Genomic DNA, 1,135,235 nt, shown 5'->3' with positions numbered 1-1,135,235 from the left:
CTGGCATTGCCTGTCTGCTACCATCAATATGTCACACACACAACCCTTGGAGGCTGAAAAGAAAATTAACAGATATTCAGCACTCACACACACACACACACACACACACACACATGAAATAAAATTGCCCCTGGCATAGATGAACATTTGTGCAGGTCCAACAGGCCTCTTCTTCTGTCCATTCTGCATTTCACTACTTTGTTGCCTGTAGATTTTCCCTGAACATCTTTTTGCCCTAGATTAATGGACTTCTGTAAGTCTGTTCCTTTGGCACGGCTACATGGCGGGAGGGTGGAGCGAGCCATTCCTGTTGCTGGCATGGGAAGGATTGGAAGGGATCCATTAGCAGAAGACAGCAAGCATCAGGGAAGGGGCGGAGAGAGTTCTAAAGCTGTCAGCTTCCCCAAGATGCCACTTGGCCTCATTTGAATCAGATTCCCAGGAAGCTGAAAAAGAGAGATGCTCCAAGCAGATGGAAAATTTAATAAGCAGAACGCTTTGTCCTCCTCCTCACTGGGAAGCCTTCCTAACCTCTACAGCAACTTAGAAGTATGGAACAAAGAGCAGATACAATATATACGAATCCTGCAGCCAAACTGTCAATATAACAACAACGTCCTTTGCTGAAATACAGAACATCAGAATACCCTGAGCAGGTCAGGCCCCAGGCCAATCTAGACTGACGTTCTGGGCCGTAGGGATTCCAGAAGTATTGCTATCCCTTTCTCTTTGGGATAATGAATTGAGGAAATCAAAGAACTGTACTCTACAACTCCTAGTGATTCATTGTTTTCCCCCCTCCCCCCCCTTTTCTTCCTTCAGCACTCATATCTGATGCAATTAAGATGTTGTTAGTGAACAAGGAGGCTGGAATGAAGATGTATCCTTGAGAACAACATTTGTGCCACCAGCCCCATCTCTTTATTTTTAGAAGCCTAATCAAGGGAGAGTTCTGCATCTTCTCTCCCCTTCCCATTCTTTGCCACATTGCATCCTGCAGTCTAGGAATAAAGGCTAGGCCATTTCAGCCAGGAGAGGCAGCTCCAAAGAATCAGGAATCAGATTGTCGAGGCCTGGAAGCCTTGCTTCTTTCTCAAAGGCAAGGCCAAGTGTGGACTGGGGCCAGAATTACCAGGCCCCATGGGGGCTTTTCTCTGCATGCAAGCAAATGCAGCCTTTAGACATAGGAGGTGAGGGGAAGGTTGATGCAGCAACGCATGTACATTTTTCTAACACCACCATAAAACCCCATTGGAATGGAAGCTGTGTATGTTGTACAAAGCATGGACTGTTTGACAGTGCCTGGAAGGTTGTCATTATTACAAGCAAATTCCTCCCCTGTTGAGAAAGGTGCTTTCACTGAGAAGGGGTCATATTCTTCTCCGTGATGAAACAGTATTTGTAATCATGCTTAGCCTTTTGAGATTGACTCAGTACTGCCAACTGCGGTGACTGGGGTCTTCTTGAGCTGAATTCAGTTCCTTGTGATTACAAGGACATGTTCATGTCACTTTCTTGGCAACAAGGTGGAAGTAGCTTGTCTGTTCTCTTCTGGAAGATTTTTCAGTTTACTGACTGGTATCTCATGGTGGTCTTTCATCCAAATACCAATCAACTCCAACTTTTTTTTTCCTGCAGTGTTAATTGAATTAAACTTATATCAGGTTTGATTTTTACCATGGACACACCCATTTCTTTGTCCAGGAGTACCTACTTTCTGGAGTGTACCCCATTCTCCATCTAATATCCAAAGGCTAAATATATAACTTAACACAGATCCAATTTGGGGGGGGGGGTGTCATGTGTACCCATCCTACCACGCCACAAGGCATTGCACCGTAATGTGACTGGAAAAAAAATCAAGTGGACTGCAATAGCCAATAGATGTAAACAAACATCACTGTAGTGATTTGGGCCAGTCAGGAAGCAGAACACATAAGCTGTTCTTAGCAGATCGTACATTCCATCAAATCTAGAATTGTCGCTCTCCATCCTCTAAAATCCACATGTGTACCTTTTATATGCTGGCTTTGGTACAGTGCAAATGAATTCTCATTCTTATAAAGAAGTTTTCAAGCCCGGCTCCCCCACAGAACACTCACGTATTTATAGTTTATCTTGAAATCTAGCATCATGATATTCAGAAGAGCAGAATGCTTTAAGGACTTCAAACAGAGTCCCACTAGCCAACAGGATCAATCAGTTGGATCAGATGTTTCCTTAGATGATCTAGGAGTTAGAAGTTTCAGTAGATTCGCTCAGAAGGATTTCAAATGATATGATTAAGACTCCAGATCAAGCTGCATTGGGTTTGTGGAGTTCTCCAAAGAAAGAGGGGAAATGATCAGAGGCATTCAAGGAAGTTGCTGGATTGTAGTAGAAATTATAGGTATGCAACAGAAACAGCCACGGCTGTGTGCATAGAGTGATTATGAGTTGAATGCATGTCCTCATTTGGTGAGATAGCATCAAACAGTGGTGGATGGGGGTGGATATATTATTCTTTTCAGATTAATTACTGATTAGGGACACTTTCATCCAACTAGTCTTCCATTGCTCAAGTTTTGTGATTCCATAACTGAAAGGAAGCAGGCTGTTCTGACAATTTTAGTTAGTGATCTTAGGCCAAAAATCAGGTTGTTTTTTTCAGTGGTGGCTTCTCATCTCTGGAATTCTCTCCTCAGAAAATCTTTTGAGAGCAAGGCTCGTGTTCAGGGATTTGTTCCAACAAGCTGTTAAAGGAGAGAAGATGGTTTTCATCTAAGCTGGAAGTATTTCATCTGTACCAGATTCTGTTTTAAAGTAATTTGGAATTTTGATTTTAAAGGGTAATGATAATGATTTCAATTAGTTAAAAAAAAAATCACAGTGCTTTAATTTTTGTATTGTTGTTTTATGGTACTGTTTGTTTTCCTGAGAGGTGCCCCAAGGGGGTCCTCCTGGATCATGCTGTTGAGATAGAAATCCAATAGATAAATGAATAAATAAAAACTCAGATATACCAGCACAGATGGAGCTTGCATATTGCCTCTCAGGCAGCATTTTCCAATGGACTTGTTTCACATATGCAGCTGTCAGTCATTTCATGTAGAGAAAAATCTATCACATGGGTGAACCAGCCCGGGATGTCCTAAAAGAAGAAGAGAAGGAATTGTGTCACTGTCAAATTCCCATCAAGAAAGAGATTGAAGAGTTGGATTTATATGCTTTGACTGCAGAATAATGTTGCAGAGAACAATCTCCAGGTAGCTGTGGCTGAGAATGGAAACACCAGACCAGTTTAAATGGGCCTTTGCCCTATTCCTATTCCCTCACTCACCATGTTCTCAAATGTGTACTACGACCAAGCGGGGAGGAGCCAAGATGGCGACATGCTAGCGGCTCCTGAACTCCTGACCTGTGACTGGCCTCACCCCTTCTGACTTAGCCCTACAACCCAAAAATGCCATCCAGAGGCAAGAAAAGAACCTGGACCAGCCCCAGTAATGATACTACAACCAAGAGGAGGGACTGAACATCTGTGGCTCAGACTGAAACGTCACATGCTTGTGTCCTGCAGTAAAATAAGTCCTTTTCCCTGTAACATCTTCCAGTTTGTAAATTGTGGGAGATTTTTTGCCCTCAAAGTGATTCTTGAAGAGCAGTCTATGTTATATGTTTACAGAATAATGTATTGATTTCAAATACAACCTTTCAGGATCAGAATCTTTCAAGGCAGAAAGTGGAGAAAGAAATCAGACCTAAAGCTAAAATCAGGATGGTACCATAGTTATGGGAAGCAGACAAGGAGGGGGTGAGAGATGATGGAGCAACCCAAAGAAACAGAGGGCTGAAATAATGTTTGGGGCTTTTTAGTTTAGAAAAAGTAAAATGGAACATGACAGAAGTGTATAATATGTAGCAGTTTCTCTCTCTCTAGCTATCCCTGGAACAAAAGTCATCCAATGAAATGATTTGGAAAGAGATTTAGAGCCTGTGGATAGTAAATATAAAATGATTGACGGTGTAGTGCTGGATGATGGGCCCCTTGGGTTGGATGGCACTCAACATGCTACTGAGAAAGAGCTGAGGATCTTTCGGAGTCCTAATGGTGTTTATGATGTGGCTAGATTAAAGCCTTTGGGACATCTAGTTGCTGATGTTGCTGTACAGAAAAGAAAACCCGAAGCTGCAAAGACAGAATTGCAGTAGGAATGTAGAATGTAAGAAGCATGAACACGGGAAAACTCAACACAGTGATAGATGAAATGACTACAAACTGACATCTTTGGCATCAGTGAATTGAGATGGGCTGGGATTGGACCCTTTCAGTCAGAAGATCATACTGTTTATTACTTAGGACATGTAATGAGCAGTCAGGACATGAAAAACAAAGAAGGAACGGTGTTGCCTTTAAAGCTATCTATGTGGTTGCAACACATAGTCAACAACAACTTGATGGCATGTAACCATCGTCGTCATCATTAGAATACCAATGTGCTTCTTCACAAAGTGCGTCATTAACCTGTGGAATTCAGCTCCCTAGGACATGCTGATGGCCACTAGCCTGGATGACTTTAAAAGGGGGTTGTATGAATTCATGAAGGATAGGTTTAACAGGACTTGAAGATTTAGCGTTACTGAAGGTTCAGTCTGAAGGATTGAAGACAGCCAGCCTCTGAAAACCAGTTGCAGTGGAACCACCGCAGGAGATGGAGATGTGTGAATACCCCAGAAGCATCTGGCTGGATCGCAGAAGATCCTGGTCCAGCAGAGCTATTCTTGTGTGCTTCTGGCTCACGCTGTTGCTATATGAATGGAGCAAATTAAAGTGGAATTTTTGCCCATACTTAATCATGTGGCCTAGACAATTATTTTAAGCATACAGTGAGACTGGATTTCTCTGGGTTCCATTTCTGTAAAAAGAGTGCTATCATAAGCCAGATGCATCACCAAATGGGAAGATGGTTCTAGACTTTCTTCTGTTGCCACCAATTCCCCAAGCATCACTTATTTTTGAAACTCAAGTTCTCCTTTCAACACCACCAAAATAGCTTCGGCTTCAAACTTTAAATGAGGCACACAACAGCTGGAGAGATTAACGATGCGGGAAACCCGAATCTCTTCATCTTCCTGATTTGAGAACACAAGTCAAACCTTAATTTAGAATATTATCCAACTTTAAATTATATTTCTTTTGATTGAAACACATTTGCTATGGAACGAGGCACATGTATTTTGCACATCACGTCATGACCAGTGTTGGTGATTCATTTACCTTAGTGATATATGCTTGCTTTGTTCTATTTAGTTCTCCTCCCCCCCCCCCACCCTTCCATCTAATGCTTATAGCCCTTTCTGTTATTATGTTACTATTTTGGGAAGTGCGTTGTTTTCAAATGGATTGTTTGCTTTTAAAGAAAAAGTTGTCACTGGAAAATGTATCATTAATTGCAAAAGCATTCTCTCGAATCTGAGTTTGCTGCTGTCTGATGTATGAATGATCTCAAAATTAACATTGCGAACTTGAAGTCAATGTATTTCAAAAGACATCATCTTTCAGGCTGGGTTAAAAGTATAAATTCTCTTCATTTCCACTTCAAATGTCAATGACCACCTGAGCAAAAAGCCAGCCTCGTGGAGAATACTTCAATGACTACTTCTCATAATCGAGTAGAAGAAGGCGGAGTGCTCCAATTTGATGTGCTTGCCCACAAGATATGTTCTTCGTTGAGAGATCCATTCTATTCAAGGTCCCTGCCAGCCAGAAAACTATGGCTCTTTTCAGAATGTACTGTTCCAGTCTCCTTTTCCAAAGGTTAGCATCCCACAGTCACTGAATACTCCAACTGAGCTGTCTTCATGGTTCTCCTTAAGTTCCTTCAAATTACCTTTTTTTTTTATGCTTTTGCAAGCCACTCAGACTTTCCTCTTGAGTGACAATGGGGACAATGTGAGTTTGGTAGAAAAGAGTTCACACCTAGAGAATGACTCTAATAACAGTATAGATTATGACCTTGCAGAAATTCTGTGTTTAGAGGTTGTATGCAATGTAATAGTGGTTGCTAGATAAGCAACAGAGAGCATCTTTGGTGTAATGGTTAAAGGCACCAGGCTAGAAACCTAGAGACTGTGACTTCTAGTTCTGCCTTAAACATGAAACTAGCTGAGTGACCTTGGACCAGTCACTCACTCTTAGCCCTTGGAAGCAGGCAATGGCAAACCACTTCTGAAAAATCTTGCCAAGAAAACTGCAGGGGCTTGTCCCTGTAGTCACCAGGAGTCAAGACTGACTTGAAGGCACACACACACACACAGATAAGCAACAATCAAGGCAGTTATTGTCTTCAGACCTTGATTTTGGACATCTTAGGGACTTCTCTTGACCACTAAAGGAAGAAGATGTTGCATTCAGTAGCCTTTAGCCTGACACCAATATCTTCTCTTCTCTCAGTATCCTTCCTTGTTCTGTGACTTTTCTTCTTCAAGCAAGTTGACTAAACAACATTCTCTCCCTCAAAACATACATGCATGCACACACACACACACACACACTCATACACACGTAAGAGAGGCATTAAGTTAATGAGATGATTGCTGATTGGGAATCCCACATGCAGAAAATACAGCGTAATATAGAACTTTAGACTGCAGTTCATGTCTTGCACAAGGAAGACCAAGGCTGGCAAGCTGATTGTCACTCTAATGTGGGCACAGCAGTTATGAGAGTGAAAGAGCACACACACACACACACACACACACAGCAGATGTACACATCTTAAAAATAAACAAACAAGTACTACTTTCATCTCCAACTATGGAAGATGGCATGAAGCCCAAAAGAAGAATGCAGAGATAACTGAGGGGGAGGTGGAACTGCGTCAAGAAGCGTAACGGCATAATAGTGGCATCCTTTTGGGACGGTGAGCGTAGCGCTGGCCATGGTGCTGAAACATAAAATCAGTCCCCGCACCAGTGCTGTAAGCAAGGATCTGTTCAAGTCAGCTCCTAGAACTTGCCTGAAAAACCAAGGCCTATTGCTGGGCTGTATTAAGGGTGGTTCTGCCCCACAGAATGTTTAATTGGGACAAGGGGTATTAAAATGTTGGAACACCAAAAAGGGGTTAATGGACAGAGGCAGTTAAATTTAACCCCGAATAGACCTAGTCTTACGAAGGGTAAAAATAACTCCACACAGCTGTATTGTGGGAACATCTGGTCCTCCCCAAAAAGGAATCAGAGAGGGAGTTCCTGAATAAGCAAGTCTTCTTGTTACCAAATGTCTTTCAAGGTCTGACAGCACAGGACGTATTTGCCATGCACTGATTGGCTGTAGCAACCGAACCACACCTATTGTATTTGTGTGACTAATAAGGAAGGGAGTAGTGATGTCATGAAACCTGTACAACACTGAGAGATGCTGGGAGTTGAGGTTCAGCAACATCTGGAGGGCTCCAGGTTGACCACAGCTGCCCATCTATAGCAACTTATTTTTATTGTTTGTTTGTTCGTTTAATGATAATCTGTGAAATTAAATGGAATGGAACAATATGTGAGAACACACAGCAGGACAGAAATGCAATTTCCAATGATGCACACAGGGGGTGTGAGTTTCCAAACAAGCAGGCCACCTATTTGTTCTTTTCTCTTCTTCACTACAGTTCAGTAATCTGGATTCTGGTAGTAGGTGAGAGATGGTGATCATGTCAGTCCAACTTCCAGTGAGATTATGACTTAGCAAGGACCTCTTCAATCCAAAGCATAGAATACCTATCATCCTTTGGACTATTACCACTGAATTGCTAAGAGGTGCTGAAGAGTGAAAGTCTACTTTCCTGAGATAGATTTAATTCTTCTCATCTCAGCTTCCCATGTTTATCCTTGGATCAGAGTAATTCACACAACACCACTCTCAATAATTCTAGCCATGTAGTGGGGAGGAGAAGGTGGCAAAGGTAATTCTATTTTCGTTGTTAACAGGCTCTCGCACTCATGCAGCTGCTCAGGAAGAAAGGATCATTGGAAATGCACTGTGCAGCTTCCATTTCTTTCAAACTTTATTACAGGGCTCTCTAGGGTTCACCTAAGCAGCATAATAAAATGTCAATAAGTTCATTGGTGTTTTGAGGGACTTTTTGGTTTCCTTCTGTGATCTTGTTTGCTGTGATTGCCAAAGAGGCAATTTCAAGTACAGCTAGGAAAACAAATTGGAGTGTTATCTAGAAAGAAAGCCTGTTGTGCTTCTGGGATGCGATGCTAAATGGTGGTTCGCTTTGGCATCAATTCATTGAATGTCAATAATTGGACCAGATCCTTGGAGACAAAGGGCATGAGTGGGCTGTACTTGTGCAACATACTTAACCAAGTCAAGGGTGAAGTTGGCTGCCACACGAACAGTTTGATGCTGTAAGCATTTGGGTTAGAGAAAGCTAGTGTTCATTCAAAATATCCCTGTGTTTATTTAGAATTAAGCAAACTTCTCTTGGACAGCGTTGTTATGTGAAGACAGAAGGCAAAAGGTATGAAGCTGGTGAGACAGAAATAAGCAGTACACAGACTAAGGAAAGCATAGGAAGGTGCTTCCAGAAACCGTAAAGGGAACAGCCATGTGTCCACTGATTCAGAAAGGCAAGAGAAAAAACCTAGAATTTAAATCCTGTTGCACAGACCTATATAAAACCTCTGATTTTGGGTAATGCAGCAGGCATGTCTTTTGTGTGTTTATAGCTTAATTCATATCTGCAGTAAAGAGACTAACCTCGCCAAGTTGTGTCCATGAGAAGACTTCTTGAGGACCCCCCCTTCTCCTTGCCCTTGCTGCAGTGAAATAGCTTGCAACAGAGGCAGAAAGAGATGGAGTGGGATAGATGTGCTTCCCCATCTTTGTCCAGTGTGTGTGTTTGTGTTTTTTCTCAAAGAGAAAAAAAAAAGGCAGGAAGTCACAGCTTTCTGGCTACTTTCCTATTGGTTGGGCTTCCCATAAAGGTGGTTGACCAAGATATTTCTGGTCATTTGACTCCAGCACATGGGCATGGGTATTTAGCTCCAGGTAGTAGCAGATTTACTTAGCTGTGTCCTGGGTAATGCAGCTGTTAAATCAGAATTAGTTCATTCTCATGGCTTCTGTGCTACCCACCCACTGCAAGATGCTCATTTTGAGTCCCTAGAGCAGTGTTTCTGAACCTTGGCAATTTTCAGATGTATGAACTTCAACTCCCAGAATTCCCCAGCTAGCATGGCTAGCTGGGGAATTCTGGGAGTTGAAGTCCACTCATCTGAAAGTTGCCAAGGTTGAGAAACACTGCTATAGAGATATGGTGTGTTTCTTTTCCCTGGATATGTTCAAATGGCAGCTGTATAGCCATCTGTCAAGGGTGCTTTAAACTGGATTCTTGAACTAAAGAGTGCATCAGGCTTGATGGCCTCAACGGCCTCTTCTAATTTATGATTCTATGACAGCTGCAACAACATAGGAGAGTTCAGAAACGTCAGCATCTGTGACATTCTGTATAGTGACTAATCCTGGGTAGCAGTGAAGGGGTGCGGTTAATTAATTTCAGACCCTGAACTGACTTGTTTTATAGGGAGGGTCTTCAGAAGCGTGTGGAGAACGCCTGGTCCTCCAGGATACGGTGAGGCATATCTTTACATGTGCATTGTTCAATATGGCTGACAGTGTGCACATTGAATGCAACATGTAAACAATTCTAAAAATCTGGAACCTAACAATTGCTACCTTTAGAGCAGAACTTCTGTTTCTGAAAACCCAGACTTGAGAGACCCATAGTTTCTGTAGTGTGTGTGTCTGTGTGTGTGTGTGTGTGAGAGAGAGAGAGAGAGAGAAGTGGGAGCATATTCAACATTTTACTTTCCTCTTTCTTTCATTTGGATGCAGAATTGGCTTCATTTCCCCAAGGAGCCTACTGTATGATCAGCACTAGCTCCTGAAAATCCATGGCAGAATGGATTATAAAGCTAAAAAGTCTGGAAGAGAACTTGAAAATCCCTGGTATATCTCAGGGAAATCTGAGAAAGGTAGTTCATCTCAAATGCAGCTTCTTTTGAATGTAGTACTTTTTCAGCCCATTCAGAAGTCCTCAGATGCACTTGCCTTTAAATCAGCCCTTCCTTTTTTCCTCCCTTCCCTTCCCTTCCTTTCTATACCACTATCAGTCTAAGAACTCACATCCTTGACTTCTTGACATGATCTTGCAGAGACATTTGTGAAGGAAACCTATTTCTAAATTCCTCGGCAGTGCCTGCTTCCTAGTTACCATGGCTGAGAAGGTAAGCACAGGCAATGATCAATGAAATCTGAAAAACCAGAAGCCATAAATCAGCAATGACTACAGAGCTTAATGTATGGTCCTGAGCACCTCCTTGCCTCTCATTATTGTTAGCACCGGCAGGATAAATTATGTAAATATGCAAATATTTTTTTTAATACATAATGGATGTCACTTGGGTAACAGCTTCTTTTTCAGCACAATATTTTCAGTCCCTTGAAACTGTAATCTTTTTTACAGAGCAACATTGATACAGCGCTGCTTGTAGGCGTTTCTGCTGTAAGTTCTCCTAGAGTTTGTCTACTGTCATCTTCATGCTCAGAGTCTCCTTTTGGCCGAGGCTGAGATTTAGGAATCCAGATTTTGTTCAGAAAAGCCTGCATGGAAAGAAAGGCAGAAGGTTCAGAGTTCTACATGAATAGGTGCCAAAGTCTAGAGTAGCATTTCTCAACCTTGACCACTTGAAGAGGTGTGGACTTCAACTCCCAGAATTCTTTGCTGGCTGGGTATTCTGGGAGTTGAAATTCATACCTCTTCAAGTGGCCAAGGTTGAGAAACACTGGTCTAGAGGATGTCTGAAAATGCTGCTACTGAAAACAGAGTAACTCTGTTTCTTGGGTGTAAGAGTCCAACACAGCCATCCCTCCAGAAAAGGAGCATGATAATCATTCAAGTGGCAAAAATCTCCATACATTGATGCAATTCCCCCACTCAAGCCTAGCTTGGCTTCCTGTCTCCTTTTCCTGCCTCTCGTCTTATCCAATTCTACATGTCCTCATCTGCTAGGTGAATAGGAGAACCCCAAGGAGCTGCCCTCAGATACTGCAAATCCAGGCTCCACCTCCACTTCCCAACAAAGGCTCAGTCCTTATTCTTGAAGCCAACTTAGTGGCCTGCTAGAACCACTGAAATGGAGCAGAGCTTGTAACACAGCTGAGAAGCTGGGACAGAAAAAGGAAATTATCTTAGATAGCTTCAATGCGCATGCCAGAGAAACACAGGTTATTGCTCTTACACATTCAGCCCTCCCAAGCATAAAGAATCACACGCTTAGACACATTAGGTTAAGAAGTAAAAAGAAGCTTACTGACTGTATTCTTTGTTGCTTCTGCTACATCCATCTTGGTGGAAAAGATGAAGTTCCTTTGTTCTTCTTTTCTTTCTAAATTCTTAGTGTTGCCCTGAACTCCCAGCCCTACAGCTGCCAAGAGCTGTGTGGAAGGAAGGAGAAATCCAGGCCCACCGCATGGTGCCCAGAATGGAGGAAAGCAGCACACATCCTGTGCTTGCTTCTGGTGGAGAAGAAGGAAGAGAGGGAAAGGAAGTGGGAGTGGCAACCAACAGCTTCCTCAGAGTTGCATTGTGGGACAACTTAATTTACATGTTAATTCACATGCAAATGAGGCATGCTGGATTTGCCAGAACCCCCAACAGTTCTGAACAACCCATTAGCAGCATGTCAGCCAGCCTGTAGATAAACCACGATTGCCCTAGACAATCTGACAGGCAGCCCCAGAATGTTCCTTGGGTTAGAGAATTAGTCACATTAGCTTTCAGATCACTCTCCCCGTCTTCTGCTGGTCCAGTGTCAGTGCCAGCCACATCCTCCCTCCTCTGGATGGACGTTAACTCAAAGTGACATCCCTGAGTACATCACACAGTACAGCCAAGGCCAGCTCGACTATAATTTGCTCTAATTGTCTATATTTGTATGTACATATGTGTGTATGCATGTCTTTGAAAGGTTTTTGTTCCCTCCTGCCCCTTGCCTAGGTATCTAACATTAAGCAAAGAAAAAGTCATCTAAAGCAGAAGCATTTAGATTGTGCAGGTTAGGAAGTGGGGAAAAAAAGAGAATCTGCCCATCCTAGTCTGATGCCAGTCTAACAAAGGCTCTTGATAAAATCCAGAGTAAGGCAAGTGCAAATCCTGAACAATCCTGTTTGCTTCACTGTTGGTGTCAGTAAAGCAGTATTACAATCCAGCAGTTCTTTATGTGGATTATAAAAAAAGGTGAAAATTAAGTAACTGTTTGCTTTCACTATGTTGCTTAATATATGATGGCATTGTAAAATCTTCTCCTAATTTGCATAACTATTAATGTACATTGCCCGAGAACCATTTCTTCATGCAAATCATATTGCTTTCATTCTTTGACACATAAATTTTCCTGACACTGGTTTTTAAAATGCAAATTCCTACAATGTAAGCTCTTTTTTAAAGAAATACAACTACCCTGTTTGTAGTTAACCTTCAGTAGGGCATCTTCTTTCAAGTGCTGCTTCTTGTATATATCAGATTTCATCTGATGCTAGTATTTACACCACTGAGTAGTCCAATGGAAACAGAAGGCTCAGATCTCCTGCCAAATGAATTTGCGACAAAATTTTGTTATAACCCTCGTAAGAACAGGGATGAGATGAATGTTGTTCCATGTTTTGATTTTTTTTTCATAAAGTACTTGAGGTTTGAAATTGAATGTGGGAGAGAGAAATGGATGGGTTTATTCATCTATGCCAAGAGGATTTTGAGTGCTTCATATTTTAAAGTTTATTTTTTTAGGTTTGTATTCATGCCATGTTTTTATTCAGCCACGTAGCTCCAGCCGAATTAGACCTGGGACCTTGTTGATCCCTCTACCTCTTGAACAGCAGCAAGGACAAGGAGGAACAATGGGGTCATGTCAAGGCAAAGGATTGTGTTGAATTTAGATATTGGTATAAACTATACACACGTATGTGAACTTCACAAACAAGTATCAACATTTGTTCCCAAGTGTCTTCATGAACCGGAAAGAAATAGGTTAGGATATTTGTTAAAAAAAAAACAGAATGTGGAAAATAAACTCTAAAAGATCCAAGTTCAGAATATGTGTATTGAGGGGATCCAAGGGTTGGGAAGGGTTTAAAAAAAAGTGAAGCTGGTGGCTACACCCAAGTGATCAAATCTGATCACCATCATCTTCTTCATCTTTTCTGCACAGCAACCAGATGTTTAGGTTGGATTTGGCATTTTTGTCCACCTATCGAGTCCTTCCCAAGGACCTGGGACAGGCAGATGTTGTTGTTTAATATTGGTAAAGGTATTGTCGCAGGACTTGAGCTGTTCCAAGCAAGGCTGCCTTTTGCAACTGACGGATGGTGATTTTGTCAATGGCGTTGGTGTTCAGGGGGTGCTCCAGCTGTTTTGGGATTGCACCCAGGGGGCCTGTTACTATCGGTACCGCCTTTGCTTTCTTTTGCCACAGTCGCTCTCCTTCTCTTTGCAGGTCTTTGTATTTTGTGATTTTCTCCAATTCTTTCTCTTCTCTTCTGCCCTCTCCAGGTTTTGCAATGTCCACTCTGCAGACTTTTTTGTCTTTCTTATCAACGATTGTTAAGCCTGGGGAGTTGTGTGGCAGGCGCTTGTCTGTCTGAATTCTAAAGTCCCAGAGCACTTTGGCTCATTTTCTACTACTTCGTCTATTTTGTGGTCCAACCAGTTCTTGCTTGTAGGCCAATGGTATTTCTTGCAGATATTTATTTATTTATTCGATTTCCATAGCCACCCATCTCTGCAAGTGACTCTGGGTGGATATTCCAATGCACCAATGCTGCTACTTCCTCATGCCATTGTTTGTGTTATTATATTATTGCTATTATTTTATTATATATATATGTATATGTATATATATATGTATATGTATATGTATACTGTACATATATACAGTATGTGTGTACACACATACTGTGTATATGTACAGTACACACACACACACACACACCTAATAGTCCTGCCTCCTATTTTCCCCATAACAGCAACCCTGTGAGCTGGGTTGGGCTGAGAGAAAGGAATAAAACAAAAGCAGAGCAAAACCTGAATGTCTGGAACAACATTACTCCAAGGGTGACACCCATGTGGAAAAAACTTCAAAAAAACTGGACTGTTTCATCCTCAAAAGAGCTTTGTTTGTGGCCAGAATAAAGGCCCTGAGATGTTGCAAGCTTTGTTCTGACAGAAGATTCCAGTGAAATGCTGCCTTCTTCTGAACTCAAATCAACATGTTTTGGGCATATGTTCTTCCCTCAAAGCCCTAGAATTAAGGTCATGAAGTCAATGGGAGAATAATACTGTGGCAATTGCCCATAATTTATTTGTTTGGTGGAAACTGAAGGAAATCGTTGTAGGATACAGGAAGATCCAAGTCCCCACAAAATGTATTTATTCTTACTAGCAAAATGATGATTAAATGATTAGAATGTTCCGGGAGAAAACATTGGCAGAAACTCAGCTCCTTGTTCTGCTGCCCGTTTGAGCTTCATTGTTGTTAGCCGCCCAGAGTCACTGGTTTGAGATGGGCGGCTATATAAATTGAATAAATAAATAAATAAATGAAATGGACGGGGATGAAGATGGGATGTACATCTGAGCAGCTGAAAACAGTAATAATCTATCATAGCATTCCAAAAACGAAGTGACATTTGGAAAGCTTCCCTTGGAATAAAAGGTTGCACGCTCTCAAACACAGCTTAAATTGTTTTCTCTTCCTCCAACTCTTCAGTCTCCCATTTGGGCCAGAAAAACAGTTCAAGAGAAGCAGGCAGGCAGAAACAGAGAAGGGAACGATACCATCATGCATGTATTTATAAATAACCATAACCGTGGCCATTCAATTATGTGACTAATAGAAAATTCAGAAGCAGAGATAACAATATAGAAGAAGAACACACTGTGAGGCTTACAAAACTATCTTTTGAGACCTGCCAGACATGAAAAGGAAGCATCTGAATTAATTCTTCAAATTCAGAAAGCAAAGCTCTCTTTTGCCAGTGCCATGGTTCTCTCATCAGGGTACATCTCGCCAAATTTCTGAGGAATTAAGTGCCACATCTGTCAGGCACATTATCCTCTCCCACCCCATCCTATTTTTCAAGGAAAAGAAGAGAAAGGCACACCTCCCAACTGCTCCCGAGAGTGTCATAAGAGGTATCACAGGTTCCTGGGGATGAGCGTACATGAGTGTATAAATGTCTTCCATCAAATGTTGAGCAACTGAGCCCAGGATCTCGACAAGCATTCTGGCAGATTTGTTCTGAGATGCAAACCGATCGGCATGGGCAAAGTATGCAAGGGGCAGGCGCACAGCAAGTAGAGCAGGTGCGTTTGCGCTCACTGACAACTGATGGAGCCCATGATTAGCATGTCTGCCTGTTAATTGCGTGTCACTTCCCCTGCACTTTTCATTTGTCCTCCTCATCTCCTCATCTGATCCAAAAACAAATCTAATTGTGAAGAGCGAAACAAATTCCTCTATTAAATAAACGGTGCTTGCACATTTATGCACTGTGTGTAATTCTGCATAGAAAATGCTGGTAGTAAAGGGAGGAAAATGCAGGGAGGAGGGACTGCAAGAATCAATGGGCTAGAGCAGAGTGGAGGCAGATAAGACCAAAGGATTACACAGAGGGCATGCACCCACATGCATGTGGGACTGAAGCACATGCATATGTGAATCAATCCCTTGTTGACTCTCAGGATCAGCTGAATGAGGGCACTCCATCCGAGTTCTCTGCCGTGATGAAAATGAAGCCAATTAGAAGCTTGCAAGGCTAAGCATTCTTGCTAGAGAATGGACCTCACCGAGGATAATAGCCTATAGCAGCCTTTCTCAACCGTTTGACCCTGGAGGAACCCTTGAAATATTTCTCAGGCCTCGGGGAACCCCTGCACATTCAGGCTCAAATGTAGGCCAGAAGTTCCAAAATGATTATATTCCTTTCATGGGTAGGCCTGTATGTATGCATTCACAGTGTTCTTAAACTAAAAATAAAGGATGAAACTTACCTCTTTAATGTGAAGTGGCCCGAATTTGAAATATTTTTTTAAATAAATTGTGATCTCCCAGGGAACCCCTAGAGACCCCTCACAGAACCCGAGGGTGCCACAGAACCCTGGTTGAGAAACCCTGGCCTATAGTAAGTGTCATTGTATAACAGAAGGACAGCCACCTTTGCCATTGGTCAGGAAGCCTGGCAATCTCTGGGATGCTGCACCCCCCACCTCCCAGGAGAAAGACATCCTGGCAAAGAGAAGACCAACCAGGCTCCATACAGAAGATGGGTTTCCCCCCCAACAGAAAGCACACTTGTTAAAGGACTCTCTGGCTAAGGATTGATGGCTGGGTGGCTTCCTCACCACCCCCTTTTTTTTTAACCTTCCCAATCCCTTTCCTTTTATGTTACATTGTGAAGATTAAAAAAGGTAGGATTTTGTAAGCCACTCTGGGAGACTTCACAACTAAGGAGTGAGATAAAGGCCCTTTAAAGCATAAAGGCTATTGAAGACTCATGCATAGGATAGTGCAATCCGTTGTAGGCTGTGTACTGCGATACCCAGCAAGAAGGCAATTAACAAATGGCTCATCAGAAGCCAAAACATTGATCTTACCAGGAATAGCCCACTACGTGTAAGTCTCTGTTCTAGCTACAGCTCTGGCTGCAGTAATTGGTCCTAGCGGGGACTTAGAGCGGAATTGCCTTCTTGTTAAATGAGTGAAGATCCCTTCTCATTGGAGGCTTCCTGTGGTCTCAGCGTGCCTCTGGCTTTTTCCCAAACAGGCTCTGCTAATTCTGCCCTAATTCTCCAGGAAAGAGTGATTGGCCCATTCAGTGATTTCCAAAACTGAATGACAGCAGAATGACTGGTCCTCAAAGAGGTTCTCTGCTTCGTCCTTGCCGGAATTACTGTTCCTGTCCTGCCTTCCCCAAATCAGTACGGTCAGAAAATGTGGTGCACCACAGGGGACTTAGATCATTCATTCTCCTGTAATTTATTTGTTAGTTACTTATTACTTCAATTCTGAGGCCATCCCGCCCCATGGCGACTCCAGGCAGCTTACAGGTAAACATTAAAAGAAAATGAAGTATATCAAGGGGAAAAGAAAATGAAAAAAGGAAAACAGAAGACAAATCCCTGCTCCAAAAAAAAATCAAACAGAAAACCAACCACTATCCTAGCCAGGGCATGGAAGAACAACCAGGTCATGAGTCGTCTGCAGAAGTCCAAAGGATGGGAGCCATGTGAATCTCATGCAGGGATGAGGCTGAAGCATCAATTCCCAGAAGCTTTATGGATCGCTGCAAGTACTTTCTTGTCCTGGACACCTATTTCCATAAGAATTCAAGTAGCACTTCCTTCTTTGAAGGTGGGCAGTTCTAGTGGTTACATGCTCAAAACACTCGCACTTTCTATTTTGGAAAAGCTCAGCTGTTAGGAGTTTGAGATTGGCTGGCCTAAGGAAGGAAGAAAACACTTGCTTTGATAATCCCACTCCGGTGTGCAAGGCCAGACCATCCAAAGTGCGTGCTTCATGCAAGGTCATTTCTGACACTTATTCCAGGGGTTATTATTAGACACCAAAGAAGAAAATCACCCCACTTGGGATGCATCTGAGGAGGCCAAAGGTTGAAGTTTATCTCTCCAGCTTTCCTTGGCAACCTCCATTACTCATTCTCAGTGAGTCTCCTTGCATTTGAATATCAGTTTGCCAATCATCTTGGAAATCAAGCTTCCCTGCACTGATGGGAAGGGAATGGTGCTACATCTTCCCTGACAGTCTACCCATCTCTTTGCTTGGTGCTGCCAAGGAAGGAAATGAAGAATGAGGTAGTGGGAAGAGAGAGAGATGAAAGCCTGGGTCTTAGAAATCTGGGTTCAACCAGAATCTCTACCTCTTGGCTGCCTCCATCTGTAGGATCTGTTTCTTTCTCCAGGTGTGTAAGGAATCCATCACAAATGGGCCACAAAACTTTTAGTTTTCAAATCTTTAGTAAAAGGCAAAAGATTTCTATGATCTGAAAAGAAACCAGATGTAAATCTTTGAAATGCCTGACCAGACACAAATTCCTATTGCATATAGAAAAGTATTTAACAGTCCATAAGCCTCAACACCATAGACCAGTTTTTACCAGAGCACAATTTGAACACTTTGAATCTGTGGTAAAGTTGGGAAGGTTTCATAGAGTTCCTTATCAGGAAAGATTGTGCATATATAGCACAAATGCCATTGAAGATATTGCTCATATGTTACTTGAATTATATGCTGTAGAAAGGGCTGATCAATCAGAATCCCACCTAAAATGTAAGAACTTTGGGGTGACTAAGGTTAAAGAGTCCCACTTACTTACTTCAGGAAACCAGCTTGTTGGTTATTAGAAGGACCAACTCTTTCATATATAAAATAATGCAGAAAAGAAAAGATCACCTAGCACAAATTGGAGCTGATTGTAAGGGTGATGAATGATTTGAGCTACACTGATTCTGGGTACAGTTTTAATTGTATTTCCTTTCTTTGTTGGTATTTTATTATCAAATTATCAAAATAATGGCTGATGCTGTGGTTGAAAGATTAATCAATTCAAGACATTCCATTCCCTGTCTCTGTTTTTCTTCTCATCACCACCAGACAACTAGATTCCATGCCCACCTACCATACTCTGGCATTCTGAGTAGACTTTGATTGGAAAAACATGTACCTCAAGATTATATTTTTCTCTCAAAAAGTTTCTTCTTCTGTAAATTCAGGATTCTCCATAGCCTGCTTGTGTTGTTTATGAAGAGAGATGGCTTGTCAGTAAGTTAGGCTACATGGACAATCGATGGTAGTAACCATGTGAAACAACGTATCTCGGTCTGGTGTCCTCCACATTTGTGACCAGCTCCCATAATCCCCAGCCATTTCTCTGGGTATGTTGGGGGGGGGGCACAAAAGCAGAGAATGGAAAAGGAGAACTGGACCATTGAGATCAAGAGTAATTTTCATTCTTTTTCATCCCACTATTTGTGGTTTGTGGTGCAATTTCTTTAAAGAAGAGGGAGATGAAGGGAAAAAGAGAGATTGCCATCCTTTATGCTTAACTCCTGTGAATTTAGGCATGGGATATCTGAGAGGTTTTTCCCCATTAATGAAGAGGAAAGTCTCTAATCTTTAAGAGATTTTACTATCATTCTCAAAGTTACCTTCTGAAGGATCTGGCATTTCAGCAACAGTTTCTCTGAACCTTCTCCCAATGGACTCTATAGTTATACTGTCTCACCACCACCACTGCTGCATTTATCTTCCAGCTGCAATTTGCACCTTGGTAGAACATGGTCTGACATTCTGCTGAGAATATGTGATATTAAAATATTCACTCTGATCATCTGGGTTGTGTGTAGCAGCAGAAAGGATTTGGTGGTGGTGGTGGTGGTGGGGTGTTTCCAACCCAAAAGCATGGGGAACAAAGGTTTCAGACCCAACATCTGTCACAAATAGTATTCTAAAATGTTTCCAGGGACTCACAAGCCCTCCTTTTGAAGATATGCTACTTCTCTATGGGGAATTCCTACTGGCCCATCAGCTGATTAACTGCTGCTGATAGAATTTTCCTCCTTGAATTTGTCTAACCATTTTTAAAGCCATCATCCCTCAAGGATGCAAAAGCATTTCCAGACTTAGTGACCAAGATTGATGCCTGTATACAGAAAGACAGAAACTGGTTTAAAAAAAGGTGCTGTCAATTACGGTGCTTTTTTCATGTGGCTTTGGAGAATATGTATGTATGTATGTGTGTTTTGTTTATTTCTCAAAGCTGCTCTACCACGTTGCTGTTGTCTAGATCCCTGAGTCTCCAGTGCCCGAGTCTCCAGCACCATTAAGATAAGCTTAACGTAAAAAGACACCTTCCCCCACACTTTGTTATAAATATTGTATGTCAGCCTAACCATGTCTGACACCCCCTTGGAGGCATCTACTCCTGCTTTCTGGGTTTACTCATGCATTCTGGCAAGATCCAAGTATGTGTAACTCTAGGCCAACACAACTCCCCTTCTTGAGAATTGCACATGACTGATGGAGACAAACATGAAGCAGTGAGAATGGGGGAAGACACTCTGAACTTGGAAGAAGATCTACACAAGATGGGGAGGCTGGATGAAAAGACTCTTATGAAGCCACCCAAACAACAAAGTGGGGACAACCTCCACCCCTCGCTTCTTTCCTCTCAGAGAAAGAAGCTGGTGATGGTCAATCGAGTTCCCCTTTTCCTGCTGACTCAACCATCCTCTGCAGAGGTCATGCACAGTCCCTGCCTTGGGGGTCTTTCTTCCAGAGGGGACTCCATGTTGAGATGTGGCTCAGTGCCACAAGCCACATTTTCTTCCTGTTTGTCCTCCAGATCCTGGTCCTTTCAGCTAACATTCAAGTTTTCTGTTCTTCCCTACCAGCCCCCTCTTTTCTTCTGACCCCTTTTTCCACACAGATAAACACTTGCTTCTCCTTGTCTCATCCAGGGGGAGGCATCAGGACTCACTTGGCTAATGATTTCGAGTGACATCAATCATGGTGACAAGAGCCCTCCGTAGGCCTTTTGCCATTTATCACAAGCTCACCCCCTGTTGTTTTGCTCCTGGTAGAAGATACTGATGCTCTATAGGCCCCTCACTGCCAGAAAATGGGAAGGAGGGAGGCGGGACTCTCTCTGTCTTACACATACACACACACACACACACACACAGGCACAAAGGAAAGGGACACATGTCAAACTCAGTGCCATCCAGTTCCTAGCTTCCAGAAAAAGAAGGCTGAATCTGCTGCAATAGAAAAGCATCCCAGTCCTTTCACCTGCATCACATCATGAAGACATTTGCTGTGAAAGAAGGAGAGGGCTTTTATAAATAAATATATAAATGTGAGTCCCAGCTGGGAGAGGAGGTTGTAATGGGAAAAACATAAAGCCTTTCTCAGGCTCATTCATCCATCCTTGATACAGTTCTTCTCCTCCTGTTGGTTGGAAAAAGTTGGGTGCATCACAGGAGCAGGGGGAGTCAGATTCGGTATGGGAAACTCTTCGGAAATGGGCCAAAACAAGGCCTGTCTACCACACTTCAGACCCCATATAATTATGTCTCTAAGAGGAAGCACAGCTCTGGCTACCCCAACAGTTTTGCACATCACTGAATGATTATAATTACAAACAGTTAAGTGGGCTTCATAAGACAACGGGAATGCACGTTCAAGGCAAGCATCTACCAGAATATGAACATCTATATCAGATTGGATGGTGTGTGGGGACACCCTCGGAATACATTTGATGGGGGGAAGAAAGACCTGTGGGATGTTTTTGAGGCAGAATATCCAGGAATGGACATTTACCCTCCCACCTCCTGCATCGTGATAAATGCGTGAAATATGGAGAGAACTATTTGGACCTAGTGATTCTGGTGAACACTGATTATTCTACAGAAATACCCCACACAGGCATCTGTGTCACAGTGTTTCCAAATAAAATCCAGAGGTGGAAATGACAAAAGGATTTCAATGCTTTTTATATGGCATACAATCAGTTCCTCTCTGGGTCACCAGAAAGTTCTGCTGATCATTCATGTGTGTGTGTGTGTGTGTGTGTGTGTGTTTGTGTATTCTCTTTGAAAATTCTATAGATCAGCCTACAAATTCTGAACCTCCAGACTGACCTCAAATTTTGATCAGAGAGAGTATCTTTCCCAATTGGGTGCCTTCTAGCTCTCTTGGATCACAGCATCCATTATGTCAGACTGCCTAGGGATGGTGACAGCTGTAATCTAACACATCTGGGGCATCTGAAGCAAAACATGCCAGATTAGACTAACATGGAGTTGGGCAGTTGGCAGTTTAGCATGTTGAAGCAACTCAGCAATTGGTTTAACAAGCTGAGTGAACCAAGTCATTGCATGAAACTGCAATATGGATTATTTGTTCAGGCATAGCATGTTTTGTGTGCTTTGTTAATCTTCATTCAGGGCATAGCATACTCTATGAATCCAGACCTTGAGATCTAAGGAGATCCCCTTCGTAGATTTCTAGTCCAGGATCTAAAATAGTGTTTCTCAATCTTGGCAATTTTAAGAGGTGTGGATTTCAACTCCCAGCTTTTTGGCTGGGGAATTCTGGGAATTGAAGCCCACACATTTTAAAGTTGCCAAGGTTGAGAAACACTGATCTGAAGCCTACATCACTGTTACGTTGAAGGTAGCAGTTGTACTTCAGCATTGTTCTGATTGGAGACTGAGACCAGAGTTCTTCATTCAAATTGGTTTTGGGAAAAGATTATAGTCTTGGCCCCCTTCCTCTTCAGCTATCTATTCCTCTGATATCAGATGTTCCTTGCTTTTTGTATTCTTTTTAAAACCAACTCACAAAAGTTCGTATTATTCCTCCTTGCCATCCAGAAAGCTGGTAATTAAGCAGCACTATCCACAGCAGGGTTTCCCTCCTGACAGGCAGCTCAATTCAGTCCACGCTGCTTTTGTGGTGAGCCAGCAAGAGATGAGGGGAGGATCATCTGTTTACAGTCTGCCAGCACTTTGCCTTCATAAATCTCAATATGTCTGGATTCTGAAATTCTGAGAAGAAACATGAGGGGACTTGGATCAGGGTGAAAGGCTGCAGAAGCTGCCAAGACCAGGAAAGTACTTGGACATCAGCTTCGAAAGCAATGTCCAATCCTGACACCACATATTGAGAAGAACTTTGCCCAGCTGAAGCAGGTCAGGTAAAGGAAACTATGAGGAATATTTGGAAGAGACAGGTAAATTTAGCCTCTTAAAGAGGGAAATAAAAAGAGATGTTTTTAAAAAAAACAAAACAAAACAAAAACCTAGCAGCTTTCTCATCTGCAAGAAAACCTTTCTTAGAATGTGGTATAGAATTGTTCTCTGATGCTCCCAAGGGCAGAAGGCACATGTTGGGAGGAGAAAGTTTTACTGATTATTGAGAGGTGCTACCTAAGAATAAAAATAATGTGGCTGTGGAATAAACTCAGGAGGTGATGATGGGTTCTCCTTTGGAGAACCACGAGTCAGGGATGGGCAGCCATCTTTAACAGAAGCTGTAGTGTCACTCTGATCTGCAGAGAGGAGAATCAGATGCATGAGGTGACCTCCAAACTCTCTTTTCTAAAACACTTTGATTCTGAAATAAAAGCTATGTAGCATGTTTGGGATGCATAAGGTTGATGAATGCATCCCACAAGTATGGCTTCTTCCAAAATGATCAATCCCATTTCTCACTGAAGAGAGAACCAGAGGTTTCTTCCAAAAATCAGTTGCTCAAGGATCGGGCTGGGGGGAGGAAAAACATTCTTCTTTGCGTGTTTGGGGGTCACATTCCAATATGGAACTCATATCCACAGGATTTACACAGTCCCTCTTGCACATTGGAAAAAGAGAAGATGTCTTGGTAATAAAGCAACATCTGAAAATCCATTGAAATGTACTCATACATTAACCTAACTAAGTCTTCAAGATAATTATGAGTGGTGTGCGGGTCAGGCCAAATACCTTCAAATCATACATACAGTATTTGTTTGTTTGTTTGTTTATCAGGCTTATAACCTGCTGCAATCACAGAACTCTCGGCAGCTCACAAAATAAAAATGTATATTAGAGTATAAAACATAAACACAGAACAAATTATACCCCAACACAGTTCATGTCATGAGTCCCCCAAAGCCCTCCAGAAAAGCTTTTTCCAGAAGATGGATGGTGCCAGATACCCAAAAATCTCCAATGGGAGGCCATTCCAGCAGGCCAGCCCCATCACTGAAAAGTAGTGCTCCCAGTCTCCACTGCCCCCCTTCCTGACCTCCCTGAAATGGGGGACAACCAGCTGCTTCTCCCAGCATGATCAAAGGGATCGGGCCAACTTTAGTGGAGAGATGCGGCTTATGGTTTTGCAATAAGGTTTGATTCAGATTTCCGAATGAGTTTGGAAAAAGGGTGGTTGCTGCTCGTGCACAGAATTCATCCAATGGTCCAGTTCAATTCAGACTGAGCTGCTTCACTTTGGTGGTCCAAATCAGCTTGCCAATTCAGCTCTGAGATTTGATGGAATGGCTACGAAGTCTTCAAATTATAATCAACCACTCTTTGGCTGGGTAAGCAAAAACAAAAACAGCTGAATTGAAATGTAACAGTTCGGTGATACATGCCCACTGGGAAACCATCCGATTGTTCATGCTTCTCCATTCTCCAGCATAATGGAGAGACATCTATAACTAAGGGACCGCCTTCTCCCAATTGTTTCTGCCCATCCAATCTGATCTAGTAGGTTGGGTGTGCTGCAGGTCCCGTCAGCCAGGGAGTGTCAGTTGGCGGGAACTAGAAGGCGTGCCTTCTCTTCCGTAGCGCCTGCCCTCTGGAACATCCTCCCTCCAGAAATTAGGATGTCCCCAACCCTGTTGGCCTTTTGTAAGGCAGTGAAGACCTGGCTTTGTGCCCAGGCCTAGGGCCTCGAGCATGTGGATGGTCCCGTCTCTTGGCTGTATTAACATTCATGCATTGCTCACTTGGCAGCCATGTATATTTATTTTGTATTTATTTTATATTTTAACTGTTTTAATTGTAATTGTTTTAACTGTTTTATAGTTTTATTGTTGTAAGCCACCCAGAGTCACTTGCTGAGATGGGCGGCTACAGAAATCAAATAAATAAATAAATAAATAAAATAACAACCCAAAGTGGCATTCATAACCTGCCATTTCCAGAAAGCAAGTTAAGTTCTCTGCATGCAGAGTAAACTTCCTCAAATGCCATGATGTTTTGAAGGTACTCATCTTTCTACCCAGTGACCCACCCAGCAGCTGCAAGAACTTTCTAACATTGGAAGCTGAAACCAATAGGATGATGGTTTATGACTGTTCACTGCCCAGAGTCACTGGTCTGAGATGGGTGGCTATACAAATTGAATGAATGAATAAAAAATTCAGTTAACTACAGAATTCTATCCCAGCATATATCACCCCCAGATCAGTCTTTTCAAATAGCAGGAGAGTTGAGACAAGCTAAGCAAGATGGAGGTTTCTGAGAAGATCAACATTTTTTTTCCCCTTCAGACTTTGCCATCAGGTTGAAAAACAGAGGCAATATTATCAAGGAGATGATGTAATGGTTGTAGGAATGACCTTGGGAGACAGCAGGAAGATATGCTGCCTAGGCCAGGGTTCCTCAACCTTGGCAACTCCAAGCTGTGTGGACTTCAACTCCCACAATTCCCCAGCCAGCTGGCTGGGGAATTGTGGAAATTGAAGTCCACACAGCTTGGAGTTGCCAAGGTTGAGGAACCCTGGCCTAGGGAATGATCAGATAAAAGGTGGAGGAGCCCACAACTGCATAATGGGTACAGAAAGAAACTTAGAAAGGATCTGCCCTAACTGATCAGGCTGTAAAAAGAGACAGTGGGAGATTTGTACTTTCAGACCTGCAAGATTCTTTAATGTAGCCTTACAATAAAGTAGAATTAGCTCATCTTATCGTGTTTCCTGCCTGGTCTACCTGGGAAGGCTGACAGATGGTTAGATGGAAGATTTGAGGTTACGGTTTTTCTGAGGAATAAGACCAGCGAGAGGAAGAGGGGGCAAAGGAGTGTACATATGGCCTTAGGTGCTGGACGCTGGAAACCACAATGATCATGCACTGAAAGCTTTTGGAAGCTCTTGAAAGTCACCTTTGAATACCTTCCCATTCTGTTATATCAAGGAATCTGGATCACTTTTCAAAAGCCTCTTTTTCTCTAGCGTTCTTTGATTCTCTTTTGAAATGGGCATCTGTTCCTAATTATCTGAAAACGTTTAATGCTGCCTAAGTCAATTGAAACACTTGTTCACAGACGATAAATCCTTCATCTCCTCAGCTTTCAACTCGCTCTTTCTTGACGGGTCTCAAGATCCAGTGAGAGTCTCAGCATGACATTGCTGACATTGATACTGAGGGACTCAACTTAGATAGGAGAGGATGGGCAAAATCAGCCATTCGGGAATGAAGGGTTGGAAGACCAACCCAAGATGGAAGGTTGGGCTGCCATAAGGGACATTTCCTTCCTTAATAGGAGATGTGGAATCAAGAGAATTTGTGGGACGTGGGTTTTCTTTGAAGATTGCTATGGTTAATAAACTATATCATATATCATATTCAGGTAGTCCTCAACTTACAACCATTCATTTAGCAACTGCCTGAAGTTACAACGCCACTGAAAAAAGTGATTTATGACTGGTCCTCACACTTGCGACCTTTGCAGAGTCCCCATGGCTACGTGATCAAAATTTGGGCACTTTGCAACTAGCATGTATTTATGATGATTGCAGCATCCCAAGGTCACATGATTTTTAATTTTTAATTTTTTAATTATTTAAATTTATATCACCACCCATCTCCCCCAGTGGGGGACTCTGGGCGGTTTACAATATTGTATTGTACAAAATGATTGCCATTTGCAACCCTCCCAGCCAGCTTCTGACAAGCAAAATCAATGGGGAAACCTGGATTTGCTTAACAACCACATGATTCACTTAATGACCACATGATTCACTTAATGCTCACAGCAAAAAAGGTCATAAGGGTGCAGTCGTGATGCCTCAGTTAGTGACCACATCACTTAGCGACTGAAGTTCTGGTCCCAATTGTGGTCATAATTCAAGGACTACCTTTATAATCATAGGCATAGACACACTGAGATTTTTTTTAAAACTTGCACTGTTTGAACATTGTAGAAGTGGTTATCAGGAAAACTATGAGTTAGCCCTTCCAGGCAAACCAAGTCAGGAAACAGACACCACAAGAAAAACTAGAACTTTACTTTATTGATCTAAGTCAGTGTTTTTCAAACTGAGCGACATTAAGATGTGTGGATTTCAACTCCCAGAATTCCCCAGACGGCATGGGTGAATTCTGGGAGTTGAAGTCCACACATCTTAAAGTTGCTAAGTTTGAAAAACACTGATCTTGGTTATAATAACAGAATCTTGAAAACCTGATAATGTTTCTCCTTCCCTCCCTCTTATGCTAAAAAGAGTCAAGGTGGGGTAATCTTCAGTATCTTCCTCACCCTTTCCTGTTTTCCTGGGCTAAGTTCATGTTTTCCTAACGGTTTGCTGCATGTCTTCTTCAAGGCTGTCTCCATTCTCCTCTACATTATCCATGGGTGGGAGGAAAGGCAAAGCAAGTGAAAAACAGGGATGCTGCAGCAATTTCCCCCAGTTGATTTTATTTTTAAAGCTACCTTTATTAAACTGAACTGAAGCTCCTGCCATGTGCCTCACTTACTTCCTCCCACAATCGGTTGGATCATATACAAGGTCTTCCTAAGGTCCTCTTAGAAGACCAAGAAGCAAATTATTTGTTTCAAGGGCTCAAGATAAAGGGTCTCTTGGTAGCCCCAAATGTACCCTGCCTTGGCCAACTTCTGCTTCCCTGCCATTCATTTCTTTCCGCATCCTGGCTCCAGACTTCAAGCACAACAATAATTACCAGCAGCCAGGTTGCCCACCAGCTTCTGCCATCAAATGCATTAGCAGCTCTTTGCCATCTCCCACTCGCTGCCTGAACTCCCCATCTTTCTTCCTTTGTTATCTTCAAATGAAAGTGATTTGAATCATTGAATCAGATGCCTCTGGATCAGTCTGGGTGATTTCTCTCCCTTCTCCATGGCACAGGAATGGCTTTTCTCCTAACTGATTGAGAAATCTGGATCGAATCAACCAATTTGTTTACTGGATTCAGACATTCACATTCCACTGGGTGGAGTTCCTGAAGGGATTCCACCTAGAAGAGGGCTGACCTAACAATGGACTGTTCGAACCTCTATTTTGTAGACCTCTGCTTTTGCCAGTTAGCAATTGTTCTCTGCTTCTGTTTGGCATTCGAAAGTACAAATGTCTGTGTTCTCTCTTGCACACATGCACACCTCTTTCCTTAGGTGTTTATACCACTTCCTCTAAACACCAAGAGGCATCTTCTTCAAAATTGTCCTTCAAGGGAAATAATGTGCGCTCAGGTAACATCCCTTAATCTATTAGTCAGCTATCAACCGAACACCTTGGGTTATTAGCTAGTTTTCTGCCTGGCATTAGAATGTTTGGCCATACCATGTATATGGAATACATATATATGAGCTGGAGGAATCTACAACATGGACCTCAAGGGGAAATTTTACAGCTGAGATAAAAGCAATTTTGAAAGCAGTATGTTAAAGAAGAAGATTTGGGTAGTGGCCCAGGAGCAGATGGTAGGAAGAAAGAGAAAGAGAGATGCAATTATAAAATGGCACATTTTAAGATATATACTATAGAGCCAGATCTTCGTAAAGGAAGTGTTTCAAAAGCTACTTTGCAAATGCCTTGTATATCAGAATTCTGCACCTGTGTGCACCCACTTAGAAGTATGTTCCATTATATTCCCTTGGGATTATTCTCAACTAAATGGGCAGCCGATTTACCTCATTTGTACGCACAGAACAGAAAACAGGAAGAAAAAAAGCCAATGTAGAAGAATATAGGAGCTTGTGCCGATTAGCTATCAATGTGAATTTGGGTTTAGATTATATAATTATCAAAACTCATTTTCACTGGGGCACATTATCCTCTGCTGTGCCATTTCTGCACCCCACTGCACTAAGGATGAGAATTCTTCCTCCTCCTCCTTGTTCCTGTCTCACCAAGGACTAGGATGGCATCAGGAAGCTACATCAGAGATGGCAACGTTACAGGATATTAGTCAATAAAAACCCACAAGCCAGAAATGATGAGAACGTTACAGCATTACTGACAGTGAAGGAGGGGAATGACAGCAAAGGGAACCGAAGTTGTTCAAATCAATCACTGAGATTTCTGCAAAAGACTGCTACAATTTTGTTCTCTCTGTTCCCACGCTTTGTCAGCATTATATTCTGTCCTTTTGTCAGTTTTTTCTTTGAAAATGAATGCGGAAGAGAATGGGTCCATGGGAAGCTATGGAATATTTTTATTAATACGTTATTCTGTAGCCTACAAGTGATTTATATACCTTTAGCTATAAATAAATCTGAGTAGAGGAGAGCAGCAGAGTTGAGCTATTTAAAGGAATATTGCTATGGTGTCCACTTTATTGAAGGTTGAATAATTCTATCGTAAGGAGTTATGAAATCCTGAGTTGAAAGTTTGCATGAAATTCTTCCAGACAAAAACAGTGGGAAGAATTGGAATGTACTGTATTTTCTACTGGAAGGAAACAAAACCTGATGGAAAACAAATTTTCAGAATTATATTGTGTCTTTTAAGTAAACATGAGAGCATCTTAAAAGACACCTACTTTAAAAGTAATCTTACTTTTTTAAATAGATACATTCCTAAAAGCCTTTGTGATGTCATCGTATGTTAAATTTCTCCCCAATAACATAAACTATTCTCACTTTCCATTGTGCATCACTTCCCACAAGTCACTTCATCACTTAGAATTGATTCTTGTATTGGCAGAAAAGTCCCCTGCCATTAACAAGTTCATTTTCCTAAGCTTAGCTGCAAATGGATACCTAGAAGAACCAAGGAGGCCAGGCCCAGGGAGATCTTACTTAAACAAATTTCATTCCATTTGAACACAACAGGTAGAGGCTGCGTGGAGCCAGAATCCAGCAGAGATGTAAGTAGTAGTGGCTCCAGTTTTCCAAATCAGGTCACCCTAGGCTTGAAGGAATGTCAGCAAATGTGCTTTGACTCAAACTTGTTGGTAAGATCCAAGAAATCTTAGTAGTCCAGAGAATGTTCACACCTAGGAGTAGCACAGGTGGGGCTCAGAAGTCATCCAGATGGGCACAGGATCACTGAAATTTCAATTAAGTTTTTAAAACTTATCCTAAGTTATAGCTATCATAATTATATGTTTGGAAACATACATGTCTTGGTTTTTTGGGAAAAAGTGTTTTTGTTTTCTGTTCTGTTTCTAATATGGGGGGATCAAACCGCTGAGCTCGCCGATCGGAAGGTCGGCGGTTCGAATCCGCGTGGCGGGGTGAGCTCCCGTTGCTAGTCCCAGCTCCTGCCAACCTAGCAGTTCGAAAACATGCAAATGTGAGTAGATTAATAGGTACCGCTTCGGCGGGCAGGTAACGGCGTTCTGTTTAGTCATGCCAGCCACATGACCACGGAGGAAGTGTCCACGGACAAATGCCGGCTCTTCGGCTTTGAAACGGAGATGAGCACCGCCCCCTAGAGTCAGACACGGCTGGACTCAATGTCAAGGGAAACCTTTACCTTTACCTAGGTGCTTTGTTAAAGTAACTGGTGGAACTTAAGATCCAAAAGATTGGGAATCACTGATTCACCATGCCTTTAGAGCACCAACTATAACTATTCCTGGTCTAGTAACACTTGTTCCTATTATGGAACCTGGCATGGATAACTGCAATATGCTGTACATGAGACTACCCTGCAGCTAGTACAGAATACGGCAGGTAGATTGCTCTCAATTTTTGAGATAAACCAAGACCAGACTTCTTTTCCAGTGGGAGGGATGGAAGGGCCAGCTGTTTACTGAGAGAGGTTCCTTATGCTGCTGAGGGACCAAGTTCAAACTGTGAACGCTCTCTGGCCCAATTTACTAGTTATCTCATGCAGTTTTTTTCAGTTCATCTGCTGGCCATCTGTTGAAAGAAATTTTGGCCAAAGAAACCAGTGATGGACAGGACCAGGTAAGAGCAGTTACCTTTCCTTGGAGTATCAATATAGCATAAGAGTCCCTCCTTTGAGGGGGAGATGGGCGGTGATAAAATTTGATAAATAAATAAAAATAAATAAATAAGAAAAAATTGGTGCTGGAGAAGAAGGGGAAGGGGAAGGAAAGACTAGAGGACAAAGTTCATCACATCCTGAGGACAACGGGCTAGGACCGGGTATTCTTCTCAATGGGACTATGTTTCAGTTACTCGATAATGCAAATGTAGAAGGGACATTGGCTGGCACGTACATGCAGTTTGCATCCCACTTTGGGCCCTGCATGAAGTGAGTACAAAATCTCACTGCCTGCACAAGGAGAAACTTCTAGAAATCTCTTTTGGCTTATGGAGCTCAGGTCTGTAACGTCATTGTGCTGGAAAGTAGGCCACCCCGCTCCACACTGTTGTGCCTCCTTGACACTCCTAGAATGCACTTTTGTGAAAGTGATAGGATGCCACAGCCGCTCTGGAGAGAGCGGAGCTCACAGAGCCCACCCTCTGTTTACGGCTCTCAGCGACTCCATTTGTTTCTCATTTCTTATTTTATGCCACTCTTAAGGACAGCGATGAATCTGATCTGCTGCTTCTCGTGGAGCCCAGAGGGCTGCGACATATGGGCCGTTGCGACTGCAATCTGTCTGCAGCTTAGTTACGTAAAATGGATCTTGCATTCCCACCACCCCCGGGTTAAGTGGCCTGCTAACACTGCTTCCTCTGCATGTAGTCTTCTGCCCCTCTCTGTGCCTTTAATGCCATCCTGACACACAAAAAGGAAACCAGAATTCTCCTTCAGCCCTAATAATCATTGCCTCTTTTGCAGGGAAAGGCATCATCTGCTCCATTTTGAAATATTTGCCTAGGTTTCTTTTTCTTCCTTACTTTCACACTCTTTAAAGCAGGGGATAGGCAACCTGTGACCTCCACGGGTTAAAAATGTCACCTTTTCCTGCTTTAAAGGCAGAGGAGACCTACAAACAAAATACTAACACTAAAACTAAAAGCTTTATTTTTCCTGCTGCTGATCTGTCACAAAGAGCACCACTGAATGTGCACAGAAATCACTGTCTCAGTGATTTACTGGCATTTCAAATGCACCCACATGCACGCCGCTTGTGCCTTTCCATTTGCTGTTCAATTAAATGAGTTCTCATGGAGGTCGATTGGAAGACGTCCCATATTTTCTTTTCCCCCAAAGGTCAATTATTTAAGCAGCTTTTGGAAAATGAGCAAAATATAGCCATGGAATGAAAAAGGTGGATGTCCAGAGAATAAGATTACTGGCTCTTGACACCTCAAAATTCTCTATCTGTCTAGAGCAGTGTTTCCCAACCTTGGCAACTTTATGATGTGTGGACTTCAACTCCCAGAATTCCCCAGCCAGCCATGGGGAATTCTGGGAGTTGAAGTCCACATTTCTTAAATTTGCTAAGGTTGAGAAACACTGTCTAGAATCTAGGAGCACACTGTTGCAGTTAGTGGTGACTTAGGGTGCTAAATCCACTGTTATTTTTGGCCAGGCGCAGCTTGGATCCCAGTCTGTAAGTCTTCAATTGTCATGAAGTGTACAGCTCAAATGAAATGAGGTGAGAGGTGGGGAATCACATTATTTGGGGGGAGATCAGCCTAAGCAGGGTGCACAATTTGTTTGAACCGATGGCCTCAACTTGGTCTTAGAATGGAGGGTTGGAATTTGCATTCCAAAAAGTGGGTAGAGCCACATTTAATTTCCTTCAATTTACAGTTAAATGTTCTTAAATTTTAATTAAGTACAATTAACATGATGACTTTCTTCCATTTCATAATGTTCTCATTCTGTCGTATTAATAACTGCACTTTGGAGACATCTTTTGGGGTTCTCCAGGCATTGGGGAGCTGGAGAAGGCCAGGGTGGTACATCTATCCTTGGGGTAAAAGAACAGAATCTTTCCTTCCTTTTTGTTTATTAATCAACAAATCCACCACTGCAGGGAGAAACTTTGCTGTTTCTGCAATCAGCGGATTAGGCAAGCATGGAATTTCATGCCGGTGGAAGATGTTTGTTGACCATCAATTTCAGCAGCCAACAGAGAAGTGTGTTCCTTCCCTAAGCAGCTTATTTTCAGTATTTTGATGTATTTCTTTCTATTGACACTTTGCTTCTCTCTGACATCCATCAAGCACAAGAATAACAACTACTTTGAATTGATCAGAATAAGAACGAATGCTCTTCCACAGCCAGTTCAGGAGGGCTGTGGAAATTCTTCCATGGGTCATGTTTTCTTCCCCCAAACTGACTGGCATGGGTGTACAGGTCTCTTTCTCCTCTATTATCTAGTGATACTTCTTCAGCGTGGTTCCTGATGATCTTGCAGAGAATTGGCATCCTTCAGCAACCAAGTGCACGCACTGCATTGAAGCTCTCAGATTCAATTATTGGCATCTCTGCTTGAAAGGACTAGATAGGAAGGGGGAAACCTTCTTGACTGTGGCCTTTCCCAAGCAATCACATCTCAAGACTTCTGGGAAGGAAAAAACAGGACTCTCCACTTTCTATGTTACCACCAAACAAACAAAGGTATACCACACCTTTGGCATACAGATTGGAGAGTAAAACTATGCAGTGCTTCTCTGCTGGCTGGCCGGCCAAGAGGAGAAAAGCACCCCGTTCCTCGCAGCCAGATGGCTAACAAAGAGAAGCAGGATTTCAGAGGAGAGCCTTTAGAAGCCAGACAGCTTCCAAGGGATGTCTCTGGGTTGTGAGCTGGAGATTCCTTGGCTGCGAGAGAGAATATATGAAGGAGGACCACTACTTAAGCCCCTGAAGATCCCCTGTCCATCAAACAGGACACTACTAGGCTGCATGGATGAACAGATTGGCCTAGTCTAAAGTCATTCCTTCTGTTCCTAAATTCATGGCCATTGCTGTGACTTTTCCTATAGCAGAGCTTGCCTGCATGCAGATTGCCAAATCTGCACCACAGTCTAGGCTAGGCGAAAATGGAGTTCAGTCATTTGTTGGCTCAATGTGCCCAGCCAATGTTTTAGTAAGCTGTGAAAACAAGGCCATGGCTTTTAGCCAAAACATGGCTTATTTGATTGGATAGGCTTATGATAGGGACACAACTGCCTTTTGCTAGCCTGAGTTGAGAGTTTAGTGTGGTGTGAGGTTCCAGCCAATCACCTGTTTCCACCGGAAGAAAAGCTCTCACTTCTAGCCCATGTCCACCAATCACCATGTTCATGAGCCTCTTCTTTGAATGAGAAGGGTCTCCTGATTTTGCTCTTGGGCAAGATAATGTTGATGCTAATGATGGCTGATTTACAAAAACTTTTCTCCGAAGATATGCAGATGCAACAATATTTATCTGCGTCTCAACCAAGCTTAAAAACCAACTAGCCAGATCATCATTTTTGGTCATCTTCCAAGCTGCTTTGTTCTGTCACTTCCTCTGCTGTGTCATTAAACACACAAAGCTGTCTGCACTTCTGAAGATGTTTGGGCCATGTGTGCTGAGGTCAAGGAGAGGAGCTGGAGGGCCTACATGATGATGGGGTGGAGCTAATCCCACTTACCCACAGGTAACATATTTTCAAGCATGCCAGCGTTAGAGAACAGTCCTCTTTAGCTCTCTTCTGCTCCTATATCTTTGGGTCTTACCCTCTGAATCATCCTTTGGCTATGGGTCCTTCTCCACTGCTAAGCTGAAACCCTCTCCACCCTGGGTTGGCTGAAATTTCTACCAGCTTTACATGTTGTGTTGCTAACCCTCTAGTGCAGTGTTTCTCAACCTTGGCAATTGCGGGCTATGCTGGCTGGGGAATTCTGGGAGTTGAAGTCCACACATCTTAAAATTGCCAAGGTTGAGAAACACTGCTCTAGTGTCTTTGTTTTCCCGCTTTCTCTTTCCACCCAACCTTGCACCAATTTTGTTAGTTCTGCAGCCTCTTATTCCCAGTCAGCCCCAGCTGTTTCCCCCGCTGTAACCTCAGTTTGCCTTCCTGCCCTATGATTCACCTTGTTGCCTTTAAATCATGCATGTTTATCCAACCACTTCGCTCAAAAAGAAGAGAAGCTGGAAACTCCTCTGCTCTCTCTTGCCTGCTGCTGGAAACTCTGAACCAGGCTGATACCTTCTGCATCCATGGCTGCAGCTCTGCCATAAAAGCTGGAGGAGATCGCCATTGAAAGGGTTGCCTCCTCCTGCTTCTTCATCTCAAGCTGATGCTTAAAAGGCACAAGGGCCATTTTGTCAACAAGTGCTGCTGTTACAGTCAGGGGTGGACTGGGACTGCGCATAAGGGCTTCATCCCTGAGATAGGTTGACTACAAATCCTGCCCCCACAACCTACTAGTGATGTCTCATTATGAGTTGGAAAGGATCTTTTGGGTGGGTTGATCATTTGAGATTGTCCATTTCTTGCATCTTCAATCTACCTTGTGCAAAACCTAGCACCACAGAGAAAGGAAAGGCAATAACGGGGAGTGATTTTACAGGTGGGAGGAAAAGCTTATGGAATGATCGATTGGCTCTAGAGTTTACTGTTAAAGAAAATAAAGGATGGGGGAATTAGATAAGTATCATTAATCTTCATGACAATCGAAGTCTACCTCCAGCAACAGAGGAACTATCTTTTCGATTTTTTGGACTACAATTCTTATAATACCATTGGTAATACTATCCGGGGATTATGGATTCAGATATTAAGCATTACTAGGAAGGTATTCAAATACAGTATTCTATTCACCAGTTCAGGCAGATCTGATGTTCACCAAAAATTTTATCATGGGCCTGCTGAGCAGAGTTTCCATTATGGGGATCTGTACCCCCATCTTCTGGCTACAAAGTTAGAGTTCAAGTGGTGCTTACATTGCCTTGCTATTTCTCTTACTTTCATGGAAAAGGAGAGCCACTGGTCCCTTAAGTCAGGGGTGGGGAACCTTTGGCTCATCCCCTGAAGTTTTGGTCTCCATGCAAATTGCAGAGACAAAAATAAGTACATTTTAATGAGCAAATAAATAAAGCAGGACAGGAGGGGCTTATGATGGAATACATTTAAAACCGACATGGACAGGAAATAGACTTGTCAGTGCTGGCTGAGCGGAGAAAATAGAAAACCCAGAAAATCACACTAATGTTTTAGTAAAGCATTCCTGAAAAGGGCAAACAAAAAACAAAAAAACCCACACAGACACCCACCCCCACCAAAAACCATAGCAGAACCATTTACTAGGGACACAAGCAGCAAACTGAGGATTATTGCTGTTAAATGAAAACTGTCGGCATTCATGCCACAACATGTTATTCTAGAAACCGGAGGCTTCAATTGCAGCCTCGGATGGTGACCAGTGACCAACATCTGATTCTTGCCAAGACAAGGAGCAGTGACAAATGCAGCCAAGAAGGATGAGTTTGTGGCAATGTCTGTCCACAGGAAACTACATCTCTCACCACTCAGAATAATAGGATGGTTTTCTGGGCAACATGAAGGAGTCAAGCCTTGTCTTAGACTTTATGCCTCTCCAGGTGTTGAAGTAATTCCCTAAAAGTCATTCAGACAGTTTAATCCTTCTTCCTTTTTGGCTAGAACATCAGAATTGTCTCATCCTCTCCTAGAATGCAAAGCTTCTGTAAGCCTGAGATGTATGATGTCATATTAGATATGGATGTTGTTTTTTAAGACTATGCACTTGTGACCACCGCAGGGTGAGTAATCATTCTTCTTTCCAACCCAACAGAAGATTAAGTAAAAGGGGCAGGGAATTACTCCATCCATCCACCAGCAGGAGAACTCTCCAAAAACAGAACAGAATAGGCCCAAATTTGATGTTAAGGGAGAAGCCAGCAAAAGGAAGGTCAAAATCCCAGATCAGTGTTTCTCAACCTCAGCAACTTTAAGATGTGTGGACTTCAACTCCTAGAATTCCTCAGCCAGCATATGCTGGCTGGGGAATTCTGGGAGTTGAAGTCCACACATCTTAAAGTTGCTAAGGTTGAGAAACACTGTCCCAGAGGAAACAAAGGGCTTCAGAGAAAAAAAAAAATCCTGAAAAATCCCCCCAGTGTATCCCTATGGGAGAGGTGGCTGGGCACTGGCTCTGAATATTGGCGACTTCTCCATTGCAAGCCCCTCTCCCTCCTAGTCATGTGACCTGAAACAGAATACATGCAGCCCACTCTGTGTTCTCCATTCACACATGGACACAAACCTACGGTCATTGCTGGTAAAGGGGTTGGAAAGAATTCCAGAAATCATGTTCTGCATGTTTTTCCTACCTTGTTTTATTTTCAGGTTCAGAAGAGTCCTTACTTGATTAATAGCCGGCAACCATAGAAGTATTCTTGCAGATCAAAGCCACCTGGTACTCACCAAAAGTGGATTTCTAAGGATTCAGGCAGGCATCAAATGTAAAATGTTCTGTGCAGTTAATTTTTTTTTTAATCTGTTCAATCATGTCCGATTCTCAGAGACTGCCTGGACAAGTCCCTGCAGTTTTCTTGGCAAGGTTTTTTGGAAGTGGTTTGCCATTGCCTGCTTTCTAGGGCTGAGAGAGAGTGACCGGCCCAAGGTCACCCAGCTGGCTTTGTGCTCAAGGTGGGACTAGAACTTACAGTCTCCTGCTTTCTAGCCTGGTGCCTTCACCACCACACCAGACTGGTTCTGATATTATCCGTTAGGTAATCTGTTAGATAATGCAGTTAGATAATCAAACATTAATGAAATGGCTTCTTTTAACTCTGGTTTGTTGGATAAACCCCACTGGCTAGAAGAGACACACACCATGCTAAACCATTTTAATGCTGACTTGTTAAATAGACTCAATTGTGGATTGATTCTCACATAGCACAAAGCTATAAACTATGACTGACAAGCCAGTATGGCTGGGATTGCATAACCCTAAACCAAAGCCAAATGAATCACATTATGGGTTTGTGTGTGTGTGTGTGTGTGTGTTTATTTATCTATCAAATTTGTCACCACCCATCTCCTCCCACTGGATACACTTGTAGTTCAACAACTGTGCCTTCTTTTAAGAGGCGGGGTGCAAAGGGACAGCTGTCTGTCTTCCTGTTCCAGACCATTTATTTGGGTTTAGGGGACCCTGACAGCTCAAACTGATCTCTCACATTTGCCTATAATCAAGCCCCAAATGCACCATTCTGTTTCTGCACCAGATTGCAGATATACTCTTTTGAAGTCTGCGTGAAAATGCATACACCTATTTACACTTTTTTGGCTGTCACAATTTGTATACAGTTTTTTGTATTTTTCTTTAATACGTTTGGAGCAAATAAAATGTTGGAGCATAATGGAAAACAGGTGAATAGATAGAAAGGGAGAGAGAGAGAGAGAAACAGAGGTTTTGCTGTGTATTTATAAGGAATTAAGGTGAATTAAGGTAAGGGACTCAAACAACAGGATTATAAATTGCTTTTCCAACTATATTCTTGAGTATTATGTATCTTCAGTAAGAGCTGTGCCAGTTGGACAAGTTTATACAGCCCAGGCCAGCGCCAGCTACGTGGAATGAAAACAGCCCTTCAGATGTTGCTTTTCAAACACTAGGTGGCACTTGCAAGTTGTGTTATATAACTCCTGTCTTCTATCTTACAAAGATGGGGAAGAAGGGAACACAAGACATCGATTTTCATAAAATCTTGCCTTTCTTTTAGAAAGATTTGCATGAACATTTATCACGCTGGCATCCACATTTTTATTTTCTTCTTCATGGGCATGCTTGCGGAACATACTGCTGAAACAGAAAATGTGGTTTAACGTTCTCCACCCTATGTGTCAATAGGAAAAACAGGGTGAAGCGGTGGGTAACTCTTTCATTGAATGTGTCCAGCTGGAAGGGAAATTCTACCATTTCCTAGGTGGGTATGGTGTCCAGAATTAGTAGTCACAATTGAACTGCTTTCTTTCTCCTCACTGGTGTGTGGGTATAGGCACGGATCTTCACAGCTAGACCAAATTTGGTCATGTTCCACTGGGCTCAGAACCTAGCCCTGATCCAAGATATTAGCTAGGTTCCTATATTACTCTCTGCTAGGATTTAGTTTGGTTGGATTGGCTGGTATGTTGGGTAAACCCAACCTTGTGATTTATCCCCCACCATTCATGGTGCAACTTATTGCATGACCCCTTGCAGCTTATTCAGCCAAGGATAGGAAAAGAAGAAACAATGTCTTAGCACAATGCATGATGTATGAACCAAGCCATTGCACGTGGGGTAGGAGAAAGAAAGAGATTAAAATGAAAGCTCTCATGAAAAGGAGAACATGCTACTTGGCAGGAAGAAAAAAAACCAAGAATGTTAAAAAAGCATAAAACCCAGGCACAGATAAGGGACACGGCGGCGCTGCGGGTTAAACCGCTGAGCTGCCGATCGGAAGGTCGGCGGTTCGAAACCGCGCGGCGGGGTGAGCTCCCGTGGCTAGTCCCAGCTCCTGCTCACCTAGCAGTTCGAAAACATGCAAATGTGAGTAGATCAATAGGTACCACTTCGGCGGGAAGGTAACGGCGTTCCGTGTCGTCATGCCGGCCACATGACCACGGACGGGTCCTTGCGGACAACGCCGGCTCCAAGGCTTAGAAACGGAGATGAGCACCACCCCCTAGAGTTGGACACGACTGGACTTTACGTCGAGGGAAACCTTTACCTTTACTACAGGCACAGATAAAATGGCCCTGATTCTGGTCTTATCAACCTTCAGCCCAGCCTTTTATTCTAAGCAAAAGGCTCCGATTCCATGTTAGATTATAAAATAATATTTATTCCCTGATGTCTGTATGCAAAGGATATTCCCCTAGCCAGAATTGCCAGTCGGTTTCCATCACCCATGGTTACAGTCAGGAAACCATGTTTATCCATTGTCCCGTTATCTCAGCCCTCATGGCCGTTTGCAGAACACCCTGAGCAAAGAGGTAGGTCCTCGGCCCTTTGGAGCTTAACGTTTGAGTTTCAGTGGATGAGAAAGCCGATAGCACAGGGACAGACAGCAAGAGAGATGGGAAGAAAGCTAATGAGGGGGAAATATGGGCAGTGGCATTATATGCACTTAATTATAGCACAATTCAGAGCCCATTTCCTCAGGCATAAGTTCTCTTAGCTCAATGGGGCTTAGCCCCCATGTAAGTGGGCATAGCAAAGCACCCTGAATTTTCATAGACAATGAGTGTTTCCAAGGAACTTATCCAGGAGAAGGTCAAGGAGTGTGCTTGTGGGAGGCCGGCACAATTGCTATCATTAGATTTTTGATGCTGTTGCACTAGAATTTTGCTCAAAGCTACTGTGCAAAGAGATGTGCAATTGAAGATGACTGCTGAAACTCCTCGTCTAATGACAAAGAAGCCTTGAGGGGGGCAGTGACGCTTGGTGCCAAAGACCTGCCCTTAGGAGCTGGATGGGAGGATATTTACCTGCCCTTGACATCCCCCATCCCTACTGGAAATCAACCATAACCGAAGTCAGCCAGATCTGACAAGGGTGACTCGTGCTTCAGGTGCATCCTGGCTCAATTACAGCAACATCTTCTCTGTGGACCTGCTCTCGTAGGATGTCCAGAAGCTTCAACCGCTACAAAAAACAACAGCCACAGGATGATACTGTATGCATCCTCTACATGATGGTTCTCAACCTTGGCAGCTTGAAGATGGGTGGACTTCAACTCCCAGAACTCCCCAGCTGGCAGGTTGAAGTCCACCCACCTTCAAGCTGCCAAGGCTGAGAAACACTGGTCTAGTGCCTGACCCCAGGACTATATTATCTTTGTACTGAAAGATGCCCTTGATACCAGATGCATGTCTTCCATACATGGTTCTTTTCAGATACCTGCTATTTGTTTCTATCCCTCCTTTCTCTCCACTGGCTTTAAAGCAGGAGGCAAGCTGCCTCTGTGTTTTTATCCTTACAACAACCTTGTGAAGGAGGTTAGGCTTAAGTGAGCAGAAGTGGGGGATTGTACTCCCCTCCCCAGGCCTGGTCCAGCCCCCTGATTTAACCAGGCCAGAGGCAGCTGAACTCATTCCGTATTCACTCAATCATGGAGGCATTAGAAGCATTTACAGGCAATGGAGCAAAAATAATGCCGACGCGGGCGTTCGGATGCTGTTTGACACCGTGCTCTGCACAAATTTCAAATGTTTATAAACACCAAAAGGTAATATAATCAAGTGCAGCAAGAAGTACCCAGCAGGCTTTTTGCAGTGACAAGTGTCAACAATTTTCTCCCAGTTGAGTGACAGGGTTGCTCTTGGAGCAAATAGGACCCCAGGCTGAAGAGGAGGAGGGCTTCCAAGGGAAATGCCTTTCCTGTGATGATCATGATCATGATGATGATGATGACGATGACAACGATAAAGATGACCACGTCATCCATTTCCACAGAACCTCTTTTTATCACTCCAATATGCTGCCATAATGTAATACCAGCACAAACCCAACATCAACAAGACCCAAAAACACCAATAAAGGCAATTTCTACCCCAGAATTCTGGGGGTTGATTTTTTTACCACTGTGCCCATCACTGAACTCCAATCCCCCTCTTTTCCATGGTCTCTCACTTTCTCTCCCTTTTCCCTGATCCCCATTCCATAGGGATGCCTCCGGGCCAGATCCAGGAGTGCTGGGAAATGTATTTCTCCCATACCTGACAACATTAACAAGGAAGTGAATGGAAGGAAGGAAGGAAGGAAGGAAGGAAGGAAGGAAGGAAGGAAGGAAGGAAGGAAGGAAGGAAGGAAGGAAGGAAGGAAGGAAAAATGCTTTGTAGGAGCCACACAGGCTCTCAAAAACAATTGCCTCCTCTGAAACATTTATTTTAAGGAGTCACAAAGGGAGGCAACGCAGATGCCAAGCAAATTAAAGGTTGTTCATCATAGCAGAGACAGGTTGTCTTGATTCACACAATGGAGCACAATCACTTAATTGGGTCAAGAGGCAAGAAGGAGGTTTGTGTGAACGCTGAAACCCAGGGAGTAATGGGTTTAGAGGGCATTACTTCTAGCCCAGAATGGACAGTTAGCCCTCTTGTCCTGTGACAACACAGAGGCAAAATCCTAGAGTGCCTCTAGGACAGTGTTTCTCAACCCTGGCAAGTTTAAGATGGCTGGGGAATTCTGGGAGTTAAAGTCCACACATCTTAAACTTGCCAAGGTTGAGAAACACTGCTCTAGGAATTATATATTTGCCTGGTTTACTCTTCACTCCTTCCTTGTGGCTCCAAGAACAGGGGTTGAACAGGTTGGAAGTAGAGATAGATAAGGCCCCAACTCTGTCCATGTGGCTCAACCCTGATCAGGCCAATATACATTTTAAAAATAATTTTGCAAACCTTAAAAAATGGCAAGAAGGAACAGCGGTAGCTTTCAAAGATGTTTGCCTCCCTGTTTGACTAGGGCATTTGTGATGGTGTGCATCCAGTTCCTTGGTGGTTAATGTTTCCCCCTGGGACATGTTCACGCACGCAAGCATAGCCGTGTTCTCTAAGAATGACTAAAGAATCGGCATGCATGAGTTTTAATGGAAACCGATAATCCCATTTCCTTTGGAAAGCAGCGGGATTGAGCAATATGTACAAATCTGGCTACTAGGTTGTACAGCCTACACAGTTGCAGAAAATGTGAATTCACTCATTATTAACCTTCGCTCAGGTTAGAAGGCTATTAGAATAAAGTGAGTGGAAATGAGGGGCATCTGTAGAGTGGGTCAAAGAAGACCATGTGATAAAAGCAGACTGGATCATAGTTTAAAAGATCAGGACTGTGTAATAAAAGCCCCCACCCTTTTTTACATGTATCAGCCATCTTTCCTGCAGCTGCCCTGGTTGAAGTCAGGGCCCTTCATGCATTTGAGAGCTATGAACCTCTCAGTGTTGACTCCTAGATTAATGCTAAGTTTTCAGTTGAATCACAAGCAATAACTTGTGTGCCAACAAAATGGGAGGTGACCATTTTCAAAGAAAACCAAAATGTACAAGTCACATTTTTTTGCCTTGCAAATAAAGGAAGGAGAAAAAAATCCTCCCCTTTTTTTTCCTTTTATGGAGTTTTGGACTTTACCCCTACAAAGAAATCTGGGTGGACCATTGCAATGATGTGAATTTCCTGGTCTTGTGAGATGCAGACAAAGACTGAGAGGCTGCTGTCCTGTTTCAATGCATTGTATATTGTTGCCCAGGTAAAGCTGGCATTTTTTTTTTCCTCCTCAGTCCAAATGTTGCTTCACGCTTTAATTGCAATTTCAAGAGCTTTATAAGCATGACCATACTTGTAAGAGCTGGCCAATTTACTTATACTATGTCATGGCTGGAATTCAAGCCTGAGATGAATTTTATAGTGAAGTTTAAGATGGATTTCTTTTTTCTGGTTGCTATGGAACAGGAAGCATTGGATATCCTCTGCTTCATATCTTAGTTGGTGTACAGAATTGTCAACCTCTAAATATTTCCATCAGTTTCTTGTAAAAGATCAAGAGTTGACCTGCCTTCTCTACTGATAAGATCTCTTTCGTAAGTGTGGACTGATGTTACACTTGTTTGGCACCAATACTGTTTTTAAAGCCACAAATACAAACAGTTATATTGATTGCATTAGACTAGAGCCCACTGGAGTTGGGCGGCCAATAAATTTAAATTAGTAGTAATAGTAATAGTAATAGTAGACAAGAAAGGCCCAACCAAACTTGATTGAAGTAAATGTGAATGTTGGACTAAGCCTGAGGGGCCTGAGATTCAAACTCCCCATTCAGCCATGAAGCTATCTGGGTAGACTTGGGCCTGGTTAGAATCTCTCAGCCAAGTCTTCCTCAGAGGATTTTGTGACAGATCTTGGATGGGGGAAAGGGACCAGTTTAGACCAGCCTGTGATCTCTAGATGATGAAAAAGACACAAGAAGAAATATCAAAAATAATTCATTCAGCCTTCAGTAAAGCTGCTTCATTTCTGTGCCAGCCCAGGACTGCTCACAGACCCTGAATTGTTTTCTTGGCATTCCCCTGGTCCCATCAGCTACAATCACCCCAAAATAAGCCTACCACAATGGCACATTTCCCCATCATTTGAGGTGAGAAACATATTTATCTATCTATTTATTTTTCAAAATTCTATTGCCGCCCATCTCTCCCAAAAAGGGGACTCTGGGCGGTTTACAATAAAATCAAAATTAAAGCATATAAATTACATATAAGAGACCAATAAATAAAGATGAAATAGATATAAAATCCAAGAGGTGAAGATCTTATTCACTGGGGAGGGATCTATGGTGCTAGCCACCCCCAAGATGAACTGGTGCCCCTCCCACCCCAAGCGAGGTGGCAGAACCAGGTTTTCAGGTTCTTCCGGAAGGCCAGGAGTGAAGGGGCCTGCCTCACCTCCGGGGGCAGAATGTTCCAGAGGGCGGGTGTCACTGCAGAGAAGGCCCGCCTCCTGGACCCCGCCAGGTGGAATTCTCTTGCAGACGGGGTCTGCAGCATGCCCCCTCTACCTGAGCAGGTGGGACGGGTTGATGTTCAGGGGATGAGGCAGTCCCTCAGGTAGCCTGGCCCCATGCCATGTAGGGCTTTAAAGGTCATAACCAACACCTTGAATAGGACCCAGAAGCAAAGTGGCACCCAGTGCAGCTCACACAGCAGTGGTGTCATATGTGCCGATCTTCGGGCACCAATAACTGCCCACGCGGCCACATTCTGGACCAGCTGAAGCTTCCGGATACTCTTCAGGGGTAGCCCCATGTATAGCACGTTGCAATTGTCTATGTGGTAGATGATAATGTAAGTTCTGGAATGATAAGAATATTATCTATAAAACCAAACATCTTTGACCAAGGAAAAACAGAAAATTCTGACTCTGTATATATGACACCCTCTTCCCTAGGGGCCATTTTTACCGTACAGGGAGTGATGGAATGACCCACTTATGTGATGCGGAGAGATTTAATCCCATTCTCATCATGAGTTTATAGGAAGGAGCAAATCCCAGGCCAGGTACTCATCTAGAGGTAGGATGAAGGGCCTCCTTGGTGCAGTGGCCCCTTCACAGAAGTTCTTTATTATCTCATTTTTAAACAAAGTTGGACAATCATTTGTCTGGGATGGCTGGAGGATTCCAGCCCTGAGCAGAGGCTAGCAACTTTTTGCTGGTAACTCTCTCCTTAAGACCTTTAGGATACAACATCTCATCTGCTGATACCTTGATCCATCTTCTTTACTGGTTCTTCATCACCACACCTTGCCATATACAGACCATTCTGATGTTCTTCCTTGGCCCTCTTCTTCCGCTTGCAGACACAGAAGACTGCAACCGGTTGTCTGTCTTTCTGTCTTTTCAGTTTTGCATCTTTCCTTGGCAGACAGTTAATGGTGGACTACAATTTCCTGTCCGACACTGCTTTTGAGTTTAATATCATCTTTATCTTTCATTGTCTGGGGTTAGCTATCAACTTCTTATAGTGCATTATTTCTCCTGCAACATCTAAAGGTGGTATGAAGGGGGTGGGGGAGGACGAAGATAGGAAAGAGTTTTGCTCCCTAAAAATGATGCAAAAGTCAAACAGTGGTTTAAGATGGAGGCTGTCAGCACAAACAAGTCCCTTGGTTTATTTAATTATTTAGGTGCACAATAAGAATCCTCCAGGCACCTTGGTATTTGGACTCATGCTTGTCAATGGTCACTGCCCAGCAATCAATCAAATAATTAAAACAATGGTAACCCTACAGGGCACTAAAGGACATTGAAAGGTCCTTGATTTACATGGGCAGCTTTTCCTAAAATATCCTGGAATAAGGCACCCCTTATGAGTCCTGTCCCAACTATATTATATTATTCTTCTGCTTAAATGTGTAAATTCCTAATTGTGCTTTGACCTTCCCCGCCTTAGGATAGCATTCAGACAGCTCTGAATGTAACCCCATTGTCAGTTTCTCCTACTTCTTGGGAATAAACAGTCTTAACCAAACTTTAGATGTGTAAGACTTTACGTAACAAGCCATCCTCTTGTTAACAATGACAATTCAAGCAAGTAAGTTTATTGTTGTAACCACAGGTCATAACATAGGAATGCAATAAAATACAAATAATAACAATAAAGGACAATTCCATCCTTGGCTGGGATAATTCTTGGTTAGCTAGAAGAGTGGCAGCAGGGAGTGACATATCTCAATCTGCAGGTTAAGATCCGTAACCCATTGCATTAAGCTTATAAACAAATCCTTTTCTGCAAATAGAAAACTAGCAGCACAGCAAGGTGTGGGCTGGGCAGCAATCCCTGATGGGCTACCTTTCTACCAGGAAGGGAATTCAGATACTTGAAAATGCCACCTCCTATTATGACCTGAGGATTTTATTACTTTTCTGCTGCCCGAATAAAAATAACTGGCATAATGTTTCCAACTTCAGCAAAGGATCGTTACCTTGTCGTGGTGCTGGAGCTTGAGCACCTCAATGATGCCATGAGCTAAATCGTGAAGGGCCACCCAAGACGGGAAGGTCGTGACAGAGAGGTCAGACTAAATGCGATCCCTGGGGAAGGTAATGGCAACCCACCCCAGTATTCTTGCCGTGAAAACTAAATGGATCAGTACAACCAGAGATATGTCGGTATACCATCGGAAGACGAGACCCCCAGGTCGGAAGATGGTCAAAATGCTACTGGGGAGGAACAGAGGATGAGTTCAGCTAGCCCCAGACGTGATGACGCAGCTAGCTCAAAGCCGAAAGGACGGCTAGCGGCCGACGGTGCTGGTGGTGAACGGCGAATCCGATGTTATAAGGATCAACACTCCATTGGAACCTGGAATGTAAGATCTATGAGCCAGGGCAAATTGGATGTGGTTATCAGTGAGATGTCAAGATTAAAGATAGACATTTTGGGCATCAGTGAACTGAAATGGACTGGAATGGGCCACTTCACATCAAACGACCACCAGATCTACTACTGTGGACAAGAGGGCCACAGAAGAAATGGAGTAGCCTTCATAATTAATAGTAAAGTGGCTAAAGCAGTGCTTGGATACAACCCAAAAAACGACAGAATGATCTCAACTCGAATTCAGGGCAAGCCATCTAACATCACAGTGATCCAAATATACGCCCCAACCACAAATGCTGAAGAAGCTGAAGTAGAGCAGTTCTATGAGGATCTGCAGCATCTACTGGACAACACGCCTAAAAGAGATGTTATTTTCATCACAGGAGACTGGAATGCTAAGGTGGGCAGTCAAATGACACCTCGAATTACAGGTAAGTATGGCCTGGGAGAACAAAACGAAGCAGGACATAGGCTGATAGAATTTTGCCAAGACAATTCACTCTGCATAACAAACACTCTCTTCCAACAACCTAAGAGATGGCTTTATACATGGACTTCACCAGATGGACAACACCGAAATCAGATTGACTACATCCTTTGCAGCCAAAGGTGGCGGACATCTGTACAGTTGGTAAAAACAAGGCCTGGAGCTGACTGTAGTTCAGATCACGAACTTCTTCTTGCACAATTTAGGATCAGACTAAAGAGATTAGGGAAGACCCACAGATCAGCTAGATATGAGCTCACTAATATTCCTAAGGAATATGCAGTGGAGGTGAAGAACAGGTTTAAGGGACTGGACTTAGTAGATAGGGTCCTGGAAGAACTATGGACAGAAGTTCGCCACATTGTTCAGGAGGTGGCAACAAAATACATCCCAAAGAAAGAGAAAACCAAGAAGGCAAAATGGCTGTCTGCTGAGACACTAGAAGTAGCCCAAGAAAGAAGGAAAGCAAAAGGCAACAGCGATAGGGGGAGATATATGCCCAATTAAATGCAAAATTCCAGAGGTTAGCCAGAAGAGATAAGGAATTATTTTTAAACAAACAATGCGCAGAAGTGGAAGAAGACAATAGAATAGGAAGGACAAGAGACCTCTTCCGGAAAATTAGAAACATTGGAGGTAAATTCCAGGCCAAAATGGGTATGATCAAAAACAAAGATGGCAAGGACCTAACAGAAGAAGTAGAGATCAAGAAAAGGTGGCAAGAATATACAGAAGACCTGTATAGGAAGGATAACAATATCGGGGATAGCTTTGACGGTGTGGTCAGGGAGCTAGAGCCAGACATCCTGAAGAGTGAGGTTGAATGGGCCTTAAGAAGCATTGCCAATAACAAGGCAGCAGGAGACGACGGCATCCCAGCTGAACTGTTCAAAATCTTGCAAGATGATGCTGTCAAGGTAATGCATGCTATATGCCAGCAAATTTGGAAAACACAAGAATGGCCATCAGACTGGAAAAAATCAACTTATATCCCCATACCAAAAAAGGGAAACACTAAAGAATGTTCAAACTATCAAACAGTGGCACTCATTTCACATGCCAGTAAGGTAATGCTCAAGATCCTGCAAGGTAGACTTCAGCAGTTCATGGAGCGAGAATTGCCAGATGTACAAGCTGGGTTTAGAAAAGGCAGAGGAACTAGGGACCAAATTGCCAATATCCGCTGGATCATGGAAAAAGCCAGGGAGTTTCAGAAAAACATCTATTTCTGTTTTATCGACTATTCTAAAGCCTTTGACTGTGTGGACCATAACAAATTGTGGCAAGTTCTTAGCGGTATGGGGATACCAAATCATCTTGTCTGCCTCCTGAAGAATCTGTATAATGACCAAGTAGCAACAGTAAGAACAGACCACGGAACAACAGACTGCTTTAAGATTGGGAAAGGAGTACGGCAGGGCTGTATACTCTCACCCTACCTATTCAACTTGTACGCAGAACACATCATGCAACATGCTGGGCTTGAGGAATCCAAGGCTGGAGTTAAAATCTCTGGAAGAAACATTAACAATCTCAGATATGCAGATGATACCACTTTGATGGCTGAAAGCGAAGAGGAACTGAGGAGCCTTATGATGAAGGTGAAAGAAGAAAGTGCAAAAACTGGCTTGCAGCTAAACCTCAAAAAAAAAACCAAGATTATGGCAACCAGCTTGATTGATAACTGGCAAATAGAGGGAGAAAATGTCGAAGCAGTGAAAGACTTTGTATTCCTAGGTGCAAAGATTACTGCAGATGCTGACTGCAGTCAGGAAATCAGAAGACGCTTAATCCTTGGGAGAAGAGCAATGACCAATCTCGATAAGATAGTTAAGAGCAGAGACATCACACTGACAACAAAGGTCCGCATAGTCAAAGCAGTGGTGTTCCCCATAGTAACATATGGCTGCGAGAGCTGGACCATAAGGAAGGCTGAGAGAAGGAAGATCGATGCTTTTGAACTGTGGTGTTGGAGGAAAATTCTGAGAGTGCCTTGGACTGCAAGAAGATCCAACCAGTCCATCCTCCAGGAAATAAAGCCAGACTGCTTACTTGAGGGACTGATATTAAAGGCAAAACTGAAATACTTTGGCCACATAATGAGAAGACAGGACACCCTGGAGAAGATGCTGATGCTGGGGAGAGTGGAGGGCAAAAGGAAGAGGGGCCGACCAAGGGCAAGATGGATGGATGATATTCTAGAGGTGATGGACTCATCCCTGGGGGAGCTGGGATTGTTGACGACCGACAGGAAGCTCTGGCGTGGGCTGGTCCATGAAGTCACGAAGAGTCGGAAGCGACTGAACAAATAAACAAGAAAATGTTTCCAACTGCAAGCTTCCTCTGTGCCTGTGGAAATGAACCACTGATGCAATAGACCAAGTGAAGGCTTGCAAGGACACGAAAAGACATCTTTTTATAGTTTTTCCTTCCTGCCCCCTCCATCCATTTCTCTTTGCATATGCCATCCTCCCCTTCCGATTCCTTCTCTTTCTTCTTTCTTGCCAGCCATTGATTTCTTCCTGGGATGCCTCTAACGGTGCTTCAGATCAACCACTTCTCCAGCTGGCGCAGGGCACCTCAGCAAAGGGGGGGATGGGGAAAAAAGGTCCCCCCACCCTCAAAGTAGAAACTCCTGGAAATGTGTGGCTTTTCCCAGTGGGGAACTTGCTTGTTCTGAAAGGGTGGGGAGAATGGTTCAGGAGTCAGGGCCACCGATTGCAAGGCAGCACCCAGGTCCGGGGCCGGTCAGCAGCAGGAAGCTCAGCCCAGCGGGACACTTCCAGGAATGGCCCCAAGACCAGGGAGTGCTGCAACAAGGACTGATGCTCGGGCAAAGACCGAAGGCCGGAGAGCCTAGCGGTGCCTGAATTATTCCGCACAGCAACAGGTGAGGGTGGCAGTAGCGGCAGGAGCAAACCAACCTGGTTTAACACCTTAGCCAACAAATAGGCATCCCACTTCATCCCAAAACTGTTATGGCTTACTGGAGCATTGTGTTCTGGTCTGTTCTGTTTGAGAATTACTCTATTTTATTCTGAGATCTGTTCTGTTGTTTTGTTCTGAGATCTATCCTGTTCTGTTCCATTCCGTTCTTTTTTTTTCCGTTCAATCGTGCCCAATTCAAGTCCCTGCAGTTTTACTGACAAGGTTTTTCGGAAGTGGTTTGCCATTGCCTCCTTCCTAGGGCTGAGAGGGAGTGACTGGCCCAAGGTCACCCAGCTGGCTTTGTCCCTCAGGCAGGACTAGAACTCATGATCTCCTGGTTTCTAGCCTGGTGCCTTCACCACTACACCAAACTGGATCTCCATTCCATTCCATTGAGATCTACTATATTATGTTGCATTATATTGTATTCCGAGATCTATTCTACTCTTTTCTAACCAGGGGGGTCCACAGAGTATGATCAAAATGTCAATTTGGTGACCACGAGTGTGTGATTGACACTCTACTCATTCTTTACTCTCCACAGTGAGTGAAGCAGCAGGAATAGTGCTGGGAGTGGGATTGTGGTCTTGTTGAGGATCCCCCCATTCCAGGCTAAATGAGTAGCAGGCGGCCTATTGCACCACTGGCCTGGAGCAGGGTGGGGGTGGCTGGGGGGCAGTCCTGAGCTCGCCCGTCCTTTGCTGCCCGAGGAGATGCTCCAAACTGCAGCTCCTTCGAGCCAGGGTTTCTTGGATTGGGCCCAAGTAGCTGCTGACCATCTCAGTCTGGAGGACAGCTGACTCTGCTGGAGGAAACAGTGCATGCTGTCCCCATGTGTGACGAGGCGTCCTCCAGAAGGCCGCGAGGGCTCGCTCTCCACTGTCCCTGAGGGGAAAATAACCTCTAATGCACTTGGCTTAGAGGCAGGTAGATTTCATTGGTGAATTAAAAGGAGCATCTGAAGAGCAGGCTGACAGAGTAAGGCTCACTGCTTGAGCAAACATGTAGGCTACTCCAAACCAGGGTTGGGCAGATTGTGGTTCAGGGTGTTGTGAGAATCCCAGCCCTGGTCTCACCAAGTTGCATACAGTAAGCAAATCGTCAGGTTCAGCCAGAAAAAAATGGGCAGAGCATGTTGGATGAACCCAACCGTTGTATTTGCCAATCCGGGGTGGGGACTCAGGATATCGTCTGAACGCCCTCATTGTAGTCAGCAGGTCTCTTTGACCTAAGAGTGTGCAGAGGATTGCTGCTGGCTTAAGTAGGAGCTTAAACCTGGAACGCCCTTGATTCCTGATTACGATTCCTTGAGCAGGATCGTAAATCCGGCTCAAAATCCGGGCGGTTTAAAGGGGCTGGGAAGAGAACCTGGGAACGTGGGAAGAGGACGTCTCCGTCCACACACTGTTGCGGGGTGAGGGTGGGCTAAAAAACTCAGCGGGATGACAGAGGGCCAAGAACACGGGGAAAAAGTCTTGGAAGGAAGGAACCGAGAAATGTGGACCGCGCGGGGAGGGAGGAAATCAGCCAAATCTCGCCACCCCGCTCCCGAGACGCGCGCGAGCCGAGCACTGCGCACGCGCCCCGAGCCGCGGAAAGGGTTAAGGCGCAGGCCCCGCCCGGAGCGTTACATGCCCTGACGTCACGGCCGGGCGGGGCGGGGCGGGGCCGGGCCGGGGCTCCGAAGCTGGGACCGCGAGCGGCGGGGTGGGTGCTGCTTTCGCTGCGCGTGCCCGGGCGCCCGCGCGAGGCGGCCAGAAGTGCGGACACGCCGCGGGGCGCGCTCCCGCTCGCCTGCTCTCCGCCCGGCCGCACGCGGCTCCGCTCAGAGGCAGCCGGTGCGGATGGTGCAGCGCGGAGCCGCTGCTCCCCCGAGTGCTGCGCGCCGCTGCCCCAGCCGCCGCCGAGCCGCCCCGCCGCCGGCCCGGACCCGCGGCTGCCGCCTGCCGCTCCCGCCCGCCGAAGGCTCGCGCCGAGACATGGAGCGGGGGCTCCCCGAGGCCCTCTGAGCGCCGGGCAGAGGCCGCCGCGGAAGCTCAGCGCCGAGCGCTCCGGGGGCTCCCCTCGCTCTCCCTTGGCACCGCCGGCCCCGGGGCGCCGGGATCGGGGCGAAGGCAGGAAGGCAGGAAAGAAGGGGGGAAAAAGGGCCGCTTCCCTCCGCGCTCGCCTCTCCCCCGGGAGCGCCAAAGAACTCCCGCTCCGCGATCTCTCCGCCTCCGGGCTGTCCGGCGCGCAGCTCTCGCCGCGGGCGATGATTCGGCGCCAGGATCCGGTGTGAGACGCTCCCAGCCGGCGGAGGATCGAGCGAGCCCCTCGTCTCTGTCCGGAGGAAGGCGGGCTGGCCTGAGGCGGGCGAGCCGATCGGAGCAGCGAGTGGGCAACGGGAGGCTCGCCAAGGACCGCCCCGCCGCCGCCGCCTCCCCCGCGACTCGCCCGCTGTCCTCCCCCGCCGGGAGAAGGGGACCGGCGGCGCTGCGCTGCCCTGCGCGAGGAGGGGGCGTGTCTGGTCGGCGCTCCCCTCCCCCCGCCCTCGCCCCCTCTGCCCCTCGGCGAGAGGGGGGCCCTTTGGCGCGGATCCGATTGATGCCCGGTCCCCGGGGGAGCTGTCCTGCTCGGCGCCCCGCGCGCTCCGCCTCGCTTCGGCTCGGGCCGAACTGACCTCCCGCAGCCCGACGACCCCGGGAGCTCTCCGATGGCCGGGAAACCGCAGCTGGGCTGGCTCGGAGGCTGGTGGACTACCGGCGTGTGCTTGGCGGCGCTGTCCTGCCCAGGTGAGCCACCCCTCGGCCCGGGCGCCGCTGGGGCTTTTCTCTTGCGCGCCGCTGGGCAGCGGGCGGGGGGCGGGAGGAGGGGCGAGCTGGGGGGGTTGCCCGAGCGGGCGAGGGAGGGGGGGAAACGCTGGGGAAATTGGAAGAAAGGGGTTGGGGGTTCCTGCCAGTGCTAGGACTGACGATCGTTATTCTTGTTGTCCGTTTTGGCTGCGGGCACCTACCCATGCCCGTTGGGAGGGGTGGCAGGAGGCTGGCAACCTGGGCTCACACTCTTCTGCCAGGGGAGGGTGCACCATCAGTGGGTGAGGAAGGAGGCTTGGTCCACCCTAGACATTCTGTCTTGATTGACAGGGGGGCCAAAAGAAAATTCAAGGGGTGGGTGAATTGCAGACTCGCTCATCCTGGTTGAAAAACATCTTCGCTGCTGGATAGACCAGCGGTCCCTCACCCAATGGTGGATGGGAGCTATCGTCCAAGATATCCCTGCTGCTTCTCCCCATCCTCTTTGGGAGACCGGGAGCAGCTCTGAGTTATTCCCATATCCAGGGGGAAAGGGTGCTTCTCTTCTTTGGGACAGTTGGGGGTTGTTGCAAAGATTTGCCTTCCTGCGCTGCTTGTGCCGATAACTCACCCAGCTTTCCGACTCTTTCTAAGCAAAACCTTTTCTGTGTTCCTTGGGATAATTTGGACGGGGGTGGGGTGGGGGGCTGTTGGTTGCTTCTAGCAGGAGCCAAGGGTGCACCGGAGGAGAGAAGCCAACTGAAGAACCTGGCAAGCGTATTGTGTGGGCAGTGTTCCCAGGAAATGTATGAGAAGCCAATCCAAGTGGGCATTTGATGGACTGAACAGTTGTGGGACCTGCGTGTTGGGTGTGTGGGGAGGACGCGTCCATGCAGATGGTGCTCCTCTCCCCTGGATGTCCATGCCAACTTGTCTTGCGGTGGGTCTTTGGGGCAAGAGCAGTTTCCTGGCAGAGACACTCCGCAGTCAGCAAAATCTGTGTTTGGGTAGCTTGGAGTTCCAGCGGTGGCCAAGAGCTGGGGCTGCCGACGTTGGGTGCCTACACAGACTTGCCCTGTCAAATTCTCTTGTTCGGGGTGGGGTGGGGGCTCTTGACCTGACAGCTGGGCCAGGTTGATGTTGGTTGCCTTTTGTGTCTTGTCTTTGCCTGCTTTTTTTTTTTGGATGCCCCTCGCTGCTGGAGGGACAGCTTGCCAAAAAGATGGTTTGGCTTGGCTCGGCTTGATTTCCGGAATGGTGCTGCTTCTGCTGCTGGTCCAGCAGGGGGCAGACTAAGCCGAGGAGGCTCGGCAGATGGAGCGGGAGGCAAGGAACCAGCCCGTCTACATGGAAAGCTGTGTCGGGGTTCAGACTTCGGGGAAGAGGAGGAGACGGTTGCAAAAAAGGGGAGAAGGAGAAAGAAGCATGCCAAGATGGGAGGATGGCTCTTTATGTTCTCTCCCTTTGGAACCAGGGGACGGTGGCAGGCTTAGCAGCAGCTCATGCTGGAGGCACGAACCAGGGAAGCCGGGACGTCCTCCAGCGAATTTGGTGCGATGGTTCTCGGGGGTCCTGAGTGGTCCAGATTATGTTGAGAAAAGGCCTATCCCAAAATGGCTGTTTTGCATGGCTCCACAGCACGGATGTTGGTGCTTGGACTCCAGTTTCCATCATCCTTGCCCATGGAGTTGCTAGCTGGGACCGATGGTGGTTGGAATCTAGTCACATCCAAAAGACCATTGGTTTCCTTGACTCAGTAGCTTAGTACTTTGACTCCAAACAACACCACCGAGATCTTTCCCCTTTCAGTATTACGCAAGCCTGCTTTCACAAAGATCGTGCCTTCTGATGCAGGGAAAATGTGAGAATTTTGTATTGCCAAAGCTCTCCCCCCCCCTCCATTTCAGTAGCTGAAAATTGGACACAGATTTTGAGAATTAGCCTACCCACTGCCTGGCCAGTTACTGGATTGTTTGGAACTGGGGATGCTGGGCTCAAATGGAAATGCCTGTCTTGGAGCCTGTTGAAGCCGAGGGTTCCCCATGCAAAGGGGCATTGGGACAGTTAGATCGAAGCAAAGCTATAGAGCGCAGCCCGGGGCTTGTTTAGATCTCCCATGCATTTTTAAAATGGTCACTTCTCCTTCCATCTCATTTTGACACCCTGTGTGAAACTTTTAATTTAATTTAATTTAATTTAATTTATTTATGTATGTATTTATTTATTTTTCAAATTTTTATCACCGCCCATCTCCCCCCAAAAGGGTGCCTCGGGGAGTTTATTTATTTTTTATTTATTTTCTATCCCACCTTTATTATTTTTATAAATAACTCAAGGCAGTGAACGTAGCTGACCGTCTAAATCAGTGTTTCTCAACCTTGGCAGCTTGAAGATGGGTGGACTTCAACTCCCAGAATTCCCCAGCCAGCATATGCTGGCTGGGGAATTCTGGGAGTTGAAGTCCACCCATCTTCAAGCTGCCAAGGTTGAGAAACACTGGTCTAAGTGCTGATAATGGGGGAGGAATCAGAGAGAGAAAGCAATGGGAATGAAGCGTCGGCACAGTGGTGTCTTCCTTTATGGATCAGGATTTAGGATCAAACCATGACAGGTTTTCCTCTCTGCTTCACCCTTGCATGAGTCTGCTTTATAACCGAGCTGAGCGTACTTTCAGCTTCTGAATCAGAGGGATATTTACTAAGTGGTAAACCCTGGGTGAGTTATGGCCTTTGGGAGTTCAGCTCAGATCAGGAATAAAGACCATCTTTGTTTACCGAGCAAGATAAATTCCCTGCCCTGCCTCGTTCCTTCATTCAAAAACATATTTCTAGGACTGGCCGTTTGCGTTCCAAATGTGGGCGCTGCACCCCTGGTCAATTCTTACACGCACAGACCTCAAAAAGACATGGAAATCAAGAGGCATTTGTGGCAGTTTTGGTAAAAATGGTCTTTGTTTCAGCAACACCATGCAGCTGAGAGTCCCATCAATTACAGGAAAAGCGTGTATGTCTGTATGAGGGTATGCAGGGAGCATATTTGGTGGTGTCTGTTGCTGTGCTTGTATGAGCCTACCCGTTCCTGGGGTGTGGGAATCTGGCTTATCAGGAGGCGAAAAAGAAGGAATATTTAAATTAAAATGTATTTATTCATTTGTCCCCAGGTGAAGCACAGAAAAGGAGAGGAAATAAACTCAGGTGAAGAAATAGAGAGGTGGGGAGGTGCTAGATTAGAAGATTCTTCTTCTTTATTCTTATATTATATTATAAATAGATTATTATTATAAAATAAAACAGAAGATAATTGGCAGGATTTGGGCTGGTCCCTCCTTCCCTCCAGCCCAAGAGCCAATCAGGTGTAGTGGGGAAGAGGCTGGACTAGACCAGGGAGACCAGGTGTTGCCCGACCCACCCACCCACAGAAGCCTCCTGGGGGACTTTGGGCCAGCCCCTCCCTCTCAAGCTACCCCACAGCGTTGTGATGGGGAAAAACAGAGGCAGAAGTGTTACCTAAGCAGCCTTCAAGTGCAGTGGGTCAGTCACTTGTTTGAGATGGGCAGCCATATAAACTGAATAAATGAAAGAATGGATGGATGGATGAATAAATAAACAAATAAATAAATAAATGCTTGTGGTGTGCTATACTCCAAGAAACAAATCCTAATCCGGTTTAACCTGATGGGCCTGGTTCACCTGAAAGTTCCCACCAATTGCCCAGCCCCATTTTCAGGGAGACCAGTCAAACACGCTTTGGCGAGGTTTCCCCGCTTCCTTCTGTCTTCCCCAACCTCCTCAATGGGAGAGCAGAGTCATGTTGCAATCTATGCAACAGGTGTTTATTTCAGGATAATGCTTTCCCTGCGTTCCAGGTTAATGTTCATCACTTCTGTGCGGGTAGATACATTTTTATGACATTGTCTGCTTCTCCGCTGCGCCTGCCTCTGCTGATTACAGTGTTTGCTTTTCCATATGCACAAATAAAAGAGATATATTGCCATAAAAGCGAAAACGGATCACCTGCCGAGGGCGGGTGGGGGGAGGCTCTGCAAATTTGCCTTCAGCAACGGATTGCGGATCTGCATCCTGCAATTGGTGGTGCAACGGTTCTTTGTTTCTTTGCAGAGTTTACAGACGTCGGCTGGGGTGGCTTGAGATGCAAAACTGGCAGTTGTGGTGTAAAAGCCTCTGAGGGACACGAGAGAGAGCTGAGATATGTTGTCAAATGGGGACTCAGTTGCCTTGAAAAAGAAGCAGTTCTGTTATTTACCTATCAGGGAAATGGGTTCAGCGGAGCAAGGATAATGGATATCTCCAGCAGCCGTTCTGGGGCCAGTTAAAGTGTACAGGGTAGCCCCCAAATCATTAAAGCATCTTGGCTTTCAAATGGGATGAACAGAGGAGGAATGATCTACATGCACCCTGCAAACGCTTCCCCCCCCCCAGGTATTTGTGGATGCGTTACACGTTAAGCAGTGACCTGGCGTGCATCGATGGTGCAAATCCAAACCTCAGCTTTGCTGCTCTATTAAATAAATAATAAGTGTCACACATTTCTACGGGTTTTTTGAAGCCTCTTCCCCTTTTGGGACCGCATCGCTGACAGGTGCAACAAAGTAATATGTAAAAGCTGACAGGGAAATAATAGATTATGTTTAGGAAAAATTTCCACTGCTAAGGTTCTCTTCCCCCCCACCCCCCACCCTCCACCCCCGCCTTCATTAGCTGGATGCAGAAAATTATTCCATTCCTTTGCTCGCGGAAGTCTTCAGATCTTTGATGACAGCAAGTCATAATGACACTGAATCTGCACCTTCTCGAACCTATTTGCATGGCCAGCAAGCAGCATGGCACGAACACTGGCTCGATCTACCTGACCTGAATGCAAACTCCAGGGTGGAGGTAGGCCCACAAGAATCAGTGGTGATAACTCCTGATGTGTTTGTAACCCCAGGAGGACAGGGTGCTGTAAGGCTGTAGATGGGAGTTGAGTATATGTATTTATACAGATAGGCAGATTTTAAAAATTCCACTTAGGAGCTGGCCCTGATCTCACTCAGACAGGTCCAAATCACATTTCCAGGGAGTTTCTTTCGTGCCGCACCCCTCTTTATTGACCCCAATGTTAGCTCCCATCCAGCCTTATTAGCAAGGACTGTAAATAATTTAAAAATATAACCTACAATAAAAACTTATTGGCCAGATAACAAAACAGGAGAAAGAAAAAGCAGAAGTTATAAGGTGAAATCAGCTACATCTCGCGCCTAGGATGCATAACTAAAAAGCAGGGGGGAATGGTAGAATCAGGTTTGGGTAAAGCGTCCTGGAGGTGGCCAGTATGTAAAAGTTGCTTTGGGATGATGGGGAGGACCAGAGATGTATGGAATAAGGGACATGCGTTCCCCACACAGGTAGTCCTTGCTAAACGACCACAATTGGGACCAGAATTTAGGTTGCTAAGCAAAGCAGTCATTAAGCAAATCCAACCTGATTTTACGACCTTTTTTGTAGCGGTTGTTAAGCGAATCACGCAGTCCCCCATTGATTTTACCTGCCAGAAGCCGGCCAGGAAGGTTGAAAATGATGATCACGTGACCACGGGACGCTGCAACGGTCATAAATGCGAGCTGGTTGCCAAGCACCCAAATCGTGATCACGTGACCGTGGGGACGCTGCGATGATTATAAGTGTGAGTGCCGGTTGTAAGTTGTTTTTCCAGCACTGTCGTAAGTCTGAATCGTCACTAACCAAATGGTTGTCAAGTGAGGACAACCTGTATTGTATGCACATGACTGATTGCCCAATGGCTCAGATGCATCACTTTGGAGAGCTTTGGGAACTCACCAGGCACAAAAAGGTCTATCTCTGTCTCAGTTACCCCATTGATCAACATGAGGGTGTCCCAAGTCACTATGAGTCACTGCTGCTATAAGCAAGAGAAGGAAAATGGTCACCTCCTCTGAGCCTTAGGAAGTAGGTTGGAAAAATAAAACTAAATGTACACCATCTTTTAAGTCCTAGCATCAGTAATTAGTATAAGTGATTAATTTCCTGAGAAAGAGATGGAGAGACATGGAACTCAGCCCTGCCTGCAAGCTACAGCCCCTAATTTTCAGCACAGAGACCAGCTTCAAACACAACCTGTAATGCTCTATTACTTCTGCTTCTTTCCCAGCCTGCGACCATGGCAGAATTCAGTTCCCAGACTTCAGTTCCCAGAATTCTTAGCAACGGCCCTTCTGGCTGTGCAATTCTGAGATTTTGGCCACTCACCTGGAGGGCAATGAAGAGGCTCCAAGCCAAATTTCTCTATAATCCTATATACCTTGAGTGTTCCTGGTATTCCTCCTAAATGAGACAGGATTTTCTCTCCATGGTGAATGCCATTATGCAAGGCGATAATGCCAGAGGGGTGCCTGGAGAAAAACAAATAGAGGGCTGCCATTAGCCTGAAGAACAAATAATCACTTGTTATGCCCTGGAAGATCTTTCCTTGGCCTAGAAGCATTGGATAAGAACACTGTTGACCTTGGTGGAGTCAGGAAGTGCCAGCCAAGGCTTTGTCCCTCCATGCTAATCCAGAAGTTTGCTACATTATTTTATTTTGATGCTGCTATTCAATCAGCTTGGAAGGCTCCTGCAGGCAACTTCTTGTATCTGAGCTGAGTCAGAAGGTAAACTCGCAAAGCCAGCTCTAAATGACCTGATTTCCCAGAGCCTGTTCTAGCCAGTGGTACCTTGCCTTCCCCTGTCTGCCTCCCTCCTTCCATCTTTTCTCTACCTGTCGTGATTAACAGAGGCTGTGTAATTAGATAGATAGCAACCTCTGGGGTGTGGTGAACAAGCCTAGATAGAAAGGAGAGATAAGCCAGGAGAGTGCATGGAGGAGGCCAGCAGAGAACAGACATGGGCTGAGCTTCACTGAAAGCTGTAGCCTGGGGGAAGAAGAGACTGAGTTGAAAGATGCTGTGTCATCAAGATGTGCTGCCCTTCCCCACAAGTGGTGTGTTGCTAAGGGTAGGGAGGGCAGTGATGGGATGGAGGCAACTGGACAAGAGGAGACCTTGGAAGAAGGAAGAGAGTATGAGGAAGGAACAAAGACAATCAAAAGCTTGGAAGGAGAATCTCCAGAAACGCACTTGGCCTATTTTTGTCCCATCTCACCGTGCAAGAGGTCTTCTTTCTTTTCCAACGAGGAACTTAGCAGGACATTGAAGGAAGCCAGTTCTGTTCCAGTATGGCTTGCAAAATTTCTCCAGGGAGTTTGAGGCACATCCTTGCAAACCCTTTTTCTTGTAACTCATCACTTTAAGGGTCTAAGAAGCTCTTGAGCTTAGAATCATGTTATTTTATTTTTCTCAAACCCAGCACATTCCAACAGTTGGACAGCAATTCCAAGCACAGCTTGTCATATTGACTAGGGATGATGAGAACGGTAGTCACCTGGAAGGGGGCAGGCTGAGAAAGGGCTGGCCTGTACTCACTGGAAGGGATTTTCCAGAGTTGCAGGGAGATGATGCCAAACCCCATCTTTCCCTCCTCCTTCCAATTCTGGATGCTCAGAAGTTAAGGAATTTTGCCCCCATAGTTTGACTCAAACCACGGTGATCTGGTTGAAATTCCTGTTCAGCTGTAAAGCTGAATCTTCCCCTTGGAGTTGAGGGGGCTGAGAGACCCAGATGTATCGAGCAGGGCCCATTTCTCAGGAGCAGGATTCATTCTTCATTTGCATTTCAATTTATGCATTGCTTATCCTCCTCACTGGACCTCAAAGCAGCCTGTGATTGAGAACCACTACACCACAGCATTGGGTTTTTTTTAGGAGAAGTCTATGGTTAATCAATAACAATGTAATATTGTTTGAACCAATTTAATTTAAAAGCGAGGTGGCTGCAATTGGAGGTGGGGAGGGCATCGCTTGGGGAAAAGCCCGTCTGCCTCTTTCCTGCTGTGCTGAGCACCACCCCCTGTTATAATCACACCGTTTCCATTGAAGTTGCCGCTTCTGTGTCGTGGATTTTTGCAGGAGCCTTTTACAGAAAAGCAGCCTCTTGACTACCTTTGTGATTATTTTTCATTACTTGCCTTGCTGGGGAACTTCACACTGCAGAACAGGGCAGACCCAGGAATACAGAGTGTGAATTTCAGCAGGCAGAGAAGGGGCTGGAAGAGGAAGCAAAGGACTCAGCCCAATTACACGTTCCTAGAACCTGCTTTAGACAGAGACAGGGAGCCTGGCATTGCCATCAGATCCCCAACCACCAACGGATTTCCCACTGCTTTGTGATGGTCTCTTAGCCAACAGAATAAACCTTAATTTCTCAGGAGTAAACGTTCCATCTGAAAATCAAAGGATCTGGTTTCTAGTCCTTCTGGTGTCCAGCATCTGCTGCGTCCTCTTTGCTGGGCCAGACCCTGAGCAGTGTTGCTTTGGTGCCTGTGTGCATGCATAGATTTGTTTACATCTGTTTGCCATTCTGCACAAAGGAAAACAAGATCCATTAGAGTGAGGGGTGGGGTGCGGGTAGAGGAAGCACAGCAAGAGATATGCTCCTTGCTAATTAAATAACAGGGGAGTGAAAACTGTTCACTGACTCGACCACATTAGCTGAGATTTCAAAGCTTGGAAATTGCTCCGTTTGGTGCCACCACCCCGGCAGCAGCATTGCCAGTTTAGGATTTGCATCTGAGTGTCTCAGTTCCCCTTGATTTAAATGAGTTCCAAAGTCCAGCCAGTAGCCACAGGTCCTCTGTACAAGTTATGCTTGGTTTTTTTCCCAGCTGGAAATGTGTATGCCTAAAATATGGAAATAGGTCAGAGGGGTGCTGAAAAGCATCACAAATGTATGTGTCAAAGGGTTGGGACTGGCCAGGCCTTCCTGCTCTATCTGCATTAGATGTTGGCTATGCAACATTTTCTACTGGGCTTTAGCAAGGATGGGACTGAGGACGGGGAACATGTTGTCCTCTAGAAGATATTGCTGAACTACAGCTTCCAGCAATCTCCATCAGTATAGTCAATGGTGAAGGATGCTGGGAATTGTGGTTCAGCAACATCTGGAAGCATCATTATTCCCTACCTCCACTTGGAAAGCTTTAGTTAAAACGTCCAGGAAGGAAAGCCAATCCATGGATTCTACAACTGGTCACCCTTTTTCCAGAATAGATGGTGATATTTTGGAATACAATAGGAAGCTCATTTGGGGCGTGGAGTTCTGGCCACAGAGTGGCCATGCAGATTCACAGATTGCTTTGTCTCCCAGCCAAAGCTTCCATGCGTTTTACAGAAGATGACAAGTTTGGGTTGGCTTTTTGCTAAGACTTTCTTCTTGCCTTCATTTTGAAACCCAAGACTCCATGCCGGCCCAGTGAGTAAAATACTAAGCTTGTAACCCCTTCAGCTTTGAGAATTCCCATAGCTGAAGTTGAAGCTGAACAGAGAACAGAGGCTTCCCTCTGTGAATCCCTGGGGTCAAAACCCAACTAGATGGCATCAGAACGGAGAAGGCTGGTCTGAATTTTTCCTGACATCAAATCTTCCCCAGTCTTGGTCCCTCTGGCTGATTGTTGGCTCAGGCTGATGGGAGATGTGGCCACAAGGATGGAAAAACTCAGATTTTGGGGAAAAAACCTGCTGCACCTTCTGTTGACTAGATAGTGTCTTCTGAATCTCCTCCTCCAGCAGGATTGTTACCTTTCTGCAGTCCCAGGGAAGAGCTTTCAAAGGGTTCAGTGAGTAGCAGATTCTCTTTGGGATGAAGTGCTTGGAAAACTGTTTTGGCTTGCCGAAATGGCAGCAGAAATTCCATATTCAAGGTGGTCTTCAATTTGGGCATGCGGAGAAATAGCCATAAGCATTAGCCTTACAAAAGAAGCTGCAGAAGTAGCTGCTGGAAATAGGCAGCCCAGAGCCTCGAGACAAAGAGACGGCGAAAGGGCAGGCAAGGATCTTGTAGAAATGCTCTATTTTAGAACATTCTGTTCTTGGAATTAAAATTTTAAAACATTGTATTGGAGGAGTAGAGCTTCAGGCTGAAGCAGCTGAAATCAGTCCTCAGTGGGAAGAACCTGTCTTGCCCTTCATTTTTTCCAGCAGTTGGAAGGAGATACTGTAGATCATTGTTCCTCAACCGTGGCAACTTGAAGGCGTGTGGACTTCAACTCCCAGAATTCCTCAGCCAGCCATGCTGGCTGGGGAATTCTGGGAGTTGAAGTCCACACGCCTTCAAGTTGCCAAGGTTGAGAAACACTGCTGTAGATAGAGAGACAGAGCTGCCCTCTTTCCCCACCCCACCCCTCCCTCCCTCCCTCCCTCCCTCTTCAACTTTCCCCTGGCCCTGACTTCCTAGTAAGATATATAATCTCAGCCCTGAACCAAAACAAGCAGAGGGGATGTGCCTGAGGTGTCCTTGGGTGATGCATGCATAGCTAACCCTTTCCCCCATTTCCACAATGAAAGACTGGAAATCTGGCATCTTTTCAAAGTTCTTACTGAAGTGGTAGACATGAAAAACATCTTCTTCTCCTTGGAAGACTTTCTGGGGCTGGGTCTCTGTTGTGGTAGAGTAGAAATGTTCTGAAGAAGGCCAGGAAGCAGAAACGGTCAAGGGAGGACAACTCCTTTGTGTTATGAATGCAGGGAATGGTTGACTAGGGTTGTTTCAATGACAGCCTCTCTGCCCTTCCATGTCAGTTAGCAGCAACAGTTGCATTGAAGTCTTCTGGCTCTTTGGCCTCCAGATGTTTAGACTGCAAGTGCTGTAGACTCTAGCTATGGCTATGAGGGATGGCCAGAAGCTTTGTCACCAAAACATTGAGAGGGCACCAGTTTGCCTTTACTGGCAGTACACTATGAGCTTAGCAAATTGCCACTGCCGGGAAAGGGAATGTGGATGACCAGGATGTTTAAAGTGGTCTTAAAAGATGTGTGCATGTGTAGAGAGCCTAAACACACTGGCCTGTCACTGAATGGAATGGAAAGGAGATGGGCAACCACAAAGCCCCAAGATGAGAGTTGACATATGGGTGAAGTCAAGTTTGAATTGATAATGCCTTAACAGATGTCCAGTTTTTACATTTGAACCATTCTAGCCAGGGGTGGGATGACCTGGTTCATACATTGCTTTCACGCCTGGTTTGCTTAATTCTAGTTTATTGACTGGGTTCCCACATCACACTAAGCCATAAACAATGTCCTGGAAACTCACAGTGGCTGGGCTTCTACAACATGCCAAGCCAAAATCAAACAGACTCCATTATGAATTAATGTAGTGTGTGAATTCTGTGGATGTCTCTCATGGAGATCTTTCTCCAAGATCTTTTAGCTGGAGAGGCCAGTGATTCAACATAGACCTTATGTATGCAAAGCATGTGCAATGCCACAGAGCTATGGTGTTTCTCCTTTGAGACACGCATAACATTTTCCTTGGATTGCCAGTGTTTTTCACATACATGGCAACATTTGCCAAGGGTTGGATGTTCACCATGGTACTGCTATATACAGCCATTGCTATATAGCCCATCTCTATGGGCATATTGCTTCTGAATAAAGCATTTGGGAGAGAGGAGGAGACAAATCCAAACTAGTTTTGGTATACACATGGTGATACATTAATTGGTACATAGGTATACCCCCACAGATGCACTGGTTTGCCTTTTGGAACTGCTCCCTTCCAAATGTTTGGACTCCCGCTCCTTTCAGTTGTTTGATTTGTACCTGTAATGGTATGTGGGAATGACCTTGGGAGACAGGGGGAAGAGCCACAGCCAGTGCGATGGTCAGATAAGAGGCAGCTGAGCCTGCAGCAGGAATGGGGGTGTTGCAAAAAATCTCAGAAGGGACCCCCCCCCCTAATTTCTTGGGCTGTAAAGGTGATGTGGGAGAATTGTCCCTTCAGACTTGCCAGAGTCTGTTAATGTAGCCTTACAAAACGCCTTCATCTGGGCGTACGTCTTGTCTGGACTACCTTGCAAGGCTGATAATACCTGTTTTTTCTCTAGGAGCTCAACCATCCCTGACATGGGGATTTCCTTTCATTCTAGCCCCATACCAGCCTTGGGAGATATGTTGGGCTAAGAGAGGGACTGGCCCAAAGTCACCCAGTGCATTTCCATGGCTGAAGGTGGTCATCTCCCCACCCCAGTGGAGAACTTAGATCTCCCCAGTCCAATGCCTTAACCTCACAAAGGGTGGAAAGGATTGTCGTCTCACACACCCAAGGCACACAAAGTGAGAGAGGGCTGCATTCAGAGTTTACCTCTGAGCCAGATTCATAAGGGGAATTTTCTTGGTTAGGCACTGGGATGACTCGACCTATTCTAGCCATGTTTGTTTGCAAGCTTTCATTCCCCAGGCTCAGTTTGCTTGCTTGCTCCCATTTGGAGCGGTGTTCTGCTCTTCCCCATTTTCCACCTTCCTCTCCCCAAGTCAGGTTGGCCTTCCTTGCCTCACACAGATGTTCACTTTGCTCTCCCAAAACTGATGTGTCTTTTCCAGCCTGGGTTCAATCAGAGCTGCCCTGCTGTGGGTTATTTATAGCCCAAACTAAAAGACGCTCGTTTCTGACATCTTCATATCTTTTTAATCCCTTGTGCTGGGTGCACTGCCACCCCTCCTGACAGAGACGTGAAGGGCTGTGGATAAGGTCAGTGAGCACTGGGATGGTACATGCTTTCAGCCCTGAGAAGCATTCTGCTGTGCAGATCGATCTAGAGTTAGGAGCAGGAGGGAGAGAAGGTCCCGAAGGCAGCTGTGGTGCTTGGGGGGTGGCTCTGCAGCCGTGGCTGGCTGATGCAGTGGCTTCCAGAGACGAAGATCTAAGTCACAGGGCAGCCTTCTCTGGGTCTCTTTCCCCTTTCGGATCACAGCAATGAAGGGTGTTAAGGGGTTTCATTTTCGGGACATTGGTTCTGCATTTGGGATTCTTGAGCCCAGATTTCCCAGGGAAATGCTCCTGTGTCCACAGCTACGTCAAGTTTGATGCTGAACAGAGAGGTCTCAAACAGCAGCAGTTGGGGGTGAAAGGTGTCTGTTTTTTCTACAAAAGACCATTCCTGACACTTGCAGGATACTCTCTTCCACTAGCCACACAGACAAGCAAAGGGATGGGAGACAAGCAGATTAAAGGCTGATGGAGTCACAGAGCATGGGAAGATGTAGTCTTTAAGCCCTATTTTTCCTAGGGCTTGGGAACAGAAAGCTCCCCGGCCAGGAATTCCATGCAGAGAGCTAGCAGCAATGTACAGGTAGTCCTCGCTTAACGACCATTTGTTTAGCAACCATGCGGACTTACGGTGGAGCTAAAACCTGACTTGTGACTGTTCCTCGCACTTACAACCATCACAGTATCCCCATGCTCACATGATCACCATTTTCAACCTTCCCAGCCAGCTTCTGGCAAGCAAAATCTGGGGAACTGTGTGATTCACATAATGACCACATGGTTCACTTAATGACCACAGCAAAAATGGTAGCAAAATCAGGTCAGATTCGCTTAACAGCCGCATCACTTAACAACCAAAATTCCAGTCCCAATTGTGGCTGTTAAGCAAAGGACTACCTGTAGGCTATCCCAGGCTTCCCTGACTTGGTGCCCTTCAGAGATGTGGGACTGCCATACCCAGAATCCCCAGCCCCTTTGGCATGCAGTTGGAGATGGTAGGTTCTGAAGAGCTCTGGATGGAATCAGGTTGGGAAACGAGGGCAGCAGCCTCTCCCTCCCTTCTTTCTCTTTTGGCTGGCTGGCCCCGTAAATAATTGCAGACCCTTTTGGCAGGCCAATTAATTTAATTTAATTTTCTCCAAATCAAAGGGCATATCTAACTCCTATTTTAATGAACTTAGCCCTGTCTTTCCAGCATAATGGATGCCTTCTTTTTGACAACAGCGATATTTGTCTTGGCTCAAGCGCAGCCTAACGTCTTCCAGCTTTGATCCCACCAATCTGGGGTGGCAGAACGGACTGGGCCAAATCACACTCTGTGCATAGGATCAATCTGGAGCCAAGGGGTGGGGCTTGCTGGAGAAGGGGAGGGGCTTCTTGGCAAGGTTTGGCAATCCAGGGGCTTGCTGACAGCTAATCAGTCACAGAAATGGGTGTTTTGCTCCTTTTCCTTAAGTAAAGACATAGATCACTTCGGGAAATTTCTGCTCCTGAAGCAGTGGTACTAAGCTGTTTAATAAAAACTCTAAAAAATTATAGAATAAAATAACATTTAAAAAAATGAATAGAAAGTCCTCATTAAAATGCCTTCTGTAGAGCTAATTTCCAAAATATGAATGAAACAGAATTCTCCTTTTCAAGGTATGGAAGATGGAGATACAGTAGAGCCAAATGAAGAAGTCCCAGCAAAGAGGGTTGAAGAAGGTCCCATCCCCAGGGTCCATATATATGTTCTGGGACCGAAACATTAAGAGGTTCCCACCAATATGGCCAGCATGGAAGAATGCTGGGAGTCGTAGTTCAGCCATAAGCGAAGAGCTGAGCATCTCCTTTATGCATTCCTGTCCTCCCATCCCATTTATTTTTTCTATACTTTGTGGAGGTTTATAGTCCATGCAAATCCTTTGGGGAAAATTCATGGTATTAGCCATATCTATTTGTGCAGTGCATTTCCTGTACAGATATTTTTTCATAGATATTGTTGCAGCAGATGCTGGACCGGTGTTTCTCAGCCTAGGTGGCTTTCAGATGTGCGGACTTCAACTCGCAGAGTTCCCCAGCCAACCTTGTGGAAGTCCACACAACTTAAAGTTGCTGCGATTGAGACACGCTGTGCTAGACCAACCCTGCAGGATTGTTCTTTGTGGTTAACCTCATATTGCTGAAGGAGAGGACTTGAAGATTGGTGGTGCTCAGGGTTGAAGTGACGTTTCTAACTCCCAGCTCATTCTCTCCACGGCTGCACTCCATTGGTCCTTAGTGAAGTGGATTGGAAAGAATAGGGGAAACAGCCATTTGCGGCATCTGTTCAGAACAGTGAAGGGTGAATAAGGATTCAAATTACAGGAAGGTCCAAATGCAATTCAGTAATGGAATGCAATGCCTAGAACGGTTGGGGATTATCTTTCCATAAAGGTAGGCTACATACATTTATCTCTGCCCTTCCAGGCAGAGAATTTTTGCTAAGCACAATTATTATAAGACGTGGCTTTGATTTTTTTTTTAAATAATACCATCACTGATTACCACCCCTTCACCACAAAGGTTCATCACATCCATAAGATAAAGGAACAATTCAGAGTTTATTACCCTTTGCTTCTCTCCAGGACCAATAGGCAGAAGAACCAGCAGAAAGGCTGAGGAGGGTTCAGATCCATGAAGCAAAATTTAAGGATTAGAAGGATTAAAAAAGAAAAAGGAGGAGGAGGAGGAAATTGAGAAAGTCAGCTTGCTCTTTCCAGTGCAGACTTCGCCACCTTTTCGTTTATTGCCACCAGGATTGTGTCATAGAAAAAGATTCCCAGACTGATTTAGGAAAGGTTGCTTAACTCTTGCTTGCAGCTTGCTCTTTGCTAATGTAGGGCTACTCAATTTACACAATTGATTACTCCCTGCTCGTTGATAACCTTCTGCTTTTGGCACAATCATGAGCGAAGTGTGGAAACCAAGGCATTATGGTGGCTCCAGTGGTTCGAGGTAATACAAATTTGCATTGTCATGAATTTATGGGATTGCAACAGGCAGAGTTGCAAGAGCCAACATTGGCTAGCAAGCTCAACAACTTCTTTGCAAGCTGATTCTGGCACATAGAATCAATGCCCAGGCTTTTTGGCCGGGTACACAGCTTGCACTAAGGGGCTTGGATTAGTGGAAGGCATGAGAGTTTCTAAACCGTTGCTGATGGTTTAGTATGTTCTGTGAACCCTGGTCCTGTGGCTTGGGCAGAACAGATGCTGCTTAGCATGTTCATCTTTCCTACAGCTGAACATTTGGGGGAAAAGTGGTCATGGAAAATCACTCTCCAGAGAACCTTTCCCATCACTTCGGTCTTCATTGGAGAGCTCCTGCGAAGTGCTAGAATAAATCCATGGAACTTCCAATAGCAAAAATAAGAGGATTTGATTACCCAGAATTTTCCAAGCAAGCACCCAGGTCTCCTCCTAACCAGGTGTCAAGCTCCTCCAAAGCTATTTTTTTCAATATTGCTCTTCTGGGAAGGAGAACTAGGGAGCAGCAGCAGACTGTCCTGAGCTTTATTACTTCAGCATCCTCCTACCTGCATTGAAGAGAACCATTTGCTCAGATTTCAAATAGAGCTGATAATGGCAAAATTATATCTAGTTTTCTTCCTCCTTAATCTCTCTATTCCAGTGTTTTCTTGATCTGGAGAGCTTGAGGATAAATGATCAAAAGTTGCAGATAAAACCCACTGTCGACCATTTCAGAAGTCATGTGGCCATCCATCTCTCGCTGTCTGTTGGGTTGCCCAGAAAGAACAGAGAGGAGGTGATGTTTGGGATTGTTAAAAATTTTGTATATAGTGTGGACTAACTCAACAGGAGGAACACCGCTGGCTCTCTCTTGCCATTTTGGCTAGCGAAGATCATATCGGTGCGGCCTGAGAGACTGTTTGATTTTATTTGGAGGAATCGCTAATAAAAGAGATAGCCAGTGTGGTCTAGTGGTTAAAGTGCTGGGCTAGAAACCAGGAGACTGTGAGTTCTAGTCCTGCCTTAGGTGTGGAAGCTGGCTGGGAGACCTTGGGCCAGTCCCTCTCTCTCAGCCCAACCCACCTCACAGGGTGGTTGTTGTGGGGAAAATAGGAGGAGGAAGGAGTATTAGGTATGTTCGCAACCTTGAGTTACTTATAAAAATAATAAAGGCGGGATAAAAATAAAAAAAGAAAAATAAATTTTAAAAAACTCTAGACCATTCAGTACATACTGTATACAAGGAAACCGAGGGCTTATTATTCAAAGGGAAAGTTAAAACTCCCCACCAAGACATGGTTATGATTAGACCAAATGCTAGTTCTTGGGTAGTATCTTATGTCTTGTTTCTACCTGTAAAGTCAGTACTCATTATTTGAAACTCCATCTTTACTCCAAGGAGCAAAGCACAAGGTAAATACAATTGGTTTTGGAGTCCTAATAGAGTTGTTTCTTCCTGCCATTAGCCTTTGGTAGGGGATCTTTGTCAAGGGGACTCAGCCCTTTCTCCAAACTGCAGAATCTATGGGGAAGCTATCAGAGTTCTGAGGATCGGGCCTAAGATCACCAATGGGCTTTTTCTCTCTCCTTTTATCTAAGAAGTAAATTGGGTGTCTTTCATTCCATGTACAAGATTGCACTTCTGTTCTTTTCCCTCTTTGATAAATGCCCATTGCAGTGACTTTGAGAGGTGCAATCAGAGAGGCACCTTTCAAAGGGAATTGAAAGCAAAAGATAGGTGTGGGCTTGGGGAGTAAAACTGAGTAGGTGATAAGAACGGTGGCCAAGCAGGAAGGATGGGCAAGAAAAGGTGCTAAGAAACAGCCCAAGACATCAGCTAAAGAGCTACACAACATTCTTGACTTGATCTTCGAGGGCATGTGGGTTGGGGTGGGGTTTCTCTTATGCTTTCTTTTTTGCCGTTATATTCCACCTTTCCTCTGGGGTGATCAAGGCAGTGAACGCAAGGCTGCTGCTCGTTGGGTGATCACAACCAATACCACCTTGCAAGGAGGCTGAGGCTGAGAACAAGTGATTGGCTTGGAGTCAAGTGAGCTCCATGGTTAAGTGGGCACTTGATCTCTGTACAAGCCCTTAACAACCCCACCCCCCGGCTTTCCTCCTGTGTCATCGTTCTTTCTACTGACCAGCTTTTTTGGTGGGTCAAAGGTCAAGGAGACTTGCTGAACATCTGGTCAGAGCAGAGCAGCAACACCACTCGAAATTCCCCATGAGCCCCCGAAAAGGCACTAGGCTCCTTGAGTGGTTCCCCTGGGTATGTCATGTGAGAACCCATGTTCTCACATGATGCGCCATGTCTTCACATCCGCCGATCAGTGTTCGACTCCAGGAGGTCCACGTTAGTTTGGCTTGGCTTTCCTTGGCCTTGCATTCTCTGAGCATCTCCGTGCGTGGATTCTTTACATTCTGTTATTCTCCAAATCTAAAATAAGCAAGATAAGGGTAAAGACATCCTTGAGTCAAGGTTGGTTCCTGATGATTTCGTGGACCTGTCCATGTAGTTATCTTGGCAGCAATAAGGAAGCAGCTTAACATTGCTGCTTCGTGTCAACTGTCTGGTTCCTGTGGATGTCTTGGTCTGTAACAGTGGCATGCTGGTGGTAGAAAATGGTACACAGACTTTCAAAGTATGCTGTGAAAGAAATCTGCTCTTGATTTAAAAAGTGTTGGGGGTAAGTAAATTAAGTCGGGGGCTACGCTAGTAAGCAAAATTGCATTGGCTGAAGACAGAAGGAGCAACAATGTTCGGGAAATGTGCCAACCCATCTTTTTATTCATGTTTTTAAGGAGTTGCTGAGAAGAAGACGAAAGCCATTAGTTTTGGCTGCTTAGGTCCACTGATTTTTTGGCTGCTTGAAGCTCATAAGGTGTAGGGAAGAGTTTGGGAGAAAACGGCGGGGATCTGCCCACAGCGGCACAGAAGCTGCAGAGATGATGAAACAACAGAAGAATCTGCTTCATCATGGGGTAGGGGAGAGGCTGGCCGTGATGGATTGATCCTCAGCCAGATCCTTAGCAAGGTTGTCTGGGCCATTAGTTTCCTCCCCAGGTCATCTCTGTCCTCATGGCCCGATAAGAGATTGCAGGAGTCAGATAACCAGGGTTACGTGAAACTTAGGGGAGATTACTAGGTAGGTACCACCTCCAGAAGGGCAGGCAAGGAAGAGGGGCTGATGTAGGTCTGAGTCCCATCAAAACCAGAATGGGGTTCCAGGAGGCACCATCCAAAAACTGCTCCATGGGCACAGGCAGAGGTTGTGGCTGGCCCATCACCTTCTTCCAAAACAAGGACAGCCAACACCCCTCACTGCCACTCTCCAGCTATCTTGGGCTACAAGTCCCATTGTCTCCTGCATATTGCAGGCTAAACCACCCCAAGGGACGGCCAATAGCTGGACCATATTTAAAGCAGGAATTCAGCCTCCAAGAGGTTGCACCTGATAGCATTTGAAGGGGAGCTCAAGGGATATCCCTTAAAAATACATACTCGGGAAATCAGAACAGAGAACGATAACCTTCCTGAAAAATGAAGACGGCACAAAACCGAATCCGTTTTCCTTTGGAAGAGTCCTGCAGGATCTATCCCAAAAGGACTCCTTTTAATTTACCTTCCGTTCTGATCCTCAGTGCTGTAAGGCAGATACTCCAACTCCCCATTAACCAAGCGTACCTGCCCAGGTGGTGACAAGGAAATCAAATCCATTTCACACGTACTGTTACGCTGTAAATTTTACAGGGAAATCAGGTCTGCTTGTATTCTGCCCCTCGTACGTAAATTCCCAGGAAAGCCTGACAATTTTTATGTGAACCATCTTCTAGAATAGTGTTTTTCAACCTTAGCAACTTTAAGATGTGTGGACTTCAACTCCCAGAATTCCCCAACCAGCAAGCTTTCTTTAGTGACGGTCTGAAGTTATGATGGCCTCAGAATGGTGCTTTCTGGCCTGTAAAGCACTTCCAAGCATCGCAAAACACCACCACCACCACCCCACGGTGACATGATCGCAATTCGGGCACTTGGCAACTGGATCACATTTACAACCAGTTGCAGTGTCCCACGGTCACGTGATCGCATTTTGCAACTTTTTTGCCTTTTTCCAGCAAAGAGCATCCATTGGGAAAGCTGGATTCGCTTAAAAACCATGGTGATTTGTTTAATAAACTGTGATTCACTTAACAACCTGTGATTTGCTTAACAACCATGGTGATTTGCTTAATAACCTGTGATTCACTTAACAACCACAGTGATTTTCTTAACAGCTGCCATAAAAATGGTTGAAAATTGGATCCAGTCACATGGCGACTTGACTTATGACCACAACGACTTAAAATTCTGGTCCCAGCTGTGGTTGTAAAGTGAGGACTAGCTGTAGCTGCCCCCTTGTCAAGATGGGCAGCTCTACAAATTGAACCGATAAACACAAATCAATACATAAAATTCCATGGCTGCGGAGAATCAGAGCAAATTAGTAACAGGAACGGCCCCAGCATCATCTCTGCAGTTTGATGAGAAGCACTCTGAGTCTGCAGCACAGAAGATGGAAATGCTTCCCCTTCTCTTAGCTGGAGCTGCTGACGAGATTTGCGCATTGCTGGCTGTGCACAGGGGCGGCTGCAGACACATTCATTAGTTAATACGAGCGTCACAAAGGAAGCAAAAGGCAGCACCAGGCATGCTGGGTTTCTTTAGCTTTGCCGTTTTAGTGGAAGAGAGTTCCCCTGCTGTCCGCCAGCCCTCCCCACCTCTTCCTTTTATCCATCTACCTATCAAATATATATTTGTATTAATTAAATTTATATTGATTAAAGGAGCTACTGGAAAAGCGTAAGCCAAGATCACACACAGCCCTGGTTGAAGTGAGTCTCTGTCCCTCCCTGCTTCTAACATGCTGGCTGGGGAATTCTGGGAGTTGAAGTCCACACCTCTTAAAGCTGCCAAGGTTGAGAAACCCTGTTTAGAGCTGCCACCCCCAAACAAAGGACCTTCCTGATACCCTGGGACCCCCTTCCCAGAATTTGAACTCACAGCTCCTGCATTCCTACAGGTCCCCTGCATTGCTAGTGGTTGGTTCCCAGAGAAGACAGGAGGTCTCTGTCTCCAGAGATCTTGCAAAATGAATCCAAGCAGGCAGATGCTTCTCCTCCCTGGCTCCCCCAAACCTGCCTTCCCTTTCTCAGGTCTCTTGTTCTGAGCTTTTGGCCCAGGCAGTTCATCCTTCTTGTTCTGCCAGCTTTCTGCGCCACCTTGGAAGACCAGAAAGCAGTTTGTTGTTTTAAGGCAAAGTGAGATAAAGCCACAGGGTGCTCAACCTGTGATTAAGCAGCACGTGAGTGATTGTGTAAATGATGCAGAGATGCACGCCTGCATTTCTTTCGTGGGGGAAACTTGCAATATAGCCCTCATTCTTGACATTTTAGGCACGTGCCTTAGAGAGGCACCTCTCAGGGTCTCACCTGCCCACTCAGCACACCTTCCTGAAAACTGCATGGCCATTTTAAAATTTCAGATTCTGTTGGGGCTCTCCCATGCTGAAAACCCTAAAGATTGTTATTTTCTGATTACCTGCGAGTAAGCTAGATTTATTTATTTTTTTTACACAGTAGTACATGTTTTCAAATGTTGGCATCCTGGTTCGAAAACACCTTAAAAGAAAAGATTCCAATGACTATCCAGATGTGCCCGTATTTTCTCGGTAGCAATATGGAGTTGGTTACCCATCCAACTCTGGGGTCTCCTGTGAGTCTCCCATCCAAGTCCTAACCAGGTCTAACCCAGCTGAGCTCTTTCCAGATAGCCATGGTTAGCTAGGTGTGGCCCCTGCGGCAGCCCATGTCCCCTTGTCATTTGCATCATTCTCTCCTGCATGCACCCCATCCTGACATTTCATTGTCTCCTGATTGCTTGTCATTAAGTTCTGGAGCCTTTTTCTTGCCTTTACCCAATATGTGCCAAAACGGCCTGCACTGTCACACTGCATTACTTGGACTTGGCCGAAAGCATCATTTGCCAGGCCAGATGAGGTCACCCACCGATTGACTTGTTCCTGGGAGAAGAAAAGGTGCGTGTCACCAAGCTTGGTGGAGAAGAGCAGAAGGCAAAAAAGAAGGCTGAGGGGGAGGAAATGTGATTCTTTTTCTTCCTAGTAGAAGAAAAAACACACTTGGGAAATAATTTAGCTAAAGGAATACAAGGAAATGTGTTTGCCTAGAGCCTCTGTTGTTGAGATGTGGCAGATTTATGCAAGCCTGGGAGGAGGTGAAAATGAAAACAAGCAAAACAGAGTAATCTTCTATGTCACATCCAGATTTGCATCGATCCGTAGCCTCGTTTGCTTTGTGGATGCGAATCGGCTGCTTTTCCGTCTGCTTAATGAAGACGCTCGCGTGCAGCCCCGGAGCTTGTACACCGCACTTCTGCTGTAAGAAATGGGCCCAATAAAAGATCCCATCTCCCCATTTTGTCTCCCTGCCTGTTGCACACAACTTATTGTTCTCTGCCTATTATAATTGCAGCTTTCCATTCCTCCCCCCAGAAAGCATCCAGGCCTTCCTTTCCTGTAACCGTAAGGGCTAGAAACTTTGCTGGCTTTTAAGCAGAAAGCCAAAATCGTTCTCTTCTTCTTAGCCACGGTGGGTGGGTCTGGGCTGGAGATGGCTATGTTCCTTGTGGCTTGCTTCCATCCCCACCTTAAATTCCAGGGTTAAGGGACACCAACATTTCCTCCTGGCATATTAGAAGGCAGAGGCAAGCTTGCATCCTTGAAAAAGGAAAGCAGAAAATAATGCCCACCTTCCCTCCCTCTATTGCAGTGTTTCTCAACCTTGGCCATTTTAAGATAGGTGGACTTCAATTCCCAGAATTCCCCAACCAGCATGGCTGGCTGGGGAATTCTGGGAATTGAAGTCCACCTATCTTAAAATGGCCAAGGTTGAGAAACACTGCTCTCTTGCAACATGCTTCTGCATGAGAGGCCTTCATTTTGGACCTGTTGCAGCTAAGACCCGGAGTGCCTTTCCATTTCTTTCTTCTTGTAAATGTTGTTGTTGGTCCTTTACTGGGCGGCAGGGGTGTTACTGTGATGCAATGTCCTTTCCCACTTTGGGTAACCTATCATATTCCTCAGCAACTCACAATGGATGGGTGGACGCCTCTTTCTTTGTTGGCTAGACAAGAACAAGAACCTTTGCAATTCCCTGATTGAATGTTGAATCTTCATATTGTTAGCCTGAGCCTTTGTGTGGTTCCTGGGTCAGAGCAAGCCATGAGCTAAGCCCACTCTGTTCTCCACTGACCATGCTGGGAACCTACTTGCTTTTTCCTCACCCTTCCTCTTTTGCAGGCAAGCAAAATGAAATAAAAGCTGGGCTTTGCACAGCAGGCCCTCCAGTCGGTACGACTTATTGCATGGTGGAAGGGAAGGGAACACGTTCAAAACATTGGCTTTTTGGAGGAAAAGGCATAGATGTGTGGCCGGGCTCTGCTTCTCGTGGATGACAGCCCAGATTATTCCGCCCCTAACATTTCCAGATTTTTAATCACATAGCAAAGGATGGTTGAAGCCTTGTTTCTTCTCTCTTCCTGAGGCTGGCTCCTCATACCACATTAACCCTACCCCAGGGGAACAAAATACAATTGCATTCACATAATTCACAAAATGCAGTTGCAGTCATATTCACTAGCTGTGCCCAAACAAGTAAACAATAGGAATGCTTAACGTGATGGCCAGTTTTTGCAGCATGCTAGGACAGTTGCTGGATGCCTGTCAGCCTCTGAACTGCAGACCAGCCAACTTCATTTCAACCAAGTGGGGCAGGTTGTGGGAATCCAACTCAGTGCTACATGCAGGTTTAATAAGGGGGAAAAAATTGGATGGAATATACAGCTGCTTCCTCATGCAAAAGACATCAGCATGCCTGGAAATTCCCATTTTTTCTGTGAATCTCAATTTTCTCCTAGTTTGTACAAATACCATGCAGGAAGCAACCCACAACTGAAGCAAACTGAATGCGTTCACATCAACCGGGCCTTTCAGTAGCCAAACCATCTTTTGTTCCCTCCCTCCCCAGCTCAACTCCTTTGTGCAAAGTCCTAACCCCCAGGAGTGCTTGGTCCTTCTTTCTCCCCCCCCCCCTCTTTTCTTTTCTTTTCTTTTCTTTCCTTTTCATAATGGAATTGATTTCTGTTTTTTAACTAACTCGTCAATAAGTCCTTAAATGAAGCAAATCCCTCCATGGCCAAAACAAGAGGCGGACTTGGGCTGTGCAGTCTCTCGAAAAGCAAAGTTTGTTAATTGGCTTTTAATCTGAGAAGCTGAGCATTTGTTTGCAGTCTGTATTGAATTGTAATAGGGGATAATATCTTGTCTTTGAGTGATGAGTTATTTGATCTCTGCGTGGCAAGAAACTTGCCATCTGTGTTCATGATTCAGGTGGAGGGGCTGGGAGCTGGATCAGAGCCCAAACTGGAGCCCCCGTCTTATTCTTTTTTTGTTATTGTAATTCTCAGTCAGAACCAGAAACCAGACCAGGAACAATCAGGTTTTGCTTCTTTGCTCTGGGACGTTGAACAACACCAAAAAAACACAAACAAACAGGTGGAGTTGCCCAGGCAAAAATGTTGGCAGTTTCTGCCAAGGAATAACACAAACTCCACCCCACCCCTCCAAATCAGGAACAATCCTTTGCCTGCTGCAAGGAGCTAGTGGCCTTCAGAGAATACTGTGTCCTCTTTCACAGCAAGGTGTTCAGATTTCAAAAGCACTGGGGCGCAAGAGCTTGCTAAAAATGTAGATCGCTAAAATCTGCTTGAGTGGGATCAACCCAGGTCTTTGGGAGGGGAGAAAAGAGCCCTGTTTGTGGCAGTTTTGCAGAAGAAGGAGCTGGGGTTGTAAGTTTCCAAGCGCCCTGAATCTTTCTGGTGGAATTGGCTTGGTCCTCCTGTCCTCTCCTGCTCTCAGGTAGAGATACAACATATGCAGTGGTGCTGTACATGGGGGGTGGTCAAGGCCAATGTTGAACTTACCTAGGCTGAAATCCCTGCTGGTCTCTGCTCATTGCCATGTTGCGCTTCTCCCTGTGTTAGGGCATCTTTTTTTGCTTCGATACCTAATTCTAGCTTAATGACACCATGGAGGAAGCACAACAGAAGCTGTAGAGGAAACTTCAGTTGTGGGATGACATCACTGAGGGCGAAGCAAAAAAGGGCCCTGCTTCCTGGATGATCATGAGAATCAGCCAGGCAATGTGATTGCTGATTGGCTGGCTCTGAATTGGCTAACCCTTTTGCCGTCTTTCTTCATATACAGTGTTGCCATATTACATACGTGTGTGTGTGTGTGTGTCACTATGAAAAGTTTTTATCGAGGCCCTAATGCACCACAAGAACCACTTTAGTGTAGTGGTTAAGGCATCGGGCTAGAAACCAGGAGACGGTTAGGCACGAAACCAGCTGGGTGACCTTGGGCCAGTCACTCTCTCTCAACCCTAGGAAGGAGGCAATGGCAAACCACTTCACGGGGAAAAAAAAAACCTGCCAAGAAAACTGCAGGGACTATTCCAGGCAGCCTCTGATAATTGGACATGACTGAACAGATTAAAAAAAAAAATGCACACCAGAAGGTGTGTGTTATTGTTATTGTTATCCACTTTTATTAGGTAGGCTACTGAAGAGAGCTCACACATTCTGTTGTGGGTCTGTGCATTCAGAGTGGATGGCTGCCCCCCACCCCAACTGAAGTAACCATTTGGGGCGGTGCCATGTTCCTGGCAGCCATTCTGAAGGATGGTAGTCAGGAGGTGGGCACAAAATATTTTGCATTAGAACCACCTTGAGCATGAAACACCCTGTTTCCGGCGCAAAACGAACCGCTTTGATCGTTCGGGAAGCATTCGGCACTCCAAGCCAAATAGGCAATAACCTGAGCATGACATCCCAGCATCCTTTGCTGCACTGCAAGCAATTTGGGCTCAAATCCCTCAGATTGTGCAGTGCTGCTGATCCAGAGAACTAGATCTGTTGGGTCGTTCCCAGACATACACACCATCTTTTGTCACTCCAGGTTTGCAATCAAAACAGAATAATCAAATTAATCTGGCTTGGACAGATGTTCCAATTTGCTCACTTTGTTTTCCATCTACTTCTTGTGTACAAAATGCACACATGATTAACCCTTTGACTGCCCGAGAGCCTTGCAACCGGGTGGCAGCGTTGTAAAGAGACACAGCCGCTCCTTTGATGGCGAACTACACTTGCATCAATGAAAAATTGACTGTTTTTTTCCCCCCCCAATCTAGTCCTTGCTGAGCGGTAAATATTTTATAAGATTCCTGAAAGTGGCTCGGCTGCGTGGCTGGAATGCCTTCTTCCTCACTCCCCTCCTTTTTTCGCCTCTCTCGCTGATGATAGGACCACATCCCATGCATTCAAAGCATTTCGTATCGCCTTCCTGCACCAACATTGTTGGAGTGCTGAATAGCTGTGGGACAAAGGAAGTCGTCTAGAGCTGTGCCTTCTATTGAGTGGAACTGGGACAGTAGAAGCCTGCAGGATAGCTAGAATCCAGATTGGCCATTAGACCAGCCAAGTGACAGTCAGTTATTTTTAAACCTTACATTCTGAGGACAACAACGCTTGTCAAGTGGCTTCATGATTGGGGACAGACAGACAGACAGACAGACAGACAGACAGACAGACAGACAGAGGGCAACCAAGGGAACTCAGCAGTAGCTATTTTACAGGGATAACGTTCAATCTTTAAAAATGTGGACCAGCCGTCACCAACCAAGCCATGAGTTTGGGCTTCGGTGAGCAGTCTTGGTGCGTTCAATATAGGGGCTGAAAGAGGGTGTTGGTTTTGCTTCTGGGGTTGACCAGCATCAAGATAGTAGCATTTGCCAAGTGAGCAGAGTGTCTGTTTCTCCTTGGTCCCCTCAGTGATGTATTTTCTTTGTTGTAGCCTGGCTCTAACAACTGACCTGGGGCACTTGGATTAGGGTACATAGTGCTGGCAAGGATTTGGGGCCCAACAGGGGTGTCACCAGCAATGGTCATTGGCTTGAAGCCCCACCCTTTTTGCAGGGTGAAGGTTTGACCATCAGGTCTCACCTGCTACTTTGAAGCCAGTTACCATCGCTGAAGATGCTCCTGGCCAGTATGGTTTCAAATTAGTAGTGTGAAAAAAACTTCCTTTTAAAAGATAGATAGATAGATAGATAGATAAGATAAGATATCCAGAGCTTTTTTAGGAAAACGAACAAGGGATATGATATTACCCTGAAGCAGCGTTTCTCAACCTCAGCAACTTTAAGATGCATGGATTTCAACTCCCAAAATGCTTTTTCTTGCATCCGTCTATCTACAGTATTTATCTGTTGTGGCAAAATACAAAAAGCTGCTGAGGTTGAGAAACACTGCCCTAAAGAATGAGATTCTTAGCCAATTTTTCCTGCATGTTTAGGGATTGGCTAAATTTTCTACGAGAGCCAGTTTGGTGTCATGGTTAAGGCACCTGGCTAGAAACTGGGAGACAGTGAATTCTAGTCCTGCCTTAGGCAGGAAGTCAACTGGGTGACCTTGGGCCAGTCATTCTCTCTCAGCCCTAGGGAGGAGGCAATGGCAAACCATTTCTGAAATACCTTGCCAAGAAAACTGCAGGAACTAGTACAGGGAAGCTCTGAGAATCAGACACGATTGAACAGATATATATATATATATATTGTACAGTTGTCAAGTTCTTGTCCTAATTTCTTTCACTTCCTGCCCCAAACTAGAAGAGTGGGAATTCACAGAGCCACCAAATTTTAGGAGCAGCAAAAACGAGGGATTAGAGGGCTGAGAAGTGGGCTCATGCAGCTTGCAGGCTACAATTCCCCCTAGATCAAGGGGGTTGCTCTCTTTCTGGATGCCACTGTCAACTCAACAGCCAGACCAGAGGGCTACATTGCCCCCAAATTAGAGCGCTTTTTTTTTTTTAGTTTTCAGGTTCTTAAGGCATTGTGTTCCTTATGCCCTCAATCCACTGAAATTAAAAAAAAATGGCTTGGGTGGGCAAAGCTCTAGGAACTGTAAAAACTCATGTTGTGGGTCTTCTGTAGCTCCTAATGACAACTGAAGGCATCATAAAGGTATCTAAAGGATTCTCATTGACATTGAAAGGAGTTGATCAAAAGTTTGCCCAGGGACAACTGATGCAGCTGGGATGGAAGAGGTGCTGGGCATTTGATTCTGACCAAGATCTCTAGGTAGTAGTAGTTCCATGGGCCCCCCTCTTTCAGGCTGAATTCTGTGCTGGCATTTCCCAAAGGAGCCATGTCCTGATTTGCCCTGGAATTCCTTGGACATCTGGTCGCCCATATTCTGCCCTCCCTCCCCAGCCTTGCCACAAACTGAGCTGGAAGACTAGAGCTCCATCTGTAACTGTTGACAGTAACTCCTCCTCCTTTCTTTCTGGATGCCACAAAGACAGATGTGTTCAGAGTTTTGAAACAGCTGAGGAAGAGATGACTTTAGAGAAGAGCATGCAGTCCTAAAATTTGGTCCTCAACTATGTAACTGACCGAAAGAACAGGGCTGGGTGAAATTTGGGAGTGGCAATGTTTTGTTAAAGTGGTCCAGAATTGACTCGGTCTGTCCTTCCATCTGTCCATCAAATGCATCTGTCTATCCACCTATCAGTTGTGAAAGGCAAAAAGTTACGGCACCTTCAGGAAAAAAATAAAATTAAGAATCCGTGGATATATAGTGAAGAAAAAAAAATGTCCAGATATAGTATGGCGATTACCATAAATTTAACATGACAAGAAAAGGATGAAAAGCAAATTAATAGGAAAAAAAGAGTGGAAAGATGCATATAATAACTACTGATAGCAATATAAAATTAACTCAGCCCTTAAGCTTACCATTAAATCTAGATTATCTAGAAACGTATTGCTCCATCCACTCATTTCTAAAACACCGAGACTTTTCAAAAATAGATAACCAATTCATATCCTGGATGCATTCCTTAAATCCAGAGGATTACTTCCTTTCCATTTACTGTAATTATCCTATTTGTCATGCTGCAGGCTTGAAAGAGCCAAAGCTGTTCAGGAAATGCAGTCCAGAGCCGCCTCTCTTGCTGTGGCCTTTCCGGCCTCTTGGTGGGTCAGCGTTTTGCAGAACCAGCCATTTCTTAAACTGAATGGAACCAGAGAATTATTATTATTATTATTATTATGGTTGGTCACACAGTCAGCCAGATGTTTAGGTTGGATTTGGCATTTTTGTCCACCTATCGAGTCCTTCCCAAGGACCTGGGACAGGCAGATGTTGTTGTTTAATATTGGTAAAGGTATTGTCGCAGGACTTGAGCTGTTCCAAGCAAGGCTGCCTTTTGCAACTGACGGATGGTGATTTTGTCAATGGCGTTGGTGTTCAGGGGGTGCTCCAGCTGTTTTGGGATTGCACCCAGCTGTTACTATCGGTACCGCCTTTGCTTTCTTTTGCCACAGTCGCTCTCCTTCTCTTTGCAGGTCTTTGTATTTTGTGATTTTCTCCAATTCTTTCTCTTCTCTTCTGCCCTCTCCAGGTTTTGCAATGTCCACTCTGCAGACTTTTTTGTCTTTCTTATCAACAGTTGTTAAGCCTGGGGAGTTGTGTGGCAGGCGCTTGTCTGTCTGAATTCTAAAGTCCCAGAGCACTTTGGCTTCTTCATTTTCTATTACTTTGTCTATTTTGTGGTCCCACCACCACCACCACTATTTCCTCCTCCTCTTCCTTCTCCTCCTCCTTCTGGCCAGCTGACTCTCAATGACTCTGGGTGGCTGTCTGCAAGGGAAGAATTGTACAGTAACCCCACAGTAATGATTCTCCTCACTAGATGGATTTCCCCAGTCTGCTCCAGTACTTCCCAGATAGAGAGAGGGATGGGCTCTCCTTTTCAGTGCTATACCCCTCCTTGCCACCTTTTCCATTTAGCCCCTCCATAGAGTTAAAAATCAAGAGTTGGGTTGACCCAAAGTAATACACTTTTGTGAGATTGGGGGTAGGGAAACCTTTGTTGTCAGTTATCAGCCCTTAAAAACAAAGCCAGTTCAGTAAGTGTCCACATGTGAAATGGCGTCTTCAGGATCTGCATGTATGTGTTTTTAATGTTATATGTTGTTTTCTTAGTATCTTTGAAGATTTCTTGTACACGACCCAGCATCACATGATCTGAGTAGGATGGCCATATAAATGTTCTAAGTAAATAAATGTGCATGCAAGAAGGTGCAAATGATGGAAATCCAGATTCAGTTTCTCCTCTGTTGTAACCTGTTGTTGGTCCACAACTCCTATCATCCCTAGTCATTTGGCCAGCGACTATGGCCATTGCATTACAGAACTTCCAGGTTGGAAAAAGCTGTTCTAGACACTTTCCAAATTTCATGCCAAGTCTTGTAGAATGGGAAAGCTTGCAAACTTGCCAAATAATGGTTTGAGAGAGACAGAAACCATGGCTGCAATATGAGACTAGAGTTAGAAGTGTGCCCCTGTTCAAGGGAGCAACTGAAGCTTAGAGTAGTATGCTGACTCCCCAGAAGGCTTTTTACTAGTGCCATAGAAGTTAAGGTGTTGGACTGGGGAGACCTCAGTTCAACTCCATCCCCAGATGTGGAAGCTCACTTGGTGACTGGGGCCAGTCACTCTCAATACAACCAATCTCATAGAATGGTTGCTGGGGGAAAAAATAGGAGGTGGAAAGCAAGGTATAAGTCTAATCAATAAAACGGGGGGGGGGAATATTTTTCTGTTGGTTTTAAATAGGTCTTCTCTTTGTTCACAGGTTCTGAACTGAATCCTATGCAATGTATTTTTGCAGTATCCGATCACTGTCAAATTACGAAGCCTTATTTCATTCTGTTGATGACTGATTGAATAGTCTTCCATTATGAAAATGTTGTGTGTCTGCTTTAAAATTCCTTTCTACTCACATGTTGCTCATCTTTTGAAGAGGGAATGGGTAAAACAGTGACTCCCACAAATTGAGCTTCATTCCTGGCATTCTCATGGAACCATCCATGTTGTCTTCTTGGCCACAACATGGAAGTGGTTTCTGTGATGTCTTTTAACTTCTCAGCCTAGATATTCCTTGGTACTCTCCCATCCAAGTACTGCCCAGGTCCAACCCTGCTTAGCTTCTGAACACAGATAAGCACAGCCAGATGTTCCCACTTGTGGAGACAAGGGAGATCAGGGTGGGCCATGTGGGATTTGAACCTGGTTCCTGCTAATGCAAGTACCAATTGATGAAATACTGTATAGTTAAAAAGTATCTGCAGATACTTTGGGAATTCTGGGTGGTTCTTGGTTGTGCCTCCTCTTCTTCCCCCTTCCTCTCCTGAGAATCTTTACCAAAAGATCCTGTGTTCTCCCAATGGCTGACAATGTTGCAGACTGGAACATGAAGGAATTAGCATTGCAAAATCTCACTTTCAGACTTTATTATGCTCCTTCCACATCTTGACAGCTGTTTGATTCTTCCTCCCCATCCTTTTTCTCCCCAAAGAGATGGCAGTCAGTTGCATCTTGCTGCTGCAGAAAGAGAGAATGAAAGAAAGAGCAAGGAGATTAATAAACATAATTCCCAGGAGCAAACGTAGGCATCATCATTTGGCAACAATTAAAACATGGTGCTTTTTTTTCTTTCCTTTGAATTCTGGTATAAGTTATGCTGCTGATGCAGGCTTCCATCTGGCTGGGTTGGGTTAAAGCTACACAGGGGCCAAATTGGGTGTCCAGGGACAATTCCCAGCTGTGTGCCCAGGCCCACCAGTGTATCATGAAAGAAGGAACCTCATCTGCAGCAAGAAATAAATTAGCACAATAATTAAAGGCTCCTCCAAGTCTGAAGCCACCATTGGCAAGACTTTTCCTGCTGTGTCCCTGCACACTTCAGCTTTTGTTGGTGATGGATAATTCCACCTCGTGTCCCATTGATCCTTTAGTCCCCCCATTCCTAAAAGGGCAGCACAATGACCCGTTGCAAAGAAAGGGTGCTGGGATTCTGATTATCCTGGAAATCATCACAGAACAAAATGGATTTCGAGCACATGATTAACTTTCAGAATTCACTTTCAAACCTGACTGGAGATGGGATGGGGTTATGCTGCTCTTCTGGACCTCCTTGTGTTCAGTCTGAAGGCTGCCCTGCCCAGTGAGTCATTCTGAAATGCAGAGAGACAACCCTATTAAGAAAAGGGTATTTTTTGGCCTTTTGAAGAAGCCAGATTTGGGCTGCAGAGGAGCGGAGCAAATAGCTCCTGTTCTTAAATGTGTTCACTTGCTGCAGGTTTGAGAAAAAACACAGGGCTGAACCTTCAAGGCCTAGAAATCATCCTCACCGTTTTGAACCCCACTTGCAAACTATTTGCCATTTGCTTCACTTTGCCCTTGATCCCCAAAGCCCGGCCAGTTTCCTCATTCCCCCAAAAAAGACCTGAGAGGCATTAATCATTCCTTTGAGCAATTATGTGTGCTGGTGTTCATGATGGCATGGGATGGCGCAGTGAAAAATTAGCAAGAGACACCTCTCCAAGTGTAGGTTGCTTTGTTTGTCCATGTCCATGTCCTTCTCCTTCTCCTGAACTAAGCCTGTGTCACTGGGTGACCCCATTGGATCAACAAACATTGTCACCACCCTTCCCATCTTCTAGAGGTGTGGCTTTCAGAGATTTCTGTGGTGGGAACTTACTGGGGGGTAGTCAACCAAGAGGAGTATTATAATGAAAATGTGACTTGAAGAAAGATCAGTTTCAGCTTTTGGCCTTTGGGTGTTGGTTCTTCCTCTGGAGATGGGACAGCTGGTCAACAGTGAAAGTGCTGCTGGTCCAGGTCTTCCTTCAGCCGATATTGAAAAGAAGATGGGCAGCAGTATCCTGACAGAGAAGCATCAGTCTCTGGAAGCTGCCCTAAGGTGTATGGATCAATGAACAGGCCCTTTTTCTTCTCCCTGCAAGAAGAAGTGGGAAGTGGACTAGGAGCCCAAATCAGGTTCTTTTCATCTTTACTTCTAAAGCAGTGTTTCTCAACCCCAGCAACTTTAAGATGTGTGGACTTCAAGTCCCAGAATTCCCCAGCCAGACTTGCTGGCTGGGGAATTCTGGGAGTTGACATCCACACATCTTAAAGTTGCCATGGTTGAGAAACACTGTTCTAAGGTGTCCAAACCATTTGCCATTTGGGGTGTTTGATTCTTCTTACTAAGCCTGCCATGGATGAGTGTGGTCTTGGAGAGTCAATGAGAGACAGGGTCTACTGTGCTGTGAAGCAGGAAAGGTGAAGGCAGGTGTGAAGAAGAACTATTTATATATTCTGAGTAGTAAGAGGGAATATTCAGCATAACCCCCGCAAAGTGAGGGATGCCATCCAAGCATAGAAGGCAGAGATTATTCTGTGCTCCTTTTGGAAGGCATTGAGACATTCCTAGTTGTTATTTTTTTTTGGTCAAAAGGAGGCAAATTTTTAGCTCATGTTATAAAGGCCTTGAAATGAGATCCTTCCAGAGCAATAGCAAAATATAAAATAATGCAAGGAATTTTGCCCAGCCAGAAAAGAAATGACAGTATGAAACATATTCCATATCAAGGGACTGCCCTAGTGTTGTATTTAGGCAAAATCCTACCCATATCTTCCTGGAAGATGGTTCCATTAAGTTCAGTGGCATTTTTGTCTGAGGAGGTAAAAGGAAGATTGTGCTGCAAATTAATGCAAAATTCGACAACTCTCATGCACTATTCTCTTGGAAGTAATCCTTACTGGGTTCAGTGGCCTTTAATCCTGGATAAGTGGGCTTTAGTTCTGCAGCAAAGCTTATTTTCAAGAAAGCATGCCGAGGCTTGCGATGCTAGCTTCCAAGTTATGTGCACTTCTGCAGAATTTTAGATCCCATAGAAATCTTTTGCATATGAGTTAGGCAACATTGCTACCCCTGCTAGGGAGCTCGAGCTGAGCAGGAAAGTTCCATGCAAGACATTTCCTTTAACATTATTAGCAGCTGAAGGCAACCAAAAAACAAAGCGAAACTTTGCCAGGCTGAAAAGATTGACTTGCAGGATCCAGCTCCCGTTCTAATCAATGTCCTAGGTGGTTCTGCCACAGAACTGGTTGGTTTTCCTGGTGCTACAGATTACTCTTGTGCTCAGGTGTCCTTTGGTGGTATTTCCCAAAGAAGCGGGTTTCCTGATGCTGTGGCACATGGGAGTGCAACAGAACTAGGCTTGATGCATTTCCTTGTACTGATGTAAGGATTGGCTCACTGTCTCTTGCCGTCCCTGCTGGATTAGGGGCTAAGTACCACCTGCTTAAGTGCCACCTGGGAACTAATGGGGCTGTGGCACTGAAGCTGAGCTTGTTACAGCACAGGAGCAGATCAATTCATTTTGTTGAGCTGTGCAGACGGACAGTTTGAAGGGTCTTGCTAGTTGGCAGGTGCCTCTCGGAGAGAGCAGTGTTCTGGCAGAGAAACTACCACTTGCAATTACAGTAGCCATGAAGTTGCCAACATGTTCAGAGGAATGCCACCCGGGAGTGTCACTCAGGCCCACCTTGGTCCTCAACCCTCAAGAGAGGGCCATCCAGTTTGTTCAAGGCAGGTCCATTGGCAATTGTGGGGTGTTCAGCCAAGTGCCCCCAATGGCATTCAGTAAGGACAGCTGTTGCTTCCTCTTAAGGAAAACCCTGGGCATCAAGCATACATCTGGAGAATTCTGGAGGTTGAAGTCCTCTCATCTGTCTGGGAAGATTGCTTAAGGCTGGGCTGATGTTCTGTAGCCACAGCACTCACGTCAGTGAGATTTATTTTGTGTGTTTTAGAGAGGAGGGGTCATCTGAAATTCCCCTGCCTCCTTCAGATATTTGTTTCTATCCTTTTTAAAGGGCAGCTTTGCAGCTACTTGGGAAAAGCAGGGCATTTCTAAGAAATTAGAATGGGAGGGGGGGGGAGGGAGAGAGATGATAACCAGCAGTAATTATTGGCAGAAACCGTTGGATTTTAGTAAGCGCTCCCTTGTTTAAGTTCCAGATGTGTATATTTTTAAGCTGAGGACCCATTCTTGCTTGTATCTAAAATTAAATTGTATATTTCATTCAGAATCCAGCAGGGTGACTTACATAACTGTTCCCTTCTGGAAAGCCATGTGTGACCTGATTTTTGCATTAAGGCGGGTTGCAAGGCAGTTACCATGATGCAGTTTTATACTTGTAATGTAAACATTTCTGTTCTTTACACAACTATAAAAGTAGCATGTAGGCAATTTTTCCTAACCCCAGATGTATGTAAGTCGGGTCTTATATAACCTGAGGTGTAGTAGCTTTGGTAAGGATGGATGAATAAATGAAGGCTCCATTTTGTCTCTTGGAAATTCAGCGGCTGGTGAGAGAGCTACTGGCGTAGCTGGTTGCTCACTTCTCAAGGCTATCTTAACAGGGGCACTGAGGTTTTTCTCAGGTGAATGGGGCCATCTGAAACGTCTGTTTTCCCCTCACTTCTGTGTACATGTATCTGTATTTAGGCAGTCAGTGAGAGGAATGGCATGGGGTAAGGGATGAAGGAGAAGGGAGGACCTCGGGTGGTGGAACAAGAAAAAAGTTAGCATGATAAGGACTGCACTAGCCATGCACTTTTCTCCTTGGTTTGCAGCATGTATGTATTTATTGCACACCAACCTCGTCACACGTTGCAGCAACCTGTTGTGATGTTGTCCAGGTGACTCTCTTTTAATTCTGCCACCACCTTCTGCTTTTCTAAGCTGACTTGTGGACACCGCGACTTGTGTTGGTCAACCGCTGATGGAATTTGTTTTCTGTTTTCCTTTAAGAGGGGACTGACACAACAGCATCTCGCCCTCCTTGTTGTTGATCCCTTTGATTCTTTGAGGCACGTTTCCCCATCAGCCTGTTGGTACTTGAAAAGGATATGTGGAAAGACATTCTGGAATAAATAAACAAGGAGCATGAGCTTCTCTGACGCAGCATGCTCCTGATCTGGAGAACTCCTATGGATTTTGGGACTGCCAATAATCCAGCCTGGGTTAATATTCACATTTAATAAAGCACTTGTAGATCAACTTTTATGTAGATAGATCTTTATCTCACCTATCTTGGAAAGATGATAGGCAGTGATAAAGCTGGTGTTTTAGAAGCTCCTTACAGTATTCAGTTTGATCTCAGTGTTCCTGTAGGGTGGTATCAATCCACAGTTTCAAAAATTACCCTTAGCAGGACAGTCCTGGGCATGCTTACTCAAGTCAAGGTACAGTGGATTGCAGTAGTATTGTTGCTGTTGTTGTTGTTGTTATTATTAAGGGTTGTGTGAAGATTCTATTAGATCTCCAAATCAAATTGACGTTCTTAGTCTGATTCTCAGATCAGGTTGAATTGGTTGCCTCTGTTCAAATCTCTGACCAGAGATTGATCTCAAGTTGGTTTGCCAGTCGCCTCTGGCCTTCGTACACATGCTGAGAAAATGCCACCCCCCCACCCCCCCACACACAAATTGAATTACGTTTCTGAATCAGTTGGACTTAGTACGACAGGCTGATTTGGAAATCCAAATCGAAACAGTGCAGGAATGGCTTTGATGACACAGATCAGAGCAATCTTGGTCATTACGTCTGAACAGACCTGCGCTTGTTTATTCAACTCTTCCTAGACCAAGCTGGCGAGCAAAATAGGACGGTTAAGAAAAACAAAGAGAGATAAAACATTTACTTTCAGCACTTGAAGAGAATGGTAGCCTCTCATGCATCAGTGGAGAGTAAAATAAAAAGTCTGTAAACGAATACTCATCCCCACCAGATTTTGTGTGGGGAGTTGCCTTCTACCCAACCATTTGTATAAATCTATAACTTCCAGAAGTGCCTTCCTCCTGTTCCAAGAAGATGGAATTCTGCCACGTTCTGCTTTTTCCTGTCACTTCCCCCAGCAGAACGTTCTTTCTCATGCCTCCTTTGAAAAGCTGCTGCGATTAATATGTATTGATATGTATTGATACCATTTATATAGCCATTCATCTTGCACAAGGGCCTCTGCGCAGTTACAAGATTAAAAACAAATACCCCAACCATAAACCACCATCATCCCTGGTGCCCAGGGATAAGCTGTTAACTATTAACCATCCATAGCAGCAAAGCTAATCTCCACCCTGACCAAATGCCTGGGGGAGCAGTCAGGTCTTCACCGCCTTCTGAAAGGCTAAAAGAGTTGGGTTTTTGTGTATTTATTTATATTTCGAATTTCGCCATCACCCATCTCACTCAAGAGTGACTCTGGGCGGTTTACAATAAAACTAAAATAAATACAGGTTCAAATGCAATAAAAACAGTCTTCTTAAATAACAATATAAATATAAATATAAAATCCAAGATGGGGATGTTAAAAAGTTCTTAATTAAATTCATGTAATTCATGGGGGCGTCTTCAAGGCGCTAACTACCCCCAGGATTGATTATCCGCCTCCCGCCCCACACGAGATGGCAGAGCCAGGCCTTTAACCCTTTCCAGAAGGCCAGGAGAGAGGGGGCCTGCCTCACCTCTGGGGGAAGAGTGTTCCACAGGGTGGGGGCCACGGCAGGGAAGGCCCTCCCCCTGGGCCCCACCAATCGACAATCTCTCATGGACGGGGTCCATAACATGCGCCCTCTGCCTGACCAGGTGGGATGGGATGATGTAATGGGGATGAGGCGGTCCCTCAGGTAACCTGGACCCATGCCATGTAGGGCTTTAAAGGTGATAACCAACAACTTGGCCAGAGTGTTTGAGATCCTCCACATTTTGAAGCAATAAATATGGTTTGGCATCATCCCCTAAAATGTATGCAGTCCCTGACCTGGGGCTGAGGAAAATACCTTGTGTATCCAGCATTTGCTTCACCTTCTGTGCTGTTATTCATGGACTGGGCCTTCATCTCAACACCTGCAGAGAATCTCATGCCAAGTTCTACCCAGGGCCAAGTAGCTCCTGCGATAATTATAATAAATCACCCCGGCCTTCGTGTTCTTTTCTCTCCTTTCCTTCCCCTTTATTGCACGTGAAATTATAAAAGTGAGTTTCTTTCTGAAAACAAAAACAGCCCTCTGCATCACATATTTTATTGGTGGTTTTTCTTTATTGCTCAACAGATGAATAGAGGAAAAAGCCCTGTCTTCCTGGGTGGGACTAACTTCATCTCTTGCTGAGATTTGCTTGGCCAACTGCAAGATTGGGTCCAGGAGGGAAATGGGTTTTGAGGGCACTTGGGAAATGCTTGCAATGTATCCTGAGAGCAGAAGAGAAAGAGTTTTGCACTCCTGGCTTCAGCTACAACAGAAGTCTGGTGGAACGATTCCCATTTTGAATTTCTATGGATTTTCCTGGTTGTTTTCCCCCAGCACTTCAGGGGTTTATTTTTTAAAATTGTGTGCGAAGGAGGATCATCACTGAATGAAACGATAAATTTCCTGCACAGTGCTGCTCCTCTTTCCCTCTGCACAGTGGTGGACAACCAAAGCATGCCATGAGTCACATCAAGATTCAGACAAGGTTCCTCATTCACTACCATCCCAAAATAACTAAAGATATTCTGATGTTATCAGGAGCAGGTGGAGGATGTGCAACCATGTTTCCCATGGTATGGAGATAACTTGGGTTACCTCTTCTTGCCAGGATACCATTGTGGTGATTGGTTGAAATACTGGAAATCTAGGAGTGTTTGAACATCTGCTAGCATGTCATCCCTAAGTCAGTATTGTCTACTACTGCAATGGAATGTCCAACAGATCCTGGGAACACAGAGGAGGAAGCAGAACCGTTACAGAAAAGATTCCTGAGTCCTTGGGAGAGGAGGAAACATGAAAAAGAGACTCAGAGTAACTCCGCCTTAATTATGCTAGGTATAAGTTGATCTGGAGAACTGCTCTGGCAGGCTTTCAAGGTTCTGTTACATTAGACCAGTGTTTCTCAACTCTTGCTGGCTGGGGAATTCTGGGAGTTGAAGTCCACACATCTTCAAGTTGTCAAGGTTGAGAAACACTGCATTAGACTAATAGCTATAAAGATCATTCCAGAAATGCAAATGGTTCTTGTTTCCTGAGTTTGCCAGCCTTGAAGGACTCGAAAGCCTAGTATGGTATGGATAAGGCCATCACAGAAGTCAGAATAGCGTTTATTTGTTTCACCACTGCATGTTCTGTGGACAAAGCAATGTCTTTTGTTAATGCAGATTTAGGGTTGGATTTAGTGTATGGTGTGAATCTTGTTACTGTTTCATCATCGCTCCTAATCCCCAAAGTTCAGGGGGCAGGAGAAGTATTTCATTTCCAGTGTCATATCAGCTGCATCTGATGGATTCAGAGAGGCCAGGCCAACATGCCCTAAAACTTTATACAATTTGCTTAGAGGTGGAGCATCTTTGCATCCCAAGGTCCCTGGTCCAGTCTTAGTGGCTCTGATAATATCTTCCATGCTTGGAAAGTCACTAGTGCCTGTGGATAATGGGTGCTCTAGCATATCTGGGGGGACGCGGTGGCGCTGCGGGTTAAACCGCTGAGCTGCCGATCGGAAGGTCGGCGGTTCGAAACCGCGCGGCGGGGTGAGCTCCCGTTGCTCGTCCCAGCTCCTGCACACCAAGCAGTTCGAAAACATGCAAATGTGAGTAGATTAATTGGTACCGCTTCGGCGGGAAGGTAACGGCGTTCCGTGAGTCATGCCAGCCACATGACCACGGACGGGTCCTTAGGGACAACGCCGGCTCCAAGGCTTAGAAACGGAGATGAGCACCGCCCCCTAGAGTCGGACACGACTGGACTTTACGTCAAGGGAAACCTTTACCTTTTATAGCATATCTGGAGGATGCTAGACTGAGAAAGGTAGATGTAAACAGGCTGAGTCAGATGGTCAGAGGTCTAACTTAGTTCAAGGCAGTGTTGTTCACATGTTCACCCAACTCAGCAAATACTGGCAGCTGAAAGGCACCCAGGCTGCCTCTGTTTCTGTCAGTTGTAAATGTAGTTGACATCCTGATGCTTGGAACTCATGTCTGAAGGAGGAAAAAAATCCACCCTTCAGATATTCTTTGCCAGCTGAGGCTCTGGGAATGTAAGCATTTGCCAAAGCAGCCAGATCAACAGTTGAGGAACAAAAGACCTCCTTTAGAAATGTCAAAATGTTTTGTTTGGATCCAGAATATTGATTGGGCAATTTCATTCATTCAGTCAGTCAGTCAGTCTTTCCTTTTTTGTGTTTTGCATACTAAATCTCTTTTGGATCTCTCTCAGTGTTCTCATAAATGGAAGGAAAAAGCTGGAATTGCTTTTTCACATTCAAACATGGGGAATTAATTATGGATTTGCCACTTAATGTTAGATTCTCCACCCAGTCTCTAGAGTCTCCTTTTTCCATTGGATGTGCTTGGCACATTTGCAAATCTGAGAACATACTGTAAGCCTTCTTGAAAATGACTGTTAGATTGACTTGCCCATTTGCAAAATGGTTGCCACAATGGACAGAATCATCTATAGAGCACCCAATTACCAGAACAACTACCTTCTCCTCCTCCTGTTTTCTTCTCCCACTCTAGACTCCTTAGTAGATACAACATCCAATTTCAATTTTCTAAGAATGTTTATAGGAGACATGCTTGTGGAAATCCCTGGTGTGGGTATGTGTGAAGGATGCTGCTGAAAAGCTCTTTAGAATCTTATAAATGCACTTTTCAACACTTGAATGTGAACCTGAACTTGTTAATCAGCTAAAGTTAAAGCCTTCTGGGAGTGGTCAGAACCTTGAGAAAAGACCACATGGAGATCCATGTGCCATGCATCCATGTGTCTGAGTTCACTGGAAGAACTCCCATTAACTACCAGTGGAAATAATGATAAAGAAGTATTTGTATTAGCATTAGTGTTACTCCTTACACTTATATTCCATACATCTCCTGCACATCTTTCGTATGCATGGAAAGGTTGGCTCTTCTTAACCTTCCCAGCATCCCATTGAAGTAAGTCAGGCTGCCTTCCACAGGATCTCCCAGTAAGCTTTGCAGCCAGAGGCGGGATAGAAACATGGATCTCCCCAGTGCCAGTTCCGAAGTATAACTGATACCATATTCTAACGTGTCATTCTGCCTTACACTGGGAATTAGTCTCCAGAAAATGTATAGACTAGAAGGCAATAGGATTGCTCCAAGTTGTTATTTCAAATCATTGCACTCAGCAGTCACTCTGATTTGGCCTTTCCTTTCCATTCCTTGTGGCTGTGGTTGTTCCATAAACCTACTGACTTTGGCTCCAGAGATCTCTGGCCCACGTGGGTTCTGGCTAAGAGCTCATCTAACCCCATTGCAATCCCTTTATTTAAAAAGTACCCCTCCCTGGTCTGTGTGTGTGTGTGTGTCTCCAAGTGCATCCACTCACCATGGCTCTTAATTCCTCTCCCCCAGAGCTAGAAATGTGACTTAATTCCCCAGTTATCTCCCAGCAGATGAGTTAAAAGTGAGAGAGAGCTGGTGCTGGAAAGAGGTTGTAGAGCTTCCTTCCTTTCAAGAAGGGAAATGGGCAACATTTGCCTGCATAGTCAGAGAGGAATTGTAGCCTTAAGCCAGGCAGGAAAGTGAGAAGGGGGAAAAAAAGAGGGGGGGAGTACCAAAGGGTGGGGGCTGAGCAATTAAAGTTTCTCTTCCAACAGGCAGAGCAAGGTGAGGCTTGTCAGGGGGACTTTCAAAGGTGCTCTGAACAAAAGGGGAAAAACTCCTGGGCACTCAGAATTGAAACTGATTTGATCTTCTGTTTGGTTTTGATGGCTGTCTTAAAAACACCCCCAACGACACCAGCCTACTTTGTTTGTGTGCTGTATTTCTCTACCACCCAACTTGTATACAGCGACTCTATGTTGTGCCAGATAGATTCCACCTCCAGTTTTTTAGACAGTGTAATGCAGAGGTAAGCAACCTGCACTTCCATAGACTGTGTGTAGCTTCCGAGTCCCTGCTTTGCACACCACCCCCACCCCCAAGAAAAGCCTGGCCACGTGTGTGCAGTGGCCAACGCACTTTGTGGCCATTGCCACCAAAAAGCTGCCCGGCCCTCTTCCTTCTACAGAGCTTTGTGGAACAAGGACTTCTCTTGACTTCTGGCCACCAGATACCCTCTTTGAAGGCCCTGTCCAACTTCTTAGGGATTTTGTAAGAGTCCCAAGAACTAGGAATTTACTTTATGGGGGAAGGGAGAGAGAGAGAGAAATTAGGATCACAGAAGGCAGAAGATTAGAATCATCTATCATTCTTTTTATTCTAAAAATAGTTGCTGGATTTGGCAATGCTTACCTGTTGTTGTTGTTGATTTTTGATAAATGCAGAAAGTCCCTATATCACCTCTATGTTGATTGATTGATTCTGCTTGCATATTACCAGGACTCCCCGTGGAATACAGTAATGAGTCAATGATTTAAAAAATTATATTAAGTAGTAAACAACAACAATCCAATTAAAGCATTCATAGTAATACTGTCATTATTATTAAATAATTCTTAGGCTTCGGGATAAAGCTTGGATTGATCCTAAAATACCAACCAGTATTTGCTAAGCATCCTTCAGGAATGTAGTAAAAATTAATATTACAAAAACGTTCAAATTGTAACAATATTTTAGCATTTGGAGGGTTCACCCTCCTTCATGCAACCAACATTAACACACGATCTTCTCTTTTAATAAAACTTCCCCATCATGCTGGGATAACGCATCATCCGATGCAACATGGGCGTCATAAATCAGTCTTTTTGTTTGAAAATGGGTCCAAGAAAGTCTTGGACGTATTGTTCACAAACTCAGAGGAGTCCCTGATGAGATCTCATGTTGGTTATTATGCCTTAGCATGACCCACAATAAGGTGACAGGGGCCAAACTTTCCCACAGCTTGGCAACTCCTCTTAGGGCTCCATGCAGAAAGCCTCAGTCTTTGAGAGATTTGGGAGTCAAGCTGAAGCCCTACCAGCAAGCCAGGCATCTGTTTTGTTACTGTTTTGTCTCTTTTTCTTCTCCATCCTACTAACGTCTAGGTGTCAACTCATGAGCTTTAGCAGTGATCTCCGACGAGGGCAGGGAAAAGCACAGGACATCCCAGCACATGTTACTTGTTACATTAAACCAGTGAAATATGTCTTTCAACCAAGTTGCCCTCCAGAAGTGCTAGGCAGGGATAAGAGGTGCTGTGGTCCACCCATCTGGTAGATGCCTGGCTGGGGAAGGTTGTACCACATTACCAGTGAAAGATATGTACAGTTTGCATAATAAGACCTATTCACTGCATTCGGACTCTGCTTTTCTCTCATCATGGATCTCAAGGAGAGACACGACGTTTTGAGGTGGTCTGCTGTCCCATCCCAGCAGCGAGGTGGCTCCATTATGAGCCTTCTAATCTTGCCCTATGATCAGATTAAAGAGTGCCCACCAAATCTGGGCAAGAGTCATATCTCAGAAGAAGCCCTGGGTGAAAGCACTGGGCGATTTCTAAGGAATCTACAGGCATTTATACCAGGTGATGTCAAGGGTGAAGCAAACTCATATTTTCCTAAGTTGTCACCAAACTCTTCTCTAATGGAGATAATTTCCAGTGATGCAAACACTTGAGGAATTTGAAGGAAGTTAAGGGGACCTGATTAGACCAGGCAGAGCTGCAGCAGACCATCCCTCCGTAACCCTTGCTAATCTCTGCAGTGACTGCTGTTTTAGGAAGTTTCGCCAGAGGACTGCTGTAGTTCCCACCCACATGGCAATCACTGGCTCCTATCTTAATTTTCAGGGCAATGCATAACTGGCACATTCCTTTGCAAGCTAAGATACCCACCACCAGCACCTCGGTGCCTCTTGTACCCATCCCTTCCTTGTTTACCCAGGAGAGGGCCCAGTCCTCTACCAGAAGAGAAAGGGTTGCATTCCTTGGCTCTTTCCCTCTTGTGATGATGGCTGCCTTTGCAGCTAAGCAAGTTGGAGCAAGAAGCCCATTTTCAGGTTGGGTAAAGCTTGTTCCTGCTCTGGGGTGAGAAAGAGTGGGGGGGTTGATTTTTTTTGTGTTGTTGTGTATTGGCTGCTGGTCCTGTTGAGGGAGAAGAGGAAAGGAGGTGACTCTTCAGGCCTAGATATGACGGGATGAGTTCAGACCTGCTCACCGCCTTCCCTGACTCAAGTAAAATGTCTGGAAACCTCCCTTCGATAGAAAATGGGAGAGATAAGGACTTCCTTTTTAAGCCAAGGCTCTGGTGCTGTTGAGGACCCTACTGAATTAGCAGAATCTTCCTGAAAAGAAAAACCATGTCCTTTGAACATGTGCAAAATGTACTGTGGTCCTCTTTGCTACCACAGAACACGGTGCCTCAGCCATGTCTACACTGAATTCCAGGTCAAAGGTTGCTGTTTGCTGGCAGACCTCAGCTGTTATAGGTACACAGGCTAAATTCAGAGGGAGCTGTTAAACCAGACGTGTTGTATTTCCCTCCTGTAATTCCCAGCTGACAGAGACTAACTGAGAAGGCTTAGCACAAGGTGGGAACCCGTGCTTAGTAAACTACAGTTGGTGACTTCATAAATTGTATAAATCCAGCAAGTTGTGGCTAATTAAAAAAAAACTGGCAGCTGAAACAAACCATGTCTTGGTGGGGGTGGTGAACATCCCCAGTTAGGTTGGAGAGTCTTTTCATGTATTTATGATTCCTCCTTTGCACTGATCTCCTTGGATGCTATGTGCCATACATCAAAAGCCAGGCTGTATCTGATTTTTGTGACTCGGTTGGGGAGCATCTACAAAGGGCAGGCAGGAATTGCTGAATGACTGTTAGAATTGGAGCGACTCCAGAATTGAAGTTTGGACCTCTGCCCTTTGCTTTATCCTGTTGAAAGACAAAGCCCTAGGGAGAAGTCCTGCCTGTCTCCCCTGTCACCTTGTGTACCTGCTGACAGCTCAGCTTGTCCTGTCCTCTTCTGCAGCCAATTAAGCTGTTCTTGGGCAAGACCACCCACAATTCATGTATGTGGATGTTCAGAAAGGGGGCAGATAAGTCCATGGAGAGGCTCCCCTTACCTTAATTCCTCAGACCTCCCTGGGAGGTAAGGCAAAATCCAAACAGAAGCTTTTCAGAGGAGTAAAAAGCGGGTACATGGGGATAGGAAGATGACCCATGTTCCCAATCAGGGGCCTTCCTGAATTGCTAAGCAACCAGAGAGCTTCCAAATCCTCGGACTTCTTTCCTCGTGTCATCCTTGAAGAGCAGGGATCAGTCCAGCTGGACTGAAGCATCTCGATTCTTTCATCCTGTTCTCTGACTGGCTTTTATCTCTCTAGCTCATGTTCAAAAGCCCCCTTTTTCTCCCCAATAATATTCTGCTGGAGTTTGAAGATACCCTCCAGCTAAAGTGGAGGAGAAAGCCAGTCTAGCAAACCAACAGTGTCAGTCTTGGTGCCTCACCTTTATTCTTACCTGAATGTCTAAAACCAGATTCCTTCCCACAGCATTAGTGTCCCCGTAGTTCTGTTTTGGACTCCTCAGATTTGTTGTTTGTTCCTCCTAACCCCACATCACAGTCTTTGTGGCAGCCATAGGGTTCTTGTTGTTGGTTTTGTGCCCAGTACTAGACGGTAACCTTCCAAAATTGCATTTATGAAATATGAGAAATTGGCTTGTTAAAAATTAAAATGACACAAAAATGGCATAGCAAATGTTCTGTTGCAGCTACCCAAAATGCTTGTTTTCATTCCTCTTCTCAGAATCAAACTTATATACCTATGAAGTTCAGAAATTGTAAAAAAATGAGAAGAACAAGTGAATCTCTCAAGGGTAGGATGTTCTTTTTCCAATTTTTTTTTTCTAATAACAGGAATGCCTCTGCAGTCACCTTCCAGAGACACCTAGAAATCTCTCCATTCATCCTTCTTCTCTTTTCTGTGCCCTTCCCCTAAATTAATAATAAAGTTTTCATAGCTGTGAATCAGATTTAATCTTCATTTGGTTGTTTTATGAATTCTTTGACCTCTGAGTTTTTTTTTAAAAAACACCTTTTTTCATTATTTGTTTTCATTATAGCCCTCTTGGCACTTGTGCTTGACTTTGCAATTAGGAGTTACTGTTAGATGTCTGCACATGGCATTAAAAAAAAGGAGGTTCAAGATTTATAAACTGGTATGATTTATAGATATAAGAGGAAATATTAATTTTACTAACTATTGCAAAGATTCTTAACATTTTTCAGCCATGACTCTTGTCCTTGGAATTGTGTGAGAGAGTTGGCTAGTTCCTCACAGGTTACTCATAAAGGACGGTGTCCCTGCTTAGGGAAAATCAAATGTGACGTGTTAGGTTTCGGGGTTTTTTTCTTTAAATCTGTCAAACACGGGAGAATGTCCCACCTTTTGCAGTACACTTTCTCCTTTTGTGTCCCTTCTCACCTATTTCCTTTTAAGGAAGGTAAGTCCTTACGTCCAGTTCTTTCAGTTGGAGGTGCAGATGGAAAGAAGTCAAATACCAGTGTCTTCTGGATCCAAGTCCTCCTTCCTTCTCTCTTCCTTCTTCTTTTTGCTTCCATCAATTATTCAACAGTTTCATTCATTGTTTGGCACTTTACCCCAACCACATTCTTCTAACTGGCGGTCCCTGAATTACTGCCCATTTGGGAGGTATTGATCACGTCAAGAAGAGAGATTCCTCCAATATTTTCAGTTATGCTAATTCCTTTGTTAAAGAACTTTACCCTGCATCTTCAATCCCCAGACCAATGTTTCTTTTCCTGTTGAGAGCCAGGACAGGTAAATAGGTTTGAAACTGATTGAAAATCACAGGAAAGGTATTTCTTTACGAACAGATCAGCATGACCCATGAAGTCCATCCATTCCCCCCCGCCAGTTGCTCTGCTTTTCTGATCTGGTGAATCAGAACAGGGATTTGGAAAGGTTCAACTTGTCCAGCCTCAACAAATTCCATGGCTGTCAAATGAAAAGAGTGGATGGTGGATGAGTAGGTGATCTTACTAAAGGCTATGGCATTAGCTCATGCTGGGTTCATATTGATCCGAGGTTGAGCCAACATTCAGGAAGGGGAAATATATCTTTGAATTTAAATCTAATTGAAATCTTGCCCAGTCAGGAGCCTATGTCCATGACATGAGAGGGATTGAGAAGTAAGAACCTTTGGTTGTTCAGAACTGGGTGATGGGGAGGTCAAAGAAACCGCCATTATTCTTTGTTCTTCCGTTGCTGAAAGCTAGATGTAACCTGACCTTAAAACGCCAACTGATATTTAATGCATTTGGCCTATAATCCCCATCCTGGGACTGACTTTGAACTGCAGATCTGGTGGCTGAAACACCTGGCCCCAAACTTTCTTACTCCTTTTCCCGCCCCCCTCTTTTTGTAACATCTCTCCTGAAAAACAGGTCCACAGAGGTCAAAAGCATGCCCTTTCTTTGGGGCTATGTGAGTTGTTCCTAACAAAAGTATTTGGAAGTTGGATTTAGCAGAATGCCATTCCCACTGTTCCTCATGCATTTACCTCTCTTGATTGCAAACTGGGAGACTGTGGGGAATTCCCCCCAGCTGTACCCCCCCCCCGTCTTCAAACTTGGTGGCTCAGTTATATGAGGACAGAATTAACTCATCTGCTAAGTGATTTGTTCAAGCAGTTGGAAAAAGGAGTGTCGCTTTGGGAATACAGAAGATTAGGATTTGTCCATCTGGCTAAGCATGCTCTAATCAGAAAAAGAGGCCTCTTTCTACTCACTGGCTGCCTGAAAGCATTTTAGTTGGAACTGAGCATCCCTGCCTCCCTGTGTCCGGGTCCAAATAAAGCAAGGTTTATCCACTGCATTAAGGTCATGCAAAGCTTCAGGCTCTGCCTTGGAATATACTGTCCTGAGAGAGGAAATGGATTTCCCCTGCCTCCACCGGGGTGCCGAAGCCACACTTGGCTGTGTGGGTTTTGCAGCTGCTTTCAGTGACCTGTGCCAAATTAAAGGCATGTTCAAAGGGAAGTGGGGGGGGGGGGAGTGGCAGCAGCAGCAGCAGCTGCAGGTCCCAACAGGTACAGCAAGGGCTCGGCCAGAACTTGAAAGCCTGCAAGTTATGGCTGGAAAGGAGCAGGGTGTGGCTTCCCACAACAAGGATCTTAGTTTGGGGAGAGGAGGAGAAGGCACACGGGCGACCCCAGGTCCTCTGAGATGGAAACTGCACGTCTCCAGGTGCCTGGGGGAACCTGAGTGGTGGGGAGGAGAGGACAGGGTGGGAGAAAAACGTGGAAGCATGGAGGCCAGAAGAAGACTGAGGAAAGAGGGATCTTTTTTCAAGCTGAACAAGGAAGACCTGCCTTTGAGGTGGAACAGGGAGGAGAAAGAAAATGGGTGAAGCTTATTTATTAATCAAATTTAGCCACCACCCATCTCCCCCAAAAGATGGACTCTGGGCAGTTATGCTGTAATAGGAGGTCCTATCCAAAGGGTCAGCAACTCAGGGCCTCCAAGGTTCCAAGTCCAATTTTAACCCAACACAGGTTGGAAAAGATTAGTCTATCAGACTGTGATCCAGAAGACCTCACGGGATAATGCATGTCCTAGCCATTAACGTGCCACTTTGGGCTGCAGAAGGCTAATGTTATCCTCTGGGACACTGTTGCAGCACCATTGTCTTTTGTATTTTGCCCAAGAAAGCACAGTTGATTGAAGAAGTTCTCAGGTCCTTGTTGTGTTTGTCTAGGTGCGTGTGTGCAGCACGTGGGTATTGCAAGGGGTGTACGTGGGTCTTCTAATGAAAAGACACTGCTTGTGTGAGACCCTTGCATTTACGTCTTGGCACCAGATGGAACTTGGAAACTTAGAAAGGCGAGAAATAGCGGAGCATGACTTCGATGTTCATCAACATTTGGAGAGTCTTGAAGGGAGCTGGCAAATACCATTTACAGCTTTATTTCTCCAAAGTTCCTCAGGGAAAGCCTGGACCAATTGGAGCAATATTTCGTTGTGTCATGTCAGCCCATGAGTTATGCTAGAGGATGGATAAAGGGTCTGTTTTAGCTCTAAAAGCCATAATTGATTGGATTGATGGAGTCCTTTAATTTGTTAAATTGCTGGCTAAAGTGCTGGATTGTTTAATTAGATTAGAATTATAGCTAGCCCTCATCAAGGGGTTTTCTTTATCAGTCAGATGGAGCTAAATCTCCCCTCCATCTTTTGAGGCAGTTATCTTGACAACTGACAGCCTCACAATTATTTTTATCCTCTCAATATTTGTTCAATTAAAGGGCTTTGTAAAAAGATGTATCTACAGTAGAGCTGCAATTATCAGAATCTTAATTAAGAAGCAAGTTTTTTTCTTTCTTTCTTTTAATTAAGGACATGTAGTGGTTAAGAATGTGACCAACCTATCTCACTGGAATTTAAAACTCACACCACTGGTTGTGGTCAGCGTGTTGTACTTGGTGATATGAGAATCATGAGACTGAATTAATTTTCAGAGCCAGCGTGAAAAACATTACACTGATGAAATTCCACTTTTCATAAAAGAAAGTAGATGCAGGTAGATTTTAGCCAAAAGGGCTGAGACGCGTATTTGATATGTCTTCTGTTCATTTAAAGGACCAATACTGACTGCCACATTGCATGTTTCTTTGGCAGACCAAGTGAAGACCGTTTGGTGCCTCCCGATTTTTAGACTACATCACCCATCATTTGTTTCCATCAGTAACTAGTGGTATGCTAAAAATATGGACTTTAAATTACCCTGAGCATGAAACCCTCTGCTTCAAGCTTGCATGGTTCCATTCCAGGCTCCAAACACCTGTTCCCAACTTTCATGGAAGCATCCCAAGCATAAAATGTCCCATTTTGAGCTCAGCATGCCTGTTTGGAACTCAGAACACTTCTGGAAACTCTTAGCACTTCACATTTGATGCCCTGATCAGGCAGGTTGATAGGAGTTTTTCAGTCCAAAACTTTTAGAAGATTCCCACTTGTGTATCCCTCAGATGGTTCCTGCGGTTGGAAACCTTTCACTGTCTAAGCCAGGGTTTTCTCAATCTCAATCCCAGAATTCTGGGAGTTGAAGTCCACACGTCTTAAAGTTACCAAGGTTGGGAAACACTGGTCTAAGCAGTTGCAAGCAACAAGATCCATATTGTTGTTTCGTGTATACACACAAACACACCCATCCATTCTCCTCACTCAAGAGTGGCATTTCCAGAGTAGTGTTAAAGCACATTGTTTTCTGGTTTTTAAAAAGAAATTCCCAGGGTCTCTCTGAAAGGGAAGAAAGGGAGGGCTGGAATAAGACGGGCTCATCATTTGTAACTGAACCAAGGCCTTCCCAGAATCACAGCCTGGGTGCCACCATGAAGCTCTTGGTTAAGCAACGAGTCTTTGTTTATTAGTAATCTGTTCCATGACATCACTCAGGGAAAGATACCTTGCCTGTGATCCTCAGCACCTTCGTTACGGCCCCCAGCACCCCCACAATTTTGCTCCTTTTCTTTTTAAGGAAGTAGGTCAATCTCTCCTGGCTTGGATTTTCTTCCCACAAAATTTAATTTGTGTCTCTTCTCCTCCCTCTTCCTCCACATCCAGAAGAGAATATCCATGGGATGTGCTGGCTGGCTCCAGCTAAATTCCTTAACTTTCAAACGCTTGGACTTTTGTAAAAAGGGGATTTTTCAAAGCTGGCCTGAATATTCTGGCTTTTTCAGTCCCCCCCCCCCCTCCTTCTTCGACTGCATCTCCCATGAACAGGTTTTTGCTTGCTCTAAGCTTAGAGAGTCCGTCTCTCTCTCTCTCTCTCTCTCTCTCTCAAAGATTTTGTTAGATTAGGTCTCCCTCCCACAAGCTGGAGGTTCTTTGGCTCCCATGTCAAAATTTAATCAAACAGACAAGCCACTCTTCATGAGATACCCCACCCCCTTTGGGGGCAATGGGGCTTGCTTCATCCATGGCCTGCTTTTCCACTGATCCCAGGTAATTAAAATGGCTTAGCGGCCAGTCGTATAAGCCAGCAGCTGTTTTTGGGCAGCTCCCCTCCCTGCACCAGAGCCCCATGCTTCATGCAAAGTCGAAAGAGGAGGGGAGAGAGACAGACAGGTCCAAATTCAACTGATCTGAAGAAAACTGTGGGGGCCAAGCAGCCATTTGCCTTAAATGGACAGGAATTTGGGATCAGGGAGGGAGAGGAAAGAAGATTAAAAGGCCTTGATTTCAAAGGGAAGGGGTGGAGAGTGCAGAGGGTGAGATAAAAGGGGGAAGCAGGATTCCAGGAAAATGTTTTTAATTAAGGTACTCCACCATCCAATGGGAATGGGCAGACAGTGGCTTTTGGAATCCTTTGTACACTGGAAGTACGGTACACGTGTATTTTGGGGGTCACCATAGAATTTTTGCAAGAATTTTCCTTCCTTTAGAGGAAGACATTTCCCCTTTCTGTGTGGGTCAGTAGTAAATTCCATGAATTTGTCTGATGGCCCAAAAATGTCCATCCTACACAAGAAAAATCCATTCTTCCTGTCTCCCAAAACACCTCCCTCTTCTTTACCCCTTGCATCCCTTACTCTTAGGTCCACCTCCCATCAAGAGGCCAGGTGACACGCTAGATCACCCTGGGTCTAGCTTCCCCCTCTTTCCAGCTAACTGAGCTGACCTCTGGTTGGATAACCCTTGCTGGCTCTTGCCTTTCCATTTCACCCCTCTCTCTGTTCCAGCCTAAAGCCCACATCTATTATGAATTCACGCCAAGCATATAGGCCAGCACTTCGATTTATAGGCTTGACTAATCATGCCAGATGCTGTGCCAGGAGCAAGTGAAAATACCAGCACTGATATCTCTACAACTGATTCCCTCATCGTTTCCTCCAGCTTTTTGGAAAGCACCAGAGTGAAACCCACCTTGATCTCATCATGACTCCGAGGCTGCAGACTCGTTTGGGGAGACCAACCCCTGCCTTTGAGGGCTGGCTTTGTCTGAACACAGATCCTGGGATTGGGGAGAATTCCTAGGTGGGTGTCTCTGCTTGCCAAGAGTCTGGTTCTGTGGGGTAGAAAGAGGGCTTGCTGGCAAATGCTGAGAAACCAACTTTTCTGGATTGGTGGGTCTGATTATGGAAGACTGAATGTTGACAGTGGAAAGGCTTTCACAGGCTGGGGTAGGACCCGGTTTCCAGCCCCCACCCCATCCCACAAACCTGGTGTGGCCCAATATATATCCAGATTTCCCAGGGTTGTGATTTTCTGTAGCATTCATCAGGTTGTTTCGTAATCTCACCCAGTAATTTCTTCTTTCCCTTCAGCAACCTTGTCTTTATTTTCTCCAACTATAAAGGGGCATTCGGATCTCCCAGCTCCTCTGCAGGTATAGAACATTTGGATAGTTAAAGATCTGCCAGCCCTCGCAGGTAAACCAGGCAGGAAACATGACGAGATGAGCTAATTCTACTTTATTGTAAGGCTACATTAACAGAATCTTGCAAGTCTGAAGGTATGAATCTCCCGCCCTAATAACCGCCTGAGTAATTAGGGCGGGCCCTTCCTGAATTTCTTCCTCTGGCCGTTACTCTGTTGCAGACTCCTTTCTCTTTTATCTGACCATTCCCTAGGTGGCATCTCTCCCCCCTCTCCCCCCCCTGCTTCCAAGGTCCCCCTCACATTCCATCACAAGATCCTTAATCTGAGAAGCACACTAGAAATGAAGGAACATGTACAACGATTTGATAGCTTTGATGCCCATAATATTTGGAGGCACTTGAGAGTTGGCCTCCTCTACCCACTCCTCCACCCCCACCCCCCATCTACCAACACCCTAAAGGCTTTTCCTAATGAACTTGCTTAGGATGGGACCTGATCTTGAGCAGGACTTCCTAAGGACGTCTGTGATGGATAGGGCCAAAGGTGAACCTAATCCATCATTCTGTCCGCAGGGCTGACAAGAACACAATAGCTGTGCCTGCTTGCTTCCCCCAGTTACTGGCATTGGGAGATGGGCTGCCTTGAACTCTGGACATAGCTTATGATGACAGTTCTATCCTAGAACTCTAAACAGGATTGTGCCGTTTGCACTTACTCTAATTAAGCTACTTATAGCCTCCTTGATTAAAAAGAACCATTCAGGAGGTACTTCAGCCTTTCCCTCTTTCCCTTCTGGAAGTAAATAAGAAAAGTCCTGAGGAGTCAGGGGAAGGATGAGACCACAGACGCAGATGTGCTGGAGGATGCTCAACATGAAGGTTGAGTGGGCTTCTGCTCATCAGTAGCTCCTTGACATCCACTGCGTTGCAAATATTAGAATAAGGAACCTTGACTCATTTCCCTTTTCAAATATGTGTGACTTCCCTAAAGTGCTTCCTAATAGATCCTCTTGACAGACAAACTGGCAGGAGTCTTAGCACTTTGTGAGAACAATCCTTCTGGCAGGATGCTTGAGAATTTTGTCCACCCACATTTTGAACTGATTCACATCTCCTTGACTAATAACTTGGACTGGAATGCAGCTTCCCTTTAGATTTCTCACCTCTCTGCGTGTTGTGATACTGTTCTTGGCTCAAATGTCCCCAAATGCCATTCTAAATCAGGTAAAATGCTTCTAAAAATGCCTCTTTTAGCATGTGCCCATCTATGAGGGAAAGGGTGCTGTTGCAGTTGATGAAAATTGCAAGTTGTTGGGAAGCAAGACCAAACAGACTACTTGTGTAAAACAGACAGTATGGGAACAGAAGGGGCCTGTTGGCATCCAGTACAAACCATAATGACACAAAACTGGCGCAGCATGCATCACAACACAAAGCTTAGCCCTTCGTGCTTGAACGGCCCCACAGGAGACGCAAGCGCAGAAGTCACATGGCTTGTGTCATGATGCTGTGGTGCCCGTGTTGCCATTTGACCCTTTGTCTCCATTCTACAGATGCCCATCAGATTAAAATCCAGCTCAGAGAGGAATCCTACTTCCTGAAATGATCAACGGAATGCCTCTGGGAATTTTGTAACCAGGAAAACATTAGACTGGCCCTGCTGTTTCTCCCTCATGCTTAATGTCATATGACTTCAGAACCCATTGGTTGTCAAGGCCATAACTCATGGTTCTCCTCAACAAATCTGTCAGGTCCTCTTCCTGTCAAGCACCTGAGATCTGGATAAGCTTTTCTCTCTCACAAGAAAATCCCAGTTTAGGAACCAGCACATTTGGATGGTCCAACACTTCTGGGAGTGTATGGCCCTTTGAAAAATGTTGCCTTAGGTTAAATGACATGACTGCAGTATGTGAGCCAGCTGTTGTCACAGTGGTGCATATTCCTTATTTGCATTTTGCCATTCATCTTTTTAACTGCATCTCATTGAAAAGCTAATGGACGGTGGTCATAGGAACTTAAGACAACTATGCTGGATCAGGCCAAGGCTCATCTGAGTCCAGCATTTTACTTTTCTGATGCCTCCAGGTTGCTTGCAAGCAGTAGGTGGAGACTGTCTCCCTCTGCTGCTCCCGTGCAGCTGATAATTTGGAGGTGTGATGTCCCAGTCTAGAGTTAACATTGAGTCTTTGGGTTCAATAGCCCCATCCTTCATGAGCACATCCTATCTGTATCCAATTTAAAGTCTATCTAATTTGAAGCCATTCAAATTAGTGTCTTGAGGTAATGAATTTATTAGGTGAAGATACACTCTTTTCGTCTATGCTAAATCCTCTTTGCAGTCAGTTAATGTGACAATTCTGAATGAAGGTTTTGGAGATACGTACTAAAACTCTGCCAGGAGCTGTTCTGAATCCCAAGTAGGGGAATAAATATTGACAGAGAAATCCTTTTGGGAGTAACTAACAGCTTCAGATCAATGCCTGATACACAGAGAGAGGCATGCATATATTGGAAAGCACTTATTCTTTGATGAACTTTTTTGTCATACTTGGGCAGCATTACATATATGATTCAGGAAATGTTGGGGAGGACGTTCAGCTATACGGCTGGTCCAGGAAACCTTTGGTCTCCTTCCTATGGCTTTATGTATCAGAGATGTACATTGGAATTGGCAATTGGAGTTTGTTGCAGCTCAAACACAAAGTTAAGATAACTTGAGAACTTCAGTTCCAGTTCCTGGTTGGAAGAAGAAAAGGAACTGGTTAAGCCTACCTCTGTCAACCCGTTTCCCAAGCCTTTTAATATGTTTTCTCCCCAAGATTCATCTGTTGTCACATCCATATCTTCTAGAGCCCTTCAGATGTTCATGCAAGTCATTAAAAACAGTTCTGGAAGGAGATTGATTGATTGATTGATTGATATAGCATATTTATATAGCGATGATCAGATGATCAGATCAAATGATTCAGATGATCTGAAGCTAGCGATCCCCTAATCCACTGTGGACAAATGGCCCTTCTCAGAAATTCTGGATGTCATAATTGGAGATGGGAGGATTCAAGCGTACAACAATTGAGGTGTGGGTGGAACTTTACAAGGGGGTGGAGCCTAATGAGCTGCCTTTGCCTTCCATTTTGACCTCAGTAGTGGTAGCACCTGATCTTAGCAGTGGCACAGAGTTTAAACTGCTTAGTATTTAGATGGGAGACCCATCTGTTGAGCCACTCATTTTGGTTCTTCTTATTGATTCTCAGTTGGGCTCATTTGCAAAGAGTTACTTCTCTTTTGATCCAGTTGCAAAGATGAGTCTTGCTTTCTCTTCCTGTTTTTCCCCTCTGCCAACTCTTCTTACAAGAAAGTAGGAGAGGAGAAGAAACAGCGATAGACAACCCTCCTGGGGAAGAAAGGAAATCTCTTTCTCCAACTCATACCTACAAGAATCTCCCCTCATTTCTTGTTTGCCTGAGGAACCATTTGACATTTGAAGGGGATAAAATTTATCGTTGAAAATGCCAGCTTTCCTAAAGGAATTGTATCCAAGGTGCCACGTCTACTTAAAAGGAAGCAGTTTGATTTCTGTTAGTTTGGAAACACACACAAATGAACACAGGTTCTTTTAAATAGTCCTCCATATGTATCCACCCAAACAACACAAACAACAGCTGGTCTTGATGTGCCAGATGGATGGTGGGAGCAAAATCTTCTAGAGAGGAAGAGGCAGATGAAAGAGAAATGAGCTTCAAGCAGGAGAATAATATTTTCCAGGTAAAGCTATTTCTGCTTCCTCTGCATAGTGTTTGTTTGTTTGTTTCAAGACAGATATAAAATAATGTTTCGTTTAGTTCTGTTTTAAAGTAAGCAAGCATCTGCTGGCAAAGGGCGAAGTGACGTTCACAGCTGAAAGCAAGAGGAGGAGGAAAGAGCCCAGGTTTATTGAGACCCCAAACGCCTAGTCTGCAGCATCCTTCAGTGGTTTGGATGCTGAGCTGCACTGCTTCTGATTGCGGACACTGAATCCTTCCCAATACAAAAATCTTCTCCCTGATGATGAAGGGCGATCAGCTGACATCTAAGGCATCTCTTCTGCTGGATAGGTGGGGTGGTATATAGCAATCATAGAACATGAAAGGGGAAAGAGAGAGAGGCTGACTTTACTAGAAGGGTCAGCAATCTGTATCCCCCAGGTCCTCTTTCTGAAGCCCTTGGAGCTCCCCCTGAGCCTCAAAACTAAAACTGGCTACAGTTCATTGTTATTGTATTATTATTTCTTGAGTTGCGTTCTATCCTGCCCTTTCCCCAGGAGCTCAAGGTGGCTTGTATGGGAATTTCCTGTCCTTTTACACCCAGGGCTGAGCAAGAGGGACTGGCCCTAAGTCCCTTCTTCTATGACCAAGGGTGGACTTGAACCAGGTCCAACGCCTTCACCCCTCCACCATGCTGCCTCTCCAGATTGTGAGGAAGAAACATAGGAAAACATTGTGTAAGCCCTAAAATAAACCATCCAGCGCCACCCATGTGTTGGATGGGGCCTTTTTTACTTTGCTGCTCTTCAGAACACTTGAAGTACAGCCTTGGTTTCTAAAAGATCACCCTCTCCTGCTTTCCAACTACATAAGCAGACCAGACTCTTTACTGGAGGACTTGTAAGGAGTTTACAATGAGAAATGCAACCAAAGGAAACCTGGTGGAAGGAGTGGTAAACAAAGACAGGAGGAAACAGATAACATCTATGTACTTATTTAAATTATACCTGCCTAGGTTTAGCTACAGGAGGATGCAGGGATCAAGCAATGGCTGTAAAAGCATCATGGCAAAGGGAGGATAGGAAAGAAGAGGGAGGACAGAATGTAGTTGGGTTAAAAACAGTCCCATGGCAGGTGATATAATGGGCATAGGGTGGGACTCTTTGGCTTCTCTTCTTAGTGGCACATCTTGGGGTGGAATAAACCTCTTGCAAGTTCAACCTGATACCTGGTGACTTCATGGCCATGTGGCTTTCTTGGCACCTGACATTTCCTGGTGATCTCCCATGCAGGGTCTAATGAGGCTGAGCCTTGCTTAGGCTCTGAGCCCAGACAAGATGGGCCAGGCGCTGCCCCCTGCTGAGGCTGTGCTGTCTGCTCGGCTTCCTTTCCTGACCCAGCTACCCAAAGGCCCTGTGTGCCAGAGTAATCTCTTCCATTCCTCCCAGGTCAGCCATCTCCCTTGGGGGAGCAGATTCAAAGGCCCCAAGGAAAGGAGCCAGATTAGCAGGTGTGCAGGCCTGATGGCTCCTGCATCACAGCTGAACATCATTAGGTGGTTTTATTGCAGGGGGGAAAATAGGTGAAGGGGGATTGAGCTGGTTGGGGGACACTGAGAAGAGCCAAAGCTTGCACTGGGCAGAATCCAATTTCCCACAGTGGCCACTTTAGCCCCTCAGCAGTTTTTAAAGCTGGGAGGCCTTTCCTGCTGTTATTTCCCTGCAACTAGTTTTTAGTGGCAGAGTGTGCTTCTAAACAGGGAGGCTGTATCTAGCCCTCACGCAGTATGTATTGCAGAGAGAGCCTCCTCTTGAGTTTTCAGGCTGTGAAAACAGCCCTGGGTCCACCCCCACCCCATGCAGACAATCTTCCCAGGCTCCCAGCTCAGGCGACTAATTGTTCTGATCCCCAGGGAGACTCCTGCCAGGGACTCAATTAAAGGGCCAGAAGAAATCATGCCAGCTGAGTCAGATGGTATGAAATCACCCAAGATAAAATGGCATTTTCACAAGAATAAGATGATGATGATGATGATGATCACACACCCCTAGCAGGCTTCTTCCAGCCCGTATCCTTGTCCTCCTGTAGCCACGTAAAGAAGCAACCAGTTCTTACAGCCATGGTAGGATTCAATGCTTTGGCCCTTGATCTCAGGTGCTGCCGGTTGTCAGGGGATCACTGATGCCACATCCTTTGGAGAACCACTGGTTGCAACAGGCTGTTGCAAGTCTTCCCTGTGTGTGCTTGGCAGCCAATCCCGTCTTGCGGATTCTTGCACGCACACACACATGTTGGAGATGGGGCCTGATGCAGGTGAGAATGCTCTTGTTGAGTCATTTGGTGCAACCTGTAATTCCAGCTCCGTCTGGTCCAACCTGAGCTTGCTTTTCTCATCACTGATCTCTTGGGGCTCCAGTCTGCCTGGGAGAGCAAAGACAGCTGACTCCAGGGGAGGTGGAGGGGGATAATGGGGCACAACCAACGCTGCAGGATCATTCTGAACTCCACCCATTTTCCTCTACATTTTGCTGCTTTTCCGTTACTCGCAGCCACGAATCCCATTAGGCAAACCCCAAATTACCACCATTTACCAATTTTCCTCTCTTCCAAATGATGGATGGTGCCCTGGGCAGGAGTCTCACAAGGGGATCAGGACCAATTAGCTGCCTGGGCTGGGAGCCTGGGAAGATTGTCTGCAAATCAATGCTCAGGAGGGGGGAAAGAAAGTTTCACAGTCTCCCTCCTCCTCAGCAGTCCTGGGGCTCATGGCTAAATAAGTCCACGGATGCAGCCACGGCCTGTGCGGCATTTGGAGCAAAGAGCAAGAGTTGGACTTTTTGCATGCATTCCTCAAGGTCCTTCTCCAGTTTTACAGGAAATTCTTTCAGATCGTCTTGTCTCTGTATTATGACTCCCAGCATTCCTGGGAAGCGTGGTTTGCAAACCACAGTGGCCGGGTTAGCACAACAGACGAAGCCAAAACTAACAGACCGCATGGAACTTTAGGATGAACCCAGTTGTTGTGTCTTAGTATGAGGTTCGGTAGGGTGTCCCATAACCCCCCTGCTCTGCAGCTGCGTATCTTTAGGACAAGATGGGTGACCTTGAGCAGGCTGCCCTTGCAGCTTCTGTTTGCCAAAGGACACCCATCTCCTTCAGAGGAAACTCTGTAGAGGGGTCTGAGGCATTTGGATCTCAAAAGAGGGAATGCAGTGCTCTTTTGAGACTGAGATGCTTTGGGTAAGGTCAAAACAGCTGTTCTGAATTCAGAAGGGAGTCTTGCACCGTTGAAACATTTTGCACAGCATTAAACTCTTCAGCACAATTTGAAAGCTGCTGATCTCTGGGAGGTTCCTGTTTTGGGGTACTCATCTTCTCTTAGAAGTATCCACAGTGAAATTCATCATTGCACAACTGAGCACCCTCCATAAGAATTTTGTGGCCATCTGATTTTGAGTTTGAAAAGAGATTGGGGAGGGGGGGAGAAAGTATCCGAAGTGGGTGGGAGAATCCCTTAAAAATGCAGCTGCAGTCAGATGATACTTGCAGGTAGTGGAAAGAATAGAAAAAGGAGGAGGGGAAAATGTCTTCATTCTACTGAATTTTCTTTCGGTGGAGATCTTTGGGACAAGAAAAGCTGCTTTGTCCTGACATGTTAAGCCATGCTTTTCTTTGTTCCAAACTAAGATAGCAGAGTGCACTGCATCAGCAGCAGAACAAGGCCTAAAGTCATACAAGGATGTTGTTGTTGTTGTTTTTAATTATATTATTTACTAAGTAGCAACCTTGATTTTCATTTGGGAAAACAGATTTAGTATTTTCAGCAAAGAACAGGCAACATTCACACTACTATGCCCACAATAGTGGGAAATATCTGCAATTTTGCACATCAGAAGCAAGCATCTTAGGGGGCAGAAAAATTGGAGTGGGGGTAGAGGAAGAATATTTTTCTTTCCAGTGGTCTGTGACCAGGAAGCCCTGATTTTGCCATGATGCTCTCTGGCTGAGAGTTAGTCATATTCTTTCAACCCTTATTAGGACTACATTACATTGCAGGAATGTTAAAAGTCTACATGAGTGACAGCATGCAGGAACAAACCATGTAAGTTGCCATAATTTTTGGATGTGGGCAGAAAGATAATAGCAGAATTAAAAAAAAACAAACCTCAGTGAACTGGGGCAGTTCACTCCTGAGAAAGTTTAGATAGACTGCAGACAGACAGACAGACAGGCAAATGATAGACAGGGAAATCACAGTCTCACTCCTCCTCAGCAGCCCTGGGGCTCATGGCTAAATAGGTCCACGGAAATGGACTTATTTAGCCATTGAAATGATATGTTCAAGATGAGAGAGAGAGGGAGAGGGAGATGATAGACAGAGTTTGTAGACTTGGCTGTCCAGCTCGCAACAAAAACAAATGAAGCTTCCAGTCCTTGTGGCTTGGGAAATGCTTGAAAGATGGTGAATACACAGATGTTTGAGCAAGATTTCTGGTATTTGTTCCTCAGTCTCTGTTGACTTTTCAAGGCAACCTTCATCCTCCGAGTGACAGTACGAGCGCCCGTCTTACGGCCTGATTCTGCAGCTGCCTGAGACCTGCAGCATAAGCCAGGGAAGGAGAGATTCTGTTCCATCTCCCCTCTAGGCAACCTCGGCATTCTGGTTTCACCCCTCTGAGCACTAAGGTTCAGTCTTTATTAAATCAAGATAACAGGGGTTTTTCTCTCCTCCTCCTCCAGCCCTGGGTGGAAGAATTAGTTCGTGTTTGGGCAAAGGGGGAGATCCTCTGAAGGCACAAAGCTCTCTGTTAATATAGTGTGTTATTCTTTGGGGTGGGGCTGAAATAAGGGAAGCAGGAACAAACAGCAAGAAATCAGGCAAGGAAAGTGACTGGCTTCCCAAAATTCTGTTTTGCCCAAGATAATTAGAAGGGAAGCTGAAATGAGGAGAAGTGTCTAAATGTGGGTTTATTCAGGCCTGGATAGAAGGGAAGTAGGGAAAGAGGAGAAGATTGCTACCAGAATAATGACAATTAGCGTTTATTAGCTTCAACTAGGGAAGGTTGGCAGCCTGATTATCCTTCAGATGGATTGAGGTTACCAAAAACCCTTGCTGTAGTTGCCAAGGGTTAGGGATAATGGGAGATGTAGACCAAAATATCAAGAGAGAATGGGTTGCTCACCTCTGGCCAGTGGCTTGATGGACACAGACGTTGGAAGACCCAGATGGAGAATTCCGTTTTGGGTGAGGACTCAGCCTCGAATATGGAAGTGGCAACTAAACTGAGACCTCAAAACAATGTTTTGGCGAATCATTGGGTTGCAGCCCCATTGCTTGCCAGACAACATAGACACTGTATTGGGGAAGTTGGCTGGGGAAGGCAGAAAGGGCAGAAAAGCACATCTGGAGAATGCTTAGTTGATCTCTGTATGTGCAAAGTCCAGAGAAGGTGCCTAGAACCATTTTGCACCTTAAATTCACTATGCATTCGCTATGCATATTGTTCTGTGTGTAGTACTTGGAAATCTCGCTTGTGAGAAAACTAGAAGTGTAGCAAAAGGAAAGAGGAAGTGTGTCTCCCTAGGCCCTATCCACCATCTAGTGGTGACTTGGAACTTCCACATGGGGTTATGTCTTCCAAGGTAAACAGTCATCCAACCCCACCGGCCCTTGATCTCAGCGTCCAGGTGTCACATTTCAACCACAGAAGGTGCCAATGTTCCATTCCATGAAAGTTCAGGTTGGTAGTTTTCAACCGTTAGTCAGTTTCACTAGCCAGGTACAGTCTCAAAAAGCTGCAATGATCTATCAGTCTGGAGCTTGTATAAAAAGTATTTTTTTAAAAAGCCATTAAAAAATCTCACAGCTCAATTAAGAGGGGTCAACTTTTGGGGATGTCAAGCAAACAGAGATTGCCCACTTCCAAATAAATTGAGTATCACAGTCCTTGGCACAGGACAAGGAAGCATTCTGCCATTTTTACAGTGTGCTTCAAGAAGAACTGACTTGCTCTCAAGGTCGTTCGTCATTAATCCCAGTTGTGAAACCCAAAAGGTAACTGGTTCACGGAGAGGAGGTTGCACAACCTTGTCAGCCGATCCCTTCCTCTTGCTCAGTAGTTGACACAGTCAAGAGGAAGAGTGTTACCACATCCAAAATTGCTTTGGTTGCTTCATGAATCCATTCCACTCATAGAAAGGAAGGAAGGAAGGAAGGAAGGAAGGAAGGAAGGAAGGAAGGAAGGAAGGAAGGAAGGAAGGAAGGAAGGAAGGAAGGAAGGAAGGAAGGAAGGAAGGAAGGAAGGAAGGAAGGAAGGAAGGAAGGAAGGAAGGAAGGAAGGAAGGAAGGAAGGAAGGAAGGAAGGAAGGAAGGAAGGAAGGAAGGAAGGAAAGTTCCATCTGCTTACATCACACTGGATTAAATGGACTCTACTTGCTTCAGCCTGGCCCAGTTCTCATGGATGCTTGAGTCCATTGGGTTTTCAGAAAGCCTGGTTAAACTGTGCAGTTCATTGACATTCAGTGTTCCAGTGGCCACTAGTTGAGATGATTTTGAAAGGGACTGGACCAATTCATGAAAGATGGGGCTATCAAGCGCTGGATGGTGTAATACCTGCTGGGTCAATTCATGAAAGATGGGGCTATCAAGCGCTGGATGGTGTAATACCTGCTGGGTCAATTCATGAAAGATGGGGCTATCAAGCGCTGGATGGTGTAATACCTGCTGGGTCAAAGGGAGCATACCTGGGCACAAGAGTATAACAGGATTTTTTTCCCTATGTCCATGCTTGTGAACTTCCTGGATGCATCCAATAGACCACTGTGGAGCACAGAAGGTGTCAGGAATATAGAGCAAAGAACCATGCTGAGATCAGAAGCTTTAGCTCTAGTGTTTGTTGTTCTGCTCTACAATACAAAATCCTGCTAAACTGAGAAAGCATCAGCAATTCCTACCAGAAAAGCCCAGAAAGCTAAGGCGGATCTTTTCTGGACCTCTTGATTGGGAGGCAAAGAGATTCAGTACTGCACGTGCCCTTTTCCCCCTGGAGAGGGCCGCACCAGCAATCCCCATAACAGAAGGTTGGGGTAGAAGGGCCCTTAGCCTGACCCAGCTTTAGGATTCTTTGCCAGTCCTTATGCCTGTGTAGTTCCTTGTTTTTTCATCATGTCTTGGGAAGACAGTTGCCACTCCACACTCAGGCAGCTGCTGGGGGATTTGAACACTACTGTCAGAACTTGGAAGCTAAGTGGGTTCAGGTCTGACTAATATTTGGATGGGAGACCGCCAAGGAATCAGAGGGCTGGTGGGTGGACTGGGGAGTCAAAAAATCTCAGAAAAAGTCAATGGCAAACTATTTCCTTCAGGTTGCCAAGAACACTGTGTAGTTAGTTCCTGTGGTCAGCAGGATTAGAGCTTGCTTCAATAGGCTTCTGGTTCTCTTGTTCCTTCCACCTCTTCTTTTCTCGAAGCTAAGCAAACTCACTTTCTTCAGCATGCCTTCTGCCCTAAAGCCCTTATCATTCCAGTTTCTTTCCTCCAGCTTTTTATTCTTCCTTTGCTTCTGAAAATAGAGGGGGCATAACTGTTCTCATTAAACACTAACCAGTGTGGAAGAGTAGCGCATCCATAGCAAAGATATCAAATGCAGGGGGAGTGATCGCAGCTCAGTAGCAATACACATGCCTTGTGGGTGAAAGGGCCCATGTTGGGGAACAGGCAAGGAGAAAGGACTCTGCCTGCCATTCTTGATCTGATGGAGCAAAAGTGGGTGAACAGCAGCTTTCACTGTCGGTTGATAATAAGGGCTCAAGGAAGCAAGGAAAAGACAGGAAAAATCCCACAGTCCCTGCCTTCTTTATAGTTAGTGGTTGAGTCAGCTTGATTTCAGCTTTTCTCAGGCTTCTATTGTGTTCTGAGATGACTCAACAGCTCTACTGGCCAAGCATTTGCGAGCTCTTCATTCCAGTTCCCCCACCTCCTAAACTGCCAGCTCAGAAATTCCTACACACACACAAACACACACACACACACACACACGGATCTTCCTTTCTTTCTCCACAGACAAGCTGTGGGATAGTTTTTGAAATTCTCCATGCTGCTCACCCAACTTTAACTTACTTGATGGATGTGATTGCGAGCTGAAGTTAGGTTGGTATGGCAATGAGCAGGAAATCGGGTTAGCATAAAACTCCAACTCTAAGCAGTGGTGGCTCATCTGCTGCATGGCTAAGCCAAGAAGAGGCTCATATTTATGTACACAGAATGGAAATGAAGACTGTTTCATAATGAAACAAGAAACAAAGCCCATTGAGCCAGAATCGGGGGGCCTCTCTAGGACACTGAGATTGTTGCTGAGCTGAAAACTTAAATGTTTAGGGTGGTGAGTAAAACTAATGCTACACTGGTGAGTTGTGTTTCAGAATTGTTTCAAGGAACATAATAGTAGCTTTGACACTAAGGCACTCCTAAAGACAGAGATGGCCCTACAGATGCTCAGAAGAGAGTTAATGGAAAAATAGACATTTTGACCATCTTGTATGAGAATGAAACTGACAAAAAGCTTAAAGGCGAGCAAGATGAAAAGTGAAAAGTTAGGTTGATATTTGTGGTCAGGGAATGTGTAGCTTAGTGGCAGTGTGTGGGGGGGAAGGAAGGAAGGAAGGGGGAGGGGAAGGAAAGGAAAGGAAAGGACTTTTCCATGAAGAGCATCTGAATTTCAGTCACTGGCAATTCACATTTCAAGCATCATAGAGAAGGTGATGGAGACAACCTTTGTGAATCTCCCTGCCATTCTGAGTTCTTGCTGTATTGGGCAAGATGGAGCAGTTACCTGCTTCATGGAAGGCAGAGGTGTCTGATCATTGGGGAAAGTGCTCACTGCAGCAGAATCTGTTCCCAAGGGTGGAGCTCCAACCCTGGGAACCCAAGTTTCAGAAAGAACATTGGCCTGCCAGTGCTGAGCTTTGGGTTTTGCAGGATTACATCAAGCACACCAACCCTAATCTGCATCAGCATTTCCAGCCAAGTTCACAGCTTCCTGCTATCCAAGGCTGATTGGCAGTCTGGAGTACCTGGGGTCTCTTCTCAAGGCCCATCTTACGTTTTGAGCCCAGTGTTTTGCAGAGGGAATCTTACTGATACCGTATTTTGGAATAGGAGGTCATCAACCTGACCTGTTTGAGGGGTGGGGTGAGATGGCCACGCAATGGTGGTGTGTTGTGGAGGTATCATGAGTTTCCAGTTCCGGATTCTTGCCTTTTTCTTCTATTTCCCTTCTCTCCCATTCTGCTTTCAATAACAGAATTTCTCAAGGGATTCTGGAACTAAGACAGAGTTTGCAGCAGCTGTTTCTTTCTCATGTCTTATTTTATGTTTAAACTGTCAACCGGGCCCAAGAACATTGATAACCCAGCTCACTCACTTTACTTGGTCCACCTTTTTGTTTCATATAAAAAAATCCCAAAATAGGGACCATGGAAGATTCATGGCAGAACCCAAGTAAAGGGATTTGGAGTTCCAGAAGTTGAGGGAGAAATTTAGATGAGTAGAAATTTGGAATACAAGGGTGGCAGGGTGCTGTCTTGTCAACTTTCTCTGTTTTGTCTCCTGAAGGATGTCAGCATCTCACCCTTCGGGGTAGAAGTTTGGCTGACTCATCAGGATTCAAGCAGCATCAGAATTCAAATGGCCAACACCATTGACTCACTTAGGAGTCCAACCCTGATTAAGTCCAGGTGTGGTCTAGCTGTCATCCTTGGTACAGCTGCAGAAAACAAGGGTGACTTGGTTTCTTTTCCACCTGTGGCCAAAGGGATGGTTCTGTCTTTGTGCTGACATTTTTTCTTCCCTACCAAGGAGAGTGTTCCCCAAGAGCTTTAGCATAATTCAACTCTAGCAACACTGGATCTCAACGTTCCTCCAGTATTTTCACAAAGATTTCATTTCTTGCATCCCCCATCTGGGTGCTGTGCCATGGAACCAGGAACAGCTACGATCTTAAAAAGTCTGTCTTTGGGATAGACTTTGCATCTTCTGTGCTGCCCAGAGGAACTCTCCTAGCCTTCCACGTCCCCACCCTTAAACAATCCAGACCTCAGCCATGTTTTGTTATAGAAAATAAAAATTTCTCCATTCAGTTGACTGGAAGAAAATCTCAGGCACTGCCATCTAGGCTTGGGCCTGTGGATCTTTCCAGGCAATGGATGGGCGGTAGATTAGAGGAAGGGGGAGAACACATAATCTGCAAAGCTCACCATCATCAGATGTGATGTCCACAGGTTGATATGGCTTAAAAGATCAAGTCTCCTTCAAATCAACTTTTTCCTCATGACCCTGGATGCAGCCACATTGTTTTCTTGGTGACAATACAAAGGGATTTGCCATTAGCTTCTTCCAGGACATTTCCCTCTGGTTGGGGAAAGGCCACACTTACCTTGTACTGCAGCCCTTTGGCACTTGAGAATGTACAATGCAGCAAAGCACCATCTTTGAAGATTCCTTTGATCTTGGAAAAATGAAGAAAGAAAAAACCCAACACTTCCTCTCCCCTGAAGCAAGGATCCAAATTCTTGTCTGCATCAGGAATTAGAACACTTCCTCCCGTTGCAGGTGTGTCCATGGAGGGGAAGGAAAACATCCCAGTGTTAGTGATATCATATTGCCCTGGTGGGGGGGGGGGACATATTGCCCCCTTGCTCTTTTTACTGAAAGGTGAATCACAAGCATTGGCACTTGTTAATGTCTCTGAAGCCAAAGCCCATGACACAGGTGTGCTCTTGCCACATCTTGTAGGGTGGCGATGCCAAGGAAGTAGCAGGATCCAGAGCCAGGTTATAGGGTTGCAAGATGGGGGTGGGGGGTGGCAGCATGTTATTCGGGAACAAAATTCTAGAGAGAAAGAAAGTGATTGGCACAAATTGAGCCTGTAGGAAGTTGTGCAAAACAGTGCCAAGTCAACGTGCTTCCCCCTAACAAAGAGGCATTGATTTGATGCTTAGCTGTGGCAGCTGAGAACACGGCTCACTCCTTTGTAGTGATTGGAGATCACTAGAAACTCTTGAGCACTTAATTCCTGATAGTGAAGGGCAGAGACACCAACTCATTCAGCCTGAGGACCTGGGGAAGTTGGTGGTAGGCGTTTGCTGGAGTCGCTTCCATGTGAGTGATCTGCATGTGAGAATTATGGCAGGCTCAACACCTTGGGGAACAGGTCAGGGCACAGTGCAAAGGTCAAGCCCAGACAGGCATGCAGAATGGACTTCCAGATCATCATGATAGGTCCACGAAACAATATCCAATTGTGTAATGTGACCTACTGAAATGGACTCCCTGCTTTGCAGCCAGACTCTTAGACAGGATGCACGCAGCATGCCAGCGGTTAAAGCATCACGATCGAAGCCCCGCCATTTTCGCACATGCATGTCCACATGTGCAAAAGAGCCAGGTCTTCGATTGCAACACCGTACCCACCAATGTGCAGATTTTAAACCCTCCTTGCAGATGCCTCTGCTGTTATTCAAACATTAAAAATGGTAGCCAGGAATTTGGGGTGCTCAGCTATCACCAGTTGTATAATAAAGTGGATTTCTTTAAGATATGAGCAGAGGCTGAATGCAAGATTAGTCGGCATCCATTCAGTGGAGGAGGAGGAGTATATAAATATAATAATATTATTCAGGCTAAGCTTTGCTTCAGTAGCAAATATGGGGGTGTAGGATTTAACAAATCTCTCTTTATGAAAAGAGAAAAGAAAGCCTCCACGCTTATCCCCATGAATTATATTGCAAGGCAACAAATCCAACGATTACCCAATTTGCCCGAAAAGCTTCTGAGCTGACTCATCCATGAAAGTGGGTCTTCTCTTCCAAAGTCGGGGAATAGATATTATAGGGCTGTTGAACACCCCAATACTAGATGGTGAACGTGAGCTTCCTGGGTTAAGACTAGCAATGTCAATGCATACATGCTTGAGGAGTGGCGACCCCTTTTTCACTCTCTCTTTTCTTTCCCTTTTTGCCCTCAAGCCAAATCAAATGCATGAGATTGCAACACACGGTTGGCAGTGGCTACACCTGCATCGTATTGTAGAGCCTGGGGGTAGCTTGAGGTCTCAGACACTGGTTGGAGAAAAGGCATCAGCGAAGCACTGAAGAGACAGGGAGAATAGCTTTTCGGGAAGCCAAGCTCATAATCCTCCAGGTTCAGTCCTGGGATCCTGGGAGCACCACACTCAGACCATCTCCATCTCTCCTTGACTCAGAACTAGCCATCCATGTGGCCCAGAGTACAGGGTAGGTGCCTGAAGGAAATCCTGTGTGGATGTTCCCCCAGAAATGGGCCGATGATAACAGGGCAGCCAAAGAGATTTTGATCACAGGAAGATCAGGTGTCTGGTCTTTCCACCGAAGGCCAATGACTGCCACCACAGCCTACAACTGAGCAAGAGTAAAATAACATGCTGAATTCTTGCATGGAATCTTTGGGCCAGCCGTTAACTCAGTTCCTAGGAAGTTTCACCTTTTAAACATTTCTAGTCCTGATGAAGTGATGCTATTGATCCTAGGGAGGCAGGAAATGGAAAAATAGGATCCAGTGAGCATTTATGGGCTGGGACTACAGGATCTTGCTGGGTGAGGCATTGTTCCTGGAGCAGCTGCTCAACCTGTGTTTCAGTCTCTCCAGAGTGATCTAACCAAAATGCTAAGATCTTGTTGGAAGTTGGGCTGTTAGCAGCCAAGAGAACTTGTAAGGTAGAGGAATAGGAAGGACTGAATCCCCGGACTGGGTCCAACCGAGTAAGGAGAGCTCCTGAGAGACAAGGTTTGGGTTGGTTGTTGCTCAGGCAAAGCCCAATTCTTTCATAGAAGTGTTTTGTTTTTAAGCAGCATGCAGGTGGAGTCACCCTGGAGCCTGGGAAAGCGTCTTTCTGTGGCTCCCCAGAAGAAGCAGTAGGACATCACACACGGAAGTCGCTATTGTAGGACTGCCACTTTCTAGCCAGCCAAGCCGAAGCTTGGAATGTGACATGCATGCAAACTGAGATGCTGACTGAGATGCAGGGCCCAAGATTGTTTGGAATTTTGCCTTTACCGGAAGCATAAACACGATGTTTTGCAGCAGTATGTTAGTGTCCCACCCTCCCCCATCACCCTTCTTTACAGGGAAGTATGTGGCCTGGCGGCAGATGAGTGGCCCACGTTCTTCCAACAACATCTAAGAAAGCCACATTTGCAAGACTCAGCCAGTCTCTCCTTGGCAGAGACATGCTATGCCAACCACTTCAAATGCAAAGCCAGAGGAAGGAGGGCCAAGGTAATGACGATCTGGCACCAGTGCGTCTCCAGCACTCAGCTACTTTATGGCACTGAATGCATGGAGGGGGAGAGAGCTTAGACCATCATGCTCAGACATGTGTTCGGCTGGTTGTTGCAGAGGACGCTGCTCACAGGTTGACCCCCGAGTTGGCAAAATGGATTGAGAAGAAATGTCTGCCTGCCTTTTCTAGCCTGCAACCTTGGGCCCATGAGATCATGGTGCAGCCTCTTTCCAAGTAAACATGCATGTGATTACACTTATTGTTATTCACATCATAGGTTAACAGCACCATCCTATCCTTCTGTATCTAGAAAGAAGTCCTGCTGAGTCCCAGTCAGTCTGTTCAGGTCTGCAGTTCAAAGACACCCATTGCTGGACAGGACTGGGTGGACTTCAACTGCCAGAATCCTCCAGCCAACATGGCCATTGCTGAGAATTCTGGTTGGCGGTCTGAATGTCTGGAATGAACCCAGGCTGGAAATGTCTTCCTAAAGCAACTATAAGACGTAGAGTTCCCAGGTAGCACAACTGCCCAGGGATACACTACTTTATCTTTCTAATAGTCCTATGAAATATATTTGGGCCAGTCCCTCTCTCTCAGCCCAACTCACCTCACAGGGTTGTTGTGGGGAAAATAGGAGGAGGAAGGAGTATGAGGTATGCTTGCCGCCTTGAGTTATTTATAAAAATAATAAAGGCAGGATAGAAAATTAGACAGACAGACAGACAGAGTAACTGAATCAAGCCAGTAGGTTTCTTGGCCAACTGGGAATTAGAACCTGTGTCTTCTGCTTCTTGGTATGCCCTTCTCACGTGAAGACCCACGTGAGCCCTAAAAGAGCCTTTGTTCTTTAAAATCAAGCCCTTATTTGGCAGGGCTAGGGTCAGGATTAAGGTTAACCCTAACCCCAAAATCTTCCGTCCACCTCCCTCCCAAAATGATGTCTTCCCAATCACCAACACCTTGTTCTCTCCCTCCCATTCTACACTTGAGTGCATCTGGGGCCAGTATTCTGAGTCTGCATTAGCAGAGTGCCAACAATCTAGTTTTGCTGTTGCTGCAGTGTTTTCTGGCTTCCAAAATGCCTGCTGCAAGGATTCGTGAAATGGCGTGGTGATTTAGGTCGTGAAATGGCATGGTGATTTAGGGTCAAATTCTTTCCCAACCAGTTCTTCAGGCAGGACAGTGGCTGTCCTGCTATCTTTGGGCCTGGGGATTGGGGTTGGGGGGAGAGAGAGGAAGAGGAATGAGGCTGAGATGTCCAGGAGAGACGTTTGACTTCCAGAATGGGGGCGGCATTCTTCTCCTGACTTCTTTGCCCCACATTTGGAACTCTGGAATGTGTGGTTTGGGGACGAGGACATGCAAGCACTTGACTTAATGTGTTGTAAGCCCAGCCAGCAGGGAAGAGCTGTTCTGCAGGGGTCCTTCTCTTTTGTAAGTTGGCTTCCACATGGCCATAGTAACAACCTAGGCAGTCCATGCCTTCCCCACCCTGCTCATCCCCCACCTCCTACTAGATCTCCAAGTCTCTCTCTGAAGTTTCAGGTTTTGCTTTTTCAAAAATGTTCTTTCGATTGAGATGGAAGAGGAGAAGGCAGGGGGCTTTCAGCCAGTTTTCTGCCTGCCCGGTCTGTCCTCAAGAATTCAACCTCCTTCCCTCCCTCCATGAGTACAAAAGAATACCTGGCAGATAGTTTGGTTTCTTCATAAAACAAGGAAATGTTCCTAGCATAATTTCATTAATAAATTACTTGACTTCTTACATTTGATTTTGGCTTCATGGATAACACTGTTCTTCCTGCCATTGGTCTTCTCAGGAACAAGTGAGAAGAACTCAATAAAAGAGAAAAACCCCCCTTTTTTTTTAAACTATAGCTCTATTCATGGAAGGAAGTCCTATTCTATCCTGGTCAGTGTGTTTAGTCCTGAAGCTCAAACACATCCAAATTGGTGTTTTCCAAATGCATTTGGATTACACCCCTGGAATTTGCATCCAATGTGGACCTCCCCAAAAGATGCCTCTATGTCTTCACCAGCAACCCTGCAAGGTAGATTATACTGAGAATAACAGCTTAAGGCCAGAATGCTGTAATAGTGGATTCCTGCAAAGGGCAAGAGTTTGGATGTGATCGTCTCCGGTGTATCTTCCAAGCTTTAAATTCTAAGCTTCAGAGCACCTGATGGGCCTTTCAGGATCACCTGATGTTCAAAAGCTTTAGGCAAGTTGGCTGAGATTTTCCTTCAGTGCCCCCAAAGCCATGGATGAGGGCCCCAGTCACCCATAGCAATTACCAGTTGCACGTAGGGAAGGCTCCCCACAACAAACACATTGCTTCTTTTTAGTTGAAGGCTACTCCCAGTGAAATGAATGCTAGAATGTAAGAAAAGTCCTGCTGGATCAGAGCGACAGTATTGTTCCCCCAGGCCTGTGAACCAAGCCATCAGGTTAAGCTGCAGTAGACTCTATATAATTGAGTAGGATATTAAGCTGGGTTTTATTAACTTAGGGTTAGGATAGGGCTGTGCAAAACCTTTCAGCCCCGAGATGTTCCAAGCTCAAAACAATCACTTTGAGTGTTGCCAGCATGAAACAAAACCCGTGTGTTTTTGAGCCTTTTGTTCGGAGTGCCAAGTGAGATGTTTGTGTTTTAGAGAGTGTCTTTCTGAGCATGACACACAACTTGACTGTTTTCAGAGGCATAGCTGTGTGTTTTGAGAATTCCGTTCCAAGTGTGAAACAAAACACATTTTCTGTTTCGTGCATGCCCAGGTTAACTACCCTGGGTCTTCAGTGATTAGATGTTCCTGGAGATGCAAGGTGTATTTAAGAGCTATGGGAAGAGATTTGCTATTAGGGTGTTCTTTGAATTTAGGCTAAAGGATCCTTCAACATCCGAAGAGTCAGCCAAAGCCCACGCTTATGGTCAGGTGGAAAGATCGGTGTTAAACTATTAAAACAGCAGCAGCAGATCAGCCCGACTCAAACAAAAGGTTCACTCGGCCTGTTGCTCCAGAGTGTCAAGTAATGGTTCTGGGAAGCAAAGCCATGGTTTGTGGGGATGGGTGGCTTCAAGTTCTTTCAGGATAGGACCTTCCCTGGGTGCCTTTGCAAAGCTGGTTGAGTGGGACCGGGAACAGCCGTTCCCATTCAAGCTGAGAGCCTCTTGGCGATGCATTTCAACCAAGCAGCTGAGTCAACTTGTCTTCCCTGGCCAGATTTCAAGAAATTGGGTGGGGAAGCAGCGCAGCCGAACACTATCACCCCAAAGCCTGGGAGAGTGAGGAAGTGCTCAGTGCTGGGAGGCTGTTCCCAGGCCCAATCTTACATGACAGTTCATGTGCTCGCTGACAAGTTCCAACAGGCCAGAAAGAGCCATAAACACTTTGGAGCCAGGTGCTTGGTCTGGGAGGCCCTGGCTCACCTTCTGCAGATGCTGGTGTAAAAGCTTTGCTCCCTTGGAAAGACAAGAGAAAAGACAAAGCGACATGTTGCTAGGTAGACTGGCTGGCTTGCAGTCTGAAAGCTTCTCCTGAAAAGGCAGAGGCCAGGCAAAGAATGCGAGCGAGGTCTGTGTGCCTGATTTCCCTTCATTGACTAATCCCATCTTGGCAAGTATTTTACACTTGGTTGTTTTGCCCAGCTTGTTCTGCTTTGGTTGGCTGGTGAGGGAAGGAGTGAGAAGCCACATGGGACTCTCCATGCCACCAGGCTGTACAAGCCCCTTCAGAAAAACCTGACTCAGCAAATCCTGTCCCTTGTACCAAGCATTGCTCATTGTATTTTCTAATAAGTGTCTGGGAGTATGGAAAGAGAGTCAGTATGCAATATTTGGCAGATTTTTTTGTCTCTCAGGAATGCCCTTTGCTTGGGTTCTCAGGAAGAAGTGAGTTTCTAGCCCTTGGGAACATAAAGAGAGGCACCCATCTTCACCCTGGCTTCACCCAAGCCAGGCTTGGGTGAAGATGGCTGAATCAGATCCCCTATATAATTTGCTGAGTCTCCCTGGAACAAGCACAGCCCGAAGAAATTCTGCATAATCAGTTTTGCCTCTATGGGCCTCGTTGGTCTTCAGAATTCAGCTGCCGCTCTTTCGGTGCAGAATTTGAACTGCAGATGTGTCTTTTATTTGAAGCATCTGGGGCTTGAGGCAGTTGAAGGGTGAATGGAATCATGGAACTGGTGAGAGGTGTTTTCTTGATTTCCCTTTTCCCTTGCACTGAATATTTGACCCCCTTTCCCCCACCAGCCTCTCTTGCGGGAGAATCGTAAGTCCAAATGGCATGGAATTGTTCTAGCAAACAGGCATGATTGGGGTGGACATGCTCAGCTGCCACATCTTCCACTGTTGCTGTTTATGTCCTGGCCCAGTTCCTTAGCCCACCCATCGCTCTTCTCCCACAGTGTCCAACCTGCCTCTATACAGAGCTTGTAGACAAAAGAAAGGAAAGACACAACCAGTAGCATTGGCTGATACTCCAGCAGAATTATGGGAAATGCACAAGCAACTGATGCAAAACCTACCACTCTTGAGTTACATGGACCTTTTCTGGAGGAAACCCAAATTTAGAACGTTTTGGTGGGTGAAGGCTGCTGTTGTGTTAAGGGGTAGAATGGACACCACCCATCAGGAAAGACAGTCCCACTTTGGCTCTTTTCCAACCTAAGTTGGAGGGGAAGTGTGGCCTTCTCATAACAAGCCCAGTGCCAACCTTGAGGCAACAGAAGTTCTCATCTTTGTTGTCATGCTCTGGATGGGCTTTTCCTCTGGGGTGAGTGGCCAAAGTGTGGGATGGTGAGGAACTTGGGAAATGAAGGTTGTCCCTCTGGATACTTGGTTCAAGGCATGTACCTTTTCTTTACATGGGTTGTGTTGACTATCTGCCATCACTAGTCAAAAAGGATCCATGTCCAACTTTGCAGAAGAGCTGTTGTAATAGACCAGGTGCAGTGCAAGCCTGGGCATCATATGTACTTATGAGCACTCAACAGATTTTCTTCCATGTATATGCATTTTATGATACGTAGCCCCAAAGCCTGGTCAGAAAGATCCGCCTCTAATCTCTTTCCCAAATGACCAGAGGACCACACGGGATTCCCAATGGCTCATGAGCAAGCATTGAACCGAGGCTGATGGATTGATGATGCCATTGTTTTTATGGGGTGGTTCCTCTTCAGAGGATCTCCTTTCTTCATCTCTATCAGTGGTCTCTTGGAGCAGGGGCTTTTGCCCCCCCTTTTTTTTTTCTCAAGGGTTAGGCAGTGACCGTTGTGTTCCTTCTAAGCCAGTGAGCTTCCTAGGATGTTTTAGAAAACTTTGAGGTCCTTCAGAAACTTTTCCAGGCCTCCTTAACAGGATCAGAGAGGATGGACCAGTTTTTCTTCAACAAGGCAGCTTGCCTGCTTACTACCAGCGTTCCCTGCGGAGCTCAGCCATGGGTGTGTTTCATAAGATGTAATCGCATTTTGCATGGGGTGAAGACGAGCCAGTCTAACTGGCCTGCCTGGTGCACATCGGTGAATTCAGGATGTGCCTGAAAATGCAGGACTCCACCCCTCCAGCATCCTTTATGACAGGCAGGGTTTTTCAGCAGTTATGCAGAAGTTTCTCAGCCAACCCACTGAGGTGGAAAAGGGAGATGTCAAAAACGCCAGAAGTTTTTCCCAAGGTCCTTCATTCCCTTTTCCTTTTAAAATTTATTTTTACCTCCAACTCTCAGCTCTTCCACGTTTCCCCGGGCTTCCTATTTCTATGCAACAGGCAGGTGGGGGAAAGACGTGCTTTTCCAATACTCGGCTGTGCGTTACTAACCATCCCTTTCTCCAATCTCCCTCTTTCTGTGTATTACATAAAAATATGAGCCATATAATTACTGGTGTGTTATCTCTAAATACACAGATCAGGAATATGCAGCAGCAGCAGAAATTTGAAATGGGGAGGAGGGGCTGGATTGAAAGATGCCCACTTGGGGAGGAAACTTTGCTCCCTTTTGATAAAAGGGCCTGGGGCACATTTTGCAAGGCGAGAAGGAGGGTTCAGACGTTTTTAACACTCATCACAGAACCCCTTTTACCCTGGAAGGTACTGATAAAGTTTTCCCTCATCCCTGCCTTCCTGCCGATCCAAAACTTAACTCAGTTCCATGAACTGTAACCCTGGTTGGGTCTGCTGTGAAATCACAATTTTTTCCTATCATTCATCGTTCCTCTCTCTCATTCATGGTGCAGTCCTAAAGCACATTACCAGGGCCTCTCTCAGCCTGGCCCCCTCCAGATGAATTGAACTGCAGCCAAGCTGGCTGAGGCTGATGGGAGCTGCAACCCCAGTATCTTTGAAAGTCACCAGGTCAAAGAAGGTGGCCTGCATCAAAAATTAGCCCCACTGAATGCAGTGAAACTTCCTCCTGAGTCAGCATCCCTTAAGTTGCATTGTAATATTTATGTTCTTTCAGTGGGTGGCTGCCTGTCTGTGTTTGTGTGTGTGTGTGTCTGTCTGTGTAGGCAGGCATAGATGTAGAAGGATATCTGGCACTCTTATTAACTTTGCAAGTGAAGCAGGTTTTCAGAGTTTGCATAACTGCAGTTTTTCTGTCGGATCGTTCTGCTTTGCCACTTTTCATCCAGTGAAGTATAAAATTGTGGAGGGCACTCTCAACACCTTGGACCTTGGGCGTCCTCTTTTTGACTCAGAAAAACCAAGTAGCTTAGTCTTTCCCATGCTGGTATCCTCCAGATATGCTGGGCTGCAACTCCCATCACCCCCATATTTGGTCTTGAAGTTCTGGAGAATGTGCACAGGGAAGCTTCTGAAGAGATTCTATGAGGGTGCAGGCTCATGTTCACTTCTGCAGCCGTAAACAGGTTGATGCTGGAAGGGAGGGAGGAAGAAGGGGAAATACTGTATGTGTGAGAGAAATGTTCTTTGCTCACAGTATTCCTTGCTTTGCTAGTTTTCTGCTTTTGTTATAGGAAATAATGGGAGGGAGGGAGGAAGTTATGGAAAGGTGGCATGCCTCAATTCTAAAATACATGGGAGCATGGATAAATGCAATTCCACTCCCAGAAAAAAGTCCAGCTCGTCCCAGTTTGTATCATGAGCTCTCTTTGCTGCAGCCCTCTGACTTCCTAAAAGCTGCCCACCCTCTTACAGGGTGGTTTGGTCCAACTCTGCCCATCCCTCCTCCTGTGCACCAGATATGCTCCAGATATCGCACGCAAACTGTGCAGTGACACCTCTGCACACTAGAACAATCCTGCCCACAGGGCTGGAACTGGGTTGGTTGCTTCAGTAGTGCATGTCACTCTTGGATGCTGCAGCTGGTATTCTCCAAAGGGACATCTGTGGACTAGGCTCTAAACGCAATGAGGTGGTTCATGCCAGCGGAGTAGAATCCTGCACGACCTATATCCAGGCACGCAAATGCGTGATCTCTTCTCTTCCCTGCCCCAAACACACATCTCAGCAGGCAGACTAGCTGGACTAGTTGATTTGCAGAAGAGTCTTCCAGGTTATTTAATTACCCAGCTGATGACTGCGGGAGCCAAACGTTAAAGCGCATTGTTAAGCCTCTCTCAAGAAGAAGGCCGCCATCCGCAATAGTCTTTTGGGCTGCGTTTTTAACCACAACAGTCACATATCTGGCAGCTGTGTTTGCACATAACCCCAAGTTTACTTAGTTTTAAGCTTGGTTGTTTCCGTGTGTGTGTGTGTGTGTGTCTTTGTATGTTATGTGAACCCAGGCCACTGGGTTCCTTCATGATTCACTGCATTGTGCAAACCCAGGAAATGGGTGAATTCAGTAAGAAGATGATGAAACCTGTTGCCCAACTGTCTCCCCTTGAGCTTTTGAGCTGTATTTGGAAGGCATGCCGGAACCTGTGGCTCCAAAATTACAACCCTGGCAGATTCACAGGGCCAATGCTGGAAGCCCAGCAATAGGGCCATTTCCAGTTACATCCTAATTTTGCAATGATTACGTTACCTAGCATGGTAGTAAAACAATTGTAGTCCAAAAAACCTAGCTTGGAGAACTCTGACATCTCCTAATCCTTCTGTTCCTCTTTCTTTGTAGGCCTCTGGGCTCAGAAGGTGCTTGTCAACGAGACAGTCTCTGGCTTCATCGGGACTGATGTGGTCCTGCACTGCAACTTGGTCAAGATCAACCATACGAGGATCACACAGGTCACCTGGCAGAAGGCCAGTAATGGCTCCAAGCAAAATGTGGCCATTTACAACCCCAACATGGGTGTCTCCATCCTGCCCCCCTACGAGGAGAGAGTGGTCTTCCAGAGCCCCTCCATCACAGATGGGACCATCAAGCTGTCCAACCTCCAGCTGGACGATGAAGGGATCTACATCTGTGAGTTTGCCACCTTCCCTACTGGCAACCGGGAAAACCAGCTCAATCTCACCGTGTTGGGTAAGTTGCCAATATCATTGGCTTGCCTGTCTTTCTGCTGGGGCTGTAGCAAAGACAGTGTGCAACAGAGCAACCCATCAGTCTCCCATCCTACTTTGAGGTCATGTGGCATTACCAGTTTCTTGGTAGGAACAGAAATGAGCAGTACTTCCAGCCAGCTGAACAAGGCACCAAGGGTGGAATCAACAGGCTTGATGGTTCCTCCTCCCTTTCCGGTTTTTCCCTCCTTTGACCGTTGGGGTGATTTCAGTATCCTCCCACCATCACTGAGTGAAAGCAGAGGGGATGGGGAGCAGGACAGAAATTCAAAGATCCTGGAAAGGTCTGGATTGTGGTTAAAACTCAGAGGACTTTTCCCCTGCCCCAAAAGACATAGAAATTTAGGGTAATTTCTGGGAAATGGAAACCTTTTTTAATTGATTCAAAAACTGGAAATGCAGGAGCAGAAAGGAGAAGGGGCTTTTTCAGAGGAGATGGATGGCTTTTCAGTTTTTTTCCCTCTATAGATCTCGTGTGTAAACACTTGTCTTACCTGTCCGGGGACATTTCAGCTTCCAACTCTTTGCAAACAAAAAATAGGATTGCACCCCAGATCTCCAGGGAATATTTCTTCCTTTTCCTGTCGTTTTGTCTGGGGCTTATATTTGGTAAACATACTTCACCTCATACATACACACACCTCCGTTCTTCTTGAGGAAGCTGTGCTCTGAGTTAGAATGAGGGTAGGAAGTATTTGCCCTCGCTCCAAACTGGCTTTGTCTTGTCAGCAAATGGTCACATGTGTCATCCGACTGTCTAGGTAGCTCTGTCATGGCCTCACACTGGCTACACCAGCTCTGCCAGAGTTTTCGACTCTGTTGCAAACTTACTTTGAGACCCGGAAAGCTGGAAAAGCTGCATTGAGGTTGAGTCTAAGCAAAAGAAATTTACTCTGAACCAATGCAAATGCATATGTACAGGAGGAAGCTGTTACCCAAAATATTGCTCAACCTCCTGGTCTGGGCTCCCTGTTATTAAATATATTGATGCACACCAGTTTATGTAAATCCTGAAGCAGTTTACGGCAGTCACATACAAACAAAGCTCTGTAGGAAAAAGGATCCATGAAAAGCATCAACGTTAGTGGGAGTCAGTGGCTGGGGAAGGTCACCAGCAAAAGATGTCGTTTTGGGGAATGCTCAGAAACATGTTGGCATTGGGGGCTGGTGAAGTTCAGGAAGGAAAATGTTCCCCAGGATAAGCAGAGGAGTTTTTCCATTGTATTATAACCAAGCAATGTATTGATAGTAGTAGCAGGAGCAGGAGCAGTAGTATTACTGCCATGAGTATATTCCTGTTTTTCCTTGTAAGAATTGGTATGTCAGTGTATGGGAAAGACAGGGAAGGACGCTAATTTTGGGACCCCAGAGTAATGAAGCTTCTCTCTGGCTCCCCTTCTGGCTTTGGTATTAGGGAGGACGTATCTCTGAATTCAAGCCTTGCAATCCACACATCTCACTAAGCCATGGCCTGCTTTAACTCTTGTCTGTACAACATCCAGAGTGGCCTGGCTCACCTAAAGAGGAGCCACATTTCCAAATCAAGATGCTAATCTCGAAATGAGATAGAACAGAGTGCCTGCTGTTTCCCCTTCAACATTTTTTGGAGAATTAGAGGTGTGAAGGGAAGGTGATGCAGGCAGAGGCTACAAAAGGGCAGTGGGTTTCCAAGGCAGATGGAATGAGCACAAGAGATTTTCATAGCACTGTTTGCGATCACATCCAGATGAAGGAGGAGTTGAAACTTGTGCCATTTTTCACGAAAGGTGGCGTTCCAGTGAATTCAAACTCAGCAGCGGGTCCTCATTTGTTGATGCCATTTTTACTCTATGTATGTATGTATGTATTTATAAGATTTACATGTCTGCCCATCTTGTAAAACACAACTCTGGATGGCTCACAACAATAATGAAATCACAAACAACAAAACAAGTTGTAGGCTGGTTTCCTTTGAAAACCATGAAGCAGATTCACCGGGAACCCTGAGTCAACAACTCCACCCAGATTTTGAGTGATGTTTTTATTTATTTTTCAAATTTAGCCACCGACCATCTCACTCAAATGTTCAGATCTTGGACAAACTAATGAGGAAGACACTAGGTTGGTGTTTGCCAAACTACTTATGGTCCTTGTTGGTAATTTGATCACGACCCTTCACTTTCACTTTCTCATCCCTTGCCTTTTCTTTAGCCAAACCAGTGAACTGGATGGAGGCCACCACCCGACCACTGATTGCCAGGGCCGGCATGACGGAGAAAATCCTGGTGGCTACCTGTATATCCTCCAACGGGAAACCTCCCAGCACCGTGACCTGGGACACTAAGCTGAAAGGGGAGGCAGAATACCAGGAGATCCGCAACGAGAATGGTACCATCACAGTGATCAGCCGCTACCGTCTTTTGCCAAGCCGGGAGGCCCACCAACAGCAGTTGATGTGTGTGGTCAACTATCAGTTGGAGCGATTTACTGAGAGCATGACCCTCAACGTATTGTGTAAGTTGAAGAGGCAGTAGTGGAGCTGAGGCTTCAAAGGGACATGGCTTAAAATGGGGGATCACTCTTACCAGGTGTTTTCAATGTCAGATTTCCCTTTGGAATAAGCCTTGAATAGAGTTTCCCTCCCCAGTGGCTTATTGCAACCACCTCCATCAAGCTTGTGACTACTGCTGTTGTTGGAGTTTTACACGAGGCATGGGCTTCCGTGGGTGAGGAGGGGCAAGGAGCAAACCACGTGTGATGATGTCAGGGCACCAGAACTGCCATCATCACCATTGACATGGTGGCGTCATGTACTTGTCATTTCGGCATCCTTGTGGTTTGCTGCAGAAGCCACTGCTAGATGGTGAAGGTGGTCCACAGGCCATCCATTAATGACTGCCTCTTCTCTTGCCCCACCTACCCTCCTGTCTTCTCCTGACTCCTCTCTTGTTTCCTCTTTTTCTCCTTGCCTTTCCAATTCCTCCTTGGCCCTTATCTGTCCAACTCTTCCTTTCTTCTCCTTGCCTTATCTTTTCACCCTTGTTCCTCTCCTTCCCTCTGTGCTCCATGCCTTCCCAACCTTGCCCCTCCCATCCTTAATTTCCTCAACGTGGCCCTCATTCCTTCCCAATCTTCTCAACCCCCACTTCTTTCCTCCTTTGTGCTCTTGGCTCTTTCTTTTCTTCTTCCCTGCTTCACTCTTCCCTTACCCTCATTCCTTCTTCCTTTCTCTCTTTCTTTCACAACGTTCTTCCATTCTGTCCTCCCTGCTCCTCCTGCACAGATGAACCTGAGGTGAGGATTGAGGGTTTTGACAGCAACTGGTACCTCAACCGGAAGGATGTGAAGCTGACATGTATATGTGATGCCAATCCTCCTGCCACTGAGTACCAATGGAAGGTGTAAGTATTGGCCCACAACACATGGGTGAACTGTCATGAGTTCTTTGTAGCTCTGGATGAGTGGGGACCAAATGGGAACAATTTTGCACCCAATGCCATACAGCTGCATCAAGAGCTACCAGGTCAGATTGTCTTGCTGAAGGAAGAATGATTGATAGCTCCTTTCCTCCATTATTTACATAAATTATGCCCTGAAGACAGAAAGGTAGCATTTCTAAGCTAGGCCCAGCGCAGCCTTTCCACCTGTGCTACTGTTCTCTGTATAGACATTTTAGGTAACCCTTTTATTTATTTCAATTCTAGCCTTCTACAGTAATGTTTGCTACATGGTGTGCTTTGTGCTAACTAATGACCATAACAAAGATTGCTGATGAGATATAGAAATGCTTTCTCTTGAGTTCCCATGCCCAGCCGCCATGGAGAGAACAAGAGATGGTTTGGGGAGTTTAGGGGGATGGACTGAACCTGTTCTAAGTCCGTCCTCCAAATTTTAACAAATGTAAATAACAAATCCTTGACTCCCCCAAGGGAAATTCATCAGACTTTGCATCAGACTGGCAGTATAATTGGAATTGATTGGATCAGGATGCAGCGTGAGAGCATCCCTGACTTCCAGGTGTTTCACAAAAGCAAAAAAGGAAACACCACCATCCCACACACAGATTCAGCAATAAAAAGCATATAATTAGCATGTGAGAAGATCTGATCTGTTGCAATGCCGGTGTAGGTTCATTCTTACCTTTAACCGGATGCAGGACTGAGGTCTACATACCCTTCCATTGGATTCCAGTTGGTTTCTCTGGAGAATATTCAAAATAGAACCCCCACATCTGCTCAGGCCTGGGTGTCCCCAGATATTCCCTCCTCTGTTTTAAGGAAGTGCTCCTTCCTCTCAGTTGGCAACAGAGACATTGTTGGGGAGATCAGTTTCCACCCACGTGAGCATGCCTGGCTGGCATCTTAGAAAGGAGTGTGTGTGTGTGTGTGTGTGTGTGTGTGTGTGTGTGTGTGTGTTTTCCAGGCAGACAGATTTTGATCAGCAGCTGGTGAGTCATCAGCCAGATCACCTGCAGTGACCTGGATGGAGTCATTCAGGCGAGTGAATGGATGGCCCATTTCTCACAAACAGCCTGGGAAAAGATGGGATTCCTGCTCCCGAATGCCCCAGTTGGGACTGAAACTGGCTGCTTGTTGGAGTGCATTTAAAACAAATGCAGTGCCTCTAGAAAGCAGTCGGGTCAGGGAGAAACCTTTTCTTTTCTTTCTCTTGCTGTGTGCAGAGATTAACGGATTGATAAGGAGAAAGAATCAATCCTGGAGCCCTGGTGTTTACCCTGGACAGGTCACAATCCACACAAGACTCAAATACCTCTTCTGTTGTTGAAGAGGCCAGTGGAATAGCATTTTCCAGATGGCCACAGAGGAAGAAGCTAGCTTATTTAAAAGAGATGCAATCTACAATCCTCAAATCTCGGAACAGCAAGCCCTGTTCCATCCTGGAGTGCAGACTGGCATTACACCCTCTTTCTATGCCTTGAGTGCAAATTTGGATGGGTGATTCTGTGCCAGGAACCTACCCAAGTGCAAATTCAGCCTGGATGGAAGGCCCCAGATAACGGTCTCTTGGGGAACAGCACCCCTTTCTGTTGGAGGGTTCTTGTCAGTCTTAACAGGAAACAAGACCAGATGAGCTAATTCTACTTTATAGTAAGGCTACATTAACGGAATCTTGCAAGTCTGAAAGTACAATCCTGCCCCCTTCTCTTTCATACCCTGAGAACCTAGGGAGGGTCCCTTCTGAGCCTCTTGCCCCACCCACTATGCAGCTGCGGGCTATGCCGTCTCTTATCTGATCGTTCCCTAGGCAGTGTCTCTGGGCCCAGTCTCCCAAGGTCATTCCCACATACCATTACAGCTCTCAACCAGGGCATCCAGAAGAGAATGACGCCATTCTGTGCCAGACATGTCACACATCCACTTTGCAACACTTTGCAGACCTCTCTTGGCTTTTAGGAAAGACTAAGCCACTGAAAGCAGTGTGATAGCTGCCACAGGGCCATAGAGAAAGGGAACATTGTAGTGGCTGCAAAAATCTCAGTTGCCACAGCTTCCTTTGCCTTCCAGGTTCCTGGTTGAATTGAGGCCGTTGCTTATGGCAGGGTTCCTCAACCGTGGCAACTCTAAGCTGTGCGGACTTCAACTTAGAGTTGCCAAGGTTGAGGAACCCTGGCTTATGGCTTCTCTCCCCCCGCACCTCCGCTGACCCCCAACTGCTCTTTGAAGAAATGGTTGCAGCAGGGAAAGAAGAGAGAGAGAAAAAAGGCAGAGATTGGAAACACCAGACATGAGGAATAAAGTACTAAGATTTAGATCTGGTGAGCAGGAAGGGACAGATGGGACAGGATGAGGTACGCTCTTCCTTCGTTCCAGGTCATAAGCCCGTTTATCGATTTTAGGAGCAGAGCTGCAGAGAGATAACCAACTGTCTCATTTCTCAGAGGGGAGCAAAAGAAAAGGTGCCATATTATATGCCCCAGCTTTCCCGAAGGCAATGCTTTCCGCTGCCTTGGGACTGGAACTCCAGAGTCTGACGCTACATTGCTGCCGCCCGCAAGCTTGGAGAAGGCAAGGATGTCTACTGAATCCTGCCAGATGACCAAGGATGGGGAATCTTTTAATCTAAGCCTGATTCAAGGCCTATCACGCAATTTTCTACTTAATGTTGCACAACTCCAAGTAGATTATACTTCATTTATTCGGTTACTTACAACCTCCGCATTTGGTTCCACGAGGCAAATTCTTCTGCGCGGCTTGCAGTAAATAAACATAATACAATTGAGATGCAGACTAGAGCACCAACTCGTGAAATAAAGACCAGCGTAAAAGAGGGCAAGTGGCCGAAGATGCAGAAATCCCAGAATGAAAAGCACAGGGTTTGGAAAGCAGATGTCATGGAGGATTGAAAGGGCAAGACTTAACAGAAGTTCTCATCTGGTGCCATTTCCCATCCACTGAACCATTCCAGGAAGGCTGTCTCACACGTTGGGTGCCTTGATTGGGAAGATCCTCTTCCTGGGTCTCACTCACTCACTCTAATCCATATTTCTAAGGCCACTCAACATGTTGACAACTCTTACCTGCCTCACCTCATTTTATTCCAGTGGTTGGAGGGCTTTCTGGCTGAAACCAGGTGTGTTACATTTTCAGGAGAGATGCCAGCAGTTAGTCCCATCTTGCTTGAGGATGATACAACCCATGGTTGGTGGAAAATGGGTGGCACTCAATCAGCTTTCAGGGGCATTGCCAAAGTGGATGAAGGTCAAACGTGTCAACAGGACCTTCAGGGAGATAATGAGTGGTGCTCGTAGGAAGTTAGAGAGTTAGGAGTAAAGCATCCTTGGTCAAAAAAAGGGATGACTTCCTTCTTCTTTTCTAAGGGTATAGTAATGAGCAAGACAACTGTTCAAAACTGTACAAAAGTGTTCTCGTTTTGTTTTGTATCTTTCAGGCTCCCAGTGACTAACATAAATACAAATAAATGGGCAAGCTATACCTTTTCCTGGGAACTAGCATCTTCTAGGGGTTGATTTGCAAGACTGATGTTGGCCATTGTCCCTGCCCCACCATTTCTAATTTTTAGAATAAGATCCCAAGTCTCACTTTCCTTTCTTTTCAAATAATACACTGGTTTTATGGCTGGGAATGCTGTAGCTTGACTTAAATTATGAAGTATTGATTGTTTCTTCTCAAAGTCCTTACCAATGTAGACACTTGTTTGGGGCATGTTAACATGGACAAAACCAAGCTTCTGATTGTTTCTGCCTCTTTGGACCAAATGGCTTATGGTTGGTGGTGGTGGTGGTGGTGGTTTTAAGGAAATAGATCAGTGTTTCTCAACCTTGGCAATTTGAAGATGTGCGGACTTCAACTCCCAGAATTCCCCAGCCAGCCTTGAAGTTCACACATCTTCAAGTTGTCAAGGTTGGGAAACACGGAAATAGACTATGTTGTGAAGCTGCCTTAGAGGAACCCGGGCTGTTAGTCTATGTAGGCTGATACTTTCTGATCATTAATTGCTCTCAAGGGAAGAGAAGGGTTTCCCCCACCACCTACCACTTCTAATTGGAGCTTCTTTGGCATCGTCTGAATGCAAACAGTGTTTCTCACCCCTGGGTTGCGTGCCTCTCAATTGCTTTTGCGGAATGTAATTGCTTTCCCTTGGATTGATTAAAAATGAGTAAACTGCATAATTTTCCTCGGAGCTGTTTATGTTTGTTCTGTGATTTTTCAAAACACTTCGGAATTGATTTTTTTGCTGAGCTTCTCTCAATTTATAGTAGGGCTAACATTATGGAGCTGTGGTTCCTATCTGTACTATTTGGGAAAAAAAGAACCATTATCAGGGAAGTAGAACAGATAGCATTAGCAAATATATTGCAGAGAAGACAGGCAAACAAAATATTCTAGAGCGGAGAAATCACTTCTTAAGGGCCCTGGGTCTAACTTCATTTTGCTTTTTTTTAATCCCATCATCCTCCTGTTTAAAAAAAAAATCAGGCAGGTGTGTTTCAGAAGTTGGTAGCTTGGCACCTGTAAATCCCAGGAAATCCTCCCTCCAAAAAATTAAATTAATAACTTAAAATGTTTTTGAAACACTGAAGTAGGATAAGATAGCCACCTCTCCCAATGTGTGGTGTCTTCATGAACTCAGAGGAGATGGTGATTCTTGTGCAAAACTGGGGGCATTTTATTTGTTTGTTTGTTTATGTATTTATTTATTTATTCATCCAGTTTGTCCCCACCCATCTCCTTCCTTTGCACCCAAGCTCATATTGCTCACCCTTGGTGCCAAAGGATGTTCTGTCACTTTATTGGATCTTCACCCCAGTCCCATGCAGGAAGGGACAGCTGGCCCCAGCTCCTTCCACACAGCTGATCAGGAATCAACCTCCAGACAGGTTTAAGCCACATTAGTTAATAATTTAACAAGCAGCAAGATGCCGAACAACTAGGTTGGATTCACCATCAACGGACTGTAGAATTCTCTAGCCAGGCGAAAGCTTCCTGCTAATGGTCCAAGGGTTTTGTGTTCTTGTTTTGGACAGGCTGAATGGCTCACTGCCTGACAGTGTAGAAATTCAAAACAGCACTCTGTTCTTCAAGGGATCAGTCGCACACAGCCTGTCGGCAACATACATCTGTGAAGCCACCAACACCATCGGCACCCGGTCTGGACAGGTGGAAGTGAATGTCACAGGTAGGAGCTGAAAACCAAGGTAGCCTCTGTTGTCGAGGGGTGCAGGTTGCAAAAGAAAAACCTAGTTTAAGTCTTAGGCCTCTATATTTTTACAGGCTTGCTTTTGCTTCTCACGTCTTCTCTGCTCCTCTGGGAAAAACCAGTGGAGTCGGGTGGGATTTTATGACCCGTCCACTTATTTACAGTATGTGTTGTTTTCCATGAGGAACTCTGGTTTTTTGGTATTCCTGTTTCTTCTCCTGGTTTTCTTCTTTGGTTTGCCAGCACTTCAATTCCTCTTGCTTTTCCCTCGGTGCCCTTTCTACATCTGGTTCAAAGCCAGCTGCAGAAGGATGAAAGGCTGCAATGCAGTGCAGAAGTTAGAAGAAGGGGTGAAAAAACGAGGGGCTGTGATGTCAAAAGACGTGCTACAAGGTCATGTCCGAAAGAGTATGAAATAGTGTTGGTGTTCATTTGTTTCTTGGCTTCCAAAAGTGATGTTCATTTTTGAAAAGCTTTAGGATAAAGTTACCAGTCAGAACTGCTGTAGTTTAGCCTGCATTGCTTGGGCTTGGAGCCTGTTCTTCAGATTTAATTCTTAATTCCAAGTGTGTGTGTGTGTGTGCAAGTGCTGTTTCCTCCAGAGTTGATAAAGGCTAATGGCCAGACTAAGCCACAGACGGAGGGGTTGACTAAGAGACAAAGTGTGACATTGGCAGAATTGGTGGGCGGGAATAGGGAGAAAGAAGTGCTGCGCTGTAGTCAGAAGATAGGAAGAGATGACAGGTGGACATGCCATTTAGTGTCCTTCAACTGGGGTCTTCCCCAAGAGCCAACTCCCATAACTCCCATCCTGTTGATGCCATACTTACCTTGAGAACACCACATTGGAAGGCTCAAGGGGAAACAGTGATATCATGCTGAAAGAATGAGCCAATGGCTGCAGTGAAGGTAATTACGTCATCAGAAAGCAGCTGTGTGGTTGAGGAAGTAAGGAAAGGATCATTGGGCAGTATTTTCTCTTGCTTTTTGGTATGGAAAAGGGTAAAATCAGCCATATGCAGTTGAGCCAGGTCTACTGTGTCCAATGACTCCTCTATGAACCCAGCTCTTCTTTCCAGGTGGATCCATCTTCTGAGTCAGGAATGAAAGTCCTCCTTGTCTTAATCTCCCAAGGCTGCTTTCATTGTTCCATCATGTCTCCCCGTAGCCTTCTCTTCTCCAGGCTGAATACATCAACCGCCTCCAACTGTTGCTCAAAAATTTTTCCTTCTTGACATATCGGTTGCTGTCCTCTGGACGTACTCCAGTTAGTCAGTGTCCTTCCTAAATGTGGTGCCTTCCTAAAGTTGGGGGCAGCTAAGTGGAGAGATGGAGTGTGGACTTTTTCTCATATTCCAGCCCCACACTGATGGCCTAAGAGTTTCTCAAGCTAACAGTTAACCAAGTCCTTTGCCACCTCCATGGGCTCTCCTGGGCTCAGGCAGCTTGAAGCAGGTGCAGGAAGTGGGAAGATGAGGGCAGCTGAGGCTGCTAGGCTCGGCTGCAGGACTTCAAAGCATTTTCCCCTATTGGTGTTACGATTTCCCCTACATTGGTGTAGCTGCCAAGATGCTGATGTTACCTGTTGACCTCCGAGGTGGAAAATGCCCAAGGAAAATGTATTGTTGGGAACAGTTACAAAAAAAAAAAGGACGCCCTTCCTTCTGTGTCTTTATGATGGCTATAAAATAAGAAGGCAGCCTGATGAGATGACACGGATGGATTGCACTAGTGGGGGAAGAGGTATTTCTGTAGTTTTAATTATTTCCTTCCATAAGGAAGCTTCTTCCAAGTGCAACAATGAAACCCTATTAAATCACGGAGAGATTACAGCCCAATGTCTCTCCTAATCATAGTGCTGCAACTAGATAATTTTGGGTTCTGCACTGAATTGGTCTTATGGGCCACGTTAGAGAAGGTCACGTGGATATTCATTCATTGGAGACCACACCGTTCCCACTTCTCTTTCTTGGCTTTTCACTCTTGTGACCACATCTGCATTCCTGATGGCGAGGAAAAACTCGCACGCCAAAGGCAAGGTGCCCTCCCAGCTTTTCGACCCCTGACATTACAGCCCCACCAGGGCTGCTACGGGAATACTTATTTTATTTATCAAATTTGTCCCTGCCCATCTCCTCCCACCGGGGGGGACTCGGAATGACTTGGAGCTTGCTCCCGCTGCTCCAGAAAAACCCGCTGAGCAGAAAATAAGCTCAACTGTGGTTTGAAAGAGAAAATTTAAAAATATATAATGAATCTCCTAATCGTGTCCTCGCCCAGCCCAGATGCTGGCTGGTGGGAAGGATTTAGCAGCAAGCTGGGTCAACTCAGGCCAGCCCTGAGGCTGACGCTGGACTTATTCACCAATTCTCACATTTTCTGAAAAGTTATTTTGGATCCCCCCGGGAAGAAAAGCCCTAGATGTAGCTCTGGTCCATCCCTGGCTACATCACTCTTGTTTATCAGCCTTCCCACCAGCTGCAGCTTTCCTAAGAGGGCATTTGAGCTCCTACTAGGAATGAACTCCAGGCTCCAGTGGTAGATGCATCGCTATTTGTGTTCATCCATGTTGTGTCTTAGCTGCTGTCCGAACGCAGCCTCAGCGTCTCCTTGGTCTGTTGAAATTACAGGTGGGTTTGCAAATGGTGTTGAAAGGAAGCAGGAGAGGACCCAGTTCTCAATGGGGGCCGTCTCTTTCTCATGGCTTGGATGGCTGCTCTGGCATTGTCCGAGTCCACCTGAGCACTTCATCGGTAGCCTTGATCGGTGACGGGGCTATTTAACTCGGGGGGTCTCTGGTTTCAAAGAAAAGCCTTCTTGCCTTTTATTTTGAAAAGCCACTTCTTACAAATGCAAAAAAAAAAAAATGAAGAATGCAAAAGCGAGCGGCTGCAGTAGCCATTCCGGGGCAGCTTTGCTCCTTCCAACCATGGTGCAAAATGGTGATGTTGCAGTATTGCAATGGCGGGCGGGGGCAAATTCACCAGATGGTTCAAGGGAGGCGATAGGGCCATGAAAAGCTGCTCAGGCCGTTCTGTGCAAAATGAGGGATGGTCAGACAGCAAAGAGGCAAATGGGTATGTAAAAGGGGAAGCTCGGTCTGCAAGCTGATCCTTGCATGGTGCGGGAAAGCCGGGTGGCGGGGTGGAAAGGATGAAGCCTTTGCCAGGAGATGCCAAATTGCAGCTGGGATGCTCAGAGTAAAACCCAGTTAATCCTCATGGCCTCCACATGTGTTTATCTGGTAGTCTCCAAGGGCACATTGGGACTTGACAGGGAGGAGGTACAGCCGATCTTGCCAGGCAATCGTAGGTAGATTTGTCTGGGGCTTGGAAATAGTTTTAATCCCACTGGCAGAGATCAAAATCTCCTCCTTCCCCAGGTGTCTTCCAACAATCTCTCAAATTGCCATTCAGTGCCCCAAGAGAGAGAGGCAGGGTACCAACAGTGTGTTTTCAGACACTTGCAAGTTGACGTCTGAGATCCTGTGCTGTTTAGTTCATGCGGTTACTGTTTTGCATTTGTTCTGCTCTGGTCAGACAGCCTGTATAAATTTCTAAAACCTACACAACCTGCTTGATGGGAGTCAACAGAGGGACACTTTTAAAGACACCAATAACTTTGCAATATGGATGTGCATTATCTAGCTGGGTATCTTTATTTCCACGGTTATTTCAGATTCCCACAAACCAGTCTCATAATTTATCCCCACTTGAAGTTGGAGTTTGGGGTGGAATTTTACATCTTTGCAAAAATTAGATCACAAGTCCAGCTAAACCAGCATTCTGTTTCCAGTGTGATCTGTGGGAAACCTATGAACTGCAGAAGGGCAAAGCCACATCCTTCCGGTGACCTTTTCAAGCAGCTGAGAGTGATGATGATGAAAGCAAGGGCAATCAAAACAACAACAGCAAAATCAATTTGCAAAAAAGAAAAGATCTAGAGCATCTTAAAGAATGGTGGCACAGTATTAAAAACATTTACAACTCAGAAGCAAATGGCCATCAAGTGCAACAATTAAAGTGCTTTGCTTTTGTTTTAAAAAAGCAGCTGAACCAGATATTGCAATCCTGTTTGAATGTACATGTGACCACTTATGGCATGAGAAGGAGAGTGTTAGGCAACCCTTTGCCCCCCAAGGCACCTAAAACCTGTGTGCTACCATTAAGAAGGCCGTGCTGCTTATACGCAGCCATTTGATCTCTCATAAAGGTGGCGCAGATGATCAATCTTTCATATTATTACCATCAGTATCTTCCGCTGTTGGTTTCCCTGTGCATGAAAAACTCAGAAGGCTTTTTAGAAAGTCCACTTTAAATGAAATCCTTGGGACTCTTGATGTGTGCAAAAGAGAATGTCGGATGCCTGCAAGTTGTGCCCATTTTCTTATTTCTTTGGTTCTCCCCTTAAATCCAAGTGCCTGCTTGGGATATTTCTCACAATAGCAAAGTGCAGCTTCCACCCCAGGAGGAGAATCTCAAGAGTGTGATGCTCTTTTTTAGGCCTGTTTTGCAGCCAGAGAGGTTGAGAAGGCAAAAGTGCCTGCACTCAGCACGTGCTTCCAGGAGACCACTCATCACAGTTTTCTTCCACCCCACAGATCATTCCTCTGCCCTGGGAGGGACAGGCATCGTTGATCTAACCTCCGTGGCGATGCTTGCTGCAAGCGGAGGTTGAACGCTGCCAGTTAGAGCACATTAAAACGATGGCTCGGTGGAAATTTAATATTTTATTCTTGCAATCTGTTCACGTACTAGCTGTGCGTTGCAGGACATTTGTTAGCTGAGGTGAATCCAGGCAGCAAGATGGGTAACTTTATCATGGTTGGCTTGCACAAACTTAATAAGGAGATTCTGAGGGGAGAAGAAGTCTGGGTTTGAAGGGAACATGCTTCACCAAACATGCACATCAGCACATGCATAGAGAGGGGAGTTTCATGGACGGCTGCACCAGGCTGGAGCCAGCCAGACCTCCTCATTCAAAAGGAGCCAGGTCTGTGCTTAATTGTTCTTTGCCAGCGTACAAGGCATGATTCGCACCCACCACCCTGCTGCCTGTGGTCAGATGTTCAGCCTGGGGGCTGCAGGTTTTGTTAATGGGTCATTAGGAGAAAGCCCAGTTGAACTGAGTCAGTTTCCTCACCAGCTATGCAGCATGCGTGTGTGTGTTTGTTTGTGTGTGCGCGTGTGCGTGCAAGTCACTCCTGGCAAATACATGGACGTGGGAAGCCAATTTTCATACGGGTGGAAGGGGGGAGTTGAGGCCATCTAGTCCAGCCCCTGCTCAGTGCAAGAATCTAGATTCAAGCATCCCTGATAGATGCCTGTCTATAGCCTTTGCTGTAGCATCATCATCGTACATCGTCGTTCACGTTATTGTTGCTGTTGCGTTGATACTTTTCTTTTGAGAGTTGAAGGCAGCATAAAATGGAGTCTTCCCCCATTTTATCCCTGTCCCCATCATGCTGGGAGGACGCTGAGCTGAGATACTGAGCTGAGACCTGACTGTCTCTGCAGACGAAGGACAACTTAAACCTGGATCTCCCCTTGCCAAGTCTAGTGCCATAACTACCATGCTGTGTTGATTTTCCAGCAAAGAAGAGCCAGTTTCAACCATTTTAAATCGCACTCCCAGCTTGGCTTGAGCACTTTTCTTGGACGGAGACATCCAGGTGGTAGAGATCCAGGCCAGGAGGAGAAGCAAATCAGGCAATAGCAGATGTCCTAAAGACACCCGCCAGGTTTTGCCAAGTTAACTCATACTTTTGTTCATCATCTCTCATACTGGGTTTCAGTGATAACCGCCCTTACTCACCCACCCACCCTCCATCCATCCCTCCCTCCTTTCCTTCCTCCCTCCCTCCCTCAAGATAATGGATGGTGTGGATTCTTGGACAAAATAGGCCAGTGATCTCCCAGCCAAGGTGTCTTCTATCACTTGGCAGCCTGAAGCAGAATGTGTGCCCGGTGCTTCTTGGTGACTAATTAAACCAGAAAAAAAAGATGCTTGGAGTCCCAAGGCTGTCAGTATCTTGATCCAGGAGCAACAGCTGGGACTGCAGGGGGAGGCTTGAGCGCCCGACAAGAGATGCCATTTTTCAAAACCTGTTGGGGCTCCATTTGAAGGAAAGCAGGAAGCTTAAGCCCAGCATCCTTCATCTACTGCTCACACACACACACACACACACACACACACACATCGTCCAAGAGCAAAGCTCAGCTTCCAGAATGGATGCTGGTTTGGGGAAAGCCTCTGGGAATCCCACTGGCCAATTCCCCCAGCCTGCAGGATGGGAGAGAGGACTTCTGCCTCTACCCTGCCAGAAAGATCTTGATTGACAGGCGGTAGGTGAGATTAAGATCCAGCTGGCCCCAGTCTCCAAAGCTGCCAAAGCTTGAAACACCAGCAGCAGCTGCAGCACTGCTGGATAGACTTTCAGGGGGTCCACCCTGCAGCCTGTTTAAGCCCACCCGCTTTTCCCCTCTGCCAGAGTGCAGACCTGCTGCCCACTTTAAGGGTGGGGGTAGCTGCAGGCTTCCTACCAGCCCCAAATCCTGGCCAGGGTTTTCTGCAGACACTTCTGAATTTGTTGAGGTTCACTTGCTCCCAAAAGCTGGGATTCAAATTCAGTTGTGAAGCCAGAGGAGATTAAGAATGTCCGTTAAGGTGGGGTGGGGGTGGGGGTGGGGGTGGGGGTGGGGGGGTGGAGAAACTCTTGAGCTCTACGGCACCTCCTAAGAGTAACCTCATTCTTGCATGCAAACCAGAGAATCTCTTTCAGAAGGCCATGTAGTAGCCCTGGAATATCAATGTACGTGCCCGAGCATGTGTAAAGTGTCTTTGCAGTGCCTAGTCTTCACAGCCTATAGGCCGCAAGATAGATCTTTTTTGGTTGTGTTTCTATTATATTTTTGAAAAGGTTTTGAGAAAGGGAAAAGAAAGAAAGAAAAACAGACACACAAGAAAAGAGTGGGAAAGGGCCAGGAAAAAGGAAACATAAAGTAAATAAACAGGGGATTTACAAGCATCATCGAATTAAAGTGGACTACGTTCATTAGGCTAGAATTTTTGGTAGGTCATTAGTTTTACGTATGAATTTCTTGTATTGTTTCAAAAATGGCAGGACATTTTTGAAGCCCAAGTAATATATACATATCAGCAATAACCATCACTATAGTATAAATGCAGCTTTCTTTAGGGAATGAATGTACTGTTTAGAATTAGGGATTAGAAGCTGAATTATATCAGGTCCCAAACATAAATATGCATGCTAATTCCTCTCTGCAGTGGCTCGTATTTACAGCCAGCCCTTCCTCTTTCTTTTCAAACCTTTTCACCAAACACTAGTCTACCTGTTAACAGATACTAGTTATCAGGAAAACAGTGATGACTAGAAAATTACTTATGCTTATGGAAGGAAAAACTTCACTTTCTGCTAAGTGTAGTTGTTTTCATGGAAGTCCACACGTGTATGAAGACGAGCATGCTTTTTCCCACCTGCTCTTTGACCTAACACATGTTTGCATGTACCGAAGTCCCGCAAAGCGTACTGCTTCTCCTTGACCGGCACAGATTTGGCATGCTAGAGAGACCCAGGGATGGCATTTCCACCAATGTGGGACTTGTATATGGATGAAGCCATGCTCAAATAGCTGAGACTGATTCAGCTTCCCTGGGGTCTAGAAACTTGACAGAACGTCTCCTCGAGCTGCTGCTGTCAGCCAAAGATGATGGGATGGCTGGAGTCTGCAGAGAAACGAACACAGCCTGCTCACGTCCAGCTGCGTGGGAAGACCAACCCAGGCTTGGCTAGCGTGCCTTCTCCAGCTGTCTGTCAGCAACAGGTGGGACTCGCTCAACTCCAGCCATCCCTGGAATGGACCTGAGATCGCCTCCTCGCCTAGGAGAGGAGATTTCCAGCCCTCGTGCAGGCCCAAAGCGCATGGGCTCCTTGCTAAATAAACCCCCCATTGTCCTTTTCTGGCAGGATAAAAGGAATGCTGCAGGCTTGGCTCTGCGCCAGATGAAAGCCCAGAGAGATCCTTATATTTTCTTCTCATCCAGCTGCTGCCCCAGGAGACCGAGCTGTTGGCATGGGGACAGGGAGCTTGGCCTGAATGCAACAGCTGTTGGGGCAAAGAAGAGGAGGGGAAAATCAATGGTGGCTGTTTGGGATGTGCAAGCCCCCTCTTTTTAATGGCAGTGGGATTGGAGAGGTTCATCGAGGGGGAGGAGGGAGGAGGACCATGGTTCTCTCTAAGCCGAAGCCACTTCCCTCCCTCTGCTCTGCTCCCTCTTGGTCTTCTCTCCCAATTCCATCCAGGCACCAGGAACTCTAGCATGTCTAGGCAAGCCACCTTTTGATGCCAGAGGTAGGACCTCCAGCATCTGCACCCTGGTTCTCCCAGATGATTCACCCCACACAAAAGCACCACATAAGGAGATCTGTATTGGGGGAAGGGGATGGGGCTGAAAGGACACCTCTGACCCACCGGCGTCCTTGAAGTGGAAGAGTTTTCTCGAAGCCCTGGACAACTACGTTGGTCGCCATTCAGCATACTGGGTTGGAGGCCTCCACTGAAGACACCCCAATATTTGCAGTCATCGATTGCACAAAGAAGGTGCTCCTCCATATATATCAGCTGCCTTTTCTGGGCTGGAAACAAAAAACCAAAGGAATAAGTCTCTCCTTTCTCAGAATAAATATTTATTAGGGAAGAAGGTCAAAGTGACAACACAAGAACTCTGGCAAGTAACTTTTACTTTCAAATGAGAATTTACATATATATAATGTAAACAGGTGTAATCTCTCTGGCTTGCTTACTTTCAACACAGTGGAGAAAAAGCCTGCCTCTTCTAGGGCAGAGAACAGCTCACACCTGCAAAAAGTTTGGCAAACCGCTGGTAGGCATCTTATCACCGTAAAAACCCTCACAGGAAAAGTAAAGACCTGGGACACACAATGCTTGCAAGACTTTGGCCTTGAAGACCGCACGGGCATTTTACATGGAGCTGAATGAAAAAATGCAGGCTTGGAAAAGGAGCTTTAAAGTTTTCTCTGCTCAGATGTGCTTGAGCAAGCCCATCAGATTCATCGGCGTGTCACCAAAGGAAAATGTTCATGCCAAACATCTGGGTTCCTCCACCTGCTTCCATTCCTGGCATTCGGTGCCTGCGTCCCTACGTAATGCTTTTAGCTTTGATCATTCATCCTCTGTCCCTTGGAAAGAACCATTTGTGCCCATTTATTTCCTCCCTTTTCTCTCCATGCTGAAAAAAAAAGGGGATCTAAATCTGTACCCCACACCCTCTAACCTTATTGAGCTGGCTAGGAATTATGGGAGTTGACATTCAGCCCATCTGGAAGGCACTGATTTGGGGGAGGCCATCATATCCCACTGTCCTGAGTTGCTAACTTTCCAGATTGGACAGCCTAACCCTAAGTTGGACATTGACATATCCCAATAGAAGAGAATCTCTGTAGCTCAGGGTTGAACAGTGGCTTTCTCCTTGGTAGCTCCTTGATGAGGGTATTGTTTGTCTGGGGTTCAATGTGAATAGACACATAGAGATAAACCAATGTACACATCATTCAAAAGAGAGAATAAAAAAGCTAAGAAGGAAACAAAAAGACCAGAACACAGAACTCCTCTCCAGCAGCCACCACCCAGATAAGCAGGGATTCACACCAGACAAACAATCAAGCAGAGAACAATACCCTAATCGAGGAACTACCAGGAGAAAACCACCTCCCCATGAAAACAGGCAGGGCAAGCTACTATATATAAACAGGGAGCAAACCCCACACTCCCTCGCACTAATGATGTTACCTAGTTGGGTAATGAAACATCTGCAAGCCAACTGAGCTCAGAGGGCACCAAGGACTCCACGTTGACACATGAAAGCTGCTTTTGCTCTGCAGACTGGCACACCAGCCAGTGCATAAGACAGCTGTCACAAGTGTCAGCACCTAGCTGATTTTGGCTGATCCTGAAAAACTAAACAGGTAATTACTGTGAATGAGAATCCACCAGGACATCCCAGGGCTAAAGGGTAGACTGGGAAGTCAAAAACATCTCAGAAGGCAGCTAAGCCAAATCCCTTCCATCATCTTGCCAAGAAGACAACATGGATAAGTCTATGAAGTCCCCAGGAGCCCAAGGTTTATTTGAAAGGGACTTTCATGTATAGTCCTGATAGTCTGGTCCCCCTTCATGCAGCAGGAAATCCAGCATGACAGCATGGCTGAATTCACCAAAAGGACAAAGCGATCAAGTGGTTTGTTTGGGAAGGGGTCTGCATGATTAGAGCAAAACTTCCCTTAAAACTTTGCACAGCCCTACAAACTAAGGCTGTGTGATATCTGAGCCTAGTGTATGACTAACAGATGGGTTATTCAGCTTGAAGGCCTCCATCCTGGCAGGGAACTTTAGGAGTTGGCGTTCAGAACATCTGGAGGACACCAGGATGGGGAAGGTTACCTTGAGTTCCAAGGAGAAAGCAAAACTAGCAAAAGCATCTTTGGGGAACAGGTCAAAATCTGCAAGATGGCAGGTGCAGTGTTGGGAATGGAGCCCTGTCCCTTTTGAATGTGTGCACCCACATACAAAACGGGCAGGGCATTGATTGCAGTGCCATGCCCACTGTCTTGCAAATTCTCACACACACACACACACACACACACACACACACACACACACCCTCACTGTGGACATCCCTGCAAACTAGTTGATGCATTCATTGCTCATTAACAGTCCAGTTGCAGGCTGGTCTCGGATCAGGGTTTCTAAGCCTTCGAAGCCACATTTGGGAAAGTGGTGCAGGGAAAAACTGAACACAGTACTGTTGTTGTTGTTATCGTTGTTGTTGTTGTTTGCTGTACTTAGGAGGATCCTGGTCAGGGGAAGCAACCTTAGGCTTCAACTTCCGTTGTGTTGTGAAGGGTAAACGCACAACCGAAATCCTCAGTCTCTACCCCCACCAAGTGGCAGTGTTGAGAAGGTTCTTTTGAAGGTCCCACCCTTCTGCTCTCCCTACTGTATTTCTTTCCCTGGAAAGTCCTCCCTTGTTTCTTCCCCTCCTTTTTCTCTGCTGTAGATGGACTGGAAGGGACTCATACCGTCTCTTTGCCACAGATTTTCCAGGTATCCCTTGGTGAAGTCAGCTGCCTGTGTTCTCTTCGTCTTCTGTGTTGAGAATAGCATCCTTGGCAGTGCCCAGAATTGGGCATTAGTGGGCTTTGGGAGCCCAGGGCTGGTAAAAACATGGAAAGCATGGACTGGTGGAAGAAATAGCCTTTCTAAGAGAGAAAATAGATGCAAATGTTTGAACCTGTATTCTCGCAGGCAGCACTACGGGGGGGAAAGGATTTCTTCAAATGTCATGGCAACCAAGTGTCACCAGGACAAGCAGAAAACCATCAGAGTTGTGTGAAAAGAATCTGCTTCTTGCTCTTTTGCTACTGAATTGAAAATAAAGGTTAGGGTGGCAGGGGTGGGAGAGGAAGAGAATTTGGGCAAAGGGATTTTCTTTCCCCAGGAAGGTCTCACCTGGAAAAGCATGAGTCTAGCGCACATCACACATGTTCTTGCTGATCTCAGGGAGTTGGGAATTGGGCAGACCTCTTGGTTGAGATGTGCTTCCCTTGTCAAGGAGATTCTTCCTACTCATCATCCTTAACTGGGACTGCCAACAGGGGGAACTGGGGAAAATTACTTTCCTTTTTCATCCCTCTCTGTAGCATCTTCCTTATAGAAAAATCCATCCAGTCCTTGTTCATGCAGAACCACTGTCCTGTCCTGTCCTCTGTGTCACAGTGAAGCCTCAAAGGATGGTACGTAAGAGAGGGAAGGGTGCCTCTGAGAATACTACAGAGGACCCTTTGCCTAGAATGACAACCCCAGACCCATATCTGGGGGATTGGAGAGCATGGTTTCCAGTCATAGTGGGTCAGGCAGAAGTGACTGTCAGCATCTTTTGCCAACATTTGTTGTTATCCAGAATTTCATAAGGAGCAAGTAATTTCAAGCCTAAGATGAGGAGGAAATCACTCAATAGAGAATCAGAGAGTAATCATATTGACTGTACAGTGAAACCTTAATATAATAAATCTTTCCGGGGTGGGGTGGGGGTGTTGTTTGTTAAATCCAAATGGCCATAAGAAAACCTTGATTTAAAGGACAGATCCTAAATGTAATGACAGAATCCAAAGCAAAAAACAAAAGGTCCACTGAATCCAAAGTCTGCTAAACCAAGGTCTGTTAAACAGAGCGTATTTGGTATTTGCTTTGGTTTTGTTTAAAATGTAAATCAAATGGGATCCAACTTGGTTTTTCACCCTGGTGCATCTGCTACCCCTCCCCAGCACAACGGCTCTAGTTTATGCTTTTGTTTGCTCAAATGTTCGATGCATGTGAGTCTGAATAGAGATGATGTCTTTGCACGTGCTCCTTGGATGCCACCTTTTCTCACTTTTCCTCTTTATTTTGCTTGGAATAATTCACAGAAGGTTAAACTTTGTACCAGCATTCAAACTCCTCTAAGTCTAGAGCACCTGTGTGCCTAACCGGCCCATTCCCTTTGTGTGATGCAGATCACTTTTCCATTTTGGGAATACAAGCCTTTGTGTCCGATTTGTGTGATAAGAGCAGACAGGATTCAGTTGTTTGGGACATGTCGGACTTCACATCAGACGTGGGGATCGATCCTGGTTTTCCAGAAGCTCAGCTCCGCTTTAGTAACACAGAAATCAGGCCAGAGAGAGGAGATAAATCCCAAGGCCTTTTCCTCCTGCCTTTTCCAGTTAGCAGACACTTGGCCTTTCTTGTCCTAGCCATGAGACATCTGTTCCATGTTGACATAGCAGTCCTATCTGGCCTGGGAATTGTGTGTTCCTGCCTTTCCCACTTGAGCTTGATGTGGAGAAGAGGGAGACTTTGTGGAGGACCTTAAAGTCATGAACAGAAGGCACTAAAGGAAGAGAGGCCTTCTGTTCTTTGGGGAGTAGAATTTGGGGTCACCAAGGGAAATCATCGGCCTTGAGTCAAGGCCAGTGCCCCACATTGTGAGCATGCAAAAACTTCAGTAGGGAATAATTCACAGAGAAGGTTGATGAGGCTTGTCTTCAAGATCCCTAGCACTGAAGGTTGAATCCTGAGGTCTGCAGGAGTTTAGTAAATTTGGAAATTTACAGAGTTCGTAATGTCTGGTCACATTTACAGGCCTTCCTTTGCTGGGGGAGCTTTGCTTAGTGGTATTCCCCTGCCCAGGGCAAGAAGATAGGCGTGTTCGAAAGCAGTCTGCTAAAATCAGCACACACCGATCTATCAAAGTGGCCACCTCTCAGGAACGCTGGGGGATCAGCGGCGGGATTTGCCCGAGGGGCTCGAAACAGGCAAGATGGTGGATACAGCAGCGCAATAAGCCCTACCCTTTTGTACACATGCACGTTTGTACAAAAGGGCAGAGTTGCATTGTGACACCACACCCACCATTTTGCCTGTTTTGAGATCTTTTCTGAAGATTCCCCTGGGGATGGCATGCCTATACACCTTCAAGCTAAAGGTATTAGACACGTGGGGTGGGGTGGACATCTCAGTAGCCATTAATCATGAAAGTGACAAATGAATAATATCTCCATGACCAAACGCAGGATATCCCTTAGCGTCAGGTGTTCCAAAATAAGAAGAAAACCAATACAGTTTAGAGCACATGTATACAAGAGACTGCTTTTCTGCATTGAAAAGGGTGCCGACTGCCCAGCAACATATCCCAGCATTCTACTGGAATCTCCTTGGCCTTGTAACTGTGGTCGCACTGTCTAGGTCTGTGTTACATACATGGCATCCTCCCTCATTGTTCAATCTTGTTGGTACCTTGGGTGCCTGTCCGATCTTAACATCTCAAATACGAAGAACATGAGCCAATGAACCACACAAGATCAGATTCTCGTGAGGGATTAATGCGTATTAAGATTAAACAATCTCAGGGATTCACTGAATATTTGGCAAGCAGGTCCAGGCAGAATCTCATGTTAATATTTGCAAGAGGAAGTAGAGAGGGAATTAGTTTCAGTGTTGGTCTCCATGAGTTTCTGGAGGCCTCTCAAGGGGATGCACATTCTTGTGGACCCCAGTGTGGGGTGTGGGCTGAAACAGGGAAGAAACGTGATTTGTTGCAAGGGGATTACATGCAGTGCTGCTGGAGCACCCTGGCTGGGGGTTAGCGGCATTCCTGCAACGGGCTGCGTGAGAGGCCAAGATTTTTTCTGACCACAGAGCTGGTTTTGAAGAGCCCAGATCAGGGCTTCCATAGGTAGGCACTTCCTGCCCCCTCCCTTGGCTTTTCCCTCCCCTTTTCCTTCTCCTCATCTCCCCCAATTTTTTGAAATTATTAATTATTATTATTATTATTATTATTTTGATTCTGAAAGCATGTGTTTGCCATTCCTCACAGACTGATGCTTGTTCCCCCTTCCATCTGTCTTTTCCTACCCAGAATTCCCCTACACCCCGTCTCCACCGGGCACATCCGTGGCACAGCCGACCATCCCCACTGCCGTGATTGGGGGCGTGGTGGGCGGAGTCTCGTTGGTCGTAGTGGTGGCCGTGGTCGTCCTTATGGTGCTCCGCCACCGGCGCCATACGTTCAAGGGCGATTACAGCACCAAGAAGCACGTCTATGGCAACGGGTACAGCAAAGCGGGCATCCCTCAGCATCACCCACCCATGGCCCAGAACCTCCAGTATCCTGACGATTCAGACGACGAGAAGAAGCCCGGCCCACTGGGCAGCAACAGCTACGAGGACGAAGACGATGACGGCGCCGGGGCCGAGCGGAAACTGCGGGCCTGCCCCAACAAATACGAGGAGGATTCCAAGCGGCCTTACTTCACGGTGGACGAGGGCGAAGCCCGCTCCGAAGCCTACAATGAGCGGACACTTGGATTCCAGTACGACCCCGAGCAGCTGGACATAGCCGATAACATGGTCTCTCAGAATGACGGGTCTTTTATTTCCAAAAAAGAGTGGTACGTGTAGCTTGGTCCACCTTCTCCCCTCTCTTGCCCTCTCTTCACCTGCCACACGCTGCCTCCATGCCCCAGGGCTGGTGGCTGCTCCGCACGGCCCGTGTGCCTTGCACACACCCAGAGGGCCCCCTCCAACACACACACGCAGAGAGCGTGCATCAGCTGGGGAGTGGGGCGCAGAGTGCGGAGGCCCCACGGAAGCAAACAAGAACTTCCACTGGTTTGGGGGCATCCCAGGAGAGGCAAAGCAGGGGAGCTGGGGGGAGGGGTGTTGCTTGGCTCATTAATTCTGTTTCCTTTGGGAGTGGGAGGAATGTTTCTCCTCCCCCACTTAATTTCTCCCACAGAGTTTGGTCCCTTAAAATGTTGTTTGTACTGATCAGTGGTGGCTTTGATGTTAATACTTTAATTATTATTGCCTGTCTTTGTATTGTGTACCAATCCCACCCCATCCACACCTCCTGGTTGCATCTGAAGGTGTCTCTTTGTCCGCCTTTGGGCTCCTCTCACCCCACCCCCTTCAAAAACACTGGAATTTGTTTATTGTCTTAACTTTGGGGAGGGGAGAGGGCCAAAGGCACCCCCACGGACTTTGGAAAGCAAGGTGGGGCTGGGGGCTGCAGAAACCGAAAGCACAAAAGCAGAGTTGGGGCCAAGGGCTTTGCTCGTTTCAGACGACCTGGATCTCTGTGCCTGTATCTTCCTTTCAGCATCTTCTGTTGCCATTTCCCACAATGCACTTGTGGTGGGAAGAGAAATATTTATCAGTGACCACAAAAAGTAGATTCGACTTCATCATCAAAAGAATATTTGGGGAAAGAAACAAACAACAGAGTGCATGATATCCCAGGGAGGAGAAGTATAAGTGTGGGTCTTTTGTTGTTGTTGTTGTTTTGTTTTTACTTATGATTTAAAGAGAGAGGTACAGGGTCTGTCAGGATTTGCATACCACATTATCTCTTTTTTCCCCCAAGTTTGCTCCTGGCCCCAACATTTCTGTTGATGAGGATCATCTTAGGTTCACTTTCCCAGCTCCACTTCCTACCCATTTCCCATTCCTGGAACTATCAGTTAGTGAGCAAGATTATTGTTCTCCTTCATCAAGTCTCAGTGTTTATTGTCAGAAGTCTGGAAGGGAACTGGCAAGGCTCAACAGGCTGAACACTAGCTTTGTATGCATGCAGGAGGCTCCAAGTCCAGTCACTGGCTCTTCCAATTAAATAGCCTCAAGTGGCAAGCAAGATGCGTATGAAACTAGCAAATGTGTTTTTGTTTTGGGCTCAGATCAAAACTGCTCTGCTGGAACATTTTGAGTTGGCCTGTTATGTTTGGAACAAAACTTGAAATGGCTTGAATGTTCCATCAGAACAAAACTTGAAAAAATTGAGTGTTCTGTTGGAACAAAACTTGAAATGTTTTATATGGTTGACCATCAGAAACAAGAGGACCTACTGCTGCTCCTTGGTTTTTCATTCCAGGACCACAAGTGGGCAGGTGGCCCATGCAGAATGTTATCTACAACCTCAATTGTAGAAAAATTGGCTATGGGCATGATTTTTAAAACATCTTTGAAAGCATTAAAATAAATCCCATAGGAAATAATGGAAACAAAGCTCTGCTCTCATCAAGTGAAACAACTGTTTGGATTAGCATCGTCTATCAAAAATTCCCCTTCCCCAACTCACAGAGTGATATATATATATATCACTACATATATATCAATATATCAATATATATATATATATATATTGATATTGATATTGATATTGATATTGATATTGATATATATCACTCTGTGAGTTGGGGAAGGGGAATTTTATATATATATATATATGGAGAGAAATAATATTTAAAGTGTCTTCAATTCCTTAAAATAAATCTTTTGGATTGCTCAGCCAACAGGTCACAGGACCAACAGAACAACTTAATTCCTTAACATTCCTTTCAATTAGTATGTCTTCTGTACAGGGTTTTCTTAATGTTTTGAAATGTTAAAACATTTAATGTTAATAGAGGTTTTTTTAAAGAAATCATTACAGTGTCCAGTTTTCTGTCAGCACTGTTTTGGTTTGGGTTTTTTTCAGTCTGCTAGCCATGTACAACTCTGACAAAAGATCATCTGTCCTGATTTTTGGCTTGTGTAGGAGTAGCTGCTACTGCAAAACAAAAAAAGGAGAGACTCGTTGTGCTTCTTAATTGCATGAACAAGGGTGCACTCGGTCAAGAGAGCATGACCGAGTGCACCCATACACCCAAATTCAGCAGTTCCACCAAGCCAGCGTTGTCCTAGTAGTGTTTAAATTTACACAGACTCAGCAGCTTTAGCAGCCCTTGTGTGTGAAGCAAACTAGTCTACGTGTGCACATACCCACACATCTGCGACTTCCCCGTAGCAAGATTTATTTAAAAACAAACAGCATTATCTTGCCAGGTGGACTGGCATTTCTGCAGCTGCAAGCAAGCTCCTTCGGTGTTTCATTGCTGCTCTCCTCTCAACACTCCAGTCCAGTCCAGTCCACCTCAGTTCAGACAGTCAGACTGTCCATTCTAAAATCATAACAGCAGGGACCTGGCTGGTTCCAGATGCAGGGCTGGCTGAGTCACCACTAATCTGTAGCATGAAATAAAATGCCTGCAATAAAAAAAAAAGTTAATGGAGGAATCTGGATCAAAGTTTTGATCTGCTCAGGATCCAACATGATAGAAACATGCATGGCTATGGTCGGTTCAGTCTGCATATCTGAGACTCTCCTTCCCCAAGGCTGGCTGGGGAATTCTGGGAGTTGAAGTCCACACATCTTAAAGTTGCTAAGGTTGAGAAACACTGACCTAGACTAATTCCACTCCCTTTAGACCAGCGGTGAGTCCCCTTTCCGTCGCCAAGAAGAATTATCCTCCCTCTGATGGGCTTCCTTCCCTTACTCTGAACAGGATTTTTCAGAGGTCTTTGCTGATCAGTTTCTCTAGGGACCTGCTGAGCCCTTGAATTTTTAAGTTTCTTGACCCCGGACTTCCTTACACACCTTGGGGAGCTACACCTGGTCCTGGGGACACTACACGTGGATACTGTTAGATATCGAAGTGACCATATTTTCTGTGATCAGGTTGCATGATAATTTCAGCCTTAATACTTGTACAGGACAGGCTGGAGACAGACTCTTGGAATGACCAAATTTGTGCATGCTTTTAAGAAATCGGATTAAAGAGGCGAGGCAAGAAATATGTGTCTCTAGACTGTGACCAAATATCGCCTTTGCTTGTTTTTAGACCATTCTCTGTCTTCAGCTGTAAGAGGGGTTAAGCTATAACAGAGCAGGTTTTCATGAAAAACTGCAGGTACGTGAGGATGTAAGAACATGCCAGCTGGCTTGGTTCATAGTCCTGTCAAATGTTGCACATTGCTTCCATCAGTGGACACTGCCCAAAACTGCACATTTGTTCACTGAAGGCCACCATCCTCCCTCTGGATCGTCATCACTATTAGAGAGTCAGGTCCCAGGGTAAACAGCTTCTTGGCATGGAGGTTCTACAGGTAGTCCTCGACTTACGACCACAATGGGGACTGGAATCACTAAGCGATGATGTCATTGAGTGAGTCTTGCCCATTTTATGACCTTTCTGTCATAGCTGTCAAGTGAATAATGCAGTCGTTAAGTGAACTGCGCAGTTCCTCGTTGATTTTGCTTGTCGGAAGCTGGCTGGGAAGGTCACAAATGGGGATCACATGACCCTAGGACGCTGCAACCATTGTAAATACATGCCAGTTGTCAAGCGCCCAAATTTTGATCACATTACTATGAGGACGCTGCAATGGTTGTAAGTGCGAGGACTGGCTGTAAGTCACTTTTTTCAGCGTCGTCATGAATTCGGTCATTAAACGATTGGTTGTAAGTGAAGGACTACCTGTATTTAAGTATGAAGGCTGTTAGTCATCTCTGGATCGATCCTCCCCATGGGGTGAGGCTCTGTTCTCATGAAGGAGGGTGGACAGTGCCTCCCCCAGTCTCTGGATTAAAATAGAACCTCAGATTTCCTTCTGGATTGTAATCCAGACCCACCATTACTCATGTTTCCATTTCTTCTATTAAGTGAAGCTCTGTATTGCAGACCACATCTGGCTGGAAGAGAACATGGCAGGTGTTTTGGGGAGGGATTTATGTCTGGGCTTTACCCACCCCAATTCCCCCCAGCAATCTGATTTCCCTTATTTCATTATGAGACCAATTTCCTCTCTTCTCTTCTTTTCGAATCATTCCTTTTTCATTCCAGCAGTTTAAAAAAAAAACCAAGGGAAGACAGCTAGCGTTCTCGTTAGGAGAAAATGAAACCCACCCTAAATGTTGAGGTTGGCTGGAAATAAAGAGTCTTGTTGGAAGAGAGCTGGGGATGGGGTGGGGTTTAAAAGGAGGTCGAGTTTATTCTTTGGACAGGACAGATTTGAATGGCTGATTAATCCCAATCATCTGAGACAGAAGGGCAAGGCCGCTGAAAAAATATTTGGGGGGTGAGATTATGCACAGGGGCAGAGAAACTCTGCTTACGCTGCCAGCGAAAGTCGTTGGGAAAAATAGAGTGAGGTTTGATCCTCATTCTGGATTAATGAGCCAAAAATACAAGGTTGCAATGCAGGCAGAAACATCTTATAAGGTCTTCTCTTGAAAGCAAATGTGTACATAGCATTTTTCTAAGGTGAGATATTCAGGCAGTACAAACAAATGCCACCAGGTAATAAACTGCATTGGTCTTTTTATTTCCTGTTCCTTCCTTTCTTTTCTAAATTCCAATGTATTCCCTTCACCCCAATAAGTCTCTTTATACTTTACCTTTCTCGTGCCCATTCACTACATACGTGCTATAATAAACATTGTGGCATAAGATAAATAAAAAGGTCAATTTGGGGGGGGGGGTTGTTATCTGTGTTGTAAGTGCTTTTTGTAAAAAAAAAAAAAAAGTGGAGAAGAAAAAATATTATAGATAGTGTAATGAACTGATCTTGCTTTCATTACTGGTTTTATTTTTAATTTTCTCCATTCTTTGTAATAATTTCTTTTGTTCCTTTGTTTGATTTTTGTTTGTTTGTTTTCGGGGGAAATGGGGGGAATTTTCATTTGGAGGCAGCACTCGCTTCACCTTCTTTGACTTGTATAAAATAAAATTTTAAAAGAAAGAGAGAGAAGAATAGTGGTTCGACTGTTGAAAGAAGTGTACTTTTTTATAAATAAAGAATTTTAAAACAAGGATGCTGTGATGGCCGTCTCTTTCTCGTTTGGAAGCCTTGTAAGTTCTCGTCACCAGCTTTTGTACATCTGAGGGAGTCTACGCCTAACGTTGCACGTCCGGAGGAATACAGATGGAGGGAGAACTGGGGTTGTTCCTTTGCGATGACTTCTGTTGTCGGTGTGCTTGTAATAAACCAAACCAGGCCTGTGTTTGGCAGCCATTTTGGAAAGAAGATGTCCACCAAGCAGGATCCCTTTTCTTTCCCTGTGAACGCTCAGTTGCAAAAGCTAAGTTGTTCTCCATTGCCTTTCCATCTCTTGTCTTGTGGGGACAGTCAGAGCGTGTCTTAAGGTGTCACAGACACCTGCTGGATTTCTGCTCTTTGAAACCCTTTTGAGGTTGTATCTGAAGTGTTACACAGTCAACTGTCGCTGAGCCTCCTTGTAGCTACTCCCCTGGGGTAAACCCTGCTCTCTCCCAGGAGAAGGAGAAGAGGAAGAGGGGAAGGAGTAAGGCTGCATATGCTTCAGAGCCAACCTCTTTCCAAGGGAGAAATTCCCCACATGGCTCTAAGCACATGGTTGAGAATATCAGTAGCCACGCTGTGGTGTTGCCTTGTCCACGGTGTGCCCATAGATCCTTCTTGTGTGGATCTGTCCTACCATCTACAAACATCTGGGCATCATTTGCATGAATAGTGTTACTCTCAAATAGCCGTTTGTGATCTGTGCTTCTCCAGATGTGTTTGGGAGGGGACCACAGCTCCAATCATCTCCAATTTTCAGCGTACCTCCAGTCTAGAATGTGAAAATGATCCTGTGCTGAACTCTGCCTTGCCTAAGCCATCTTCCCCTGCAAAAGAGGTTTATGGTTTTCCACTTTATTCTCTGCGGGACTGAGAAATTCTTTGGAACATTTGGGGGTTTTGAGCTTCATTGGTGGAAGTGGCAAAAGATGGACTTTGTCTTCTAGATGAGTGGTGTTTCCTCCTGAATGGTTGTGGTTATGAGTATGAGTATGATTTAAATTTGTAAACTGCCTAACAGATTTAAAGGAAACCTGAACAGCTAGAGAGATGTAGATTCTGGGGGGAAATGATGCAAAATTGACTTCTGCATGTACCCATTGGCCAAGTCCATCTTTAAAAGTGTGCAAGGACACCCCACTCCACCCAAAATAATTTCATTTAAATTGAAAGAACTTTCAAAAGCAATTTTTCTTTCATCGGATTGAACAAGAACAGGTGGAAAGGAGAAAATACAAGATAACTTTGGCTCGGCACTAGTACAAGCAATCATTGAGAAACACTCATCCTATTAAATGCCATTTATTTCTGTGAAAATCTCCATTCACCAGTGGCCTAAGTCACTTTCTAGGGAAAAGCATTTAAAAACATATTTCTCAGCTATTTCAACCCATCCTGTCCTGAAATGCCATTCCACATTGGGAAAGCCCTCTAACTAACTGGGTCCTCCTCATCTGGCTTCTGAGACCCACCCTAAGGTTTTCCCAGAGAATTCTCTTGGGATGGTGGTAGCCTAAGTGGAGCTCCACAAACCAGCCACATTACAGTGCCCAGGGTTTTTTGAAGGAAGGCCTGAGAGCCAACATAGTCTAGAACAGTGTTTCTCAACCTCAGCAACTTTAAGATGTGTGGACTTCAACTCCCAGGATTCCCCAGCTAGCCATGCTGGCTGGGGAATTCTGGAAGCTGAAGTCCACACATCTTAAAGTTGCTGAGGTTGAGAAACACTGATCTAGAGTCCACCCAGTTTATATGGTGAACTAATCCTGCCTTTCCCCACAGGCTGGTCCAGAAATGGATCAATGGAGGACAAAGTTCTCACTATGCCACTTCTCAGAAGGTCTCCTGGCAGTGGAAGGAAGCCTTCCAGATGCCTACTGGGACATCTGAATTGTTTTTGGAGAGGATGGGAATTGCATTTTGGGGAAGAAAAACTATCCAGCTAGATAGATTTAATATCCAAGCTATGTTATAAGATCAAGTCTAGAAGGCTGCAACACCACCTCAGGACAGACATCCCATCTCTTTCTTCACCTGTGCAACTGCCCTCCCATTTCTGTTTCCACTGTTTGAAACATATCAAGGAGATTCCACCCAGGGGCTTCTGCTGCTGCTGCCCTCTTTCAGGCACAGAGCCGCCACAAAGACGGCTAAGCTGATCAGCCCTGCACATCAAATTCCCTTCCATTGCAAATGCTGCTGCCCGAGCTGGTGGACGATAGGAAAACCCAAGGGAAAGGGAGTCAGAAAGCAGAGCAGCAGGGAAGGGTGGAAAGAGGATCCACAAATCCCTGGAACGTATCAATCTAGATCCCTTGCAGCTGGCTCAGTCTGGCCGAGTTCAGCTCAGCCCAGGGAAGAGAACAAAGACACATAGATTGGACTCGGTGCTGAAAGGAGAAGAGGGAGGGAAGCAAGCCACAGCTGCGGAGGGCCTGGCATGGCTGTGGCAACCCGAGGGAATGTACGCCTTTGTGTTCCCAGGCTTCTCTCTCACTCTCCCAGCAATGGGCAAAAGCCAAAGAGGAGGTCAGAGCTGAGATTTTTTGGAGATGCAGGAAGCTGGAGCTCTTGTTCCCAGTTTCCCCCCGCCCCAGAACTAACAAGGAACAGGTGCACATCCATCAGGCCCCGGAGGAGGGCCAGTTGTTGGGAGCCTTCTCAGGTGATGCTGGCACTTCAGGGGAGCTTGGCACCACACAGAGTAAGAACGCAGTTCCCTTCCAGGGGCCACGTCCTCCCAAAGAGGGGCAGAGCTAGGCTAAAAACTAAAATCAGTCTCAGTGGATTAACCTCCAGGAGAGTTTGATCTAGTCCTGTCTCCCCCTTCTGTCTCTTTCAACATTACAATGTGGGGGTCTCTTGTGGAGGTCTGGGGCACATACCCTGGAGAGTGGGGATGCGTTTGACCATGGGTCCAAAGTTATATATCTGTGCCACGGCTGGCCACGCATGGTTCCTTCTAGTACAATTATCGGTCATATTATTATTATTATTATTATTATTATTATTATTATTTATTAAATTTATATCACCGCCCATCTCCCCCAATGGGGGACTCTGGGCAGTTTACATTATTGACAGGCAGGTGGCCACAAATGGCTTTTCTAGTTGGGGTTGGGGTAGCAGCGTGTGTTCCTGGTCTCCTGAGATCTATTCATGCTCCATTCATTCATTCATTCATTCATTCATTCATTCATTCATTCATTCATTCTTCACATTTCTATCACCTCCCATCTCTCCCAAAAAGGGGACTCTGGGCGGTTTACAATAAAATCAGAATTAAAAACATATAAATTACAATATAAATAGACCAATAAATAAGGATAAAATAGATATAAAATCCAAGAGGTGAAGATCTTATTCGTTGGGGAGAGATCTACAGTGCTAGCCACCCCCAAGAAGAACTGGTGCCCCTCCCACCCCAAACGAGTCGGCAGAACCAGGTTTTCAAGTTCTTCCAGAAGGCCAGGAGCGAAGGGGCCTGCCTCACCGCCGGGGGCAGAATGTTCCAGACGGCAGGTGCCACTGCAGAGAAGGCCCACCTCCTGGGCCCCGCCAGGTGGAATTCCCTTACTGGCGGGGTCTGCAGCATGCCCTCTCTGCATGACTGGGTGGGTGGGTTGATGTTAAGGGGATGAGACAGTCCCTCAGCCTGGCCCCATGCCATGTAGGGCTTTAAAGGTCATAACCAACACCTTGAATTGGACCTGGAAGCAAACTGGCACCCAGTGCAGTTCGCACAGCAATGGTGTCACATGTGCCGATCTTGGGGCACCCATAACTACTTGCGCGGCCATATTCTGGACCAGTTGAAGCTTCCAGGTATTCTTCAAGGGTAGCCCCATGTAGGGTGCATTTTACCCCCAAAGGATCTCTTTGGCCCAGTTCTTTCTAGGCTTCCGCATTCTTTAGCATAAAAATGCACTTCCAAGCACACAATGTCATGTACATATTTAGGGAGAAGCACGTGGCAGCAGTTTCTCCCTCCCACTCTGGTCTTCCCCCAGGGCTTCGGGGTGAATTTCCAGTTGACGTCCCTGCCCCAAGATCTCATTGCAGGTCTCTGTCCTTGATTGCAGGTGGGTTGGCTGGGATCCAACAGCAGCTGGGAGGGAGCAAAGTGTATCTATCCCCAACCTTGGATGTTGCCATCCTTAATGGCAGAACCACTCCTCTTGCTGATACGAATGTTTCCTCTTGTGTAATTCTTTTTTCCCCCCAAAAGAAAATAAATGCAATGGTTGGGGGAGATGTTGTCTTTGGTCTTGTATTTATGCTCACAGCGTTCTGGGAATATTGTATTTCTTGGCAATCTGAATGTGTGGAAGAGAAAGACAGCCTCTGTCTAGCTCTGAAGCAGGAGGAGAAAGCCCTGCGTAGATTGCAGGGACTGTACCACTTTAGGCCATAGGTGAGGAATCACATTTGCTGGATCCCTAAGTGGTACCCCTTCCTTCTCCTCGAGTAGGCAGGTGGGCCCATCACTTTAGGGTCAACAGTTGTCCTGCCCCACTTTGTGGTTGATGTGGCTGAAGGATTGTCTCCAGCTGCCCATCTTTTCTATTTCCACCCCCTTCTGCTTATCCAAGTCTCTCTCTCTCTCCTCCAGTCCTCCACCAGCCTATTCATTAGGCCATTTCTGCAGAGAAAATTGCCAACTTCACACCTATCAGCCAGAACTGATCACTCATCACCCAGAGGCTCCCTGGCCCTGAACTTTTAGGCATTCAGCTTTCTGCACCGTCTCCCAGAGGAAGGAAAACATGGGCTGCTTTCCACAAACATGAGTTGGAGCATGTAGGCTGATGGTCCTGACAGAACATGGCATGAGGCAACCTGGGCTGCTTTTCAGCATCTCAAACTGGGCAGGGCATACATGCTAACTCTTAGCTACGTCACATTTCAAACCATTTCAATAATTAATATAATCCTGTACATGGAGTATGTGTGTGCGTGTGCGTGTGTTTAATGATAGTTCTTAGAGTTCTGTTCACAAACTTTTATTGATAACTCTCCTGCCTGTTTTAATCTTCAAGGAATTTAGGATATATAAGATTTATTGCACAGAAGAGGGCAACATGCTGTTGGCTGATCTCGGAAAAGTTGCACAGGGACCAACTCAGTTAGTGCTTAGATGGGAAATGAACAGGAAAACCCCGGATTGTAGATTAAAACTGGGAAATTGAAAAAAAAAAGCATCCTGGGAGAAGGCAATGGCAACCCTTTCCTGTATTTTTGCCAAGAAACCAACACTGACCCTTGTGATCACCAGGAGTTGAGTTTGACTCAGACGTTTATTTAATCTTCAAAACAGTCCTACAAGTTAGGTTTTGCACAGGGCCACCCATATTTAAAACAGAAGATCCATGATTGGAACTCTGGATTTAAAGAAAATAGCCAAAGGGAGCTAAGGTAATAATTTAATCAAGGGATCAACACACCCAGCAGTGTCTGATGACGTTAGCATGGTGACATCAGTACACTAGTGATGCCATTGTGTTCTTGTGTACTTGTGCTCCTGTGACCGATGCAGGTATACAAACAAGTACACAGACATTTCCATGCATATTATATCACTCTCCCTCCCCACAGTGCCTGGGGACCCCCATGAACTCACCCTCTCCCAGGTACAAAACTTCTTTGCTTCCACTGGAGAAGCAGAAATCATGGCTCAATCCAGGTATATTTCATTTTGCTGTTGTGTAACTCCCATCCCCCAGCACCAAGGTGCCAATGAAAACTGGAAATCCCAAACCCCCAGTCAACTGCATCAAATATTTTTATTATTTTCAAATATTGAAAAATTCAGGAAATTCAAACATGTCTCCATTTACTCCCGCTTGGGAATGTGAGCACCCCAGGAGCATCGGCTTGGTCCCTGTGAGAAACAAAATGCTGGGTTAAGACACACTTGGCTTGTTCTGGCAGAGCACTCCTTGCATTCTGGTGACGGCTGTTCTGACGGAAAACCAGCATCCCGCAAGTGGAGAGGCTCAAACCCTACATCAGAGTAGACATCACCCCTCTAGTAGCAGAGGAGATATAAAAAGCAACAGTCTTTTTTTAGGAATTATTCCAGACAGTATAAATGAAAAGAATCACGGTTTACTGAGATGTGTGCTGATGGCAGCAAGGATTAATTTGGCACAATGTTGGAAAAGAGAATCATTTCGGATGATATGAAATTGGGAGACCAAAAGCAGAGAATAGGTGGCAATGGAGAAATTGAATGTGTATTCAGAATAGAGGTCTATCCAAATTCAAGCTGGAATGGTTCCCTTCCATACAATGTATATTACACAGCAAGGCAAGTTGGAATATGGCTTTTGAAGAAAAGAGAGGAATTAATTTTAAAAAACTGGGGAAAAAATGACTCCAGTGGATATAAGCAATAACCATAAAAGTTTAAAGCAAAGTATAAATACCTAAGTAGTAGTTAATGCTGGGGGGGGGGGGGTGATGATGAATGGAAGGAGAATAGTGTGCTAGAGAATGCTTCTTTTTACAATGTATTTTTTTATTATATTATACCTTACTTATTTACTTCTTACATCTCTACCTTTGATCTACTTCTGTACAATGCTTATGCAGTAATAAAACTAATCAAATGCAAAAAAACAAAAAAAGCACCAGTCTGGAACTGCTGCTATAGAACACACCAGGGAGTGGGGGGTGGTCAAAAAAGTCAGGATGGCAGCCACAAGCCTGTGATCAGAGCCATGGCTTTTATTGCAGACATCAAAACAGTCATTAAAAAGCAGGGGTTAGAAAGCAGGGGTTGCCATTATCCAGGCAATTTAAGTTTTTTTCCACAGCTATCCAGAAGCTTAAGCTGCTGCCAACACTGGGAGTTTTGCAATCTCATATTGTAACCCAGTTCGATGGACTAAGAGCTAACCAAAAAAGACTGGCATTTTTTAAAATTATTATTGAGAAGTGGGCCACTAATTAAATAGACATTAGTCTGCTAAACAGCCACTTCCTGGGGTTACATTGTCTTCCAATTAACTACATGCTTTTTTTTTTAAAAAAATGCACTAAGCAATGCATGTTTAATAGTGTTATTAATATATTGGAGCTGGGAAGCTTTTTTTATTAAAAAAATGTCATTTAACTAGATAGTTCTAACATAGTAATTGATGTTTTATAGCATTCTGTGACAGGCTCCCAATTATCTCCGACCTAAAATGTTTGCCAAGGACCTACTCTGAAACATTACCTGAATGAAAAAACCAGGCCCTGTTCCCTCTCCTTCTCTGTCCCTTCCCTACTCGGAATAACCCTTTGCCTCCACCCCTCTGGCATTGAATCCCTGGGCATGGGGGCTCTCCATTCTGGAGATTTTCAGATTGTTCCTTTGGCATCTTTCCAAGGGGAGCAGAGAAATTCAAAGACGTCTCAGATTAGTCCAGCAATATAGAAGCATATCCTGGGAACTTGTGGGTGTTCCGATCTGTTAAATTCAGCCACTGCTGGAATCGGGTATTAAAAATGATTTAACCATGATTACAAACTTTGCATGTGTGTGTGCTCCTTTGAGTCAGTGTTGACTCCTGGTGACTGCCTGCACAAGTCCCCGCAGTTTTCTTGGCAAGGTTTCAGGAATGGTTTGCCATTGCCTCCTTCCTAGGGCTGAGAGGGAGTGACTGGCCCAAGGTCCCCCAGCTGGCTTCGTGCTTAAGGTGGGACTAGAATTCGCAATCTCCCGGTTTCTAGCCTGGTGCCTTCACCATGACGCCGAATTGGCTACTGATTACAAACTAGCAATTCTCCTAAGACAAATTCATTGCACCCCTTCTGGTTTGCCCTCTTTGGAGCTTACCTCAACATGGTTAATATTGGAGGAGCAAAGCCAAAAATTAAATATGGCAAACGGGATTGGGCCGTGATTTACAATCAGTTTGATCCACAGCCTTTGCGTGAGACACGATGGAAGTCGGCAAAGAATTTCTCCTTTGAACAGAATAACCACTTAAAGCAGTGTGCAGTCTGAAACCTGTTTAGCACAGCCAGTGGGGTGATTTATTCGACTGTCTTACATCAGTTTCTAGGGACTGGTGGAATTAATCCACCAGGGCTTTGTCCCCACTGTGATAACTTGGTACCAAAGCTTTTTCTCTTCCTGCTGGTGCCGTATTGATCTGGAAGTTGCTTAGAGAAAATAGCCTTGAAAGGGGCAGAGAGGGTCAAACTGCATTCCACCAGAAATAATTTCCCCCCATATCCAGTGCCTGCTTAACTGCTAATAGGATTCCCTACCTCACCCCCAGGAGGAAGGGGGCCAAAAGAGACCCAGCTGTGTCCAAATAATCTCTACTTGCTTCTGGACATGTTGCAAAAATCTTGATAAGGAATTCAGGTCAGAATTTACTGATCAGCAGCACAGTGGAACATAAAGAAGCCGGCTTGCTCCATCTTCAGTTTGTGTTCACCCAACACATAAAGCCCGCATACACTTGAACTTTGGCTGGAGATGACAACCCAGCCAATTAAGGTTTGTGTAATAAAAGTGTATTGACAGGTATTTAGGTTATTTGTTTATTCTTTTCGGAGGAGCATGCAAAGTGACTTACAACAATTAAAGCGGAAGTGTAAACCAGGACATTTAAAATGAAACAATTAAAGGCAATTAAATAAATCTTGGCAAAGATGATGGGGGAGTTGCCATTTTTTAAATGCTGGGAGAGGGAGGGCAAAATACATCCCATAATCTGGGCACCATGCAGGAGAAGGCTCACTCCTGTGGGTTAGGGCAGTGTTCCTCAAACTTGATGACTTTAAGATGTGTGGACTTCAACTCCCAGAATTCCCCAGCCAGCCATGCTGGCTGGGGAATTCTTGGAGTTGAAGTCCACACATCTTGAAGTCACCAAGTTTGAGAAACACTGGGCTAGACAGTCAAGTTTTTGGCAGTGAGGGCACCTTCCAAAGGGTCTCTCCTGCCATCTAAATAACCAGGTAGGTTCACAGCAGAGAGGTCCTCCAATGCAGCTTTTTGTGGGATCATGCATCAGCTATGGAGGGCAGCAGTGTGACCCCCACCAAGAGATACACCCATTTTAAGGTGTTTGGTGCACAGCCATGAGTGTTCTCACTCACATTTTACCTTTTGAATCTCAATCTCTGCCCAACCTTCTTCTAAATCAATTACAGTCAAATTGAAATTAACATCAAATACACTTTGTGCCCTACTTCAACGTTTTTTCAAATTTGGCAACTTTAAGAGGTGTGGGCTTCAACTCCCCAAGCCAGCATGCTTTAAGATGCATCCACACATCTTAAAGTTGCCGAGTTTGAAGAACACTGCCCTGGCTGGACCACCACTCATGAAGAATCCTTAAGCCAAGGAAGTCACGTGAGGGGTTGTGGGGCGGCTGGGAGAATAATGGAAGGAATGTTGAATATAAACAGTGAAGAGATAAGAGGGGAATCTGTTGGTCACTTATCTCATGAATGGGCTCCCAGGTGACAAGGAACCTGGGAAGAAAGGATTCAAACCATTCTGAAATACTAGCCATAATAAGCTCACTAATAAATGAGGGTTGGACTGTCTCCTTGAAGGTTCAAGGGTTCGGCATTTGCTCCAATACTGGCATTAAAGCCACTTGACTGACATCAGTGCCCTTCTTGATTGTGCCCAGAGGTGTGGGGCTTGGTAGTATCCCAGGGTTGTGTTCACTCATGATATGGCTATGGTATCTGATACGGCTCCTTCCAGGGGTGTCCTGAGGTGGTCAAAAAGGTCAAGGTGGTGCATGGCACATAAAAACCAGGCAAAGCTTCAATCACACCACCACGGCCACTACCTTGACTTCTTTGACCACACCCTGCAGACAGCCTGGGGTCATTATAGGATTCCTGCCCATTGCGTTTTAGTTGAGAACCATGATTAAACCAACCATGGATGAAGATCTCCAAACAGAAAGCCTTGCAGTCTCTGGCTATAATCCAAGCATAGGTAATGCTGGGCTCCCAGATGTGTTGTGCCAGGAATTGTGGGAGACACAATCCAAAACATCTGTAAGGCAGCCACTTGCCTTGAACCAGATCACTGCCGGCCTCCTTGGAGCTCAAGACTCATCAGCAGGTGACCTTGTGCAGTTTTTCCACCCTCCCTCTGAAGAAGCATTCGTTCCACTGAAGGAATGTGCGTGAAATTTCAGATAACTTCAAACACACTGCCTTTCTCAATAGATAGGAACCATCCAGCAGCATCTGCTGTGCTTGTTGAAACAGTCACAACTTTTAAAATAGGAACAACACACACACACACACACAGAGAGAGAGAGAGAGACTCAAAAGGGCATCTTCTTTCTTCATTGGCCATCACAAAATCTTGCCATCAGCTTTCATTTTAGACATGAAGAATTCTTCCCGTTTCCTTTCACCTCCTGTGGATTCTCCCTACGTGAATAACTCTGGGGGTCTACTGTACTCCACAATGCTGCTTCCATTGCAATTTATTGGACAAGACAGTAAATCTGATCCAGATCTGTGTCACTGGAAATGGGAACATTAACCCTGCAGCTGCTTTTCTACAGAAAGAATTTAATAGCTGGCAGGCTACAGCAGAAGAAGGAGAGAAAAAATGTTCCACCCGGACGTGACAACCTATTCATTTGGATGGTTTTCGTGAAACGGCTGCAGGATCAGTTAAAGGCCCTGCAAACAACTGGGTTAGAGAAAGAATGTGCAACCCAGGAACTGCCAAAGAGAGATCGATGGGGCTTCGGAGATTGGGCCTGCCCAGGAACTCACAAGGAACACTTCAGGGTGGTGGTGATAGTGGTGTTTTTAATTGGAGCAGAAGGATTGTAACTAACAGAAGACCTGAGTTTTGCATGGTGTATAGAACCCCCTCTTATAACACCGAAGGAGATTCAGGACAAAGCAAAGAAAATACCTTTTTCACACAATGAGCTATTTGTTTAAGGAACTCATGATGTAAGGACAGCCCTGCCTTGGATGGCTCCAGAATGGCATCGGAGTTATTCCCAAGGAATATCATTTCGGTGCCTCCTGGTCATTAGGGCTGAGGGAAAGCTCTCTCATTCCTCCTGTCTCCAACAAAGGCATCCTTGGGGAAGGGGGCAAAAAAGTCAAGATGGCAGCCACGGCAGCACAGTTGAAGCCCTGCCCTGTTTATACAGTATGGGTTGCATTTTAACGCATATTAAATGCATATTAAAAAGGGGCGAGGGTTCAATTGTGCAGTTGCTGCCGGCACCTTGATATTTTGACCCTTCCTTTGGATACTCCTGATTGCTAATGTTTGGCCTGGATAGATGAGTTGTACAAAGCTGAAATGGCATCATCAACACAAAACATAGAGGAATGAAAAAGTTGAAGAACATGCCCTCTCAAGGTCGATCTGCCAGGCATCCCATGCCAATCAAATACTCTTTCATTCTTTCAGGCCTCCCAATCTCTGCTAGGTCTGTTTCTATGGGGCATTTCAAAGCAGCTCATCCCTGTCGTTTGAGGCGTTCTTCCTCTTTCTCTCCATCACTGCTGTTTTTACCTGCTGGATTAGTTGAAGCTTCAGTTTACTTTTTAAACAGCACTGATGATTTGCATTTCTGAAAATCACCCTGGGAGTTTTTAAGTGTTAATTTTAAGGTGGGGATGTGCTTCCTTCTGGGGGCCAAAGACCACCCTTTACACTGGGGGGAAGGCAGAGAACCGTAAAACAGGTGAGGCCGTGGATGGGACAAGGCAGTTGCAGAACCTTTGTGTTTTAATTGGGATGTGCCTATTTGAAAGTGTCTACCATTGTTTTCCTCCATTTCCCACCTCTGAATGCAGGGAAACAACTTCTGCAGTCATGGCTAGAAGGGATTCTAAGGGCTGCAGAAAGGAAATTAAGAAATCAACCTGGTGTCCCCTCTCTTATGGCCACACCCCTCTTGGCAATTAATAAACATCCAGGTGTGCAGACAGGCAAGAGAGAAATGAATGAATGAGTCAATCAATCAATCAGTCTTAGAGCAGAACCCCAAACATTCACTTACTGTTAAATGGTTGCAGTAACCACAAAATGCTGCATGAGCGGAAGATCGAGCAGGAGGGCATGGAGCATTGACTAGAAGCTGGGACAGAACTGGGGAGCAAAGCCTGCTGCAACATTTTGTGGTAGTTCCCATGCCATCCTATCCCCTAAGTAGCAACTGCTGGGAGAGTACCAGGCTGGGTAGCACTCTTGCATCTCTCGAGGCTTGCCAACCTTCTGCTGTAGCTCTGTCTGATGCAGAAGAGCAATCTGCCAGTTTTAGCAGTGAAGACACGTAGACTTCATCCCTCGCTGGGGAACAGCATCCTGGGCTGCTGTTGGAGAAGGAAGAGGAGAAGTCACCAGTCCAAGCAGGGCTGAAAGAAGTAAACACACATCTAAGTTTCTGTGCCAAAATTTGGCAGAGGGAAGCAGGCTTATGGGAGAGAGAAAGACACCTGAGTCCATCTCACCTGATAGGGCTCCAGGGAAGCATCCTTCCTGCTCAAATTAATTGGAACAATTAGAATTATGGAAGAGAAAATGGATTTGTCTCTCTAGTCTTGTTCACACAATCCCAATAGTTTGTTCCCTCACTGAAATTACATCCTGCTTTTGCAGCTGTCATTGCTCCCAAGCTTTCAGAAGGCTTTTGGGCAGAACATCTAAGATCAGAAAGACTGCCAACTTGTTCAGCCGGTTTTTGCAGCCACGCCCTTTAAGATGCCTTGAATTATAAATACGAGAGGTTGATCCTGTTTATCTCTCATCTCTCTACTATGAAACACATTTAGCTGGAGATATCTGTCAGCCCTTCCATGTTGGCCACTCTGCTTTATTGATGTAGGAACAGAATCTTGGAGGCCTGTGCTTTCCCTTCCTTCGCCCTTATACCAAAGAGCGTTAAGGCAGAACCAGTTTGAGTTTCTTTCTGTTTTCTTCATTGCCAGCCTTAAAACATGCTTTTTGTAACAATTGCTGCATAGTTGCTCCAAGGTCATCTCTCTGGCAACCAGCACCTGCTAAAGATACAAGAGGAAGCTGGATTGATCATTAGAATTCCTACACTGTAGTAAACCAGTGCAGTGTAGGAACTCCAATGGACCATGGTTTGGGTAATACCTACAAAGGTCTTCGTATGCCATAAACCATGATTCCCAATCTGTAATGGTTACCTACACTCATTGAACTAATCTAAAGTCAAACTAACCATCACAGGTGTCCACAAGGAGACAAGGGATGATATACGTGACATCACACAATCATGGAAATGATGTGCATGATGCACTTCACAAGTAGGTGCTTCGTGTGTTGCCATTTTGACATCATTGTGACTTGTAGTGAGGAGCTTTGGAACTGAGGACCAGTTGCAGCTTTGGGGTGCAGGTGGCCCGTCCCCGGGCCAGCCAAAATAAGTGCATTGTTTTAAAGCTGGAACCTAGCCGGGAATGGCTTCTTTTTCAGCCGTTCAACCTCTTGCATCTTCCTTTGAGCTCAGCACAGTCGCTGCACCTCTGCTGTTGGCACCATCACCCCGATTTACAGCAGAAGCTCGGCCTGATTTCCACTTGGAGCTACTCTGCTTTCCGTGCCTCGTTAGATTTATGGACTTTCCTGGAGGGAGAGGCCATCCTGCCCCTCCTTTGCTCCCAAGATGGCCAGTAGAGGCCAATCCATCCTGAAGAGACCTCTGCCTCCCAGCCAAAGTAATCTCCCACCGCAATCTTTAATGCAGTCACAAAGATCTTACCAAATCACTCTGGCTGTCTGCTTAGACCTGGCTGTTAAGTGAGCTGTCGCGGAGCAGAAATATTATTTACAGGAAGGTGTCGTTTAGGGAGAGAAAGAGTGGGCCCTGCTGGGGGAGGGGGGCAGGCAGAAGAAAGCAGAAGATCGGTCTCGTGTGCTGATAGCTTTGGGCTGCTCCCATTCATCTTGATGATACTTACTCCTACAGGGCTAAGGGAGGGCTTGCAGGCTGGGGGGCAGTCCAGAGGGACTTGGTGAGGAAGGGGCAAAAGATGGGAACAGACCCTTGTGGTAAAAAACCAAAAGGTCTGGCCCTGGAAAAGCATCCTGCCTCCTACATGTTCTTGAGACAGTAAGTGTTCCAAGAAGGGCTAAACCAATTTCTGGAAGATAGGCCATCTTGCATCTATTAGCCAGGCTAACCAAAAGGAGCCTCTGCACAGAGGAGCACTCTATTTGGACACCAGGCAAAGCTGCCAGGGAAGGCCATCTCTGTGCATCCTCATGGCCACAGTGCAGAGCGATCAGGTGGGGTGGTGTTTATGGTCATAAGCATCAACCAAACCAAGCTGCTAAATCTGATTACTGGAAAAGCTGGACAAATCCCAGTGCTATGGGCTAATTATAAATAGAATGTTATTTACAGCCCAGGAAGAAACTGACAGGGTTGCAAAAGTGCTCCCTTGGAGCTGGGATTGGACCTTGAACTCTGATTAGCGTGACCAACCCCAGAGGACTGAGGGAGCTATCGCCCCAAACATCTGGAAGGCATTAGTTACCTAATCTGGGCTAGAAGGATCAGGTGCTGCCTGTCTTCAACCATGAAAATTGGAAGGTTGCACAACTCGTTCTTTCAACTCTGCAGGAAATGTTGCCCCGCCCCTTATCGAAAGTGAGTGTAAGATGTCTGGATTGCAACCAAAATGTAGCATGAAGATCTGACTTAAGTACAAATAAAATTGATGGAGAGGAGAAGCTTGCCAATGTCATGAAGTGGCTCCTTGATTGAGATTGTTCTTCTTTGCTGCCAAGCTGCAAGATTCTGTTCCATCCAATGCAGCCTTCCTCTGCCTCTTATACATTACCAATGTTAGAAGAAAAGCAGTTGGTTTCTTGTGGGTCTTTTCTTCCCCCACCTCCTAAGATGGTCCTGGATGTTGCTCTGTAGCTAAACACCTTCCCACTCTACTCTTTGCCTTCCTGCCCCGTTATTTGCAGATGATCAGGTCATTTCACCCTCTTTCTCCCACTCCCTTACTCTGTCTTTCCATCCTCCCAATTATCATTCTCTTTCATCACCACTGGAGCTAGAAGTACAAAGTACCAATTAGCTGGTTTTCAACTTTAATTAGCTTGGAAGGTAGCACATATTAAATCCTTTTATCATGTGTTTCAAAATCCTTTCCCAGCAAACTCATTCTGGCCCCCAGCATTGTCTGATTTTACAGGGAGGGGGGCATTTTTGCAACCTAGGGCACCCCTTTCTTCTGCCAAGCTGGGAAAGGCCCATAATCAGCCCACAGATAGCAGAGGGCAAACGGTCCTTAGATCCCCCTCCTTCCTCTAGGGATTTGTGCTGCTTCTATTCCCAAGAATGAAACTATTAGCTTTTTCAAGTGCTATTATAGTATAAAACCTTAAGGACTGAGTAGGTTAAGAGAGATGCAGAAAGCTGCTCTCTGCAAAGCTGCCCCCCCTTTTTTTAAAAATCTAAACAGCAGCCAAAAGCAGTTTCTGGCCCCAAATAAAGGGGTCCCAGAAACAGAGCAGGTGCCCAGTTTCAGCTCCAAATCTTGGGGTATGATTCTGGAGCTATATTTATTTTCAACTCTACTTAGATGTATTTAGGAGGAAATATAATACCCTGTCTTTCCACCATAGCACTCTCAAGAGGGCTCACTGGAAAATGAAATGATTAAAATAATTCCATCCAATAAAAAAATACAATAACACAGCCACAGAATGTAAAGAAAGCACAGGCAGCAGGAAACAAACCAGCAGGGAACAGAGATATCAACTCACTGAAATGAAACTCTGGTTTGATATGATGTGATTATGATGTCAAATTATTTGCTTTGGAACTTGGGTCCAAAACTTGGTTTCACCACCATGCTCCTTGGGGTGATCAAGACTTTCCCAGTCTTGCCTTCCTCAGGGAGTTCTTGGGGTGTTAACTGGGGAAATGGGAGAACCACATGTGCCTTCTCAGCATCATGAAAGGAAGGGATGGTCTCAATTCATTTTGGTAACAAAAAGGTGCTATAATACAGTGAGAAAGACATGAGCCAATTCTATCCGGTGAAAGCTGAGTGGGCTGCCTGCCACTCAAACAACTAGTAGATCAGTTGCCTGGAATCCTGCAGGATCCCACTGAAATTTGATTACCACAAGTCTTCCCAACCCTAACTTAGGAGGTCCAATTCACACATGCATGCACATCACTTTATTTTGTCACAAGATGAATATTCAATAATTTAGGTTCAGCCAAAGAAATGAGCTTCTCCCATTGCATCTCCCAAATAGGTGAGTTGGAAGGAGACACATGGAACAGCTCCACCCCAACAATGCCATGCCTGCCAGCTGTCTATGCACAATATGCTGTATATCTGAAAGGTTCCACCACACCGTCAGAGAGATGCCAATGGGACCCCTTTTTCCAGTGGGGCAGGTGTGGCTCAAGGGAATGAATTCATGAGACCCCATGTAGGCTATTTTCCATCTTATGCTGCTGAAAACATAAGAGATGAACTTGGGCAGGTGGGGAGCCACAGATGGAACGGCTCCACTAAGGCATTATTCTTTTAAGCCATGCTTTGTGCAGCAAAGGCTAATGGTTGAATCCCCGTGTTGAGTCAAGTCATAAGCTACCAAAACAAACCACATAATAGCTCAGCATAATCTGTGATCCTCAAAGATTTCTTATAATGGGAGCAGAAAACTAGCAAACCCAGGGAGAGTTTCAGTAAAGAACATTTCTCTCACACATATAAGCTCCTTCCTTCCTTCCTTCCTTCCTTCCTTCCTTCCTTCCTTCCTTCCTTCCAACTGATACATGAAACAAACTAGGAAAATGCTCTGAAGCTGCCTGAGGGCTATCAGATTTGATCTGGCCTGTTAATTCATGCTCACATTACCAGGATGTAGTGTGCAACCTTGCCAACAAGCTAACAATGACCTGGGAAGCAGCTGCACCTGGGTTTTCCATCCCCCTGCACCATACCTCACCTCCTCCTGGCTGGTAGGAGAATGAGAGATGCAACTCCCAGGCACTTACTCACCCAACCTGCCTTACACCTGCTGCAGCTGAGAAGGCCATGTCATTCTATGATGGAGACCCGGATGGCCCTATCTATCACCAGGCAGGCAGCTTTATTTTGCTGGAAAGACAAAAGAGTCTTGCAGGGCCAGGAGAATAAAACAACTCTGCAAAGACAGGCAGGAGCAGCAAGGATGACAGTCTGGCAAGATGAAGATGTACAGGTGGCAGGACTGGGAAGGAAAGGATTGAGGAGCAGCATGTGATTGGTATGCAAAACTCTTGGGATCCAGAGATTTTCTGACCTGATTGGCAGTCACTGGGCAATCAGTGGGCATCACTGGGCAAGAAATGCAGGAATAGCCACTGCTGCAAAGAAGGAGGGGGAGAGAAGCCATTTGCAGAGGGCAAATCACCATTCATCCAGGATGGACAAAGATACCCAGTACTGAGCTTTTGAATTTTGAAAAGCAATCAAGCTGAAGGCTTCTTATTTCACCAGGGGAATCCAAGTGCAAAGCTGTATCGAATCAAGAAAATTTGGGTGGGGACACCTGTCTCTGACGACCTGCTTTTCCTGGCATCCTTTTCTCTCTTTCATAAGCAGCAGATGCAGAGATGGGATAGATAACTCTTCCCAGAGGTTTGGCCTGCTCTTCTGCATGGAGGTTTTCAGAATTAGATTGAGAGTCCCATGAAATTATCCTAGGGGTCTCATGCAGATCTAGATCCACAAGTTAACTATCCAAGATTATACCACCAGAATCAGCTTTTTTAGGAATTCAGAGAGATCCATCCCCTATCTGGACATGTCATGAATTTTGGCATACATATCTTCTACAATCGGAGTACAGTCTGTTCTTAAACTGCCTGTCAAAAACCAAAACTGATATGATAATAACCTCTAATGCAGGGTTGGATGAACAATATTTCTCCTTCCTTCCTTCCTTCCTTCCTTCCTTCCTTCCTTCCTTCCTTCCTTCCTTCCTTCCTTCCTCCCTCCCTCCCTCCCTCCCTCCCTCCCTCCCGGTATTGCCCTTGGCAGATTGCAACACTTACATCAGTGAAAAGTGATAGCTAGATTGTTCTACCCCTCTTAGTAGAATATTTACAAGTAGAATAAATAGTAATGAAAATACAAAGAAGTGATAAAAAGAAGTATAATTGTTACTATTAACAACAATAATCTATTTGTTCAACTTCTTCTTTGTTGTTACAGATAAGCCATTGCCCCAGGTGGGTATCGGAGGCATTTTTGGAATCCTGGGTGCTGTGATTGCTGCTGTTTTCATTATTGGTGGGGCTGTTACAGTCTTCGTCATCTACAGAAGACAAAAAAAGAATCACTCAGACACTGACAATGACCTGTGAGTACCACTCCCAAGTTACATCTGTTTGGGGATCATTCTTTAAGACTATATGAGATGATAGGTAACAGTAGCTAAGGCTACGTCTGTATGGGCCTTCCTGGGATTGAGGGACTTTGTTTGGCATTCAAGATGCACTGCGTAGAAACAATTCAGGAACTGCAACCATTCGGGAATAATTTGAAAAAGATACATTGGAACACGCAGGAGTGCCAGCATCACCCCTGAGTACAACTCTTTCCAACAACCACTGCATTTCTTTGGATTGCATGCAGCTGCCCTCTGAAATTTCAGTGTGTTCCTGGGAAAAAGATGCTGCTGTTTTAAAAAGTTGCACATAGGAGCGATGTTCAAAACCCTGTATGCTCTGAAACACTTTTTTTGGAATTAATCCAGAACATTGCAGTAGTGCTGAGTAGGCGAGAGTTGTCCATGGTGCTGAAAATCCAAGACGATGCGCACGGGCCACACTGTTTCTGCATAGAGGGGGGTGCATTGACAGTGTTGTATCTTGGTAGGGAGATGCATCTGAACTTATACCTCTACCTGACTTGGCTATTTAGAGACTTGCTAGAGAGCGGAAGATCTAAAAACCCATCCTTGCTCCTGAAATGTGTTTTTCGGTTTTTGTTAATGCATTACGCTGCCAGTGTATGTCCACTTCCACCTGAATTGTATGGGTCCGCCTGAGCCATTTGCACTATAATGTCTTTGGAAATAACCATTCATAAAAATGGGGAGCATTTTTCCCCCATTTTGAAAAAAAAATACTATGTTAGGAAAGAAAAGCCAAGCAGAGAGAAAAGCCAAATTCCAATTCCTGGCAGTGGTTCATTTCCTGCTTGCCATACATAACTGCTCGAACTACAGTTTGTGCCCTGAGTAAATGTGAAAATGCTTTTGTTCAAAATTAACTTGGGCAAAAGACATTTCGGCTTGCAGCCACAATTCCACCTGCTGTCACAGTCTGGCGGGGGGGAGGGAAATGGAGGGTGGGTGGAGAAATCTCAACCTTCTTATACAAGAGCTTGTGAGATTTTGGCAACGTAATGAGAACTTGCATGAAGCTGCTGAAATCTCACAAGATTTTACAGTCTTGTAACACTGGAAACCTTATTTAATGTAGAGTTGGCAGGAGCATCTCTTGGACATCAGAGTTAGTTGATTGGAGTAACTTGAGCCTGGTGAAAGGTGAAAGGCCCCCTGTGCGAGCACCGAGTCACATCTGACACTTTGGGGGGATGCTGCTTTCGCGACGTTTTCTTGGCAGACTGTAGAGCGGGGTGGTTTGCCATTGCCTTCCCCAGTTGTCACCTTCCCCAGCCAGCTGGGTGCTCATTTTACCGACCTCGGAAGGAAGGATGGGAGGCTGAGTCAACCTGAGCCGGCTACCTGAGAGAGAATCCAGCTTCCGCTGGGATCAAGCCCGGGTCACAGGGAGAGTTTCAGTTGCAGTACTGCTGCCTACCCCTCTGCGCCACACGAGGCTCTTGACTTGAGCCTACCAACCAGCAAATTTCTGTGTCTCCAACTGGCCATTTTCCTTCCTACAGGATCGACCTCCCCTCTTCCCACAAGCCTGCTTCTCTGCCTCCCAACCAGAAGCAAGAATTGAAAAGCCAACGGACTGCAGAGAACATCCAGGTATCTTCTCCGCTAGTAGGATGCCCCACCCATTTGTTGGTTTTACCCTACCGACCTAATATGGGGAACATTTGGATTGGGTATCCAAAAGTTTATTTCCCAGCATGCCTCCTGAACTCAGGGGCCAGTTCTAGAATGAGTCTCAACATCTGGACATCAATTAGCTGGTTTCAGATGCCTCCTAGAATAAAGGAATTGCAAGAATGAAAGGCTTCCCTCATTATTCCACAATGGTATCATCCAAGTATAGAAGAAGAGATAGGAGGAAAGTAAAATGGACATTTGAAATGAACCGTCTCCATTTTCTCCATTATTTAGTCCTCAGCTTCACCATTATTTCAGTGACTTAAGGATTTATACGGAAGCTTCCTGATGCCAAGTTGGATTATGTGTATGTTTAACACAACACTGACTTCTCTGGTCAGCTGCAGTTCTCTTTTTCGAATTGCTAAGGACTGGATTTGGGGCCTGCTGCATGCAAAGCAGGGATTCCAGCACGCAGTAATGTTTGATCCTAATTCCTCGAATAGTTTTCTCATCTTCCATAAAGATGAGTCCAGACTCAGCTTACTTGTCTCACATTGACCATCCGGTGTCCCTAAGGTTCTCAGGATTTCCTGTTAAGGATAGGTGGTAGCTAAGGTGGTAACTAAATCCCTGTTTCTCAAGGTGGGAAACATGCCTCTGTAGTGCGATGGTCTCACCATCAAATCCACTTTGGAAAATAGTTTTTCCCATGGGCATGGACTGCTGTCTTGACCTTTACCTACTGTCTCAACTACAGGTTGTGCACCTGGATAACATGAAGGAACAAGAGGAAGAGGTCCAGAAAACATCATCCCAGCCCCCCTATTATGACATGGCAGCCACTGAGTCTACTCCACACACTGACAAGTTGGTAAGGACAAGTTTAGTCTTGAAGTTCCTCCATATTAGTCTTCATTCTAGGCCATTATCTTGAAACTAGGCAGGAATCCATACCCGGGTAAGCAACTACCACAATACAAGGTGAATAAAAAGTTGGTAACATCAAGTCAGATCAAATCAGAACAGGGGAAGGGCGTGGTTTGGTTTGTGGGCCTCTAAAAGGAGCTTGGTCTGTTCCTCCAAAAAGTTTGTTTTCCATCCAGTATTCCTTAATGCATCTGAATTTCTGATATTTTTCTAGATGCTTATCATTTCCTATTACTGGTTTATTCTCTCTGAATACAGAGGCTCCACTTTGGTATCCTGGCTACTACTTGTTAACAGACCAAGCCATCTTTGTCTTTAAGCCATCTAAGTATTGGACATCAGGACCCATGTCCAGCTGGGGTGGGGAAGGATAAAGGCATGGGGACAGGGACAAAAACACCCCTCACTAAAGGTGAAGGTCCACACTGAGACCTTTCTATTCTTTTGGCCAAGACAGGAAAATGAATCATGATTTTGCAAAGAACAGCATTTAGACTATTTCCCATTCCCCTTTCTCTTTTATTGCAAGAATGCATATCTTTCTGGAGCCTGTCTGCAGTTCTCTCTCCCAAAAATGTGTGGTTTTTTTTAAATCCACATTGCTATCCTGTATTGCAGTGCAGCTGATTTAAACCTGCACCTCTAGAGTTATCTGCATTACAGCAAATGTTCAGAGTGAAAATGCTGGAAGATCATGGAAAGGCCACCACTTGGGAATGAGGAGGGGGTTGAACTACAGTGGAAGAGAGGGGGTGGGGGGGAAGAGAGGATTAAAGGAGCCTAAATTTCATGCTGTCTTGAGGGTCCCAAGGCTGGCCCACTCTGCAGACCTCTTGTTGAGATTGTTGCTTATACCTGAAGCTGTGTGAACAGTAAAAATGTCTGCTGTAAATGCTAAGGAGGAGGGCTGTTGATCTGATTCTTGAAATCATGTGACGGCAGTGCAGAGGAAGGAGGGGTGTGCTTTTATTGTCCAAGAAATCCCTTATCCAGCCTCACCTTCTTTGGGAGGGAAAGGTGGTTTACTCCAAGGATGAGTGGATGCATACCTGTTCTTGCTGATGATTGTCACGCAACTGCTAAGGTGAAGAGATGGGAAGTGGGCAGAGCATAAGAAGGGGAGGGAGAAGAAAGGCTAGTTGAGAAAAGACCCTTTTATCTCCAGCAACCAACCTTGCGTCCTTGAAAGTGGAGAACAGCCTCAGCAGGGGGGGCGGGGTCTGCCAGGTGTGGTCCAAAAAGTCAAGATGACAGCCCAATACTCTGATTCAAACCCTACCCGTGCATGTGACACACACAAAGAATGGGCAGAATGAACATCACACTGTTGTGGCCCCTCTCTTGACTTTTTTGACCAGACACCCATGCAGGGCAGACAATTCTCATGGGTATCCTTGCTTCTTTTTCTCTTTTGGCCCTTTATCTCTCTCGGTGCAGTTTTCTGGGGCTGATGTTTAGATGTGAAGGTTTCCTCTTGGCTTGCGCATTGCCAATTGCAGCATTGCACCTGGCTAGATAGGTTGCATCAAAGGGGCTGAAGAGAACCAGTACGCTAGATGTGGCTGTGGCCCACATCTCTCAGAATTAGTTCTTCCAGGAATTCTTAACAAGTTTGACAAGTTTGACAAGTCTGTAGAGGCTTGATATGACCTAGGCTGGCTTGTACCCCATCACAACAGATGACTTCAGCTTCAGGTTCCTTCATGTGTTGCTCCGTGCAGCCTCACGGCCCTTCTCAGTTACTTACATCTTTTCTTGATGAACTGCTACCCTGCCCTTGATCTAGAGAAGCACATTGGCCAAACAGGGCCCACCAGTATCATTTGGAACCAGTGCTAGATGGCTAGGTGGGAAAAAGTTTTTGTACTGCATTTCTGCCAGTCAGACATTAGGACAAAAACTGGTGACACAGTTTCAGCTGAGTCTCATGCCATTCCGCTGCTCATCAAGCAATGGAAGGAAAGCACTCAGCCTTGGCATGTAACAGGGAATCAAGCCTAGGATATGGGACTTGGAGGCAGGCAATTATTTGCCAAATCAGTCCACCTAGCAACGGGCTTCAAAGTGCTTGTTCTGAAGCCATAAAATTTCTTTGAATGGCCTCCCTGCAGCTGGTCAGTTGCTGTGAGCCATTTGAAATGAAGGGAGGGTTCTGTATTGGCGCTCCTTCAAAATAATCTCTGCAGCCAAAAGGTTTTGAAGGACCCAGGGGTTAAAAGGGAGGCAGGCAGGAGGTTTAATCAAAATGAGAAGGCACATTTTTAGAGCAGGGATATGCACTGACGTCAGTGGGACCTGTTTTCATGGGAACTCTGGAGAAAAGGAAGCTGTGTGTGTGTGCGCATGCAGGCTAAAGTTCCTTTTCCTGGTGCATCCCAAACATCTGGTCTGGTGAAGCACAACAGCTAAAAGCCTCTTTCTTCATTCATCCTGATCTCAGAAAACTCTGTCTTCGCAGCATTGTAGTCTTTGCTACTGGGTGTTTTCTGGATAGATTGGGCCTGAAATCCCCAGAGTTCCTTCTCTGATGCCATCTTTCTGTGATTTCCCCCTTGATTTTGTCACAGGTATGGACTTGATGAAGCTTTAGTGGTTCCCTCTTTGATGACCTGAATAAGCAACCCAGTTGAGAAAGCACCTGGCTGCAGAATATCATATGAATGCTTCCAGATAGACAGAGAAACAGACAAAAGCAAACACCCTAAAGATTGGAAAGCCATTTGCAGATTAGAAAGATGCCGTCTCATTAATCATGCTTCTTAGAGATTCAGATCTTCAGAACAGTGTTTCTCTTATACTTGCAATCAATTCCTCACTGTCATTCTACGTTTCCTTTTGCACTTTGGTTCCCCCACTTGACTGCCTTACTCTCCTTCCTCCCTTGCCTCCTTCTCTTGGCACGATCCCTGGTGTGTGTGGTGTGGCTATGTCTTCCCCATATCCTTCCACCTCCATGTCTCTTCCCACAACAGTTCTCCCCGAATTCCTTCCTTCTGCCCTCCTTCCGGTCAACACATCACTGCTCTTTCATCTTCAGACTGCAGATGACAGCAAGGATCCCAATGTCCAATATGCAGAGCTGGACACCTCCGTTCTGACGACATCAGCCAGTCCCAGAACTTCAATTCCTGCTGGTGGAGATCTGGTCGAGTACGCAACCATCCAGGCTAACGTATGCTAGCGCATGACACTGTAAGCCTTTCCCCCCTCAGATGCTGTCCTCAAGGTACATAGTAACAGAGCATCTTGTCCTCCTCCCTTCCTTGCAGTGCAACTTGTGGTGTTGTTCCTCTTGCATCTGAAATGTCTCCTCTGTCCTTCCCTTCATCTTCCTGCCAGGGATATGCATGGTCCTAGTGATTCGACAGTTCCCCTCCTCAGGGCCACAACTAGAGTCTGTGTCGCCCAGGGCAAACATGGATTACGCGCCCATTTTGGCACCCCCCCCAGTGCTCATTTTGGCGCCCCACCAGCACGGTGCCCAGGGCACCTGCCCCGGTTGCCCCGCTCTAGTTGCGTCCCTGTCCCTCCTTTGAATTGTCTGTACAAAGCAAGCAAGAGCGGATCCCAGATTTATTTTATGCTTTATGCATGTAGTAACTTGCCTTCCTTTGTACAATGGAGAAGAAGAGAAACAAGGAGGGCAGGAGAGTTTCTTTGGAGAGCAGAGTTAGCAGGGAAGAACTGGGTGACTCTAGAGCAGCAATGTAGATATGAAGTCTAGTAGCATCTTCAAGACTAACCAATGTTTGTGAGCTGATGCTTATGTCCTGATAAAGTTGGTTAGTCTTGAAGATGCTACCAGACTTCGTGTCTATTACGGAGATTGAGTTTTTCCTCCCTCCAAGAAAAGGTGGGATAGATCGACACTTTCAGAAGGTGCAAATGAAGCCGAGATGGAGCAACATAGCTCACCCTCCGACACAGTTCCTCTGAATGAAGATGATGGCATCTTAAGCCAAAAAGTTGAACTTCATGTCAGAGGGATTGCAAGGAAGAGTAGACCAGTGAATTTCCCCAGTCACCCCCAGCAGCATTAGCGTTGCAACAGAGCTGCTATTGTTGTTTCCACCATGGTGCAATAAAGGTCTGATTTACTTATAATAATAGGGTTCAAACATCCCATTAAAGTATGAGTGGGCAATCCTTTGGGGCCAAAGTCAACACCTAACATTGTGAAGTCCACAAGTTGATGGAGCCAGATCAGACTTACTATTATTATCATTATTATTAGATGTTTATGCTGCATTTTATATATTTTGGCCAACTCAAGGTGGCAAATATACCTAATACTCCTGCCTCCTCTTTCCCCCCAACAACAACTCTGTGAGGTGGATTGGGCTGAGGGAGAGTGACTGGCCCAAAGTCACCCAGCCGGCTTTCGTGCCTAAGGCGGGACTAGAACTCTCCTACCACACCTGATTGGCTCTTGGGCTGAGAGAGAGGGACTGGCCCAAAGTCACCAGCCGGCTTTCGTGCCTAAGGCGGGACTAGAACTCTCCTACCACACCTGATTGGCTCTTGGGCTGAGAGAGAGGGACTGGCCCAAAGTCACCAGCCGGCTTTCGTGCCTAAGGCGGGACTAGAACTCTCAGTCTCCTGGTTTCTAGCCCAGAGCCTTAACCACTACACCAAACTGGCTCTCATATGATCATGGCTGAGATTTGGGGAAAAGTTGGGAGACTTTCCTTTTTAAAAAATCAACCTCAAATACACATACAGTATTTTAGGGCGCATCCTACAGTTTGTATCAGCTTTCCGCTTTATGACTTTTAAGGTGCAGGTCACCCATCCTTGCCTGAAATCATAATGGGATTTGTTGGGTTTAGGACAACGTATTGTGAGAACCCAGCCATTGTGCTTGTGGGGCTTTGCATGGTGTGTGAACCAGACGACAGATGGATTCATACATCATGCTAATCCAAGTTATAATTAACCATTTTGAGATGCTGCAAATAATAAGAGCTTTGCCAACACCAAGAGCGCTCTGGACAATTTCTGGCTTACACTTTTGCAAAGCCGATCTTATCCTGCTGCATCTAGGCAAAGAAAATTATGCCTGGGATATTTCATCTTATCAGACCACTGCTAAAAGCACAGGAACATTGTAGGGGGTTTGCAGAGCAGGGACCAGGATGAGATTGTAATGATTGCCTTATCCCAACAAAGTTTAGTGAATAAAACTGATTTATTGAAAGGATAGTATGCAAATACGAAGAAAGCTGAGAATGAGCAAAAGCGCGCCAAATACAAACTAAAAACCCTCGCCTCCAAGCCGATCCCGCCCCCCCCACCCCACCATCGCAACCACCCCCTCCCAGGCCTGGCAAGCGTCACACATCTGCCTGGGAAAGTAACCTTGAATACATGCCATAACCCAAACACACATTCCACAGTTGCAGTAAGAAGATTACTGCCTGGCACGGCTGGAAATTTCCAACCCGCCAACACGGGTTAGAGAAGTGACATGCGAAACGTTACGATGTATACAGCACATTGAAACGATGAACATGACAGAGATACAGTCTGATAGCAGATTAATATGAACCTGTAAACATTCATCAGTGGATTGGATAAAATCATAGCTTAGGAATAGTGGTTGTGTCTTCTTGGCCATGATGGCTGAGAAGTCTGACAGCCCACCTGGAGGATACCACCGGAAAGGCTACAGGGAATTTGCAAAAACAGGATGCACACCTTTTGAAAAGAGGGTAATTATAAATACTACTATTTATTCCTAATGCTAGGAAACAAAGTCATTCAGCTGGGGGGATAAAAACATATTGTGGAGTCTGAAAGCAGTGGAACATAGGGAGTGGGGTCCCTGATCTAGTTTCTCCACCTTTCTCTCTGATCAGAAGAGATCACAAGAAAGAGCATAATGTGTTGCTTACTGGTTATTATATCCCCAACATTGCAGGTAGTCCTCACTTAACAACCAGACTTACAACGGTGTTGCAAAAAACAACTTACGACCAGTTTTCACACTTATGACCGTTGCAGCGTCCCTGCAGTCACATGATCATAATTTGGGTGCTTGGCGACCGGTTCACATTTATGACCATTGCAGCATCCCATGGTCATGTGATTGCGATTTTCAACCTTCCTGGCTGGCTTTTGGCAAGCAAAATCAATGGGGAATTGCTTAACGACCATGTGGTTCGCTTAAGGCCTGTGGTGATTCACTTAATGACTGCAGCAAAAAAGGTCATAAAATTGGGTCACATTCATTTAATGACTGCTTTGCTTAGCAACTGAAATTCTGGTCCCAGTTGTGGTCATTAAGCAAGGACTACCTGTATATGGCTCCGATCCTGGAAGGGAGCCGCTTCCCTGTTTTGACATGGCTTGGAGACATGGATGGTTCAGCTGTCCTTGGAACTTTGGCAGCTCTGCCAATGAACAGCAGGCTGTCAACCCTGGAATGAACACATCTCAAGAACTTAGCGGGGCTTTGGAGTTCTCCTGAGCAGTGAGTTTGTATAGATGAAACATTTTAAAAGTGGGGTGCTTGGCCAAATCTTGAATCTATGCTGCTTCAGTCAGGATGGTGGAGCAAGATGGCAATCCAGATGGCAATCAGTCAATCCACAGCAGCATAGTGGGAGAATATCCGAGAGAATCCAGGAAGTTATTCTGCTTATTGCAAATAGGGCTGCAGAATTTGATTGATTTTCTTGGTTAATCAGTAAAAACCTTTGAGTGGTTGAAAAGGTGCTCCTGATTAATCAGGCAGATTAATCAGGCATGCATATATATATATATATATGCATGCCTGATATATGAATGAAAGTGTGATGGTTAATAGACCATTATTTTCAAAGAGACATCCCGGTCTGGAAGAGAAATGGGGACACCGTTTCCAAAACAGATCTAAAAACAAGCTGAATAGAAGGGCTTACTTCTTTCCTCAAAATCATTACTAGCCATGTGTAAATTTGTGAAATTAATTGATTGATTAATCCTTTTTAACTGATTGACTGAAACAGTCTTCAGCAGGCCATGGTTCTTCAGACCCTTCACATACATAATTGCTTATAAGAGACAGATAGGAAATATAAGACAGTGTAGCTGATTGCAGTTTCTTTTCAGTGCAACACCATCTGGAGGACTTGGGTTACAATGCCCATGACAGACAGACAGAGAGAGGGAGGGAGGGACCATAGACAATGCTGGGATGTGGGGAGGATGCTAGTTTAGAACCATTGCATATTCTCCATTATTTGGCTGTCCCTCCCTCCATCTCTCTCTGTCTCTCTTCCCAAAACTCTTGATTGCCCCAAATGGACATCATATCTCTGGTAGTTTCAGGGTCTTTCCTTCTCCTTGATGCAGCTAGGAATCCTGGATCACATGTGCTGAATCCTCGTGCCTGGTCATTTGGAAGGATCCTTTCTGAGCCTGTTCCACTCCAGGATGGGCTCCACACCAGTTGCTAACACTCAAAATTGGAATAATAAACCACAACTGCCGAATTTGCACACCACAACTTTGGACGGTGCTCCCGCAGCACGATCCACCGCCCTCTACCCCACCCTGTTCTACTCTAGGCTAATGTGCTGTGTGAAATTATTTTGGGTGTTTCTAGGATATTGGTTGTTGGGGAAAGAGAGTTGAGTTTCACCTGCATCCATACTTGAAATTACAGATTGAGGGTGGAAGTGAGTGAAGCTGGATGGGCCTCCTTGCTTGTCTGTAGTTCCCTCTGCTTCCCTGCCATACTAAAACGCTTTGCAGATCATTGTGCAGAGTGCCACAGGGACAACAGTAAATAACAGAAGTTGCTGCCAGCAGCTAAAATAACCTATTTATTTTACAATTCACCCACGTCCTGCATTCAGGTTGAGGATCAAAATCTTCATAGACATACAAGCAAGAATGGACTGTAAGTTGCTTTCCTAGCCTTTTTCTTTCTTTTTAGTCCCCCTTGAAGACTTTTTGGATGGGCATGAGGGTAGTCTTCTCCTATCAGATGCCTTCCTGGTGTACTCTGAGTGCTGGGCAGGACGTTTGGGAGTTATGGTTCCAACACACTTGGAAACCACCAAGTTGAAGAAGATGGCACAACGCTTTTTACACTGGGACCCAGGTGGTTGGAGCACAAGAACAGCTCTTCTGAAGCAGATCAAAGCCCCACCCAGCACCGCATCCTGATTCCAACAGTGGACAGTCAGATGCATCAGAAAGAGTGCACACAGAGCAGAAGAAGCCAAAATCATCTGAGCAACCACATTTCTCCTGAGAGATAGCCTTCAGTGGTTTTCAGAGAATCACTGAAGGCTGCCATTAACTGGCATAGCCAGCTTTGGTATATTCTGTGGAAACAAATAATCTTCACTCAAACAATACCTATGTAAGGCTTGTCTTCTATGAGCATATCCAACCCCTAAGCCAGGGGCCTTCCCACCTAGTGGCAGGGAGTTCCACAAGTGAATTCTGCCTTGTGTGAAGAGATATTGCTTACTGCCTGCCCCAAACATCAGCTGTTGCTGGATGGTGTGACTCAGACAAGATTCAGAGCACCTTTCTTCTACGCCAAAAGGAAAAAGAGGAAGCTTGTTCATGTAACATGCTCGACTAGGTTACTCAATAACCCCACTTTTCTGGGTTTACACAATAAATTGAATTATAAAATATACGGCAGCGTAACTGATTGCAGTTGCTCTTCAATGCAATGCCTTCTGGAGGACTTGGATTACAATGCCCATGATTGCCAGCAGGAATGATGGAGATTGTAGTCTCCATCTCTCTCTCTCTCTCTCTCTCTCTCTCTGCTGGAAATTTGCCCTTCATGAAGCTGATAATGTCTTAATCTATCTTGGGAGGTCTTACTTTTATATTACTATTGTTGTTGATCATCATTAGAGATGGATGGTTTTTATTATCAGTGAAAGGAGAGTAATCCTGCAAAATCCACAGCTGAGAAACCTCCCAGCTTCTCTAAAATAAAGCCTGTCATATGGCACTTTGAAAATGTAATCTGGTTGCAGCAAGATTTCTTAGCAGAGACACAATTTTGCAGAAACTCTACATTTTTTCCCCTTCCCAAGAATGCCTGCCTTTCCCTTGAGGGTTTTCAGCCTTATGAATTGTAGGGTCTTGAGACACCAGAAGTGCTGCACAGAGCTCACTAGGTGTTCAGGGAAGATGAGAATGGCTGAAGAAGATACTTCTCCGACCACTGCTTTGGTATGACTTTAACTAAAATAAGCTTTAGTTGAAGAATTCCCTAAGGGTAGGATCCAGTGCTGCCCACTGCTCAACTATGGGCAAGTCAATCTAGAAAGATGACTCCATAACCCAGAATTCTCTTGGGCTAGAAATCAGGTGACCTGCCCCTGCAACCAATCTTATACCACTCTTCACTGTGTAAACTCCAAGTGCTACACTGGTAGTTCTCAATAAGGAGAGACTAGTCTCATATTATTAATGTATTCATTATGATTAAGTATTAATTAGCTTTAAAGTTTGGCATTTTTGTTGGCGGTGAAATTTCCTAGTAGGCCAACTTGCCCAATGTTCTTTCTCTTTCTTGCCTGCTTAGCAGGGTTCTTGTGTCTTTACCAAGTGGACGAAGTGCAGCAAGGTTTTCCTTCTAAGACTGTCCCTGTAGAAAGGAAGAGAACTCTGCAAAGAATTTTGGGCTCCCTTGTACCTGTCGGGAGCATAGAGTTTGTGTCAAGAGGAGAAAACATGGCAACAGAGCTTTTCAGAACCTAACCACCTGACATAACAAGACCTTTTTGGCGGAGATCGGCCAATCCGTTAAGAACACGCCTGCAACTTTTGACATCCCATTTGAAATAATAATAGAAAAGAGATAATTGAGTCTTTACATGAGAGAAAGATCACAAGGGAAGAAAATGAGGGAAAAAGGAGACATTGGTGCCAGTTAAATTTAATTAGCTCATTACCCTTAATTTAAGTTCAAACTTTGTTAGCTGGTAAATGAGACTACTGGAAATTCATGGTGGCCCTGCAAAGGGCACACCAGTTGGCAGTTATTATTAATAAATGTAGAATCATCTTTTTTTCTTCTTGCTTCTATCTCTTGGAAATGAACTGAGGTCTCCTGCAGGAGCAGGTTGGATGGGGAAAGTGGAAAAAGGCAGATGGCAGGAGATTCCAAATCCTCCCAGTCCAGTTTGGAACAGCTAGAGTGCAACCTGGAGCAGAGACCTTGAATAATCAGAATCACTTCCACCATCAGCTTTGCACTCGCCTTGTTATGGCCAATTAGTGACTGTCAACACAGAGGAGGCAGTCAAAGAGAAGGCCAGGTCTTTTGTGCTTCTCAATAAATCTCTTCCTTTTTCTTCTGCTCCTGTTTTACTTCCACAGTGTTCAGTTTCCCCAACCCAGGGCTCTGCAGAGCTATTTGATTTCAACCTGTAATCCCCAGCCAGCAGAGCCAATGGGTTGAAGAAAATAGGGTGGTTGACGTTCATCTGTTTTGGACAGCACCTGCTTGGGGGAGCCTGTAAAATAGTGGCCTGGAAGCCAACTCAGTTGCTGTTGCAGGAGATATTTATGAGTATTTATGAACTGATGGGTTTGGTTTTGTTGCAAATGGCAGGCAAGACAACCCCCCCCCCTCTGTTCTTTCTTTGAGAAACTCTCCCAGTCTGATTTAAAATTAAAAATTTAAAAAAAAAAGAATGCAGAGTGAAAAGGACTTTTCACACACCATTAGATGTAAAGCCCTCCTGTTTTATGTCAGCCTAAATAACTGATGCAGCAGATTGTAGAAGGGATAGAATAGAGTGAAATTACTTGCAGGCATGGCTGCCTTTTGGGGGTGAAATCAATACAAAACCCAGCAAAGCTGCGCATTCTGGCCCAGACTGTGCGTGCTCAGGTATTTTTCTCTTTGTAAAACAGTATTTCTTGTTTAATGTTAGGATGCATTCAAAAATTATTAACTCACCCCCTTGCAAACTCAGGGGGTACAGCTTCTACTTGCTAAGACTGTACCACTTCATTCACTACCTGTGGGGAGAAGTCTTCACAGCATCCATAGGTAGTCCCAAAGCTTGCAAGTTTTAAGTGCCCAGGTCAGGGGCAGACTAAAGGATGGGATCATCCTCATCTCTAATCATCTGTAACTTCCATGATTGATGTTCAACATGGTCTGTTGCCTTTTCCTATAATGGCACTGAATAGCAAATCCTGCCCATATGCATCACCATCCCTGGGTCTGAAGGCTTCAGTGCACATAAACCTGAGTGGTAGACATCTGCAGATGGCAAGCTCAGCATGAAAAATTAATCCTGTGCAGGACAAACAACTTACTAAACACTCCAAGGCCATGTTGGAAAGGAAAGCAAGGAGGGGGGGTGAGGCCTGTTTCCATGTTAATATGGGATCAGCGTAACAGGCACTAACCCTCCATTCATTCTTTGGCTGGCATCTAGAGGAACTGGTTCACAACCTTGGGTGATGGCATCTGAGGGCCCAGAAATAAATTTTGGAATTCTGGGAAACTGGATTCCAGCTCTTTGGCTGATGGCAATTCTAGGTCTTAACTTTCAAAATAAAACTCCTTCTTCTAAATCAAATTTTATTTTAGTTCTATTTTTTATTATTTATTAAACAAATTTATATGGCTGCCCAGCTCACACACAGTGACTTTGGGCAGCTTATTATAATTATAAATTATAAATCACATCATCTGTATGTGATTCAAGTATTACCAAGCTTTGAGAAGCAGCACAGGATGTGATATATGGTGCATTAAAAAAAAAAATCTAGCCCCTCCTGGTTGGAATCCCGTTTGTACCTCTTGCAAAAGAAATGATACCATGAGAAAATTTGTACAATTTGCATATAAATTTTCAGATGCAGCTATTCTTATTGCACTCTTTAATAGTCGGAAAGCATATAGTAACTCACAGTTGTTATGCAGAACAGCCTCCCCGCTTTCCATTTGTCTCCATTTCCCCCAAACTTTGTCTGTTACTCTATGCAAGTGAGGGGTCCAGTCTGCCCACCCCACCCCACCCCACCCCAACCTCCTTTCTTCTCTTTGCTTCTTTCACCCCCAAAAAGGCAGCCCTTTCTCTCAAAATCCCCAGCTAGTTCTTGCATTCGCTTGACTTAGCAAGACCATCAATAAATCATGAATGACATTTTGTTTCTCAGAGTGCGGAGTTTGTTTTGCATTTTTTTATCCCCTCCCCAAAGAAAATCTCACCATAAAACATTTAGTTTGGAACTGGGCAGAACATGGTTTTCTGGTGTTTGTCTATTCTTTTTCGCTGCTCCTTTCAAAAGAAAGAGAATCAAATATTTTAGTGCCAGGCAAAGCCCTTGGTAGAACTTCTAAAGCAGTGTGTCTCAACCTTGGCAGGTTGAAAATGTGTGGACTTCAACTCCCAGAATTCCCCAGCCAGCCTTGCTGGCTGGGGAATTCTGGGAGTTGAAGTCCACACATCTTCAACCTGCCAAGGTTGAGACATACTGTTCTAAAGAGTCAGAACACGGAGATAGGTGCTACGTTCAGCCAACAGAGTTAGCCAGGTCAGGTTAAGCAGCCAACTTTGCACAACATGCTAAAAATGGTCAATATTAACTTTGGATTAGGTTTTTTGTGGCTTAGTGTGCTCTGTGGGCCCAGCCCCTCATGTTACATTACAATTCAGTGTTTTGACTCTATTCTCACAACATGTTTAACTCATCCAGACACCAACCCTGTCAGATCTCTTATCCTGGTATGGTTCCAGCAACATGCAGCCACATTAACTGGGTCAAAAATTCCTATTTTGGAACATAGAGTCCCTGTCTGCTTTTCCAGGAACTTCCTATTACTAGTCCTCTATGAATCATGCAGCTTTTTTAATCTCAACCAATTTGCCTGTTGAACAATTGATAGGGTTGGTGTTCCCACAATACGGCTGACCAGGTGGAGTTAGTGTAATATCTATTCTCAGCTAAATGCCAACCCATGGTGGGAATTAGTTGAGTAGATCAATTAACCCCTGTTTGTGTTTCCACAACAGCCTAACTGAGGGTTTACATGAACGAGCATATTGTGTGAACAGGATCAACATCTTTCTGCTAATGAAGGACGAAGGGTAGCCAATGCAGAGGTCGTAGCACAAGTTGAATGGATTGTAAACCTGGTAGATATTCCAAGTCAGTTTTAGAAAGAGACTAGAAACCTTAAAACGTAGGACTTGATAGGCACATTTTTTACTTCTTTGGGGGTAAAGAGAACCTTTCAACCTCAACTTTGCTTGCAACAACTGCACCTTTACCAAGCATTCATAGAGAATGTTTCTCCTTCTCCTTCCATTGCACCTCTTGAAATCCAACCCCAATTTGTGCAGCTTTCATTTACCAGAATTGTGGAGGTTCTGTTTAAATAAGAATGGGTAGAACAGCATGTTGCTGGCCTGCATGAATGTCCACGTTCTCTTGGTCCGAATGTTCCTGGTTAAGTTCTGCTGTAGACAATGTGGTTCTGTTTGAAAGCAACCTTAACAGATGCTGTCAAATATGTTCTTTCCAAATTCTGTCTAGTACTGAGGTGACTTGTGGAATTGTCTGCTAAATGATCCCTTTCCATCCCAGCTCCCATCTTCAAATTACTTGAAAGATCTGGGAAATAATTTGAAGAGGTGGAGAGAAAGAGACTTGTTAATAAATGAGAGGTTATAAAATTATCCAGACTGAAAACGTGAAGTGTGCCCTCATTTGGGAGAGTGAAAGGTCAGTGCCACTCTTGTGCCACTGAGGGGCAATAAGACAACTAGGGATCAATGACCAGAGTAGTAGATTAAAAGAAAAAAGGTCTTGTGTTCCAGCACTGTGTGATATGAATATTTATTTAAACATGTCAGGTGGAGGTGAGTAACTTCTTTCCTATGTCTAAGAGTTGAAAAGACAGGATGATGCTCCAGGAGTGATTTTTTTAGTTCCAATTTTTATTTTAGGAGATTTTTTTTTTTAACAACAAAAAAATAGTTGCTTTCCAGAGGCTGAACACATCAATTTTATACATTAATTCAGAGAAGGGAGGGGAAGAGAATATTGTTTACTGCCAAATTTTGAACGTAAGGGAGTCTGAGACTATAAAAATGGATTCTGGAGTCAACCAAAGTCTGTAGATTGCCCACCTCTGACCTTGGTTGTTTCTTTAACCACAGATCTATCCAACTTGATTACCTTAATATAGATAAAGATCAATATATATTTCCTCCATCTGACTCTATCAATTGGATCTAACAACTGGTCTTTTAAAATTTCTGTTTTGAGATTGTTTGTCCAGTAAGAGGACTTAAACCTATGCTTACCTCTGTTCTGCTACCATATTATAGTTGTTCTCCGGTGCTGGCATGGAAAAACATTCTATTTAATTTCTTATTAGAAATCCTTTATCCTCATTTTCTCTCAAGCAAGAACTTCCAAATCCTCTTCTAATGTTGATAAAAATAAAGGAGGTAACAAACTCTAACACTGGCCAAATTTCCATTGTACTTCTAAAGAAGAAGCTTTTGTTCCAAGTCCCATAATTAATTTACAAGACTTTGCTTAATTTTTTTTAATGTATTATGCAACTTATTTTCTGCGCAGTGTTCATAAAAAAAAAAAGCACAAAATAACCGAAAACACCAAGAAACCCAAAATTAAACGTAAGCCAAAAAACCCAAGTCAGGATAAAATCAGAAGCTGGAGACCGTGAAGTGTAATAACATTTTTAAATGAAAAAGTCTATTCCTTGTGCCAAAAAGACTACAACCTAGGTTGGACTCACTCAAGAAGAATTTCTTGGGTCTGTCCTGATACTGCACATATATTGGATGACTCTTCTAACCATGAGAAAGAATATTTATTTATTTATTTATTTAATATCCCCCCTTTATTACTTTTATAAATAGCTCAAGGTGGGGAACATACCTATTACTCCTTCCTCCTCCTCTTTTCCCCACAACAACCACCCTGTGAGGTGGGTTGGGCTGAGAGAGAGGGACTGGCCCACGGTCACCCAGCTGGCTTTCGTGCCTGAGGTGGGACTAGAACTCACGGTCTCCTGGTTTCCAGCCCGTTGCCTTCACCACTAGACCAAACTGGCTCTCAATATTTTCCTCCATTTTTCTTCATTAATTCATAGGGATTCCCCCCCCCTTTTTTTTTTTTGGCTAACAGATTTGCATACATACCTGTCATGTTTTACCATGTACAGTTTCATCGGGGGGGGGGACCTCTGTCACATGTATTTCACATGAATAGTAAGGCCACTTACCATTGAAATAAGCTTACAATGATACTGTGCTCAATTTAAATCTGTGTTTTTCTTCCCCACAGAACTTTAACAAGTGTCACTTAGAGATACCAGATGCAGGTGATTACCTAACCCATCGTTCTTCACAGGATGACCAGAACCTGCCAAAAAGTACCTTCAACCTTTAGTCCCTTGTCTTATTTCCGAGAAGATGTCTGCTTGTTCAATGCTTCCTCCATGTCCTTCTGCTCTTCACCACCAGGTTCCAGTGCTCCTCTCAGTTCCCCAAAAGTGCCCTATGTGTGAAAGAACCACAGACACCATCAAGCAGAAGAGGGGAAATCTTTACATGTCTTCAACATTCACGCACCCACCCAGGCCTTTGATCCCTTCCCTAATCTTCCGCAGTTAGTCGGTGTGCATGTGTCTGTGAGTATGAGTGAACATTGTGACCTCCACCCTCCTCTCCCTCATAGCTTTTTTTCCCCATTTTTGTTCTCGTTGAAAACTATTGGTGCATTGGTACTTTTCATCGTTAGGTTAAGGCTGCAATCCTGAACATATCTGCTAGGGAGCAAACCCCATGGAACACAATGGGAATTCTTACAAGCACAGGACTGGGCCACAGAGCGTGTCACTGCCTTGTTTGCTAGTCCTTTTTGTAATCTTTTTTACAAACCCATCTTTAATTTTATCCCATTCTTAATTCCTGCGCTTTCTAACAGCTGATGCTTTTGTTCCAAACTGATGTTGTGCATCTTTGTATCTGTGCCACCACACAGCCCTAGTGGGAAACGCCAGATTTGTTCACATGTTCGTTATCTGCTTCCCAGTTACACAATTTGCACTATGGTTAAACTTCAAGTTTGCACAGCATTTGCCCACACCCCGCTTGAAACTCTGGATCTTGTTATTCCTTTCAAATGCAACAATGACCAACCTGTGATGATTTTTTTTTAGCTTAGGGGCCAGGAGGTTTCAACCATCTCATTCTTCTGTGGAAATCTGAGCCTTGTTCCACTAAATGGAACAAGACACTTCCTGCATGAACAACACTTGATACAAAAAAGTTTTCTAAGAAAGCTCCAGTGAATATCCATACTCAAAAGCTTGCTCCAGTTCTCTTTTCTTAGCCCTCTTGTGTCCCTGTGTCCCTGATTATTTTCGTTTCTGTCTAGAAATCATTCAAACCAGAGATCATGCAAAGTGAACATGGGACAGGAGGGTAGATGCATTCAGACAACTATTCCTTTAAACCAGGACCAAAAGAAGGAAGGAAGGAAGGAAGGAAGGAAGGAAGGAAGGAAGGAAGGAAGGAAGGAAGGAAGGAAGGAAGGAAGGAAGGAAGGAAGGAAGGAAGGACAAAGAGAGAGGGAGGGATTTTGTTGTTAGGCTAAAAAAGTTGATAAACTATAAATTTTGCTATGCACATTCTGCATTGAAGAGTATTTTCAGGTACCCCTTGCTCTTAACGAAGGACGAAAGCCAATGTAGATCAGGCCTTTGAAAATAATTGTTTTGACTACTCCTTTAAAGAATGTCCATACTGTTTTAGATTGCACATTTATACGGTTGCAGTGTGAGTGGGTTGAGATCATGTGTAACCTCAATTAGTTGTAGGCATGGGAATTCCTACCTCTCCTCCCCATTTTGCTTGTGTGTAATAGGATTGTATATAAAAGGGGAGGGGAGATAGAGGAATTCCTGAAAAACAGTGGGTCACATAAACTGTGATTAATCAGAGGCAATTAAGAAGGAGCAAGGAATTGATAGAGCTATGTAAGCAGATGCTTCTGTGCTAAACTTCCCTTGCTGCTGATAAGGTGAGCTATCTATGCCTTTCTGCCAATGACCCACAGAGACACTGGGATATCAGACAGTCCTTTAACCTGCCATTATGAGCCATGATTCAGGATTCTAGTTAGTGAGTAACTAACAATACGGAGAAGATCCACTGGGGAAGCTCTACAGTGGAGGCTAAGTTGATATTTATTTTTGTACATTTTGTTGGAGAAGGCTAATATTGTTTGATGTACTCTGGATCCCAGTGGGTTTTCCATGCACTTTGGATTTCACCCCAACATATGTTTCCCTCTGCCAACCCCACATGCCATCTTAAGGCTTAACTTTACCATTTCAGCATTTACACAAAAACTAAGCTATATTCACACTACCTCAAGCCATTTCCTAGAAGCTTAAGAAAAAAAAGAATATGACAAAGTACCCCAAAGCAAGATGGCAGCCCTCCCTCTCAACACATAGCTACTACCACTATTGCCAACTTCAAGTTTAGAACATGGTTGCCTCAAACTGTGACGTCACCTCTTGCCTGAGATGGGACCTGGAAGAGCTGCGAGATAAAATGCTGACATCAGGACAGATGGTGCTGTTGGTGCCTCCAGGCCCACCTCGACAGGTCCACCTGCTTCTCCAAAGCAAAGGGAGCAATGCCTAAGCCTGGTTAACATATTTACTATTGATACTGAGGTCTATGTTGGCCATGGCATGGAATGTTATGGGGGGGAGGGGTTATGAAGACATGTTAGCACTTTAAATATATGGTCCAAAATTAAACCCAGTTGTATTAAGTCATTCCAGATGTGTTGTTCAGCCTCTGTTCACTCTGGTCTCCTTTTGCCCTCCGAGATCTCAGCTCTTTCTCTGTTCAGTAAAGAGTTGAAGTGCCAGATTCAATTACTGGTTCATCTACTTGTGACCAGGAATCTTTCATACTCAGAATGGTTGAAGTAGATCCATACTGAGCAATTCTCGACTCTAGACACCATCTTCAACTTGGTACTCTCCTGAAGTGTTTAGATGATTCTCAGAATTCTTGGTCAGGATAGTAACAGTGGTGGGTAGGATATCCAGGAAATGTGAGTCAGTACATTCAGAAAGCACTGGGTTTGGAATCAAATAAGAGTCAAAGGCTTCAGAATATTACAAAGAACTTCTACATACTTTGAAACATCTAGGCTAGTCAGGGCTTCTCTCCAAGGTCATGATTATGATTAAGGTAAACCATTATTCCCAGGGCCTAGTGATCCTCAAGTTTCTAAAATGTTCAATCCTGATGAAGCCACTGAGGAATTCAGCTACATACCTTCAAGACACAAGTGTGGTTCACTTCAGGGGAAGCATCAAATCCAAATTTGGTAGCACACATTGAAGTTGCCCTTATTCCCAAGCCTAAGGCAAATTCTGTTTGGTTCCATTTGAAAGGGGGTAGGAGTTTGCATCAGATCTAAAACAGCTGTTCTCATCTGTGATTTATACAGTAAGATCAAAGCACAATCAGAATACCAGATAGTAATTTAACTCGGATACATATAAGACTGAGAGTCGCACTTCACTGGTGTCTATTAATAAACGAGGACAGGTTCATACACTTGCACTAGTGTGTCTTTATGAACAAGGCACACTTTAGAGACAGAATGTATTGATCAGAGAAAGAACTTCTTTGCTGTTGTGCATATCCTCAGTCAAGATGCTTAGCTGAGCAAACCAGCTCCCAAAAAGACAAGCGGCAGAAGACAAGTGACAGTTGCCAAGGACCAGTTCACCCAACTTTGATAGCTTTCTCCATATTCAGAACACAAAAAAGGGGCTGTAAAGTTGCTTCACTTAATGCATTATGTTGGATGGGAGGGATGACATTACTTCCCTCCCCCCAGGTAGTTATTTCTTTGGCGAGCCGTTCACACACACAAGGCATCAAGTAAAGAATAAATCAGACCCAGGTATATAATAGCCAAATGGAAAGAACAAAAATAATGTGCATGAATAGATGATTCAGGGCCACATGCTGCAACCAGATGATCTCCAGGAATGAGGAGTAAATTCAAACACATTGCCTTTACTCTTGCCTCTTCCTAGGCTACATCCGTACCCTGCAAAGAGTTAATGTACAAACATGAATGACAAAGGGAGAACGAGACAGAGTTTCCTGACATGTTAGATACTTGGATTGATGAGCATGCTGCACATGTCTTAGCTTCAAGGTGATGTTTGACAGGCCTTGTCTGGTGCTGACATGCCGCATGGAAAACATCAAGGAAGGATAAGGCTGAGCAGTGAAAGCTGCAGCTTTCTCCATCAATAGTGCAGGGAAGAGAGACAGCTCCCATTTAATTACATGCTCCACTAATACCCATGAATCACTGTGGCCGAGCACTAATTTCTCCTCACCGGTTGCACCAGCAATGATCAGACATCTCCTGGCATGGCTCTGAGCTGTGGCCAAAGTTAGTTTATGCAGAGCATTTGCAGATTGATCAAGGGTGGAGTGGGAGGATCAGCAGTATTTGTACTGCCCAGGGCAGCTCCTATGGATAGGAAAGAGGACAATCGGCATAGAGACGTTGGTGTTGATGAAGGGGAGAAAATGGGAAGCGGACAGAGGAAATAAAGCTGAAGTTTTCCAGATTCTGAACATGTGTAGGACTTGGCTTACTCTGCAGAAGACTTACAGACATAATTCAGATAGAATAGATACTTCATTGCATACTAGAATGAAGCCATGTACAACAGAAAAGCCTGCTATCGTTCACCGCTATCAAAGTGTGTGTATGTCTGTGTGTGCTCCAGGATTTAAATCTCAAGTCTTTTTCCTCCACCCTTCTGAGTCAATGGATATTTCACCGCTCCTCAAGACCACAGAGGCAGCCACAGCTCAGCTATGTGGACATAACAGCTCTCTCTAACCGGGGAATCCCTGGTCCTTGTTCCTCCAACTTCATTCCGAACACTAGGAACATTTCTAAGGAGCTACCCAAATGCTGGCCAGGGAGCCAGAGCCAGACATCCTGAAGAGTGAGGTTGAGTGTGTTAGCAGAATGCTGGGAAAGCCTTTAGCCCAGGAGAGATCAGAAAAGTCACACACACCAGGCATATCTATAAAAATAATTTATTTACAGAAAGCAAAACAAAAGCAAAACATATTTAAAGGACTTAGCTCTCATTGAGAGAGAAAAAAGAGGAAGTAAGAAACAAGTCTGGGCAGGGTCCTCCCCCCAGGCAATTTGCATGAAGCACGTGAAAGGAGACAATCAAATACAACCTCTTCACCCGGCCAAAATGATGAGGTACAATAGCAGTCTTAATCGTTAGTAGGAAAACCTCAACAGAGTGGGCCTTAAGAAGCATTGCTAATAACAAGGCAGCAGGAGACGACGGCATCCCAGCTGAACTGTTCAAAATCTTGCAAGATGATGCTGTCAAGGTAAGGCATGCTATATGCCAGCAAATTTGGAAAACACAAGAATGGCCATCAGATTGGAAAAAATCAACTTATATCCCCATACCAAAAAAGGGAAACACTAAAGAATGTTCAAACTATCGAACAGTGGCACTCATTTCACACGCCAGTAAGGTAATGCTCAAGATCCTGCAAGGTAGACTTCAGCAGTTCATGGAGCAAGAATTGCCAGATGTACAAGCTGGGTTTAGAAAAGGCAGAGGAACTAGAGGCCAAATTGCCAATATCCGCTGGATAATGGAAAAAGCCAGGAAGTTTCAGAAAAACATCTATTTCTGTTTTATTGACTATTCTAAAGCCTTTGACTGTGTGGACCATAACAAATTGTGGCAAGTTCTTAGTGGTATGGGGATACCAAGTCATCTTGTATGCCTCCTGAAGAATCTGTATAATGACCAAGTAGCAACGGTAAGAACAGACCACGGAACAACGGACTGGTTTAAGATTGGGAAAGGAGCACGGCAGGGCTGTATACTCTCACCCTACCTATTCAACTTGTATGCAGAACACATCATGCGACAAGCTGGGCTTGAGGAATCCAAGGCTGGAGTTAAAATCTCTGGAAGAAACATTAACAATCTCAGATATGCAGATGATATCACTTTGATGGCTGAAAGTGAAGAGGAACTGAGGAGCCTTATGATGAAGGTGAAAGAAGAAAGTGCAAAAGCTGGCTTGCAGCTAAACCTCAAAAAAACCAAGATTATGGCAACCAGCTTGATTGATAACTGGCAAATAGAGGGAGAAAATGTAGAAGCAGTGAAAGACTTTGTATTCCTAGGTGCAAAGATTACTGCAGATGCTGACTGCAGTCAGGAAATCAGAAGACGCTTAATCCTTGGGAGAAGAGCAATGACAAATCTCGATAAAATAGTTAAGAGCAGAGACATCACACTGACAACAAAGGCCCGCATAGTTAAAGCAATGGTGTTCCCCATAGTAACATATGGCTGCGAGAGGTGGACCATAAGGAAGGCTGAGAGAAGGAAGATAGATGCTTTTGAACTGTGGTGTTGGAGGAAAATTCTGAGAGTGCCTTGGACTGCAAGAAGATCAAACCAATCCATCCTCCAGGAAATAAAGCCAGACTGCTCACTTGAGGGAATGATATTACAGGCAAAGCTGAAATACTTTGGCCACATAATGAGAAGACAGGACACCCTGGAGAAGATGCTGATGCTAGGGAAAGTGGAGGGCAAAAGGAAGAGGGGCCGACCAAGGGCAAGATGGATGGATGATATTCTAGAGGTGACGGACTTGTCCCTGGGGGAGCTGGGGGTGTCGACGACCGACAGGAAGCTCTGGCATGGGCTGGTCCATGAAGTCACGAAGAGTCGGAAGCAACTAAATGAATAAACAACAACAACCCAAATGCTGTCACCTCAGGCTTCAAGCCCCACTCCTAAATGTAGATGAGCCTAGGATAGAGAAGTGACGGGGTTGGGAGAATAACAGTTAAAGCACTTAAAGGCACTTAATATGATTACTCCTTGAATACACTTATTTTCCCTTTCTGTCTTATTAAAAATTACTTTCAGCCATTCTCACTGCTACGGTATTTAGGGATGCAAAGCAGCAACTCAGTGCCATTGTACTAAAAGTGTTCTGAACCTCACAGGTTCATCCAAAGTCAGCATAATACAAATCACTAAGGGATTAGGCAGCTTCCTCCAAACCATCTGCTATGCTGACTGGGGATGATGGGACTGTAATCCAACATATCAGAAGGGCCTTGGATTGGGGAAAGACTGCATTAAGGCCCCAGGAGAAGAGGTGGAGAAACAGGGGAAGCTGCTTGCATTCTGTTGGGGTTTGCTATCACCATCTAGAGTAGGTTCTATTTCCAGCTTTATTTCTTGATGTAAAACATTTTAGATATTCTGTCCCTTTCTCCAAATATTTCAGGATTTGACTTTTCTACACAGGGAAAAGAAGATATAACAAGAATTGAACCACACAAGAAAATTAGGACAAACAGTGTAGCCAGTTGAAGATTGGACCACGTTAAAAGCTTCCAGCAAGACACTGGCTGTGTTTGCACCAAGGCATTGTTTGTTGGACCTTTGTGTATTGAACAAACCACGGTTGATTGGGTTCACCAAACATGTGAGCCAAACCAAATAAACCACCTCAGGTGTGAACTGCTTCTCAGCCTCAGTCTATCCCCGCTTCTGTAATACGGAGGAGAAACGTAGCCCAGAGAACTCCTAAGGGAAATTGTGCGGCCAAATCACATAAATCTTTCAATTCTTCAGGCACAAGAAACGAGGGAAGGAAATGAAAGGTTGTTATTTACACATGCATACACATTCCCTCCTGGCATATCAGCTGCTCAGGCTTCCTAGCAAGTCCCTATGAACCTGAACTTCTGTGGGGTTGACAGAAATATTGTGGAAAATGGAGAGTCCACATTTTGAGCAGATGAATCCTTCCTTGATGGCTTTGCTCATCTGGAGAAAAAATAGGCCAGGTTTAGACCACAGACACACCATGGAAGCCTCTCAGTCAGTAGCAATTGGGACCATTTGAACTCATGCTGCTAGCCCTGAGAAGGAAAAATCTTCAAGTTTTCACGTTTGTGTGTATGAAGTAGCAAGACTCAGCCATCAGTGGATTTAACAGCCACTGAGAGGCTGCCCTCCATAAATCTGTGCCCTGCTTTTTCAAAGCAATCCTAGACAAATGGTCCTTCCCATTTCTCATGACCAGGTGAACTTCTTCAGTAAATTACCTGGTCCTCGAGACCCATCAACTGTATCCACTGGAAAGAATTTGCACTCCCTGCAGCAGCCTTGGCTCTGTCTGCCTGAGAAAGCTGATTCCCCTAAGCCTCACAATTGCCCACAATTTCTTGTTTTGTTGAAACAAGAACAAAGAGGAAACTGAGAAAAGGCAAAGAAAATACTGAAATAATCCGTATATTTTTCTGCAAGAGATTGATTGCCTGAATCATAAAACCCCACCAGGAGAAAAAAAATAGGTTTCCATCAGAGCAGCTTTTAGGCTTAGTACTTTCTAGCAGCAGGGATCCCTAGGTTGAAAGCAGGTGCTAGAACAACAGGGATCAAATTTTCCTGCACATTGCATGTTTCTGTCACTCTCAGACAGCCACACAGACATATATGCAAGGACACACAAACTCATACACCATCAGAACCCAGTCAGGAGTAGGATCATGGTGTATCTACAAGATCTCCTTCTCCAGATGTCTCCTCTGCTCCCCCATCCTTGTTCTCAATGCATATGTCATGGTTCATCCCAATCTTTGCTGGGCTATCCATTTTACTGGCAATGTTGTCAAAATTGCCAACATGCTTTAGAGGAATCTTTTCATTCTAGATGAAAAAGTTAGAAGAAAGGAAGGAAAATTAAAGGAAGAATGTATGTGTATAGATGGTCCCTGAGCAGGGGGCTGTGGGATAATGCATTAACCAAAAGCCCAGGTCGTAAGTCAATACTCAGCATTATTAGTTCAAAGATCTCAGATAGGATTCAGGAAGGATTCTTCTCTGATGTTTTTGAGAACCTAGCATCTGCCAGAAAATGCAGTCCTGGAATTCTTCAAATCTTGCAATGCAGTTCCTTGCAGCTTATGACTAGGTCAGAGTAAATATTAACAGTTTGGGGGGAAAACATGCATCAAAATATTATTTAATGTTATTTAAATGCATACATACAAAACTTTTCTAAAACTTTTAAAAAATAGTTACAGATTTGTGTGAAAATATCATAGCTAACAACAAGGACAATGTGGCACAAAGGTGACCAGGTTCAAATTTCTGAACACCTATTAGAGGACTGGGTCTGTCTCCATCTCTCAGCTCAACCTATTTCATAGGGGTGATGCAAAGATACATGTGGAGAAGGAAAGAGCCGTCTCTTGGAGAAAACACTAATAAATACTAAGAGCAGCTTGTGAAAGGGACATGGAAATCTACACTTAGAGGAGTAAGTAATCTTTTGGCTGAGTCTCTGTCTTCTGTTTGTTTTCTTATCATCTGCCCAAACTGGATTTCAGAAATTGGAAAGAACATCTAAGAGCAACTTGACACCCTCCAAAAGCATCAGCTTTCCATTCACATAATTCCCAGCCAACATGACAAAAACTTAGAATATGTCAAACATATCTTTCCTTGTCATTATGAATTCAGAGAACATCATTCCAGATCCCTGCTAATTAAGAAACTTATTCCACCAGTATTTTTGGCTCATTACTCCTTGCTCCTTCGGTAGAGTGACAGGAAGAACAGATTAACTTTGCCATGGAAGTTGGCTATTAAGGATGCAGAAATCTGAATTCTGAAGTTCCTAGAAGAACTGTGACTAAGTGAAGACCTCAAGGCTAAACTTCCATCTTTACAGGAATAAAACAAATGTCTGAATTCCCAGCTGAACTTGCCAGACAGGCCTGTTTTAACCTGCTTAGGACTCCCTGTTTCTACATTCAAACCAAATTAAACACTTTAGGCACATCAGATGCCTTGGTGACAATGACAGTGACCTCCTAATGTGTTGGGTGAGGGAGATGCATCCATTTGCCACTCGCAAAGTCATCTTGGTACCACCCAGATTTTGACAGTGTTCCTAATTACAGTAATTAAGGAGTCAAACTGAACGACAGGAAACAGGAGGGTGAAAGCCTTTAGAATACCATCCAAGGCTAAGCAGATGCCAACACTGGCAGATCAACTGTCTCTGACTTGTAACAGCAGTGACCTCAGCATCCAAAGTCTCTTCAATCTGGAATGGCATCACCTCTTGGGTCTTAGGCACCTGGACCTTGTCACAACAGACATATCTGAGATATTGCTAGTCTGGAAATGAAGACAGGGATGCTGCCCATTTCCAAAGACCTCTTGACCTCTTCATCTCAGGGAGACTGATTTTTAATGAATATCTTTCCAAGCCACGTTGGAACAATGATCATATGAAAAGGGAGAGGGTAGTTAATAGTTAGCTAATAGTCTTCCTTGTTTTCAAGATTTACTACAAGGGGGATGAAGGCAGAAACCCCAGGGAGAAATTTCATTTTGCAATTCTGCTGATCTTCAATTACAAATTGCAGATATCAAGTTGGTACATCTGGTGGTGCAGTTTACGTGTTGGTGCTACTTCAAGCTAAGTTCATGCAATACAGACAAGCTTGGTCAGTAGATGACCAAGTTCTGGACAGCATCACACCTTTCCTATGGCATATTTGTTTAACTGTGTTACAGCCTTTGTCACTTCACTAATTTATTGTTTGTTTGTTTGTTTGTTTGTCTGTTTGTTTCAGCAACTTCTTTTAGTCCACTTTGGCTCTCTGAAACTTTTATACATGATTGAGAGAATAAAACAATCTAGGTGTAAAACAAATTAAGATCCATTAAAAACATACTATGGAAAACATATTAGTTAATATCTTTCATCGTAGAGCATCAGCCAAGTGAACAATACAGATCATGATCAAAATGTAAATGCCATGTAAAATAATAATTTATGTAAAGTTCACATCAAACAACAAGGAGAGGCCCAAATCATCTGTGCACAGGTTGAATGTACACAGAATTATATTCAGTACTGAAAATACTCCAAAGATTTAATTACTAGGTCTAACCTGATCCATAAAATCAGTTTGATGAATTGAATCTATCTGATCCATGTGATTGAGCTGACTTCCATGTTCCAAATGATTTGATTTCAATCATCAATTCCAATGTACCGACTGGGTTAATTTAATTTAAAAATCCATTTTCATTCGAATCAAAAGGTCTTCCACTGAGAATTGGTTTGTGTCGATTCAAACTGTTTTGTCAATTCAATAAGATACACTGAAACATCAAAACATCAACAAATTGTCACAACAAAGCTTTTCTGAGTCAGAATAATTACAGGCCTGGAAACAGAGTCTTAGTCGTTGATTCTACAGACTGGGGAGGCTCAGAGGGGGTACTGCATTTTATTTAACTGGAAGTTTTACTTTGTTGTAAGTCCTTTAGGCTTCTGCAGCAAAGCCTAGAGTAGTTAGTGTCTTTGGGCTGTGCCTAAAGGAAGAGCCGCAGACTAGACAATGGTCTAATAAGAGAAATCTGAGTCTGAAGGATGGCGGGTGGGGGTGGATACAGCATCTCAGCAGGGGCCCTCCCTAGGGGTACTTTCCGACTTGCAAGATTCTGTGACTGTAACCTTACAATAAAGGTCGTGTTAGTACTCATGGTTGGTGCTTCTTGTCTGGACTACCTTGAAGGACTAACATCCGTCTTTCAGATCTGAAAGTACCTCCCCTCCCTTACTTTTAGTCTCCCAAAAACTAGGGAGGGCCCCTTCTGAGACGTTTTCTCCACCCCCCTCCTTTGGACTCAGATTTCTCTTATCAGGGTAGGCTGCAGCTCTTCCTCCGGTCTGCCAAGGTCATTCCCACAGACCATCACATTGGGCAGGCAAAGAAGGGAGGTATGAGCATCCCCGCAGATGCCATGCAGTCATCCTGTGTTGTACCCTTATCCATGTCTCCCAAAACTTGCTTTCTCCCTCTCCTGGTCTCAATGTCTCTGATCTCCTCCTGTCAAAGAAGGAAACGCATCATGCTTTGAAAATCAGTCTTGGAAGCCTTTCAGTGAAGCAACATTAAGAGGGAAGAAGGAACAAGGAGACCACACCGGACGCCCTCTCAGGGAGTCCCAGCTACCAGATTAGCCAACAGATATTTGGGGAGTGCTTTTCTGCTGACGCCCTAGAATGTGTCCCTGTCATTTTCTTTCCCATCCCCTCCCAAATATCCTTTCTGATTTCACCTCTGGATCTGTGAAAAAGTTGCCAGCCCTGGTTAAGTCCAGGCTGTTGGTCTTTCTTTTTTCCACCCCTCAATTAATTCCTGCTTGTTGTGCCATCCTGTCAACAAGGTTCTCAAAATGATTGCTTTCTAATTTGCCTTACCTCTCAAAACCCACTGATATCGCCTGTCGCTACTCTGGCTGTTTTCCAGTTCTGGGGGTTGAACCAAGTGAAACACACACACACACACACACACACACACACGAAAGCCATTGGCTTGGCTGTTTTGTTAATGTCCAAGCTTTGCTATCCATCCTCCCTGCCAGGATTTTCAGCCACCTTAGCTCAGCCTTTTCACACCCCAAAAGTATTACAAATGGGTAAGAAGGGGGCAAACTTCCTTGCCAGAGGCCTTGGCTTCATCTTCTGATGTCTACAGTTAAGACAATCATTTGGCAGACCGTGGGAAAGACAAGGTCCTATGACCATATGCAGAGTGCCGTTGACTCCACTTCAAGTAAATCCCATCCATTCATCCACAATGGCTCTAGTATTTCTTGTTCTAGATGTTTGGAGAAGCTTGATGATCAAGAAACAGTATTAAGCTGGGATGAAAAATGGCATTCCAAATACTATGTTTATACTATGATTTTGTGGTGCTGGAATTAGCATTCAGGACAGAGTTCAACATGCCTTATATTCTGGCTTCCTTTTTCAAAATAAATACAATAAAAATAAATGTCTAGTCTTTATGGGTGTGAAGTGCAAAGGAGACAGACTGATGAAAGGTGCTTAGAAGACAGTTTTACTTTACTATCACGAATTGAGCCTTGGTATGTGGGTTGAGAATCACACTGTAAACATGGGAAGGTTTCTCCAAAGTATGTCCATCACTGCACCAGCTTTCCAGCTTCCAAAGGAAAGAACTGCAGGAACCCAGTCTGACCAAGAAGCAATCTCGGGATAGTTGTGAACTATGGTGGGTCAGGTGACACCATCTGGTATTTATCCAAGCTTCTAAATCACATCCATTCCCTTCTTGGGAGTGCTGTAGGAACTCCATGCCAACTTTTGAGTTCAGATTTCTATCTGCTATTTCTCCTTTCTGTATCAGTAGACCCACTGTCTACTGACACACTGACAACAAAGGCCCGCATAGTTAAAGCAATGGTGTTCCCCGTAGTAACATGTGGCTGCGAGAGCTGGACCATAAGGAAGGCTGAGCGAAGGAAGATCGATGCTTTTGAGCTGTGATGTTGGAGGAAAATTCTGAGAGTGCCTTGGACTGCAAGAAGATCAAACCAGTCCATCCTCCAGGAGATAAAGCCAGACTGCTCACTTGAGGGAATGATATTCAAGGCAAAACTGAAGTACTTTGGCCACATAATGAGAAGACAGGACACCCTGGAGAAGATGCTGATGCTAGGGAGAGTAGAGGGCAAAAGGAAGAGGGGCCGACCAAGGGCAAGGTGGATGGATGATATTCTGGAGGTGACGGACTCATCCCTGGGGAGCTGGGGGTGTTGACAAATGACAGGAAGCTCTGGCATGGGCTGGTCCATGAAGTCACGAAGAGTCAGAAGCGACTGAACGAATAAATGACAACAGATCCACTGTCACCTCTGATGGTCAACTGGTGAAGTAACTGATCCTCAAGGACAATGTAAGCAGTTGGCCAGTATTCTTTCCCTAATAAACTGGTATTCCTGCTGTGGAAAGAGGAAGGGGGATTGCTATGAAAACTGAACAGGTATCACTCACAGCCAGATTCTCCCATTAATTCTCCACTTACATCTTTCTGTCGATCAGTGTCCTCTGCTCCCTGCCTTACCATATACTGGTACAAACATTTAACAAACATTTTGTCTGTGCAGTGAAATGTCTCCCTGCTCTACCCTGTCCCTGTGGTTGTTTGCTCCAGTAATTATCCTTTTAACTTGCTTTTGGTTAGTTTTATAGATCTGCCCCAGTTTATTTTTATCCCCCCACATCCATAACAATGCTGAGCCCATTACTTACATCAGTACCAGGAAATGTTCCATTTTCCAATTTACAGTCACAGCTATGACATCCAGTGGGAACAAATGCAGCTGCCTTCCACCTAAAGCCGTATTTTGATCCTGATAATTAAAAAAGAGTGGAGGCCGAGTAACGTAGGGCATTGCATGCATTAGATGAATTGATGCAATGCTACCGCTGTATTAGCAGGAGGGAATCAGTGAATACAAATATCAAAAAATCTGGGAACGGCAAAAATAGAGAAATGGACTGCTTTAGCCCCTTTTGGCCTGCCCTAAAATTTGCTGTTTTTCATGCAGAACCATGGAGTTATTGTTCAGCTTCCTCTTGAATCAAACATCTATTCTACCCTCTTTCCCATTTATTTCCCCCTCTTTTTCCCACCAAATTGCTAGTTATGGTGGTGTTTGTGTGCAAACAAGAATGGGGTCTGTTGTCACTTCATATTTCAGTCTGCTGGTCTGAATAAGCAGGGACAGCTGAAACCCGGTTGATGATATTATAATCATGCCTGCAATTGTATCTTCCCAAGCTGACAACAAATTGGATCATCTCTTTCTTTCTCTGCCTTTCTCTCTCCCTTTCCCTCTTTATCTTTACACGAAAAAGCATAATGCAGTGTGGTTTTATATTAATGACACAAAAGTGTCTTTGTGGGAGCTGGCACTTGCAGGAACAATCACAGACCTTTCATGAATGCTAGGGATCATTCAATTAGCTTTAATTTGTCAGTGGAGCGACAGAAGGCTAACATTTGACTTGTTTGTCTTTGCTGCAAAGCGTCTGTTGGCAGAAGAAACCTCTCCCTGCTTTATTGTGCTTGCTGCCACAAGGTTCTTCTCTGGTTTATGAGCTGCTTTCTCACTGCCCCTTGAAGTGATGTCTTCGGAAGTTTCCATCTTTTCACAGGGGAACCAGTTAATTCAATTCACTAGTTCAGAGCTGGCTTAATGCAAAACTGCCAGTCCCAGGTTGTGGACATCTTCAGTTGATCAAGAGTGCCAAGCCAAGGGGAATTAAGCTTGAGTGTTTCTCTGTGTTGCTAACTTGACTAGATTCAGAGCCAGAGTGGAATGCAGAATTTTTATACGTATATTATTGTGTTCTCAAACTATGGAGGGTTAATAAAGTCCTATATGGTGGCTGTTAGTTATTAAATGACAGACCAGTAGCCATGTGGACACAGTCAGCCCCTGATATCATACGCACAAGCTAAACATCATGAAAGCAATGGTGAAATTTGATTGTGAGCAAAAACTCTATGCATAAAAACATAAAGGGTCTATAAATGAGCCAGGAAATGACTGATAAAAGAAATAAAGAGGAAATGTATCAGCACCAAAGACTACCAAAATTTCTGAATGACCAGATGAACTTATAGGTCATACACAGCTTTGTCTTGGGACTATCAGCCTGAAAGTGGAACAGTTTCTCAGCTGGTGAGGCAGTGGGGCTCCTTTAAAAAATCCAATTACTCTGTCTTAATTCTGCCCTCCTTGTAAGTTGTACCACATGGATATATGTAAATTCACCCTTATGATCTTGAACAAGTTCTGAAGGAAACTCAGGCCCAGATCCAACCACCTTGATGCCTTACCATGACTACTGCCACTTTTCAAGCTATCCCCAGCTTTTCCCACGAAAGATAGCCTTGGGAGTTTTGTAAGCTGTAAGAGCTGGCAGCCACTGGAGTGACATTTACCAGAACTAATTAAAAAAAAAAAAGCAGGGGAGAAGGAGACCAATTTCTTGACCAGTGAGAGTAGAGGGAGAAAGAGTCTGGGCTGCATGAAAGCAAGGTTTCAGATGCTGCCACTATTTGCTTCCCAGGCAAATATTACTCTGCTCTGGTTCCTTGTGATCTTCGTAACTGTCTTCTGTTTACCCAAAGATCTTTTCAATGCCCTATGCCCAATTCTACTGCTGCCAGCAAGACTGCAATAGACAAGCTAAGTTTCATCTCTCCACACTTTATATGGGAGATGGGATAGAAAATTCTTTGTCTTCGCAACCTGCCCTTGGTCTGTCCATCTGATTTCCCCCACCTCTCCACCTCAGTTCAGTGAATCAAGGCCAGTTGATTGGATTTTTTAAAATCAGTTTAGAAAAAAAGAGGGGATTTTATACAACAGCCCTTTTGAATTGTTGAACTGATTCAGAGGTAGCCCATTCAATCTGATGGTCAGATTCAATTTGGGAAGTCAGTTCAGTTCAAAATGGGATCAGATAGGCTTCAAATCAAATTTCCAAATCAAAGTTTCAGACAGCCGTAGAATCTAATGCTTTATCAGAGAGACAGACAGACAGAAAGACAGAGAGAGAGAGAGAGAGAGAGAGATTTATCAATTTAGATTTCTCCACCTGTTTCCACTTTGATGAAGAGCTATCTATCAGCACCAGAGCTTTCCGATTCCCCAATGGGGTGAGGGAGCTGTCCATCAGCACCACCACTTGGAGTTCCGGGGTTCCTTTCATTCAAATTCACGTTGAAGCAGAAAGAGACCATAAAGAAAACAGGAATTATGCAAATAAAATTACTAGCCCTTACTCCTGCAGACAGATTTTTAATCATATAGGCAACTTTAGGTGACAATAACTGATTTGCTTATTTACATTTTGTCTTATCCCCAATCCTTTCCTCCTCCTCCTCCTCCTCCTCTTCCTCTCTGATTTCCTATTTTGCTGCACATTTTGCCTAAAACAAACTGCCTTGGAGATGAAATATCATACATATCAAACGAATGAACCATTTGATGTAGTCATAGCCACCAATCAGCCTTCCTCAGGCTTCAGAGGTTAAACTTGATGGCTTTCTTCCCATCTCAGGCTGTTAATACTGGAGTGTTTTGAAAGGTGTGCTGGGAACTGTTTTTTTTCTCTTGCAAAATAAAATTGGTGTGGCAAATTTGAAGATTGCTTTTAAAGTCACCTATAAAGAGAAAAATTACCACATTAGTTGAATATCATACCAGATGAGGGGGAGCAAGCCAACACTAAAATAAATGAGACTGTATTGTCATTTCTCCTCCCTTTCTCTCTGTCTGCCTTTTTTACTAGCATCTTGATTTTGATAACACATCTGACCACAGATTTCCCAACACAAGGAGCAGTAATTTTCTATGCAATTCATGTTCTTCCTGATAGCAAAGCAAAGATTTTCTTTTTCTTTTTTTACTGTTCATACACATCCTTCCAGCAAAGAAGGGAAGGGATGGGAAACAATCTATTTTGAAAGGGAGTGAGAAATAAAAGCAATTGACTTCCCTGATGGGTTCTCTATCCTGATGACACCTCATTTGGGGCTGGTCAATGCAAAGCCATCATTAGTCTCTGCTGCATGAGGTCAACCAGGTTTCAAGAAAACAAAGCCACAGACGCTCTTCTCTGCCCATCATGGCTCCAAATCACCAACTATAATCGTTCCTCAACCAGAACTTGCTTCACATTATCTGCTTGGTGTTGGCTGATGATATATGAAGTAATTTCAGCTTGACAGTTGTGCTGGGCACATATCATAGTCTACCCCATGAAATCTATATACTTCCTTCCCTCCTCCCCCTTTTTACAAGGAGAGAGAGTTTTAAAGCTAAAAGGAGGTTTCAGAGAGAAGATGGCATAATTCATCTTTATGGACCCTCACAATCCATTCATTAGGTGTTGTGTTTTCTCTCTATTATGCCACCATCTGAATGCATTTATCTGCTTGCTGGGAAGGGGGGGGGGGGGGCTGGAGAAAACCAAGTTGTTTTATGTTGTCACCAGGCCAGCCTATAAAAGAGCCCAGCAATGTCCATAAACTTTTAAAACTGGAAGAAAATTACCTTCAGAGTACCATGACAAAATACACACTAGCCCTCTTATCATGATTTTCAGTAGATCAATAGAGAGTTTATTAGAGGGTGGGAAATCCGGCCAGAGGTTAATTAAATCAATCAAACTTATGAAGGTTAGATTTAGCCTAATTTAGCCTAAATTCAGTCCAGTCCAGCCTAAACTCAACTGCCCCCAGTCAGCTATATCATGGGGACTGCTGACTGTGGAGCTAATTAAAACTGACTTATTTATTTATCTATCTATCTATCTATTTTCACCCCTGCCCATCTCCCCCTGACTTATCTCAAGAGGAAGTCTTCCACTCTCCATCGTTATGGTGATTTTGATTTCAAACCTGTTGTTTTGGTTGTTTTGGTGTTTTCTTTGACTAGGAAGAGAACAGACACCAGCACTACCCCTACCAGAAACCTATCCTCAATGTTTCTGACTCAAATAGCACTTTTTCTTTTCTTTTTCTTTTTACTCTAGTTTCAGGCTGGAAGTGACAGTAGCAGGCAGGAAGATAAGAATGGCAGCCACAGTCCAGACCGAGATTTTTCCAGTCATGCTCTGATGCGCAATAGTGAGCCTAGTTATAGGGAAGAGGTTGTGGTGAGTCGTTTGTTTCTTGGAACATAGCCAATGAAAACTCCAGATAGTACCATCACATTTCTGTTCAAGGCTGGAGCTGTTGTGATCATAAGCCAATTTAACTATTTTTTGGACAATTCTTGATTGAAGATCTCCAATTTAAACTCTGAGGATGACAGTGCTCAACCTGCAGCTCACAAAAATATTGGGGAATGGTACAGGGCCTCTTTAAAATTTGTCAGAAAATTATGATCTTTAGACCAATCATCCGGGTCATCCTGATCAACTTCTCATCCAGAAGGCAAGAGAATTTCTAGAAAAATTTAAAGACACATTGGAGGAGATCCAAATGGAGGTGTCAGATGAGCCTCCACAAAAACCTTGATAGGTGCAACAGGAAACTGAAACAGATGATACTGAATTAGGTGCTACAGGTATTGACTTTTCTAAATATTTGACTTGATTATGGATTACAAATGCTTAGTATGGAATATAAATGGAACAGATGCTCCTCAAAAGAGAAAAAAAAAATCATTATTTGAAAAAATTAAAACAAGACATAATTCACCTATGAGAGATACACATTAGAAAAAAAAATTAAATTATTTGATTTATAAAAATTTGGGCAAGGAATTTATTTCATTAGGAACTAAAAAAAGAAATGGAGTTGTTTTGTATATAAGGTAAAGGTGAAGGTTTCCCTTGACATTAAGTCCAGTCGTGTCCGACTCTAGGGGGCGGTGCTCATCTCCGTTTCAAAGCCGAAGAGCCGGCGTTTGTCCACAGGCACTTCCAGGGTCATGTGGCCAGCATGACTACACGGAACGCCGTTACCTGCCCGCCGAAGCCGTACCTATTCATCTACTCACGTTTGCATATTTTCGAACTGCTAGGTTGGCAGGAGCTGGGACTGGCAACGGGAGCTCACCCCGTCACGCGGATTCGAACCGCCGACCTTCCGATCGGCAAGCTCAGCAGCTCAGTGGTTTAACCCGCAGCGCTACTGCGTCCCTTAGTTATTTTAAAATACTGTCATACAAATATACTTGCAGTTTCTTAGAGCTTCTCATAGAGCTACTCACAAAGGAAATAAACAAATATCACTCCTTTCTGTTGCATGTTTGTATTTTAAAGAGTATTTTAAGACAGTCTTAAAAATGAAGCCAAAAGGTCAAAGCCACCGTCTTGATGTTCTGTCCTCCCCCAGTCCCCATGGATGTTCCGGTAAAGCCTTGGCAACCTTCCTCACCCAAAGTAGCATTTTATTTTATTTTTTAATCTGTGGGGTTGATTTTCCACTCTCTATCTCTGGCAAATAGTCTAGCGCTGCCTTAATGCTGTGTAAATATCATGTCACACAGCAAATTTATACAAAAATTTGGAGCTAGATAGCTGGATGTAAAACAGGATTAGAAACCTATAATGTGACAAGAAGGAATTAAACATTAAGCAAGGAGATCAAAGTAAATTTAGGAAGCAAATGAAACCCTTCTGATTGGAAGTTTACTTTCAGAATGAGAACTGTCTGTCAAGATCAGACAGGGGTGGGAGCAGCACAAGACATCAAACACTGCAGAGAAGGCTGATAAATGCATTACCCTGTAATGGCTGGTTGTTTATTCAGAGTTAATAAAATGACCTGCCAGTATCTAGATACTGAAAATGTCTTTTTTTTCCCCAATGGTCAGGGAAGTTGGTGATCAACCAATTAAAGTGAGAGTGAAAAAGCTGAAAGGGGAATCTGCAGAGGCCCAGTTAAGCATCCATGGTGAGAAAATGTCTATTCCTTGCATAAATGCTGTCATGCAAGCTGGGGATGATGGGAATTGCACAGTTGGACAGCACCAGATTGGAAGAGGTTCACCTCAGTAAACTGGAGAAATGGAGGAAGAATTGATGTGGTACCTAGCAGCTGTTACTGAGATGACCATCATGCAGGTCCTGAAGATGGAGGGAGGGAGGAAGGAAGTTTGCATCATCACTCCACCCAATGAAGCCTCATGCCACCAGCCAGCAGAAAGTTGTCTAACCACAATGTAGAACAGTAAGAGAGAAATAGTATTAATGTTTCTAAAAGGTTAACTTTCACCAAAGTCCTTGAACGACTTTTACCCATAGCTCGAGAGTGAAGTCATCATTCTAATTATACTGAAAAGGGAGTCAAGATATTGCAAAGGGAAGCAGGCGGATCTGGTTTTCCCTCCACTTGCTGGGCCTTATCTGATCTAAGATGATGGATGGGACCCCTTCAGCAAGAGCATACTTAGGCCCAGAAACAAACCCCTTTGTTAAGCTTCTTAATTAGATTCATTGTCCTTATGGCCACCCTGATTCCACTGATCTATTCCACATCTGAGACAGAATCCACAGCAGATAAAGCAAGCAAGTTGAGATCAATTTTAATTTGTTCAGGGGATGATGCATTTTGTATTACCTGACATGAATTCTTTTGGAAACCATCCTTTAATGTCACCAAGAACCTGGGGACCAATTTGTATGGTCAATATTCATAAGACCTTCCTTGTGTATGGTAAACACATCCTGGACTAGTGTGACATCAGCAGTTTCAATGCGATAGAAAGTTTTCTTATCCTTCTGCCTGAGTTTCATCCTTCTGAAGGAACACAAAGTCCTTGCTTAGCTATCCATATCAAGCCTGTATTTTGAAACAAAGAACTGTTGAAGATTCATCAGCTACATACTGTCAGGGTCAGTCTCGCTTCGCAATAAGACACAGACTCACTTAATGGGTATTAAGGATTTCTGGTTTATTGGAATGATGGCTGACAGAACGAAAAACGGGAACGGGGTAGGTAGTGTGGGGGTGCCCCTTTTATACCCTCCTGTATGACCCTGGGCTCCTCCACCCTCTATTGTCCCAATCCCTCTTGATGGGACCCTTGATTGCTGCCTGGGCGTTTTCCCGGTGTCTTCTCTTGTCTTCTCGATTCTGGTGTGTCCTCCAGGGCACCAGGTGCGGCTTATCTCTGCTCGTCCGATGTCCTCCTTTTCAGCTGCATATGGGTCCATGGGTGTGGGTGCTTTGGGTGCTTGTTTTAATCCCTGGTTTAATTATCTTCTTCCTCTATTCCTTGATGATCGTGATCCACTTTGTGAGGCTCTTTGTGCCTTGCAACGAGGTCATGACATGCTGCTCCCCCAAAGATGTCTTTATGGTGCTGGTTTCTCTGGGTATGCCTCATGGAACTGTCTAGCTAGTTGTCTTGCCATGACATGTTGTGCCTGGACCCACTCTGGGTGGGGGAAATGTTTCCATCTCACGAGGTATTGCAGCTTACCTCTTTGCTTTCTTGAGTCCAGTATCTCTTGTACTTCAAAATGTTGTTGGTTGTCTATCATTACGGGTGGGGGCGGAGGTTCTTCCGTATGCCATTGTGATGTGCTTGTTGGTTTCAGTAGTGCACAGTGGAATACTGGGTGGACCCGTCTCAAGTTGTGGGGCAGTTCCAGTTTGAAAGTAACTGGGTTGATTACCTGTGTGATTTTGAAGGGTCCGATGAATTTCGGTGCCAGTTTCTTCGAGGGTTGTGAGGTTTTTATGAACTTAGTGGAGAGGTAGACCCTATCTCCCACTTTGTAGTTCGGTGCCTCTGCCCTGTGGTTGTCCGCATATTTTTTGTACGTGGTTTGTGCATCTGCTAGGGCCGTTTGGATGATTGGCCAGGTTGTTGCCAGCTGTGCCGCCCAGTCGTCTGGTGAGCAGGGCGGGGTCTCTGGTTGCAGCAGTTCTGGTATCGGTACAAAGTCCCTTCCGTAGACCACCTTAAATGGGGTGTGGCCAGTGCTCTGGTGTACCGCGTTATTATAGGCCACCTCTGCAAAAGGTAGTAGGTCTACCCAGTTGTCCTGTTGATAATTTATGAATGCCCTCAGGAACTGTTCAAGTGTTGAGTTTAGGATCTCTGTAGATCCGTCCGTGTGTGGATGCCACGCAGTGGACAGTGCTTGCTTAGTCCCGATTAGTTTTAAAAATTCCCGCCAAAACTTTGACGTGAACTGTGTGCCTCTGTCGGTCACCAACCTGCAGGGGGCGCCGTGGATCCTGTATATATGTGTTAGGAACAAGCGTGCCAGTTGTTGTGCGGAGGGGATTGTTGCACACGGGATGAAGTGTGCCTGCTTTGAGAAATAGTCTTTTACCACCCATATCACTGTTTTCCTTTGGCTGGGTGGGAGGTCCACAATAAAGTCCATGGAAATTTCTTCCCATGGGCGGGAGGGGCTGGCTACTGGCTGCAGCAGCCCTTGGGGTTTCCCCCCTTTCCGTTTGGTGGTGGCACATGTGGGGCAGTTGGCCACGTAGTCTTTCACGTCTTTTCTCAGGTTTGGCCACCAAAATTGCCTCCTCGTTAGGTGAAGGGTTTTTACGAACCCAAAATGTCCTGCAGTCTTGTCATCGTGCGATCTGTGTAAGATTTCCCACCGCAGTGATTCTGGCACGTACAGGGCTTTCTCTTTCCAGGCCATGCTGTCTTTGACAGATACATGGTGTCGGTTGTTTTGCAACCATGTATCTGTTTGTAGTGCTTGTGTGAGTCTTTGTTGCCAGTTCGGTGAAATTGAACGCCGGCTCTGATCGTTCCCTGTCGTTCGTGCTGCCGTGCGCTGATTCCTTGTCTGGCTGCGCGTGACCGCTGGGCAGCCCAGCTGTTTCTTGGTCCATACTGTCCCCACGATGTCGGAGGCTTGCGTGTCGTCCTGTGGCCATTGGGAGAGGGCATCCGCCAGGAAGTTCTTCTTGCCCGGTATGAATTTCAGGGTGAAATTGAACCGGCTGAAGAACTGAGCCCAATGTACCTGCTTCAGGCTGAGCCGTTTTGGCGTGCTGAGTGCCTCCAGGTTCTTGTGGTCTGTCCAGACCTCGAAGGGGCAGGTGGCCCCTTCCAGCAGGTGCCTCCATGTTTCCAGACCTGACTTTACTGCGAACGCCTCCTTTTCCCATACGTGCCATCTCCGCTCTGTTTCGGAGAATTTGCGGGAAAGGTAGGCGCAGGGTTTTAGGTGGTTGTCGGAGTCCTTTTGAAGCAAGATGGCTCTGATGGAAAAGTCAGAGGCATCTGCCTGCACCACAAAAGGCTTGGTGGAGTCGGGGTGTTGTAGCACTGGCTCAGCTGTAAAGAGGTTTTTTAGTCTCTCGAATGCCGTTTGACAATCAGCTGTCCAGTTTAGTAGTGCCCCCGGGTTTCTTTTTGCGCGTGTCCCCCAAGCCCTTAGTTTTAAGTAGGTTAGTTAGCAGTAAAATAATCTCTGCCAGCCTTGGGGTGAACCCCCTGTAAAAATTGGTGAATCACAGGAGGCTTTGAAGTTGTCTCCTTGTGCGTGGGCACTCCCATGCCAGTATGGCTTGGACCTTGCTTGGGTCCATTTCTATTCCTTTAGCTGAAATCCTATACCCTAGGTAGTCAATTTGTTTCTTGTGAAACTCGCACTTGGAGAGCTTGGCAAACAGCTCTGCCTTGCGGAGTTTCCTGAGCACTTCTTTTACCAAGCGTTCGTGCTCACGTTCTGTTTCCATGTAGATTAATACATCGTCGAGGTAAACCAAAACCCCCTTTAAAAGGTGGTCACGCAGGACCTCGTTAATTAACTGCATGAATACCCCCGGTGCTCCTGCCAGTCCGAATGGGAGCACCTTATATTGAAACGCCCCCAATGGGCAGTTGAAAGCAGTTTTCCACTCATCCCCCTCCCGTATCCGTATACGGTAATAGGCTTCCCTTATGTCCAGTTTGGAGAATACCTTACCCTTTGCCAGGTGGGACAAGATGTCCTTTATTAAGGGTAGGGGGTATTTATTTGAAATGCTTGCTGCATTTAATCCACGGTAGTCTGTACAGAGCTGCAATGACCCATCCTTTTTCTCATGAAAGAGGACTGGCGCTCCCACTGGAGAGTTTGCAGGCTCGATAAAACCTCTTGCCAAGTTTTTGTCCACAAAATCCCTTAATGCTGCCAGCTCCCGCTGGGTCATGGCATATATTTTGGGTTTGGGTAGGGGTACCCCGGGACCAGTTCAATGGTACAGTCCATTTTCCTGGGGGGGGGGAGTTTGTCCGCCTCTTTCTCGCCGAAGACATCGGCGAAGTCCGCGTATTTGGTTGGCAGTCCCTCTGGTAGTGCCACCTCTCTGTGCTCTGCAGTCGTCGTCGCCCCCCCCATGGCCGCTCGGGGGACCTTGTTCCCTAAAGGTGCTTGATAACACCCATCAGCAAACTTAATCTCTCTGGTTTTCCAGTTGATGACTGGGTTTTGCTGCACGAGTCATGGGATCCCTAGTATGAGTAGGGGTTGCCCCACTGGTGCCACGATGAAAGTCAATTTTTCCTCGTGGCTGCTGAGCCTTAGCGCGGTTTCTCCGGTGTATTGGGTGACCGGGCCCCCTCCCGCTGCAGATCCGTTGAGCTGCGTGAACACCAAATGGTGCTGAAGTGGATAGCAGCGGAGGTTAAGCGCGGCTGCCAGGTCTGGGTGCATTAGGCTTTTGGAGCAGCCAGAGTCAATTAGTGCCCAGACTTTTTCAGTCTTATCCCCATGGGTGAGGGTGGCACGGACATAGAGGGTGGGGCATTCCTCACTCACCCCTTTGTCGTTGCGCCTGTCACTGTTCTCTACCTGTCCTTCAGCGCCCCTTAGGCCAGGAGGCCAAGGAGCCCACCCGACGACGTTTCCCGTCAGCTCGTTGGGATTGCTTCCCTCCACCTCTGAGCTGTAGGGGAAGTGTCTGGCTCGGTACTCCCCCTTCGCTGCTGGTCGCTTTCTGGGCGCTGGGGTTGGTGCGGTTGGTGCCCTCCTCATGCTCTCTCAAGTTAGTCGACCCATTGCCCGGGTGGGGGGGTGGGACGTTCTCCATCGGGTGGGCTCCTGGAGCCAGGCTCCGCTGTTGCCGCCGCCATACGCCTGGTCGTCCCTCTGCCTCTCGTCCGGGTGCATCTCCAGTCGTCGGGTGGGCTCCTGGGATCGGGCTCCGCCGCCGCCGAGGTCGTCCCGCCGTCTCTCGTCCGGATGTGCCTCCGATCGGCGGGTGGGCTCCTGGGGTCAGGCTCCGCCGTAGTCGCCACCGTCCACTGGGTATCCACTCCGTCTCTCGTCCAGGTGTGCCTCCGGTCGTCGGGTGGGCTCCTTGGGCCGGGCTCCCCCGTCACCGCCGCCGCGCTCACCCCGCCGTCTCTCATTCGGGTGTGCCTCCGCGCTGCTGCCGCCGTGGGGTCCCTGCACTGCCGTCAGCTGTTGTAGCATCAGTCGTATCGCCTGCACCCCCTCCTCCAGCGCGTCGAGCCTCGCCGCCGTCTGCGAACTCCCGCTGGTGCGTTCGCCATTCTGCTTGCCCTCGCCGTTGGCCATCATGGAGGACGGACCTTCCCTTGGTCCCTCCGGGGTGCCAGGCGCTTCCTCGCCTCTGTGCGCCCTGGGTGGTGGTTCATCTCGCGCTTCCTCTGGGGTCGCCTGCGAGCCTGGAGAGGGTCCCCTCATCTCACCCCCGGTGGCCCGCGGGCTCCGGGGCGCCGGGGTGGTTCCCTCCCCCTCCGCTTCCCCCGGGCTGGATCCCATACTTACCGGGGCGTTACACCGCCCGGACCTCAGCCACATCCCACCCGAGGGGAGCGGGGCTTCGTTGCCAGGTGCTGAGGGGTTGCGCTGCCTCGCTCCGTGAGTTTCCATACCTAGCTGGGTCCCTCACACGCTTGGTGGATAGGTGCTAGGTAAAAAAATTTTGGGGGGTTCCCGTTTTTATGTCAGGGTCAGTCTCGCTTCACAATAAGACACAGACTCACTTAATGGGTATTAAGGATTTCTGGTTTATTGGAATGATGGCTGACAGAACGAAAAACGGGAACGGGGTGTGTGGTGTGGAGGTGCCCATTTTATACCCTCTTGTATGACCCTGGGCTCCTCCACCTTCTATTGTCCCAATCCCTCTTGATGGGACCCTTGATGGCTGCCTGGGCGTTTTCCCGGTGTCTTCTCTTGTCTTCTTGATTCTGGTGTGTCCTCCAGGGCACCAGGTGCGGCTTATCTCTGCGCATCCGATGTCCTCCTTTTCAGCTGTATATGGGTCCATGGGTGTGGGTGCTTTGGGTGCTTGTTTTAATCCCTGTTCTAATTATCTCCTTCCTCTATTCCTTGATGATCGTGATCTACGTTGTGAGGCTCTCTGTGCCTTGCAACGAGGTCATGACATGTACCCATGGTCAGTCAAAGAAAAAGCTAAATAGAGATCATGCTGAAGAATTCTGAAAGAAAACATCTTCGGGTAATGAATAGAAGGCATCGCTGAAGATCAGAGGTTCCACATTCTGTTCGTCCTGGCAGTTCTTCTCATACAGCCTTCAGTTTCAATTCACTTGAGGGAGCAGTAGAACATGCAAATTAGCTTTCTCAGCTGATCTCACTGAACAGACAACTTGTGGTCTGTGTGTATCAGCCAAAACAGGACTTGAATTATTTATTCTCTTTGGAACATAGAACCCAACTGACTTCATGATTTGAATCATTTCAGAAAATTGATTCTGGTTTTTTTTTAATTGAATTGATTGCTAGTCATGTTTCAGAGGTAGAAGAAATCTTCATAAATTGGCTGGAAAGAAAAGCTGAATTTACACATTCCTAAATTGGCTGGAAAGAGAAGCAAGAGATGGTCAAACCCCACCCCCATCCTCTTTCTGAAAACATTAAATTCGCCTGTGTCACAGGTCATCTCCTGACTTTCATGAATTTATGGATTCTCTAGTAGTAGAAAACAGAAGCTAAGTGCAAGTACACCGTTTCTATTTAAACTAAGGTACAAAGAAATATTGTTCTTGCCCATACCTCGCATTATAACATGGGGTGGTAGGGCCATTCACCCCGGAGAGCAGTTCTGAGGCAAAGATGTAAGCCAACCCCCTTATTTCATTGGCTTCCAGTGCCAGGGTTCACAGAACCCCTTAACGGAGGGATCTGACAATGACAGCGAAGGAAATTAGCAAATGACAATGAAGGAAAATGGAGTCATTTGAGTCTAGAACATCTTCATGAAGCATTCCCTAAAAATGATGAGCTGCTTTGAAGAAATTATCTGTTGCTGCAGATGTTCTTCTGCATCACGAAGACATAAAAACGAGCTGAAACACGTGTTACGCTTTCTGTTTGGGTACCCCTTCGCATTCTCCCTTTGAAAAAAACACAGTGGGTTAATTATGTTATAGATGTCTCTAATTCTTTGCAATTCATGGTCAATCTATATAAGACTTTGGATGCATACCTACAACTCAACATGTGTTAATTAACCCATTTTCTGGGTTCATACAATACACTGAACCCGAAGCTAATTGAGTAAGATAGGGTCAGGTAACACACTAAGTCACCTTAAACATGTGCTGCATAACCATAGCTTGATAATTTCTTGGGCAGTGATGTCCATGAAAAAAGAATGTTATGAATAACAAAATACTGAAACTACTGTTTTTTCATCTGTTAGTATATGTGTTCAGGTACCTTAACATGCATGACAAAAAGAAGATGGAGTCATTGGTGCTGTCTGAGCTTGGTTGTTTGCTTACATAGGTTTCATTACCCAACTAGGTAACATCATGATGATGTTACCTCATCAAGTAACGAAATGTCTGCAAGCAAACAAGCTCAGAGAGCACCAAGGATGCCACAGTTCAACCCTGAGCTGTATTTATTCTGTTGAAAAAGAAGATGGCTATCAACCCACTCTTTGAAAAGAGATGGGTGGGCCAACTTTCTGCCTTGCACAAAGTAGTCCTCAAAAGAAGAAGACTGGCTATTGATTGAGGGATATACAGTAGGCACCTGCCTAAATTCTGCACCTCAGGCAATACCTTGGTGGCATCCAGTCATCCATTTAGAAGAAGGAGCATGAACTTGAAGTGACAAGGAGATTAGGTTCCTAGGTAGAGCCAGGTTTTCTCTTCATTACATTTTGGAATTGATTTGGGGGCTGAGAAAACCTTGACTGTAATGAATAGATGACTTCATGGACAATGCTACACAGCCTTTTGTCCTGGGGAGCTGAATTGTCTTTTTATAATAATTATTTTATTAACTTTTAAGTGACAAATGTGTCCTCCTATCATGCTGGATTTCTGAATTCTTGACAGCAAGTTTCAGGTTGCAAGATGAGGTTAACAGTGGCCCAATACTCATCCCATTGTTATTTTAAGATCTCTCAATTTGGAAGTCAAATATCTATCCAAGTTTAGTCCTTGGTCTGGAAAAGTGCATGTCCAGGAAAAGCAAGCAGTGCTGGAAGTTAGGACAAGATACCAGTAAAAATGACTGATTGACTGATTGTATGGGTTCGTACAACCAAGATGATGCCAAGTAGAGAATAAGACTTTAGCTAAATCATCTTAGGTGTCCTGCCATGCAAAAATAATCCTACCAAATCCACAATGTTGTGGCCCTTTGAACTTCTTTCAGCTCGAGGAGTGAGTTCACATTTCTATTAAGCCATGAGGTGGTTTATTTGATTTTGCATTAGCCCAGTGTGGGAATCCAGCCACTGAGGATTGCAAATCATGGTGAGTAGTTCAGTGTGGTATGTTAATCACTCCCGTGTGGCTTGCTCAACAAGCCAGGGTCAAGAGATGAATGCAGGACGGGCTATTGGCCTGATCCCACAAAGCTTTCCTTCTTTTTCAAGGTTCATGTGACTAAATTTCCTGATTTATAAGGATGTTTATGGAAGCATCCATCTCTAATTTCTTCTCAAAACTTGAGATTTCTGATTCACCTGATCTTCCTTGCCAAACTATTTTGATGGATTAGCAATTCACTTCCCTCCCTTGCATTGACTGTGCAGAGTCCTGAGCAGCTGCCAATTCCAGATTTAATCTCAGGCATTTTCCATTTTTGATGGAAGGCAAGCAGACTGCAACCTTTATTGTAATAAATAAAAATGGGGCAATCCACTTAGGTAGCTTCTGTCCTCCCCTTTGTCACCTCCTTTCTTTTGAAATGAAGGCAATAAAGTCCTGGACCAAGAAGCCCCCGGTGGTCTGTGGATGTATGCAGCAGTCCTTTCACCAAAGCTTTGCATGCAAAACTTCACCACCCAAGACTTCCCAAACACACTAATTGTCATGTTTAATACCACAGCAGTGGAAAAACAGGAAATGCCTGTGATTGATGGCTTTAACTGCATTACAGGTAGTCTTTGCTTAATGACCACAACTGGGACCAGAATTTTGCTTGCTAAGCAAAGTGGTCATTAAGCGAATCTGACCCAATTTTATGACCTTTTTTTTTGCAGTGGTTGTTAAGCGAATCACCTTGGACATTAAGTGAACCACATGGCCATTAAGTGAATCACATGGTTTCCCATTGATTTTGCTTGCCAGAAGCCAGCCTGGAAGGTCAAAAATGGTGATCACAAGACCATGGGATGCTGCGACAGTCATAAATGCGAACCGGATGCCAAGCGCCCAAATTGTGCTCATGTGACCATGGGGACACTGCAATAGTTGTAAGTGTGAGGACCGGTCATAAGTTGTTTTTTTCAGCACCATCGTAAGTCTGAACCATCACTAAATGGATGGTTGTTAAGCAAGGACTACCTGTACTGGGTTTAATTTAATCTGAATGCAATTTAAACGATTTTGTTTTCAAGGTTGAAGTCATTTTTCCCCCTGGTGTTTCAAATTTGGGGACATGGTCCCAGCCTGCCTTTGCTCTTTGTTCTAGATTACGAAGCCTCTCCTTTCGTCCCTCCCCATATAAACCCTAATCTAGGTATTTGTGTGTTTTTTTTCCTGCCTTTTGCCATTCTGGCAATGCGCATCCTAATCTGCCCAATCAAAAAAAAGGGGGGGGTAATTACTTCTGGCCATTTCTTTTCCAGGCCTCCCTTGGATTTTTCCCCCTGAGTGGCTCTCAGCCTTGAAAAGCACAGTCTTGCAGAATACCTTTTCCATTCTAACCACTTTTAATTCCTGGGCGATAAAAAGCAGGTGGGGAGATAAAAGGGCCCGCAGGCAAATAGGATGAGGCAGGTCCTAAGGAGTCTAATTAGAAAGAAAGATAGGCTGGGTGGCAAAGTGGGGGATCCTAATGGCCATGTTTGTGTATTCCGCAGCTATTCCTGTACACAACCGCACAAAATACTGAAGAATGCAGCAGGGATCGCTCCCTTACCTGCAGTTTCTCGGCTCTTTTCTAGCAGCATTTACCGGGATGGCACAATCAAGTCTCAGTACATCCTCACAGATCAGTGCCAAGCCAGCTGCCTGTCCTTTTCGGTATTTTCCTCCAGACCAGGGTTTCTCAACAAGGCTTCTGTGGAACTCTGGGGTTCCATGAGAGGTCACTAGGGGTTCCCTGGGAGATCACGATTTATTAAAAAAATTATTTCAAATCCAGGCAACTTCATGTTAAAAAGGTAAGTTTTGTTCTTTATTTTTAGTTTAAGAACACTGTTAATGCATACAGTATATACAGGCCTACCCATGAAATAAATATAATAATTTTGTAGCTTCTGGCCTCTATTTGAGCCTGAACGTGCAGGGGTTCCCCGAGGCCTGGAAAATATTTCAAGGGTTCCTCCAGGGTCAAAAGGTTGAGAAAGGCTGCACCAGCTTCTTCCTTTCCTTCTCTTCTCCATCCCTCTCTTGGTGAAAGAGTCTCGCTTTCCCAGCTTCCTTTCTAATGCTGCTCGGCCATGTTGCTTTGCTCCAAAGCATGGTCAGCCTTAGAAGGCAGCCTTCCAAGCTGAGTTGTGAGTCTTTGGCTGTCCTTTCCTGAACTCTTGATCCCACCAGGTGTTCTCTGGACAAGCCAGCTGAGATGGCCCTAAAGAAGCCCCTCCCTGTCTCAGCATCTCTTTGATTGCTGCAGAATAATCAATAAGCCAGCTACCAGGAATTTCATGAGTTTCCAAGAAAAAAAAACACTAATTTTTCAAACTCTTTCCTGGCTCTGTTAGATTTATCAGGCTGAAATGTAATTATCTCTGCAGCAGTGGGTGTAAATCAGTAATATATATATATATATATCGGGATGATCTGAAGAGTTGTTTTTTGTTAGTGGAATCATATATTAAGTATATATTTTTCAGAGGTCCCCACCTGTTTAATTGCATGAAACATTTCTCTGTGCTGCCAACAGCTTGTCATGAAAACTACAGAAATAATCATCCTTGATCATTTCTCCATCTTCCCTCACTCCTGAATTAAACTTTCTGTCCCTCTTCAGAAATTGTCAGGGTGGAAGAAAATATTGCCCATAAACTTCCATTCTTCAGAGAGAGTTCACAAAAGCCAAGATCCTATTTACAGTTTCTCTTTATGGTACTTCTAATCTTAAGGCCTGGTGTTGTTCAGCAGCTGAAAGATGGGGCCACAAATCCAGAATTCCTTGATATGAATCATGAATTTGCCAGGGGCTCATAGATAACTTTATAAGAAGCTCATCTGGCCCTCCGAAGTGGAGGTTTAATCTCTCTCACTCACCCGATAGCATAGGCAGGCAATCACCAACTTCCATCCACCACATCCATCTCATTTCTTTAGATTTTTATTTGATTAGAGCATCTTTACCTCCATTGTATACCATAAAACAATTTCCAGACCAGCTGACAATATCAGAAGTGAAACAGTCCAGGCCCTCAAGGTCAAAAGCTAAAAGATAACAGCATACAAGAAAAGGGGGTGTGGAGAGAAAAGGAAAAAAGCAGATCTGGGCGCCAGTGTTCAAAATTTCAGTTCTAACAGGATGTCCTGGTGGGATAAAAGCCCATCTTGAATAATAGTCAGGGATGATGGAATCTGTAGTCCAACAGCATCTGGAGATAACACTTAATAGTCATAAGGCCACTAGTTGTTTTACGACACTGACCACAAATGAGAAGACCTGGCTTCAGTGAGCCATGCTCTCATTACCACCCACTACCGCAATGTACTCTACATGGGGATGCCTTTAAGAACCTTCTAGAAGCTTCAGCTGGTGCAAAATTCAGGAGCCCAGATGCTTCCCAGCAATTGCCATTGGGGAGCTGGGACACCTGTATTGCCGGCCCTGCATTGGTTGCCCTTGGCTTCTGGGTGCAGTTTTGAGTGCTGATGTTAATCTATAGAGCCCTTATGGCTTGGCTCCAGGCTACCTCCAGCACTATGTCTCCCCACCAAAATTGGCCCGACTTCTGCCGTCATATTGGAATAAGCAGCTGATTGTCCCCCATTTCTGAGAAGTCAAGGGAGCAATCACCCAAAGCTGTTGTTTTGTAGCTGAAGCTCTGTCCCACTGGAATGGCCTCTTGCCATCTGATTGATCTGATTATCTCCTACCTTGGCTATCTCCCAGAAGAAGCTGAAGGCAGAATGTGTCAGCCTCCTGGGGTAAACCAGATAGGAATCACAACCAGATGAGCTAATTCTACTTTATTGTAAAGCTACATTGACGGAATCTTGCAAGTCTGAAAGTACAGTCCTCCCATCACCTCCTTTACAGCCTGAGAACCTAGGGAGGGTCCCTTCTGAGCCTCTTGCCCCGCCCACTATCCAGCTGCAGGCTATGCCGTCTCTTATCTGACCGCTCCCTTGGCAGTGCCTCTTGGCCCCATCTCCCCAGGTCTTTCCCACATACCATTACATCATCCTCCCCTTCAGGCTCATCCCCCCCCCATCTCCTTTACTGCCTGAGAAATTAGGGAGGGTCCCTTCTGAGCCTCTTGCCCCGCCCACTATCCAGCTGCAGGCTATGCCGTCTCTTATCTGACCATTCCCTTGGCAGCATCTCTTCACCCAGTCTCCCAAGGTCTTTCCCACATACCATTACAGAATGGTTCCAAAGAGTGTTTGGAATGTGATACCAGGTTGCTTGGCTTGATATGTTGGGGGGGGGGGTGTTTTTGTGTTTTTTGCTTGTTTGTTTTGGTTATATTTTGTTATTCTTACTTCAATACATTGTTTGATTGATTGATTGATTGATTGATTGATTGATTGATTTGGTAAATTTATTCACCGCCCATCTCTCGGCTACGTGGGGACTCTGGGCGGCTTACAATAGATCAAATTTTAATCAAATACAAATTTTATTTGTAAGTTGCCAAGAGTCTGCTTAGATCATGGCAGGACAGAAACCTAAAAAATAAATAAATAAAATAAAAAAGACTCAAGGCAGTGTAGAGAATTAAAAGCACCTTGAGAACATAACAGTGAATAGCCTATTTACGCTTCACAGAATTGTAAAAATGCCTGAAACAGACCAGAAGTTCTGTCAGATGGGTCCAGAAAGCCTGCAGACAGAAGCCACAGAGTAAGAGCCCTCTGCCAGTGTAATTCCCAGCAAGCAGCAGTTGATATACTGCTTTTAAAGTAGTCAGTGATAAGAAAGAATACACAATAGTGCTTTACAACACGCTTTAAATCATATTACCTAGAAAATGGCTTGGGTCTAGTCCCTAACAGGAGATAATATTGATGCCTTTAATTGTTCTGTTCTGTTCTTCTGCTTATACTCTCACGTGGGCCAGAAATGAGAGAATGGTTTTCCAAAACTATAGACATTTTGTTGACTGTTTCTAGAGATATATATGAAATAGCAAACATATTTTCTTTTGGCCCTGAAACAAAACAGACTCACTTGAGAATACTTGTTCAGAAAATTCACCATTGGCTGTGTTTCCACATAACAAAAGTCGAAATAGATTGAATACCCTGTCCATAGCAAACAAGGAGAACTCAGAACAAATTGTTCCTTTTCTTGGTTTTGCACCCCATAACATTAGGTGAAGTGGCTGTCCATGCCTATGACTACTCACAACTGCTTTCAGAAAAATTGGCCAAAAGGGTCATTTTAAAACATTTTTTTAAAGCGTTTTAAAAATCCTTATAGGAAACAGTTGAAAAATTAGTTAGAATGTATCACCGGATCAGTTCATCACCACAGCACACCTTTGTTTTTCATCATAAGAGGATGCAGCAACCCAGAGATAGCTTCTGCAGCGAAATGGCATTTTGCTAGCCAAGGCGGAACCAATGGTTTTGCCCCAGTGCTAATATATCTTGGGTTTTTAAAAACTAGAAAACATTAAAACAAAAAACCCCCAAAACTTGAAAGGACTATCCTGTCATGCTTATGACTTAAAGGTATAATATATTGAGAAATGGGGGGGGGGGGAACCATCATGGTTGAACTTGTATCCTAATTCAATCCCAACTCTAGTCTAGACTCACTCCATGGCTTGAAGCCAAGACAATCCTGCCAGCTTCAGACTCCTTTTGACAAGAGTGAATGAATAAAAAAAGCTGATTAACATGTCCTGATTGCCTGGCTGTTTGTGTAGCACAAGAAAGAGCATTAACTGCTTGGTTTAAAAAAAATGCAGTAGAACATGACTGAAGATTGAACACAGGCTTTTAAGGACTAGGGACTTGAGTAACGGACCTTGCAGAAAGAATAAAAATTATCTCCTGTTGGACAATGTAATTTTAATTTTGGTTCAATCGCGGTTAGCAAAATACCATTCCGCTGTAGAAGCTATCTCAGAGTTACTGCGTCCTCTTATGATGAAAAAAAAAGGTGTGCTGTAGAGATGAACTGATCCGGTGATGCATTCTAACTAATTTTTCAATGGTTTCCTACGAGGATTTTTAAAATGATTTGTAAAATTACAAGGGATGTAGATGCATGGATACCTGCAGGACGAGAGCCAGAGAGAAAACAGATGCAGCATACACAGAATGGGAAAGAGGGCTTGCATGGCTTAATACTGCATTAATACAAAACATCTTCAGTCCATAAAGCAGGTTAGCTGTTGCCTTCAGACAGAAAGCTGAAACCTGGTCAAAGTGCAAGTTCACCTGTGTTGCAGAACATTGAGCAAGCATACTAAAAGCAGGTGTTACTCCAGCTGAATGGGAATGCAGGATTAGGAGGGTGTCCATGCTGGAAAAAAATAGAAAGCAGAGAAAGGAAGTTAGTGAGAAAATATTTCCAGACTCTGATGACAGACTGAGGGAGCAACCATCTGTGTGTGGGATGGTGCAGTCTCCAGTAAACACACCTGCAGCTTCTGGATTATTTTTGTAAAATCTCTAGTAAATCCCTCTTTTCACCAGCTCAATTCTCTGTCCCCCTGAGGCATATTTTAAAAGAGGCAGCTCTTTTTCAAGTTTCTATTTAAGAAAAAGGTAAATGGACGTCCTCCCTTTTCACTTATGGAGAAAGGTAGGAAAGCTTCAATTCAGAGACTCAGAAACCTTCTCTTGTTCCTTCTGCCAGTATTCAGCCCAATGGGTCAAGGGGTTGGGAAAGATTGACAGGCATTTGATCTTCATTTCAATGTGGTGTTAGCCTTTCAGTTAGCTTTTTAGCTGAACCATATCCATTTCTTTGCATTTAGATCACCAAGCAGAAATCCTGCACTCCCTAGCTTTTCCCAATACTGTGCAGTCTGAACATGCTGCCCTACAATTTACATAATCCCCGGTCAACTTTGTCTATGGCAGCCAGGAATGATAAATTGCATCTGAAGCCTAGAGAACACCAAGTCAGAGGAAACTGCTCTAGAAAATGAGGCATGAGGCAAGGTGCCAAAGTTGGCCACCTGGAGGACCTGCTTCAGAGGCCCCAGCTTGGAGACTGTGGTGTGGAAGGCGGTGCAAGCAATCATGTGCCAAAGGCTGGCCACGTGAGACCTTGGAGGGAAGGGACCAAGATGGAGAAGACCTCCTAAGCGTCTTTTAAGTTAATACTGTTTTTGAGGCTATAAAGAAGCTTTTGAATTTGGACCTTGGGTGAAAGCTTTGCCCTGCTGGAACTCTCCAAGATCCTGGAGCCTTATGTTAATCATCTGCCTATTGCAAGGTCACCTTCAACTGCCTGCCAGAGCAGATTAGGCTGTTGCCCTAGGCTGCTTCTACCCAGACGTTGCTCAAGACATGAGCTCTCAGCGCTGCTGGCCCAGAGCATCATCCCGCCAAGTCTTCCTAAAAGAAGATGGACTTGGGGCTGGTTCTTCCTGCATCTAATTGCCAGGTTTGGCCTTAACATCTTCAGTGAACCCCGAAATTGTGGTTTGTAAACCGTGGCTTATGGTTTAACATGCTGCGGCAGTCCACAAATCATGCTTTAACCCAACGTGCCAGTCCAATGACTGTAAATCTTTGGTCTCTGAACTCTGATAAATCAAAACAAGGGGAGCAGATCCCTGCTTACAGGTAATGAGCTGTGCAACATGTAGACCAAGCTAAAATGGGGTAGTCTGTAATTCAGCACATTGGGAGAAAACAGTTATTTCCTTTGCTGCATATTAATTGGTTAGATGAATCTATTTTAAAAGGCACCTTTGATTGATTAACACTGCATTATACACATGTACTCAAATTGGACATGGCATGTTCCAGCTCAAAAACGGCTTCCCCTTTCTTGCATACCTTCTAATATATTGCCTATTGCAACATGCATGCAAGGCAAAACCATTATTTATGTTTCTCATTTCAAAACTGTTGTTTTAATTGATCAAAGTATTTGTAGAGCACTTTTCCAGGCATAACCTGGCAACATTATGCATATTTAAATTTATGGAGTGTCTAACATTCTTATATTCAACAATTAAGATTTCTTTCATAAATTGACAGCCCTAATAATAAGGCTGTTGGCTACATAAAATTGCCATGTTAACCCATCACACTAAATCAAAACTCAGTGTTTGGCTTGTTTGGTTTTGGCATAACATAGACAGTCAAGTTAGTTTTAAACCATGGTTTGCCACAATGGTGTCTATAAATTTATCTCCTTGTAGTTAACTCAGTGAGAGCCAGTTTGGTCTAGCGGTTAAGGTTCTAAGCTAGAAACCAGGAGACTGTGAATTCTAGTCCCCCCTTAGGCACAAAACCAGCTGGGTGACCTTGGGCCAGTCACTCTCTCTCGGCCCTAGGAAGGAGGCAATGGCAAACCACTTCCAAAAATCCTTGCCAAGAAAACTGCAGGGACTTGCCCAGGCAGTTGCCAGGAGTCAACACTGATTCAAGGGCACAAAATAAAATAATAAAATAAGTTAGTTCAATAGCTCATAGGGGAAAAAGCCATGAGCAACAGTGTTCAAACCCAGCCAACAGGTTTGTGATTATGATTAACAATGATCAAACAACAGAAACAAAGGTCTATTTTTCCCAAAGAGCAGGCTAGCCTCACCAAGAGGGCAGAACTATCTGTGGTGCCCCTGCCCTCCCCCCAAATGCCCCAAAGCCTGAATTACTGAAGAAGCCAGAGGATTTTAAAGAATCGAACATTCCTGCCATGATAGAGAGAAACAAATGCAGAAAGAGATGTACTTGAACAATAACAGTCATTTATAAATAAGGAGGAGAAGGGAATCTTTTGTCGGATAAGTGAATGAAGGAACAACTGCCTAAGACATGGATTTCCTGTTAACAGAGAAGTGACTTAAAGAAGTATTGGATTATTTTGAGAAAAGGCCACCCTCCTCATGGGTAGCTATATTGTTAGGGTTGGTTTAACCTACTTATCATTATAATCCCTATAATAAAGATGTTCTTTTTTATTATTATTATTATTATTATTATTAGCACAGCACAAATGCAGCTCTGTTCAAGAGGTATCTGGCTGAAGTCCACACCATGGGACAGGCAGAGGGGAAAGCGAGCTGTGCCCCACCTGCAGGGTAGCTCACTTTCTCCTCCCACCAAAAATATTTCCTCTGCTTAGCCTCTTCCTAACAGACACACAACCTGGGGAGGCAGCGGGAGGGACATGATTTTCAAACAGCCATTGTCAGTAGCATGTCTCTTCCCTGCTGATTAGACCATTGTGCTTCAGGATGACAATAGAAGAGATATTCTCAGACATTCAGCAGTGGGAAGGAAGGAGAAGGGACAGATCAAGATCTGTTCATCTGACATGTCATCTGGCTAAGCTGCATACCAGCAGCCACAGCCATCACCACCAACACCCTGGGTCCAGGCACCGTGATGTAAGTTGTATTCCACTTTCATTCACCAAGACAGGAAAAGGTAAAGCTGTACTGGAGGTCAAGAAGGAAGAGCTCCTTCATTTGACCTGAAGAAGTGTGTCAGAACTGACTTTTGCACTTTCCCCCATCTCCCCTTCCCTCTCCATTTTTTATTTAATCTAATTTTGTGGAGGATGTAAACTTCCCTTTGTGGCAGGGAATGGCCAGGAATCAATTGGTTGCACCCATTTACTGGGGGAGATCCAGTTTTGTACATTCTGCAGGGAAAGTGGACAAAAAATCTGGATCCACACACTCATCGTGTAGTATATGTTGGGTGAATCTGCCCATTGTGGTCTGTAAGCCATAATTTATGGCTTGTGTGTGTTGTTCGTTCATCTGCTATTTATTTAGTAAACTGTAATTAAACAAATCATGATTCTCATCCACCTCTAATAAGTCCTTATGGTTTGCTTTGTTTAAGCATTCTATGAGCCTCCCCTCAACCTTCGTAACTTGCTGGATTCACAACTCTTGCACATATTCATTTTGTGTGGCAGTTGTGCCTGTTCCTGGACCAGGAGGCCCTGCTCATATTTGCTTGTGCCCTAGTCACTTCCTGGCTGGATGACTGTGGTGTGCTGTACAGGGGACTGCCCTTGAAAAGCACTCAGAAGCTTCAACTGGTCCAGAATGCAGCAACGTAGGCAGTTTTGGGTGCCCCAAGGTTCCCTTGGATTACACCACGGTTACATATGTGAACTGCAGTGGTTCCCAGGATGTTTCTGGGTGCAGTTCAAGGTTCTGGTTATCACTTTTAAAGCCTCAGATGCTATAAGCTGGACTGCCTTTCTCGGAGAATTTCTGCCTGTCCCACATCCTGGAGGATGGTGCACTCCAGGTCCTCTCTATTAGACAATGTCTTCTCCAAGGTATCATGTCTTTTCTATCGTGGCACCGGCCCTGCGGAATATCCTCCTACCTGAGATCTGGCCTTCCAAAAGTCTGTGAAGACCTGGATCTTCCCTTAGGTCTACTGGGCCAGAATTTTAGATGAGCCCAACATAGGTGTGTGGGTTTTGTAGTGCCTGGGTGATTGCACTATGACTATCTTAATTCTGTGGTCTTTGAGTGTTGAACTTTTATTTTTGTTTTTGTTTTTCATTGTTAGCCACCCAGAGTTCATAGATAAGCTGGGGGCCATATACATTTTTTTAAAATAAATAAATAAATACAATAGTTTTTAACTTTGGACTTGCCAGGGTGAGGAGACCAAGCTTAGATCTTTGCTGGCACATGAAATATTCCTTGACTTTCCTTCTCTCTAAATACCACCTTTAAACAGTCGCTTCATGCAGAAATGCTGTACGAGAATGGCCCAGGTCCCTGGTTTTGGAGTGGGGTGGTGGAACCAAGCCTGGATTATCCAAGTTAATAAAGGCTGAATGTTGCAAGAGCAAAGTGTCCTTGGAGATATTATTATTTTTAATATGATCTAAGCACAATTCGTCAGCTGTGGCAAAAAAAGCTCTTGTGGGGAGAAACATGAATTTGCCTCTGTTAAGATTTGTCCATTTCCCAGGTAGTAGCATGATACTTTCTGAATCCTCTGCTCCCTTTCTCATTTACTCCCCCTGTTTGACTACCTTATTTTTAGACACCTCAAGCAGCTTTCCAAATTTCCTCTGTCTGAAGCTTTGATTGCAGGAGATGAGGTGATAATCGAAAGTACGTTCTTACAATTGCCTTTCATATACAGTTTGGGATAATTGCCAAAGCCCTAAACTGAAGCTTGGTGATGGGCCATCTCTCTTCCTGGCTGCTTTTGATGAGGAGAAAGTACCATGATTCTCCTCTCCTCCTCATTATGTGGATTTTCCAGCCATCCCAGCTGGCTAAGCCTGACAAGCCGTGTCTCCATCGTGAAAGTCATTCAATGGGCAATTTATGATCCTTCTCACCCTTCTGGGAAGTCAGTAATCATGAATGGACCCAGCCCCAGTAAGTCTAATTTTCATCATGACCTAATTTCCATCTTTTTGCAAACGTCTCTCTAGCTGGCCAAGCCAGGACTTCAAACATACTTGAGAAAGTTCTCCTCAGCCCCGGCCTTCCCACTTTCTGAAAGTTCATTCCAGTTCAATCTGTGCCGCATCTGCAAGGGGTACAGAGTCATTCGCTCTGGCTGTGTTCACACCAAAGGGGCTCATAACTCAGACAAAGTTTTACTTGGGGAAATCTTGGGTCCATCCTCTGCCTTTCCCCTTAAGATCTGAACAAGGCACTGTCTATCTGAGCAGCTCCAGCTGGACCAAAGCTTCGTCTTCAGGTAAAGCAGTGGGTTTGTAAGTTTAAACAGCCCTCTAGGAGACCCATCACTCAGCGTATTCTCATATGATTCGATGTCCATTGTGAAAGAAGGCAACCCCTCTTGAATCCCTGCAGATAAATGTGATGGTGATTCTATGAGATAGGGGAGAGAAAATCCAAGAACCCAGCCTCCAATCCTTTGGAAATTGTCCATTTAGCCCTTCCAGAGTTGAATTCCCAGCCTCCCAAGAGATCTGCTTCATGGCATTTGCTGTAAGCCCTTCACCTTTCAATTTCCTGTCTTCACCAGCTCTCTTGCAGAAGAATTCCCAACCTTGAAAAGAGAAAAAGATAAGGAGCTTGAAGGAAATGAGTTTGAGGGCATGTCTGTGTGTGTGCATGCATAGGCATGTGTTCCTGCATTTTTGTTTTTCTTTTGAATGGGGAAACATTGCCAACAGAGACCTATTCAGTGGCCTTCTTAGAGGAAAAACTTGAATGAACTAAAGCAACATTGTTTTTAAAAATCCAGGGATTTGCAAGGATTAAAGTAGGGCCTCTTCCCTTGTTGATCAACTGGGCTTGTACCTTTAGACCTAACTCCTCCAGAGACAGCTGTAAACAGCACCAAGGCCCCTCTCTGGATTATTTGCCTCTTTGTCCTCTCCTCTCTTCCTTAGAGCAGGCAGGATTTGCTACTCAGAAAATCTCCCCATGCCCTGCTGCCTGGCCTCCTTGGTTCAGACTGTTATTCTATGGAAACAGGAAAATCAGGTGGCCCAACTATAAATGATGGGTGCTGAGCATCCCTTTTTCTCCATTGCAGAAAAGAATGCCATAAGGCCCTGGGAAATCTGGATGGATGCTTCAGGCCAGGTAGAATTCTCAGGTATCAGGTGGCTGTGCATGATTCCATAAAATCTATACCAAATGTCAGTCCAGGTGATGACTGTAATGACCTTGTCCTCTCCGAAGCAAACCACTGTGAGTCATCTCAGAAGAGATCACTTCCTCTGGAATCCCTTCGGTTTTTCTTCTCTGCTGGAATATGCATTTCACACAGTCCCAAGGTCTAGTGACTTCAATTTTGCCCATGGAGTCAAGCAGGGCTCCCCAAAGGACATAGATATGAAAGATGATGGAGGCAGATAAAACTCCTTTGGGAGATTCTGAGATGCATGGAAGATAGTCCCTGTGATAAGGCTCAGCAGCCAAGAGTGTTTCTCAAAGAAGTAATCTCACTTCTCCAACAGTGCTTTTCCTGATCTTAGCACATGCCTCGCTCTTGTGTTCCTTGCCCAAGTCCCTGAAAACTTGTTTGCATTATGAATCCAGAGAAAGAGTGTTACTCCATGATAAGATGCCTCTGATTCCAAAATCCAGTGCCAGACATGCCCTGGCATCACCTATGAACTTCTGCCTTCAGCTCCCATACCACACTTACATGTGATTGGCAAGTTTTGATAATGGCTGGGTTTCTCTCTTGGGCAGGGAAACCAAACCATCTCAGGCACCGTCATTAGTCATCGTTCCACTCAGCCACACATTGCACTAGGCTGCGCTGAGCACTTGGGTAGCTGATGGGTCAGCACACTGTGGAAAACTCAGCAGTTGCTTAGCCTGGACTGTAATTCATGCCAGATATCATAGAATAGATTTGGTTGAGCAGAACATGCCTCTATATATAAGCACAACAACCATGTTTTGATTAGGCTATTAGGAGACATGCCAGTGGACCAAACAACAGTTTGAGATTGCTTGGCACCCCAATTTGCAGAGGAAGAATATGGCAAATGAGGTTGCATCAACTCCTTCACATTTTCTATGGATCCTAGAAAGGGCTATGCACTGTTTCAGCGGTCTCCTCTGCAGATAATTTACCTGCCTCTCCTTTTTCCACGTTCTCAGATTTTTTTCAATCTAATGAGGAGTATTTAAAATCACCACAATCCTTGAAAACAGAGGCTAAGACATGGAGAAACGCTGCCCTCTCTTGAGAGCTCTTGAGAGCAAAATGTGGTGATGCCATCCGTTTTCCCCACAACCATTCCTTCGGCTGCTTTTCTTTCAAAGAACCATTATTGATCACCTCTTTTTAACCCTGTTCAGACAGTTATGGGCCAAGGGAGACTGAAAAAGAAGGACCTTGTCTCACCCGTCATTATCCCCTCAGGCAATAAGAGTAACTTGCCCCTTTTCTGTCCTTACATTCAGCTAGCTATTTGAAATGCAGATTCAAGCTCCAGAGCCATTTAACGTGGCAGTTTTTTGTTTTTTTTTAAAGGAAAAAAAATAAGTGCAGGGCAAGACCCATGCTAAATTTGAGCTATTGGGTTAGAATAAGCAGCAACTCAATCTTTCTGAGTATGTCTGAAACGGTCGTCAAGAACCCACTTGCACGGTGCTTCCAGAGCAGCTGAGCATCATGTAAGTGCATCCCTGGGATGACTAGCTGTCATACCTATCTTCCCTAGGAAAGAGAGTAGGGATTATGACCTTATGGCCAGGAATGGTAATGTCCTCACTTTTTCCATCAATAATGGATTATCCAGAGGGGTATTTGAAACAGGCAATTTCCTTGTGCATCCTTCAACCCATAGGCACATAATCCCTTTTGAGGTAGTAGTGGAAGTTTTTCTGTGCTCTTCTGCAAACATATTGATTCAGCTGAGATGGCAACAGAAGCACAAAATTGCTGGATGCCTTAAAGAATCCTGCAAGCCACCCTTTGCCACTGTCAGGGGCTCCTGCATTTTCAACATATATCCACCTGGCTGCTTCAGAGGCATCTCTATCTTCTCCCTGAAAGCACTGCTCTCTTGGGGTATATTAGTTTTACTGGAAAAGGCTGTCAAAGTCATTTCTCCTCCATGATGTCTCCAATTGGGATGCTGTGTAGTCTGCTTTTCATCTGACCCATTGAGCACTGATTAGAGGCAAAGATTTCTTCTGCTTCCCAGCCTCAGCCAGTGATGTCTTTCTGGTCACTGATTCTGGCCCCTTGTCATTATTTGTCTTTATTCCACATTTTAACCTTTGTTAGAGACTCAGCCATCATGAAAGTCCTGCTCAGTGACCTACAACACCCTAATTTATTTGGCATCCCGATCTCTGATTCTGCTGTGCTATCCAGAGAATCTGCAAACCTTCTCTCGGTTGGAAATGCTCCTTCCTCTCTACCTCAGTGGAGATGCATTCTTATGCTTATTCCTCCCCACCACCACCACCACCAAAAAAAGAAGCTTTACAACAGGGATGGGCAACATGAGGCCCCAGAGATACAGGTAGCCTTTGGCCTAATTTCAGAAGTAACAGGATGGGGGGCAGCATAAGTAGAAGAAGAGAAACAGGATGAAAGAATAAAAAAGGAGGGGACAGAGAGAGAAAAGCCCATGCAGAATGGGAGAAAAAGGAGGTGACCCTACTCACTTATGACTGTGATGCTACTGCTGGCTTTGGCCCCAACAAACCCTGATACCTGGTTTCCAAAGAACAGCTCCCAAAAAATGCATTCCTTGGTGGAGGAGAGCTCTTCATGGCTTCATCCCATCTTTTAGATACCTCTCAAAGTGAGCATTCCCTGGTTCTAATCTTTTTTGTTATTGCTGTTGCTCCTGTGATCGGTCTACCGCATCAAGATCAGATTCCTACATTATGCTAAGCCAAGGTTTAACTCCAGCTCGCCAAATAAACCACCAAAGGCTGGAGACTAAATCAAAACTAACTTTTTGTGAGATGGGCAGGGGTGAAATTTGAAATATAAACAAACAAACAAACAACTTATTGTGTCTTTGAGCATTGTTTAAACTCAGCCAGGGTGTCACTCCCTTTGTACTGAAAGCTCCAAAGTTGCCCCTGCTACTCAGCCTACACAGCTGACCATGTTTCTTCTTTTTCAGTGAGATGATATGACCCATTTCCCAACCCTGGTTATAGTAGGCCAGTGTTTCTCAACCTTAGCAACTTTAAGATGCGTGGACTTCAACTCCCAGGATTCCCCGGCCAGCATGGGAGTTGAAGCATGGAATTCTGGGAGTTGAAGTCCAAGCATGGAATTCTGGGAGTTGAAGTCCACGCATCTTAAAGTTGCCAAGGTTGAGAAACACTGTAGTAGGCAGTATCTGACCAACATTGCATTGGCTTGTTAGTACCATATATGGGAGGAGACTACCAAGAATTTCCAGTGCTGTAGTCTACACTGGGAAGTCGGTATCCCAGAAGAAAGTGATGTCAAACCTACTTTGAACCCTTGCTGTGAAAACTGCATGGAAATGTTCATGTAGTCACCAGGAATCAAGCTTATCTTGAGGATATCTTGACCTTATAAACATTAGGGAATGAAGTTTGCAGGCTGGAAGCTTAAGTTGATGGCACAGCACAAGTGTGGAGATGAACTGGCAGTTAAGGATGTAAAAGAAATCCATCACAGAATTCTTTTATGTCAAAATGCCACCATCCATCAAAATGGAGTTATTGTGGCGCAAAGAGCATCGTTGAATGGGGACCACTGTATCCGTTGTTCTCAGCTTAAAATGTGCATAACAATCAGCGTACATTCAGGGAAGTTGGACAATAATCCATACCTCTGGAAAAGTTGATCGAACAAAAACATACATTCAGGCATTTTGATCTAAATAAAGCACATGTATGAGAAATTCATCTCTGAAAGAAGTTGCATAGGAGAAAGGGTTCTATTGGGGGAGGCACACAAATTGTACAGCAGAATGCTTACGTTGCAACTATGGATTCTCCAGATGTTTTGCTTAATGGTCCACTAATTCCCACTTTAACAAAAGACAGGCAACTGTGTGGAAAAACTGGGGTTAACAAATGAAAAGGACGTCTTGGAGGACTGGGGAGAAACATCTACCGAGAAGTGATTTATCAGAGGAATGTAGAGTCGAAGTGTGATGGACACATAGAAGGAAGTGGAGAAAGCCCATTCAATGTATATATAAGATTCATGTTTGTGCTTGAAACACATACTCCTCTCGTAAGGATGCTTGGAGTCACCTCTTGTTCCAGAGGTGAGCCCTGGCTTAAATTAAGCAAACCATGCTTATCTGCCTTATCCTCCCATCCAGCAACTGATACTGGTGGCCTTACATCTGTCTTTGGAAACATGTGCCTGACTCCAGCCCCACTGATTGCTGGTGGGAGCTTAGAGGAAAGCAGCTGGAGCACAGAGGCCATGGTGGCATCTGCAGAAGCCCCACCACGAAGCTTGAAAGGGCCAAGTCAATCAGCTGGCAGCCCACCCCACTCTCCATCCTGCACTCAGAACACAAGAGAGAGATAAAGGAGCCATGAGGGAAATAAGGCCCATTTCTCCTCCTGATCTGAAACTGAAGCATCTTTCCTATATAAATAAAGCTAGGCCTATCAGATGGCTCAGGCTCAGCATCTGGCAGGGAGGAGGGGTTGACGCTGAGGTCCTTTTGTGGGCTCTGTGGGTCTATCCCTCTTGCTGACGTGGGAAGAAAAGAGGGAAATAAAATATGCCCTCACCTGTGTGGGCGCAAGGGGTGGGTGCGTGGGGAACAAAGCATGGCTTGGGGTGTACAACAGGCAGCCCAAGCATTGTTATCAAAATGGAAATGTGTCTCTGTTGATGAGCTTGTATCTCCTTGCCATTGTCTCTCTCTCGCCGCTCTGCTTTGATGGTCCTCGTGTTTGTGCATCAGCTATGAAATTGCTTCAGAAGACAAAGGGAGCTTGTGTTTATCGCTAATGAAAAAGGGAGAGACTCTGCTTCTCCTTTTCTCTCTTTAGCCCAACATGTTGCATAGGCATAATTTCCCGGGAGCAGCTGTCAAAGGCTTGCAGGGAAAATTGGAAGGCTGGGCCCAGTCTTTGCTGCTGGTGATGGACGCCAGCCCCTTCCAGGCAGATGTAGCCATCTGGCTTCATTTAATAGGCCTACTTAGCTCCAAAGAGATTGTCACTCTGGCTTTTTGCTTCCTCACCACATCATGGGCTTCCGATTAGCAGTGGAGAAGAAGAGCTTTTGCCAAGCATGAGCTACAGATTTGTGCTGCAGTTCCATTATCTTGGAAAGGGAGCTGCAGGCAAGCAAGGAGCAAAGTGGGTTGGTTATAGAAGACAACACAAGAAAGAGCTTCTCTGGAGACTACCAGATCCCACTTTTAAGGAGTCTTCTGGAGAGACCACAGAGGAGGGACTAGGTCACAGGGGACATATCAAATGTTCTACATTCTTGAAAAGCAAGTATTTGTGGAAATCAAGGAGATCATTATCTCTGGCTACCTTTCAAGAGAGATCTTCCAAATTATGGTTCAGTTGGGATGGACAGAAGGGTTCAAGCATACATCATGCCTCTAAGTGTCTTTAAACAGCCGCTGGAAAATTTCCCTTTGAGACAAGTATGGTATGGGATGAAAACATGTTTACAGACCCATTTTCCCAGCTATCATTCATGGTCCTGTGGTTTTTCAGCATCACAGGAATTATGACGACTTTTCTGGAAAGAGTTAAAATGGTGTGAGAAGTAATCCTCTTGGGTGGGCAGATAATAGGGTTTGTGTCCTAAGAATGCCAAGGAAGATTGGAAGGCAGGAAGTCAGTGGAAAGGTTATTGGTTTAGAATTCCTTAAAAACAAGGTGGGTCCATGAAGAACCATTCAATTTTTTTGACTCAGGATTTTAGAAGTGCTAGCAACCCATGGTTAGCTCACATCCTGCCTTGGAAAAACTCAGTTGGGAATATTATCCCAAGCTGTTTCAATGTAGCTTTAACGAAGTTCTTTCCATGCAATCTAACATGAATTTTGCTTTTTCACGCTGTTATCCCGTCCCATTTGGGGAGGGGGAGAGGTCAGGCCTGTTTTTCTTCTCCCCCACCCCATTTTAGCAAACAGTCATTTCTTTTCATCTATCCTTCCTGAGATGAAAGGTTTCATCATACAGCTGAGGCAGTCCCTTTATCTTTGCCAGAAATGTTTTCTTTTTTTCCCTTCCTTTTTAAAAAAATTGCCAGCAGGCAGTTGGGACTGAGATGTCAATTTCACACAGGGCCTTATCAGCGCTTGCACATGTTGTAAGCCCATCAGAAACTAGATGTGGTATCTAAATATTGAACACACAAGGTTAAAAGCTTTCTCTTCCCCTTGTAGCTACTCCTCCTCTGGCACATTCTCATTACAACCGCCAACAGATGCTTCAAAAAGAAAACCTTTTTTTCCCTGCCCAGCCTCCCCAGTTAAAATACATTAATTTATTGTCCTTGGCTTTTTACTTGATTATCGTTTCATTAAAACTGCCCAGAGCGATAGCATTTCAACTAGAACAAATCCTCAGATCCTTTTCTTAATCTACTACCAATGCAATTTGTTTCCAGGCCAAAAGAATGGGAGGGCTCCAATCGGCAGCTAATTTTTCCTCCCTCCCTGTTGGGTGGGCTGCTTTAAGGAGAATGTAAGAGGAAGCTGGAACAAAACAAAGTTTAGCGTCCCAGTACCAAATCTTGCCAACCCATAAGGAGCAGCCCCAGATCATCTGCAGGTTGGACTGGTACTCTTGGAAATGCAGGACAAGAGGATTGAAAGGTGAAGCAGAGGGATCAGGAGTCAAACCGGCCCAGTCCCAGTTGCTGGGTTCCTGGCCAGCTCTGGCCCCTTCCTCTCTTTTGGCATCCCTAGTGTTAGGTCTAGGTTAGAGTTAGAAGCAATCCATTGGTTCATATCCCCTTCACCATGGGAGCTAACCATTTAAATAATGTAATTGTAGGCCAACAAGGACCAGAGAGGCCCCATGACATCACTGGGGAAATGGGAGGTTTTGCAACCCATTTTATTGCATGTGTTGACGTTGGGTAGGATGTTAACATTTTACAGCTATGCTAGACTTCTTGGATGCTTAACAGCTCTATTTTCTTCCTTTTTGTTGCAAAAACAGAGGTCAGGGGCCAGCAGCAATCTTCTGTTTAGTGGATTATCCACCAGAGTTGCTGAGGGAAGGAGGCCCACCTGGAATCAGGTAGGGCCAGGGTTTTCTCTGTGGTGGCATCCTGGTGGACACTATACAACCAACATTCACTTGGAATTCCCTCCCCTCTGTATATGGTCTTTGCCCTCTCTGGTTACTTTTAAGCAGAATGTGGAAGATTATTTTTATACCCTGGCGTTTCCTTACTTGCCTTTTTCAGTTGATTTGTTCACTTGTTTAAAGATGTCGTTGTTCTGGAATGTTGTCATGTGCCACAGCTGGTTTTGCAAAAAGCATGAAGGGGTGGATGGACGGACAGATGGACGGACGGATAGATGATAGAGGAAGGAAGGACAGAGCGTGAAGAAAGAAGGGACAGATAAAGGAAGGGAGGAGCATATAAGCTGATTTTCACAGGCCTCTTTTGCAGTAACCACCACGCTCTGGAACTTGCATGGTCCCTACCCTTCAAATATTTCAGGAGGCTCTGAGAATCATCTTGTTTTAACAGGTTTTGGGATGTCACGTGCTTGTGGAAGACCATCTAATTATTGTTGCTGTCACTGTTGCTGCTGCCGTTGTTATGGTTCACTTTAATGTGGGTTTGGGATGATCGTGTTTTCTTTCTGTGAGCCACCAGGGTCTCCATTGATTGGGCAGTCTATAAATACTGCAAAGGAAATAAATTGTTCACCACTGATCTACTCTGAAGGAAAGGGGAATTCTCCCTACACACATGGCCTGGATCGGAGCCTGTCCGAGCCCACCCCCACCCCCGCCAAAAAAAAAGTCAGAGTTTCCAGTGACCCTGCCAGGGTCTCATTGGAAGCTGAAGCCCCAGTTCCTTGAGGCTCCAGACTCTAACACTTCATTCCTCAGGACCACAGGAAGGGGCAGAAGTGTTTTTCAGAAGGTCTGAGAAAGACTGAACTGTCCCCATTGCAGCCATCGCTTCCTTGTCCCCTCTCCTTTAGGCCATAGTCTGCCCTTTCCTCAATCAGAACCCAAGATGCTTTCTTCGCTCCCTGATGCATGGATGGGAACATTTTTACAAGGGCAATTGCTTATTATGAACTGCAGCACTTGACACAGAAAGTCAGAGGCAGCATCAAGGAGCGATTAATGATAATCGCTGACATTTTCTGCAGTGCCTTGCAGGCCAGAGCATCTCAGGACTCTTTTGCCAGACCCAGCACAGCCAAGCATTGATTGAGCCTCAATACTGCAGCCAGCATTGTTCACGGGAAGCTTGAATCTCACTCAATGGTTGGTGGCAGCGCTGCACAAGAATAGCTGGCAGGCAAGGTGGGGCAGAGCTACCTTTGAGAGCCAGCACCATCCCAGCAAGACAGCGGTTGTCCAACCCCACATTCCCCATCTTTCTCTTTTTTTTCTTCTCCCCTCCCACAAAAATTGTATAGACAGCAGCCCATAGCCTTCAAAACAGCAGCTAATTTATTCAGCTTGAAAGAATGAATTAGCCAGCAATGGAGTTCCTCAGTTTCTGTAGCAACATCACCAGAACCAGCATCTTGTACCTCTAACCAGCTATCAGGGCCAAGTATTCCAATGGGGCTTACTGGTAGCAGGGTAAACCGTGGCCCCTTTACCACCCATGGCTCTTTTGGTGGTCCCTGTTGGTACTTGTTTTTTTCTGCTTTTGGCTGTAAAGTCATTAAGTTTACTATGGTAACAGATCACTCTGGCAGGGTGAACAGGTCAAACTTAAGTATCCTTAGTTTTGAGTGTGAAAAGAATGACCAAATAAGGAAATTGCCTGGAGGGCAGCTTGCCTGGGCTTGTTACTACTTTCAGTTTCCCTTTTTCTACACAGCCTCTCTTCCCAGTCCTCTCTGAGTGCGTGTGAATGCACAGCTTGAAAATATGTTTTTGTGCTTTCTGTAAATACATTTATTTTTATAGAAATGCCTGGTGTGCGTGATTTTTCTGATCTCTCGGGCCAAACACTTTCCAGCACACTCTGACAGTCCCCATATGCTCGCTTTCTTGGTCTTCAGGTTGAACCATAAATTATTTTAAATTTCCTACAATATCCTGGAACAGACAACAGAACGTTGGCAGTGCTGGGCTAGATATGATGGCATTTATAAGAGAAGGACTGTCTTTTATGTCACAGGTGGACAATCTGGTGCAACCATTCCTTGACCATTGGCCATGCTCCTCAAATGTTTATGCAAGTCAAAGCCTGAAACCTCTAGGTTTTCTGTCTCTGAGCAAAATTATTTTCTCTACTGCAAGGTTGTGACTGGACAGACCATAGCAAAGACATATGAAGGACAAATTCATTGAAATCCTGACATTGCTGGTTCCTACTCTAATCTGGCTTCTCTATATGTACATAACCCTCCTTATTTTACCCCCCCCCAAGTTCACACTTTGTTGCACCCTATCAGGTCATCCACCAATATGTTAAACTATTCATAGAAAACTTTACAAGGAAAAGAAAAGAAAAGACTGATGCGTATGGATCCAATTAGTTGAAAAGTCATTCAGATGTCACAGAAACAAGCTTGTGGCTCTTCCCCATCTTGGTTTCTAATTTCCAATACACCGCTTCAACTCTAACCCTAACCATGAGTAAAATCACAAATTGTTCTGATATTAAAACATGATCTGATAATGATCTAAATTCAAGATATATTTGCACATAATTACCTCTTTAAATAACATTTATTAGGATCATCTTACCCTGTTCTGCACCAAATATTCTCCTATTTTGTTTTCCAGTTCAAAATGAGCTGTTTTGATGGGCAAAATTCTTCTTTCTTCTCTGCTTTTATGAATCGGACACACCGATGATGCCACTCAGTGGGGGATCATGGATTGAATAGGATGCTAGCAGAATGCTTGGGCAATCAGATAAGACTGTGAAATGGCATCACCAAGACAGCAGCTGTGTTTGCCATAGGTGCCCAAGACAAGTTTCTCTTCCAGTGTTTCTGCCCACCTGGGGAGAGTGGGCAAAGTGGGTGCGCTCCAGGTATTTTAACTTTGCCTTAAATTTCATTTTGTTTATTATCTATTAAGATAGATTTATACATGTGCACTGAGCACTCTGCTTGTACTGGTCTACGACTGTAATAAATTGAATTTACTGATTGATTGATTGATTGATTGACAGGGCCCTCTCTCCCGAGGTTCTAAAAACCCTTAAAACCTGGCTTTGTCTCCAGGCCTGGTGTTAATGTTGTTTTGGGGGAATGCTACCATATTATGTTTTATTGTGGTTGGTTTTATTCTGGACTGCTTCATTTTGTCTATGTTTTAATTGTTTTAGCTATGTATTAAAACAATGTTGGAGTAGGCAGCATGACAAAATAAATATCACGTCATGCAGAGAGGGCGTGCTGTGGACCCTGTCTGCAAGAGAATTCCATCTGGTGGGGTCTAGGAGCCCCCTCCCTCCTGGACTTCAGAAAACAGCTGAAGACCCGGTTTTGTCACCATGCCTGGAGTGGGGAGAGGAAGAACGATTCTTGGGGCTGGTTGGTTCCCTAGCCCTGCAGCAACTGGCCTTATCCCTTTATGGGCTGAATTTGATCTGCCCTTACTTGGATTTTATTGTATTTTATATTTATTGAGTACTGGTATTATTTATAATTTTATTGAATTTTAAATTGTGAACCGCCCAGGGTCCCCCGTGTAGGGGAGATGGGCGGTGATAAAAATATGATAGATAGATAAATAAATAAATAAAATAGTAAGACCTGGTGACATGCACATCATGACATCATACTGATGATGCAAATTGTATAATCTGCGTGATTTGTCCAGTGACACATGACATCACTTACCCCCTATTCCTCCCACTCCACACACATCCATAATGTATGTGCAACATGTGGAGTCAAAAACTATCCAACCACACCTCTGTAAACCCAGCCTTTGAGAGTCAGTTTATGACTCACTGTGCTATGCTAGAAAGCTGGCCAGTTGAGCAAAAACAAGGTTCTCTTAACCATGGGTAAACCTGTGATATGAGCACAGCCTAAGAAAAGCAGGCAGGTCTTCTGGGATGGATAGTGATTTTTGTTCTTTTTAGTAGTTTTAACCATTTTATATTTGATTTTGTTTTTATTGTTAGCTGCTTTAAAAGCCCTGTGGGTAGAAAGGCACATTATAAATTGAAATAATAAATGTAATAAGCCAATGGACCATGACAAGTAAGAGGAGGGAAAGGGCCCCAGAGCAAAGCAAAACGAAACAAATGTTCTGAGGCTGCAATAAATAAATATATAAGATCACGGGAAACGATGAATAGCTTCACCTCAGTTCTATTTAGCGGTGTTCCATTTTCATTTTTAAGGAGGCCACTTCCAAACTGTGTCCGGAGGAAAACTAGCATTTACCAGAAGCTTCCTTAATTAGATCAGGAATGCCAGATATACTTTCTTTAAAAAACACTTTCTCAGTTCTTCCCAGTGTTAAGTGCTATTCTACAGCACTTTTCGGTTTGAGGAGGTGACTATGAAGACTGACTGGTCTGCCAATGAAGATTCTCTGTCATCCAGGTGGAATTGACTGTAGGTTGAGTCATGGCAACTGGATTTCTTTCTTTTTGGTTGAAATGTTTTGCTGCTTGTCCAAGCAGCTTCTTCAGTCTGGGTAAAGGTTGGTGAGGGGACCCCATATATGTCTTCCAGGGTGGCTGGATTATCCCTACACCTGAATGGCTTGTTAATTGTGCCATGGAGGTTTGCCCAGACTGAAGAAGCTGCTTGGAAAGAAACATTTCAACCAAAAAGAAAGAAATCCATGACTCAACCTACATGACTGGGCTGTCCCATATGTGTACTGAGCAGGCACTAGGGCCCCACTGGCAGCACCATTTGATTGATGGATTAAGGGGCTGCCATTCATTTGATTTTTCTGAGTATTATGAACTTCTCAAGGGAACTGTAATGGCCTGTGGGAATGACCTTGGGAGATGGGAGGAAGAGCTGCAGAGTGGACAATCGGTGTGTAAAAAACATCTCAACCCACAGAAGGAGGGAGGACATGGGAAGCATTTCAGAAGGGACCCTCCCTAGTTCTCTGGAGAGTAAAAGGAAAGGAGGGGAGACATCCTTTCAGTCTTGCAAGATTCTGTTAATGTAACCTTATAATAAAGACAGAGCTAGTACTCAAAGATGTGCTTCTTGTCTGGACTACTTTGACAGGCTACTAGGAACAGTGTCCAAAGTATGATAGGTGGAACCTGGTCATCAGTGCTTTGAGTGAGAGTTCCAGCTTAGTTTATTCTATGGTCCGCTTGTTTGCACCATCCACCTCAGGTTTTTCCATGCTGGCTGGGCCTCTTGGGAGTTGTATTCCAACACAGGTGGAAAGAAAGCTGAACTTGATGGAGACAAGGTCCGATCCAAGACAGCTCATGTGATATTATTCTTTCAAAACAAAGAAACAAACACATCTTCGCTCACTCACATAGCAAAAAAATGCCTCAGGTAAGACTCTGATATAACAAAATGCTTTTTAGAATGATTCAAATGCATGAACAGAACTAGACTAAGCATCAATGCTTCAGGAAATGCACCCACTTCAAATCTCTAACTTTTATCAAATTTATCAAATGTTCAATGTTTTAAATGTTTGCATAACTCAATATTTCCCCTTTTTGGAGTTGAGAAACCTGACATTCAAAATGTCAGAATTAAATCCCTCCAGAGTCTACTGTCACTCCTGATGTCAGTGTAGTTGAACCAATGGATAAGTCTGAGAATTTCACTCTGTGCTGCCCAGTCAAACCATTTCAGTTTTGAAAACAACCACAAGTCTTGTGAGAAATACAGACCCACAGAAGGGTTCAAAGCAAAATTCTGGAATATGTTCAGGCTTAAAATGGCAAGAGAGAAAGAGCAAACAAGAAATTAACTGTATATGACAGGTTATATTTCACATAGTGGGTGAAATATACTTTATGTTACAGTGTCCAACTGGGGAATCAATTGTTAGAGTGCCAATCGGTGTAAGTGACAGACACCTGTGGCTTAGCCATAACATCACATAGGGCAAGAGTGGGCGGTTCGTGACATCACTGAAGTCACAAGACAGCAATGCTACTAATAAAGTAAAAATGTGTTGAATGAGCAACATTAAAGGAAAGAGATTTTTTTTTCCAACATGGCTGAAAAATGTAGAAAAAGCAAGAGACATTTCAGCTCCAATTTGCTCTTCACATTTTTAATAACTCCTGCTTTTGGTGGTACAGCCCTTTTCCATCAGATGCTCATTATGGTCCACAGAAGAAGCATCAGTGAAGGAAGTGACAAAAAAGACAAGTGTTTTGATAATTAATGCAACATTCCTTCTGAACAAAGTCTGCGTAGCCATGTCAAAGTCTGCCTCTTACCCTTAGAAGTAAAATATTGAAGTTTTAGTGACGCAGGATGCTTTGCCTCTGGCATTGTAACAGGACTGGAACTTTATGCATATCCATACTGTGGTATATTATGGGAAGAAGAAGTTTAATTATCCTTCCGTGAGGCAAGATGCGAGCATGGTTCACAACCATTTAATTAGCACCTCCAAAAAAATAAATAAACTGCATGATTATCTTGAAATATGCCGTAACTAACCAACAGAAGCCTCTTGCACGGGGCTCGGGAAATCAGATGCATTAATAGCCTATTAATGTAACAGGTCTGACTGCCCATCTTGTAAGTGTTTGGGAACAAGCAAAGAAGGTTTTTTTTTCCTTGCTAATGTACATTAAAACCTGGTGATTTTTCAGGTTTTAAGCCTGACGCACAGCTTAAACTGCTACTTTTGACATAAAGTCATCGCAGTTCTGTATGTTTCCATTGGAAGGAAACTTTTGATCTGCTAACCCTAGTCCATTTTCACGCAGAATTGCTCAACTTTTGCTCCTGAGTTTCCTCCTTTCCACTTTGGTCCAAGGGCATCTTGCAGGGAGGGGGGCCTGTTAAAAAAATGTTGAGATAGCAGCCAGAGCTACATGATAAAGCCCCATTCTTTTTATGGGCCATGCAGGTAAGATGCACCTAAAAGGGAGGCAGGATTTCAATCACACAATCACACCTTCCACCTTGCCTTTTTTACCCCTCCCCTGAGATGTCCTTGCTTAGCTCTCAGTCCAGAGCTGGCTTTATCACAAATCAGAAAGAAGCGATTCACCTCTGATAACAAAGCGTTATTCCGTTGTCAGTTATTTTATTCTTAGATATTTGCTATGGCCGAATGAATGAAATTCTCAGTCTTAAACACCAAAAAGTCTTGAGCTGCTTCTTCCCAACCCCCCCCCCCCCCCGCCCACCTTTCAAACAGCTGGTTTTCCAAACTGAGCTACGTTTGCTAGCGTTTTCAAAGAGAGGACTTTATTTTCTCTGAATGTCAATTAAAAGAGCTTGATTAAAACCAAACTTTTAGGAAGGAAGACTTAAGGTCATTCAAAGCTGCATGGCAAAGTCCCATCTTTGAGCTTATCTAGCAGATTCCAGTTTGCCTTATTTATCAAGGGTGGGAGAACTATTCAAATCTGTATCTGTTTTTTGTTTATTAGTTCAAATCTCTCTTTTCATACTGTTATCAGGTGCAGAAACCAGCATTTAAACACAGCTAATTTACTCCAAAGCCAGTTTGCATAGAATGTCTCAATTTATATAACTTATTTTTGAGCACAAGCCAACCATGGGTTCTTTGGCTCCATTTTTAGGTTTTTGTCACACTGAACAGAAATGCCCCTGCTGGCTTTTTCCAGCACAAAAAATCCACAGGCAATACTAATCCAAACCCATTTATTGAAGATTCATTGCCATTACAACAAGATAAGTATAAGAAACTGGCAGGCCTAGCAGGAACTAACAGCTGTATGTACAGCGTATAAATAAATAAGCAAGAATCTTTCTTTCTGTGGCTGTAAAATAAGGGTAGGCAATGAACAAGCCGTGCCTGAATGTGGGTTTTCAGCCCCCAGAAGTTCTTGCCACCAAATATCAACAGTCAAATGGCTATTTTCAGAGAAATGATTGTTAGCCTTCTGAAATGTGGGTATTTAAAGCTGAAAATGGGTCTCTTGTGGCTCTGAAAGATTTAATGCATTTATTTGGTATAAATAAGAACTATACAAACTCTCCAGAAATCAAAAAAAGGAACAGTTGCATCCCCACTTACTCCTGGGATAGAAGAGAAAATCAATAAGGAGGACCCCAGTGCCAAGGTCAGGCCCTCCAGATGCTCAATAAGCACTTCCTAGGATGTCTGGTTTCCTTCCTTCCTTCCTTCCTTCCTCCCTCCCTCCCTCCCTCCCTCCCTCCCTTCCTCCCTCCCTCCGTTCCTTCCTCTTTCCTTCCTTCCTTCCTTCCTTTCCCCAACCAGTGCAGGAGATGGTAACCCATTTTGCATAGTTCAAATTGGTTGTGGCAGATTAATCTTCAGAAAATCAGAAAAATGAGGGAAATGATTAAGAAGAAGCTGATAGTTTGGTCTTCTTTGATGGAGTCCTACTTCACACTCATGTTTTAAATGTCCACATTCCATTGTATGATTGCATTGCTAAGGAACATGTAAACATTGCACCTTATCCATGCATTTGGAAAGGAGAGTTGCTCTAACCAGCAGTATGGTCTACCTCTGAATTTAGGGAGTTTACATTCCCCCAGTACTCACAAATTTGGTATTACACCAGGTATGGGACAGAGAAGTTCATGTAAATGAGTAATCTTCCTCTTCTGCTCTTAGTCCCCAGAAATTGGCACTGAGGGCCCTTTGTCCAAAGGAAGAATCTAGAATGTTGTATGGTCATTGTTGAAAATCAGATTCATAATTGGCTTCATCCAGCAAAGGTCTCCTTCTCTTCTGGAAAATCTCACCACCACGTAATGGAAGCATATTTTGATTGGATTCCACATATTATTATTGATTCCACATATGTTGGCTTGTCAACAAAATTCCTAGGCAGATTCTTGACTAGGAATGAGAAGACAAATCAATCCATTTCTCTTTAGTTCAGTTCCTCTTTCTGCTAAGTGCAAATTTGAATCAGACTTCTTCTCTCGCTTTACAAATTTGGACCTGTCTGCTTGCAAATTCAGATATATGCTCATACTTATTTCTCCTAGCATATGCCTTTAAAAAAAAAGTTTTTCCTAGCTCACACTGTTTGCAAGCAACATGTCCCTATTACAACATTAATAGGAGCATTTTTGTATACATTTTTTCAGTTACCAAAAACATATTTTGACACTTATGCTCAGCACACACAGAGACAGCTTGTTGCATCCGCAAGATGAAAAGGTAGGAATTTAGTATATTCACATAAATATTTAACCTGAATGAACTCCAAGGGTGGTGCATCATGGGCTTCTCCCTCTACCCTTGGTCTTAGGTAAAAATCTTCAGCAATGAATTTCCGCTGTGGGTTCAAATCAGTTTCCCCACTTTGTCATGGGGGGGCACGGGAGGAAAACATGAGCAGTGACAAGACCAGACACTTCTAAAAGCTTCTCTTTTAGCACATCAGCAAATATCCCCTGCCTCCTGACTGGATGATCAAAGCAAAAGAAATTGAATTCAGCAAGGGTAGTTTGCTTAAATTTCCCCTAATTATGGAAATGTAGAAAATTACAGTGCCATTATACCCTGAATGGTGAATCAAAAGTTCCTGCCATCTGTATCGAGGGATGCACTTTTGGAGAATGAGAAAGGGGGCAGAACAACCTCAAAGGTGACGCTTGCTGTGACTTATGGGAAGGAGAGGGAGGGGGAAAGAAAGCAATTGTCTTTGATCCTATGGCTCCGTGGAAGGGAGGCAAATGGGATGAGCCTCCCTGGTTGGGGCAGATTGATAAGAAAATGAGTTGGGTTGAGGTGGTCCATCCACTTTCCCTGTGATTATGGCGTGATGCATTTGATGCCAGACTGTAAGTGATATATTTTCCAAGCTTCCTACCCCACTGGTGGCTGGCGAAAGAGAGAGAAAGGAAGGTGAAACAAAGAGGAGGAAGCAGGGTTGTCTGGTTATAAATATAAATTACGTGGAGTGTGTTGTTCTGTGGGGCTTCCAGCTACAATAATCCTTGATGGATTGACCCAGGTGCTGCAGACAGCGTCAATCTTCCCTTCAGTCTTCGACAGTGGCAGATGAGTTGACAAACCCAGGTTCTTTTCCTACGACAGGGAGGAAATATTCTCTCTCTTTAATGAAAGAGTGTGAAGATAGGATATTGGGCTAAAGATCCACTCTCAATCACTAAGAAAAGCAATATTTCAAATCTTGGGGGAAGAAGAGAAAGTTTGCTCTTCTTTATCACAGCCCCCTCCTCTTTCTTGCAGGAATTATTTCTACTAGAAACCGCAGCCAATAATCCTCAGGTAGAAACAAATACTGTATATACACATATACCCAAAGGGAGGGGGGGATTTCAACTGTGTCAATACTTGCCTTGTTAAAATTTCATTTACCACCATTGCTTCTCTAGCAGCTGTCATAGTCCCCCGCCTCCATTTCCATCTTCTGCTGATCTTCACCCTGTAACCTGGATTAGCAGATAATCAGTTATCCCACAATGAATTGGATGTGATTGCAAAATTATAGAGCCAGTTAGCAATCGCTCTATTTGCTAAATCATAGAGAGTTAGGGTTAGGCTGCTTTAAGAGTCTCATTCACTTTCATCAGTCCGCTCTCTGCTAGACTTCAGGCTGCACCTGAAATCCTGTGTCCAGTTCTGGTTGCCCCAATACAAGGAGGACACTGAGGAACTGGAAGGAATGCAGAGAAGAGCAACAAAGATGGTGAGGGGCTGTTGAGCGGGTTGAGAGTGTTGAGAGCCAGTTTGGTGTCGTGGTGAAGGCACAAGGCTAGAAACCAGGAGACTGTGAGTTCTAGTCCTGCCTTGGGCACAAGGCCAGCTGGGTGACCTTGGGCCGGTCACTCTCTCTCAGCCCTAGAAAGCAGGCAATGGCAAACCACTTCCAAAAAACCTTGCCAAGAAAACTGCAGGGCCTTGTCCAGGTGGTCTCCAAGAATCAGACACAACTGAATGAAAAAAAAATATGTTTAGCCTAAAGAAGAGAAAGTTGGAGGAGACATGATAGCAGTCTTCTAATACCTGAAGGGCTGTCACAAGGAAGAGTGTATGGATTTATTCTTCATAGCTCCTGAGTGTAGGATATGAGCCACTGGATGGAAGCTTTACAGAGAGAGGTCCAAACTCGAAATAAAGAGAAATTTCCTAACCATGAGAGCTCTTAAACAATGGATTCATAAGTACTTCTTCGTGGGACATTTTCAAGCAAACATTGGACAGCCATTGGTCTGGGATGAGCTGAGGATTCCTCAGTGCTGGACAGGGGGTTGGTCCAGAAGACCTGCAGGAGTCCTTCCAGCCCTAGGATTCTACATTCCTTAAAGCAGAAAATAGTGTGTTTTTTTAGGTTCCTGCAGAAGCCTGAGAAAGGGAGTGCCTGCTTTCATGGTTAGCACTGAGATGCTGTGCTCACATTCACATGAAATCCAAAGCACTCCTTCCAAATCATTTTCAAAGCTTGCCGAGCTCTTCTTTCTGATAGAAAGAGTTGATTGAAGAGCCAAGTGTTTAACCCTCTGATTGCCCAATCAACACCAAAAAAAAAACCAGCCAATAAATGTACAAGCAAAGGTATCTATTTTGCCATCTGTACTCCCACTGATTGTTCAAATTGGGCCCTCTTTATACAAGTGCCCTTGTCTGTCTCCAAGAACAGAGGAAAAAAAGTGTGGAAATGTTCCCTTCAGAGCTGAATTGGAAATCTCCTTTCCACTGATGGTCCAGAACAAGACACAAGGTTACCTTTCTGGGTTTTTTACTGAAGAATCAAAGTATACCCTGGCCAGAATTTGTCATATCAGCAGGTCACTGCACCACCCAGGCTTCCTGCATACAGCATTTCATGGCTCATTATTATTAATAATAAAATTTCTATGCCACGCGCCTCCCAGCAACTCTGGGCAGAAATGAAACTTATTACCTTTGTGGTTCAAAGCTATCTGACAATCCCCAAGGTCTTACCATGGTGGCAACGATCTCATGGCATCATAACACATGTCATTTGCAACAGCTCACTGAAAGCCTCAAGCCAGAGGCAACAGAGGGCATGAGAGCACAGAGAGTTGTTTCATTAAGGCATGATTGAAAAACTGAGATGTCTCCATCCTTCACCTTTCGCTTCTCACACCCGGAGGGAAACCAGGATCCATCTCATTCATGGATCTTTCTAACCACCTGGTTGGCTACTTAACTGATGTCTGCAGCACCAGAGAAATGAGGACAGCAAGGCATTCACACTCTGTACATTTCGTCAGGCAGAGGCATTTGCTGCAGGCAATTTGCATTCAAATACATTCTTGGAGGCCAAATTCACACCTTCTGCTGGTCCCATCACCAGTACGGATGATCCACCATTTCTTGAGTGCAGGACAGAGAGTATTGTCCTCCAGCCGTTCTCAGCCCACCACAAGTGCCCTTCCTCACCTTCCATTTCCAAGTACTGCTTTTCATCATGACCCATCCTAAGCCCTTCTGAGCAACTGGGCTACAGAGCTTCATTCCAATCTAGGCACATCCCCAGTTCCGCTGGGCTAGACATTGCCTTGTAGATCCATTGCATTCTGAGCTGCTTTGCTGCCATGATCTCAGTTGGTCAAAAGCTCCTCTGTTTTTTTCTTTCCAGTTGATCCATACAGATCACAGAGTCCAATAAAGTCTTCCCCATCAGCACATCTCCAGTTCACTACCTACAGCTCCCACATGCACATCCCTGGTTTCTGCCCAGGCAGGGTGAAGCATACTACTGTGATGGTTTCCATTTCTTTCCCTTTCCCTTCCCTCCACCCCTTATTTTTAACTGTTAAGCTGCACATAGGCATGTTGAAACCAAGCTGTAGAATTTCAACCAGAGCTGCCTCCCTTGCTTCTATGAATCTCAGCCACCTGTTCTTCATTGCCACATTGTTTCTAGGGAGCTTCAATGGAATCAAGGAACAACCTTTTCCCTGTAGCATCAGAGCACCAAGTGTACCATCAGGGGGGAAATGGAAAAAGAGAGTCAAAGGAGATTATGTGCAAAGGGGTCTGTGGGTGAAGGCATCCATGTGTGCAAATATCTGGGACAGTAATCAAAAGGGACTAGTGAGGAGAGAACAATCCTTAAATGGAAAAGGCAGACATTGACAAGGAGACAACCAACCAGGTTTGTCTAGCCCATAAGGATGGGAAGGGCAAGAAGCAGAAGAATGACCAATCAGGTCCTATGGGGGGCTGCAGTCTGGACTGAACACCAGCCTGACCTAGTTGCCAATCCACTACAATCCAGAGTGGAATTTCTGAAGCTGGCTTAAGTAGCATCTAGGAGCAGCACAGGAGACAAGCAGCTGAGGAATGGCATTGAGGAATTGCCATGAGAGAGGATGTTATTTAGGTTGCTCTGCCTGCTCTCCATGATGGAAGCAACCTGGCTGGATGCCGAGGTCCCTTTACATTTGTACAGAAAAAGCCAACTGCTGCAAACTCTTTGGTGCACCAACTGATGGGGACCACTGGCTTGGCTAGCTTTTAAAGAACCACTGGAGAAGTTCATAGGAAAGGAAACATTCATCAAAATCCATTTGCCACAATGGTTATATAATAACCTTGCTCCATGTGGCACCCTCTAGGAGCATTGGACAACAGCCTCCCTAATTCCCATCTTGAAAGCAAATCTTTTCACAGGAATAATCATCTCTCTGTGTGTTTATAAATGGAGCAGAAGGACAAATATTAGATTGCTAACAGAGCATGCCAATATTGATTCAGCTTCCTACGCTCCTTCCTTCCATATCCCTGATGTTGACAGTGCTTGGTTGCTCATCCTCTTCCTTAGCTGCATGATTTTTTCCCCTACTGTTTCACTTTTCTTTCTTTTTTTAAAGTATATTCTCTGCCTTTCCTTCAACCTTTCACTCTGTCTCTTTCTCTATCTCCCCCCCCCCTCACATTTTCTTAGATAATGTTCAAACTTCAAAAAGTGTTTTAAAAGAGTTTAAAGCTACAGTTCACTTCCATGGACAGATGAAGAGTGTTAGTAAGAGATATATTGTTAATCTGCAAGAATTTTGGAATAAAGACTTGGAATATCCATTTTAACAAATCAATTGGGTTGTGCTTTAATGAATGTAAAACATGATTCTTAGTGTCTTGAGACAAGACTAATTCATTCTTTTCTGTTTTCTTGGACACTACAATGGAAGTTTAAGAAGGGGTGGGCATCAACCTTTTTATACTGGGGAAGTAATACATTTAAGGAGACATTGACACATATGATTTGGGCTTCCCCTAAGCCTACCCAAACATAGGTTTAAAGATGTTAATGTGATGCTGAATTGTGTACCAAAAATCTAGGATGTATTGGTTTATGGACAATTTTGGAATTGAGGATTTTCAGAGCCATTGCACTGGTTTTTGGTCAATGGAATGTAAAGACTGAAGCAGCAATGAGCTTTTGGGCTGAATGGCTGTGATCTAGTTTTTTGTTGTCCTGACATTTTGCCAGCAGCTGTGGCTGGCATCTTCAGAGGCAGAGGAAGCTGCTTTGTGGTGTAATTCTCAGCAGCTCACAGACAACTGAAACTGAAACATCAGGGGACCAGAAAATTAGACCATGGCCATTCAGCCCAAAAACTCATCACTGCTTGATTGACATCAGCCATGAATGCCTACATCGGTATAATGAAAAGATTGATAATGTGATTCCCTGTGGGCAAAGCTTAATTCATTGGATTTTTTTAGTATGTGCATTGTAATATATATGTGTATGTTACAAAGCTGTGGTTGCTGTCTTTTTTTTTAATCACCTTTTTTTTGTCTGTTTGGAATTGAATATACAAACTCATCCATAGCTTTGTTTTCTTGCTTCTTTTCCTGTATTGTATATTATAGCTAAATGAATAAATATGTTTTTTTTTGGGGGGGGGGGTTAAGCTCTGGTATGTTTCTAAAAAAAATCCACAGCTAGTGCTCTGCCAAAAACTGTCCTCCAAGGTTGAGGTGGGATCTCAATGAAGAAATGGGGTGAGATAAACATTTCCCACCAAGGCACAGATGATTTGTGAAGAACCCATGCAGAACATCAAGGAAGAACTGTTGGTTACACAACCACACAACCCACAGCAGGACTAGCAATAAACTGAATCAGCTTCTGGATTCTATTAACCTCATGAGAATGGAGAGGTCCATAATTGATTCCAGACAGGCACAAAGAATGTCTTTGGGTGGAGTTCTTATTTGTACGAATGATGACCAAGGGTGGTGTGTATGTGGGGGTTCCTGTGCTTCTTCCTGCTGAGCACCTTCCACCACCACCCTGTCCCTGCTTCCTCAAGTGAGCTAAATCTCTTGGAAGAAGTTATCTCATGAAGTTCTCCCTGGTCTTGAATCAAAGTCAAGAAGGATGCAGATTCTTGGAGAGATGATGGTACAGAGTATAGTATGGGACCAGGAATGCATCAGAGACAACCAGCACATCCGGGAAAGGTCTAACTTCCCTACTCTTTAGCTTTCTGCTGGCAAGGAAGATAATTTGGGGTTGTCTTTAGTTTTGTTACTCTTAAAGTGATGGGATTAAAATTCACTGCATTTCTCTTGTGTGTCTCCCCCCCCCCCCCCCCACACACACACACAGAGAGACACACACACTACTAGTCTCCACATTCGGGATCCTAGGAGGATTGTAAGATATGACATTCTCAACAAGAGCTGATTTCTCTGGTTATTCTTTTGTTTATCTCGTACATTTATCCACTGTAATTTATCCGCTACCATTCTGGCAGTGCTCTTGAAGGAATTTACAATGTAAAGGTCATAATCTATTAGACAAATACAAAAGGGAAAAAGGCACAGCTAGGAGAAACACATTCAAGTACCTGGCTGTCCATTTGTGGAGAGAGTGGTAGCCCAGCAAGACTGCTGCGTTTTGCATATAAATGGTCCCAGATTCGACTGACAGCCTCTCCTAGCAGAACTAGGGAAGGGTCCAGCCTGACATCTTAGTGATTACTGCTGATTAGTGTAGCCTGAGTCTGGAATAGCCCTGCTGGATCATGCCAAGGCTCCACTTAGGACAGGGTTGGGGCCACCATCTTAGGCATGAAAGGCAGCTGGGTGACCTTGGGCCAGTCCCTCTCTCTCAGCCCAAGAGCCAATCAGGCGTGTTAGGAGAGTTCTAGTCCCGCCTTAGACCTGAAAGCCGGCTGGGTGACCTTGGGCCAGTCCCTTTCTCTCAGCCCAACTCACCTCACAGGGTTGCTGTTGTGGGGAAAATAGGAGGAAAGAATGTTAGGAATGTTCACCGCCTTGAGTTATTTGTAAAAATAATAAAGGCAGGATAGAAAATAAATAAATAAATAAATAAAATCTTGACTTTTGGGGGCCCCTTCAGATGCTCCTGTTCAGCTGTCTGCCTGAGCCACTTCACCTGTCCCACGCTCACTAACAACACTAGCAGAATCTATTTAACAAAACAATGATGGCACCTTGCTTGCTTTGCATAATGTGTGCAGGGCTCAGAGCTCAGCTTTTCTAGACAAAAGATTTTGATTATTGCCCTCTCCTCTCCTCTTTTTTCTTTTCTTTCTTTTGCTCACCCCATAAAACAATCTTGCAAATCAATCCATCCACACCAAAGGGCTCAGTTAGAAGTAGGACCCAACTGGAGAGATTTCAAGCCCCACAAGGGGTGCTGCCAATCAAGGAATGGGCAGCATAGGATTAAAATGTTCCAGCTTAGTGAGCCCGGAAGCTGCATGAGCTTTTCCATGGCAGTTCCCCCAGATCTTTTTCTCTTTCCCAGTGAAACCCTGGTCCAGCCTGTTGATTCTGGGCCACAAAAGCAGGAGACTTACTTGCACAGCTTTCTATAATGGGAAATTCTGCCTTTTGCCATCACAGCCTAATTCAAGCAGTGCAGTAAAAACTTAGTACAACTGGCCTTTTTCCCCTGTCTGCAAATGAGCCACGCAATAGCTCCTCTTCCATCCTCTGGCCAGCGAGCCAGCAGCACTCAGCACATAAGTTGCTCCCAAGAGTGGCAGTGCTCGCTTGTTCCTGAACACCCGGCTTTCTGTTTGAATTGCGGCGTCTGTGATTTCTGGTAATAACATGGGACATTAGCCCGCTTATGACTTTGCATAACAAGAGAATTGCAATTAACACAACGCTCCTGCCTTGTGTTTGAACACTTTGGCACGGGTCATGAAGCCGGTTTAACATGACGATCGGGGGTGGGGGTGGGGGGAGTGATTTACTCTCCTATAATAAGGCTGCAGTAAGGTGGGTACAAGGTCTCTGGTATACAGAGCAGGCCAGTGGTTATGCACTCATTCCTCAATTTTCAATTCCAGCTTCATGTATAAGTGTGCAAGCAAGTTGCCACTAATGTTCTCTTTGGCACAGCTCCAGGAGGAAAAGAATTCCATGTCCTCAGACATACATGGCCCTTCCTTTTCTCCACCAAATGTAAGCAGCTGCCCCTGGTTTATCTAGCAATGGTGGTAGCCCACAGCTGTTGTTGTTCTAGCTTTGACGCATCTTGGGTGCAGGCCCCACTTGGATTCGAGCATCATGCTCACCTAGTTCACCCGGTGAAGCTATCGATGCATACTGTGACAAGGGGGGCTGTTTTTCCACCAGCTTGTCATACAGCCTGACGGTGATCAGGGTTGAGGGAGAGGGACCGGTCCAAGGTCACCCCTCAGGCTTTGTCAGCCCTTCAAGGTGGTTCAGAAAGGAAACCAAAACCATGAGTACCAACATTATCTTTATTGTAAGGTTACAGCAATCTTGCAGGCCTGAAAGCCCTTCTCCCCTCCCCTGCCTTTGCTTTCCAGAGAACCAAGGAGGGTCCCTTCTGAGATGCTTTCTCCAACCCATCCCTCCTTTGAGCTCAGACCTCTCTTATCAGGCCACTGACTAGCCTGTGGCTCTTCCTCCTGTCTCCCAAGGTTCTTCCCACAGTCCATTACAGGCTTTAATGCCTACAGAAGGACTTGAACCACCCCACCCTTAGCCCAGCACACACCCTAACCCCTACTCTTAGGCTGACCATACGTCCTGTTTTGAACGGGACAGTCCCATTTTTTTAACATTTCCAGACCATCCCGTCATTTTAATATAAATGTCCATTTTGCCCTGTTTTCTTAAAAACCTTACTTGAAAATTTGAAAGTTCCTGCAAACCTGTCACAAGGCAGTCTGACTGAGTGGAAGGAGGGGAAGCTCAGCAGAAATGGTGTGAAAAAAGCCACAGAGCTCAACCCGGCAGGAAACTTAAAAAGAAAAAACAGGATCAGCTGATAGGCGGTGATCAAAGGGCGAGCGATTGGCTCATGCCTTGAAATGGTGGGAAGAAAAGAACGTAAAAGCATGGCCAGAGGAGGAACGGCTTGTCGGGGGCAACCGTTCACTAGACTCTCCAGCCCAGCCTTGCCTCTCGCAAATGAAGGAATCCGAAGATTCCCAGCCTGAGAAAACAGGAGAAGTTCCTGCCTGCTGATCCAGCCTGTCGCCCAGCCCTGCCCCGTTTTGCCATCCCAATGTCCCGTTTTTGTCTCAAGGAAATATGGTCAGCCTACCTACTCTGCACTGGCTCTCTAGGTTGTGTCCCAAAGTACTATTTGTAATATTTAACAACAGCAGCAACTAACTATCCCATGGTCCTCCCTAAGCTCCTATACGTTGCTAAGCTGGATTTTTTTAAAAAAAATCATTTTGGTTGAACAAGCTGTAAGTACCTGACCCCTTGCAGGGTTTTTAATGATGTGCCACTTTCTCTGTTGACTTTACATTTGATCACTGAAGATGTTTCAAAAGCTTCTTCTGTTACAGCATCCTCGTTGTTTAATGGGGAGCGTGTGTTTTAAGGCTGCTTTTAGGTGCATCATTCCAGGAACTTTTCAGGGAAGGAGAACAAGAAATAAAACTTTATCAGGCCACAAGGGAGCCAATGGGACTCTAAATTAGACTGACGAATAGAAGAACTTTGAGCATCTCTATAAGAAGTGACTCTGTGCGCTGTTCCATTGTTATTCCTAAATTCTCAAATCACTCTAAATTCAAAGAATGTAACATGTCCCACTTCTGCATCGGGTGCCAATGGATGTATCTAGAAATTCTGGTATCTAAGAAGGCCGAAGTCCAACCAACCATGCTGCTTCTCAGCTCTTGCTGAGCCTCCTAAATCTCTGTGTGCTTTTAAAGAGCTGTTTTAGGGCTTCCACTACTGTACAGATTTTGATGGTTTATCATCTCAACATGGTGGGAAACCATGCCACTGGTTTTGAATGATTACAATCATAAGGGGTTCTGGGAAATGACCCCCAAAGAAAAAGAGTTCAAGGCCACAGGAATGCTCAGATCTTCGGGTTACCCATCCTTTCTCTTGAACGTGCAGAAAGTTACCAGTGGCTCATAGCTGACGGAGAGAAGTCCTGAAATCAATCTGTCTTCTTACGAAGACAGCCAACAGGTCACTCTGAAGGGGATTCTTAGAGCCTTTCTGCAGGTTAGGCATAGGCTGATCATACGTCCCGTTTTGAACGGGACAGTCTCATTTTTTTAACATTTCCAGACCATCCCATCATTTTAATTTAAATGTCCATTTTGTCCCGTTTTCTTAAAAACCTTACTTAAAAACGTGAAAGTTCCTGCAAACCTGTCAGAAGGCAGTCTGACTTTGAGTGGAAGGAGGGGGAGCTCAGCAGAAATGGCAGGGAAAAAGCCACAGAGTTCAACCCAGCAGGAAACCTAAAAAGGAAAAAACAGGATCAGCTGATAGGCGGTGATCAAAGGGCGAGCCGATTGGCTCCTGCCTTGAAAGGGCAGGAAGAAAAGAACGTAAAAGCATGGCCAGAGGAGAGATACTTGTCGGGGACAACAATTCACTAGACTCTCCAGCCCAGCCTTGCCTCTCGCAAACAAAGGAATCCGAAGATTCCCAGCCCGAGAAAACCGGAGAAGTTCCTGCCTGCCAATCCAGCCCGTCGCCCAGCCCTGCCCTGTTTTGCCATCCCAATGTCCCATTTTTGTCTCAAGGAAATATGGTCAGCCTAGTTAGGCAACAAATTCCAGATTGCCTGATGAACAGGCACAGCTTAAAAATCACATTTTCTTGGTTGTGCAATCTTATTCAACCAGTGCAGTTTCAGCCAACAGCAAGCAAATAGCAGGTATTGTGACTCTGAAATTAATCAGCACTTGATAACCAATGAGAAGCCACCTGAAGCTCCCAACTCCTGGCAGAGAAGTTTGCATTGCAAGGAAGTAGGGAGAATCTAAAATCTGGGGTGGGGAGATGCTCACTCTTGAGCAGTTTCAATGCCTATTGGTCAATCTGCTGCTACTCTTAGATTGGGAGTATGTAATACACTTATCTTGGTTAGTTGTAATGCTTTTGTTGTGTCTTGGGTGGCTTAGCATTACACACTAAGCCAGCCTGTTTGGTTAATGGATGGGTCAATGTATTGAACCAATTCAGAAAATGGGTTAATTCAGGAAGCAAGTTAAATAGATAGCACAATAAGGTCAAGACCAGCAGTCTATGCAACTTGTCATTGGCTTCACATAAAATAAGCTAAGAAGGCCCCGCCCCACCCCACCCCCCCACCCCATGCTAACTAACTCACACATTTGAATGCCTCCTCTATTCCTTTGCTTTGATAACCTTCTTAGAAAAAACAACCAAAATGAGAAATTAATTGGGATTTAGTAGCCCTGTGATCTAGGCTACTGTGACTTGTTCAGCACACCAAAGTTAAAACAATTCATGGTGTAATATAATGTGCAGAACCACCACCCCAAGTCCAATCACTGTGTTGCTTGTTAAGTATCCTGTCAATGTCCTTCAAAGCTTTCAGATCAGACAAGTCTTTTGTAGATGCATCCAGAGATGTTTGACATCGAACCTTGACTCAGTTGCCTTCAAAGTATGGTTCCTATCACTGAACTATGTTCCCTTCCTTAAACAACCTCTGGATACTGTAGATAATCAAAGCCAATGGTTTTGTGGACCCAGCCATCAGCAGCCCATTAAGGACTGCAGGATTTTTGAGCCAGGGAGTGACAGAGCCCTGGCGGGACATCTTTCAAGACCCACAGCAAAGGCCCCTGAAAAGGAGGCAACTGGAAATCAAGAGGCAATGCAGGAGAGCTTTTAATGTTTAACCCAGAGAGAAACTGCTGTCTGTCAGCTGTGCCACCAATTGCCCCAAAGCTGGCAGGCAGAACATGTTAGTACAGCCGAGACAGCGGACAAACGTTATCAGGCTGACAAGCAGGACAAAGACTCAGCCTTCCTTTCTCAGCTGATTCAGCCAGCACTGCCAGATAGTACAAAGATAAAGGCTCTCCGCATTTTTAGATTCCACCTTTTTCATTTCCTCTGACCCCTAATGCTGGCTGTTCCTTTCCGATATTTTTGTACGCAGAAGCTGACCAAGAGGATGAACATACCAGTTCTCATTTGCATCCATCCCATTGCCCTGCAGGCCAGAAAATGTTTGGCTCCTCTTCCAAGGATCAGCTAATAACCATTTGCAATCATTTTCAGCATTAAGGGGTGAGAATTAGTGTGAACCTTCTATGAAATCATGGCAGCCCAGACAGTGATTTAAAGAGACAAAGGACTTCTGAGTCAGAAGTGGTAATTTTGGGATGGCTAGGGGCTACCCTTTTTTGTTCTAGCTTCTACAGTTGCTGCAAGTGGGTATCTGGGTCTGGTGCATATAAACAGGACCATTTTTCCTAGGTTTACCATTGCCATTACAGGTAGTCCTTGCTTAATGACCACAACTGAGACTGGCATTTTGGTTGCTAAGTGAAGTGGTCATTAAATGAATCTGACCCAATTTTACAACCTTTTTTGCAATAGTCATTAAGCAAATCACTGTGGTCGTTAAGTGAACCACATGGTCATTAAATGAATCATGTGGTTCCCCACTGATTTTGCTTGCCAGAAGCCAGCCAGGAAGTTCGAAAATGGTGATCATGTGACCACGGGATGCTGCGACGGTCATAAATGTGAATCAGTTGCCAAGTGCCCAAATCATGATCATGTGACTGTGGGGATGCTGTGACAGTCATAAGTGTGAACACCGGTTGTAAGTTGGTTTTTTCAGCACTGTTGTAAGTCTGAACTGTCACTAAATGAATGGTCATTAAATGAGGATTACCTGTAGTTTTACTTTAATTTTGGTTCTGTTTTATTGTTTTAGGTGTACCAAGCTATGGAAAGTATTTTTAAATTTATTATTTAATTAATTTTCTTTTCCCCCCAAAACTGGCAGAAAATCCTTCTATCAGCATTCAGTAGTTTACTTCCAACTTTCAGCCACAGGGCACTCAGTCGCCCAAAGCTGTTCTAAATTATAGAAAACTTTGGACAGGTCAAATAGGGCGGCCCAATTTTTAGTCTAATCAAAGATGTGATTACTTTTTTTTTTTAAGAAGCAGCCTGAATGTAAGCAAAAGAATCTTTACTGCCAAAAGGATTTTTTTAGTATACAAATATTTTTTTCCCCCAACATGAAAGCATCGGGCACATTCCAATTTACAGCATAAAGCAAAAATGAAATATCTAGTAAAGCTAAGGCAGAAAATCAGGCTTGCTGCTTTTTCTACCCCAAAACCTCTGAAAGAAAAAACACCCAGCCCTTTTTAATGCTGTGCGTCAGTATATATCGCCTTCCTCCCTAGCTGTGGCTGCTGCCCTCACTTGCCCTCAGCGGCCTCAGGAAAGGCAACTGGCCGCAACATGTTTCAATATTCTATTTGCTGTGTGTTCCCTGAGTGGTTGGGATCCCCTCTCTACTCGATCCAGTGCAGAAAAAGATGGAGGAGCTGCCAGGAGACCCAGGGGATCAGGACTAAGGAACAAACCAGAATCAGAGTACGGGGATATAGATATTCACACCAGGTTTGGAAGGGGGAGATGTCTATTTCAATTCCATGTCTTTTTTCTGCCCCAGAGTTTAAACCGGAGAGTGCTTAGCCTAGCACTAATTAACATTTCATTATAATGGCTGGCAGCTTCCACTCTTCTGTTGAACTCTGGTTCAAACGAGCCTTCAGAGAAGCTGAGAGATAATATCCCATTCACCTTCATACCAAGATGGGTTCTGTATTTTCATCTCCACTTCTCTGCTCGGCTAGAGACATTGCCATCTTCACATGGGTTGACAGGGAACAACATTCGTAAGAAAAAGGGGCTGACCCACATTCACGCCAGCAACCCAGGATGATTCCACCGTGCTATTGATCAGCATGACGGATGGAAACCTGGCAGAGGAAAGTGTCCAGGATCAATATGCAATCCCCAGTACATGAATCATTTTAGCTTTTCCAATTTATTCAGCGCCCGATAAAACGAACTAACAAAAGATTAATATAGAGCCATGGGGAAGCTATGCAAAATGGGAATGTTGGGGGAGGGGGGATGAGGGAAGGGCAGAGTTGTGCCTTTTTTTTTTTTTCCTGGATAATTAACTTGCCTTTATCAGCACTGTGGAACATTCAGCTGGCAAATGAACACAGATAAGAATCTTCTGAAAAAATGGAGCTAGGATCAGGAGTCTTGTAGCAACTTTCCAAACTAACTTTCACGTAGTTCATGAAAATGTATACTGAAAACATGCTCCTAGGCTCCTTCTGATTTGGGGGTTAACTGACAAACACAGCTGTCCCCCTGCAGTGGGCCTTGGAAAATTCTGGGAAAAGAAACAGGCCAAGGGTGTTCTCTGGAGAGGCTGAGGGCTTTCAAGGAGGACAAACATGTTCTGATCAAAGCATATCCGTGGTCCCAGAACACATCAAGGTCACATTCATACAACAAGGTCCACCTGGTTATGGAATTAGCCCATTATCTGGCATCATGGAATAAGCTGAACCATAAACTAAACAACGTGATTGGCTTTGCACCAGTGGGCTTAGCCCACTGCCCCCAAACAGTGCAATTCTGCAAAGGCAGCTACTAGGTCTTTAATTGACTTGAGTAAACATGTTGTAAAAAAGCCCATGTGTGTGTTTGTGTAAAGCATTTCTGAATCCCAGAATCCTGATGACCAAAAAGAGCCAAGCAGTAACACTGGAGCCTCTCTGACATGGTCACAGTTGGTCTCAAGGTTGAAACAGTATAAATAGATTGACTCATGCCTAAAAATTGGGCAACAAGCTTGATTTTATGGCTGAGCTTGCTTTCCATTTGTGGCTTTCTTAGCAGTGAAGGGGTTCCAATTCCCCCTCTCTTGACTCAGTCCTAGTGCCCAAGTTACTCCTGCATCCCCCATCCTTGTGGCTTATCAACAGATTGGTTTGACACTCTTCCCCTGTGATGCAGGGGGCCAGTGGCAGAAAAATTAATTGCAATTGCCTTGTCTCTTTGCCCCATCACATTCTGGTGATTCCATCATTAATCAAGGAGGAGGAATACATGCTGAACTCCTTTCTTTCTTTCATCCTGCTGCTTCTTCATCTCTCAACCAGAAGAATTCATTCAAGTTGGCATTTCAAGCTGTTAGACTCTCTTGGTCATGATCCACAACCTGGAGAATTCAAATTATTGGAGATTTCCTGCTGTCCAGTCTACTTCACTTAAAATGAAGCTAGGATAGCTCTGAAGTCAAATATTCTGGATTACCACATTGGGCGTATGGATTGCAATATTAGTCTTTGCTCCAAGAAGACGGACAAGGCTTGTGCATTCCCCCTTCCCCAATTAATTATGCAACATCTGGAGATGAGAGTTGGTCCTTTCCAACAACATTCATTAAGTGAGGATAGTGAATTTTGGTGGCAAGTTTCCATGCACATTGCAAAGCCAGCTTGTCTCAAAGCATTCTGGGCCAGGAATTCAACCTGCTAAATAATGGGTGCATTATTTAGCAGTTCTCTTACAAATCCACAGAATTGGCCAGGCCCATTCTAGTCTCTGGGAATCCCAGAGGTTTTCAATTCAGCCTCTCGGGTCTGGATTCTCACCAGGGGCAAGTAGAGGTGACACCGGATTTCCACCTGAAAATTTCACTTGGGCAACTAAAGCAGGGACTGGAATCCTTTGCAGAGAATTATAGGAGGGTGCTTTTACTATCCTTTCTAGCTCTGTAACTGCCCTTTTAGGATAGTTTTGACTGCCAAGCCTAAAGGCAGCCTTGTAAATGAAAAAAGAGTGTTCTTCCTTTCCACCCACCAGTTCTTCCCTGCGCCCTCCAAACCTCCCCGCTTTCACCTTCCTTGTTATTTCAGTGGATGTAAGGTTGGGCCCCCACATTCGCTGGATGAATGTTTCATTCCAAGGCGTCTCAACAGAAGAAAGAAGAAGAGAGTGGAAGCATCCAAGTCAAGTTCGAGAAGTGTTGTTTTGCTTAGTGGTGTTCTGATTCCCCCAGGCCCACATAGCTAAGAAAGTTTAATTAAAATTGCATTCATGCACTCTGGGTCTCCTGAAGCCATCTGTCTCTCTGATGGGTCCATGTGTGCAATATAGCAACACCTTCTGTTTTGTTGACGAGGAGGGGGCAGAAAAAACACATTGGGGGCTGCTCCAATTAGCAGACATGCTGTGCCCTCCCTAGTGGGAACAGGCAGCCTCATAAGGAGGCAAAAAGAAATGTAAGCAGGGAAAAGAGGACAAGCTATGGGAATGTACCTAGTCCTCTTGGCAGGCACGTAGGCAAGGAAGTCATGTTTCCAATGAAGAAGCAACACACCTGAATGGCCATGGAGAGTGGTGGAAGTGAGCAAAGAAGTGTTAGGTCTGAATAAGGGTTCCAGTGAGGGATGACTAGAAACACCCTGCCAATTTCTTTCTAGCCTTATCAAAGAAGCCATGAATTTCCTAAAATGTTATCTTTTTTTTTTTTCCCCTCCTGTATCTCTATATTACTTGGATATAACCCCCTGAGCTTCCCCCATTTGTGGTCTTCATCATTAGATATTCCACCCTTCCAAGGGGAAATTTGGAAACCCCACCTGTTAGCAAAGGAGATGAATTATTCTGGACAAACAACCCAGCAAAATGCAGAAGGGGCAGGTTATTTTTGTATCTCGGATATCACTCAGTTTCATCCAAAGAAACAACTTTGTCTCCTATTCTGAGATCTCCTCATAACAGGCAGGTTGGACATTTTAATATAAATATATAAAATTTCCCTTCCTTTCTAATTTCAGAAGCACTGTCAGGGATATGAGTTAGGAACACCGTCCTGGTAGTCAGAAATATTAGGTTAAGCCCATCAGGAAAAATAAATTGCTGTATAGATTTGTCTTCATCTACAAAAACTTGTTTATTTTGCATTCTTCCTCTCCTTCACTCACACACACACACACAAACACACACACACACGTGTGTGTGTGTGTGTGTGTGGCTTCCCCCTTTCTTGCCATTTCCACGGGGAACAGCCAGTGTTCTTTGAAGCACATCAAGCTTTACTGCTGTGGCAAGGAGTTTTAATTTCCCCCTGTGACGATGGTATCAAGGGTAGGCATTGTGCAGAAGCCACATGCCTTATCTCCTAGGCCTCCACATATGAGCAATATCAATTTTGAGATGTACAATACTCTCTGCATTGTTAAACAAGCTGTAAGCCCTGTGCTGCACAAACAAAACACATGTCATGGGCAACAGAGGCTCTCATGTAATTAGTACCCAGTGGCAAGTGTTTGGGGGTTTTCCAGGGATCCACCATTCCCCCTGGAAGAAAGGTGAAAAACCAGAATTGATGCCTAGTCCTTCCTTATTCAATAAATGTGGCTTGAAAAATATCCAGGGTATGATATCATCCATGAAGTATATTATTCATGCACCATCCAGAATACTATGTTAATGTCATTAGATATTGCTTCCCCATCTCTAGCTATATTCCAGTCCAAAACATTGGACCAAATCCTATTCAGATATGATGAACCATAAAATTTCACTGAGGAAGCTGTGGCAAATGAAATGATTACAATGACACATGAAAGCTTAGGATCTTGATTGGTCATCCATGGCAAGAAATCTGGTTCCTGACCTCAGAAGGGATGAGTTTGTTCCTCAGAAGTGTGAACCTGGGTTCGAAGGTGTAATAGCCTGCTCCTGCCAAGGAAAGGGATGAAGCTTGTTGAATGAAGAAAATTGCAATCTGGTGAGATTAAAAATGAGGAAGAAAGAGAAGGAGGAGGAAGAGAAGCATGGAGGACACACTGTTTTGTTGCTCAAACCTGGCCTAGAGTTTTTTGTATGGGCCTGTGAAAGAATGTAGATCTGGCCTTGGTGGAGGGGAAGAGACCAACAAAACATTAAGGGTGGAGAAATGGCAACTCCATCCTGAGAAAGTGAAAAGTATGAGGAAAAAACTCAAAATAACCCTGCCTTGATTTTGTTTGGCATAAGATCGGGAGGGAGGAATTCCGACAGGCTTTTGAGATTCTGCTTCTTGACGTTGCCTGCCTTGGAGGTCTGGCTGGTTATTGGTCATTGAAGCCTCTTAACTGGGTTGGCTAAGTTAAATTTAAAGCATGAGTCAACGTACCCATTATAATCCCCTGCAAACCTCAGGAAACCACCAGTCTGCCTTATGGCTTTCCTGTGTGTAATGGTTGCCTATCCTGACAGACTCAGTCTCACAAGCAGGTGCTTAAGGATAACTGATTTATTGAGAGAATAGTATGCAAATACAAAGAAAGCTGAGAATGAGCAAAAGCGCGCCAAATACAAACTAAAAACCCTCGCTTCAAACCCAGTTCCGCCCTCCCTCCTGCTTAACAACCACCCCCTCCCAGGTGTTAGCCACTGTTGCCGACATCGGCCTGAGAAAGTAACCTTGAACACATTCCATAACCCAAACATACATTCCACAGTTACAGTAAGGAGATTACAGCCTGGCATGGCTGGAAATCTCCACCCAGCAAACACGGATCAGGAAAGTGACATGCGAAACGTTACGATGTATTCAGAACATTGGAACGATGAACATGACACTGTGGCACACAGGGGAACTCAAGTGGTGCCACATCTAGGTAGAAAAAAATCTGTCAGATCAGTCAATCAAATCAAGAAGTAAATCAGGGCAGAGGCCCTCCAGCAGAGGGAGGCAGGAAGCAGGACCTGGAGAGCTTCCCCTGAAGCCTGCTGGATCTCCCCTATTAAGACCAGGAAGAGTTAACTAAGCAGCACAAACCCATAGTACCCTCAGCATCACCCTTGTTGAAATTATCTTCTTTTGGACAGAATGGAAATTCTGTCTGAAACAGCCAGAGAGAGGATTTTATATTTAAAAAAAAAAATCACCTCTCATCGCCTACCAAAGGCAAGAACATCTGTGCAATTCCTCCCCAATTCTCTTCTCCCTTTGAAAGAACCTTTAAAAAGTATCTTCTGTTCCACCAAATGAGGTAGGAACTCATGGAGGTGGACGGGTGGCTGGGAAATGGCCTTAGTATCAGGTGGCCAATGACAATTTTCAGTTTCAGGCTAAAGTCCAAATGGGATCGAAAACCTGCCTCTTTCCTTAATGTCCCTGGTGTTCTCTGCGCCTGGTTGTTTTCTTGCAGACGTTTCATTTGCAAGCAAACAACCGAGGGCCGAGAACACCAAGGACTCCACAGTGTAACCCTGAGCTACAGAGATTCTCTTCTGTTGGTCTTTCCTTAGTGCCGAAATGGTGGAGCACGTGTGTGATGGACTTCAGGAATGCTGCTGGTTCTCAAGAAGGAGGGAGGGCATTCCAAGGAGAAAACACAGTCCAGAGCTGGAACGTGGGAAGGCTATGAGGTTCAGAGTAGATCCACCCTAGAGCCTTCCCAGGTGATTTCCCCTTCGGTTAGGTAGAGTAGCTTCAGTCTGGCAAGATTCTGTCTACACGATGTGAGCAAATAAAGAACTGAAGTGCGGCTGAATTGATTCTCAGTTGTTCTTGGGCCGGGTCCGACATCATGAGAGGATCTCCTGCTCTGTCTTCCTGTGGACTCCTGCCCATCAAGCAGGGCATCATGATAGGGGGAATTGGTGCCCCCTCCTGCCCTCTCCCTGTAACTTCTCTTCCCTCTCACAGGAAAGAAGCCAGAGACGGGGCATGAGAAATCCAGAAACGCTGTGCTAAGCAAAATGCAGAAGAGGGTTATTTGTTTCACCCATGTCAGTTTGGTAATGAATTATCCGCCATGGAACTCCTGGCAGCTGGCTCGGCTGTGTTAGAGGCCAGGTACCTGCTGAGCCAGGAGGTTACAAATGAGAAGCAGGAAGAGTCGTTAAGGCATCTGTCTTTGTATTAATTAATGCTCATTTATATGGGTGACCTGTGCAGGGAGGGAAAGGAGCACCTCGGCGCTGCCTATCCATCTCGGCACAGCCTGCTGCCTTCCACCCCTCTGCCGATTCTCTCCTCTCTCTGCCTTCTCCTTCCATGATTTACCTGCATTCAAAGGCCAAGCCACATGTTTAAATCAGAAGCCCCTTGGGCCAGCCCTTTACCTGGTCTTGAAATCTCTTCCAGGCAGTTGGAAGCAGGGGAAACCAGGAAAGCCACAAAGCTTTGGAGAGGAAGGGATCATATTTATTTATACATTTATTCTATTTGTGGGATGCTTCTTCCCCAAAGCCCTGAGCAGCTCACAATCAGAAACCTCATTCAAAAAAAAAAAAAACTGCAGTAACAATAAATAAACCCAACCACGCCCAAATTTCAACAGCATCGTAAGGATTTTTAAAAATAAAGAAGCAAAGTCATATTCTTGCCACTGTATCCAAGCATTCAAAGTATGCATTCCTCCTGGGCTAGACCGAAAAGCCAGCTCTTAACTGCTCTCCTGAAACCCGGGAGAAAATGCCAAACTGGATCTCTTGAGAGACAGGGTTCCTCAGGCCAGAATTTGCAGAGGGTCACCAGGCTATATAAGGGACTTTGGGGTCACCCCTTCATGGAGAAAGTGCCTCCCTTGCCCAGCATACAGGTAGTCCTCAACTTACGTCCACAATTGGGACCAGAACTGCCATCACTAAGTAATGCGGTCATTAAGTGAGTCACACCCAATTTTATGACCTTTTTTGCCATGGACTTTAAGTGAATCACATGGTCATTAAGCGAATCCAGCTTCCCCTGCTGACTTTGCTTGTTGGAAGCCCCCTGGGAAGGTTGCAAATGGTGATCACATGACCCAGGGACGCTGCAACCTTCGTAAATACATGCCGGTTGTCAAGTGCCTGAGTTTTGGTCACGTGACCACAGGGATGCTGCGGCAGTCATAAGTGCAAGGACCAGTCGTAAGTCATTTTTTTCAGTGCCATCATAACTTCAAATGGTCATTAAAGACATGGTTGTAAGTCGAGGACTACCTGTACCAGGTCTCAGTGCTCTTAACAAGAGAGTTTGGCTTTCTCCATTCACCTCCCACCACTATTTTTCTTTCAGCAGAATCTGGCTTCAGCTTTTATTGTTTTTGTACTGTTTCCTCTTCTGAAATGTGACTCCTAACTACTTCACCAACTTTTGCAATGAGGTGCAAGTTCTGAGTCCTTTTAAACAAACAAACCATCAGGTAAAACAGAACCTGTATTTGCTTCCATCTCATCCCATCCTCAACCTTCCCGTCTTTCCAGATCCACCTCAGTGCTGCAGTTTGCATTATGCTTTCTCACCCAGCATGGGTGTCTGCTAAGGAAAAAGCATATGGCCTGGATAATAGAATCCCCTTCTCCTGTGTGTGTTCCGGGAACAGCAAGGGTATTTGCAGGACACTACAGCTCAATTCCTTCTTGAGCACCTCTGCTGTAAAAGCTTGGATGATTTGGAATCCTGACTAACAGCTGCAGATCAGTGACAGTGCTTGGTCCGTGGCTCCCAGGGAGCTGCCAGCCAGCTTTTCACATCTCATCAGAACAATGAGTAAATTTGTCTTATCCTTCAAGTGTTCAATGTTGCCGCACCCACTCCAATAAGCAACACATGGAAAAGGCAAGACTTTCTCCTTCTTACCACCGAAGAGTGAATTCTGTTCTGGAGGCCCACTGTTAATGGGTTATTGGCTTTGCAGTCTATTTTCTCGCTATTGCTTCTTCTGCTAAGTATGTGCAAATTGGAGTGTTGGGCTCAATATGCAGAGATTTTTATTTGTGGCCTTGCTTACATAGGGAGTAAAGGGGAGACTTGGTTTAAACAGACGCAGGGGAACAGTGAGTCGATAAAAGACTTGAGATCACTTTGAATTCAGTCTGGAGTTTATCTCCACATTGATTCAATATCATGCTACTATTTCATGTATTTATAGGAATTGATATAAACGCAAAGCATCCGAGAATCAATTGTAGGCAGATGCAGTAAAATGGCCCCTGCATTGTGAAAAAAGTATATTAAAATTATCTCCCAGTCATTTAGAGTCTAGGCTGAGTAGCAGTCACCTTCGAAACTTCTGAGACCAATGGAACTGAACAAACCATAAAGAGTGTAAGTGGAAGGCATCTACAACACCTTCCTCTTTGAGAATTGCCAGCTTCTATGTTACTCTGGGAGCACCATTAACCACCATTGTGAGTTAACCAGAGATCATGGGCAGCATAAAGCAGGATTTCAATTAAGAAAAAAAAAAATCAGAAAGAAAAGGTGCTGAAATTAAACCCAAGATTTTACACAGTAGAACCACAGATTGTCAGAAGCAATCACCTGTCCTATTCTGGGGTATAATAAAGATTTATTCCTAATGGTCTGTGTTGACAGCCTAGCAAGGTCCCGGCAGGTCTGAGCCTTCCAAGGAAAGTCTTCCAGCTGTCTCTCCAGGAAGGCAAGTCCAGAGCAAATCTTTAAAAATCACTTTCTCCCAAATGCCAGTAGTTAAAATCATAATTTAATAGGCTCTTTAATGTTTAAAGGTCAAGCAGGTGGCCAATAAAATGGGCCTCTTCTTTGATGGTACCTCAGTTATGAAAAGCCCTCCATGGACATGTACACCTGGTGCCTTCTTTGATTTGGTCTCGAATCCATGAGGTCACTTCTATTTCTTTGTGAATGCAACATTAAAAGCATCTAAGGTCCTTTGGTGAATATGCTCATTCATTTTTATCCCTCCATGGACTGCTCAGACTTTGCATGTTTCAACTTACCAAGTCAACCATTTTATAGCATTTCAACATTTCTAACTCTTTCTTCCAGCCATGTTTTTAATGCATCAACTAGGCTACGGTGGGCAATGTTTGGCTGGTTGAAGGGGCTCCATCACTATTCCAGGTTGCGCCTAGTGAGATGGTAATGTCGGCAGAATGGATGTGGTCAAAATATTTTGGGCATTTGGGGAAGGTTTATGGCTAGGAATTGGAGAGGCAGGCCCATCTGGAGGTAAATGGTTGGCCTTTCCATTCTTAAGACCATCCCTCCCTTCCAAACCATAGCCAAAAATTGCTGTTGAAATGCAATGATTGGTGATGAAGTTTCAGAAGGGTGCACATGGAACACTGCTTTGAACGATCAGCAGCAGCCTATCAGTCTCTGGAGTTGGCCAATATTTATCAGACCTCTATGCAACTTTCCTAACAGAGTGGTTTTTAATAGATGAGAGAGATGAGAGAGAGAGAGATTCTCTACAACTGAGAAGAATAGAGAATAGTAGACAAGGACCAGAAGACCGCAGTGGTGATAGATATAGCAGTGCCAAGTGACAGCAATAGCAGGAAGGCGGCATATGAGAAGCTGGAGAAGGCCCAGGGCCTGAAGGAGGAACTGGAGAGGATGTGGAAAGGGAAGACCAAAGGGGTCCCAGTGGTGGCAGGGGCACTTGGGTCTGTGACCCCCAAGCTGGGGTAGTGGCTCCAACAGATCCCAGGAGCAACCTCAGAGCTCTCTGTCCAGAAGAGTGCAGGGCTAGGAACAGCTGAGATCCTGCGCAGGACCCTCAAACTCCCAGGCCTCTGGCAGAGGAACTGAGGTTGAGGAAGACACATGCCACTCATAAAGGTGAGAAGGGATTTAAAAGAAGAAGAAGAAGACTGCTTGCCCAGCAACCTTACTTTTTCCCCAGCTAGTAATATGTGGGTCTCCAGTACGTGAGTCTAGCAGGAACTTCTGGAAGATTCTGAGAGACTCGGTATTCATTTGAACCTCAGCAACCCCCACTGTCTTTTCATGATAATCTTTTTCTCCACTGCTTTTTTCCACTTAAATTAATGGCAACAGGAATGAGAAATCAAGCTTAGCTTATACTTTAACTGATTGGTGTTATTGTACTTAAAAATATTGGACCATTTCACTGGTTTTAAATATTTAACCATATGTTGGATGAGGCTTCTTCCATGGGCCTTAAATGCTCCCATTAAGTTTGCCAGAAGACCAGAGAATGAGATTCTGAAGCTGAGAAAGATCCAGAAAAAATATTGCTTTGGGGCTATGTTTCTCAATTTTTTTTAATGTGATTGACCACTGTCAGCACCGTGTTTGGATTCTCATGTTAGAATGGATGAGGAGGAATAAATGTGGCAAAAAATGGGAAGACAAACATTTCTCCCCTGTTTCTGCTCCACCACTGTATGCCAAGGTCTGCCTTGTTTCCAAGATCCCAGGATCTGTTTTTTCTGACTAATTAGCACCACATACAATAAGCTGGTTTCAGAGTTTTGTGGTAGGTCAATGTCTCCACTAAGTTAATTACACATTGGTTCAGCATTTGTTGCCTGCAAAGACAAACATGAGAAGCATGTTTAGGGTTACCTGAGGAGCATGATGATGTCTCTGAAACATGGCTGACTGGGTGTAATGGTTGCCTATCCTAAATTAATCTCAGACTCACAAGCAAGAGCTTAATAAAATCTGGTTTATTTAAGAATAGTATGCAAGTACAAAGAAAGCTGAGAATGAGAAAAGCGTGCCAAATGCAAACTAAAAAACCCTCGGTACAAATGAAATCCCTCCCCCCGTAGAATCTTCCCAGGCTCACAACCCCAGGTGCTCTCAACGGCTTCTGAGGACGCGGTGGAAAAGTCCTTGAGCAGAGCACATCACCCAAACACATTCCATTGAAACGAACATAGATACAGAGCGTGGCACAAGGTCTCCCAGCAGCTCCCTCCCAACAGCAATGCATGTCAGTACCATGGCATGTGAAACGCTACGATGTGCAGGGCACATTGAAACAGTGAACATGACACTGGGGAGTTCTGGAAGTTGAAACCCACCCAACTTAAAGTTGCTGAGGTTGAGAAACCCTGGTCTAATCCAACATCCTGTTTGCAGCATTAATCAAAAATATGGAGTAATCCATGAATAACCCTGTATTCTGATAATCCAAGGGATAATCAATATAACTGATAATCCAAAGGATGCTGCTTCTGATCACAGAGAAGCCGTCTAACCATTATGGTAATAAAAGCATCACGCCCTGGTGGATCCGAGAAAATTCCTACCAAGTCCAGTTATAAGAAGGTTGAAAAGAAAATTGTGTTGTTTTTGTTTCTTATTTTAAAAGGGCATTTTTGACACTTGGCAGCTGCATGGGATGACAAGTTTGTTCTTTGTTTATGTTTAACCAAAGCATATATACTTCTGAAATGGATTTTCTCTTTTCTCACTCAGATTTAAGACACACCTTCGCTACCAAAAGTATGGAAAGAATATCTAAATATTGGAAAGAGTAGCAGATCTATCTACTCTCTCCTCTGGCTCAGACTGCATCCCAGTTAGCTCATTCTGTGAGTGAGGACAAGAAATGCCCCAGTTTCTATTCCCATTCTTCCTCCTCGTCATCAGGATTTTTATTTCTTTATTTCTTTATTTATTTTTCAAACTTCTATTACTGCCCAGCTCCCCCCAAAAAGGGGGACTCTGGGCGGTTTACAATAAAACCAGAATTAAAATCATAAAATATACATTACAATAAATACACCAATAAATAAAAATAAGATAAATGCCAAATCCAAGGGGCAACGTTCTTATTCGGTGGGAAGGATCTATGGTGCTACCCACCCCCAAGACGAGCTACTGGATAGCTTTGTTGTATGTCTTAGATGTGCTGCAGTGTGATGGAAAGCTGAATTCCCCTTTATATGCCGTCATGTGGATCTGACACTTTTTAAACTAAGGGATCTTTCCAAAGCAAGCATGACCTGATGTGGGGACAGCTCTTAAAGTCCACTCCGCACATCGCAACTGATGTTAACAGAACTGCCATGTATTGCTTGAAGGACTGAAAGTATATCTGTGTGTCTATGTGTTAAAACCGGTGTAGAACATGTTCCATACATGTCCAGGTGAACAGCTTTTCTGTCTGCAGCTGTGAGAGTAAGATGGATTGCATGGCCCAAGAGCAATTTCAGAACCCACTCAAGCTTTATGCCACACTGGGAAACCTCAATGCACTTCAGCAAGACTCAAAATTGGTTTACATTCCCCTCCATGAGTTTACAGCTTAGTAAAAACTGATTTATTCCACTCACTTGCCACGTTAGGTTATTATTGCCAAGGCATCTGTGGGATGAAAGTCTGGCTCTCATTACAAACTTGTCTAAACTGTCTTCCCATTCTCAAAGATGGTGGGAGGGCAGCTTTAGTTGGAGAGGTGCCGGGGGAAATTTCCATAGCCACTGATTAGCCCTTCACACACATGCATTGCAGTCCCAGAATTTGGTTCATCGGCTTCCAAAAGCAGCAATGACTGACCTCCATATTCTAGGTGGATGCTATATTGCTCCAATTGTGCAAGCAGGCCCTAGTAAGGTGAGTGTCAAGAAAGAACCAACCCGCAGCTAATCTCAGCTCTCTTTTTTCAGGCCAAAGACCTTGTTTGGTTTTGAGTGTGCTGCCAAGGTCCACATTTCAAAAAGTAATGGGAAAGTAGAAAGAAGTTACAACAAAAACTAAATTGGATTTCATTTTATTTACCTTTAAGTGTAATGGTCATTAAATAACACTAATATGATTGTTCAATAGGGTTTTAGTTATTGGTTTTTTCCCCCCATTCTACCACATGGAAAACTACAATTTCATAACTTATGCAGGTCTCTGTCATTGATGGGCACAAGTAGTTTAACCAATATAAACCTCAAAGTCCATTTAAGCCTAGAGGTAGACTTGAAGGATCAACAAACACAGACAAGAAGAACTCAACTTGAAAAACTCAAAGCCTTGGGACATCTTGGGCACATTTTTGTTTGCTTGTGTATTCACTAGCTATGATTTTTATGCCATTCTGTTTCTGCAAGTTCTCAGTAGCTAGCATCCATCAACAAGGATTACAAACAGTAAAACAAAATCACTCTGAGTAATGCCACAAACAATCTCTGTCACCAACTGGGGGCAAATTAGTCCTCAGTGTCTAGCCTTGAGTCCTGGAGTTGCCTGGAGGTGTCCCATCGATATACTAACCAGCCATCCCTGTTTAGTTTCCAAGCCCAGGAAAAAACAGCCTGGAGCTTAAATCTACTGTGCTTTAAATTACTGAATACTGTGTAGCTAAATAGATTCACCCTTTTCTGCCAGTAATAATCTCAGCAGATCATTTTTTGTTCACAACTCTAGAGGAAATTCTCTCTGCAAGAATAATCAGAGATTAACCAGACAACAGGCCTTAAGCTTAAACTTAATCTTAAATTAAGTTCCCAGGCACTTGTACCAGGCTTTAAGATATGCACCAACAACTATCAGAATGGATAATGATAATGATAACCATTGCTGTTCACCGTCCAAAGCTATTTCTTTGCACCCACAGATCAGATATTCACTGAACCCACTACAAATGTTGAGTTGTGCTTTCCAACTCATTTTAGGCAGCGAAAGGGGTTTATTAACATCCCTTCTCTTTCCGGTGTTCAGGTGGTGAGGACGAGTGCTTTACTGACACAATTTACACCAGTATCAATAGGCTTGGGGGGGAAGGTTACCAAAGGTGGCAGTAAGGAAAAGAGTATTTAAAAATACCACCATCAAACATGCACATGACACGCCCATGCCACAAACCCCAATCCGATGAAGGCTAAGCTTGCTCATTGGCCACAGAACGGGGCGTCACTGATTAGGGCAGGAGATGGAAAGGCACTGGAGAATTTGAAGCAGAACTAACATCTCTAATTTTCCTGCAATGTCACTTTCCCTTCTCGTTTTTAGGCACCATGATCTCCTTTTTCCTCTCACTGTTCTCAACTGTACAAGGGCAAAATCTGACACAAACATGCCTTTGTTTTGTCTTTGCTCACCATTTTCCTTACTTTTTCACTTCCAATTTTTGTTCAGGTCAGAAGACTGTGGTCCCATGCGTTCAATCTGTCTTGCAGCCCAGCCCCACTAAAACTCTTTCCCACCTGAACCTTGACCGTCTCCATTTTGTGGCTGGGGGACTTAAATAAAACACAACACAATTTGAAAACAATTTGAGAGCAATTTTGTTAGAGTCACAAGATAAGAGGCACTGCTAGAGCTGCTGTCATTAGCCCTAGGATCAAAATATCTCTTTGTCACTGAAGGGAAAGAAAGATGACTTGAGGGTGCCAACTTACTCCTGATTGAATCTGAATATGGTAAGGCAAGAGCGTTTTCCCAGAACCTTAGGTTTGGGGGTTTTTTTAATCCGTTCGATCCTGTCCAATTCTTGGAGATTCTGGAAAAATCCCTGCAGTTTTCTTGGCAAGGTTTTTCAGAAGTGGTTTTCCATTGCCTCCTTCCTAGGGCTGAGAGGGAGTGACTGGCCCAAGGTCACCCAGCTGGCTTCGTCCCTAAGGCGGGACTAGAACTCTCATACCACGCCTGATTGGCTCTTGGGCTGAGAGAGGGGGACTGGCCCAAGGTCCCCCAGCTGGCTTTGTGCCTAAGGCGGGACTAGAACTCTCATACCATGCCTGATTGGCTCTTGGGCTGAGAGAGGGGGAGTGGCCCAAGGTCCCCCAGCTGGCTTTGTGCCTAAGGTGGAACTAGAATTCACGGTCTCCTGGTTTCTAGCCTGGTGCCTTCACCGCTACACCAGACTGGCTCTTAGAACCTTAGTAGATGTTCAAAAACTTCCAGGTAGAGGGAAACCAACACCCATCTTCTTTCCAGCAGTAAGGTTCTTCTAAGGTAATTTCAGGAAGCATGAACACCTTGCCGCTGTGCGCTTCTCTTCCTCTCTATTCAGAAGCTACCACCTTTAAATCAGGGTGGGTGAGGGGAATCCTCCTTATTGTGCCTCTGGAGGGACTGCCCAGAAAAAATGAAAAAACAGTCTTATCCAGCATGGTGCTTTGGACTGCACCATTCTCTTGACCATCTCTCTTCCAGACCAAATAAAGGAAATACAACATCCAAACATAAGTCAGTGCAATCTTGTGAGTCTCAGTTTTCTGGCCCGGCTCTAGTTCCACCAAACAAAATTGTCAGGAAGATGAGAGCTCCTCCAGTCTTCCTAAGTTTCCACCAAAAAGCTGCAGCTATGGAAGAAAGATGGTGTCGCTATTAGCCTGCCCTCAATACCATTTACAGCTCTGTTTTGAAGAGTGTCCATCAGCCTGGTGAATGCCCTTAATTTCTTCCAGGCTCCAGCATGGATGTAAATAATCATGTGGCAAGATCTCTCATGCTCCCTGAGCTTCAGCCAGACAGATGATTGGGAACTTCGTCCCTTGATATGGCTTCAAGGCACAAACATTATTTATGGTCATTGATTGCTCAGAAGGCCAAGCACATCATGCACCACAAAATGAGACTTTAATACTTGCTGAAAAAATTACAGCACAGCAGTATCTGCTTCTTGCCTTCCACCAAGGGTGGCAAGGTTTTCTGTGGCTTACAAAGGGAAGAACAAAAGGATGTGGAGATTCTAAACATTGCCCTCAGATCCCTTCGTATCTCCCTTCTCCTTAAGACAGCTCAGTATCCGAAAGAACTGGCCTTCTATAATTCTGTACCGAGGTTATCGCTCATCCAGGTGCAGCTAGGATGGATGGATGGATGGATGGATGGATGGATGGATGGGGATGAGTTGGTTGTTGGATCCATTCCCATCTTCCATTCTCAGAGCTCTACTTAACCAAGAGGGAAAGTTTTGACAAAGATATAAGTGTTTTCTATCCATGTACGTTTCCTGCATGAATTCCTCCTTACGTACACCAATAGCTCAGAGAGTTATTTCATCAATCCATGCCCAACACGTGGAGGACTCTAAAAGATGGGAATGCAATGGAAGGTGAAAGCTAATGGACTCATCTCCAGTGCGATTCTAATTATAAAAGGGGAGGTTCTCAGCCAGCCTACATAGGTTAATCTATGCTGTACGTCTTCCTCACTCCTGTTCTGCACCTTTTCAGCTCCATCTGCCCTTCTGGAAGTATTGATCCAATATAGGTCATAGATTAGCCATTAGAGGAGGGTGGCAAGCAGAGCCAAGCAAGCAATGGGGAACCAGGAAGCTATTCCCAGTGCATGTCTATTTTGAATTAGGTCCCTGTGTTGCGGAGAGAAAATGAGAAGAAGCTCCACCTAAACTATCATTAACTCTCAGGGGCAGTGGGATGTCAATGCAACAGATAAATAACAGCATAAGTTAAGGACAGTTGGAGAATATATTAAGGCAAGTTGGGAGAGGAAGAGCCAGTCTGGTCTAGCGGTGAAGGCACCAGGCTAGAAACCAGGAGACGGTGAGTTCTAGTCCTGCCTTAGGCACCAAGCCAGCTGGGTGACCTTGGGCCAGTCCATCTCTCTCAGCCCTAGGAAGGAGACAATGGCAAACCACTTCTGAAAAACCTTGCCAGGAAAACAAACAGCAGGGACTTGTCCAGGCAGTCTCTGGAAATGCATTGTATATATAAATATAAATATATAAATAAAGCTAGGACACAACAAGTTGATAGAAGAACCAAGCCATCTCCACAAAACAGGTGTATACATTCTGTTCTGAATGCTTTGGACAAAAATAAAGTTAAAGAGGCAAGATGACAATCTCACAGCCTTCCTGATGGTAAGACAAAAGAAGGGCCACTCTGTTTTGTCAGTTATTCACACACAAGTTTGTTGACTGGATGGATCATTTATTTGTTTGTTTGTTGATCCAATTTTGTCACCACCCATCTCCCACAAAAGAGGGGCTCATTCCTATGCAAATGCTGCCATTGTGATGATGTTCAATCTGAGGAGGTCTGCATTCTACAACTCCACCCTTTTATTTTGGGAGGTTAGGAAATGTATGAGGGCCTTTCTTCTGCAGGCCAAGAGGAGATGGATCCATGCTGGACTGTCCTAACTCCTCCTCTCTCTCCCCTGGGATCTAATGCCCATGGTTGGAAGACTAACTTGTCTTCAAGCTCCTCAATATTCCTCTGATCAACAGATGGTGAACTGTGTGTTTTGTCTCTAGTTTTGTTCCCTTGAGTAGCACACTTCCTGCTGAGCTGCGCTTCAGAGGCAGGCACCAACTGCACTTCACTAATGAGTCATCTTCACATTCACCTTCAGCAAGCATAGGTATGTGATGCTTTGTGATTGTTGTGACAGCTGGGGCTCAACTGTTCTTCCCCAAAATACCTATTTTGGTGACTCCATTTATTTGTATCCTTTCAAGAGTTTAAAGTAAAGGTAAAGGTTCCCATTTAGGCGTGTCCGACATTAGGAGGTGGTGCTCATCTCCGTTTCATGGCCGAAGAGCCGGCGTTGTCCAAAGACACTTCCACAGTCATGTGGGCAGCATGACAGGCATGGAACGCTGGTACCTTCCTGCCGAGGTGGTACCTATTTATCTACTCGCATTTGTGTGCTTTCAAATTGCTAGGGAGCTTGCTCCGTTGTGCAGCACTCAAGTCTCAAACCGCCAAACTTGCAACCTTCCAGCCCACAATCCTGGTGTCTTAACCGCTGAGCCACATTCAGGACTGAAAACAGCTCATTCTTCAGTACCATGGAAAGTGGTTGGTTTCTGTCCATAAGAGCCCTTTCTTCAAATTCCCTGAAGGTTGTTTTCAGGGGCTCAGATGAAGTGCTTATAGGCTGAAAGCTACAACAAGGGGAGCTGGATTCAGAAAATATCATAAACTCTGGATCATACCCAACATTTTGATATGACAAGAACTATTACAATCCTGTGTATCCATGCTACCTAAAGATAGCTAGGTTTTCTATTTTTATGAGTGGCAACAAGATTGCCAGAAATATACTTGTGTCCATGCCTCCAGATCAAAAAACCTCTTGAAGAAATGTGTGACTGAGATCCCACTAGTCAAAACTGGACAAGTCAACCCCAGTCTCTTGTAGCAGCAACAGATTCAATCAGCAAAAGTCATCCCTGAATTATCTGGAAAAGGTTCGTGGAAGATACTAAACTGATTGGTGGTGACTGCTTGCACAGTCAGGGAAACAGCTAGTGTTTAATTTCTCAGCAGTGGAGAGAATTCATTTCATTGGGCTATAGGTCATAACAGAGATCATCAATTGATATAGAGTATGCTGAATGTCCAGATCTATAGTTATTGATCATTAAACAATCTACCAAAATATGTGGGAGGCAACATTTTCTGCAGATTATATCCAGATGCACTGCTATTAGTTCATAGAAGGTCAATATTTTGTTGATTTAATGCTACCAAGAGGAAGGAGTTTCAGCCACTTGTCTCTGGTCTTGTTCCAAACTGGGCAGGCCAAGGGAAATTGTTCCATCAACTCTCCAGTACATTATCTTTCCCAAGTACAAATCTTAAACAAAATGGAATGTTTTCTAAAACTCTGTGATTTTATCTCCAGAAGAACAGATTTGCGGGTCAAACACCAGTGAGTTACACTAGTCAGGAAGCACTTCAGAAATGGTGGACAAGTGTGACACTGGACAGCAGATGGGACTGAGGACAGATAAGCAGAATCAGCTGTAAGAAAGGACTAGAAAAGTCTATCATGAATTAATCATAATGGTGCACCTTTGCTCAGGCTTCTATAAAACTTAAATGTGATAATTTAGTGGAAAGAATACCTCTCTAATGAGCTTTGAAGAAACAGCAGGATTCTTAATGGGCTTCTTAATGAAGAATCATTTAGGCTTTTATTAACACTGAGGAAAAACACATGGTTTTCAGAAGCTACCTGGAGCTTGGAGAAAATGAATAATCACCTGAAACTCTAAAACAGAAACTCCCTAATGGGTTCATGGTGTTAAACAAGATCACAATTTCTTGGCCTTTGATGTGAAGGCCTAACTGGGGCTCACAAATAGAAATATCCAATGTATCATGATTCAGACAAGTGTCATCTGCAACAGGTGTTTCCTAATTCACCTAGTCCTGGAAAGACTTGAAGAACTTGCTACAGCCTTGCTTTGACATCCAGTGTGTCTTCCTTAAATTTAAGTCAAGGTAAAGATCTGTCCTTTATGACTGGCAAGCAAAGATATTATTTGGAATTTTGCTTTGATTAAGGAGGAACTCATAGATATTTTATGTTGACTTTCTACCTTCATCCCACATTAAACAAAAACCTCAGAGTTTCAAAATCTACGAAGCTGCCTTATAAGGAGTGAGTCTATGGAGTCAATGTTTTCTGTATTGTGACTAGCAAAATTTCTCTAGGGTGACAGGTGGCGTATCCTCAGTTCCACTGCTGAATCCCTTCTAGCTATAGATGCTGGGGAATGAATCTGAGACCATGGTCTGCAGGTCTACACAGGATGTATATTGCTGGAATAGGGTTGAATCCAGGGACCTGAAGATGGTGAGTGTAGATCCCTAGACCAGTCAGTCAGGTCTGGGGAAATTGGGGGTGAAAAAATAAACATTGGTGGAGTCTAGGTTGCTTCACAATTCCTGAAACTTGCACTTCAAGTTACTGTGGCTTCTAGCAATACCAGAAGGAGGTATCATCATTTTGACAGAAGCCACAGCTTAATTCAGAGATCACTGGCTTATTTGGGCTTAATACCTGGAAGAATTCATCCATTGTGGTTTATAATCCATGACTTTCAATTTAGGATAAAGAGTAGGAACCCAGTTAGTTGTGAACTACTTAAACATTTCTGGATAAGGAAACCACAGCTTGACTCATTTTATGCTGGCAGCTGACAAGGCATTTTCATTTACACTGTGTTTTCCATATTTTGAATCATTATAGATCTTCCTGAGGTGGTGAATCATTAATATGTGGTATCCAATAGCAAATGTCTTGCCTTTTTATTCCGTGAGTAGGTTCAAAAATAGGGCATTCTCTGCCCCTGCTGTTTTAGCAGAATGCATGGCCTAGAGAGCATGCTCTACGCTTTCCTGCAGTTGCGCACTGCAGGGGAAGATCATACGTTTTTGTGTTACCCTACGAAAACTCTAGATTCCCTAGATTACTATATCCAGACTGTTTTCATTCCAGATACCATTACTGGCATTATTCTGACAATTAGAAATCCGAGATAAAGATAGGACTCTGCGTCTTCTAAACAGGACGGGCTGAGAATTCCCTAGTCGACCCTTTAACCTAAAATGATAATGACTAAAGCATCTCACGAGACCACTGGATGGGAAGGGAAAAGATATACTGTGGCTGTGTGTTTGGTTCTTAATCCATCCTGGGAATTTACTTCTGGCTGAGGTGGCCAGCAATTACTGTGTGGTGACAGAATGAATGATTTAGAGTATCAATGACCACCACCCCTGATTTAAACACGATTCCTTTTTGGGGGGGGGAATTCATTTTTTATTTATTATTAATTTTTCAAGATATAATTAAGACACATAATGCAGAATCTAAGACCGACAGAATTCAGGTCTAAAAAAGAAAGAGGAAAAGCTAAAACGGGGCAGGAATAAACAAAAAAGCATGTCAGACCAGTGGCTTCTGACCTTTCCCAGCACAGGAAACGCAATTCCAAAGTCGTCTCTTAAGTACAGGATTTCTCAGGAATGGATGACACAGTATGGGAGGGAACCAAAAGCCAAAGGGAGAAAAAACTCCAAGCGTTATTATTAAAAATACAAACAGCGCTTTCCTTGTCATTTTGTGTGCATTGATATGCCAAGGGAAGTTGGCCTCTATTTTGTCCAAAGGTTCCCCACTTTCAGCCTTCCACACAGGGAGAACGGGGCAGAAGAGAAGGTCCATTGCCAAATCCAGTCGAATTACTCAATAACATTTCATTAATACACAGAAAATCTTGCAAGATGGGGCCAATAATCACCACCATTCCTGCACCAGCTAAATTTATTTCTCGGCATGTTCTGCCAGTGGTAAAATGAATGCTAATATTACGATTATAATTAATCTTTCTGCTTGAAACAGTCATTGTGAATAGGAAAGAGAAGGTGGGTCTGGGGAAGGGGATGGCCTTGTAGGCGGTAGAGATAAAAGGAAGGGGAATTATTTCTCAAGCACAGGGGGTGAATAACTTCTTGCTGACCGAGGACTAATAAGGAGGCAAGATATGGATGAAGGCATGAGGGAAATGCCTTCTGTTCCTGTTATTTCCGTGAATGTGAACTCCCATTTTATTTTTGCACACCCAAGGTCATGGGCACAGCATGTATACCCCATAGCAATCTGCCCCATTTATAACTGGAGGCCATTTATTATTTTTCAACCCAGACCTATGATTAATAGGCAACGTGTTGAGAATTGCTGACAGACAAGGCATTTGGTTTTTCTGAATTCAGATGGGAAGCACGCTTTTTTCCTATTTCAGTCCCTCTCACTCTCATGTCCTTGATTTGGAAGGTGTAACAATCTGGGTTTGAATTTTTACCTTGGCCAATCCATGGGTCAAGCTCTAAAGCACCAGCAGACTCAAAGGGCTGATTGAAATAAATGAATTGATGTATTGATACACCATGCTTAAAATTTTAGGTATGTATTTATGTATTTATTTATGTATTCAATTTTAAATATTTTCTTCAAGCCAAAAACAGCATGAATTGAAAGGGCTAGAAAGAGCTATATACTCTTCAACGGTTTGCATACAAGCCAAGAACCAAGAGGGTAGTTATTTCTCTCAAGGAACTACATTTCCTGAATTTCTCAGATTCTCTTTTTCCTAAGTCTCTAGCCCTTCCCAGATTCAAGATAAGCAGAAATTCTGCCTGGCCAGTTTGCAAAAATCTAGTGCACTATGACTGTTTTTTATTTTTTGGCCTAACAGTGATATTGCATTGGCCATCAGGTGTCTCCTACTGGTAGACCGAGTAGGAATTAAAAATAACTGCATTTGCTCTGCAAGGCATTCCAATTCAAGTCCCATTTGTTTGTTTGTTTGTTTTAATTTCTAGAGCCACCCATCTCAACCAAGTGACTCTGGGTGGCAAACAATGATAAAAACAATTAAAACAATTACAGTGCAGTACAGAAATAAATGTAGATGGCAGCCGAGAAAAATTATCATCATAGTTATCAGTAGAGCCAAGAAACGGGGCCCTTAACACATTCAGGGCCCCAGGTCCATAACCAGGTCTTTAAGGCCTTACAAAAGGCTAACAGGGTTGGGGCCATCCTAATCTCTGGAGGGAGAATGTTCCAGAGGGCAGGCGCTATGCTAGAGAAGGCACATCTCCTAATTCCTGCCAGCAGACATTCCTTGGCTGATGGGACTGATAACATGCCCAACCTGCCAGACCAAGTTGGTGGAAACTATTGGGAGAAGACAGTCCCTTAGGTAACCTGGTCCCAAGCCATGAAGGGCTTGGGATTGGGCTCAAACCTTGTACTCTGGGTGTAAGATCTCTTTTCATCATTGCTTCCACTTATGTGACCAAACTAAGAACATTCCTCTGCCAAGGGATTGGCATCCCATATGCTCGGAGCGTGACCTAGGTAAGCTTGAACATTAACAGTGTTGCTCCATAGATATTGATATCGGTGAGAGGATATTTGCAGCTTTGCCCACAGTGGAAGTAAAGAGGATCCAAACTTTTGCTCAGCCAAAGCCTTCAAAAATCTACTTGCTGTTTCACTGAATTTAGGCCAATGTTTCACTGGGGAATCTTAAGTGAATGCAAAACTAAATTCTGTGGAATGCCGGGAGCAGCAGAATAAAACAATCAGTCAAAAGGAGAGGTTAATAGCTTGGAAGTGGGACCTCCTTTGCTCACCCCCTTGACAGATTATATCAGGAAGTCATTCCGCAACAGAACAAATTCCAGACACCAGAGGAATGGAAACTCAGTCCAAGAAAAATGGTATCTCTGAAAGTATAGGCTTCACACAGCTGAGGCAAAAACGTGAGAACTGTAAGCATTCATACAAGCTTCTCTAACTTGGTTCTCTCAAGCTCTGTTGGGAGTTGCACTTCCAACACAACCGGAAGGTGCCAAGCTGGGGAACATTGCAATACGAAGACCCATACTATGGTTTCTAGAATGGAGTGTGAGACAGAAGAACCTCTTTCCAATGTTCATTAGTGAAGTGACCCCATCTTCTGGGCATACGATGATCATGAGAATTTACCTTCAGCTCTCCAAAACGATTGCATTGCTTCTTGTACCACCCAGCCTGGGTTGGCTCTGGCTGGTTCCTCTTCTTTTGCTCTCCCCAGCCCAAGTCAGAAGGCAGCTGGGGAACTTCCTTGTGCCTGTTAGCTCTTCTGTTCAGAAGGTGCTTTGTTACAAGTGGGCAGTTTTCCTTCCTTGAAGGGAATGATTTATGGAAATGGGGGAGAGGTTTTAAATTATTCAATATAAATGTAAATAGGAGAAAAAACAGATGTAGAATATATTTTGTGTCCATGGAGGCTCAGGAAGAGAAAGGGGTGAATAATGGGAAGAAGGCTGGATGCTACTTGAGAAAAAAGGGGAAAAAAACACAGTGTTTTGTTCTTAACCATCAGAAAGAAACAGCATCATTTTACTGCATTGTGTTCCAGGATGGTTGCTGCAAAGAGCAAGTGGCTCCATTCTTCCCTCCTTTCTAAAGCAGAGATGACTAAATATTTATCATTGCACAGGAAGTTTGGCTTCTTAGCTAACATGGCATAAGAGGTAGAAAAGGTAACTCAGACCCTCATGCATGCTTAACCCTTAGCTCTTAGATACCAGCGCTGGGATTAGCACCATGCAGAAGAAAAAAAAACATCTATATATTTTCCCTACCAGCTTTCATTCTTTTGGACAAAAGAGAATTCACTCTTGAAATTTATTTCAGAGGAGAAGAGAATTTCACTCATATTTACTGATGACGTAGTGAAGATGTTGAGTGGAAAACAACGACAACGGCAAGAAATGAAGCACAACACCCAGGACATTTTCAAAAGACATTTTAAAGCTGCTTGAAAAGATGGCCCAAAACCAGAAGTCTGTTTCAGAGAAGACAGCATTTGAGGGAATTGTGACATATATTTTAGCATTAGTTATTTTCCAGACAACAACTTCCCCCCATTTAGTGCCCTCCAGATGTGTTAGACTACAATTCCCATCATCTTCAGCCAGCACAGGCAACACTTGAGACCTGGCCTAAAGCTTTGTAGTTTTATTCTTCATTTCCTGCTAAATCTCAAAATACAGTTGACTTATTAAATTCTTCCCAAGTGGATACTTTCAAGATGTGTTCAGGAAGCAATTTCCATAATTCCCAGCCAGCAGCAGCATAGCCTTTGGAGTTGCAATTCTTTTTTTTTTTGTCTTTTTCACTTTCGTATTTTTATTGGATATTTTAAAGAAGATCTATACATATAAAAATGAAACAAAAAAAAGGATACAAGACTAAAGTACAAATGAATAAACCCAGGATTTTAAAATGACATGGAAATGATAATTTTCTAGTATATCATCAGTTAATTATGAATAACAGAATATATTCATTGTTTTACAGGCAGAAAAGCACTATTAAGCTCTAAGCTAAACATGAATATCCAGGACCTTGGTCAATACAGTATAAATCACTGAGTGAAATTGTAAGCACAGTAAATTCAGTCTATATTACAGAGAGTCTATTCTGATTTAAACATCCTGTAAAACTGAAATATAGACTCTATGAATGGAGAAACACAAATTTTGAATGTGGTACAAATCTATGCCCTCAGTTGTAGTCTAAGAACGGTTTCTGTTTGAGTTTAAATTCCAGGTCAGATGGAGTTGTGATCCTGAAACAGTTGAAGAACACTAGATGAAAGGTCAGCTTGCAAGCTACAACACCCGTCCAGAAAATGTTTAAAGGAAGGAAGAGGGGTAGGAAAAGAGGGGAACTGTGCCAGAAAGCCAAAAAAAAAAGGTTGGTGGTTTTTCTGAAGAAGAAAGGGAAACGCTCAAGCAAAAAATCATCTAGCCTTACCAGTTTCAAGACACTTGTATGTTGTTGTCCCCATAGTATCTCCATTGTGACTCCAAAATGGAGAATGTGTTGCCCTCATCCCATGGTCTAAGAAGTAGGGCTGGGCAACATATTGGTTCTCAGTCACTTGGCTAACCCCAGGTCTCTACAACAGCATCACAGAACTGTCCATAGATAATTTGGTTATCTAGTTGCATTCTTCCAAACTAAACCATTTCCCAATCTTGGTTCTGGAATTATCTCCTAGTTAGAGGGGACTTTTTTCCACCAAGCTCACAGTCTTTGAAAAACTAAGATCTCCCCCACCTTTGGTCAAAAAGAGGGGGCATTAAGCTACTAGCTGCCCATCATTCAGATCCGTCTGGCTTGGACAGCAGGAGGACAGTGCTTTGGTGCAGTTGCCAGACCTCCCCCCCATCTGATTCCTCCTGCCAATGATAAGAAATGGCTCTCTATCACCAGACGGAGGTATGGAAATTACTATTCAAGGTCAAGATGTCAAGATCAACATAGAAGGAGCTTCAGAGATGCACACGAGAGTGAATCATCCAGCTGCTGGCCAAGCTTCTAAGGAAGACCTCCTTTTTTGAAGCAATGCAGAAACTATTACTGGTTCACCCCCCAGTCAACTCTTGCCTCTACTTTACACACTTGTCCTACTCAGTGCTGGGACAAGTTGATCTGACATCTCAGGGAGCTTCAAGATGGGCAAGCCAACTTTTGCACAATGGCATTTTTAAATATTAGAGAACCTTTGAGGTTGTTATTAATGAAGAGCTCTGCATTGAGGACGTTCTCCTTTCAGGTTTGGTCAAGGCCTGGAGAAAAAGAGGACCACTGCAGGAATGAGCAGGGCAACACAATTTCTTCTCTTACTGGGACTGAAAAGGGCTTCAAGACCCTAGCCCCCACGCTAGACAGCAGAGAGTCTGACCAATTAGAGTGAGCCAGGAATCTGTCCACCTGCTCCTGATGATAAATTGGAGACCAGACCCCCATGGGCTGCCTGTCAATTAAAGCTACAACTAGCCGCCACTTCCTGGATGCTGCCAGTTGGAACAAGCAGCTGAAAGTAGAGAGAAGGGAAATTATCAATAGCAGTGCAGTGAGGGGAGAGATGGGGGAAAACTGGCCTGCTCTGTTGTTGTTTGATTAGCAGGCCCACACTGGCCTCAGGAGAGCAGGCGCATGAAAAATGCAGGAGCCGGTAAATGTGGAAGACACACACTAAACATCATTACGCCACTAGGTGAGGGGGAAGGCCTGCTTAAAGAAGCAAAAATAGGGCTCCTGGTAGAACAAGGAGGTAAGTGGTCTGGATGCAGGAGGGGGAACTGGAAAGAGAGCTTGCTCTGTTAAAGGCAAGAGCGGGGGGTGGTGGAGAATCGCAGGTTCACATGCTGGGAGGAAGGAACGATGGAGAATTGTTCTACTTGGGGTTCTTCTGGCATGAGGGTTGTGGGGAGTGAGTGGAAAAGATGAGCTTATGGAACCAGAGGAAGCTAGCAGCATTCCTTCAACACCAGTATTGTCTACTATGGCTGCCAGAAGTTCTTCAAGAATTCAGATAACTCCACCATCTGGAACCTTTTTTAAGCAGGGACTCTGGGAGTCTAATCTGAAGCCTTCTGTAATCCCAGCCTCGTCTGTTGTGGCTCCAGAATGTGGATGCCTTTGCCAGGGAACTCTTTCTGACTCTCAGAATCAAACTCGTTCTTCCTCCCTATACTTCTGATGCTTCATCTCTGGTGGCTTATTTATAGACGGTCTTACTGTTTGCCTTCTCAGGCTGGTGCTTTTTGTCTGTAGGAAATCAGCCTTTCTGTTGTTTAATTGGTTCTAATAGAGCGGCATTAAATTTGAAGGTGTGCTTCCATCTGAAGCAGCTTCTGCCCAAGAACTTCTTCAAAGTAAAGTGTCAAATCAAAGGGAAGCGTCATCCCTTTGAAGAGCTGGATTAGAGCAGCTGTGCCACTTTGATCCAGATGCTAAAGGGGGGGGTTGTGCATGCACTGCACATGTGGAGAGGGCCATTTCTGGGGAAGGGAAGCAGTCAGCTTGCCTGAGTTGGCTCAAGGGGTTGAGGCTGAGGAAACCACCTTTCCAAGTTGAGGGGCTGCCCTGGATCAGATCACTCCAATGTCCGGATTGAAGTGAGGCCTCCAAGCAGGGCACAGCCACTTTGCACAGGTCTAGTTTCTAATTGTGTGAGCCCCCTCGAATGCCCCCTTTGTGTGTTACTGACATTGTAACAAAAAGGGAAAGTGGAGATTCCAAATAATTTTACACAAATGTTCCTTCTACTCATCCCACTCTTTCCAACTCTGTTCTGAACCAAAGGAAAAGGGCTGAGGGCCAAAGAAGTTGACTGAGAGCAGAAATAGTGCATGCTGGTTTAATGACATGAGTGAGTTCTCACAAGCAGGTATCCCTAGTCCTTGATTTATGACCATTCATTTAGCGACCATTCAAAGTTAGTACAGTGCTGAAAAAAGTTACTTATGACTGGTCCTCCCCATTACAACCATCATCACAGCTTCCCTGCAGTCATGTGATCAAAATTCAGGCACTTGGCATCTGGCATGTATTTACGACCTTCCTAGCCATTTGTGATTTTCCCTGTTCGCTTCCGAGAAGCAAAGTCAATAGGGGAAACCTGATTTCCTTAATGACCACATGATTCACTTAACAGCCAGAGTGATTTAGTTAATGATCACGGCAATAAGGTTGTAAAATTGGGTGTGATTCACTTAACAACCACCTCACTTAGCAACAGATGTTCCAGTCCCAATTGTCATAAGTCAAGGACTACTGTACTGAATAACATGATGTCATAATGGGACATATCCAGTAAAGTTTAAGTAATAATATCATTAATATTGGGCAAAAGATTTGTTCTTTATTCGTTCAGTCGCTTCCGACTCTTCGTGACTTCATGGACCAGCCCATGCCAGAGCTTCCTGTCAGTCATCAACACCCCCAGCTCCCCCAGGGACGAGTCCGTCACCTCTAGAATATCATCCATCCACCTTGCCCTTGGTCGGCCCTTCTTCCTTTTGCCCTCCACTCTCCCTAGCATCAGCATCTTCTCCAGGCTGTCCTGTCTTCTCATTATGTGGCCAAAGTAATTCAGTTTTGCCTTTAATATCATTCCCTCAAGTGAGCAGTCTGGCTTTATTTCCTGGAGGATGGACTGGTTTGATCTTCTTGCAGTCCAAGGCACTCTCAGAATGTTCCTCCAATACCACAGTTCCAAAGCATCTGTCTTCCTTCTCTCAGCCTTCCTTATGGTCCAGCTCTCGCAGCCATATGTTACTACGGGGAACACCATTGCCTTAACTATGCGGACCTTTGTTGTCAGTGTGATGTCTCTGCTCTTAACTATTTTATCGAGATTTGTCATTGCTCTTCTCCCAAGGATTAAGCGTCTTCTGATTTCCTGACTGCAGTCAGCATCTGCAGTAATCTTCGCACCTAGAAATACAAAGTCTTTCACTGCTTCTACATTTTCTCCCTCTATTTGCCAGTTATCAATCAGGTTGGTTGCCATAATCTTGGTTTTTTTGAGGTTTAGCTGCAAACCAGCTTTTGCACTTTCTTCTTTCACCTTCATCATAAGGCTCCTCAGTTCCTCTTCGCTTTCAGCCATCAAAGTGGTATCATCTGCATCTCTGAGATTGTTTATGTTTCTTCCAGTGAGTTTAACCCCAGCCTTGGATTCCTCAAGCCCAGCTTGTTGCATGATGTGTTCTGCATACAAGTTGAATAGGTAGGGTGAGAGTATACAGCCCTGCCATACCCCTTTCCCAATCTTAAACCAGTCCGTTGTTCTGTGGTCTGTTCTTACCGTTGCTACTTGGTCGTTATACAGATTCTTCAGGAGGCATACAAGATGACTTGGTATCCCCATACCACTAAGAACTTGCCACAATTTGTTATGGTCCACACAGTCAAAGGCTTTAGAATAGTCAATAAAACAGAAATAGATGTTTTTCTGAAACTCCCTGGCTTTTTCCATTATCCAGCCGATATTGGCAATTTGGTCCCTAGTTCCTCTGCCTTTTCTAAACCCAGCTTGTGCATCTGGCAATTCTCGCTCCATGAATTGCTGAAGTCTACCTTGCAGAATCTTGAGCATTACCTTACTGGCATGTGAAATGAGTGCCACTGTTTGATAGTTTGAAGATTCTTTAGTGTTTCCCTTTTTTGGTATGGGGATATAAATTGATTTTTTCCAATCTGATGGCCATTCCTGTGTTTTCCAAATTTGCTGGCATATAGCATGCATTACCTTGACAGCATCATCTTGCAAGATTTTGAACAGTTCAGCTGGGATGCCGTCGTCTCCTGTTGCCTTGTTATTAGCAATGCTTCTTAAGGCCCACTCAACCTCACTCTTCAGGATGTCTGGCTCTAGCTCACCGACCACACTGTCAAAGCTATCCCCGATATTGTTATCCTTCCTATACAGGTTTTCTGTATATTCTTGCCACCTTTTCTTGATCTCTTCTTCTTCTGTTAGGTCCTTGCCATCTTTGTTTTTGATCATACCCATTTTGGCCTGGAATTTACCTCCAATGTTTCTAATTTTCTGGAAGAGGTCTCTTGTCCTTCCTATTCTATTGTCTTCTTCCACTTCCGCGCATTGCTTGTTTAAAAATAATTCCTTATCTCTTCTGGCTAACCTCTGGAATTTTGCATTTAATTGGGCATATCTCCCCCTATCACTGTTGCCTTTTGCTTTCCTTCTTTCTTGGGCTACTTCTAGTGTCTCAGCAGACAGCCATTTTGCCTTCTTGGTTTTCTCTTTCTTTGGGATGTATTTTGTTGCTGCCTCCTGAACAATGTTGCGAACTTCTGTCCATAGTTCTTCCGGGACCCTATCTACTAAGTCCAGTCCCTTAAATCGATTCTTCACCTCCACTGCATATGCCTTAGGAATATTAGTGAGCTCATATTTAGCTGATCTGTGGGTCTTCCCTAATCTCTTTAGTCTGATCCTAAATTGTGCAAGAAGAAGTTTGTGATCAGAACTACAGTCAGCTCCAGGCCTTGTTTTTACCGACTGTATATATGTCCGCCACCTTTGGCTGCAAAGGATGTAGTCAATCTGATTTCGGTGTTGTCCATCTGGTGAAGTCCATGTATAAAGCCGTCTCTTAGGTTATTGGAAGAGAGTGTTTGTTATGCAGAGTGAGTTGTCTTGGCAAAATTCTATCAGCCTATGTCCTGCTTCGTTTTGTTCTCCCAGGCCATGCTTACCTTAATTCCAGGTGTCATTTGACTGCCCACTTTAGCATTCCAGTCTCCTGTGATGAAAATAACATCTCTTTTAGGTGTGTTGTCCAGTAGGTGCTGCAGATCCTCATAGAACTGCTCTACTTCAGCTTCTTCAGCATCTGTGGTTGGGGCGTATATTTGGATCACTGTGATGTTAGATGGCTTGCCCTGAATTCTAATTGAGATCATTCTGTCGTTTTTTGGGTTGTATCCAAGCACTGCTTTAGCCACTTTACTATTAATTATGAAGGCTACTCCATTTCTTCTGTGGTCCTCTTGTCCGCAGTAGTAGATCTGGTGGTCATTTGATGTGAAGTGGCCCATTCCAGTCCATTTCAGTTCACTGATGCCCAAAATGTCTATCTTTAATCTTGACATCTCACCGATAACCACATCCAATTTGCCCTGGCTCATAGATCTTACATTCCAGGTTCCAATGGTGTGTTGATCCTTAGAACATCGGATTCGCTGTTCACCACCAGCACCGTCGGCCACTAGCCGTCCTTTCGGCTTTGAGCTAGCTGCGTCATCACGTCTGGGGCTAGTTGAGCTCATCCTCTGTTCCTCCCCAGTAGCATTTTGACCAGCTTCCGACCTGGGGGTCTCATCTTCCAATGGTAAAAAGATAGCATAATATAAATGAATAAGCCCTATTTTCTTCCAAGAAATACCAAAATATCTAAACATGGAAATATTAAAAAACAAAACAATATGTTGTCTGCTCAGATTGTTCTTTTTTTTGTTTTTAATTACAATGTATTTTTGATGACATTGGTAACTTAAGTGTGGGTAACAACTTGGTTTTAAAAACAGGGCCTAGATCCTTCTTTCACAAGCTAAAGATGTCTATGTGTAAATACTCACCAGTTGTATCTCGAATCTAATCTGTCCCATTCATGGGAGCATAAGTGCCACACCACCCAGGAAAGACACTGGCTTTTCCCTACCATGATTTGATGGCTTACCGGTTCATTGGCTGAGTCAGGAAGCTGCATTTGTGTTTACAGAATGAGCTGATGACTTGGACGATGGAATCATTTGCTTGAGCTGCCTAGGAAATGGGGTATAATACCTGACCTTAACTGGGAATGCCACTAAAGAAATATCAGCACACAGCACACCAGAAGCAGCCCCTGTCACTTACAATAAAGAGAGCTTCTTTCTGCCTCTGTGTCTCTCCTTCAGAGCCAGGGCAGGCAAATTGAGTGTCCTGGACAGAAAGCAGCAGCAGGGCGGTGTTCTTCCTGTGGAAAGATGAGAAGTAAACGACCATCAGTCCAATGGCAGATGGTCCCATGCTTTCAGAAGACTCACCCATAGCTACTGATCCTTCTTGGTTGACTATTTCCACCATCTGTGACTCAGATTTAGATTCCTTCTGTGCAATGAAGCTGACCACCCATTCTCCCTTGCGTTAACCTCCCTCGTTTCTAAAGCCATTAACAGCTATCCACGTTCTCTCAGCATCCAATTCCAAAAGGAAAGAGGCAATCTTTCCTTTCTCAGCTGTCAGGCTGCTGTTGTGCACTTTCAAGACAAAAACCCGCAGAGCCTATTCTTCTACTGAAGGCCTTCGGCCAAATAAGCTTCCATCTGCATCTGAAGTGGTACAGTCCAAATGCAGCTTCATCGTAAGTGGTACAGTCCAAATACAGCTTCATCATAAGTGGTACAGCCCAAATACAGCTTCATCGTAAGTGGTACAGTCCAAATGCAGCTTCATCATAAGTGGTACAGCCCAAATACAGCTTCATTGTACGTGGTACAGTCCAAATGCAGCTTCATCGTAAGTGGTACAGCCCAAATACAGCTTCATCGTAAGTGGTACAGCCCAAATACAGCTTCATCGTAAGTGGTACAGCCCAAATACAGCTTCATCGTAAGTGGTACAGCCCAAATACAGCTTCATCATAAGGGGTACAGCCCAAATACAGCTTCATTGTACGTGGTACAGCCCAAATACAGCTTCATCGTAAGTGGTACAGCCCAAATACAGCTTCATCGTAAGTGGTACAGCCCAAATACAGCTTCATTGTACGTGGTACAGCCCAAATACAGCTTCATCGTAAGTGGTACAGCCCAAATACAGCTTCATTGTACGTGGTACAGCCCAAATACAGCTTCATCGTAAGTGGTACAGCCCAAATACAGCTTCATTGTACGTGGTACAGCCCAAATACAGCTTCATCATACGTGGTACAGCCCAAATACAGCTTCATCGTATGTGGTACAGTCCAAATACAACTGCATTGTCTTCATGAAAACTAGCCTCACATGGAATTGGATCTCATCTTCCTTATAACATCGTCCCTGAGTTCAATTCATTCAGCTATATTTCACGGCATTCATTTATGAAATATCCAGTATTTGACTCTTCGAACCAGCCCTGGAGGCCTGTTCCTACACAGTTGAACTTGGAAAAAGCTGGAACAGCAGCTATCAAATGATGTTTTTGTTGTTTGGCTGTACCACTGTAGCCTACCAGAGGACGATTGTCTCACCGCATTCCCATATAGCTATTTTTTTTTAAAAAAATGAGTTCTCTGGTAGCTTAAATCCAATTTCTTTTGTTTTCTCATGTGTGCAAATCCATTCTGTCCCCATTTCACATTCATGTATGGATTTTTTAAAAATCTTTAGTTCTCTGAGGTGGCCCCAGGGTTGCCATTAAGAAGCAGCTAAAAGTTGCTTGGAGCATTTGTGCAGCTCAGGAGTTTCTGGAGCAATGGGACATGATCACATGCTGTAGCTCCCAGGGACATTATATTGGGGGGAAATGTGATTGCCTCTGAAGTCATGAAGTCCCATGAGTTGCATAGGAATATGGGTGCAATTGACTCTTAAGAAACTCCCATTTGCCCCAGTGGGCACACACTCATGAACACGCATACACAGAGAGGGAAAGGCTAGGCTCTTGACTGATTTCTCTGCGAACTGAAGCTGCCATCACTTCTCTGCCTTTCAGAAATCGGGGTGTTCCAGTTCTTTTCTTTCAAGAATCATAGCTACTCCTTGCCTTCCAAAGCCTCCCTTGGATGCTAGGAAAACAACATCTCACCATGCGGAGGTATGCTGAATCAGATGGCACTTCAGTTGCCTGAGCCAGCTCCATGGAAATTATTTATAAAAGGAAGTAGGATGCAAAACCGCTTGACATTTTAAAAGGAATCATTAGCATGCACTTGTGAAGAATCAGATCTGGAGTGGCTGAAAATTCCCCCCCCCCCATCCCAGCACTTAATTAGAGGCTGGGCTGCTTGCATTTAACGCTCATAAAAAAAAAATTAGCCCCCAATTGCTTTACTGAGTGAGAATCAAAAGAAATAACTAGCGGGTGCAATGAGAGGACCAACGAAATACGGAGAAGGCCAGCTCACGGAACACCCATGGTTTCTGTTGAAATATTACATCTGCCATAGTTCAGGTAGGGTCTAAAGCTGATCATCTGTTTGGTTTCCCATATAGTAACTTCACAAGTTTGCACTCATCCATCTCTTGGAACAGAGTACAGGTGGTCCTCACTTAATGACCGTTTGTTTAGCGACCATCTGGAGTTACAATGGCACTGAAAAAAACAACTTAATGACCATTCCTTGCACTTACAACTGTTGCAGAGTCCCTACAGTCACGTGATTGTGATTCAGGCACTTGGCAACTGTCACGCATTTCTGAAGGTTGTAAGCATCCCACAGTCACGTGATGGCCATTTTCAACCTTCTCAGCTGGCTTCCAATAAGCAAAATCAATAGGGAACCATGTGATCCTCTTAATGACCACATGGTTTGCTTAATGACTATGTGATTTGCTTAATGACCGCCACAAAAATGGTTGTAAAATCAGGTCCAGATTCGCTTAAGGACTGCATGTTTAGCGACCTAAATTCTGGTTCCAGTTGTGGCCATTAAGTGAGGACTACCTGTAACAGCCATGTTGTCTAAATGCTGAAACCTGTCTTCCTGGGTTCTGCTTTTTTTGAGCAGAGGCTTTGGTATTTCTACTTTATTCTCCAAGTTCTTTTCAATCCTTTTAATGATTTGCTTCCACTTATTGTTGCAAACTGGAGCTCCCAGTTCAGCCTCCAGAGTTGAAGGCTCTCCATGCGGGAAGGCCTCTTTGACACTTCTGCTCAAGATGTAATCAGAGCTTGGCAAGTTAGTAAGTCTGGATTGTGTAACGAAACACAGGAAACAGAGGAAGAGAGAGAAGATCCTCAACCACTTTGTAACCCAGTTGCTGTGTCTACACAGTTTGCTTAACCAGGCAAGTTGAAGATGCAGTGCCTGTACTTCCACTGAGCTCCATCAGTGTCAACCTTGGTTCAATCTCTGTAAACCCAGCTGGGTTGGTTAGTTTATGGGGCATATATTCTGCCAACCTGGAATGTGGGTTAATTCAGTGATTAGTTTCAAAGATGTGGGTGAAGGCGTGCAGGAATTACAAGATGCGCATGCTCCATTCATGAGAATTTCACCCAACTTTTCTTCTCCTTCGCGGAGGAAAAATGAAAGCAATTTCTTTTCTGCTGAGCTTACAGACAACCCTTTTCAGGACATTGGACAGCTCTCTGCGCTACCAGTAGGGGTTTGTCCATTGCATTACTTCATTTATAGCCCTCTTTACTTTAAAGAGTCCAAGGCAGCATACATGCAGGAGGGGAGAGGGGTCTTCTCATTTTTTCCCACATAACAACCACCTTGAGAGGTAGCCTGGACTGAGAGAGGGTGGCTGGACCAAAGACATTTCATGAATCTTCTGTAGGAACCTGTTCTACCCTTAAATTACTATGCCACACTACTTTTTGTTAGACCCTTAGACATAGGTTGCCAGAAGCTTGGTGGCATCATGATTACACTTACATCCCACTTTTGATTCATTGCTCAAGGTGACACAACAGCCTTGTGAGATAGGCCAGGCTGAGAGAGAGTGACTGGATGCACTCAAGACTCTAAGAAAAAAGGTGATCTTAGCCCAACATGCTAACTGTGGTTTGCCATGTGATGTAAACCCAACGGTTGTGGTTTGTCAACCATGGTTTATGACTTGGCAACTTGTGTAACCCTAGCAAATATAGTTTGCTCATTAAACCAGGCTTAAGGAAATCAAGCTTGTTTCAATACAACCAAAATCAGCTGGGAATAACTTGTGTGTTCCCAGCCCAACACTTAACCAGTACACCAATTTCTCTAATTCACAAAAGGTGTGAGAAATATATGTGTTCAGGTGTGAATAATCCACCAATTCTTTCCAAATTTTCCATGAGTGAATATCTTGGCTGCAATGTTGACATTTCCCTGGTTTGCAAGTTCCTCTCCATTGGCTTCTGGCTGGCAGTGTGGTGATTTCCCTTGTGGCATGTTGCACAATCCCACCCTTCCAGCAGGGGATCCCTTGGAGAAGTGAAGTGCATCATTTTATGAATAAAGAATTTGCACAAATGATGCAGTGAGTGACCTCAGAATTCAGATGGTGGCCCATTTGAATTAATTCCAGCACCTGAGCTATTTCTATTAAAACTCCATTTGCTAAGGGGGAGGGAAGTGGAAAGGTAATTATCATACGCCAGTCTTAAATCACTCTGTTGCTGCATTATTAAAGGGAAGAATTAAAAATAATCAGCTTTTTCCATTATACTTCATAGAGTGGAAATTAAAGGTGTAAGAATGTTTTGTCTTTGCCTTGAATTTAAGTATTCATTTTGAAGATTTATGAAAAATTGAAATTATTCTCTCTGCGTGTCTTGCTCATATCCTTTGTGAAAGACACAGGCATGCATGTATGAAATAATTTGTGAAAAAACACTCTTTAAAATCAGAAGAAAAAGAGGATCGAAAAGGGGATTTAATACATTTTTTTAAAAATTGAATACAGTGGGGTGTTTTGCATTTTAATCTCTTTCTTTCTTCTGCACAATTACACTCAGAGTGATACACCAAGAGTCAGATTAAGCAGCTTACTAATTTCATAGAGACAATTCTGGAATGCTAAACATGGTCCCTTATAAGGAGAATTATCTTGGGTTTATTTGCTGGGCATGGGGAATGTCATGTTATTTGCTTTTGGCATTCTTTGGGATGAATTTTGAATTTTGGGATGAAATTTGGGATGAGTTTTGAGCCTGCATGTCCACTTTTTGTCACACTTGCTCCAAGAGCAGACAGTCCCAAGAATGAACGTAACCAAGATCAGTGTGCAAGCAGATCAACTCTACTTGTGTGCACCCAGTGACCAAGCTGGATGGCCGTAAATGTAACATACAAGCACCCCACTACTCCCATTTGGAAATTATTAGAGACTAAAGTGGCTTCTATGTGAGGAAGGAGTATGTCAGTTAGAAGATGGGTGAGGATGGTATAGTAGAGACATCTAAGCCTCGGCTGTTGTAGGGCAAGACTTATTCCTTTTGTTAACTTCACAGTCTTGTATTTTTGAACAAGAAAAGAGTGTTGACATTGGTGCATATTAATGTCCTACCTTGGGGTCTCCTGGAGGGCAGGTGCTGTCATATACCTTTCTCTGAGCACACCTGCCCTTGAGAAATGGGAGAATTGGAGATGGTTGATCATGTATTGCTGTACCATTCTTATTGCAGAGGCATCTGTCTCGTGTACAATACATTTTAATGAAAATGGCAGGCAGATTGGATGAATGTTACATAGCTCTCTTTTTACCAGATCAGTACCCAGCTGGTTCTCTTAAAATGGCCAGGTCTGCACAATTGCTATCCTTGCATGCCAACAGCTGTTGGAAGTGATTTAATTGTGTTTAGGTGTCCTCTCGAGGGAGGTGTTGGACATACGAGTTGCAGTTTTTTATATCAACTGATCTCTGACTATAATATTCCTAATTGAACTAAATTTGTTCTGGAGTGATCAGAGACTGTTATAAAGAAAGACTTGTGTACATAAACTATGGACTTTTAGGCCATCAGAAAAACTGAGAGCCTCCAATTGAGGTGGTTTCCCCAGTGGATGCGACCCTTGAAGAAGGACTGAGCTATCCATGGCTACAAGTTTTGATGCTATTTCCACAATCATGAACAGCCTTCCTTGAATACCAGCTGATAAGGACCAACAAAGAAATGGCCTGCCCGTGTTTGTGAGCCTCCCAAATGCTCCTGGTTGCCACACTATGATACCAAATGTTCAGCTAAGTGAACCCTTAGCCTGATTCAGCCTAAAAGCTCTCTGGATGTTCTTATACTTGGAAAATCTTATTTAAATCAAGCTGGCTACTAGCAGTAGGCACACCTTTTGCCCTTTCTGGATTTATCTGGTCTTCTTCTATAGACATTTTCAGAAAACATTAACTGACTTAGCCTTGTACGAGGTGACCCTCTTTAACCCTCTTCTCCCCAGTGTGAATAGCAAAAGTGACATAGAGGCAATTAATACTACAGGTTGGACATCACATCCTGCCAAGGGGTCTTTAAGTCCCTCAACCCTAGAACCTCCCCAGCTCCTACAAATAAGCAGAAATATTTCTTTCATTTCTCATCTTCTAAAGCCTCCCTTGCTCTTTCAGCAGAGGATAAGGCTGGCATAATAGTGATGCTATTAACCAGAAGAAAATCTGATGGTGCATAATAAGAGTGTCCTTGGGTATCAAAGCCTATATGAAAGGATGGATAGAAAGCACCTGGGGCTCAGTGGAGTAAGCCCCCAGGCTAGCAGGTGCCTTTTCTTCACTAAAAAAATACTTTTGCTAGCATGAATGCACTCCACCAGCTGCTCCCTCCTTCTAGGATATCTCCTACTCCCCATCGGTCCTGCACAGGATGACCACTCCAAGAGAGCCTGTTCCTTCACATTTTTCCTCCTCCTCTTGCACACCGCAGAGATCTCCACTTGCAAAACCTCCTGAGCTAGGACTTTATGAGTCCTTTAAGCACCTGAAAAGAAACTTACAAGCCTTACAATGAGACATCAGCTTCTCCATGGTCTTTCTTTCCAAAGGCCTGGTGAAATGTAAAATTCTGCTTTGCAACTCACCCCGTTTCTCCTTTTCCTATCCTGCCAGCAGCGTAGGGTAGAGCAAAGTCAAAGAAGAAAAAGTGATTTGACAAAGTGATTTGCATGCATAGACACTTGCACGGGAAATGCAAATAGTCATGATCCCAGGAGCTGATACTCAGAATCCCAGAATCCGACTGTTATCTGAGGTGTCACTACTATCAGGTCACTAAGAAGATGACAGCTGCCAACTTTGGTGGATTATGATCATGGTGGTGGCATCGTCAACATCATCAGCATGAAACTGGTCAGGGGGGGTGAGAGAAAAAGTGAAGGGAGAAGTGAAGGAAACAGCTTGAACAATAATCTATCTGTATGTAACAGCTGCATGAATAAGTACTTCTCTGTATTTATATGGTGCAACTTTCTTCAGCCAGGAGAAAAACCGGTCACCACCACCACTGCCACAAACATTTGAAGGCCACCATGTTTAGCAATGCTGTTGTTGTTGTTGTTAGTTGCCGTCAAGTCGTTTGTGACTCACGGCAACCTTAAGTATAACGGAACAAAAAGCTGTTCGGTCTTGCCCCAAATGCCTGGCTGTTCCAATGTGTGCATCCATTGTTGCTGTGATTGTATCAATCCATCGCACTGAAGGTCTTCCTCTTTTCCACTGGCCCTCGACTTTGCCAAACATGATGTCCTTTCCAAGCGATCGGTCCTTCCTGATGATGTGCCCAAAGTATGAGAGTCTAAGCCTAGTTATCTTGGCCTCTAGGGCACATTCTGGTTGTATTTCTTCTAAAACTGATTTGTTTGTTCTTCTGGCAGTCCGTGGTATTTTCAAAAATCTTTGCCAACCCCACAATTTGAATGCATCAATTCTTCTTCTATCTTCCTTTTTTAATGTCCAACTTTCACAGGCATATGTGGCAATTGAGAAGACCATGGCGTGAGTCAGACGCACCTTGGTTTTTAAGCTGACGTCTTTACTCCTGAAAACTTTAGATAGGTCTTTGATGGCAGATTTTCCCAGCGCAATACATCGTTTGGTTTCTTGGTTACTACTTCCCTTGGCATTGATCTTTGATCCAAGTAGAATGAAATCGTTGACGACTTCAGTTTCTTCTCCATTTATTGTGACATTGTTTATTGGTCCATTTGTGAGAATCTTCTTCTTCACATTCAGGTGTAGTTCGTATCGCTGACTACAATCTTTGATCTTCATCAGCAAGTACTTCAAGACATCTTCATTTCCAGCAAGCAAAGTTGTATCATCTGCATATCGCAGGTTGTTAATGAGTCTTCCACCAATTCTGATATCCCATTCTTCTTCGTTCATTCCTGCTTCTCAAATTATTTGTTCAGCGTACATATTGAATAAGTAGGGTGAAAGTATACAACCTTGCCGCACACCTTTTCCAATTTTGAACCACTTGGTGTCACCATTTTCTGTTCTAACGACTGCCTCTTGATCCGTGTACAGGTTCCACATGGGTACAATTAAGTGCTCTGGAATTCCCATTCTTTGTAACATTAGCCATAACTTGTTATGGTCCACACAGTCAAACACCTTTGCGTAATCAATGAAACAGAGGTAAACATCTTTCTGGTATTCTTTACATTCAGCCAAGATCCATCTGACATCAGCAATGATATCTCTCATACCGTGTCCTCTTCTAAATCCAACCTGGATATCAATACCATGTTACAGATACAGCCTTGATGCTCAGAAGTAGAGACATTTTCCACAGCAGTCTTGAAAGAGGGCAGCCATCTTCTGCTTGTACAGTGAATCCAAACAGGTGTGAAAAGGATCCAGGGCAGCATCAAGAAGGCAGTGCTGAGGGTCCCTGGGACTGTTTCCCACCAACCTGGGGTCCACTGGTAGCTTCTGGCAGGCCTCAGATCTATCTCCTGGACTTTCTCACTGTACCTGTTCTGATGCAGAGCATGAAAGCCTGATTAATTATGACACATTTGCTTGTAACCTTTTTATTAAGAAATTATGTTTTATAGAAATTGTGCTGACACCTCTCAGTGTGTTTCCTTACAATTCATTATGCACACACAAAGGGAAGAAATGGGGGAGAGAGAGAGAGAAAGGGAAAGGAAACAGCTTGAGCAATAATGGTGGAAGAGAGTTGGTGTGGAAAGGAATGATTCAAGCAGGGAAGAAGTCATACAACAGGATAAATATTGACATGGGGGACTTCTAAGGGAGACTGGAGCTTCCAAAGGGGTGGAGGGGAGTCTGGAGACATCAATCTCTCTCCACTTCAGTGTGGCTTAGGATGTAGCAAAGGTGTGTATTGAAAAGCTGGCCTGTTAAAAAGCTGCCTTATGTCAGTCCTGAACATTTGATTCTCTCCTTGTAATGAAAGTCAGTTTATCATCCCTAAAGATAATAAATCTGACCTTCTGCGCAGCAGAAATCCCACTCCAAATTCACCTCAAGTAGAAGAAATGTGTTGGTCTCATTCTATGGAAGGTGCAAAGAGCCAACTGATTGTATCACTCTTCCTTTTTATTTTTCAGGTAGAACATTTTTAAAGGTTTCATCTTTCTACTGCTTGAAGGGATGAATTTGGAGGCTATGGTTATGCAAACCTAGCTAGATGGTGACATCTAGCCAACCTTGGTTGATCTTGGAAAACTAAGCCAGGTCTGACCTGGTTAGTTCTTAGATGGGGGACTACCAAGAAATCTTAGGACTGTAGACTAGACTGGGCATTCTTTTAAAAATATCCCAGAAGAAGATAAGGGCAAATCACCCCATGCTACTGCCAGGAAAACTATATGGACATGTCCATGAAGCTACCAGGAGATGAGGGTGACTTAAAAGAGTCTTTTCTTGTATGCTTAATTCTTGAAAATAGTAAGAGAGTTTTGCTCAATGACTCTACTTCCTCAGGCCTGCAGCCATAATCTTGTAGCCAGTTTAAAAAATATTTTCATTTCACCAAAGGGAAGAAAGTTTTCCTCATCATAATGGGAAAATAAGTACAGGAATAAACAAGTTTCAAAACAAGCAGGTGGAATTTAGAAAATACTTTGCTATTCATGAGAATACAGCTTCTCTCCCATCACTGTAAAACAGGTTCACTCTTAGCTGCAATATGGCTGCTTGGTTTTGGCTCAGTGTGTTCTGTGAACACAGCCAATTGTGGTTTGTTGAATAAACTAGCACTTAAGATTTGGTGCCAGACACATTAAATTCACTGAGATCAGTAGCAAAGGCATCTGCTCCAAGGTTGAGGGTCCACTGTTAAAATGAAGATGTATAAAGGAAAGCATGTTCTTGGGTTGTGTGTTTTAGATACAATCACAGCCCTTGAGTGAATCCTCCCCTCGAGGTGGAATATGTTCCCCTTGATGTTTCTGAAGGACATTTGTCCAACTCCATCTCAACTCTTTGGCTTCTCCTTGGCATACTGTCCTATTAGCCCAGCATTCCTAAGGACTAGGAAATCTGTGTCTGTGTTTCTGAATATTCATCTGTGAATCTAGACACAGTGATTTAAACCCTCTTGCCTCTTCTCCTTTTTGTGACAGCTGGGAAGGGTTGCACTCCGTCATTTTTATGAAGAGCCTTTTAAGTGTTTGGAAACTCATGTCACTCTGCTCCTTTATCTTTTCATTCCTCTGGCTAAATGGCCCCAGGGCTGTGCGTAGCTGTCACAGCCTTTTGTCATCTTCCTGGCTTCCCGGGAAAACCAACCCACCTCCTCTGTATGTTCCTGAAAATGTGAAGCCAGGCACAATAGCTTTCTAAATGAGGAACTTTCCTGCGCTCCTACAGATTCACAGAAGACCAGAGGAGCATCTGGCTACCATAGCTAGGGAGATAAGAACACAAGCTAAGGTGGATCATGCTCTTCTGGTCTACTGGCAGATCCACCAGCAAGCTCCAGACACCAGTTTCTTCAAGCAGATGCTGCCTCTGAACATGGAGATTGGCTGTCATACAGCCAATGTCTGGGGTTTACATGTTACTGAATCATGGTTTGTGGAATAAATCAGAATTGCTAGGTTCATACAATATACGGTGGCTGGGTTCACCCAGCCATAGCCAAATCCAACAAGCTGAACATGATGTGTGAACCCAGATACTGTGATTGCAAAATTTTAATTTTTCTAATGTTCTTCTGAGCCCAGTTGTTCTCATCATGGCATGTAGCCACAAATACTGCAAAAGGATTGGCTCAAGAGCTGACTTCCCATTGTCTGTCCTGAATCTACTGGCCCCACTCCCCAGTTCTGTGGGATGACTGTGAGTTCCACTGTAATCCAAAGGAGAGCTCCCAACATCCTCAGCCACTGCAGCTCACCATAGTAGCTCTTGGTGTGAGGCACCTCAATCCCACATTAATTAATTTATTTATTTATTTATTATTCAAATTTCTATCACCGCCCATCTCCCCCTGAACAGGGGTACTCACATGTCTGCAAAGTGCCAAGTTCTGGACATCTGAACCAATCTTTTTTATAAAAAAGGGAAAGAAGAGAAACAAAACTGAGTTCTCTACAACATGCATCACTAATTTCAAAGATATCTTCTAACTGTGTGATGGGCCAATTTTTTTCACTAGCCAAACACATTTTATGTAAATCTATTTCACGTAAATGTTAGATATTGTGACTTCTTTGTATTTTCAGATATATCATTTTAGTGTTAATTTTATCATTTAAATATAGACTGAACCCTGGACCTCAATTATAGATGTTAGATTTCCTTTTTAAACAAAGGAAAGAAGCTACCCAAAGTTTATGTTAGTTTGATGTTAGTTTGGTTGTTTTATAAATGTATTTTAACTTTGTCTTAAATTTTCTTTTGTTTATTATCTATTAAGATAGATTTATATATATTCACTAAGCACTCTGCTCATACTGGTCTATGATCATAATAAATAAACTGATTGATTGCTTCTAACTGTGGGAAGAACCCCCCCCCCACTCTTGCAGAGGTGTGGCCATTAGGGAGCATATACCCAGCCCCAATTTATGGCTGAATTTGAGCCTTCTTTCATCTGTGCGTCAATATAAATTGCACTGAATGCTACAAACACCATTATGTTCACTTTAGCAAGGTAGTGGTCCTTACTGATCCATTTGCACGTGCCTGGCCTTGTTGCTTGGGGAATAATGGCAAACCACCCCTTTGAGATATTTATAAAGGCCTCACGGTGTCACGGTGTCCTTCTGTACTGCAGCCATGTACTTGCAGCTCAGCTGAGCTACCTCCTATTTAAAATTGCTCCACTGAAACGGATCTCACCAGCACCAAATGAGCATCAACTCCTCCTGGGTCCCCCTGGGGGGTTCCTTGTGTGGGAAAACAGCCCTGCCGTAGCCTGGCACAGTCCCCTTCTGACGCCACACCGCCACTCCTTTCTAATGAGAGTTCCTTTTTCCCTTTTCCAAGCTGTGGGTTTTTTTCTCATTTTCACCCTCCTATGATTAAAATAAAGCTGTCATTTGTTTCTCCTGTTGCACATATTTGTATGGGACTTTTAAAGCCAGGAGCACTATTAAATATTCAAGCTTCTCCTTTGGGCTGCATATCAAAGTGTGTACCTCTCCTTTTAATTGCTTCATCAAGAACATATTAAATTTTGATACTGTAGCTCTAGCAGAGGTTCACTTAGGCTTCACCTGATGAATTGCTTCCAAGAAGGAAAAACAGACGGATCTTTACGTTTCACCCAAACTTTGGGTAGCTTCTCTCCTTTGATTAAAAAGGAAATTAGTCTTGGAGTCTTCCTCCTGGCACAAGCAGATTCCTTCTTTTGCAGGCTTTGTTTGTCTAAAGCATGGTGCTGAACCTCAAGAACTTAGGAACAATCAATAGAAAAATGAATTTTGGAGAGATGAGAAAAAAGGGGGTAGCCAGTAGCAGGTGGGAAGAACAGAAATTCAGATACTGATCTGAACATAGGAACAAACATTTGCAAGGTGGCATTGGAGACCAGCAGATTCTTTGAAAGGGGGAGGGGTTGCAAGTCATGAAATCTCTCCAAGCAGCCCTGGAAGCAAACCTCAGAAGCTGCTTTCATCAAAATGTAGTCACCCTACTTCCTTCGGCGTGTGCACACGTCATACACAGAACTGAAGCAATTCGGCTGGCTTTCTCAAAATGCTTTTGTTTCACTGTTTCAAACACCCTGCCAATTCCTTTCAGTAAAAGAAGTGTGTGGCTTCTGGAATTCTTCCTAAGCCATCCTGGGAACAGTAGCCATAGGAAGCATCCGTATGTTCTTCTAGCAAAGTAGTAAGTTGCATGCGTGTCTGTTTTCCAAGGTGGTTTGCATGCATTCTGTTCTGGGTCATGTGACCAGAAGAGGCAGGGCCTGGAAAGGCAGGCTCCACCACAGTCCTTGCCTGTCTGCCTGTCCCACAGGGATGCGCTGGAGATTTTTTCCTGGACTTTTTTTCCCCCCCACCCCCTAGCCAGATTTGGCCCATTCTCAAAACTGCTCTTTCTTTTGATGTCTTCTCCTGCCCCACCAAATCTGGTTCCATTCAACTGCATTTCTGGAAAGTTCTCCTGCTGATGGACAGGCGGATGGAATCCTAGCCCCTCTGCAGAATCTTACTTTCCAACCATTTTTTGAGCTGGAAGGAATGAAGTGGTAAAGATCTCCCCAAGTCCAGATCAAATCCTGGTGATTATATGCACATGTTTAAAGCCTAGAGCTTTCTCAGCAACAGTATGGAAGTGATTTGCCATTGCCATCAACTGAGGTGCTTTGGGGTTGCCAGTCTAGCCTAAAGCTATGGAACCGCAGGGTGGTGCCATGCCCAAGTACTAACCAAAACTGACACTGCTTAACATCTTCAAGGTCAACCATCATTAGCTCTGGGCAACCACAGCTCTCTCTCCATCCATATTTAGTGATGACCTTTGCACCATTTCCACAGCAAAACAGTTGGCCTTCCAATTAAACTTCCATTTTGCCAACGGACCCAACTCAAACCTGAGGGATGGAAGCAGATAAGATATCTCAAAGCGCCTATTCCTCAGTTGTGCCAGGAGTGGCTCCTCCTCTTACTGCGAAATCTGAGAAATTATGGCCGCCACCAGCCTAGAGGAACAGGCGTTGTTGCTCTTATTAAAAAAAACTCCCCCCACCATGTCTCCATTTCTTCCACATCACATACAGTTGACTCCCTTCATCCCACAGCCTCTGGTTTGGGTGGCAAAACGAGAGTCTGTTTCTAACGTCAAGATGGAGAAGGAATTGCTAACTCTCCCATGTCCCAGAATTATCTCCCCATAATCTATTATACAATCTACATTTTTCTTTATCTTTAGCTGAGTCACTTGGGACAAACAGGCTTGTTCTCTCCAGCGAAACACCACAGAGAATTTAAGTGAGACCTTCTCCACTTTTACCTCAATTCCCCATGAGGAAGAGGCCAACTTACAGCCAAGCCAACACAGAGGTGGGCTATCACATCTCACTCGACCCCCAACAGACTTTCTTAGCACCATTTGCACCATTAGTTGCACAGTCAGCCTCTTTTCTTCTCTATTCAAGTCTTGTCTTAGGCCCTGCCTGGATAAATTTTTCTCCCCTGGATTTTTTAAAATCCTCTGCCAAATCCTTTAGCCCTGAGATAGTCCTTTTCTGCTTTCCCAGCCTCGTTTTTCTTCTCCATCCTTGGCTGCAAATTAGGAAGTAAAAGTTGTGGCCTGGCCCAGGAGGGAAAGAAGAGGGAGGGAGGGAGGGAGGGCAGAGGCTATGAGCCATCAGGGCCCCCACAAGCCATTGGAGCCCCCCGAATGGCTTGGCCTCCCTGTTCCTTTGATGCAATTAATGTCCCCTTTGTGACTGCAAGCAAGCACTTCTGCCTGCGTTTTAATCATCATCTTCCCACAATGAGCATTCCTTCTCATTAGGGGCTTAAAAACCTCTATTATCAACATGTAAATGGGACACAGCAAGGAGAAAAATATTTTTCCCTGCCAAATTTCCTTTTGTACAGCTGCCAGTGGCTGGTGATTTTTATTGCGAAAGCATCTTGGAGGAGCCCGGAGATTACAGCAACTGTGCCACCCCATCATAGTTTTCCATCTTCTCTTATCGGGTTTTAATTATGCCTCCCTCTGCCTAACGCTTTTTAAAAAGCTTCTTGCCATCATTTGATTCAGAAGCAGAGGTTTTCATTCTGGCACATGGTATTAAAGCTTCTTTGGAAGATCCTGGACATCTGCAGAACAGTGAAAGCTGGGTGCTCTTTCTACATGCCGGTGATGTTCAGTTGCTTACTCAAAATCGTATTTGGCTGATTGGCTAGGCCTTTTTCTAAGTCGTTATTCCTCTCCCCAAGGACTGATTGGCTAGGCTTTTTGTCATTTGCTCACTATCACCAAAGGAGTGTGCAAGAGGCGCCATACTCTCACACAGATGTTCAGCTGTTCCGTAGAATTGTGATATAACCTAGCCAGGCTTACCAGCTAACTAACAGGGGTTCGAGTGAAACAGCCATATGGTTACTTGCTGCCCTACAGAAGCTTAGGTAGTCCTGGGTGTGCTGGGACAGGAAATGACAGATTTGAGAGGCAGGCTTCCTCGGTGGAATCTACTCTGAGTTACGGCTAGGAAGGAATTTCAAACTTGGCTTCTAGTGGATTTAATCCTCCATGCGGGCTACATGAGAAAAACTGCTAGGAGTAAATCCCATTCTGAATTCCTGTACCTTCTGATTACAGGAGGGAAGCTTTACAAGGACATTACAATAGAGTAGGTCTGCCCAGATCTTCAAAGGGAAATTGATCATGTCTTCCGTCAAAGTGCCATCCCTTCAAAGCGAAGCCCCGCCAAGAGGTGATACCTTGCTTCTTTTCACTGAGGCAGAGCAGGGGCACCATGTCACTTCACTTGGTAAAAGAGCTTCTGGTTGTATGCCAGGCATGGGCAAAATTCTCCATTAGCAAAGCAGGGCATCCAGCTGAGGGACAGCAGCCCAGCCTTAACCCTGTGTCAAGGTGGATCAACCATGTCAAGATGCCTCTGCATTAAGGAGAACTCTGGGTGATCTACATACCCCTATTAGAAAAATGGTATTGAATCCAGACTGAAGGGTCACGCGCTTCCATCATTCTGTTTCTCCCTGGTACTCTAGAGAAACCACAGTCTCCCGGTGCTGGTACTGTGGCATGCTGTCTCTGGATGTGGCAGCTGCTAATGGCAGGCCTGTACCCTCCAACCATTCCTTTCCTTCCCGTCTTAAGTCATTTCAACGCGATGGCCAACATCACACACTTGGCGCCATGAATTTTGCAAGTGAATTAGGTGCACAGCAGATTTCTTCCCGTTCCTTTTGTTAACGCATTTTGTCCACAGTGCCTGTCTTGTTGGTGAACTGCAGGACATAAAGAACCAAAAAGTGCACAAGGCCTTTTGAGATCAATGAACAAGGCCTCCAAAATGTGATCCCTGGCACAGAACTCTTTTTTGAAAGGAGAGGCAACTACTGTTCTACCTAGGACTCATTCATACAGGGATTTGTTGAAACCAGCCTGCCAGATCATATCCCGGCAGGCCACATCTTTACTGAGTTATTGCCTTTTGTTACCCAATGCAAGGGAGGGGAGATGAGGCAGAGAAGGAGAAGCTTAGAAGCAACCCATGCTAAGCCAGAATCAAACAAACCACATAGTGGTTTTGCATAACATCTGAACCTTGACCCAGAAAGCAACAGAATGGGAAGAGAGAAGCTTTCATTTCTTTGTCCTGTTCTCAGTTATCAAGCTAAGTCAGTGGAGGGCTAGGACCTCATCAGGGCTATCCAGAACCCCCATTTCTCGTGTTGGACCGAAGTACATTTTACAGGTAGTCCCTGCTTAACAACAGCAATTGGGACTGGAATTTCTGTTGCTTAGCGAAGTGGTCATTAAGCAAATCTGACCCAATTTTATGACTTTTTTTGCAGTGGTCATTAAGCGAATCACCATCAGCATTAAGCGAATCACATGGTCATTAAACAAATCACATGGTTCTCCATTGATTTTGCTTGCCAGAAGCTGGCTGGGAAGATAAAAAATGGCAATCAAGCGACCATGGGATGCTGCAATGGTCATAAATGTGAGCCAGTTGCCAAGTGCCCGAACTGTGATCACGTGAGCATGGGGACACTGTGACAGTTGTAAATGTGGGGACCGGTCGTAAGTGGGTTTTTTTCAGCACCGTTTTAAGTCCAAACCATAACTAAACAAATGGTTATTAAGCAAGGACTACCTGTAATGCCGCAGCTGAAGGCCTACCTCCATCCCCATCATACTGGAATCGTGGCTTGCCCCACCGGATGGCTGCAAGGGCCAAAATGTGATGAAAATTGTATCATGAAAGGTTTGCTTCTTTGCTAAAATGCTCTTGAACATCCTGCATTCCCTAAGTGAGCAACTCCGTTGGGAGAGCTACCTGATAAAAACCCTTGCAAATGAATCGTAAATACTCCAACTTGGCTCTGCAGGAACATCTGGGATTGTGTGCCATTCCAGTCTTTCCTTTTCCCTTGTACCACCGTGGCCTCTCCCCACCCCCCCACCCCCGATGAATGGTGATGGAACATGAAAGAAGCATGAGCACCTTGGGAAGCCCAACCCTCTCAGAACATCTGTTTCCTTCCGGAGAAATGCAGAGGGGAAACAACTCCCTCCAATTCCAGCAATCAAGAAAACAGCCTCCCTGCCAACTGAGCCTCTGTCTTTGGATGGAAGAATAAGGTTTCCCTGAATCTCCTTCTTCAAATAGCTTGGTAGCCAGCCCTCAGCTGGACACAGCAGCATGCAGATGGAAATGCGGAATTTTAATCCTCTGATGCCGATTTCAAGATGTTGCACGGTAGGCCTTAGCACTGCCAAGCTGTCGGAAAGGAGGGCTGTTTGCACAGCCATTAAGTTCTTATTTTATTCTTAGCAAGGCATCACCTCAAGCTGGAGAACGTTAAAGGAAAGGTGTGATTGTTCCATACCCATGCACATCACTTAACTTGTCTCTCTGTGAGCACTGAACTCTGTCAGTGAAAGGTGTGGATTCTGAAAGTCACTCTGCGTGCCAAGATGTAAATGGTCCTCCTGTGGTGCTAACAGTGGTGAAGATGTTGGACCACAACCAGGGAGAGCTAGGATCTAGTGCCCTCAGCCATGGAAACCCCCTGGAGGACTCTGGCTCAGCCCATTCTTTCTCCCTAGCCCAACACCTTAACCCCACACCGGTCCTCTAGTAACAGTTGGACATATTCATACTAACAGATTATGTATGTAGTTTGTATTTCTCTATAAAAGGGACAACGTAACAACACACGGTCCAGCCAGAAGGACAAAGGTGCAGCTTCTTTGGGGCTTCAATATCTACCCGCCAGATTCATTGATAGCACAGAAGTCTGCCTGCCTGAGCAGAAGCTTGTCACTTTTCTCAGCTTGAGCTGTAACAAATAAACACCTGGTCAGAAATTCTCTTCACACCCAATAAGGGAAAGTAGAACACTTTATACTCCCCCAAAACCTTCCTTCTTCAACAGCATTGCCACTCTCAGTTATAGAGTTTAATTCACTATCCCTGGGATACATTTTTAACTTTCTGTAATCTTTAAAAGCTCTGGAAGCATAAAGAATAAATATATGCACATTGGAGATACAGAAGTATCCAACTGGCAATTTACTGCATGCTTGAGACTGCTAGTGTGCACAGCCTCCTAGTTAAAGAGCAAGAGAGAGAAAGAGGTGAGGTAGGAAGGGAAGGGAATTGCTCCAGTGTGGCATTTGTGGGGGGCGGGGAGAGGGACAGAAAAGGTCTGTTATGTCTAAGCAAATCCAACACTGAAAGTTGCCTGCACAGAGATTCGGGTTCAGATGCCATCTTCAGCCATGGTTGACTTAACCCTGCTTTGTTGAAGAAAGCCCAGTGGGCTGGCTTCATGCAACACATTAAACCATAATACAACTATAGGACTAAGGGTGAGCCCAACCTTGGAACAACATTTAAAACCCAGTAACAGTCCAAGCAAGTGAGAAGATTGGAATTCCTTTTCACACAAACATGCAACCTGGGAACTGGTCCACCCAGTCCCACCCCTTCTCTCCAGACTGCAGGGCAGTGTGTACCCCCGGCAATTTGGAAATTGCCCCCTACCCCCAAACCCTTGACGAAATCTCTGGAAGAGGAGCTGGGCTGTTGAAAGCAGGCAGGCCATGAAAGAGGGCTTGCAACTGCATGAGCTGAATCGATTGAGGAGGCCAAGATGGTCTTCTTGCCGACCCTTCAGAGTTCAGTTCCACACATAATGAACTTGCTCTGCCTAGCCTGAGAATATTGTCCCGATGCAAATATTTAAAAAATAATAAGGTGGGGCAGGCTGAAAATCATTGCATTTATGAGCTTGTTGATGGGATGGCATTAGTTTGATTTATTTATTTAATCCATTTATTTATTTTCTATCCCGCCTTAATTATTTTTATAAATAACTCAAGGCGGCGAACAGACCTAATGCTCCTTCCTCCTCCTATTTTCCCCACAGCAACAACCCTGTGAGGTGAGTTGGGCTGAGAGAGAGGGACCAGCCCAAGGTCACCCAGCCGGCCTTCGTGCCTAAGGCGGGACTAGAACTCTCCTACCACGCCTGATTGGCTCTTGGGCTGAGAGAGAGGGACTGGCCCAAGGCCACCCAGCCGGCTTTCATGCCTAAGGCAGGACTAGAACTCACAGACTCCTGGTTTCTAGCCTGTTGCATCAACCACTAGGCCAAACTGGCTATGACTGATGCATGGAGAAAATCAAAATGCATTTTTTCTACCCTTTTGCTGCGTGTGAATTGGAGTGCCCCATAGCATTCATCCTATATCTGAACAAAGAGTAGGATAAGACTGATCATCCAGCTTTGTCCATTCTCACAAATGCTTTTATTTTTTTTTTTGGCATTTACTATTAATGTGTTTATTGCCCTTCCCCTCACTTGCTGTGACTCTCAATTCTGGCCCTGAGTGACGTCATCCTATGTAAAGTCTGATTGGCAGCACCGAAGGAAGCCACAGTCAGCCAGGAGAATGACAACACAAAACAGGGGACAGAAAAGACAATAAAGTATTTACAGTTCCTACGTTACTTAGGAGAAATCCTGGTCCTGCTGAAATGAACATTCTGACCTCAACTCAGAAAAAAGGAAGGTCACTGCTGCTGGGTTATAATTTGTTCTGCCTTAGAAATTGACTGTAGCAGCCCAGGGATGTCCAAGCCCATTTCTGGGCCTGCAGCTCTAATATATCTATTTTCTTTTATCTTCTGCTGTGACCGAGGCACTGATCCCAGAAACAAGTAAAATAAGAACAAGTTGCTGGCCCTGCAGGACCAAGGAAGTATTCCAGGGTAGGGCGGGAGCAACAAAGCCTGGTGAAAAGCCTAGATGGGATGGGTCCCACCAAGGTAGGCTGACCATCTTTCCTTGAGACAAAAATGGGACATTGGGATGGCAAAACGGGGCAGGGCTGGGAGATGGGCTGGATCGGCAGGCAGGAACTTCTCCTGTTTTCTTGGGCTGGGAATCTTCGGATTCCTTCATTTGCGAGAGGCAAGGCTGGGCTGGAGAGTCTAGTGAACAGCTGTTCCCCAACAAACTGTTCCTCCTCTGGCTGTGCTTTTACGTTCTTTTCTTCCCACCCTTTCAAGGCAGGAGCCAATCAGCTCGCCCTTTGATCACCACCTCTCAGCTGATCCAGTTTTTTCCTTTTTAGATTTCCTGCTGGGTTGAGCTCTGCGGCTTTATTCCCACCGTTTCTGATGAGCTCCCCCTCCTTCCCCTCAAAGTCAGACTGCCTTCTGACAGGTTCACAGGAACTTTCCCATTTTATTGTAAGTCACCCAGAGTCCCCCCGTAGGGGAGAGATGGGTGGTGAATAAATTTATAAAATAAATAAATAAATAAACTTTCACATTTTTAAGTAAGGTTTTTAAGAAAACAGGACAAAATGGACATTTATATTAAAACGATGGAACGGTCTAGAAATGTTTAAAAAATGGGACTGTCCCATTCAAAATGGGACATATGGTCAGCCTATGCCAAGGCCACCCATGCATCAGTGCCTTCTGTGCTTTGCGGAGAAGCCTTGCATCCCAGATCCTCAGCTCTACCCTTCCCTGCTGCACTTTGTCGAGATGCCTCCTCAGATCTCTGCAGGCAATCATCATGAAAGAAGAACAGCAGACCCCCTCCAAGCCTCAAACCAGCAGAGCTAAAATAGTGATTGGTGCCTGCTGGGCTTTCAGAGTTCAACCTCCCTGAGCTAACCTCCAATAAAAGTCCTGCTGAGCCTGGTCTTCTCTTATTTTAGCTATTTATTTACTTCCACCGTCTTGAGGTCTTGAACTTGGAGCAGCTCATCTTTCTTCTTCCAGAAAAAGGGCTCAGATGCAAAAATGATATGATAGAATTACAAACTCCAGTACAAAATAAGAACCGCAGAAGTTATAAAGAAAGCCATGAAGGCCACTGAGAATGAATGCGGCCCAACGCAGCCCAGGCTGGGGTTCTAACTTAGCCTAAACCCCTTCCCAGGGCTTTCTTCCAAGGTGAGCTTTTAGTGGCTCCCCTAACATACAACAGGATGGAGGCTAGCTTTATCTCTGGGGAGAAGCTCTTCTGAAGAGGTGGCTTGACTCCTTGAGTCCTGTAGACCCCACTCTCCTGGGGGATCCCAAAGCCCTAAAAATCCATAATGGAATAAGTAAATGACCATCTCTAAAGGAAGTAGCTTGGAGCTAGCCAATCCTGCTTGATCTGGCTGGGTGAACAGAAGCCACTGAGGAATAGATGGTCCCCTAGATACCCAGGCCCTGAGCCATAAAGGACTTTACAGGTGAGAATCAGGATTCTTCTTGGCTTGGGAAGTTGGAATCTTGATTCCCCCTACCCACCTGATCTTTCAAATTTCATAAACCACCAGCACTTTGTTTCCTGATTTGCAGACCTCTGCTTTCTCAACCAAGCCCAAAGCTAACTGCTAGAGATCAATCATTATATGTACGAGGTCTGTTAGGTGGAAAGGGAAGCCCAGGGAACAGGCAGGGTCAAGAGATGGTCTAAGCTGAGTACCAGGATCATGTCTGATTACTAGCTACTAGGTGGAGCAAGAGTGGATGGTTCCCCTTTGCAATGGCACTGGTCATCCCAGATTCTCAGGGTTGGCTTTGCCACTTGCTTTACCTGTAACACAACTGGGAAACTGGGTCACATGAAAGTGGAAATATTACAGTATTCAGATTTCCACATGTTGACGTATTTATGATAGCCATGTATGAATCTTTAACTCAACATTCAATGCACCTTGCCCCCCCATGATTTACATAATGAATTTAAAAAATACTTTAGGATCATTGAATAAGTGCAACCATTGTTCCCCTGTATGTTTCCAATTGTCTTATTTTATGAGTTTTTATCTTATTGCATTTTGTGTTGTATGTATTTTTTTTCCAAAATTATATGCATTGCCTGGGGATGCCTTGTGCATCAGACAGCATTAGTATATTGTCAAATAAATATCATATATGTCTGGATCTTAAATTAAAAAAGAGCACCAGCCATTTTTCTTCCACACATTACTCAAATGTGGAGTTGTGTTTTCATAAAACAAAAAAATAAAGGTGAAGCTCTATGTTCTTTCTTGGAGAGATAATTCCCAATATATGTAGGTCTATTCTGCAGGCTCCCATACCACTGGTAGACTTTTACCTTACAAATCTTAAGCAGACCTTGGTATTGGTCAGCATAAAAAATTAAGGTGCAGAAATCAAAACCTAAATGGAGCAGATTTCCTTCCTTCTTCCCTCCCTCCCTTGGAAAGATATGCAGCAAAGGACAAGACTGAAACAGGACACAGTACCATCTGGGTTTCAGGGATTTTGTTTTCAGGACCATGGAGAGCAATCAAGTCTCTAGCGCAGTGTTTCTCAACCGTGGCAGCTTTCAGATGTGTGGACCAACTTCCAGAATTCCCCAGCCAGCCTACTGGCTGGGGAATTCTGGGAGTTGGAGTCCACACATCCGAAAGCTGCCACGGTTGAGAAGCACTGTGAGATCAGGTTTCCAGGCCTGTGCAAGGCAGCTTAGCTTCACCTCTACCAAACAGTTCACATCACGGAAGTGATGTGATTTTCCCCATCAAAGCAAATACGCTCTCTCTTGTGCCAGTGCAAAGGGCACCCTGTCCCTTTGCAATGGTTGTGCATATACAGACATCTCTTGATTCAGAAGGGAGGTCTGCAAGGAAGGTGATCAGCATGGGGAGCACTTTGCACTTTTGCCACACACACCAACTTCCCTTCACTTTGAAAATAAACGGAGTTCCAGAGCATCCCGTTCACTCTGTGTTAGCTTTGCACAACCTGAAAAGCAGCACTGGGAGGTTGCTTCTGTACAGCTCTGGTTACCTGGGAGACACGCTTGCTCGCCAAAGATGACCAGGGGCGCATCTATCTGCCACACTCTCTTCCCCACAGCAAGCAGCTCAAAGTAAGTTTCTGCAACAAATCAGACTGAAACCTGCTTAGGTCAGAATAGCTGCAGCATTGGCACCATGGTGGTTCCATCTGTTCCTCTTCAGCCACCACAGTCTTGCCAAAGGAATCAAATACTTTAAAGGCCCTTCTCTGGTTTCTTTACTGGGAAGGTGGGGGGAATGTCAGCAGGATATTAAAAATGGCTCTGCCACCTTTTTCCCTGTTAATTTGGTTCCTCAGTTGTGAACTTTTCTCTTTCTTTCTTTCTTTCTTTCCTGCTCTCAGCATTCCCCCTTGAGAAACATGAAGAAATAGCGCAGAGAGAAATTGGAGTTCTCCCTCAGTGGAGGAATCTGACTAGCAATCCATAAAATTACCCCTGTCTTCTTTCTTGCACTCCCTTTATTAATTAACTGAGGCTGGAGCACCACTCATCTTCCTCCCTGGCTTGCCACAAGGTTCAATATTCCACACCAGTAGCTCAGAACTGTGATTCCATCCTGGGTGATTTTGGAGAAAGAACTCAGTGCTTGAGATCAGAATATAAACGAAGGACTATGGATGGCCTCCATGTTCATTTAATGGATTCAAATAATGTATTCTGATTTTGCAACTCAGCAGGAAGGTTTATTCAGGATATGGATGCCTGGCTTACAACCCCATTCTTATACTGCCATACTCACAGGCTGCCCAGCTCAGTCTCAAGGTCTAGAAGCTTGCTCTTTTAATCAGAAGTTAACAGCTTCAGGAAGCTGGATTCTATGCTTGGCATCTCTTTCTGAATTCCGGTATGTACACGGCCCTGAGCAGAATCAAGATGTACTTTTAAAAACTTGGTTGAGTCTCAAGTGATCTTGGTCCCAGCTGGGTTACCAGCCCAGGTATGGGATTCTCCAGCTGAGAATTTAAGAATGAACAAGTCAAGCCAAGCATGCTGAAATACAGACTTCAGCAAGATCAAGCAAAAAGAGGCAATGTCCAATTTGCAGGAAAGCAAGGTGGAGTTCTCTCTCTCTGGGCAGCACCTTGGACAGCTCCATGGGAGGCTGAGGTTGTGGATTCAGCCCGGCAGATTCAGATGTTGCTTCAGCAATGATTCCAACTGGGGTCTCTCAGAGCTTTGCCTGCCTGGACGACTGCTGATTTCAAAGGTGTAGGGTGGTTGTAATATTACCACAACTAACTAATGTCACTTTGAGGGTGTCAGCAGAATCATAGGTGGCTAGCAAGGCTCCTAAAGCAGAGCACCTTCTGGGAAGGTAGGGCCTTCCATGGTGGGGGGAAGTATTCTCCCACCTATTCTGACATGTCCACTGTGTCCCGCAAGGCTAGGAAGGCTGTCCTCCAAAAAGACCTTCATTATTCATTTATAAAACTGAAGAAGGGCAGGGTTCACTCCTACAGGCAGCCACCCATTAAATTCCTTCTGGACTCCTCTGCTGAAAAGGCCCACGAGTCACATATTTCACAGATGGGGACAATTTAGCATGGGATACAAACTGGCTCACGTCCTCTCTTATCACCATGTGTTGGGGAGGAGGAATAGATTTGAGCTCCAGGCACTTCTTCCTCTGGCTGAAACAAATTGCTGAGCTAAAAATCACCTCCACTACTGGGGATCTGCAAAATGTGCTGTGAGGTCAACAGTTTGATGGCTGCATCACAAAGGCCACCCAAAGAATCCATTCCACAAAACAGCATGGGACGAGTTGCCTCCAAGGGTCTTCATAAATTAGCAAACATAGAGGATGAAGTGAAAAGCTCACTGATGTTTGGCAAGCCCTCACATAGCAGACGGCGTCTGGAAACAAGGTCTTATTAAAGACATCCATTACCTGCTATTATAATTTAATGGGACATCCCAAGAGATTTCTTGGCTCATCCAAGCCCTCAATCTGGTGCCAGTTTGGCTTAGGGTATCCAGCAGAGAAGTCAGCAAGCATTTGCCTGGCCTCTTTTGCTCATGTAGTTATTTCTCTGTACATCAGCTTGGTCTATTTCTATCCATCTTTTCAGGTGAGGGGTTGGAAGAACCCCAAAGGGGTGTCCACCCGTGTCCACCAGCAAAGCCAACCAAGCCACGGAATGAATGTCTGGGGAACAATGGATGCCAGGGGGATGGGCATGCAGCAAAAAGAGAGGAGAAATGAGTGCCAAACGCAACCACATATCTTCTGGGGTCAGGCACACATTTATTGTGGCACCTGTGGCTCTCCCTTATTTTATTTGTGCAACCCTCTGAGGGTGGCTGGGCAGGGAGGGTCTCATAGCTGTACCAATCAGGCAAAATCCAATTCAATTCATGGTTTGGCCTGGGAAATCCATTCAATTCAATCCAGTGATTCGAACTGATTTGAAAACTTGGTCCTGATCCAGTTCTGTTTTAACTGAGTTCAACAAAGCCAGTCCTGCACATATGCAGACTGACACCCCTGACAAGAGAGGAGACCCCTTTGGATAACATGGCTGGATGCATTATTAATTTGATTCTGCAGAGGGAAGGTGCAGTTTGCTTCTGATTTCAGTTCAGGTACCCTTAATAGGATGCTCAAGAAAGCTAAGAGTAGCAATGCCCAGAGAGAATCAAAATTAAACCCATAAAACCAAAGGCTGTGCAAGGCTGAAGGCCAACTCATTTTTAATCATGGCCTTTGTCCCTGGGAACTCTAATCTCCCCATTTTCCAAACCTCTGTCTGTGCCAAAGTGGTTCTGACATTCCTGACTCTGCTGCATCTCCCTCTGAATCCAAATCACACAATGCTCCTTTTCAAACCCTTGGGCTCCAAGCATTCCACCGTTCTGCATTTCACCACTGAAGCCAGCTCCCTGTATTTAAGACCGGCCACCTTTTGCCAAGTGAGATTTTAATTGTTGTGCAGCTTTCCAGGCACGCACAGCAGTGCACAAGGCGGAAGCAATCAACAAAGAAGCCGGAGCTAAATGAGACCATTTTGTTTTCATTTTCTAACTAATTAAAGTTCTGACTTCATTGGCAGCAGCCATCTCCCCCACCAGCATGCAGATCTGGCTGGGAAGGGAGAGAAATTCTGGGCTTCTCTTGCTTTTTCAGTTTGTTTATTTCATTCTGCTGCTCAGCCAGAAGGATGCTTAGCTAGTCTTCTGCCCAGTAAGACATCTTAGATGACAGGCAGGGGGGGAAGCAGAGTCAATAGCAACATCTTGGGACAGTCACCCCAGCAAGGGGAAGCAAGGATGTTGTGCATCTCTGCAGCCACCACTCATTTCCTGCTGCACAGCTGTGGCCTCTCATCTGGAGCTGCCAGCCCATCACTTCTCACTGGAGGTGTGAGCTCCAAAGTGAGATTTCTTCTGCAATAAACTCTCCTTGCAAATAGAAAACTTGCTTTCGGGGAAGAAGCTTCCAGCTCTCTGTGCGTATATACAGTCAGGTCTCCACATTCGTGGGGGTGCCTGTCAACGCTTCCCACGAAAATATGAAAATCCATGAAAATCTGTACTCTCACCCCAATAGCCCCAGATATTTTTTTACGTACACCTAAATGATCACATGGATGCCTAAAGTCAAGTCAGAGTAGCCTAACACAGGCACACACAATAGACAGAGGTCCCGAGCCATCCTACGTGGATGACGCTCACTGCGAGACCGAAGACGCAAATGCTCCACCATCACTCGGGGTGAAGGCAGGGAGCAGCAGCCAGATTTTTAGTATGATCCATTTTGGGACTGCCACAGTGAAAGCAGAAATCTGAGAATACAGAGACCCAACTGGAGTGACCCTGATTATCTTTTCAAGACAGCCAAGAAAAAGAAGTGGGTGAAAACAGAAAACGGCTTTTTTTATTTCTGATCACATGGCATTCTTAAAGACAACTGTGTTATCTCCATATTTTTAATACCACACATAGACACAGCAATAGATTATGGACAGCCATCCCATAGACAGGATGGATATTGTTTTACAGGAGATGAAACAAGATAAAGCCACAACACATTCTGTTTTATTGCATTTTCCCTGAGCTTTTTTAAAAACTAAAGTTTTGCCGAGTTCCTTCAATTTATCCTTCTCTGCCTGGTGTATCTATTTCAAATCAGCCAGCAGTTTAAAGAGAAAATTGCTTTTCCTTTTTCTACTTCCTGAATTCTAGCTTCTTTTTAAAAAAGTTGTCCCCTCTTTTTTTTTTTAGTTCTCTCCAGAAGTACATTTAAAACATTTTCAACAATGGCAAGAAGTTGAACCCGGATCATTTTTCATGTGCTTTTCTAATGCAAAGGCACAGTAGCAAAAGGGAAAAGTCTTCAGCAGCCCAGACCTCAGATGAGAGTAGTAATAGAAATTGGGGGGTTGGGAGAAAGACGTGGGGGGGGGAGAGAGGTGGAAATAGAAGTTGAAGAGAAAGAGCAGAAAGCAGCAGTATGGGAGCATTTCGGACTCCTTGATACCCTGATGCATATCACCCACCCAACTCGTCCTATCTCTGCCGTTTCTGATTACTTCTTTTTCCTCTCAAAACTCCATGGAAAAGAAACAGAGCAAGGAGAATTTTGCAAAATACAGTCAGGCGGGAAGGAATACAACTAAACTCTTGACTGCATCCTGCCTAGATCTTTAAGGGATAACACATCTCACTGGGGCACTGTAGTCTTAAATTCTGCCTACGGCATTATGTTAGAAGCTGGTCTTGTGCCATCTGTGGAACTGCCACCTCGCTTGGAAAAAGAAACTGTCCATCACTGTTTTGAACTGCAAAATGGCAATGACAGTAATTTCTGTTATTTGTATTTACCTCCCCAAATAGAAGCCTTCAGGGTGATTTCCACCTCTTTTCTTTTCTTGCCTTCCTTTCCATGCTAAATCCCTACCTACATCTCCATCACACAAGAAGAGCTGACAGAAATGGATCCTCCACAAAAGCGGTCCCAGGTGCTCCCTTGAAGCTGCTGGTTTCTTCCCAGCATTCCTCACCCTGATCTCTGGGGCTGCTGGGAGGTGTAGTTTAGCAGCATTTGGAAGTTGCCTACCATGATGGACCAGATTCTGGCTCTGCCAACCTCCTGGACAGACTGTTAGATCTGCTGTTGCTCTGGACACCCATTGTCAGCCCCACTGGGTAGACCAGGCCAGGAAATCAACTCCACAGGATGGCTAAAACTACTTCTGTTGTTTGGCTATAATAACAGAACCTTGCAAGTCTGACTGTGCTGCACCACCTCCTCCTTCTCCTTATACAAGTAGTCCTTGACTTACTATCACAGTTGGGACCAGAACTTCTGTTGCTAAGCAGGGCAGTCATTAAGTGAGTCATGTCTGATTTTACAACCTCTTTTGCCGCAGTCATTAGGCAAATAACTACAGTCATTAAGTGAATTGCCTGGTCGTTAAGTGAATCCGGCTTCCCCCATTGACTTTGCTTGTCAGAAGCCAGCTGGAAAGGTCGCAAGTGGTGATCACATGACCCGGGGATGCTGCAACTGTCGTAGATACATGCTGGTTGCCAAGCACTTGAATTTTGATCATATGACCACAGGGGCACTGCGATGGTCATAAGTGCAAGGACTGGTTGTAAGTCACTTTTTAAATGTATTTATTTATTTTATAAATTTATTCACCGCCCATCTCTCCCCCACAGGGGGACTCTGGGCGGCTTACAATAAAACAAGATTAAAATATAAAACCATTACGGTTACAAAATACAACAAAAATATAAATATAATAAAATCTAGATGGCGAAGAGATCTTAAGGACTGTTGTAACTTCGAACGATCACTAAACAAATGGTCGTAAGTCAAGGACTACCTGTACTCCTGTGAATCATGCAGGTATTTGCCTGAGCCACTTCCAAATATTCTCTCAAACCTCTGGACTTAGAAAAAACGTTCAGCCCTCTTTGGTTAGGTAACAGTTCTTGCCTGTTTCCACCAAAGTCCTCTTCCTTACCTGCTACGTCCATACCCCACTCTCAATGGAATCATTGAGAGGAGACTGAGCTTTGCCCAATCTAGGTGGACGTAGGCAAAGGGTCTGGACGTCTGTCAGAAGGTAGGGAAGACCCTCACTCCTGGATCACCCAGTTGGGAGGTGGACAACCAAGAAGAGATCTCTGCTCGCAAGCCTTTTGAGAAAGATGTTCCACCATCGCTCCACCTTCCTCATTTCCAAGGAGCAACTCAAAAAGTCATGCATTTCCTCTTGGTCTCTTTGTCATCAGTCAAGATGGAGTTCTCAGTTATTTGCTTTCTCCTTCCCTTTCTCTTTTTTTAGAAAGCAGGACCTTCAGCCTGACTGTTGTTCTCTCAGGAGGATGAGTCAGTAGACTTGTGTAAGGACCTAAATATAGCCTGGCTAGAATTCCACCCTCACCACCCACCCACCCGCTCATCTCCTCCTCCTCCTCCTCCTCCCTTCCCCGGCCAATTCTCTCTGGGAGGGAATAAAAACTGCCAGCACTTTCCCTTTCAGAAGACGAGGCCAGGAGCGATCATGTTGCCATTTCATTAGAAAGGCATTGTTCAGCTGATTGACAGGTGGCGAGTCCAGGAAAATTATGCTCACAGCTGCATATCCCATCAGCTGCAATTTGTGCTTCTTGCATGTGGCTGTGTGGCTGCTAGGCTGTGTGCACGTGCGTCTGTGTGCCCGCATGCAACCTTGGAGCAAGAAAGCAGAGCAGGCTACTGAAAAAAAGAAAGTTTAAGCAGTAGTTTTGCACTGACCCTTAGGGACTACAGGTAGTCCTCTCTTAATGACCACAACTGGGACCAGAATTTCAGTTGCTAAGCAAAGCAGTCATTAAGCAAATCTGACCTGATTGTATGACCATTTCTGTGGCAGTCATTAAGTGAATCACCACAGACGTTAAGAAAACCATGTGGTCATTAAGCAAGTCACACAGTTTCCCCATTGATTTTGCTTGCCGGAAGCCAGCCGGGAAGGTCACATAAATTTAATTAAATAAATAAATAAATAAAAATGGTGATCGCGGGACACTGCAATGGTCATAAATGCAAACCATTTGCCCAGCACCCAAATCATGATCACATGACCACAGGGACGCTATGACAGTCATAAGTGTGAAGACTGGTCACAAGTTGTTTTCTTCAGCACTATTATAAGTCTGAACCATCACTAAACCAATGTTTGTTAAGTAAGGACTACCTGTAGTCAACCATCTACTCTTAGGGAACATCCTTCAAATCCAAGCACAGCACTCCTAGAGAGGAAAACGTAAGGCCGCCACTACGGAGCGCTCAGGCCACAATTCCCCGAATCCTCTGGGGCCTCATCACGAGTGCAGAATTTGCCCATCATGCTGCGCTAAGATTGGTTCTAACCATGATTTACTGGAAAGCCATAATGGTTTGTTTGATCTATAAATGGGGGAGTTGAAGTCCACACATCTTAAAGTGGCCACAGTTGAGGAACACTGCTACAGAAGGACAAAGGGGTTCTGTTTCAACACTACCCCAGCCAGGAACCTACAAATAACTAGGGGTGTGTGTGTCTGTGTGTGTGTGTTTTAAGGCAGGAAGCTTTGCATTTTGTAGCACGTCCAGTTGGTTTAGAGAAGTTTATTTACATAAGTTCACCAGGTGTGACAACTCTGCGTAGCTGCCCCACGTGATTAAGTAATTAACTCAATAATTCCTTTATGAAATCTTTGCCCTGATCTTCAGGTGAATTAGAAGTGAAAGCCGACCAGGCTTAAAATCCAAATTACAAGCGGGTGATGGTGAGGCTTGTGTGAAAACAGCTTGGAAGCCAGCCACAGCAAAAAGCATCGCAAGTAAGGAACGGGGAGGTTTGCGTCGTCTGCAGAAGCCCTTTCCTAGAGAAGCACATAAAACCTGAAGCTGGACTCCAACTAACTCCTTTTTCTTGCAGGATAAGTATCCCAGCTCCTGGGGGGCTTGTCTGCCACCCCAGCCCCTAATCTCTGGATCTGGAAGAACCAGGCCTTACAGATCTGCCTCCCTAATCCGTCTGTGATCCCTCCGTCCTTAAGCGCTGTTCCCTGGCATCTCACTCCAGCTCCGGAGGAGACTAAATGCTGCCATTAGCCAAGAAAACAAACACCATCTGCTCCAAGCAGGTCTCTGGGCTGAAGGTGCTGCTGCAAGTGGAGAGGCCAGGGTCTCTCTGCCCTTCCTGCCTGGTCCATGGGTTCCCCCCTGCCAAGAGGCAGCAGACGACCATACCTGAAACCTGGCTGGCTGGAAACTCATTTATGCAAAGCAAGTTTGCATGGGAAAGTTTGGCCAGGACATTTCCTGCTACAAAGACCCCCGGCACCAGCAAAAACCAAAAAGAGGCATGATTTTAGCAAACAAACAAAGAAAAGTACAATTTCACTTCTCAAATGCCAGGACTTGGTTCTCCAAGACAGACTCTGCCTTGGATTTGCCAGGTTGAGAAACACTGTTCTATAGACTGGCTGGCTTTGTCCATCGTGCTGAGCTAAGATTGGTTTTAACCATGGTTTACTGAAAAGCCATAATGGTTTGTTTGAACTATAACACTCAGCCAGAAAACATGAGCAACATTTGAGGCCTTTTCTAATCTACTTTCAGTGGTGGGGGCGGGGGTGGGGAGTTAGCCATGAGCCACTTTAGAGAATGGGCTTGATTTTTAGTCTTAAAAATCAGTATTTTTCGTCTTAGGTGTGAGTGCCAAAGAGAGAGGATCGCTTCCAGTTTGGAACTGGCTGTTGAAGGTCGTCCTGATACCCTAATTTTACATGTCATGCTAATCCAAGGCTTGTTTAGATCCTTGCCACAATCAGTCTTGCAGAACTGGTTCTACACATCATTCTAAGCCACAATTTGCTTTAACCTTGGCAGAGTAAATAAATTACTGGTACACACAAAGCCAAGCAAACTGCATTTTCCATCTTGAATAAGCAAACAAAGATGCTAACCCCGGTGTGGTCTCCCTCCTTGGTCAGTTGCTCATGTCTTGTACCTCTGTGGACTGGTTACAGATGTGTGCAGGATATGAAAACAGGAGCAGCTTAATAAATCAGCCCTAATAAAGAGCATGAAGACGTTGTGTGAATTCAATGGTTCTGATTTAGGGTGTTTGGAAACCATGGTATGGTTGATTATATTGCATGACCCTAACTTATTATGGATTCTTGGTCTGATACACGAATCTACCCTTGGGGTCTTTCCAAACGAAGGGGCAGCTTAGAAAGCAAGATTCAACCCCCACCCTCTTGGCCTGGTTCGCTTATCTCCAAAGCAGGCCACGTCCCTTTTGGAACTGCCTGGCCCTGAAGCAATTGGTGTTTTCATGCTTCAGATCATCCTGGAGGGCAAGCCCAATTCAGGCCAAAGGTCAGCCTCTGACAGGCCTCCCAAAGTAGCTGAGCCCACTCTTCCTTCTCAAGCCTGCCAGCTGGCCTTTGGTCTTCTCGAGATAACATTTTAGAGGAAGGCGGTTGGATCAATTCACCACAGTGCCCTCCTAAGATAACACTGGGTCTCTGGATGACTCCTGGACGCCAAAGTGGTCGTTCATCTGCCAAGAGAGTCACCTCTGATGCCAGAAGAATTACACTTTGGAGCTGTCTGCCTGTGAAAGATAACCCCATTCTTTAGAAGGCCCCATTCTTGTTCCCATTGTGCCTAGGCATCCACGCCTGGACACTCCAGCCAAACACATTTCCATCTATTGTCTCTCCTCTGCCTTCCAATTAAAGCAGGCCTCTGCAGGTTCATAATACACTATTCAGAGACAAAAAAGAAGGAAAATTAGTTAGAAAGAAAAAGCAAGGAAATCTGGGGGAGAAAGAAGGAACAGCCACCTCTCCAACTGTGCACAAAAATTAAAACCTCATTTGCATCTATTCAAGCAACAAGCCACCGCTAATTAAAACCCCCCAAGCAATGGCCCAAGCAATGGCCCATTATGCCAATGGCTGCCCTTTCCACTGTCCCTCCTGCTCTAGAGTGGGACCATTGACCCATCTTCCCTGGGGGGGAGGCAGGAGGGGGGTCAGGCAATCCGCTGCAAAGGTCTCTTGCTTGCTTTTAGAGAAGAAAGCTTCTGGTCACCAAGAAAAGGGGAAGTGCAGGGGAACCTAAAGACATGGATCAACCCTCCCTGCAGGGGCTCTTGCTGAAAGCACCACCTCCTTTGTCAAACCCCAGCAAAAAGGGAAAAAATAGACATGTTGTGCCTGCATTATTGGCTTGCTCTTGGTTTTCACTTTTAGGAGATGCCTTGCTCTCGCAGCTACTCCTTCTGTCACAAAAAACCAAAGACTAAGGAAAATGTGGATAGATGTGGAAGAAAAAGAGGCTACGCCAGAGGGGAGGGGGCACTTGGAGCACCCCTAGCAAGCCATCTCTAATGGCCCTGGGAATGGGTGGGGAGGGTGTGGTTGAAGAAAAGAGCATCAAGGTGCAATCAAAGCAGCACTGCCCGTTTCCGGGTGTCATTGGTGCCCCTTCTGACTTCAGGCTTCCATGAAATCGGCAAGGAGCTGCTCAGCTGTTTTTTGATGATTGCAGCCCGAATACTCCAAGGAACACAAAAAAGAGAGAAGGTACTTCGGGTCGCTTGGTCCTCAAGTTACCCATCCTGCCAGGGTGAATGATGAATGACCTACATGGACTCCAGGCCAAGTCATCTGAAGCCCAGAAATAGAGGAATGTTTCAGCTAGCAAAGGTCAGGAGAATCAAGAGTTATTTTTATGTGAAAAGGGTGGGGAACAGGGTTCCACTGCTGTGTTCGGAGGGGAGCAGAGAGGAAGATGACCAGGATTATGCATGCTTTGGGGCCATGCAAATGTAGCCAAAGCTCATTGATTCATCCCAGCCAAGGGAATCAAGGCAAAAGTATTATTCAATTGGCACCATCAAGAAAGAGGTGGGGTGCTGCTTTCTTACAAGGAGAATCCAGCTCTTGGTTGCTGCCTCAGGGGGCGGGGGTTCGGATGACCTCCCCTCTGAGCAAGTCAGAAATGGAAAGGGGCGCGGCTTGGTGCCTTTGCTGCCCCAAAGAACAAAGTTAAGCTGAAGGCTGTTTCCTGCCATCAAAAAGCAATAAGCAATTTCTTGGGGGCGGGGGTGAGGGGCACAGAGGAAATAATGCATTAAGCAACTCAAGTATACCTTTTCAGCTTTCCAGAGGTTTGAAAGACCCCATTAAACATCTGGACGCATCCAAGGTCAGGCTCTTAATATACTAGCTTTCCAAGCCAGCTGCTGTGTAAATGACTCTCTGTAACGCTTGCTTCCGAATGTTCAGAAACCAGGGGACCATTTCAAATAATGTATTTCAGAATCTTTCTTTCCATCCCAGGGTTATTCAGCCACCAAAGCAACTTCTCTCCCACCATCAAGGAGTCACCTTGCTTCCACCAACATCAGAGTTTAAAAGCTGGCAAGGAGACGGGGTTGCTGTAACCAGCCTGCTGACATCTGGGATGTGATTCTGTTTATTGCATGGGATCTCTTTTCCTCTCTTCCAGGAGTTAATGGCAGTGGATGTGGGGTTATGTCAGGTTACCCTTACAAGGAGCCTGCAAGGTAGGCCAGACTGCAAAAGTAGGAGCAGCCTATGCAGTTTCCCAGTTTAAAATCCTGCCTCCTCTCTTTAGTTCTTCTTAAACGGTACTCCCTAAAGCAGGGATTTTTTTACCTGAAGTCCATAGACAATATGCTTTCAGAGGGTCCCTGAACTAGGATGGGGGGGAAAGTCACAATTTTATTATCACTAGACTCTGAGATTTAGCTTTTCATTCAATAATGAATGTAGGCAACTCAGTGATGTATAGCCTCTAGACTCCCAAAATGTTTAACTTCAGTAAATCTCACCCTGTAAAATTACTGTACCCTAAAAAAGCAAAATCGGAATACATTTCGTTGCCTGAAGTACGTTTTTCTCCAAAGACACGCAATTGATCATGCACAGCATGGGTTGCATTTCAAAGGTTCTTTTGCAGCAAAATATCCATACAAGCTGTTAATACTTTGATCCCTGAATCTGATCATCATCATCATCATAGGTTTCCTTGGTAATACAATCCATACCTATGTAATTTATTTTATGCATTTAAATACATTTTTCTGAGAAAGGGTCTGTAGGTTTCACCACTCTCAAAGGGGTTCAGGGCATCAAAAGGTTAAGAATGTGGGCCCTAAATGTCCTTCTCTACGTTTAGGGAGAAGATCAAATATTACTGTCTTCAGAGTGGGGTTGCGCAACGTGTCAATCGAAAAAGACCAGCGGGGGCGTGGTGCTCCCCGTCTTTCTGCAGTCCTGCTCATTCAGCAAACCCAGGAGATAAATTACATGAGGGTCCTAAAAGGCCTATTTCTCCTATCATAAGAGGCCTTTTTAACTTCTCCACCAAATTGGTAGAGAAAGGAATTGGTTGACCATTTCCTTAAATCATCCCAGGGAGGAGGAATTTTCTAACCCTACCTCAAGGACTGGGCTGCTACTGAATTTGGTCCTGAAAGGTTTCCCTCCTGGGAACAGCGTGAGAAAGCAGGGAGGCAGGCCGCAGAACATTAGAGAGAGAGAAGATTGTGCAATGAAAGACAGGGCGTGTGTACTCTGCCTCTGGCACAGGCATCTGGTTAAAAAACACAGTGACCAAACAACAACAACAACAACAACAGGCTTGGCAAAATCACAGGGCAAACCCAAGCTTTTTGTACTCCCAAGATCATGCAAGTCACATGGTCTGCACCGTGACATGTGGTGCAAGTATTTTTAATCTGCCCAGCTCTTGAATCCCACCACAGATGTCTATGTCCTTTCACCCCTTCATCAGTAAATGTGCAAAAAATGCCATCTTTCATCCAAGAGATTTTCTCCCAAATTCTTTTCACCTCTGAACAAATTTTCAACAGTAATTCATTCCACAAAATTGGAGGCTACAAATATAATGAAATCAGCAAATAAATCATCATGCACCTGTGAGCATTACAGTTTGCCCACCTTCAACTCTCCCCGGAGTCTATTTTTAAATGTCTAAATCAGTGTTTTTCAAACTTGGCCACTTTAATTCACCATGGCTGGCTGGGGAATTCTGGGAGTTGAAGCCCACCCCTCTAAAAGTTGCTAAGGTTGAGAAACATTGGGCTAAGCATTTGGAAGTTCATTTCACCCAAATGCAGAGGCATCACTTTGGATGAAGCTGGATAAATTTATGCAGGTTCTCCCTGGTAAACTCACAAGAAATGGCTGGGAGGAAGCAGTTGGTGCCGTGAGCAAGTTACGTGGGGTGTGTGAAAAGCATTGCAGTGTGCTTCCTTCTCTCTCTGCTCAGCACATGTGTGTGGGGAGCCTTGGAACAGCTTTCCATTCCCTAGAATTTGGTGGTGGCAGTTCAGTTTTTGTTGCACTTTTATTTTGCTTCGTTGACTGTTGCATGTGATTACAGTTCTTCTTGGCAGCTTCTATGGGTTTCTCCTGAGAGATCTGTGGCCAGATGAGTCTCCAGAGTCCTAGTCCAGCACCAGGAACCACCACACCACGTTGCCTCTCCTAGATGGGGAGTTTTCAAACTGTTCAAGCTGTGGAACCTGTTAGTTAAAAATAAACTCCTGGATCTCGGGGGTGTCCCCTGGGTATGATCAAAAAAGTCAGGATGACAGCTGCAGTGGTGCAATCAAAGCTCCATGCAATACACATAAGAAATGAGCAGACTTTCACCACCATCCTGGGAGCTATCTTGACTTTTTTTGACCACACCTTGTGGAAGCCACAGCTGGATCCCCTGGTGAAGAAGCAAAGCTCAAGCGACAGAAAAATTGACTGTGTTTGATTGCCTCTTGTTTTGCTTTTCATCAAGTTCTTGGAGAATGCCAAGATTCCCAGAAGACCATTTGAAAAACCAGCCACAGACAAAAGTTCATTCTGCCCAGTCAAAAGCTACCCACGCTTTCAAAAGGAAAGCACGTTTTCTCATTCTGGACCAGCAATTTGAACAAGCCAAAATTTGGGATAGTTGTTTTGTTTTGTTTTGTTTTGTTTTGTTTTAACTGGAGCCCCATGTCCTTATAAAGTGGGGAAGGGAGGTTTTCTCAGTGAGAAGCAAGCAGAGAGGCGAATGGCAGATTTAGGCAGCAGGCTCATTAAGCTGTACTCGCTGCCCTTTCTCCACCCTCACGGCTCTTTCAAAGGATTATTTAAGATCATCCTGGAAACATTATTTATTTAGCAATTAAAAAGGGGGCAATAAAATGCTGCCTTTTCTCATGACAAGAACCAGGCAAGTCAGGCCTATTTTTAATTTTTATGTTGCCTGTCATGAGCTGCAATCCCTGACTTTCCCTAACTTTCCCCATAACTGTTATCATTTTTGGAAACCCTCCGGATGCAAGTCCAGTGGGACTCTGAGGAGGGACGGCTCAGAAGAGGAACGGAGAAGCATCTGCCCCCACCAGGTACAAGTGGGGAGAAGGTGGACCCAGAGATGGGATTTATGTCACTGTTCCAAGGAAAAAGACTGAGGAGGGAGTCACTTGGGGGTTGAAAAAAACCCCAGGTCTTGGGAGCAGCAGAGCAGAGGAGTTGTAACGTTAAGTTGTGACTGCGGTTGTCCAGAGAGAGGTAAAAAAAGTCAAGATGGCAGCTGTGATCACCCAAGTGAAGGCCCATCCCTTCTGCATGCACAACACATGGAGGGAAAAGGGTGGGGCTTTGATCCTGCAGTGCCGGCTACCATTTGGACACCACCGCCACCTGCTGAACGCCCCTGGCTGGAACTGGGTCAGCACCGAAGGCCCCGATCCCCTTCTTTCAAAGCAGGTGGACAGGTCTGTGAGCCTAAATTTCCCATAATGCCCCTGAGCCTGGCAGAACATAGCCTGGATGTTCCAGGGCATTGTGGGACATTTCAATGGCAGCTCTCAGCCGCTCTTGGAATGAAGCTTTCACAGCCACGGCAGTGAGGTCCATCCATCTGTCTTTCAGCCCAAGAGGGACCCCACCCTTCAGTAGCTTTCCCCTCCTGGAGTTGATCTTTCTGGGGGCAATGAAATGAAATGAAATGAAATTTCTTTTCTGGGAGCAAAAGGATCTAGTTTCCAGGGATGAGTTTCTCTGTGGTGCCGGGGGTGGCAGGGTGGGGGGGTGAGTATTCATTTTTACTAGGTGTATACATGTTGCTCCAATCATTGCCGGCTCTGAGCAGCTGACCTCCCCATCATTTGATTGGTTGACCGACTAGCTGATTTTTCTACAAGTACAATAATCTGGTGCTTCCCAAATGTCTGGTGGCTGAGAATTCCTATTTTTGCAGCCTTAGAAATATATACTTCATGCACCCTAAGTCTAGGAGTGACCCTCTTCTTCCACATAATTGACTGATTTGGGTGCACCACCCAAAGGGAAGATCGAAATATCACAGGTGGCGACTCATACAGAGACACAACAGGACAACTCCTTGATAATCCCACCACATCCCAGCAAATCAGCAAAGATTACATTATATTTTTACCAATTGCCCTTCTTTCAACAATAACAAAAATCAGAGGATTGTACCAGGATCTATCTCTCTGATCCCCTTTATGCTCCTAACAAACCTGTGAAGTAGGCTGGCCTAAGAGAGATGCCTAGCTATGTTAGTTTAGTTGTGTTTCCCCTCTGGAAGAGCCAGGCAGATTTGCATCATGGCTGCCAATCCGGTTGCACAGCTGGCTGATCAGCCTCTCTGCCTGCCCTGCTTCTTTGTTTCGGGAGATGAAAACAACTGTTTTTTTTTTACTTGAGTTTTAATTTACAGCCACGTGAGTCTTCTGTTCTTCCACCTGAAAGATAACACTGCATGCTCAAACCAAAGGGGGATGCTGTTTTATCTTGTAGGTGGAAAAGCAGAATATATTAATAAGCAAATGAAAACTCAGCCATCTGCAGCAGCTTTATTGGTAAACCCGTTGAGTGATCAGTCTTCTTTTTTAAAATTTATTTTTCTCCTTGGAAGATGCCCAATGCAGAATGACTTCGTTGAACTTCAACAGTTCTGGATTGGGTTTGGGCGGGGGTAAGAAATTGCCATCCCGTATTTGCTACCTTGCATTTCACAGAGGAGGAACAAAATCGTACAGGAGGAATCTTGGTCTCCTGTAGAAATAACCCTTCTTCCTCTTGGCCACTCAGCCTGGCCCCCTCCTTCTCTTCCAAATACATTTGGGGCCTGCATGTGGCTCATTCTTCTGAGGCAAAATGTCCACCAAGGTCTCATATGAATAAGATGCCACCTAAGAGGAATATCCAGCAGCATTGGTAGCCAATAGATCAGTGTTTCTCAACCTTGGCAACTCTAAGATGTGTGGACTTCATCTCCCAGAATTCCCCAGTGGAATTCTGGGAGTCGAAGTCCATGCCTCTTAAAGTGGCCAAGTTTGAAAAACACTGCTGTAGAGGCGGTATTTGGCAAAGACTCACCAAGAAAAAAGCTGTTTTTCAACTGAACTTGTCACAAAAGCTACCAAGATGCCTAACAAACCAGGATGGAGGTCCTCTTGGAACAGAAGGCATGAAAGCGTTCAGAAAGCAAGGTTGCCTTAATCAATTAATGAGGGTCGTGTGGGCCATATGGGGGGGGGGCTTTTTATGGAGACTTTTGTCTATGAAATTGCAACAAGTGCAAAAAAAACAACAACCCCAAGTCTGAAATTTTGAGAGGCTCCCTCAGACTGTGAAGCTTGAAGCTGTTGCTTGCTTCCTTAGGCCTAAATTCGGCTCTGCCATGTGGATGGGATGACCTGTCCTTCTCTGAACCAAACATTCCCAAGGAATGTTTGTGCAGTGTCTGAGCCCGCGTTGAATCTTGGTTGAAAAGAGCGACCTGATCCCCAGGTTCGGAACGGAAGGCTGGTACTGAGCTTGTCTCCCGAGGCTGTTGTGGCTCAGGCCTCTCTCCTTGATAATTTCAGTATAAAAATAGCCCCGTCGATGCGAAGTGAAGGAATGCTGGGCTCATGCCAATAAACTCGCTGGATTCATTTGCTTCTCTTTTTATTAGCCAGAGCTTGTATTAAACAGCTTACAGATTGGAGAATAAATCTATTCAGTAGCTAAGTATTTTCTGGCAGGGAGATGAATAGCAAGACCTCAGCCTCCTCTCCAATCTCAGCCGAGGCATGCGCAGAAGGCCCACAGCTGCCACCGCCGAAGCCTTTGCGACTCAGCAAGGCGGGCAAGCAAGTTGCACCACTTGGCTTCCTCTGCCCTGCCTGCAGGACTGAAGATCTTTTGCTCTCCATTGGAGAAGGAAAGTTCTCCTCAGCTTGCCTTCTTGCATGCCAGCAAAGGTGGCCAAACGAAAGGAGAACCCAAACAATCTCTTGGAATGACCATCAACTGCGCAAACCATGGATGGAAGTCACCTCTCTGAGAGCTTCATGTAATGCCCTGAATCCCCAACTGATCAAGCAGCTGAGTTTGCATAACACATCAAGCCACCAGAGTGCAAACCTTCTTGTTCTTTCCCTGGCCTGGTAAAGTTATTGTGGACCTATTAAACTGAAAGGAGGGGGAAAGCTGCAGGGCAGCCCAACACCTGATGGAGTTTTTAAAGGTCAATAAAAGAACTCCAAGCAGCTAACAGCAATCTTGCAGAGTAGAAGTGTGAACCAAAAGGGAACTTGCACATTAAGCTTAATTACGTTCAGAAATAAATTCAGTCTTCACATTGTAGTTAGATGAAATAAAATAGAGATAGCTTACTTTTATTCAGTAGATCTGGATACCAGTAGATTCACAGTAGAAAGCACTTAATTGTCACTGGTTCTTTGTAGACACTTTCTATGTGGAATAGAAAAGGGCAAGGAGCTGCATTCTCCAACCCCCCTGCTTACGTCTGCCCATGAGGTAATGGAGACAGTTAATCCCCAAGCCCAGGTAGAAGGAGGAAGAGGAAATCAGGTGACCCATATGACATCCCACAAGCACAATAGAGATGCAATTTGCTAGAATGACCCCTTACCCTTATGAGACAATGCTGAGTTGATCCCTGATAATTCCAACAGCACCCACCACCCTCCATGTGTGGCCAGAAGGGGAGACTGTAGCTCCCATCTTCCCCAGTCAGAGAGGGTAAGCCTATCATCTGTTGATCAATGGGATATAGTGAAGTTTGTGGTGCTCTCTGAGCTTGGTTGTTGGCTTGCAGGTGTTTCATCACCCAACTAGGCAACATCATCAGTGCGAGGGAGGTTGGGGCAGCAAGCCCCACCCTCCCTCACACTGATGATGTTACCTAGTTGGGTAATGAAACACCTGTAAGCCAACAACCAAGCTCAGAGAGCACCAAGGACTCCACAGTTCAACCTGAGCTACAGAGATTCTCTTCGGTTGGAATGGGATCTAGACAACATTTCTTGCAAGAGACTCCTGGCAGCATGCCCAAAGGGGTCAATTTCTCATCCCAAGAGAGTTAAATGTAATCCCCACTCAGAGAAAGATCCATGGAAATCCATGCCTGCCATTCTCCTTGCAGATGACTGAACAGCAGCTGCTTACTTTTCTTCAGCTCTGTGTCTTTCTGGATCAGGCCTTGGTTTCTCTCCATTCAAGCAACCGTAGCTCCAAAGAAGGGCAGCAGCAAGCTGATGGTATTTAGTAATCTGAGTAAGACTCTCTCTATATATGGAAGTTCTAGGTCCAGGACCCAACCAGCATAGCTTTCACTCTTATATACGCTTAGATGGGTTGGCCATATTTGCAGGGAAATGGAAAAGTGATAGTCATCTTGCCATATCTGGAGGGCAGCAAAAGTCTTAATATCCACAGTACACTAACCCACAATGCAGCTTGTGAGCCAGCATTGACAGTTCAGTGGAATTGACCAATTGTGGCTTACTCAATAAACCATGGTTAAACCAACCACATCTTAGCATGACTTGTGAAGCCAGTTATTGGCTGGGTTCACACAACCCCCTTAATCACGAACAAGCCAAATGCATGTTAAGCCAGTGAGTGGTGCAAACCTAATCAAGTTAACTAGGTTGGCTGGACTAACCATGGGAAACCCAGACCAAGAATTCACTGAATTTTGCCCTGATCCTGGCAATATTTCCTGTGCAAACAGTTTCAGTGGTACCATAGAAACATGGGTTCCCCTAACTCAGAGTTTCTCAACCATGGCAACTTTAAGATGTATGGACTTCAACTCCCAGAATTCTGGCTTGGTTGAGGAGGTTGAGAAACACTGCCCTAACTAAAGAGAAACCAAGTTGGTCTCTTGGGAAGCTGGTGGTTGACCAAACCAACATTGCACGCCCTCAAGCCAGGTCGGCATGGGCTTCCTCCATTTCCCCAGGAGACATCTGGGGGTGCCTCTCTGCCTTCTTCCCTTCCACCCTCATCTGAATGCGGGTCTCACACCGCCAATGGGGGAAAGCGCTCCGCTAATCCCTCTTGGAAGTTCCCATAATGAGGATCACGGTGAACATGTAATTGCTTTCATTCTTTTCAGACCACGCTTCGGTCATTAAGGGAAGAATCACAGCATAGATAGTCAACCGTTACCAGAGCTCAGAGTCGCTCAAGGGACCAACTATTTGCAGCGCTCTCTTACAATCCTTGTCAAAAGCAAGAAGAGAAAACTCTTTGATCTCTGCTATGCAAATTGCTCGCAGAGAAGGGATCAAATCATTTGGTGAATCATGCAGAGATGGAGATGGACAGGAAAGGTGGAGAGCAAACCACACAATAAATCAGTTTATTGTTAATCATTTTCAGAATTTGCACATTGATGTGGAACCATCAGCTCATGAAATAGGTCAGGTGGTCATGACTTGTGAAGCCACCTAATACTAACCAAGATGAAAGTTACTCAAGCTGAGCACCTCAGGCCAATTTTCCTGCAAGGCATTTCACCACGCTTGAAGTTCACGGTCTACAGATGAAAGGTGAGAATTCCCTAACCAATAAATATAAGACACCCCAGGGAGATTTTATTTTTGAGTTCAACCCTCTTGACCATATGGGTGGATATGTTGTTCTTTGTTAAAGCCCATCTTTCATTTTATTTGTGTATGCATTTGTTCCATTTCTATAGCTGCCCAACTCACAAAGCAACTTCAGTATCATTTCTTTGTAAATCATTTTAAAAAAAGAGAAAAGAAACAAGCAAAAAGAAAGAAAAAAAGAATTGGTGCAAAGATGTATCAGTAAGCAGACAAAGAAGTTACAGAAATTATATAGTTAGTATATCACTGATGAAAAATTAAGCATAAAAAACAAAACAATTTGGTTATTTTTATATATAATATGCATATATATATATATATATATAATAACTTCATATTCTTGAAACTACATCTGAAGTCATTTGTCTGCAGGTGAGGTCAAAAAAGGCAAGATGGCAGCCACAGCAATACAATCAAAGCTCTGCCCCTCTGATCATGTGGTCACAGCCTCCATCTTGGCTTTTTTGACCCTGAAACTGCAGTGAGGGAACAGGGTAGCCCAGTGTTTCTCAACCTCAGCAACTTTAAGATGTGTGGACTTCAACTCCCAGAATTCCCCATCCAGCCATGGGGAGCTCTGGGATTTGAAGTCCACACAACTTAAAGTTGCTGAGGTTGAGAAACACTGGGGTAGCCATTGACTGAAGTTGCTGTATTTCCATCATCCCTGCATAGTGCAGGATGTGAACTAGATTACTTCAACATCTCCCAACTCAATTAATTCTATAATTCTTGGTAAGAAGAGATAATTTTTCAGCAGGTTGGAGTTTCTTTTTAAGAAATTAAGCAGGGCTTCAGAGTTCTATCCAAGTAACCAAGAAAAGCCATTGTTTTCTTATGGACATCACAAAGCATCTGTAGATGAGTTCAGGTTACTGTGCATTTCAATTAATTTAGTCTTGCTGGTGATTTTTTTTTCTTTTAAGAAGCCTTCATAGTACAGTTTGCATCTCCCTGGATTTCACTGTAGCATGGATTTGGTAGTCTTATAGAAAGAAATGAATATCTTTCCTTCGGGGGAATGAAGGTATGGGGGGAGTAACAGGATGAGCCTCCCAAAAGAATTCAGTACAATGGAAAAGATGCTCCTTTAAAATGCAGGCAAGGTGGCACAGAAAGATTAACATCTCACTGGAGTGATGGCTGAAATATAAATTCGGGTTTATGCCTTGCAAACCAGTTTATCAGCCTACGTTTTCTGCACAGATTCCAAATTCTTTCTACCGGCGTCTTCCCTTTCCCTCTCCCTGGCTTGCTCCCTTTGTTGCCCTGTAATAGGGCCTCCAAATGCAAAAATGATATGCAAATCTGACATTTAATTTAGATGTATCTAAAGAGGCTGCAGGGGTGTTTTGCTGATCGCAGAAAACTGTCTGCAGTCACACTCATGAATTCTTTCTACCTCCCGCCACTCTGTCTAATAACCACCTGGATTTGGCGTCGCCATGCCTGGCCCCAAATCTTCCATCCATCATCGTCCAAATAAATATTGCTAATATAAACTGTGCACTGATGTCAGCCCCGCTTCCTTCCTCTTCACCTTTAATTTCCACTGCAGCTATAATCCATTGTAACTGTTTACAGCCTGGCTGCTCCTGCATGGCCAGAATGAGCGGAAAAACCCAAAGGGGTTTTTTTTAAAGCTGCTTTTTCTCAGGATAGATGCAACTTTAGAGGTATTTATTCAAACTAAAAGAGACCACTGTCTTCTTTGGAATCAGCCCCTGCATACCAGCTGTCAGTGCTGGATTCCCACCACTAAACCCTAAATCTGGGTTTAAAAGCCATGATACCTATGTTTACCTACTGTCACATGTGATGCACAGACAAATAAACCATATCGTGGCTTGATGTGAGGGCCTGGCTCATGCAACCTGGTAAGAGAACGGTTGGGTTCTGACAAACATTGAGTCAAGTCTGGCTCTGGCTGATTCTGTGGACATCTTGGCCTTGATCTTTGGGGGATGTTTGTCAACTTCCCAGGCTAGCCTACAGACCTGGGACTTCCTAGGGGCCTCCAGCTGAGTACTAACCAGGCGTGATCCTACTTACCTCTTCAAGTTCAGCCAAGGTTGGTTGGGCCCAACTCCAATTTAGTTCAGTCAAGCCCACAGAGCAAAACTAGACAGGATGCACCCCAAGAGTTCTTTCAAGGTCCCTGCCCTCACTTGTTAAGATTTGTGCTTGCCAATTGGTTTTCTTAATGACAACATTTTCCTGCAGGGCCTCCTTATCATCCAGACAGGCCCCTTTCGAAATGAATGTTATTGCTTTCCTCTGATGGGCATTTGGTGGCTCTTATGCCACGAATGCACACGTTGGTCCTGACCTTAGGGTGTCACCAGCCATAAGACCTTATGGGTCTCCAGGGTTAAAAGTATCACCCATCAGCAAGAAGGTTACAGAGCCCAGAGATATGGGGAGCTCAGCTGGTTCCAGGATGTTAAGAACAGGGCTGTGCACAATACCCAAGAAGGCCATCCTTCTCATCTGTGGAACGCTGGCACTTTATAGAAAAGATTCGCCAGTTCTGTCACACTGAGCCCAGTCCCCGCCCCCCTGGCACGCCACTACCATTTTGTCTGAGGGGGAATAGATTTATGTTAGTGTTGCATTTTATTATGGCAGCATCTCATGTCTGCACGTACGGGCATGAATAAAAGATGGGGCCGCAAATGGCGAAAAGCAGCTAATTAATTAATCGAAGCACAACTATATATTCTTCCATTAAAAAGGAAGAGCATCAAATAAAACCCAGGCCACCTAGGAGATGCTGGAGAATGAAGCAAATTAGAATGAAGATCAAGAGCCTGCGGGTCACAAAGAAAGCGGGCGGAGTGCCGGGACTGTGTGTCCCAGCCAATCAGGGATCCAGCATCAGACGCTGGCAGCAAGGGCCAGATTGGAGGAACGCCCGTGTAAAAGCCTTTTCCTTGTAGCTGCTGTTTTAAGAATAATCCATCACCCAGCGGGTCTCTGTGGCTCAGAGTGTACAAGAAAGTGGGTCTCCATGGTCCTAGCTCTACGCCACAGTGGCTTCCTCGGAGTTGAATGCTCTGCTCAGCTGATGCTCAGTTTGTGCCTTGGAGATCTGCCCCAAACTAGGTCAGTCACCCAAGGCTAGGCATCATCTGGGTCAGAACAATGGTACAGGTAACCCTAAAAGTACAAATCCCATGATGCAGCTCGACCATTAAGCCAAAAACATATCTGTCTTAAAACCCTCTCCCAAAGCATGTAACTAGCAACTTGCAGGGAACACTCCAAGGGCGCCCGCGCCATTTTCACAACAGTGACTCTTTCCCCTGCAGTGCCAGCTGGTAGCTTCATTGTAAGGCCTTGTGCAGATACTCAGCTGGCACCTTGGATTAAAGACCCACTTATTTTTATTTTGTTTACACTAGCATCTCTTCAACACTCTTCCCCTTCCTTCAAGGATCTCAAAGCAGGGGCTAACAGCACTGAGCTCCAAGTGGCGAACAAGGGTATTTTTAAAAATGAAAATGAAATTAATGTAACTAAGCAAATAATTTAAACACACTGACGAAAAAGATCAAACAGGATTCGACTGCTTAAAAGCATATTGGCAGCCGAGCCAACGTGCAGAACATACCCAGTTTGCGGAGTTCACGTTGATTTGATTTTGGAATGACTTCTGGCATTTACTTTTAGGGTTAACCTTTCTGCTGGCATTCCCCTGAGACTTTGGAATGACTGAATTTCATAGACGGATGGGTGGGGGGGGGGGAGAGAGAGAGAGAGATGCATTCCATTCATTTATTCATGGAAAGCAAGAGGGAGAGTAGAGGGCATTGTGAATGGCCTTGAAGGACAGGAAGAATCAAGGCAGCTGTCAGATAAGAGGGGTCTGAGCCCAGGCCAAGAAAATAAGGTGAGAAAACGTCTCAGACAAGCCCCTCCTGAGTTTACATGAAGATAAAAGGAGGGAGGAGGAAGCACATTCAGACGCACATGATTCTGTTACTAGAGCTATTACAATAAAAATAGTCCTGACCTATATGGCATTGGTTTCTTAGTCTGGTCTATCTTGTAGGATGGATGGATGGATGGAAAAATAGATAGATGGATGGATGGATGGATTTCATTCAGGGATGGATGGATGATTGGATGGTTGGATGGAATCATAGAGTTGGCAGGCCTTGGTTTTCACTCCTCTGACCATCCTTTGGCTTTTCTCTAAGCCTGTTCCGGTTTGTCTTGATTGCTCTTAAAATGCAATGCCCCCAAACTGCATACAGTGCTTGAGGAGGGGTGTGATCAAGGCAGAATAAAGTGCAACTATTGCTTCTTATGATCTGGAAATTGCCCTTCTCTTCATGCAACCTGAAATTGCATTTGCCTTTTTGATAGCCACATCACACTGCTGACTGGAGTTCAGTTTACAATCAACGGCAGGACTCCCCCAAGCTCTCACAAGCGCGATCACCAGACTGAGGTATCCTCCTTCCTGCAACTGTCCGCCTGATTTCTAAGTGAAGACTTTTGCATTTGTTTCTCTTAAATTTCATTCTGTTATTTTCAGGGTGTTTGTCTAACCCAGCAGGATTGCTTTGCACTCGATCTCTGCCTTCGAGAGCACTGGCTATCCCACCCATTTGCAAATCTGATCCGCAATCCTTTCACCTCCTCCTCTGAAGGAAAGAGAGAAATGGAGAAAAAATTCCTTCTTGATCTACTGGTGCCCTCAAGGGAAAAGGTGTTTATCACTCTCTTGCCAAGATCTATAGCCACCTCTTGTGGCACCCCCTGCATGTTCTGTAATTAAATAAATTAACACCAAGACCCATTTGCATAGAATAAAGATAGCACCTGTCAGCCAACCAAGCTGTTTGTCACCCCATTTCACACATTTATTCTGTCCAACCATATTTGTCCTTCTGATGCAAGCATCATATTCTTGAGGACTGTCTTGTCAAACCTGTTGCAAAACTCTCCCTCCCCCCACCAGAAAAACCCCCTCCCATGCTCATTTAGTCGTTTCCCCTGCTCCATTCATGGAAATATTCTTACGATGGCATAACAGAATTATTATTATTATTATTATTATTATTATTATTATTATTATTATTCCTGCTGCAATAATAAGGCCAAATTGAGCAGAGGCCAGCAAGAAAGAGTCCATGTTCTTTTTTTAAACACCAAGAACACCTTCCCCAGAGATAAATTCCCGCAGCAAAGAAGCCTTTTTTATCTACTCAGCTCCATCTGAATCCAGCCGTGATGGATGGCCATAGCTTTGGCGCATCGTTCTACTCAATGCCCGAAGCAGATGGGGCTGCTGTTCCAGAGCTCCATCGATAGCGAAACACCAGAAACCTCTGGAAAAGAAAAAAGAAAAAAGAAAAGGATAATGCTAATTGGAAAGAATCTATCTCAGCTAGGATGTTCGTTGCAAATTAATTGTCATTTATCTTGGATTGTTTCTTTCATTTAAGAATAAAAAGGCAAAGAAGCAGAATGTGTAACTGGCTGATTGTGAGATTACGGGGTTTTTTCACCCCTGCAGCATTAGATGACATGAGAAGTGGCTTTGGCTGACATTCCCCCTCTTCTCTTCTGGGGGAAGGTCCAAGGAACTTACCATCTCTGCCTAGTCATCCTTTAGCCCTCCATCCGGTCTCTTACCAAACCCTCATTTGCAGCTCTTGTTCACAGCAAGGCAGTCACCAAAATAAATGACTCTATTGTTTGTCAAACAAAACAACCTGAACTTCCGTCTCTTCGCCTCGTCTGGGGACTCACTTAGCAAGCTGTGAAGACAGCAGAGCATGTTTATGGCCCACCTGCAAAGCCTCACGCTGGTGAGGTCAGCCACGTCGACAGGCCTTTCTGCAGCCAAGTCCTAACGCAACAGCTCCAGAGCGACAAAGGGTTGAGTGTGCACACAGGGAAGAGCAGAAAAGCAGGGGTGGGTCTTTATTCCTGTGGATCAGAGAAAGTGGACCTTCCTGATTCCCAGGGGACGGTGCACCTCCAACATTAGCCAGGGAGCTCTTAAATCCCCAGGTCCCATGACATTGATCCCCTTGGTTCTCCAAGGCTACGTTCACACATCACACTCAACCTGCTTAGTGTGAATTAACTCCCTATCTAGGAGTCCACAAGACTTGAGTGATGAGCTATGCAGAGATGCTGGGTGGGTTTGGGCAACACGCTGAGTAAGGGGGAACCCTAACCAAGCTCAACGCTAACTGCCAAGCTGTGAACGTGGCCGCTGGAGTTTGAACTGATATGATAAAGCACGGTTGGTGAGCGTGGCGATCTCTCCCTGGTTGCTCATTTCAAAACTATCTTGTCCTGGAGACCAGCTGCTAGCAAGCCCAATGCATTTGACCCATGCTCAGGGGACATCCTTGGATTTGCATGCTAGGACTGAGTTATGTGTGTTAAAGACAGGTTTCCTCCTTAATCAGCCCATATTCCTACTTAAGGTTCCAGGAAATCGTTTGGAGAAAGCGAGGGTTCCGCTTCAGATTGAAGCACCACTCCTTCTCTTCGGAGGCCCTGGGGGGACTTGCCACCTGAAGGGATGTCCCTCCAGCAGGAAAGGTCCTTGCCATGACTCTCCTCCTCTGAGGAGCTCCCTGGGTTCCACCACTTTGTTCTTCACCCAACTTCTCTGAGACCCATTTTTCATCGGGGGTTCTCCCCTTGGCTGCCTTGGGCTTTCCTTGTTGTGCCTTTGGCTGCCTCTTAATCATAAATCTAGCCAAATTTAACTTCTTGCGGCTGATCCTTCTGACAGTAATGGCCCATTAACCGACGAGACATAAAATTGAAAGTGTAAATCTTGCACTGGCGGGGAATTAGAACGCAGGTTTGAGGATGCAGGCCATGAAATCTCAAATAAGGGCTGATTAACATCTCCTCCCTGGCTCTCTTGTGCACCTTCTCCAGGACCAGGGAAAGAAGGTCCAAAGGGCACAGCATGAAGGTGCCAGTGGCAGTCCCACTGCCTCTCTCCGAGAAAGGAAGGTACCACTAATCTCATCCGTTCATGGATTTATTTATAACCGTGCTTGGCTCGCCTTTCATTCAAGGCAGTCCCCAGATGAGATGCACTAAAATAAATAAGTATCCCAAACTACCACAAGTGGGAAAAAAAATCACCCAGAATTGCAAAGAGTCTTTCTCTGATGCCTGAATAACAAAAGCAGCCCATCTTTAATGGATGAAGAAACCTACCAGGACTTGCGTCCAACCATCTCTGGGCAGGGAGGGAAATCATGGGTAAAATTTCCCAAAAAGTTGGCCTTGGCTGAGCCAAAATAACTTTTGTTTCTTGGCTTCTCCCTTGACCTTTGGCTGAGCATTTCTTGGGGAAAGGGGCAGATAGCTTTATTTTGGAAGGTAAAGAGAAGGGGAAGGAAGTTCCCTTGTGCCTCAGAAACCCCTGGATGGGGCCTTCAGTCAAGACAGTTGTGGCTGCACTGAGCCCATGTGTGGCCATAGAAAAATCAAGACATTTTTGGCCCCAAGGATGGAAGCAAGCTCAGCACACAAGCACAGTGCAGCCACTGGATGACAGCAAAGAGACACAGAACCGTCTAATCTTTGCTGCCACTATTGGTTGTTCCGGTGCCTGCCAGCTCAGATCTGGTGGCCCTACTATTGATGCAACTTCTCAGGGAGAGGCCACCAAGCACCTCCCCAGCAAGCCCTGGCCACCCCAACAGGTCTCCTTCCATGAACAGAGCAACCAGCTCTTGAACTGACGTGAAACGGTTGCCTTGTGGCCTCAGAGATCCACTCAACTCCTACAGCCTGCTGGATGTGCAAAGCGCACTCCCCAAGTGGTCATGCCTAAAGCCAAGGGTCTTAACCCATGGTCTGTGGGATGCATGCACTCCTCCAGTCAAAAAGAAGGAAGGAAGGAAGGAAGGAAGGAAGGAAGGAAGGAAGGAAGGAAGGAAGGAAGGAAGGAAGGAAGGAAGGGAGTATGAGGGAGGGAGGGAGGGAGGGAGGAAGGAAGGTTGGTTTCAGGCAGCCTAGAGGGATGACTTTCCTCAATTATATTTTTCTAGACAGGATCTTGAAACATTTTCACACTGTAACCCAGTAATAAAATATTGGTGTTCTGTTGCCCAAGTGGCCAAACTGGAGGGGCTCCATTTCGTAAAGAGTTGTTTAAAACACATTGGTGTCTCTTGGCATGCAGTGATGCCCTTCGTCTTCTTCTTTTTGCTTCACTGGAGACTTTTGCATCAATGAATGAAAAGGCCACAGCGTCGCAACCCTCGGGCAAACGAACTCATCCTCAAATGCCCCTCTGGGGACCATTGGCATGTGAGACCCCTGCCTGAACCGGAGGGCAGGGCCATTTTATAAAGCTATGAGCAAATCTGGCTGCTCGGATCTGGAATCACCCAGCAGGGCTGAACAGCAACGGAAGAGGTTAAGAGCTGTGCTGCCTTTTACTGCTTACAGACATTTCCCCCACACACACACACAATAAGGGGGGAAATAGGAGAGGGGTGAGAAAACACTGGAGGGTTGCAAATGGAAAATGGCATTGTGTAGGTGCCCCTCCTCTGACTGAAATGCAATGAATGAGGTGAGGCAACGGCATGATAAAAAAAACCTTCCTGGGAATCTGCACCAAGCCCATCTGGGGAATAACCAAACTACAGTAGCTTGTGATTTCCATTAATGGAAGGTTAAAGCTTGGGGGGTGGGGGGGAGAGTTAAGGCTGGGGAGACTGCAGAATTAGAAAGCCACCTCTTTGAAATCTTACTGTCCTGTCACTTCATTCCTGAAGACAATGCCCCCCACCCAATGGGTTGCACTGCAGCCCCCTTCCCAGCCACTTGACTGAAAGTTGACAGACACCTTTCCTAGTCCTGCCTGGAAATGCCTGCAAACAGATGCTTGCTGTGGAGCTGGATTCCTGGGAATGTGTGTGGATCCTGGTAGAATACGACGATCTTCTCTATCTTGGCCCTCTCTGCTGGATTTCTGCAGGGTTGAGTTTCCGACCGTCTTGCCTCTGGGTTTTTCAGCAAAGGGCAACAGTGACCTCTGCTGGCCGCAGGTGGGAACACCACTGTCTCGTAGGTTTTATCTATCTATCTATCTATCAAATTTGTCACCACCCATCTCCTCCGACCGGAGGGACTCTGGGCGGTTTACAATACAGAACAATAAATATACAATAAAATTCTAATAAAATCCCTCTAAAACAATTTCTCAACTGCCCCAGGTTTTCCACCCCACATGCTCCCTTGTCCACAGCAGCCACCCAACATGTACATTAGTGTTTCTCAACCTTGGCAGCTTTAAGATTTAAGGCTGGAGAATTCTGGGAGTTGAAGTCCACACATCTTAAAGCTGCCAAGGTTGAGAAACACTAATGTACAGGGAAACAGCACATGAACATTAGAGAAAAACCAGAGGAGAACAATTATTAATCTGGCCCAACACATTTCAGATATGGACTTTTTTCAAGGGCACTAGGAAAGACAAATGTAAAAAGATGGTAACACCCATGAAAACATTACAATGATTTGCTATACAATAAACAGGTCAAAATGCTCACCCTCTTTCCAGGTTACAGTGACTTAAAAGCATCGCATGGATTATTACATAATGTATCAGACCCATGAGAAAAACCTTCAAATATGTTTAAATCCAGCGAGCTGGTCTCCATGAATCTAAAGAGACATATGGTCTCCAAAAAGTGCTAATTCATTCTTCATGCTAACAAGGATAAACGTCAAAACATTAAAAAAAAACACCACATTCTGTTACTGCTCAGTTACATTCCTTTTCACAGATTCCATGTCTTTCCTTATGCAGTGGATAGCAAAGCCGTGAAAATGTTCACTTGGGTAAATTGCTTTAGCTCCAAAAAAAGTTATTTAGAAAGGACATTTTGTCTCAGAAGTATTGGCACACGTTCATATTGATTTTTTTTTTAAATCCATTTATGCAAGGGTTAGGGACGCGGTGGCGCTGCGGGTTAAACCGCTGAACTGCTGAGCTTGCTGATCAGAAGGTCGGCAGTTCGAATCCGTGTGACGGGGTGAGCTCCCGTTGCTAGTCCCAGCTCCTGCCAACCTAGCAGTTCGAAAACATGCAAATGTGAGTAGATTAATTGGTACCGCTTCGGCGGGCAGGTAACAGCATTCCGTGTAGTCATGCTGGCCACATGACCCTGGAAGTGTCTATGGACAAACGCCGGCTCTTCGGCTTTGAAACAGAGATGAGCACCGCCCCCTAGAGTCGGACATGACTGGACTTAATGTCAAGGGAAACCTTTACCTTTACCTATGCAAGGGTTAGGATAAGATTCTTACACAGAAAAACATGGGTATATGTTCTCAAAGGAACCTGACTTTAAAAAAAAAACTGGCTTTAAAAAAACTCCTGGAATGTCTGTGCAATTTTGCTATTTGCTTAAATATTACAAGAAAAACACAAAAAGATATATTAAGAACAAGCACAACTTCCTTCTGTCACTTTGGCTAAGACCCGACGCACTGGAATCACTGCTAACGGGCAAGGGGGAAAAAAGCGATGGTGTAGGTGGACCTGAAAATGTGAGTAGCCCCCAATACCTTTTGATCCTCAGCCACAATGCATTTGCAAAAGTCAGAAAGCGCGTAGTCTGTTTCCTATGAAAAGCCCTTTGGGAGGCCTTCTTCTGAGCTTATGGGAAGAACTGGAACCTTGAAAAAAGTTTTGAAAACAACTTTGAAAAAAGTCTGGACTGGAAAGGTGTCCAGGCTGATGGGTTACATTTTTCTTCACCTGAAGCTCTTACTCCTCCCTGCCTGTGTTCTTTAGGGTCTGTCTTCCCTTTCTCCCTCACTCAAGGCAAGCACGATTTTTGACATTGCCCTGGGCTGAACCCATACAGCTGATGGGCCCAGCGCAGCCCAGAAGCCAAAGACAGTGGGCCACCAAGCTTCCAAAAGTTCTGAAGAATGTCGTAGCGCCTGAAAGGTCTCACCTGCTTTCTTGGATGAGGTTCCACAACCAAGTGATGCAATAATAACCTGCTTCATCTTTCAGGTACCTCCCAGCTCTTCATTTTGTTGCAAAGGACACTTGGAAACAGTTTCTAATGCCCTTGCAGGGAAAGTGGAAGATTCCTGGAAGGCCCCTGAGATGCTTGGGAAAGCCCCTGAGCACATGGACAGCGAGTTGCTTGGAAGAGCGGGCTGTTGCACAAGAACCAGGCTGCAGTCATTCCCCACAAATCTGGGACCTTCTGCGTGGACTCTGGGTGCATCGCTGCAACTACCCAGCCCACCTGAGAGGCACCACTGCCATGTCCAGTATCAAAAGGCAGAAGGACCCTGAGGGACCCTTGCAAGGGAGGACCTAGGAAATTAAGGTCTACTTGAAAGTACTTCAATGCCGGGAAGACTTTGCAGCCTGACCAGGCTTGATGAGTACCAGCTAGGTAAGGATAGGGCAGTGGTAACCACCAGTATAACATGCTCAGTTGGGGGCAGCTCTATAATGGGGGGTGAGAAGAACCCTGGGAGACAGGAGGAAGAGCCACAGCCAGATGGAGGTCAGACAAAAGAGATCTTAGCCCTCAGAAAGAATGGGGGCAGAGAAAGCATCTCAGAAGGGACCCTCCCTACTTCTCTGGAAAGCACAAGTAGTCCTCGTTTAACAGCCACAATTGGGACCAGCAACTCATATCCAGGGTTGGGTTTCCAGCCTACCTCCTTAAGGCAGTGTTTCTCATGGCTGGCTGGGGAATTCTGGGAGTTGAAGTCCACACTTCTTAAAGTTGCCAAGCTTGAGAAACACTAAGCCAATGAGTGATGCAGCTGCCTGTTTTAGGAATTCTCAGTCTGCAGCTTCAGGAGAAAAGCTATTGAACTGGCTTGGTGGAGAAGGCCTTTCTATGCCCTTACTCCCCCTTTCAAAGAAGGGGAGAATAGTTCATGATACCTGGAAATATTTAGGGCACTTTCACACTTGATTTAATTCCTACTTACAGATCTGGGGCTGCCGTTCGCATCTTTGGTCTTGATTTATCTCAGACGTATTTCTGCACGTCTAGCGGTGCCAACAGGGAATGTTGTTGTTGTTTATTCGTTTAGTCGCCTCCGACTCTTCGTGACTTCATGGACCAGCCCACGCCAGAGCCTCCTGTAGGTCGTCGACACCCCCAGCTCCCCCAGGGACGAGTCCGTCACCTCTAGAATATCATCCATCCACCTTGCCCTTGGTCGGCCCCTCTTCCTTTTGCCTTCCACTCTCCCTAGCATCAACATCTTCTCCAGGCTGTCCTGTCTTCCCATTATGTGGCCAAAGTATTTCAGTTTTGCCTTTAATATCGTTCCCTCAAGTGAGCAGTCTGGCTTTATTTCCTGGAGGATGGACTGGTTTGATCTTCTTGCAGTCCAAGGCACTCTCAGAATTTTCCTCCAACACCACAGTTCAAAAGCATCGATCTTCCTTCGCTCAGCCTTCCTTATGGTCCAGCTCTCGCAGCCATATGTTACTACAGGGAACACCATTGCTTTAACTATGCGGGCCTTTGTTGTCAGTGTGATGTCTCTGCTCTTAACTATTTTATCGAGATTTGTCATTGCTTTTCTCCCAAGGATTAAACGTCTTCTGATTTCCTGACTGCAGTCAGCATCTGCAGTAATCTTTGCACCTAGGAATACGAAGTCTTTCACTGCTTCTACATTTTCTCCCTCTATTTGCCAGTTATCAATCAAGCTGGTTGCCATAATCTTGGTTTTTTTGAGGTTTAGCTGCAAGCCAGCTTTTGCACTTTCTTCTTTCACCTTCATCATAAGGCTCCTCAGTTCCTCTTCGCTTTCAGCCATCAAAGTGGTATCATCTGCATATCTGAGATTGTTAATGTTTCTTCCAGAGATTTTAACCCCAGCTTTGGATTCCTCAAGCCCAGCTTGTCGCATGATGTGTTCTGCATACAAGTTGAATAGGTAGGGTGAGAGTATACAGCCTTGCCGTACTCCTTCCCAATCTTAAAGCAGTCCGTTGTTCCGTGGTCTGTTCTTACTGTTGCTACTTGGTCGTTATACAGATTCTTCAGGAGGCAGACAAGATGACTTGGTATCCCCATACCGCTAAGAACTTGCCACAATTTGTTATGGTCCACACAGTCAAAGGCTTTAGAATAGTCAATAAAACAGAAATAGATGTTTTTCTGAAACTCCCTGGCTTTTTCCATTATTCATCGGATATTGGCAATTTGGTCTCTAGTTCCTCTGCCTTTTCTAAACCCAGCTTGTACATCTGGCAATTCTCGCTCCATGATCTGCTGAAGTGTGCCTTGCAGGATCTTGAGCATTACCTTACTGGCATGTGAAATGAGTGCCACTGTTCGATAGTTTGAACATTCTTTCGTGTTTCCCTTTTTCGGTATGGGGATATAAGTTGATTTTTTCCAGTCTGATGGCCATTCTTGTGTTTTCCAAATTTGCTGGCATATAGCATGCATTACCTTGACAGCATCATCTCGCAAGATTTTCAACAGTTCAGCTGGGATGCCGTCGTCTCCTGCTGCCTTGTTATTAGCAATGCTTCTTAAGGCCCACTCAACCTCACTCTTCAGGATGTCTGGCTCTAGCTCACTGACCACACCGTCAAAGCTATCCCCGATATTGTTATCCTTCCTATACAGGTCTTCTGTATATTCTTGCCACCTTTTCTTGATCTCTTCTTCTTCTGTTAGGTCCTTGCCATCTTTGTTTTTGATCATACTCATTTTTGCCTGGAATTTACCTCCAATGTTTCTGGAAGAGGTCTCTTGTCCTTCCTATTCTATTGTCTTCTTCCACTTCCGCGCATTGCTTGTTTAAAAATAATTCCTTATCTCTTCTGGCTAACCTCTGGAATTTTGCATTTAATTGGGCATATCTCCCCCTATCACTGTTGCCTTTTGCTTTCCTTCTTTCTTGGGCTACTTCTAGTGTCTCAGCAGACAGCCATTTTGCCTTCTTGGTTTTCTCTTTCTTTGGGATGTATTTTGTTGCCACCTCCTGAACAATGTTGCGAACTTCTGTCCATAGTTCTTCTGGGACCCTATCTACTAAGTCCAGTCCCTTAAATCTGTTCTTCACCTCCACTGCATATTCCTTAGGAATATTAGTGAGCTCATATCTAGCTGATCTGTGGGTCTTCCCTAATCTCTTTAGTCTGATCCTAAATTGTGCAAGAAGAAGTTCGTGATCTGAACTACAGTCAGCTCCAGGTCTTGTTTTTACCAACTGTACAGATGTCCTCCACCTTTGGCTGCAAAGGATGTAGTCAATCTGATTTTGGTGTTGTCCATCTGGTGAAGTCCATGTATAAAGCCGTCTCTTAGGTTGTTGGAAGAGAGTGTTTGTTATGCACATTGAGTTGTCTTGGCAAAATTCTATCAGCCTGTGTCCTGCTTCGTTTTGTTCTCCCAGGCCATGCTTACCTGTAATTCCCGGTGTCATTTGACTGCCCACCTTAGCATTCCAGTCTCCCGTGATGAAAATAACATCTCTTTTAGGCGTGTCGTCCAGTAGGTGCTGCAGATCCTCATAGAACTGCTCTACTTCAGTTTCTTCAGCATTTGTGGTTGGGGCGTATATTTGGATCACTGTGATGTTAGATGGCTTGCCCTGAATTCGAATTGAGATCATTCTATCGTTTTTTGGATTGTATCCAAGCACTGCTTTAGCCACTTTACTATTAATTATGAAGGTTACTCCATTTCTTCTGTGGTCCTCTTGTCCACAGTAGTAGATCTGGTGGTCATTTGATGTGAAGTGGCCCATTCCAGTCCATTTCAGTTCACTGACGCCCAAAATGTCTATCTTTAATCTTGACATCTCACCAATAACCACATCCAATTTGCCCTGGCTCATAGATCTTACATTCCAGGTTCCAATGGTGTGTTGATCCTTAGAACATCGGATTCGCCATTCACCACCAGCACCGTCGGCCGCTAGCCGTCCTTTCGGCTTTGAGCTAGCTGCGTCATCACGTCTGGGGCTAGTTGAGCTCATCCTCTGTTCCTCCCCAGTAGCATTTTGACCATCTTCCGACCTGGGGGTCTCATCTTCCAATGGTATACCAACATATCTCTGGTTGTACTGATCCATTTAGTTTTCACGGCAAGAATACTGGGGTGGGTTGCCATTACCTTCCCCAGGGATCGCATTTAGTCTGACCTCTCTGTCATGACCTTCCCGTCTTGGGTGGCCCTTCACGGTTTAGCTCATGGCATCATTGAGGTGCTCAAGCTCCAGCACCACGACAAGGTAACGATCCTTTGCTGAAGGCCAACAGGGAATAGTTGCATTTAAACTGTCCATTGCTACATGCACTAAATATTGTTGCTGCAAAAGGCAGATGGTATTCCTCCAAATATTTAATAAATCTCCTTTTCATTTTGTCGCCACAGGAGTGTATGTGTTGCAGGGCCTCCCTGTGTTTTGCATTTTCAGTGCTTCTTCCTGTGGAATCCTCAAATCCTATAAAACTTGCAAGATCGAATGAGGGAAGTTTAAGGTTTTTGCTTTCCTTGAAATATGGGAAGTTTGTGGATTGGTGGCTACAAAACTCTGCAGCTGAATGCATAAAATTTTCACCTCCTGGGAAAACTTTACAGATAGTCCTCACTTAACAACCATTTGTTTAGTGGCCGTTCAGACTTCTGACAGTGCTGAAAAACTGACTTACAACCGGTTCTCACACTTATAACCTTCACAGCATCCCTGCGGTCATGCGATCACAATTTGGGTGCTTGGTGACCGGCTCACATTTATGACCATCGCAGAATCCCATGGTCACATGATTGTCATTTTTGACCTTCCCAGCTGGCTTCTGGCAAGCAAAATCAATGGACAACCATGTGATTCTCTTAACAATCACATGGTTCGCTTAATACCTGCAGTGATTTGCTTAACAACCGCCACAAAGAAGGTTGTAAAATCAGGTTGGATTCACTTAATGACTACTTTGCTTAGCAACCAAAATTCGGGGCCCAATTATGATAATTAAGCAAGGACTACCTGTACCTCCAAATCATTTCCTTTTAATTCTTTAACTTGGCCATCCTTCCTTCCTAACTTTATCTTGCTATTTCAACACAGCAGTGGGGGCAGAATCTGAGAAAAGTAAAACAGTGCTTCATGTTACATATCCCAGGAAGAAATGGTAGAAATCTCTTGTTTTCAAGTTGAACTGGGGTTGGTCATTTCAAGAAGGGCATCTATCAAATGCATACCTCAAGCATACCTTTAAAGAAACAATGGGATGAATTATTTAGTTTTATTTATAAAATGCCTAGGTCATTCCTTCCTTTAACAGTACTGGGCAGCTTCTGAAATTGCTATCAATGCAATCTAAATCATAAAAATATCACCAAAACGAGACTAATGTAAAACACAATCATTGCATATCTAAAAAGAAAATCTGATACAGAACTCAGTTCTAACTGGAAATCATGCCAAGGCTATGATTTAATCCATGGATATATGCCATACCCCAAATTTACATTTTTCTACATGTGGGGAGTCGATATCTCAAATTTACAGATAATTAGATTTTCAGTACTGATTTAATTTATTGTTCTTTATATTTTCAGTTAGTGATTTATACTGGTAATCAAGTATCTTTAGTTTAAAGCTTAACAGGGGTTTTCAGTTGTTTCTTCAATAAGTGATATAATTTATAATTGTACATAATGTTCTATTGGAAAATTGTAATGTTTATGACATTTTAGATCCCTTGTTTCTTATTCACATTTCACTAATTGCATTCTGCCCCTTAACTGTTTTTATATGTCTTTTATTTCTTTTTATATTCTTTCTTTAACATTATTATTATTATTACTATTATTATTATTATTATTATTATTATTATTGCTGCTGCTGCTGCTGCTGTTACTACACTAAAACCAGGATTGTGAGCAGTAGGATACTAAAAGACATAAGGAAATAAATGCCGTTTGAGTCCTACTCCTGAATTGTAGTAATAGGGAGTGTCCTTCAACTCCAGCCATGGATGGACCCACTGATGCCCTACAAAAATAAGACTAGATCAGTGTTTCTCAACCTTGACAACTTTAAGACAGGTGGACTTCAACTTCCAGAATTCCCCAGCCAGCCATGCTGGGAGTTGAAGTCCACCCGTCTTAAAGCTGTCAAGGTTGAGAAACATTGGACTAGATGGTCCATCAGCAGCTTGGGCTTCAGAGGTATAAGACTTCATACAAGCATCAAGAGCACTTGGAACAGGGTTCAGAAGGCAACTAAGGAAACCATTTTACGAATCCTCAGTTATGCTGTCACATCCCAGCATGCACAATGTCCAGATTGTCTCCAAGGGCTGCCCCATGAAGAGCACTTTGCAGTAGTCCAGCCTTGAGTATACCAGCATGGGAGTCGACTGGTCTTCTCATTTCCTCAGGGGCAAAGGCCAGCCTGGAGAATGATCTTACAGAGCTGTCCTCCAATGGTGCTGGATCTATGGAAGAGTCCCAGCCTGCAAATAAGTTCCTTAACAGAAGTGCAATTTCATCCAGAACAGGATTGTCTCCCAAATCTTGAGGTTCAGCCCCCGAATCAGCGACAAAGACCTCTTGTCTCTATTTATTTTCAGGTGATTGTCTCCCATGTCCACAGTTACCACCTGGAGACACAACAAAGGCCCAGGAGATTTTCAAGGGGAAGCATAATGGAGTATTTTCTGCATATTGACAGCAAGCATCTCCAAGGTGGTGAATGTGCCTTCCTAGCAACTAGAACAGGCAACATACAAATGGATGTCGATAAAGATATATGGAGAATCAATGGTATGACAGCTCTTGTGGCTCAAGAAGTCTTCCTTTTCCTGCATATGCCACCTCTCCCCTTATTATTCCAGAATATTTCTTAAAAAGAGAGAGAAGCTTTCCCCAAAGCCGCCACTAGATGTCAGCCTTGCCCTGCTAATGACCTCACCTCCCTCCCTCCCTCCCCCTCTCTCTCTCTCCCTCCCTTTCACCCGCTGCTGGAAGTTGCTAACTCTAGAGGAGAACCCGGGCAAAACAAGGTGGCAAAAAAGTCAGGAGGGGCCTGGTAGCCCCTTCTTCCATGACTGAAGGCATACACTGCAGCTCCCGAACGTTTATGCCTTTCAGTCAAAGGTCTTATTCAGAAAAGGGCCTACCAGATTCCTGATTTATTTATTTATTTATTTATTGGCCAGCTTGCAGATTTGAGCCATTCTTCAGGCCGGCCTTTGCCCCTGCAAGACAGAGCCCCATCTGAGGACATAAATGGAGCCACCCAAAAATAGGGGAAACCAGAGATCTTCAGAGCACCACGTAGGGGGCAGGTTGCAATTCGTTACTTGAAGTCCACTTCCCCACTCGTAGGTGGCATTTAGGTGAACTGCAGTCCTTTGGCTGGCCTTGCTATTTGACAAAAATCATCCCTTTATTTTTAAAAAATGCAAATATGACTAGTGGGGAGTCTGAGCCTTTGCATTCCATTACAGGTAGTCCTCGACTTACAACCATTCATTTAGCGACTTTCAAAGTTACGACGGTGATGGGAAAAGTGACTTGCAACCAGTCCTTGCACTTACGACCACCACAACATCCCTGCAGTCACATGATTGAAATTCAGTCACTTGGCAACCAGCATGTATTTATGACAGTTGCAGCATCTTGGGGTCACATGATCGCCATTTGCAACCTTCCCAGCCAGCTTCCAACAAGCAAAGTCAATGGGGGGAGCCAGATTCACTTAACGACCACATGATTTGCTTAAAAACCATGGCAAAAAAGGTTGTAAACTCGGATGTGACTCACTTAACAATTGCCTCACATAGTGATGGGAGTTCTGGTCCCAATTGTGGTCGTAAGTTGAGGACTACCTGTAAAAGTTAACAAATTTCTAAAGAAGTTGAGTTGTGATATTCCATAAAAGACACGTTTTCTGTGCCTTGGAGAGATGTCCTAGTTTATCCCACACACTTGGGCACTTCCTGTTCTGTCCATCAGCCTCTAAAATAACAACTGTGTCTGGGGAGACGGCCAGGAACCCCTCCCATTTCTTAACACTTCTCCATCTGCTCGGAAAGGAATGGTGTTCTGATTTTAATAAGCCAAATCACTTCCAGACAAGCTTTGACTCTGAAGGATTGTGGTAACATCAATAATCCAGTTGGTCCACTATAATATGATTTGGATGGATACGTCTGTTCTTGGACATGAGAGCATAGATGTCCAGAAATGTCTTCTTTACATGCTTAATGAAAAAATGATGTTCCTTCCACCGAACTATAAATTCATTAATAGGAATGTTCCAGATAGTGGAACTCCAGTTCCAAGGTTCCAGCAAGTAATTGCAGCAAGCAATTTGTGAAAATGTTAGTTGTGTGTCCTCTAATCCTACTCAAGGCTTCTGTTTCCTCTGGCTGCTGTCCCTAAGGCTTTTACTCTCCTCCTCCCCCAAAATTTTCCTTCCTGGATCAGTGGCTTTAATTTAATATTTAATTTATTTAAAATTCAAAATTTTATTTACTTTAAAAAAGTTTAAAATTATTTAAAATTTAGTATTTTATTTTTTTAAAAAATTAAAATGTTTTATTTAGTTAAAATTTAATATTTTAAATTTTTTTGATAATCGTCTTTTAATAATCACTTTTCTCTTTTTATAACAATCGTTTTTTACTCAGGTGCTGTTTTTATTGCATTGCTGTACACTGCCCCAAGTCGCCCAGCGTGAGATGGGTGGTCATATAAATGTGAGCAATCAATCAATAATCAATCAATAATATCCCAACCCATTAGGGATCCCTGTAAATTTTATAACCCAACCCATCACACGGAGCTATAATGATAATAGCAGAGAAGGGAAATCAAAGGGGTATAAAATAAAGGTTCCCTCTAGCTGAACTCCATTCTTGGTTATTACATGGACTTGCCTATTTGTATTTTTGGCAAGAATACAGAAGCAGTAAATAAAAAACTTTCTAGACTGGCCGGCCTATAGATTTCCTGGTTGTCTCCAGCAATAGTCCTGGCCAGGGCTAATCCTGCTTAACCTTTTGCAGGGGAACCAACTTTTGCCAAAGTCTGCCACCGGCTCTTGCCAGCTCCAGCCTGAGAGGGGCACAGCTAAGCCATGAAGCACCTGCTTTGCAGAGGGACATTCCCATCTTCTGGGGTCGCCTGGTGAGGTGCTTTGGGCAAGACAGGTGAGGCATAGGGAGCTGGCCGGACCCAGGGTCTGGCTGTGGGAGGAAGTCTCTGGTAATCATGTGCCCCCAAAGGGCACCAGGTTGGAGAAGGCAGTCCTCTGTGGAGTGTGCACACACAGCCTCTCCTTTACCACCCCGCTTTCCAGAAGGATCTTAAATCCAGGGTTTGTTCTGCAAAGAAGGAGGCTTCTGTGGAGTGGTGGGAACGTCTTTTCAAACAGAAGAGTCTGTTTTTGCCAAATGTCTGATAGTTGTCAGATTGGCAGCAAAAAGAAAAGAAAAATATAAAAGATGCATCTCTTTTCCTGAGATGAATCTGGAAGTCAAGCTTTTGGCACAGGGCTCCAAATGCAGGCATCCCGATTAGCAAGTGCTTGTGAAAATGTCAAATGAGGTTTGCCTGGAAAGACAAAACTCCCTTTGTTAGGGATAGCTCTCTGATTCAGTAAAACCCTGCTCTCCGGCAGGCCAAAGCCACCAAGTCTGAGCATCTTCTTCTCTCTCCCACCCCAGGCATGATGGGGTCTTCCCAAAGGTCTCAGGCAGGGAACTCCCCAAAGGGAAAAGTTTGGGCAGCTAATGGCACCCTCTCCCCACCCGCGATCCCATCAGCGGACTGTCCCCAAATGTTGCTGGCTCAGGGTGTCAACCACCTCCACCTTCTCCTCCCAGATCTCCAGTTCCCCCCCTCTGGAGATGCTGCCCTCACCCCAAGCTGCCCCCAGGCCCCGAGGCCCCCGTCCAGCCCTGGGGCAGCCCTCAGTTTGAACCTCCCGCTCCCACTTCTGGACAAAGATGCTCCAGCTGGGAGCCCCTGTGCCAAAAGCTTGACTGCGCCCTGCGGGGCTGATGGGCGGGGGCTGCAAGGGCCGAGGGGGGAGGCAAAGCGTGGGTCTGGAGGGTCTCTCGGGCTCACAGCACCCAGCCTGCCCCCTCCCTGTGCGAGGAAGGCCACAATTCAGCCCGGTCCTTTCTGGAGCTGAGCGAGAGATGCTCTTGGGACACACCAGATGCACTTCGGGACGCCTGCTGGATGCACCCAACTAATTCAAGCTCCCTTAGCAAACCATGGCTTGTTCCAAACCCAATTCCTCCCCAAATTCTCTCTACAAAATTTCCCGCCGCCGCCCCCCCCCCACTTTCTGACACAGGAGGGGGCCGGGATGGGCTCCCCCAGTCCCCCAACCAGGCCGGGGTGGGACAGGCAGGAATCCTGCCGTTCTCCGCCTCAGCCCTTCCCGCAGGAGGCCCGATCCCGCCCCCCACAACGGCCTCCTCGGGGGCTGCCTCTGCGGGTGTGAAAATGCCCCGTCAGAGGCTGCGTGGCCTTCGTCCCTGGGGGAGAAGCGGGTCTCCCCTTGCGGCACACCCGACCCGCCACTGCGGGCATCCTGGAGACCCCTCCCACGCCTGGCATCATCAGCTTCCAAGCGCCGAAGCTGCCCCCGAGATGACACCCTTCGCCCCTCCGCCCTCCCGCGCCCCCCACCGCCCCCCCCCGGCGCACACGCGCAGAAACCCCCACCCCGGCTGGTGCAGGCTCTCCGCCTGGGTACCGCAGAGGCGGGGAGGGCTGTCCGAGGGGGCGGGGCGCGTCGGAAGCCCGCCCCTTCGCGGAGGCGCCTAGTCCAGCCGCCCCTGCCTGCGCCAGACCGGGAGAGCGGCTCGTGCGCCCGGACGTGCCTCGCGGCTGCAGGTAACGGGTGCGCGGCTGCCGGCCGGGAAGCGACGTCTCGGGGCCAAGAAGGCGGGGACGGCGGCGGCGGCTTTCCGGCTCCCCTTCCTCGGGCCGGGAATGATCAGGAGGGGGTCGCAGACGGGCAGGCCGTCCTTCCTGCTGCGGAGCGAGCCCCGCTGAGCCCGGCGGCGCGAAATGGCCGTCTGGGTCGCCCGCCCGCCTCCGGTTGGCCAGGGAGGGGAAAGGGCGCAGCCCGGGCGCTCACCCCGCGGTGGCCGGATAGGACGGGGAGGCTCCAGCCTCCGCCATCCCTCGGCGGGGCTCGTCCGCTCTAACGGGCGCGGATAGCCGCAGCCACCGACCGGGGCCGCCCGCGAAGCCAGACGGGGCGAAGGCGCCCTGGGACGCGGGGCGGTGCCGAGGAAGGGGCGCGGCGGGGCGCGGAGAGCCGGGCGGGAAGGAGGCTGGCCCGGCTCCCGCCTCCCCAGCGGGGCCCTCCTCGCCCAGCCCGCCCGGAGGGGCCCGTTCAGTCCGAGCCGCATGGCGCGCCGCACCGTCCCCAGAGGGAGGGCGTCGCAAAGCGAGCGGCGGGCGCGAGCCGCCCGAGGCGACGGGGCTGCGGGGCCGGGGGACTCTGGAGCGCCGCTGGGTCCCGACCAGGACCAGCGGCGAGAGGTCGCTTTGCTCAGAGCCGGGCCGGGCCGGCCTCCTGCCCACCCTGGAAGGGCCCGGGGCCGAGCGGCGGGAAGCGACGCGCTCAGCCCGGGAGCGCCGCAAGACGGGCCGCTCTGCGCCGGCGGGGCTTTGGCCGAGCGACCGCGGGGGCTGCGGCGGCAGTGGCGCGCTTAAGACCGCCCTAGATGGGCGCCCGGCCGGGGAAGGGGGGGGGTGGAAAAGCGGGGAGATGAGGAAGGGAAAGGGGCCAAGAACCTCTCCCGCCCAAGCCTTCACGCCTCCCCCGATAGGGTGGGCCGGGGGGGGGGGCACGTCCTGTGTCCCCTTTACTGCCATAGCCAGCCCATGGATCCCAGGCTCTGTTGCTGAGAAAAGATCAGCCCCCAAATAGCGTTGCTACCAGTCATCAAAAACCTTGATTTTTTCACTCCCTATAGCAAAAAATTAGGCAGGAATTTAAGGAAAGCGTTTTCCCATGGGAGTGGTTTGGAGACAAGCCCTTACTCTCTTTTGCCCAGCTTCCCTTGGATCTGACCTCCCCCTTCCTCCACAGCTTCCCTCCTTCCATGAATAATTATTCTTTAGTCATTAGCCTCTACTCAATGACTAAAGTTCCTATTGGCTTTACAGGCCACCAGATCTGCAGTTTGCTCCCAACCTCCTCCTCTGCAGCCTCTCTCTCTGCGGAGGCAATCGCGATTTCAGATCCTCTCTCAGCTCACCGATTCCTAGATTTCATTTCTGGGGCTAATCTATTTTCTTAAAACTGCAGGAGATCTTAGAATTCTTCTGCGACTTTTCAGTGGGGCTCATGATTCATCCTTCTTTTATCTCCCACCAGTGGCCTGGCACTTTGCCCAGCACTGACAAAAAACTGGAGGAAGGAGAATTTCAGAAGCCTTAGATAAGAGGAAGGAAGAGGATAAGATTCCTTTGCTAACAAGCAAGTTCCAAGCATCTTCTTGCCATGCGGTCCAAAAATTGCTGAGAAGCTGCTTTGGCATTAAAAAAAAAAATTAGCTGCTGCTTTTTGTGATGTAGCATTGCCAGTTTTACTAGTCACTTTGCACCTCTGCCTCCTTAACTAGATCCGTCTTCTGTTCCTAGATTTCAGATTTCGCCTCCACAGACGCCTGTGTGCCAGATCCCCCCCAGAAGATGCTGAGACCAACCATCAGCCTGGCTCTTCTCTTGGCAGGTAAAGGGAGGCTCCGCCATGTGCTGCCACCTGGTGGCCCCAGGGGGCAACTGTCTGGATAACACCATGTCAAATTCAGGAAAATGACCTTTCTAACCAGGGTCACCCAATTCTATCTCTGTTCTAAAAACCTGGTATGGTGCTTAAACAGTGATCACGTTGAAGAGACCTGCTACTCCACTTTGCATCAGGCCTGAAAGTATAAAGAAAATACTCTGAGCGTTTCCATTCTTTTTTCCGACTTCTCTCCCCCATATTGAATAAAGATTTAGCCAAGGTTTACCTGTTAAATGTTGGGGCAGGAGCTAGTTTCTAAACTGCTTTGGGGGAAAAAACCAGGAAAATCTTTTCCTCTTCCCCCTTCCCCAGCAATCATGCTTTGCTCCTTGTCTCACCCCCCACCTCCCCACGCTGTGTCTATGACTTGGCCTGACTGTTCCAGAAACACACTTCTTCTGCGTGGTCTAATATCTTTGCCCTTCCATGCTCTGCATTTGGACTAAAACTTTCATCTTCCCCTACCTGAAGCTCATGGTGGGAAAGGGGATTCTTTTCCCATCGCCTTGGTTCCTATTGCTCAGCATTCAGCTTCATGGAGACTTTACCTTTAAAAAAAACTCGGAACTACTCATTGGCGTGGGAATTGGGATTGTTAGGAAATCTCATATCAATCAGTGAATGGGTTCTGATTGATTAGATCTGCACATGCCTTGGACCTTTGAATGAGGGGAAAGGGTTGTTATATCCTCTTTTTAGGAGATGTCATATACTGTACACATTCATGTGTACAGATGTTCCTTTCCCTTTTAAGAGTAATGGGAAAATGACTCTTAGTTTGTTAAAAGTTTTTGATTTACCATTTGTATGAGTACATAATTATTTTTAATGGAAGTTGTTGGGAGTTTTTTTCAGATTATGGCCTCATTTAATCAAGCTTGCCTCTGATTTCTTTTAACCGATTCTTTAAAAGGGGCTTTAATGCTAGCCAAACATTGGATAATCCTCCTATGGCAGTTGTTTTAGCCCTCAAATCTAGTCAACGGCTTAATTCACCAGTGGTTGGGTGCCGCGCTGCAGCCACCCAGCTCCCTCAGCCCAGGGTGATGATGGTCATCTTTACCTTCCTTAGTGCTCCAAGTCAGCCACGGTCAACGAATCAAAAGACTGACCGCTTGCTTGACCGATCAAGCCCTGCGGATAGACTGTGCCTACGAACGGAAAACCTCTAACCCCTTGACATATGAGTTCCGCCTGTCCAAGGACACCGGAGAAGGAACGGTCATCGCCGGCAACTTCAAAGTGCCCAGCACTGCCTATAAGCCACGCACCAATGTCATCACCACTGACGGCCTCGTGTGCCTGTATCTCAACGGCTTCACCACCAGCGATGAGGGCGTCTACACCTGCAAGCTGAAAATCACCAACGATTACGAAGACATGCAGACCAGAAACATCTCCGTGGTCAAAGGTAAGCCGAGGGAAGAAGGGAACCCCAAGCATGCAGGGCCAGGACAGGTTCTCCATCATTCTAGAGCAGTGTTTCTCTCAACCCGGGCAACCTTAAGATGGGTGGACCGCAACTCCCAGAATTCCCCAGCCAGCCATGCTGGGTTCGGGTTGGGGAATTCTGGCTGGGGAATTCTGGGTTGAAGTCCACCCATCTTAAAGTTGCCCGGGTTGAGAGAAACACTGCTCTAGAGGGCAGAATGATGGGTGGCAATTGCACTCGAGATGGGTGGCAGGAGAAATGCCCTGCAGAAAGAGCAGCTGGGCAGTGGAAGAGTGGAACAGTGACCCAGGAGGCAACGGGCTGTTCTTTGTCAGGGGTCCAGGGAGAAACAAGGCTGGACAGCCACCCGTCTAGGACGCTGTCATTGGAGCCCTTGCGTTGAGCAGGGCTGGGGTGGGGGCTTCCATGGCCTCGGCTGCCCCTCCCCAGCCTCACCCCTTTGCCTTTCCCTTGCAGCCCACTTGGTGAAATGCGCTGGCATCAGCCTCTTCGTGCAGAACACCTCCTGGCTGCTGCTGCTGCTGCTCTCGCTGCCCCTGCTTCAAGCGGTGGATTTTGTTTCGCTGTGAAGGAGGAAGAAGACCAGCCGGGGGAGGGGGCGCCGGGGGTGGGGGTGGGGGGAGGACAGCCTGGCCAACAAGCCTCAACCCACCTGGGGAACGTGGGCCTTTTTTCTTGCGGTTTCGGAAAGAGGAAGCCCCCGTGGACCATGGATTTGAGACCGAAGGCAGGATGGTTTTCCCTTAATCTTCTCTTTCTCTGTATCTTTCTATTTAGCCACATAGCTGCTGGAAGCGACTCACCCGCGCTTAGAGCCAACGTCATGCTGTAACGTGCAAGCAGCGCATTGCAGGGGTGGGATAAGGGGAGCATGACCACATTGCCCATAGCATTGATTTGCCCTTCCTTCCCTCCCACCCAGGGCCGCAACTAGGGTCTCCGTCACCCGGGGCAAACGTGGATTCCATGCCCATTTTGGCTCCCCCCAGTGCTCATTTTGGCACCACTCCCAGCGCAGCACCCAGGGCACATGCCCCGCTTGCCCCCCCCAGTTGCAGCCCTGCCCCCACCCCCACACCCTCTGCTTCCACCACCCCGGTTTCTTCCTTGGCCCTTCTCCCCCCAAAGCAGAGTGGAGGAGGCTGTTTTGCGCCTCGCCATTCCCTTCCTGGATCTTTTCCTCTTTGGTCTTCCAAGAACTGCTGGATAAAAGAGGAAAGACGCAGACCCCAAGGAGGTTTGGGGTGCCATATCTTCCATGTCTCCTTTTCATTTTAATCCAAAGAACCGCTGGGGCCCTGAGATGGGGGGAAGAAGATTCCATTGGTGGGCTCATGGTGTTTCTTGGAAGGCGTGTAGGAAGTCAGCGAAGCTGAACCATAAGAGGAATCGGACAACTTTGTCTTGGGCCGAAGGCCAAACTCAGATAAGCGATCAGGGACCACCCCTTCTCTTAAATTATAACTGAAATGCAAAATTTCCCAAACAGATGTTAAAATCGTGCTGTTGAGCTTGGCAGTAAACCATGCAACCCAGTTTGGGGGCAGGGCTCAGGGCCACCTGCAGCTGAGGCAGAAATTGGCCAGTCCTGGTTTCCTGCACCAGCCGAGCATGCTTGGTGAAAGCATGGCATCTTTTGTGGCTGCCGTGCTTCTGGAGAACGCCAACGGGACAACAAGGCGTCATTTTTCAGCAAAAGGGGGTTGCAGATTCGCTGCAGCAGCAGGGAGTTGCGGGCTCAAGCAACCCCGGGCGCCTCCGGCTGGATGGCGGAACCCCCCGGTTGGCAAGGATGTGGTCAAAAAGGTAACTCCCGGATTGCCAAAAAAAAAAAAAAGTTTATCATGGTTGTTTGGGCGTGCTGTGCATGCTAAAGTGTTCCCAGGTCCAGGGCATCCTTGTTCACCCACCTCAGTCCAGAGGTGGCCTTTCTGGAAGGGCTGTTTACTGCTGGAAGGAAGGTTTGTGAGTCTGCACATGACTAAAACATCACATGGGCTGCAGACGTAAGAAAAAGGGTCACCTCCCTGCCCCTCTGAAGAAAATCAGTGCCTTCTCAGAGCTGGCAAGACAGGAATTGGTTGCTAATGACTGACAAAGCGTAATTTCAGCTGTTTCCCCATTGCTTGCACTTTCAGCCACAAAGGTGGAGGGGCTGAAGGACTTGGCTGCTGTTCAGGCAGCTGCAGAGGATTGTGAGAGTCAAGGAGATCAGGTCAAAACCACCTCCTAGTCCAGATCCATACATTAAAATGATTCCAACTTCATTCTTAATTCCCCCTCTTTACTTGTCCCAGAAATATAACAAATAGAGGCAATTTATTTGGCAGGTGTTCAAAAGCCTAATTGGCCCCAATAAGCTAACCCCAAATGCTAAGATACCAAAATAATTGGGCCTTAAATTACAAATTTAATGCCAGAAAACCAATCGAAGATTGATTATACATCATACTCACTGTGGGAGGAGAATTGTGTTAGTCTATGATGGGAAAAAACACAGGACATACTTCTGAAGAAGCAGTCAGAAAGCCAACACTCGACTCTGAATTGGAGGGCTAGAACCTTGTGCTTAGCAAAGTTAGAAAATCAAAACCAATTGTGTTGGGAGCATTAAGTGGATTTAAACAACTGAGCTCCCCAGCCCAGTATGGGAGTTAAAATCAGCCTGCAAAGCATGGGGAAGTAATGAAGTGTTGTCATGTTTCTTTGCATGTGGAGGAATAACAAGAAATTATGCCTGCTAAACTTTCCCATCTTGCTGACCCTATTTTGCTAAGATGTTTGTACACAAGCTGCTTCAGGGCTTAATTTGAAATCTCTTTAAATGGTTTGGGTCAAAAGTTTCTGTGTGGAATAATTTAAAAAGTTGCCACGGTCTGGACAGGCAAGGTGCAGAAGGCTTGCAAGCAATGGGTGGCGTGAGATCAAAATGTTCTCCAGGAATTGAGAGCTGGGCTTGCAAATTGGAGCCATAACCTAAATGACCCCCAGCCTGTCTTTGTTTTCTTATATTGTGCCAGGCAAGCAGATTCTCTGCACTGGTTTTTCTCCTTCCATCAAAATGGTGGAGCAAGAAGCGTTCTCTCGTGTTTTTGAAGGGTGAGATTTCTGAAGGGTCACAGAAAAGCACCAGTTGCCTTCAGTGGCTGAGCATTGTGTTCAGATCAGGAAAAACCCAAACTCTGGGATAATGGAAGGAGGGGGCATTATTTGATTTTAAAGCACATGTGACTGGCACAAATTTAGCAGCTGGGCTGGTGGTGGTGAAAATAGGGATTTAATATTTTTGCAAGCTTCAACACCCCTTCCGTTGCAGGGTTCCCAGGACTAAATGCTGGATGATCAACGCCAACTCTCAACACAGCAGCAATGATAATCTTCTTTAAAAGCTTGCAGTGCTTTGGTCCCTCATAGCTGAGGATGAAAAACATTTCACATTAAACTGATGGTACTGATTTTTTTTTAAAAAAAATCATGGGCAAAACCTGTTCATGCCAGGCAGTGCAAAGAAAGCAAGATGCAAAGGTAAATCGGGGAGGAATATTCACCATAAATTATACTCCCAGCATGGAAAGGCCTCTTGATTGCTTGGTGGGGTTAAAATTGCAGGCAGAACTTGAGTGACCTGATGGAGGTACGTAGGTGGGCACCAAATCAAGGAGGCTAAAATGGGTGGCCCGTGGGATGCTTTTGGATGGCCCTCCCTTGTTTTCCAGCCCTCCCCAGCTTTGCTTTCCCACCTAAGCCAACAGCTTTTGCTTGGCTCCATCTTCAGGATTTTTACTGCTCAGGTATTGCTAATCCATCATTCCATCTCTCACTCTTCCAGACTTCGTTTTCGTGCAAATTCAGCAGCTCAAAATTAGCAATGCGTTGGGTCCAGACTGCCCATTCATTGCGCTTCGTCCTAGTCTTGTTTGGTGAACATTTGTAAAGTGTTTTCCACAGCTTATTGTCAAAGGCAAAAAAAAGGGGGGAGCACCCCAATCCGCACAAATAAATCCTTAGATTGTAGAATTCCTTTGGTGGTGTCTTTTTTTGAGGGAACGTATGCCTTGCTGTTGGTGACTGCGGCTAATTAAAAAAAAAGCGTGATTAGCATCTTACCTGTTTAAGGATTTGGTTTAGCCATTCTCTAGTAAAACAGTTTTGGAGTATGTCAGGTTCATTACGAACAAAATATGGGGTATTGGGCTTCAGTCTAAAGACGCAACACAAAAGGAAAAGTAGTGGGGGAGGGAGAAGGAAACAAGCAGCTTCAAGTTCAGTTCTTAGTTACAATGTAACTTACTGCAATCACTTTGGGAAAAAGACTTGTTGATATCTTGATAGAGCTAATGGAGCAGAGCCTAATCATAGGTTGGGAACATTTGATGCGCTGACTTCTGCAATCTCACACACCTACCTCTGAGTGCAACGCAGACATAAGAAATAAAAACAGCAAGGGTCGCCATCGCGGAACAAGAAAGCGCAAGACCATGATGCAAGGAGCCCCAAAGCCCACCGCGCGCAGGAAATGAACTGCATTTTCAAACGCGCCGGGGTTTATTTTAAACAGAGGCGAGGGAAGAGGAGCTGCTTTTTTCTTTTTGGAAACTTTCAGAGCTCTGACTCCGAGCGTGACTGCGGTGGGGGGCTCCTCCGGGCGACCCCGCCTGACCCCATCCAAGGCACCGGAGCCCCGACAGGCCCCTTCCACAATCCGGCGCCAGAGGGGCAGCGGCAGGGGCAAGGGCAGCGGCAGGCCAGCAAGCCGGGCTCTCGACCGCCCCCGACCTTCTTTGCCGGCCGCGCCACCGCCCCTCCCTCGACGGCTGCAGCGGGGCGGGAAGGCAACGCCCGAGAGCCGCGCCGGACGCCCCGACCGGCCGCTCTGGCCGGGGCTGCGGGGCGCCCGCGCTGGGACGGCCGGCCACGGACAGGGTGGGGGTCTGCCCGGCCGGGGGCTCTCAGCTCGGAAGCGGACGGGGCGCCGCGGGGGCCCGGCGGCCGATGGGCTCGCGGCGCGTGCGGGCGCGGGGCCGTTTCCCGCGGGGCCGCTCCCCAGGGCCAGCGCCGCCCGCCGTTGGCGCCCCTTCCGCGCGCGCAGCGCAGCCCGGCGGGCCGGCCCGAGAGCCCCGCTCCGGCCGCGCGGCTTTGTCCGCCGCCCGCTCGCCGGCGCTGCGTCACCCGCGCCCGGATTGTGACATCAGGCGGCGGCGGCCGGCAACGCGGCTCCATGGAGCCGGCCGGGTTCGGCCCGTCCCCTCCGGAGACAGCCAGGTGAGTGCGGGGCGCGCCCCATCCCCGCCCCGGAGCCAGGGCAGGGCAGCGGGGGCGCTTTCCTTCGCCCCGGGCTAGGGCGCCCCGAGCCGCGGAGGGCCGGAGGGAGAAGGGCGCCGCGCGGCTCGGCGGTGCTCGGGGCCCGGGAGGCTCGTGGGGGCCTCGGCCACGCCCCCTCCCAAACGATCGCCCTGCCCCTCCCGGAGCGGCGTGGGAGCCCCGCGCGCAGCCCCCGGGTGGGTTCAGTCTCGCGGAGCAAGTCGGGCGCGCGGGGGGGCGGGGGAGCCCAGCGGGCGGGAGTGGCGGGCCCTAGTCCTCAGCCAACCCCCATCCGCCCTTGCCAGCGGGCTGGGGGCCATGGAAGTTGTAGTCCTGGCATTCCTGGCCAGGAAACGGGCGGGGGAGAGGGTGACGGCTAGTCCAGGAGATGATGATGATGGCGATGATGGTGATGATGGTGGTGGTCAGGGGGTTGTTATGCCAAGTTCTTAGGAAGCTGTCAAGGGAGAGTTTTACTCTTGGGTTAAAGAGAGTCCCCAATTCTAGAAGGGAGTCAGTTTCTGGACCCCTGTTGGGCCAAGGGGTGGAAATGGACTGGGATGCATCTTGAAGAAGGAGCCGAGTGTGGCACCATGGTTATCGAAGGGGGAAGCAGGCAGGGCACTGGTCCATTCAGATGCTCCATTCTGGGTTGCAGGGCCCGCTGCACCAGCTCAGGAGCCCCGTGGTCTTGTGTGCCAGGCTCCCTGGTTTGATGCTGGGCGCCGATCTGGGGCTCTGGCCAGCTGCGAAGGAATGAGGCCGTGTTGTTGGGAACAGTGCTTGGAAACCAACTGTGTTTTCAGAAATGAGTTGGGTTGTGTTTTTTTAAGTAAACAAAAGGTGCTCACACAAACTGAACAGCTTCGTTCTGTGATTTTTCAAGTACTCTTCACCTGGGTATTTTCCCAGTGTGCAGGGACTATCCCCCCCTTAATCCTTTGCCAACCAGTGTTTCTCAACCTTGGCGACTCTGCTGGCAGGGGAATTCTGGGAGCTGAAGTCCATCCATCTTAAAGTAGCCAAGGTTGAGAAACACTGCCCTAGGGGGTACCAGACTGGGGGAAGCAGTTCTGAGCAATGTTCCACTTGCATTTCTTTCAGTCAACTTTATTTTTAAGAGAGCATGTTATTGGGCATGTATCTAAACAAACAGTAATAAATGTGGGTGGAGTAGGTCTGCAGGTGTGTTTACCCAGTGCTAGTCGGTTCCAAATCTTGGAGCTGCATTTGTACCATATGCCAGGCTTGTTTAATAGTAACTTTGATTAGCTTGTCGGTAGGTTAAGATGCGGGGCAAATTCGGCCCTTGAGTTAGTTGATGATTTCCTGTATTGTCCAAATTCAGGAAAAGGGTCAATTCAGGAAGCAAAGTAAGCATGTTGTGTGAATGCAGTCTTTGCATGCATGGGTGTGCATATGTGTGTGTGTATGGATGGATGGATAGAGACAGACAGACAGACAGACATATATGGAGAGAGAGATTCCCAGTTGAAATAAACAAGATTGGAGCACATTCAAAATAGAGCTGAGGTTTGGCAACTGTTTTGTTTGGGACAGACTTTTAGCCCCCTTTTACCGAGGGAGGGGCTGTTGTGCCTCCAAGGAGGAGCTGGGAAGGATGACCTCACCTTGCCCCAAACCTCTCCTATCACTGTGGGCTGAGTCACTGCCTAAGGATCATGCCCTGGAGCAGAGAGGCCAAAGCTTGGTCATTCCCAGCCAGTCACCACGGAGTGACATGATGTCCTGTCCTCTTGTGTTTTGCACATATTTAGAGAGCCGTCCTGGGAGAGATTTGGGGGTGGGATGGGGGGGTGGATTTGCATCCCTTCTGGAAATGTACCAGAGTGGTTAAAACTGCACCTGCTCCCCCCACCAGCACTCAGTCGTAAGTGTTGATATGACAAACACATTTTTTAAAGTATCCGGGATTCATCATTATGTAATTAATTGAATCTAAGAGAATTAAAAATTGAAATGAAATATATCCCCCTTTTGTTTTTTCACCTGGTCCCAGCCAGTCTTTAAATTCTCTGGCTCAGGCTGGCCAAACCTGGTTCTCCCTCCTGAACTGGGGGATGCCACAAGTTAAACCATTCTTTCTTCTTTCATCCCTTCATCTGCTGGGGAGAAAAAAAAGGAAGGGACAGAATTGGGGGTCAGCAGCATGTGTCCTGAGGTTTCTGCTTCCCCCCTCCCGCTGGAGCTCAGGACGGCCAACGCTCTTTCCCCCTCCCATTTTACCATCCTGAGAAGCACCTTGGAGAGCAAGCTGTTCTTGAGGTGCCCATTTTAGAAGCGGCCAACTGAGGCAGAGAGATCTTATCCCAATGGTAATGCGGGTTAATCCAGGTTGTGCGTGCTTGTCTTTCTCGCTTCCTCATTCTCTCTGTACGCAGCTTTTGGGATGGCAGACATAATTGCTATTGTTATTTCACGGTGCTCTTTTTTAGCACGCGCCAGGCCAGAGAAAGTAAAAGAGGAGAGGCCGTTTACAATGGATTCGGGGTGCCCTGTGCTGTGAATGCCGGCTTTCATTTTTTTACCCCCAGGTTTCTAGTCCCTATGGATTAGGGGTCATTAGGCTTGGAAGAATGGCTGTCCTCCCTTAATAAGTTCCTGTCCATGGTACCCCCCCTACCCTCCCACCCCCTTTTCTTCAGACAGATCTCTTCCTGTTTTCACCTGTTCCCACCGTTTATCTGAACGGGAGATCCACCCTGCGGGCCATGGCGGGATGGATTCTCCTCTCCTGCCCCTTTAAGTCCCCCTGATGCTGGAATGTGAGAATTGCTTTGGCCATCCTGTGAGGTCAGATAAAGCACTATATTTATCTAGCTCGTAACCTGAGCTGTGGATCTCTGCTGAGGCCGACACTCCCCGCTCCTTCCAGTCCAGTTCCTTCTGTGCCTGGAAGGACCCTCCCTGTAGATTCCCCCCACCCCCAGCCACCCTCCAACAGCACTGCCCCTGCTGTCATTTAATAATTTCTCTTCTTTCTCCCCCCCTTTTTTTCCTGTAGAAAAAGCAGCTTGCCAAGGCTGATCTGAGCCGCCCCCCACCCACCCCAGGCTTCAGTTTCATGCCACGGCTCTTTGGGCCTGTCGTTCTATGCACAGGTGGGTGCAAACCGGACGGGGGCACAAGAGGGGGGTCGCAACGGCGCAGGAGGGGGTGGGAAAATCTGGGGGGGGGTGCTCAAAACGTGGATGTTTCCATTGGGCTGAGAAAAGGTGGGGAATCTTGTTCTTGGTCTGGCGTTAGTTCCACAAGATGCACTTTTGGCTGTCCCAAGAGGGCAGCCCCCCAAAGACGTCTCTAGGTGTTTCGACTACCAGGCCAACAGATTTGGGGGTTTTGGTGCCCCCATAATTGGACCATCCTCAGTTAATTTGATCCTTGTTCGAAGAGAAGAGAGCGAGTGTTGGAAACAACCTTTCTGGCATGCTGGGCCAGCTCCAGATCTCCCAGATAGCACTAACGGTGATTTGGCTCCTCTCTGAATATGCTGGACTACCATGCCCATCATCCTCAGCCAGCCCTCCTGATGGATAGGCTGGCTGGGGGTGGGATGGAATTGCAATCAACATCCCCAGGCAGATGAGGACAGAATGCGAGGGATGAGTGAGCAAGCCTGTGATCCTTGAACGTCCGTTCTTTGTGGACGGCAGTCAATACATACCTTTTGGGGCAGGTAAGTGGCTGGAGGGGTGTAAGCCAGATCTGATCTGTTGAGATTTGGAAGAGGGTTCTCTTGCAGAGCAGGAAGAGGTGGGTCGGCATTCTGTGGCCCCTGAGCCCTCCTCCCCCCATAGCCAATGGCCTTCCCTTGAGCATCCCCAGTTACCTAGCTGAATTTGAAAGAGAAGGTTCCCAGTCATTTCAACTGACCCAGCTTCTTGTCTCCTTTCCTCATTCTCCCCCTTCCACCCCCAAACTGGGATGGATGATCCTGCTTCGGTAGGATTTTGTGCAAAAGAGGGCTGAGGGTTGCCAAGTTCACTTCTGGGAACAGGCCGCCGGGGTGGGGGTGGGGGGTGGGCAGAGTTTGCAGGGACTCGGGCGATTAGCAAAGCTGGTCTGGAGCCTTGTTGAAGCCTCTTGGGAACGGAGAAGGTGGAAGAGGCAGTGCTCAGCAAAAAAACGCCACTGGGAGAATGGCAAAAATAGGTATTTCTCTCGGACCTCAAGGGCGAGATCCCTCCGTGCCTGGCTAGCTAGCGGAGAAAAGATGTTTTGCTCTGTCTTGGCAGAGGCCACACAAAAGCTGAATTGGGATGGCCAGTTGCCTTTTGGATGTTTATTGGCCTGCCCCATCTCCTGGGTGAGAGGACCCCAATGGCCATGAATGAGAAACCCGCTCCTGTCACTAACTCCCCAGCTTTCCACCGTTGCGTAACAAAGTCGCTTCAAGATCTCTTTGTATGACACATGGAGGTTGGTCAGTTTTAAGCTTGTTTGCTTTCCTTGTGATTGAACGCTAGCCTCTTTGCTTAGTTTATGGCCCATTGTGTTGTGCAACACCCGCCCCCCCAGTGGGTTAATTCAGTAACCAGGAGGATGTCCTGGGTGAACACAGCAAAGGAATGGGCCAAACACATCCCTGACGAGTCTTTGAACACTGGGGCAGGTCCAGCCATGCAGAGTCCCATGGGTTAGCAACCACGGAGCAAGATGAAGGGGCATTGTGCATTTGAGGCTACTGTGGGGTTTGTAAACCAAATGCACTCCGTATTGTAGCTCTGGTTTAGTTCTTTTTCTTGCCCCCACCCCCCACAATCCCATTGCCTTGTTCTCTGTGGGCTTGTTACGTGTCCTGTCAAATATGCAGGGTCTAGATCAGCCTTCCTCAACTTTCTGACCCTGGAGGAACCCTTGAAATATTTTTCAGACCTCGGAGAACCCCTGCTCATTAAGGCTCAAATATAGGCCAGGAATTACAAAATTATTACATTCATTTCATGGGTAGGCCTCTAGAGACACATTAACAGCATTTGTTAACCAAAAATAAAGAATGAAACTTACCTCTTTAATGTGAAGTTGCCCAAATTTGAAATAATTTTTTAAATAACTTGCGAGCTCCCAGGGAACCCCTAGGGACCTCTCACAGAACCCGAGGGTGCCATGGAACCCTGGTTGAGAAACCCTGGCCTAGAAACTTTATCAGCTCTCCAGACTCTGAATTTGTAATCAAAAGCTACAAGACCAGATCACCATGAGTTTCTAAAGCCAACCTGGGATGATATTCTCTGTGTGGCATCCCTCAGAAAAATGGAATATATAATTCTTTGTTATATATTTACTTATGTATTCTTATTCCTCTGCGTCTTTGGGTGGTCCACTGTTTTTTTTTAATCGGTGTGCAGGTTCTTAGCCTCCAGTTTGTCAAATCCTGCTGTCCAGTTTGCACAGCACCTTCCCCACTCCTTTTTTGGCAATTCCCCCACCCATTTTTCTGCTTCTCTCTGTCATTATCAGTCCTGGATTAGCTGTTCCTACACAGAGATTGTAGCTGAACATATATTTTTGGAAAGAGATTTGTGTTACGAATAAGGCTTAGGCTGTTTATCCTTGTCGTGGTTGTAAGGCATAGTCCCCATTTTCCTGTAGCACAGTTGTATAGCCTCATGTGGGGTTTCTCAACCTTGGCCACCTTAAGCTGTGTGGACTTCAACTCCCAGAATTCCCCAGCCAGCGATGCTGGCTGGGGAATTCTGGGAGTTGAAGGCCACACAGCTTAAGGTGGCCAGGGTTGAGAAACACTGGTCTAATGGATGCATGCCACACCTCTGCAAAAAGTTTGTTTTCTTGTTTTATTGAGATGTGCGTGCCCAGTTGAGTTCATGGATGTGTGTGAACAAGGATGCACAGAAGCAGAGGAGAGGAATATAACTGTCCTAACAGCCAGGAAACACACTGAGACAATGAACTGGTCTCTAATATTTATTGCTAGTACTTAACAGGAATCCTAACAAACTGAAGAAGCGTGGGAAAAACCCAGACATATAACCCCCAAGGGTTAAGGCGGTCCCGATCTGTGTCTCTTTGAATGGCTGAACAATTCATCAGTGCTACGCATGCGCTTGACAGTCTGGATGGGAGCCCCCTGCTCGCCATCCTTACTCATGACAATAACTCTGACATGTTCAGAGAGGCCATCTATTTGGCATGCAGAAAAAAACAAAATTCAATTCCCATTATTTCCAGCAAAAAAAAAAAAAATTGCGTAGTACAGAAGACTCAGAATTCCGTAGAACAAGAGTTTCGATTTCCAGTTACAAGCGTGGCTTGAGGACAAGTTCATTAGCTGCAGCGTTTTCATACATTGATTCCAGAATCTCTAGTGAGTCAAAAAAGAAAGAAAATAAAGCATATGATGGCCTGATATGTCGTGAAGTGTAAATGTTATTAAATGAAACAGAATTATTGTGAAACAGCTACTTGCAAAACTGAGCCATTCCATTTTGGCCAATTTGGGAATGATTCTCATTAACCAGCACAAGAATGTTGTTGTGCGCATATGACGCACATAGAAAATGAGTGGAGCGTCGATCACACTGCCATCTTAACTTTTTTGACACCCTGAGGACACCCCTGCACCCCTCTACAAGCTGCCTGAATCCTGTTTTTCTCCTCCCTCCCTCCTCCTCCCACCCTTCCCCTCCCTTCCTCCCTCCCTCCCTTCTCCTCTGCTTTCCCCTCCTTGCCCAGCAGAGAAGTGAGACGCTGGTGGTGGGTCTTTCTCTTCCTCCCTCCCCCGCAGTGAGCATCCCCCAAAGCCCGGAGCAGTCGAGGGCCCCAGCATGGTGTGGCTGCTTCCCACCAGAGGCCTCCAGGTGCTGCATTGCTCCACCACAGGCCCTGACGCTGCCCCCACCCGGCCACTCCTTTGGCTGGGGGGCTGCCCATAGAGCAGCCTGCACATCTCCAGGGCGCTGGGGGCCTTGCTAGGCAGCTTCCCCAGGGCCTGCAAAGGATTGCCCCCAGCTGCAGAAAACTATTCAGAAGGCTGCGTATGAGTCACAAGCCACAAGTTTAAACCCTCTGCCTTCCACCGTACGACGTGCAATGAAACAACAGTTCCTCTAGACATGCGATAAGTCCGTGTGCTTCCCAAAGTTTCAGCATGCTGGTCTCTAGGCACGTCTTGGAGATGGGGGCTTGAATCAGTTTGATAGCAACCTATCTGTCATAGCTTCTCCTGGAGGACCATGGGAACTGTGGTTGGCAAGGTCTCTAGCTCTCCCCCCCCCCACATTCTAGAATTGCTTGACCTGCTCTTCCCCCCCACTCCACCAAGCCACCCCCTTTATTATCTTGGACAACAACTTCTGTTATCCCTACTCAGCATCTTCTGGCTAGATGGAAATGATGGAACTGGGAGGCCGACCTGGCTCTGAAGGACATCATATTCATGTAAATAAATAAAAAAGGAGGGACATGCAGCTGATCTAGAACCACAGTTCTCAGCAGGAGAAGGAATTAGTGTCCGTTCTTCCATCCATGCATCAAAATAACATTTCTCACCGTAACACAAAGAGGAGGCCAAGGATAACTGGAAGGTTGTTTATGGTTGAGACATTCCACTGGAGAAGAAGCCATGATCCTCTTCCCCTCCCTCCCACCCAGCTCTTTGGCCTGATCCAACCTGAGACCCACCGCAGCTGTTTTGAACTAAAAATAGAACTGTCGGTGATCCAGTTACAGACCTTCTGTGTCTCGTTTCCAAGAAAAAAGTCAGATGTTGCCACTGTCCTTACAAAACAACCAAGAATGCATGGTTGTATAACTGTTTGCCGAATGCTCCGGGCTGCAGCGGAGAAGTGAAACCAAGAGTCTCCAGCTGCAGAGGACTGAAAACGTTGGATTATTGTATGTGGCTGGGGGGGGACACCAGCTTGGACAGCTGTGCCCTGCCTCTGTGGCTTTTGGTTATTGGCACCTTTGGAACAGCTAATGCCAGGGGGAGTTGCCAAGGCCTGCTGTTGGGTTGAGGGGTTGGCCCAGGTGGGGGACTTGGCAGAGATAGCCAGAGCCTCCGCAGAGCCAAGGAGAGCACCAGGTATAGGAAGTGGAAAAGCAAAAAAAGATGCATTTTTGGAAGGGATGTTTTTGTGTTGTCAAACCCGGTTCCTGGTGGCTCTGTGGACCGGTCCCTGCAGTTGCTTGGCAACATATTTGGAAGTGGTGTGCCATCCTTCCAGGATGAGGCTGAGAGAGAGGGACTAGCCCAAAGTTGGCTTCCAGTGCCTGAGGAAGGGCCTTCCTGCTCCTAGTTCAGCACTTTTAACCGCTATGCCAAACTGGCTGACTTGGAAGGGATGCAAAATTATTTGATGTCCCTCTTGTGCGACTGGATTCTCTCCCAGCCCTTCCTTTCCCTGCATCCTTCCTTGTTGAGCAGCGTCTTTCCCTTCTGGGTCGCCTCAGCGGCCCCACCTTGATACCGGAAAGAGTCAGCTGCGTCCCTGGCCCGCCTGCAAACCGCAACATCTCTGGAGCCCTTTGAAGGTGCAGTGTGCTCCAGAAACGCCTCTGATGCACGCCATGCCTAGAAGAGAGCAGGTGCACCAGCCATGGCAGCAGAGGCCGTCTTATCCCCGTGCCCCAGGTGCCCTCCCCGTGCCATGCCCAGCTCTCCTTTTGCCAGGGCTCCAGTTCCCTCCCTGCCTGCACCTCAGTTCCCATGGGTGTGTCCACCTGTTTATGTGTCTCTGAGTGATTCACCTGGCTCTCTCTGTCTCTCCCACAGCCCCAGGCAGTCATTGTGAGATGATGCCACTTTGCTTCTAACACCACAAGGAACAAAGCTCTCGTAGACGTGGCAGACGCAAACGGTGAGCATCCTCCGACGGGGCGGAGGGCGAGGGGGGGGGTCACAGAGTTATTGGGCATCCTTGGAGCTGGTCTTGAGATTAATCCCTTGCCAGAGGTGGAGCTCGCAAAGCGCACCAATGTGGGGATGTTCGGTTGTGCAAGGCTTGGTTGACAGCAAATAAACTGGAATCGATTTATCCTAAGGGGTTGCCGATCCAGGGGAAGTAAGAGGGCCTCCCTTTGACAGGTTCGGGGGACCAAGGGAGGGATTGCAACAATCTGAACAGCCACTGGAGGGCAGCAGAGAAAGACAGAAAACCCTACACTCTGACCGCCTCTCCTTCACTCAGCTGGGAATCGAAAGTGGGGCCTCCTTGTGCAAAACGCACGTTGTCCTTCTGTCTTACGACTCTTCCTTGGGTCTTGTTCTGCTTGGGGCTTCCTCTGGGCTCCAATTTGGAGAGTGTCTTTATACAACAAGCTTTAGAAGGTCCTTTATAAACCCGGGGCCTGCAGTCCTTGAAGGAGGCAACGCTAGACTAGTGTGGTGTGTCTTCGCACGTGGTTAGCTGATGGTTTACAGGCTTGTTGAAACAGAGGAGATGAATTAACTCAATTGGCAGGCACAGTGTGCTGTCTGTCTGTCTTTCTGTCTGTCTGTCTGTCTGTCTTTCTCCAGCAACAACAGCAACACATTAGTGCAAATGCATCCACACATATGCATTGCAAAAGAGGGCCAGGACCCTGCTGATATTGACAAGCATTTTGTGAGCATTACTTAACTAATGACCGGTTGGCGTGACCCTCTGAGGTGGCGGCTTGGTTCCTCATGCCAAATTCCATCCCGCTTAATTATATCCTGCCATGCTAATTGTTTGTGCAACATGTATTTGGGTTGCTCGGCTAATGATGGGTTACAGTGAACTCCATCCTTGAAGGAGCTGCTTCCCAGAGCTACTGAAGAAGGCATGACCTCCAGGGGTAAGTAAGGTAATTTTTAGACCACCGTGGGGCCAGGGTCAACCCGTTAGATCACACTCAGTGGGGGAGTGTGGGGTTAAGGCATATTTTGTTATTTTGAGGACCATTTGCGTTCTGGAGTAAGAGGTCAGCAGGGGTGTAAGAATGGGTTGTGAAGGACAGAGCAAAGGGCTTAGGGTTCATCTTCTCAGAGTTGTTCGGGCCCTAGCAGCATTGTGGATTTGCACATCTGTCCGACATTGGCTGTGCTATCCAACCCTGGTTGGCTTGTTGTGATGTGCTGAACCATAATATGATTGCTTTTGTCCCGGCATACCATGCTGTGTCCCAACTTAGTGTGTCCTTAGTCAGTTGGGCTTTATACTTTGACCTGGTGCAGCCAGCACTGATCTCTTGAATGTGGAAGGCATCGTAATTGTAGGAGAGTCACGTTAGTCTATCATGGCTTGAAATCTGGAGTCTGGTAGCCCCTTTTCCAACTAACACATTTTATGCAAAGGCATCAGCTTTTGCAAAAGCTGATGCCTTTGCATAAAATGTGTTAGTTGGAAAAGGGGCTGTCAGACTCCTTCTGAGATGCTTGGTGGCATCAAGTCTGGACACGCAGGGCATAAAGCCATTTGCAACCTGGTTGACCCAGTGTAGCCCTCACAGGTGGGCAGAACAACAGCGCAGGAAAGACGGAAATTGCTCGCTTTGAGTGAGAAGTATTGATGGGAGAATATTCTGATAAAACCCTTGTGATATATTCTGGCGCAGCCTTCCTCCAGATGGACCCCTCCAGATGGACCAATCCCCATCATCCCCAGCCAACTAAGCAGGAGTTGCAGCCCCAGTCTCCAGTTAGGTTGTAAGGTTGGAACTGGTTAACAAATGATTCCTCTGACACAAGAGCAGAGAGACCCCACCGCACTAGAGTTGTGAGTTAAGATTTCAGCAGAGCCAGCCGACATATTAACTCACCATTTCAGCTGAGCAAAAGAGGGGAAGGTTGAAATGTCCCCATTCCAAAAATGCCCCATCTCAGCCTCACTGGACACCTTTTGATCTTAACAGAGACAAATCAAATCAAAAGTGGGGAGGGTCCATTTCAAGGTGAAAAAAGTTGGACAAGCGTTGGGGGGTTAACCACGAAAGAGTCCTTCTGAGGTGCGAGCAAGACACGTCAGGGCTGACGTTTCAACTGGTGCACATCCGGATTCAGCATTGATTTTGGACAGAAAGCTTCCGTGAATTAAATTCACCCTAGAGGTTGTAGTGGATGGGTTCGACCATTAGTCTTCATCATGTTCACCCAACTAATCATCTGGGAAGAATAGTAAAGACGGGATGATGCTGGCTTGGTCTCTTTTTCACAGGTGGGTTTGGGGAGAAGGAGCTGCGAAGGTGACCAAGCCCAAATATTATTGTGGGAATTTTACCCAGAGGCCGCACTTGGCCTCAGAGAAGGGGGAAGGCTTTCTGAAATTCCTCTCTCCTTCGGCTCCGACATTTTAAAAGACCAGGTCTGCGTCCAACTCGCTTGCATCTGATCTTGCTTGGAGAGAGGTGACTCCCACCTTCTTCCCCTTTCGCTGGAGCATCTCTGGGCTTTGTGGGGAAGATCCGGTCAGTCACGGGGAGTGGAATTCCCCACAAGGTTTTGCTGGCTCTATTGTTCCTTCTCTTCATGGGCATCCGTCGGGGTGGTGACATCACATGCCCCGTGACATCCTTGTGCAGATGGCGTGACCTGCGTGATGGCATCAGGATGCACGTGATGTCATGGCCTCTCTCGGATGCCTGAGCCTCTCCTAGCCCAGGACGGCCATCAGCACGCGTGGTGGCCCTCTCTTTCAGGGTTCAGAAAGCGCTTCCAAGTCACCTTCCTTCTCCCTGAGAGACCCTCCAAGGGTCCCACCAGGGAAGGGAGGTGCTCTTTGCAAGCCACCCCACCCCACCAGCTGCCATGCCAGAGCGTCCTTCCTGCAGCCCTGGCTTTGTTTCTCCAACACATGCCGAGGGCCAGCTGGAGCCCGGCCAGGGCAACCGGCCAACCCTCAACTTTCGGCCGGGCACCCTGAAAGGGCTGTTTCCTCAGCAACCGGCGAAACTCCTCCATGGGAGCCTCTGAAAACACGGCTCCAAGGAGAGAGGCCAGCAGCTGCCAGCCAAAGAGGCCAACCTTCCCCGGGGCCGGCGGCTTCTTCGTCACCTCGGGCCGGTGAGCGCTTCTGCCTGGCGGAGGAGAGTCCCCGAGTGCCCGAGGAGGGTCTGGCTGAGAATCTTTCCCAGAGCGCAGAGGCTGGAGGGAGCAGCGGCCCTGGCCTCCTCGCTGGGGGGCCGGAGGGGAATCAGGTAGGCTCCGCGGGGCCTGGCTTCTCTCGGGAGCCTCCCTTTGCTCTCCGGCACTGCGGCTCCTGCTTTGCTGAACTCAGCCACCTCCAGCCAGCCAGTGGACTGGCCTGCCTCGGTGCCCCCTTAGAAGGGGGGTTGGAAAAGGGGGAAGGGGCTCAGTCGCAGGGTCTGGAGGGAAGGGAGAGGTGTGCTGCTGCTACTGCTGCTGCTCTCTGTGTTTTAGGACTTCGGGATTGTTTCACATGTTGAGGGTGGGGAGTTCAGCTTTAGCCCAAGCCAGAAGGAGGTTTTGGTGGGTATCGCCAGGGCTGCTTCAAGGCGCTTTGCGTTCCGGATGAAGGGCAGGACGGCGTGCGGATCTGCTCACACATCGGGTCCATCCTGGAGCTAACAGGAGGGCTGCTCCTAGCTGGGTCAGCCTAAAACCGATTGTCTCTTCTGGGAAGGTCTGAATCCCAGTAATCTCCCCATCTCGGCTCTGTGGTTCTACCTGCCCCGTTTTCTTCTCTTTCTTCCACACTTTCTTGTAAGCTTAATGGGCCTGCTTTTTTTCCCCCTTCCCTTCCCTTCACTTCCTGTCCCTTCCCATCCCTTCCCCACTCCCTCTCCCCCACTATATATCTGTGTGTGTGTGTGGTTTTGCTATCGGATATAGGGACCCAAGGTGTGGTAGAGCCTGTACAGTGGCTGTATTGATTGCTATTGATGGATGTTCGACTACCCCAGCTGTGGATTTTGTTGCATGGCTTTTGTATGGTTTTTATTGCTCTAAAATAGTTGTTTTACATTGTTCTTACATTGTTTTTAATTGTTTGTGAGCCACCCGGAGTCATATATTTGAAATAGGTGCTATATCAATTGATATATACATACAAACGCACACACATACATATTCCTATAGATTCCCATTTTACAAATAAGAATACTGAGTCTGAGCCGGTTAATGCGCAGCTCCTGTTTTTTAGCCAAGAGCATGCAAACAATGGCCAGAAGCCAGCTGGCCAACAGTCTCACGTGTCTTGAAAAGATACAGCACCTGGCACTCCCCCAGTTCACAGAGAAGCCACAGAAGACGCAGAATTAAAGCCGTTGCCATGGCATTGCGCACAGGGATTCTTCCACGGAAGAAAACTTCTCAAGTTGCAGAGGTTCTTGAGGAAGGAGCAGCACAGGCAAAGTGTCTCAACGCCCCTGGAACTGGGGTGCCGCCTCCTCTTTGAGACCCATGGCCGGTTTTCTGCGGAGCACTGAATCGGACATCAGTTACAAAAATGGCCTTTTTCTGGCGCAGTGGCAACTGCAAGGTCGTGTCTTAAATGATTCATAAAGAAACACGAGCGTTCTGCCTGGAAATTCAAGAGCAGCTTGTCGGTGGTGTTGGGCTGTAAGCACCCTCACCTCCAGCCTCACACAGGCTTCCTCCCCCAACTTTCCTGGACTTGGATGCTGGGAGCCAAGAAGTGGTGCCCCTGGAATTCACAGCGTCCTTCCTGCTGTGCAAAGTGGGGGAGAGAAAAATTCTGAATTTTTCCCCCTAGAGTTGAGCCTGGCTCAGAGAAAGCCCTTCCCGTTTTCATCTACTTCATTGTTTTCAACTTTGGCAGCTTTAAGAGGGGTGGACTTTAACTCCCAGAATTCCCCAGCCAGCACAGCTGGCTGGGGAATTCTGGGAGTTGATGTCCACCCCTCTTAAAGCTGCCAAGGTTGTAAAACATTGATCTACTTGGAGGCTGTCCTTGGTCTGAATTATTGATGGAGGAAGAGCTGAAGAGAGATGCCTAAGCTCTGCTCAATGGCAGGGCCAGTCTGTGGGGGATGGGGGGTGCCCAGAGCAGAACACCTGCCTTGTGTACAGAACATCTCGGCTAACTTACGAAATAAAGCAGCAGAAAAAAAATAATAATGGAAGGATCGGGAAACAGCCAGTGGTGGAAAGGATTTCTGGAAAGGATCGCAGGGGACCAGAGGCCGTCGCAGGGGACCAGAGGCCGCCCACTTTTGCTGAACTGTCTCCCTCCCGCAATCTCAGCTGGTCCCCCAGCAGTGAGGCATGCTGGGAGTGGAAGTTCAGCTATAGTTGGGGAGGGGGGGCAGCCAATTCCACATTGCCTGTCTAGAGGAACTTAGTACGCCTGGAGGGGGAAGCGGGGTGAGGACAGTGCCGTGACAGGCCTCGTGATCTCGTGGCACGAACAGCGTGGATGATGTCATGTGTATCAGTCAGATGACAGAATGATGTCATGGCAGGCATGACATTATCATAGCTTCTGCTGGACTCCGAGGACCTTGAGCCACTTGCGATGCTAAGCTGGGCTTAGTTTTGAAAGATGCCTCCAACCCACGGGACTCATGCCCTGTGCCATGCCAAAGCCAAGTGAAGCACATTGGTGGGTTTGCGTCGTGTGTGAACCCAATGGCCAAGTGGCATCTCCCTACCTCCCACTCCTGCCCCACTGAATTTTGAAAGAGGATTTCACTGGGTGGCTTTTCACAGGGGAGTTCTCTCGGGACTCCCCGATCTTGTGGTGCACAGATGGTGAGATTTGGTGGCATAAACATCAGTATGGATGGCCTGAATATCAGAAATCTAGGGGAAATTGCCTCGTGGGTTGGGAGCTTGGTCCTGAGTCAGAGACAGAAGCAGGACAGGCAAGGTTGCTTGTAGGACACCACGGCTCTGGCTGAGCAAATTAGGGCCTGGGATGGGAGACCACTAGACCGTCCCAAATCTGGATAGCCCAAGGAGCATCCCAGGAAGAAGCAGTGGTCCACCACTTCTAGCTGGTTGCCAGGAAGACCACACAGCTGGCCTTCTGGAGCCCTTGCAAGTCAGCTTTGCCTGGAGAGGACCTTTGCCTTTCTGTTCTCCCTGAAGTGTTGAGTTTCAAGAAAACAGAAAAAAACCCGAGAGAAGACCAAGGAGGGCAGAGTGGAAAGTCCCCTCAGGGCTGCATTCACCCAACACAGAGAAGCAAGAGGGCATTAGGTGCGCATCGCATTCCCGAGTGCACCCAAGGAGCTGTGAAAAGGGACCAACAGGGTCCGTGCCCTTATTACCACCTTGTTTGGAAGGTAAAGAAGCCAGCCAGCTGTGGCGAGTGCTGAAGTGCTCAGGCTGAGCAGCGGTGGGCTTGCCAGATGGAGAGCAAGAATTAAAGCATAGAAGGGCGCCTTATGTTGCATTCAGGCCGGGCTGAGCTCTTCTGAACAGGCAGCTGAGACAAGGGTGTGTTGCTTGCGAAAGGCCACTAGAAGGCAGGCTTGTGTGTCAGTTGTTCGGCACCGAAGAACATTACCGCCCAGGGTTTGAAAGCCCCCCCCCCCAGCCTCCTCAGCTGGACTCCGTGTGCCCCAGGCTGTCATGTGCCACCACTGCTGTGACGCTCTCCCACAAGACCTGCACAGCCTTGCTTGCGCTTCCACGCAGTGACCCGAGAGAAGCACGTGGTGGCAAGGGATCACCTGAGAAGGTGAGCTGCTTGGGAGGCATCCAAAGCAGGTGAGCTGCAGAAAGCTCACCTGAAGGTGTCAGAGGCGTGTTGAAAGCTGGGCTGCTCCTCGGAGAAGAGGCCGTTCCCATATCTTCCTGGCAGGAATTAATGCCTCCTGGAATTTCCATCACAGCTTGGATTTCTTGAGGTAGCCTTGGAGCTTTAAAGAGTTGGAGGGCAGGTAGGAATCCAGTGGCGGGTGGGGTTGTAGCAGGAAAAGACAGCAGGGGATCCGGAGGAGAAAAGATCTGGTCCCGGCGTATCTGGAGATCAGGCTGGGAAAGGCTGATCTAAGATCCAGCTTTATAAAAGCACAGACTGATCATCTAAGAATTTGCTTTTTAGCCTGCACTGAACCTTGATAGCTAAATGAACTTCTAGGTCCAGGGCAGACTACCTCCAAACACCAGCCTCTGGAGACACATACAAGAGAAGGATTTACTTTCCCACCTTCCAGAGACCTGGCTGATGATGGAAACTGGATTCACAACTATTCCACCTCTGAGGCAGATCCAGCAAGGAAGTTTGGATGCTTTGTGGTCAATGAATGTCTCTCTGCGCATGGCTAGGAGCACATTCTTTGCTCTCACTTCTGATGTTCTAGGCCTGAGCCAGAGGACCAGAGAGGGATCCAGAATTGCATCGTACGAAGCCCTGCTTGGTTTATGTCCTCCCAAAGGCAGATGGGTGTGTTTTCTGTTAATGACAATCCTGGGGATAACTCTAAAGCTTTCTTCCAACCTTTCAAATTACAGTTCCCCATCGTAAGCCCTTAGTGTACTTAGAGCAGTGTTTCTCAAACGTGGCAACTTTAAGACACGGAGACTTCAACTCCCAGCATGCTAGCTGGGGAATTCTGGCAGTTGAAGTCCCTATGTCTTAAAGTTGCCACGTTTGAGAAACACTGATTTAGAGGGTTGATCTCCCTTCTACATTGTTGGATGATAGCTTGTCTGCCCCTGTTCTCTTTCTGTCCTTGAAATATCCTTAGAGTTGTAGGCTGTGTCTGATGAAACACCAAGAAACAGTTTTTAAAATAATAATAACAATAATAATAATAATAATAATTTAAAAGATGTTTCTGCTTCTTTGACCCACTTAAGTTGAGCTTGTGTGAACCAAGCCTGGGTAGTCGCTCTATCATTCTCTCTCTTACATAGACCAGAAAATGGGGGGAACTGAATAAGTGATGGTTCAGTTAATCATAGGGAAGCACATCTGGTGAATGCCATTATTGTTTGAATGGAAGGATGCGTGTGGATTGTCTCTTGCACATCTGGAATTGTGTTACCATCTCCATGGCGACTAGGATTCTAACCAATTTTAAGGAGGAGGAGAATTTTGCTGAATGTTGTTTTTCCCCATTTCTGTGCCCAGGCAAATGGAAATGCTCACTCCTGCTAACTTTTCAAGGCAGAACCACTATGGGGTGGAAATCCCAAACAGTTGCATCCTGTACAGTAGCAAAATCCCTCTTGCAAACGCCTGGCATTTCTTGGGCAGACTTAGCTGTTTCTTTGCAAACTGACATTCCACCAGCAGGAGGCACAAGCAACATTCAGGTTTCCAATTTGTGTAAAATTTACCTGGCAAAAGGAGTTGAATTTCTGTCAAGGTCAGCACCCGTCAGATGTGGGAGTACAACTCCCATCAAGAGGGCGAAGCTGGCTTAGAATGGTGGGAGCACAATGCATCTGGAGGGGTGACAGAATATCTGGGGGGGGGGGGACAGATTGAGATGGCGTCAAGGAGCAGTCCTAGAATCCTGGAGTCATGGAAGCCACCTAGTCCACACCGTCTCCTCTCTCTAATAGCTGATGAGCAGCCTGTGATGACAGCCACCGTGGGGTAGTTGTTAAGATCTTGGGCTGACACCAGGCAGAGTCAAGTTGCATTCCCCCTTAGCCACTCAGTGGGTGACTGGCCCACACTTTCTTAGCCCAACCTGCCTCAGAGGAAGAAGCAGAGTTATGTATTCTGCTCTGAACTCTTGGATGGATATGGATATGAATAGAGGATGGATGGATGGATGGATGGATGGATGGATGGATGGATGGATGGATGGGAGAGAGAGAGAGAGAAACTGTCTACTCCCAAGATTGTCCCATTGTCCCACTGTTTGGTTCATCAAGAAGGCTCACCTAATAGAAACGGGTCTACTTTCCCATGGATCAACCCACCTGTTCAGTTCTGCCCTCCTGGCTAGCAGAGAACATCTCCTGCCGGGAAACCTTCAAGTTGAGTGCGTCACCTTTTTCACCCCCAAGGGCTGCCCCTGCCCTTGGAGGGCACATCAGTGGGTGTGCTTCCCACAGAGGAGCATGTGGGGCAAGGACAAGGGTCGGTTGGATGTCACTAAGAGTTAAGTAGAAACCCTTCCCATCAGATGGTACCAGCCCATCTTGGCAGCAGCTGATCTTGGAAGAGCTAAGTGGGGGCAGACTTGGTGCTCAGCTGGGGGCTATAACATGAGGCTGAACTGCATTCCTGAAACGTGGACTTTGCCATCTCCTGAAAAGCCTTCACTCTACTGAGTCTGGGGCACAATAAAGAGGATGGTCTTATGTAAACGGAAAGAAACGTGCCTCTTGAAATGAAGGAACGGATTCAGGATATGAGTCTGTTCTCTATTTTTGAAAAGTCTTTTGTGTTCCAGAAATGAGAATCTGAAGCAAAATGAACCTATTTGGTCTAGATTTAATTAGCTGAAAGATCAAATTAACTTTATATTGGTGCCAATGGATGTTATATGGGTCTTCTCTCTCTCCCTCCCCTTCTCTCTCTTTCTCTCTGTTAATTATCCTTTTTTCCTCTTTTTTTTTGTCACATTGAATTTAACCACCATATCTAGGATCTTTTTTTCTCATTGTATAAGCACTATTTATCTTTTTTTCCATTCTGTTGGTGCTGTTTTTGTGTTTCAGTAATAATAATGATGGTGATGATAATAGCAGTAGCAATAATAATAGTAGTAATAGTAATAATGGCTTGAAACGGAGACCATCACATGGGCTGGACTGGGAAGCCAAAACACCTGGGTCCTGGGTGAACGCTTCTTGGTCTGTGTGGTTTTCTCGGCAACCATCTGGAAGTGGTTTGCCACCTTCCAGCCCAAGACTTTTGAAATGCAGATCCTTTGATTCGGGTCAAGCCCCCTTCAAGTTGAGCCCAGCTTCTGGCGACTTACGTAGACCCATCCGCACACGCCCTTGTCATGCTTTTCTGGGCAGAGGTGATACAGAGGTGGGTTGGTTTGATTTGTGGGGAGGGGGTTGACTTCCCAGTCCAGCCAGCAGCCCTGGGCCTCCCGCCCCAGGCGCTCCTTCCTCCAAGAACCGACCAGAGCCCAGCCTTATTGGCTCCCTCAGTGGCGTGGCATGGAGAATCGGTTTGCCCGCAGTGTTTGGGAGGCAGCTGAGTCTCTCTCTGCTCCTCCGTGTGAGCTGATCCTGGACGGGGGGTGGGGGGCAAGGGCGCCCTCAATCCCAGCCCCTCCAGCTAACGGGGTCCTGCTCTCTTGCAGTCAATGCCACCCGCATCTCCCCCAGCGCCCCATCCCTCAGGATGTCCCAGCTGTCTTCCACCTTGAAGCGCTACGTTGACTCCCCTCGCTACTCGGACACCTTGCCTTGCAGCAAAGCCTCCACCAGCTATGGCACCTATTCCTCCTACTCTCCCAACCTGTCCTCCTCGTACCCAGACAAGGAGAAGGTCAACTACAAGCACACCGCTCCGTCCAGCTACTTGGCTTCCACCCACCTGCGGACGTCGGGGGCCACCGTCTCCTCCTCTTCCTTGAACTTTGACGGGGGTGGCCGGCTGCTGCAGCGCCCCGACTCGGGCACCAGGCTGAGCACCGGTTTCGGCCGGGTCCCCGTGCGGCCCCCCGGGAGCGGAGGGCTGAGTGGGGGTGCCACCAACTACCCCTTCGCGAACGGGCCCTCCACCAGCTATGGCTCCACCCCGCTGGGACGCAAAAAGTCCAACAGCCACTCCGACTTGGCTCAGGACCTCTCCAACATGCACCTGTCCCCGGAGCCCTCCACCTCGACACGCAGCCCGTTCATCGCCCGCAACCGCCAAGAGCTGTGCAGCCTGCAAGGATTTTACCAGAACACCAGACACTCGGATTACGTCAAAGACTACCTGGAGTCCTTCGGCCGCAAAGGAGGGCGCTCCCCAGGCCCTGGCCTTCACGGCCCCACCCCGGAGGTCATCACCCCCACCCTGCGCCCCGCCAGCCGCTGCTCTGTTCAGCAGTGGGAGCGGACCAACAGCCGGACTGATGTCCTGAGCAAGGAGGCTCCGGTAAGAGCCCCCCCCCCCAGTTTCGAGTGGGACGGGAAGGGGGGCTGTGCGTCTTCTGGGGGCCATGGAAATAGGGGAACCTCACTTGATGCAACCCAATGTTGACATGTGCCAAAGCCAGCACAAAGGAGGTTTCTCAAGGTAGCAACCCAGACTGCAGGATTTCATAAGTACAGCTTGTTAGTCTTAATTGGAGGTGCTATATTTCATCCATTTATTAGTAGAATTAATTGGTGTTTTTTTTTAAAGAAAAAAGCTTTTTATGCACCAGGAAGGGTCCCTAATTATTGAGGCTATCAGTTTTTAAACGTAATACAAAGACTCAAAATGGCAAGCGGCAAATGTCTTTCTACGGGAGCCGTGTCTCCGGCATATAAATGAGTCCTCCACAGTTCAACCCTGAGCTACCTATGTTCCTTCTACTGGATGTACATTCCTTCTATTGGATATAAAATACTTCGCTGAGCCAGGTTGTAGACCAGGGTTTCTCAGCCTGGGCCACTTTAAGATGGGCGGACTTCAACTCCCAGAATTCCCCAGCCAGCTGGCTGGGGAATTCTGGGAGTTGAAGTCCGCCCATCTTAAAGTGGCCCAGGCTGAGAAACCCTGTTGTAGACTTTCCATTTCAGAATCGGTGCTTTTATCCAGGTGGAATCCTATTGTTCTAGTTTCAATGTTCATTTAGCAGTTTTCTTCTCAATTTTGGCATTATGTTTACCCATTATGTTTGCCCCAGCAGCAGCCTTCACACATCATACCACCTCTCTTGTTGTTCCCAAATTGACCTCTGCTTGCTAAATTTTAGCAGATTTTTAAAGGGGGGGGTAATTGGCAGTGTGAACGCAGCTGGCCCACCATTCCATTTACTGCTCCTTGCTGTGCAGAAGTCTCCATAGCCCTCTGCTGCTGTGAGATGTGAAGATCCAAATCCTTACAGCCCTGTTTCCTTCTGGACTGCATTGACCTCCCTTACCTCCTGTTTTCCATTCACTGCAAGTGTACCTGGGTTTTTTTCCAACACACCCTTGGTATGCTCCGGGCATCAAATGCCCTCAGCTCACCAGGAGCACATCCAGTTTATACTGCTGCGGTACCCTGGGTCAACAAGGGCATGGCCCAGTGGCCTAATTTTGCTGTGTCCAGGTGAGGTCAGACGTGATTAAATGCCAGTCACCGGCTTCCACCGGCCCACTGTGGCCTTGGGCTCTCTGTGTTCCTGAGCCACAGAAACCTGAGTGACTGGGTGCAAGGTGGGGAACATCAGCCACCCGTGAACTCTTGACATGTGGGAATGCCAAGTAGAGGAGAGGCCCTTTTGGAGGGCGAAGTGGAAACTTCTGATGTAACCTTCAGGCAGGACGCTAAGCCCAAATGTGGTATGCTCTCAGTGTTTCCAACTGCAATTTCATCCTGTGGCTTTTTTAGTCACACCTGGAGGAACAGCTGGAAAGCATGGGAGGAAAAGACATGCAGAGAGAGCTGTCCGCCATGTGCCGAAGCAGAACATCACCTCTGTGGATGACCCTCTGCTCCTCTGCAGGGCCACAGCCTTCCCTAAACTTCTCTGAGGACTATTGGCATAACAAGCTGGTGTGCGTGTGTGTGTCCATGTGTGTGTGTGTGAGTTTCTGTGCATGTTCCCGAGCAAGTATTAAGTGATTATATCTGTTACGTAAAAACCAGGGACCCATGCCAAGGACTGAGAGTCAGGGAGACAGAAAATCTGCCAGGTTGACTCTTTCGCTGCTGGTGGCCCAGCACCCTCCTGGGGGAAAAAACTGAAGAGAGGGCCTTGTTGCATTCCCCTGGGTCCCCTGCCTGGCATGGGTGTGAATCCTGGGTGGGTTCTGCCTATCTCTTTCTTCTTTTTGCCCCCATCTGTGCTGCTGTCTTAAATCAACAAAAAGTAGTAGATATGGTGATTCTCACGGCCCACCCTCTTAGAATATATTGAGGTGATGGTGATGGTGATGATGGACAAAATGCCAAATCCAGTCTAAACATCTGGCTGACTGTGCGATCAACCATGATAATCATATTGTGCTGCCTTTTTCCAACCAGGATTGGAGGGGGCAATTGGGGACAGAAAGTTTGTTGTTTGTCTGCATGGCTGTAGCTACCAGCAGGCCGAGCATGTTTGCAGTTAACCCTTGGGGCTCTGGCAGGAATGGCAAAGCCCCCGATGCCTCATGCAGTTTTTCTTTGTAGACATTCTTATGTATTTGCCCTCAAGGATGGGTAGCCCATAAACGCCTAACAAGTTGGTGTGTTTGCAATTCCACCTAGATGGGAAAAGGAGCAGAATTCGGGCTGAAGAGCTCTGCCCAGTGGCTTGTTGTAAGTCAGGTCCTGCATTTCACAGACCCCATTTAAAACAAAAGCATCCTGGAGCACATTCAGATACAACTCTGGCCAAGTTGCCTCTGGCCATGCACAGAGCACATTTCCTCTGGTAAAGGAACAACTGCAGCTTGTCGTCTCTGGCTTGCAATTCAGGAGCTGTGTTGTCTTTCTGGTAACTAAGGGCAGGGCTCAGAACAAAATCCCAGCCATTCTCGGTTGTTGAATGTACAAATACAAACAAGTAATTAAGTGCTGCCTTCTCCCCCTCCCGCCCCCACCCCCATTCCTGGTATGCAGCCCAGCATGTTGCATCAACCCAAGCCTTCTGCTTACCTTCTGCACCAATGTTTGCGAGAACCTAGGAAATGGGAAATGGATTAATTCAGTCGTGAACTGGTGGGCCCTTCTCTTAAGAAGCCGGACCTTGCACATCAGTTGCTCGAGCAGGTGTGGTTTTTAAATCAGGGGCACACATTTTTTGTCGGCTTGGGGTCGCAACCCGCACGGCAGGTTGAAATCAGCACTTGCAAATAGGGAGGGGTTCTTTGGGGGACCGAAGTGGTGGTGCAAGGCTTAAGGGATCCATTCTCTCCTGCATAACTTACGACTCCCACCCTCTCAATAAAAGCAAAGGGCTGAAAAACTCAGGAGCGCCTTTCCTAAGGGTGATGATGGCTGCAGAAAGGATGCTGATGGACCTTCTGACCCATGTTGTACAACCCTGCTTTAAGGAAAGGCTATCCCACGTTTCTTCTTCTCCCTTTTCTCCCCACGGCATCCCAGAAATGTCTCTCTGCACCCCTTCCCCTCCTGATTCCCACCCCCTCTGGCTTGTGGCTGGCCCTGAAGACACATAAGCACTGGACAATGCTGCGCGTGCCAGAATTGATTTAACAAGCTGACCGATTCAGCAGGCTGGGTAGTGACGTTAGCTTTGAAATGTATTGTGGCTCTCTAACAGATGTGTTGTTTTTACATTTTTTTATCCATTCAATCGTGTCCGATTCTCAGAGACTGCCGGGACAAGTCCCTGCAGTTTTCTTGGCAAGATTTTTCGGAAGTGGTTTGCCACTGCCTCCTTCCTGGGACTGAGAGAGAGTGACTGGCCTGAGGTCATCCAGCTGGCTTCATGCCCAAGGCAGGACTAGAACTCACCGTCTCCCCATTTCTAGCCTGCTGCCTTAAACACTACACCAAACTGGCTCTCAACAGATGTAAAATCTCCTTCAAATTGAGCAATTTCATGGAGCCATCCAGGTGGGCTTTTCAGCAGAGGATGTGAAAGCCGTTGGCCACCAACTTCTTCCAGGATGTGTAATCCAGGCTAGTCAACAGCCTAAGATTTCTGGTGGTCTCCAGGCCAAGCCCTAACTAAATCTACTTTGCCTTTCAAGCTCAGAGAAGGGTTAGGGTAGCTAGATCTGCGATGGGCTTCGGCATACATTTGGAACAAACAAACTTGGAAGTGGCGAGAAGCATTGATCCGCCTTTGCCTTCCCACTTCCTAGTGCTGCCTGCAGAATTGCAACACGCCTGGCGCATCACAGGAAGCACTGCAGACTTTTAAATGCTTTTACTTCTGTTGGTCCCCTCTTGGTTATCCCACCCCACTTCCCAACTCCTGCATCATCATGCAAAGGGAAATGCTGTTCCCCTTCACCCCTCTCGTTCACTGTAAGCCTCTGTCAAACTCCCCCAAATTGGGACAAGATGGGTGCATAAGCTTTCTGTTTCCTAACAACTGTGATCCACCAGTCTGGCCCAGCCTTTCTCAACCTTTTGACCCTGGAGGAACCCTTGACATATTTTTCAGGCCTCGGGGAACCCCTGCCCATTCAGGCTCAAATATAGGCCAGAAGTTCAAAAATTATTACATTTGTTTCATGGGTAGGCCTGCATAGATGCATGAACAGTGTTCTTGAACTAAAAATAAGGAATGAAACTTACCTCTTTAATGTGAAGTGGCCCAAATTTGAAATAATTTTTTAAATAAATCGTGATCTCCCAGGAAACCCCTAGGGACCTCTCGCAGAACCCGAGGGTGCCACGGAACCCTGGCTGAGGAACCCTGGTCTAGCCTCTGCTTCGTTTGTCACCGTAACTTTCTTTGGTCTACTAATGTCAGTTCCTAATTTGCAAAGTAAGGAAGTATCCTTCTCTATTAATAGTTAAGGTATAACTCATTTGAGTGCAGCAAACTTGAGTTAGCAGTCTGTCGTAAGGATAACAGAAGGAGTTTGTAAGATGAGCTAAAGTTCAACCCAGTCGAGTGTTCTTTTTTTTTAAACTTCTTCTATCTGCGGAACTCGTTAGTTTAAAAAAAAATAATTCCTGGAACTCCAGGTTAAGACACAGAGCTCGGGTGGTTTGAGTGTTTGAGTGATTATTTTTGGCCGTCGATTCCCACAGGAGCCCATCAGATTCTCACGGAATCCTTGGGTTCCCCGGAACATAGCTGGATATTCCTTAGACCAGTGTTTCTCAAGCTCGGCAACTTTAAGACATGTGGACTTCGACCCTCAGAGTTCCCCAGCCAGTCTTAAAGTTGCCGAGCTTGAGAAACTCTGGTCTACGGGGACTTTCACAACCCCTGCTGCTGTTTTCCAACCAGGGGTCCCCACCCACCCCAAATCAGCAAGTCAAAGAGAATAGTTTCCAAGATCTCAAGGGCAAATCACAAGGCAGATTTCTGGAAAACCGGTATGAATTTTAGGAGGGTGGTGGGGCTGGAGTGGGATTGCAGCCTCTGGCCATTAAACCTACCTTGTTGGGGGGTCACGTTAGTTGCCTGTGACCTCGGTGCCTGTATGCAAGGAGGTGGGGTTGGCAAGCGACCAGTAGTGTGGCATTCCATTACTTCCGCATTGTGTTGCCCTTTCCCCGGGCATGCTTGGGAGAGAAGGAGCAAGGGTAGAAGAATCTGCTGGCTCACACCAAACCAGCATCCTGTTTCCAGCAGCAGGCCGACCAGTAGCCAGTCTTCCAAGGGGGTGCCCTCCCACCACCCCTGGACTCCAACTTTAATCCTGGCATCTTCTCTCCTTCCTTTCCATTAGAGCAACTGGGTCCCTTCCATAAAAACAGTGCAGCAAGAGTAGCCCAGTAGCGTAAGATGACGCTAACTGGGCCTTGTAGCCAAAGTGGAGCCCCGTGTTCAGGAGGTCTCTCTTGGGCACCAGCTGCAAATTCAGAAGGTCACAGCTGGAGGTTTATATTGGGTGGCAAAGGCCACCCTGAGAACGAATGCAGAGCCCCGAAGGTGAATCTTGGCCTGGGGGCCTGATTTGCGAAATACTTGGTTCGTAGGTCATCCAAGGTTGTGTAGATCAAGAGGCCAGCATTTTGCAGAGGGGCAATTAGTGGGGAGAAGAAGGGTCCAGATTGTATCACCGAGTGAGTGAGTTGATTGCTGGCTGGTTGAACTGCCAGAATTTCAACAGGCTAGGGCTAAATGCCCGGGGGGCACTCCACATGTATTCCCCGGCATCTTTACTTCTCTCTTCCCCCCCACCCTGGCACCCGCCCCATCATCCACCTGCTGGATCCATCAAAGCTTTTGCAAGGCCTTTGGGGGGTGCCTCCGTACAAAACCACCTTGCAATCATCTGCCTGGTAAGCTGTCTCGTCTGCTTTCTGCAGCCAGTGCAGATTCCTCCCCTCCCCAGATTCTCTTTGCTTGCAGCCCTTGAAGCCCCATGGGGGGGGGGGGCGTCGGCTGACCTTGCAGAGGCTGGAAGAGCAAGGGAGCCCATCCCTGGGGGTGCTCACATGTCCTCGGGTGGAACCTCTAATTTGCTTCCAGGAATCCTGGCTCCTCCCAGGAGAGGTGTGAGCTCTCTAGTTGTCAGAGGCAGCCACACGGAAAGGGCTTCGAGTCCAGACCAACCACTCCCAATATCTAGCTGTATAGAGATGTTGCCTTCCAATGCCCATCATCCCCAGCCAAGTCCATCTGGAGGATGTCAGCTTGGGCTTGGGGGCGGTTGCTGTAAGTTCACTGGCGGAGAAGAGGACTGGCAATGGCAGTGAAGAAAGCAAAAGCCTCCCTGTGCAAGAGCAGTATATCTGTAAACATAGAACACCAAGGAAAGGTAGTAGCAGGATCAGTCCAGCTTTGGCCAGCTGCCCTGCTCCTGAGCTTCTCGGAGGCATCCTGCAGGACCAAGTGGACCGTTTGGGCCATTGTCTATTGCTGAGTTCTGAAACAATACTTATAAAATGAAATGACACCCAAGAATTTGATCTGGCATTTGATCCTCTCAGCCCCACGGGAACCACCTCAGCAAACGCACCAAATAAACCCACGTCTGCCGGCCCTTCGCAATGCTCCTGTGTGTTTCTGAACTCACAGCTCTGTGTGGGTTGCAGGCTTGTGTTCCAGCTGCGCACACACCTGTGCAGGCCACGTGGAGTGGCACAGAAGGCACGGTGGCTGTGTGATGTCCGTTTCCTGCGGCTGCTCAGCTCTGCGCAGTGCCGTAAGGCCCCAGTTCTAGGCCGCTTTTCTGTGTACATGGAAGAGATCACGTGCATCCAACCCATCGCTCAGCCTCCCCACTGCACTTTTATCTCTCTGCTAAGGGACAGCATTAAATGGAGTGACAGCAGCTTGCTGACGAAGAGAGGCTTAAAATTCCAGTAGATAAATAATGCTGTGGGAAACAAAGAAAACGACCGACGCGCAACACCCCATCTCCTTGGATTTATTTTTAACACAGCCAAAAATAGCTCTACCTCAGCTAAGCTAAACTTAGTTTCTCTGCAGCGCCAGTACAAAATGATTTGCCTGGAGGACGGAAGAAAGCAGCGGAGGAAAGGGAATGAACGTTGCTTGATTTATTAAAAATAACTGGGCAGTTCATTTTTGTTATTTTTGTTCCAGATGTTGTAATACACCCTTTGCTCTTTTTTTGCCCCTGATATGGGCCACGGGCCACTGTGACAAGGGAAGAGCACTCTGGACATGCTCAGAGGCACTGCTCCTGCATACAGACAGTTCCTGTTGGGTAGGGTTTGACCCTAGTTCAAAACCAAGACCGAACTTTTTTTTTTCCTAGGTTCCAACTCACTGCTGACCTGGGTTGAGAGCAAACAGCACTGAACACAATTAGATTTACTTCCAAGGAAATATCTGTAGGGTGTTACATGTGAATAGATAATGCCGAGAGGACTGGTGCTTCTTAAATGATTATTTGTGGACCCTGAGGCCTTTTCCTGGTTTCCTTGGCATTTGCAGCTGTAAAATACTCACAATCTTGAACCTGGCTTGCGAGGCTGACTTGGATCTTCAGAATCAGATGCCAAACATTTGGCACAAGGGTTTGGTTGGGAGCAGAATTCTAGTCAAGCATAGAAAGGCTGTCTAAAATGAATCAGGGTCATTGCAGTATATCCCCCTCATCAGCCTTCTTGTTGTTGTTGTTGTTCCATTAGCACCTGCTTGTCAAAGTTATTTTCAGCATTAAGGTCTGGCTTTAAATTATGTTTAAGTGTTTAGTTGCTGGTGGAGTTTTTAAACGTGGTGCGAGCTGCCAGTCTTGCCAAGAAGTAGAAGGAAGGAGTGGCTTTGGGCAAAAAAGCTTAGGTGGCAAAGTGTTGGCTATTTAATTTCTTGCCGTTGGCCTTTTTCTGCCAGGAACATGGAAGCAGAAGCCCTGGCCTTGGGGATTTTGCACATTCCTGGTCGAAAAGGACTTGCTTTAAGTACAAAGCCCTATGAATGGAAGGAGGGGAGGTGCCTCAGGCAGGAAACCCTCTTGGGCCAGCCCTACTAAGTCTTGAAAAGCAGGAGGGATACCACTCTTTTCCAATAAATAAGCAGCGTTTGAAATGCATTTTTCTTAGAAGATTCTGTGGTTAAGTTTCTATTTCCTTGAGAAGTTTTGCCAGGCTGAATTCTACTCCGTCTGTGTTACAGTCTGTCTGGTGGTAGCCTACAGCACTTATTAAAGTTAAGGGTGGGCAAAGCGACCTCGCCCCTCCTTCCTCTTTTTGCAGTGCTGGGGGCCCCTCGGGAGAGCTGGAGCAATGGCTGAAAATTGGCGATGCAGTCTCTCACCCTGCGGAGGGGGGAAATCCTCTAAAATCTTAATGTAGGCCCTCAAGAGACTGTAACACCACTGAAATATATGTATTTTTAAAGAAGGTGGAATGATGTTGGTGATGACCATGACGACTTGATAGCTGGACAAAAATGCCATATCCAATCTAAGCATCTGGCAGATTGTGTGACCAGCCATCATCATCATCATCATCATCATCTCAAACTGTCAAGTCTCCTTCAAGTCAACCTCGACTCCTGTTTTTTTTTTTTAATCGTATGGCATAGCATAGGAGCATATAGGCATATCCTCCGGCTGACTTCGTAGAAATATCCGAGTAGAGTTCTTGGCAACAATATAGAACCGATTTGCTGGTTGGGGTGCCGAGTGGGTTCGGAGGGCGGAGTAGCCCCGCTTTCCGGAGGATAAAAGCCGGGGGAATGCGGGAGCACCTGCCCTCCCCTCCTCCCCTCCTCGGGTCATTTCCAGCTCGGGGCCCCCTGCTCTGGGGAGGGGGGGCTTCGTGGGCCGGCCCCTCCAGCCCACCTGGTGCCCCCCCCGGGACTTGGGCCTCCCCTCCGAAAAGGGAGGGGCTCCGGCGGGCGGCCCTCGCGCCCCCCCTCCCGGCGGCTCCGAGCGCTTGGCCGTCGGCGCCTCCCTCGAGGGAGCCCCGCCGCCCGGCCCGGCCCCGCCCCCCGCCCGGCTTGAGGTCAGAGCGGCGGCGATTCAGGTGCCGCTGCTGCCGCCGCCGCCGCCCGCCTGAGCGTGAATCCGCTGCCGCCGCGGCTGCGCCCGGACCCAGCGGCGCCCGCCCCCCCGCCCGCCGAGGCGCCTCCGCCAGTCCCGCTGGACCCGCCGCCGCCTCCGGCCGGGCCGGCGCGAGGGGTCCGGCGGCAGCATGCGCAACTCTTACACGGTCACCCTGCCGGCGGAGCCGCCCGCCTCGCCGCTGCCCGGCGGGCACAAGGAGCTGCGCGGCAGGGCGCCCTTGCCCGGCTCGCTGCTGCTCTCCACCTTCGTGGGGCTGATGGTCAACAAGGCGAAGGTAGGCGGGGAGGGGGGGCGGCGGCGGCGGCGGGGGGGGAGATAGCCGGGACTGGGGGGCGAGGGCGCCCCGGCGATCAAGCCAGACCCCCGGGGTCGCGCCCGTCCCGTCCCCATCCTTTGGACCCCGGCCCCCATGGTCCTCGGCTGACCCTGGCGGGAGGCGCGTTCCGGCCCGTCGGGAGGGCGCAAGGTTGGGGCAGCGCGGGGCTGTACGGCGGGGAGGGGGAGAAGGGAGATCGGTTGCCCAAGAGGCAGCCTGCGCCCTTTGGCGTTGCCTCGCCGGGGGTCATTCAAAGACTCCGCAGCTGCCGGCCGGAAGGCTGAACCGGATTCGTTTGAATCTCGGTTAGCTGCTCACGTTGGGCGTTTCAGGAGGAGCCTGCCCGGTGGAGCGGGGCCAGCGTGGAAATTCAGCGGTCTGCTTGAATGCCCTGTGTGAACTCAGCCTGGGTGTAAGAAGGCCCAGGAGAGCTGCTTTCAAACTGGGGACTCCCGAGCGGCTGGGCTGGGATTCCCATGCGGATGGTCGAATGGTGGGAGTCGTGGTCCAAACCCCTCAGGCGTGCGCGATGGAAGAGTGCCAAGTTGTTTCCCCAACATCTCCAGGGACAGGTGGGAATAGGGGTGCTTGCAGGGTAGGGCCAAGAAATTCGCAAGGGTGTGATCGATGTGCCACGCAGGATGCGCTTCAAAAACAGGTGGAGCTGCTTTGATTGCACCGTTGCCGCACCACCTTGACTTGTTGGACCTCACCGTTGCGGACACCCCTGGATGGGTGGGGGGGAAACCCAAAGGCAACTGAGTGCCTGCAGGATTAGGCGCCAGCCCTCAAGCACTCCCAGAGGGGCAGAGAGACTGCCTGCCTAGCACTGATGCAGTGTGCTACAACATCCCCTTTTTCTTGTTCCAACAAGCCATGATGGCACACCAGTGGTCTACTGGTGCTCAGTAAAATATCAGAAGTCTGGTAGCACCTTTTCCGACGAACAAATTTGATTAAAGGGCATAAGCTTTCGCGAGCTGCAACTGCAGCTTGCGAAAGCTTATGCCCTTTAATCAAATTTGTTCGTCGGAAAAGGTGCTACCAGACTTCTGATTTCTTGTCGCCATGAAGCTCAATATGTCCAGTGTACATCTCTGAGTACCTGTTCCTTGGCAAAATGGAGTTTTTTCCTCTGCAAACTTGAAGCCACAAAGGCAGGGGGAGTTGGTTTGTCAAGCACGACCCTGCCTGTGTTTAGAAGTCCTTTTTTTTGAAAAAGAGAAGCAAATAGGGTTGAAGAACAGTTGCTGCTTGCATGGGGGTAAGAAGACAGCCGCAGAAGGCCCTTTATATGCAGTGCCTGGAAAGAGAGTCGCCATCCCATTTGCTGGGCCTCTTAAGGGCTTTGCTCAAAAGCAGCTTCCAAGTCTTTCTCCCGCTGTGCCAACAAGAAATGGGGGAGCAGCTTTTCCACCCCGCCAGCCCCTCTCCAGGAACTCAGAGGCACATGCATATGGTCAGGAGCCCTGAGGCTTGCAAAAAACCAGCAAGAATAGCTGGTGATGAGGAGTGGGGGGAATAAATTACAGGGAGTGGGGGGAACAAATTACGAAGTCTAAAGCGTCCTTCCTCCGGCTCAGTAGGGCCTTTCTATTTTGTGAGCCATGCTCAGGATGTTGTCTTGCCTTCCCCCAGCCATTTGAGGCAAAGGAGTCATTTTCCAGCCAGGACAGTCATGCGCAATCTTGTCATCTTGAGGGCAGGGTTGGGGGGGAGAAGAACACCAGTTCCTTTGAGTGGGGCACCTATTCAGGCCCCCTCCTTTATCTGAAAGTTAGCCTTTCATCCCCACATCCAGATGCATAATGGGGAGGTATTCTGCATCTGAATGCACAAGTAATGGCCTGTTGAATTGCAATGCATAGTTGGAATCCCGCAGGGATCTTTCTGGAGAGCAAAGGTCAAAGGCTGGGACTCCTGGATTCCCATCCACAACTGTCCTGGGAAACGAGGGGCATATTCCTGCACTGGTGGGATCCATGCCCTTCAGCTGCACTGTGGTTCTGCTCTTACGCAACCGCCCGTCTTCCGCACCTGTGGTGGGGGCAGGTCAGAGCCTTTGTCTGCCGGATGAATGATGCCGTCGTGGTTATGTAAAAGCTCTCCCGGCCTCTTTGCCCCGTGCAACTTGGCACATTCTTGCCGGGCGCAAGAGGCTGGGTCTGGAGAGCTCCAATCAGAGCTGGCTGGAAGAGGAAAGAAGAGACGCAGGGCAGCTCGGAGTCCGGAGCTCACGTGGAGTGTTTGCAAGGGACAGCATGGGAAGGGAATCTTGTTCTTGCTCCTGGCCTCTTCCTCGGGGAAGAGCAGGAAATGAGAGCAGGATGGCAGAAGAATGGGAGTCTTCAGACCCGCCCGGAACAGCAAAACGGGGTTCAGAAGAGAGAGGGGCGAGGGGGCTGCGGGAAGTGCAGAGTCAGGCAGTTTTTGCAAAGGCCTCCTGTGTCCGCTGAACAGAGACATCTTGAGAGATGGCTGTCAAGCTTCTGTGTACCCAAAGAAGCCTCCTACACATGCCAAGGCTTTATTTGCTGGAAAAGGCAATGCCTCACACTTGGGTGGGTGGGTGGACGAGCGGGGGGTGTCGATGGGTCCCCACGTGATCATGATCGCGCCATGATGCAGAAGTGGTGGCAGGAGGGAATAATGTCTGCAGCCCTTTAACCAGTGTTTTTCAACCTTGGCCGCTTTAAGATGGGTGGACTTCAACTCCCAGAATTCCCCAGCCAGCATGTGCTGGCTGGGGAATTCTGGGAGTTGAAGTCCACCCATCTTAAAGCGGCCAAGGTTGAAAAACACTGCCTTTCACCTTTGAGCCTGTATTCTGTATGAGGGTGGCCTGCAGGGCATTTGGAACAAGAGAGCCCGGTTGCTTTCGGCCCTGGGCGAGCAAAACGTGTTCCCCGACTGTCCTCTGCAAGAGGCCTGTGGTGCCAGAGCAGATCCGGGCCCTCCAGGTAGGACTGGGTATGATCCCTGCACTACCGGGTGTGAACTTTTTAAAGACACGCAAGAGATAACTGCGGAGGATGCCCCAGATCATGCACGCCGTGCTTTGTTGTTTTTACTTTGGCAGAGTGCAGCACGTCCAGGATTTCCTAGGTGCTGAAGCACACGTTCCCCTTCCTCCTGGTGCGGGATTTGCTAGGGCAGGTTGCTCATCCCAGCAGCCTGTGGCCTGCCCGACACTGAGGAATGCAAGCTGACAGGTCCCACATGCCAGAGAGATGTGCCCTTGCCTGCAGCTCTCGGTTTCTCAGCCTCTCCTTGAGGAATTTTGCCTCCACTCCATTGGACTGGGAAACGCTTGGCAAGGAGGTTTGTTAAGCAAAGCAGGTTCATCAGGGTCAATTCAGGTGCTGAGCAGCCTCCTCCCAGCCTTTCCAAACCTTTCCTTCTTTGCCATTCTTTGCAATTGCCCGTGCTTGCTCCAAAAGGACCTGGGGCTTGGCTTCCAGATTTTCTTTCCAACAGACACCCGCAACCAAATCCAGCCGAAATTTATCGAAGCGACAATAGTACCTAGTTCCAAGTCAATGCCTTTGGGGACTGCAAGTGTAAAGCAGAGCTAAGGAACTTTCCCTGGGGATTGCTTTTCATGTAATGATTGCTTGTGTTCAGGATTCAGACATACAGGTAGTCCTCATTTAGTGACTGCCTCGCTTAGCAACCATTCGCAGGTACGACAGTGAGGAAAAAGTAACTTTGCGACCAATCCTGGCATTGGTGACCTTTGCAGGTCTGTAAAGCAAAGGAAAGCTGAAGCCAGACTGTAAACACCATGGTGGGTTCACCACTTTGCTTAATGACCAAGTTGCTGGTCCCAATTGTGGTCGCTAAGTGAGGACTACCTGTATTTCCTGCAGATTGCATTATCTGGTTCTGAGAATATATTACATCCTTTCATCACACAGGAAAATCTAACTCCCGGCTGACATCTTTCTGAGTTCATTGGCCAGCCAGCATCTCTCTTGGGCCCTCCCTGTTTTGCCAGCATGGGCACAACCCATAAAGAGCCACGGACCCTTTCTGCCACAGAAATATTCACAAATTCCTTTGCATTGAAGATCTGACATTTCTAATCCACCTTATGCCAGGGATGCAGTGATTTTCCTCTATGTAAACATTTTGTCTCCCCTGTTCCCCGTATTATCCTCATAACAGCATAAGTAGCTTAGACTGAAACATGAGTGAAGTCATCCTGTGAATGTCATGATAGAGATTTCCAGTCTGGTCTCTCCAAGGCACTAAAATACCCCGTGATTATCCCACCGTATTGGCTCCATCCGCAAAGCTGGCTGGGGAATTCTGGGAGTTGAAGTCCACCCCTCTTAAAGCGGCCAAGGCTGAAAAACACTGACCCAATATGAACACCCTCCCTTCATTCTCAAAAGACGCTCGGGTTTTGGAGGTCTCTTGTGGCTGGGGCTTGTGCCCTCACCCAGACTAAAAGACGGCCCATGCCTTGAAATCCTGCTGCTTGCATCTCTTTTATCTTCGATCACCCTCCTTTGAATGCTGACGTTAGAAGCCAAGCTGGAAAAAGAGGGAAGAGGGGCTGGGAAGAGACTGGATTTGGGTCTGATTTGTGAGCGCTGAGCGCAGAGTTGTCTGTTTCCTTAGGGGGCCCCTTCTGTGTCCCCACTGTTGGAGCCCTGTGTGGTGATGGGGGAGGAGGAGGAGAAGGAGGAGATAGGCAGAAAGAGAAGAAGATAGACGAGGAGAAGGAGAAGGAGAAGATGAAGAGGGAGGAGGAGGAGTAGATAGAAGGAGAAGATAGACGAGGAGAAGGAGAAGGAGAAAATAAAGAGGGAGGAGAAGGAGGAGGAGTAGATAGAAGGAGAAGATAGACGAGGAGAAGGAGAAGGAGAAGGAGAAGATAAAGGAGGAGAAGAGGGAGGAGGAGAAGGAGAAGATAAAGAAGGAGGAGAAGAGGGAGGAGGAGGAGGAGGAGTAGATAGAAGGAGAAGATAGATGAGGAGGAGGAGAAGGTGCAAGAGAAGGAGAAGGAGAAGATAGAGAAGGAGAAGGTGAATGCCTCCCTTCATGCATGACAGGAACCTGTAGTGTCAGAGTGCTGCGTGCGTGATTAGAGGGAAGCAAGTGCGTTTGGAGACGGTCTATTTTGGGCAGTCGTCAAGGGGAGGGCTGTGTTCCTCCCACACGCACATGTCAAGCGCTATTTGGAGCCACGGGCGCAGCAGCCTCTTTCTCCTCACTTTCTGGGGTGCCAGCAGCAATGCAAGCCCCTCAAGAGCAGAGCTTTAATGCACCGAACCCCAAATCTGGCAAAAGGGCAGCTCTTCCCATCTGGCCTTTGACTGAAAAATCCTGCTGGCGAAAAAAGGCTGGCTTGGGAAGGGTCAGCCCACAGGGTCTTCTGGGCCTGTATCCTTGACTGCGCAGAGCCGTGGGGAGGTAAAAAGCCATGGGAGAGAAGCAGCTAGTCCTCACGGTTTGGCCTCCACTTCCAGAAGGCAGAGAAGTTGTGCCTCCGAATATGGAGGTCAAAGTCAGTCTGGCCTTTGGAAGCCAACTAACCACTCTCTGACTGAGTCACAGTCAAAGATCTTTGCCCTAGTTAATTCTAGGTTTGCACCTCCAGAGGTCGAGTGAGTCCAACTTCGAGAGGGAGGAGGCTCCAAATCTGCTGAGCCAGATGATGGGTCCACCTGGATCAGCGCCGGGTTTCCCAATTGGCCATCCCCTATCAGCATCTCTGCCTCCTCCCTCCACCCGATCCCTGCTTATCTGAAGATCAAAACAACAGAGCGGACAAAACAGGGGAAACCGCGATAAGATTTCCCCACATTTTTTTCTTGAGTTCAGTTGCCAATTCTGAGTAAAGCAGAGCAGAAAAGACGGGACGATGCTTTGTCTTACGTTTCTTCCCAGGCCAGCATTCCCAACTTCCCTCCAGATGTGTTGGATTGCATGGCCTCCCTCCCCAGCCAGTTCCTCTTACCGTTCATTTGCGCTCTTCCTTTTTGCTTTACTTTTTTGCACCTGCAGAGCTTGTAAAGACCACAGGAAGAATGCAACAACCCAAAGCAGGATTTCTCAACCTTGGCCACTTTAAGATAGGTGGACTTCAACTCCCAGCTACACTGGCTGGGGAATTCTGGGAGTTAAAGTCCACTCATCTTAAAGTGGCCAAGGTTGAGAAACACTGACCCAAAGAGTTACAGTTCCCTTCTACTTTTTTCCTCCTGGTTGATCCTTTCAAAAGTAGCAGCAGGCAGAAGTTCATCAGGTGAGGCCTATGACCTGGGCTTTGTGTGGCCTACCTTTGCTTGCACTCATTGGCCAGGCCAGTAGTACCCCAAATCCCTGTGCTCCTGTTGCTGGGGTGCGGGCCTTCTTTGCTTCCTGGGGTGCAAAGCCCAGGGAACTCAGTCTTACCGGGTGCAGCTTTCTCTCCCCACCTGCCCTGCCCCACTTCTTTTCTCCCCCAGCCCAAGGACAGGCTGAGCAAGGCCACGGTGGCCTCTGTCCCAGTGCCGGCTGGACCTGTTCCGAATACTCGTGCCAGGAATTTATGTCCCAGGGCTAATAAACCGCCAAGATCCTGCGGCACTACCACCGCTGACAGCTCTGACTTGCCGACCGGCTGGATGGCATCAGCCCTCCTGTCAAAAGCAAGACTTTGCCCTCTGCCCGTTCTGTGTCTAAGGAGCCAGTCCCAGGGTGTGGCAGAGGCCAAGGAGTTCATGCAAATCTCTGCGCGCCAGTGGATTTCTCTCTGCCTGTTGCAAGCTGTTCTGTGTGTGTGTGTGTGTGTGTGTGTTTTGAATGCACTGATCCATTTGAAACCTGGAGGGGAGAAGGGGGCTTTGCTATTTTTTGGCAAATCAGCTGGAGCAGTTCCCTGGTCATCCACAAAAATGATTTCTGTATTTTTTTTTTTAAAGGACCTCAAACATTAAAGCAACAAAGCTACAGGATTAAGCATGAAAGAAGCCTGGAATAAAGACAGGAATGTTAGAAAAAGGGGTGCAGTGGCTCTCGGAGGCCTTTATGTCCCCAGGCTGCTGAGGTGGTGGTCTTTTGGAAGAGAAGAAGGGGGAATTTGTAATTTGAACCCCCAGCCTCAGGGAGTTACCCAAGCAGCATTTGATCTCACCCGATATCTGGGGAAAAACGTCTCTAGGGCTTGGTTTGTGCTGGGAAATGGACTTTTCCTGGAGTTTCCCTCTGCTAATCCCAGGAGGGTGGGAATACGACTCCTTCGCCTTCCTTTCTCCCCATCTCCTTTAGCAGGACCCCAGGGGCCAATTTCGCCCAGAGTTTTGCACGGCCATCTGAAGGCTGCCTTTTCACAGACCTTGTCTTCTTCTTTCTCCACAGAATTCAAAAACGGTACAGGGGCTGACTGGTCTCCGAAACCTCGGTAACACCGTAAGTCACATCTCTTCCCTCCCTGCCTCTGGCCTTCCACTTGGCCCCGTCTTTCTTGCCCATTTTAAATCTGTTCCATCATGGAGGTTAAGGTGCTCTTCTAGAACCAGGGGGCCCAGGACCGCATCTACCCATGGATAACTAGGGGCCAATCGTGTGCTATGGCAGAAGGCGGTGGTTGTCAGGGAGGAAGCAAATAAAGGGTCCTCTCCCCATGCAAGCCCCCCTGTGCTCTTGTGCACGGCAGCATGTAGATGTAACAAACTAGGATTTATAGTTCTGTGGGAAAGGAGAAGGGCTGAAGAATTCACCTGGATAATGTTCGCACTCACCTGGCTTATGCTGAGAATTATTTGGCTGGGGAGGATAGGTATTGGAATCCAACTCATTGGAGGGGCCTCAAGCTGCAGACAGTTGGGGTCATGCACAGGGGACTCCTATTGTGGCTTAGTTGTCCCTCCCAGAAGTGGGCAGCTAGCAAGCTGCCAATGATCCCATCCATGTTTTGCTAACCAGGGATCCTCAGAACCGGTCAGGGAAAGCTCTGAGCATCATGGTGCATTTTGGACGGTCTGGGGTCCCCCCCTCAGTCCAAGTCTCATGATGTCTTGTAGAAAATTCTTGTGAGGTCTTAGGGAGGGCTGCTGGTGTCTCACAATATCTCAGTGCTCTTGAGAGTTTGTGGTGATGTTGGGGGGCAGGAGGGCCTTTTGGGGTTTGACGGTGATGTCATACTCCTGGCCCCACATTTCAAAGACAACCTTCCTTCCATGGCTTGGTTCAAAGTCACGAGTCTGGCTTATGCAGGATGGCTTCCTGGGATACATGTCCATTAGCCACGGCATCCTCTACACAGGGGTCTTTGTCATCAGGCACTGTCAGGGGTTTCCCTAACCAGAGAGGCCCTGCCAATGTTAAAATCAGAAGGAGCCCCTCTGCACATCCAGAGAAAGGGGCTGCAGTTCACAAAAGTCGATGCCTTTGAATAAAGTTGGTGCATCAAAAAAGTGCTACCAGACTCGCGATTTTTGACCATGATAGACCGACATGGTTCTCTTCCCCCCCTCCCCCCTCCTCAAGAACCACAAACATGGTTCTCCTCCTCTCCTCCTCAAGCCCTGCTGAGGCCACTACTCACAAGAGGCCACCTCCCATCCGTAGCTGCCCACTGGACCTGGCCCAGCATGGCATGTTCTCCCGAGGGCAGAGCTGCAGCGAAACTCTCTGACCTGGGCTGATTGGGACTGGTTGAGGAAGCTGAGTTGTCTTTCCTAAGCTGTTTTATCTCACTTCCTCTTCTTGGATGACACTGCTGGGAATTTCGTTCTTTCTTGCGCAGAGGGAGTGAAAGAGCCCCCAAAATGGTTGTGTAACTCTTTCAGAAAATAGCATCATACTGTCACACACCCAGACGGGGCAACTCAAAGCCAGAGAAGATGCATTTGCATTGAAAGATGGTGTGGGGGCAAGTGGGGGCCCACAGCATACAAGAAGCCTCCAGTCCTCCCCTTCCACCCCCCCACCCCCCAGTTTTTTGGGGGTTGAATGATGGACAAAGACTTTGCAGGGAAAGTTTGTGGGCTCGATAAAGTCGTTTATACCCCCATCATTCAGCTTTTCAAAAAATTCACTTTAGGAAGCTGAGAAGAACAAAGCCCATCTAAAGCTGTTGATGGGCATCTCTGCATAGGCATGGAAAACCGGTGCCTGTGTGTGCCTGTGCGTGTGAGTGCATCGTGGCATGAGTCAGTCACAGACGCAATGGAACACTGTGGGTGAGCAGGAAAAAATAATCCAAAAACCTTCCACGTTGCCTTGAGTTTTTTATTTTTTTCACCATAGTAACTGCTCGCTGCATTTTTATATTTTATGGTTTCTTTTTTTAAAAAAAAAAAATCCTGCTTATCCAAGGAGGAGATTAGAGTGGTACGCAGATTTTTTTCCAGTGCCCCTCCTGGCGCAGGGCTTAATGAAGTTCATAGTAGTGACCCCTTTAGTTTGCCGGGTGCTTAAAAAAACACCATGCATAGCAGATAATTTTCCAAACCTGGTGCTGTCCAGATGGCTGGCATGACCCACCCCACAATGCCCAGCCAGTATGCCTAGTTCTCTTTCTGAAAACCGTTCCTGGAGCCAAGTTCAGCAAAGGTGCCTAGAATTCTAGCCTAAAGCAGAAGCGTGGGCAGACGTCACCTGGAGAAAGGCTGGCTGGGCTGGACCCCAGCGGCCTGGCCTTCACTTCTGCCCCTCTTTCCTGCCTCTTGCAGTGTTTTATGAACTCGATCCTGCAGTGCCTGAGCAACACCAAAGAGCTACGGGATTACTGCCTGCAGAGCCAGTACGTTCGTGACCTCAACAACAACAGTCGCATGCAGACCGCTCTGATGGCAGGTAAAGGCGGCATGGTTTTGCACGGGCGTGGTGCACGCAGCACAGGCAGACGCTGGTCTTCCTCTCCCAAAGCCACTCGCAGGGGCAGATTTAAGGGCAGGGAGGCCAGGAAGGAGGGGGAGAAAGCTGAGCCAGATGACTTTCCACAGGAAAGAAAAGCAGTGAAGAAGAAAAGGGAAGAAGAAGAAAAAGGAAGAGGAGGGGTGGGGGGGGCTGTGTCTGGCACTGAAAAATAATGGGGACGCCTCTGAATTCTTCCCTCTTCTATTCTCATTCTCCCTTGCAATCAGCTCTGCTCAGCAGTTGTTGACATCTCGGGTGCTGGCCAGTGGGGCCCCACAGCTCTCACTGTACAAAGATCTGCAAAGGGCCCCCTCCACACTGGTTCACGAAGCAACACAACCGCTTGCTTTACCCTCCCCTGCTTCTCTAGCATCCTCTGGTGTCGGCAAAAGCCAGAAGAAGCCCCCGTGCCAGCAGAAACCTCTCCCGGAAGTGCTGGAGGGGGCTCCTTCCGTGTGGATTATGGCTAGGAGGCGACCCAGACGTCCTGGCTCTCTGCGTTGGGCCCCGAAGGGGTGGGTCGTGGTCCAGAGCACCGTGGCCAAGCCGGGCTCTTCCGCGCTGGTGTGTGCTGGGTGTTCACGGCCGGCTTGCTTCCTCCCCCTCTCCAGAGTTTGCCAAGCTCATCCAGGCCTTGTGGACGTCGCCTCCCAATGAATCCGTGAGCCCTTCCGAATTCAAGATGCAGATTCAACGATACGCTCCCCGCTTTGTGGGCTACAAGTAAGAGCAGGGTCCAACGCCTTCTTTCTTTCCCACTTCTCGCCAGTGGGCCTTGCTCGCTCACGCGCTCTTCTCCGGCTTCAGTAGTGCCTTCAGCATTGGCGGGCTCTGGCAACCGGGCGCCCTGTGGATCTTTTGGACCACAACTCCCATTCCTTGGCATTTGTCAGGCTGGTAGGGAATGAAGGGAGCTGGAGTCCAAAACCTCTAGCAGGCCCAAAGTTGCCTCTTCCTAAACCTGATGAGGAGGGAGAGTTAGCTAACTGCCCTGAATGCCTGCCGAAGGACATTGACAGGTTAGGAGGGGAGGAACAGGGTTGGTTTACAGGTAGTCCTCACTTAACAACCACAATTGGGACCGGAAGTTTGGTTGCTAAGCGAAGCAGTCATTATGCGAATCCGACCCAATTTTACGACCTTTTTGTGGCGGTCGTTGAACAAACCATGTGGTCGCTAAGTGAATCGTGCAGTTCCCCATTGATTTTGCTTGCCAGAAGCTGGCTGGGAAGGTTGAAAATGGCGATCACGCAACCATGGGATGCTGTGATGGTCATAAATGCAAACCGGTTGCCAAGCGTCCAAATCATGATCACGTGACTGCAGGGACACTGGGGCAGCTGTAAGTGTGAGGACCTGTCATAAGTTGGTTTTTTCAGCACCATTTTAAGTCCGAACCATAACTAAACGGATGTTTGTTAAGCAAGGACTACCTGTGTTGCTAAAGGCGTCTTCTCCCCAGCTCCGTTTGTGGGGCCTGGCTTGTGTCCCTCATGGGCTTTGACTGACACCTGTCCTTCCTCCCTCGCAGCCAGCAGGACGCCCAGGAGTTCCTGCGCTTCCTCCTTGATGGACTCCACAGCGAGGTGAACCGGGTGCTGGTGCGCCCGAAGGGCATCAGCGACAACCTGGACCATCTACCGTGAGTCCCGGCAAAGCAGAAGCACCAGGGGCATTCTCGGGGGGGGGGGCAACTGGACGCTGATGCCACTGGTCTGGTCTGTCCCTTCCGTGTGGCTGGGTGCCCAGAGCAAGGCCAGGATGTCCCAGTTGGGTTTCGAGCACGGGGTCGCCAGCCTCGCTGCCTCCTAGCAAAGGTGGGCGGGAGCCGGTCCTGTCGTTAGACAACTTTTCTCTTTCTTCTTCCTGAGTTTTCCTCCCCACGTAACGGCACGAGTCATTCCTCCTGCAGACAGCTAGTAAAAAAGGAAGGAGGCAAACTGTGAATAAGGATCCATGGAAATTTTATGTCGGTTTTTCCTGCTAAGGAACATTTGGCTCATCCCCCACAGCCCATTTTTATCCTCACAACAAGCTAGCACGGAAGTGTACAAGTAGTCCTCGACTTACGACCACAGTTGGGACCAGAATTTCCATCGTAAGTTGTGGTCGTAAGTTGAGTCACCACGTGACCAGACCCAATTTTACGACCATTCTTTACAACAGTGGTTAAGTGAATCACAGGTCGTTAAGCACATCCAGCTTCCCCAGTGGGTGTTTTTTGCTGGAGAATGGCAAAAAAAGTCACAAAACGCGATCACCTGACCAGGAAACACTGCAACCGATCGCAAATGTGAGCAGCTACCATGCGCCCAAAATGTAACCATGTGACTGCAGGGGGGTGGTGCAATGGTTTGCAACACTCAGAAGTGCTTTGCAGGCTGCAAAGCACCCATTCTGAGGCCATCGTAACTTCGGACTGTCATTAAATGAATGGTCGTAAGTCAAGGACTACTTGTAGCTGAGAAAGAGCAGCTACCTCAGCTTCATCCCACAAGCATCATAGCCAAGCGGGGGATTTGAAATCCCATGGGCTTTCGGCCAGCCTCCATCCATCCCAGAGGCTTCTGGGATAATCCATGCCGATTCCACAGATCTTGATGCCAGTTGGAAAAGTCTCTTCACCTCCTCTCTCCCTTGTTTCTGGCAGGGACGACGAGAAGGGGAGGCAAATGTGGATGAAATATCTAGCGAGGGAAGACAGCCGGATTGGGGGTAAGTGTCTGACGGGGCAGTCAAAAGAGCATTTTGGGGTGGTGGATTTAAGGCAGCATTTCTCAACTTGGCAACTTTAGGATGGGTGGACTTCCACTCCCAGAACTCCCCAGCCAGAATTCTGGGAGTTGAACTCCACCCATCTTAAAGTTGCCAAGGTTGAGAAACACTGGTTTCAGGTGTACCCAAGGCTTGGCTAACTTTCTGATCCGACATGCCCATTTGGAATTTGGAGAGCACATGAGGAGCAGTCTCAAAACGGGCTCCTTTGTTGGTGAGGTGAGGCACAAACTCCGTTTCCAACTAGTGATGCTCCCCTCCAGCACCTCCACCTCCTCTCCACCCACCGGGCCCGCAACTGGGCTCTGTGTCACCCGGGGCAAACATGGATTCCGTGCCCATTTTGGCGCCCCCCAGCACGGCGCCCGGGGCACATGCCCCGTTCCCCCCACACACACACAGTTGCAGCCCTGCCGCCCACTCCAGGGAATTTCCTATCATCTCAGTTGCTGGTCACATAGAAATAAGAAGTAGCTTCAGGACTCCCTACAGACAAAATGCATTGGGGGTGATTTCACAAAATGATCAGGAGAGTCAGCTCCCCTTCGACTGACCCAGCAGTCCACAGTGCCATGGGTTTGCCTGTTGTAAGTTTCAGAGACGGTCCAATCTTCAGAAATGCCCCAACGGTATTGAGCCTAATCTCCACAATTGCCTCTTTAAAAACTGGTTTAAAGAGCAGTTCCTTTTTTTTTTCAAGGTCGCTACTTTCAGTTTCATTTCCTTTGAAAAAATGTATCAGGGCAGGCCTGATCTTGGTGTCCTCGGATCAAAGCCAGGAAGAGCAACTGTTGGTCGAATTGTTCATTGAATTGTTGATATTTATAGACCTCTGACGAAACATTGTTAACAGAATTATTCAATGTCGTTTTGCAAAACTTCCTTAGATATTTCAAAGCAACATTCGGTACGGGATTTATTTTCCTTCACCAATTAACATGCCAATCAAATCCATTAATGATCAAATCACCTCTTTTTTTTTGTTTGCTTGTTTACTGTATTAATCCTCCTAATGCTTGGCCACCATTTGACAAACTAAACACTTGGAAGCTTCTCAGAAAACGTTTGACCTTCCAAATGGCCAACCCTTGTTCATTCCATTCAGTTTACGTAGTGATTCAGGGCCAAACAAGAAGCTGGATTAATTTTGTGGCTGCAATTAACGTGTGTTTTTTTTTCTGACTACCAAAATAGCAAACACTGGGTTGGGGATACGGCACCCACCGAGGTTGGGGTCCCTCGTGATCTCTGAAATTCCATCTTCCCCAAAGCTGATTTTGGAAAAGTGTAAAACTGATCTCCCATATGCTCTAGTCTAGGCGGGGGAAGAGAGGCTTCAGAAGGCCTTACGAAGTATGGAGTTGAGATCCAACCCTTGTCAAGACTTTGATGCTTCTTTCTAAAGCTTCTTTCTGAATCATACAGAAAAAAAGAACTTCCTTCTACAAGCACTGTTTGCACAGCATACTTATCCATGTAACTAGATCATGTGTTGCTCAGCCCTACGCCCAGAAGCATAAACTTCTGGTGGTTAATTAGGCTGAGCTTGCACAACCCATGAGGTAAAAAGCAGGTTGGCTGGTTTGTGAATAAACGTATTGCGAGAACACAGCCATGAGATCAGATCCTCTGTTCTCTTTCTTGCACGATAAGCAGTCAAGCTTCAAGCTTTCAGGCATGAGAAGGTTCATCCCCACTAAGAAGGGCCAAGAATTGAGCTTGGGATCTCTGTCACCACTCTTCCCTTTCAGAAATAGACAAGGCAGGAGATATTATCCGGTTGATTTTGTTCAGGAAGTATCAGCTTGTTTAGAAATGCCTAGAGAAGGGGAGTGGTCTCAAATATAATTTCCCCAATACAGTCATCTCCTGGGTTAGAACTAGCCTTTGGGCTAACAGTTGCCCATCACTGGTATTTAATAGAGATCAGTGGCAGCCACAGTGATGAATTTAAGGCAGGAATGACAATTGAAGACCCCCAGGACTATCTACCATCCCAGAAAGCCTTAAGGGGACCCCCAAAAGATGACACCCCAGTTGCAATGTTTCACGTGGCTAATTATTAAATGCTTCCTTCCTTTGTTTTCTGTTCTGTTTGTTCTGTTTAATCAAAGCCCCCCAAAAACATGGGAAGGAATCCTATTAATTGGTGTTTAATTTTGTTTTTCTTGATGTATAGAAAAGCTGATCTAAATTTTGTCCTAGGCTTGGCTGTTGCTTGCAGTGAGCTCCTTGGGCAGAAGTTTCTGCGGCGGGGTGGGAGGGGATTCAAGAAAGTAAAAATGGCAGCTGTAGTACGCCGCCCAGAGTCACTTTGTGTGAGACGGGCGGCCATATAAGTGTGATTAATAAATACATACATACATAAGTAGAGCCCCAACTCTTTTTTACACAATGCCCTTAACAAAGCAGTGGGGCTTCCCTTGTGCAATCACAGCTGCTATCTTGACTGTTTTGACTGCTCCCCCTGCAGCTGCCACTGCCTTAGTGCACCTCCAGAAGACCAAGTGTGGCCCTTGCCTTCCCCCAAATTCTGTGTCTTGAAATATGGGCGCTCCTGCCTTTGGGGAAAGTTTTTGGATCTGCAAGGATTCGTTTTAGGACCTCAAGCAGCTAGAAGGATGCCTCCACCCACCTGCCCAGACCTCCATCTTCATATTCCGCACCTTCTCTCTCCTTAGATCTCTTTGTCGGGCAACTGAAAAGCTCTTTGACTTGCAGTGCGTGCGGCTACTGTTCCACCGCCTTCGATCCCTTCTGGGACCTGTCCCTGCCCATTGCCAAGGTAACCCCATGCTCCCTGGCATCCCCATTTGCCCCCGCCCCAGATCTGCCCCTTCTTGCATTGGCAACGTCTTAACTCTTGGGCTCTCTTCAGAAAAGCTACGGCGAGGTGAATTTGATCGACTGTGTGCGGCTCTTCACCAAGGAAGACGTCCTGGATGGAGACGAGAAACCCGTAAGCCCACGTGGGAAGGGAAGTGTGGAAACTCATCTGATGGGTTTCTGCACCCAGTCGACCTCCCTTAATCCAGGCGGTTTTAAGCCCTAGATTCCAAAATCATCCACCAGGTGCATTTTGATTTTCCGGTTTGGAGTTTTGCACAGGATGACGATGATGCTGATTTTAAGGACTTGGAATCATAGGATTGGAAGGGACCTTGGCGGTCTTCCAAGCCCAACCCCCAGGTCTTCTACTCCAACTTTGGAAATTATTTCTTTGGTCCTGGAAATCTTGTTCCAAAAGCTAGATCTAAGTTTCTATATTAATGGGTTGGGAAACGCCGGACACGTGTATGCTGCTTCTTACCTGTTGCTTCATATGTCATTGTGCCAGCCTCTGGCTGATGCGAAGCTTAGCATTTTTGACCGGAGAACTAGCTGAGTCCAAAATGGGAGGGCTGCCTTCTAATTATTCCATCCACCTGCCCGCATCAGTTTTTTTTCTAAAAGCAAGGGGTTGCCTTGTCTGTGAAATCACAGCCTGGCCCCCTGCTCTGCCACTGGCTGCCCTGGTGCTAAATCTGGCCCTTTCAGCTGATCTAGCCAGTCCTTGCCACTTTTCCCCCCTTGCTTTTTCCCCCAACTGGTGCCACAGATCTCATGTCTTTCTTTCCTAATGACGTTACTGCGCACGTCTCATTCCCAAAGACTCCCGGGGTCCTCCCCTAATCATGCTGGTTGTCATTTGCCTCTCCAGACGTGCTACCACTGCAAAGCTAGGACGAAATGCATGAAGAAATTCAGCATCCAGCGGTTTCCCAAGATCCTGGTGTTACGTATCCTTTCCTTTTTCCATGGGATGTGGCCTCATCCACAGCGGGGCTGAGAAGGGGGTCTCAGATGCAGACGGACAGTGACTTGACAGGTTTCTACCAGAATCCGCCAGGTGCAGACATTTTTATTGGGCGCAGAATCCATCCTGGTCTTAGCTGGAACGGTCTGTTATTTCAAGATCCTAGTCCTCTTGAGTCTGAGAACGCTCCCAGTATATGGAGAATGCCTGTAAAAATCTTCAGTCTGGGGCTTAGGGGGATGAGAGGGGACATTGGCGCCACTTGGCATAACTTGAGAAACATGGTGGTGTAGTAGTTAGCAGTTAGTGGGTGCATCAAAAGAAAGCAGGGAGAACTAAATTCAGAGCGGCATTCGACACTGGAATTCGTGGTGTGTCCTTTGTCTGGTGCGGTCTTTCAGCTTTCCGGAGCTGTCCTGAAAAATGGGGAGAGAGAAAATTTGAACATGTTTTGCTTAGGGGAAAAAGAAATCTAGAAGAGAGAATAATACAGGTAGTTCTTATTAATGACCACCCGTTCAGCGACCGCTCAAAGTTACGACGGCACTGAATATGGGGGACTTACAACCAGTCCTCATAGTTACGGCTGTTGCAGCATCCCACAGTCATATGACTGCCACTTGTGGCCTTTGCTGCCGGCTTCTGACAAGCAAAGTCAAGGGGGAAGCCGGCAGGAGGTTACAAATGGCGATCACGCAGGATTTGCCTAAGAAGGCAGCTGGGACTGCCCCAACTGCCACTGTAAGTTGGCACAGTCACGTGACATCGTGCTTTGTGACCACGTTGCTTAGCGACAGAGTTCCCAGTCCAAATTACTGTCACTAATTGAGGACTACCTGTGTTCCCCAAGTCAGGCAAGTCTTGGCAAAGGCACTTCATTGTAACTGCTTATCAATAGCAATGATCCCCAAATCATGGTTTGTCCTAGAATTTTTCATTTCCAGCCCAGCCATGCACTCAGCCGAAACGGCAAAGCCGAGCATCCTCTGGACACTACCCAGAGTCCGTTGGAGCTGGGCGGCTGTGATGAATTTAAATAAATAAATGAATGAATTCTGCCCGGCTATGTGGCCTGAGCAGCAGCCCCCGCCCCCGAAGCTCCACTCCTGCAGTAAAAATCACCTCATAAGACTCCCCTCCCTACCGTTTGCCCCCTTTCTCCTTAATTCCTCGCCCAGACCTGAAACGCTTCTCCGAAGCACGGATGCGATCCAGCAAACTCACCACCTTCGTCAATTTCCCGCTCAAGGATCTGGATCTGCGGGAATTTGCTTCCCAGAGTTGCAGTGAGTATCTGCTGGAGGGTTTTGCAGAAGCGGCTGTGGGGGGGCAGCAACGAGGAGAAGCAGGATGGGCATCTGAGGCTGGACTTCTGAACCCACAACCCTCTTTTCCACAAGGCCAGGCGAGCAAACGTACACAAACGCAGCCGGGTTTTTTTTTTCCAGCCTGTGCCTGGAATGAAAAAGGAAACACAAAGCAGCATTCACTTCCCTGTCCTGTTAAGAATGTCTTAATTTTGGAGAATGTTTGAAATGAGACCCTACAGGTCTGCATCGGGTCCAGCAGAGCCATTCCCTGTTCTTATATGCACTACACCAGTCTTTCTCAACCTTGGCAGCTTGAAGATGGGTGGGCTTCAACGCCCAGAACTCCCCAGCCAGCTTTGCTGGCTGGGGAATTCTGGGAGCTGAAGTCCACCCATCTTCAAGCTGCCAAGGTTGAGAAACACTGCGCTACACAATTTAAATATGATTTTCAGAGTCTCTGCTTCCAGCTTGAAAAAAACCTGGGGCTTTCCTTTTTTTCTCAAGAGTTCCAGTGAACGTTCTGGGGGAAAAAACCAAGGAAGCTGAGTGACACTGGTTTTGAGGAAGGCATACAAAATTTCTCGGGGAGTCCCTCTACCTATTCTTCATCTTTGTACATCGTCCAGAATCGCTGTTGTGAGATGGGCGGCCACGTTTAAATAAATAAATAAAATAAACTGTGCCGTGCCGTGCCGTGCCGTGCCGTGCCGTGCCGTGCCGTGCCTGCTGGCTTCTCCCTCTGAATCTCCTATCAGGAGCCCAGATTGTGATGAAGGAATTCTTCTCAAGATGATGATGGTGATTTGCAACAATCAAGCTTCCAAAGAATGTTGAGCAAGGGCAAATCATGCCAGCGATATGGGGGTGGGGTGGGGGGCAATCGCATGCTTCCAGTCCAGGCCACTTCACCCTTTTGCACCCCCGAGAGCGAACAAAGAACGCACATGACTGCGGTTTCACTTCCTCTGGTTTCAGATCATGCGATTTACAACCTCTATGCCATCTCCAATCACAGCGGGACCACAATGGGTGGCCATTACACAGCCTACTGTAAGAGTCCAGTCTCTGGAGAATGGCACACCTTTAACGACTCACGGTAAGCGGGTGTCCGGCGTTCACTTTCACAGTCCTGCCCTTTCCCCAGCCAAAGCGGTCTCCCCTTGTGGCCACCATCTCCCACAAGTCTCAGCCACAGCCCTGTTGGCTGGGGAGTTCCGTGTGCTGATGGCCACGCAGCTGGAAGGCTGCTCCTTTGCAAGGGGCTGGAGCAGAGAGCTCCGCATGGAAACTCTTCCTCCTTGATACCCTCCCACCCCCGTCCAGGCAGAGTGGGCAGACACAGCTGGGACCCTCCAGGCAAGGAGAAGGAGCCTCTCTGCCTTCGAAATCTTTTTGCACCAACAGCAACTGCAGCTATAATGGGTGTTTGCCAAAAGTGCCTCTCAAAAAGAACGCACGGGTAGTCCTTGACTTACAACCACAATTAGGACCAGAATTTCCATCGTACAATGTTGCGGTCATAAGTTGAGTCACCACATGACTGGACCTGATTTAAGACCATTCTTACAGCAGTCGTTAAGTGAATCACCACAGTACTTAAGTGAATCCAGCTTCCCCAATGGGTGTTTTTTGCGGGAAAATGGCAAGAGAAGTTGCAAAACACAATCATCATAAATGCAAGCCAGTTGCCAAGCACCCAAAATGCAATCATATGACTGCGGGGGGGGGGCAATGTTTTGTGATGCTCGGAGGTGCTTTGCAGGCCATAAAGCACCCATTCCGAAGCTGTCGTAACTTCGGACCATCATTAAACCAGTGGTCGTAAGTCGAGGACTACCTGTACAGCACACGGTTGAGGGTTTGCATCTCATCCTTCAGCCCGGAAAACAAGCTCTCCCTTTCAAATGGCGGAGTGCTTTTCTCACTGCCCATTTTCCCCCCGTCTGCCCTTTGCGTACACACCACCCCAGGCCAGCCTTCCCCTACCCCCCTAACGCCCTTTCCACTTCTGTTCCCCTTGCAGCGTCACGCCGCTCTCCCTGAGCCACCTCCGCAGCAGCGACGCCTATCTCCTGTTCTACGAGCTAGCGAGCCCGTCTTCGCGGATGTAGCTTCCACGCCACGCCCCCCATGCCCAGCCCGGCAGAAAGGAGCGGCCAGTCGTAACACCCTGGAGGACGGACGGGAGCCGGGCGCCAGCTCAGAAGCGCATGGGGGGCGGGGCACAGACCCAGGACCATGGCGATTGAGGGATTTTTCTAAACTGGGTTTTTTTTCTTTTTTCCTAAAAAACAAGCAAAAGCAAAAAAAGAGAGAGAAAGAGAGGGAGGGAGAAAATCCTAATAAAAAGTTGACTAAAGATGGCGTCAACTTTTACGGGAACGCCTTTACGGGAACGCCTTTCTCCCGCTCACGGGACTGAAGACGAAGAGTCACACGCCAGGGAGAAAACACCATCGTTGGTGGGCAGGTTCAGAACTACCTCCGCAGCTCCAAAACTCGCCCCAAGTGTTATCAGGGGTGGTTTCTGTGGTTTTGTTCCCAGACTTTTATTTTCTCCCTTCTCTCCTCTTCTCCCCTCTCCCCCTTTTTGGTGTGCAATAAACCACAAACCGCTGTTAACTTGGGGGCAGGAACCTGTCCCATTGTATCCACGCAGGCCCCCGGCTGGGGCACTGGAGCTGAGCCACGGAGGTGTTTTCGCTGTGCTTGGATCTGGCGCCAGCCAGGCCACAAAGCTGCGGAAGGGCATCGAGGTCTGCGGGGAGCCAGCTCTGCATCTTAGATCCAGGCAAGGCGCGGCGTCCGTTCCTTGGTGTGGCGCACTGGGTGCTGCCGAGCCTTTTTGCACAGCATTGGCATAAGCCTCCCCCTGAGGTTACGAGGGGGTTCTCTGCAGGAACCATGGATCTTGAGCCTTCCCTCTTCCCTCTTCACGTTGGGTGGGGGCCGCTGTTGGTTCAGCTTCATTTTTTCTTTGGAAACCAGCTACATTTCCGAACAAAACCTGGAAGCATCCATGGATGGATTTTACAGACTTTAGCGAAGGCAGAGACTCTCTGGGTCAAATTCTACCTGGTTTTTGTTTTTGTTTTTTCCACGACTGTGCCTTGAAGCATCCAAAGGAAACACAATGCGTTTCTCAGTGGATTCTAGTGCCCTTTTGAAGGGGCACCAGGTGCGACCAGCAGAAATATGCCCCCTCAGCTTTTCTCCCCTGCTCCGCCAACCCGTTTTTCCTTGCCACCTCATTCACACGTGCAGATCCTTCCCTCACTCCTCTCCTGGGACGAAGGCCATTCAGAAAGGCTTTGGGCTGTTTGCACGGCGTTTCCAGGACGATGGTCGCTGTGGTCCGGGTTTCATTTTGGCCCTTGCCGTGTGTGTGTGCGTGTGCCGGTGACTCGCCAAAATGCACCTCATTGGAGGTTAAAGAAAAAAAAAAAGCCAGTTTGGGAACTGTGGCCTTGGGCCAGCCGACGAACATCCGTCAGGGTGTTCAGCCTCTCCTCCTATTTATTCTCCTTTCCGTCTCACACGCGCAGCATCAACCTTCCAGCCTGTGTTCAGAAGAGGCTCTACTTGAAAGGCGGGAAGTCAGGGGTGCCTTTACGGTTTTGCAAGCAGACAACGTTCACCGGGTAGAAATCCTTGCCCCCGCCCCACATTTCCCTTTGTCCCCACTCGCAAAGCTGTTAAAAGCACCTGAGTCGACTTGAATGGCAGCCCCCTTTTTTTGAACCAAGCAGAATTTCAGGGTTGGTTTTAGTGGGCATCTTTGCTTGCAGCACAAGAGCAAGGAGTGCCCACCCGCCATGCCCCCTGCCAACCTTGCTGCTCGTTTTCCCGGGAAATGCAAAAGAAAGTGCCCTCCCCAGTGGTCTTCACTCCATTTCAACCAGGCGGATGCTCAGGACCCAGAGGGGCAGGCAAGGGGGTCCCCAGATGTAAACGGTTGGTGCCCACAAAGACTTTCTCAGTGTTACTGTTTTGCTTTGTTGGGGGGGGGGCGTTGTTTGTGTTTGTTTTTTTGGTTTATCAGTTTGGACATAACAGCTTGTTTACTGTGTAAGCAAGGCTGGTGGAGGGACTCTGCTCACTCAGGAGGGAGACTTGTACAGAAATAAAACCGTAACTTGATGAACACCCGCTGCGTTTGTGCACGATTGTCTGTGGGTCTGGGGATTGCAGGTGAGAATCCCATCTGGTGGGGGGAGGGGTGAAGAAACCCTGGCCCCTCCTGAGCTATGGGGCTTGACTCCTGCTGGAATTGCCGCAGTCAGTAGGGTGGGCACCAGGATGGTGGGCCCGAGTCATTTTCTTGAAGGGGGGCTCGGCAGCAAGACCCCAGGATTCTTTCCGTTGTTGGGTGCAAAGGCTGGGTGCTGCGTTTCTGCAAAGGCACGTGGGGTCCCCGAATGGGGGGCTCGCTCTGCCTCAAGTACGGAGGGAGCTGCTCAAAACCCAAGCTGTGGGGTGGGGGGCAAGATCCCTTCTCCAGGACAGGCTGGCAGAAGAGATGACCCAGGACCTTTGGATGGGGGGACATTCCAAATTGCATCTTCCACTTTTGCACAACGGGAAAAAAGCATTAATAAAATCCTGTTGGTTGCTGTATGATGTTGTGTTATCTCCAGAGAAGCTGACTTTTTACCCTGCTTAATGATTGGGCTAATCGAAGCCACCGCAAAGCTCTGTTGTGCTCATGACATGCAGTTTGGCTCACTTACACAAGCTTTCAGATTTTCCCTTTTCTGGGATGTGCCCGATCCCTCCTTCCCCGCAGCACACAGTGGCCGAGTTAATTGCCTCTCTGGGTTACAAAAGGTCGACCAGCCTTGGTAGTAAGATTCTGGAGGAAAATGCAGCCCAGGGTCTGGTTTAATCATTTAAAAACTCACTTTGCCTGGGCAGAGGGTGCCCATAAGGTGTCCACATTCCCTCGCTCCCAAGCATTTAGCATGTGAACAATGACCTCTTTCTCCCCTGCTTTAGGAACAGGCAAAAAATGGTTTTGCAATCATGGGCCGCTTGGAATGTACGTGTCTTAGCAACATGTCCAGTCCTGTGAAAATGGACTGTGCTGCCAATTGCAGCCATGATAAGGAAGAGAGATTTGGCACCCAGGAAGTAAGCCATATTCCACTGCATCATTTCAGGTGGCTTTATTTCCACAGTCCTGCCTCTGCAAATGAGGCCTCTGGAATCTTTGGCATAAATAGAGTGTGATTTGCCATTCAGACCCTGGCATGTTGAAATTTTAGGTTTTGGAGGAGGAGGTAGTTCAAATGGAAACTCGTTTTTTAAACTTACCTATAAAATCATGATACGGTGTTTTTCTGTTTCAACAGGGGGTAGGGGAAGAGTAGAGGAAACTACAAGAATCGTAAAGGGCTGGAAACCAAAGGAGGGTGGGAAAATTTGAAATTCAGAGATTTAAAGGCGTTTTGTTAACTGTGTATAAGGCTGTGACAAGGCTTAATTACCCAAGTGATTGATGCTTCTGATGATTAATCCATAGATGGATCTGTTTTAGGCTAATCTCTTGATATGTCACTGTCATACCCCGGTCTCCAGGCCACAAATTGTAACTTTGACCTTAAACTTATTTTCAATACCCCTAAAAGACAAGTACTGCTGTTAGTAACCTTGTTGGCTCTGAATGGGATGAGAATTAACAAGTGATGACTTCAAACACCGAGTCTACGGTCCATGGCATATCCAGGGTAAGGAAAAAATGAGAAAAGGACACCACCACCCCCAGATATAAATGCTTGGAGGCCTCCTAAGACCAGGTTGGTCCCTGTTCTTTCTATCTGAAGCACTTGGCAACTCAGCATTGGTTTGCCTGTGTGATCCTTCATGCCTCTTGCACCGCACTTAGCAGGAATCTACCCTGCACAAAAGCGCAACTATTTTCCACCACCGCTTCGGGCATCCCACGCAACATGGCAAAACAGGAAGACAAGAGGCCACTTCGAGAGCCTTTTGCTTATTCAGAGGCCCCAGACCAGCTTGGCAGTGCTGTGTCTTTAAGAGCCCCGTAGTCCATGCCAGGGCTCTGACCTCGGAGTCCTCAGCTGAGTTGGATTAAGGCGCTGGGGGGCCGGGTGGCTTTAATGCTTGCAGATTCTTTTATTTCCTAGCAGCTTACCAAGTCCCCTTGTCCCAAGACTCTGTGTGCCAGGGATGGGCTGTGGTCTTGAAAGCAAGAACAGGGCCTTTTGGTTGAATTAACCCATCGCCTTCTCCTAAGCGGGAGAAGACCATCAATCTGCGGGGCCCGTCTCAACATCTGGGCATCCTTAAGCGAAGAGGAGAACTTCTCGTCCATGCGGTGAAGGTCAGAAGGTTCCTGGAAGAGGTGCCCCTGAAGAAAGCCGGATGCCACAGGAGGGGGGGACATGTGGCGGCCCCAGGCAGACAGGAATCCTGTCCACATATCCCCCACCCTCCTTCCTGGTCATGAAGGACTTCACCGAGGTCATCTTTCGCCCAGAGGCACAGAATCAAAGCCAGGTATATACAGAAAGGCTGTTTTGATGCTATGGGCTCAATTTCTCTATCGAACGGGGACCAGGGATGTCCATAGTCCCACCCTTTTTTATGTGTGTTGCATGGTGGTGGCCACCATCTTGACTTCGTTTGACCTCCTGTGGACCCCCTGTCAGGAAGAGCTCCCAAAAATTTTGCCTAACCACTTCCCCAATTGGAAAAAAGCCTTTTAAAGGCCGTGCTGGTTTATAAAGCCACGCACACAGCTCCTTTTTCCCCCCTGGTTTCAGTCGCCCATGACCTGACTTCCTGGGTCTCTGGAAGTCACACTTTTGAGGGAATGCACATACCTGGAGAGGCAGGGGCCTTGTGGTGCACAAGCCGCAAGGCTGCACATCATTACAAGCCAGCTTCCTTTTGAAAGGGCTGCTTAGGACCCTAGGGCGTTTAAAAGAAATGTTTTCCTTGCAGATTTTTATCCAGGCAGAGACTACGCTAAGGTTTCTATTCCTAGCTGGAAAGTTCATGTGATGGCAATGAGGAGATTAAGATGGTGGTATATATGCTCATAAACTTTTTAACAGCGCACTGGGCAAATGCTGCCCTTGTTCAGCGCAGAAATTGACCAGGTTTGTGCCATCTTAGAGAAGGAGTTGGAGATGGCTGTCATAAGGCAGGGCAAGGGGAGACTAAAATATTTGGGGAGGAGGCCAGATGCTGCAGCACCGGCCCCTGGGGCACACGTGAGGTTCAGCCTGGAAGAGCTGCTTAGACTGGTGGGGGGCAGTGATCAGGGTCCCAACCTCAGGTCTAGATTCTGATCTTGGGGCTTTTGGTCCGATGCCATAATTGCGACATGGACAGAAATCCTACTAGCCCACCTTGCTTTTTTCAATAATGTTATTAAGAATTATGTTAAATGGATAAAACTACTGTAGCACCAACACCTAATAGAATAATACATTGATAAAAGAAAAAAAATATTAAAGAAGTGCAGGAAAAGATCCCTCCCCCAAAACAGGAAAAAAGGAAACGAGGAAGAGGAAGAAGAAACAACTTCCCCCTTCATCCCCAGCAAGTATATTCAATATTAACAACTTATCAGTCTCTTAAAATACAACCAAATGCATCTTCATTCCATACCTCACCCCATTTCCTACTAGCCCACGTTGCAAGGTGATGCTACAAGCATTATTATACACCGGAATGTGTCCAGCTGGCCATCAGTCCTGCAACACTATTGATTTGACGAACTCCTGGTTTCTGCACGTAGAGATATTGCTGCTTGCAACAGATCTTTACCCCTCCTGGGCTGAGTTAACCGAAAAAGAGTTTGCTTGCTCCAGAGATGACTCCTGCAGAAAGCCAGTGATCCCATTGTCAAAGAATGTAGGAGGGGATCCAGCACGTCCTCTCTCTGTTGTTGTGGCTTGAGGAATATCAGTCTACCCAACTTAGAGAAGAGGGCGGAAGGGGGTTTGATCAGCCCCAGCCCCTGTTTTCTGGAGAAAAACGGATTTTCTGGCTTTGCAATCAGAGATTCCAAACTTTTAACCCCACGTCCTGCAAAAGGCTTCGGGCTGTGTTTTTGTTCTGGCATCCTCAGCTGCTTTGCAAGTTTTTATTTACATTTTGTGGGCTGTTCAGTCTGTCCGACAAACCTTATTATTTGGAGCTGTAAAGAGACAGTCCTCCTTCTGCTCCAGGATGATGTTTGCTTGCAAGGAAAACGTAGGATTACCTAAAAGGGAGAGGGGACTGTAGGAGACCCAAAAGGTTTACAATGCCCCATTATTTATGCCCCAGGAAACTGCCATGTTGTCTTTGCCACCAAACCTGCTGACGGAATTCTCCAACCCCGTGTTCGAGGAGGACAGCGAGGCACTGGGCCAGAATCGGCTGGAGAATGAGAACGGGAGCGGTGCCAAACTCTCTGCCAATGGATTTGGTATCAAGCGGGTCGATGTTGTAGAGGGGCATAAATACAGAGTCCCACAGTACAAGCAGAACAAGAAGAGCAAGTTTGGTGTAGTGGTGAAGGGGCTGGACTAGAAACCAGGAGACTCTGAGTTCGAGTCTCCCTTAGCCCAGCCCACCCCACAGGGCAGTCGCTGTAAGGAAAATAGAGTACAGTGTATGCTGCCTTGAGCTGTACGAAACAAGGATGCAATATAAATCTCTTGATCATAATAACAAAGAGGTGATGTGCTGGTGCAGTCACATACCGCTTTCGGGGTCCCTTCTCACTTTTCTATTTTACCAGCTTTCCCCAGCTTGGTGCTTTCCAGGTGGGATGGATGCCAACTTCCATCAGTCCAAGCCAGCAGGATTTGGGGCCACGCCGCCCAGGGGGATTGTGGGAATTGGTCCAAGTGGCTTGGAAAGATGGGAGGTGAAGTCCAGCTGCCTTGAAGACCTCAAGTGAGGGGAGGCTGGATCCTGGGATGGCAGTTCACACAGGCCGCAAAATGGCTGGCATTCATTACCGTGAGCTATGGGGAGTCTTGAGTTGGAACTGTCAAAAGAAGGAAGGAAGGGAGGGAGGGAGGAAGGGAGGGAGGGAGGAAAAGTCTCCCAGTCCAGCAAGACTTTGTTCTATCTCTTGGCTGGATTTCTGTAGCTATTGAGAGCAGCCAGAGGTTGCCCATGTAAAAAGCCTTCTGCGCCAGTCCTCCAGTGGTCCTCCTTGGGGCTATCACAGGAGGTCATCTGAACAGCCGGGGAGGGCGTGGGGGTCAATCTCATGCTTAGGGGTACGGTGACCGCCAGCCTCTTCTCCACCTGCAGCCCAGCAAGTGCAAGAGGCAGCCAGCCAGAAATTCAAGCCAGACTGCAAATTTTCCTGGCTCTGCGTGGCCGTTCTCAGCGTTTTGCTGCTTCTCCTCCTGGCCTTGCTGATCGGCATCCTAGTCACCTACCGTAAGTTCTGGATTGTGTGTGTGTGTGTGTGTGTGTGTGTGTGTGTGTGTAGGAACATTCCTGCACTGTAAGCCCAGCCAATATGGGCTTGCTCTGGGGAAAGCTGGTGATGCCCGCCATGATGTCTCCCTGAAGCATGGCTGGCTACAAAGGCAGGGAGGGGATCTGGGCTGGGTCTGTACCTTGCTCCTTTCTTGCTCCCCTCACCCTGAAGGTCATGTGCTTAAAATGAAAGAAGCCAGCGCCCTTGAGCACATCCTGAGCAGAGCAAAGGGGCCAAGCTCACCGGCTTTCCCCATAAAAGGCCAGTTCTCTCCCTGTCAGCAGCTACATGGAAAGACATCCCTCAGACCTTCTGATAGACCCCAGTCTTGGGAGATACATCTTTTCTCCACCCACAGATAGAGTCCTTACCTGTGTGTAGGCTCTAAGCCAGTGTTTCTCAACCTTGGCAACTTTAAGATGTGTGGACTTCAACGCCCAGAAGTCCCCAGCCAGCCAGCTAGGCTGGGGAATTCTGGGAGTTGAAGTCCACACATCTTAAAGTTGCCAAGGTTGAGAAATGCTGCTCTACGTTATGGACCTGTTGCCTTCCCATTAGCAAACTGCATCTTGTCTTTTTCCATTAGCCACCCCAGCTGAAGTGGGTGGGAAGTGAGCTGAAGGCACTGACTTTTTTGCCTGCTGAACCTTCTGGGCCATTGGAACAGAGATAGCGAGTCCGTCTTGCACCACCGCTCCCTCCTGTCCCTGGAGATCAGATTACTGGGTGAATGGGGCTCCCCTGCTGCCCCCTTACCTAAAATCCTACCACCCCAAATGCCAGGCTCCTGTTTGGGGGTGGTGGGGTGTGAAAAGAGGAACTGTGATTGGTCTGGCGGAGGGTGGATTTCTTGGCAGGCGCATGGCTCACTATTATTAATTCTCTCTGAAGGCTTAAGCCCCAGGCATTACTTCTTGCTCTTTGATTAAATTTTTTTAAAGGCATATTTACAGGAGTCTTGTAAAGGAAGCAGGCTGAAAGAGGCAGGGAGGGATGAGGGGTGGAGCTTTTGAGACCAAATCTTTCTCATTTTGGTATCTTTATTCTTTTTCCTCTTCAATTTCTCTTTCTCTCTCACTTTGTTTTTTTCCCTGGAGGCAGAGCTCAAATCCCCCCCTCCGATTAAGCCCTCTCTTGGGACTTCCACCAGGCACACCGTCACCCATGCCACCTTCCCTTCCATCAGGAGGACTTCCTGGAGCCCCATCTCCACTGCTTCTCCACCCCAAGGAGCGCTGCAGGGAACCACAAAGCCAGGGCCCCGTGAGTACTGGTTGCTGCTGAGGCTGTATCTCTAACCTGGTTTCCCTGACCTGGGGTCCTCTGAAGGGCCTCTAACTCCCGTAATTCCCACCCAGCCTGGCCAATGCTGGGAACTGCAGTCCCAGAGTTGGAGAACACCAGGAAAGATACTGACATTGTGTGAGACTGCTCTCTACCCCATCCAGATGTGAAATACAGAGGCAGAAGAGCTGTGTCCCCACAGTGCCTTTCGTTGCAAACATCCCAACCCCATTCACAACATGCCCTTGGCTTTTTTTCAGAAAGTTTGTCTGGCTTGTCCTCACAGGCCATGCTGGTGGAGGATGGAGGTTGCACCCTCCCATCTCTGGAAGAGATGAGGTTGGGGAGGCTGCTGTAACCATGTCACCAGCCTTCCTCTGTCTTCTTCAGTGGAATCACACCCGGCTGCTCTGTTTAACCATTGGCTTCTCTTTGCATGCCTAAACTGGTTGTTTCATTCCTGACCTTCTCTTGTAGCGTGTGGGGGAAGACTTGGGGGCCCTGAAGGCTCCTTCACCTCCCCCAACTATCCAGATCCCTACCCACCTAACATCCTCTGCCGATGGCACATCCAGGTGAAGGTGGGGATGGTGATTCAGCTGCAAGTGGAAGCCCTGGATGTGGAGGCCTCTGACCTGTGTTTCTATGACCGGCTGGAGATCTACGAGGAGCCAGATACGACCTCCCTTTGGGACGGGAGTACCAGGTAGGTAGCACGCCGTCACCCTGGAGGAGGGAAGGCCTGGACCTCTCTGGGTGTGCATGTGTGTTTAGCTGCTATCTGGGGTCCTCCAGAAAGGTTGGAGTTTAGCTTCCTGAATTCTCCAGCCTGACAACTGAGACAAGTCAACGCCCAGAAAGACCCAGCCGTGTCGGAGAAGACTGCAAGAGGACCTGGGAACAAAGAGACCAGCCAGAGGCAGTGGATCAGGAGGAGGGGGGATTGGAGAGAAGGACAGAAGAGAGGTGGCCTCACACACGTCTTTTTTGGAAGGGGCAGCAAGGGAGAAAGGGCAGGATCTTTTCAGAATCCTAGGGGTGGAAGGGATCACGGGGGGCTTCTAGTCCAACCCCTTGCCCAGGGTAGGAATTATCAGATTGTCCCAGACAAATGGCTGTCCAACCTTTGTTTGAAAACTTCCAGTGAAGGAGCCTCCATGGCTCCAGAGCAGGCTGTTGCGCTGCTTAAGAGCCCTCACAGCCAGGAAATTCATCCTTTTTCAAGTCTGATCTCTCTGTATAGGTCTTCCACCCATCGGTCCTTGCCCTACCTTCAGGCATTACACATCCACCCCCTCTTCCCTGGGACAGCCCTTCGAGTATCGGGGAATCTGCTATCATGTCTCCTCCTAGCTTTCTTTTCTTGGGGGTAAACATTCCCACTTCTTTCAACAGTTCTTCTTAGGATTTCTGGAAGGAGGGCTAAGGGTGGTGGAATGGGAAGCCCCAGGAGATACAGGAGGGAAGGGTAGGCAGGTTGGAGAGAAGAGAAGCAGCAGCCAGTGGTGACTTTGCAGGTGAGGACAGGAGACTGCTAGATCTGAGGGCAAACAGGAAGTCCCAGCAGGCTTTCAGGAAAGCTGTTCATGATCAGAGCAATCAAGGGCATGATTCGGGAAGCAGATTGTCGGGCAGAAGTAAGAAACTAATGCAAGAGAACAAGAAGGAAAGAGAGGGAAACAGCACGGTGTCAGGAATTGCCTACCCAGTTCATGTTGATGGGATAATCAGCAAAACCTGAAGGGTGCGCTGGTTTGCAAATTCATAAGGAGACTTTCTCGTAGCTGTTGGAGAGCCAGGGTGGGGTAGCAGTAAAGGTGCTGGACTAAGAAAAGGGAGACTGGGGTTCTAGTCCTTCTTCAGGCGTGGAAGCCAGCTGGAGGGCATTGAACAAGTCACTGTCTCTCAGCCATAAACAGCACTAGGTACTGTGACAAGCTGGCTGAAGAACAAACCTCTTGTCGTATTGGGTATTAAGAGCTTCACTGTTGAACTGGGCAAGAGCAGTGCAGATAAGCAGATCCTGTAACCATGCAGGACAGACATCAAGAAAAAGATTGATTCTTGCCTGAGGATTGGTCCCTCTGGTGGTCGCATCTGGGAATGTTCGTTTACTTCTTCATTGACTGGTACATTCATTTTATTTCTGTCCTGTCCGATCCACCAAGACCCACTCAAGTTCTACAAAAGAGTAGTCAGGAACGAGCAGGCGGCAGCTAACAAAATTCGGTGTCCGTCGTTTCGGGTGGCATGCCTTCATCTTTCCAGTGTCAATACTTTTCTCCATTTCTGTTTCAAACCTGGTAAATCCCTTCGGAAGGATAGTTTTTAGTTGGTAAAAAAACCCGCTCCTTACCTTCTCTTGTTAACAAATACCTTGAAATGACTACTGGTCAAATGCAACATTTCGCCCACTTTGGTGCTTCCTTCTTCAGTCCGGAAATCTCACTGTAATTCCTAGCTGAGAATATTTGGTGGAACGACCTGAAATAAGGAAAAGCAAAATGTTTGCAAGTGAATTCAAGCAAAACAGCATCATAAAACAGCATCATATTACCCTGGGATTCTAACGCTGTTATTATGAAGAGTTAGGGTCTATATCCTGCCATCTTTGGGCAAGTTACAATAAACCCATTTCCTGGCTATATTGACCCGGATGGATCATGACGTCTCTTGGCTGCTATTTGTATTTAATGCCCTTTTTGTATTGTGTTTTAACTGTTCTAACTGTTTGTATGATTATTCGCCGCCCAGTCACTGATTTGAGATGGGCGGCTATACAAATTGAATAAATAAATAAAGCCAAACGTATTTAAAATTAGTTAAATTTTAGGTACTGTTGAAAAGGGTCCTCCTTTCGCAGCCAGTTCAACACAAGCCATTCCTCATTGTTATCTGGAATGTTATTTATTTATTTATAAAACTTATATCACCACCTATCTTACACCCAAGAACAGTGTTTCTCAATGTTGGCAGCTTGAAGGTGTGTGGACTTCAACTCCCAGAATTCTTGCTGGCTGGGGGATTCTGGGAGTTGAAGTCCACACACCTTCAAGCTGCCAACGTTGAGAAACACTGCCCAAGGACTCCAGGCGACTCACAACAAGACCAATAAAACAGCAGTAAAACAATCCCATCACCTGTACACAGGAGCATCACACTTCCCACCATGGCACCATAACACCCATCACTTCTCAAATGCTGGCTTGTTCCCCTCCCAGCAAAATGCTTGGGAGGAGAGCCAGGTCTTCACGCCCTTCCGGCAGGCTAAAAGCACAGATGCCCTCCAGATCTCAAGTGGGAGGCTGTCTCAAAGGGTCGGGGCTGCTACAGAGAGGGCATGCCACCTGTAGAGAGTCAGGAAGACAACCCTGATGGAGATAAGCAGGAGCCGTTGCCTAGGCCAAAGGGGCCGAAGCATTTTTTAAGGCCAGAATGTCCAGATAACATTCAGAAGTGGCTCAGACAGAGGCTTCCTTAATTCACTGGAGTATAAGGAAGAGGAGGAAATAAAGCACAATCGGAGCTGCAAGGTTCTGTTATTGTAGCCAATTTCAGTAAAAGTAGTTTTAGCCTTCCTGTGGAGTTGATTTCCTGAACTGGTCTACCCAGTGGGGCTGACACCACCAGACTGTCAGAATGGAATTGCCACTGGTTATTCGCTAAAATCAGCAGTGGGGTTTCATTATGAAACAAACAGAAAGGAAACCCTCCCCTTCAGCTCCAGAAAGATGCCAGTTTTCCCTTTGCTCTTCACCCCCCACTTTCAGTGGAGACCTATTTTTGCACAGCTTTAATTGATCCATGCATTTTTATTTTATTTAATTAAAAACAAACGATTGCCTTTTATTATTTGCTGTTTGGATTATTGCTCCACAGAATAGAACCAGATTACTGAAATGCACTGAATAAATAGAACAAATGAAGCTGACTTTCAGCAGGAAGAGCAATACAGGTAGTCCTCGTTTAGCAACCTCATCTGGGACCCACAACTCAGTCAATAAGGGAAGCGTTCGCTAAGTGAAACCGCAATTGCGCGTATGATTTTACGTCAGCTTTCCTTTGCTTTACAGACCTGCAAAGGTCATAAATGTGAGGATTGGTCATAAAGTTACTTTTTATCGCTGTCACAACTTGAATGGTCGCTAAGTGAGGCAGTCACTAAATGAGGACCACCTGTGGAGGTCTCTCCAGGGAGAAGGGGGGATCCACAGCTCCTTGCTCCCTTGCTTACCTGGTGACTTTTGCAGGTACTGCGGCACTGTAGCCCCAGCAACGATCAACACCAACTCTAACCAAATGCAGGTTGTTTTTGTGTCCGATGATAACATTGCTCCCTCGGGGTTCACCGCCAGGTACCGGGCCATCCTACCCAGTGAAAGTAAGTGCCTGCTATTTCTGAAAAGGGGAGAAATTTCAGGTAGTGGGAGACTTGCTCTGTGTGGTTTGGGGTTCAGGTTTTTTTTAATATGGTATCCTGACTTTCTGTCCCTGAAGGGCACTTGGTCATGAAATCCAAAGCGGCTGAAACCATACAACTTCCAATGACATGTTTTGGAAAAGTGAACAATTGACAAGGCAGAAGAAGACAATATTTAAACCCATAGGTTCAATAGAACAGCCCAGTATGACCAGGGAGAAGGTTTCAGCTGATCTCTCTGCTTTTCAAGTAGGAAAAAGTAAAGGACGTATTTGATATATGGTTGGCCTCTTGGTTGAGTGTCCTGGAAGGAGAAATCCCATTGCTCAGTGGCGGTGGCTATAAAGGCACTGCCTCTTGTATTTCCACCCACTATTCAGACCTCTAAAGTGATGAGATGTGAAGATATAAAAAGGGTCTCCAAAGATGACCCCAAACACATTTTGACATCCTTGAGGTGTCCTTGTATGTTCAGCTGTCCAGCAAAACAGCAAAAGTTACCCTCCAACCCAACAGCTTGCCACCAGCTTTAAGAAGAGTTGCAGACTGTTGGGTATCAAATGCAACATGGCTGGGGATGGAGACTGGAGAAGAGGACGGGCCCAGCCACACGGCCTGCCCTCCAGACATAAGCTGCCAAAGAGCTGACTTACTTGCCTCAGAACAAAGACGAAGATTGTCCCTGTAAAAATGACAAAATGGGTAAATTGCCCTAATGTTTCCCAGAATGAACATTCACAATTATCCCAGCACTGATTTATTACTCACAGTCATGTGAATACATTGGCTAATTTTATTCTCCAAACATGGGAAAGTTCTCAATTGTTGAGGGACTCAAAAAGCCAGCTTGCTTGACAATTTCAAACTGGCTTAAAATCTTTTGAAACTAGATAGAATGAGGAGTGAGCCTTTATCATCACAAGAAACTACAGGATTGGTGTTTCTCTTCTTTCTCCTTCCCCTTCCCTTTCATCCCCTTGCAAAGCTACAATTCCCAAAGTAACTTGGAGAAGAAGGGAGCCAAGACAGTTACAACCCATTCCAAGGCAGTGTTAATCCAATCTGAACAGCTGGCTCCTTGATTTCCAGAAGTCTTTGTCTCTTCTAGAGAACTGCTCCTGGGATGAATTCTTCTGTGACCAGGGACTTTGCCTCCTGCCAGCCTTTGTGTGTGATGGCCACCAGGAATGCCAGGACAAGAGAGATGAATCCAATTGTAGCACCAAGCACACAGGTATGGCACACCCACAAGCAGGAAAAGCCCAAGATTACAGCCATCCAGGTTTTCTCCAGATGTCTCAGCCAAGCCATGTTGGCTGGAATTGTAGGAATTGCACCCCAGCCCATCTGGAGGAAGCAATGGGAATATGAGAACGAGCCCATGCGACAAGGATGAGGTAAGGCCAAAGAGTTGGCAAATGCCAGTAGTGTATTGGGAAGTTGAGCACCAGTGTTGGAGGACCAAACCTTTGCCTTGTCTAAAATGTAAGCATTTGAAGTCATTCAGGACTGCTCTGCGGGATCAGACCAAAGAGACATCCAATTCTGCATTGTGTTTCCCTTGAAACCGCAGATGTTTCTGGGAATGGAGTTTGGGCTACCATCAGGGCCATGAGGACCTTGAGAACATGGACTCTCATATGGGATGGCCATTTTCACATCTGCCCAAAACGGGGAAACGTTTTGCATAGAATGTGCATGTCCTAATTATATACATAAGTGCAAAACCAGAAATACTGTAATTCGGATGCAATATTTCTCACCCTAGTGGAAAAGATTGGCCAGATGTCTCAGCTATGAATGAAAGGTCACTTCGGTGGGTTTTAACTGCAACCTTTATATGTTTAGATCAGATATGGAGAAAAAGCCTTTAGGTCTTGCTTCACTGAGGTAGCCCTCTATGAAAAGACACACAGTCACCCTGACTTCTTGGAAGGGGTTTTGTGAGGGTGACTTGCCAGATGCCCAAAGCCATTGCTGGAATCCGGGTTAATCTCCTTTTGATGAAACCTTTGCAGTTTCTACCAAAGTTGTTACGAGTCTGCCTCACGTTAGGAGGAGAAGAGAGATTCAAGAAATGGGAAAAATAAAGAGACTGGAGGGCATGGCAGATGTAACCCTGTAATACGCCAGTACTATAAGCCCATGAAGTTCTTTCATGTTGGTTGTCTCTTTCCAGGTTGTGGTGGGACCTTGACCAGCTTGGAGGGACAGTTCTTCTCCCCAAACTACCCCAAACCATACCCACATCTACAGGTGAGTGAAGACCTTTGGGGGCCCAAGCTTGGCCCTTGGGATCCCATTTTGCCCCACAGGTCAGTGGATAATGCACCCCACCTTTCGGCTCCCGGCACTACTGCAGAAATGTGGCCCATCCCAGCACCCATTCCTGGGGAAGAATTGCACTTGGAGGACTGTGCAAAGCCATCGAAAGAGGAGAGACCCCGGCATTTTCCTAAAGGACAGCGGAAATGCCAATTGCCCTGAAAGCTGGGAGGCTGAGAGAGTTTGACTTGGAAATTTAAATCTTAGCCCTTAAAGGTGACAGAGTCCGAGAAGGGAAAGAGGAAAAGAAACAGCCACTACCCCCTTATCCAAGATCCAGGGGCCCAGAAAAAGCCAACAATTCTGTCCCTCTTGGATTAATTCTTCATGTTCACACCACTGTTCACCTAGCCAATGCACATTCAAAGAAATTGAGGGGACTGCTGGGAGAGAAGGTTTGGGACCCTCATCCAGGCTTTTACCCCCCTGTAAACACCACCATTTCTTGGCATGGAGCTCTCCATCCTGAGGCTGCATCTCTCAGCCCATCTCCTGGATCGTTTTTTTCCCTTCCAGATTTGTCTGTGGCATATCTCCGTGCCAGCAGGCCATGTGATCCAACTGCATTTTTACAACTTCAGCCTTGAGTCACAAGAGGACTGCAATTTTGACTTTGTGGAGGTGTATGACAGTGCGGCCATGGGGGCAAGCAGCATCATGGGTCGGTAAGGTGGAACCTTGCCCACCAACTCACCCGTGCTCCTGCATGGGATAACCCGGATGGGCTTGCTCACTCGTAAGGTGGCCCCGGGCTCTTGGTGGCCTGGCCCCTGCAGCAGCTGCCCCACATTGCCAGAACTAAGTGTGGCTTTCCTGTTCCCTGCAGATTCTGCAACTCCAACCCACCCCCGGTTTTGACTTCATCCCAACATGTCATGACGGTGCTGTTTGTGGCTGATGAGGAGATTGTGGATGACGGATTCGTTGCTGTCTATCGTGCCCACAATGTGACTGAAAGTAGGTAATGGTGGCTCCATTGAGGCTAAATGAGACACCTAGTCCCCCCTTGCCCACTTAAAAGTGGATAGACCTGGTCTAGAATTGGAAGCTAAGCAGTTTGGGCAGACAGCTGTCCTGGGAAATAAACCGAAAGAAAACAAATAAACAAAAATGCAGGAGGAAGAGAATGGCCAACCGCTTCTTACTCAAGTCAAGGGCCCCCATACCTTCTAACTGGGTTAAAATAAATGTTCATGCTGTAGTTTTCCCTCCATGATTAGCCTTTATCCTGCAGAAGGAAGTCAGACTGGGAACAGGAAAAGGGAATCGAAGATACACACACACAGACCCACCAGCCTCCTCCAGGTTTTCTTTTCTTGACTGTTGCAGAGATTTGGGGCAGGAGCAAATCTGTAGCTCAGCATTTTATTGGGGCATGGGTATTTATATTTATTTATGTGCTTATTTGGATGTAGATGGCTGCAACTCTGGGTGGCTAACCACAGATAAAAACACTATACAAATAACCACAACAATCCACCCAATGTACAAAACCTATAATGAACACCGTGGGTAGGAACCAATCTAATAAACTAAGAACACCCCAAGTGTACCAGGACAGGAGCTGGTAGTAGACCACTTGCAGGTGCTACTGCATCCCCAGCACTCTTGAATATTTCTCATGGAACCTCAAATGAAATACTTTTAAAGGTACAGAGAATCGATGGCCCAAACCTCACACTTTCTCTCCAAAGCTCTGTGTTCTTGCAGAGAGATAGTGGTTCCCATGAGAGAGATGCCATCAAAAAGAAAAGAAGAAAAATCAAAACATTTTGGCATCTACAGCAAAGGCCACATGGTCTTTCAAACTATTGCCTGAATTTAAAATTGGGTCATGAAATGACCTTAATGACATAAATAATCAGTATATTTTATTTAAAATTACAAGCGGGTACCAAGCATCTGTCAGGGCCTTTAAGAGGATCCTGGTGGGAAGTAGGGGGTGGGTAAGTTTGTTCCTTTCTGAGAAAAATTGGGCAGAATTGTCTATAGGTGGCCTCTTCTATTTCTGCAACAAAATGGACTAGGAGCTTGGCTTCTCTTAATCAGAGGCTGGCCATTGATGGTTCCACCATCTGCTTTGTCCCCAGCAGTGACACCCCATGTGCCGTCTTGCTTGAGCATTGTGCCACGTTGATTTTCCCCTTTCCTATCAGCACAGGAGACTCAGCCAAGAGACTTAGATTCTTCAGGTGGCCCAGCCAAGCAGAGACAGGCTGAACTTGATCCAGGTCTCATGAGAAACACTGTGGTCGCTTGTTCACAAGCTCTGTTCCTTGTGAGATGGAATACAGTTTTGGTTTCTTGATTCCTGTAATTATTGTTCCTTTTTCCCAGGCAAAGTAAAAGGGCCTTCTGAGAAGGGAGAAACCCTTCTCCCACCCACAAGACTTGTGGGATTGTGTTTATATAAGCAGAAAGATGGTGAATCCATTAAATAATTGGAAGGAAGGAAGGAAGGAAGGAAGGAAGGAAGGAAGGAAGGAAGGAAGGAAGGAAGGAAGGAAGGAAGGAAGGAGGTGCAAAAGCTTTGTGCAGATGTTGCATAATCTCAAAAGGATAAAAACTCATCTCCAATTCTAAGCAGCCTTATGAAGCGATAGCACCATGTTATCTAACTTGCTTCCACACTGGGCATCACCCCAACATCCCTGTGGTGGTACAAAGCCTTTATTGTACATTATCAAAGGGATAGCTGAACAACACAATAAAATATTACAAGTCATTAACAAGGAAATAGCTTGAATCGGTGTCCTCTTTGGTCTTCTTGGAAGGCGTGGTGCATTTCCTTTGTTCCCTTTTTTTCAAAGCAATGCGCATGTGGACATCCTGTATAAACTATTAACCTAAGTGTTGGCAAGAAAGTCACAGCGCTCCTTCTTGACATGTTAAAGGTCTCGGCACATGGGCAGGTGATCTAGCTGGACAAAATGTTTATCCATCTGTAATCTGTTGCCTAGGATATGACTTTGTAAGATAAAAAGATTAATTTTTAACTTTTACCAGTGGCCTCTTAGCTTGCAGGCGAGGTTCTAAACAGTTAATGAATCACTCCTGTAGGCTGGGAGGTGGCAGTTGGCCCTTGCAGGACCTCAGCTGAGATTAAGGTGGTGGCAGTGTGACGTCAAAGAATCCATGACTTCAAATCAATGAATCTAAGTAAAGGACAAACACTCGTGAAGTGTTTCCTGGCCGTGCTGGGCTGAAGGATTGTGCTAATGCCACGCTTGGTGCCTGCTCTGTCTGCCGTGCATTTTTCCAGTGGCCCTGATTTTTTCAGGTGAAGAACTGAGGTGGCTAGCTTAGAGCAAGACAAGAGAATTATCTGGATTTGTTCTCCAGATTGTCTGGGAATCTCTGACCTCAACAGAGAAAGGCCAGAAATACAGCGTGAGTGGAATAGACAAGCTGCTCTTCACCATCTTGAGAGCCCAGTGAACATCTTACTCTAAATCCCACTCTCTTCTCTCTTCCCTGCCCATCACCCTGTGCAAGGAACATGTGGGCCTTTAGAGTTTGTCTGCAGAAATGGCGAGTGTGTGGCCCGGGAGCTGGTGTGCGACAGCTGGCGGAACTGCCCAGATGGAAGCGACGAATTCAACTGCACCAGCATCTCTTCCACGCCAGTGGGTGAGTCACAGTCCTCCCACGTGGACCCAGGTCCCTTCATTGGCCAATTTGCAGATCTGTGCGTGGCAACGTCCCCAGTTCGAACCTCACCTCTGATCTCAACTTACTGGGTGGCTCAATTACACTCTCTCCCTCATTTGCCCCCAGTGTCTTCCTTTCCCCTCTGGCCTTCACTTGGCTGGTCCCAAGCCTTGGATGCCTTCTCAGCGTTAAGAACCAAGACTTTGAGCAGAACCTAGAAACTAGCAGAAGGCACAGATCCCTAACAGGGGACCCCAAGGGTGAATTCTGGAAAACAACTTGGCTCCATTTTGCACAAACTGTCATTTTTAACACTCTTCAAGGGCAAATCCACTGAGACCGAGGGACAGGAATCTAAGCTGTGAGGAAGGCTTGGATGAGCAACCAAAGGGCTTCTTCAAAAGCTGGACAAGGACATGCCTGGCCACAATGGCTATTTGGAGATACTAAGAGAGATGTCCAATCCAGAAACATCTCATGTGCAAATGTACTTTTTTTGCCAGGGGAACAATCCCTTTCTTAAATGTTATTTTTTCCCATGCCCACACCTATTAAGCTTCAGTATTTCTGCCTCATCTGGATTAAGCTTAGGCTCTGTCATCATGCGTCCCAGGACTGGCCAACCACAACTGCCAAAAATAGAATCATAGAAACGTAGGGTTGGAAGGGACCTTGGAGGTCTTCTAGTCCAACCCCTAATAATAATATGGCCTTTCCTTCCATCCTGAGATAGGAACTCCTTCCTCAAACTATGTGCTTTAAAGCAGGCTTAACCCGCAAATCTCCTGCCCCAAACACAGACATCCTGTCACCACCACGTGTGTGGCCTGGCCCTCCTTCCTTTGCTTCATTGCTCCAAGCACAGAGCTTCTCATTTTCCCCTGAAAGAAGAGTGAAACTCAACAGTTTTGGATTGAGTTTTGGTTGCTCAACCAACAGCTCTTCCTGCATTGATTGAAAAATAGGACATTGCGTCTTCTGGACGGGGACATCCAGAAGACCCAGTCCTGTTGCCAACACCTAACCCTACCACCCTGGGTCGGGGAAAGCAAACCGTGTTGATGGATACATTCCTGTCCTCTCTGAAATGTTGTCTTCTCTCCCGCTGCTGACAGAAGCCTCCTGTGAACCCATAAAGGTAGAGATGTGCCAAGGTCTCAGCTACAATTCCACCTCCTTCCCCAACATCTGGCTGATGATCCCACATCAGCAGGGTGCTGAGGAGCTGCTTCAAGACTATATGGTGAGGCTGGTGGCAGAAAGAGGTTGGAAGGCAGGCAGAGAGATGGAAAGGGGGGAAAGAGGAATCCTTGGAAAGAGGCAGGAAGCATCCACAGAGGGGGTGTTGCGCTGGAGAGAAATTCAAAAGTTTCGTCCACATCAGCCCATGGACAAGTTATGCCTTCATAATTAATTTCTCATTGCATGAGTGGACATCAACAACTGGGTGGAATTTTCACGTTTTGCTGACAATACGTACATGAGAATGAGGTAGCAAGTGCTTCTACATAGCAGCTTTATACACCCGTAATCATAGCAACAGTTGTTTGGTCCAATTCAGACAAGTGCTCCAAAATCCATAGCTGGCAATACTTTTACTGAGAACAACCCAGCTGGTCCAAAGAGAACACCATCCTTTGAACTCAGCAGAGCCTTTCCTTGGGGCAAAATTGTAGGAAAAGGCGGGAGGGATGGGGAGGGAGAAAACCAGCCACTGAAAGCTCATCTCCAGCTAGATATTGTGGAATGTGTCGGCCCTTTGAGGTAGGCCAGATCAGGAAACAGACTACAAGTGGAACTATACTTATTGATATTGCGGGCAGCAGACTGTGGATCTGCTAGATCCGATTAAGGTGCAGCAGCAACAGGATACTTATGTGAGGGCTCGGATGGATGACCTCCAGGGAGACCAACAAATGCCTCCCTTCGTTAGTGGAGAGCGTGGTTGCATCCGTCCCTCAAGAGCATCGCCCAGCTGGTGATATGGGTAGAAACTAAGACACATACCAAGGGAATTCCTAAATTCCAGCCCCTGATGGAGAGCACCCACCTCTTTTTCAGATGCTGCGGGACCTGGCTTGCTACCCTCACCTGCGTTTGCTCCTCTGCAGCCTCTTTGTCCCCAAGTGCATCCCCGAAGGGGGCATCTTGCAGCCATGTCGCTCCGTGTGTCTGGGGGCAGAGGAGCGCTGCCGAGAGCCCCTAACCCGCTTGGATGTCCTGTGGCCCTTGAACTGCAACATCCTGCCTGACTCCACCAACCCTCTGCAGTGCTTCATTCCCTGAGGGGGGTCCCCCCCAATGCCCCACCCAGAGGTAGGCCTGTTGGAGGCAGCTGGTGGCCGAGGAGAGGTCCCCGTCCAGAAGAGCCTTTGATCTGTTCAGCTTGCAGCAAACAGTTGCTGGTCACTCCCCAAAAGCTCTCCAGGGAATCGATCCTAAAACCATCTGCACTGAATCTCCCTCTTGACTCTACTTCTATCTCTGTTATGGCTGAAATGATTCTAAGATAGAGGGATCCTTGATCCACCTGCGATCTATAGATAGAGAATATCTATCTATAGATTGCAAGTGGATCAAGGATCCCTCTATCCTAGAATCGTAGATCATGAAGCTGGAAGGGATCTTGAAGGCCATCTAACCCAACCTCCTGATCAGTACAGGATCCACTAGGCCGTCTCTGACAGATAACCATCCAGCTTCTCTTTGAAGACCTGCAGAACCCAACACTTCATAGGGAGCCTGTTCCAGTAGCTGATGGCTTGTACAATCAAAAACTTCCTTCTGATCCCAACTCCCAATGATTTTGCAGGCGTATCCGTGGTGTTTTATTGGCAAAAATGCTTCTAGGATGTTTTTCATCTTACCAGCCTAGCTCAAAGCCTGATCTCCTGGTGGTCTCCTATCCAAATACTGATGGAGTTTGACCCTGCTTAGCTCCTTTCAAGATTAGCCCAGAGCAGCCTGCTGCCTCCCTCTACAGAGGCCTGCACTCCAGTTGTGATTTATAAACCCATTTTAAAATAATAAAAATTAATTATAACATCACAAGAGCCACAACACCTTTTGTCGTCATGAAATCAATCTTTAGCTGATCCTTTTAAAAACCTGTTTTTATAACGAGTCCATCAATGAGTCAAATAGGAGTTTTTTTAAACTGTTAATGGCTTCTTGAGTAAACACTCAACAAATCCTCAGTTTGCACATCCTGGAGCTAAATCTGTTTGGAGGTGCTGCTTGCAGTAAGAAATCAAGTACAGTATCATCTGGAAAAAAAAAAGATGTGCATTTTGCCTGGAAAACCACATTGTTTACATGTAAAGTCATGCAGATTTCTTGGTTAGAATTCCTGGAATTTATCATCAAAGTTTTTGTTAACTGATAGTCCTGATAATTTTTTTTTTTTTTAATCGTATGGCATAGCAGTTCGGTGTTTATGCTGCTTTTTTCTTGCTGGGAAATCCTTGTGAGGTCCAGCAGCCAGATGTGTAGACTCTTTAGCCGTGACAAGTCACGTTGCCCGGAGTGCACCAGGAGGAGGCTGGTCTCCATTGCACAGAGTTGGGCTGAGCGAGAGGGACTGGCCCACAGTGACCCAGCCGGCTTTCATGCCCAAGGCAGGACTAGAATGATAGAGCTTTATTCTCTGTTGGGCAAAAAAAAAGGAAGTGATGGTTTCTCTTAATACCACACCAGTTTGTACGCAACAAAGATAGGAAATGTCCCCCCCCCCCCGCCGCCCCCCAGGGCATAGCACTGATAGCATCAAAGGGGGAAGGACGGAAAGGCATTTTTGGCCTTAACCCACCAACTTTAAAGAGTTTTATTCTTTTAAAAAAATGCATCTTTCCTTTGGCATTCATTGGCAAGACTTGAAAGGCTGGAGACAGGGAAATAAATGCAAGTAGCTGGTAGACTTTGAATTCCCGCCCAGCATTACAGAACCCTGGCTGGACTGTCATTTCACACACCTTTCCATCTCAAGACTGTCTCTCATCCGAGCCGATCGAAAACAAAAACTTTTCCACATTTTCTTTTGAAGAAAGACGCATCTGGCCTCCTCCACACAACCTCTGCAGGATTGAGCCCTCATGAGCAGAATCTGTTCTGTTTTGCAATTTTTTTTTTCTGTTCTCATGTCGAGGGAAGGGTCAGAGACACAGGGGGCCACCTTGTCTTCTTCCATGTCAACGATGGTGGTGGTGGGGGCTCCTGCTGGAATTGCCTTCTGGCATCCTGGTGTGTCTTCTCTGACCTCATCAGAAGAATGCGCCCATCTGGGAAACACCCCCCCCCCAGCAGGGAGGGGTTTCATGGAGAGACAGCTGGCAAGAACAACGTCTGCAATAGTTAGGGAGCAGAGCCCATCCAGCTGCTGCTATCAGTGCCAAAGAACACCCAAGATTTCTCTTGATTGCCACATGCAGCCTATAAAAAATGCTACCAACCAGTTCCGGCTGTGGGTCTTGGAGCACACATGTGCAATGAACGGTGGCACACTCATGACATCGAGTGTAGCTATGTGCCAGCCAGCAAGGTGCATAGTTATTCTTTCTCAGCTCCCAGGGGACCAAAGGTCCAGATGTCATTCACGGCAAGGTCAAATGAATGACTTCCCGGTGTTCTGTCAGAGGATGTGAGCAGCATCCAGCCAGCGCATTAGGCACTAGCTGAGCTATGAAGCCTGAGCAAGTTCAGGGCTTATGCACTGCCAGTTGCCTGGAGGGGAGGGGGATGAAACCCCCTAGGAACAGACCCCTTCCCTCTGCAACATGTCACGTCAGTGCCCCCATTTCAGCTCTTCTAACTCTGAACATCAGATATTGATTACTGGCAGCCGAAGGGGGCTGTGGAAAAGTAAGGGCAGCTCTCCTGCTGAAGCATCTTTTAAAGCAGATATGCACAGAGACACACAGACACGCACACTCAGTCACTCTTGACACCGACTGATGCTCAGCAGTTTCCAAGACTTCATTTCTGTGCTTCCGTTCAGCAGGGAGCTGTTCCCTTCCCTTCTGCTGACTCCCTGCTTGCAGACAGACATCTGGGTGTTTACGCCGGGACTCCACCCTGCCTTGGACTTACAGCCAGGAGTCCTTTCCCATTAATTCTGTGTGCACGTAGAGAAGCTACTGATGTTCGCCCAGTAAGCAAAAGGCACTCTTCCCATGCTCGGTGGCGGTGCCCAAACAGCTGACTCCCTGAAACTCAGACCCTGTTCCACGTAAGCCCTGGCAGGGCCGCAACTAGGATCTGTGTCACCTGGGGCAAACATAGATTCTGCGCTCATTTTGGCACCCTACCAGCGTGGCGCCCGGGGCACATGCCCCGGTTGTCCCCCCCAGTTGCAGCCCTGGCACATGTCAGCTGCATGGCACAGCGTAACGGGGTTGGACAGTTTGTGACTGAGCTTGTGGTGAGAACCTTGCTGTGATTGCAGCGCATTCTGTGACCAGGGCTTGACGCGAAGCCTGAAGAAGGCTGGTTGGGGCATCGTGTGTGATATGAAACCGTGCCACTGTGTTTTTCTGAACCAGGGTCAAGGGCCACAGTGTTAGGTGACCCAGCCCTTTGTGGGATCTCCCCAGGGGCAAAAGCCCATCACGAACGAACGGGACAAAGGGAGCTAGCCACTTCTTTGGCAGCTACAGTCTCACATTTGCTAACCTCAGAAGTTATGAAAACCTGATTTGGGAGGACAAGGATCACTAAGGGACCCCATTTACACCCCCTCCATGCCAGGACTTCCTCACCCCTCTATTTTCACTGGAAGGTTCCCTCTGTGAAGCGACTCTCTCCAGGACTTTTCCATAGCCTTTGCCTTCTCCCCCCTCCTTTCTGTTTTCCTTCGGTCCCACCCCAGAGACAGCCTGACGGGATGCGCCCCCCTGCCCAACTTCCCGGCTGGCTGCGTTGCTCAGGCACCAGGCAACCCGTTCCCTTTGCAGTGTGGGGTTTGGCAGAGCCTGAAGAATCTCCCATTTCCTTTGCAGTTTGGGAGGAGAGACAGAGAGAGGAGGGAACCAGGGGTGGGGGGAAGAAGGCCGGCCGGCGGTGGAGCTCACCAGAGGCCCTTGCAGGAGCAGGCTGGCAGTCAGAAAGCTCGTTCGTCCCGGGCAGAAGCAAGGAGACGGACACGGCAGAGGGAAGCCAGGTAAGGGGGAATCTGCCCCCAAGGTTGCACACCCCATGTGCAAAAAAGGCTCCCACGGGGCTGGGGCCTGAGGTCCCTTTTCCTTCCCACCCTGCCTCCTGGGGTGCTGGGTTCAGCCTTTCCCAGATTGGGGCCTTCTGGAGGTCTCGATTGCAGCTCCCATCATGCCCAGACAGCCGGACCAGGAAAGATGGGAGCATAGCTCAGCACAAGGCTGGGGAGGGACCGGTTTGGATTCTGCTGAGGCTGCATTACTTTTGTTTTGTGGATCAGAGGCTTCTCTAGAAGGGATGGGCAGGGGTGGGCAAGGGGGATACGGTCTGGTCCGCCCCCTACCCAAAGAAGGAGAGACTTTGCTGGTTGAGCATTGGAGGTCATTGACTGGGAACTCTGTCCAAAATGCATCAAGGAGGGGGATCAAGCAGGGGAAGCAAATGCTTGTATGAGAAAAGGGGCTGCTGCTGTTTATTTCGTCTTTAAGCATGAATGGCTTGGGGCTGCTGAAAGGCAGCCCACCCCCACCCCCCACAGGACCCTCATAGAAAAAGGAAGAAATTCAAATCTTACCCATTTCTGGCATTTCCTTCATTGGTTCTTTAATCTGCAGAGCTTGGTTTTCCCCCAGGTTTCTTAACATCCCCATCCTCACACCCCTGCAAGGTAGGACCTGTGGTGAGAGAGACTAACCAGACTGCTCAAGGATGGTTCAAGGAAAATCGTGGCTGAACCAGAACTGAGGTGGGATCCCTCTATCCTGCTCCAAATTCAGAGTCCTTGTTGGCCCTTCAAGGCCAAGAAACAGACACCGCAAGGGTTCCCAGCATGTTACTTTACTGTTGTAGGGTATAGTAACAGCAGCTTGAAAGCCTGTCCAATCTTCTCCTCAAATACGAAACAAAATCCAGGCGGGATTATTTTGACACTGGCTTCAGCCTCTGGACTGCGTAATTGATTCTCCAAGTCCCTGCACAATGGATCTTTCAGACCTTCCTCTCTAAATCTAAATTCCTTTAGGTATTTAACCAATTTTCTCATGGGCAGCCTTTCGGATCCTCGGAAGAACCCTTCTCATCCTTACACATCAAAGCGGAAGGAGGGAAGAGTGAGGCCAAAAGCGAAAACAACTTATTTATGGCACCATGTTGGTGGTTGAGTGACATTTGAACCCAGGACTTTCTGGCCCACAGCTCACCTTCAGTCATCTATACCAGTGTTTGTCAACGTTGGTAGCTTCAACCCATGCTGTCTGGGGAATTCTGGGAGTCGGAGTCCACACATCTTAAAACTGCCAAGGTTGACAAACACTGATCTAGACAACAGCTCTGGAAGGAAGCCTGTAATATTATTTCCAAGTCCTAATCACTCAACTCTGCTGCCTTTAATGCATTTGCTTGCTGGGTTTTCTCTGGTCCAGCTCATATCTAAACTCATTCTGCTCCTTGTTGCCGTGACTCTTTCATTTGCACAAATGCTTTGCAGGAGGTCCCCACAACAATCCTGTGGGGTAGGTTATTCATATCCCCATAAAAAGGAGATCCCAGACATGGATGCCAGCTGCCCACTTTGGCCAGCAAGGCAGGACGGCAGCTGCTGAGCCATCTGGCAGCCAGGCAGGAAGAGTATGAAGGCCTATCAGCTTATTCTTCATTTTAGGAAGGGGTTGTGCAGCTGAGGGACGTATTCAAGATCTGTCCAGCGGGTAGCAAAGGCAGGTCTTGAATCCAGGCCTTGCAGAGGCAGCTTTGCGCCCGAGAGGATCCACACTGCAGGTTCACCCCAACCTGGAGTGGCTGCTCACAGCCTTTCCAGGAAGCTGAGCCAGGGGTGTGCAGCTGCATGCAACTTGCAGAGGACTCTGCTTTAAAAGTGGATGGCGGGGGGTGCTGTATTGTGGTGTGAAAGAGGTGCCTTAATCCTTTGCCCTTACCCACTGAAGTTTTAACAGAAACGCAAAAAAGAAAAAAGAAAAAGTTAGCAAAGCTTGGCCTCACCCAGCCTTGTCTCTACATGGGGATCCCAGGCTGTACACTTTGCATCGCTGGGTTAAAGGGGATATTTAAACTTGACAAGGAGATACATCTTGAGCTGAAATTCGGAGCATATCCGGCTATGATTTCTTAGGATGTTCAAGGAGGTCTTGGCTGGGACACCAAGCCTGCTTTTCCATTTCTTCATCATCTTGCCCTGTCCTCTTCCCCAAGACCAGTAGCCTGAAACAAAAGACTGCAGACTCCCCACTGCCCCCCCAACTTCCTCCTCCCACCCCAAAAGCCTCTGCCAGCCAGCCCCTTGCATCACCAGCTCCAGCCAGGGGCACGAGGCCCAAAACGCAAAGATTTTGGACAACCGCCCTGCATTCCTGGCCTGTTAGCTAGAGCAAAATCTCAGTCGAGAGCAGTGTTTCTCAACCTTGGCCACTTGAAGACGGGTGGACTTCAACTCCCAGAATCCCCCAGCCAGCTATAGCTATATAGCTGGCTATAGCTGGCTGGGGGATTCTGGGAGTTGAAGTCCACCCGTCTTCAAGTGGCCAAGGTTGAGAAACACTGCTCTAGAGTCTTGGGTCTCCAACAGAGTTCTTGCAACCAGTAGTAGCAAGATAGGAGGCTAGAAGGGGCTGGATTAAGCAAACAGGTTCTGTGGCTCTGGCAGACTAACCGCCTGGGAGACCGGTTGGATGCCCCAGGAGGGGGAAGGAAAAGGGGCCCAGCGCCCCGCGTTAATTCTTAACAGCAAGCTCTTTGCTCCGTGTTCCTTAAGCAAACGCAGCACACGAAACGCAGACATATCCGAGCCCTCGGCGATGCCAAACTTTGCAAGTAGGATATCACGTGGAGGGCGGGGGGGGGCGGGGAATCAAAGATGCCAGCGAGCTCTGATTGGTCCTATGGCTGGAAGGTGTTTGGAACCAGAGGGGGGCTGTGTGCTAAGGAACCCTCATCGGATGCCTCCTCCATCAAACTGTTGAAAATTTCAGTGTTAACTGGGGTGAGGAGAGGCGTGGCTGAAATCCAGCCTGCCAGGAAACCCTTTAAACTCAAACCCGTAGGAGTGGGGAGGATGTCCCCTTGAGGAAAAGGCACTGGGTGTGTGTCTGGACGTACCCTGCTTTTCCTGATTAATTAAGCAAAACCCCTCAAACGCTGCCCAGTAGCCAACTGATTTTTTTGAGCAGAAATCAATGCATCTAGATGTGCAGGCGCACACTCCTTCCTTGTGCCGCGCTGCAGCTCTGCAGAAAGGGAAGGGCTGTTTTCCCACTGCTGGGGAAACCCCACCCCACCCCTGGGCTCCTGGGTCCTAAGTAATGCCTCTCTCCCCCGCCCCCCCCAACTGCTTTAGCAACAGCCACGGCTGAGAAAAGCGCTTGCTTGCCAGAGAGACGGGACGACCCACCCCCTAGGGGTGGGTAGAGATGACCTTGGGAGCTCTCCAACCTTGTGATTCCCCAATTCTTCAGGCCTCAAGAAAATGGAGCAGATGCTCTTCCTCTTTCTTTTCTTCCTCGCCCTGGCCAAGGAGGCTGCCCCATTGGAGGATAACAAGATCCCCAGCCTGTGCGCGGGTCAGCCTGGACTGCCCGGGACCCCTGGAACTCATGGCCACCAAGGATTGCCTGGCCGGGACGGTCGCGATGGACGCGATGGAGCTGCAGGCCTGCCGGGAGAAAAGGGCGAAGTCGGCCAGCCGGGTAAGAAAATTGGCATAAAATCCAGCTGCTTTTCTGCTGGGATAAAGCCCCCCAGGGATTGAAGGACTCTGGAGCAGTTTGGGTCGCATCACTTTATTTTTCCAAATCAGCATGCCGGCTCGATTGGCATTCCGAAAGGCTTCAGCAGTGCCAGGTGCTGGGGACCCACAATCTAAGGAGGGAAATCGGTGTGAAAAAAAAATTATTTTCTGTTATGCCCATGAGCCCAACATGTCCTGAGGGAATGCCTCTGCATCCAAGGACTGGGAAAAAAAATTAAAACAAAAATGTAATGACAGGTTTCCAATATATGAAGGAAGTTTCAAATGAACCTGGAATTGTTATTTAACGTTCATAGTCTTTCCTTCCTTCCTTCCTTCCTTCCTTCCTTCCTTCCTTCCTTCCTTCCTTCCTTCCTTCCTTCCTTCCTTCCTTCCTTCCTTCCTTCCTTCCTTCCTTCCTTCCTTCCTTCCTTCCTTCCTTCCTTCCTTCCTTCCTTCCTTCCTTCCTTCCTTCCTTCCTTCCTTCCTTCCTTCCTTCCTTCCTTCCTTCCTTCCTTCCTTCCTTCCTTCCTTCCTTCCTTCCTTCCTTCCTTCCTTCCTTCCTTCCTTCCTTCCTTCCTTCCTTCCTTCCTTCCTTCCTTCCTTCCTTCCTGGCTCTCCCACATTTAATCCCACTTGAGATGTGTTCTGTCCTCTGCTCTTGGCCCCACCTTCACGCTGCTCTTGCCTTTTCTCCCCAAAGGACTGACGGGCCCCCGAGGGGAGCAAGGCAGCCCTGGCTTCAACGGGCTCCCGGGGGAGAAGGGGGCGCAAGGGGAGTGCGCGGTGGCACCCCGCTCGGCCTTCAGCGCCAAGCGCTCCGAGTCCCGCAGTCCGCCGCTGCCTGACCAGCCCATCGTCTTTGACATCGTCCTGATCAACGAGCAGGGCCATTACGATGGCAACACGGGCAAGTTCCTCTGCCAGGTCCCCGGGCTCTACTACTTTGCCGTCCATGCCACTGTCTACCGGATGAGCCTCCAGTTCGACATCATGAAGAATGGCGAGTCGGTCGCCTCCTTCTTCCAGTTCTACGGCAACTGGCCGAAGCCAACGTCCCTGTCCGGAGGCAGCCTGGTGCGGCTGGAGCCCGAGGACGAAGTCTGGGTGCAGGTGGCGGTGGGCGAGTACACCGGCTTCTACTCCAGCGTGAAAACAGACAGCACCTTCACAGGGTTCCTCGTCTACTCCTACTGGCAAAACTCCCCTGTCTTTGCCTGAGAGGGACTCCTGCCAGGGCCTCCTGAAGCCCCACACTGTGGCCCTGGCTTTCAGCTGCGGCCATGCCTTCCTGCCTGACCCAAGGGGTGCAATGCTCCTTTAGCTGACCTTGTGGGGATTGGGAGGTCCCCTGGTGGCCCAGGGCACTGCAGAGAAGCTGAGGACCCCATTTTGCTCCAGCATCATCCTAATAAGCAAAGGGAGTCCCATTCCACCTCTTTCCTCTCTGACCTCAGAAGCCCTCAAAGGGTGGAGCTGGTACTTTTGGCCAATTCTTTGTCTCTCCGTTGAAAGCGAAAGAGGTTTGACTTCAAATCCCTCTTTTGCCAGGAGGCCCCTTCCTAATTTGAAAGGGTATTAGCGGGAGGGGTGGCAGGAGCTGACATAATCACAATGGTTATTGAAATAATGGTGACAAAACAGAAGAGTGCCATCTGAACCCCAGGGGTACCAATGGCCCCCTGAAAAAGCCTTGGGGTATGGCCCTGTCAGACCTCCAAAAGGTGACTGTGGGGAAAACTGTAGACAATATGAATTGGTGATTCATATTAAGGGTATTGAACTATATTTCCATTTAACTTGAAAACACCCATGTCAATGAAAAGGCAAGTGAAAAGGTTCTTTGGGCCTTGGCTCCACACACGTTTTGGAACGTTGTCCCTGGAATGTGATTCGGAGAATTTGGCTGCTGGCCTTGACTAAAAGTGCAACCCTGCTTTAAAGCCAAGGCAAGGCTGCGTTCACAGAACACGCTTAACCAAGCCTACCTTGGCATGCCAGTCTTGGCTGGGTTCTGCGTATGTCTGCCTCCCTTAGTCTATTGGGCCAACTCAGTCTGGCTAGTTCATGGTTCCACGTTTTGCGCTACCCAGAAAATGGATTAATTCCATAATCAGATCAACTGCATGTGTGAAGGAGCCACTGGGAGGAGTGGGCCTGTTCCCCCATCCTCCTCTCAGTGGTTCTTGCATGTACCGGGTGCGAGCAAGCATTCCGCCCCACCAAAGCTGAAACGGGAGTGCCTTATTTCAACCCTCCCCCCCAGACAGAAAGGTTAGCAAGTTCCCGTGACCACTTTTGATACCCTGAAGATGAACTGACCATCATTGTCCTGGGCTGGTTTGCATTCTCCGACAGCTAGAAAATAAGGGCTGGTTCAGAGACTAAGGCAAAGTTTGCTTCAACCTCCCTGCCCCAGAATAAACCACAAAGGGTTGTGATTGCCCAACCCACTGAAGCCCAAACGAGGCCGGGCTGTCAGGCTGACTAGTATGGCATCGCAGGCGTCGTGATGCATTATGCAAACGTGATGCAATCTGCAACTTCCTCTGCATGATGCCACAATGCATATGATGTCACTTGTCCTCTCCTGCGGAAACCCAGCCTTCAGCAGCATATCGTGCAGAGGGTCCATCCTAACAATGGTCAAGAGGAGATCTGCAAGAGAACTCTTGCCCAATTTGAAGAAATGGCTCCCACCAAGGGTGAGGATTGCTGTACCTGAGCATGAAGGGTTCTGCTCACTAGGGGGCGCCAGGAGCTCAGAATTTCGTTTACCGGCCAGGTTTAACTTTGCAACGGACCTGGTTTATAAGCCAGTTTTGCACCCCATTTTTTTTTCCCCTACGGAGAGATTTGACTCATTTGATTACGTTTTCTGTGTGCAGTGAGTGTTTCTGTGTATACGTTCCTTCTCCCTATCATTCTCCTCTCCTCCCACCTCTCAAATATCTTAAATATAATATAAAGATTTGGAGTGTTTTCAAATGTCTGCCTGAAGAGGGAAGCAAACCACAGTTCCTGGGTGCAAGCTTTTGGCAGCTGGACGGTGAAGGCCATTCAATGAATAGGCATGGCTGAACCCCAGCTTTAAAACAACAGTGGGGGCCCAGAAAGCCCACACAAAATCTACACTCCACACTTCATTGGGTCAACTGTAGCTCCATTTGTACTATATGCAAAGCTTGGTTGGTGTAAACCTTGTCTAATCTTGGTTATTTGGGCACGTGTGTGTGTGTGTGTGTGTGTGTGTGTGTGTGGTTTATATGCTGTGCAAAATCAGCCTGTAGGGCTGGTTTATGGTTCAAGGTTTTGTACAAGCCCAGAAAGTGAGTGATTCAGTCACCAGCTGAAGGGCGTGGTGGAAAAGCAGCCTCATCAGGGTGTCCAGCTTCTTGCACTGCTGACGGTTCAGTATTTTAGATATGAAAATGAGTAACTTCTGGGTAATAAAACATTCTGGCACCTTGGCAGAGCATGGAGCAGAGCAAGGGGAGCCTGAGGGCGGAGCTAAAGCAGACTGGGGCGGGACCAAGGATGGAGCGGCTTAACACCAGGGATGCGGAGCCCAGAGATTCGGGAGGGGTCCAAGCGATGGGATCCAGCTGCTTTTGCTCATTCCACTGAATTTTCACATCACTTTGGAAATCCTAGTGGGGCGGTGGGGATTTCACCAGCTGCCCGGAACATTTCTGAAAGGCTGAACAAGAGTCTAGCAAGGGCCAGCAGCTCTGGACTACGTCAATGAACATTTGCAGTCCTAACAAGTGCCACCTTCCTTTGCACTGTCTCTATTCCTTTTAGGAAAAAAAATAAGCTAGGCGGGAGGCAGACAGCTGATGCAGGAACTCAGTGGTGTTGGGTTCATTCTTCTGCACTGTTAAGAGGCTTTGCCCATAGAAAGCTACGCATGGGGACAGTCCCAGCTCAGCCTTCCTTCGGGGATCAGCCGTTCCTTCCTGTCTGGACTCATATTTTCCAGTGTGAGAACTACAGTAACGCTGGGGGGGGGGGGGAGGTCCTTTATTTTTAGCATGCTTTTTGCATTCTTGCCCAAAATAGACCTTATCCAAGCCACTTTTCCAGATGCTTCTGGAGCTTTCCCAGCTGCTTGCAGAAGTTTCCCAGTGTGAGCTCAAGGGACAGAGTCTCTGAACTTCAGGGCCACATCTGGAGGCTTCCGGGATGCTGGGAGGTAAACCTCACTGCTTCTACCAACTTCTGGTACCAGGTCAGCGTGCAACAGTGTCAGTGCCTGGCACTGAAGATGTGGCCTAGTCTGGCAATGAAACATCTGCAAGAAAACAACCAGGCTCAGAGAGCACCAAGGACTCCACAGTTCAACCCTGAGCTACAGATATTCACTTTGATTGGTACCATATTCTCAGCTACTGCCTCTTTGAGGTGGCCCCTAGATCCTTTTTCTAGGTGTCCTTGCACAAAAACTGCCACTCTCCATCCAGACAGCTCCTCTTCCTTTCAACAGCTCTGCTTCAATCATCCCTTTGAGATCCCAAATCATTAGAATGGAAGATCTTGAAAATCTTCCCCAGGGTTGAGATGTACCACACTTCTACTTAAATTACGATAATTCTTTCTAAATTTGCATCTGACTCAATCGGAAGATATCCCTTTTCTGCAAATCTGTGTCGTCTTTTTCCTGTGCAAAGTAAGCGGTTTGCAGAGCTGGTGGAAGGGCTTAAATAACGTGGGGACCAGTGAAGCAAGCAGGCCTTACAAAGACAGGAACACTATTTCTGAAGAAGAGGGAAATTCCGTTGCTCTTCTTCATAGGGTAAGGCCGTTGGCAGATCTCTACCCCATATTTCTTTACCTCACCCTTTTGTTGACGGGGGAAAAATGGCATTTATGTTAGCATTTGTCAGGCCGAGAAACTGATTTTCATAAGATTGTTAAGCACTCAAGTAGCATTTATTCACCCTGAATGTGACAACCATCAGCCTATTTGAGAAATCTGAATTTAGTTTCTATTTCCTCTGCATTTGTAACAAGATGAGAAATAGGGAAGATGCCCCCAGCCAAACTGGAAAGCTAGCTTGGTTCTGAATACACACACATCCCACCTTAATATGACCTGGTTGGGTTCCTGCATACCTTCCTGGTGGAATTCAAGCTTCTTTCCCGAAAGTAGATTGCAGGTAGTCCTCCTTGAACAACCAATCTTTCAGCTACCATTCAAAGTTACAACAGTGCTGAACAAGTGGTAGTTTTGACCGGCCCTTGAAGTCGTGGCTGTCACAGCATCCCTGCGGTCACGTGATCGCCATTTGCGACCTTCCCTGCCGGCTTCCCACAAGCAAAGTCAATGGGGAAGCCGGCAGGAAGTTGCAAGTCATGGTCATGTGAGGTCCTTGCTTAACAACCTGTGCAGTCCTCGCTTATCGATGGCAACCAGGACAGTCAGAAGTGCCATTGCTAAGCGGTGTAGTCACGTGGTTTTTTAACTTATGACCCTGTCACTTAACAATGGAGTTTCCAGTCCCAGTTAGCATCATTAAGCAAGGACTCCCTGTAAAGACAAATTGCTGATTGTAGGCTTTGTTTCAGTCTGTTCCCTACTTATTTATGGACCTCAGTGACCCCTCAGATCAATGGCCAGTTCAGCATTGGAAGGAAAAGAATGTGTTGTAGAAAGCCACCCAGCACATGGGTTTTGACATAATACTGTTTTTCTCCAGGCATTTGGTAACGGAAGATGGACAGTCTCTAGATACAGATGCCTGTGTTCTGCTATCATAAGCCCAGATGCACAGAAGTTCCCTTTATTTCAGTTTAATGGCCCAGTGAGATTTGCAAGACTGACATTTCACTGACTTGAAGCTGCCTTGACACCCTTTTGACTTGCTCAGCTGGCCTTAATGTATTAGTTTTGGCTTTGTCTCTAGCTACCTGGAACATTTTGGGAAACACAAGATAGACATATATACACAGACAACATACACGCCATTTAATTCTTAACAGCATCTTCCCCTCTCCATTCCAAACACCCTCACAGTGGCCAACAATATCAAGAACAGAAACAACCAGAAACTGAAACCCATAACAAATGAACAATACTGAAAATCCTGCCAGTCCTAATAAGTAATATTTAAGTCATTGAACAGCCTGAAATATATATATATATATAATATAGCAAAATAAATATCAGCAGTTCTGACCTATCCTCCAATACTTGGAGGGTTTGAACTTCGTATGTTCAGACGAAGGCGCGGGTCTCCTTTCCGACACCTGAACAAGTTGATGGCTTCAGTCCAACTGATGGCCCCGAGTGTGTAGATGGTCCCGCCTCTTGGTTATATTAACATCCATACATTGCTTACTTGGCAGCCATGGATATTTATCTTGTATTTATTTTGTATTTTAATTGTTTTAATTGCAATTGTTTTAACTGTTTTATAGTTGTATTGTTGTAAGCCACCCAGAGTCACTTGCTGAGATGGGTGGCTATAGAAATCGAATAAATAAATAAAATAAATAAATGAAGCCCCTGGTCTGGTGCAGATGCCGCTTAGCAAAAATATCTGGCTCCTTGCCTTGCTGCAAGCCTTGTGGCTCAGCTGCTTTCTGCCTAGCTGGGTACAGCCTCATTAGCTTATTCCCTTGCTTTGCACTAAGTAGACAGATCCCACCTCATTTAGAGATCAGAAGACAAGAAGACACCCCAGACCAGGGGCGGGTTGGCTGGGCATCTGCTGCTTTGATGGCTAACAGGCCAACGGAGCTGAAAGCATCCCCACCCTCATTAAAGTTTCCACCTGCTCTTGTCTCTGTCCCCCTCCCTCTACAGCCTGGGCTCCGATTCTTCCAGACAAAGGGAGCAGATTTGGGGTGGGGGAAAGGGAACAACTCAGGGGGATAAATCAGGGTGGCTCACAGGGGAGGCAAACAGAGCAAGACCCCCAGTTCAGCTCCCTATCAAGTGAGGCTCTACACTTTTTGGAAACCTTGTTGAAAATGAAGCATTAGGCACAGAATCCAACGTTTGGCAAAGAGCTTTGGGCAAAGCATGCAATTCTCCGTCCCTGCCATCAGGGATGGGGGTCAAAGAGTCAAGATCAAAGCCCTGTCCCTTTTATTACATGCATCATGACATTAAAATTATCAATGTCAGGGCAACATTGGCTGCCAGTAGATAGGAAGCCAACTGACCATCCCTTCTGAAAGCCTCCTTGGTGGATCTCAAGGACATTTTGAGAGCTTTGGCTAGAAGGTGGTAGAAGGTGGATTTGATATATTTATTATTACCCCGTTCACCTAGCTTTTGCAGTTACAAGGCAGCACCCTGCAGCATTTCCTTTCATTTAATCCTAATAAGTCTGCAAGGTAGCATGAGCTGAGAAATCACAGAAATCAAAATTCCCCAGGGAGTGCCATACTTGAGCAAGGCTTTCAAGCCTGGATCTCTCTGATCCCATTCCCACATGTAACCACGGCTTCGTGTTGCTGTTGTGAGGTCCAGCTGCACATCTGGAGGAGAATATGTATCTGCGGCAGCTACGAAGGGTTCTCAGCTCTTCCTATGGAAAAACAGCAACCATTGAGGGAAAGTGTGCTCCTAATTGCTCTGCTTGTAACATGTACAAATACTGAATAGCTCATTCCAGCTTTTCTGGCTCTGCTGAAACAATTCACAGAGGAGCTGCAAGAGAAGACTGCATGAGAAATTGGAAAGGGTCATGTTCTCACTAGCCTTCCTGGCCCAGATTGTGCAGAAAATTCATGCGCCCTTTTCATTCTTCAAGGTATGTTCCGGCACCTGCCTGTTCTGAGGATGGTTGGCTGTTTAATGGCTGCTTTGTGGTCCAGAATCAAAAGTCCAGGACTTTTCCAAAGAGGATCTACACGCTAGTATCTATTGGTACATTTTCTCTCTTGCTCCTCCAAGAACAACCAAGCGCTGAGTAAACAACTTGACTTAACAATGGAGTTGCCGGAAGAGAAAAATATTTAGTTTTCTCTCTGCAGAATATTAGTAATGACTTTGAGCAAGTGGGCAGCTGGTGAACATTCTAGCATTAAGAAACTTCATCCCTCTTTTCGAGGGCTGCAAGATAGCTACCCATGATTGACAAGCATCAGCAGAACAATGTAACAGTCAACAGCATGGGTCTTAACTCATCCATATTTCTCCCCATCTTCTTCTCACCACCAGAATGGGTTGATTCATTCCTACGTTCCTCCAGTGAGTCAGGATCCACTTGTGTCCGAGGAAATAGAAACATTTCACCCTTCCTCGCTATTGAATGCTCAGTCTCAACATGAGTAAAGTTTTGGCTGACATGCCTCCTTTCACTGTCATCTTCTGTGAAAGTCTGAAGGCATCTTTCTCCTTTCAAACATTAGGCATGGAGAAAGCAGCAGTCCAGGGATGTCCAGCATATGTGATGCCCATAAAAAATGGACGAAGCTTTCGTTGTACTGTAGTGGCCACCATCTTGAGTATTTTGGCCATACCCTTCAGATGCCCCTGTTTCAGTCTCTGCTGCAGCAAGACAAGACCAGCAAAGAGAAGGTCCAGCGAGATTATCCTCAGCGAGGCAGTTTCCAAACATTAGCCAAAACAAGTGACAGTTTTGACTATCTCGGCAGTTTACAGGTGGCCCATGAAGTGCCCATGCCCAGTTATACAACATCAGAACTGTTGGCCAGAAGAAGCAACCTCTTCATTTCCACTGAATGCAACCTTGATCCACAGCTGAGGGCCCAGCTCTACATTGTAGCTGTTGGAATTATAGCCATGAAGAGAGTAACAAGGAAATCTGGAAGCCCAGGAGGGACTGTCACCAGGTTACAAGAAGAAGACAGGAAGAAACAGGCACACAGGGCAAGAATGAAAGGGTTAGTTGCATGCCACTTGATGTTCTCGATCCAGTGCCAAATCAGATACGTTTGAGGATCTTATTACAATCTCTTGTTCCCACCAGTTTGAAAGAGTTATTTTAAAAAAACAGACAATTCTCTTGGGCCTAGAACATGTTCTATACTCGTTTATAAATAGAGAGTGATGGAGAATGAGGAGGAGAGAGAAGGAAATTTATCAGGAAAAAAAAGTATCTGAACTTATATCCCCACCAATGTAAATTTCTCCAAAATCTGGCCTTTAGCCTGATGGGAAAAAAGAGGAATGTTTAGAGTATGGATGCAGTGGAGGAAAACGACCCTATGCTGCCCAGCACAAAGACAATTTCCTCCTCCAGATTTCCCTTGCTTTGGTCATACCACCCATGGGAATCTATGTAGATTCTTGATTGTTAATGCAGTGGAGAGAGAGTTTATTTGTTTGTCGAATTTTGCCACTACCCATCTCCCCTCAAGGGGGGACTCTGGGTGGTTTACAATAAAAATAAAACATTAAGATATAATAATACATAAATATCTAATACAAATAGAAATATAGAATAAAAAAGATAAAATAAAATCTAGATGGTGATGACAGTTTTAATACCACTCATATATATCTAAGGCCATCTTAGGGCTCCAGCCAACCCCAGGAGTGACTACTTCCCCTCCTGCCCCAAGCGAGCTGGCGAAACCAGGTCTTCAGTTGTTTTCGGAAGGCCACAAGACATGGGGCCCGCCGTACCTCTGGGGGGAGAATATTCCAGAGGGCAGGAGCTGCTGCAGGGAAGGCCCACTTCCTGGACCCCGCCAGATGAAATTCTCTTACAGACGGGGCCCACAACATGCCTTCTCTGCATGATTGGGTGGGACAGGTCAATGTAATGGGGACGAGATGTTGCATGCATGAACCAACTGGTGTTTGGAGGAGGGGGCAGCAGTGATACTGACTTCCATGGTACCAAATTGGGACCAAAATATTTTGTTGCTCAAAATAAAGGACAAAATTATACCCCTCTCTACAGAGACAGAGACATACACACAAACACACTGGAAGCTGATGAGATGGCTTAGTCACACCTGCAAACTTTGGTTGGTGGTTCACTGACATTGGTCTGTCCCACACATCAACTAAGCTTCAGGTAGCCCTTGAATAACCATTTGAGGTAGGCTTGAGGGAATGGAAGAATGAAGGGATGGAACCACAATTGGTTAATGTGGTTAAATACATGATTACATTGGAGCAACAAATATATTTGGGGATGTTGGGCTTCAGGGTTTAGTGACTGTGGCCGAGAGAACTGATTTCCTGATGTTTCACCGGCAACTGTGTCTTCAGAGGCAAAATGGTCTTAAAAGGCAAGAGGTAACCAAGGGGCATCATCCAAAGCTTTTCTCAATCAGAGGGAGGCATTCCTCTGCTGGGGAAGCCCAAAAAGGAGACAAGGGTTAATCTTCAAGTGCCCCAAGACAGCCTCTATCTTTTGCCAAGGGTTCTCAGCAGACCATGTTTTTTCTGGCAGAAAGAGGGTGATTCTGTTGAAGATAAGCAGGATCTGTTTGTTGTGGTCTTGCAATCATCCTCAGGAAATTTCCACATAGCAACTAGGAGGTTATTAGCCAGCCACATGGCTGTTTTTGGAACATCAGTGAGGGCACAAATGCATGTTTCAAAAGGACAGGCTGTTCTATCACAACCGTAAATTAGGGTTATTTTGGAGGTGTGTAGATTACCATCAATCCTCAACAGACAGCTATGTCTCAAGGTTCTTCTGATGTCTGGTTCAGATTCTTTTGATATGAAATGAGACTCTCTCTCTCTCTCTCTCACACACACACACATATATACACATACATACATACATATACATATATACCTACATACATACACACACACACATAATTTTTTGCTTGTCTCATGTCATTTTGATTGCTCTAGTTATAGTTCAAGATGGTTAGAAAATAAGGAAGAGGGGAAAAAGAAAGAAAAACTTCATTTTTCCAGGAGCTGATACTACCGGGTCGCAGTATGGAAGGAATTGGGGGGAGTCCAGCCCAGTCCATCAAATGGCTTAAAACTTCGCTTTTGATTTTTTTCAGTTCAAGCTGGTCATTTTAAGAACTTGCTGATGGATACTTTTCATTAGAACTGGAGAGGCCGAGATTGCGTCCCTTATCAATCAAGGAAGCTCATTCCATCTTTTGGGCTTTCCATGTGTGTGTGTGTGTATATAAATAAAAGTTATCTTATTTTAAATATATATATAAATATATATATGTATGAACGAATATCTTATTTTTCCATGACCAAAAGCCCAAGGCAGGTTTAAAACACTGGTCATTTTTCTCATCACATTCATCTCAATTTACTCAGGTTGTTTCTTGATTGAGCTGACATCATACAGCAGTTGAACTGTGTTATATGCATATAACTCTCATTTCTTTAAATAAAAAATGACTGGACAAAGGACTTGGAGGAAGACAAACAGCCAGCAGAAAAAAATATTTCTTAGAATCCTGCAGAATATGAGGCAGCGGCCTTCCAAATGACTTCTTTATTATGGGTGTTGGTATGTAGGAACTCACTTCTGCTAGGAACCACCTAGGCCAGTGTTTCTCAACCGTGGCAGCTCGAAGGTGTGTGGACTTCAGCTCCCAGAACTCCCCAGCCAGATGGCAGGACACACGCAAGGCACAGCAAATGCTTCATACTTGTTGGTGTTGTGAACTACTGGAGTGCAAACACAGAAAAGCAGCTCCTCTATCGCAAATGTTTCCAGCAGGTTGTGTGAGTTTTTAGACAGTTCACCAACATGTTCCTCACTTACCTTCAAATCCCACCCAGCTTTCTCTTTGTGTTGTGGATAATTTGACTTCATTCTCACCGTCTTGGCTGAATTTTGCAGAGACTTGCACTGGGCCACCAGAGTCACAATGATCTGGTCTGGCTGGATTTCAGCTGTGCTTCGAAAGGGATTTTCCCTTCTAAAAGCAACTGCTGGAATTTAACCTAGAGCAGCACCCAAGAACACAGATAAGGGGCCCTCCCCTCCAGAGAGTTACAGATTAGGGATTAAATCTAGGAAAGGGAAGGACCAAATGGAGAACTGCTCATTCAGATGCTGGAAACCTTTTGTTGAAAAGGGTATTTACATTACTACTCCCAGCAGCTGGAGAAAATGAATTTCCTTTGATATGATCAAATTAACAAATACTTGGGGAACTGAAATGGCCTTAATTTACTTTAGTAGATTTCCCTTCCCTAGCTGTGTTTAATAAGCAATGATTCATGGCATATTGTAGGAATCCAGTAATTAGGATTTGCTCAACAAATCATAGCTTAGAAGCATGTCTGAACCTCCCAAGCGATTTGCCTTAAGCTAATCGTTCTACCTAGTGGAAAAGCCACTTCCCATTCATTTTTCAAGCCACGTTTTCTCTGCAACCCATTGACCCAGAAGGCATGGAGGACCTTCCAAAGGTTTAGAAATTAAAGGGACCCAGAGCATGTTGTCTCTTAAAAAAGGAAAGAAAAAAAAAGAATAGCAGAATATATTTTCTGGGGGGGAAAAAGCTTTTTTTTTAAAAAAAAAATTTGTCAAATCATTTACATAATGCAAAGTTCACACAAGCAACCAAACGGTCCCTCCAGAGGCACCACGGCAGTAGGATTGCGTGAAGGGCCGGAGCAGGTGCTGGATAGGAAGAGGCAATCCCGCATCCCCATCTGTGCTACGGTAACATCCAGGAAGGTGATCAGAACGGGCCGCAGTCTGAACAAGGCACAGATCAGGAGCAAGCGGCTCTCTTTCTACAAGCAGAGTAGGCAGTTCTGCTAAAAAACTACGTATCTTTTCTTCTCTCTACCACTCCACCATTCCCTCCACGTCTGGCCCTGTGGAATTACCTGCACGGGATAAAAATTCACAGGCTGAGAAAAATCGGAATGTTCTTCAGAGACAGGACGGGACAGGCGAGGAAGAATGTATTTTATTCTGAGTTATGCTTCTCCTCGTGCAAATTCTCTAAATCTTTGCATCCGCAAAGGATGCACACAGCCTTGATCTTCACACGTGAAACAGAGGAGAGAATAAGGTACACTCTTCCTAGGCTGCAGGTAAAAAGGACTGAATTCAGCAACAAGACACATCTTCCAAGCAGTGGACAGGGAGATTCAGGAGGATGGTTGAGAATACCCTCCTAGGCCCAATAACCTATAGAGAAGTTGAACATAGATCTTTGAGCTGTCCGAGGTGGGGCACTACAAAACTTTAAACCAGCACCTCTAGTGGGCTGCAGGTTGGTTAAAGTCTGTTTAGGGCAGTGTTTCTCAACCTCGGCAACTTGAAGATGGGTGGACTTCAACTCTTCAAGGCTGGCTGGGGAATTATGGGAGTTGAAGTCCACCCATCTTCAAGTTGCCAAGGTTGAGAAACACTGGTTTAGAGCCTCTGTCTTTAATATATAGGAAGGATTTACAAACAGCATGGGTGTTAAAAAAAAGTAGATCCCCCATTTTATTTACATTAACCCCAGTTATGTTTCTGGATCCCGCCTGCTTCTACCCACATTAGACTTTCCCTTCCTGACCTAAGCAGATGCTCCTCTGCACACACACAAGCATACGCCTTCAGCACTGCCAGCATTAAGGCAGTTTAGCAACGGCTCAGTCCAAATGTTTTCTCCCTTTTCTCCAACTCCAGAGAAGCCCTGTGGCTCTTCCCGAAATCAAAGATGCTCGGCAAACTCTCTGCTGCAATGAAGCACTGCTGTGCCAATTTAATTCCAAGATTTAAAACCTAAAATTTAATTAGAGAAACAAAACACAGAAGTCTTTCAAGTAAAACAAAATTAAAAACTAGAATAGATGATGGCTGGGATTTTAATGTCTCCCTGGCTGTGGATGCAGAGGAGAAACAAAACCAGTTGTATCACTGAAAAAAAATAACTCTTCCTTTTTTTTTTGAAGAAAGAGAACAAACGGTACAGGTAAGTGAAAACGTTGCAAGATTGGTCAAAGGACAGCAGAGGTCTAGAGGAGCTTTATATAAAATTCTATTTTATATAAAGCTCCTCTTGAAAACTGATGGTAAATAAAAGCTTCTCAGTAAAGTAGTGTTTCTCAACTTCGGCAACTTTTAAGATGGGGGGATCTCAACTCCCAGAATTCCATGGCTGGCCGGGGAATTCTGGGAGTTGAAGTCCACCCATCTTGAAGTTACTGAGGTTGAGAAACACTGCAGTAGAGATTTCTTTCTCATGTTTGGATGGCCCATGTAATAGCCCTTAAAAACCTGATGTTGAAAATCTTTACAGCTGACTTTGGTGTCCCAATCCAGCAAGATAGGAAGTCTTGTTTTCAACACTGGAAAAATCTGCTTTGTGCAAAGTGAAGTTTAGTGCCCTAAAGCCTTTGGGGTGGAAGTTGCACCATCTCCAAAGGTATGTCAAGCAACATCACAAGGGAGAGAGCTTTGAAATGCATCGCTCGAGACCGACACTGAGCCCTGCGTGAGCCTGCTTTGGTGACACCAACCTTTCCACAGGGAGTTTTGTCCTCCTCAGCACGCCTTCCTGGGAAAGAGACGCTCTTCAAATCAGCACGATTTGATTCCAAGCAAATGTGCCACATTCTTAGGCGTGTGCGTGTCCTACTCGGGGAAAGGTGCTGCAATTCAGCACGTTTATATAGCTGGGACCCAGCCACCTTGCACAGTAGTTTCAACCAGGTCCCAAAGGCCTCTCTGGTCTGGGGGCAGACCTTCACTTACAGGCAGAACAGCTATAAATTCAGCAGTTCCAAGAAACAAAACAAAGTTCTTCAGGACTTCAGTCTCTGAGATTTTGCTTTCCAATTTAAACATTAAAGAAAAGAGTTGGTTCTACTGGGCCTGAGAATTATCACACTCTTGGCTGACTTTCCAAGACATGGTGCTGTGGATATTAATGACTGGCTCTGAAAAGAGAACAATTCCTTTTTAATCAAAGGGTCAAGCAAACCACTGTAGTCAATATTGCCTTCTTTCCTTACTACTACTCTTACAGTAGCTACAATTCTTCAGAGCCACAGCAGTGCTGCTTTCCGGAGTTAAATTACGAAATCTAGAACCTGACCCCATAGGTGTGCCATCCTGCTCAAATCCAGCCCAGACTCTTAAAAAGTCATAAAAAGCTGTTTCATTGACTGTCTCAGGCCAAGCCCATCAGTTTCCCTTTTACCTCCCAAGCTGCTGACAGAACTGCCATTTGCTAGCTAACAGACTATAGTTGGTACCATTAGGTTCCCAAAATTATCCCCAAAAGAGGGAGGAAGGGAATTAGAGTTGTGCAGTTGAGCTGGAATGTACAATTTTGCATAGGTAACCTGTGGAAGTTGCATGCCAGTAGGTGGAGTAGGATCTTTCTTAATTGTCATAAGCTAATCTATGAAGCATCTATGTGCTCTATGGTTGCACATTCAGTGTCCAGCTTATTTTCTTATGAATCTGAACAAACATGTATACACAATCTTGGAAAACATATGTGGACTAATGGTACATCCTCTGAAAACAGGACATCAAGATGGTCAATAAGAGCTGAAATCTAACACATTAGTTGTACCTTGTGGGAACAAAAACTCTACAATGCATGGCCGCGATAAATGCAAAGTTTTGTCCCCTCCTGTGAGTAGCACCAAATACCTACAGATCAAGGTTTGGAAGTATGGACTTCTCTAGGAGCAGAACTCAGAAACCTGTTATGTGAGTCGGACAATGCTCTACAGAGATCAATAAAGCTGGCCGGGGGTAAGCTCACAATGAACTTTAGAAGGAAATGGTGTGGCAGGACACCTTCTCATGACTCCAATAATGGAGGCAGAATTATCCTATTCATATTTTCAGACATGTTTATCAGCTAAGCTTGCTATGGACTTTTTTTGTTCAAAATACTAATTCATAGAATACCCCAAATATCAGGAATTCAGCACCTGTACTTTTTGTACTCTGGATGAAAAATGTCCATTGTACTCTTTCAGCCTCACAACTGAATATGGTGCATGATTACACCACCGTTCCTAGCAATGGGAAAGTTTCCAAATTATTACTGTGATCAGCAATTTGGGTTTTTTTTCCTCTTATGAGAGCAATGAACAGTGAAAACAGAAGTGCAAAGAAACCATTCATAGCATTTTTCAGGTTCCGCTAAAAGCAATGAGTGTCTTTGGAAATGAAAAAGGGGTGCCCAGGGACACCCACAGTCTGTACCAGCTGTTATGGAGGTCCAAGGGCCAGAGACCTCTTGTGCTTTGGCAAAAAGCACATGGGAAGGAGATGAAGCTGCCTCCTCCGCAGCTCACAGGTAGACATTGAGAGTCTGCAGGATCATCTGCCGGCACAGTGGGCAGTTCCGCTGATGTATGGCCTGCTGCAGCAGGATTTCAGTGCATCCTTGGCAGAGGCAAAGGTGGCGGCAGGGCAGTAAGAGGACGGTCTTTGTTTGATCCTGGCAGATGACACACTTCTTCCGTTCTTCTTGTTCTTTAAGCAGCAGCCACGGGTCATTATCTTCTTCCAAAGCATTGAGTTGCTCTTTTTTTGCCGGTTTGGTATGCGGTAAGCTTGGTCCTTCCCCCTGAGGCTGAACTGGCTGCCCTGGGAACACACCCCGTTGCACAGCCATTCCCAGATCAATGTCCGCTCTGGACAGGTCCCTGCTGCCTCTTTGGCGGGGACGAGGGTTCACAGCTGGCCCTTGTCTTCTTGGATATGGGGCTCCTAGAGGAGCCAGTCTCTGTCCCACAGCAGCTCCCCCTGCCCTTTCTCGGGAGGCTTCAAGCATTGGCTGCGGCTCTCGTTCTCTGGGCTGGTTAGCCGCCCAGTTGTTCCTGTTCCAACTGAGCACCTGAAGACTCCAGTCTGCCAGCCTACGCCAGGTCTGGGAGCTCAGCAGCATCTCGAGGGACCAGAGCATGATCTGATAAAGGCGTTGCATGTCCCTGAGGAAGCGGTGGTAAGAAGGCATTGTGTTCAAATAGCCAGACACCTGATTTGCCAGGGTCCAAGTCAGCTGCGGGTTCAGGATGAAGATGCTGGTGACGACAACCATCGAGAGCAAAACTGCGCCGTAAAGGTCGAGAAAGAAGACATTGACCAGCAGCTTGCTCACCGAGGCCAGAAGATCAAAAGCCAGCTGACAGGGCGTCCACAGGAGAATGGCTGTGGCAATGGCACTGCTGGAGAGGTGTGCGAGAAAGGCAACAAAGATGTCTGTGATTCTCAGAAAGGGGCCAACTACAGTCTCCCACAGGGCCAGCCCCACGGCAAAAAGGTTCTGAGTTCCAATGAGGCAGATGTTGATTATGCTGTTGATGAAGTAAGCCACAAGGCTCATGACTATGGCACACACTTCACACATATGTCTCAGAAGCGTCTGACCCGAGCCAATCAGGTTCCAGAAACTGCGGTGCATAACCTCTTTGCTTCTCAGGGTCAGGTGGGTGATCAGGTGGCCCACGACTTTCAAGCTCTCCATGCTGGAGCAGACTCCCCTCACCAAGTTGAGGACAGCATGCACAGAGCCCAGAGTCAAGTAATACAACGCCTCCGCAATGCATAGCAGAACGACCAGGATCCCGTTCCAGAACTGGCTGAGACAGGCCACCGTGGCATTGGGCAGGTTGTAAACAAAGGCGATGAGCCAGATCAAGACGGAGAGGAAGGTGGAAACGAGGAAGAAGTTGATGTCCAGCAGGATTACCAGCAGGTCCAAGACCATCCCCGTGCCATTGATAACCAGGAACACTAGATCCATAGCTGAGCTCTCGATGCAGAATCAGCCAAGACCAGAACCACCAGGCTGCACCGCAGTGAAGCGAACCGCACGGCTTTGCAAAGGCAGCCGGAAGGAGAGGCCCGTGTGCGTGCTGCTACCTAATGTTCTACCTTGGGGGGAAATGCTTTGGCAACAAGGTAGAAAGTCCTGCAAAGTCTTTGCTCACTGAGCATCACAGGGCAAGCGGGGTGGCCATTCTAAACTTGGGAGAGGCGCCGTTCATCACAGACAGAGCTCCCTTGGGTACCTCATGGGCAGTTCCTCTCCCCAAGGGGAACTCACGCCAACTTCCTTCTGGGATAGTCAGGACTCCTCACCCCAAAACGAGCCGGTGGGGCGTCCAGACCACTAGGCCCCCATCCAGGGGGAATCCTCTTTTTTTCCTCTTCTTCCCTTCCCCCCCCGGGGGGGGCTTTCTTGATTTCTGCCCAGGGAGCCGGGGAAGGAGAAGCTGGCAGGTCAGCCTTTTAATTCGGATCCGAGTCTGGGACCCCTTTCAAGGGAGAGGGGCAGGTCATGCCGGTGGGGGGAAAAAAGGGGGCCCTGCGAAGAAGGGGGGCGCTGGGTGGGAGCAAGAGGGGCGGCCTGACAAATAGCGAGGAGGGGTCTGAGTGGGGGAGGGGCGGGGCGGGCACACGGGACTCCCCTCCCCCTGAGGGGGGCGCCCCCCACGAAGGCGCGTGGGATCCGGAGCGCGGAAGCCCGTTCCCTCCGCAGAGAAGGGCGCGACGTCCGCGCCTCACCAAGCGGGGCTGCCTCCTTGCCCGCCGCGAGGGGCGCAAAAGGCTGCCGCTCCTTCAAGCTCCTCGGCCGCCTCCCCGCCAAGCGCTCTCCTCCCTTCTGCTGGGCGCCGCCATTTTGGGGGCCGGGCGCCCTGGCGGCCAATCAGCGGAGGCGAACCCGACGGACGTGGAACCCCCCTTCTCGCGGTTGGTCGCCGCGGCTGTTGTTTTCACCCTTCCCGCGTTGCGATTGGTCCGTTTTGAAAGACGCCATCGGGCGGTTGACGTCTCCCCAAGCTGGGAAGGGAGGAGGGAGAGAAGGAGAGCGGGGGCGTGGCTTATCCCGGAGGCGAGACGAGGCGAAAGGCGGAAACGAGTTGGTCACGGGGTTCAAGGGAAGGGGCGTTCCTCACCTTTTCCCCGCCTCCGGAGGCGGGGTCCTTCTTTTTTTCTGAGGCGGTGGGGAAGTTGGGCTTTTCCCGCCTTTTGCATCTTTGGGAGAGAGTGGATGAAATAATGAACTTTAAGTGTAGCGGTCGTTGTAAAACTTTTATTTATCTACTGATATTTTATTCTTCACCCACTAGGTCTCCCTTCCACCTTTTGTTTTGAATTTGAAGTAGCTTTTTATTCTGTTCCTTAAGTGTTTTAAGCAAATCATTAATTTAAAAAACCAGGGAAGGTTTTTGCAAAAAGCTGAAGCAAAAACTGTTACAGGCTTCGGGATATTTCCTCATCTTGAAAAAAGTGGGGATTGAACTTTTTGCATTTCTGTAAGGAAAAACCAGCTTCCCCAATTTGGAGGCCTCCAGAAATACTGAATTCTTGGCTGGGGCCTCCAAATCTAAAGCTCCCTTTAATTTTTTTTTTCCTGGTTTCTCTTCAGATTGAACAAAATCACCTTTTAACAGTTAATAGATGCCAGATGAAGCCTTGACCTTCTTAAATTCATACTGCAAGGAGGGATTCCTTTTATGGTCCCCAACAATGTGGAAAAACAGGATTTTTTCAGAAAGAAGCTATCAGAATGGTAGATACAGTCCGCCTTTGCTTAAGCTTTCACAGCAGAGAAGGGAGGGAAAAACAATGGAAAAGGCGGAACTAACCCATTAACCCAGTTTTCCTGTTTGCAAAGCTTGTCTGCCCTTCATCTGCCATGTGGGCTTGTTTGCCAAGGTACCAAAGCTCTGACCTTGAGCTTATGCTCTTTGACCTCAAGAACTGGAACAAAAAACAGGCAGGCCTCCAAAAACGTTGGACTGCCTATGAAAACCCCCAGCCCAAGAATTGCCCTCTGGACAAATGGGTTGCAATTAGCAGAATTTACAGGGCCTTCCAACACCATTTCCTGCTTGCAGCTCCTGTTTTCTCATCATTTTCTTCTCCTTCCAACAGGCTATGCCCTCGGAGGCAGGTCTCTACTTCCCATAGATGCAATAAGCGCTTTTCCAGCAACACACACGATGCTCCAGCTGCTCCAGGAAGGAAGCTAGAAATCCTCCAAAATCTGGCCTCCTGATGGCCTTTAGAACATGGAAATCACCTTATCGGTGGAACGTGGAAGGCCTCTTACCAAATTGCAGTCCTGTTGGCTTATTCCCACCCACCTACCCCCCCCCTTTTTTTTTGAAACTGAGTTTTGCATGTTGTCAACTCTCAAAATTTGATCAGCGGCACTCAGAGAAGACCAATGCTTCTTTCACAACCAGGAAAGCTGAGCCAGAGAGGCGTCTGGGCTCTGTGAAACTGAGTAAAAGAGGATTTGAAATTAACCACGTTGGGTTTTCCGATCAAATTTGGTGAGGGAACGGAGTAGAGAACCCACAAGGTCTTGAACAAACTGTGAGAGGGACAGAATATTCCCAGCTCAGCTTCTGCCACCTGGCTGATAGGCAGGAAGGCGCTGCTGCTTTTTAAGCCTTCCTCCAATGCATGCTAGCAAAGGAACAGGCTTTTCAACTTTGCATGTTCGCAGACAGAGCATTGGAGCCCAATCAATGGAACAGCAGCTGGAGCCTGGAAGGGCAGCCCTGGCAAAGTGAGCCTCTCTTGGTCCTGTTGGAAACACAGGGCACGCTGCCCTTTGGTGGCCCCCACTGGGGAATGCCTCACAACCCCAGGGGGCTCCAGTGGACATGCACCCAAGGAGGAAAAGCTGCACTTACTGCATACGTTCGGTTTGACCTGTAACATCTGGAAGCATGCTCAGTTGCTTTCTTCTGCTGTGGGATATTGAGTTAAAACCTGAGATGAGTAGCCAGAAACATGCACAAACGCGCTGGCTCTTGTCTTAAAATTAGCCCCAAAGTTGGCCTTTGCTGGACAGATAAAGGCCTTTAGGGGTAGCCGCCTGTCCTCAGTTTCCTGTGAAATGCCTCTGGAACACTGCCAAATAGGAGCCCAGGGCCACCACCCTTTTTTGGGCCCTGGGAAAAGCAGACAAATGATATTCTGAGGCTGGAGAGGTTCCACACAACCAAAGAGATGACCCTGCATTTAACTTTTTAAAAGTTCTTCCAAATTGCTCCAAGGGATGTTCATTGTTCTCTTTTACCCCCTCCCTGGTTTTGTCCTCACCCTGTCAAGTCACTTCACGGAACCCCATGTCGGTGTGTGAGCTTTATATGAGAGGAACGCACCCAAGACTCTCTAATTCAGCTGCTAAATTGCACCAAAGTACCACTAAGTGGGATGTAAGCTGGCTTCCGCAAGTGATAACAGCCCACTCCTTTGTTCCAAAACACCAGCCTTGTGCTTTCCAAGGTCTGTACTGTGAACCTCAAAAGAGCCGATGACCTCCTTTCATGTGAAGGCTCGCTGCACAGGAGGTATATGTTCTGTGCTGATACATATTCATGGACCTCCCACATATATTGTACCTGTTTTCCACCAGGTGGGAATACCTTACAGTGCAAGAGGAAGTGAGCATCCTGGACTGCCACTTACCCTGGAGAGGACAGTGGTCCGGAAAAAGAAATCTGTTTCATCTCTACGTTCCTAAAACCCAAGTTAGCAAACTCTAAATCTGCAGGGTGGGAGAAATTTTCTGGTGCATACAGTATTGGAAAAAATTAGAAAACCAAATGGCCTTCTGTTTAATAATTCATGTTTCAGCCACCAAAAAGCAGCATCTTTGAATAATATTCCCTGGGTTAACACTGTGTACCCTTAAGCTAATTATAGCACACTTATCAACGAAAACATCCTCTGCTAAGAAAAAGGTATTTAAGAAGGGAAGCTCTGTTGTGACCAGAATCCAGCATTTTTTCCCCTGAAGGCCAGCCAGGTGCCTCCCAGCCACAATACAGTATTCAAGGACATGTTGCCTCTAAATGTAGAATGCTGTTTAATAAATGAATGCACCGACCCACAAGTCCCTCAAAACCTGGTTTTGCCATTAGGCCTGGGGGCCCCAGGGGACCGGTGAGATACTGAGGCGGCTCCATTGTTATTAACATCTGCTGTTCTCTCTCTCTCGAACTCTCTCTCTTTAATCTGTTCAGTCGTGTCCGATTCTCGGAGACTGGCTGGACAAGTCCCTGCAGTTTTCTTGGCAAGGTTTTCCAGAAGTGGTTTGCCATTGCCTCCTCCTTCCCAGGGCTTAGCAGGTCTCCCAGAAATGGGTTAGTTGCCCACATTTTGCTTAGATTCTCCGATTCTTGGAGCTTGCCTTGATGAGTCCCTGCAGTTTTCTTGGCAAGGTTTTCCAGAAGCGGTTTGCCATTGCCTCCTTCCTAGGGCAGAGAGGGAGCGACTGGCCCAAGGTCACCCAGCTGGCCTGGTGCCTCAGGCGGGCTTAGAACTCACCGTCTCCCGCTTTCTAGCCTGGGGCCTTAACCACGACACCAAACTGGCTTTCGTTCTCTCTTAGCCGTGTATTTTTAATTTTTCTTTAATAATAATTATTTCTATTATTAACCATTTTTTAATCTTGTCCTAAGCCACCTGGAGTCACTTTTTCATGAGACGGGCAGTCATATAAATTTGACGAACAGACAAACAAACAAACATCCCTCTGAATGTAGAATGCTATTCAGTAAATGTGTGCACCAACCAGCAGGCAGGAACTCTCACTCGAAAATGTATTACTGATGCACTGCTCTACTTCAGTAGTCTCTAAACTGGGAAATGCAGCTCCTTTGCACTGCACTCTTACAGGGTCGTTTAATGCACTATTTCCACAACGAATGGAATACACTGAATCCTCGGTGGCCTGAATCATCCCATTCAGTTCTAGGATTCCGTGGGACCATTTCTTGAGAACACAGTTTTCAGGAGTAAATGCTGGTTCCCCCTCCTGCATTAACTTTTTTGTTTTTTCGTTGCTCTGAGAGGCCACCTATCCCATCTAAAAGTCAAAATTCTACTGGCTTCTCCCGTAAAATTAATTTTCAGAACAACCTGCCACATCTAGTAAAAATGCTAAATGATGTAGCAGGCAGCAGGAACGTTCACCACTGAAAGCAGGATATCTCCAAGGAGTATTTAAGTCTTACCCGGCAGTAGAAAGTGATGAGCCAGAGGCATGATGGGTTATTTGCAAGAAATCAAAAATAAATTATCTCAAAATAGCTGCTGACATGATGATTGCTTTAAGATGTGCTGTATGTATAGATCATCCTGACACGGGATCGTTTTCAGAAAGAGCCATGATTAGAACTGACCCTAAAATCTCCTCTTTCTAGCAGGCAGGAGATGTTTGGGTTTCTTCAGAAAATAATTTACAAAAAGCGGGATACTGTAGGCTGTGAAATAAAATATCTGGCCTAGAAAGCCCCCCTTTCTGTTGATCTGTTGCTAAGCATTCTGCTGTGTTGCTTCACCGATCAGCTTTGTCTTCAGTTCTTCTGGCCCTTGTAGTACATGCAAGTGATCATTTGGTCAGGAAATCCATATACACAAATATCCTGTTGTTCTTCAGTAAAGTACAGATGTCTTTCCCCTGAGCTGCACCCCTTTTACAGGAACATTAACTTCTGTGTTGGCTGAAAAAGGCACAAAAATTCTATGCCTGAGATGCCAAGGACTCCAATAGTGTGTATGTGGCTCAGGATGGAACTGTGGAGTCCTTGGTGTTAAGCAGGGATTGACACCAGGCGAACCATCACGCAGAGAACAACACCCTCATCAAGGAGCTACCCGGGAGAAAACCACAACCCACCAACACGGGCAGGGCAAGCCACAGTAAATAAACAGGGAGGAAACCCCACCGTCCCTCGCACTGAAGATGTTGCCTCGTTAGGTAGTGAAACGTCTGCCAGCCGACCACCAAGCCCAGAGAGCACCAAGGACTCCACATACCAAGAACCGGAAGACAGTATTTTAAACAGAGGACGTAAGGCGAATCATCATTTACTCCGAAGTTACGGAAAAAATACCGTGGTTCTCTCTCAGCCTGCAGCATGCCATTCTTTCTCCAGTGATGTCCCGAGTAGCTTACCGCTGTTGTCCACTTCCGTTTCCCCTCTGCCCATCACCCACGTTCTCGTTTGTATTTTTCCATCTTGCAGAGATGGATGCTGTTTATGCAGGTGCCCTTACTCCGGAATCTTTACTCTTGGGGAGAGAAAAGGCTGAATTGATGTAAGAGAGCTACATGTTAAGCGGGGATTAACACCATACGAACAATCAAGCAGAAAACAGTAACCTCATCAAGGAACTGCCAAGGCAGAGCTGCATACAGTATTTGCTCTCTAGCTTTGCTTCGTTGGGTTCAGAAAACCATCTGAAGCAGAGATTAAGGAGTTGATGGACAAAGAGATTAAAAATGGTGGTCTCAATAATCGTGTAAGAGGGCTTTGGCAAGGCTTTTCAATGGCTGGCTGGCTGATTCACTGACTGATTGATTGGTTCATACCTACAGCATTTCTAGGCTGCCCCACTCCCAATGCAGTTTTGTCTCTAGATTGTATACAAGCAACTCCAACTGCTATATTTGGGGAAAAGGTATGGAATTCAGTAAAAGAGTTTTTTTTAAATAACGTATAGAGGTAGTCCTTGCTTACTGACTGCCTCACACAGCGACAGTTCACAATTACAACGGCGATGAAACAATTAATTGAAAAAAAATGAAAAAATTGATTTTATGACCAATCCTTGCATTTATGACCTTTGCAGGTCTGTAAAGCAAAGGAAAGGTGAAGTAAGATTGTAAGCCTAGTTGCAGTTTCACTTAGTGACTGCTTCACTTAGCGACTGAGTTGCGGGGTCCCTATTGTGGTTGCTAAACGAGGAATACCTATATATCTGTGAAGATACTAACCTACTCATGGAGACATAGAAAGGTGAACTGGGATAGAAAGCAGAAAAAAATCAGATGCACAGTTCTACCCATATAGCTTTTACATTTGACTTGCAAATCAGGAAAGGCAATTGCCTGAGTTGTAGAAAACCACTTCAGGGCAGACATTTAGCCGAACGAGGCCTCATAATAACTCTGGGGGAGACTTTGTGCAAATTAGATTGAGTACTATTTTTATTAAAAAGTCAGCTCTGTGATATTGTGGCAAATTAAACTATGGGGAAGTTCGGGGAGAAACAGGGTGGGAGATGGCTGGGGCAGACCAAGGGTACAGAGGTGCCTTAGTAAGGGTGCAGTTGCTGAGCTCCAGAACCTGCTAAGATGATGCAGGATTTGCAGCACTTCATCGAGGACAGATACAGCTCAGTGCAGCCATCACCAGGCCTTTTATGGTCCATTTCAACTAATCTGTTGCCAGACCCCTTTCACATGTGGGGGCTACCCCTTATGAGGCAGAGTACCTCTCTCTGTCCCCATGTTGTATGTCAGGATGCTGTAGAGCAGTGTTTCTCAATCTCAGCAACTTTAAGATGTGTAGACTTCAACTCCCAGAAGTCCACACATCTTAGCGTTGCTGAGATTGAGAAACACTGCTGTCAAGGAAAGACCGCAGAGGTATATTTCTTCTGGAACTGCGGGGTGGATTGTTCTGGCAGATCCCCTCTCCATCAGGTGGCAAGGTAAAATGGTGCCTTGTTGCCATGCTAACCCAACCCACGCTTTCTTCTCCACAATCACCCCAAGGGGTAGCTTTGCCATTTTGCTCCAGAGAGGCCAGTCAAGAGTTTTAAAAGAAACTGGTAGGGAAGAGCAAAGGGAGCAGGATGCTGGCCACCTGGAGCAAACGCTGGTCTGCTGCAGGAACATGAGGACACTTGCCATGTGCTGCAGAGCAGCATAAAATTTCTTCTTGCTAGTGGAAGGGTGAAACTAGCACGTAAAAAACAGGCGGAGCTTACATCACACTGTTGTGCCCACCCTCTTGACCTTTTGGACCATACCCTGCAGACACCTCTGTGTAACTCATTTGATGAGGCCCCACATGGTCCATGAATGAGAACCCAACTTAGATTGATTTGAAGATCAATGTCCTGGACATGTTCCTTGGCCTTTGGGCTAAGATCAAGGGTGGTCCCTAGGATTAACTTACTCAGGGTTCAATTTTTTCGTGGCACTTCCATGTCATTTTTGTTGAGCGAATGGGCAAGACAAGGATCGTCAAGGTCAAGATCCACCTGGATAGGTTGCAGGTTGAAAGTGTCCACGTGCAAGCATGTTCCAATCTGTACACATATATGCTATTCATGTTATATAAAAGCTCAGTGTACGATTGCAGATGGGAGGCGCTTTGCTTTGTTTTCGTCTTGCCTGCCACAACATGGGTGGTCAAAATGAGAGAGACTTCTGGAGATCCACAGATACATTAAATCTCTATGGGATTTCTCATTAATTCCCGCCCTCTCTTTTCACTTGGCTCTGCCCACTCACCACTATGGAACAAGCTTTCGTTGCAGAAAGTGGATGGCAGCTTGTCTTCATTTTGATTGCATTATTTTTCTCCAAGTGGAAAATGGCTTGTGCTTAAACCTCTGCTGAGAAATGGTTAAGACACCTGACAGCTTCATCTTATTTTTACCAGGAGGCCCCAGTTTGCAACTGGCTTTTGGGAGGTTTATCCCTGAGTAAAAGGAACACAGGGAGAAGGTTTTATTTTGCAGCCAAAGAGCATTTAACAGTGAAAGGAGAGAAACTGTTGAGGCTCTTGAAACAAAACATCTTGGTTGATATATTTATTTTTCCCAAGATGAATACACAACCTTGATCATTATACTCATCCTTTGGGCCAGTCTAGAGTTCCCAAAACATAGCAAAACACCAAAAACCCATCAGCCTCACTGCTAACATCTCTGTACCGGGAGTATAAATCATTGGGGTGAATAAATCTTTCCACCCCTTGTCAAAAAGTCCTTCCCTGTCCTGTCAGCTTTAGGTCTTCCTCTGCTTTTCTTCTTTTTGTGAAATTCTCTGGCAGGAATGTCATTTTTCTCATTTGATTTCATCCAGTTTCTTCCACCACCTCTCCAACCCCCCAACACACACACACACACACACACACACGAGAAGTTGCTGGAGATGTTTTCAGCATTTATGGTAATGTTTGACTTTGGCTTTTTTATTTTTTTAAGGCCACCATCCTGTTCATTCACAGCTTTATTTGGAAGCACGTAAGAGGCATCTAAGGACAAGTGAACATTTCCATACGTTCTCATGCTCCTGATTTGCTGATGCTGTTCTTGGTTCTGGCCCCTTTGCTTCCTTCACTTCTCCTACATCTTTAAAACAAAACCCTACTTCTATTGTTCTCTGGGCCAAAACTTCTCCACAGGCCTAGGTTGTTCTTATCACATCCCAGCAACGTTTCACTTCCAAACTAGGAGAAGGATTTGACAGCACTCAGCTCTGTGTCATGATCTCTTCCTCTGGCCACAAGCTAAGCATTAACCCTGATGTGCCAGGAGAGTTCCCCAGGGCATCAGGATCCCTGAGTCAGAACAAAGCTCTGACACTTTCCTCTTTCATTTGGCTATGCCACCCATTGGCAGTGCCTTTTTCCTAAAGACATGACTTCAACAAAAAATTTCTATTCACAGCAGCAAGACTGAAATCATTATCCTGCTCTGCCTGACTCATGGGTTTGTTTGCAAAGCTGGCTGTTGGGTCAGACCTGCTGAAGGTGGCTGCACCTTCTTACCTGGATAAAGAAAGGAATTGTTTGTTTGTTAACTTGCTTTACTCATCAAGCAAAGCTGTGGTTTGTTTTTCCATAAATAAACCACCAATAGCTGGGGTTAGTGCAAGTCACTAAGCCAGAGACAATGGTTTACAGCCAGAGTTGGCTGGGGGCTCACATTATGCTAAGCCCAAATCAAACTAAGAGAGCCAGTTTGGTGTAGTGGTTAAGGCACCAGGTTAGAAACCAAGAGACTGTGAATTCTAGTTCTAGTTTCTGCTTTAGGCACGAAGCCAGCTGGGTGACCTTGGGCCAGTCACTCTCTCGCAGCCCTAGGAAGGAGGCAACGGCAACCCACTTCTGAAATCTTGCCAAGAAACCTGCAGGGACCAGTCCAGGCAGTCGCCAGGAGTCAACACCAAAACAACAAAAAAATCAAACTGTATATGAGTCTGCCCTTTACGTCTTCTGCCCAAGAGTCGCTTGGTGAGATGGGCGGTGAAGAAATGTGAGAAATAAATAAGTAATAAACGTAGCCTCCTGATTCCTCTGCACTTGGCTCTGATGCCTCCAAGGTAGTTCTCCACCACTTTTTATTTTTTTCTCCAAATGGGATGGACTTCCCAGATCGGCCTCATGCTTCATCCCCTGAAAAGGAACAGCTCTACCCTCCTTTTCTTAACCTCATTACTGCTCATTTTCATGCAGGCAGAGCCCTGGAGCCGAGCAGCTCTGGCAGTTGGGGCCATGACTCGCCAGAATTCCAGGCAGACAGCAGAAGCCGGGAAGTTAAAAAACGGCCCAGCTGGCGACAGCTGCGGATCCTCTAGTCCAGAGAAAGTGAGATAATAGATGAGAAGCCTTCCCCGCCGAATGCTTTCCAAGCTGCTCCCCATGTGCAATATTTATGTGAGCCAAGAGGCCACTCAGCATTTCTGAGGCTGCAAGGCAGCATCCTCAGGATGACAGAGTGGCAGATATTCAATACCCAGGGCCAGCTCAAAGCACTCGGCTGCCCAAAGCAAAGCACAAGCACCACTGGTAATAGGGCATTGTTCTTCGTTGTGGAAGTGGAAGGCTAGCATTCGAGGCTCAAAACAAGGTGCATTGCACACAGTTCCCTCCTCCAGGCCCTTGTTGCTAATTCTCTAAGGCGATTGCTTAACTGTAGGACCCAAATAATCCTGCCAGTGACTGAACATCATTCTTTAGTGTCTCTGCCATTCAGTAAGGCCAAGCTGTGAAGATACAGTGATGTGCTTTCATGGCTTTCAGTTTTTTCCCCTAGCACTGGGGAAATGGCTCAATTCCTCCAGGTCCTGCCTTCACTGCTGTTAATGAAAGTTGAGTAGAACATGTTGGGCACCAGAGTCCCCATGTTCTGTACCAGTTGCAAAGGTGATCTGGAAGCCCTGTTTTTGTTTGACAAAAAGAACGGGCATGGATCTTCATTCCAACTGGCTACCGTTCAGCTAAAGTAACAGTAAAATCAATAAACGTCTCTGAAGCGTGTTGCTTGATCACTCAATGAAATAAAGAGGGGATCCCCAATTTGCAGAGGAAAGGGACAAGTGTTTCTTCATTTTCCAGGGATGCTCAAAGAGACACAAGCTGTGAATTGCAGGCAGGGCTGGGAAGACTCAAAAGATCAGTGGCATGGGTAAAGAGCTGGAGCAAGGGAGAAAATCAGCTGGCGGAAAACCATGATGCGTATCTCTTACTGTGGGGCATTTACTGTTATTTGTTGTTTGTAAAACCTGGCTGAGTTTCCATTTCTTGGCTTCTTTCATTGCTTAGTCATTCAGTTTTGGGCTGTCTCTTCCTCAGCTCTCTGCTTCCCTGATGGTTATTATAAAATATGGAGCGGAGAGGGAAGATGGCAGCATCCACAGCCAAAATGGAATGAGGTAGCAAACTTCACTGGCATCTTCTTTTAAGTAGGACTGACTAATTCCCAAGCCCAGTGAAAAGGCACAGGAAATATTGTAGACTTGGTAACTTCGCCATGAATATGTTTATTGGAAGACGGGGAGGAAGAGGAGTATTTATAAGGTAGCGCAATGCTGGCTAGAGTTTTTGAGAACCGAAATCCAATACCATATACCCAGAATGGCATGGAGGAACAGAGAAGCCATGTGGATAGAAGTGATACTAGAGGAGAGGTGTGCCAAAGTTCTGATGATGTTTGCTGATGATCTAGAATCTGAGATTAAGGCCATTCTTCCACCAGCGACTTAGAGTCACCAGCCATTATTGAGGCAATGTAAAGCGACTGGGGCTATCACTATTATTTTGACATGACAATGACACCCCAAGAAGCTAGTAGGGAAGAGGCCCATGTCTTGTGTCCTATTTTGAATGCTAGAGATTGAGACAGAAGGTAGAAATGCCACTGACCTGTTTGATCAGAAGCAAATGGGCAATTCTAAAATCCTAGAATCCAGAACTTCAGTTATCACATGGAATTCTAGAAGTTCACTTAGGCCATCGAGAAAAGTCCCCTGCTTAGTGGAATCCAAATTACATCATCCCAGACTGATTTCTGTCTAGCTCTGCTTGAACACATCCAATGAATGGGAGCCCACCATCTCTTTAGGTAAAGGATTCCACCTTGAACTTCCCTTAAAGTTAGCAAGTTCTTCTAACATTCGGTCTACTCGGGACTGTGATGAAGATCATCTTCTCAAGGATGCTGAGTGAAGTAAATACTACCCTGGTAGATTATTTCCATATGACAATTGAAGTTGTAATATACCAGTTTCAGTCTCCCACATGAGTTTCCTCATGGAGACCTATCACCAGGACAAAGATATTTCTAAGCTGCAGGGGGCCAAGAGCGTAGTCCTCATCAGAGCATATGGTCTGCAGTTGCATGCTATTTGCCATAAAAGGGAACTGAGAGACTCTCTGTTGATGAGGATTAGACTTGTAGGCTTCAGCTCATATCAACAGCACAAGGATTCTGGTTGACTGTAAGGGTTCTGGAGTGATTCCAGAAGAATCTATGGGAATAGGATGTGTGGGTGTCAGAGGAATGGGGGAAAAGAAGCTAGAACAAAGAGCTAGAGGCTAAAACTTCCAATGAGCCCCAGTGGATGACAAATGGTTTCTTGCAGGAAATGAAAGCATTGTTCAATACATAAAGAAGCACTTCCCGCTACGGACTCCCCACAGGATGTGAGTAATGATCTAAGTTGCTCTATGTTTTTGAGCATGTCTTACAGGAGAATCCCTGTGCCAATGTCTTTTTTGCAAGGCATTCAAGGAATTATAGGGAAAGCCAGTCTGGTCTAGTGGTGAAGGCTCCAGGCTAGAAACCAGGAGACGGAGAGTTCTAGTCCTGCCTTAGGCAAGAAAGACAGCTGGGTGACTTTGGACTAGTCTCTCTCTCTCAGCCCACAACGTCAGGCTTGGGTGACAAGCCGGTCAGTCAATTCCTGTCTCAACCAACGGATCAACATTTGGTTGATCCAAAAAAGCAGACCCTGCACCTGCAGGAGAAATGCTAGGGAAAAAAAAATCAAGGAATTATAGTCCCCCCTAACACATTTAGAGGTACCAGACTGAGGCAGGGTGGAGAAGATAGATTGGGTGAGCCAGGGACTGTATCCCATCAGTGAGACAATTGCCTCACTCATGAAACACACGCCATGCACATCAACCCATCCTCTTGGCATTACCTTCTTTCTAGACCTGGTCTCCTGTTCTGAATGGCTTTTATGAAGCCTCAGCTCCCGTCTGCTGTGTGGTTCAGAATGGCACCGCTGGGGAACATGCTCTCTGCGTTCCTAAACAGCAACAAGCAAGACAAGGAGGGTTCAACATATATGAAAAGCAGGCAGAGCTTCAGTTGTGCCGTCATGACCACCATCTAGACCTTTTTGACCATCTCCTGCAGACACCCTGAGCAGTTGTATGAACACAGTTGTTTGTCCCCTTTAGTGTCTCTTTTTTGCAGAAGGGATGACAGTTTCCTGTAATTACACTCTACAAATCCCTCTTCTAGGCTTTTGGGTGTTCACCAATTGAACAACTATCCTGTCTTGCTAAGTTGTCTCTAGCAAATGGGTTTCTTGTCATGAAAAATTGGGATTGCTACAAAAATGAACATTGGAACTCCTAAGTGGAAAAGAGTTGTGTAGAGCACATGGATCCAAAGTATTTTGCTTCTCCACCATGAGTGAGCAGGATGCAGTTCTTCATGTGTTGCTGAATTCCAATTCCCATCATCCTTCCCTTGCCATGTCATGATGAGAGTTGGAATTCAATACCATATGGAGGACTATAAAGTGGCCAGCCTGGTCCTAGCCAGCAACTTGGAACTGAACTGAAGTGGAAAACAATTTCAGCTACGAAAAATGACTTCAATTCACCTTTCAATCCTTGCATTGGTCTGACTATTATTACAGCAAAGTCACACCCCAGTCCTGTTTCGGATACACCACAATAGAAAAGTGACATTATGATACTTTATCATTTTGTTTTGTTGCTGTTATTTGAAGATTAAAATCATTATCTGGCAAAGAGTTGGGATGATTTAATGATACACTAATACAAAATCGCCACAGTCAGCTGCTTGCTGTATAAAAAGAAAACAAAGCATCTGTGTTCTTCCAGCTGATCAGTACAGGATTGGATTGCTCTTAGCTTTGGGTTCTTGTCAAGAATTCCCACCCAGTGTTGCTGAAAGCAGAAGGCAGAACTTAGAATAAGTAGGTAGAATTAGTCCAATTCAGTGACAAGAGGAACCTCCTAATAGAACACACTGTCTTGGAGAGCGATCAGCTCCACTTCATGGATAACATTTACTCAGTAGAAGCTGAACATCCCTCAAGGATTTTGTGGCCATTTCCTTGCGCGACAGATCCCTAAACTGAGTAGAAACCTGAACTCGATGATCTCTAAGGTGAAGATCCAAGATGATTCAGTTAAGTTTCCATTCTAGACAAGGGAGAACATCTTTTGGTTGGTAATTGGCAATAATTCTTCATCTTGCTCTGTTTCGAAGGATGACCACATTTTCTGAGGGACTGGTGGGGAAATAGCCGCTCCATGGGATCTCTTTATCCAATCATTCTCAGTAATGTGTCATTTCAAGTAGTCTGCTGTAAAAGGACAATTTTGCAGGTTGTGAGAAGTGGCTGCATCACATAATAAAAGGAGTTACTCTTGGACCATGTGTCCATGGATGCTCTGTCAATGGTTTGATCTGGAAGGTTGGAAGAGTGTAATTGTAGTCTTCATCCCTGAATGTCCACCAATCTGGACAAGTCCTTGGAGATGGTCCACAGCAGCTTGGCTTCAGCAGAGGCTCTCCAGATGTGTGGGGACTGCAACTCCCAATTTCCCAGCCAACCTGGCCTTTAGCTTGAAGGCTATGATGGCTGGGAATTCTGGAACTTGCACTCCCCTCACATCTGGAGGAAGCCAGGCTGGAGAAGGATGGCCTTTGGTCTGAATCAAATAAAAAGATATGCAACCTGTGAAATATGCCTGGAATTTCTGAAGAATGAAGATATAAGTTGTCATGTCAATTTCACTCCTGCACCACTGCCTTAGGCTCACAACCAGCATTCTGTATGCTTTGTGCCATTTCCTACTCTATTGTCAAAAGAGGATAGAATGTGTATTTCTGCTCTTTCATGCTGCATCATAAGAGCAAAATAAAGCTACCCAGATAATCAGATTGTCCACTATTCTATCTTATGTTTATCCATTCTCATGACATTTAGATTTCCCTCCTCCTAATATCACTAGAGATAAAAGCTGGAACATGTGATTCACCAAAGCAGACGAAAAATACAACAGGTTTAAAAACTGAGAATATGCATGCCACACTTCCTTCCAGGATAGGAACCTTTGTGGATTTGACCAAATCAAAAACCACTGGAAGATCACTAACAGCCGAGGCAGGATATCACTGCCTTATGGACTTGCTTGTGCAACTGGTGACGTCCTTGGAAGTAGCCCCCAAGTTGCCATTCATATGTTCAGACCCTGCAGGAACTCCAGGGTCAAGCATGATGATCCCAAACACAGAAGAAGGAAACTCTGTAAAAGCTAATCTGGACATTCTCCAAACATAACTAAAGAAGGTTGGATTCTCGAAACACAAAATGCCTAGTTAAGCCTTGTCCATCTTCCTGATTCTGGAGTCTATCCAACTTCTTATTACTGGCATTGGGCTAGGGTGCCATCAGTAGTCCCAACGTTCTCTGGGCTAAAACCTTGGCATTTGCCAGCAGAATCAGGTGTGAAAAGCTGGGAAACCCTTTCTTGTTCAAAGAGTCTAAAGCATTTTAAGCCAAGTACTAAGATACCAGATTGTAACTTGAGAAACGTTGGACCCAGATTTGGTTCATTTTTTTCTGTTGTTGAGAGCAATACTCAACTTGTTAGGACCCGACTAAATAACACAAAAAGCACGCAAGGTTTTGAACTCACCAGATTTCTCGATTGGTCCTAATACAGATATCAAACTTAGATTTCTTTTTTTTCCTTCATAGAAGATTATCCTTGTGTTTTTTTTAATGTGCTAAAGAAAGCATTCATATTGTCAAACCAATGAAATTCTGCACATTCTCTCTGCTTATGACTGACACTCCCCATTACTGTGAGTGGACAGATATTCCAACGTAGAATATTATCTTGGATGATTCACCTTAGGTATTGAGAGTCCTTAGCTCACAATAACCGTTAGCAGAGGACACCCTGAGCAAGAGGGAGCTGCGTTCACCATTCTTCGAAACACATATCAAGGCCTATCACCATAGAAGGCAAGGCTTGGAGGGGGCTCTGGGAATCAGGGAGTCCAACCCACTGCCCAGGGCAAGACCAGCAGCTCCCCAACAGCCTCTGTTTAAACACAGCCAGCAACGGAGAGTCTGTTCTGCTGTTGAAGAATTAAGAAAAAGTTCCTGATACTGCACTGAAAGCTGCTTCCTTGTAATTTAGAACAGGTATTTCTTGTCCTGCCATCTGGAAGCTCTGGACAGTCTTGCCCCATCTTCTTCATGACAGCTTTTCAGATACATGAAGACAACTTCCAGATCTCCCCACAGTCTTCTTCAGGCTAAATATACCCAACACCTCTAACTGTTCCTGGCAAGTTTTTCTTCCAAGTTCCTTGTCATCTGTGTTGCCATTCTCTTGGCATGCCGAGTTGGTCAATGTTCCTCCTGAAATGCAGTGTCCCAGACCAGACCCAATATACTAGGGGTGATCTGACCAATGTAGAATAGAGAAATTGATGGCTGCTCTTGATCTTGACACTATTCTTCTGTTGATACCACTTGGGCTGCTTTTGCTTTTTGTTGTTGTTGCAGCAGCTGCATCACACTCTTGTGATGTTCATCTTATGTCCACCCAGATTTCCATGTCCTTTTCCCATGTACTGCTGTCCAGTATGGTCCCACCCATAACCCCATCCCCATCTTGTATTTTGTCTTTCCTACCTAAATGATGGACTTTGCATTTGTCCTTGATGAAATTCACGTTGCTGGCTTCTGCTCATCATCCCTGGTGGTCAAGATCCTCCAGAATCTTGATGCAGTTAGTCTTCTAAAGCATTTCCTACCCCCTTGATGCAGTTAGTCTTCTAAAGCATTTCCTACCCCCTTGATGCAGTTAGTCTTCTAAAGCATTTCCTACCCCCTCTATCTTTGTGTCATTGGCAAATTTGGTAAACAAGTTTTCTAACCTCTCACCAAAGTCATATATAATTATGATGAACAGCAGTACAGCCCTGCAGTACACTGACTGATACTTCTCTCAGCTTAACAAGGAGCCATCGATATATATTTATTGGGTACAACTGAAGAAGATAGCTCCAATTTAATTAAGCAAAACAAAGAGTGATAGATCTCAGACATGTGGCAGAAGAATACATTGCTATTCCCTCTTTAATGGATTTCTCTTCCTTGTGTTCAAATCTTAGGAATCTGTAGTGAGAAAAACAAAACAAGAACAAGCACAGCTATCTGGAAGATTAACTGTGGTTTTAAAGAACCAAGATAGTGTTGTTATCCAAGTGCATCAGTAGAGTTGGGGTTTTATGCTCAGCTCTGTGGCTCAGTCCTAATCAGCTCACCATTATGATTTGGCCTCTATTTCCTTGGGAGGCATCATCTGAGCAAACCGCATGCTTTGGGGTAGTGCACATGCTTTTATGCATGGATCTGTCATGAGCTCTGATGGTGAGCAGGAGGGGGGCCCTATCCAGGGGGGAAAACACATGCGTAGTAGAGAGAATTTGAGCTGTCATTCAAAGAGACACAGAACAGACCGGCCTTGACTTTTGGGGTTTATCTGTATGGGTTTTCTCACGCTTCTTCAGTTTGGTAGGATTTTCTGTCTACTGTAGCAGTAATAAAACACTAGAGACCTATTCCTTGTCTCGGCGTGGTTCCTGCTTGTCAGGACAGCATCTCAGGGTCTGCCATTTTTGGCTCCCATGCAGCAGTGTTGGAAAAGATCTCTTTCTCTCCAGGATGCGGAGAGAATCAACAATTTCTGGTTGAAAGGAAATCCAGTTGGTCTAGGAGGGACCGTACTGCTTGATTCAAAGTAAGGTTCTTCCCTTGGGAGGGAACTCTAAACAAGCTGCAGCTTTTGCAAATGTGGCTCCACCACAGTGTAGCACCAAGACATCAGGGACTGCCTTACTGAATATGGAATGCGCCTGTCTGGTTTGAGCATCTAGGGGAGGTCTGCTGAAGGTCCCACAACCACAAGAAACAAGAGAAGTGTAGAGCAGAAGAGAGGCTTTCTTGGTAGCAGCCACCCCATGGTGGAATAAGCTGTGCCCAGGAGTAGACTTTGCACTTACACTTTGAATATGTTGGAAGATGCTTAAAGAGCAGGTGGAAGCCATGGCTAGGAGGGCCTTTGCACAGCTTCGTGTTGTGTGCCAGTTGCGCCCATTCCTGGATCAGGAGGCTCTACTCTCAGTCACTCATGCTCTAGTCACCTCCCAGATGGACTATAGAAATGCGCTCTACATGGGGCTGCCCTTGAAGAGTATCCGGAAGCTTCAGCTGGTGCAAAATGCAGTAGCGCAGGCAGTTATATGTGCTCCAAGAACTGCATACATCACACTCTGCATCGCAAGCAGTATTGGTTACCAGTTTGCCTCTGGGACCAGTTGGCTCCATAACCAAGGTGCTGGTTATGGCCTTCAAAGCCCTACGTAGCATGGGGCCAGGTTATTTGAGGGACCGCCTCTCCCCAGTTGCACCTGCCCTTCCCATCAGGTCCAGCTGGAGAGGCATGCTGTGGGGCCCGTCAGCTCTAGGGAGGGATAGGACTAGGAGGGAAGCCTTTTCTGACATGGCCCCTGCCTTGTGGAACGTCATTCCCCCTGAGGTGAGGCTGGCCTGACCCTGTTGGCCTTCCAGAAGGCCTGCAAAACATGGTGTTGCCAACGAGCTTGGGGATCCCATGTTAGAGCCAAGCCTTCATGATGGTCGTATGACAGTTAACTGATGCACTCTCTGTATGCTTTGCTGCCATTTTGCCTCTTTTCTTTTTATCTTGTTTTTTATTTAAATTGTGGTTTTTAATGGTTTTTATATATTTTGTTTTACTATGTACGCCCCCCAGAGTCACTGTGTGAGGTGGGCAACTATGTAAATGTGATAGATAAATAAATAAACCAATAAATAAAATTTTGGGAGGCACTTAAAACTGTCCTTTTTAGTGGGCTTGTGGCCCAGAATAAAGAATCATGGGCAATCTTCTATTCGTTATTTTAATGGGTTGTGGGCAAGGTTACTTAGGACTAATTCCATTTGAACACTACCTGGACTCTGGATTGGGGGGGGGGTATATAATTATTTGTGAAATAAATAAAATATGGATAAGCCTGCCTGTCACAACAATAAATGCAGAACGGTTGCTTGGCGAAGATGCAGCCCAGCTGACCTTCTAGAACAGGGTTTCTCAGCCTTGGCAACTTGAAGATGTGCAGACTTCAACTCCCAGAATTCCTCAGCCAGCGACATGGGGGCTGGGGAATTCTGGGAGTTGAAGTCCGCACATCTTCAAGTTGCCAAGATTGAGAAACCCTGGCCTAGAATATTGAGCCTGGGCAAACCCTCCTCACACAACAACAGGAACAGAAAAAAAAAAAATCCACCAATCAGTATGTCCTTTTTCTGAGAAAGTCCAGCTGTAGCTAACCAACATTATCAGAAGTACCCGATGCGGAACCTTGAAAGCCTGACCGTGTTTCTCTTTACCTCCCTCTTATACCCAAAAGAGTCACAGCAGGCAGTCCTGAGTTTCTTCCTCACCCCTTCCTGTTTTCCTGGGCCAAGTTCATGTTTTCCTAATGGCTGCTTCGTGGCCATCTTCATCCTCTGCAGATGCAACGAGGGGGTCAGAGGTTGCCCACTAAGCATCCGCACACATTTGCTGCCCAAGTTCTCCCGAAGTACAAGGAAGGAGAGCAATGTTCCATTTCCATCTGGGCTGGCCTGTTACTGCCTCTCCTTTTTAATTGCAGACACACCTCTCACACAGGAAGAGAAGCAATTCGCTGACTCCTTCCCATCCCACCCATTTGCAGGCTGTCTTCTGGAGTTGAAAGATGGAGAAGAGCCAAGCAGTGCCAGGCAAGCTGGGTTATTTCAGTCCCTGCCTGGAAAGCTGGTGGCCCCCAGAACCTCACCCTGGCTCCTCGCAGCCTGCCTTTGCCTCCCAGTTTGTGACAGTCCAGAAACTTAAGAGCTGTTGACGCCAAGCAGTAGCAGCTCTTATATTCTCTGCCCTTTGGGGTTCCCAGCACCAATCAGTTATGCTGGAAAATGGACAGCGAGGACGGCATTATTGAAACTAGAAGGCTGCCTGTTTCTTTCAGATCTGACAATTGCCTGCAGTCACACACACCCTGTTCGCCTCTTGATTGGATTACTGCAACACATTTGACAGGGGGCTGCCCATGAAGGCCATCCAGAAGCTACAGTGGGTCCAGAATGCGGTGGCATGAGCTGCATTGGCTTCCTATAGGTTTCTAGGTGCAATTCAAGGTGATATAGGCACCACCTATAAAACCCTACAAGACAGCCAGTTTGGTGTAGTGATTACGGCTTACAAACTGGGAGACCGTGAGTTCTAGTCCCACCTTAGGCACAAAGCCAGCTGGGTGACCTTGGGCCAGTCACTCCTTCTCAGACCTAAGAAGGAGGCAATGGCAAACCACTTCTGAAAAGGCTTGCCAAGAAAACTGCAGGGACTAGTCCGGGCAATCTCTGGGAATCGGACACGATTGAACAGATAAAAAGAATAAAGCCCTTCAGGGCAAAAGAGCAGGTTATCTCCAGGACTGCCTCTCCCCAGTGGCCCCCACCCATGCCACATGCACCAAGAGAGGGGACACGCTTTGGGTCCCTCCTCTGAAACAGTGCCATCTGATGGGACGCAGGAGGTGTGCCTTCTCCTTCGTGGCACCTGCCCTCTGGAATGATCTCCCCAAGATATGGTTGGCCCCAACCCTGTTGGTCTTCAGAAAAGCAAGAAAAGCCGGGATGATTGGAGTTTCCATCCAGAGTGGGGTACAAATGTGAGCCTCTGGTTGCCTATGAATGTTTGGTTGGATTTTTTAACTGAAATTGTTTGGTTTGGATTCATTGTACGCCACCCGAAGTCACAACGTTTGAGCTGGGCAGCCATATAAATTCTTGAAATAAACACATAGATAAAATTAATCCTCTAGCAAGAGTGAAGATCAAGCACACCTGCAAGTTGATGTCGGAGCCCCACGTAAGCCCCTCTGAATGGGAGAGAAGCGTCTGGGGAAAGACACACTGGACAGGAAATACAGTCTCTGTTTTTCGATGCCAGAGCTCAGTCCAGAAGCAGGCAAAAGAGGAAGAGGGCCTCTGACCACAGGCAGAGTTCCTTTCCCATTCCCAGGCTAAGTTACCGCCACCCCTTGGACCCTTGCTGCTCTGCTGAAAGGATCACGGAGTAGATCAGATGGGCTGAGCCACAGCGCCTTGTGCTTTAGAAATTGAGCACCGGGCACAGTTCCAGAGGAGATGTATCCTGGTGCTTCCTCTCCTCTGATTTCTTTTCCTTGAGTTAGGCTCTGCCTGGAAAAACCCTGCTGACTGATTAGATGCAGCCTACGTGTGTTTGGAATTGCTCCAGAGCTGGATCTCACTTGTTCCGACTCCTTCCTCAGAGGCTTTGCCCAGATGGAGATCTGAGTGCTTTTGTTTCCTGAGGGACTACGCCAGTGTTTCTCAACCTTGGCCACTGTAAGATGGGTGGACTTCAACTCCCAGAATTCTGGGAGTTGAAGTCCACCCATCTTAAAGTGGTCAAAGCTGAGAAACACTGGGCTGTGCTATCTTCCCCAAATCTGCTTCTCTGGTCACTTATGGAGCAACTGTGGAGGAGCCTCCATTCAGAGGTGGCAAAGACCCCTCAGGGATCCTGTTCATCTCAGCTGTTTGATCAGACCTTGTTCCATGTTGCGTGCTTGGAGCTGCTGGTGGGAATTCTGCCCTTGGCGGGACCCCTGTTGAGGATGATGTTGCTTCCTATCTCCACACTCAGGGATTTCCCATTAGGAAGATTAATTCTCTACACACACACACAGACCCATTTGCACACCCAAACAAATCCACACAGCCTGCCACCTGAGCCTGCGTCTTCTTCGGCCCCCACCTGGCAGGCAGGCTGCTTTCAGACAGATGATTGTTGGCTCTATTTACTGTGATTAATTAGTTCATTAGAACAGGAAGCGGGGATCAGCAGCTGCTCACTTGCCAGTGCCCTCCGGGTCCTCCCACACCCAGTGCTTGACTGGATGACCACATCATCCCAGGCTTTGTGAGGAGGAGTGTCTCACTGGCTCAGGAACACTGGAGTCTTTGTGCCTCTGCGTGTGCTAAAGGGCAACATGAAAATTGAGTCTTTGGGCAGCGGGGGTCCTCCCAAAGAAAGGAAGAAGCTGCTTGAAAATAAGGGCATGAATTGAGGAAAGCTCCTCCTTGAAGCAAGATCCACCACCCTACTCTAATGTGATGGCCCCCCACATAAAAATACACATACTGTAAAAGAAACAGAGAATTGGGACCCAGCTGCTCGTTTTGAAGTCTCTGCACCCTCATCCAGAGACTTGGGCATGGCATTATTTAGCAACCTGACCCAAACGTCTTTCCCTGCTATTTTCCAGCCTCTATGCTTGGGATTTAATTGCAGAGCTGGCTCTGCCCTTGGGTAGATGCCTTGTATGCCACAGAGTAGTTGGAAGAAATCAGAGCTACCCCTGGCAAGTCTGGTCATCCTGGGCCAGTGGGACTGTGATGATCAGGTTTGCTGGTCATCGGACTTCTACACAGAGAGGGTTACTGGGGACGGTCCCTGACCACAAAAGCAGGCTATGTGTCCGATGGTGTAGCCATGTGCATATTGGGTGTTGCTTCGCTTGTGGATGGACGCTGTTGATACTAGCTTGGCATTGCAACATTAGCAGGAGCGAGCAATCAGCTAGTAATGGCAAGACATTGGCAGACTGTATGCACTTGCCACTTGACCTCTGCCTCCTAAACGGGGGTGCACTTCGCTGGTGCCATGGAGAAGTCTCTCTGGTCACTGAAGTTGAAGTCAGATTCCAGTCTGATTTTGGCAGGATGGAGAATCCTTCACATCCTTCATTGCTGCAGCAAGATCCCCTAGAATCCCTTAGAATTCCTGCTGAATTGTATCAGGACATGGTTCAGGGTTAAATGGCCACTTCCTCACTAGGAACTTTGTCTTCAGACCATCCACCAGCCATTGATGAAGTACAATAAAGTCTGTCTTCATTAACCATATTTTGGCACCACAAACATCTGTTGACTCTAGAACAGTGTTTCTTAAAGTGTGGTCCGAGGACTCCCAGGGGTCCGCGAAATCAGAATAATTTGCCAGATATTGAAGAGACTTGCAAAAATGTAAAACCATGTCAGTCTCAAGGGGAAGTTGATGAAAAATATTTTGTTAATATCTAATGGGTTTAATATTCTTATTCTTTCATGATTCGATCAATAAATAGTCTACGAATGGGTCAATTTTAATTTCTAATATGGTAAATATCAATAAATATAACCCATGCATACGAAAGCTCTTGTGGGGTCCTCCATAATTCTTAAAAGTGGCCAGGGGTCTTGAGAGCAAAATGTTTAAGAAACACTGCTCTAAAAGATACTATTGGCCACAAATGGTGAACCCACCAGTGTGACGTTATAGTGAAAACCCACCAGCTCCTGAGCACGTACAAAATTCATTTCCCATTCACCCTAACATTGGTCTAACACTGTTTGGATCTAAGGGGAGAAAGTTTCCAGAGCTGGAAGAATTGGCTGCATAACCTTTACCTATTCAAAAATATAGCTGGTGCTGAACATACACCGTGATGGGAAATTGCTTACAAGGCCGGTGGATTTCTCCTCTCCTGCCTCCTTCCCTCCCCCAGAGAGAGGGGGCTTTGTGGGATGATTTTTAATCAGGAGGAGCTGAATGACAGGCCGGGGCTGTTTGTGTGAACAGATGTCACCAGCTGCTCTGGAAACTCAGCAGCCTCACCACTGTACATGGCTTTCAGCGCCTTCTAGCTATGGCGTAGTAGGACTTCGTCAAGCTGGAGATGCATTTTGTATATGTCTGCGCCAGAAGTGTTTTGGCACCAGTTTGGTTTAGTACATCAGACTGCCACTAAGGCAACAGAAGCTGGGTCTGGCCAACTTGCTCTGCTTGGTTATGGAACCGGACCATTTTCTGGGTTTGCACAATAGAGTGAATTATCAGCTAACAAAATGGGCCGGATTCACACAGCCCAATCAGCCCCAAGAAATCCAACCAAGATTAGAATGTGTGAATGTAGCTGCTGGGCCTTTCACAGACCCAGTGAAGTATGGTTTGTAAATCAAACCACAGTTTCAAACTCTTTTGGGGGAGATGGGCGGTAACAAAATTTGAAAATAAATAAATAAATCCCCCCTCCCCTGACCCCATCCTTTGCCTGCAACAAGAACAGAAGGTAGAAACTGGGGATAATGACACTTCAAAACATTTGTTTGCTGCAGGGCTAATCCAACCTGAAAATCCAGGTGTGCTTTATCAGAAATAGGGCCCTGGTTTCTGCAAGTCATGTTTAGGTTCCCTTCTCAATTCCCCCCCACCCCCCACCCCAGGCTGTATAAACAAGGACCTTGGTAGCCATGGTTAATAATCTGCACATTCCATCGAGAAGAAGGAAGGCGATGGGGGTGGGAAAGAATCACACATTTGCGGGAGAGGTAACATGCATCTATCCCAATTATTAAAAATAGGAGTGATGCTTAATTAAACAAATATTATTTGTCCATCAACGCTTGCCTTGCCAGTTTCCAAATGGGGCTGGTTGCTGTTAGAAACCAAAATGATGGATTTTGCTCCTTGGTCTTATCTAGGATGTTATCCTAGCTATATAAATGTGGTTCTGGATTATAGAGGGCAAAGGGAATGGCCTTGAAGGGCAGGAGGAAGCGCTGCTGTCAAGGCAACTGTCAGATGAAAAAGGGTTGAGCCCAGGCCAAGAAAATAACGTGAGAAAATGTCTCAGACAAGCCCCTCCCTAGTTCACACAAAGCTAAAGTGAAGGAGGAGGAAGCACCTTCAGACGGGCATGATTCCGTCACTAGAGCTGTTGCAGCCAAAGGAGTCCTGACCTACATGGCATTCCTTTCTTGCTCTGGTCTACCCTGTGGGGCTGACGTGGATCCACACGGCATTTGGAATTCAGACTGCCTGATGAATGGTCAGAGAAGCCCTCCCCCACTCCCCGCCCCAGGGATTTCCCCTGTTTGGAAGAAAGGCTGTATTGATCCATCCTTAACTAGCAAGAGCAGAAGAAAATTCTGCTGAGTGAATAAACGTAAGCAGGACTGCATAGCTGAGGTGGCAATAAACTTTCTCTCGGCTTCGAGCCAGGATTGCTCCAGTGCGAAAGGCTGCGGTTCGGCTTTTCTGGCAGTAACTCGATCCAGACCCTGGGACTGTTAAGAGTGTGGATCCCTGGCTGTACAGCCAGCTGTCTACCAGTGTCAGCCTTCCCAGGTAGACCAGGCAGGAAACACGACCAGATGAGCTCATTCTACTTTATCGTAAGGCTACATTAACAGAATCTTGCACGTCTGAAAGTACAAATCTCCCGCCATCTCCTTTACGGCCTGAGAAACCAGGGAGGGCCCCTTCTGAGCCTCTTACTCCTCCCATTATGCAGCTGTGGGCTATGCCCTCTCTCATCTGACTGCTCCCTAGGCAGCATCTCTTTGCCTCGTTTTGCAAGGTCTTTCCCACATACCATTGCATCTAGCAATCTGAGCACACCTATTGTCCTGAAAAATTCAGAGGAACACTCCCAGGACATGAAATATATTTTCTCTTAAAGAAGAAAGGAACAGTGGCCGCATACCTCTGACCCCTTCCAAACACAGTCAGGTCTAGCGCCTCCTAGTGACTAAACCTTATCATGACGCTATCCATCTACCCAGAACGTTAATACCTCAGGCTATTCTCAGCAGAATGTCACACTCTGCGCACTGCTAGATCAAAACCCATGCGAAGAGCCAGTGTCAGAAGTGGAACCCCACCAGCCAGGTGGGGAAGAGGGATCATAAGGCCTCTTATCAAATGGAAGCACATCCCAGAAAAAAACAACCCTATGTAGTTTTACTGCTCGTCAGGGGTGATAAGAATAAGAAGGATTTCAGGAAAAAGCAGCACGCATACAGTAATAAATATTCTTTCCAAGTGTTCTGGTTCCTGAAAAAGTGAGAAGGAAACTGTGATGTTTGTCTTGATTTTCCTCCAAGTGATACAAACCAGCCACGCTGAGCAGGTGTCTGTTTCCACAAGCGCAGATGGATCGGGGAACGAGAAAGGTTTCACATCTCTAGAAAGCCCTGATAACACCATGGTAACCCAACATTATCCAAATTCAGGGACTTCCTCAGGTTTGTCACATTTCCCTCTCCTGGTGCTTCTAAACAGCCTCCATAGAGAGGGCGGGAGCCAGAAATGTGGAGGGCGAGGAGAGAAACAAATGCACTTTTTCCCATGGAAATCAGAAGCAGCCCCCAATCTCTGATCCCCACCGAGTTTGCTCTGGAACACAGATATGTTTTTCCCCCCATTTTTCTGTAGGAACATTATCTAAATCAGTGCTTTTCAAACTTGGCAACTTTAAGATGCGTGGACTTCAACCCCCAGAATTCTGGGGGTTGAAGTCCACGCATCTTAAAGTTGCCAAGTTTGAAAAGCACTGATTTAGATAATGTTCCTAATATCATCGTTTTCTTTCTCTAGATGTCTTTGCAGCCAGTTTTAGCCCCTGTTCATTTTGCTGCTGCCTTTTTCGACCAAACACTGGTGATGGTGGCGGAATTGCAAACACATGCTTTTAAGTTACAGCCTCTCTTTCCTAGCATTATTTTCTAGCCATTTACACTCTTTTATTTTCCTGAGCCAGGACGATAAAAATCTTGACCCAAACATCGTCCGACTTCAGTTTTGCACAGATTGTGCCTTGTGCCTTTGTTTTAAACTTGTTAAGCCCTCAAATAAATATGGGTTATTTTTCAACAGAACCGTCTCTCGAGGAGGTTGGGAACCTTCCTTAGCAGTGTTTATAAAGATGTCAAGAACGGCTGCAGGCATATTTTGTTAACTTAGAGCACCAGCCAAGAAGGTTAACCCTTTATCAGGAACAGGAATTGGACAAGTTTCTAGCTCTCATGGTTTGGGAAGTGGGTTTTTCTTTTCCTTTTATGACTTTTTAAAACAATAAGTAACTTGGATAATAACGAGGATTTACCAACGTTTGGCAGGGGGTGAAGGTTGGGGGTTTGCATTATATTTGTTAATAGTGCTAAGCTATTTGAGGATTTCTCACGTGTTTCCGGCTTCGAAATGGCAGGAAATGGTGCCATTGATTTGGGGCAAGTTGCTACAAAAATTGAGTGGGGCGTGTTTCGGCTTCATTTCCCCCCCCCCCTCTACTTCAAAGTTTAACTTTGCTTACTTGTTGACCTGTTGACTCTCTTACTGACTGATTTGTTGATTTGTAACTATTAGTCTCATGCTGGAATTTAGCCTTAGATGGAGTTTACTACCCACTTTGGGCTCCATCCCCAAGCAACCTGACTTCTCCCCAATTTATTGATCTGAGACTGTAAATGATTGATTTATTGATTGATTCCCCCCAGGGAATCAATCTGCTCTGTCCTGTGTGAATACTGAGAGCAGAAGACATCCCCAGGTTAGAATAAGTTTGGAACGTGCAAAGAGCCAGGATGATCTCCTTTTCACTGTGTTGACTCTCTTGTAGCTGGTTTAGGGGGAAGTGAACTGTCCTCCTGTCAAAGATCTCCATAACTCACCCTGATCAAAACTGGATTGCTCCAAGCCGCACCTTTCTACTTTTCTTCTGATCTGGAACACTGCATCTAGCTCAATGTCACTCAACCTTGGGAATTTTAAGATGGGTGGACTGCAACTCCCAGAATTCTGTAGCCAGCCTGGCTGGCTGGAGAATTCTGGGAGTTGAAGTCTACCCATCTTAAAGTTTCCCAGGTTGAGAAACACTGATCTAGATTGTCTAACTAGATGCTGGATCCCAAAATGCAGGATGGCTATCACATTTGCTTCCGGGTGTACCGCACAAAGATCTGGATGGCTACTGGTAAGGACAGGCCTCAGACTGATGAGTTCCAGCATAATAAATGTATTTACTTGTTTGCTTGCTTGCTTGCTTGCTTGCTTGCTTGCTTGCTTGTTTATTGGCCCCTATACAGCCTCCTCCCAGGTGGCCCAGCGTTGCCGAACCCACACACAGCCAGTTCCTTCAACGGCACACCTTCCTGATTCTTTTCATTCCGGGGCACTGGCCCTCATCCATGAATGTGGGGCTGGTTTGAACTTTTGATCTCCAACTGTTTGGATGGGAATGAAGCAAAGTGACCTTCGGTTTCTAATCGGCCATTTGTTTGGACAGCGGCTCGTAGACTGAAGCCAACGACACCAGGAAAACACAGCCAGGCTTGAGTTGAGGCCGCACCTGGTTGTGTTTAGCACGACGAGATCCCAGTTTAGCTCAGCTGCACTTTCCAAGGGCCTCTTTGTGCCATTTCCTGAAGCCGTAGAACTTGTGAGCTATTGGAGAAGAGCGTCAGCCCAATGCCTTGCTGACCTTCTAAGAAGCTAACTTTGGGGTGACACGCTAGCACTGGTTTGGGGTGAAAATCACAGCTCTTGCACGACGACAGCCATGCGGTGCAACTTCCACAGAGCAAAAAAGGGCAGATGGGTCTCCTGGTGACACATGAGCAGCTGGGGCCAGTGGCATGTCTGCGTGCATAGGTGCGTGCGCACACACCTTACCGTTCCCGTTGCATCTGAATCTCAAGCTGGAAGCATTCTCCAACTTAAACACTTGCTCATTATTATTTTTCTAACTTTAACATATTTAAATGAGCACTCTGTTCTGGGGAGGGTTGATGGCACCTAATCAATCAGTCAGTTGGGGTGCTTTGTTTTGGTTTCATGTGTCATAATTTTAATTGGATGGATGGATGGATGGATGGACTGTTTGTAGAGCCCACCACAGTTGGAAGACTCTGGATGGGTTACAAAAGATCATCAATATCAAACAAAACCCTTCCCAAGATGGATACCTGCAGCAATCAACTAGGCCGGGGAGTCTGCAGGGCGTGGTCCAAAGAGTCGAGATGAGGGCCACGACAGTGCATTGCACATAAAAAACAAGCAGAGCTGTAATTACACTGTTGTCCCCATCACAACTTTTTGGACCACACCCTGCAGACACTCCTTCAACTACGGTTAAAAACTTGGTGGGACAAGGATGCCACGTCCCCGTAATTTCCACTGAGAGGCCGACTTTTAGTAGAGCTTCTCCAGATGTCCTTACCAGGTAAGCAGATAGTACATGCCGTATCCCAGTGGTATGCCTCAAGGTCAGGAGATGTTCTGGGTTCTTCTGCATGTCTAAGAGGTCTTGCATGGAGCTGACTACATCCTGGCTAATCAGCAGCCCACCATTCCCCTAATTACTCACATCTGGCTCATGGAAAACCTGACATTGGCTCATTCCCTAAAGCTGGTGATGCACCACCCCTGGGACTCATGCCCGGGTGTGGGAACAGTCCTCCAGCCTTGTCCAAGGGGCTGCGAAAACTGTGTTGAAGCAAATAAATATACAAGCTTTGGAGCAGCACAGAGCTCTTTGCTCAAGACAGCTAGTCTCATGGTTGCACGTGACGTCCAGATGCTGTGAACGCACTCCCCAGAGCCTCCAAAAGTCATTGCCGTCTTGTTCAGGTTACAGAAGAAAAAAGGTTTTTAATATGCAGGGAGGGCTCAATGAAACCCCCTTGGAATAAAGGATAGATTGAATTAATTGGATGTCATTTCCACTGAACAGAAACCTGATTAAAATCCAATTTAGGTTTTGTCCCAGCCTGCATGCTACTCCAATTTAAACAGTTTCTCATGTGTGCCTGGGCCTGTTGAATGTGCTTCTATTACATTACATCAGGTCGCAGTGCTTTCCTTGGTCCACCCCTGAACCAAGTTGCCACCATGAGTGATCTTAAAGGAGCAGAGCAAGAGCTTGCCTTGAAAAGATTACAACAGTCACTCCGGTTCACTTTGGGCTCTGACTCCACTTGCTGCCAAACTGGATCAGCCTTTCCATTGCTTGCACTGATCACTCAGCCTCTCTCTTGGCAAAAAGGAACGCACTGGCGCCTGGAATCTATCTCAACCTCATGATGCCATTTTAAGCCACTAATCTCATTTGGAAGTGGGGGGGTCATCATTTCTGATGAATCATCTGAACCCAGTTCACTCCGAAAGGAGGGAAAGAGAAGCTGAGGCTCTAAGAGCAGATCAGAATCTTTCTTCTAGAGGAGAAACCAGATTCTTCTCAAGTAGAGCAGGAGTAACTAAGGTGACCTTTGGATGCTTAACCTAGAGGAGCAGCTTCATGTCAAGGGGCACGTAAAGTTCTCCCCACCCATGTAGATACACAGAGAGAACATTTCAAGGAGGAATTAGTTGCTCTTAAGAGTGCTAGGAAAGGAGGGGATAAAGCTAACGTACAAAGCCACAACCAAGCAGACTTTTGGGGACAGACCAAACCAGCTGAGTGTCTCCAAAACAGGAAAGCTCACAAAAGATTTGAGCGGCCCACCAATTTAAGAAAGCATAGAGGCTTAATAGTACTGGCCGACCTGTTATAATTTAACTGGAAGGGCATTTCCAGTTAAAACGTTCCGTATCCATACATCTTCTCAACATACCCTAAAAACAATTACTTATTATTTGCTGACATTATTCAGTTGCAGATTAGTCGGTTAGCTTCTCATTTGAAGATTAAATTGCATTGTAACTGCCTTAAAGAAAGGGTTTCCCTCCATTCGACCAGAAGGAGCTGCAGTGGGGATTGGAACCGATTTACATCTTGTAGTTCCCAAAAGGCCGCAAAGGAATCATAGCCATGTGCAGAGGCTGTGCGTTTCCCACAAAGGGCTGGCGTGGTGCGCAGAGGTTTTCCCCTTCCCACATAAATCCTGGAGGTGAATCAAGAGGTCAGCTGTGTCCATTTGTGGGCTCCTTCCTCTGTCTCTTCTTTTTTTCAGGCCCCATTTTCCAAGCTGTCAGCTTCCCTGCCATCACCTTCTCTTCCCCCCACCCACCCCATCAGCAGTCAAGACAAAGGAATCACCAGGAGGTGCAGGAACAAAGGCTGATGGCTTGTTTGTTGGAGAAAGGAGTTGAAGAGGAGAATCAACAATGAAATATGAAATAAAACATTACAGATCCTCCTAGGCATAAGTGATCTGGCTGCTGGGGGAAGCATACCTGTTTAAAATCTCTCTATGCCAGTGTTTCTCAACCTCAGCAACTTTAAGATGCATGGAGTTCAACTCCTGGAATTCTGGGAGTTGAAGTCCACGCATCTTGAAGTTGCTGTGGTTGGGCAACATTGATCTAGATGCTGTTCCCGAAGGGAACTTTTGATCTAACCAGGGTTGTCTACAGGATGAAACAGTTCAAGATGTGATGCACATTAAAAGCAGGCAGAGCTTCGATTGCACCGTCGCAGCCATCGCCTTGACCCTGCGGACAACTCTGGACCTGATCCTGCAGGACATTCCTGATGAAGTCGTAGTGATAAACAGGGTCAAAACGGGCTGTGAGAATTGCTTAGGAGCTTTTGCTGGTGCTTCACGCATCCCATCTGTCGCTTAGCCGCTTGAATGAGCGGAAATAAGTGGGAGGTTAAAGCAAGTCGGGAGGGTGTTCATCTCAGGTTAACGGGCTGGGGAAACAGGCCCACGAGAGATAATGATGTTTATGGATCCTGGTCTTTTCTTGCTCAGCAGAAATTTGTGTTTAACACAAACAAAGAGATTTGGGAACTGAAGGGGAGAAGGCAGGCAACGGGGAAAGCAGAACAGCCTGAAGTGCTGACAAAATTGCTAACTTCTGCAAGAACTAGGATTCTGTTTGTGCAAAAATATTCCGTGCCTGTTTATAATACCAAGCCAGCTTTTCTGAACAGACACTCGAAAGCCACAACAAACTGTAAGCAATAAGACAGAACAAATATTCCAAAGGCCCATTTCCTTCCAAGCTGGAGTTAGAAGGACCTTTTATGATGCTGGAGAACCAACTGGACGGTGTCTTGTTAAGCGTGCGCTAGCAAGCAAGCGGTGCTGCAGCATTGCATGGTGGCTAAAATGTGAATTGGGCAAGCCAGCCTTTCGTCTGTATCTCCCCTCTGCTGTGAACTATTAAAATTCCTTTTTGAGAATATGTTTGGGGAGGGGAGAGAAGACTGGAGCGGCGCATACCTGAACTCCATGTGTTTGTACAAAGTTGTAAGCTCTGGAAAGATCCCCGCTGGGTTGAAGGAACTGGAGAAAACCGTAAGGCCAGACGGTGCAGAGAAAGGCTGAAAGAGTTACGTAAAACTCACCTCCCAGACATCGTTTTTTTCCAGTTTTCTTAGGAACTTGCAAAGGTCAGCTACGCTGAACCCCTTCCGCTCTTCACTTCTTATTCTGTTTAAGCAAGGTCCATGCGCTGCACCGGCTGCAGTCAGCTTAATCATGTTTTGTTGAATAAGTTACAATGGATTAGATTCACATACAGGTAGTCCTCGTTTAGTGACAGCAATCAGGACTGGCAACCTGATCGCTAAGCAAAACAGTCGCTAAGTGAAACCGCAACCGTGCTAATGATCCAACTTCAGCTTTCCTTTGCTTTACAGGCCTCCAAACGTCGTCAGTGCCAGGACTGGTTGCGAAGTTGCTTTTTTATCACCGTTGCTCTGTAAGGACCACCTGTATGAGCTAAGAATTGTGGATTCATTATGGGTTGGTGTAGAATATCTGAAAAGATGTTAGGGTTAGGATGGACTGTGCGTGTGTGTGTGTGTGTGATCGTTATCTGGAATGATCACCTATGGTTGAGCTTTGCAGAAAATCATACAGAAAACTCAAAGCACCCTCCTATTAACATGGTACAGGCAGTTCCATATCAGTTTTTAGAATAGAATTAAGTATGTTTTGGGTACGTGTTAAATCTTACCTATTAAGCAATGCACGTTTTGCACTTGTTGGTTTAAAGCCATCCCCTTTTGCAGCTGAGAGAAGCTGACCCACTTTACTGAGTCGTTGTACGTAAAACACTTTTAACTGCTCTTCTAAGCCATAAAAGGCTCACAGGTTGTGAATTGGGAGAAACAGCCAAGTAGTAACATCTTGCATAGCATCAGATTTGCTGAAGGAAACCGACCTTTAAGATTCAGCGCTGGTTTGGAACCAGCTTTGGACCTCCATGGTCTCTGGCTCAGCTCTCCTGTCCTTGAAATCACAGTAACGCCCCTCTTTTCTTTGCAAATGTGGCCCCAGGGAGCTTGTGGGTGGCCCGTTTCATCACCTGCATCAGCTTTTGCTTCATCGGCTTCGACCACCATAGCAGTTCTTTTGAGCGGAAAGGTGGTGTCATGGTTTTGCAGCCCCTTACCTAAGAACCACTTGGATTTTTTTTTTTTTTTTGGCATAAGACTGGACAAACTGTTTATTTCAATTGGTTCGATTTCTATCCCAGGAGTTCAACGTGGTGTACGCTGCACTCCTTCCTTTCCTATTTAGCACCACAACAACCCTGTGGGGTAAGCTGGGCTGCAAAGAAGTGACTGGCCCAACTCCGCTGTTGGGCTGCCATGGCTGAGGGTGGGCAAGGACTAGGAAAACTCAACATCCAAACTATGCCACCACCCTGGTCCTCCTGCACCCAACATGAAGAGGGTCGGTGGAGAAGGCACACTGTTTGGCAAAACTGACCTGTTTGGTCAGCAATAAAACATAAGCACTTTTATAAAAGACTGGAAACCTTTTATGGACTTTTTGCTGAAAAAGCTGAAATGGTGATTTGTGGATTTGCTGATTGAAAAAGGTGTTGCGTATGAGACAGAAAGGATCTCTGTAATGTAATTTGAATGAGGGAGGATGGAGAATAACTTTATTTGTAACTACTGCAAGGAAGATCGGAAGTCTCTTCTTTAATTATCTTTTTCTCTTTTTTTCTTTAACTGTATTGCTTTCTTCATTTTTTATCTTTTTTTCTTTCCCTAAATTTTCTTTATGTATTTTCATGTTTATCTTTTATATATCTAATTTTTTTCAATAAAAATTATATATTAATAGAAATGGGAGAGTGCATACTGTTTGGAGGAAGGAATAAGACCATTTCTGTTTCTTTAAACAGTGTTTCTCAACCTTGGGAACTTGAAGATGTGTGGACTTCAATTCCCAGAATTCCTCAGCCAGCATGCACTGGCTGGGGAATTCTGGGAGTTGAAGTCCACACATCTTCAAGTTCCCAAGGCTGAAAAACACTGCTCCAGAATCTTCAGGGGCTACACGAATGATTTTCTCAGCATTTTTATTTATTTGTTTATTTATTTAGTAGATTTCTATGGCTGCCCATCTCAAATACACGACTCTGGGTGGCTAACAATATTAAAAATGTTAAAAAGTATATTTAAAAACTGTAAAACACAGAGCAGCCGGTTTCAGAGGTTGACAGCAGAGGGGACGTTTGATGATTATCTTTAAACTGCTTTTGTCTGGCAGTGGAAATGGGGATAAAACAGCAGTGTTGGAGAACTAATGCCCTTCCAAACCAAGGCTGGGCAGTAAACTGGGAAACCGGTCAGCCGGGAGAAGTTTCCCCATGATCTAGGATTCCCTGCAGCCACTGATCAATTAGCAGGGCAAAAGGTCAGGCCGGCTGGCATTTCAGCCATCCCTGATGTAGGCACTTGCAAGCAGGGAAATGCTCAGCACTGCTGGGGTGCCCTGCTGCCAACCAGGGGTACTGCCAGAAGAATCCAGAGGCAACTCCCCAAGGATTTAACGGAGGAACAGGAGGGAGAAAAGGAAAAGCTGGGAAGGAAATCCCAAATGGAGCGTTGCCCTTTGGGGCGATGCAATGCTTTGGCCAGCCCACCCCTCTCAACCTCAGGCTGACGCGTGACTCTACAACAGCTGGAAAGGGAGGCCCCCGTTGCTTGGGTCACACGGCTTGCGAGAAAGGACGGGAGGCTGCAAGCAACCGGAGGGCACTTAGGGTCCAAGCCCCCCAGCTGAAGGACAGCGCTGCTCGTAAAAATGTGCTTGCACCAGTTATGGGAACCCACACACCAGTGCTGGGTCAGCCTTCTCCAGCATCCTCCAGATGTCTTGCCTTTTTGGCTCCCAGCCACCAAATCGGTTTTACGTAGGGCCACTTCTTATGAGCCAGAATACCTCGGGGAAGCCTTCCCTACACTTTCAGGCCCTGCCCCAGGGGCGTCTGAAGGCTGTGGTCAGAAAAGGCTAGAGGGTGGCCACAGCCCCCTCCAGAGCTTCGACTGCCCCACTGTGGCTCCCATCTTGACTTTTTTGACCATACCTGGCCCTGACCAGCAAGGCTGGTCTCCTTTTACATCCCTAGGTCCCCTTGTCCTCCATCTGTAGACTCACCCATTTCGGAGGCTTGGTGTCTGTTTCTCACATCTCCCCTTTTGCAAATACTGGTTTAGACTACCCCAGATTAGCCAGAGAGAGCAAAGACCAGAGGAAAACATGAAAAGAACTGTTTGGGATCAAAGGGCCCAACCTGGGCAGCCCCCCAGCAGAGAAGAGTTGAAAAGGAAGATGCAGAGCCCTTGGGCCATCACAGGGCCAGGTAAATGGGGCATATGTTTGGTGGCACATGCCTGAATCTAAGAGGTTGGGGAAAACCATGGCCTTTTTCCCCCGGATTCAGCCTATTTTGGATTTTCAGGTTTGATGGGTTTCCCAGCTCCCAGAGACAGGAAGGATGAGGCCAAGTGCGGATTCCCAGGGTGTGGATCACAGGTTGCCCTGGGACCACCGGTTCCTCCGGACCAACCAGCTTGTCCCTGTGCCCCTTTGGTGGGGACCCTTGCTTCTGCCCCATCCAGACCCTGAGCCTTGCACTGGCCCTACAGAGATCACCGGACGCTCCCTTGCTCTCCCCGCCCGGGGGGAAGCAGCGGCTTCGCCCAGCAGCAAACGCCTTTTGTCCGGGGAAACTTGGCCGGTGCCCCGAGCGAAGGCTCAGCCGCACGCTTCTGCGAGCGTGCGCCTATGCCCGCAGACACGCGTGCCCGCGTGTAGCAAACCGGTCCCGTGGGCGTGCGTCTGCATCCGAGCACATGAGAATTCCTCAGGCTGGACGGCGACCGGGCTCCGGCTACTCCGGACTGCTCCGATTCGTCCGCTTTCCGCGCTGGCGCAACCAACCAAGCCTCCTGGGGGTGGGGGCCGTCCGGGGTGCCCCGTTCGGAGCGGCCCCTCCCCTCGCCCGTGACGTCAGCCGCCGGGCTCCAGCTCCCCGCTCTTGGCCGCAGTCGGAGTCCGGGCACGGTGCGGGCGACCATGGGCTGCGGACGGCTGGGATCCCTCGCGCTGGGCTGCCTCCTGCTCGCCAGCTGCTGCGGCAAAGGTGAGTGGCCGCGCCCCGGGCGAGGCGGGCGGCTCCACCCCGGCAGGCTGGGGCGTCCTGCAGCTGCCCCCGCTTGCAAGAGCTCAGCGGAACGGTGCCTCGGAGGGGAGCGCGCGCCCTGCGCTCCCCCACCCCGCGCGCGGCTTCTTGCCCCCGGCGCGGGTCCGGGCTGGCTCCTCGCCCCCCGGCTCTAGGCGAGCCGCGGGAAGGTGCCTGCAGGGGGGCGCCCCGCCCGCCCGCGGGCGAACTGGCTTCGGCGGGGCTGGGCGCGCGCGTCCCGCTCGGTGCCGGGGGAGCGAGGCGCCGTTCCCGCGCTCTCGCTGCGCCGCTTGAAAATACACCCGCCTTTCCCCGCTCCGTTCTTGCTTTCGGCCTCCCGCTTTGCTCCAGGGTGCAGCGGCTGCTACAAGTGCTTTGCAACCGGCGGGAGGAAAAGGGGGCGGGAGGCGCCGGGGTGCAAGAGACAGACACACTGCGCCCGAGTCGGGGAGCCCAGGGCGTGGGCGGGGGTATGTGGAGGGGTCAGAGCTCCCCAAGAAACGCAGCCCCTGGAAGACCCCCGTCCGTTCCCTTTTGCGAAGGAGCGGCTCCCCGCCCCCGCTTTGATTTACGACCCGCTGTGGGCGAGTTGGCCGCCCATCCACCGGGCACCGCCAATTCTCGTTCGAAAAGGGCGGCGGAGGGCGGGCGGGGGGAAGGGGACCTGGTTCCTCGCCCCCCCGGGTAGAAAGGGGATTCCCCAGGACGCCCCCCTCCCCTCCCCTCCCCTCCCCTCCCCTCCCCTCCCTCCTCGCCGTTGCCAGGCGCGGAGACCGAAGGGGGCGGCTGGAAGAGAAGGGGGCGGGCCCGGCTTTGCTGCAATCTCGATCGGGGGCTTTTTGCAAACCCTCCTCGGCCGGAGCTCAGGGCAAACCCTTCGGGAGCCCCCCGGATATGTCGATGTTGCAGCGCTGAGGACAATGAGCCTTGTAGTCCCGCCCGTTGAGCAAGCACCCGGCGGAGCTGGTCTGCGCCCAGGCATTGCCCGCGACTCGCTGGCAACCGCGTGGAGCCGAAGGGGGCGGGAGAAACCTGCGGCGGACCCAGCCCTCGCCGTCTGGGCGGAACGCAGCGCCCTCCCTGGGCTTCGTGCGGCTGAAACCCCCCCGCCCCCTCGGCTTGTTGCAAATGCGGTTGCCTCGGGAAGGCACTAGCTGAGCCGCGCACCAGCTGCTCCGCAAAACGGTCTGGCTGGCAGGCAGGCAGGGGGTTGGAAGAGAGGGGTTGCATGCCTCCCCCGCCCCCCTTCTCAATTCTGCAACCTTTGTTCCAACTTGCCTGCAAAGAAGTGTAGCTAAGCCGCCTTTATTCTTCCCGAGAGGCAGAACGGGGGCTTTCTCCTCCACCGGGACTGTGGCTTAGGAGGACTGATTGTGGCTGTTGGAAATGAGGGTCCCCACCGAAGACAGGTGGATCCCCTTCATATCCTCGCTCGCCCCGCCCTGCCCGTGGGGAGCAGGGCCCTGGGGGATTCGGGGCACGTGCCGCCAAACGCCCACTTTGCACTCCTGGGCTGACACTCGGTCCAGCATTGTGCATCCGGATGCCCGTTTGATGCCTGTGTCTTGTGTGGGCAGGTGGATGGTGCTCTCAAAGGCCCCTGTTCTGCTTCTTCTCCTGGTGCCTCTTCTCTTCCACACCCAGAGAAATGCCAGCCTCCTCACTCCTGCCTGTCCATCCCTAATTCAAGATGGCAGAAATCTCAAAAATTCAAGGGCGTGGTGTCCGGGACTAAAAGCAGAGATCCGTAGGGCTGTAACACTTCAGAGCAAGGAGGTCACCTCGCCCCCAGCGCAGCCTCTTCCCTTCCCCGTCATCTTCTTGCCAGTTTGCAAGATCAGCTGGCATCTGCCCCTCTGTGCTGTATTTCCAACTGCTGGGCCATGTCCTGCTCAATGAACACATGGTGTTTTTTTTTCTTCCCTATCCTGGTTATGCATTCAGAAAGGTTTGTTATTTGGAAGATGTTTCATAAAAGAAACAGCAAACATATATAAACAAAAAGGGCTGTGTTTTTCCTAGCTTTGCTAATTTCTCTGGGACGTATTTATAACCAGAAGGTTGTGCCAAAATATTCCAGGGCCATGCTCCTCATAAGAACAAGCTGCGCGTTAAAATATTTAGAAGTTTTTAAAGACGGAAGGAAAGAGATGATGGCATGTGCTTTTCACTGGCTATTGGAAAACGGGAATCTGATCCCTGTGGGCACCTTTCGTTTGCAAATCTTACACTTCTTTTAATTATTAAGAATTGTAAGCTGGGAAAGGAAAGTCCCAGCCTCCAATAACAATCCTTTGTAAGTGTTCTTAGACAATAACATTGGTGGGTAGCTAAAGCTCAGTGCTTTGTCCATTGCTCATAAAGCAAAGACTAAGGGAAACTCAGGTGAGAGAGAACATATTGGGGATTTAATAACTGGGGAGAAGCCTCGCCAGCTTGCTCTCTGTCTGGCCACGCCCTTTGCTTCATCCATTTTGGGAGAGCGCTGGCAGCCCAGAGCAGAACAACTTCATTTGTGCACTTTATTTATGCAACTTCGATAAGAGCGGTTTGCAAGACTGCAGTTTAAAATCAAATCAATACGTAGGGCAAATTTCATGAAATCCCAACATAAATGCAGTAATAAAACCACAATTCTTTGGCGTCCTTTCTCCAGGGACTACATTATAGACAAAAATCTTTACAAACTGATTTTAGCTGTTTTCCTGAATGTCAGGAGTGAGGGCAGCATACAACTCTCTAGGGCAGTGTTTCTCAACCTCAGCAACTTTAAGCTGTGTGGACTTCAACTCCCAGGGTTGAAGTCAGTCAACAGCAGGGCTGTCTGGGGAATTCTGGGAGTTGAAGTCCACACAGCTTAAAGTTACTGAGGTTGGGAAACACTGCTCTAGGGCTTCCCAGTTGAGCCCATAACTGAAAAATCAATGGTTTTGAGCCCTTTCTGAACCTTATGCGAAGGGAAACCCTCAGCTCATGCCAACCAGACAGATACCTTCTTTTTGAGGTGATCTAATGTAGCTTCTGAGTAGCCTACAAGGGCAGCACCATGTAGAGCACATTGCAGTAGTCTGTTCTGGGGTGGGGTAGGGATGGGGGTGACAGGAGTAACTGTCTCCTGACCCCTTAGCTTGAAAACTAATGGGTCAGGAGACGCAACCAGGACCTTCTATCTTTGATCATTAGGCCTTGCAGAAGCCTCTGCCTCTAGGAGGCTGGTGCATGCACTGCACGCAGAAATATCCAGGTGGAAACCTGGCTATCACCAGTTTAAGGAGGAGGAGGACTAGGGCAGCTCCATTCTGGGCTGGGGTACCTAGAAGCTTCAAGTGGCATGGCATGGGACCATCTTCTGAAAGCAAGATCGGTCAACTGGCCTTTCTTTGGGTGGAGAAGGGAACATTGCAACAGGCCTGCCTACGACCAAACACTCTGGAGACCTGTCAACAGCCTCCCACAGAGGCTTCCGTGCTTTCTTAATAGCAGAGCCTTTTCTGGTTATCGAAAAGTGGGTTCTCAGCTGAACTAACTAGCTTTATGCAAACCAGCATCCTGTCTTTACCAAGTCCTCTGGCCCTTGGATAGCTGAGTGATTACAACTTTTGGAATGAGTTTCAATTTGAGAATGTATTTTCTTTTTCATTCTTCTCTCACCCTGCCTTCCACAGGACATGGGTGTGTGTGCGTGATGCACCTTTGAAGGCGTGGGAGAACCCCATGTCTGAATGGGAAGAATTTGCAGCCGGTGTCCCAGGAGGGAAATCAGCTCTTACTATTTTGCCCTCATCCCAGAAGCCAAACCATGTTGATTTGTAAAGAAGTCACATCTTTTTGCATCTGGCATTCCTTTCTGTTGATGACACTTCTCATCCTGGCCTACCTTCTGTTCTCCTTTTGGGAAGCCTTTTTTTGGGCTATAGCAGTATATCTGGGCACGGTCTTACCATCCGGGGCACAGGGCAAAGCGCCCGCTAGGAATTCCTTCCAGCTTGGAAAAATGGTTGGACACGCATTGTTGGAAGGAACGTTTGGGTTCCCTCTTCCGTTGCCATCCTACTGACCCTCTTTCCTTGCCATGCGCCACAGGCTTGGCGGGGTCTTCAGGGGGCTAGCTGTCCTGATAACCAAGTCTTCAGCGTTGCTTTAGAATGGGGCAGAACTTGGCAAGAATCAACCAAACGGTTGCACAAAACCCTGCCAGAGGGGCCAGTGTTCTCATTAGCCTCTCCTTGGAGATCTGGGTGGTGTCAGATAAGTTGACAGCTGAGGCTGGGTCTGGAGTAGATGCCCGAAGGTTGCCCATCGTCACCAGCTTCGCTGGCTGCTCGCTTCTCACAACCTTGCACATTTTCCTTCTACTAACACCACCTGATCGTTACGGAAATAACCGTTTCTGAGAGTGACTCAGCCTACCGGTTGCTTGTTTCCCTTGAGTGAGAGCCAAGGAGGATCATCAGACAACAATTTTGGATGAGGTCCAGAGGGCTTGGTCTTAAATTCCATGTCTGCTTTGGATTCCCTGCCTGTTACTATTGCCTTTGTTTTGGGGGGGGGGGGTTAAAAAGTCCTCCCTTGCAGGATTGGCATCAGAGTGAAAGTTACAGAAGGAAACACCTCAACTAATGGAATTCCATGCCCGGTACAGGTAGTCCTCGACTTACAACCAGAATTGGGACCGGAAAGTCCATCACTAAGCGAGGCAGTTGTTAAGTGAGTCATGCCTGATTTTATGACCTTTTTGCTGTGGTCGTTAAGCGAATCACCGTGTTGTTAAATGAATCATGTGATCGTTAAGCGAATCCAGCTTCCCCCATTGACTTTGCTTGTCAAAAGCCAGCTGGGAAGGTCGCCAATGGTGATCACGTGACCCCGGGACGCTGCAACCATCGTATATGCATTCTGGTTGCTAAGCACCTGGATTTTATTTATTTATTCATTCAAATTTTGTTACCGCCCATCTCCCCCAAAAGAGGGACTCTGGATGGATTTTAATCACATGACCACAGGGATGCTGCGAAGGTCATAAGTGTGAGGACTGGTCATAAGTCACTTTTTCAGCATCTTCGTAACTTCGAACAGTCGCTAAACGAATGGTTGTAAGTTGAGGACTACATGTACTGAAATAGTCATTGAATGGACCATCTTCTGAAAAAATAGCCACCAGGATCAGCTGTTATTTCTTAGAGCACAGGGAGGTTCTAAATCCAATTTAATTCTTTGTTTTGAAGGAATGTGGAGAATTTTCACTGGGTGCAGATGTTGAGAACTTAGAGTTACCTTTACAGAAGACATGCAAATGAGGTCTTTGATTTCATGCCATTTCTGGCTGGGTGGAGGGCAAAGAAAGAAGAAGGCAAAATGTTTGGAGTAGGGGGAGGTTTACTGTGCCAAACAAAAGCCAGGAATGTTAGCTTCGGGGTAGTAAAAGTTTGACTCTGAACTCTGTGCAACCTTTCTTAATTATTCTCACTCCCTTCTGCCTGTAAGGGAGGGAAGCCTTGGGAAGTATGGAAAATTACCTTAAAATGCAGTCGGATTCCTGTTCCCTCTCTCCAGAATTTTAAAAAAGGGGATTTTTTAAGTTTCTGTTCGAAGAGATCAGGGGTGAAACCTGCAACGTTGTGCTGCCCCAGTTCCCAGAGATTTGGAGAGAGTTCCCACCACAGCCCTTCCTTCCCCCGTCTTTATTCCTTTCTCCCACTTTTTGCAGGGACACACTCTGCAATCCTGGCGTGTGAAAGGCCAAGACAAGTGTTTCTTCCTAGGGAATAAAGCCTTCTTTACACTGGTGCGCGCTGCCCTCCCTCCCACCTTGGCATCCTCCTTCCTGCCTTGTGGTATTGGTCCCTAAGCCGAGAGATGCGCAGTTGCAACGACTCCGCATCCCTTTTGCCTCTTGGCCTCTCCGATTGGGATCCGTGGGCTGAAAGCGCCGTGGCACAGGGGCCTGCCGGCATCGCTTAAAAAGCACCTCGCCTGGAGGTTGCAAACGGCAGGTGTAACAGCAGCACTGAACGCAGCCTGAACCAGCAGCCCCTGATAAAGAAGCGTGTCTGCTCTGTACTAGGCCCATTTAGTGGGATAAAAGCCAATGCTTCCCTTCTATGGAGATTCCCTCTCCAAGCAGACTTTCTTGCACTTCCTTTTTTTATCCGCTCCAGATACTATTTTTTCACCCCTTTGGCATGCACACGATTCTGTGCTCTCCCCGCCCGCCCCCGTTTAGCCTTGCCCTGTCCCCATCCTTTCCTTATTTGCAAGCAATTAATTCTCTGATTAATCCCCCCCCCCCTGGGAACTGGAACCCCCCACTTGGTCCCTTCCTTTGCTCCTCTCTGCAGCAGGAACCTCTCTGTCCAGCTTGTGACCCTGCTGCTCAGCCACTTCTTTCCGTGGCCTCGCAGGACGGGACGGCTTGGGGGCGCTCCAGGGCGTTTGGCTGCTTGCGAGACCGTTCCCAAGCAGGCTAAATATGGTTAACGGAGTCCCGGGAACCCTGACGCAAGTGAGTCAGGTGGTGCGCTTCTCCCATGGCCCTCCGCCCTCACCCTGCCTCTGCGACTCGCTGGGGAGACTCGGGCATTGCTTCCCGTTTGGAAGTTTCCGTGGGGGAACGGGAAGTGGGAGCCTGAGGTCGCTTCTGCATCAGATCCTGGTGTGCTCTGGTCCCCCAGGGAAGGTGCCAGGATGCGCTGCTGGGGTGATGGAAATGAGGATCTTAATGTTTGCGTGTTTGGGGGACAAAGCAATATTTCGCTGTGATTTTTGCTGAGCCACAAACCTCAGTTTGGGAAGATGGCATGCTGGAGAATTGCAACCCTCCAATCCATTGGGCCCAAAGACTTCTCTGGTCCGGGGCTCCCTTCCCATAATAGCCAAGTAAAAGTCCAGGAGGTATCTGTAGTAGTTTTCTGTTTTCACTCTCTCACAAGTGGCACCTGGCGACCCAGTGCTTCTGGGCACTTAGCTGGTGACAGCTTTGTGCTCTGTGACTTTGTCCAGTTCTCCTTTTAAAGCCATTGCAGCTCCATTTGGCTTCGTTATATCTTTGGCAGGGGAGACATAAACCCATGAACTGCGTGAAGAAATCCTGTCTTGTCTGCCTTTAATCTCCTTCCAAGCGGGTGGATGCGGTGACCCTCCGCTGCAGTATTGTGAGAAACAAGAAAACAATCTTATCTGTTCTCTCTGTGTCAGGGAGAAGCTTACGCATCTTCATCCTGTCTTTCCTCTGCTGTCTCCCTGGTCCTCAAAGCGCATGCTGGCTGGGGAATTCTGGGCGTTGAAGTCCACCCATCTTCAAGCTGCCAAGGCTAAGAAAGGCTGTTCTAGAAATTGATTTTGCTTCCACTCATTTCTGGTTCCGGTTTAACCTGTACACTTTCCAGCCAAGAATGAAAGTGATACTTTGCACTTAAAAAAAAAAAAGCAAGCTAATTATTAGGCTGATTTTGCTTAAATGCCTTTTTACGGAACTTATAAAGCTTATCCAGAAATAGAGATTGGGTGTTTATGGGGTGGGGAGCTTCACGTCTCTCTTCTCCGTGCACCAACAGCTTGGTTTTCAGAACCAAAAGAAGTCCTTCCCCAGCCTCATTCCGTTGCCAAAAAATTTCCAGCAATTCAAGACTGCTGCTTGGAGAATGGATGGGGCTGGAACTGGGGAACCAAGGAAGTAGGAAGAGAAGTGAAAAGGCTGAACCTTCTAGGTAGCTCCCCTGGCTGGGTTCCCCTCCCCACTTCGGGTAGTCCTCGACTTACAACCACAATTGGGACCAGAATTTCCATCATAAATCATTGCAGCCGTAAGTTGAGTCACCATGTGACCAGACCTGATTTTATGACCATTTTTATGGCGGTCGTTAAGTGAATCCAGCTTCCCCAATGGGCGTTTTTTGCTAGAAAACGGCAAAAAACATCGCAAAATGCAATCACGTGACCGCAGGATGCTGCAACCGGTCATGCACGTGAGCCGGTTGCCAAGTGCCTGAAATGTGATCATGTGACCGCAGGGGATGGTATGATGTTTTGCGACACTTGGGAATGCTTTACAGGCCGTAAAGCACCCATTCCGAGGCCATTGCAACTTTGGACCATTGTTAAACGGTTGTAAGTCGAGGACTGCCTGTAATTGCTTTCACAAGAATTATTCTGGTTGCATTTCTACCAGGATTTCTTTTAACATGCTCTCAGACCAAACCAAGTAAGTCAGCATGTGGACCTAACCACTGCCATGGTGAGAATAAGCCAGAATTTGTAATGGCTCAAGCTGGGCCTTCAAACTGCAGCTTGCAGGCCAAGGATAAGCCAGAGTTTGATGCCTGGAGTTCATTCAGATGTTGTAATCATGGATCGGCTGAACCTCAGACCTGGGATTATGATTGGCTGGGTTCTGAGTCGTCCTATTTCTTCTGTAGTCTTGCCCAGACCAGACAGATGTTTTTCAGGAATGGTCCAGAGAGCTGGAGAAAAGTTGCAGAATCTGGGCCATGGAGGGCTGGATGCAAAAGCTCTGCATTAGAGGTGCCAATTTTGACTCTCTTATGGGGGTACCTGACGAGTTTCAGATATTTTTCCTCTTGACCTCGTGTTCTACTTCTGTCCCCCCTGCTTTGGCTTCATCCAGTTTGGGACAAGTTAGTGGGTCCTGAGGTCTCCTTAAGTCTTCGTGGAAACAAAGATGGGTGTCCTTGTGGGGGAGGTGGCAAGTGTGCATCAGGACATCGTCACACCAATGACACATCATTGGCATGATGCTGAATGACATCACTTGCCACATACCTCTGAAAACAGAGGCCTCAGCACCATGGGCTGTGCAACTGATGAGTGAGATGGGTCATTGCTGAATCATTTCTCATGCACTTGGGGCCTAGTTTTCTGCCAGTTGGGTCTGTACTAACTCTGTTTTCTGATACCTCCAAAATAAGGAAGAATGAGTACCTGAGGTTGATTTTCGCCCAATGGAGAACCCGAAGAGCCAACCTGCAGGATTAGAATTCAGATGCCAAGCCTGGTTGTGAAGAATATGAGCTTGAAATCATTATGGGCTTGTCTCAAACTATGGTTGGTTTTCACCATGGTTTGTTGAATAAACAGAGCAGCCAGATTCATGTCTTACAAAAGTGTTGCTCAATCTCAGGAACTTTAAGATGTGTGGACTTCAACTCCCAGAATTCCCCAGTCAGCATGCTGGCTGGGGAATTCTGGGAGTTGAAGTCCACACATCTTAAAGTTCCTGAGATTGAGAAACATTGACTTACAAGAAAGTGTAACCCTCAGCCTGTCATTCCTAGGCAGGAGAACTCCCAAGGGCGGCTCCCAGATGGCACAGAGTAATGGGAATCTTGTGCAAACATCATGAATGGGCAGCAATTGGCACCCACTTCATTTAATTGTTTCCAGCTAAGGGGTTTGGGCTGGCAACAGGATTGCAACCTTACCTGGACCCAAAGGGGCCCCAGACCAGAGACGCCAAATTGTCTTTCAGCCCAGATCTTTTGTCAGGTGGCTTCTATAGGTATTTCTGTCCAGGTTTCCCAGGTGCTTGGTGTGATCTGGAGCCCTGGAAAAAACCCCTTGCACTTGCTTTATTTGTTTGTTTGTTTTGCAAACGTATACGTCCACACATCTTAATCAACTAAATCCGGGCACGTAACAAAACATCAAAACCATGCGTATACAGACAATAGGAAAGACCATAAAGGTTCTTTCCCCCTTTGTGCATTGCCTGCAAAAGCCTAGAGAAGATGGGATAGATGGAACGTGGCCTTCTACTTTTCATCACCATCACCATCATCCTCAGGTTCTGAGGTTGGTTACCATGTTCTGGAGGAGAGTCACACCCGTTGGTTCCCTTTTCCCACCCAAAGCCTCCTTAGGAAGGAGCAGAGAGAATCTTTTGGCCAATGAATCAATTGGCTTTCCAATAACTTGCTTTTAAAGGATTGTTCCTCTTCTCCAGGTCATCTCGATGATCAACCTACGAATCTTCCCAAGGAAGGCTTCACCTTCTCACAAAACCTGCCTGAGACATTTTGACATCTGCAGCCCTCCCATCCCCCAGAAGCCCTTCTTGGCCGAATTGTGACTGATGCTGGCTTGGAGGGGCTGTTCTAAGCCATGCAGAGATTTCCAGAAGGGGGTGGGCTGCGGTTGGATGTGGTCACTCTTGTTCCCAAAGCAGCGGGGGGTGTCTCTCTTTTCCCCTCCTCACCTCCTTTGCCCAGGCTGTTCTGGGTGGGCGTTTGGAAAGAGGAGAAGTTTGGGGAGAGAATGGAGCCACTATTCCCGGCTTCTCTTCTCCACAGCCTTTGCCCCATTCCGAAAACTTTCCCGGGATCCTTGGGGCCTTCTCGCCTTCAATAAAGCCATTGTGTTGAGGGGCTCCCCCTACCTTCCTGCAGGGAGGTGGAAATTTGCCTCTGAACTCTGCTCCGGGCTCCGGGCCTGACAGGAAAGGCCAGAGGGCTCATTTTGCAAGAAGGAAGTTGGGATTCCAAATCAGAAATACATCCAGCAGCAAAGCCCCTTTTGTCTGTGCGTCCACCCTCCCTTGCTTGGACTGACTGCCCCTCCATTTGGCAAACCGGCCCGTTTCTCCTCTGTACACCCCCTGCTTCCCCAGGAGTGTTGGCAGCAGCTGCTCTGACGTGCCAGCCACAAGCCTTGTGCCAGCTTTGGGGCTGCAGAGGAACAAAAGGCATGTTTTCTGACTTGTGCCGAGTGGCACGTGATGAACATTCCTGGCACATGAGTTTGTCATGCAGGCAGGAGATCATCCCGAGGGCCAGCATGGATAGTGAGAAGACACGTCAAGGGCTCGGTCCTCCAACAGAAAACCCTCAGCGTGCCCAGCACTCGCTTGCTCTTTTCCCAATCCACCGTTTAAAGCCTGCTCTGAGAAAGTGTGTTGTTGAACTTCAAAACTTGGTTATTCAACCTCTCCCAACTCTGCTTTGGCCTTAAGAATAAATAACAAGCTTTGGTTCCTACTTTTACAACACGGAGCCACCATAACCTTTCAAGCAGAGGGAGGTGTGCATGTATCTGGCTTTGCAACGCTGGCTATTCCGTGAGAGGCATTTGCTGCTTGAAATGAATCAGCTTCCATCCGCCCATTCCCATTTTGCTAGCCCCAGAGGCACTGCAGGTTGGGGCGTGACAAGCAAGAGGAAAGGGGGCACAGCTAGGTTCCAGGCGTCCCAAACACAGGTGTCCCTGGGCGGCCGTGCACAGCTTTCAGGTCCCTGCAAAGACTTAGCAGGTGGTTTCTAGACACCTGATGGAAATTTCCAGATCCTATAACGTGTGATTTTCCTGCGATTTCTCTGACCTTCTAGAGAAAGAGCTTTGTTAGTGATGGCCGCTCTGATCATTTGAGCTTCAATGTGGTGAATATTGATCATCTTTAGAGGAGCTGGATTGCGGAAACCGTTCAGAAGGATGCAAATTCTGCTTCTTACCTCGCTTGTGGTTTGGCACGTCGTTGGGTTGAGGCACACACGCCCCTTTTCTCAAACGTAGCTTCCTGCCTTGTCTAACCTTTTGGACAATTGGGCTTCAGTTCCATGGCGGGTTAATTGGTAGCCCAGTTCATCAATTTGCATCATGCCTACATGAGGGATGTAGGGACATAGGAAGAGGCACCAGATTGTTGGTTCTTGCTGGCACGGCCTTCTTCGGGGATTTTTGTCCCCCTTTTTCACCTTCTTGGTCTTTCTTCAGCATGGAAACAGGTGCTCCCTGGCTTTGCTAAGAACCTTTCCCATGTTCTCATGCCTCCTTTTCAGGATGAGGCATCTCTCTAGGCTTTCACATCTCTTGTGGTGTGGAAGCCATTCTATGGAGACAGTTTGTTGAGTCTGGAGAAGGGAAAACTCAGTGGGATGTGATGCTCCTTTTCAAGGACCTCGAAGTTAAGGGGGGAAACCTAGAAAGTTACAAAAAAGAAAAATGGGACCTGTTCTCTCTTATTCCATAGTGCAGGACATGGAGTAAGCCTCTTAAGCTACAGAGAAGTAGGTTCTGATGGTCTGTTAAGAAAGACTTTCTAATAGGAAGAGCAGCTGGACAGTGGAGCCAGAGAGCTTTGCTGGAGATGTTGAAAGGAGGTGGAACCACCATCTGTCTGGGACACTAATATTTGGATTCCTGCGCCGAGCAAGGAGGTTGGATTTCATGATTCTGTCCAATTCTGTGATTCTCTCTTACCTGAGTATGGCTTGTAAATTCACAGTAATACCCTTGTGGAAGTCCTGTTTGGCTAATAAAAGCAGAGGTTATTGAGTTCTTCAGCACGTAGGTGGGGACCGTTGGTTTGAATTGTCCCCTTGCGGTGGCAAGAGTGATACGTTGGCTCATTCCTGGGCAGTATCCTACAGGAATGCCCCCCACCTCTTCAAATTTGGCCATTTAACAGGGTGGCTTTCTCTACATCTGCTCATTGCCAACTTCTGCAGCACCAACCAAGGCCTCCATCCGTCTTTTGTCTCTGCCAGTTTCTCCTTAAGCTGGTTTCTCTCCACTCTGCTCCCTGGTCCTGAAGCCACCACATCAGCTTTTCCCTGGTGGTGATTATTCCATGTTAATCAGATCTGGAATTAAAGTTAGGGCAAGCCATCTAGATGATTTTCTTGGAGTTGCCATCCGACCTTTTGGCTGAGCCGCAGAACCTTCAGATCGTCCATCCTGCAGAACACGAACCAGAGTCCTGGACCTGCGACTCCTTCATTGTCTGGAACGAATCGGGGCTCACAAGTGCCAGGAACCTTCTCCCAGATGTCCAAGGAATGCTGTTTTATGCACTGCAGCTTGTTTCTTCCTCATGCCCAGGACTTTTCAGCCTCTACTTCCCCAAGGCCCAGCCCTAACACCATATCGATTTAAGCCCATTACTTCTCCCCTGGAGTGCAGCCAGCAACTCCATTACTTGCATGGAGCTGGAAACAAGCTCAGCCACTGGCCCATCGGCAAGCATCCCTTGCTTCACCCATGGAGATATTTTGAGGGCTCATCAAAGAGGGGGTAAGTCACCTAGGCAGCCACCTGGATTGTTCACTCAGCTGCTTTCTGCTCCCTAAGGATCTCCGGCCCCATCCAGACCTCTTAAAGAGTGGTGCCTCTCTCTCTCTGGCCTTGCAACGTTCAAGACAGGAGCAGCACATAAACCAGAGCAAATAAGCCAATAGAACAAACTGTTGAAGCTTGTCCAACCCAGTGAGCCTGGCTTTGCAGGCTGGTTGCATGGAAACCTCACACCCCATCATGTTTCACATTTGCTTATTGCTGAAGGTCATCTGCGCTCGCCCTGGAGTTGTCTCTGGTGATGTCCAGCTGGGCAAGTATGTTGTTTTTATTTGAGACAAAAGCCTGTGCTCTGAACTGCCAGAGAAGAGGTTGTTGAAGGGGCCACTAAACTCTTCCAGAAGCTGCCACCAAGCCAGTTTTTATCCATGGGAGGATGAAAAAAAAGAAAGAGGGTGGCTGTGCGGTCATGGTCTTCTAGCAGAGAATAATCAACCTTAGGGCATGTGTCCATGGTTGGCAGTGCTGACTGTGACATGACTGCCCTTGTTCTGCTTCCTTTTCATGATTGCTCATCATGAAATGTGAGCTGGGGTGGGATGAGGATGTGCTAATTCAGGCTTAAAAAACAGCACAGGCAAAGATGGTTTCCTGCAACAATCCAGTACGATTGTGGAACACGTGCACACATTCAAGAAGCAAGCAGCAGAAGTCTTCTCAGAAGGGTCCGTCTGGGAGGAGGACACCTTTAGATGGGTTTTTCCCGGTGAGGAACTATTCAAACTGTGCCCGAGTTTTAAGATGCAGGAATCTGGTCTCCTGTTAGCCTGGTGGTCAAATGTGTCGTTCTTTTTGGATCTGTTGCCTGGTGAAGAGATTATCCAAAGGGAAAAGCAGTGGAGCAGAGTGGATTTACCCCATTCCTCCAGCCTAGGGCTCAAAACATTAAGTTTTGAAGGAGGAACCTTTGTTTTTCTTGGGCTGCTCTGCTTTGCTCAAGTATGTATGTATGTATGTATGTATTTTCTATCCCACCTTTATTATTTTTACAAATAACTCAAGGCGGTGAACATTCCTAACAGTCCTTCCTCCTATTTTCCCCACAACAACCCTGTGAGGTGAGTTGGGCTGAGAGAGAGGGACTGGCCCAAGGTCACCCAGCCGGCTTTCAGGCCCAAGGCGGGACTAGAACTCTGTCTCCTGGTTTCCAGCCCATTGCCTTAACCACTAGACCAAACTGGCTCTTAAGTTAATTGGTTGCCATGTTTATTGGCACCTACGGTAAGTTTCCTCAAGTTCGGCTTGATTCCCGGTGACCTTGAGAACACATCTGTGTGATTTTCCTGGAAACAATATGGAAGTGGTTTGCCATTACATTCTCCAGAGGTTTTATCCCAACTCCCAGTCCGACCAGTGCCTGTGAGATTTGCTGGTAGCTTCCCATCAAAGACTAACCAGGTCTGGCCTCACTTTGCTTTTTCTAGATCAGCCAAGGCCAGTGAGGTTCTGCCATCTTCTGCTGTGATTAAGGTGCTCCAAGCCACCTAGTTGGGTGGCCCAACATGGGCGGCTGGCCATATTAATACTGCAACCCAGAGAATTCCCAACCTGTGCCTAAGTCATAGCTTGGTCCTCATTGATGGGAAACTCATTATGGGCTTGCCAGTCCTTTAGTAGATGGGATTCCCAATTTTCTCCTTGCTGCAGAAGTTTGTCATCAGGGGAGGAATATTTAAGAGTTACATCAAGCCTGATGGTGAACCCCTAGTGAATCATACCACTGGGCGAGTTATATCAATAGCTGTTATTTAGTCTGGCCAAATAAAACTTCCATATTTAGAAGGTTGGACATCCAGTGGAGCTCAGAGTGAGGTCTGTGGCTTCTTGGAGGTTGGGGACATCATGATGTGGGGAGAGCATTAACTCCTTGGGTCTTTTTGTCTCCCTCCCTTCTTGGCTTCCTCATTTGGAGAAGCTGGGTTCTTGCAAAATGAGAGCCTGGGTAAAGGAGACCATCAGAAGTAATTTGGGATTCCCTTTCGTGATGCAAAAGGAAGAATGCTTTTGCACCTGCTAAATGCAGAAATCATGCCCACTGGGTGGATGCCTCAAAACCCAACAGATGTTCAGCAAATGTTTGGGTTCCTCTCCAAGCAGGGGAGGGGGAGGGATTGTGGGCCAGAAGAAATGACAGGGCAGAGCAAACAGAGCAAGAACTGTCTTGTGTGGGATAGTCATCCCCAGATTTGCACCTGCTCCCTTGCAAGCAGTTTCGGGAAGTTGCTGAGGCCTGTTGTACCCACTTGCTGGTTTTGAAGCTGATGGGAACAACCGTCTCTGTGGTGGTCTGGAAGAAAATGCAGCTCCCACCCCTTAAAAAAAAAAGCCAAAGCCAAAGCGGGTTAAATTTTGGAGGGAGGCTGATAGTCAGACTCGGGACCAACCAAGAGGATTTTTCCCAGGGGGTGTATGGAAAAAAAAGCAGGCTGGGTGATGCTTTGGCGGGATCTGCTGGTTGGCTTCAGAAGAAGCTTTGGTGTACAGGTAGTCCTCGCTTAACAACCATTTGTTTAGTGACGGTTCAGACTTACGACGGTGCTGAAAAAAACCGACTTGCAATCTGTCCTCACACTTATGACTGTTTCAGCGTCCACGTGATCACAATTCGGGTGCTTGGCAACTGGTTCACATTTATGTACATTGCAGGGTCCCATGGTCAGGTGATTGCCATTTTTGACTTTCCAGGCTGGCTTCTGGCAAGCAAAATCAATGGGCAACCATGTGATTAGCATAGCGACCACGTGGTGTGCTTAATGCCCACAGTGATTCACTTAGTGCTTGACACAAAAGTAATAAAATCAGGTTGGATTCGCTTAATGATAACTTTGCTTATCAACCAAAATTGCAGTCCCAAATGTGGTCGTTAAGTGAGGACTACCAGAATGCCATCCTTTGCATGCAGTGGGGCTGGGGGCAGAATCTTCCAGCCTTCCTTCAGGCTGGAGCCCTGCAGGTGAGAATGATGGGGCTTGGTCTGGTGCATTGGGAGGCCCCAGGCTGAGAGGAGGAATTACATGATGGCCATTTTGGTGAGAGATGCGCCTTCAGTTTGGCTTTAATTCATCCTGAAGAAAGAAAGAAAAACATTCTGTGGGCGTCTGCTGAGTTTCTACTTCCGACTGTGATGGCTCTGTTTTGGGGGAGTGGGGTCCCCCAGCTTTCAAGCCCTTTTTCCCGGAATGGGAGATGAATGACACATTTTTGTTAAAGGGGTGTATTCATGGACAGGACATCGGAAGTAGATAGTAAGGAAGATGGCCTTGATGGAGGTATGCAAGAACCATTACCCAGCCCAGTGTTTCTCAACCTTGGGAACTTTAAGATGTGTGGACTACAATTCCCAGAATTCTCCAGCCAGCATGGCTGGCTGGAGAATTCTGGAAGTTGAAGTCCACACATCTTAAAGTTCCCAAGGTTGAGAAACACTGAACTAGGCAAAGGGGGTGAAACATACTTTAAGTCCTGGGAAACGAGGTAATGTTTGGAAGCGGCTCAGGCAGATCTCTCCCTGATCCACGGGGGTGTAAGAAGGGGAAGAGGGGAAGCACCATCAGAATTATCTATCTATCTATCTATCTATCTATCTATCTATCTATCTATCTATCTATCTATCTATCTATCTATCTATCTACATTTCGTATTTCTGTCGCCGTTATGATAGCCAGCCTCAGTAAAACGCAGCTCCAATCTTCCTGAGGAACTGATTTTCTGGTCTGGACTTCCGAAGGGGGTTGACGTGGGGCCATCTGCTGGTGGCATCCTTGTGGAAAGCAAGATAGATATGACTAACCTCCTAACCCTGGTTTCTTTTATCTTCTTTTTTGTCCCCCAGGAGAAGCAGAAGCAAATGTGGAAATTTTTATGCCAGATGTGGTAGAAGCAGAAGTTGGGGAAACAGCTGTAATTAGCTGCCAGTTCTCTCTCCCGGAAAACAGCAGCTATGCTTACGTCAACTGGTACTCTGTAAGTCAAAAATTAGTTTTTCGGGGGATGAGATTTTGGCTTTGTGGGGTTCCACCAAGCATGAAAAGGTGTGGGAGCTTCTGAGTAACACAGAGCTCTTGGGCAGGTATGCTGCCTTATCTCTTCCTCCTGTTCTTGAAGGCTTATTTTTGGTTACCATGAAGCCTTTTTTCCTCCTTCGTCTCCTTTGAAATCCCAGATTTTGCAAAGTGTCAAATGCACCACAGCTGATGGTTCCAGAAATAAGAGCTCTGGGTGGTTTCGAAGTTTGCCATCTTTTATCTTCATCTTCCATGCTTTATTGATTTTATTGTAATTTCTTTGATTGTTGTGAGCCGCCCAGAGTCACTGAGAGGCAGCATACAAGTTTAATAAATACTACTAATAATTATTATTATAGAAGCGGCCAGCAGTGGGATAAAAAGCGGTGACTTCTTATCTGTTCTAAATCGTTCCCATTTTTAAAAAATTAGAAATAGCTAGAATTGATAATTTTTAAAAATAGGTTGACTTATCTAAAACAGGACTAAGTGTGTTTCTTCCCCTGGATCAGGAAGCTCAACACTGCCACCGTATGGCAATTTATTTTAAAACAACTTTGGGAGGAAAAGGCTTGGTCCTACTTTTAAGGAAGTTTCAGTAACACTCAATTTGATTTGTTGGAACGTGGCTGCCTTCTGAAAAGGGTCAGCACGAACATTGTGGGTTTTTTCAATATATCGCTCTGGGTTATAATAGTTTTAGGATTAGTGACTTGTTCAAAGTGAGCAAAACTTACGGAGATTTCATGGACATATCTATGGGGGGTAGTTGGGCAACAAGACAGAAATGATGGGCCATTTCTTCTCCTGGGATACAGGTAGTCCTCACTTAACAACCACAATTGGGACCGGAATTTTGGTTGCTAAGCGAAATCCAATCTGATTTTACGATCTTTTTTGCAGAGGGTGTTAAGCGAATCACTTCAGGCATTAAGTGAACCACGTGGTCGTTAAGTGAATCATGTGGTTCCCCATTGATTTTGCTTGCTGGAAGTTGGCTGGGAAGGTTGAAAATGGCGACCGCATGACCACAAGATGCTGCAATGGTCATAAATGTGAACCAGTTGCCAAGCGCCCAAATTGTGATCACATGACCATGGAGGGACGCCGCAACTGTCTTAAGTGTGAGAACAGGCTGTAAGTCGGGTTTCCCAGCACTGTCGTAAGCCCAAGCCATCACTAAACGAATGGTTGTTAAGCGAGGACCACCTGTATCTTTTTGATGTCCCCGTCTCACTTCTGGCCTGTGATTTCTGGCGATCTCCCCGTCTGGTGCTAACTAAGCCTGATCCTGGGTTGCTTTTCAAGATCAGACAAGGCCAGGGAGTTTGTGCCACCTGCCTTGACAGAAAGCAGAACAGGTGTCTTTGAAAATCCTGTGTCAATTTCCAATCAATGTGATCTGGCTTTGCTTGGGAAAATGCTCCAAATGCATCAAGCGTGGCCACTCACCTCCAGCCACACACACTGTCGTTGCTCCTACACCTCCTCAGTCCTTAAATCTGAGCTTGGAGGCAGCAGCGTGACTCTTCCAGCCATCGCAGCTGCTGGTGGATTTCAGGTAAATCGTGTTGCCTCGTCTTGATTCTGGGCTGCAGGTGGAGAAGGCAGAATCCCCCAGGAGAACTGGCACTGGCCTGAAGCGGTTCACCTCCAGGGGCGTCTGCAGGGTGGGGGGCCAAAGCATCCAGACAGCAGCCACGACAGTTGGTGCCCGTAAAAACCAGCCGGAGTGTCAGTCGCGCCATTGTGGTTGCCAGCTTGGCTCTTTTGCCCATCCTCTGTGGACGCTCTGTGAGCCGTCTCTCTTCCGCCCTGCCCTTGCCCCCCACCCCACCCCTTGCTTGCTCCCTTCCTTGGACATTTCAGAGGGAAAAAACCTCACGGAAGAAAATCATCTACCTGCTGCAAGACAAGGAATTCTGGGAAGAGGGCCAGTACAAGGACCGTCTGAACATCGCCAAGAATTTTTCCCTCGTCATCCAGAGGGTCTCTCCCCAGGATGCAAAGACATACATCTGCCAGGTGGGGCTCGGCAGCCTTGGCGTGGGCGAGAACCGGACCAAGCTGCAGGTCTCGAGTGAGTAGTCCCGCCCCGCATCTCGGGTTTGGGGGCTTTGCGAGCCGGGTCCAAGCGATGGGCGGCGTCTTCCTTCTGCCACGCAGGCTGACCTCTGCCTTGACCCTTTCCTATTCCAGAAGCCCCAGAGGCGCCTGAGGTCCAGCAGGTGGAGGGCGGACTGGAGGCCTCCAACCCCAAGGTCCAAGAGGTAGGAGTCGCTCTGCGCTGCCTGGAGGTGACGCTCAGGAGCTCTGCGGCGGTGCGTCACCCAGGACTTGGGCCCCGGTCTGGCCACAGCATTCCTGCCCCCGGCTTCTGTTTAAACATGCCAGTGGTGCCATTTCTGGACTGTGTGGCCCAGGAGCAGGGGGAGGTCATACGAGTCAAGATGGCAACCGCGCAGAGGCCCACTCTTTTTTTTAATGTCATTGCTACACTGCCAGCTTGACTTTCTGAGATCCCACCCCTGCCCTCGCCATATGCCCAGAAGGTAACATTTTTTTGTAAATATAGGAACATTTCCAAAACCATGTGGGCACCGGACAAAGCCGTTAGGGCCATTCAGGGTTGGCATTTTCTGACATTCTCTCTTTCTTGCTTCTCACCTCTGATGGCTACAGTATAAATCGTGCCATTTTCATGTATTCTCACTTTTTTGCTTTAGTTCATAGATCAGGGTAAATTTGGGACATAAATTCAGCCATTGTGTGGCTTCATTTTTTACAGGCTTAGATGCGGTGAGATACTGATGTAAAAGGACTGGCTCTATGTAAGCTTGGATTCCTTGCTTGTTCAGCTTAAGCTCTCCTGAATCAAATCCCGTTGTGACTTAAAAGTGCATTTATGGTTTCTAGTGATATTCTAGAAGGAAGTGAGAGATGGAAAGGAAAAGAGTGGGGACAAAGCTAATCCAAGGTTATTTTTCCCTGAGCTGTTAGATGTCAACATTTTTCTTACCTAACACGAGGACTAGAAACTTGCTTTCTAAAAATTGTGACATTTCTTTAGATACCAGATTTGCCCCTTGCTGCTGCTATTAACAAAAAACCTCATTGCAGGAGAAAATGTATATTTGGGGGCAAGTAGAGAAAGGTATTAATTTTATCTCTAGAAATCCTTGGAGCACAGCAGGTCTGCACAGAATAAGGGGTTGATACAGTCGGCATAAACTGTACAGAATCAGACTGATTGGGTAACTGTTGCCCAGTGTAGATGCGTCCAAAGTTTTCGCCTTTAGCTTTGTAAAAGGCATTTCCACCTCCAACCCAGAATTTGAACCCTGAAACCATATTAATAACAACTCCAGTCGAAGAGAATCTCCGTAGCTCAGGGTTGAGCAGTGGAGTCCTTGGTGCTCTCTGAGCTTGGTGGTTGGCTTGGAGACGCTTCATCACCTGAGTAGCTAACCTCATCAGTGCTGACGTCCATCATCTTCATCATCATTGATCATCAGTTACCTGCACTGATGAGGTTACCTAGCTGGGTCGTCAAACGTCTGCAAGCAAACATCCAACTCAGAGAGCACCAAGGACTCCGTGATAACTGAACTGTTCCCCACCGAAGAGATGCAGGGCCTGACCTTTGTCTCTTCTTCAGGTGGCAGCGTGCATCGCCCGCAATGGCTTCCCATCTCCGAGCATTGCGTGGTACAAGAATGGGGAACGCCTGCGCCCTAAAGATGAAGGTATGTCCTGCGGTTGGTGTTCCCCAAAGGCCGTCCCAGGCATGGAGCAAAGCACCACGTCATCCAGGAAAGGGAAGGGCACTTTTCTGCAGATTGGCATTTTATTGCCCAGGAAAACCTGACTGCATCCTCGTATGCCCTGTCCTGGGGGTGGGAATGATGCCATCTGCTTCTGGGGGCCAGGAGAGACTTGTGTCCCCAAGCTAAGTTTTTCAAGGGGTCTCAGTCTTGGATTGCTGAGAAACAGAGAAGCAATACTATTTCCATGGCGAGATACCAGCATTGCGCTTCCAGACAAAATTGGCAAAAGAACCTGGAAGATTTTTTTCCCTCTCCTTGGATTCATTGCAATCTGTTAAACTCAGACCCGTTCCGAAAATTAAGCAGTCGTTTCCTCAACACTTTGAACACCGTCTGTCCTTCTCCGAGTCAGTTATTTGGAACGAGTGTCCTCCCATTGCTTTTGGTTTTTCTCTCCGCCAGAAATAGGGATCCACGCTACCGTCATCACGGAATCCAGCGGGCTGATCACCGCTCGCAGCATGCTTTCAGCACGAGTTGTCAAAGAGGATCGCGAGGCCCAGTTTCACTGCCAAGTCACTTATACCCTGATGGGGACTAACAGGACCGTCAAGTCAGAGAGCTTCAAAATCAACGTTTTTTGTAAGGCTGGGCTCAGCCTTGGGTTGGGTTGGGTCCAGACAAGACAGCACTTGATTACTCTGGCAATTGATTGGACCAGTGTTTCTCAACCTTAGCAACTTCAAGGTGTGTGGACTTCAGCTCCCAGAATTCCCCAGCCAGCACATGCTGGCTGGGGAATTCTGGGATTAGAAGTCCACACCTCTTAAGGTTGCCAAGGTTGAGAAACACTGTTCTAGTCTATCCTGATATCCTTGGGATTCCCTTGTGGTCTCCCATCCAAGTATGAACCAGGTCTGACCCTGCTTAGCTTCCAAAGCCAAATAAGGCCAGCTAAGTGCTGCCACCTGTTGTATTATATAGATTAATAGATTGATTGATTTTCATATCCATGCATGTGCGCACACACATATATATACACAGACACACACATGCATGTGTGCGCGCATGTATAAACAATGAAAACACTTGGATATTTCGTTATTTCTAACCCCGTTTTCAGGTTACTTGTTTCCTGAAGGCAGTTTCCACTGCATGTAAAATACAATGATGATTTATTTAAAAAATAAGCAAAAACCTCTCCCACCGGGTATTTGATGGTAGCACGTTAAATGAAGTGTTGGAGCAGATTGGGATCCAGAATGATACCTGCTCAGGGCAATCTGGGTATTTTAACCAAACTCAACATTCCCAGCCCTGCTGATGTTCTTAGGCTAGGCTGGACTTCAGACCCCATGATCCGTGGCAGCTTATTCCAGAAGACTAACGGTTTTGCTCTGCTCCTTTCGTAGATCCCACCCAGAACCTCAGTTTTGTGCTTGACAGACCAAACCAGGAGGTGAAGGAGGGCGAAAATGTGACATTGCTCTGTGACGGTGATGGGAACCCACCCCCTGAATACACTTTATTCAAGGAGGAGGTGAGCCTGTTGTCCCAGTTCTCATCCTGGCTTCCCCACAGTTACTTCCAACCACCATTGCTGGACATGAGTTGCAGCTTCCTGCCATTGTGAGATGGGAAATACGTTCTCAAAAGCTGTTCTTGTGTACCCAGAAGAGACAATGTATTTTAAAAAGGAGAAAAGCTCCCAACTTCCCTCAGACACTAACCCAAACGTCATAAAGTTTTTTAATGATTTTTGGATTAGCAATTTAGAGATTGTCCATTGCAGTGTAACACGTTTGAAAGCAATTGTTCATAGCTTTCGGTTATTAGAGTTGATGGAGCAGCGTGGTAGAAGCCGTAATCTGGGGAGGAGCTGATGGTCCCTTGTGCTTCTATTTTAAGCAATTCCTTACATCAGCCTTTCTCAACCTTTTGACCCTGGAGGAGCCTTTGAAATACTTTTCAGGCCTCGGGGAACCCCTGCACATTCAGGCTCAAATATAGGCCAGGAGTTACAAAATGATTATATTCCTTTTATGGGTAGGCCTGTAGGTGTGCATTCACAGTGTTCTTAAACTAAAGATAAAGAATGAAACTTGCCTCTTCAATGTGAAGTTGCCCGAATTTGAAATAATTTTTAAAATAAATTGTGATCTCCCAGGGGACCCCTAATATCCTCTCACTGAACCCAAGGGTGCCACAGAACCCTGGCTGAGAAACCCTGCCTTACATTGTGGCATGGCATCCCCAAGACCTGCGCATGTGACCTTGAGGCCTCCCTCTAAAATCACAAGGTCTAGAAACTGATTTCCTCCTTTCTCCAATCTGCTGAGACCCCTTTGAGAGAGACTGTAAGGGCTGGGTTTGTGCACACGCTTAACTTGGTTCCTGAGCCGACCACCTTTCTGCCCAGGACACTGAACCCTCCTGGCCGGATTCATACACCACCATGCTAAGCCATTAAATTGCTAACTGTGGTCTAAACTAACCACATAGGATTGTGTGAATGCAGCCCTCCTAGCTTGACTGAGCTGCTTAAACATGTCAAATGTGCCATTTAACGGCTTACTGACCCCTGGGGGAACTGGATCTGTGAAACCTGCTCATGCAGATCCCTTTCTCTCTTCTGCCCTGAACAGGACAGTGCGTACTCGCCCCCAGATGGGAAGCTGTCCTTTCCCAGTGTGACAAGAAATGACAGTGGCGTCTACTGGTGCAGAGCCCTTGATTTGCAGACTCTTGAGGAGCTGGTAGCCTCGGTGGATCTCTTGGTAAACTGTGAGTAACTCCCTGTGTGGCAATGCATGAAAAAGGGGTGGGGCTTCAGTCAAATAGTTGTGGCCACCACCTTGACTTTTTTGACCCCCCCACCCCAGGTTAACCCAGCCATTCTCTCAGCAGACTATGGATAGATTACCCCATCATTGGGCTCTCTCTCCTCTCCAGACCTCGACGTGCCCTCAATCTCCCCAGCTGGACCCCAGGAGCCAGCAAAAGGGGACGACCTGCTCCTGACCTGCTACTCAACAGGATCCGGACCCTTGAAATTCCAGTGGCAGAAGGTATGTCTGTTTGCTGTGGAGTGGCTGGGGTGCCCGCTGGGGTGGGCAACGTTGGGGCAAAGGTGGGCTGCAGTTGACAGTTTGCGGGGGGGAGGTGGTGGTGGGCAGGGTGGCGATGAAAGATGGGCGGAGCTTACCCTGCATTTTATTTTTATTTATTTATTTTTCAAATTTTTATCACCGCCCATCCTCCCCAAAAAAGAGTTTCCATTTCATGGAAGTCTGAAGGAGGTGGTGGGTTGGAGGAAAACGGGTTGGAGAAGAAGATGGAAAGAGCAGGCAAAGTTCTCAGGAGGGGAGGAATAACATCAAGGAGAGGACATTTTTTTTTGTTCTAGAAAGGGAAGCCCGTTGCAGACGGTGCCATCCTGAACTTGACTAACATCTCCTACGAGAAGACGGGCAACTACACCTGTGTGGTGATGATGCCGGACTTCCCTGATTTGGTGCGCACCAGGCACATCTTTGTGGCTGTTCGAGGTAGGCACAGCGTGGCTCCCCTAGCCCCCTTCTCCCTCCAGCACTCCTTGGACCAGAAGGCAGTGCCCAGCATCTGCCCTTTCTCCCCCTGCAGCGGAGCCCCAGAAGGTGCCACTCAAGCAGAAGATGACAGTGCAGGAAGGGGAGACGGTGGACCTGACATGCAGCTTCCACTCGGTGCCTCCAGTCAACATCACCTGGAGTACAAATAACGGCACGGTAATCGGGCCCCTCCAGCCTCCCGGCTTGGCCAGGTTCCTTTGAAGAGATTAGTTTCTCTACTTCACTCTTCCCCTTGACACACACACACGCAAACACACACCTTCTACTTTCCAATTGTGGTTAGGACTAAATTCCTGTCACTCCTGCCCACCAAGGGCCACCCTGGCTAAGACTTTGGCAGCTGCAGTCCAACCTTTATCTCTGTTTTTTCATTTGCTTATTTCTGTTCTTTCCAGCTCAGTAGAATGGTGGAAAGCTGTGTTTCCTAAGCTCGGCAGCTTTAAGATGGGTGGACTTCAATTCCCAGAATCCCCTAGCCAGCTGCCAAAATTGGGAAACCGCCTCTTCAGTAGGGAAGCATGGGGGGGGGGCGGTATTTTCGCACTGAATAATTTTTCTCAAGAGCCCCAACTAGATCCGTCCCGGTTTTGAACCCAGTCTTCCTTTCGCTGGCTTCTCTTCACATCCCAGTTTGGTCCCGTTTGGGTCTGTTTTGGAAGAATTATCCTACTAATGGGCAACACAGCCCCAAGCCTTCTTCGTATCATTTTTTTACAGCAGCATTCAATCTTTCTCCAGAGAGTTGGGTCTTTGCACAATGTGTCCAGAGTAGAATCATCTGAGCCTGGTCATTGGTGCCTCGAGTGAGAACTCTGGGCTGATTTGTTTGATGACGCTTAGGTTTGTTTTCTTGGCCGTCCCTAGTACTCTCAGGAGTCTTCTCCGAAACCAAAGTTCAAAGGCGTCAATGCTCTTCCTATCCTGCTTCTTCAAAGTCCCAATAGTTGAAAAGAGCGAGGGAATAAATACTATACAGCTGGTTTTCAGAGACTTCTCCTGGAAAGCGTATCTCCTGGGACTGCTGATCATAATTTCCTGCATTTCTCCCATTTAAAAATAACAAATTAACCCATTATTTAATCCCCCTCAACAAAGTATGAACTGTCCCATCTTTTCTGAAGGAACGCACATCCAAACGGAAATACCAGTATAACAGCACTCTCTCAATTTTGGTCACCGACGAACTCCTGAAATCAGGCATCAGTTGTACTGCTAAAAACGAGTTGGGTTCCAGCGACCAGCACTTCCAACTCCGTAAGTTGTCCCCCGCCCCCCACCTTTACTGGCCCCCTTGCAAGAAAAACAATTTGCACCATTCGCTGATCCAGCTTGGAGGGAGCTCGGGGTCCAGAGCATTTGCAGACTGCTAAAAGCGCCTCCAACTCCCAAAAATAAAATTCAGTTCAGAAGGGTTCGTCAGAACCTCAAGTGAACTTGCACAATTTCAAGGTCTGGGGGAGGGTAAGGACCAGAAAATGCTGTTGAGCCCGAGATTTATTACTGCATTTTTCCATCCCATCTTCCGGCTTATTCCACCACTCCGAAAAGTTGCACTTCTCCTTCCTGAAAAAATCATGGGAAAATTAAGCGACACCCGTGACTCTGTTTTCATAATTTATATTGCTTGTAGAACTCATTCTTTTCCGAGTGGCCAGGTTGAGAGGATGCGCTTGTTCGGTCTGTGAACTCATTTTTCTGAGTCCATACATGATGTGGCCTCATCAACAGACTAAATATATTGGCTTGATGTAGTGTGAAACTAGAAAAGAAACCTTACCAAGGGTAAAAGTAAACTGGGTTCACATGGTTTGCAAATGGAGGCCCTAGGCCTTGACCGAGACTGGTTCAAAGAGTTTTGAAAACCTTGCATGAAATCCACCCCACCCCACCCCCAACAGTGTTGAGAATGGCTCTGTGGTGCTTCCCACCCGCCAAGCCAAGACCAGCTTGCCTCCTGAGCAGAGACGGGAACAGCTTCCCGGGGGCTTTTCGGAATGCCACAAGCTGGACCGGCTTTGAGCCAGTGGCAGAGGTCGGGCAAAGTTACACGTTACCCACTTCGCACTCACTGTGTCTCTTATTCCTTTCAAGGGCTGGAACCAGAACACCGTCCTGGCAGCACCGGTAAGTGCTTCTCTCTTAGCCGCAATCGAACGAGCATTGCAGGCAGGAGCGTCCTTGGCGCTTGGGACACCCTCCCTGTAGACGCTCCATTTGCATGCGGTTGGGTCTTGGAGTGCAATCCACCCAAGAGGCTCAGGACCAATGTTTTTTGTGCTGGCTGGGGGATTCTGGGAGCTGAAGTCCACACATCTTAAACTTGCCGAGGCTGAAAAACATGTCACTAGACCAAAGCCAGACCCTTCGCAGCCCGGCCGAGCTCTGCGCATGCCCCCGTTGCAATTCACACAACTCTCAGCCAGTGTCACTGGCGAGAACCCCAACAGAAGCGGAGGGTGCCGGTTTTGGGGTAGGCTGCTCAGAGGCGGCCTCTTGGCTGCACAGCCTGCCCAGGACGTCTGACTGTCTCCCCTTCTGCCAAGCCCCCAACCCCGGGTCTGGCTTGGGAGCCACCAAGCCAGGCCCTGCCCCTCCTTTGTGCGTCAAGCGGAGCCTCGCCAAGAATGGCCATTTCATTTCCTTTCTGCCTGCTTTCCTCCCAGAGCCTGTACTGCAGGAGAGCAAAGGGGTTATCATCGTGGCTGTCATCGTCTGCCTGATGGTCATCGCCACCCTGGGGGCTGTCCTTTACTTCCTGCACAAGAAAGGCAAACTGGCTTGTGGGCGCTCTGGCAAGCAAGAAATGTAAGTCTGGGGCCTTGCCTTGGTGACTCTAGCCACTTCCCCCTCGCCTGCCCATCCCAGACCACACGCTTCCCGATCTCATTGCACCAGGCAGCCGGCTTCTGGCGGCAGGGAGGGGGCGGTGGTGGCTTGAACTGCTTCTGCTCCCTGCCCCTCCACAGCGGCATTCAGGAGCCCCCATCCTCCCCTTAATCTCTGAATGACCCTGGGAGACAGGAGGAAGAGCCGCAGGCCAGACCGCCGTTGCGCAAAAGGTATCTCGGCCCGTGGGAGGAGGGGGCGTGGGAAGCTTTTCAAAAGCCCCCCCCCCCGCCTGTTTTCCGGAAAGTAAAAGGAAAGGAGGGGAGGGATACTTTCAGACTTGCAAGATTGATGTTAGCCCTTCAAGGTAGCCCAGAGGAGAAGCACAACAATGAATCCTAGTTCTAACTTTATTGTAAGGTTACAGTAAGAGAATCTTGCAAGTCTGAAAGTATCCCTCCCCTCCTTTCCTTTTACTTTCCGGAAAACAGGCGGGGGGGACCTTCTGAAAGCTTCCCACGCCCCCCTCCTCCCGCGGGCTGAGATACCTTTTGCGCAACGGCGGTCCGGCCTGCGGCTCTTCCTCCTGTCTCCCAGGGTCATTCCCACAGACCATCGCATAATCCGAGTGTCCAATTGAGCAAAAGTGCCCATTGCAGGTCCTTTCACCTGCGCTGACCGGCTTTGCCTCGTGGCACTTAACCTCTCGAGAGCTAGAAATGGAGACAAGGGCGCCCCCTGCAACCCCTTCCCCAGAGCCCCATTTGGATCTGTCTCAATACTGTTGCCCTCCTCCCCCCCCTCCTCCTCCTCAGCACGAGGCCCGAAGCACATAAAGACGAGATTGTAGTTGAAGTAAAGTCAGATAAGCTTCCTGAAGAGGCTGGCCTTCTGCAGGGCGCCAACGGTGAGAAGAGATCGCCAGGTGACCAGGTAGGCGGCTCCTGCTGGAGAGATGATGCAACCGAAAGGTGGGGGGGTTGCTTGCCTGCAGCATCCTCATCCTCTGTGTCCTGGGGACCAACTTTCAGCCACCCTCCCTCTGGATCGGTGCCACCCATTCGGGGTGTAGATGGGCTGTCAGCAAGCAGTTTCCTTCTTAGGGAACTGGACCCTTTTCTCACCCTCGGCCAAGTCGGCAGCCTTCCCTCCTTCACTTGCCCTATCAGAAACCGACACCCAGCCCTCCTTTGCAATTCACTTTAGTTGTACCGAAGTTTGGGGGCTGCTGGACAGTTTAGCACAGAGTGCAAAGCACCTGCCTCTGACCTTCTAGCCCAGAGTGTAACGATTGCCTATTCAAAATCACTATCAGATTCACGCAAGGCTTTCACGGATATCTGATTTAACAATGAATGGTATGCAGGAGCGCAAGCAAAGCTGAGAATGGTAAAAGCGCGGGATTTCTCCCAGTAAAAACCCAGGCAGTGTCCAGTACAATTCCATGCCCTGCAGGTGCCCCTAACGGTTCCTGCCAGTCTGTGGGAAATGTCCTTGACAAGGCAAGATAACCCAAGCATGCATTCTTCACTCCTTGCATCGCAGCCTGGTACAAGGAACAGGAGCAGCCCCCTCCTGTACAGCAACCCGTGTCAGCACCAGCATGGCATGGGAACATGTTACGATGTTTTCCAGGAACATTGGAACAGGGACCATGGCACAGAGTTTCTCAACATTGGCAACTTGAAGATGGATGGACTTCAACTCCCAGAATTCCCCAGCCAGCATGGCTGGCTGGGGAATTCTGGGAGTTGAAGTCCACCGATCTTAAAAGCTGCTAAGGTCAAGAAACATTCTTCTAGCCCACTCCTGGATGGGGCTGCAGTTTTCCCAACCGTCCCATCGCCATCTTTCAGCAGGTGCCAACCCCGCAGACAGCACCTTCCTTTGCATCCACAAAGCAATCCTTTGCCCTTAACCCCTACCTTTCTGCAACCGGGCCATGGCTTCATGGCACCCTCCCTGGCTGGGATCACAGAACAGGTTGAAGGAAGACTAGCTGACTTTTTTGCACAGTGTGGGGGTTTGTTTAGGGTTGTGCTGTGGGAATCCAGGCAGTTTGGTTTCTTCACAACACAGGGTGCAAAGGCAGGTATGAGGTTAGCACAGGAAACAGGTCGAGCACCTCCTGCAGACGTGCCTCGTTTCACAGGAGAGCAGCTTCAGTGCTCCTTTTGAACACCAAGCACCTTTGGCACCTTCTGTTCCTGCCTTGCCAGCGAAGAAAGAGTGGTTTGCTTGCAATCTCGGCTAAGAGTCCTTAAATTCCAGCATGTGCTTTGCTCTGCCTCGAAGCTTGTCACTTGTTCACACAACTGCTGCCTGTGCTAATAATGTAAGAAAACACCTTGGGTGAATTCTGACTTTTTAAAAAGGCATGCTTTTTCAGATCCTAATGAAAGGTCTTCCTTTCTTTGCTCTGTAAGGGAGAGAAATACATCGATCTGAGGAACTGAAGAGCGCCAGCCATTTTCTTCTGATTTTCTCCTGCCCCCTCTAAACATTCCCCCACACCAGTCATTCAGACACGCAGAAACCACCACACAGGATGGGCCCGGGGAAGAAGACTCTGCAATCTTGCCTTCTGTCCTTTCAAGGATGACATGATTATTCAGAGATGACAAGAAAGGAAAGGTGGTTTGATGCATTGTTATTTCAGAGCATTTGTCTCAAGGAGATGGTGGGTAGGCAGATCTGTGCTGTGCAATGTACGTTGTGTGTTTGCATTCCAGGTTTTAGTAAAAAGGGAACAAAGATTTTAAGTTGGCACAACTTAATACTGGCCAAGCCAGGCAGGTCAGAATTAAGCTATTACCGCTGTTTTTTAACACCCAACTTGTAAAGCTGGAGCACCGGAGAATGGCTAAGGAGCTTTATTTCCGGTAAGAATGTAAAAAGTTCACTTAAAGGTATGTGCAAGGATGGAAGGGTTGAAGGCCAAGCTGAACAGAAAGCCTGGGTCTCAGAGTGAAAAAGGAGGAAGCAAATTTAAACGTTTTGCTTAAGGACACTTGCTAGGGAATTTGTTCTGCTGATAAGTGAATATGCCCAAGATGCAGCATAATCTTGCCAGGGGGAATGTTCTTGCCATGCTTCTTACTTACAAAAGGAATCAAGCAGTGTTTTTCAAACTTGGCAACTTTAAGAATTCTTGAAGTCTACACATCTCAAAGTCACCAAGTTTGAAAAACACTGAAATAAGGGTTTTTGTTTGTGTGTACAAACTGTACAGTCACGTATTTTTAACCAGAGATCTGTGGTTAGTCCTCTCCTCCCTCCTGCCCAAAAGAAGTCCCCGCTCAGTTCCACAGCTCCTGTCACACTTTTTGCTAAGACCCTTGGCAGCACCCACCTCTCCCTTGGCTGCAACGAGAGAGAACGGGGATTGGAGAGGCAGTTCTTCAGTTTCTGTTCGGCTCATGCTTGGAGGAAGAAAAACAGACCGCTGCCACTGCCAGAGACTGAGTGCAAAGCAAGCTGTTGTGTTCAGCTGCTCCAGTGTGTTGACTGTCTCGAACGCGGAGGTCAGAGAAGTCATCATTGCTTAGAGTGGGCAGGAGCACCCCCACCCCGGACCACCGTGGAAGACAGCTCAAGCTTTCTGTTCTCTCCTGGGATCTCCTGGCAGCTGTTCCCTCCACTCACCTTTCACAAATTTGAGGCGGGGTAAAGACCTTAATAGAAACACTCTACCTGGTTATAAAAGGGTTAACCAAAAAGGAAAGGGGCTGCTGCGCTTCACATGCAAGTAAAAAAAATGCCAGAATGGAAAGCTTTTGTTTGATAGATATATTTTTTGTTGATGTGTGTGTAAATTTAAGAGTGTCTGAGTTGCAGGGTTTTATATATATATATATATATATATATATATATATATAAATGAAAAATAAAAAAGTTAAAGAAGTCGTCAAGAATTGTCTCTTGTACACTTTGAGAAGAAAAAGTAGAATCTCGTTGAATGGCTTAAGTTTTTTAAAATTCTGCGCTGCGAGGAGGGAGCAAGGGGGTTCCCGGTGCACACATGTCTGCCCTCTAAGAAGGTGGCCTCACTCTCATTATCAGGCAATGCACACCAGACCAAAGCCTGACCTCTGAGTGTGGCCATCAAGTCAACAAGCAAAGTCTAGAGTCAGAGATCTAGTTTTCACAGGATGTGAAACTGCTGAAAAACCATTCTCAAGCCTCTAAAATTGGAGTGCGCTCTTACTTGCGCATCAGCTGGGGACAAGGAGCCCCCATCACAGGAATTGACAACACCAAACAAGCTGTATGCTACAACAAAGAAATTTATTTAAAAATAAAACTTTTGCTTTTGTTTTTCTTTATTGACACACATGAAACACCCTAAACACCCCCACCCCTCCCACCAAGCTTTTTAGTGGGCCCCTTACCAGGATGAAAAATAAAAAATAAATAACATTAGTATAACCTCTAAAACATTAACAATGCATCTGCAAAACAAAAATGAGGACTTTAGCCCAAATGAATCTTAAAGCTCGGCTATTCTGTAAGAATATTTACCTTCTGTTCTTACTCTTTACAGGTCTGAAGGATTAAATACTGCTAATATATTTTTATATTAATGATATTATAACTTTTAAAATAGTGAAAATCTGTTTCTTTTAACACCAATATTACATTGGTTCTCAACCTTCAGGAGAAATAAAGCTACTTATTAACCACTCTTTCCTACCCAGCAAAGATAATTTATAATTTAGCATAACCTCTCCCCGTGTTGCAGTTTTAGTCCTAAAGAATGGGAACTCTTCGTCGGTGGGTGGAAATGGCCACCCACGGTTAATTCCACTGCTCCAAAGTTGCTGCAAGCTGCAGAACCACAGATGATCTCCCCAGATGCAGCTGCAGCTGCAGCTTTAAGACACAGGGAGGCAACACTTGTAAGGAAAGAAAGTCTCTGTGAACTGAACAGGCACCGAATACTTAATCCACAGGAAACTCCTTGTCCAGCCACACATACGCACAACACACACACACACACACAGACGAGAATCAAATGGGAACGTCAAAGCACAGCGCCCAAGAGGCAGTTCTAGCAGGCCATGCTCTGTCCCTACAGCCCTTCAGGCCACAGGCTGGAGATGCCCCCAAGCTTGGCCCAAGGCAGGCTCTACACACGCCCGAAGGCACCAACTGGATTTTGCTTCCAGGCCAGCAGACTCCATCTCAAGAAGGAAACGAACGATGGAAGAGTTGGCGTTCCGATGGCTACATTAAAATTTCCCAGCAGCACTCTGTCTCCTTTGGGTGCAGCTTTGGGCCAGAAACACCAGCATTTCGTTGTTAGTAACGAAGAAGCCACGGGAGGAGAGCTGGTCCGGGCTGAGCTGCTGCTGGACACATTCATGCTAGCTCGAGGCCAACCGCTGGCTCCTTCCTTTCAAGCTACTGTACGCAAGGAGCAGCACCGGGGCTCTGCAGTCAAGTTTTAAAACTAGCTTCAGATTCGTCCTTGGAGAGAACAGCATTTTCCCTATTAAAAAGGCACTACACATTTGGCTTTCGGTAAAATAAATCAACCCTTTTTTAAAAGTAAGAGATGGGGGGGATGGATGAAGACCAAATGAAAAAGCAGCAATGAACACACCCCAGGAAGCATTTCCCCCTGTACCTCCCTTGTGCTTGCCAAACTATGACACTCACGTGGTTCCTAAAGAAAGAGACGCTTAGAAAATTTCCTTGTGAAATTTAAGACGTGGAAAGGAAACACCTGCTGAAGAGTCCATCGGCTACATGCACTGCGATGCTCACCCTGGCCTGTCTAATCACGGAATGGCACCAATGGGGAAAAAAATGCCTCCCCTGACACGGACACAGGCTGATGCAATGCACAGAGCTCAGCGTCCACCGAGAAGCTTCGCTCCTGGGAGTGCCAACAATTCCCCCAGGATCACACCAACAGCTTCTTCGGTTTTGCAAAGAACTTGAGAAACTGATTCCTGAACTGACACAGATTTAACCACCACCCTGGAGAGAAGAAGAAAAGGGTTCCACCAACCTTTAGGCTGTGGGGAAAAAAGCAAAGCCACTGCAACTCTTTTTTTTAAAAATGTCTCCCATCCTGTCCCTGCAGCAGGAATGTACAATTCCCCTGCTTCTCAGTGCCATCAGCCTCTCCCTCGGCTTCCCTGAGGCCTCCAAGCTCAGTAACCTTTTTCACCCGCAGGCAGCAAGCTTGGACTGGCATCACCAACTTCCAGAAGGGGCTTGGAGCCCACGTGAGGCCTTGGCCAGCTAAGCCCTGGTTGGTGCCTTCTGCAGCCCAGGGAAGACCTCCATATAGCAGGGTGGCACCTCCTGAGAAGACAATGTTACTCCACAGAAACCATCTTCTCTGGCCTCTTATAATGAAAGCCTCGGCATTCTTAACTAGGGCAGAGGAACTAATGCTATTTAAACAAGGAACCCAAACATGCAGTGGATCTCGAGATGTCTGCTTTCATGCCAGGGCACATGCTCTTGCCCTGCAGATGGTACTGAAAGCTTGGGAAGCAGATGAGGAAAGAGGGAAGGAGGAAAAAAGGCTGCTTGCTGACCTTTCACTAGACCACAAAGGTCTCACCCTATCTCTTCCCTAAATACCCAGGAAAAGCAACATCAAGGGCTGAAACCAGGGCATCATTAAGTCAGTGCCTTTCCCAAACATTAATCTTCCAGGAGAGTTTCTTTTGAAGGATCTAACACTTTTGTTCCTCATATAATGAGCCAGGAAAAAGGACCCGTCTTTTATGCTGTTCCACAGACACCCAACACAAAATGGTTGCATTTTTACTACTGAGCAGGTAAGAGAATCCAGGGGGTGCTACGTAAACTTTCTTCGGCAAATGTCTAAGGGACCATGCTTGTGGTTAACTCTTAATTAGAGTTCTACAGGAAAATGTGAGGAGGGGTGGGAATGCCACAAGGCATCTAAAGGCTGTTAAGATGGCAGCTCTGTTGACCATATCATCAGGAATGTCAAGGAACAGCTGTTGTGGCCCAACCCAGCCTGGAGAGCTTCAAAGCACAGGAGGTTGGGGGCCGCCAAACTAAGCAGCTTCTACTTCCCACCCGCACAAACAGCTTCCCCGATCCAAGTGAGAGCTGTCAGCATTTGCCATGCCATTGAATCCAGTGTGTGGCAGGTGAAGCTGGCATCGGGAAGAGGCTGGCTTCCAAAGGAGTGCTGAAAATGACAGCAAGGACCAGAAGAAGGGGGGAAGGGGAGCAGAAGGAAGGTACTGAAACCTCTCGCTTCATCAAGAATCTGTACCTGATAGGGTTCGCAAAGCCTGAGCCCAAACGTACAGCAGCAAATAGGCCCATACGTAGTATCCTGAACCACGAGGGATGTGGAGATACCGTCCAGCATCTTGGCCTCCGGTTGGAATTCACAGCACGAGACACGACCACACCCTTCCCCGTTCCACCAGCAAAGGAAACCGATGACAGGTGTCCAAAGTTAACAAGTCCGTTCTCTCAAATTAGAAAGTGCAAGGGGGCAGGTGGGCAAAGAGGGGAGAACCCAAAGAGATACATGAGACCGTTGAAGACACATCCATCCGCTCCGTTTCACTCCGCTTGAACACCTGGACTTGCACAAAACCCTGATGGCCGATTCTCAGCAGAGGCAGGCCTGGCTTCGCAGGAAGTCCCTCAAGGAGCCTGTCATCTCCTCCGGGCCGACGCGGGCAAGAGACTGCCCAGGCAGGTGGACTCATGGGGCTCCAGGCAGGGCTGAGAGAGGTGCTATGTAGCCACGTGCGTGGGGGAGGAAATGGAGACAAATTCCCGGAGAATATTCTTGGCCATGTCAATGTTGTTGTGGGCGATGAGCAGGGCTTTCTGGATGTCCTGATACGAGTAACCTTGGCTCATGAGATTCTCGATCTCGCTGGAGAGCTGCGGGGAGGCCACAGGGACCGGCCCTGCCCCGCTGACCTGCAGGCAGCTGCCCACTTTCCGTTCAGAGTTTATTCTCCGAGGCAAAGGTTTCGGTGGCCTCTCTGGAACTTGGGAGACATCTGAGACATCTGCAAGAGAAAGCAGCACACGGCTGAGAGGAAGAGACATTGAATCGGCAGGCCTCCTGCTCTCTCCTGATGCCAGCTCTACAAGCTCCCTTCATTTTTTGTGATGCTCCTTACCTGGCCACTGATGCTAAGATCAAACCACCACCACTCACCCTTTAAGTCAGGGGAAGTCACCAGTGACCGGGGAAGGCTGTGTATAATGGGTAGTAGGAGTAACCTTGAGGAACAGGAGGCAGAGCTGTAACCGAGGCAAGGGTCAGAGAAAAGAACTCTGAGTCTGGGGCAGAAATGTAATCTGAGAAAGCATCTCCAACTTGACCCTCCCTAGTTCTCATGAAGATGGAGTGAGGGAGGGAAGCGCATTCAGACTTGGATGTTTCTGTTACCTTATAATAAAGGAGTATTAACATTCATAACAAGGGCAACCTAGTCTGTTCTACCTTGAAGGGCTGACATTGGGGCGCTCAGGTGCTTATCCCTGCAGCAGGCCTTCTGAGCACCGCCTGACGAACTGCAAGGAAATGAAACAGCTCAGAATTGTACTGCCTGCAAGTTCCTCCCCTTTCTTAAAGGCAGGAAAGGGAAAGCACGGGAGGACTTGAAAGCGTGCAAAAAAGCCAGCAGTCGTTACCCCGCAGCTCCAAGGATTTGAGTGCTGAGGCTTCCTTATCAAAATCCACGGCCAGGATTTCTGCTCAACATTTTGCCAAGGACACATGGCCAAGCTCTGCCACCGCCTCTGCCCTCAACCTTTTAGGCCCTGCCAACAGGGTAATGCAGGGCTGTTTCGTACAGGCACACCCCTCCCGCCACACTGCCAAACGACACGCTTAAGCACCCGTTAGGATTTCGCCATCCAGAGAGGCACGGCTGAAGGAGGAGGTCGCGTTGGAGATATCGGACAGCGTGCGACGAGCTGTGACCATGTGGTTGGATGGCCGAGGGACATCATAGCCATCTTCCTCATTCTCAGACTCCTCTGGACCATTGGGGGCATCCTCATCAGCTACTGCATCACCTACGTCTGAAAAGAATTAAGCAGCAGCACACCTTCAGCTCCCTGGCCTGCAGGCCCATTTGGAGAGGGCGTGTCTTGATAGCCCAAACCTCAAAGCTGAACCAACTGCACAGAAATTAAAGTTAGGATACCCAGCACATATGAAGGCTTCCCAATCTGAAAGCATCTGGGAAATGGTGTCTGGGCCATCTTTCTTCATTCCATAGAAAGCAAAGATCTCAGAGAGTCGGAGGGGAGTTTGGTGGAAGAGTTGCCTGTAATCTTCCCTGCTTGTTACACTGTACATCGCAAGAGTAAATTCTCAGTCGTACGGAGGATGGTGACTGCTGTGTAAATACAGCCACGTGCAAGCAGGCTCACATACTCAGAAGGGGCTGGCTCAATCCTCCCTCCGTCGAAAGGGCGGGAAAGGAAATTAGGAGTTAATGGCTCTGCATGGCACACAGGCACAAACAGAGAGAGAATGAAAGCAAAGCCACCGGTCGGAATGCTCGTGCTGTCTTAAGTGTGCTTTTCTTAATTGAGAGAAGCTGGTTCCTTGGCTGATTCTGGCTCCTTGTGATATAAATCTAGCCTAAATGCCACTTCACAGGAAACTTACCAGACACACTGGCAGCTTCAGAGGGACATGGTGCTGCCTGGGACTGAATGTTGAACATTGCCTCATAGGTAGTTCCCTCTATTTCCTGGTCACACTCCAGTACGCTGAGCAGAGAGAAAGAAAGGGCACAGGAGTCAGGAACTTACTCAACTCCTACAGCAGGAAGAGGAGGAGGTGCTCAAAGCTTCACCACAGACCTACAGGCCGCTTAATGCGACGCGGCTCCTCGTCTCACGCGCTGCTTGGGTCTTCCAGTGTCCCTGGCCATCACACGTCTCCTGAACAGCTCCCCTTTCATCAGGCTGCCTTTCCAGCCCCATGCTAAGCCTCAAACAGTCCTGACAAGGTTGCAGGGAGCTCAAAAGACAGCTGATTTCACCCATAACTACCCCTTTCCCCTCAGAGCCTCGGGAACATGAAATCTCAGTCAGAATCACAAACGTGGTGGTATAAAAAAACAACTCCCTCACCGTGAGCCTGGACTTGTTTCCAAAGGCAGCTTGGCTTCGGACTTTTGAACAGCACAGCCAGGTGGCACCAGGGGCAAGGAGGAAGGTGACATGTACTCTGAGTCTTCATCATTCCCAGTGGACTCTCCGGATAGCGGCTTTGGGGCAAGCAATGATCTGGGGGGGGGGGGGGGGGAGAAGGGAAGAGAATACAGGATCACCATCCATGAGAAAAAAAGCAGCCTGTTGCTCTCTGCTAATAAAACTTCCAAACAAAAGTTTGGAAGGCTTTCTGTCCATGTGTCAAATCTTTCAGAAGCTTAGCTCTGTGACTTGCAATGCCTGGTCTTGCATCACAAATGACACTTCTGGCAATACAGCCGCACACCCCAGACCACAAAGCCTCATGCTCTTAATATGTTACATTACTCAGCTGCTGAGCTTTGATTTAATTCTACTTTAGTTTCATAATGCTAGACTCACCACTCGAGTGGTTCTTCTCAACTACAGTCACTCAAAGCAATCACACTAATGTCTGTCTATCATATTTATTCACCGTCCATCTCGTACGATGACGACTCTGGGCATTAAACATACCCAAACAAAACAAAAAATCGAGCCAGATTTACCTAAGCGGCTTAACATAAAATGACCCACTCCATTTTGTGCATTTTAGCTTCTCAGAAAGCAATGCCTTCCACCACAGAGATGATCAGAAACCACAGAGGAATCAAAGACCCAAGAGGAAGCTCTCCCCAGAGTTACTACTACTGGGAACTGATTGGGCAATTCAACCCTCTACTGGTGATATATTCTTAAAAGTTTCAGCAGCTGGGTCTCCTTGAGGACACACCTTACCTTACAGCAAGAGAGTAGATGGCATTGGCAGAAGAAGAAGGTTTTATTTTTGAGTGCTCACTGTCTGAGCCCGCAGGGAGCCCACCAAGTTGGTTCTGCAAGAAAACATTGCATCAGGCACCACCACCGGCATATGGTTGGAGACCAAAAGGTGCATCTTTATTAAGTCTGCTGTGAACCATTTTTTGGTTGTGAAAGTGCACACTTTGGCATCACCTGTTAGCCTGTAGCCAGTGCATTAGCTCCTTCTCTCAAGGAGGATGTCACCATCGCATGGACCCAATTATATGTTACCTCCTGAGCAGCCTTCACAAACCAGGAGGGACAGGGACCTAAACAGGTGGCTGGGTTACCTGTCCCTAGGATCTTGCCCATTTCCTCAGGAGTTACAGGATGAAACTCCCCCCAAGTAACCAAGAAGGGCCATGTCAGCCCCACCACAATGGGACCTGCCCAGAGCTCAGCTCCAAGCAACTTTGTCCACTAGAAATAATCTTGCTATTCCCATTGGCTTGCTGTTGTTGCCTTCTGTAGCTTTACAAATTTCATAAACAAACAAACAAACCATAAGCCAGCCTATTTTGTGACCCTGTTCCTTTGAAAGACCGGGGCAAGACACAAATCCACTTGAATCTCTCCGGCCCTCAATCCCGCAACTTCCACAGAGTACACGGCGGGACGCATAAACGCTCACACTCCAGTGAAGATGCGGACCACCATCTCATTACTTTCGGCCCTTACACGGTCCGAGGCTCAAGATCTTTGGGGTGAGATAAAGCAGGCTTTCAGGGGAGGTCACACTCACCACCGGAGTGTCCAGACTCAGGGTACTGCCAAGTCGGTGAGTCTCCGCTCTGGAATCCATTTGGGAAGGCAGTGAGAACGGGAGGGAGTGGCGGTTCTTCAGCTCCCTGCTTGCCCATGCTTCAGCTGGGGCCTTCAGCATTGGTCGCGATGGCCAGAGCTCCCCCTGACGGTTACAGGGCACGGGGGGCAACTTGTCCCTGGAAGGACAGTCCCCCGGAGTGCAGGGCAAGGGTCGTCTCTGGGGCCGACTCTCTGTTCCGATGGCGTGTGGCCTGTCTGGAGGTGGAGGTGGTGGAAGATCTCGGTGAGTTGGCGGGATCGGCAGAGGTTTATCCTTGTGGAGAGAACCAAGCGCAGCCTATAAAATAATGGAAAGCCTTCCAAGCAACTGTCCATAATTTGATTCTCTACAGCAGGCCAGCAACCAATGGAGGAAAGGGGACTCTGGGGTGAGCACCATGCAGCCAAAAGTTCGTATGGATCCACAACACTCTATCAACACGGGCAGGGAGAAGTAGGGCCCTGGCTGAAAAACCAGTCAGCCAAGGCTGTCAACCTGACGCTTCATTTAACCAAACAAATACATGAACAAGGGTGATGAAGCACCAAGAAGAGGGAAAGGGGAAAAGTCCACAGTGTCAGTGAAGAAAAACCTAATTAATCAGGACTGACACATTTCAGACAGACATCTTTCAAAAGGCACCTTGTCGTCTACAAGGTCTGCCACAGAGCTGGTACCTTAGAAGTGGTTCCTGGGCTCGAAGCTCCGGGTGGGTTGGACACACGCTGCTGCTGCTGCAGAAGGTCCAACCGCGGAGGTACTGGGGGCAGTGCTGCCTGTGGAGTCATTGAAAATGGAGAAGGAGGACGCTCTACCTGAAGGGATGCCAAAAGGAAATCGGATTAAGAGATTTTAGAAGTCCAGTCTAGCGGCCAGGTTCCCGCTACCTTGGCGTTCCAAGTCACCTTCTCTCCAACTCAAGTGAGAGTTCTGCTGTTTGCCTCTACTGAGCATACATGAACAGGTTCTCTTCCTTCCTGCTAATTCCAACCCCTCAGCAAGAACAAGGCCTGCTCTGAAGAGAATTGCTCTGTCACCAATTGATTTGCACACTACACTTGAACTGGACCTGCAGTGGGCAAAGTCTTTAAAACCAACAGATGGCCAATGCGGTCATCTTACATAGAGCCACCAGCTGACAGCAACTGGGGCACAGGCATGGAGTTAGTCTCTGACAGGACACACCGATCCCAGTATCATTAACAGCTTCCCAGCATAGCAGAAAACAAAATGGGTCTACCTATTATGCAAATCAAATGCTGTACGTCAACAGGCAAACAACGGCAGCCTCAGCAAAGTCTAAACCTTCTGCGCTGGTAGTGAACTCATCGTTCGAGTGAGGCTCAAAGAGCCGCGTAGCTAACCAGCACCCCTCGAGCACAAGGGGACAGTACTGACAAGCTCAGCTGTAGGATGGGCAGGCGCGAAACACAGCAAAAACCCAGAAAACACACACCCCACCAAATTGAGCTTTGCGCTGCTTACGGGCTGCGTGGAGGAAATATATCAGGAAAGAGCGCAGGCAGAGAGGACAGGACTACTCATGGCAACATTTTACTGCAAAACTCCCAGCCGACTGCCAAATATGCGCATTAATATTGTTAATTATACTGACGTTCAGTTAAGGTGGAATGCTGACAACAGTCTGAAACCAAGCGCTAGAAAAGCTATCCAAAGCTGGTGCGCATGATTCACAGGGGCCCAACGGAAGGAAAGCATGTCTCGAATGGTTCAGGGTCTGTGGAGAACATCACTCTGAAGCCCCTGGGGGCTGCCTTTATCTATCCATCCATCCATTCATCCATATATTACTTCCATAGAAGAGACCGACAGTCCAGGCTTACCTTTGCACCAGCCAGCTCTTTCATCATGAAGAGTGATTCATCTGTTCTGTCGTCATCCTCGTCGTAGTTTGGAGAGGGGGCCCCCTCTGCCCCTTGCCGCAGGAGCCCTCCCCCTCCTCGGGGATCAAAAGGGTCCACTACAATCGGTTCCGTGCCTTTAATTTCACACCGGCAGAACGGACACCCCTGCCCCTCCGATTCCTGCAGGTAGAGCGCAGGGAGGGATATAGGGACCAGGTGATTCACTCAGGGCCTCCCCGTGGAACCCTGAAGTAAGATTATCTTAGCACACAGGAGGGAAGAAGGAAAGGACTGAACTTACAACTTGCTATTGCAGTAGGAAATTAACTAGCCTGAGTATGTGACTAGAGGTCTATGAGAAAAGGCAAAAGAAAGAGGAAGGAAGATCAAATGATGCCCATCTTAATCTCTCTCTCTCTCTCTCTCTCTCTCACACACACACAACACAATACCCCTGCGTCTTTCAAGGTAGCTGCACGGGTCAGCCACTCCACGTTTGCAACACTGTCTCTCACTGCACAAACCTTTGGCGCACAACTGCTTACCTGCATAAAAGTTGACACGGCCTACAGAAAAACACCCATTCTAGGTGCCTTTTGTAAAGCTGGAGATAGCAGTGACACAACATGCCCAGCCAGGCAAACCGGCCAACTGCCGTTTTCTATACGGGCTGCAAAGGGCTGGTGTTCCAAGAAGTGGGGCTCTGGAAGGGAGCAAATCCCATACCTGCCATGACGTGAGACAAGAGGTGCACATGAGGTGACCGCAGGGTTCGATCTTCACATCTTTGTCATTTTCTGCACAGATTTTACAAAGCTGGAAAGTGGAGCCCATCTCACAGTACAATTCGTATTGCTCCTGGGGGTAAGAAGAAAAAAAGGGATAGACCTAAAAACACCTTCCTGGAAACAGCCTGGACAGCTTTTAAAAGCTCAGCTTCAACAATGGCCACTGAAAGGTTAACGCTTGCAATGCATTAAAAAAAAAAATCCATCGATGGCTACTTATTTCCAGCTCCAAAGGGTAGGGGTATCATTAATAGAACAGGGTGTGATTCTTAAATCATGACTGCAAGGACTTCAAACCGTAGGCACGGGAAGAGAAGGGAGATCTAAGTAAAAGAAAGCGTGTCCTGGCTCACTTTCCTAACTACTCCAGCATCAAACTCTGGGTTCATTACCCTTTCCTCTCAATGTAGACGCCATAAATCCCTTTTGAGCGCTTTCTGTATTTTTTTTAGCATAGCACGAGACGCAAGGAATGGAAAAGAATCGGTGGTCCCTGCTTACCTGGGTAACTTTAATGTGATCCTGCGGTGTGGGCTCACATAGGCCGGTCAGATCAGGGTTCTGGTTTCTTCCATCAGGATACAAGTAACTACAGAGGAGAGATGCAAAGGTTATTTATTATTTATTTCAAAAGAAATAAACAGCTGAACAGAGCAGAGACAAATGGGAGAGATGCCACTCTTGGGGAGAGTTTAATTATGTGATAAATGTAATTATGAAGAGGAGGTTTTAAAAGGAGAGCCCTTACGAAGCCCCAAATGAGAAAAATAAATTTTGAGTTGTGATTCTTCTATTTATTAAAATGGAACATGTCTCTCATCTTCAAGCTTCTCACAGCCAAACCTGTTGCAATCCTTTAGCCAATCAAAGGTGTGGTATTTTAAGTAAGCTTGCAACGATTTGCTGTAGGTGGCCTGGGAATGATGTCACGTGCATCATGACATCATCATGCAAATGATGCAACACACCTATTGGCATCAGATATCATCAGGCAAGTTCATAATTGCATCTTTTGCACAATGAGGCCCTGACACACCTGCCATCTTTTTGATGTGGCTGTGGTTTGTTACAGATGCCTGTGGTGTCAAACTCCATAGGGTTGGAAAGAGAAACTAAATCTGTTGTGTAACTAAGAATTGTAAATAATCTTGAATTCAGATGCCTCATAAGGTGAGTTATATTAGGACAAGCAGAAGGGCCACGTTGTTACTGAATGCAAATGATCTGAAATCTCAGAGAAATTGCTATGATGTTTCAAATGCTCTTCAGCTGCTCTAGGACCAAACACACGGAATTCCTCTTTTCTTCTCTGCTTTTCAATTACAAACACATTAATTGAAAAAGAAAAACACAACCACAAGAGTTGTCACACTGCCCAAAAACAAGTCACTTACAAGCCTTCCCTGAAGCCATCAATCAGTGCTTGAAAAAGGGGTTTGTTGTGGGGAATTGTCTGGAGGATATTTCCATCTGCAGTCACATAACCAATTGCCCACTGACCAAGTCGGGTACAACTCAGACGAAAAATATAACTAAACAAAAAAAAAGAACATACCAGAGTTTGATAGCTGAACGAATATGTAGCTGAATTTGAACTATCTACTTATGAAGCCTTTTCTGAAAGACAGGGCAGCAGAAAATCTCTCACTAAACTTTCCCCATAATGGGTGGTGTTTATATAATTATCTGAACACTTCTTTCAATGTGCATTAAGTGAGGATGCCCCTCACTTCTGTGATACTCCAAGTTGGCTTAATCATCATATAGGGGCATTCCATTTCTAAAGGAAAAGCTGTAGGCCTCAAACCTCCATGATGAAAAACCACCATTCTCTTACCCAAAAAACGGGTACCGGTGAACATCTAAGCTTGGAGGGAACTTATGATTAGCGTGCCTAGCCCTGCAACTGCAATTTACGGTATTTCAAATTTAGGACATCCCTGGTGTCAACTAATTTTGATATAAAATGCTTAAATATAACAACATGGTTTGACATTAGAAATGTTGCCTTTAAGCACTCACCTTCCAGGTTTGTGAATGAACTTCTGAAGCCGTGCTTTAACCTCATCGTATGTCAGGAATGCCATATACCCGGGATGAGTCACTGCAAGGCTATTCCAGTTCCTGAGCAAAGAAGACCATGGCTGGGGGAGGGGGGGAGGGGGGGCAACTATCAGGTAAGCAGATTCCAACAGGGAAACAGCCCTTCCTATTGTAGCTTCGCCATCCAGGAACCTGCTAATAACAATTTAACTGGATGAGGCCTTTTCTGTTTCTCATGCAGTCAAATCCCCTCCCTAAGCTGATTTCAGCAACATTCAATGCTGATTACCCTTAAGTTGATATCCCATTTAAAACCACAGCACAGAATTTAACTGCGTTCCAATGGGGCATGACAACTTTCTCCTCAAAGCTATCTCTCATGTCAGTGTTTAAATCCTCCAGCTCCCAGAAATCTAAAAGGACAGCACAAACCATAGAGATTTTGGAGGTATGGAGAGACAGAGAGGAGGAACAGTTGAAGTCTGAGACTCTACAAGTCAGAGAGATGAAGATTGGCAATTCTGACAGAAGAAGGAGAAAGCTGTTTCAGCGTTGAAGCAACATCTGTATTTAGGAAAGCCATGACTTAAAAAAAAAAAAAGCAGCAGCTTACCTGAAATAGACGGGTAAAAATATCAAATTCAAACACTGAAATGTAATCGTTGCATGTCAAGTCAATAGTTGATTTCAATGCCATTGCTTCCAGGCCTGAACTTATAGGATGGACTTCATGAAGGGCTTGACGGAAGGTCTTCCATGGGACAATGGTCCTAGCAGTGGGATAAAAAATATTGAGCTTACCTCTTTTGCAACACAGGAACTTAAAAACACCAGCTGAATCAAACCAAAGGCCTCTTTCATCCAATGTTCCATTTCCTACAACAGCCAATCAGATCCCTCTAAAAAGTCCCTGAGCAGGACAGAGGCTCCACAGCTCTGTCCCACTCATGCTTCCTCGCAATAAATATTCAAGCACACATCACTTCTGATATTGGACATTATACAGTAGCTTTCCCCATGAATTCTCGGCAGTAGCACCCACCCTTTGGAACGTCTTGCCCCCAGAGGTAAGATTAGCCCCATCGCTTTTAGCCTTCCGGAGGAAGTTGAAGACCTGGCTCTGCCACCGGGCTTGGGGCAGGGAGGAGAATAATCATACTTGGGGTTGGCTGGTGCCTTGAAGTGCCCCTCCTACATGATGGTTGTAGAGATCACAGCCATCTGGTTTTTATGAGCTGGGGTAGTCAAGAAATTGTTTTGGTTTTTAATGGGATTTTATTGGAATTTTATTGAGTTTTTATTGTATATTTATTCTGTGTTGTAAACCGCCCAGAGTCCCTCCGGTTGGAGGAGATGGGCGGTGACAAGTTCGATAGATAAATAAATAAATAAATTCGTCTCAAAACCATCCAAGTTAATGGGCAAACTGTCCACGGGCACAGATTCACAACTGCAAGGGATGGAAATAGACAAATGCAGGTACATTTGTTCCAATGCTTTGTTTAAAATAAATGATTTACAATACTGAAAGCAGACAACATCAGCTCCAATTCTTAATTTGTTCAGTACTGATAAAAGCAGCTACTGACGTAGCAGCAATATAAAGGAATGTAACATAATTGCGTCTAAACAAGATCTCTGACATCTAAGTAACTGTACTGATATATTAAATGAAGGAAGTAATGAAGGAAGACCAACTGCTTACAAGCAAGGTTATGAGTGCACATATTTTGTAAGTCCTAATTTGCAGATAAGACGTGCATATTTCATAAATGGAAATTCATATGGAATGAAAATTATTCTGGAACGCGACCAAAATCAATCTCTAGAGATAAACATCTAAAGTTATGGCCAAGCCAAGCGAAACATTAATTCCTCTTTCCACCTTCAGTGAATACAGGAAGATTGATCTAAGCAAGCTTTAGGACCTACAGAACTGGAGGATAGGTTGAAAATGTAGTTTATAGGATTAATATTCTTGGGAGCCCATTTTGTTGTTTCTTCATTCCTGTATTTGGCTCAATCTTATCCTAACATTAACACAGGCGTCATCAACGAATCTTGTCCCCAAAGTCAACACCTCTGTATAAGTATGACCAAAGACCACCATGAAGCTTTTTTTGCTGCTCATAATCCTATGCTGGTGGTGGCGACAGTCAGACATAGAATATTTTCAAAGGAATACCTGAATAGTTTTGCCACCCCTGAAGTGGGATTGATAGTCTGGGAGCTTTGGGGTTCCATCTCACATATACTGGATATGCTAAAACCATGACAGGTAAACCACTGCAGTTATGAGAACTGCTGGAGCCGAGAAGCTTATCTTGGAAATTCCACTTACTTTTCCTCAAAAGCTTTTCTCCAGAACTCTGCTGCATCTGCCTTTGTGATTCGGAAGGTGTCTCCTTGGAAGAGCCCACCTGGAAATATGCCTTTCAGCTCTGCCAGCATGTGGCTGAAGATCAGGGACAGTTTGGTCAAGTTGCGCCTGTAAGTTCAGAAAATCAAATCTGCCTTGAGACGGGAAAGCAGCAGCCAGGGAATGAGAGGAGAAACAGGAACTTCCATTTTTCAATCAAGTCACGTTCTGGACTGATTTTTCGAACAGCAAGGCAGCAGTAGCAATGCATTCTAATTCACAGGAGTTTGGAAATTTAGCTTTACTTTACAAGCCCTCTTTCTCTCTTTAGGTATTTTGTTTACTTCGCCAGAAGGTGCAATGGAAAGATTGCTCAAGTGGCTGAAGTAAGGCAGAAAAATTATGGCCCAGCTAGAAGTCACAAGTCCTTCCATCAGTGTTTATTACGTAGCTACCGCCTGTCCAGACAGCATTACATTCAGAAGAATTGCACATCGTAACTGAAGTATGCTTTATTTAGCAAATTAAGTGTCAGTGCAATCCACTGGCTTGGGTAACTGAAAACTGGACTTAGCTTCTTTGAGGAAAGAAAGAAAGGGAGACTGCATCTTCTAGGAAGATCTTTTTGGACCAAAAGAATCCCCAGAGACCTTGGGTAATCCTCTCATCTCTCCTTTGAAGATTTAATAAATAAAATAAAGCAATGTCTGCACTTCAAAATGGCCCATCAGGTTTGAGAAATTGATTTTAGATGAAGAAGGGGAGAACATTTGATTTTTTTCTCCTTCCAGGCCGAAGGAGAAGAAAGGGGGTGTGTGGGTGGGAAAGGAGATGAACCTTTAGCACACAGACATGAGAACAACTTTTCCAAAACAGCTTGAAAGGCCAAATCTTAAGCATTTCTTAGGAGTTCAGCACGAGAGAAATACCAGGTCTCTCTCAGCTCAGCTAGAAAGGCCTCACTGAGGTGTCCACAGGGATTCACATTAGCAGGATGTTATCAGCTTGAATGGCCCAGATGTATTTTTTCCCCCCATCTGATCTGGGGGTTTTGAGATTTAAAAATTAAAGAACAGTAACATGGATTTCTAATATTCCCCCTCCCCCGCCCCCCACACACACCAGCTAGCTTAAACAGGAAGATTAAAATTAACAAAAAAAATTATTTGGAGAAGTCTTCTGTGATATTTACCCTTGGGGACGATCTGTGATTTTCAAGTGTTAACAAGAGAACGAGCAAAAGTGTCCAGAAGCCTACAGGCCTCCCAAACTAGCACTACTATTTCAAGGGCACATTTACTTGGTTCTTTAATTCAGTCTTGATATTGGAGCGCACAAGAACAGCCACCTTCTGTGCAGGTACCGGCAAGTTCTCAACAAAGGTTTACAAGGAAGGGGTGAACTTACGGCACGAAGAAGACTGCTTCCGTAAGGAAATTATCAGCGCCAATGCCAGGGGTTAGCGAGGAGGAGGTTCCTCTGCAGCTGGTCTAATCAATAGTGCCAGATGACCACTGACTGTGAAGGATAAGTTTCCTCCTCCACTCTTACTGCCCTTCACTCTTAAGCTGACATCAAGAAGTGGGCGCAGCTGCTTGGGGTGCTTTTAAATCAACAGGTAATACAAGAGAAGCTAACACCGTCCACAGCTTATTTTACTCACACATGTAGAAAGTAGAGAAGCCTCAAACCTATCTATATACTACTAAAACTCTTGTGTCTGTTTGATACTTTGTAACCTTTAACTGGGCGAAACAGTGCACCATAAGTCAACGATTTTTGAACCAAGGCACCTCAAATAGGCTAACTTACAGAATGTGTCCAAAATCTAGGACCCATGACTCCCATGGAATAGAAATTTGGCAAATTGTATAAAACATTTTTATGACATTAAAATTATAGAACATTTTATGACATGATACAAAATGTTCAACATGGGCTATTTTCAAGGCAGAGACATCTCTGAATGTCTCCCTGAATTTTTAAGAACTTTTCCAATGAAAGCAGCACATTAGAGGCTCTGTCACTGTTGAAGGCATTGAGGAATCTGGTAAGGAAATACCTCTGAAACAATGACCCAGCGGGTCACAGGTTGGCTAGTAGATTCCTAAAGCCCCTCCCAAGATCTTACTTTTAACCAAGGATTGCCTCTTCTGTTAGTGTCATCACATCATTTCTTCCCCTTAAAACAGTATAATCTCTGGACTAATTAATGAGAGAGTCCAACTGATATGGCTACTTTTGTTCCAAGAAGGAAAAGAAGGAAGGAATAGGCATCAATTACCTTTGTAACTTCATGACCATGTTGGGCTTGAACATTTTATTTATGCAAAATTGTGTTTTAGGTATCAAATGCAAGAGCCTCTGGAAGAAGCACCAGTCAGCACACATTAAGCATGATATGTATTCTACTTACAGGCCTTTATAAAGCAACAGTCATATGCAAGGGACTTTCTGGTTGAGCTTTTACCCAGAAGGCGCCAACATCTACAAATGAGCAGCAGTTAAAGAGAGTATTTTTATCTATTGAGTATAGCTATGATGGAATTTCTCCTGTTTTAATTATCAGGCAGTTAGCTGTGAGAGTGTTCATTCCTGATGATTATTTTCCTTATCTGCTACTGTTTTTGCACCATTCTCTCTCTCCTAGTTAATATACCTTCTCAAGTTCATCACGGGGGACCTCCCAGAGAATCAGATATGTCTGTGAGATTGCAATGCAGAGAGCTCACAAAGAACGGAGTGAAGCTAATGCTTCTAGATAGTCAACCACTCTGGACGTTCTAAAAATATGAACTGAAACAGCTTGTGAGATACAAGTTCTGACTCTGTGCTAGAGTGATGACTTTCAGATGTAAGGAGGTGGAGTTGAGACACTGTACTTTTGACTTTAACTTTACAGCATCCAGTCTTACGAAAAGCAAGCATCAACCACTGAAGACAAAATAGTATAACCAAATAACAGAATTAAAAATTAAACACACATTAAATATGCCACATCAAAGCAAGGGATGTTCTGCTTTTCGCTTCTCTCTGCTTGGCTGTCCTCTTCGTTCTTCATTACTTTTTGGCTCTAGATATCTTGCAAAAAGTCAAGAGGTCAACAAAGCACTCTAGCCCCACTGCAGCCTTTAACAGGGTCTCGTTTTCCTGAGTTCAGCTCTCTGTTGCCTTTGCCTCTGACCTGAAGCAGGCTGTTCCTTTCCGGCTTCCTGTTTGCTGGATAAAAACATTCTACCATGATAACAGCCTGTCTTGCAGAAGTCACTCATATGTCAACCCATTTGATCCTTCTTTGCAGCAATAAACCTTTAAAACCATCATTTAACACATCCAACTAGTTCCTTCAGAACTTCCCACAACTTCTTCTGAAAAACATTGTTTGAGTCAATTAACTGAGCTATGACATTCAGCAGAAGGGCTGCCCTCAATCTCAGCTGATGCCTCCCCAGAAAGCATGTCTGCCTCGCATTACATTTCATGAGATTGCACATCAAGCCAACCATTACAAACCCAGAGTAAGTAGAATTTTCAGATTCTCTTCTTGGAAGGAAAAAAGCTAGATAGCCTAACTTTCTTGAATACAAGGCAGCTTCAAGTAGAAAAGCCCTAGGAAATCTTCCAGCAGTTAGTGAACATTCACTATCTTATATTGTTAAGGAAAACAAATATAATCTCCACTGATACGGCCTGTAAACACTTCACAGAATCTCTCTCTTCTGGGTAAAACATTTTTTAAAAAATATGTAGCAGATACAGTACGCTGCAAACTAAAAGTATGCAGGATACCGTTTATATTTTATGGCACCAAATAAGGTTTGTGATCTTCTACAATATTCCTTAGGAGAGCCTAAGGAATTTGCTAGATGTGTTATAAACTCCTTCCAGAGAAGAGCCAACATATTCCGCAAATTCAAAAGCCACTCTAGCTTGAGCAATTTTCAAACTAACGTTAGAATTAAGCATGCCATTACTGTTTCAACCTTAGCCCTAAAAATAATACACTTACACTATCTTACAATTAGAATAAAATTCTTTGCAAAATTAAGATGTTCATATAAGTAAACAAATGGTTTTTGACAAAGCGATTCCATGTTTAAAAAGGCAGAAGGTTACAAGTTTGAAGATTGCTGATTTGGTAAACAAAACAAAACAAAAATACCAGAAGGGTTATGAGTTCTTAATAAATACAAATGTTATGAATGGGTTTAAAAGCACAGGAGACCTCTGAAAAAATATAAATATCCTGTCTAAAAATAACAATGATGCTTCCTTGTTTACATTTTGTGAGGAAGACCGAACATGTACCTGGGGACAGCTTGTGTAAGCAAGTCTGATTCTGCAAGCACTGTTTATTCAAAATGTCCAAACCCAGGATGGATGAGAGGAAACAAGAATACTACCCCCGCAGAAAGGTAATGCATGCTCTTTCTACTGATCTGCTCTGTTATTAACTTTAAACACACCATTTTTCTCAGAGGAGCCAGATGTGCTGGCTCAGGGGCAGACTGGTTCAATTCACAGACTGACAGAGATGCAAGATGTTTACAAGGGACAGACAAGCCTCCCCAATCAGGGGCAGGGCACACATTTTGCATCATGCTGGTAGAGTAAACAAGGGTGTGAAAGATCAGTGTAAAGGGGGAAGATGGGTCCCTTCTTCCTGGCTAGTTTGTGTTCCAGGCTGGTTGGGGTTGAGAACACGGTGTTGTAGACTGACAGAGACTGACTGGAAAATCTGCACGCCTGTACAGTAGAATGTGAGTTTCAGAATGTGCATCTCTGAGTGACAAAGTATGCTGTGATTTCTACAACATAAAGTTAAAACCTTATCAACAGTTTTCTTCTGAAATGGGCAAGAAAAAAGGGCTGGCAAATGTCCAAATCCAATCTTTTAGAAACAGTACCCCTACCTCAATATAATTTTACAGATTAGCTATTTTTTAAAAAAAAGTATACTAAAGCAAACCAAATTAATGTTCAGAGTTTTCCTCCTCCTCTTCTAGCTCAGTGTTCCCCTCCATGCTGAAATTTCACCCTAACTGATTGAGTCTAACCAAATGAAGACATTTAATGATAGCATTTTCAAATAGTCTAAAAGCTCATGAACAAAAGCCGCACATGCTTCTTCGGGATGGGGGAGAGAACAAGCACACTAGCTCTACTTCCTCCTACCTTTCTACCACTCAAAGAAAATGAGATAGCAAAGCCATGAGCCTCTCAGAGAGGATTCTTTTCAGCACATGATTGGCCTGCCACACACAGAGGGCAATGGCAACAACAGTGGAAGGCATCTTGTTGAATTCTTACATCTCAAGGTAAGTATTGCTACTGTAATGCCAACTTGTGATGTTATCTCAAGATCCTGTGCCTGCTTGTTGCATCAACAACTTGAGTCAAATAAAATAAACCCAATTTAAGAGTCTGCCTTTAACAGGAAGTTAACCTATGCAGAAAAATCAGGTTATATGGATATTGGATTTCTTGACAAAGGAGCATTTGAAGAATCAACTTAGTGAGCTGTTCTTGACAAAAATTATTAGAAGGTTATCTACTCAATGCCAATACTGAAAGTACATGATATGTTTCAGCAGCTCACCTGTCTCTATAGCTGGAGAACATTTTTTTGCCTCAAAAGGGTCCGAGAGATTTCACATTACCAACAGTACCAATTATACTTTGAAGGGAAGGGTAGTAATGTTTCAGGCACATTTGATAACTAGAATGAGTTAGCGGTAAAAATGATGAAGTGGGTGGAAAGTAACTAGTTGGAGCTTGTAATTTAATCATAAACATCTACTGAAATTTTATCTTTGGATCTTTGCTCCACCATTAAGTCCTTAAAGTTTGCTCTCAAAATTAAGGGTCAAATATGGGGGAGGGTGCATTTCTTAAGAACTCTGGCCTCACCAGGATGATGCTGCCAGTGAGCCATGTGCTTTTCACCTCTCTCAGACTCCACTGAGGTAGTTAAATCAGTGCATGGCATTCCTATAACAGAGTATTCCATGTAAGTTACAACTATCCTGCTAATGTGAATTCAACCCTTATGAATGCTGAGTAGTCCTATTTCGAAGTCCTACGTTGACATTTATCCACTTCCTGCTTCAGAGCCTGTTTCCCAGAGTAATCAACTTCGTAAAAAATAAATGCACAACTACTTTCAACTCAGCTTTCCAACACAGGGTTTGAAGTTCTGTTTTGCTCCGTCAGCAGCATAAGTTGCTTTCTAGAGAAATACGGGAAAGCCCACATTCAAACGAAGCAGAGCATAACCATGTCACAGAGATGCAACTATGTCACCATCATCTCTCAGTGTACAGAATTATCCAGCATTGCTCTGATTTTGTGGACTAATTCACCAAAGCATTGGCATAGAATTCAGAGCAGGCTCATGAATCAATATCAAAAATAAAGGCTGAGCTTAAGCATGGAACTTCCCTTAACATTAAAAACCAACTACAGTATTTGTTTCTAACCTTCCATTCCTTCTTGGTACCTTACACAGCGCTTCTTAATCCCGACCCCCCAATTGCCAGGCTTTAATTTCCATACTGCTAGTCAACACAGCCAATAGCCATGGTTGGCTTGAGATCAAGGGAACTGAAGTTCCACTCATGAAAGGTACCTGTTTGGTGAAGGCTGTTTGAACATCAGGACCTTCAGCAGTAAAAGCTCACCCATGTTTTTGTTTGTGACCATCTTTAGGCCCTTTACAAGCAATTTTAAAATGAAAGCTGGGACTCCAGAATATGTAACAGGATGTGTTTCCCATTTCTGTCTTCTGTTTCTGACCGACACATTTTCTTCATTCCAGTGGATCTCTTTAGACAGCGTTCACGTTCCTACATAGCAATCTGGCAAGCAAAATGTCTTCTTTTTTCTATGGGCAGCTTTTGAATTTTCTCTAAGAAGCTCTAATTGAAATGCAGAAGTAGGTTGCACAAGTTTCCTACATTCTGAAGTGCACGGTTAATTTGAAGGAAGGGGCAGGCAATTTTTTGATGGCAGACTCTGATAGGCTGCCCCAACAATGCCTTATTGTGTTTTCCTTATCCCGCTCCTCACATTAAGAAACAAAATGATTAGTAGTCAATTTGCTTCTGCACTGTGGATGTCTAATGCTTTGAGTACTTTAAACACGATAACCATGCATATTTCAGAACTTTTCTTTTTAAAAGCCTGTATAAGATCAGCTTCCTTCCTACATGAAGCTGCACACATTTCATACAGACAAAGATACTTGGTATCTGCAGCTTTTTCCTGTATGGATTTGTTCCTCCAGGCCCTACAGCTAATGACTAGCGCGAAATCTTGCTGAGACAGCCAACCTCCCCACCCACCCCCAGTCTCACTGCAAGGCAAGACAAGCAGCTCAATATCCTGGCTACCACTGGCTTTAAATGTTAATCTCCTCCTCCTACTATGCCAAGTTACGTTTTCATAAAAAATGGGAGAGAAATTTACAAGTCCTGGGGCATCATCTCTTTAGAGCAGGACATTCGCTTAATGTTCCATCCACCATGTTACATGAAATCATGACATCAGCAGCTGAAACCTTGACCCCCGAGCAATCACTGAGGCATTAATTTTTATGATCCATGTTCAAAATCTAGCGGTACACTCAAGGAGATTTGTAGCTATTATTCAGGGAAATCCCCTGCAGAGCTCTCTGAGGAGTAATTCATGGATAAGACTGGCTGTTCAAAACAAGCCCTGATCTATCTTTACCACTAGCAATGTACTAACAAGTTGTCTTCTCCAGCCTCCTGCTTCTCATCCTTGGCTCAAGCAAGCAATTGGGAATGCTGAAGTTTTAGGAGCAAATCCCAGCCCAGTTGCAAATGTACACAGTAAATATTATAAGAGTATGAAGGCGCCTCCCCTCCCTGAACCACAACTTCTTAATCTGTGCTGTTCACTGACACTGTTCAAGGTAGCCAATGGTTTATTGAATCCATGGCACACTACCCAGAGATAGCAGCTGACTTACATACCACAAAAAAGATTAACTATGGCTTCCAAATAACGCATGTTTAAAAAATATATGATTAAATGGAAGTGGCATTTGACAGCTTCCAAGGCCTTGAGGCAAGAGTCATGGAAGTCACCAAAATGTCAACATAAACGAGCCCACCTTCCCAGCAATTTCTTGACATCAGCTTTCTTACATCAAGTAGCAGAAACTGCTACTAGCCTCACATGAAACTAAGCTCACAGAACAATGGAGAGAACTAAAGCTCTATTTATGGCGTTAACCACAATGATGCTTTCTTAATTCTAAAGGTAGGCCATGCAGAAGTGGAAAGTATTGCTTGTGCTGTGGTAACAATCAAGCCCCAAGGTTATTTTTCAGAATTCTGCCTTGAGCAAAGAGTTTAAGAAATGCTGCATTTGTAAAATATTATTCAACAGAAAATTGTCTCAGCACCCTATTCAGAACTGGGTGGCAGTAGCTTCTACGTAAGTATTAAGAGACAGTTTTCATGAACAAAGTGTGGCCTGCCATCTCTTCCCACATGTCTTCCAGCATCAATACACATTCAGAGGCAACTCCTCCATCTCAAAACTCCTATTGCCATCTTGAACTTAATCCCTAATTTAAAAATGTAGCCACTGTAGATGAAAACAGCCACCTGCCAACTCTTTGAAACAGGCTGGAAACTGCCCGTTCCTCATGCAAAGTAAAAACAGGCAAAGGCCTATGTTTCTTTAATAGGAGCTCTCTCTGAAGAACCTACAGAGAAGGGAGACTTATAAAGATTAGAATAAATTGATGGAAAGCTTCTGAATATTGAATGCATCTTCCCCAAGTTACTTAGCAAAAATAATAAGCCAAGTATGCCTAAAGCTAAAATGCACATCAACATCACCTCTGACATCACCTCACTATCTATACTCAATGTGATTTAATTGTATTTGTTGACACAGTATTTTGAACATAGTCATATTTGCATTGGGCACTACCTGGGCACATCAACATTTCTTTACAATTCTGCAGCCATTCATAACATGGTACATAATACCCAAAAGTGCTGAAGGAATACACAAGGAGAAAAGCCTGCAAGTATCTAGTGATTTTGCAGCAAAATGAAAATTACCTTCTTCCACATACTGAAGTGAAGGCACTTGATAATGAGTACTCAGGGGCTGGTATAGATATTCAGGACTTTGTAGGCAGTACTACTTTCATTTTGAGCCCATAAGACAACAGTTTTCACCTGTCATTTTACCAATACAGTTCTCTCAAATCAGAGATCCACAAATTTTGGATGGCTTTGATGTCAACCAAGACCTTGCCTGTCTGCCGTATGACAGTAATAGGGACACGCTTTATGTACTGTAGCTACTGTGAAGTCTACTGAGGCCGTACATCAAACACTGTTGCATTAAAACAACATGGTGTTATGGATTATTTGACAATACAAATTTTACACAGCATTAGCTAGTTTATGAGCCCATTTCTGCACATAACCCACCTTGCAATCCCAGCACCTTCAAGGTGTAGGTGACTTTAAATTCGAGCATGACATGGAGATTTCAATGAAAGTGTACAAGCAGAGCAGCACCCCCAACTTATACTGAAGAGCTGCCAGAGAAGCATGACATTCGGGGGGAAACCAAAAGCATACATGAAGCAAAAGCACGCTGAAACAAGGAATTCTGAAAGAAGCAAGAGGGCTTCCCCAGGTCCAGTATGATCTACAACAGTACAGATAAATTTCAGCACAGACAAGCATTACCTAGGCTGGGAATTCTCTTCATACATTCTTTCTTTTCCTTCTTTAAAGAGGCTGATGGTTTGTTTTGTCTTCTTCATCAGGTTTTCCATGAACACCCTGAAGTACTCATTTTCTCCCAGAGTCTCCATCTTTCCCTCATAGCAGGACAGGATGGTTCGCAGATGCTGGTAGGTGTCGGGAAGTAGGTCTAGAATGTAGGGAGGACTGTTCTTTAGTGCCAACTTGGGGTTCTGACATAAACGCACGACCTAAGAAGTGTAAGAGCAAACATAATCAAATATAAAAATACCTTTAGTAGGGCCAGCACTGTTTTGAAACGTAGGAATGCATTATCACAATAGCAGCACGCTGAAATGAATTCTCAAAAATGTGACGATTGGGAGGTTGAGCCTATAAGCTACGAACTCTGATTCATAGATCTTAAGGCTACAAAAGTTCAATTCGGACCACACAACGTACTAATCCTGAAACTTGAGGTAAGATTTGCGGGGGGGTGGGGGGGGCTACCTGTTGTCATGGAAACCTCTCCCACAAAAACATTAATTAAGAGGCCATTTAAAAGTTGCTGAAGCTACTCACGTTCCATAATCAGCTTTTTTAAGCAGTGTGCACAAACCACCAAAACAGCGAACAGAAGAAACAGTTCTAGCCTCCTATGTCCACTCAAGAGTGGGGTCTTACCAATGTTACGGATTTCTAATCAAATTATCAGTGGGACACTTTGTTGAGTGACAGTCAACATGCCGTTACTCAACTGCCTGCAGGGCTCCATGACTCAGAACCATGAGCTTAGAGAAGAAAGGAGGAATGGGTTGCTGATACCCTTGTCCGAGAATCTGCCAACCTAAGCTTGGCATGGTCATAACTCTGCAAAGCTCAGTAGCTCATAGCAACATTTGGAGCATGAGATGAAGGGACAGCCAAGGACTACAGATGAGCAGAGGGGGTGTGATCATCTCCTGAATATTTTGTAAAGCTCATCTTAGGGATGACCAGTTTTCCCATATGTAATACGGAAGCTTTTCTATGCTCAAGAGATTTTTTAAAAAGCTAATTAAACAGTGGCCTTTTTTTACTGCAGGAGACACATTTTGCTATTTAAGACAATTTACCGTATGTAGAGACATCATATTTCAAAACAATCTATTATCAAAACCTCTAGGCAGGTAGAAAATGGAAGATTCTGCCTTGCACACTTAGGAGACAAGTGATAAGGAGGACTTTTCACAAGCTCATCTGAGCATGTGAATTAACTATTTGAAAAGAGCTAATAATCACTTCGATTTTTTTACCCAGACTAATACTGAAAATAATTATCATGAAAATTATGTATGTATTTCTGAAACAGTGAAACAAATGAAAAAGGAACCTTTTATAGGTGATATTTGGTCAGCTCAATCTGGTCAGCACCCAAACAACTGTACAGTGTTGTGGAAAAGCTTCATGCTTGACAGGAAAAAACATCCAAACACTCCTTCACAGTGATCTGTAAGTCTGGGGGTAGCGGGGAGAAGGAGCTACTGTAGACTACTGCTAAACCACAAATACTGGAAGGCTTGTGAGAATAACCTTAAAGTGCAAATAGCACTTGGCACCTAAACTATCAAAAAGGAAATGAGCTGTTGGAAACAGCTAATCAATTATTTTTATCAACTGTAGCTTTAGCTAACTGGCAAGCTCACTGTGTTCTGTGAGGCAAGGACATTGTGCATCCAAAATATCACATTACTCTGCTCTAATTCTGCAAATCGTTTCTTAGGATCTGTGTGCAGCATTAAAATGTGTGTTCCTCGGTTCCATCAACCCCCCCCCCCCACTAAAAGAAGAACCCGCCTGGAAGAATCTCAAACAGTAAGGCCCATCAGCAGTGAACACTCAAGAAAAGTAAAACTTCCCTTGGGATTGCTATATTTTCAGAAACCAGCAATTACTGTATGTATTTAACAGCTACATTTTTCATACGGATGGATTCTAACAAGACTCTAACAATGGACTTGGCCAACTTTTGTAATGTCCAGTCCTCTAGCTATCACTTCGCAAGCAGGAGAATATGAATTATCATTCATCTCCTCCCTAAGGTGTAGTCTGCATTTTTCTTTTAAAAATATGCACATTATGACTAAAATTCAGTTAACTGTAAGCCACTGAGTAACTGCGCAATCCAGTGTGGCTTTGGATTTCTTAAGACTCCAGAATAATTAACTATATATGGTTCAGAGACCTAGCCTTCAAAGTAAAAAGAACCAAGTGCTCCCAGGTATCACCATACAAATTTCCTAAATAGGTTAACAAAGAAAGGGCACAACACAAGCAAAATAACTATAGATTATGCTTCAGCTTGAGTATGATCATGCCTCCATTAAAAATCCTTTAAAACCATGAAAACATGTTCTAAAGTATAGAACAAAAATGTATTTTATTTCTGTAAATCCATTTTGTATTTTTAATAGCTCAAAAAGATGATTCACTGACGGTGGTATTATCCAGGAAATCGAAAGCACAGAAAAATCATATCCCTGCATCAGACATAATAGGAAATGGCACAGGCTACTATCTAAGCCCTAAATCTAGTTAGTATACACATCATTCATAAAATTATGTATTTTTCTTCAAACATAAATCTTGGAGGTTGCATTCTCATGACTTCTAGGAAACCAATACCAAAAATAACCATCTCCTGTGAATAGTTAACAGGTCAAAAAAGTAGAGGCATATTCACTTCTATTAGTAATTATTACTTAGTTCAATTACTACTTTCAAAGGGTAAAACATACAATCCAACTATTTCTCTTAAAGCAATTTAACAGCAGCTGTTCAGTATCATCCCCAGGAGCTAGTGGGAACAGTTACCTTGGTATACTATGTTAAAGTACAATTTTGTCACAGAACCTCAGCAAACCCTAAACTCATGATTCCCAGCCAAAGACCATTTGAGTAAATGGATGTAGAATATAAATTCTGCATAATCACAGAGATGCAGCAGTAAGACTTTAAATGAAAGAAAAATGTCAAATACTTCAAATAATAGAACTGGTATACAGTAAGGTATTTTACTGTTGGTATATCACTCCAGTCTTGATTGCTAAAATAAGTAATTCATTCCCCACATTTAATTTTAACTGGAAACCATTCTGGAATGACACTGATCTATGGAATTGTGCCATATCCAAAATTTGGGTATTAAGAGTTCATATCTTCATTTGATGAATAATTTATAGTACTGTGCTGATTTAATACATTATTCACTACCTAGTGTTTCTCTTAATTATTTGAACTGTGTTAACCCAGCATCTTTAGTTTAAGACTTAATAGAGACACCTGAATTTTGATTACAAAATGGGTATGAAATACCATAGAGTACTTTAAGTTTCTAATGATCTATTAGAATATATTAGTTTTATGGTATTTCAGATTTGTGGCTTATTCACCCATATTTCTCTATCTCTACTTGATTTTCATATTTGTACCACCTGTTTTTTAATATTCTTTCAAAATATATAATAAAATTTTTTTAAAAAACCATTCTAACCTCCTTCCTTTTAACTATGGCTAATGGAAACAATACAAGTTCATAAATCAAGAACATATCTGAGTTCAAACAATATAGCAAGCTCTGGTTAATATGAAATAAAGCAAGAAACTCTCAAGTCCCTTCAGAGTTGCCCATGAAAGAAGGAGCATGCAAGTCAAGAGCTCACTACAACGTGTTCTTATGATGTTGAATTATGGAATATGGTTCTGTTTAAATTAGCTTAGAGTAGCTAACTTAAGCCCCTGATAAAGCAGTGAAATATCAGTCTTAGCCACTTCCATGTGCAGCTGCAGAATACTACCCCTGCCAAAAATAACATTCACAGCTTTGGAAAATCAGCAGCATTATCGGCAAATCATCAGCACATGCTATATTCATTCCTCCTCCTTTGGCTTTAATAGACACCTCCTAAGAACAAGTAACTTTAAAAGACAAGATACTCTTCACCAAGTATTAATATCATAGCAATAATCACATTATAGATGAATTGGTTAGGCTATATTAACATCACAGGAGCCTAGCACAAGGCACAATAATATTGCATGAATTACAAATTTAACAATGACATCATGGCGCACATGACATCACTTGACTCCTTGCTGCCCCAACATGCCCATGGTTGGCAGCCTTACATTTTAAAATGGAAACACGGTGACACTGTGAAAAACACACCTCAAAAACTTTCCTAGCTTGAAAACAGATCACTATCTAATCTTCAGGGAGACAAGGAGCAAAGCATAGATAAACATTTAAGTTCTTGCCCAATATTTTAAAGAAAGAGAACAGAAAAAGAGGAAACAGTAAAACCAATTTTGTTTCCAGTCATAGCAACTGGTGAGCTCTCTTCAATGGTCTGATCAACCTATCATACATCTCATTTCTATTCTAGCTGCATCATTTTTGCATCCATGCATATGAAATAGGTTATTACTTATTGTAAGTTCTAAGGACCTGTTGTATTCTAATTACTTGCTAATTAGGTCCTTGATTGTTTTATTTTTAAATACACTCCATGATTCAAAACAGCACATTTTACAGGCATGCCATTTTGCTGTTGGCCCCTCAACTTCCATTCAATTTTTAGCAACCAGACTGCCCAGTATAATGTTGCAAAGATACTTAAAAGCACTGACCTAAAAGTTTGCTGATACCCTGTTCAAATTAAGAAATAATTCTTTTGCCTATAATGGGATGGTTACATTTTCTATCCCACCTTCTTAGAAAACTTTCCAATGTTACTAGACCCAGTTCCTCAAATACAGTATTTATTTGGCCTCTCATTATTTTTGAAATTCTCATTTCAACTGTTACCCATCGGCTGCATTTGTATATTACCTACAGCCTAAACGCAGAAACAACCCATTAGGCTCATGGATGAGCCAACAATTTATTACAGTCCAAGACCTGTGATACACATTAGACTATAAGCCTAACAGGACAAAACAATTAACATAAAAAGCAAAAAAAGAAGATGATGATGACCAGTTCCACCTGTGTTATCTTGCTCAAATATATAGGGTAGCTGGCTATAGGCAGAAGAACTGACTCTTCCTCCAAGTAAACTGTAGCAATGTGTGTTAATACAGAACTTCACAGGCATGACAGAACCTCCACCCAGGAGCAGCTTGATCCATATCAGGACCACACAAAAGAACAATAGCCTCTCGCCTGCTATATTGGCTCAAATGTATAAAACCTGTACAAGAAGACAACAATATGCAGAATCAGATGTGCACACTGTATGAATAAACACTGAAATATATATTAAGGCCTTTTCCTCAACAATATTGTGCCGTCCTAAGAAAGTCCCTGCCTTCTAAAACCTAAAGTTGAAGAAGTTATGCCAACAACCTGCTACTTCAATACAAGTGAAAAAACCCTTGGCAGCGTCCATGCAGGGACTCTGATATTTAAGTCAGTAACTTTCAAGTTATCACCAAGAACTTCCTGCAGGACGAGAGTTAAACAGGTCCAAGGAAAAGGGTCTGCAGCAACTGTAACTTTCTTCCAGCGCCAACCTTCCTTCAGAGAAATCAAGGATCAGATGATGCAGCTTCCACATTCTCTACAAAGGTAACTAACAAGAGAAATGTGCACCAGGGTGACTGCATAGGAAATGTGTATCATCTGCAGCAGCGGGTAGGGGCATATATATGAATACATAATTCTCAACCATTTAAGATGACCACATCTTATGGCAGTTAATTTCATAGTTTAATTATAGGCAGTGTGAAGTACCTCTTTTTATCAGTAGCCCTTTTATAGATAAAAACAGCTCAACTGTAAAAGCATCAGGTCCTAGTATTGTGAGAATGAAAGGTGTGGAGAGCACATGCATTTAACAATCTCTCCTCCGCCCCCCAATCCTTTTATTAGCTTTGTTTTCTCAGGAGGAGCTACTGGTGCAATGCTATCTGTAATTATTTGATGCCATCCTAACTTGCAAGCAAGCCCTCTTTTCCATGATAGGTCAAAATAAATGCAACTGTAGTTTTATCGTCCAACTGAATTTCTTGTGCCAGAATATCATGTTCATTTATTTTCAAATGGTTCAATACTTAACAATACATTTAATCTATATTTTCCATCAACCAGCACTTAATGGCTCACTTCTACTCCAGAATTTTAGGTCTTGCAATGATTGCCTGATAATTCAAGATCCAAACAGCTGCATTATAACAATACTTATTCTACATTTGATTAAAAAACTGGGAATTCTTTAGAACTTTGCTTTGGTTCAGTCCAAATGCATGCTTGCAAATACAGATTATAAAAGCTTTCAAGAGGGCAGTACTGTGTTTTCTTGCTACTGACATCATGGTGATCACCTTCAGGGTGTCATAGTGTTTTGGCCTTAGAGCACTTAAACTTGCTTTCAAATGGTTCAAAGCAAAGAGTGTTTGAATTCAGCTGTGAACAGCCTTGCCCTCAAATATCCAGCTATTTTATTTCCTTCACTTGCCAATAAAACAACAGCCAAGATTGCATTCCAATGAATTGTGTACTGCTATCTTAGCTTACCCGATCGGGAACCTAAGCATTCTGCCTGAACTGTTTTTAATTAAAAAGAGAAAAATCAATTAATGTGGAGAAAAAATTTACAGAATACTAGAACTTCTGGGACTTTTAAGCCAACCCCTCATATCTCTCTCTATAATCCATCCTTACATCACTGTCTCCACTTCTTCACTATTCCAAAAACCTATTTTGTCAGTTGCTCCCCAGACAAAAAAGAGGCACCATTAAATTCAACAAGGTTGGTGGGCATGGGCCAGGCCTTCTCGGTGGGGGCCCCTACACTTGAAATACCTTACTCGTAGAAGTAAGAGTGGCCCCCCTCCCTGTTTTTATTTAGGAGGCAAATAAAAACAGTGTTATTGCAGGTGTCTCTTCTGTATTTGATTTTTATTTGTTTTGATACTATTATTTTAGCTGTGCTGTATTGCTGGTTGTGTTGTTCCTAGCTGAGGTGGCGGCTTATAAATATAGTAAAGAAATAGTCTTCCAGGCCATGCCACCAGTCCATGCACTTTAACGCAGATTGTTATCAAACCTTTCATGGCATCTAAAGTTTGATCTGAACCCAAACTTCCTAGAACCCTACAACTATTTCCTTCTTCACAGATAAGACAGGGCTCTCCTCAGGACATTCACATTCAGCAGAAGAATAAAACAGAATGCAACTGCTTTTGCCCGTGCTGATTTCATGTTCCTTTTGCCTCTTCCTCACTTCCTTCCCTCTCCTTCTAAATTAAGATCAGCTCCTCAGGACAGGAACACACATGTGATTAGCAGCAGTTGCAAAATGTCCAACGTATATTGACAGTGTTGTACCATTTTCACTATCACAAACACTTCGGCATAGGTTCATTTTGAAACACTAACCCAGGGTTTTTCAACCAGGGTTCTGTGGCACCCTCAGGTTCCGCGAGAGGTCCCTAAGGGTTCCCTGGGAAATCAAAATTTATTTCAAAAAATATTTCAAATTTGGGCAACTTCACATTAAAGAGGTCAGTTTCAGTCTTTATTTTTAGTTTAAGAACTGTGTCAATGCATGTATCCAGGCCTATTCTTGAAAGGAATATAATAATTTTGTAACTTCTGGCCTATATTGAAGCCTGAATGTGCAGGGGTTCTCCGAGGCCTGGAAAATATTTCAAGGGCTCCTCCAGGGTCAAAAGGTTGAGAAAGGCTGCACTAACGCGGTAACGTCCCAGCCATCCACCCCATCCCTAACTCACTGTTTTTCCTACTAGCTTCTCCCACAGACCCAGCCCCTGATAGCTCCATTCTAGCAGAAGAGAATATCCGTAGCTCAGGGTTGCAGGGGGCGGATCCTGGGGCTCTCAGAGAGCTCCAACCCCGCCCCCCACCTCTCCACCTCTTACCAGCCTGTCCTGCAGACCCGACCCTTGCATGCCCAGCTGGAGCCTCACTTCCCTTCCAAGAAGTCTGCCAGGAGACTTACAGTAATCGCAACCCCCTATGTGGCTTATACCGAACCTGTCGGGCGCAAGGCGCTGAACAAAAACTGTGGCGCTCCGAAGACCGCGCTACAGATTCAGCATCGGGGAGGTTTCAGAGTGGTTGTTGTTGTTGTTGTTATCATTATTGTTTTGCAGTGCCTGGCCTATGTGTAAAACTAACAGGAGTTACGAAAACACACTGATGCCCCACGAACTCGCTCAACCACCCAGGACGTTGGTTCCTTTGCAAGAAGCACCACCAAACCGGGGTGTGTGCGGGAGAGGGACCTTCGCCGGCTCGCCAACCTCCACCCACAGAGGTCGGCCCTCGGACCACCCCCCTGAAGGCCGCGGGAGGGCCCCGAGGAGGGCGCTGCCCGCGCCCCTCTCCCACCGCCACGTACGGCGACGGGGGCCGAGGCGGGCACCGCCACGGCCAGGGGCCAAGCCGTGGGGAGAAGGGCGCGGGGCCCGGCCCGGCCCGGCCGTCCGGCCCGCCCCCTCCCTCCCTCCCTGCCTGCCTGCCTGCGGGCCCCCGCACCTTGTCCATCAGCTTCCAGCACTTCTCGACCATCTTCTTGTCCACGGCGCCGGGCTGGTGCGGGCCGAGGTGGTGGTGGTGCGGCTGGAAGGCGTCCTTCATGAGCCCGATCAGGCCCCCGGGGCCCTTCTTCGCCGGGGCCGCCATGGGGGGGAGGCGGCGGCGACACCCCCGCCGGGACCGCGAGCGGGCTGAGGGAGCGCGAGCGGCCGAGGCGTGTCCCTTCCCTTCCCTTCCCTTCCCGTCCCGTCCCGCGGGCCGCGGCTCCCCGGCTCGGGCAGCGGCTGGGCAGGGAAGCGGCTCCACGAGCGCCGGGGACGCGCCCGACTGACGAAGAAAGGGGAAGTGGGGAGGGGGAGCAGGGCAGGAAGAGCAGCGGCGCATGCGCGCGGGCGCGAGCCTCTCCGGGCGGAGCCTCCTGATTGGCTGGGCGGACGGAGAGTGGGGGGAGGGCGACGACGGGAGGAGAGCCGGAGAGGAAGAAAGCGGGGCGCTGCGCGAGCCTCCTTGAGGGCGGCGCGCTCCCATTGGTTGCCCAGAACGCCCCCTCCGGCGAGAAAGCCGGTCCTGATTGGGCAGACCCTTCGAGAACTGCCCTCCTGAGGTAAGCCGCTTTCTGATTGGTCTGTGCGGGGTAGGGGCGGGGCGCGCCACTTTTTTCTTTCTCTTCGCGTACCAGCGTGGGTTGGCAATGGTAGGAAGGAAGAAGCTGGTTCAGACAGCTCTAGACCGGCCGTGCCGGCCCGTCTATTACTTTTTCGATAGGACACCCGAGAAGCCGACACTCCCGTTCCTGGTACTTGTCCGGGCGGGACAAGCGCACCAGTCCCCGCTGTGGCCGCGCCCACCCGGCGTCTGATTAGCCTAGCCTCGCCTCCCCGTGTGTCTTTAAATGTCTGGTTCGCCGTGCAGGCCACTGCGCATGCTCCTTGAGAGGCGAGACGGAGACATGCGCAGTACTGAGAAATGGCGCTCAGAATGGCATGATGAGGTTGGGCATCCAGGATTTCTGTATCAGCGACTGCAGAATTGAGCAACCGGTATATGGAAGTGCAGTTATGCAACTTCCTGTCCTAATGAATAGTTGAATCACTGCGAGTCTATGAAAATTTTATAATGACAGGAATGGATTTTTTCTTGTTTTGTGTTTGGCTTCAATCCTGAACCAGCTAGCTGGAACTTGATGGAGGACAGAGAAGATGCGGTGTGGCTTGGTTTCCCTTTCTCAGATCAGCCTCCTTCCGCCTACGTCTTCAGACCAACTCCCACAATCCCCAGCGAGCGTGGCTTTTGGACCCCTGACTGGGAGAGCTGCTTGAAACTCATTCTTTGCAAATTTAGGCAAATCTGGAGTCACAGTTTCTTTGGACAAGGAAACAGGCCCAGGGAAAATGTGGAAGTGACTGATAAAAACAGAAGTTGGGCAACAAAAACAAAGGCCGTCGGGAGAGGTTCACTGGCCTTCTTTCTGACAGCTAAGAGGAAGTGATCCAAGGGAAGATCTTGTGCAGAGACGGTCCTGCGCACAGAAGGTGGGGAAAGAGCAGCTCTGTGCAAAAGGAAGAACTGCCCCCTTTGCTCGAAGGCTCAAGGGACAGGGTTGGTTTTTCTCCTGAAGTCCTCTGCGACTTCTCAAGATTCGATGTAAAAACAAGGAAGCAAGAGAACATTGGTGAACTCCCATGTCTCCTGTTGATGAAGTGGGTTAAAACACCAGTGGAAAGTATGTTACAGAACTGTCTCCCCAGAATGGACCCCTTTGAGGGAGTCCTTTTCGGCAGTGGAGCCATGTGGCGTCTCTCCTACAACTCAAAGTGTTTGAAAACCATGTTGGAAGGTCAACAGAGCAGTGTTTCTCAACCTCAGCAACTTTAAGAAGGGTGGACTTCAACTCCCAGAATCCCCCAGCCAGCATGGTGGCTGGGGGATTCTGGAAGTTGAAGTCCACCCTTCTTAAAGTTGTTGAGGTTGAGCAGTTCTGCAATAGAGGAAGGAATCCTAAAGCGCCATCAGGATATCCTGCTTTATTGTTCGCCTACATCCACTGCTCCTTGCTGGATGCAATCATGGCTGGTGTGTGGGTACGGGCAGATGCTACGGCCTGTCCTGAAGGTCAGGAATTGGTGCTGGGGGGACAGAACCTGCCCCCTTGAGCACCCGTGAACAACTTCCACTAAACCCCTTCAGCAGCTCACTGGCACTGATTGCCTGCTCCAAGAGGCAGCCGAGTAAAGATAACTGTTTAGAAGTCCTAAGTGAAATCTCTTGAGTTCAGCCTGGTGATTTCACAGATGCATCCATGTAGCTTTCTTGGTTTAAAAAAAAATACTGAATTTCTCAGCCTAGTTTACAGCCTGAGGATTTCCTAGTGGTCTTCCCTCCAAGTCCTAGCAGATTTGGCTCTGCTGAGGTTCCGGGATCAGCCAAAGCAGGCTAGGTGCGGCACCCTGCTATGAGGTGTCATTGTGTCGGTCCCTTTATTAGGACCGACACAATGACACCAAAGTGTGTGCAACTTTTCAACATGGTGGGCAGAAAATTGGAAGAAGCAGAGGGTGAGGAAGCAAGTGCAAAAATTAGGCTACGGCCGAGAAGTCTGAATCTGGTGCTGCTCTCTGGATTTAATTTGTTGCCTTTTTCTCCTCCCACCCCGCAAAAAAAAAAAGGTTTGGCCCAAATCTCAAAATCCTTTCTTTGCCGATCAGTGCAATGCTACTGTGCGGGCCTCTTTTTTTGCTAAGCTTTCCTCGGTCACTGTGGCAGCAAGGGAGGGCTGTTGCCAAGCAACACAGAAAAAAACACAGCTTGGATCCCAGGGATGGGCGTGCAAAAATCCAGGCACTTTTTCTGGCTCTTTGCACGCTGGCCGTGTCGACCTTCGCTGCAGCAAAGCACTTGCAATTTTATGGTGGAAAACCTGTTGCCACCTGCAAAGACTCGCTCGTTTTGCTACCAGGCGTGGAAAACTTCTGGGGCTGCTGCACCGGTTGAAGCCGCAGGGAGTGCAGAGTTGAATTCTTGCAGAAAATCGTTGCAGTGGCTTGGTCTTCAGTTCCGGTTTCCTTCCAAAGCCACACAAGGATGCCTCTGCCAAAGAAAGGAAAAGTGAAAAAAACAAGGAAGCAGAAGTCATCAGCTCTGGGTAAAGTTCGGTGCAGCCATGCAAACAACCTCAGATTTCCAGGCAGGCTTTTCTTCTTCGTATTCCTTTCACGAAAATACCTGCTTGGGTGCGTTTTGAAAGGCTTGTAATGTTGACTTTAACTAAACGCCAAATATAAGGACCTCAGGCCTTCGTGCCTATTTAGCACTTGCTCTCATTCTCCCCTGCTGTCCCTACAGGTGAGGAAAAACACCAAAAGGCAACGCTGGAGGCGGCAGACGCTCTTAAGCAGCACCTGGGTGAGGAAGCCTTGATAGTGTGCAAGGATGTCGGAAGCAGAGAGCAATCGAGGTTGCGTAGGCTCGGGTTGGGAGGACAATGTACAGACCTGTGTTGCTCTTCTGCACCAGCCTAACACCCCAGTAGGAAAGCACGCGCGGAACACACCAGTTCTCACCCAGCCTTTGGAAAGCCAAGTGCTGCCCATTCCCACACATACTGTACGCACAAGTTTTTCCCTGCCAGGTTATTCCAAGGGTTTGCCCGAAGCTGTGAAATCTCAGCTAGTTCTGAGTGCTTTAGCAGGCCAAGAGCAGTGAGGCTTGTGGTTGAAATAGGCTCAGCTCCACATACAACTAGCATCGTAATATTTGCAAGAAAGGCCCACCTTGTGTGCCCGGTCAAGCGGTTTGGGTGGTAAGGTGAGGAAAGGCTTCTGCCTGAGGCAGTGAAAGGTACAATGATCTGGAAGACTTAGCAGTGTGCAGATACGTCAGTCCTGGAAACCTTGAGTATGCACATCTATCTGCCATTCACAACCTGGGCAACTTTTAAGATGGGTGGACTTAAACTCCCAGAATTCCCCAGCCAAGATGTTGATGGACAACACAGTCTCGAGACACCATTATGTCATTTCTTTGCATCAGTGTTTCCCAAACTCAGTACAAGTAGACCGTGACTTTACAACCACAATTGGGACTGGAACTTCTGTTGCTAAACGAGGCAGTTGTTAATGGGTCACACCAAATTTTGCAACTTTTGTTGCCGCAGTCATTAAGCAAATCACCATGGTTGTTAAGCAAATCCGGCTTCCCCCATTGACTTTGCTTGTCGGAAGCTGGCTGGGAAAGTTGCAAATGATCATCATCAGAATGCTGCAACCGTCATACGTGTGAGGACCCATCGCACTTTTTAAAGTCACTTTTTTCAGCGCTGTTGTAACTTCAAACTGTTGCTAAATGAATGCATGCTAGCTGGGGTATTCTGGGAGTTGAACTCGGCACATCTTTAAGTTGGTGAGTTTGGGAAACGCTGATCTAAAGTGATTGTTTATACTTTTTCATCTATTCTGATGAGTATTACATAACTGAAAGTCTGCATGTTTCCATGGAAACAAAACACTGGTCAAATAAGATATACACCCCTTAATTTTTATGCATCATGCTGATAGAGGATTAATCATTTTTACTAAGAAACCAGAGACAGAAGATTTTTTTTAAAAAAGCCTTAGTTGAATAGTGAAATGGCTTTTGTGTCCTTTTGCCTTGCAGTTCTCCAGAGGGACATGGCCAAACAAGCAGCATCTGACAGGGAAGGACTCAGGCAGAGGCTGACAAAATTGGAGACAGAGCTGGAAGGAGCCCAGAAAGACAAAAAGGATATTTATGAAGGTTACTTTGGGAAGGCGGGTGGGACTGAACCCCTGGTCGTTGCTTGCAGGATCAATTCTTTCCTTCCAAAGAAATAGGGCTGGCTGCTTCCACGGCTGGATGGAAGATGCCTTGATAGGTTAGGTCTTTAATTCCTCTGGGGGATCCACGTGCATCAAAATGTTTAGGGAAGTTCTCCAAGTCAGGGATGCACATACACACGTCTCCTACCAGCAGTATAAAGAAGTATGTGAGGATTTTTCTGAGATTCAGAAGGACTTTTCTAAGGGAGTTCTTCAGTGCCAGTAATATCCTTTCATGTTGCAAGGGCTTGGGATATGTTCATTTTTAGTAAAGACGCTATAACCCATTTTCCACAGTCACACTATTGATGTGCACCTTTTCCATTTCTGCCCTCTTGAACTTCTGGTTTAGGGATTAGATTTATCCCCCACTATACCTCAGCTACCACCATCCTGTCCCTGCGTGTCACATTCTAAGAGAACCTTCAGCCTGGTACGTTCCAGATGGGGGGGTACACTGCAGATCTTCCATCGGCCCATTCCTGCTAGCTAGAGGCAGATTTTTGCTGATGGACGTTTATGATGTAGAGCAGGGTTCCTCAACCTTGGCAACTTGAAGATATGTGGACTTCAACTCCCAGAATTCCCCAGCCAGCATGCTGGCTGGGGAATTCTGGGAGTTGAAGTCCACATATCTTAGTTGCCACGGTTGAGAAACTCTGATGCAGAGAATCAATTTGTCTTTGGAAAACCCCATGCCTCTTCTCATTATGTGTTGTCACCCCAAAACAGTTGTAGAAAATAAGACTAGAGCAAAATTTCCTTCTGTAGGATGCTCAGCTCTTCTTCCCTACCCCATCTTGACTCCCACAACTTCTATGCCTTGTGACAGGAAGGGGCCTGTCTGTTTAGGCTACTTTACACTCTCAAGCATCATTCTTGGATGCTATAAAAATAGCATCTAGGAATCAAGGGATGGCTAAGGATTTAACCTCCTCCTCTCTGATGCCACTTCCATTTCTTCACTCCCCTTCAGAGATGATCCGTCAATATCAGCAGTTTCAGCGCCAGACTGATACCCGGATACAGCGTTTGGAAGCTGAGAAGCAGAATTTGCAGGAACAACTTGGTACTGTGCACACAAGTTCAGCCTTAGAGAGGGTTACCCTGATGGGCTGTAGCGATTCCAAGCCAATGGTGACTCCTGTTTAAGGACCAGGAGGAAAGTAATTAAATAGCTGCACCCTCTCTCTTGCACCTTCTTAGCATTATCAACAGCTGGAATTGGAATTTGCAGTTTCTCCCGGTGATTTTTTATATATAAACCAGTAGAATACTGACCATAACAAAGCAAAATTCCGGTTGTAAAATGTTTCCCTGCTGCAGAACACAGAATGTATTCCTGCGAAGCTCTTGTGACTTTTCTTCCGCATAGAACGGGATAACAAACAAGGCCACTCAGTGCATTTGTACTTGGGGAGAAGGCAAGGGAAAACCCTCCTGTGTAAGATCATAACGTGTCCTTCCCAGTTGGCATTACGAAGGTATTCTGGCCCTCTTTATTACAAAATGAAATTTGGAGATGAGCGTATCAGAATACAATGTCATCTGTGGGAATAAAGTCCAGGTTTTGCCGCATTTGAAAAATAAAGATGTTCTCGTGTCATATTCTGACTCTATGGGCTCAACCATGCCATTTTAAAAAAATTATGTATTTATTTGATTTCTAGGACACCCACTCACCAAGTCTTCTTGGCAACATTAGGGAAATGTTTTATCATTGCTGTTGTCTGCAAAATAGTTGAAGTTCCCATCTGGTCCCCAATCCTGGGATGCCCCAGGGGTCTCCCTTCCAAGTCCTGAATGTCTAAATGTCCTAGGGCAGGGTTTCTCAACCTTGGCCACTTGAAGATGGGTGGACTTCAACTCCCAGAATTCCCCAGCCAGCCATCTTCAAGTGGCCATGGTTGAGAGACCCTGCCCTAGGACAAGAATTCTTTTCCCAAGAATCCTGAGCTGTTCTTCACACTCCCTTCTCCTCTTCCTCCTTTCTGGGAAGTCTTTGGACTACCCTACTTCCAGCACTGGTCATGACCAAAGGTTCAGGGAAGATGGAGAGAGATTAGCATTCCCACAATTGCTGATATTAAAATATTCTTTCGGCTCAGCTGTCTTCCTCTTCCCTCATCTCACTCTCCGTCCCCCCCACCCCCACCCCATTTGTGCTTGGCAGCTGCCTGCCAGAAAAACCTGCAGCGGAGCGAGGAGGACAGAGCAAAGATCTTGGAGGAGAAGGACAAGGCTGTGGCTGCGATGCAGCAGAAGGTTGAGAAGATGGAGACGGAGTATGAGAGAATCCTGCATGTGAGCCGGGGATGGGAAGGACATCGATTCCGGTCTAGCCAAGACCGTAGGGGAGGAGAGAAATTTTTCAGCATTGGTCATGACCGAAGATTCAGGGAAGAGGGGGAGAGATTAGCATTCCCCCAGCTGCTGATGTTAAAATATGCTAGAGGCTCTACGTACTTCTGTGGGTTACGGGTTATTCTCAGGCATGACTGATAGTCAAAACTATTGGGCGATGTTCTTCGTATCCCATCACCCTATTCAAGCAGGGAAGTGCAACATTTCCTTCCGTCACTTTGCACGTATATTTAGTCCAACCAATTCCTCCTCCTCCTCCTCCTCCCCACAAAACCTCCCAAGGCATTTTTAAAGGGGGAGGTTCTCAGGTAACACAATTGCAGATCTGCCACCACAGCTGACCCTCCCCTCCCTTTGCCCTTTGGACATCCAGCCAGGGACCACATCCTGTCTCTGAGCATTAATATCCTGATGCCCTCCCTGCTTTTTCTTCCTTTCATCAGGAGAGCCTGGATCAGGTGCTTTCCAAGCTACAATCCGCCAAGCTTGGCTGGGAGACAGAGGCTACCCTCCTCCACACTGAATATAAGAATCTGCTGAAGGAGTTTGGACTTAACCCGCTGGAGATCTGAAGAAGCATTCAGCAGAGCTAAGGTCTGTCTCCTTACCCTCACTGGGGTTTCATCTTGCCACAGACATTAGAATGTGGAGACAATAATCAGCATTGCTCAGCAGCAGCGCCCACTGCGTTAAAACACAGTGTTTATTTGGGTTGATTTAGTGTCATGTGTGAAGCCGGTCACTGTGACTTGCAACAAACCACTATTAAAACAAGCCATCTCTTGGTGTGATTTGTGAATCCAAACAGTTGAGTCTTTAAGTGTATGAAAAATACCTTCCATTATTAACAAACTCTTTCCTTATGCAGCTGAAATCAAGAAGGAAAGAAGTTCCAGATCAGGCAGTCCTATAATCTCTTTCAATTTTCTGTTTGAGAACACATTAATTCCCATTTAACATAGCTGATAATTCTATATCTCCCAGAACAGAAGATGCTTTGCCTCTCCAATCAGAAAAAGATCTCAGAGAGGGAAATCTGAGATTGGAAGCCCCTCCCTCACCTTCTGCCAACCTCCACAGTCTGTTTTATGCAAAATGATCAGTTGATTGTCAGAAAAAGCTGAAAGGAGGTATGGCGCTTGATTTCATTGTTTCCAATAAGGAGGAATATTTGATGGGGGGAAATGGAGTCAGAACGAAGTAGTAAACACTCTTCATTTACATTCTCCTGGTAGGAATCACATGGGATGGAGCACGGTATCAGTTTCAGGCCTGCTATATTAGCTGCCCTTCCACAAAACTCAATGGATGAGGGCCATCCTTGTATTGCAATATTTCCAGCCTCTTCATTTTTAAAAAAAAAATTACCCAGAGGAACTCCCACACGATGGCCTGACTCATGTATTCCATCTCTGATCATGCTCTGCTTTGAATCTTTGGCCCGCTTGCCAAGTTCTGCAGGAATCATTTGGAGTGCCGAGGCAGACTGACACGTGAGGCAAGAGAGGGATTGGAAAAGTTGGCCTGGGGAGGTGAGGTCAACTTGCAGTGCTGGAAATTTGTGCAAAGATGCTCACTTTTTCCACAGAGACCCAGGAGCAATCAGGGTGCACTCTAGAATGCCTGGCTGAACCCATCGTGGTCCTGTGTGAAACAAACAGAAGATAGCTCCTGTTTTAACAGATTATCCCCCAGAGGAGGAAATGTAACATTGAACATCCCACTTGGGTGGTATGACCCCCACATGCAAGAGGAGATGTGGTGCTGGGGAAAGCCAAGTCATTGAGTTCACAGGAAGCTGAGACTGGCTAGGACTTCTTACCTCTCTGGTGAAGGTCCATGGAGTAGGGTCAGGTTGGCCCGGTGGGGCTGCATTGCTAGAGATCTGACAGTGATAAGGTGTCAAAGCGGGACACCATTTTTCCTGAAGGATGCTGGGAGAAGTAGAACCATGTGTGGTCAGAAAGCTTGATGGGGAGTCTTCATCATCATAGAAAACTAAAGGAGATACTCCGACCTGGAATCAGTGAATCAATCAATAAATTCCTAATACACACCAGGCTTTTTAAAAATCATAAGAATGTCATGGGGTGGAGTCATATCTAACCCATCTTGAGTACCCAGCCCTTTCATAAATACACTATCAGCGTGCATCGTTTTTGTACCAGTTTACATGTCTGTCTCCAGAGAAACCTACTAAATTGTAGTTTAATGGAAAATGATGAGATTTCTCTTGGCTTTCCCTGCCTCCCACTCTGAATGTGTAGCTTCATGGGAGAAATGCTACTATTAAAGTATATTGCTTATAGACAATATATGCATAAAGAATCCCAAAGTGGTTCCTGTGTGTTGTTATCTCAGCCTTCTTATCTTTCTGCGTGAAGCTGACAAAAGAGAAGAGTTTTGTACCTTATCATAGAACTTGCTTCCTTCTGAGTCAATGACCAACAGAGTCACTCGTTGGTGGTCAGCACGGATCCTCGACACCACCTCCTGGTGGTCGAGGTCTTCAACAATCTCGCCATTCACGGCCAGGAGGCAGTCGCCTTCTCTCATCCCTGCCTTCTCAGCTGGTAGCCCAGCATCCACCTCTCTCAGAAATTGGGCTGCAAGTCAAAGATAGGAAAGACAGAACAGCCTATGCATGAAATTATTCCAGCCAATACTTCCAGGCCCTAGATTTGGAATTTCTCCAGGACAAAGTTCTGACCCTCTTTTCCAGACCTGTTCTTGATTTGGCCTTTGCCCCTTCTGCCTAGAAGTTAGTAGAAATGTCTGCCCCCATCCCCACCTGACGGGCGTGCTTTTTCTCACAAAGCAGCCAGAAGTATTTGGAACCATAAGCAGAGCTTTGCTTGAGGGAAGGGATACAGCCCCCTCCACTTCTGGCGTAGTCTAAATTTGGCTTTCCCAGTCTGGTGACTCCAAGTCTGCTGGATACAGCTCCAAGCTCCCAGCCTGTATGGATGTTTGGCCACATGGCTGGGGTGTAGGGAGCAACCCCAGGTAGCTGAGGGATGTAGGTTGGGAAAGGTTACCCTGTGGTCCTCCCACCCAACTGTGAGAGGAAATGCGCTTGATTCTCACTTCTCTGGGGAGCAGAATAGCTGGTAAGCAATGATGTTGAGCAGGCAGAGCAGAAGGGAGAAAGGTTGAACATCTTCTCCACAGTGCCCCAAGGTCACCTGCTTTGTATTTTAAGGAGACACTATAATGGAGCCTGCAGTTGGGACACCTCACCCCTCTTCCCAGAGCTAGATCTTTCTTCTTTCATCAAGAATCCATATCCATCTTCCTCTCGCATCATCTGGAGCTTCCTCACTTGGAACGGAACCCAGGAGGCATCAGCCAGAGCAGCTGTAACTTTAACGCCGCACTGCCGGTAAGCCTCTTCCGACCGGCTGCCAATCACCAGGAGTCCCATGGGGCTGCTGCTCTGTTTGAGCTGAATCCGAATTGAGCCCAAAAGCAGCAAGGGAGAGAAAAGACGATGGTCATCAAACATCCTATTTGGCACACTGTGGAGGACAGTTCCAGACAAGGTTGGGAAATTACTTCGCCACAAAGGGAAAAGGGGCTGCGTATAAATCAGGATGGCAAGGATAGAGTTCTGGGAGGGAAGGATCACTCTTTATTCCAGAAGTGTTGTCCTTTGCAGACCTTTGTCCACTCAGGACAGAAGGAATTACCCCCTTCTTTCTCTGGTGCAGAGAAAACAAGAAAGCAGAAGGATTTATGGAGTGGGAAGACCCATATGGCCCACAATATGTACAGCGTGATCCCCATCTCTTGGGGGGAGACTTGGTTGGGCACTGAGCTATGAGCCTTCCTTTGCTAGAAAGTTCCAACCTCAATCGCAGAGGCAGGATGGGATGGAACGTGACAGCCTGGCAATTAATGGATCAATGACTCTTAAAGTATGTAACGTTCCTAGAACCTTTTGGTTGAGTTGTGCAATAGTCCAATTCTTAACACTGACGCCGTTGAGCTCCACCAGCCAGGAACCATGCAGCACACCTGCTTTATGAGCTGGCCCATCCTGCAGCACAGAGAGTTGGAATATGCCGGTCACACCTGAACAGAAGGACCACAGCATCAGGAGAAAGCCTTCTGAAGGAAAAGAATTTAGGCCCTAGGAAAAAAAATAGCATTCCCAGGTTGCTTCTTCCCTCTAACGGCAGACCTGGCCCCAGCCACCCTCCCATTCCTCCAGAACTGAATTCTTTAGTGGAACAGAAGAAAAAGTTGCAGAAATGTGAACAAAGGCTTACCCTTGTCCACGCTGTGACTGGGGTCAGACTGTACTTTGTGTTAAGTCCTGGTTTACTCCAGTTTGCTTTCTTGAGCAAGCCACAATTGGCTGGATTTACTCAACACACTGAGACCAATAAGTCATGTTTTGCAGCCTACAAAGACTGGCCTTTATTGCTGATTCCCCACCTTGCTGTTCAGTATATTCCAGGCAGCTAATACAAGGAAACCAGCCACGCTGGGCCTTAGCATAAGGTGCGAACCCAGCTATAGAATTAACCACTGTAAAAACCCTTCCTCTCTCTAAGGACTTTAGAGAACTTTTTACAAACATTCTAATCCCTAGAAGTCTCTAAGGGAGAACTACCAGGAATGCTGACCAACTACGATGCCTAGGATTCTGGCAGGGGGAAGTTGTGGCCAATTATTTATCTGCAGGGCTGCCTTTTTCTGCCCCAGAGTAAAGGACATAACCCCCCACCCCTTTCATGGGAAAAAAAAACCCAGCCAGATAGGCAGCTGACCATTGGCACTAGTTTGGGTCCCGTACCAGGGTGCCTGGCCAGTTTAGCTTAGGTGCAGAACCAGCCATTCCAAGGGAGAGGAATGTCAGGGCAGGTCTTGTCCCAGCACGTCCCTGTTGAGATGCCTCATCCTGTCTCATGTGATCCATTGCATCAGTTAGAAGTGAGCCTATTTTCTGGCTGTAATACCTCCATTCTCTTTCCTTTCCTCTCTGGTCATGCCCCTTGCGTGATATGCGTGTCAAATGTGAATCTAGGCAGCCGAAGCAGGCATGGCAAAATAAGCCAACTCAGCCAAAGAATTCTGGCTCTCTCCATGGCAGAATCTTTCTAGTTAAAAGTGCAAACCATCAGCACAGAGAGAGACGAGCAGAGGTTACTCCTGCATCTACCTTCTGGAGCTGACGTGTTGAAGCCGAAGCTGTTGGGGCCTTTGGAAATGCAGCACAGGCGCGGCCTGCTGTAACTGGACAAGAGCTGGTCAAGATCCCGGTTGAGGGCTTTGGCTACTTCATAGGCGTTCCCTTCCAGAACAGTGAGCAAGACTTGCTTCGCGCTGCTCTTGATCTTCCAAATCACCTGGAAATGAGAAAGAGAGAGATCTGGAAAGGGGACAGCAAATGTCCAGAAGTCTGAGAGCCTGCTCCAACATTGGATCCCAGCGTGGACGCCATCTAGATCAGCGTTTCTCAGCCTTAGCAAGTTTAAGATGTGTGGACTTCAACTCTCAGAATTCCCCAGCCAGCCATGCATGGCTGGCTGGGGAATTCTGAGAGTTGAAGTCCACACATCTTAAAGTTGCCAAGGTTGAGAAACTCTGATCTAGATGGATGAAGTTGACTAGAGAACTACTCTAAGCCTCTCTGATATGCAATTACTGGGAGAACAGGAACTTCAAATGGACCATCACTTAGAGTTTTGATGCACTGAGTTGGGCTTGGAAATACAGCAGATGCATTAAACAAGAGTTTAGTCACTTGGCCCTATCGGCAATCCAAAGAGGTATTAGTCAGACAAGAGCTTATAATTTATCTCTTACCAACGTACTTTTAGCTACCCAGTTTTAATGTTCAATCTCTTGTCTGCTTTTAGCTGGGTTGAGCACTAAAGTGGGTGGGTAGATGGGAGACCAGTTTAATACACAGAATAAAACAAACCAGGTAATTGCCTACTAGATACACACCGTTTCTGATCAACTGTGAAAAACAGAAACCTTCATGTAGCACAATCTGGGAGGGGTGCATTTGTGAGACTTGTTTAGCCTTGGAAATTTGTGCCCTGGAGGGGCACTCAAAATACCCAGGTCAAGCAGGCCAAGTCGTCAAAACCTTACCCGAAGATATTCCATGCCTTCAATATTAACACCGTTGACCTCGAGGATCCTGTCTCCAACCCGGAGGCCTCTGCGGTAGGCCAGCCCTCCCGGCGTCACCTTCTGAACCATGGGGCTCTTCCCTCCAGCCTCCTGGCGCAGCCAGAATCCCAAGTTCTCACTACCTTCTTTCTTCAGGAAGCAGAAGCGTAGCTGGGAAGCCTGTTCTGGTTCTGAGGAGGACAAAAGTCCAGGAAACCCTGCATTTAGTCACTTTTAGAAGGCATCCCGGGCCTTCCTTGCTCTCCAACTCAGCCAGGGTGCAAGGAGATCTAACCCCTGTGCCTTCCTGCCCCCTTGCCTTGTGTTAAGGCAAGGATGGACGGTGTTTCCCCCAGGAGACGGTGACAACAAGCTGACTCAACAGAACTGAGGAGGGCCAAGTGTTTCAAACCCCCCCCCTTTATCTCTGGGAATAACAAAGAGGGGTGTCGAAGGTAGGTGCGTTAAGCAAGGGCAGGATATGGAGCTATGCTTGGAATGAATCTATTTAAAAGAAAACCACGGGGTCAGAAATTCGTATTGCATGAATGAGTCTTGGGAGTATGTGGAGGGCTGCAGAAGTCAGCTGGGACCACGTGCAGGTCACCAACCACAGGTCTTCCGTGCCTGCTAGGAGCATCCTATGTGGCAGCCAACCATGATCTTTGGGCGTTCAGGAATAGGTAGGGTAGGTTCATCCTATGGCCAAGCCAGCAAGCTGTGCTTTTTTTTACCAGCATTTGGAGGGTCAAAGCAGCCAAAGAGTGAAGAGGGACAGGTGCTTAAAGAAATGGACCTTCTCAACACGAGCTACGGAGTGACAAGCCAAAGTACTGGCTGTTCCTGCAGAGAAACAAGGGGAGACCTCTTTTCAGAATGGATGGTCTGGGAGGGAGGGTGCCTTTGCCCTGGGAAGACTGAATATGGAGGGAGAGGGTAGGCTGAGCGAAAGGACTCCAAGATCTGTAAATCATGCAGAGACATGGTGGGAAGGCAATCTGTAAGCAGGGCCATCTGCTGTGTCTTCCTTAATATTGACGGAAGGAGCCAGTCATGTCTGCTCCAGACAACGCAAGGAGATATGCCCCCATCCCAGAACAATGACTCATGCAGAACCCCAGTGGCTGCCTCTTTGGTAGATGGGCTCTCCTGAATTCAGGAGGAAGCCAAGCAGTTGAACACATCTCTCATTGCACACTAACAATGCGTTGCCTTGACCCCTGTCTTGTAGCATGCTCATAACTTTGTTGTGGCATTTACAAAGAACTCGGAATGATGCTTAGCCAAACCCTTGTTGGGAGTGGACATAGCGGGGAGGAAGAAGCGTCACCTTGCAGAAGACAGTTCTCCGATGGAAAAGAATGGGCAACTCACTTGCCAAACAGCCTCAGGAGAATACAAGCCCTTCCTTTACCACCCACAAGCTGCCACAGCCAGCCCTCCTGCTGTTACCAGAATCCTCTGCCAGGGATAAAGCGGGATTATCGATTCCTTCTTTTGGGTTAAATTCAAATTTCCTGCAAGAGAGCAAGGAGAGGAGGCATCACAAAGGTTGAGAAGCAAGGGTGTTCACAGGATGTGGTCATAAAGTCAAGATGGTGGCCACAACAGTGCCTTCAAAGCTCCACCTGTTGCCCATGCGACACACGTAACAAACAAGCCGACCTTTGACCACACCCTCGTGGCCACCATCTTGACATTTCCTGACCATAGCCTGCGGACGCTCCTGCTGATAAGCCACCCAAAGTTCCTGCTAACAGATAGCCCCACCAAAGCTGCCAGTCAGATTCCAGCCTGCATTAGACGTGTTTTCTCATTTCTTTGATCCTTATGACTCCTTGCTGGGGTCCAGGAACCGGTCCTTGGTCCTGGAGCTTGTAACCAGGAGCTTAACCATCCACCCATCCCATCAACTTGTGTGTGCAAACTGGCCTGTATGCCTGGTTGTGTGGAATTGCAGGTGGGGGAGAAAGAAAAGTCACGTCTGCTGGTTTTCCCTGTGCCCCTCGCCTCCAGCTTGGCACTTACATGGTTGCCTCTGTGGTGTCCCGGAGCCCTGTAAAAGCAAGGACTGCGAGTGAGCCAAGGCTGTCTCATGCAAACACAGACCCTCCCCCCCAGCTCAAAGTCCCCAGTATCCCTTCCCTGATTTGGGGCAGATATCTTCATTTTACTTCGGAAGGGGATTCCAAAATCCTCCTGCAGCTTTCAGAACTATCCTGCAGTCTTACCCCTTCTTACTTTGGGGGGTCATGCGTCAGAATCACTGGTTGGGTGTGCACATGATGAACCATCAGGCAGCTTGGTTGGGGTTAAGGCTTACTGAGATGTGTGATCCAGGCTGCAATAGAGAGCCAGTTTGGTCTAGTGGTTAAGGCTCTGGGCTAGAAACCAGGAAGCTGTGAGTTCTAGTCCCGCCTTGGGCATGAAAGCCGGCTGGGTGACCTTGGGTGGGTCCCTCTGTCTCAGCCCAACCCATCTCACAGGGTTGTCATTGTGGGGAAAATAGGAGGAGGAAGGAGCATTAGGTATGTTCGCCACCTTGAGGTACTTATAACAATAATACAGGCGGGATAGAAAATAAACAAACAAACAAATAAATAGTTTGTTTAGTAGACCATGGCTAAAACCAACTGTACCTTCGAAGACGATGGGTAAGCCCAGCTATTTATTTGTTTGTTTGTTTGTTTGTTTATTAAATTTATGTCACCGCCCATCTCCCCCAGTGGCGGACTCTGGGTGGTTTACAATAAAATAACACTAAAAACATAGCCCTCTAAATTACCATTAAGATATAAATAAAATAAATGAAGCTATGATTCATTTGTGAAATTAGAGGAAGGCTTGATTCATAGTTCTGTTCCTTCCACCCTTAACAGGGAGGGGAACTGCCTTCTGCACGTCTGCTGTATGTCCTTGCAGGCCCCTGGCATCTCCAAAGGGCTTACAGGCCTGGGACAAGCCAGAATTGTGGCGGGGCTGAGAAGCATGGCGCCTGCATCGCATGCGTGCAGCATCCCCACCTCCAGTCAACACATCTGGAGGACAGCAGTCTGGTCCAGAGTCCAACACTTCCCAAGGCTGTCAGCCAAAAGCCACAGCGCAGCAGTTTCATCTTTTCCTCCTTGACCAGTTGTGGACAGAACATGCCAAGAGTGAAGAGGTGAAGGGTACGAAGGGGAAATAAGGTGGCTAGGGTTACTTTGGGCGTAATGCATCCCAAGCTGTTGTCCCGATTAGAGAATTTTTTTCTGCTACTATTGCAGAAAGATTTTTTGCTCCCCACCCACGAGGTTGTGAAAAAGGACCCAGGAGCCGGGCTGCTGAAGAAGAGATGACTCCCCAGTTTCTCCCATTCAGGGTCCTCTTTGCTAAACCCGATCTTGCTTTCTGGGAGAGTGAAAAGCAAGCCCTCCTCCTGTTCGGTTAGGGAGGCAGGAGGAAGGACAAGCCAGCAAACCAACAGGTCCAAGGCTGTAGGAAGTACATTTTCTACCGTTTCCAACTTTGATTTTGTTTGGCAAAGTTACAAATCCAAGTTCCCACGATCAGAACCAAGTCTAAAGATCAAGACCTCAAGGCTCTTCACGTTCCTGTTATTCTTGAGGTTCAGGCAGCAACAATAGGCTCGGATCCATCCTAAAGAGCACATCTTCACACAAGGGTCCAAGCAACCCCATGTTTAATGCCGGTCTGTTTCTAGAATCAGCTTTCAGAGCTGCCAAATGGGCAGGAACAGTCAGTGTCAACGACTGCAGGAGTCACCCGGGAAGCAATGAGGTTTAAGTAGCTGAACAAGGTTCTCCTCAAGGTCTCTAGATAGTCATCTCTTCCTCCACCCTGTTAAGCAAAGCAAAACTAGGTGGAGGTTTGACTGAAAGCAGGAAATTTATTACTGGATTTAATTTATGCAAAGCCTTTCTAGCAACAACTCCTATGCCATTAACAGCAGCAGCACAGGGAGGAGGGGAGCAGGGGAAAATCTATGGTCCGGCTTGGCTTGGCTTGGCTTGGGGTTCAACGATGGGGGATGCTCCAGCAATTAAACTTCTACCTTCCGGCAACTTCCCAAAACACAGGAGTTCTGCTGGGGGTAAATGCTGGCAGACTCTCTTCGGAACTTCTACCGCTTCTGATTTAAAGCTCTCTCAGAAGAATGGGTGGTTTTAAAACCTGCTCAACATCATCTTGCAAGAAGTGTTTGATTAGAAATGGTTACGAATGCCTTCAAGTCGCACCTCTATTTCCAGTCGGGTGACAAATCCAGACACTTTCGAACCCAGAGAGACACAGCAACCTAATGTGAGAGGAAGACCTGCATTCCTAGGGAACCTCTGGAGAGGATCATGGGGGTCCCTCACGGGCACCACTTGGTAACCCTCACCCTCCTGCAGATCCTTCACCTTCCGCTCAAGAAATCAAACCCTGCAACTTAGGGGTGCTCTCAACAGCCCCGTCCCAGACCACTTACCCTTTTTCTCCTTCATGTCTGCTCCCACTATGAAGTCCAAGGTCCAGCGTGAGGTGGCAGCTTAACCTGAGACGTTTAATATTTAAACAGCACAAGAGACTTTTTCTCAGCGTTGCTTCCCTCTCCCCTGGAGTCAAGCAGGGTGTGGAAAACAGCTTTTTCATTCCTGCAAGGGAAGAGTGGCCAGGGGCAGCAGTCGGGGTTCTGGCGAAGGGACCTGCGAGGGGTTGGCATGCCGAGTGAGCAGTGAAGAAAGTGCAAATTGCACATCCTGAAAAAGCCCTGCTCTGGTTTGTTTGCTTTTGCATTATCCATCTGACAAATGGACGTCACCAGGTTTGTGTGAGCATGTTTTCATGTTTTTCAAAGACGTGATTAATGAGGGTGAGAAATAAAAGCTATGAATAATATTCTCAGGCCGAATCTTTGACGCAGGAAAAAAAATGATTCTAGAACGAGCTGTGCAAACCTCCTTCTTCTGTTCTTTGGCAATTGTTTGGGTTTTTGCAAGGGAACATGGTTCATCCTTCCATTTAGGTATTTTTTAAACAATCTGCAGGGGGGGATTAGTGCGTTTAAATAATGCAACAAAATTGAATTATAATGTAAAACATTAGCTGGAAGTTTGTTTTAATAGGCTTTGTTCCAACCAGAAAATAGGTACTCCTTGCTACTTCTCTGGAGTTGTGTGCACTTGCATTTATGAGCAAAACTGGAACCAGTGTGAAAGGATGGCGACAATCCCACACCATCCCACACCAGACTCTCACCTTGCTTGTCCCTGGTAGTTGGCATTTCAAGATAGAGTGCCTCTCGACTGGCAGGCTCTGTGCAAACTTCAGAGCTCAGAGACCTCAAGGCTCAGCCTCTCAAAACGTATTTGCAAAACGCTTTGCAGCTCAATCCCTCCATAGAACGAGGTTAATGCATTCTGCATGAAACAGAACTTCCTTAGTTAAGAAAGATCTGTTTCACGCAGAATGCATTAACTTCATTCTACAGTCCTTCCAACCCTCACCCTGAGCAGCTAGGTTCCAACTACATAGTTATATCAAATGCATATAGGTTTATTATTACTATTACTATCATTATTATTATTATTATTATTATTATTATTATTTTCCTGATTGTAGAAACATGATGCATAGGTACTGGAAGTGCTAAATTGAAACAAAGTGCTTTTAGTTTTCTTGAGGCACATAGCAGAACAATTCCCACCCCAGTGATCAGTCAGCCCTTTTTCATCACTGCTTCTGTCCCCATTGGTGTGATTCAAGGCTGGAAATCCAGCTGAGATGAATAACAAGATCATACCATATATCATTTCATATCACATATCATCTCCCATTATCATTCCTCTGCATTCTTCCAAGAGAATCCAGCCAATCATCCATGGGGGGAAAAGATGCATAGAGGAAAACTTTGCATAGAAAAAGCTGAAAGGACCGCTCCCCCACAACAAAAGAAAATGGCAGGGTTATAGGCCACCAAATCCCACATGCTGCTAGTCCTCACTGATACGACAAAACCATTCATCTCTTTCAGTCTGGATATGGTGCAACATCCATCCTGCTAAGTGTGAGAATTTTAGTAAATGGGAGCAAAGTCACTGTGTGATGAAGAGTAAGATGTGAGGTATTTTGTACGTGGCACCGATGGAAGGAGTGAGAGGGAAAGGAGGCCACATGAAATGTTGGAGCATAGAGAGAATAACAGCATCTCTCTTTGCACTGCAGGCACAGGAAAGCTTGGGTCAGCGTCAACTCTTGTCGCCACCCCCATCAAAGAAAGCACGTAAAAATACCTCCATTATCTCTAGTGCGTTCAATTAAATATCATTTAACTGGCAAGACCACTTTTATAATTTAGTATCAACCGAAACTAAACCATTTTCTCCCCAGAGTAAACTACGGGAAAGTCAGTCCAGATGGTCTGGAACAACTATGCATAGCACCAAATGGCAAGCACCCGGGATGTCACAAAGTGATCCTGCACTCAGCTCCTGTGTTGTTTATGTTAAAAAATGCACACCACGTGCTATAAAACGACAAAAGTTTGTATGAATCCCCTTTCTGCAACTTACTGCCCTCCAGATGTAACAGACTACAGCCATGCAAACTGGAAGTGATGGGCACTGTAGTCCAACATGCCTGGAAGGCAACAGGCTGCAAAGGCTGATTTAAACCAACAAACATAGAGATGAGATTAAGGCAGGAGACCACATGATATGTGAGGTGGATAACTGATTCAGTCTTTGTTTTGCAGATGTGTCTACAGTACAGGTAGTCCTTGACTTACAACCGTTCATTTAATGATGGCCTGAAATTACAACGTCCTCAGCGTGGGTGCTTTACGGCTTGTAAAGCACTTCCGAGTGTTGCAAAACGTTGCACCCCCCTGCAGTCACATGATCGCATTTTGGGCACTTGGCAACTGGCTCGCATTTATGACCAGTTGCAGCATCTCACGGTCACACGATTGTGTTCTGCAACTTTTTTGCCATTTTCTGGCAAAAAACACCCATTGGGGAAGCTAGAGTTGCTTAATGACCACAGTGGTTCACTTAACAACTGCCATAAAAATGGTTGTAAAATTGGGTCCGGTCATGTGGTGACTCAACTTACGACCACAACAGCTTACGATGGAAATTCCAGTCCCAACTGTGGTCATAAGTCAAGGACTACCTGTATCTGCCAACTTAGTTTCATAACAAAGTTAAAAGAACCCTGAAGTGGGATCAGCCAACTGTCCAGTACCAATGGTGGCCAACCAGATTTGCCCCGGCATCTGAGTCAACCAGTGTTTCAATGGCATGGTAAGAAGCCCGCATGTCGGCAATCCAGCGCTCTGCTTCCAGACAGCTCCAAGGACCAGAGGGTCAAAGGGCGCCTCGCTCCATGTGACCCAGCATCCTCTTGACCTCACCCTCTACCCTCATGAACTTGACTTTCTTCCAGGGGTTGACCGTCTGGCGGCGGCTGCACTGCAGATCTTCCAGCAGCAACCCCAGGTGCTGCTGCACCCGCTCCCGGTCCCAGATGGGCAGGTTCTTCTGGACCACGTTCAGAATGATGGCCCAGTAGTCGGACACGTCTGCTCCCATGGTCAGGTAAATGAGCACTTTGATGCCATCAGGGTCCTTGCGCAACTCATGTAGAACTTGCTTGCCTTCTTCGCTGATCTCATTGAAGTACAGGCTGGGGAGTAGGAAGAGGCAGAAAGCTTTAAGAGGGAGAAGCAGGCCAAGTCGACGTGAGCTGAACAGCCAGCCCCAGCGGGGTCCTGTAAGGGTGGAGAACCCAGGGCCAATGGTTAATTGTACCCTTGGCGGCAAACCCCAGAGCTAGGAATTCTGGGAGTCATCCACAACATCTCTGAAAGGGGCCCAGTTGGAGAAGATTGCAATAAAATGAAATGATGGCATCCTTGAACGAGAGCCACTGTTTTAAAAACCTCACAACATTAAATATTCCCTGCAAATCACTAGGTTTCAGTGCTGGCTTTCTCCCTGAGGAGCTAGCTTCCCATCTGCAAGGTGGTTGTGTTTGCTGTTTTAGCACAAGGAAGCATTCCAAAGCAGCATCCCTGAAGGGCCCCCCAAAAAAAGCCCACTATCCTGCTGTGCATCCCAACACAGTCCAAGCTAACTGGCTAGGATAAGTCTGAAAAATAAGGGGATGCGATTGTTATGGGCTATCTTGCCTTCCCATTTAAACTGCCATATGCCCTTATTCCAATCCCACCATCCAATGTTGTCATTTTCTCTTTTATTCAAATTCAGATCAAAGATCCTAACTCAGATCAACCCTAACTCATACCGAATAATTACCAGTGAAACCCCCTTCATCGAAGTGAGGGGTGAATAGACTTTGGGAAAAGGAAGTTTCCATCATCGCATAATGCTCCTCGGATTCTGCAGAGGGCAAATGTTAAGGGTACAGAAGTTGGGATCCGTAATGATTAACTTCTTTTAAAAGCCAGCCCAGTCTTCAGAGGCTTTCAGTCGCCTCCTGTTCCCAGCTACCAAGGCCCATCATGGTCCTTGCCTTCTGCTAGGAAAGTCAAACTAGGTGATGGGGAATGTCCTTCTCTCCCTGCTCACGATCTTGGAGACCCATGCCCAGCAAGAAGACACCCTCTGTGAAAGTTCTCAGCAAGCCAAAGGCATAACAGAACTTCAGACATTTCCACAGGTGTCTTGGACACTCATCTAAGTGGCATGGGAAAAGGCTGAGACTCACTGCAACGTTTCCAGCGTCGCGTGTTTCTTGGCCTCCTCTACCAGGGCCAGTGCAGCTTCATCGGTCAACGAGTTGTAGGCCACATCGAGCTCCTGCAGGTGCTGGTTCTGAGCCAGGTGCTGGGTGATCACCTTCACGCCCTGGTTCCCCAGAGAGGTGTGAAGGAGCGAGAGATTCTTCAAAGAGCTGTTGCCTGCCAGGCCTTCAGCAAGGTAGAGGGCCCCCTGCTCTGTCAGTGGGTTGTCAGCAAGCCTGAGGAGGACACAGTAAACATCAAAATAGGAGAAGTCATCACCTTTCCCACTGCCCAGCCTTCCTTAATCAGATGTCCTCTAGATCAGTGTTCCTCAACCTTGGCAACTTGAAGACCTGTGGACTTCAACTCCCAGAATTTCCCAGCCAGACTTCTGTCCCCTTGGTGCTGTCCAGCACTTTGTTCACCTATGATCAAATTTCGTATTGGCCAACCAGAGCGACAGCACGCCACCCCTGCAAATAATGCTTGCGTGCATTATCTACAGGGTGCATTCTAGGCTTGTAGGGAGCTCCAGCACACACCCAACAAAACAGATGAGCTTGGACAATCCTCCCTCCAACGTACTCATCCAAGGCAGGTTACAAATTCACCCACTCCGACCTGCTGCTCTCCAGAAAAGTGGGGATGACACAATCCCTCACCAGCAGGTCACACCTGGAATTGCAAGCAAAGCTTCTCTGAAGGACAGCAGGTCGGAGAGGGAAGGGAGAAGTTTGCTCAGGCAGAACACCCCAACGAAGTCACGGATTAGATCGGTCCTGGAGAAACTTGCCCCAAACCCACATTGGTATCTCTCGCTCACACCTTTCTCCTGCTCTGAGCAAGGGTTTGGTTTTGATCTGCCGAGGGAAGGGAAGTCACCCAGTTGTTGAAAATACAGCTCTTCTTGGCTGCCTCACCAGGGTGGGAGCTGGGCTCTCCCCAGGCCGCACCTTCACACTCACCGTAAGGTGTTTACCACACATTTGTCGTGCAGAAGCAGATTCCGGATCTCCTTGCACGCCTCTGGCCCCAGACTGTTGAGCTGCAAGCTGGAGGAGACAACAGAACAGCTTTGGAGTTGCAAGCCCAGCACCCTATGTCAGTTTTCCTGATGTTTTGGGCTACGCTCCCATTGACCAAGCTGGCAGGGATGATGGGATATGTAATATACCAAAGCTTGTGGAACACTGCCCCAGGAAGCTTCCTGGCTCTCAGACTCGTCTTCCCCTGGCCACAATTTCAACAATAAAAGGACTTCCTAACTTTCTATCTCATTTTGCCACCCTCTGGTCAAAGTCAAGACTGCAATTTGCCAGCCATTAAAATCAATGAGAATTGATTCACCATATGATTACTGAATTTTCCTGAAAACAAGACTAGGCTTTTGCTGCAAATAATCTACCTTCAAAGGGTTGTTGTTGGGGTTGGTGGTGGTACAGGATGTTCCATTAGATTTGCTGGGAATACCAGTATTTTCTGCTCAATCTTTGTGGGACTACTGCTTTAAACTCAGGGTCAACTTCCCTTCAAATAAATATGGTAAATTTGCCAGAAAAAGGGGATATAGTAAGAATGGTACACTGGTATTTCTAAGAAGTAACCAAATGCATTTTTTGTGTTCACTTTCTTAAAATAAACACCCATGAATTCAAAAAGATGCAGATTAAACACATACAGTTATATACAAATTTATGGTGAAACTTCCTAATTGTGCTCTATGAAGTTCCTTAGGTTTGACTACATATAGTAATTGACACTTAACCCTGATGTGTGTTGTGGGGTCTGTGCTACGTTACAGCAGGACAATACTCACTGGAGTTTCTTGCATCGTCGCAAGATTGGGAAGAGGGTCCTCAGGCTGCCAACGTCAAGATGGCAAGAGGCAAGATTTAGCTCCTCCACATTGTGGCTTGTGGTGCCCACAACTGAGGCCAGGACTGCACATTTCAGAGGAGTCATCTTCACTGAAGAGAGGTTGATGGTCCTCAAGGATTGGATAGCCTCAGCTGTGAAACGTTCATTTTGGAACTCGTGCAAAAAGAAGAGGTAGTCCATCAGTTCAGATGGTGGCAAGCCCTTACGGCTATTTCGGATGACCGTTTTCTTCATTGCCTTGGCAATCTCGAAAGCAGCCAGGTTCTTGATAGGACAGCCCAGCTGATCCAAGATGGCCCTGTTACGCCGTGACAGCAACCCACCCATGAAGATGGGGAAGAGTTCAAAGACCTCATCATCAGAGGCTTCATCTGGGTGGCGCATGGGGCCTTCCACCCCAAGAATACTGAAGTTGATCTGGTCCAAGACATCATCGTTGAAGTAGTCCTCCTCTTTGAACATCTCCACAGCCATGGTGCGGGCGATGGTGTCACGGTCCTTGCCACCGAACCGGCTGAAATAGCGGGGGAAGATCTTGATGAGATTGAAGAGAAGTGGCAGGATGCGCAATGGCAAGAATTTGGAAACTACACTGAGCACCAGAGCCACATCTTCACTCACTTTTCCAATAACTTCAGAGACTTCCTTGCCCACCCGTTGCACCAGGGTCTTCTTCTCCCCCAAGACCACGTACAGAGCTGCCAAGTATTCTTGCATGGCAGGAATGGTGAAGACAAAAGTGTGCTCCTTGCCTGACTGCACACAGGGGGTCAAAAAGAAGCGGAAGACATCCCTTCGGAAGGTGTTCAGAAGGTTAAGCTCACTCTCGGTCTTCATCTCCACCTCAAAGCAGCGGCGGAGGTCCTTCTCTGTAAAGCAAGTCTGTCGAGACATCACCCCCTCATAGGCCAACTTGCCCACTGTCTTGGCCACATACTTCATCATGGAGATGTTGGAGGGATCTGTGCTATCCAGCACTTCCCCACTGAAGTTGAGCCGTAGGAAGCTGGTGTAGATCCCCGTGAGAGTCTGAGCCGGAGGTACTGTCTTGGTAAAATAAAGGAAGTGCAAGGTAGTGCACACCAGCCAGCAGTAAGAAGGAAGGAAGCAGGCAGCCATAATCTGGTTGTGCCTCTCCAGATTCCTTGAAAGCATCTCCACAAGGTTGTCCTGCTCACTTGCCTGCTCTGCTGTGGGGGGACCAGAGATTCCAATACACTCAGGCTGCCGTAGGCGCATCTGGAAGTAAAGCTTCTGGAGATTGAGGTCAGAGAAGCCACAGACTTCAACATAGCGTCCCACAAACTTGCTGGGGATCCGACGTGCTGCCGAAGGGCGCGTAGTGACAATGATGCTTGCCTGGAGGAATGGAAATAAATTGGAGTTAATCACAAGTCACAGGCATAGTGGTGTTTAAGTGGCCTTTATGGTGGAACAGCAGGAGAAGGGCATTATATGTAATTATGTGTCCTAATTATGGGACTCAACAGAGAACCGGTGCAGAGTTTAGTTTCTTTACAAGCTGAAAGGTCTCCTCCACCTCCTCCTCCTCCTCCTCCTCCTCCTCCTCCTCCTCCATAGCTATGAAAATTCATTCCATTTGTTTCCCACCTGTCTTCCCATGAGTTCAAAGTAGCATAGGTAAGAGACAGCTAGACAAAGATCACCCAATTAAGGTTGTACATACAGTATTTTAAGGGTTGGCTCTAAGCAAATAAAAACCTTCCGTTTCCATTGCTTTGCAGAGACTGGTTCCATCCAAAGCAAACATAATTTGCAAATCTTAAGGGTAACAGTCTAAGCTGCCTCCCTGGGCCAAAGCAGGAAGAAAGAAAACAGAGGAGGGAGGGCAAAGGGTCCAACTTAGAAACCAGAGGCTGTGAGTTCTAGTCCCGCCTTAGGCCCAAAAGCCAGCTGGGTGGCCTTGGGGGCCAGTCACTCCCTCTCAGCCCAACCCACCTCACAGGGTTGTTGTAGTGGGGAAAATAGGAGGAGGAAGGAGTATTAAGTATGTTCGCTGCCTTGAGTTATTTATAAAAATAATAAAGGCGAGATAAAAATCAAATAAATCGATAAACTAACTTGGCCATCAGTCAGTCCCTCACCACAAACCTCAGGCATCATGTACTTTCTGAGCAGGTTGACTACAATAGCAGACGGCAAGATGGGCTCATTGGGGTCGCAACAAAGCTCAGTGCGGGCCAGGCGGAAGTCTAAGTTGAGGCGGTCAAGGCCGTTGAGGATGAAGAGCACTTTGAGGTTGCTGGAGCCAAGCAGTGGGGCCACGTCCCGGAGGTGGAGGTATTTCTTGGTAATTAGGCGGCGCAAAGAGAGGGGCGTGTTGCCCTGGGAAAGGTCTTCACAGGAGAAGGGAAGCAGCAGCTCAAAACGGGGAAGGCGCCCATGGCACCAGTCCATCACCATCTTCTTGATGAGGGTGCTTTTCCCTGTGCCCACCGTCCCATAGAGAACCACATTCCTCACTTGCTGTCCACAGGGATCCATGTCGAAAAGGTTCTGGAGACCAATGGTATGACAGCAAGAGGCCTGGAGCTGGTTCTGGATCGTCAGATCTGGAGAGGGTTTCAAGATTTCCTCCAGGGAACTCTCCCGGATCACTGGATTGATGTGGATAGCATCCAGCGCAAAGGAAGGGCCGAACTGTCTCTCCTCATTGGGCTGCAGGCGAAACCAATCAGCCAGGCTTTTCTTGTGTCTTTGGATGGCTTCTGAGCAGGGGCGAGGGAAGGAAAGGTGAGAAGGAGATAGGATCCTGGTTATTGCTCTCGGAAACATTATATCCTTATAGATACAATACGTGGCTCAGAATACATGGGTTGTACCTTACGGACTTTCATAACCCCACCACCCCTTCAGGGGAGGAGGTCCAGAAGTTTACCAGAAGTTGCTACGTTCTTCAGCGCTGCCTGGTTCGGCCTGAGGGAAGCAGGCTGAGATGCTGCCCCTTGTAACATTCCCTGGTAACAGGTGAAGGTCCTGTAAAAGGGGGTGGGGGACGAAGATGCAAGAATGGCTATGTTAACACCAACGGCTTTTAAGATCTCTCGGCCGTATTTATATTCATATTTAATTTTTGTTATTGTTTTTACTGTTCTATAGTATGATTGTTTTTAGGGTTGTTAGCCGCCCAGAGCCACTGGTTTGAGAGGGGTGGCAATATAAACTGAATGAATGAATGAATGAATGAATGAATGAATGAATGAATGAATGAATGAATATTATGTAGCTCTGATGCCAAGATCTGTGGGCGACACTACCAAGTTTGCCCAGAAAAAATTAAGCTGAAATGAAATCAGTTTTAGTTCACTTGATTCGTTATATATTTACTCCCTCGTATCTAGTAACTCCATTCTCTCATCACGTTCAAAATTACACTATGATGGCAAAGTTTGGAGGAACTCTGGAGGCCACAGATGTCCCTGTGGATCAACACAGGTTATAAGTCTAGACCACAATCTTGCAGTAGATGTGGCCACAGCTTTGTGGAAGAAGACATGTTTCCAAGTAAACGTCTATGGCTCCAGTCCCTGAAAGTTAAGGTAAAAGGGAGTGGGGGATGGAAAAGACCCTTTTCTTCTCAAGAGCCCCCAAACTCTTATTTAGATGGAATAGGTGAACAAATAGTCTGCTTTGGTGTAAAACAGACCCTTGGTGCTGGGGTTAAATATTGGAACTTCTAGAGCTGGCTTCTTGTTACCCTTGGAGCGAACTCCAGAAGGCTGTCGAGGAAAGGTTTCTTTGGCTCTCAGGCTCCCTACTATGAGGCAGTTCAGTGGCTTCCCCCAAGATGGCAAAACTTGGAAACTTTCCCAAGATGGAATAAAAGCAGGGAAGCTTGTGTGAGCCTTCAGGTATTGGACCACAATTCCCAGCAGTCTCAGAGGGCCTAGACAATGGCAAAGGACACTGGGAGCACAGCATCTGTGGCTGTGGGTTAATGGCTGGGACTTTGCCATCTTTGGCTCTGGATGGGGCTGCACTGCCCCAGACAGACCCGGTGCGTAATCTGGGGGTCCTCCTGGACTCACGGCTCCTGCTTGAAGAGCAGGTGGCAGCCGTGGCCAGGAGGGCCTTCATGCAACTTCGTGTTGTGCGCCAGTTACATCCTTCCTGGACTGAGAGGCCCTTTGAACATGCCCTTGTTGTCTCCCATACAGACTACTGTAATGCGCTCTACATGGGGCTACCCTTGAAGAGTATCCGGAAGCTACAGCTGGTCCAGAATGCAGCCATGTGGGCAATTTTGGGTGCCCCTAGATGGGCACATGTAACACCTTTGCTCCGTGAGCTGCATTGGGTACCAGCTTGCTTCTGGGTCCAATTCAAGGTGTTGGTTATCACCTTTAAAGCCCTGCATGGCATGGGACCGGGTTACCTGAGGGACAGCCTCTTCCCCCTTACGTCAACCCGTCCCACTCGATCATGCAGAGAGGGCATGTTGTGGACCTCGTCTGGCAGGGTCCAGGAGGCGGGCCTTCTCAGCAGTAGCTCCCACCCTCTGGAACATTCTACCCCTGGAGGTCAGGCAAGCCCCATCCCTCCTGGCCTTCTGAAAGTCCCTGAAGACCTGGCTCTGCCACCGTGCTTGGGGTGGGGAGGGGGGTCATCATTCCTGCAGGTGGCTGGCACCTCAGAGTGCACCCCTCACATTTATGATCTTTTAGAGCCATCTGGATTTTTATTTTTCTATTTTCTATTGTATTGTACTATATTTTTGTATTATTTATGATTACTGTTTTTAATGTTTAATTGATTAACTTATTGTAAACTGCTCAGAGTCCCTCTTGGGGGGAGATGGGCAGAAGCAAAAATTGGAGAAATAAATAAAATAAACATCTGGAAGGTCATCAATTCTTCACCTTGGCACGTTCTGAAGCTTTGCCTTGGTCTATGGGGTGACTACCCTCAGGGCTGAATCCCTCACCTGCCCACCTTTCATTTTCTGCCCAGGAGCCAACACCTTCCATTCCCAGGAGAAACGTCCTGGCCACCTGGAGCTCAGCATCCCAGATGTGTGCTCCTACCTGAGAGGAGATGCCAAGGAGCACCGAGTCCGGTCTACGTGAAATATTCGTTCAAGGAGAGGGCTGCTCCCTGCATCTCGGATAAAGAAGTCCAACAAGAAAGCAATTATGAAGGCATCCATTGGTTTTAGACATTTTCATGCTATACCGTAGCAACCTGTCACTTAGGAAGCACAGGGGACGGAGTTCTGTTCTAGCCAAATCTTGGGGAAAGATGCTGCAGATTTTGTGTCCCGTGACGTGGCTCCACTGAAATTCACAGTGGCGCATGACTAAGCCAGAACATGTAGGGAGCCCCTGGCACGTCAGCGCTAGCAATTCCAATGGATGAATTAGCTGCAGGAAGCTCTACCACTCCCACATGGGGTGACAGAAAGGATTCTGTCTAACCCTAACCCTCCCTCATTCCCAGTCCCTGAGTCACAAGCAGAACAGAAGCAGGTCAATAGGTGCGGGGAAGGCTGAGTTAGAATAACCAAGAAGTGGCCTTTGTGGTCAGAGGGGGCTGGAAAGGGCAAGAAGATGGAAGGGAACAAGATCTTCCCTGTTTACAGGGAGGGAAAGAGTCCGTCCAGAAGCTGCCTGAGGAAAGAAGTAGAAAACCACCTCATTTTGAAAAAGCAGATTGGTTGTAGCTGGGGGCCAGTATTTCTCTCATTCATTCATTCATTCATTCATTCAAATCCATCTCCAATGGACTCTGGAGCAAGAGACCCCAAGCCTTGGACTTATTGCTTAAGAAGATCCTCCTGAAGCTGAAGCCAAGGCCTGTTCTCCCTTCTTCGGACTTCAATCTGCACAGTGTGAAAAGAAACTTCCAAACTGATGCCCCCATCCATGCCCAGAAAAGAAAGAAAAAATGGCACGTTCTGAAGCTCCCGCAGCATCCCAACCCTTTCCAGCACCTTGGCACCCAACCCAGACACCATCTCTGCTTACCTGACACGACGTCCAGCTGCGCCGCCAGCGATGCAGCTCCCCTGCTCCTCCCTTTGGGGGCTCTGGGCTTCACTCGGCTGTACTGGGCCCCCACCTGGGGGAGCCAGCGCTTGAACTGCATGACGGACGTCTTGCCTTCAGCTGAAAAGCACATCAAGGGTCAGCAGACTGGTAGAAAGGGCTCTCCCATGGCATCCTAGCCTGGCACGATCCGCCTAGGTCCAAAGGTCTTATTTACAGAATTTGCACTGGGTTGTTGCCCCAAACGTCCCTGCTAAAATGAAAGACAGATCGTAGCAGGATAGCAGGATCCAGGAAGAAATCACCTAAGTGCTGAATGCTACTCAAGTGGACGTTATCCTCACCTTGTGGGTCTTTCTACCTGTTGTATCGACTGTTCTGATTTCTGCGTATTGAAATCTTCATGGGTGCTTTCTAGTTTTCTGCTGCCGTTTCTACTTGCCCTGCATTTTTCATAAAGTAGAACAGCTGTCCTGGATAATTTCCACCTCTTGGTGCCCCTTCTTCTTTGAAGGCAATTTAAGCTTCAACTCCAGCAATTCTGCCCCTGCCTTGTTCTAGAAAGGCTTCTTCCTAAAAGCGCAGCTCCTTCTGCATCCAACTTTGGACAGGAGGAAAATGGTTTGGTGTTTTTTTTTGCAAGGACCTTAGCTTAGAAAGGAAAACCAACTGACCTATCTAACCCCAGCAAAAGGAGTTTTAGATGGGGATCCACCACGTGTCCATCCAAGAGGAAGACCCCCAACACTTACTTCGAAGTCAGCACAGCCCCCACCCCACCCCCCATGTGGATAGTTGCGTTTCCTGGAGGGGCTTTGCCACCCGCAATGCAGGGACGGCTACCGGATGCCACCCACCAAGCCACGCCCTGAGCAACAGCAAGACATAAAAGTCAGCGTCCTCACCAAAAAAGCAGAAATCCTTGCAATGCACGAAGAGAGAGGACTGATGGCAGGAAGCCAGGAAAGAGGGAAAGAAGAATTAGTATATATCTGAGGATTGGCAGATCAGGTTGCTCTAGCAAAGGAGTTTGTAGCTGTTGCTGTTTTTGTTGTTTTTAAAAAGGAACTTTCTGTATAATGCATATCTCCTGGTCTACAGCTTTCTCCGGGAGAGGCTTTCCCTCCAGAGTCTGAAAGATACGCCGGTTTCTGCTTCCTCCTGCCAAATGCCAGGCTGACGTAACCTCTGATCCCCTGCCAGTCCTCCTCCTCCTGGCTCTCCATCAAGTCCCAACAGGCAAAAATAACCAAGGTTTCTCCTCCTCCTCTTAAAGCAGCAGAAGAGGAAACATTTCCGAACGAGCCAGGATGACACTTTTACTACAGCGGCTTCTGTAGCAGCAGCTAAATTGCAGGGCCAGGCCAGTCAAACAGAAGAGGACTTTCATAGCCATCCAAGTTTCTTAATTCTGCTAATTAAACGGTGGGGGGGCGATCACAAATGAAATGCGAAATTTCACGCTGAATCTTGCAGTTCCCACTCCTTTGCAAAATTGTGCTCCTTTTGCCGACATTTGGATCTAGAATATTCTTTGCTGGCAAGAAGAGGGCGGCCAGAGAAAAGTCTTCTCCCTTCCAGCTGGGTTAGGAGTGACTCCTGTATTTCCCAACCGGGATGTTGGAAGGCATCAGATTCAGAAGGTAAGAAGACACAGGTTGGAGTCGTGACTTAAACAAGGCCTTGAACCCAGCCCTGCTTACCTGGGAGAGCCTACCTGGCCGAACTCCTGCTGATGCTGGTGGGCCTCCCAAGTGTGCATAGATCACCTGCCAGGCCTGGTCCAAGAGCAGAGACTGTGGTGCTCACAGTGGCATACAGAACAACAGCATGAGGTCCATCCAGTGCCAGTCTTCCATGACAAGGGATGCGATCCTTGGGCAAGGAAAAGATCCTGCCAGTCAAGTGCCACTCCTGATCGAGTTTCTCTGCTTCCCATGCCAGCCCACAGAGCTGGCAGTTTCTGGTGGTCTCTCATCCAAGTGCCAGGTCCAGTACTCTTGGCTTTCTCAAGATCAATCGTGGTCAGCTTGCTCTTCTCACTGGGGGTCTGGCTAAATCAACCCATAACTTTAACAACCTAGACTTCAGCTAGGGTTTGTGAAGATCAAAGCAAATCCCAAGTCCAGATTCACAAATAATGTCAGCAGATGGTTGGCACCTTCAAGCAGGAGGAATCCAAGATTCATTATGGGTGAACAAGATCGTATTTCTCAGCGCAAAGTTCCCTCCAGGTTGTTTATACTGATATAAATAAGTATTGTTAGACTTCCTGGCCCTTGAGAAAGCCAGAGAGAAATCTAAGTAAATCATTACCCCAGTTAAATGTCAAAACTCACCAGAAAACAGGAAAGAATGGTGAAGAAAGCAAAGAGGAAAAGATTACAGTGGGCTTCCAAGTAAAATGAAAACAAAATGAGGAAAATCACTTAAATTTTGAAAAAAAAGAATGTTTATTATCAGGTGGACAAACAAAGTATCATTCATATATATATATATATATATATATATATATATATATATATATATATAGCATGATCCTTTTTGTATCTCTAACAATATGCCTGTGTGCTGCATCAAACATTATTTATCTGATTTTCAAGATGAAATGGAGTAGATCAACTTAATCCGGTACCCATCGGCTGGGCTGGGCTTCAGTTCCCATCATCACTAGCTAGCATTTTCCTCTACAGATTAATCCAAAGGGGCAAGTGAAAATCAGACAAAAATCATACATTGGAATGCCAAGGGCTTTTTGGATACCCTACTTAAACGAACACCAGGCTGCATCTATAAATTACACTTCCCTGAAATGCATGATGAGCCCAAATTTTCTGTTCTACCTTCTTCAGCTTTGGATTCTTCTGGGCAATCTGTAATCAGGTCACGGAGGAAACCGTACAGTGCACACACAGAAGCATGATTATTCTTATCTCCCAGGAATCTCTTCTTCAGGTGGCTGAGTATTTATGGCCAGCCCAAGCACACGTATTCATGTGGCTTCTGCAAAAGGTTCAGGTTGAGACTTTGGAGTGTCTCCAGAGAAAAGGCAAAAACTGTCTCCCTACCCACAACTGTGGTCCAAGATTTTCTTGATTCTTATGGGTAAGATATAAGTCTGAGGGCCTGAATAATAAAAGAGAAAAGCCTCTTTCAAACGGAGCTTGACTTGTAGCGATTGCATCACAGGGACCCCTCTTTTAGTCTTCTCACAATGTAAAAGCTATTTGCCATTCTGGATTTTATTATTATCATTATCATTATCATTATCATCTTCCCCGTCTAGTCTACAGTGCTGGGACCGCCTAGTAGTCTCCTGCCCGTCAGCCAAGATCAAGTAAGTGGTGCCACCTACTGCACTGAAAAAGTTGAAGAAGTCTCCAAAATCCCCATCAATGAAATTCAGCCATTTTTGGTTTATTTTCGGGCCTTTTCCTTAGGCCTCACCGGTTGAACATCTGAGGGACTGGGGCAGAGGAGTCAGGCTGTCGCTTCTGTTCCCGCTGAGCATCACCCCCCGCCCCAAGCCTGCCGCTCAAGGCGGCCAGCGGTGCCAGCTGCGTTCTCCTCTTGTGCCCGCGCCACGCAAAAGGCCTCGGAGTCCCCACCCCGCAACCCAACCGCGCTGGCCTTCGCAGCTGGAAGCCAGCCGGCCCTTCCCAAAACGAAACGGTGCGGAACAGCCCCCCCCCCATGCTGCAAAGAGGCACGCACCGCCCCCCGCCCCAAATAAAAGAGGAAGCAGAAGAAGCTGCCCCCGGGACCCTTCCCAGCCCCCGGCAGAGTCACCTGCGACGAAGAGGGTCCCCCGCGGGTGGTCGGCGCCCCGGCGCGCTCGGCTTCATCGGCGGCTCGCTCGCTCGCTCGCTCGCTCGCGCTGCCCGCCTCGGTCCCGCGGGCGCGGGTGGGTGCGGTTCGCCGGGGAGGGCGAGGCGGCCGAGGCTTCCCTTCTCAGCGCTCGCCGGAGCCGCGGCTTCCCGCCCCCCCGCGGCCCTTCCCACTCCGCCTGGGACCGGCCTCTTCCCGACGGCGGGCACGGCTCCCAGACACGAGCAGCCGGCCGGGGAGGGGCGCTCGCTCGCTCGCTCCCCGCGGCCGTCCGCGCTCCTCCCGGCGCCTGCGGGGGCGCCTCTCCGGTCGCCGGGACTGGCTCCGGCCGAGCCGCGCGGGGCTTCGGTGGGGCCGAGCCGAGCAGCGGGGCCCCGGGCGAAGCGCCGCGGGCAGCCGTGCCAGGACGAGCGGGAGGGGGGCACGCGCCGGGATCCCCGTCCGCTGCCCGAGAGGGGTGGCCGGGCGGGCGGACTGGCTGTGCCCCTGACGCTCTGCCTCGCCGTCTGTCTGCTCGATCGCAGCGGGGCGCTGGCTGCACGGGCGACTTGGAAAGATGCCCCTGCCTCCTCCGAAGGGCTAATTCAAGCGGGAGGTCCTCTCTGGAGGGGCGGAGGGGGGTTGTGGGGGGCAGGATGCAGGCTTTGGAGACCCGCAGAGCCCGCCTTCAACTCGAGAGAGGCGGCGTTCTGTTGAAGGGTAGAGGCAGAGGGCTTGGCCCTGCCCTTCCTTCTGCACTGCAAAGCCTGGCACTTAGATGCCATGGTGCAGTGGACAGATGGCAGAAGAGGGGGGGGGGCTGTGCGCTCAGATGCTGCTGCTTCTCGTGGAACTGAAGGGGAGAGAGATGGTTGGGTCTCCGCATGGTGTTCTCCCCAACAGCTTTGCTAAACTGGTTATGAGATGCTTCTGATTTCAGCTAGGCTGGCCATTCTGACAGGGAGATTTCTGTGCCCTTGGGAATGTGTGCTTCAGAAGGCCCAGGAGGTGCTAGAAGGAAAAATAAGTTAAAAAGCATTCTCCCTAAGCCTGGAGGCCAGACCCAGAGTGTAATAGGAGCCCCGGCTTGGCTGGAAAGCTCATTTCCAAAGAGATAACTCTGCTCTGGACTTTGAAATGATGCCCAGGAAGAGAGGTCCTCTGAACATAGGCAGAGTACTTTGTTCTGACTGCTCCTTACAGAAGTCTGGAGATTGGGGAAAACTCGATGCATCAGGAAAGAAGGAAAATAGGTAGATTACAAGCAGGGTACTGCCTCAGGTATGAGTGGCGGTGTAGCCTGCCCTTGAATAGGGAAGCTCCACTTTTAGCATTGATGGTGAAATAGCTGTTACTCATCTTGGAAAGAAGGTCCCAAGGACGTCCTCATGCCATTGCTTTTTGTGCAACTCTATCTGATGCTGAGATAATTGGTAGTCAGAAGGTGACACTAGTAAAATAAATCAATAAAACGGCCAGATGAGTTGAAGCCAGGCAGCATGCTGTGGGCAGAGACCAGTTGGGTGGGTGGGAAAGGAAGTTGCATCTCCCTTCCGGTCCCAGCCCTTCACATCCACCACCCTCCAGGGCTGCTCGTGCACGGACCAGGGATGCCAAGCCCCTCCTGGGGAGGTCAACCTTAGAGAACTGGCCCACCTCTGCAGCCATATAGGGAGAACCCCCCCACAAAACCCTTTAAAAATGTCAAGGGTGCCACCAGTTCTAAACATCTTTTATTCTTTACAGATAAATACACTCAACGTCGTATGTGTGCATGTGCTTTTTTGGGGTGATGTATCCAAAGACATTCAAAAGAGGCCTGTTTCCATCCACCCTCATGCAGTGGTCCAGGTCTCCAGAAATGAGTGGAAATACTACAGTAGAAATATAGGTTTTATTAATGTGCGAAATCTGATGGTACATGTTAGGCCTCGCGTGAACTTTCCAGAGGAACAGCAATGCTCATCGGTCCCAAAAATCCACTCCCTGCTTTAAAAAGGACCATTCACAACTCTGACTGATGCTTCATAGTCCAGTCCAGTCCAGACCCAGCCTGCCTTCCCATTCATACAAACTTAAGTTCTCCAAGCTCAAAGAATTGGATACCCCTCCTCATTTTCTTTAGTGGAGAGGAGGCATTCAGGAGCCCCAGGAAATGCCAGGGATGAAGGCTAGGCTGGCAAGTTGAAAAGCACCCATGCAGAAAGGGATGGCGTGCCACGTCCAGCTGGTTGCCAAGATACAATTACCTGGATATGGTCAGAAAAGCTCCACTCAAGAGATTTTATTTTGATTCTGCCAAATGTAATATCCTAATCAACCAAACGGAAAGAGGCCAATGCTCAAAAAGTTTTTGCAAGCCGCCGAGGAGCACCATCTGTGCCAAGCAGAGAGTTGTGGAGAAGAAAAGGAAAGATATTTAGAGATGTGGTTTTAAGCAAGCTTAGATGGAAATCAGACTCTCTGAAATAGCAGGGACTTCCTTCTTCTGAATCTCTAGAATTGTGTCACTGGGGGAGATCCCAAGCATATTCACTTATGCCTGAATAAGAATGCGTAAGAAATCCTGCGATTATTGTACCTCGTGCTTTTAGCATGAGGTGCATTAAAAAAAAAAAGAAGCAAATTCTTTTGCTAGCACCGAGCTCCCTAAAAAGAATTACAGGTTGCTTCGAAAGCCCAAAAGCTGTATTTGCACAGTGTCCCCAAAGGACTGCATCCACAAATATAAATACGAAGAACAAAAAACAAGGAAAAGCAGAAATTGGCTATCATTTATTCCTAAACATTTGCAACTAATGAAGGGGTACCATCATCAGGCATAGAGCAGTTAAGATTTCAAGGAAGATTCCCCCCCACCCCACCTTTCCAAAAGTAACAGTGGAAATGAAAGAGACAGAAAAAAAAAAGCTTTTATTCTTGCCTGGAGAATGAAGGGCAAATTTAAATCATAGCACCAACAAGTAAACTCTCTAAACCAGGGTTTCTCAACCGTGGCAACTTTAAGACGCGTGGACTTCGACTCCCAGAATTCCCCAGCTGGCTGGGGAATTCTGGGAGTCGAAGTCCACGCGTCTTAAAGTTGCCACAGTTGAGAAACACTGCTCTAATTTTTTCGAGAATACAAAAAGCCTGTGAACAGAACATCACCATCAACAGATCAGATCAACTTTCCACAACAAGGCAGCTTGTCGATGTATTGAGACTGCAATTCTCCCACTTTCCAGATGTCATGGACAACCTCTGGAAACTGCTATCCCAGCATATCTGGAAGTGCCAAGTGAGAAATGCCTGAGGTATGTATTTGGTTCACAACCTGTAAAAACCTCCTGCCTTTATTTTGAAATTAAGCGCTTTCTTAATCACCAGGGGAAATTTCAGATGCATTTTAATCCCTCAAACATCCAAAGGCCACAGATTGAGATCTTTCCCTCCACACCTTTCAACCATGATGGGAATATCCTGTTCTCTCTTGCTGCATTTCTGCTCCCTTGGCTTCCCATCCCCAATATTTTTAAATTCCTGCTCGCAATCTGGAAGGATAAAGGCCTCTTTCATTCCTGAGACAATCCCCACAACTGGTGGCAAAATCTGGCTTTAAATGTTTCATTCATTCATTCATGGAGAAGAGGCCACCCAGGTGCACCTGCTGTCCTGGCTTCCACAGCTGTAAACGGGGCGCGAAAGGGACCTGCTCAAATGATAAATAACAAGGTGAGAACCTCAGTCCTCCCCCACTTGGACTCATAGCTAGAGACCAGGCTAGTGATCATGATCTGGAAACCCTCTCTCGTTCTCCAGATCACTGCTAGAAGACGACATGGCAGGAAGCAGTGAGACGCCTGCAGAGCCCAAAAAATATCTCAGTGAAATTGGGCAACTTCTCTCTTACTTCCAGTATCCAGTGATTAACGTTGCACAATCCGGAGCAACCAAAAGCTGTCTGCTGCTAACAGCCAGGACGAAATAAAAGGCATTTGCAGGCATGTTTGGGAAAGGACGGCTTCATCCAGCTCTTTCTCCTCCCCGGTCCACAAATGGGCTCCTTGAAAGTGGGTCTGGAAGCTGGAATCTAACAAGTGTTTCGGTGGTGTCCTGACGCAGATGGCCCCTTTCTTAGATGCCCCATTGCCACCCCACCCCAAATGACTACGAATGGACTCCAGAGAACCTGGGGCTTCTGTGGCAGAGAAAAACGGATCAGAGCAAAGAGGCTTGTGGTAGCCAAGGCAACATATGAACAAAAGGAAGAATGTTATTGCTACAGCAGCTAGCAGAAAGTTTCTCTGGGTGATGGAGAAGGGCAGAAAGAGAAGGGGGCAGCTCTTCAGGAAGAGTTCCCTGTTTTCTCAGATGGGCCAGAAAGGGAGGGAAAGAAGGAAGAAGTCTCACTGCAGGGTAAAAGAAGAGAGCATAACTGTTCACCCAAGATTTGCAGACAAGGGGAAAATAATGCTAGGCATGGTTCATAATACTGGGCTGGACTGAAGCTTCATTGTCCCCAGCATCTGATGACTTCAGGGAACTTGCAAGTGCGTGGTTGATCCCCGCCACGTATTCGGCAGCACACTGCTCTTGAGTATGGACGTTCCATCCCTGCCCAGCGATCCACCTCAAGAGCTTCGCTTTTAGACACAAACCGGTCCAGGGAAAGGATGTTGGTGGTCAGGCAGGCCCCCGCCTCGCCCAGTCATTCCTACAATCCGCTTTGCCATTCCATTTGCTCCCAGGCACAGAGCGACATCAGTCAAGAGCTGATCAACTGATCATCAGGAGCCCAAGTGCGAAAGATTGGGGAGGGGAGTACGCTGGGTAGAACAAGCCACTTTAGGACCTTGCCTGATTAAGGTGAACCTCTCCCATGACTGCTCTGGTCCAGGACAGACATTAGCTGTCCTCAGACCGTCGACAGACCAGTGGCCAACAGTCTGACCGCTGCCACCAACCCCTTGTGGGATTGAAGGAAAACATTTTGCTGCCTTAATTCTTCTATCTGAAAGATGGGGAGAGCCTTCAAAGGATTGTTGCCCAGCCCAGCCCAGACTGTACAGTGCTTTTTAAAATTCTTGAATGCTGGAGAGACTATTAGACAGGTGGCATGGAGAGGAAGCAAGGAAGCATTTTTGATGAACAAACAATTGATTGTCTCAGAATTAAAAAAAAAAAAAAGATTGCATCCCAGAAAGAAATACAGAAGGACCCCAGATGTTCTTGGACCAATGATGGAGATCCAAGGACGACTGGGAACACCCCAAAGATCTCAAATGGCACTTTTTCCTATACAGCTGCAGATATATGCATATATTTTCCCAGCAGACTGAAAGTGTTAGACTGGAGCAATTGCCATTCGTGGCAAGCTCCGCTTAATTATCTCATATAATTTCTTCTAGTTAAACAGGCTGAGCAGGTTTCATACATGGTTTCAAAAACCTGCAAAACCTGATTGAGCAGATGCAAAACAGAAGTGTGCTTTTCCTGGTCTCTGTGAGAATTCTTACTTGAATTCTCACTATTTCCCGTTTTCGGTCTGTAAGTGCGACAACGTTTTAAGCAGTGCAAAGCCGTCCTTGCTTCCCCAGAGCCTACGAGCCACCCACAACCAGCTCTGGCCTCACAGAAGAGGGAGGTTTTCAAAAGCCACTCAGAAACCCAGCCCTGCTCTGCAGGCGAGATGGGCAGGTCCCACAGGCTGACCGTTCTTCCTGTTTCTGTTTCTGTTTCTGCCTGCGATTCTTGCAGAAAGAGCTTGCTCCTGGATAGATATTTGGTTTTTTGTAGAGGGTTCAGGAAAAGGCAGATGGGAAAGGCTGCCAACAGGGGGAACAGGGAGAGAGGGAAAGATACAAAAATCACCCTTTGCTACATATATGGTAACGGTGTGAAGCTTTATGCAGCCCACACTCCTATTAAGTCTCCCAATGTCTTAATATTGATCCACATGCTACAGTTATTCCTGCAAGCTAAGCAAGTCAAAAACAATACTAAAGCAGTGGCCCTACCAACTGTGCTTTTCAGAGGACACCCCCCTCCCTCGCCCTCCCTGCACAGCTCCCCCCCAGCCCAGCCCCACCCTGGGCCCTGCCCAAATCAGTTCTAGCGTTTCCCGCCTCCAGCCACTCCATGCCGGGCTACCTCCTCTTCCGCATTCGTTGCATGGCAGAGAAGTTTCCTTGGATGGGCACTGCTCTGGAAAGAGAGTTTTGACACATTCCAGAATGATATATGAAAGAGAAAGCGAGCTTCGTTTGTCATGAAGAATATAGGTTAAAACAGTTCCGAGACATTTCATCAATCCTTCTCGACTGAGCTAATGCTGGTCACCAGCTATCCAATGTTTCCCTCTTTGACCTGTGGCCTGCAGAGGTTATATATTTGGGGCAGGGGGCTGGGCAGGAAGGGCGTTGCGCAGCTGTCTGTCCCACAGCACCCGGAACTGGGTCCAAGTCCCCTCCTATCTTTCCGCCTTCACCTTGTACTTGAGGGTGAGGTAAGCCAGGAGGCGGATAATGACAAAGAAGACCCCTAAGATTGCAAAATCAAGGTACAGCTTGGCTCCCTCCACGTCCAGCTCCTTCAGGATCTTGGCAGGATCCTTGAATGGGCAGTCGCTCTCCTGGCACTCCAGATTTCCACGATCCAAGGAGTAGATGGTGAGGATGATGCCTTCAAAGCCGTATCTGAGCCAGAGCAAAGTAGAGAGGGCAGTCAGAGGTACAGAATAATTGGGACAGTCCTTTAAAAAGGTGACCAGAACTTCTAGCATCATTCAGTAGGACCTTGAAAGCTGAACTAGAGCACAATTTGCCAAATCCCCAAGTGAGCCTGCTCCGTGTCTCTGACAAAGGGTCACATAAATGCTGCTGGATGGGACCAAAAGTCTCTCTTCTCTGGCATCCAGCTTCTCACAACAGCCAACTGGAAGCAGAGGGAACACTGAGGAGCAGCACCCCAGGATCTCTAACTTGGACTTCCCGATTTGTGATCTTGAGCAGTCATCTCTTGGATTACAGGGAGCATCAGAGTCATAAGCCACGACTTTGCCTCGACCCCTTTTATAGCTATCTCCATTAGTGGCTGGGAGCAGCAAACCATATGTTAGAAAAACCTGTCCTTTGAGTGATGGCGTCTTGAAGAAAAGGGTGCTAGATGGCATTCAGATGAATAATGGATGAACAAACGCATGAGGAAGATGCATTCATGACTGTTAGTCACTGTGCCTAAGGCGCTGTGAGCGTCTCCCAGCCTGGTGCCTCTTGGGCGTGTTGGATTTCAACTCCTATCATGCCCACTGAGGCTGGACAAAGAAGTGATGGGAATCAAGATCTGGCTTATCTACCAGGCCCCAAACTGGAGGAAACTTACAGGAATATGGTTCTGCTTATGAACCAACCTATACAGTACATGTCTATTTTGATTATGCATTTGCTGAGGGCAGAGCGAAATTCTGTTTTCCTTTCCATGATTGTCTGAGGAGCAGGTGTATTCTCCAGATTACAAAATCCAGGTTATTTGCATGAGGGGGTCACAACATGGGTCATCATCATCATGGCTTCTGCTGGATGTCTATGATCACAGCCCAAAGCTCTCTAGACCTCAACCTGAGCTGAAGGCAGCCTATTTTAGGAGGCCCCCAGAGACAGGCTCCAGGTGCTCCACTTTGGCAAAATTCCCTTACCTGACATAGGAGACATAGGTGCTCCACCGAAGGTAGGTAGGGATGGTCTTGAAACTGACAAAGAAGCCAGAAAGGAGAAGGACGGGAATGGCTGAAACAGGACCCACAAAAGTAGCCACCTGGGAGGAACATGGTGGGAAAAAAGAGACAAGTAGGTATGGTTAGAAAAGGACTGAGATGGATGATGGAAACTCAGGATTTGAAACCTGGATACGTAAACCAGCCCTCCACATACTGGTGCCCTCCATCATCCCAAGCCAGCTGGGTGTTGTAGTCCTGTATGTCCCAAGAGACCAGGTAGGGAAAGCAGGTTTAAGGGGATGCCTCTGTTTTATCTCCCTAACCCTTAAACCTACTTTCCCCACCTGGTCTCTTGGGACATACAGGACTACAACACCCAGCTGGCTTGGGATGATGGAGGGCACCAGTATGTGGAAGGCTGGTTTAGGTATCCAGGTTTCAAATCCTGAGTTTCCATCATTATATCACTAGCATCACTTGCACAATGATGTCACTTCTTCCCCTCTTGGACCTCTGATGTTTCAAGCAATGTTTGGGTTCTGTTTTGTTTTTGTTTTTTAGAATTCTTGTGAAGACACTGTTTGGAGCTGCGTGTTTTTAATCAAGCACAGAAATTATCTTGGAAAGATTATGGAGTGACACCAAGTAACAAATAGTGAGGTAGGGTGATTTTTGTACCCATGACAAGCTGTAGGAATTTTGGAACACCTTCACACTCCAACGTTTATTCCTCTCCCCACAAATCTTCTGATTTGGGGCCATTCTCCATTGGCTCTAAAATGCCTTTCAAGAAATGAGAAAACTCTTTCTCGTTACAAGAAGAAATCCTGGTGCCATTCACTGCTACAAACAGGATACTGGGCTAGTCAATGGGTACCCTTAAGGCAGTTCCCATCACTGTGCTGAAACCAATCCACCGCAGCCCCCACCACTCCAGTAGCAATTTGGGGGGTGGGGGAGAGAGCCCCTTAGCATGGTCTCCTATGTCAAGGGGGGAGGGTCAAGGTACTTGCTATTTTTTTTTAAACATTTTAGAAAGGACCTCAGTTAGATCTCATACCCTTCCCCCCTCTCTTTCCATCCTTAATTCCTTTACAGATGGGATCATGTTAAATTCTGGGGTGACAACTTGAGCCCCTCTCCCCATCTGGAGCGGTCCTGAACCAGGCCACGCTGTAGACTCACTTGCGAGGAGCTGGACGCTGCCCCGATGAAGAGACCCACGGACTGGGCCACCAAGGCCGTGCAGGTGGCCAGGGCCGAGAAGAGTAGGAAGCGTATCGCTTCGGGGGGCTGTCCCGTCATCCAGTAGACAATGCTGCAGTAGGTGATGGGGAAAATGATCTGCGGAAGTAGTGGGGGACCAATTAGTACTCAAGGATCTTCCCCTTGGAATGAAGTAGTTAGTGGTTGAAACGGTGCTCAGTTAAGGGGGAGGCCAACATCCTCCACCAAGGGAAGCATCTACCCTCGGCTCTCCCACTATGCCCAGCTACACCTGTTGAACCTCAGCCTGCTATAAAGCAGTAAAAGGCAGGAGGGCCCTCCCTCAGGCAGAATTGTGGCTCGGGACGAGCCGCTCACCTGAAAAGGAACATCGGCCATGGTTTTGGCGAGAAAGTAGGCTTTTAGACTGTACCAGTAGTTGAGATGTTCCCGCAGAAAGACAGACATCTCCAGAGGGACTGCAAAGAGAGAGTGGGTGAGCTGATAGAACAGCCGATCCTCGCAAGGGAAAGGGCCCAGATGCTGGCAGTTGAGGCTGCAAAAGGCTTCTGTGCCCAAACCCTGGGGAGCATCTCTCTTGAGGCAAAGCTCTGGTGACTTGAGTAAAGAACCCACATTCCAGCCCGCTGTTCCGGGCTGCTCTTGGTCCCTGTGAAGCGTGGAGTCTCTCCTGCAGCCACGGAGAGGTTGCAATTCCTGACTGTTGTGCAACCAAAACAAGAGGGTGGAAGATGCGAACTAGCCCGCCCCCCTCGACAAAGGAAGACTGCAGACCACTCTTCTCCAGCTGTATATTCCATAATTTCCATCCACATCGGAAACCCATGTGGGTTTCCAGCCATTTCCCCCATCCAGGCAATTGAATGTATGTGTGTCAAGCTTTTCAATGGCTTAGTGCCACTGCAATGTGATCACTTTGCTTAAAAGGGGGGAGGTCTGATCAGTGGAAGGCCCTGAATTTCTTTCACCCCTCCAATCCCCCTCATTGCTAAAGTACCCCAAAACTCCAGCCCTCCCCTCTCCAGTCACCTCACTATCCCACTAGCAAGTCCTGGAGGCTGAAAAATAGGTTTAAAAAACATGGCTGCTGGCCAGAAAAAGACTGGTCCTCCTGAAATAAATGGTGCCACGAAGGCCTGATGCACTCCTCTGCAAGTCTCCCAACCTTTCTAAGCCTCTCTTTGCTTCAGGTCAGCATCCAGAAACCCTCTGGGTTTTTCTTCCTCCCGGGGACACCAGCGCATCTAACCCAGGGTGATCCTAAAGATGCCCAGGCTGTTCTGCAAAGGGGCCCAAACTCACAAGTCAGAATTGTTGGCATCAGAGCGGCAAACATTAGGAAGAGCATGGAGAAGAACAGAAAGCCAGTGTTGTTGAAGACTTTGGTGGCATCATTGCCGATGTGTAGGTAGAGCAGGCCGATCAACACCCCGGTACAGATGTGCGACATGAACCGCAGGTGGGTGAGGACCTGTGCAAACCAAGAAGCCCCATAAGTCACCTGGGGAGGATTTGTCCTTTGGGAGACACTTTTGTCTCCCTTTGCAAAGCGTTGGGCCATCTTAAGAAAAGGCCACAGAGCTGGCCGGGCAAGCCACGGGGGGAGGCTTCACACAACATGCTGACTCAAAAGCCAGTTAACCACTGGAGTTGAAGCAAGCCCTTCTCTGTCACCCTGGGGTGGCAGGCAAGAAACATCCCAAGCTTTTTAATCTTTTCACATTCAACAGTAGCAAGTCGATGGATGTAATTTTTTTCCTATTTCCTGCTCTTAATCATGGCTTTGCATTTTTGTAAGCTGCCCAGGGCTGTTAAAGGAGTTCATAAAATCTCTGAATAAATTGAGAAGAAAGAAGATGTGTGCCATACGAACCAAGCCTCTCTGAACCCCATATGGCACAAAATGCTCACTATCATTATTCGTTAAATACAAACATATTAAATATTCATCTAAGATGGGAGCCAACCAGAATCTTTGGATGGTCCAAGGGTAAATTTTGTAATCATAAAAAAAAAGCAATAAATAGGGTGGGAAGGAATAAAAGAATGATGATCTAGTCCTGGATCTTGGGTCCCTGTGACTCTGAGGGTAATCAATCTGGTCCAGCTCTGCATCTGGGGTGTTCATGGGTGTGTGTATTAACAAAAGTCAAGCTGGTGGGCACAACACATGTAAACAATGGGTGGGGCTTCAGTCCTGTGGCCACCATCTTGACCTTTTTGACCCCCTGGAGACACCCCTGCTTTGCATTCTGAAGGCTTCAAAGATGTTCCAGATGTTGCCCCAGCAACTCAAGTCAAAGAGCATCTGAGATCTGGAATGCAGACACATCTGGCTGAAAACCCAGGCGTCCACCTTTTTTCCTTCTCCCGTCTCCACCCTCCATCTTGAATCCTCTGGGTTCTTCATCCCTGACCCTCACCGTGTCTCTTAGGATGGAAACATAGCTCCTCCTGAAAAGGATGCAAAATTGAGTCAGGGTACTAGTAGCGAAGGTGTGACTCTCAATGTGATCCAAATCCTGCGGCAGAACCAAGGAGAAAAGAGAGAGAGAGAGAGAGAGGTTGGGAGGTTAAGAGAAACTCAAGCAATCCTAGTGGTCAACAAGGATGGCCTTATGAACCTTGGCCAAGCAACACACAAGGTGGTGCATTTCAACGAGTTAAAAAGGAGAGGCCAAATGCAGACAGAGCAACCGTGGAGTCAGACGAGCTGTCCTCACCCAGCCTAGCGTGGTCCCCATGTCTCAGGGGGTGCTCCAGTGGTCCAACAAAGTCCCCTCCACCCCCACCCTGACCACTCACCGCCACACAAGGACCTGGCATCAGAGAATCCATCTTCTCTGGACTGTTCTTTTTCTCCTCCACAGCACATAGGCCATTCTGGACAGCTTGGAACAGGAGTGGGTTGAGGTCCCCATACTCCCCCGAGGCCACTTCAATGACTGCAGAGGGGAAGGCAGATGGAGGGAACGTGGGGGGCATGCTTCATAGGGCCTCTGGCAAGAGACTCGTCCCTCCTGACCATCCCCATGCAAAGAACAATGTTTCATTTCCATGAATCGTTTAGTACAAACATTAGCAAAGCTGGCTGGGGAATTCTGGGAGTTGAAATCTGCACAACTTAGAGTTGCCAAGCTTGAGGAACCCTGTCTTAGCAAACAGTATGACTTCAATTTAAGGCTAGCCATCACAGCAGTGATGTCTTCCACTGCTATGTGAAAATACAAGGCTCAGGGATCATCAGAAACAGCCTGGCAAGTTTGTGGCCAAGGGGAAATTTTGAACCCTGAGCTGCCGAGCTGTTGCTTCTGTGTTAGGCACAGCTGTTTAATTCCCCATTGCAAGACATCATCGCATGGAAGGTCCTAGGAAAGGGATGTAAACTTTAGCCTTCCCTGGTGCCTTCCAGATGTGGACCAACTCCCAGAATGCCCCTGCCGACGTGGCCCTTGCTGAGAATTCTGGGAATCCAAGTCTGCATAGAGAATCAGAAAACACTGCTCAGCATGCAAGAGGAGCTCTGATCAAAAGGTCTTCCTAGTCCAGTAGTTTGTTTTCTGTCAGGGATCACCCAGATGTCCTAACAGGGAACCCACAAGGACGTTCCTGAAAGTCATTCGTAGATCCAGGACTCTCGTCTAGCATTCCCACCTGGTTGACAACTTCACATCAAGACATAACTAAGTGGTCGGATATGCGGGAGATCCTAACCAAAGCATTCAGCATCTCCAGGCAGGGTTGGTGAAGGCTTCTGCCTGAAACCCTAGAGAGATATCTCCCATTAGGAGGGAGTGTGTGGGTCAGGTGGAACAAGGTCTGGCCTGGTACAAAAAGGCCCCCTAGGTTCCTATGAACAGAGCAAGCCATGCGTTTTTCAGCTCTTGTAGATGCAAAAGCCATCTGTGGCCAGCATGACTTACTGAAGTCAGCTGGATTGTGGTAGGTGGGGCAATGCAAGCCGAGCCCTTTCAGGTACGGGATGAGGTTGGACACAGCTCCCTTGAAGATACACTGCCCTTGGCTGAGGATGTAGAGCTGGAAAGAAGGAAGAGGGGAGGAGAAAGGTATTCTGAGGGCAAATTTCTCTGGCCCGACAAGAGATGTGCCACAAAAATGCCCAAATCCAGGAGTTCTAACGGTGAACTCCTGCCACGCAAATTCTTAGCCCCACCGGCATCAGTGTGCCATTAGTGCACCATCGTGGTTCCCATGGCATTCTATCACAAGCTGCTAGATTTAGAAAGTTGCTTCCTGGGAGCCCCGCAGAAGGCCTCACCTTGTCAAACTTCTCAAAGAGCTTTGCGCTGGGCTGGTGGATCGTGCAGATGATGGTGCGACCCCCCTGGGCCAAGGATTTCAGAAGGGAAACCACCTGGAAGCAGGAAGTGCTATCCAGTCCGCTGGAGAAGCAGAGGAAGAGAGGAAGGATCAGCTGTGGGCCACGGGCACAAGGACAGAGGTTGCCTTCTCCTTTGGGGGGAGGGGCTCTAGGCCAGTGGCACATTTGTGAGGCAAGAAACAGACTGCAGATCAGCAGCCTTTGTGTTTTCAGAACTAAGTGTGCATTTGTGCCACAGCCATTTTCCTTTCTCCCCTGTGATGGGAAGCTGGACATTTTTTTTAACTTTTTGACTCTGACATGAACCCAAAGCAGGCAGCAGTATCTTCTCCGGGCTCCTTTCTACCCATTGGTCTGGTCCTGCCTCAACGTTCTTGGAGGAGGCCCACCAGTGTTCTGCAAGACTGAACAAGGCCCAGGGGCAAGAGAGGAAGGGTCTTGCGGTCTTCCCCCAGATACAGGCAGGGACCAGGGTGGCGGCTGGCACTCACCTGGTGGGCTCATCAAAAAACATGACGGGTGGATTGTTGACCAACTCAAGGGCAATCGCAAGTCGCTTGCGTTGTCCTCCCGAGAGAGAGGAGGTGCGTGTGTGGGCACACTGCAGGAGGCCCAAGGCAGTCAAGATCTCGTTCACCTGGTTGCAGGAAAAGAGGAAAGGGAAAAAGAGTTGCCCTGGGAAATGGGCTCGGAACACCCTTCCCCTGGCAGTGTGATGAAGGGGTCAAAGCATCTCAACAGACGTAGGCAGAGTCAGTTCAACCCCCAGTCCACTGGGAAGTCTACCGAGCAGCCAGTCAGCCTCTTGCCCTCCTTATTCTCTTTCTCATCCACTCAGCCTCTACTCACAACTCTGTCGCCAAGACAGAATGCCACGGAGGACCCCTGACTCTGCCCAGGTCCCCTGAGCAGAAAGATGCCACATTTACCATTCTGGGAAGAGCCCAGCTTGCCAGCAATGCTACAAAGCCAGACTTCACTTTGCAAGGCATCGGCCGAGGACTGAGATGCGCGAGCAGAAGGGACTGAAAAACATCCACGTCTCCGTTTGCTAGGAACCCAAACCAGCCAGAAACACCTTTACTGCATCGCTGCACGTCCATCTCTGCTTTCTGAGCTTTCGGCTGAGACAGGGAATGTCAACTTACCAGCTCTTTCTTCACTTCTTGCTTCTCATTCAGTTTCAGGTTGGCTGAAACCTGAGTGGGGAAAAAGGAAGCAATGTCATTCTTTGCATCTAGCAGACTTACTGGGATAATTGGTTTTCAAAGCCCTGGGAACAGTACCCTTTTCTCTGGAGGCAAAAGCCACGCATGTTTTCTGCCCTTTGCTGCCCCATTGCTGGGTTCTGACAGGGCTTTCAGAGGGAAGACACTCAGCCCCATCCATACAAAGACACCAGGCAGCTTTTCCATCCCTCTCTCTCTGTCTCTTTGCATCCTTAATGGATTTTGTATTTTAAAAAAAAGAGAGAGGGGGTGGCAGAAGAAGCGATGTGCAAACCTTGACACTTTCCAAACAGAACAGCTCTTCTCTCGCCTGTGTGCTGCTCTTGCTAGACTGTGACATTTCAGACCACAGGAAGAGAGAGAGGATTGCATCTTTCCGCGCTTTTCTTAGACAAGGCAAAAAAATTATAATCATATATAATAAAATATAAGGTTTGCAGGTCTAGTTTTTGCTCAGAGACCGAGAGAGAGGAAGAAATGCTTCTTTTTTTAAATGTAGAACCCAAATATGTGCATATGTGTGTGCACGTCCCGTGCTTGGAAGCTAAGCAGGATTGGGCCTTGTTAGTACCTGTATGGGAATTGCCAGAAAATCCCAGGACTATGGGCTACCCCAATGTTTCTCAATCTTGGCAACTTTAAGATGGGTGGACTTCAACTCCCAGAATTCTGAGAGTTGAAGTCCACCCTGCTGGAGATCCTGGCAAATCCAGCATGCCTCATTAGCATATGGATGGTTACTCTAGGATGCAAACTCTCCATGCTATTCAGGAAGCTGTTTGTTGCCACTCCCACTTCCTCTCTCTCTTCCTTCTTTTCCACCAGGAGTGAAGCACACGGCTGTGTGCTGCTCCATCTTTCTGGGCGCCATGCGGTGGGCCTGGAATTCCCATTTTCTTTCATACAGCTCTTAGCAGCTGTAGGGCTAAGGGTGAATTTTGTTTAGAAACAGAAGAACGAAGATTTCGTCTTTTCCACCAAGCATGGATGTAACAGAACCAAGAATAAAGTCAGTAAGATATTCTTTTTACTTCTTAACCTACTCTGTCTAAGCGTGTGAGGGCTGAATGTGTAAGATCAATATCCTGTGCTTCTCTAACGTGCTCATTGAAGGTATCTAAGATGATATTCTTTTTCTGAGTACAGCTCCTCAGCTGTTAAGCTCTGCTCCATTTCAGTGGTTCTAGCAGGCCACTGAATTGGCTTCACACCAATCTAAAATTGCCACAGTTGAGAAACACTAGGCTAGACTATAGAACACAGTAAGGCAATATCAAACCACCACTATTGCTGCCAATATGAAAACAACCAGGAATTGAGCTTGTTTCAAAAGGGAGAGCTACAGAAGGTATTCATATCATGTTATGTACTGATGATGGCTTTATATTTGAAAAACAAGAAGCCATTTGCAAAAAATAAAAAACAAAATCAGACTACACAAAATGCTACATGTAAAACCCATTCCCCTTTATTATTTTTTTCCAAGCCTGGGATAGGACCAAAGGACTAAGTCACTCTTTGAGTCAGATGGGCAGTGACTAAATCTGAAACATAAATAAAACAAATAAATAAATTTAAAGAATGCTAGATAACCTGTGGCCCGTTGTTGCCCTACGACGCACCGTTTCGTCCATTAAAGGTTGCAAATGATCAGACAGACATGAGGGTTTTAGTTTTAGTATATAGATTATGGCCTTTAAAACCTTGTGTAGATGCTTTTTTGTTAACCCCCTTGCTTTTCAACAGAGACGCGAAATGACAGGGGCTTCAGCAGATGTCTGGAGAGAGCGGCGTCCAACCATTCTGCCGATGGCGCAGCTCAGCTCTCAGGACAAAGGCACGCAGGGTGGGGCCCGTGGACGAGTGGCCCGGTACTTTGAAGAAGGGGGTCCCTCTCTTCGTCCCAACCCTCGCAGGCCTCTATTTTCTCCCCTTTCCAGGTTCGGCGACCTTTCCCCACACTCACCATCATGGCCTCCCGCCCGGTGAGATGGGGCATCAGCATGTCGTCCTGCATGATGTAACATGACATCTTCCGGAAGGTGCGCAGCTCCCTGGGCTGCCCATTCACAAGGATCTGACCTTTCATGCCCGTTTCCCTGAAAGTGAGAAACGGCTGGGTGTGGGGGCTCACACGGACTTTTCTCTTCCTTGGCATTTCCGAAAAAACACGGGGCAAAATAGTTGCTGTCTTCTTGCTACATCCTAAACCCCTGTCCTTTCTTCTGTTGTTCCTTCTCCCTTGAAGTCCATGGCCAGGAACTGAAAACTAATGGGGAAAAACTGAAGCATGGAAACAAACCTACTTCTAATCTTTGGCCAAGTTGTTTTGCTGTTTCAGACGAAAGCTGGCTTGCCATCTTATCATTTCCAACACAGAGCAGTGATACAGATGGGGGGGGGGTCCCGTGGTTGCGCCCACCCCAGATTAAAAAAAGCTGGTTCCCCCCACCTTTTTTCCCCCAGTCTAATTTATCTGGTTTGCAAAAGGCATTACAATTTGGCCATAGCTCTTTATTGAACTGTTTGGATTGTAGAGACCCAAGTCTTTTGCTCAAGTGACCCATATAAATAAATAAAGATCTCCTTCTGCTTGGGAAGAGGTCAAGGGATTCCCAGCCCACGTTCTCCCCTACTTTAGTGCAGAAAGTTGCAGGTTGAAAGTCTAGTGTGCCTTAGAAGGCTCTGAAACTGGAAGAGCCTGTCCAGATCAGGGATGGGCCCTTTGGTCTAGGGAGAAGCTAAACTTTTCACTCACTCCTTCATTCATTTGCTAGGTTTATTTTTAGGCTTGGGGGCATGCAGGGAGAGGGGTGCTGAGCAGGGAGATAAGGGATTTCCCCCCTCCACTAACTTCTGGAAGGTTTTAATTCAGAGTTTGAGTCGAGAAGTTCTCCAGCTTATTTCACTGTTACTCTGGGAATTGTGTCACCCACTGATTGCACAATCTAAATCAACCAGATGATGTTCAGGGAGAGCAGCAAGGCATTTGCCAGGATGAAGGTCCAAATCTTTCAGCTGAAAATCAAGCCGTTTCAGAGAAAGGAAGTATTTTCTCACCGATAACCAGCCAAGAGGTTCATCAGGGTGGATTTCCCAGCTCCAGAAGGTCCCATAATACCAATCAGTTCACGGCGGCAAAATTTTCCAGAGAGGCATTTTAGTAGGGTCTTATACCCTGGAAAAGAGGAAGGAAGGATGAGTAGGTAAAGGTGCCCCAGAGGCCCTGGTGAGCAAAGGGGTTGGATTTGGACTTTTGCATTCATTTATCATTTCTTCCAGCCATCTAGCAGCCAAGATTCTCTGGGCAGTGTAGAAGTAAAAGCAGAACAGATCACCACATCGACAGCTTTTGATGACTAGTGGCTGTTAGCTACTAACACCCCGCTCACCAGATTTTTAGAAAGGAGCAACGGTGCTAAAAGCAAACATTTGATGCTTGGGATGCAGCTAGTGAGAAAAGACAACTGTCTGAATTTACAGCTGGCTGGTAAGATGACACAGGTGGGTGCATGAATGCCTTTTAACCCGGAGACTTCCTGCTTGAACAGTAGGGAGGCTGTTCCATTCCACCTCTTAACCAACGAGGATAATGTGCAACAAGATTCTTTTCTAGGAGCCCAGAGAGAAGTCCTCAAAAGACCAGGATCTCAACGTTTGCTCAACTGGTGTTGCCTATGTTGGCCACAAATCCCACCGGTCTCACCACCGCCTTATCAGAGGGTGGGACAGCAGGCAGGACACAGATCCCATCACCCAAACACAGATGGGGGGGGGGGGGGGAAACCAGAACGTATTGGGAAAGCAAGGTGGAGGAGACCACAGAAGACCCTTCTCCCCCCAGAAAATCCATACAGGAGACCATTGGATTGCAGCACTTCAGCTGGTCTCAGAAAGCTAAGCCGGGTCAGAGCTAAGTAGGACATGAAGAGGAGACCAAGAACGTAAGTTGTGCGTGATGTCACTTGCCCCCCTTGCCAGGATGACATCTTCTGCAGGCAAATTAAGTCAACCCAAGGGGAGGGGAGGCAAGAATTTCAGAGTTTTTTGGGTTATTCTCCACTCCTTGGAATAGCTGGGCCCCAGAGAGCCAGATGGCCCCTCCCTGAAGATATTTAGGAAGACGGGAAAGCCAACTCTTCCAGAGAGCTTTCAATTAGATTTAAATAACATACGATTTCTAAGAATGGGCATGTTTGCTTAACAGGGACCCCAGGATTATCTCAGAAAGTGGCATTATTGATTTTAATCATCTTAAAGGCTTCTTGTTCAGTTTTGCAAACCATCAAGAGTCCTTGTGAAAATGGTGCTATAAACCCCCACCCAACCCCCAAGATAAATGAATAAATATGGTTTCTCTGGCTCAGCACCATCATTATTCAACCTGCTAATATTGGGAGTTGATGGCTGCCCTGCCCAACTTTGGCACCGTGGATGAATCTTTGGTTGGGATCCCAATGAGTTCCAGGAGAGAAGCGGAAATCAGGGCTTACTCTTCCAGCCCCACCCTGGATGGCAAATTGTGAGATACTGCTGAGATGACACCATTTCTTGCCAGCAGCAAGGAAGATGGACATTACGGTGAAATAAATGAGCTGGGAAGCATATTGGAGGAGGAGGAGGAGGAGGGCCATGTTAGTCTACAGCAGCAAAAAAAATCAGGGGTCTGCTAGCACTATTTTTGATGAACACGTTTTATTCAAAGGCATGAGCTTTCATGAGCTGATTAAAATTTGTTCGCTGGAAAAGGCACTACTAGACTCCTGGTTGTTTTGGAACTGCATGTGAGTTAGCATTGAGAAGAGAGAGAAATGGTTGCATTTTTCTGCTAGGTTGCAATCGTTACTTAAGAATGCCCCATGCAGCATCTCCAGCCTGCCAGATATTCATAAATGAACATTAGAGCTTCAGGTTTTCAAGCAGAGGGTGCCAGTTAATTGCTGGCACAGCCATTCACAATAAGAGTGTCTTACAGCCCCACGTTTATAACTCCCTAGAGCCCTCCAAAGCCCCGCCACACGCAAATTGGAAGCTCCCTTGTAACAGAAGTGGAGATGACGGTATCCACAAGGATCAACCATTCTTAACTAGATTTTAATTCAGGAAGCACACTGTTAACTCAGATCAAATCAACAATCATTTTGTCCTGGCCTACTTTCTTCCTTGACACTGGGTATCTGCAAGGGAGGGGGTGTCAAAAAAGAAAAGAGGGCAGCCATAACCACCACGTTGACTTTTTTGACCTCTCCAGCAGATGCCCCTCTGCACTATTCAAAAGCAAAGTGTGTGTGTGTGGTGGGGGCTGTTCGGAAAAAAATTAGATAGCCCTGGTCTAAAAGGATTGGGTGGTTAAAGATGGAAAGGACCAGTGAAAGATCCTAGAGATTTTGTGACAGCTGGACCAATCATTCCTGTGGATGTAAGGTAGATGTGACCCAAAACATTCACTGAAGACCAAAGGATGCTCATACAGCACACAATTGAGTGCTAAAAAAATTAATGTTGCTATTGTACATGCCAAAAGGGGCATTTGCAGAAACTAAATGCACAGAACCAGAAATGGAAGATCCATATTTTTCTTGCTGCCTTGGTTTGGCTAATGAGCATTGCTGCACCACAGGTGCCAGAAGGGGAAAGGGCTGCTTTGGGTTTGAATGTTATTTCTGTTCTTCAGTTTGATGCCCTCTTCATCCACGAATATCCGTTCCCAGTTGCCATGAGTGGCCTCCTCCCATATGAAGGATGGTGCAGCATTTGCCATCTCAAGCCAATGGAGGGCTGGCTTAAGTGGATCCAGGAGAGCAACCACCAGGTTTGTGTCTATTGTGACTTAAATGTTCAAGCATGTACACCTCCAGAAATCAATATACTACTGAATAAATTAGCAAATTGGCAATCTGGAACAAAAATCTCTCCTTGGGAAGCAATTCTAGGGTACCACCACTAGAGGGAGTTGAAGCATCAATACTCTCTTCATCTGCATCTTGGTTCAGGAGGAGGGCTGGACCATCCAGGGCAGGGTTTCTCAACCTTGGCAACTTGAAGATGTGTGGACTTCAACTCCCAGAATTCCCCAGCCAGCATGTTGAAGTTGAAGTCCACACATCTTCAAGTTGCCAAGGTTGAGAAACACTGATCCAGAACCTATTTGAGCTCATTTGCAGGTGATGGAGTCCCATGCAAACCTCAGCCTGCAGAGATGCCCCTGGAATAACTTCAGGGCAAGGCAGAGCCTCACAGGCATCTCCCCTTGGAGGCAAGTCTTTTCTGCCCCCTAAGGAGGAGACATCACCATGGGCTAAAATTGCTGGAAGAGGTCTGGCATTTGAAAAGAAAGCCAGGGTAGAATAATGGTTGGCATCCTAGCTTTGCTTTTCAAGGGCCTCAGCTGAAACACTGGAGTTGGGACAGGGCATATCAGAACTTCTGATGCTTCATTTGCACAATGAATAAAATCAAATCAAGTTGGATTATTGGGAGAATCAATTAATTAAGAACGGGAACATCAGTCTTCCAGAAGAAAACCCTGCTAGATACACAATAGGAGATAAGGAGATCTTCCTCCCCTACCTGGGGCTTCTGTCACCACTCATATCAGGGTCTGCAACCTGCATTACAAGGCTGGTAGCTAGCAAAGCAGAAGATCTAAACCAGTGCTTCTCAACCTTGGCAACTTGAAGATGTGTGGACTTCAACTCCCAGAATTCCCCAACCAGCTACACTGGTCTAAACACAGGAGCTGGAACAACCCAGGTTCAAACCCTCCAGCTTTTTCCCAGCTCCAGCTTGATAAGAGTCAGGGCAGGGATTATTTAATTTATGTAACTATTCTTTAGCAAGCAAACTCTGTGCTTCCATATCCATCAGACTCCATTCTGAGGCTCCAGTTCTCTCCAGCTCTGCCCCAAGCCACCAAAGGCCAGTCTGCGCCTAGCAGGCTTCATACCTATGCTGAGAGGTTCCTTGTAAAGACCCCTAAAGTTTCTGCACCCATTTTCCCCATTCCATTCAGGGCAATGGATGCAACAGGGATTTATTAATTGCTCTTTAATTACTTCATTCCTGTCCCCAAGAGAGGGAGTTGGCAAGTCACAGACAGTTCAAAAGCTATTGTCTGCTCCTCCCCTTTTCTAATTCCAAAATTCAGCAAACAAATAAAACAGCAGTGTAAGGTAAAGGGAGCTTCCTTTTAGGAGCTTCAGAAGGGTAGAATGCTGAACTGGACTGTTAATGGTATATTTAAGAAAGAAGGCATAAATTAAGAATGCAGTTCCAATGAGAAGTATGGAAAAATAGCCTGGTCACCTAAGATAAGCAGTTTTCCTTCAGATAACCAGCTGGGAAAGACTGGATTCTACATGGTTGTCTAGGGACACAGACAGCCTCTAGAGACTTTTCCAACCTTTTCCACCATATCTGCTTTTAAATCAGAGCCTGTATCTGTATTCTGAGGCACAGAAATTGTGTTTTAAGATGGGTGGGCATACATATCTCCTGCTGAGTTGAATAGAGAGGGTAGAGGCTGCAGAGATTTCCACTTAGGTAGAGCCTCACAGGCATCTCCCCTTGGAGGCAATCCCTCAATACGTTCAGGTGTCGTGTTGTGTTGTGTTGTAAAGATGTGTATGCCCACCCATCTTAAAACACAATTCTGGGCGGCTCACCAAACAACAAAACCATAAAACACAACCCCCATCCAATGCATCAATCATTTCCTCAGGGTGCCCCAACCACCACCTCACGGCACCCTCACCCTACCCGGCACCAGGGTAAAAAGCTGGTCTTGATGGCCTTCTGGAAGCCTAAAAGGGGGGGGGGGCTGCTGGACCATAGCGGGGAGGGTGTTCCATAAGGTAGGGGCAGCCACGGAAAAGGCAGGCTTCCAAGGTCCCACTAGAGCAGTGTTTCTCAACCCCGCTTGAAGATGGGTGGACTTCAGCATGGCTGGCTGGGGAATTCTGGGAGTTGAAGTCCACCCATCTTCAAGCGGGGTTGAGAAACACTGCACTAGGGGGCAACATTTCAAGAAAGGGACTGCCCAGAGTCGCTCCTTGTGGGGGAGATGGGTGGTGATAAATCTGATAGATAGATAGGGAGCCCCGTTGGGTCATCGGTTCAGAGATATTTCCTTACCAAATCCTTCAATGCCTCCAACAATGGCAGAGCTTCTAAAGTACTGGGAAAGTTCTTAAAAATTCAGGGAGATATTCAGAGATGGCTCTGCCCTGGAAGTAGCCCAGGCTGAACTGCATAGCCCAGTCAAACATCAGGAGCTGACCACAGAAACGATTTATGACATTTCGTATTATGCCCTAAAACGTTTTATGGTAACTTTTATGTCATAAAACGTTTTATAAAATTTGCCAATAGGAGTCAGGGGTCCTATTAAAAAGACCCTATTAAAAAAAATAAAAAAGAGAACCACTGCTCTAAAGCCTGTTCCTCTCTCCCTGCAGCTTAAAAAACAGTTTGCTCACGCTCGGAACCATCAGCCTCTTTTCTTGCCTTCCAGCCCTTCCAGAGGTCTGTCATTGTGCCATGCTGAGAAAAAACCACTTTGCATATGCTCAGAAGCAGCCCCTTCCCTCCTCCATGCTGGAAAACATTCTAGACTGGCGCGGAGGGGCCCAAAACAGGTGGGGGGCTGCGCCATCTGGCAATTAAGCCTCGCCCACTCTAGGTGGCGCCGAGACAGGAAAGCAGGCAGCAGACACGTCCTTCGGGCTTCTAGGACAGACGCCGCAGCGAGTGTTGCAAAGAGCATAAGCCCGTTTTGCAGTCAGCGTGGGGGAGGCTTGGCGAAACCGCGCCCCCCCCGCGCCCCCTCCCTTCCCAGCCGTCACGGGCCGCAACGCTGCCGCAGCACCTGCCGCTCAGCTTGGAGAGCGGACCGGCTACTTGAGTTCATTGACTGCCAGTAACCCTCCCTCCGCTCGCTCGCTCGCTCGCGCTTGCCAGCTGCAAATCCGGCTCAGCTCCCGCTCAGCGCAGAGGAGACCCTTTTCTGCAGAATTGGATTTCATTTCATTTTTGAGCCCTGGCCAAGGCGCTCATTAGGGCGCCTGGGTTCCCAGCTCCCACCGCTGACGTGAAGCAGCGGGTTCCTTTCCTGCAAAGCAGAGGCGCATGGCCAGCCCCGCAGGGCTGGGGCATTCCAGGCCAGGCTCCCACGGGCCTTGGGTGCCCCCCCCAGCCATGGGGCTCTCTCCTGACTTGCCTGGGTTAGCGTACCAGATGTTAGAACCCAGGAGAGCCCGCAGAAGGGGCCAGCAGGACCTGTGCACGCACACGCGCGCGCGCACACACACACACACACACGGGTGTCACTTTGCCAGCCCCCTCTTGCCTGCTCTCCAGTGCCAGGGCAGCATTGCCCATCCTGGCATCCTGCATCCAGACTACAACTCCCATGAGGTTCACCTAATTCAGCTCAGCTTCAAGGCCCATAAGGCAGCATCTCAAGGACAGAATGGCTTACCCCATAGGCATAGCCCGAAACATTAAGGCCGTGTTTCTCAACCTTGGCAGCTTGACGATGTGTGGACTTCAACTCCCAGAATTCCACAGCCAGGGGAATTCTGGGAGTTGAAGTCCACACATCGTCAAGCTGCCAAGGTTGAGAAACACCGCACTAAGGACTGGGTAAATAGGCACTCCCTCAAATTAAGGAACTGTGACAGGTTTTTCATCTGTTTATTTTCATTGAAAATTTAATTCTCCAAGTCCTTCCCAACTTACAGTTCCTAGATCTCCCTGAAGGAAGCTGTGAGGGTGAGACCAAGTTCCTACACAGTGTGACGCCATAAGCCAGTTTGGGCATGGCATGGTGTGTGAATCCACTGAAATGATCATTAAGGGAAAATGTAACGTGCAAAAGTGCAAAGAGAAGGGCTCCCCTGAGGGGAGCTTGACTCCTGGACACCTCTCTGGGTTTTCTCGATAACAAGACAGAAGTGCTTTCCTTCTGCCAGAGGTTTTCTTCCATTTCTCAGTCTAGCCTAGGCTCTAGTGATTTCCCAGTGGTCTCCCATCCAAAGACTAATCGGGCCTACGCCAACGGTCTGTTTCCATGTAACACATGCACACACAGGGATTAATCTGAGATAAAAGGATCTGGGCAAGACCTTTTTAAGATCTGGGGGAAAGGATGTCATTGTTCCGGGACGGGTGACATCATACGCCAGCCCTGATAAGATCACCTCCAAAATGTCTGGCCTGTCTTCTGGTAATTGATGACATGGCATGACTCACTTGGCAGCAAACATCCCGGATTACATTCTCCAAACTTGGAGTGGCAATTGTCTTTCCCAGCTGCATCCCCTTGGAGCCCATTAATCAGGGGAAAGGGGAAAAGGTGGGATATTTGGGGCCAGATACAGGATGGGCCTCACCAACGCCCTCCATCCCAGCCAAATGCTTCTTCAGTGCTGTGATTGGGTTGACATCCTGCAACGTAACTGAGGACTGGCCTAACTGGTGAAGCCGATCCAATCCGGGTGAGACCCAGCTAGCTTGCTCTCTAATGGAGGGGGACAGCTGGGCAGAAGGTCACCTGTCTCATCTGCCCCCGAGACACTCGCTCCACTCCGCCTAACGAAAGGGCTGGCCGTGGCATGCAATCACCAGGTGGAGGGACTGGGAAGCCAGGCACCTAGGTTCTCCCAAGGAACCACTTCCCTTTTCCAATCTGGCTACCACGAAAGCGAAGTTGGCAGTAGGTTAGAATTTGATTTGATTTGATTTGGATGACTCCCAAAGAGGAAAAGAAACACAAGGGAAATATGGGATTGTTCACACTTGTTGATGACCTCTGAGCCAGGATGGTGGTGCTGCAACTATCCTGGTCCTCCTTGATCTCTAAGTGGCCTTCAACACCATCAGTCATGGTTTCCTTCTAGACCAATGTTTCTCAATCTTGGCAACTCTAAGACATGTGGACTTCAACCCCCAGAATTCCCCAGCCAGCCCAGTTGAAGTCCACACATCTTGAAGTTACCAAGGTTGAGAAACACTGTTCTGGATTAACCATGGGGATTAGGAGTGGGGAGCACAATGTTCCAGTGGTCCTCCTTCCTTTGCAGCCAGCCCCAGCTGGAGTTGATGGGGAGTGGGAGGAAAGTTGGAGGCTGAAGCCCAGGACTTACAGAGCTTGGCGTTCTCGCCCCTCACGTTTAACATCAGAAGTGTTCAAAAGTGATACCCAGCTGTATATCTTGACCCTGGACTGACCAAATGATGCTGTTGGATCCTGGTTAACCTCAACCTTAGCAAGACCGAATGCCTGTGTGTTTCCGGTTCATCTGGTTCCACGGGCTTTCCACCCTTGCTCCTGAATGGGGCTGCACACCCATGGATAGGACCGAGGAGTTCTCAAGAGCAGGTGGCAGCTGTGGCCAGGCGGGCCTTGGTCCAGATTTATCTGGAGCACCAATTGCGACCTCTCCTGGACCTGGAATCCCTTCTCACAGTCGCTCCCACCTCAGTAAACTCCGGGTTGGACTACTGCAGTGCAGTCCACCCGGGGCTGCCCTTGAACAGCATTCAGAAGCTGCAACTGGTCCAGAATGTCTCAGCATGAGGATTTATGGGGGCATCTTGGTACGCCCATAGAACGTCCCTGCCTCGTAACTGCACTGCTCTGCTTCCAGCTGCAATTCAAGGCGCTGGGGGTGACCTAGTATGAGGCCCTTCATGGCACAGAACCTGGCTATTGAAGGGGCCCCTTTCTCCCGTTGGCCCTGCCCATTGGATACAGAGTGGGCATGCTCCAGGCCCCATCTGAAACGCCATCCTCTGATGGGACCCAGGCGAGATGCCTTCTCTGTCACTGCTCCTGCCCTCTGAAGTCACATCCCCCCAGAGGTACGACTTGTCTTGACTCTGTCTTTTAAAGAGGTGTTAAAGCTGGACTAGGAGCAGATGTGTCTTCTGAGGGGATTTTATGAGCATAGGTTGGGCATATTAGCCCCTGGGTTATTGCCTTCTAGACTGGGTGTGTTACTAGCTTGTACACCACCCAGAATTGGATGGCCTTTATACATTTCTTTTTCATTCTAGAGTTTTTCCCGCATGTGCAGGGCCTGCTTTTTTTTTTTTAGACCAACCGAACATCGATCCATTGGTTGTGACAGGAACCAGCTTGTTGCCCAAGCCTGACCTCGTGGGCTGAGAGAGAGGGACTGGCCCAAGGTCACCCAGCCGGCTTTCATGCCTGAGGCGGGATTGGAACTCATAGCCTCCTGGTTTCTGGCATGGTGCCTTAACCACTAGACTAAACTGGCTCCCTGGGTGGCCTTTATAAATCTGATTTACAAATATATATGTACGTATGCATGTACGTACATGTGTGGATATGTATATTACAAGCAACTGTTGTTGCAAGCACCAAATTTTCTGAGAATGTAACCTGATGAAAGGAAGGCAGAAAATCAGATCAGGTCTCACCCTGATATCCTAAGGCACCTGGGTCTTGATCTCCAAGCAGGGCTTCAGGATGTCAAACCCAAATAGGATAAAAATGGATGTCGGTGGCTTTGGGTGCAGCAGGTAGAAATGCAGCCCTTTGCAGCCTCCCCTCTTGTCCACAGCTGGAATCGAAGCTTCCGGCTCAGGATAGCCCACCGCGCACCCTGCCAACCGAAGGCAGCCTACGCATGGTGGCCCTACAGGAGGCTGTTTGAAGACTCCCCTCATGGCCAGCTAGGAGACGGGCTGAACTTCTACCACTTGCCGAAGCAGCACCTTCTTGGTAGAAACAGTTCAATAAAGCACCTTACGGTTGAAATGGGTATGGGAGCCCTGACTTACCCTTTGCAAATTTATCAAGATGGGGTTTTCCCCGGCGCAAAGCAACAGCAAGCCAAGGCTGCCTCCTCCCCAGCTTGTCCCCAATAAGGACCTTCTCCGACTTAGCCACTCCCAGATGCAGAGGGCCATGGGGGAGCGGTAGATGAAGGCATCAGGAGGGGTTGGAAAAGCTCTCCTAAAGGACCTTTTGACCCGTTTGTGCCTTCGTTTCAGAAGGAGGGTCCCCTCCCCTCCCCCCAGACCTTGGACTGCTTTAGCAAAACATTTTGCAGGCCACTTCAGTGTTGGAACAAAGGGCTGTCCCCATCTCTGAACGATGGGGAGGCAAGCGAATGAGGTCTGTGGGTACCCACCCACGGCTGTTCCACCCTAAAACCCCAGGCAGCTCTGGTTCTCCCTTCTATTTCTGGCACTAATAACTGGCACCCCTCGACCCTGTTAAAAGAGGCTAATTGAAGCAGCCACTTCCCAGAATCTCCCCCGCTTTCTGCAGACAGACTCACAGACAAGGAACAGTAGTGCTACTCGCCCACGCAGGAAAAGGATCCCCAGGGAGCTGGGAGAGAGAGAGAGAGAGAGAAGAAAGGAACCAATGGCAGGGCTGGGAACAGGCTAAATTTATTTTCTTCTCAGCATCTGCTCCTCTTCAAAAACTGAAGGTTCTTGGCTTTGGTTCTTCCAGGGAATGGGGCAAAGGACACGTAACTTTTACGTGCCAGGTCTGACTTTGGAACGGCTCTCTGTGTCTCTAGAGCAGTGCTTCTCAACCTCGGCAACTTGAAGATGGGTGGACTTCGACTCCCAGAATTCCAGATGAGCTGGCTGGGGAATTCTGGGAGTTGAAGTCCACCCATCTTCAAGTTGCCGAGGTTGAGAAGCACTGCTCTAGATTCAGAGTTTTATTTCCTGCATTCAGACATATGGGCCTGACTCTCACCAGCCCAAAGGGCCAGAGAAGGGCTCTCTGCTAGCAAGAATGGGAAAGTTTGGGAAAGTTCCCTCTTGACCCCGAACCCTGGGCAGCTGCAGCTGGTTAGAGCCAATTGCACCGGTCTGGACAAGAAAGAATCTGCACCAAGTACTAGGTCCAGGGTCTGTGTTGAAAGGAACCTAAGCACCGTGGGAATGCCAGTCACCCCTTCTGCTCACCCTACTGGATCTAGCCAGCTCCAGGGCCCTTCCGTCAAACAGGGCCATTTTTTTGGACCCAGGAGTCATGCCTTCCCTGTGGCAGCACCTGGATGGCCTGGGCCCTGTTCACCTTTTGCAAGGCTCTGAAGGCCTGGCTGCTCCACCAGATGTTTGGGCCAGGAGGTAGGCAAGCTGTGCTGGTTGTGTTTTTATGAGTTGGGTTTATTGTTTTGACCTTGGGTGTTGGTGGTGGAGATGGTGAAGGGTGGTTTTAATCTTGTACCCCATCCAGTGTCACTGCTGGGACACGGGTGGCCACCGTTTAAATAAACCAACCGACCAACAAATAAATCTTCCCTCACATGGCTGCTCCCACTGAGTTTGGAGGCCACATTCAGTCAAACCAGGGGTAGGGTCAAGCATTCTGCATACAGCAAGTTTCAAGCTGAATTCCTGCAAAGACGCTTGAGCTCGACCTCTTTTGAAAAGCGTTGCAGATCCAATACTGAAGACACGACTCAGGCACTTTCATCCTCGTGCGCTGCCCCTGGCTGTCAAGAACATCCAGGCCAGCTTCCTTTGCAACAATGTCACCTCAACTTTTCAAGTGATTCCATTCTGTTAGTCCCATCCCAGCTCTTCCTAGCTTTTCTGATGAAACAACTCATCTTGCGTAGGGCCAGTTTTTTTGGTTCAGGATTACTGAGCTCCAGGACCATCCTAACCCAAACAGGGGCAACATCTGTCAGCCTTGCGAGGTAGTCCTGACAGGAAGCACAACCAGAAAGACTAATTCTACTTTATTGTGAGGTTACATTAACAGAATCTTGCAAGTCTGAAAGTGCATTTCTCCCCTGTTGCATTTACAGCCCAAGAAACTAGGGAGGATCCCTTCTGAGATTTTTGCCATGCCCACATTCCTTCTGCAGGATCAGCTGCCTCTTATCTGACTGCTCCCCTGGCCATGGCTCTTCTTCCTGTCTCCCAAGGTCATTCCCACATACCATTACAACATCCCAGGCATAAACCCCCCTGGATCCTGCCCCCAGGAATACACCCAAAAGAATGGTGGGAGAGGGTTGATCACCCGTTTCCTGGAGTGAGAGTGCAAGCTGGCACTAGTGAAAATAAAAGTGAGATTTGGTGGTTTCAACTGTTACGGGTGGATCCTGGGTAGGGGAACTGTCAGTGGTGCTGGCTGATGGAGCAGGGGCTCAGCAGGTGCCACCCCTCAAGTCCTAGTGAGTGGGCATGGTGCCAGGTCAGTCTGGGATGTAATGGTATGTGGGAATGCCCTTGGGAGACAGGGGGAAAAATGCTGCCTAGAGAATGGTCAGATAAGTGGCGGAATAGCCTGCAGCTGGATAGTGGGTGGGGCAAGAGGTTCAGAAGGGACCCTCCCTAAGTTCTCGGGCTGCAAAGGAGACGGCAGGAGATCTGTACTTCCAAACTTGCAAGATTCTGCTAATGTAGCCTTACAGTAAAGTAGAATTAGCTCATCTGGCCATGTTTCCTGTCTGCTCTACCTGGGAAGGCTGACAGGGGACTCTGAGGATGGGGGGGAGATTTCAGCTATGTCCAGCAGAGGAGAAATGACGGGGGTCCTGCGTGGGCCTCCCCATAACAAGGAGGGTTGGCAGTCAGGAGCTGTCCCCTTCTCTAGTGCAGGGACCTCTTCCTGCGGCTCCGGGCACTACCTTGCTGGATAACCTGGCCTTAGGCTGCTGCTTTTGACTGCCAGGCCTGTCACGTAATATGTCTTCTTCACAACTCCATGATTTGGTCCTGGAGGCACAAGCAGATCTGGCATGCGTGACCGAAACCTGGTTGGCAAGGAGGCGGGTGTTTCCTGGTCTGAGATATGGTCTTACATAAACTCAGGTATTGCAGCAGCAGTGATGCTAAGAGGAGGGAGAGGGTGTGGTGAAGATCTTCCATGACAACTCTGTGGTTTCCAGAGCCCTGCTGGGGGGAATGCCGGGCTCGGGTTGAGTTGCGAGGAGAAGGTAGGGATTCTACTGGAATACTGCCCATCTGGGTGTCCAAAGGCATCCTACCTGAGTTCACTAACCTCCTCTTGGGGCTGATGCTTTAATCGAGAGGTGAGATCAGGTCACCGACCAGGCCCAGGAGTTTGTGGCCTCCACGACAAGGAAATGTCATGGAGCATCTTACCCAGTGTCTCTTACAGGCTGGGTTTGCAATTAAATCCCAGTAGTGGCTGTTTGCTCAGCCTTCTTAAAGGCTTTGGAGTGTGTGTGTAAAATATGAGAATGATCTTTGTCAACACAACTGAAGGAGCAGATCTGCAATTTGAGAGTGCTTCCGGACTCCGAGTCCAGCTGAATCCACCGGCAGCTCAGAGGTCCTCTGCCTTCCAATGTTCCTCACTTGAGCATCCCTGAAATGTTAAGTTTTACGGGTTTATCTGCACTATATTTCCTATCACCTGGTTTTCCTGACTCACCTGACTGAGTGCTTGTGTTCTGAACGCAGAAGAAAAGATGGTTCATTTTGCCACAAACATGCAGAATCTTTTACAACTCTGCTGAGTTTGCCCACTTATTTGCTCCTTTCTCTTCCTAAGCGGAAGTTTAAATGTTCTAACTTTTCCTCACACTTTATCATCCTGATCATCCGGAGTGCTTTCATTGGCACCTTTTCTAGCACAGCAGCCTGCTTCTGCAAATCCAGCGAGCCAAGCTACATGCAGAAAGACACCTCCGATACTTCTGATTTCTCTCCTAAAGACCCCTAACGTGGGAAAGTCTTTTTGGCATAGCCCAGAAGTTGAGGAGCCTGAGAGATACACGGCCAGGGGAAGGAGGATAGCATTTGCAGGTGAAAAGGGTTACAGAAGTGGCCAAGTAGGGTGGCATAATCAAGAAGCAGGCCTAGGCAGGACTTTCCCACGAACTGGGTCAAAGTGACAATTTCAGCAGGTGCGTCTCGCGTTGGAAGTGATGTCTGCTGAAATTCCATCCTCACCACAACTCCTGGAAGATGAAGGGATCCTGGCCTCTCTGCTTGTGGCCATCTCTCTGGTTTTCACCAGCCTTTCTATGAATGAAAATCTTTTCCAACCTGCTGCCCTCAAGATACTGGAAGCTGCAGTCTCCGGACATCTGGAAGTTTCCAGATTGGGGACGATCAGCCTTAACTGGGTTAGATGCTTAGGTGGACCAAATTAGGACTTGGCTAAGGATGTTCCAGTGGAACAACCACGTCAAAGAGGCATGGACCAGCAGGCATATTTGGGGCAAGAACCTCTCGGCTTTCTCTGACCCGTGCAGAAATGCTTACAGACATATTGCCATCAAAGCTCCTGGAAGAAAGATCCTGCAAGCCTGATCAGCGCATGCAAGGTTTAACATCAGCTTCGGAGGGACGGACATCATACCTCTTTTCCGCCACCATGAGCCTTCACGGACGGAATACGACAAGTCAACGAACTCGATGTCCACAGCTGAACGCTTGGGCAAATGGGAGAACCTCTGAGCGTCCGTGATGTGGTTCTCCACCTTCTTCAGGTGGGTGGTCCGGCCAGCGTTGCATACAGAGTCCTCCAGGGCGATGGAGACACAGCTGGGGTCAAGACTCTTCTCTGCCATGGCTGCTCCCCTGCTGGGAGGGCAAAGGAAACAGGTGTGAAATTTCTTCCATTCAGATGCACTCCAGGGCTGTGGACCAGAAGCTCCTCCTCCATCATCCACAGCAGGTGGGGCCACCTTGAGCAAGAGATTCTCAATTTGGAAGAAATTATGTATGTGAGGCCATGCAAGTGTGGACTTTAAAACCAAACCAAGCCCTAGATGGCTTAAATCCTGGTTGGTATGTGAGCTTAGCCCATCAAAGTATCAGTAGATAAATAGATTGCAGGGAACATTTGATTTCCTAGCAAAGGAGAGACGCCCCGATTTTAGAGACCTGCTTCCTGGACACCAAAAGAGCCTTCTCCGACCCCATTCCCAAGCAGTTCAGTGTAATTCCGCAGGAGATGCACCCAACACACACTGTCCTTGCCTATAGGTTGGAGTCAAGCCTTTCGAGTGAGAAGCCAATAGTCTCATCCACAGTTAACAGTTTTAAACTAGGTGCCAAAGATGGATGGAAAGGTGGGACTAAGTAAAATAATCAACTGGCGCCTGATTCTAGCAGAGGCATGCTCATCTTTTCCCCTCGATAACTGCACCCGCTTCAACTTACATACGGCACATCTTGTTCCTAGGAGTGATCCGCACCCCATTAATCACCACTAAGCTGCCCCAACTGCTTCTATTTAAAAAGGGTTTCACAACAGGAATCAGAACTGATATACAGCAAAGAGGTCACATGAAGGGGGCATGTTACCCATCCACCCCCGCTGCCTGTTTCAAAAATGAAAGGAGGCTACTAATGTTCAGGGCAGTAATAAAGATGTCCGGCTAACGCTGGTTGCTGGCCGTCCTTATGCCTTAAGTGAGGAGTCCAGATATCCCTGTATAGGTCCAGCATCCAAAGGGATTTGAGGTTTCCTCTAGGAAAGGTTTTTCCTCCACTGCTGAACGGTGGACTTCTGCCTTCCCACCAGTGGAGGTGAAAGGGGGCACGTGCTTCCCAGTTCTTCAATCATCCCCACCGTTTTTCTCATCGACTTGGCTGCCTTCTGGGCTGAAACAGTGGGACGCGCACCATCCGGGATTCCTGCCGCCTGTCCTTGTCAATTCTCACTCAGACCCACCAAGTAAGCAAAAGAGCAGGCTTGGATCGAGTCTCTCTCGCAAGACCCAGTATAATTCGTGGAGGGGAGCTTTCTTCTTCACATAGATAACCTGGCTGTCTTCGCAACATTCTGGTTTTATGCTGCGCTGCTCAGGCAGGCTAGAAGCTGCAGACACCAGTGCGCTCTGCCATTGGGGGCAGCAACCGGGCGGCTGGTTTAAGGAGTCCTAACTGGCTAGAAGATAGCTAATTTTTTTACTTCATATCCTTCTACTGTGCTATCTATTTGCTACCAGGAAAAGAGGGAGATTGTGGGGTTTTCTGAAGCATCTGAATGACAAAATAACATTCCTGGCCTTGTAGTTCAGAGGTCTTACACTGGAGATGGAAATGTGACATTTATTCTACCCATTTGGGCAGCAATGCATCTTGGTCCAGCTTTGATGCCAATGGTCATGCTGCCCAAGATTTGTGGGAACTTCAGTTGAAGTGTAGGCTGCAGCATTGGGCCTTCTTGGTCATGGCCCCCTTACTTTTTTTTTAATATATTTTTTTAAGTTTTAAAGACAGCATGAAAACTAACACAAACTATTCTGTATAGAAAAGAAAGACAAAAGAAAAGGCAAAGTGCAGAAAGAAAAGATAAAAAGAAACAGAAAGCAGAAGTTTCCGACTTCCTTTGCAGCAAATAATGGCTAAATTACGAAGTTGTGTCTTACTCTATGACAGTGTTTCTCAACCTCGGCAACTTCAAGATTTGTGGATTTTAACTCCCAGAATTCCCAGCTGGCTAGGGAATTCTGGGAATTGAAGTCCACACATCTGAAAGTTGACAAGGTTGAGAAACACTGCTCTGTACTTACAAAAAGGCTCACGTTTTTCTACTGTCCAATTTTTTTTCCCTAATCATCTAAACCACAAGGCCTAAGTGCATTTTTTTTTTCCTGTTTCATGCAAAAAATCTATAAGGGGTTTCCAGTCAGCCATTAATGTAGATTTTTCTTCTTTAATCAAAGAAGTCAATTTAGCCATCTCTGCAAGTTCCTTCATCTTCACCCACCATTCCTCCATTGTGCGTAACGTCAAATGTTTGAGCATGTAGTGATCTTGCTGCTGTTGTAGTCATGGCCTCCTTACTTCGGTATAGCCTGTCCCATGAGGTCAGGACAGTCCCCTCTCTCTCGATATTCCTGAACAGCGTTAAAGCTGCCTCTTCCTCCAAACAGCTTTTTGGTGCAGACAATGCCACGGGATTGGAAGCCATGGCTGCGTGGGGCCTCGTTGCTTGGGCCAAGATAATCTTGGGCCCTTGTGTTGTTCTTCGCTTGTATTTTATAAGCTGCCTAGAAGCTAAAATGAATTGGGCAGCCTACAAGTTCGGAAAATATCTAGGTTGGGTTATATTATATTTCTCTACAGATTCATTTCAGTTACTGTGTTGAGACAGGATGGAGGCCGCGAAACACTCTCTGGGTTGCTTTCTTTTTTAAAAAAAAAGTTTACCACGAACCACTGTTTTAAAAATATGCATAGCTGAATAAATAAAAAGCCAGAGGACAGAGGTGGCACAAGAAAATTCTAGTACTCTACTCTTAAAAGTACATGGTGACTAGAAGCTGGAAAATAAACGTTTTCTCCTGGCCTCCCAAAGAAAACAATGTTGGCATGAAGTCAGCCTTCCCTGGGAAGGTTTCATAACCAGGTGCCACTACTAGGAAGAGGTCTCTCTGGTGACAGAAGATGTGGACACCTTCAGAAGGCCCTCTGATGAAGATGCTCATCATGGTTGCCATTCTCCAGGAGAATTCCCAGGAGGGGAATAAGGTGACCCTTGTTTCTAATGTACTGTGCTTAAATGCACAAACATGACCTATACACGTAACATGCAATATGTGTTCTGCCACCACTACTAACATTCCCCTCCTCTTCCTCCTCCTCCCCTCTTCCTCTTCTTCCTCCTTCTCTTCTTCCCCTCTTCCTCCTCTCCTCCTCTCCTCTTCTCCTCCTGTTCTTCTTCCTCCTTCTCCTCCTTCCTCCTCCTCTTCTTCCTCCTCTCTCCTCTCCCCCTTTCCCTTTCCCCTTCTCATTTTCTTTAGCCCCAAGAGTAAGAAGCTGGCTTAGTGAAAGGGCAAGCTCTTGCTGATAAAACGTAGACCAGAGCCAGCTGGCATTTATTTCAATTCACCTGCTTCAAATACAGCCATTTGGGATTCTTTGTTGCCCCTCTAGGCCTGGTAGAACGTTCACCTCCTGTCAAGGGAACGGATGGAAGAATCAGAACTGATGAGGATGAGAATGGCATCCCCATCAGACAATTGAGAGCCACAGTGTTATTCATGCATTTATTTGTTCTGATTTGTACACTGCCTCTTCCAAGATTCAACCATCATGCCTACATCCTCCAGCCTGCTACACGTCCCTGCCGGAAGAGAGATTCCTTATTAGTTGGCAAGAAAGGAAACAGCCAGCAAAAGAACAGCCACATCCTCCATTGCCCTTTGCCAGGCCACTGGTTTCTCTGCGTGGAAGTCCAAATCGCCAATGCTATCCAGATACATTTTAAACAAATTCCAGGCTAACACAATGGGATGCATTTAGAGCTGGGCTATTAGAAGGACATTCCTCTTTTCACCTAAGAGGGATTGGACAAAACGTCACCAGATCCCAGGGTACACCAACTTTGCATTACTGTACTGCAAAAAGTTGCTGGGGTAGCCAAACCAGGAAGCCAATGGATGGTTCCCTCGCTGCCTTTGGTACTACTGAATTGGGGGCCTCCAGGTTGGCAAAAGAACCTAACCACCAGGAAGCAAGATATGCAGGCTAAGCTCACCCCACTTCTGCCCACTCTTTCAGCTTTTTCTAATACTAGGGTATTTTTTTAAAACAAGAAAAGGAAAGTGTTTCAAAACAAATGCTGAAATATGGATGCCGGCCAAATCTGGACCGAGGATTAAAAACAAAGGCAAAAACTAATGACTGTGTTCAAATGCAAGACAAGCCATGGGGTGGGGGGAAGCTGGATGGACCATCTCTCTGCAAGGAGAGTCTGATTAAATAGGCTAGAGGGGAGGAGGAAGGGGCAGGGGGGCTGTTCAGCTTTTCAAGGCTGTGGGGAGGGGTGAGAGGAAGACCCTTCATGCATCTAAGAGAGAACCAGCTTCCAACCCGTCCTCTTTTAAGCTGCTGGAGCATCAGCAATGCAGGGTGAGAACCTGCACTGCAAAAGGTATGCAGGGGATCATGCTGGTAGAAACCCCTTCCCCGCTGATTTCCCCCCCCCCCCCTGCAGGCTGGCTATCTGTGGGTGGCAGCAGACTCTAGTCCCAAACCTAGTCCATCATCAGCACAGCTTCCCTCCCCCGAAAAGTGTTGGATTACAGTGGCCATCTCCCAGGTATAGCCAGGCTGGGGGTGATGGATGTTGTAGTCCAAGGGCCTCAGCTTGAGAGGACTAGCTTACTAAGGACGGATGGATGGATGGAAGGAAGCCTGTTGGATTGCTGGCCCAGAGCATGTCCAAAGGCAGCATAGAGGAAAGCGCAGAAAATGCACGTATGCGCAGGCTCAGCTCCCTCCCCTCATTTGCAAGCCCTTAACTTGCTTTTCCAAGCACTGCAGCTTCTTCTGCTGTTCTGTGCCAAGATGCTACCACCCAGGGATCTGAACAGATTGTTGCCTTTCCTTGGGGTGAAATACCAAAGGCTGATCTGTTTCATCACTGTATCTCTTTCTTCCTTTCTGCCACCCCAAGGTTTGCCTTTCATGGAGATCCTTTCTCTCCCCAACCATCAGAACCACCATACCATACAAACACCTTTTCTTCACCTAACCGTTCCTTAGGGGAGAACAGAGATCCCCTGGAAGGGGGCTCCAGAAGCCCCCTCCCCACCCCCTTTCAAAGCCACCCGCGATCCCATTGCAGAAATGCTTTTATTTCTGGCTAGCCAATAAAGGGTGCTTTAAAATGCATGTCTGGTTTGCAACTGGAGCCCAGATTTCTCCAGGATCCAGGTCCGGGTGTTATTTACTAATCACTCTGCTAAAGATTCAAGTCGGAGAGGATAGAATCTCTTCCATCTCTCCGCCCCCATTTCCTCCACCCCACTAAGAGCATTTTGCAGCCTGATAGTCTGCGGTTTAAGGGGAATGAGAACCCAGCAATGCCAAGGGTGGGGGGGTGTCTAAGCATGCCCAAACTTGTCAGGGGACCCCTGGAATTCTATAACACTAAGGCTGAGCACTCTGAAATCCCCCACCTGCCTCAAGGGTCCTGGAAGGGCAAGACTTTGTAGACAGAGATAGATAGATAGATAGATAGATAGATAGATAGATAGATAGATAGATAGATAGATAGATAGATAGATAATAGATAGATAGATAGATAGATAGATAGATAGATAGATAGATAGATAGATAGATTTAAAAGATGGCTTCCTTGAAAACAAAGCAGATGAACTCCGAAGGTGTCAAAGATGCCCCTATCAGACAGCCTTCTCCCAGTGCCATGCCTTGTCCTCTAGGAAAAGGGGCACCATACCATCTGGAGCAATTCGGCAGGTACCGCTCCCCAAGGGCCCCTGCCCCTCTCTGAGCCCCCCCTCCGGGTGTCCTGAGATCCCCCCTCCTTGCTCGCTCAGGCGAGACCCCGGCCTGGGGGAAAAGCGCTCCCCGCAAATTGCGCAGACGCCCCCAGGCAGCCTCGGAGGCGAAGGGATGCCCAAAAGTTTGTGGACCTCCCCCCCGTTGCGCCCTTCCGCCCCTCCCCTCCCCATCCGGTCCCCCAATCCCTGGGCTGGGGGGGGGTTCGCGGGGAGCCCCCGGGCGCCCCTCCCGCCCCAGCCAGCCGTGCGGGGGCCCGGCCGCCGGTCCGACTGCCGCGGGGCGAACTCACCCCTGCCTTCCGCGGTTCCTTGCTGGCTCAGCCCCCGGCCTGGGCGGGGGACGCCGCGCCGCCGCTGTCCCTGCAGCCGACCTCTAGCTCCCCTCCGCAGGCGCCGGAACGGGCATGGGGGGCTGGGGGGGGGGGCGCTGAGAGCGGACAAGGCCGAGCAAGCGCCCGCCGGGGCGGCAGCGGCTCTCCTCCTGCGGAGACCGAGCGGCCCCGAGCCGGGCTCAGCGCCTGCAGCCCACCGCCTCCCCCGTCGCCATCCCCGGGGGCGCCGGGCTGGAACAGGTGGGGAGGGGGCGAGGGAGAGCCCGCCGCCCTGCTAGCCCTGCCCTGACCTGCCCAGCCCAGCCCCGCTAGCGGCCACCCCTGCCCGGGCTGGACCCGGCTGCCTCCTCCATCGGCCGCCGCCGCTTTCCCCCAGGTGTGCTCCGCGGACTGGCCGCCGCGCGAAGGGGCTGGGCCGGCTGCGCTTCCCCGGCCGGGCTCCTCTCCGAAGGCACGAGCGCTGCTCTTAAAGGGCCCGCGGATGCTTCGCCTTAGGGCGGAGGGTGGGGGGCTCCCGCTGCAGTCGCCCGCCCGGCACGGGCCCAGGGAAAGACTCTGCTCTCGCTCTCCCGGGGGGCTGTGTGTGTGTGTGTGTGTGTGTGTGGCGGCGGCGGCGGCTACAGCTAAAGGAAAGGGAACCAACCAACCAAGAAAACCCGGCATGTTCCTAGTCCTGAAAAAGGTCCTGTGCCTTGGTTTCCCCTCTGCTTACAGCGTTTGGCGGAGGGCTTGGGGTACAAGCTCGAGGGGCATTAATCTGCAAAGGCAAAGGCAAGAAGTCATGCCTACCTTCTCCTAGCTCTATCCATAGGATACGGTCATCCCTTTAATGGAGCTATGCTTATATTACTAGGCCTGTATAGTGTGCAAACATTTATCACCAGCCGTCTCTTGGCAACCTATAATTACGTTAAACTTTTAATCTGGCCGGGTCAGAAGGATCGCATCTGATCCCGGGTCAGAAGGATCCTGGAGAAATGAGGCCTCCATACATCCGGATGGTGGCCCCACCCCATGCAGCAGCACATGACCCCAGATTGCCCCAGACAGAAGCAGGTGCCAGCCAGAAGTGGGTCCTGGTTCTGCTCTCTTGCTTTAAGAGTTTCTTTCTGCAAAAAAAGGGCCTTCTCTAAAGATTCTCGCAGCATCTCCGCCTGCCCCCACTCCCTCTTGGAGAAACGCTGGCTGAGGTGCCAGGGAGTGGTGGTCCCAAGACTTCCAAGTGTGCGAGGCCAGGAGAAGGTGACTTCAGAAAGGAAACTGTGCAAAATGCTGTGCCAAGTCTCAAAAAATAACACAAGGGCATCAGCATTGTCCCTGATCTGGCCGTGCCCCCCCTCCCCCAGAGCAGGAGGAGGCCCACAGGCAGGCCAGCCATGGCATTCTTCCCACACCAGCCTCCAGTGATGGTCTCCCACCTGAGGACAAACCTGCTTGCTCAGCCGTTCAAGATCACCCAGGCTGGACCTCAGCGTGGTGGGGGGCAGGCAGCAGAAGGCTTTTAGTGGAAGGCCCCCCATCTACTCAGAAGGAAAGGGGGAAGGCTGAGGAGGATGGAAGGCACCCAGGAGGGGGGCGGGAGGTCACAGAGGGTCCGGGGAAATGACCTGATCAGTTTGCTTTTTGGTAAATTGAGATGGTGAGACGGGCCATGCTCATGCGGGGAGCTATTCCCTAGTCATGCAAGCTCTCCCCCCATAGCAGAACACCCAACAACCCCAAATTCCAGCTGCACCCACCATCCCATAAAGGTTTACAAGCCCTGATAGAAGCAGGATGCAATGGAGTTCTGTTCAACCCTAAAACCACTTTTCTGCCCAGACTGCACCAGTGCTTGCGGGCTGTGGTGAAAAAAAGGCAAGACCGTGGCTGGGATTGAATGGCACGACTGAAGCTGTCGGTGCAGAAGGAAAACAGGCAGAGCTTCAATCGTGCTGCCGCGGCCACCATTTTGACTCTTTTGACCACCCCTGGGGGCACCCCTGTCAGTCGGAGACGGTTTACTCCGACTGGCAGCAGGTGATTCTTTCTCCCTCTGCTTGTTATTAGGACCTTTTTTAACCTTCTGCCTGTGGAACCCAGATGCGGATGGACAGGGACCGGTGCTGAAAGGAAGGCCGCCTGCAAGCCGAGGATGTCCCTGGAAGGGATGTGGAGGGAGGGGAAGCAGGCAAGGCGGATGCTGCGTGGCCGGGCCGTTTATGCGTCCTTGCCAAAGCTTCTGTGCTCTGGCGCATAGCATTGGTATGTCCCCTTGTGGCAGGAAGTGGGATTTCCTAGGTCAGAATGCCACTTATTGGCCAAAAGGGATTCACTGTGACCCATTTTAAAGCTCTTTTTCAAGGTTCTCCAGGTATATGGTGGAGTCTTGTCATTTCAGCAAGCAGTGACAATAGCTGAGCAAACCTAGGTGTTATGCTCTGGCTTAGCTGTAACTATCCAGGATTGCTTAGGTTCACGGAAGCAGCGTCGTAAGCCACATTGGCTGGGTTCAAACCACACCACAAGCCCCAACCCAGTCAGCCCCATGATGGTGTAACCCATTGAACAGGTTGGGCTAATCGAATCCATTTTAAATCCTGTATCTGGAAGGAGTTGGAATCGAGGGCCACGCCCTGGGGTAACAACCTGTTCATCTTCACGAAGGCCCCGCGTGCCCCAATTAAGCTAGCCAGACCTTGAAGAATTGGGGGGGTCTGCAGATTGAACAAAACTGGTGCAAAGGAGTGCTGCTCTGGAGGGGAGGGGACATGGCAGCTTGGCCTTGGGAAAGGAGGAAGTGTGAGAACAAGGCACAGAACAGCCCCGCCTTGCCTTGGCTGTCCTTAAAAGGTGGCCGTGAAGAGGTAGGATGAACTTTCAAGGTTCTGCTTCCATGACTTGCAACAATCCAGGAGCATTCCAAAATCCTTACGTCTGTTCCTTGACCTTGTCTTCCTCAAAGGGCTGACATCAAGGATCGTGTATCCTGAGCAACAGACCTCAACAGCCAAGACCAGTTAGGCAGGCACCTCCCAGTTCCTGGAGAAGTGGCCTTTATACCCTGCTAGTCCAAACAGCTGTGGGTTTTGCAACAGGCTTTGGCCACGTATAAAACATACTTTTGGGAGAGATGGGCAGTGATAGGAGTTTGAAATATAAAAATAAATATTTTTCAGGCATCCCAGCAACCAATTACGAGTTTGGCGTAACTCACCTCGAGTGAGAATGGAGACCAGGACGCACCACAAGCAAGAGAGAAATGTGGGAGGTTCAGAGTTCGTGCAGGTGCCAGGAGTGGTGGTGATTTTTAAGGCCGTTAGGGAGACCAGAAGGGCGCCTTTCTCAACCCCTGGGAGGCCAGGGGCTCAGAAGCCATGAGAAACACTCGGCAACGAGAGGGGAAGAAAGCTAGGGACCAAATGTCTGGGGCCTCCTGAATGGGTGCACCCAGACAGGAGCTTATGAAGCAACTACACCTATGCGATAAAGTCAAGTTCAGCAGAGTCCATCCACCCCCCCTTGTTCTCCATCCAGCTGGAGACTCACCTCTTTGCCAGCTCCAATGGACCCATGCTTCACAGGCTGGGCATCAGTCCAAACCAACCTCAAGTTTTCCCAAGAAGAAATTTTATTCCGAGGCTGCTCCCCACCAATCACACATCGAGGTCTGACCTGATCTGGTGAAACTTGAGGACAGATTGCAAGGAATATCGCATCTGACACAAGACTTGGTTTTGTTTGTGTGGCTTTAATTCTCCATGTCAATGTAACATAACCTTGCAAGCCAGGAGCTGGAACCCCAATATGGGAGAGACCCCTCGGCAAGCATTAGCATCCTTTTTTGCTCTCTCCCCTTCTTCATGACGTAGGAGTCATTACAACGCACACCTTCCTGCCTTGCTCAGGCAATGGAGGGAAGAAAACCACAGCGTTTCATTCCGCACATGGCTTTCCTGCCCCAAAGATAACAGAAGAAGGATCTCTGCAAAAAAGTCAAGCAGCAGTGGATTATGGGGCAAGAGCTAGAACAGTGGGCTCCTCAGCCCCTGGGAACGGGTCAGTGACAGAGAAGATCCCCGAGCCACCCTGGAATGCTTCAGCGCAGGACCCTCTGGAAAGAAACGGAAGAGGGACGGCCCCGTCGCTTGTGAATGGGACTTGTGCTGCTAGGAAGGGCATGGTGTTGGCAAACCCATTGCAAAGAGGCAGAGATTGCTAGCTGAGGAGCCCGCATGAGAGGCTCAGAGCAAGGGTGGGCTGACCGGGATGGAGATAAAAGAAAGGTCTCCCAAGGTACGAAGTCAGCCTCTTGGAACGACCGGCGCTTCAAGTAAGGCCAGGCAGATATTGCGTGGTCAGGAGGAACCCCACAGCAAGCAGGCATCCGACCCGCAAACGGCTTTCATCTCAAGTCACTGCCATCTTCCAGAGCAACCGCCTCTTACCAGATTGCCCCTCGCCAGGAGCTGTACAACCAGGTCCCAGGTTGGAAGGAGCCTACAAAGGGCATTTGGGGGGGGGAACCTTTCCCCCACCTCTCACCTCACGGCACCCTGTCCTCAAAATGCTCATTCGAGAATGTACACTTTGACCAGGAGCCAAGGCAAAGCACTGGCAAATTCTGAATGTCCACTGGGGTGGGGGAAAGACCCCAAGCAGGACAAGGAGCCTCAGAGAATCTGAATGCCCAGTTCCTCAGCGGTCTTCTGCAGCCTGTCCATGACATTCTCCTCTGACTCTGGAACAAACCCACTAGGCACAACTGCCCGGCTCTCGGATGGGGCGTTAGCCATCACATAGTACACGGTCTCGCTCTCTCCGTGCTCATTGGTCCTGTTCACCACACGGATGATCGGGCTGGAAGGTGCACTTGGCTCACGGTCCGGGGACGCATCGGCATGTGGTGGTGCAGGGCTCTGGGTTGGCAGAGCTGCTGGCACATCTGTCTCAGCCGCCTCCTCCGTTGGCGACTCCAGGATGATGCCCTGCAAGCCGCCTTCTGACCCTGCCAGCATCACACACTGGGCGGCATCGTCCAGTGACCCGCCCTGCTTCTCCCGGTCCTTCAGCAGCTGCTCGGTCAGTTCCACGCTTTCGTACCGCACCAGCTGAAGGCGCATGTACCCATCCTCGTGTTCTTTGTACCTGGGGGGGGGGGCGGTTTACAGAGGCTGCTGTTAGCAGGGAACCATGCCAGCCTGGTGGCTGGTTCTTGGCATCCAGGCACAATATATAATGAAAAGCTGATGAACACACACACACACACACACACTCAAAACTGCGAGACGGGGTGCTGTGCCACTTCTTGGGCAAATACACGGCTATTCTTTGTCCAGAAATCTCAGCAGAAGGTGAGAAAGAACCTTACAGACTCTACATGGTTCTCCACCTTGCCTGGCATTTACAGAACACCATGAAAGGGGTCCACCTTGGTGGAAGAGAAGAGAAAGGTTTTGCCATGTTGAGGCCATGAATAGCAGCAGCCCCACCTAATGGTTCCCAGGGATCGCCGAAAGGGTGGCGGCCATCTGCTTGTACACCCTTCTTTCAACTGCTGCAGGCTACACTTCTGATCCCTCTTCTCCAACGCAGGTTAAATGAGCTCACAAACTCTTTCAAACCTGCCTTGCTGGGAGTGAGTCACCACTCACTCCAGCCTCCCTTTTGGCACCTTTGGCTCAGAAGAACTAAGAAAAGGTGGCTTGTCTCTAAGAGATAAGAACATACAAACCCAAAGCAAGTCAAAACTACCAGCCTATCCAAACTGCCTGGATTTAATTAACCACAACCATCTTCATTTATAACTCTGCTGCTGGCTTGATGAGACCAGCACAATGTGCTCCAGGGGTGTCCAGAGCAACGGTCTGTTTCCCCAAAAACCTCCTGGCTTGTTCTGTTACAGACTTGCAGACCAGTCTGGCTTGGGCTAAATGTCCAGCTGTCCAGAGGTTTAGCCTAACCTTTTGGAGGAGCGCAATGAGAAGGCTACAAAACCTCTTCCTCTCCTTTGCATTTTGAGGGCAGGGGCTGAAGGGTGGACTTCTGAGCAAAGTGAGACTGTTCTGCAGAAGGCCTTTGGGCAGAGGAATCCTCTGCTAGCAGCTCACAACTACGATGAAGGTCAGTTTCTCCCGGCAAACTGGCTATTCCTCTGCAACATGACCTCGATTTCATGGCCTGTGAATGGGGCCACATAACCACAACGTGTATTTCAGCTCTGCCCTACTTTTGCGTACCTGAAACGAGGATGGCCTGAAGGCCATTTGAACTGATGCTTCTTCCTGAGGTGAACAGTGAGGTTGTTCCCCCGTGTGAAACATTTGTCACAGACGTGGCACTTATAGCGTGGCTCTGAATCGCCCTAAGGGAGAAAGCAAAGGCATACAGAAATGGTTAGCCGGGAACTCTCTCCACTGAACTGTGAAACTACAACTTGAGGAACCCAGTTTTGCTGTTCTGTTTGTAAAGCAAGTCTGTAGATTCTGTAACAATAAATCAGATTTGTACATATATAAATAATAATAGTAATAATAATAAATTTTGAGTGTTGGAGGAACTCAGCTGAATTTCCAGAAGAAAAGGGGCAAAACTTTGGGAACTCTTTGATGGTAATATTTGTGAGGCGGCGATAGAAACAACTTAGCAGATGTAACTTTGCTCTTTTCTTGGGAAACGAAACAATTGCTGCTTCAGCTTGTAATTTTCTAGCCAAAGCCCTATCTCAGAGTCTTTCTGCAAAGCTTCTGGTAATCGCCTTGCTTCTTTTCCCTTAAAATCAGAAACTGCCCGAGGCTCTGTGACTCCGGCCTGCTTCTTTCTCACCTCATGAACCTTCTTGTGGTGCAGTTTGATGGAGCAGAGGGATCGGGCGCTGAAGTTGCAGGCTTCAAATTCACAGCGGTAGGCCGGCTCTTTGCTATGCGTGTCCAAGTGCTTCCGTAGATCAATAAGATTCTTACAGCTGGACAGATCATGCAAAGTAAGCGTTTTAAATCCTGGCATAAACATTACAATACCGCTGCACATATGATTGCAGCAGTTAAAAAGTCACAAGATGCCATGTTTCCTCTTTTTCACTCTGCCATGATTTAGCTATTTCCAAGTGCAGGACACTTCCGTTTCTGAACAGCAAGAGGCAGCAAGCCATGCTTGTCTTCCCCCATCATGAGGACCACATTTTACATCACCAGAGATCCCCTCCAAATCCTCAGGGAGCCTCTGACGGGGACAATATTCCAACTGCTAACTCAACCAGGTTATCTATTCTGCTGAATAATATTGCTTTTTTGGGCTATTATCCTGCTAATTCTGTTGGCAGAGACTTTTAAATGTAAAAGGAAGCAGTTACAATGTCCTGCTGTGAAATTATTCCGCCAGCTACCCATATGTCACAAAAGACAGTCTAAATCTCCCAGGAGGGGAGGGTGAGGATATTTAGATTCAAGAATTGGTTAAGATTATCTTTTTTCCTAATGAATTTAGCTCTTCCAGCTTGGAAGATAGACTGGAAGACAGATTCTGATCTAGGTGTAAATGATCGCTGACGGTGAAATCAGCATTGTTATTACTCTCTCCCTATTTACTTTCCCTGGGCAATGAGAAGGCTAGATAATCCCCACTAAAAGATCCCACGGTGTTAATTCCATAGAGATATTCAAAGCACTCTTATCTCCACGCTACTTACAAGGGTGCTAGGCACACAGGCCAGTTTTCTTACTACTGTCAGATTGTAATGCCTCCGTAGCACTTAAGGTTGCCACATAAAACTCACCAGGAACTGACAGCTGGTTAGAGCACCACATCACTGACCAAAGACCAAGGACCATATTACTGTTGATAACTTCTAGTTGTTTAGCCTTTTTATTTTTTACGGCTGCTTCTTATATAATGGCATTCATGTATGTGAATTATAATACAGCCCAGTATAATATTAATTGTAATTTTTATAAATAGAATTTGGGACTTTTAGTAATCTCTTCAAAATTTATAGGCTTGATTAACCTTTACAACCATTTCAGTATGAGTAAAGTCTTAATTCTGCTTTATGTTGGCAAAGAACAGAAAGAAATATTTCATGTCCTACATATTGATTTTATCAATGTAACATGTGTCACCCTGAGCAAGGCCTTGATAAAAAGGTCAGCACGGGTCTAAAAAATTAGTGCTTGAAACTATGGCTATTTAACCCAAATATCCTTTGAACTAAACTGGTAGGTTTGCCCAACAATTCCACATTCGATGGGCCAACAGAAGAGGGATTTTATAAAGCCACGGCAATTATGCCATTTGGGGCCAGGCACCAGCTGCTGCCGAGGCACCACAAACTCTACACTCTTTGGGCAGCTGCTACTCATCTGTTTTAGAGGTGAAGCAGCAGCAGGATTCACCTGCAGAGAACAGTCCCCTTCCGGCGACCCATCCGAGGGCCGCTTCCCGCCTGGCTCCTGCCTGCCCTGGGCTGGGCTTGGCCTACCTGTGGTCACAGTAGTTGCACTTGAAAGGCCGCTCCTCGCTGTGTCGAAAGCGGATGTGGTTGCGCAGGGAGGAGGGCAGCGGACAGGTCATGTCACAGAGAGGGCACTTGTAGTGGTTGACTGCTCAGGAAAAACACACACACAGGTGAGAGAAGAGGTCATCCCTGGGAAGGGAAAGTCCAGCAAGAGGAGGGGGGGGGGGAATCGGCCTTCATCGCCCCTTACCATGGTTCCTCATGTGGTCCCGCAACAGCCTCTCAGTGGCAAACCTCTTGGAGCAGTGCGAACACTGGAATCGCTGTTCTGTGAAGCAGGTGCAGAAGGACACGTCTCAGCTGGAGAGGACCCGTCAGCAACGGCTTTAGGCAACAATCTCCCCTTCTTCCAGACATCTACTCCCTTCAAACCCTATTCAGCTCCAAACTCATGTTGGTTAGCAAGTCTGACAACCGGCATGGCTCCTGGCTAAGCGTGATGAAGCTTAGGTACTCACGTTCTAAAGCTGTCTGCCGGCGAATGTGATCAAAGAACTTGGTGTTATTGGAGAACATCCCACCACAGGTGGGACAAGCCACCACCTTCTCCTGCGTGTGGCTGCGCAAATGTTCACGCAACTTACATCGGCCTTTGAAGGTGCAGTCACACTCTAGAACAAAGAAGGACGATGCTTATCTGTTCCAAGCTGGTACAAGCCAAAAGTCTGTCTGGCAGGTCCTGGATGGCTGCTCTCGGCTTGGCAGGGACAATAACCCTCAGAAACTCTGGGATTCTACACCAGCTTTTTCTATAGATTTTGAGGAGCTGTTTCATTTGTATGTGCATGAAAATAGGAAGAAGCTTCCCCCCTTATAAATTGCCTAACAGCCACAAGACAAAATGTTTTAATGTATTTATTAATTTTGCAGTGAGGTAAGTAGCATTAAAATGTTCTCCCTACTGGGAAAAACAAACATTTGATAAAATTTGTGAATCACAGAAATAGTATTTATAGATCATATAAAAAATTAATGCACATTCAGTATTTTTTTAAATACAGTGCTGTGTATGTGGGTGAATTCTGTACAGTGTTCTAAACAAGAACATTTTGCGTCTTTAATTTTGACTCAAAACAACAGGAAGAGTTGGAGCTCTTAAAAAAAAACCAAACAGCAAAGGTCCTAATACGAGATTAAACCCTACCTTTCCACCCACAGAAGACCATGGGGTTCTCCTTCCCAACTGCCTTGTACTCTGCACAGAAACTGTGATCTTCCACATGCCTGTAGAACCATTCAGGGTTATCAAAAGCTCGCTGATAGGGAGGCGAGAAAAGTAAGGGTATGTTCTTAGTATAAACTGAGTCAAACGGCAAATATCCATTGAAGTCTGTTATTCCTGTAAATCAGTATTTTATTTTCTAAAAGCTTAATAAATACCCTCTAGGAGCCATTCAGTAGCTCGGCGTACATATGGAAGTATGTATACCCCCCCACCCCCGCAGACTTTATGTTTGAAAGCTGGCCAACAATAATCAGTGCCTCCCTCCTCACGGCTCCATTCAGTAAAAGGAATTTTGTTGAGATCATATCAATGCATTCAGCATTTCTCTGTCCTCTTTGCCCTGCTTTCTCTCATTCCAGTTCTCTGGCTGCACCCTAAGGGAAGTCTTAAAGGTTATTAAACTGCACGACAACTTTCTTTGGAATGATCAGAGATAAACAGGGCAGGTATGGGTTCAGGTGTGGATTTCTAAAGGGAATATAAAAGGGGACCTAGGTTTACGAATGTCATACATTTGTGCTATGGAATTGCCAGAGACTAGTCCTAGAGATATAGCGATGTTTATTAATAGCAAAAACATTTCAAACATCCTCCACAGGCATGCTACTTTTATTTCAGAACCGTATTCTTGCAAATTCAATTTTAAACTGGGTGGAGTGTTCAGAAGTCATTCCTGCATATGCTTTAGGCTAATAGGAGGGAGAAATGGACAAGTTTGCCCAATCTCTTCAATAATGAAAAGAGGGCAGATTGCTCTGCAAATTAAAACAATTTATACAACTTGTTTTGATCTGGAAAAAAATGGACTCAGATCCACCCCGCAGCTGTCACAGTGCACTGAGAATCTGCCTGAATCATAGAAGCTGGTCGTCCTATTTCATCCATTCACGTGAAGCCCAACGTACAGGGGACACACCCAACGCAGTATTTCCCTGGGAAGGACCACCTGTCCTGCCGCCGCATCTCTCACCTCACAGTATTCCCAAAGGCAAAGGAAGTTCTCCTGGATTTCAGGGATGATGTTTCGGCTCTGGAAGTCCAGCTGGCAGGGAGTCAAGTCGGACTGGCTCTGCAAGGCACGCAGTCCCCACTGCTTCAGCTTGGTGTGGTAACAGTGGAAGTAAACGTGGCGGACGAGCTCTGCAGGGCTCTCGGGAGAACAGAAGCCGCACTCCTGCCAGAGGCAAGCGTGTTCTTCTGGGGAGAAAAAGAGAAAGTTCACGGAGCAAGCACAAAACTCATACCTGCAAGGGGCCTCAAGGGATGGCAGACTTGCATCACTAATGTCCGTTTAGCAGCAGGCCTTAAGCACCTACATTTCTGGATGATGTTTGTAAGAGGCTGTTCTGATTTAACAGCAGGGCTATTCATAATTTTAAAAAGCCAGGGAAAATAACCTCCTCAAACTTTTCTCAACCACACCCCCTTTCCTTAGCTGATTCATGCTCTCATTACCCCTTCAAACCCATTTTAGCATACACCTGCCTTCCCAACGTGCCCCTCGCCTACAGCACTTCGCACCTGTGGCCTGCTTCAATTTCACCCTGATGTAAGTAAGCTGCAGCAGCGAAGGGCCTGCAACTTCCCCCTTGCAATTCCAGTGGGATGACGCCCACGTTTGGGCAAACCCGGACTGCTTAACAGACTATCCACAATAAGAAAGAAAAATATACCGGCTGCTCAGCATTGAATCAGAAGGGAAATTTAGATGAGAATGGGTTTTCTAATCAAACCAATCCATTCTTTTAACACGGGGGAGAAAGGAGGTACAGAGAGGTATCGTACCAATGGTGGGGTTTTGGAGAGGAATGCTGCAGCTCACACTAAAAGCAAGCAAGAGTCACAGGGATGTCCGAGGGGGTCAAAAAAGTCAAGGTGGCAGCCGCCACCATGCAATCAAAGCCCTGCCCCTTTTTATGCACATCACTGTCATGAGTAAGGATGGCGAGCAGGGGGCTCCCATCCAGACTGTTAAGCGCATGCGTAGCACTGAGGAATTGGTCAGTCATTCAAAGAGACACAGACTGGGACCGCCTTAACCTTTGGGGTTTATATGTCTGGTTTTTTCCCACGTTTCTTCAGTTTGTTAGGATTACTGTTATGTATTAGCAATACACATTAGAGACCAGTTCCCTGTCTCAGAGTGTTTCCTGGGAGTCAGGACAATCACAGCTTGACTTTTTTGACCCCCTCAGACTGCACTGAGAACCAAACCTGTATCATGAGCCCCTTACCAAGAGAATCCATCTCGCTGTCCTCCTCTTTGCCCTGGAGATGCTGCTGCAGGTGCTTCGACATATGTTCACAGAACTCTTCCATCTTCGAAGCCACAAAGCTGCAGATTTCCCATTCGCACTGCAGGACCAAAGCCTCTTTCTCCCCCGCCTTCCCAGGAGGCATGGCCACAACCCTGGATGGCAATCGGAGAAGGGGTCCTTTTCACATCCCGAAGCAGGCCTTCCACTGCCTTCCCGGAAGCCTTAAAAAGGGGCTGAAGGGAAGAGCTGGAATTCTCCAGAACACACCTCCCCAACTCCTATTATCCCGTGGATTTTACTGCCTTTTGAGAAAAGCATCCTCATCACCTGAGGGAACAGGGCAGGCACCACTGAGAAAGTGCTTCAGAGCAAGCCAACTGCAATTAATTTCCAGCAAAGTTGCAATGACCTTCCCTAAGCCCAAAGGGTAGGGCAAGCAGGCAAAGAAAAAAGTATAGACATCAACACCTAATATATACATTACACTATAATTTTTGTTTTAATCCATTCAATCGTGTCCAATTCTCGGAGACTGGCTGGACAAGTCCCTGCAGTTTTCCTGGCGAGGTTTTTCAGAAGTGGTTTGCCATTGCCTCCTTCCTGGGGCTGAAGGCGAGTGACTGGCCCAAGGTCACCCAGCTGGCTTTGTGCCTAAGGCAGGATGAGAACTCAGTCTCCCGGTTTCTAGCCTGATGCCTTAACCACAACAGCGAACTGGCTCTCAATACTATAATATATAGCATCTTATAATATACCAGGGTTTCTCAACCAGGGTTCTGTGGCACCCTAGGGTTGCGTGAGAGGTCACTAGGGGTTCCCTGGGAGACCACGATTTATTTAAAAAATTATTTCAAATTTGGGCAACTTCACATTCAAGAGGGAAGTGTCATTCTTTATTTTCAGCTTAAAAACACTGTTCATGCATCTATGTAGGCCTACCCATGAAACGAATATAATGATTTTGCAGCTTCTGGTCTATATTTGAGCCTGAAGGTGCAGGGGTTCCCCGAGGCCTGAAAAATATTTCAAGGGCTCCTCCAGGGTCAAAAGGTTGAGAAAGGCTGTATTATACTATACTACATATAAATTATATATGGTTATATATCTATATCTATAGAATTGTTTTAACTGTTTTAGCATTTTTGTGGTTTTTGGAAGCTGCCCAGAGTCTCCCGAAGTGGGCAGCCATACCAAATCAAATACATTAATATCTGTATCTATATAAATAATATTATATTATCATATATATATATAATATGTAATATAAAGATATATTACATACATATATATGCACAAAGATGTAAATATTATATAAAATATAATAATAATAATTCCTTCGCGTTTCTATCCATTGCTGTTACCCCTTCCCCCCCCCGGAGAAAAACAAATCGCCTTCCCCAACCTGGTGTCCTCCAGAGGTGGGTGGACATGGGTTCCCTAATCCCCACCAGCTTGTCCAAGGCTGGAGGGCGCCAGCGTAGCTGAAAGCCCGGCCGGCTGGAGAGCCCCAGCGGGAGTGGCCCCCGGCCGTCGTCTGAGTTGCTCCCTCCCCGGCGCCTGCCCTTTCATGCTGCATCCACACACCCACCAGGTGGGGCCGAAGAAAGGTCCCCGCTAGAGAGCTCGCTAGCCGAAAAACCGGGGTCTGGAATAACGGAAACGCCCTCCGGTTCGGAGAGCCAAGGCCTGGGGGAACCCACTAGGCCGCGTTTCCATAGTTACCGTGCGTTTCCCGGCCGGCCGACGTCCAGCGCGACGGTCCCTTCCCCCACCACCTGCGCGCCCGCGAAACGCCCGGATGAATTTCGCCAGCCAATGAAGGCGCCAGAAGTGTCCAGGCAGCCAATGGTGTGGCCAGGAGAGGGCGGGACCTAGCCGGCCTGTCAAAACATAAAGAGAGCATCGTGGTGTTAGGTCCGGAGTGAGTAGAGAGCTCTTGAGGGATGGTTCCGGGTTGAGTGGGCAGCCTTGTTCAGCCAAAGCTATCCCGTGGAAAACCATCCACTTAGTCTTGGAGGCACAGAAAACAAAGACTGAGAGGAGAAAAAAATATGGTGTAAAGTGTTTTGTCGCCTAGAATTTTTGTAGACCTTGGTGCAAGCTACAAGGGTCTTCCCACTTCCTCCCTTGCAAGGTACTGTTCCTATAAAGCAGAAAAAAAAATCAAGCCATGTGGATGCAGAAATGGCATCTCAAGGCAGTATTTTTATTAGGCAAATTAAAAGGCCACACCTCCAAAAATCCCTCTCTGCAAGCTTGGGGAATGCTTGAGCAGCTCCGGATCAGGACAATGGTTTTTAAAGAGCAGATTTGGGGCGAAGGGGAGAGAGTCACAGCGTTCCCTTGACTTTTCCTCTGCTTTGCTGTATCAATGGCAGGGCTTTGCAAAGGCATTTGGCACCCATGGCAGCCTCTCCTGTGGGAGAGGAGCCTCAAGAGGCCTGGCCTGGGTTCTGCTATGCAAGCAAGTGAGATGGACGGACAGTGTGGTTTAGCGTTTCATATATGTATATGTATATAAAATTTTTATTAAGGATTTTAACAATAATAAAAGATAACACAAATCAGAAAGAGCAAAGAATAGAAAAAAAGGAAGTAAAAAGTGCAAAGAAAAGGAAAAGAGAGTGAAGATCGGACATCAAAAGTGATGTCTAATCTTCACAAGTACAAACAAGTATTTCTCCACCCCCTAAAAGGTTACATACATGGATCACTTCTTCCCATCCCATATCCATTCACAAATCCATGAATCATTAATATTTCGGTCCAGATGTCGGCAAAAAGTCCATAAAGTGTTCCCAGAATTTTATAAAGAAGTGTCTTATTTCAACCCTGATCAAACAAACTGACTTTGTATTCCTTCCTTTTGCTTCTAACAATCTTAATGCTTAATTCATTCAGATGCTGCCATAGGATTCGATCTCCCTTCAATTTTTCTGTCCCCCATCTCAAAGGTTTTTAAATTTGTAAATCCAGTAAAAAGTCATTATCCAGGTCATTCTCTTGGCTTATCATTTGTATTTCTATTTTGACTGTCATCTGTGTCTTATAGTCCAAAATTAATTTATTTTCCAGTATTTCTGCATCAGGCAATATTCCTTTATCCCCTTCATCCTGTCTGTCTTCCAAAATATTCTTTTTCACATCTTTCATTTCTTCTTTAAAATCTTTTGCAAATAATATTGATATAAGCAAACATTGTTCCTGACATTGTAGCTACTAATTTCTCTGAAATATCTCAGATATTATAGCGTTGTCTGTCATTTGGTAGGTTCCACGAAAACAGGCTTTTCTCTTTTTTTCTCCTTCCTACTTTATCCTGCCTGAAGTCTTTAGTCCCCTCTAGTGTTTCATTTCTAAAATTTCAAAATCTCAAATTTCTATTGCTTGTTTATTTTCTAATAGACTAAACAATTTATATTCCCACAAAAGTAGTTTCGTTTATTTAATTATTTCCCAAATCTTTTAGGAAAGTCCTAATATTTCAAAGTTGTCTTGTCCCTTAATTCGTTTGTAACTTTCTTAGATTAAGTTCTTATTAAGGTTTTTGCCATTTACTTCAATTTCTTTAAATTCTTTAGGCTGTTAGTTAATTTGGCTTTTGTATTGGAACAAAGGTTAACTTACCAGGTGGTTTTTCAAACTCGTTGCTTTGAAGAGCTCTTTCAACTTTAAAGTAGTTACATTTCAAAGGTGTTTAGAAAGTGAGGCTTAACAAACCTAGTGTCCTTAAAAGGCTCCCCCACAGTTGAGAGCTTGATGGCTTCCCTTATCTCCTGATGCTCAGACCCACGGGAAACCGCTGTCCTGCAGTTTCCTCATGAGGAGCTGCCCTCCGGAGCACAAGTGGGTGATCTCTCATCCTTTATCTGGAGAGGTTCCGTTAGACCGGACTCGACACCGGTCTGTTGGTCCTGGCCACATCATCGTCTCTGCTCCTTCAGAGACATCTAATTTGCAATTTCCTCACTTGGAAGTCTGTGATTGAGCATTTCTTGATGGTGGCCCCATATTTATGAAATTCACTCTCTGGAAATGCATGTGATTCCATCATGATTGTCAGAGTAGGCTAGGAAGCGGTTGGCCCAGGAGATCAGAAAAATCACACACCAGGCATTTCTATAAAAATGTATTTACAGAAAGCACAAAAACATATTTACAGGCTTGTGCATGCACACACGCTCTCAGAGAGGAGCTGCTTACTCAGCTGCAAGGCTAAAAACTAAACAAAAGTCCTGCAAGCTGCCTTCCCCTCAGGCAATGCAACTATTAACACAGTCCAAACTGAGGACAATTAAATTCGACCTCTTCACCCAGCTGATGCTCAAGGAAGTACTTAATTACCATGGTAGCCAAGAGCAGAAAAAAATGCCAGCAATGATAAGCTGTTTTTAAGCAAAGACTTTTTAATTCCAATCTACTTTATTGCTTTCCATGGGACTGATTTCTACAGGAAGAGGGATATTCATTTTTACTTACTGACAATTTTGTCATGTTTCAACCACTGGGGAGAAAAAAGTAAGGGCAAACCACTTCCATACGATTGCCAAGAAAATTTCATAGGCATCCAACTCAGTGCGACAGTGACTTGCTTGTAAGATCCTGGACTAATTAAGTCCAAGTCTGATTCAACACATTCTCCTAATGGTCCTCATGCAGAACTCCATCCAGATACAAACCCAGATGAAGGGTTTGTTTATTTATTTAGAAAACCTATGTGGCTGCCTACCTTATCCATAATCACCCTAGGCGGCTCACAATCACATTCGTAAAATCAGAATAAATAAAACCCACAAAAACATCCTCTGCCCCATCATGGAGCCACAACATCCCATCATTGCATTTGTATTTGCTGGGCTCACTTCCATTCTAGCCCAATGCCCAATGAGTTAGGTAATCAGTGACAGTTGGGGAGGCAGGATGGAAAGCAGCCAGCAAGATAAAAAAAGAAATTGAGCTGGTATCTGTATTCTAACATGTGAATACCCAGCCCAGTTGACCAAGAACAGTCCATATAGCACAATAGTAGAAGAAGGAGGAGCTAATTCTGGAATTAGAACAGGCTCCTCAGAAGTTAAGTAAGGTCAGGCTTGGTTAGTACTTGGACAGAAGTCAATGAGGGCTGCATAAGCTAGAGTGGAAAGTTGCGGGTGGGGAGGGAATCCATCCCAGAACTGTTAATGGCAAACCAGTTTTGCACTGTTTTCAAAAGAATTGCATTCATGCGTTTGAGAAACTCTAGGAACTGAGTTCAAATTGAGGGATGCTTGACCTGACTTGCACCAAAAGGAATGCCAGTATGGCTGGGTTATAAAGATGGCATAGATGTCACCACAATCTCACAGGATCTCAAACCTAGATTGCATGTTGTTGGGAACTGGTGCCATGGTTTTCAGATTCTACTGAAAGTAGAAATCAAATGTTGCATTGCTTTGTGTAGAAAATTGGCAAGATGCAATGAGATTGTTGTCTTTTGCAATGCAGGTTGTGTACTTAGCTATACTTGATTGTTCTGCCAGAAAAAGAGATAAATGACATCCAGACTTTCATAAATAACTCAGTCTTTGCATCATCTCATAAAACATCCCAACTTCTGCAAACTGCATTTCTCAATCAGAGCATGGAAGTAGTTTAAGTCCCAATGATTCCAGTTAGTCTAACCTAAAGATGAGCAAAATGAGATCTAACCAGTATTATTTATAACAATTGACAGCAGTACAAATATCCAGACAAAACCTTTTTCAAAATCTTTAAAGATGTATTTGAATTCCAAAATGATGCTAAAATTGGGAGGTGGATCCAGAATCAGCTTTGAGTACAGATAAAACCTCATTTTAAGTTTGTCTTTGCTCATGCATCTTCAATTTCTTCCAGAAGGAATTTCTTTTTTTTTTAAAGTAACTTAAATAGTTTCTGTTGTAAAGTCTGTGTTTTATGTGGAGTGTGTTTAAATGTCTTTGAAAATCTTACTTTGCATCAGAATAGCTTTTAGGGTTATTATAAATTCTCCAGAGAAGCTTATGCTATGAGATGTACAGAAGTATCATTAATAAATGCAATACATGGTTGAGGAACATTTTTTCCTTTTGTTATTTATAGTTTACTAAGAGATGTTATGATTGTAAAATAAACTGAAATAAAATTAAGGAGCAGCTTTCTAACTAAAAAGAGGATGCAAAATGGGAAAAAAGTCTCCTTGGGTAGTATCTGGAGGAGTTGGGATTACATTGTAAGATATCCAGACCATGTTGTAGAACATTTATTTAGCCTAAAAAGCAGTTTTTTGACAATTGCAAATACTCAATATCAGTTCTAATGATTAAAAATAGCAAGTAATTTTAGAACTCCTCACAGTCCTTAAACATTCTTGATTTAATTTAACATTTTCTTATAGCAAGAGTTTATTTTTTTAAAGGAACATTTATTTTTCTGTCTATCTGTTGATCCTCTCTTTTACTTTTGCTCCTAAAATTATGCATTTTGGCTCAGTGAAAGAGCCTTTTCACCGTGTTCCTCGCTGACTATGCAAATTGCATCTAAACAGACACCAAAGGATTTGCATTTATACAAATCCCACGCAAGTCATTTCTGAGATGTCTCCTAAAATTGTGGAAAAAGCCATTTCCGCTTAGCTCAAACTGAATGTGAGAAGCAGATTCCACTGCAGCAGCATCCTCAAATATTCTGCTAAATTTACAGAGAGAGAAATAATCCCTGCGGATCATGGAAACTGGTAAGTATTCCCATTTATGTTTTAGGTAACAAAAATTTGTAGCAATGATTACCTGAAAGATCCATCCTATGAAAAGAATGAAAAAAATATAAGTATACGTTGCCTCCCTCAAAAGTAGGCATCAGAAACAGAACCTCCAGACCAGGAACTTTACTAGTATTACCAAATTCAAGGTTAATACCACAGAGTCTAAAACACAGGAAAGTCTTGATTTCAAATCCTGCCAGCTGAAAAGTTTTAGGAAATTTGTTGTTGGTAGTTTCCTAAAACAATTACTGTATTTGGATGATTGCATCTTAGCTGACTAAAAGGAGAATTGGGAAAAAAACAGACCTTTGCTTCAGGACTGAATGAAAGACAGGTCTCCAACTAGTTCCATACATTATTCAGTTCAAGAAATTGGGATGACCAGTTTTACCTTAAGACGGGATCTTAAGCCAGCTTCACTCTCTGACTTAATTTCCAGACAAAATGAAAAACTGATTATCTGGATTTTCTTTTATTCTCTGCATTGACCGGGTGCATAGTTCAAGGACCAGTCTGAAAAACTGGAGTGGGGTGGGGCAGCCCAGTTGGTCCAGTTGAGCATTCAGTCCAAAGACTGCGGCAAGGGGGCCACGTCTGCCATTGCCTGCCAACGTACAAATATTTTGTGCTGATGATTTGACACCTGCAAATACATGGGTGCCAAATATTGCTTATGCTGTTTTAAAGATGATGAGGGAAAGAAAACAAAAAGAATCTGGGATCCTTTTCAAGGGACACAGGGTATAAATTCAGGGCCTATTAAAATAAATGACATATCATTGTGCTTTATCTTGCCTATTCTAGAGATGGGTAATCAAGTCTCTTTCTGGTCATCAGCCAGCAAAATGCAGGTGTGTAATGGGTACATGACTGGGAACAGGTTGAGGAGAAGCCATGTTGCTGTTTCCAAATGAATTATCTAACTTAGATGGGGCTCTCAGGCTTGGTCATGTGAAATGTCCCTGTTCACTAGGAACAGAGTCTTCTGCTGACACCTTTCTGGGCAAATACATCTTTCCTATCTCTCTCTCTCTCTTTTGCCTTTTGGAGGTACTGTTAGAATGCTGCTGGCAGTGTTCATAGTTAGTCCCTTCCCGAGTGAGTTGCTAGAGTTGCCTTTTACAACCGGTCATCCTTCAGATGTGCTCTGACTACAACCCCCAGCATTCCCAACCAGCTGGATTCGCTGGCCCGCTCAGCTTCCTGGAGGAGTGGAACATGTCACATCAATTTTACTCTACTGATTCAATGCACCTTTTATCTCATTAGGAACGGTGCAAAGATGGACTTGTCTTTTTGCTAGTCCTGGATCTACTGCTGCTTTCCTTGTTCTGTTATTTCTGAGTACAGTTAATTCCTATAATCACTTTATTTAAGAGAAAAAAGTGGGGATTCTCCTGCCTTTTTAGATCACTTGTAGCCTAAAATGGGGATAGAGTAGATCTAGAGTCTTGGTGGTTGGCCCTTCCTTTGTAGCTGAAAAAAGCTTGAAAAAGCTTTCTATAAATTGCCACTCCCTGCTACAGAACTAACCTGTCCCTACTTTCAAAGAAGAACAAAAATACACAATGCTCATCAACAAAAAGACCTAAGTTTGGAATGGTAAGTCAACATACATAAAAGATCAAAGAGTTTCCCCTTAGGACACAGAATCTTTGCTTGAGCTTGGAAGATGCTCCTGTTTTGTGGTTGCATTGTTTCCTAAAAGATTAAGTGGATCATCAGGTAAACTTTGGTAACATTTGGCTGAAAGCCAGGATGTTCCTCGCTTCCACAGGTGTAGGCTCTTTCTGTGGGAGTGGGGGTGTCTTCAGGGTATGACCCAAGTAGCCAAGATGGCAGCTCTGACTGGTGTTTTTTTTTAAGGTGCATTGTGCATGGGCTGATCCCAAAGGGGGAATAAAAGAGAAGCTAATTTGTTATGTCAAGTTGAATGACATTGGGATAGACCCACCTTAGCAGCAAAATATACAGAGAAGCATCAGGTGAAAGGCATGGCTGCAAATGATTCAGAATGCATTTCTGAGGGTGGAGAAAAAAACCTGCTTCATGGCAGAACTGGTGCATGGTGCTCTGAATTTACCCAGTTATGTGCAGGAAGGCTTAGCTACCCCAAATGGCATCACTGATTTACTATCACCTGTGTTCTTTCAGTCTTTAAAAAATGACTTCTTTCCACCTTGGAATAATATTTAGAAAAATATATGTAACAAAAGTACAAATTGTATTTGAAAACTAGCAATAAGCCAAAGAAAAATCACAGGAATAAAACAGTGGGAAGATACTAGTCTAATCCAAACCCATTTCAAACGGATTCTTGAGAACCATGGGACACCTGTCCAGAACTGGTAGGTCCCATTCCCTCCCTCCCACCCCCAGCTGTCATTCATGACGATGACTCTATGGGATGACGCCTACTTCTAAGGGGACTTTGCAGGTCTGGGAAGAAATGAACATTGTCCCCAGCCAGGAGGAAAAATCCAGCTTGGTTAGATTTAGCCAACACCCAGACTCCTGGAAAATCAGCAAAATGATCTCCACCCTGGGTGAAAGCAGCAAATTAGACAAAAATTGGATCTGCAGATTAGACTACATCATAGTTGCTTCATCCTAGCTGGCTTCTCATCTACCAAGCCAACACCAAACCAATCACATTAGGGCTTAGCACTGGGTGAACTTCAGGTCCTCCACTGTATTTATTACACCAGTTATTTAAAGATGAGGATTGGAAGGCTTCTATGGGCTCTGAATGGGTACACCTTACCTTTGGATCAATCAGTCAATCCCCCTGCAGCTCAAAAATTCCACCCCAGGCTTAGCCTGTTGACCCTGGGCTTGATGGCCTCTTCAGCCCATGAATGAAGGAACACCTACATAGCATTCCTTCTCTTCATTCTCACAACCAGCCTATAAGGTTAAGTTAGCTCCTGGAGCCGAGATCCAGCTTTGAATCACGTAGAATATTTTCCTTATCCAGCATCCCCTTCATGAGGGTCCTTCCTTTCTTGCTCACATCTTATCTTGTCTAGTCCCTGCAGACTACGGCAAACGCGTTTATCAAGGTGTGCGTGTCAAGCACACAGTGAAGGATCTGCTGGCTGAAAAGCGCTCGAGGCAGACTAACAGCTTGCGACGGAATGTAAGTAACCATTTCCTACCCTGCATCTCCAGGACCGGGTCCTGATGCAGCGACCTTCTCATGGCTAAAAATGGAGGATGCCTGGCATAGGAAGCCTCAAAAGTTGCCACATGTATTTGACAGGGAATATATATGACAGCTTTTGAGAAAGAACGTGTTGCAGTGGTTCACACGCAGAGTAATTGTGGGATGGCCGTAATAGCATTTAGCAGTGGCTGTGCTGGAGAAACCTCATGCAACATTATATAGTGTATGATAATTGACATGCAACCAACTGGCATTTGGGATTCGATAACCACATAGGCGGTGTTAATATTCCAGAGTTGTGTGCAAATCTTTCCACTTTTCCGATCGCTTTTCACGCTAGCTGGTTGGGCCATCAACCCCCCAGATAAGGACCTGCTTCCTTATTTACACAGACAGTCTATCGCCCAAGTTGGTTTCTCCATGCATGCACACATCAGTGCAGCTGTTGGACAATGGACACTATAAACTTGTAAGCAAACAGCGGGTGCAGGAGCCCAGCTGAGATGAGGAGGAAGGAAGTGGTTCTTTCTTCAGAACTTATCTTTGGAGAATAACACACCCTCCACTTTAGCAAAGCAAAATTCCCTTTGCAACAGGTGCTTTCAAGCCTGGTTTGAAAATTACTAGGGTGTGTACCTGTGTTTGTTAGTAGAATGCAAAACTCTGGCCTTTATCTTCCAAATAGTCCTGCCATTTGCTATCTCCATGTTGGATTTCCACACATACCATATGGCAGAATGCTGGGGAATCTCCGTGATGATAAATGACCAGTGTGCTGGTGCTAGCCATCTGTGCCTGCCTGGCGGAATGACCAGTTAAATAAAAAGAATCTGAAGAGCTGGTGGCCTGGTTCTGCAAAGGTTTATGTTCATCTTAGCAGTCCTCATTGCTACATAATAATAATAATTTATTGAACTTGTGTGCCACCTGACTTTCAATGTCTCTGAGCAGCTCACAACAATCAGAGGACATTACAATAAAACATAAAAAAGAAAGGAAAAAAAAAGATGGTATAAGACCTTTGTTCACATATTGCATGAAGTCCTGATTTGTTGAACAAGCCTAAGTAGTATGGCTCACAGACATAAATCTAAGCTACATGATGGCTTAGCATGATGTATAAAGCCAGAAGTTGGATTGGGTTGGGATTCCTCATTCTCCTGGCCTAAACCTTGATACTGGGAGCTTCCTACAAGTTATTTTTTTTTAATGACTTGCCATGGCTTACCAAGTCAAAAACGGCACACAATGCATAGCTAGGCACTCTTGTCCCTTTCATAGCCCCCCTCCCCTGGACAATAGACCCAACGAGGGTAAGAGCATGGCATTGTCAAAGACTGCAGATGACAGCAGAAAATTTCTGTCTGATTTAGACCCTGTTGGGTAGTTACCACACAAAGTTCTTCATCTTTGCTGTACTTTGCCTCCCAGACATGGCCCGAGTCATTGGCTGATGGATAGGTTAGCTAACCCATTGGAAGGGCACCGTATCTAAGAAAGCTGTGGAAAGCAAGTTGGGTTAGAGCAGTGTTTTTATGCATGCTGGCTAGGGAATTCTGGGAGCTGAACTCCACACATCTTAATGTTGCCAAGTCTGAAAAACACTGAGTTAGAGCAACATGCAGTCCAATGTAATGAGGATAAAGTAACAGACAAGGCAAGTGAACCAGGTAAGAGCCCAAGGCTAAAAGAAAGAGATACAAACAGGGATCATTTCATAGATGTTCTCCTGCTAGTCTGCTCCAAACAAAAAGCTTTTATGCTCAGTCCTCTAGAACAGTGTCTCGACCTCAGCAGCTTTAAGATGCATGGACTTCAACTCCTAGATCCCAGGCAGCATGCTGGGAATTCTGGGAGTTGAAGTCCACACATCTGAAAGTTGCTGGGGTCGAGAAACGCTGCTCTAGAACTTGCATCTTCATACAGATGCTAACCTTTGGCAGCTGACTGGCCAAGACCTTCCTCCTTTGTAGACCACTTACTCTTGAGCATTTTTTGATACTGCTATCTCATCCTCACAGGAGCGCTTCTCCAGACAGCTAAAGAGAAAGCCTTGTATGACTTGCTTCCAATCTAGTTCATCTGTCATAGTCCCACCAGGGTGGTGGTCATATGTGAAGTTCTCCCCCACCCCTTGTTGGACATCTAGGTTTGCTTTCTGTTTTTAAGTCTCATTGGTAACAGCGGTGAGCTCTAATGAGCTAATTTCCATGGACTTGCTGATGTCCAGGTGGGAACTGGGTGTTGTTCACCAAAAGGTAATCTTGACACTGGCAAATTTAATTCAAATCTAGACCTCTAAATTTGGTTGCTTGCTATGGCAGGAAACTCCTGTTTGCAGTATGCAAACTGGAGGAGGTTGCGTTTTGCCTTGCCAGGCTCCAGACTAATGGCAGCATTTGCTACTCATTGCAGTTGGGTTGTATTTAATTGATGGGCTGGAAAACCAGAATGAAGAATGCGCTTGAAACAAGATAAGCACTGTCTTTTTTTTTTTTAATCTTCCTTTCTACAAATCTAGGCCTCAAATTAAGCTGGGTTTAGCTTCTTCTTGAAATAAGTAGAGAGTTGGACACTGTATCCGGGTCTCAACACAGCATCTGCTGTAAGTCTACTATAAAATGACTCACACATCCTCTCTCTAAAAAACTCAACTTCTGAGATTTTATCACAGAGTAACATTGCTTAACCTAAGGGCCACTCCTAACTTCAGTGACACCCTGAGCTTTGGAGTCCCCGAGGTAGGTGTGGCCAGAACACAGAAGTGGGCGGAGCTCGGAAACCAATAAATAGGATTTCAGTTCAATTTGATTCCTTTGATGCTGCTAATAGGATTACTCCTCATCCATTTTTCCTTTCTTTCACATGAAAAATTATAATTTTTTAGCAAAGCTTCTACAGGCTGTATCTGAGGATACCGGGGTACACATATTGGCATCCCCTTGAGCTATATTTGCCTGCTGCAGCAGCATCACCAAAAATAAAAATCAGTCATTGTGATGCATGTAAAAAAGGGGCAGAGCTTGATCACGTGTGCATGGCTGCCATCTTTGAGCCCTTCTCCCCCATGGTGACTTCTCCTGGCCACAACTCCAGGTTGGAGCAGGAACTTGCAAATCAGAAACCTCCAGTTCAGTCTAGAGCTGGAAACAATCCCTCATTCCTGGTTTATTTGATCTAGGATGGCACCCTAGAACACCTGAGTTCAGGTAGCATGCTCAGCTGCAATGTCCTTTGTTCGATGGTGGCTTGACATGTCATGTGGCTCCAGCTATGCTGGCTTGCAAAGCACTGTTCATGACTTAGCTGCTGTGCAAATGCAGTCCCAGTCCCTGGGATCAGGTCACCCTCTCCTTCAAGAGGGACTTTTCAAGATGTTATGCTTTTCTTTCAGGGAAGCGTGGTGACCACTCAGCCATCCTTTGTCCCACTGTCGAGTAAGTATACAAAATTACATCAATATCCCAATTCCTCCAATAAAAAAATCCCGCATTATGTCATGGTGGGATGTGGAGCCCAAATGTAATTGTGATCCAACTCAGGTTAAGCAAGGAATTCCCTCTTCATTTTCACCCACAAGCAAAGACATGCCTCCCTAGGGTTCCTCTTAGGCAGTGTTTCTCAAACTTGGAAACTTTAAGATGTATGGACTGCAACTCCCAGAACTGCAGTCCACACATCTTAAAGTTGCCAAGGTTGAGAAACACTCCTCATAGGTAATAGCCATGCATCCATGGTTCAAAACTCAAGATAAACACATACTGCTCCAGGAATATTCTACACACCATGGTCATGAATTTATTAATTAACTCTGCCCCTGTGAACAACCAGCAGAAGCTTCTTTAATTTGGTGACAGCTCCAAAGTTATGGCACTTTAATATTCTCTGTATATTCCTGTTTCCCCACCTCTACCACACACCAATAATCCATTTCTCCATGGCCCAAAGGTTCCCCTACAATGTCTGGTTATTATGGAGTTCGAAGATCCTTGATGACAGATATGGATTTACAAAACAGTAAGGAGATCTCCAGCGAAGTCTGTGCTTCTTCCCTGCTACCCAAGTCATTGGCTTATGAATCACCAGCAACTCAGGGATATTCTTTGTCTCTGGATGCCCATTTAATCGATCAGTATGTGGACCAACGGGCTGGATCAATCCCCCCTGGAGTCTCCGCTCTCCTTGGCAATGCACCGCTGACTTCTGTCGCATCATCCTTTCCAAGTGATTCGGCTCACTTTTTTAGTGTAAGTAGAGGAAAAGTGGGGTTAAATGGAGAAGGGCCAAGATTTATGGTTTATTTTTGAACGCACAGCATAGCCCACCTTTCTGTTTATATACACACTCGAGCTCACAATATTTTCAAAACATCCATTGCAGAGTTGAGGACCTGACAGCTCTCCCTGTGTTGTAGCACTACAACTCCCCATTATCTGGGACCACTGGACAGGGGGGTGGGGGCAGATAGGCAGCTCCTATAAACATCAGGAGCCCATCAATCGTTGGACTTTAGAACATCTCCCCACATCTGCCTTAGGAGATATAAGCAGTTCTGCTTCCCACACTGGCCCCAGAGATGCTTCTGGGGATCCTGTGACCACAATGACCTGAAGGTGTTGGGTTGTGCTGAATTTTGCATAGTCCCACAAAGCGACATTGTGATTACATTCTCAAATCATGCTAAATCATTCAGTGCTTTAATTTTCGCTTAGAATTTAGTGAGCCAACCAACTCCAATCCGCCTCTCAATTCAGTCTAGGGGCCTCTCCCCATTGCTGGGCTGAAGCTCCCCATTCAATTCTCCGGAACAAAATCCTGGCTCGACATTTGCTCTGCATTGCTGATTCCTGTCCTGCCTTTATTGCCTGTTTCAAGTCGTTGCGGTCCTTTGACTTCCCTCTGAGATGATGGGTAACAAAGACAACCCAGTTTTACACATCTTGAGGCTGCCCTTGGATGGTGCTGGGGAAGGGGGAAGGACCACTTAAACATCAGTCCAGCTAACAACAACTCAAAGCTGTCTCACTTCTAGGTTGGAGATGAGAGTCTACTGTGTCATGGGACTCAGCAGGAAAAAGATGTTCCCCAGCACATCTGTGCTGTCGTTAGGTGCAAGAGGGAAAGGCCCACTGTTTTGCAAATTGCACATAATTACATACTGGAGGGCAGGCAGCTCACAGACTCAGCTGCCCACTACCTAGTGCTAACATCCAACCTGAATTGTGGCCCCAATAAGGAATGAGGTTGTTGGACAGCAAAGCAAAGAGGAAGTCAGATATTGTGAGCGTGGGCCAGATACATCTGGGGAAAGTCCAGTCCTGATCAGTTTGACTCCTGCTGAAAAAAGGCAGTTATTGGTCCACTGCTCTACAGAGTGGACAGCAAGAACATTGCCTGCACTTTTCAAAGCACATTATCTTTACTGACCTATCAATTAGAAACTCGTGTTTTTAACAATTAGCATGCATTCAAAGTCTGCTGATCTCGAGGTGTTAAATTCTGCTCCCAAGGTCAGATTCTGTGCTTGCAAAGGTGCAGTGCAGAATTTCAGGACACATGCATACCACTGGCTGTGGTTCATCCCCGGCTTTTCAAAGGTTTCCAAAAAGAACATGACTGGCAATCTAGATGTGCTCCTGATGTAGGCAAATTGAAACTATCTGGGAGACACATGATGCCTCCTCTCTGTGGCCTGCACTGATAATTCTGCAGGGAAGATCGTTCACCTTCAACACTTTTGGAAATTTAAATGCACCCCCCTTTCTCCCTCTGACAGAGAGACTCCTGGGAACAATCTGTGCCAGACAGCCTTGGTCAGTTGGAAGCGTGTCCAGAATCTCTCCAAGCTCCAGCCACCACCTGCCTTTCAGCTCAAGAGCCGGGAACAGCTTCCCACTGTCGAAACTCCAACTGGAGTTCACCCATCTCTGGAACTCAGCCCTATTCCTTCCACCCTCTTGAAGATGTCCATTACTCAGCTGCCTTCTCTGCCTCTTCAAACTACCCCTTCTCCTCTTTCATGGCGGCAGTGGCCAGTGATCTCCCTGTGCCCAAGATGCTCCCAATGTCTTCTGAAGAGTCTTCAGATGCAGTCCCTCTCCAAGACAGCAGCCCTTTCTGGCCCAAGGAAGACCCAAGCACTCTCTGGGGGTCCTATGAAGAACGAAGGACTTACTGAGCAGAAGGACTTACTTACAGCCAGCCAAGACCTCTCTTGCTTATTTAAGTCATTGCTGAAAGTGTTGAAGTTGGAAGGGGGCTGACCACTACCCTGGGTTAAAGCCAAATCCCAAGTAATTGAGACTTCCTTGCAACCACCCCCATATCATCCCAACAGTAACCATCAAAAGTATGTTATAGCAAAGTTGCACAGCGTATGGGCAACCATGGCTCATGGAAAACATGTGCTTGGCTTGCAGGCGATGCCAATGGATCAAGTGGGAGGCATCAGGACAGAGCTGTTCCCAGTTAGCATAGATAGCATGGGGCTGAATGGACCAAAAAGTTGGGTTTGCGTGTTACACTTAGTTGCAATCTGGTTTGCTGAAGCTTGTTGAGAAACCCACCCCCTGTACTTTGCAAATATATTTTACAGCCCTGCCATTCTCTGACCATTCTCCAGATGATCAGAACTAACTGTTCTTCTTCTCCTACAAGACTGCAGGGCAAACAGCAAAAGCCCATTTCTTTTAGCACAGGTTTTGAATTCTACTGAAGGGGAATTTATGGTCTGCGCCTCTAAAGTAGCCCTCAGAGAACGGAGCTGCATCAAGAAAGCAAGCAAGCCTCCTTTGAATCCTGCATAGCTACCACTTAAATGTGTGTGCATATTCTGAATGTAGTGATCCTTGCACAGACTTAGAAAAAAGTTAGATAGGGCCTTATGGAAGATAACAAACCCTAAAACCTAGTGAGCTAAAATTCCCAGAGCTACTCAGTGCAGACCTATCCCTATATCACATTTTGAGACGGTGATATTTGTCTTTCTCAACTTCATCGCTCTTTAATTATCATCATCATCATCATCATCATCAGTAACTGATGGGAGAAAACAGCAGTCACCCATAACATCTGCAGAGGGGTTCTACATGCAGTAGTACAGTATAAACCCCCCTATGGATTCCCAACACTGTATGTTTTCATGGGTGTTTTGGCAGCATGCAGTGCCTCCTTTCCCAGAACAAGGGGGTGCAGGACATTTTCAAAACAGACCCTATAAACAGAGCAACAGCTACAGAAAAAAGAGTCTGATGTGGCCACCAGATGGAGCTGCACATACAGAAACATCCCGCATGGACAGCTTGCTTTCGGCTGTGCACCACCACCACCAGCGGCAGCCTCTGTTCCTTCCCGCCAGAAGCAGCCACTGGCACAGCAGGAACCATCTGTAGTCATTGGATCCCAACCCTCAAAGAGAACCCATGGATCCCTAGCCTGGTTCCCAGGAAATTACGTATTTATGCTTCTGATGTTCCCAGCCCAATCTAAACCTGTTTATTGAAATGTGAACCTCCTGTTCCAGCAGAACACACCTAAACAACTTCTGCAGAAACACGATGCAAAGGGCAGCCGCCTTAAGGAGGTTTCTGCCCAGAACAGCACAGGAACCTGGATCCTTCTGCTTGCCAAATTGTTTTGGTTTTGGCTTACTGTGTTTTGTGAACATTCCTCACCAAACCATGGTTAGTACGATGGATGAATCTGGAATCCAATCACCTTCTAAAGACTCCAGTCTGGGGACCTGAGGGGAAGGATTGGCTCTGTGCTCCAACGTAATTCCCTCACTTAAATTTCTCCCCACGGTAAAGATGGTACTTTTCCCCTATTCCCCTGAACTAAAAGCATTTTTTAAAATCGAACTTGCATGAAGCTATAATCTGCTGAAATGCTTTGCCACAAAGGCTAGGCCTCTTTAACTCGATGCCCTACAAATGTGGGGGACAGCCACTTCTACAATTCCCAGTTAATGCAACCAAAAAATGTTGGCAGTTGTGGCCCAGCGCTTCTGGAGGGCTCCCTAATACCCAGGATTAGCTTGAAGGCAATCCTGCCTTCAGCCCTGAGACACCAGTAGCTGCCAAACCCATCAGGGCTTGACTTAAGGGCCACAACCAACTTGAGTGCAAAAGGCAGTATTCAGACTTCACCCTAGTTTCTCTTCCATGGATTCAATACTAGCCTGGCAATTCCCCCCCCCCCTAAGAGAGTAGGCCCATTATCGCTCCAGGGTCTGGGAAAGATGCTCTGGCAGCTGAACATCTGCAGGGAAGCTGAGCTGACCCCAAGTGGAAGGCACAGTGGAGTTCCTGTCAGTGGGACACTGGATTTTCCACAGCCTGTCCAGAGGTTCAGTGTCTCAAAAGGGAATGATGATATGGGATGCCATGGGATCAGAGCTGATTTTGGAGTGGCCTGAAACACTGTATGATGGTTCCCTCAAGGAGGAAGTATCTCAGCTAGGTTGGCCCCCAGGATGAGAGTACTGCATTCTCACCTCTGGCCATGAGGTGGCAGCATTTGCTAACAGATCATTTCTTCTGGCCAGCGGGATTCCTTGCAAGGATCCAGTTGAACAGGAGCAGTGAGCCTCATCTGCAGGTATTGCCAAATGCCCCCACTTTTATGCCACCCTCCAGAACGCTCTGCTGAGGCTCCATAGTGCCTTGAAAAGACCCCCCAGCCAGACAAACTGGATGCACGCACCAATTCCTGGTGATCAGAATTGCAAAAAAACCAAAACACCCTGGGCAGAATTCTAAGCATCTTCACACCAGATAGTTTTCACATGTGATTTTGGAATACCTTCACGAAGCCCTCTGAGGCGCACTTTTGAAAGGAGCCATTCTCTCTCACAACTGCTTACTTGCACACATTCATCGCATCAATATTTCCACGGGTCAACGTAATCTATTTCATCCAAGACTACGGTGCAGCTAGAGAGCAGTGCATTTTGAACCAGCCCAATCAGTGGACAGAGGAGATACTTGTCCCAGGATCCCATCAGCCCTTCCTGGTTGTCCCTCCAGACCAGTTACTTTGGTAGAAAAAAAAAAGCAGAGTCCATTCTCCCCATTTTGCAGAATGAAAGAATGGACTAAGGATCTATTGTGGACTGCCTAACTTTCAACTGCATTGTCTGGAACACTCCCTTGTTTAATATGTCAATATATGGAAGTGTAGGAATAAAGTAAGGAGTTTTGTCATGAGCAAATTAAAATGTGAAATACACACCCTTGATTTATTCCAGAATCCGTAGGCCTTCTTCTGAGGGAGGGAGGGAGTCTAAGAAGCTAATTTCTAGGAATTGTTTCAGCCAAGCAAGTCCAACAATGCTCTTATCGATCGTCTTTTATGACCTGATTCAGACTCCGTTACCAAATCCTTCAGACATTTGAGCAAACAACGGAGAAGCAGAAACAGGAAGGGGGAAAACTGAGTCAAGCTGGACTCCAGAACTGAAGTTCAGATCTCTGCCCTGCCTTCTTGGCATTCCTTCTCTTCACTGGATTCTTCATTTTCTTCTTTCTTTTCAAAGTCCTGTTCCAACTTGCTGGGTGGAAACCAATCTCTGCACACTGGGTGTATAGCTGTCCCCCCTCTCCTCCAGCTATTTGGAGCTGTTGCGACATCTCTTTTGAGGCCTTTGTCAAGCAAGACCTGGTGAGGAAAATAACAACAGAAAAAATTCATTCGTGCAATCCTGGACTTCGCCCCCAAGACAAATGGATTCAGGAAGGCAGGTGGAGCCGAGCTGGGGTGGCCTGGGCTTGTCTGTAGCAGATTCTGTCTTGATAAGTGAAAGGCACCTGTCCTCGGTCTGCAATCTGCTGTTTGGACACTGCCCCTGTTTTCTGTTTCCAGCAACCACCAGCAGGACACGCAGACAGACATGCTCGAAGCCCAAGGGACTAGCCGGCAACACACAACCTATGGGAAAGGTGAAAGACCATTGCCAGCATCGATGGTGCCTCTCTGCTCTCCAAAACTGCAACTATCCTTCTCCCGATTGTTCAGAAGAGCCCCGAGCCCTGCACTGAGTTGCATCCTTCTGGGAGAAAAAATGCTTTGATTTCCAGAATATTTGTCCATGGGAAATCTCCTAGCTTCCTTGGAAACCTCTGGGAGAGGAGGCACAGCTATGCAAACTGAATTACTCCATTCAGGTGCAGGAAGGGAAGCAGAGGGACACCCCCCCCCCTCGTGCTGTGGCTGCACAGTCAAGGTGGATTTTGGCAAGTCCCGTTCTTTCTTTAGGGAGTCTTGAAGGGCAAGGTCACACACATTGGACAGCACTGTAGAGCTGAGGGTGCCAGGTCAAGTTTCCCACAATGCATCCAACCAGCATCAGTCTCAGGGCGTTGTGGGGATTAAAAGGGCAGCCAGTGAAGCCCCCCCCCCACACACACAATGCTAAGGGGTGCCTGTTTTTTCCAGTTGGCCCCAGGGATGCCCACTGCACCCTGGATCCTGCTGCTGAGTCTAATGGAGAACAATTTGTGCATGAGCAGAAATACTTTCTTATGTGCCTCACATCAAATATGCCCCCTTGATGCTGAGTAAGTTGTGGATGAAAGAGGCAAAACAAAACAGCCAAAGGCCATGCTTTGTATCTCTAGGGCCATAACTATTCCCCTCTCCACCCCTGTATATAAACACCCACAGCTCAATCCAGCCAACCAGCGCTTATGCAGAAATAATGAATTCTGCCCCGCTCTGTCATGCCGTTTCTTTTAAAAGGGGGCCAACTCCACATCCAAACTAGGATGCAAAGGTTGCTTATGGCTAGGGGTGGGAGAAGAGGAAAAAAGCCCAAATACCTAAATGCTTTCCAATTGCAAAACATTCCTGGACCTTTTAGACCAGAGTTTTTCATGCTGGCTGGGGAATTCTGGGAGTTGAAGTCCACACATCTTAAAGTTGCCAAGTTTGAAAAACACTGCTTTAGACACTTCTGTTGCAATGTCGCCTTTAGAGCAAGAACGTTGCCAAGCCATTCTTGAGTAGATGGTTACCCATCTTCCTGCATCTCGGCTTGGTTTAGGACGCACTCATGCCCCTTTTAAAAGACTGCCTGGGTTATGTCCCACTACATTCGCAAAGGCGTGGTCCAAACATCTGCACTGTAGCCTTAGTGGTCAGGGCTCCTGGTCTAAGGATGGGACTGCCTTCAAACAACACCCCTTGTTCCTGTTCTGAAAGTGCACAACTTCAACGCTTAATTGCCATTACTTCGTGATTACAGACTTGGTTTTGAATCCTCACTCAAGTCACAGGCACAGTGCTGATTAGAAAGAGGGGCACCCCATATTAAATCAGTGCACAACAATGCAGTTCCTCCAAGACGAAAGTCCCGTGCTTAAATTCATTGTTTGTAATGCACCAAGTCAGAGTTGTGCAATTCAAGGGCCACATTGCGCTTTGCTGCGCATGTCAAAGGCTACACCCCAAAAGATGCCAGAACCAGGGCCCATGTTGCGAACAAGTTCGGGAAATGTAAGGGATGAAACCCCCTCCTGATATCTCTGCAAGGCTCAAGGTACCCATTTTGTGCTTTAAAACTATGCCACCCCACTCAAAATACCAATAAAATATCCCAGCTTTAACCCATCCAGAAAAGGGAGGCTGAGGGTTCCTTCGGCGACACTCAATTGTAGCTTAGGAAAGACGCACATGGTCTAATGCAATCCATGAAACCAGTCATTCCATCAGTCCTCGGTCACCCCCAGATACGTTGCTAAGTCAACCTTTAACCAATATTTCCTTTAAAAAAGAGGAAAAGGAGAGAGACTGATGCTGATCAGAGTCAAAGGCCATGTTTATTATTTTGAACTCCAGTCCTATGCATACTTATGCTGAATTTTTCCTGAAATTCAGAGAGGATTATTTCCAAATTTGGCAGCTTTTGATATTCCAGAAATTAGGGTTCCCTGGTTGAGTTTTGGAAACAGCCAGTTCACATCCAACCATTTCTACCTCCTTGGGAATGACTCTGGAGTTTAGAGGGCACCATTCAGAATCTAAATTATATCCCAAGAGCAACAATAAATGTTGGCATTCAGTCTCTTCACACCCAGTGCCTTCTGTTAAATTACAGAATGATCTGTTAAATCCATTATCCCCAGCTAGCATTGCTATTTGGGGTGATGGGAACTGTAGCCCAAGAGATCCAGGTAGGGGGCCTCTTCCAATTTTTTGCATAATCTCCCAGGATTTTCCATCTCATTTCTGAAACTGGAGATCAAAATGAGGTAGCATTCGTGTACTTAAGTCCCAAACTGGTTAGGTCAACTTTCCCCAGAAATGAAATAGCATTTAATTCCAACAGCCTTTGTCCTCCCTGCTTCCTCTTTAAATAAAAATTGAATTCTCCTGTCTGGAATAATGTTTTCCATCTCCCTCTGCCACCCAAAAACCAGAATGTTTCTTATCTGCACATTCATCAATCCAGAGCAGGTGGTTTTATTTGTGCAGTTTAAACAGAAGACCTTTCTATTAGATTATATTCATGAATTTTGAGGATCAAGGACTCCAAATATACTGTTTGAAAAGGCAAAATATACATCCCCATTTCAAATCATGGCAGCTTATTCTGAAAAGGGAAGACCAGGACAGACCCAATTCTCTGAAAACAAATTTGGAGAATTCAAGATCATTTTAAGAGGTGATACATTAAGCTATGCTTGTTTCTTCCGCCCACACTACCAATACCATAGTCTCCCAGCCTGTAGGAATGACAGGACTCAGCAGCAGGTATGTTACGGCCTCTGAGGATATGCAGAGTGCATCTTCCAGGTATCAGTAGCACAACTCAGAGCCAATGTTTGCAGGCCTCCCTTAAACCTTCGTATCCAATTACTACAGGCCAGGAATGCAAGAGACAGGCCATTATTTGAAAGATCCTGTTTTAGAGATGAACGGTTCAGAGGGCGGATCCTTGGGCAAGTTCCCCCAGCAATTCACATGTCCCCTGGGTCATGTTCTAGCACCTCTCTTCCACAGGATCAGGCAGAGCTTCCAATGTCAGCTACATACAGTCTCTGGATTTTAAGGGGTGGCCAAGCCCTCAAACCACCCTTTCCGCTGGTAAAACCCCGCTGGGTACTCTCTCACATTTCCAGGGTATCGCATAGGCCCTTCTGGGATGCCTTTCAGATTATGCACACTTAAAAGAAAGAAGTGGAAAGAGGACAGAGCATTTAAATGTGCAAGAGATGCTCTGAAAGACCGAGCTCCAGCAGAAAAGGAATTATGTCATAAATTAAGCAATGCACGTCTCTTTATCAAGAGTCAAGAGTATCTGTTGAAGTGTTTTTTCAAAAAAACAAAAAATGAACTGGAACAATGGCCAAATTATATTCATAGTAGATCATTAACATCTTAGCCTACATTTTCGTTGACTCAGCTGTCCCCAGTTCCTTCCAGGGAGGGATGGAAGGAAAAGGCGTGAAAAAATCCAGATTCAAAATTTGGAGATTTCCTCTGAGGTTAAAATACACCTCAGCCCGCCTTCCATGCGACTGCCAGGATCTAGGAGTGGGGAGAAAAATCCAACTTCCCAGAGACACTGAGCTCCCACAATGCAAATTGGAACAGTTGCAGCAAAGCAGCAGCTTAAAAACATGTCTACATCAAGGAAAAGGGGGGAGTGGGGCAGAAAGGGGGGACACATCGGACGATCCCAAGTCTCATGGAATGGTGTCCCACGCTCACCAACCCCCACTGCTTACAGGCCTCAGTGGCTATTTTCCTGGCCATGCCACGCCCCCCTGGCAGGCCATCTTTATCCACAAAAATATCAGGCCGTCCCCCCAAATGCACCCCAATCCCCAGACCTCCCCAAACTGTGGCAAGGAGGTGTCATCCGGTGGCGGCTGGAATGGAAGTGCCAGGGCTGACCCAGGATTTGTCATCTGCAAAGATGTGGGCTCTCTTTGGGGGCACCTGCCTTGTTTGGGGCAAGGAAGCTAAAAAGCTGAAAAGGAACCCCAAGGGGGGGTCCCAGGAAGATGGGGCCAATGGACCCTGTTCCCCCAGACCCTCTCCTAGATGGGGAAATGCTGGGTTTTCCTCCAAGAGAGTCCATTTTCTGAAGCCTTTGAATATTCAAATTGAAACTATCGCGCAATCCTTGATTGTCAAATCAATGGATTCTAGAGGTTTTAAATACTTGGCTTGTGGGGAGAAAAATTCAAACTTATATCCGTAGGTATAAAAGATTAATATTGTTTGTCTCCCAGTCAAGATCTGCACCAAGGATTTAGAATTCTTTTTTAATCCAAAAAATCCTGTTTTCTTGCATGTGTTCCTTTTTGCATTAGGAAGCCCAGCTGAGTGTTCTTGATTTGGTCCACACGACACTGTTGCGGGTGGAAAACAAATTTCTCCATTTTCTGTTTCTGCAGAATGTCAGGTAAGTCAAAATTGAATCTCCACTGGGTTTTGGGGTATGGGGTCAGATTCCTTCTCTCCCATGCCTTTTTGGATTGTTTGCCTTCAAATAATTAAAAAAAAAATGGAAAGGAAGGAAGGGAATGGGAAAAGAGAGTCAGAGATTCCCAAATTTACAGAGCAATGAAATCAAATGTTTTTAAGTGCATGCATGTTAAACCAAACCCGATGCAAACTCATATACATAAAATACACACACACACAGACACACACACAGACGCACACCCAGTGCTGTTGTGCCAAGGTTATAGGGAGAACGCCGTTCCCAGCTGTGAATGCTCTGGAATGTGCCTGCTCCAAACATCGCTGAAACCATTCTTTGGGGGGGGGGGGAAAGTGCATTGCTAATCCTTAATCTGCCTGGTTAAAATTTGCACTTTTGAAAACAGACTGAGTTTCTGGCATTTCAGGTTAGGGAAGTGGGTTGCAAAGTGTTTTTAAACGTGTGTGTGTGTGTGTGTGTACCCCAAAACCCCAACCAGTTAATTACAGTTTTGATAAACAAGGGGTGGGAGCTTCCATCCCGCCACCAAAGTTCTGGTTTAGAGAAAGACAGGCGAGTCGGGCGCAAAACAGCCCTTGGCGCGGGAAGGGACCATCCGCTTTTTGGGGGGTGCGGGGCTGCTCAAGGGAGATATCCCCCCTTGCAAACCGATTTGGCTCGGAAGGACCCCCCCCACCCGTCTCGTGCAATGCTTCTGACGGCCAGCAGCGGCGCTGCAGCGCACCGAAAGTTCCGCACGCAAAGCCGCTGCGCGCTTTTTGCCCGTTCCTAAGACCTCCGGGGCGCGATCTCCGGGATTTGAGCCTGCCTCGGCCGGGAGCGGCTTTGGGGGAGCCGAGAGAGGCGTGCGAAGGGCAGGCGGGGGATCGGCGAGGCGTGTCTGGTGCAACTGGCGGAGAGGAGGACCGGGAGGCGGGGGACAACCGCGGGCGCGCGTCGGAGCGCCACCGGCGGGGAGGAGACCGCGAGCCCAGGAGCGCGCTGCGCCCCTGAGAATTCGCTTAGTCGGCGACGCCGGGCGCGTTTGCTCCAGCGCCGCTTCCTCTCCCCGCCCCGGCGACAGGGGGGCCGGGGCCAGCGCGCCCTCCAACGCGACCGCCCGAGCGGGGCTGGCCGGAGAGGGGCAGCCAGGCGCGCTCCGCCGTCCGCGCACGGACCCGGGGCGCTCTCCAAGGTGGCTCCGCTCCACCCGACGGCGCCCCGACTCTCCCGTCCCCTCTTACTACGCTTCCCCGCTCCCCGAGCCGCATCGGGGAAGCAGCCGCGGCGTCCCCCGGCTTCCCCCCTTGGAGCGCGGCAGGAGCCGCGAGCGGGGCCAATTCTTCCGCCCCTCCCACCCGGGCACAATCTGGTCGATGCTGCGCCCGGAGGACGGGAACGCGCAGGCTGCCACCCCCTGAGCCCGCTCCCCTGGGAGGGCAGACCGCGGGGGCGTCCGTTGCAGACGACTCCTCCGCGCCTCCTCCAGATTATTACATTTCCCGGACCGGCGAGAAGACGCAGAGCCCCCCACAAAAGGCCCAGCCTTCTTCGCCCCCCCCTCGCCTCTCTCCTCCTCCTCCTCCTCCTCCTCCGCTCCCAGATCCGAAGCGACCAGCCGCTCCGCTCACCCCCTTCCCCGAAAACGAGCGTGCAACTCACTCACAAAGGCCGGCGCTGCTGCACCACCCAGGCGCGTTCAGGGCCCTCCTCACTCCGGCGTCAAATCACAGGGCGCGGGGCGCTCAGGAACGGAGGAGGCTAAACTACACTTCCCAGGATGCCTTGAGGGGGAATAAAGCCCAGGTGGTCCAGACCCCGAGGGGAGTCTATTTTCAACAGGCTTCTCCAACCTGGAGCCCTCCGGAGCCAACGGCATTCAAACCATAAATCGCCCAGCTTGGGCAGGAATCTCAAAAGTGATGTCCCACACGTTTGAAGGGTGCCAGTTGAGGAAGGTGGGTTTAGATGCACAGAGCAGCTGAACATTAGGTGAATGCTAAGCCCCAATAAAAAAATTGCAAAGAACGCCATTTTTTAAAAAGGATTTTAGCTGAATATGTGCTGGAGAGGTCATGCTGAAAACATGCTAGTTGGATACTCCTAAAAATGTCCAAGATTTATACCAGTGTTTCTCAACTTTGGCAACTTTAAGCTGTGGGGACTTCAGTTCCCAGAATTCCCCAGCCAGCAAGGCTGGCTGGGGAATTCTGGGAGTTGAAGTTCCCACAGCTTAAAGTTGCCAAGGTTGAGAAACACTGATTTATAGATTGCAACTGGTGCTTTTGAAATTGTTCTTAACTGATTCTGAGCTAGAGATAAACAGTAAATAAGAAGCTTGCCACCCACCCCAAATTGCTGAGGGATCCAGACAGGAAGTGGGGTGCAAGAAATTTGCACTGGGCGGAGATGCAACACAACAGAAGCCCTAGAAGGACTAGCAGACAGAATTGACCCCGTGGTTCAAGATCCAGATGGCAGTGAGGGTCGAATAAAACCATCGAACCCATCGGTGGTTGTTGCTGTGAAAAACAATGTTCCATGTGTGGAATGCTTAGGAAAAGGATAGAACCCCAACAGCCAATATCTTTGTACAAGGTGATGATGTGAGCAGCTAAAATTATGTGGAGGGTGGAGGGTGGTGCAAAAAAGGTGATTAAACTCTTGCACTTCCTGGCCTAAGAAACAGTGATGGCCGTTTTAACAGGAGATACATTCAGCAAACGTATTGGGAATAAGAGCACCGGTGCCTGTGTCTTGAATGTCTCTAGGGTTAGAGGTAGCATTTGGATATTGATAACCGGGAACACAATTCACTCCCCTTTTTATTGGATATTGTTGAACGGTGCTCTTTTCTTCTTCATTTTGTTAGCTGCCTAAAGTATCAGCTTGAGTAGAAAGCAGAGATTTAAAGAGAGCAAGTGGATATATTCCGAAAATGTTCTACTTGGGGACTTCTTTTCAAAAGCCCTCTGTGGAGCTCTGTATACACACAGGGCAGGCCTACAGGCTAATCCTGCTGCGCTCATCTTAATCTTTTTACAAAGGCTCATAAAAAAAAACTTGGCGACTTTTCCTGTTTGAAGAATTCAGTCAGTCTCGGGCTAAATCTTGTCGCTGGTTGCGAGTCTGGAATTTTCTTGTGCTTGGAGACATTCTTAAAAGCCCAATAAGAGCCAGCAGAGGATAGTAGTTAAGTTATTGGGCACGGAGTGGGGAGACCCGGGTTCAAATCCGGCCTTAGCTTTAGAGGCTCCCTGGGTGACTTTGGGCCATTTTTCCTCAGCCCACTGTTCTTCCCAGGGTGTTATTTTGGAGGTAACTAAAGAGAGATCCCATGTAAGGTGCTGTGAGCTCACACAGGAAAGGCAGAATATTAATCTAAGAAAGAAAGAAAGAAATATGAGATATAACTGCCTGTTTTCCACTTTCAGACTTTTTTCTGTCCCTTCCCTTCCCTGGATAATATTCATATACATGCTAAGGATCGACCTAGAAAAATTTCTTTCCTAGTTCTGGATAAAGCATTGGAGCAAATACCGATCTTTCAAGTAGTGAATAAGATTTGCCAGAAGTTGTTTCCTAGGACGGAGCTACAAAGTTGAGAATAAAACGCAGCTGGATAGTCACACTGGTGTTGGTTTAAAAAAAAAGGAAAAGGATATTCTTCCAGGGGCCACAAACCTCTCAGCTAAAGCTGACAATAAATGCTTGATAGATTTTCAGAAGATGCAGCCAGGGTGTTCAGAGGGCATGGCCAAAAAAGTCAAGACTGGGGCCATAGCAGTTAGTCCAATCTCTTTTTTTTAATGTCATGAAACACACATAAAAAACAGCAGAGCTTCGATCTCACCATCCTGGCTGCCATCTTGACTTTTTTGACCATACCCTGCTGACATCCCTGAGATGCAGCTTTAGGATAAGGGGATGTCAGCAGGTTTAAGGCTGCAGAGGCTGATCCTGGGAAATGGGGGGAGATCTAAGTAAGACAAAAATACTTCTGAGCAAACGTGTAAGTTTACAGTGCACATTGGATTGCTTCATGTTCATGTTGGGGGGGGCATGATTCGCAATCCAGATGTGCCTAGAGGCCAACTAGGAAGGGCTGGGATTTGAACTCAAAACCCAAAGAAGAGGGCCTTTGCACAGAGGGCCCTAACCCTAATCTTAAACCAAGACAAAGTGGTTTGCAAATCCCACCGTATGGTTTAATGCAGTGTTTTTCAAACTTGGCAATTTTAAGATGCAGGGACTTCAACTCCCAGCATGCTGGCTGGGGAATTCTGGGAGTTGACGTCCACACATCTTAAAGTTGCCAAGGTTGAGAAACATTGATTTAACATAATAGGTGAACCCTTCCAAATGTGGTTTATTTAATAAACTGTGGTTAATGTGCAAGCCAGATCAAAGCCAGAAGATGCCGAACCCATGCTAAGTCATAGCTTCCTCTAACTAGAACTGATTTTAAAGAAGCCACAGCTGGCTGAGGCAGTGCTTTGCATGTTGCTCTTAGAAGAATGCAGTCAGTTCCAACCAGTTCTGAAACCTAACCCTGGCCATGGTCCCCCTGAGTGTCTTCTCTCTGCCAAAAGACATCTTTAATTCTCTCCCTTCAGGGAAGGCAAAGATCTACCAAGGCGTTCGAGTCAAGATGACCGTGAAGGAGCTTCTGCAGCAGAGAAGAGCCAAGCAGGCCACAGTGGCTGAGGCTGTAAGCATCTCCTTTTAAACTCTTTTGAGGTTCAGACACTAAACGAGCCATCGGCAATAGACCATTTCCCACTACACATCAAGTAAATTCTTTGTGGATATTGAGGGAATGCAATTTTCCACTCCAGCTGTTTCTCCAGCTTCCAGCAGATGGGCTCCAAGAATGGATCCTTTTCAGCCCAAATGCTTCGCCAAGCCCCCGTTTAACAAACTCACAGCCCTCCTTGGGGTAGGACTTCAAGGTTCTGCCTTGGGTTCCTCCCAGTCTGATGAACGAGAATTTGCTTTCAACTTTCCCTTGAGAGAACGGTCGGCTGGAGAAGTTCCCCCCGGGTGGATCTGGCCCAGGGGGGTTGCAGACGGGTGTTTCTCTCTCCTGTGATCTGCTTTCCATGGTTCTGTTAATCCCCCAAGGGAGATCTCAGGAGAACCTGCCTGCTGTTCACCACTGCTACTCCCACTGTGAAGAGGGAAAGTCCGGCCCATGCAGAGTTTGTTCTCCTGCCAGAGAAATCCAGTTACATTTGTTTGCTCATCGTCTCCTTTGGAGGAGAATTTCAAAAGGCCCTTTGTGCCTTGCTTTAATGGAGGATTGTGGAGGACTCGACTCTTTTGAATCCAAAGTATGTGGACTTCCGCCCTTCCCTTCCTCTGGATTGGTCTCAAGCAGTGGGTGGGTTGCATCGTGCAGGTGGGGACTGAATTCACACTTTGGCTGGCTTCGTTGTAAGACGAGGCTTTCCACCTCGTGGGAACCTGGCCCTTTATGACTCAGGGTATTGCACCGCTCCCAGCCCCTTTGGTAAACTGGAGTTCAGAGGACCACACCTGAGTGCAATGTGCAAAATGGAACTTTTGGCCACTGTAGGTAGAAAAATCCAGTGATGTGAAATCCAGTGCAAACCCAGAGGAGAGAATTAACTAAATCTATGGAAAAATCACCAAGACATCAAAATCCTTTGGTGCCACATCCTTTCTTGATGGTGTCAGCATGGCTAGGCCTTGTAATGAGCCCAGAAAATAACCCTCGTTGGGTACAAATAAAATAGGGTAAAGTCTCCCCCAAATTGAGCTGATGGCTTTATGGACATGCCCATGATGTTTTCTTGGCACCAGTGTGGAAGCAATTTTACCACTGCCCTCTTTCAGAATGTTTTGCCTGACTTCCAAGCCTACCCACAGCTCGAGAGTTCCCAAGTGGACGGTCTCTCACCCAAGTTTTAACTAACCCTGCTAAGATTTTTATGAGCTCACCAAAGTCAGGAGCTATTATTTGGACAATAATGGCCACGACCATCCCACAGACCATCCCATAACCACAGATATTGATGTGTGCAAGAGAAGGAAGATTAAGGCAGTGCAGAAGGCACACAGCTGCCATTGCTGTGAGTCCTCTTGGCTCATGAAAAAAAGCAGCTGGCTAAATCTTGCTTCTGCTTGGAAGCACTGGGAGAGGAATTCCCTCTCCAGATTTAATCCTTGAGGATGGTGCTTGCTTAAAAAGCTGGGATAACAGGATGAATACAGGGCCCACTGGAGACTCCTCAGGAGGGGAGCTGAACCCAGCCATCAGGATGTGACTAATCCTTGAGTTCAAGAGAATTTGGCTGTGCCATAAGAACGAAGCAGTTCCTTTTCCTCTAACCCAGTGTTTCTCACCCTCAGCAACTTTAAGTTGTGTGGATTCAACTCCCAGAATTTCCCAGCCAGCACGGCTGGCTGGGGAATTCTGCTAGTTGAAGTCCACCCATCTTCCAGTCTCCAAGGATGAGAAACACTGCTGTAATCTGAAGCTTTTGCAGCCCTGTCCAAGCAGACCTGTGGATCCTTTGAGAGGAGAAGATAGGCCCCCAGGGGCACTTTTCCCCTTCTCTCAGTCAACAAATGTTCAAAAACTTAGGGAAAAAAAAATAGTGCCTCCAAATGTCATGTAACCTGCAGATGCTTAAAGGCAATTAAAAGGCAAACACTGAACGCATGAAATTAAATATAGAGAGAGGGAAAGATGAAAGCTAGGTTGAGGGTTGCTTAAGAGCAAGATTTCAAGCCAACTTAATTATTTTGCATGTGCTGAAACTGAAATAGAAGTCAGTTGTCGGATATATTTGCATCCTCAGAATTTTTTTCCAGGTAATTAAGATTATTTCCATTTCATTCTCAAATTACAGTTACTCTTCTTGCATTAATCCCTTCGGCTCTTGTTCTTCCCTTTCTGGAAGACAATTGCTATTCTTTGCAGGCTCTCTGAACCCATGTTTTCTCTTTGAGAATGGCAGTCCAGCAAACGCTTCCCTAAACAGTCTCCCTTTTAGGGATTCCCACGTTGCACTCAATGTTTATGTAGTTTGACCGGTTTTATTCTAGCATGCTGTGTGAATGGAGCGAGCCTTTGTAATTTGTAAGCCATGATTTATGGCTTGGTGCGATGAACTCTTATTCAGACCATTGTTGCATGATGATTTAACAGAGGAATTCAAAGTATGCAGCTTAGGGATCATGTGGCATGCCAGGACCCATTTAGTGGCCTCAGGTGTGAGACATTTTTAGGGTGTGGACAAATTTCCATAAGCCTTGCAGATGCTTACAATTCCCACTTCACTCCTTAAAACTCCCCCGTCTTGGGAGGGGTCCCTGCTCCCCCATTTGGAAGTGCATCCCTGGCAGACTGCGGTGTGGCCTTTGAACTGGGGGATGGTTTGAAACCTTGCATGATATATGAACCAAGTTAGTTCTGCCTTCTTAGGAGACAGCAGTGGCAACTAGGATGAAGTTAACACCAAATTACTGGTGGGTTTAAATCTTGGTTTAGCATGCAGGCTGTTCTGGGTTCATTTATGTGAAGCAAGACTATTAATTTCTGACCAGAATCACATCTTGACAGACTTTTCATAGCTATTTAGGAATGCATTTTCTCTCTGATCATTTGATGTTAAATTCCTAGAGAATTATGGCAAGTAAAGGTGGGAAGGGACCTTAGAGATCATCTAGACCAGTGTTCTTCAAACTTGGCCACTTTAAGGGGTGTGGACTTCAACTCCTAGAATTCCCCAGACAGCCTGCTGGCTGGTGAATTCTGGGAGTTGAAGTCCACACCCCTTAAAGTGGCCAAGTTTGGAAAACACTGGTCTAGTGTAACCCCCTGTGCAGAACAGTAATCCTGTCTCTTTCAAAATCCTCCTCACCTGCTCACCGTCTTCTGACTTCTGACTCTGTACGTCTTTGCTGGAGAACAGGCAGAGAGATCTGCAGGCAGGTCATTTTCTGCTTTGACCTTGGTGAGGACAGAGCTGAAAAGCAAAAGAACGACGTTCTTGCAAGGTGCACTCCGAACATCTCAAGAGAAATGTCTGGGGTGCTTCTAGGCCGGGGGCTCCTGGTGTGATCAAAAGCCGTCCCAGTTTTCTCTTCTTCGCAACCATTTTGCTGGAAAAAATGTTCCAAGAAGCAACTGGAAAGCACAGAGATTGGCTAGGTTCACACGTTGCACCAGCCTTTGATTTCCTGAGCCTGTGTCTCTTGACTAACCCACAGTCGGAGGTTCACACAACACGGAACACCTTAAACTATGATTTAAAAACCCCAGCTGCTGGATTCACAGATGGCTTAGGGTGATCTGGGAGCCCAACCCGTGTTGTGGCGCCTGCACAATTCTGTGAACAAAATGGGGTTAAAAAGGCGGGTTCTGTTGAATCCCATTGAATGTTTCCTGGAACAGAAAACGAACTGATCTTTTTGAATGAGTCCTTGCTTCTTGCAGTAAACTTAAAACACAGCACCTTTCTAGCATTCGTGAGATGCTGATTCTTTCAACTGCCTACCTGTTTCCTCTTCTCTCATGTTGAGATCTTTTGTTTTCATTTGTTTCTGAGAACTGTCTGATGCTGTATCAATTCTCTTGTTGTTGTTATTACAGTGTTACTATTTTCATCCTTTAAAAACTTCCACACAAACTTAATTGTTCGTCTTCAAGCACATTCTGAATGTTTAAGTACATGTATTGAAACAACCATGTTGTCCTCATCTTTAAAATGTCAGATGGGCCGTTCCTTTAGGACAGTGGTGAAAGTGTGGTGTGGGACCCCTGGGGGTCTCCAAGGTCATTTCGGGGCAGTCTGCGAAGTCAAATAACTATTTTAAAATGTCTCAGCTTTAATTGCTAATACAGTAGATATTGCTAGATGTAACCCACATAAACCAAAGCTCTTTCGGGTCCTCAGTCAGTTTTAAGAAAGGGGCCCTGCGGCCACAGTGTTTGAGAACCACTGCTTTAGGAGGGCGTAAAACTTCCTGCGTGTCTCCACTTACTTTCTCCTTAACTGGAAGAGGCTCCCTTCAGAATTCTTTGAGGTTTTCATCCTAAAAGAGAACTTCTGAGTTCAATTGTGAGTGTTGCCTCGGCAGATAACCTGGGGATAGATGCAGAAGCGCCGTGCTCTGCTTCTCGAAGATGATCCCTTGCGTTTCCCAAGCGAGAGGCTCTGGCGGTCGTTTCAAATTTTTCTGCCGTTTGAAACGTCTGCTGGTGGTTGCCTTTCATGGAGAAGCAGCAGCTTAAACAACGAGCAAGCAGAGGAGGGTGGTCTGCGCTAAAGAATCCATCTGCAGATAATGAGGGTCACCTGGATGTGCTTCACTTACACATTAACTTTTCTTTTGGCTCCTGGCGCAGTGTTACAAACTGCTGCCTCAGGATACAGATTTAATTGGTGTTGGAAGACACATTACAGTTAAAGAGCGCCGAACTTTGGGAGACCGGGCATTCCTAATTACCTAGCTGAGGAATAATATTGAGGATGACCATAGGTTAAGTACGCCCAAGGAAGGAATAGCTCTTACAGGTAGTCCTCGCTTCACAACCATTTCTTTAGTGATGGTTTGGACTTATGACAGTGCTGAAAAAAACAACTTACAACCGGTCCTCAAAGTTATGACTGTTGTGGCGTCCCCACAGTCATGTGATCACAATTTGGGTGCTTGCCAATGCATTTATGACCATGGAAGCATCCCGTGGTCACGTGATTGCCATTTTCGACCTTCCCAGCTGGCTTCTGGCAAGCAAAATCATTGGGGAACTGCGTGATTCGCTTAATGACCATGTGGTTCTCTTAACTCCCGCGGTTATTCGCTTAACAATCACCGCAGAAAAGGTCATAAAATTGGATCTGATTCACTTAATGACTGCTTTGCTTAGCAACCAAAATTCTGGTCCCAATTGTGGTCGTTAAGCGAGGACTACCTGTATTAAGTCCTAGCTACATTCTTGCCATGCAGTGTCTCATCAGCTTTCTCCATTTTGGAGAGAAATCCTGGACTTACCACTGTTTTGTAAGGGGGTGACAGAAGGGGTAGGGGCAGCAAGCCCTTCTGTGTTTTATTATTGGAGAAACACCCCCTATTCATTTTGCTTTGTTCCTTTTTATTCTCAGGTTTTCGGAGAATGCAGTGGAAATGTCCAGGGCAGTGAGTCTCTTTCCCCTCCCTGTGCAGGTTGGTACAAAACAGCACTGTTCTCACCTCCCCAACACCCCACACAGGCACACACAACGCACCCAGGCGCACACACTCCTTCTTTCCTGAGCTTTCTACACCTTATCCTAGCAGTTTCTTCCTGGATCCTGATTTCGAGTTGGGCACCAGGCATTTAATTACGAAGAGGGCCAATCCGCATCGGGCAGGAGCTTGCTGAATGCAGATGAGGATCCGAGTAGGTTGGATAGGATTGGTGGGAGCTAACAAGCTTTAAAAAAAGAAAAGGTTTTTCCAGCTCAGTTTGCTGTGTGCTCTTTCAGGAAAGGATTTAAAGGGTTTAAAGGCAGTCAGAAGTCCTGGCACATTCATTTCCTTTTCCTCCTCTTGCTAAGCCAGTGTTTCTCAACCTCAGCGAATTTAAGATGTGTGGACTTCAACTCCCATTCTGGCTGGGGAATTCTGGGAGCTGAGGTCCACACATCTTAAATTCACTGAGGTTGAGAAACACGGTGCTAAGCTAACTTATTCTTTGCTCAGTATGTTTGCAGCCAGCCAACCTTGATTTTTTTCCACCGCTGTTCCTCTCTCTCTTTCTCTCTTTCCTCCAGAACTCCAGAAGGAGTTACATCTTTTCATATCTTGGATCAGTTCCTTCTGGGCTCACAAAAATCTCCAGGATGTAACAGTTTTAGGGGCAGATATGCTGGCATTTTTTCCCACCCAAGGATGAAGAAACACCAAGCAGTCAAAAGTGGGTGGTTGAGTGGAGAAGCAGCAAAGCTCAGTTCTGAGCTCTTTAGAGGAATGGGGGGGTTGATTTTTTTTTTTAAGCAAAGAAAAATAGAAATAAGAAGGAAAAACCAGACCATTTGAATAAAAATTGGGGTAGGGGAATGTTGGTTCACAGGATTTTCAAGCCCTGCTTCTGGGCCTTCAGTGGCACCCTGACATGCAGAAAAAATATTTTGTCACACATATTTTTAATGCAAGTTTTTGTTATGCCAATTTTTCCTGGATATTTGTTATTTACCAGGTTAAGCATCTATCTCAGAGCAGAGCTGGCTTTGGTACCGAAAGGGCTTCTGGAAATTCCATGCCTTGTTTTCCTTTTCTTAGTTCCTTACCTAGGTGCAGCATCCGAACCTTCCTTGTCCAGCTGTTTACAAACTTGGCAGTTCCAGAACGGCGCTTCCTGTGAGGAAATTCCCAATTATTTGGAGCAGCTGGTGGATTCTTGCCTCCAGGCCGATCCATCCCTGGAGGTTCCTCTGGCCCTGGCCCAGGACAGCCTGCCCTGCTCAGCGGAGAGCTTCCAGGCACCCCTCACCTGCCTGGTACCCAAGTTTCTGTTTCTATAGGTCTGGACCCCTGGAGGGGAGGGAAAGGTTTCCAAATCCAGCATAGCGCCCGCTCCCTACGGGAAAAGACCTATCAAACAGCTGGGGAGAGTCGATGCAGCCTTGCAGTTGAGGGAATTGGCAGGCAGGCATTCGGCTAATAGAGCAAATCTGTCCGTTTCAGCATCTCTCAGCTTCATGTTTGCAAACCGGTCGTTCGCTTGAGGACAGTACACAATCTTGGGACTCAGATTGCGCTCTCTTGCTTTAGCTGATGAACACTAAAGGTAGTCTTCAACTTACAGCCACGACTGGGGCTGGAATTTCCATCATAAGTCGTTGCGGTCTTAAGTCACTATGCAACCAGACTTGATGTCACAACCATTTTTACAGCGGTTGTTAAGCAAATCCAGCTTCCCTAATCGGCGTTTTTTGCTGGAAAACAGCAAAAAAGTCGTAAAACGCAATCACGTGACGGCGGGACGCTGCAACCCGTCACAAATGTGAGCCGGTTGCCAAACATCCGAAATGTGATCATGTGACCACAACAGGGGGTGGTGAGATGTTTTGCGATGCTCAGAAGTGCTTTACAGGCCGTAAAGCACCCATTCCAAGGCCGTCGTAACTTCGGACTGTCAGACGAATGGTCGTAAGTCGAGGACTACCTGTACCTGGTGCACTCTTACTTGAGTATAAGATGCGCTGGACACAGTACAGCTCACTTCTGAGCAAACAGGCCTGAGACTGTGCTGTTAATGCAGACTGAAATTTGCACATGGGAGAGCGAGGGCTTCATCCTTGTTTTCTTGTTTCAGGGTTCCGGATCCCCAGAGGTTCCTGATCCCTGCAGCTCCTTCGATTACAGTTACTCCCCACCCCAGATGCCTCCTTTTGCCCCGCTCGGCTACAGCGCCTCACCTCCGGACAGCAAGAGCTGCATGTACCCGTCCCTGGAGGAACGCTCCTGCCAGCAACATACCCACGTGCAACACCCCCCCGGCCTGTCGACCTGCTACTGCACCCCTTGCGGCTCCCAGCACTTGGACACTTTTAGAGCCCCAGAATATTTCCCCCACGCGACCGTGGATTGCAAAGACTACGCGCCTTCGGTTTCTGGGGCAGATAATTTCTGGAAGGATAGGAGCTGGGACGTGTGCTACAGTTAGCCTAGGAATGCCCGTCTGCTGTTGGGAGCGCAGGAGAGCCGTCGACTCAGGTTGCCGTTCTGATTGCCAAGCGCTGCAAATGATACCTTCCTCAGGTCAACCAATATGGAAAGTGCAGGATGCAAGCTTTAGAGATTCACAGAATTCATCACTGGGCTGAGTAGAGAAGAGGAAGTCCTTTTAAACCACTGTTTGTGCTAAAACAGCCCATCGCCCTCTCCTCCACTGGTGTCCGTCATGACAGAATCCAATTCTGTACCAAGAGGAGCTGAGTTCTGTTCAGTATATTTGCAAACTGCCGCCTATTTGTATAATTCGCCATGCTGCCACACTCCAGCGCACCCCCCTCCTTCCAATATCTTATTCAACTGTTTTCTCCATTCCAGCTTTTGCCATCAATGAATACCTTCTGCACTTCTAAGGGCTAAGAATGCACTTTAAGAAACAATCAAGCAATAAATAAGGTGATTTTTTTTTGGCCCCACAAAGTTAAGCCTCCAGAAATAACTGCTGCAAGATTTCAGAGTGTGAATGCAACAGCGGCATCATTATTACCTATACCGAGAAAATTCACTGTGGACTATTAGTATGTTTAAAATTCCAGCCTTGAAAATTTCATTCCCTCCACACTGAAGAATTCTGTGAGACCTGGAAGCTTGCATACCCCTGCCAATGAAATGCTTGACTGACTTCATAACTTTCATAAATGCAACATGTATATCCTTGTGCTCAGATGAAATGAGTCTATATATTTTTCCTGCGAGCTGATGATAATCTAAGCTGAATTCCCCTTTGGGTAGCTTCTTCTGTCAGGTTTCCTTAAGGATGCAAACAATATTTGAAACCACCTCACATTTCTTCTCCCAACCAATCAATGTGTATGTTTTAAGATTCCATTAAATGAATGTCAACCAGTTGGGGAAGAAGTGAGTGTTTTATTTGATCTTGCAATGCAGCGTGCAAATTTGCCTGCCACGGGTGCACATGTCAGAGAACTGAAGATGCTGGTCGTGACTCTGCAATTCAGACCATTCCCCTTTTGATGTGCCTTGTGTGTAAGAGAAGGGCAGGGCTTCAACTGCATGGTGGTGACCGCCATCTTGACTTCTTTGCCCCCTCCCCGTGGATACTTCTGACAGCATATCTATCTAGAATCATAAGACTGTATGGAAGCATCTCTGACCGATGCTTTTTCCCAGTGTCAAACAGCTTTTAAGTATTAGGAAGTTTTTCTTTTTAAAAAAAAATTATTAAAGATTTTACATAGATAATAAGAAATACATTCGAAGGGGGAAAAAAGCAAAATAAGTGTGAAAAAGGAAAAAAAGGAAAAGAAAAAATCAAAAAAGAAAATATAGGGAAGAAAAAGAAAATTAAAAAAAACACAGAAGGCATATATAAAGAAACGGCTTCCCGTATCCCTCTCGGCAGTTATATATACAATTCCAATCAAACCCCTCTCTCCAATTTCATCATAATTCCCTTCTTTCTATAACCTCTTCTTTCTAATCATCAAAACCAAAAAATCACAAAGTCATTTTCCTTCTCACGCAAAAAGTCCATAAGAGGTTTCCAGTCATTGATGAACATTTAGGAAGTTTTTCCTAATTCATAACCACCACCTGCTTATCTTTAATTTCCAAGCCACAGTGTATAACTCTGCTCCACTTTCGGCTCACCATTGTTTAGGCAGTTGCTGAATTGTAATTATTCTTAATCTGCTCCAGGAAACACAGTTTGTCTGCAAGGTGCGATCAAAAACGCTCAGGATGGTGGCTGTGATGGTGTGATCATAGCTGGGCCTTTTTTTTATGTGTGACACACATGAAAATAAGCAGAGCCTCAATGGCACCACAGTGGCCCCCATCTTGCCTTTTTTTAACCCCACCCTGCAGATAGCATAACAAAAATCTCTTTTGCCCAGGGAAAAAATGATTCTGAGAAACTGCAAGTCAGGTCGTGGTAGAATGCTAATCCATGGCCAGGGATGTACACACCAATGGAGAAAAATCAGCACGCATGCACATACATACAAGCACATACAATGCTTAATTCAGCCAAAACCAATGTACAGCATTGCTTCCCTTAACCTGATCTGAAGCTTTGCAGCAAACGGTTTTGGAACTCAAAAATAGCACTTTGTACTTGCTGTGATAAAGATCCAAAGCTACTTCTTTACATTTTTCTTTTTCTTTCTTTTCGTTCTTTTTTTCTGTACACCATTTATTCTCTTTTTTCTTCACTTTCCCTTCTTTTTGAGTTTACTTTGTATTTTCTTTTACTACCATCATTAAAACTTCCAATAAAAAATAGGTTTTTAAAAAGGAACTTTGGGGGGAAAAAAAGACTGGAAACAAACTGGAGCCATGCAGTTGACCTCACCTGGATCTCACCTGGCCGCATTGCTCACTCCCATTAATCGCCCAGCAGCCCTGCCCAGCACAAAGGACGGACGCCCACTGAGGCATTTTTTCCATGCAAGTGCTGGAGACACCACGTTCCCTTCTTCCTTCCTCTTTGTTTTGCACTCACCATCAGAACCCCAGAATTGTTTTTTTTTAAGTTTTAAAAGAGTTTAAATTTAAATTTTAAAAGGTTTTAAAATAGCCTCCATCATAACCTCCAGGATTATTTTTAGTATAATTGCAATGTCAGGGGACTCACTTTCAGAGGGGAAGGTTGCAGGGCGTTTGAGGGGGGCCACAGTCCCATCCCATGCAGTTTTAAAGCAGCTTGCATGGACAAGAAGGACGTTTTCTCTTCAACCATGAAGAGTGGAAATCAAGGGTTCTCCTTCAGCTGACCTTGGGTTTCTCGATTCTCTCAACCAAATCTATCTCAAATGGATCTGTTCATGGGATAAACAGAAGAGATGGGCTGCAGGGTGATGCTCTGTTCCAGTGTTTCTCAGCCTCAGCAACTTTAAGATGTGTGGACTTCATCTCCCAGAATTCCATGCATCTTAAAGTTGCTGAGGTTGAGAAACACTGCTCTATTCATTCTTTGGAGGAAAAGAATGGAGGAGTGGCAATAAAAATGATTTACAAAGTCAGTGGCACAGCTAAGATTATATCTGGGGAATTTTCTAGCTGATGGCTCATTTACTCTGCCCCAAACCAGGATTTCTAAGTTTGGTTTTATTGTTGTAAGCCACCCAGAGTCACTCGCTGAGATGGGCGGCTATAGAAATCAAATACATAAATAAATAAATAAATAAATAAATAATGAACACCGACTCAGAATTCCAGATCCTTCGTCATGACTGTGAGGGCTTGACTGCTGGGCAAATATGATCTTAAGATGGTGCACTTTATCACCTTCACTTCCTCTTCTGTGTTTGAAAAACAAAGCAGGATTCTGACATGCATTTATGTGCTAGCATCTATTCTGACATGTCTTAGGAGAAGTACATATTGCACCCAGTGCATTTTTGCAAAATGGCGACTCCTGGTGGATATTTGATGAAGGTTGCATGTCAGGCAAATCCGTGAGCAGGGCTGGAGTAGCACCTGGGGAGCCAAATGAGTGACTAAGGTCTCTCTCATGGGCTTTGGAAAAAAAGTGCTGCTCAAATTCCTTCTCTGAAGAAAGTTGTGGACAGATACTTTTTCTGGTTGCAACCAATATTGCAAAGAAATGATGCATTAATTGCCTTTCTTTTAAAAAGACTCCTTCCTCCCTAATAAGGTTATTTGCTCTGCAATGTAGTGGCTGGATGACAGCCCACCCTTGTCTCTGCCACTTGCAGTCCCGGCTGTTGTTCCACCTGCAACCCACTCTTTAAACCCACTGGGAGGGAGTGGATGCCCCAGTCCCCAGCTGCTGTCCTACAGGCCACCCCTTGTTGTTGTTGTTAGCTGCTGTCGAGTCATTTACAACTCATGGTGACGCTATGGCACTAATTGCGCAGAAGTGCTGTGTCTCAAGGTGAAGAATCTAAAGGAGAAGGGATCTAAAAACAGTGAAGCTTAAATCACTAAACTGATCCCCCCCCCCCCGTTTTGAGACTGGGAGGAAAGAAGGGAGGAAGGACTGGAGTCTGCAGTTTCCCATCAGCCCCATCTCCAGATCATAACGACATTCCTCAAAATAAAATGCATCTACCATCACAAACAAAGGGACGCGGTGGCGCTGCGGGTTAAACCGCTGAGCTGCTGAGCTTGCCGATCGGAAGGTCGGCGGTTCGAATCCACGTGACGGGGTGAGCTCCCATTGCCAGTCCCAGCTCTTGCCAACCTAGCAGTTCGAAAACATGCAAATGTGAGTAGATTAATAGGTACCGCTTCGGCGGGCAGGTAATGGCGTTCCGTGTAGTCATGCCGGCCACATGACCCTGGAAGTGTCTACGGACAAACGCCGGCTCTTCGGCTTTGAAACGGAGATGAGCACCACCCCCTAGAGTCGGACACGACTGGACTTAATGTCAAGGGAAACCTGCACCTTTACCTTACCATCACAAACAACCATGCTCCACTTTTGCAACTAGAGACAGCGAGCTTGATAACTGAGCTGGCTGTGAGCCCGAAAATGGTTCTGAAGAAAGCTCTCTCTAACAGAAAAGCAGTTTTAAGGAAACCAAAAAGAGGAAGAAAAATGGGTGAGGTAACAGTAGTATGAGCGGGTATCATAGCCGGGGGACACACTGAACAGTGTGAGGTCAGGAGGGGTCCCTGAAACCTCGACTGGCAAGTTAAGTAATTGTTAGCTGCCGTCGAATCGTTCGCAACTCACGGCGACCTTAAGTATAACGGAACGAAAAGCTGTTCGGTCTTGCCCCAAATGCCTGGCTGTTCCAATGTGTGCATCCATTGTTGCTGTGATTGTATCAATCCATCGCACTGACGGTCTTCCTCTTTTCCGCTGGCCCTCGACTTTGCCAAACATGATGTCCTTTCCAAGCGATCGGTCCTTCCTGACGATGTGCCCAAAGTATGAGAGTCTAAGCCTAGTTATCTTGGCCTCTAGGGCACATTCTGGTTGTATTTCTTCTAAAACTGATTTGTTTGTTCTTCTGGCAGTCTGTGGTATTTTCAATAATCTTTGCCAACCCCACAATTTGAATGCATCAATTCTTCTTCTATCTTCCTTTTTTAATGTCCAACTTTCACAGGCATATGTGGCAATTGAGAAGACCATGGCGTGAGTCAGACGCACCTTGGTTTTTAAGCTGACGTCTTTACTCCTGAAAACTTTAGATAGGTCTTTGATGGCAGATTTTCCCAGCGCGATACATCGTTTGGTTTCTTGGTTACTACTTCCCTTGGCATTGATCCTTGATCCGAGTAGAATGAAATCGTTGACAACTTCAGTTTCTTCTCCATTTATTGCGACATTGTTTATTGGTCCATTTGTGAGAATCTTCTTCTTCTTCTTCACATTCAGGAGTAGTCCGTATCACTAACTACAATCTTTGATCTTCATTAGCAAGTACTTCAAGTCTTCTTCATTTCCAGCAAGCAAAGTTATATCATCTGCATATCGCAGCTTGTTAATGAGTCTTCCACCAATTCTGATACCCCGTCAGAACAGGCCACACCTTAACAGACCAATAATCTTTATGAGGCTTTTGTTTGCCTGCGCCCGTCCCTGAGCAGCACCAGCTTGACCCCTAATTCAGACCAGGCGAAGTCTTGTAAGCCCTTGTTCCATCATGGATGCGGTGACATCATGTTGGGGGATACGCAGAGAAGGTCCTTCCCAGCTGCAGAAAGGGTTGACCCCAACTGTAAAGCACATGCCACAGTTCTGCCTTTGGGGAATACCTTCAAGACAGCAAAAGAAGTCTCAAGAAAATGTAGGGGGGTAACTAATGGATGATGGCTCCCCATAATAGTGATCAGAGACATTGATAACATTGAGAGGCTTTAGGGGCACCTGCCCACTCTCCACTGCTGCCTACCAACAGGGCCTCACCTACCAATTCCTTTTTCTTCCAATTCCTTCCATCTAGTATTTCCTGTTTCCCCACCCCCTTTAATTTAAACAGGTTTGTGGGGAGGGGGACAGGGCCTCTGTTTTATCTTTTTTTAAAGAATATAGCCTTGAATTTGTGGCCCATCGAGCTGCAGGTCCCCAGACGTGGGCCGGATTGTCCAGCCCAAATCATGTCTTGAAGGACACTGTGCATTGTTGGACTAAGGCTTCTGCTCCTTCCTTCTCCAGCCATCCCTGCCCACCCACATGGGTACCATAACTTTTTTTTAAAAAAATCTGTTCAATCGTGTCTGATTCTCGGAGACTGGCTGGACAAGTCCCTGCAGTTTTCTTGGCAAGGTTTTTTGGAAGTGGTTTGCCATTGCCGCCTTCCTAGGGCTGAGAGGGAGTGGCTGGCCCAAGGTCACCCAGCTGGCCTTGTGCCCAAGGCAGGACTAGAACACACCATCTCCCTGTTTCTAGCCTGGTGCCTTCACCACGACACCAAATTGCATATATTCATGGAGACTTGATCCCTGTTTGCAAACACTACAGAGGAGACCCAAGTGAACAGACAGAGGCTCAGCCGGCCCCATTTGTGTGATGGGAACACACCTCGGGGCAGCCGTCTGCTCATTCTTCGTGGAAAGACAGCTGAGGCCACAGTGTGGGCAGAATAGAGATGCCCCAGAGCATACTCTGAAGGTCAAAGGTGGCCTCAGAAATGACCCCGATCCTTCTATTGGAAGGAGAAAAGATATATTTTCCTTGCAGGGGTGTGAGTGCTGCAGGGACTCGTGCAGAGATAAAACAACTTTCAGGCAATTCTATCAGTGCAAACAGAAAACCATGGAGATTAGCAGGAGCAGTGGCAGACAGATGTGCTGTGACAGATAAGCTATTGCCCCATGCTACGGCTGCAGAAAGATAACCCGAAAAACATGTGTGCACGTGGGTGGGTGTGCGTGAGAGAGAGAGTGAAACCCTCTGGGCTGAATGATGTATAACCTCCATCCGCAGACAATCCTGGTATTAAGCAAGGTTACGGCCAGCACACACATGCCTGAGGCCTCGGGGTCAAGGGTTAACTCAAATGCCAATGGGCATATTTGCAAGACAAACTTTTCACAGAGTCAAGAAAGACTTGCCCATAGGAGGTTTTTGTTTATCTCTTATAAAATGAGACTTGGGTAAAGGGAGCCTGTTAGGACTTCCCCCCCTAATATTTTGCCTCCCCAACTCGCCTCTCCCCCACTTAAAACGGCTTGCCTTTTTGACTCTTAGGGACCAGGGGAATATGGTAAGTATTTATACACTTTAAGTCCAGTGTGTGTTTTTTTTTTTAAAAAACCCTGCTCTGACTAGTGGTATTTACCCAGGAGTTAAGGGCAGACTGTTGGCATGCCTTGATGCTTATTTGCAAAAAGTGAAAGTGTTCCCGTAACCCAAATCTTCAGAAAAGGTGGCCAGGTCACGGTTGAGCCCAAGGCAAAACCTGGGTAGGATAGCTGACGTTCAACGGTTGGTAGAGTTGACCCTTGTTAACCTCCCAGCTGTCTTCTGGGAAATCCTCTCTTACTATTGCTTTCCAACCACTGGTATTCAGACCTCTGGCCTTTGAATGTGGCCCTTCCAGGGAGTAATCATATCTCTCTGTGCTTGTGCATGTTCTGCACCCAGGCATGCCCTGTGTGAGAAATTAATTCTTCCCTTTTCAGTCAGGTTCAAGAGGGAACAGTCTGCTGCCTCAGGGCAAGCCCCAACCCTAGCAGTGCCACGCACGTGCCCATGTGGTTTTCTTGGCAGTAATAAGGAACCGCTTGGCCATGTCTTCCTTCTTCCAAGACGTTTCCCAACTCCTATGAAGCCTACACCCATGGAATGTCCTGATAGCCTCCCATCTCAGGACCAGCCAGGCTGGACCCTGCTTAGCATTGTGACTTCAGCCAAGGTAGGGGTTGCCAGAAAGGCATTTGCTATTGTGGTTTAAATCAATGTCCCCCCATGCTCTCCACCCTCATGTGTGATGTGGCTTCACCTTCCCCAACCCCAAATGCCATGAAAAGATTGTCTGCCCTTGCGCTAAGCCTTAATGTGACTTCTGGCTCCATGTGTTGCGTGTGCTCAGCCAGTGATGTTTTATGCAACAAACGATAGTTAAAGAGATTGTGGCTTAGCGAACCCAGTCAGGAAGTTCTAGGCATGGGGAAAGTGGGTTGAAGAGATGACAGGAATGGGACAAGCTTCTCCCAGGTCAGCCTCAAGCATGGGATGGTCCTATCCTTTTGATTGCTTTTTCATATTTTCCATCTTTTTTCTTACCTCCTCCCCAGACAATTTATTAAAGAGGGAACTGTTGGGAACACCTTGGCTTGTATAGCATTGTTGGTCTCCCCCTGGGCAGCAGCCTCAGAAAATGGAAGCTGACTGGGGTTAGGGGTGCACAGCCCCGTTGGATCATTCGGATTCAGTTCTGCAGGATAGATCCAACAGTCGCCAACTCCTCCAATGCCGCGTTTCTTTCACGGACAAACGATGGCAGGGCATTCCTTTAACGCTGCGCATTTTCTTCCTGCAGACAAAGAGCCAATTGTATGTCTCTGGGCTGGAATCCAAGCCCCCCTCGTAAAAGCTACGTGGGTGTGGGAAGCATCTGAAGCCTTTCTTTTCTTTACAACTCTCCTCTCGTTGGCCCTCGGCTTTTGCAAACACAGTTAGTACCCAGACTGTTGTACTGTACACACGATAAAAAAAAAATCTACAGTATGAATGCTCGGAATGTCAACAGTCTTTTCGGAAATGAAGCAACACCATTTGCCAAGACGATATCTCTGAAAGTTTTCTTTTCTTGTGAAGGGTTCAGCTTTATAAGGGCCTCTCTGGAGTTTGGCGATTCTTCTCATCTGCAGGTCCATACCTCGGCCACCACCTTCCCACCGCCACCGAGACCAGGCTTTTCCACCTGGACTTATGGGGCCAGGAACGCTAATCTAGTATTTTGGGGGAAGGGAATAAGGTCTTCTGCCCAGTTTACTCTCCTAGAAAATATTACATGAACTGGATACCTAGCTTACGGCAAAGCAGAGCTGAATAGAGCTACTAGAAGGAGACTACAAGCATCTGGGCAGCTGGTAGATTTGGCATCCACGAACTCAGATTTTTCTGCCAACGGGGCCTCCCTTACCCCAACGGTACGTGGCAGGGGGTCTGTTCTGTAAATACACAAGGGGTGAGGGAATCAGAAGATAGTCAAGTTGCCCAAGCTGAGAATACATCTCTGTCCCACCAAATTGCTAGGCCAGATCAGCTTCTGAACTTGGGGATGTTCACAGGGTGTGGTCAAAAAAGTCAAGATGGCAGCCAGGACTGCAGTCAAAGCTCCACCCCATCTGAACTGATCTTAATGAGCTCTATCTTTTACATCTTTAGCTCTAACTCAGCATGCATTCTTTTGACACAAAACCTTTCTAGGGATGTGTATACAAAGCCCTCGCAATACTTCAGATGTGCTACGTCAATGCTCGGATTCTGCCTCCTCCTCTTCCTACGCCATTCTGCACTAGTCTTTCCCTCAACACCAAGCAAAGACAGCCCAGATGTGCAAAAACAGTGGAAGCCCAGACCGACAGGATCCTAATCAATGCATCCTATTTGTGCGTATATAGATACATTTACCCACACACATACGCAAAAGTCCCTCAGGATCTTCCTTACTGGCCTGAAACCTAAACATCAAAGATTCAAAGAAAAAAACATCCAAGAAGGTATAAGAATGGCAAGATCTATTTTGTCCATCTGTTTTCCAAAGGTAGAAAAATGCCATAATTCAAAGGGGGGGTTGCTGGCGTGTAAACCAGCTTCCCTCGACTGAGCTGTGGTGGATTTCCAGGGGGAGGAGCTGAAATCCATGACATGAGATCCGTCACCTCTAACCAAGCAAAGGGCTTCTTCATTGCTCAGCAGGAGTTTGGCTCAGAGGTCTGGAAAGATGAATCTGGGCATGTGGTTCAGCATCTGCCTCAGATCAACCCTCCAGCCTTTCACCCCACAAGAACTTGAAGTCCCACCTACAGGGCTGTGGAAATTCCTCCACCAGGATCTTTTTAAATTGCACGAGAGCCATCAAGTGACAACTGGGGAAGGCAATGGCTAACCACCCCCCTAAATGTCACGAAAGCGATGTCCCCCCAAAGGACCAGATGTGACTCGGTGCTTGCACAGGGGGCCTATCACCTTTCACACAGAGCCATCAAACTGCTTTGCGCCTGCATTACATTGATCTTCCTTTTTTCCAAGCCGACCGAGATAGAAGGAATCTCTCTGCAGGAGAGGTACACCATCTTTCAAGGGTAAGGAGCTGCGTGTACAGGCAGTCCTCACTTAACAACTGCAATTGGGACCAGAATTTTGGTTGCTAAGCAAAGCAGTCATTAAGTGAATCTGACCTGATTTTATGACCTTTTTTGCAGAGGTCGTTAAGCGAATCACATGGTTCCCCATTGATTTTGCTTGCCAGAAGCCAGCCGGGAAGGGCAAAAATGGCAATCATGTGACCACAGGACGCTGTGACGGTCATAAATGTGAACTGGTTGCCAAGCACCCAAGTTGTGATCACGTGACCGAGGAGATGCTGCAATGGTTGTAAGTGTGAGGACAGTTCGTAAGTTGGTTTTTTCAGCATCATTGTAAATGCGAACTGTCACTAAACAAATGGTTGTTAAGCGAGGTCTACCTGTAAAGGGGTGAAGGGGCATGAACCTGCATGGTGCCAGATGGGCTGGGGGAGGCTGAGTTGTTTTAAACAGGTTAAAGCTTGGATGGAGGCCACCGGGAGATATCAGATCTCTAGATTAGACTGGGGAAAAAAATTGGAAGAAGGGAGTGGCAAACTCCTTCCATCTTTTTGCCAAGAAGCAAAATGGAGGTATCCACAGGGTCACCAGGACTCAACCTTGACTCAAGGGACTCTTAACTTTTAATTTTAGGGCTTCCTCAAATGTTGGCTGTCCTTGTTGGTATGATTATGGGGGAGGAACCTGGTTGCCAATTTTGGCCACCGGGGTCAAAAGGGTCTGCACAGCCCCGCCCAAAGGGAGTTGAGGGCCCCATTCTGGGGCAAATTTGTCATTGGCACAGTGCAGCTATTTAGGAAGGAAGAATGCTGTTTCTGGTTGCAAAGTTTGGGAGTGATTCAGAGTTGCTGTTCCTTTTCCAAAACAGACGCTGGTGTTTCCGTCCCACTTTTTTGAAACTTGGGAAAGAGGCCCCAGGTGAGAGAAGCTGAGGGTCGCATAGCAGTGAAAGAGGGAGAGAGAAGGCAGGAAGAACAGGAGAAAGAGATGAATTCCCTGTGGACCACAGAGATCCCTCTTGGCTAAAAATCCAGTCCTACAGTCCTTCAACTGGCAGGCTGTTGTTCAAATCATACGTGTCATTTGTTTCATCTTGAAGAAGTTTCTCAAGCGTCAGAGGGCCCATCTCCTTCCTGGTTTCCTCCAGGGCTTGGGGGAGTGGATCAGCTCCCGGAATGGGAAAGGGAACAAACTGGGGGGCAGGGAGGGCCGTCGAAGCTGGCTGGTACTGCAGGGAAGATGCTGGTAAAGTTGGGATGGGCTGAGTCCATGGGAAGTAACTCAGAGGAGCTTGCTGGTCAATCACGTCCAGATGAGGCATCACAGCAGGAGTTGAGGCAGATCTAGCCTGAGGGACAAAACACACGTGGGTCACTCTTTCTCCCCAGAAGCTGAAGTTCAGTGAAATTTATCTATCTATCTATCTATCTATCTATCTATCTATCTATCAAATTTGTCACCGCCCATCTCCTCTCTGATCCTGGAAGCCCCAGTCTTAACGCTTAACCTATTGCAGCCTCTCTCAGTCCAACGTCCTGGGAGAAGACCAATGGATGGATAACATCGTAGGCTATCACCCACAAATGTATGCCTCCTTTCCTTGGGAACAGACCCTGGTCCATCCAGTGTCTTTCACTATCCATGCACCAATACCAGTGGGGATTTGAACACCAGGCTGGGCCTGCAAAGTTTGGGAAGGATGGAATGAGCATTTTGCCTTCTCTCATAATGTTAGAATTCAGGCAGGAGGATTCAAGACACTATTCACACAATAGAGAGGCAAAATTCACCAAATGAATGGGGAGCCTATCAAGTCTTTGGCAGGAAGACAGACCTCCGGGGGCATCTGCCGAGAGTCCAAAAAGTCAAGATGGTAGACCCCCTTTTATTCAGTTGTGTGGGTTTCTTTTAACGTTGACCACCCAAAAGCTATCAAAGGAAAGGACAAAGAATTGTATTCCAGATGCAGCTGCAAATAACACAGCAAAACTATCACGGTGATTCAGACAAGAGGAGAAAACGTGAAATATATCATCCAGGTTCTCCCTTCAGATATTCAAATGTGATATTCAATATTCTGAGTCAGGAGACAGAACAATGCAATTTATGACGGTCTTTAATTACAGCAGGGCACAAGCTGCGAATTGGAACCGTACAGTTCTTTGTTCAGGCCCACCTAGGGCAGAGACCTGACAATTGTGTGACCTCTCTCTCCAATTCTTTCATTTTTCCTGAGCTGCAAACAATGATCACCGAAGGATGCTTTACTTTCTCACCCAAACAGCCTTCATTCGGTAACCACCTGTGCTTAAATCAGAAGCTAAGAAAATTTGCATCCGAAAACATTCTACTCACGATGGCTCTCTGAGAATTTTGATGCCAAATATTCACCAGCTGTTCAAATCTTTGCAGAATATTTATTGCATATCTCCTCTGGGTACTTCACACCCAGTGATGATTAATTCCACTTGCTGGTATTTGACATAGCTGCAATATTGAATAACGCAGAGGGGCTGACAGGCGATGTGCAGTCTTGAGGAAAACATTTCACATTTGAATTGCAAATTTTGAACATGTCCTCTTAAGCAACGCTTACAGATTTGTTCTTTATTTATTTTTTGAAATAGCTGCTTCTGTGGTGTAAACAGAACCTATTAGGGCTGTGCAGATTTGACAGGGGAAACTAGTGCGTCAGGGTACCCGAGAGTGCAAACGTCACAACAATTTGAACTGACAGCCAATCAGCATTTACTCACCCTGACTGATGACTGAATGCAGACAACGGTCAATGGTTATTGACAGCGTGGCCTGCTATCATTTCAAGCTGGCCTTGTCCCATCCCATCCTATCGTCCCTAAACAAACATCCCTCCTTCCCAAAAGAACAGAAAATAAAGATTCCCATGGAATCATCATCATCATCATCATCATCATCATCATCATCACGACTGATTATTATAAAATATACTCAAGCATGTAGTGTTCCTTGGAAATCCTGCCTTGGTGGCCAAGTTCTGTTGCATTCCCAATCCCCCACAGTGCTGGCATATCAGAAATTTTGCATCTGAGGACCTTTTCTGGACCTGCTGTAATGGAACCCAGGAGCTGGGAGGTGGTGGGGCAAGGGATGAATCCTCTCTAATGGTGGCATAGGGCACCCTTGGAAGCACAATGCCGTGGTGCCTTGCTATTTCCAAAACCACCTTTCTTGCCCTGTGATGGCGTTTCCCCCTTCATGCATCCCATGGCAGTGGCAGAACAATGTCACAATTGCAAATCTCCACCATGGCATAACACAACCAACTTGGGGCTCATCTCACCTCTGTTCAGGGACAGCATCGTCCTATGGAATATCTCGTGGTGTTTGTCACCACATCCATGGCGCTCAGAGAGAAGGAAAAAATCCAGCAAACATTGGCGGGTTCCCATCCTATCTGTCACCCCTTAGTGTTAGTGGAAACGAAGCCAACCATCACACAGATGGTACCATACCAAACTCACCGCAAAGTTTGTGATCAGTGGCTGGGATGTATAGGTCAGCACTGATGACGTCCCCACAAGGGTGTAACTGGGGCAGACTGGCTGAACGAACATGTCCCCTGTGTACGGAGAGCTGACCGTTTCGTGAGACACGTAATCTGGGGAAGTCGTCCACTGGGTCAAAGGCTGCAAAGTGGCTGGGGACGGCTGGGCCAGCCACCCGGAATAGACAGCTCCTTCATCCATCAGTGGCAGTGAAGGGGTGATGAACTCTGAATCAGAATAAACTTGACCTTCTCGCAAAAGAGAGAAATGGGAAAGTTGAAGCCAAACAGAAGATGGCGAATGAGCAAAAATACACCAGAGGGGAGGAAACGCCCAAAGAACTTTGAAACTCTTACCAGTGGGTGAATAGGTTGGAAGCGACTGGTGGGGGAAAAACACCTAAAGGAAAATTAGAGGCTGATATTATTTAAGAGCACTAAACCACAAGGAGAAGAATTACTCAGAGGCTGATTAGGAAACTCTTTATCAGTAAGGCTCAAACTGCAACAGCATTTCAAGATTCAATGGTCAGAAGAAAAAAATATGGTTGGGGAGAATGGAAAACTACCAAGCGTTCACATCCTGACATGCCCACAGCTGATTTTCACTACTGTTGCTGGTGTGGGCACGTCTGGTGTGCCCACTTGCTGGTGTGAGACGCAGTTTGGACCAGAGGAAGTGGCAAGTCATGCTAAAGCGCTGTTTTTCAAATTTGGCCATTTAAGATGTGTGAACTTCAACTTTCAGAATTCCCCAGCCAGAATTCTGGGAGTTGAAGTCCACACATCTTAAAGTAGCCAAGTTCAAAAAACACTGCTCTAAAGGGAAGTGGCTCGTGACAAGCCCTGGGAAGGGTGAGGATGAAGCAGCACAGAGAAAGATGCCCACAATTCCCCCCCCCCCGTCTCTTACCGCCATGCCTTCAGGAGCTCCCTTGGCATTTTGAACGCTGCCACGTTTCCTCTTCAGTAATTCTTTCACTGGCTCTTTAACCCGGACCCCTTGGTAAGGGCGGGGCGGCAGGGGCTGCTCAGGTGCAGAAGCTAAGAAAATATTTTCAGCATTATTTTCCTCCTTAATACTTCAAAGATGCTTTCTTCATTTAAATCAGTGTTTTTCAAACTTGGCCAATTTAAGAGGCATGGACTTCAACTTCCAGAATTCCCCACGCCTCTTAAACTGGCCAAGTTTGCAATGCTCATGCACAAACTGGCATCCTCCAGGGCATCAGCTGGGAATCCTGGGAATTATAATGGACCATGGCTTTCCAGGGTCAGGGGAGGAAAAGATTGGTTCTGGGTTTTTTTTTTAAACTATAAATAACCATCTGGAGTCAAACTCTTTAAAAACCAACTTTAAACAATCTTTCAGTATGAGGAAAGTGCTGTTATGCCAGCAATAGTGGCATTACTGTGACATTCCCAGATGATGTAAATCTATAGATCTGAAGCCAAGTTACTGAGCCAGCTTTTTATCTTTAAAATCAAAGAGTGCCAGTGATTTAATTTATTTACTAATCCATCCTGGTTTTCTATGGGAAGCATTACACATAGATGAGAAAAACAATACAAGATTTTTTTTTAAAAAAGAAGAGGGGGATCCCTTTAGAACTTTTTAAAAAAATCCTACATGGATATTAACAATTTCAATCCAGGATACATTTGTACTAGCCATGGTTAAGGTTCCTCTGATTGTACACAGAAGGCCTGCCCCATAGAACAGAACCTATCTGCTGATTCTGATTCTATGGGAGGATAAGCTGTGATTTCTCAGTGCAAAGGAGGGATTAGATTAAATCTATGCTCAGCTTCAAGATGCCGCACACCAAAAGACTAGATGTAAGCAGCCTATTCTAGACAATATTTGAAGCACGCCTGAACGTTTTGTGATGGGGGGGATTTATTTATTTATTTATCATTCAAATTTATATATCCGCCCATTCAATCTATGACCCTGGGCGGCTCACAAACAATTAAAAAACAGTATAAAAACACCAAAACCATACAATAATTTGAAAACAATATGTAGAAACCATGAAAGTGGGACCACGGTGGTAGTTTGTCAAGTCTATGGTACCAACCATTTTTCCAATTGATTTCCCCAAAGTCCTGCTTCTCTTCTCATTCGGTTTGCCTGTGACATGATACGGCTTGGGGGTAACTTTGAAAAGGCCACTGACATACGCAGCAAACTTAAAATAGGTTGAGCCTGGTTGGGCTTGGCCTCAAAGAATCAGAATTTAGGAAGAATTTTGAAGACTGCCAGCCCCTTGCTGAACTACAGTTGATCAGGTTCAGAGTCAGCAACACCCACAAAAAGGGTCTAGAACAGTGTTTCTCAACTTTAGCAACTTTAAGATGTCTGGACTTCAACTCCCAGAATTTCCACTGGAAAGGAGGAAGATGAGGAGGAGGAAGGAAGGAAGGGATGGAGGGGGGGAAGGAGGGTGGATCTTATCTGCCCTGCAGGTGCCAAATAATTGGCATTTGGAAAACTCTGAAATAAACAAATAAATAAGTAAATGCAACCCCAGTCTTCATGTTGAAATGCCATCCTGGATGTATGCAATTAATGGTGAAGCAACAAGATGTTTTGACACAGGAGCAAGACACCCCTAGCACAAATGAAATGTTGAGAACTCAGTTGGCAGAAGCTCATGTCTTGAGCCCACAGACCGCAGATGCAGGTAGTGGATGATGGGAAAAATTCCTTGCTGTCAAGAGCTTTCTCAGATAAGCAGGGCCTGTACAGAACACAAAGGAAAAGATTTGGACTGTGATGTCCTATGACAGCAGATTGGCCAGTTCAACCATTTGGAAATCATGGTGAGTCACCTGGCAACAGCTGGGAGCGGCTTGCTCTTCCATTCTTAAAAGAGCAGAACTTAAAGGTTAGGGAGTATGTTCAGCAAGCAGATTGACTGAATCATCTTTTGGGGGGTAAAATGTTGGCTCCCCAAAACTGTGGAATGCCCATCAGCAGGTTGCGCCAAGTGATTAAGAGGGAATCAAATGGCCAGCCTTGGAAGGCGATTTGTTTCATTATTACATGGGTGAAAAGTCTTCTCCCACCCCACGTTGCCTCTTTTCAGAGAAGTCGTGCCTTTAAGAAAGGTTGGAACATGCCTTAAATACTTAAAGCAGTATTTACTTTATATTAAAATGGCGATTGCATGGTATTCTTGCTACATACTTGGGCCTTCGCCTTGCAGGGAAGAAGATTAATCATGAATGATTGTCCAAGAAAGGGAAACTCTTAAATACCTTCCTAGTCATTTTAATTTTTACATGATAAATTTCCAGGCAGTTCATGTGAGTTAGTTCCTAAACTGCAGATGCTTGCAGAGTCTCATGGGAACTAGAATAATCAGAGTAATGAGATTGGGAGTCCACCACCGGTAATGGGCACCAGATTGTGGACAGCTGCCCTGAATTATGAGAAATATTACAAAATATCAAAAGTGACCTCCAATGATCTTGGAAATTCCTACCACGCAGAGATTTGGGAGCCTGTGTAACTATAGCAAGTAGCAGATGAGCAGAACCTTTGGACACCTGCATGAATTTGGTAGGCAAATCATTGAGCTTTGTTTCACGGGAAACCACTTGAGCTATTGGCCAGGTCACAGGTGGATCCCAGATCCTTATATAAGAATCTAAAGTAGCACCATCTGCACCTTTGAATGACAGCCTTTGCCTAGCATCTGCTGGAGAACTTGCCCCTTATGTGATCCCTTCCATTAGAAGGCCTGGTTGGTGTGCCAGATAAGAATCCCAAGACGGAAGTTCTCCATCCCAAGATGGACCTCCAGGCCAAAATGTGAATTCTCCTGTCTGCAAAACATAACCCATCTCCTTCCCTTTTAGCCCCCTCTGCTATTCCCTGTCAAATCCGCAGCTCCCCTGAAGAACGAGCATTGCTCCAAAAAGGGCTCCATTTGGCAGCTGTCACCACATTTCCAAGGACCAGAGAATTGGCAGCCACCTTTTGCAAAACGGAGCGGAGTCCCCTTTTGTGAAATCTGCCAACCTCCCCTTAGCATCTCTAAGTTCCTCCTAAATTGTTTTTTAAGGGAACCTATTTCACAACAATCCCAGCCATTGCTCTTTAAGCCAACTTTCCTTTGGAAAGAGCAACTGTCATCTTGGAAGGCTCTGCAGGGCTGGGTCTGCTTGAAGCTCAAAGTGCACACTTCGCACCCTCCAAGACTTTGGCAGGTGACAGCCCTACTGGTTTTGCTGTGCAAACAAAAGCAAACAGTGGCTTTTCTTTCCCCTCCCCCCTTGCTTCTCCAATATAATCGCATACAAAAACATTAAAATAATAAGCTTTTGAGAAGATACAATGGAAATCTCTTCCTGTTTGCAGAAGTCCTTGAAAAGTAAACGTTCGCTTGATAAGGAAACATGCACACGCACTCTCACACACCCGCAGAGAAATAGCTATCAAAAAAATTAATCCAAATGTTTTATTAGCAAGCCAGTTGGAGATCTTGGCTCACAACTAATTTTTTTTAAAGAAGGGGAATTGCATAAAATGCTTTCTCACACCTTCTCACAGTGTCCACATTTTAAAAAAAAGTAAGCAAGGCTTCTTAAGTTTGCACACGGAGCCAACTTATCCAGGAACATGCTCGGCCTTTCTTACAGTTGTTGGGACATTTCAGAATAATACCTTTCAACAACCAGGTCAACAATCAATCCTTCTTCCCCAAGGAACCCAGGAATTGTAGCTTGCTGACAGAAACAGCCCCAAGCTGCCAAGATTCGTTGGGGAAGTTATGGTCCTAAAAGGTGTTCTAAAACCACTATCCAAAGTCCTGCACATTTATAATTCAAATAAAGCCACTAGTTACTTGCAAGTAATTCCACGCTGCAATTTGTTTTCTCTCCAAGAAGGTCCAATCAGAAATATCAGCAAAAGCTCTCTTTCTAGTGGACAGAAGCAACATTCAATCGGTCAGGAGCTCACACGTAGTCTGGAACTAAGATAAACCTGTCCCTTAGAACTTTATATAAGCCCCAGGAATGTCCACATGGTCTGGTCACACAAGTCAAAAAGATGGCCGTGATGGTGCATCACATAAAAAACAGGCGGTGCTTCGATCACACCATCACAGCCACCCTCTTGACTTGTTTGACCATATATTGTGGATACCTCCGATAAGCAAGAAAACATACAGGGCTAGGATGCCACTCAAGACTCAGCTGTTGATGAGTACTGGCTGGATTCATAAAATATGCAAAACCTTGGTTTGTTTAACCATTGTATATTGAAAAAAATAACTGACTTAGCTCCTCAACATGCTGAGCCCAAGGCCAAATGGTTACTTTATGGCTTAATGTTACATGCTGAGCCCAGTTTCGGGGATTGACAATGCTGGATTGAAATATTGAAAAGCTGGATGGGAGATCCTCAGGAGACTGATTGGGATTCTTGCCAAGAAAATGGCATTGCTACATACTGGGCAGTCACTAAAAGTCCAACTCAGCTCAGAGTGGACTTGATTTTAAGACTCAATCATTACCACAAGTAAAACTATTAACTCAAATCACGTTCAAGGTAGACCACCCTTTGCAAGCTGGGTGGGGGCATTATTCCTATATTTGGTAAAAGGAACTTGGCACAGAGAGGTGGAGTAGGCAAGTAAGGTGCCATAGGATCATAGGATGAGAGAAACGGAAAACCATGGGAGGAAGTCCAAGAGATGCAGGCAGTTCTCAGCTATAAGAACGAGAAATCCAGACCAAGCCAAACAAGCTGGAGGTAAACACAACAGGGAACAGGCAAACACTTGAACAAAGAATCAGGAAGAAAGGCTTGCAATGAACTAGAAGATAGTAAAATATTGATGGGGAACAGTTTGAGGAAACAGCTGTTGACCAGCCACCTTCTCCAGCTATCACTTCTTCCTTCCTTTTTCAGAGGCAACTGGAAAGGTGGAGCATTTATGGCTGGGGCTAATTTCAAGAGGAAGCTTGATAGCATAAATGCAAAGAAACACATGCAGCTTCAGGAGGTAGAACCTTCTCTCCTTGGACCTACTTGGAAGCTGTTTTGAAGAACATCAGGAGAAACATCTATATTAGGTCCATCCAGTAGATGTTGGTTCCAACTAAGGTCTGTCCAATCCAGCATCCTGCTTTCAATTATGACACCCAGATGTTTCCCTGCAGATCACATGCACGGCTTGAAGACCATATCTGTTTGCCATTGCTTCTCTCCACACCACCCCTGAATCTAGAGCTTCTATAATTGGAAACTAGAAGTTCTGTTGTGCTGTCACAGCTAGCAGCTGTTGAGAGCTGATAATCTTGAATGCCCATCCCACAGATAGAACAGTTATCCTTGGCTATGAGGTTAAGAAAATCAGAAAAATCTCAAAAGCACCATCTTAGAAGGAAACCTGGGAATGAATCTCTCTGTGACCTCCCAAAGACCTGCTCCCTACTTGGCTAGTGTGATGTCAGGTAACAGGCTGAATCTGTGGGAACACCTTCTGCCTCACAGTGTCCTTGTTGCCAGCTTAGAGCTAAGTCAACAGGCTGAAGATCAGCTTTATTTATTTGCTTGTCAATTGCTCCATCAGCTCATTAGTAAGCTTGGGGCCTCGGTCTGACACCCTGTGCATCCCCAGGAATGCTCTGATTCCCTGGCAGTGTTAACATTGCACATCTCAGAGCGTGCTGAGTCCTGTTCGCAGGAGGCAGCCCACAGGGCCCTGTTGCGAAATTGACACTGGTCTGGCTCTCCCAGGGAAAGGGAATCTTCCCTTTCTTGAAGCAAAATAGACAATTACAAAGAGGTGGACTTGGCAGCGCCAGGCTGACCGATCCTCATTCTGGTGGAATTCTCCTTGCCCTAGTAACCCACGTTCAAACTGATATGATTAAAAAAAAAGCAAGTGCTTAAAATCCTGCTAGCCTTGTCAGCAGTGAGCAGCTGGTGCACAAAGCTTCAGTTAACTCATCTACCCCCATGGGATTTGGGGGGTTTTGCTGTTCCCAAGGCAGCTGTGCCCGAACGGAGATGTGCATGATCAACCACGTTACTGTTTCGTCTTTCAGTATCACAGCTTAAGTTTTTCAGACCTGGGTTCTGAGCTGCCACGTGACCCGCCAGCGAAGGGCCCAGGAAATAAACATACAAGAGGGGCTAAATAGGAAAATGCTCTGAGAAGCTATGCCTTGGATTTTTCAGGACCACTTTAATTGGCCTACTCCAGATTCTTATTTTCCAACTAACAAGTCAATACCTCTCAAAGGTCCATAAGTTCACTTGGGAGCCGGTCAGTCTGTCCAGTGATGCTACCGCCTGAGACCTTGGTCATACCAGATTGCCAGCCTGCCCAGTAGTTCTCTTCCATTACTTTCATCCTCGTGGCACCACCCTGTCCTATGGCAGGATGATGGGCATTTCCCTGAATGCACCCAAAGGGAGCACCTTGCCCCTGCCCCCAAGGTTATGGCATGGATGTATGTTGCACCAGAATCCAGATGTGGAGTATATGAAAATCCATGCAGAAAAGGGGTGAGGAGAGTGATTGGGAATGTTCCATCTGGCTGAAGTTAGGAATTTCCAGACGCCTCTGATGTCAGGAGAAGAGCTGACCATGTGCTTCAGGTAGCAGCGTTTTACCCCTTGCTTGAGAGGAAGATCCCACTGAATTCAGCGGGAGTTCCTTCTGAATAAACAAATCACTTCTGCATTGACCCAGCATAACGCTGGGCTGACATTTGAAAAATGCTCAGTTTTGGTTGCTCCGACTGTATCCACACATTCTCTCAAACCATAGTTTGCCCAGCCAAGGCTTCTCAGCTGAGTCACAGTGTTAAGTCAACAGTCATGCTGTGTGAACCACAGCAGCCAGATTCCCAGCATGAGCTAAGCAAAAGTTAACACGCATGGTGGTTTAGTGGAATGTGTGAATCAAGCTGTCACAGATACAGTCACAGAGGACGGAGACGTCGTCCTATTCATTGGTAGCTACCAGTGTTCATTTCTCACCAAAAGCTATTGTAGGCTCGTAAAATTCACCCACCCACCAGGCTAAGCAGTTTGAACAGTGGCTTAACAGTGTTTGAAACTGGTAGTTCACATATTGCTCTCCCATTTTTGAAGCTGTGCAACTAACAACTACCCACATTCAGAAACAAAGGTTGAAATCTGTCTGATTCCCTGCCCTTCTGCCTTTCCATTTTGACCCTGATGTCTTAAATGGGACAATTCTATGAATTTTCTGCTCATATGAAAGTGACTTTCAGATAAAGTCAGTTTTGTTTATTGACGAATGTATTTTACTTTGATCTAGTCAGCTAATTCCTAATGACGTTACACATGGGAAGAATGATGAAGCTACAGTTCTGTGCAAACTTACTTAAGAGTAAGCCCCTTAAGTTCTGTGAGGTTTACGTCTGAGTAGCTTTGGATTGGTTGAGAATAAATAAAAGTCCTTAAGAGTTTTGCCTGCAGTGACTCTGTGGAAAGATTGAAGCTTTCCATTCTTCCTTAAAAAGTTTTATATTACTTGGGCTGAATGTCTTGGTCAGGGAGACATTGCCCCCCATTTCCTCATTATTTCACATTTTTAAAAGGCAGGTGCCCTATAAAAAATGGAAATTCTTTGGTAGCACTGAGAACCACACTAGTATTTTCTTAAAAAATAAAATACTGCAATTGTGAATTGTTCCGTGACACTTCAGCTGTAGTGACTAACCCTCAGAAGCATGGAAAAATAGCCTGAGCTGTTATACAAACGGGAAACTTTTAAGCCTCCATGCAAGGTGTAAATCTTGTGGTTCTTCCATCCCCGTCTCTCTGTAAAAGGGGTCTCTGATTTCACTCCTCTTTCGGCTTCTTCCTGGCCTCAGCTCATCTCACCTTCTCTTGCACCCTCAGCCTCATTTGCTTCCCCGGATGAGAAATGAAAACTCTTTCGCTGGCCTGCTAGTGCCCATGTTCAGCTTGGGCTTGTGGATGGCCTTGTAATCAAAATGGCCCTATCGCCAAGAGAGAGGAATGAAGAGGCTTGAGGGAAGCCTGAAGTTTGTCAAAAGGTGGGGGAGGAAAAAATGTGGGGCCCCTCTCCCCAAGACAACCAATGAGATCTAGGCTTGCTCCATGACCATGGAATGCTGGAAAGGGAGTGAGAGTCTTGGACGAGAGTCCATCTTGCTGACCAAAGAGGAAACAACATTTTGCCCCAAGTTGTACTTCTCTCCTCTGAGTTGCACTCAGGTGAAAAAACGTTTTAAAGCTTTTCCTGGCATTGCTTTATTGCAACTTGCAGAGATTAAATCTTGTTTTCTTGGGCCACTGAGCTGGTTTCTGAAAAAGCATGTGCTGGGTTGCATTTCCAGCCCCCTGCAGATATTCTCAATGAGCCGAAGAGTAAGCAATGGGCTTGAATGCTGCCCTCCTGAAGCAGGTTGGGGCAGTTCTGAAGGGAGGGTTAGAAGCAAGAGAGTATTGCCCAAAAGTTACCAAAGGAGAGGGTGCCTCTGAGCTTACCCAAGATGCCCGTAGCCTTTGCCCTAATTCCACCTAGGCTGGTGCAAGATTTGGGCCGCCTCGCGGTGAGGAGCGCCTGCACTGGATCGCATCCTCCTGATCCTTGGCAAGCTACATCTCCTCATCTTTAGCTTCTCCATCTCTAAAAAGAGGAGCCCTCGTGATCTACCCCACTGGAGCAACAGTGCAAAGAAGGTGGAAAGCACTTTGGAAAACAAGCAGAAATTCTCCACTCCTTTTACCGTTCTCCTGTTAAGGAGCCAATGACTTCCGTAGCATTTGCTCAAGTTACAAAAGGAAGAAGGAGAAGATTTCAGAACTCACATTTTTGCCAGTGCATGTCTGATGCAGGGTGGAATCCCCCTCTGGTCCCTCTCGCTCAGTCTCTGTGGGGGGGCGGGGTGGGTAGGCCTTTCGTGCTTTTATGTGACAACAGGCTGTCAAGATGCCTCTTTCAGATTTTTTTTTTAAAAGACCAGGTTTCTGTTGTGGGGCGTGACGTTGTCACATCCTCTGACCACAATTTTTTTTTCCCTCCCTTTCATTCTGTGCCATTTGATGTGGAAGATGGTGCCTACGAAACATCGTCCTATCTGAGAAGAAGGAGAAGGAGGTGGGGCTGGTGCCTCGTAAGACCCAAGAGACAAATGCATGGGAGCAAACGTCGTTGCTCTGCAGCTTAGGACTGTTCAGGCTGGAACATCCCAGAGATGGGCACCGTTAGCGCATCTGGGTTACGTCGGAGGAATCATATGTAGAAAACAAAATGCATGTTTTACCTGTCAACATTTCTATGTTGAACTCAGGATCTCCACTAAAACTCAGCTGGAGAAGTCCCATCTCTGAGTTGGTGCCAGTTAGAGGAGATAAGGCTGAACCAAATGAATCAGGAGCCATGTTCTTTTCCTTCTTTTGCTGAAACAGAGGTGAGCAAATGAAACTCCAGGGAATCCATGTGCCCACTCTGAAATCTTGCTGTGGCCACCAGACAGCCTCCCAGAATTGGCACAGATTATAATCCAAAATAGAAGGGGAAATTGCTAAATAATGGGGTGCGATCGGATAAACTGTCTCAGGTTCACAGGATGCTCTTTTTGTTTAGTTTAAATGGAAGTCAAATTCTATTTTTGCTTGTTTGCCAAAAGGCCACATTTGGCCTAGAGCAGGGTTTCTCAACCTTGGCAACTTGAAGATGGGTGGACTGGGGAATTCTGGGAGTTGAAGTCCACCCATCTTCAAGTTGCCAAGGTTGAGAAACACTGGCCTAGAGGAAGACTCCCTTGCCCTAAAACTTGCTTCTCTTTATTCACATCAGACAAAGGACTTTGCCTGGTGGTGCCCCACCATTTCAAAACCCAGAGCTGGAAGGTGACTGAGTCCTTGGGTTAGGGGATCTGATCTGTCTGTCTGTCTCTTCCTTCTGCAGAAGGTCCTCAACTCCCTGGGGTCACTATCTCAGCAACTGGGCGGAAACATCTGGATTTTCTTCATGCTTCGTTGGACGCCAAAAAAAGAGAGAGAGAGAGCCCGCTACTTCTTTCAGGTTGGTTTGTATGCAATATAAGATTTCCAGAGAGGGAGGCCGAGGGTTAGTCATCCTTTCAGCCAGATAACATTTTAGCACACAGAAAGATGAAGAGGTGCAGTGGACGTGACAGCTTCCCGAAAGGCAGAAGGTTGAATTAAGAACACAAGAAGAGCTCAGCTGGACCAAGCTGAAAGCTTGGGGACTTAGCCTTCGGTATCCAGAGTGCCTTAGCAAGACCCCTGAGATGCCACCAGCACACAGGCTTTCATGCCTTTCTTCATCTGGCACTTTATGCCCAAGACAGCAGTCCTTCAGAGTCTATCCTTCATCCACTGTATTCCCTTTTAAAGTCATCCAACTTGACACCCATCCCCACAACTTCCAGCAGTGGGTTTCAGAGCTGAGCTACACCTTCTGTGGCCCCTTTCCTGGATCTGGAATCTCACACAGTTCCACTTTTTCAGGTAGCTCCCTAGGGATCCCATCTTTCAGAGAAGGCCTGACCATTTCCCCCACTCCATTCATAATTTTATCCCCCATCATCTTGCCCATTACTCATGCTTTTTTTTTTTGAAGCTGGAAAGCCCCAGATGTTGGGTCAACATCATCATCTTCCCTCTTAGGAGAACATTTTTCAGTTATTTTGATTGCTGTCTTCAGTTGGTGTTACGATTACACACAACCGTTCAAAGGTGGACTTACAGTGGATTAGTATCATAGGTAAAAGTAGTTGGGTTGTTTTTTGTTTTTTTAATCCATTTTCCAATAGTCCCCAGCACTGAAATTGCCTTTGGTCCTCTCCTCTCTCAGAATGGTTCAAATCTAACTGTCTTATCTATTTAAAAAAAAGAATTTAAAAATGAATATTAAAGCCAGCAATTAAAATAAAACTTTAATAGCTTGAGTATCATAATGTACTGTTTCCACGTTTCCACCCTCAGTCAAGCACACACACACATACACACACAAGCACAAACATGAAACTCAGGAAAGTTCAAAAGAAAGAAAAATAAAATATTATTTCAGTCCTCTCCAAGAGTAACTTTGGGGTCCTGATTGCATATCATCAAACCAAGCTGACTCAAGGCTATGTCAGGGTCCGGTTCCTCCAGGGCACATGGAATACTACCCAATTTAAAAACAAATCAAAACAAACAAAACATAAGTTATAACCAAACCCAAGTCTCAGGCACAATCTTTTGGCAACTGATCGCAATAATCCACCTGTATGTTATATATACAGCAGTAAGATAAATCGTTGGACTAGATTACTAAACAAATCCTTCTCCCAAAACAACTGTACAATATATCTCTTAAATATCTCTCATATCACTGTTTTTGAAAGATCAGACGGCCAAGTGGTTGGATTGTGGAACTCAAAGATGCTTGTTCTCTCTTATGAAATCAACTGTGGATTCCTTCAGTAGCCTAATGCATTCGGAAACATCAAGTGTTTTATCCCTCATTTGGCAGTGCCAACAGGGTACTTGGTACACTGGCCGTTACCTAGATAACCACTGTCTTTGCACACTTACAAAAAGGCTCTGCTTGAATCCACAGTCAAACAAACCACAGTATGGCTTAGCATATTGCGTGGACCCAGCCACGACAGTTTATAAAGCATGGTTTGTTGTGTAGGACATGGTATGGACTCAGAAAATCGTGGTTCTTTTAGTAAACCATGATATAGCAGCATGATATATAAACATAGCTCGATTGTTGGCTGCAATTCTTTGCTCTGTTCCTTTCTTCCTTGCCATGTCTCATTGGGAGTTTCTAGCTGCAGGAACATATGACTTGGCACCCTTGTGATGTGTGCAACTCACACAATCCCTTTCTGTTCGTCTTGCTGGCTAAGGCTGGTGGGAATTGGTCCACATCTTCTGGGAGATGGCCATCCGTGCCCTGATCCACCGACAGCCAATTTGTGGCCCAGGGAAATTAAAGAAGTTCCTAAGATATTTTTTTTCCTTCAGCCATATTTCTCATTGATTACAACACATATCCTCCATCCAAACATGTTTCTGCAGGAATGAGGCTTCTGCTTTGTTTCCATGACACAGTTGATCTCTTTTCTTTTTTTCCAAGAATGTTATCTCCAACTCCTCCTTAGACACAAATGGCCTCCAAAGCAGAGAGCAGCAAACAGAGAGAGCAAGAATTCCTGGGGGAGAAGTGGGGTGGGCTTATGCCTTGCAAAGGGGCAAAGGGGGAGAGAAAGAATGGAGCAGACGTGCATCCACCCCATCCCTGAGAAATGTTGGAAGCCCTCCCAAGTCCTTGGTGGCCACATCCTTCTCAAGCCAGAGATTTCACTGCATCATTACAAACAAAAGTGTTTGGACCAGGGTAAAGTAGATGAGGTGGTAATTCAGGGCTGGCTCCAGGTTTATGGGGGTCTTTGAAAAAAAGGAACTCGGGGCTCCATCCCTGTCCTCTTGGTTGCCCATTCCCACTTTGAAGGCCTTCTTATTGGCAAGCCAGAGGCAGATATCAAACTCCCAGAATGCCCCAAAGCATGTTCCCTCAAAAGGTCTAGAGCAGTGTTTCTCAACCTTGGCTCAGGCTTTGCTGGCTGGGGAATTCTAGGAGTTGAAATCCACACACCTGAAAGCGGCCAAGGTTGAGAAACACTGCTCTAGAGCATTCTGGGAATTTAAATTTGCCTTTGTCTGCTTGTGAGTGCCATGATTACCTAAGGGAAGGATTGCCAGACAAATGGATGTTACTTCATTGTTGGCTTCCTCAAATGCATAACAGACACAGGACTGCCTATGTGAACCCCACAGCCCTGGTCTTCACGCCATGCTTGCTCCTGTTGCCTGAGGTAGTGGCCTCATGCGCTAAGGGACAACCTGTGCCAGAATTGTCTCCCAAATGTTAAATGTTGCAACCAGCTCACCGGCTGTTCCTACCACCACCACCCGCCACCCCAGTTTCCTCCACCCCTCCAGCTTATTCTTTTCCTTCACCTAAAAAATGACAGATGATTCACCACTTCAACTTGATGGGCATGGAAGAATGCCTTCTGTGGGAAACTTTGCATAAAACTTTGGCAAGGAAGGGAAGAGGAAAGAACATCCAGCAATCACGGGGTACAATTTCCTCTAAAGAGGGAGCAAAGGGAGCAGGACAGCTTGACATGGAACTCAGAAAATGGTCCTAAAGAATGGAGGGATTCTTGTAAATTTGGGATTCTTCCTTCCTCATTCAATCAACAGGAGATCTTTATGTCATTTTAAGGAGAGCACTGGTCTCAAAAGAAGTGTTCCATGTGGTAGCTATGGGGTGGGAAGAAGCTTCTAATCAAGAAGCAAAAGAGCAACTTGCACACTCATCACACAGACATGTACACACTTGGACCCCACATCCAGCATTGTGGACCCCACATCCAGAATGCATTGTCTGCATTCTAAGTCAGAGTTTTTCAAACTTGGCAACTTTAAGTTGTGTGGACTTCAACTCCCAGAATCCCCCAGCCAGCATTGTCTGGGTTGTCAAGGAGGAGAAGGAGAGGGAGAAGACACTTAAACTTTCAGTGGAATCAAATATGTCAGTCATGATCCTATGGTGGAAGAGTTCCAATGACCTCAGATCTAACCAGGACTCTTCTTGCAGCCTGGATCTTCTTCCAACCCAACAGAATGTTTAAAATGTCAATATATTTGGTGGTTGTTAATGGACTTGGCATGTTTTGTCCTTTCTTGGGGTAAATCTGCCACCTGCTGGCCAGCTGTTCCATCAAACAGACCTCCAAGGACTTGGGAACAGACACAGAAAAAAAATCATAGAGTTTACCTCCAGGTATTCACTTAATCCAAGGCAGACAGCCACTCTGAACAACTTTGTCAATCCACAAAGGTTCAGGGGGCTTTGCAGGACAGAGAAAAGACTTCTGGGCTGAGTCCCCCACAGCAGGTGGTGGAGAAAGCCATGGTGTCTTTTAGCCATGGTCCTTAAGCTTCTACTCTCCGGGCAGGGTGGGGGGGATACTAATTGACCTCTCAAGTAAAGATTGCAAGGTTTAAAAGTAGGAAATGCATCTCAAGCACTTAAATCTTCATGGATGAGAAGGTGCAGGTGATTGCTCATCCAGAAGCCAGAGCTTAAACACGTACCCCACCCTGAAAGAGAAACTTTGAGAGGGATCAATACCCCCACCTATACACAGACTTTAGCCTGCCTTGAAGACCAGACAGATCTGGAGCTGGTCCTTCACAGTGTAGAAGACAGCCAAGCAATGTCTAGTCAACAAGCTACTGTGAAAGAGAGGCACATGGGAGGTCTGCAAAGGCCAATCCAGTGAATTCTTCTCTTTCCTGGAACCTAAAACAGATGGCACCTCAACCTACAATTTCCTGGGATGGTTTGGTGGTCTTCAGAAAAGAGAAGCCCAACACAGATGCAGCAAGATCTGAAGTCTGGAATTATTCAACCTTTAAATCTCAAACAAGCAAACTAAGGAAGTAAATTAGTTGGGAATATATGTTGTCCTGTTTTAATCTCTCTCTCTCTCTCTCTCTCTTTCTTTCTTTCTTTGTTTTAAATCCCTTTTAATAATTACAACAGTAGTTGTAATTGTGCCAGACAAAGTGGAAGAGACAGCCTGTTGAGAATAAAGGCTCAGTTTCTTTCAAGTCAAACTGATTTCTGAAGATGGCATGGAAGGTCCAGGCACCTTTCTTGGTAACAGAATGGAAGTATCTTCCGTTCCCTTCTTTTAGGATATTTTATGATTTTCCTTTCCAAGCCTACATCCTGATATTTCCTCTTCATCTCCCATCAAAGTACTAAGCCCTTCTGCCCTGCCCCTGTCTAGTTTTTGGAGGTTAGCCAAGATGGGCTGGGTGCTGTCATGGTCTGAAGAACCTAAAAACCAGGGGTGTCCTCAGGGGGTGTCAAAAAAGTCAAAATGGAGGCCGCAACAGTGCAGACGAAGCGCTGCCTGTTTTTAGGTGCTTCTGTTGCACTGTTACAGCCTCCATTTTGACTTTTTTGATGCACCCTGAGGACATCCCTGGATAAAAACAAAGGAAGCCCATCTTTCTACAACTTCAAATCTATGTTTTCCAAGGAAATTTCTGCCAATTTAATTGCTTAGCTAATTAACACGTGTCTGATGTGAAGTTTAAGCTTTAATCAGGGGGTGGCCCCGGTTCATGTAACTGTAAAATGGAACACCCAAATGCCCACAAATACATCTCACAAATCTTGGTCCTTGAATTATACGAGTGCAGAGGGCATACCTGGGAAGAATGGTGTTCATAGGATTGGACAGCACCTTTGGCAGCAAAGTAGTAAAATCAGTTTGCCAGCTTTCAAACTGGAGCCAATTCCATGGTAAAGTTTGGGAGGAGGTTAACATATACTGATAGGTGGAATAATCTGAGAAGGATGCGTAGAAGAAATTGACCGTGACTAAGCCATTGTTGATGGGAGAACATAGAGTTAAGACACTTCCCCTGTGCCCCTCCCAAGACTTGGGTGCTAAATAATCTTTTGTTTCTCTTTCTACTATAATTGCCAGTAAATCTTCAGGATAAACAATGACTCTGCGTGTCTTTGAAATGCTAAAAACTTTGGAAGGATCCCAAACTATGAATCCACTGAGTATAATTTGTTTAGGTTCTCCAAATCCCTGGGACAGTGGGGTAGGTCCGTTAAAGATTTAGATGCACCAGGAAGAGATCAACAAAGCCAACACTGAATGTCATCTCTCCTGGCCCAACTCTTGAAAAGCTCACCGTTTTGAAACCTGCCAACTCAAGATCAATCTAAGGCAGTGTTTCTCAACCTTGGCAACTTTAAGATGCATGGACTTCAACTCCCAGAATTCCTCAGCCAGCCATCAGAAACACTGATCTAAAGGCTGGACATGTAGTTTCAGGACTGGTTGCAACCCACAGAGTAATTGGGGTGATCTACTGTATGAAGTCATCATGCAATTGGTTTGCTCAAACCCAGTGTCAGCCCCACAGGGTAGACCAGAGCAAGAAAGGAATGCCATGTAGGTCAGGACTCCTTTGGCTGCAACAGCTCTAGTGACGGAATCATGCCCGTCTGAAGTGCTTCCTCCTCCTTCACTTTAGCTTTGTGTGAACTAGGGAGGGGCTTGTCTGAGACGTTTTCTCACACTACTTTCTTGGCCAGGGCTCAACCCTTTTTCATCTGACAGTTGCCTTGACAGCAGTGCTTCCTCCTGCCCTTCAAGGCTCTTCCCTATGCCCTCTACACTCAGCTGTGATGCTTCATAAGCTATGATTTGTAGTTTAATCTGTGGTGCATATACCATCAACTGTGACTACGTGAACAGATGACAGTTAGGCAAACCAAGGGTTAATACAATGTGTGAACCCAGTCAGTGGGTCCAATCCAGACACAGCTGAGCACTTTCCAGATTTCAGCCCAATGGATAGATATAGCCCTTGTGGCTTGTAAAACCCACAAACTTGAAAGCAAGGGTTTGGTCCCACAGTTAACCCTTAATGACCTAGGATTTGGTAAATTCCTTCCTCTGAGTACAGAGGTTTCATTTTACAAGACATGCTTGGTACCTTTCAGCCATCCTTGCCAAGATGGCTTCTGACATATAAAAACCAATCAATCAATCACTATCAAAAATTATCAAACCATTGCACCAAAATTAATAATGAAAATTTAGCAGTAGCAGCAATGTAAACCCATAAAATCTAACAAACCAGGACGAAGCCCCTTGTATGGTGAACAGCAAATGCAACTGTGAAGCACATTAGTTCACACAAGCTCCTTCTCACACATTAAAAGAACATGTGAGTGGAAGCATGAAAGTCACATGGGTTTCTCAGAGACCCCACCAGTGAGGTGGGGGATGGATACATCTCCAAGCTTCCCTGCATAGGGATGGGCAAAAATCCCTCTGCAGACAAGTCATGACTCTTGAGCAGCTCCATCCATCCAGAGGGACCCATATGAGGCCCTTTGCCCAGAAGGAGCTTTAGATGTATACATCAAGGCTGTCCTGACAAGCAGGAACCACGCCGAGACGAGGAGTAGGTCTCTAGTGTTTTATTACTGCTACAGTAGACAGAAAATCCTAACGAACTGAAGAAGCGTGGGAAAAACCCAGACAGATAAACCCCCCCAAAAGTCAAGGCTGGTCTGTTCTGTGTCTCTTTGAATGACTGCTCAACTCCTCGCTACTACGCATGCGTTTTCCCCCCTGGATAGGGGCCCCCTCCTGCTCACCATCAGTGCTCATGACAAAGGCACAGCCTTCCACCACTCCTGCACACTCAGTGTGCATGTGTATTATGCACCCCATTAATATGATTCAGGTTCTGGTGATGAACACCAGAGAACTGAGGGTTTCTAGGCAATGCCTTGCATTTTAAGTGGAGCCAGCTGAAGGCAATGTATCTGAGATACCACCACCCCCAGAAGCACAGTCATTGTTGTATCTCCTGCTTTTCCTGGGGACTCTTGGCCACTTGCAATAAAAAATGCTGAATCCACTCTTTCCTTCACACAGAGCAAGAACACAGGACCCCTGATGTGGCTGCCCAGACTGAAGTGGTCTTTCTTGGGGGAGAAGACCCCCCCCCCGTTATTAAAAAAGAAAGAATGAATGAGCTGCGACTCTGTGTGGTTAGGCCAGGTGATATTTCAGAAGAAGAATTTTTTCCCCCAAGTTCCTCTGATGTTTACCAAAGGGCTAAATTTCCATATTGGGCAGTGCCCAGCAGTTTGGATTACACATTAAACAATGTCAGAATCATTTATGCTTCAACAATCCAAATAGAGGCTTCAGTTCCTGGGTTGCGAGGACAGGCAGAAGAGTTTCTCTGGCAATTTGAAAGTGCCAAGGGGGGGCCTACCCAGAGCCACCCCACGATGGGCCCTTCATAACGGAGATCTGCCTCTCTGGGGCAGCATGGGCATTGCTGGTGCACATCAGGGTTTCTTCCACTCAAATGCAGAATGTCAGAGCTATGCCCACAAGCAGCATCCCAAAATGCCAGCAAATCCTTCATTGCTCAACAAATAGTCTATTTATAAGCTCTGGGTCTTAGCACAGTGTTTCTCAATCTGGGGAATTCTGGGAGTTGAAGTCCACCCATCTTAAAGTTGCCAAGATTGAGAAACACTGCCCTAGCAGGAAGATTAAAAAGTCGGGATGGTGCCACACTTACACAGCCCACATAAGAAAGGGGCAGGGCTTCAGTTGTGTGACTGCAGATGCCAACCTGACTTTTTTGACACATACACACATACACCCATTTGGGTGTTCTTGCATGCAAACCACCCTGAGCTCATCCAGGGGGAGTAGAAATGTAGTAAGTTGCAATCAGACAGATTAAAAACTTGCACAGTTCTCCCCAGTTCCTGTGGAATTTGCTCAAGAGCAGGCCTTTACTCCTCCATCATGTCCAGCTGAAGTTGCCTGAAACAGACCCAAATTCCTGCTGGCAGCAGGCAGGATCAGACCCATTCTATGGGGCATCAAAGGAAGTACTGCAGCTTGTCTGGCTCTTCCTGCCAGCTGCTCTCAAGGGGGGTTGTGCAGAGGCCTGGAGAACACTCCTGACCATGATGGGCTCTTGACTTCTGACTGGAATGTCCTTCCTGGAACCAGGTGGGGGTGAGAGGCTTCACTTGCAGTGGGCAGGGCTGCAACTAGGGTCTGTGTCACCCGGGGCAAACATGGATTCCATGCCCATTTTGGCAGCCCCCAGCACTCATTTTGCCCCCCCAGCCCAGTGCCCAGGGCACATGCCCCACTTGCCCCACCCCCTGTTGCAGCCCTGGCAGTGTAGGCCCTTGCATCACATAGATAATTAAATACCTGTGCTCCAAAGCATCACCTTTCCTTGTAGACACAAAGAAAAGAAGACAATTTCGAGGATGAAAAGCCTCCTGGGGAAATCCATTGGTGTCTTTCTCCCCATTGTGTGGAAAGCTAACTTGATGCTTCCCTGCATGGCATGAGAGAGAGAGAGAGAGAGAGAGATGCCCCTTTTTGCTTATTAGAAACAAGGGTCACCCGGAGAAGCTAAATGTTGGGAGATTCAACGCTGATAAAAGCAAGTATTTTTTCATACAACACATTGCCACCAACTGAGGGACACCAACTTCGATGGGCAAATTTGTGGTTAAGCAATGATTGCGTGTCTTGATGGAAGTTCAATTATACAAGTACGAGAAACAAAGACAGCATGTCTGAACCATCCCAGGTCAGAAGCCATAGGAGAAGGCCTTTTGCCCTTCCCATTGGTTGAAGCACATGACCTGTCTCCAGCCATCTCCTCTTCCGGCCCCTCATTTTTTGTGACCGAGAGCATCCAGGGCATTAAGCTTCAAAGGGGAAGCCAAAAAGAAGCTGTCTGACCAGCTGCCCTCATTAAGCCTCTGGTACCTGGCTTGAAAAAAAAGGTCGTATTGATTCCAGGATGAAAGAAAAACATAGGATGACTGAACCTTGTTTGCATAGCTCTGATATGTTACCTGAATGTTGATGCCCATTTTGTTGTGATCAAATGAGCACCCTACCACCCCTTGCTCTGTGCTTTCCTCCTCTTCTTTTATATCAGTTCAAACAAAGTCTAGGTGTTTCACAACTTCCCACAAACTGTAGCAGCCATCAATCTGCCCTGGGCTCTAACACAATAGGCCTTCTTTGTAACCCCTGGATAACATTGCTGTGGTTAAAAAGGACAACTGTTTATCTAGTGTGGATGGTTTGGGCCCTTCAGTAGTGAAATGGAAGAGACACACTTTATGGAAGCAGTAGCTTGGCTACAGGTTCCTTCTGAATTCACTGCTCCTTTGTTGTTCTGTTGAACTGGGCCTACTTGCTCGTAAATTGTACTTCACAGGAAAAAGGGATAATGTGAACAGGTCAAACCAGAGTCTACCTGGCTTCTAGCTTTAAGTGCCAGGGCTAAGCCTTAGAACAAGTGAAGGAGAAAAACAGAATTGAATTGAGGTTGCAAAGAATGAGAACTGTTGTTCTTGGGGAATAGGAGACAGAGCTGGTAGAAGCCCCTTTTGCCCCGAATTCTTTCTTTAAGTTATTTAGTTCATTCAGGGCTATTGGGCTATGACCTCATTTTTGAAATTCCCATTTTAAAGGCGGTTCTGGAGATGGTGGAGAAGAGTAGGAACAGGTAGCCAGCATTTGATCCTCTTCATTGGCTTCCTGCAGTATCTTACTTGCACTATGGTGCCTAGGAGGCTGAACCAGATAGCCTTTGATCCAGGAGAGGCTCCCTTATGTTCTTGTAAAGCAGAGGCAGCAACTCGCAGGCCACATTTCACTTCCATTTTGTGGCCTCTGGAATGCCTTCATCATTGCACTGATGTAACATTTGGCAGCAAATCCAGCAGCTTTACTTTTAAAACATAAACATTGCTTGTTTTGGACTTGTTTAATGGTTTCAGGGTGGGGGGAATCTTGGAAATTTTAGGGTACTAATTCATTTTCCCAGCAGCCCTCTCCCCTTTAGCAGCAGGACCCGACCCACGTTGCCTGTGCCTTTCCAAAGTACAATCCGTGTAGCACTGGGGAACAAAAAGTTAGACCCTTCCTAATATAATGTTTTCTAGACACTGAATCAGCCAACAGTGGCGGCAGCAGCAGGCTGATCTTGTCTGGGCATGGAAGTTAAACAGAGTCAGAGTGATTTGTATTCAGATGGAAGACCACCAGGAGATCCCAGGGTTTATAAAGTAGACTGGGAAGTCAAACCCACACACCAGAAGATAGCAGTGGCCACACGCTTCCTTACTGTTGTCAAGAAATTACATGGAACATGTCCATGAAATTGATCAAGATCAAGTTGATCTTAACTTGAAGGAGATTTTATTCTCATTTATTTTACTTCTACTTGCAGACAAATATTTCAGTCCAGAGGGCCCCTGCCTCACTCATTTTAGCTTTTCTGCATTTTTTTTCACTTCTTCATCCATCTCCTTTCTTTCCATTTAAGGACAAAAAGGTGGAATAATTGCACAATCGGTGTCCTCCATCTAGAAGCATCCAGAGGCAGGTAACAAGATGTTCACAGGAAAAGTGGGCCTGGAGGGACTTTCCTTGGTGTCCACCAAGCTCCTCTCCCAACTTACAATTATTTTAATTTTTTTTAAAAAAAAACTGCACAGGAATTTGGCACGTTGCAAAGCAAAGTTCTCCAGCTTTCCAAAATTCCAAATATGCCCTTGGTCCAAAACAGGTTCTTGTCCTTTGCAGGGACCATTTTATTCCCAATCCAACAGGCTTCAGCTGATGCTTCCAAACCAGTTTTCACTCACAGGAGTGGAGAGACTGGTGCTGTACTGCCAGGGCACTTGGCTCTTTCAGCCAAGAAAGGAGGCATGCCCCCGTCCTGGTCTCAAAGCTTGCAAGGCTGTGTTTCTTTCTCCAGGGATAATCTAGCTTTTGTTCCGGCCAGAGAACACAGGGCAGCTGATACCACTGTTCCCAGCTCAGAGCGATAACTCCCCATGGCCTGGGCTGGCTGAGTTGTTTGTTCTTCCCATGGAGGGCAGGGTTCCATCCATGGGGACCACAATTGTGTGGCTTAAGCACAGACTTGGGCTGCTTCTCAGTTTACAAATCAAAAGCCATCAAAGATCCAATCACAGGAATTGTTCTTAACATCCGTGTATACACTCTCTCTCTCTCTCTCTCTCTCTCTCTCTCTCTCTCTCTTCGGGGGGGGCGGATTCCTCCTTTTCCAAATGTTGCCACATCTCTAACTGCCGTGGATATATTTATTTTTTCTCTGTTGTGAATCAGGTGTGGTCCAAAATGTTAAGCTGGTAGGCACAGCGGTGCGATTGAAGCTCTGCCTGTTTTTTATGTGCCTTGCACGTAGTTCTGGCTCACAGTGTGTGCTTCTGCTTTTCATCCTGTAAAGCCATCCTGACTGGGTCTGGCGAATGTCTTGTTATGCTGCTGAATGGGGTGCTGGACACCCAATTCTGAAGGCGTCGCTGCATGAAAAATCCATTCTCTTTGGAGAAGCAAACTGGAGCTGCACAAACACTTAGAGATCACCTGGCTCAGCTCAGGCTGAAGGAGAAAATCCAGGTTTCCAAGCCCCAAAGTACCAATTTCCTATTATTTGTCAAGAGGGAAACCTCTCATCCCCCAGATCAGAGCCTCTCGTGTGTGTGTGTGTGTGTGTGTGTGTGTGTGCACCCACAGGACTGCACACTCAAACCCCTACAGACACATCCCATCTTTGCACAGGTGTGGGCCTAAACCAGGTTTTTACTGCCCCTTCTGGATGGGGCTGTTCCTACACGCTGCTGGGATGGTGATAAGGAATCACAAATGTCATATTAAATCTGGAGCCCTGCTTTCTTGCGTTGAGTACATATTTGATCACGTGGAAGGGTGGATTGTTGACCCCTCCCTGCCCTTTCCTTTGAGCTGGGCTTTAGTCAGCCCCTTGGCTCTGGAATAAGAAAAGCCGACTCCAGGCAGCACCTGTGCATGCTACCCGCTCTCATTTCCCTATGCAAACTCACCTTTGGTAAAGTTAAATACTGGGTTGCCCAGCAGGAGAACAAGCCAGGACTTTCCTTGTTAAATGCCTGACCATCATAGCTCTCAAGAGGCGACTGCAGCCAGTCCACAACTGGAGATATGCAGAGTTTAGGGGCCCACACAAAGGCCAGTTCTCAGTGGGTAGAGTCTTCCTAATTTCTGAACTCTTGCTCCTTGCAAATCCAGTAGGTCACAGGGTTAACTGGATCTCTGGTCCCAACTATCCAACCAAACTCTGCACTCAAAGTTATGTTGCCTCTCTTCATGTTCCTTTGATCTTTGTCCAAGTCCAAACTGTGTTTGCTTTGATCTTTTACTTCAGGCCGCAGTCTTGCACAGTCAGAAATACGTCTTGGATCAATTATGGGGAAACGGTATTGGCAGGATCATGGCCTGTCCTGGGAAAGGTGCAAGGGGATTTGAAGCTCCAAGCTAACCTCCAATGACCCTGTATGATGCAGGATCAGTTCTTGCAGTAGATCAGGATCTAATCAGAACTTAATCAGATCTTTGGCTTCAGCCAACCTAGCTGATAGTAGACTTGATGACAAGGCTCACCATGCTGACAATGTATGCAACCAGGGCTGAGGCATGCATGCAAAATACGTGCCACCCCCCTCCCCAAATACTCCTATGGCAATTACAACACAGGAATGGATGTTTTGCTCTTAGGACGTCTTCAGTAGGTGTACCAACAGCATCCCAGCAGGATCCACGCCTTTGCCTCTTGGAATACTTGCTCAATTTCCAAACTACATGGAGGGGAGGGCAGAATCCTTTGATGAAAGAGAACACCATGGTCTTGCGCAACTGAAGCACTGCATCCATTTTCAAGTCAAGGGAAAGGATGCCCACTGGCCGGAGCAGAGGGACATCTGAGCCTTTGTTTCACCTGCCGGATTTATATTGCACACTGAAGAATTAGCCAGTGGTTGCTGGGTGATTTATGACGATGTGGCCTTCCTTCTCCATCAGGAGAGAGGCTGGTTTGTGCAGCGGCTGTGTGTGTACTCATGTCCAAGAGAAAAACAATGCAACAAGAAACTAAACTCAGCAACTGTGGAGAAAAACTGGCTCCAATTTAGAATCTACTCTTTGGAAGTGATGTCAATTTCATATCAGGACTGGAGAGGAGAGGAGAGGAGAGGAGAGGCATTCAGATATAAAACTTCCAGGCATTATTAGCCAAGGAATTCCAAAATAGTGGGTAACAAAGCGATTTTGCAATTTGCAGCTTGCAGCTTGCCTATCCCAATGTATAATGGAGTAAGTCTCCTTTTGAATCTTGAAGAGACCAAAGCAGATTGGCTGTATTGGCCACTTTCAGTCAGAGAAATATTAATTTCAGGGCTTTTTTAACCAGTGGTAGTGCCAGACTTAAGGACATTGCTCTAAGAAGCCCAAATGACTCCTGGAGGCCAGCAAAGAAAACAAAGAGAAGGGAGCAAAAAAGGAGGTGTCGTGGAAGAGGGTGAGAGATCAAGGGATCCTAAAAGCAGATAGGGCTGGGCAGATAATTCTTATCCTTTCATCTCCCTTTCTGGCTTTATTTATGTGCTGATTTTGCTCACAAGTAAACTTGGTAAACTTTTACTCTGCTTTTATTTATGTGCTGCTTTTATCTCCTGCAGTGAGATTATCATATGCACAACAACGGAAAAATACTGAAACACCCACAATGGAGGAGCGGATTGTGAAGATGGCAGGATTTGTGGAAATGGCAAAATTGACCTGTTTGATCAGGGAGAAGACAAAAAGGCCGTTTATAAAAGACTGGAAACCTCTTAAGGATTTTTTGCTGAAAATGGGGGGGGGGGGAATGAATTGGCGATTTATGGATTTGCTGATCAAAAAGGGTTGAATATGGGAAGAAGGGAACCATAGGTGATTTCAGAGAGGGATGAGAGACAACATGTTTGCTGTAAAAAGGAGATCAGAAGTCATTTTCTTTAGATATCTTTTCTTTTATCTGAATTACTTTTTGCCCTTTTTCTTTTTTTCTTTCCTTTTTCCTCTTCTTACTTTGTATTATTTCATGTTTATCTTTTATCTACATGAAAATTTCTAATAAAAAAAATTATTTTTTTAAAAAAACAACTTCCTCCACCTTCCAGGTGTGTCCACAGATGGGAGGGGTCAAAAAAGTCAAGATGGAGGACACAACCCCACAATTGAAGCCCTGTTGTTTTGTACATTGCAACACAGGTAACAAAGGGCAAAGCTTTGATCGCAGGGTTGTGCCTTGACTCTTTTGACCCCCTCCCTGTGGACACCCCTGTCTTCACAAAACCTAATCCACATCTGTTTACCAGCCAGCATGCTTTGCTGAATGGAGCTGCTCAACCTGGACACAAATGGGCAACGGGGCAGTCTTTGATGATACACACACACACACACACACACACACAGACCCCTTTGCATGCCCAGAGTTTTTGGGAAGGAGTTCATTTGGCTGTAAAGAGAACAAAAGGTAGCCAAACCCATTTCTCCACTTGCCAATTAATTAGGCTTTAACAACCTTATTTTTTAAATAAAAAAAAAAAAGATAAATAGCAGATGCCACAATTATTTGGGACTCTGGCCTTAAATAAGCAAAGCTGCTGGCATCAGACAGTTTTACAGGTGGTGTTAGGAGCAGACAAAGACATTGCTGGCAAATCGACAGAGGCTTCTGGCTCACTCCAGTGCCTGGCCCGGCCCCTTGCTGCCATCTGCACGACCTCAGAGGACTCCCATCCTCCCCGTGGCTACCTTTCAGCTGGCGGTCCTGCAAAAAGGGCCTCCTGGGGCTTTTGGCTGCCATCTGACGGTTGTCTGGACTTCTGCCCCACATCAGGGAGCCCTGCAGAGCACACCAGCTTTTCAATCACTTCATCATTCGCTTCCCTTCCTAGCTTTTTGCGTAGGGAAAGCGCAGCACAAAAGCTTATTCACCGGCAACAGCCACGGAGCAATAGAAAAAGCTGTTTGCCAAGTTTCCTATGAGGATGGGTGGCTTTTCCACCAAATGTTGCCGCTGCTCTTCCTCCTCCTCCTCCTCCTCTTTTTACGGCCAAATAAGCAGCTGGCCGCTGGGAACTAATCCTAAAAGACAACAGACTTACTTATTTCTTTTAGATTTATATCCCAGCTTTCCTGCAGAAGCCCAAGGTGACAGACGCCCACAACACCCTCAGTCCCCAGCCAGCTCCCATCTAAGTCCTAATCCAGCCTGATCGTCTTTGGCTCCCAAGATCTGAGAAGATCAGGCATTTTCAGAACAGGCACCGCCGATTTCCTACGGAGTACAAGGAGCTATTTCCATTTTTTTCCTGATCCAGTCATCACTTTTCCCTTGACATAGGAGCTTGCTTTTCCAATCCAGGAAGCCCCGATCCAGCACCCAGATGGTGAGATCAAATCTGTACCCTTTCACACACATTATCCTCTGCAATAATGCAGAGGGAACACAACACTGCTGCCAAATGTAGAGGGAATATAACATTACAATCCTTCTTGGTAAGAACCAAAACAATGAAATGAAACCCCAGATTATCCGCCTTTGTTACCCGACCTTTCTGTTTCTCCATCAAGAGACACGAACTATTTTTAGTGAAGTCGACACTAATTTATATGTTTGTTCTGCCCTTCTCCAATAACTGCAGGCCTGTTCAATGGTTTTGTTCAGTTCACAGAAGTCTTGTGTACTCCTTTGAAGAAGAGATGAAACAGAAAGAAAATAATAGGAATTAGTTCTTCCTGGTTGCGCATGGGCTTAAATGTTCTGCAAAACCCAATGCGTTCGAGTTCATGGCCATTAATGGCACACACGACATTGGTTTAGACTCAAATGATGGTTGGTGAGCCACGCACACCAGCAAGTGATGATTTCTCATTCTTGTCACCCCAAAAGTGGCCTTTCTGGCTTCAAACCATATTACAAACCGCAATAAGTTTAAGCTTAATATGAAAAGAAAGGGTTGGTTTTCACGCAAGGCTAAAAGGCGATAGGCCTGTAGATCAACACAGTGTGCAAACTCAGCCTAATGGTTCATTTATGGTTCATTCCATTGTGTGAACCCAAGGAAGTGGGTTGGGTTCGGTAAGCCATCATTCATTCAGTTGTGTGTTCATAGTTGTGTTCAACACACAGTTGAGTTGTGTGTTCACAGCCACTTTGCATAGGAGCTTATCCTATCTTGGTGAACTTTTTGAAAATGTCTCTCTGACTTTTTAAAAAAAGTTCCTGAAAATCCTTACAACATATAATCAAGTTTACTAGCAAGTAAGAAGATATGAGCAAGAAATCTTTGAGGATGTTTATAGAATCCTTGTTTCCAGTGTTCCTTCTATCTTTGCAAAAAAGAGGAGTCCCTGAACTGTACAACCTTTTGGTCACTTTGCTTGTTTCATTCAGTTCAAATAAGAAGAAGCGGAAGAAGAGGAAGAAGCTTGGCTTAAGGTAGTGGTTCTAAGATCTCATCAGGCTTGATCTGAACCTCTTGTCTGGTACTCTCTGACGCTCAAGAATTCCTTTGCCTTTTCTTGAGCTTTGCTAAATGTGACCGAGGATGCTTAATGCAAGTTGTCAGAAACAAAAACCTTGGCTCCTAAGACTGCTTCCTGATCCCAAATGTCCATCTCTCAGAATGGATTCCTTCAAAACAAAAACAGAAGCAAATGCCTTGCGTCGTGCCAAGGTAAGCCAGATTAGGTATCGTTGCATCAATTTACAGAGAGAGGTGGAATAATGAAGGACATTTCTAATTTTCCTGCACAAATTTGAATTTGAAGAGGTAAGTTCAGACGGAGGCCTGTGACTTCCCTGCGTCCTGCCAAAGGCTCGTAAGGTCACAGAATGTTAACCGACATTCTAACTTGTGTAAAGAGGGACAGCCATGGAATATTGATAAATACTGCAGCTCCGGTAGGGAAGTGAAAGGTCGATCTGTATAAATGGAAAAGAGGCATCTTCTTGGAGGCTGGAAAAGTTTTGTCTGGTTGGAGACGTAGGGGAGAGAATGACAGACCCCAAAAAGGGTTTCAGGTGCAAAGATTTGTAGGAGAAAGACCTACAGACTGAATCACTAAAAATGGGGGATAGAATTGGCAACAATAGCAGAAAAAAAAACCCCTCTGCTAGATAACCTTTTAACTCTCTACACTGCTGGTGCTGGAACAAACTTTCATGCCAAAATGCGGAAGTAAATTTTAACATGGAAGACAAAGCCTATGCACATTTGGTAGGATCGCATTCCAAAAGCAAGCAGCAGCAATAACAAATCCCAGGATGGCTTCAGAGTCAATAATTGGAGGATTTGAGCCTATACTTACCATTTTCCTGCACAATTGGCATTCTCCGTTCGTTTATTTTTGCTATTTTAACCAGTACAGTAGTTGTGTTCAATGTTAAGTCAACGTTTATTACTTTTTTTGGATTCACAGCACCATCTAGTGGATGACATTACAAGGGGAGACTGTTAGTCTAGGGCAGTGTTTCTCAACCTTGGCAAGTTTAAGATGGGTGGACTTCAACATGCTGGCTGGGGGATTCTGGGAGATTTCTGTATTATGCCAAGAAAACTGCACGGATGTTTCCATGTATGTTGCCAGCCATCAAACTCGGCTTGGGGGAGACTTTAACCGAGATTCCATAAATTCAGCCGTAGAAGGAGGTTGTGCTGCAGTGAACCATGTGGTGTTAGAGTTGAATCTTCAAAGAACCTCAGTTACCTGCTCCTTCCGGAAGACTGTGTCTAGGAAACTCTTAACTGCAACTGAAAGCAGCCTAACCCAATATGTCTCTTCTTATTAGGAAGAGCTAATCCTGTTGAATCCCTAACAGGCCGCTGTAGAAAAGATTTTGGGGAAAAATGAGTTTAAAAAGAGGGCAGTCCGAATGTGTAGTTTGAAATCTCCCACCTTTAAAGATCTATGACTGTGTTCGCACAATGCCCTTAACAGGGGCCATGAAAACGGATGCAGTTACGCAGCATGTCATACTTGGACAGGGTTAATCTAGATTAAACATCTGTGGCATCAGGTGTGGCTGAATCCGTTTGGTTAATCTTTGATTCAGTGTATTGTGAGAGCCCAGAAAATGGGTTAATTCAACCAGCAGATTAATTGTGAAAACATCCCACCCCAACAACCTGTAGCAAAGCAACTTGTCTATCCCATCTCTTTCTCCAGCTGCCTCTTGTTTTGTGGTGTGATCTCAGGTGACTTTGGGAGAGATTGAATGTGTCGTCCCCCCCCCAAAAAAACCGGTCAGATCTTTTCTGCCATTGCAAGCATGAGTATGGTAGCCACAAGAAGTGGAACAATTGGAATAATTCAGAAAGGATGAAAGAAAGAGGTCCAAGTTTCCATCTTTGACATCCAGCTTTCATCTGACCTGAACAATGCTGGCCTGTGTTCTTCTAGCTATGCCACACTTGGAGTGTTCAACCGGAAGCAGATCCAAGTAACAGCTGGGTTTTTATCCTGGGGTATCTATTTCTGGTTTATTTGTTTGCTTGCTTTATTTTGTTTCTTTATCTTAGTAGGTTTGGGGAGAATCCTTGGTGCCACTGTCCTGAAGCCCTCTTAGCTTGGGAGATACAGGTCATTTCTGATTGCTTTGATCCAACCGCTTGAGCTTCTCATAATGAAAGAACTTCCCCCACTTGCACCTACCCATAGCACAGACCTACCCTGGGAATATCTCTTCTCTGCTGGGTCCACGTGAAGTTGCCTTCAACTCGCCCCAACCCACACATGAGACAAGCATCCATCCTCCTGAGCTATACCAGGGTCCACGTTGTGGTTTCCCTCTTAAGCCAACAGCATCCAGTGACAGCCACTAGGTGCGAAAAAGTGGTTACGTTTCATCGCCATTATGTCGCAGGCAAAGTCAGATGACCCGTAGTGGGTGGGATCCAAGAGGGGCTGATTGGCTGTTTCAGGCCAGGGCAGCCATGCCCCCATCTCCTCCATTCCTGGTCAGGCTCATTCTGCTGCTGTCCCTGAAATGCCCTGCTGATGCTTCATCACACTCATGCAATATCATCATCATCATCATCATCATCATCATCATCTTATTATTATTATTATTATTATTATTAGTTTGTTAGAGCCACCCAACTCCAATAGACGCAATAGCCCTCAACTGCTCAGCTAGCAGTATTGCAAGTGTTTTTCTGCTATGGCCCATAATGGTTTAGTGTAGGACCGGAAGGACAAGCCGAGAGCAGCTAGCCTCTGATGGAAACAGATCATACTTGCTGGGGTGGAAAACCCTGAATTTTTCCCACTGGGCAAAATGGGGGCATCTTGCTGAAATCAGCAACTGTGGAGAAGCTTGGGTCTTCCTTTCATGTCTTGCAAAACATTTTGCAGTGAGACTAAATTGTCCTGTTTATCTGCTATTAAGAAAACAGAGGAAAGAAAGGAGATGTTGGCAGATAATGGTGGCACTCTGAACTTTTCACAGGTCAGAAAAAAGGGCATGGGTTGTTTTCAGACGCCCACACAGATGATTACATTTGGAAGCGGTTGGCATGCAAGTCAACAGCTTGACATTCAGAGTAATTAAAATACTCTGCCCTGATGCTAATCTTGTGAGAAGATAAGTCTCAGAGAAGAATACGGTTCCTAGAAGGCATCAGAGGATCCACCTAGATCCTGTTCCCCTTCACACTGGCACTTGCTTTCTCCGGCCATACCCAAGGAGCCAATTGGTCAACAGCCCTTGCTTGCAGGTTTTTCTCAGCCAAGAACAACAGCTGTGTTTCTTTCTGCAGCGAAGTGAGCATCTTGCAAGATTGCATCTGTTCTATGCACCGTTGCACTGTGTTGTGCTGGATTTTATTTCCAATAGGACTTATGCTGATGACAGTTTCATGACAGAAACTTTTCCAGCCTGGAGAGGCAGTGTTACCGGCTGTCCTTAGCCCTTTAACAACAATGAAATGGGCAGTTCTCTTACTGATTAAAAATGGCCAAATGAAACCGACAGTGCTGACTCCAAAGCTTAGTTTCGGCTAAGTTTTGACTTCTCTTTCAACTGTCCACAACTGGGAAAGTTAGAGATGGTTTCGGAGCACGTACAGAGCATCCTTGGTTCTAACCAAAGAATTGCATCCATGCCAAATGGTCATAGGTCTGTGCAGGTCACAGCACTTCACGCCATGGTCCAGAGGTCAGTCCTCCAACCGGAGCATCTGAGGAGGGAGGCAAAAAAGTCAAAATGGTAGCAGAGACCTCATGATCAAAGCCCATTCCCTTTTCTTCATGCATGTGGTGCAGGTAAAAAAGGCCAGAGCTTTGATCACGTGATTGGGGCTGCCATTTTGTTTCATACCCAACCCACAGATGGCCATGTCCTTCAGTGTGATCAATTAAAAGGCCCTTCTTGAGGTCCTGGGCAAGATGGACACAGACCTAGCAACCAGCATGTTCACACAGCTGGGGCTGCTGGCAAAGGCTTCTCAATTAAGTGGTGGAACAGGTTGGAAATGGAGCCTTTCTTGCAGGATTCAATCCTTGGAAAGTTACCATAGCAACTAAGACACTTTGCACAGAAAAGGTACAGCATAAATACACTAGCAGTCTTGCACCTCAGGGCAGGTGTGGACCTTCCTTGCCGTCATCCGTCAGCTTCATGCCCTCCAAGGGATGGACCAGGCCCTCTCTTGAAGAACTTGAGGACATCCAGCAGATCACAAGAAGCCAAAATCAAACCCAACCAGCTGGTACCTGAAGCCAAACTCTTATAAGGAAAAGTTACATTGCTTCAGGAATTTATTTGTAGTTTAAGGTCCTTTTCCCCAGGAAGGAATGCTTGCATAATTGCCCCACCTCATTCACTGTCATGACTTTAGCATAAGATGAGCTCTTGGCTGATCAAGGCTCACAATTGCACAAAGCCTCAGTATATCGCTGTGGCTTCTGTGGGGTGGGAACTTGTCAATCAAAGCCACTGATGTGCAAGACTGGCCCCTCCCCCAGAAAAAAAGCCACACGGGGGTGCAAAGCCTATGAGCAACAGCTCTTGTCGATGTGGCCCCTGCACATTTTGGCTGAGCCAGAATTGCTGAAAGACTAAGACTATTTGGCAGATGGACAAAACACTGTCTCAGCCTCAGGGGTTTGGGGGCCTGCAATCAGAAGAGCTGGAAGATGGTTGTCTGGAAGCCAGCATTTCCCATGGGTCAACCTCCTCTTGCTTCCTGCCAGTGCTGTTATTATTTTTATGTGCAATGCTCATCAGAAAATGGGCAGAACTTCAGTCACTGTGTCCCAGCCACCATCTTGACTTTGGTGACCATGCCCTGCGTCCACCCCTGCTGGAATCTGGAGCTTGAAAAGAGAGGCAGAAAATGCGCTGATCGGTCACCCTCCACCATCACTGGTGTGCTCGGTCAACCTGCTCCAAAATAGGTTTGAAGAATGGAGGTCTCTGCCCAGCTCCACCATGATGGCTGCCCTGTTTATCCATACAACTTCTCTTCACCTCAACTGGCTCAGCCTCATCCAGTAGTCAAACACTGTTTAATATTCAAGTCAGTTATCTCCACAGGATTGTTTCAACGCCTCTTAATCTTTGTGGAGTGTCTGTGCCTTAAGTTGCCCAAATTTCCTCTCAACTGGAAGGTGTGGTTTCTTCCTAAGAATTGGCGTCTCTCTGGCTTTACCTTGCCTTTAAAAAAAAAACCCCAAGCAGGAAACAGCTGTGTATCACCCAGAAACAATGTCCACAACCTCACAGGAGGCAATCTTGATTGATTTATGTCATAAATATTTTTCACTGATTAGCTGAGCAAGTCAAAGGAGAAGATGTTGTGTTTATCAGCTTCTACTCTGGGGAAACCGGCAACCTAATTGTGGGAAGAAGCATCTCAAATTCCTCCCAGCTGGTGGGAAGTTCATCCATGGGATGTGGATTTTGGTGGAAATGCTGCAGCAGATGATACACCCGAAACCCCAGTGGTCATCCGGCCTGAATATGTGTGCCCAGGAAGCGTGTGGCTGTGGTGGGGGACAAGGATCCCCCCTTCTGGGGGACACAGCTAGCTCCCCACTCTCTCGGCAACACAGCCCTTCTTTACCTATCTCTGGATTAACTGAATTCAGTGACACGGATTCCACACCTTGGGATCGATCTTCCACGGAGCTCCAGGAGTTGCTGGCTGCCAAAGGTGAGAACAAGTCCTTCTCTGCATACTCTAAATGTATTTCTTTGCAACATGCAAAGAAATAAATTTAGTTCCTGAACTGCGTATTAGGAGAGGAGACATTAATTAAGCAAAGTGGGTAGCTACGCTTCTGTCTTGCTAGCCTCCAATGTTTTATTCAGAAAAGTTTTCTCAACTCTGCATTCTGCTGTTGGATTTGGCCCACCACAGTGGCAATCCAGGCAAATTAATCTGTTCTTTCATTGCTGTATCTTGCACCAATGGCAGTCCATCTTCCTTAAGGTGACCATATTTTCTTGGAAAAAATAAAAGACAAACCTGAAAAAGGGGTGAATCTGACAGAAGTTCATAAGGATACAAAAATTTAATTCTGTTTATAACTTTGCTTTACAAAGGAAAATTCAAGAGCAAAACCAAGAAAAACATTACAAAAATGCATATTCTAATAAAAAATATCTAAAATCAAATGGCATATGTAAATATTTATTTTAAAAAGACAATTCAATTTCCATATTTTTCACCTGAATGCGAAAGACTGTGCATTAAGTGGTACCATTTGTATGGTAAAAGTTAAATGACCAAAATAAAGGGCAAAGGTCAGTTTTCGAAAAATAAATAAATCTAAAGGACAGCTGTCTGAAATAAAGGACTGTCCTTAGTAATAAAGGACATATGGTTACTGTAGTCATCCGACAAGAGGAAAGAGGTTTAATTGGAGAAGTTAAGATCAGCTATGAAAGAAATAATGGATTGATACAGAAAAGCCATACCAAACAATGGATTAAACTACAGAGAAATGCATTTCCATTGGAATGTTAGGAAAATGTTAGGGGAAAAAGCGAGAGAGGGAGCAGAGCTTCCCTGGATGTGTTGCAGCAGAGGGATGCTTGAATTTGGATTCCTGCACTGAGTGAGTGGGGGTAACTCCGTTGTTTCAATGGCCCCTTCCAACTTTGTAATTCAATATCATTATCATCATCCAAATGAATATCACGGTCTGATTGACTGGGTGTGGACTCCAGTGATTTGGGTCCTGGCCAAGGACCTAAAAATCATTCAGGTTTTGCCCCTGCTGCTCCAAGTAGGGTAGTTTTTTGCAGTTATCACTGTTTTATTTTGCAAGCTTTTATGCTGTTTCAGTCATGGCTGACTCTGAGCAGCTTATGACCTCCCACAGCAGTAATAACATCAAAAGTAAAACCTAACTATCTAAGCAGAACCACACGATAGATCAACATCCCATGTGCTGAGGAACACCCATAACATCATGCACATCAGGAGGGGCTGACACGGATTTCTTAGCTTCCCCCTCCTCCCCCCACCCCCTGGTCTTAATGGTTTTGCAAAAAGCTAACAGGGTCAGGGCTCCTATGATATTGGGGGCGGGGGATGTTGTTTCAGAAAAGGGGAGCAACCACTGAGAAGGCCCCACCCCAGGATCCCTGCAGGTAACAGCCCCTAAGGCTCAGGACCATGAGGAACCATTTGTTCCAGACCCCAAAGATTGAGTGGGTATCACTGAGAGAAGGGGATCCTACACATATCCAGGTCCTGAGCAATGAAGGGCTTTAAAGGTGACAGCCAGCACCTGGAATTGCATCTGGAAACAAACTGGCCAACACTGCAGCTCCCAAAACAGACGTCTTAGATGGGCAGATCAATCAGCACCCAGAACTGTTTCAGCCACTGCATTCTGAACCTGTGTAGTTTCTGGGTAGTCTTCAAGGGCAGCCCCCTAGATAGTGCATTGCAGTAGTCCAAGCGGGAATTGACCGAGGCATGTGTGACTGCAAGCAAAGGTTCCCAGTCCAAAAGAGGCATAGCATTCAAAGCATTTCATACATGTGCAGCATGAATAAATGTCCCAATGTCCTGTATTTTAGGAAAGCTTAATTATCCCCACATTTCTGCACCGTCCACATCGACTGGTGTTAAACCTCTTGCCATTCAGACCTCAAAAACCCAGTGACTGGAATCTGAAGTGAAGACCTGAAAGAAATGCTGCATCCCGCCCTGTGGTCCCCACGTTTTGAGAGCATCAGGAATGATCCCCTCTCTTTTAGATGTGGTAACCATTTGCACATTGGCAAAAAAGTGCCTTTCTTTGCATTAGAACATGTGCCCTGACTAATGCATGCAGAAGCAAGTTTTAAAAGTAGGGCGATAATTTAAACAGATGCGGGCTCCCTCTCAGCCTATGGGGGAACATCGCAAGCAGTCACGGCTGCCACTTCCATTTTTAGGATTGGCAGGGGTGTAGAGAGAGGGTCATACAGGTGGTCCTCACTTAACAACCATTCATTTACTGACAGTTTGGACTTATGACAGTGCTGAAAAAAACGACACTTCCTCACACGTACAACTCTTGCAGCATCCCTGAGGTCCCATGATCACGATTTGGGCACTTGGCAACCGGTTCACATTTATGACCATCAGAGCATCCCATGGTCACATGATCGCCATTTTTGACCTTCCCATCCAGCTTCTGGCAAGCAAAATCAATGGGGAACCACGTGATTCGCTTAACAACCACGTGGTTTGTTTCATGCTGGTGGTGATTGGCCTAATGACTGCCACAAAAAGGTCGTAAAATTGGGTTGGATTCGCTTAGCAACCAAAATTCCAGTCCCAACTGTGGTCGTTAAGCAAGGACTACCTGTACAGTTCAGATGGAGGCCAAAACCATGCAGGCTGAGCCTGCCTTATTTACATGTGACAGCAGGGCTTCAAGCTCATGGTTTCGGCCACCCTCTTGATCCCCACCTTGCAGACTCCCCTGATCTACATGCTCCGTGGTACGTTCACGCAGCAGTGATATTTCTACCACCCCCTCTCTACAGCTCCTTGCCAGCCCTAAGGCAGTTATTCCTCAACATTTGCAGGTGTCCTCAAGAGCCCTGGCACCCTGCTCTCATGGCACATTTTTGAACCCAGATGTGAAACCAAACTCCTCTCCCAATGCAGCCATGCAGGTTAGCTGTAATTTTTGGAAAAGAAGCATGTGAGGCAGAAGACCTGGGTCAGTGCATGGAAATAATGTTCTTTCTTCCGAAGGAGTGATCAACATTTTGATTTTTGCCAGATCCAGCTCGGAGCACCGGTGCCCCTCAGAAGCAATATGTGGGGGTGAGGGTAAAAATGCCTGTGCGGGAACTGCTGAAGAAACTACGGCTCTCCAGGGGGGTGGATGCCCAAGAGGGCAAGGTGAGACACGGTGCCCCCTCCCCGCCTAGCCATTGCTGAATGTAGAACAGCCTTCCTCCCTCAAGAAACAAGTTAGGGTTAGTTCTGCACTAGCAATTTCTAGCCCTGTTTAGCCATTACTGCAGGGCACCCAAGGGGGTGGTCAGGAAAGTCAAGATGGTGGACGCAACGATGGGATGCCCATAAAAAGGGGGCGGGGCTGGGACTGTGCAGGCACAGCCACCGTCTCGGCTTCTTTGACCCCTCCATCATGGTGGGGACAACTCAGGAAGACTGGCTGTATATCAGCACAGCGATGGCAGAGTGACCCAGAAGCTGCTTAATGCAGAAATGTGCAAAGACAGGGAGTGGCAATTCCAGGAACAGAAAGACTGCCAAATCCATTAGTTAACTGCATGTTCTTTCCATATATCTTTACCCCGTTTCACTCTCTATTCCTCACTGATTCCCTTCCCTTGCATCAAATTTTAAATTACTGTATAGGTCAAGCTTGGGTTCATTTGCTTAATCAGTGTATGAAATTTCTATTCTATTGTTGTATTTACTGGAACCATTTGTAGTGCATCTTTCTCTTCACTGGCTTTATCTGGAGGACACCATATTCTGTGCCTCCCCCCCAGTGATGTTTGTGTGGGCACGCATGATAGCAATTTTACGCCTCCCCAGGCAACCGTGACAGTGAGTATCTTGGTCAGTGATCTAATCAAGATGAATGTCTCAGACACATTGTTTCATTGAATTTCCTTAGGAGACATCTATACGGATGGCCACCAGAAAGAATTCAGGAGCCACAGGTAAAACGTCAGTGCTGAAAATGGCACAATTCCACTTTTACGTTTTCCAGTATGCTGCAACTGAGCGGGAACCAATCAGCTCAGCTGCCAGACACAGGCAAACAGCTTGAAATGGCGTCTGAGAGCAGCGTAGAGCTCCCACATAGAAATGCCCCTTTTCTTCTAAATGGTTCTCCTCTTCTTCGTTAACCCCCATGACATTTTTCTATTTCATGTAGGTATGAGCTTCACCATGTCAGAATACTGCCCAAATCATCCTCGACCTGCCTTGATGCTATTGCTTCTTTCCCCATTGCCCCCCTCACGTCTCACTAGCATGGCAGGGAGATCTTTCCCCAACAGGGCTTTGCTTCTGCTGGACAGCTGACCAGACTCAGAGGAAGAAGGGGGGCCGTTTCCTGCAACTGCCCTGTCTTTCTCCATTCTGCAACTTGGGAAGAGGGAGGCACATCAGACCAGCATGAACATGAGCATGTGACTTGGGCCAAAGTTGAACCCCCCTTCTTCAAGGTCATCATGGCTTCCAGATTGGTCCATGGATTATTGAGTGGTGATCATATGCAGTTTTCTATGCTGGGTATAGTCCCAGGTGCCTGTGACAGAACAGAGCAAAACTTTTATTTATCAAATGCATGGACCTGATGCTTCATCAGGGGTATCCACTAAGTGTGGTTAAAAAAGTAAAGATGGTGGCCACAAAGGTGAGATGAAAGCTCCACCTGTTTTCTATGTGCAACACACATAAAAACAGGTGGAGCTTTCATCTCACCTTTGTGGCCATCTTGAGTTTTTTTACCCCCTATCCTCAATTGACAGATGATATATATTCCATCTATATCTCTCAGAACACGCACACCTCCCACCATCTGAGAAATGCAGAAGGTCAACATGGCAACAGTGACATATTAATGCAAAGTTCAGTCCATGATTCCCCCAACCAAGTCAGTTATGTAAATTGACTCTCTTAGCAAGAAGATAGAACATTGATCTCAGCTGAACCCTAAACAAGTAAAATCCAACAAGCTGATCTATTCCAATCCAGCAGTTTCCCACAAGAGGGGTTTTTTCCTTGAAGAAAGATGACATGCATCAGAAGAGTCTTCTGAGAAAGCAAATGGCTTACCAGAAAAACCATCTCACCACTTCCATAAGATTGCCAGAAAAACTATGAATCTGACCATGAAACCCCTAGAACTCAGATTTGACTTATTTGGGAAAGTGGGGGATAATATGGCTCCCCACCAATGCAGAATCTTGCTTCCACCATTTTGGTCCCTTGATAATTTTTTCTTCTCTTCTTCCCAAACAGGCAAAAGGAGAGCTTGCTCCAAAACCCAGTACAAGCAAGTATGTTGTTACATTTGGCCTTAGCTTCCATTTCTTGCCCCAACCCTTGGTGGACCTCATCTACTCGTTTCTCTCTTTCCTTTTTAAAGAGCAGGCAACAGACTCCAGCTGCCTTAAAAAGTGTGGAGGACCTGGATATCTTGGTTGAAGTTCTTCAGGAGGACTTACACCAGAGCCATGCCAAACAAGAGACACGGTTGTGGGAAATGGGCCATTGTGATGGGCTTCCAGAAGTTTGGCCCCCTTTTGAGGAAGCTGAGAGCAATCTCCAGCCAGAAAGCAGCTGGGAATTGGCCAGATGGCAGCCACTCTGCTCAGTATGTCACTCACAGCTATTATCACATCTGGGTTCAGAGTTCCTATTCTGATTGCAGAATGAAGCAACAATATCTAGGTTCTACCAACATGTTTCCAAATCTTTGTATGCAGAACAGCAGCTCTCAGTGGGGAGTTTCCAAAGTCTTGCCGGAGACACCCAGCCTCCTGCTTGCCTCTGTCCACCAGGACTCATTGAGCCAACGCTTCTTGAAGACAAAACAACAGTTGTCTTGCACAATGAAGGATGCTTGAAGTTAAGACCTGGAGCAATTTGGAGACAAGAAGTCACTGTTCTTTCTTTGTTTCAGTTCCAGCTGTGCCATGAAGAGAGTTGGCTAAGGAAGATCCCACTGGAGAAACTGCTTGTGCCAGATGAAAACGGAGACAGGTGGTTTGGGTTCCTTTTGGACAGGATAAAACTAGAAACATCTGCCTTTATAACTTTTTTTCACTGCTAAGGCCCTGGGTGATCCATCTCCCACTTTTAGATATTGGAGATAATGGAAGATAGGAGGCAAGGAAGGACAAGGTGCTTTATTTAGGAAGGGAAATTTTGTCAGGGTACATCTATCCTATAAGAATTTAAGAATGGACGAATCCAAGGATGGTTCGGACCAAAGGTTGATTTACTGTAGTCTGGCCACCTGTCTCACACTGGGGGAAGCCCAGCAGGTAGCATTCAAAGTCACCAACCTGAGCTTGTTCGAGTATGGCCCCAAAATTTTTGGTCTGCCACCCTTCATTCTGGAAAGAATATATAGCTATCTAGCCTTGTAGCCTTTAATATCCCAGTCCTCCTTGAATTTTTCCAGCCCCCTTTGAAAAATAATCTGAATTGGTGGACAACTCCAGATTTGTCACAGCTTACTTTTGGAAGCCCTTAGCATTTTCTTAATTATACCACTAGCTTGAATGTTCTGCCCTGTCCTCAGGAATTCTTTGTTGAAATGAGTCCCAACCCTGCTTTTTGTAACGTCTTGCTGAATTAAGCAATCTGGAACCCCCCAGAGTCCCCCGCTGGGAGGAGGTGGGCAGGGACAAATTAGATAAATAAATTAAATAAATAAATAAACTGAACTGCTTAGGTATTGATTGATTGGGACATTGATTGGGACCTAATTAAGGCCCTAAAATGGATATTGAAATTACAGTTCCTGGTGCTCTCAAGTTAGAAGTGTTCCTCTTTTTCTTAATTCTCTGTAAGGATATTGGAAGAACAATGCATATAGAAGTACAAAGGACATTCAAGGGGAAGCCCAGCAGGGGATTCCCAGGAATTAAAAAAAAAAAGAGGCTTATTTGATGAGCAACTTCAGAAGCAGTATTTGTTGCTTGGCAAAGTTCTAACCCTGTTAGGAATGGAATTGCTTTCAGCCAGTCCTAAAACAAGAAAACCCTCATGCGTTATTATTTTATTCTTCTTCTAGTGTTCAAAGGTCTGTGTTGCCTTCAAAAGGCAGTCTGCCAAAGCCGCTCCTTTTTTTCTGAAAGCAGGAAAGCATTTGCTGGCATGTTTCTTTGGGCGTCAGTCTTAAGTGGGGCTTCCCCATCCATAAATCAGGCAGCCAAAGTTCTTCCTCCATAGGGCAGCTGCCTGTATCAGTTTAATGGCTGGACACTTCCCACACCACGTATGCAAAAGACAGAGACAGAGACAGAGAGAGAGAGAGAGAGAGAAACCCAATTCCCCAGCCAGCATGCGTGGACTTCAACTCCCAGAATTCCCCAGCCAGCATGCATGGACTTCAACTCAATTCTGGGATTTGAAGTCCACACATCTTAAAGTTGCTGAGGTTGAGAAACACTGGGTTCAGTTAAAGCAAAGTCAGGGTTTCCAGCAGCCTATATTTCTCCAGGCCAGAGAGATGCCCCTGGAAAACTTGGAGGGCTCAGAAACAATGTTATTGGTAGTTGCTGATGGACCCCAGCACCACAGAGTTGCCACTGTGACTAGTAACCACTGAGTTCTGCCTGGCACTACTGTGGCAGCTGCTTAGTTTTGCAACAGCTAGTTGGTTTCATCTTGAGTGTCTACGTAGTGCTAAGCCAAAGCCACAATGGCTTTAAAGTTTGGATGGTCAAATGAGCCCTCACACCTTGATTCACCCTTAGCCATAAGTGGTTCACAAGCCCCATTAGTTGAGTTTACAAGACATGCCAAGCTGAAACCCAAACACTGATCTTACAGCTTAGTGTCACGGGCAAACCCAGGCTGCATTCTGCCCCATTCAAATGGGAGTCCCAGCAAACAGAATGAGCACAGAGACAAGAAAACCTGGAGGTCGCACGTTACTTTCCCAACCTCCCCTCTCCCCTTCTTCAATCTGAGTGTAACAAGACCAGACCCCCTGGTGCCATTCTCGTATTAGGAGCTGCTACAAAGCAGTGAGGGGGTCCTTCTGAGCAAAGGTTGAGTTTGAAACATTGCCAAGAGGAGAAGAGTAACTAAAAATCTGTCCAGTGGGAACACGCCAAAGGATTGCAAGCGGTAGGCCGTGTTCAGATGATGCACAGGGTTATTGGCCAACATAGGCATCCCAAAAAAGGAGCAGTGACATCATGGCTGCTATGACGTCACTCACCCGCATGCACCATGTTCATCAAAATAAAAGGCAGGGTTGCGTTGTTATAATGCAACATCGCAGGGCAGAGAGGTGGACCTTGTGTTGGGTCAGCACAACCCGGCTTTCGTCCTTGGCTCCCCCAGCAGACCCCCCCATTAGCCGGCTGATTGAAGCATGCAGGAAAATAAAGGGGGGGCGGAGTTCAGAACTTCCTTTCTTTTTCCTGGTTCGTGGTTTTCATGCGATGAATGTGTGCAGCAAATAAATTCACCTGCCTCTTCCTCTTTTTCTCCCCAGTCTTCTGCACAAAGCTGTAAGGCAGGGGGAAAGGGCCCTGGCCTTTGCGTTGGCTTGGAGGTTCGCTTACCACCGAAAAATCGACCAGAGAGACGGCACCCAGAAGGTCAGCTTCATATGGGGCAGGTGTTGGGGCTGGATGCCGGACCTGCTACATAACATTATAATCCCTAACTCACCTCTGTTGTTCAGCTTTGCACGAAGGTAAAAGCTGAGGTCAAAATCCAAAGGGTGAGATTTCACAGAGGGGTTTAAATAAATAATTGTACTAAATTTTTTAAAAGGGCATTATAGGAAAGGAGCATCAGGGACGTGCATTTGAGAGTAACGGAGACTTTTCTTCCCCCTCCCCCCCGCCTCTCTCTTTAACCCTTTAAAGACTGCACTGCACATCACAGCTCAGAAGAACCACCACCTGATATTCTGGGATCTGGTCTCCCTGGGAGCCAGCATCAATGAGAGGGATGGTGCCCAAAAGACGCCACTGCACCTCTGTGCCCAGAACGGTTACGTGAGGGTCCTGGAAGTAAGTGGATCTGGAAGAAGGCAGCTGTTGGGTACATAACTCAGTTCCCCAAAGGTGGAAGAAAAGCCGGGCCAGGGGACTTGGGATCCGGGCCACGTTCCAAGATTAAGTCCTGGGTGCAAATTTCCACTTAAATGTTCCTTGATTTTGTAAGTCCTTCATCTGAATGGCAGCCATGCTGCAGAATCCAGTATTTTTAGGAGTCGAGTAATGTTGGCTCTCTCAATAAGCCTGATCAACGGATTGAACGGCTGATCAGCAGCAAAGATTCTCTGCTTTCAGGCTGGGTTTGCACATCATGCTAGACAAGGCTAAGAAGTGAGGTCAGGTCAAATGTGACTGATACGTTGTAAGGACCCTACCCTTTTCTAGCCATGTTTTCTGAATCCAACCATCTGGTTAAGCTACAACCTCGTTGGCTCGTTTCTGTATTTTGCTATCCTGGGATTCAGGTTTTGCCCCAGCCATGGGTTTACTTAACCATCTGAAATAAATAGAGGATGTGGCCTTATCCTGAGTTGGTAAAGGAGCTGAGATTGGGTGGTTTAAGATATAAAGGAGTGGGTGGCAAGAAAAATTCTGCTTTTTTTTAGGTGGCCTTAAGCTTCATGAATTCTTAAAAAAAATAGCAGCTCTAAAGTTAAGTTAAACATTGAAGTTAAACATTCCAGATTTTTTTTCTTCTTTGGCTCCAACCACAGGGCAGGAGATCAGATTTCTTTCTTGATCTTTTTTATGGCAGGTCTTGAGACACTGCTGGCACAGCGGCATCCACGTCGAACTGGGCGCAGTGGACAATCAAGGTGGGCAGAGAAGGGGCCGTGAAAGAGCCCCCCGTTGCGCTCCTAGAGCGGATGCTTGCCGGGCAGGTCCTGTCCACGGGCATTGGCCACAGCCCCCATCGCGTCCAATCCGCACAACCCTGTGAGCTGAGAGGGTGGAAGTCCTGCCCTGAGCTCACACATTGGCCTATACCAAATGGGGGTTGAGTTTGTTTGGCGGAATGTGGAAAGCCAGCCACTGCGGTTTGTAAAATTCACACCACTGCCCTCTTGCATATCAGGTATGCAACAGGGCCCAGTTAGGGGCTTTTTCCACAATGCCCCTTCATGCCCCTTCCTCCCAGCTGGCCTCCATTGGAAGGCTTAATGGCAAGAAGGCTAATAGTGTTCCTGTTTCCTTCCTTCCTTCCTTTCTTCCTTCCTTCCTTCCTTCCTTCCTTCCTTCCTTCCTTCCTTCCTTCCTTCCCCTCTTCCCCTTCCCTTCTTCTCTCTCCTTTCCCTTCCCGCTACCTCTTGCCTTCCTTCCTTCCTTCCTTCCCTCCCTCCTTCCTATTCTCATCTCCTTCCTTCCTTACCTCCCTCCCTCCCTCCCTCCCTCCCTCCCTCCCTTCTGCCTAATGACTCTTGGGGCTTCTCCCTGCAGGGCAGACAGCATTGCAGTGTGCTGTTTTGGCTCATTCCAACCTCCTTCTGGACCTAACAAAACCTGGCCTCCTCCCTGAGATGCGCAAGGCGCTCACTCTGCGAAAGGAGCAGATCTTCGCCGGCATCTGTTGCCTGATGCAAATGGGCGCTGGCCTGCAGGACCAGGTAACGGTCCGCTCCCTCCCAGCCACCTGCAGGGTAGAGGCAGCCCCCTGCCCCATCCCTTTTCTGCTCTGCCCTTTCTCTCCCTTCCTCTTTCCATATCCATCATTCCTCCAGGGCCTTCCCAAGATCTTTTCCTGCGCAAAGCGGTGCACCTGAGTTGAGGCACAACAGAGCAGCAGAAATCGTTCCCCACTTCTGGCAGCAGAAAATGAAATAACTGCCAATTCATAATGAAGCTTTTCCTGCTCCCCCCCCCGCCCCCCGTGCTTGAAATCTGCTGTCTGAGGCAGTCCTTTATTAAGCGCAGAGAGAGAGAGGGATGGTTATATTCACTGGTTCTTATGCAAAATGCAAAGCAGTGATTCCACCCCTTTTTCAGATGGCAGTTTCTGCCAAAGACACATCCCTGGGGTACCCCTTGTGTTTCTATGGCTGGAGAGACACAATTTCTAAGCATTAATGTGACTTATTGATTTTGATTTAGAGCAGTGTTTCTCAATCTTGCCAACTTTCAGATCTTGACAATCTGGGAGTTGAAGTCCACCCATCTGAAAGTTGTCAAGATTGAGAAACACTGGTTTAGAGTGTTGTGTGAACCTAATCAATTGGGGCTTGGTCAGCAAACCACTCTTAAGTGCACTAGTTCTAGACCCCAAACAAGCACATCTGCTTTGCTTTCCAAAGCAAAGCCTGACATTATCTGCAACTGCGGTTAGAATTGGACTTGACTGCTTTGAAAATGTCATTTTTTCACAGGGCTCCGTGTCCCTCACTGGCCTGGATGAAACAGCTCTTCTCCACTTGCAAGGAGGTGATCAGCGGTTTCCACCGGCTGCATGGTCAAGCTTTTCAAGCTAGCTCCATAAAGGGAATCTGTAAGGAGAAAATGGTTGCGCGTGTCCACCCCAGGGCTTTGATTAGTTAGTGTTGTATAGCCAGGACCCAAAGGCCGTGGGCTTTGAAAAACTAGGAATCCTCTCTGTGCTAAGCAATGAGGGGAAAACAGCAGAAAAGGCAGTAAGTCTTTGAAGTTGTAAAACATTAGGACTCAGCTGGCAAGGCGTCTTGAAGGAATGACCCAAGGTTTGACTAAGAATGCCTAGCTTTCCCCCCTCCCCCATCAGTTGTTTTAAACTTATGGAAAAAGGGGGGAGAGTAAGAATATGTGTAAGGGCTATGTGCATCCAGCACCATATCAACACAGGTTGCTCTTTGTTCTAAACTGCGACTTGGTGGTAACATGGATTTGCCAGTGAAGCACCATCAGCTGGCTCCACGCAGTGCTCAGCTGTGTTTTGTTGAATGCATGCATTCTAGTAATCTGATTCACAAGCCATAGTTTATGAGCTACAGTTTATGAGCTAATTCAGCTTGTGCGCCAACTGAAAACCAAACAAACCGCATTGTTGCTTAGCACAAAGCTAAGCTCCCCTTGCTTTTCATTCAGTCTTGGGCCCAACTGATTCACAAGAAAAAACACATTCAGGAAGGACTGTCTTTTTAAAACAGCCTTTTTTAAAGCATTGAGTTTATTTCAGCCACACATTATATCTCCTGGCACCCAGATATATTTCTTTTGTTCTCAGGTGGTCAGGCAGGTTTTTGAAGGGGGGAAAAACACTTTACAATTCAATTTAACCAGAGGTCAAAGTTAAGATAGAAGTTGGGGAGTGCTTTCCAATGTAAACCTTTTCAAATTGGAAATGCCCTGTATCAAGCAGTGGTTTCAAGTACAAAACACCTGCATTGCAAAAACAGCTGCTTTGTGCTTTAAACATTTGTTTCAGAGCTATCAAATTTGCGTATCTTTTCTCCTTGCTTGATCACCGCTTGATCACAGTTCAATTCCCAGTTCCAGATTGAATCCTTTTATGCAATCTTTGTTAAACAGTTGGTTTCTATGAAACTTCCTTAGTTTGCTACATATGAAGCAATACGATTCTAACAGCATTTTGTTCAATTAAAAAAAAAAGCGCTTATCCAGGAATTGGTAATAAATGCATAGAATTTCTGGTGAAATCGCTTGGAAGGATTTTTTTTTAAATTTCATGTATAATGAGAAGGTGTGTATTAGTTTCACGAGTGGTAGTATTTGTGAATCTCATTCAGTGGCCTTGTTAATAGATTTTTCACTTCACTTCACTTCACTTCTGTAAGTGTTGTTCATCAGGGCTGTCCATAGCAGAGGTCAGGAAAGTCAAGATGGCAGATGCAGCCGTGCGATCTAAGCCCCGCCTTTTTTACATGCATCACGTGCTCAACCCTTGTGAAAAAGAGGCAGATGTTCAATAATAATAATAATTTATACGCTGCCCGACTCCGAGCAACCCTGGGCGGTTATGTACAGCAGTTGCGGCAACATCTTGACCTTTTGGAACCCCTTCCTCGCCATGAACACCCTGTCATCTACATAAAAACTAAATGTGTCTTGTGAAAGAATTCATAAATCACTTGTTTGGAATAAATGGGGATATACTGTAAGATCTATGATTCGCTCTTCAGTATTATGAAAATTTAGTTTGGGATCTGTTATATGCTTTGTATTTTTATTGATTTTATTTGGCTAAAATAGTGTTCCTCAACCGTGGCAACTTTAAGACGTGCGGACTTTAGCTCCCAGAATTCCCCAGCCTGCATGGGGAAACTATAGCTTCAAAAGTAATAATGACAGAGGAAAGACGGGGGGAAATGTCATAGAAAATCATATTGTAAACAGAAATAAAAAGAGCGACCGTATTGTATCCGTGTCTGTGTTTATGTGTGCGAGCATTTAAAGTGATGTAGGCATCATGAAATTTGTAATTAATTAATTACATTGCATGAATTGACCTTCCCTTTGTAGGAGGAGAACTGTGTTAGTCTATAGTGGCAAAAATTCACAAGGAGACTGGGGGCATCCTTTCTGACAAAGAAATTTTATTAAAAGGCAGCCATTTCCATGAGCCACAAGATATCCCTTGTAATCCAATTTGTTACTTCGAAAAGGTGCTGTCAGACACCTTCTATTGGTTTTTTTTAACCTTTCCTTTAAGAATCTCTCATTTCCTTCATCTTCAGTAAATATTTATCCTTTTCAACATTTGCCTCATCACTGATCTCTCAGCCAGGAACGAGAGAGACACCCCAAGGCCTTGCAAACACTTGAATCTGAAGACCGAGTGAAGAACCAGCTCAAGGGCTCTGCTTGGTCAGGGCCTTTCAAATGCCTTTGAAGGATCTGGGGATGCCTCTCCTGGAGAGTTTGGGTTGCCGTCTTACAAAAGAGCAAAGAGACAGCGTTGCCTGCTGCATCAGGAGATACCTCAAAGACTGTTCTGCTGTTGCATTAGGAGATTTTCCATGAACCAGGACCTCCATCAAGGATCTCCATCAGGGACTGAGCAGCACCTAGAACACAGAAGGCATTCGTCTAAACCAGTGTTCCTCAACCTTGGCAACTTTCAGATGTGTGGACTTCAACTCCCAGAATTCCCCAGCCAGCATGGCTGGCTGGGGAATTCTGGGAGTTGAAGTCCACACATCTGAAAGTTGCCAAGGTTGAGGAACACCGTTCTAAACTATTAGAAGATGCTTTTCAGCCCAGGTTCCTATCTGCAAAGCAGGAAACTTGCAGCACGTGCCTTTTCTTTCACAGAGAGCATCTGCAGCATGCTGGCCATCTGTCCAAGTGGTGCGCTGGTTCTCCTTGAAGAGAGGATGCAAAACCCTACAGCAGATTGCTTTCATCTCTAGCATGTGGTTTGTGGTACCGGGCAAAAGAAATATTAGGCACGTCCAGCTCTCTAAACCAGCTCAGCCTTCACAACATTGAGCTGAGTGCAACTCCTTGTGAACTCTGACCTGCCTGGCACACCCAGTAGTTGCCAGAGGGCTTAGGTTTTCTGTGAGTCTGGGACTGTATTTGTGGGGGAGACAGGCTTTGGCATATTAAGTGAGAAGCCTCTGACGCTTATGTATTTCTCTTCTCCAAATGGTGGAAGATCACGCTGCCAATTTCTAGCCATGAAGGTTCAGTGGCAACTGTTGGCAGGACCATTATCCTAAATCAAGAGAAGAAGCTTTATACATCTGGGCATCTGTATGAGATCCACCCCAATTCCACAGTCATGATACGGTGGCTGGAACGCGATGGGAAAATGAGAATGCCCCTTGCCATATCTAATGTAGTCAACGAATTTTCACATGTGCTGCCTCAGCAGTACGTACAAGAGCAAAGTGGGTGTGCCAACACCCAGCCTCTAATGTTGCCACTGACATTGCAGCTTCCTTGCACCCCAAGGCCACGCCAGGGATTCCTGATGTATCTTTCAAAACAATGATCTGGTTGATTCTCAGTGTGCGTTGGTGTATGCATGGGTTTCAGTCATAATCAGACAGAGGAACCTTTGCGCTGGGATGAGTTACCTGGAAGAACACCCATTGGTCTGATGGCGTATTAGATAAAGCATTTCTCTGAAACTCAGAAATTCTTAGGAGTGTGGAGTAAGACGTGCTGCATCCTGTAAGTTTGGCCGCCCGCAACTGGTCAGAGAGGTGGTGAGATCCAACCACACCCACTTCGGAGGAGACAATGCACCTTACAGGGATGAGCAGGGTTTACTATTTTGTGTTCAGCAAAAAGATCAGCGTATTTACTAGCAAGGGACAGCTCCAATCTGCAGAAGCAGGCCATTCAAAGGTCTCTTCTGTGACCTGGGAAGAGCCCTGGGCTGCTCATAAGAGGGTCAGGTGGTGCCCTCAATGTCTTCTCCAAACATCCCAAGATTGGGAGGACAGACTGTGGAGGAACTCCCCACTCAAGATTGGCCAGTCCTGGGTGTTGTATCCAGTCATTCAGGATTTGTGACTGCAGGGGGTGTTTTTGAAATAAGGACAGAAAGGGTAATATTACATGTCTTTATTTTCCCGTGATGTTGTAAAACAAGTCAAGTCTTCTTCATATCCTGCTCAAGTTTGGGGACTTCATAAATGTGGACAGGCCATTTTCTTGGCACCAGTATAGAAGCATGTGTGTGTGTGTGTGTGTGATGTCCCAGTCTATAACCGTACAATCCCTTGGTGGTCTCCCATCCAAAAATAACCTGGTTAACTTCCAAGCCAAGAGAAGGTTGCTGGGCCTTGCTGATATCAGCACTGATCTACTGATTGACATGTGTCCACAAGTCACAGTCGACTCTTAGTGACCACATAGATAGATCTTCTCCATGATGATCTGTCCCTAACCTGGTCCTTCAGGTCTTCCAATGATGCCCCCATAGCCACTGTAGCGGAGTCCCTCCACCTGGCTGCTGGCCATCCTCTTCTTCTGCTTCCTTCCACCTTGCCCAGCGTCAGAGCCCCTTCTTTGCATAATGTGTCCAAAGTAGGAACATTTGAGCCTGGTCATTTGTGCCTCAAGTGAGAACGTTGGGTTGTAGTACCAGCCCATAATTTTTTAAATTATTTTTTTAATCTCTTACCAGCCCATAATTTACAATTCCCTTCAAAATCCTCTCTGTATTTATTCCCCAGTAAAAAAGAACCCAAGCTGAAAGAACTCAGAATGGGGCCTTTTCTGTGATTATTATCCTAACTGAAGAACTCTGTTCATAGAAAAAATCAGCCTGACTTTCTCCAAAATAAGATAGCAACTGAGGGACAGGCATTGCATCTCTCAAGAGCTCCTGTTTCCTGCCACTGCTCCCAGAATGGCTGAGCCTTCTTCCCACCCTGAAAAGCCAATTTCCTTAAAGTATCTGCAAGGACTCCCTTCGTGGAAGTAAACGTACAAGAGCACTCGGAGTTTTAATGGCTGTCCTTAGTGTTTTCTTTTTTACTGAGTCACTGATAGGGCTATTTCCTTGGAAAAGCAATTAGAAGCTAAATTTAGAGAGAAAAAAAAAGGTAATTAAATAAACCTCAGTAAGGTCAAGGATATCATTTGGCAGGTGACAGCAGGTGACGGCTTCCTTCCGTGTTTGGCCACTGCTGGTATTCCCCTGTGTTTAGGATGCCTCCCACAGCTCGCATGTATGCTTAGCCTCCTGCGAAGCTACATTTGGTTTAGGCACAATTAGCTGAAATTGGTTGATTGATTACAGGTAGTCCTTGACTTACGACCATTCATTTAGCAACTGTTCAAAGTTACGACAATGCTGGGAAAAGTGGCTTGCAACCTGTCCTCGCACAATCATCGCAGCATCCCTGTGGTCACATGATCAAAATTCAGGCACTTGGCAACTGGCTCACACTTACCATGCTTGCAGCATTCCAGGGTCACATGATCGCCATTTGCAACCTTCCCAGCCGACTTCCAACAAACAAAGTCAATGGGGGATGCCGGATTTGCTTAACAACCGTGGTAAAAAGGGTTGTAAAAATCGGGTGTGTCTCACTTAACAGCTGCCTTGCTTATGAACAGAAGTTCCAGTCTCAATTGTGGTCATAAGTCAAGGACTACCTGGTATGTGCCATCAAGGCGTTTTCAACTCCTAGCGACCACATAGACAGATCTTCTCCACGATGTCTGTCCCAACCTGGCCTTCAGGACTTCCAGAGGTGCCCCCATCATCACTGTGACTGAGTCCCTCCCCCTTGCCGCTGGTCATCCTCTTCTCTTTCCTTCCTCCTTCCCCAGCTTCAGAGCCTTCTCCAGAGAGCTGCTGGGTCTTCCCATAATGTGTCCAGAGTGGGATCGTTTGAGCCTGGTCATTGGTGCCTCGAGGGAGAACTCTGGGCTGATTTGTTCAATGATCCATCAGTTTGTTTTCTTGGCTGCCACGCTGTTCTCAGGTGTCTTCTCCAACACCAAAGTTCAAAGGCATCAAACCTCTTCCTATCTGCTGCTTCAAAGTCCAACTTTTGCTCCCATGGTGTGTCACAGGGAATACCTTGGCTTGCACAATTCTGATCTTTGTAGGGGTAGACACATCATGGCATCTGAATAACTTTTCTGAGGCTTCACAGGTGCTTTACCAAGTCCTAGTCTGCAGCATCTTTCTTCACGGCTGATTCCTTGGCTGTTGATGGCTGATCCTAAAAGGCAGAAGCTCTCCACCGCTTCGATATCTTCACTGCCAGTTCTAAGGCCGGTTGTTCTACCCGTTTTCATTAATTTGGTCTTCTTTATGTTTAATTTTAGTCCCTTTTTTTACTTTGCTGCTTGACTTTTATTAATAGAGCTTGCAGATTATTTGCATTTTCAGATGACAGGGTCGTGTCATCAGCACAGTGCAGGTTATGGATCCTTCTTCCTCCCACTTTAAAACCACACTCACCTTCTTCCAGTCCAGCTTCCCTTAATATATATTCAACATACAGGTTGAATAAAGAAGAGGAGGGGATGCAGCCTTGTCCCACGCCTTTGCCAGCCTGGAGCCAGTCGGTTTCACCATGTTCTGTCCCAGCTGTGGCTTCCTGACCTGTATACATGAGTTTCTCATGAGGACAAGGAGAATACATTAATAAATGACGACGAAACCTGAACTGAGCCCAAATCAAGCAAGGCACAGCATAGGGGTGCCTGCAGGATATGTGTGTGGCGTGTGATCAAAGCTCACCTGCTTTTTTATGTGCATTGGTGACCACCACCTTGACTTTTGGGACCACACTCTGCAGACACCCCTCGCTCAGCAACTCATGCAAACATGTCTATTGCCTCTATGCAACAGTGAGACTTCTGGGTGATTTGACAGGAGCACAGCCAGTAGAGCTTTTCTAACACAGAGGTGCAGAAGCAGGGAACAGTTTCGCTGTCCATTATCAGCCTCCAGTTTTGCTACCATTAAAGGCCAGGCTTCTAGGTCAGGAAAACAGACAGCCCTCCTAAGTGTGAAAACAGCTAGAGTGGGAAATGTTCATCTCATCCAGACCTCACAGCCCCATTCGTACAGTGGCCACTGTTGGACCCAAGTTGGACGACAGGCGAATGTTTGGAGCTCCCACACCTGGGCTGCAAAATCCAGAAAACCACAAAACAACCCCCAAGAAATGCCAAAAAACACGAAGCCTTGATTGCCATCTCTGCATTTTTGCAGCCAGCCTGGTGCCTCATGACTCCCTGATGGAGGAACCTGACACTTTTGAAATCATGTGCTCCCCCTTTAAAAAAAATAAAAACATGAGGACCAGAAGCCACTTTCCTGATCCTGAATGGGTGTCTGCTCATCATGTCAATGCTGCTACTTTTGTCAACTGTTTTCACACTGCCTATCCTGATAAACTGCGTGATTAATGTTCTTTGCCATGCGTTAACCCTACCTTTCTTTTCAGGGAGGCAGAATGCCATGCTTCCAATGTTCCTAAAACATAGTAACCAGTGCCCATGCCATGCTGGTGCTGATACGTGTTGCTGGGCAGGAGGGAGCTGCTGCTGTTAGTTCGTACCAGGCAGGAAGGCTGATGATGCCAGTGTGAAGGAACTCATGTTTGGACTAACTTGCCTGACCAAGGTCGGTACCCGAAGATTGCCAGCGACCGTTCTGAACACCGGCAGAGGAATGGAATTATACTGACAGTGTGGGGGAGGGGTCCAGGTTTGCTTGTTTTTTAATTGGGAGAAATCCCACGCTTTTGGTATTCTCAGCTTTGTCTGTGATTCTGCATACTATTCATCATTAAATTAGATTTCCATAGAATTCTATGTGAGTCTGGTGTTGATCTGAATAGGCAGTCTTTACGTGAAGTGCCTCAAAGCAAGCCATACTCTGTGACGGAAGCTGGCTCCAGTGGAATCGAGGGCCTGGATCTCATTTCACCATCTGCTGAATGATTGTTTAGAATGAGTGATATTATTCTGAAGAAAAGGAGCTCGATAGGTTTGTTAGCAATGGGAGGCTGCAATTCATCTGCCAGATCTGATTTTATAACAGGGAAGTGCCAGTTCTCATGAAATAAGGTTAAGAATAACAAACACAAGAAATCAAATTTAAAAGATTTGAAGTAGATAAGCAGAAGGAGCAACAGGTGTAGATAAACCAGTTCACATTAACTTGTCTACATATTTCCATACTCTGTTTTGTAACCATGAGGACCAGAAGCCTGGCTGATTTACGTAATTCAGAGCTCTTGAAAAACAGAAATGTAACATGAGATTCAGTGATATTGACACTCTCTGGAATTTTGTGATGCCATTTTCAAAAAAAGAAGGGTAGATAGTTGGGGGAATTCACCCAAAAATACATACGTCGGTCAAAATACGGTTTTTAAAAAAAACACCATACAGCAAATTGCTTGTGCAATGTGGCAGATCAGATAAGCAAAGAGAAAAACACATTACCAGAAATGCACATCAAAATATTTATGAATGTTTATAGTTTGTTTATGCAGACATTAACAAAGATGCAAATTGATGTGAAAAGAGGAAAAAGAAAGTTTAAAAAGTAAACAAAGGAGTCAAAAGGATATCCTTGCATCAAGTTAGCAAAAAAATAAAAATATCTCCAAGCAAGATATGGCAATGGTGGATAACTTAAAGGCCTTTAAAAGGGACCTGCTTAGGACTGCTAATTTTTCCCAGCCCGGTGAACTCTCCTACGGCCCAAAACCAGCTTGGCTGTAGAAATTTTCTCCTAGTCAAATCCAATTTATTCAAGTTTTAGCTGCAAGGAAAACATCAAACTTCAGCAAAGGATCGTTACCTTGTCGTGGTGCTGGAGCTTGAGCACCTCAATGATGCCATGAGCTAAACCGTGAAGGGCCACCCAAGACGGGAAGGTCATGACAGAGAGGTCAGACCAAATGCGATCCCTGGGGAAGGGAATGGCAACCCACCCCAGTATTCTTGCCGTGAAAACTAAATGGATCAGTACAACCAGAGATATGTCGGTATACCATCGGAAGACGAGACCCCCAGGTCGGAAGATGGTGAAAATGCTACTGGGGAGGAACAGAGGATGAGCTCAACTAGCCCCAGACGTGATGACGCAGCTAGCTCAAAGCCGAAAGGACGGCTAGTGGCCGACGGTGCTGGTGGTGAATGGCGAATCCGATGTTCTAAGGATCAACACACCATTGGAACCCGGAATGTAAGATCTATGAGCCAGGGCAAATTGGATGTGGTTATTGGTGAGATGTCAAGATTAAAGATAGACATTTTGGGCGTCAGTGAACTGAAATAGACTGGAATGGGCCACTTCACATCAAATGACCACCAGATCTACTACTGTGGACAAGAGGACCACAGAAGAAATGGAGTAGCCTTCATAATTAATAGTAAAGTGGCTAAAGCAGTGCTTGGACACAATCCAAAAAACGATAGAATGATCTCAATTCGAGTTCAGGGCAAGCCATCTAACATCACAGTGATCCAAATATACGCCCCAACCACAGATGCTGAAGAAGCTGAAGTAGAGCAGTTCTATGAGGATCTGCAGCACCTACTGGACGACACGCCTAAAAGAGATGTTATTTTCATCACGGGAAACTGGAATGCTAAGGTGGGCAGTCAAATGACACCTGGAATTACAGGTAAGCATGGCCTGGGAGAACAAAACGAAGCAGGACATAGGCTGATAGAATTTTGCCAAGACAATTCACTCTGCATAACAAACACCCTCTTCCAACAACCTAAGAGACGGCTTTATACATGGACTTCACCAGATGGACAACACCGAAATCAGATTGACTACATCCTTTGCAGCCAAAGGTGGCGGACATCTATACAGTCGGTAAAAACAAGGCCTGGAGCTGACTGTAGTTCAGATCATGAACTTCTTCTTGCACAATTTAGGATCAGACTAAAGAGATTAGGGAAGACCCACAGATCAGCTAGATATGAGCTCACTAATATTCCTAAGGAATATGCAGTGGAGGTGAAGAATCGATTTAAGGGACTGGACTTAGTAGATAGGGTCCCGGAAGAACTATGGACAGAAGTCCGCAACATTGTTCAGGAGGCGGCAACAAAATACATCCCAAAGAAAGAGAAAACCAAGAAGGCAAAATGGCTGTCTGCTGAGACACTAGAAGTAGCCCAAGAAAGAAGGAAAGCAAAAGGCAACAGTGATAGGGGGAGATATGCCCAATTAAATGCAAAATTCCAGAGGCTAGCCAGAAGAGATAAGGAATTATTTTTAAACAAGCAATATGCAGAAGTGGAAGAAGACAATAGAATAGGAAGGACAAGAGACCTCTTCCAGAAAATTAGAAACATCGGAGGTAAATTCCAGGCAAAAATGGGTATGATCAAAAACAAAGATGGCAAGGACCTAACAGAAGAAGAAGAGATCAAGAAAAGGTGGCAAGAATATACAGAAGACCTGTATAGGAAGGATAACAATATCAGGGATAGCTTTGACGGTGTGGTCAGTGAGCTAGAGCCAGACATCCTGAAGAGTGAGGTTGAGTGGGCCTTAAGAAGCATTGCTAATAACAAGGCAGCAGGAGATGACGGCATCCCAGCTGAACTGTTCAAAATCTTGCAAGATGATGCTGTCAAGGTAAGGCATGCTATATGCCAGCAAATTTGGAAAACACAAGAATGGCCATCAGATTGGAAAAAATCAACTTATATCCCCATACCAAAAAAGGAAACACTAAAGAATGTTCAAACTATCGAACAGTGGCACTCATTTCACATGCCAGTAAGGTAATGCTCAAGATCCTGCAAGGTAGACTCCAGCAATTCATGGAGCGAGAATTGCCAGATGTACAAGCTGGGTTTAGAAAAGGCAGAGGAACTAGAGACCAAATTGCCAATATCTGATGGATAATGGAAAAAGCCAGGGAGTTTCAGAAAAACATCTATTTCTGTTTTATTGACTATTCTAAAGCCTTTGACTGTGTGGACCATAACAAATTGTGGCAAGTTCTTAGTGGTATGGGGATACCAAGTCATCTTGTCTGCCTCCTGAAGAATCTGTATAACGACCAAGTAGCAACAGTAAGAACAGACCACGGAACAACGGACTGGTTTAAGATTGGGAAAGGAGCACGGCAGGGCTGTATACTCTCACCCTACCTATTCAACTTGTACGCAGAACACATCATGCAACATGCTGGGCTTGAGGAATCCAAGGCTGGAGTTAAAATCGCTGGAAGAAACATTAACAATCTCAGATATGCAGATGATACCACTTTGATGACTGAAAGCAAGGAAGAACTGAGGAGCCTTATGATGAAGGTGAAAGAAGAAAGTGCAAAAGCTGGCTTGCAGCTAAACCTCAAAAAAAACCAAGATTATGGCAACCAGCTTGATTGATAACTGGCAAATAGAGGGAGAAAATGTAGAAGCAGTGAAAGACTTTGTATTTTTAGGTGTGAAGATTACTGCAGATGCTGACTGCAGTCAGGAAATCAGAAGACGCTTAATCCTTGGGAGAAGAGCAATGACAAATCTCGATAAAATAGTTAAGAGTAGAGACATCACACTGACAACAAAGGTCCGCATAGTTAAAGCAATGGTGTTCCCCGTAGTAACATATGGCTGCGAGAGCTGGACCATAAGGAAGGCTGAGAGAAGGAAGACAGATGCTTTGGAACTGTGGTGTTGGAGGAAAATTCTGAGAGTGCCTTGGACTGCAAGAAGATCAAACCAGTCCATCCTCCAGGAAATAAAGCCAGACTGCTCACTTGAGGGACTGATATTAAAGGCAAAACTGAAATACTTTGGCCACATAATGAGAAGACAGGACACCCTGGAGAAGATGCTGATGCTAGGGAGAGTGGAGGGCAAAAGGAAGAGGGGCCGACCAAGGGCAAGGTGGATGGATGGTATTCTAGAGGTGACGGACTCGTCCCTGGGGGAGCTGGGGGTGTTGACGACCGACAGAAAGCTCTGGCGTGGGCTGGTCCAGGAAGTCACGAAGAGTCGGAAGCGACTGGACAAACAAACAACAAAACATCAAAAGTGACGCCCGATGTATCCTTCCAAGAGATCACACCCCTGTTCAATTGCAGAAGAGCTGGTCAAAAGTTTTGGTTAGAATCAATGAGAATTTATCCCTGTGATGCTCCAAAATATTACGGGCTGCAGCTCTCAAACTAAACTTGGCTGATCTGCAAACCCAGAACTGGGGGTGGGGGGAACCTGGTTAGTATGAGGAAACCCCACATGGGAGGGAAACAAAAAGGCCAGAAGGAAGTCATACCAAACCACTTCTGCATTAGTGGCAAGAAAATAAATGGGTTTGTCCACAGAGTCTCCAGGACTTAAATTCCGCTTGAAAGAAATTTCCCCTTTCTTTCCGAATGAGCAGCATCACCCTACAAGAAGCAGTGCTGCCCCCTACTGGGAAGAAAAGGGCACTTTCCATTTGGGATGAGTAAAAATCTAACATGGGGAGCATGAGTGTGCTTTTCACGTGGGAAAGTAAAACAATCTACAGGCAGTCCTTGAGGACCACAATTAGGACCAGAATTTTGGTTGCTAAGCGAAGCGGTCATTAAGGGAATCTGACCTGATTTTGCAAACTTTTTTTCAGTGGTTAAGTGAATCACCATGGGCATTAAGTGAACCACGTGCTTGTTAAGCAAATCACGTGGTTCCCCATTGATTTTGCTTGCCAGAAGCTGGCCAGGAAGGTCAAAAATGGTGATCACGTGACCACAGGATGCTGTGCCGGTCATAAATGTGAACCGGTTGCCAAGTACCCAAACCGTGATCACAAGACCCCGGGGACACTGCAGTGGTCATAAGTGTGGGGACCAGCTGCAAGTTGTTTTTTTAACACCATCGTAAGTCTGAACCATCACTAAATAAACGATTGTTAAGTGAGGACTACCTGTACTTCTCAGTCAAACTAGATGCAGGCCAGAGCGCTGGATTGTGTGATGCTATTTTTTCCTGTGGTGGTGAACAAAGACACATGCTTTGGTATTGAATTTGCCAGTCTCTCAAGCACATCGCTCAGGTTTCATCTCTGAAGAACATGAGCGTGAGACAGATGTAAAAAAGGCGGGGGCAGGGCTTCAATCACACAGACACACCTGCCATTTTGACTTTTTTGACACACAGCACTCTCCCAGCAAGAAAACTGCAGGTTGGGGGACCTTTCCTTCTGTGCAGTTCTTGAAGTTGTGGACATCAAGGCCAGGAAACTTGGAGGGGGGAGCAGGAGGGTCGAAAAAATTGTCAGGGGGAAGCATCCAGGAATTTGAACCTGCACAACTTCCGGGCTCCAGAGAAACGCAGAGCAGCTAGGATGCAAATCCCACCAACTGGTTTCATGTGAACATCGATTTTCCGTTGCTGTTCCGTTGTGTTAGCTCAACCTCAGACCAAAACAAAGGGATCCAGTTGCCCAGGGCTGCATTTTGACTCCTTTGCAATGAAATATTTAAGAATGGAAGTGAATCTGTGTACCAGGGAGCACTTTGAAGACTGCATGGCGCTCAGTCTTGAATCTAGAGCCATGTTTGTCTTCATCTTTCTTTTCTCCGTTTTCACAGCTCGCCTTGCTGGTGATTCGCCGCCACAGAAAGGATGCAGAAGTGGATTTAATTGTACAAGAAGACAACAGAACTCATCTGCATGCCCTGCAGGTACAAGGAAGGGTTCCAAAATGTATTGTCCCCCAATTTATTGGCTTTTCAGTCTGCAGTCGTTTTCTGCATTGGCTGAATATTTCTTTAGATGGTTGATTAATTGATTTTAAAAGAAAATTAAAAATCAAATTATTTTTTAATTTAAAAAAATAAAAAATTAATTTAAAAGAAAACAAATACCATATAGTGGTTGCAATGTAAATGCCTTGTTGTAAGGGTTGCGACTTCTTAATATTCATGTAGATTAAGCAGAACATGATGCTTAGTCATGAATAAATTCTACATAATACTGATGGTCTTAAAGATATGAAAGGCTCTGGAAATTCTACAGATTGTAGTAGATTGTGGAGGGTTGAATTGTATGTGAAAATTAAAGCAATTAACTTGACCTTGCTACAAAGAGTAAATGACAGGAGTCAAATTATTGGAATGGTGTGAAATATAATAAGTTAAACTGGGGCATAAATAATCAAAACTAGGATTAGTACAGGTTAACTGGTTCAATTGACTTCAATGAGATATAAATTCAGTTGACTTGTGCTGTGTAGATAAGTGCTCCTGAAGTCAATGGGACTTATTGAGTAGATATGTATGTATGGTCTCTCCATTAAAGATACAATAAATGGATTACATAGCTCCAGGCAGCTGATGAAAACAAGACCATCTTGATTTTTGCAGCCCACATATGGTAGCTGGATACATAGATGCTTCTGTGAAATTTAAGGAGATGGGTTTCCGAAATATAATGTAATATAAATGCATGTTTTGAGTAAATATTTGTATACAGTGCATAGTTCATGTGTATTTCTAATGAAATTTCACTTTCAAGCTCTCACGTCCTTGTAAAAGGGATGTGTTTTGTTTTGTTTTGTTTTCATATTGCGAAATGAATATTGGCCGGACATTTTGTGAATGCTTACTTCATTTTCAGTGTTCGCTTTTGACAAGCGCCTCTGTAGCCAGCAGTGTCAGATGCAAATAGATTCCACCTGTGGTTTTTTCCCCAAGGCTTTTTCTGTCCAGACGGCAGTACATCCCCCGTCCCGTGCCCAGAAGGCACCTTCCGTTCGGCGGGATCGTCCTCTTCTCTCTCCTGCGTGGCCTGTCCTGTGAATTTCTTCAGTGCTAAAACAGGCCAGGTAGCTTGCTTGCCGTGTGGCTCAGAGGCGGTGCAACCAAAAGAAGGCCAAAACACCTGTGTGTGCCTTCGGCAAGGCCATGTTTTTCAGGTACTGGACGTGGATTTTTTCCAGTCATGCCTTTCGATGATCACTTGGCATGGCTGCCGTTGAGCGACGGCGAACACATGTGAACTTGCTGATCCTAAAGCATGACCAGATGTTCCCCTGTCCCAGGGCAGCATCATCCCAATGGGAAGATCAGATAAGCTCCTTAAAGCCTTATCAACTCAGGGCAGTTGCCACATCATGGAGCACCACATGCCAGAAACCACGAACACCCTACCCCAACTTCCCTCTTTCGGCTTATTCCAAACCTGGCAAAATTGTACCCATCTTACTTGGACCTTCTCAGTGTCCCCTTTTCCTTCCCCCTTCTGATTCTTTGTGTCATGTCTTTATTTGGGGTGGAAATTCCAAAGGGATGGATTCAATTTTCTTTTCTTTGTAGCCCAGTGATGCTCAGTGCCCGTGCGCTCCCGGGCATAAAAGCCTTACCGAAGACAGACGGTGGGATTGCGTCAAAGACGCCTATGATATTTGTAGGGACGATGCTGTCCGGAACCAAAATGGCCGATGCTTAACTAAGGAGGAATGGCCTCGCTACTGTTCAGACCAGGTTAGGGGGATTGTGGGAGACGTCTACTGTGGTTTGGGGCTGGTGCAACTGGCTTTTCAGCCCCTGTTTGGTACCTGATCTTCTGGCTTCATGGCATTTTCCTTCATTCGCTCGAAGGGCCCTAAGCAAGCAGCTCTCAAAAGTCTCATGAGCTAGGCTTTGCTAAACTCGTAGCAAGTTTTGCAGTTGCTGTACCTCCCTTGGGAATCGGCCCACCCCAAATCTGAAGGGGGGCACAGCTCTGATCTGAGCTCTTCCAAGGCTTTCTGTTCAAGCCAACCAGCAGCTCGCGTTGAACCAAGCTTATCTGACAGCCCGTTAAACCACGGCATCAACCTTTACCCCAATAGAAAAACTGTGTTGTCCTGCCCTTCCAGCGTGCAATAATGTCAGGCCCCTGAGGCAGACCAAAGCAGGAAACCAAAGTCATGCATGCTAATGCTACCTTTATTGTAAGAGTACAGCAAGAGAATCTTGCGAGTCTGAATGTGCTTCCCTCCCTCCCTTTATCTTCTTGAGAACTAGGGAGGGTCAAGTCAGAGACGCTTCCTCAAATTACACTTCTGCCTCTGAGTCAATTTTCTTTTATCTGACCGCTGTCTTGGTTGCGGGTGTTCCTCCTGTTCTTCAGGGTTATTCCTTCTTATTACAAATAGGCCTCTCCTAGCATGCTTCTCTGCAGCAGGGATTTTCATCCGGGGAAGCACTGACTTTCTTCTTATTTTCCTGGCTAGGTCTGTGACATCTCCAAAGACTATCAAGGTTATGACAAAGTTCTTGGGCTTTGCCTTTGTCGAGCGGGCAGTCTGGACAGCACGTGCAGTCTCCAGTGCAGACGACGGCAAAGAGGTGTTTTGACATTTCTCTGTGAGCAAGACGCAGCCCGGCTTTCCATGATGTACAGAAATGGAAGGCAGGTAATGAAGGATGAGAAGGAGACCGATCTTTTCCAGCTGCTCATTTTACCGGAAGGCCAGAGTGCCTTGCCTGAGCATCTTCCCAAAGTGTAATGGTATGTGGGAATGACCCTGGGAGACGGGGCCCAGAGACGCTGCCTAGGGAACGGTCAGATAAGAGAGGGCAGAGCCCGCAGCTGGATAGTGGGCGGGGCAAGAGGCTCAGAAGGGACCCTCCCTAATTTCTCAGGGTGTAAATGAGGTGGGGGAGAATCGTACTTTCAAACTTGCAAGATTGATATCAGCCTTACCAGGTGGACCAGACAGGAAATATGACCAGATAAGCTAATTCCACTTTATCGTAAAGCTACATTAACAGAATCTTGCCTATTCTAAAACACTATCAGACTCATGAGCAGGAATTCAAAGATATCTGGTTTATTAAAGAATAGTATGCAGGATCACAGAGAAAGCTGTAGAATCTTCCCAGGCTCACAATCCCAGGTGCTCCTAATGGTTTCTGATGGTCTGTGGGAAAAGTCCTTGAACAGAGAACATAACCCAAACACATTCCATTGTAATGAACACAGATACAGAGCTTGGCACAAGGTTTCACAGCAGCTCCCTCCCAAACAGAAACGAGCGTCAGCGCCATGGCATGGGAAACATTACGATGTACAGTGCACATTGAAACAGTGAACATGACACAAAGGGCCTGCTGAAGTCAGCAGCATCCTTCCTTTTCTTGCAGGTGTGAACCCAGAGAAGGCAGGAGAGCAACTTCCTGCTAAGGCTGAACCCAGATTTAGGCTCCTGATGGCATTGCTGCCTGGATCTGGGATTAAGGATGCCTTGTCTTCAAATTCTTCCCAGGTTGATATTTTTTGGGAAGGGCTAGCAGCGTCTCTGCAAGGACTCAACTTCCATGCTCAAAATGGTTGTGCCCCAGAGAACCAAGACCCCCAGCCGGTCTACGTGGTAAAGGCAAACGGTAAGGACCGAAGAAGAGAGACAGACCATGTTTATCTCTTTCAGATTTTCCCTCTGGCTTCGTTTCCAACTCCTTCACCTCCAGAGCATCAGTACAAATAGCTTTCAACCCCCTTTGAAAAAGCCTGTTCTGCCTTAACAGAGAAAACAGGACAGCATTTCCTGATGGGAGTCGATCTCTCTTTAATGAAGAAAAGGTCATTACTGTTTTGGAGGATACAGTTAACTTAGGTTGGCTTCATGATTCATTCCTAAAGAGAAGTTCACCCTCCAGCCTTGAAACACCAGACAGCAAAGGGGAGGCTGGAAAAAGGCAGGAAACATGGATTCAGGCTAAGAGATTATGGCAGAGTTCCTCAGCCAGGGTTCCCTGGCACCCTCGGGTTCTGCGAGAGGTCACCAGGGGTTCCCTGGGAGATCACGATTTATTTAAAAAGTTATCTCAAATTTGGGCCACTTCATCTTAAAGATGGAAGTTCCATTCTTCCTTTTTAGATTAAGAACACTGTTCTTAAGAACATGCATTACCCATGAAACAAATAGAATCATTTTGGAACTTCTGGCCTGTATCTGAGCCTGACGGTGCAGGGGCTCCCCGAGGCCTGAGAAATATTTCAAGGGTTCCTCCAGGGTCAGAAGGTGGAGAAAGGCTGGATTGTGGGGATGACTAATTCCTTCTGCATCGTTACAGGAAGGGGATTTTTAGGTGTGTACGATCCTGAACCAGAGCTGCTGCAACACTTCTTTGCCCAAAGCCAGATCCCACCAGCCTCCCAAAATGTATTGTGGTCTGCGGAGTCCTCGGAAACTTCACGTATGTAGGCACCATGCTGTTGCCCTTGGACATGTTTGCATCAGAGGTCAGACTTAACATTTTGGGAAGGGTCAAGATGGGAGGAGTAATTATGCAAAGTGAGCAGGACCCCATCACACCGATAGCCCCAGGAAGGCTCCTCCCCCCCCCCCATTTTGGGAAAAGTTCCAGGGATGTTGTTGTATGTTTAAGGGGGTTGTGCAATGCTCGGGACTGTAGGCAAAAAGGTGTCTCAGAGCATACAGGAGTGCAAATGTCGCACCTGCCAACACCTCCTTAAACTCAGCGCAACTTTTTTCCAGAATTATCAGCTGCCCTGCTGTGCAATTCCAGGAAAAGGTGCAGCGTCTGAAAGAGCTGCCGACGGGGATCCTGTGCTTCCGTGCACCAGCCTTCCACTCCACAGCACGGCACAGCCCTAACTCCCCTGTCTTATGCCTACCGTCAAGTCTACACAGTGGGTTTTGTGCATTTCCTGCCTCGGACTGGCAGCAAACTGCATCACCAACGTTCAGCAATCATGTCTGGAGGGGGTCTGTGGAAAGAGGGGTTTTGGAGGCCACCGGGGACCCCGTGTTGCCTCTCCTTGCAGTGGAATGTGACCGTGGCTGCTCCTTTCTGCTAGATGGCTCCAAGGCGAGCTACGTGCGGAACACTATTGAACAACAATAAAATGTGGTTCCTAAAGCATTGTCCATGTGGGACTAATGCAGTTCTACTCTACTCTGCTTTGTTCTCTCAGGGACTTCTGCCAAAGGTGGACCTAGATTTTACCAGCCAGAACCTGCCAACTCTACACTGAGGATCACATTTACTGGCATCCTTAACCCAACTGTGTGCCTCAAATTGCATGAGATCCTCATGTTCATTGTTTCTAAAGATCATTACCCTGTTTATGATGTGTAAGTACAAATTCTGAACCCACGCAAGGTGAGTTTCCCTATCCGCAAATTTAGGTCTTACCGCTTTTCAGTGAGAAGCGTGTTGTCACTGAGTCATCCCCCTGTGCTATTTAAAAGAAACGGTGAAACATACAGATTAACAATGCTTGCTAATTTTGCTCACAGTTGCTAAAATAAGGCATTGCCAACTCGGTGTCAAACTATCAGCCACCCATTTCTGGGACCTGTGGCCTTTTCAGCTTCTCCAGAACAGAAGACTTTTAGAAATGCTGCTCAACTCCCCACCATCCTGGATGTGAAGCCAGCCTCCGTGTTTTGTTACGTTGACCGTTGCATCATTCTAGGATGGAATTGGAGATTAAGCATTACAGGTGGTCCTTGCTTAACAACCATTTGTTTAGTGATGGTTCAGACTTATGACAGTGCTGAAGAAAACAACTTACGACCAGAACTCACACTTACGACCATTGCGGCGTCCCCATGGTCACGTGATCACGATTTGGGCTCTTGGCAACCAGTTCACATTTATGACAGATGCAGCATCCGGTCGTCACGTGATCACCATTTTCAACCTTCCCGGCTGGCTTCTGGCAAGCAAAATCAATGGGGAACCACGTGATTCACTTAACAACCACATGGTTCACTTAACACCCGCTGTAATTCACTGAACAGCCACCACAAAAAAGGTCATAAAATTGGGTCAGACTTCTCTCACTGACCGCTTTGCTTAGCAACCAAAATTCTGGTCCCAATTGTGGTCATTAAGCGAGGACTACCTGTACAGAAATTCCTTTTACTCTTCTACATAGGTGGTCACATTTATCTTGTGTTTCTTTCTAGCAATAATTTATACAACACAAACCGAGATTTTGACTGGGGACCTTTCCGCAAACTAGCAGCGGAAATGCAATTGGCTTCCAGCTCGACCAACTTTTTCCTCTTCTTTTACCGGTTCTCTGATCCCGGCACGTACGTCTTGAGGCTGAGTAGCCATGAGCACAAAAAAATGGTGTGTTGGTTTTCAGTACAGAGTGAGCACCTGGGATGAGTGTGTTATCCTGCCTACGATGGGACGGGCGAGTTGTCCAACGTCATATTGATTCAGTTCTTCGTTGATATACGTAGTTTTTACCAGCCCCTTTCACTGAGGACCTCTTAAGGGATATGTAGAATTCTTAATTTATTTATTTAGAACCCAAACCATTCCAAGGTAAAACTAAACATGAAAGAATATGAACAAAGGTAAAATAGTTACTAGAGCATATAACAACATAGCAACCTCCAAAGTCTGACCTGGTTTTCCTTGTCTGTGTGCTCATTTTGGGAAGTACGTCCGAATCCTGCCATTCGGTGGACAGTGTTACGAGGAAGGACCGTTCTACCCAACAACTCCTGCTTATGTTGTCCAAGTCGGGATTGCGAAGATCCCAGACCTCGTTCTGAAACCGGATTGGCCAGCAATAGTTGGAATAATAATCGCCCTCGTCTTTCTCGTCCTCACCTATCTCGTATCGATCGTAAGTCCAGACAGTGATGACAGCGATCAAAAGCAACAAGTCTCTGTGCGTACATTTTCCTAGGCATCTTCTTGCTTCTGCAAGTCCTTTCCTCCCCCAATTTTGCAGATCCTTTGCCAAGCTTTCGGCTGGGCCAGGAGAGAAAGTTCCACTCCTCGATTCCGAAGGTTGCAGTTGAAATACAATCTGGATAAATATGCTTCCAGTGAATCCAAAGTTGTTGTCATCCAGAAATATCAGTCTAGCGTGCAGGCAAGGGGATGTCTGGAGAAAAATTCCAACCACATGGAAAGGAGAGAAGGTAGACGTGTCATTGTTTTTAAAGGAAAAAGATGCGATAAAAATAAATTGCACGTCTATAAAGAATTCGCTTGGATGGGTGCTTCGGCTGAATGCTGCTAAAGAAAACACACTGTAATTATAGCTGACTTTGAAATTAGCACAGACCGGAGGATATCTACTGAATCATTTGAGAAAGCCGATGTGATAAGGTTGGCTTATTGTAACTTAACTCCAAAGACTTGGATCCAGAGCCCTTTTTCTGAGTCACATATTCAGCGGATGACTTTGGGTTTCTCTGAGTCATTCTATTTCAACCTTAGGGTACGGGTGTAGTAATTTACTCTTCAGTTTTATCTGTGCTTAGGCTTCTAACGGGACTTGAGTAAATAAACTTGCAATTAACTACAGTGTTAAATTAGGTTATACAGGTAGTCCTCCCTTAACAACGACAATTGGGACCAGAATTTCAGTTCCTAAGTGAAGCAGTCATTAAGTGAATCTGACCGAATTTTATGAACATTTTTGCAGTGGCCGTTAAGTGAATCACAGCAGGTGTTAAGCGAACCATGTGGTCATTAAGTGAATCATGTGGTTCCCCATTGATTTTGCTTGCCAGAAGCCAGCCGGGAAGGTTGAAAATGGTGATCATGTGACCATGGGATGCTACAGTGGTCATAAATGTGAACCAGTTGCCAACCGCCCAAATCATGATCATGTGACCATGGTGACACTGCAATGTTCATAAGTGTGAGTTCCAGTCATAAGTCGTTTTTTCAGCACCGTCGTAAGTCCGAACCATCACTAAACGAATGGTTGTTAAGTGAGGACTACTTGTAGACTAACCATAGGTTGACTGTCTTCCTCTCTTCTTCCGTTCTTCTCTACACCTCCAACCTTCTGTTCTTATTACAATAGCCGTTATTATTAATACTATTTGTACTGAGAAGCATACATTTCATGGCATACTGTCACTACTATTACTATTTACCCTTAGAAGTGTGCATTAAGTGTCACTCTCTTCCTAGACAAAATATGGGACTCTGAAGAGCATATAGACCTCGACTCATTCAACACCAGTGTGTTCTTTGAAATTCTGCTTACACAGTCCCTGGCCGTTACAACCAAACTGAGTCAATTTAAAGAAGAGGTGAGCTATTGCTCTGTGCAAGTCAAGGAATTCCAGAGCTGCTGAGCTCTCTGCAGCTGTGAATTTCTCCCATGCAGAAATTAGAGTTTTTCTCCCTAAAGACTAATTGCCAAGCAGCAAATTATTTCAGGTGTGTGTGTGATGCAGAGGAAGGAATGTTCTTCTCTCCAGCAGCAAAGCCCTGATTGCCTTCTGTAAACCCTGGAATATTTTTTACAACGGCTGGGCTGTAAATGTGCACCATTTAGAAAGTGGAAGGGGTTCATTTGCACATCTCCTTGAAAAAGGAGGCCCCTCTGTTGCAGGGGTGCGGGGTAAGGAAGGAAGATGCTACGGCCCCCTCGGGCCCATTGGCTGAAGTTTTGCTGTCTTGGTTTTAAAGGACTTTCTTGCCTTTTTCCTTGAATCTACCCACCTTCAAATCATATTCTTCAATGTCAGTGAAATGTTGCCTTCAGGGATATTGCAGTTCACGCAGAGAACTGGAAAACTGAACTTGGTTGTGCTCCTCTTCTCTGTGCTCATTTCTTTTGTAGCTGAAAACCACATACTTCAAACTCCTGGAGGAAACCGCCTCCCTCCGAGATCTTTGGGTAGCAAAAATGTGCATTCCTGATGGAGGAGAGCCTTGCAATGATACTCTAATGGGGGATTACATCAAAGCAAAAGAACAGGTAGGAGAATCAAAGGGGCCTTTTTGAGCATCTGGGGGGGGGGGTGACCTGGCCAATTGTCCCCAGTTTCCCCGTAGTGGTTATACTTAGCCCTAAACAGCCTGGGTAGCAGGGTCATCTGGGGGACAATCAACCTTCTCCCAAAGACGATGTCCTAGAAAAACCCATTTTCATTCTGTAGGCAATCGGTGGGCATTTTGGCTTTGTGGCCGTTCTGATTTTCCCTTCCCATGAGCACAGGCGGAGACAGGTGGGGCAGATACTGCCTTAATCCTTTCCACAGTGGTTCTAACCCCAACCGTGTCAGCGCAGATATTTTTTTCCCTTTTTTAATTTCATGGTGGGAAAAAACAAAGAAACCAAGTGCAAACAAGCAAGAAGAACAGAGTCCCAGCCTCCACTGAAATGGGTGGGAGGGCTGACTGGGCCTCCATTTCCATATCTGTGAAGCTGACTAAGAACTCAGGGGAGGAGAGGTCTTCGACCACCGTAGAAAAGAGTAGTGAAATGGGGTCAGTACTGGGGGCATCCATGAAGAGGTTTCAAAAATCAAGATGGAGGTCACTTCCAAGCAATCAAAGCCACACAGCTTTTTTGATGTACGTTGCACATGTCACACGTGTTAAAAAGGAGGGCTTCAACCATGAGGTTGTGACTTTTTGACACACACAACACCCACAGATGCCAGCTGAAATAAGAAGTGCATTGTTGATCCTCAACATTTCTGAGGATTAGTGTTTTCACTATTTCTGAACTGGTGTGGAGACGTCTTTACATCCTTAAATATAGTTTTTGTCTACATTTGGATGCCTGGCAAAGGGCTCTCTCTTGGGTTCTTGGGCGTGGTCCATCGGCATACTTGGGTTGGAGTGCTCCAAAATTTCAAAACACCCTGCTGGCCACAACAGATTAGCTAGGAAGGATCGACATTTGCTCTTTTAATCCAGACGAGGAACCAGAAGGGGACCCCACATCCTGCAGGAAGTTTAGAGCTCTCATTACCCTCCTTTCCTGAGACTTAAGCCATATCTTCCATTCGAGCCCACCAAAACAGAATGCATCAAAAGGACTGAATGTTGGAAATGATAGTCCCGGATGATAAGTGTGCCTATTTTATGTTACAATTAGGCAGAGGAGGAAATTGGGTGCAGAAGGCACTGGGCAGCAGAATATGAAGAGAGTTTGAACAGGCAGATCAACTTACTGACACAGTATCTGAAACATGAGGAGGAACACTGGGTGGCCTTTAATGCTGCTCTCCAGGAGGCTGTGAGGCAGGTGGAGATGTCAGAAGATGTGCTCTCTAGAGAAGACCTTAGCTCCAATTCTAAATCTGACCATCAGGGGTAAGAGCAATGCTTAAACAATTCCCTGCACCAACCCAATTCCTCCTTGTCTGCTTGACCATATTGCCTGTAATTTCTAGCCAGTATGGTCAATAGCAAGACTTTTGGGGGACCCTCTTTGAAACCTTACTTGTTTGGGGAGAGCATTTGGGTGACAGGTTTGCTGTCTTCTCCTCATGATTCTTTCAGGTTATTAAGCCTCATAGATGCTACAAGCGAGAAGCTCACCAGCTTGGTGATAAAGGAAAGCCGCCGGCTTATGCAGTGGGGTATTCTTGGAGAAGGCACAGGAGCTGGCCTTCTTAACCAAGAGAAGACCACGGTGCTCACTAAGGAGCAGCTTGCTGGTAAAAGTGAACCCCTTAAATGTTTGCTTTAAAAAACAAAAAAAGAAGGGACTTGCTTTATCTTTTTTTTTAAGAACTTTATTAGTTTTCAGAATATAATTAAAATAATTAAAATAGAATATAGAGTATAGAACAGATAGACTTCAGAACTAAAGAAAAAAGAAAAACTATAAAAGTGCGGAACAGAGAGAGAACATGGGACTTGCTTTATCAATGTTGCTGTCATTAGGATTTTAGCTGATAAGGGCCTTCCTGCAAAATGCATTATCCGTTTGGAAGAGAATACACAAACACACACACACACACACACAAACACATACATACACACAGAGTGTGTATGATGTCTTTCCCCAAGAACCTTTGGAACATAATCCTTTGCAAGGGATTTGTTGTGACCAGCTAGTAATCTTCTCTGGGGTCTGAAACTATGTAGTGCTGAACTTTGGATATTAGTTAAACTTGTTAGTAGGAAGATGTGATGTACACAGAACAAACAATTCATTTTTTAAAATGAAAGCTGACTGGCCGGGAAAGTTGCAAAAGTTCAGGTCTTCATCTGTATTCCTGATGGACACCTGACTGAACTGAAGACTGGATTTGGAATCCAGTTAATGCTGGCTTGAAATTTCTGAGCCGCTAAGGATCTGTGTTTTTTCATTGCCTCCCTCGCTGTTCCCAGAACCAGGTGGGTCTTTGAAGGCAGGTGAGATTCTGCATCGGGATGTTGCCACAGGACTGATAATGCCCAACGAAGATGCCGCCATGCTTTTAGCCAATCGGTCCATGAAGTCTGCATCTCCAGATCACTTCCTGCATCCTGGGACAGGAAAATTGCTCCCAATAGCTGGGAATGTTGGCTTTGATCCAATCAAATCCAGGCTGATCCCTGTGGTTGATTTAGCACCTGGTAAGAATACACCTTCATGGTCCTTCTTTTAAACTCATTACTCACCTTTTTACTGGGAGTTGGAAGCAGAGGGCTGGGGGAAGGTCACTTGGTTTACATTCATAATGCAAAAATGCCTAATTTTGTACATTCAGACTAAGATAGACCTTTAAGCCCAATTAGCCTCCCAAATTCACTTTTCTCTAAACCATTTTTAGTGGTTGCCCCTCAGAAAGGGAATATTCAATACTTCCAGCAGGGAGCGACATCCAAGTGCTTCCCTATTAACCTCTCCAAGCCAAAATCCTTTTATTCTCTCTGGCCTCTTAATGTTCTTGCACTTCAGTTGCTCCAGGGCAGTGTTTCTCAACCCTGGTGACTTTAAGACATGTGGACTTCAACTCCCAGAATTCCCTAGCTGCCTTGGTTGAGGAACACTGCTCCAGGGTGTTTTAAGGGATGTTATCATTGGGCTAATTCTATTTATTTAATATCTTCTGTGTTTAAACTGCAGTTTGAATTCTTCGTCACTCTTGGTCAGATCTAATTGCCTTTTACTGTCCATCACCTTGACCATTCTTGCTGTAGGGCAGCCTTTCCTGCTTGCGTGCTCTATAGGTGTGCTGGACTTCCAGTCCTAGAATTCCAAACCAGTTGGCCAGGCTGCATTTGGAGGGTACCAAGCTGGGGACAACCACTGCTGGAGTAGCATGTTCTAACCCCAACAAATAAATCATGATGTCCTCCAATGCTTTATCTGAAGCTACTCTTGTATGTTCTGTTTCTGTTTTGGGGGATCTGCTTAGGAGAGGTTCAACACCCCTCAGAGCTTCCGATCTTCCCCTTTGTTCCGTATCCTGTTTGTCCTGAGACTGGCCTTCCAGGAAGAGTTAGCTTACCTGTTCTGCAGCCTGAGAAGGTGTTTAAGTTAGGAGGCCTGATGCAAGACCCGGTCACTGGAATGGAAGTGCCAATCCTTGCCATCACAGCTCATCCTCAAACTGGCCAAAAGCTGACCTTGGGTGGGACATACCTGAATCCTCTCACAGGGACGGTGGCCCCGCTCGAAATCGGAGGGCCTATGAAAGCACAGGAGAATGGAAAAATCACTCCTATCCTTGGTGTCGGTCTGGATAATAATACAGGTACAGAAAAGGCTTGATTGTTCGCCCCGTTTTCCCTGTGCAGGAAAGAAATGGGAGGAGGGGGCATGTCTTGGTGGGAAGGGATGGTCACTGAGAAAGGGAGCAGCTTCACTTCCAGAAATTACCATCAAATCGATATACGTTAAGTAAGATATGCAGCTGCAATAAACTTAAAATACCCCCCTCCCTTCTCCTGTTGTGGGGAAGACGAAGAACAGCTCATCCGTGTGTCTGTGATTCAGTCTCTCAGCTGGGAGCTAGATGGCAGTTCCAAGCGCCCTGTCGTCCTCCTAAGGGTTCCTCATCTTTAAACTGGGCTTTCCATCCGGTGAAAGATGCCAGCAATCCGAACTGGGCATCCGTGCAGTTAGAGGACTGTAAAGTAGGACATAACTTTCCTGCATGTAGCATGCAAGGAGGAAGCTCTGAGTCTGCTCCTTGATGCCTCCAAAGGATTAGTAGCATGGGATGGGAAATTCCTGGAGGTTCACCGCTAGTCTTACAACCATAGTGTCAGACTCTCCGATCAAATGTTCACAGAACCCTCTTATCGGAGCATCTTCCATCTTTCTCTCACCAGTGTGAACAGACTTCATGTCGCCAGATGGGAGGGGGTGCCAGATCAGAGTGTGAACGGAATTGTTATGGCTAAGGGGTTATTGCATCGGCCACCCCAAGGTCATGCAAGCAGGGAACATCAGAAGGGCCATCTGGCATTGGAAGTGGGGTGGCATGCTTTAGTGGGAAAAGGGGTAGAGGGCAATTTCATTTTAAATGTTAGTTTGAGTGGGAATTGGGCATTCGCAGCTTCTTGTACTGGTCATTTTGCTTCATTAAAGCAGTAGAAAGAGCCTGGTCTCCTGACCATCATTGAGTGCTTGAATGTACCCATGCTTACACATAGGTTTTAAAGGGACCATCTTCTAGTCCAACTTTCTGCCCAAAGACCAATTTTCTAGAGATTCTGAATTGTCTTTTCCTTGTGCTACAGTGATGCTGATCTCCAGATGTTTCCCACTGAGGATTCAGTTTATTCACATTTTGAGTTCTTCCTTAATTACTCATTTAATCTTTATGGTTTGGCAATAATGGACAAGCAAGGACAAGGGGAAACAAGATGGCCCCTTTCAAGGGAATGGTGGCTATTTTAAGTCCCCAGTTTTGATGATACGCCCAGATGGTTACAATGTAGACCTTTGTATGGGCCACAGCCTACACTTGAAGCCCACAGAGAAAAGCCATGGATTTTTCAAAATAACATTTCAGAAGCTACAGGAAAAAGTCAGTAACATTTCCTGCTTTGTCAAATCCAGCTTCAAGAGAGGGAAAATGAAATTAGCAATACAATAGAGTATTTTGAAGAGTAATGAGAAGTACTGTAATGAAAAGACTCTATTCATTAAGTCAGCTGCCATGGCTGCTTTGACTCTCTCAGAAAGTAGTTTAGCAAATCAATAATTATAATAAACAAGGCATTAAAAATGGTCTGCTTCAATCTTCTAAGCCCAGAAGGTTCGAAAACATTTCCCGTTCTGTTGGGTTTTGTACCATTGATTTTTAAAAGTGAAAATCAACCTACTTAAGATTTTCTGAAAATTCAACCAGCTCTATGGTGCTGACTAAATGGAGGCACCCCAAAATCTAATGGGTCTTCCTTTACTCCACTTCCAGATGAATTTGGAAAAAAAAGAATTGAGGTCCATTTCACAGAACACATCTGTTGATTCCCCATTGTGACTTGTATGGTTTATCATGTGTGGAAATAGATCTGAAAACATTTATCAGGCCCCACTCAAAAAAACGCTGAAGTCAAAAATGAAGCTGAAATGGACTCATCTTTTCTTGCTGTCCTCTGAACACAGGAACCCTTGTTCCAATAGGAGGACTACAAGGTCCTTCTGGAGACATTCTGCTTCCTGGAGATCCCTTTGTGGAGCCCCTGAGTGGGAAGTTGGCTCGCATGCAAGGCCTCTCTCTTCTGCAAGACCAAGTGGTGCCTCATGCAGGCAGCTACCAGGTGCTGTTGGAGGCCAACCTTCTCATCGCCCAGATCTTCGTGGTGAAAGCCCTGCAAGAATATAAAGACTCCATTTGCAAGGATCTATGCCCTACGGGCACTCTGCAAAAAGTTCTCAATGGGGCAGAAGAAGCCATGAAAATGGCACTGGCCCAGAAGCTCGAATATTTGATGTACCAGCTACAAAATGTAGAGAAGCAACGGGACAGTGCTTCCAGTGTCAAGAGAACTGGTGGGAAGCTGGGTAGGTGTTGGGATGGATTAAGCTGTTGATGGGCGTTCAGTGGGGGTGGGCTTGGGATGGGGTCAGTGGGGGGTGGGAAGCAGGAAGGAACAGGGCCACAACTAGGGTCTGTGTCACCTGGGGCAAACATGGATTCCACACCCATTTTGGTGCCCCACCAGCACAGCACCTGGGGCACATGCCCCAGTTGCCCCCCACTAGTTGCGGCCCTGGGAAGGAAAGCTCACCTCTCTCCCCAGTTGGGTGCCCAAGTCTTTCCTATTTTTCCTTCTTTTATAACTGAAGAGTTGCTATTCTGTCTTTTTGGAGCAATCTAAGATTGATTGATTGATTGATTATGTGCCATGAAGTTGTTGTCGACTCCTAGCAACCACATAGATAGATTTTTTTCCGTGGTGATCTATCCCTAACCTAGCCTTTCAGGTCTTCCAATGGTGCACTCATCTATGCATCAGCTTAAAATAGAGCAGTTAAATACAATCTGTGCTTCATCTCTTATTTATAGATCTTATTCATAGAACTTTGTGTATAAACCACAATAGCTGGTTTTGTACATTGCAGAAAGCCAGTGTGAAACAAAAAACATTATGGTGTAGTAGAATGTGAAAAAAAAGAAGAAAGAAAAAAACCTACCACAAATATGCATCCCAGGTGGGTTCTCAAAAACTTGGTCATTCGCTGGCCTTCATGTGGTTCTGATTTTGGTTGTGTGTTCCATCCTTATTATGATCAAATTAGGAATGATCAAGCATCTCAGCACAGAACTTTGGATCCCTGCTGTGTTTGGGATGAAAATTCCAGACCCTGGAGGTTCGGAGTTGATGGTTCCGATCCTAGGAGTGGAATGTGACTGGAAAACAGGGCAGCCAATACCACTAGCTGGGGTGACAGAAGATGCTGATGGAAAAGGTAAGATCTGCTGGGGTCGTCGCTTTTGGAGCACTGCTCTAAGATTTAAATAGTGGAATGCAAAGTTCTCACAATTAAGCTTGGCTTTCACACCTTGCGAAATTGCATTCTCCTCGCCATGTTCTGTTGAGCGATGACTTCACATCTCATATTCCACCATGAACTCTTGGCCTAATTTTATGTGGCCCTCAGCTTAGCTTCAAAGGTCCCTGAAGAGGTGGGTTTAGGTCAGTGTTTTTCAAACTTGGCAACTCTGAGATGTGTGAACTTCAACTCCCAGAATTCCCCACCCAGCATGGGGGATTCTGGATGGGGAATTCTGGGGGTTGAAGTCCACACATCTTAAAGTTGACACAGTTGAGAAACACTGACCTAGATAGATTTTCTCCATGACAATCTCTCTCTAACCTGATTGAAAAACGCTAGTTTAGATGCAGAGCTTGTAAGATCAGCCTCTTCCTCCCTGGGAGCCTGCTGCATGGGGGAAAGCAAAAAGGATCATATTTTATTTCTCTGCCAGGAATGGAGATGGCAAGAAACCTCATCAAGAGAGAAGTAGCTGGATGAGAGACAGGAGATGGGGAAAAGTAGGGGAAATTCCCTCTGTTCAAAACTCTCGGTCATGTCTCCCCACAGTATTCTCCTCTCAATTCTGCTTTATAGCTGTCTCATTGAGCAAACAGGTCCCTGTTGTCACATTTGATTGGACCCAAGATTGGTTCACCCGTTGTGTGAAAGCCTTGGTTTTGCTAACTCTTATTGTTCAATAAACCACAATGGGCTGAGTTCATACAACACCTTAACTCAAAACCAAGCAAACCACAGTGAACATAATTTGTAAATGCATTGTGTTGGGCCAAGTTACAACCAGTTGTGAAGGACACGTTATGCATACTCAGAAAACCCATCTTAACTGTATTGTAAGTGATTGACTTTTTTTTTTTAAAAAGGGGGGGTAATAGGGAAGGATGAAAGGAAATGGGTAATAAGTGGATGTGGTTGCAAAAGATTTCCTACTTTCTCAGCTGCCTACGAGGAAATGGAATAATTAAGTGGTGAGTGTGAGAAAGGAAATTGAGGGCCTTTGTGGTTGAAATCTCAGTCTAAAAGGAGATAAGTGGAAATCTACCACCTTCAAGTAGATTTTTTTTTAAAAAACTGCTATTGAAATGTCTAACCTTGCATTTATCAAAACTCACGCATGAAAATTTGTTTTCTTTGCACCCCTCGTAGGCCTGGCTCCAGTCACCATAGGCTTCAGAGCCATCGATCCCACAACAGGGGAGACGGGGCCTGTTATTGGAGCTCAGACCAACCCTTGGACAAAGGCCGTCCTTCCGGTCATCCAGTCCCAAGGAAGCTTGCCAAGAGAAAATATAGATACAGATTTGGTAATGCTACTCTACCATCCTAAGGGAAAGGGAGGGAGAGATTTCCTGTATTGATTCCCCAACCTCTTTCTAATGTGCGCCATCTTTACAGCTGGCTGCCCTGGCCAAGGAGCTAATGGCCAGGCGAGTTTATTGGTGGTCCCAAAGAGAGAAAGAACAGGAGGTCTTGAAAGAGGTGAATTGCCTGCGTCGTGACATCCTGGATGCTGCCGAAGAAGGAAGAATGAGAAAGGTGCGGCTGGGCTCTTTGTGTAATGTTGATCGCTAGGAAGACTTAAGCCACTTCTGGACCAGCTTTCCCCAATGTTTCCTCCAGATGCCCTGGATTACAATCCCTCCCCTGCCCACACGGTCTAGCGAGGATAGAGGAAACACGTCAATGCAATTGTTCATTAGGTTATTGCCTATAGAACAAGGGCTGTCTCTAGGCAGAAGTCACACAAAGAATCAAAAAGAACAAAATCCAGGATAAAAAAGACCCTTGTGATAAAACACATCTGAGTGACAGCGGTCCTCCAGATTTCTGAGGATGATTTCTCCCGACTCCAGCTGCAGATGGAAGCTTTAGCATTTCAAACAGAGGCAGAACCTCCGAACTCTGGCTGTTCTGCACTATCTACCCAGTCATGTCTCAGCCACAATTTTCTCTTTCGTTCTTTTCCCCTCCTGCAATTAAAGTTCAGGGACAAATTAAAACCTGCTGACAAAATCTGCCGCCTCCTGGAATTATCTTCAGCCCAAGAAAGTCAAAGGCAAGCCTATCGAGACCTGACTGCGTTGGGGAACCCTGAGCGATCTTTATGGTCAAGAGGTAAGGAAGGAATTCTACATAAATGAGGTGGCTTCATTTCCATGCCAGTTAGAGCTGGTGGGTTGGTGGGGCTGCTTAGGGACCACAACCAGGGAGTGAAAAATTAACCTTTTTGCTTCTTCTCCTCTTCTGTCCCATTTCAATGCACTTAACTCTCTCTGGGCCACTCTTTACAAAATATACACAACATTCATGCAACTACCATGATGTTTAAATGATGTTTCAATGTTGTGTCAAATAGCAGGAGGCCACAGCCTTTCAGGACTGGTGGACACATTTGGAAATTTGAGAACATGCTGCTGGCGCGGTTGCAAAAAATTGGTTGGAGGGACCCTTGCTTATTCTTAAAATAGGAGCCATGGAAGAGATATCTAGTGACCAAACACTCATTTATCATTTCCTTGAGGAAGAAAACTAAGCCGGATCAGGTGTGGTCAATACTTGAATGGGATAGGCTCTAGACTAGACTGAAGAAGGTAACAGCAAACCACTTCTGTGAAGAAAATGAAATGGGATAATCTGTAAAGTCACCATGAGACTTTATTTTATCTTGCCAGCTCTTTTAGCCCCATTCCAACTTCTCATTTTAAAAATTCAAATGTGTATGTACCCACTGCAGAAACTCAGGTAGGCGTCAATAGTGGTGTTTTCACTCTTGGGGGCCTAGGTCATACAATTATAGTTATAAATACAGCATTCATGGAATCAATGCAATGTCTAGGTTTTATCCCCGAGATGGACACAATTACCATGGTTTTAAAGGGATAGACATTTTCTGGGGTCCTCAATTCCAATGAGTTTGAAAATTCCCATATTACTTTTTTGTATATGGGGATTTTCAAGAAGAACCTGATGGCAGACAGGTTGTTCTCAGTTTCTGGCTACAGTTTCTGTCATGAGCACTGATGGGGAGCAGGAGGGGGCCCCTATCCAGGGGGGAAAATGCATGTGTAGTACTGAGGAGTTGAGCAGCCATTCAAAGAGACACAGATCAGACCTGCCTTGACTTTTGGGGTTTATCTGTCTGGGTTTTTCCCACGCTTCTTCAGTTTGTTAGAATTTTTTGTCTTATGTCGCAGTAATAAACACTAGAGACCTATTCCTTGTCTCAGCGTGGTTCCTGGCTGTTAGGACAGTTTCACTTCTGCCATAAGTCCAAGAGGTGGATTTAAGCTCACACTCCTAATTTGGGTTTGGTGGCTCCAGCTGACAAGGATGAAAAAGACCAGGAGGCCAGAGTCCAGCTTTTGCTCAGGAAGACTCTGGAAAAATTGGTGCAGTTTATTCGGAAAATGCAGCTGGAAGAAGGGCGGATCCAGATGCAACTGAAGGAAGCCGAGCGACATTGGAGCAGGAACTTCTGTGCCCAGGAAGCCATCAAAGAGAAATTCAGAAAGGTGATCTGCAACCTGATCTATTGGGATCTGGGTTTGAGACCTATTTCAAAATATGTTCAAGTGTGCCTTTTCATAAATGGCTTCAGTTTATCCAGTCACTTCATTGGTAGGATAATCCATAAAGTGATGGACAATAAACTATAATAACGCAAAGTGGAACAGGCACTTATTTATAATAAACAAACAGGAAATGCATCATCCAGAAAGAGGGTACCCCTTTGAACTTGCTAACCTAAGTGCATAAATGAAAAATTTAGACATGACTACCAGAAATGAGATAGAAGTGTACTGAATTTCTTTCCAGACAAAACTGCATCTCTTGATGGAATTCCAGGATCACGTTGCCAAACAGCAGACCAGAGTGGAGACTGAATATTGCAGACTAGAATATCTGCGATTCTTGTCCGACATTGTGGCCTCCCAGACAAAGGTATGATGTTCCTCAGTCATACTGGAGATGACAATTTGGAATCAGCCTTTGGCCAGGGAGATTAAGATGTTCATCCAGGATGAACCATCCCTTGTGAAAATCGGTGTCTCCCTAGACCAAAGCTCATTCACAGGACTCTATTTCTCCTCATGAGTTTATTCCCACTAGTGACTCTTCTAGCAGGAGATAGTCTGGAAAGAAAATGCAGAAAAAGGCCATATTTTTTGGAAACTTAACCTCTTCTCTGTCTCAGGACCGTCTTTCTGGATCTTCTCAATGCTTTATGAACTACCCAGGTGCAAGGTTCTACAGCATGGCTGCTACCCCCTGTGGAAGTTGGGAGGTCATCAATAAAAAATTGATCCCCTTGCTCAAATCTGTGCTCCAGACCCTGGAAGAGAACAAGAGGGGTTCCTCATCTCCTGAGGAAGGTCTGGAATTGGGAGGTACCACAGATCATTTTGTGCTTGCAATGTTTTTTAAGCAAATACACTGAAGGTGAGGGCAGAAGAGGTATCCAATTTATTAATTGGATCAATTAACAGTCCTGCCTTTAGGCCAAGGTTGAGCATACCATGAGACACCTGAGGTTCCCCAACCTTGTTTTCATGGTTCCCAGAATCCCCCAAGATCGCACCACAAAAATAAGTTGGCAAATCCTCCAATCCCAGTAGTAAAAACCTGACAGTATGGTTTCCTGCTATTTTGAAGCAGGAAACTGGCAAATCTTTGAAGTATATTCCTTTCAAAGCCTTGACTTAGGGGAAATAACATCAACCCTGTAATCCCTCAGGTAAACAAGGAAAATGAAAAACCTCATCTCCACAACATAGGTGATGTAGCCTCCCTACTTCTACAACATTGCCCCTCCAACTGAATCCTTCAGCTACTACAGCAGAAGGAAAGCAAGATGGGTACCTTCTGTTGGCAGTCAGTTTCCAGCAACCAACATTTATACTCTCTGCACCATTTTCGTTTAACCGCTAAGCTATATTTGTAGCACCAAGCAAAGAGGATCCATGTCCAGAATCCTTCAGATGTTTAAATGTAGCTTCTGGTTTCTTCAAAAGGTGACACGTCCAGAGGCACACGGAAGGAGTTTGGGGCTCCCGGAGAAACACTCCAGACTGAAACAAGGCAGGTGAGGGCTCCGGCTGCTGACCTATCACCGGTGCTGCTGTGTTGCCCTGCGATGAATAAATCCCAGCTCCTGCGAGAAATCCAGACTAGGTGAGTTGTGGAGATGGGGACTTTGTCCCAGCCTGGCTTGAAACTGAGTGGCTGGAAACGGTGCTGAGCTACCAGTTCCAAAGTAAAACGAAAAGGCCTAATTCTCTCAAGGCCATGTGGCGTTTGGAGGAAGCCACAGACTATGGAAGATGAGGAACAGGAGGGCATGGTGAAGGCACATGGTAGACTAGTTCTTGGCCTCCACCTTTTTATTTCACTTTCTTGATAGCTGGAAGATTTTGCTTCTCTCCTTCTCAAGGGAGAGGTCTACCCGCACCACCCCCACCCCAATATGTCTGTGCTCTTGTTTGGGCAGGATCTTCTTGGAGAAGCAGGCCAGAGAAATGGTGCAGCTTGAACTGTCCTTGATGGGTGAGGAAATCCACATGATCTCTTGCTTCTGGGAATCTTCCCAACTGAAGACAAAACAGGTGAGGAAGAGAACTCTGCATAACAAAGAGGGTTTATTTTTAGAAACTCCCCTCATTTTTGCAAAAGTTGGATGCTGTAAATAGGGGTGGGTGGGTCATCCAAATGTCCCAGACGTTCGAAAAGTTTTTCCCCCTCTGGTTTTGGAATTAGGTGAAATAAAACCATTTCAGGAAGACCAAAGGTTGGTGCCATCAAAAAGACCAGTGGATTTATGAAGGCAGAAATAAAGATGCACAGAGCTAGTACTTCCCAAGACCCATAAAGTGTTTGCAGATTACTAATATCTCTGAATATCAGCACAATTATAGTAATCGTAATAATCTGGTATTCTGTAGGGCTTTTCTGAACTTCCTGAAGGGCACGACCACATTTTACCTTCTCCCAATTTTGTGGTCAGAAAGGCATGAGAAACAGATAAGCCTAGATGAACCTACCACAGTTTTGAAGAAGCAAAGCAAAACGCCAACCCTTCTCTCCCTCCGTCCCCCAAGTATATAACCCACACTGTGGCCCTTCCCTCCCCTCCTTAAACATCTGGGGGCCTGGACCCCGAAAAGATTGTCCCCTCCAAATTTTAATTTGCCCATCAACAGAGATGCACATATATACACTACAGAGAAAAGGGAGTGAAATAGGTTTAACGTTTAAGAGGTAGAGATGTATGCTTAGTTTAGATCAGTGTTCTCAACTGTGACAACTTTTAAGACACGTGGACTTCAACTCCCAGAATTCCCCAGCCAGCCATGCTGGCTGGGGAATTCTGGGAGTTGAAGTCCACGTGTCTTAAAGTTGCCACGGTTAAGAAAGACTGGTTTAGTTGCTTTTGACAATCCTTTGCTTAATTACAGCCACAGGAATCCTGATTGAAATAGGACTATGCTCTGCCTCCCTCAAATAATATTAGATTTTTGGATGAAATCCAGTTTAGTTATCCTTGGCAAAACTAGCATGTTTTTCTAGGAAGAAAAGCAAGTCTGAAATATTCCTCCACTGCCATCTGAAAGTTGGCATTTTTTCATACTGTCAATTCTTTCGATGCAAGGCTAGGCTGATGCTTTGTGGAGACATTAATGACACTCTTTCCAGGGCAAGGAAGGAAAGTTGGCCAGCGAGTGGGACCACCTCCTGAAGGAACTCGTTGAGTACCACCGGCACACCGAAAGAGACCTTGGCCAGCTGCAGCGGGAAGAAGTGAAACAGGCAGGGCTCTGCCCCATAGACGTGAACCTCAAAGATGGTGCCTCAGTCCCCCTTGAAGAAATCTTGCAGAGCTTTTCCTTGCTCAGTACTGACTTGCAAGGCACCTGTTCCCCCTCCCGAACAGAATCTGCAAAAGAAAATATGGTGAGCTTCAGTGAGGCGTGCAGGTTTCCCGACCCTATGCATGCCTCACTTCCACCCTACTCTACCATGTCACTGCAGGGAAGGTAATGCGGGTTAGTCTATGGTGAGCTGGAATCTATTTGGCCCATGGGTTGAAATCAACCATTGGTTGATTTCTGGCCTGATGCAAGGCTTGAGCCCAACCTGTGTGTGCATTCACAGATCACACTACTCCAGAATGTCATTGTAAAACATGATTTCAATAAACGATGGCTTAATGCACCGATGGGAGAATTCACATATCCTGCTAAGCTATTTTATGGTTTGTTTGTGGTTGGCTTAGTGGGCTCTGTAAACCCAGCCCGTCTAGGCTGAAACTAACCACGATTTATGGTGTGGAGTAACAATTGAACCTGGACGATTGTTGCTTATTCAATAAACTTCAGCCTCTGTCGCTAGACCTGTATAGATAATCATAATCATATCTAATTTTAATTCCTCCCACGAGATGTCCTGGGCTTTGAACTACTGGGACCACCTGAATTTTAAGGGAGGGAAAGCTTCTGAACATGCTAAGCGCTGCGATGGACTTAACTCTCCAATGCAGTGTTTCTCAACCTTGGCAACTTCAAGCTGTGTGGACTGCAACTCCCAGAATTCCCCAGCCAGCATGGCTGGCTGGGGAATTCTGGGAGTTGAAGTCCACATGTCTTAAAAGTTGCCACGGTTGAGAAACACTGCTCCAGTGACATGTTGATGGGTTTGGATTTCTCACTTCTCACCCTGGCTCAGAGCAGCTTCCCTCCTCACTGAACTTCATTCCCTCCTTGGCTTGGCAGGAAGCTCCCAGTTCAGAGGCCAAGCTCTGCACAGACCCAGCAGCTCAGAAGATCCGAGCCACAGCGGTCAAGACAGTGAAGGAAGAAGCTCTGAAACTCCTGCGGGTTTATCAAGTCCTGGATGCTTACACCAGCCTCCAGGTACATCTGGGTTCCCATCTGCCCCAGCATCTCTCTCTTCCTTGACCGAAGGAACCGTGGTGTTTCCTTGCCACTGCCTTTTTTGCAACTCAGCCAGTGGACACCATCACTATGAACGCTGATGCACATTTCTCTGCTTTCTGTCCTAAGACACGGTCTTGCCCCAGAGAGGTCCTACAGGCTCTGGAGCAGCTCCGCTACACTCGCATGGGAGAAGCCGTGAGCCAGGAGGTCCTCCCTTGGGCTGAAAGACATCAAGTGGAAGGAGCTGAGTCTTTTCTCCTGAAGTGCCACCAGGATGGAGACCTGACCCTTCCTTTCAAAGAAACGGAGGAAGCTGAGCTGATGGAACTGCAGGCCCAGATCCAAACAGAACTGCAGGCGCAGATAGAGGAGAAGGTACAAGAGCTGGCCTACATTTGTCAAACCATGTTCCCAGAGTTCAGCATCCAGACCCACTGGCTGGGAGTGATGGGATATGTAGCCCAGCGTGGGCAGACTAGGGCTAGGCTAGGAAAGGCTGGTTTAAAATGATTCAGTCGTTTTCCCCCCTCTCTGCAGCTGGAAACTAAAGAGGTGGAAGTAATTCAGGAAGCTGCCAAGTTGGCCCCCGGATTTCCAGTGGAACACGTGACCTTTTTCCTCCTGTCTCAAAGATATCTGCGGCAAACAGTTCTGCTCCTGGAGGGCGGCCTTAAAATCCCCCAAGTGGATGTAAGAACTCTGGGCGATGGCAGCTTGATAGAAAGGGGTTGCTGTGGGCAACGGAAAGTGTATGCCCCCCTTCAAAAGATACCTAGGTTAAGAAAAAGAGCCTCAAGAAGAAAGAATTCTGTGAGAACATCAAGGGTCAGCTGGTCATTGGGAGTCTGCTCAAGGTAGCCTGTTCGGATTATGGGATTTCCATACATTTTCACTAATCCAAGGGCCACAGTCCCTCTGTGACCATGCACCACACTGGAAGAATCGTAACTCAAACCACTTCTGTTCTGGGGAGACAGGGATCGACTGTACACCTCCATTAACATCTCCATGAATGCCTCTTAACTAAACCATAACAATGTGGAGCTTCCATGATCAGAGGCAGTCTACCCCCAGATGCTGAGGACCATGAGGAAGGGAAGGAAGTCGCTGTCACATCTTCCCAGAGGCCTTGGGCTGATGGAGCCAAGTGAGGCTGGGTTCTTCTCATGGTAGCTTTGTAATTCAGAGCATCCTTGTTGTGTTGCAGGCCCTGTTGGCCAAGAAGGATATGGAAACCATCCTCCATCTGCTGAAGGGAAGGAAGAAGTGGGAGGACTCCCTGCAGGAGCTGCAGCAAGCAGCACTGATGCTGCAGCTGAAGGAGAGGCAGTTTGGGGAGATGGCCCAGTTGCTGAAAGCAGAGGCCTCCAGTGAGGTGAGTGTGAACCACTGGATCAGAGACTGGGGTTCCACATTACAGGCAGTCCTCACTTAATGGCCATTCATTTAGTGATGGTTCAGACATACGATGGTGCTGAAAAAAACTACTTACAACCGGTGCTCACACTTAAGACCATCGCAGCATCGCCACAGTCATGTGATCACGATTTGGGCGCTTGGCAACCAGTTCACATTTATGACCATTGCAGCATAGCATCACATGATCGCCATTTTCAACCTTCCCAGCCAGCTTCTAACAAGCAAAATCAATGGGGAACTGCATGATTCACTTAACGATCATGTTGTTCGCTTAACGACCACAGTGATTCACTTAATGACCATCACAGAAAAGGTCATAAAATTGGTCTGATTTGCTTAATGACCACTTTGCTTAGCAACCAAAATTCCAGTCTCAATTGTGGTCGTTAAGCGAGGACTACCTGTACTGCAAGCAAGCAGTGGAACAGGAGTGTCAGAGAAGCGCAAATCCATCAGACTTCAGATCATGTTAGCATCCTATTTATTCACTTAGGATTCCCATCTCTCCAACTTTTTGCATTTTTCTAAACTGAGAAAACTCCATCTTCCCCTCCTAAGCCTCTACTGTAATCCTTGCAGATGCAATTTGAATGCAACTTCCCCTAATAAGTGGAGTGCTATCTGCAGTTTTCCCTAGCGAACACTGATTTTAACTTGCTCCCTAGATGCCTCTTTTGTCCACAATGTCCTTGAGCATCTGCTTTTTGGGAGAGGAAGGGAAATTTCTTTTTAAAATGCATACTGTTTTGTATAAAACATTTGAGCTGAGAGTGACAGATGCTGTCCCGGAGTCCTTATCAGTGAATCAAACCATTCCACTCTCAAAGAAATCTGTGATGGACAAAGACATTTTATTGCACAGACGTAGCATTCCTAGTGCTGCTAGGAACGCAAAATTGCTGCATTTCTAGCAGCCCCACAATAGCCAATGAAGCTCCTTTGGCTGTTGACGCACATGATCTCTCTCTAGTTCACACACACACACCCTTTGACCAGAGATGGAGCATCCCAGTCCCACAAAATTCCAATTGGGAGAAATTGTGCTGCGTGCAACAGAAATTGGCACCACAGTCTCAGACGGGTTCCAGAGAGCTGTGAAAAATGAGAGGCTGAAAATTGCTTTATTATAATCCAAATGCACATCAGTCAGGTTACAGGTTTGATAAGGAATTTAGTTGTGGCCTGGGTTCATACACTATGTGCAACTAATACAATTTTGTTTAGTGTTGGCTAGAACGTACCTTCCGCAGATCATTCACATGGTTTATGACTCAGGTCGGGCATGAGTCAACCCAACTGGCTTAATATGTTGTTTGAAACAAGTCGAAGGACGATATCCAAATAGAAGGTGCTAAAGGTTGGATAAACCTCATTCTCCCCTGAAACTGTTCCAGATATCTTCTGTTGAAAGTCACAGAGTTCAAAACTGAAGGAAAAATATTTGCTGTGAGCTGGGAGATCTTTCAGTAGTTCGTATTTTTAAATTCTTGGCTGTTGTACATCCATACCTCCTTTGTATACACTGTCTTTCTCGTTTTTCTTGTTACTCAGTGCTATTTCATTCATTCATTCACTCATTGTATAAGGCTGCCCATCTCAAACATATGATCCTGCAGGATCCAGAAGATGCTTACCAAATAGCAAGTAACCTCCAGGAATTTAGACAACGGAAAATCAAACAGTTGGCAGAGCAGCTGAAAACATTGCTTCTAGCTGGCCAAAACACAAGAGAAGACACTTCAGAAGATTCCAATCTGCTCCAGGTAGGACTGAAGAAAGAGACAAGATCCTGTTCTTCTGTGTAGTGAAATTTTCTTAGACAATATATCTCTGTATTAATATTCCATTTTCTATCTTTGGGGGGATATGTGTGTACGATTCTTTTTGTCTAGCCCTTTTCTGAAGGACAGTTAGAATCTGGAGGGTCCATGGCGAGCTGAGTAAGAAAAGTCAAGCTGGTGGCCACAACTGCATGATCAAACCCCAGTCCCTTTTTTACAAGCATCACACAAGCGATACACATGTTCCTTCTCCTTATTACCAAGTGATGAGAGAGCTTGACAAAACCGTGACCTTCCTGAGCAAGGCAATCAAGATTTGGATAACCTTAGTGGGAGGCTGGAGAAGGAGAAAAAGACCACAGGCTTCACTTCACCTGATTTCTCTGATTTCTGAAGTTTCCTCTTCACAGGGACAAGACAAAGCCAGCCTGGCAGAAGACAGAGTTCTTTCCCTCTTGGCAGAGAGTAGGTCTCCTTGCAAAGTTAATTTGGCATGCCTTTGTGACCCAGTGTAATAATACACAGTGATGGCAGGCAAGATGTATTTTGATAGCATAAATCAAGAAGATTTTCTCACTTATCAGTGAACTTCCTGATAGTCACATCTAAGGACATCCCATCCTAGCAATAGCCACAGCAAGAGGAACTGGGCTAGAGCTAAGCCAAGGTGGCCACACTGGGCTCTTCCTAAAGCTACAGAACCATCTCTTTCACCCCAGATGAGAGGGAGGAAGTACAATGGCTTCATCAAAATCCATTTGAATGAATGATCCAGCTCTCTCACAGTATAGGAAATAAACTCACCTTCACACTAACACAGAAGGGACGGGACCGTCCCGAAGCAGCTCTTTGTTCAGCCTTCCAGCCACTGCAAAGGAGATGTAGAAATTGCCAGTTTTCTCCCACCATCCTGTTTTTATATAACCCATGGACAGATTCAGGACTCACTCCCTTTCAGACTCCTTTTTAGCCCGCCTGCCCGCCCGCCTGCCCTCTCCCATGTTGCTGTGCTTGGGGGAATTATCAAAGAAACATGAATAGGGTATCCCTTTTCACCTATTTTGGGAGTGAGAAGGATCAGTGAACTCCATAAGTCGTTCCTGTGCAAACAAGGAAGTAAGGGAAGTTAGTTTAGTCTCATACAAAACCCTGGTCTGTTTGGGATTAAATCTAAGCCCTTAGGGTTAGATAAGCAGGTCATTTGTGCAAGTGAGAGGCCATGCAACACTCTTAGTCCCCCAAAACAGATCCAGTTAAGCAGATGTGTGAACAGCGCTAGTACAAGTACAGCTATTTTTCTGCCTGTTATCACGTGAATTTAGGTGACTGCTTCTCCATTCCAGAGACCAAGATCCTGAAGCAAACTGAACTGCTGGTGACCTTAAGACTCATTCTCCTGAACCCCCATTTCAGATCACTTCAGTCCGGTAAGGATTCCAAAGTAGTCCATGTCTTAGGAGCCAGGTACCAACAGACTGGACATTTGTCTGTACTCCAGAAATGGTTTTTGTTTTTTAACTTTACCTTTTGTGAGTCAAGGTCAACCAACACAACACGTGCATTTTGTTCCTAACTGTGCAGATGATGATGAAGTCAGCACTATGACCTCCTCTCAGCTTTTGACTCTTCTGAAAGATGTGAATGGCTATTTCCAAAAGTACACCGTAGACCTGGGACTTCGAGACACCCACCAGCAGGAATGTGGTGACTTCCTTTCATTGCTTCCTCCCTCTAGTTTACTGCTAATCTGCAAAGACTTGAAGTCAGCAGCATCATAGGCATGGTCTTCTCTAGAGGGAATGCCTGCTTCTCTCATGAGGATACAAGTCACGGTTTCTGCTCTGCTTGTTCTGTCTCCATCCCATTTCCCCCAGCCAGTCTGTCTTCTCAAAACCCAAAGGAGCAAGGTGGACTATGCATAAACACCTCATACGTGTCTTATTTTTCCAACGTCATGTTTTGTTTTGCTTTTATTTTCTACTAATCTTGTATCCTTTGTGGACTGGGTGGGGCAGGCTGAATGTGAAACATGCTCAGTCCCAGATTCTGTTGCCTCCAAAATAAATTAATAGTCAAGCCAGAAAGAATATGGTGTATAAACCTAAGGATCTTAGGTTTAACCAGAGGTGTCCACAGAGTGTGGTCAACAAAGTAAAAATGGCAGCAACGATGGTGCAATCACAGGGCAGAGTTGTGATGGCCACATCATGGCCACCATCTTGACTTTTCTTACCCTATCCTACAGACACCTCTGGATTTAATACTTCTTTTAATTTCATCTGGAAAGAGTTTAGACTTTTGGTTAAACGGGAACTATTTGACCTCAATACATCAACATTTATTCTGTGGAGTGAAGATACGCAAGTAGAGGATTTCAGGAGAGAGCTGCTAATGTATTATAAGTGCTCCAGAGTCCACTGGAGTTGGGCGGCCAATAAATTTAAATAAATGAATAAATAAATAAAATTTTTAGATTTTAATTTTTTAAAAAATGGAACAGGAATGAACACAGTGCCTGCTTTCATGTTTTGGCAGATACTGACAATTCTTTCCAGGATCTACTGGACCTTCAGATGGTTCCTAAATCTGGAGAACTTGTCCCTCTTCTTGCTTCAAGTCTTTCTGCAAGGGAATTTGTGATATACCAGTACGGCATTGTCATTCTGCAATTTCTCCGGCCTTATATTGGCGTAAGTGTTCAAGAAGCGGAAACATCTTAAAGAAACAGGACCAAGGGATGCATGAGTTAACAGCCAATGCAGAACTGACCCATTCTGCATAGAATCTAAGAAAAAAATTCTTTAAAAGAAATAAGTTCCTAATCAAAACTTGAAGATATGTTGGCTCTAGTCAGTGGATAAGCCCAGGCTGTGCAGGATAATGTGCTATCTTCCCTCCTGTTGCTCTTTTGTGTTTCCACCTCCCTCCCAAAAATAGAGGAAATAAAAACAAAATGGGGTGATTGTTTCGAGAATTAGAATCTCCTTCTTTTTTTCACCATTACTGCCCATCCAAGTGGCTCTGATTTCAATTTCCCTCTCGTCACAAACCAGAAGCCCTCCTCATTTTCCCCTGAGTTTCAGCCCTTAGGTAGGAAGGCAACTGCACCTTCTACCAATCCAGATGTTCTCCCCCAAATGCTGAACAAATAAAATGGGAAATAGGAATTTCATTTCCACTGCGAACAGTCCAAATGAACTTGGATGTTACGTGTTTGGAATTTCCACCTCGTTCGGGATTGGAGAGGGAACCATAGCCGTCGTTTCCGCTCACTTTTAGGCTCCAGAGGTGGAGTTGTGTCTTGCCTCCAGAATCCCTTCTAGCAAAGCTCCCGGGAATGCTTTCAGAAATGCCTTTTATTACCAGGTAGGCTATCTTGAATGGAAAATGTAATAGGTACAGATCTAGTTCACATATTGCACCTCTATTGTATGCTCTGGCGTGGGCCGGTCCATGAAGTCACGAAGAGTCGGAAGCGACTGAACGAATAAACAACAACATTGTATGCTTTGGGCTTAGCCTGCTTTCTGTGCAAGCCCTGTTGTGACCAGTAAACCATGATGAGGGTTCTTCGGTTGGATGAGCCCCTCCATTTGTAGTTTATTCAGGAGTAAGCAAACCATGACTTAGTACTTGGTTAACCCACTCAAGGAGTGGAAGGAAAAGCTCGGGAAGGATCTGTGCATCAGCCGGATAGTGTGTCGGTGCATGGATCCAGTTGGGTGGTGCTTTTGTCTTGATAGGCAACGCCCAGGCAATTTTTGAGGAGATACCGCCTGTGGCCACTTCATTCCCATCCTCCAGCCAGGCCCAAAAACCTGGAGGAGAAAGTTAGGTCATCATGGCATGGTTGAAAATGCAAGACTGGGAAAGAGTGAACCAAGAAGATGTTAAGAAAGGAAGATGTGATGGAGGGCTTCCTAAGTGTTAGGAACTTGAAGATCATGCAAGTCAAAAGCATCAGAATCTTATTGGTTTCCATCTTCCTTATCTGATCACTTTTTAAAGGGCTTCTGCTCCACTTTGTCTTTAGACCCCTGGCAATCAACTGTTTGTTTTAAGAGAGTCTCTGGCCTGTGCGGGGAGCTTTGCTCTGCTTCTTGCGCACTGCCTGGCCCACATCACTGCTGATGACTTCAGCCAAGATTCCAACCCAGCTTTTCGAAGACTGTTTTACCAGGTGAAGAATAATGGCCAGCTTAAACCCTGGAGGTCTCCCTCTGTCCTTTCCTTGTTTGCAATGGATCCCTTTTGTCTCTAGTCAATAATGTTAAGGCAGGGAATGGGGATGTAGAAGAATTTGGCTGTGGATTCCTCCAGGAACAGTTCTGGAGCTTTTATCTCAGCAGAATCCATAGTGGAACAAACATTATCTACTGTCTGACTAATGTGTGCACTTTCCCAAAAAAAGAAATCATGGAAGATTTTTCTTTCCTTGTACAAGGTAGCCAGGGGCTTTATTCTAGTTTCATTTAATTTTTTAAATGCCTAGAATATTTACAACATTGCCTGGTATTTTGCACACTCAGGAGATTTATCCTAATTGGGCACTTCCTAGAATGATCGTGTGAAGAAGCATAATTGCATGTCACACAGTCATTCCTGGGCATGCCAGACAGGAACGGACCCTCTCTGTAAAGAACCCAGTATTTCTGGAAGTACAGTAGGATTTTTAAGGGTTAAGCAAAGCTGGAAAAAAATCTCTCAGCCCACTTGTTTGTTACCAAAGAGCACACCCAGTCCCTGTCTGTCTCCATCCCTCCTAGCAGACTTTTTTCAAATTAAAATTTTAAAAAGCTTATGGGAAAAAGTGCCCCTCCAAGGGCAGGCAGTAAAGCAAAACAGATGTTTGAGTACAGTATCCATCCCTTGCAGGCAGGTGAGGCATCCATTAATTTATGCATCCTCTGGGCAGAAAAGTAGGATACCAACAATGGTAAAAATAAATAGGTTGAAAATAGTGGGAGCAAGGGTTTTGAAGCTGAACCCTCTCCAGACAGGGTGCCTGTGCATTTTTTGAAAGGCCCATTCTTGTTGCCTCTCAGGCCCTTAAAGCCTGCCTGGGGGAAATGTTCTCCCTGAGGCTCCAGGCATCAGCATCTCTGGAAGATGGTCAACCTGCCGCCACCCTGATCAAGCAGGCTTTCCTGGGGAGAGAGAAGGCACCTGCTGATCTTCTCCCAGAGCTCCCGGATGCCAAGGCAAAGCGCTGCGTGACCTCCCAGAAGGTAAATGCTTCAGGTGCTCCCTGCTTCCTGCGAAGATGTCCTGGTTGGAAACGTTTGCTCAGATATCCCCTGCACGGATGCGTGTACGTGTATGAGTGTGTTTGTGTGTGTGAGAGAGAGAAATCTTAGAACTAATTTACTAGAAAGTGATTGAGCAATTCACATGAACCAAAACTATTCTCGAGGGCAACTAGAACTCTACCACCTTCCGTCATCCTCTCCCACCCGGCTTTCTAAATCTACGTGGCGCTTCCAGATGGTCTTACACCTCTCTCCTGCTTCAGGATGTCAGCAGAGCAACGGAGGAGTTGCTGCCAGCTGACCGGGTGGAGGTGCTGCCCTTGGAGAAACCCTCGTTGGGGCAGGAAAGAGAGAGACTTCAAAGGGACGCTTCAGAAGGACCGACGACGGCCTGAGGGACATTTGGATGACTAGTAGAAGTCACCGAGGCAGAAAAATGAAAAGACAATGGAAGTGAGCCAAGAGGACCATCTCCAGCCATTTTTCTGCACTAGCTGAGCACAACCATTGGAAAAGCCGCCCAGAGTCACCGTGTGTGAGTTGGGCAGCCTTCTAAATTTAATGAATAAAATAAAATAAAATAAAAATAAATGGTCAGAAGGAACCTGAAAGTAGAAGGAAATTTGGGGATGTCTGAATTACTGTATGTCTGAAGCATATGCAGAATTGTATGTCATGCTCACAAGCACGATGATCACATTTTAGGGTTGCGTGAACTTTGAAATGCAACGTTATACCCAGAGTATCCCATCTCTCCAGAAGGTTAAAACTTGCAGCTTTGCAGTGGGTTGTTCTTTCTGGAAAAACCACGGGAGATTCCTGTTGTGATGTGGGTGGGTGTCACCTCTCCTCTTGCATTATGCTGTGCGACAAACGATAAGTCTGTTCCTTCCTTTCAAGAGAGGAAGCGAGAGTCTCACTCATTTACAGGTGATCAGATTATCAGAAGGGCACTCCGTAAAAGGACCATATCTCAGAGATTGCATGGCTAGCCTGCTGCCCTAGTAGGGAGAGATAAATCATAATAAGGTCACCCGGATGGATTTATCAAGAACATCCCAGCATCATGCTGTAAGTTTTATTTATTTTTACTTATTTATTTTCTATCCCGCCTTTATTATTTTTATAAATAACTCAAGGCAGCAAACATACCAAATGCTCCTTCCTCCTCCTATTTTCCCCACAACAACAACCCTGCCAGGTGAGTTGGGCTGAGAGGGAGGGACTGGCCCAACTGGCTTTCATGCCTAAGGCGGGACTAGAACTCACCTTAACCACTAGACCAAACTCTCTCTCTCTCTCTCCTTCCACTGTGTCTGCCTTTTTCTTCTTGTCTTTGCAACGTAGTAGGCCAAAGGTATATAAACTCTGCTTTGCTTTTGCTCAGGGCTGCTCACCAAAGTGCCAAGCTTTGCTGGGACATCAGTGTATACCAGCCTTTCTCAACCTTCTGACCCGGAGGAACCCTTGAATATTTTCCAGGCCTCGGGGAACCCCTGCACAGTCAGACTCAAATAGAGGCCAGGAATTACAAAATGATTCTATTCGTTTCATGGGTAGGCCTGTAGAGATGCATGGACCGTGTTCTTAAACTAAACGTAAAGAACGAAACTTACCTCTTTAATGTGAAGTTGCCCAAATTTGAAATAATGTTTTAAATAAATCGTGATCTCCCAGGGAACCCCTAGTGACCTCTCGCAGAACCCGAGGGTGCCATGGAACCCTGGTTGAGAAACCCTGGTACACGCTATATGCATGCTAATAAAATTACTTTGTTATCTTCAAAGTAATTTGGTTGCTTTAGGTGAGCCAGGCCACAGCACCATTCAGCCTGGGGAAAAAAAATATAGCCAGAATAAACTAGTACATGAATAACCAAATGATTAAATCAGAGTTATCTGCACTTGCAGGACCCAGTAAACCAAAGCGACCACAGCATCCAAGTTCACACACTATGCTAAGCCCAAACTAAACCAACCACACTGCGGTTTACTAGCAGGTGTAGACCCAATCCACATCTCCTGCCAGACAAGGTCTGCAATGTTAATCCTCAACGGGAGTCTGAGAAGCAATGAAAATGCCCTAACAATTCAATGTTGAGGGTGAACATGCTGTAATATTCACCGGGAGAAAAATGGACTACAAGCATGCTCTTGATTAGCCTCTATAGCAGTTTAATCTTTGATTGGGATGCGTGGTTCCCTTTTCCTTGCTGCACTTGGTTTTTCCAGATATTTTGGGCTAGAGCCATTGTCCGGGCTCATAGCATTCTGGAAGCTACTGTCCAATGCAGTGGAGGACAAGACCATGGAAGGTAGCTCTACCACCCACCAAGGATGCCAACACAGCAGCAGCAGCAGCAGCAGCAGGAGAGAACAATACGCAGAAAAGGTGTTTGTGTCGGTGCAGCTCCTTGGAGTTCAGAACAGTTGATGGTTTTGTCCTTTAGATAACAGCCTGTTTGCAAAGACCAGCCAGGTTAGTCTGCCAAAATCTGCTTGAAACATCTTGGCGATGGCTCTCCTGGGAATCCGGCTGAGGCTTTGCGGTTGCAGACTTTGTGGCTAAGTGCTGCAGATCTCAAACACCTGCTGCTCATTAATGACTCAATAAGGCATCTCCGAGCCCCACTTTGGTACACTTTGCCTACGCCTTTAACTTGCTCAAGGGTAGGGAGCCTTTAAAAACCACATGCCAATAGCTTCAGAACAAGCATTATAGCTTGACGACCTGGTGCCACCCCTTGATGGATCCAACATAGCTTGAAGGGCAGCCAGTAGTGAGAAAACATTTGAATGGGTTGCATTATGCGAGTGGCATCCATCATCTCTTCCCCACCAGGTTAACAAGGCACATTTTTGCAGCTGGCTGGAACAACAGCCTTTGCGGAAAGTGGAATATAGCGTTCTGTTGACGCAGAGAGGGGTCCAAGCTGCTTTCATGCCCTCGCAGACTGCCATGGACAGCCACAGCTTAATTTTTTTTTTTCCCCACAACTGGTTTTCAGACCAGGACTGGATATAGCTGGGGATGACCACAGAATGTCAGTGTGGGGCCAGGCAACTTTTAAAGAACCTTCCACTTGGCAGTGGACAAGTTGCCCCATGCCCAGAATAGAACAACATGTATTAAAACTGAGTGGAAGGGGGCCCCCAAGTGAGCAACAGCCCCTCCAATCCAGATGTTCAGTCTAAAATGGAGAAAATATCAAGTATGATTCAGGGATGACCGCACGGCCCACCCTTTTTTAATGTGTGTTGTGTTGTACATAGAAAGTGGGGGGCTTCAATCACATGGTTGTGGCTGCCATCTTGAGTCACCCTGTGGACATTCCTGGTACATTCATGGATATACTGCAGTGCTTCTCAACCTTGGGAACTTTAAGAGCTGTGGACTTCAACTCCCAGAATTCCCCAGCCAGCAATGCTGGCTGGGGAATTCTGGGAGTTGAAGTCCACAGCTCTTAAAGTTCCCAAGGTTGAGAAACACTGATACAGTAATAAAATGTTCTTTGCAAACAGCATGGAAGAGGTTTTCCCTTCATTCCTTCCAGATCTTTTTTTCCAAGTTCCTATTCTAGTCCAGAGCTATAACCTTTCCAAAGTAATTTCCCATTCAAGTCTCAACCGAGTCCCACCCAGTTTAGCTTTCGTAAGATCATCCAAGCTCCACTAGGTATTATACCTGGAAAGTAGTCTTGGAAACACAGAGAGATCTTAGCATAAGGAGATACAGACTGTAGGAGGCTACCCAGATAGAACATCCAGCATTTGCATGATGCAGAAATGAAACACACCAACTTGCTTTTCGAAAATTAAGGCAATTCCATTGCAGCACTGCCTGATCTTGAGCATTTGGGAAACAAGGTTTGTTTGTTGAGCTTGCCTGCCCACTTCACCAGGAGATCCCTGATACCTACAATACATCTCTCCCTTCTCCACAGAGTCACCGGTTCTTTAAAACACAACCAAAAAAACATTCCATTTTATTAGTAACTGAATTTCCTTTTTAAATATTTCCACAAGCATGACTATTCCTGCAGTTCGATTTTCATCCGTTGCCATTTTAAAAACAATATTAAAAATCTTTAAAAGAGACTATCACTTGTGAGCATGCATTTTAAAAAGCTTACAAACCAAATAATTTTTTAAAAGATCGCACGCATGAGAGAGGGAGAGAGCAATACGGTCGGGGACAGGAAGAGGAAAAACCGTTGCCTTGAGCGCTCCAAAAGGTTTGTTTTCTCCTGGTGAAGCTGCCGGCTGTCCTCCGGCATTTCTGCTGCCGGCTGTCCAGGTTCTGGCCCAAGAGCGCCTCCGAGCTTTATCGACTGGAACTGACCCAGTGATACCTGTCCACTCGCGGGCAGCTGAACGGCAGTGAGGGGTGACAGGCTTTGTAGCCTTTGTACTGGAGGTACGAGTAAGCAGCAGAGGGATTTGGTTGGACCCCATCAGGAACATAACATCTTCGGCGAGAATACTGAGACCAGAGTGGGAACAGGTCATTGCACTGAAAGCAGATGGAAATGGGGGGAAAGGTTCAGGAGGGGAAGTAGCAGCCTGGTCTTCTGCCAACCGCCTTCATGCTCCACTCAGTTCCTTCTCCTGACATTCTGACTGAGCTGCTCTGGATAGAACTTTGAATCTAAGAACTACCATGAGTTTTCCTCCTCCCTCCCCATGTCTCTTTCTTTAGTGTTGAAGCGCTCATGACCCTCCCACTCATCACTGACTGTAGGCACATCCCAGCAGGACATTTTGTGGGGAACAAAAGACAAATGCTGCTTCAAGCCAACGTGAAACTTGCCCTGCCTTAATAAATTAAGGGGTTCTTTCTCAATTTCCTAGAATTGACCCCTCTGGAGCCAAATGGATGCTTCTGTCTGGCCCCAAGACAGCATTTTGTCCTTGCAAACAGAAGGCAGATGGAAGAAAGCAAGCCAGTTTTAGGCTCCAATCAGAGCAAAATAGAGGAAAAGTGTGCCACTTCCCCTGACCCCCACTGGGCTCTGAGTCCTCCTTGACTTTTTAAAAAAAGGTACTCATAATTTGTTAAACGTCCAATGGGAAGAGGAAACCTGCAAGGGCAATTTCCTGCCCCCTCCTCCTTTTCAACCGCATTTTTGCATCCCCCATGGGACATTCAATCCAGCACTCTCTTTGGCAGGGGGCCTCCCAGCCCAGAAAGAGGGCCAAAGCCAGGGCAGAAGCTCTACCAGGCGGGGCAGGGGAAGAGAAGGTGGAGCTTCAGACCCCCTCAAGCCTTCTGGTGAAATGCATCTTGCGACATCCACTGGGAGACCCACCAAGCCTCCTGGGTCATCCAGTTTGCAGGTTCCCCCAAATGCTCTCAAAATTCCAGATGTGCCCAGCAGCTGGCCCCTCTGCCTGCCCGTTCTAGGATTCCCTTGGAGTAATACAGTGTTTCTCAGCCTTCGCCACTTTAAAATGTGTGGACTTCAACTCCCAGAATTCCCCAGCCAGCATACAGGTAGTCCTTGCTTAACAGCCATTTGTTTAGTGATGATTCAGACTTACGACAGTGCTGGAAAAACCAACCTACAACCAGTCCTCACACTTACAACCATCACAGTGTCCCCATAGTCACATGATCACAATTTGGACGCTTGGCAACTGGTTCGCATTTATGACCATCGCAGTGTCCTGTGGTCACGTAATCGCCATTTTCGACCTCCCTGGCCAGCTTCTGGCAAGCAAAATCAATGGGGAACCACGTGATTTGCTTAATGACCACATGGTTTGTTTAATGCCCATTGTGATTTGTTTAACAACCACCGCAAAAAAGGTTGTAATCAGGTCAGATTCACTTAATAACCGCTTCACTTAGCAACCAGAATGCCAGTCCCACTTGTGGACGTTAAGTGAAGACTCCCTGTAGCTGGCTGAGGAATTCTGGGAGTCGAAGTCCACACATCTTAAAGTGGCAGAGGTTGAAAGAACACTGTCGTAAAGCCACCCGCAGCTCCCTCCTCTCACCTGGTAGATGCTGTTGGGGTTGCTAATGGTCGGAATGTTTTTGGGCTCCACAGTGATGCTGTCTTCATCAGAAGAGGTGCCGGAGTAGTGATCGGAGGAGGCCTTTTCCACCGCCTGCCGGATGCCCTGAGAGATGTCGTGGTCATTCTCTTGGCCTGTGAAGTGAGCCACGGTGAAAGCTGGGTTTTTCTCGCCGCATCTAGACAGAGGAATGCGTTAAGCAGGGCAGCCATCCAAGCCTCGAGCAAGTCCCTACAGAGCCTCTCTGCTCCTTCTTCAAAACAACTGGTGCTGGGTGTTTTTTTTAACCGAGGGGGCCTTTGTTAAAGGCTGCAGTCCCACATCCCAGAAATGCCCATCCTTGTTCAGAATGCTCAAAGCATTTTGCACCTCGTCAGGAGTCACCCACCCTGCTCAGCCATGGCTTCTTAAGCATAGCTCCTTGAATACACCACAGTCAGCTTTCTTTTGTTCTTTCATTCTTTGTCATTCATTCATTCAGCCACCCATCTCACCTATGTGACTCTGTACGACTTACAATAAAAGTAAAGTACATACTGTAAAATAAAAACGCATACACAACACGCTAAGCCTTAACCAGGGCTGATGAGTTGCAGTTGCTTGGTTTGCACAACAGGCTAACCCCAAATTAGCAGAATGCACAGCAGAAGGTTTGGACCTGGGCAGAATTAGCTGAAGGAGGCTGTTTAAAGGCCATTTCCAGAGAAAACCTAATACATCGACTTCTGGGCTGTGCTCGCTTATCATGCTAATTTTTAGTTTAGTGTGTCATGCAACTGTAGTTTGTTCAGCAAACCATAGCTAAACAATGACTTTGCATGGATGGGTGCAGGGACAGAACCACCTTCCAGCACGGTAGACTCACCTGCAACAGACATCAAACGGGTCAATCCAGATAGTCATCTCTTTGGGCAGACCCAGGCTGTGGAAGTCCACGCCGCTCTCGACGCATGCCTGCTCCAGCAGAGGATCCTTTGCCTGGGAGTGGTTTAGCCGGATGCACCTGGAAGAGAAGCAGCAGAGGGGCTCGGCTGATTAAAACGCCCCCCACCAGTGAAAACAGGATGGTCTGAGATGACTGTCCTCTGGGTTAACCCCAACTGCGAGGGGGAGGCCAGGCGAAGGAGCAAAAGTGGAAGTTGAAAAAGGCACCTGGGACGATGGAGCCCTGAGCAAAGTCAAACTGACCCCCACCGCTCTGTCCACATTCAGACAGGTTGGCAGCAGAGCGAAGCAGGCAGCTCCATTCTCATCAAAGGCTCAGCTTTGCTCATTTTAACCACTGTACATAGTTTTCACAACTTATGGGTTATGTGAATGCAGCCTATTATGATTCAACGTACTGGCAAACACAGAGAAAGGGTTAATCCAGGAACTAAGCTACCTGTGTTGTGCAAACCCAGCTAGCACCCGCATTGAGTCATAGAAATTCGGCTGCTAGGTTTGCAAAATGTGCTAAATCAAAATCCCTGCATGTGCGTATAACCTGGATCCCCACAATCTCTGGCTCTGGTTGCAAAGCCTTCTTCTCATCAAGCCCAGGAAGCAGCTGCTCCAGGCTGGGATGACCCAAGAAACCTAAAATGTTGGCAGGGGGGGTGGAGTCCTGGACATGGGACCTTCTGGTCCACGTCATGCAAATGTAGCCAGGGAAGCCGAGAAACCGGGTGTGGGGGACAGATTAGGGGATCAGGAAGACCCCAAACCATCTTCCAACAGGGAAAGGGGCCTTTTCACTAGCAGTGTTTCTCAACCTTGGCAGCTTCAACTGTTTGCTGGCTGGGGAATTCTGGGAGTTGAAGTCCACCCATCCTCAAGCTGCCAAGGTTGAGAAACATCGCACTGGCAAGCGCTTAATCCTGTTGCCCAGTGGGAGGGCTGGAGTTGACTTCAAGCCGCTCTCCTTATCTAGCTCCCATATTTTGGGGAGGAAGAATGCAGATGGGGCGCAACGACTGGGCAGGAGTTCTGCTGGGGCGGGGGGAGACAGCATGAGATGGGGCTGTTTTGGGAGGGGCAGACCCCCATTTTCAGGAGAACTGGGCCAAGAGGGCTCTCCTATGGGCCGCTTACCGGAAGCCTTGTCCTTTGGTGGGGTTGTCGAGATACCAGTGGTTTTTATACCTCTCGAAGAGAATCGTTGTCAGTGTGGAGGCAAGCCTTTCCATCTGCCGCTTATTCAGCTTGCTGTGTTTTTTGGCCAGGCGGGTGATGAAGACGACGGTGGCTGCTATTTCATCCCTCATGCCGTCTTTCTGCAAGAGGACCCCCGCTGTGGGAACACAACTGGGGGTGACAAAGCAGGGGACCAGCAGTCAGCCCTGTCCCTCTAACCAACAACTTGTCAGGTCTCTCAACTCCCTCGGCTGTGTCTGCAAAAAGCTTCAGATGTCCCCTTTCACTGACACGTGTCTCTTGGTGGCATTCAAGCTAGAGTTTGCTTATTCGGTTGACAGAAGAAGCTACAATTGACCAGACTGTTAAAAGCACACAAACCAAGAATCAGAGTTACTGTTTAAAGATGAAATGTCTAGACCAGGGTTTCTCAATCAGGGTTCTGTGGAACTCTAGGATTCCATGAGAGGTCACTAGGGGTTCCCTGGGAGGTCACGATTTATTTAAAAAATTATTTCAAATTCAGGCAACTTCCCATTAAAGAGGTAAGTTTCGTTCTTTATTTTTCGCTTATGAACACTGTTAGTGCATCTATACAGGGCTACCCGTGAAACAAATGTAATAATTTTGGTACTTCCGGCCTATATTTAAGCCTGAATGTGCAGGGGTTCCCCGAGATCTGGAAAATACTTTAGGGGATCCTCCAGGGTCAAAAGGTTGAGAAAGGCTGGTCTAGACCTTCCTGTCCCAAACCATACCTTCCTATCATTGTCACTGCCTTGTGCTGGCAATTCTAAGTTCAAAATCTCCCGGCCAAGTATCTGCCACAAGCATTGGGTATGAGCAGTGAGCCTGTCCCCTGCATTTGGTGTTGAAAGGAAACCACCATCACTCCCAGCCAGCTGCTCTCCAGTTAGTATTATTAAAATTTGATAGCTAGAATACAATTCCCATCCTCCCCAGCCAATACAATCATGGGCCATACTGACCAGGGAGGGGAAGCAGCAAGCAAGACGCTTAACCACTGGCCAAGGAGAATGAGAATTGTAGTACCACCTCCATGTTTGGCATAGACAGAAGGAGTGCTTCCAAATATCCAGTGTTGCAAGGCAACATTCTACAGGCCTGGTTTGTACATCTTGTTAAGCCAGGATCTTTAACCATAATTGGTTGAACAATTGACAATGGCTGGTTTTACCCATGAAAGTAGACTATAACACCCTGGATCAAAAGCAACTAAGCCACATTACAGCCAATACATCATAAGAACCTAGTTGCTGTGACAAACACATATTACCCCCATCCCTGAGAGAATCTGTAATTACCTTCAGAAAAAGGCCACAATCTCAGCTGAGCTAGTCAAATATGTACAGGTTGGCTGAGAATTCAGGGATCCAGGGGAGAGAGAGAGAAAAACCAGCTTGCCTAAAATTACTAAGAAGTCATTTGCATGTTTTCTCTCAAACTCTGCAGACTTCCCCCCTCTTTAACCAAACACCCCTTCCATTAGCCAAATAGCTTTCTTGCTTGGCTTTCTGGCTTATATAAGGAGAGGTGGAGTCTTCCAGCTGCAACAGGTGTGTGTCATAGTGCTGAGTGAGCACATAAATCAAGGCAGCCCCCAAAATTAAATTTCCTTCTTTTTCCTTGCGGTCCTTGGGCTATTTCCAAAATAAGGAGTATTTCAGGCCCCAATGAGAGAGAGGAGATGACAAGTACCTTTTCCGGTCCAACTCTCTGTATATTTAGTTAGGGGTGGGTCAGAATTGCTCGAAGGAAATGCACATTAGAGTCTATTTACAGGATGCTTTTTCCTCTACTGATCCCCTGCCTGGATTTCTAACAACAGCTGATGGTTATGCACAAATCACACCAGGAAAGGGGTCTGTGGGACGAATGTACATGGGTGCTGTGAATCTAGAGCAATGTTTCTCAACCTTGGCCACTTTAAGAGGTGTGGACTTCAACTCCCAGAATTCCTCAGCCAGCCATGAGTTCTGGGAGTTGAAGTCCACGCCTCTTAAAGCGGCCAAGGTTGAGAAACACCGCTCTAGACCTATGGCCAAAATCTAGAGAGTTACAAACTAGAGAAGTCCCAAATGATCACACAGAGGCCAGCAGGAAGGGGAGAGTGGAAAACAATTGAGGTTTATTTCCAAGTGAAGCTCCATTTTATTTCTGTAATCATCCTGGCCCACAAGTGAGTTTGCAAAACCCGCATCCCGCTGAAACGACTGATGCTTCCACGTTTATGGCTTTCAAATTCCCAACACCGTCGGCAACTGGACTGCCAGTTTTCAGCAGTTGTGGGCAGAGGACTGGAAGACAAAGGACCCCAGACATCTTTAGTGTTCCTCTTACTAGTTCCGATCAAAGGTTTAAGCCTTTCACAGTGGTCTAACAGCACACATTCAACAGCTGACACTTTTTCCTATTGGGGCAGCAAGGGAGAAAGCTTTGCTGCTTGCACTGTCCACCTATCAATGTTGCTAAATGTCCTTTTAAGACGGAATCTTTTTCCGCCATTCCTTTCTGCTCATAGGTCAGGGCAAAAAGTATGAAAAACCCCATCCCCCTTGTACAGCATCTATATTTATATATCTGCCAAGAGGCCGATGAGGAAGGAAGCAGAGAGGTTTGAGGTTCCTTGGGGCTCCTCTGAGATTTGGGGTGAACATTTCCTGCATGAACCTTTATCCAACTTGCTCAACCAACCCTTATTGCTACATGCTGAATAATCCATTATTGTATCTCCCAAAAGAGTACTCAAACCACAGGCTTCACTGTTCCACTTTGGGAAGCTACTGCCTGGTGTCAGTCAACCCTTGGAGTCCAACCCTTGCAGAAAAAAAGCAGAGCTGGAAGGAACGAAAAGAGGTGGCTGGATCAGTGTGAGAACCATGGGGCAGTCTCCCATATGCATCAGGGCAATGGCTTGGGAGTGGTTTATGCATTAACCCCCCTCATTGGAACTGCCCCTTTGGGTTCCTCTGCATTTTTACAAAGCCTCCGTATGACACTGCATTTCCCAGGTTTTCCAGCAGCTGCATGGGCTGGTTGAGCAGTGCCAAGCAAAGCTCTCCTTTAGCTTTTGAGAGTTCCTGCAGACACTGCAGAAGGAGAGCTGTGCTAGCCTATGGCAGCCCAAATTCAGGAGTCCAATAGCATCTTTTCCGAGTAACGCATTTTACAGCTTCCAAAAGCCTTTTCATCAGACTTGTCAGCCTGAAAAAGCACTCCCAGATTCCCTCTGATTCAAAATGCCGGTGCCTTCCAATTGATCCTTTCTTCTCTGCCATGCTTCCCATCTATCCTGGATGAAAACAAAGGGGGTTCATTCCCCTTTATTCTCTCTCTGAATTGGCCTCTCATTTTCTTTCCCAAGGAGGCATTTTAGGCACTGGGTTTTGAAGTGTGGCTTTGGGTCTCTCTCTATGGCTGAACTAAAGTCAGAGGTGGCTCCAGGGTATGCTCAAAAAAGACAAGATGGTGGCTGCAATGGCGCATTGTACATGAAAAACAGAGCGACGGTCACACCCTCACAGTCATCATCTTGATTTTTTTTATCATACCCTGTGGGCACCCCTGTTGGTTCTTTTTCATCCTGGAACATCAAAGCACTACGTTCCCATTGCCAGTCTCTGTCCTGTCTCTCATGGACGGGGGGCGAGAGGAAGGCAACATCATGGCAACGTGGCAGAAGAGTTTGCTAGGACCTGTTTGTGTTGCAGTTAGAAGCAAGCAGGTGGGAGAAAGCATTTTGCACTTGAGCCCAGAACTAGGTAACAGGTACAGCTGGATAATAGGAAAGAGTGTCTCTTTGTTTGTTTGTTTGTTTGTTTGTTTGATAGATTTATAAGGCTGCCCAGCTCAAGCAATGTGACTTGTTCTGACCTACTTGTCCATGAAATCATCAAGAGTTGACACCAAAGAGGCTTTACCTTGGCCTCTTGAAACGGATCTTCTTGCTTCCCCCCAGGAAAGCCTCAGCCCCCTCTGCACCTCCAGGGACGTGTCATATTTTTTGCATCCTGGAAATTACAGGTCATTTTAAAAAAAGGTTATTTCTGTAGAGGAATGGGTTATGGATCTTCTGGGAAACTTGGCACTGCTAGAAGGAAGCTCTCCCACCTTATCCAAAGATTTTGGATGGAGCACCTACCTCAGTCCAAGCATTCTTTGTTAGATTAAATTCTGGGTCTCCCTCATCTGCAGGCAAGTCCAGGCAGGACTGAAAGCAAAGCCATCTATCCGTTCTCTAGCAACAGCAGGCCTGGCTTGGAGCAAACACTCCTGTGCCCTCCTGAACACAGGAAGATGATGGATGGGACCGTCTTTGGACTTTCTTGCACCCGAAGGAAGTCTAATGTCCTACCTGAGACACTCACTTCCATAACGTTCCTTTTCAGCAGCTTGGCTTGAATGTCTCCAGAGGTGGATGGTGTGGCATGGAAGAAAACCTTCTCAGGGTTGCAAAGGAGGATGGGAGAAGAGCAGAACGGGCTGGTCTTTTCTGGCAGGTAAGATGGGCAGCAGGATAAGAGGTCACTGGGAGGTGCCCTGGCATGGTTTGGTTGAAATCTCTAACTGTAGGGGCTCCAGTGGGATCTGAACAGGTCTAACATTTCAGTAAACGGTCCTTTTCATCTTCTGTGCAATTATGGTTAATAAAATAAGGAACAGTGTCTAACTAGAATGCTTGTTCTTCCTGGCACGGCCATTCAGGAACAACGCTGTGTCATAGCATTTGAGCTGATGATAGAGTATATTTGTCTGTTGACTAATCTTTTAAAACTTTTATATTAGCCCCGTTTCACCAGACGATAAACTATTTGTCCAAGTAAAATGTTTCTAAGGCAGGAAAACTGTAAAGACAAGATAAGGGGCAGATCCAGGGGTGGTTTGTTTCTTAAGAATAAGCGGCTTAAAATTTAACACACAACTAACTAGCATTTAAAAATGGAAGCCATTTCTAAATGCAGTTTCCATTATAGTTGCCCTTTGAAAAGGAATCCCATTCAGGGCGTTCAGGATCCAGGCAATTGTTATTTTAAGAAGCAGACACCACCAACAAATATTGGCATAAATTCTTCCTCTTGCCCCTTACTCTGTCATGGCTAATTTAACTTCCTAAAATGTCAGACAACTTGAGATTTGTGCCTGTGGCTATCAGAGACAGTGTGGTATAGGAGTTAGGGTTTTGGACAAGGCTTGGTGGTGCCCAGGTTCAAATTCCCCCTTCATCATGGGAAGTCATTGGATGACTATGAAGCAGTTACCACTTTAAGTCACACATTAAATAAATCAGTATGGTTGTTATTGTTACTACACTTGCTCAACCCAGGGCTGTTGTTGTGGGGATCAAAAAAGGGAGCTCCCTGTGTAAGCCACCTTAAGGTCCCAGAGAAAAGGCTGAATACAAATAGTCAGCAACCACAAATTGCAACAGTTGTGTGTTTTTTCATTCAGGATGCAGGTAAAAGTCTTCATGGATCTCAAACCCTTAGGCTGATGATAATGCCCAGCATCCCTCAGCTTTGGCCAGCCTTATGGGAGCTGCCAGGGATGTCCATTGAGTGTGGTCAAGATGGTAGCCGTGACAGTGCGATCAGAGCTCTGCCTGCAACACACACACAACCAGCCTGAGTTTCAATTGCACCACACAGCCACCATCTTGACTTTTTCAACCATACCCTGCGGACATCCTTGGAAGCTGTAGGCCAGCAACATCTAACTTCTTAATGAGGAAGGGCAGGAATCAGCACCCTCAAATCTTTGAGAGGTCTTGCGGATTTCCGTGGATATGCTTCAGGGGCCTGTAGTTTTCCACCCACCATGTAATTGTCTGGTTGCTTCAGATTCTTGGATTGTGTAGAAATAGCTGTGATAGAATTGATTAATGTCTGCAGAAAACAGAAGGGAGCTAGCAAGAAAATACACCAGGAAATTCAAGGAGAGCAAAACTACTATCAGAAACAGATGACTGAAAATTACAGAAAAAATTGCAGAAAAGGGAGGTTCAATTGTCAATTCGTTGAGACAGCTGAAAGTCCACAGAGAAGTTGGTTGGTGTTTCAGGCAAGGTGGTTTGCTTTCCTTGAAGACCCACCAAGGAACATTGTACTGTATGTAACATTTCAGCTTTAGTAATGCTGCCATTCCAAATATATTTACACACTGATCGCATGGATTATACATCCAGGTGGATTTTTTAATTTTATTTTATTTTATTTTATTTTATTCATACAGCCGTCCACCTCACTTGCGTGACATGCCAAAGACATGCCTTGCTGTGAAGTTCTTATACTTGGCTATCCTGTAAAACTGCACTGAATTGGTCAACCCAATTTATTCTGTGTGATCTCCTTTCACTAAATCTCTTCCTGGCTCCTTGCCTCGGGCAGTGTGAAAAATACATGAATAAGGCTCTTAGAATTAAGGGACACTCAGACATTCACTGCCTTGAGTTCTTTGAAAAAAAGGTAGACTCTGAATGCAACCCATCAATCAGTCTGAATTACCTAGGTCCAATACTAAAGCCCTTTGCTTGCAGCGTTGCCAAAACACAATCCTTGATCTTTCATGTATTGATGCTTCAGACCAGTGTTTCTCAACCTTGGCAGCTTGAAGATGGGTGGACTTCAACTCCCAGAATTCCCCAGCCAGCTCTGGGGAATTCTGGGAGTTGAAGTCCATCCATCTTCAAGCTGCCAAGGTGGAGAAATACTGCTTCAGACAGTAGTCTAAGCAGCAGACACATGGGATGTGTGGTCACTCTCTTATCCACTCGCATCGTATCTTCAGTCTGCTAATAACAGGGTCAGGTTGGTTTCAAAGGCCAAGAAATTATTCTTCCTGCTCCTGTGTGTTTGGAAGGTCCATGGAAACGTTGCATTATTTAGCCACCGCAGAGAGAAGTCAACCTACGCCCTTTCAGAAGGCTGAACAGGGGCTTGATCTGTAAGCCACACCTGAGCATCCATAGTTACAGAGTGCATACAAATCCTAGGACTGGGGCTTTGGGGCCAATCCCAAGCCAGGAGTTCTCAAGAACAGAGATACAACCACTGAGATCTGTTGGATCTCCCTGTAATCTTGAGGCTTTCTCTTACCAGGTTTATAATTAATAACTGAAGCAGTCAGGGACGCTGATTTGGAGATTCATCCTGTAAGGCCTTCTGATAAATCCTGGGATTTCTCTGCCGCTTTCAGAAACCAAGATTACGCGAAGATTATCCACTAGAGAAGAAAATTCAAAGGCACCGTTGATTTTCATTTATTTATTTATTTTTACTCCTTCCAGCTCAGGTTTTGAAACCATTCCAGACTCTTGCATTTAATTAGCCAGGCAGGCCTTACCACCAGAATTATAGCAAGGTAAGCTGCTTATGGGCAAATTCTGAACTTCTTTTTATGGGTCTTGTTCCAGAAGCTTGTGTTGAAGGAATCATCTGAATCTGTAATCTAGAAGCGTATGAGGAATGCGCAGTATGTTTTGAGCTCTGCCCGTGCTATTTTCTGCAGCTCCAGTAGCATCTGACTAAGGGTTGAATGGAGCGTGGTCAGGCACAGAGACTAAGCACGGGAGAGGGGTGGCGGCGAAGGAATTGAAATCCGCTCCCCACATTGAACGGCACAAGGTGGCCTTGGCGAATTGGCACGGCTGTCCCTGAGCCCTTCTCACGCCTGCTTGGAGGATAACCTGAATTTAAGTTCAGGATGAAGTTTAGCAGGATGAAAATGGCCGAGTAAGTGATGGAGCATTTGCAGAAAGTCACAAATCCTACCAGCTGGGAGGAAGGACTTGGCCACTGCAGAAACCTCTTCAATGGGGTGCAATGAATGGTTTAGCTTTCTGTAGAAAAACGCTGTAATTTTTACAGGTGGAGTTGTCCCTGGATTGGGACATAGGCTCTGCTTCCCTTGCCCTTAAATCTTCACTTAGTCCCTGGCACTATTCATTTACAGAGGACAGAATGTAAGAAAAAGCAGGTGAATTCAAGGATACCACCAGACTGAGGTTAGATCGGCCTTTGGCTTCTGGGATCTCAGGTATGGTAGAACCTTGGAGAGTGCTTTTACATATCGTGCTCAGCAAAAACAGCATGCTCCGTTAGCAGATAGCAATTAATTCACATTAAACATACATATTTATAGTGACAGTTGCAGAGCTGAGTAAAGAGCTAGGGTACTAAGCCCATCTCCCACTTCTTAGACCCCATGAGATAGGGCCTGCAGACTTTCAAGCCTATTTTTAGCAATCTTAAGGTCTAGAAACTTGACTGTCAAAACTGGAAAACCAAAGGGTCTCAGCAGGCCAGATTCTTGCTACAAGATGCTGTCTCTTGGACCACGATCCAGCATTTATAATTTTTATTATCAAGAATGGCAAGGAGCAACTGGTGAAATCTCTGTGTGTGTTTGTGTGTATTTTTCAGGTTGAATCCCACAGATAATCATGCTTGGTTTGTAGGCAGTGTAGTTAGCTGATTGTTTTATCTCCCCAGCAATCACTAGCTTCACTGTCATCAAAACAATGTGCAGAGTTCCTCCGTGAAGGATCTCCAAGCTCCAGGAAGCTTCCCGGAAGCCAGTTCTCAGCTTGAGTGCAAAGAATTATGCTCTTCATCCAGATATCCTGTTCCGTATTAGAGGCCACCAACTCAACAGCCAGGAAGACAACTGGTCATCGGGAGATGCTGGAGCAAAGGAGTATCTGGGGCAAGCTTCCAACTTCTGCATAGCTCTGTGATGGCCACACAGTGGGGACAGTGGCAGAGTTTCAGGGTTCTCCTGTGTCAGATTTCTGCCAGGGTCTGTGGGAACTTATGGTTGGCATTCAAGACCTATCATGCAAGGCTGGTATGAAGAACAGCTGCTGCCTTCAAGTGCTTGGTCGGGCAAAAAGTTCCTACCAGGAATGGAGAACAGGTCCCATGTGAACAAGATTTTCCAAAAGCCCAGAGGGTGGATCTCCTGCCCTGCCGGTGAATTGGGTGATGGGGCTGCTAACGTTACCAGGCAGTGATCCATCTAGCCTGCAGCTCAAGGACCATGATCTAGAGGAGCTTTGCTTAGTCTGTTGTCCTCCACTTGTTGGACTAGAATTTGCATTATGTCCTGGTAGCAAGAACTGGGGATCTTAAAGCAGAGAATCCAGTGTGGCTTCCAGATTTTATCTTTGGAAACCACCGATGGAGCTTGTATGCCCTCTAAGTATAAAGAAGGGGGAGAAATTAGGCAGTTGGACCCAAGCCTGAACATCAGCCTTGTCACCAGGCAGTGTAGTTAGCTGATTGACAAAGGCAACAGTCGCTAACAACACTGCCAAGTGAAAAGGCTGCCTCTCCCCGGCAGCTCTGCAATTTGCTAAACGGGCCACTCGACTACTACAGGTTGAAGAGCAGAAGCCACCCTTTGCAGGAGACACCACTTGTGCCAGGTGTTGTCATTATCATAAAGCATAGATCAGCTTTTCCCAACTTGATGTTCTCCAGAGATGTTCTCCAGAGCATTCCACATCCAACATAGCTATTAGAGGGCCCTGGGTTGGGGAAAGCTGGAGGAAAGGTTTGAATGATAAATCCCTGAGAGTAAGTTGTATTTCTCAATTCTCATTAGCCACACTTTACTTAATAGGAATCTCTGTTCTGATTTATTAGCTCTTCATTAATTTAGACTGTGGATGTCTGTCCAGATGCGTGGTCAGGTTGTTAGGGGTTCCTCTGAAATTTGTGATTTATCAATGCAGGTCATTCACAGGCAATACTTCGGGCTTGGCAAGAGTGCTGACAGCCCATAAGATTCAGCTGGCGGTCAGTTTCTGGGGGAGCTTGATATGAACCAAAAAGGCAGGTGACTAATGAAAGAAATGACTAATTCTTCTTACCATCTCTAACAGAGAAAATTAGGATTGTGGGTATGGAAAGAAACAAAGGGGGAAAAAATTGAAGAAGTTTTCGTATACACCTTAAGAATGAGTCCTCTCTTCAACGGCCTCATGCCTCCATCTCTGTTCATCTTATAGCTCTAATAAATGCCAATATGATTATGTCTCCAGTGACGTCCTTTCTAAGAAATTAATGTCATATTGTACTCCAAAATCCACAATAGGGCACTATCATGTTATTGCTTCTGCTTTGATGGGGGTCTGGAATTCTTCCTAGGCCTTAACATAGTGGCCCTTTGCTTTTGAGTAACTATCTCAATTCACATTACAGGTAGTCCTCTTTAGCGACCACAATTGGGACTGGCAATTTGGTCATTAAGCAAACTGGTTGCTAAGTGAAACCATGACTGTGCTCATTATCTTATTTCAGCTTTCCTTTGCTTTACAGACCTGCAAAGGTCACAAATGCAAGGATTGGTCATAAAGTTACTTTTTCATCACAGCCGTAACTGAGCTGTCGCTAAATGAGGCAGTCACTAAACAAGGACAACCTGTATGCTGGATTTAAAGATTGTTGGAACTTAACCTCAAGTGCATCTCAGTCCAGGACAGGACAAACACACCCTGGAAATATAAAACAGGACATTAGCCTTCAGTATTTGCATAAATACTGATGTCAGGAAGCTTAAGGATTCACCAAGCTTTATTAAGCAGATATCTGGACCATGATTTTCCAAACTGGCGTCTGCAGGACTCCAGGATCTCATAAAGCCTTGAACAAGTTCTGCACGATTAAGGAAGGGGGGTGGGACTCTCAGCAAGGTGCTAAGCCTTAAAACTCCCCATGAGGACTAATTTAAAAAAAACGAACTTGAATGCACTTAGCTATCCACTCCTGCCTTGACACTGATCTTCGGGGGCATCGGTAGCAATAGAAGTTGCTAAGAGTCAACACCGACTCACTATCACCTAACCAATCAATAGCAATAGGGATTTTTCTAAGGTACAGCAAAAGGGGTGGGGCCTTGTCAGCTGACATCGAGAAGCCCCATCCCCTTGATTGGGTGTTTTTTTTTTTTGATGAACAGGTTCCACAACCTGGAAACGTTTGCAAACCCCTAATCCAGGTTATAGAGGGAAGAACTTGGAGGCGTTGGCCGGAAGACTCCCATACACTGTTTAGATACGAGGACTGGTTTGCCCACCCAGGAACCTCATAAACCCTGATGTTTTGCTGCACCTCCAATACCGTCAGCAAAAGAGGATTAGCAACCCTCCAGTCTTCAGATCAGTTCGATCCTTTTCTAAGCCATGCCCAGCCAACAAGGCTTTGGTGGTGAAACTGCCGTCTTTTGCCAGGCAGGTTGCCCAGGGAGGCCTTTGCACATGAGCCAAGCTCCTGGGGTTGGATGCCATTTGTTTTTTTATCCCAACACAGCATCCAGCACAGAGTCCTTTTTGAAACAGCCATCAGGATTTTCGCTTCTCGTTTTTTGCAATCATTCAAAGAGACTCTACTGCAGTGTTTCTCAACCTCGGCAACTTGAAGCTAGGTGGACTTCAACTCCCAGAATTCCCCAGCCAGCGTGCTGGCTGGGGAATCCTGGGAGCTGAAGTCCAGACATCTTAAAGTTGCCAAGGTTGGGAAACGCTGGTCTAGGCTGCCATGCGAAAAGGCAAAAGGGCCTCGCGGGGGGGAGTTACGTGGTGGCGGCCCAAGCGAAGGGGCCCGGAACAGACCACCCCGGCCGGCCGGTCGCTTAGTTGCCAACCCAGGCAACCGGGCTGACCGGATCGCGGCCGCGAAGGCGCTGGGCCCGCCTCCGATCCCTTGAACCACAACTCCCAGCAGCCCCGCGCGACGCCCGTCGGCGGGGGAGGCCGGGAGCCGCGGTGGCGCCCGCGGGCGGCCGGACGCTCCACCCACCGGGCCAAGGGCAGGGCCGGCGAGCGCGTCCTCGGGCGCGGCGCCATGGAGACCAAGCGGCCGCGCGCGCCCTCGCCGAGCGCCATGGCCGCCTCGCCGGCGCCGGCGCCGCCGCCCTCGCCCTCGGGCGCCCCGCTGGCCTTCGCCGGCTCCAGCGAGCGGGACGTGGCGCTGGCCAAGTCCTTCTGGAACTCGGTCACCCTGCAGCCGCCGCTCGAGTCCCGCCTGGACCCGCGCCGCGGCTCGGTCTGCAGCTGCTTGCGGAGGAGCTCGGAGGCCACCGCCACGGCGGGTACCCGCGGCGGCGGCCCGGCGGGGCGGGGCGGGGCGGGGCGGGGCGGGGGGCGCGCGGCGGAGCCCCTCCCGCGGGCAGGGGGCTCGGAGCCCGGGGGGCTCGCGCGGGGCCGGCAGCCGCGCCGCCGAGCGCGCCCGCTTCCCCGCCCCGCGTTTCGCGTTTCGCGTTTCGCGTGGCTGGCGGAGCGCGGGGGAGGCGGAGGGCTCCCCGGCCGCGCCCCCTCCGCTCGGCCGGCGGGGAGATGCTGCGCCGGTGCTGAGCGCGCGCAGAGGCGGCGCGCGGCGGGACAGGAATGGCGGGCCGCGCAGCCCCCTCCGGAGGTTCCTGCTGCTTCGCCTCCTTTCCCTTTCCGGCCCGTTTCCCCTTCGCCTTCGAAGAGGCCCGCGGCCAGGGTCTGCGTCCCCGGGCAAGCGGGTTCCGCGCCCGTTTTGGCGCCCAGTTCGAAAACATGCCAGTGCGAGTCCATTAATAGGCACCGCTTCGGGGGGCAGGTAACGGCGTTCCGTTTAGTCGTGACCACGGAAGTGTCTAGGACAAGCGCCGGCTCTTCGGCTTAGAAACGGAGATGAGCACCGCCCCTAGAGTCGGACACGACTGGACTTAATGTCGAGGGAAACCTTTACCTTCACCTTCACTTTGAACCCCAGCACAGCGCCCGGGGCATGTGCCCTGCTTGCCCCCGCCTCCCCCCCACCCCCGTTGCGGCCCTGCCTTTGCCTTCAAAGGCACACCTTTTACCTGGTAAATCCCAAACCTCCTATCAACACCACCCCCTCCCAGGGAATTTGCCTATATTATAAGGGTTTTTAATAATAAGCTATCTAATAAAACAGTTTTTAATGAAAAAATGTATAAATAGGGATTTTTTAGCATCTGCAAATCGATGCCAAGAAGAGGGGGTCCAGTGCCCTTAACGAGTGAGTCAGAAAAGCAATTTGAGCCAGGTGGCCGGTCATGCCAGTGGCCCCTCTCTGACCTGCCTGGGCCTCTTTCCATTGGTCCCCCAGCTCAGACCCTGTGCTGGTGCTCTCACTGTGTTCCTGGGGCTGTGGAGGAGGAGAAGCTGCTTGAACCAGGCCTAGACCCCCTTTCTGTTCCCCGCTCCTGGCCCCACAGGGCCACTTCCCTCCTTTCCATCTCACAAATCACACCTTTGCTCACCTGCAGCCCTGTGGGTGGGAGAGCCTGTTCTCACAATCCTTGTTTGTGGCACCCGGTTTCAGTGGCTGTCTTCGTCTGAACCACAAACGAGCCTGTGGGCACGTGATCGAACCCCGGTGCTGGAGTGCGGATCATGAAGCCATGCCACTGCTTGTGTGCTTTGTATCATTTGTGTGATGGTGTCACTGTGTGGCATCATGCCCCCTCTTCCCCTTCTTTAAGCCCTGCGGTCTTGGCTGATATGGTTCATTTGTGGTTCAGCATGGCCATGGTTCAGCTTAACCATGGGTGAGCATGTTGTAGGAGCACAACCATTGTTAACTGCCCTGCCAGTATATCACTTACACCAGTGTTTCTCAACCTTGGCAACTTGAAGACGTGCAGAGTTCAACTTCCAGAACTTGAAGATGTGTGGACTTCAACTTCCAGAATTCCCCAGCCAGCCATGCTGGCTGGGGAATTCTGGGAGTTGAAGTCCAGACGTCTTCAAGTTGCCAAGGTTGAGAAACACTGGCCTATACTTTGCTACTCCAGTGAATTACTGAACAGTGTCCTTGTAAATCTTGGTAATCCTTGGCCTACTTCCTGGAAAACCATGGAGCACAGTTGCACTGCAGAGGTGGCTGGGAGAGATTGTCCAGAAAATCAGTTGTGGGTCTTTGATAGTTACATTTCTGAAAATCACTTTTGGTCCAACGTTTTTATTAGCTGCTTCCCCACTCGCCAGCAGTCAAGATCCCGAAAGGCAAGGAATGATTAGTAAACATGGTTCCCTTTCTTGCTTTGCCCACAATTGTCCATCAAAATGGTCAGCTCCTAGATGTGTCTGTGTGTGTGGGGGGGTGGAATCATTTCTGAGGTTATTTGCAAAGCTGTTTTCACATCAGTCTACTCGCATTGTCAAATGCCCATCTTGGAAGTTGGGGGAAGTGACCTGACAGATGTGCAAAGGGGAATTTCAGTCGGTGATTTCAACTTGCTGCAACATTTTTTCTTTTTTTAGGGACAGCCATCCCTTCTGCTGCATCCTCAGCGAATGACCGTGAGTGTGCAGTTTACTCTTAGCAAAATGGAAGTGCCATTTGGAGGGCACCCTGGTATTTATTGTAATAGAATCTGAAGGCAGACCACTAATGCCTCATAATCCTTGTAAGAAACATGCCCTGATGCCAGTCAGGAGCTGAACATTCAGCCCTACGCGTGGCGTGGCATGGCGTGACGTGGCAGGTGATGTTGCCCCAGGCAGCAAGTGGAAGGGACTGCATCTTTAATTGGCATCGTTTGAAAAAATAAACATCTTATTGCAAGAACATGGAGCAGGGAGACACCTCTCCCTGGTATCTTTTCTGCAGCTGAGTTTCACATACAGGTGGTCCTCAACTTATGACCATTCATTTAGTGACCATTCAAAGTTACAACAGCACTGAAAAAAGTGACTTACAACTGGTCCTGGAACTTACGACTGTTGCAGCATCCTGCAGTCATGTGATGAAAATTTGGGTTGTGGCATCCCAGGGTCATGTGATCAACATTTGCAACCTTCCCAGACAGCTTCCATCAAGCAAAATCAGTGGGGATCTGCATGAGTCACTTAATGACCACATGGTTTGCTAAACAACCACATGGTTCACTTAACGACCACGGCAAAAGTATAAAATCGGGTGCAATCACATGATGCCTCACTTAACAACCACACTGCTTAATGATGGATTTTCCGGTCCCTATTGTGGTCGTAAGTCGAGGATTACCTGTATTGCTCTAACCCAAAATGCAGTTCGTTGGTTTTGGGCTAGCCTGATACGTAAACCCAGGAAACAGTGCCTTATTCAACCAGCCATGGTTACAAAAGCCATGGTTTATATGCTGTGCAAACCCAGTCAGGAAACTTTCAAACACCTGTTGTCCAAACTAATTGTTGCAGGTCATTTTGTTTACTTAAAATATTTTTGTCTTGCCTTTTAAAAAAAAAAAAAAGGATTTGAGATAGCTAGCTTGATGATGAGATCAAGGATACCAAAAATGGAAAAGCTGTCTTCCTGCGGGAGTTATAGCAGAAACCCTGTTCTTCCTTTTCGCTGTCCTTTTTCTTCCTTTGGGCTAGCTTGTGCATCCTATGTTCTTAAATATCTTTGTCACTATAGTTTGAGATGTATAGTCACTACAGTCCAGAAAACTCCTGATGTAGAAAATCAGGTAGCGCCTTTTCGGACCAACCATCAGCTCTCAAAAGCTGATGCCTTTCAGTGAAATCCTTCTGATCTTTGGCTGCCGTAGACCAACACGGCTCCCCGCCTACAAATCCCATATCCAGTGTTTGAAGCATTCTCTTTGAAAAGCGATTCACGATGATTTTATTTTAACATTAATTAATTAATTAAATGAGTTATTGGGAAATGACTGCTGTTTAGACAGAGAAGAAGACCGACCCTCGGAAACTGAGAAAGATGGATGGAAAGGGCAATGCCTTGAGAAGGTGAGTGGTTGCTCCTGCTCCTCAGAACTAGCTACGTTCAAAACTTTACTTTTGGTGTTACCAGTTTAGCTTTTCTGGAAGAAGATTAGCATTCAGACAGAATTCAGGGCATGGTACGCAAGTCGATGTTTATATACCGTGGAGAAGGCTGCCAAGGCTATTCTGCGCCCTGAAAATCAGGCCACCTTTCATCTCTGTGGAAAAGAGCTCTCTGGTTGATTATCTCTTTCAGAGAGGAGCTGAGATAATTAGATTGTGTTGTAAGTCTGAGAGAGGAAGACCCGTAAACAATTCAGATTAGAAACATACATGGCAGGAGAATTTGCAGTGCTTCAGTGGGGCTGGTGCAGCAGCGATGTCCAAGAAAAATAAATGTTTTTACACTGCTGGATCATAGATTCCAATGCACCTCCCTATTCCCAAATAGCTTTTGAGGCCAGGAATGAATTTTGTCCAGCAGCAGCACCTACCAACAAGCATTTTACAGTTATGGCTCAGCTGAACTAGTCCCGCCTTAGACCTGAAAGCCGGCTGGGTGACCTCGGGCCAGTCCCTCTCTCTCAGCCCAACTCACCTCACAGGGTGGTTGTTGTGGGGAAAAGGGGAGGAAGGAATGTTAGGTATGTTCCCTGCCTTGAGTTATTCGTAAAAATAATAAAGGCAGGATAAAAAAAAAAAGGTCTGCTTCGGGACCAGGCCATCCAGGAGAGGCTGCCTCTGCTTTGCCATTCTCTTGTGATAATAGAGTTGATGATGTAGATAGTGCTTCTCAACCTTGGCAGCTCTAAGATGTGTGGACTTCAACTCCCAGAATTCCCTAGCCATGCTGACTGGGGAATTCTGGGAGTTGAAGTCCACACGTCTTAGAGCTGCCAAGGTTGAGAAGCACTGCTGTAGATCATTTCACAACACCATCCCCCATCGTTAAGGTCTGCTTAACGATGGTTTGATGAATAAACTGTAGTTCTAGTTCATGCCTCAGCCCAAAACTAAGCAAGCCACCTTACATCTTTGCACAGTGCAGGTACCTGCTATGAAAGCTTCTGACTGAGATTGCTGTAGGCCAGTGAGTAATAAACTTTGATGATGATGATGATGATGATGATTGGGTTTAAGACTTGAAATCCCATGCTAATTCCAGATTCCCTGACATTTAACTGTTGATTCCCAAGAATGATTGAGAAGATGAGTACAGTAAGAGTTCCAGAGCAATCAAACTGGGGGAGGCTACAGTGCCAAGCACCTTTATTGCAAAAATGGCTCACTGAACCCATCAGGGCTTGGCTCCCCCAAGTAAACACCTGGCAGATTGAGATGCACACCCGTTTTCAAATCCTGAAAGGTGGTGGTTGCAAGATGGGTTCAATGTGATGGAGTTCATAACGTGACCAGGGAAGACCAGTAATTCATACAATCCTTCGTTCTGGGGACAAATGCACATTTGCTTAATTTTAGTTGATTCTGGAAATTAAATTCGGAGCACAGAGCAACCTGGGGCCAGGCAGAGGGAAGCATTCAGAAATTAGAGCTCTATCTTCTCTTTTACTGTTAGGGGCAACGCATTACAGCATCTGGTTTCTCTTTCCGACCGTGGTGGCTACAATCTGCCACCAGGCTTTGGGGCTGTAGCAGCCAAGGAGAAGCAGTGGCTGCTGTGAAGCTGCCGTTAAGGAATGCAAGGAACCAAGTTTGGAATCTCTTCCAGAAGCAACGGTCATGTCATTTCTAGATTTGTTGGACCCGCATCATTTATAAAGGATGCAGCGGATATAACGGGAAATCTGCCCCGATGGAGAAACACATTAGTTTTTTTGTTAATTAACTCCTGAAGCACAGCGTGGAACTAAACATCTTTGGCCTCTTAGCTCACCACTGCATAAATAAATCACTAAGCCGATCGATAGGAATAAATAATGTTCACTGGCTAAATCCAAATTGTGTTATCGCAGTCTGCTAACTGGGTTGTTCTAGTTAAGAGGTATTTTAATATGGTCTTAAAGGACTTTTTCCCCCCTCTCGTTAAGAAAGAGAAAGCTTTGTGGAGTAAGCATGGGCACGAAGCCAGATGCAGGCTGGTCCCTAGGAGAAGCCAAAATGTGCTGAGGTCTGCACTTGCTGCCTGCAAGCGCGCATTCATATTCATTGCGATTAATAACCACCTAATGGATTTGGTCTGGGGATATCCATTAGACCAAGCTCATGGCAATGGGATTACCAGGAGAAGTGAGCCTACGCACAAATCCATTCCATTCTCTTAAATAATTCTGCTCAGAAATGAGTTCGAGACAGTTCATTTCGTCACAGGTTTAAAGGTAAAGATTCCTGGCGTGTAGCCCTGGAAGTTTGTGCTTGTCTCCCATCTAAGTCCTAGACTAATCCATCCTTCCTAGCTCCCAAGCCCAAACCAGGTTGGCCAGGTGTTGTCCCGCCTAACTTCAGTTTAATCTGAATCCAGTTCATTATCCTGGAACTCTCGTAGCCACCTTATAAAGTTGGAATCTGTAGAAGAATCTTCTAAGGACATACCAGCAGAGGAGAGGTTTCGACCGGAAAGCTTACTGATTTTACCACTAAAGCACGTCAGCCCTGTTGGGTCAGGAATGGGCTACATTGGAGGTGGGGCAATTGCTGATCCTCCTCAGAGTCTGATGGCATGGACCCCCTGCGTGGGCTGTACAGGGATGCAAGAGGGCTCACGCTCAGCCGCCGGTTGTACAAGTCTCAGGAACCAACCCCAATCAATTTCCCTCCTGATCATCATTGCACACATCTTTCTTCACAGGCTAAAAAAAGAGAAGAAATAATTGCCTTACTGAAAAAACAAAGGGAAGAGAGGATCTTGGTGAGATGGCTTTTTAAATCTTCCTAACCTCCCTCTTGAGGATCTCCTTGCTTGCTTAACTTTCCTTTCTTGTTCCCCTACTGCCAGCTGCAGTACGCAACACAAAACAAGAACGAAGCCAGTAATGCTATTTAATTGGGTGGTTTCGTACCCCACGCTGTAATCTGGATCTGAATAAAGCCAGAAAGGATGCAGAAGGCCTTGCATGAGTTTAGACTGTTCTGGTCCACAGAGAGCTTTGAGGAAGTTTAGGGCTGGGTAGAGATATTTAAAAGGGATGATTGGTGGCCAGACATTGCCTTAATTACATGGAGCAGGAAGGAAGAAGCTGAACACATTTAGCTAAATTGACTTGAACCTGTCAAGGGCAATTTCATCCAGTTTCTCATGCTTCCAATTTTAAATCTGTTTTACCAGGTTTCTGTATGTGTCTCGATTTTTCTTTTTTCAGTCCACGTGACAATTCCTGTGCATTTTTGTGGATGCATCCCTCTGTATGTTCTTGTTTTCTGACCTGTTAATAGTGTAATGCAGTGTTTCTCAACCGTAGCTGGCTGGGGAATTCTGGGAGTTGAAGTCTACACTTTAGTTGCTACGGTTGAGAACACTGATGTGATGTATTTTAAGCTGTTAATCCTATTGGAAATTTCCGAATAATGCGAATGTAAATGAATTTTTCACTGTTCCCTTCCACCCCCATCCCCAAATGAGCAGTTTAAAATTGACGAAGTGTTTAAAAGCAAACTCTTTTCTTTCTCAGAAAGAGATGCTATCTCGTCCGCATAAGCCAAAGGGCAAAACGCAGCAAAGGTAATATAATCGAGGCAAGCTTTTCCTATACTTGTTTTAGTCCTGGTTTATCCTTATTGTAAACGAATGCTGTTATAATTTTGAAAGGTATCACTTTTCCCTTTTCTTTGCATCTGTTCTGTATTTCAGGGAGCAGGAAAGCAATGAGTGGTAAGTCCCTTGTCCAGTTTAGGACTGTTTCATGCAAACAAAAGAAGGAACCACATGCTAAAGGATTCCGGGAACACTAGCCAATTATTCCTGTTTGTTGCCAAGAAAACCACCTGGGCCTGTCCATGTTGTCTCCCAGGCTTCGAAGGAGACTTTGCCTTTTCACTTTTAATATTACCTCTCTGGAAAAGCTGATTTGGCCTCTTATACCTCTTCACTCAGCAGTTTCTTCCTTTAATTCGTTAATCGATAGCATTTTTCTCAAGCATGACAACATCCAACCCATAGGAAAGTGCCATTTAAAATCCTTCTTTTATAATAGTAAGGTCCTTACTCAAACATGGGCATTTCTCCTGACTCCAGTTACTCCCCTGAGTTGCTGGAATGAACCCTGACCTACTCCATCAGTTGGGCCCACGAATAAGGAGTAAGTCTCACTGAAATCAGTTCCTTATGTGTGGTTTGCCTGCCAATGGTCGTATCACAAGAGCCTGTCTGTTCCCCCACCCTCCAGGGTTTTCCCATCGATTCCTGTTACCAGGAAATGCTGTGAAGACATCATTTTTTTAAAATGCCAGATCTGGCCAAAAAGGGTTTTCCTTTGCTGTGGCGTTGCCTGAGATCCATAGCAACTAAGGGACCAGCAGAACTGCCTCATGTCCTCCTTCAACATTAGCCATTCTTGACTCTCTTCTGGAAAACATTCTCCTAAGATCAGTTTCTCTCCTGTCAGCAGATTGATTGATTGATTGATTATGTGCTGTCAAGTTGGTGTCAACTCTTAGCAACCATATAAATAACTTTTCTCCAGGATGATCTGTCCCTAATCTGTTCTTTCAGGTCTCCCAATAGTGCCCCCATTGCCACTGTATTGGAGTCCCTCCCCCTTGCCGCTGGTCCTCCTCCTCTTCTCTTTCCTTCCACCCTTCCCAGCATTATGGACTTCTCTGGGGATTGTATAGCTTGCCTGGATAGAAATTGATTGATCGAGTGAGTGAGTGCCATCAAGGCGTTTTCAACTCCTAGCGACCACACAGACAGATCTTCTCCACGATGTCTGTCCCAACCTGGCCTTCAGGACTTCCAGAGGTGCCCCCATCATCACTGTGACTGAGTCCCTCCCCCTTGCCGCTCGTCCTCTTTTTCCTTCCTCCTTCCCCAGCTTCAGAGCCTTCTCCAGAGAGCTGCTGGGTCTTCCCATAATGTGTCCAGAGTGGGATCGTTTGAGCCTGGTCATTGGTGCCTCGGGGGAAATGTCAGTGCATAGGATTGTGTTTAATTGTTCTAATCAAGAAGTGGATCTTTTTAGTTCTTACAGGAGAGCCGTGTTAGTCTATGGTGGCAAGAAATCAGAAGTCTGGTAGCACCTTTTCCAACTCACAAATTTTATTAAAAGGCGTAACTTTCCTGAGCTGCAGCTGATCCCTTTAAATAAAATTTATCAGTTGGAAAAGGCGCTACTGGCCTTCTGATTCTTTGTTCCTACTCCTTTATACCCCTCTACCTCACCAAATTTTCCACCCGACATGGTTTCTGTGGTAAGCTTATCCCTTACTTTATCTGTCAAGAGAGATTTGCCCAGCCAAGGTGCTGTCAAAGTAGACGCAGAAAACTTGGTGTAAGATACTAGAAGGAGCCCAGTGCCAACCAACACATTTGATTATAAGGGGCTACCGGCCTCCTGGTTTTTGCCGCCATCAGCTAACACAGCTCTCCTCCTACCACGTAGGACGTTCTCTCTCTCTCTCTCTCAAGAAAGAAGCCAGTCACTAAACTGGAACTGCATCCGTGAAATTCTCCACACGTTGTGGGAGAGCGTTACTTGGTTTTGCTTGCTTAAAAACGTAGATGCAGCATTCCACAATCCTTGCGTTGCGCACTATGCCTCCTTTCTGTCTCGCCCGGTTTTTCTCACAGATGCTTATCTAGGCGCTTTCTCCAGTTAAATTATAGAAAACAGGTGGGTGAGAACCGTTTCCAGAAAACCTTTGGGACTAGTACATGAAGAGGTCTCACTCAACAAAGAACCACTTCTTCCTGGTACTTCTGGACGTCTGACTGGCCGGACAGAGCGGGAGAGTGCTGCACCTCCATGTCTTAAAGCTAGCTGCGTTTGGGATGGGGATGATTCCCTAAGCGAGGGGGATTGTGCCCTTAACTGTCCCATGTGTTCGTCTTGTAGGGCACCAGTCCTTTTTCAGCACGTTCTGATGCTCGGAGCTTGGCTTCTTCACGTTGGGGTTGGGTAGAGGGAGATGGGATATGTTTCCAATTACTTCAGCGTGTCCATTTTCTTTTCTTCAGTTCCAGAAAGGAGAAGGAAGAATCATCTGACCTAGAGGATGAAGAAAGTGTAAAGGCTTTGCCTTGAGGATTTTGATCAGGGTCACCAGCATAGAATTGGAAGGCCTGTTTGTACTCTGAGCCATCCTATCCTTGGTTTTGACAACGGTTTTGACTCATGATTGATGTAGCCCCCCCACCCACTTCAGCCCATGGGCTTCCCCATGTGTTTGACTGACTCTCTCTCTGGAGGGCTGGAATGACCTTTCTGGCACCAAAAACCTCATGGGTTTTACCCCCCCCCCCCATGCAAGAAATCTACTAAGGGATGTTCAATGCATTAAACAAGTTTTGGCCCACCAGCCTGTGTGCTGAAATGTGAATGTCTCCCTGCTCTTAACAGAGACTTGTCTATCCGTTCCTGAGAGTTGCGTTTCATTTATTACATTTTATCTCTGTTTTCTCCATTTGGCCCATCTTGGGATTTGAATTCCCAGCGTTGCCAGCCAGCAGGAGGAATTCAAGAACTTCCAACATCTGGCGGGTACCAGGCTGAGAAAGGCTGGTTTTTATTTTAGTGTGTCATGTCTTGGGGAGTAAGCACCGTTTGACTGTATTTACTGCTGAATAAATACCTTGGATTGCCCAGCGTGTTAAAACAGCTGGCTCTTTACAAACACCCAAGATTGCCCAGTGAATTTTGCCAAAGTTTTCTGCTTTAGCCTCCCAGTTCCTTCCTGGCCTTTTGACATAAATGTGCTGAGATGAATTTGCCAGAGTTGAATCCCTTCCCTTGTTTTCAGCATGCAGGAAATGGTACTGTCAGTTGCCAGAAAGGGTGGTTTTTCTCTTCCAACTTTCAAGAATTGGCTTTAACAGTTTTTATACTCTTAAGAGATGTAGTGGGGGAACACGACAGCCCCACCCAGCCCTCACTGTGTTAGTAAAAGGAACTCCTCCCATAGTGTAGCTTGTTTTGATTGGGGTCTTCATCCAAGTTCAGAGGACTTTGTTAACCTCAGGCCAGTAGGTTCAGACTGGGGACGGATTGTCCTGGAATGGCCAGTAGATCCTGCTCACCAAGAATCTGAAGTGGGGGGTGGGGGCTGAACCCTCATTCCAACAGGCTAAAGACCACGATAGGTCACCAGGCCTTGCATCCCCAAACGGGAGCAGTTGGTAGCTTAAGCGGAAAAAAACTCTCTTCAGGAAGAAGAAGGTCCAAGATACGTCTGCTGAAATTCCAAGCTGTGGACAAGGGAGAAACGGGGCTTGCCAGTATGTCCTGCTGCAATGTAAACAGCGAGCGAGGACAAATGGGGTGGGGGTGGGGGGTGAACCAGGCCCCCAGGACTGTGACAGAAATATTTAGAAGTCGTACACCATTCTTATCTTCCATAGCTCGCCATTGTCCAGCATGCTAGCCGAGAACTGGGGTCACCACACAGCGATGGCTAGCACATTTGCGTTCTTCTGGACTCTTTGGCTCAGTCTTTGTTTTTCTCTCCAGTACTGAAGATCCACTTCTGTTGTGAAATAAGATTAATAAAAGGGGTTTAGCATTTTCAGTAGCAGGTTTGATCCGGGTCTGTAGCCGCCCTTACAAGTCGGCATAACTGTAAAGTTGGCGCACCTTTAAGGACTGTTTGTCTTCGTCAGCTTCTGCCGTGCAGCCAATTTGTGTGTGGTTTAGTAAGGAATGACTGCGTGTGTGTGTACATGAGCTCACAGATAACCCCACTTCATAAATCAGAGCCCCACTTAGGAAATTGCTGGTGTTCCTTCCAAGGAACGCTGGGAACATTTTATGAGGAGTTGGAATTGTCCAAGTGCACCCTTCCAAGAAACTCCACTGTTAACAGGGAGATGAGATGTGGCAAAGATTGACCGCTTTTTCCTCTGCAGCATCACAAGATCACAATGCCACAGCCAGAATTTCGACAGTGTGCAACAGTGGTTCGGTGCCAATACTTTTCGGCGACCGGGCTCGTGCATGATTCTAAGCCATTGTTTGTTTAACCATGGTTTACTGAATCCATCACACTTGGCTGGGTCCATACAATACACTAGAATGCAAGCCACAAAGGATGAGTTCACACAACCTACAAAGCCACTCTCATGTAAAGCTGCAGTCACATGATGCAGAAGCCTGGTAGGCAAGACTGCATTTTGTTCAAAACCTTGTATAAAGTACGAAGCGTCAAATAAGCGCTAGGTGAGTATGTGTGGATCAGCCTGGTCCTGGCCTTTGGAGGAAAATAGCCTTGAAAATGAGGAGGGGGCGATCCCACCGCCCCACCATGGCTGCCAGACTCCTGTTTCTGAATCACACTGCTCAAAAAAGCTCTCGGATGTCGGGGCAACAGGTCAGAACGGGGCCAGGCACCATTGCCTTAAAAATTTGTTGGAAAAGCGCTTCTTGTCATCGTTCGCTATTGTCACCGTGACGCTTCTAGGCATTGTGGACTACAACTCCCATCATCCAGTGGCTGGGGCTGCTGGGAGTTGTAGTCCATCAGCTCTGGAGGATACCTAATTGAAAAAGGTTGCTGCCTCTTTTTAAATATACATATTTATATTTATACACACGCGCGCACACGGGTGGGTGGGAGAGGGAACCCACACACTTTGGCAGTACTGTACCAACCGCAAAGACACACTAACACAAGAGCAGCTGGAGGCCTTTCCTTCCTTGCCCCGATCGGGCATCTGGAAGCTGTTTCCAAAGCTGGATGAGTGGAAACTTGGCTCGGAAGCCAGGAAGCCAACGCCGTCCAGTTTCCCAGCACTGGGAAACCAGCAGGCAAAGTGCCCCGTCAGCATCTGGCCAGAAGCAGGCCTGGTAAAGGTAGGTTTCCACGCATTTCCGTCTCTTCTTCCCAACAGAAACCGGCACCAAGCCCATTCCAGGATCTCTTTAGAAGACACACACGTGCAACCCAACGAAGTCTATGGCTGTGTGCATGCATGTGGCACGCAGTGGCTGTATGTTTGCATCAAGGAAGGCTAAGCAAGGTTCCTGGGATAGTGGGTTTTCTCAGCCCAGCTTTCTGGATTTGTACAAAATGATGAACCATGATTTAGCCATCCCAGCTCCGTTCACAGCAAACGCCAAGCGACGACGTGATTAATGTTTGAGTGGACGGTGCCACCACCACTAGAACAGATTGTACAGTTTTGTTGGACGCACAGCACCCTTTACATGCGCGTCGCTCCCTGCTAAGGAGGAGATGAGAGCCAGTTCATGGCTGTCTGTGACACTTTGGGAGTCGGCCCTTTGCACCCATCGTCTCCTTGAAGAAATGGCCTCAGTTTCCCAGCCCCTGTTTGTCCCAGGCTAGTTCAGTGCTGGGTCCTAACTTTGTCCCAGTAACTCTGCAACAGAAAGATGATTTTGCCCAGATGAACCTGCAGGTCACTTTGGACTTCCCATCTACCATGTTGCAAGCTGAGCCGCACTCACACAACTCGCTTTTTTGGCTAAAGAATGAGCAGATGCGTTTGTGCTTGCAGAACATGGTAGGGTTGATCTTGGCCGAGGGTTATTTTTTTTTTGCACATGTGACTTATAGAGTATTGTCTGTTGAGCTTCTGTGATCCGAGGTACTGTGTAGGTTAGTTCAGCGACGAAGCAAAGGGCGCTGTGTGAACACAGGCTCTGCAAGGGTAACAGAAACCCGGTGGGTCTCTTGCTGGACTAATTTGCACACCCTGCTTAGGCGAAGTCTATTTAACCCCAGTTTGCTGAACAAACTATAGCAACCTGGTTGGCCTAACAAGCGCAACTTCTGTTTGCCACTTGCAATGGCCAGTTTGCACAAACTGCTAAAGGCCAGGGAAGTCTGGGGATGGGGGGGTTCGCGGCGGGCACCCTTCGGCGCTGCGAGGGGCTGGGGGCAACGTGCGAACGCTGCTCTGCCCGCCCGCGGGGGTCCCCGGCCTCGCCGCCCGCCAGCCAAGCCAAGCCGCGCTCTCCGCCCTCGAGAGCCCTCCGGCGGCCCTCTCTCCCCTCCCCCCTCCCCTCCCGGCTGGCCCCCGGCCCGGAGGCGGAGCCGCCGCGCCTCGGCCGGGGCCAGACGCCCGCCCGCAGCCCGTCGCGCCGCACTGCCTCTGGCGCCTCTGGCCATGCGGCTCCCGGGAGGCGGCGGCGGCGGGGGAGCGCCCGGCGGGCTCGGGCTGCTGCTGCTGCTGCGGCTGGCTGCGCTCGGCGGCTCTGCGGGCGCGCAGGGGGCGCGGCTGCCCGGCGGTGAGTCCTGCCCTCGGGCGGGCGGGCAGAGGCCGGACGGGGCAGGGCAGAGCGAAGGCGCGGCTGCGGCGGCGGGGGGTGGAGGTGGGGGAGAGGGGCCGCCCCGTCCCGGCTGGAGGGGAGGGAATTGCCCAAAGTCCGCGGCGCCTTGGGGCAGGGGCGGCAGGGGAATCCGCGCTCCGACGTACGGCCGCGAGTGGGGACGGCCGTCTGCAGGGGGAGGATGCTAAGCGGGAGGCTCAGACCCGTCCGGCCCTCCCGGGAAAACGTGCCCAAAGGGAGCCTTCGCCGCCGGGATTGCGAAGGCGCTCAGCCGCGCTCCAAGGGGCCAAGGTCTCTTTTCCTCGCGAGGGGGGGGAGGCTACGGATGGCGGGGTGCAACCGCCCCCCACCAACCGGGCAGTTGGGTACATTCAGTCAAACCACGATTCGTCGACCGACGATTAGGGTTACCGTGCGCTCCCGCGTGCAAAGGCGGCCGGGCAAAGGGGTTGGAGGTAGCCCCGAAGGGGCTGGGGGAAGCAGCCCGAGGGCGGGGAGTGCCGGCCTCCGTCCGCCTCGTGCTCCCCCCCCCCCTTTACCTTTCCCTGCCAAGGTAGCGTCCGGGCCGGAGGCTGGGGCGTCGCGAGACGCGCCGCGCAGCTCCTTTCAAGGCGCGGGGCGGGTCGCCTCGCCTCGCCTCGTCCCGTCCCGTCCCGTCCGCGCGGGGATCGGCGCGTCCCCAAGCCCGACCGGAGGCCCAGCGGCCGCTTCCGCCCCGGAGCCAGCGGGGTCCTTCCAGCTTCCCCTCGGGGCGCTCAGTGGTTTGGGGGCGCCGCCGCGCGCTGGACTGAAGGCTGGCGGGGAGCGGTCCGTGACGCGCGAAGCCCCGGTGCGCGGCGGGTCTCCTGGGCATCCCTCGGTTCGGGCAGGAGAGGTTCGGGGCGGCTGGCCTCGAACCCCGACCCCGCTCCCATTCTGGGGATCAGCCGGCCTCGGGATCCGCTTGGCCGGTTGCGGGTGCTCCTCCTCCCGGGGCTCGCTGAGCGTCTTCGGGGCTGCAATCCCGGCGATGGTGGACCTGCCCCGGGCTCTGCGTCCAGGCCAGGAGCTCCGTCCAGGACTGGAGGCCCCGTCGGCGGCCCCAAATTCACCCTCTGAGCTCCGCCTGGCGGGGGGCGGGGGGGACAGCAGAGCGCCAGTAGGCACCAGTTGCCCGCAGACACCCCCCTGAAGTTGGCACCTCCTGACTTTAATCCTTGCAAGTAACACAGAACAAATGGGGTGCTGGCATGTGGCAAGCCGAACACCGCTGGATCGCAGGTGGACCCCGCAGGCGCTTGTGGGAAGCAAGCAGGGTGGGGGGCTGCGGGCAGAGCTTTGGAAGGCCGCCCACCGGCCGGAAAAGAAGGACCGCCGCTGAGCTGCGTGGTAGAAAGCATCCAAGACAGGGGCCAAGAGGAAGCAGGCTAAAGCGGGCTTAGTTGGCCTTGGGGTATCAGCGGGGGATTTGCAGCATTTGCAGCAGGGCGCACCCGTCAGGGCAGCTCTTTGATTAGGGGACTCACAAATGCGGGGGGGAGGGGGAGGGGGGAGGGCACTCACCGAAGGAGTCATCCAGCGGGGGGCGGGGGGGGGCTGTTTGGACTAGCAGAGAGGCTCCAGCAGTGGGTCTTTCTGAGGATCGCTGCTGGGGGGGTGGACCCCCCTTTCACTGGCAAAGGAGGAACTTCCCACCAAGCTGTAATGAGATCAAGGTAAAGTAGCAGCACCAACCCTCTGGAATGGCCTCCTGGAGGAAACTTTTATTTTATTTTATTTTATTATTTTTTGCCTTCCAGAAACAACTGAAAACAGAGCTCTTCCCAACAGCATTTGGGACTTGATATTTGGATTGGGGTTTATTTTATTTTTTTATATATATAAAAAATTTTTTTAAAAAATTTAAAATTTAAAAAAAATTGTTTTAACATCAACCAGGGATGTTTTAATGGCTGTTGTATTCTGTAACCCACTGAGAGTCCTGTGGGACGGTGGTGAGGTATAAATGCAATAAACAAACAAACAAACAAACAAACCTGGTCTAGGAAAACTTTCACTCAGTTATGTTTGTCAGGACAGACTTTGCCCCCTTCCAGAACAGCTGTGCATCTGTCCTGAAACCACCAAAAGGAGGGGGGAGTCAGGTGGTGAGGTTAGGTGACCAAATGTTCTGCTGTGAATGCTTATTATTTTTAGCACGTTTTTGCCATTTTGTTCCTCAAGCGTCAGTCTTCTCCAAAACAGATGGCTTGGATCACAACTCCCACAATCCCCAGCCCTGGCCATGCTGGTTGGAGATTATGGAGAATGTTGTCTGAAGGAGGTAGGAGTATTTAGGGGTACGTGTCTTTGAAATAGTAATGAGTTTACTCGGAAAATCAATTGACTTTCCCAGGATGATCGCCAGGGTGTGACATAGAAAGATCGCTGGGTGGACAGTGGATCTCTAGCAGGGGCCACCCTGTCGTCAACTGCCCCGCATTCTGTCTTGCCTAAAAATAACTTTACATTTTGCTGATAAAACACAAATGATTTGCCAAGTTGTTGCAAGAACCTGGCTGAACCAACTCCACTCTAGCTCTCTCTTTAGCAGACTTTGCTGAGGATGATTTTATTAAAATTACTTTCCCTTCCGTGGGCCTTCCTTGCAGCTGCCAGAATCTGATTCTCAGGAAAGGGAGAGGCCTCTGAGCACTCTTATGTGACAGCTTTGTGAGTTCAGAACCAGCTCTGGACATCCCTGATTCCATGACCTAGGCATTAAGAGCACCACTGTTTTAAACTGGAGCAAAATTAGTCTTTTGCCTGAAAAGTTGGGACTCCATTGAGTTCGCAGGAACTCTTGCTTCACTCTGCCTCCCTGCTTCTGACCTGCAGCTGCCCTAGCAGATCTTCTAAGGGGAAAGGTGTCATGCGCTGCCTACCTCTGAATAACGTTCAGACACTGGGTTGCAAAGCAGGCTCTGGTTTATTTCAGGATAGGTACAACGTTGTTAGAAAAAGCTGAGAGTGACAGGAGCGCGCCGGTGCGGGGTTTAAATACCCCGCGCCGGTCAGCGCCCCCTCGCTCTCGGTCACGTCACCCCCCTTTGTCCCATGCGTTGCCCTGCCATTGGTTGAGGGTTTCTAGGATCGCCCATCCTCAGGTTTTCATTCTTCTGCTGATTGCTTTCAGCTGGGCGATCCCCGTGGTATTGCTGCTGATGGCTTGGGTGGCTCCGTGATCCGTTTATCTATTGTTTGTTAGCCGTTAGTCGTTGTGGGTTGATGGCTACTTAACTTGTACCCCTTCACCTATTTCCTTGTCATTGTCATGAGTGCCATTGCGCTGATTACTTTAGCTCAACGGCACTCATGACATACTGCCCCCTTTCCGAATAGTGTTCTCCCCCGGGTTTCCGGGTTTCCCCCATGGAGCTGTCAAAACGCCATTTTTTTTTTTTTTTTTTTTTTTCAAAGTTCCCGCCGGAGTAGTTGTCGCCCCTCCCTTTGCTCCTCCCTCTACCACGTGCCTTCCCAGGGTGTGTCCATGGTGCGCATGCTCGGGTTCTGACCTGGCGTGCGCATGCTCCAACCACACCCTGTTTGTTTGGCTCAGTTCGGCGAGGCGAGAGGCGTGGCTGGTCGGGTGCTGCTCAGCTCCAGGTAGGGCCCTTTTTTGCTTATTTGGAGTGCGTCGCCTTTGTTGTGTCTCCTGGGCGTTGCCCCCAGGTTGCCCTGTTGACTTGCTTGCCACTCCCCCGCGGCCAGGGGGCGGGGGGAGGGTGCTGGCGATCGTTTGTCACCACCCCGTGGGCCCGGGGCGGGGGGAGTGAGTCCCGGGGGGGGGAAGGTCCACCCAAGTCGCGGGCTTGGGGGGGGCCCCTTCCCTTGGGGCACGGGAGGCGGGGGGAGGCCTGCGGGGGGGGGGGTTGGTTTTGCTGACCTTGATTGCGGTTTGTCGGGGTATGCCCGGTGGAATGCTCTGGTCAGGTCAGGCGCTTTAACGTTGTGCGCCGCCACCCATTCCGGGTGGGGGAAGTGTTTCCACCTGACCAGATAGTGTAGGGTTCCTCGTTGCTTGCGTGAGTCGAGGATGTCCCTTATCTCGAAGTGGTGTTGCCCGTCGATCATAAGCGGTGCGGGCTGAGGCGTGCTTGGGTGCCATCGGGAGGTGGTTGCCGGTTTTAGGAGGCTGGTGTGGAACACCGGGTGGAGCCTCCGGAGGTTGTGTGGCAGGTCCAGGCGTATTGCTACCGGGTTCACTATTTGCGTGACTCGGAACGGCCCGATGTACTTAGGCCCCAGTTTTTTCGAGGGTTGGGTTGACTTTAGGAACTTGGTGGAGAGATAGGCCATGTCCCCCGCCTGGAACGTCGGTTGTTGGCGCCGGTGCTTGTCGGCCTGCTCTTTGTAAGCAGCCTGTGCCTCCTTCAGCGCCGCCGTGATTACTGGCCATGCTTCCGCGATCTTCCGTCCCCAGTCGCTGGCGTCCACCTGGGGTTCCGGGGGTTGAGGTAGCTCCGGTATGGGGACGAAGTCGCGCCCCGAGACTACTTCGAACGGGGTTTTTCCCGTGCTCGTGTGGACGGCGTTGTTGTATGCGACTTCGGCGAACGGGAGCAGTTCAGCCCAGTCGTCCTGGTGGTAGTTCGTATAGGATCGTATAAATTGCTCTAAGGTGGCATTAAGAACCTCAGTGGCTCCGTCCGTCTGCGGATGCCAAGCCGTAGACAGGGCCTGTTGGGTCCCCGTCAGCTTCAAGAAGGCCCGCCAGAATTTGGAGGTGAACTGTGTGCCCCTGTCGGTCACCACACGTGCGGGACATCCGTGTAGCCTGTACACGTGGATGAGGAAGAGTTTGGCTAGTTGTTGTGAGGATGGGACTGACGTGCAGGGGATGAAGTGGGCCTGCTTTGAGAAGTAGTCCTTCACCACCCAAATGGCCGTTTTCTTCTGGCTGGGTGGGAGGTCCACTATAAAATCCATAGAGATTTCCTCCCATGGGCGGGAGGGTTCTGCCACCCGTTGCAATAGCCCCGCGGGTTTGCCTGGTGCCCGTTTGGCCCGAGCGCACGTTGGGCAGGACGCCACGTAGGTTTTTACGTCTCGCCTGAGCGCGGGCCACCAGAATTGCCGCCGTGTTAGGTGTAGGGTCTTGAGGAACCCAAAGTGTCCCGCTTGCTTGGCGTCGTGTGACCTATGCAAGATCGCCTGGCGTTGCGAGTCCGGGACGTAGATTCTGCCTTCCCCCCATGCTAGGTCTTGCGCCATCGTTACCTTGTCGGGGTTTGCCAGGAACCAGGGGTCGGTTTTGAGGGCGGCGGCGAGGTCCGTGCGCATTCCCCCTGGTAGTTGCGGTTGCCTTCTTTCCGTCGCCGGTTGTCCCGCCGTCGGCTGCGCCGTAGCGTCGAGCTGCCTCCGTGCGCCGCTTCGGGTGGTCACGGCCATCCCCAGTTGCGAGGCGGATAGGACCGTCCCAATGGTGTCTGGGGCGGGCTCTTCGTCTTGGGGCAGCCGGGAGAGGGCGTCGGCCAGGAAGTTCTTCTTGCCCGGCATGAACTTCAACTGGAAATCAAAGCGGCTGAAGAATTGTGCCCATCGGACCTGTTTTGGGCTAAGGCGTCTAGGCGTTCGTAGGGCCTCGAGGTTCCGGTGGTCCGTCCAGACCTCGAATGGTTGGGTGGCTCCCTCGAGTAGGTGACGCCATGTTTCTAGTGCCGATTTCACCGCAAAGGCTTCTTTCTCCCAGACGTGCCATCGCCTCTCTGTCTCGGAGAACTTCCTTGACAGGTAGGCGCATGGTTTCAGGAGCCCCGTGGAGTCTTTTTGTAGGAGGATGGCTCCCAGGGAGAAGTCTGAGGCGTCGGCTTGGACCACGAACGGCCGTTCTGGGTCCGGGTGCGCGAGGATTGGCTCCGTCGTGAACAGCGCTTTCAGCTTGTCGAATGCGGTCTGGCACGCGGGAGTCCAATTCAGCACTGTGCCTGGGTTCTTGGCGCGTCTGGTGTCCCCCACCCCTTTGGTTTTGAGGAGGTCCGTTAAGGGTAGGGCTATCTCAGCGAACCCCCGGGCGAAGGACCTGTAGAAATTCGCGAATCCCAGGAAGCTCTGTAGTTGCCGTCTGTTGCGGGGCCGCTCCCAGTTTAGTACCGCTTCGACTTTTGCGGGGTCCATCTCGATGCCGTCCCCGGAGATTCGATACCCCAAATAGTCTAGGCGGTCTTTGTGAAACTCGCACTTTGTGGGCTTTGCATAGAGCTGCGCCCTTCTGAGCTTGTCGAGGACTTGCCTGACTAAGGTTACGTGTTCCTCGTATGTTTTTGTGTAAATAAGGACGTCGTCGATGTAGACCAGGACCCCTTTAAACAGATGTTCATGCAGTACCTCATTGATGAGCTGCATGAACACCCCAGGGGCCCCCGCGAGTCCGAAGGGCAGTACCTTGTACTGGAAAGCGCCTAGGGGGCAGTTGAACGCCGTCTTCCATTCGTCCCCCTCCCTGATTCGGACGCGATAGTACGCCTCGCGCAGGTCCAATTTGGAAAAGACTTTGCCCGTGGACAGGTGGGCGAGCATGTCCTTCACCAGGGGTAAGGGGTATTTGTTGGACAGGGAAGCCGCGTTTAGGCCCCGGTAGTCGGTACAGAGCCGTAGGGTCCCGTCTTTCTTCTCCCGGAATAGGACGGGGGCTCCGACCGGTGAGCATGCTGGCTCTATAAATCCCCTGTCTAGGTTTTTATCGATGAACTCCCGGAGGGTTGCCATCTCCTTCGGGGTCATCGAATAGATCTTTGGTCTAGGTAGGGGGACGTCGGGCAGTAGGTCGATTCGGCAATCCGTCTTGCGGTGGGGGGGTAGTTGGTCTGCCTCAGCTTCTCCGAAGACCTCGGAGAAGTCGGCGTATTGTTCCGGTAGGTCTGCAGTGGTAGCGGCGTTGTCTTGTGTGGTCGCCTCCGCTCGTCCTACCGTGGGGTTGCTTTTGCCAGCTGGTACTGGTGCTCGATACTCGCCGTCGCCGAATGTGAAGGTGCGGGTCGCCCAGTTGATCCGCGGGTTGTTTTTCGCGAGCCATGGCATCCCCAGGACTGCAATGGGCCGTCCGATGGGCGTGACTACGAACGATGTGCGCTCGGTGTGAGTGCCCATTTGCAGGGTGACCGGCTCGGTTTGTAGCGTGGCTGGTTTCCCCCCCGCTGTGGAGCCGTCCAGCTGGTGGAATGCCAGCGGCGTGGGGAGGGGGAAGCAGCGGAGTTCGAGTTTGGCGACTAGGTCGGGGTGGATAAGGTTTTTTGAGCACCCCGAGTCCACTAGTGCCGCGGCCGTGGTGGCTCCGTTGCCGGCAGAGAGTTGAATTGCTGCCAATATTACGGAGCTTTTGTCGTTTCGTTGAGGTGGTTCGCGTTGCTGTCCCGCCGCCTGCCTCGCCACGCGTTTCAGGGCAAGCGGGGAGCATTTCCCGCCGGCTGGTCGGGGTCGGTATTGTCCTCTTCTCCCCAGTAAGCGTCCCAGCCCTCTTCCGGTGTCGCTGTGGCCACGGTCATTCGGCGGTGAGGGGGCGGCCCCGGGTTGGGTGGTTTGGGGCTAATTTTCGGGGCGGGCTTGGGCGCGCTGGTCGGCGGTCGGTTGGCGAAGCAGTCCGCCGTCTTGTGCCCTAATTTGCCACACCTCCCGCAGGGCTCCCGGTTGAACTTCTTTTTAGGGTATATGGGGCCGGCCATCCCCCCGTGTGGTGCGGGTACCTTTTTCCCGACGTAGTTTGTGTCTTCCGTGGTTGTCATAAGGAAGGTGCGGTGCGCGTGTTCGGCTTTCCCCGCGAGGTGGATCCACCCGTGTAACGTTTCTGGGTCGTCGCGGTAGAGGGCCCATTGGAGAACGTCGCGGTTGAGCCCCTTTTTGAAGATTTCCAGCAGGGTGGTCTCAGACCAGTCGCAGACCTTTCCCGCGAGGGCTTTGAACTCCAGGGCGTAGTCAGGGACCGTGCGTGCGCCCTGTTTAAGTCTCTGGAGTGCGCTTTTCGCCCGTACTTTGGCTAGGGGGTCTTCGAAATAGTTTTTCATCTCGTTGATGAAAGCAGGGAAGGTGGCGAGGGCGGGGGAGCTGGACTCGTACAGTTGGACGTACCAGTCCGCCGCCCTGTCTTGGAGTTTGATTGCCACGGCGCCGATCTTGTCGGCCTCGGAGTCATAGGAGTGTCCGTGCCTCCCCATGAACTCCCTAGCGTTGGTGACGAAAAACGAGAGTTTTGAGGGGGTCCCATCGAAGAAGATGGGGAAGTCCTTTGGGGCCCGGGCGTTTTGCGCGGCCCCGCCTCTCGCTTCCCGGGATGTGGTGTCGGCCGCCTGTGCCGTCTGCTGGCTTTCCGCTGGCTCGTGTGGGTTCGGTGCTTCGCTCGGGGTGTGGGCTTGTGCGGGGACGTCATTGGGTGGCGCGGGGGGCATAAGCGCCTGGAGCATGGTCCGGAGTTCCGTCAGCTGAGCCCGCATGGCCGCGAGTTCAGCTCGTGCCTCCTCGTCCACAGCCCGCACCGCCGCTGGGGCCGGTTCCGTTGGCGCGTCCTCGGGGGGGGGGGTTCATCGTCCCTCCGCCGCGGGTCCGCTTCCTCCTCCGTCTGATGGGTGTCTCCGTCGTCCTCCTCCGTGTCGAGCACCGTGGGGCTGTCGCTCCACGCCCGTTGCTGGGGTGCGATGTGGGGCGCGGGGTCCTCCGCTGGTTTCGGAAGTCGTGCTGCTCCCTCCCGCGGTCGGGTTGCCTCCGTCGCCATCTCCCCTTGGGGTTGGAGCTGAGGCTCGGGTCGGGTGGGGCGGGCGTCCATGGCTCCGGGAGTCCGCGGTGCCTCTGGCCTCGGTCGGTCCTCCTCTGTCTCTTGCCGCGCGGCTCGCCCTCCTTGCCCGCGCCGTTCCGGCCTCATCTTGCTGGTCTTCTCGCCGTCTACTCCTCCCGCGGCTCGTTGTCGTCCGGTGGGGCTCGGCGAGGCTGAGTTTATGACTCTCAGCTTTATGTCATGCGCTGCCTACCTCTGAATAACGTTCAGACACTGGGTTGCAAAGCAGGCTCTGGTTTATTTCAGGATAGGTACAACGTTGTTAGAAAAAGCTGAGAGTGACAGGAGCGCGCCGGTGCGGGGTTTAAATACCCCGCGCCGGTCAGCGCCCCCTCGCTCTCGGTCACGTCACCCCCCTTTGTCCCATGCGTTGCCCTGCCATTGGTTGAGGGTTTCTAGGATCGCCCATCCTCAGGTTTTCATTCTTCTGCTGATTGCTTTCAGCTGGGCGATCCCCGTGGTATTGCTGCTGATGGCTTGGGTGGCTCCGTGATCCGTTTATCTATTGTTTGTTAGCCGTTAGTCGTTGTGGGTTGATGGCTACTTAACTTGTACCCCTTCACCTATTTCCTTGTCATTGTCATGAGTGCCATTGCGCTGATTACTTTAGCTCAACGGCACTCATGACAAAAGGTGGCTTGGCAAGTTGGCAGCTTCTCCTCAGAGGAACCATTCAGATTCTTGTTTGTTATAATGACCAAATGGACGCAACATGAAGTAAGGCTATGGGGTGGGGGACAAGCAATTTCTCTTAATTCCTTTTGGCATGGAGAGTACATGAGGGAATGTTTGTTTGGGATCTGCTGGAGCAGAGCAATATTTTGTTCCTTTATTTTACTGTTGTGAAGTTGTTGCATGAGAAGACAATCACGGCTTATCTTCAAACTACTTTTGAAGGACTGGAGGATGTAAATGGTGTTGAAGGCTAGGCAATTTTTGCTGTGTTTAGCATTTTAGTTTGCATGCTATGCACATGTAAGACATTGCAATTCTAAGCAGTTAAATTATGGTATTAAGATACTTGCGCAGTGGAGTTTCTTAAGGCATTATTTTATACTTTAAGGAAGAAACATGTTTTATAACACAGTTTTTAAACCATGCCTTCTACAGCTGACATTTCTTGGAATGGAACGAGGGCTCTTAACAGAAAGAAATACCGCAGTCATTAAAGCAGGAATTAAAGTTTAAAATAATAAACCATCTGGAATGATTTCCCCTTTCGTCATGTACATCACTGAGAGAACCTGTTATTCAGTGTCTAGTACATACAGTATTAATAAAGCCGGATACAGAATTACTGTACGTGATTCTGTAAGTTTGTAGGAAGCAGACTGAATGCATTGCATGCCGTGGTTTGTAGGGTTTCAGCCAGAGAAGACAAGGATTGAACGGAGGACACTGACCTACCTTGGGCTGAAATAATGTAAATTCTGAAACTTAGCCCAAACAAATAGAACCGCACTTGCTTCTTCATTGTGCATGCTGGGTGGCTGTGTCCACGTGGTTAGAAATATGAGAATTCAAGCTCATGCAGAATTTGAGTGGCAGATCAACATAATTCTCTGGGCTTATCTAGGAAGAATTACTTTGCAACTGAAAAGGTGGTTTTTAATGATTTGGCACAAATTTGTGGCCTGCAAAAATGGCCATGGAAGGTTCCACTTTTCCTGCATGGCTTTTTTTCTGCCCCTCTGCTTCTGCTCTTACAAAGCGCAGCATTTTTTCTGGTGCTCTGGAAATTGTTTGCTTATATTTGGCTTCAGAATTATGCAGGTAGGGTGAGGACCGAAGCAGGAATCACCTTTGTCCTGGCATCTTCTGTGTGGGAGGAGAAGGAATGTGCCACAGATGGAAAGAGGGAAAGAATGAAGTCTCCAGTAAGTGGAGTGGACACTTAACTCCTGTTTGCATTTCTTCTGCCTAAAATTCTCAAAAGTACATCCACCGCCCCCTCCCCAACACGTGAATGGAGTCGCCAGACTGGAATAGTCACTTCATTTCTGTTTTACCAACGTCTTTCAAAAGGAGACGGAGCAATGAAGCAGGCAGGGTCTTGGCAATTGTGTGAAGGAAACTGGGAAGATCCAGCCATTTGAGGACGTCTCATTAATGCAAGCTCTGCTGGCTGACATTTTTATTTTAAATTTAGAATCTCTTTTTCCTGACATCGGGCGTTGATTTATTATTTGGATTGTTCTAATCATTGGTTTTAACTTTCTACGCTGCCCGGAGTCGCTGTCATGAAGTGGGTGACCATATAAATCATTTAAATAAATCAAACATTGCAATAAATTAAACATTTCAAACATTGAAATAAGTTATAGCCAACCGAGGATTTCTGCAAGTAAATCTGAGCTCACATTTGAAATAAACATTTTTATCTCACTACAGAAGTAATAGAGGATAACATGAGGGACCAGTTTCTTTCAATAATATTAAACGAAAAGAAAGATGTGCACAATTCACTGTCTCTTTTGTGATGTCGAGAAAAATTCTACATCATGCCGCTTAAGTCAAGATCTCTTTCTCTGTCTGCTCCTGCTTACTGGGGATGTTTCTGTTCCACAGGTCAGACCATCTGCCGGGGAGGAACGCAGCGCCCCTGCTACAAAATTGTTTATTTTCATGATGCTCTGCGCAGAGTTGGCTTCCAGGAAGCCCTTCAGACCTGCAGAAGAGATGGGGGGGACTTGGTCAGCATTGAATCCCCGTCAGAACAGGGGCTGATAGAGAAGATGATTCAGAGTTATTCGGCATCTGATGGCGATTTCTGGATCGGGCTCACGAGAGAAGGTGATCCTGAGAACAGCACCCAGTGCCCACATTTATACGAATGGACTGATGGGAGCTTGTCCACCTTTCGGTAAGCCAGAATGAGGTTTTCCCCAAGAATTTAGCAGGTCAACCTCCGGCTAATGATTTGCTTGCCCCTCTTACAGGAACTGGTACGCAGACGAGCCCTCCTGCGGAAGTGAGGGGTGCGTGGTGATGTATCACCAGCCTTCGGCACCTGCTGGTGATGGGGGACGTTACTTGTTCCAGTGGAATGATGACAGGTGCACCATAAGAAACAACTTCATCTGCAAATATTCCCAGGGTAACATTACGCACTTTGGTGTTGGATCATTTATACTTGGGAATGCTTGTGATTGTCTTTCTTGCTTTTGTGACAGCGCAAATAATTCTTGCTTAACAACAATTTTTTAGTGACAATTCAGACTTACAACAGAGCCGAAAAACCAACTTGCGACTGGTCATCACACTTACAACCATCGCAGCGTCCCTGCAGTCACATGATCACGATTCAGGCCCTTGACGTCTGGTTCTCATTTATGACCATTGCAGCATCCTGCGGTCATGTGATTGCCATTTTCAACCTTCCCAGCTGGCCTCCAGCAAGCAAAATCAATGGGGAAATGGCGTGATTCACTTAATGACCACGTGGTTTGCTTAATGACTGTGATTTGCTTAATGACCCTCACAAAAAAGGTTGTAAAATTGGGTTGGATTTGCTTAGCAACCAAAATTCCAGTCCCAATTGTGGTTGTTCAGTGAGGACTACCTGTAAATGCTTGTTTAGCCTTAATTGAAAGCATTGCAACAACTGGGATCTGATACTAAGCATTCTTCTACAAATATTTATGAATGACACTATCTCACTGTATCCTGCAAAACCAGGATTCTTTTCCTATATGCTTAGTTTTCCCATCTCTAACTCAACATGAGTTGAATAGTTTTTCCAACTCAGGAAGTGTGTTATAAGAGGTGCCACAATTTAGAATGTGTAGATTATAAGCTAATGTATATCATCATCATCATCATTAAAGTCTTGTTGTTTGTACACAGAGGTGCTGCTCATGTCCAGTTTTTGAAAATTTGCACTCAAGAGAGGCGACCGGATTAATCTGAAGCCAAAGCTTGAAGTGACAAAATCACAAAATGAATAAATCGTTTTGTCAGCAAGTTACTTTGGATCTTTTCCAAAACCTTAATTAGCCAAGATAGAAGAAGACAATTGCCATTTGTGACTAGAGTGACAAATTGCTCGGCGCTCATAATCTGGGCACATAAATTAATCTCAGAGCTCAAACCTGTGCAAATCCATCCAATCTTGCTTGCTTACCTGAAGAAATGTACAGTATCTGTGAGTCTTGGCCAAGCTGTCTGGTGAAAGCTCGGCCTGTCTGCGCAAACTGAAGCGGCCTTTTTAGTAGGCGTGGAAAACAAGAGTGATTGTCGATTCTCTTCAGCACACCAACCAGTGTAACAGGAACAGCATCCCAGTGGTGTTAATTAGTGTATCCTTTGAACTAGCAAGCTGCCTTGAGAGTAGACCTTTCTGTTCACATCTGAATTCATTACATCTACATTTATTTGCAGCCGTGGGTTTTAGCAAAATTCATATAACATTACAACAATCCGTATCAGTTAAATACATCCCCTCTAGTATTAACAGCCCTATTTGTCAACATCTGCTTTCCTATCTTCCTTGCAGCCATTGCAAACAATGCCATTTGTTTGGTTACATGTTCTTCAGCATCAGTCAACCAAAAAAAGATTTTTTTCTTCTAAACAAACATGATTCAATTGGATCAACAAAGGCATACTCACCTGGCAGGGGAGATTCCTTGAACACATCTGAATTCTGAAAAGTAGATGGTTTTCTGTCTTTGCGATGAATGTGCAGGCATTTCTTTCTTGCAGGTTGGCTTTAAAGTTCCTATAATCAAATATAGGATCTTCTTGGGGTTTTTTCCCTCCCACCGTGCACGCTCTCTGACTATTGTTTTCCCTCCTTTTGCAGAAAAGCCGACAGCTGTCTCTGAATTGGCTGCTTCTCAGACAGGTAACATTTGATGTTAGTGAAAGTAGGGGGAAAAAAGCCAAATCTAGCACAAATAACAGTTGTCCCAAATGATGCAAAAAAGCCAAAGAAATTGTTATGTTAGAGCAGTGTTTCTCAACCTCAGCAACTTTAAGCTGTGTGGACTTCAACTCCCAGAATTCCCCAGCCAGCATGGTGAGCGTGCCAGCGTGGTATAGCAGCAGATGGAAGTCTGGGATCTGGGAGACCCAGGTTCGAGTCCATGTTTGACCACAGAGCTGAGGAACCTTCTGGTGACTTCAGAGGGTCTCTACGTCTCAGCCAACCTCCCTCACAGGGTTGTTGTTCTTTTAGCAGGAAAAGGAGGAGATTTGTCCCATCTCTGGATTCACCTCCTCTCCCAGAGGAAAGATAGAGTATCCATTCAATAATAAGTAAAGCTTGCTTTTTGAACCCATGGTTCTCATTTACTTTTTTGAATGTTGGATGCAAATTAGTCCTTTTCTAGGTGGTTGACACCAGAATTTGGACCCTTCTGCCAAATGTGTGTTCTATCCTAGTCATGAGCCCTCTCCATCGAACTTAGGGCCTCCATGATCCTGAGTTATCCAAAAAGACTGTTTACATTATTAAAACAATATTCTTAAGTCATAACACCCAGATTTCTTTCCTAGGGTACATAACGGAGTCTTTGGCACTCACATCCCCAGAAACACCTATTCAAGAAGATGTAGCCAATAAAACCCACACAGAGGCCAAAGGTAAAGAAAATCCATTGCAATTTCTCATAATTTTAATGAGGGAGGAGAGAGGTCAAGTTTGTTGTAACTGCTGTAAAGAAAAGCTAAAGTCACATCTTTATATATCTTTTTTTTAATTCATACTTCTTAATTGCTTTTCTTAATTTCTCACTGCTCGCTTTTCCTTTTATTTAATCTTCCTTTATTTTATTTCATGTTTATCTTTTATCTTTGTGAAAATTCCTAATAAAATTTTTATTTTAAAAAATCAATTGCAATTTCTCTCCTTTGCAACTATAATTTTAATAACACCATGACTTTCTCGGAGAAGGAAAGACTGTCTTTGCCACACCCAGAAAGGGTTGATGTATATTGTTCCTTTGGTTTTATACCCTTTGGCTTTATATGGAGGGTATCTCCCCACATCTCGTAAATGAATGGGGGGAAAAAGTAACAATTCTACCGTGAGAAAACTTTGTGCTCAGTAACACATTAAAGCTCTCGATTTCTTTTGTTGCTAGAGCCTGCGTGGAGTCTTCTATACATCTTAATTTCCAGCATTCCTGCACTGCTGCTGTTGATCATCATTGCTGTTTTCAGCTTTTGGGTTTATGCAAAGAGGCAAGTGGCATTATTGCATAAGCTGAGAGCATCTTGGAGGGCATCTTGGGCGGATTGGGCATGTTTCAAGCAATGAGTGACAAAATAGGGCGAGGAGGAGAAATGCCATAGCGAAGATACTGTTGTCTGTGCACAGCTAAGATGTTTTCCTTGTTGAACTGGGAGTTCGCTAAGAAGAGCGTCCTGTCCTGAGAGGAAAACGGACTTGAGATCTTCCAGGAAATAATAGGAGTCTATAAACCAAGCATAGGGAAGGCCGTTCCACCATGCCTTGCTCAAGGAATTTAGATCCCTGAATTTAGATCCCTACAGTCCCTATGCTCTAGAGGACATAAAGAATGGCCTTGAAGGACAGGAGAAAGCGCCGCTGCCAAGACAACTGTCAGATAAGGGGGGCTTGAGCCCTGGCCAAGAAAGTAGTGTGAGAAAACGTCTCAGACAAGCCCCTCCCTAGTTCACACAAAGCTAAAGTTAAGGAGGGGGAAGCACCTTCAGACTTGCAAGATTCTGTCACTAGAGCTGTTCCAATCAATGTAGTCCTCATCTACATGGTGTTGGTTTCTTGGTCTGGTCTACCTTGTAGGGCTGACACATACCTTCCTTGGACCCAAGAGAGCAGAAAAAGCTTGTCCTTAATTTACACCCCGTTGAAAGTCTTTCCCTGCCCCAGGGCTGCAGAAGAATCTCTCCTTTCTCCATGAGTTGAGTGATTGCAGTTGAGTGATTTGCAGATTAAGCCTCCCCACCCTCTCACGCCATGCAGATGCTAGTTAGCAGGGGTCACTGAAAAAAGTAGGAGCTTAAATCTTTTGATGTTACATCCAAGTTGTTCTTAAACTAAAAGTGCGGTTTCGTGTCTCCTGGCATGTCTGCTGTTAAATTTAGGATGCATCTTGCTCTAACAGTAATATGTTAAATTGGCCATACAGCTGAAGCGTATTCTGCCTCTATAGAGTCACCGCCCTTTTATTTTAGGGGGTGTTTTTAAAAGCATTCTATTAGTTTGTTAGGAAGGAAATAGGGAAGGTTAAATAAGTGGCTTGCAGTTGCCTTCTTCTTGGAAGGTTGTTTTCCACCTTTTCCAATCTATCCTTTGCCCCTGCCCATTTATCTTGGTGGTCTCCCAGCCAAGTTCTCACTCAGGCTGTCCCTTCTTATTGGTCTTAATCGCTCAAGCATTCAACGAAACCATTATGTTTATTCACGAGTAGCCCAGGGTGGAAAGTAGAAGAAATCTGGTGGGAAAAGCAGAAGGAAGTTAACCTATTTTTCTTTCTTTCCCTGCTAAGGAGACGGGAGCAGAGAGAGGTGAGCACAAAGGATAAAGATACTTGGTTGTCTCCCAAAATGCAAAACAGCCCCAGTTTAGAGATATACAACGTAATTAAAAAACAGGGTGAGGCCGATCTTGCTGGAACCAGACCACAAATCCAAAACTCGTCTTTCCGTGCCTGTCCTGGAGGAGATGACCTTTCTGGAGACTATGACAATATGGCAGTCAACAGCTCAGAGAGTGGCTTTGTGACCCTGGCAAGCACTGAAAGTGGATTTGTCACAAATGACATCTATGAACTGTGCAATGACAGGGTGGGGCGAAGCAAAGAGTCAGCCTGGGTAGAAAATGAAATCTACGGATATTAAAGACCTGGAGGTGTGAGACTAAGTAAAAGGGGAAATGTTCCCATTTATACAAACTTTAGCACACAGAGACATGACTGCTGTCTGCAGAATGATTTCCTCTTCCTCCCTGAAAGGAGAACATGGATTTAAACGTGTTGATTGATTGATTGATTGATTGATTGATTACATGCCACTGAGTCCTTTTTGACTCCTAGCAACCACAGAGGTAGATTTTCTCCATGATGATCTGTCCTAACCTGGTCTTTCAGGTCTTCCAACAGTGCCCCATCAACTCCGTAACTGAGTCCATCCACCTTGATGCTGGTCATCCTCTTCTTCTCTTTCCTTCCACCTTTAAATGTAGGCAGAGATCTTATTGGCCAAGGAAATGGACTTGGGAGAACTTGATTCTGTTGCTTGTTACAGCACATCCCCTCCTAATCATCTATAATTTGACAATATTTTTGCATTATAATAAGCACTTAAACTAGTTGTCGACATCCAGATGGAATTTGTGAGGTACAGCTAAAAATACCGTCAGTTGTGTTCATCACCGCCTGGCTTTTATCGGCTGCCTAGTTTCCATCTACACCTGTTTTGCAATCCTGACAGTCAAAAATTTCCAGAAAGGAGGGGTCTGTTTCTGCTCTTCTTATCCTCTAAGCGGCATTTTGCAGGAAATATTTAAGCATTCTTATATCCTAGGCTTGAGACATGACTTGGAAATAACTGCCACAAAAACGAATGAATCACAACACTTCAAGCAAGGATTCTAAACTATTAATGCCATTTTATCGTAGGAATTTGTATAACCCATTCCCTTGGAAAAAGTACTGCTGCGTCTGGGAAGAATCCTGGCTGAAAAGACACTTTTAAGTGGCCTTAGAGGCAGGCATTCTATTTTGGGTGTTGTTTGTTTAACTTATCAAAGACTTGGATATTGACCACTTTATTTTGGAGGGAACAGGTGACAGACACTGTCCCATACTGATTAGTTGGTGTGCTGCAAATAAGTATTGTGCATTGCAGTATTCCTAGAGATCCTGAAACAACACATCCTCCATGTGCCATGCGGCATGGCAGAAATCATGCTGATAAAAATGTATCATCTTAGAGTAGCTTCCCCGGTATGATTCCTCCAGAAGTTGGACTACATCTCCCAGAAATTCCAGCCAACATGACCAGTGGTGTTTGCACATCTGGAGAGCAAGAAGCTTAGGTGAGTTGTTTTAATGGCAGAGTAGACCTGCAGATCTGCAGACCTAGCATCAATTTTTCTAGTTTTCTTTTTTCTTTTTAATCAGTATTGCTGACAGAGAGAAGAAAGCAGATCAGTCTGTGGAGAAGGGATTTAATCTTCCTTCCTGTGCTGTTTTTTGACCCAACAGCTTTCCTGCAACAGAATAAAGTTTCTGTGTAGCTAGAAGACGACGATTAAAGTGAGAATTCCTAAGTAGGAGAATCAGAATATTTTTGGGTGCATTTTGCCTTGGATTAGTGTATTTTGTTCTGTTGGTGCTTTTACAGTACAGTTTATAAAAGGCTTGTAAGAAACTTTGAGGGGTCTAGCAACAGCCTACATGCAAGTGGTACTGTTCATTAAAAAGAAGGATGCCCAGCATCTTCAAAAGCAACCCAAATCTCGAGTTTCTCCTACCGGCAAGCGTTCTTAAGCAGAATGATCTGATGGCAAGGGAAAGGATATTGTTTAACTATAGTATCTTCTGTATTGATACATACATTTCTCTTTTGATCCAGAAATGGTGCCAGTGACAAGAACTCCTCCATTGTTGAGGACAGGCCTGTTTCTTGGAAGCAGAATACAAGATGGAGTAAAGTTAAGCTGGTGCAAGTTTCAAAGATAAAATTGCCCAAGACTCTTCCCTTCATATATACCAGATCCTTTCTGGCCCAGGTGATATTGGCAAACTCGGGAAACAAGTCCTGTCCTCATGGCTCATAGCAGCATGCAATTTCTGATTCTGCAATTATGTCCAAATTTGCTTGGTTGAATTCCATACTATTGTTTTTAGAAATAATTAAGAAGAAACCAATGCTTTATTTGAGATGGTGCGCAAATTTTGATAGCTTGATGCCTATGCTTTTCAACATGAATGTCAGCTCCCTCTTTGGCAGTTCCAGCAGAGAAGCAGTGAGCTGAGATAAGACATAGAAGTATTTCTGGTGCCTTGCTTTGTTATTTGACGTGTGACAGATGAAAGATGAAGAAAAAACTTTTTTTAATTGCAACAAGCCGGTGTGATGTTCTGTGCATGTGCTAGTATACAACACTTCAAAAGCTTTTAATATTCAAGTGTGATGTCATCCCAGACTGTAATCTACTGAGGGATTTTGTTCTGGTGTTGAGTGTGGAAAGTCTGGGGCGGCAGCAGTCAGTTGCTCTGATGATGTTGTGGAATGCTTGTGAGGCTTAGAACCTCTGCAAGAACAGAAGACGGCGATAACGCTGTCAGTTTGACTAGGACTTTCCCCTGTCCTTTCCCTTCTCAGTGGAAGCAGGAAATGGGCAAACCTAAACTCAGACAGAGACCTGGGGGGAAATCCAAAAGATGCACAGAGGAGAAAACCTCAAGAATCAGCAGCAGCATCCGCCAGGGGTAACTCCTGATGGAACGGCGATGCCCAGGAGATTCAGGATCACTAAAGGACTGGGGATAGTTGTGGGATGAAAAGGACGCACAGAGGGGAAAAATGGGGAAAGTGGCGCGATTCCCAGAGCCCGTACGACTGGCGAACATGTAATTGCTCCAGTGCATCCCTTTGCTAAAGAAGTGAAGAGGCGTCCTACGTTATGACACCCAGTCACAAGAATCACCAAAGAGTTACAGTCAGGCCAAATGAGGCGAGGCATAGCTTGTGGTCGGTTAATGCCTGTGGTATGTCAGGGTGGGTCTGAAGAGCCTTACATGTATTCTCATTTCATGACTGTCAGACACCCCAGCATCTGTGGCTAGAGAGTCCTGAAAAAGCCACAAACTTGCACGGTTTCCATTTTAATTCTGGTGTTCCCCTGCACATTGGTACTGCATTGCTGCCATGTTTCTCTGATGCATGTCTGAATGAAATGCTGTGTCTCTTGCACACAAAAATAAACATGTTTGGTTGGAGAGCAACGACAGATTAAGATTATAGGACTCTTTTTTGCACTGTGTCTTTCTCAGTGGACTCTGTCCCGATCTTCCCTTACGTAGCACCTTCAGCAGAATACGCCAGCTTCCTCCGCTGAGGAACGTTGACTTAAACTGTAGTGGCTCAGATCCATAGGTTGGAGGCTGCAGTGACCATCTGTGGATTAATCCTGAGTTAGCCAAACGCGAAGGCATTCAAAAATTCATGTAAGCAGTAGTCAGAGTGATAACGAGCCACAGAAGGTTAATTACGGTAGAGAAATAGTAACTAATCAAGAGTTACTTCTTGGCAGTTATTGGTCTTCCTACTATTTTACTATGATGTGTACTTCATTCAGCAGTTCAACGCACTAGTAATTCTTCTGTTGCTTGGTGTTTTTTTGTTTTTTGTTTTGTAAAGGTGCTCATTTTCATCAGTATTTGCTTAAGGGAAAATAATTTGCTTATTTGTGGAATTTGGGCTTAAAAGAAGTTTCGAACAGTATGGATAGGCAGCTAGAGAGACTCTGGAAAATGCGCAGTGCAGAATTGTGGGACTGTACAGATTCCTCTTGATATTAGCAGCATTAATACCAGAACTGACTTTCATTCTGTATGAGCGTGCGCTAAACCACAGGATCAAACAAGAATAAGTAATAGCCTAAGCACCAGGAAGCCAACATACCGGCCAAAATCTCTGCAAGAATGTAAAGTGTATGGGTCGATTTCCAAAACGGACTTCAAACATCCATTTGGGAGCCAGTTCAGTGCAAAGACTCAAAGAAATCGCACCTCTGTCTGGAATTGTTGCACAGCGCAAGAAGCAATCGTATGTTATGGGTGTGAACCGTAAAAATGCAGGCCACTGATGGCTTTGCTTTGCCAGTAGAAATACTTAACCTGGTCAGTTTTCTGCCACGGGCTCCTATCCCTTTGCAGCTGTTGCAGTCTTTTCAAATGGCACCTACATGCATCCGTTGGTCGGCGTCATCTGTGACTGTTTCTCCTAGCAAGCAGCTGCCTTGGGAAATATCTATTGATCTTGTGAGTGCAAAGTCTTCTGGAACGTGGTAACAGTACGTGAGGGAGATGGGATCAGGAGCCAGAGAAATGACTACAGGAAGGCTTGACTGGTTGCCCAACCGCTATGGCATCAGAGCCGTGGTAGCCAGCTGAGTGATCGCCCGATTGTCCCCTCTTTATTCATTAAATATTTTGCAAAGTAGTTGGATGGACTTCTGCTGCTGTCACTGTTGCTCCTTCTCACCAGCTTTCCTTTCTTAGCAAGTCCAGAATCATCTGTTGTTGATTTAGGAGAAAGAGGAAATGAGCTGTGCTTGGAAAAGGCATGGCTCTGACCTTTTCGCATCCTATAAATCATTGTCAGAATGGGATGGCCACGTTTTTGGACGCTGCTAGTGACCGGTGGTCCATACAAAGATCAAGTCAGCCGTTTCACGCAGCCGTTTGGTGTTCTGATCAGGGGCGAGAAGCAGCAAAGCAAGGGCTGAAACTGGTAGAAAAAGCTGAAGTGGGCAGACAGTATGAGCTGGAAATTAAGAGGATTTCCATGTTTGAAATGAAAGAAAAGGATAGTAATGCATGAGCCAGGAGCAGGACACACTTGCATTTCAGTGTAACACTTGCAGTACCTATTTTCCATTGGGTAGCAGTTGTTGGGTGACACCAGGGCACTCTGCCCTTTGTTAAAACATGGTGTTTTAACTAACGTTTATATTGCTTGTTTTTTGGAGTTGTGTATGGGCACAGCTAGGCTGAAATTTCTCAGAAAATAACGTTTTCGTAAATCCTCCAAGACTTCCCCTTTGTTGAGTTCTCTCTGAACTGTTGAAGAATGTTACATTCATGGAGGTTAAAAATAGGACATTTTTGAGAGGTCATGTTTGCAAAGCGCTAAAAACTGGAAAAGAAACACGTATCACTAGAGGGCGCCTTTATTTCATATTTAGTATAGTTGCAACCTACGTTTCCTAAATAGATGGCAGACTTTTGTTTGAAAAAGGGTTTCATTAAAACCATATTGGAAAAGCGGCCGAGGCCTTTCGTATTTTTTTCCCCTCTCAAAGGTACTGTGGACATAATTAAAGGCTGCCCATTTGGTGGACTGTACCATATTCCCAAGGAATACAGCAAATATTTCGTCTAACCAGCTTGATGATAGGTGCAACGTTTTGACCACTGATTTTGAGCAACAATTAAAATAAAAAGGCATTGGCTTAAATGAGATGTTTCTAAAAAAGGAATGCGTGCATTATAGCTCCGGAGCAAACTTAAGTTTAGGAGCCTGTTGCAGGGACTATTCAGAAGTAGCATGAAAGAATAATTACAGATCAGTGCCTTGAATGAATGGAACACTGTGGCGCTCTTCTGCGAGAAGGAATAATGAAAGGGTTTACGAATAGACTGGTAGCGTATCATTGTCTGATAGGAACTTTCTTGGTTACATCAAGCATCTCTGAGGGGGAACGCTGACTAATCCCACTCAGCCGTTGTTTATCCACCGGAACTTTCTGAAACAGCTAAATCAGGAAGGCAATAAAGCAACCGTTAGGAGTAAGCCATTGTTCACAGAAATGCAAACATCACCTAGCCAGCGCCACAGGCTCTGGAGAAGAGTGGGTGGAGCAGGATCAAAAAACTCCATTTCCATTGCAACCTGGGTACCATATACACAGAAACCCATGTATGTGGAACCGGCTATAAAATTGATTTCACGGTGAAGGAAATGCCAGAACTGACCTGTTCCGGTTTCTTTCGCAGTACGCATTTTGTCTTCCGTGGCTGGTACTGAGAAAGGAAAATGGACTGTTTCAGAAGTTGCAACAAGGTGGGTGATGTATCTTCAGGGTAAAGGGATAGTGCAAGGAATACGTCATGGCAACAACTTTTCCTGCAGGATTCTCTCAGCTGCCAAGCCAAAAGCCATGGGTTGTTTTCCACAACAGACTAGCTTGGACCACACCTCTGTTCTTGTGTTTGGAGACCAAGCAGCAAATCCAATCTTCAAAGCAGCCAGACATTCTGGCCAAGTGCGTAGTGAGGGTGGGAGGGACACCCAAGCTGTAAGGAAAATTATATTTAACGTACATGTTTCAGACGAGTTTGCTCACTTTCAAAAGCCTCTGAGCAGCTGAGCGTCATGATGGTTCTGAAAATCATCTCTAAAGTCCAAGGATCCTGGCCATTCCAGAATCAACTCTTCTTTGGAGAAAATTGACTAATAGGACAGCAACATTAGGGGTGAAGCTTCTTCCATGACAAAATCAGTATGAATGTAACTGCCTGCCCCCCACCCTAAATTATCCCTTACTCTTGAGATATATGCAAGGCAAAACCAGCTGTTGGCAAGAATTGATTGGGCTTCCTGTCAGTTTTAATTATGGAAAACGTAAGTATAGCATGAAAGGTGTCAGTGGCTGGATTACAAATATGTAAATAACTTGGCATTTTAGAATTGCTCAGCTTATAAAAATGAATTACGTAAAGAAAAAAAAATTGAGTCTGCAAATAAACCAGGGAAGTGGCTAGCATATACATTACAAAAAGAAAAAAGAAAATAATTTTGAAACTACAAGAGGGAGATATTGTATTAATGGACAATGCGGCCATACAAAAAGCATTTCATCAATATTATTCCAACTTGTATAAAGGAAGTGACATCTGACTAGAGAAAATAGATGAATATCTAAAGAAAGAAAATTTACCAAGGATTATAGAGGAGCAGTGACAGATTATGAATGGACCTATAACAATAAGGGAAGTTTCTCAAGCTATAAAAAAAGACTAAACCAGGTGGCTGGACCAGACAGATTATCAGGTTCTTTTTATAAATGTTTTGAGGATGAACTTTTACAACCTTTACAAAACACAATGAACTCTATCCTTCAGGGAGGAAAGATGCCAGAGAGTTGGAAGAGGCCGATAAAGCACCAATACCTAAAGAGGGACAAGACTGGACTTTAACAAGAAACTATAAGCCGCTATCATTACTGAATAATGACTACAAGTTGTTCACATCAATTCTAGCTGATAGACAAAAATTTTTGCAAGAATTTATTCATGGAGATGAATGTGGGTTTTCACCTAAAAGACAGTTAAAGGGCAATGTTAGAAATGTGTTGGGACATTTTGGAATATTTGGAGCAACATCATGAAAAGCAAGCCGCATTGATTTTCTTAGATGCGGAGGAAGCCTTTGACAATCTGAACTGGGCTTTCTTGTTCAAGGTTTTGGAAGGTATGAATCATTTGGAGAAAACTTTGTAAAATGGGTAAGACTGATCTACACTTCACAGAAAGCACAAATAATTGTCTATGGAGATCTAACAAAACCCTGTGAGATACAAAAGAGAACAAGACAGGGACGCCCACCGTCTCCTGTTTATTTTGGTTCTTGAAACACTAAAGAGAGAGATAAGACAAGATAAGAGAATTGTGGGAGTAAAGACTAAAAAACTTGTGAGTTAAAGGCCTTTGCAGATGACTCGGTGTTGGTTTTGGAAGATCCTCTAACGGGAATTGAAACATTAATGGGCAAATAAAAGAATTTTTGCGTTAGGTTTCAAGATTAATAAACAGAAGATGAAGATGGTAAAAATGTAAAAATAGAAGATCAAACAGAATTGATAAATAAAATGGGTTTTAAGATGGAGAAGAAGGTAAAATATCTGGGTATCACTATGACAGGTATGAACTGTATGTTATTTCAAAATAACTATGTTAAGGCATGAAATGAAGTTTAAAAAGACACGTTAAGGGAGAAACCACAGCTGTCATTGCTGGAGAGAATTTCTGTGATAAAAATTAATGTCTTGCCTAGAACTTTGTTTTTGTTTCAGACAATACCTGTTTTGACAACTGATACACCATTTAAACAGGCAGAAGGATTAAGTTTATGTGGCAGGGGAAAAAAAACACAATTTAAATACAAGGTGTTACAATACGCAAAAGAAAGAGGACTGGGTCTACCTGAGTTGAAATAATATTTTGCAGCTTTCTATTTGGTTTGGACAAAGGAGTGGGTGCTGCTGAGAAATAGAAGGTTCTTGGAGTTAGAAGGACATGACCTGAGATTTGGGTGGCATGAGTATTTGTGGTACGATAAAGTCAAGGTCAATGTGGATTTTAAAAATCATTATGTTAGGCGTGCCGTATAGAGAATATGGAATAGATACAAACCAGGTTGTGCCCGAAAACACCTTTGTGGCTCTCAGCACAAGAAGCATTTTGTAGACGAGAAATAACAGGCAAACACAAATGGCTGACTTATCGTGAGATGCTAGAATTTTGTCAAGGGGAACGTAAAATAAAATCAAGAGAAGAACTGGTGGCAGAGGGACATAGCTGTCAATGGTTCTCTTATTTACAGTTATTAGAAAGATTTAAAGTAGACAAAAGTGTTTATGGTATTGAACACTGTAAGACTGAATTTGAAATAGAATTGTGTACAAACGAACATGTAATAGCTAAAATGTATAAAAGTTTATTGAAACTGAAAAAGAAGAAGTGGAAGAATATATGATAAAGTGACTAAAATTTTTGGTTATAATATACAGATGGAACAATGGGAAAATATGTAGTTGAAAGGATTTAAATTTATACTATGATATAATCTTAAAGAGAATTTTTATAAAATGGTGCACTGTTGGTATATCTTGCCCGAGAAATTGTCTAGAACATAAAAAGGCACTTCAAATTTATGCTGGTAATGTGAGCAATAAAAAGAGACACTTTTATCATGTTTGATGGGCATGTAAACAAGCTAGAAAATTTTGGATTCAAATACATACACTGATTCTGAGGATTTTAAAGATTAATATACCATCAAGACTAGAGGTTTTTCTTTTGGGATTGATGGACAGACAGTTGGAAAAAAATCATGGCACTTTTGTTTTTGATCATGGTAATTGCAGTGAGATTATTGTATGCACAAAGATGGAAAGATCTGGCACTACCCACAAATGAGGAATGGATGAAGATGATGGAAGGTGCTGAGATGGCCAAATTGACTTCTTTGATCAAAGACAGTATCTATGTCTATTGCTGACTGGAAACCCCTTATGGGCTTTTCGTATAAAACAGAAAAAAAATGAACTTATGATTTATGGTTCTGATGATTAGACAGGATAGATTATAGAAAGAAGAGAGTTATGTTGTAACCATAGAATAAGAGGTAAATTTACAATCGTACTTAAAACTGCTGTAAAGAAGATTGAAAGCTACTTCTTTGTATCTTTTTCTATTTTTCACTTTTTTCCCCCTATCTTCGCTTTTTTTTCTTACTTCATATTAGTTTGTATTAATTTTTATCTTCCTTTTTAAAAATCTTTAATAAAAATTATATTAAAACATAGAATCGTTCAGTTCACATTTACGGTTAAGTGCTACGTATTTATTAAAATGCTAAACAGAATAAAACCCAAAGCAATACTTGTGTCACTGCTGGGTTTTCAAATACTGTAAGGACACCAAGGCAATGCCTCTAACGCGCCTCACATTTTGTTGGCATTTGTTTTTCTTAAGTGACAGAATTCCCCACTCGCCTTTTGTTCACCCCAGCCACAACTGTTTTAAACTTCCCAGATCACCACTGTCTCAGCGTTACTATGTCATTGGGAAGTTTTGCAATTACCCAACTAAGAGACACAAAGGCTGAGAGCCATTAATTGTTTCGTGAATTATAGGATCAAGTTGAAGATGAAAAAGAGCAACGGCACCTTGGGGACGGGTTGGCTTTGTTAGGCAACCATTCCCCTTGGCCAATGCTTGCCTGTCATTAAATCAAGACAGGACTGAATGGCGTGTAAGTTATACTGTAATGATATAAACCAGGGGTGCATTCTTTTGGAAGTCTTTTGCTATAGAATAGGATGTGGATTTGGGATATTGTCTGTAACTAAACATCCGTAGCCCTTCTGGACTCCGTCTCAGATCCTAAAATTATACACAAAGACTTTTTTTGTAACCCCACTGAAGTTAGAGTTGCATCTATTCAAGGTGGTGCTTGAACTGTCTTCCTCCTCCTCCTCCAGGGGATGGCATTTTGCAAGCACAACCTGATGCCCCTTGAAAACGCTCCGACATGCAGATAAAGCATGCAGGTCAACTCCTAATTTGAAAACCTGCGTGTGATCTTTTTCTTTTGCTAGTTCTGTAGATCCCAATTTGCAAGAGATCCTGAGTTCGCACTCCAGCAGAAGGTGAGGGATCAGACCAAGAGCTGCCCAGTCTGGAATTGAAATCCCCCGATTATATCCAGTTAGCCAGAGACCCTGTTTGTGCGGTCCTGCAGTCCGAATGTCTGACTTTAACGGGTGGGCAGACGCTGGGCCAGCTCTGGTGCCAGTCCGGGGGCGTGGGGGGGGTCATCTGTGGCCTGAGCACAGCCAACTGCAGGCTCTGCAAGCCATCATGGCTAAACGAACCCTGGCTTGGCAGCAAACCCAGATCATCGGCTCGTCCTTGGCTTCGCCCCTCGGAGCGGGTCGCACAAGAAGGACGGGCTGCATGCCAGGGGGGCGCTCAGCACCACGTCCGCGGCTTGAGCGTGGGCTGCCCGCGCACGTGGGGACGCGTGGCCAGAGGACGCGTGTCGACCCCGCGAAACTGAAACGCGGGTCCCGAAGGAAGCGGGGGGCAGCCCGAGGACCCAAACAAGGAGGGAGAAGCCGAGAAGGGCCTCCTCGGAGAAGCCGCGTGGGGTGGCCCGTCAGTGACGCTAAGGGGTAGGATTCACGGCTTTCTCGGCCGACTCGAGCTCCCTCTGCCCGCCGGGGCCCTCGGGGAGAGGGCGGGACGATCCGCACGGCCAGGGCCAAGCGCAGGCGGGAAAGCGCCTCCCTCGACGAGGGCACCGGACCGGGCCGCAAGCGGCGGTTGCGCCGCGCGGGGGAGGATGGGAATCTCTCCCCTTTTTTCCCTTTTGGCGGGAGCGGCTCCGCCCCCCGAGGAGCGCGGCCGGATTGGCGGGCGGCGGTTGCCGGGGCGACGCGCTCCGCCCGCGGTGACGCGCGCGTGACGCGCGAGGGGGCGGGGCGGCGGCGGCGCGCCCCCCCGCACGCTCCAGCGGCGGCTCCTCCGTCCTTCGCGGCGGCGGCAGCGGCGGCAGCGGCGGCGGGTGAGGTGCGGGAGCCACCCGGGCAGCATGGTGATGGCCGAGCCCCGGCGGCTTCCCCCGGCCGCCGCGCTGCTCCTGCAGCCGCCGCCGCCGCAGCAGCCGCCGCCCCGCGGCGCCTCGGTCCCGGTGCGCGTCGGCTTCTACGAGATCGAGGGCACGCTGGGCAAGGGCAACTTCGCCGTGGTCAAGCTGGGCCGGCACCGCATCACGCGCAGCGAGGTGGGCGCCCGGGCGCGAGGGGGCGGGCCCGCAGGCGGTCGTGGGAACGGGGCGCCCGGCGACACGTGTGCGGGGGGCGTTCCTCTCCGCCGCCCTCTGCCCGACCCGCGTCCCCGAAGGGGTCCTGCGCCCGCCTCTCTTTTATCCCGGGGGGGGAGGTGAGAACCGGGGAGCCCCGTCCAGTTAGGGGGCTTCCTCTGGGCAGGGGGGCTCCTGCTCTTATTTCCACCCCCCCCATTCAGTGTCCTAAAATTAGAGGGGGGCCGGGGGCTAGGCAGGGCATCCCCATGGCTTTGGGGGAGGTGCCCCCCCGCTGGGATGCTGTGAGCCCCCCACCGGGGTTGGGACTGCAGCGACGCCGCAGACACCCCGGGCCTCCTGCCCACCTGGGCGCTGGACAGGTGTCTCCTGGTGGAGCGGGCAGCGGGGAGGCTGGACCCCGAGGCGTGGGGGCTCTCGGGGTCCGGGTGCAACTTTGTGGTCCTTTGCCTCCAGAGAGAGGGTTCAGCTCCTGAAAGGGGGCCCACCCCAGGCTCTGCTTCCCAAAATGGCTTGGGCACTTCCCCTGGTGCAGAGGTGCCAGCTGCCAAAAAGCTGTGGGGCCCGGCTTTCGGCTGGTAGGCAGTGGAATCCCCAGCGGTGCCGTTGGCCTTCTCTGGCTCCCTGGGAAATACTTCTTTTAAGCCTTTGGTTATTTTCCGGGAACCTTGTGAATCCAGCCAGATGGTCAGATTGTCCTGGGGGCTTCGTCTTGTGGGCAGTAGATCCAGGGCATGAGATGGGTTCAGACGTTGCCTTTTCTACCCCCCACCCCCCCGCAGTCTTTCCTGTGGAGGTACTTGGAGCCCTGTCGCAACTCTCAAGTAGACCCGAGAAAGTTTCTTTCCTTCCTTTATCTTTATTTTTTATGTTTTGTTGTAATTTCTTGGTTTGTTTGCTGTGAGCTGCCCAGAATTGTTGAGAGTTGGGGGGCATGCAAGTTTATTCTATTATTATTATTGCTATTATTATTTTTTAAATGGTTGTCTTGTTCTTTAAATGCTTGCTGATCTGAAACCTGGAATGACATTTGAATCTGTGGTTGTTACATTTGTAAGTGGCCTTGGCAAGCTGTTTGGGCCTGAATGATGGTCTCTGCATTTCTTACCTAAAAGGTAAATAATAAAATAAGAGGATTCTGCTACTGCTCATGATCCTGAGAATTTGTAATAGGTTGCCCAAAGAAAAACATGGAAGGTTTCCTAAGATGATGTGAGGGCCACCCCAATAAAGTGCTCCTTTGGAAAAGAGTAAGTTGAACCTCAAGAGAGGGTGGTCTTCATCAGATTGGAGGATTTCTGTTCTCTTTTCCCCACCCCCAAATAATTAGGATGCTCCTTTCCAACAGGCTGTGGATGAATAGGAATGATGCTCTCATGGTAGCCAAATATATTTCTGAGACTTTGTGTAAGATCATGACCCAAAGGCAGGTCTTCAGAAAGACATCCTTCAAAGATCAAAGAGCCTTCTCTTTGCTTGATTTCTGGAAGGGGAGACCCTCAACTTGAAAAGGGAACTTTCCAAGGATGATCTTTTCCTCTCTGCTTCTGAAGTGTTGTACTCAGGAAAAAGACTGTACTTGTGAAAATTGCTTCCTTTGAATCTGAAAGTTCACTGTCCAGGGATGGTTTCTGGTGGAACCTGCTATGCCGAACCCTTCAAAACTGGAATATTGTATCTAGGAAATGAGCTTTATCAGAAGGAAAAGGGTAGAGGATTGAGCATGGGGGGTATGACGATCTAAAGCATCCTCCCCATGGAAGATCCAGAGATGCTGAGGAGCCTCAAAAGGAGGTAATCAATGTATAATCTTCAGAAGATTATACGTTGAAGCTGCTTTCTGAAATATAATACAGTATCTCCACTGAAAAGGGCAGAAGTAAGGAATCTTGGGAGGAATCGGAAATGGTATCTTGAGGGTGTAGTACTTTACAGTCAAATGCCCTAAAACAAGAGGAAGGAACAACCAGAGAGCAATATTTGTGAGAATGATCTCATGGGTTGAGATGGGGAAAGTGTCCTGAAGACAAGTTGACGTTTCTGAAAGGGGGTTCCTTCACTGGTGGACTTAGGAATGATGATTTTGAGATGAACCTGCTTGAAGGAAAACAGGACTTAGCGGGCCATTGGCTAGCAGGACCATTGCAGTTTATGGGGTGGAATGATGAGGAATTATTTCCTTTATCTTCAAAGAGATTTGGAATTGGGAAGGGGAGGGAACTTGGTCTATGATCCTTGTTGGAGAGGAAATTCAGGGAGAAGTACATTGGAGCAATGGGACAACTTCTTGTGGGCGGGGGGAGGTGCTGCAACTTTCAGAGAAGCTCATTCAGAAAAGAGTGACCCATGAGCTTTGGAGGTCTGAGCAGATAACCACAGCAGCGATCCCTGATGGTAATACAGGAGCAGGTCTTCTGCTGCTCATCAGAAACGGTGGTCCGTTTTCCTAGCGTGGCACAAAACAGCCTTTTCACTGGCTTGGCCTTTGTCCCTGCAGCCCTTTTTCCCAGTAGCTGAGAATACAATGGGATGCCTAATTTCTGTTGTTTGTTTTTGCCACCACAGCATCAGAAAAAGAACAGCTAGTCTAGGCCTGTCCTAATCTTGTACCCTGTCTGTCTTTCTTTAGCTAAGGCTGTTTGCTTGTTTGGAGAAGAAGATAAAGGAAGGAGAACTGACTTCTTTTCTTTCAGTGCTTCCAAAGTACAGCACGTTTTGACAAACTTCCCTTCTTTTGTGCTTAGCAAGTAGCTGTAAAGAAAATTCCCTGGAAGCATGTCCCAGGCCTCATCTGTAGGCGCCTCTTAGAAATGAAACTGTTGGACATAATATGGATTGGTTGCCTCAGCTCTAAACGCTTTGGACCAGGGTGGTAACAGCTGTGGAAGTTGCTTCGTTGTTCCCCTTGTTAAAGATCATAAAAATCAGAGCTCAGTCATGTTAATTGTGTGTCAGTTTTCAACAGACTGTAAAGCCGTTTCTCTGAATCTGGAATTGGTCAAACAGTTCTGCCTGCCCTGTTTTAAGGACAGTGTTTCTAGAATGCAAGCCGTTTGAGTTCCGTGGGAGTCTTTGGTGGGGTTACAGCGGGCGTGTGTAGTTACAGTTGAGTGGATAGATAGGTAGCTGGGTTAAATACCGAAAGAACAATTAAAGCCGTTGAAGTAAAGTGATTAAGACATACGGTGGGTTTTTAAAAGTTCTTAGTGGAGATAAATTAATGCCTCATATAATTAACTGGGAGTTAATTTGTGTTCTTAAAGTTTTACCTGTTTTGTGAACATCCAGAGTAAGACTGAGTAGAGTCTAGTCAATTCATTGAAATTGGGGGTATACAGGTTTAATAAATAAATACTTATTTTTAAAAACCCGGCATCATCACTACATTCATTAGAACCGTAGAGATCTTTTCTCCCTTCGTTCATTCAGGAAGGCAGAAATTATATCAAGCAACCAGATCTGCACTGAGTTGTATTCAGAGGGGAGATTCGTTTTTCTTGGCCACAAAAAAAGAGAACAGTTTTCTGGTATTTATATGCAGTTTAATCAGAGCTGATCTTCCCTTCCAGGAGCTCTTGCAATTGAATAGCAATTTGTGGCTGTTGTTCCTTTAGCCAAGATGTAACGCTAATGAATAGATTGGTTTACAAGAGCCAGTTTGGTGTCATGGTGAAGGCACCAGGCTAGAAACCAGGAGACCCTGAGTTCCACCTTGGGCACAAAGCCAGCTGGGTGACCTTGGGCCAGTCACACACTCTTAGCCCTAGGAAGGAGGCAACGGCAAACCACTTCTGAAAACCTTGCCAAGAAAAGCACAGGGACTTGTCCAGGCAGTCTCTGAGAATCAGACACAATTGAGAGGATTTTAAAATGAAAAAGCCATGTTTTAAACAGGCAAACTTTAAACCATAGCTGCCTTGTTTGAACTAACCAGTTTCAGGCCTAGGTACTGTAGCAATGAAATTTTCCAACGTCCTTTTTCCTAGGAGGGCAGAACTATGAACCCAAGGCTGCTCTTGGCTTGGCAATGTTGCATTAAACTGTGATGTGTGGGGATGATACCATAGACTTGGATCTAACAATTCAGATGAAGGCGTAGGTAAATTTCTGTTTGGCCCCATAGTCTCACTCCCTTTTCTCACCTCAGTCCTTGAGTTTGTCTTGCGCATTTCCTCAAGGCTTGAATTCAGGGGTGTGTGGATCTGTTGCAAAGAGGGAGTTGGTAACTCCAATTTATAGGGAGACTATTTGCACTCCCAAAAGCACTTCTGCTGAATGCTCTGGGGAGTAAGACATCCTCACTAAGGCTTCCCTGTCTGCACTGCAAAAGCAGATGGTGGTGTAGGGAGAGAGCGACCCAAGCTTTGTGGGGCAGGTTTCTGAAATTGGTACTTTTTCCATTGCTCCAATTACCTCTACATTAAATCAGAAGCCTTGCGTTGTGTTGCAACCTTTACATGCTGCTGCCAAGACTTTAGCATGGGAAGTTGACTGGCTGGCTGACTTTCCACTTTATCTTGGTCTTCACACTCAATTGCCATGTAGCCCAGGGTTCCTTTTGGTCAGGGCCTTAGCTGAGTAGGTACTGGCCTGGGGTGCCAACACGGCCCCTTTTTCTGAAAATGAAGTTTAGCCTAGCAATACAAATCTTCACATCAGTCATTGTGGCCTAGGGGCACCATAGGCCCTTGAGCATCATGCTTTCGGTGCAGTTATTTGTGCTGTTTTGTTATGAAACCTAAATCCCTTTCCTTCTAGACTGAAATCTTAAATATACAGTAGTCCTCTGAAAGCTCTACTTCTCAATGGATATCAGTAGGACTTATTTTAACACCCATAATCCTGACAAGAAGAATCCATTTTACTTGCTGCCTATGATTACATGCACAGCTCTTTAAAAGATGCTATGCTGTGGGAAACAGAACGATTGAGTTTCTGGTGAGCCGTGATAAGACTTATTTAGTCTTGGTTTAGCATGATGTGTGAGCTCAGCCTTGGTTAGTAAACCATGGTTTATGGCTTAGCATGATGTGTGAAGCCCTTCTGGCGTATTCTGTAAGTCATGGCTAAATCCAAATCAGTGAGTCAGTTCCAGATCAGTTTCTGTGTAGATTCGCTCTACTGAAATCAATAGCCAAGTGCCATTTAAACCCATTGAAATAAACGGGGCTTTAGTAATGTGGGAGTCTTACTGTTCCTAACCAAAACCCACCCACAGTTCCTAAACTAGCAATATCTTTGACTTGTCTCTTCAGAAACAACGTTTAAAACAGTAGAAATAACCAAATGGGCAAAGTCCAGGGTGGGTTGCGATTAGGAGGGTAAAAGAATCCATGTAGTGGAATTTGATGCTGGGGTGATAATTCGATTTAGATGATAAAGGCCCACTGATTTTTCAGGCGTAAAGACTTGGTACTGCATCACAGGTATAAAGAGAGAGTCAAGATTCACAGCTTTTGCTGTTTTACTCAAGCTGAAAATGTCTGAGTTTTGCTGATATCCAGCAGGATTTTTTAACCGAAAGCTAAAACGTATTGGAGGGACGCGGTGGCGCTGCGGGTTAAACCGCTGAGCTGTCGATCGGAAGGTCGGCGGTTCGAAACCGCGCGGCGGGGTGAGCTCCCGTTGCTCGTCCCAGCTCCTGCACACCAAGCAGTTCGAAAACATGCAAATGTGAGTAGATTAATTGGTACCGCTTCGGCGGGAAGGTAACGGCGTTCCGTGTCGTCATGCTGGCCACATGACCCGGAAGTGTCCTATGGACAACGCCGGCTCCAAGGCTTTGAAACGGAGATGAGCACCGCCCCCTAGAGTCGGACACGACTGGACTTTACGTCAAGGGAAACCTTTACCTTTACCTTAAAACGTATTGGAGCACCGCGTAAACTTGGTAGGCTGCCTGTAAAGAAGAGCAGAATATATCCTTTGGTGGCCAGGTCTTCTGCAACAAATTGAGCAGTGAAGGCCTAGTCTACGGTGGAATACCTGGGGAGAACCTCAAAGGAAGTTTTGTTGTAATCAGAATGCTTTGGCATTAATTTAGCATACAGATAGTCCTTGCTTAACAACCTTTTAGTGACAGTTTGGACTTACTACAGTGCTGGAAAAACTGACTTATGACTGGTCCTCACACTTACGACCATTGCAGCATCCCACACAGTCACGTGATCACAATTTGGGTGCTTGGTAACTGGTTCCCATTTATGATCTTTGCAGTGTCTCGTGGTCACGTGATCGCCATTTCTTGCCTTCCGGGCCGGCTTCTGGCAAGCAAAATCGATAGGGAACTATGTGATTTGCTTAACAACCACATGGTCCACATAATGCCTGCAGTGATTTGCTTAATGACCGCTGCAAAAAAGGTCATAAAATCAGGTGGGATTCGCTTAATGACCGCTTCACTTAGCAACTGAAATTCCGATCCCAATTGTGGTTGCTAAGCAAGGACTACCTGCAGAGTTCCTTTGCTGATTTCAGAAGCTGAAGAAGCACCCGGAAGCCAGGGAAGCAGATGACTTTGGCTTTTGTTTGTGTAAAACATCTGACTTACTGCAAAGCAAAATTCTTGGAACTGCATAGCTTGCAGACCTTCAGAAGAAATGTCTTTCGTCATTGTCTGGAAAGGTTATGTTGCTAGCAGATATATATATATATATAGTGAAGAGGGGATGAAAGAGTGGCAGTGTCATGCGCTGCCTACCTCTGAATAACGTTCAGACACTGGGTTGCAAGGCAGGCTCTGGTTTATTTCAGGATAGGTACAACGTTGTTAGAAAAAGCTGAGAGTGACAGGAGCGCGCCGGTGCGGGGTTTAAATACCCCGCGCCGGTCAGCGCCCCCTCGCTCTCGGTCACGTCACCCCCCTTTGTCCCATGCGTTGCCCTGCCATTGGTTGAGGGTTTCTAGGATCGCCCATCCTCAGGTTTTCATTCTTCTGCTGATTGCTTTCAGCTGGGCGATCCCCGTGGTATTGCTGCTGATGGCTTGGGTGGCTCCGTGATCCGTTTATCTATTGTTTGTTAGCCGTTAGTCGTTGTGGGTTGATGGCTACTTAACTTGTACCCCTTCACCTATTTCCTTGTCATTGTCATGAGTGCCATTGCGCTGATTACTTTAGCTCAACGGCACTCATGACATACTGCCCCCTTTCCGAATAGTGTTCTCCCCCGGGTTTCTGGGTTTCCCCCATGGAGCTGTCAAAACGCCATTTTTTTTTTTTTTTTTTTTTTTTTTTTTTCAAAGTTCCCGCCGGAGTAGTTGTCGCCCCTCCCTTTGCTCCTCCCTCTACCACGTGCCTTCCCAGGGTGTGTCCATGGTGCGCATGCTCGGGTTCTGACCTGGCGTGCGCATGCTCCAACCACACCCTGTTTGTTTGGTTCAGTTCGGCGAGGCGAGAGGCGTGGCTGGTCGGGTGCTGCTCAGCTCCAGGTAGGGCCCTTTTTTGCTTATTTGGAGTGCGTCGCCTTTGTTGTGTCTCCTGGGCGTTGCCCCCAGGTTGCCCTGTTGACTTGCTTGCCACTCCCCCGCGGCCAGGGGGCGGGGGGAGGGTGCTGGCGATCGTTTGTCACCACCCCGTGGGCCCGGGGCGGGGGGAGTGAGTCCCGGGGGGGGGAAGGTCCACCCAAGTCGCGGGCTTGGGGGGGGCCCCTTCCCTTGGGGCACGGGAGGCGGGGGGAGGCCTGCGGGGGGGGGGGTTGGTTTTGCTGACCTTGATTGCGGTTTGTCGGGGTATGCCCGGTGGAATGCTCTGGTCAGGTCAGGCGCTTTAACGTTGTGCGCCGCCACCCATTCCGGGTGGGGGAAGTGTTTCCACCTGACCAGATAGTGTAGGGTTCCTCGTTGCTTGCGTGAGTCGAGGATGTCCCTTATCTCGAAGTGGTGTTGCCCGTCGATCATAAGCGGTGCGGGCTGAGGCGTGCTTGGGTGCCATCGGGAGGTGGTTGCCGGTTTTAGGAGGCTGGTGTGGAACACCGGGTGGAGCCTCCGGAGGTTGTGTGGCAGGTCCAGGCGTATTGCTACCGGGTTCACTATTTGCGTGACTCGGAACGGCCCGATGTACTTAGGCCCCAGTTTTTTCGAGGGTTGGGTTGACTTTAGGAACTTGGTGGAGAGATAGGCCATGTCCCCCGCCTGGAACGTCGGTTGTTGGCGCCGGTGCTTGTCGGCCTGCTCTTTGTAAGCAGCCTGTGCCTCCTTCAGCGCCGCCGTGATTACTGGCCATGCTTCCGCGATCTTCCGTCCCCAGTCGCTGGCGTCCACCTGGGGTTCCGGGGGTTGAGGTAGCTCCGGTATGGGGACGAAGTCGCGCCCCGAGACTACTTCGAACGGGGTTTTTCCCGTGCTCGTGTGGACGGCGTTGTTGTATGCGACTTCGGCGAACGGGAGCAGTTCAGCCCAGTCGTCCTGGTGGTAGTTCGTATAGGATCGTATAAATTGCTCTAAGGTGGCATTAAGAACCTCAGTGGCTCCGTCCGTCTGCGGATGCCAAGCCGTAGACAGGGCCTGTTGGGTCCCCGTCAGCTTCAAGAAGGCCCGCCAGAATTTGGAGGTGAACTGTGTGCCCCTGTCGGTCACCACACGTGCGGGACATCCGTGTAGCCTGTACACGTGGATGAGGAAGAGTTTGGCTAGTTGTTGTGAGGATGGGACTGACGTGCAGGGGATGAAGTGGGCCTGCTTTGAGAAGTAGTCCTTCACCACCCAAATGGCCGTTTTCTTCTGGCTGGGTGGGAGGTCCACTATAAAATCCATAGAGATTTCCTCCCATGGGCGGGAGGGTTCTGCCACCCGTTGCAATAGCCCCGCGGGTTTGCCTGGTGCCCGTTTGGCCCGAGCGCACGTTGGGCAGGACGCCACGTAGGTTTTTACGTCTCGCCTGAGCGCGGGCCACCAGAATTGCCGCCGTGTTAGGTGTAGGGTCTTGAGGAACCCAAAGTGTCCCGCTTGCTTGGCGTCGTGTGACCTATGCAAGATCGCCTGGCGTTGCGAGTCCGGGACGTAGATTCTGCCTTCCCCCCATGCTAGGTCTTGCGCCATCGTTACCTTGTCGGGGTTTGCCAGGAACCAGGGGTCGGTTTTGAGGGCGGCGGCGAGGTCCGTGCGCATTCCCCCTGGTAGTTGCGGTTGCCTTCTTTCCGTCGCCGGTTGTCCCGCCGTCGGCTGCGCCGTAGCGTCGAGCTGCCTCCGTGCGCCGCTTCGGGTGGTCACGGCCATCCCCAGTTGCGAGGCGGATAGGACCGTCCCAATGGTGTCTGGGGCGGGCTCTTCGTCTTGGGGCAGCCGGGAGAGGGCGTCGGCCAGGAAGTTCTTCTTGCCCGGCATGAACTTCAACTGGAAATCAAAGCGGCTGAAGAATTGTGCCCATCGGACCTGTTTTGGGCTAAGGCGTCTAGGCGTTCGTAGGGCCTCGAGGTTCCGGTGGTCCGTCCAGACCTCGAATGGTTGGGTGGCTCCCTCGAGTAGGTGACGCCATGTTTCTAGTGCCGATTTCACCGCAAAGGCTTCTTTCTCCCAGACGTGCCATCTCCTCTCTGTCTCGGAGAACTTCCTTGACAGGTAGGCGCATGGTTTCAGGAGCCCCGTGGAGTCTTTTTGTAGGAGGATGGCTCCCAGGGAGAAGTCTGAGGCGTCGGCTTGGACCACGAACGGCCGTTCTGGGTCCGGGTGCGCGAGGATTGGCTCCGTCGTGAACAGCGCTTTCAGCTTGTCGAATGCGGTCTGGCACGCGGGAGTCCAATTCAGCACTGTGCCTGGGTTCTTGGCGCGTCTGGTGTCCCCCACCCCTTTGGTTTTGAGGAGGTCCGTTAAGGGTAGGGCTATCTCAGCGAACCCCCGGGCGAAGGACCTGTAGAAATTCGCGAATCCCAGGAAGCTCTGTAGTTGCCGTCTGTTGCGGGGCCGCTCCCAGTTTAGTACCGCTTCGACTTTTGCGGGGTCCATCTCGATGCCGTCCCCGGAGATTCGATACCCCAAATAGTCTAGGCGGTCTTTGTGAAACTCGCACTTTGTGGGCTTTGCATAGAGCTGCGCCCTTCTGAGCTTGTCGAGGACTTGCCTGACTAAGGTTACGTGTTCCTCGTATGTTTTTGTGTAAATAAGGACGTCGTCGATGTAGACCAGGACCCCTTTAAACAGATGTTCATGCAGTACCTCATTGATGAGCTGCATGAACACCCCAGGGGCCCCCGCGAGTCCGAAGGGCAGTACCTTGTACTGGAAAGCGCCTAGGGGGCAGTTGAACGCCGTCTTCCATTCGTCCCCCTCCCTGATTCGGATGCGATAGTACGCCTCGCGCAGGTCCAATTTGGAAAAGACTTTGCCCGTGGACAGGTGGGCGAGCATGTCCTTCACCAGGGGTAAGGGGTATTTGTTGGACAGGGAAGCCGCGTTTAGGCCCCGGTAGTCGGTACAGAGCCGTAGGGTCCCGTCTTTCTTCTCCCGGAATAGGACGGGGGCTCCGACCGGTGAGCATGCTGGCTCTATAAATCCCCTGTCTAGGTTTTTATCGATGAACTCCCGGAGGGTTGCCATCTCCTTCGGGGTCATCGAATAGATCTTTGGTCTAGGTAGGGGGACGTCGGGCAGTAGGTCGATTCGGCAATCCGTCTTGCGGTGGGGGGGTAGTTGGTCTGCCTCTGCTTCTCCGAAGACCTCGGAGAAGTCGGCGTATTGTTCCGGTAGGTCTGCAGTGGTAGCGGCGTTGTCTTGTGTGGTCGCCTCCGCTCGTCCTACCGTGGGGTTGCTTTTGCCAGCTGGTACTGGTGCTCGATACTCGCCGTCGCCGAATGTGAAGGTGCGGGTCGCCCAGTTGATCCGCGGGTTGTTTTTCGCGAGCCATGGCATCCCCAGGACTGCAATGGGCCGTCCGATGGGCGTGACTACGAACGATGTGCGCTCGGTGTGAGTGCCCATTTGCAGGGTGACCGGCTCGGTTTGTAGCGTGGCTGGTTTCCCCCCCGCTGTGGAGCCGTCCAGCTGGTGGAATGCCAGCGGCGTGGGGAGGGGGAAGCAGCGGAGTTCGAGTTTGGCGACTAGGTCGGGGTGGATAAGGTTTTTTGAGCACCCCGAGTCCACTAGTGCCGCGGCCGTGGTGGCTCCGTTGCCGGCAGAGAGTTGAATTGCTGCCAATATTACGGAGCTTTTGTCGTTTCGTTGAGGTGGTTCGCGTTGCTGTCCCGCCGCCTGCCTCGCCACGCGTTTCAGGGCAAGCGGGGAGCATTTCCCGCCGGCTGGTCGGGGTCGGTATTGTCCTCTTCTCCCCAGTAAGCGTCCCAGCCCTCTTCCGGTGTCGCTGTGGCCACGGTCATTCGGCGGTGAGGGGGCGGCCCCGGGTTGGGTGGTTTGGGGCTAATTTTCGGGGCGGGCTTGGGCGCGCTGGTCGGCGGTCGGTTGGCGAAGCAGTCCGCCGTCTTGTGCCCTAATTTGCCACACCTCCCGCAGGGCTCCCGGTTGAACTTCTTTTTAGGGTATATGGGGCCGGCCATCCCCCCGTGTGGTGCGGGTACCTTTTTCCCGACGTAGTTTGTGTCTTCCGTGGTTGTCATAAGGAAGGTGCGGTGCGCGTGTTCGGCTTTCCCCGCGAGGTGGATCCACCCGTGTAACGTTTCTGGGTCGTCGCGGTAGAGGGCCCATTGGAGAACGTCGCGGTTGAGCCCCTTTTTGAAGATTTCCAGCAGGGTGGTCTCAGACCAGTCGCAGACCTTTCCCGCGAGGGCTTTGAACTCCAGGGCGTAGTCAGGGACCGTGCGTGCGCCCTGTTTAAGTCTCTGGAGTGCGCTTTTCGCCCGTACTTTGGCTAGGGGGTCTTCGAAATAGTTTTTCATCTCGTTGATGAAAGCAGGGAAGGTGGCGAGGGCGGGGGAGCTGGACTCGTACAGTTGGACGTACCAGTCCGCCGCCCTGTCTTGGAGTTTGATCGCCACGGCGCCGATCTTGTCGGCCTCGGAGTCATAGGAGTGTCCGTGCCTCCCCATGAACTCCCTAGCGTTGGTGACGAAAAACGAGAGTTTTGAGGGGGTCCCATCGAAGAAGATGGGGAAGTCCTTTGGGGCCCGGGCGTTTTGCGCGGCCCCGCCTCTCGCTTCCCGGGATGTGGTGTCGGCCGCCTGTGCCGTCTGCTGGCTTTCCGCTGGCTCGTGTGGGTTCGGTGCTTCGCTCGGGGTGTGGGCTTGTGCGGGGACGTCATTGGGTGGCGCGGGGGGCATAAGCGCCTGAAGCATGGTCCGGAGTTCCGTCAGCTGAGCCCGCATGGCCGCGAGTTCAGCTCGTGCCTCCTCGTCCACAGCCCGCACCGCCGCTGGGGCCGGTTCCGTTGGCGCGTCCTCGGGGGGGGGGGGGGTTCATCGTCCCTCCGCCGCGGGTCCGCTTCCTCCTCCGTCTGATGGGTGTCTCCGTCGTCCTCCTCCGTGTCGAGCACCGTGGGGCTGTCGCTCCACGCCCGTTGCTGGGGTGCGATGTGGGGCGCGGGGTCCTCCGCTGGTTTCGGAAGTCGTGCTGCTCCCTCCCGCGGTCGGGTTGCCTCCGTCGCCATCTCCCCTTGGGGTTGGAGCTGAGGCTCGGGTCGGGTGGGGCGGGCGTCCATGGCTCCGGGAGTCCGCGGTGCCTCTGGCCTCGGTCGGTCCTCCTCTGTCTCTTGCCGCGCGGCTCGCCCTCCTTGCCCGCGCCGTTCCGGCCTCATCTTGCTGGTCTTCTCGCCGTCTACTCCTCCCGCGGCTCGTTGTCGTCCGGTGGGGCTCGGCGAGGCTGAGTTTATGACTCTCAGCTTTATGTCATGCGCTGCCTACCTCTGAATAACGTTCAGACACTGGGTTGCAAGGCAGGCTCTGGTTTATTTCAGGATAGGTACAACGTTGTTAGAAAAAGCTGAGAGTGACAGGAGCGCGCCGGTGCGGGGTTTAAATACCCCGCGCCGGTCAGCGCCCCCTCGCTCTCGGTCACGTCACCCCCCTTTGTCCCATGCGTTGCCCTGCCATTGGTTGAGGGTTTCTAGGATCGCCCATCCTCAGGTTTTCATTCTTCTGCTGATTGCTTTCAGCTGGGCGATCCCCGTGGTATTGCTGCTGATGGCTTGGGTGGCTCCGTGATCCGTTTATCTATTGTTTGTTAGCCGTTAGTCGTTGTGGGTTGATGGCTACTTAACTTGTACCCCTTCACCTATTTCCTTGTCATTGTCATGAGTGCCATTGCGCTGATTACTTTAGCTCAACGGCACTCATGACAGGCAGCAAGCCGGATTAGCACTGAAATCTGAGTAAGGTTTACAGCAAGATTTGCTAATCTCCCTGCTTTCAAAGCACAGTCTCTCTTGTGTAGGTTCTGAAGTTTTTACTTTTGGCTCTAGCCACAAAAAATGCTAGAAATATTAATATATTTTATTTAAACAGTATTTTAAGTCAAGAGGCTGGAATGTGATTGTAAACTACTGTATATATTCATGCAGTTTATCTACTGCCCGTGTCCAATCAGTCTCTAGGCCAGTGTTTTGCAACCTTGGGAATTCTGGGAGTTGAAGTCCGCACGTCTTCCAGTTCCCAAGGTTGCAAAACACTGCTCTAGGCTGTGATTCTTGGTTCAGATCTACACTTTTCTCATTTTAAATACTTGCTGAGCTGTTGTCCATTCTTTTTTCTCCTATTAAGAATTTAAAAAGCCATTTGTTGATCCAGTTTGTACTGAATGGCCATTTCAGCACCCACATGAAGGTGTTTCTTGCGCTTTGTCATTCTTCCTGACTGTGATCTAACCCTTTGGTCTCTCCGTGCTCCCATTATTTCGTGTTTGTTCAGGCTAGATAAACTGCTGGCAAAATATCTGAATTGCTTGGAAATGCCAATGTTGTTTGAGGTCGGCTCTTACCACCTATCTTGAAAGGCTTAAGCGTATAACCCCATTCCACTTCTGAAGTGTTTGGGGTGCCGCGTGCCAGGCCTTGACATAGGGTTGAAGGTTTTGTTCCATTTCTTGTTTCCAAATAACACGGGCAAAAGGCCGGGTTGCCTTCTCACGTGGCTTGTAGCTGAGATGCTGCTGCTGCTGCGTATAATCCTGAGCCATATGTATTTCGGAGGATTGGCTGTAATGTTTATGAATGACAATTAGTAATGTAAAATTGCTACCCAGAAACAACAGGATATTTTTTCTAGCATAGGCTGGAGTGCCCAACATCCTGTGATCGGGGCCGAATAGGGCTTTTGTTTAATTTAGGTAGATGAAGAAAGATCCACATTCTGGTTTATTTGGAAATGTTCTTTGATAGCACAGGGAGAAAAGTCCTGCTGCCAAAATACGGGCTGTGTCCCTCTGTTTTGATTCTCTATTAAAATGTCTCTCTGCCTTTGCGGATTTGTTTTCTTTGAATGGGGCAAGCTGTTTCATGCGCCTTCTTTTCCTTGATGCCTGCAAGGTGTCTGGGATGAATAAGAGTTTTTACTCTTGTTTCTAATAAAAGCTGACATTCTCGTGACTCATCTTTTGGTCTTTAGAAGCAATGCTAATCCTAATTATATGTTGTGACATTTTCATAAGCTAGTTATCTGTTGGGTAAACAAGAGAAGTGTGGGCTTTATACTTCTCCCAAAGAGTTTTGACTTTCAATTTTCTTGCATCCGTTCTCAATCTTGCATGAGGAAAATAGAAGCCTCTAAATGGCTCTTTGCAGCATGTAGAGACTTAAGCTCTTGATAACTAGGTTCAGACGTGATTTGAGATAGACGTGCTTTTCCGATAAAGCAAAGAGATGCCATTTCCTATTGCATCAGACCCTCCACTTTGTTTCCACAGGTGGCTGCTGTGGAATTTTGCAGTACCGTTGCTGACGACAGCTAATTGGAAAATAATCTCTCCCAGCTAGATCTGTTCTTAGGGAAAACCTGATTGGGAATATTTTGTGAAGGAATCTAAAGTACCTTACAGTCCCTTTCTAGCACAGGTCCTGCACACAATCCAGGCTTGCCTAAAATAAATAGAAGAAGGAGCCTATCTGTGTAAACATTTTGAAATTTTGAAAGAAAATTTAAGAAATACTTTTTGTTCTCCCAGTGGGCCAGCAGGATGCTATTGGAAGCCCACCAGTGCAGAGGATGGGAATAGTTCTCTCATCAGTCTTGACATATTTTGCATCTGAGTCTGGAGATGCTATAAGATGGTCTTGGCTCATAATTTTCATACTGTCCAAGCAAGCAGCATCTTCTTGAAGCAAATTCCATAGATCAAATATGTGCTCTGTGAAGAAAGATTTCCTTTTGCTTGTCTAGACTATTTCACCATTCCTCTTACTTGAATGATTGCAGATTTTAATACTGTAGAGAAAAATGCCTCCTACAGCCATTTTGTCTATATATCCAATGATAAGGAATGTGATATATACACAAAAGGGGCATCATAACAGTTTGGAAAGATGCCCTCTGGATGGAAAGCAACTTAATAAAAGAAGATTGATAAGGGAAAACCAAATAAGCCACACTGTGTCTTTGTGTAATTATGAACCAAGCCTGTCTGCCAACGTGTGTATGAGAGAGAGAAAACAATTGATACCGTTTTTTAGAGGTCACTCTGCTCTTGCCTAGTTCTTCACAGACGATCCCCTGTGATTATCAGGTGGTCATTCGTATATTTTAATTTTGAATTTTAAAATGGATGTGTTTCTTTAATTCTGTTTTTTAAAAAAAACAAATACAGATTTGTAGATATGTTGAGCTGTGTCTGTTGTGTTGGCTTAGCTTTCCCGAAGAAGAGCTTATAGTCAGATCTCAGTTGTATAATTATGTGTGGGGGTTTTTTTAATGTCCGAAACATTAATCAGAGTTAAAATGGAAAGCATGCAATCATTCATCTCCACTGATTTTGCTTTCTAATTGCGCATGTTGTGAAGTTCTTAAACTATACTTTTATGTTAAAGAACTTTTTCCCCCCTCTTGGAGATTAGTAGGTGGGGGATTCTTCCTGCGAGCATAGAGAATATAAGTTCCACATGTGACTAATGTACAATATTAGTCATGTACTTTTAATAGGAGCAACCTTTGAGGCACTTTTGGTGTGAAGCAATGTCTAGTTTATTTTTTTGTTTGTTTTCTCTCCTTCCTGAGCAGCAGACCCTTTCACTTGCTTATCCTTCATTTCCATGATCAACTTCAGAAAGTTTGCTCCCCTCTGTGTTCTGTGGCTGCCATGATAATGTTGAAGACTTAAGTCTCCCTTTAAAGCTTTCTGCTCCACCAATCGAAGCGAATATTTGCAGCACAGGGTTAAACTGCAGAGTCCTGGGTGCTCTCTGAGCCTGGTTGTTTTCTTGCAGATGTTTCATTGCCAGACTGGGCAACATCTTCAGTGCAAAGAGGGAGTGGGCCTTGCTCTCAGTTTATATACTGTGGCTTGCCCTGCTTGTGTTGGTGGGGGTGTTGTTCTCTCCTTGGGAGTTCCTTGATTGGGCCGTCGTTTGCTGCTGGGTTGATTGACTGAGTTGATAGTTCCTCGATTAGGATGTATTGTGCTGTTTGATGGTTCATCTGGTGTTAATCCTAGTGTTGATTTTTGCATATCTGGGTGTTGATTGCTGGTGAGGAGGGGTTCTGGTCTTTTGGCTTTTCTATTGTCTCTTTTGAATGGTATGTAAATGTTGTTTACCTCTATGTGTCTGTTGATGGCTGCTTTGTCTGAGTGCCAGGCTTCTGGCGTTTTTGGATTTGGCTTGGTTTGCCAGAGAATTCCTGGCACTCAGACAAAGCAGCCATCAACGGACACATAGAGGTAAACAATATTAATGGCTCCTTGATTTCTGGGAAATTGTCATCTTTAGTTCTGGATGGGGCTGCACTGCCCCAGACAGACCCGGTGCGTAACTTGGGGGTCCTCCTGGACTCACAGCTCCTGCTCGAAGAGCAGGTGGCAGCCGTAGCTAGGAAGGCCTTTGTGCAACTTTGTGTTGTGCAACAGTTACGCCCCTTCCTGGAGTGAGAGTCCCTGCGAACGGTCACTCATGCCCTGGTTATCTCCCATATAGACTACTGCAATGCGCTCTACATGGGGCTACCCTTGAAGAGTATCCGGAAGCTACAGCTGGTGCAAAATGCAGCTGTGCGGGCGATCCTGGGTTTCCCAAGATCAGCACACGTCACCCCTTTGCTCCGCGAGCTGCATTGGTTGCCAGTTTGCTTCCAGGTCCAATTCAAGGTGTTGGTTATCACCTTTAAAGCCCTGCATGGCATGGGGCCAGGTTACCTAAGGGACCGTCTCCTCCCCATCACATCAGCCCGTCCCACCCGGTCGTGCAGAGAGGGCATGCTGCGGACCCCGTCTGCAAGAGAATTCCATCTGGCGGGGTCCAGGAGGCTGGCCTTCTCTGCAATAGCACCTGCCCTTTGGAATATCCTTCCCCCGGAAGTGAGGTTAGCTCCCTCCCTTCTGGACTTTAGGAAACAGCTAAAGACCTGGTTCTGTAATTATGCCTGGGGCGGGAGGGCGAGTAGCCATTCCTGGGGATGGTTAGTTTCTTAGAAGGACCCAGCTCTGCCTGCAAATCATAAAGAACTTTTAACCATCGAGGTTTGTATTGTATTTATTGTATCTGTATCATAGGGTTTTATAGTTTTATATTTTTATCTATCTTTTATTGTAAACCGCCCAGAGTCCCTTTTGGGAGATGGGCAGTGATAAATTTGATTAATAAATAAACAACATTTACATGCCATTCAAAAGAGACAATAGAAAAGCCAAAAGACCAGTACACTCCCTTGCCAGCAATCGACACCCAGATATGCAAAAATCAACACTAGGAGTAACACCAGATGAACCATCAAACAGCACAGTACACCCTGATCAAGGAACTATCAACTCAGGCAACCAACCAAGCAGCAAACGACAGCCCAATCAAGGAACGCCCAAGGAGAGAACAACAGCCCCACCAACACGGGCAGGGCAAGCCATGGTATATACGAGCAAGGCCCACCCCCTCTTCACACTGAAGATGTTGCCCAGTCTGGCAATGAAACGTCTGCAAGAAAACAACCAGGCTCAGAGAGCACCCAGGACTCCACATTCTGTTCCATTTTAGCATAAACAGAATAAAAGTTGATGCTCCTGTATATAAATAAAGATAAAGAAATCTTCACTAAGCAAGAGGATTACTGTAAAAGTAAAATGAGATGAATTAGGGGGATCCGGCGTCACGCGAATGAAAGTCTGCTTGCATGATTCTTCACTTCTCCCCATATGCAGTACTCTCGAAATCTGCTCAAAAGAGTTAGAGAATCCTTTGGAGCAGGTTGCTGTAGAGAAATGCATTGGCAAGGGAGTGTTAATCCCATGCTTCCAGGAACTAAGTTCTGTCAACCGAAGCCCAGCATTGGGTTCTGTATAATACTTGCCATTCCACCCCCACACTCCCCCCAAATCCTCGACTTTTCCTAATGCAATGTTTTAGTACTGAGTCAAGAATAGATGGTGGCAGCTTCTTTGCACCTTGGTGAACTGGTTTGTCAAGGCAGGGTTGACACCAACAATTGCTCTTGTGTATGTTTCTAGGTGGCGATTAAAATTATCGACAAATCTCAGCTAGATTCTGTGAACCTGGAGAAAATTTACCGGGAGGTACAGATAATGAAAATGCTGGACCATCCACATATTATCAAACTTTATCAGGTATGTGACCATCTTGCATGCAAAATCTGAGTGTTAAAAAGTGATGGGGATTAAGCCTTTTTACCAGTCAGGTCCTGAATTTAGCTTTTGTCTGGTTGCTGTTGGTTGAATTATTGGGTAGTAATTAATTAATCCCAGTCTACAAATCTGAAAATAGTTTTATATTTCAGGTACTTCAGGGTTAGTTTTTCGCTTCATCCTTCTTGAATGTTAACGACTGGCTTTGAATCATGCCTTAATTCACAAGCCTGAAGTTCCATTGACTTCAACCACCACAGGCAAGGGGAGCTGGGCTTCCAATTGTTTACTCAGTTGTTGTGGTCAGGAACAGACTTTTAACTGTGTTAGGTTAGACTGCAGGGATTCTGTTCAACTTGGAAAATCAGTAGCAGCAGCAGTAGGCCTGCAGAATGCCAGAATCCTGGCTTATGATCACTAGCAAGTGTACTAATGCATGTTGTGCAATTGTGCCTGTTTGGTTCCTTCTACCTGCAGGAACAGCTATGCTAACCAAGAACGTGCAGGGTAAACCATCTTATATCTGAATGGGGACTCTTGGCTTGTTGTTCTTCAAGGAACCATGGTTTGAAGTAGTTTTTAAAATCCAGGCTTGTCAGAGAAGCAACAAGCCAAGGCTTGAGCATAATGCTGAACTTTTCCAGCTTACTAAATTTCTGGTTAGTTTATCTGCTGCTGCTTGAAGGAACAGTGAAGTGGGAGCAGGGAGGCAGCATTCATTGGCACACGTACTTATGAACAAGCCACACTGGGGAAGCATCCTGGCTGAGGGTATGTATGGGTGTAGTGAGTCACTTGAGGATATTGGCCCTCTCTAAACATAAGGTCAGATGGATCAGTGGGACTTCATCTTTCACAGGATCCTGTTTATGTAATCTGCATTGACCTGAATAGCTTTGCAACTGCATGTTCAGTGGAACGATTCGCTGCTCAACCATTTCCTAATGTGGAACAGTGAACGATGGTATTTCAAAATCTGTAATTTGCCTGCTTCAGTTTTCATCATTACAGTGCTTGACTTTTGCTCTTGATCTAAAGTTTTCTCAGTTTTTTCAGCAGTGACTACGTTGTTTCTGTGCATTAAATATTTGGATTGCTTATGCTTAATTCTAAACCACAAGACATCTACACTACAAATATAAATTAGTATGGAACCTGTTTATTGCTTCTCCCAATTTATCTGTGAGTTGTTACTGGTCAAAGATCTGTTAGACTTACCTAATCCATTCAGACAAGTAACTGTGGTCCATAACTATGAGGATTAAATACGTTTGGAAGTTTAAGTAGGTCATCTAATATTTCTTTTATATTTTCTTCCTCATTATATAGCGATCCTGTCATACAAACAAGAGTTTCATCTTAGCATCAATCAAGTAAATGTCCTAGAAATCTCCTTGAGGGCTTGTTTAGAGCACCATACCTCCATTAGCACTGATTATCTTTTATTTTATGCAGGTCGTATGCATAAAACAGTTCAAAGTATTGAGCAATCAGGAATTTCTATAACATTTATAGGGAAAGCTACATTATGCTCCTTTAACAGTTAAGCACTACTTGTTTTGATCTTCATATTGACCTGGGTGACAAAAGAGGTGGTTTGATCATTTTGAATGCAACTCTTTTGCATAGATAACCAGATGTTTGAAATGATGACAGCCAACTGTAAAACCAGAGTAGGAAGTGGTTGAAATTTCACCATGGGGTGAGCCAAAATTCAAATATAGATGCTGTTCCCGTAGACAGGGATGCAATAATTCAAAAACGAGCTCCAGACGTAAAACAATGAAATGAACAGAGTTTTTCAGGAGCATCACTATAGGCCATCAGATGCCAGCAGATTGAGATCATTGTAAATTTACATAAAAGCCTTGCTTATAACTATCTTTATTAGCTTACCCAATGTCATCAACAAATTACTCCTATTAAATATTGAACCTCAAGAAAAGGGAACCTTCCTGCCATTGACAGAAGCAATGTTTGGTTTATCGAGGACTGTCTTATGAGTTATGTGGCTGGCTTTTATTAAATCAGGTCTTCATATTGACAGTATGCTATACATCAGGAAGATAATTCTGATATTATAAAATGAACAGCTTACTTATTTGAACTGGAGTTTAGAAATGAGAGAATTATCCACATCACAAAAATAATACAATACTATTTCATGTTCTGAGACCTTCTGGAAAAAGCAGCCAGCTATCACCAGTATTCTTTTTGTCATCTTCAAAACGTCTTTTACTTTTTTTAGGGGGCAGTTGATCCCTCCTTTTTGTAAATGCCATTCCCATGGGAAGACTGTCAGTTTTGCCACTTAGCCTTCAGCGTACAATTGGGAGACAGTAATACATTCAGGTAGCTGACTCTGCATCTTTTTCAATACAGGTTTATGCAGTGATAAACCCATATTTAAAAAGTTAACAGGGAGGGTAGTGTTTATGAAAGACAAGAGCAATGTGGCTTTTTAATTTGCTTTTGTAGATATCGGAGGGCAACATGGGATTGATACAGACACTGTTTTGATGTACTTTTCTCGTTACTGTATAGGTATGAATTTGTTGAATTAAAGGGTCTACTTTTTTATTATTATTATGTTCTGTCCTTGCTAACCAGACTAAAAATTATAATCACCAACTTTCTCTACCCACAAGGAAGGTATCACCAAGTTCCTCAGGACACTTACGGACGTGAGCATTGCTGCAGAAATACTGTAGTTAACCAAATCCTTCTTCTTCCAATGATTTCACCAATAAAAGTGTTCAACAGAAGCCTCTCAGCTTAGGAACTGGATGGTGTTTCACGCAGATCCTCCCTCTTCCAAGTAACTGTGCTGAAGAGCTGATGAGAAGCTTTGTCTCAGCCAGAGGAATCGTGTCTTTGCTGTTTTGTGAGCTTTAAGGGGCCTTCTCTGGATTGCTGCACCCCTCGCCCACGATCCTTGCTCACCTTTTAGCTGCAAAATTGGTGGCCTAGAATGCCTCCCAGTGCCGCAGCTTTGTTGCCTCGGTGAAGGAAAACATTGATGCCCACCTTTGATCAAGAGATTACTTTGGGCACGACGTAAAACTTTTATCAGGGCACCAGAAGAATTCTCCGAGCAAATCAATTCTCCAGCTTTCTGTATTTATTAAAAGCATTTCTGTCTCGCCTTTGTACTAACAAGCTGCCTGGCTGCTTCAACATTCTAAGTGAGATTATTATTCATTAATGCCAGCAGTTCTCACTCCGCCATGAGGGTTTGCAATCTGTGTTAGGTTTGGAAAATAAAATGTTTGAAGTTCTTGGAAGCGTCTTGTGATAGCATGAAGGCAAATAAATGTATTCTGGCATAAACTTTTGTGGACCAAATCCAATTCCTTCATTTTCATACTTAAACAGTTGGGAGACAGAATTCATTACTGATCTACTTCAGATTGCCTAAAATACACCAGTTGATCCCAATTCTACCTTCTGTTCACCCCAATTTATAACATCCCGCAGAAGAAAAGGGTTAACTGGCAGGAACTCTCAACAAGAATATTCACACGAGGGTGCGAATTTTGCAAGATTTCAACATTTTGCTACAGTTCTTACTTGCTAGGTAGTCTTTCTGTTTTGTGGGAAAGTCACTATAGAATTGTTTAATGAGACAGATCTTCCTAGAAAGCAGACCCAGACACCCCAGCGCCTACGATACTTACATGGCTAGATTGCCGTGGTTTATCTTGTCTCTGCCTTCAAGATTAAAAGTATCTGGCATTGTTTTCCTATATTTTGCATCCCACAATAAATGCTAGTTGTGTCAGCTGTATGGAATCCAGCGCTAAGATCGCACATTTTATTTGTTCCCCTGATAATTTAGGAGTTATTGCTTACGCACATTGGCTCAAATCCTACAACTTCCAGGCTACGTCTTGCAGTCAGCGCTGAGAAATCTCAATATATCTTAAAGATGTTTGTGTTCCAGTAACATTCCTTTTAATCACCAGTTGAGGGACGCTCGGCCTCCATCCTGCCTTCACGAATTCAAATGTGAAGGATAGAAATATTTCTGTAGTAGAAATATTTCTAAAAGTAATTTAGAATTATTACACATGTAACGATTACCTCTGGTGTGTAATTTACCTCAGGAAAATACTGAAAAAGTTGCTTCCAAGTTTTTGCGGGGGTTTTTCCCCCCTCTCTTTTTGCCAGTTAAAATGATGTTCAATTTCTCCATTCACAGGTAATGGAGACCAAAAGCATGTTGTACCTTGTGACAGAATATGCCAAAAATGGAGAAATATTTGGTAAGCTTTCTGACTATAAAAATAGTTAACCGTATTGGTTTATTTCAGCAATTGTATACTGTAATGTGTTTGGTAATTATCTTTGTTCTTAAAAATAGAAACTTTTCTCTGCTCAGTGGTCCAGAAACAAAGATCGGGGATTTGGACAACGGGTTATTTGTCCCCATATGTGACCTTCAGGGATTTGCAGCCCCAAAGTCTTAATTTTGAGGCTACAGATCCCTGAAGGTCACATATGGGGACAAATAACCCGTTATCCAAATCCCCTCTCTTTCTTTCCATTGGCACCCTGCCCCTTGCAGGCATTTCTCAAAGGATGGTGTTTGCTTTGATTGGGAAGGGGAATCTGCAGCCCTCATACATTTTAATTTCCCTTCTCTCAGATTATTGGTGATGTTGGCTGAGACTGATGACAACCAGAACACCGAATCATACATTCCAACCCTATTTTAGGGCCTGATAAAACACAGAAAGTGGCAAACATTCCGCCATGAACACAATCTGCTTTGGCTTTCTGGTATCAGCAGTCAGAACAGTCCACCCATCTTAGTTGCCACAGTTGAGAAACACTGCATTAGAGAACGAACACGTGAAGGCTCCTACTGTGTCACCAAAATGTAGGCTTCAGCTGAAATGTACTGGAAGTGTTTAACCAGATAGGTTAGGCAAAGGAGTATGTAGCATAAGCCGACTGTGGAAGTCTTTAGGAGCAGAAACGTAAACAGCAGTTCGAGGCTGCCTTTAATCTAATTACCCAGCATTATCTTGTGTGCTAGTTGGATATGACCGCCAATTCTGTCGTTGGTTTGTGCAAAAGGTGGCACGTGATAGATGATATGGCTAAGGGTGACTTCCTCCCATGTCACGTGTCTTAGGCACTTCTTGTCTTAAGATGTTTCTGAATACATGATCCAAACGGTGACTAATTGTCAGCCTGGACTGTTGGTTTCTACTTCAGAATAGCTTTGGGGGTTGACTAGATTAATGGCAGAAGAATTTGCGTGGTGTAACTGGTAGACAGTTGGCAGGCAAGAGTTTTGTCTCCTGGTAGGCGTGAGTTATCTTCCATGTCCTTGGGCCGAGTCCGTCCCTTAGCCCAGCCTCTGCACAATTTTTAGATAAAACTCAAATGGTGAAGGGAGCCATAGATGGCTCCACAAAGCCCTTCCAGGAAGGGAGATGCTGATTAGAATTCTTGTCTGACAGTTGGAGGTTTCCACGTCACCATCATTATGCGATTTTGAGAATGTTCTCCAGGGTACCCGGTTCAACCCGTTTTTCTGTGTAGCATAAAATGGGGAGGGTTTAGGCTATTTCTGTCATCCCATCACTTCCTCAGCAACAGGGTAAGCTGCTCTGCAGATGTGGATTTCCTGGAAGGTGTGGTGCCCCCGTGTTTTTGCACTGTTTAGTCATACTTTGTGGATAAATATTATTGCTTGTTCTGTTCATTTTTTAAAATCGTTCTATGTTTCACCAAGTTTATTTAGAAAAGCAGTGCCTTGGTGCTTTCACAGCTTTCTGCTTCCTGAAGAGTCAAGCCTGTTGGATGCCTTGTTGTATTTCCAGGGCTCAGAGAGAAATCTCTTAAGAGGAAATTCCTGACTGAGGCATCAGCCTGCATGCAAGGACAAAATTGGTGTTTTTTAAAAATTTATTTATGTTCAATTTATCCCTTCCCTCGGGAACTTCTTCTGGATTTTGTCCCCCTGGTATAATATATAATATCCTGTAATACATTGGCAGCTTTACTTCATGAGGTTAAGTACCAGTAATGGTATACACTGTTCGGAACCACATGTGCTGCTGAACAGAGCATAAATAGGTCTAGCACTTTGCACATGTGCAAGCAGATAAAATGTTTACTTGAACACAGATGTCCGGATCAGTTATGAGGACCTACAAAGATATAAAATGGGTTTGATGGAAAAGGGTTGGAGTCCTGACCTCTCAATCGTGTCTCTTGGTGCTTCTGCTGTGGAAGCATTGAACTGGTGCATTTTTTCCTGTAAAATCCCCCTGCTTTCAAAAATGTGACCTCTCTTAGGAATGTTAAAAAATGCCCCCAAGGAATTCAAAGAAAACAGTGCTTAAATTCAAAGTCAGGGACCATGACCCAAAGAACTTCTTTTGGAGATGCTGTAGAATTTGCATATATTTTTAATCACGTACATAATATGTGTGAATCTGAATTCTTCATGGACATAAAAAATGCTGCATCGCCATGCTCAAAATGTATATGTCATAGTTTTGCATAAAATATTACTTGCTACCTTATTTAAACCTTTTTCTCTGCAAAGGTAAATCTTCCTGGAGAAGTAGGAGTTGCTTTAGATAATGGACATTTTCTTTCTTTGCAAATAAAAAGTACAGCCCAAAAGGACTGAGGAGAGTAGAAGAACCTTGAAAAACACCAACAGGCCATGTGGATTATCTTAAAAAAAAAACAAGGTTGGATGTATTGATAATGGATTAAAAATATTACATCATCCAGGAACAGAGCAGAATTAACATACGTTTCAGCTAATGTAAGCCTCAGGCCTGTAACTATTTCCTTGCTGATGAATGTGAGATAGTCTGGAAAGGGTAACATGACAGGGTGTGAAAAAGTCATATTGTGAAGTTCCTACCTTTGGGGTAATCATAGGCACTTGGCCGTCCGAGTCGCTGGAATGGAGGAAGATCTAGTTTGATGACAGAAGGTACTGCTGAAAGCTAAAAGAGCAGCTGGAACTCAGTTTATCATCATGTGGCAATGAGACTGGAGAACAAGGAGGTGGAGGTCCAGGGTGATACCTCCAAGTTTGCTGTAGCGCCTTGGCTTTTGAAGGGGGCCACATAGCCGTTTTAGAAATCTGCTGTTTTCTCCACAGCTTTAGCCCTGAAGTATACTTTCCAGTGTCTTGAATGTAATTAGCAACATGTGTAGAAAGACATTTTATAAGAGCCCAAAATAGGGATACTGTTTATAATAAATGTCAGCAGAAATAAATAATACATCTGCCTTTTGTTGGTGAAATGCTTCCTTTTTCTGCCAAACATTGAGTTTGGTTTATATTAAATCCACCTTTCTTGTTGCAACAGCAGATGATATTGAACCCTGCATTTTGTCACATGTTTAGTTCTCTGAGCAAAGCTTTCTGTCTCTCTTGCCATGGTTCCTTGGCCAGTTACGCACCGTATATGTTTGGCCTGATAGCATAATGTCATTTTTATCAGCCTCTCCTGTTACATACTTGAGGATTTCTTTTGGTGACCTCAGCCACTTGTCTAATTGCCTTTCTACCTGGAGCACTGCTAACGTTCAGAACTGATAAGGAGAAAAAAATCCGTTCTGGGGCTATGTCACATTTCTCTAAAGTGATATCAAGACAAGAACCCCCTGGAAATAGGTGCTGTGTTTTGCTAAATGTACCCTTTGCTAAGCAAGTCATGGTACCACATCTGCACTGATACCACATCTAGAAAGCAAATGGTTGGAGGAGGCTATGTAAATATTTTTATTTATTTTATTTTATTTATAAATTTATTCACCGCCCATCTCCCCCTCATGGGGGACTCTGGGCAGTTTACAATAAAATGCAGTTAAAACGTAAAACCATTTCAGTATAACAATACAATAAAATAAGAATATAGTAAAATCTAAGTGGCAAGAGATTTTAATCAGTCCATGAGCGTAGGACGCCCCTCAAAATCACTTAGGGCGCCAGCCATCCCCAGGTATAAATATTCCCCCTCCCATTCCAAGCCTGCTGACAAAACCCGGTCTTTAGTCGTTTTCAGAAGTCCAGGAGCAAAGGGGCCTGTCAGACCTCTGGGGGAAGGGTATTCCAAATATGAAGCACTTACGCAAGACGTTTGAGGTCCTGGTTATGGATTTCTCCCACTAATTCTAATGGAAAGTAACCAGTAGCAGCTTAAGGGTCTACTCCCATTTAAAGTCTTCTCCACCTGTGTCTCTGCCTGCTCCCCACGCGTTCGTGATATTCCCCAGAATGCAGAGTCTTTTATGGAGAACATAAGGCCACAGAACATACCCTCTCCTGACTAAGCCATGAGTTAAGGGCCATATCTTAACCCTCGTTGATCTAATGCAGTGTTTTTCAAACTTGTCCCCTGGGGAATTCTGGGAGTTGCAGTCCACACATCTCAAAGTTGCCAAGTTTGAAACACACTGATTTAATTCATCCAGAGTGGTACGGTAGATTCTGGCTGTTGTGCTTTGCCTTCCTTAAATAGCAAAGAGTTAGCGAGCCAGATTCTCCATGCCATTAGTGTGTGAAACAGGAGACAGCTGTCGTTTTGGCCTTAGGGGCCACATGTGCTGCTGGGTCGCAAGCCACAGACGCACTTGGAGCCTCGTAAAAAGTTGCTTGGTTTCCTAAAGTTTTATTATTAATCTTACTGATAATCTGTACCAGGTACACTAACTTAGATGGCTTTCTTTTCTTGCCAAAGTGTGAACTTCATCAAGTCAATTTGGCATGACTTTCATCTAGACGATTTGTCAGTCCACACACACACACCCCAAATATTTACAGCTCTCATAGGCTCCTCCATATAACCATAAATGAAAGTAATCTGGTCTAAAGGTCCTGCGAACAAAGTGATTCCCTGATGCACTTGTGACATTTTCCATCCCATGCAGTTTCCCAGCACATAAAGAGGCTCCAGAAATGGCTTCTCCTGCCAAGTGCCTTGCACACACTTTTTAATTGTCTTTGACCAGTTATTTTTTTAGCAAACTTTTTTTCAAGGTTTCTTAGCTGGCAAATATGTAGTACTAAGGTCTATGGGAGATTTTAGAAGTTCTTGAGAAAGGAAAATCCAAACAGCTGGTATCTTCACTGGACTGGATTTCTGTTCAGTCATAAACCCTGGAAGATCTGCCTGTTTCAAATCTCTCCACATGATGATTCCTCCAGATGAGATGGTGCTGCTGAAAGCAGGACAGGAAACTGCCTCATTTCCAAGTGAAAGATCGGTTTATTCCAGCTATTGTTCTGTTTAAAACTGAGGTAGTTTCCAGTTCTTCTGAATTAGCCCAATTAAAATGACTCAGGTGTGACCAACATGCATATAGGACAGTGTTTCTCAACCTTGGCCACTTGAAGATGGGTGGACTTCAACTCCCAGAATTGCTGGCTGGGGAATTCTGGGAGTTGAAGTCCACCCATCTTCAAGTGGCCAAGGTTGAGAAACACTGATATAGAAGCGGAAAAAGCCATGAGTTTTCTAGGAAAACACAAAATATTGCAGGACAATAATGTATTAAAGAATGGTAGGAGCTGCAGCTGCTCCTTTGAAGGTAGTGTTCCAAAATTTTGTGCTAAAACGTTGGCGCATCATTGAGAGAGGTTGTCGCCTGTGGCAAAGTAGAAAATAGCTCCCCGCATCTCCCCTGCAGAAGCCAACCACATCAGCACAAGCACATCACGGCAACGCAAGAGCCCCCAAAACAATGCAAAGGCTGTTGTGCTTCACGCAATCCTGCCACTATTTCCACGTTCTCTCTGCTTCTCTCGTTTTTATCTGATCCTTCTTCCGATGATTGCAAGCTGCCTCGCGGGGGAAGATAATCTATCCTGGAACACATTTGAACCCCCATTTAAAAAAAACACACACCACCACCACCACCACACAGTGATTAAACAGACATTTTCCCTTTACACAAATTATTTACACAAAGACGGCAAGCCCGTCGTGGAGTTTTGAGGCTGACCGGATCGTGTTTTTCGTTTCTTCTTGGTGCGGTTCTCCCCGGCTGGTCAGAGTGGCCAGCTTGTCCTTTGGCTTGATCTTACAGCATCCCTGGTAAATGGGCTGTCGCCCTGGCAAAAAGCTGCTGCTTAAATTATTATCCTGCAGTCAGTCCTTTCAAATCTTCTTAGAGCGAGGCCCAGCTGGTGTTTCCAAGTGCCCTTGCGAACAGTAGCTCCCTGCAATCCGAACTAGCTGGCTTTTGTCAGAAATCCTGTTCTGTTGTAATACAAGTTCACACCCAGCAACTCTATCCCAGTTAAGGCTTAAAAAAAAAAATCTAGGACACTGAAAAAAGACTTTTAATAGTCCTGGGCCGAATACCAGTCTCGTTACTCTGTTTCTGTGAACCCTGTTCATTTCCATCTTTGCAATGCTTCACCGTAGCCTTGCCTGCAGTTCCAGCTCTGATTTTCACACCCTCCAGGACTGCAGTTCCAGTCTGCATTTTTATGTAAGGAGTGAGACACCGCAGTATTTAATGCATGAAGGTAAAAACTCCTTTGAGTTGAACTCAGCTCCTGGTGATTTCATGGACAAATCCATGTAGCTTTCTAGGCAACAACAGTGGCTTTCCATTGATTGTATGTATGTTAGAGGTTAAAGAAATGCTTGCTGATGATGATTTTAGACAGGCACCCCACACAGGACTGTATGTTTCTGATAGAGAAACATGTTGTTAAAGGAATATTGGGCGTGAGATTCTAAAGTTCTGTCCTGTCTTTCAGCTGTGCCATGATTACTTTATTTGGTATTACTGTCCCATCACTGAATCCAAAAGCCTTCCAGAAGTACAACCTATTTTCAGGCTGCCTGCAGTAATTAAAATCAGATTGGTACTCATTTAATCTGCTTTCCGTCTCAGAGAGAGACAGGAGATGGCAGAGAAGAAAACAGACTAAATATTTGGATCATGAGCATTGTGTATGCTGTTGGGAAGGGGCTCTAAATGTGCAGTAGAGTAAAATCTTAGCAGCCAGTCAGTGCTGTCAAGACCCCTTGGTGGAGAGAGAGGCACAGCTTACAGAGAAATCAATGTCTTGGGAAGTCAGATTACTAATAAAAACAGGATGAGGAACGGGGTTTGCAAGGAAGAAAGCTGTGAATAGGCCAGATCATGCTGCAAAAAAATGTCTCTTCAACAATCCACATCCCAGACCAAGGAAAACGTGACTGATCATCACCACCACCTTTAACAAGCGTGGAAACGAGTGAACAAGAGCTTTAACAAAACTGGAGTTCATGCTTCATAAAAGGCACGCCGGTAATGCTCCAGGAGCTTTCAAGTTTGCATTGGTTGTATTTTCACAACCTTCCAGGGACAAAGCACGTTTTCCTAGCCTGATTGTAAGGTAACCAAGGCATGTGCAGTATTGGCAAGATTCAACTTTTCCAGGAAAACGCATCTGGGAAAGTAATGGACAGTGTGCAAAGGTTGCGAAACCTCTCCCATTCTCTGAGCATTGGTGGCAGGCTGATCTGTTTGTTCACAAGTACATTAATACAGTTACAGCTCTTTCAATCTCTGTCAATATTGAAGACAAGCTTCTTAAAGTCGCCTTAACATCTGGAAAGCACCTGTGGGGAAGGTTATCCACCCGGAAGTCCAAATGGTTCCTCCTGTGGAGCAAGGCACGTAGAAGCGTGATATTAGGTCCTCTCTTAAAGCTTCTTATTACTCCCTTGCCACTCCAGTAAAGGAAATAGACATTGCCTTGGATGGGAGACAGCAGGAATGACTAGTGAGCTGATCAGCTTCCCCAACGGGAGTAAATGCAACCTTTGGAGATCCTCTTAGCCGGGGAAGTTGGCTCACAGATGATTTCTCAGCCTTTACATCCTGTACAAAAGCAAATACAACTTAAATAACTTTGCAAGGCTTCAAGTAAAAAATGAAGGACATCAGAAGGGAGGGAAGTGTGGTGGTGGGGGCTCTACAACCCAGTCCAAACTGGCTTGCTTATTTAGGGTTTTTCCAAACCTGTCCCTCTTGAGATGTTAAATTTCTAGACTAACCTTGTTTGGTGTATCACAATTACATAACCAGTTTGACTGAAATCTGTAAGTAAAACCACTAATCAGATCTTACGGTGAGATTATTACAAAGAGAAGCCGGGCTGGCATCCATGGTTACATCACCTCCTTTTGTTTACACCGAAAATCACCCTCTTTGATCTATTCCTGGGAATTCAGTTTTGTGCAGAAAGAAAAAATAATTCGTGGATCAGTATTAGTGACTTTCCAGTTTCATAGCAGTGTTTCTCTGCAGTATTGCTTACAAATATATCTTTAATATAGTTAGTATATATCTTTAAAAAAAACCCTCAATTTCTCCCTCCCCTTAGTCTAGCTAATTAAGTATGTTTTAAAAGAACAAAGTGCCTTTTCTTTTTATAAGCATGCAGCAGGTAGTTTTCTCAAAACTGCTTTTGAAAGCAATTTAAAATAATCAACATGTTTTCTAAAGTGCCTTAAAATGACCTTTCCTCTGCGTGCATTTCATTAATGCAAATCTGGATCCACCACCACCTCTCTCTCCATGGTCTGCTTGCCTTGCCACAAGGCAGCTGCGCTCATTGCCCCATTAGTGAAGGACTCACAGTTTGGTCCCCTAGTAGAAGGCCCTGACTTGTTCAACTCAACTGATTGTGTCCTCGCAATCTGTATAAGTCGTCTACAGGCAGCAGCAGCAGCAGCAGTGTCGGATTCCGTGTACCCCTCGGGCATCAATGGCAACGGGGCATGCCATCTTCCGAGAACTATTTCCTTTTGTGGTCGTCGTAGGTTACTAATGAGGCTTCCTGTGTAAAGCTGAAGACGGGCTATACTGATCTATCTTCTGCATCTTTCTCACTTTTTTTTTTCCTGAATTAAAAATAAATGCCTGTTTAATGGCATACTTGATGATCTCTTCACTTCAAGTATCTTGGGGAATAAACTGAGTAGGTAACTGGATTAGTCGAATTGTGGATTTGCTTTATTTAAAATGTTCATGAAACAGCTTCTGGCTCATCTTTTCAAAAAGAGTGTTTCTAACCTAGCACATGAAACTGCCTTCTGTTAATTCTTGTGGTTGGCTGGGCTGTGGACTCACCTCTCTGGCCAGGGAAGGATTGGAGGGCAGGGGGCGAGACAGGCCATAGCAAGGGCCCCAGAGCATCGATGGGGGAAGGCTTTGGCCAGCGGATTCTCATCTCCTGGGCTACTACTGAAATCATGAGATGGAAAGAAGGGCGGTGTGGCTATGCTCTTGGCTTTACAGGAGAGGTCACCTGAAGCACACCTTTCTCCTATCGTTTCTACCCACCTGGTAGGCTTGGGCAGAGTGCATGCCCTCCAGGTCCCTTCTAGGTACAGTGGCCATATTTTCTTGGGAAAAACCTGGAAAAGGGGCAAATCTGAAAGAAGACAAAAGCTTTCAGCTGCTTATGTTTAAACATTTGCTTTACAAAGGCAAATTCAAGAGCAGAACCAAGAAAAACTTTACAAAAATGCACATTCTGATTAAAAAAAATATTTAAAATCAAGCAGTATGTGTAAATTCATTTTAAAAAGACCGTCCAACCTCCATATTTTTCACATGAATGTGAAAGAATGGGCACTAAGTGGTACCATTTGTACAGTAAAAGTTAAATGACCAAAATAAAGGACAAAAGTGAGTTTTTGAAAAATAAATCTAAAGGACGGCTTGTGAAATAAAGGACTGTCCTTTATAAGAAAGGACATGTGGTCGCTGTTCTTCTAAGTCATCTTATGGGACCTAGGAAACATGCTTTCTTCATCATGGCTCCCACCCTCTGGAACAGCTTCTCCCCAGAGATGCAGATGGCACCCACCCTCCTGAGGTTCCAGGAAGTCCTCAAAACCTGGCTTTGATCCCAGGCCGTGGGGTAATGTTGTGGGGGGGGGGGATAGTGCTTTGTTTTAATGCTGGTTTTTAGTCCTGGCTGTCTTGTCTTGTTTATGTTTTTAATCGTTTTAATCTAGCATTTTGTAAGCTGCCACTGGAGTGGGTGGCTGTATAAAATGTAGTAAATAAAATGTTCTGTACAGGATATCGGAGCAGGCGATTCTTAGTTGGAGGTTTCTCAGTGACACAGGGACTGTGTGTGTCTGCATTCTCTCAGTGTGATTCTTGGCAAAAGCCACCATACCGTCTAGCTTATGCAATTGTTCTTTAAATTGTGCAAACTAACGGAGCTGTGAAGAAGATAAGAACCATAAAAGTGGATTGTTGGGGGGGGGGAATTTCAGTGAATGAAAGAAATGGATAGTAACACAGAAGAAGCTTTTGTATGTCTCTAGCAGAGCTTTCTGATGTGAAAGGCAAAATTAAAGGCCATGTTAACACATTGATTGCAGGGTAAAATACATTTTGCTTTAAAAGTATGCCACCCAGATAGATGACATGCTGAACTAAAAATGCAATTTGTTCTGTAGCTCAGGGTTGTCCTACCTACAGCCCTACAGATCTGTGGAGGGTAGATTTCACAGAATTCCTGGGCAACATGGCTGGGAAGGTTGAATAGTGCTGTCCCAACCCATCTGGAGGATCCCTCCTTGAGACTGATTGACGTAGGTCTTCCATTGAAAAGAAAATAGGTAGAGATGAGTCATGGAGCAAACATCTGGTTGTTGAAAGATCTATAAATTTCAGATTTGGAAAAAGATGTTTTACAGCACGGGCAGAAGCAAGTGTTTTGCACAAAATAGCTGAGCATCCCGTTTTAAAAGAAACCACCTCCCCATGTTGCACCTTTCTTTTTAATAGTTTTGATGCTGATTCGGGTAGAGAGAATTGTTCAAAGGTGGCTACGTTTCAGTTTTCTGGCAATGATTAAGGCTACATTTATCCTCTCCTGCTGAATGAAGAGGTGAGAACCCTTGAGATGTTGGAGAGTGAAGGGCAAACTATAAACGCAGCCTGGAATAATGCATTAAATAAGATTGCTATCTGAATAATTAAGGTAGTTTGTTGCTTGGTTAATTGATTATATTTGCATAGATTAGGAAATAACTAAATTCTAAGTGTTTGTTGTTGTTATTGAAAAAGCTTTCAAAATTTGGAGGGGTCATGACCTTCCAGAACAAATGCCTGGAAGGATCACTACAAAGGCCCATTGACCTTCTATGACATCCTGTTTCATATGGGAGACATTCGGGGCCATACTTTGCCCCTCCTCTGCCCCATAAAGATAGAACAGTTGTACTGATACTTAGTTAGATCTTCCTTCTCCTACTCTGTCCAGTGGTGGCCTTCCAGCACTCAGAAGTCTATCGCAAGTAAGCAAGCTCACTACGGAAGTGAGCAAGATTTCCTTACATAAGAACATAAGCAGTGCCCTGCTGGATCAGATCCTGTGGCCCATCGAGTCCAGCAGTCTGTTCTCTCAGTGGCCCACCAACTGCCTAAGGAAGCCCATTAGCCGCCCAGCAGATGGCCTTCAAAGGCAGTCACACTGCCATCAAGGTTAATAGTTGTTGCTCCCCAGGACTTCCATGAATTGGTCCAACCATTTTTTGAAGCCAGCCAAGCTGGTATCCAGCACCACATCTCGAGGTAGCGAATTCCAAAGCTGAATTATGTTAGGGATTCTTGAATTGTGGATTGAGAGCTCTCCATGGGGTCACTAGCAACTTGGAAAGGTCACGGGCTTTTTTAAAAGCCCACTTTGCATCTGATGGTGGCTGAGGGGTTGCTCAGGCCAAGCGGGAATAAGCATTTTGCCTGCCCAGCAGGCATCTGCAGTATCACCAGGTTTGAGTGTCCCTTGATATGTAGGTTAACTTTTAATTATTAAAAATAGTTCTTGCCCAATTCTAATCCCAGTGTAATTATTTGTTTTATTTGGGGGGAGGGGAGGAATGTTGTGCAAATTTATCATTTTAGGAGGTCATGGTAGCACAAAGCTTGAGAAGCCTTCTCTCTAGCTTCCTCTACTTGGGATATGGCTTTGTTAATTGAAGTCCTGATTTTCACTGGTCCATATATTGCTGCAGCCCTGGGAACAGGCATAGTTTTCATCAGGCATAGGTCATTGAAACTAGGTTCTTTTTTTCTTTTTTCTTTAATAATCTTATAACCAAGTGTTAAATCTGTTGCATACCAAAGCTCTTACATGAGAACTTCATTCAGTCAAACTAGCGTAAAATGTCTCTCTCTCTCCATGATTTTACCAAGCACGCAGTTGTCCTGTAAGAATCAGGAACGGATCCAGAAGAAGTACATCGGGGTAAGGCCAGGACGGTCTGGTGGTGACTGAGGACCCAGAATTTCTTAGCTGATTACTGTCCTGAGCTTGCAAATAATCGAGGGAAAGGCCTTGCCTCACTTGTAGCAGAAGTCCTGTTCATTCAGCAGATCCCGAATACTGAAACTAGAGATAGAACGTACCAGATGGCTGGTTTTACATTTACTTCCTGGCAACCTGTAAGGCTTTGAGGAGGGCTTAAAGCACTAGAGAGCCTCTCTCTCTCTCTGTCTCTCTCCCCACTCCCCACGCACTGCCACCCCCTGTGCACAGATAGGAAATTCCAGGTAGGCTCCAAGCAGCCCTTTCACTTGTCCTAGTGAACACTCAGTACAGGATGTCCTGGGAAGGAAGGGTGAGACATTCAGTCTTCCAGAGAAGAACTGGCTGTTTCTTTTTCCTTTCTTTTTTAATCAGGCCAGAGCGAGAGGTTGCGCATACGAATGCAGGAGCTTGTTCTCCCCGATACGAAATCTTGCAGCAAAACCGTCCTCTCCTACTGTTCATTGTTAGATGCTCAGCTTTGCTTCTGGATTTTGGGAAGATGAGAGCAGAGTGTCCCTGCCAGAGACCCACAGTGACGCTTTGAGAAGCACATCCTGAGATGCCTTCTGCACGACGATTAACCTTTCGAAATTAATCTTTCCACAGATTACCTTGCTAATCGGGGACGTCTGAGTGAGCCTGATGCCAGGCGCAAATTCTGGCAGATCCTCTCGGCTGTGGAATATTGTCATGGCCGGAAAATTGTGCACCGGGATCTCAAAGCCGAGAATCTTCTGCTCGATAACAACATGAACATTAAAATAGCAGGTATACCAAACGTTAATACCTTCTGCATTGGTGGTGTTTAAGGTGTAAAATGCTCTCTCCTCTGAATAACCTTCGCCAACTTCCTATGATGGCACTGAAGAAAAGTAAAAGATAGAAAAACTTGCTTGAATGTCCCACTTGCATCCACTGGGGTTAGATAATGTTGGCACTAAGTTCTTGCTAAATATAGCTCCTGCTTGACCTTCTCCTCTCTTCTTGGCAAAATTAGAGCAATTTAGAATGTTGTAGAGTTTTACTAGTGTTGGCAGTGCCATGGCAACTCACTAACCCTGCCAGATGTGCAGGTTACAATCAAATTAATTAAATAATTCCTCGGTTAAAAAGCAGCAGCAGCAGCAGCCACTCAAAATGGAAACCCTCTGGTTATTTTAGCATGCTTGATTCCGTTTTAATTACAAATTTAGATACAGCAGATGTTCGCTGCAGTGGAATAATTTTCTTTTGCCTCTGTATAATGCAAAGGATTCTTGGATTGCCCGACTAGAATTTTAAAAAAGAGGGGAACTCTGAAGCAAGAGATGTGAAAGCTCCTGGGAGTTCTGTAAAGCTGTCGAGTTCTTGGAAGAAAAGATCTCTGGCAACTTTTCCAGATGGTGTTTCGTTCCAAGGAGGAGGAACTCATAACTGTTGGCATCGAGTTCCATAGGGATTGACAGCAGTAGGGAGGAAGGAGCAGCTGCAGCATGGAAGGAATTGGTGGTCAAGCTGGACTACGAAATCCCATGAAATCCCGAGACTGCGAATGGGAGGACCCACCAACCTTTGTGCTGCAAGAAACACACAGGGGTGCTGGACTTCCTTTCTGTGTGTCACGGCAGTCATCCTGCTCTTAAGAATATTTCCCACCTGTGCTATCAGAACGTTGGGAAGGAAAACCAGAGATGAGCGCTTAGTGGAATTCAGTAGATGAAAAAGCTTCGAAATATTTTCAGAAAGCTAATTATTGATGTTTCTGCAGCTGAATTTATGGTTACTTATGAGGATGTGGCAGTGAGATTTTCTTTCATAAGAAAAGACAGTTATTTGTTTTCTAGCATATATATAGATATAGGTATAGGTATATAGTGTTTGAACCTTGTGTTTTACTGAGGAATGCACTTGAGTCAGCTCTGCTGTCCCCCTGCCCCCACCCCATTGCCTGTAAAGCAGAAGTCAGGAAATAGAGAAATGTTCAATTCTTCATACGCTGGGTAGCCAGGAAATAGGTCAGAAAAGGAAGGAGGAAGGCTAGAAAAAATAAAGATGAAAATGCACCACGTGGGGTGAAATTATGCAGGTGTGATCTGTATTGAGACAAAAGGTCTCCCTACCCTTTATTAGGAAGACCGGCTTTATTAATCAGTTAAGGTTTTCCTCCTAGAAATGTCATTTTCAAGATGAGTAAGCGTACCATGAGAGTCAAAACAGAAATTCCTTCAAAGTCTTTGGGGAATCTGCCCCAGCAAAGATCTTGATTTTTCTTTTAGCATCGGTGATGCTTGTTCTCTTCTGTTCTGCTTCAACCCAGCCTCCTTGGGTTTCTGAGGCTTTTAACTTTGTCTTCTCACTTCCAGCACTGACCACATGTGTACCGCCCTCCTGCTGTTTCCCCAAATTTATGATCACTTAGAAAAACACTACGGATGATTTACATGGTTTCACGTGCACGTAGTGGTAGATTTGACCGTTACTTACTATCTGGACTGTGAATTCTCTGGACAGAGAAGATGTAGCAGAGAAAAAAAATGGCTCTTTCCCCTCCGTGAAAAAAATGTAGCTTTCCTACCCATTCTGATCAGCCTTGGCAGCTTTCTGAGAGGCCCTTGAGGGATAAATGTTCAGGGTACCATCATCCATGCGTGTGGTGACTCAGTATTCCCTATTTCATGAAGGGCTTTTACATAGAGAAGAAGCAACATGTGTCTCATCTAATAGCGGCAGGACTTTGAGCCACCCAAGATGCTTTTGGGAGTATTCTCTGCCCGTTCCTCCAAGTCCACACTTACCTCTGTAAGGATTTGGGTTAGTGGGTGCGAGTGATTTGCACATCAAAGTGACTCAAGACAGCACCACGGGAAGGTCCACCGCTGGTGGGACTGAAGATCATGCACTGATGTCAGAACAGGATGATCAGTGATTAGGAGTCTGTTCCTGCCGGGGGTCACCTTCGTTCCTCTCAGATGCTTTTCACTTGATCAGCACCTCTCTTCGTAAGCAGTGCCTTCCTCACATTACCAGCTAATGAAAGATCCACACTTTCCTCTCCTGCAGAAGCCGAGCAAGTGGACACTTGCTAACAAGCAGACCCATTTTCTCAAGTGACTCTCCTTTTAAAATCCCTTGCTCTGTTTTGGGCAACAGATGATTCAAATTGGAGCATTTTCCTTTCCAAACAGCATGGTTGTGACATAAACATAAATACTGACATTTAATATTTGGTCTCTGAAATTAAAAGCAGTTAGCTCTGAAGGGTTGAAGCCTGGGAGAGAAAAGGAGAAGCATGTGAGTATTGTTATGGAAACCTGAATGGCCATTCATTGCTCAAGAGCAACCACCTTCAGCCTTTCCAAACGCAGGATTCTCTTTTTAAGCCTGCAGCTTTCAAGACCAAAGCTTTGGGTATTTAGGGAGGACAGTGCTCCTTTCTGTCCCCTTGTGGAAGAAAATTCCAGCTGTCTAGCATAGTAGGCTTAGAGCAAAACCACGTTTTAGGAATGGGTAGCTTGAAGTAAAAGGACGCGGTGGCGCTGCAGGTTAAACCGCTGGGCTGCTGAGCTTGCTGATCGGAAGGTCAGTGGTTTGAATCCACGTGACGGGGTGAGCTCCCGTTGCCAGTCCCAGCTCCTGCCAACCTAGCAGTTCGAAAACATGCAAATGTGAGCCAATTAATAGGCACTGCTTTGGCAGGCAGGTAATGGCGTTCCGTGTAGTCATGCCGGCCACATGACCATGGAGGAAGTGTCTAGGGACAAACGCCGGCTCTTCGGCTTTGAAACGGAGATGAGCACTGCCCCCTAGAGTCGGACACGACTGGACTTAATGTCAAGGGAAACCTTCACCTTTACCCAGCTTGAAGTAGTTCTTCTGCGCCTAATATATTGCCCTGAAAAAAAAAAGCGTTGATAACTGAGAATTGTGTATTCCCATGAATTTGACATACTGCGTCACTAACAAGCATTCCCTGTTTGCAGGCCAGTAATTTTACCTTATCAGAAATGAGCATTATCTGGTTGGGAAAATTTCCAGCAATGGTTCTTGGAAAAGGCCTTGGTTCATGCCAAGAGATTGGAGGGAAGTGATGGAGGGGGGAGATGTGAGGTTAACAGTAAGAAAAGAATCTTAGCACTTCCTCAAAATTGGGGGGGGGGTTCATTAACATTTGCTAAAATGGTTTAAAAGCAACTGCCTTTAGTTGCAGAGGTCATATGTTGTTGTAGTTTAATTCTGCAGCTAGGATAGGCAGAATGGAAAAACAACCATGATGTGGAAAACAGTCTGGGTTCCCAGTTGGGTTCGGATAAAATGTTATCACTTCTGGGCTGGAAAGGACCATCCTGTGCTGTTAAAAGGATCAATACCTTTGCAGCTCTTGGCAGATACTTAATTCAGCTCCAAAACACAATCTAAAATAAAATAAGGAATGGTAGGTGCATCCTGGACAGTACTTTTTTTTTAAAAAAGCTACTCGTTGTCTTATGGTGCTGAATCATAGCCTCAGACAAGATACAACTGAGACTTGGATTTTAAAGACATCCTTGTTTGGCTTGAAGAGGAAGAGTGCAGAAGATTGTTCTTCTGCTTTTGGATTAATCACAGCTTGTTTTAACTTCCAGGTCTGGACTTCAGGCTGGTTTGTTTTTGCTAATCCTAGCAGAGATTAAAGACAATTTAGGAAGTGCTTCCCAAACTTTTTTCCTTCATTACCCAAAGCCACTTAACAGAAAGTCCTTTTTACCCAAAGTAGGTAAAACACTTTCAGTCAATTTAAGGGGTTCATGTGTCGTTGCCCAAAGAAAAAACACTTTTACCCAATTTTGGGTAATTTACCGAGGTTTGGAAGCACTGATTTAGGATGAAGGTGTAGTTGAAGTATATGTTGTAAGTGGAGATTTAAATCAAGGCACACTGCAGCTGTCCCTTGTAACATCAAATCATGGTTTAGTCTTATATAAGAACCAAGACAAAATCTACTTCTTTGGATCAAGAGCAGCAGAATCTGATGGGCTACCTAAATTACTGGTGCGTTTTTCCTGCCAGAGGAAATTTGAAAATGATTGTGATGCCGGAATGATGGATTGTAGACAGGGAATTAGGCCTCCATTCCTGCCTGCTTCTAGTAGAACAGGCTGCATAAGATTAAAGTCTTCCCTGCCTTTTCCACCCAGCATAATGCAGGTTGTTCACCACTGGGGCAAAGTGAGATCTTGGTGATGCCTGTAAGGTGTCTCGTAATGGCTGTATCATTACCATCCTGGCATCTGCTGATTATGTCACGTGGCGCTGCGGTGTTGAGCTAAGACCAAGCCAGCAGCAATGTGAGATTTACCCACCAGGTTCTCCTGAAACTTACCAGGAGCAGATGCACAAAAAAAAGGAGGGTTAGGGTTGCTATCAGGGTTCCATGCATTGCTATTGGGGACGTGTATGAAGCGAGGCTATGCAGCTCCTGCGTTGCAAACAATGCATGTTAAGCTTCTGACAGCAGCATGTGAGAGAACAAACTGCTGAGACAAATGAAACACGTACTTCCTTGTCTCCTGGAGGCCTTTAAACCAGGAATGCTGTGCTAGTTCACATCAACGCCTGCCAGCTCCCTTGTTCCTTGAGGCTCGCTGTGCAGGTACATTAAAAGGTTAAAGGGAATAAACAGGCTGTTCTGGTTTCTTCACTGTGCCTTCTTCTTTGCTCAGATGTTCTGCCCTCTTGAGCCATTGACGATACACATTGTATTTTTGATGCTGCCGAGGGGTGATGATTTAAACCGCTCCTTGGGGGTAGATCTGCAAGGTCACTCATCTGGGCCAGAAGCGGTCAATTCAGCAAGCTGATTACAGCTTCCATGTTGGCTTTTTCAGACTTGGAGAGGGGGGCAAAAAACATGCGGAGAACAATATGAAGTAGAGAAAAAAGATCAGGTCTGCGTGGAGTCAAGCTCGGCACCAGGTGACTTCATAAAATGTCCCACACGGTTTCTTAGCAACTGTGGAGAAGTGGTGTTCCATTCCCTTCTTCCAGATGTTTCCTGATCTAGGCCACAACGGGTAGTCTCCTATCAAAACACCAGCCGGGCCCTGCTTAGCTTTTTGAATCACGTAGCAAGGGGGAAAACGGTGAACGAGAAACCAGATCAGAACTGCTAAAAACTTGTTTTGGATCCTGAGCAAGCATCAGCAAAGTCTCCAGTGATTATCCAGGTTATGACTTCCAAGAACAGTACTTTTTCACGGGACTAAAAAAAAAGAAAATGCTTACAGTTATGTGGCGTTTTTCTTCAACGTGTAAGGCATGTTGAATTCGGCCTCTGCTAACCTTGTGATGGGTTAGCAGTCTGACGCCTTCCACGTATGTCAGGCTCCATTTCCCAGCCATCCTGGACAAGGGTCAAGAAGTTGGGGCATTATAGTTCAGACCTTCAGGATGACATCAGGTTATCTACCATTGATATATCCATGAAAATCCATGCACGTACACAGATTCTCCACAGAACCCATTATTGTACCCAAGGGCCAACAACTGTATAAATACCAATAGAAGAGAATGTCTCTAACTCAGGGTCAAACGGAGGTGTCCTTGAGCTGGGTCATTCACTTGCATACGTTTTGTTGCCCGACTGGGCAACGTCTTTGGTGCTCTAGAAAACTACCCAGCTCAGAGAGCACCAAGGACCCCACAATTGTATAAATGGTTTTTCAGTGAGATGGTTAGGACATGTAACCATGTCTCTTAAAAATAATAAGAGACCTGAAGCACATACCAGCAACCAGACGCTGGCTATGTTCCATGGTTGCAGAATATGTCCCGGAATATGGATTTCTAACAGGAACAGAGACGTCTGCTGCTGATCGATCAAGGTTTAACATTTGACAGCCACTGGGGATGAAATTAATGTAACTTTTCCTTTAGTTTACCATCTGGGAATGTACTATGCAGGGAGAGAGGTTTCTGGCTGCTGAGTAGTGGTCCCAGGATTCTTACCGCTTTGAATGATCCTGGAATCATATTGTGGAGTTTCCAAAATTCTCCTGAATGCAAAGTGGCAGATAAGGAGGTAGCTTTCCTATAGATGGTTAGGCTTCGACAAGCCCTGGACATGCCACAGGCTTGGAAGGTAAGGCTCCTTTCACACGTTTATCCGGTCCCCAGGAGTTGGGCTGGATCCATCAAAGGCTCGCCTGAACCCTCCTCCTGTTTCTCCCAGTGCATAAGCCGGGGCCCGTGGGAAGCCCGTCAGCAGGACATAAACGCAGGGTCATCTTCTGCTTGTGTTTCTTGACAGCGTCCAGGTAGAACAGCAGTCATCTATTGTCCCCCCTTTTTTTTCCTTTACAGATTTTGGGTTTGGAAACTTCTACAAAAGTGGTGAGCCCCTGACAACATGGTGTGGAAGTCCCCCTTATGCAGCCCCTGAGGTCTTTGAAGGCCAGCAGTACGAGGGGCCCCAGCTGGACATCTGGGTAACTGCGTAATGCTGAGCGGAGCATCTTCTTGTTTAAAGACACTGCTACTTTTACTTACGTTTTGTTTTTCCGTGTTTGCTAAAAATAAGTTGTTCTTGTCACAACAACGCAGCTTTGAGTCCGAAAATGTTTGCCTTTGAAGCCTGCTTCTAGTGCAAGACAGGAAGCAGCTCAGCAGAGACAGAAGGCGGACTCCGATTCGCCTTCTCTCTCTCTCCCTCTCCACCCTGAATCTGGGCCAGGCCGTGCCTGAGTGTCAGTGCTCGGCTTAGCAGATTAAATCCTTCCCCCTGGGAGATCAAACCAGATTCTCGAAGGCCGAAGGGATCTGCGCCCTGCTGCTGTCTTTCGATGGAGAGGAAGAAGTGCTGGCCTTTGGCAGTCCTGGGGCTGGGGCTGGACCGAGGATGCTTGTTCCCTTCCTGCTGCTCCTGAGGGAAAAGGAAACACAGGGTGACACCGGCATCCCTCGGAGGGCGCAGAGCAGAGACCACATGGCGAGCCAAGGGCCTTGCATTTTCGTAGCGCGGTGTGGCGGTGAAGGTTCTCGGTCATCCAGGTGGAATTGTCCGTAGGCTGAGTCACGGCCACGGGATTTATTCCCTTTTTGGTAGAAACATTTCGCTGCTTGTTCAAGCAGCTTTGCCCAGGCTGAAGATGCTGCTTGGACACGCAGGGAAACGTTTCTACCAAAAAGGAAATAAATCCCGTGGCTGTGACTCAGCCTACAGACCTTGTAACGCAGTGTTGCTGCCCTGTCTTTTTCTCTGCAAAGTGGGTCTCAGCGTCTCTGGTATTAGCAGTGCTTCTTCAGCTTGATTTTGCAGGCGTCTGTGGGTTTGGAGGCAAGGTCTGTCAGCGGAAGAATAACATGAAGCAGTCTGGTGCCTTCTCTTTCTTAGCAGCAGCGTCAGTCCATCTGCTGATGCGTTTGCAGGCATGGATGGATGGATGAATGGATGGATGGATGGATGGATGGAGGACGCATTCCCTTAAGGAGCAAAGGCCATCTTTGAAGTTGGTCCTTCAGAAGCACAGCAGGGCACCCACATTAATGCTGCCCTCTCCCATATGGCTGAACACACAAGCCCGTTTCATCTAGCCTGGCTCTCTAATGAGCAGCAGCTGCCCCCTCGCTGTGCTCCCTGCCTCTGACTTCCAAGTGAACTCTGTACACACCCCAAACACACCCAGAGGCTGACGGCACCTCATGCTCTCTGCAAGCATGCCAAAACAGCTGGAGTTGATGGTAGAAGCTGTTGACTTGGCTAGGCTGCTAACAGAAACATCCTGTGGGTCCCAGAAGAAAAGAATGTGCATTGTAACGTAAAGATCCGTGGGGCTGGGTGGGGTGGGGTGAGGTGGGGCAGGGCGTGTTTGGCTAGCAAAACTGGTCAATGTTTCCTCTCTAACGGTGGCTTCAACATGAACCAAAACTGGTCAGAGAAATGGGAAGGAAGGCAGGCAGGCAGGCATTAAAGCCAAGCATTAAGGAAGTGTGAATTCATCTTGATGAAGCCCAGGCTGCAAAATTTGAAAAGAAGAAAACACATAAAATAGCAAGACTGGGGTCCTAATGATTAAGGTGCTGTTCCTTCCATCCTTCTGGGGCTCTTCCTAGGTTTTGCAGTTGCTTGCATTCAGTAAACTTTAGATATATTGTGAGATTTTTGGAACAAATTGAACCTTTTTTTTATCGTGATAGGATATGACAACAGCTTAACAGTCCTCACTTAACAACCATTTGTTTAGCGATGGTTCAGACTTAACGGTGGTGCTGGAAAAAACTACTTGCGACCAATCCTCACATTTACGACTGTTGCCATGTTCCCCCACAGTCCTATGATCACAATTTGGGTGCTTGGCAACCGGTTCGCATTTACAACCGTCACAGTGTCCTACGGTCACGTGATCGCCATTTTCGACCTTCCCAGCCAGCTTCCGGCAAGCAAAATCAATGGGGAACTGCATGATTTGCTTAACGACCATGTGGTTCGCTTAATGGCCACAGTGATTTGCTTAAAGGCCACCACAGAAAAGGTTGTAAAATCAGGTCAGATTTGCTTAATGACTGCTTCGCTTAGCAACCTAAATGCCAGTCCCCATTGTGGTCCTTAAGTGAGGACTACCTGCAGTATGCATGAAGCAGGGTTGTGATGGTGGTGTTTTGTGTTTCCTGCTCTCAAATCAGAACGCTTCTGTTTTCCAGAGTATGGGTGTGGTTCTCTACGTCTTAGTTTGCGGAGCTTTGCCTTTTGATGGACCAACACTCCCCATCTTGCGGCAACGGGTTTTGGAAGGAAGGTTCCGTATCCCCTATTTCATGTCCGAAGGTACAGCCATGCCTCCTTTCGCTTTAGGGGTCTTTCGGCATTGACTCCCTGCGGACCCTCGTGTGCTGTAGGTAGTGAGAATGGGGAGGTGTGGGAAGTCCTTATTATTGCTGGTAATAAACTGAAACCATTCAGCGAAAATGGGCCAAATTCTCCCTGGAACACAGAGGGGTGTCTAGCCTCACAGAGCAGAGTGGTCAGAGAGGCCTGAAATTGGACATTGACATAATCGGTGGCTTAAAAGGACAGCTGCGTGGTGAAGTTGCCCTCTGACTGCTCCATTGTGTGGCCATGTTCACACATGGCCGCCTTCAAGCAAGGCCCAGCCTTAGAGCGAGCTGTTGTGGCGCGTCCTGCAAATCCCACCACTCAGCTCTGACGTAAGCAAGGCGCGGTCTGCAGTGAGCCCTCTCTGTCGCTATAAACTGGTGGTGGAAACATCACAGAAAGCAGCCAGGGTGATGCACTGAACCTCTGTAGGAATGAATGGGCGAGTCCCACTTCCTTCTAGCAGAAGTTTCTGTGCGTTGCAACCATTTTCTTGAGACCACTATTCGAAGCTCTGCTTGGGCTTTTTTCCTAATTGTGCACCTGTGAGAGAAATGGGTTTTGTATTTCATACAAATTAAAGCCACCCTGCTTCATGATTATTTTTATTTTTAGCAATGACTTCACTGGCAGCTAAGCTAAGTATTTCCTATTACAGGTAGTCCTCGCTTAGCAACTGCCCTGTCTGGTGACCATTCAAAGTTACAACAGTGCTGAAAATGTAACTTTACAACCGGTTCTCACACTTATGACTGTTGTGGTGTCCCCACAACATGATCAACATTTGGGCGCTTCGCAACCAGTGGGCATTTTATCACAGCACCCCGTGGTCATGTGAATGCCATTTGCGTGCTTCACAACTGGCTTCCGACAAGCAGAGCCAATGGAGAAGCCAGCAGTGAAATTGCAAGTTACGGTCACTTGATGTCTCGCTTAACAACCATGTCGTTTAGCGATGGAGTAGCTGGTCCCAATTGTGGTCGTTAAGCGAGGAGTGCCTGTATTAATGGCTAGTAGAGATGTTGGAATAACGGCACTAGAGACAGGGTCATCTCTGATCTAGATCCTCTGCTTCCTGTACCCAACTGTCTTTTTCATTTTTGGGGCCTGCACAGAGTGCGAGCATCTTATCCGGAGGATGCTGGTTCTGGATCCATCCAAGAGACTGAGTATTGCTCAGATTAAGGAACACAAATGGATGCTCATAGAAGTTCCTGTGCAAAGGCCCGCTCTCTACTCCCAGGGGCAAGAGAATGAACTTTCCATTGGAGAATATAACGAGCAAGTCCTGCGGTTAATGCACAGCTTGGGAATAGACCAGCAAAAAACCATTGAGGTAAAGCCGTCTGCAGCGTGGAGAGAGGTGACTTAACGTCTTAGATTATTGCTCTGCCAGGAGAGACGTGTTTTTCATTTCACTGTCGGGCCCTTTGGGGACCTTTGTAGCAGAAGGAGCCAAATACTTTCATTGCTTCAGTAAAATAACTGCAGGGTAAAAGTGGCCTTACATGTTATCGTGCATATATCTTAGGCCTCCAAATATTTGGGGAGGGAGGGGCTGCTTTGTTAGCATGCTCTTCCACTGTTGCTCCTGTTTTACTGTGCAGTTCTGGGGCAAAAACCTTTATAAGGGCAGCAGAGTACGTTGGAGCTGAAGAATCAGTGCTTTTTCTCAGGCATAGCCTTTAGAATCTCCCCGCAAACAACTGGATCGGGTTTTTTTCCTTTAAAAGGGGCCAAACGGAACAGGGCTTGTAAAGGTTGCCGTTCTGTTGATTGCAGGACCGTTTATCCATCATCTTAAAATGCAGTAACGGTTCTTAAGCTTTCACGTCAGAACTTTGCATAAAAAATAAAAGCAGGATTGTTTGTCAGGGACGTTTGGGGAAGTTCTGGGAATTACAAGGTGAAGAAAACAGGAAATAAAACCACATTCTGCTTGAAGCTTCTGCAGAGAGCTGACAGTATCCTTAAGAAGCGTGCAGTTGCCTCTTTATTTTCGATGTCTCGGCTAGGATTCCAAATCAGGCTTCTTTCCAGAAATAAATACTCAACTGCTCCCTGAGGACTCCGTGTGATCACTTCCTTCAGAGTGGTCGATATTTTTAGCTGGTGTGGAGCCCGCAATATTAATGCTTCCTGCCAGCAATTCCAGGGGCGGGGGGGGGGGAGGTTAGGGGCGAGGATGTACGTAAATGAAAGTCAGCCTCAGAGCTTCACTTCCCACTCTTGCTTGGAATCTGAAAGAGCCGGCTGAAGTGGGGTTTTGCTTTTGTGAGGATCAGAAGGACCTGGGCTGGGGGGTGAGCTCGCCTCTGCAAAAGAGGCTCTCAGAAAAGCCACAGCTGCCGCAGGGCCCGGAGTCTGTTGTCCCTGTCGGGCTGAACCGATGGGGCGTCTGATTCAGGCAGAAACCCCGGGGGCGCTGCAGCATGGGCTCACTGGAAGGACAGGATTTGGGATCCCGTCGAAAAGAACCACGCATCAGAGTACAGGGGGGGCAGCCTCAGGTTCTGCCGCTTATCTGATCTTGGTGAAAAATCCCCTCCGCACGCCCGCTCTGCCCCAGAAAAAGAAATGTTTGCAAACCCTGGTTCAGGGGAGCTCTGCGCCTGGCGGGGTGCACGATCTGATGCCCCGAAGGAAGCTGGGGGAGAGCCGGTGCCCTGACTTACACCCGGATGCGTCTTTCCTTCTCAGTCCCTGCAGAACAAGAGCTACAACCACTTCGCTGCTATCTATTACTTGCTTATAGAGAGGCTCAAGTCGCACCGCAGTAGCTTTCCAGTCGATCAGCGGTTGGATGCTCGCCAGCGGCGGCCCAGCACCATCGCCGAACAAACGGTCGCCAAGGTAACCCGGGTAATCCGTTCTAGAGCAAGCTAGACAATCTAGAACGCCAGGAGACCGGAAGGTCCCTCATTCCGTCCGGAAAGGCGGGGAATTTTCTGCCCGGAAAGGAGACGCCCTCCAACTGAACTCTGGTCCATATACCTTGCCATCAGCGGTTACTCAGACTGCCTGGTTGTCCCATTTTAAATAAGTCTGTCACAAAGGTCTGTGCGACCCACGGCCGTATGTTTTTTGAAATGGACAGGAAATCCTGGATTGGTTAGTGAGCCTATTGTTTTAGAGAGTGGTGCTATCTAGATCGGGGTCCTTCAAACTTGGGAACTTGAAGACGTGTGGACTTGGGCTGGGGAATTCTGGGAGTCCAAGTCCACACATCTTAAAGTTCCCAAGTTTGAAGGACCCTGATCTAGGGCATAGTTAGTTCTGCCCAGTTATTTCAGAAACAGCCAAACCTGAGCAATGTCTACTAAATATAAACTGCCCGGAAGCCCCCATGGCAGCGCCTCATCTGCCATGAACTCTCTTGACAGCTGGCAGATCGGTATCTCCTCTGCTCCCCGTTCCCCCCATCCCTGTTCCACACTCCAGGAAAAAAAATACTGCCTTCCTCATATAGGCGGTGCAGTGATTATGTCGATGGACGTTGGGCCTTGGAGCGGTCACGGCGCTTCATGGTTCCTTCGGTGCCGGGTCACCGTGGAAGTTTGCACGCACAGCTTCAAGTCCGGAGCGGTTTGGGGGGTTTGGCCAGGACAGGAAATCCTGCTCAAGACATACCAGGCAGGGCAGAAGCGCCAAGAGACAAGGCTGCCATCTTTCTGTTCCGTTGTAACCGGACCGCCATATTGAGAGGTGTTGCTTTCAGCACTCTGACCGTTTCCGCCTTCCCAGTGCAAGGCGGGTTTCTTTCTTTTTTCCCTTCTCCTTAGCCTCATAGGGTGCCATGCTTGAACTTCCTGACTTCATTTGGGTTCTGCTTAGATACCTTTCGACAGCTTTTTCCTCCTGCCCCTTGCAGGCTTCTGTCGCCCCTGTGAACTTGCATGCTCAGAACGTGCGGCTGCGGAGGTCTCTCGGGCTGCCACCGACGGCAGAAGCATTCTCCTTTCCCAGGTCTGTCTGCCAGGCGGAATCGACTTTCATGGAGGAAGAGAGAATTGACACACCCAAAGTAAGGGCTTCTTGCATCTCACTCTGCTGGCTGTGTGCGTGTGTGTGTGTGTGTGGCATTTCTCCAGTGCTGTATTTTGGATTGCCCAAGCTGCTGCCCCTTAGAGGCAGTTCAGTCATAAGTTGCAGCATTTCTACAGTTGCTTGTTTTGTTCCGGAAGAATGAGAATTTATTTTGAACAGGTAGTCCTCGTTTAGCGACTGTTTGCCGTTAACGACGGTGATGAAAAAGTAACTTTGCAACCAATCCTCGCATCGGCGACCTTCACAGATCTGTAAAGCGAAGGAAAGCTGAAGATTGTAAGCACTGCCGCGGTTTCACGTAGTGACCGCTTCGCTTAACAACCGAGTCGCCAGTCCCCATTGTGGTTGCTAAAGGAGGACTACCTGTAGTTGCTTTGTGTTACTTCTCTTTGATAATATCAGTTGACCCACTATGAGTCAAGAGTTAGCACACTATGCGTAGGGCTGCCTCTTAAGAAATAAGCTTTCAGTGCTAGCGCGACTGACCCCATTGATATTGTTGCTTTTGCTTTTCCTAGTTAGCTCCTGACAGAACAGAGCTCTCTCTCTCTCTTTGTGGTGCTGCCCCACAGCTCCCATTTATTTAGAGCAGGCGGGTAGATGTCCTGTTTGCTGCGGCTTACAGCAAAGGAAGTTTCCACCACCAGCAGCGGCTGGCATGTCAGAGGCCTCTACGAGACCGATCCATCGGCTATTTCACAGCAGTAGGCAACGGGGGTCTTTCCCAGAGTGGAAGGAAGGCACGGAGTCAATGGAGCAGGTTTTGGTGCCACAGATAAACAAGCCATCGGGGCACAGCTCCAGTAAGGTGAACCAGAAGTGGGGCCTTAGGTTATTGTGAGGAGAGAACTATCACGAGAACCAAATGCAGGGCTGAACTTTGATATTTTTCTCCCTTCATGGAATAACGCTGCTCTAATGTTCTTGCAAATGTGACCTGTGGTGCATGGCAATTAAAGGATTTTCTTGGAGAGAGAGAAATCACGGGCCTCAAGATGCTTCTGCAGTATTAACTTTTCAACTGTAATTGCAGTGGTATTCTTGCCTTGTTTATGTTATGAGGTATGGGAATGTTGGCAGACAACGACCTGCTTTAATTAAAAGAGTGTTATTAGTATTCGTTTTTAGTTCATTTTATGAGCAGGAGCAAGCTTGCTGGGACCTTCAAGTGGTCAGGAAATATTTGAGCCCTTTCGTCCCCAAGGCCTTTGTTCATTCTCCCGCACTGCAACTGGAAGCGCGCAGCCCGGCTGCAGGTCTGCGGCGTCCCCTTTAGGGTCTGCTTGTCATGGCTGCTTTCCAGACCCTGCAAACTTCCTCCCCGGTAAACTGGCTGGCGCTAAGTTCGACTGATCAGCCATGACGCCTCCATGGTTATGCAAGGACCTTTATAGTACCCCGTCGGGTCTTGGGTGGGCTTGTCAAGGGGGCCTTCTTGGGTTTGGGAGTTCGGGCTGGCTCCTCAAAACACTGCAGACCACCCAAGGGCATTGCACAGCCGTTTCCCCTTCAGCAGGATGAGCGGCCCTCGTGACTTCTCCATTCAGCACCCCAAACATCTCCGTGGCTTGCCCTGTACGGGCACCCTGAGGCCAGGGGCTAGGAGACAGTCAGCCTTGCCTCCAGATCCTACATTAAAGGCCCCAGAGATCGACTAGCAGTTTCCCGTGCATTAGTGGGGAGCAGCATGTCGCCAACCACGGCTTGATACGTTGGAAAGAGGCCCACCCTGAATCACCCAACTTTGCCTCCAGAGAAGGTGAAGCTCGGCCTCCCGTTCTGCTTCGTTATGGCGCCAGCAGCCAAGGCCTGCGCATCCAGAGGCCTTGCCTCAAGACTGCTTTTCCTCCTTCTTAAATCTAACTGAGCAGGTAGGGCTGAGCACCATGGTTATTGCTGTGAGGTTGGCGTATTTTGGCTTTGTTCTCTGACCTGAGGGCAGCAGAAGCGTGGCTTCTCCCAGAGAGTCACGTGTAGAAACGTGCAGGGCTCAAGCCACTGCCTTCCCGTGCTCCTCTGCCCTCTTATGGGGTGGGAAAACACGGATATTCTTCCTGGTCTAAGTTTCCCTTTAAGGTTTTCACGTATTGCAGAACAGAGGGGATACGGGCAACACCAAAGCCCTGGGTGTGATTCATCCTCGTGGCAGCTGAGTTAAAAGGCTTGGCACAGAACAAACAGGGTGGCTTCCAAAATGTTCCTTTCAGAGTTCAAAAATCAGTGAAAACCTGAGGCTGGCTTTGTTTATATTCCAGCCTTTCTGGGTAGATGGGGGTGGGGGGCGCTGGTTTTCAAGGCTCAGGGCAAAAGAGAAATCATAATGGGATCTGGGCACTGCCATTGCCTCAAATTAGACTCTACCGTGACCTGAGTCTAGAAATTCTCCATGAGCCCTTGGCGGGAGGAAGGACTGACCCGCTGTTGAAGGGGTCCACGTGGAGAGCCGTACAGAGGTATATAAATAACTCTTTACAATGTACTGTAAATTGCGGGGTGGGGAAAGGTAAGAGATTATTAGGACTTTATTTTTAAAAAAGGCTATGCCGTCTTACGATTTGTGGAGAAGTTGATGCAATAAAAAACATTCTGCACTTTAACAGATGAGCTCTGTTGCGCTGCCCCCAAGGCAGAATCTAAATCAACTCTTAGCCCTACTTTCTGGGGATTTGGGGGATTGCAGTCCAGCACATTTGGAGCGAGAAGGGTGGGAAGGGCTGGTCTGCGCTGCCTTCCTTTCCATCAAAAGCTCTTCCCAGGCGGCCCAACGGGTGTTGGCAGAGCATTGTCTCCAGGTCTGTGTTGTGCTACCAATCTGAGGCTCAGTTGTGATATCCAGTGGGATTCGGAAGGGCAAAAAAATTGTGTACTAAACTTGATGAGATTTTTGTCTGTAAAAAAAAAATCACGTAGGGTTTTTAGACCTCTGTGCAGCTGCTCAGATAAATGGGTGCTTGGGTTAATCGCAGCAGGTCAGCAATTAACCAGTTTTGAAGCTGGGTCCCGTGACACCGCTTTCTTAGTGCAGTTGAGAAGCTGCTGCTTAAACGACTGGGGTCAGGTCAAGTGGCGTGGTGGGCTGGGCATTTTATTTCGAGAGGCGCGCACCTGGGTCCTACCAGTCTCCTCGGGCATCACCTGTGCCTTCTCCGTTGGAGAAGAGGACATGGCAGAATTGCCCAGCAGTGGCACTTCCTCAAACCAGGCACCGTGCATGTTGGCAACTCGCAGAATCAGAGGGGGCCACCCGAGCAAAGTCTTCTAGCGCCCAAGCAGAAGCCATTCGCCTCTTTAGGTCCGAGCGATCTTTCTGAGCAGGCACAAAGGTTTATGAGAAAATTTCATTGAAGCAGGAATGCTTTCAGAACTTTTCTGGAATGCAGTTGCAGCCGGTTCCCCAAAACAGTGTGAAGATTCTGTAGTTGGCTTCCCCATCCAGGACAGAGAAGGGCGAGTCATTGACATCCGGGGGCAGGGGGGAGCTGTGCTACACCAGGAAGTGCTCATTCCCACGAGGAATTGGTCAGAAAAGTCACTCACTGATTTTTGTTTGTTTCTAGCCAGTTCTGCTCTTGTGCTTTCAGCGTGCAGCTACCCCACTTGTGGCTGGCTGCCTCCGCCCTGTTTTTGAAAGTCCTATTAGAAAAGTCCCCTTTTTAATTCAGACACGCCAAGCACCAGTCCCTCCCTATAGTCGCATTGCTAAGTGAGTAACTTGTGTGCAGTTCCCCCTTCAACCACCATGTTTCTTTTCTTTTTTACTAATTAGGTGAACGGTTGCCTGTTGGATCCTGTTCCCCCAGTGACGGCAAGGAAAGGATGCCAGTCCCTGCCAACCAGCATGATGGAAACCTCGATCGATGAAGGGATAGAAGCAGAAGGGGAATCTGAAACAGATCCTGCTCAGGCCTTTGCGGCGCTGCAAGGGACTCGCTGCGGGAAGAGGCGACATACCCTGGCAGAAGTGACCAATCCCCTCTTGGCCATGCCAGGCCCAGGTACAAAAGCAGGGGCCAGAGGTCCAGGCTGGAGATCAGAGTGTCAGACAGAGGTTTCACTTCTGGCCCAGCCTTCCCCCACCAGGTGGCCTCCAGTTGTTTGGGGGATTCTGGAAGGGCAATCCCACCACACCCGGTCGAGGAAGGTCGACCTAGCCGAGTCCCACTCTAAGGCCAAAGAGTAGTCCTCATCTTCCTCTGCATAATTTCAGTGACTTCATGTCACAAGCTGAAGAACAGTAGGAGGTCCGTGGGCTGGGGAGCAGAGTGAAACAGTCAAACCCTGCAGGCAGCGGAAGGTCCTCCACTCAGTTTTATGTCCCACTGAAATGAACCGTCAAGAATGGAGGGCCCTGTGAGATTTCTGCATGCCTCGGAGGCAGCCTTGAATTTGCTTTGTGGGAAGAGAGGAGGAGCAGGAGCTGTACAGATGGCGGCCGCTTGCTTTGCCAAGCAATCTCGTGACAGTGTGCAAAGACTGGGAAGAGCAGACAGTGTCAGCTCCGAAGCCACCAGCTGGCAAGTCCTTCGCTGAACGGGCAGCAAACAGAAAAGCCCCCAAAGAGAACAACTTTCTGTCAGTTCACAGTTCTCTGTTTGCACAGCATATGTTGGGTGTCTGCAAGGGGGAATGCCTGCCCACGACCAAGATGGTGGCCTGCTTGGAAAAAAAGGGAGGGAGGGAGGGAGGAAGGAAGGAAGGAAATGAGTGGTGACACAGGAGCGTTCTGCCAAAATCCCTATTGAGCAAGCGGCTTCTTTTAGGAGGGTCGTCCCTATAAAGCCATTTTTGTAGGTCACTGCATTTTCTGTATACTTTTTGCTGTTGATTCTTCAGTGCTCTAGAGAGGCCACAGGCTTGAGCGTAGGGTCAGGTCACACCGCGTGTATCTCCACGAGGTTCGAAAGGTACAGTCAAGATCGCCGAGCGACTGTTAAATGAGACAACCCCCTGCTGCGTGCCTTGAGTGGGGTAGAAGCGCAGCGCGCTCTGCTTTGTCCGCCTGGAAGCGGGACGTGAGGCTCAGCTCGAGGGCTCCCCTCGTTTCCTTCCGCTGGCCGTCTTGCTCCTGGCTCCTTGTGTTCCGAGGTCCATAGCTGGCGGCTGTCCACCCAAGCAGGCTTGAAGGAGGATGACAGGAGGAAGAAATGTAGCCCGCGTTCTGTAAAGACACGAGTGGCCTGTATGGGCCAAGAGAACTGGAGAGCATTATGGGAGAGCACTCGTTGCAGGCGCCACAAAGTGATCCGTTGCACTTCTAGGGCTTTAGACCCAAGGGCCCCGGCCAACAGCAGCTAATCCCGTTTCTTCTGGTTCTTCCTGGGTGCTGAAGGAAAGGTCTTTTCCGTGGATGAGAACCAGTCCTTGAGCAGCTTCGACTCGGAATATGACGTGGGATCTATCCAGAGGGATTTAAACTTCCTGGAAGACGCCTCGTCCTTGAAGGAGATGGTCCTGGCGAACCCGCCCACCCCGACAATGACCCCCCCCTTCATCGGCCTGAGGCCTCCTAATCCAGCCATGCAGGCGCTGGCTGCCCACAAACGAGAAGCCCACAATCGCTCCCCTGTCAGCTTCCGGGAGGGGCGCAGAGCATCGGACACCTCCCTGACGCAAGGTAACTGCGACGGGCTGGGTGGCACCAGAGGGGCAGGCTGCCCTGGGGAGGCCAAGGCCCTGTTGCCATCAGCTGTGGTGGTTGGGGCCACGATGGGCTGACTGGGCCGAGGTGGGCGGCACCAGGGTGTGGGCTTGTCTGGCGCGAACGTCCAGCAGGCGCCAAAGGCGGAGGTGGGCCACCACGACCTGCTTGTGAAAGAATTCTCAAATCACTCGCTATCCATCACTCTGCTTACCCTTACAACAGGAATTGTAGCATTCAGACAGCATCTTCAGAATCTGGCCAGAACCAAAGGAATCCTGGAGCTGAATAAAGTCCAGTTGTTGTATGATCAGATGAGGTCAGAAGATGAACCGGAATCCACGTCTCCTCACTTGCAGAACCTTGGGGGTGGTTCCCGGCAGGTGCGTCCTTGGAGGGGACTTTTATCATCCGTGTTGACTCTCTGGAGCCCCTGAGCTCAGCTGCCACGCTAAATGAGCCAATTTGCTCGGGAGGTTACCTTGAAAGGTGGGCAGACGTCTTAGGGCCCCAAACCAGCAGGGTCTCAGCTTCTCAAAGTCTGAATATGGGGGTACCAGGGAGGGGGCTTAGATTGATGTAGATACCAAGGGGCAATGGAAGCTGTAGCAGGTCGAGAACAGACTTTTGATTCATCTGGACATGCAATGTGGCACTGCCTGCTGGCTGGTGCCATTCCTGCCCATCTAGAGAGAGTGAGGATCTGGAGATCTTTGACGGGCAGAACTTCTGCTCAAGCCCTGTGCTCTTCCCTCCCCCGTGCCACAGAAATACAGGCTGAACATTTGATGGTAGCCTCAAGGGGTGGGGTATTGAAGGACCTTGCTCCAAATGGATGGAAGCGTATTGAGTCGGATGCTCTCCCCACTTCCCAAAGCATCTGATCAGTTCCCCGGAGTCAGAACCATCTGTATCTTTGCATGTTTCTGAGTCCGCATTCTGCTCCAAACCATAGGGCAGTGTTTCCCAACTTTGGCAACTTTAAGATGTGTGGACTTCAACTCCCAGAATTCCCCAGCCAGAATTCCCCAACCCAAACCCAGCATGGCTGGCTGGAGAATTCTGGGAGTTGAAGTCCACACATCTTAAAGTTCCCAAGGTTGAGAAACACTGCCGTAGGGAGATCATTTGGCCTGGAGGTGCTCATCTCCCCCTCTTTTTCTCTCAAGGGGGAGGCCTTGCAGCAGCAGGACGCCGCTTCCAGCTTTTCGAACAGCATGCACCCCCCTTTGCTGTCCAGGCGTCAGAGCTTGGAAACGCAGTATTTGCAGCACAGGCTCCAGGTATGGCGCCTTCTTGGAAAGCCTTAAGCCAAATGAAACGAGGGGAGGGGCTGCATTTCATTCTCAGATCTTCTGCATTTTCACTCAGTGAAAAAGGGCACAGGGCTCGCTTCTCCCATCTCCCACCGTCATGCTTGGGGTGCAAGTGGGGGGGTTGTGTCTTCTGTGCAAAATCGTTGTCTCATCCCCAGGCACCTTGGGGTGGGGTGATCCTTAGGGTCCAGCCAACAAATTCAGGCGCTCTGGCTAGCCTGCCGCCTGGCTTTTCAAGACTTCCGTGCCGATTTTGAAACTGTGCCCACGGTGATGCCAGCCGTCATCCCTTTTGCCTTATTCCAGAAACCCAGCCTGCTTTCCAAAGCCCAGCATGCGTGTCAGGTGTTTTGCAAGGAGATACCCCGGAGCCTCGAACAGCAGCTACAGGAGCACAGGTGAGCCACGAGCTCGGTGCCCAGTGCCGAGAGGAGCGTGGGAGGATGTTAGAGTCACAGAAAGCTTCATTTGCAGAGGCCGAGTGAGCAGCAAAACTTCAGGAACCCAGAAAGGCCCAGGGAAACCTAACTCAGCCCAGGTTCTTCCACCAGAAATAGGATTTTTTTTTTTCATACAAAAAAAGAGCAGGTCCTTGTGCTGGAAACAAGTTGCTCCAAGCTAAATAGCCCAGATGTTGCCTTTCCACCCAGTACAGGCTCCCAGTCGTGGCCAGTACATAGAATTCTCTTGCCAGTCTGGAATCTGGTTTGCCATGTCAGTGGATCCCCAGAGAGTTTCCAGTCAGGAGCTCATTCAATCTTTCTGCCCTCCTCTGAGGAAGGGGGGATTTGCCACCAGTGTTCCTTTGTGGATGGAGATTGTCATCTCCACTCCTGTTTGCTCCTTGTGTGGGAATCCTGGAGCTGAATAAAGTCCAGTTGTTGTATGATCATTAAAAAATAAAGGGGAAAGTCTGGACCGGTAAGTCTTTTGGGGAAAGCCTTTGCCTGCCAAGCTCCCAGGCTGAAGCTAAGGAGAAGGAAATGCAACAGCCCAGGGTTGTTTTTCTAACATCAGGAAGCGTGCCTGGGCTTTGCAGGGTGGAGCGGAGGGTTTTGGCTTCTGGATCGGACCAGGAACTCCTTTGGTGATGGGAAGGTCCTCCCTGCCGAGGGGAGAATAAGGTCAGCACCGGAAGAGCCGTGGCTCCGGGGCAGCAGACTGACTGTTTTCAGTCTCTTGATTTAGGTTGTATCAGAAGCACCTGTTTCTCCAGAAGCAGTCCCAGCTGCAGGCCTACTTCAACCAGATGCAAATAGCCGAGAGCACCTACTCCAGATCCAGCCAGCTGCCCCTCCCCTGCCACGAAGACCCACCACCTCCTTCCCAGTTCGCCATGGTGCAGCCCTTGAGCCCCGTCCTGGAGCCTTCTGCGGAAGACATGCAATACGACCCTTTCCTTAGCCAGTATCCAAAGCTGCAACTTGACCCGCCGTCTCCTGCCCCCGTCCACGGCTCATCCCCGTTGCCATCGCAGCTTCCCATGCAGCCGCCGCCTCCCCCACCACCACAGCAACAGTATTCCTATCAGACTTGTTGCGAAGGGCCAGCCGGCCCCTTGTCTGACCTGGACTATGCTGGCCAGCATCAGTATCCCCTGGATCCCACCCAGCAGAGTGGCGTAGCAATGACCACTGCCCGGAGGGACTCCGAGTCTCCCGGGTCTCAGTCCAGCTATGACACCTTAAATCTTGCACAGTTGCCCGGGCTCTTTGATTGCGAAATGATGGAGACGGTTGATCCTCAGCATGGAGGGTATGTCCTGGTGAACTAACAGCTTTGAAAGCTTTCTGGAGGGGAGGCTGGTTGGTTGAAGTAAAGTCACCAAACCCGTGCCTGTCTTCAGCCTCTGTGGCTTCGTCTCCAGTCCTCAACCTTCACGGATGAACCCCTGAACTCTCTGGACTGGCACTAGCAGAGAAGGAGCGAGAACCACTTTTCGAGAGAGCCTGCTGGCAGGGCTGAAGACGAGCCCTGCACCTTCAACAGAACAAAGGACTCCTTTGAAGGGAAGGGGACAGCCTGCTTCTGAGAAGGAAGGAAGTGGTGTCCCTCCAGAACCTTTGGTATTCTGCTAACCATGCAGCCGCCGTCAGAGGAAACCTGGGAGAGTTCAGGAAGGAGAGTGAATTTGCTCTGCACCATACTTGGCAATAAAAGCAATACATTTTTCATTGGAATTTGGCCGAGATGTAGTTGACGTTGAAGCCAGTCAGGAACACAGTGTGCCCAGGGCGTTGAGAATTGGTCGGCCAAGGCAGGCTAGGCTGTGGATGATCTTCAGAGGACATGCAAGACCTCCTCTGCTTCTCTACTTCTTTTTCTCGGTTGGTGACTGGCAGGGAGCTCCTAATCTTTGCACACCTTGAGGAGTCACCCTGGATAGTCAGCGAAAGTGTCCCTAGATCTGTGTCAAAGTTAAACCTGGAGTTAACATCTGGGATTTCTGAGGTGCTCCGAAGATCAGCAGGGAAGGGGCGGGGGACTGAAGCTCAGCCGCATCGGGGACCTTGGGGAGAGCTTGGATCACGGACAAATTGTTATAAGCTGCCCTTCGTAGCTTTTCCTTTTTTTAGAGGAAGCAAACCTACTTGGACGTAAAGAGTGTGCATTGGTGGTTGTTCTTAGGCTTTACGTATTTGGGCAATTATTTAGGGGTGTAGTGTTTTACGGGCAGAGCAAAATAAGCTTATCAGAAAACCCATGTGAAGTGATAGTGCTGTGCCTTTTTTCAGTTCTTTCTGAGACCTTTTCTTTCTCTTTTTTAATTTCCGGAGTTTAAAAAACCGCCCCATCCGTTGTCCAGGCTGACACCAAAGTCCCTTCAGAGACCAGGTTCCACCATGTGGAATGCAGGTTTAATGTTTTTTCCATACGTATTTCTGACTCGCTCATCTGTAGATCTGATTTTTTTCTTTGTTTCCTTAAAAGAAGTATTGCAGCAATATTTAGGATCAGTAACCGTTGACTTGTTAATCACTTCAACAGGTGTCTGCTCTGCAAAGCATTTGCCTCCCTAGGAAGAATGTGAGAACACTTTGAATTTGCCTCAGGAGGGGGTTTTTAGCATTTGACTCCGACCGTGGGGTTTCAGGCCTTCTGGCAGAAGCTGGCAAAGATTGAAGCACAACATCCATTCGTTTAAGCACAAAAAATGGTAATCCAGCAAAGCTGCCTGGTAGAAAGCAAGGGGGGGCCTCGGGTTTCATTCTGGGCTCCACTCATGTTGGGGCTGAGCCCCTCAATGCCCCAGCCCTGCCCGGAATGGCTCTCCAAACTTGGCACAAAGAAATCCTATGCTGAAATAAGGCCGCCCAGCCCTAGTTTGGAAGGGGCACAGGGACGGCCTGGAACAGGACAGCCCGCGTGCAGGTGGCCCACCCTGATGGCAGGTCCGCTTCCCCCCCACCAGCCCTGGCCCTTCCGAGAAGGCGGCCGTGTTCCCATGGGGTGGGGCTTCTGGCTTTTGAGGGTGCTTCTCCCCCAGGTGTTTCGTGCCCAGTGGAGCAGGTGTAAAAACCTTACGTCCGCCCCTCAGCTCCTGGAGTGCTTTTCATCAAAAAGAGTGTGGGAAGAGGTCAGCCCCAACCTTCTTTACTTGCAAGCCACGGGAGGAGGCCCACCAGCCCTCCCGGCCAGCCATCTTGGGTGCCCCTGTTATACTGGAATGGAGGGGGTTGTAGCCCACGTCAGCCATTCCTCTCCTGTCTGATCCATGCGGGAAGAGCCCCACCAAGGCCATGCGAGCCCTTGAGCCACGCCCAGTCTGCTGGGGCTTTCCACCCGGCCTGTCCCATCGCAGCCAACAGGTTTGAGGCAGCCAGAGGCTCGCTGGGCTGGACACCACATACAGGCTGCTGTGTTGCTGACGCACCTTCTAAGGAGCAGACGTGTTGCCTGGGCAGGGACCGCCATGGTGCAGCAGGCTGCTGACTTTGCGCAAGCACCCTTTTCGGACTTCACGGGGAGGACGCTTGCGAGCAGCCCTCTCTCTTTGCCGGAGATGCGTCAGCGAGGGCTTGGGGAAGACCCTTGGCACATTGGTTCCTTGCCCCATTCCTGCCAGGTTCACTGGAGGCTAGGAACCGTGTGGCCGAGCTGGCCTGGCTCCAACAGTGCTTCCAGAGCCCAACGTGTAGCCAGTGGGCACAGATTCAGGGCCGCAGAGTGACCCTGCCTTGTTCTGTGGGCAGTTGCTTTTTTCCCGTTTGTGGGGCTGAAGCCCCGAATGTAAAGCTAGTTCAGATGTCTCCTCCCCTCCCTCCCTCCGCTGAACAGTCTGTGTTTCTGGACCTTTGGTGTCTTTCCCGCTGCAGCAACGGAGGGGATCCGTGTTTTCCCAGCCGCGCCCGCACACCTGCAGGATGCCACCTCCCCCTCTGTTCCAGCTCGTTCAAAATAGCTGCTTTCGTCCAATCTACTGTGTGGGTCATTCTAGGGATTTGTGAATGCTACTGTTTAGGAAGTAACTAGCTTTATCCGTTTAAATGCAGGTCCCTTTGAAGAGACTTTGGTGAGATGTAATATGGGGTTCCACAATCTTTTAATATGGAGACAAGTGCAATATGTGTGTGGTACGTTCTTTAATGTATTTTTTAAAAAGAGTTAAAAGGATTTAGCCTTCACTTGGGGAAGCATGCACTGAGGCGGCAAACACCTCTGTGGGTGCATCCCTCTGTAGTATTTACAAGCTGGACTCTGTCAAAGCAATTGCAATGTGTTGATGCAAAATAAAGAACCTGGACCTTCCGTTTTTTAAATTTTTGGTGAGCTCAGGTGGCCTTGGCTCGTGTTTCTGTGCCTCGTGACTGGCAACCTTTCTCCCACAAAGCTTCAGGAAACTGTTCGCAAAGGTGGGTGCAGTTATAGATCAAGAAGGCCCGGTGGCGGCGGCAGTGGGCCCCTGGGTTGATCCCAGGGACCTCCAGGGACAGCTGGGAAGGCCCGTCGCTGTGTCGGGTGGAGGTTTTGACTCAGGAGGGTCAGGAGATCTGGTGAGGAGGTGCGGCTGTTCGAGATTTCCTTCCAGGGCTGGAGAAAGCTTGGCCAGCCCTGGAGCTCAGCCATCTTCTGCGCTAAAGAAGAAGGCTCTGATTTCGTGGAATGGGAGGGTTGGACATCCAGCCCCGACCAATGCAGGAATCCGTTACTAGTATCCCTGACTTTTGCACTATCCAGCCACCTATCCAACCAAAATCAGCTTCCTTGTAATGGCTTCTTGGACTGTATTGGGGAACAGCTCTGAATAATTCTGGCCTGTCTTCTACCTGACAGCCCTTCAGATTTTTAAAGACAGCTGTCACGTCTCCTCAGAAGTTCTCTGGGCTAAATGCAGGTCGTTCTCTTTTAGCGACTGCCTCATTTAGTGACTGTTTGCAGTTAGACAGTGTTGAAAAAGTAACTTTGTGACCAATGCACACATTTACGACCTTCATCGGTCTGAAAAAGCAAAGGAAAGCTGAAGATTGTAAGCACAGTTGCAGTTTCACTTAGTGCTTCACTTAATGACCAAGTTGCTGGTCCCAATTGTGGTCGCTAAATGAGGACTACCTATATACCTACTACCTCCATCTGTTCCTCATAAGGTTTCCTTCCCAACTCCTTATCCAGTTTGCTGTTTCCAGGCATGACCTGGTCCATCAATATCCTCCCCAAAACTTGATGCTGTGTTCTAGGTGTGGTTTGGCCCATGCAGATTAGGAAAGGAACAATAAGGTTAAATCCTACATTATTTTCTATCAGAAACCAAATGCATGGGACAGACTCAGCTATCACCCAGAAAAGCAGGTGTCCTCAACTTTCCATCTCTTCTTCCTTCGTTGTTGCCCTGTGGTACTCCAGGCTGAGACTGCCGATAGCAGATTGCAGCCTTCATTCAGCTCAAATGCAACATTCTCCTCTGCAATTTATCTCTGTTCAATTTTGATTTCTACCCTGAGAACTTTTGTAGCACTGAGTAATACAGAATGCAAACAAGTAGTTTTGCATGGTGCCATGGGAAATAAGGCTCCAGTTTTCATTCCCTCTCTTCTCTCGAGGGCATAAATTCAGTTGGCTTGATATATTGAGATTGCAGATTGATTCCGCAGTTTAAGATCCTGAGCTGTTTAATCAGGAGGTGCATCTTAAGATGCAAGGTATTTAGTGGCACCTCACTGCAGTTGGAAAGGGCCTATTCTGGAGCCCTTTAGAGGCTGGGGGGCGCAGCTCAAGATTTCCCAGAGAGGGGCAGCTGGGTCTAATCTCTGTCTCTCCTCTGTACCATGAAACAGAATAAACGAGAGTCTGTTTGGTGTAGTGGTTAAAGCAGTGTTTTTCAACCTTGGCAACATTAAGAGGGGTGGACTTCAACTCCCAGAATTCCCCATGGCTGGCTGGGGAATTCTGGGAGTTGAAGTCTACCCCTCTTAAAGTTGCCAAGGTTGAAAAACACTGCCCTAGACACTACCACTATCTAACCAATACAGGATTTCCTGTCCATTTCAAGAAACAGCAGTGGGTCACATAGACTTTTGAGATAGAGTTCCTGGAAATGGAATTCCTGGCTGGGGAATTCTGGGAGTTGAAGTCCACAGAGCTTAAAGTTGCCAAGGTTGAGAAACACTGGCCTGGAGGGTGGAATCTAAGCCAAGGCCTGGATCGGCTTCAGTGCCAGCTTTCCTCTCACAACAGCAGGCACCAGGCAGCCATGCGGGGTGGCTCAAAATTCTCAAACTTCCAACAAGTGGCAATCACCCAGGCAGATGCGTTGGCATGGCAACAGCTCCAAGGAGACCGCGTGTACCACGCAGCGCCTGGCCCACAATCACCTGGAGCAGGAGGGGAGGCTGCCATCCCCCGCCCAGGAACAGCAGCCACACGATTAGTGTGAATAATTCATCAGTCCCTGCCTGCTGTGCTGCATGCCAAGGCACCAATGACGTGCCCAAGGGCAGGGGTTGTTCTGGCGGGGCCGAGGACATCAGTTCAAGCTCTGCCTCTATAGTCTCCTGCCTGAGCTGCAGAACCCGACCTGTCCACAGCATCCCGGGGTCAGGGCAGAGGCAAAATTTGCACCCTTCATCTCTGAGCTGCCAGCTTCATGAGTCCTGCAAGCTGTTGGGAAGAACGCGCCCCTCGCCCTCTTTTCTGGCTGTGGGGTGGCTCCAGAGAAGATAGATAGATAGATGGCAGAGAAATTTTAAATAAATAAATAAATTGCCGTTCCCCTGGGCCAACCGAACCAGGTAATTCAGAACTGAGGAGGCCTGAGATGGGGGGTGGGCAGCCAGGATGTCTTGCAACTTCAGTTTGCACCTGCAAAATGGCCACGTCTCGTTGCTATGGATTGCAAAGCCCTAAGCCCACCGCAGGATCAGCGCTGCTCCCTGCCTCCCCCCACCCAAGCATTGGTGGGGCAGAGTTCAGCAGACTGGCCCAGGGAGCCTGGGGGCTGCCGGGTTGCCTTCTCTGCTCTCCACCCCCCCCCCCCCCAACCCCTGCTGGCCTGGAGCATGGAGAGGTCCTGACTGCTGAGCAAGAGTGACATCAGCAGTAGCCATGGAAACCAGGTTTTCCCCCCTGGTGAGAATCATGTGGCAGGGCCTTTTGAAATCGGACAAACTGTGCTCCAATCCCCCCCCTGCTGCTTTCTCCCACCCACCCCCAGCCCGGCTTGAAAGGGAACCAGCATCAGCTGCCAGCCCTCCTTTGGGGGCAGTCCTGCAGGCTGCAGGGGGGGGGGGGGCTTGGCTACTCTGGAGGTGGCTGCACAAGTTTGGGCCCTCAAGCTAGGGCTGATGTTCAACCCCCCCCCCAAAAAAATCCAAAAATAAAGCCTTTTGGGGGGGGGCTCTCCCCACTTGGGTGACCAAGGGAAGGGATGCTGACACAAAAGGAATCTTTCTCTGGATTAGAGAAAATGGACCCTTTTCATCCCCCACCCTAGAAGATGCTACGAAAACCAGAGTTTGGACGTTTGTACCTCTGCTGACCAGGCTTCCGGTTCTTCCAGGACACACCGAATTCCCAGGTTCTTTGAAGGAAGCCTTGATGCCACATTCCCTAAGCCACATTTCCTAAACTGCTTTGGTTCTACTCTGCGGTGAGAGCTCACCACAAGGAAATCTTCCAGAGAGGGGGGAAATAGCCTGCCAATTGCTGGTGCAAAATATTTCGACAGTCTTCCTCACCTTGACTGTCTGCTGCCTTCCGAAGCCTCCGTCAGCCCGTCCTGCTTCGTTACCAACTATTTATCTTTGTTCTAATGCAAAGTCCAAACTCTTGGTTTGTCAACATTTTTCTCAAAAACAAGCACATTTTTGATAAGCAGGGCTGGGCTGGCTGGCTGGGTTTTTTTGCTGCTATCAAGGGGAATTGATTGCGGCACCACATGGAATGCATTAAGAGTTGTACAGGGAAGGGTGAGCTCCCTGGGGGGGGGGGTGCGCACGCACACACACACTTCTCTCCCCTTTTCCCTCTCTGATTCCTGTATCTGTGCCAACCATCCAATTCCTGTTCTCAGTGTTCCCTTTTTGAAAAGGACCTAGATAAATAGTGAAAGGGGTGGGGGGCGAAACCTCTGGTGTTATTTTGAAAAGAAAAAAAACAGAACAAAAGGGCACTATAAGGGGATTGCAAAAATGTGCACAGGGCTGCTAATGAGCGGGGTGGTTTAAAAAATAAAAATGGATGCAAGTCTTGCTCCCTGCCCCAAGGACGGGGGGAGATTGGGCAACGCTGAGCAACATTCCTTGGTGGGTGCTCAAGGTTTCATTTTGGTGGGGGAGGCATGGGACAGGGGGTTTCAGCCAGGACCTTTGCAGAAATGGTGGTCTTTTCCACGGGGGTGCAAAGAAGGAAGCGAAGCAGCAGTGGCCGGTGGCCAGGGTGGAGCTGGGAGAACAGCCAGCCAGAGCCTGCCAAGTCTTTCTTTCAGATCTCCAGGGAGCCCTTTGCACAGGGCTCCTGCAACAGATCGACTTTCTGGCTTGCCCCACCACCCTCCTTACCAAGCAGCCACCAAAAGCCCCCCCCCCCCATACACACAGGAGGCAGCCTTTCCCCCATGCCATGCAGACTGAGAGCCAGCTTTCCTCCAGCCGGGGAGGGGAGGAGAACCTGGCACTGCCCAAAGCATTCACACAGCTGGCCTTTCTCCCTTCAGCAGCACCAAAGCCCCCCACCCCGGTTCACAGCACACAACGAGGTCCCACGGACTCTTCGCTGCCAGGAAGGGAAGAAATGGCCAGCGCAGGGCTGGCTGATCAGCCTTGGGTCAAGCCGCCCCCCACCCTGGGGAAGCCACCTGGAAGGGGAGCAGCGGCCCCTAATCCACAGAAGGGGGGGACTGAAGGGAGGCACTTCACCCCTTTGCAGCTGGCAAAACCCCCGGAACCCTTCCGTGGCTTCCCTGGTCAAATCAAATCTTTATTATGTCCAAAGACCAACCTAAGGAGGGTGGGGTGCAGTCAGTTAAAAGCACAGAAATACATTGAAGTCCGAAGAATAATATAAAAGGCTGATATAGATCGATCGATCGATCGAGATACTGTAGATAGATAGACGGACAGATGAGAGAGAGAGAGAGAAACAATCTAAAAGGAGGGGTAGGGGCATTAGATAGGTGTAGTGGAGCATAAAGGTTAGTCTGTCAGTGCAGAACACTAGCACAGCCTGTCTCAACCTTGACCACTTGAAGATGTGTGGACTTCAACTCCCAGAATTGACCTCATACCAAGCCATGTAAGGAAAGTCTTTCAGTTACACCCAGGACCTGATTATAACCTAATGTTGTAACTCAAGGCTCTACTGGCCTAAACAATTCCATCTCTGCCCAAAACTTTCTCCAGATAGTCCATCCTCCCAAAGGATTTGGGTTTCCTCTGCCAAAAACCCGCCCGAGAACATGAGAAAAAGCGTTGGAGATTCGTCCATCAATATTTGCTGTTCTGAGCAAGCTGTTAGCATTTCTATAATACTTAATTTTTTTTCTCCTTGAGCTTGTTTTGATGGGTGGTTCTGCTTGCTGGAACCTGGCCCTGGAGTCTAGATCTTGCCTGCAGTTTGTTTATGAAGGGATCAGAAACGACTTTCTTCAGCTGATGAAGAACTCCACGTTGGTACGTTAGGAACAATGCAAGTGAGGTTGTTGGGAATGGTCTATTTGCAGAAACCAGCACTCTGCACGAATTCACTTGTGTGCCAGTTGCAGATGAGGAATTACATTTGACAGATATGTATTTTTTTCCATATTTAGTTCCCCAGGGGTGGATTGCTAGGAGTTGTGTGTTAATGCACTTGGCTGTTGCCTGCCATGCATAATAAATATTGCAACCTATTTAGGATTTCCTTTCTCTTTAAAAAACATTCAATAAAAAGACACAAGGTGAGCCAAATCCTAAATTGTGCATGCTCCCACTTAGCCAGTAAAAGTTTTGTTATTTTAAATATATGCTTGTACAGTAACAAAAAAAAATAAAGGGTCCCTCTGATATTGTAAATGCTAATCTTGATTGTTAAGTATTATTTGTCTACAACTGGTTTTCTATCACAATACTCCAGAGCAAACAACAGTAGTTGTAAAATCCAACAGATAGAAATGTTCCTGCAGGCATTTGCTTCATCAGATGCATCCCTCCAACTAGGGCCAGGAGTCACAGAAACTCATCCCCCAATCCATTGGTGTCTGATTGATATGGGATGGCATTCTCTTTGCAAGGCCCTGCTCGAAGGGACAAACTGCCTATCTTTACAATTGGAGTGAAATCCATTTACAAAATGGGCAGGATTTCACAATTCCACCCCCCCACCGCAGCCACCCAAATTCTGCCATGTGAGAGTGGATTTTGTGGGAATGATCTGCGGTGAAAAATACGCAAACATGAAATAATTTGTAGACAGAATTTGTCTTCCTTCCTCCTTATGAAGTCTTATTTTCCCCATATGTGCTGGAAATCGATTGTATTGGGGTATGAAGGAATATTCAAACAAGAACCCTCAAGGTTGTCCAGATGTGGGCCCATCCCAGAAATATTTTAATACAGAATTCTACAGCCTGCCTAAGGCTTACTCCACAGGTTTGCTGGGGATAGGAGAACATCGGTGTCGCCTCTTAGTACCATGTGGATCTTCTCCAGGGGGATCTGTCCCCAACCTGGTCCTTTAGGGTTTCCAACGGTGCCATCACCACTGTGACCAAGTCCATTCACCCCTTCTTCTAGAGCACGTTCACCTCCCTAATATCCCTCCCTGCATCACTCATCTAAGCAAACTTTCACCCCAGCAGGCAGAATAGGTGGTAATTGACGGAAAATGTTGTGGAAATTGTTTGATTAGACTGAAAGGCTCGCTGTGTAATCAGCACTTGATCTCTCCCTCTTGGCGTGCCCAAGGAGTTTCGCCTCACTGCCGCCGCCTCCCCCTTGGTGGGGCTGGGCTTTCACTTTTGCTCAGATTAGCCATGTGGAAGTGACCACCTCAGCGAGCCAGAGACAGCTAAGCAGGCACAAACTGAACGTCCCAGCTGCATCTTGGTTCCCTTCGCTCAGATCCCACAAGCAGCTTTTAAAGCATCTGATCTTTCTTCCCAGCATCCTGGGAGCCACTGGAAAAGACGCTAGTGAAGAAGAGAGCCGGGCCTTGACCTCGGGGAGGAATTATTCAGGAGCTAAGAGGTCTCGCTGAGACGTCGAGCCTGTGTTTGCCCAAGCTGCTGGTGTGGCGCGTTGCCAGATTTTTATGGGAAACCTACAAAATCAGCCGATACCCATACGGGTGACAATAGATGCACTTGCATTCCAAGTGTGTCGGTGGGGCCATACGAGCAGCTGTGGAAGACAATTATCTGTCTATTTTCAGAAGACACAGCGATCCAATCATTCCTAGTCAAGGGCTGGAGCAAAAATAACTGGATTCATAGCAGCAGTTTCTTAATCTAATAATAGTTTCGGGCTTTGGGATGACGTGATTCACGCCGCCATTGCATAAACCAGCTGGGTCACTCCAGTCCCCAGAAAATCAGCTCAAGATGTTGTGATTTCCAGCCCCACGCCCCACGCCCACCGTCCTCTGCCTGCAGCTTTTTGCCTGGCAAGCTCGCAAAGCAAATTGGGGAGGAGGAGGCAGGGAAGAGATCGCAGAATTTAGCCCAAGGTTTTAGGTGATCTGATCCCCCGTGTCTCTTGGACAAAGTATTCCTTGCAGCACGAAAAGTTGCAGGCAAGCTTTTCATGCAGGCTGTAAAGGCACGGAGGATGGGGTGGGGCGCAGGGAGCAGAAAAGCAGCTGGCAACTCGTTAGCAGCCTCCCTCTAATGCAGTGTTTCTCAACCTTGGCCACTTTAAGACGGGTGAACTTCAACTCCCAGAATTTCCCAGCCAGCAACACTGGCTGGGGAATTCTGGGAGTTGAAGTCCACTCATCTTAAAGCGGCCAAGGCTGAGAAACACTGCTCTAATGAATGTTTAGGACTAAAACATGGGTTCAGCGCTGAGGAACAGGCTGCCAAATTCAAATTTTGCTGCACCACCTTTTCTCCCACCCAGCCCCCTTTCTGCCTTAAAACCTGTCTGCTCTGCCCTGGTACCGCAGTGAGCACATTCCATGTTCTCACCGCTGGAACCAAGTTGATCTGCTTGGTCCAGGAGCAAACCCATGGCAGGCTCCAACTGCTTGCTGGTCGAAAGAGCTTGCCTGTTAGAAGAGGTACGTATGCTGCCCCTCTGCGCGTGGGGAAAAGGGCTCGCGACCGGTAGCAAGTAAGAGCGAAAAGCCAACTTCCTCGCCACAGGGGACCGGCTGATCCACCTCCGCCAGCCACTGCCAAATGGGCAACTCACTGGGGTGCAATTGTTAACTTTCTGTCCAAGGAAAACGTTTGCAAATTCTCCCTTTGCCCCCTCTGTTTCCCAGAATTCTGTCCCTCCACCCCAGCCGGACGTGACAAAATTTGCATTTGCTGTCCTTTGGACCAGCTGGGATCTGCAGGAGGACACCAAAGGAACACACCCATTGCTCTTTCCGCTGTTTCCAGGGACTCTTCCTGGGCAACAAACACGTGGGGCTAAATTACAGAAAGGACTGGAAAGTACAGAGGCCCTTTTAACTACACAATTGACCATGAAATGGTCAGATCCTTGCAAGGGAAGGGGGGAGAAGAAAAAACCTTTAGGAATTTCAGGTGAACCTTAACAGAGACGTGGTCATTTCCCCAAAGTGCTCCAACAGCAGCAATATCCTTTCCTGGGCCAGAAGAACAACTGAGCTGGACGAAAGCTCGACTGCATTCGGTGACTGGATTGATAGGCTAGGTCCAATCATGCATTTAATAATCTCCCATTCGGTCACATTAATAATTACAACTAGGTAGCAATTTTTGAGGTCTCCAGGTATTCTCTCAAAGCCTTCAGGGCGGCCTAATTTTGTAAGGTGCCTGGCGTCACTGTGTGTGAGTTGGGCGGCTGTATAATTTTGTTTAATAAAACAAATAAAAATAATAAAATAAAATAAAATAAACAGGAGACCTCAGGTTGCATACCTCTGCACTCGAGGGAACTTATTTGCAAGTTTCAAACAAGGCGGCACAATTTTAGGTGGATGTGCAGCTCCTCCCCGCCCCAGCTCCTGGGGTTCCCCGCTTCACCTTCTGTTCCTCCTGGAGCCTTGCAAGTGGCCCTTCGTTTCCCATTGTGGAATAAAGCACCCTTGTTTCATCTCTTGCACCATATCGGCTGCTTTTGCCCACTGCCAGGTCTACGCATCACTCCGCCGGGCTGCGTCTGTTAAATGGGGCAGGGGAGAAAACAGTAACTTGCTTTCCTCCTCCTAGGTAAAAAGCCACATATAGGATGGCCAAGGCCAATTTCCTTTTTAATCAACACTCAAGTCACAGACTCGTGACGGGGGACAGATGGAATGAAACCACGGCATTTCACGGCCAGCAGTGGGGGACGATCGGCGGATGCCTCTTTCCCATCCCTCTGCAGATCTAGAAACACAGCCTAGCCAGGTGTTTCACGATGGATCTGGAACCCAGTGAAGAGCCAAAAGGAAAATTCTAAAAAGGTGTCTTTTGGCAGTAGCTGACAGGAAAGACGGTGGCGCGGTTGAAAAAGGAAGGTCACACAAATCACATTTTGCTGAACCGCATGATAACAAGGTTTTTTTAAGTGCAAATTATTTTGGCTCAGGGTGAGCCAAGGACCCCCGCCCCTCCCCCACCAAAGACCCATGGGGGCCTTGTTCTTTCTGGCAGGGGCTCTTGCTGTGACCTCGCAAGGCCTCTCAAAACATCAACCAGAGGCTTTTGCTCCAGGGCAGATAGGCAGGGGTGGTTCTTTGGGGGGCGGGTTGGAAATGGCCCAAACCCCACAGCAGCACAGCACAGCACAGCCCCACTCTGCAGCCAGGAATTTGGTCTGCTCCTGTGGCTTCCTTAACCAGAATGAAGAGCACCTTGTTAATATTTTCCTGGAGGTGTTTCTGAAAAGGAACTATCAGATCTCCTCGTCTCACAGAACAGCCAACCAAAAAATGGGAAACCATCACAAACACAGCAGGTTTTTCTTCTTCTTTTTTTTCTTCCAGGCCCTCTTAGGCCAGACTTGCAAAACTGGGGAGAGATCAAGAAACCTGAAGAGGAAGCCAGGATCTCTGGCTGGCTGCAAAGTTCTTCAGCCTCGGAAGCCTTTAGCCTCCAGACTTCTTCCGGCCAAGTTTTGCCCGCCGAGGCTTTAGTATCGTGTAGTTCATATATTTCGTCTGTTGGTCAGAGAGGAAAGGAACGTAGAAAGCCCGAAACATCCTCGAGGACCTAGACGAGGACAGGACGGCTTTAAAAGCAACCCTCAAGCTTCCTTGGAAGCCTTGAATGTGATCCCTTCAGGCGCCTCCAAACGGTATTTTAATATGACAGGGAAGGTGACTAAATAGCTGGGGAGAAATTGTATGAGCCGTATTTCAAGAAACTGAAATTTAATTCCAACAAATCTTTTTGCTCTGGCTCTGGCTCTGCCCTAGTGACTCATTCTGCCGGGTCCATGCACACACCTCACTCTACTCTTTGGAAGGCAGTCCCTTGTCACACGGCAAAGCCACACGTCCTTGCTCAAGATGATGGGCAAATCGGGGGGGGGTCCCCACTGGCTGGGAGGGGAGATGGCTTTCAGGGGCTTGCCAGGTGCCTGCCAAGTGGCTCGGCCAAGGCTGGCCGTGGGTTCAGACGGAGGAGGGCCACTGAGCCCCTGCCCTGGAAGAACTGGGGGAAAGGAAGATGGGGGGGGCGGCAGCGTGTGAGAACGCAGGCCTGTGCTCCAGAGCCCCAGCTGTGAGCCCCGGTCCACCCTGCCCTTCCAGCTGCAGGATCAGAGCACTCAGCCAACGGGCCCAAGCAAAGCTGCTACCCGAGCACCATAATTAGTCAATGGCTCTGAGTGTTCTCTAATTCAATTAGCAGCACCATTTATCAGAGCCCGGGGAGAGCTGCTGCGGCTCTCGCCGACGTCAGCGGGGGACTCTGGCGCCCCAGCAGCTCTTGGTTCAGCAAGCAGGAATCCGGCGGGCAGAGCAGAGTGGCTCCGTTTCCCCGGGAAGGAGCAGAGCAGCCCTTGCAAGAAGGTCAAAGGACCGTGCTGTGGAGTTGGGGGGGGCGGGAGCATCCTCCCCCTTCCGCACACACACACACACACCCCGGCCCCTTCCTTCCTTCCTCTCTAATCCGCAGCAACAGATTCTGCCACAACGTTATTGGAAAACTCAGAAACCCACACAGTGTGGGTTTCTCACCGCCCTGACATGCTCCACGTTAAGCCCCAAAGCGGGAAACGCTTGACCCCCATCAGCCACCCGAGCAGCGCCCACTGCCAGCCTGGCCATCGGTTCGAACAAGGCCTGCTGGACGTTTGGGCTGGCCTGCTTAGCAGGTGTCTGCCCTTGGGGGGGATGGGAAGGGTGTCCAGATGTAGCCGGCCAGCCGGCCACTCACCACAAGGTCGGGCTGGCTCGCAATCAGCCACTGGACGCTCCCGCCTCGGCCACATTCTGGCCCCTGAAAGCAGCCCGCAGTCAGGAAGAGCACCTTTCTCACTCTGCCGCTCTTTCTTTGGGTCAAGGGCGGGGCAGCCAGGGCTTGGAGGGGGACAGGTGTCCCCCTGGGCTCCCTCTCCCTCTCTGCCCATGCAGGAGCCCCCCCAGAGGATTCCCCGCTTGCTCTGCTCCAAGCTAATTGCGGGGGGCCCTTCCCTCAGCTCCTGGGGCAGAAGGAGAAGAAAGGTGGCCGTGGGGACTCAGTCCATTGCCAGGAGCCAAATTCAGATGTTGCCGCTCTCTCCCTGCCGGGACACCCAAAACAAGGCAGACGTACGTCGGAGTGTGTGCCGAGTGTGACCTCCCTGTGGTTCCTGAATTAGAGCACATGGGGATCAGGGCAGCACCAGGAGCATGGGGTGACCACAAGCGAGCCTGAGCACCCACAATGTATTCCTTGCTCTGTCCACCTGTCACACTCATTCTGGCCGGACCTGCTTGCAGCGTCTTTAAACGGGGCATCTAAAGGACGGGCACCGGCTGAGAAATGCCATCGGCACCTGCAGAGCGACGGGAGCCGCCTTGCTACGGCCCCCCCTCCCTCCGTGGGGGATTTGGCCGGCTGTTCCCATCCTCCCCCGAAGTGGCAGCCTGTAACACCCTCTCCCACCGCACTCCCCTTGGGGAGATTCTCACCCTGCCTGCTTCCCACCCACCCGCTCATCAAGCAATTATGCTTCCTTCTGTAAAAAGGAAGGCATTCTCCAGCCCCCGCCCTTTTGTGTCTCGCTCTGCAATGCGTGGGGAACCCAGATGCTCCGGCTGAGCCCCGGGGAAGGCTGCTGCCGCCACCCCCCACCAGGATGGGAGAGGAGACGCAGCCGCAGGCACCTCAGAGCCACCTTCTCCCTCCTCTGCCTGAGACGGCTCTTGCATCTGGCCACTTTTTCCAGGACCCCCATAACTGCCAGCTGGCAGCTCCTCTGTCACCCCTGGCCGGGGGGGGGGGGGAAGATGACCAAAGACACCCATGAGTTGAGAAGTGATGGGGTTGGGCGAACTTCATGCCCTGATAAACTTGCCTGGCAGGGGCAGGTTGGGGGAGAAAGAAATCACTGCGGATGACCTGCAGCCTGATCTCTCACGGGAGACCAGCCCTTCTTGGCTCAAAGAGGGCAACTGGTCTGACGTGCCGCCAACCCAGTCACCCAAACAGGAACAACTGGCATCCCAGGCGCTCCCACCCAGGAGGCAGTGCGGGCTTTCCTGCGCTGCCAGCTTGCCTTGCCTCTTACCTTGAACTGTCCAAGAAGGGCTTATAAGCAATGGTGATCCACTCTTCCTTGTTAGCCGCGTACCTGGGCTCTCGGGGGGCTTCGTCGGGGCTATCGAGATCCACCAGGTAATGGCATTTGGACACATCAAACTGCAGGAGAAAAGGGCACGTGGTGATGCGAGGGCCTCTCGACTCCCTGGGCAGCAGGAAGCAGGGCTGCTGGTCCCCACCACACAAGAGGAACACCTGGAAGACGCTGCTACTGCAGCTGGGGAGAATTTCAGCCCCCGCTTTCCAGGAATCTCTAGGGAGGGCGGCAGGTATCCCCCAGCCCCAGTTCTGCAGCTGTCATAGGCCCCCTCCAAATTTGAGCAACAAATCCCCAATTTTCGAAGGGTGTGATTCGGGAGATTAATCAGAAAAAAAAGTCACAAAGTCAAGTCTGCACAACAGACTGATCACCAAGGAGCCCGTCCTCACAGCATGCAGACAGAAGCATTTGGTGACCCAGATTCACTGCAGCCTCCCTGCCCGGAGCAGGTCAGAGGCCACTGGTCCAACTGCAAGATTTTGGGTAAAAACATTGCGCTGTAGAATGCTGAGCTGCAAGAGACGGGCGTAGATTGAAGGAAGGAACTTCCACTCACGTATCTGGAAGGTTCTTCTTTGTTTTGGTCATTCATGTCTGTGGGAATGACGCGGGTGGCTGCCGGCCCCTTGGCAAACGGTTTTGGCAACTGGCCCCTGAATTCGGAGGCGATGAACTGAAGCTGCCAACTGCAGGGAGAAGGTGGATGCGTTTTTAAAGGACATTCCTGGGCTTTTCACGAGTGAGCACAAGATGAAGGCGGACCACAGGCCTGAGGGATTGGGACTGGCTGGCTGGCAGCGCAGGGGCACCCTGGCAACATGGTGCAAACGGGCAAAGCGGGACACCCAACAGGCCCAGCCCCACGGCATTCTCCCAGAGCAGGGAGCACAATACAGAGAAGCACAAGGCTCTAAGAAGGCTTGCTTCGGGCATGCTCCTGGCAGCAATGGTGCAATTGAAACTCCGCCTGGTTTTTATGAGTGATAGAGGCAAATCATGGTTTTAAAAAAGGGGGCAAAGTCCTGAAAAAAAGCAAGCCCTTTTCCAAGCGATGGCTGCTCCCTCAACAAGGCCTCCTGCCTCCCCCCGCTTCATGGCACAGGCGTGGCTCCCTTACTGCTGGCATGAGGGGTACCCCCTGTGCCCCCAGGCAGGCACCATGCTCCTATTTTGACTGGGAACGTACTTCTCCGGGAGAAGGAAGCTGCTGGGAAACCGGTGCCACTCCTTCCCAACACAGACGTGGACTGGCCTCCCTTCGGGCACAGTGTGGATTGTGGGATCAGTGGCAATTCTGTGGAACTCCGGATACAGGTCCAGAGGCCCGTGGTAGCCTGGACAGGAAAAGCAGCAAATGGGAAGAGGATGAGAAAAGCCAGCCACTGGTACTTGGGCTGACAAAACCAGCAAGCCTTTGAAATCTAGCCGGTGTGTCCCTCAAACTAAAAATGGGTGGACTTCAACTCCCAGAATTCTGGGAGTTGAAGTCAACCATCTTAAAGTGGCCAAGGTTGAAAAACACTGCCCTCACTGGGACCACAATTGGGACCGGAATTTCCATCGTAAGTCGTTGCGGTCATAAGTCAAGTCATGTGACCAGACCCAATTTTACAACCATTTTTATGGTGGTCATTAAGAAAATCAGCTTCCCCAATGGGCTTTGCTGGAAAACACATAAAACATCACAAAGTGTGATGACGTGACCATGGGACGCTGCAACCTATCTCCCTCACCAAGAAGCCCCCCGACATTATGGACACAGTGTTGCTTAGAAGAGGAGGATCAGATTTGGCCTCCCTCCCTGCCCCCTGAAAGATATAGGGAACCAAGACTTATAGAAAGCCATGTTCGACAAACTCTTGGCCAATCATCATACAGTAGCTGGATGATTTATCAGTGCGTAAGTCCCCGAGATGCCTCTCCCCGGGGGTCTGGCTGCAACCTGGCAGATCACTGCGGGGGATAAAGTTGGGGGTGGGACGGGGAAGAGGACACGGTCCCTTCAAACTATCTTTTGGTTAACTGCTCTGTGGCTCACGAATGGGATGCTCTCCTTGCCTTGCCAAAACCAACCTCTGAATAAAGCCACCGAACGGGAAAAGGAGAGGAGGCCGAAGACAAGGACCGTGCCCAGCGCCAGCCAGTTGGAAGAGACGGTGTAATGCTCCAGACGGTACCGTTGGAATACAAAGTGGTAGCATTTCTGGAGGGGGACAGGAAAAACCGTGAGCACCATTTACATTCAGAAAGGAGGGAGGATGCGCAAAAGTCCAAACAAAGATGTCAGAGACCAGAAGCCTCAAGTGACCAATCCAGGATCCAGAAAGACAGCAGGAAGGATGCCACCCTCTTGCATGGAAAGAGGGGAGAAAAGCCTCTTTAAGTTTTTGGCTTGCCACCAATGCCTATTTTTGGGAACGGGGGCCCACAGAAGGTAGACACAACTGCACAATCAAAGCTTTAAGTGCACTACAATGAACGACCGAGATGCAAAACTGCTGCTGTCTTCCGATTTTCTGGAATTCGGCTCCGGGCAATTTCATAAAAGGTCGGGCACCGTTTCTGCCCCTGTGGTGTCAAAGTTCTCATGACAAGCGCTGGTGCCTTGGAGCCCAGGGGCAGGGAGGCAACGGCAGCTCACGTTCTCTGCTCGAGAGCGAGGCCTGCCGGGGGAACCACTTCGTTCCTGCCCTCTCATGCGCTGCCCCACCATTGTTTCTCCCCCCCAACGCACCTGGAGGGCCGAGAGTCCCACTGCTCCACAGAGGCAAATCAGGGGGTAGATGGGGTACAGAAACCTCTCCTCCTTGTGGGGCTGGCTGAAGAAAATCAGGATCCAGATGTACATGGGGGAGAGCGTCAGCCAGTACGGGCGGCCCAGGTTCTGGACTGCGGTGAGGAACAAACCGAAAGAGAAGGTAAAGAAGGAGCAACCACAGGGGGAGAAGTCAGGGGCCCTCTTTAGAAGGCCAGCTACCTGCCAGGCCTGGCGAACCTTTCCCCTCACCCCTGAAGAGGAAAGTCTTTGCCCTCTCAGGCCAAAAAATAAATGAACAGTTTGTGCAGGGATGGGCGTTTCTGAACCTCCATCACGAGGAGGCAGCGCGTTCTCTCCCTTAAGAGAAAGGAAGGCACCCCACCTCGCCCTGCCAAAGAAGCAGGAAATAGTTTATTTAAAAATAATCCATTATCCAATTGGCAAAGGGGTGTGTGCATGCGTGGGGGTCAAAAAATGGAACACTCCTCAGAAGGAAACACTTGGGGTGGGAAAGAAAGCGATGGCATAAGCATTTCGCCACTGGTGGGAGCGAAGCGCACTGCTGACAGGCAAGAAAAATTGGTGAAGAAAAGAACAAGAGGGGGGGACCAGCCTCTCGGCCTCGCCTTCCGGTGGGTGCTGGCTTGGCTGGCAGGAGGCCCGAGTGTTTCCCCTGAACATGCCTTCTGCTAGACGTGGATAGCTGCTGCACTCTAGTGGATTTCATTGGAAGTAGGAGCTATCCTGCCTTGGATCAGGAACACTAAGTCAGCATTTCTCAACCTTGGCAACTTGAAGATGGGTGGACTTCAACTCCCAGAATTCCCCAGCCAGCAAATCCGGCTGGGGAATTCTGGGAGTTGAAGTCCACCCATCTTCAAGTTGCCAAGGTTGAGAAACACTGGGTTAAGACACCAGGCTAGAAAGCAGGAGGCTGTGAGTTCTAATCCTGCCTTAGGCACAAAGCCAGCTGAGTAACCTTGGGCCCGTCACCCTCTCTCAGCTCTAGGAAGGAGGCAATGGCAAACCACTTCTGAAAAACCTTGCCAAGAAAATTGCAGGGACTTATCAAGGCAGGCTCCCAGAATCAGAGAATCTAAGTAAAATGTGGGCAACTAACCCATTTCTGGGAGACCTGCTAAAGGTCACAGGTTGCCAGGATTTCTATTAACCTAGTTTGGGCTGTGTTCCTCTTGAGGTCTTAAGGAGGACTCAGAATTGCTTAAGATAGGTCGACCAGTGAGGCTGTGACTCCCTGTGATTACAAGGAGTCCCTGTGTTGATAGTCTGCTAGAAAATGCTGGGCAGAGGCCCTCGGGCTTCCTTTCATACATCCCCCATTCATCCATATCAGGGTTCCTCAACCATGGGAACTTTAAGATGTGTGGACTTCAACTCCCAGAATTCCCCAGCTAGCCATGCTGGCTGGGGAATTCTGGGAGTTGAAGTCCACACATCTTAAAGTTCCCAAGGTTGAGGAGCCCTGATCCATACCAATGCATCCCCCCAAATGTGGTAGAGAGGCTTATCAGAAGAGTGCAAAAGGCCTCAAATTCAAAACAGGCACTTTGGGTTTGAGACGGGCTGTTCCGACCCCTCAAAGCGGCCTCAAGCTCAAAATGCTTTTTGGGTGGACAAGACAGCCTCTTTCCTGCACTAGAAAGCTGAAAAAGTTCTTTTGGGCTCAGAAGGCTTCCCCAATGGTCAGAGCAGTCCATTCAAGCTTGAGATGTTTCATGTTCGGAGGCAGCTGCAGATCCTGGGCTGGGTCTGGCCAGGAACTCTCGGGAAAGCCCCCCTCTGCCCCCTGCGATGCTCACCACGAAACTTCTGCAAGAGGCTCTCCATCAGGGAAGTCAACGGCAAGGCCAGCAGTGCCAGGACGAAGGCCACGTTGAAGTTCAGGAAGCCATTTACAAAGTAGAAGGACCAGGGCTCTGTCCCTGCAGGGGGTGACGGAGAAAGAGGTAAGATGCTCCCCTCCAGAACCCACCAGCTCGTGGCAAGAATCCTGGGAGAATCCCACGGAGCACCTGGGGGAAGGGATGGGATCTAGAAGGAGAGGAGGAGGAAGCACGCCCCGCGCTGCATCGTCTGCCTGATTTTGGGAGGCAGGCTGGGACAGACCTCTGCAATTAGGGGAGATGGCGTTGAGATGTCAGCGGTCTGGGGATTCGGCATCCTGGCCGTGGAGGAAAAGAAAGGCTCAACAAATCCGAATCAAGCTTCCTCAGGGGCTATGAGCTGCCTTGTTTGGCTGACCAAATTTATCCCCAGAGAAGGCCCACGAGGCCCACCGGTTCAGCTCTTTGGCCTCCAGAAAATAAATGGAACATCCCCAGCTTTTCTGAGGGCTCTGCTCCTACCGGGAGGCTTCCGTCACAGCATCTCCGAACTAAAGCCTGGTGCCAGAGCCCAGTAACTGGGGAAGGGGAAGGAAGAAAGGCTGCAGGACCCCCCCCCATCCCAGAGCATTTCCTCGTGCCCTGAAGGTGGACTCACCATAAAGGTCTGGCCCGTGTGGGGTGAAGACATTATACACAACGATGTTGAGCGGCGCTATCACCAACTTCCCATAGTGGTAGCTGTCAATGGCCACCAGGGGCACCTTCATTGAAAAGCAGACCACAGTTCAGAGCTTTCTCCTGCACAAGGTTGGACAAGGTTGTGCCGTTGCTGGAATTTCCCGGTTTTGAAACAACAGGCGGAACTCCAGCTCAGCGTGAATAAGACATCTTTGTCCTCAAGCGCAAAAGGGTGCGTACAAACCCACCAAAAGCAGTTGAGAGTATATATGCATACTCTCACTATAGTTTCACCACAATGTATGGCTTCTCCCCACACCTCCCATGTTAAAAATAAAATAAAGAGAACACCACAGCCCTATGCTGCTGGCTGGATCCAGGGGTCTGCTAGGAATGCCCTGGATCAGTGTTTCTCAACCTTGGCAACTTTAAGATGTGTGGACTTCAATTCCCAGAACTCCCTAGCCAGCATGCTGACTGGGGAATTCTGGGAGTTGACGTCCACATGTCTTAAAGTTGCCAAGGTTGAGAAACACTGGGCTAGAAGCTTTCAGGCCTGGCTTCCAGGACTGGGGAGGAAGAGCCCACGAAGGAGGGGAAGGGGCACATCCTAATGAGCCCCCCCGGAAAGGACCGGGCCCTCATTCCCTCTCGCCCCCACCTGCCGCTCCACCACAACTCTGAAAGACTCACCAGAAACACGAGCAGAGCCACCACAGACCACTGCAGGAAATTCTTCCACTGTCTTTTCAGGACCAGAAAGTCAAAGGCAATTGGGAGTCTGCCCAAAGGAGGACCGGGGATGTATTAGTGAAGGGGCAGGAAACTATTCTGGCTCAGCTGGCACACTGAAGCTTAAGGGCAGGTTGCATGCATTCTCACGGAGGGCGTGCCACGACAGGTGTGCTTGGCCACAGACACTCATTTTACCAAAAGGCACATCATCAGAGTGGCTGTCCTCTTGCCTCTTCCTCCCTCCCCAGAAGTTTTCCACCCCTTAGCGTCTCTTTGCCATTTTCCCCAGGAAGTGAGCAGACTATTAAACCCAGCCCTCCATTTTCAATTTCCAAGAATCCCCTGCAGGTCTCCAGCAGACCAAGAAGCATTCTTCTAAATGGAGATGATGTGGGAGGCCGGCTAGATTTCTACCAGACTGTTGTCACTTTTAAAATGAAAAAAATTGAGGTGTGGCGCCAGGAGCAGAACAGGTGCCAAGCCAACTATCTCTGGCCAGGATGCCCCTTATAAGAACTGCGAATTCTTGCGGTGGCTTTCGCTGCTCCTTAACCAAATCTTTAACTCTCTGCTTAGACAGAGAGGATGGTGCTTGGGAAACGCCCTCCAATCCCAGTTCCCAAATGACCCTCTGGAGCCTGCTGTTTGCCTCCTGCCACCCTGAATGCTTCCAGCATCCCTCCTTCTGGTGCCCACTTACCCAAGCGCTGCACTGAAGGGCCAACCCACAATGGTTCCTGCAGCGATGCCCAGGACTGCCAAAGATATTCTGTCCATGTACCACCCTGTCATTGCTACGATGGTGCAATACATGCAGAAGCTGCTGGGGAGGAAGGCTGGAAAGCAGAGGACGCACAACAGAAGTCAGTCTCTAGAACCTAGGGCAAACCACCCGCCCGCCTGCCGCAACGGGATACAGCTGTCTCAGGACGGAGCCCAGAGCATTCCAAGAGCAGGCAGCCAGAAAGAGGGATTTGACTTAGCATGCAAATTTGTGCATGAAAAGGATGGGCTGCAAGAATCAGGAGCTAATCTTTTTCCTCCTGAAACTGCAGAGAATCAGTGGCAGTAAGAATAGATCACATTGGTCTGCGTTATTCTGCTTAATATTAAAGAAATTCCCTGGGTACTCTGAAATCCTACGTGGAATTACACCACAAGAAGCAACATATATTTGATTGCCAAGTAGCGCTGTGTGTTTCTGGCAGGATGTAATTGCTGTCCTGTCTTCCGAGAGCAGTGTTTCTCAGCCTTGGCAGCTTGAAGATGTGTGGACTTCAACTCCCAGAATTCCCCAGCCAGCCTTGCTGGGAGTTGAAGTCTACACATCTTCAAGCTGCCAAGGCTGAGAAACACTGCTCTAGAAATTTAAAAGGGGTTTTAATATGTTTTTAGAACTGTTGCTGAAGTATTCCTTCTTAAAGTGCAACTTTTAAAATTCAATGTTCTTAATTACTTTTTTTTTAATGAACATGTGCAAGGCACATTTTATAAACGAGCAAAATACAAGCATTTAAATAGAAATATTTTAAAAAACAGAATGGCATACACCTTGGAATCTTTCCAGTGGCTCCTAAGTGCCACTATGCAGATCCTCTTTCATCACCAGAAAGATTTTGTAACCAATTCCCCCTTTTTATCCTGAATACAAGACATGAATTTATCACAGCTACACCTGAGGGATCCAGATGAATTTCTCACCCTAAGAAAAACGGTGGGCAACTACAGTAAGCAAGGTGAAAAGCTTCCATAGTCCCCTTCTGCTCAAACTAAACCCCAGATTGGGATGCTCAGTGTCTGCACACCCTACCTAATGCAAAATGTTGAACACCAAACCTCCTGGCTGTCTTTGGGGCGAAGCAAAGATTGAGAAGCACCTGTAGTGCCAGCTCAATCTCTGAAACCAGGAATAGGAAAGAAGAATGGGAAGGAAGGAAACATCTGCCTAGGCAAGGAATTTAAGCTTTGCTCCTCTGCAACATTTTTGCTCGTCCCCATTAATCTCCCGCTTTCTCCAAAGCCAAAGGCCTATCAACATTTCCTTACCTGTCAAACAGCAAAATGACACCAGCCCCTCCCTGACTCCTTTCTCTAACTTACCAGGCACTGAGCAGAACATCCCGGTACTAAGTATCAAGAAAGCCAGCATAAGCCTGCTCACGTGAAGCCCAAACTTCTTGCACACTGCCCTGAGGAAACAGAGAAGAGGATCGGAGCCTGTTCTGGTGCAACGGGGCAAAGCAGTTAAGGATGGCTCATGTAGCTGAGATCTCACAGAGGTTTTATTTTATATATTTATTGTTTTATTGAGGGTTTTGTTGTAAACCGCCCAGAGTCCCTCCAGTGGGAAGAGATGGGCGGTGACAAATTTGATAAATAAATAAATATAAATAAATAAATAAATAAATAAATAAATCTCAGAAAAGGCAGGGCCATGCACTCTGTGTGAACAGCTTTATTGGTAGCTCAGCGATAAAACTCTTGTGCTGCTTATGGAAGACTCCGAGGCCAAGTGGAACAGAGTGGAAGTCAGCAAGGCACCCCAATGGTCTAAAACTACTTCCGGAGGTAACAGACTTCAGAACCTTTCAAAACTAACTGCAAGCAGCACTTACTATCCTGAGCTCTCACACCTTCGCTCTTTCCTAAGATCCCTCCGGGCATCAGCCATTGGGCAGCCCCAGAGCAGCAGAGGCACGATATTCTATGGGATAGCAGTTGGGGGTGTGCCCCATTCATCTAATATTGTAATGCTTTTTTTAAAATAGTATTCTACCATTCAATAGCCTGGAAAAAACAACCCACAAACCCACAGCAGCTCTTAGGATTTCTAATGGATTCAGGCCTTCAGTGCGGCTGACAAGCCATGGAAATCCGGAAACATGCCCAAGAGTTTTGTCACCAGAGCAAAGAATGTATGTGGCTCAAAGTGGAACTGCTGGGTTCTGGGTGTTCTCTGAGCTTGGGACTTCTCCTGCAGACGTCTCATGACCAGGCCAGGTAACGTCAGCAGCACATGGGGGAGTGGTGTCTGCTGGCTGTTTACATAGGGTTGCCTGCCAACCAACAAACTCTGCTCCCTCAGACAAGGATAACGTTACCTAGCCTGATGACGAAACATCTGCAGGAAACCCACCAAGCTCAAAGAACATAAAATGTCAAACAAAGACCTGAAAATGAACCAGGAACCCCTCAGGTGCCCCAGAGCTGACCTCTTTCCCACCAAAACAAACAAACAAACAAAAGCCATGATTGGAAGCTTCAGGGACTCCCCCCCCATCAAAGTGCCCCACAAGAGGGATGCTCAATTTAAATTTAATCGATTAGGTTTGAATTAAAAAGAGCTGCAAGCCCACTGCTTATATTCCCCCCCAGCCCCCCAAAGGGGGCTCCTCCTTTCTCTCACCACCTACCCTCCCCATTTACCCCTCCAGGCCTACATTTTTGCTAGGGTACTTTGCTGTAACAGTTATGCAGGCAGTCCTCAACTTACACTCACAATTGGGAGCTGAATTTCCATCATAAATTGTTGGGGTCGTAAGTCGAGTCACCACGTGACCGGACCCAATTTTAGACCACTTTTATGGCAGTCGTTAAGCAAATCCAGCTTCCCTAATGGGGTTTTTTTGCTGGAAAACAGCAAAAAAGTCGCAAAATGCAATCACGCAACCATGGGACGCTGCAACCAGTTGTAAATGTGAGCCGGCTGCCAAGTGCCCAAAATGTGATCATGTAACTGCGGGGGGGGGGGGTGCGCGACGTTTTGTGACACTCAGAAGTGCTTTACAGGCCATCAAGCACGCATTCCAACGCCGTCGTAACTTCGGACTGTCGTTAAACAAACAGTCGTAAGACAAGGACTACCTGTACGGCAGATTAAGAAACACCCTGTCAACAGCACCTGGGTCAACAGCGATACAGTGCACAGCAGTAACCAAGGAGGCACTTGCCCATACTCACTTATAAAAATAAAGTTCGCAAACGCAACTCAGGAAGGCCAAAAGGCAGCGCAGAAAGTAGAATATGAGGACCTAGGAAAAACAGTTCCGGTTACACAGTTTCTGGAAACAGACAGTGGTTGTGCTCACACAAGATACAGAATGACAAGCCTGCCAGTTTTTTTTTTTTCAACTCAATCCTAGTGGTCAGTTTGCCATTCAGTATGTCACGCAAATCCAGTTAGGTTGACTAAATCGTGATTTGGTTAGACACGGAAGTTTGTCATGTTGGGGAAGAGGAGGCTGCTCAGCAAAACTGCAGGCCCCTGCACTGCCCCCTTTCCCTCCCATCTGAGCCTTTCCCCCAGCATCAGCAGGGCAAAGTTGCCAATAAAGCTGCAACCTTAAGACAGGTGTGAGCAAAGAGGCGCGTTTTGGAGCTCTGCAGCCACCAGCAAACAGAGTGCAGCAGCTGAACGAAAGAAGGCATTTCTCCTTCAGAAGGAGCAGAGGGTCCAAAAGAGAGGGAAAGAGGTATAGAGGCCCAGCAAGACAAAGCAGAATGTAAAAAAGGTGCAAGAGCTCTACGTGCTGGCCAGTAACAGAAAAAGGAGAAAAAATCTCAGAGCGAGGGGCCTTAAGACACAACAGGCTTAAGAAAGAAATGTCGATGCATATGAGTAATAGTGTAGATCAGTGCTTCTCAACCTTGCTGACTTTAAGATGTGTGGACTTCAACTCCCAGAATCCCCCAGCCAGTTGAAGTCCACATCTTAAAGTCAGCAATGCTGAGAAACGCTGGTATAGGGCATAATACATAAAGTGATAGGTAATAGCATAATAGGTAATAGTAATGGAGTATTGAATAGTAATAGTCATTGTCTTAGTAGTAGTAATCGTCAAATTTGTTGTAGTATAGAGATAGCAATGGAACAGAATATAGGAAGCACTCACATATCACATATGTATGTTGGTTTTTCCAAAATAAAGCATCTCCCCAACCCTTACAGGGAGAGATAAAGAAAAGCCCCATCCAGGTTCCAGTGCTTTTGGGTCTCTCTTGAGTCAGGGTCAATTGAATTGGGTACAGCTTAAAAAAGAACCGTGACACACATGACTGTGGCTTGGACTGAAGTCAGCCTTCTGTAAGTCTGCACCTTCCAAAGGCCAAACTGGAGACAGCTCTCATTTAACCCCTCCCTGTCTCTGTACCCTAAGTAAGATGTCATAAAAAGCATCTGAGCTGCTCTTAAAACAGGACTGGAAACCAAGAGGACAAAAAAAAAAAAGGGGGGGGGGAGAACATCCAAAGTCCCTTGCAAAGTCTTAGCAAACATCACAGAGAAGAAGCCGATATAGGCACGTTACCTTGTTTGTCTGTAGAATTCTGGCATGGAACAGGGCTGGGAGGGCATGGAGCCACAGGTACGCATAGGAGCGAATGGCATAAACAGGGGAATATTCCCACGTCTGGAAGCCTTTGCCATAAACGAGGTAGTGCATCTATGAAACACATGCATAACAGAAAATTTCCAGCATCTTGCTTTCTACAACATGGGTATGCATACAAAGAATACCAAGCACTCAGCCAGTAACTGTCAAAGTCATCAAAAAGAAATGGGGGAATTTGCTACAATGATGTTTGCCCTAAGAAACTAATCTCCGCAGGATCTGTGACCTTGTTTCACACAAGACCAGAGGGTTCAGCTGAGCACAACTCAAGACTTTTAAATCCAGCAGTGATTAAAGAGGCTTGATTCAACATTCACAGTTCTGCAAGCCAGTAAGACATATCACCACAGGCAAGAAGGATACTCACAGGTTCCCAGTAGTTAAATGTTTCATCACAGTCAGAGATATTACTTAGCAGAGCTGCACAGAACCTGGCTGAGATTAGACACTTGAAAGCTGTCGATCCTTCAGGAGCCCAGACATGCCCTGCTTTGCTTCCGGATGATCTAAGAGAAAACCAAAGTAATTGTTATTGTTTTTGAAGGCAAGGAGAGAAATGGTAGCAATGGATGCTCAGAAGAAAAGGGTGCTGCTTCGACAATTATTCCGGCTTTTGAAAACAGAATCCTTTTGAACATCCAGAAAGACTGATGAGAGAATCAGAGGGCCAAATTGGTGCATTTAAGGATTGTCACCGTTGGACAATCACAGGATGAAACTGCTGCTCTTGGACCTGAACCCCATTTATTCATTGCTTAAACACTACTGGGAGCTTGTTTTAAATGGATCAAATACCACCTGGATCAAAGTTTAAGACTGTCCTGATCTATAAAGACAAAATCCTCACCCTGCAGGAGAACCTGGTTAAAGGTATTTTTTTAAAGTATTTTTGCAGTTATTATTAAAGTGAATGGGAGAAGAGTTTAAACAGTTACCTTTCCTGTTGTTTATGTCACTAAGGGGGATACCATAAGGCTTTCCATTGCAGGAACAAAGACACACAGCACTGCTGATGCTCAGCAAAGTTCCTCCATTCCCACTAGCATTTTAGAGAAAGCAATCACAAAGCTTCCAGATCTCAGGAAGAGTCCAGGGAAACTGTAAAGTGAACAGGTTTGTGCCTGAGCTAAAGCTAGGGAAGGACAGGACAGGGACAAGAAGAGATATGGGGGAGCTGAATCTCTTCGGGGCCTTCCAGGCGAATGGGCTATGGTTCTGATTGCCCTCTGCCAGCCCAATGGCTGGGGCCTTCTGGAGGGTATTAGAATGGGATGCTTGGTGTAGGGCTGAGGGAGGCAATGGAGGCGCTATGCCTAAGCGGAGGTGCGATATTCTTATTTCCATACCGCTGCTTCCCCCAAGAGGCATCCAGAGCAGTAACAAAAACTCAGCCTTGAATAGGGCTATCACAGTAAAATCAACCATGTTGCAGAACAACACATACCAAAATGAAAGTAAATTTCATTTTAAACAGAGGGAAAGCCCAGGACAGGTGATCAAAAAGCGGGGTTTCGTCAGGGAACAGCTGTTATCCCACAGATGCCTAGGGGATCACGCCAGCTGTCCATTGCTTTCTGGAAGAAGATAACGGAGGACAGGTGGGTATCTCCTGGGAGAGACTTCCAAATTAGGGTGCCGCCACAGAAAAGCCCCTGCACCTAGCCAGAATAGGATCTAAGCAGGAGAGTTACTTTTCAGCGTAACTTTTTGGAAGCAGAAGACCCCTTACTTGTTTATAGAAACCATCACACTGAAAAAATGACCCTTAAAATCACTCTGAAATCCCCTTGGATTTATAGGAACGGAAGAGAAACCAATATCCACTCCCCACGAGGAGCTTTGGAAAGTGGGCGGCTGCCCACCATTTAAAAAAAAAAGCCTCCCAACAAAATAAAATAAGAAAAAGAACGTAAAATGTCAAACAAAGACCTGAAAATGAACCAGGAACCCCTCAGGTGCCCCAGAGGTGACCTCTTTCCCACCAAAAAAAAAGAAGCCATGATTGGAAGCTTCAGGGACTCCCCCCCCATCAAAGTGCCCCACAAGAGGGATGCTCAATTTAAATTTAATCGATTAGGTTTGAATTAAAAAGAGCTGCAAGCCCACTGCTTATATTCCCCCCCAGCCCCCCAAAGGGGGCTCCTCCTTTCTCTCACCACCTACCCTCCCCATTTACCCCTCCAGGCCAACCCACAATACTCTCGTTCCCTTAATAGCACCCGACTCCCCCCTTTCAACGTCTGGGCCCACCGGGAGGAAGGAGGATGGACTACAACTCCCATCACCCCTCAGTCAGAACTGCCATAGGGCCATGCAGACTGAGGGGTGATGGGAATCGTAGTCCAGCCCCCCCCTCGGAGGGCCCGGGACGCCTCGGCGGGGAGAAACAAGGCTGTCCCTCCCCACTCTCGGCCCCTACTCGGCTTTGTTCTCCTCGGCGGCCAGCGGCGGCCCCTCGTCTCGCTGCCGGGCAGGAGCCGCCAAATCCCCGCCGCCCCATCGAGGCCGCTGCCGGGCCCCCTTGGCTGCCATGCCGAGTGTGGGCAGGCGGCCGGGCTCCCTGGCGCTCAGTGCAGGGATGCGGCGCCGGCGAAGGCGGCGGCCACCATCTTCAGTGTGGGCGCCGCGCAGGCGCAGTTCCTTTTTCCCACGTCCGCTCTTGCGGGACGAGCTTGCGGGCTTCTGCTGCGCCTGGTGCAATGACAGTTACGTGTAAATGCACGAAGCCCCGCGGGCGGGGGTAGGTCGTAGCGGCAAGAGCCCCTGCTAAGGCTGGACTGAACTCTCATCTGCATCCTGGACGTCCAGTCATCCCTGAATATCTCCCGTGCGCTTCCCCCAAATTGGTTTTCATCATTGCACCTATTGCAGAACAAGGAACAGCACCCAGAACGTGATGCTGCGGGGCTTTCATAGGCCGCGCTTCCTTTGTTTATAGTGCTGTTCAACCTGCTCATTGGGAAAACTGTTTTATCCTTTCTTGAGAACTTTTAGGCCTGGCATTACAACCATTTCCTACTTACACATACACCCCAGTAAGTCCCAGGGCTTTCAAGAAGGGCAGCTTGCTTAGCGAGTCGTTGGCCTCCCCGAGCTGAAGGCCTGGATCCAAGGTGACTCCGGCTTCCCCTCCTTTATGAGCACACAATCCAGACCAGTCAAAACTCCACCACATCTGGATACACCTGAAGCTGCCAACATTTCACAATTTCAAAAGGGTTAGAATTTTGCCAGTTTCTCATTTTGGGTCAAGAACGGCAATAAAAATAACACCGCTTGCTCTGAATCTTCGCAAGACCTGTGGTTATAAATATCTCCCGTTTGTCATTTATTCTCTTTATGTTCTACTATCCATACATAGCGGGAATAACATCAGTCATTATAAAATAATGGAGGACGCTTTGGGCTCTTCCTCAACCTTGGCCCAGTCATCAGCTCATTAAAGAGAATGCAAGATCTCGGCTTCGGAAATGCCACATCTGATCACGTGAACTCCCATTTCCGTTCTGCTACTCAGTGTAAACCAAACCAGGTCATGTGGGACTGGGTTAAATGGAATGGGATCCCTGCATGTGTAACCCCCCGAGTGGCTGCTGGTGGTTTTTGAATTAAAGTTTCAAACAACCGCAAACTAAAAAAAAAAAAAAAAAAACCTCAACAAAAGTGACTCAGATAAATCAGGTTTAAACTGCCTCACTTTATTACCAAAAGCAGGGGATAATAAAGGCCTCCCTTAGTCTTTGCGTGACATGGTAGAGGTGATACTCTCAAATGCCAGTGGGTCCAGAAGTGGGGGGAGCAAGGCCAAAGCTAAATTTAATTTACAACTATGTTAAACCTAAATCTTCCGTATAGCTTACAGGATTTTTTTTTAATCCATTCAATCGTGTCCGATCCTTGGGAGACTGCCTGGAGGAGTCCCTGTACTTTTCTTGGCAAGGTTTTTCAGAAGTCGTTGCCATTGCCTCCTTCCTAGGACTGAGAGAGTGACTGGCCCAAGGTCACCCAACTGGCTTTGTGCCCAAAGAAGGACCAGAATTCACAGTCTCCTGGTTGCTGCCTTAACCCAGTGTTTCTCAACCTTGGCAACTTGAAGACGTCTGGACTTCAACTCCCAGAACTCCCCAGCCAGCACAGCTGGCTGGGGAATTCTGGGAGTTGAAGTCCAGACGTCTTCAAGTTGCCAAGGTTGAGAAACACTGCCTTAACCACTACACCAAACTGGCTCTTGAGCTAACAGGTTTACTTGTCGCATATTTAACCATTTTCCTCTTCTGACACGTGTTGCGATAGCAACTTCCAAGGTCCCCAGGTTATACAACTCCCAACCTAAGGAACAGCGTGAAGAAAAGTGATGTGGTGCCACATGGTGTAACACGAGGTAAAAGCACACTCACACAGACCTCTCATTGTAACATCCAGACAGCTCACAAGAACCAACATACTGGTCTGTGGCAAAAACCACTCTCTCCCAGGTTTCCCTTCCCGTCTTCCTACCTAACCATCACCCGCAGGCAGCACTGCAGTTCCTTCCTAAGCTCCATCTGCATGGCGGCCACCTGATGGCGACCGAGTGCTTTGTCACAAGATTGGTAGATGAGCCTGTAGCACAGGCTGGTTCGTGCTGTGCCCGGGTGCCGAAAACTCTCAAGCAGCTGGATGGACACAACCGTTTCCAAAGACACGCGCCTGGCAATAGTGTGAAACTGGGTTTCATGGAATGCTTCTGTTTCTGGAACCCAGAAGCTGATGCCATGCACGTAGGTTGGCGGATGGAGGGAAAAGTTCTCGAAAAGGCCTAAATGCCCCCCCGCAAACTGGTTTGCAAAACGCTCATCCGAAGTCCAGAGCATGCGCCAGTCAGAAATTCCACACATGCACATTGCCAGAAGATCGAGGTTCAAAGAAACGCAAACAATGTCTTGATCGGCACTTGAAGGTGGCCATGGAACGGTGTTTATTGTTCCCACACAAAGTTCCTTCGTGCCAGAATCAAAGCCCTCGCAGCTCACGGTCACACCGTATTTGGGTTTGTGCAGGAAAAGGGAAGAAGAAGAAGGAAAAAAGGTATCCTGTTGATTGGTTTCTGGGTCCTGCTTCAGAGAGTCCAACTTAACACCTGACAACGGGAGTAAAGAGTTTAACGTATCTCTGAGGTTTTCTATCAGGAGCTGCGCATCTTCTGAGTCTTTCTTAACTGCACAGACAAAGATGGCCTCATGAAAAATGGGAGGAACGTGAACAGAGAGCTTACATTTTTTAAAGGCCAGTCCGCTGAGGGCCAACAGAGTCCGAGGGGAAAAGTCTGTCTGCTTTATAATAGAATGAAGAAAAATCAACAGGGAAGGCCGAAGATAATATTGTCCCGAGGTCCAACTCAAATCAAGATCCTGATTGGTTCCTTCCCAGTTAGGGAAGCCTGAAGAAACAAACATCTCCATGTCACTTTTAGTAGCCACAGAATTAATTTTGGAGTGTCTTTGGGCAACAGGAACTATCCAAAAGGCATCTGGTGTGGAAGGAGAAGCAGAAGTGTCTTTGTATACCAAGGGAAGCGAAGAATTCACTTTCTGAACTGGGAAAAATCTGCCGAGCTCCTCAATTAGCTTTTCATTTATAGTTCTTACAGGATGGTTCGAATTAATATCTAAGTAGTTCCTAGATCAGGTTATAAAACATATTAGAAAAAAGTAGTATTAAACAAGGTAAACCACCAACACCAGATGTTATAGTTTGGAAAACAGCAAATTATTGATGGAGCAGTAAATGTGAAAGTGCATTATGATCTTTAGCCCATCCACTGGTGCTATTCTAGTTTCTCAGATGTCAGTCCAAAATCCACCCAGATGCTTAAGGAAAAGTAGACTCCTTAAACGTTCTATTTAAGAGCACAAACATCAGCTGAGTGATTACATTATGGAGAGATCAGGTTCAAAGGATTTGGAGGTTCTACTGCATACCTGTTTATCTTATCTACAAATATCTGTGGAATTTGGCAAGAAACTGGTTTGCCTTCCAGCTCCACTTCGCAAATCAAAGGTCTTGAATGGGGAAATGGCATACTCCGGGTGAATATGTGATTCACGGCTCCTTCAATGCAGAAAGATTTATCCTGATTCCTACAAAGAAAGCAGATGTTTGGAGGGAAATGAATCAACGCTTTTCGTTTGCACAAGAAAGATGAAGGTGAATTAGCGGAGCCAACTGGTGGCAAACCAATACAATTGAAAATCCAGAAGGTAAATTGTTGGGTGGCTGAAACACTAGGCAAGATTCATGCTGAAAGGTGTCAACAGTTAGAAGGACAATCTTGGTGAGACAAAGGAACTGTAGACCAACATATACAGAAAGCATTCAGTTAAGGAAGGCGTTATCGGTCTGATTCCTTCCCAACATTTCTTTAGGATTTTAATAGAAATGTAATCTGTTCCTTGTATCAGCTTGCTCCCACAAAGGCTTGAGAACTAAAAGGGTCACAGCTCTGTTTTGCTAGAGGTAATAGACATTTCAATATCAGACATCCTTAGTTTTAAATCCTGTATGTGCAGTTCTCACCCACAGAACTTGCATGGTGCTTCTCAAGAGAGAGAGGAGCATTTGGTAATCAGATGGCACCTGGGGTGGGATCAACTACAGCTTACCTGTAGCCTGTACATTTATATCCACCAGCATCCCTGATGTTAAATGGCTGAATGCCGCTCAAGATAAATCCTGCTTCTGCTGCCATTGCCACCACTTGCCAGCTGTTGTGCCACTCCCGCACAGGCTGGTCTGCAGGGGTTCCCCCTTGTCCTCTGCAAAGTGCCACATGGATTTCTCCTTTCTCTGCCAGAACATCTGCACAGCTGGAGCAAAGAAAAATGGTGGGTAGCATTGTCCCACAGCTGATGTAGCAAGCTGTCAGTTTTTTTAGCTGATCTCAAGAAGTCTATTTATTACATTGTTCTTAATAGTTGCAAGGAAGTGGAAGAACGTGAAAGGTATTCTTGAAGAGGAAGAATACATAGTTACGGGGCTAACTTTGCTTCACTTCTGCTCTTCTCAGAAGTTTTTCTTTAAGCAAAGAAAAAAACGTTCAGGGTCCTATTGAACACAAGTTCAGCTTTGTGCCTTTGGATAGGTATCTGATTGGCCACTATGGAAACAGATCAGAGTTAGATATGCCCTACATACATTTTGCTCTTATGTAGTCTTATCAGCAGACTTCAGGAATGTTGTTTTACACAAGAATTTTTGCTACTGAAGGTGGCTGAAAAAGTTGCATACAGGGATAGCAACACCAAGGACCAAAGCCATAGAAATCCTCAACAATATTTTATTTTATTTTATTTTATTTTATTTTATTTATTCAGTCAGTCAGTCAGTCAGTCAGTCATCCATCCATCCAATTTATCCCCGCCCATCTCCTCCCGTCGGAGGCCTCTGGGTGGTTTACAACAAGTGATTAAAACCATCAGAATAATACAAAAAATAAAATACAGTAAAAATACTATAAATAGAAATAAAGAATAAAGAATAAAAGGTATTTCCTCTGCCCATTCAGACAGTGTCCTATCCTGCAGCCCTTTGCACAAAGCATTTAATGGTAACTAAGATGTGCCTGTTGGAGGGCTTAAAAGGTAGATCTATCTTCCTGACATTTATATTTTGAGGCTTCTAGTGCAAAAGCACATTCACCCACACAGTGGAACAGAAAAAAGTACACAGCCTTGCTTTGTCTCACCTACAGAAAAACTTGGCAAGAAGCTCCCTGTTCTTTTTTATTCCAGCCTTTTTTCCACAATGGGGGAAATTAAAATAAATACGGTCAAAATTCCTCACAGCTGGCAAGAAGTATTCCTTCAGTTTTGTGCAGTTGACAGAAAAGTAGACTTCAGCACCTGGGTTATTAAAAGAAAAAAAATGCAAAGTTTAGTAGATGATGTTTTTTCTGGTGAACAAAATATAAGGGTAACAACAAAAATGCAATAATAATAATACTGCTTCCCGCCCCCCGCCCCCCGCCCCAATTACCTTTGTCTCTTAGAAACTGTACGTTGGACTTGGTGAAAACTTGTCCAGAAATAGACTCTTCGCTACCATAGCAGGTTGCAATAATATGAACCTCAGAGCCTCTTTCTTCATACAAATGGACTGAGAAGGAGAAGTTTCCTTCCCCAACTAGGAGGAAATGTGGTTGACGAGGCAAAGGCTGCATGGAGGCAAAGCCTTAACTATCAACAGCTTGGACTGTAGAAGGCTACAGGTGACACTCCTTCAGTTGGCCACTCCTGACACAATCAGCTGCATCATTTTAGGGACAGGAAAGGAGGAGACGTGGCCTCAGATCTCCATGCAACCTGCCAAACTCACTGGATAACATCTTTCCTACAGAGAAGCAACCGAGCATCTCTCAGCCCCTGCCAGCACAGCCCATAGCAAGCCAGCCAGCCAGCAAGCCAGGGAGCTGTGCTCCAAAACTCACAGGAAGCACCCTGTGGCTCCTCCTGAATTAGAGAAACGTCCTGGTTCTCCTCCAAGGATGCTGCAGGAGCGGAACTAAGGAGCCAAAGCATCCCAATCTCAGGCTGCTTTTGCACAGCACCGGGCTAATGTCGTTCAGGGCGCTGTCATTCCGTTGCCTTCATTCATTCAGTCCACCCCACGCCCCCCACGGGCCAATATCATCCGTATAATGTTCTTGATTCTACCCCTCCTTTGGCGGAGGGGAGAAGAGGGCAGACGGACATCTGGCTGGGGATGATGGGCCTGGCAAGGCTAGAACAGCGCCCACGCCTGGCGGGGGCGTGGTAGCAGCTGCTCCATTTTTATCCACCACCCATTTCCCTTCTGGCCGAGACACACACACACCCTTCTACAAAACAAATTTTTTGGGGGAGGAAATATCACAAGCTATCAGAAACTTCGCAACTAGCTTCCACGCCCCCATCAACCCCCTCCCCATCGCTTCGAAGCGCGGTCGAGCTTTTTATAAGTCACTTCCGGCAGCAGCGTCCCTCCCTTCCGGCGCGTGGCTTCTGCGGTTGCCATAGGAACGGCTTCCTTTCTTCCCTCTTCCTCCCCCTCCCCTTTCGGCTTTCTGCGCCTTTCTTTGCGGCAGGAAAGACGGATGGGGCGCTGGGCGTCTTCGGTAGGTAGGAGAGGGCGATCTATTCGTTTTATTAGTGTCGTTGTCGTTGTTGTTATCCTCGTTGTGGATGGCGGCGACTCCTTGGGAAGGGTGAGAAGGTAGCTGCGGTGGAGCCTCCAGCTTCAGAAGCAGTCTACCGTCTCTTTCTCCTCTCTCTCTCTCTCTCTCTCGCTCTCTCTCTCCTTTCAATCTATTTTGGACAATGTATTTCGAGGACTGCCTGGCTAGATAGGAGAGCCAAGGCCCACTTAGGCCACACTTAAAAGCTTGGCAGGCATTAAAAAAAGAAAAAAAGGAGGGGGAGAGGCTTGAAAGCCCGGCAAGGTATGGCTTCTTCTTCCCCTCTCCCTCAAAAAGAAAAAAAAAAGGAAGCGAATAGGATTTTAGAGCTGGAAGGGACCCCAGAGGGCATTTATTCCACCCTCTTCTGAGGAATGGAGGGTGAAATGCCGAGTTCTTGACTGGAGGCAGTTCCTCTAAGGCAGTGTTTCTTAAAATGTGATCCAAGGACCCCTGGGGGGTCCCCCAAGACCTTCTCAGGGATCCATGAAATCAAAAGGACTTACCAGCCTATGTTGAAAAGTTTTACAATATTAAAATCCCATCAAACAATCGTGAGAAGCAGTAGCAGCAGCAAATGTGTCCATTTTAATTTTGAATACGTTAAATATTGATAAATATAACCCTGAACTAAAACAAAAGCTCTTTTGGGGTCCTCCATAATTTTTAAAAGTCGGAAGGGGTCCTGAGAGAAAAATGTTTAAGAACCGCTGCTCTAAGGAAACCCCAATATCTCGACGCTGTTTCTTCATTCTCTGGCTAAACAGCTGCAGCCGCTGGCTCTTTGAGTGAGATGGGCAGTGATGAAATTGAAATATAAATAAATAAATATAAAAATAATTTCCCCTGGCGTTTTGTCCAGTTCTGCTTCCTGAGTCCCAAGTGGCTGCTGGTGGGGGCAGATTATTTGCAGGGCACCTCTGGGGTCTTCCTGGAGAAGAAAACTTGGCACTTCCCCACTTCCCACCCAGATTACCAAATTTTCCTCCACTTGGGACTGTCCCTGAAGGGCACTTTGGTTTGTTTTTAAATTAAGGGGCAACTCCCCCCCAAACTTTCTTGGAAAAGACAAACACGTGTCCCTTGGAGCAGGGCTGTCTGAGTAACATCAACAGGGGATTCTCTTCACATAGCAGGATTCTCTTCGAGCTCACCTTTGGGTAAATCTGCAAAAGCAAATTCTGCAGGAAAAAACCCCATAATTTTAATATATTAAAATACAAGTTACTGACTTCAGTAATAATATATTTCTTGAGATCCGAAGGGGTGGTTTTGGGAAGGAACGTTGATGGTTCCAGATACAAAGCTTCAGTTTTGCATCATGGATGCAGCAAGATTTAAGAGTTTAATAGCAGTTCTACTTCTGGGTTATTCAGTATGCTGGCTCCAAGTAAAGTCCACTTTTGTGGGACTTATTCATTAGGAAGCCAGATAAGGACTGCAACCGTATCTTATTTAGAGTAAATTTATGCTGGCAGTTTGAACCAGCCCTCTGACTGAAGGGAGCACATTAAATTGGCTATCTGGTGGTGCCCTTAGGATCTTTCTCCACCCCACAGCACTCTCCACCCATCAGCGAGATGGCAAGAATTTGCCAGCCCCATTGCAATAATCCCTCTTCTGCCTCTCTGCCTTTGACCGCTTTAACCCAGGGACAGCTCAAGACAACTGAGGCATCTGCCTGGCTCATGGGTGTGGGTAAGAGGAAGGCAGCGTCATGAGGAGACAGCAGAAAAAAGACTGGGGCATATTTATGCCACACTGGTGGGCAAACGGGGAAAGGCTCTTAGTGCCTGGCTGTCTTGGCAAGATGCAGTAGTAGCAGTTTGGAATAAAAGTCTCTTATCCCATGGATGCTCTGAGGACAGTGACATCAGCCCTAACTGATGATCAGGAAATTACATCACAAACTAGGCTAGCTAGGGTTTTTTGGCTGCCTGCTCCAGTTCCTCACCCCAGCAAAGCCCTTGGCACTTTTAATATCCATTTACTGTGTAGCTTTCACATCCACTCTATTGAAGTGTTCCATTTTCCTGAGATCTTGAAACCCAACTCCAACTGAGAACAGGGAAAGTAGCAAGAAAATGTGGGATGTGGACCAGACCAGTAGTTCATACACCACCACTACAACTTCTGAATCAGAGGTATTTCTTGCTGCTGAGCTTCCAGATTTCTGGCCATTCTGTGCTGAAGCGTTTGGAAAATTCCATTTTCCCTTTAATTATTCTCTTGGCCATACGTTTGCTACTGTTTTATCCCTGGATTAAAATTGCTCCCAAAGGACTTGGGTTAAAACCTGATCTTTCAAGAGCTAGTGGTGTTGGTGGGTAGGAGGAAGTCGAGGGGATTCTGATGTTGGAAAAGCACAGGAGAAGAGCTGAGTAGGTTTTTCACAGGAACGCAAAGGTGTAAGATCTAAAATCTGTAAAATCTAAAAGTAGCTATTCTTGTGGAATCATCCTCATCAAATGCTCTTGTGGGGCCATATTCCCCATTTAACAATGACATAATTTGCTCGTGAGGTAAAGCCAGAGATCTCCAACGTTTTTGAGTTGGGATGCTGACAGCATGTTGTGGGGACTGTGGCAGAAAAGGCTGGCAGAGTACACGTCACCAGTTACCCGTTGATCATAAAGCAAACGGGCATGGCGGCTCTCCACCAGCCCCTGTTGCTTCCAAGGAAGCACTCTACCACTTCAGCTTATCTCTGCACTTTGGGAGGGTGAATGGGCACATTTCCATATATTGTAGAACCCTGGATTATAGCCAGTTACCATTTTATTTTCTAAATGTGACTCTGGGCTACCCAGAAGCTAGTGTTTTGCTCTGCAGATGCTAGCTTCCCAATCCTGTTTTCAAAATTAAAAGGATTTTTTAAAAAAGGCCCCAGTGCACGTTTGGGATAACAGCATTTGATTGCAAATTTGTACAAATTTGCTCCAATGTAGGTATCACTATGTTCAGTGTTTATTATGCTCAGTAGGTTTACTCCCCACAGCCTGGACTTTATATAATCTTGCGCTTTCACTATTCTCAGTTTTGCTCGTGGTCCTGCATACTATTCATTACTAAATCGGATATCCACGAAAGCCTCGTGTGGGTCTGATAGTGATTTTGAACAGGCAATCGTTACACTGTCCTTCAAGAGCAGTGTTTCTCAGCCTTGGCGACTTTAAGACATGTGGAGTTCAACTCTCAGAATTCTCCAGCCAGCACAGTTGGCTGGGGAATTCTGGGCATTGAAGTCCACATGTTTTAAAGTTGCAAGGTTGAGAAACAATGTTCTAGAGTGAACCTCAGCGTTTAAGTTCTGTAAAGAACTTAGGGATTTCCTGAGTTCTAACTACACTTTGCAGGGCGTGTTTGGATACAAGACATGATGCAGTGGCATAAAACTGATCTAGGTTTGTGATGCAGCGACTGCTTTCTGCAATCTGCTGTACAGTGCCTGGCCTGTTTTCCTGTCTCTTCTCAGGCCATGTCCTTGTCTTGCTTCTTTAACCCTCATCATGGCTGTTTACTCCGCGCAAACGGCCATGGGGAAATATGGACGGACTGGAACAGCACATCGAAGTTCTTCCAGTATGGGTGGAGGTGCACCACCAGCGAAGACTCCTATGCCAACAAAACTCTCTTGGGGAACTGGAACGAGGAGCGTTACGATGTCCAGAAAAGGAAGGAACTCAAACCTCTCCCTTCCCAGGTCAGAGTGCCATTTCAACGGGACCTTGCTCTCTGGACAGCCACAAAAGGGGTCACTCCCTGATTGCTGATGCTTTGGGTTTGATTCTTTTTGTGAGCTGCAAACGCCTGAAGCCCAGCCTTCAAAGCTTATGTAGAGCTGGATGAGAGTTGTGTTCCCGGTCAGGGGTGAAACTCTCTGCGTAAGTTGGGGCCAGGCAGTGGCTGGGTTCACACATGCTACCAACCCAACACTTGCTTCAAGCCATGGTTTGTTGAATGATTTACCATAAATCATGATTTTTCAAACCACTGCAGATGGGGATCATGTATCACTCTCATACAAGAACCAAAAAATCCACATGAAGATTTTGTGCTCCGAGAGTTCTCTTTCAGCCTAACCTATCCCACGATAGAAATAAAATGTGGAGGAAAAAGAACCATTCAAATTCCCAAGCAAAAAAGAACCAGCTCTCTAGGCCCCTTACAAAGACAAGAGGGATTCCAGTGTGATAAAGCCATGGCTGCGGAGATGATATTTAAAGCCTCCTATCTAAAGGAGAGGTCACTTAAGAAATCAGGCCTTGGAAAGGCTCACAGAGGGCATTAGATATTTCATTCTACCTGTCATTGTTTTGCCTCGTTTTCTCTCTTCAGTTCCTGGTTTATTTTCATTGGCTGCCGCTCTGTGCACACATTTTTTTGGCAGCAAGCCTTACTGAACATAGCAAGGCTAACTTCTGGGTTCAGGAATTTGAGGTTAATCCCTTCCTCCTCCTTCTCTCCAGCTATGTCGACCCAGGGTTCTGCTGGGCTCCCAGCCAGCATGTAAACTGGCTCGCTTTGGGGATAAGGGCTCTTCTGCTGGAAAGTTTGGCATGACTGAATGAAGCTGCCTGCCTAACTGAGCTGACCCTGGCCTTTCCCTTTCAGTACGCTCACTACTTCGAGTCCACCTACGTGTCAGACTATTCCAAGGAAATGCCTCGCAGCTTAAGAAGTAGGTGCACGAAACTAATACGCAGGAACCACATTCAAGGGCAGCCAGGAGACCAAGGGCGTCTATATTTTTCCAAAAGATTCCTAGCAGAGGAGTTCAAATAAGACCAATGCAAGCGTGCATAGCCTGTGACCTGAGGTATCCCGAAGGGTCCGATCGGAGGCAATAAATGGCTGCCGCAAGCAAAGACTCGGTGGGACCTCAGGTGCACCACAACAAAGGACTGCTGGAAGGCGAATCAGTGAAATGCCCCCAGATATGCGAGGGAGCCATTCCTCCCTGCTCCTCCTTTCAAAGTTACCAGCTTTTTTGGAAATGGGTTCTGTTTGGCAACTGACAGGGTTCGGGATTCCAGTTAAGCATTCTCAGGAATCCAACTCTCAGGCTGATACAAGGGTCCTGGTGTGATTTCCCAAAGCCAGGAAGGCGAAGAAGTTCGCTGTCAGCCAAGTGCCAAAATTCCTGCAAAGCAGGGCGGCGTGTCGGTCTTTCCTCCTATGCCCCTTCCGGACCCCCTTCGGTGAGGAGAAGCCACAGCCAGGGCTGCCTGGGATTCTGCAAAGGGAGTTCAGGGTGGGGGTTAAATTTTGCCCCCTCCCCTGAGCTCTGCTTTCCTGCCTTTCCTTGTCCTCTCTCTGCTCTTAGGGATCGTGCGAGGGCCTCACTGGTTTCCTGGACACCAGCCAGAGCTGGATCCGCCTCCGATCAAGCCCACCGCCCGGTCGTGCTACATGATCGACTACCAGCTTCCGCACAGCAGAGCGGCCTGCCCTTTGGCCGACGGGAAGCCCAAGGAAGCGGAGGGGACCCAGCTGAAGCAGTAGGCACTCCAGGGCCACTTGGGGGTGGGAGGCTCTGCTGAGCAGGTCTCCTTTCCCCACCCAAACAGTTAGAAGCTCGGCTGCTGGGCAGCAGCGCCTAAAATAAAAGAAATGTGTGCCAGAAGAGACTACCACATTCGTGTTTCAGTTCTGGTTCCTTCCTAGCATTTTTTGTGGCTTTCTTAGCAGTTCAAAGACTCTGCTAAACCCTCAGTTCACCAACACAGGACTGAGTCTTAGATTTAGGTTTGCCATGAAGATTGAGGGAAGAAGCTACCAACTCTTTATTTGTTAGTCAAGAAGTTCACTTGCTATCTTTGCACAAATAAATAAACAAGAAGAGCCAGTCTGCCATTTCTGTCCTAAGGGAAGGCTTTCTTCAGTATAAAAAGGGCAGGTCTCCGAGACCATCTATTTCCTTGGTCCTGGGAGAAGGGCAGATTTTTCTTCCCTTGTGACAGGGATGCAGTGCTCCGGCGCTTCCTTGGGTTGCCTTGGTCCGTTCACTGACAGGACGCCATCCGAGGAGAGGGAGGAGGTGATGGTGAGGGGGTCCACATCGGCAGGGATTCTGTACTTCCTGTTGAACTCGCGGGCAACGAAGCCATGGTCATCCTTGGGGGGGAGGAGGAAAAGCATTGCATTGTCAGCTTGTGAATTGTCCTATGGGATAAGCAGCACCTTGCAACTGAAAAGCCCTGGGTTCATCTTTCCAATGTATGTTTCTGTGCATCGGCTTAAGGAACGTCCTCTCTCTGAGAACTGGAGGAGTCACCCCCAAACAGCCTGGGCAATGCTGAGCTGGGCAGGCTAGTGGCTCTGGCCTCCTCCGCTTTGAAATGGAAGAAAAAGTAAATTAAGCGGGCCTCCCTGTTTCGTCTGCCACAGGCATGGCTTTGAGACCCTTCCAGATGACAGATGTTGTGGCTGTGTGATTCTCCAGAGGGCAGCCCCCATTTTGCCTCCCTGCCAGACAGGGTCACCCCCAACGAGACCAACCTGGCGTTCCTTGTGCTTCCCCTGGACTTCGATCACGTCTCCACAGACCTTGACCGTCAGCTCCTCAGGAGAGAAATGCTTCACGTCCAGGTTCACGGAAAACTTGTGGTTGTCCAGGTGCATCTGCTGACAAACAGTTTGGGTTAGGGCAGAAAGGACATTTCACGCTTATCGAGGGTCAGGAGATTCTAGATGCAGAACATTTCAACACGTTTGCGGCCTCGTGGCAAGCTTTCCGTGAACTGACCGTCAGTTATTGCTTGATACTTCATCTCCCCAAATAAAAGTCAGTGCTACACGTTACCTTCCTTGTAGCCTGAAGATGAAGATGGTGCAGAGAAGGGTCATGAGGACTATCAGCGGACTTAAACTTCATACGGTGAAAAAGCTAAAGTGGTGTGCATTTCTAGCTTATAAAATGAGAGATTTGTAAAATTACACATGAAAAGTATATTTTCTGCCTTATAAAATGAGAAGGGCCATATAGCTGGTTGTCAATAGAACATGCACAGTGGACAAAATGCCTTGTTGGTTTAACTCCTCAGACTGACGGGTGTTTCCAAATGCCAGCGATCAAGATGTGTCGTGTGGCTAGTTTGCCTGTCCCACCCAATGGGCTTTCTCCAAGGAAGAAAATAATGGCGGCAGTGGGAGGACAGGAGGCCTACAAAGATACAGTTCTCTGGACCCCTTGTAAAAATTTGCAGAGGCATGGCATGGAAGTCGCGTGGTTCTCTCTATTCCCTCCCTGGGTTGGTTCACCAAATACACTTAACAAGATCAGTGAAAAAGGAGCAGATGCATTCTCATGACACGATAAACGTGGTTAGGGGTTTTTTGTGGCTTCGTGTGATGTGTGAACCCAGCATCTCTGGTTAGCGTACAGTGCAGTATATAGTCCAAACCCAGAAAATGGTTCATGTCCCCCACTGGGCGCCTCGCAGCTTTCTCACCTTCTCCCATCAGATGATGAATTGCGTTCCTGCCTTCTGCTTCTTTGAAGACTCTGATTGTTCTAATCTACCCCTCCCCCCTTTTTATTTTATCTCCCTTCCTCTTTGTTATGTCTGGCTCAGATTGCTTGTAGCGAGCAAGGTATTGCTTCTAATTTTGGGACCATAGCTAGCCCGTTCAGGCTGTGGCATGGAAAGGGACGATGGACCTGTCAGCATCTGAAGAGAAGGTACAGAAACAGCGCCCCCTCCACAGGTAGGTGAGTCACTGGGGCAACAGGAGAACTGGATTGTCAGCAGATGTGCTGACTTATCGCTTCCTGGCTGTGCTGGCTGGGATGACAGGATTTGTAAGTCAAGTTGTCTAAAAAGGAACCGCCGGAGATACCTGATTTAAGTTGTTTCTGTCATGGGTCTCCACACCCTTGCTTTACTGCATACAAAGCCCCACAAAGGAAGGAATAACAGGGCAAGGATAACAGCAGTTCCTGTGGCAGCTGCCCTCTGCCCGGATCCAAGCATTTGAGCAAGAGGAAGGGTTACCTCTGGGAGTCCGCTGTCCAGCCAGCCAGCGCTCCTGAAGGTGTAAGGCCTCAAAAAGTAGGAGTTGAAAGGCAAGGCGCCAGCGAAAAGTTCGGATTCCATGACGGGCTCCCCAAAATGTTGGCTGAAGATGCGGCTGGGCGACAGGCTGGGGAACAGCCGTCTGCGGAAGAAGGGGTGGTGAATGGTGACATCCATCTCCCCGAAGGTAACGGCGGGTGGCAGTGCATGCCGGCAAGCCAAGTGCCCGGGCTTTATATGTTCCCTGGTGCCAGGCACTGCCCTGGCTGAACCCTCTCGAACCATGATGTCAGACCTTTCCTGATCCCTGCTTTTCCATCTGCATCACTTGGCAATTGGCTGTAGATTTGTATAGCCCTCTCAGCGCCCACATGGCGGAGGGAAAAGAACACAGTGAAATTCTAGCTGGTCAGCACAAAACCGCCTCTTCCCCCTCCTTTCCCTGGGAAAGAAAAGGAAGAAGGGCTCCGTCAGCGTGATCCGCATTCCTGCTCCTTCAGCCGCCAGCGCAAATCATGGCTTTACTATCTTTGTCTCGGAAAGAGCCCAGGGAACCTGGCATCTCACTGGCATTCGGTCATTAGGTCCACAATAGCCTCCTTCCACACCCTTGGGCTGAACTGCCCCAGAAAGTGACTTGCGGCCTCTCCCTGGTGGAGTTGAATCATCATGGCCGGAGAAAAGGACGCCCTGCAAAGACTGGGTGGATGAGATCACCACCATAAAACTTGGGGATGCTGGCCATTGGGATAGAGAGCTTAAGAAAAGGCAGGACCACACTCCAGATATCTGACCTCTGTCCTGAATGTCATTGGCAAGAGAGTAAACAGCCTGGGACTCAGTCTTGGGTGGGATTTTGTGAAGACCTTTGACTGATGGTAGGTAGATGTTTGATTCAGTGGATCCAAAAATATTTCTTTCCTTCCTTCCTTCCTTCCTTCCTTCCTTCCTTCCTTCCTTCCTTCCTTCCTTCCTTCCTTCCTTCCCTCCCTCCCTCCTTCTCTTCTCTTCCCTTCCCTTCCCTTCCCTTCCCTTCCCTTCCCTTCCTCTTTCCACCTCCCTCCCTCCCTCCCCCAAAGCCCCCCACTCCTGCTGCACAGAGACGCAGCCTGTGCCATCCATTTCAGCCTTGGGGACCATGGACAGTTTGCTTCCTTGATCCCACTACTGAGCCAAGAGTTTTTAATAGGGTGGTGAGATAGAAGAGATGAATAATTTTCCCCACTGGGTTAAATTTAAAACTTCTTGCTCAGGCTGATGAAAGACTACGCAAGGCTCCTGCCAGTCATGACAGCACCTCCAGCTGAGCATGTGATGAATGCTGCCGGACCAGTTCCCGGTCCTTTTTTTGTTTCCTCTTTCTCCCCACCCCCCAACAATATTTGCAAGGGTGTAACCACTGCTGTGCACGTTGGTAGTACCCCGAGCCAAGAGTTTCCTTGTCAGATCTGAAGATATTCTTGTTGAGTCTAAGCCCCGTAGCAAGGACACCTTGACAAAATTTCCAGACAGTGAGAAGAGTCCCTGCAGGACAGCTAAATAAAGCTTCCTTTGTTTTATTGGGTGCTGGGGGGCCGGGAACAATGGCCACCACTCTGATGCTCTGCGAGCTTCCAGAGGAATTGAACTTTCTTGGAAATCAGACCCCGGATTCATCAAGAAAACCATGGGCATGTTAGTAGAGGACCTGTCCATGGCTACTGGGAAGTATGACCTGTTCCCAAGTAGACTGCTATCCTGGTGTGCTTTCATTAGACCAGTGTTTCTGAACCTTGGTAAGTTCAAGATGTGTGGACAGGCTGGCTGGGGAATTCTGGGAGTTGAAATCCACACATCTTCAACTTACCAAGGTTCAGAAACACTGCATTAGTCACTGTCAGTTAACTCAAGGAAGTAAGCATGCGTCCAGTATCAGCTGTAAGTGTGCCTATTTATATGTAACAGCAATGTAAATGAACAGGTGTCATGATTTTGTGAAAGGGTTGAGTGGACATTTAGTGCCAGTTTGGTCAGGTTTTTACTGTGGAAATTTTAAAAAGAGTTTTCAGAACTTTATGCAGTAGAAGTTCTAAATTTACCTTTCAGGAGCCCTTTACAATAAATAAAGGCATTGTGTTTTGTTGAAAGATGTTACAGCAGTCACGTTATCCCCTGAGATTATTCCTAGACACGTAAGACATTTCCAGATTCAGTCACTGGCTGTTACCAGTTGGGAGCAGCGAATGCTTGCAGCATGATCTACTCATGTAAAGATAAGATGCACTATGTATTCTGGTGCATGAGCTTAAATCCTGATGTTTATGGGTGCTAGAGCTGCATCTAAGGTGCACTGAGACCCAGGGTTGTGTGAAACCTCAAAAACCTTGGTACAGCCTTCCAGGACCAGCTTGTCATTTGTACTTTGTCGAGAGGGAGAAACTAGATTTTTGTTTTGTTTTGTTTTTTAATAGCCAGGAAAAAGAAATGAAATCAAATTTAGTTTTCTGAGGATGGTGTCCCGTGACTCCCTCAAATCTGGCAGAGGGAGAGCTGAGAGTTGGTGAGAATTACCCACAGACAGCGGCCATTCACAAAACAGAAAGGAAATACGACACAGAGCTTCTTCCATTGGTGAGCCGATTAAAACAGGTGGAGAAGGAATCTTGATGTCTGCTTAATCTGTTGGAATGGTTTTACATTTTGAAATTCATTTTAGGTTAGCTGTTTCGCAGATAAATTGGCCTTTGTAAAGGTTTTGTGTTTTTGGAAGAGATAGAAGGCAGGCGAGATGTGTAACCCTTGTCCTGCCATCAGTTTTCTGCTCCCAGTTGGCTGGCAAAGCTACTTTCCTGCACATTGACAGATTTCAGCGCATTTGTGGGAACATGTGCCTGTAGCAACCAAGGCACCTGGTGAAAGTTCCTTTGAACTCAGTGTGACTGCCTGCACTGAAATGTTCAGGGTGATGCTTTACAGGAGCTCAGAATGTGGGACTAGGAGCTGTAGAGAGTGAGGAAGATGACAGAGACACACAGGAACCTCGACAAAAGGGGCTGAAACACTTTTTAAGCCCAGAGCAGCAAGATAACATTCGGAAGCAGCTTAGGCAGATGCCTCCCTGATTCACTGGCATATACAAAGGAGCAGTTGCTGCAGCCCAAGCAGACTTGCAAGATTTTGCTATTATTGCCAGTCTCAGTAAAAGTAGTTTTAGCCTTCCTGTGGAGCTGATTTCCTGGTCTACCTAGTGGGGTTGGCAAAAGAAGTCTCATTGGCTGTGTTCACCCCACAAGCTAACCCAGGGTTAACTGAACCATAGTTTATGGAATGAACCCAACTTTCTGCATGTACACACAGCACAACCATCTGCCAGTCATAAGTGTTGGACTTGCGTAATATGCTAGACTGAAACCTGGCTAGCTAGCGTGCTGTTCCATGTGTTATGCGAATGTATTATACTTGCTCTGTAGCCCAAGGGCACACGCTGCCTCTGGGGCCACCCTGTGACAGCTGGGGCCAGATGCTGCTGAAGCCAGCAGAGTTTCTGGGCTGGGGGGCAGAGAAAGTGGGCCAGGAGTGCTCTGCGGTGGCTTCAGCTGGCAATGTAGACAGACAGGCTCCAATCTCCAGTTTCACTGTGTGTAAACAAGGAGGCATCTGTTGCCCCAAAGGATGTGTAAGAAGCCTCTGGTTTCTGAACGTCGCTATCTTTAAAAGCACACAGAGTTTAAAAATTTACATTAAGTACGTTATATGTATTTATAGATAGCATGATTAATTTGTAATTAGTATAGAATTAAATGTATATACTGTATAATACATTTGGTGGTTTATAATGTGTACTGTCCTAACAGCCAGGAAGCACGCTGAGACAAGGAATAGGTCTCTAGTACTTTATTACTGCTGCATTAGACAGAAAATCCTAACAAACTGAAGAAGCGTGGGAAAAACCCAGACATATAAACCCCAAAAGCTAAGGTGGGCCTGATCTGTGTCTCTTTGAATGGCTGCTTAACTCCTCAGTGCTACGCATGCGTTTTCCCCCTGGATCAGGGCTCCCTCCTGCTCACCATCAGTACTCACGACATGTACAATACTATCTATACACACACACACACCGAGAGTAACTTTGCCTGCCAAATTTGGGACCTCTCTCTGCCTCCGGCCCTCTTTCCTTCACTCTCCTTTAGCTCCTCCACATCACAAGCTTGTGCGCAGACAGCCAGCAGTTTGATGTGAAGAGGCCTCTGCTGGACTGCTGTGCAAAAGCAGAATTTCCCCGAGGCCAGCTGTTGTGAATTTGCGCAAAGCCAAAATGGGTTGGGTTGGTTCTTCCTTCCATGTTTCGTGATTTATCTAATTGGGGTGAAGCGAGCCACGGTTTCAGGTGTTGCGCAAACCTGGCCCATCTGTCTGCACAGTTATAGACAGCTGTCCATTAAGCACCTGCTTATGGGCCCGGGAAACCAGCCATTGCACGTATCTTGGAGGTCAGGTCCAGCACGTTTGGGAAGCTCTGCAGCCACCTTGATCAACGGACTGCAAGACACCAAAGGGGGAGGCAGCCCAGCCTGTGAGGGATCGGCTGTCCCTCACCTCAGGTTGTGTGTTAAAGACACCCAGGGATTTGCACACTTCTGCATGGGGAGACTTTCCTAATTTAGCAGCCCCTTTGCCACAGCAAACACAGTCATAATGAGACCAGCAGGGCAGCATTGTCTCCTCTGGTGGCAGCTGCTATCAGATTTGAAATCCGGGTGTCACATCAGATTACTCAGTTCCCCCAAGACGTTGCTGGTCCAAGAGGCTTGCAACCATCTGACCCACATTATCAGAGGCGTCTCCCACCGCCTTCCAGGAGCAAAAAGATGTCTGTTGGGGGCAGGGAACCATGAGCGTTCTGGTCCTCCCCAGGGGCTCAGTGTTCCAGGCCCCGCCTGTCTATTTTGGTCCATCTTTTATCGCTTCCTCCTCCCGGTGGAATTTGCCTGACCCAGGCGTCCAAGCCGGCCGCAGACTTCCCCAGGAAGGCAGTGGGGAGCAGGCACTTCAAGACAGCCTTCTCCCCAGGAAGCTATGGCTCGGCAGCACAGCATCCCACACGCCTACCCCACGAGTGCAGAATATGAGTTTGCCAACCCCAGCAAGATTTACGACCAGAATTTTGGGGAAGGTAAGGAGGGGGGGGGCTGCCCCACTTTCCCCTTCAGGTTGCAAGGTCCTTATCCATCCAACAGTTGGCAGATGTTTCCAGCTCGGTGACCAAGCGACCTTTCCAAAATAGTTAATCTGTACACCCTCCCTCCCCCCGCCCCTAATCCACTGTGCTAAAAAATGCTCCATGAGCCTTGCATGGCTGCAGCCATATTTTTATCAGGCCTTCACTATGTGGTTGTGTAAACGGAAAGACGGAGACCAGATTCGGATCAGCAACTGCCCTTATGGAGACCTGGGGGACCCCTGCGCCTGGGAGGGAGGGTCTTCCGGATCACTTTTGGTCCATCCTCTTGGGGTAGCCCTGCTCAGCATCCTACCCACTGGTCAATGCTGGGTGGGGGGGAGCGGCAAGGGAGGGGGGACAGCTCATTCTGGAAATCCCAGCCTTGTAAGGTGTGTCAGTTGCTCCTGCTTAGCTCAGTTCCGCGGGTGATTCAGACATACTTCGATCCTCCTGCTTTGCTGTAAAGTTTGTTGTATTTTCATCGTGCTGCTGGTCGGGTTCACAGAATCCTAGGATAGGGACGCTTACCTTCCCTGCCCCGCCCCCCAAGGCCCTGCAAACACAAAGAGTTTTTCCAAGGAAAAGCCTGAGTCTTAAGAGTTGGAGGTCCCACTGAGGCCATCAAGCCTGACCCCCTGCTCAGGGCAGAAACCCAAAGTAAAATCTCTCCAACAGCTGACCGTCTAGCCTCTGTTTGCCCGTGAAGGAGAACCCACCACCTGTTGGCTCCCTGTTGAATTCCCAACGGCCAGAAGGTTGCCCGTTTCGTAGGATTTTGCGGCAACGTTCTTCAATTAGGGGGGTTGCCTCTTTATTACTCGATTTAGGCGCGTCGCAACTCTGAACAACTGGGCAGCTCACAATATAGTAAAAATACAAGATAAAGAGGAACAAGATAAAGAACAAACCAAAATCACTATTCTGATAATAGGCACGAGGATGACGGAAATACGGCTACAAGGCTCCCCGGGTGTCACTTCTCCTTTGCGGGAAGCTAATAATAATCGCCGTCTGGCTGCAGACAAGGAGGTGTTTCTGCCCAGGCCCCCCTCCCGGCCATCCCCCCTCCACGGCACCAGCCGAGCTGGCGGGAGCGGCTGGCAAGACGGGGCTTCGGGACGACGCTGCGGGCCGACGGCTCCGAGACGCCCGCTGAAGCGCCGAAAAGCGGGGAGGAATGCGGGAGGCGGCGGCCGGCTCCGCCACCCCTTTGCTCGTGGCCTGAACCGGTGGAACAAGCGTCCTGCCCAAGAAGGGGCGCTGCTTGTGGCCCCGCTAACGGCGCCCCGGACTCCCACTCCTGGAAGCCTAGCCAGGGCGGAGCCACCCTCGGGGGAGGCTGGCAAGGGGCGAAGAGCCGGGTGCAAGCGGCCGAAGATGCTGGGGGCTCTCCAGGGTGGGGGGAGACGGTTGCACCCTCCCCCGTGCAGAGCCCAAAGCCAAGACGCGGCCACCCGCGGAACGGGCGGCTCAGTCGCAGCGCGGGTCTTCCTCCTCTTAGCGGCAGAGGGGGCTCTCTCTCCCCAGCTCCGTCCGTGGCGGGACGGGCTGGGAACCCACTCGGGACCTCTTGCAAGCAGGTGCCCTGCGACTGAGCCACGGCGTCCCTCCAACGAAGAGTCCCCCTTCTCCAACAGCAGCCCGGCCGCAGCGACTGGAGGCAGACAGAGGCTCTCCAGGCGGCTGCAAATGGCCGGGGATCCGTCTCTTTGCTCCGCTGCCCTCTTCCAAGGCTTCGAAGGAAACAGGCTTGGCAGGTTTTGAACACAAGGACGCGCCTTCTGCCAGACGGCTTGTTTTAGCCGTGGAGGCAGGGGGGGGGGGAGGGGGGGCTGAAGGAGCAGATCATGGGCACAGAGTCGGTTTCATACCTGCAGAAATTAAATTAAAATCCTTTTTCTGCTCAAAGTTGCTCCCCCACCCCCACCCCTCGCTGCTTTTTCAGCCATAGGATGAAAGGCAGAGAAATGGCCTCATGTAGAGGATGCAAATGTAACCAGGTCTGTTGACTTCTGGGGTGGCTTTGGCTTTGTTCTAAGACGGAATATAAGAAACGTGGAACAGGTAATAATATCACGTTTGACATTAAGCCTTGCCTTCTCAATCTGACGCCATTCGTACCAGGCTGAAATCAGATGGTTTAGGACTTCCTGACATTCTACAAAAAGATTATTTGGTTTTGCCATGACTTTGTGACCTGATTCCCCTGTCAGGTTAAGCCGTTGTGTCTTTATGGAATAAACCATGATATATGCTAAGCCATGACCCTTGTTTCTTATAGGCATTTCCCCCGGCGATATTCTGGCTCCAACCTTGTATCACGGTTACTATATCAGGCCTCGGATTAACAAACAGTTGGAACGAGGGATTTCAGAGGTCACCCTCAACGAACACAAATTCCAAGTGTTCCTTGATGTCTGCCATTTCACCCCCGACGAAATCGCTGTCCGCACCGTGGACAACCTCCTGGAGGTGACAGCACAGCATCCTCAGAAGGTCGACCGGCATGGATTCATCTCCCGTGAATTCACCCGGACATACGTCCTCCCCTTGGATGTCGATCCCTTGCTGGTCAAAGCCACTGTGACCCACGATGGCATCCTGAGCGTTGAAGTCCAGCGAACAGGGAAGGAAGTGAAGGCCAAAGTCAACGAGGTGACAGTAACGCACCAAGGAAAGGAGGACATTCAGGGGGAAGGAGGACGTTCAGGGGAGACACTGGATCCCTAAAACATCCTTCCAGTACGGCCCAGTTCAGGCCAGATTGAGTAGGTGAGTCTGGAAGTGGTCTTTCAGGACCACCAAAGGCCAGCCTAGTTAGTCTCATTGGCCTTATCTTCTCTGCCCCAAACATGCAGTGCTTTTATTCCAAGAAGCCTTCTCCCACAGGACGCTCAGAGCTACAGCTTATTGGAATGCCAAGGACGATCTTTTCAGATTTCTCCTAACCTTCTTTCATCCAAATATAATTCCCAGGATTACGATGGAAGACAGTAAAGGCTATTGCACCAGTCTGAAGCCTGAGATATGGATAGCCCCCTCCCCCCCCTTTTTTTTTCATTTTAAACGGGTGCTGTAACTCCTACCACTTTTCAGCCAGCGTGGTATGCTGACGGGCGTTGTGGTCCAACCCACTGGGAAGACCCAAAGGTCCAGGAAGGCGGCACTCAAAATATTGCCGGCCTTGGACAGTGACAAATGGTCAAGCCCTTTCTCCGCTGGAGAGTTAGCTGCCCTTTTGAGCTGGGCTTCGTTTGACGACCCATCATAATCCCTACGATTTTCAAAGCAATCAACCATTGTCATTTTGGAGTACTGTAACTCTATTTACGGCCCTTTCTTTTGTTCTTGACTGCTTTTACTCATCTGGTGGTGATTAAATGAGATTTTAAACTAAAAAAATATTAGAGCAAGGAACCTGTTTTCAGAACAGGTATTGATGAATCATACCTTGAGAAAGGAGAGAAAGTAAATAAATGCAAACAGTTAAACACAGATGCAAACCCCGCCCCCCACATTGTAACTGTAAGCTGGTTGTATAAACTTTTCATCCAAGCCTTTCCCATGACATGATTACTGACATTGAGCAATTTTTTCTGTCTCTTTTAATAGTAAAGTTTGAGTAGCCGCATTTACGCAACTTGATTATGTTTATCCAACCCAATGAATCCTAAGCTGTACAAATTGGATTTGGAAAGCCCACAAAGCCAAAATGTGGCTAGCAAGTTTGCAGCAACCTGCTTCAGGTGAACACAGTCAGTCTCTGGGTCCATACAGAAGTGCTAAGAAAGTAACTGTGGGAACTGTGTTCTTATGAGCCCACACTCCTTGGGCTCGCCGGCACCCTGCCTCGGTCTCCTCAGCTGCGATCTGGGTTTTCCTCTCTGTGTTGAGCCAACTGCGATCACAGACCCAAATGTTGGAACAGCTTGGCATTGATGCTCAAGTGGACTCAGGAGCCACCATAGAACTTCTGCAGGGTTTCCAAACTTTTCCTTCCCAGCTCCAATGGGGTGAAAGCATTCTTCAGCGGGAGGGCCCACCCAACTCACAGATGTTTGTGTTTTAGTGCTATGAGAAACAGCCAGCCATAAAACCACAACTGAAAAGAAAGCGCATTTGGGTTACATCCACTGACCCACATAATTTGGAAGGCTCAAGCAATAACAACTTAGGCTGGGTGAAACATGTCTGCAGTGCTGGATTCTAATCATTTTCTGTTAATTAAACACATTTTTAGAGCAAGCTTGTCCGTTTTTGGACTTTCTGGATAGGGGGTCCAAGGCAATCCCTACTGGAGTTAAAATGGGCCCCTGATTGTGGGAGCATCTTCAGAAGAAGTTTTCCTGCAGATCGGAATGGCTGGCAGGTTGAAAGCTGGAAGACCCTCAAATTGTTTCCACAAGTTTATAAATTATTAGGATCACCCGTATCCCATTTTATTCCAGGGGCAATATGCCCATATGCTCCCCCTTTCCCACATTTGTCCTCACAAAATCTTGGCAGGGAGACTTTGGAGAGAGATGATGATTGGATTGCCAGGCAGTGAATGACATGGGCCAAGTGAAGATTTGGACCAAGTCTCCCAGTTAAAATGCAATGAGTGATTCATAACAACAGTGTTTAGGATTGTGTAAACATTTGCGCTGCTAGTTGACCTATTTGCCTGCTGTGGAAGTTGGACTTTGCTTCCTTGAAGTCCCAAATCTTTCTTGACCCCGGAAATTCTTACGAACTTCCATGGCTGGACAGGGTCCCCTCTCCAGTTGGCGCCCAATGATTGCTGACTCTCCTCTCCCACATGGACCTTTCCTGGCCCCAGCCCAGGGCTTACCTCTGGATGCCCGCACAGGCTGGATTTTGTCAGGAAAGCAGAAAATGCACCCCTGGGCACTCTTCAGCCTGGGACCCTTTTGTGCCCACAGACGTGTTATGAAAAGGGAATGTGAACAGGCAGCCAAGACTGGCTTGGCAGGGAGCGCCTTTCTCTTTCTGCAGTCGGGCCGAAAAGCAACTCCCGGCACACACACAGAGTGGGACCGGGAGCAGCAGGCTTGCAAAACCCCTAGTTTGTTTGCATTTCCGAGTCTGGGCCTGGCCATACAAAAAACCCTGAGATGCCTTGCAGCTGAAGCCACTTCTGGGCCCAGATTCATGGCTTGTGAAAGTCTTGGGGGTGAGGGAGGTGGGGAGCAGATGTCACAATCCTGTGTTGCTTGCATTGTGGGTCTCTGGTGCCGATCAGAGCAGGAAGTGTCCCTCCGTTTGTGTCAGGAGAAGCAGCCACGCCTCCTGTTGCACCTTAAGATCTTTCATTTGATACAAGCATTTATGGACGCTGCCTCTGAGGCCTCCGCCACCCTTCGTTCACCTTGCAGCTGCCACAATACTCTCTCCTGCTCTTAGCGAAGGATTGTTATTTTTTAAAAACCCCAACAGGTGCCCTGTCTCCTTCCACATCTCCCAGCTCTTGCTGTCTTGTCTGGAGGCCAAAGGATGGGAGATGAAGGATGGGCAGCGTGCCTGGTATCCGGGCTTCCTTTCCAAACCATCAAAGTGTCGGTTTGCGCTCAAATGGAAGGGGCCACCTGTTGATTTTCTCAGAACAGCTCCCCCCCTCCTTTAACAGCAGCAAGCCACAATCCAGCCGGGTTTGCTCTCCCCCTGCAAAGCTCAAAGCTGATTGTTGAATGTCCTACTTTTTTTCTTTCTTTGATGATCAGGGGATTAAAAACAAAAGAAATGAAGTGATCTTGGAGGAATCAGGCATGTTGGCCTTGAGGAAAAGAACTGGGGGGACAGGACCAGACTGGACAGGACAGGGATCTTCCTTGACCTGAAATGAGGTCACCTGGAAGTTCTGCTCACCATCTTGTGGCCATGGAGAAGCTGGTGGGTTGCAGGAAGGGTGATTCTGATGGAACATTAAGGAAAAATTCCCAGCCAGGAAAGCTACGCAGCTGTGGAGAAGACCTCTGTCAGTGTAACCCCACCTGCTTTAGCCCCAGTATGCACTGAGCAGGGGTTGGGCTAGATGGCCTCCAGAGTCCCTTCCCACTTTAAGATTCCACAAGGAAACGCCAAGCATGTAAACTCCCCCCAAAACTCTGGCCCGGCTTGGAAAATCTCTCTTGAAATAAAAGTATTCCCATCCAAACGGGTTTAGCTTCTTTCTTGGGAGTGTGCCATAAGCACACTTGTCTCAGGATGGGGTCAAAAAAGTCAAAATGGCAGCCAGGACAGTGCATTGGAAGCAACACACATAAAAAACCCAGCTGGAGCTCCGATGGCAGCACTGTGTCCGCCACGTTTCTCACCCATCCCGGCCAGGGCAGGGAAGCCCCACGTCGCCGGTGTCCCCAAATCCGCCCTCCCAGTCGGCGCTGTCTGGACCGACGACGCCTCCCCGCTCCTCCCTACCCGGCAGCCGGGAGGTTGCGGACGAGGGGAGCGGAAACCCCGCGCGGGCAGAGGGGCCGCTCGTGGGCTGCGGCTCCGCGGAGGGCGCGCTCCGGATGCCCGCCGAGGGTCGCTCGCTTCGAGGCCCGCCGGAGCACAGGGCCGGGGGGGGCGGACGCTCCGCCGCCCGCGCGCTCCCCCGGCCCGGCTGCCGGAACCGGCGCCCGCCAGCCCCGGGGAGCGCCAGCAGAGGGCGGCCGGGGCCCGGCGGCTCCTCGCGAGGAAACCTGACACCGCCGCCCGGCCCTCCCTCGCTTCCTCGCTGGCTCGCTGGCTCGCTCGCTCGCTGGCTGGCCGGGGGCGTCGGGCCGAGCCGGGACCAGGAAGCGCGGACCGGGCGAGCCGCGGAGGGCGCCGGCGGGTGAGATGGGGAACCGCTGCGGCGGCTGCTGCTGCTGCGCCGGCGGGTGAGTGAGTCCGGAGCGGCGGAGGGAGGGGAGGCGCCGCGGCTGCCGGCGGGGACGCGAGGACGGTAGACTGCCTCGGGAGGAGGGGGCTCCGGGGGCGCGGGCCGGCCCTGACCCGGGGGCGCGGCGGGGGACCCCGCTGCTCCTGCGCCAAGCCCCGCCCGGGACACGGGGCAGACTCTGCCCATGCACAGAGCGCCTCGCCTGGAGGCAGCAGCCCGGGCTTTCCGGCGCCGCTCCTCCCAGTCGCGTTCACGCCCCAGCGACCCTGGGCTTGCTCGGCCCTCCGGGCTGCGCGGCTTGTGCTCGATCCGGGGCCGGCGCGGGCGCCACGGACGGGGCCGGGCGTTGTCTGAACGCAGCAGCGCGAAGACCGGGGGACGCGGCTGAGCACTCGCCCCGCTGGCAGCCGGAGGCGGCGGCCAGCCTACCTGCGGGGCTCTGCGCCGGGGCCACCCTGGCAAGTTCTCCTGCAGACCAGAGCGACGGATGTCCCTGTGTCTCCGAGAGGCGGTGCGCGAGCGGCTCGGGCAGCTCTCCGGGGAGCGGCGCCGGGTCGGTGGGCGCTTCTCCTGGCACGCGGGCGGGCAGGCAGGCACGTTCACACACGCGCAGTTGGTGCCATTGCCCGGGAAGGCGATTTGGACCGGGGATTTTTGCCACGTTCCAGCCCCAGCTCAGCTGGGCCTCTGAGATCCTAGCCAAGCTTACCCTCTATTTTGGTGGGTCTCCTAAATCTCAGGACTGACAACGCCGCGGTACAAATCTGTTTTGTTCTACAGCAGCCAACTCTCTCTGGGAGCAGCAGAGAGCCTCAGCTTGCCCGTAAAAAAAATGCCTTTAGCTTGGTTTAAAAGCAGTCCTGATGCTTGGTTTTGATGGGATGTGGCCAGATGGTGCCAGAGCAGAGAAAGAGCATCACCTAGCGGGAGGGAGAGGCAGCCTGATTCTCTGAAGTGTTGTGCTGATGGGGGGGGGGGGGGCGTTAAATTCAGCAATTAATCTTGGCGGGGGGGCACTGCATCCCCGTTCCCATGTTGTCATCTGGAGTCCTCAGAAATGACGACAAAATGACAACATTTTCCTTAGTCCTCGCTCAACCCCCCACTCTTACCGATGCAGCCATGCTGAATGGTTTCTTCTGAAGTATTTATTTAAAAAATAAGAACTCGGTGCTTGCTGGTTATCCCGGCAGATAACTTCCCCCAACATGCTGTACTGTGGGTGCATTGGACTACAGGTTCCATAACTCTGAGGTATGGATGATGATGGGAGGTGTAGTCCAACCAGTCCAGAGAGCGCCAGTTTGCAGAAGACTTGCCTTCCAGGACCCTGGCCCGCTTTCAGCGTGAAATATCTCACAGGCTGAATATTATCAAAGCTTCCTTTGCCTTCTCTGTCCACCAAAGCCTGATTGTGCTGATTTTCCAAACCACAAACGAAGAGGAGAGGCGACTGCCTATCTGGTGGCGTGGGAGCCATGCTTGCAAATAACAATTAAAACCGACATTACCCCATCTCCATTGCTGTAGACAACATAGCCATGTTGCCTGGAACATAAATTCAGCTTAATAATGGGTCTTTTCGATTTCCTGCTCTGCTGCCAGGAATCCTCACTAGTTACGGTGGCCTGTTAGGGAGTCCAGCAGTCTGCATTTAATTAATCAATTATAGGTTAACGGATTCAAAAATGGTCCCAGAATTAAAAGGGAGCCTCAGTTAATGTGACAGCAGATTTAAAACTGCCTTTGTGCTAGATTGGAGGTAGATTAAGCTAATATGGCATTTATTTCCCAATGAAATCAGTGGGCCTTATTTCATTCATCATCACCTGTTCCAGTTGTACAGCGATTGCATGCTGTCTAATCGGATCTCCATTGAAAGTCAGTTGATATCTATTTACATTTTTTAAAAAGAAAAACATCCACAAAACATCTTGCATAAAGTTTACACGTTACAAGAGAAAACTCTGTTAAAGCAGATTGGGCTTCTTTAGATATTTTTCTATGCATACGTTTCTCTCTTTGGCCCAGCCTGGTTTTATATTCACCTGCTGGGATCATGTTTTGCATTTCTGGCACAGGGCCTTCCCTCTCCAGGATCTGTCTCATAAAAACTACCCTGCAAGATAGGCTGGGGAAGGGCAATTGGTCCAGAGTCCCCAGGGAGATGCAATAGGCTGAGAATGGACTGAAACCTGGTTTCTCTGGTCATAGTCCAGCAAATTAACTGCCACACTGGCTATTTATAGATGATGCTTCTAGCTGTCCCGCTGTTAATTTAAACCATGGGGCTCAGTCATTTTGAAATCGTATTGATGCTGAATCTGTGTTTTTCTTGCTGTTGTTATCATGAAGTGAGAACAGTGAAAGAGTCCTGTGGGGTCAGATCAAGTCCCCCCCAACCCAGCCTTCTATGTCTCCCAGTGGCCTCCTGGTGGATCTGGGGTGCTCACCAACCGGGAATTGTGGGGGCGGTATGAGATTCCCTACCAATCGAAACAAATATTTGCAGCTCAGGGTTGAACTGTGGAGTCCCGGGTGCTCTCTGAGCCTTGTTGTTTTCTTGCAGACGTTTCGTTGCACTGAAGACGTTGCCTAGCCTGGCAATGAAAGGTCTGCAAGAAAAAAACCAGGCTCAGAGAGCACCCAGGACTCCTCATGAGATTCCCTTCCCACCATTTCCGGCAAGGAAGGCAGGAAGTAGCTAACAGTCCTCAGGATTAGTGGCCCTTGATCGCCCCATCTTCTATGGACCAGTCCCCTTTTTAAACCATCCAAATGGGCTGCCATTCCCACAGTGGGTGGCAGAGAATTCTGCAGTCAAACTACACGCTGAGTGCAGAAGTATTTCCCGAATCTCTCTTCATTGGGTTTCCATGGATGGCCTCAGTTCTAGTGCCAGGAGAGGGGGAGGAAAGCTTTCTTGCCTCCCCATGCGCCTAACCCTAACCCTAACCCACCCATCGTCAAGTAGCCAAGATTGAGACACACTGTTCTAATGAAACGTACTCACACACACGCTCCCCCCAACATGCATCACTTTACACTTGTTGACATCACGCATTGCTGTGACGACTATGTTTTCTTTTGCAAATTCGAGAAAGAAAAAGCTGGAGTGTTACCCAAGAGCATCCATGGGAGGGGTCAAAAAAGTCAAGATGGCAGCTTCGACTGGATGATTGAAACCCGCCCCGTTTTTATGTCCGTTGCAGGATAGGACTATCTGTGGAAAACCGTGGTCTAGCTGAGCAGCCTCCCCCCATAGGATGAGCATACCAAACGGGCGTGCACGCATGCGTGCAGCCATAAGTCTCCAAGGGGCAGAGAACATAGTGGGTTGCATTCAGAACGGGAGCACCCAAATTGCTGGAGCGCTTCTCTGCGCTTTCGGTTGTAAGCTGATCCAACTGAGGTGGCGGGATGGATGGGCCCGAGAGGACCTGTGGGGTCCGTCTCTTGCCTTGCCAATACAAAGGGAAAGCAATCTGGGAAACCGACCCAGGGCCTTGTATTTCTTTGCAAGCAGGCTCGAGATGCCAATGATTATATTTAAGGCTGAGCTATTTAAAGCCCCTGCTGCCCCCTGGCACGAACCTCCCCTGCTGTTCTCTGCCCACCCCCCCACCCCACCCCTGTTCCCTTTTCCAAAAGGGCGTTTCTTTGTCTTTCACAGGAGATGGAGCTGCAGGGAACTCTCTGCCACCCTGGGCCCCCTCCCTCCACGCCAGCCAGGCAGGGTGGAGGTGTCCCTGGAAGGAACAGAAAGGGGGGGCCCAACCAAAGGAAGCTACAGAACAGCTTGCCCTGTTTAGAGAAGGGCTGACCCCTCTCTTGGCCCCAGCAGCCAGGAGCGTGGCTTGGAGGGCTGAAAAGAGTTCTTTCCATCACTTTTGGGCATCTGGCCACAATTGTTGCCAGCTGCTTCTGGATCCCCCCCCCTTCTTCCGCGGTGGGGGGGCACTCAGGCCACAGTTACTAGAACCCGGTGTTTGTTTCAGGAGAAGGTCATCGAGCTGCGGCTTTCACTCACTGCCCAGCCGCCCTTGGCATTTTACGTGAAAAGGAGCGTTTGGGTGGGGGACTTCGCAACAGCCTCCCCATTCTCCTGCCTCCTCCCCTCCAACGCCCCTCTGTGGCTTTCTGTAAGCCGCTGAACACAACGACAACAACAACGTTGCTCCCACACCTTTAAATTGCCAACTCGCTTGCGGGTACCTTCTGTCCCCACTCCCTCTTCCTTTGCCAGGGCATGGTGGTGGTGGTGGCAGCAACAAGGAGGCTGAAGGCAGAGCCTGAACACCCTCACCCCTCTGCCACGGAAGCTCAGGGCATCCGAAACAGGGTGGGGATGGTCAGAGGCCCTGTAAAGAAGGGTGCTGCAGCTGGACACTACTTTTTGGTTAACAGCAACGACCACGACAAAGTGGAGCGAGCAAGGCGTTTTTTGAAAAATACTTCATTTAACACTATCGCATTGCACATAAGCATCCACCTCTCGGAAAGGATGGACCTCTTTTGGCCAAGGAGACCAAACCACTTGATTGATTCCACTTCTTGGACTCTTAAACCGTTCCACCCCAGTAGCATTCATCACCGGGAGGACGCTGTTTCGCTCTCGCGCACCCAGAGCGGAGTCTTCTCCTTGGCCTGGTGCCATTCTTACATTCCAGGTTGAAAAGGACAACTGTCTTGGGAAAGGAAAAAAGATGGTGCCCACGGGCAGGAATCAAGAAACAAGGGCTTCCTTGAACCATCGTTGACTTTTTTTTCTTTCCACACATGCCACGCCACAGAACCAGCCTGCTGCTCCTGAATTAAATCTGCCTCTGCTTTGGGGGGATTAATCATGCATCGCGTGATCCTAATTGCATCCCTTTGGTGGTCAGGCCTGCTGACTGTAAGATGCAAGTTATCTGAGTTCTACTGTGGGTTTTTTAATCCTGTTTTCCTGTTCCTGGGAAACTCAAAACAGTTTATAGAACTGAAAGTGAAACGCAATACACAGCCATCCAGAGAGCTACCAGTTATGAACCAAGCTGCTGCTATGTCCCAGGACTGAATGTAGGGAGACAGAATAATGTAAGCGGGGAGGGGGCAGAAAGAAAACCAGAAAATCCGAAAGGGGAAGGGAAAGACTCGAAGGATGAGCAGAATTTCCCCACTGTAACATTTGGCAGCATGGCCAACTTGCCAGCTTTCATGTATATTTTTTGCAAAAAAGTGATGGAACAGCGGTCAGGATTTGAACCATCCCAAATCCATTTGTGCATCTTTCTCTTTTGTGACAGGAACTGCCCTTTGCTATTTGAGAGAAAAAAAGAAAAACCAGGTAAGCAGTGCTGATGTATTTATTAATTTCTCCCGTTTACACGCCAAGGCGAGTCTGGGTAGCCACCCTAAAATGACAACAAAGCAAAAAAAATCCATCATCGTCGTATGTTTGAGACAGTTGGGCAGACTTGACAGGGTGGGGAGCAGCTGATGGGAGGACAGCGCAGATATTCCTGACAGAAGGAAAGAAAAAAACAGCATCTCCAAGCTTGCTTCCACTTAGCTGTTGTTGGAGAAGTTCCTTACAATTTATGAATTTATTCTATTGGCACAGGTGCCCACCTCACCTACGTGACTCCGGGCAGCTCACCACTATTAACAACAACAGCCATTAAAAAAATGTAAATAAAGTCAATAACCATACAAGTATTTATTTATTTATTTATCTATCAAATTTATTCACCGCCCATCTCACTCAAAGAGCGATTAACCATTCTAAAACCACTGTGAAAAACTCAGTTAAACACAAAACATAATCACAATCAGCAGGTAAATACAACCCCAGAAGTGATGTTTCTTAAACGAAGATCAGGGCTGGCCCTATAATTGGGCATCTGGAGCCTTGGGGAGCAGGTGAGGGTGGACCGTCCATGATGGTTCCCTGTTGGTCCTTTGAGGCCCTCCATTCATGTTCTCATCTCAGAGGACAGAGGCACCCAACCCATACCCGTAGCCCTCGAGGAATGAGGGAAAAATTTGACCTTGGCGCGGTTGAAAGACTGTCCAGATCCCAGCCCATAATGAGAAGCGTCTTTATGCCCCGTGTCTTGGGCAGCAAAAGATTGGAGGCACGTGGGGAATTGTTCAGACTGTCCTGGCTCTCAGGTAATCAGTCTAGGCTGTTCTCCGGCCATCGTCACACGCTGCTGACTCACATCGCTCCTGACTTACCAAGTGAGATAAATAGGGATGGGGGAGGAGGGGCATATACAGATGGGACAATATTCTGGGGATGAAGGAGCATCCGAATTCAGCCTATCATTTTCCTAAGAGGAAATAAGAGCTGCTTGGGGGAACTGGTTCTTGCAAAACACATTTGGTGACCAGCAGGTGTATTTGCAGAGAAATAAGCAGAACGTCCCAACATTCTTGGGATCTTTCGGCTGGACTGAACGTTGCCGTGGGCACTGTAGTCCAGGGCACCCCGCAGCTTCGTGGGAAATGGCCCACCAAAGGGATGGGTTGGGGCCTTCTCAGGAAAGTGCGTCCTGCCATTGGGTTAAAAAATTGCCAAGGGCACCATGAGGGCTGCTGGCACTCAGCTGAGGATTACTACAGCATCAGCAGCCACATTAATCTCCACAGCCATTAGCTGTCGTTTTAAGTGGTTTTCTCTTTTTTGTTGGTTTTACTTCACCCTGAGAATTTAGCTGGGGGACAATTCTTTTTTTTTGCTTAGAAACAAATGAGCAGCTGGGAGTCTACATCCACACAAAAGAATGCCTAATAAATGGCTTGAACACTTGCATTCTGAGAAGGTTAGTAAGTTGACAACCAACAACATCATTTTGCGTGGTTCACAATCAGTCAAGGATTTTGAACCCCAAGATCCTTGGTTTCAGGTCATAGGGTCCAGGTAGCTAGGTACGTTCCTGGGTTTAAGTAAAGATATTCGCCTCTAGATAATCTGCGGAAACTTCACTCTGCCCTCCTATTTTCTGAGATTTCACTAAAGCTTGTGAGAACAGAAGCTTACTGATTTTTTTGAACATGAACACTGCCACATTCCCTTGGAGTTCTCCCCTTCTATTCAGGTTCAAGGCTCTGTGATTTCAGAGGGCTGAGCTTTGCTACTTCTGCAATTATCAGCTTTTCTTCCCCCTACAGGTACAAGAATCAGTAAGCAGAGTATACAGATCCCAGAGAACAATAAGGTAAATTCCCTTCTCAAAGAGAGGACTTCCTTTTTATTTTATAATTAATTTTTATTGAAAAAAAATTGCAGAATAAAAACACTTAAAGGAAAAAGAAAATAAAGGAAAGTGAAAGAAAAGTGGGGAGAATAAAGAAATGAAAGAGAAAGGAGAGAAACAGGAAAAAAAGAGAAAAAGAAAGGTAGAATTTAAAGTAAGGGCTTCTGATCTTGTTGCAAATGCATTTGAATTTTATCCTCTTTGTAAGAGGACATCATAGCTCCCAGAGAGAGAACTTCCAACTGCAAGAAGTTGTTAATGCATTTTGAAAGGCAGGGTGCTGACTCACTTTCGTATCAGCAAGTGGTTTCCTTGGGATGAAGAATGCTCCCTGGTAGATCAACTTTACACCAGCACTCTCAGCCTTAATCCAGATGTCCAGAGTGCCACATGGATACTGACAAATTATAGCCAGTTAGAAATGGCGGCATCCATCAATCCCTTTTGCAAATACAGGTAGTCCTTGCTTAACAACCATTTGTTTAGTGACGGTTCAGACACAACGGGCCTGAAAAACCTGACTTATGACCTCTCCTCACACTTACAAGCACTGCAGCATCCCCATGGTCACGTGATCACAGTTTGGGCACTTGGCAACCCATGACCGTTGCAGCATCCCGTGATTGCCATTTTCAACCTTCCTGGCTGGCTTCTGGCAAGCAAAATCAACGGGGAACTGCGTGATTCACTTAACAACCACATAGTTTGGTTAACACCGACAGTGATTTGCTTAACAACTGCCACAAAAAGGCTGTAAAATCGGGTCAGGTTTGCTTAATGACTGCTTTGCTTAGCAACTGAAATTCCGGTCCCAATTATGGTCATTAAGCGAGGATTACCTGTAGCGACGCATTTTTTAACCACACTTGTGCAATGCTGCTCTTCCAGGGCATAGATGTCTTCTGTGTCTCGGGCACTTGCACACGGACGGCCATAAGGGGACAATTTTGAGAAGAGCAGATAGGCTTTTCTCCTGGACTGAAAATCACAAAGGGTGATGTGGGGCATTTGAAGAAGTGGGATGCAGTCCATCCACCCTCCCTTGACCTGGTGGTCCCTCCCGGCGCATCCCAAGCCCAGACTTTCCCATCTTAGCCATCTCTGGTCCCAACAAATCGGGCTTTTAAGATCCTGCAAGATTTGTTGTTTTCACAAGACATTCTGAAGGATTTAATCTATGGAGTACAAACCATCTTCCTATGCAGCAAATTTTCCCTGGAGGCAGACTTCTGCCCAGAATTTTGTGCTCCTGTCAATGAACAGACCGTGAGTGCTGGTTGGTTTTCCACCTACTTACCCCTAAAAGTTTGGTGTGAGCCTAAGCGATTTGATCTTTCTCTCTGTAAAGGGACTTGACGTTGCCCCGGTGTATGACGACGTGTCAGAGTTCCCTGTCTACGCCACCGTGAGCAAGCCCAAGAACATGAAGCATGACGAAAGCAGCGTGCACTATGCGGACATCCAGGTCTTCACTAAAATCCGGGAACGTTCAGCTGAGGAGGTGAAAAATCTCCAGTCGCAGAATGCTACGGAGTACGCCACCCTCAATTTTCCCCGAGCTGCCCCAAAATACGACAACAAGAACGGTACTCTGGTGTAAAAGCCAAAGATTTCCTTGCTATCCTTCTACAGAAAAGTTATGTCACAAACTGCAGATGCTCAGCTGTTCTTGCTTGTGAACGCTCAGAAAGATGGCCATCTGGGCCAGGTCAGAATGGACTCCTGGGAGCAAGTGTTTCTTTTTTCTTGCACTTTGGGCAAAGTAGTAAATGATGTTTCAGGAGAAAAATGGCTTCTTGTATCCTGTTACCAAGCAAGATAGTGAGGAGACAGTACTGGAGGATGAAGCACAACTGAAACATGGAGTAAAGAAGATAATGTTTTGTAAGACTTCTAAGAACTTTCCATAAGCAATAATTGCAGGATTCTGTTATATCAATTCAGCTCTCTCTGAAAATAGATGAGGTTCCCCCCCGCCCCCACAACACTGGGGGGAAAAAGGCACACTACAAAAACATTTTGAGCTGCCTTAACTTAGACATTCAACCCCATTCGCAGCAAGAGGATTATTCCCAGGGCAAAGGCTGTGTGAAATTTTGAGTGTGTGGGAAATTCAGGGCATACTTCCATCTGGGTGGGAGAAATGGGTACGGACTTCCTTTGTCAGTGTAAGAAGTGGATAATTCCTTTGGCAGCTTAGCTCATGAAAAGACAATTATCCATTTTCTCACCAGACCGAAATAGCAACCCTGGTCCTGATTACACAGGGCTATTGTAGAACGATCCGTGAGGCAGGTGTTGAAAGAGAAAGACTTCCCAGCACAGTTTCCGTGCAGTTAAATTGATCCAGGAAGAGGACAGTTACGATGTACAACGGCAGGTTCCGCACATCCTAAAATTAGCTTATTTTCAAGTAAAAGGTGATCAGTGCACCCTCCTGCCCTCTTACGGTGTTTATTCTCGGAGAGGAAATGTTTAGGAGAAGATGCCAGGTGAGGGCTTCGGCAGAAGGTCTGAGCTCTTCATCTTTCCTCTGTCCTTTTACATGGTGGGGTTACGGACATATCATTCTTTAAAGTCTGATCATTGCAGAGGCCATAAGGTACTCCTTGGCCCTGTAACGTCTGGGACACAAGGAAGGGCTGGTGTGAGAGGTTGGCGGCATCAGAACTGCCACCGCTCCAACCTGGAGCTTCATCGTTGGCCTGCTCACCCAGCCTCCCTGCTGGGCTGTTTGATCCCCTCCTCTGTCTCGTTTCCTGGCTCATAGGCTAGACATCCTCCCACAGCGGGCTCAGAGTCGAACAAGGCAGGCCAGTCCACTAGCAGGACAAACTTTGGGCAGTCCTTCTACAGATTTCTGGCCTGAAGACAGCCTGTTCCTCAACCTCATTTTCCGAGGACAGCTGTCTTGGGGCTTCTCCGGTCCCTCCGCTGTGCAGGAGTTCCAGTCTATGGAAATGAAGCGTATCCATCATCTTGCAAGGGCAGGGCCAACAAATGACCTGGCTCCTGTCTCAACAAGAGAATTATCTGGCCAATATTGTCTGTGGTTTGCTGTCCAAAGTCCTGCTTTCTCTTTGTATTGTTGGTACCTGCCTTGGCTCCCAAGCCATCCTGCTTCCTCCAGGGCTCCATGCTTGTATGTGGAAGCAGAACCAAGGTTAGGAGAACAAGCATCATTTTATCTTGATCCCTCATGGGTTTCCTGGCCTCCCTGCTCTTTGGAAGAGTCTAATGTCTGCTCCCCAGCATCCAATAGCAGTGTGGCATCTAGGGAGGGTCCTACCCAGAAAGGCCTGGGAGAGACTCCACCCCTCCTGGAAGCTACTACTGCTCAGAAACGGTCAGCCTTAGCAGGTAGACCAGATTGGGAACACGATCAGATAAACTAATTCCACTTTACTGTAAAGCTACATTAGCAGAATCTTGCAAGTCTGAAAGTACAGTTCTCCCGCCGTCCCCTTTGCAACCCAGGGAACTAGGGAGGGTCCCTTCAGAGCTTCTTGCCCCACAGCTGTCGAGCTGTGGGCTATGCCACCTCTTATCTGACCATTCCCTAGGCAGCATCTCTTTGCCCTGTCTCCCCACATACCATTACAGAGACTCACCCTGACTTGCCTTGCCACTCTCTCTCTGGTGTGGATCAGACAAAGGTGGCAGCCAAACAAATGGTAGTGATGAAAGGTCAGCAGAGAAGGGTGGCCACTGGAGGACATTCAGTTGGAGAAGGATAGCCTAGTGCGTATGGTAGGCGCAAAAAAGACTTGGAAGGTAGAAGAGCAAAACAGCCTAAGTAACCCCGTTCTGTATTGCTTTGCATTGGATGCACACTACTCTAACTTCAAAATATTGTCTCAGATAAGTTGGTTTGTCAGGATGATTGGTTGGTTGATTGGCTTTTACAGCTAGTGAAACTAGGAATGGGTGGTGTGAAATTTGCTTTCCAGCTCCAACATTGGATCCTGTTGAATAATAGGGATTCAAGATATATCTGTCTGCCAGCTGTGGAAGAAAAGCTTCCCATGGTCCATATTTTATCTGTTTCCCCTCAGAACTCTCAGCCTGCAAAGGGGTCTAGTTTACCTGTTTGGCTTTGGAGGTACAATATATTTAACAGATAATCAAATGCTTTGTGAAGAAACAGAAATAAATTGCTCTAAGTAACAGCGGTATTAACTTTTTTAGCAGGCACTAAACAGAAGACCTGTGAACACTGAATTTGTTCTGAAATGATTTTCCCCAGATGTTTATTCCTTGCATAGAATTTTATCAATCATGAAGACACATTTTCTGTGCTTCCTAATCCTGTTTATTTATTGAACTGGAATGAATTCAGATCAGAAATTGGGATGCGATCTCTCAATGTTTGACAAGCTCAAATATTGTTTTAAAATGGTCACAGCACTAGCCCTCAAGGCAGCAGAAAGAATCTAGAAGATATTGCAAAGTGCTGCTTTTTAAAATTTCTAGACTGTATTTAGGACTTTAAGAGGTTTACTCAGGATTTTGAGTATTGGGATTCACAGTGACAAGGCAATAGTTACATTTAATTTAAAAATAATTTGGTGAGCAGATATGGCACTTTGTTGCAATACAGATGAAATACTGGAGAATTTACAGAACTGCAGAAGTTGAAGTATGAAGAACTCCCCCAACTTTAAATAAACTGGGCAGTTCTACCAGTTTTTTTATGTGCTTTTTACTCAATGCAGTTCTTTTGGGGCATGAAAATAGGTGTCAGCCGCCAGCCATTGGAAAACAGAGGACCAGTGTGACCAAATCCTTGGAAGAACATCCAATAAATGTAGGAATATCCCATGCAATTCAATGAATATTCTTTTTCCAGCACCGAACTCCACTTCATGGTACCGGTCGCTGATTGTTTTCAAGCCAGTTTGTGCAACAGTGTCACAGAAACGGCACAAACGGGTCCCTTTCTTGAGAGCTAGCAGCTGTAAACCAAATGAATTCTCTGTTAATGCAAGCAGGCCCATCAGCTGTGAATTTTAGCTTAGGAAATGCAACCTTGCGATAATTATCCTTCAATATTAGGGTTAATCTTTAGCCAGCCTGACCGATAGGTTATGAATTGCTCCAAGTACTTCAGCGTGAACGGATCTCACGCCAGCCCTCCAAGCTTCACGGTGAATGTATGTGGTGAAATGTTTCTCTGGAACAACAGAAGGGACGTTTTGTCTTGCTTTATTTGGCCCCGTTGTTCTTGCTTGTGTTTACTTTCACCCATGCTTTTCATAATGAACAATTCTCGATCTTAGCACAAGCTGTTTTCTCTTGCAAATATATTGGGATAGCTCTGGACAGTTTCCGTTGGCAAAAAATAGCAGAAGGGAGCAGTTGCTCTGTTAAACATTTCTGTGAAGGAAATGGATTCCTGGACTGTGTTCAGCAACCGCGAAGCTGGAAAGTAGTGAAATCTGTACATGCCCTCATTCTAATTATCAATATTTGTATAATGAATAGCGTAATAACATTAGAAGTCGTACTAAGAGGACAGTTTTCTGGAAAGTATGTCTGTGTCTTGAAAGGTATGTTTTCTTCCTCATTTCGGTGTTGATAGAGTTATTGGAAGTAGTTAATAATTTCCTGGCTCCTTGTTCAGGAGCTGCACACTTTATTACAGAAGAATAAATATTTTTATAGTTAACCCTGGAGGCTGTGCTGATTTCATTGTGGGGGAAGAAAGGGTGCTTTTAAGTTGAACCTTGTCCTCAGGGTGGGTTGGCTGTTGGATTCACTCCTTCTGACCTTCTACCTGCCTATCTTCAAAACCGTAATACAGGTAGTCCTCAATTTACAACCATTTGTTTAGTGACAGTTCAAAGTTACAACGGCACTGGAAAAAACAATTTACAACCGGTCATTGTACTTACGACTGTTGCAGTGTCCTTGCGGTCACGTGATCCAAATTCAGGCCCTTGGCAACTGGCATGTATTATGACAGTTGCAGCATCCTGGGGCGCATGATCGCCATTTGCGACCTTCCCAGCTGGCTTCCAACAAGCAAAGTCAAGGGCAAAGCTGGATTTGCTTAACTATCGAGATTCACTCAGTGACAGTGATGAAAAAGGTCATAAAATTGGGCACAACTCACTTAACAACCGCCTCACTTAGTGATGGGAGTTCTGGCCCCAATTGTGGTGTGAGTCCAGGACTACCTGTACACTGATGATAAGAATGTCAGAAGTGCACCGTGAGAAGAGGCCAGGCGCATACCACAATCTGGCCAGGTCTGGGTGGATGCAGGTCAGCAGGTTGCTCTGTCCCCCCCCTGGTGAGATACGCTGTGGGGGCTTCAGGCGTTTGGCCCGGCGCCTGATCCCCCATTTGTCTTTCCCCGGATGTTCCCGTTCCCGGTTAACGGCGGCCTCTTTCCTCTTCTGCTGCCCTCTCCCACCGCGCGGGGCTTCCCACGCCCCTCGCGCCCCATTGCCGCTATTGACCGGGAGTTGCCGGCAGGAACTTCGGGCTTGGGGGGCCGGCCGTCGGAACGACCCCTGCCCGCATTCAAGCGGAAACCTGAGTGCACTGCGCCGGCCTGGGATCTGTAGTCTCTCCTCCGGTGCAGGGACGGGAAGGACTGCCGCGCCGCCCGCCCGTTTGCCGCGCTGGGGGGCAAAAGGCTCCCTCCGCCTGCGCGCGGGCGGGCGTGCGGGCGGGCGCGTGCAGCCACAGGCGGGGCGCTGCGCACCTGCCGGCCCTTCCCGGGGGGCGGGTGCGACCCCCGGGCGAGGCGAAGCGGGGCGCCGCGGAGCAGCAGCCTCCAACCCGGGGGGCGCGGAGGACGTTTCTGGCCACCCTTTCCGCTCAAGCAGCAAAGTGGGCCGGGGGGCAATCTGAATTAAAGAGGCTTTCCGGAACGAGCCCAACCAGGAGCCCCCGCCCCCATCATCCCCAGCCAGCAAGGACGGTGGGTCCGCCCTTCAAGCCCCGGGAGAGCCGCGGCGCCACCCCGGGCCGCCAGGGGGGGCCGCGGCGCCCGTCTCCACGGCAACGGGAACGCGCTGGGATGGCAGGCCGCTCCCGGGAGGCGACGCAACCCCGCCGGGCCCGGCGTCGCTCTGCTGCCGGCGGGGGACCCCGAAGGTGGGGCCCGTCCGGGGGGAAGCGCCGCCGCCGCCGCCGCCTTGCGGGCCAGCGGGGTCCGTCCGGGGGTCCGCTCGGGCTGGGCCCCCCAGGCTGGCGCCCTCCGAGGAGCCCCAGCTCTTCCCCAGCGGGGCCAAGCCGCTTTTCCAAGAAGGGAGGGGGCTGCAAAAATTGGGGTGGGGGGCAAGGAGGGCATGGATTTTGCAGTATTGCAAAAATTGGGGGGCCGGAGCAGGGGATGGATTTTGCAATGTTGCAAATGCGGGAACCTAAACGCAAGTCCTCAGAAAGTTGTTCCCTGGGCGGTGGACTTAAAGGTGAAAAGGAGATGTTGAGTGGGGGGGCTCTTTTGGGGGAGGCGGATGGCTTGGGACTGGCTGTGCTGTGGAACAGGATTTGATATCGCAAATAGTTCTGCCTTTTCCCCCCTTGCAGAATGTCATGCTTTTGCTGTATTTTATTTTTCGGTTTTGATGGAGTGGATTTCCCTGCAGGTCTTCTGGTGGAAAGCTTTTCGGAACAGTTCGTGTGAATAATCAAGGGGGAAAAGTGGATATTAGGAAACTTAAGGATGACAAATTAATGTGTGTTATCGGGGCAAGTTTGTTCCTTCCGGTTTATTCTTAATCCCCTGATAGCATTTTAGCCCAGGAAGTATCAGTGTTTGATCCCTCCAATTAAAGTGTAATCATGAATTATTAAACTGTTAAATATAGTGCTTTCATATAAGCATGGAGAATAGCCTGCAATATATCAGGTTTGCCCGTTCGGCTTTTAATTTATATTTTTCTTTTCTGTAGAAAGCACTTAAGGGAGGCTGCGTGCTCAGAGATAAAGAAGTTTAATAAGGCATAAGCTAACTTTTACAGATGCAGTTCTAATGTTTTCATGAGGGTGGAGTATAATTTCAAAGACTGAAAAGGAATCCTGTACACAGCAGATAAATTTACCAAAGTTACTGAAATGGTGCTACCTTAAGGATCTGTAAATCAGTGATGCTAGATAAGATTTGAAATTTAGGAGAACTTTTTCAGGAGCCTCCCCTACTCTCAAAGGAAGAATGAGTTTTTGTTGATGAACAATTTGGCCATAAATATAAGTACATCCCTGAAGGAGTCTGCTAACATCACCTTCTCAGACTAACCTTTGTTATTAAAGCAGTGTTTCTCAACCTTGGCAACTTTAAGATGTGTGGCTTCAACTCCCAGAATTCCCCAGCCAGTGTTGCTGGCTGGGGAATTCTGGGAGTTGAAGTCCACACATCTTAAAGTTGCCAAGGTTGAAAAACTCAGTATTGAAGGGGTCAGCTTTACAGGGGTCTTCATGAACTGCAGTTCACCAGGGTTCTGCCTTTTAACCAAACTGGCTACTCTGAAAAAGAGATGCTACCAGGCTCTTCCAGATGTTCTGCCACCATAGACAAACACAGTTCTTCCGCAACATCTGTACTTTACACTCCTGCTTCTGTTTGTTGCAGATGGCATAGGCAACTTGAAGTCTTTAAGACTGAAGATGGACCTCAACTTGCTAAGGCGGCTCTGCATCCTTCCTCAACCAGGTTTCTAACCACCAACATGGAGACCCCAGGTGGGGAAGGAAGACCTAGTAACCCATCACAGCCCAGGGAAACTTCTGTAAGTCTTCCAACAATTAAGAAATGAAAAGTTTGAAGGATAATAATAATAACAACAACAACTTATTAAACTTTTATTTATTTGTTTGTTTGTTTGTTTTTCAAACTTCTCTTTCCGCCAGTCTCCCCCAAGAAAGGGGGACTCTGGGCGGTTTACAATAAAACCGGAATTAAAATAATAAAATATAAATTACAATAAATAAACCAATTTGGTTTATTGGTTTATTTATTGTTTATTGTAATTTGTAAAATAAATTTATGAAATAAATTTAAATATTTATTGTATGCTGCCCGATTCTCAGTGACTGGGGTGGCTCACAACATTTAAGAAAGAAATTACAATAAAATCAATACAGCATAAAAAATAAAGATAGGATTACGGTTAGGGCTGAGCTGTTTCCTTGCCTGCTACTGACTGGGGTTCTTCGTGCCTTGTGATGTCTAAGTGAGTCTCCTGTGTGCCAAGTCAGTAGAGCTCAACAATGACAGCAACCTGCTGATGTGCATCCGCAAATACCTTGCTGGATACTGGTTTGGAGCAGCGCGTGGTCTGGTCTCACAAGGCAGCTCTTAAATCCTTATAGTTGGACAGTGCATTTTAGTTTCCAAGATACGCAGACAGAAGATTAGGAACGATCATTGAAAGTACCCATTACACAGAGTATGCCTGAACAGGGAAAAGAAGATGCTTGGTGGCAGAAGGATATATTTTATTAGAGTTGACCAGCAGAGGTCATGATCACGCAATTGTAATTTTATATTTTAGGTCACCGGAAGCCAGTCCCTGCTGTAGTAAAATCACTGCTTGATTTCCTTCACTTTTACTTCTTTGTGGCTGCCTTAACAGGTATCTCTGTTGCTATAACTCTTACAGGAGTGCTTTTGGCTGAACGTTTGAAGTTTTTTATTGGAATGGATAAGGTACTGTTTGGAATTCCTGAAGGAAGGATGAGAAGTGGTCCTTGTGCGGAATTTTTAAAAAAGCATTCACTCTCTAAAGAAGCAGAGTTGGGGTTTCCTGAACCTCTCCCACCTGCAGCTTCGTTCTGCAAATCCCAGACCTGGATATGTTCTGAGCAAGGTCATAATGGTATTAATAGTGGATGGTCTAGTAATGGATTCCTGCCTAGGGCCAGAGGTTGGACTGCATCATCTCTAAGACTTCCTTCGACCCTTGCTTTTTTCACCAGGCATTTGAATTTTCAGATTCTTCCACCATGAAGAAGAGCCAAGAGCTTATCTCCTCAGGCTTTTTTCAAAATGGGTTTGTGTTCTTTGCATAGAAGAATGCTTGCTTTTAAGGCTTAAAATCTGTGTAATACATGAACGAGTCCTGAAGGTGCCAGAAGGTTCTTTCTCGTTCTAATCCATTTTAGTTCTAATCCAGATATGCTCTGATGTCTTAGCTTGGCAGGCCGCCTGAGATAAAGTATTTTCCAAACATAGGGATCAGGCGTTTAGGGCGCTAATTCCTAAATGGGGTGAATCCCCAAGGTTTAACATTGACCTAGAACGGTGATCCTCAACCTTGGCAACTCTAAGATGTGTGGGCTTCAACTCCCAGAATTCCCCAGCCAGCTATGGTTGAGAAACACTGACCCGGAAGTTGGTTCTAGACTTTGCTCTCTTCTGCATGAGACACGGCCATTCTTAGCGTTCTTATATTTCTTGTAAAAAGGCAGGAAAGTCACACCTGTGGTTGTCTACCTGCCAGTTCCTGTTTAATAAGGTTTTTGGAGTGACCTCACAGTGGGTCTGGGGTTTAATATTTTCCATTATTTTATTGCCCTGCCTGTCCCTGTTGACAGCAGATCTCTTTCCTAAGCTGCCCAGAGTAGCTTTGCTCCAATGACCTCATTTATTGTGACTTCTGGTGATGAATGAAAGGTAGCTTTGTTCCCTGCAACTTAATGGCAGAACAAGCTCTCCAGAAAAGGTCTCTTTTTGTTTGCAAAGAGCAGAACCCAGTGATATTGCACCCAGCAGATGCCGAGATCAGTTTCTCAGCTTCTGCTTCTTAAAACCAACTTCTGGTTTCAGGGCTTGAGCCAAGGCTTTGTCATAAGACCTTTGAAATCCCAGCCTGGCAGAGGAGACACCAGTTTGAGGGAAGCAAATCATTCAGGGAAAATTGGAGTATAATTCTTCTAAAGCTTGTTTTAATGGGATTATAAGAGAGGGAAAAGAGGAAAGTTCTGTTGTTTTTTGGAGGGACTTCTGCCTGCCTGTCTCAAATGAGCAGCAAGTTTCATATACAGGTAGTCCTCGACTTATGACCATTCGTTTAGCAACCATTCAAAGTTACAATGACACTGAAAAAAGCAACTTAGAACCACTCCTTGCACTTACAACAGTTGCAGCATCCCTGTAGTCATCTGATCAAAATTAAGGTGCTTGGCAACTGGCTTACACTGATGATGGTTGCAGCATTCCGGGGTCATGTGATCACCATTTGCAACCTTCCCAGCTGGCTTCTGACAAGCAAAGTCAATGGGGGAGCAGAATTCGCTTAACAACCATGGTGATTCACTTAATGACTGTGGCAAAAAGGTCATAAAATCGGCCGTGACTCACTTAACAATGCCTCGCCTAGCAACAGAACATTGTGGTCATAAGTTGAGGACTATCTGCACTGTAGTTCTGGAATGATAGGCTTACGAAGTCAGAAATAGGAGGATAAGAAAGGCAGTAGTTGGTGAACTATCCACAGTATTTTTTGGCTGCTGTATAGCAAGAACTTCCCTGCACCCTTTATTTCAGCGAATGCATCATCCTGGTAGACTCTGCCCCCAAATGGTAAAAATACCTCAGTCTTCTTTCTGTTTGGAATCACATTTTCAGAAAAAGAATTGTTTAGGAATTAGTTCTCATCTTCAAGTGACATCATAAGCATCCTCGTGGGGAGTCAGTTGATGAAATGTACATTATGATATCATGAAGCAAATACCATGACTTAGTTATTTCAGAATGGGTAGGATTTGCATCATTGCTTCACTGCGTGCCTGTTGTCATTTGATGTGACCTTGGGTTTGTTGTAAACATCTGGGCGTGATGGATAGCCCTAAACTGACATCACACCTTGAGAGCAGCTCAGTTCCTTTTCTTCTGGTCCTGAATGTAAAACCTCAGAGCCCATCAACTCCTCAATGTTACTTAGCCTGCTCTGTTGCGTCTGTTTCAATATTTAAACTGCGTTGAAGGGATTTAATCCTGTAAACTTGTTCTGGCAGCAGCCACCTCAGCAACACTTTTGAAGGATTTCAGAATTTACGGGAAAAAATAGCCTTTTTTAAATGCTGACCCACCTAAGTGCTAAGAACTGGAGACTGCTAGAGACAGCTGTCCCCTGTTATGCAGATAATTCCCTGGTGTCTTGCGTGAATACGTTCAATTTGGTTTCATTAGCTATGACTCCCTTTTCCCCAGATTATATTAGAAGGGGAACTTTTGACATGCTACATTTGTTAATGTTTCAGTGTTGGGGTTTGTGGACATTTTTACTAGACAATCATAAACATCCTTTTTGTAATATGATACAAGCTTTTGTGGAAGGCTGTTGCATCCAAGCATCATAATTTCAGAAATGGTGATAATTGTTTCCTCCCTCCTGAGGCTGGTAGCTCACATTTATTTCATGAGAAAGATTGTGTATAAATACTCATCCCTGGTGCACTGAGATGTCAGAAGTTAAGAAATGGAGATCTGATAGGTTTGTTTTATAATATTTTACTCTTTGTGAGTCCACATTGCACACAAACACACGTGCAATGATATGTAAAGATAGATATGTAAAGAATTAAGATCTATCAGCTTCAATACTTGGTCATAATAATAGTTCTTCATACTGATTTTAGGCAATAGTTTAAAATGCAGAAGTGAAGAATCCCAGATTACATTTTTTAAAAAACAATTTCTAGTCCTTCCTTTGTCAGAAAAACTCGTTGAAAGTTGACCACGGATTCTGCTAGAAGTTGCCAAAAATACTATTGATGAGGGTCCATAGTCCCTTCTCATGGCCCCATTTTGCTTACCCTTATTAGAGTAATTAGCATAAACAAATTTAAGCCAACATGTGGAAAAGTGTATAATTTATGCAATCCTGTGTAGGTCCTGGATTTTTCTGGTATAATAAAAGCTTGGGTGACATGAACCATATGATGTATTGCATTTATTGCAGAGGCATCTGGGAGCGGGGGTTAATAAGTCAAGATGGGGGCCACAACAGAGAAGTTGACCCCCCCCTTTTGATATGCGTTGCATGTGTAGTGCCTGTGAAAAGGGGGCTGCACAATCCGGATCATCATCTTGACTTTTTTTAACCCCATCCTCTGGACTCCCCTGATTTTTTAATCTCAATTTTATGGATCTGTAAGGAAGTCTCTTGGAGGGTCTGTAAGGAAGTCTCTTTGAGAGCAAACCCTGCTGATTTTTCTGAGCCCTTCTTTGAAGCGGCCCAGAGGAGGCTCCAACTGGAAAACAGAGAAATGCTCTCTTGGGGTTGGATGGCGGAAAAAAATGTACAGTCAGCATCACATGGTGAAATGATTAACCGGCCCCTTCAGTGGTTCAGCACAGGATTATTCCAGGGCTGCCCCTGATAATGCCCCATCTGTTTTTTCAACCTTCCAGGCAGCGCTGAGAGTCCCCCCCCAATAGCCCCAAGCCCATTTTGTTAACAAAAGAGAAGGAGAAGCAAAGAACTGGGCAGAATAAAAGTTTCTCTGCATTATCATTTCCATGCCACCAATTGCTGCAAATGTGGCTAAGATGCTGATGCACCTTGGATCTCTGTTCGCGTCCCGGGCCTTGCTATATTCCTCTTTGGTTATCGTCCCATCTTTGTACGAAGGAAGAAACGTACTGTTTTCTACATGGTGTTACATTTTTTGGCACTATATAGCCTTGATTTTCTGTTCCGTTCTGTATTTTAAAAGCTCCAGAAAAGGAAGCATGCTACTTAGGAAATATGCAGAAAGAGTTAACAGGGCAATACAACCCAAAGCCATTTTCTGCTATATCTCTGTGAGGTTTACTATCAGGATGCCCAAGAGGAGGAACCAAGCCTGAATCACTTCTGAAGCATGGTGGAAAGGGGCAAGGAGGCCAATGACAGAATGGCCCCTGATTTGTTTTTCTCTCTTTGCTGAATGATGATTTCCAAATCTGAGCTAGGAACATGTACAGAACCGTATCTGACCAAGGAGCTTCCTGTAATTCTTGCATATACAGGTAGTCCTTGACTTATGACCGTTCCTTTAGCAACCATTCCAAGTTACGACAGTGCTGAAAAAAGTGACAACCAGTCCTCGCACTTATGACCATTGCAGTGTCCCTGCAGTCACGTGATCAAAATCAAGCGCTTGGCAACTGGCATGCATTTAAAATGGTTGCAGCATCCCGGGTTCATGTGATTGCCATTTGTGACCTTCCCAGACAGTTTCTGACAAAATCAACGGGAGAAGCTGGATTTGCTTAACGACTGTGGCAAAAAAGGTCGTAAAGTTGGAAGCAGCCATGTGGTGCCTCACTTAATGATCACATCACTTAGTGACTGAAGTTCTGGTCCCTATTGTGGTTGTAGTCGAGGTCTACCTGTATAGGGAAGTTGAAATTAGTGCAAGTTCTTGTTGTTGTTTATTCGTTTAGTCGCTTCCGACTCTTCGTGACTTCATGGACCAGCCCACGCCAGAGCTTCCTGTCGGTCGTCAACACCCCCAGCTCCCCCAGGGACGAGTCCGTCACCTCTAGAATATCATCCATCCATCTTGCCCTTGGTCGGCCCCTCTTCCTTTTGCCTTCCACTCTCCCTAGCATCAGCATCTTCTCCAGGGTGTCCTGTCTTCTCATTATGTGGCCAAAGTATTTCAGTTTTGCCTTTAATATCATTCCCTCAAGTGAGCAGTCTGGCTTTATTTCCTGGAGGATGGACTGGTTTGATCTTCTTGCAGTCCAAGGCACTCTCAGAATTTTCCTCCAACACCACAGTTCAAAAGCATCGATCTTCCTTCGCTCAGCCTTCCTTATGGTCCAGCTCTCGCAGCCATATGTTACTACGGGGAACACCATTGCTTTAACTATGTGGACCTTTGTTGTCAGTGTGATGTCTCTGCTCTTAACTATTTTATCGAGATTTGTCATTGCTCTTCTCCCAAGGATTAAGCGTCTTCTGATTTCCTGACTGCAGTCAGCATCTGCAGTAATCTTTGCACCTAGAAATACAAAGTCTTTCACTGCTTCTACATTTTCTCCCTCTATTTGCCAGTTATCAATCAAGCTGGTTGCCATAATCTTGGTTTTTTTGAGGTTTAGCTGCAAGCCAGCTTTTGCACTTTCTTCTTTCACCTTCATCATAAGGCTCCTCAGTTCCTCTTCGCTTTCAGCCATCAAAGTGGTATCATCTGCATATCTGAGATTGTTAATGTTTCTTCCAGAGATTTTAACTCCAACCTTGGATTCCTCAAGCCCAGCTTGTCGCATGATGTGTTCTGCATACAAGTTGAATAGGTAGGGTGAGAGTATACAGCCCTGCCGTACTCCTTTCCCAATCCTAAACCAGTCAGTTGTTCCGTGGTCTGTTCTTACTGTTGCTACTTGGTCGTTATACAGATTCTTCAGGAGGCAGACAAGATGACTTGGTATCCCCATACCGCTAAGAACTTGCCACAATTTGTTATGGTCCACACAGTCAAAGGCTTTAGAATAGTCAATAAAACAGAAATAGATGTTTTTCTGAAACTCCCTGGCTTTTTCCATTATCCAGCGGATATTGGCAATTTGGTCTCTAGTTCCTCTGCCTTTTCTAAACCCAGCTTGTACATCTGGCAATTCTCGCTCCATGAACTGCTGAAGTCTACCTTGCAGGATCTTGAGCATTACCTTACTGGCATGCGAAATGAGTGCCACTGTTCGATAGTTTGAACATTCTTTAGTGTTTCCCTTTTTTGGTATGGGGATATAAGTTGATTTTTTCCAATCTGATGGCCATTCTTGTGTTTTCCAAATTTGCTGGCATATAGCATGCATTACCTTGACAGCATCATCTTGCAAGATTTTGAACAGTTCCGCTGGGATGCCGTCGTCTCCTGCTGCCTTGTTATTAGCAATGCTTCTTAAGGCCCACTCAACCTCACTCTTCAGGATGTCTGGCTCTAGCTCACCGACCACACCGTCAAAGCTATCCCCGATATTGTTATCCTTCCTATACAGGTCTTCTGTATATTCTTGCCACCTTTTCTTGATCTCTTCTTCTTCTGTTAGGTCCTTGCCATCTTTGTTTTTGATCATACCCAGTTTTGCCTGGAATTTACCTCCAATGTTTCTAATTTTCTGGAAGAGGTCTCTTGTCCTTCCTATTCTGTTGTCTTCTTCCACTTCCGCACATTGCTTGTTTAAAAATAATTCCTTATCTCTTCTGGCTAACCTCTGGAATTTTGCATTTAATTGGGCATATCTCCCCTTATCACTGTTGCCTTTTGCTTTCCTTCTTTCTTGGGCTACTTCTAGTGTCTCAGCAGACAGCCATTTTGCCTTCTTGGTTTTCTCTTTCTTTGGGATGTATTTTGTTGCCGCCTCCTGAACAGTGCTGCCAACTTCTGTCCAGAGTTCTTCTGGGACCCTATCTACTAAGTCCAGTCCCTTAAATCTATTCTTCACCTCCACTGCATATTCCTTAGGAATATTAGTGAGCTCATATCTAGCTGATCTGTGGGTCTTCCCTAATCTCTTTAGTCTGATCCTAAATTGTGCAAGAAGAAGTTCGTGATCGGAACTACAGTCAGCTCCAGGCCTTGTTTTTACCGAGTGTACAGATGTCCGCCACCTTTGGCTGCAAAGGATGTAATCAATCTGATTTCGGTGTTGTCCATCTGGTGAAGTCCATGTATAAAGCCTTCTCTTAGGTTGTTGGAAGAGAGTGTTTGTTATGCAGAGTGAGTTGTCTTGGCAAAATTCTATCAGCCTATGTCCTGCTTCATTTTGTTCTCCCAGGCCATACTTACCTGTAATTCGAGGTGTCATTTGACTGCCCACCTTAGCATTCCAGTCTCCTGTGATGAAAATAACATCTCTTTTAGGCGTGTTGTCCAGTAGGTGCTGCAGATCCTCATAGAACTGCTCTACTTCAGCTTCTTCAGCATTTGTGGTTGGGGCGTATATTTGGATCACTGTGATGTTAGATGGCTTGCCCTGAATTCGAATTGAGATCATTCTGTCATTTTTTGGGTTGTATCCAAGCACTGCTTTAGCCACTTTACTATTAATTATGAAGGCTACTCCATTTCTTCTGTGGTCCTCTTGTCCACAGTAGTAGATCTGGTGGTCATTTGATGTGAAGTGGCCCATTCTAGTCCATTTCAGTTCACTGACGCCCAGAATGTCTATCTTTAATCTTGACATCTCACCAATAACCACATCCAATTTGCCCTGGCTCATAGATCTTACATTCCAGGTTCCGATGGTGTGTTGATCCTTAGAACATCGGATTCGCCGTTCACCACCAGCACCGTCGGCCGCTAGCCGTCCTTTCGGCTTTGAGCTAGCTGCGTCATCACGTCTGGGGCTAGTTGAACTCATCCTCTGTTCCTCCCCAGTAGCATTTTGACCATCTTCCGACCTGGGGGTCTCATCTTCCGATGGTATACCGACATATCTCTGTTTGTACTGATCCATTTAGTTTTCACGGCAAGAATACTGGGGTGGGTTGCCATTACCTTCCCCAGGGATCGCATTTAGTCTGACCTCTCTGTCATGACCTTCCCGTCTTGGGTGGCCCTTCACGGTTTAGCTCATGGCATCATTGAGGTGCTCAAGCTCCAGCACCACGACAAGGTAACGATCCTTTGCTGAAGAGTGCAAGTTCTAATAATGCAATATTTGATTTAGTCAAATTGTAAATTGACAGCAGGTCGCGTTTAATGCAACCTAAAATTCAGTTCATGCGAGGCCTAGTGCGTGTGCAATTGGGGTGTTAAACACTGCTGACCTTTGTGTGCACAGAATGGAGGAAAGGAAGATTCTGTCAGAGGAAAACTGTACAAGTTTAAAAAAGAGGCTTCTTATTACATTAGAGCAAGAATTTGATGTAATTGAATGACGTGGTCGTAGCAATGCTAAAATAAGGATGAGATGTTGGAATGCCTGAATGTACGGTAGAATTTTTTGGTTTTTATTTATTTATTTATTTATTTGCACATTTATATAGCTGCCCAACTCGCTAAATGTGGCTCCGGGTGGCGTACAACCAGTAGTTAAAACAATAGCACAACTATTAAAACACTTTAAAAAACAAATAAAAACAAGATACATAAGGTAATAAAAGCAAAGATTGCGGGAGAACGCCCATCTACACACCACACCACCGTCGCGCAGGCTCCCCGTGGGATCCCCAAAGTTGGTGGAAAAACTACGTTTTATTTTGCTGTCTATAACTACTCTGTGACTTTGTTAACCATAAATTTAAATCATTCTTTTTATCCTTCACTGTAATATTCGTTAATACACATATAAAAAATTATGCTTAAATTATTTTCATTGCTCGTTTCCATCGAGCTGGAACAGAGTATCCTGTTTTCCGTAGAAACATCACTTTGAATAGTGTTAATTCAAATCACGCGACCGTTTTGTGGGGTTCGTCAGCTTCGCTAAGCGAGACCTGCCTGCGATGCCTTCTAAAGTTCAAGAGGTGTTGGTGAATGAGGCATTTATTCTGCTTATTGTTTCTATACTGGGGCTAACGTTCAGCTTTTGGTTTCAGAGTTTCAACGTTGGAAGTCTTGTTAACCTTTCGGCTTTTTAATTAAAAAAAATTTTTTTTTGCTACATTCCCTTCTTAGCCAAGCCCGTTTGGACCTCCCCCCCTCCCCTCCCCTCCTTGGGCTCGCAGCCCCCTTGCGTCAGATGGAGAGGCTGGCTTCTGGAAATGTGTTGCAGATGTTTTTCCCGTCCAGTTCCTGGGACTGGGCAGGATAAGCTGGTGGGTTTCTCCAGGAACAGATCGGGACGGCATCTCCCAAGCTGCTGCCCCCCCCACCCTGTGGCTCCTGTCAGAGCATGCCCAGTGCAAGCCTTGGCCTGGGGTCCAGTATCCCCTTTGCACTGAGGGGCTGCCCCTAAGGGGCCGTGGAAGAGGCTGCCCTCAGCTGCAAGTCCTTGTCTCTGGAAGGAGGAGGAAAAGGGGGTGGTCTCCAAGGCAGCAGGATTTGCTCTGCGTGATCCAAGAACTCAACCCTTTGCAGGGCTTTCTGAAAAATGCTTGCCTGCCTGGGCCAGGGAAAACTGTGGGATGTCGTGCACGAGAGCTTCACAGAGGTAAAGGACATTTGGGCTTCGTCTCCAGGCAGAGCTCAGTTCCTCTGGGGCTGTGGGGGGGGATATGGGGTGGGGGAGAGGAAGATGGATTAGTGGGCTGGACTGGAAATGCTGGGCAGCTTTGCCAGCGCTTTGCAAAACATTCGCTTTGTTGAGGTTGTTTAAATCAGTGTTTCTCACAGCTCCTAGAATTCCTGGGAGCTCTGCTGGCTGGGGAGTTCTGGGAGTTGAAGTCCACACGTTTTCAAGTTGCTACGGTTGAGAAACACTGGCTTAAGTACTTCTCAGGGAACTGAGCCTGGTGGTGGAGCTGGAAGCAGAAGACTGGTGTAAAAGAATGGGCAAGTTCTCACCAGCATTGTTTGGTGTCAGCATGGGGGCTGATAGTCTTGTTTTGTAGGCCAGCAGCATCCTTAGAAAAGGTTTCTCTACTTTACCCGTTTGTGGCCAAAGCAACTTCTGGGAAGGAGGGTTGGGAATCCGCCTCTTCTCGTATTTGCGTGCCTGATGGTCTGAAGGGAATTCCTGCCCGGTTCCTAGGTATTTTGAGTTGGAGTTGCACGGTCTCTCAGTGACCAAGGGTCATAGCTTGATCTCGGGAACATTTCCTCAATGGAAATACAGAAAAACCCATTTGGAGCCCCAGCCAGATAGGAGGAATGGTTACCGTCAGTTGCCTGGAACTGTGCTAGCAAAGTCAGGATGAAGATCAAAGCTCTGGGAGATCCAACTTTCAGTTGACTTTGTTGTCACAACTGCTAAAAGGCGCAGGGGCGGCTGATGAACCTCTTTATAAATCTGCTCTGTTTCCAGGTTTCAGGATTTTTTTTTTAAACCCATCCAGATCTGTCAGGTCCTGTACTTTGGACACCACATGCTCGTCCTGTGCTTTGCAGCAGATACCACAATTAGCCTGGCTTGTTCTGAAAATAGCTTTTCTTCCATTTCTGTTGTAAGAACTTCAAATAAGGGATGGGAAATAGGATAAAGATGTTTCTGGGCTCACTCGTTCCAGCCTTCAGAGCATGTTTCCTGTGGAGAACCATGAGCTTCCCACGCCTTACATTCCTGGACTTTCTGCTAGTTCCGTAAAATCAGCCCAGACATCTTCAAAGTCTTGGCCGAGTGTGGAGTTTTACTTTGGGTACAATGTGAACATCCTTGGGGTGGGAGGTTCTACCGTCCATCTTTTCTTCAATTGCTGGGGATTAATGGGAGTTCATTTTGGCCGGGTATTTTAAGCAATATGGTAGCAGTATTCCAAGCCCATTTAGTCAGTCCTGAAGGCTAGAAACGTATGACTTAGTAAGAAGGCGCACCATTAATCATGGTGACGGAAAAAGCGCTTAAGTGTGCTTGTACAGCAAGGAACATATGGCTCCTCGAATAATCCCCATCTTGGGTTTTCATTCGTTCAAGCCAAAATGCATTTAGGGCCTTAGGGAATTTGGCAGCCCATCTGTGGCTGAACTTGGGAAGGCTGATGGACCAATTCCCTTTCTTTCCACTCCTTCCTGCCTTCTTTTGATGGCTGTGGGCTCTGAGCCCACCCTCAATAACCCACAGGGGGGTCACAGAGGAAAAGAGAAAATGGATCTCCTTGCCTTGACAGAGGTGGGTTCGTTTTGCACCTCCAGAACCTGTTTTCAGGGTGAGGAGGGCAACTGCACGTTACATCATGCCCATGTTTTAGAAAGTGGGCTTACTGTGCTCACTTCTCTGTGCCGTGAGGCCCAGAGAGGTGGGCAAGAAGGAGGAGGTAGTGGTTGCTAGTAGTTGTACCCTAAAACAGGAAAGATCAGAACACAGGGTAAAGCCGTGTCAACAATTTCACAATATAATAATTTACAATATTAGTGTTATTTCTGGCAATGCCATCATTTCAACCAGCGCTGAGTAATGTCATTAAAAAGAAAAGTTCTTCCAGCTTCCTAAAAATCCTGAACTTACAAATATTTCAAAGGTTATTTTAAACCCAAGGAGACTGGACTCAAAATATAGGTGACTCCAAAGAGAAGGAGCTGGATGCAAGAAAGCTCTGAAAAATGAGGTGAAGACTGAGATTTTCTCTAGCATCTCAGCCCCATTTTACCCTGCTAGAATCTTGTTAACTTTATCTGTGGTTTAAAGATGCTTTCCTGCTTTGAGTGTTTTGCACTTTTAAGTTCACACAATACCATGTAGATGCTTGGCCATCCATTAGAAAACAAGTTTTTGCATACACAGAGTTGTGCAAAATAGATTGAGGATTTTTTTATACATGTACATGAGTTGGGAGCTAGAATGTGCGTGAAGGGAGGACTTGACTGGGTTCTACTTTAGAGAAAGGAAGAGACGTGAACACGGTAGAACTAATGATCGTATGGAAGCTTCCCATTGCGGGCAGCCAGCAGTCTGAGAGGTGAAGGGTGAATTGTGAAGCTGCTGATTGCATTTCTCATGATCTTGTGACTGGGACATACACAGAAAAAGGGAGGAGAAATTACTTCCTTTCCTTGAAGGAAAAAGAAGCCCTAGATGACAAACACGGGGTTGAATACGCACTGAAATGGCCTTTTTGTTTTGTTTTGTTTTACTTTTTTTTTTTTTAGAGATTATGGAATCGGTTGAGATTTCTGAAAAAAGCACCCTCTTCAGCCATGTCCAATATTTGGAATAAGGAAATAGTTTTGAAGTCTGAGAATGAATTGGTTGATAACAAAACTAGACTTCTCCTTTTGAAAGTTCGTCCTCCCCCCGAATCTGTAAAACTGGCTGGATGGAAAGGGATTGATGAGATGAGATTTATCAAGTAGGGGAGGCTTTTTAACAAATGAAGTTGTCCTGCTTTGGGACATTTCAGCTTGTTTGACAACCAAGGTTGTATCTCTCAGTCCGCTGGAGTTGGGCAGCCAATAAATCTAAATAAATAAATAAATACCTTGCAGGCAGAATTCAGCTTTCGTTCAACAGGCAGGGACGGACAGGCGTAGAATACCAGAGCCTTTCTAGATGTTTTGCGGAGTTAAATATCTGAAATATTTGGAAGACCTGCTCTGACAGGGCTCATGCTTCAGAACCTGTGCAGTTTTCTGAAGTGCGTGCCAGAACCCCATTCATAATATTCCTTACCGACGTCGAGACGTTAATTGCTGAATTTGACAGGGGAATCTTAGTTAAACCTGCCCCTGACTGCCTCTCCTTGGAAACAGGCTAAAAATCAGAGAGAAAAGGTGCCAGCTATTTTTAAATTTCCAGAACCTGTTGCTAGGCGCTGCTGAGCGCAAGGTGGTCTGGTTGGGAAGTGAGAAGCATCACTGATGGAGGGAGAGGACCTCAGATGGATTCTTTCTGCTCTCCCCACAGCTATTATGCCACAGAGCAGAAGAACGAGAGCACGTCTTGGAGCATGAATGCTTCCAGAGAGCTTTTTTACAGCAGATACCATCCAGGAAACGTTCTTTCTCTTTAGGATAGGTAGACCTATAACCAATTGTTTTAAAATTATATATTTTCAAAAGAATATAGGAAATAGATACAGGTAGTCCTCGCTTAATGGCCACAATTGGCTGACCCGATTTTGCAACCTTTTTTGCGGTGGTTGTTGAGCGAATCATGTGGTTCCCCATTGATTTTGCTTGCCAGAAGCTGGCCCAGAAGGTCGAAAATGGCGATCATGGGACACTGCGATGGTCGTGAATGTGGACTGGTTGCCAAGCACCCAAATCATGACTGCAGGGATGCTGTGACAGCTGTAAGTGTGAGGACTGGTCGTAAGTCCAAACTGTCACTAAATGAATGGTTGTTAAGCAAGGACTACCTGTAGTAAATCAAAGAACCAAATACAGGCAGTGAAGTACAGGTAACTGTAACCACTTTTAATGAGCATTGGCAATTCTAGTTCCTAAGGCTAAATGTTTGGGAATCAGGAATATTTGCTAAGCTTCTGCACGCATCTCAGATTTACAGGAACCTGCTTTTTGCTATCATTTGGAGTTTCCACATTCCTTTCAGTGGTTTTCTTATTTATTACACCTGCAGTACCATTTCCAGATGTGGTCCTCTCCTTATCAGGAGTTTCTCGTCTTTGATCCTGGGAAGATTCAGAACCAACCTCTTCCCCCAGATTTGCTGGGGACCATTACTCAGGGGGTCCGGCACGCTTAATGGCAGCAGGTGATGGATTCAGCCTTTGAGAACTAGGAGCTGACCAGGGGAAGTGGGGAAGACCCCTGAGCTTTGCTGGAGGCAACAGGGAACATGAGCCCCTTAGAGGCAGGGGAACTGATCAGCCTCTTAAAGAGGGGCTTCAAGCGTTCATTCATGCTAGACAGAACAGTAAGCGAGTGGACCAATTGATTGTGAGATGAGCCTGATATGAGGATTCTAGTCCTCAGTAAGGTCATACCTATGGTTGCTTGATATCCATGAAGGTTGGATGAATATGAGTCTACCAGACAGACTAAGATGTCCAAAGCTAAGGTGGAAAAGTCCAACATGAAAAGAAAGGCTGGCAGTAGGTCCAGTAGGCTACAAATCCTTGTCCTTCCTCTGCACCATTTTTCTTGAGATGCTGTTTCCCCATTGCGTTGTACCTGCTTAGGTTAGCGGTGTGCATACTGAACTTATGACCGGCCTCGTGCATCTAGAAAGAATTGGTGTGATGTCCACTACGAAGATAAAAAAAAAGCTAGAATACTTAAAAGAATAGCATTCGGATCTACTTGTTGGTGGATTTCCCATAAGACAACAGTGAAGAATTAAAATATTGGCCTAAAGGTATTGCAAGATCCTAAAAACCAGCTGTGCAAGAAAGGCCTTCTGGGGGATTCATATCCCCCACCGTAAAAAGAACAACAGGTAAAGTTTTAGACTTCAGTAACGGAAGCTACAAATTAGTTTCTGCAGAGAAATCTTCCCCAGGGGGAGAGAGATGATGAGATCCAGCCCAGACAGAAACTGACATGATTTTGCCTTCCGTTGTCTGCAGAGGTCTCCGAATCATATAATGTTCTTTATCTTCATTAATTATCCCCATTATGGGCATCCCTCTTCCCTTTTATCCTTTTCGGTTTCCTGTGATTTCTGTGCTGAGCCAAACCAGAATGGAACATCTGGTCATGGTTTAATATACAAAAGAAATCTGTAATTAAAAATGTCAAGGAAGTAAGCAACTTAAACGAATTCATTAAAAATGCATGGAAGAGGTTTACATTCACATGCAAACGTTAAGATGAAAAGCTTGCAAATTTGACCTGATTTGCCGGCAGACAGGACTATCACATTAATTAAAGCTCTTAGACAAAAGGCAGAAATCTGCAGTTATGCATATGTATATACAGGGGCATGGCCATTATTACCAAAAAATGAATTGCAATATTTTTTTCCCTCTCTCTCTCTCTTCGTTTTTTTGCGAGACCTGAGCAATGACATCTTAAGGAGCTTGGTAAAATCCAACCAAGCCCCGGGTATGGGAAAATGATGGGATGTGCCATTTCTTCTTCATTGCTCGGAGTGGGAGAAACAGGATGGCAAGAGAGCATCAGTGCTTACAGAATGCAAGATACATTTATTTTCAATAAAGATCCAGCCAGCCTTTTATTCTGCTCCAGGGAGTATATGGAAGCATTCTTTCCGCTATGTTAACACACTCACAATTTGAGATGTGCAGGAGAAGTTATAAATAAAAAGGCAATTGCCCTAAATTCTGTTCCTTTTTGCATCTCAGAAATCTGGTGGTTTCCCCAGTATCATGTGCTTTTCTGCTTTCTGCACATTTAACACCACTCTGCTATTTTTTCACCATTAAACTTTAATGTCTTATTTCTGTCGCTTGTTAATCTCCCAGCTGTCACCAATGACAGATAACTGTTCCCCCCCTTTTTAAATTGTAGGAGTTTAAAATCTCCATACAGTCTGGCAAAAATACTGTTAAGTGCTGAGTTTTCTGCACCCATAATAAACCGCCAAGTGCTGCAGGAAATCTTATTCTCTGAAGCAGAGTGAGTTTATTAATTAAAACCTGCCTCAACTTTATGAGACGAGCGTCATTGTTCAGTGGTGGAGTCTCTTTAAAGGAGGAAAGCTGTAGAAATAAGGGAGAGGGGACTTTTTAAAAAAGATGGATTTGTGGTGTATTTCTTGGCTTAATAGAAAACGAAAAGTATTTTAATAAATATATGGATTTACTTTTCCACAGTGCAAATGAATTTTAAAATCAGTGGTTCGGGGTCTGAGCGTTTTGTTTAGAGATTACTAAAGTCAGCAGGAAGAGGAACACAGTACAAATGGTGTTTATTTAAAAATAAGTCAGAAAGAGTCATTTAGTGTAAAATGTGTCCTATTGATTTCACAGAGTAGCCTTGTGTTGGCTTGCCTATTTATTTATTTGTTGAACTCGGTGTCTTTTAAACTTGGCAAGTTTAAGACGTCTGGACTTCAACTCCCAGAATTGAAGCTGGGCTGGGGAATTCTGGGAGTTGAAGTCCACACATCTTAAACATGCCAAGTTTGAAAAACACTGGATTAATCCATAATGCCAGTTGTCACTGCAAAGAACCTTGAAGTAGCGTAAAAATCTAATCAAAACCAGAATTAAAAAACATCAGAAGAAACAAGTGTTGAGGAGAGTTAATGGTTGGGGAAGGCCAACTCTAAAAAGGCAAATTCTTAACATCCCTGAAATACATCAGCATCAGAGTCTGGGTACTGCTTATACAGGTGGTCCTCACTGAAAGACCATTTGTTTAGCGATGATTCGGACTTATGCTGGTGCTGAAAAATGACTTGTGACAGGTCTTCACACTTACGGCTGTTGTGGCATCCTTGCAGTCATGTGATCACAATTTGGGTGCTTGGCAACCGGTTCACATTTATGACCGTTGCAGCATCTTATGGTCACATGATTGCCATTTTTTACCTTCCTGGCCAGCTTCTGGCAAGTAAAGTCAATGGGGAACCACGTGATTCGCTTAATGACTGCAGTGATTTGCTTACTGACTGCAGCAAAAAAGGTCGTAAAATCAGGTTGGAGTCGCTTAATGACCGCTTCACTTAGCAACCGAATTTCTCATCCCAGTTGTGGTTGTTAAGTGAGGACTACTTGCAGAGTTTCTCAACCTTAGCAACTTTAAGATGTGTGCTGGCTGGGGAATTCTGGGAGTTGAAGTCCACACATCTTAAAGTTGCCAAGGTTGAGAAACACTGGGTTATAGAAGTTAAAGGCAACCTCCTGGGTGGCCACACCCTTCCAGTGGACGCTCCATCCAAAGGCTCCATCCAAAACCTGGCTTTTAAAAAGCTGTAAAAACTAACACTGACCTCTTGAACTTAGCCCCAGATTAACTTATGAACCACTGATGTTGCTTTAACATGGATTCAACTGCTGGTTGATGCCGAGTCAGAGGGGCTGTGGCGTAGCTTCACAGGTACTCTCCCCTTCCTTCCGTCACGTGGGATATTACAATACCGCACTGCATTGTCGTCTTCCGTGAGGTGCCAATTCTCCAGTTTCTGGGCTTTCTGCATTGCAGTGCTTTGCATCGGTTTGCCACCTCTGAGCTCCTGATCCTCTGCTCTCCAGCAGACCCCGATGGCTGGGGAGCGGTTTTCTGAATGGGGCTGGGACTAAGCTGCATCATATTACGACTGAAGTTAAATTTCCCGTGGGCGTGTGTATCGGTGCGCGGCTGCTGGCTCCAAGTTGGGGGGATGCTGCCCCCAAGTGCTACATCGACGTGCAAAGTAGTCTTGAGGTGGAGATCCTGGGATGTGCAGAACAGTGTCAGCTTGCTCAGGATACAACTGGGTTTCAGATGTGCTCATGGCGTGCAAGCGAAAATGGATTGGAAGGATAACGCGTCAGCATGGATAGGGTGTTTTGGACTGGATGTTTTTAAATTTCTCCGCTTGCTGTAAAGAGCAGGGCTTCCTTAGAGTCCTCTTGCGCAGTGCCTACTGCAGGTCATTAGCCGCAAGCTATTGCAAGGAGACAGAGCACGCCACCCATTCCTCGCCACTTTGCTCCCCTGCCTGCTCAGAACGCCATGCATGCGCTGCCCTGCGTGCGGTTCCTGTATTTTTGCCATCAGACCAGCGCTTACGCCACATTTGGTAAAGTCAAGGCGGCCTTGCAGAACGCTCAGTTTACGGATGACCCATAGTTAGGAATAGAGCCTATGGAAGCCAAATTCGAGTTGAATACACAATACCACTTACACAGTATTATGCAATAACGTTCCAGCTTACATTCAGATTCAACTTAAGGACAGACCTTGGAAACGGAACTCGTTCTTAAACTGGGGGCTACCTGGTATTCCCTTTTCCCAGCAACAGTTGCAGTCCTATGTCGCCTGGGTGAATTCACAGCTCAGGAAGAAGCCAGCAGTTAAACCGGTGCAGGATTTGAGACGGGACCTCCGAGACGGCGTGGTCCTCGCTTCTCTCATTGAGGTTGTAGGTGAGTAGCATCGTTGCAAGGATATTCTGGTGGTTTTCAACTGCCCCCGCCTGGTTTAAGTCTGGGTCGAGGGGGTGGAACAGAGAAACTGTGCAGGGGAGAAGCGTACGCATAACCCGTTCACCTCCCATCCATCTTTGGTGGTGACATTTCACTCAGATGTGGTCCAGCCCTAAGGATATTGCTCAGGACTGCATCTTCCTGCTGCTTCCCTTAGGTTGTTGGACGTTGGCATTTTCTTGTGCCGATCAAGCTTGGAGTGCTAAGAGTGGCTCAGGCAGGGGTCCATTTTGCCAATATTATTTGGCCTAGCAAGATCCCACTTTGATGCAACCTTCCTGTCCTTCTTCCTCTCTTTCAATCTGAATGGTGAAGGTTTTTTAAAAATCACGTATTTATTTATTTAGAACAAAGATATAGTTTCAGAAGAGCTCATATCGCTAAGTGGACAAAGAAAATCACTGAAGTTATACAAGTCACACTCAGCAGAACATTAATAAAAGATAAACCATACCAGACAAAGTACGTTTTTTTTGTGATGAGGAGAAAAAGTGTAAATCTTTGAGCTTTGTACCACAATCTTCGCTATATTATTATTTATAAATATTAAAAAGAAGAAGAAAAAGAAACCTACTAAAATAGTATAAGTATTTAATTTCTGACTTCTCCTTCTTCTTTGTGCTCCAAGTGATTTACATTATTAATTAACATAAACTTGAGAAACCATATTCTAAGTATTGGTGTTTGCCATATATACTGTATATAAATATAAATATAAATAATATATGGAAGTCATTCTTGCTTAATTGACTGTGAGTTTTTGGATACTAAAATGCCTTTAATGGTTGACTCAAAACCAGAAGCCAGCAGAGAAGGAAATGAAAAACTTTTCCTCACCAAGATGAATAGCTGGAAAGGGTACAGGGCTGTAGGAGTTTTAAGGAAAAGAAGATTTCCCTCTCTTCTCTTAAGCCAGAAAATGTCCTTCCTTGGGACAGAATGGGATTGTGGGAGAAGGACCGGGGTGTTGGCTTCACAAGCAGTTAGAGTAAACAAGGTGCATGGGCCATGCTATTTAAAGATTGTTTAGTTTATTTTCTAACTCGCAGGCTGGCTAAGAATTGGAGGAGTTGAAGTCTGTGTTTCTCAGTAGCAACAGGCTGGGGATGGTGGCCTTGACTGATGAAACTTTATTCTGAAGAGATAGAGATGGAGATGGATAGAGAGAGAGAGAGAGATCCAAGAAAACTACAGGGATTTGTCCAGCAGTCTCCAAGAATCGGACACGACTGAACGGATAAAATATCTCCATCCATCCATCCATCCATCTATCCTCTCTCTCCCTCTCTCTCTCTTAATGTGGGGGGGGATGCCACTTGAAAATGATTTGGGTGTCTCAATTTCTGCTGAAACCCTGACCAGTTTACCCAGCTGGAGCACCTTCCTCCCCACTCCTGATGCATTAATGTTTTTTAGATTATAAACCTGACCTTTGTGATTCTCACTGTGAGCAATTTGTGATGAACCGTGGCTGAAAATGCTTCAGATAAGTAACTGCATTTGAAACAATACTTAAGGAGCTATAGTGGGTCTCTGCTCACTTCTGTTTCAGGTCAGGATACCAGTTATCTTTAAACCCCTAAATGACTCAGGGCCCCACTTTTTGGCAGAGTCTTAAGACCAAGAGAGGTGGCCCTTCTCTGAACAGCATTGCTTAGAGCCATGTAGCAACTCCAAAATGTGTGGACTTCAACTCCCAGAATTCCCCAGCCAGCATGCTGGCTAGGGAATTCTGGGAGTTCACACATCTTAGAGTTGCCAAGTTTGAGAAACACTGTACTAGATTTTTGATGCTCCAAGAGGAGAACAAAATATATTTTATATTCACAGTGGCATCTTAGGCCAAGGGGTTGCCAAGGCTGACCATCATCCCCCTGCCAAACTCCAAATTTACAGGTAAATGTTGCCATAAAATTTTGCTGCTTCTCCTTCGCAGCTGGAGAGAAACTGAATGGCGTGGAGGTCATGCCCAGCAACCCGCAGGCCATGAAGGAGAACGTGGAAAAAGTCCTACAGTTCGTGGCGTCGAAAAGGATCCGCATGCACCAGACGTCGGCTAAAGGTAAGCTGGTGTCCTTGAAGGGCCTGGATGCTTCAGTCCACATCTTGTCCTTGGGCTTCTCTTGATGAGGAGAGTGGAATGTGGGTGCCAGGGAGAGACAAAAGGCCAAGCCATGTGCTTTTCCGCCGTGCCCGCGGCCTTCTCATGATTTACGAGGACTGTTTGGGTTTCCAGACCTGACGTTCTGGCTGCCTTCGGCTGTGTTCTAGGAAGGGAGGCACGATGGTGTCGGTGAAGTCAGGAAGGGCGTGACTTCCTGCTTCTTCCAGGGGCAGACGAGTGCTGCCTTGCAGCTTTGGAGCATCAGCTGGACATCTCATGAGCATCACGGGGGACCAGTGGTCCCTCGAATGCATTTTTCATTCTGCTCAGGGAGGTGGTGTGCAAGAATGTTGGTGTCAGAGCTCTCGTGTGTATCAGACAACAAGGGACGTTGTGCTGTGCCACAGTGAGTGGGGCTCAGCTCCTGGAGGATTTCTCCATAACCCTATTCGTTGGGGGCTTATCCAGATGATTGGGGAACGCCGTATTAAGCCTGTGCAAGAGAAAAAAGACGGCTGGATGTTGTGCTGCACTCCATTTTGTGGCTGGGAGTTTCTTAGGTCACTGTTCAAACAGCCACCCCTCCCTTCTCTCCAAACATTTTCCCAGTGCCTTGCTATTGTCCTACGCACACACACGCACACACACGCACACAGGCTGCATTTGCTTTCATGGTGAGCGGGGAAAAAGGCTTGGCTGAAGCCCGGCAAAGTGATGGAAAAGCCATCATGGCCTCTTAATTTGTACTTTCGAGGTTTAAATTAACATAGTGGGCCCAGAGCAGTGTTTCTCAACCTTGGCTATTTTAAGATGTGTGGACTTCAACTCCCAAAATTCTGGGAGTTGACATCCACACATCTTAAAATTGCCAAGGTTGAGAAACACTGACCTGGAGTGTCTTGGCTTCAGCAGGGAGCGCTGAGGAGGCAGGAGAGGAGCATCATCCTGGGGGGGTGGGGGTGGCTCAGACTTTAATGCTGTAATTTGCCCTGTGGCCCTTTCCCCCTGTGCTGCCACTGAGCTGAAAGCTAATGAGCTCACGGGCAGATGGGTTGCAGAAGTCCCATAGCATTGCGGGAGCCCAGGGGTGTGGCCCCCTCCCTGGAAGGTCCTCAGTAGATGTACCGGTGCATAGTCTCCCTGCTCTTCTACCAGATGTGAAGCAAAGTGAATATTTCTCCCAGCTTTGAAGCGCAACAGGAGGAGGCAGGTGGAGAGTAGGGCCTGGAACTTGCTCTGCAGTCTTGGGTGCAACAGAAATGGAAAAGCAGGTGGCTTTGCTCAGGGCCGACCCCAACAGTTTCTATGAATGGACAAATAGATGCTTAAAATAAACAGGTTTCCCCTTGCATCCAACTGCGTCCCAGTTGCCTGAGAACAATGTCCCATAAACACCTGGCAGCCATTGAGAGGGCCTGAGGCCATGTGGTTAAAAGTCTTCCCTGCAGGTAGAAGGCCATTAGTTTCGTTTCAAGCGCTTCCTTCGGTTGTGCTCACCGAACATTGATAGGGGGCAAAGAGGTTGCAAAGCGCATGGGGCTGACCTAAAAACACCAGCTCCCTCATTCCCCGCACCCCTCCAAAGCAGTCTTTGATCCGACTTTACTGTGTCCTGACAATACGGGACCAATTTTGCAGACGGTTCTGCTTGACTGGATGGACGCCCAGGGAGAAGGAAGCATGGATGGGCATCAATACACAGCATGATTTGCCCTAAAGAATTAAAGAGTGGGTGAGAAGGGATCCCAGCTTGGCTTCATCGTTTGGAGGGGGAAACATTGTGATGCCTCCACGCTGCCCCTCAGTTGTTGAAGGACAGCTTCAAATTCCTTCCCCTGGCCAGGTAACTGCCATTCTGGTATGGTTGCATTTTCTAGACATCGTTGATGGGAACCTGAAATGCATCATGAGGCTGATCCTTGCTTTAGCTGCTCATTTTAAGCCTGGCTCCAGCAAAATCGCTTCGTCAAGCACTGTAGAAAAGAACTCTGGGGGAACTGGAATGTCGTCGGCCCGTCACAGGCCTCGCTCGGCCATGGCTGTCGCCCAAGATGCGGTGGCTGCCCTGGCAGATGTGCGCCAGGATGTCTCCAGACTGGGTCGTGATGTCTTCCAGCACCGTCAAAGGTACGTGATCTGTTTGGGACTGCGGCGAACAGTTGGCTCTCCTGGTGGGGTTTCACTGATATTTATTATATTTGAAGACAGGAATCGATGGCTTGATTGGTAAGCTTGGGTTTTTGGCTTCCTCTATGATGCATAGCATCTGGAGAGCAAGGTTCCTCAGATAGAGGTAGTCCTCAACTTATGACTGTTCGTTTAACGATGGTCCGAAGTTATGACGGCCTCAGAATGGGTGCTTTAAGGCCTGTAAAGCACTTCTGAGCGTTGCAGAATTTCACATCACTTCCCGCATGATCACATTTCAGGCGCTTGGCAACTGGCTTGCATTTGCAACTGGTTGCAGCGTCCCATGGTTACGTGATCATGTTTTGTGACTTTTTTGTCATTTATTTATTTATTTGATTTCTATAGCCATTTGCCAGCAAAAAACACCTGATTTACTTAACAACCTGTGATTCGCTTAATGATCACCGTAAAAATGGTCATGAAATTCGGTCTGGTCACGTGGTGACTCGACTTACAACCACAATGACTTACAATGGAAATTCCAGTCCCTGTTGTGATCATAAGTTGAGGTGATTATAAGTACTTTTTTTTAGATAGTTTTATCCTGACTTTACTATATTTTTTTATAAATAAGGCAGTGAAAATACCTAGTACTCCTTCCCCCTCCTATTTTCCCCACAACAACCACTCTGTGAGGTGAGTTGGGCTGAGAGGGACTGGCCCAAGGTCACCCAGCCGGCTCTCGTGCCCAAGGCGGGACTAGAACTCTCAGTCTCCTGGTTTCCAGCTTGGCACCTTCACCACTAGACCAGACTGGCTCTCCTGTAGAGCTCCTGTTTTAGACGGTGCGGGAGACAGTCCTGTGCAGGAGAGGGAATTCACCTCAAATAGCAGAGGCAGGCCTGCAGCTAGGGTCTGTGTCACCCGGGGCAAACATGGATTCTGCGCCCATTTTGGCCCACCCCCAGCGCGGTGCCTGGGGCACATGCCCCGCTTCCCCCCCCCCCAGTTGCGGGCCTGAGCAGAGGGGAGAATTCCTAAGTTAACAGAAAGAAGCCAATAATAATGATCGGCAGCACAATCCTGAAGGATTTGCTAAGTTTGGTCCATAGATAGTTTAACTGCAGAGGAGCTGTGAGTAAGTTTTTAAAAGTCCCCTTTTGAAACCAGCCACCCGACGCAAAGGAAAGAATCTTATCTTTATCTACCATTTTGACTCTTCTTGTGCCTACTCATGGTGCGATCTTCCTCTTTAGGAACAGCAGCCTGGACGAAGGGATTGAGCGACCGCACTGGAGCGTTCGGGCACTCGTCCAGCAGTACGAGGGACAGCAGAGTGGCCCTTCGGAGTCCCCTTCCTCCAGGTAAAAGATGCGTTCCTCCTTTGCTCGCTCCTCTGTCACCCCCGGGCCCCCGAGCTAATTTTTGAGAAAAAGCAAGGCTGCTTGTGAGCACACTGCGAGCGGCAGACTCTTGAGACGGAGTCGCCACCGTGCATCTTTAGAACCTCTGCTCCTGCGTTTCCCTTTCTTACAAATGTATAAATACGAGTTTGACAAAGGTCACTTGTTTACTGAAACAGAAGAGGCACGTCTTTCCACAAGTCACATTGGGAGGGCTCTGTTACGCCTTGCCTTGTTCCCCTTAGCTTTGAGTCTCACACAGTCCCTCCTTTGGTGTCTTCGTGCCCTTTGTTTCCTTAAATTGTTCTAGAAATCGTTGGAAGCCTCAAAGAAGGACACTGTTGAAATGGCCGTTCCTTGAGTGAGATGGGTGGCGAATAAATCTGAAGTATAAATATAAATTTTAAAGTGGGAGATCCTGTGATCCTGTTAGTTAGAATTCAGCCATTTTGGCTTCTGTGCCAGAATGTGGAGAAACGCTTGACCTTGATTGGGGTCCTCATTATTCCCGGCTGCCGGCACTCATCTCTGCTGCTTTGTCGGGGTGCCCATTGCTTTTAAACCCTGGTTGAAACCCTTATTCAATCGTATCTTCTGAACCCAGATTGTTATGCATGAATCGGTTTGCCAATTTGCATGCTATGTTCGTCTTTCTGCACTTTTTGCTATATGCCAGTCTTGGGTTTCCATTATGTGTGGATTCCTTTTTTGGGGGGGGCATATAATTCACCGGCAGGTTTTTAGAAGATCATCTACAAGTGACTTGTTTTGCTCTGGGAAACATGAGGCAGGGAAAAAAATCAGGAGGGAGCTGGTAGCATGTTTTCTAACTAACCCAATTTGATAAAAAGGAAGAAAAAGTTTTTGCTGTTCTTACAGAGAGCATCTGGGCTTAAGCCCCTCTTCACACTGCTGTGACATCCTCCTCATCTGCAGCCTTACTTCAGACTGTAGCACACCTTGATCTCCATCTAACGTGAATTTGCCCTTCCTAGGCCCCTAAATGCTCAGATCCATTCAATTTCCCCAAAGTGCTCATTGTCCCTGCGTGATAGAAAAATTAGAGTTCCCCGCAGGCTTTGTAAGCAGGCCTGTTGCCTTGGGATATTGGGACTTGGGGCCAGTGAATCAAATCTGCCTCAGCGTAGGAATGGTCTTGCTTTGTGGCTGTGGATTCAGTGGAACTGGGATGGTAATTGCGGGTTGCACCAGGGATGTGGGAGGGAGAGAGAGACCCCTGGCACAGGAGATTGCAGGATGTGGCCTTGGGCTGTAATTGTGGCTCTTGGCTACGAAGGCCCGGCCAAGGGGCCGGAGGACATTCGGTGTGCTTTTGGACAGGAAAAACAAGGTCTTGCTTCTGTCGACGGTTGGTAGGTCTGTTGCCACGGCTGTTACGCAACTCTCATGGACCAGCGGCACATCTGACCTGCATGAGAGCCAGTTACAGAGAGCTGAGCTTGTGCATGGGTGCGGCACAGGCTAAGTATTCTGAAAGCAATCCAGTCGCAGCCTTCTCCGCACTGCGTTGTGTTTGCTGGAGACGTTGAGATTCCTGCTTTTTCCCTTCATTTGGAATGCTCAGACCTTGCTACGGATCCTGAAAGATCATGTGCCAATTAATGTTGTTAAAGAAATGTACCAAATAATGTTGTAAAAGCCGGTTGGATCATTTTAACACCATCGGCATACATCAGTGTTTCTTTAAGCTGTTTTAAAGAGCAGGACGCGGCCTGCTGGCTGGGAGAGTAGAGGTGGGTCTACTCAGGTCTGGCCATCTTCCTAGTGGCAACAGAAGAAGAAATGATTTGAGACTTTGCCTTATGCCAAAAGCAAAAGGCAGAGCCAGTTTGGTGTTGTGGTTAAGGCATCAGGCTAGAAACTGGGAGACAGTGAGTTCTAATCCTGCCTTGGGCACAAAGCTGCCGGGTGACCTTGGGCCAGTCGCTCCCTCTCTGCCCTAGGAAGGAGGCAATGGCAAAGCACTTCCAAAAAACCTTGCCAAGAAAACTGCAGGGACTTGTCTGGGCAGTCTCCGAGAATGGGACACGATTGAACGGATTAAAAAAGAAAAAGAGGGTGAGGTGATGGATTTGTAAATGGAGTGCACTTTTAAAACAGGTATCCTTTAAAATCTTCCAGGAGATTGAGTGGATTCACACCTCTGCCAAACAAGGACATCTCTCGCACAACCCGACAATATCAGCTTCTCAGCTCGTGGAGAGGCTGGAAATAGGGCATGTGGGTTACTACGTAAGCCCTGGAAGATGCCTTCCAGCCAGGGGTGAGGGAATGCTTTGCCAAAATGCTTGTGTTTTTCCCCAGCCTTTGGTTTAGGACCCCTGGGCTAAAGAGAGGCTGTGCTGACAGGCAGACCCTTCCGAGGAGACAGAGAGAGTGTTCTGCGCACAGGAGCTCATTAAAAATGGCATGGTGCATTTCACGGGAATTAAAGGGAGTGGTCCAGAGCCCTGGCTCCAATCCAGGTTGGATAATTACAGTTTGCCCCCCACCGTTCCCTCTGCTGTTCTAATTGGCAACTCTTCGCCTCCTCCTTTCCTGCCCTAAACCCTGCCCAAGCCTTGGTAAGCAGCGAGTGAGCATCCCAGTAGCTAGCAACGTAGCGTATCTATGGTCTTGGGTCCGTTGCAAAGGCATTAGTGGGTTCCCCCTGTCTCCCCCGAGCTGTTTTGGTGTGTTTCTGTTTTTCCCAGAAGGTAACATGAACCACATTTCTAAATCCCCTGCGTAACGTGGTTCACCGTTTGTGCGCTGTTGAACGCTTGCCTTGATTGTGTGTTTGGGGGCTGTGGATGAGGAGTCCCACAAGGACGGCTTTATGAGCTCAGTGTAAATCTCAAGGTGGCCTGGAAGAGCTCCTAAGCACGATGCGTCCCCTGTAATCCATTGTTCCCAGCTTTCCATGTCCAGGGTCAATCTGCCTCTGCGCTTCAGGCTCCTATGCAGCATCTATTAAACCTGCAATTTATGTATTTCTTTGTTAGATTTGTAATTCGCCTTTTCTCCAGGAACTTAAAGCAACCCAGATGGCTTTCCCTCATCCATTTTTTTCTTTTTTTCTACTCCAACTCTTTGAGGTAGCAAGAATAATTGGCCCAACATCATCCAGGGAACAAGAGGGAATTTGAGCCTTGGTCTTCCCAGTTCTAGGCCAACATCTTCACCACTACCTTCCCTTGATTCTTTTGTTGTAGCTATTCCACAGTTCAGGAATTTAAGTCAGTTAAAGCAGCGTTTTTCAACCTTGGCTGCTTGAAGAGGGGCGGACTTCAACTCCCAGAAAGGCTGGCTGGGGAATTCTGGGAGTTAAAGTCCACCTATCTTCAAGCGGCCAAGGTTGAAAAACACTGAGTTAAAGAGGACATGTCTTCCTCCCCCCCACCCCCCCGAGAAGAAAGTTGAAGAGTTGGGAAAGGCACTTGGGATGTCTCTTTTCCCAAAGTTGTGGTCTTGCACTCCCCCCTACCCCCAGTGATCTTTTTTTAAAGGCTCAGCCAACTCTCTTGGCCGGTAGAGATGTGGGCAGCCGTCAGCTCACAATATCAATCATCATAAAAATCATTTGGATGGCAAGATTAAGATTTCTTAAGGCTGTCTTTCTTTTTGCTCGGATGTCCCAGGCCTCCTTTAGCCTTGACGGGCAGTGGCATTTCTCTTGGTCTGGCCCAGCCGTATCTCTTTTTTGGAGGGCGGGGGTGTGCGTCTTAGGAATTACCAGTGGTGGCCGTTGCCAGTGGTGAATGAGGAACGGAGCATAGGTGCCAGACGCAGCTTATTCCATTTCTCTCCAGCCCAGAGCCTTGCTTTACCCAGCCGTAAAACGTGGGCGGGCATCTCACTGGGATGCTGAGCCAGCTGGGGTTGAAGAAACCTTGGGTGCAGCTCCGCAGCAAGGACTAATGGAAGGGGAAGCTGGGGGGGGGGGAGATCCATTCCAGAACCCACCCCCCTGCCGCTTTGCATCCATACGCCAGCTTTTCAAATGACCTCACATTTGCGTTCGATGTGGATAGATGCTTGTAATACAACAGGTCTGCCTGTCTGTGCAGAAAGAGGCTGCCCGCATTTCCTGGTTCCCAAATGGACGTGTCTTTCTCCTCCCCCAGAAGAAAAATAGCCCAATTCTGGCAACTGAGTGGCTGGAAAGTGGCTGGAAAGGGCGTGTCTGAAATGGATAAGTGCTCCGTCTGTTTTGCATCGCTGCAGGGGCTTTGATCCTCTACCCACCCACGCCCCGGACGGGGAGGTGGATGTGGAGCCGGGCCTTCGCACCTCAAGAACACGGCGGCGCACTGAGTGCATATCTCCCCATCCCGTTCCTCCACAGGGATGCCTCAGTGTTTTCTCGGTATTAACATTGCAAGGAAGGGGAGGCAGCAGACGTGGTGACTCACGGGAGCCCTGGCCAAATCCTGCCGCTCTTCCCATGCAGCTCCTTCCTCCCCTCCCTCGCCCCCTCCCGTCAGCCATCCCTCTTCCCACCCTGGACTTAGACATCTCCGGGAAAGCGCCGCTGCCTTGCACAGTCCCAGTGACAGCAGGGAGGGGAGCTGCCGAGAGCGAAGCTTGAAGCAGCACACACACACGCTCCTGCGGGTGCTGCGCCCCCCCCCCACGGCTGGCTAATTGCCGCCCACGCTCGATCCAGGGGTTCTGCCTCTTGATTTGGGCTCTTCCGAGTGGCGGCTGAGGACAGGCTGGGAAGGAGACCGCTCTCTGGCTGCCAAGCCGAATTTGGGCATGCATCAGACCCACAACGCAACAGTGCCAAGCAAACAACATCCCGGCGGAGCTAAAATCGCAGCAGCCCCGTTTTGGGTCTCTCTCTCCCTGGCACGCCACCGCCGGCGGGGGGCGCATCGATTTCCAGTCCGCTCCTTCTGAAGAAGTGGGACCGCAGCATTCTTCAGCCCGCCACGTCTCGGTTCCCGTGGAGAGGTCTACCTGGCAAGCGTGGCTCCACCAGGTTGGCCCCAGCTGACGTCCCTGGTGCAGAAAGGCCGTTTTGGTGGAGGGATGTGGCATGTGAAGACTGAGGCTTGCCGGGAGACGGGCTCTGGGCCAGAGCCAAAGCGGGAACATGGGAGGGAAGCCGGTGAAATGGTGAGCACCCCCACCCTTTGGTGCTGCTGTTTTAAGGTTGGGGGGAGAACAGGCAGCAGGGGTGAGCGGGTGGCTGGGGGAGCAGGTCACTTGTGAAAATTGGCGAGGGGGCTTGGTGGTCCTCCCTTAGTTGCTTTTCTGGGCCATTTTTAAAATTCAGGAACCGAGCTACCCTCCAAGGAATTAAGCAGGCTGTTCCTTATGCCATAAATGGTGCTGAAATTGGTTTCATTTCCTGCTTTCTATGCAGTTTTAGCACTGGATGATGAATTCTTTTCTTTTTTCCCCCCAAGAGATCAATTGCAAAAGCTTCTTGTTCCCCCACTCCCCCCTGGGGCACTGATGCGAGGACCCGGGCGTTCCCTCCTGCTAACCGTTTGGTTGAGCGGCGATGGAAGTGTGCAAGGGTTTGAGCTTCAGGTGTGATGGCTTTGGGGAGGCCAGTGGTCAGTGGTGCCCCGGGCAAAAGTGCCGTGGAGCCAGGTTGGTCTTGGGATCTGGGGTGCCATGAGGTGGCACCTGCAGGGCGTTTCTGTAGTCTCGTTGTGGCTGTGCGTTGAAGCATCATTGGGAATTCTCTCAAGGTATCTGCACATAAACCCTACTTTGGTCTAAATGGAGGAGAAGTGGGATTTCTGTGGGTGAGTGGGCCCAGAGGTCTTCCATCCTGCCTGTTGAGGACTCCTGTTCATCGGCTGCACCCCGTATCCCTTTGCGGTGTTTCCCCTTGCTGGAGATGGCTGACCCCTCAGCATGGCTGTGGCTTCAGCAGAAGGCAGACTCCTGTGCAGAGGTGAAGCTTACGTACTGGGCCACGTTGCTTTCCTTGTTAATGCGAAACTGGGGGGCGGGGTGGGGACTGGTGGTCTTTTGCATCCTTTTAAAAATCTCTCTCCTCTAGACTAGAGTACTATTGCCATGGCATTGCTGCAGGAGAGATGTAAAACCTCAAGATGCTTGCATCTCAGAGCCTCGGGATAAACCTGTCCTGTTTCCTGGAAACTCACGTGCAAAGCATATCCTGCTCCCCTGCGAGAAGGCCCCGTTTACCTGGGTGTCAGCTCTGCTTTCTGAGGATCCGTCAGACGGAGGGGACTGCTGCGACTTCAGCTTCCCGGCTCCCGTTGTGTTTACCAGCCTGCAGCATAGTCCAAAGGAGGGGGGTTTCCGGGGTTGATGTGCAGAGCGCAAGAACTTGGTCTGGCCTCTGGCCTTTGGGGCTTGGTATATAGACAGCTGTGCTGCTAGTGTGGGAAACTGGGTGCAGACCATCGGAGGCAGGTCAGCGGTAACGGAGAAAGCTGCGTGAGATGGTTTTCTGAATTATGGAATCCGAGCCCTGGAAAACACGTCGCCTTTTCATTTCGAATGGGACATCCTAATCGCTGGCCATCCTCCTCCCCCCAAATGGGCGAGATGCTTTGCATATTGTTCTAGCATGTGTGTGCACTAGGAGGCCCACACACAACACACACCCACTCACGCCCCTCCGGAGCTCAGCCGTGGGAGCCAACTCACACTCTTGGGGAGGCTAGGAAAGTGAGCTGGGAAAGTATCTTCTAGCGTTTGTTTCTGGTCTCTCTCGTTTTGTTAATCCCGTCTTCTCCCCTTTTTCCTTTGTTTGGGGCACCTTTGTTTCTCTGTCGGGGAAAACGGTACATTAACTCTTGCTGACACTTGCAAGGAGACATCCTTTGGGGACGCATTAAATGGGTCAGTGCATTCCAGATGCCTTTCGCTGTTGTCTGGGAGATGTGTGCGCAAAGAATCCTAGGGTGGGAAGAGAGGTTCAGGGTGGATTGCTCCTCGGGAGTGAACCCCTGGAAATACTGTCATCTCTCTCTCTCTCTTTTAAGGCTAAAGTTCAAGGAGAAGGAGAGATAGGGGCAGAAGTGGCGTTCCTAATCCAGCAAAGTGTAGGCTTGGGGAGTAGGGGCTTGACTGACAGGTCTGAGCACCATGGAAGGGGACAGAATGGGAGAGGGGCCTCCTGGAAGACGGTCCTTTTGGGAAGCCCTCCTGGGTTTCCTCCCCAGCTCCCAAGCCATGAACTTCAGGCTGCCTTGACCCATGATTAAGGGAAGGAGCTTAAAAGGAAAAGATTCCCGTGAGCCTGGCTCGGACTCCTGGGGATATTTTTAATATTTATGTTTTTATTATATTATTCGCTTGGCAGCTGTTCACTGTTTCCTTCTGCCTGGGTGTTTCATGTGACACACACACACACACTCACACCCAGCCTAGCCTGCACCCTTGTGTCTTCCTCATGGTCTTCCATTCCAGTCCTCGCCAGGCCTGAGTGCTGAGCCTTTGGGGACCCCATCCAAGGTCACTTGAGGACTGCCGCCTCCTGGGACAAAGAGGGGTCCCAGGGTGAATTTTCCTGCCTGTATTGGATGAACCTGGAGGGTGGTCTTCGTCCTAACTGTCCCTACTCTCCCTTGAAGAGTATCCGGAAGCTACAGCTGGTGCAGAATGCAGCCGCGTGGGCAATCCTGGGTTTCCCAAGATCAGCACACGTCACCCCTTTGCTCCGCAAGCTGCATTGGGTGCCAGTTTGCTTCCGGGTCCAATTCAAGGTGTTGGTTATGACCTTTAAAGCCCTACATGGCATGGGGCCAGGTTACCTAAGGGACCGTCTCCTCCCCATCACATCAGCCCGTCCCACCCGGTCATGCAGAGAGGGCATGCTGTGGACCCCGTCTGGACGAGAATTCCATCTGGCAGGGTCCAGGAGGTGGCCTTTCTCGGAAACAGCCCCTGCCCTTTGAAACATCCTTCCCCCAGAAGTGAGATTGGCTCCCTCCCTCCTGGACTTTAGGACACAACTAAAGACCTGGTTGTGTCGTCATGCCTGGGGCGGGAGAGAGAGTAGCCATTCCTGGGGATGGTTAGTCTCTTAGAAGGACCCTGCTCTGCTTGCGAACCACAGAGAACTTTCAGCCACTGTGGTTTTTATCGTATTTATTTTATTATGTATTACAGTATTTTATAGTTTTATATTTCTTTTATTTATGTTTTACTGTAAACCGCCCAGAGTCCCTTGTGGGAGTTGGGCAGTGATAAATTTGATTGATTGATTGATAGATTGATAGATTGATAAATAAATAAATAAATAAATACTGAGCTTTTTTTGCATGATGCTGTGATTTCAGGTGCAGGCAAGTGATATATTCAAGTGGAATTGGTACGCATGGAGGAAAAAAGCCCAGTAACCCCCTTTTTTTGTGTCCCCCCTCCCCCCCAGCCTCACCTCCCCCAGCCCTATCAATAGTGCAAAGAGTGAGTCCTGCACTACACCTTCCGAGGAGAAGGCAGGATTTGACATTGGTCGTGAGGAAGAAGATGGAGAGGAAAAAGCAGGAACAAGAGCAGGTGGGGGAGAGGATCGTCCTAACTAGAAATTCGGGGGTTAACTTTATTCATGTATTTATTATTTCAATTTATATGGCCGCCCGTCTCAAATATGTGACTCTGTGTGGCTAACAACGGTTTAAAGAACTGTTAAAAAAAACCCATATAAAAACCATATAAACCCTCGTCAACAAATTAGTCCCTTGTGATGGCTTTTCTGTCATTTATTCTGGTGCTCTTCCATGGTTTGGATAAGAATGTTGACTAGCTGAAGAAGGGGAAGCCAACTGAAAATGCTTAGCCTACTTTAAAAGTGGTTCCCCCTTGATTTGGCCGCCTGCTTTTGAACACAGATAATGTCAGCAGCGTGAGCATTTATTGGAACTGGATCTGAAGGCGTCTCTTTGGTCTCCAACCGGCGGAGATGCCTGCTGTGGAGCAGATGTGTCCCACCAGAACAGGAAAAAGAACATTCAGGGGGTGGTTTCTGCTTAAAGATACGCTTAATAACTTACGGCCGTGTCTTTTGTCAGGTGATAAAGCCAAGCCAGGTTAGGCTGGTTGACACTTTGGGGAACCCACAATGCTTTCCCAACCTTGCAATCCTCGACTGTGGATGGAGCATGCCGTCGATTTAAAGAAATGTCTCTTTCCTTGTTAGGAACAAAATTAACATCCACTGTGGATGCTTGCAAGACTTTCGGTTTCCCTGATGTTGTCCTTTGGAAATAACCTAATTTTCACTTGGCACTGGCTGATTTTTGTAGGGGAAGGGCCGGCTTAGTCCCTGTTCTGACTCAATCCATGTCGTTCAAAGGCAGAAGCTTTTGTGAACTCACTTCACGAGATGCGCAGAGGTGTGCATCTTCACCACACCCCGTCTGGTTTTTGGCATTGATGGGAATTGAGCAGTTTCTCCTGATCCCACGATCTCTGAGGAAGAATGGTGTAGACCAGTGTTTCTCAACTGTAGCTATTGTAGGATGTATGGACTTCAATGCTCAGAATTCCCCAGCCCAGCTGGGGATCAAGCCAAATGTTTACAGGTAGTCCTCGCTTAATGACCACAACGGGGACCAGAATTTTGGTTGCTGGGTGAAGTGGTCATTAAGTGAACCCGACCCGATCTTACAACCTTTTTTGTGGTGGTCGTTAAGTGAATCACCACAGGCATTAAGCAAACCACATGGTCACTTAAGTGAATCATGCAGTTCCCCATTGATTTTGCTTGTCAGAAGCCAGCCGGGAAGGTCGAAAATGGCGATCACGTGACCATGGGAGACAGCAACGGTCATAAATGCGAACCAGTTGCCAAGCGCACAAATCATGATCACATGAGTGCAGAGATGCTGTAATGGTTCTGTGTGTGGGGACTGGTTGTAAGTTGGGTTTTCAGCACCGTCGTAAATCTGAATCATCACTAAATGAATGGTTGTTAAGTGAGTAATACCTGTAATCATCTGTGCATTGTGTAGATAGCCAGTTTACTTACTTACATCTTACTAATACAATACATTTTACTAATGCTATGTCACAACTGTAGCCTCCTTGCATCTTAAGGGGAAAACAAGGGATGGAGGAAAGAGATTGGGATATGTAAATCAGATATGACAGAGGAACGAAGGTGGTGGACTGTAAAATGAATATAAATGAGAATAAAGGTATGTCAGGACTGAGGCACAAATCCGTGGTCTACTTCTCTCTCTCTCTCTCCCCGCTCTGTTCTTCCTCCGCTCCCCAGAGACCTGGAGCCGTGCTTTTCCGGAGTTAGACCACAGACGTGTTGTGTCCCTTGCAGAAGAAAATGGCTCTCGGTTGCCCACCGAATGGTCGCCAAAGTGTCCTGCCCCAAGTCTGGAGACTTCCTGGGAGGATCACCTCCTGGAGCAGCAGGATCACTTAGAGAAAGAAATGGAAGAAGCCAAAAAGATGATTTCCGGATTGCAGGTATCCCTCCCTCCCTCCCATAAGTTGGCCCCCAGTGGGATTCAGAGCCTGGTAGGATGACACACTGTGGGCCATTTTTAAAAGGGACTTGTACTCATCCCAGAAATAGGTAGTTCTAGAAAGATGGAGATGATTTGGAGAGAACTGATGGGCTTGTGGCTCTTTGAACATTGATGCTGAGTCTCTTTCTCTCCCTCTTGCACACCCACTCACCAGCTGCAAAATAAACACTCCCAAAGGGATGCTGACCTGCATGCTGGATGGAGGACCTGTGTGCTTCCTTGTACTGTGAGATGCGCGGGACAGTTTCCCAACTCCCTTCCTCTACATCCGGCACAAATAATGACTGGTTCTACTCTGTGGGGTGGACTATGCTCTTTAGAGAGGAAACAATGTCTTTACGCCAGGACTGCCCTCTTGCTGAAGAAGCTTGGACTTGCATGCCAAATGGGTACCGCTTCCATGTTGTTCTGCTAAAAAAGAGCATCAGCAGCAACAACAGTAAAAGCGATGAACTAAAGGACCTGCAGAATATACAAGGTGAAACCCTTGTCCAGTCAGTAGCTGATGAGTGCCCTGGAATTCAAATGGTTGCTCGTTGGGTTTTAAAGGAGCCTGAAAAAATACAGGTAGTCCTTGACTTACGACCACAGAACTTCTGTCACTAAGTGAGGTGGTTGTTAAGTGAGTCATGCCTGATTTTATGACCTTTTTTGCTGCAATTGTTAAGCAAATCTGGCTTCCCCCATTGACTTTGCTTGTCAGAAGCTGGCTGGGAAGGGCACAAATGGCAATCATGTGACCCCAGGATGCTGCAACCGTTGTAAATACATGCCAGTTGCCAAGTGCCTGCATTTTGATCACATGACTGCAGAGACGCTGTGATGGTCGTAAATGCGAGTACCGGCTGTAACTCATTTTTTTCAGTGGCATAACTTTGAATGGTCGCTAAACGAATGGTTGTAAGTTGAGGACTACCTGTAGAGCCTGTTGGGCCCTCTTTGGTACCTCCCTGGCAGAACGGCCCTGCGTTGCTTCCTCTGGAGCACACGTGCTCTGCCCCTTCTTGTAGCAGAGGCTCCACACAATCTGGACAGTCTCTGCTGGCTTTGAATGGTACATGTTGATGTGCAGGGCAGCATGGAGCAGGGTGAGCAGGAAACCAGCTTCCCCGTCACACCTTCAAGACCAGCGAGGGTTTGAGGGCCGTTCCAGGGCTCAGCACGGCCCTTTGACCATCTTGACAGACTGCCGTCCTTTGTTGGATTTCCCACTGGGAAACATTGTGCCATCTCGGCAATGGAGGATACAAATGGGTCTGCCCGTGTGGCACACTGCCAGCATCGCCTCTCCCTGGGCTACAGTCCAGAGACTCCAGAGGGTGGCCTTTGGGGTGATCGGCCGCGTTGGACTGGCCAAGGGACGGAAGTTTGCATTTTTGTTCTTTGGTATGCAAGTCGACGTTGGTTCAGTCTGTAAAATCAAGGCAGCCTGTTGCTTTTCAGTGTCTCCTTCTGGCCTCCCTTTTCTTGTCTCTAGAGTACAGGTAGTCCTCAAGTTAACAACCAATCATTCAGCGACCATTCAAAGTTATGACTGCGGTGAACAAAGGGACTTATGATTGGTCCTCAAAGTTCTGGCCATTGCAGTGCCCCCCTGGTCATGTGAACAAAATCCAGGCGCTTGGCAACCAGCTTGCACTTAACGACCTGTTGAAGCATCCGGAAGTCACATGATTTGGGACATGTGGGACGCCGGCAACTTTCCCTGCCGGCGTCCCACAAGCAAAGTCAGTGGGGAAGCGGGCAGGGAAGGTCGCAAGTTGCTCCGGTTGGTCTCCCCCACTTTCTTCACTCGCATGCACTCTGTGCCCTTCGGAGTTGGAAGTCCACACAGCTAAAAATTGTTGAGGTTGAGAAACACTGGTCTTGGATATACCCCTGGAAGTCTCCCTAATGCTAAGGAAGACGTGGGCATTCTGCCACCTGAAATTGCTCCCTAGGCCACCCGAAGAGCGCACACACCATCTGGGTGAAGGCCCTGGCCTTCGTCCTCCCGCCAGCAAACGCATGATGCTTTAGGAACTGCATGTAGGCTTTTGAAACAGATTTATAGACATCTCTTGAACAATCGTGTGGGTTTCCTATAGATCCTGGAGTGAGCATGAAAAGCATGTCATCTGCTGTGAAGCTTCACTATTTCCATATTTATCACTTTGGACCACCAGGTTAATTATTACCCAGTTTTTAGTTGGTTGCACTTACCATCACAGAAGTCCCTGGCTGGACCACCCTCCCCTGTGCCCTCTTCCTCCCTTGGGAGGGTATCCATTTATGATGAGGATCGTTCCCTCCTGGATGATTCTCAGACATGAAGTCAGAAGGTCCTTGCTTGCCCCGGCTTTGTCGGTCTGTGGCTTTCCTCACTCGGTTTCGATTTTGAAAGTGCTTCAGAAGATCGAGTTCACTTTTATGCCTCTGGGTCTTCTGGAGGAGGTCGGATTTCTCTCGGAGGCGCTTCCACGGGGGTGTCTGGCTAAGCTGCTTGCTCTTTGCCCTTCCTGTTCTGCCAGGCGCTGTTGCTCAACGGGTCATTGCCTGAGGATGAGCAAGAAAGGTCGCTGGTCCTCTGCGAAGAGGAGGCCTGTCCGGAAGAGCAGCTGGTGAGCCCGGAGCCTTTTCTCCTGACCGTCCTTCCTGAGGTGGGGGCTGGGAAGGCACTGGGAGATAACCGCTCTGCTTGGTCTTCAGGTCATAATCCGGAGCCGGCTGGATCAGAGCCTGGAGGAGAACCAGGACCTGAAGGTGAGGGCCCCCAGAGATGGAAGACGCTTCTTGGGCTCCTGTTAGGACAGAGGTCCCCAAACCCCAGGGCCGCAGACCGGTACCGGTCCATGGCCTGTCAGGAACCGGCCGCTCAGCAGGAGGTGAGCGGTGGGCGAGCGAGCGAATTTACAGCCTGAGTATTTACAGCTGCTCCCCATCGCTTGCATCACCCCCTGAGCTCTGCCTCCTCTCAGAGAAAGCAAGCCCATTGGCTACTATCTCCAAACGGCGTGAAGAAAAAAGAATAAAAGGTCGGGAAAAAGAGGAAGTGCTTGAATCATCCTGAAACCATCCCCCCACCCCCCGGTCGGTGGAAAAATTGTCTTCCACGAAACCAGTCCCTCGTGCCAAAAAAGTTGGGAACTCCTGTGTTAGGAGACTGCTGCGTCCAGATGTGCCAGTTTTTGGAGATAGCAGGGAACTGTTTAGAGTTGGCCTTTATAACTCAGAGGCTACTGCTTGGTAGAAAAAGATGGAAGGGGCAGGGTCCCTCAGAATAACGAATGGCAAAGTGGGTGGCAGCCTAGCTGGTCTCTGCAGGGAGAGCCAGGCCCTGCTGGGGAGGGTCAGAACTTCTGAATTCTTCCATGGGCCTGACAGTCCATGAACCAGATATAAATCTTAACAAGAAACCCCATTTGGGGGCTGCAGGGGACGGGGGGAAAGAGAAATCCACTTCGCTGGCATTTTAAGATTCTCAGTGGAGTGTTGCCCTTTGCAGGAGAGGAATTCGGGGCTCCGGCTTGGCAGCAAAATCTGCTGAGCAGAGAGATCCAGTGCCGTGAGGTGGCCCTGTCTGCCCCGGTGACCTTCACTGACTTAGAGAGGAAGGAGGGGTCGCTGTAATGAAAGCAGCCCCCCCACCCCATGCATTGGGAGGCAGATCTGCAGTATTTGGTCTCCTCCAGGGAGTGTGCGGATAGTGACTGCAAGCCCAGAACCGTCTCATGCTGGGCGTTCTTGGCATCTGGCCTAAAGGGTGGTGGTGGTGGTGGGCAGAATAGAATGCAACTGGGATGTGCGGAAAAGGGGCTGACTGCCACCTCCTTCCTTTGGCTTCGTTGCAGAAGGAGCTGCAGAAATACAAGCAAGAAAGCCGAAACCTGCAGGGAGTGAAGGTGAGAAAGAAAGCTTGCATCGGGGAATGTGGGTGTGGAGAAGGAAGCAGGCGGTTTTTGGGGTCTCTGTCTGCCAAGAAGCCCTTGAGAGGCCCTCCCTGGGTCTTCCCTGCCAGGGAAGGTGGGCAGAAGATGTCAAGGCCTTTTTGGTGGTGGCTGCCCAGCCATGGCACCTTCTCCTCAGAGACTGGGCAAGGTTCTTCTCTGTAGCAAAGACCTGGCACAGGTTTTGGCCTTTGTTTTTTTCCCCCCCTTTTAAACATTTGAATTGTATTTTAAACCTGCATTTGTTGGGTGTTAATGCTTTATCAACCCTGTAAGCTGCCCAGAGAGTGTTGTTTTGGGGCTGCTTATAAAGGAAGTGAAGAAGCCAAACAGATAGCAGGGGGTGCCTGCTTGCAGATGCTCTTTGCAAATTCCATCTCTTGGCCCCGAAACTGCAAAATAAAAACCCTGTTAGGAAAGTAGCTGTTGCAGGTTCTAGGGTCTTCTGAACAAAGCCTTTTGCATGTTGTGAGAAGGTGGCCTTAGGTAGTCTGAGGATTCCCAACCTCCTTTCTGCTCATGAGAAATACGGGATATTGGGAGCAAGAGATTGTGGGTCTTAAAACTTGGATATTTTTCTGGACCATCATTTCCAGAGGGCTGGTATGACCCTAGGGGAGGTGTGTTTAAACCCCCTTCTTTTCCTCCCCCTCCACTTCCATTCAGGAAGAATCTAAGTCCTTTCTGCGTTTTGCGAACGGAAGAAAAGGTGCAGTTCAGCTTGTAAGAAAATCCACAGCATAAGTGTGCAAAAAGAGCAACAGCTTATGCCTCGTCTGACATCTTGTCTTAGCATCTCTGAGCCTTTTGCTCATCAGTAACTCTTTACAATCCTCAGCTGCTGGTGCCTTTGCCATTTTCTAGCCAGTGTGTCATCCAGGTCAAAATTAAAGGGACATGCTAGAAATCTAAGAAATGATTAAATAAAATGCGGTCAGTCTAGTCCAGCCTTTCTCGACCTTTTGACCCCGGAGGAACCCTTGAAATATTTTTCAGACCTTGAGGAACCCCTGCAGAAGTATAAGCCAGAAGTCCCAAAATTACTATATTCGTTTCACATGTAGGGCTGTATATATGCATTAACAGTGTTCTTAAATAAAAATAATGAAACTTACCTCTTTAATATGAAGTTGCCCGAATTTGAAACACTTTTTTTTAAACAAATCGTGATCTCACAGGGAACCCCTAGGGACCTCTCGTGGAACCCGAGGGTGCCACGGAACCCTGGTTGAGAAACCCTGGTGTCATTGAACTTGCTTGGGTCACCTCTTAAAAAAATAACAGTGCTAGAAAAAGAGATCAGAATGGATAGGTTAAAACCACATGGCAAGGTGCAAATGTGCTGCTCTTCAGCATTGATAAGGGGGTGCTTGGAGCCCTGAAAGGTGTTCGTTTATGTTCCCAGGATGCCCTGCAGCAGCGGCTGGCCCAGCAGGACACTCTGATGCTTCAGATAAAGCAGGAACTGCTGAGAGCAAACATGGAAAAGGAGGAGTTGCACAGCCAGAATGTGAGTGTGTGTCCTTTGGTCTGTCTGCCAGACCTGCTGATGGAGGGTGAGGGCTGCTTTGGCAGAAGATGGAGGGCATGGGGCACAGGAGAGGTCTTGCCAGGTGCAAGTCCAGGCATCTCCAGTGGGAGCAGGAGGGAGGCAGCTGGGGATTGCTAGCAAGCCTCAGTTTCCCAGATGAGCTCCTCCTGTGGAGCAGTGTTTCTCAACCTTGCAGCTTTATGATGGGTGGACTTCATGTCCCAGAATTCCTCAGCCAGCCATGGCTGGCTGGGGAATTCTGGGACATGAAGTCCACCCATCTTCGACCTGCCAAGGTTGAGAAACACTGCTGTGGGGGGCTTGGAAAGGGCAGTGTTGCCAATGTTGCTGGACAAGGGAGCAGAAAGGTGGGCCTAAGATCTGCGCCTGGAATCTTCGGCCTGGGTTTGCAAGCCGCGTTCCCCGCTCAGCGTTCAAATCTTGCTTGCGCAGGCTGATCTCCAGAGGAAAGTGGAAGAGCGGAATCGGCTTCTGGCGGAACACAAAGTAAGTTGGTCTTCCTCTCCTCCGGGGCCAAGGGAGGGTCTTGGGAGCCTGCTGCTTCCAGGTAACTGGGACATCCCTTCCTCCCAGCTTGCGGAGCTTCAGACTGGAGAGAGCTCCCCCCCAGGAGAGCCAGGCACAGGAAACCCCTTGGCAGCCTCGTACTCAACCTTCAGGGCTTTCGTGCAAAATCTGTCTTTTATGCCTTCTGTGTCGCAGGTTCTGCCCCCGGAACCCCCCCACCCCCAAAGATAGGTCTGGCTTCCCCCCAGCCATGTTCAAAGATGCTCTGAAGCCCTCTTCTTTTCCCAGGCCTGCATTAGAGGGGGGGTGGCGTGTTTGATCACCTTTTGATGGTTGCTTTTCGTATGGGGTTTGGTGAAGGGTTTTTTTTGGTTTGGCCTGTTTGCTTTTAATTGTATTTCATGATAGTTCTCACTATGCAGCATCAACATCAAATGTGTGAATTTCTAAAAGAAATAAGGAAATGCGATCACATCTGTCCCCTTTCACCCCAAACCACTTTCCCTTCAGCAGCACTGCCCGCTTCTGGTTGCCACACTCAAAACAGGTGATCTCCTGCCCTTCAGCTGGTGATCCCCCGTCCTGGGGTAGTTCCCCAACAGGAGGGCTGGTCAGCGAAGGACCCAGATGGCTCCTTCGCGCTGAGCTTGGCCCCAGACTCTTTGCTCCCTCCGAGCTGAGCTTCCTTGCTTGCTGATGGCTCCAATCCTCCCCCCCCTTGCAGAAAGAGTTAAGCCAGAAGGACAGGCACCTGCACCAACACCAGGCCAAGATGGAGGAAATGCTGCGCCAGCTCTCCGAGGCGGGCTATCAGCAGGTAGGGCTCCCCCCACCTCCCCGTTTCCCTCTCCTCCCTCCAGTGGTGCCCGCTGGCTGACCGGCATCTTCCCTCCTAGGCTGAGTTGGAACGAGAGCTGGAGCACAAGGAAGTTCTGCTCGCCCGCTGCCTGAAGAAGGACATGGAGGAGGTCGGTAGCCCTCTGGCACGCCCGAGTTTGCTTTGCGTCGGCCTCTAATTGTGCAGGGCACTAGAAAGGGGCAAGTCACGGGGCAGATCCCCTCCGTTTCCCTCTCGCCTTGCCCCTGAAAGGGCAGGTGTGCAGGCTGCGTGTTCACAAAGGAGGGTCGTATTTTGGATGACCGGGGAGAGGGGTGCTGCGTGATGGCGGTCTGGAAACCTGCCAGTTTGTAGGATGCCCCGAGGGGAATTGCAGGGGGCCTCGAAATCAGCCCTGCTCTGCTCAAAGCGTCCTTTGGGCCGCACTAGGCCACCCGCAGAGTGTGCTGATGGAGGACCCTGGGTCTGCCTGCCGCACGCAGCTTCCTAGCGAGGCTTGAGAATGGTGGCTGGGGGAGGGCCCTTGCCACCCAGGTTCCCCCCTCTCTTGCACAGCAGGTGATTGTGTACAGCAACCACAGCTGTCAGAGCAACGGCTCCCTCCAGACGGTGGGAAAAGGAACGGCTTCCGCGGCGCACAGAGGGGTATGTTCTGCTCCGGCCCCAAAGGATGGGGGTCCTTTCCCGGGGCTTGTGAACTTTCGGGGGTAGATAGAACCACCGCCTGCTTTCGGATCTCTCCTGGCAGACCAGCGACCTGCAGCTGGTGCGCGAGGCCCTGCGCAGTTTGCGGAACAGCTTCAGCGGCCATGACCCCCAGCACCACACCATCGACAGCCTGGAGCAGGGCATCTCCAGCCTCATGGAGAGGCTGCACCGCATGGAGATGCAGAAGCGGCAGGAGAAGAGGGTGAGAGGCCTCCTGGGGCCAGCTCGATGCGTTTCGGCCTTCCCACCCCTTGAGGAACTCGTAATTTCCCTTACGCGGGTTCCCAGAAGTGGCCCTCACTCTGGGCTTAGGTGGGCTACATGAGTGTCCTTGTGCTCTAGAGTCCTCTGCTATGGAGGTGGGCATAATGTCTGCTTGAATTGAAGCCTACACCTGTGTGGAGGGTCTGTCACATAGAGATAGTCCTCGACTTACGACCATTCACTTAACAACTGTTCAAAGTTACGATGGCGCTGGAAAAAGTGACTTGCAACCAGTCCTCGCGCTTAGGACTGTTGTAGCGTCCCCATGGTCACATGATGAAAATTCAGGCACTCGGCAATTGGCATGTATTTACAATGGTTACAGTGTCCCAGGCTCACGTGATCGCCATTTGCAACTTCCCAGCCGGCTCCCGACAAGCAAAATCAGTGGGGAACCATGTGATTTACTTAACGACCACGTGATTCGCTCAACCGCTGCAAAAAAGGTTGTAAAATTGGGCACGACTCACTTAATAGCTTCTAGGCTGCTCTGAAAGAGCTGAGTCTTGATTCAAGCCAAGTCATTGATTTGAGCAATGAGAACCAGTCCTTGGCGAGGCCTTGCGCACCTAAAATAGGAGCAGGGTTTCGTTTGCGTGGTTTCAAGGTGCCATCTTGACATTTTTGACCTCCTCCGGTACTTCTTGGGCTCAACTCAGGCCTGAACATCCTCTGAAAGACAACAGGGAAAGGATCCAAGGAGCCTGTCCCTAATCCGTCTGCTTTCCTTGTCCAGGTCCGAGGGAAGTCACCTGCAGGCCACGCAGTGAATGAATACCGGGAATCTTGGCCTTCCAATTCCAGTGAGTGCAATTCTGAGGCTCCCGTACTCCATTAGGAGGTGTCCTGCTCCAGGAGCCCAATAGGCAAGGCTACTGAGCGTCGCCACTTTTGGAAAACGGGGCAGACTTCCCTGCTCCCCTTGGCCAGCCAGCTGTGGTCCTCCCTCTCTCTTAAATCATGCATGCTTGCTTTTAGCAGCCTGCCTGGATCCTGTTATGAGCAGAAAGGGATCTCCCGCATCTCCGGTTGTTATTGCCTCCTGAACATCTAATAATAATAACAATAATAATTTAAATTTATATCCTGCCTGGCTTCCAGTGACTCTGGGCAGTTTACAAATGGTTAAAAAAAGTTTAGAAAGAAGGATACAACACAAAAGAATTTAAAAAATGTTTTTTTAATTTAAAAATAAGCAGGTAGCACTTGGCTATTCTGAGAGGGGGCTGCAAAGTGGCTTCCTGGGAATAAGCTGCCATCTAGTGGTCATGGGTGGGAGTGCAGCCTCTTGCTGCCACCGCCCCCCCATCACAAGCTAAGAATATTGGTTTCTATTCCCTTCTATTGGTATATTGGTTTCTTTCTAGCTCAGTCCTCCCCACTTTTTTTAAAAAGAAGCAACGTAAAAATCCACATCTTCTGCTTCCAATTCTCCCCAAAATTGCTCATTTCACAATCCCTTTTCCAGCTCAGATTGGAATTTCAAAATGTGGCAAGCCACAGAAATGAGAGCTGTTCTCTGATCGATCTCTTAGTCCCGGGAGAATAAATCCGGCCTGTTGGCTTAGGAAGGCTGCAGAAATGAAACAGGAGCCATCGGAAGAGAAGCGGCATCTTGCTGCCCTGTGGCTCAGTCTGTCTTCCTTTTTTGCAGAACTGCCTCATTCTCACAGCACCCCTGCCGTGAGCAGCAGTGCCTGCACCAAAGTCCTGTACTTTACGGATCGCTCCCTCACCCCGTTTATGGTCAGCATCCCAAAGAGGTAAGCCAGCAGGCCCTCAGCCCCAGGATCCCCTTCCTGGGACCCCGAATTGGCGCCTCCATGGGATTCCCTTCCCAGCACACAGGGTGCCATCCAGCGTGGTAGCCCGCCCTTCCTCTCCTCTTCCTCTCGTGCTTTGCAGATTAGGGGAGGTGACGCTACGGGACTTCAAAGCAGCTATTGATCGGGATGGAACACACCGGTACCACTTCAAAGCCCTGGATCCAGAGTTTGGCACAGTCAAAGAGGAGGTGAGGGGGCACTTTGGACCAGCACCTCCTAGTCAGGCTGTGGAAGTTGCCCTACTGGGGTGGAAAGTGTGTGTGTGTGTGTGTGTGTGTGTTCACATGCATGTGTGAACATGAAGAATCATACCCTGCAGCACTGAAAAACAAGAACTTACCAGTAAGCTAGAAAAGTGGGCCAGCTCCAGTGCTGAGTTTGGAATCAACTTTTATCATGTTAAGAGTGAGATTGTGTTTCTCAAGAGTTGTGCCGACAGCCCTAACGCCTGTCCTGGAGAGGCTTAAGGAGAGATTTCAGGCCAGTTCCCAATCAGAGATGGGTGGCCTTGGGCTGCTCCGAGGAATGTTCTTGTTGACCAAGGTCCTTCTCTGTGCTCTTCCTGTAGGTTTTCCATGATGATGATCTTATTCCCGGGTGGGAGGGAAAGATTGTGGCGTGGGTGGAAGAGGACCATGGGGAGAACTAAAACCCTCACTGTCTGCTGCTGGACGTGCCAGATGCTGACCAAAAAAAACTACGTGTGATTCAAACTGCCAAATGAAGGAACAGGGATGAACTTTCGCTTTGAGCAAGGATGCCCAGCACATTACAGCCAAATACTGTCTCATTCAACAGTCCCAATGCACCCCTTCTGTATTTAGCCAGGGATGGTCCTAAAAGATGTGATTCTTTGCTGCTCCATCCTGCCGCTTTTGAGAATCTGGAGAAGTTCAGTTGGCAACGGACGGTATTTCAAGATTTGCACGTTTGCAATGATGGCCAAAACTAGACACTGTTTTCCAGCGCTGATGTAGCGCTTGCCAGCAATTTTTTTCCAAGGAACTCTGTGCCCAGGACCCTCTCCTGCAACATCAGGCACCAGCAGGATCTCCTCCAGAGGACAAATGACTTGTGGTCTAGATCAGAGAGGATCTACTTGACCGTATTGTATTGGAGGGGGCAGGATGATTACTTTTGCTTTTATTGTTTTGCATTCTGGTCTTGAAACTGCTGTTACTTTATTTGAGGGTGTGAAAAAGATTGTTACCCTTTGCTTTAGTGCCCATGTTCCCCTTCTGGTTTTGCACTGGGAAAAAGACCCCAAGGTCCACATCTCTGCTTTCCCAGGGACCAATTGGCACAACGCAATCTTCTCTGTCCTCCTTTCCCTCTGGATGCAGTTTGATTAATCATCACCACCAGCATCGGGGGGAAGGCAGACGTCTTGGTTTTCTATAGCTTGGTTTGAATCCATGACACTGATTTTTCCGCCTAGTAGCTAATTTTCTTTTCCTGTCAGCCTTATCAACCAAGATGGATAGCTAAGAGGTGTCGCGTATGTTTTCAGATAAACTTCCACCAGGGCATTACAACAGGATTTCTGGAAGGTCTGTCAGCAGAAAGAGGGCAAAACCCCAGCCCTTCTTTATAGTCTGGTCTGAAGCTGTTGCACACAACACCAGCAATTGTGGGGTGGTGTTTTCCTATTGCCCTGCTGGCTCTTCTGCTTACAGAAAATAAGTCATCTGCCTTGCTTGCCTCAAGCAAACAAGAATTTTAATTTTGCCTGCCGGTGTTCAACCCACCACCTTTTTGTGGTGTGCAAAATTGGTGGTTCAGCCTCGGGAATCAGCCAGATGGTGATCTTAGCTACTCCTGGATCTGTAAGCAGAGTGTTGCACCAGCCGGACCTCAGACACAAACAGTCCAGACACACATACTTTGTGCATAACTAGAGTTTGTACAGAGATTGCAGATACTCGATCCAGCAGAGTAAATTATTGTTAGCTCTGTAGGAGAAGCACGCCTGGACAGATCGTTTGGGGAAAATATTTGGATACACGGAGTGTTTGCAATTATTCTGTACAAGCCTCAGTTAGTTCCTTATAAGCCAGTCAGTAGACCAAAGTCATCACAAGCTTAGAGTCACATACATAGGCGGCTGTAAGAGGCTATGATGATGTCATGTGTGTGACGTCACCCGCCCACCCCATGCAGAAGCGCATGACAATAACTCCTTCGACAACTCCTGTTTTTGTGCTCTAAAATGCTGAATTAGGAATGGGGAAGTATCCTGTTTGCACACCCTTGGCCCTGCTTTGATGAACAGCCAGCGGGGTCCAGAGAAACCCAGCATTTGCCTTAGGCACCCCAGAATGTGGTCGAATCGGTTGCTTTGCTGCCAACTTTCCTAACATTGCAGCGCCAGGCTCCAAAGCCTGCGTGGCTGCTAGTGCGCACCGGCTATCTGAATGAACGTCCGCCTGTCCAGCAGTCTGTCGTTTTTGTGGGAGGCTGAAAGTGGGAAAGAAATGGTGTCTTTGATCATTTTATAGATTTGAACATATCCTTTTGGTAAACTTGTTCCTGTTTCTTGGAATTATTTTGTATTGGTTTACATTGTTGTTGAACAAGGACAGTGTATATTTTTATACCAGTGTGAGTGCTTTTTTTCTGTATATTTCTGCATATTGTATTTTCTCCATTTTTCTAGGAAAGGCAAAAAGGCTTTATATGGGCTTCCTGTTAATGCTGACGCATGTGGCTCCCATAATTAGCTTTATTTTGTTATGAAGGTACATTAAGTCCCCAGTGATTTTCTGTTTTGCCTGTTTGTTGGAGAGACAAGATTTATGTGGTGTTTGTCCTGCTGTGTCCTCTGTATACAGAAGGAGCAGGAGGGCCTTTTGAATGCCTCTGTTAGACTCTGTCTGCAGCTGCCATTCGAGTCCAATCCTTGCAATTCAAAATAGGAACTTTAAAGCTGGCTTTTGAGAGAAGCAGTTTATCAGTGGGTAGGGGATGTCATTCCAGAAAAAAATACCTTTTTGTGACTGGTTTTGCTGTTGCATGAATTTAGTGGCTTGCAGAGAGGTAGCATGAGTTGTTGTTACTTTAAAGAAAAAGTTTATTTCCACTAGAGATGTGCTTTAAGGTCAAAATTGTACATTTTTTAAAATAACCTATTTTATTTAAACTTAAATTGCATTAGTACTTCCTTGTCCCATGGGCTTATCTGCCAGAAATGGGAAAAGGGGGGGGGGAGAATTGGAAAGGTATTTTATGACCAAATTTGCATCTTTTATTTCCATAAAACTGAACTCATTTTCTTTAAACTCAGAATCTCTGAACTTTGTTCCTGAAATAAGATAAACAGTGTTGCGTTACTGGTTTCAGCATCATTTGCTCTCCCTTGGCATGATCCCCAGCCTGTTTGCTCTTGAGCTGAGCGGGAGTGGAGTGCATCCTAATCCTGGGACCAAACTGGTTGAGAATTACGGGATTTTTACCCAGCAGGAGAGCAATAGTAGCAAGTTTGCCTTCCAGCCTCAAGCTCACTGGAACATGGGGGGGGACGGAGGGAGGGAGGGAGGGACCAACCGCCCTAAGATTGCTCTCCTATTGCAGTTAACACTCACTCCCCCTTGTGCCTTTTTTGTTTTGTTTTGATTGTTTATATACACACAGACACACAGAGTACATACATAGCTTTAATTAATGGTATGCCGCCAGAGTCACTCTGTGTAAGATGGGCGGCCATATAAATTTGATAAACACATCTGGAAGCCAAACGGTTTGGGAAGCCCACAGAGGGGAACCAAAGAAAAGGGGCATAGCACTCTACCCCAATGTTTCTCAACCGTGGCAACTTTAAGATATGTGGACTTCCAGCTCCCAGAATTCCCCATGCTGGCTGGGGAATTCTGGGAGCTGAAGTACAGACATCTGAAAGTTGCCTAGGGTGGGAAACACTGCTCTAGCCTTTCCAGCACCTACTTCAACTACAGTTCCCAGAATCCTTTGGGCAAAGCCCTAACCACTGGTTCTAGGACAAAAATTCCCCAGGTGGCTGAAAAATACACAATAAACGGGAGCAAAATGAATCATTTGTGGGTGTGGAGGCTAATGCTTTTGGGTTGTAAAGGGGGATACCACTGTTGCATTTATCTGCGTGTTTCTCAGGGCTGTCCAACTTGCCAAAGCTGCTCCGGGTAGCTGACAGTGAGCTAGGCAAGCACGGAAGCCAAGGATCCAGAAGCAAAATGCAACAAACGGGGAGCAGAAAACTAACAGCAGCCAGGGTCAACCATTGCATTTTCCATTCAGGAGTTTTCATTTCCAACCCTGGGCTCGTTACGCAGCTCCGGGGCGGGGGGGAAGCGGGGCGCAGAGCCCGCCGTGCAGAGCCCCCCCCTTCTTCGCGGGGACGGGCGGAGCGCCGGGTTGCATCCGCACTTCGGTTCAGCCCAAGCCGGGAAAGAGCCGCTGCGCCCCGTTTGGGGGGGAACGAGCCCACCCGAGCTCAGCCCTCCGCCCCCCCAGCCGCCGGCACGGACGGAGCCCCACCGCGACCCGCGCGCGCGCCCTCCGCAAAGGCAGCCCCGGCCGGGGAAGAAGCCACGTGAGGGCCTGGGGAACAGCGCATGCGCAGCCGGGGAGGTCGCCTCGGGTCAGGCCGCGCCGGGCGAGGCCCCGCCCCCGCGCGGCTTGACGGCCCTTTTGCGGCCCCGTCGTGCGACGCCCCGCCGCACGGCGCTGCCCGCCAGCGGGGAGAAGGGAGGTCACTCGCCCGCCCCAACCGGGACCCTTCGCTGCCTTCCTGCTGCTCTGCCGCCGCTCAGCCCGAGATGTGGCGCGTGCTGGCCAGGCGCGTGCTGGCGTCGCAGGGCGCGGCCCCGCGGGGGGCCCGACTGCCGGGGGCGAGCGCGGAGGGGCCTCCGCGGCCTCGGAGGGGCCGCGCCTGGGGCAGCTGGGCCGCGGCCGCCGCCCCCTCCTCCTGGGGGCCCCGTGGAGGAGGAGGAGGGGGCGCCCCGCTGCTGCGCCCCCGCGCCCGGCCGCCCGCGCCCCCCCGCCGCCACTGGTGCAGCCACCCGCCCCACGAGAAGGTGAGGGGCGACGGTCCCCGCCTCCTGCCCGCTTTCCGCCGGCGGGCGTCTTCCCGGCTTCCTCTGCTGACGGGGCCTGGATGGGGGGGCGCCACGCGTGGCTTTTGGCCATCCGCCCCCGAAGGAGCGCTTTCCGCCTGCGGCCCCTCCCGACGCCCCCGACCGTCCGTCGCCCTGCCCGGTGCCTGCGCTGGGGCGTCCCGAGCCTCCTGGTTTTTGTGCCTGGTCGCTTCTCCCTTCTCTTCCCTCCAGGAGCTAAAGCTGCTTCGTGCAAGGAGGGCCGGAGGAGGACGCGACCCGGAGGTCCTGCAGCGGATGCAGCAGGTCCTCTGGGCGGGAAGGGCCTGTCTCATTCCTTGCTCCTTCGCAGGTGCCTTTGCCTGCCCTCTCCCCTACAATGCAGATGGGGACAATTGCTCGCTGGGAGAAGAAAGAAGGGGACAAGATCAGCGAGGGAGACCTGATTGCGGAGGTACTTCGGGAACGGCAGAACCTGGAGCTTTCAAGCCAGCCGGATGAGCTGGGTTTGAATTCGGCCCTCGGTCACCTTCTTGATGGAAGAGCATCGATAGTGCCATTTTATTGATTGGGTTCTGAATCAGCTTTCAGTTTAGCAGCCTTGGGGAGGAGAGCCCATTTTTTACTTTCCTGATGCTGTTGGTGGCTGAAATGGGAGGTAGAGCTTGAATTGGTCTTGGCCAGGTTTGGCCAGGAATGCTGAGTTGTGAAACACGATTCAAGGGGACTGCTGTGTGTGTCTTAAAGGTGGAGACCGACAAAGCAACGGTGGGGTTCGAGAGCCTGGAAGAATGCTACCTGGCCAAGATCCTGGTGCCTGAAGGAACACGTGATGTTCCAGTAGGATCCATAATCTGCATCACTGTGGACAAGTGAGTCAAGCTGTGAATATCTTCCGCTCCCTTCGTTTTTCTTTCTCTCCTGTAGCGGTTTGGTCAGATTATTCCGATTTAGAATAACCTCCCCTTTAAAGATGCCCATCTTTCTATCGATTTCATATTCTTTTTCAACAGCAAAATGTTTCCTGGGCCTTGTGTGGCCTTGCCTCCCACCTTCTAGGTTTAAGGCTTGAGTGGGTTCCTGGTTGCAACGTCAGGGCTATGTCATCCCTTTATGTCAGCTTAAGGTTCCTTCCTTCTTTTAGGCCTGAACTTATCGATGCCTTTAAGGATTATACTTTGGATTCGGCAGCCGCTGCCCCGTCACCCTCAGCACCGCCCCCGCCTCCTCCGGCCACTCCCCCAGCACCAGCGACTCAGCCATCCGCACAAGCTCCAGGCAGCTCCTATCCTCCCCATATGCAGGTACGACGCAGATCCCGGTTTTTACTCTGTTCTCTCCCACTCTCCTTATGGTACGTTTTTATTTCCCTTCTAGCTTTAGACCCGTTGCTACACTTCGGACTCAGTGCCAGCCAGGAGCCTCATTTGTGAGGGAGGAGGAGAGCAAATGAGCCGTTTTGCTGTGACTCTGAAAGCCTGGTGGGAACAGAGAACGGGAGGCTCCTGTCCAGGCATGGACGGAACTAGCAGTATCTGTTGAACGACTTTGATTCCTGCTGTAAAAACAGAAACTCGGAATTCAGTTGTGCTGGTTACACGATTAGAATGTTCCCTTGTAAGACGCTCACGTCTCTTTCTCATCTCCAGAGGAACTTTCTGCTCAGTTAAATGCCCACAGTGCATTTTATCTCTTAGTTGGGCTTTTTTTACAGGTGCAAGAAGGGCAGATACTGGGTGGTAGTGCTGGATTTTAAAACACACAACAAGAAAGCTGCTGCATTTTCCACTCTCCTAGATCCTTCTTCCTGCCCTCTCTCCTACGATGACAATGGGCACCGTTCAGAGGTGGGAAAAGAAGGTTGGCGAAAAACTGAGCGAAGGGGATTTGTTGGCAGAAATTGAGACGGACAAAGCGACAATAGGTGAGAATTTCTCCATGCTGGGCAACCAGATCTTCCAGGGAGGCTTTGCTGTTTGCCTTTCTTAAAGGGCAGGCAACATGGACAAGATCCCCCTTTCCACCCCTTTTTACAACATTAGCCAACACTGCGCTGGATTATACTTCCATAGCAGTATTTGAAACACTCTTCACCTGCCTTGCAGGGTTAGATACTTGCCAAAAAAAAGGTTCCGGAGTGTTTTTCACTTGTGGACGGCACCTCCAAATTTCCTAATTTAATGGATGGTTTGTCAATGATCATATTTGCTGGAAGGTCTGACTTGGTGCAGAGCAGACTTATTCCATCTCCAAGATTGGTTTAAGCAGTTCCTTTCTTCCCCAGACTGTTTATTTCTTTCTCTTCTTTTAAGGCTTTGAAGTGCAAGAAGAAGGTTACTTAGCGAAGATCTTGATACCAGAAGGCACCAGAGATGTCCCCTTGGGAACTGCACTCTGCATCATTGTAGAGAAGGAGTCTGACATTCCTGCTTTCGCGGACTATAGAGATGCTGGGATGGCTGATATCAAGCCTCCAGTGTCGCCACTGCCGCTGCCACCAAGCCCTGTACGTACAGCCCCCAGAAGGCTACATCAGGGGGGAGAGCAGGGGGGGGGTCGCCAAGTTGATTTCTCGGAGCCCCAAAGACATTCCAGCTTTAGTTCCTCTTGTGCAAGAGGCTTTCTTAGCTGGAAGTGACCGCTAGTCGTTAGCAAGGGAAGTGCAGGACTGTCTGTACACAATCCTCTTTCTAAAACTGCCAAATAAAAAGGCTACCTGTCAGATTAAAGAAAACATTCATAGAGGGGGCGTTGAGGCTTCTATTGGGTGGCAAAGAGGCTTTTTGAATGTTTAGGCTGAACAAGCAGACTTTCGTGGCCTGCTCCCATTCGCACTCTGAGTTCTGGCTATGTTTGTGTGAACACAGTTCTGCAAGGCTGTTGTGTATTGGACTAAAGAGGACTAATGCCGCATCCCAGGCATACATCCAGAGTGCAGCAGAGTCAAATAAGTTCTGGGATGGTGGGGACCTTCCAAAACAGCCCATCTTGCAAACTCCTGTCTTCTTCCTCTTCTCAAGACGGCTGTGCCATCTGCCTCATCCCAGGCTGTGGTCCCTCCAGTCAAGACTCCTGCGCATAAAGGGAGAATCTTCGTGAGCCCTCTAGCAAAGAAATTAGCAGCAGAGAAAGGAATCGATCTGTCGCAGGTGAAAGGTGAGCGATGTCTTTCCTGAGGCCTTGTCAGCCGTCCTCTAAAATGGTTTAGTCACCTGTTGCATGAGAGGCTTTTCCTTGCACGTCTCACCAGGTACGGGACCAGACGGACGGATCACGAAGAAGGACATTGACTCATTTGTGCCATCTAAAGTTGCCCCAGTGAGTAGCACGTTGGTTGTTCTGACCTCAGTGTTCAGCGGGAGCTTATCCACAGAGTGTTACCTGAGCTAGGTAGGATCTGATTCAGGGAAGCTTCATTCTTGGGGCGTGTTGGAGAATCCAGCAGTGGTTCCACCTCCTGTCTTAAGCTGGTGTTCTTTCAGAGAACCTTCCCTAGGAACGTGATGCAAACATAATCTTTCCCCTGACTTTCCAAGTGGAGCCAGGTGGAATTATATACTAGTAAATCTGCCAAGCATTTGCTTGTTGTATCTCCACTACCTAGCCTTTTTATGAGAAGGGGTGAAGGTCTGCAAGCTGTAGGGCAAGATCTGGCTAGAGCAAAAGTCAGCGCCAGTGTTTTCACTATCATCGCCGGTTGTGATGCCTTTTTGGCTTCCCCCTTCCTTAAATCTCCCGAGTTCCTTTTCTTTCTTCTTTTTTTTTCAACCCTACTGAGTTTCTTCTGCTGAAAACTTGCTTTCAAGCATGCTAATGGGCTATAGAGGATTGGATGAAGCAAAGGAAAGAGCTGGAAGCATCTTGTAAACTTGAGAAAATTAACAGCGAGGAAGCAGCCAGGGGCCTTTGGTACAGCTCTAAAACTCTCCTGGAATAACGTGGAGAATCCTAAGCTCTCCCTCCGTTCTGCCAGCCAGCCCTTTGGCTTCTTCATCGGTGTGCTTGTATTCCCACAGGCCCGGGCAGCAGATGCAGTTCCTCTGGCTGCACCCGCTCCTCCAGCTGCACGAGCAGTGGCTGCGTCTGTCCCCATAGGTGTCTTTACTGATATTCCCATTAGCAATATTCGCAAGGTAAGTCACAGCCCTTGGCTCTTCTCAAGTCGTAGGTAGGCAGGTACATGTGGCTTTGAGTCAGTGTTGACTCCTGGTGAGTGCCTGGACAAGTCCCTGCAGTTTTCTTGGCAAGGTTTCAGAAGTGGTTTGCCATTGCCTCCTTCCTAGGACTGAGAGAGAGTGACTGGCCCAGGGTCACTCAGCTGGCTTTGTGCCCAAGGTGGGATTAGAACTCAGGGTCTCCTGGTTTCTAGCCCAGTGCCTTAACCATGACATCGAACTGTTGCTTCCTTGGTTGATGACAGTCCTTTTAACTGAGACCCACGAAGGGGCTCTGGGATCACTGCTCTTCAGTCCTCGCAGAGGGCAAGGGCTGGGTTAACACAGGAAGGTTTTAACTTGGGGAATTTCCAAGGGCTTCCTTTGGAATTGCTAAGGGGAGGGAAATTATTATAATCAGACAGCCCCCCCCTTCTTGGTCATTTGCATTCAGAATGTTAATCAGGCCTAAAGAGGACAGAGAAAGCAGAAATAAGAATTAGCCTGAAGTGATTAGACAAAGCTGAGATCAGATACCAGGTATTTGGAGGTAAATCTTGACTGATAGTTGGGAGTTAGCTTTTCTGGGCATTTAAAAAGAATGCTGCATTAAGGCTCCCAGCTCTGCTTTAAGAGAAGAGTGTAAAAGCTGTTGACTTCATTTTAGGTAATGTTAGCTGCTTATGCGAATCCTGCTGTCTCTGCTCACAGGTGATTGCCCAGCGTTTGATGCAGTCTAAGCAGACGATACCTCACTATTACCTCTCTATTGATATAGACATGGGAGAAATAGTGGCACTGAGAAAGCAACTCAACCAGGTAACGTGCTGCGTGGAGAGGCGTGCTTTGGCTTGTCGAGAGATCAACAAATGGCTGTTCCTTGGTCTGCCTGAAAATAAGCCGGCTTACGTAGCAGCCTGGATGCTTATATGCCTCTAACTCTCCCTCCCTCCAAATAGCTAGCTGTGGATATTCCCACAGGTTTGCATTTCTAGGAATCTGTCGTCTGAGACTTGGAGAGTGTCAGGGAAAGATAATACATTCACGGCTAATTCCGTAGGAAGACGTAAGTTTTACAGTTAGAAGCAAGGGCAAGAAACACTTACAAATGGTGGTAAATCAGATTAAGCCCTCTGGCCTTAAGAGTAGAACAAAACCATTCCTTTCTTGGAACCCGGCTTTGAGAAAAATGTGCGTATTCAGTTTGGAAAGCACGGGAACAGGGAGATGGGGATGAAATGCCATAGCTTTCTCAGCCAGGTAATTCTGGTTGCCTAATCACAATTATTGTACTTCGGGTGGCAATACGATTATGTACATCTGGCTGTTGGTTTTCTTGAACTGGGTGCCTTCCAGATGTGTGGACTTCAATTCCCAAAATTCCTGAGGCAGCTGGGACATTGCTGAAAATCCTGGGGGTTGAACTCTGTTTCTGGAGGTTCCCCAGTTTGGGGAGAGAAGTTCTTTGGTGACTTCGCTAATTGATCAATTTGACCAGTGTTCCTTCCCTTGGCTGTTCCTATGCAGGAGATGCCACAGAATACCAAGCTTTCTGTCAATGACTTCATTATTAAAGCTTCAGCTCTGGCTTGTTTAAAGGTGCCTGAAGCAAATTCTTCGTGGTTGGACACCGTCATTAGGCAGTAAGTGCACAGATGGCCCAGACTGGGGTGAAGGTTTGGCTCCTTCCCCATAGAAGGCCAGTTGGAAGGCTCTCCCAAGAAGCATCCTGCAGCATTTATTCAACCTGGTTTTGTGAGTGTTTGTGGATTCTTGTAGATGGACGCCCTTTCTGTCTTTCAGAAATCACGTAGTTGATGTAAGTGTTGCGGTCAGTACTCCGGCAGGTCTTATAACACCGATCGTGTTTAATGCGCACACAAAGGGGTTGGCTTCCATTAATCAAGACATTGTAACATTAGCGAGCAAAGCGCGGGAAGGCAAGCTTCAGCCCCGCGAGTTCCAGGTGAGGGGCCTTCCTGAAACTCTCCCTGCGTTTCGGTGTCTCAAAGGAAATGTTCTGTGGACTTGGTTGTGATGATGTTTTTCAGGATGATGCTTTTTCCTTTTCCAGTTTGCAGCACGCAATGCAGTGATTAAAACAGCCTTAAGGTGTGTGTTTCTTTACAGGGAGGAACCTTTACAGTCTCAAATTTAGGAATGTATGGCATTAAGAATTTTTCAGCCATAATCAACCCACCGCAGGCTTGTATTTTGGCAGTTGGTGCATCTGAGAAAAGGCTGGTCCCAGCAGATAATGAAAAAGGGTAAATACTTGTTTTAAAAAATATTTCAGTGGAAAGCCGGCATCTGATGAAAAGGGAGATGTTTCTTATTTTGCGAATGAGAAAATACTAAAGATAATAAGCAGCTTCTTTGCTAATTATAGCTTGCATTTCATACTTAAGAGCTTTTTTTTGTCCGGCTCCAGTTGTGGAAGGCACTGATGTTTAAATGAATAATGAATTAAGACCAGAGATAGGAAAATGTCAGGCTTGTGAAATCAGGTTAGGTTTTTATGAAACCTCAGCTCAAGCATAAAGGAATGTACCATATTCAAAATAGTGTGCCAAACATTTCAACTCTGAAATATTCTTGAATTTGAAACCGCTGTTACAACCTGACCTGAAGTGTTCTGAGCTTAAAACAGCCATTTCAAACCTAGAACATTTCTGGAAAGTCTGTGTGAATTCAAAAACTTTGCCTGCCTTTAATTAGAAGAGATAATACTCCCTTTTATTATTGCTACTATTAAGACAGGTGGCTGATATGAATGCAGGTTCGTTTAAAAATAAGTAAAATAATGAATGGTAATTGGTTGGCTGAGGTGGGAAGTGTACACACAGATTTGGGCTTTTTTAGTAATATTTGTTTTAAATATGTTGATGTTTATGTCATTGATTAAATAGGGAGCAGAGAAGCATGGCACCAAATCAGCCAAGCTTAGAAATAGTGGACTTAATAGGAACAAAATGAAATCAGTTCAAAGGATAAATGCTCTTTATCAGGGAAATATGAATTATTTATTTTCAGGATGCTGGAAGTGTCTTGTTGTTCTACTTTTTGAAAACAAATGTCAGTCCAATTTTGCCTTTCTGGGAAGGAAAAGCTTTTAAGGCCTTTTTCCCTCTCCCCCCAGGTTTGATGTGGCCAGCGTCATGTCTGTGACACTCAGCTGTGACCACCGTGTTGTGGATGGAGCAGTTGGAGCCCAGTGGCTGGCAGAGTTCAAGAAGTTCCTGGAAAAGCCGGCCATGATGCTGCTATAATTTCTCAAGGCAACTAGGACTTTGGCGACCTAATCACTTCATTCTAAAGAAGCTATTTATATATCTAAGGGTTAGACTTTTAAAGAAATGTTTCCTTCTTTATTTTTGGAAAAAAGTCTCTTAAGTCAAGCTACAAACAGTGGCTGGTAATTTCTATTGCCAGTTGTAGAGATTTAAATCTTCTGCAGGTGGCCTTCTGCAGCCAAGTACACCTATGCTGTATTGTACACAGTGGATGTATTTGCAGACTTTCCCCAGTTGTTGAAAATCATGCAGATGTGCTTCTGATCACGATGTTGCTGGGTATCACAGCCTCCCTCCACCTAGATGGCTCATTCTCCCTTTTCGGTAAACCAGGGATTTGAGATTGAGAGCAAAGAAAAGAAAACATGAGCCATAGATATGTGACCGTTTAAAATTTCAGCAGAAAAAAAATTGATCCTGGGTGTGTTCGCTTAGCTACTGCAAAAAAAAAAAAGTATCACCCAGATGGAATAGAGCAGCTGACCTTCCAGCATTGCGAGATTCAGCTGTTAAGACTTTCTAGCAACAGGACTCTGTAGCGTGCTGCAGTAGAAAATAGACATTTCAGTCAGACCACCTAAACCGAGCAGCAGTGTTTGAAATCCTTCTGATGATTTGCCTTGTGTGAGTTTCCATAATTGTGTTGTTTTGCTTCCTTTCTAGGTCAGTAAATGCTGTTTTACTCCAAGCAGAAGTCATTTGTTAAGGGAACTGGTGAAACTGGGTTCAATTAAAGATAGGCAACATACGGACTCGTTACAGACCCTACCGTAGGTCCATCCTTGCCCTTCTTAATGGTCTGGCCTAGGCAGTCTGGGACTGTCCTCTCACTGAAAGGATTGTGAGGGCACATTTCCATCATTTACGCAAAGATTGTGTGCAGGAATGTGAAAAATCTTTCTTTTCTAACAAGTTTGAGGGTGTGCTTTTGTGAAATGTCTCATCCCGTATGTGAAACTGCTGTTTCGAGTGCAAAATGGGCTGTCTTAAGCTTGAAACACTCCAGAAATTCTGAAAATTAGACCATATCGCAGCTGCACCCTGTCTTCAGCAGTCTTGCATTTGAAATGGGGCATCTGGCTCAGAATAGCTGAAATGAAACATTTTGCACACCTCTAATCGTGTGAAAGAAGGAAAACCCTGATGGCTTGTGACCACTGGCCCGACCAGATGTGAATTCATTGTGTTGAGTTCCCCTGAAATCAGTGGGACAGTTAGGCACAACTGTTTCAAATTCAAAGGAATTGCAATTACCTTCTGCAGGATCTGGCTGCTGTTCTGGAACAGCTTTGCTTTCTTGTCCATCCCGGGCTCAAAAGAAACAGAATTTCATCAGTCGTGTAAATATGTAAAAACCTTTGCTGGAAATAAGATTTCTTTGAAACAGTGCCCAGCCATGTTTATAATTGTGCCCAAGGTGCAGAGAGGCACTAATGGGAGGCGCTTCTTTTGCTTTCCAGTTTTAGATGGTGGATCATGTAACTGCTAAGTGGGGAGATCTGAACGGCCAAGCAACCAATACACCCCGTGTTACTCTGTACCGTCAGCACTTCATTGTCTCTTGCCAACTTCCGCTACCAAATCCACTACAAATATATACGTACAATTAAATATTTTTCTGAGAACGAATTTGTTGATTTGGTTGTAATTCAACCTTTTGGTAAGAAAAGTTGTGGTTAAGAAGTCTTAATTGGTTACGGATTGGCTTGCTAAGCCAGCTGAATTCCATTAAAAGGTTGATGTTCATTTGACTGCTCCTCCTTTTCCCGGCTGCTCCTTTTTTGCTTAGCTGTATGTGGATATTGGGTACGTTATTTTTTTTGGGGGGGGGAAGTTGGATAAATGCCATTATTCTGTCAAGCGTAGGAAGATACTTGGCATCTCAGTTCTGGAAGGCCGTGCTGCTAACTGTGGAGTCATTTGGAATGTTTTTAGCTGTTTTTAAATCCAAGTGAACTCAAAGCTAGGAAAATCTGTGTTCCTTTGTAATATGCCGAAATGCGAATGAACCTTTTGTAAGGAGCCACGTCCTTTCAGGAGTGTCTGCGGGGTACAGTCAAAAAAGTCCATGTGGCAGCTACAATAGTGTGATCAAAGTTGTGCCCATTTTTATGTGATGCACAGCTTCGATTATACAGTCGCAGCTGCAGTCTTTTGTCCACACCTTGCTGATACCGCTGATTCCTTTCAAGTATTCTGTAAATATTGAAGGCCTACTTACGTTAAAATGGCAAAACAACGTGGGTGGCTTAAAACAATTAGCAGTTGGAGAAACAAGTTGACTTGGGGTTCAAAAGATCAGTGTTGTAAGTGTGTTCTTTTTTTAAACCACCCGTATGGTATTTCCCCTGGTTCTCTTAAGATGTCAGCTGAGCACTGGGACTATAGAAAGTTCTCAGAATTGTTAAGAAATAATTGAAATACAGAAATGATTGAAAATAATAGCTTTTCCTTTATTGTTTCAGTTAATGGAGAAATTATTCAAGATACCAAGTTCATTTATTTGTTAATCTCTTATAGTTACACTGCAGTAGAAACTATGCCTTCAGAACAATGTTCAGAGTAAATGTTAAAACATGTACTTGGGAGTGCATTTTATCTCCAGGCCATGCTCCTGAGTTTTTGCATCCCCAAAGGGGAGCAAGAATTTCAGCCTTAAAACTCAGAGGAGTAAAATGTAGGCATGAAACCAGTATGCTTAATATTAACCTGTGCATAATGTTGAATAGGAAGTGCTGAATGAGGACATGTAAGTGTATCAACACAAGTGTGGGGGGGTATTCACACACACTGGATTGGCTAACGTCATTTTCCCTTATACACAGGCATTGTGATGAGCAAGATCCCTTTCTTTTTATAAAAAGTTGCTGATGTTGCTTCTTCATCCACAGACTCTGGAAGATCCACCTGCAATCTGTATTTTTCAAGGCAGTCAATCAAGACATCATCCTGAAATGGAAAAGAAGATTCAGGGAGGCACTTGAGATTCACATGGGGCTGGCTGGCTGGCTGGCTGGCTGGCTGGCTGGCAAATGTGGGGGATAATATGCAATTTGTAGTGGCCTCACCTTAGAAACACTCAGGTTGCACTCAGACACACAGCAAATGTCTGGCAATTCAATTTTCAGTTCAATTTCTAGGGGCTTCTCATTTGCATCCTTCTTGGTAGTGATTTCATAGGCAGGCTTGTACACCTCTGGCCTGTTTGTGGTGGAAATCTCTTCAATTAGACGCTTTTTGGAAGGGGCGGGGTTCTTTGGTGGCAGAACAAGGCCGCTGCTGTCCTCTGCCATGAGGCTTCTCAGTTGGCTGAGTGTCACTTCTAAAGGTGATTTTCAGATACAAGAGTTCAGACAAGTAAACGGATCGTATTTCTACCGAACAAAAGGGTCAGTTAAATGCCCTGCCTGTTCTCCTGCTTCAGGGTGGCTTTTGGAGAAGCAGCTCCCAAGGGGGCAAACAACTGCCTACCTTTCTTTGCACGGCGGCCTAGTCACAGTACAGTAGGATTGTTAACAGACGAAAGAAATCTTGACCGCCACAATTGCACTGTTAATCAAGTGTGGGAATATGACGCACTTCTGTACGGTGTACATGCACGCTTTTCAATGCATGTCTAGAGAAAGGCATTCCCATCTGTTTCAAATAAAGAGGATGCCTCTTAAGGTAATACTTGCCAACTGCAATATTTTATAAATACTTGTATTATTTTTCACATTTCTATACTGCCCTAAGACTCAGGTATCATCTAGAAACAAATTCAGTAAAGCCATTCCTGTTAAAAGTAGTATCAGATCAGTTAATTCATTAAGACATTAATAATATTTGCCCAATGTTGACTGGCAGGTATCAAACGCTCATTTAAAAAGTAACGATTTTCAGTGCCTTATGAAATGCTGGAGCCAAATGGCTTCAGGAGGCAGCGTAGTCATACAGTGGGGAGCATTACAGAGAAGGCCTTCCTCCTGGTCCACGTCCCTCTTCTCGTGGGTCCTCTCTAAATCCTCAGATGGGCCTCTCTAAGTATGTCAGATGAGCAGAATCTGGTTGGATAAGGCTCCCCTGCTCCCGCCGGCACGCTTTGGAGCAGCATCTTGAATGTCGCTTACCTCCTTTGCTGGAGTAGTTCTGGGACAAAGCCAAGGGGGGCTGTCCTCTTCTCAAGCGCTCCCTCATCCTTTCAAGGCTTCCTTTCAGTTTAAATTTTGCCACTCTAGAGGAGTGGGACAAAGTGATGCTGTAATGTTCCGTGACGTGCTTGAGTGACGTGCATATCAAACGATCCTTCTCTGCTGGGTTATCCTTGACTTGCTCAAGAACAGATGGATTGTACGCAATATCAAGGATGTTGTAGATCTCTGCAAGAAAAGCAAGTGCTGTTCTTCCTTCCGCAAGTATTTCTTGCCTTAGTTTACTATTCTGCTAGCTGTTGTCATGCAAGGTTCCTTCCTGACATCTTGCTCCCATCCATCCCCAACGTCTCTTTTGAAAGGGACAAAGCAATATAATGCCCTCAAACAAAGCTGTAGAAATAACTGCAGTATGCGCAAGCTAGCTAAGATTTTAATAACGATTACCTGAGTTATCCGATAGTGCCTCCATTTTGCCAGCACTCAATGGAACCGGCTCCAAGGGTGATTTAGGAGCAGGGATCCTATTCCAACTGCACAGGTTTATGAACAGGTAGGTTTTGGTAGGTTCCTATGAGAAAAGAACAAAAAAACCCTACATTCTTAAAGCAAATTCGTATAATCAACAAGCAGATGTTCACGTCAAGCAATCTCTCCTTTACTGCTCTATTAACTGAAAACATGATAGTGCACCTGGAATATTTTGATAGTCTTATCAATTCCTGATGCAAAAAGAAAAATAGTAAATTCTGAAATTGTAACAGGCCAGAGAACACTTAATCAAACACACACATACACCCAGCATACGGTGCAGTATTTCCAAGTCAAAGGAAGGTTTGGCATTCTGCTAAGGACAGAAATAGTATCTGACCCTTCACCTTTCTTGGCTGTTGCTCAAGTGAACTGACATACCAAGATGCAGGTCTGCAGGCACATGCATGGCTCTGGGGGAGCACAATGCTGCTTTGCATCCTTTAGTTGCTGCTGCATGAACTGGCGATAACTTTCAGGGTTGTTCTCGGCCATGTCATCCAGCATTGCCCACAGCTGAGTTGTTTTTGTAACCATCTCCTCTGAGCTGCAGAGGGCTTCCATGGTTGCTCCTTAACAGTGAAAAGATGCTGCCGTGGAGGCTGTAACAGGTAATGGAAAGTATTTCGATCCAAAGGTCTTCAGTGATGCTGCAGAGCTTGTGTTGGTGGTGTCAGACCTAACTGGATAAAAATGGTTGTCCATTCAGAACTTCTACTGCCCCTCTAAAGGCTTTCACCATTAGCCCCTAACATAACTGGGTGTGCATGAATGAGTTAGGCCCATCAGCCTGCCTGCCATGTCTTCTTCTGGCAGGCTTCCTAGTCTAGTTAAAAACCCCACCGGACCATACAGAAATGGGAGCTTTATTTCCCCCTATTTATTCAATATATATTTGGCCTCTGCTGTGCTTGATGGAGCTAAGAATGGCACGAAATAAACAATAGCATCATGATTAACCCTCTGAAAGGCAACCATCATGAAAAAGCTCATAAAAGATGGTAGGAGGCAGCAGGATCCACCGGTCTAGATTTGCCTCCCAGCAGGGCAGCGATGGAGGGCCCCTGGCTGAAGTCGGGTGGCTGCCCTCCTAAGATACCTCTCTCCCGTCCAGCCAAGATGCCTCCAGAGCAGTGCTTTCCAACCTTAGCAACTTTAAGAGGCGTGGACTGGGGCATGGCTGGGGAATTCTGGGAGTTGAAGTCCATGCCTCTTAAAAGTTGCCAAGGTCGGAAAACACTGTTCTGGAGTTTTAAAAGGCTTGACACGGGCATCATGCAGTGGCTCCAGGCTTGGGGCCCCAGCGCCAGGGCGTTGTGCAGCCCTTACACCCGCCTGGCAGGGATGCGACCGCGGGCCACCTGTTGAAGAAGAAGGGGCGGCAATTGGCGGTGGCGACGGCTGGATTGGCTTTTCGGCCCCCTTTTCTCCCGGCAGACCCTAGGAATGGGGGACCATGGGGGCAACTGGAAGAGGCATCTCTTTGGGCCCTCGCCCCTGCCCTACCCCGCTTCAGCCCGTCCCAGCCACAGATGATGGGAACTGCCCTCCCAGCCGTCTCCAAGGCGCCGACTTGGCCCAGGGGGCGAAAGCGCACGAGCGGTGGGGACTTCGCCCCCATCATCCCCAGCCGAAAGCGGCCGGCGCAACGAACCGTGAATTATGGGAGGGGCACCCGAGCAGCTGCGAGAGCGGACCGGCGCAAAAGAACCAATCTCGCCGCCGTTAGCAGGCAGCCGCCCGTCGTCATGGCAACTCCGGAAGCGGCCTCGCCGGAAGTGGCGCCGCCGCCTTCCGCCGGCCCGCTCGCTCGGCCGCGCTCGCGGGTTCCGGGGCCTGGGCCAGCCACGGTGGCGGCGCGGCGCGAGGCACGCTCCCGTCCTGGGGCCGGCGGGGAGGACGCCTGAAGGGGCGCAGGCTGCGACGCGGGGCCTGGGCGGAGTCGCGGCTTCCCGCCGGCGCTGCGTGGCCTCCCGTCCCTCGGGTTGGCCCGCCCAACAACCCCGCGAGGTAGGTCGAAGCGGAAGCCCCTGCAGCCGGTCTCCGTCGCGTCGCGCCCCTAAGGCGGATTCCGGGACCGGGCCCTCCAGGCGAGCCAGGCTCCCCGCGGAGCTCAGCGGGCCAGCGAGCCACGTCCTGCCCTTCCCGGGCCTCTGCGCTCTCCGCTCCGTGGGGTCCCTTGGCTGGGCCTTCCCGCCTCCTGCCGGAAAGGAGACTCGCCGTTCCAGACCGTGGTACCGAACGGCCCTCCATCCCTTTCCCTCCCTCCCTTCTTTCCTTCCTTTCTTTTTCCTTCTTTCCCCTTCCCTTCCCCTTCCCTTCTTTCCTCCCTCACTTCCCCTTTCCTTCCAGGGTATTTTCTTCGCTGCCTGTTTGGTGCAGAAAGGATGTCCCGTGTCCCTTTGGGAAAAGTCCTTTTGCGGAATATCATTCGCCACACTGACGCACACAACAAGGTAAGGGAGCAGGGTGCTGGTTTCCTCCTTGTTGTTCCCATAAAAAAAGCACCCCAGCTTGTGCCCTTCCTCAGTGGGTTTCTTTGCCCACCTCAGATTCAGGAAGAGTCAGAAATGTGGAAAATACGGGAGATGGAAAAGCAGAGCCAAGAGATACACTGGAGCAAACACGAGAGGACTCTTCTGAACAGCCCCAGGTAGGACTTGGGCCGGCTGGCAAACGGTCCTCTGCTTTGAAACTTTGAAACATCGCTCAAGTTTTTTAGTTCAGCCAAAGCTGCACTGGTGGAAGTGGTTCCTTGGTTTATTCCACTGGATGTCTGCAGGGCAGCTAAGGTGGGCGGGCGGTTTGGTGGACCTTGTTTCTGACTCCTCCTGCTAGGGAGGCTTCGCCCGCAACCCTTGGAAACCCAACTCTCGTTGCCTCTGCAGCAGCCGGATGCGTAGCGATGGGTTCGACGAGGAGAGCCAGCAAGCCACCTGGAGGGCAAGGAATGTGCCGGTTATGGCAGTGACCATTGAAGATGACCTTCATCACGCCCGGTACTGGAACAAGAAGCTCTACGAATGCGAAGCTAACGTGCCAGACAGGTGCTGTCCCTCAAAGGGGAGGTGTCCCAAGAAAAAAATTAAATATAAGGCGACAGGCCTGTTTCAGTGCAAAATGTTACTGGAGTCAGCAGTGGAGAGGCTTTTCACGTTGAGGCACTCCCTGGGTGGAAGTTGCCCCAGTAATCAAAACAGGCAGCTCTGCCAAGTGAGGCTGCGTACTTCATGGGCTGCCTGTAGGACACTGGTTGGCAACAGCTTCCCCAACTGGCAAGGAGGTGTCTGTGCCAGCCTTGCCTGGAGACGTTGCAGACCAAATGCAAATTGGGGACTCCCGTTATTTTTGTCTTTTCCCAGGCCGTGTTTTCCTGGAGAAGCAACATACAAGCGCTGTTTCGCTGCTGTTGCTCTTTCCGTCTGCAAACCACCTTTTTGCCTTCCAAGTGTTTTTGCCTTCACAGCAACGTAAATAGGAGTGCTGTCACGTAACCTTCACCACCACCATCTGCAGCCTAAAGAGGTGGAGTCCAGGAAAGTGGTGTCATATGACTTGTCTGCAAAAATAGTCTGTGTGTAATCTTCATCTGCTTGGTCCTTTTTTTTTTTTTTTAACAGATGGGGCCACAGTGGCTACAAAGAGTTGTATCCAGAAGAATTTGATACAGACAGGTAAAGTGCAAATTTGCCTTCAAAATACCAAAATCCTGAATGGCTCCCCTTGGACGTTAAAAAGGTCCAGGCCTTAGATTTCTGCCTTCTGTCTACCCGTTTATGTAGTAGTCAAAAACTTTTGCTTCAACACTAAATGCAATTTCCTCATCCCACCCTGGAGGAAAATTGGTTAGTTCAAATCATCCAGGTTCAGACTCTGGTTTATGGTTTTGTTTTGTCCACTAATTAAAATTTCTGGGATACAGGAGCATGTGAGTTTCATGGATATGACCTTCTGCATACACAGCCTCACTGAATCTTTTCTTCAGCTTCTAGAATTGGGCAGAGAGATCTGAAATATACCACAAATGGCTTGATAAAGCTACTTCACCTCATGTTGCCCAATACGGTTTCCAGCTTTTTAAAACTGAGATATATCAGAGAGAAGAAACGCCACTACGAAGTATTATTTGGGCTTAAATATTTGCGACCATGGTTCAGCTAAAAGCAGCTTAGGAAGCTTTTATTTCTTTTAGCAGGATCACTATTTTTTCCAGTTACTAACTTTCAAACAAGATGCCCCAAACTGAAACACATCTTGGTTGTGTTTTGCAGTGACCGGGAGCCAGATGAGCAAAACTCTGTGAATGGAAAAAGAAAATCCCCATCAGGCAGAGAGTCTTCTGCGAAGCTGCATAAAAGGAAAAAGGCCAAAAAGTCACACAGGAAGAAGCAGAAAAAGAAATCTCACAAGAAGAAGAAGAAGAAGAAACGAGAGCTGCTGAGCACGGTGGCGGGTTCTTCCCAGGAGTCTGAATGTTCGGAGGGGGAGCCTGCCAAGAGGAGGAGGAAGCGCCACGCCAAGGGCAAGAAGGCCTCAGCCGAGCCCCCTGCCGCCTCCTTGGGGCCAGGCAGCGGCTCTAGCAAGGCCAGCAGCTGCCTCTCCAGCCATTCCGGGGACAGTAACCCGGAGAGGGAGCCGGTGAGGAGGAGGAGGAAGCGTCATGCTTCCCTGTCTGAGAGAGCGGGGGAGAGGGTGCCCGAGAAGCGCAGCAAGAGGAAGAACTGGAAAGTAGCAGCAGATGAGAATTCTGAGGACAGCTCAGAGGAGGACTAGGACCAAGCTCTGGGGGCTGATGGGCTCGGAGAGGTAGAGCTTCCCTCCGGACGCAGTCCTGCTGAGAGCAAACTTGGATTTGGTTCGGCTGGCAGGGGCAGGGGGTAATTTTGGCTTCCCGTGGGCCAGAAAACAAAGGCTTGGATTCCTTTTGCTCGCGCCAGATTCCAGCCGGACAGTCCTTTTTTTCACGTTGGGATGGACCTTTCCATTGCAAAGTTCTGCTCTTGAAGACAGCAAGAACTGTGGATGATTTCGGCTCCCCTTTGCCTTTAAAAAAAACCCTGGAATTTATTTTTTAATTGCTAAGATCTACAGTTGGATTGCAATAAAGCATGAGGGGGAGAGGTGAGATGTTCCCCAGGCAGGCAGGGAGGGGTCTCTGATTTGAACGTGTCCTCTCCTGTAGGGAGCTACATGGTAAGGGGACAGACTGGCTTAGAGAAAACCAAACTCACCCGATTGTAACTTCAGGGTAGGCTAACTAGCCAACCTGTGAAGAAATGGAGACCGCTGCCTCTCCACACCTGGAAGAATGCAGGTCATCCTGTCCGTTAACTTGCCATTGTTACTAGATCATGGTCTCCAATCACCCCTCTTTGTTTTGGCAGGATGAGTCCTCCTCCTTAAATTATCTCTTGCTGCAATAAGTTAACGCCAGAGAAAACAGAGTGAAGGCCGAGCTCTTGGCTTCTTGTAGCCACGGCTCATGCGGTTAATAGGAATGTGCAACAGCAGAGGAACTGCTCCTCTTCGTGCAGTATCGCTAGGTTAACATTTAAGATACAGAATTGCAGCCATAAAGAGCTATGCTGTGGGCTAGCTGTTTTTTTGCAAAGCTCTTCATGGCTCCCTAATGCTTGCTAGGTGACCTCAAGACGGCTGTGGAAGAACTCACTAAAGTACATTCCCAGCATACAGCCCAAATCACGTTTGCCTCCTGCCTCCCCAGGTACTGCTGTGAACTGCAGCTCTGCAAGAGGCTGGGCTCCCAGATGCAGGGTCCAAAGCTTCTTTAACAAACTCCACTTCCCAAAAACTGGGGGAAGCCATGCATTTAACAGCCTTTGGTCATCAAGAAGCATACTAAGCAGGACTGCTGAAAACGTAAGGCACTAGAGCAGAACAGTTCCCTGTGGCTGCCCATCCCCATTTTCCCTTCAGAGTTTCTAAAATATTCCTCACTTCAACATTCTGCCAGAGCTTTGTTTTTAACATATTTTTCTCTTGGTCTCCCCAAACAAAATTGTCCAGCATTAAATGTCCGTGGATTGATCCTGTTCTAAAGGTTAGAATGACAGGCCTGTTTTTTTTTTTTTTTGTCCTTTATGGTACAGGGATAATATAAAATGTATTTTTGGAAATAATTGTTGCTATGAGAAGCAAAGCCATTGAAGTTATTTCTATGAAAATCTAAAACTATTTTTTTATACATACAAAATACTGGCATGAATCAGTTTAAATGGTCTGCAAGAATAAACGATGTTGAATTTTAGCCAAAAAAGCAGGCGGTCTTCAACTGCATTTCCGATTTGGGCTGGGGGAGCAAAGGTTCTCAGGTTACATTCAGGGGATGTACGTCTGACACAGAAAGTAAGAAATCTAAAAGACAAGTTGTTCTACAGAGAGGAGCAAGGGTGGATTTCTTTGCATCTTTCATTACCCCTTTGAAAAGGTGACATTTGACTGTTGCTCTGACTGAAAACAGCAAGGCCTGCACAGCACTGTAGCCTGAGGGGCAGTTTTGTACTCTGTTGTGTGACTATAATCACATGGACTAAATTTATGGGTGGACATGTTGTGCAAAGCCAAGCAAGCAGGTTTATTCAATAAAGCGTTCATTTAATTATGGATCATCATATTGTACAAACGTAGCCAGCGGCGGGATGAAGTAAACATTCGACTAATACTCCCCAGTGTTACTGTAAGGTTAAATCAGAACAGAATTAGCTGGTGCCAAAAGCTCAACGGAGAATATATTACATTTCTCTTGTGCGGATATGAACAGCGACTTCAGACCCACCCAAATCATTTCGGGCAGCATTACTGGACTGAATCTTTACATCCCCCTGTGAAGAACAAATGCTATTCTCCTGTGATCGGACAAGCCGGCTGATTTAACACGGGGTGCATTCACTCCTCCTCCTCCGGTGCCGCCGCAGAAGAGCAGCCCTCCAGCGCCGTCCCGCCGCTCGGCCGGCGCGCGCCTCTCCCACCAGCCCTCCGGGGCCCGCGTCAGTGGCCGCCCTTCTGCATGAGCTGCGCGAAGCGGCTGGTGACGGACAGGGTGGTGTCGATGAAGCGGTTGACGCAGTTGGCCAGGCAGGTCTCCGTCCGGGAGTCCAGCTTGGAGCCGGGCTTGTCCACGCACTTCTCCCAGCAGACCTCCATGAAGCTGTGGACCTGGGGGGGAGACCGCGCAGGGGGAGATCGGCGCGCTGACGGCGGGCGCCCCCCACCGCCCCCCCGGCCCGCGCCCCGCCCCGGCCGGCCTCCCCCCCCACCCCGGCCGCCTGCGCCGCGCCGCGCCTGGCCTGGCCGACCTCGCAGGGCGGTCCGGAGGACAGCAGGGGCGGGCCCTCAGCGCACCTGGGCGGTGAGGCGCGCCCGCTGCTCCTCGGCCGCCACCAGCCGCTGCAGCTCCGAGACCTCGGCCTCCTGCCCCAGCTCGGCCGCCATGAGGGAGCCGCCGCCGCCGTCGCCAGCAAGTCCCGCCTCCCGCGCGGCGCTTCCGCTTCCGGGCGTCCGATGCCCTTGTTCGTCCCGGGCAAGATGGCGGCGGCGCTGCGGCTCTGGCGGGCTGGGCGGGGCTGGCCTCGGGACGGGCGCGCCGCGGCCGGTGAGTGGGGGTCGGCGGGCCCCTCGGCGGGGCCTCCCTTCCGACGGGGCGCGGGGGGCCGAGCTGCCTGCTCCCGGCCTCCAAGGGCCGTCCTGGCCGTGGGGGTGGTGGAAAAGGACGGCGCGCCAGCCTTCCCCAACCGGGCGCCCGCGCGGCTGCCCAGCCGTCCCGAGGCCCGGCCTGGCCCGGCCCGGCCCTTTCTGCGGCGGGGGCTCCTCTGAATGGGACCCTTCTCGCGGGCCTGAATGGGGCGTCTCCTCCCCCCCATTTGGGGTCGCGGCTGCGGTTCCCGTTCCCTTGTCTGCTTTGCCGGCTGGGAAGCCCAGGAATCCCCTCTGGGCCGGGATGCAGTTGCTGCTCCCTGAATAAAGCAGTAGGAAGAGGGCAAGAAGGAGCGGCTGTGCCTTCCTTGGGTAGAGGCCGAGAGATAACGGGTACAGCACGTGTGAATTGTGGCAGATAAGGTGCTCCTTCAGGCGGCTGTGAGAGGGACCTGCAGAGTGAATTGTAACGGGCCATGTTGTAAGCCAGTGTTTCTCGATCCTGGCCACTTTCCGATGTGTGGACTGCAACTCCCAGAATTCCCCAGTTAGCTTTCTGGGAGTTGAAGTCCACACATCTGGAAGTGGCTGCCAAGGTTGAGAAACACCGTTTTAAGCCGGTGGCAGCCTCAAGGCATAAACAGTCCTGGTTGTCTCGGCCAACTGCCTGTTGTTTGCTGTGTCGGTGCTGCATTAGCTTCTAAGATCCAGTGGACTTACACCTGCTGCACCCTTGGCAGGTGTTTACCTTGATCAAAGGGGAGGATTGTCAGGAATCTGAGTCAGAGACCTCACCCTCTAGTTTGACCCTGCCCAGATGGACTTCAGGCAGCAGTTTTGCCTTCAGGCAGCAGTTTTGCCTTACTGGAGCTAAGCTGAGGGCTCTACCTTGGGAGTTTTGCAAGCAAAGAATGAGCTGTCTTGCTGTTCTGCACGCATTTAACAGTGTAAGCCTAATCATTTTTTCCACTCATGTGCAACAAACGCTTTTCTGCAAGGAACAGTACAATACAAGAGTGTACTGTGTGTATTGCAAGGAATCAGCGCACACAGTACACACTGATTCCATTACATAATGCACTCAACCACAAGCTAATTACTGTAATAACATTTTAGTGTAGCATGGTGTGTGAACCCAGTCCATTTGTTCAGTGAATGGTTTGGTGTGTCGTGCAAACGTAGAAGCTTGAGCTAATTCACTGAGCTATGATTTAGTTAATCAGGGCTAAACATATAGAAACATCGTCTGTGACATCCTCCTGCAGTCTGGTGCTGTTCAGGTGTGTTGAGTGTGAAACCCCAAGAATTCCATTCAACACAGCAACAGCCACATTGGCAAACAAAGTCTTGGGTTCACTTTTCCATCAGCTAACAGTTTGGGAAGACTGCTTTGTGGTGTTGGAATGCTTCCAGAGTCACTGCAAAACTGGAATTTGAAGGATATCCAGTTTTAACTGTTCCTTGTCTTTGTTACTGGTCCCCATTAACTTATGGGCTGCTTTACACATTCATGTTCAAGTGAAGATATACAGATTTGGGGCACACTTTTCTACACTGTGAAATAGTCCTCAGAGGACCTACGGTGCCATCAAGGCTGCTTAATGCTTCTGGAACCCATGTTTCTGTTTGAAGAAAGCATGCTTCAGTAGATAGGTGAGCTGCTGTGTCGTCGCTGCATTGAAGCTTGTTTTGATTTGTACACTCTACAGCTTGGTCAAAGGGCTCTTTTTATATTTCAAGCATTGCAGTAGTGTGTTATCATAGTGTGTAATAGGCATTAGTGGGATCTGGAGATCAAAGCGTTCTTATTTACAGAATAAAATGTATTTATTCTGCCCACAGTTCTCCTGAACAAGTTTCTCTTGGCTAGACCAGTTACTGTCTTGACTAGACCAATTGAGGACTATCATCACCATCATCATTATCATCAGACATGCAAATTTCACACATCTCCCAGGAGTTTTGGTAGGTCTCTCTTTAGTTCCTTCTTTGTGCTTTTGCTTCTAAGTTCCATGGTTCATTGACCCCAATCTGAGGGTGGGAAAAGAAACAGGAACCAATAGAAGAGGGTATAGGTAGCTCAGGGTTGAACTGTGGAAGCCTTGGTGTTCTCTGAGCTTGGTTGCGTCAGGTAACATCATCAGTGCTAGAAGGGAGTGAGGTTTGCTCCCTGTTTATATACAGTAGCTTGCCCTGGCAGTGTTGGTGGGGGTGTGGTTTTCTCCTGGGTAGTTCCTTGATTTGGGTATTGTTTACTACTTGATTATCTGGTGTTAATCCTGGTGTTAACCCCTGCTTATCTGAGTATTGATTGCTGGCCAAGGAAATGTTCTAGTCTTTTTGTTTCCCTTTTAGCTTTTTTTATTGTCTCTTTTGAATGGTGTGTAAATGTCTTATGTGCCTGTAGATGGCTGACTTGTCTGAGTACCAAGCTTCCAGGAATTCCCTAATGTTTTTAGATTTAGTTTGGTCTAGGATGCTGACAGTTTCCCAGTTTCCTCAGCATCCTAGACCAAGCTGACCTTGTTCTTTTTTTACTTTGTTCTTTCTTTTATTTTGCTTTCTTTATTTTTTCATTTCTTGTTAACTTTTATCTTTTTATCTTAAAATTTTAATAAAGTTTAATTAAAAAACATAACAATTCAACTACGGCAAGTGTGAAGAGACAGGACTTACGGCTCTTCTAAAAACAGCAGAGTGGGAGCCATCTGGACTTTGGGGGAAACCTTGTTCCGGAGGTTTAAATTAAAGGCCTTTTGTCTAGCAATGGAAGCCTGGTGCACTGGTTCACAGTATCGATTCTTGGAAAGCTTAGATGTTACTTCGTTTACTATAAAGAAATAAAAAAGCAAGTTTCTAGTCCTCATGACTGTGGAAATAAATTTGGGAGTTTGGGCACATACAGGCTGTGCGGGCAAAAGCTTCAATATCTAGAAGGCCAAGTTTCGATAGTCTCCTTTTGAAGGCTGTCTGTCTCTCTCTTCTGAGCTCCACTTATGGTCCTTTACCAAAACACTCTCAAGAGTCCCTCTTTTGCTTGTACATTTATGCTTACCTGCCTGCTCCCTGCAACCTTCCAAAAAGGTATGCAAATACCCACTCTTTGGATTCAGAATATGCACACAGCCAACTGATGAGCAATTTCCATAAATTGTCGTAGTCTGCAAAATTTGGGCTCCTGATTTCCTGGCGGGGTCAGGCAGAGAATATTTCTGCTGTAGGTTATGTAGCTACCCACCCTCGTCAGCTCTGGATGTTTCTGCACCAAGGCTGGGCTTGCGTGTCGTGCCCCTGTGGTTGGATTGGGTGTAGCATGTTGTGTGGTAGTGTGTCAGTTGTAATTTAGAACCTGGTATGCCCTGGGAACCCGGCCGTGATTTTTCTGTGGTGGAAGTTGTCCCCACCCAGCCATTTTAATAACGGTGCTTATTTTCAGCTCAACCAAACAAATGTGCTTTGTGGCTTAGTGCAATGGGTGAACCGAATCTACCATTGGGTGAAGCTGGGCCTTCGCAGTGGGGCTCTCCCCAGGGGCAGCCTGTGTGGTCTGCCTAAGCCTCTTTCCTGCAGTCTGCTCAGCCTCAGGATACGGAGAAGAGCTGTGCTTGCTCGGTTTTCCGCATTTTGGTCTTTGCACTTGGGAGGGTCAGTCAGTTTAATCCTCTGGTGTGAGGCTTCAGCGTGTTTCATTTTAATACCCCCTTTGAAGGGGGGAGGGACCTCCTGATTTGCTCCATAGTATCTTACGTTGAGCAGTTACTCCCAGCTCTCGAGCAAGCCATTTCTTGGGCATTAAAGTGCTGCATCTGTTGGCAGCTGGTTCGGGGGGCGCCTCTCTACACTGGACCAGCGAGCGAGCAGTCAGCGTCCTCCTGCTTGGACTCCTGCCAGCAGCCTATCTGTATCCTGGAGCGGCTGTGGACTACTCCCTGGCAGCAACTCTCACACTCCACGGTCACTGGTAAGTCGGGAGCGAAGCAGGCCCACCAGACGGATGCCTGCTGTCTCTTAACGGTTTGTATGGTAGGGAGTTCAAAGGGGGGAGCTGCCCTATAGAAAGGCTTGGGGTGGGGAGTGGGGCAGCCTATTTATTTATTTATTGAAAACACTTACACGGCCGCCCATCTTGTACCAAACTGGGTGGCTTGTAACCAAAAAATAAAACAACCTCAACGCACGATAAGAAACGTTAAAACCAAAAGACCTGGCACGGTAGCCAGATGTAGGCTGCCAGGTTGCTCATCCAGGACAAGTGAGCTTCTGAATAAGGTCACAGCCATAACCCTAGAGAGAGAGATGCTAGTTCTTTGGGATGGACGCCAGCCCCTTTTCATTTTCCTTAGTGCAGTTATAATTTGGTTGTCTACGAGGTTGTAGTTGAAAGAGATTAATAGAAAAGCAACAGTAAATAAAACTATAGTACTTGCGGTAATTATTCATGGAGGGAAACGCGCTGAGAACCACCTGGGGCAGAATACCTCTTTAAAGAATGCCAATTAAATGCCTGCTGGAACAAGAATGTATTTCACCCAGATCTGGGTTAGGTTTTCTAAAATTGCTATAAACTCAGTAGTAAAGCAACAATCTCAGAAGTTGTGATCTGCAACCAGCAGTGGAACACAAGAGATATCCTCCCCCCAACCTCTGTTTTTATTTTAGAAAAGTTGTTACAAGAGAGACAAGATAACACAGGTTTTCCTGAGAAGGGAAGCATTTCACTCACAGGGCAGCGTCCTGCCTCTTCCTTCAGAAAGCAAAGTCATTTGGCTTTTGCTAGAGGAAATCTTTGCTAAGATCTTGCAGCCCATAGAAGTAGCAGGTGCTAGGTCATCTATGTGCCCTGGCTGACACTACGTTAGGATATTTGACACTGGGCCCCTCTTAAGATTGTAGTACTTGAAAACACGAGAGTCATCCTGCAAGCTTAAGATGATGCAGAATTTCAGGGAATTGCGTTTCAGACCTTCTCTGGCCCTTTGTTTCTCCTTTCGACAAGCAGAACTGTGTGGTTTTGCGGGGGGGTGTCAGATAGTTGAAAGAATCTGGAGATACTGGCTGTTCTGTAATACGTTTCTTAGCATTGTGCTCCTGAACCTCAGATGGAGGGGATGATGTGAAGGCTCCCTTTTGGCTTTCAACAATGCAATGCCAGTCATTTGAGCAGGAGAGAGCCTGTAGGGGTCATTCTCTAAAACAATGTTTTTCAAACTTGGCCACTTTAAGATACGTGGACTTCAACTCCCAGAATTTCCCAGCTAGATTCCCCAGCTGGCTGGGGAATTCTGGGAGTTGGTCCACACATCTTTAAGTTGCCAAGTGAAAAACACTGATCTAAAAAGTAGTGTATAAGGCTGCAAAGATCCATTTTATTCTCACTTCTATTTAATTAAGCTTCAATACAGTTAAATACGTTCTCTCTGCAGTTGTAAACATTTTCCCCTTCTGCCACATGAAACATTTCACTTCGGTGACCTCTTGCGACAGGTGCTGTGCCTGGGGCATTTGGGGGTGCAAATGTCCCCAGGACTTATGGTTATTCTCCTCTGGCTAAAGAGGGGAGGGGGGAATGAAGCCTCTCCAGGGCAGCCCCTTTTGTGTCCCTTCAGGCTGCTCCCTGCCATCCAGCAGCAGAATTTAGGCCTTGGGAATTGTTAAGAGGAGGATCTTGAAGGCAGGTCCTTTCCCCTGGGGGCTGTTGAAATACGTTCCTTCCTCTGCGCAGTGATAGCTCAGAACTCAGTCTGGGTTCCTGGAAAGGAGGGTGCCCTTTTTGTGTGCGGGTAAGAAAGTTTGCTTTTGTTGGGGAATGAGAGGACAGTGACTCAGTTGGTCTTTGGCCATCTTTTGATGTCTGGGCCTGCCAGAAGTGAGTTGAGACTTTCAAAAGCAAATGATTTGGAGTTTCTGTTCTCCTTGTGGGCTTCCCTACCTTGTTTCTGGAAAGCCCTTCTTTCTTCTCCAAATATCGCCACACTTGAACAGGAAACTCCACGCCCTTCTCAGAAAGCAGAATTTCCCTCTTCGGCCCCCTTCGATCATTTTAATTCCCCCGTTTGTGGGTTGTGCTCGAAGAGAGGCCTTCGGGGTCTTCCTCTCAGGCCGTCCGTCTGAGAACGTAGAGGCTGGTGGCGTCCTGCAGGCCAGCAGGACCGGTCCCACCGGGGCGCTCGGCATGGGCCTCACGTTCGGTAAGGCAGCCAAACAGCAGGCTGCTTATTCCAGGCATTTTAACACTCATTTGGAGACTGCCTGCCTGCCTGTAACTGAAAATGGTTTCCTAGCCTGTCCTCTGGGATGACCAAGAAATCGTTGTCCTCCACTTGTCTGATTCTTATCGCATCAGTCAACTTCTCAAGGCCAAATGTGACCAGCTGCTTCAATATCTCCTCATAGAACTTAGTTTCTAGTCCCTGCTAGTCATCCTTGCGGCACTTCTCAGCATTTCCTCTACTTTGTCCTGAGTCCTCTTACATTGTGGTGCCCCAAAGTGGACACACTCCCCAAGATGCAATTTAAGTTTGATCACATCCTGTGATTTAGAAACTATATGTGCTGATGCAGCCAAAAATTAAATTGGCCTTTTTTCAGCTGCATTGCACTGTTCCCTGAAGTTCATGGCCGCTCCACCCCAGCTGCATAATTTCCTTTTCTCTGTTGACTGGCATTGCATTTCATCACTGTCTACATTCATACTGTCTGCTGTTATGGTGTAATGAATGCCTATTCTAAAACACTATCAGACTCATGAGCAGGAATTCAAAGATAGCTGATTTATTAAAGAACAGTAAGCAGGATCACAGAGAAAGCTGAGAATGATAAAAGTGCGCCAAATGCAAACTAAAAAACCCTCAGTACAAACAAGATCCCTCCCCCCGTAGAATCTTCCCAAGCTCACAACCCCAGGTGCTCCTAACGGCTTCTGATGGTCTGCGGGAAAAGTCCTTGAGCAGAGAACATAACCCAAACACATTCCAATGAAATGAACACAGATACAGAGCTTGGCACAAGGTTTCACAGCAGCTTCCTCCCAAACAGAAACATGCGTCAGCGCCATGGCATGTGAAACATTATGATGTACAGTACACATTGAAACAGTGAACATGACATCTGGCAGGGGAAAACCCAGGTCCTCCCTCGGAGTAGGGTTTTTTCCCCCTTCTGCAGGCTAATTTTTTGTTTATTATTATTATTATTATAAATTTATTATTATTATTATAAATTTATTGGCCACCCAACTCCAGTGGAGTATAGTGGTGAAGGTGCTGGCCTAGAAACCAGGAGACTGTGAGTTTTAGGCCTCTCTTAGGCAGGAAAGCCGGCTGGGTGACTTTGGGCCAGTCCCTCTCTCTCAGCCCAACCTACCTCACAGGGTTGTTGTTGTGGGGAAAATAGGAGGAGGAAGAAGTAGTAGGTATGTTTGCTGCCTTGCATTACATATAAAAAGGGTGGGGATGATGATGTATTAAATCTAGCTAGGGCATTCCTCACTGATTTTTAGCAAGTGAATGCTCCCTGGGGCATATGCCTCACTTCACGGCTCTGATTTACAAATTACTATATACTCATGGATAAGCGCATCCTCAGATAAGCCAACCCTCAACTTGTTAACCAAAATGCCAAGAAAAATGTGTCACCTGCGGATAAGCCAACTCACATTTTTAATGGTAGTTTGGATAAAAGATTGAGGGTTGGCTTATCCGCGGATGGGCTTATCCACAAGTACATATGGGCAATACAGGTACTTTAAAAAATTATTACTGTATATACTCGCGGATAAGCCCATCTGTGGATAAGCTGAACCCAATTTTGGGGGTGTATTTTGGCACATAAAATCCTTGGCTTATCTACAAGTATATACAGTGGCTTTTTTGCCTAGCAAGTAAATTTCATGGTGGTTCCACCTTTCCTCCCTTTTTCTCCATCCAGAGTGATTGATTGTACTCATCTGCTGAAATTCATGAAGTCAGCCCTCCTAATCTTCCTTGCTTTGGAAAGAAAGCACCCACCTGCGTAGCTTCTTGGCAAGGCTTTTGTCTTTAGTTAACAGGACAGGGAGTGTCTGGACCTCAGAAGGTCCCAGACTCACCCTTTGGCACCTTTAGGCCAAAGGTTCAAGAACCAAGTGATCTGGTTCTTTTATATAACAGAGTATTACATCGTCACCACCACCACCACCACCATCACATTCTTATTCCTTAAAATATTTTGCCTAACGCATAGGTTGTATGCGTAGGTTCTTTCCTTGCTCAAGAGCTTCCAGATTCCAGATCCAGCTCAGGTGAACAGCTGAGAAATAGAATCAGCCATAAAGCCTTGAGCATCTTGTGCAGTTATTGCTCTGATATTTCTTGAGGCTCAGCTACAGTAGAGGGTGAATCAACTGACTGATAGTTTGTCCTGCCATCAGGCCACGACCTGTTTCTAAGTTCAGTCAGTAACTAAAATAATGGGGCTTAAGGAGAAATGGAAGGTAACTGTGATTAGGTCTTTCAGGTGGGGTCCTCCATCAAGATTGGCTTAACCCAGCCTGTCCCAGGTACATGTAGTGACTTAAGGACCAAGCAGATTCCTGTACCTAGTACAGCAGCCCAACTCAGTTGTACTTCCCCACTTTGCTGCCCTGTACAGCTCTAGCTCACCTCAGTGTCTGGTGAACCTCATGCTTGTGTTGCACAGACTCGGCCCCGATCCTGGTCTTTTACCACAGTTGTATTTAACAAGGTTGGCACCTTCAGTCCTCTCTCTGGCTTCTTGAAAATTCCCTTTGACTTCTTGGTGCTTAGAGGAGAGTCAGTCCTCCTCCATTATCGTTCAGTCCCTGTAGAAATACTTAACTCCCATAACTGAGAATATGGGTTGAGTCGGGTGGGAGTTGGAGCACAGTAACATTTGGAGGGGATCACGCCTCCTCGGGCCCATGTTAAAGGTTCTGATCATGCGTGTGTCATTCTCCACAGGCTCAATGTGAACTTTTCAGCCTTCCGCTAAAGGAGTAGGCAGAAATCGAATGAAAAACCCTTTAGAAGTGGGCATACATTCTTCCACAGTGAGGTTTCTCACCACCTTCTGAGTAATGTGAAAAGTGACTGCAAGTTAGGCTAACCAGAGTCAGTTTTGAAAACATTTGGAAGGACTTGAATGTCTTTTCAGCCCGCTTCCTATCCTTTTCCTTTTTCTCCCTTCCTTGCAGGGGTCTTGGGCAACTTGTAACTGACTACGTCCACGGAAAGACATCCATTAAACTGGCCAATGCTGGCCTCTACCTGCTTTCAGCAGCCACCTTTGCTGGCCTCTGCTACTTCAACTACCACGATGTGGGCATCTGCAGGGCAGTGGCCATGCTGTGGAGCCTCTGAGACCTGCCAACAGAATCCAGCGCTTGTTCACCGTGGTCTCTGCTTCTTTACATTATTATTGAGTCTTTGAGTATGGGGGAGAGAGCAACAAAGGGTTTGCTCTGCACGTAGCTGAATGGCTTGAGGGAAACACCCACATCCATGTCCACAGCTGTAGCCATGCAGAAAATCTGGGATCTCTTGCTAAGGAGAGAATTAGATCTGAAACAAGCTCGGATCTGGGAAGAGCACCCAGGCAAAGCTTTGGCATCTACTGGGAGCCACTGCAGATGGGTGGCTGTTTCCCTGTCGAGCGGCAGGCTGGGTGCAGCATCGCTCGTTTTGATCTCTCGCCTCATGTTTTTGGCCCTCTTGTTGCAATGAATGAAGGATGTCTGTGGCATCTTGTGCCATGCAGAAGGGAAGACCTTTGTTTAAACTATGTACAATAAAGGATTTATAGAACCTGTAACTGTTTCTTTCTGAAATCCGGGTTTTACCCGTTCAGTTTTCTCTGAAGGTTCAAGTTTTGATTGGCAGATATATCAGGTATGCTTCCTTTTGATGGCTGAGCTGAATTGAAAAAAAATAGCATTTGCGAAAAGAAAATGGTACAAGTAGTTTTATTTAAGTTCGTATTGCCTTACATCCTTATAAAAAGCAACGGTTTTGGATATATTTCCACCCTGCTTCCCAAACTAGCTAACAAAAGAAACATACAGTACAAAGTACGACTTGACACATAATTAAAACCAACTAAAAATTAGATTGACACAGAACCCATATGGGCAGGTTTGGAAAAACAGCCTTGCTTGGATATGTCCTGGCATGTCAGATACTTCCAGATTTTTCAGAAAAGAAGGGTGAAAGTACCTCTTAACGGCCTACAGAACAGACTGTGGTTTAACGGGAACCCTTCAGCTCCCTGCGTATCTTTATCTCAGCGTCAGCGTGGAGCTCAAATGTGTCAGATGGAAGTCATGTACACATTTAGGCCACAGAATTGCCTCTTGGCCAAAGCCAGTCCAGCTTCTGCGTATCCTTCATGAGGTTGAATTTAGCATGGGCTGGGTACCCAATGTCTGAAATGCCATATACACTGTGCAGCTTAGAAACAACTATCTTTGTATTCCTTTTCAGTCATAAGGTCTAGAAACTTGCTTTAAAATTAAACATTTCCAGAGTGTGCCAAAACTGCGATCAAAACCTCCTTTGTCTTTATTTCTCCATAAGGGGTGGTTTGACTTCTTGACACTGAGATTGCAACTGGGTTGTCTTTTGGCTCCAGACCGGGGGCGGGGGGATCTCGATCTTTGTTTAGGAAAAGAAGTTGTGATGTCGATCCTGGCTGTTAATCTTGCTGTTAGTCATTTTGGGGAGGGGATATTATTTGCACCCTCTTTTCTTCTGGTGCCCTTCCTCTGTGTGCATCTACTTTCTGATTGCAGTGCGGGAGTTTCCCTGCATTTTGAAATGCGTTGTTTATAATAGGCTAGAATACGTTGTTTGAAAAAAGCAAAAAATAAAGTGATTAGTAAATTTATGCACACCTAGAATTGGTTACCAAAATGATTTATCCATAACAGTTTTTTAAAAAAGGGTAACTTAAATTTGCCAAATCACAGTCTGTTCATTTGCAAGTACACAAATACTTCTGTGCTTCATCACCAGGGCAAGGCAGATTTTTCTTGAGCTCATGTCCTCTCTGCTAAGTGGTTACTTTTCAAGTGACTGAAAGGAAGCTTTAGTCATAAGGCCTGACCTGCTTCAGACTTGACATTCAGCCATGAATGTCTCTTTAACTGCTTTTACTTCCCTTTTTTCCCTGCTTCTCGGGTGGAGCAACAGATTTGGTTATATAACTGAGTCAGTAAGAATGCAATGAGCGTATCGACACCCCCCACTTTGCCTGAATGCTGTAAAGTTAATGCAAAGTACAAGAATACTTCCAACAAATAGTAAGAAAAAAACTTCTGGATTGATTTTAATTTTTATTAAAAATAAAACGTCTCAATTTAAAAAATAGTCCATTAGAATAAGCAGAGACAAGAAAGTTTAAAATGTTAAGATTCCATTAGATTTATCTAGCGTTTTCTGTTTGGATATTACCTAATTTTCATTTATTGCTAATCAACTGGGATCAGAATTCCTTGCAAAACTGGGTATTCATGTGGCTTTCCTTAGTACAATTATTTTTAATTTACACCACCAAATTATAGATACTGTTAATTAGGCACTTCTACTTGTTCTTCACTTGCTATTTGATAAGTTATCAAATATCAAGCCAGGGGAATTAATCAGCAATTTTGTAATAAACTTTCTAGCAATTCCAGTAAAGCTAAATCAACTATTCCTTTAAAACCTGCCCCTTTTTTACTGCTTGCAGTCAAGTTTATTTTTTACTTGTATTTCCTTATCAGAGAGGCGAGGAGTGGTGCAGCTTTGTTGATTCATCCACTTCGTCCGTGAGCTCTACTTTCTTGGCCACCAGCTTGGTTGCACTGCTACCTTCATCCCACTCAAAGGCCAGGAAGTAGCCACGTTCCAGGGCAGATTCAAACCTGAAAAACTGCCTGCTGCCATCGGAAAACCGTGTTTTGATGAAGATGATGTTGCTGGTGTCTCCTTCGATGTGTTGGGGAACGCCTCCTGCCTGAAATGGAGACCAGACCATCCTGAAAGGGACCCCAGCGTGGCGGGAATAGAGCAGTGTTTCTCAACCTCGGCCACTTTAAAATGGGTGGACTTCAACTCCCAGAATTCCCCAGCCAGCTTTGGGGAATTCTGGCAGTTGAAGTCCACGCATCTTAAAGTGGCCGAGGTTGAGAAACACAGAAATAGAGTCAGCTGGATTCCCAGGGCCCCCTTGGGAAGGGTCTGAGCGAGAGCCCACGATTGGGCTAAGCAGCTGGTTTGGTGCTACAGTTGTTTGATGGGAGACTGAGGCTTCTTTATGTTTAAAAACGCAAATCTGCATTTTGGTTAGTTAAGCTCCGTCTTAAACTCCAATCCGTGCAAGCAGCTTGTGCCTTTTATACTTGTGGGGGGAGGGCAATTAATTGGGAGTCATTGAAACAGAGACTTCTCCAAAATAGTCCTCCCTGTGGCAGGTGAAAGGAGGGGATTTTTCATTCAGGTTTGGCCTCTTTGGACCCCAGCTGCTACTGTTACTGTGGACTTGGCTCACCCAGTGTGCTGAATGCATAGCCGCTAAACCAGGACCTAACATCCAGTCTGAGAAAATTTGAACAGATAGTTTGGCGTTAGGTAAATCCAGAAGCTAGAGTTCATGATCTGAACTCTTAGCAACAGTTAATATAAGGTATAGTTTGGCATTACCTCTGAACCAGTCTTAATATGATAAACATGTCCTTGGATATGGTTAAGTCTAAACCTTTTTAAGCTCAGGTTTTCCAAATGAATCCAAGCTCTCTTAGAACTTTTAAGTGCGGCTGTCTAATAAACAAAATATTGCCAGTCTCTGCTTTAACCAAAGCTAGCCCTGAATTTTATGGTCAGGTGTATAGTTCAAGGTCTCCCTTGTCTCTAGAATTTTTTGCATTCTCAAATAAGGAGATTATCAATGATGCAATTCCACAGGTACAGAATTTAAAAAATAGTGCTGATTCTGGGTGCACCGTGCTTCAGAAATAATTCAGTGCACATGGGATCACAATGTAAGGTCTGCCTGCAGCTCTTTAAAACAGTTGCATCCTTTCCCAAGATCACATGGCAGTTAGGGCAGCCATGTGAGCCCAGAAAAGACGCAGCTGTTTCAAACAGTAATAGGGTGTCATGAAGCTCTGTTTCTGAATAACTTCTGGAGTGCTATACAGCCCTAGCATTGTTATTTTTTATTTATTTAAACAATTTATCTGGCTGCCCATCTCATAGCAATGACTGTAGACGGAGTTCAAAAATTAAAACCAACAATAATTACACCAACCATCTGGATAAACAATGTCTAAGGTCACTGAAATAATTCCCAATTTACAGTAGGAAAAAAAACAAAACGGATCAGCCAACCTCTTGGCCCCATGGCAATTGGCAATGGCATACCTTAAATTTCACCTTCATTCTGTTTTCTCCTTTCTCCACATACATATGGTAAGTTTTGTGATCCCATTCGACAGTGAAGACCACTGACAGTCCTGTTGGCTTAGAGTCTTGGTAACTGTGGATGTCAAATTTGATTCCTGGTACTGCAGGCAAAAAACTTGGGTTAGATTTCTTCTCGTAGGTGTCCCCCAGTAGGTAAGAAAACCCCAGACTTGGCTGCTATCACCTTCTACTTCCATGAAATCTCTATGAATGTTTCTCAGTCCAAAAACTACTCAGTGAATGCACCAAGAAGTCTTAAAAGCTTGTTCTATCGCTGATTTTTTTTAAAGTCACTTGTTGAGGTGGGTAGCTATAGAAATCAAATCATTCAATCAGTAAAGCTAGAAGAAGAAAAGAGATGGTTTTGTTATGACTTGCCATGGTCTTTTAGAGGCAATCAACATTCTGAGAAAGCAAACTGTAGTTCTTTGCTTAGGGCTAGAAAGGACTGTGATGGAGTTGAATGCTGAGAAAAACAAATACCTACAATTAACCACTTTTTTTCAACTTGAAATATGACCTCTTGTGACTTGAGCTGTTGTTCGTATTTTGGCAAAGAAAGGTGTGTGAAACACCTTTGCTGAAGAATGCAGTGTACCTTAAGTGCTTGCTACTAATGTCCTGAAGGATCAGTACATTGTCTGGAAAAGGCAGCCATAGAATTTCAGCAGACTTTGTGGATCACTTAAACGCTTTTGTGGCCTTAAGAATTGTCTTGAAAATCTATGAAGAAAGGGGTTTCACCGTCCCCTGTTTGGAACCCTGCCTGTTCCAATAATAAATGCTTCTGACACGTAAAGAATAATTTCCCAAGGTACTCTCTACCTGCATCGTTTTTTCAAAGCTACTTTCAGTCCTGGCCTGCAGTTGCTTCTCCTGTTCCAAAGTTCTTTTCCAGGTGCATGAAATACGAGAAAATATGAAAATATACCGGGGACCCCTATAACCTGTTCAAGCATGCAGAGGTGCAGAACAGTTACTCTACCTTCCAGAATTTCCTGGTCTGTTATGTGTTCAAATACTGCAGGGAGATCTTCACAAGCTGGCTGTGCTACGAGAACATGATTATCTTGGTTCCGGAAGACTTGGGCACATTCCTGTTTTCCAGATTTTCTCCAGCTGTCTGCTTCTAGAACTTAGAAGATGATGATAAATTTGGCGTGAGAACAGGGACTACATTTTCTCTTCCTGAATGTACTTGCACTCTGATTTTTTAAAAAAATGTATTTCATAGTTCAGTTCTTTGTCTTTGAAAAGAACTATATATTAAATAGGCAGAAATGTAGAGAAGAAAAAAGAAACCAAATGCTCTTTCTGTCTCTGCCCATTACTTTGCAACTGACTTGTGACCTAATTTACTTTTAGTTTATTATTAATTTGCTCTCCTCAGATTGTATAAATCTTTCACCCTACTATAATTTATTTATTTATTAATCAAATTTATCACTGCCCATCTCCCAAAAGGGAGTCTGGGCAGTTTACAATAAAACAAAAATATAAAACTGTAAAACACTATAATATATAATACAATAAATACAATAAAAACCTCGATGGCTGGAAGTTCTTTATGATTTGCAGGCAGAGCTGGGTCCTTCTAAGAAACTAACCATCCCCAGGAATGGCTACTCTCCCTCCTGCCCCAGGCATAATTACAGAACCAGGTCTTTAGCTGTTTCCTAAAGTCCAGCAGGGAGGGAGCTAATCTCACTTCCGGGAGAAGGATATTCCAAAGGGCAGGTGATATTGCAGAGAAGGCCTGCCTCCTGGACCCCGCCAGATGGAATTCTCCTGCAGACGGGGTCCGCAGCATGCCCCCTCTACACGACTGGGTGGGACGGGCTGATGTGATGGGGAGGAGACGGTCCCTTAGGTAACCTGGCCCCATGCCATGCAGGGCTTTAAAGGTGATAACCAACACCTTGAATTGGACCTGGAAGCAAACTGGCAACCAATGCAGCTCGCGGAGCAAAGGGGTGACGTGTGCTGATCTTGGGAAACCCAGGATCGCCCGCACAGCTGCATTTTGCACCAGCTGTAGCTTCCGGATACTCTTCAAGGGTAGCCCCATGTAGAGCGCATTGCAGTAGTCTATATGGGAGATAACCAGGGCATGAGTGACCGTTCGCAGGGACTCTCACTCCAGGAAGGGGTGTAACTGTTGCACAACACAAAGTTGCACAAAGGCCTTCCTAGCCACGGCTGCCACCTGCTCTTCGAGCAGGAGCTGTGAGTCCAGGAGGACCCCCAAGTTACGCACCGGGTCTGTCTGGGGCAGTGCAGCCCCATCCAGAACTAAAGATGACAATTTCCCAGAAATCGAGGAGCCATTAATCCACAGCCACTCCGTCTTCCCCGGGTTCAGCCGCAACCTGTTGTCCCCCATCCAGGCCCCCACGGCCCCCAGGCACTCGGAAAGGGTGGCCACAGCATCACTTACTTCACCCGGGATGGAGATGTATAATTGGGTATCATCTGCACATTGATGATACCTCACCCCGTAGTGACGGCTGATCTCGCCCAGCGGTTTCATGTCGATGTTAAAAAGGAGCGGAGGGAGTACCGAACCCTGCGGCACCCCACAAAGGAGGGGCCGCGGGCCTGATCTCTCGCTCCCTATCAACACCGACTGGGACCGACCCTGGAGGAAGGAGGGGAACCAGCGCAGAACCCGGGTATATATAATATATATAAATATAATATAATCATATTTGCGCCTTGATGTTCAGCTGGGTTAGTGAAATGATGTGATCTTTTCATATGAACCATTACCAAAATCACGGATAAAAGGTGACAGTGGGGGCAAAAATGGTTCCACATATTTTGAGGTTTCATTATGGGTGTGATGATATAATGCCATCTTATGAAATAGCAATCTGATAGAAAAGTGGAACATTTTACAGCATTTCAGATGCAGAGAAATGTTTGTGCTTACCTTGTTCTTTGTTCCAGTAGCAGAGGGGAGGGAGAGAAAAAAAAAGGGGGGGGGAATACTAAGTCAGTGTCTGAATTCAGGCAGGTGATCATTTTGCCCTTTCACTATGCCCAGAATAAGATAGGATCCAGGTCTTTAGGCCTCCCTCCTTCCTTAGTGCCAGCTGATGTGGAGCCAAAGAAATTGCCACTGGGGTTGTGATGTTAACAGAAACCCATGCGTCGTATTTAAAAAAACCATATACCCAGTGCAGTTTTCCATTTTGGAAGCTGCAGAAGCTCCACAGCTTCCTCATTCCAGGCACTCCCAGGCGTAGCTGGCTCCCTCCGCCGGGCAAGCCCTGGGCTCGGCTAAGCGGGGCCACACAACCCCCCCCCCCCGGGTCCAGCTCGAAGGCCCGACTGCCGCGCAGCAGCCGGGAGGCGCCCAGACTTACCTTCGAAGTAGAGCACCCCCTCTCCATCCAAGTGCACTGGGAGCATGGAGATCGCGGCACTGCACATCTTCGCTCTCTGGGAAAGGGGAAGAACGGGTGGCGGGGCACGTGAGCGGCGCCCGGACCTTCCCCGCTCGCTCAGCGCATCAGGAGCTGCTGCTGGACCAGCCCGAGGTCTCCGGCGCGGAAAGCGGGCGACCGACGCCCCCGAGGCCAGGGTGCGGAGCGCCCGGGGGGGCGCGGGAGGGAGAACCACCAGAGCCCGCCCCCTCCCTCTCTCCCTCCCGCCGGCCGTCCCGCGCCGGGGGCGCTTCGGGCGGTCCACTCGCTCCTCCGCCCCCCGACTCAAGACCCGCCCGGGCGGCGGGCAGGGCCCGGAGGAGCGCCCGGTAGGCGGAGGAGGGTGCCCCGCCGCCCGCCCGGGGGCCGCCCGCGCCGCCCGCCGCCCGCCGCGCGCCCACCTGCCTGCCTGCCTGCCTGCCGCGGCGCCCGGAGCGAGGTTCGGGCAGCTCGCCGGACGACGGGAAAGGCGGAGCGCGCCCCACTCGGCCCGCCCCCCGCCGAAGGGGTTTCCCCTGGGGACGCCGGACGAGGACGCCGGCGCCCCCGGTGATCCCGCAGCCGCCCTCGTGCCCGCGCGGGCACCCAGTCGCCCGCGCCCCCGCCGCCTCCCGGAGCCGCGCGGGCGGGACGGAGCTCTCCGTCCGCCGCGGTCAGCCGCGCCGCCCGCGCTCCCGCGCCCGTGGGAAGGGTCGGCCCGAAGCCAGCCGCGCGGCTCCGACCTGCGCGGGGCGGGCTTGGCCTTCTCCCCGCGGCGAGAGCGAAGTGGCAGAGCCCCCCCGCACCTTCTTCTCGCGCCGCCCGCGCGGAGGCTCCTGCGGTGGCCGCGGCCGGGCTGAGAAGGGGCTTCCTCCCGCCGGTTCCTCTGGGCCTGGTGGGCACAGGGGGCGGCGCGGGCGGCGGGCGCGCGGGTCTCTCCCCTTGGTGGAGGCGCCGAGCGGGACGGGCGAGGACACTCAGCCGCCTGCGCTGGCCGCAGTCCAAAGGTGGAAAGGAAGCCCGTAATCGGGCGCGGGCGGGTCCTGCTATCTCCCGTGCAGGAACGCGGGAAATCAGCTGATGTTTCTCGACCTCGGCAACTTTAAGACGGGTGGGCTTCGACTCCCAGAATTCCCCAGCCAGCCATGCTGGCTGGGGAATTCTGGGAGTCGAAGTCCACCTGTCTTAAGGTTGAGAAACCCTGGTGGAGGGAGACAGAAGCTGGACTGACGGAAGGCAAGACTGAAGGGCAGGGGCAGTTTCCCCTCCAGGTGGAATATCTGGACCCCAGAGCTACGTGCTGTATTTTCAGGAGAAACGTGCCCCCCTTCCCCCCATGCACTGGGTTCAATATCATCATTGCTTGTGTGGGATGGTCTGCTTATTTGGGGGGGGGGCTGTTTTAAGATGATACCAAGTCTGCAAATTAATTTAAAACTAGGCTGACCGTATTTCCTTGAGACAAAAACAGGACATTGGGATGGCAAAACGGGATGGGGTTCGACTTATGTAATATTCCGTATTCACGAAAAAGACGATAAAAAGGGTTATCGTCAGTAAGCGGGGAAGGTGCAGGAAGGGGAGGTGCGGCAGTGGCTGGCTTCGGAGAGGCTGGTGCCAGGGTGGCGCTGGGCAGGGAGGTTGCTGGAGGGCTGCGAGCTGGGACGGAGGAGAGGAACGGAGGAGTCCCCGACAACCTATTCCTCTCTGGTATGCCCTTTTATTTTATTGTCTTCCCGCTGTTTTGGCTTCATTTCTGCCCGGCGCCCTTTTCTGACCATCTTCCGCTGCACTGATTGGCGGCAGCAACTCTTCCTCTCGCTCACCGCCGATCAGCTGTTCCTGCGGTTCAGCTCTGGGTTTCCCGCCGGATTGAGAACTACTGCCAAGTCAGCCTCCTTTTCAATTTCAATTTTTTCCCACTTTTCCCAATAACGGCTCCGTTTTTAAAAAACAGGACAAAAGTGACATTCATATTAAAACGACGGGACGGTCGGGAAATGTTAAAAAAATGGGACTGTCCCGTTCAAAATGGGACTATGGTCAGCCTATTTAAAATGCCCCATTTGTATTCCCATCTTAACAGGAATTACTTCCCATCTGATGAATTTGCCTGAGCCACCATAAAGTGGCTAATCCTTCTTCGGGAGCTGCTAACAGTATTCAGGCAAGATCCAGGTTGACTTTTCTTCCCACTAGTTGGCCTTCTTAAGAATTTTATTAAATTAAATCGAATGTCATTAAATGTATTTTAAATTTTATTGAATTCAGTTTTTCTTTGCATAAAAGCCTAAATACATGCCACTTGCTGGCCCACTAACAGCTTTTTATACACCCTCTGAGAGCCAGTTTGGTGAAGGCAGCAGGCTAGAACCGGGAGAGGGTGAGTGCTAGTCCCGCCTTAGGCACAAAGCCAGCAAGATGACCTTGGGCCAGTCATTCTATCTCAGCCCCAGGAAGGAGGCAACTGCAAACCACTTCCGAAAAATCTTGCCAAGAAAACTGCAGGGACTTGCCCGGGTAGTCTGGGAGAATTGGTCACAACTGAATGGACCTTTTTTAAAAAAAAAATACACCCTCTAATGCTGCTGATTTGTCACAGTTGTATTCTTCCTAACAGGTTGACAAAAGACTGAAGTTTGCTAGGAGATTAATCTATATTCTTAGTAGAAATGAATTGGGTTAGGGTTTTTGGAGAAGCCAGTGAATTCTGTTACATAGCCTATTAAAACATATTTTCTGTAGCCCTTTGATTGAGAAATGTCAGTGGAATCATACTTGCTGTTTTTCTTTAAAGAATTGCAACATTTGAACCTATTTAGACTTCTGTATTTTGCTATTTCCCATTCTTCTGACACATTCGTTTCCTGGAGGGTTGCTTTGCCTGTTTTCCTGAATGCTGGGGAGTGGGGGTCTGCATGACCGCCTGCCATCCACCTCCTTGTGAAATAACTTGGAAACCTCCCACCAGTGCTTGATCTTCCCTTGCTCCATAAGCATCTAAAGGCCGGCTGAGCCCCATCCTCCTCCTTCCTTGTGGTGGTGGGGCTAATAAACTGGGTCCAAGGAGCTGTTAACAGGTGCTCAGAGCTCTGGACTTGCCTGCTGGCCAAATGGGATGAGGAGGAGCTGTGTGGGGGGTGGGTGACTTCTGGGTGGAGAGGTTCCAGGTGGGTGGAGATCCCAGGGGAGGGGAAGGGGGCAGAGGTGGGAAGCAGGGCTGAAACGCCATGGTGCAGCTAACTGGTTTCCTGGCTGGGTGGATCTCCACCTCTGTTTAGACCTTGGACTCTTGTTGCATAGAATTTTAGACTTTATTATTAGTGTTTTAATAAAGAAGCTAATAGCATTTTAGCATGGCATCCATGCCTCCTTTTGAAGCTTAGGAAACCACATTCTTCCTTTGAGCCAGGGCCATTTCCTCTGATGTACAAAAACTTGCCTCTTCAGCAACCAAACAATAGGAGTGCATTCTGATGTCCTTGATTAAAGTTGCAAGTGTTAAAAGAAACAAACCCAGGTGGAAAAGGAGGAGATGCAATATATTTTAAGGGTGTCTGTCTTTTCTCACATCAAAACAAAGCACATCAAAGTCTTTTATTGTTTGATTTGTTGATTTCTGATGCATCATATATATAAATATATGTATCCTTGATTTCTGTACCCTACATAAAAACTTGACCACCCCCTTAATAAATGCCTTTCACTTTGTCAGAAGTACTTGTAGTTTGTGTTGTTGGGGTGTGTGTGTGTGAAAAAGCCACTTTGTATTGGGTGTTTTTCTCTCAAATTCAGGGACTAGGTTCTTTCCAGATCCATGCCAACTGGATTGCCTGAGCTAAAATAGGAGGAGGAAGGAGTATTAGGTACGTTCACCGCCTTGAGTTATTTATAAAAAAAAAAAAGGTGGGATAAAAATAAATATAAATAAATATTCGTTTCTCCCCAACTCAGTTATCCTCCTGGCTAAGCCATGGATTGCTTGACATGCTAGTCATAATGTTTCTAGGCAACAATAAATCCTGGCTTAGGAACTGCAGTGGCCGGATTTGGACAGCACGCTTGATAGGTGCAAACCAAATCTGGCACGTTACGGTGTTACCTGGCTAGCACAATCACAGCAGCCTGGTAGAATCCACCATGGCATCCTGCCCGTTTGGTTATTGGCATGAGGGTGCCCAGAGGGGTGTGGCATCAGTGCCCCCACCGCTGCCCCTGAGCTCTGTGGGCCAATTGATTCCTTGTTGCTGTTGGTAAACAGGGTTAACCTGCCAGCTGAATAATCCCTTTGGTGGTTTTGCACAGCACGCAGCCAGCCAATGCCTGCCCAGAGCAGGGGGTTGGTCTAGAGGACCTCCGAGGGCCCTGCCAGCCCTGGCACTCTGCGGAGGCTTGGTCTGCATAAGAGCTATGGCACCGAAACCCGAACCAGGGTTAAAGCCAACCAAGCTCAGCCCGGGGTCCTCCTGCCGCGCTGAGCCCCATTCCCCATGATCCACAGCCGGCGGGACTGATGCATCCCCACTTTTCAGGGAGGGACGCCCACGCCACGAGGGACCCCATCCTGGTTGGTTTGTCCAACCACAGGGACGCCCTGCCGGGCATCTCCAACCTGGCGCCCTCCAAAAGCCCTGCTCCCCACGTGGGGTTTTCCCGCCAAAACGGCCCACCCCGCACGAGACGGTGATTAACGGCCGCCCAGCGGGGCGGCGCATGCGCACCGGCGCCACCCATGAACTTCAGTGCGGCGGCGACCCCGTGAGGCGCGTTCACACGAGGCCGGGCCGGGTCTTCCCCGTGGCCCCTCCCCCGGAGCGCGCAGGGCCGCTTTCACACAGCCGGGTTCGCCCAGACGCGACGTGTAGCGAAAGAAAGACCCCCGGCGACCCCCCTCAGCCCCGGGTAACCTGGACCGGGTTCCGCCGGGGGCGACCCGGGGCGCGGGCCGGACGGGGGACTGGGGCTCCCATCGTCCCCAGCCGGGGAGATTAGGAACCTGGGGCTTATTTTGCGTTGGTGGGGCTGAAAGACAAGCGCCCCCCTCCCCGGTTTGCCAGGGCCGGCTTGCAGATTTTATTATTATATTATATTATATTATATTATATTAATATTAATTGTATTACTATTTTGTTTTAATCTTCCTTATTTTATCCTTGTTTCATTTTTTAATTTATAGGCTGCCTGACCCTGAAGAGCTCTGGGCAGCTAACAGCTAGGAACCAAAATACATGTTAAAGAGACAAAAGATAGGAGAGACCCCTGCTAGGGTCGCGGGGGGGGGGGGGGCTGCTGGGTTCGCCCCCTGACACGGACCGGGCTGCCAGGTTTGCACGCATGTTGCCTTGTGGCTCCCTTGCCCAGCCACGGTTCAAGGGGTCCCGGCAGCGCGGTGGCTCTGGAGGGAAGCCTCCCCCCCCCCGCATTTCCTGAAGGCGGGTCGGTGGGAGATGCTGCCGGGCTCCCCGCTGCTCGAGTAAATCCCCCCACCGCTTCATTTTGCGTAGACACACCGGGGATGCACAGTGGTGGTGCGATCCTAAACGTGCTGAGAATCGACCCCCTCCGGGGCATTCTGAACTATCACAACGCTATTAATGTTGCGTTATGAAATGATAATGATCCCCAGCCATAAAGCTGGGATTTCTCACTGAGATTGCATAAAGTGGTGGATAAATCAGGTTTTAATAGGCTTTCCTGTTGCGCAAGTTATTTTGGCATTGTTTTCTGAGGTGTCTCCATTTGGCTACATCAGCACAGCCTGGTGCTCTTAGTTTGCACTTAATACTGTTTTTATGTGCCGTTATCTTGCGTTCCACTGAGATTTTTTTTCTCTCAAATATGACCTTGCATTTTTTAATCAGGTAACAATGACAAGTACCCTGGGAAAATCAGATGAAAATAAAAATAAACGTAAAAAGGAAGCAAAGGTGAGCAGTTTTAATTAGGTACCATCATCATCGTTTAAATTACAGTAATTTCCTTTTCACTTTTGTTCTGTGTATTTAAAATCTTGTGAGGCATGTACAGATACAAGTCTGAGGGGGCTGTAGAAATCCATGTATGTGGAATTCTCTAATGTTAATTTTTTTCAACCTTCACTGTTTGTGTTTTGTATATAGAATGAAGCTTCAGGAAATGCACAGTTGTGTTTCTTTGAAAAAAATGATCCAACTCTTTCTGAAAGCCCCCAGAAATTTCACAAAACTGATACTTTGGAAACAATTTTAAAGGGTAATATTTTGAAAAGAATATCAACCATTCTTCTTGCTTACATTTACACCCAGATTTTAATTAAACAAATATTTGTATTAACAGATATGGGCAAAGAAATCAATGCTCTGTTATCAAAGTATGCACATATTTTGAGGCAAGTAAATTATTTTATTTTTGACATTTTAAATTTTCTTTTTTGAAAACCTATTCAGCTGCTGATGTTTCTAATGTTTCCAAAATTGTGTTTTAATCATTTTTATCCATTGAAAAGCAAAAACAAATGAACTGTTTGCTTTGCACATTGTCACAAAATGCTTTCAGCTAGAAAAACTGAGATTTAAAATACATGGCAGGATCCAAAATTCTTCAGTCTATTTCTTCTGAACCAGCCTGTACTCTTAACTGTGCACATTGCAATGGTGAAATTCAAGTTGAAAACTGAATTGAACTGAATTGAAAACATTGATAGAAATGTTAGTTTTCTATCTAGCAGTTTTAACTACAGGTGTTTATTTTCTTCCTTTTTGTGAATAAAGTGAGAGAGCAGCAATGGATGCTTCATATGTAGAGGAGCTGGAAGAAATCCTGAAAGAAGCTTGTTCTATAGAACATCACTTGAAGTTGAAAAGAGAGAATCTAAGGCACAGTTTTGCAGCAATTGCGGGCCCTCTGCAAAATGAAGAGGGATTATCTGGCAAATGATTAAGGCATACACTTACTTGTTTCTGTTGTGCACATGGGGTGGGGGGGGGAGTCCTTTTGACTTCCATGATACTTGTACTTCCCTTTTTTAATGATTCAGAAAGTAGCCCACAATTTCAAAACAGTATAACTTTACTTAAAAGGAGCATCAGTAGTTTTAATTAAATTGTGATTAAGATGCTGGTTTAGAACAGTTGTATAGGATTGTTTTTCTATGGAAAGGCCTGTCAGCTTTTTTTTTTTTTTGAATGACAGAACAGAGAGAAATCTGGTGTGCTTCATCTAGAGCAGGTCATTTCCAGTGAGGAAGATAATACCATGAACATGACTTATTTTGACATACCCAAACCACATTACCCTCATTTAACTTCCTTTCATTTCCGTAGGAGAAAGTTATGTGGCTGAGTCACAATGAAATCTTGGCACATAAACCTTTAATTTTGGCTGGGTTGTATACGTTAATACTTTGCTAAACTTCATGTAAGACTAAAAATTTGTTTTCTCTCAATGGTTTTGGAAAGTGATGTTCTTATATTTTATTATTTTGTTCTTTTTCCTTTAGCACATTTTAGAATTTTGGTGATGTCAGCAAATGAAAATAAAATAGAAGGGAAGCAAAATAATTCTAATAATGTTCTTATTTTGCTTGTGCATAATAGACCTTCTTGTCCCAAAATAAAATCATGATTTTATTTCTGATCTTCAGAAATGGGAGAATTGCTTTATACAATATGTATAGTATAGGCATTATGATTAAACTGTTCATTATATTTTCCATCTCTAATGTAGTGGACTTGTTTTTCATTGCCTTTGAAATCTTGCTGCCATTTTTATTTCCATAATCTGCTTTCACGTGTTAGTGGGTTAGGACTGGACATTAATTAAGCTTAAAGCTGGAATATCTGATCAGAAGAGTTTAGCTGGTAGTTCCTTATCTTCAAATCTTTCCTATCCTGTTGTTAAAAGTGAAGCACCCCTAATAGAGCAGAGACAGTTACTCCAGCTGCTAACAACAACCTTAGATAAAAGGTGCTGGATAGTGTTGCCTAGCCATGTGGGTTTTGATGGTTCCCCTGCTCCCCCCCGCCCTGCAACAGCAGCTCCTTGGCTCCCCCCTGCCCTTTTCTTGCTGCTTTTCTAAATGTAACTTGCCGTGTTTATGAAATGCCCCGCAATCCCAGTTCCATACAATACGGGGGTCAGACGGTTTTTCTTTTTCTCCTTTCGATGTGGGAGGGATTTTTGTTGCTGTAGGGCAATAATTTTCTCTTCTGTTTCTCAGGATTTCAGATTGCAAAAGTGCAGACAAAGTGCTTCTGAGAGTTTGGGGAGTGACAATACAGAACTGCCTGTATCAGACTCCTGTCACGTAAAGAGACAGTGCATCAATTATTTGTCCATGAATCTTAGCAATATGAATCAATCAATTGATCTTGTGGAGCCCTGAGGCAATTTGCTACTTCCTGCTTACCTCCTCACTGCACTTCCGCCAAACTAGAGAAGAGTTGTATGTAGAATTTTAAAAAAAAATGTTCGCACAATGTACGACACCCTCCTTGTTTAGTGACCATGTTCTGTTCCAGCGACTTTCTTGTTACTGTAAGTGAAATGGTCACTAAGCAAACAGGTGACACAGAGACATGAAGATCGCTGGTTGCTGCACTCATTCAGATAAAATTCTCTTGTACGGTGTCCTATGCCTGACCCATTTCCCCCCTTTTTTTGCCCCCACGCAGGATGGACTGCTTGCTTGAACAAGCTATCTCTTCCTGAGCTGCTTTTCTCTACAGGTTAACAAGCTCAGCTCTATGACCTTAATTAGAGCTCTCCTGCCACTGGCTCAGCTGCCTGAAACTGACCAGACCTTAATCAGTTTCAGGCTGAATGCTCTTGCTGTCAGGTGTTGGTGCATTGGTCAGAAAATGGATTTTCTATTACTGTCATATTTGTGAATGGTCACTAACCATGGTAGTCACTAAACGGGTGCCTGTAGTCCATGCTGAAACATCGGGTGAGAAGCTCCCTCAGCTGCTTTGGAGCAAGAATCCAAGTTTCTAATCTTGTACGCCCAACTTGGATCAAAGCAAAAGGGTTTCTATTCCAATATAAACCTGTCTTCCAAAGCAGTGCTTAATATTTGCCTGGTCCTCCTCCAAGCACCACTTTGTTCATAATTTTCCTTGCAAGAAAAAGGGGACGCATTAAGTTTGAAGGAGTTAGACTACTGTATGGGTTGTACCAAGTAAAATAATAAAACAAGCTAGTTAAAATAATTAAAGAACTATTTGTTTGGAGCTGTGGCAAGACAGGAATAATAAAAAACAATGCAGGTATTACTGATGTGTGTACAGGAAGTCACCATAGAGTCTGTGCGTAAAAGAAGAATATGGTTGAAACGTTAATTACCAACATTTGGCACGTGCAGCAGACGAGAGGGCTGCTGAAGGAGAGGCTCCTCAGAGTACGACCCTTTTAGCTTTGTAAACTGGGAGGAGGGGGTGCAGTGCGTGCTGCCTTCGGCTCCTGACCAAAAGGCAGGGTATAAATCCAACCAACCAAGTTTTGCTCTTAGCTTATTAATGTCCCTGCTTGGCACTTCTGAGGTTTAGCTGTAATAAGCATGGAGAAGAAGGCAGTGAGGTGAGGGAAAGCTCAGAGAGGATAAAAGAAAAGGAATGATTTGGGGAAGGGGTTCCAAATGTTCGCTCCCGTTGGTCTTGGCCTGCTCTATCGCACCGGAAGAGAGGGAGCCCTGGGCAAGAGTAAAGGTGGAGATGGTTGAGCTCGAACAGCACCGCTTTCTCCCCCAGGCGTTATTTTTACATGCTCTGCTTGCCTTGAGGAATGCTTTACCCACATCAGAAGCAAGCTAAGAACTGCTTTGATTTTCGTGGGAGGAAAGACAGATGCTCACTGACTTGGCATAGCAGACAAAGATACTCAACTGGCTGGGGGCTTCCTTCAGGAACTTTCACCGGCCAACTTAACCTGTTACCCTGTGGATTGGTGGGGAACATCTGTTTACAAGTTAACACCAAACTCTGAACTAGCCAGCTGCACTTGAGTCTAGTGCCTGGGCACACCCAGCCCAGCCTGAGTGGTTAGTTAATAATTGAGTAGGAGATGGCCAATAATACTGAGTTAATTGAATAAATCATGGTGAACTTCGAGGCAAATAGAGGTGGAGTCTCAATCATCTGAAGTTGGCTTCCTGTCAGCCCTCTAGTTTATCGCTGCAGCTGACACGAGGCTGGCAGAAGTTGCACAAGGCTGCCAAAGCAGCGGCGGGCAAGGGGAAGACCATGCAGGGGCTGCAGCCTCCAGGACTCCCACCCCAGCTTTAGACCTTTGCCTGCAGATGGGCTACATCTGGGCGAGCTGTCCACTTTTAAAAACGGAAGGAAAAGCCTCTTCCATAAAAAATCATCATGAGCTTCAACGTTTTGGACATTTTGCTAATTCATAACCAAGCTCACGGGAAGTCTCTCAGCTTAGGTATACAATAATTCTGTTTCTCCTCCCCCGGCAAAAGGTGATTTGTACAAGCTAGGCATGAGAGATCTGTGCCGTCCAACTGTTTCTGCCAGTTTTGTGCAACCTTATCTCTCCCAATCTTGTTCTGTCCTGAAAGGGGGAGGCGGGATTTTATTGTGAAATGTTGTGCTGAGCCAAAGTGCATTCCATCAGTGCCCTGTGCCTCTTTGACACCACAGTCTCTGGCTATTTGGGATTTGCCATTTTCTCCGAGCTCAGCATTATGGAAATGCTTTCCCACATCCTTTCTTTCCCTGGCTTCCTACTTCAGAACGTGACTCTTGCCCTTTTGTCCTTGCTCCAGCGTATCCCAGGTAAGAGAGTTTTCTTCCAATCTCCTGCTAATGGCAGTTTAAGAAAAGGTCTGAGCCAGCTAAGATTCAGTGGACCGGCCACAGAGATCTCACTGGGGTTGTACACACTACACCAAAGGTCAGTTTTGTGTTAGAAGGCTGTTACTGACGATTACAAGGTGAAGACAAAGAGGTCCTCAAGCTGAGCTGGAATTGTGATGATTCATGCAGTCTTCTTAGGAACAACATGGAAGTGTCACTTGGCCTCCCTCTCAGATGTTTTTCCCCCCCACTTCCCTGTTGATTGGACAGTTTTGGAATCTGTTTTTTCAGAATCAGCCAAGAAATGAAGACGTAAAGCAGGAATGTTGTCTCCACAGCCAGATTGTTATGCAAGAATGATAGATTATGCATGGAGGAAATTGTTCAAAATATGAAACACTCAACTGAATATTTAATCTACTTTCCCCAGTAGGGAAATATGAGGATATTTGGCACTCTACTAGGGTGGAGTGCATATGTGGGTTCAGCCAAGGGCATCTGTAACTGGTTTCCCACTGGAATTAGCGTGAAAAGGCTTGATAGGACTCTCACACTGTTCCACTCTCAAGGGTCCACAGTTACGCAGCTCATCCAAGCAGACTCGAGCTAGGTTAGACCTGCGCAGAAACTGTTCGGAGGAGATCTTTGCTGCCATCCAGAAAAGGCAGAGAAGGCCATGCCTGGCAGACGCTAAACTGTTACAACAGATTCCAGAATGAATGCCTCTTTTGTGTTCAGAGCTGCTACCCACAGTGATCTGACTGTTTTCTCCCGTTTGCTTCTAAGTGGCAAGAACCAGGGAGGGCAAGACATGACAGAGTTGTTTATGAGTGCTTTAGGATGGGCTTTGTGTGAACAGCGCTAGCTCTGAAGTTGTCATAAAACATGCAGAGCTCCTGCTGGACCAGGTCACGTCACCCTGTTTGACCATTAACCTCTTCTCTTGTAGATTGCATTAACTTTCTCTACTTCAAGAATGTGTGTGAGAGCCGGGCTGTATTATTTTTTTAGGGGAGAAAAGGAATATTTCATCACAGTAGTGCTCCAAAAAGCAATATTAAGCAATGTTTTTTTTTTCCTTTAATTTTCAGCCCTGGCACAAACTTATCATTTGAGTTGCTTGTGTGTTTGGATCTCCAAACCAATATATATTTCAAAGATTTCTGGAAGTTGTTACATTTTCTTCTAAATACTGAAAATAATCTGTTTTTATGATATTTGCAATTTATGGGGCAGGAAGGGGCAGAGACAGAATTCCACGCCAGGAGTTTCAGATATTGGGAGAGCTAAAGGAAAATCTGGACACGTCCATTCAGATTTTTGCTTTGGTAATGGATCTGGCAGGGTGGGCGTGCTCTAGGTCTTTTCCACAAAACAATGTCAACTAGTGGGACCCAGGAGGCCACCCTTCTCCGGGACAGCATCCCCTGCGATTTGGATGGCCCCGATCCTGTTGGCTTCCCGGAAGACCTGGCTGGGACCAGGGTGTTTGCAGAGCCTGGCGTGGATGGCCTTTCTGTGTTTTGAGATATTTTGCACGGACCCTCGGTTGTTGTTATTCTTATTTAATTCTGGGTTCTTTTAGGACTTTAAACTGTGTTATTTTATCCTTGTGTTTTGTTAGCTGCCCAGAAACAGGTGGCCATATAAATTCGTCAAATAAATAAATAAGCAAGCAAGCAAGCAGATAAAATGGGCCGTGATATCTGAAGTCTGCTAGAATCTTCCCCAAGAAACCAATGAGGAATGGAAAGGCTCTCCTCTCCTGTAGGCTTTTAAAACCAGAAGGGATCTGTCTGGCTGCCTTTTTTTTTGCTTTTGCTTTGTTCCATAGGAGCTCTTTCTCCTAAAAGCCAGGCAAGACTAGAAGTCCCTGGCTGGAGGTCCGAGTGAGCAGGGATCAGTGAAAAGGAGACCTGGATTAGAGTGCAATCTGAGCTGTGGGACTTTTTTCTCCGTGTGCATATGAATGAGAGAAAGAGGGGGCTGCAGCAGGAGCCGCTGAAATTAACTCTTCTGAAGTCACTGCTAATTTCTTCTCCCCCCTTTTTTCCCCTTTGCATCTTTCAACTCCCTTCTAGTTCTTTAAGCTTAATAGACCTCATAAGTGAATTCTTACTGAGTTGGAAGAAAGAGACCAGCCTTTGGCACATCTCTTTCCTCTCTGGCCAGTCTCCTAAAGAAAGAGGATTGCCACTAGCCTCTTCCTGAATTTCTTGTGGGTCGGGTGCAGGAAGGCTGTGGAAGGAAGCTCTGGAGACCCTCTCAGGGTTGCTGATGGGACATAATGTACCACTGCGCGTCTCCTGATACACCACCAGGCACCTAATGCATAATCTAAAATTAATCTCCAGCATTGCTGATACGTGGATTACTCGGTTTCCTTTATTTCAGCTCTCTCCTTATACTGTAGCATGCTTCAATTAATATATAGGAAGTTTTGCTTTTCTAGTTTTAAGACCTCATTACATTTTTTTATCGCAGTATGGTTTAGCGGAACCCAAAATCTGTTCCACAGGGCGTGTTTAACAAGCAGACGGTTAATTCTGTAAATATTTCAGGGAAGCCTTACCTCAATAACCCTGATGAGAAGCATCCTTTTTTTTCTTTTACTCAGCCAATTCCTCAACACACAGTTTACCTAACTCATAATATGGAACGGCAACTTTAGGATGGTACCCAGGATGTTAATTCCTTTCTCTTTGCTAATCGCTTGGTTTGCCTCTACAGTTATAAGGAATCTGGTATCCCACCGGAAACCTCCAGTTGCTTTCAGCCACCGGAAGGGCTTAGAATGCCTCTCGCCGTTATTCTCCACCGTAGAAGAAACACCTGAAGTGATCCCAACAAAAATTGAAGGGCAGATTCCCAGATGGCTGAAAGGAAAGCTACTGAGGAACGGGCCAGGGAAATTCGAGTTCGGGTCAGATAAGTACGCCTGTCCGGATTGCTCTGGATGCTGCTGTTGGGGATTAAAAAGTTAACAGATTATTTTTTCCGGTCCACAGTCTTTATCAACCCCGTCCATACCTGTTCTTCAGTAATTCTACCAGTCAGTTGTGATCCTTGAATGGTAGTGCAGATTGACTTGACTAAATGGAGACATAATGACAACGGGCTTGAGGAAGGTTGATCTAGTAATAAACTTTTTTGAGGGGGCATTGCCTTCTTTAGGGATACCTTTTTCACAATTTAAAAATGAGCCTTCCGCAAGAACTACAGTCTTTAAAACTTGCTGTACACCTTCTGTGCAGTTGCATGCAGAAATGGGCATTTTTTGTCAGCTAATAAACTGAGTGGGTGCTTGGAACTGGCAGGGTGAGCTTTGCGCAAGGCTTTCTCCTCCTCTAATCTGGATTTATCTTCTCCAAACGAAGGTATAACCACTGGTTCGATGGCATGGCGCTGCTGCATCAGTTTGAAATTGAGGATGGGGTGGTGAAGTATAGCAGCAAGTTTCTCAGGAGCAATTCTTACCTGACCAACAGCAAGGACAATCGGATCATGGTCTCTGAATTTGGCACCTTGGCCTTGCCAGATCCTTGCAAGACCATTTTTGAGCGCTTCAGGTCAAGGTTTGAATGGTCAGGTAAGTGTCTTTCTTGGATCAGTTCCACTCATATTCTGCGTCTGAAGTTAATGCTTTCCCCCAGGGAAGCGCTGAAAGACGCTCCACCAGGTTTCTCTTGTAAGAAGTGTAGGGGAAGTGGGAAAACGCCTGGTCAGAGTTGGGGGTGACAGAAATCCCACATTCAGTTTGTCTTCCAGCTCCATCCCTGGCACACTTAACTCTGAATCAGAGATTAGATTTAAGATATTATGCCACTTTCAGTCTTTAATCCTGGCAACCTTGTGACAACAGAAATGTTTTGTTTATTGAATTTATGACACTCTAATGAGGTGAATTTTATACAGCAGAAGAGACAGACAACTGCTCTGTGAATTATGTGGTCTTCAAAGGTGACTATTTTGTCAGCACAGAGACCAGTCTAATGCACAAGGTGGATCTGGACACGCTTGAAACGAAGGAGAAGGTAAAGGAACGGAGAAGGCAACCTGGCTTTGGGTCAGCCAGTTTCACCATCTCATCCATGGCTTTCTAAATCTGGGCTGACAGACAGCAGCTTTCCAGGAGCTCTGGAGAGGCTGCAGATTTAATCGGGATCTTCTACAGGTGTTTTGTCCCTTCCAGGTTCATGGGCAGATATGCCCTTGTGGAGCAGTTGCTGGGGAACCCATGTGGGAAAGTGCAGTTGCCCCCATTCTATTTGTGCATGGCCACCACACAAAATAGCCTTTAGCTTCAGAAGAAGGGCCACCCAAACCATGTTATAGAGCAGATGGGAATACTCACTTTAAAAAGAGGTGTAAATTGTGCAAAATAGGAAATTAGCAAGGAGATTAACTGTTCCGGTACAAGTAGTCCTCACTTAACAACCATTTGTTTAGTGATGGTTTGGACTTCCGACGGTGCTGAAAAAAATGACTTGCAACCAGTCCTCACACTTACGACCATCGCAGCATCCCATGGTCACATGATCGCCATTTTCGACCTTCCCAGCCAGCTTCCAGCAAGCAAAATCAATGGGGAACCGTGTGATTTGCTTAATGACCACATGGTTCCCTTAATGACCATGGTGATTCATTTAACAACCACCACAAAAAAGGTTGTAAAATGAGGTTGTATTCACTTAATGACTGCTTTGCTTAGCAACCAAAATTCCAGTCCCAATTGTGATCGTTAAGTGAGGACTACCTGTACTGCTTTTTCCCAAGTTGGTGCTGTTTTAGGATTCCCTGGAAAATGTTTCAAAATCAGTAGGTGAGATCAGCTTTCCCAAGCTGGTTCTGTCCGGTTGCGGTGACTGCGCTGCTCAGCTGGTGTGAGAGTTCCAAGAGCCGCAGTTCTCTCTGGAGGGTGTCAGACTGAGGAAGGAGGACTTACCACCTTTGCCCTTGCAGGTGAATTGGAGAAAACACGTCGCAGTGAATGGAGCCACAGCCCACCCACACTATGACCCGGATGGAACGGTGTACAACATGGGCAACTCTTACGGCAAGCACGGTGAGACCAGGTTCTCGGAGACAAACAGAAGTCTCTGGCTCGCATCTTGGTGGCTGGGATTAGATGCTGAACTCAGTGTATGATTTTGACTTCCCCAGTGAGGAGTGCCTCCATTGCTGTCAGCCCAGGCCCTTCTTGGCTTCTCACTCTAAACTGACAGAGTTACTTACCAGCACTCTTCAGACCCATCCAGAGAACTCAAGCAATTCAAAGATGATATAAGCATTCTTCTGATGAGTAGGTGCATATGCTTTTGGTCAGTGGCAATAGCCCCTTCAAGAGACCCAATCTGGTGTGGTGAAGGCACCAGGCTAGAAACTGGGAGAACGTGAGTTCTAGTCCCGCTTGAGGCACAAGGCCAGCTGGGTGACCTTGGGCCAGTCACTTTCTCTCAGCCCTAGGAAGCAGGCAATGGCAAGCCACTTCTGAAAAACCTTGCCAAGAAAACTGCAGGGACTTGCCCAGGCAGTCTCCAAGAATCGGACACAATTGAATGGATTAAAAAAAAATAGCCCCTTCAACTGGATCAGAGGACCTGGAAAATGGAAGCAGCATCTGATGGAGTCATATGCCTGAATTTTGCACGGGAGCGAAGATGGAGCAGCTGCGGAATGCTCTCACAATGCATCATCTGAGTGGCCTCCCTTTCTAAATGTTGATGGGCCAGGTGCTGCCCATACCTAAATCCCAAACTCAGTTATTGTTTATAGCAATGGATAACTTTTTAAAAAACACAAGGCACACCTGTCAGAGGTGAGCTAATTCCCCAATCCATCTGCAGCTGATTTGCTGGAATCACAGTTCCAAGTGGATGGGCTTTCTCTCTTCCAGGCTCCAACTATAACATCATCCGTGTTCCTCCCCAGAAGTCTCACCCTGATGACTCCAGCCTGCAAGGGGCAGAAGTGCTGTGCACCATTGAGCCAGAGAACAGAATGAAGCCATCCTATTATCACAGCTTTGGTGAGGACCATCCTCCTTTTAAGTGGGCCAACTCCATCTTTGATGGAAATGCCAGGAGGATTGCAGCTGGAATTGTAAAAGTGTCATTATGAAAAGCGGGTCAATGATTTGGAATGCCATAGATGTGATCTATCATGCTGCATGAATAGAATCGAGTAGAATAGGAAAAGTAATATGAAAGATTAAATTAATGAAATTCATTGCTCCAAGACATGGATGATCCATCAGAGCGGTTCATATAAAACAATGTAATATCTTTTGCTAGCTGATGGCCATAATAAATTGGAATTGAAATCATACCCTGAGATGTGCTTTAAAAACAATGTCAGTAAGACTATGAAGTTGAACAAAAATTGTTGGCTCCTAGCTGTGCCCAATCGTTGGCCTTCCATTGGAAGCTAGAAAGGGGATTGTGTAAATGAAGCATGGCAATTCCTAAGTAGGTAGCGTAGAAGCACCCCAAGGGAATAAATTCGATTCACAGACTGTTAAATTGGATAATTTGAAATTACTGGCCATTACATTGGATAATCTGAAATTGTTTTGGTAACACAGGATGAAGCCAGCAGGCAGAAGGATAAGTCAACCCTGTTGTTAGAGCAGCACAGCTAATCAGATGGAAAAAAGAAATAGGGTCTTCATGAAAAGAAGTGGCCCAAGTCTTGTCTTCTGTTTCTAGGAATGAGTGAAAACTATGTGATTTTTATTGAGCAGCCCTTCAAAATAAACCTGTGGAAGATTATTACAGCCAAGTGTTTTGGGAGATCCTTTCTGGAGGGAATGGGTTGGGAGCCTCAGCAAAACACCCGCTTTCATGTCGTGAACAAGCACACGGGGCAGGTGAGTCTCCTGCTTGGCTGGATCTGGTGACTTCCTGCAACGCCTGCTCTGGGGTCCGCAGGGCCTGGCACACTAGACTCTTGCTGCTCTCATCCTGGGTGGCAGAAGGAAGCCACGGAGCAAACCAGAGTTTCCCCAAATTATGTTGGGGCGGCAGCTCCCAGAATTCCTCTATTGCCTGGGGTGGCTGAGAATTGTGGGAGTCGCGGTCCTGAGATCTTTGGAGGGCATCAGATTAGGCGGTACAAGGGCTCACCTGTAAACTTCTTTGCTTTGCCCATCTGTTAAAATCCTTTCAAGCCTCACTCTGATACTGTAAGTAAGGGAAGATTTTTAAGAAGCTGTTCCGAGGAGTGGTCTTTGGGTGTCACCAAAGGCAGGAATTCACGCTCCTGTGTCTTCGGCTCTTGTCGCAGGCCTTGCCTTTGCTGTATCATAGCAAGCCCTTCTGCTTTTTCCATCAAATCAATGCCTTTGAGGATCAGGGATGCATTGTCCTGGATCTCTGCTGTTACGACGATGGCAGCGTTTTTGACATTTACCGCCTGCAGAACCTCCACAAGGCAGGGGAAGCCCTTGATCAGGTACCACTGCTCTGCACTCCCCATTGTGGGCCCCTAAACGGAGCACCATATTCTAGACCAGCTCTCTGTGGCTTGGTATCTTCCAGGGGTGTTGGGACAGTTGCTCTCCAGTCCTAGACACAGGTGGAATTTGGAGGGGAAGGAACCCAGACAGGGGGGCAGAGAAATTATCTTGGTTCTTGCTCCCCATCCCCGGGGCATGACAGCAGAGTGTGGTTTTTTCTCTCTATGCAATGACTTTTTTCTTATCTTGGCAGACCTACAACTTACTCCCGAAGTCGTTTCCACGGCGCTTTGTTCTCCCCATCAGGGTGAGCCCCAAGACGTCTGTGGGGAAGAATGTTAGCCCTTTGTCCTACTCATCGGCAGGAGCTGTGAAAGAGGCTGATGGGAAGGTAGGTGATCTGTGCACACGTGGGGTGTGTGGGATTTAGAAAGAGAGAAAGCATCACACTCCTCTGGCCATCCCTTTGAAGACCCCACTATCCCGCAGGAGGCAGCTGGACTTGGGAAAAATAGTTGCATCTGCATGAATGGGACCGTTTCTCCAAAGACTGCCAAGGGAAATTAGGCTGTGATGAGCTTGATTTGAAGATATCATGGGCGATTTGAAGATATCACAGGCTTAAACTCCTCCAAAGCAGGCTCCTGATCTGGAATGTTTAAAGAGGAACAGCCTCGTGCTGAGGCTCTCTTGTTGCCGGTAGAACTCATTCAATACTCTGGTGCAGCCTTTCTCAACCTTCTGACCCTGGAGGAACCCTTGAATATTTTCCAGGCCTTGGGGAACCCCTGCACATTCAGGCTCAAATAGAGGCCAGAAGTTACAAAATTATTCTATTCGTTTCATGGGTAGGCCTGTAGAGATGCATGGACCGTGTTCTTAAACTAAAAATAAAGAATGAAACTTGCCTCTTTAAGGTGAAGTTGCCAGAATTTGAAATAATGTTTTAAATAAATCGTGATCTCCCAGGGAATGCCTAGTGACCTTGGGCAGAACCCGAGGGTGCCACGGAACCCTGGCTGAGGAACCCTGCTCTGGTGCATGAGAAAGTTAGGAACTGACATCCAGAAGTTCGAATCAGAACACTCACTCTCTGCTGGTGGTAAACTTGCTTGCATCCAAGAGATCCCCCTCCTCCCTTATCAATTGCTCTTAAAATCAAGACTTTAAAATTGCTCAGAGAGGTGGTCGAAGGTTAAAACTGGAGTCCCTCCAGTGGGAGGAGATGGGTGGTGACAAATTTGATTGATTGATTGATTGATTGATAAATAGGTTCCTGCAAAGGCAAGACAGCCATTGGGTATGCTTTGATTGCAGAACTGAGCAGGGGGTTGGACTCCACGGCCTTTTCAACTACAAGATTCTGTGCCAGCGGTGTAATAAATTCTCAGAGCTGCAAGGAGGATGGGGCCTTTCCTAGTGAAGATGGAAAAACACTCAGCTCTTTAGCAAGGTGCTGTCCATTTCAAAGGAGAAGGGGATGAAACTGAAGGCCTCAAGGACCTCTTGCAGTTCTGTAATTCTGTGAAGAGGGAAATGCTTTTCAGAAAAAGGTGATGTTGCCTCCAGAGGATGGGAGGGACCATCTGCTCTGCACGTGGAAGCAGCCAAAAGATATAGTAGTGGGTGCCGGGACAGGTTCCTTGAGAAACTCTGCAAGGCCAGATAGCATACGGATAAGGGGTTCTGTGATGTGACTGATTCCACGTTGACCCTTCCAGATCTGGTGCACCCCTGAAAGTCTACACAACGAGGACCTCCAAGGAGCAGGAGGCCTGGAGTTCCCCCAGATCAACTATGCACATTACTGTGGGAAAAAGTACCGTTATTTCTATGGCTGTGGCTTTGGGCATATCGTTGGAGATGCCTTGGTCAAGATGGATACAGCAACCAAGGAGATGAAGGTGAGGAGATACGGTCCAGGGATGCTCCTCTGTTGTTACTGGTGTGGTGGTGGTGGGGCTCCACCTCTGAACCTCATGACAAGAAGCCTCTTCTGTGCCTTTGCTTTGCCCCCCAGATTTGGCAAGAGAAAGGAATGTATCCTTCTGAGCCAGTGTTCGTGCCAGAACCTCACTCTGCAGCAGAAGACAGTGGAGTGATACTTTCGGTGGTGCTCACACCCAAGCAGGTAATCTAAGCCTCACTGCAGAGAGCAAGACCTACTCTTCGAACACTCGTTTTAGGTTGCTGAAACTGAATTTCTCACACCCTCTAGTGAGCACTGCAGGGCATTTTTGGCTTCAAAATGCTAGGACTTTTTAGCGTTCCTGTAAGGGTTCTTTGCTTTCAGAGGACTGGACATGCCACAGCGTAACAGATCTGTACATGATGCTTTATTGCAGCACACACCTTCCCCAACCACAGGCTCTCCCCCTTCTAGGCTGAGTGTTGCCCTAGAAATATGTCTTTAATACTCAGTCCTTTCATACTTAGTCCAAACAAAAGCCTCACAGTATGAACAGTGGCATACAGCTTTTGCCTTCTTTCAAAAGTTCTTACGCTAGTTGGGATGAGATGCCTCAGTGTGGTGGACTTCTTTTCTGGTTGCTGCCTAGCTCCAAGCCCAGCTCCAGGCAGGAACTGCACCAGGATATGCTGCTCACCGTAGCTCGTGGTCCTGGCAGTTGACCGATAGTCCTCCTGCCCGCCTGGAATAGCTGCCGATCTCCAGACGTCGGCCCCGCTTCCCTGACTGCTTGCCGTTTTCTTATCTCCTTTCTCCTACACACCGCCCACTCTCTTAGTATTTGGTTTTGGAAGCCAAGGGCCTGGGTGGGGTGAGGCTGCCTCTGGATGTCAGCAGGTGCTTGAAAACACCAGGCAGCTGGAACACTGGTGCGGATGCTTATGGGTACAGTTGTGAGTGAACGAATGAATGCACGAGGGACGTGGGGTGGGAAGCATTTCTGCCTGGCCGCAGCTGCTTTTCCCAAGCACAGACAACAATCCCAGCTACATTCCCTCCCAGCTCCTCTCTCTCCATATGGTTTACCCTAAACCCCAGAAGGAGCACGGGAAACAGACGCTGGGCGCGAAGAAGCACTGCGCTTAGGAACTGCTGTCCAACATCCACCTTTGTTTCAGAATCAAGGTAGCTTCCTGCTTATTCTGGATGCCAAGAATTTCAGCGAACTGGGCCGCACCGAGATCCCTGTCCAGATCCCCTATGGCTTCCACGGCAGCTTTGTCCCCAGCAGAAATTCCACCGGCTAATCTCCTTTTTCTGCTGAGAAGGGAGAGATTCGGGGTCTGCTCCACGATGCTGTGTGCCCAAAATGCGGCAGCTCCGGGCAAATCTCTTAATCTAGGTGCGCATTGATTTATCAGGCTACCCAATGAGGTTCTGCTCTGATTCACAGAGCAGTGGCCACTTTAGCTAATCTAAGGCAGGTTTTCTAATCTAAAGCAAGACGTTCGTGATTATGATGCACACTGGTAGCTGGGGACTAGATAAATTTTGCTTACATACACAAGCTTTTTTAATTAAAAAAAAAGAGGTTTTGCTAAATGTGGTATATAATAAAGTCTTTGCCCATGTCCTTAATTTTTCTATTAATTGTCTGTATTATGGTTGAACGTTGTACACCTTGCTCAGAGCCCTTCAGCATTTTGGTCTGGTGGTAAAGGCAATGGGCTAGAAACCAGGAGGTGGCGAGTTCTACTCCCGCCTTAGGCATGAAAGCCGGCTGGGTGGCCTTGGGCCAGTCACTCTCTCTCAGTCCAGCCCACCTCACCTCACAGGGTTGTTGTTGTGGGGAAAAGAGGAGGGGGAAGGAGTATTTGGCATGTTCACCACCTTGAGTTATTTATAAAAATAATAAAGGTGGGATAGAAAATAAATAAATGAAATTTGTTACATGTTGAGAAATATTGATAGTATCATACATACATTTTTTCTTTATACCCAGGGTGTCTCAGTTCATAAACACTTGCCCCTGTTCAAGCTGTAGCTGGCTCACCCTTGAGGTCCCACCTCCCCAAAGTGCTTTGAACTCACCTCCCTACTGAGGGCAGCTGTTGTTCAGTCTGGGAACTCCCCACATCTCTCCAGGTCTCGCTCTTTGGCTGGCCATCTAAGAGCAGGGAGCCCCCATCAGCAGGCATTGGGCCTTCATCTTGCCCTTGTTTCTCCGCTTGCCAAAGCTCCCCTGGCTGTCTCCCCTGCAGATAGGAAGGACTTCTAACGCAGGTTACAGCGAACCTGCAGAGCTAATTCAGACCAATATTCCCAATTCCTTTTCCCTCAGGAGGTTTCACAAATAAGCTGAAGCCTTGAGGACACCTTCTTCCTTACCTGCCCAGGCTTCTGAGGGCATAACGAAACAGCTGCTTATCCTCTTAACCAGGGTTGGGATCAGGAGGAGCAACTGGCAGTCCCACCCGCTTTCATATCTCATCTAAGACTGCTGATGGGAAAAGCAGGACAGCAAGGCGAGAAATAGAAGACAGGTTAGGAAGTAAGTGATCAGCGAGCACATGGGAAGCACAAATGGCGCTCACGGAGGCTTCGCCGTGGCCTAAAACTCAGCTGACCTTGTGATCTGAAATGGCCTTGCTGGACTCTGGAAGGAAAGAGGCAGAGAGGAACTGAGCAACGGCCCAACGGAACGGCAGCTCTGTGGTGAGGGTGCCCGCTTGGCGTGCCCATATCCCTGGTCAACAAAGAGTGGGCACAGCAGAAGGACCCAAGCTGGACACGTGATCCAGCTACTCCAAAAGTAAGTCCCATCACAGTGGGAACAAGGAGCCCAGATCACAAGACATCCTGGTAGCTGAAGGCCACACAGCTTGAAGTTGCCGAGGTGGAGAAACACTGGATTAGGGTGTTGGAGGGACTGTCCATCTCTTGGGCAGCCTGACCATCACCGGAGGGCTGAGCTAAGCAGACGTTTTGTTCAATAGGTGCCTCTTTCAGATACTGGATGTGCCAGTAGATGCTGTCAGAGTGACACGGCCTGTCTTGACAAGGAGCGTTGCACCATCGCTGTGCTTGGGTGAGGCAAACAGCTTGGTTTCCGCAGCATGACGCCAGTGAGTCGAAGCCAACTTGCGCAGTCCAATTACTTCCCTTGCACTTGGAGATGTATGTCGGATTGCATTGCTCAAGACAGATTCCTGTGCCATTTTCAAAAGTCACGTGGTGAACCCAAGGGAGTTACAATGGTGCTGACCCATCTTTCCCTTCTTGCTAGATCCCAAAGTATTAGGAATTATTAAACCGAAATTGCACCTTACGCACTTGGTCTCTCCCTTTTATTGGCCTAGTTCCTTTTATCACAGCTTCTTGAAACAAAGCCAGTAGCCAAGACCCAGACACCAGGCATTCCTTACAAGCTTAATTAGCTTTATTAGATTTATAATAATCTTTATAATAGTCTTTCCTCTAGGAGCTCAAGGTAGGGTATGTAATAATCCCTCCTCCAACTTTATTCCCCAAACAACCCTGTATGGTGGGCTGAGGGGAGGAAGAAGGGAGTAAGTGGAAAAGTTGCAAGCCCAAAGTCTTCCACTGGGTTTCACTGTTCCCAGTCCAACACCCTAATCCAGCGTTTCTCAACTTTGGCAATTTCAAGCTGTGTGGACTTCAACTCCCAGAATTCCAGCATGGCTGGCTGGGGAATTCTGGGAGTTGAAGTCCACACAGCTTGAAGTTGCCAAGGTTGAGAAATGCTGCCCTAATCTCTCCACACAGCTGAAACCAACTCAGTCTTCGCTTAGACAGAGACCAGTTCTTTCTTCTGTCCCAGCAGCAAATCCTGACTGTAAATTATTTTTGACAATGGTTTGGATGCAGATTGCAGTCAGCATTGGAACAGGCCTACTGTAAACAAAGGGATTTAAATGAATAATGATAAAACAATGAGGGCATCAGGATGTTCTAGAGATATCCTGATTGGTAATCAGGCTGGATTCCTCAGGACAAGCCTCAATTAGGTGCCATTTGTCCTACAATTAATGGCACCCACATCCATCCAATGAGGGTTTGGAAACAAGTGCTCTACTTTCCTGGGTGGAAAGTCTTCTCCAGTGCCAAGAATGTTCTAAAAACAGGTTGTGGATTACATCTTGAGCTAACTAGAGCTTCCACAGTAAAGAGTCATGCTTTGGAAAGCGCTGGCTTTTCCTGCGCCAAGATCTTAAGAGGCTGTTGGCGCCATCACGTTCTACCCTTGTGATCAGCTTGGGGAGGGGGGAATTGAAGGCCACGAAAGGTCTGGATTTGGGAAGTTTGAGGATAATCCCTTTACAGGAATTTCTGAAGGCTTTCCAGTCAAGTGGGGCAGCTAGCAGCAGGCTCCAATTCCAAGCCTTCAGCTGAGGGTGAGCTTCCCAGGGGTATCACAATTTAATGCAGTTCATCAGGAGCCCACCCAGCAGATGAAGTGGGGAGGGGGTGCCTGCAGGGCCGGCTGCTCATAAGGCACTTATGTTCAGTCTGGAGATTGAGGGGGGTCATCAGCATTCAGGTCCATAAAAGGGTGCTATCAGGAAGAAGGTCAGGAACTGTTTTTCATGGCCATGGAAATTAGGGCCAGAAATGATGGGTGTAAATTACAGCTGTCGAGATTTCATTTAAATATAATGGAAAACTTCCTGATGGTAAGATCTGTCCAACTGTCTACAGCTGTATTTCTCAACCTTGGCAGCTTTAAGAAGTGTGGACTTCAACTCTCAGAATTCCCCCAGGCCAAGGGGTTAGCTCATGGTTCAGTTTTTGGTGCGAGCCAGAAAGCGGGTGGATTTGTTAATGAGATTAGGCATGTTTTGCAAACCTGTCCACTGCTATTGATAGAGTGGGACCCAGAGGATGCCAAAGGGGCACCGCCTCTCTCCTGCCAGGCACCCGATCCAGAGGGATGGCCTTCTATTTCAGCCTACCTTCCCCCATCTTCTTCCTGCACATCCAAAACATGATGCAGAGAAACAGCATGCTGGCTGGGGAATTCTGGGAGTTGATGTCCACACATCTTCGGCGGCTGTGGGTTCTCCACCTCTGGATGTCTCTTGAGGAGGGATTATTAATTGGTTTTTCTGCATGCTACAGAAGGTGGGACTAGATGATCTTAAGGCCATTTCAAATTCCACCAGTCTGTGTTTCTAAGGTGGATGCGAAGCAACCCAGTTGCAGTTCTTACTGTAAGCCCGTTACGGTGAGAATAATTTAAAAAATACACGGTTTGCCCCGAGAGCCTCCGACGGTTTTCTCCGAGCTCCCGGGCGAGCTCTTTCTGAGCCGCGGGCGCTCCCCGGGCTGAGCGCGCAGTTCCCCCGGGCGTGCGGCTGCAGCGTCCGCCGCCGCCGCCGCCTCCGGAGGCCATCGGGCGGGGGCGGCCGGCCGGCCATCCGAACGGGCCGGGGAGGGCCCGGCCACCGGAAAGGGGGCCCCGTTTCTCCGCGGCACTTCTCCCACTCCTGGGAGGGGAGGGCGCTGCGCGGGGGAAGCGGGCGCGCGGCGGGCAACCCGCATCCCCAGAGCCGGCCGGGGGGCCGCAGCCGCCGGCCGAGGGCTGGTCAGTTTCCGGCGGTGCCGGTTAACCGGCGGGCGGCGCTCGTTACGGAGGCTGGGAGAGACGCTCAGCCTTCCATTTCGAAGGCGACGGGGGCAGAACGGGGGGCGCGTGTCGCCCTCCTTGGGCCGGACGCCCGGGAACGCCTGGCCAGCCAGAGAGGGCCGGTCGCTTTGGCAGCGGCCCCTGTCCGGGCCGGGGAGCCCAGGTCGGCTCCAGGGCGCTGCAGCGGCCGACCCCGCAGCCCGCGGGGCGCCCTTTTGCGCCAGCCTGCGCCGCCCCTCCCTCGCCGGGCGCCGCCACGTGCTCCCTCGGCCCCGCCTCCCGCCTGCGGCCCGCCCTTTCGAGGCTTGGGCAGAGGGGCGGGGCCGAGGCTTCGGGGCGCCCCTCCGCGCTCGCGCGGCGCCGCCCGAGAGGAGGAGCCGTTGCCATGGCGCCGCCCGCGCGGTGGGCCCGGGTCTCGCGCTGCGCGTCCTTCAGCGCCTCCCACCGGCTGCACAGGTGAGGGGGCGGGGGGCGGGGGGCGGGGAGAGGGCTCCTGAGCGCGTGCAGAGCGCATGGGAAAGGGTGGCATGGCGCCCCCAAGCCTGGGGTGGCTGCTCTTATTTAGGTATCGGAAGAACTGAGAGGGCCGCCTGGGGGAGAGCAGGCTGGAAGGGCGCGGGGCACGGTGCCGCCCGCGGCAGGTTTCTGCCTCGAATCCGAGGGTTGGAGGGACCTTGGAGGGCTCCTGGTCTGCCCCCCCGCCAGGGCAGGCACCCTCTGGCCATTCCAGGCCAACGGCTGCCCACCTGGCCCTGGGCCCCCCGCCCCAGGGACGGGCCCCGGGAGGCAGGCTGTCCCCCTGCCTCGGAGCTCTCGCGGCCAGAAATTACTGCCGTCTGTCTGTCTGTCTGTCTGTCTGTCTAATCTACCTCGCTCAAAGAGCGACTCAGGGCAGTTTACAACAATACAAGAATAAATAGTCATTAAAATACAATAAAAACTGTGTTCTTAAATAAAAAAATATATATAATCCAAGATAAAAATGTTTAAAAGGTTAAATTCCTCCTTATCCTAAGTTTGGAGCTCCCTCTGTGGGGCTTCACGCAGGGTCCATGTCCCCCCTTCGGACACCGGAAACCGAATCCAGCTCCTCTTCCCTGAAATGGCCCTTTTCACCACCATGGCCTGCTTTGGACACCTGTGTTGGGGTCCTGGCTGTTGGTCCAGCCTGCCCAGATGGCGAAGGCCCGCATGAGCTGGATGGGCATCCCTTGGGGTGTCAGCCCTTCGAGGTAGTCCAGACAAGAAGCACCCACCATTACCTTTTTTTAATCCATACAGTCGTGTCTGATTCTTGGAGACTGGCTGGACAAGTCCCTGCAGTTTTCTTGGCAAGGCTTTTCAGAAGTAGTTTGCCATTGCCTTCTTCCTAGGGCTGAGAGGGAGTGACTGGCCAAGGTCACCCAGCTGGCCTTGTGCCCAAGGCAGGACTAGAACTCACAGTCTCCTGGTTTCTAGCCTGGTGCCTTCACCACGACACCAGACTGGCTGTATCATGAATAGTAACACAACCTTTATTGTAAGGTGACAGTAACAGAACCTTGCAGGTCTGAAAGCCCTTCTCCCCTCCTTTAATTTTACTTTCCTCAAAACTAGGGAGGGTCCCTTCTGAAAGGCTTCCTGCACCCCCTCTTCTTCTGTGGGCTGAGGTACCTTTCGCAAGATGGTTGTCCAGGCTGTGGCTCTTCTCCTGCCTCCTGAGGCCATTCTCACAGCCTATTGCATAGAGGTAGATCTCTTTTCAAGAAAAATGTCCTCTTCCTCCTTCTCCACAGCACATTGCTGAGCGACGAAGAAAACCAGAAACTGTTTGGAAAGTGTAACAACCCCAATGGCCACGGCCACAACTATAAAGGTGAGAAGGGACGACCTCCATCTTTGTGGGCAGCATTAAGCCAAGAGACGCCCGAGAGACAGATGCTCTGAAAGAGGCCGCGGGCTGCTGCTTGTGGGTGCCTTAGAAAGAGGCTGCTGCAATTGGATGCCCCGTCATCCACAGAGCGATAGGCCTTTGGAGCGAAAACTCACCCGCCCCAGGGCCCTTCATCCTGTGAAAATTGCACTCCGGGGATGGACTTTTTATGTGCGCGTGGGTGGGTGCAATTATTCATTTTGCACACTTGCTGAAGCCCACAAGCTTTTATACATTGCTTTCAGAACACAGCCAGTTATGAATCTGTGTATGGCAACATACAGGCATTACCAGTTTGGGAAGTATTATTTGAATGATTTTCTTCTTCTGGCTAGCAAATACTTACAGGTAGTCCTCATTGAATGGCTACTCGTTCAGCAACCGTTTGAAATTACTAGGCGGTGAACAACTGGGACTTAACAATGGGTCCTCGCAGTTGTGGCTGTCAGCGATTCGGGTCTCAACAACTGGCTCACAATTATGATGTCACAGCATCCCGTGGTCACATGATTGCCATTTGCAACCTTCACTGCTGACTGACAAGCGAAGTCAATGGGGAAGCCTGCAGGAAGTCGCAAATGGCGATCACATAATCACAGGATGCTGCGACTGCGCGGGATTCACCTAACGATGGCAAATGGGACTTCTGCAACTGCCGTTGTAGTTGGCGCATTCATGTGACATCACACTTTATGACTACTATAGAGTTCCTTGTCCCAATTACCATCGGTAAGTGAGGACTGCCTGTATTTGTTTTCATATTTTTATTAATTGATGAAATACAGTGGGAAAGCTAGAAGCTTTCCTGAACTCCTGGCTGAAGCTCTCTGTGCTTTGTACGTATCTATCTCCTTAGCTGATTATCTTAATGTGAAATCCACATCCCGACCTGATATTTTCTTCTTGCTCCTTTTCATTTCTTCTAGTGGAAGTAACTGTGCAAGGAGAGGTAGGTGAAGTGTTTTTCAGATTTTAAACATCTTTTGGATTCTTAAGCAACAATAGACTTGGGGTCCTTGGTGCTCTTGAGCTTGGTTGTTTGCTTGCGGATGTTTCATGACCCAAGGTACGAGGTAACTAAAGCACTGATGGAGTTACAGTTCAGCCCTGAGCTACAGATACTCTCTTCTGTTGGAACTTCTCAGTGGACTTTAAGCAGACTTTGCTTTGTGATATTTTACGAAGTCTTAATCAAGTTATCTCCATATAATGGTTTACCAGTTTAGACTAGAAGGAGAATGTTCTCTGCTAGTACTAGCACTGAGTGCAGGAAAAAAATATTTCTCTCTCCATTGGAAGTTATTTCTGAATATAGGTTCCTCAGCCCCCAGGGTGCAAAGCTCTATCTGCTTGGCACACTCTACTTTTTCTCCCTTTCTTCTCAGATGTGATGCCACTCGGACTTCATAATGCAGGTCCCAGTTCAGTCCAGATCATCTCCCCAAAAGGATTTTAAGTGCTTGATGTTGAGAAAGACATCAGCCTGAGGCCCTGCTACTGTTTAATCAAAGCTGGGCAAGATGGAGCCTCTTTTTAGGGTAACAAGATACAGTAATCACATTCTGATCTGATAAAAAGCTGTTTCATCTTAGAAAATCTGAGGGAGTTGCCAGGAATACAAATTACCAATTTCTCTTCTAATCTGCCCAAGGCTGCTGGAAATTGGACATGATCTGGAGGACCACGTATACCTTACTGTGGGCTGGATGCAAAACAGGAGGAAATGTCACGGGCAGTCTGAGCTTTCCTATTCTTTTGGCAAAAAAATTCAAACAGGTGCTCCATCCCACTCTCTTAAAACAAAAAGAAGCCCAGGTATTAATTTTGGATCTCTTAAACCCAACTGTAGTGTGGAATGGATAATGTTGTTTTATCAGGTCAGTCTGGAAAAACAGCAGCTGTGCCTGAGGAGCTGCTGGGAGTCTCCATGGCACGGGACTCTGATCTGCCATATCAGAGTAAAGCCGGATCTGCTCAACAGGCTAGTGAAGAAGCTGCAGAGACTTCTAGACAATTCTGCAGGGCTGCATGAAGTCACATCCCTTTTGTATTTTCTTTCTAGATCCATCCTCTTACAGGGATGGTGATCAACCTTACAGATCTCAGTGCCTACATGGAGGTAATGACACCCTTTTCCTCACAGAGATTGCCAGCAGAGATGAACCGTGCTCAGGGACTTCACAAGGAACGGGCCTTGACAAAAAGTCTATGACGTAACGGGGAAGGGGGATCAGTGCACATGAGGAAGTGCTGAGCGCAGCTTGAGGACCTCAGCTTCTTCCTACATGTGGACAGAGGATCAGAAGCAAGGGGATGCCGTAGCCTTCCAGATGAAAGCAGGGGATGGAGGCAGGCCATTCACTTGTCTCCTAAGATCTTACTGGTGGGTGGAGAGGAGGAATTTTTGCCATAGGAGAAAACAGTCAGTAGAAGGCTACACATTTATTTAGTCTCACTTCTCTGCAAAAATGGCGGCGGAGCTCTTGACTCACGCCATCACACCTTTGTCTTCCACTTTGCCACATGAGACAGGTCACCAACCGGTCCAATAAATTCCGGGGTGTCTTTCATGGGCCTAAATGTCTAATCACTTGGTCCTCTAGGAAGCCATAATGGAACCTCTTGACCACAAGAATCTGGACAAAGACGTGCCCTACTTCGCAGATGTTGTCAGGTAGGCAACCCTCTGTTCCCTGCCCTGGGCAGGCCCCCTTTCTAGTCCTGAATGTGGGGTGTGAGAGGGCTTTTGAGTTTTCTTCTTACAAGACCCTGGATTGCATAAATACTTTGGGGAAATTTAATGTTACGGCAGGAGGAAAAAGCCTGTAAAAGGTCGCTCCAATTTCTTCCTGCCATTTTTTAACTTTCTGGGAAAGACTGCCTGCTTGCTTAGGAGATTTCCCCTGCCAGTGGCAAGGAGGTCTAGACACCTGTTCTTTAAAGTCAGTGTTCTGCACTGTTGGGGGAATCAGGACTGAATGTGTTTCATTCTACTGGACCACACAGTCCCAACCAGATGATCTTTAAGGCGTGTTGGGGCTGTTGTGTAGAGTTCCTCAACAATGTTGCTGTGCAGGAATCTGCAGAAGGAAGCAACATAGCAGCAGAAGCAGCTTTTCCCTTTTTATCACGGTGCAGGTGATAAAAATATAACTAGAAGGGCAGAGTAACTAATTCTCATATATATATTTTTTTTACTCCCCAGTACTACTGAAAATGTCGCTGTGTTCATCTGGGAAAATCTCCAGAAGTGCCTTCCTAGGGGGACCCTTTATAAAGTCAAAGTATATGAAACCGACAAGAACGTTGTGGTTTACAAGGGAGAGGGGGCTGTTCCTGGGAAGTGAGGTACTGTTTATTGTGGCCTTTGTTCCAATGTCGGTGAACATCTCTAGTCTGTCTGTCCATCCATCAATCCATCAACTAGCACTTTCTTGAACTTGTGAGTGTAGGCGTTGAAGAATCTTGTGAGCGAGTGGATATCAAGCAGATGTTTTACGGCTTGGTGGTGTCAGAATTTCCTGCTGTTCAAGCATTCAGTTTGATCAGAGAAAGAAAGTCACCGATTCTTTGTCCGTTAGTGTTTGTTCCTGTTTCAATATGCAAAAGAGAAAATTACTGCTTTTTCAATGATAAGAGTAAATCCCAAGATCCAGGGCTTATTTGAGTACAGTAGTGCGTTTTCCTGGTCTCAGGCAGGTTTTTCCTTTCCCTGACTACCTGATTCTTTTAACTGGAGAAGCCGAGAATTGGACTTGTTGCGTGTAGGACTTACTGCATAATTAAGCCACCATGGCCTGTTCCCATTACTCTTTTATGCAAGGATGTTAGCTAAGAAGCAGAGACCCTGCTTCAGCTCTCAGTTCTCCCACAAACTCAAAAAACATCCCTCAGCAAGTGTTTTTTCAGCTTCATCCTGGGCTGGCCTGGATGTGCAGCAGTGATTTTACCCCGCTTTTAAAAAGTAAAGACATTCTTAACTCCTGCTGAGTGCATAGGTGTGTCTGTGTGGTTTTTTGGAAGCAGTACAGAAGACGTGTGCCCTTGACTTCTGGCCGTGCTCTTGACTTCTAATCTAGCCAACAGTCCTGGGATTTCCTGGCAATCTCATCAAAGTACTAAACAGGTCTGATTAATTTTGGTGGGGAAGAGTCACCATCAACCTGATTCAGCCACCTTCTGTAGTTTCACGCTATCTTACTGTATTATTGAATATGTAAAGCCTGCCTGATCAAGTGATGTATAAACATTATGGATGTGATTTCCACTGAGATTTAATTTTCCTTGGTCAATTGTCATTAAATACTATATTTGCACCTGAAATTTGATTTGCTTTCTTTTAAATAAAGCAGGAATAATAGCTGCAAAATATGGTGACAGCCAGGATTTTAGATCAGTCTTCTCCAACGGCCATCATTCCATTAGCTAGCATGGCCGGAGGATTATCACTGCTGTACCTTTAATGTTATGGCTCCATCTCAAAACATTCTGTTCTAAGTGTTGAGACCATTTGATCTGGAAGATTCCTTCCTAGCAGCCTGTGCAGCAGCCAACTAGGAACAAAGAACAATTTAGAAACCAGGCCCTCACTTGATCCAATGGAAAAAAGGCCCTGATGCTGGCAAGATCCCAGCAGGCTGCATAAAAAGAAGAATGACTTTAAAAGCAACTAAAAAAACCCCACAAACTGTTCTGATATCTAATCATACCATAAATCACGTGCTTTTTCTGTTCCTGCAGCATCTAGCTCACCGTCACGCTACAAAATGTGCACCCCAACTTGTGATCCTGTCCTGATTATTGCCTTTATGTTCTTTTTATATATATATTTAAAGTGTTTGAATACAGTAAAAGTCAAGGAGAAAGAGTAAAAGGAAAAAGGAAAAAAGGAAAATAAAAATAAAAAAAATTACTGAAGAATTTTTTTTTATAGAAATATGACTTCTGCCCTTCTTTGTATCAAGTAGTTACCATCTCACTGTTTCCCCTCCCTCTTTTTCCTTCTTAATTTGTCTTCTTCCCTTTTGACCCTTTTTTCTTTCCCCCAAATCCTCAAATCATCAGTTTAGTCTTTTTTTCTTTCAACAAAAAGTCCACATATGGTTTCCAGTCTTTCAAAAGGTCTTGAGGTCTTCCAAGATACAGTCAGAAGAAGATGAGGAGAAACAGCAACAAGGAAAGGAGGTAGATGAAGATTTATTTATTTTTATTTATTATTTTCTATCCCGCCTTTATTATTTTTATAAATAACTCAAGGCGGCGAACATACCTAATACTCCTTCCTCCTCCTAAGATATTACGGTATCAGAGCTACAGTTAGAGACTTTTCAATAGAAGCATAGCTTGAAATATAAATGGTCTGAATTCCCCACAAAAATGAAAATGAAAAGTGTTCCATTATTTGATATATTTACAAGAAATACATACTAAAAAACAAGAGGACTCTATAGTGCATGATGAACTGGTGAGAATATGGTGATGAAACCAAAATCGTTTTTGTTGGGACTTAGGGATATTGAACTAGAAAAGGAACATGGGAAATTAATACTATATATGGTAACTGCGGCAAGATTATGGTATGTACAAAGTTGGGAGAACAATGAAATATACATGGTGGAAGAGTGCCTTATAAAACTGATGGAACCAGTGGGAATGGTGACGCTGAGCAGCTTGGTCAGGGGAAAAACGGTAAAGGCTTTTTTGTCGTCTCATCTGGCATGTCCTTGGGTTAGTGATCTCCGCGCAGACCACCAGGGTGGTATTCAGAGTGGCGTCAGACTGCATAGTTCAGGGGTAGCATCTTGGAATTACCCTTGCTTAAATGTTGTGAAATGCAACACAAGTTAAAAACATCAGTATAGAAGAAGTATGACAATAAAAGCTGGCCGTAAAATACTTTATAAGTGACTGCGTTCTGTAGCATCATAAACCATAATGCAGACCAGAGCTGGAATACATGCTGTGATTACATGGTTACTGTAGGGGGTAATCAAACGCCCACTTGGAAACGCCAGAGCCGCCTCCAGCGGGACGCCCTGAAAGCTTTGGCCATGCAGGCTGAGGAGGAGGAGCAGGGGGGGGGGTCTCGCTGGGTATGGAATTCCAAGGGGTGCCGCAGCAACTGGAAGGGCTGAAATGTTCCAAAGTGTTCCTGAGAGATCTGGTGACGACAATGCGGGCCTTGATAAAAGCTGTGGAATGAAAGAGGCCTTTGGGGTAGACCTCTCGTGGCCTCACATGCCATAAGGAGCTGTAAATGTGTGTGACTGACCTAAGTGCATATCCTACGCTTTGCCGTGCTTCAGCTTCCCTCTTCTCCCCCCGTTGTCACCCCAAAACAGGTTCTGGATTACAGGCCAATTGGGACAGGGACCCATGTCCCTTGCTATCACGCCCGTCCTGAAAAAGCATCGCGGATGACCAGTTCTCCCCCACTGCACTTGAGGCTGTGGGGGTTCTCTGAGCGGCCAGGGCAGGATTGCGTGCAGAAGCCCTTTCCCGCCCCATCACGGCTGGCGTTGGAGGGCTCCCTCAGCAGACTCTGGTTGTCCCTCTTCAAAAGCCGCTCTTGTGGGGCTGACGGAGTGATTTCCCTCACCAAGATCTGGCCTGAGAAACCTGCCCCAATGAGGCATATTGCCAACCGGGAGGCTACGAGAATCCTGTTTTATGGTAGGATAAGCAGCAGAAATCAGTTTGCTTCCTGAAGCAATAATTTTATTGTGTGCGCTTTACAAGGAAGAACAAAAACCTCTGCAATTCATCCCATTTAGGCTGAGATGGAACAAAATCTCATTAGCAGGGTACAAAGAAGGAGCTGGTCAGCCACCTAGCGTTGGACAATGTTTATTAGGACGTGAAAGGAAGACAAGCCATGTGGGGCTGAGCATGGCGCCTTGTGCATAATAAGGCACAGCTGTGGGGCTAAACAGTGCATTATGTGACCGACTCTGCAGAAATGCTGGGGAAATGATCTTTTGGCCTCAAGCCCTCCTCCCTGCCCAGCTCCCTTGGAGTTCATAAGCTTAATTGCCCATAATATGGTTGGTGTTCAGTTCTGTTTATTCAAGAACCCTCACAAAACCTCTGGCACTGTAAAACTGCCCAATTAAACGTGCGGGCCAGGCATCTTCGTTAAAGAAGATTCATTACAGATTTTACAAAGACGGGGCAGGTTTCACCTCCCCTCGCACAGCGCTTTGCAGCTGAGTGGGACCAAATGCTCGGTGCCCAGCCGCCAGGCACGGGACATGCACGCACAGATTCGCCTTAGCAAAAGCAGCTATCCTAGTTTCTTGCAGCCGAAGGTTGAACTTGGTGGAGTCTTTGCAGGGTTGCCAGGGAGCACCGAATACCACTTTCCTTCTGTGACATTCTTTTCACTGTCAGACAGAACTGACCTATTCACAAACAGTCCCAGAAGGGAGGAGATTGTCTTGCATTCAAAATGGCGCTCTGCTTTCCCACCTGTGCTCCCTGCTTTTCATTTGTGAGAGGGGTTTTTAGCTGCCCTTAAACACAACGTAGTTTCTGTCTGACTCGTAGATCTTCACTTTGTACAGGCACCCCACTGGAAGGATTTTTTCCAGACTGTTCCAGATGAATATGGCTAGATTCTCTGTCGAGCTGAAGGAAGAACAGAAGGATGGAGGAGAAAAAGGAGGTCAAAAGATACTCCAAAGGAGCAGTGTTAACTATCAGATACCCCCCTGGGCCCCTCCTGTTGCTTCTGGGTAGTGTTTGGCCCAGGATATTGGATCAGTTTTTCCCAAAGATGCTACCCAGTGGATGTGGGTGGATTGCAACTGCTACATTTTCTAGCCAACTCATCTTTTCCAGCTACTACCTTGTAACATTGGCAAAATAATCCACATCCTGGTCCAGGTTCTTGTGATCCAGAGGCTCAGTGATGGCCACCTGAAGACAAAAACGGAAGGGGCTGGTGTCTTTTTTTCCAAGATGGAAATTTTCTGTGTTCAGAGGTAATGGGCCCAGTATATTAATGTTCATGTTTTGCTATTGTCTTCCAAAAAGCCAACTATTTTAAAAATGTGTTTTGCCCAGGAGAACAAGTGGATGTGCCTGCACACAGACAAACTGAGCCCTGTCCTTCCCTCTCCACCTTAGCAGACGCGCTTGACCGAAGCACGCAAAAAGGCCTGACTCTGGCATTACCTCCATGTATTCCTGAAGTTTGTAAATGTTCATGACCATGCCGCTGATGGGGTCAATCTGCAAGGAAAGTTTTTCTTTTAACATAGTCTCCTGCTGGATGGTTCTGGGGGGATATCCAAACGCATCGCAGCAAATCCTAAAGAAGCTGGGAGCGCATGCATGTGGGGCAGCGTCTCTCAGAGACTGAGAGCCTCAACACGGGGATGTGAAGCGAGAAGGCCCGGCGTGCCTGGGCTGTATCCCAGCCGTGCAGCTGACTGTGCCTTCTTTCCAACCACCTTTCATTTTTGCTCCCATTTTCCTTGTTTGTCTTTCCCCCGAACCTTCCCCAGCCAGCATGCCACAGCTGTGCTCGACAGCATATAAAGGCCTTGTGGGCTTATGTGAAGAAAAGGTTATTTCCCCCCACTTGGACGGCTTCCCCCCCAGTGAAAACTTAAGAGAAACCCACTTGAACCTTCAGGCATGCTTCCTCTGGTGTGATGATGACAGCGACACTCTATGAGCATCTGGAATAGAGGGTGTGGTGGAGCCTCCCTAGGCAGGTGCAGCATACCACTGGGTGCCAATCGTTAGAAGTAAATGGAAGCTTTCTTGGTGCCCAGCGTATGCAGGAAAAGGCGTCAGATGGCTAGAAGGCTGTGGGAGCTGTAATCCAAGACATCCCAAGGATGCCAGGCTTGAAAAAGGCTGAACTAAAGGAAACGGCCCAATCTTTTGTGCAATGAGATGGGATCTTGGGCAGCTACTGCCTGTTCTTAAGCACTCCAAAAGCACAGCGGAATATGGAAACGCCACTAACCTTTCCACGTATGGTCACCATCACTGGTATGCAGAAGGAAGAGAAAATGCAAATGATTAACGTTTGCTGCAACCCCGCTCCAGTACCTCAAGGTGGAAGCAAACATTGAGAAAACAGGCTGCAGCCACAGATTCACCCATGAATTACCACTTTCCAAGCCTGAATCTCGCCCCATCAGGGAAGCGGATTCAGGGATTCATGCCCACCGAAAGCTAAGGCATCCTCTGCCCCGTTCCCTTGCGGAAGGTTGTGCTCAAACGTGCTCAGCACCTTTATAGTTGTGTCCGTGAGAATGATTGCAGTTCCCAAAGGTGGTCTGGTTCTCATCATCACTCAGCTGTTTGCTGAAAAGACAGTTGGGAAGAGGAGCAGAGAGAACACTCACACCAGCAAGCTGGGGAAGGGAGGGCAGATGACGTTTCAGTAGAAAGAAGTGAGTTTTTTGCACCCAGAGGTCTAATCCCGGCAGTTGACGATAATAACACTGAACTAGGTGAAACTGAAGGTCCGTCTACTCCCACCTTCTTCTGTCCACCCTGCTGGGCAATTACTTCTCTAGAAACGGATGACCTCCAGTAGTTAAAGGTATCCTGGCTTCCCTTTGGGAGCGGGGGAGTCAATTTGTCCCAAAGATGCTACCCCCCCCCATTGCAACTGCTACGTTTTCTAGCCACCATGGCTGTGAAACTACACGAGCGTCTTGTGTCCCTTTAAAGACTAAGATACAGCCTTGACTTTAAGGACTGAAATGGACTGAGTTTGCTTATGCTCATGATGTCATATGCTGTAATCCAGTGTTTCTCAACCCTTGCAACTTTAAGACGGGTGGACTTCAACGCTCAGAATTCCCCAGCCAGCCGTGGATTACACGCTGTAATCCGCTGAAAGCTTAATCAGCCCGTAAGGTGCCAGAAGGCCCTTGATTTCACGTAGATGTGCTGTAGCCCCTCACGGGTTGAAGGAAAAGGGCAAGGGGCAGAGTGGGATGGAAAGCCCTTCAGTTTCTATGGAATGAACGTGACAAGTGGAGCTCTTCCCTGAAGTTTGGTGGGGAGATATTTAAAGAGTTGGCCATTCCTGCCCTTTGCTCCATGGCTGGTTGGGGTTTGCCTTTCAGCTCTGCAGTGGCCCTTTGCCCAAATCCAATCTTGGCTAGCTATGATTGTGGCTGAGCCACCAGTCTACAAGTGGCCTTTATACTACCCTTCCAGATCCACCGTCCCCCTGTCGGTCTCACGGGTGCCCCTTTGCCACCCTTACCTGCTCAGTCTGTGGGCAGCTGCAAAGGTTGTAGTGCGGGAGAGGAAAATGATCTTGTCCTGGCAGCTCTCCATGTTTCTTTCAGGAGCCCAGCTCATAGCAGAAACTGCTGAGGGTCTGGTTAAATATCCCCACCAGCCCTCACATGATCAACATCTGAACGGAGGAGGAACTGCTCAGAGGAGCGTGATCCTTGCTTATGACTCCCCCACATCCAGCAGTTAATTCAGCATATTTCCTTCTCTCAACGCTAGGGAAGATGCAACCCTTATCTGACATCTGGGAATTAGCCAAGGTTTACAAATGGCAAGGCAGGTTTGGCTGAATTCCCATTGCACACCCAGCTCTAATAGGGTGGGTTCAACATGATGTGTGTTTATCAAATCATGTTTAAGATGCCATGCTTAGCTCAAGTTTAAGCAGAGATGTTTGGAAAAGGAGACAGTATTTGGGTTTCTGGATCAAGTCAAGGACATTCTTCTGGAATAGGATCATGCTCCTTGGTGCTGTGGGAGCATTAGGTGTCCGTATGGGTGCGTACTGCTGTACAAAGCTTACTGAAAACCATTATCATGCTAGTAATACAAATAAATGAATATGAGTGCTTAAATGGGACACTAGCTGGAGTTTTTGTTCTTGACAGATCTGCATTGCTTTGCACAGAGAGCTTATAAACTCAGTTTTACATTCTGCATGTGTGTCTGTGTCTGCATTTATTTTCTTTAGCTAGGAAAGGGTTAGGATATGAAAAATTCTTAATAGTGTTTTGTAGTTTCCTAGGCAACGCGAACATAGGAAAACCAGCTGAGCGTGCCCTTTCCAAACTTGGAGGGAAGAAAAATACTCTCAAATGCTTCTCACCCAGGTGAGCATTATGTCCATATCTCAGGCACCCAGCATTGGCCTTAGAGAAATCCCGCTCCATAATCTCTTCTGAGAACGCTTCAACTCGTGAAGAACACTGGAGCCACCAACTGAAGGAGATCCATGGATAAGTTTCCAGGCTTAGCTCAAGAGACTGCCCAGTTAGAACTGAGCTAGTTTTGAGCTGAAAAACATTTTCCATTAGTCTTAAGGCAGTGTTTCTCAACCTTGGCCACTTTAAGATGGGTGGACTTCAACTCCCAGAATTCCCCAGCCAGCAGTAGCCAGAAGTCCACCCATCTTAAAGTGGCCAAGGTTGAGAAACACTGGTCTAGGGACCTATCATGGTATTGTCAGCAAAACGTTCTAGAAGCATCCTTTAAATCTGAAAGCAGCCAAGAGCTGGACGGGTCCTACGACTGCACAATTGCCTCAAGTGACAGATGCTCATTGGTGGTACCAAGACGGAGGTGAAAACAATAAATTGTGAGGCCTCAGTTCTGCCTATGGTGACAGGTTATGGGTTAAGTAAAAAATAAACAGAAAGTCTCCTAGGCTTTTTCTCACCGCAGGCACGCCAAGTATCATTCTGTCCGTGCTGAAGCTCTGGATTCTTGTTGGCCAGAGAAGAAATGTGGATGGTCTAGGGTCAAACACACCCATGGCAGTTGTTAGTTCAGCCCAGATAGTCCCCTTTTCCCTGACCTCCCTGTACAATCTCCCAAATAAACCTGCCTTCCTCCTTCTCTCACTGACATGCCTATTTTGCGTTCATCGTGCACAAGATGATCTCAAGTCCTGGTTATGCAACCCTCTGTCTCCGGCCTTGTGACAAGACCTGGTTGGGGCCTGAAAGCACAACCCTGTGTCAGCTGCTTTCTTTACAGAAGGAAATCTTAGCCATGACTTCTATTGAAAATGTAGATTTGCTGCCAAATGGGCATTTGACTTTGTGAGTGCTTTGTGGAAAATCAATTGTGCCACCAGAGGGTGGGGGGGGGGGAACCTCTTCCTTGAAATTCATCTCACTTTGGTCAGGGTTGGCCTTGCCAAGATCTTTGGGTCCTGGGATGGCCCAAATCTCTTGCTGAGTTATATGATAAATCCAACACAGCAGCCTGCCTGTTCAAAATGCTTGGGTGATTTATAAGAACAGCGATGGTCAGGAGTCTTGAAGTGGCAGGGCAGCATTGTCCTGGATAGCGATATGCCAGTGGGAGGTGTTTGGGGCCACTGCCAAGAAAAGGCTCTCCCCTGGTGCAGTACTGCAATAGGAGTTTCTGCTGGCAAGCGTGCAAGGAAAAGGGCCTTCTCCAAGGATGGTAAAAGGTGGGCAGGCCTGTGGGGTTCTCCCCTTCTCCGCAACCTCTGGGCTAATTTCTGCTAGATCAGACCAGATCCCCTTGAGTCTAGGGTTCCGTTTCTGAGAGTGTTCAGCCAAATGCTTATAGCAACTCACAGTCAGGGCATGAGTTGCCCCTTACTGCTTGCTGTCATCAGCAAAAAGGATGGGGCGCATTTTCAGTGTCAAAGGACTGTTTTGTATTTGTATACGGAAGAAGGGAGCCCCTTTGTTCTGAACAAATGTCTGCTTTTAAAAGGTGCCTCTGTTTCCGTGTCTCGTTAATAGCACCCAAGAAAAATAATGCATAAGCCACAACAAGTCCCCTTTTCGGGAGAGATGGGTGGTGATAGAAATCTGAAAAACAAACAAACAAACATTTATGCATTTACATCTATCTCTGCACAAGGTGACCGGATTTTCTGATTTAGTTGGAAAGATGGATGGGTTGACTCTCATTAGGGATGTGTTTTCACAGTTGCTGAGCCGGGCAGAAGACCTGATCAGCTGGCTCCTGGTGGGTTGGGGGTGGGTGGGCTTTTTAGGGTGGCATCAAATTGAGCCTGGCAGCCTGGGAATCACCACCCAGCTTGGAATCCTTTTGGAGCCGGAAGAAAAACTGTCACCAGCCTCTTGGCCCTGATCACCACCCTGTTTCGGGCCTGGGCTGGAAGTGAGGATCAGGTGGCTCCTGAAAATGTCAGGGAGGGACCTTCCTGGTCTTAGAGGTGCAACTGGAGGCCCATTAAGGCAACAAATGTCACAATAAAGTGTTATCTTGTACCCAGTCATCAGTTGGGTGTTTCCAGGTGGAAAGTTCTTCACGCAGCGGTTTCCATCTTTTCCACCTTAGCCAGTTTTCTGTGATGAGAAAAAGAGGAATTAATGACAACAATGCTAACCACCACCACCACCACCATCATCATCACCACCATCATCTGGAGGACTGGAATCTGGGAGGACTCCAGATGGGAGATGAGCAATTTAAGCTTGTCGGGAGCTCACATTCAGCTTTCCTGTCCCCAAAGAAAAAAGGCCTTTATTAAGTAACTGAAGGAGAGTGGAAAATAAACGACACAGAAATGTCTGCAGTTTTAAAGAACATACTGTACAAAGCTTCAGCAAGGATCGTTACCTTGTCGTGGTGCTGGAGCTTGAGCACCTCGATGCCATGAGCTAAACCGTGAAGGGCCACCCAAGACAGGAAGGTCATGACAGAGAGGTCAGACTAAATGCGATCCCTGAGGAAGGTAATGGCAACCCACCCCAGTATTCTTGCCGTGAAAACTAAATGGATCAGTACAACCAGAGATATGTCGGTATACCATCGGAAGATGAGACCCCCAGGTTGGAAGATGGTCAAAAGGCTACTGGGGAGGAACCGAGGATGAGTTCGACTAGCCCCAGACGTGATGACGCAGCTAGCTCAAAGCCGAAAGGACGGCTAGCGGCCGACGGTGCTGGTGGTGAACGGCGAATCCGATGTTCTAAGGATCAACACACCATTGGAACCCGGAATGTAAGATCTATGAGCCAGGGCAAATTGGATGTGGTTATTGGTGAGATGTCAAGATTAAAGATAGACATTCTGGGCGTCAGTGAACTGAAATGGACTGGAATGGGCCACTTCACATCAAATGACCACCAGATCTACTACTGTGGACAAGAGGACCACAGAAGAAATGGAGTAGCCTTCATAATTAATAGTAAAGTGGCTGAAGCAGTGCTTGGATACAACCCAAAAAACGACAGAATGATCTCAATTCGAATTCAGGGCAAGCCATCTAACATCACAGTGATCCAAATATACGCCCCAACCACAAATGCTGAAGAAGCTGAAGTAGAGCAGTTCTATGAGGATCTGCAGCACCTACTGGATGACACGCCTAAAAGAGATGTTATTTTCATCACGGGAGACTGGAATGCTAAGGTGGGCAGTCAAATGACACCTCGAATTACAGGTAAGTATGGCCTGGGAGAACAAAATGAAGCAGGACATAGGCTGATAGAATTTTGCCAAGACAACTCACTCTGCATAACAAACACTCTCTTCCAACAACCTAAGAGACGGCTTTATACACGGACTTCACCAGATGGACAACACCGAAATCAGATTGATTACATCCTTTGCAGCCAAAGGTGGCGGACATCTGTACAGTCGATAAAAACAAGGCCTGGAGCTGACTGTAGTTCAGATCACGAACTTCTTCTTGCACAATTTAGGATCAGACTAAAGAGATTAGGGAAGACCCACAGATCAGCTAGATATGAGCTCACTAATATTCCTAAGGAATATGCAGTGGAGGTGAAGAATAGATTTAAGGGACTGGACTTAGTAGATAGGGTCCTGGAAGAACTCTGGACAGAAGTTGGCAGCATTGTTCAGGAGGCGGCAACAAAATACATCCCAAAGAAAGAGAAAACCAAGAAGGCAAAATGGCTGTCTGCTGAGACACTAGAAGTAGCCCAAGAAAGAAGGAAAGCAAAAGGCAACAGTGATAGGGGGAGATATGCCCAATTAAATGCAAAATTCCAGAGGTTAGCCAGAAGAGATAAGGAATTATTTTTAAACAAGCAATGCGTGGAAGTGGAAGAAGACAATAGAATAGGAAGGACAAGAGACCTCTTCCAGAAAATTAGAAACATTGGAGGTAAATTCCAGGCAAAAATGGGTATGATCAAAAACAAAGATGGCAAGGACCTAACAGAAGAAGAAGAGATCAAGAAAAGGTGGCAAGAATATACAGAAGACCTGTATAGGAAGGATAACAATATCGGGGATAGCTTTGACAGTGTGGTCAGTGAGCTAGAGCCAGACATCCTGAAGAGTGAGGTTGAGTGGGCCTTAAGAAGCATTGCTAATAACAAGGCAGCAGGAGACGATGGCATCCCAGCTGAACTGTTCAAAATCTTGCAAGATGATGCTGTCAAGGTAATGCATGCTATATGCCATCAAATTTGGAAAACACAAGAATGGCCATCAGATTGGAAAAAATCAACTTATATCCCCATACCAAAAAAGGGAAACACTAAAGAATGTTCAAACTATCGAACAGTGGCACTCATTTCACATGCCAGTAAGGTAATGCTCAAGATCCTGCAAGGTAGACTTCAGCAGTTCATGGAGCGAGAATTGCCAGATGTACAAGCTGGGTTTAGAAAAGGCAGAGGAACTAGAGACCAAATTGCCAATATCTGCTGGATAATGGAAAAAGCCAGGGAGTTTCAGAAAAACATCTATTTCTGTTTTATTGACTATTCTAAAGCCTTTGACTGTGTGGACCATAACAAATTGTGGCAAGTTCTTAGCGGTATGGGGATACCAAGTCATCTTGTCTGCCTCCTGAAGAATCTGTATAACGACCAAGTAGCAACAGTAAGAACAGACCACGGAACAATGGACTGGTTTAATATTGGGAAAGGAGTACGGCAGGGCTGTATACTCTCACCCTACCTATTCAACTTGTATGCAGAACACATCATGCAACAAGCTGGCCTTGAGGAATCCAAGGCTAGAGTTAAAATCTCTGGAAGAAACATTAACAATCTCAGATCTGCAGATGATACCACTTTGATGGCTGAAAGGGAAGAGGAACTGAGGAGCCTTATGATGAAGGTGAAAGAAGAAAGTGCAAAAGCTGGCTTGCAGCTAAACCTCAAAAAAAACCAAGATTATGGCAACCAGCTTGATTGATAACTGGCAAATAGAGGGAGAAAATGTAGAAGCAGTGAAAGACTTTGTATTCCTAGGTGCAAAGATTACTGCAGATGCTGACTGCAGTCAGGAAATCAGAAAACGCTTAATCCTTGGGAGAAGAGCAATGACAAATCTCAATAAAATAGTTAAGAGCAGAGACATCACACTGACAACAAAGGTCCGCATAGTTAAAGCAATGGTGTTCCCCGTAGTAACATATGGCTGCAAGAGCTGGACCATAAGGAAGGCTGAGAGAAGGAAGATCGATGCTTTTGAACTGTGGTGTTGGAGGAAAATTCTGAGAGTGCCTTGGACTGCAAGAAGATCAAACCAGTCCATCCTCCAGGAAATAAAGCCAGACTGCTCACTTGAGGGAATGGTATTAAAGGCAAAACTGAAATACTTTGGCCACATAATGAGAAGACAGGACACCCTGGAGAAGATGCTGATGCTGGGGAGAGTGGAGGGCAAAAGGAAGAGGGGCTGACCAAGGGCAAGATGGATGGATGATATTCTAGAGGTGACGGACCCGTCCCTGGGGGAGCTGGGGGTGTTGACGACCGACAGGAAGCTCTGGTGTGGGCTGGTCCATGAAGTCACGAAGAGTCGGAAGCGACTAAACGAATAAACAACAAAACTGTACAAAGGAAGCTTAATATTAAAACAAACAGGGCCAGTAAAAACTGGAAAGGGCAGTCTGTTGCATAATGAAAATGGTAATAATGCTCTCTCCAAATGGCAAGGAACTGGCTGTTGGTTCATCTTGGCTGGTGAAAGTGGAATCTTAGAAAATATCCCTTGATCTGTTCAAGGGATGCAGCAGATCATTTCATTCTGGTTGTTTTTTCTGCCCTTGTAACGATCTTGAACTTATGACACAAGCAGTATCCTGAGTGCTGGTCTGAGTTGTGCATCCAAGTACATGGTGGAGTGTGGCGTACTGGACAGAAGGATGGGCAAAGATCTCAACTTGTTTAAATCTCTACTGTCTCAAATGCCATGAAGCATTTTGGTTGCTCCTCATCGGGCCTCCAAACTCTGTCTCTAATAATCCCTCCCAGTGGAAACGCTGGCTTGGAGTGGAAGAGGCATGTTCAGGCATCAGCCAGACCCGAGACCTACTCCATGTGGGCATGAGATAAATAACAGAAATGTGGCTAGGGAATTCTGGCTTGCCTACCAAGGGAAATCAAACACATGAAGAATCTATTGTGCTAATGGAGAAAAGAGGGAAATGCTGGGCAAGCAGGCTGGCCCTGTTAATATGTTTTCTACTACAGATTAAGGTTACTATGGTAACTAATCATTTTGGCCAGGTGAAGAGGTTGAATTTAATTGTCCCCTTTTCATCTGTTAATGGTTGCATTGCCTAAGGGAGGAACTTGCCTGAACTTGTTTTAGTTTCAGTTTCCCTTCTGTGTAGGCTTGCAGATAATATGCAGCTGAGAGAAATCTCTCCTCTCAGCAAACAGCCTTTAAATATGTTTGTTTTCTGTAAATAAAATTATTTTTATAGAAATGCCTGGTGTGTGACTTTTCTGATCTCTCCTGGGCCAAATGCTTTCTAGCACTCTGCCAACAGGCCCCACTCCCAGCCTCCTACCAAAGTGTCTCAGAGTCATGGAGAAACCCCTGGATGAAGGGTTCCGGAGGAGGACCACAGTCCCAGCCACCAGAGACAATGTTCCTTGAACTCCTTCCAACTTTGCAAAGTTGAAGATAAAACTGAAGGCACCATTTACCCAAAGGCTTGAAAAAACCCCAAACCCACATTGATTAAAGGCTATATAGTGTATATAGTCACTGGCATTTCCACAGAAGTTGCTAATGAAGGCACCCCTGGAATGTAAAAACTCAAGTGAAACCTAGAGTTCTGAACTAGGCTGAAGGGCTGTGCCAGCCCAGGTCAGAGAGTCTCCTGCTTCTTCCCAGGTTGTGAGCGTGTTGCAAGCCAGGGGAATCCCATGATGCGTGTTTCTTGGGTTAGGTGTGATTGCTGGGCAAAGGGAGAGATCGTTCAGCTGGGAGGATGAGCAAGGAGGGATGGTGCCTCTGAGAGAGGGTTTGAGCAATGCAGGAGAGGGAATTGAGCAAGGAGGAGAAATGACAAAGAAGAAGGATTGGCAGCTGGCAATCCCGGGATCTAGTCAGTCAAAGGGCTCTGTGTGTGTGTGTGTGTAACCTAGATTTTGCAACACTGCTTAGCTGTTTACCTTTCTCTTCACACACCCCTGTTTGTGAGAAAGAGATTGCAGCTCTGGAGGGAAATTCATTCATTCATTTACTCCTTTGGCTTGAGGAGTGGAGAATCTTTGCCTGTTCATGCCTGAAACTGAGCAGTTTCCTGTGGTTTAAAAGGTAGTAGCGAACCCCCTTCCCATTTCCATCTGGCAGTGATGAATTTTATATTAGCACAAGCCAACAGTTGTGGGGGATGAGCTTTGCTCAAATGCACCCCCTGCAGATTTCGGGGTATCGCTGTTGAGCCTGCGCAAACCTGCCTGCGGGCCATGACATAGCTTTTTCAGCACGCGTCTCTGCAGAGACAGAGCTACAAGGAAAGGTTGAAAAAAGCTGGGAGCAACCCCTGTGTATGTTGACAGCTCACACGTCGAGCTGATTTTGGGGACAGGAAAGGAAGGAGTGAGTCAATAAGGGGGGATTTCCAGGCAAGAGATGGCAGGGGACATGAGAAAGAAACTCCCCACAACACTGCCTTGATTTTGTTTAGTATCAGATGGGGCCGGGAGAAACTTGGCCCGGCTTTCAAGACTCTATTATTCTACCTTGCCCCAATATGAGAGTATTCCTGGAATCCCTGCTCTGCCTGTTCCTTGACCATGCCTGCTTCGAAGGGGTGGCATAATCCCAACAGTCTGTCCAAGTTTCTCTCTTGGCTCCCTCTGATACTAAATGAAATCAAGGCGGGGTTATCTTGAGTTTCTTTCTCACTCTTTCCTCTTTCTTAGGACTTGCGGCTTACTCTTCCCTTCCCCATCCTCTACATTCCTTTACCCTTGGAGCTCTTCTTGAAATGAGTCTTCTCTCTGCTCAAAAGCTGCTGTTGCTCACCTCGTGAACTGGCAAACATAGCATTCCTGATTTCAGTCTATGAGCAGAAAGCCAGTGGGGGACACACAGTGGGACCACAACTCATGTGGACATTGCTTAAACACGGTGCTTGCCCACAAGCACCTTCCCTTACTTGTGCAAACTAATCTGAGCTTGCTCTCCATCCATCTCATTCTTAAGAGGAAATAAATCAACAAGTCAATTAAAGGGACAGTGTGTAGAAAGGCTAATTCGTTAGCCTTCACCTTGCTTGTTGTCATTTTTTGTCATTTAGCGTGCAGATCCTTCAGCAAAGGATCGTTACCTTGTCGTGGTGCTGGAGCTTGAGCACCTCAATGATGCCATAAGCTAAACCGTGAAGGGCCACCCAAGACGGGAAGGTCATGACAGAGAGGTCAGATTAAATGCGATCCCTGGGGAAGGTAATGGCAACCCACCCCAGTATTCTTGCCGTGAAAACTAAATGGATCAGTACAACCAGAGATATGTTGGTATACCATCGGAAGACGAGACCCCCAGGTCGGAAGATGGTCAAAATGCTACTGGGGAGGAACAGAGGATGAGTTCAGCTAGCCCCAGACATGATGACGCAGCTAGCTCAAAGCCGAAAGGACGGCTAGCGGCCGACGGTGCTGGTGGTGAACGGCGAATCCGATGTTCTAAGGATCAACACACCATTGGAACCCGGAATGTAAGATCTATGAGCCAGGGCAAATTGGATGTGGTTATTGGTGAGATGTCAAGATTAAAGATAGACATTTTGGGCGTCAGTGAACTGAAATGGACTGGAATGGGCCACTTCACATCAAATGACCACCAGATCTACTACTGTAGACAAGAGGACCACAGAAGAAATGGAGTAGCCTTCATAATTAATAGTAAAGTGGCTAAAGCAGTGCTCGGATACAATCCAAAAAACGATAGAATGATCTCAATTCGAATTCATGGCAAGCCATCTAACATCACAGTGATCCAAATATACGCCCCAACCACAGATGCTGAAGAAGCTGAAGTAGAGCAGTTCTATGAGGATCTGCAGCACCTACTGGACGACACGCCTAAAAGAGATGTTATTTTCATCACAGGAGACTGGAATGCTAAGGTGGGCAGTCAAATGACACCTCGAATTACAGGTAAGTATGGCCTGGGAGAACAAAATGAAGCAGGACATAGGCTGATAGAATTTTGCCAAGACAACTCACTCTGCATAACAAACACTCTCTTCCAACAACCTAAGAGACGGCTTTATACACGGACTTCACCAGATGGACAACACCGAAATCAGATTGATTACATCCTTTGCAGCCAAAGGTGGCGGACATCTGTACAGTCGGTAAAAACAAGGCCTGGAGCTGACTGTAGTTCAGATCACGAACTTCTTCTTGCACAATTTAGGATCAGACTAAAGAGATTAGGGAAGACCCACAGATCAGCTAGATATGAGCTCACTAATATTCCTAAGGAATATGCAGTGGAGGTGAAGAATAGATTTAAGGGACTGGACTTAGTAGATAGGGTCCTGGAAGAACTCTGGACAGAAGTTCGCAACATTGTTCAGGAGGTGGCAACAAAATACATCCCAAAGAAAGAGAAAACCAAGAAGGCAAAATGGCTGTCTGCTGAGACACTAGAAGTAGCCCAAGAAAGAAGGAAAGCAAAAGGCAACAGTGATAGGGGGAGATATGCCCAATTAAATGCAAAATTCCAGAGGTTAGCCAGAAGAGATAAGAAATTATTTTTAAACAAGCAATGCGTGGAAGTGGAAGAAGACAATAGAATAGGAAGGACAAGAGACCTCTTCCAGAAACATTGGAGGTAAATTCCAGGCAAAAATGAGTATGATCAAAAACAAAGATGGCAAGGACCTAACAGAAGAAGAAGAGATCAAGAAAAGGTGGCAAGAATATACAGAAGACCTGTATAGGAAGGATAACAATATCGGGGATAGCTTTGACGGTGTGGTCAGTGAGCTAGAACCAGACATCCTGAAGAGTGAGGTTGAGTGGGCCTTAAGAAGCATTGCTAATAACAAGGCAGCAGGAGACGATGGCATCCCAGCTGAACTGTTCAAAATCTTGCAAGATGATGCTGTCAAGGTAATGCATGCTATATGCCATCAAATTTGGAAAACACAAGAATGGCCATCAGACTAGAAAAAATCAACTTATATCCCCATACCAAAAAAGGGAAACACTAAAGAATGTTCAAACTATCGAACAGTGGCACTAATTTCACATGCCAGTAAGGTAATGCTCAAGATCCTGCAAGGTAGACTTCAGCAATTCATGGAGCGAGAATTGCCAGATGTACAAGCTGGGTTTAGAAAAGGCAGAGGAACTAGAGACCAAATTGCCAATATCCGCTGGATAATGGAAAAAGCCAGGGAGTTTCAGAAAAACATCTATTTCTGTTTTATTGACTATTCTAAAGCCTTTGACTGTGTGGACCATAACAAATTGTGGCAAGTTCTTAGCGGTATGGGGATACCAAGTCATCTTGTCTGCCTCCTGAAGAATCTGTATAACGACCAAGTAGCAACAGTAAGAACAGACCACGGAACAACTGACTAGTTTAATATTGGGAAAGGAGTACGGCAGGGCTGTATACTCTCACCCTACCTATTCAACTTGTACGCAGAACACATCATGCGACATGCTGGGCTTGAGGAATCCAAGGCTAGAGTTAAAATCTCTGGAAGAAACATTAACAATCTCAGATCTGCAGATGATACCACTTTGATGGCTGAAAGGGAAGAGGAACTGAGGAGCCTTATGATGAAGGTGAAAGAAGAAAGTGCAAAAGCTGGCTTGCAGCTAAACCTAAAAAAAAACCAGGATTATGGCAACCAGCTTGATTGATAACTGGCAAATAGAGGGAGAAAATGTAGAAGCAGTGAAAGACTTTGTATTCCTAGGTGCAAAGATTACTGCAGATGCTGACTGCAGTCAGGAAATCAGAAGACGCTTAATCCTTGGGAGAAGAGCAATGACAAATCTCGATAAAATAGTTAAGAGCAGAGACATCACACTGACAACAAAGGTCCGCATAGTTAAAGCAGTGGTGTTCCCCGTAGTAACATGTGGCTGCGAGAGCTGGACCATAAGGAAGGCTGAGAGAAGGAAGATCGATGCTTTTGAACTGTGGTGTTGGAGGAAAATTCTGAGAGTGCCTTGGACTGCAAGAAGATCAAACCAGTCCATCCTCCAGGAGATAAAGCCAGACTGCTCACTTGAGGGAATGATATTAAAGGCAAAACTGAAATACTTTGGCCACATAATGAGAAGACAGGACACCCTGGAGAAGATGCTGATGCTGGGGAGAGTGGAGGGCAAAAAGAAGAGGGGCTGACCAAGGGTAAGGTGGATGGATGATATTCTAGAGGTGGTGGACTCATCCCTGGGGGAGCTGGTGGTGTTGATGACCGACAGGAAGCTCTGGTGTGGGCTGGTCCATGAAGTCACGAAGAGTCGGAAGAGTCGGAAGCGACTGAACGAATAAACAACAAAAGCGTGCAGTTAATTTGTGGGCCAACTGAGAAATTGGGTTAGTTCAGGAACCAGATCCAGTTTGTTCTGCAGATGCAGCCATGCTTAAAGAAGAAGGAGCAGCAATCCTTCTTCAACAAACCACCGCATACGTAAGACCTCGATCCATGCTATTGCCTCTTCTGAATTGCTGACAGCTGCATCATCCCGCCCAAAGGAAGCTTGCTGCAATTGCAACCCATTGATGTCAAGCGGTGTGAAGCAACCTCCCATTTTTTCCATGAGACCTGGGTCTGCCCATCCTTTGGTGGATCATGGCTTGTGGTGATGTGTCCAGACTCAGTTGCTTTGGTTCACGAGTACTGGTTGGCAATGTTTCTTTCCAGGATGGGGTGACTTTCTGCTCTGCAATTGACAAGATGTGGATTGGCAGCACACTTTGAAGGGCAAAGGGACAGAGGACCACTAAAGGTGCCTGGAAGTGCCAGTCTTGAAATATCTGCCACCCACCACCCATGGAGCCAAGCAGGAGGAGGAACGACCCACCTGGGGAAGCCATCTCTGAGGGCATTGGTCTTCTGCCCATGCCCTTCAGGCACTATTTGTTGTCTAAGATAGACAACACCCCTAGGTAAATGGGGTTTGTGCCTCCATTCCTATTCTATGTGCCAAGCAGAGAAACCAGCCCCCTTACGCAGTTTTCCATAATTCATGCCTGAATGTTATAAATAGAAAAAGAACGGTTTAAACATTTATGTCCTGCTTTCTGTGAAAAAGTCATATTCAGGAGAGCTTACATATGGAAATATAAATCAGGAGAAAAAGAACAGAAGAAGGAAAGAAGCAGCAGTTAAACCATCATCCTAAAAGAGTGTCATGAGAAGAAGGGTAAGCCAGCACAAACTACACAGCCAGTGTCCTTTATGCAGCTTTGTGATAACATATTTCTTATGTGGTTAGTGCCAACTGAGTCTTTGAAAGGTTTGTACTTAAATGCATGATTCTAGCAGCTGCAGACATTTATCTAGCCAAGTTCTAACCATGAAATAGGGCAACTTGAAGAAAAACATGCATCCTTCCGTTCTGTTATCTCGGCTGCTGCAGATTCTGGTCCTTAAAGCTGGGGTGCTCAAAAAACCCACAACTGTTGATGTTCAGTTCACTGGTGAGTGACTAATTGAAGCCAGATGACTACAACTAATTCCTCACTCCTCTCAAATTAAACACGGGTACTTCAGACAAAGTGAGATAACATTATGGGTAAGTCAGGCTCCAAAATTTGGCAGGGATCTCTAAATGGAAGGGATAGATTTGGCTTCCCAGTGATACCTTTCTGGCTTGCATTTCTCTCTCTCTCTTTCTCTCTCTCTCTTTCTTTCTCACACTCACACACACACACACACACACAGAGTCTTACACACTTTAGGACTATAGCTTAGCTGCTGAGACAGCCTGGCCCAATCAGGAGTCCTTCTGGCCTGTTGGAAGTCATGTCCCATAATTCCCCAGCCAGCATAGCCACAGGTGGTGGAAGGATTATGGGAAATAAGCTCTAGCACAATGCTTTTCAAACTTGGCCACTTTTGAGACGTGTGGACTGCAACTTCCAGAATTCCTCAGCCTGGCTGGTGAATTCTGGGAGTTGCAGTCCACACATCTTAAAGTGGCCAAGTTTGAAAAGCACTGCACTAGCACATCAGAAGGGCCCAAGGCAGGGAAGGCTATTTTCAGAGGTAGTAGCTTGCGGGGCGAGATTCCACAACCTCTGGCATCCATTGAAAAATATTGCATATGTGTATGTAGAGCAGTGTTTAAATATGTTTTCATTACTTCAGACAACAAAATGTGCAGAGCAGCCATACATGGAGAAGCTGGGATTACTCAGTGATGAAGAAAAGGCATTCTGTACATGCTCAAGGCTGCTTTTGTTCTCCCCTTTCCCACCTATTTCAGGATTTGCACCAAGGCCTTGGGACTTCCCCCCCACCCCCGAGTTTGCATTTGGAATTCATTTGTATCACCTATTTTGGCACCCAAATTGGACAGGGCAGGTTGGGGAAGGGACATTGGTCTGAAAATTAGAAGCAAACCATCAGCTATGCTGTTTCCAGATGTATTTTTCAAACTATTTTAAAACTTTATCAATGTTTTGCCAGAGCCTTACGCAGAGCGGACCTTGGACAACCAGAAGGCAAGAACAAAGGTAAATCTTAGCTGGTGAACAATTTAAAAATTAGACTAGCAGCAAAGAAAAAAAAGTTCCTAATTTCATTCAGAGGCCCTTTGAGAGGTGACATTGTTTGCTAAAGGATTTTTATAAAGTTTTAAAAGCTGATTGGACAAATTTGTGGAAGAGGTGACTCAGCCGCATACCATATGGCAGGGCTGTGTGGAGAGCGGGAGAGGGCTGTTATCTTTGAGCATTGTGGCTGGAGACTGTCAGACGTGGGGCACCAGAGTTGCCTAGGCTGGAAAGAGGCTTTGGAGCAGCTTAAAAACTAACTTCATGTATATAAACCATCGAGGCCATCCGATGCCACAATGAAGTGGCTTGTTGTTTGCAAAAGCTGGGGCATTCTGGGAGTTGAAGTCCAGACATCTTAACGTGGCCAAGTTTGAGAAACACGGATGTAAAGAATGCTTGCTTGAATGCTAACGTTGCCAAAGTGAAGGAAATTGCTTCAGAGAAAAACATGCATGAGATGGGAGAATATAAAATGAACTATGCCACTGGTTCGTTTTCAGAAACAGAAAAGGCCCTCTATGTTCTCGAGCAGAGCCAGAGTCTTCCATTGATGAGCTGCTGAAATGAAAGCAAGGGCATTGCGGGTTAATTTTCCTCTTGCATCCAATAAGTCTTTGCAGCACTGAAGTCTTCATTAAAATGGATCCTGTGTTCCACAGGGCCAATAAAATGCAGTTGTTACTCTGCAAGATTAGATGCATGTCAACACAGAGTGGGTGGGCCAGGGTGGGTTTTCTGGCTGAAACTGGCTTGCAGAGTAGTTAGCAAAAAAGCAGGCGGAAGCCTCAGGGGGAGAAAAGCCATTCAAAGTCATTTCTGTGACTTTGAACAGAGGCAAAATTCAAAGGGGGAATTTAACGCTTGTTATTTCTGGCTGTTTTTCTCCATGACCTTGAAAAAGTCACAACATGGATGAAATCAGATCCTAGATGTGTTCATTTTCTAACCAACTTGTTTGGTTGGACTTTTTGAACCAGAATTCTCCAGCTGTGTTTAGGCTACAATTCCCCTAAATGGGAGGATGGTCCATGAGAACTGTAGGCCAACACAACTGGAGATCATCCGGTTGGAACAAGGCCTAGTGATTGAAGGTGGTCATTCCATCCAGTCCCACCACCAAAGATGCCACAGTTGCACCAGACATTATGAAGATATTTTATTGGCTTTTTAAAGCAAAATGGAGTTTCAAAATACTTTTTCCAAAGACACAGTATGTACAAAAAACATCAGTAACATGCCCAGGACTTTTGGAAGTCCATCATATCCTACTAAAAAATTGGACTCTGAGGTTCCAACCTTCTTTTTCTCTTCTGTTTCTTGCCTCCTCCAATTTCTTCTCTAGATAGTGAGTTCTTCAGACCCAGTAGCAGCAGCAGCAACTCCCAAGTTATTTTTGGAGAAAAGATCTTTACAGGGGAGAATGCCTTACCAGCAGGGGGTTTGAAAAGCTGAAAGCTGAAGTTTAAAAAGAGAATCTTCCCTGCCTCACAGCTGTGGAGGATCTGTGGTCCAAATGGTTGGTCGGACCACAGATGAAAAGATGCAATTTAGCTTGTGACCTTTTCAAATCTGTATTTGAGTTGGAACTCAAGTATGGTGATTGCAGACAGCCTTTTGTGTTGTCGTGTTGAGATTTGCCTGTTATGAAATGCTTCCATCAGCATATTTGCAGGCCGCGGAGAGAACAGTGTTGTCAGTTCCAGTTTGTGACAGTGATTTCACCCATTTGGTCTGATTATCCAGGCCTCGGTGCCCTCGTGTGCCCCCCCAATCAAATGTCCTTGAAACACTGGTATTCTTCTTGCTATGGAGAATGGAAACACTCTTTGCAAGAAGAAACTATGCGGTCTACCTTTTAAAGACGATTTTTGCCTAGATTGTAGTAAAATACATTTAAAATAAATTTTGCATCTTAGCACCTTTGGATCCAGAAGGGTCTCACTGTAGGTGAAATTGACAATTTGCCTCAGGCAGCTGAACTGGGGCCGCAATTTGTTGACCTTTTAGTTTCTTATTATGTCTTGAAGCCACAGAGAGTGCAAATGCAACACAGGCTGGATTTTTCCTCGAACTACAATACCTTGGGTCATATTTCTTTGGATTGGGACAAGACAGCTGCTGAAACGTTTCTGGAATCAGCCACTGAGGTGCAGAAGAGAGAGGGAGGGAGGGAGGGAGACGGGGAAAGAAGGGTTGTTTTGTGGGGGGGTGCAGAGGGATATTTTGTTCCCAAGAAAATCAGTCCATCGGTTTTTACATTCTGGTTGTCTGAAAAGATGGGAGGATGCTCCAAACATTTGGACTTTGCAAGAGGGCAGATCTTAGGCCAGAAGCTTGTATCCAAGAGAGACGGAAAGAAGCTGCATGATGGCCAGAAGGAATGAACTGGCTTGGGCCACAGAGACTGAACTGTGTGGATTTTTTGTCCACTGGTGGGAAGATGCAAAATTATGGTGGACTACAGTGGAGTTGATGTGGAGGTGACCGTCAGTAGGGTTGTTGTGAACAGCTGGCTTGGGGGTGCTGCTGGTTGGCTGGGGGACCGAGGATGACCTTGAGGCGACCAACTCTGGAAGGAAAAATGGAAGCAAGATTAGTGGAGTCCTGTTGCTGGTGGAGACTTGGAGAAGCGGAGGGACCTATTTCCTGTGATGCCAACCCAAACATCTTTGGGAAACCCTCACCTTCCAGCAGGGATGTCCACAGGGGATGGTAAAAAAAGTCAAGCTGAGGTGAGACGAAAGCTTTGCCTGGTTTTCAGGGGCACTGGGGTTTCACCTGCCCTGTCACTCCTGCCATCTTGACTCTTTTGCTCGTCCCCTGTGGACACACCTGTCTCCCGGGCTTTCTTGGGAAAGGACGGCAACGCAGTACAGCGCACAAGTTTTGTGCACCACCCTGAGCATCTGCAGAGTTTGAGGCAGGATGCTAAGAGCACAGTTAACGGCTGGCGCCTGTGCTTGGCCTGCTTTCACACAACACGCTGAATTCCTTCGCCGAATCCATCCATATTCTAGCTTCGCTCAATGCTTTGAACCGCAAAATAACCAAACTGGCTGGGGGGCCACAAAACCAAACTATAGTTGCAAATATCAATATTCTCCCAAGCAGTTTTCCTAGGGAGGAGAAAGCTGCTAAAATTACCTCCTTCCACGGTCTTGGTCTGCAGCAGGGTGGTCCCGTTGGCAAAGGAGACGAAGGCCCTGTTTTGAAACAAACAAGCAGAAAGAACATGAGAGCCAGTCTGGCGTCGTGGTGAAGGCGCCAGGCTAGAAACTGGGAGACGGTGAGTTCTAGTGCCGCCTCAGGCCTGAAAGCCGGCTGGGTGGTGACCTTGGGCCAGTCCCCCTCTCTCAGCCCATGATGTCAGGCTCAGGCAACAAGCCGGTTGGTCAGTTCCTGTCGCAACCAATGGGTCACTGTTCAGTTGATCCAGGGGGAAATAAAAAAGTGGACCCTGCACATGTGAGGATGAAAAAGAAAAAAAAAAGCAGAAAGGAACAGGATTGAAGAAAGGAAGGAAGCTGGATCCATAGAAAGTCTCAAAAGGACTTTAGGAAAGCAAGAACTGTTTAATTCCAGTTTCAAATGCATGGCATCCTGTCGTGCTGGGCGTACAGTTCCCAGAACTGGGAGGCACCAGACTGAGGCCAGCTTGACCATCACCAATATTCAGTGATTTGTAGCCCTCTTTACAAGGCATTCCCTGGTGATCACAACCATAGAATAAAAATGCTGATTAATCGTAAGAGGAATAAAATAATTATTCCGTCGCTGGCAGGTGGTATAAGCTCACCTTTGGTGCAAGTTTTGTCATGTCTGGCACCTGCGAGTCCCTGATTTGACTCCGCCGGCAGGAAGAGTTCAAATTTCAGCAACGGCCTTCTGGCGTGTGAAGTGCTGTTCCTAGAGCTTCCTCTGAAGTAAACTTTGCCTCATATAACTGGTGATGGATTAAAGTCTGGGACAGGCAAAATGCCCCCCCCCCCAAAACTGGACAGCACTAACTGAAAATAGGGGACTGTAAGTGCCTTTCTCAGATGAGTGCTGAGCCATCGGATCAGGCCGTTGCTACCTGACGATCAACTTAAATCCTTAATTTTGACGGCTTCTCATCTGAGAAATAATTCTTTTCTCATGGCTTCTCTTACACAAAACATGTTCCTTTGACTTTCTAATTAATCTTCCTCATCTCATCTGTTATGGCAATTCTTGAATTAATTTCGCATGCTTGGTGAAAGGCCTAAAAGTCGTAGAAAACAAGGAGGCTGAGTAAGCTGTTTAATTCAGTCCCCTGCGTGTTGCTAAAGCTGTGGTACGTCTACCAAAGGGGCAGTGGGCTTCTCCTTTCGGACATTTAGGAAGGAAGGGTGCCCCACCCCGACCAGGGAGCTGGATGAAAAGAACAGGCTCAGAGATGCTGGATGACTTGAACGGCCGGCCCCGGGGAAGCCGAAAAGAAGGGCCTGAAGAGGCCATGTGCCTGTCCTCTGCTTCTCTTGTTCGATATACTTCCCTGGTAAATGGAAGTTCTATTTAGCTTGGGGCTGAAAAATCTTTCTCCATTTTTTAAAGTTGACCCTTGGTTTGTTAATCTTTCAGTCTAACTTTCCTCACAGGATTGCAGTGAAGATGAAAAGTAGGGGTGTGCGTGTGCGTGTGTGCACATGAGAAGCCATGCATGTGTTTGTGCGAATCCTGAATCCTTTGAAGGAAGAGCAGGAACATTTGAAGAGTGCGTTGCAAGCTCCCTGGAGCTGTCCGTTCTTTGGGATGCCTCCTCCTAGCAAGCCGTTGGGGACCTCACCTTATTTGCGCAGATCCAGTGCTGGGAGCGCTTGGGGAAATCCAGCGGGTCATGGTGCCAGGGCCGGAGAAGTTTTTCTGCATCACGCTTTCCATGGCACTGCAGCTGACCAGTCGGTTTTCCTCTTCCCACAGGCCCCCAAAAGTGTGCTCAGGAGGCACAATTTGTAAGATAACCGAGGTGGCATTCTGTGCTCCGCTAATAGATACTGGAGAGGAAAGGAGAAAGTGAAAGGTATTTTTATTTGGGAGAATAAAACGCAAAAGTGCCTTCGGGTGATGAGATGCTGGAGGAAAATTCCAGGAGGTCTAAAGCCAGGCTGGGTCTGGACTTCCAGCATTCCTGTCTGTGGGCTGCATCTGACTCATAAGGTGCGGCTAATCCCAGATTGCGTTTCGATTGAATGCGGCTGGTTGGCATAAACGAGCGAGTTGCGAAATGGAAAAAACAGCCTTATGAACCAATGCGCTGACTGTTTCCTTGGCTGGCCTCAGGTTCAGCTTCTGCGATGGGGCACAAGACAGCCAGCCTGCCTTGGCGGAGGCCAAATGGTTTGAAAACCTCCCCCTCATTATTATTCCAATCTTACAGGTCTCTTCTGGATGAGAAGGAAATTTTAGGATGCCTCTGAGTTGATAGAACTTAGAATTGTCCTCCCTTGCCAGAATGTGGTCTGATCTACCCATGAATGTCTGTAAACCCAACGTCTGTTCAGTCTCCCTGTTAAGCAGCCTATGGCAAAGGGTGTCATGTCCCTCCTTCTGCTGTTTCCTTGGCCTGAACTGAAATTGCAGCCCTTTGGGGTCAGAGAGATGCCCTTGGCTTCCAGCGTTCGCCTGTCTTGGAAATTTGTAAGGGCTTCTACAATGCAGAGCCAGTGGGAAAGCTATTTAGCCACCCATTCAGACATGTGGGGTAGGTCTGCAGAGGCGCCCTGAGCCTCTTTGCTTGGCAAGGGGTGAAATAATCCTGGCTCGTTTCGTATGTCCAGGCCAAGAGGCCGTCTCTCCCTGATGTTGCGGCCAGAGGCATCGCCCCCCAAGCCTTGCAGTGCAAGTGGTAAAAGAGGGGCCCCATTTGTGACTGTCTTTTAAGGTGGGAAGAACTGGGGAATTCTCCCTCGCTCTTTGGAAAAGGACATTGCAGCGCTCCACTGCTTGTGGAGTTCAGCTGTGGGTTCAAGTCTGTGCTGGCTCATGTGCTGAGGAGGTCTACAAGGGCTCAAGAAAACGCAGTGCTCAAGTGGGGTTGAACACAATGCTCCCCACTGACATGATGTCAGCTCTTCGAGGTGGTCTGGACAGAACCAAAACCATGAGTATTAACACTATCTTTATTGTAAGGTTACAGCAGCATTTCTCAACCTTGGCAACTTTAAGATAGGTGGACTTCAATTCCCAGAATTCCCTATCCAGCACTGGATGGGGAATTCTGGGAATTGAAGTCCACCTATCTTAAAGTTGCCAAGGTTGAGAAATACTGGGTTATAGCAACAGAATCTTGCAAGTCTGGAAGCCCTTCTCCCCTCCCCTGCCTTTGCTTTCCAGAGAGCCAGGGAGGGTCCCTTCTGAGATGCTTGCTCTACCCCCATCCCTCCTTTGGGCTCAGACCTTTCTTATCAGACTGCCGACTAGGCTGCAGCTCTTCCTCCTGTCTCCCAAGGTCATTCCCACAGCCCATTATACATGGCCCACACGCAGGGGCATCTGCGGGAGGGGTGTGTGTCAAAAAAGCCAAGATGGCAGCTGCGACTGAGTGCTTGCGGCCGTCACTGAGCCTTTTCTGACCCTCCTTGTGGACATCTCTGTTTCTACCTGCAGGTTCTGCTGGGCTGAATTACACTTTGCATCTTCCTTTCTCCTCGACTGGACTCTCTGTTGAAAAGCTGCTCATTGATAGCTGCACAGAAAGGGTGGGGGGCTGTTTGCTAAAGCATTTTTCCCAGGCGGAAACCTTTCTAACCACACACCGTTCTTCTTTGCCCCCACAAACCTGCACTATAGGTCATCCGTAATTCCTCATTTTACAGGTTGTACAACGCGTCCTGCATTGTCAGAGAGCCACTGGGTCAGAGCTGCCCCTCTCCTGTTTCCAACCTGGATGGCAAGACCTCTGGGAAGAAGCCCAGTGGCTTGCAATCCTGCTGTTGTCAAGGAATAGCACGCGTCAAACTGCACTCGGGGCCACCTAATTTCTGGGAGATTCTTTTAAAAATCAGAAGGAGTGTTCTGCTAATTCTGTGGGTGTCTGCTGGAACCAGGAGGTGATCCTAATATGAGGAGCTGAAATTTGGCGAGAGGCAGCCTGAAACTCCGCACAGCAAAGAACAAAGTCAAGACACGTTTTGCAGCATCCGGGTGGGTCCTGCCAGGCGCACATACCTGTATAGATTTCCCCCGGCTCGTAATAAAGAGGTTCCACGTCCAGCTTGAAGGAGCCTCGTGCCACCGTCTTCTTGACAATCTCGCAGGGGGGCTGTTGGAAGTAAGCGGGTGAAACCAGCGAGACCCCGAGGAAGAAGAGCTGTATTGTGAGCTTGAGCCAAGCCATCTTCCACGTTTTCTCCTTCCCTCTCCTCTGGCTGCCTGTTCCTCCGCAAGATTCACCTGGTCTCCACTTGAGATCTTTGAAGGACGGCTGCTGGCCAAGCTTTTATATCCTCTGGAGGTTGCACATTCCTTCCCTCTCACACCCTCCCTGGTGGGAGGTTTCATAGTGGTGACACATTTGGGATGCTCTTCTTTGCTGCTGCTGAATGAAACCCAAAGGGCCTGTGGGAGTGTGGGACCACTGGAGGGGAAGTGATCATGACTCCGATTGCCTCCGAGGTGTTGTCTTCAGAGAGGAAAAGAACGGCTTCCTCCGTTGTCATCCCAGCAGCTGAGCTGGTTTTCTTCAAGAGTTTCTGTTTTTTGCATCCGTATCTGGATCGGCATCTCCAGAGTGCAAAGAACTTCAGCAGATTCCTGTAGATCTATCAGGCAATCCAGCCTTTTATGGTCTCTCCCCAGGGAAATGGAGAATACCTGCCAGGCAACATAGCCATGGGGTGGGGGAGAGTAGGAGGGGAAGTGGGTCAGTCTAGGGCAGCCAAAAATCAGGAGGCGTCCAGGCGCACCTTTTCCAATTAACACATTTTATGGCAAGGCAACTTGCCCCCCTTCCTCACAGGTATCCCTGGTAGGTCCCCTTACTGTGGTGTTTTTAGTCACACCCCTCCCTGGAGCAACCTGGCAGGCAGCATTTCTTAAGGGAGAGATTCCATCATCCAAAAGGGTAGACTTTGAGGCATGTTAAAAAAATAAAACAGCAACAGAGTAAGAAGGATCCTAGTCCCGAACACCCTACAAATAGGCATTCCTTGAATCAGGCAGTCCCGATAAAATAATCTCATTCTGGGTTAAAAGCCAACCAGAAAAGACAATGTGCAAATGTCTGACTGCGCAAGGAGTTATTTGAACAGTACATTCCGTCGGCAGCATTCGGCCTTCTAAAAGGTGACGACTCAGCTTGCTTCATACCTCGCTTCATACATCTGAGACTCGGCTGCTTTCGACTGTCCTTCAGCTCCCATCGAGTCCAACATGGGAGGTGCAGTCCAGAAATGTCAGGGCATCGAGTCGCAGAAGACTGGACTGGCCCCATGTGCTGGAGAGAAGCCAAGTTGGTTGGACCAGACTGGTTTTCAAATGTTGCAGTGCCTTTGGGAAATAATCTTAGACCGTGACTGGAAACCCTTTATGGACTTTTTGCTGAAAACAGAAAAAAAAAAAAGAACTTATGATCAATGGGTTTGACGATTAGAAAGGGTAGAATATGGAAAGAAGGGAGCCACGCTGTAACTATAAACAGATAGGATAAAATATAAATGCATTTATAACTGCTGTAAAGAAAAGCGGAAGCCGCTTCTTTATACCATTTTTCTCTTTATTTTTCTTTCATTTCTTTTCTATTTACTTATCACTTTTACTTTTCCTTTCTTCCTTTTTTCTTTAATTTTGGTT

The 1,135,235-nt window shown here is 46.8% G+C and overlaps 37 protein-coding genes and 1 long non-coding RNA gene across 60 annotated transcripts; 22 read left to right on the top strand and 16 right to left on the bottom strand.

Annotated features, from left to right (window-relative positions):
- The first annotated feature begins 52,492 nt into the window (after positions 1-52,492).
- NECTIN1 (nectin cell adhesion molecule 1) lies at positions 52,493-196,012 on the top strand. The gene is given in 10 exon segments (XM_063311227.1): positions 52,493-52,754; positions 129,892-130,239; positions 132,468-132,770; positions 133,540-133,657; positions 138,763-138,914; positions 177,425-177,572; positions 179,126-179,216; positions 180,001-180,114; positions 195,477-195,557; positions 195,559-196,012. Coding segments are annotated over 10 exon segments (1,575 nt in total). The 5' UTR covers positions 52,493-52,675; the 3' UTR covers positions 195,700-196,012.
- A 167,629-nt stretch (positions 196,013-363,641) lies between these two features.
- On the top strand, positions 363,642-367,658 carry THY1 (Thy-1 cell surface antigen). The gene is made up of 4 exons (XM_063311266.1): positions 363,642-363,708; positions 365,473-365,563; positions 366,693-367,031; positions 367,530-367,658. The coding sequence occupies exons 2-4, from the start codon at positions 365,524-365,526 to the stop codon at positions 367,640-367,642; spliced, it is 492 nt and encodes a 163-aa protein (XP_063167336.1). The 5' UTR covers positions 363,642-363,708; positions 365,473-365,523; the 3' UTR covers positions 367,643-367,658.
- Positions 367,659-381,142: 13,484 nt separating this feature from the next.
- On the top strand, positions 381,143-421,877 carry USP2 (ubiquitin specific peptidase 2). 2 transcript variants are annotated; one of them, XM_063311255.1, is made up of 13 exons: positions 381,143-381,214; positions 391,527-392,311; positions 409,133-409,183; positions 411,451-411,574; positions 412,249-412,360; positions 413,169-413,279; positions 414,288-414,352; positions 417,094-417,197; positions 417,291-417,371; positions 418,113-418,191; positions 419,387-419,494; positions 420,494-420,614; positions 421,542-421,877. In XM_063311255.1, exons 2-13 carry the CDS (start codon positions 391,568-391,570, stop codon positions 421,627-421,629), a joined length of 1,788 nt encoding a protein of 595 aa, XP_063167325.1. In that variant the 5' UTR covers positions 381,143-381,214; positions 391,527-391,567; the 3' UTR covers positions 421,630-421,877. The 2 variants fall into 2 exon arrangements, with proteins under 2 accessions (XP_063167325.1, XP_063167328.1); XM_063311258.1 differs by lacking the exons at positions 381,143-381,214; positions 391,527-392,311 and adding an exon at positions 401,567-401,740.
- A 1-nt stretch (position 421,878) lies between these two features.
- On the top strand, positions 421,879-443,174 carry MFRP (membrane frizzled-related protein). The gene is made up of 16 exons (XM_063311024.1): positions 421,879-421,976; positions 422,178-422,274; positions 423,307-423,447; positions 424,514-424,648; positions 425,775-425,861; positions 427,820-428,039; positions 428,801-428,932; positions 430,737-430,965; positions 434,510-434,640; positions 435,788-435,913; positions 436,859-436,935; positions 437,521-437,669; positions 437,831-437,961; positions 440,500-440,634; positions 441,771-441,898; positions 442,717-443,174. The coding sequence occupies exons 1-16, from the start codon at positions 421,879-421,881 to the stop codon at positions 442,939-442,941; spliced, it is 2,241 nt and encodes a 746-aa protein (XP_063167094.1). The 3' UTR covers positions 442,942-443,174.
- Positions 443,175-450,272: 7,098 nt separating this feature from the next.
- Positions 450,273-451,898, top strand: C1QTNF5 (C1q and TNF related 5). The gene is made up of 2 exons (XM_063311182.1): positions 450,273-450,500; positions 451,245-451,898. Exons 1-2 carry the CDS (start codon positions 450,281-450,283, stop codon positions 451,760-451,762), a joined length of 738 nt encoding a protein of 245 aa, XP_063167252.1. The 5' UTR covers positions 450,273-450,280; the 3' UTR covers positions 451,763-451,898.
- Positions 451,899-466,646: 14,748 nt separating this feature from the next.
- Positions 466,647-468,568, bottom strand: RNF26 (ring finger protein 26). Its single transcript, XM_063311076.1, has one exon. The coding sequence runs from the start codon at positions 468,188-468,190 to the stop codon at positions 466,733-466,735; it is 1,458 nt and encodes a 485-aa protein (XP_063167146.1). The 5' UTR covers positions 468,191-468,568; the 3' UTR covers positions 466,647-466,732.
- A 36,333-nt stretch (positions 468,569-504,901) lies between these two features.
- MCAM (melanoma cell adhesion molecule) lies at positions 504,902-535,903 on the top strand. Its single transcript, XM_063311004.1, has 16 exons — positions 504,902-505,040; positions 521,992-522,122; positions 524,033-524,243; positions 524,363-524,433; positions 525,822-525,909; positions 526,393-526,572; positions 527,343-527,470; positions 528,576-528,714; positions 528,883-528,998; positions 529,337-529,478; positions 529,573-529,697; positions 530,663-530,795; positions 531,633-531,665; positions 532,205-532,346; positions 533,183-533,300; positions 534,794-535,903. The coding sequence occupies exons 1-16, from the start codon at positions 504,974-504,976 to the stop codon at positions 534,821-534,823; spliced, it is 1,854 nt and encodes a 617-aa protein (XP_063167074.1). The 5' UTR covers positions 504,902-504,973; the 3' UTR covers positions 534,824-535,903.
- Positions 535,904-536,635: 732 nt separating this feature from the next.
- On the bottom strand, positions 536,636-569,734 carry CBL (Cbl proto-oncogene). The gene is made up of 16 exons (XM_063311457.1): positions 569,529-569,734; positions 560,990-561,237; positions 551,229-551,375; positions 549,501-549,657; positions 548,867-548,988; positions 548,239-548,376; positions 547,346-547,433; positions 546,783-546,914; positions 546,036-546,236; positions 544,869-545,006; positions 544,129-544,488; positions 543,324-543,418; positions 542,487-542,642; positions 542,017-542,120; positions 541,236-541,421; positions 536,636-540,397 (listed from the first exon to the last, which is right to left on the bottom strand). The coding sequence occupies exons 1-16, from the start codon at positions 569,673-569,675 to the stop codon at positions 540,114-540,116; spliced, it is 2,703 nt and encodes a 900-aa protein (XP_063167527.1). The 5' UTR covers positions 569,676-569,734; the 3' UTR covers positions 536,636-540,113.
- Positions 569,735-572,188: 2,454 nt separating this feature from the next.
- Positions 572,189-577,400, top strand: DRC12 (dynein regulatory complex subunit 12 homolog). Its single transcript, XM_063311268.1, has 6 exons — positions 572,189-572,670; positions 572,871-572,930; positions 574,182-574,301; positions 575,340-575,432; positions 576,537-576,667; positions 577,171-577,400. Exons 1-6 carry the CDS (start codon positions 572,610-572,612, stop codon positions 577,297-577,299), a joined length of 594 nt encoding a protein of 197 aa, XP_063167338.1. The 5' UTR covers positions 572,189-572,609; the 3' UTR covers positions 577,300-577,400.
- Positions 577,401-577,977: 577 nt separating this feature from the next.
- Positions 577,978-862,330, bottom strand: NHERF4 (NHERF family PDZ scaffold protein 4). Of its 2 annotated transcripts, none has more exons than XM_063311264.1 (10): positions 862,324-862,330; positions 584,885-584,908; positions 584,309-584,373; positions 582,836-583,047; positions 581,895-582,081; positions 580,665-580,801; positions 579,968-580,172; positions 579,137-579,333; positions 578,550-578,744; positions 577,978-578,371 (listed from the first exon to the last, which is right to left on the bottom strand). In XM_063311264.1, coding segments are annotated over exons 2-10 (1,230 nt in total). In that variant the 5' UTR covers positions 584,887-584,908; positions 862,324-862,330; the 3' UTR covers positions 577,978-578,341. The 2 variants fall into 2 exon arrangements, with proteins under 2 accessions (XP_063167334.1, XP_063167333.1); XM_063311263.1 differs by lacking the exon at positions 862,324-862,330 and adding an exon at positions 587,328-587,497 and having other exon boundaries at positions 584,885-584,912.
- On the bottom strand, positions 589,161-600,049 carry NLRX1 (NLR family member X1). Its single transcript, XM_063311507.1, has 8 exons — positions 599,447-600,049; positions 598,508-598,577; positions 596,362-596,459; positions 595,575-596,191; positions 593,401-594,821; positions 592,550-592,636; positions 591,569-591,820; positions 589,161-590,524 (listed from the first exon to the last, which is right to left on the bottom strand). Exons 1-8 carry the CDS (start codon positions 599,598-599,600, stop codon positions 590,206-590,208), a joined length of 3,018 nt encoding a protein of 1,005 aa, XP_063167577.1. The 5' UTR covers positions 599,601-600,049; the 3' UTR covers positions 589,161-590,205.
- Positions 609,691-635,325, bottom strand: ABCG4 (ATP binding cassette subfamily G member 4). The gene is made up of 14 exons (XM_063310890.1): positions 635,107-635,325; positions 620,829-620,946; positions 619,735-619,867; positions 617,688-617,738; positions 617,031-617,176; positions 616,477-616,600; positions 616,121-616,235; positions 615,003-615,142; positions 614,621-614,719; positions 613,500-613,668; positions 612,555-612,655; positions 612,156-612,314; positions 610,950-611,068; positions 609,691-609,951 (listed from the first exon to the last, which is right to left on the bottom strand). The coding sequence occupies exons 1-14, from the start codon at positions 635,315-635,317 to the stop codon at positions 609,726-609,728; spliced, it is 1,911 nt and encodes a 636-aa protein (XP_063166960.1). The 5' UTR covers positions 635,318-635,325; the 3' UTR covers positions 609,691-609,725.
- Positions 645,770-655,109, bottom strand: HINFP (histone H4 transcription factor). 4 transcript variants are annotated; one of them, XM_063311261.1, is made up of 10 exons: positions 655,040-655,109; positions 653,294-653,469; positions 652,030-652,256; positions 650,979-651,090; positions 650,293-650,445; positions 650,025-650,102; positions 649,799-649,919; positions 648,148-648,286; positions 647,562-647,686; positions 645,770-646,470 (listed from the first exon to the last, which is right to left on the bottom strand). In XM_063311261.1, the coding sequence occupies exons 2-10, from the start codon at positions 653,457-653,459 to the stop codon at positions 645,996-645,998; spliced, it is 1,596 nt and encodes a 531-aa protein (XP_063167331.1). In that variant the 5' UTR covers positions 653,460-653,469; positions 655,040-655,109; the 3' UTR covers positions 645,770-645,995. The 4 variants fall into 4 exon arrangements, with proteins under 4 accessions (XP_063167331.1, XP_063167330.1, XP_063167332.1 ...); XM_063311260.1 differs by having other exon boundaries at positions 654,906-655,045; XM_063311262.1 differs by lacking the exon at positions 655,040-655,109 and adding an exon at positions 654,720-654,849 and having other exon boundaries at positions 652,030-652,253.
- On the top strand, positions 660,041-669,597 carry POU2AF2 (POU class 2 homeobox associating factor 2). Its single transcript, XM_063311220.1, has 5 exons — positions 660,041-660,050; positions 663,107-663,216; positions 666,638-666,680; positions 667,192-667,490; positions 669,020-669,597. The coding sequence occupies exons 1-5, from the start codon at positions 660,041-660,043 to the stop codon at positions 669,419-669,421; spliced, it is 864 nt and encodes a 287-aa protein (XP_063167290.1). The 3' UTR covers positions 669,422-669,597.
- On the top strand, positions 682,233-690,697 carry POU2AF3 (POU class 2 homeobox associating factor 3). The gene is made up of 4 exons (XM_063311355.1): positions 682,233-682,385; positions 687,811-687,871; positions 688,970-689,187; positions 689,952-690,697. Exons 1-4 carry the CDS (start codon positions 682,233-682,235, stop codon positions 690,354-690,356), a joined length of 837 nt encoding a protein of 278 aa, XP_063167425.1. The 3' UTR covers positions 690,357-690,697.
- Positions 701,639-714,049, bottom strand: POU2AF1 (POU class 2 homeobox associating factor 1). The gene is made up of 5 exons (XM_063310877.1): positions 713,980-714,049; positions 705,058-705,188; positions 704,502-704,544; positions 704,122-704,393; positions 701,639-701,969 (listed from the first exon to the last, which is right to left on the bottom strand). The coding sequence occupies exons 1-5, from the start codon at positions 713,993-713,995 to the stop codon at positions 701,658-701,660; spliced, it is 774 nt and encodes a 257-aa protein (XP_063166947.1). The 5' UTR covers positions 713,996-714,049; the 3' UTR covers positions 701,639-701,657.
- Positions 799,678-803,620, bottom strand: BTG4 (BTG anti-proliferation factor 4). Its single transcript, XM_063311238.1, has 4 exons — positions 803,448-803,620; positions 802,240-802,377; positions 801,354-801,552; positions 799,678-799,866 (listed from the first exon to the last, which is right to left on the bottom strand). Exons 1-4 carry the CDS (start codon positions 803,618-803,620, stop codon positions 799,678-799,680), a joined length of 699 nt encoding a protein of 232 aa, XP_063167308.1.
- Positions 815,390-825,701, top strand: HOATZ (HOATZ cilia and flagella associated protein). Its single transcript, XM_063311354.1, has 6 exons — positions 815,390-816,014; positions 817,735-817,803; positions 819,170-819,234; positions 822,017-822,076; positions 822,837-822,886; positions 825,341-825,701. Exons 1-6 carry the CDS (start codon positions 815,390-815,392, stop codon positions 825,405-825,407), a joined length of 936 nt encoding a protein of 311 aa, XP_063167424.1. The 3' UTR covers positions 825,408-825,701.
- Positions 840,010-848,437, top strand: LAYN (layilin). 2 transcript variants are annotated; one of them, XR_010068469.1, is made up of 7 exons: positions 840,010-841,252; positions 841,329-841,486; positions 843,194-843,235; positions 843,889-843,975; positions 844,476-844,575; positions 845,865-847,414; positions 847,954-848,437. XR_010068469.1 is itself a non-coding variant. In XM_063311080.1 (7 exons), exons 1-6 carry the CDS (start codon positions 840,891-840,893, stop codon positions 846,214-846,216), a joined length of 1,101 nt encoding a protein of 366 aa, XP_063167150.1. In that variant the 5' UTR covers positions 840,012-840,890; the 3' UTR covers positions 846,217-846,226; positions 847,954-848,437. The 2 variants fall into 2 exon arrangements, 1 of the variants encoding a protein (XP_063167150.1); XM_063311080.1 differs by having other exon boundaries at positions 840,012-841,252; positions 845,865-846,226.
- SIK2 (salt inducible kinase 2) lies at positions 857,402-918,266 on the top strand. The gene is made up of 15 exons (XM_063311251.1): positions 857,402-857,679; positions 876,235-876,351; positions 880,571-880,634; positions 893,297-893,458; positions 900,008-900,132; positions 902,345-902,468; positions 903,632-903,852; positions 905,217-905,369; positions 906,388-906,540; positions 910,330-910,558; positions 911,893-912,177; positions 912,427-912,584; positions 913,371-913,484; positions 913,824-913,915; positions 914,706-918,266. Exons 1-15 carry the CDS (start codon positions 857,488-857,490, stop codon positions 915,289-915,291), a joined length of 2,775 nt encoding a protein of 924 aa, XP_063167321.1. The 5' UTR covers positions 857,402-857,487; the 3' UTR covers positions 915,292-918,266.
- Positions 918,267-927,780: 9,514 nt separating this feature from the next.
- ALG9 (ALG9 alpha-1,2-mannosyltransferase) lies at positions 927,781-944,912 on the bottom strand. Of its 2 annotated transcripts, XM_063311253.1 has the most exons (15): positions 944,717-944,912; positions 942,665-942,803; positions 942,214-942,348; positions 940,868-940,938; positions 939,008-939,096; positions 937,608-937,743; positions 936,866-936,953; positions 936,150-936,255; positions 935,468-935,590; positions 933,624-933,778; positions 932,963-933,092; positions 932,076-932,223; positions 931,446-931,575; positions 930,818-930,948; positions 927,781-928,311 (listed from the first exon to the last, which is right to left on the bottom strand). In XM_063311253.1, the coding sequence occupies exons 1-15, from the start codon at positions 944,827-944,829 to the stop codon at positions 928,188-928,190; spliced, it is 1,818 nt and encodes a 605-aa protein (XP_063167323.1). In that variant the 5' UTR covers positions 944,830-944,912; the 3' UTR covers positions 927,781-928,187. The 2 variants fall into 2 exon arrangements, with proteins under 2 accessions (XP_063167323.1, XP_063167324.1); XM_063311254.1 differs by lacking the exon at positions 940,868-940,938 and having other exon boundaries at positions 927,784-928,311; positions 944,717-944,828.
- Positions 944,913-946,368: 1,456 nt separating this feature from the next.
- Positions 946,369-950,539, bottom strand: FDXACB1 (ferredoxin-fold anticodon binding domain containing 1). The gene is made up of 5 exons (XM_063311252.1): positions 950,311-950,539; positions 950,021-950,177; positions 948,939-949,142; positions 948,258-948,416; positions 946,369-947,955 (listed from the first exon to the last, which is right to left on the bottom strand). The coding sequence occupies exons 1-5, from the start codon at positions 950,492-950,494 to the stop codon at positions 946,791-946,793; spliced, it is 1,869 nt and encodes a 622-aa protein (XP_063167322.1). The 5' UTR covers positions 950,495-950,539; the 3' UTR covers positions 946,369-946,790.
- Positions 950,540-951,299: 760 nt separating this feature from the next.
- CFAP68 (cilia and flagella associated protein 68) lies at positions 951,300-957,343 on the top strand. The gene is made up of 4 exons (XM_063311142.1): positions 951,300-951,427; positions 954,963-955,190; positions 956,102-956,168; positions 956,814-957,343. Exons 1-4 carry the CDS (start codon positions 951,407-951,409, stop codon positions 956,990-956,992), a joined length of 495 nt encoding a protein of 164 aa, XP_063167212.1. The 5' UTR covers positions 951,300-951,406; the 3' UTR covers positions 956,993-957,343.
- Positions 957,250-959,959, bottom strand: CRYAB (crystallin alpha B). The gene is made up of 3 exons (XM_063311141.1): positions 959,485-959,959; positions 957,989-958,111; positions 957,250-957,604 (listed from the first exon to the last, which is right to left on the bottom strand). The coding sequence occupies exons 1-3, from the start codon at positions 959,788-959,790 to the stop codon at positions 957,401-957,403; spliced, it is 633 nt and encodes a 210-aa protein (XP_063167211.1). The 5' UTR covers positions 959,791-959,959; the 3' UTR covers positions 957,250-957,400.
- A 4,495-nt stretch (positions 959,960-964,454) lies between these two features.
- HSPB2 (heat shock protein family B (small) member 2) lies at positions 964,455-968,077 on the top strand. The gene is made up of 2 exons (XM_063311188.1): positions 964,455-964,657; positions 966,987-968,077. Exons 1-2 carry the CDS (start codon positions 964,561-964,563, stop codon positions 967,433-967,435), a joined length of 546 nt encoding a protein of 181 aa, XP_063167258.1. The 5' UTR covers positions 964,455-964,560; the 3' UTR covers positions 967,436-968,077.
- Positions 968,078-971,466: 3,389 nt separating this feature from the next.
- Positions 971,467-984,485, top strand: C9H11orf52 (chromosome 9 C11orf52 homolog). Its single transcript, XM_063311267.1, has 4 exons — positions 971,467-971,571; positions 976,862-976,902; positions 978,732-978,778; positions 980,166-984,485. The coding sequence occupies exons 1-4, from the start codon at positions 971,531-971,533 to the stop codon at positions 980,415-980,417; spliced, it is 381 nt and encodes a 126-aa protein (XP_063167337.1). The 5' UTR covers positions 971,467-971,530; the 3' UTR covers positions 980,418-984,485.
- A 2,742-nt stretch (positions 984,486-987,227) lies between these two features.
- Positions 987,228-1,034,698, top strand: DIXDC1 (DIX domain containing 1). Of its 9 annotated transcripts, none has more exons than XM_063310937.1 (20): positions 987,233-987,558; positions 1,006,170-1,006,299; positions 1,008,296-1,008,421; positions 1,010,341-1,010,590; positions 1,011,850-1,011,957; positions 1,020,368-1,020,495; positions 1,022,273-1,022,421; positions 1,024,994-1,025,083; positions 1,025,172-1,025,225; positions 1,026,314-1,026,364; positions 1,027,815-1,027,919; positions 1,028,394-1,028,447; positions 1,029,193-1,029,285; positions 1,029,365-1,029,436; positions 1,029,862-1,029,951; positions 1,030,055-1,030,216; positions 1,031,015-1,031,081; positions 1,031,933-1,032,041; positions 1,032,184-1,032,292; positions 1,032,673-1,034,698. In XM_063310937.1, the coding sequence occupies exons 1-20, from the start codon at positions 987,307-987,309 to the stop codon at positions 1,032,751-1,032,753; spliced, it is 2,280 nt and encodes a 759-aa protein (XP_063167007.1). In that variant the 5' UTR covers positions 987,233-987,306; the 3' UTR covers positions 1,032,754-1,034,698. The 9 variants fall into 9 exon arrangements, with proteins under 9 accessions (XP_063167011.1, XP_063167007.1, XP_063167006.1 ...); XM_063310936.1 differs by having other exon boundaries at positions 987,234-987,558; positions 1,022,216-1,022,421; positions 1,029,865-1,029,951; XM_063310935.1 differs by having other exon boundaries at positions 987,234-987,558; positions 1,022,216-1,022,421.
- A 2,093-nt stretch (positions 1,034,699-1,036,791) lies between these two features.
- Positions 1,036,792-1,046,246, top strand: DLAT (dihydrolipoamide S-acetyltransferase). 3 transcript variants are annotated; one of them, XM_063311469.1, is made up of 15 exons: positions 1,036,792-1,037,152; positions 1,037,523-1,037,624; positions 1,037,918-1,038,042; positions 1,038,315-1,038,474; positions 1,038,968-1,039,094; positions 1,039,483-1,039,676; positions 1,040,191-1,040,326; positions 1,040,421-1,040,488; positions 1,041,187-1,041,303; positions 1,042,036-1,042,143; positions 1,042,852-1,042,967; positions 1,043,128-1,043,290; positions 1,043,455-1,043,591; positions 1,044,464-1,044,602; positions 1,045,281-1,046,246. In XM_063311469.1, exons 1-14 carry the CDS (start codon positions 1,036,895-1,036,897, stop codon positions 1,044,591-1,044,593), a joined length of 1,941 nt encoding a protein of 646 aa, XP_063167539.1. In that variant the 5' UTR covers positions 1,036,792-1,036,894; the 3' UTR covers positions 1,044,594-1,044,602; positions 1,045,281-1,046,246. The 3 variants fall into 3 exon arrangements, 2 of the variants coding, with proteins under 2 accessions (XP_063167539.1, XP_063167537.1); XR_010068485.1 differs by having other exon boundaries at positions 1,036,793-1,037,152; positions 1,044,464-1,044,663; XM_063311467.1 differs by having other exon boundaries at positions 1,036,793-1,037,152; positions 1,044,464-1,046,246.
- An 803-nt stretch (positions 1,046,247-1,047,049) lies between these two features.
- On the bottom strand, positions 1,047,050-1,050,345 carry PIH1D2 (PIH1 domain containing 2). The gene is made up of 5 exons (XM_063311470.1): positions 1,049,660-1,050,345; positions 1,049,195-1,049,318; positions 1,048,727-1,048,975; positions 1,047,686-1,047,936; positions 1,047,050-1,047,566 (listed from the first exon to the last, which is right to left on the bottom strand). Exons 1-5 carry the CDS (start codon positions 1,049,840-1,049,842, stop codon positions 1,047,423-1,047,425), a joined length of 951 nt encoding a protein of 316 aa, XP_063167540.1. The 5' UTR covers positions 1,049,843-1,050,345; the 3' UTR covers positions 1,047,050-1,047,422.
- A 798-nt stretch (positions 1,050,346-1,051,143) lies between these two features.
- On the top strand, positions 1,051,144-1,054,418 carry NKAPD1 (NKAP domain containing 1). The gene is made up of 6 exons (XM_063311138.1): positions 1,051,144-1,051,288; positions 1,051,631-1,051,734; positions 1,051,831-1,051,931; positions 1,052,167-1,052,325; positions 1,052,899-1,052,952; positions 1,053,550-1,054,418. The coding sequence occupies exons 2-6, from the start codon at positions 1,051,666-1,051,668 to the stop codon at positions 1,054,049-1,054,051; spliced, it is 885 nt and encodes a 294-aa protein (XP_063167208.1). The 5' UTR covers positions 1,051,144-1,051,288; positions 1,051,631-1,051,665; the 3' UTR covers positions 1,054,052-1,054,418.
- A 1,454-nt stretch (positions 1,054,419-1,055,872) lies between these two features.
- TIMM8B (translocase of inner mitochondrial membrane 8 homolog B) lies at positions 1,055,873-1,056,771 on the bottom strand. Its single transcript, XM_063311487.1, has 2 exons — positions 1,056,641-1,056,771; positions 1,055,873-1,056,454 (listed from the first exon to the last, which is right to left on the bottom strand). Exons 1-2 carry the CDS (start codon positions 1,056,728-1,056,730, stop codon positions 1,056,287-1,056,289), a joined length of 258 nt encoding a protein of 85 aa, XP_063167557.1. The 5' UTR covers positions 1,056,731-1,056,771; the 3' UTR covers positions 1,055,873-1,056,286.
- A 31-nt stretch (positions 1,056,772-1,056,802) lies between these two features.
- On the top strand, positions 1,056,803-1,066,738 carry SDHD (succinate dehydrogenase complex subunit D). Of its 2 annotated transcripts, none has more exons than XM_063311486.1 (4): positions 1,056,803-1,056,890; positions 1,058,774-1,058,896; positions 1,060,748-1,060,892; positions 1,066,122-1,066,738. In XM_063311486.1, exons 1-4 carry the CDS (start codon positions 1,056,824-1,056,826, stop codon positions 1,066,285-1,066,287), a joined length of 501 nt encoding a protein of 166 aa, XP_063167556.1. In that variant the 5' UTR covers positions 1,056,803-1,056,823; the 3' UTR covers positions 1,066,288-1,066,738. The 2 variants fall into 2 exon arrangements, with proteins under 2 accessions (XP_063167556.1, XP_063167555.1); XM_063311485.1 differs by having other exon boundaries at positions 1,060,688-1,060,892.
- A 1,499-nt stretch (positions 1,066,739-1,068,237) lies between these two features.
- LOC134502836 (interleukin-18-like) lies at positions 1,068,238-1,073,224 on the bottom strand. The gene is made up of 4 exons (XM_063311353.1): positions 1,073,137-1,073,224; positions 1,071,353-1,071,502; positions 1,070,326-1,070,468; positions 1,068,238-1,068,919 (listed from the first exon to the last, which is right to left on the bottom strand). Exons 1-4 carry the CDS (start codon positions 1,073,222-1,073,224, stop codon positions 1,068,683-1,068,685), a joined length of 618 nt encoding a protein of 205 aa, XP_063167423.1. The 3' UTR covers positions 1,068,238-1,068,682.
- A 6,179-nt stretch (positions 1,073,225-1,079,403) lies between these two features.
- On the top strand, positions 1,079,404-1,080,705 carry LOC134502934 (uncharacterized). 2 transcript variants are annotated; one of them, XR_010068484.1, is made up of 4 exons: positions 1,079,404-1,079,701; positions 1,079,894-1,080,005; positions 1,080,090-1,080,145; positions 1,080,528-1,080,705. It is a non-coding gene; the product is annotated as an uncharacterized LOC134502934 (long non-coding RNA). The 2 variants fall into 2 exon arrangements; XR_010068483.1 differs by having other exon boundaries at positions 1,080,090-1,080,705.
- Positions 1,080,706-1,084,381: 3,676 nt separating this feature from the next.
- On the top strand, positions 1,084,382-1,095,561 carry BCO2 (beta-carotene oxygenase 2). Of its 2 annotated transcripts, none has more exons than XM_063311463.1 (12): positions 1,084,382-1,084,537; positions 1,087,289-1,087,490; positions 1,087,936-1,088,147; positions 1,088,477-1,088,592; positions 1,089,521-1,089,623; positions 1,090,455-1,090,586; positions 1,091,266-1,091,426; positions 1,091,843-1,092,010; positions 1,092,268-1,092,405; positions 1,093,736-1,093,918; positions 1,094,035-1,094,145; positions 1,095,102-1,095,561. In XM_063311463.1, exons 1-12 carry the CDS (start codon positions 1,084,447-1,084,449, stop codon positions 1,095,228-1,095,230), a joined length of 1,746 nt encoding a protein of 581 aa, XP_063167533.1. In that variant the 5' UTR covers positions 1,084,382-1,084,446; the 3' UTR covers positions 1,095,231-1,095,561. The 2 variants fall into 2 exon arrangements, with proteins under 2 accessions (XP_063167533.1, XP_063167534.1); XM_063311464.1 differs by lacking the exon at positions 1,084,382-1,084,537 and adding an exon at positions 1,084,552-1,084,655.
- A 4,357-nt stretch (positions 1,095,562-1,099,918) lies between these two features.
- PTS (6-pyruvoyltetrahydropterin synthase) lies at positions 1,099,919-1,105,805 on the top strand. Of its 3 annotated transcripts, none has more exons than XR_010068463.1 (6): positions 1,099,919-1,100,026; positions 1,101,346-1,101,425; positions 1,102,409-1,102,431; positions 1,103,360-1,103,601; positions 1,104,086-1,104,156; positions 1,104,688-1,104,719. XR_010068463.1 is itself a non-coding variant. In XM_063310993.1 (6 exons), the coding sequence occupies exons 1-6, from the start codon at positions 1,099,956-1,099,958 to the stop codon at positions 1,104,827-1,104,829; spliced, it is 444 nt and encodes a 147-aa protein (XP_063167063.1). In that variant the 5' UTR covers positions 1,099,919-1,099,955; the 3' UTR covers positions 1,104,830-1,105,805. The 3 variants fall into 3 exon arrangements, 2 of the variants coding, with proteins under 2 accessions (XP_063167063.1, XP_063167064.1); XM_063310993.1 differs by having other exon boundaries at positions 1,103,545-1,103,601; positions 1,104,688-1,105,805; XM_063310994.1 differs by lacking the exons at positions 1,104,086-1,104,156; positions 1,104,688-1,104,719 and having other exon boundaries at positions 1,103,360-1,103,677.
- A 3,075-nt stretch (positions 1,105,806-1,108,880) lies between these two features.
- LOC134502549 (6-pyruvoyl tetrahydrobiopterin synthase-like) lies at positions 1,108,881-1,110,808 on the bottom strand. Its single transcript, XM_063310926.1, has 5 exons — positions 1,110,730-1,110,808; positions 1,110,460-1,110,482; positions 1,109,658-1,109,714; positions 1,109,329-1,109,399; positions 1,108,881-1,109,108 (listed from the first exon to the last, which is right to left on the bottom strand). The coding sequence occupies exons 2-5, from the start codon at positions 1,110,478-1,110,480 to the stop codon at positions 1,108,985-1,108,987; spliced, it is 273 nt and encodes a 90-aa protein (XP_063166996.1). The 5' UTR covers positions 1,110,481-1,110,482; positions 1,110,730-1,110,808; the 3' UTR covers positions 1,108,881-1,108,984.
- A 17,016-nt stretch (positions 1,110,809-1,127,824) lies between these two features.
- On the bottom strand, positions 1,127,825-1,133,803 carry LOC134502547 (placenta-expressed transcript 1 protein-like). The gene is made up of 4 exons (XM_063310924.1): positions 1,133,613-1,133,803; positions 1,131,232-1,131,439; positions 1,129,569-1,129,627; positions 1,127,825-1,128,993 (listed from the first exon to the last, which is right to left on the bottom strand). The coding sequence occupies exons 1-4, from the start codon at positions 1,133,779-1,133,781 to the stop codon at positions 1,128,746-1,128,748; spliced, it is 684 nt and encodes a 227-aa protein (XP_063166994.1). The 5' UTR covers positions 1,133,782-1,133,803; the 3' UTR covers positions 1,127,825-1,128,745.
- Between the last annotated feature and the right edge of the window lie 1,432 nt (positions 1,133,804-1,135,235).

The sequence above is a fragment of the Candoia aspera genome, chromosome 9 (assembly GCF_035149785.1).
Source record: "Candoia aspera isolate rCanAsp1 chromosome 9, rCanAsp1.hap2, whole genome shotgun sequence".
Lineage (NCBI taxonomy): Eukaryota > Metazoa > Chordata > Lepidosauria > Squamata > Boidae > Candoia > Candoia aspera.
This window is presented reverse-complemented; position numbering and strand designations above follow the sequence as displayed.

Coding starts and splice junctions, on each gene's coding strand:
- BCO2 (XM_063311463.1), top strand. CDS start 1,084,447: ATGGAAATGCTTTCCCACATCCTTTCTTTCCCTGGCTTCCTACTTCAG. Junction 1,092,406..1,093,735: donor TGAAAGAGGCTGATGGGAAG/GTAGGTGATCTG, acceptor TGACCCTTCCAG/ATCTGGTGCACCCCTGAAAG. Junction 1,094,146..1,095,101: donor TGGTGCTCACACCCAAGCAG/GTAATCTAAGCC, acceptor CCTTTGTTTCAG/AATCAAGGTAGCTTCCTGCT.
- CFAP68 (XM_063311142.1), top strand. CDS start 951,407: ATGGGGCGCTGGGCGTCTTCG. Junction 951,428..954,962: donor TGGGGCGCTGGGCGTCTTCG/GTAGGTAGGAGA, acceptor GTCTCTTCTCAG/GCCATGTCCTTGTCTTGCTT. Junction 956,169..956,813: donor AATGCCTCGCAGCTTAAGAA/GTAGGTGCACGA, acceptor CTCTGCTCTTAG/GGATCGTGCGAGGGCCTCAC.
- HSPB2 (XM_063311188.1), top strand. CDS start 964,561: ATGGCTCGGCAGCACAGCATCCCACACGCCTACCCCACGAGTGCAGAA. Junction 964,658..966,986: donor CGACCAGAATTTTGGGGAAG/GTAAGGAGGGGG, acceptor TGTTTCTTATAG/GCATTTCCCCCGGCGATATT.
- SDHD (XM_063311485.1), top strand. CDS start 1,056,824: ATGGCGGCGGCGCTGCGGCTCTGGCGGGCTGGGCGGGGCTGGCCTCGG. Junction 1,056,891..1,058,773: donor GGACGGGCGCGCCGCGGCCG/GTGAGTGGGGGT, acceptor TTCTGCCCACAG/TTCTCCTGAACAAGTTTCTC. Junction 1,058,897..1,060,687: donor CACATCTCCCAGGAGTTTTG/GTAGGTCTCTCT, acceptor TACGTTGAGCAG/TTACTCCCAGCTCTCGAGCA.
- DIXDC1 (XM_063310935.1), top strand. CDS start 987,307: ATGCTACCAGGCTCTTCCAGATGTTCTGCCACCATAGACAAACACAGT. Junction 1,027,920..1,028,393: donor AGGAGTTGCACAGCCAGAAT/GTGAGTGTGTGT, acceptor TTGCTTGCGCAG/GCTGATCTCCAGAGGAAAGT. Junction 1,032,042..1,032,183: donor ATGGTCAGCATCCCAAAGAG/GTAAGCCAGCAG, acceptor CGTGCTTTGCAG/ATTAGGGGAGGTGACGCTAC.
- RNF26 (XM_063311076.1), bottom strand. CDS start 468,190: ATGGATCTAGTGTTCCTGGTTATCAATGGCACGGGGATGGTCTTGGAC.
- ABCG4 (XM_063310890.1), bottom strand. CDS start 635,317: ATGGCAGAGAAGAGTCTTGACCCCAGCTGTGTCTCCATCGCCCTGGAG. Junction 616,236..616,476: donor TCTTTGAGAAGTTTGACAAG/GTGAGGCCTTCT, acceptor CCTTCTTTCCAG/CTCTACATCCTCAGCCAAGG. Junction 613,669..614,620: donor TTTCCATCCTAAGAGACACG/GTGAGGGTCAGG, acceptor TGGTTTGCACAG/GTCCTCACCCACCTGCGGTT.
- HOATZ (XM_063311354.1), top strand. CDS start 815,390: ATGGCCGCCTCGCCGGCGCCGGCGCCGCCGCCCTCGCCCTCGGGCGCC. Junction 817,804..819,169: donor TGCATCCTCAGCGAATGACC/GTGAGTGTGCAG, acceptor ACTGCTGTTTAG/ACAGAGAAGAAGACCGACCC. Junction 822,077..822,836: donor AAAGGGAAGAGAGGATCTTG/GTGAGATGGCTT, acceptor TTTCTTTCTCAG/AAAGAGATGCTATCTCGTCC.
- ALG9 (XM_063311253.1), bottom strand. CDS start 944,829: ATGGCAGCCAAGGGGGCCCGGCAGCGGCCTCGATGGGGCGGCGGGGAT. Junction 932,224..932,962: donor TTCGGTGGCTTTATTCAGAG/GTTGGTTTTGGC, acceptor TTTCCTGTCCAG/GCTACCACGGGCCTCTGGAC. Junction 930,949..931,445: donor AAGAAGAACCTTCCAGATAC/GTGAGTGGAAGT, acceptor TTTCTCCTGCAG/TTTGATGTGTCCAAATGCCA.
- POU2AF3 (XM_063311355.1), top strand. CDS start 682,233: ATGGTCCCCCTGAGTGTCTTCTCTCTGCCAAAAGACATCTTTAATTCT. Junction 682,386..687,810: donor AGGCCACAGTGGCTGAGGCT/GTAAGCATCTCC, acceptor TTTTATTCTCAG/GTTTTCGGAGAATGCAGTGG. Junction 687,872..688,969: donor TCTTTCCCCTCCCTGTGCAG/GTTGGTACAAAA, acceptor TCCTTTTCTTAG/TTCCTTACCTAGGTGCAGCA.
- MCAM (XM_063311004.1), top strand. CDS start 504,974: ATGGGCTGCGGACGGCTGGGATCCCTCGCGCTGGGCTGCCTCCTGCTC. Junction 531,666..532,204: donor ACACCGTCCTGGCAGCACCG/GTAAGTGCTTCT, acceptor CTTTCCTCCCAG/AGCCTGTACTGCAGGAGAGC. Junction 533,301..534,793: donor AGAGATCGCCAGGTGACCAG/GTAGGCGGCTCC, acceptor TTGCTCTGTAAG/GGAGAGAAATACATCGATCT.
- THY1 (XM_063311266.1), top strand. CDS start 365,524: ATGCTGAGACCAACCATCAGCCTGGCTCTTCTCTTGGCAG. Junction 365,564..366,692: donor CCTGGCTCTTCTCTTGGCAG/GTAAAGGGAGGC, acceptor TACCTTCCTTAG/TGCTCCAAGTCAGCCACGGT. Junction 367,032..367,529: donor AAACATCTCCGTGGTCAAAG/GTAAGCCGAGGG, acceptor TTTCCCTTGCAG/CCCACTTGGTGAAATGCGCT.
- C9H11orf52 (XM_063311267.1), top strand. CDS start 971,531: ATGGGGAACCGCTGCGGCGGCTGCTGCTGCTGCGCCGGCGG. Junction 971,572..976,861: donor TGCTGCTGCTGCGCCGGCGG/GTGAGTGAGTCC, acceptor CTTTTGTGACAG/GAACTGCCCTTTGCTATTTG. Junction 978,779..980,165: donor AGATCCCAGAGAACAATAAG/GTAAATTCCCTT, acceptor CTCTCTGTAAAG/GGACTTGACGTTGCCCCGGT.
- NHERF4 (XM_063311263.1), bottom strand. Junction 583,048..584,308: donor ATCCCTGGCAGAGGATTCTG/GTAACAGCAGGA, acceptor TGTCCTCCTCAG/AACCAGAACAGGCTTCCCAG. Junction 580,802..581,894: donor CAACACGTCAGCTCCAGAAG/GTAGATGCAGGA, acceptor CCTTCTGTTCAG/GTGTGACCGGCATATTCCAA.
- NLRX1 (XM_063311507.1), bottom strand. CDS start 599,600: ATGTGCTTTTCAGCTGAAGGCAAGACGTCCGTCATGCAGTTCAAGCGC. Junction 594,822..595,574: donor GAAAGTACATGATGCCTGAG/GTTTGTGGTGAG, acceptor CCATTCCTCCAG/GCAAGCATCATTGTCACTAC. Junction 590,525..591,568: donor GCGACGCTGGAAACGTTGCA/GTGAGTCTCAGC, acceptor CCTACTCCCCAG/CCTGTACTTCAATGAGATCA.
- LOC134502549 (XM_063310926.1), bottom strand. CDS start 1,110,480: ATGGTGACCATACGTGGAAAG. Junction 1,109,715..1,110,459: donor TGGTGACCATACGTGGAAAG/GTTAGTGGCGTT, acceptor CTTTCCTTGCAG/ATTGACCCCATCAGCGGCAT. Junction 1,109,400..1,109,657: donor AACTTCAGGAATACATGGAG/GTAATGCCAGAG, acceptor TTTTGTCTTCAG/GTGGCCATCACTGAGCCTCT.
- TIMM8B (XM_063311487.1), bottom strand. CDS start 1,056,730: ATGGCGGCCGAGCTGGGGCAGGAGGCCGAGGTCTCGGAGCTGCAGCGG. Junction 1,056,455..1,056,640: donor GGGCGCGCCTCACCGCCCAG/GTGCGCTGAGGG, acceptor TCTCCCCCCCAG/GTCCACAGCTTCATGGAGGT.
- C1QTNF5 (XM_063311182.1), top strand. CDS start 450,281: ATGGAGCAGATGCTCTTCCTCTTTCTTTTCTTCCTCGCCCTGGCCAAG. Junction 450,501..451,244: donor GGGCGAAGTCGGCCAGCCGG/GTAAGAAAATTG, acceptor TTCTCCCCAAAG/GACTGACGGGCCCCCGAGGG.
- CBL (XM_063311457.1), bottom strand. CDS start 569,675: ATGGCGGCCCCGGCGAAGAAGGGCCCCGGGGGCCTGATCGGGCTCATG. Junction 547,434..548,238: donor GATGGCTTCAGGGAAGGCTT/GTAAGTGACTTG, acceptor TCTCCTCTGTAG/TTACTTGTATCCTGATGGAA. Junction 545,007..546,035: donor AAGAGCTGGCTGGTGCAAAG/GTAAGCCTGGAC, acceptor GCATCCCTTCAG/GTAGAGCGTCCTCCTTCTCC.
- FDXACB1 (XM_063311252.1), bottom strand. CDS start 950,494: ATGCAGCCTTTGCCTCGTCAACCACATTTCCTCCTAGTTGGGGAAGGA. Junction 950,178..950,310: donor ACAGTTTCTAAGAGACAAAG/GTAATTGGGGCG, acceptor TTAATAACCCAG/GTGCTGAAGTCTACTTTTCT. Junction 947,956..948,257: donor TTTGTAGATAAGATAAACAG/GTATGCAGTAGA, acceptor AACCTGATCTAG/GAACTACTTAGATATTAATT.
- NKAPD1 (XM_063311138.1), top strand. CDS start 1,051,666: ATGTCCCGTGTCCCTTTGGGAAAAGTCCTTTTGCGGAATATCATTCGC. Junction 1,051,932..1,052,166: donor ACTCTTCTGAACAGCCCCAG/GTAGGACTTGGG, acceptor TTGCCTCTGCAG/CAGCCGGATGCGTAGCGATG. Junction 1,052,326..1,052,898: donor GAAGCTAACGTGCCAGACAG/GTGCTGTCCCTC, acceptor TTTTTTTAACAG/ATGGGGCCACAGTGGCTACA.
- MFRP (XM_063311024.1), top strand. CDS start 421,879: ATGGCGTCAACTTTTACGGGAACGCCTTTACGGGAACGCCTTTCTCCC. Junction 421,977..422,177: donor GCCAGGGAGAAAACACCATC/GTTGGTGGGCAG, acceptor GTATCCACGCAG/GCCCCCGGCTGGGGCACTGG. Junction 425,862..427,819: donor TTCTCGTCCATGCGGTGAAG/GTCAGAAGGTTC, acceptor TTTATGCCCCAG/GAAACTGCCATGTTGTCTTT.
- LOC134502836 (XM_063311353.1), bottom strand. CDS start 1,073,224: ATGGCATTATATCATCACACCCATAATGAAACCTCAAAATATGTGGAA. Junction 1,071,503..1,073,136: donor ACCTTTTATCCGTGATTTTG/GTAATGGTTCAT, acceptor TCATCTTCTAAG/TTCTAGAAGCAGACAGCTGG. Junction 1,070,469..1,071,352: donor AGACCAGGAAATTCTGGAAG/GTAGAGTAACTG, acceptor TTTTGCCTGCAG/TACCAGGAATCAAATTTGAC.
- BTG4 (XM_063311238.1), bottom strand. CDS start 803,620: ATGAGGGATGAAATAGCAGCCACCGTCGTCTTCATCACCCGCCTGGCC. Junction 802,378..803,447: donor ACCAAAGGACAAGGCTTCCG/GTAAGCGGCCCA, acceptor CTTCTCTTCCAG/GTGCATCCGGCTAAACCACT. Junction 801,553..802,239: donor CCGTTTGATGTCTGTTGCAG/GTGAGTCTACCG, acceptor TCCTCTGTCTAG/ATGCGGCGAGAAAAACCCAG.
- PTS (XM_063310993.1), top strand. CDS start 1,099,956: ATGGCGCCGCCCGCGCGGTGGGCCCGGGTCTCGCGCTGCGCGTCCTTC. Junction 1,103,602..1,104,085: donor ATCTCAGTGCCTACATGGAG/GTAATGACACCC, acceptor TTGGTCCTCTAG/GAAGCCATAATGGAACCTCT. Junction 1,104,157..1,104,687: donor TACTTCGCAGATGTTGTCAG/GTAGGCAACCCT, acceptor TTTACTCCCCAG/TACTACTGAAAATGTCGCTG.
- HINFP (XM_063311261.1), bottom strand. CDS start 653,459: ATGCCTCCTGGGAAGGCGGGGGAGAAAGAGGCTTTGGTCCTGCAGTGC. Junction 652,257..653,293: donor CAGCGAGATGGATTCTCTTG/GTAAGGGGCTCA, acceptor TTTTCTCCCCAG/AAGAACACGCTTGCCTCTGG. Junction 649,920..650,024: donor GGACCACATGAGGAACCATG/GTAAGGGGCGAT, acceptor TTTCCTGAGCAG/TCAACCACTACAAGTGCCCT.
- CRYAB (XM_063311141.1), bottom strand. CDS start 959,790: ATGGTTCGAGAGGGTTCAGCCAGGGCAGTGCCTGGCACCAGGGAACAT. Junction 958,112..959,484: donor TGGACAGCGGACTCCCAGAG/GTAACCCTTCCT, acceptor GTTTGTCAGCAG/ATGCACCTGGACAACCACAA. Junction 957,605..957,988: donor GGAAGCACAAGGAACGCCAG/GTTGGTCTCGTT, acceptor CTCCCCCCCAAG/GATGACCATGGCTTCGTTGC.
- LOC134502547 (XM_063310924.1), bottom strand. CDS start 1,133,781: ATGGCTTGGCTCAAGCTCACAATACAGCTCTTCTTCCTCGGGGTCTCG. Junction 1,131,440..1,133,612: donor GCCGGGGGAAATCTATACAG/GTATGTGCGCCT, acceptor TTTCCTCTCCAG/TATCTATTAGCGGAGCACAG. Junction 1,128,994..1,129,568: donor GACCAAGACCGTGGAAGGAG/GTAATTTTAGCA, acceptor TTTTCCTTCCAG/AGTTGGTCGCCTCAAGGTCA.
- DLAT (XM_063311469.1), top strand. CDS start 1,036,895: ATGTGGCGCGTGCTGGCCAGGCGCGTGCTGGCGTCGCAGGGCGCGGCC. Junction 1,037,153..1,037,522: donor GCCACCCGCCCCACGAGAAG/GTGAGGGGCGAC, acceptor GCTCCTTCGCAG/GTGCCTTTGCCTGCCCTCTC. Junction 1,038,475..1,038,967: donor CCTATCCTCCCCATATGCAG/GTACGACGCAGA, acceptor CCACTCTCCTAG/ATCCTTCTTCCTGCCCTCTC.
- PIH1D2 (XM_063311470.1), bottom strand. CDS start 1,049,842: ATGGAAGCCCTCTGCAGCTCAGAGGAGATGGTTACAAAAACAACTCAG. Junction 1,049,319..1,049,659: donor GCCTGCAGACCTGCATCTTG/GTATGTCAGTTC, acceptor CTTTTCTCATAG/GAACCTACCAAAACCTACCT. Junction 1,047,937..1,048,726: donor GAACTACTCCAGCAAAGGAG/GTAAGCGACATT, acceptor CACCTTTAGAAG/TGACACTCAGCCAACTGAGA.
- LAYN (XM_063311080.1), top strand. CDS start 840,891: ATGCCGCTTAAGTCAAGATCTCTTTCTCTGTCTGCTCCTGCTTACTGG. Junction 843,976..844,475: donor AACCCACACAGAGGCCAAAG/GTAAAGAAAATC, acceptor TTTTGTTGCTAG/AGCCTGCGTGGAGTCTTCTA. Junction 844,576..845,864: donor TTTTGGGTTTATGCAAAGAG/GCAAGTGGCATT, acceptor TTCCCTGCTAAG/GAGACGGGAGCAGAGAGAGG.
- SIK2 (XM_063311251.1), top strand. CDS start 857,488: ATGGTGATGGCCGAGCCCCGGCGGCTTCCCCCGGCCGCCGCGCTGCTC. Junction 893,459..900,007: donor CATGAACATTAAAATAGCAG/GTATACCAAACG, acceptor TTTCCTTTACAG/ATTTTGGGTTTGGAAACTTC. Junction 910,559..911,892: donor CTTGGCCATGCCAGGCCCAG/GTACAAAAGCAG, acceptor TGGGTGCTGAAG/GAAAGGTCTTTTCCGTGGAT.
- DRC12 (XM_063311268.1), top strand. CDS start 572,610: ATGCCTCTGCCAAAGAAAGGAAAAGTGAAAAAAACAAGGAAGCAGAAG. Junction 574,302..575,339: donor CAAAAAGGATATTTATGAAG/GTTACTTTGGGA, acceptor ACTCCCCTTCAG/AGATGATCCGTCAATATCAG. Junction 575,433..576,536: donor GAATTTGCAGGAACAACTTG/GTACTGTGCACA, acceptor TGTGCTTGGCAG/CTGCCTGCCAGAAAAACCTG.
- POU2AF1 (XM_063310877.1), bottom strand. Junction 704,394..704,501: donor TCCAACCTATTCACCCACTG/GTAAGAGTTTCA, acceptor TTTTGCGAGAAG/GTCAAGTTTATTCTGATTCA. Junction 701,970..704,121: donor CACTGATCACAAACTTTGCG/GTGAGTTTGGTA, acceptor TTTGTCCCTCAG/GCTAGATCTGCCTCAACTCC.
- POU2AF2 (XM_063311220.1), top strand. Junction 666,681..667,191: donor ATCCTTTGTCCCACTGTCGA/GTAAGTATACAA, acceptor CATGGCCCAAAG/GTTCCCCTACAATGTCTGGT. Junction 667,491..669,019: donor ATTCGGCTCACTTTTTTAGT/GTAAGTAGAGGA, acceptor TCCCTCTGACAG/AGAGACTCCTGGGAACAATC.
- USP2 (XM_063311255.1), top strand. CDS start 391,568: ATGTCCCAGCTGTCTTCCACCTTGAAGCGCTACGTTGACTCCCCTCGC. Junction 417,372..418,112: donor TGGATGGAGACGAGAAACCC/GTAAGCCCACGT, acceptor TTGCCTCTCCAG/ACGTGCTACCACTGCAAAGC. Junction 418,192..419,386: donor TCCCAAGATCCTGGTGTTAC/GTATCCTTTCCT, acceptor TTCCTCGCCCAG/ACCTGAAACGCTTCTCCGAA.